The sequence below is a fragment of the Pezoporus flaviventris genome, unplaced genomic scaffold, assembly GCF_033815535.1.
Source record: "Pezoporus flaviventris isolate CSIRO_AGI_PZ_B2104156 unplaced genomic scaffold, CSIRO_AGI_Pfla_v1 ptg000037l, whole genome shotgun sequence".
NCBI classification, from domain to species: Eukaryota; Metazoa; Chordata; class Aves; order Psittaciformes; family Psittacidae; genus Pezoporus; species Pezoporus flaviventris.
The window spans coordinates 22382630-23436784 of record NW_026892585.1 but is presented as its reverse complement, the minus strand read 5'-3'; the positions used below and the strand labels follow the sequence as shown (position 1 = coordinate 23436784).

The 1054155-nt window shown below is 39.6% G+C and overlaps 3 protein-coding genes and 1 pseudogene across 12 annotated transcripts; 1 reads left to right on the top strand and 3 right to left on the bottom strand.

Moving 5' to 3' along the window:
* Nucleotides 1-194128: 194128 nt before the first annotated feature.
* On the bottom strand, nucleotides 194129-920889 carry RBMS3 (RNA binding motif single stranded interacting protein 3). Of its 9 annotated transcripts, none has more exons than XM_061464998.1 (18): nucleotides 920489-920632; nucleotides 919864-920054; nucleotides 809300-809368; nucleotides 702243-702416; nucleotides 545936-546102; nucleotides 517412-517470; nucleotides 455100-455191; nucleotides 348164-348321; nucleotides 337403-337482; nucleotides 283677-283783; nucleotides 271709-271755; nucleotides 264260-264356; nucleotides 261686-261736; nucleotides 232339-232449; nucleotides 206707-206787; nucleotides 204072-204199; nucleotides 201891-201954; nucleotides 194129-200228 (listed from the first exon to the last, which is right to left on the bottom strand). In XM_061464998.1, coding segments are annotated over exons 1-17 (1659 nt in total). In that variant the 5' UTR covers nucleotides 920490-920632; the 3' UTR covers nucleotides 194129-200228; nucleotides 201891-201908. The 9 variants fall into 9 exon arrangements, with proteins under 9 accessions (XP_061320982.1, XP_061320981.1, XP_061320983.1 ...); XM_061464997.1 differs by having other exon boundaries at nucleotides 545936-546105; nucleotides 920489-920631; XM_061464999.1 differs by lacking the exon at nucleotides 920489-920632 and adding an exon at nucleotides 920731-920889 and having other exon boundaries at nucleotides 195875-200228; nucleotides 545936-546105.
* On the bottom strand, nucleotides 895507-895739 carry LOC133275262 (U2 spliceosomal RNA; annotated as a pseudogene).
* Nucleotides 920890-985123: 64234 nt separating the features above from the next.
* On the top strand, nucleotides 985124-1006683 carry AZI2 (5-azacytidine induced 2). 2 transcript variants are annotated; one of them, XM_061464996.1, is made up of 8 exons: nucleotides 985124-985287; nucleotides 994497-994726; nucleotides 995572-995697; nucleotides 995998-996097; nucleotides 997743-997891; nucleotides 1000677-1000738; nucleotides 1004002-1004117; nucleotides 1005988-1006683. In XM_061464996.1, exons 2-8 carry the CDS (start codon nucleotides 994502-994504, stop codon nucleotides 1006374-1006376), a joined length of 1167 nt encoding a protein of 388 aa, XP_061320980.1. In that variant the 5' UTR covers nucleotides 985124-985287; nucleotides 994497-994501; the 3' UTR covers nucleotides 1006377-1006683. The 2 variants fall into 2 exon arrangements, with proteins under 2 accessions (XP_061320980.1, XP_061320979.1); XM_061464995.1 differs by lacking the exon at nucleotides 985124-985287 and adding an exon at nucleotides 989850-990096.
* A 5369-nt stretch (nucleotides 1006684-1012052) lies between these two features.
* Nucleotides 1012053-1053808, bottom strand: CMC1 (C-X9-C motif containing 1). Its single transcript, XM_061465006.1, has 4 exons — nucleotides 1053715-1053808; nucleotides 1041419-1041511; nucleotides 1013617-1013707; nucleotides 1012053-1012316 (listed from the first exon to the last, which is right to left on the bottom strand). The coding sequence occupies exons 1-4, from the start codon at nucleotides 1053749-1053751 to the stop codon at nucleotides 1012202-1012204; spliced, it is 336 nt and encodes a 111-aa protein (XP_061320990.1). The 5' UTR covers nucleotides 1053752-1053808; the 3' UTR covers nucleotides 1012053-1012201.
* Nucleotides 1053809-1054155: the final 347 nt, after the last annotated feature.

Genomic DNA, 1054155 nt, shown 5'->3' with positions numbered 1-1054155 from the left:
TCCAAATTCTGAGTCTCGTTCATACAGTTAGGTAAAACTTTTGGTCATGAGCCTTATAAATCTACAAGGTATTCTAAAATGTAAAAGGATGGAGGCAAGCCTGTTTGCCCATGAATTTTGCTTGTGGTGGGAATACTGACTCAGGGATGATTTCTACTTTAAAGACCAAAGGCTTTTTTGCTATGCAATTTACATACTCTTGCATGCTTTTTGAAGTCTTGACCTCAGTGCAGTAAGTCTGCTCATCCTCATTTCCATCTAAGCCTTCTGCGTCAACCCTTACTGCCCTTCTTTTCCAAAGAAATGTGTGCATTTTTTATGAAGTATTCCTTTTAGTTTAGTTTACTTTCATTCACATTCTTTATTATCATATGAAAAATACCCTCTATACAGTGGTTTGTCCTGTACACCCTTGGATTTAGCCACTTGTCAAAATAATCTTAAATATTAAACTATTTCACTGTTTTAGAAGCAAGCTCTAAATACTACTTTCTTCCCCTCTCCTGCGTTTTCATACTAAATGAAACAGTTACCTTTACTTAACTAATTCCAACATTTTTGTTATTACATCAGAAATACAATATCTTAACCTCAAATCAAGTTTGAAGCAACAGAGAACATCTCAGTATTTAAGCATTTTCAAACAAACTGTGTTCCACAGATAGCAAGTGAATAAACCACATGAACTGACTTTTGCCCTCAGGAGGTCTCACTCATGGAACTTTAGAATTCAAATTGTTTTAAATCTCAGAGTACTTGAAAACCTTTATAGCCTTCCTTGAAATAAAAGTGACCAAGAGCCTGAAGGTGGAAAAAATAGCTACCAAGACTCAAATCCTAAACAGAACAAAGTACCTTCTACAGGATATCAAAATCAATAGCAAAGTCCTTGGTTGCCTTGATGGGATTCTTTGCTTATGCTCTGTAGGATCAACATTCATTAAGTTTTGGGTTATTTGTTTTTTTTTTTTTTTGTGGGAGGAAGCTGGAAGAAAGGAAGAAAGGGCTATGGAATAAAACCAGCTGTTGAATTATGTCATCTCTGGTAATAAGCTCCACCTCTCCACTTACCCAATCATATAGGAAAAACTGTAATATTTCATGAAGAGGATCCGAATCCAGCAGAGCATTCCACAGCAGGTTTACCATGGCAAGAGGTGCAGACATAGCAAAGCAGAAACAGATTCATATTGTGGGTAGTTCTCACATTTTTTTCTGAATGTCATGATCTAAAGCACATCAGGGGTATGCAGCTGTCCCTGGCATTTCTTCAGTTGCTTTCTTCAGTTGCTTTGAAGATTATGGCCAAACCTGTAAGCAGGTAGTGGAAGTGGAAGCCTGCTGAGGGACTTGAGTTCAGACATATGTTGCTAAAAGCACTTTATACTATGGAAAAAGTCAGCAGTCACCTTCTGTGTCCATTCACAGGTTTTGGATTCCACTTTTGTTACAGGAGTTCAGTCTGGAGGTGACAACTGTATGAATCACTGGGGTGAGAGGCCCATCTATAAGGAAATGACAGAGTTTCCTAGTGCACTGATGGTGAGAGAAAGAATTTCTGGGAATTGCTGCAAATTTGGTCATCCGAGTCTAGTGAGGAGTCAGTATAACTTTAATGAATAAGGTCTGTATATCTTTGACTAAAGGTGGTGACAATATTTTGGCCACCTCTTCAAAGTGTTTCCCCTTTCAGCCAGACACACTTTGATCTTGCCTGGATTCAGCCTGAGCTGAGTTCTTCATCAAGATAGTTTGTATTAGGCCTTTTGACATGGTATAAGTGATGGTTGTTGCTTTGCTTGGTAGTGGGTGTACAGGAAGACAAACAAGGTAAGCTTGGGTGGACAGACTTCACAGTAACTGTGAGGTAACTTACATTAAGGCAGAATTCCCTTCTAGGTATTTCACTAGCATACTTGCAAAATCTATAGCCATGCCATGTACTATGAACACTTAAGAAAAAGGTGCCAGCCTCTGTATCCTAGTAGGAGCTCACCTACAAGACAAAACTGAAGCAGAATTGGGCTCATTAATTGGCAGAGCCTCCTTGTGGAGACCTTCTGCATAACGTCTCATGACACAAAATACATCAGAAGATAGCCTCTGCTTTACTATAGAAGTATAGTATGCCTACCCTGTGTTGTTGATAGGTTTCTAACCCTTGTGCTAGCTAAAAGAAGCTTTTCCCCATGCTTCTGTCCTGTATGAATATGCATGCAAAACACTGCAGGACAAGCTTGCCTTTTAGAAGGGTTGAGCATCTCATCTAAATGACCAGATTTTCAAAGGCCTCAGCACCCATGCAGGAACCAGAAAGAAGTTTTCCAAACTGAATAAAACAAAACCCACTTTGGCACCCATGAAATTAATAGAAATCTTAGACAGTTGGTGACTGAAACATCCCAAAAGAACTGAGCTCCAAGAATGTGTCCTTGCACAGGGCTGCTAAGTCCTTCCAGGACACATCCTTCATTGCTGCGGCCCCATACTTAGGTATGACAAAATCACCACTAGATGCATTTAGCTATTTATATGATATTGATGAAATCTGATTGTAAATCTGAGACTGCTGTCTGCTCAGTGTTCCTGCTTTCTGAGTGCTTGGTTGCTGTTCTTTGTTTCTGCCTAACACACCTGCCACTGAGGTCAAGAGGAGTTTATTGTTAGAGTTGGCTGCAGAGAATGTACCTACAGAAGATTGTGAGTTGAGCACCCATAGTGCAAAGCTGCTTCATGTTGAATCAAAGAAGCAAGATCAGGGTTTAGGGACAACTAAATATATGTTGGCCGGTATTTCTTTGAATGATACTATTGCTGAGAGGATGCATGTGAAATGCATATGAGTGTTCAAGAGCACTAAATAAACACTTATTTTGCTTAAGCTGAAGATTTACAGACTGAAAATAGTGTCCTTTTTGTGTGAGGAAAAATGGTCAAGGTTGGAATGGTTCAAGAAAATCCACACAAACTTAGGTTATTGCAGACTCAGATTATTTCAGGGAACAAGTCCCTGAAAAATTTGCCCCTAAAATTACTACACTGAGTGCACTTGCCTACTACTTAATTTTCTATTCCTGCAGTTAATTCATATTCTTCAAACTTGCAGTCCCAGGACAGTCAGTGTTTGCTGCTCAAGAAACTGCTCATTCCACAGTGCATGTAAGCAGTATTCTCTGTGAGACTTAGAAGTATGCTGGAAAAGTCAAGATGTGTGTTCAGTTGTTTGGTGGGCTGAAAGGTAGTCAATGGCTGCCATGTGCCTCCAGTTTTGGATGTTTCCTTTCTGTCTTTGTTTCACAGACTGGAATTACTGGATCCAAACAGGTATCCACACTTCATGGGTTCTTAAAGAACAATTTAATTCCTAAAGCTGAGATATCCAACTCCTAAGACAAAGAGCTTTGCTTTTATTTATGGACAGCTTTTTTGCAAATATTAGATAGTATAAATTGGAAACCAGAACTACACCATATCAATAGTTTCTTTTACTTGGTTTTAAAGACATATATAGGCAAGAAACGGAGAGAGACAGGGGACTGGACAGATGATGGGGACTTTTAAATAGCTGTTACATTTCCAGAATTCCTTTCCTGGTAAGACTGAAATCTCCCAGCTGCTGCCCTTTTGCTTGTATGATATTTCTTCAGCTGTGTGGAAATGCTGTAAAACCATTTTGTGACCTGTCATTGAAAATATTTTGACTCAACAATCCCTGACATCAAAGTTCCTGCTGAATGGTGTTGCTTAACTCTGGTGTAGGAATATATAAAAACCCCACTATTGATTCTTAATCATTGTATTTGGAACTGAAGTATTTAGGATGCTTTTCCCAGCAAAGTTGCATTCTTTATCCTTTCAAGAGTTTTGAAACTGGTTTTTCATGTCTCCTTTATGCGTTAAAGCCTTATTTAAGGAAAGTGTTAAAAGGCAGTTTAGGGGAAGCCTTCCTCCTTATTCAAGGAAAGGGTTAAAAGGCAGTTAAGGGGGAGCCTTCCTCCTTCAATGGAAACTGATTTTTGGTCTTGTACTATGGGCAGGGATATAAACCCTGCAATCAGAAAGATTTTTTTTTGAAGCATCTGAGAAAACGAAGATGGAGGAGAAGGAAAAGTGGTCTAAGAGAGCTGTGCGGCTGGAAAAGCCTGGGAAAGCAATACAAAGAAATGATTCAGGTTGCTTTATAAATGCTTCCCCTGATGGTTCAGGGTTCTTTGGAAGGATGTCTCAATTGTCAAACCCTGCAGAGACACAGTTCAGTCATTCCTCAAATACATCTGAATGACTGCTGGCAACCTGGAAAGTGGAGAGGTGCTCTGTGATGATAGCAAGTAGCTGCTGAGCATGGTGCGGGACAGAGGCAAACTCACTCTCACTTCAGCTCTCCATGTTACCATGGGAAGACACCAAAAATCTTTCCTAATGTTTCCTTTTTTTTTTTTTCTTTTTTCTTTCTTTCCTTAAGCACTTTTTTGCTTCATAACCAGTTATGTTAAAAAAGAAATAAATTGTACTTTCTCATTTACTGTTAGGGTGGTGAGGCACTGGGATGGGTTGCCCAAGGAAGTTGTGAATGCTCCATCCCTGGTGATGTTCAAGACCAGTTTGGACAGAGCCTTGGGTGACATGGTTTAGTGTGAGGTGTCCCTGCCCATGGCAGGGGGGTTGGAACTAGATAATCTTAAGGTCCTTTCCAACCCTAACTATTCTATGATTCTTGCCCTGTGTTAGCACAAGTTAAAAGATCTAAGCTCCCAGACTCTATGGCAAAAATGTGTATAATAGTCCTTGACAATGCTTGACAAAACAGTGATTACTACTTCACAATTACACAAAAAAAGGGAAAAACAAAAAAAAAAAAAAAAGAAAACAAGGAAAACTAGAGGGAAGCAACTAGAAGGAAGCCTGACTACTTGTCTCCACAGCCAAGTGCTTGTTTTCTGCCAACTTGTGCCACAGCCTATGACCTAAAAATATTGTTTCTCTTCATAGGCAGTGTTCAGGGCATAAGCTATTGGCTAGAGAGATCAAGAGGGACTCCTGTTGCACACACAAGTACAAGAACAGCCTTATATACCTGGCTAAGTGTACTGCAGTGTTCACTAATTTATATCTTAAAATGTTGTCTGTCTGAAGGCAAGAAACTAGGTTAAAATGAATGGATATTTTGGAGAGGAAAGTAAGCAAAACTACTGCTGGTAACAACTGCCTCAGTCTGACTTTACAAAGATATTGAGGAGGAGATACAAAATTTGTCAAAATAACTGATTTTCAGACAATTGTTTTTCTACCTCACTTAAGAATGTCTTTAAGAAACACCATTCAGCCCTCTCACAAAAATGGTGCTGCCTGACTTTCATTTCCCAAAAGAAAGGACTCCCAAGGGTCAGTTCTTTAGACTCCTTCCAGTAATTCTTGCACATATAAGAAAACCCCAGGGTAACAGAGTCCAGACTGACAAAGCGTATTGTATTCCTTGGATTAATTTCTTAGAAACACGTGACACTTTCTGTAATTTGTTTCATAATCTGGCATTTAAAGTCAAACATTTACCCCCAAAAGAAAAGAAAAAGGCAGCCAAATTTGTGGAAAAACTACACTGAATTCATTGGGGTTTCTGAGGATATTAGTGCATGCAGAATAGTCTGTTGCTACCATTTTCAAAGCCCTATTTATTTGAAGTAGTGCTGAGCTTCACAGTTATTCTAGAGGCTGTCTATGGAGTTAGGGTCAATAAAAAAAGGTATCAGAATCTGACCTGGTGGTGCTCTTGTTCAGTCTTTCAGACTTGTGACCAATACTCCTGACTGGGCTGTATTTTCACTGAAACTTGTGGAAAAAGAGAAACAGGGTTATCAGAGACTAGGAAGTGAAAATCGCAAACTGAGAAATAAGGATTTAGTGCTACAAGTGGAATAAAACCTTGTATTTCCCTCTGTCAAGCCTCCTATGAAAGAATATGGTGAGGTAAACCAGGATATGATTCAAATATGGGTAATAATTTAACTGTCTTTCTTCAACATCCCGGTGGTAAATGTGGTTTGTCAAGGGATAAAGCCTGATGTGGCACAGTGACTTACTCATCTTTCTATAACACTCAGGTATTGGAAATTGATACTATGCAAAAACTTTTCAAGGGGAACAATGGCTGGAGCTTCCCAGGAAATCTATATGCCAGAGAGGAGCCATTTGACAGGCTGCCTTGTGCCTGCAGACAGTGTATTTGCCACAGAGAATGTTGTTTTTCAGGAGGAAGAGGGGCTGAAAGGAAAAAAATTAGTTACCTAAACACAGTCAACAAATGCAGTTTAGATGTCCTAGAGTATCTAAGACATGACAGAGGCCCTATGAGAGATTTCAAGACAGACAAGTGAAGGCCTTAAGGAATAACCTAAGGCATTGAAATGTCTCTGGACACCTATGTTTAGGTGAGTGAATCCCACCTTCACACTCAAATGAAGCAATGGAAGGGAGGGATCTGGTGAGCAGAGAGACATTTGAAGTGGAAGGACAAGTCCTAGAGAAGACAGACAGGGTATACCCACAACAATCTCTTCTAGAAAACCCACAGGATTAAGCATCTTATTATAGGAAACAGAAGAGAACAGTGGAGGTGAAGAGGAAAAAAAAAGATAACTTTGTTTTAATTATGGTTAATCTAGAGCAAAGAGCAAAACCAGGCATTAGAAAAACTTGTCCTGGAAAGGGGATATGAAGGGTGAGGAGCAAAGGGAGAGGGTGGATCTAATTAAGAGAAATACGTACAATCCACAAAGTTAAAAAGAGATGAAGTAATACAGCCCACTCCATCAAATTAGTTTCAAGTACTGTCTAAACATATTTTCTTGAAAATGACAAATCACTGGTTTCTATAGCATGCTCTCTTAAATCTTTTCCTAAATATTCTGTAAGATTTCAGAAACCCTTAATTTCTTTTTGTCACATCCGTATCGCAGCTAACACCTTCTCAGAAAATGAAATTAAAAGGACATGAACCTGATAGCCTTTAGTATAAAGAAAGAAACCACACAGAAGGGAAATGGACAATATTTTTAGTTTCATATTTTCCCCTTGTCCTGGGTTCAGCAGTAGCAATCATTTTTCTCCTCCTTGGTAGCTGGTGCAGTGCAGTGTTTTGACTTTCGGCTTGGAACAGAGCTGATAACAATGATGTTTTGGTTCGGCCAAGGACTTTGTGAGCCTCATGCTCTGCCAGGGAGGAGGGGAAGTCGGGAGGAAGCAGAGACAGGACACCTGACCCAAACTGACCAAAGAGGTATTCCATACCACAGCACGTCATGCCCAGGAGGTAACTGGGAGTTACCTGGAAGGGCTGGGACTGCAGGGTTGGAGGAGGTATCGGTCGGTGCTTGGTTGGGCCTGGGGGTTGAGTTGTCGGTTGGCTGGTGGTGAGGTGTTGTATTCTCTTCCCTTGTTATTTCCCTTATCATTATTATTGGTGGTAGCAGCAGTGATTTGTGTTATACCTTAGTTACTAAACTGTTCTTATCTCAACCCGTGGGAGTTGCATTCTTTTTGAGTCTCCTTTCCGTCCCTCCGGGAGCAGGGGGAGGGAAAGAAGGGGGGGGAAGTGAGTGAAAGAATTGCCTGACTGGGTTTAAACCACGACAGTTCTTTTTGGCGCCCAACATGGGGCAAGAGGGGTTGAGATAACAACAGATCTGACCGGATTAATAGTCACTCGTCACAATGCTGATTTATTGGCTCTCAGAGTTGTTCTTGTTGATCTCACAGCTTCAGAATGCAGTACATTACTTAGAGCCGGTATTTGCTGTGTTAGTGTTTATCAAGTGTGGGGCTTGGGCTAAGGTTCTTGTCTCACTGTGCTTTATGGCCATGACTTGTAATACGGGTGGGCTCCAGCAGCAGGGCGGGACGGACGTGGCCGTGGACTTGTACCTGCCCGTCCGGCTGCTCTTCACCGTCCTGGGCCTTGTCCTCGCCTCCGTCTTCGTGAGGCCGCGGGGAGCCGAGGGGGAGCGGCCCCGGGAGGCGGCGGCAGCCGAACCGGCGTGGGAGAGCGGCCCCAGGGACCAGGCGGCGGCGGCAGCGGGGCCGGAGGCCGCGAGGGGACGGCTGCCGGTGGAGGAGGTCGGGGCGGTCGAGGAGCGGAAGGAGGCGGCTGCCGAGCAGAGGGAGAAGGAGGCGGAGGAGCCGAGCCCGGCGGAGGAGCCGAGCCCCGCTGAGGAGCCCAGCCCCACGACGGCCGACAGCATTCCCCGGAAGCCGCCCGCCGAGCCCCAGGAGGATGCAGGAGACCACGCAGCATTTCCCAGCAAGGCAGAGGAGGGAGATCTGAACTCAGGAAAAGAGAAGCTGGTGGTGGGAGAGCCGGCAAGCACAGCAGCTACACCAGCCCCAGTGACAAGTACAGCAGCATCCTCAGAGAGTTCTGAAGGTTTTGAATGGCCTTTGGGTATCCTTGGGACCTGCCTGCTGATCGTGATGGGGATCAGCATGTTGGCACACATACAGACTGTGTGCTACCCACAACCATTTTGTCTGATCTCAAAAGTTAAGCAGTCAGGTTTGGGTCTTGCCTGGGGTTAGACAATGATATAGGGTGACCAAGAGATTTTCCCCAAGGCTGGACAGTCATGAGTGGCAGGGTGTGTGGGACAGTATGGGCAAGTATCTAGTCCACTGGGCCCCTCCAGTGCTTTGGAAGCGTCAGAGATGGAAGGCAGCTGTACAGAGTCCCCAGCAACAAGCTGCAGAAACTGCTGAAGGGTGAATTAACAGTGAATTATTTTGAGCCTGGTGGGCCCATGGCACTTCAGGCCACCAGGGCAGAGATGCAACATAGAGATGGACTCATGATCGAGGGGTGGACTTAGCAATGGACACTATTGCCCAGATTATTCACAAGTGTGAACACTGCACACAGTCTCTCCTGCTCTGGAAGACTGTTACAAGAGATGGAGCCTGACATCATGGACCAGATGGACGCAGCAGCTTTATAGGGACTGGTCCATGCACTTAGATAAGAGTGATGGTATATTGAAAATGTGGGATCTGAGCATGAAGTGAATGGTATGGAATAAGGGATGGATAATGTCCTGGGTTCAGCAGTACCAGTCATGTTTCTCCTTCGTGGTATCTGGTGCAGTGCAGTGTTTTGACTTTCGGCTTGGGAACAGAGCTGATAGCAATGTTTTGGTTTGGCCAAGGACTTTGTGAGCCTCATGCTCTGCCAGGGAGGAGGGGAAGCCGGGAGGAAGCAGAGACAGGACACCTGACCCAAACTGACCAAAGAGGTATTCCATACCACAGCACGTCATGCCCAGGAGGTAACTGGGAGTTAGCTGGAAGGGCTGGGAGACTGCAGGGTTGGAGGAGGTATCGGTCGGTGCTTGGTCGGGCCTGGGGGTTGAGTTATCGGTTGGCTGGTGGTGAGGTGTTGTATTCTCTTCCCTTGTTATTTCCCTTATCATTATTATTGGTGGTAGCAGCAGTGATTTGTGTTATACCTTAGTTACTAAACTGTTCTTATCTCAGCCTGTGGGAGTTGCATTCTTTTTGAGTCTCCTTTCCGTCCCTCCAGGAGCAGGGGGAGGGAAAAAAGTGGGGGGAAGTGAGTGAACGAATTGCCTGACTGGGTTTAAACCACGACACCCCTGAACAACCCAGTGGGTAAAATTCTCACAGGATTTCTCTCTCTGAAGTAAGGACAATTGCAGTACTGTAATTAAGACAGAAAGATTACCAGTTGCTTATAACTACATTTTGATTTCTGCTGGGTTTTTTTGTGGTTCATTTTCTTTGAAAGCTATTCACCAGAATGAGCCTGAGTAGCTGCAATCCTTTCTTGGTGGTGTCGGTTAGGAAATACTATCACTTGAACTGATAATTTTGCACAATCCACTTGCCTTTATCTCATTACATTGTAACACAGAATACACTGCCACACAGAATACACAGCACACACTGGAAAACATACAGACCACATGCGTACTTGGTTAGTACTTGGTAACTAGAGATACCGTGCTTGCCTAGTGGTCACCTGGGATTAATTTCCATGTTGCACAATACGTATCATTTTAATGGACCTCATAAAACTGGGATTAAGATTTCAACCCTATATTAAGGTACATGACATATTTTCATCTGTTTTAAAAATGATAGAGAGAAGATAGTTTTCTTAGGAGAAAATGTGGGGCACAATTTACATTACAAACCCCTCCTTATCTAGGCAATATGGTATTTTGCTCAGTGCTCTGTGTCATGAAGCAACAACCTATCTTAAAGATTTGCATTAGGATGTAATTTTCTTTCCCCAGAAATAGATATTAAAACCTGCCCAGTAAAAGTACATCAGAATCCAGGACATGTTGCACCTCTAAGAGGGAAGGTTTTACTGATGGTGTCTCATTTCTTCATGAGGCAATGGTTTCCAGCTCAATTTGGATTTAAACAGAAGCATGGAGGTGCTACCTTTTATAGATCTCTCTTTTATGACATTGCTCCTAGCTCTAGACCACATAGCATGCAAACATGCCTGTGTGTAATCTTTGGGTTTCCTGCCTTTCTTGCTGATCTCTGCTGTGGACTACTGCAGCTCTTAGATCTATTCTTGGTAAATGAAAGGACACAGAATGAAGCTCTATTATGCACTGTATGTTTCCTATATGAATAACAGAAAAAGACAAACTCCTGATACACTCCATATTCAACACTGTTCCACTGTCCCACATGACATCCTTGTCTCTAAATTGAAGAGACATCAGTTTGATGGATGGACAACTTGGTGGATAAAGAACTGACTGGATGGCCGTACACAAAGGGTTGTGGTCATTGGCTCAATGTCCAGCTGGAGACCAGTAACGAGTGGTGTCCCTCAGGGATCAGTGTTGGGACCGGTCTTGTTCAACATCTTCGTCGCTGACATGGACAGTGGGATTGAGTGCGCCCTCAGCAAGTTTGCCGATGACACCAAGCTGTGTGGTTCGGTTGATACGGTGGAGGGAAGGAATGCCATCCAGAGGGACCTTGACACGCTTGTGAGGTGGGCTGATGCCAACCTCATGAAGTTTAACCATGCCAAGTGCAAGGTCCTACACCTGGGTCGGAACAATCCCAGGCACAGCTACAGGTTGAACAGAGAAGAGATTCAGAGCAGCCCTGCGGAGAAAGACTTGGGGGTGTTGGTCGGTGAAAAAATGAACATGAGCCGGCTTCAGTGTGCGCTTGCAGCCCACAAAGCCAACCGTATCCTGGGCTGCATCAAGAGGAGCGTGACCAGCAGGTCGAAGGAGGTGATCCTGCCCCTCTACTCTGCTCTTGTGAGACCTCACCTGGAGTACTGTGTGCAGTTCCGGTGTCCTCAACATAAAAAGGACATGGAACTGTTGGAACAAGTCCAGAGGAGGTCCACGAGGATGATCAGGGGACTGGAGCACCTCCCGTATGAAGATAGGCTGAGAAAGTTGGGACTGTTCAGCCTGGAGAAGAGAAGGCTTCATGGAGACCTCATAGCAGCCTTCCAGTATCTGAAGGGGGTCTATAGGGATGCTGGAGAGGGACTCTTCATTAAGGACTGTAGTGACAGGACAAGGGGTAACGGGTTAAAACTTAAACAGGGGATGTTTAGATTGGATATAAGGAGGAAATTCTTTCCTGTGAGGGTGGTGAGGCACTGGAATGGGTTGCCCAGGGAGGTTGTGAATGCTCCATCCCTGGCAGTGTTCATGGCCAGGTTGGACAGAGCCTTGGGTGATATGGTTTAGTGTCAGATGTCCCTGCCCATGGCAGGGGGGTTGGAACTAGATGATCTTGAGGTCCTTTCCAACCCTAACTCTTCTATGATTCTATGATTCTATCTTTCTTATGCCATTCTTATGCCTGGTTTGCTGAAGTGATAGGGACTACTCAAATATTAACAATCTTTAGAGCCTTTTCAAATGCCAAGGCTGTTTTTCCTAAGGACTGAAATTATTAAAAAAAAAACATTTTCTTAATGAAATAAAATACTTTAAAAGCCTGATTGAGTGCCACATAGATTAAGGTCAGGTTTTTCTCTAGTGAACTGCACTAAAAAGCTCAAAGCCTCAGTAATGCCCAGCCTGCCTCTCTTAGACTGGGTCAGTTGCCATGGCATCTGCATAGCTCTTTAAAAAGAACCAAAAGCCAATATAAGCTGCATCGGAGTCAGCTCATTAGGTCAGTGCCTGACCTAATAAAAATATTGTTGCCTAAACCTGGGCACTCCTGATTGCTTTTACATGAAGCGTACTAGTTTAAGTCAGATGATAACACTACCAAGGCAAGATGGTACATGCCATAGTTATGAGCAATAAAATAATTCATTTTGCCATTGAGCTTGTCAAGGGATTAGGAGGTGCCTGTGTGTCACAACACCATGTGTCAGAGAAGCTGGCAACTAAAGACAAAAAAATACACCAATGCTCAAACAAACACCTAGTACTCAGAGTAAAAGGACCCCACAGCTTTTTTTTTATATTGGGCAAGGGTTAAAACTTCAGTTTTGCCCTTTTTCTGGTGTTTCCAAAAATACAAATATAGGAAGCATAGGTTTGCTAGGAAGGAAGGAGATTTCAGATACTGTGGTCACATGATAGTGCTGATGTGGCGCATCTACCTCTAGTCAAATGATGGAGAGATACCTGTTAAGCGATCATGTTCACCTCCAAAGGGACATCTGGGGTTTCTTTCTATTAGCTGCTCATTTCTTAGCGTGTGTGGGATTTCATTCAATGCCCAGGCTTATTATAAATTTTGTGAGGGCAGGAAAAACAGCATGAGAAACAGAGGCCAGTAGTTCTGTTTCTCAAGCCTCTGATCAATTCCTGTCAAACTCCTTTTCCTGACAATGATAGCAAGAGAGTGTAGTGCTTGAGTAAGTAATAGTGGGAGCTAGAATACATAAGCACATGGAGAAATTATTTTAGCTACCAAAAAATTTGAATAACACCTTCCATGCAAAATACTGGACATCTCCTATGTTATTGCAACATACTATCTCAGTCATAACTACTACAAAGATAATTAAAAGTGTATGTGGTTACTAAATTGAAGTAGTAGTGAGTTTTCCTGGGTCATTTGCTCCAGACCATAGAGTGGTCATATCCTGCTGTTAATTCTGCTTCTGTTGCCATTCAGGTCTAGAGAACTAGAGGTGAGTGACTATCTGATAAGGAACTTTCTTTTGCTCTCCAGACCTCCAAAACCACAGAAAATGCTCCTAGCTCAAGTGGGAAAAAATATCTCAAATGCAATCTAACAGGTTCATAATCTAGGACAAAGATACACTCATTATGTGCACCAAACACTGCCTACTTGGCCCTGCAATATCCAAGCCATCTGGGGTGGCTGCCAATGGAAAGAGCACACAGGCAGACACATGCAGGTTCCTTTGGAACATTCTGCCCACTGGAAGAGAAGAAATCTGCCTTTTACATGAAGTCATTTTGCCAGTGTTTTGAATAGTATTTTCCGCATGTTTTTTCTATGAGATCAGCAGTCATGCCCTACTGTTCCACATTATCAGCCTTTTTTTTTTTCCACCCTGTGTTTTACATTAGTAGATCGGCCAGCTCTGAGATCATATTACATAAGTTTCTTGTTTTCTTTTTTCAATTTCTGCATTTCTCTAATTAATAGGAAGTGGCTCTCCATTATGGCCTAGAGATGATAAATGGCTTCCTTTTCTCATGTGTGCATGGCTCAGCTACAAGCCCTTTGTTCTCTGAGCTGCTCTTTCCCAGTGCTGCCAGCACCAGCGGTGTTGTGCTTCACAGAGCAAGAACCACTCCAGGGACTGGACAACCGTGTCACGAATGTGTTTGGCCCTCACCAGCTGGAGACCCTTGCATAATGTTTGCATAATGTAAATGTGTTTACTGCACATGATAAACTTTGACCCACAATTTTGGCTCTGACTGGAAGCTAAGCCTTATTTTAAATAGAATTCGTCCCACCTATCTACCGAAAGATAGGTGTCTGAGCTATTGAGCTGGTTCCTGAGGCTTTCTCTGTAATAGTGTAGAGGAATATTCAACCCATCTGAAGCGGATGAGTTTTTGCAGGAGGTACCTATTTACCACTGGCTATAGAACGAACTGAGGATGCTACTAAATGAAACGTCTTTCAGATGACTGAAGTGATATGGTATGAATTCCACCTTACATGGTTTGCTGCATCAGCTGAAGCCTGATCTGTGTGCACAAATCTCTTCCTTACACTTGTAGCCTAAGACATTCAATGCTACTTCCGTTTTCCATTTTCATAATTTGGAGCTGTTGACTTACCTTTTCTTCACTCATTAATGGAACTGCTAAATAATTTGCAACAAATCACATACTTCAATGAAATAAAAATTGTGGAGAAAAAAATAACCTCGGAGCACCTTCAGTTTTTCTTCCAATGCTTTTCAAAATTCAGTGATTATGTCATTTGCTGACAGTTGGGTAAGGATATTCACTACTTAAAATTCAAAGACTGTGAGTTTGTCCTGTTTGGATACATTGACTACAAAGTATTTCTCCCATTTTGTGACAGAACAACAGCTGGTAACTGTTTTGGCTCTGATCAACATTCATTTAAAAGCATGGTGATTGTCTGTTGCAATGACTCGGTTGCATGGCAACCATTTTGAGCTTAGCTAGAATCATTTAAACTGCTGAAACACGATTGCTTGAGATTATCTTGTCTAAAAATCAGGTTTCATAGGTCAAAAATTTATTTTCTGCAAATGAGTCCTAGGATGCACTTAAAATTCATAGTTTCTAAGAAAGCTATTCGTGAATTTATTTGCTACAATATTCCTGGGGAAAAAACAAAACAAAATGAACTCTGTAAAGGAGAAGAATATATTGGAAATATATTCACTGTTTTTGTTCAGCCAATTAGAAGCTGAAAATTAACACTTCTCTACATACTCCCTAGTGTCTTCACTGAGGATTCTTTTCTGAGAGTCTTTACCACAGTACTCTTCCAAAGAATCCAGATTTTCTTTTGCCTTCCTAGCCTTGTCCTCATGTCTTGCTAGAAAGTGAGTTGCCTTCCAATAGGCAGTATTAACGCATTACTTCTTTCTTGTCCTTCCTGGTTTCAAATTTTGTTATTCCATATTTCTCTCCTGTGTAGGCTGAGATTTCCAAGTCTGTGATCCTTACAATGGAACAGACTATTCAGCAAGCTGATGTTGTCTTAATTGGTCACAAAATCTGAAGAATAGAGCTCTGGACATAGTTAGCGAGATGAGTAAATGGGATGTGTCAGAACTGAACAGTTGGGTCTCTGGGAGCTGAATGCCATGGCAGCACATGCTGATGAGAGATACTAGACAGAGGATCTGTTCCATGAAGGTGTGCTGCTAAGCTGATTTAGAAACTGTGCCTAAACAGTTCCAAATAAACAGGGGTCTGAAGCTGGCTCCACCTTGGCAACCTGGTCACCATTCAAGCTACATTTAGACAACATTTTGTTCTAAAGCTTTTAGTGATTTCTATTTTCCACAGGAAAATGTCCACTGAATTATTATTATGCACCTTGCAGTCAGCAGAGGAAGATACATGGTAATTTCTTTGCAGTCTGAACATTCAATTTAATACTGAATGATTTTTTGTAACTTGGCAGTCCTACTGATAAACACCTACAAATTTTAGATGTGACTGTTCAATAAGAATGACAGGAATTAGCATGCTTGGCAGGAAAAAGTAATTCTTAGTTTCCACACTGATTGTTCAGCACATTCTTTCCTGTTTTCCTTGTCAGGTTCTCTGGAGGAAGCACATAGTAACCATACTCAAAGAAATTCCATTTTGGCTGCAAAACCTTTGCCCACTCTACAGAAAGCTATGCTAGCACTGAAGTTAAGTTACATCCAGAACTGTGAGGGAAGTAAAATATTCCTCTTTCAAAAAATATTTGTAAGAATGGCAGTCAGAGTTCCCTAAGGTTTGGAAAACTTCTGAAATGCCTTCTTCCGAAATGTCTGTTACAGTTTCCAAAGATCCTTCTCCAAGGCCCTGTCTGACTGATGCACACCTGTGAGATTTTAAAGCTTTAAAGAGATTTAAAGAATGTTTGAAGATTTTCCTTAAGAAAAACCACACCAACAATGCATCCTTCCCAACAGGAGCACTTACTAGCTAAAGTAAGCTTCTTCAAAAATAATAGTTCTCAGGAAACCCCAGAAGCGGAAGGCAGGTTGGTTGAAAATATAGGACTAGTCCAAATTATTAGGAAACCAAAAATTCCTTATTGCCTTGAACAGGAATGTCTACCAGCCTGACCACTGGTCAGATGCAGCAAGTCTACCTTCTGGTTGAAGAATCCATATAGGATTAATACAGTAATTCTGAGGGCTTTAGGCCACTGCCTTCATCTGGCCTGCTTTGGTAATGAGAAGAAAGCATTATCATCAGTGAAAATGATTGTGTTCATATTGATGTCCATGGCCAGTTTATGCAACTTGGAGTAAGTTTTTGTTGGTTTGTTTGTTTGTTTGTTTTAATGGAAAATGGTGATGGTCTCTGTTACCTGGAGTAGGCAGGTATAAGAAATGAAGTCAAACAATAAATACAATCATAGGTCAGAGTAGAAAAGCCAAAACATCAGAAGTATATATGATCTGTGGCAAGACAAATGACTATTCTCTAGACTTGTCACTGTAGTGTCCTTCATCACTGTAGAAAAATTCAAAATAAAAAGGAAAAGGAGGCTGGGAAAATTTCCATCCTTACTATAGTAAACCATGTACAACACCTGGAAATGCTTAGGATTCTCATAACAACTCAGAATATAGCTTTTTTTACAAGCAGTACTAGTACTAGTATACTTCACTCTATTTTGAATCCAAGCAACGTAGGCTGGCAAATACTATAAACATTTCTAGAGAAATTTTTGCTTCATCCAGACTTAAAGCATTTCTATTTATTTTCTTGGGTTACTTTCTTCCCTAGGGACAGAGCCAGCATCAGGGTGAATGTCATCCTCCGAGAATCTTAAATGCCTACAAAGCAAGAGAAAAGGATGCTTAGTTAATGCGACTACAATGCTCCAGTAAGACTCAAATATTTATGTGGGCCACTGAGAACTGGCTTTGTAAGTCAAACACCAAAACTAGGAATTAAATATATGATTCCCCTGGATCCATTACATATTTTCTTTGTTTCATGTTTTTTTGTTCCATTCTTTAAAACAGTTATTAAACACAGTAATATTGAACAATTTATTAGTTATTAGGAAGAATATACTGTATACTCTTCCCTAGAATAATAGTATTTAAGTATCTTATCTGGGCTGGGCTCCCCTCAAGTGTTGACTTCTGCTTTGTTTTGGGTAGTAATTTTTTTCTTCTAAAGCTTGCTGAAACTTAAATTTGCTTCAATGCTTATAATGGCATAGTGTAATAAGAGCAGGGCTGCTCAGACCTGCCATGACACCCTGCAGTATTTAGTTGTGCACTCATGCTCATCCACTCCTTAAACTTGGAGAAGGAGGTGTCTGATGCTGGGCTGTCTTGTGTTTGTGTTGTGTTCACACAGTGCCTAGTCCCCCAGCATGCCTGTCCATGTGCATATGCCTTGGATCTCTGACTTACATAAGATGATACGATAATAAAACCAAACTCCCCTTTCTACTTACCCATAAAAGGCAAAGAAAAGTAATGAAAATAGTTCCCTATAAATATTCAGGGAAGGAAAGCTTTGAAGCTAGATTTGAAGACAGGTGGAGTCACAACTCTCTAGAGAGGCCTAGCCCCTAGAGAAGAGCCCAGGCCAAGGTGAATTCTGGGTGGGAAACAGGACAGGCTCAGTGAAACAGGAAGTTTGGCAGTTACAGAGGACAAAGGGTGGTCCTTGCCAGTCCACACATTTTGTAGCTAGGCCAGCTGGATCCAATGGCAGCCTGCTCCAGCAATCTGAAAATACTGTGCCAAAAAATTTTACTAGAGAAATTGAGATTTTTTACAAAATGGAACAGAAAATAGTTACCACTCACAGTGCTTGCCTTCCTGCAGTATTCACCATACAATATTGTCATTTGCAGCTTACAGGGTACTACATGTTTCTGCACCTATGCCAACTTGCAGAAGTTACAAATGAGAGAGCTGAAGGTGTTGGCAGTCACTATATAGATGGTGGGACAGATGAGCAAAGGGGTGAGGAAATGGATTGAGTAATGAGGCAGTATGGAGTGTGTCACATGCACAGTAACAGGTCAAAGTGAAGTAACTGGCAGTATGGATGTTTACACAGTTGCTTCAATGGTGAAAGGTTCTGAAGTAGGTCACACTGGAGTAGGTCACATCTGAAACTTTTGCTTTAGCCTGGCTACACACTCAGGAAAATGCAAGTGCTTTGGCTTGACCTGGGTCTTTTTCTTTATAACCAAGAACTAAAATTGGATTTGAGAGGAAAGCCCTTATTTTGGAAACCAGTTTTGTACCATAGGGCACTCCTTATAACCTATGCCAAGGCTGCATGAGTGCAGGTCACCTGCAGCTGCAGCTCTGGTATGAGACTACTAAATACTTGTGTAAGAACCAAACATGCTGTGACCATGTCTTTGAACAGCGTAAGCATAGTATTATGACCTATTTCATAGTATTATGAACTATTTCAGCATAATATTAAAATCTAAATTTCAAAACAGCATATCTCTCAGTTAATGTTTCCTTTAACCTTTGATGACTGTTTACTGTACCACATACCTGTTTCTATTTCAGGTCAGAGAGCATTTGTATGTATCCAAGAGTATGTATACCTAAGAGACTGTTTCTGCATGGTTAATACAGAGGGTAATTTTAGGTCTGGAACACATACTGAGAAGTGGACGGGCTGCCAGAAGGATTATAAAACCAGTTGTGTGTTTTTCAAATCTAAAGGACAGGTTTCAATAAAGCAAAGTTAGGTTCAGCTGCAACAGAAATCAGTGCCAGACAGACAAGCCTTCTCTGATCCTTCTCCTGCCTCACCCACTGTTCCCATTTTGTCCTTTTGGCCAGCTTTGAAATGAAAATTTGCTCTAAACTTGCAGAAACCCTTGCAGCATGACAGTTTATGGTAAGTAGTTCCGAGATGAAGGGTTTCTATACAGCTGAAATCGGTGAGAGGAGCATGGCAGAAGGCTGGCCTATTGCCAGGAAGATAACTTACCAGTTGGTATTCTGGATCTCACTTGCATTAAAAACAGGCAGGAAGATGCTGTGTATACCATTGTATAGGCTCTGACCCTGTGCCAAAATAAGCTCCTGAAATGGATGCACAGTGCAGCATCTAAAGCACTGCACTGTCCCAACTGTGGCAAAAGGAAAACAATTTTTTCCCCTGTTGCTATGTACTTTGGCAGATATCCCAACCAAAGAATTGTGCTCAAAGTACTCTGGAAACACCTGCCAGGAGACTACTTGGGAATGTTGTTTAAACAAGAGTACCTGCCAACTTTCCAGCGCTGTTGACTTTGCAGTACCAAAAATGCGTCCTATTTTAAAACAGACTTGATGGATAACTGGAACTGGGCCATAAGGACAAAGCACAGAATGTGCTTAAAAATTTGCTTGTAGTTTTTGAAGCTGCTCAAAGTAAGTAACTCTCTAATGTACAGACATTTCAATATGTAGAGTACACGTGGTTGGACTCGAGACAGGAACACATACGTAATAGTGGTATGTGTTGATGTCGTGTGAGGAGAGGAAGGATATGTTTTTCCTACAGTAATTTACTCTAAAAGGGCTCCACGTTATTTTATGCTGATAAGACATCTTTTTAAGTGTGTATGTAGAATATTTTTAGTAGAGCTATAAAAATCTGCAGAGCAAATCTTTCACATACAGTGATTGTTCTCAAGACAGTTCACACAGAAGCAGGAGTAAAGGTAGTCACCACCTGCCAGATTTGTCCACTTAAGGGAGGAGAAGGTGAAAAAAGGTAGAGAAAAATGTCCTTTTTACACACACAGACTTAGCATGCACAGATACACTGGAAGGGCCAGAGTTACCGGCCAATGATGAAAACATAGTCTGCTTCATTAACATCAGCCAATGCACAACAGATGCCAGCTCTTGTAATGGGGAAACTGAATTTCCTGCCATCCCCCCTCTGCACATACTTCTATTCCCCCATGGAGTGAGTTTATTTCCAGATGTGGGTAGTTCAGTGTATATTTGCTCAAATCCCATATGGACCCTTTGAAGGTTTCAGAGATCTGTTCACACCTTTGATTTTGGCCTGCTGCTAACATGTCCTTGTGCTAGAGAACTTGAAGCTTGTAGCAGTTTTCTGGGTGTGAAGATCTGTGAGGTTCTCCCACCAGTTGCCTCACTCCACAAATTTAAGCTCTGCAGGAAACTTGAACAGACATAGAAAATGGCTCTCTGAAGGATCCTCTCAGGCACAGGGACAAGGTGAAGCCTCTCTGAATCAACCATTCATGCCATACAAGTCCAATCATGCAATAACTCCAAGAAAGGCTACATTAGAGTTCTGCTCACCCATGGATGTGCCAAATGTTCGAATACAAAGTCAATGTTAACCCCCACAAACATGCAGCCAGTCAGTGAATGTCCATCAACACAGCACATGGCAAGATCTCTCAAGCTGTTTTACTTCTCCACTGTTTCACATTGACCTGCAGGAGTGAGGAATACATCTGCCACTTGTAATGCAGTATTCTGTGAATTTTCAAATTGCTCTAACCAATTAAAATCCAGAAGTTGGCTTAAATGCTCTGTATGTCCAAATAAAAAGAAACTGTCTGCTGCATCAGCACAAGTATATAACTCCATCCTAAAATATTTACAGCCTTTTTGAGCTGTTTTTTCTCCAGCTGAAGCCAAAGGAATTTTGTCTGAAGACTACGGACTTCGTAGGTCTGTCTTCTCTTGAATGTGAATGGAAAGACTTGTTGACTTCAGTAGGAGCTGGATCAAACCCAAAATCATAATTTGTGAGACAAAAGGCTCACAAAATTTAGCTGCAGCTATTCCTGCACTAATCAAATATTGGTTTAGGTAACACTTATTGATGAGTTTTTCACTGTAAAGGCACCTACACCATCAGAACATTTAGAAAACATTCACAAATGTTTTGACATCTTCATGTAAGGTGCTACGGCTCTAACACTCCATCTTCCTTATAGCACAGGCATAGATATGACTAATGACTAGGGCAGGGTGAGTATTGTACAACAATATCCTTGTACAACACTGAAATGCAGAGCTCTAAACTTGGCTTGAGGATGTTTGACATTTCTTTTTGCAAACATACGTCTTTCATGCACAGTACTGTCGAGGTGAGAGTTTATACTCCCAAGAAAGCAGCAGAACCATGAAGATGTAAAAACCTTCCAAATCCTAAATAAACCATTAAAATCCATAGATGTGTGCAGGGACAAGTAAAGCCAACTGAATGCATGTGTATGCTCAGGTTATATATTTTATTCTATATAGCTATATAGACTTAATTTTACATCTGGTTTCCTGACGTGGTGTATGTGATTCCCTTCACTGCTATTACAGTCTTGCCCTCAATAGCTCAGTACATCCCTCCACATAGTGGGTTTTTGTTTGTTTGTTTTTTAACTTTTCTCCAAGAACACTCCAGCATTTTTTGTGTTTTCTGGCTTCTGCTTCATCAGAACCTCTTTTCTTCTTTTAAAAAAATATAAAAACCAAAACCATAATTGTGTTTCTTAAAAATATTTTTAGGGGGAACAGTGCTCTAAGGAAGGTATTTATTTTCAAAAACCTCTGTGGAATTTTAAAATATTTAGTTTAGTGCACAGAAAATATATGCAGTACTTTGATATTCCTGCATGGTTCAGAGCTCTGACTTCATGGGAGGAAATTTTGTTTTAGTTATGATGAGATCTTTTATCCATTGTCTAATTCATGTTTCCTGTATTTTTAAGTACAGGAGGTTGAAGAATTAGGTTGATTAAAATCGGAAAAATGTTATTTTAAAAAGCTAAACACAATTTCCCAGGTGAACTGTCCTATGCATAATATTCTTGAACGTGAGATTTTGCAGCACTCTGACACTGAAATGGTTTCGACTCTAAGGTGTTGTACTAACAAACCTTGAAAGATGCTTGAGATATTTGGCTCAGAATTGTCTCCTTTGTGTAACTAAACCTTTTAGGTAACATGATAACAGATACTAAATTACTTCAGCAAACATGACTGAGAAGTAGAGGCTGTATTCAGTGCTGTTTGTGATATCATATTAAGCACACTAAGAACTCAAACAGCTATTATATTTTTCATATTAAATCCTGCTTTTAAAACTCTCTTTTCTATCTCTGAACCTCTGCAGGTGTACTCAAAGACCTTCCCTTAAAGATGTACTTTTTTTTTTTTTAATCCCAGAGGAACAATTTTTTGGAAGCAGTTATTGAAGGCAGTTTTAATCCTTCTGGATAATTTGGTCAGGAAAACTTTAATCTTTCACATAACAGCACACTGAATTTTCTGAGTGGAGTCCTGAAAAAACAGGAGCTTGAGAACTAAAGGCATCTGGCTAAAAAGCCTCTCTAACCTTACTAGAGGTTTAGGGAGGCCAGTTTAAGAATTATGAAAGGCTGCTGAACTTTATTTCTGGGGTGCCAGTTCTGCTCCATCACAAATGCTTTTATATTCCTTCTTTTTTTTTCTCTCCAACTGTAATAGTTCAGATGGAGCTACTGAAGATTCAGTCACTTTATCCAAGTAGCAACTAGACCCTAGTTGGTCTCACAATTGATTGTACTTGACTTTAGCCACAAACACTAAGTCTGAAATACTGGCTGAGCTTAGCAACTTAAAAACCCTAATAACAGGAAAGAAACAGATTCAGCTAGGAATTATAGGGCAAGTTGGGGGAACTTCAGCAAAACCAGTGCCAGCCGCATCTGTGCTGGGCAACTGTCACTGCAAGAGAATGTAGAGCCCTTTGGGTCAGATTAGGGCTGCTGCCAGTCTGTCAAGAGCTGATAGCTCTACGACAACTTGGTCAGTATGGCGAGAATGAAAGAATACAGAGTAGCATGAGGAAATATGACATAGTGCTTATGCATAGGCTTTTCTAATCCTAAACCAAAAATCTGTTGGATTTGCTCCAATGTACACTATTTTTTGGTGTCTAAAGTTCACCCTACATCATTTGACAAATCTTCAAAAGACATGAAAAGCTGCACTGGACTTCATATCTCCATCACAAAAAATTAAGATGAATGGGTGTAAGAACTCATTACCTAGGTCTTATGCCATCTGAAGATTTCTGAATGTTATATACAATTTTGGCTGGACATATTAAGCCACTTCCAGCCCCCTTAGTAGTAAAAATGAAAAATGAGAAGTGGAAAATAACCTGTTACTGTTTTTCACTAGAATTAATAATAATAATGGAAGAAATGGGATGTTACTATAATCCATAGAAATACAGCGATAAACAGCAGGAAACTGTATATACACAGCAAAAGTAACCCTCTCCTACACTGTTACTGACCTAGTGTATTTCTACTGCAGCCAAGAAGCAAAGGAGCAAAGCATCAGGCCCAAACCAAAGCAAACATCTAAGGAGCATTCTGGGACAAAAGCAGTATCCTCATCCAGCCAAATCAGATGAGAAGACCACACATGTGAAGGGACCAACTCTCACCCCCTCCATGTACTATGATCCTCTCCTCTCACCATCATCTGCCTCTGCTACTTGTGCTCACAGCAGGGTGATTGTGGCATCTCTAAATGGCAGGAAGAGAAAGGGAAGAAGGGAGAGGGAGAATAGGAACATGGGGCAGTAGCAGATGCCTTCCGGGTCCAGGACTCCCCAGATGGCATTCAAACGAGGCACTGATTGTGGCATGTAGCCCAGGTGACATTTTGGTAACTCCTTACATGGCTGATGTGTTAAAGATTTTTGCTGATGTCACAGCAGTTTGTGCTTCTATTGAAAAGTGCAAACCAGGTTCTTTTCCCGCAACAAGCTCCAACAACATCAACAATCACCTTTTTGCTTATGGTCACAAGTACATTTTGTTTATCAACCTGATGTTTTGTAATGGTGTCTCTTCCATTCTGATACTGGTGCAGATGCAAAATTTAAGTTTATTTATTCACAGATTTTACATCTTCAGCACTTCCCCAGTTTGCTGCACTCTGGCAGGCAACATTATCACAATTTAGTTGGCATGAAATACCAGACCTGAAACAGTTCTTTTTTTTTTTTTTTTAATGGAGGTACTAATGAATGTGGAAAACGCCTCAAGTTAATTGGTTCTTCTCAGAGGGACTGGAATGGGAAAAGGAAATGACAAGGGAAACGGGTATAAAAATAAACCATTCTTGTGCTCTGAATTTCCTGATCTCCTGGAGCTTTTTCCTTTTCCTGATGTAAAGGAAAAACCTCACAGCTGGTGTGTTTATGCATTTTAGGTGCATATGAATAGGAATGTTTATGCTTTAAAATATCAACGTGATTTTAAACCACCATTTTCAAACTGCAGCTGATCTATGCTTCATGTGTTTCTTGGCTTTATTTGAAAAAGACACAGGGACCTCAAAAAGTGTATCATTTCATTAGGAAAGAAAAAAAAAAGAGCAGCACAGACTGCTGTATATATTGAGGCACTTGCCAAAGCTATGGGAAATCAGAAAATCATATAGGCCAGCCTCCTTCCCCCAAGCTCCACCTCTATGAACTAAAACCAGGAACGTTTGCTGCCTGGGACAGGACTACTTTATTGAAGAAAACTGTATGTGCCTAGGTGAAAAAGAACAGTATGTGCTTAGGCTAAGCCAATCGGCCAAACTCATTTTCCATAAACAAAGCTCTGCTACAGAGACATAACTTTGTTTAATCCTGTCTGGATGACATCATTTGCTAGGCACTCTGGAGCTTGCCATAGAACATGTGATTCACCCAGCTCCATTCACTCTGGAAAGCAGCTCTCCCTTTGACTCTGAAGCAGCAGAAAAGGTCATTTATCAAAGCAGTAGAACAAGAACTTGTCCCATGGGATCGTGACTACCCCAAAAGGTATATTTCTCCTCCAGGAAAAGTCTTTCCAAACCATTCTATTTAATTGATTTTTATTTTTCTCTTTGCTTTCAAACAACCTCAGAATCACTTCCAACATGGATTCACAATTATTTAGTGATTCCAGCTACTGGATACTGTAGATTCAGTCTGAAATAAGAGAAATTCATGTTTTGATTTCTTAAAATTCTATCATTTAGGTACATATCACATAAATTATGTAATTATGTTTAGTTAACTTTTATGCCTTTTTTTTTTTTTCTTTTTAGCCCCTTTTCTGCACCCCCTTACTCACCACATAAAATATTTTTTCTCTTCCTTAAAAAAAAATAAACACTTTTGGAGTGCATAGAATGCACTCCTGGCTTGGAGCAGGGCTACAGACCAAAGGCCTTTTTCTGTAGCAAGCACTGAATTCTGACAGTACTGCAGCAAGTTTTCATGACACTATTCCCTCAAGCTCTCTTAGAGTGTTATGGGGTTAGGGATGAGGCTAGGAAGAGCAGTGGCTTCTCCATCTTACGTCCCCAGGTGACTGCTCTTAGCTTCTCCTCTACACAAAGCAGAACAAGCTGGATTTTGGGTGCCTTTATGCCTTATGTCTTGATTCTCTGTGAGCTAGCTCTATCACGCAGACAACATGTCAACTGAGAGGTCATGACTGACTCCAACAGTGCAGGTTTTGGCCTTGAAGGTGAGGCTTTCAAAGCTTCCAATGAATGCAAGGCACCACATGAGTTTCTCAGGATGAACTTTTTTCCATCATGTCCTTGAGCTAAGAAAGCAGGGTAGGGAATAACAATCCCTTGAGTCTAATTAAAAGATCCCAGCTTGTAGTATGGGAAATGCCTCCGAGCTATTCCATCTTGAATAGTAGTTTGTGGCACTGAATAATCTGTTCTTGAAACACAAAATGGATGTGCTGATTGTAAATTGTGGACCTGTTTTGATTTTGTTTTTACTGAATTAAGAAGTTTAGCTACATGATTATGAACAGGGATTCGGCAAGTCACTAGAACTATTCAAGAGTGGGCTCCAGCAGTAATAAAAGAGCAGTCGTTATTTATGTGAAAAGAAATCTGATGTGAAACATAATTGATGTGAAACATAGCAAAATCTTTAAAGCCTGAATTTGTTGTACCTTTGCTGTACAATGCAGTGCAGTGCTCCCGGAGCTGGAGCAGATTAAGTTAGCTCAGAAATATCCACCATAGTGCTGCACCAAACATTGCTTTGGATGGCTTGACTGCACTTTTCTAATATAGTCATTCTAGTTCACAGTTTACACCAAGAGGTCTACAGCAAGTTTTCCATTACTCCAATGTCAGGTTCCTTCAACAGATCGGGAAAACAAAACAGATACCATGCCTTAAATCTGGAAAACCCTATGATCTTTTCCAAACAGGAAATAGTAAAACCTAGGCTGAAACAATTTGTTACTCTCACACTTAGACCACAAATTCCTGGAACTTTCCAATTTTTTGTTATAAATGATACATTATCCTTAAAAATCTTAGTTTCAGTGTTTTTTTGACCCAAAATTAAAGAAAAAAAAAAGGAAAAAAAAATCATTGGAAGATCCCAAACCACCAAGAACTGACCAGAGATTGTGGATTTGGGTGCCATGTTTCTCAAGAAGGGATGGGGATGGAGAGCAAATATAGGCATTTAAAAATAGAAATAGCTGAACAGAAACCAGGCCCAGCACGTAACGTGCTTTGCAAAATACCAAGATGTGGTTAGTTGGTGCTAAGGAGATCTTGTAATATAATGTATATTCATGCTAGATACTGTGAGGGGAAGCAACAATTTTCTTGTGTAGTATACTGTATCTTACTCAGAAATTTTGCATTTCTCCTGTTGGCTTTGTATTAATAAGGCTTTCAGAGTGGTTGTAAGGTTTTTATGCTCCCAGCTATTGTAAGCTTTCTTGGGTTTTGTTTGTTTGTTTGTTGCTGCTCAGTTGAGCTGATCCCAAATTCTGGGACAGTGTCTCTTGCAGAGAGATCAGTATCCCATTTCTGCATTGCCTTCTTTTGTAGACTTGGCTTTTATTCCATTTGCTAATCTCACTGAGATTGCCTGTAAATCATTCCCATTGGGACTGTTTTTCTCATTTTCTTCATTTGTTTCTAGGGTATTTTGCTGGCTGCCTTCCTCTATGGAACAATTCCTGCAGACAGGCCAAAGAGCTTCTTCAAAAGGGGCTTATTTAAATGCCTCTAAAAATTGAAAGGAAGAAATCAAAATATACAAACCTGAAACTGTCTTACTCAATATAGAAACAAGGAAAGGCAGTGAGAGGAGGAGCTGTTTTAAGAACTAAGAAGCATTACCACAGGGTCCTACCCAGTCTCACAGTCCACCAGCCCTGCTGCCCTTGTACATCTTGGCATGCAAGGAAATAGTTATTCAGCTGTCAGCTCTCCCTCAGAGTCACAATAGTGAGCTTACGTTCTTTCACATTTTACAATGCAGACATGTAAAATGTCTGCATGTGCTCTCCATGAAGTAATGCCATAAAGCACCATGCTCTCTCTCACACACTAGAATCACATGCATATACATATATGTATATATTTCTTTTGATTATAGATGCTGCCACCAAAATTGTTAGAAAGTGTTTCAGCTTGGAAAAAAAAAGTTACATACTAAAATATGGATTATGTACTAAATCTATCTCCTGCTACATGAGGATTTGAAAGAGTTCCCCACCCACAGTGTCAAAGCCTCAGCGCATTCCATGCAGAAAGATGTTTTTTTAAATCAGGCTCTGCAGGTGAAAAAACCCAATAAAATTGGTCTGTCTTTTCCACCCCTCAAAAAACCGAATCTGATAAAAAAATAGTAACAGATAGATAGAAAAATAAAAGACCAGATTTCTGAAGCTAATAAAAAATAGTTATGATTCCCACTTAACTCTGCATTTCAGTGGCGTGAAGTATCAGATTTGCTAAGCATTTCAAAACTCCCAACCAAAAATACTACAAACAAAATATAGGCTACAATCAAGTCCTCATCACAAAATGCATATTAGGAAGAGAGGAGAGAGGCATAGGGTAGATGAAGTGTTTAGATATAATGCACATGAGTCAATCCCACTCCTCGCTGGATACTAAGGCAGGTACTTTCTGGCCACAATAAACTGTTCTTCAGAACATCTTCATTGGAGTTACTGGGCTGGACCTTGAAGAATTTGCAGTGAAAAAACTGTAATGTCACCCAATTAACACTCCCATATATGTTGTCCAAAATCCAGATTTTAGGAACTTGGCCTCCTTTATAGATTAGCTCTTTTCTCCCATCCAGCTTCTCTTACTGCTTGAATAAGAAAAAGAAATCAATTGCTCTAATGATGCGTCTTTACAATAAAAACGGAAATCTTGATTCAAATTTCTTTGTCACTGGGGTTGTCTCTCTGCAACTCTTGTGAGTCTACCACAAACCAGCCTAGTTAAAATATCGCACTATACATAGCTACTGCTATGACATTTTGATTTTGGGAAGAATAATGCCAACCATGTCAGCTTGGTTTGCATGATAGTTTCTTTTTCCTTTCTGGTCTGTGTATCTCTCACTTTCCCAGCGTCTTGCTGATGGAAACTCTTGTACTTTTGCCTTTTCCCCTAATATTTCCTGTAAGTATCACCTTTTTTTTTCTTTTTCTTTTCTTTTTTTTTCTAATAACAGTTGATATTGCAAAATAAACGAGAAAAGGATATACTGGAAATACCACATTTTTGTTAAAATCATGTGCCTCGGAATAGCTAAGAACATTTCATATCAAAACTGAAAATATCCCAGTCCCACAGCTGGACTAAACGCTGATGGACAGAGAGCCCTTAGAAATTGCTGGGGTAAGATGAGGTGTGGTCATTAGACATTTTCCTTGATAGCTAGAATGGACAGCACTGTAAGTCAGAGACACCCCCACCTCCCATCCTTACCTCTTCAGCTTGCTGCATTTAAAACTAATTTGTATTGCTTACAGCATGGGGCTATTACCAAACGGATTGAGCAGAGACAGGGTGGGGATCCTGTTATGGCAGGGTGTGGTTTTTCTGTAGTTGAAAAGACTCATCCCTTCATTGTATTTACAGGAAAAGAAAATCAGTCTTTTGAACATGTTCTCATGCTAACCCAGTTGCCCACACGGAGATAAGAATGAAATCCAAACTTCCCACCTTTAGGCTTCATCTAAATGACTGCAAACCTCTAGATCTGCCATGTTCTCTGACACTGAGATATTACTTGTACGTTGGGAAGAGAATCCTCAAGGGAGCAAAATCTTTATAAAATTATGAATAAATATGGATCAAAGTATTATATCTGATTTTAAAAAGGCATCTGAAATAGCTAATAGTAGAGATCTGCTTGGTTCCTAGACATTAAAAGATAAGTTAAAATCCCCAAACAAATCAAAACCTTACAGTAAGTTTAATTCTAAATCTAAACAATCCTTATTAGGAAAGCCATATCATCTCCAAAGCTGCCCCTCTCTCTCTCACCTTTGACACAGGATTCATGCCCAGACCTTTATGTTCTTTGGCTTCCTGCTACAGAGGTAGAGGAAGAGTCTCGAGAGCTGCACAGCAGATGGGAGGGAGCAAGGAGCATGCACTGGGGCTAAGTTGCAAAGGGGTATTAATGCTGCAGTCCAAATTCATCCTCTGGTGAAGAAAGATGCCTAATGAATAAACTGGTTGTACAAGACTTTTGTGTGAGTGGAGCACTCCCCCCAGCTCCAGCCCCAAAGAAAATGTTTCAAATTTTTGCTGCTAGCCATAATTGACAAACTGATCTCAGTTTGCCCAAGGACTACTCATTCATCTCTCCTTTCTTCAGCTCCACCAGGCTTCCTTTTCTCATGCGTCACCCCAGATGACCCAAGGGGAGGGAGGATTTACATTCTTTGTGCCAGATGGGGCAAGGAGGAATGGAGGACTTCTCCACATGTGACAGGGCTTTCTGCCATGCACCCCCAGCATGGGTTGTGCTGAAAATGTAAGAATACAGTTCTCCTGGTCTGTCAAACAGCCACCACAGCAAAGGGATTAACAGAGCTCCTTGTTAACAAATTTTCCTGGGTTTAGACTTGTTATTTTAAGGTACTAAAAAAAGTTTCAATCCTAAAAAGAAGTTTTAAAGTGTCCTTAGACTATTCTTAGTACTTAAAAATTTATTTCAGTACACACAAAGCGAGGGATACAGCCCAGGTATTTTTCTTAAAATGGTGAAAGATATATGGGAAAAGCTCTTACATGAATTATGCAATGGTAGGCGTATCCACACAGCTATGGAATAAAGAAGCTAGATATGATGACCTTTTTTGACAAGATATTTAGGAAAATAAAAAAGTTGTATCATGATTTTCCTCCTTACTGTTCTTTTCTTTTGGAAATTAAGATGCATTTTTTGTATGCTCCCCCTCCTTTTTCCTGTCCAAAATGAATGACTGTGATCAAAATATGCTTTTCCCATGAAAAAAAAACTCCTTTGGTCAAAAAGGCATTTTTGCCTTTGTTGTAAAAATATTTCACAAACACCAGGAGAATAGCCCTAGTCAAGAATTTGGTTGCACTCTTCCAGTTAATGCTACCACATTATTACCCCTTACATTTAGTCAGTACAACTATTATCGGAGTGGTTGTGACATATGGAAGATATAATTTCATACTGTTTCATAGAGCAACAGTCCTTACCAGAACTTTACTACCTAAAATATTAAACATTAAGGCAAGATAAGTCAGAAACAGTCAGGTAAATGCTACAGAGCCAGAGAACAAAGCTGTGAGGACTATTTTTCCCCAAGATGCTGTGCAGGTGGAGGACAGGCAACGTGCTTGGCAGAAATGAAGTGGTCACATTTTTTAAAGTGTGGGAGGAACCTTATGTGAAGGTACACAGCCAAAAGTGGGATGAGAAGATGGTGGGAGTTGTCCCGGGAGCAAACATGCCTGAAAGCTTTTAGCAGTGCCACATGACTTGTAAACTCAGCAGCCCACTGTATAGCACATCTATAATGCATCTAATAGCACTGGTGTATATGTTAGTGACAGCCCCTGTAATACAACTAATTTTGTGCTCGGCTATCATGTTAACCCACTGGATGGACATGTTTGCAGAAAAAACACTAAAAAACAGCATTGAAAACATGTGGCATTTACCAGGAACTGTCAGCTCTCTCTCTCTTAACAGCCATTTTGCTTCCTCACATATACATCTATTTACATAATTTTCAAAATGCATATTATTAAGCTGACTGTTATGGCTCCTCTGGAGTGGTTACCATCTATTATGCAAACATATCACTGCTACAATTTATAATACTCCTGTTATTTACCCAATAGAATGTGTAACTGTTCCAAGTGAGCCATTACTGTCTGCCACATAAAGTAAATCCATCTTCAGCTGCTTTTGCAAGCATGAGTTATAACAACACTTAACATTTCAATAGTGCCATACATGTTGGAAGATCTCAGTGTGCCTTATAAACATTAATGAATGAATTTAGATTTAAAAGCAGGCCCATGTGGCAAGAATTAGAACTAAGCCAATAATTCACAACTAGGTTCCGATTCAGGAAGAGACTTAATCGCTGGCACTGACTTCAATGCAGCTGCTTATTTGTCAGAAGCTTCACACGTGCCCAACTTCCCAGGTAACTACAAATCTGAGGGGTCCCCAGCAATCATTTTTCATCTCTTTCTGTTTGCAGAACATGATCAACTTACAATCTTAACACAGGACGTCTCTTTGCAAACCAGTCTTAATTCGGTAAGACATTTGGTTTGAATTTCATGCATGCATACACATCCCCCTAACCACACAGTGAGTTCATTCTTTTCAGGTTCCTTGTATTTTGTGCTAACTCTTCCCAGAAGAGTGTTTCACCCATTAGTCACCCCACTGCATGGTGTTCTTAAAAGCACTTGGTGGAGGCAGAAGATAAAGTCAAGCAGAGCTTTCACCAGCTGGGCAGCAAGGACACAGCTCTGCAACCAGACATTTCTCCTTGATAGAGGTTTGGAGTCCTGAAAGCAGTTAACAAAGATGAGAGCTGCAGGTGACCAGACCAGAATGTTAAAAACCCTCACTTGCCCACTGCAGGACAGTGATGTGGCAGGGAAGAGTAAACAAAAATCACTTGTGGTTAATGATTTTTTTTTTATTTGAAATCCGAGCTTTTGGATTTCATAGATACGCCGTGACCAAATGGTATTGCCCTGAACTTCTTTTCTCACGACAGCTCATCTGGGAATTAGGGAAATGAAAATGAAATTTCATCTTAACTTCATTATGAGCATAAATAAAAAAACTCAGATCATCCTTTGAATTGTGCTGGCCGCTGGAACACTAAAAGCAATGAGTTACAGCAGCACAAGAAAAGGAAATAACATATTTTTATTTGCTTTAACTAGAAAGTCCAAAACTCTTGATTAAATCTCTTAATAAATACAGTCCCTATAATAAATAGTAACAAATTCATTTAAAAGGGCTCATAAGAGGTATAGTTATTTCTTAAGGATACTGTTGATGTGTATCTATGCATGGTCCTGGAACTGTGAGCTGACGTAGTATGACTTATGCATGATTGTATTTCTCCATGAGAGAAGGCATAGTAAAGTGAATCTAGTTTTTGAACTTTAAAAAATGGAAGAAGTATTTAATCTCTAAATATGATCCAGGTTGCTTATGATGGATTATACAGGATTATATTTTGTTCTGACAATCTGTTTCTAAACTGAATCTAAAGCATGTAAATGTTCTCTAGAGCAGATACACTGCGCAACTGCTCTTAAGTAGCAGACACTGTTCAAGCCTACTTTTGATCATAGACAAATTTTAGAATTGAAATTCTGTTACCAAAAGTGTTTTCAGGAGCAAGTTTGCCTACACAATTTGGTGCACAGATATCATATAATTTACTGTGTTTGCAAACATGCTAGACCACCTAAAGCCTCCATGAACAACATTTCATGTTCATATGCCTTCTTAGATGTCACATGAAAGCCAGGTTGCATGTATATAGTGCATCAAGTAAACACTGGCTGGAGAATTAACAGATGTGCTAAAACTGCCTTGCAACATTTTGACATTCTATGGGCTGGTAAACCAGCTACAAGGGAAAGCAATGCATCGCAGGAAAACAACTCATAGGAAGGTTACGGTTAACCTCCCCCCTACTTTATCATATCCTCTTCTGGTATTTACTGCTGTTTATAGCTTCCTATTCACCCTGCAATTATACGGGAAAATACGACGCCTGGAAAATTGGTGGAAGTCACTCCCTTAGCACTTAATGAACCTGGCTCTTGTCTGCCAGCTGATCGACCTTGCTGCACATCCATTTAAATCCACGGAGCTTGGTTTCGATTAATGCTTGTATAACTAAGGTGAGCGTCATTTCCATAGTCTCTCACACCTGATGCTTAATTTTCTGCAATGACTGAGCAGAATCTTCCATGTAAGTATTACTGCTTGCATTAAAGGCTCAGTTCTGAGCTCCACGAAGTTGATGACAAAATGCACACTGCTTCTGCTTTTTTTCTGGTTTTTCAAGGATATCCAAGCAATTTTGAATGGACAAATGCACAGTCTTACAGTACAGAGAGACACTGATGTGACAGATGAAGATGAATGACACACATAAAAATAAAGAACTTTGGATATGCCTTCTTCTGTAGATTTAATTTAAGTCAGAACCTTCAATATTGTATGTATGTGACATATTAAAGAGTTTGAGAACAATCTCTAAGCAGTGAATTGAACACTTTATCATTCAAAAATGTATACAAAAGTGAGTTAAAAAATACAAGATATGACAGACCTGGGAAAAAAATAATTGTCATGTTCTCATAGTTCCTAATGATAAATGATGTCGCACATGCAGATTAAAAATTGCTTGCCTTTTGCTTATGATGAGTTTTTCCATTTTAGATTATTGAAATAGAAAAAGAGGACTTGAAATATTTCTAATTAGAGGGAAATTCTGAACTGGGAAATTTATCTCATTTCTTTACATGCCTCTTACTGCTTTTCTGAGAGATACATATAAAGCGCCAATTTGAAATCCAGCAGATGTAGACAGATTCCAACTCTCTCCACACAGCACAAGTTTGTATGCAGCTGAGCCCTGTGTATTAGCAAACACGGTTATTTGAAATCCAAATGTATCAGCCCTTTGTGCTGTCTCTTTGAGTACAGCAAATGACATAAGAAAGGTTTCCATTCGATCTTGAAGCATGAAAGGTGCTGTGGGAGTAGGCAAAGGAGCCTCCTCTATCAGCACTGGTTGTGGGAATGACCCTATTCCACCCAAATCTCCTGCCTCATCTTTTAGATGTCTACTTTAGAGAGGTCTTAATTTACAGTGGGAGCCAGGCAGACCTAAGAACACAAAAATATAGAAAAAGCAAAGAGGTGGCTTAAAATCTATCTCTCTTTCCTCAGTCTCTACACTAACCACAGTGGCTGAAATCAAAGAACATGTTCTATGCCATTGCCAGCAAAGATTTGGGAGTTAGAAATTCTCAGCTTTTTCATTAGCCTTCTTTGAGCAGCAGTTTAGCCAATGGACTTTCAAGGGTCCCTTCCCAATTATTTTTTTCTGTGTTTCTGTGATAGTTATATAACAATAGATCTAACAGTGAAAAGAATCAAGTGACAACAGCTTTTTGGAGCTTTTGATCAGTCTTCTGTTTAGGAAACTAACTTCATGTTATTTCATGTTAACTTCTTGTATTTCAGGAGACAAAGGGGAAGTCAAGTTCAAATGAGAAGATGCAGATCAGAATGACTGTCAAATGACCAGCTTCCAGAAAGCTGACCTCTTACGTGTGTTACCATCATAGTGAAGAGATCTACATAGACTATTTTTCCTTCCTTTGCAGTCATAAAACTTCAGACTTAACACTAAGACATTCATGGGTGGTGCCTTCCCATTTCATTCTTTCCAAAATGCCTTTCAGGCTACACACGGGCTTAACTGCTTCTTTAGCTGCGTAGTTTTGCGGCCTGTTTCCCAGCACTATTCTCCTCCTCAGAAAGAGATTTTGTTTCTGGATGAGAAATTCCAAGTGCATGTCACTAATGTTGATGATATCTCATTGTGATTCCCCACCTATTTTAACCTATTTAAAAAAAAAGATTTGCCTCTTGACTATATGTAACTGGTTTTTGATATCCCTCTGAAAAGATTATGGTTGGCATTTTTGCCGTCCAAATCCAGACCTGTTAGTGAGAGCCTGGAATTAGAAACATTTGCCATCTGTGTTCACTGAATAGTCTTTTAGAAGTCCTTAAACACTTATACAGGAAGAGGCACACAGAAACAGCTAGGTTCAAAGTGTCAGCCAGTAAAAGACGTGCAAGTTTAAATCTGATTATTTGTTTGAAGAAAAAACAATGGAACTAATAAATCCACGTGACTACTCAGATGCTTGCACATGGTCTATAGTATAGAATCATAGAATAGTTAGGGATGGAAAGGACCTTAAGATCATCCAGTTCCAACCCCCCTGCCATGGGCAGGGGCACCTCACACTAAACCATGTCGTCCAGGGCTCTGTCCAACCTGGCCTTGAACACTGCCAGGGATGGAGCATTCACAACTTCCCTGGGCAACCCATTCCAGTGCCTCACCACCCTCACAGGAAAGAATTTCCTCCTTATATCCAATCTAAACATCCCCTGTTTAAGTTTTAACCCGTTACCCCTTGTCCTGTCACTACAGTCCTTAATGAAGAGTCCCTCTCCAGCATCCCTATAGGCCCCCTTCAGACCTATGAGGTCTCCACGCAGCCTTCTCTTCTCCAGGCTGAACAGCCCCAACTTTCTCAGCCTATCTTCACACGGGAGGTGCTCCAGTCCCCTGATCATCCTTGTGGCCCTCCTCTGTGCTTGTTCCGACAGTTCCACGTCCTTCATATGTTGAGGACACCGGAACTGCACACAATACTCCAGGTGAGGTCTCACAAGAGCAGAGTAAAGGGGAAGGATCACCTCCTTCGACCTGCTGGTCACGCTCCTTTTGATGCAGCCCAGGATACGGTTGGCTTTCTGGGCTGCGAGCACACACTGAAGCTGGCTCATGTTCATTTTCTCATCGACCAACACCCCCAAGTCCTTCTCTGCAGGGCTGCTCTGAATCTCTTCTCTGCTCAACCTGTAGCTGTGCCTGGGATTGCTCCGACCCAGGTGTAGGACCTTGCACTTGGCATGGTTAAACTTCATGAGGTTGGCATCAGCCCACCTCAGAAGTGTTTCAAGGTCCCTCTGGATGGCATTCCTTCCCTCCAGCGTATCAACCGAACCACACAGCTTGGTGTCTTCGGCAAACTTGCTGAGGGCGCGCTCAATCCCACTGTCCATGTCAGCAATGAAGACGTTAAACAAGACCGGTCCAAACACCAATCCCTGAGGGACACCACTCGTTACTGGTCTCCAGCTGGACATTGAGCCATTGACCACAACTCTTTGAGTGCGGCCATCCAGCCAGTTCTATATCCAGAGTGGTCCATCCATCAAATTGATGTCTCTCCAAATTAGAGACAAGGATGTCGTGTGGGACAGTGTTGAACGCTTTGCACAAGTCCAGGTAGATTATGTCAACTGCTCTACCCCTGTCCATCAGTTCTGTAGCCCCATCACAGAAAGCCACCAAATAGGTCAGGCAGGATTCCCCGCTAGTGAAGCCATGCTGGCTGTCACCAAGCACCTTGTTGTTTTTCATGTGCCTTAGCACGCGTTCCAGGAGAATCTGCTCCAAAATTTTGCCAGGCACAGAGGTGAGACTGACTGGTCTGTAGTTCACAAATGTTTAGTAGTTCCTGGGTGAAACAAAAGTTAGTATTTATTTACCAGAATTTGGATTTCTTATTCCTACTCATCATACTTTGCCAGTATAAGGTTCAATTGTTTCTACTGCACCATGCACATATTAACCTACTAGTCCTGCTCACTTAAGCACACTCCTGAATTCTTCTGGCAAGACATTGGCTTTATCAGTATACATTAAATCAACATGCTTTGGATTTGTTGCCTGTAGCCTTAGCTGGAAAGTAGAGCTTCTATAAGTTCCATCTCTTTTCCGTTAAATTGAATAGAGTGACATGAAATACTCACTGATGATGAGAACTGGCCCAAAACTCATAAACACTCTGTCCTGGGTTCAGCAGTAGCAGTCATGTTTCGCCTTCGTGGTAGCTGGTGCAGTGCTGTGTTTTGACTTCCAGCCTGGGAACAGTGCTGGTGATACCGATGTTTTTGGTTGTTGCTAAGTGATGTTTACCCTGACCAAGGACTTTGTGAGGCTCATGCTCTGCCAGGGAGGAGGGGAAGCCGGGAGGAAGCAGAGATGGGGCGCTTGACCCAGGCTAACCAAAGAGGTATTCCATACCACAGCACATCGTGCCCGGGGTGCGGGGTAACTGGGAGTTACCCAGAAAGACACGGGCTTCTGGGTGGGACTCGTTTCTTGGCCGGTGGTATTGTATTCTCTTCCCTTGTTATTTTCTCTTATCATTGCTGTCGTTGGTGGTAGCGGTGGTGATTTGTGTTGTACATTGGTTGCTGGACTGTTCTTGTCTCAACCCGTAGGAGTTGCACTCTTTCGATCCTCCTCCCCGTTCCTCCGGGAGCGGGGAAGGGGAGAGCCCCGGTGGGGGGGCGGGGGTGGGCCTCGATTGTTGTCATCCCGGCACCACTCACTGGGAGTGAGTGAATAAGTTGCCTGACTGGGTTTAAACCATGACACACTCCAATCACTCCATCCAGCTGGACAGTATTTCTATATAACAGTTTTGGTTTTGGCTGAATGGAGTTGACTACAAGAAGTGGCTTCCTGGCAAAATCTGAAGCAAAGGCCAAAGTCTAATGACTTCATGTTTGTAGAAGTGGCTCCAGGTAAATTTATGCTTAAAAGCATCAGTGTAATTACTGCAGTTATAGGCTTTTCTAAGGAAAAGAGAAATACATAGGTAGAGTAGAATAATCAGTGGAAATGTCACCTTTAGTTTGGGGAAAACATCTCTTTCAAAATACCCAGATGAAGGTTTACCCAGAAATTACTTCTGTGGGTTTTGAGGCTCTTAGAAAGTGGTTAGATGACTGAGAGATGCAGAGTAGGCTCTACTTTAGTACTGAAATGAGTCACTCCCCAGTTTTGATATAAGCTGAAGGAAAGGGTCTTTTAATGGGATCTGCAAGACTGCATTTTTCTCCAGTAAAGTTTGTTCCTGTGTATTGACTGGAAACGTTTTTGCAGAGTCCCATGACTAGGTGACGATGCAATCCGCATTGGAGAGAGCACCCCTTCAGGAGCTCTACGTAGGGTTCCTCCACACAATCTGAAGAGCCACTGCTCCCCAGTTCACTTTAGGATGAGACCACATCATAGTAAATGGATTTTTTTTTTTTAATTGAAAGACAACACTCACCTCAAAAAGGACTGTTCTGGTCATACTTCACTGGCCTTAAAAAGGAAGTTTATCTCATACCATTTTCTTTATAAACTAGAACTGTATATAAGGGAGTTGTTCTGCAAAACACAAGCCTCCCTGTGCCCCACTGGTTCTGTCAGCATGGAGAATGCTCTTCTAGTCTTCAAAACAAATATTGCCTTTACCACTAGGATTCCCAGGATTAAACTATCCAAATCTTTTCACAGAACAATGATCCCCTCTTTATGAAAGTTACCACAGACATGGGATTGCATAGCCACTGAATCTGGCTCTGCTATACACTATGTCTCCTAGAATGCCTCGCTGGCTGTATAAAGTGTTGGTTACTGCAGCTCTATGGCCTGTTGCAATATAGGCATAAATGCTTCGTATTATCATACAAAATCAGTGCAGGTTTTGTTTTTGTTTTTCATATAAAATATATATATGATGAGAGGCAGGGATTATTCTGCAGGGATCCTGCCAACTGAATCTATACGCTCTTTTTTTCTCTTTAGTGCTTCTGAGAAAAACAGATCAATTAATAGGAAGAGAGGACAGGGAAAAATCTAGGGCTTCACTTCAGGAAACAGGGCTCATCTCATCTAGCTTCAGCTATCTTGAAGAAAGGCAACCCAGGACATTCACACAGGGCTACCCGTCCTCTCTTGAGAGGTGAACTGAATTACTGTCAGGAGCTACCTGCCTCTGTCCTCTCCAGACAATAATAAAACAACTCATGTAGATTAAAGAGCAAGCCTTAAGATGGCTGAAGTTAAGATGCAATTAATATGACCTATGTATTGCAGTCTACTTCTGGCATGAAAGAAAAAAATGTAAATTCAAGTGAATAAATACAGGATCTATTTTCTTTTTAATGCAGGATACAGTTTCAAGCAGGTTTTTATAAAATCTCTTTCTAATCTGGGATTTAAATGATGATTTCTTACTTCCTTGCTTACCTAATATATTTTGCTCTTATTTGCAAACTGAAAAATCTCATGCTTGGTCCTAATATTTGGAAAACATAAAGGCATTATTATGGGTATGAACAGACACCAGAGAACCAGCCTTCAGGCTACATGGGAAATGAAACTCTGCAGGGCTGAGGGAATAGTGCCTGGCAATTCAAACAAGGTAAAAAGAGGAAGGCAATCTTAAAGATGCCTGATGATAAATACATTTGTGACCCTGTTAAGTGATCATATTCACTTTGCACTTTGTGCAAATACAAATCTAGGAAAAAAATGCTAAACAAAATTATTTTAGTTTGAGGAACCATTTCTCACGCGGAATACTAAAAATTTAAAGTACCCCTCCCTGGCTTTCTATTTTCTATTTCTCTGGCAGAAAGAATTACAAGTAGTGATGTTTCTGTAGCTACTATAACTGAGCAATATAAGTTGGCATGAGACTGCTTTCTGCTTGTCTGAAGAAAAGTTTGCATACATGAAGACTTGTCTCTGTTCAAGTGTTTCAGCTGATCTAATGCAAACTATGGCCTCTCCCTTCAAGCTCATAGCTGCTTCAAAGAGAACATGCAGACAACTTGTCAGGGTTACTGAACAAGACCAGTATCAGTGCTTCTTTGCAACAAAGGCCTAGCAAGAACAGAATACAAACAAGCAAAAAGGCGAGAGCAGTGCTGGGGGAACACAACAGCAAGCATGGAATGTGAAGAGGACTTTGGGAATTACACCCAACACCTGCAGTTCCACTAGCAGGCAGATATTCAGCTCTGTAAAAATGACTCATGCTAATTTGAAAGTGTAGAGGAAAAGTTTTGGCAGTGCAGTGAAAGAGACAACTCTCATTCTGTGGAACCAAAAGGCTGTTCTTCAGAAAACAGCATATTCGATATAATTTTAATCTCACTAGGATCATTTTTCAAGATCAAGAAAACAAAGAAACTGTGGGTGACCAGCTAATCAACATCTCCCTGTGAATAAGCACTATTGAAGAGCTCTGGTGCCACTGATTAACAGGTAATTTCAGATTTGTTATAAAGCTCTAATTATTCCAAGCCATTTACGATAGGAAAAGGTGACAATAGGATGGTGGGAATGGGATTGCAGAGATAAGATTTCAAAAATGCCCTGTTTTTTCCCCAAATACATTTCTGTAATTTCTGAGAGCGCTGCTATTTTTTAATAGAAGTAGCAGTTGAAAAATCCCAATGGGAGAACATCATAACATGTGGGCAAGGTTTGACAACACAGATGACTGCATTCAAGACTCACACCTCTTATGCAAATCTGCACCCCTACTTACATTACAGCTAGAGTTTATTGTGATTTTGGCTGTCAAGGCTTTAGCACTCTGCTGTTCCCAATAAAAATAAAATGACATCACAGAAAACAGGCACTTCAGATTGCCTCCAGGTAGTCTATCCAGCTCCCATTGTTCCTAAGGCTGCAATGCTGTGGACTCTAGCAAGGATGTCCCTGAGAGTACCACATTAAAATTTGACATTTCTTCTCTGTAGGAAAGACTTTTTTTCCCCCGTCTTTGGAATAAAAAGATAGAAATGTCAAGAGTTTCCAATAAAAGTGAAAATTTTACAAGTATTTTGTTTCCAAATAGCTAAAATGACTGATTTTTCAAAATGTTGAAGAAACTGAAGACCATGACAGACTCTAGCTTAGTGCCCACCCCCTAGGGTAACAACAGGGACTTTGAGACAGCAAAGCCCCAGCCCCAGGAGTTCATGGGTGAAGCAGCAGACTGGGAATGCCAGAATATTCCAGCTCATTGGCAAAGGTGTTCAGAGCTGGGTTTTTACACAGAGCAGGATTTTTAGTTGGCTTATTTAAGTTGTCCTTTCCACACAAACCACCATCAAAAAAAAAACAGAAAACAATGTCTCAGTCTTTCTCCCAAATATGGAAAGAAGATTGTTCTGAGCAGAATGAAATGTTGGAGTTTGAGAATTTGTGATGGGTTTTGGTTTTTAATAACTTTAAGTCAATTTAAGAAAGAAATGTATTGACTTTCTTTTCACTCAAAGTATCTGTAAATTACTTGTATTGATACAAATAGCTATTTTCTTGTTAGGCTGGGAGAAAGCAGTTTATGTCTGGAAAACTTCAACAGTGTCTACATGAAAGCCCTGAGAGAGGCTCCCAGCATGAGCTCTCAGTTGCACAACAACAGACCAAACTCCAAACAACCCAAAACCTCATTGGGCTTCTGGCATCCAAATGCAAGTGACAATTCCTGGCAGCTATAAAACCCCATAGATGTCCCACGATACTGAAGAAGTGAACTGTTACTGAGGTCTACAACCTCCTGCCAGGCAAACAAGTGTGAAATGATGAAAACCTTACAATTTGCTGTCAGTTTGGTAAAACTGAAAGAGTCCCACAAACCATTCCAGATGTGATGAGTCTGGATGAGTTTATTTTCTGACAAAAAATAACAGTGGTTTGACTGGAGAACATCCAACCCATTCTATTCTTGGAATGGACAGAAATTCCATCGTACTAGACTTCCTCTTGTTCTTTGACCTGCTACAAAACGTGCCACAGCTAATGGAGCCCAGAGCAGCATGCTTCAATTGGTCAGGCCTTCAAGCACGTTTCCCACGCGTATCTCATTTCAAGGAGTACCACCATTTTCACACTAAAAGCACCTTCAAGCACTTCCACACAAACCTGCTATCCCTTTCTCTGCAACTGCCAAAAATCTTTTCCCTTAGAAACAAAGTTAAAGAGCAGAGATTACGTAAAGACCCATTTATATTTAGAGAATTCATTCAAGCAGAGTTTACTTTTGAGAATGACTGTTTTATTCTAAACAACCCTAAATTTGTTCTGCAATTGATTTTGCAGGTGAAAAGGCATGTATCAGTGTCTTACAGTAAACTGGAAGAAAGACAACGATCCTCTGAAAATGGGTATGCCCCAAAATGTGAGTTTGACTAGCTACAAGCAACGCTGGTTTCTACCCTTGTTAGTGGGTACCTACCCTCATGTGACTTGTTAAGTGCTGCACTTATCTGTCTGTCCAGTTCCCAGTCATATGCTCAAGCAAGCATGACAGAGTGATGGCAGTCTCAGAGACATCAAGTTCCTAGCAGTTCCATAAAAGCTGGACAGAGTTAGGCTGTCAGTGCCTCCCATGAAGGAAAAAAATGTAGTGCTTATTAGATACCAAGTAGCCCAATATCAAAAGCCCCTCTAAATGATTCCCCTGTTGGTAGGGCTTGAGCAAGACCTTGCATCTTAGGCTGTGAAGCCAATCACCAAAATAAATTTGTAGGAAAGTAAGTTTCCTTCCCTTTGATGCTTGCAGAAAGACTAGGCTTTTCTAATGCAAGAAAGCATGACAATGTTATAAGGAGATTTATTATTTTCCCCCAACTTTTAGCAGACCAGTCTTGGTCATTTGCTATTTCTCATTTAGTTACAGGGATTGATGAAATTAGAAGTTTGCCAGTTTTGGATAATTACAGACTTGGAGTCAATCTGGCTGTGACAAGTCTTTGTGAGACAAGGTGAAAACAGCTCACACAGGCAAAAACTTGGCTATCTTTTAACAACTCCATCAGTCAGTGTAATAATATACCTAACACCTCCATATAGAAAATGCTTCATCAGTCTTTACATTGGCATAGCTTGCAAGTGATTTTGAAGGAAGCTTTGTAAAAACAATAGGTGGCAGAATAACTAGGATTTTATGTGAACAGCAATATTGTCACCTGTGTTGACACATTAAAAAAATTATATGAAAACCAAACATTTCGTCACTTTTTGAAAGACTTCTGGCACAAAGTTGTCTCCATATTTTAGATGAAGTGATGGACGACCTCATACACTGCACAAAGGAGAAACAGGGAAACCAGGAACCTCCCACAACAAGTGAGAAGGGGCCCAGAGTGGATATTGTAAAGACCATTATGATTTAAATAATTTCATCTAATTTGGAGAGCAGAATGTTTGAATTGCTAAACGTTAAGAAAGCAAGCAAGCCATTCCAAGATCCTTAAGCAAATTACTGACACACAGTGTAAAATCGGCAAGTACTCAGCAGCAGTGTAAATTTGCATTTCCATAGTCATCCCTGCTGAGATATCTCAGATGAAACAGTGGGATTCACATACGTAATTTAGTGCAAGAACTGTTTGAGCCAGTTCTAGTGAAATGTATAGTATATTCAATCATTTTAATGCATCCTTCTTTGCCAAATCATAGAATCATAGAATCACAGAATAATTAGGGTTGGAAAGGACATTAAGATCATCCAGTTCCAGCCCCCCTGCCATGGGCAGGGACACCTTATGTTAAAACATATCACCCAAGGCCTCGTCCAACCTGGTCATGAACACTGCCAGGGATGGAACATTCACAACCTCCGTGGGCAACCTATTCCAGTGCCTCACCACCCTCACAGGAAAGAATTTCCTCCGTATATCCAATCTAAACTTCCCCTGTTTAAGTTTTAACCCGTTACCCCTTGTCCTGTCACTACAGTCCCTAATGAAGGGTCCCTCCCCAGCATCCCTATAGGCCCCCTTCAGATACTGGAAGGCTGCTATGAGGTCTCCATGCAGCCTTCTCTTCTCCAGGCTGAACAGCCCCAACTTTCTCAGCCTGTCTTCATACGGGAGGTGCATTCCTTCCCTCCAGCGTATCAACTGAACCACACAGCTTGGTGTCATCGGCAAACTTGCTGAGGGCACGCTCAATCCCACTGTCCATGTCAGCAATGAAGATGTTGAACAAGACTGGTCCCAACACCGATCCCTGAGGGACACCACTCGTTACTGGTCTCCAGCTGGACATTGAGCCATTGACCACAACTCTTTGAGTGCGGCCATCCAGCCAGTTCTTTATCCACCAAGTGGTCCATCCATCAAACTGATGTCTCTCCAATTTAGAGACAAGGATGTCGTGTGGGACAGTGTTGAATGCTTTACACAAGTTCAGGTAGATGACATCAGCTGCTCTCCCCCTGTCCATCAGTTCTATAGCCCCATCATAGAAGGCCACCAAATTGGTCAGGCAGGATTTCCCTTTAGTGAAGCCATGCTGGCTGTCACCAAGCACCTTGTTGTTTTTCATGTGCCTTAGCATGCCTTCCAGGAGAATCTGCTCTAAGATTTTGCCAGGCACAGAGGTGAGACTGCCTGGTCTGTAATTCCCCGGGTCATCCATTTTCCCCTTCTTGAAAATGGGGGTTATATTTCCCTTTTTCCAGTCATCAGGAACTTCACCTGACTGCCATGATTTCTCAAATATGATGGCCAGCAGCTTAGCAACTTCATTCGCCTGCTCCTTCAGGACCTGTGTATGGATTTCATCAGGTCCCATGGACTTGTGCACGTTCAGGTTCTTAAGATGGTCTCAAACCAGATCCTCTCCTATAGTGGGCCCAAGGTCTTCATTCTCACAGTCCCTGCGTCTACCTTCCAAGACTTGGGTGGTGTGGTCAGAGCCTTTGCCAGTGAAGACCGAGGCAAAGAAGTCATTCAGAACCTCAGCCTTCTCCAAATCCTGTGTAGCCAGTTCTCCCGAGAGCTTCCTGAGGGGGCCTACATTCTCCCTAGTCTGTTTTTTATTTGCTATGTACCTGTAGAATCCCTTCCTGTTATCTTTAATACCTCTAGCTAAGTTTAATTCTAACTGGGCCTTAGCTTTCCTAACCTGGTCCCTAGCTTCCCGGACAACATCTGTGTACTCTTCCCAGGCTGCTTGTCCTTGCTTCCACTTATTATAAGCCTCTTTTTTCATTTGAATTTTCCTCTGCAGCTCCTTATCCATCCAAGGAGGTCTCCTGGCCCTCCTGCTGCACTTCCTTCTGGTTGGGATGCAACACTCCTGAGCTTGTAGTAGGTGATCCTTGAATACCAACCAACAGTCTTGGGCCCCCTGCCCTCTAGGGCTGTATCCCATGGAACCTTACTAAGCAGGTTCCTGAAGAGGCCCAAGTCTTCTCTTTTGAAGTCCAGGGCAGTGAGCTTGCTGCACGCTCTTCTCACTGTCCTGAGGATCTAAAATTCGAGCATCTCATGATTGCTGCATCCAAGGCTGCCCTGGAGAGTCACATTTCCAATGAGCCCTTCCCTGTTGGTGAGCTCGAGGTCAAGCATGGCACCTCTCCTTGTCGGCTCCTCTATTACTTGCAGAAGGAAGTTGTCTTCCACACAATCAAGGAACCTCCTGGATTGCTTGTGCCAGGCCGTACTGTCCTTCCAACAGGTGTCAGGGTGGTTGAAGTCACCCATGAGAACAAGGGCCTGTAAGCGTGAGGCTTTTCCTATCTGTCTATGGAGTGTTTCATGTTCCTTTTAAACCCCAAAAATCTAACTAATTTAGCTTCATCACTGTCAGGAAATTAGTATGAAATGATAACTGGCTTTTTTAAGAAGTGTTGTCTGGACTGTTCTGATGTACTTAGCTGGATGATGCAGTGAAGCAGATGTTGCTAGGGCTGAACCAAAGAGAAAAAAGTAACAAAATGAGGACTCTGACCTTATGCTCTTGTTTAAATTCATCCTTGCTTAGTAGAACACGTAAACACCTGTCTTGCTGATTCAACAGCCAGATGGTATCCACTGTGTCTAGTACTTGCTTATACAATTGTCTTTTATAATGTCCAAGTGCCTCTGAATTATTTGCTTCACAACAGACTTGATAGCAAAATATTCATTTTGTCAGTGGAGAACTAAAGAATATACACTTCCCCTTTTTGTAGTTTCTACCTATGGGTGAGCCCATTGCCTTGGCCAAGGGGTCCAGAGTAGCTCACATCAACACTGCTTTTGCCTAGCAACACCCAGCACCAGCCAGTCAGTTCCACACTGCACACCACTTAATGCAAACCCTGGCTTTACAGCTGATCCATACATCTCCATTTTTAACTCTGTCAAAGGCTTTTCTAGCACATGGCTCATGCCATGTTCAATAGTTGTCTAGCCTGTGATCAACACAGCAGTTTCCCTCCTTGGGCCATAGTATAGATCACATTTAATTTCAATGTTGCTTTTAAACTTCTCTAGATGAAACCACTTCACATCCATGTAGGTGACCCATTATCACAGTCATGAACTCACTTACCTCATGTGGCTTGAGGAACACTGGTCTAGAGATCTCTCCTCCTAGTCCCTCATGGTCCCCTTTTTAGGTTGAGACATCTTAGAAACCTTTTAAAGGCTCTCTAAGCATCAATCTCTCAATGCTATTGTAGGAAGTCGTGCTGTTGTGGAATGGCAGTGGATGACCCGACCAATTGGAGGACCTGCACCAGAGGACTCTCCTTCCAGTGAAACAATCTTTGTTCAAACCCTATGTAGCTGCTAATTTTGTCCTGAAAGAGACCTAGTTATTCCATTCCAGGTGAAATTTCAGAATTGATCTAGCAAGTAGATGGCACATGCAGTCAGGAAAATAAGATGATGAAACATAGCAGTCAATCACACTAGAAAGCACAGTGGGATAAAAGCAAACCAAGCAGTTGGTACTGAGGATCCTGTGCAATCCATTTTTTTGGCATGCTTTTACTTCAGACTTGAGTTAGCCTGATTCCTCAGACTGAATGTGCCTACATTTCAAGGTGGCTTTCTCTAAGTAAGGGGTCCTGCAAGCCTGTCTAATCCTGGTAAGTCTGCACAAGCCAGACACCACCAGAAAAGACCTGACATTGCAGCATTTACTGCCTTTTGTTTGCATATGCAATAAGCGATTTGTGTCAGGTCATCAGATATAGGTCCATAGCAAAGTTGCTCATAAAATTCAAATTTCAGTCTAACCACTGGATTATCCTTTCACCTGGAGAAGGGGGCTTAGAGCTTTATCAGTGTGTAGGTGGCAAATGGAACAAATGATTATCTACACACACAGGGCAAAGGTAGAAAATATGGTTAGCAATGACATTTTAAGCCATTATGTGAAATGATCCATTACTGACTATATCCTTTCTTTTACATACCCTATCTGAAACGATGATTATGATCAAAATGTCATTTTAAATTGTATTTTCTATCAACTTTGTAACATTTAGAATAAACTCCAACTCTTTTCCTGTAAATAAGAGAAACTGTACTCTTCTCAGGCATATAGCATGAAATGAATAATTTACAGCTCCAGGACAGAGATTTAATTTTAATTAGCAGTATAATTAGTAAATCCTTAGTGTGTGTTTTTACAAATGGTTAGTAGTTTGTAAATTCTCAGAAAACTTGTTTTTACATGATGATTTGAATAGTAACCATGTAAATCTGAGCAAAAATGAGCTGTTTTACAAGACAGGCAGAAAAGCAGGAGGAAAATGTATACAAACTTTGCCATTACTTCACTTAAGATTTGGTACATATGGTTCCACATGGAGTTTAGTACACAAATAAAAAGCTGTTTAAGATACTATTTTTACCAACGCACATGTGAACCACAGAGAGCATGAACAGGAAGCAATGTATATGCTGTGCAGCAGCCAGTGTGAACAGAAGGTGAATTCCAGAGAAACCTTTTAAAGGAAATGTGTCACTTTCTTCCATTCAAGTGTGTTTATTTTGACTCAAGAAAACTTACAGCTGATGTAATTTTATCAAATTTTTTATTTCAAGTAACCTGAAACCGGAATCCCTAATTTCAGCACTAATGTTCCTGTAAACAGACAGAATTGGACATTAGGAGCAGAATCTCTTAATCTTCTGATGTAAGGACAGAAGATGCAGCTGTTTCAAAGACACTAAAGCTTTGACATGTCTAAGGGTAATGGCGTAAGAGATTAAGAACTCAAAAAGTGAAGCAAGCATCAACTGCATTTGGACTGCCTACATGAGAAAGGGATTCTGTTGTGCTCATCTGCATCTTGGACTGGGAATCAAATAATCATAGAATAGTTAGGGTTGGAAAGGACCTTAAGATCATCCAGTTCCAACCCCCCTGCCATGGGCAGGGGCACCTCACACTAAACCATGTCGTCCAGGGCTCTGTCCAACCTGACCTTGAACACTGCCAGGGATGGAACATTCACAACCTCCCTGGGCAACCTATTCCAGTGCCTCACCACCCTCACAGGAAAGAATTTCCTCCGTATATCCAATCTAAACTTCCCCTGTTTAAGTTTTAACCCATTACCCCTTGTCCTGTCACTACAGTTTCTAACAAAGAGTCCCCAGCATCCCTATAGGCCCCCTTCAGATACTGGAAGGCTGCTATGAGGTCTCCATGCAGCCTTCTCTTCTCCAGGCTGAACAGCCCCAACTTTCTCAACCTGGCGTCGGACGGGAGGTGCTCCAGTCCCCGATCATCCTCGTGGACCTCCTCTGGACTTGTTCCAACAGTTCCATGTCCTTTTTATGTTGAGGACATCAGAACTGCACACAATACTCCAGGTGAGGTCTCACAAGAGCAGAGTAGAGGGGCAGGATCACCTCCTTTGACCTGCTGGTCACACTCCTTTTGATGAAGCCCAGGATACGGTTGGCTTTCTGGGCTGCGAGCGCACACTGAAGCTGGCTCATGTTCATTTTCTCATCGACCAACACCCCCAAGTCCTTCCCCGCAGGGCTGCTCTGAATCTCTTCTCTGCTCAACCTGTAGCTGTGCCTGGGATTGCTCCGACCCAGGTGTAGGACCTTGCACTTGGCATGGTTAAACTTCATGAGGTTGGCATCAGCCCACCTCAGAAGTGTGTCAAGGTCCCTCTGGATGGCATTCCTTCCCTCCAGCGTATCAACCGAACCACACAGCTTGGGGTCTTCGGCAAACTTGCTGAGGGCACCCTCAATCCCACTGTCCATGTCAGCAATGAAGACGTTAAACAAGACTGGTCCAAACACTGACCCCTGAGGGACACCACTTGTTACTGGTCTCCAGCTGGACACTGAGCCATTGACTGCAACTCTTTGCCTGCGGCCATCCAGCCAGTTCTATATCCACTGAGTGGTCCATCCATCAAATTAATGTCTCTCCAATTTAGAGACAAGGATGTCATGTGGAACAATGTTGAATGCTTTGCACAAGTCCAGGTGGATGACATCAGCTGCTCTCCCCCTGTCCATCAGTTCTGTAGCCCCATCATAGAAGGCCACCAAATTGGTCAGGCAGGATTTCCCCTTAGTGAACCCATGCTGGCTGTCACCAAGCACCTTGTTGTTTTTCATGTGCCTTAGCATGCCTTCCAGGATTTTTTTTTCTTGATGAAGAAAATTTAGGGCAGACTCCTGGCCTTGAAGTCATGGCACAGATGCCTTGACCCATCCTTTCTCAGAACTGCCAACATGGTACAATCTGGTAGCATCTGTATATATATATTAGGGAGTAAAAGCAGGGAAGGAAACTATGGTCAAGATTTGTGCTCCTAAATGCATTAGAAGTTAGGACCTTTTGGAAATATCCTTCATAATAATTTGTAATGTATAATGCAATCAAATAATTTGCTTTACCACTGAGAATGATTTGAGAGGGAATTGGCAATCTTGTAAAGCTTTTTATATTGAAATCTATGTGATTTTGTTTGGATTTGCTGAAAAAGCCTGACTGAAAAAAAGCACAAAGGTTACTGACACTGTCTTCCCTCCTTTGCCAATGGCAGGAAGTCTGGGACAATGAAGCATTTAAAATTTCAAACCTTCATGTTTTCATGAAGAGAGAATATACCAACACATTAGGGAGAAAGCAGTTCATACAACAGCAAAAACAATCTTTAGGTCAGAGCATTGACCATTATATACCTGAAGTTGCTGTCTTTTGTTTTCTGCCACCCTAAATATCTAAAACACCAGGGACAGAAAAGCAAGCATAACCTGCAACAAAGAATCATAAGGAAAAAAGGCTTGAAAGAAAGAAGAAGCAACAAATTTACAAGGATCTGAGGCTTGAGAAAGTGTTGAATTATAAATTTTACTAATTTACCAGACACGGGCAGATATTTGAAGCAACCCTGGAAGTCAACAAGAGTTTTGCTATTCACTCCCAGAGGATAAGAAACTCAGAGCCCCATTACACTAATTTTCCTCTATTTTTTTAGGTGCAAACTTCTGTTTTGATGTATGCCTTGTATTTCTAGGCAAATTCTGTTTCAAACCCAGACGGTATTGTGAAGATAGTGAAAAAACAGTATTACTACACTAAGTTTATTTATTTTTAAAATTTCTAGATGGATCTAACAGCCCAATCTACCAATTCCAAACATGACACAAAAGAGTTTTTATTTATATCATTATTGTTACTAGTGGCTTGGGGTAATCTGGAGAGATCGGTATCTATTTATAATTTTGTGTGGTGTTGAATATTTTTAAGGAAATACTTATGCTTGCTGCTTTGCACCTGCAAAATTCTCTCTTTTGCAAAAAGACTTTTTTCCTGTCCTTTTACAGGCCAAAATGTTCATTGGTAAGATTATCTTTTATGTGACCATAAAATCAGGATCCAATTTATAAATTCCTTTGAGGTAGGCAAATATTTCTTCCATTACACAGGAAAAGTAATGAGTTATGTAAGCTGAGAGATTTTTGCTTAAAGGCACATTCTTAGAATTGGAAAATTCTTGTTTCATTTTGTTCATTTCTCTACACATAGATGCTTAAGGTCATCTTTATAATTTTGTAATTTGACAACATCTCCATCTACTTTCTCCTTGTCTCCTCCACAGAACTGACTGAGAACCACTCACTTGGTTATGACCAAGATGAACAGAGGCATGTCATTCATATCCACATTCTGCCTGTAGTCAAAGTCAGTTTTCTTCCTAGCAAAACACTGAGTTCACCTTATCCTGTTACTGACTGCAGAGCTGAGGTAACTACACAGTTTCAATAAATTAAAGTGAATAATCAGTTCCTCAAAAGTAAGGAGGTATTTTCTATTGAAAAATAGGCTTTCTAGGTTCTTCCAGCTGACCTTACCATCTCACCATCACCAGATGAAACTTTCTAAAGCTGGTTTGTATGCAACATTCTAATGTATTTCCCCCATTCTAGTAATAAAAGCATCTAAAAAACTTTTCCCTTATGAACTAGCCAGTAATTGGAGACTACTCTTTGCCCTAAGGTATCTTTTGTATTCTCTCCTGGGCCACAAGACTGCGGCTTTGGGTGCCTGTCCATTCACTTGCCAATTCCAACTAGAAAAAAAAAAAAAAAGAAAAAATGAGTCAGTTCCAACATCATTTTTTTTAGCTATCTCTGCCCTTTTCTGTCCATCTTATTCCATTAGGAAATGGAGAAATGTGGCAAACATTAAACTTACATCAAGAAGTTGTGCTTCGAATGCTACACAGCTGACTTAGAGTTTCACTTTTCAATGCTTACAAAGTTTTACCTCTGCAAACTAGGTCCTATTTGAACATGTTAAGAACTTGGTTATTTCCACTGATAAGATCAATTTGGTTCCAAATTAGAAACTGTTTAACCTTCAGTAGTTTGAACAAAATGAGGGTTAAAGAGACAGAGCCTGTATTTGTTGAACTCAAAGTGAAAAAATGCCTAAACTCCAAGTAACATTTCTGAGCACATTCATACTCAGACTCCCATCAAACGTTATGGATCAGATTTTGAACTTGTCCAACAATGTAAGAGAATCTCAGTAGCCTCCTAGTGTATTTTCCATGATGCAAGATTGATGCTATACTTGTATGTGAAACCTCAAGCTACTCGCTTAGAAGACTAGCGCAGGAGTGAGGTCAAAGAAGCTGCAAAACCTTAAGCATTCTGGGTTTCAGGGTTGTTTCTAAATACCAGTTGAAAAATATAAGAAGTTACCTTTCCCAGTGGGCTGCTCTAACTTCCAGTACTGGTAACATTATCACTAGGCTAGGCAAGAAATTTGGTGTGTTCCAAGTCAGAGCATCATTTAAAAAAAAAAAACAAAGAAAAAAAAACCAAAGAAAAAAGGAAAAAGTAAAAACAGAAAGTGATTTTTTAATTAACCAGGAATATTTGCAAATGGGAGAGGAAGAAATCTAGTTTTTGTGGAACATGGCTCTTTTTTCTTAACATATTTTCTTTTAGATAATGAACTCTCCCCTCCTTCTTTCAAGAATATTCTGGAGAAGAAACTCCAATATTTTTTGTGCTCAAGTCAACTTTTATTAAAAAAGAATTTTGACCAGCTGTACACACAAATATAGCTCTGTTCCCAATATACCAAGTGTGATAAGCATCTTACAGTGATTTTTTTGCCAGTGCACATCCTGTATCTTTCAGCACAATCAATCAAGCACAGCTCTTTTTTATCAATATGATTTAGCTGAATGTTTCTGGAGCAATACTGTAAGAATGTGCCCACATCCTCAAGAGCCTGGGTTGTAAAATTATACGATTTCTGAGAAAGTATGGCTGAGACTGATGTAAATTGGACCACTGCTCTTGCTGAGGGATTTCTGCAGAGTAGCTTTTCTCATGCATTCTGACTTTACCCTAAATTACTCTTCAGGAAGGGGCCTCATTCAGAGGTGCTGAGAATCCTCAGTTCCTCTGAAAGTTAGTGAGATAGTGAGGTTTTTTGCGCATTGCTATGGGATGTTAACATTTTGAATATTGTTTCAAAGCATACCTATCTCAGCTGCTGTGTTTTCTACTCTAATTTGGGATTTGGCCAGAGCACAACATTAACATCAGTCCTATTTTGACATCAACAGTTACTTATGTTTCTTCATTATTCCACTTTTACCAGCTGGCTTATTATAACATCTCACAGGGGACTGTATCAATTGCATGAGGTTATGCTACATCTGTGAGCATAATGTAAAACTGGGGTTAGGAGAATAAGGTTTTCTCAAAACTGTGGGCAAACAAAATGGAAACTTTACAAGAATGGGTGCTAAACAGCAAATTAGAAACCTAGACATCTCCTGGTTTATGAATTACTGTTACATGAATGAGTTGTGGTACCACAAGAAACCACAGGAACCAAGGAAATGTACAGTTAAACTGCTTAAGCAAGTCAATAACTCTCTTTGCTTATTTATCCAGAGGCATTCTGGAAGTTTAGGATTAATGTTTGAAGCTGAAAAAAGTAATCCTTACAGCACTTCAAATACTCTACTGTGTAAACTGCAATGAAAAGCAGTCTGCTTCTAAACAAAAGCACCCTGATGGAGTGGGAGAAGAAGCGCTCAACTTCTGTATTGACTTCATATCACTGAAAAGGCTATCACATTCTCTAGGCAGGTGAATCCTAAGCTAGGATAACATTACTGCCAAAATATTTCCCTTAAACTATATGGTGGCATATGACAAAAGAAAGACTCCAACAAATCGGAGTTGATATCAGCTGAGAGTTTGCCCCCAAAATCACAGTTTTTCTTCTATTTTATGAATCATGAAATTGTATTTGTGAATGTATATTTCATGCAGTAACACTTTTATGTCCATGGATACTATGAAAAAATATGCATTTGGTGAGACAAACCAACACATGCATCTTCTGTGTCCATGGGTGCAGAAGAAAATGTTACAACACATAGGACTGTACTGTGGCATTCAGTCTGCTACTATTCAAGTACTTCTGTGAAGAGAGCTTTTGAGAAGTTAAAACAATAATGTTATTATTGTCACCAAACAATACTGCTCAAAGAATCAGTGCTATATATAAACTCCTAAGAATGTTTTCATCAGATTGGGAAGCCAAGTCTTTGTGAGGGTGAAAAGAAGTTTTAGTAACCGAACAAGTGTCCATTCTGCACTGCATTCCCCAAGGGTTAGAAAAATGGCAGAAGGCTACATACCTTATGGCATATCAGCATTTTTTTTCATATGCAGAACTAGAAAAAAGAAAATATATTTTTGTTTTATATGGATTTTCTTTAGCCCTCAAACTACTGAGCTATTCTTCAAATGCCTTTCACTACAAAGACTTAACGTTTACCAGAGGATTGGGCAAATTCCTCAGGCATTAGAATCATGGTTGATTAAAAAAGCCTGCATCTAGTAATTAAAACAGTGCAACTAATCCACAGCTTGAAATATTTTGGAAGCATATCTTAGGGTGAATAACGCAGCTGTCAGTAAAAAAAAAAAAAAAAAAAAAAGGGCGCCTTTTTTCATAAAAGATCAGTTCACAGTACAAGCATCTCCAGGTCCCCCTCCAGCTATAGTGCACTTTTGCATAGTTAGAGATTTTTAATATTTCTTAATAGCCAATATAAATCACAAAAGTTCATAACAGTGCACGATCTCCTAGGGCTGGTTTAACACTTACAGAGGGCAGCAATTTGCTGTATTATCCCGCTAATTCTTACATGCAAGTAGCTTTAATTCAAGCAATGTAATTAATATGGAGTTTATATATTGCTGGTCATCCTTTTGTAAGAGCTTTGCATTCCATATGCTATGTGGTTTAAAACTTTAGATTATGTAATTAGTCATGACAGACACATCAAGAGAAGCCTCAAGGAACCAAACACTGGATGTAACAGTGGGAAAGCCCCTTCCTTTTCTGTCATCTTGCTGATGGATGTGGTCTGCTTTTCTCACACCTGTACTGTTTTATCAGAACTTGCAAGTCTTGCAGAACATGTGTGGCAGCCTCAGTAAGAGCACGTGCTATTTTTCCAGCCTGAACAAAGTCAAGGTATTTTCTTGTATAGATTTTTCAGTCAAGGAAGTAGTAAGGGAATATTATTCACAACAGTTCCCTGTGCACCAATTTTCTGTTACTTCAGTTAATAAATATGATAATCTCCCAGTTATGTTACTCTCTATCAGTCATAGACAAAAAATAATATAGTCTTTTTTTGCTGTAGAGAAAAATAATGAGGATACTTATTGTGTCAGTCATTTCAGAAACCATGACTGGGGCCACAGTCACCAGTAAAGCCACTTTACTTGTGGCTACCATTAACAGCTGTCTCTTCATACTTATACATTCAGTCTTCACAACAGGAAGGCAAATTTGCCACACTGGAGGATTGAAACCTGAGAAGCACTCATTACTCCCAACTACAGCAAAAGGGGAATCACAAGCGAAGGTTTAACATTGATGTCTGAGACAGAGATTGCTCAGCAGCACCCTACCAAGCTCCCAGCAGGTACGACTTTGCCAGTTCTCCTCTTCAAGTTGCATCAGTCTTTACAGACCCTTGGTTACAAAAGGAAAAAGACAAGAGGAGTAGAATCACATGGAATTCAGTTCAAGAGATAAATAATACATAATGAGGTAGTTTTTTAGGCTTTGCTGAAAGGAGAACAAATTACTGAGTTGTGAGCTGGAATAAGCTTATAATCCATTTTGGGGGAATTTTACTTTCAATATCTTTAGTCATTAAGACTAAATAAAGAAAAATAGGGAAGATTTCATTTCTGTACTATGCATATTTATGTTATAAACTACAACTGACAAGTAATAGCTGCTATCACCTTCGTATTTAAACTGATCCCACTGAAACTGCTCCATACAAATTACAGTTTCTTAACAAAGGGTGTACTACTGCTTACCTTTACCTCTTACAAAAAACTTCTCTGCAGACATTCTCAAATCAGAGAATACAAATACACATAATCAAATTTGATCACACTAAGATGATTGTTTCTGCATTGATTGAAAGGCACTGCTAAATCCCTCCAACATTTCTATAACCTTCCAAAAGAAATGAACACCATTTCTCTGAGAAATTTTCCCTGCACTCCCAGTTGTCTACTTGGCACTCAGGATTACAAAAATGGAAATGTAAAATACAGAGCTGATGGGACAGAGAACTACAAAGCAGTGATTATTTCTAAAGCAATATGCTACTAAGAAGGAGAGAAATGACTGTTACATCTGAACCCAGGACAGAATAATACAGGCTTTTAATTGATATTAAATTTAACCCAGAGTTTTAAGAATAAAATAAATAACCTTTTCCTTGTTGATCATGGGTATTTTAGGGTTCAAAATTAGTATTTCCTTCCACAGCATATAGTAAATTTTGTGCATACATGTTTCTGCATATATTATGTTAATAACATCAAATAAGAAATCCTTGTTTCAGAAAAAAGCATACTAACACAGAGACCCATCTGGGAGAAAATCTCAAAAGGCCGGTGGCCATGGATCATTTTACTTATATATGTTCTCTCACAGCCAAACTGCATCATGATATGCCCACTTTCACTTCACTTTAAGGCCTACGGAGCTGAACACTGACATCAACATTTCCTTTTGCTCAAAAGGGATGGCAAGGGAGAAGGCTAAATTGGCTTTGACCCAAGTAAGAAACTGCTTACATACAGGCAAGCAGTTGGGTGGCTGGCCAGGGTCAGAAGTTGACTCTTTGTTCTTAGTAACTTGATTCAGAACTTGGTTATTACACAACCCTTATATTCTCTCCCTTGTCTTTTCATGGTATTTGTTTCAGACATTGGGACTGAATCCTTCATGTATATGAAGTCACAGCAAGCTTTGCTTTTGTCTTTGGTGGGAACAGTATCCCGTGTGAGCACACTGAAAGCTCCACCTCCCTTTAGTTTACAACATGTCAACACATTTTTTCAGCTCTATAGAAAGTACTGTAATGTTAAGACAGATGCGTGTTGTAGATAGGCAGAGAATGGCATACTCTGTGCTGATTCTAAATCAAAACAGTGCTATCTCTGTAAGCTGTTAAAAACACGTTGGTCTTCTTCACCAGCCAGCAGTGTAAGGAATACTCTTCTGCTAGCTTGGAAAACTGTCAGCCATTTGTTTCCTAGAGCCTGTATTACCTGCAGTTCTCCTATAAAAATGTTTGCAATAAGAAAGAAGGAGGAACAGAAAACTGAGACATGAGACTTCTCTGTACATTTCCACTGTGTTAACATTTTAATCCCTGGGAACCATCAAATAAAGGGAGAATTTTATTTTTCACTCCGAGCCCCAGCTTGCTTCGTTTTTAAATCAAAAAAACCTGTCACTACTTCTTCCCTCTGTGTTCAAACCTAGTGACAGTTTTCAATGCATTAATTAAGCTTCCAAATTTGTTCATAAGCTGTCCAGGTCAAGGAGAATTAAAATCAAACACTGGTAACGTATTTCTCCATAATTTCTACAAGCAGTTATATTTGACTTGCATCCAGAAGAAAAGCTAGCAGGATCCACATGACTGGAAAGGGCATCAGTGAGGTTTGACATTGTTTAAGCTCCTGGAAGCTCTACTCTGAACTCTGCTGTGCCTCTGTTACTCCGGGATTTGTATGAGACACACATGCTTAGTAACTCTCAAACAACACACAGGTACTGGAAATGAAAAGCTCACCACTACACTGCATAAATTATTTATGTGATGATAAGTTGTATTTTCAATACACATAATAGATTCCTCATTTATATATACATCATTTTGGACACCATGCATTAATAATGCCTCATCTACAATTTTAATTATTATTTTGCCCTTGCTCTATAATTTACCCTTCTACTTCCCCACATCTTCAAGTCAAGTTTCAAAGCAAGTGGTAAGATATAACTTCTCCTGAGCTTGTAGTTATGTTGAAAAGAGATTTTTATGATTATTATAATATTCTGTGCCTTCCAGAAATTCAAAGACAAGCAGTTTTTCTGAATTTTCTGTATTTATGAGACAAAACAGGAAACCCTTCCTCAGTTTTCACCATCTCACAGCAAAAACATGACAAAAAAGCAACATACATGATTCAATGGAGATATCAGTCAGAGCTAAATGCACAGAACCAGATTTTACTAGTGATTACTTCCCAGCAACCCATCCTGACATTCTAATGTTAGTTCATCAGCAGAGAAGAGCCAGCCAAAAATATAAACACACACAAACCCTTCCTGGGTTTTCCATCGAAGTACAAGTGCAATGTTTTTTGCAGATTTGCTGACTACTTAAAATATTTTTTAAAATGTTTGATCAAAACCTATTATTTACTACAATGTAGATAAAGAATTGGGAGATAGGGGCTTTTATCATCCAGGAGAGTGAGCTAAGTAAGTTCGTGCACCTTAACTGTGAATTTTCAAACTTTCAAACATTCTATAACTTGTGAATTTGACCTTACCTCTCAATTTCCTGGGCTTTAAAAATCCAAGTATAAATAACTTTCTGCTATCTGCAACATTCTTGTAGGATTCTTGTGTTGTAATTTACTACTGTTCACACTGAAGCCAAATTGCTTTCAATTAAAAAGTGGGTTTGTTAAGGCATATACCATTTCTGGTTCCTTCTGCTTTAGAGTTTTGCTCTCCTTTTATGCACACTGAAGATTTTTACACAACTGCAACTATCAGTACCTTTAATCCCAGCGATGTTACTGGCAGAGAAATGAGGTTCTTTATCCTGCTCCCCCAGGCAGTTCTGTAGGGTGGTGGTTCCCATGTGCAGACACCTCACACCAACTGCTGCAAATTTTCTGTGGACCAAATAACAGAACACTTCGCTGTGGACTAAATAACAGAACACTTCACTGTACAGAGCTGCCAATTGAGATCTTTTTGCAAATGCTACAATAAACTTCTGACTATCCAAACTGAGCTATTATGATGCCAAGTACTGAATGAAGTCCTGTAAATGCTAGTAGAGCAGCAGACTATTCTTCAGGCACTGGCTAGGGTTTCTGAGGTGAGACTGAAGGGCAATCGTTTGCCTTTTTTGCTCTCTCCATTTCAATGCCAATGACCTAAATACTGAAGAAACTGAACATACAACTGGAAAGTACTCCACTGGAAGTTACAAACATGGTATTTATTTTACTCTAATAGTCTGCATATCATGAACCATCAAAATGTAGTACATTTTAATCACCTTAAAATTAATTTTGTTATTCAAGTTGCCATGATATCCCTGTGTGTAACCAGGGGAAAACCTATTCCTTCAGGAGATGCCTGAAAATATTTTTTTCATGTTTTCAAGCCTGCAGAGTAAGTGATGATTAAATGCATTTCCAAATTATATGCAGATATAGTCTTTTCTGTGGTATTGACTGTGAAACAGTAACCACAACATTCAATTAAAATAAAATAAAATGTTTCACAATGTATTCAGCTTCATCATTCCATTACAGTGAAGCATTCCTGCACTGACTTATCATTTGTCTGCATGATTTCTCGTTTCCTACAGTGGCATTTCCTTTTGAGATTAAATAATATTGCTATTATTTTCTCACTGCATCCTAGAGTTCTGTTTTACATATGGCCCACTGAAACAATTCTGGTCTTTATGTTCCCACATAAATGAACATTTGGGATCGCCAGCTTCATCCAAATCATCCTCTACATTTCTGTAATACTATCTAAAAAGTAGTCGTGAAAGAACTCATATACATCTTTTTTTTTGTGAATAATGAATTTATCAAAAAAAATAATAGTGAGACAACTGAAAGTATTCTACTAGTCACAAAGTTTGGCAAATACTTTTGGTTAAAACCTTGCACAAATGTAAAAATATTTAAAATTGCAATTAAAAAAGAAAAAAAAACAGAGGAAAAAAGTACAAGGACTAAACAGAGATTAGGAAACAGGAAATACTACTACAGCTTCTTGGGAAAAGTGCATAAAAGGAAGCAGTATTCAAAGAGTGCTACTTAAATACAGCCGGTAAGTATAAAATAAATACCATAAATTGTTTAAAAAAAGTTGTGATTTCTTTGTTACAGTAAAAATTTATGTCGCAGAGCCATTAAGAAATATATTGAGCAATTAGTTTTGCTGGATTACCAGAGGTATTTAGTTCTTTGTCTTCTAAAAATGGGTTCTATTTTTTATTATTTTAGTTTGAGACAACAGAAATGACTAAGCACCATTATAGCTGAAAGCGATACAGGATTTTCATGTTTTATTTAACAAAGATTCATAATAAATAACAAAGTTCAGAAATTCAGAGAAGATAATTAGAAACATTAGGTTAATACTTTTTAACTTTAGTGCTATCAGGATGAAATAAAAAATTAATCTTCATAAAGCTATGTGTTGCCTTTCAATTTTGAGACCTCAAGTAGCAGGAATAGAAACAGAACATTTTGAGCAGCAGGGGGTTTCAGAGTCATACCTTCTCACTATATTCAACTGTTATCAGATTCCCTTAAATGAAAATTAGCCTTTAGCAGCCAATACACCAGCTGTTCCTGGGATACCCAGGGTCTGATGGTCTGATTATGTATTTAGGTGCGTACTAACTTACAAGGGCCACTAAGAGTTTCACATCTGCAACAAGAAACATCTCTTAAAATTATTCTTGCCCTTTCTACTTTAATGTTAGGTGTCAGAAGGAAGTGAAAAAAAGTATGGTTTAGGGTAGAAATCTATTGAGAGATAGTTGCATGTCTTACATCTCTCAGGAGGCAGCCAAATCATTAAGTCTTCACAGAGCTCTTTGCTTCTGGAAAGAAACTGGAGCAGAGAAATTTATCCTATTTGCATTTTGACTCAATTTTTAGTAGAGGTGAAGGCAGCCTGAAGATTTGCCTGCGCCCTTGTTTCCCTCCAAGATAGCAAGTCCTTCCGTGATAGCACCCTCTGGGGTCACCGAGTAAAAGTGCTGTGGATCATTTTGGATAGGAGCTATACTTCAGTCAAGGCAGGTCTCAATATTGCACCAGAACTGTGCAAGGCAGCCCAAAGAAACAACTAAAACTTCCACCCCAGACATCATATGTTGTTGAGCAAACATGCTCAGTAGCACAGAGGAGGAAACACTATCTAGAAATACAGTGAAAACAGGCACATACACAGAATTACTTCATCACCTGTAAACAGCCATCAAAGATACCACTCTGTCAATATAACAAGGTGGTTAAACTTAGTGGCTGCAGCTGCCTCTCAGAGGTGCTGGGAAAGGCAAAACAGAGCTTCTCTTTGAGGCAGCTGTACACAGGGCAAGTAAAGGTTAGTGTTAAGAACTCCAACCAACTTTCCCACAGTACCATTATCTGCAGACTGGTTTGGAGGAATGAGTGAAGCAAGAACCTTAAACAGGAAGCAGATTTGACTGCGGACAAGCTGGACACAGGTCTAGAAGTCTTCTACCCTTTTCCCCAATAGTGGCAGAAAGTAGCAGCAGCTGTAATAAATGCTAAGGAATCTGGATTATTTTAAATCCACTAGGTTTCACTTCCTTGGGTTCAGTAGGTTGACAAATGTCAGCAGCCATATTTAAAAAGAGATGGTGGATACAGCCAGAATCTCAGATTACACAGAAGCAGTTAATGTTCAGTCCCAGAAAGTTTTCTTACCCCACACCAAATTAAATAAATGATAATGAAAACTAAGGTCAATTCATTTTCCTTACTTAAAACAAAAAAATTCTCACTGACCTGTAAAATGCAAAATATAACAGGCAAAGATCTGGTTTAAAAATGAATATATCACTGTCTCACAGATAACTACAAAAACCCTGCTCTGACAGCTTTGCAATGTGCCTGGCTATATGAACTGTGACTTAATTGCTAGCAATCATTTTCACATGCTGCTAATCAGTTTCAGTTTGTATTACAAGCAAAGCATGCACTGTTTGAGCAGCTGCTTTTAGAAGCACTTTTTAGGAGGAAGTGCTGATTATCTATGATATCTGAAGTGTGCAAACTGTGTTTTCTCTGGGTGCTCCATGTAGGAATTAACAGATCAACAACGAAGATACTTGGCTAATCCGAAAGCCTGATCGTTTGGGTCAGGAAGCAAGTTCTATTTCAAACTCTACTCATAGAAGGCCTGAATTGCAACTTACTCATATCCTAGAGCTGTTTGTGACTCAAAATCAACTTCTCCTAAATGGCTCTGTGTAATGTCAAAGCAGAGCTTCTAACAGTCTCAAGAATAAATAAACTAGCACTTTCACTTCTGCGAAAGTTTGAGTGCTTTGTGCCTGTTGCCAGAACTCCGTGCTGTACAGATAAGCTTGGTTGATATGACTCTTCCTGATTGCTGTCACGTAGCAGAGTGGCATTATTTTAACAGGGTAAAAAAAAAAAAAAAGTAAAAATAGGTATTCTCTAAACAATCCTTTTTACTTTTGATCACTATTATGATATTTTTCTCTGCAATCTCTAAAACTAGCTATGAAAGTCCTACTTTGAGAAATCCTGTTTCTAAATTCGTTACACATCCTGCGCAGTGACGTGAAGACACTTTCTGTGTAAACACAGAAATGGTAACCCATGTGAGGATTTTATGCCCTTGTTTCCAGACAAGATTCTAACCTGTGCCCTGCAGCTAAGCAATCTAATTGAGAAAAAAATAGTGCAGACCTACAGGTTCTCCTAAGGTTGTAGAAAAACTCACGTGGCTTTTCCATCTGACTTTGCAGTTGATTTATAGGCAGTGACCAAATCAGTGGGCAGAAGCCAGCACAAAATGTCTTCTGCAAGCTTTGATTCCTTATTCATTATCATGTCTTCTTCATTTATATTCTATTGAACCAAACCCAGGATTTCCTCTCCCTTTGTTGGATAGCTTCCTGTCCCTGCAGCTGCCTTCTGTGATGTCAAAACATGAGTTGTGTTGCCCAAGTCCACCAAAATAAATCAGATTTGAGTGTTTAATCCTTTCAGCATCTCTGAATATCTGAGTTTAAACAGCAAAACCTCCTCTAATGAGGTAACTCTTCCCCTTCCACAGACTTCTTGACAAGTAAAGATTTGGTATGACTTGCCTTGAATCTTATGCATTGCAAGTTGCTGAATATTTCCTGTTATCTCTTCTCCTTTACTGTAGCAGAAAAAGACTTTTACTGCATCAAAGTCTTATATGAGCAGGTTTCACTGTGTGTATAATTGCATATATTCTTGCCCTCCTATCTGAGCTAAATCAATTCTTCTGATGGCAGAGACCGTACTCTGACTCTGTGTTTGAATAAAGCATCAGTTGTATTGAATGTGCTGGAATTGGCAGATGGTTGGTCAGTCATTCAGTTTGATATTAATTGCTTCTTTGAGATCCCTTCCAGAGAACAAGACAAAATGCATAGTGTCTTATTACACTAAGAAAAAAAATCACATCTGAAATTCTTTGATGGAAGATTCATCTGCCTGGCAGACAATGCACTTTCTCCTGAAGAGTTAAAACAATTTATTAAAAAAAAATCCATGATTAAAATATTATTTCCTACCAGTGATGAAAAAACAGACATTATTTTGTTTGGAAGAAAAAAATAAAACAAACATACTTTCTTATTACTATTTGAACAATACTTGTAACTGATGAACAGAGGGTTTTTCTTTTGCAGGAAGAAGGTAATATAATTGGTTCATTATAATTATTTATTTTTTAATTCCTCCCCACCCATTTATGCACATGTTCAGCTGTGTTCATGTGTCCCTTGTAATGGCTCATGTTGAGGACTACAGTAGCAAGTAGGGGCAGGATCAGATAAAATTAAATATATTTAGAACTTGTTTTTAATGACTGGACATCTGCAAGGCAAGCTAAACATCTGGGATGAGGGCTATAGGTCTGCCTTTCATGTATTATGGTGGCTCCACCACTGTAGCCAAATAATTTTCTTCAGGTATAGAAGGTACCTCCAGAAACTATTCAACATACTTGTAATTATATTCATACTTCACATCAAAGCAATTTTTCCTCAGTATATTAAATGTGTCTAGCACCTTAAAATCATTATGTATGATTTAATCTCAAATTCATTACTTCACAGACATGTAAAATATATGCCACATTATTTATTCATTGGCCATTAGAAACACATAAAATAGCTCTAAGCTTTTTAAAAGTGTGGCACCCTTTCTTCTGATAGTTACGTACTGCTATTTCCATCATAGCAATTACAGCAGGTGCCAAATGGCACCTATTTCTTTTTGATAAATGATTTCTTCTGCAGTATTTAAGTAAGTAGCGCGTCTGCTCACCCTAAATATTTTTCAAAAAGAGGTAACCTGTTAAAGCTGGAGGCTGTGTGCATCTGACACTGTAACATTGCGCTAGGTAAGCGAGCTAAATGCCTTGTTTCAAAGGTCTCTCTCACATCAATGGACACAAAACTTTGATATTATTCCTGTGTTCTCAGTTCTGCACTTTGTCTGAGTCTTCTTCACAGTAATATTTTCTTTTTCCACAAGCACAGTGGACACTCCAGTTTTGTCCTCCTCCTATCCTGCTCTTGAAGTCACTGTGGATAATACCTGGACCTGTCAGATCATGAATGATTAAAAATTATTATGCTTGTAGACAGAGTGTACAACCTCAAAACTTGTGGTGATGGTGGTATCTTCAAATAAATCCTGTGTCATCATCACATGGTATTTTATCAAGTCTCCTTGGGAAAGGTAGTTTTGGTGCTCTGTGTGTAGTAGCTCACTGTTAAAAGTATCATACTTTTCCCATTCAGATCTACAGATGACAGGGCTGTTCTTGTTATACTTTTGACAATGGCTTCAGTTTGTCTCTGTCTTGGTAAATACACTGACTCCAATAACAACCCATGTGCCAAAAGCGAAGGGGCTTCAAGAGTGGGAGGTTTTATATTACAAAGGTCAGGAAGATGTTCCCTTCTTACACAATGGGAACACATTGGAGTGATGCTCAAGAATGCTGCTCAGACATCATGCAGCCATACCACATATTTAGAGAAGGAAGAACAAGGTGTAACCTAAGATGTTGAAAAGCTTTAGGTAAGCTTCATGAGGGGGTGAGGGTGGCTAATTTACCTGGGCTTAGTGCTGGGCTGATGCAGCTCTGCTGCTTCCATTTCTGAAATTAATGTTTTCTCAGAGATGAGCTGTGTAATGTGTACAGACCAAGTCATTCATGGTCATTCTAACACGGCACTTTATTCCATGGTTTAGAAGTCCAGAGAACTGCACTGAAGCTGACAGACACTCGCATGGGAATAATAGGACACAGTCACAAAATTCTGCCTGAAGCTATTAAAAAAAGGAAAAGCTATCATATCAGCTAATCTGGTAATCATGCAGGTAAGATAGCAAATGCGAAACTATGGAAGAGTTAAGAGGAAGGATTATTTTCCTTGCAAGCTTAGCTGTCCCATCTTTTCAGCAAAATCAAGCCAACAAATGTACAAGAACTTATTGCCAGAGAGAAGATATGCAAAGAATATTTCTAAAATGGAAGAAATCACGTTCAGCCACAGCAGCAAAAGAGGAGGCTGACACACTCAGCAGAATTTCTGAGTTTATGAATAAAGACGACAACTGAGTGAGAGCAGAGCCAAAACTAAGAGTAAAAACTACATAGTAATATTCACACCTCTAATGAAGCCAGGGAAATTCTGGCTCTGAATCTTTTTTGCTTTAAAAATGACAATTTTGGCATTTTGCCTCATTGTGTGTGTATGTCTTAGCAGTGAAAAGAAATCCTACCTTTAAAGAATGTTTTATTTTGCTTTTCCTAGTACAATACCCTGCTAACAAACTCTGAGGTCAGGGCCACATGAACATCAGAGAGTTGGGCTCAAAGATAAGCAATAATAAAATTAGACCAGAGCGAATGTTAAGCTTCCTGAACAGTGTCCTGCCATACACACAATTTATCCTTTCGTTATATAGGTCTCCAATTCAGTTTTGGCCATACTGGCACTCCTATATATTTGTTTCTGGAGGTACTTTGGAGCTAAGCCGTAACTGAAGTCACTTCTTACCAGCCCCATAAATTTGTTAGATAGGGAAATGTTAAAATAATGTGAAAAATTACCCCATCAGTTCCTGCTGCCTTACAAAATATTTGGCATCCTAATTTCATTTTCTTTAGACCATCTTGCAACAAGTTTGCTGGAAACATCATGTTTAGACAGATTTACTGTTGCTTCTTTTTTTTTTTTTTTTACTAGTGCACAACTTGCAACAATTTTAGCTTTTAATAAAGTATCGATGGAAAAAAGTTACACACAAATATTTGTAAATGGTTACAAGTGGAGTTGCTCAGGCGCCTGTCCCAGGTCTGGAGAAGGAGACATCATCAAGTTTCCAATGATCTGAAATGGAAGGAGATGGGAGCGAGTGTAGCTGATATGTTCAAGGGCAGGGCTGCCATTCACAAGGACCTAAATGGGAGAAACGAGCTGACATGAAACTCATGAAATTCAGCCAGGACAAAAGCTTTGCCCTGTGTCTGGGACAGACTAACACCCAACAAGAAACAGACTGGGAATGCCTGTTTGCGCAGCAGCTCTGCAGAGAAGGGCCTGGGGGTCCTGGGGACAGCTGGGTAAGCCTGAGCCAGCAGGCTCCTGGCAGCTATGAGGGCTAACAGCACAGGGTTTCATAAGCAGGAGCACAGCCAGGAGAAGAAAGGAAGTTAATCCTCCTTGCTCAGCGTTTGCCTGACCATATCTGGGATGCTGGGTTCAGTTCTAGCCCCCCCCAGTATGTGAAGGCTGTCAACAAACTGCAGTGATTTCAGCAGAGAGCTCCCAAGGCAGCCATGGCTTGCCCAGTGAGGAGAGGCTGAGGGATTGGGGATGGTTCAACCTGGAGAAGGGAAGGCTTCAGGGCACCTGCTGCCCCCAGTACATATAGAGGTTACAGAGTCAGGCTCTTTGCAGAGGTGAATAGTGGCAGAATGAGAGACAGTGATCATAAAGTGGAACAAGGTTTGTTTTTTTTCTTTTTCCTAGATATAATGAAAGTAATTTTACTGTGAGGATAATTAAGCAGTAGAGCAGACCTAGTGGGTTTATCCCAAGCAATCTGGGTGTGTCAATGCAGGCCTCTTGTTGGTTGCAATGTACTCTCTTCCTCTAGCTCTACTGCTTGTCCTACTACCTCAGCTGCTCTATCTGCGCATTAATTCCTTTGGAGGGGATGTAGTTGATTAAATATGTAGCTTAAAACAGAATCTGTAAGTAGCAACAACAAAAGAAGCAAGTTCAGGGCGGAGGCATAAAAGCTATGCTACAGTGCTGAGGCCCCAGAAAATAACCACTGTATGCCAATACACTTAACAACTGACATGATTTGTACTCTGTGATTAGACTAATGAACATCGACTTTGATGTGTGTTGGGCATTTCATCTTTTAAAATGAATTTTCATGAGAGAATGTGTTTGCCCACTGTATATTCATCAGTGCTGCTGATTTTGTTCATTTCAAAGAGCTTTTTTCTTTATAGATGATCCTCCCATTGACAGGTGAAAAGGAATTTGCCTCACATCCTTTGGTACTGATGTCTAAAACTGCTGGCGTGAAGTAGTTAGCAATTTCTGCTTTAGGAGGGGATCATGAAGTTACAAATATACATACCTCCCTATCACTGCACGTCACTAGAGGCTATCACCTGGATACCCTCTGGATTGTTTAAAGAGATTAGGTTTGAGAGTTGAAGGAGAAGGAGGCATTGAAAGTATTTGGAAACTCATGAATTTACACAGTGGACAGAATGGAAAGGAAGACATCTCACTGCAGCAATGAAGAAGCTTTCACATAATCAGTTTAATATTCTGTTTCTTCTACAGTCCACATCTGAAAAGTGGCAGCATGTATGTTTGATATTCTAAAAACTATTAGTGTGCCTTACTAATGCATAACAGCCCATTTCATCCACTGTATTTACAAATACTTTCCCTGTGGAACTTAAAGGCTGAACTGTTGAATATCCTCTGCCAGGTAGTGAGAACCTTCTCAGTCCTCCAACTGAGAACAGCTTTGGGATTTCCCCACCTGACTGTTGAGTGGGTGTAGGCTCCTGGGCTGCAAGTGGGATGTATGGTGCCTGTAGTGAACGTGATGGCTGCAGAGCCATCATTGCAGCACATGCTGCTGAAGAGTTTCCTGTCTGAGTCAGATAGATCTCTCCCTGGGGCTTTTCCTACAGTACAGCTCCTCGGCAAGTTCAGACCTTAGAGTCACAGCCGGGCCCTGTCAGATGCTATTCTTATTACTGCTACAGGTTAGGAGATATGGCAGCTGTATGCAAATGGAAAATCTTTGTGGTAGCTACCAATACTTTCCAGACTAAAACTTGAACCCAGTATTCAAAACATAGAGGACTGATTCCAGTCTTTGAGTAGCTCAGTTAGCTTCTAGGGAATTATATAGACTTATGCAGAGAGAATTTTCCCCCTAGTCCTGAAAGCAGTTAATACAAACATCCACACAGAAGCTGTATAGGTAATTATTTTTTTTAGCTTATTTTGCATTTAGACTAACTTCACCGGCTGGTTTTAACGTATTGATTCCATTTTACAGACCATTATTTCTTCAGTTGTCTCAAATCACATAAAAATTTCATAAGGAAAGACTTCTTTGATTCCAGGCGGTAAAAATTAACTGTATCATCATTCTTCACCTGCTTTTCTTTCCATTAGGATTGTGTACTTTATTGTGGTTTCATAAAAAAAAAAAGAAACACAATTTGATAGTTAGGATTTAAGTAACCAAGATCTTGTGGGTTTGGATGCAGTAACCAGGACTGTAAAAGTAGAGGACTGTGGAAAGTAGTACATTCAGTGAGGCTGAGCATTCTAGTTCTTTTGGTTATTTAGACTAACTTGGAAAATTCAAGACTTGTTTTCCTCATTGGAGTTTCATTCTTTGATCTAAAACATACATAATAAGTGGTCTGGGCTGTTGGCAGCTGTTGGCTACCAGTCTCTGCACTCTCCAAACTCTCAGACTGCAAAATATTTTTTTTCCCTCTATTACGCTGCAAGTACACAATATTGTGAAACACTTGCACTTTTCAAGTGCTATTTGCCAGACAGAGAATAGGTGAAGCTGAGAAGAAAAATCTGAGTAGTCTTTCTCAGGCAGCTCTGTAATGAAGAACATGAAGCCTCTGCAGTTACTTTCCCCACTGAATGAGACCTCTAGTAAGTTCAGGCGTGGATGTTCATTTAGGAAGTGAAGCAAGAGGCAGGAATATGGTGTGAAAGCAGGCACTGAACACCCTTACAGCTACTTTAAGTAAATCCAACAACCTTTGTGTGGTATATAATTCCCTTTGTAATGTGGCTATAATGCTTATGCTAAATGTAAATCAATAAAAGATGAACACCAACACAAAACCACTGAAATAGGTCCTGCCTTGGCTTAGTAAAATCAACATTGATATTTGAGAAATTGAAAGCTTTTCTCAGAGAGTTTTTAAAGCTTTACTGTTCACTGCAAAACAGGTGGAGCAATATAGCTATCCAGGATGCTGCTTGAAAACTGAAGAACCCACAAAACCTTTATTCTTACTTGTGCCAGAAACTATTCTAAGATATAACAGATCAGAACACCTGATTGTCCTCTATGCTGTGCTGTGCCGCTGCTCATGACATTAGTGAGACCTCTGTTGCAAAAAACTTAACAGAAAAGTTGATTTTCAATTGTGGGCAAGTAATTAAGAAGTTTTTCTCTTGTACAGAAAAGAAAGAAAGAAAAATCATAAAGCTGTGCACTCCTGAGGTTACGTTGAGTTGCATTGCTGTCTTTCTGCCTGTGGTAAGGTAACAGAACCTGTGTTTTTTGACTATGTTGGCATTGCAGCCTTTAGCATTGCAGTGCAAGGTGTTAATGATCTTGCTAAACAGTGGAGGTGGACTTTCAGATACTGTGGTGATCAGCATGTTACACAGAACCATCTTATCCACAACCATGTTCTAATATCTATGCCCAAGCGCTGGTAGAAGCAGCAAAGCCTTTCATATGGGTAACAGCAAGAAAGATCTGGTCTACAAATATTGTTCAAAGCATATAATAGTCAAAGGTTTGACACTTCAGAAAAAGAAGCTGGTTTAATAAACTGTTCCTCTTCTCTGGAGTTAGGTTGTACTATTCTTGCCTTTGTTGAAGTCAAAGAAATACACAGAATTTCCTCAGTAGCTGTGAAGTATTTGCAATAATTGACAGTTTTGCTGAAGGACAATAAATAACAATTTTAAGATTTCTCCAAACAGAAAAGAAAGTTCTAACCTTTACTTCTTTTCCTGAAGCACACTGAATTCCACGAATTTAACATCCACCCTCCATTTTGTTGCTGATGGGAATTATATCTTCCTTTTCTACGAGACATCCGTCTCCTCTTTCTTTGGACTGGTGTAGGTGGCTGACCATATAATAGACCTATCCTCAGACAGGTCCTAGCTAGCGCAAAAGTAATTTATGTCCCCTGATTGAGGACAAAATTCTGGTGAGGAAGATTAATTGCTTTTTAATGAATCTGCCATACTTAGGAGCTGTGTTCATGACAGATGGGATTCTTGACTGTACAACCATTATCACTGACATCAGTGAAACGACTTAAATAGTCATGGTCTGAGGACTGACTGAAGGATTGGACTGGTAGTTATGCTCATCCTTATCTAGGGCCTGATTCTGGTTTACAGGAGCAGGATGGATCCCCAGATTGACGGTGTGATTGATGTTGATATTACAGTGGTGCTCCAGTCTGTTTCATTAAAATGGATCCTGAAATTATAACTATAGAGCTGCTGCTCTCCACTTCATCTATGTCCCAGTACAGGCCTCCTGTAGATTTAGCAGCTGAAGAAGTAAGTAGAAACTGAAGACCACCAGATCTGTTGCTGGTATACACCACTGCAGTTTCACTGAAGGGCAACAGGGTTTCAGCAATTCACACAAGTTGAAGCTCTCCAGAGGAAACATTTCTTCAGAGGAGCCCTGGAAGGACAGGCAGAGCCCGTTAGCCAAAGAGAGGCCTTAGAATCTTTCTGTTACCTTTTCTTTACTATCCAGGGAATGTGTGGGTACTAAAAGGAAAGAAGGAATGAAGGGAAGAACAGAAACCAGATCATGATGATGGTGTTGAAGGAAGAAAGAACTGTGAAAAACTGAGTCATAATGAAATCACAAAAGGGGCAGGTGGGGCCGGGGGGGGGGGAAGCCCATCATGTTTGGTACCTCCGCAAGGTTAATTAACAGGTGAAAAATGTGAAACAGGATGAAAAAAGCCACATGTGGTAAATACAGTGAGGTAACTAAGGCCATTTAGTGCATTTCCTCTCAAAATCCAAACACATACAAAACCAGAACTGCAACAATCTCTTATGGAGCAAGCACATGGTTGTTGTTTATTCATACTGGTTTATGACTACTGGAAGTTACTGAAGTACTCTTTGCATGAAAGAAACTTGAAAGGTCTGTGACTGTAAATATTTTACTTGGCTTTAAACCATTCAGAAACCTGTTAGCTAAAGGGGAGGTGCAAATTTCACATTTCTCCAAACCTCACTGAGCTGTAGGACTGCAAATTATTTTCTCACAGTTAAGTGTCACATCTGTAGAGGGACCCAGAGAATTTCATTGCTGTCCACAGCCACATCATCCACTGGGGATGCCCAGGGTTATTGTATGTCCTGCTATCTTTCATATTTGCAAGCAGTTATACTGCTTGGGAACCCTTTGCAAATGTATTTGCCTGCGCATGTACTTGTGTGTGTTTGTGTGTTTGCCAATATGTTTGGCAAAGACAGAATGCATCTGGCTCTAGGAAACTACAGGATATCTATTCTGACAGCATTCCAGTATTAGTAATGACATTCAACTAAGGCAGACATATCTACAGAACAATCGTGCATTTGTCTGGTCTTTTGAATCAGAGATGCTAACTTGAATTGGAAAAGGCAAGGCCCTTTCAGAGCGTTCATGAAGCAGTTGGGTGTAGGAGATCTAGAAGGCTAAGTTTTTTTTCCATCTTGTTCTTTGGAGCCTAAATATGCAAGAATGGAGCATAGCCTGAGTGAGGCTTTGTTCATGCCTGAGCCTCTGACCTCAAAATGGAGAGCTTGGAGTCAGCTAAGTCCCCCTCACAACAGAGGAATGGGAAAATGGAACTGGCACTCCACATTATTCATTTCTTTGGATTATAACTTCATTCTCAAAGGGGGAATAAACTGAATCAAAAAACAGTGATGAAGAAGTGATCTCTTGTCCATTGCAAAAAACATACGTATATATCTCCAAAGAGCAGGCAGACAAAAGTCTGCTTGCCCTTTAGGGCATGGCAGGCAGTGTTGGGTGTGCCAGGGCAGGAAAAAGCACTTATCCTGTGGCATTTTGGGGTCTTCTTTGAGCCAGGAAATGCCATCATGACCTGCAGCAGATAAGATAAAGAGCTCTAAAGAGGGCTGCAGAGTCTATGAGAAATGAGTTGTTCAAATAATTGCTTATATTCTGCATATTTAGAGAAGCTAGTGCCATTTTCCCTACTTGGTTCTTACATACTAGTCACACTGGCTGCATTTCCTCGGAGCTCTCTGGAGCCCCCACATCTACTTTATGTCGGGGGGGGGGGGGGGGGGGGAATTGCTGTAAACAAGCCCTCTCCACCTTCTCTAGGGGTTTCACTATGTGGTAAAATGAAGAGTCAAAGTGAAAGGAAATGGAGGATGACATCAGACCTGAGGCCAAGTCATTAATTTGTTTTTCTTGGGGTTCTTTTTTTTTGCTGAGGCTGAATTCAAGGAAGTCAACTAGATCCACACCTGAGTAAGTACTGAGCAGAAATTAAGGAAGGGCTTGAAGAACTAGGTCTTTGGTGATTAGGTGAATGCCTTCTATGTAATCCCAACTGCTCCAAACACCACAGAGAAAAAAAGAAAACTGTATCCTTTAGCAATTCCTACTGCCAGCTCAGGCAGGAGGACTTCAATACTACACACAGAATCAGGCAGTATTCTGCAGAAGAACTGATAAAACCCCATCAAAAGGAGAGCAAGACTGGGCTGGGTGGTTGCAGTCAGGTGGCTGAGAAAGTTATAATAAAACCATTTACAGTTTTAACAGATTTTCCTCTCTTCAAAATCACTGTGAAGCATGAGGCTGTATCCATGCACCTCCTCTACAAGGCTTAGCACATAACAGGATTCCAGATCAGACTGTATATACTCTGCAAAACAATCGCCCAAAGATGTAATTCATATGCCTATACTACCTACTTCAGTGAATTCTTTTCCAATTTAGTGAAGTCCAAGACTGGTTTTGCAAAGCTTTCACTAAAACTACTGCACACCACGCAAGCTATGCAATTACAATAAAAGAAGGAATTGTTTTTACCTGCAGGTATGAGACCTGTACAAAGCAGACTAGCTCTACTTATGCATAATATCATACCAAAAGTTCTCCCCACTCAAAAAGAAAATGATAATACTTAAAAAAGTATCCAATAAGTGACCCTGCTCAGCTTCCACAGAACTGAGGAGAACATTTTTCCTGTATCCAAATGTTATGGCCAAATTTTGCACTGAGTCATCACCCAGACGGTCTTATTGACTCCAATGAAATTGTACCAATCCCAATCAAACCTAGTTCTTAAACTTCCCTTGATTCCTAATTTCTTCCCTTCCAGTCTTTTTCTTCTCACCTCATCAAGCATACCTTGAGCTAATCCAATGGCAGGAGTACAAATGCAAGACTGCAGAACTGACTAGTTTTATGTATTCATTACCATAGGAGCCAGAGAGAGTCAGTAATCCTGGAATCATTTGATTAGACTGCACATAAAGCCAAATTTAATTCCATTGTTTTGCTGCCAGCAGCAGTAGTTGGGGAAGGAAAGCTATTAGTAATCCCCTTCTGTGATGCTCTCACTGTAAATAAGTGCTTTTAGTGGATTACCCAAGGATGTACATTTTATATTTTAAAACTTCCTTATTGCAGTATGAACTATGAGTGCAAATCAAGGTGTAAGAGGTAACAGATATATAACTAAGAGTGCTCAGGGTGTAAGTTCTGCTTCAGAGGGCTTGATTAAAGACTCAGATTATAGCATCAGAGTGTAGATCTATATTTATACTGTCAGGTCGAACTGAAACAACAAGATCTTTCTAAACAAGGGAGCAATTTAGGGAGATTAAATGAGCTTTGTACAAATATGCAAATAGTTCTGATTCACCCCATTTTCTCCCATGCACATCACTTGAGAGCATGATTTATTCATTATATTAAATGTAGGGAAAAAATAGCTGTGTAGGATTAAATTCTTAAGGAACAGAAAGTGTTCAGGTAGGTACTCAATGGTTTGGCTGGCTCCATTACTAATCAGGCAGCTGGAGTGCATCCTCACTGCAGCCTGTGTCAGGAACTGGTGTGTGACTCCACTTAGCATGAAGGGGAATCTCACACCTACACCCTCTGGTGCTGAGAGACTGCGTGCTGAGTGTGTCTGTCACTGAGCTGTTCTCACCTTGGGGAAGATTGGAGCAAAGTGTTCTGGAATGCCTTTGCGTGCACGTTGTCAGTTGACACAGGTGAGCAAGTTTTCAGGCAAATGGATCCAATCTGGGAACTCTGCCAGCAGGAGGAGGAGGTAGAGGAGAGCCTGTCTGATAGCTGTAACTAAAGATGTTCCTACAGGGCTTGTAAAGGACGGCTGGCATTACCACAGGGATCTTCTAACAGAAAGTGAGACTTTAGCCATGTAAGGTTTTAAACTAAATGCAATTTACTGTGCAACTGTTTGCATTTGAAACAGGCAGAGCCCTCTGCAGACATTTCCGCTTTCCTCTGCTCCCATCATGAGCATTTAAAAACATCATCTTCTTGCTCACATAACAAATTGCCCACCAATTCTTTTATACCATGCTCTTTGGAGATGGATTCATGAATTATTTTCTCAGTAGTAGTTTGCTTCTACCGCATGTAGTGTATATATATATATATATATATATATATATATATACATTTTTATATATCCTGGAAAAGGACACACATCTAGAATATGTGACCTCCCTTGCTGACTAGCTAATCAAATATGAGGTCTACACTTTGTAAGGCAAACTGACAGAAAGGTTTTGGGAACTGCAAAACTCTCAGAGACAAGAAAAGTATGCTCATTTAACTTCTTGCTGTTTATTGGTTGCCAGCAATGAAATGATAGGATCCGTACGCTTACCTTTTATGCACCCAGCCATGGCACGGCTATCCAGCTTTCAAACCTGGGCCATACTGTGACTTGATGCAGAAATCAGTGTCTCTACAGGAAAGCAGTGTGTGTATATGTGCACAGGTATGTGCAGAGCACAACTCTGCACTGTAAATAATGTTTATGATTCATTTGAGAAACATGCAAGCTGTAAGTAGTTCATTTTGCCTTAGCACAAGTACATTCAGCTTAAGACACATTTCATGCTAGATTAGAATAAAAAAGCAAGCACTTGGTACAAATACTTCAGGTTTAAAAGTTCAAAAGCTGCTTTCTAAGACTACTACTCCTCTACCTGTATGCAATTTAATGGTAGATATATTTGCTGTTTTCACCTATATATTCATTATCAAAGTGAGAAGAACAGGCATGAAGGCATACTAATAATATAAGAAAGCACAAATGTATTTCTTGCAGGAAAAGTGGTCTCAGGTAAGGCAAAGAGATAGATGTCTCCCTGCTCAAGCCAGACTCTCAGATATAGACCTAAATATAACTGCAGATTCTGATACCAGATTCACTAGAAGTTGAATATTTATTGTGTACAAGGGAATGTAATCCTGGGAATCTCTCTCAGAGACACCTCTGTTACATCCAAATTTCAAGGGCAAACAGAGAAAACTATTTGAAAAATGATCTTCTACCTTCTGCCACATCTCATTAGTTGTAGCTAATTACAGAACTTCAAGCATTAAAGTTAGTGTATACTGGGTGGATTCTGACAGACTCATGCAAGGAAAGCAAATGAGACTCAGGATACAATAAAATAGGATGTTAAAACCCCTTTAAAATAGCCTGTTACTGTATCTTGCTGTTCTCTGAGACTACCAGATGAACCACTGTAGTGTTCTGCAGAGTCTGCTATGACTTCATGGCAGCCTTTTCCTACCATAAATCATATGAACTGTAGCTCAGCAGCTCAGGCAGCAGCAAAGCCCAGAGCAGGCTGAAGCAGATCAGAAGCAAGGGTCTGGCATAGCCCGTCTGCTCCCACTTAGCACCTCACAGATAAGCAAGTGACCATTTGTGGGCCACAGTAGCTGAGCTGCCAACTTCCATGATCTTTGAGAAATGCTGTGGTCTCTTAGAGAGGCAGGCAGAAGTCAGAGTAATAATAAAATGCTGCATTAAGATCATGAGAGTTTAATTAGGGAGTCTGAAGCTATAGATTTTTCCCCAAGAGCATATGAAAATCTCACCCAGGAGGACAGAACATAACAGCCTCAAGTTCCCTTAAAAAAACAACCAAACAGATGAAAACAAATCCGATTTTATACTGAAAGAATTTTCTTTTAAAAAGCCTCTCTCGGCTATTTTACCCTTCCCTTTAATGTCAACTGTTATTCGAATCTTAAAAGCTCTGCATCAGCCCCTTCATTTTGTGGAGCCAAATTTCTCTTCTGCAGAGAAAATGGAATGTAGATTCAATAAAATAGGAGGAACTGAGTGAAGGGCAAAAATAGCTTATGCGTTTTGAAAGGACATACCCCTTTAGGAAAAAAAAAAAAAAGTTATTCAATTGGAAGTGTGCAGCTGATAAAGAAATCCTTTATTACTTGGAAACATTCAAACTGTTGAACAATAACATAGCAGGGCTGAAGAAAAAAACAAAGTTCTACTACTCTCAGAAAGAAATAGCAAAGACCAGAATCTCTCACAATTTGTATCTCCTCTCCTATTTTATAATTAAATCTTGAAATCTTTCCTCAGAGAAAATCATCCTCTGGGATTGTAGCACTTTTTTATGACTTCAAAACTTGGCGTTCAGTGTTCTCAGGAGGAAAATCTTGAAGAGTTAAAAAAATATAGCTGAATTGCAAAGAAAAACTGGCCAGAAGTGACACGACCTCATCCCCTAGCAACAGAAATCAATAACAACAAAGATAACGTAATTACAGCACAGAAAGGATCCAGAGGGCAGATTATGTCAAGTATTATGTTGTTAAGAAGGAATGACATGTGAAAGAGACAGCATGTTTTAAACATGGAAGAAAATACAGAAGATGTGGAACGTAGATAGAGAAAAGTGAAATACAAACACGGAATAAATTAGCCGCAGACTCTCAAAAGGGAAAGAAAATGATTCTTGTTCCTGCTTTCACTGTTTTATTTATTCAGTACATAGAATTAGATTCCCAGGGGAGCAAAGGAAGACATTTTATTTCACAAGCAGCATCATGACACAGGGAAAATAGATGACCCGATGATGCCAGCTTTGTTCTGGAGCTCTGGAGACCCAGTTAATTTCCTGCTTAGGTACAGATAGTCTGTACTACTTAGGCAAATGGTGGGCTTCCTGTTTCTCAGTCTCCCATTTGGAGAAGGCCACCAATAGAATTGTAAGGATTTAGAACTGTGATGGGTCATATACTGCTGTAGCCTGGGAATTACACCAAATTACCTTCAAAAGAAAGGTTCCTGTTTTCATTGGCAGGGAGCATGTTTGCCACCCAAACAACACACTCCTCTTTTGCTGTTCAGGTTACTCATATTCTTAAAAGTGGCAGTCCTCCATTTCTCTGCAACATTCAGAGTCCAGCACCGCACACCAGCAAGCACAAAAATTGTTTGGGAATGTGCTTACTGATATAAATCTCTACGAATATTTTCATATGGTTTTGAAACATTAACATGGGGTAACTTTTCAAGGAAGAGCTCATTTTAAGCAAAGCTGACCAGTACCAAGAAAAGCTTGTATTCCTATTGCTTTATGTAAGGCAGTAATGTCCTGCTGCCAGAGCACCTGATCCCCCTCCCACAGTTTGACTTGTTTCTTCCCTACAGCAACTCAAGTTTACTGTCACAGCCCTTTTTGCCTCTGTGCTGCACAGAGCAGTAAGCAATGTATTCTGTCCCTCACAGTTTTTTTGTGTATTACATGATTGAAACCACCATGTAATCTAGTTTTTTCAACAGCCTTCAGACACCTTTACTTGTTCCTGCTCCACCTAGGCTACTGCATTTTGCCTTCTCACCCACTTACCACAAGTGGCTCAAACATTGGGACCATCCCCCTGGAAGGCTCTGGGCTCTCAGACATGTGAATGTAGCTTTCTATCCAGGGCTTTAAGCAGGCTCTGACTAATGCCACCTTCCCCTTTCCTGCCACTTGCCAGATATTTGCTGAAATAACCTAACAGAAAACCCAAACAAATTAATAACAGGAAAAGGTACAGTGGAGGTTAATACTGCTGTCTCATCATGATTTCTACATACTAATATGTGGGCTAAGCTACAGCTTGGTGAACTTAGTTCCAAGTACTTGGTGAACTCAAAATCAGGATCAGAGCAAGTTGCTTGTAGTAGCAGATATTTGTGGGGTGAAGGTGCACACTGAGAGTACAAGTTTCATTTCTTTTTTTCTGTAATTTGTGAAAGCACATTCTGAATCACAAATACATGCCCAAGAGCAGTCTTAGCTGTTAAGCCAGTAATAATAGAAAACCCCAAATTAGAAAGGCACAGACAGAGAGAGGAAGAGTGTATTAGAATGTACATGCAGTGTTAACTCCCACTGTGGGTTTTGCCTCACTTAAACACTCTTTATTGTACCTGTTTCCATTACCCTTATTACACCTGGTATGGTCAGTATTTCTACCTCTATGTCACATTTTAAATTGATGGGGTTCAAATGTTACATGCAGGGAGCACGCAAGCAGAGATATACCTGAACACAGAGACTACATCTAAAGAGGTAAATGAAGCCATGCCAGGAAGAGTCCTGGATACTATCTCTCACTTATCAACCTTGTTAATTCATTGTAATGTTTCCAGGCACAGTTTTGTCCCAAAGTTGACAGCCCATCTTGCAAACAAATCCTGGGTCCAGTTCAGAAGTTGACACTGGCCAGGGCTGATTCCTAACGGCAATTTGTATGCCGTTACCCTGACTTAGAGGGTCAGAGACTTCAACATATACAGACAGGCTCTTCCACGGTATTTGGCCTCAAAGCCAATCCTGGGCACATTTAATTGACTCTTATGTACATAATCTGTGACTGCTTATGCCTACTTACCATGGGAACCAAACCCTAAATGTGTATCCTCAAAGACTTCCTAATTCTTTTGATTTTGAGCTAATTCTTAGAGAATTCCTTCTTGCCACCAATCTATGCAGATGCCTACTGCATTTTTTGAACCTTTGCAGGCAAGAGGCTTGACTGGGCACCCACTCAGGCCTACTTTGCTGTGGTACCCAGCTTCACATCCCTTTTACAAGTAGCAGGAGCTGATAACAGACCAATTATGGTCATTATTCCTGTCATAAGATGCAAAACTCAGCACAGATGGTATCTTATTCAACCTTAACATGATGCAAACAAAAGAATTATTTTTACACACTATATAAAATCAGGATACTTGTCACACTCTTTCCCAGGAGTGCTTGAGTGCTGAATGATTTAGTTATCTTGACACTTACCCCAGACCCACCAGCCAAACTAGACTATTTTTCCTTCAGAACAATGCATTTTGCAGATATTACCAAATTTTGGTTTTTCCCATGCTTCATATGGAACTGTGTTAATCACAGCTCAGTGGACAGGAGAATCCGTGCAGTGGATGAAGTTTCATAAGCCCTTCTCAAAGCCTTCAAAGTCAGCCTCCTCTAATACTGGTTGTTACAGTTCCCCCATTTGAGCTGCTGTTTAACTCAGCTGCTTTCCTTTTGTGTCATTCTGCTCATCTTTTGTAAATCCTAAAAAGGTTTATCAATGACTAATCAAGTCACTGATGGTGTCTCCATACGATAAAAGATAAAAATGAGCTAGACTCTTCAACCAGAGCTCCCCATTAATTTGAAGCAAGGTCATTACCTGCATTTATTAGCAGTTTTTGAGAAGAGAGATGCTTTTGAGCATGTAAGAATATCATAGAATCATAGAATCATAGAACAGTTAGGGTTGGAAAGGACCTTAAGGTCCTCATCAGGCTGAGATGAGTTAATACATTTTTGTGTGTGTCTGGTAATCTTGCAATCTGCAGGGACACTAAGATTACTTATATTAGCTCAATTTACTGGTGTGTATTCACATGAAATAAGAAGATTCTCCACATGAAGTAAGAATACTTTTTTTCTTTGTGACAAGTATTGTGTTTTCAAAAAAAATCAGATGCTATTGCAGTTAAATACAGAGCACCACAGAGGTACATAAGTAACAGATAAAAAATACAACCAGTTGTCCTGGGTTCAGCAGTAGCAGCCATTTTTCTCCTTCTTAGTAGCTGGTGCAGTGCAGTGTTTTTGACTCTCAGCCTGGGAACAGTGCTGATAACACCAATGTTTTTAGTTGCTGCTCAATAATGTTTACTCTGACCAATGACTTCCTGAGTCTCACACTCTGCCAGGGAGGAGGGGAAGCCAGGAGGAAGCAGAGACAGGACACGTGACCCAAACTAGCCAAAGAGGTATTCCATACCACAGCACGTCATGCCCAGGATGTAGAACTGGAGGCAGTTACCCAGAAGGGTTAGATCACTGCTGGGGTTGGGCTGGGTATCTGTCGACAGGTGGTGACCGGTTGTATTCTCTTCCATTGTTATTTCCTTTATCATTATTATTATTGGTGATAGCAGCAGTGGTTTGTGTTATACCTTAGTTACTGGACTGCTCTTATTTCAACCCGTGGGAGTTACATTCTTTTAATTCTCCTCCCCATGCCTCCGGGAGTAGGTGTGGCAAGGAGGGGGGAGTGAGCGAGCAGCTGCGTGGTTCTGGGTTGCTGGCTGGGCTTAAACCATGACACCTGTTTAAACAATTCACAGATTCTGCCTCGGTAATAAAGCGTTTACATAGATAATCCTGTCAGTAGTAACATTCATGATTATTATCTGTTGTGTATAATATTGGCATTCCTTAAAAAGACTGCAGTTATTTCATTGGTTGTTAGATGGTACATGACATCTGCCTGGAAAAAAATTAAATTGTGATTGGTCTAGTTGGAGCTGTGTAGAAGGACAGAAAATCTTCTCTGTTTTATAATTCAGACTTCAAAGGTTTAGCTGTTCAGTGATAATGACTCTAAGTCTGTGACTGTCAGGTGATTGATTTGATATTTTTATTTAGAACTAATTGTAAACAGCAAAATTCATGAATTTTTTGTCAAATTTTTGGAAGGACTGCAAACTTTAGGTAAGTTATATATTTTATTGCCTCTAAAAACCTCCTGGTTTAACTCAGAACCATTTAAAAATGAACCACCAGAGATTTGCATATATGTTTATATAAATGAACATATTACTAGCCTTGATCCAATAAATCACACATTTCAATAGCTACAGGAAATCACACCAGCATTTGATGGATCAAGTAACACAGACAAATCTCTACACATATACTGAACATTATTTAAAAATTCCTCTCTAATTGCTGGAAGTACTTGTCCGCTTCCCCACCCCAGCTTCTTTCACAGCTGATACATAAGAAGACATACTGTTTCTAGTCTTGTTTCCAAATTCCAGTTACATGTTCAAGATTTCATAGATTTATAAAGAAATTAAGTAATTTATGATCTAGTTTCAGTACAGGCAACCATATTTGTGTGATGATGTGTGAAGTAGAAACATGACAGCTTTAGGAAGCATGATTGAAAGAATGCTAAAAAATTTTAACTGATTTGATGTACAGTAAGGAGAAAAAGCATTTGTCTTGAGCTGACTGCAGAACTGTTTGAGAACAACTGATTATAATGTTAAAATTCAGCAGAAATAGCAGAATGCTGAAGTTATTACAGAAAGGAAAATAAGAACCACATCCTAAATGTCAGCCCAGTCCCTCTAGATTTTCAGGACTGCTTGGCACCTAGACAGCACTTTTTATCAGAGGAACTCAAAAAGCCAGTTCTTAGCTCAATCTTGTAATACCCCTCTGAGGTCCGTAAAATGCCCAGATAGGGGAACTTGAGTACAGAAATGTTAAATAATTTACTGAAAGTCACACACAGTCAGTAGCAGAAATGAAAGGCCCAATTGCCCAGACCTGTTTACCAGCAGTAAACAAATTCTGGCCGTTGTCAGTAGATTTGTGTATCTATTCTTTAATGGAGTACATTGACGATCCATACTTTCGGGCTTAAATGCTCAGTAAATCAAACTGAGCTAAGGTTTGTTTTAAATAGATGTAGATTTCTAAAACAAATAACAGCATTCACTGGCAAAAGTAGATCATAACTCGTGGATAGACTGTTGTTTTGGAAAGGATAATCTTCAAAATGCAAGAAGAATTTTTACAGTGTTGTCTAATAACAGTTATCACTCCTATTCAGTATTACATTTAACAGCAAAGTCCCTGCTGAAACTGCAATACCACACATCTTTAAAATGCTTCTTTGTGGAGGATTGGAATAATTACATTTAGTTTCCATGCAAAGAAACTGATGTCCATATGGAAATTGGAAAAGAACATGATTCAGTTCAAACCAGTTTAAATCTTGAGTGCCTCAAGTAATGATATCAGAAGGAAAATGGAACTAAAATGCTATCCCTTTTTACAATCTTTTATACAGGACTTTCAGAAAAAGTTAATGTAAGATCTGGACTTCAGACTTTACATTTCATGACTTATGTAGTTCTAGACCAATAGACAACCCACATTAAATCCTGTTCAGTAGCATTTCCATAATTAGTGAACTTTCAGAAATAAAATAAAAACAAGCAGCATTCATAAGAATAACTAAGTCAGCAATAATTTACAGTTACGGAAAATCTTCAGGGTTTTTTGTAACCAATATATATTGTAGGAATGTGCTTATTAAATTTGCAAGTGTCATGGAGCTAGGAGGAATTGTGAATACCTTGGAGGACAGGATTTGAATTGAAAATGATCCTGCCAAATTGGAGAAACCTAAAAAAATTGGATGTGTTGGAATAAATTTGAGGACCTGCACTCAGGCAAGAATAATTAACTGCATAACCATATAATAGTAATAAGAAGGGCAGCTCATTAGATGGAGGTTCTTTAGCAATGATTTGGGATTTACAATGCCTCATAAGCCATGTTAACAGTGTCACACTGTTTGGAGGAAAAAGGTAGATATAATAGTGGGATACATATATAAACCGATTTTCAAGATACAGGAAGCTGTCCTTCAGTTTCCTTCAGCTGATGTGACAGTGCTAAGTGAATTGGTAGCCCAGTGTCCAAATTGGAACCCAGGAACCATGAACAAGATGGGGGAAAAAGGAACACAGGTTTTGGAAACACAACCGCATGTCAACTGTGGTGGCTTGGGGGGGAGTTGGTAAGTTTTCAAACATAGAAAATGCAGCTGCTGCTGCTGCAGAAGTGGGAAAATCCATTCCTTGTTACTAGTACAGCCTAAAGTGCAGTAAGAAAGATTAAGAGTGAACTCTGGGAGGAGATTTCTAACAGCAAAAAAGTAAAACCCTGCAGTAAGTTGCAGAAAGCTCTACAGTCTTCCTATCACTGATGAGACATATAACCATCTGGAATGACACTGCACAAGAAGATGGCTAGATGATATCCACAGGATTCTCTCATTCTATTCTGTTTAAGTAAGTTGCATGCCTTTACTATTTCACAACTATCTGCAGCATTCATTTTTCATTATGTGGTATGAAAACTGCTTGAATACATTGCTTGATCTAACTCTTCACTCAGGCAAAGGTAGGGAGAATCTGCCTGAACCAAACGGCTCTAAGTATCATGTGCTCAATCCCCAAGTCAATTCGCAGCTACCACAGAGACAACACACTATGAGAAATCTAAAGCAGGCATTGCCCTCAAAAGGGCTGTGAGTTTCAGTTGTGGATGTTACAATCAAAACCAGTGAAAATGGGTTTGAACTTCAACAAGATGACACTGAGAAGCTAACTAGGGTGGTAAAGAGAAAACAATAACCTTGAGCCTTTTCATGCACAGGTAGATCAAACATAGTAAGTTGTGTTGACAGAAACATCGAAATGAAGAGTCAAAGAGTGTTTTAACAGGTAAATCATGCCTGTTTTTGATCATGTATATGATGGATCAAAACCATTTTGATTGGAAAGAGCTGGGTGCACCCAAACCTATACTCCTTCAAAATTATTTTCGTTTTGCTCCTTCTTAGAACTTAAGCTGAGAAAAGCCTTTATACCAAAGGTCTAAACTAAGTTGAGATTTTAAAACCGTCTTTCAGCTATTCTTCTCCCTTTTGATAGCTTACAAGTATCTATACTGACCCTGAAGAAGTAGGCATGCATTGGCTGATCGTGACAACAACTATGCAGAATTATAAAAGATTTCTGGAAAGACATCCTCAACGCAAAAAAACACCTTTAAGATTCAAAATGTACTTACTACTTCAGAATGACTTCTTATTGGACCTGTATGGACCAGAGGTAGAGTAGCAGTGAGGGTTGATGAGGAAAGAAAGAGAGGAAAAAGACAATATGGGAGAAGAAGAATAAGGGAAGGGGTGAAGAGCACTCCTAACCCTAGTACCTCATCTTTATCTTCAGGAGACTTCGCATTTACTGTCACAGACTTAAGAGGTACCAGTAAACTCAAATCATACTTGAAAATATGCTGTTCCATAATTCTATTTGCAATGAATTCAGTAAGTCTATTTCACGGTTAATGAAGAAGGGGTTTAGATACATATTTAAATTTCCTTTCATTAAAGCATTTGAAGTAAAAAGTTCTTTTTATTAGACTTCGTGGCATTCACCAACTTAGAGAACAGACAACCCCCCACTGCATTCTTCACAGAATTCCTGGGTTAATTGCTTGATAAAATTGTATTTATTGTAGCCTAAGGTCCTTTTAGAGTTAGGTGCTTAACACATAAAATCTTGGATCTCATATGTATGCTGAATAAACCAAGGCCAGAGTGTGTATGTCTTCCATTGTGCAAAACTGAATGTGCAGTTAACTTAAGAACAATAGGTATTCATAAATCAGCATCAGTGCCCATGAGAAACAAGTCTTCTAATTAAATAAGAAGAGAATCAGTGTTCCTTGTTCCGGGAATTGTTATTTGGTATTGCAGCAGAATATATTGATAGTTGAGAGACATTTTTGTTAGAAGAATTTTTGGGTTTCTTTATCAACAGTAATCCTCTTCCTACATGTGATTAAAGATAATTTACAAAAATAACTGATTTGGAGGAAAACTACATGCATGCTTGTCAAAACAAAAAGCTTTAAAGCGCTCTTACAGAAAAATAAATCTTTGTGATCAGAATAAAATAAAATTAAAAGTACTTCTTGCAAGGAAACTGTTGTAGTATTTAATTAATTTTTGCTTTTAAAACAAAAGGAAAAAAAAACAAAAAACAAACAAACAAAAACCCAATGAAAAACCCAACAATGAAAACCCAAACAAACAAACAAGTTTGATGATTTTTTTGCCTTGACAAATCTTCAGAATTTGAGTGGAAACTATTCAAAGTATCCTCTACTTGGTGAGGAAACGTGGCTTTAGGATGACTTCATAGCTTTCTGATTCTGATGCTTGATGCCTACAGCCTCACAAATGCAGTGAGTTACATGTTTTCCCATCATCTCATCAGGAGGAGACAAAGCAGCACATTAATATTTTATCCACCTATTATAATGCCTTGCAGCTCTTCAAGTACAAAGAACTACCTGAGCGTGTTATACTTGGTAATAAAGTCAACAACATATACATTTCAAATGAAGGGGACATTAAACATCACACTTACTTTAACTACTTCAAAAATAAAATAGAAAAAAAAAACCTAACAAAACACTCAGAATTTTGTCTAAAAGTCTGCTGGTAAAGTCAACAGTTGTAGAAAAGATTTTTACTATGTCAGGTTGACTGATTGAATCACATTAATCACAGACTGAAGAAAGTAACTACATGTTTCCTGTACAAAGTGTATGTAGTTATATCACCAGTTTAGGAATCAGATTCTGTTCTCACAGTTAATCTGAATTCTGTTTTAAGGCACACTAAGCTCGTGTATAGATTCACTTACATAGGTTTGAGCTGGTGCTGAAATTCTATCTTCAGTTTCACTAAAACTGTCTGCAGAATAGTTAATACATGTAAATTCTAGATAATTGTACTTTATGTCTCTTAATGTAAAAGTTCAAATCATGTAAATCCCACAAAGGCCTCACTTTGGATAAGGCACAGTATTACTATGTCCAGTTCCGTGTTGTTGAAAAACTTATATGAAGGTTGCTTGCCCAGGACATTGTGCTCCCCTTGAGCTTCAAGAAAGCCAGAACATTGACCACATAAGAGTGACCATCAAGGGCATTCTTCCCTTTTAAAATCTTTGATATTCAGCCCTATAAACTACATTATTTTCATGACCATTTAAGGCTGTGTTTTTTCTCTGCCTGCAACAGTTTCTGTGGAGTAAACTTATAGCCCATGAGTGAGAACGTATGGAACAATTCATATGGAATTTCGCCATCATGCCACAGGGGACACACATTGTCACTGCCATTGTGCCCAACTCCAAACACAGGATGCTGGACCCCTGAGTGTGCAACACTAGCTAACAACATTTTACAGGACAGAGGAGAGTAGTCTAAGGAAACTGAATTTAACATGAGGGTAAAAAAAAAAACCCAACAAAACAACAAAAACCCACCCAAGCAAGCATAGATAAACTGAAACTCATTAAAAAAGAAGTGATTTAGGATGACATGACTATTTTTTCCCCTCATTGTTAAATGTAAACTAAACTAATGGTCAAAAAGTCATGGCAGACAAGGGAGGGAAGTTGTGGATGATTGCTGCATTCTTTATTACGTCCTCTCTCCATCCTGGCTAGCTGGAACATCAGTACAGTTCTCATGCCAGCTTCCAAGTAAACAACACGCACTTCCTGGCTATCTCTAATCTGGGCGGCAATATGTGTGAAGGGGGAGTGCTGAGTGATCTGTGGTTCTGACCAGGTATCCTGTTTTGACAAGGGTGTTTGTCCTTTACTCAGCATATTGCAGGAGTTATTCTTGACATTTCTGTGCCATGTGGTTTTGGGGAAAGGCCTAATTAGGTCTTTCGGGAAAGATTTAATTTGTATTACTGAGAAGTTTAAAGGGCCAGAGGTAACAATTAAAAAGTAACAGTAAAGAAGCTGCACTGATAAAATGCTTTTTTTGCATTCAACATTTAAAATTACAGGTAATTAAAAGATATTCTCTTTCCTTTAATTAATATTTACACTTTATAATACTTCACAGCTTGTGATTCAAAAGCAAGTTCTAAATTTTCATCTAAAAGTTTTTAAAGAGCTAATGGAATGGCTTTAGCAGCTTAACTTTACATTTTTTAAGTAGAGCTGCTCAGAAATTACTTACAGCAAAAGACTTCTAATTTGGAAAATGCTCATTAAGCAAAGCCTCTGACCAATGCTAAGTAATGCATTTAGTGAAGCTTTGCTGGCCACAGCAAAATTCAGAAACAAATTTGTCAATGAATAATGCACAGATAGGTGTAATTAATTACTTTGTACTTGCATGAGATGCGGTTCAAGGTCTATGTTTTAAAAAAAATGACATGCTGTCTCTCGAGTAGTCTATTCTGTATGTTAGACAGCTCTTTATTGGACCCAATGAGTCCTTACCTATACTGAGCTGAAGAGTGTCCACAAGAGAGACTAAAATGTGGCTGTACACGAGAGATTAGTGATTAGGTCACTCAGTTGACATGTAGAAGATCTAGGTGGTTGTTCATTTTCTGTCTAACATGGAACAAAGACTTGAAGGTGTGTTTCCCATATCTGACTTAGTTGCTATAGCCATCTAGGTACTGTTTTTTTCTACAGGGGAAAAAAATCCTATGGTTGTAGTGAGAAATATGCATAAAATTGCACTTTTGTTTCCCAGCCAACTTTAATAACATGCTGTATAATATGGATGAGGAAAATAAAATAACAAAGTTTACATCATCTTGATTGTTTAAATATAGTCTAGTCATTTGCACACTGAAGTCTTGCTGTACTTTATCCATCTATAAACCCCTCCCACTTCAGACTAATCTAACAGCTGATTTCCTTGGAACCCAGTTCGCTTGAGTAAGGTGCATATAACCATTCCAGCTGTGGCCCCAGCCTTGCACCAAAGAATACTAAGGTAGGCTTGTCACTGACTTCAATGGGAGGGGAATGGATACCTGCGTTCTTGCCAGAGCAAATCACTTGTCATTTATGAACCCAAATTATCTGATGCATGCATCTATTTTCCAGCAGTTCATTTTGTGTTTGAATAAAGGCAATACAGAGGTACAGATCCTAATTATATAATAAAAAACCAGGACATTTCATGGACAAGTATGTAGTAAATATGGGGACTCACCAATGAACCCAGGACATCTTATATATTGTTCAGAACTCAGTGAGTCAATGAACTTAGAGCAGACTTCATTAAACAACACTAATATGATTTTTCTTTGAAAGGCAAAATTCCAGTTCCCTGAGATGTTGTTTTGTAATGGTTAGCGATTCTCGGTGTCCTTCTAAGAACAATGTTCAAATAAAGAAAGACCACTGGAGGGAACTAGTTAAAAGGATTCTCTTTGAAATTATCTGGTATGAACTGAATATATTAGAAATAATGAATCATTACAAGCTGATGCCTTAGAATGCTAAATCCTCATCTTAGTTAAATATCCTGGAGCTGCACAGGAATGATACTGGAGGGTAATTAAAAGCAAAATAATGACAGATTAGCCAGTTCACTAACTTCACTGATTAAAATCCATAATGAGCAAGCCAAATTAAAAGGAGGCGTGAGGTAAAAATATAAAACATAGTTTTCTGTTGAAGTTTTAAGTGCTTCAGAAAATTTTGCCAACAGATTTCAGATCCAAAGACCAGAAACGTAACCGGAGGTCTCCCCTTACATTTTACTTGGCATATGATGATGTTCCAGTGATAAAGGCTAAATGAGTTTAACAAGAAAGACTCACAATACTGAATTTCTCAAACTGTGGCTAGAACTCAAGACTTTGAATTAATCCCATGGTGGAAGCAAATCAATAGGACAGGATTTTAATCAGGTAAAGCTTCCATGAGTTAACTATGCAGCATTCTGGAAACAGCAACTTGCAAACACAGAAAGCAGAAAGTCCAGCCTTAGTACTGCCCTAAGTGTGTGTATATATATATATATATATATATATATATACACACATATATATGTATTTTTAATTTGTTTAATGAATACAAATGCAGTTAATCAGCTCAATTGGGAAGCATTATTAACATCCTAGTTCCCACTGGAAAAAGATATGTTTCTTAAAAAAAAACAAAGCAATCAAATAATTACTTGGAAAAATCTGAGGCCTCAAACTGTGATGTACTTTTATGGCTCAATATGGTTTGCCTGCCTGAACAATCTACCTGGTAAGATTTATAAAACTAGTGATCCCACTGCACTCCTTATTATTCCACAGTCCCAAACCAGCCATATTTTAATTTCACTTACACTGCTGTCAGTCTGAATAAATTTGCTGGGTAGCATCCTAGTATTTCTTAAGTCAAGGACAAATCTCCTATATACTTCACTGAGAGGAGAAGCTCATAATTCAGTGGAGTTATTCCAACTCATCTCCAGCTAGGGCTATCAGCCTTATACTTTTTTATCATGGGGTTACAGCATAAATAAAGCAACAATTACAGATACAAACCAGATTTCAGTATCAGTCTTGGAAGTAGAATGTGTCACCCTAGGAAAATAGAAATGTGAATCCCAAATGATTTAAGCAGAGCTGCCAAAGAGAATTACCTACTATTTCACTAATGGAAAAAGTGAATGTTAGATGGTGGGCATAACTGGAAACATACAACAACACTTGAAGCCATGTGACTGATTTATATACAGAATAACTTCAAATATATTCAATTGTTATTTCCTTTTTAAGTTCTTTAGCAGGAAAGCGTTGGTTATTTTTTTCAGGGGTCTTTCAAATAGCAACAGGTTATGTGGAGACACTTCTCTAGATACTCTGATTTTGAAAATTTTTTTGCAACCATTTTTTATTTATCACAAAAATCTGGAAAAATGACACTCCTATTTTCCTTTACCTGTTTCACTTGTAGTAATTTTCTGGGACTATTTTGGGACTCGGTCAGTAGAGAGCAAATTATTTTAGAAAGGGAATTAAAGGAACACAGTGTCTCTGTTAGCAAAACTGAGAAGTCTGTCTATATTAATTCTAGCCAGAAAAAAATACTAGTTCCTGCTTGGTAGGAGGGCCCCAGCTTTCCATGAGTTGCAAAAAGGTAGCACCTCCAAAATTTTTACTATCTAAGAATATTTACAGTTGGACTTTTAATGATCTTATAGGTCTATTCTAACCTAAAAGATTCTATTTTTTCTGCAAGATTTCGTTTCTTAGATTGCTTTAGGCTATTATTCAAAGGGCCAGTTTCTGATTCTGGGACATTCACAAAGAATCTTTGGATTATTAGATGATGAGTTAGACTGTTTGCATACAGGATGGAGTAAGATTTCTTGAAGCTTTCTATAGATCTACCCTGCATAGGCAGTGTGGTTGTGTTTGCCTCCTGTACCCCTTACTAGTTGACTATAGTGTTTGAGGCGGTCTGAAGCCTTCATTATGGTTAACTGCTATTACAGACCAACCCAGAAAAAAATCTGAATAAGGAAATAGACAGGAATAGGTATTTCTGAGACTTAGGGCACTTCAGAGCTCCTTTTGCTCAGAACTGACCTTAAAGTCTACAATTTGATCCTTTCTTTGCAGTTTGTTAGTGACATCTGTTAAGCTCACATATGTTACAAGGGACACTTCCCCTTGATCCCACAAAAAAAAATAAATTTGAAACTAAAATCCTAGTTTTAATAAAGAAATAAATATTAAAGGCGAGTGAACCATGATTTTGGCTAGGTCTTTTGCCATGAAAATATGTGATTGGAATTCACTGTCAAAAGGAGAAGTAATTAGTAGGAAAAAAGATATAAACAAATCTTTCAACTATAAACCAAAGTATACATCACCTGCAAGATATTAATTAAATTTCTCAACAAGAATTAGATCAAAAAAGAAAGAAACCCAAATCCACCCAAGAAGACTTCTTCCATAGCACAGATTATGTTGTTCATAAACTACTAAAGGTAATTTGGAAAGAAAACACAGTATGACCTTTACAGGTAGACTTTCAAGAAATTAAAAATCCTCAAGTGCAGACAAAACAAAGCCTATCTACCTTCTTCTTTGTAGTAACACATGAATCTGTCCCGTGGTTTCAATAAAAAAATTCTCTCCATAATTATCTATGAAATCAGTGCCTTCCTTTTATATTCATAATGTAATGTTACATTGTTAATGTATCTTTCTACTGATTTCTATTATGCAAGGGATTCTTCCTTTTCCCCCGTATGTTTTCTATTTTATATCAAGCCCGGCCTGCACTCCCACCGAGCTTGCTGCGCATGTTTGTCATTTACAGATGCAGTGCGCGAAAACCGTTCAAGTGCCCTCTAGTGACTGAAGCTCGCAAGTCAATTATGGCTCCCTATAGCAATCGTGAGTATTGGATGGACCCAGAACAAGCAATAACACGGATGTGATGCATTGTGGCCATCAAATTTACCCATTTTAACTTTTGATTTCCTTGTTGCTGTGACCAACACTGGAACACCTCACAAGCAGCATCCTGCCTGCAAGCTATAGGGTAGAAACCATCAACCTCATGTCAAGTAGAAGATAAATGGTAAGATGACAGAAAACCACATATGTTTATTATTTGGTTCATTTTAAGACTAAGATCTGCAAGAAATAAAAAATAGTGACAATCAAAAAGAATGCAATAAGATATAGGAGTAATTTCGGCTACTTTAAGAAAGAATAATAGAGAATTAATGTCATAGTATTAACGGCAGACAAAGTTTCCATTTAATCACTCAGCCTAGAAAATGGATTGTAAAAATTGTGTTCTTTGAGCCAGTTCAAATTTTGAACTCTTGAATGTAACTAAGCCACAGAGTAACTTATTTACTGAAAAGTACTATTTCTTTAATCAATTTGTAGGTTTATTAATCCAGAAGCCTAGCTATTGCCATTTGAGAACCATACAGTACAATACATGTAAGTATTAAACCAAACATAGCTTGATAAAATGAATACAAATTTTAAGCAGAAAAGTATGAACTTGGCATAAGTTTAAATTCAACTTTTTAAGGGAAGAAAAAAGTGGCAATAATACGTGAAAATACGTTTTTCGTTTTAGGTCATAAGTAGCATTCCTACTCTAAATAATCAGTCAAATAAGGAAAACACGGGCTTTTTGGCTCACTAGAAGATATCCTGGTATGTGGGTTGGTACAATTAAAGCAATCTAATCCAGGATGAATTATCTACTGAATGTACAGGTCTTGGAGAAATAGCAAAAATACTCAACCTGCCCACACCAGCATAGACAATCCAGTTTTTTTATCACCTACCTAAAGGAGGTGTACCACTCTAGACACTATTGCTCAAAACAAAAAGGCAGACTGCACTGAATTAGCTGAGAAAACCATAATTATTTATAGCTCTCTGGCAGTTTTATGCCAGGCTGTTTGATTATGTTTAGAGAGACATCTTTAAACACAAAAGCCAGCTCAAATTCTGTGAAGCTTAGAGAATGGAGAAAATAATGGAAATTCACAAAGTGCACTTCTGGAGGTTTTGTATTGGTAAGGTGTTCCTCTGGATACCATTGGAGGCCCTGGTATTGTCACACACTGAACACTTTCAATAAAGGCACTTCTACTAAGATGTTTTAATCAAAGTATCCCACTCTTGATGAAGTGTGATAGTTGGCAAGTAATTTGTGGGGCAGACCAATCACTTTCACATCTGCCTTCTTTACATACTTCAGTTTTCATGAGTTATAGTAATAAATACCAATCTTTGTGTAGATGTCCTTGAAAATTTCTTTAGTGTATGCTTCAGTAAGCCCAGAAAGCTCAGCAGAAAAATGCAAGCAGCCACAGCTGTATGCTTAAAATTACAATGGAAAAAGTGTTTCAATGTGCATTAAGAGAAAATGAATCTGTTCAAAGACAATACACAACATGTCACAGATCCTCTACAAGCATGACTGTTCTTTTTGCTAGTGCTCTGCAGTGCTGTTACTTCACCTCCTTTTAACTCAATTTTTTTCAACCTTCAAACCAGTCATCATATAACATTTTAATCCTTATTGTTCTTCATTCTCCATCCTATTTCTCCCTTGTCAGAATCCCACTTAAAATAGTACCTGCAATATTATTTTCTTAGTATTCTCCTTTTCTTGTCCTCTCTTCTCACAGTATGTAAGACAAAATATTATATTGCAGTCATCTTATAGAATGAACATTCCTGAAAATAAATCGAACTCAAATCTAAGTTTGAAGTTTAAACCTTAAAAACATACAAAACTTACACTTGTGTTAAAGGGTCTCTGCCTTTCAAAAAAAGCCTGCAAGAGTAGGTTTTAATAGGGTTGGTTTATTATTTATTGGAGCAGGATTTTTATTCTTGTGGTTTTATTTTTCAAGTTTGCCTTAGAAACTTTCTAAACCTCTTTCTATTCCACTCGAAGGTCTCAAAAACAATCTTTTGGCAGTAGCAATTTCCCTTTAGCAGGAAGACAAGTTTTCATTCCAGAAAGCCAGTTCTTTGTCAGAATGAAGAGTTTCTCACCAATAAATACATCTTCAACATTGCTTTTCAGTCTCTGCAGTAATAACATAACCCTACCATTGACTTGGAAATAATTAGCCAGCAATATCGTTGGTATTTTCCTCATCACCAGCACAGCTCTTCAAAGGAATAGTTCTTTTCTTTTCAGCAGCATCAAGCTCTTCAATTGAATAATGATGGATTTGAACAAAAACTGGTCTCAGCAGCAAGATTCCTACTGTGGAAACATGTAATCCAGTTGTATTATGTAGTAATCTAGTGTGTTTATAACTACAATCAAACCCTCCATAAAAGTGATACACTTGTGTGCAATTAAAGCTGAGAGCTTTAATTGAGTAGCTGAGAGCTAAGCTTCCAAGGCCAGTGTTTTCCTTTCAACATGCACTTCAAGCCAGCCAGCAATTCTCAAACTTCCCACATTTGACCATGTTCACAACTCTCAGGTAAATTCACCAACCAGTTTGTTCTTTCAGCATTGAGAGTACAGCAGGCAACACTGCCCGTTTTTTACCAGCATGGCAATCCCCTAATTGAGCCTCTGACCTAGACTTCAGTCTTCTGAAGTCTACCCAAACTGCTACACACGACAACTTCTAAAGCATGTTTTGTATCCCCGATCCAGAACTTTGAATTGCACTGCAACTAGTTCAAATGCAGGCTCTGAAAATACTATAGCCTTCACTGACAGCAGTCTTTTTTGGTTTGCCTTCTACTCCCTCCTTCCCCCCACCAGCCTAGGACTGATCCTGTGTATTTGTACTTTAAATGACTAAACAAGGTACTGTCCAGGTTCTTCCAAGCCTGCAGCAATACTCCAACAATTTAGGAATTACTGGTAAGAAATAAAACCCATTTATGAATGCCAAGCCTGATTTTATAGAAGAATTATGGTGAGAAGTAACATCTAGGAGGAAATATTACTGGGCTTTTCATGGACTTGGTCAGACTATTCAAGTGAGTGGATTTTCTGACCTAGTGGAGGAAGCAGATGAGGGCCATGGAGGCAATATACAATATAAGCCTTGTCCTGGGTTCAGCAGTAGCAGTCATGTTTCTCCTTCATGGTAGCTGGTGCAGTGCTGTGTTTTGACTTCCAGCCTGGGAACAGTGCTGGCGATACCGATGTTTTCGGTTGTTGCTAAGTGATGTTTACCCTGACCAAGGACTTTGTGAGGCTCATGCTCTGCCAGGGAGGAGGGGAAGCCGGGAGGAAGCAGAGACGGGGCGCCTGACCCAGGCTAGACAAAGAGGTATTCCATACCACAGCACGTCATGCCCGGGGTGCGGGGTAACTGGGAGTTACCCGGAAGGACACAGGCTTCCGGGTGGGACTCATTTCTTGGCCGGTGGTATTGTATTCTCTTCCCTTGTTATTTTCTCTTATCATTGTTGTTGGTGGTGGTAGCGGTGGTGCTTTGTGTTGTACATTGGTTGCTGGACTGTTCTTGTCTCAACCCGTAGGAGTTGCACTCTTTCGATCCTCCTCCCCGTTCCTCCGGGAGTGGGGAAGGGGAGAGCCCTGGGGAGGGGGGGGGGGGGGTGGCCTCGATTGCTCTCAGCCCGGCACAAGCTGTCTGGCTAGGGTTTAAACCACGACAGTCTGAAAACAGAAGTGGGTATTCAGTGAAAAGGCAGTTTGGGTAAACTACGAGAGTATGAGTTCTGCCTGTGTTTGTTGGTGCTCTACAGTCTGAAGTAGCTTTCTTTAAAGAGTTAGTCCAAGTCCATTTTTGGTTTACAGAGGGTAATTTTCTCTCTGGAGAGTTTATGTATGCAAATGTATTTAGAATATTAACTGTGTAAACCAACATTTGATTTCCTAATTAAGCTAAACGGTAACACGTAAGACAGCAATTAGTAGGCTGTAACAGTGTAGTCAAGAGGCTATCTCCATTTTCAAAGTAAATAGATTTGTGTGTGCCTTCTTGGTAAATAAGCAAATTGTGGTTTCTTTTGCTGCAAAGTCTGTTTTGGTTTGATTTCAAAATAAACCTCCTTTTCCTCTGTGCCAAGAAGAATGTCCTTTGAAGCTTGGAGTGAAAACTCCAGACACAGTCTGCACCCTTTCTAATAATCAAAGAGCTCTTAAATGAACACTGACACACACGCCTTTAAATGGGGATGCCTTTCAGATCTACCTTTGCAGTACAGCCCTCCTACCTCATTATTTGCGTGACTAAAAGCCACTTCTCTCCACTCCCCTGCTGATGAACAACTCACTTCTGGTGTCTAAGAGAAGGGTCTTCCCATTTTTTCCTCTTGAGACTGCCCCCTTTATTCAGTTCCTACTTTAGTTCCTCACCATGTTATTCTATGACCACCTGCCAATTAGGCAGAACTGGCTGAAATTTGTCAGTTTAAATCCTACATTTTGAAGAAAAAAAGAAATATCAGAATGTTCTGTCTACATGTTCACACTTTTTTTCCTGCATTTCTGAACCCTTGATGTACTGACTCAATGCACTTGATTAGGACGGTAAGAATACAGATCCCATCCATTCTGAACATATTTCCTTTTCCTCACTTTGCTTCCTTATAAGTATAGCTGATCAGAATTCTAAGAAGGTCTAATCAATAATAGGAATGCTGATGGAAAAGATCAGTCCCAGTCAAGTGGCTGGCCTCTTGCAGAACAGGGATTAATCCCGTGTTTCCCTAGCACATTACCAGAATACTAGGGCTTCTAACAGTACTGATTCATGAACAGCATTGTTTTAATTTGAGACAGCTACTGAGGCTGCCAAAACTGTGTTCAATCTTCCTCAGGCTGCCACATCAGAGCAGAAACCCTTGTGCAGTGATCTGCCTTAAGATCTTGTGTGGGGAACTGATGCTGCCTCAGCAGTTAATTCACAAGTAGAATTGCCATCCATTTAGGACTGGCTACTTTGTTAGCTATTTCCAACTATGCCATCGCAAAGAATACCTTGGTAAGAAATTCACTGTTGCACAGCATGAAGCAATTGGCCTTGTACTTTTGCAGCTTAGATTGCACATTGGCTCTCCCCTAATATGAACCAGAGAGGAAAAATCTGCATACTAAGAAAGATTAACTGAAACTGTAAAGCAGCCTTTTCTTCAATCTTTCCTTAATTTCAGTCCAAGCATACAAATCCTGAAACATAATTAAAACTTTTAAAAGCTTCTAAATGATTCTTAAATATATTTAAAATGGAGCAACTCTTTAATTCGCAAGCAACTCAGAAGTTTAGGACCATGCATATTTGCTGCAAGCAAAACAAAACAAACAAACAAACAAAACAGACAAGAGGATCATAACAGCAGGAAAATATGATGAAAATGCCTCCAATCACCACAAGCTAAACATTCTGATACTATTCATTTCACCCACAACTCAGTAAATACAATGTTAAATATATACAGAAATGGCAGATTCACTTGGACTGGTCATTTGATGATTCTGAAGTGAGTTGTGGAAAGTGTGTGGAACTCTAAATTCACAAAATGCAAATTCCTGTTCATTTTCCTGCAGTAGTGACTAATGAGGATGGACATGGGGGAGAGTCTGGGAAATATTAACAGAAAGAAAAAGGCATTGCTAAAAATATCACAGGTTCTGATTCCAAGTTTATTATTTTATGGCAAATTACATAACTGACATTATTAAGATTCAGTCTAGGTAAAAAGAGACAAACTACAGGATAAGCCCAGCTGCACAGAACACATAACATCTTTCTCATTTGCACAGTAACTCAAAGATTACTTTCCACTTAAGCAAGCTGCTTTTTGTTCCCTTACATACTCGCTTTCTTTCATTAGTATTATATACTAATTGCTATTTAACTGAAGATTTACCTTTTAAGACATCAGAACTGGAAACTAAGGTTTCTGAAATAAATTTATGTCATCTTATCAGCAGAACGCTTCATTCTTCAGCAGTAAAACCACAAGCTACCATTTTGTTTGCTTACAGGACTAAAAGAGCTGGGTCTTTCCTAGTCTATTTAATTGCGACTTCTATTTTCAGAAATAATTGTCTACTAACAGCCCCTCTGATGGCAAACATTTATAGCCACTACAATTTACATAGCATGCAAACACGTACATTTACATAAATTACTTTGGTATCTGAGTACCTGTTCAATTCACATCTTAACAGCCTTATAGTCTTTCTTTTCCTATTTTCTCAGTGTTTGCACTGCACTACACTATTTTGGTTTTCTGTGCAACTATTCAGTTTTGCCTTAACTGGTACTTAATTGCATTATTTATAAATGTGAAGAAAACCAATCAAGCTGTGTCAAAACCTTACATGACAGCTGCAGGTCAGTTTACATGACATTGGTGCAGATTAGGCACAATGTTGGGTTTTAATCTATTGCTCCTTACGCAAAGAAAATCTGAGTTAAAGAGAGTAGAATCTTTGACAGTAAGATTGACACTCATTGTCCCAACTTCGTGAATTAAATTCTATTCAGAGAAACCCATGTTTTCACAGTATAGACAGCAGAAATTAGGGAAAGAATTAAGACATCAATGGAAAAGAGATTCACTAGACTGAAAAATATGGGAGTATTCCAGACAAAATTAGAGTATCTGAGAAGCATGAAGAATTAATCCTGCAACACACTTTCAACAGAGGTATTCGGAACACAGTGGGGAAATAAAGCAAAGCTGCAGCAAGTTGTTAAGTCTAGAAGGCAGTGCATAATAGGAAAAACTAAACAGTTACTATCTTTACTATGAAGACAGCATAGCAGAACATTTAAACTATTCAATTTAAGGTAGCCTTCTTACTTTTTTTTTTTTTTGGTAAAAAAAAGTGAAAAAAGCAAGCTGACCAGGAAGAAAGTTGGCAAATTTCAGCTGAACCACCTCACAAATTCCATGTAATGTGTACTGCAGATGTTGGTTTTCCACAGACAAATTGAAACTATCCCTTTTCTGAAAGAATAAGGTGATTATTTCTCAGGTAAGGTGACTAGTTCTCAGGTGCAGGGTTCACTGTACTCATACTTTCCTGACTCATAGTAAGACAGACCCCAGAAAAGCTTATTAGGTGGTTCCACTAATGAATGACTTACTTACTCTTCACTCTAAACCCTGATGCTAATCAGAAGAATAAAAATGATACTTCTGTAAAATGCCCCAAAGTTTCAGTTAGTCAGAAAAAGGTGAAATCGAAGCCATAACACCTTTGCCTGGGAATGGTACTGAGGTTGTTACTGGTGACACATCACCAGCTCTTTAAAGCTATGACTGCAGAGAAAGTGCAGTAGCCACACTAGCTTGCTAAATAAAATGACAAGCAATCAAGGAAAGGCACTGAAACTGCAGTGTGCTATGCTGCATTTGCATATACTAACTGGAGCAGGGACCAGTGAATTAATAAAATTGTTCGCAGCAAGGAATTCCAGCTATTTCTCAGCCAACACAATTTTTAACACTGCTCACTATCCTAGAAAGTGAATTTGTTACTCCAAAAAGGATAATGCTCTCAGTTCCTATTATAAAAATTTTAGAGGCAAATGACCTGAATCCTAGCAACCTTTGTTGCCTCAGCATCTGCCTGTGGAGAATTAGCACTGATACTAGTTGTGATTCAAGACTAGGAATTAACTGTGTATAAAGCAGAAGACATAAAAAAGATGGTCTCAGTTTAAAACAGCTTGCAATCCAGACTGAAATAATCTGAAATGGGAGCCATGCATGATAAACAACAGGGTATCAGAAAGAAAGACAAGAGGCTGAGATGCTGAAAGGATTTAAGTCACACATTTTGAAAGTCACGTAAGAAATCATTGGCAAGAGTCCCATCTTCTACTTAACTGCTCTAAACACACACACACACACATATATGTATACACACACACATATTAGTTCTCTATGGCAAATCAAATAACAGACACAGTGGCATGCAAGTAAAAAAATCTGCAGATCTCATGCTTAGATGCCTGCCCCTTCAAAATATATACCAATTTCATGCTCGAGTGCCTGCCTTATAAATGGCCAGCAGTCAGAATGACAACCTAGTGGCATCAAGATGCAAGGGAAGCTTTCTAGAGAGTTCTAGAGAGAGCTGAAAGGAAGCACTAAAGCCAGGATCCATCTGAAATTTTGCACCTCTTTGGGTCTTAAAGCCTTAAAATAGAGCTTGGGCAGATCCTTGAACTCTCTCAGGATTAAATCCTTCCCCAAGAATGGACACTTACAAAGCTTTTTTCAAGCAGGTAAGCAGGGCTCACTTTTGAGGATGCAGCTACTGAAGGAAATAATTAGTATCAGCTCTCTTATTTAGAAATTGTAACCTTATTTAGAAATAATAGCATTCAGACAAAACCTCTGGGCTCCTAGAAAAGCACCTCGCCGGACAAAGTTCATGTGAGATAGGAAAGCGTACTTCACCCTTTCAATGACTACCACATCCCTGTGCACAGTTTATTGCAATCCTAGGGCCACGAGAGAAGCATAGAAGTCTGACAGGTTGCTGTCCTGCCTCCCAAGACTGCGCATTTGTTTAATAACCTCACGCCCCTTGTGCAGCCCAGTGACTGTTTTATGAGTGCTTATGTTTCAGACCAATCTATAAGCACTACTTTCCCTTTCCATTGGGAATAGCTTGTAGTTTCTTCTACATAAAAAAAAACAAACAACAAAATAATCAAACCCAACAAAGATTCCTAAGCAGTAAATTAGCACTCTCTGTTGAACTGTTCTTAGCTGCTGTGTCCCTAAAATGCTGATTAGTATTAATGGGACCTTCTGTGAAAGCACAAAGGGGACCCGAGGCCACTACTTTGTGCCTGGAATTCTAGGGTTCCCATTTCCTGAGATTCTTTCCTGCTGCAGGAAACAGCATGGCTGTCTCAGTGGAAAGGTCTGAGTCAGTGTTGAATCGCTGCCCAACATGATGTGAAGGGGCAGGAGTGCGTGTGGGGTTTGTTTTGCTTTTTCTTAATTGATGGCATGCTTTGAATATAGGCATAAAATTACGATACAAACATTTTAAAGATAAAACACACCAATACACTTTTCATGCAATTATTTATGATAGTTGCATTCCTAAGGCCATTTCAAACAGATACGATATCCTACCTTCTCTATAGTGTTGTCTTAACTGCTAAACAGCTCCATATCATACTGGGGACATAGCATATTTGAACAGGAGAGGAATAGTAACCTTGTGCTTCAATATTAGTCAGAGGCTTGAAAGATCTAGATTTGATCTGAAGTGAGAAGATCAAAATTCTTTGGTGAAGTTAGACCAGTTCCTTAGATACTCATTCAAAGGAGGCATTTTGTGCCTAAACATGAGCCACATCAAAACTATAATCCCTCAAACCATGATCTCCATCAGGCCCATCTGCCAGGCTTCCTGGAAAGGCTAATTCTCAGAAGACCCCAAATACATAAAGCACTTTAGAGAACACTGATTTTGATGCTGCCTGGGGAGGAAAAGTAGAGGGTTTTTGTTTTTTTTTTTCTTTAGTGAATGACTACAAAAAATGAGGCAGAACAAAGTTCCAAGTTCCAGGTCTTGCTCAGCAAGTCAGCACAGGTACTTCATCCAGTAGCTGTTTTATGTAAAACAGAAACCCTCTCCAAAGCAGTAAATTAAACCCAGTCCTTTTCCCTGACAAATGTCCAAAAAATACACTAAGTATTAAGTTTCCCCTCATTGGACCAGTGAATTTGCAACAAATTCCCATTATATGAACATCTTCAGCAAAAGGGATGGGACTACAGCCAATAGCCACAGGGAGTGTTCAATATTGGAAGATGTCTATGTCTTCACTAGTCAGGTGAAGACAAAAATCAGCTGTTGTCTCCTCTGTCTTGGATCAGTGTTCTAGCCACTGAGATTGTCCTACTGCAAGAGTTGTCTTCCAACACCTGAATGAAAACAAAGACTTTTTTGGCAGATAGGTTGAAGGCAAGCTACCTTAAAAAGAAGGTATTGCTGTGTATTCTGCTATTAGGCCAAATTTGCAACTCCCTGTTGGGCATTCTGGTTCCTAAATCTCTCTTGCGGCATCCAGCCTTCCTCAAGCAGTGTTTACTAGGTGAAAGAAGGAACTTAAACACCAGTTGGTAACTCTCAGCCTGCCCTGCACTGAAATAAAAAAAAACACAATGGGCTGTGTTTTGCCCATGCCTGTGGCAAAACCATGACTGAACTTGTACTTTGTGAAATGCTCAAGGCTTCTTTCAGGACAAAGCACTATATAAAACATGAGATACTGTTCAACTGATTTCCACACCACAAAGGAAGCAAACTGTCTCGTATTGATGTAACTGGTAAAATTCCTTCTTCACAATGGTAGCAGGAGGTGGTTCCAGATAACTAGAAAGCAGATATGAAATATTGAGGAATACTGCTCTAAGCAGCTTTCATTGTGATTTATTACATTGTTTGTACTTTATCTTAAAGCACTTTCTTGTTTTGTAGCCCATGGTCTAAAGACCTGAGGGTGTGCATTCACTGCCCTGAGCCAGATGTTGTCTCCACTTACTGGTGATGTTTTTTACTGGGCCCATCACCCTGCTGGATCCAGTGGCATATGACAACCAGGTCCAAATAACTGAAAAATCTAGAAATAGCAGGGAATGAAACAAAACAATTGCCTCAAATTTTGCAGTATTAAATGGCAGGTCTTCTAAAAAGTGAAGAATTTAGCTCATTTATCAGTCTTATTTCTTTCAAACTTTTATGTCACATCACTTTTTAAAATAGAGTTTCTTCTAGTGCAAATACTGACCAAATTAACAATGATTAGTAAGGACGCCTTGGACATCAATTTGCATGCTGAAAACATATATCACAGCATCATTCTACGTGAAATGTATCCAAAGTCTTTGTATATAAAGAATCTCTAAAACTGTAATTTCAACAGTGGCCTGTGCATTGAAGCAGAAATAGCCTGAGCAAGTTGAACAAGCTGCAGGGGGTTGACTAGATGACCTTTGAAGGTCCCTTCTGACCCAAACTATTCTATGATTGTCGTGGTTTAAACTCAGTCAGCCACTCCGGAGTCTCCCTCTCACTACCCCCTTCCTCCCCCCGCCCAGCTCCTGGAGGGATGGGGAGGAGAATCGAAAGAATGCAACTCCCACAGGTTGAGATAAGAACAGTTTAGTAACTAAGGTATAACACAAATCACTACTGCTACCACCAATAATAACAATGATAAAGGAAATAACAATGGAAGAGAATACAACTGCTCACCACCCATTGACAGATACCCAGCCCGTCCAAGCAGTGATCTAACCCTTCTGGGTAACTGCCTCCAGTTCTACATCCTAGGCATGACGTGCTGTGGTATGGAACACTTCTTTGGCTAGTTTGGGTCACGTGTCCTGTCTCTGCTTCCTCCTGGCTTCCCCTCCTCCCTGGCAGAGTGTGAGACTCAGGAAGTCATTGGTCAGGCTAAACGTTACTGAGCAGCAACTAAAAACATCGGTGTTATCAGCGCTGTTCCCAGGCTAAGAGTCAAAAACACAGCACTGCACCAGCTACTAAGAAGGAGAAAAATGACTGCTACTGCTGAACCCAGGACAATGATTATTCTATAAAATATCATTAACTGTTCAGGAAAGCAGAGAGATTTCAAAACTTTGGAAAAACAAGGAGTCTTAAATATAATTATCCTAGAATAAAAAATTCTTACAAGCTCACTAACTTAAAAAGGGAGTGCATCTAGCAAAACACTAAAACAGCTTATTAAAACAAACATCTGTTTCTGACAATATTTCTTTTTCTACCTAGGCTGAATATAGACTGTAACTCCCCAGTACCAAGTGAACTGAGGAGGCTCTGTGAATAAATGAGATCAGCAGCAGCGTAGTGCAAAGCCAAAGGTTCAGACCTGTTGAGTGAAGTTTTGGACGGAGGCAATTCCTCATGTAGATGGACTACCAAGCCCTGAAAACATCAATAATGTCCATGTTCACAGGCCCATGACTACTGAAGTGGTGCTACTCAAAAACAAAAACAACAATAAAAAAAACAAAACATAAAACCAAAACAAGAGCAACAAAGCAGCTAAAAAAATTACCTGAGAGGTCTTGCCCATCAGAAACCAGATTAAATGTTTAGGTAGGTTCTCTGGCTTAGAATAATTCAGCCCTAATAGAAAGTGGTTTTGCTGTTAAGACATGTTAACACATACTTGTGTTCCATCAAAGGATAGGTTAAGCTGTGTTTTTTAAAATCTCAGCGTGTGTATTCTGGGTCTGTGATCATATGTTGAGCTGAAGAAAACATGAAAAAGTATATTAAAAGGATATGCTTATCTCACAAGATCACTGGATTGGAGAGGAGGAATTTTTAACTATGTTTTATTTGTTTATTTTTTAACTTGGCACTTTTAAATTGGGACATTTTATTAATGAATTCAGACATGCAGAAGAGAGGTGTTAGGAGAAGTCTGACACTTCTCATTGCATTTTAATTATTTACTTACTTTTTTTATCCCCACTATCACTTTGTTTTGCTTAAAGATAAGCAGAGACATTATTTCCCACTCACTCTGACTCGACTTGCTTGCCTTAAATTTCATTGAAGTTTTCCCTCTTAAAAATTTGTTGTGAAAGCAGTTTTGCTCGCTCTGCAAAATGGGAGTTGTTGGTTTATTCATTCCACCTATTTCACAAAATGGTTTTGGCATTATTATATGTTTACAGCTATAAATCACTACTTCTGTAACAATTTTATGTCAAGGCTCTTTATACATCATAGGACAGGCAGACAACACCATCTACATTTTGCGCAATAGCTGTTGCTTTGAAAGTCACCAGAGTTGAATATCATGGCCTAGAACTGAGAGGTGACTGGCCAGGAAGGCAGCAAGGTGAAAGTACCAATGAGTTGTAGCACTTGAATATATTATTTCATGACCATGGATCATAACTCTCTACACTGCTCAAAACAGCATGCTAAAGACACACTTAAACTATCCCTCAAAATCTGACCACCTCAAAATATGTGTATTATGCTGTACAGATAGGTCCTTTTGAGTCCCTGGGTTAAAAATAGCTGTATATCTCTTCAGGAAAAAATATCAAGGAAGCCTTACTTCCCAGAGGAGAATTGCTGTATTTCCTTTCCCCTTGCACCCTGAACTTGGAGTTGCATTAGCATGTGGTGTTATCTGTGATTGTTTTCAAGGGCTTAATCAAGATGTTTAACAAAAAACAACAGTCACAAGAATTGTGATGTGGATGTATGGAATACAACTTGCATTCTAGCCTTTAAAACAGATATAGTTTGCTTCTGGGAAACATTATGTGTCCTGTGAGTTATCAGAACCCTAGGATTTAAAGAAAGCTGAGAATTTCTTCCCTGAAGCTGGTACTACAGTTCCAATTATCACAGCTCACCATGTCATCTGTGAACAATTACTTTTCACTTCCTCTTCAAAATGCAGTCAGCATGCTAAGCTAAGTCAGGCCTCAGTACTTCTTTCTGAAGTTTGGATGCATAACAAAGACTTTTACAATGAGATGAAGTTCAGCCCAAGCCTTCTCCTCCAACTTGGCTATATCAAGTGTTGCTGCTTCAAAATTGTCCATTCTGTATTCTAAATGCTCCCTGCTTTTCTGTCTTTACTGCAGAAACCCCTTAAATCTCCATTAGAGCAGAAGCACTTTTTGGATGGTACTTCTTTCTTTTTATGAGCCACATAAAAAGTTGGTCCTCAAGGGGAATGGATGCTACAAAGCTAAAGTTATTTCTGTCCCTTTTTCCAGGACAGACTATTAAATTCTCCATCCTTGTACATTACCAAGTTTGTTTTTACACCATCACATTAGTAAGAATAATAACCCTGGGGACCTAGTGACATCATAGAGATAAAAAAAAAAATTAAATTTGAGTAAAACGCTCAAATTTTTTTTGAGTATTTTACTGTAGTTAAAAGTGGATGTCAGTATATGGTCAGTTCTGTCCAGGTTCTGTTCTAGGTAGCTGAACAAAAAAAAACATCACATCAAATCAGAAAGGTCCTTTTTAAAGACTTCAGTTGTTACTTCAATGCAGCCTATCAGTTTTTCCATATTTTTAAGTGTTCAAAGGACTATTTTTTACAGCAAGGACCAGCAGAGCTTGAAACAACTATAATATGTGATATCTACTTGTGTTTCTACAGCACCTCCTTTAAATGGTGGTCCTCAAAAGCTTACCAAATATATTAGCTCTGAATGTTTAAAACAGCTCAGATAAGCACGGGAAAAGCCTATCTGGTTTTGAATTTGCGTAAAAAATTCACTGAAATATACATTTTCTGAAATTTTGTACTCACATAATCCCTAGGAGCTGTGTTAGCACCCACTTATTTTTAACCATTAACAGTGACATCAACAATATTAGTAGACACTGATGCATGCTGGAAGCATTGTCCACAACTGTTTGAATCCTGAACAGGGTTACAAAACCTCAAAACAAAGCTGGTTTATACTGATGCTCCCAGCCCTGTTCCTGCTGCTCTGTGGAAAAATGTTCATCTCTAGTCTTCAGTCCATCATCAATCTTATTTAAGGAGAAAAAAATCAAAGATGATATTATTATGGCAGTGCTACTGTGGTCTTTGCAATGACCCTAACTGCAATTGCAGTATTTCTAGAATGATCTCAAAAAGTCTCCAGGTTTTCAAATATTAAAAATACTTATTATCTTTCTGTTACTTATCCAGCTGTAATAATACCAGTATTCTGCATTACCTTTCTAGATCCATACCATATTTCTACCACCACTGCCTACTAGAGGGCTAATCTAAAGTTTACTGTTAAGAAAATTATGAGTGATTCAGGCCTCCCAGTCAAAGATAGACACTTCCCACAGTCATGGGAGAAGCAGTTACAATAACTAAATTAAGCAGATAGTGCATGATCTGCTTATAGTCCCACAGGCCTTGTTCAATTCAAATACATATAAGATACCACTTCTGCTATTCACAGCAATTGTAAAAAAACCCCACATCTATTCACTCTTCAACTACAAAGGATAATTGCTGCCTCAAGACACATAAAGGCTAATTCTTAGAGCTAACACTCTAATTGATAGAGTACAAACTCCCTTGGAAAAACATCATTACTTTCACTGTGTGATGGAGTCTCCCATAAAGTCAATGTGTGAAGTTTCAGGTTTTGGAGTTCCTTTGGTGTGAAATTAGTGTAATCTAATGTAAAGTGTTGGCTACAGGTGTCCTAGTGCAATGTCTTGTTCTCACTGTACCAGCACTCTTAATTTTCTCAATGTTGCATAGTACCTATCTGATTTTGCTTGCAGGATTTGATAGCTCCAATCCAAGCCATTCAGATTCCACAAAACATCAGAAAAAAGATATCTCTGAGTGCAACACTGTCAATGGATAGCGAAACTAAAACACACTGAAGAGGTGCCAGTGGCAGACAGATGCATGGGAGACTGGCATATAAAAAAGCCCAGCAGAGTCTAGTTGTGCTTCCTCATAGGCTCTAACATCCTCAACAACTCATATAAAGCATGAAGGGTGAAATGAAAGGCACCATATATCTCCTGCAAACACTCTTTCATGCACACACTTATGAACTGGCACTACAATCCCACATTAATCGTTCCAGCATCCTCTGACTAAGTTTCTAAGTCAAGTACTTGTACTGTCACTTCTTACTATCAGCATCAGGAATGAGTGAAGAGAAAGTTGCATTCATGCATGGGGGGTTTGAAGACTTCTGAGTTGATCCTTTGCAAAAATTGACATACTGAACATTAAAAATAATAAACAAAACTATAGCATGGCTCAGAAGAGCACCATGCACTCCTCGGAACTCAGGAAATGTGACAGCAAGTAGGGTCTGTGAGGTCTTTCTATGAACAGCGTGTACAGAGCTCATTCTGGGACAGGTACAGAAGGGCACACTTTGCATGCTGAAGTGCAGTGGTGTGTTGTAAGCTAGGTATGGCTGTGAAAGCACTTCAATCAACACCAGTGTTTATACTCATCACAGGGACTGCTCTCTTACACTGCTGTAACTGAGCAAAGCACTTATGCAAGTGGAGAAAACCCCATTACCTCTCAAAGTCCCCTAATGGCCAAGTGTTCTTTAGCAACCAGTAGGCTTAACAAGACGGAGAGCAACAAGCCAGTACACATCCAACTAGCAACATTTAGAAGGTAATTCTTCTGCTTGCTCTTAATCACCCTATATGCCACTTGCATATAGCTGTACTCCTGCTTGCTTGCCTCAGCTCTTTAATCCAATGTCTCTCTCCCAGTGTTGAGCCTTGGCTTGGTCTGATCCTAGGATTCATGAGAAAACCTTCTCTTGACTTCTGCGCTCACCTGGCCCAGACCTAATTATGGGTGTGCACTCCCCAGCTCACAGCACACAATGAATACTACTAGTGTATGTACGTATTAATTATGTAATAGAATCCAGATATTAACTTCTTCCCATCAAAGCAGAAATTTCTTAACTATCAAGGCCAGCAATGCATCATACAAAGGAATTGTGGTGCAATGTACCACTATGTGTAAGTTTCTTGGAAAAATTAAGAAATGAAATTCCTGGATCCATGTCAGGATCAGCATTTCCAGCCATTCTTGGAAACTAGGCTCATCATTCAAATTCTGAGTCTAGTGAGGCAAAGCATGCAGTAGAGGCTATCCTAAAAATTCACCAGATTAGTACAGAGCTCTTACCCACATAGAGCAAGTCCTGTAAGAGAGAGGCTGCTCTATAGTGTTCATCAGTTGCCTGGGCTGTGTAGAGACTAAAGGCTAGCACAAGCCATGCATGTGCTTCTCATGCCTGTGCATCTCTTGTTGTCAGTCTGAGCTATGAATTCCTGTATGTCCCATCAGCCCTTTCAGCAAATGGTGTCTGGACTCCTTTAGGAAGGCTTTTGGATATGTTGTCTACCTGAGGCTGCTTTTATGACATTTCCAATAGGGAAAATTGAGTGCCAGGCCTACCAGGGTGCCTTCAACTACATGGTACACAAGCTCAGAATGAGCTTGTGTATCTTATGTCATAAGATAAAGTTTTTTCTAGAATTTCTTGGTACCACATTAGCCGTCACCTGAGTGAAAATTTAGTAGACAAAGCTATTGCTGTTGCATGAAGCACCATTTCCCTGTGTCCCTTTGAGAGCTGTGTAGAGCTGATGGCCTCTTAGAGACATCAATGTCAAAATGCACATTAAACTTAATCCCACATAAGAGATCTCAGAACAACCAGATGTTTTACATTATCTAGTAGAAAAACTAAAGCCTTATATCAACAATTTTACTAACAGCTTTTTTCCCCTCTAATTCTTTTACACTTTTTATCCTGATCATCATTTCATCCAGTATGAAGCAATTTAAAATAAGTTCACACATTTGTTTGTTCACAACAACAAACACCGAAACAGGATTTTTGTGTGTGTGCAATTCGTTTTAAAGAGCTGCACAATGAAAATAAAGCTCTCAAATAGGCTTATGTAGAATATTACTCTACTGGAAGCATAATGTCATAGAAACAATTTTCAATTTCACTTTTTCTGTGCTATGCAGCAATTTTCCACATTTAGTTTTATCACCCATTTCTTACTGAATTGCCAACATGTGTAAAAGAATTCCCTTTACCTAATAGCATTAAAAAAAAAAAAAGAATAAAACAAAGAAAAACTGTTTCTTTGGAGTTCTACTTATTTTTTTTTTTTTTTTTGTCTGTTCAACCAATAAATTATGGAATTATGGATACAGGTAAATAGCACTTCAAGTTTCAAATTTTGACATGAACTGAGATACTTTGTTTGCAGAGTAAGAGACTGGACTAAATACATAAATATTTTTTAAATATCATGTCAGCTTCTGATTGTGTTATATTTTGCCTTGCTATTTTATAACACTTCTTCAAAGGGAATCAGATCTTTCTGCATAGCTCCATATATACTGACTCAGACACACGGAAGGGCTCCCCTTGTGTGTGTTATGGAGGGGTTGTAGATTGCCTTGCTTATAGCATTACACATTTACAAGCCAAATCCTCTGATCTTCTGATTCTGAGCAAAGAAGAAATGCATGTAAACACTGTAGGACTAAATTATAACTAAAGCTTTTAATCTGTGGTTATAGCCCACTCTTCCTACTTCAGGCAAAGATAAAGCTGTATCCTTCATACTGTTTGCTGCAGACACTCCATGGCTTGCATCATGGAAAATGAGAGATACAGCAGTTTAGTTATTTTGCCTTGTAACCTATTCAAAGGTACTTTTGGTCCATTTCTGTACCAGTAATTGCTGCTTTGCAAGACAACAGCTTTGAAGAACAGAGAAAAATTAATAACAATTTACTTAAAGCTCTGATGTTTTGTCAGGCTCTGGTCGTAATCAAATTTCCATTTTAATGAAAAAGTGATACCAAAGGAACCAAAGAAAACTATTATTCAGTACCTTGAAAATGTTCATTAGATGCAAGCTAATTAGTCTAGTTTTGAAAAAGAGGGGTTGGCTAACAATCAAAAGCAACAGTTTGAAAAGGGGAGGATATTATTAGTAGAGAGAAAACACACTAATGTACACAGCCACTGAGATGATGAAAGAGCTAATTATTATCAAGAGTAAACATGGATCAATGAAATCTGTCCGATTATTAAAGCCAGCGTAGTGTGAGAGCATGAACAAAGACATGAACTTTCACTATATAAACTGAAAACTCTGAGAGAATTGTTCTGGCAAACAGAAGTTACAGGGGTCTTGATCTACATGACATGAGAAAAACTTGGCAGAATTTTGTGAACAATTTTTAAAAAGCCAGTTATTACACTGTCTTAATAAAAAAGACTATGAAATGAGTGCTAAATTATCAAAATTAATTATCATCAGGCAAAAAAAACACTACATAACTCTTCTGTTTATGTGAAGAAACCTGTAATTCTTCACAGAGCAGGTATTTTCTGGTGCAATGTTATCAGATATGTCAAGGACGCTGAGGCATGTGTCTATGTATATAAAATGTTATGTCCTACCTCTCTGAGGTAGTGAAAAAACTTAAACATCCACATGGAATGCCTACTAGCTAGGACAAAAACATTAGAGCTAGCATGCAGAGATATGCAATCTTACTTTATGGCCCCCCTTGAACAATAATTAGATTTGTATGATAATATTCAAGCCAAATATTTCTTGTCTGGCTTCCTTCGCTTCTCCCTCCTGTATGCTTGTTGGAGCAATGGATTAGAAACAAGTCTGACTCACACAGAATTTGAATAGGAAGAGTTTAAAATTGTCCTGAGTTCAGCAGTAGCAGTCATTTTTCTCCTTCTTAGTAGCTGGTGCAGTGCTGTGGTTTTGACTTTCAGCCTGGGAACGGCGCTGATAACACTGATGATTTTAGTTGCTGCTCAGTAATGTTTAGCCTGACCAAGGACTTTGTATGTCTCATGCTCTGTCAGGGAGGAGGAAAAGCCAGGAGGAAGCAGAGACAGGACACCTGACCCAAACTGACCAAAGAGGTATTCCATACCACAGCACATCATACCCAGGATGTAGAACTGGAGGCAGTTATCCAGAAGGGTTAGATCACTGCTTGGACGGGCTGGGTATCTGTCGATGGGTGGTGAGCGGTTGTATTCTCTTCCCTTGTTATTTCCCTTATCACTATTATCATTGGTGGTAGCAGTAGTGGTTTGTGTTATACCTTAGTTACTAAACTGCTCTTATCTCAACCCATGGGAGTTACATTCTTTTAATTCTCCTCCCCATGTCTCCAGGAGCTGGGGGGGAGGGGGGGGGAGGGGGGGGGAAGGTGGGAGAGTGAGAGAGAGACTACGTGGTTCTGAGTTACTGACTGGACTTAAACCATGACAAAAATAAAATGACATTGTAGGAATAGTAATTACTTTGTTAATGGTTAATAATCTAATTGTGCCTCTTCCTAAGACAACAAAATAAGAAGGTTTGATGTCCATTTTGATTCACAGATTTCCAAATCCATCCAGTAGGACTAAAACATGAAGAACACAGAAGCCCAAACCCTCTATTTTATTTTAAAGGGGTCAAAATCATCACTATGTATCTTATATTTACTAAAATTGACAACAACAACAACAACAAAAAACCCAAACAACTACTGATATGAAGTGAAATGGTACAAATGCAGGTGGACTTGATGTACTAAAAAAAAATAATAAATTAATAAAATCATTTGGCTATTTTACTTCTCTCCCCACCTTTCCATTTTGTCGTTACTATTTACTGTGATCTAAAAGGAAAGGACAGCTAATGTCCTTGGCAGTAGGAGATACATTTGGATAGTAATGGATTCCCAGAGAGGAGCACTTCCCAACTCCATCATTCCATCACAGAACCTTTGAGGAAGCCAGCCTGCAAACTAGGGCAGTATATTACCTTTCTTGTACTGGTTGGCTAAACAAGTAAAAGCAATATTTTAAGCAAACCCAAAATGTCCAGAACTGGGAAAAATAACATCATAAGCTTACTATTTGATATATTTTTGTGCAACATGCTAGAAGGAATGGATGGAAGGAGGAGTTTGGTCTCGGTGGAAAGATACTAGAGATAAATCCATCTATGTTCAAAACACTGTAAGAAGGAATTCGTTTCTCCAGCCACAAGAAAAATCAGAAACCAAACTGTCAATAGGTTTTGCAACAATTTAATTGGCAGAGCATTTTAAGTTTCTAAGAAATTACAGTGTACCTTGAGGAATAACCACCACTTTCTGGCAAACGGTAACCAATAAAGAAATCCTTATTGATATCAGAGGATGAAAAATTCTCAGAAAAAAGAGCCATCCTATTTTCAACTTTGCCAAAAGCTAGCTTAAGCTTATTTTCCAAGGGAACGCATCCAAGACAAAACACTTTTCTTAGGAAAAATCAGACTCTACTAGCTTACATCAAATAACAAAGAGAAATAACAAGCAAGTTCTTGAACATTGAATACCAGGTCATAAAACTCAAAACAAGAGAACAGTTTCCTCAAAACCAGAAGAATGTGTGACAGACCTTCTAGACTCTATCTGCAGTGGGAGCCTGTGTGTTCAAGGTATGTTTATATTACATGGGAAAGAAGGAAGAATAAGTAAAAAAAGAGTGGCGACTCCAGGGAAAGAATTGTAGAAAATTCCTTCTTTACAGTTCAACAAAGGACCCTGTGCTTTAAGAAATATTTGCCAGGGAGCTGCAGCAACACCATAGCTTATGAAAAGAATTTGACATACCTGAGCATTCAGAAGTGTATTTTGCATGCTTTTCTGCATACCAATTCCTTATACTTTACAGTTCAGGCTGAAGAAATTTCAGTATCCCATCCAAGCACATTTCAGGGCAGTATGTAAACACAAGAGAGGTGTTTTAATTGGCAGTCATCAGTGACCTGTGCAGTGAGAATACAGGATGCAGCTGGACATGTCATGATTATAGAGCAATAAATTCAACACACATGCCCAAACACAGAGATTTAATATTGCTCTTGGATGTTTTGAAATCAGACAGAGAAAAACCTGGTCTTCCCTTGTACAAGTAGGGTATGCATTCCATCCCTACTCCCATCCCAGGAATCATCAAAAAGGATTCCAGCTTGAGACTTCCAGAGTGCCAGGAGAGGATTTTGATCTGGAAGTTAGACCACTAAAGTCTGTCAGGCTCCTAATTCTGTCTCCAATGCTATGAATTAGTATTAGCAAATACATGCTAGCCTGCTACTTTTTGTGGAAGATGGAGATTATTTTATTTTCCATGATCCATTTAGCATGCCTGAATTTCACCATTTTACCACTCCCACAACTTCAAGCAGCGAAGAATTGCAGGCTTATAAAAATGTTTCCAAGGGTTTTTTTCTTCCCCTCAACCATATCCTCCTCCTGTGATTAATATCAATCTGCCAGGATAATTTTCCTGAAAATACGTTATTTTCAGTACAAAGATAAAAATTAATACTTAACTCAAACCACAGACTGCTCTGTAGAGGCCTACTCAAAAACAGAATTACGCATCTAGGTTCAAAACCCGTACTCCTGCTACTGAAAAGCATTCATGTTTTCATTACACTTAATTTACCATTGTTTACAAATGAAAGCAAAGAAAGAATGTGTGTAGTTATTTGGTGCATCTTAACAGTACTGTTTACGGTTGGTTTTGAAATAAAAGCTCTCTTCTTTTTTTCTGGTAGTGGTTTTACTTGACAATTTTAAGATGGCAGAAAAACTAACTGGAAAACAAGAAATGTAGTTCTGTTTGAATTAAGATGGTAAAATACAAATAGGTTTTCATACATAATATGGCTTTCTGCTGAGGTTTTCAGTTTTTACTTTTTAAATAAAAACATGAAGAAAATAAAAGCAATTATTTTTCTGTTGAGTTAATGCTTTTAACTTCTTTTTTATTATCAAAGAAACCAGACAATTTCAGAAGGAATAAAAAGTTGTACTGAATATTGTTGCCATTACTTTTTCTTTTTTCTCTGAACTCATTTAATGAAATCTTCAAAATTTGACTGAACAAGGCCATGGGCAACCTAAAGTTAGACCTGCTTTGAGCAAGATTTTGGACTGTGCCATCTTCAGAGATACCCAGAACCCAAATCTTACTATGAGTCTAAATAGTACAGCTATTTCTGTTTTATTCTCTATTCAAATTAACTTGTTAAAAATATCCAATCTGGCCAGGTTCAGAGTAAGGCTGAAACACCTACTTGTTCTCAGTATCAGTACTGACTATAATAACCTCCGTAAGATGATCTATCTCATGTTATGGTCATATCCTTGTTTTCTTTCATGCCTTACATTTATGTTTATATTAAGCCCTATTTAATTCAAATTCCTGTCAAGTCCTGAAAGAAATGTTTTCTCTGAGAAATATTAATTATCTGTATCTTCTCAGCTAAGGATTTAAAAATCATCAATGTAAGTTTTTTGGTTCTACCCAAAAAAGTATGACTATCAACTACATTAACAACAGCAATAGCCATTATTGACTACATTTATAAGATTAGTATCTGTTTAAAAATTCTGTATTGATTCACTGGGCTGAGACCTTTCTTCCTAATTTTGACGTATCTAAGCTTTAGGAAACACTAATAACCTAAAATTAGGAACATAGATATGACTCTAATTAAAGTACTACATTTTTTACTTACAGAGGTGGCAAATAGCATGTGCTTATACTTCTACTGGCACACGATGTATATACGCCAACATTACTTGCCTTTTTTTAAATAAAAACAGCTGTTTGCAGTGAATCAGTTTTTATAATTTCCCAACTGACCCATAATGAATGAAAGCAGCCAGCTTTAAATCACCTGTTGTTAATATCCTTTCTTAATCCAGGTTTGTGAGACTACCTTTGTAATAAGTGTATTTTGTGAATGTGAAACTGGAAATTCATGTGTGCGTATACATATGTATATTCTTTCTACAGAGAAAAAGAAATGCAAAATGTCATTTGAAGTGACTGGCAAATACATGAAAATTTCCTCCTCAAAGAGTGAGGTCCTTCCTTGGTCACACAGCTGTCTAGTTAGTAGGATGATGAACTTGTCATTATGTTATGCTGTCCACACCAAAGTCTAGATAACATTCAGATCCTAGGGATTTAAGTGCTTTTTGAAAGTTACAGTCAACAGTTTTGCTGCTCAAAAAGTTTTCAACTTATTTCCCTGTGAAGACAACCAGGAAACTTCTGATGACATTGTCAGGTATAGCAGTAAGGTCATGATGTTGTTTGGGAGAAAACTTCTTGGATAGGTCATAGCTATTTGACATCATACTTATTGATATCTTCCTAAGCTTATGACAACAATCAGAGGAACTGCAAATCTGAGCAGCAGAAAAGAAGAATATGCAAGATTAGTCTCAGTTTTACCTTTCTTGGCTGATTTAGTACAGACCATTGGTACGTTGATAGTAACATTCAGTTGCAGATCACTACTCTAACAGGTTTTTCTGCCTTGAGGAGTGAAATTACTTCTGCTGTATTTAACAGATAAAGCCAAAGGTCGATACTTCTGAGAGGACTTAGCAACAGTAATATTTTCGGAAGAACATTGATATTTTTCATGTGATTAAAAGCAACTTTTTCTAAGGCCGTTATGCAATATATGGCACAGATTATAACAGTTCAAATAGACACATAATTTTATGAAATTGATATGCAGATACTGCATTCTGTTTGAAGTAATAAAAAATGTAATCAGTCAGAAGACACATGTATGTGGTATTATCTTCACAGTAAGGCTAGAACAAAGGAGTTGCCCAGTCTTTGCCTGACCTTTTGCCTGTGGTTTCCTTTTGATTACCAATGACTGATCATATTTCTTAAAGAACTACATAGTATCTCATTTAAAGAAGCTCCATGAATTACATGTTGCGCATTGTAAATGTTACTGCTTTGAAGCAGCCAGAATTCCTCAGACATTCTACCTCTCCTGACAAAGATTGGATACTTGACAGCCTTGGTGTTTAATGATATGATATAAGCACCAGACAAGTGAAAAAGATACTCAGGAAAAAGATAAAAAATAAAAAACTATCAGACTTGATCCACACTGCAGGTCCAGATCACAACATGTAATGTATCTGTACTACAAATAGATAATAATGTACTTTGTCCATTCTACTTGGGTAACTTGTGGTGGAAGCAAGGACAACTAACTTTGAACTGAGCATCTAAAGAGGTGTTGTGAGAGTTCAAGAAGATGTGATAACACCAAGAATTCTTATAGTATGTACTGTGCTTAATAGTAATATATTTTTGACTTCCCCAAGAATGGAAATTTATTGGTAGCATTAGAGGTAAAATAAATAGAACTGATACTGTGTGGTTCTGAATATATTTGGCTAATAACACTTTCTAATATATAACATAACATGGTTTTGTTCATCTCTGTGAGAGCTGGTAATGTGCTTTCCAAGGAACGGTAATATTCCTCAAGCTGGAAGCAGTACTCTATAATGAAAAGAATTTACTGACAACACTGGTTTTGCATCTATCATCTGCATGATTTGGGACACAATGCTGAAACACAGCCCTGTAAAAAAAACCTATCAGTGCCTTGCATTCTAATAACAAGAAATATCTTGAAGGTGGCTTTCGTGGTTTGAACCCAGTCAGGTAATCCATTCACTCGCCCCCCCCCTTCCTTCTTTCCCTCCCCCTACTCCCGGAGGGATGGAGAGGAGAATCAAAAAGAATGCAACTCCCACCGGTTGAGATAAGAACAGTTTAGTAACTAAGGTATAACACAAATCACTACTGCTACCACCAGTAATAACAATGATAAAGGAAATAACAAGGGAAGAGAATACATCACCTCACCACCAGCCAACTGATAACTCGCACCCCTCCAGCCCGACCAAGCACCGACCGATACCTCCTCCAACCCCGCAGTCTCCAACCCGTTCCAGCTAACTCCCAGTTACCTCCTGGGCATGACGTGCTGTGGTATGGAATACCTCTTTGGTCAGTTTGGGTCAGGTGTCCTGTCTCTGCTTCCTCCCGGCTTCCCCTCCTCCCTGGCAGAGCATGAGGCTCACAAAGTCCTTGGCCAAACCAAAACATCATTGTTATCAGCTCTGTTCCCAGGCTGAAAGTCAAAACACTGCACTGCACCAGCTACCAAGGAGGAGAAAAATGACTGCTACTGCTGAACCCAGGACAGTGGCAAAACCATCAAAGGCACTTTACACATAGAAACTAATACATCTTGGGTTGTGGAAATTCCTCTATAGAAGTAATGTTTTGTTCAGGGGCTCTCAAGTGAAGATAGGGAATATCCTTTAATTATCACTTTCACAGAAAGGAAGATGTAACTTGTAACTTGTAAACAGGTCTCTTCTCTCAAAAATCATTTTGAGAAAACTCAGTGGTGAAAAATTACTGTACTAACTTCACATATTTGAAGTCAAAGGTAATTTTGGAAAAAGCCCATTAACAGGTGACCTGAGCTGTAACTCAGAAGGAAAAAAAGAAAGAGGGGTAAAAAAGAAAAAAGTACATTCCAGCATTTCCTTTCTGACAGTATAATCCACATGAGCTATGCTAAATTCCCTCTGCAACCTCAGCTATTTTCCAAGGGGCCAAGAAGATGACAAGTAGCCTAGAGGTAAAAAGTGATTTTTAACAGGCAATAATATCTCATTGTCTTAATGCTATAATAATGTACATTGTCATAGGAAATAACATATTCCTTCATGTGAAAACATAACTATACACATTGTCGTCTTCATTCGAGAAGTTATTTAGGGAGAGGCAGGTGACAGGGCTCACAGTCATAAAACAGTTACACAAAACCATATGTGTCTCCAAAGGTATTTGTTGACTTTAGTTTTGCTTCCTGATATTTTAACATACACTAACAGAAAGACTGGAGTTGGAGAGGGAGGAAAAGATAAACAGGAAATAATGAGTGAAACTTATCCTTTACCTTGAAGGGGAATTCTGTAAGAGAGGCATATCATATGAAGAAAAGTCATTATTCCTAAACCAACAGGAATCAATTAGCTGTGGATTATATGGTTGGTTTGGTCGTCAGCTGGTGTATCTGCACTATTATACATGTTTTTCACAGCATGATTGACTTTAGCAAAAAAGACACAACAGAAGGCAGTCTGAGTTTTATGACTTCAGAAGTGCAAGGATGAGACCTAATTTCAGAAGGAGCACCTTTCTATGAGTTTGTGGAAGAACAAAAGCACAGAAGACTAGCATAAACAGAGGGAACATAAACCACTCATTTCAGTTCTTAACTCCCCTTTCTGAACAGATAAATGAGTGACTGCATAAATAATAACTTAGTCCACCTCTCAGCAGTCACACAGTGACAAAAACAGTAGAATCCACATTTAGTGTTATAGAAGATCATGGATATTTAAAGGGAATAAGTCTTTGACAGGGATTTGATCTACACATTGTGACTTAGGAAGCTGCAGGTTGCCCCTGTCAGTACATGGGTGTTTAAGTCCTGCATTTAAGGTTATTTCCATTGCTGGCACTTACAATCTTGCTGCAAGACATTCTGCAGCTCTAGGTACACTAATGCAGCTATCTCTGAGGCTCCTGCTGGGCACATGGCAGTTGCTGAGAGGGTTTTGCTATCTGCAAAGCTACTAAGCCACTAAAAAAAATACCCTCTGTAGCCAAAGATGCATCCATGATTTTACCTGCCATTTCAGGCACATGATTTGTGTGCCAGAATAGCTTTATACCAGCCTTTCATGAAAACTATCCCAGTCTCCCCTACAAGTTAATGCAATTGTTGGGAGACAGAGAGCAGGAGCAACAGGCTTTATCTTCTCTTGACCCTTTCAGAGGACTTTGTCTTACAGGGAGCATTCAATAGTCTTTTATACACTACTGTCATGGTTTCAGCTTTATCAGTTATTTTTCTCCTTCCTAGTGGCTGATGCAATGCTGTGTTTCAGCTTTAGTCTGAGAGCAATGCTGATAACACACCAATGTTTCAGCTGTTGTTAAGTAGCACTTACTGTGATCAAGGGCTTTGCAGTCTCCCATACTCTGCCAGTGAGTTGGGGCACAAGAAGCCAGGAAGAAGCAGAGACAGAGCACCTGACCCAAACTAACCGAAGGGGTATTCCATACCACAGCACATCATGCCAAGTATCTAAACTGGGGGAGTTACTTGGAAGTGTAGATAGCTGCTTGGGGCAGGCTGGGTATCAGTCAGCAGGTAGTGAGCAATTGTACTGTGTATCACTAGTGTTTTCTGAGCTTTCATTTTTTTTGTCTTGTTGTTTCCTATTATTATTAAGAATGATATTTTTTATTGTCTCTATATTTTACTTTCAGTTATTAAACTATTCTTAGGTCAGTCTGTGGGATTTACATTCTTACAATTCTCTCCATCCCTCCTAGCGCAGGGGAAAGGGATGGGTGAGTCGAATGATTGCGTAGTGCTGAGCTACCAGCTGGGTCTAAACCATGATAACTACCAATGTTAATAGTCTCCCTTACTTTTCTACCAGAAAGATGGATACAAAGAAGAAGTTTGAAAAACTGAATGAAGCTGAATCAGATTAAAATGTTTAAGACCCAGCTCCACATGCAGTATCCTGAATCCATGTTATACCAATATTGGTCTGAAGCCTTACTCTTCTCATTTGGTGAGAGTTTTTGTCAGACTGGATATTACAATAATGACAGATTGGGCAAGGACAGGGCTTTGAAACATTCTTTTGATGGGGTTTATTTCTGCAGTGAGGATAAGGAGTAGCAGAATTTCAATAGGGTTGACTTTTAAGTACTCTGTTATGTATCATATGCAGTGATTCGTGAGACAAACCCACATATTAAAAGATGTAGCTCTACCAAACAAGTACTTTTCTAAGTCTAGTAATAATTCAAACCATATAACCAAATGTTCCAGTCCACTCTGATCTAGTTCTGTCAGACATTCCTACGCTTTACTGAAAAAAAAAAAAAATCCAAACAACAAAACCCACAAACTAATCTCCCCAAAACACCACAAAGAAACCTGAAGGTAATCACTTTGCAAGCCTTATTTATCTTGTTGTAAATTAAAGCTTTTGGAAAGCTTTCAAGACAATGCTTATTTCAAGACAATGCTTATTCTTGAATAAATACCATTACAAACTTCACAAATATATAGGACAGGCAAACCAATTTCTGAAGAGAGAATGAACAAACACCCAGCTGAACAAACCCCACTGCCCCCCCCAAAAGCCAGAAAAAACATTTCTTCTGGATAAACTGAACTCTGACTGATTGCTGTTTTAGAAAGAAAAATAATAAAAATTGCCACCTTGACAAAACTTGCCCATTTCCTCTACCCCTATATGCAACCAAGATTGCTTTTCTGAAACACTTTCAAATTCCACTTACTGCCAGGATAACTGAATGTTTTATCTATTAGGCTTGAATCCCCATGGCCATGACATTATTCAAATAGTGCTGATACAATGGTCTCCATGTAAAGCTGCTTCTGCTAACACATACCAGGAAGAATTTCTGAAAAAAATTACATAATCAAAGGAAATGTGGTAACACAAAGTGTCCAGTAAACAGTGTCCATCACAGCACAATACATACAGGAAGTACATATGACATCCACATGAGTACTAAGTGAATCTATTAGGATTAGTGGTATGAAAATGAATACCAGATGCATTAACAAGGGTCTGTGTAAAACAAAATGCTGTACAAATGTTTGCATGCCAATCCCAGCTTTCAAATAACATCGGCATATTACCCTAAAATCATTACTTTGGTATTCTAGTTCCTTTCCTAGGGAGCTCTAATGATAGTTCTTGCTCTACAGTGAATTCATGTTGCATCTGGCGCAGGAAATTTGGCATTTCAGTTTACATGACTGTTTTCAATTGCACAAATTTGCCGTTCCCTAATTCTCAACATACTTTGGACAACAGCTTACAATGCTTGAATGAGAAATAGAAAAATTTTGAGCCGAAAAACTTTTGTACTCTTCTTTCCTTCCTTCTTCTTCTGTCAGCAGGTTTGTGTGCTTTTGCAAATGGAGAAAAAGGAAGATTAAATGCCAGATATCAGAAAATAGAAATTTTGCTTAGTTCAATTTGGATTGTTGGGACTGATTGACAGAGACTATATTATGTAGTACAAGTGAGAATGGCAGTCTGGGTGAAAATCCAGACACCACAGAGTATGACATTTCCCAAGAAATAGTGCTCTAATTTATGTCAGTTCATAAGAGACGAAAGAGAAACGATAGTATTTCTATGAGACCAAACAAAAGTTTTGTTATTAACTGAGTTTCAGATGCAGCTATGGGAGGCAGACATATGTCTCCAGAATATGTAGAACTCCAGGCTGTACACTGATGGATGTTGAAGGAATAAACTATGAGTGAATAGTGATAAAACTCTACAATCTTTGTGAAATATTAGAGAGGGATTTAGAGTGAAACAACAAGGGACAAGAGGTGCAGGTGGACTGAAGAGGACGGAATGTGACACATCGAAATAAATCAAATTCCAAGAAGCTGCAGACCCTCTAGCTTAATCTAGTGGTAAGTAGAGTCCTCAGAGTGCTTGTAAATCAAGGGAAATGCCATTATAGTGCAACCTAGTGTTTCAACTCACGCATTGAAGCTATTCACGTTTCTTGAGAAAAGAACAAAAAGCTGATAGGAGGAAATTAGAAAACTACAGCTGTGGAGAAGGAGAGGCAGGCTAAGCCTAGGGAGTTTTGGTGCCAATGTCTCTGCAATTAGGAGCAGCAGTGCTAACTTTATCTCTCTGCTTGCCATTGCCATCCATGGTTTACGTATATGTTGCTCAGTATTCCAGCATTGGTTGCTGTGATATATTCCATGCCTGTCATTACTTGCCTGTGGCAAGACACCTAGTTTTAATAGCAGCACCTTCTCCATAACAGTCTGGCATTTGAGATGTGAAGAGAGACAATTCTGCTTTTGGACAGGGCATGTCCTTGGTAAAGGAAGCCATCATCATCATCATCATCCAGTACCGAGGGATCAATTAATAGAAAAGATAAAACCACAAAGAATGGTCTCTCCTAGCAGCTCCCAATGAAATATGTGATCCTCTCTAATAAGGCAACAACATTAGAACTGATAAGCAATAGAGCTCAAGGGAATGAAGTTTGCCAGAACTGCGCTATCTCAATGCAGAGCCTTGCCTAGTGCCTCCAGGCCTTTAGAAGATAATAATGGCAGCCACAGGGCAGGCTGGGGACACGAAGACAGCAGGAGTTTCCAAGTAGAGGAGAGAAGAGCTGAGCTCAGTAAAGTGAAACACAATGCCAAATTTCTCAAGTACATCTCAGCCACAGAAAAGACAGGAACCACTGATCTGTGCAAATCCCTTCTGTCATGCTGAAACCTCCTTGGCAGCCTGGCCCCTCCTTTTTTTTTTTTTTTTTCCCTGCTTCCATTAACTGCTGCCACCATTCACCCACTACAGCTGTTTAGCCATCTCCTGCTGCCCACTCACTAGCATGTCCCAGTCCCTTCCTTCTCCTGGCCTCCTCCTGTTGCTACATCCCACTGCCCAGAAAGAAAACATGCCAATCTCAGAATCATCAGGTTTGGGAATAAATTAAAATGGCAGATTTGAATTCTCAGCTGTAAAATATCTGTGACAGAATGAGATAGAAAGCCACAGAAACATAAACTGAAACTATATAGCATAATTATGGCTTTCACAGATTTTACTGCTTGCTTTTTCCCTGCTTGTTTACAAACTCGCTACACAGAATAAATGACCAATTCCATCTGGAAGGTCAACCAAAGTAAGCAAAAAGAGATCTTGAGACTAATTTTGAATTAAAAATGCACTGGTTTACTTAAGCACCCTCCAAAAGGTGGTATGGTATAAACTCATACAGGTTTCTTGAGTTTCTAGTAATTGAATGTAGAGACTGCATTCTGGAAGACATGTAGATGCGTATGTGTGGAGTGCTGTGAACTAACAGTACTCATAAAGTACAAGTTCCAGTTTACAACAGAGAGGTGTTTCAATTATGAGGCAAAAGCAAAATATTCCACTATTAAAGAACAATAATTAAAGAACAATAATGAAGGAATTGAATCTGTATTAGTTGCTTTATCCCTGCAGTTAAAAACAAGAAAAATATATACAAACCCTAAAGTCTGTGTTGAGTCTACTAACGTCACTGCCAATAAGAGTTAAAATTTCAGTTCCTGTGTTTGTCTTCTTTGGATACATTTCAGACTACTTTTACAATATGTGCTCTGACAGGGAGGTTCTAACAGAGAGCTGCCAAACTCTTCTTTCGCCATACTAGCAGAACTATGAATAATCACCTCTTTCCTTAACATCCCCCTCACCTCCCCTTTTCTGATATTATGGAAGCAGAAACAAATTAACTAAGCCAATTTTATTTGTTTTTTAAATAAATAGGACAAGAAAACTGAAGCGGTTTTCAAGTGTTAAGAAACTAAGATCAATGAATACTTAAATCAACTGCCACAGTTTAAGGTATGGCTCTATAACTAAAATTTAGTTCCAAAGCCTTCTGTAACGCCAATGAAGTGAACTGGATTTGGATGAATTTGATGCACCACATGTCTAAAACATATGAACAATCAAAATACTGTCTCCTGTTGAAAGTTACTTTTTGTTTGGGTATTTTTTTGTTGTTTTTTTGTTTTGTTTGGGTTGCTTGTTTGTTTTTAATTTTAGTTTAAAGAGTCTTTGAGCTTATAAAACTGGAACAAACATGATTTACAGTATTTCATTAGTTTATAGATCCTTTAGCTCTTTGGAATGATGCATCTGCATGTCACTTCGTATTTGGCAAAGATGATTCTATACTTGATCAAATCCTGATTCAGAAATGGGATAGGGAGAATTTGCTTTGAAATACTCCAAATCCCATCCCCTCCCCTCCAGATTATCACTTCAAAGAGAGCTTGATGAAATAACCTATGCTTATACTAACATTTTGGGGTAGAAGAGAATAACATTAAACAATCCATAATTTTGTATGCTAAAAAAGCCTGTATATTTGAATTACTTACAAAATATGGTCATAAAAGGCATAGTCTTCCATTAGATGTGAATTTAAGTAGTTCACATCAACTTCAATGTAAGCTGTGCACAGTTATTCACAGCCAAAATTGCAAGGGGGGATAGTGAGTTTGCTTTTTTATGACTTCTGCAGAGCAGGTAAAAATTACAAAGAAAAAAAATACCATTTGAGTCTTTACATTGGTCCACTCTCAGATCTGAATGCTGAATGTCAAGGAGAGTATTTCACAAATCTCTATTGCATTGGTTGTTGCTTTCTTTGTAGAAACCAGCTGCTAATCCATTTCAGAGTTATCATGCTGTTTTTTCTGCAGTTGTCACAAAAGCAGCATTTTTGGGACACTTAAATAGATTGTTGGGGTTAGTAGGAAAAACAAGGCATAGTTTGAAGGGCACTAAACAAGTACCAAGACAGTGAGGGATGTTTTTAGTCCAGAGCCTAAAGCAGACTATCAAATACTCTTGGTTTCTGGTTTTGTAATACTGGATAATAATGGCTTTAATTCTTCCAAATAGAAACATCAGACATTTAGTCCTTCTTTTAGAAGTTTTCTATACTGCCTAGCAAAACCATTGCATTGTGTACATCTCCCTGGAGACTCATGAAAACAAAAGTTAAAGAAAGAGAAAGAAATTCCACATTGCTTTCTAAGAAAAATAAGTGATAAGAAAAAAGGATAACCTATCATTCTACCTATTATTTCTCACCTTTTATGTAAGCATTGTCTTCCCTATTTCCCACCTTACACAGGTTATAACAAAGTGTTGGCTGACCGAGTTTTCCAAAATTAACCCTAAATAGACATTAATGTATGACTATTGAAAAGCTTTTCAACAGGCACATTCAGATGATCCTGGTGAAACAAAGGGGAATTTTTGACTAACCTTATCCAGAATGAATTGAAGCGCTTTAGTGAAAGACAAAAAGGGATCTTTTACTGGAGAAGAATAGCAATCTGAAGATATGTGCAAGCAAGAGCTCTAATTATAACCTATATTCTTTTCAAGGCTTATACTGGACAACAAACAACAACAAAATCTGTGCATCAGGATTAACCTTATAATTACTTGCTGACTGATTTTATCTTTGTCAAGGAGGAGCAATAACCCACTATGGAGAATACTCCTAAGATTTCCCTGTGGTACTTATTAAATTCTACATTTTAAAGGATTGCCTATTTTTTCCTCCTAACTGCAATTGATTCATCCCTTGCACCTTGGTACTTGCATGTGTTAATCGTGGAATGCTCCAGTTTGCTAGAAATAGATAGGAACTCTTTCAGTTCTTTACTTTTTCAGATCTTTTTTAAATGTTAAAAAGCTGCTCAGCCATTTTCTAATTCTTTTTACCATAAACAGTCATGTTAAACTATTGAATATTCTTTTGAGATTTTTTTGTCACTTGTGGTTTTCTACTCCAGCTTATGAGCAGTTTTGCAGATGATATTCCTTTCAAAGCTTATGTGAGGTGGTCTTCCATATTATTACTGTTCATGCTTGTCCATAACTGGCTTTCTTTCAACAAAATTCCGTTTTTGTGTGCTCTGTTCCACTAGTACCTAATGTGCAAGAATTTTTCTTTGTAATAGTTAGGAAACCCAGCCAACTTCAATATCTCTATATAAACATTTGTCTGCACTGTTCTGTTGTTTATCCCGCTCAAAGAGAGATGAGGTGCAATGAACAGGGGGGGATATAAATAGCAGCATAGACTATTGCATGTAAGTTAATTAATCACTATAGACAGAAGTGGGTCATAGAGAGAGTGATGGTCAAGTGAGCACTTCTCAAAGACATTGAAAAATGCATTCAAAGTGAATAGTTTAAAAAAATTACCTAGGTGCTCTTGTTTTAAGTAAATCAGCAATTAAAAACTCAGTCAATCGATCGGTATACACAATCACAACACTAGAAATCCAGCCATATCCAAATTCAAAACAAACACAGACAAAGCAACACTGACTACAGGTGTAGTCAGCCTTAAACCACAGTACTCTACCCTGAATTCTTTAGCCTTGGGGTTTGTCTTTTACCAATATGAAGTACACATGCTAGGGATCACAGTTGCCCCTAAATATTTTGTCTTTTCTTCAGTTCATTAACTAAAAGATATGAGAATAGGGAAGAAAATGTCTGTGTGTCACATTCTGTAAGCAGTTACACAGCTATTTTAGCTTTGAAAAACAGAATTTCATATGTGTGATATCTTTGCATGGAACAGATCATAAGACCAGAAGCTGCAGTGAGAAATACCTGTGTTTTGTCTCAACCCAGAGTAAGGAATGGTGGGGAACCAATGGGGAAGAGATGGAGCTTTAAAGATACCTGTCCAGGTCTGTGGTGCAGTGGCTGCTGCTGCTGTGGAGATGTGAACATCATACGGGAACTCCTAGGAGTACAGAGCCTGCAAGACTTTGTCACTACAGTGGCCATTCAACAAGGTGTGCCCCTACTTTCCATAAGTCATCCCCATAAACACAATACAAAATGAGCTGGGCACTGAGTGTTTGAGTGTCAGCTGGAGAGGGACACAGTGCACAAAGATCTGACAAATATTATTTGGTTTCTACTCCTTCTGGCTCCAACCTCAGAATGTTAGTAAAGCAAACATACCCAATGATGATTAAATATCGCTGATTTTTTTTGTGTTGGTTTGTTTTATTCAAGACTTAGGCTTCAATTCAAGAAACTAAGCATTTCCATACAAATGCTGTAAAAACACACTGCAGATCTGCAGTCTAACCAAAGTTTGTCTATACTAATTCTTCCACTTAATTTCTCTCCATTGCTTCAGCTGGAGGAGGTGTTTTCTACAAGCACTCTCATCTTTGTATTGTAAACCACCATTGTGCTCCACACCAGTTGTAGAAAGTAGGCAAACCATGCTGGAAGTCCCCAGGTGAAAGGTAAGGCATTAAATACCTGACAAAGCATTATTATTCAACAGGAACAATCAACATGCTAAGAAACACAACATACTGAATTCTCCTATTAATTGGAGTTTCAGAAACAATTGGAGAAAAAAGTTCTCCTCAGGAAACCATTCCATTAACCTTATGAAACATGGCAAAAGCTGTCTCAATTTTTAATCCCTAAAAAACATGGCTGCATGAAAGCAGTAAATGACAGTGTCAGAGCTAAAATTAACCAAATCTCAGTGGAGTTCAAGATTTTGCAATTTCCACCTTCTATTAGCCTGGCTGGTGAGGAGGATGCATCTGCCTGCGGTGCAGACAGTCTTACAACCAGAAGCATTTTGCTGTGGTTTAAATAAACGATAACATTTGGGGGGGGCTATGTCTGATAGACTGGCAGCATGCCTATAGTCCCATGTTACGTTGAAAATAAAGGAGGGAATTCTGTCCATTTTGACTTTTTGCATCTCATCAGAATCTAACTAATTTTTGTTCATACTCTGTATGAAAGAAAGCCTCTGTAGGTTTTCTTATGCATACTTGCTTATATCATACAGGGTATTGATGAGTAGCATCTGCACCCATCTGTGTTGTTTTGTCCTGAGACTGCACTGGCATACAGCTAGCATAAAAATAAAGCTCCAGTAAAAACTCCAGTTGCTTGCTTGGTTGGTGGATTACATTAACACAGATTCTTAAAGATATCATTGAAATAGTGCCAGTAGATCCTAGGAAGCATAATGAAATATAACATTGTGTTTCTTTCATACATCTGTCCAATGTACTTGCAATGATGTCAGAAAGTGTAATGGCATGCTCTGTTCATTACGTTTTTTTAGAAGCAGGAGATTTTGGTTTGGATTTTTTACATTTCAAGGTCATTTACTTCATGTCTTGTCATATACTTGATATCTTGCATTTCATCATGTTGATCATAAGTCTCCCATAGCTAGCAGCTATGTCATACTGTGAAAGGAACTGTTGAACTTCATTGCACCCAAGAGACAGGATGCAATTCATGATATGAAGAACATCATTGTTGATGTCAACAGAAAGAGTCACTGCTAAGATAAAGCTGGCAGATGGAAGCCAGACACATCAGAAATTGGAAAATACTGCAGTTGGCTGCCAGTGTGAATTACTTTCAGGTGGTCAGGTTCATCCCTAATTAAGATGGCACCCTCAGCATGCAATGCTAATGAGCGCGCAGCAAAGGCATAATGAGTCCTAATTCTCAGCTTGCATAGCTGCATTTCTCAAAGTGGGTTGGTTACTATGCAATAAGTGAGGCATATCAAGTACCTTGCATATGCTAAGTGAGGTGGGAGTCAGATGAAATTAAAAATTTGATTAGTTCATTTGCATGAGTCTGTTCTAAAGTATTGGACGGGAAATAAAGTTTGCAACTTATCCCATCAGGAAGCTGGGGAAGTTTTCTTGTCTTTGTGAAGTTTGTATTAATAGCATTTGAGTAGGCATACAGCATACATGATACACAAAGCTTCCTTTAAGTCTTTAGGTTATTCAAAAGCAGATCTTGAAGCCAAGAGAAAAGATGGATATCCACCATTGTTGCCTTGTTAAGTGAGCTTTGTTATGAAGCTTTAATAAGGAAAGTTGGCAAGGTAGTATGAAAGTTAAGTCTATGTGGCTGAGAGGCTACAGGGCTCGCAGGAAAACCTGGCCATCCCTGGCTGAACCACAGTTCCACTGACTTGAGAAAAAACATTTTCTCTACTACAAAGTGAACCAACTAAGTAAAAATACATATGCAGTGTCAGTTGCTGTTTTCCACCTGTAACACCAAAATAGATTTCTTGTCTCATGGGCATTTTATGACAGCTGTTGTTTACAACAACATTGAGCAAACTAGCCGTCAAAAGGTGCTAGTTAACATGATATGGTTAATCACAGACAATTCTAACACACAAATGTTTGTCCAGAACCTATTTGACCTATTATTTTCAAAACAAAGAGCCACTTTGACTTCAAAAGCCATTTAAGACCTGTAGGTGATACTGTGTATGAAGAATAAAATTAGTATTTTTAAACTCTGTGGATAAGAAGAACAAGATAAAGCTTACCTTTTCTGACAGGATCATAGTAATTCACATAATGATGGACATACTTAGTTTACCTTATCACATAACAGAGGTGGCTAAGTAACAACAAGATTTTAAATGTTGGTCCTCCAAAATAATTGTCATAAGGCAATAAAGAGTTTTAACAGGCATCTATATTACTATCTACTTAACTCATTTGAGAGTATCTGAATTACAGGTATAGTAAAAGATTTGCATGGCCTTCATGCTAAATATAAACATATTTGCTCACATTGCTTGCTATGGTCATAAACTTGCTTATACTGCATGTTGTTAAAATGTTTGCCTGCTTCTGGTTGTGACCCATCAATATTTCCTTACAAGTTCTAATAATTTGAGCATTTGGGAAAAGACAGTATTTAGTGAAAAACATGAAGTGCCAGATGTTGAGCTAATGTGAATCAATGTTGAAGAAAAGGAGTCTGGCAAGGAAAGTTTTGTTACTGTCACCAGACTGGTATGCATAAAGGTACAACATAATGGGCCATCAAATTCCATAGCAACATCAGCTGAAAATACACTGGCTGATTTACAAGGAAAGGGTCCTCCTTTTCTTGTCTCTCTTTCAACAAGCTGCCAACGCAAGTTATTAGTGCCACAAAGAATTTCTAGTATTTACACTATTTTGATCTAACACAGACATGCTGAATACCAATTTAAGAAGCTCTCATATGTTCTTTTGCCATAGACCAATCTGACATACAATCGCACTGTCATCTTCCCCTATGCAACAGGATTTTCATTTCCCTTACATTCCTTTTTCCTTAGTGTTAGGCATTACCAGACACTAGCATACAGTCTTCCAGGAATTTATGCTACTGTTAGAGCTGGTTGGGAATTTCCCATGTTTTTCTTTTTTTAGTGGGAAATACTACAAGACCTATTGGTCGTGCAAAATTATCTTTATCTTTTTTTTTTTTTTCCTTTTTTGACATTTTCAAAAGGAATAATTTATTTCTTTTGTTGAAATTATTCTTAGTCTTGAAATTAATATATGCCTCAGTTAAAAGTTTAGTAAAAAAACTGTTGGGAGAGGTTAGCTTGACAGGAATGGGGCAAGTGTTGCAGCAGAGAAGAGCACCTTCCTGTGATCACCAGAAAGTACGGTGCTATGCAGACATTGTTCAGCTTATAATAAAAGCATCAGACAGAAAAAACATTGACAAGATCATAGAATCATAGAATAGTTAGGGCTGGAAAGGACCTTAAGATCATCTAGCATCAACCCCCCTGCCATGGGAAGGGACACCTCACACTAAACCATATCACTCAAGGCCTCATCCAAACTGGTCTTGAACACTGCCAGGGATGGAGCACCCACAACCTCCCTGGGCAACCCATTCCAGTGCCTCACCATCCTCACAGGAAAGAATTTCCTCCTTATATCCAATCTAAACTTCCCCTGTTTGAGTTTTAAACCGTTACCCCTTGTCCTATCACTGCAGTCTCTAATGAAGAGTCCCTCTCCAGCATCCCTACAGACCCCCTTCAGATACTGGAAGGCTGCTATGAGGTCTCCATGCAGCCTTCTCTTCTCCAGGCTGAACAGCCCCAACTTCCTCAGCCTGTCTTCATACGGGAGGTGCTCCAATCCCCTGATCATCCTCGTGGCCCTTCTCTGGACTTGTTCCAACAGTTCCATGTCCTTTTTATGTTGAGGACACCAGAACTGCACACAATACTCCAGGTGAGGTCTCACAAGAGCAGAGTAGAGGGGCAGGATCACCTCCTTCGACCTGCTGGTCACGCTCCTTTTGATGCAGCCCAGGATACGGTTGGCTTTCTGGCGCACTCAATCCCACTGCCCATGTCAGCGACATAGATGTTGAACAAGACTGGTCCCAACACCGATACCTGAGGGACACTACTTGTTACTGGTCTCCAGCCGGTCATTGAGCCATTGACCACGACTCTCTGTGTGTGGCCATCCAGACAGTTCTTTATCCACCAAGTCGTCCATCCATCAAATTGATGTCTCTCCAATTTAGAGACAAGGATGTCGTGTGGGACAGTGTTGAACACTTTACACAAGTCCAGGTAGATGACATCAACTGCTCTACCCTTATCCATCAGTTCCATAGCCCCATCATAGAAGGCCACCAAATTGGTCAGGCAGGATTTCCCTTTAGTGAAGCCATGCTGACTGTCACCAAGCACCTTGTTGTTTTCCATGTGCCTTAGCATGCCTTCCAGGAGAAGCTGCTCCAAGATTTTGCCAGGCACAGAGGTGAAACTGACTGCTCTGTAATTCCCCGGGTCATCCATTTTCCCCTTCTTGAAAATGGGGGTTATATTTCCCTTTTTCCAGTCATCGGGAACTTCACCTGACTGCCATGATTTCTCAAATATGATGGCCAGCGGCTTAGCAGCTTCATTCGCCTGCTCCTTCAGGACCTGTGGATGGATTTAATCAGGTCCCATGGACTTGTGAACGTTCAGGTTCTTAAGATGGTCTCAAACCAGATCCTCTCCTACAGTGGGCACAAGGTCTTCATTCTCACAGTCCCTGCATCTGCCTTCCAAGACTTGGGTGGTGTGGTCAGAGCCTTTGCCAGTGAAGACTGAGGCAAAGAAGTCATTCAGAACCTCAGCCTTCTCCAAATCCTGTGTAGCCAGTTCTCCCAAGAGCTTCCTGAGGGGGCCTACATTCTCCCTAGTCTGTTTTTATTTGCTATGTACCTGTAGAATCCCTTCCTGTTATCCTTAATACCCCTAGCCAAGATTAATTCTAACTGGGCCTTGGCTTTCCTAACCTGGTCCCTAGCTTCCCGAACAACATCCCTGTACTCTTCCCAGGCCGCCTGTCCTTGCTTCCACTTATTATAAGCCTCTTTTTTCATTTGAATTTTCCTCTGCAGCTCCTTGTCCATCCAAGGAGGTCTCCTGGCCCTCCTGCTGCAGTTCCTTCTCGTTGGCTTGCAACACTCCTTAGCTTGTAGCAGGTGATCCTTGAACAGGTAAAAACACAACTCGTTCCAGTTTTTGTTTATTGATCTAGAAGTATTCTTCCACTTTAACCTTTTGCCTACCTTTAGAACTAAAATCATGACAAAAGTTAAAATTCTACCTGTTGCATTGTAATAATGAAATTTAAAGAATTCAAGGCATTGGTGTTGCAGAAACGTATATAAAAAGAATGGCGTGAGGTTTTGCAGTACGCAGCAAATGTTCTCATCAATATTTCATTAGTTCTAGACTAGGAGAAATCAAGCAGGAGATTACTCCAATACACAATAGAAATATTGCACACAGGATCTAGTGTCCCACTACAGCTCCTCAGTTTATATTGGACTATTTAGTCCATATTAGTCCTATTTAGTCCTATTCAGCTCATAAGGCTCAAGAGAGTTAAAGTAGCTGTTAAGCTTCCCTGCCAATGATCATAACCATCCTTTTCTCAATTTTATGGAAGAAGTTGTTCAAGAGAGAATAAACACAAGTTCAGATGGCACACAGGCAATAAGAGTTCTTACCTATCAGCATCACTTAATCAACACCGAACTCTTTTCTAAAGTAAAATCAACTTCCCAGTCACCAATCCTGAGCAGTAGAACATGAGGAGCAACAACCCTATGTGCCTCCAAATCTCTAGCCCTGTGATAAGCGTAGTTTAACTGTGGAGAGGAGCAAAACAATCATCCAACTGTGTCCTTAAAAAAAGCAGATTGGAAATGTGGTACTGGCCAGGCTAGAAGAACGAATAATTCTCAGAATATGACAACTACACACAAAACTGCATTCCACTGCAGGAAATCATCCAGGGATATTTATTTCCACATGACCCTAAACCATCTGAAACTTAATTTATAAGAGAATTGTCTGTAAACTGTGGCCCCACTCCAACATGTTCACCTTGCAACAGCCCTGATAGCTGTGAAGTTTCCACTGTAGCTTCTCCTCCAGATAAACAAACTTTCAAAGCCTCAGAACTTATTGTTGTAGTCAGAGAGATCAAAGGCCTTGCAGCAGGTGTTTCAGCAGATGTTTCTGATTTCTGCCCAAACAATTCACAGCTGGCTAATTCACTGCTGGCCTGCAGGATGTGCCCTGAGAATTACTCAGAGCTAAGGAAAGTCTTAGTTTCTCTGACTCAGGCACTTGGTTTGTTATGGAGGAAGTAGATTATTATTACGTGACATTTTCTATGTAATAGCACAAGGAAGAACTTCTCTGCTTAGCACCTGGTTAGCCAAGGACTTAGATGCTTTTCAGAAAGATTCAGCACAGATGTTCAGTCTATCTGGCCAAAATTCATAGAAACACTTACCTCAGAGAACGGATCTAGGTGTAAAAGTAGGGAAGAGAGGGAAAAGGCCAAATCTTTTGCATGGTGCAGTACATTATAGTTCAGTTGCAATCAAGAGAGATCCACTGACCTCTTAATGTTACTGTTATGGGATGCTGTAGCACTAACTAAACATATGATTACCAAATTTTGCCCTCTGTTTGCAAGTGTCTCTGAACAAACTGGAAATGGTCCAGAAAACAGCCACACAGAACAGAAAATAAATTGTACAATGAAAGAATAAAACTGCTTTTCAGAACAAAGGTATTTGTTTGTCCATGGTTTATACTATGTGGCCAAAACCTTTCTCATAATGAAGATGCACAAAACCATAAGTGTGAAAATTGAGGCCAGACAGTTTACGTTGGGAATACCACGCACATTTTAGTACTGACAATAAATACATTCTTATTTAACACGGTACATTCTCAACTATGTGATATCTTTAAACTTGAGATGTGGTTTAAGTTATGTGCTCCATCTCCACCAGAAAGTTTGGGACGATGGAAAGCACTGGATTAAACTGCCTCAGGACTTTAAAATGGATGCACTGCTCACTTCCCATCTTGGAAAACTGTTTATACTATCATAATAAAACCACATGATTATTGGAGGGTATATGCAGTGATCATTTGCTGTCACAACCATACTTTGGAGACTTAAAGAGTGCCCCTACTCACTGTGGCTGCCATTAAGTGTTGTGTTGAAGTAACCAAGTATCACACAAATATGTAACAAGGTCAGTGGTCAGTACACACCGATATGACTAACATCCAACTTTCTGCTAAAGCTATATAGAACCCTAGAAATTCTACTATGGAAACAATTTCAGTAGTTAAAGGTTTGCTTATGTTTCCATTTGAAAACAAAAACAAACAAACAAAAAACCCAACCAAACAAAAAAAACAAAACAAAAGAACAAAAAACCAGAGGATTTTTTCTAACAGAATAGAATTTTCTTGGAAAAATGGGGTGCTAATTTAATAATGTTTTCTTATTTAAAAAGTTTCATTTTGGAATGAAATTTGAAATATTTATATTAAAAACTGAAATACCAATGTAAAATGAAATATTAAAATATTAAATTATTTAATTCCCAGCAATGTCAGCACCACTGAAAGTGCTATGTAGAGATTTTCCAAAATGAAGTGTCATTGAAAGATTTGGCTGAAGGTTTTAATTTGACAAAGTTGCTTTTTCCAAACAGAAAACAAAAAAAAAAAGTGTTAGAAAAATTATTAACTCTGCTTTGAGACCTCTGGAGTTGAGTGGTGGTGTATAGTTTTTGACTGCAACTGAGGAAATTAAATACATTCTACACTCTTTAAAACGCAACACTTTTAAAGGGGCATTTTTTCCCCTTGAACTTTTATTTAAACAAATTTAGCACACCTGCAAGGAGTCAAGGGGACTGTCCTGAAAGCGGACCTCCTTTCATCAGAAAACAGTTTGAAAGGAAAGAAAAGCAGAGTTCGCTTCCTTTTCTTTTTTAACTCCATCCTGATTTTGAGCAAATCATCCCTCGCCTGGGGAGACTATATGAGGTTATGGAAAGACAGCTCAGTGTCCATCACATTACTTTTTGGTCTACTTCCCAAGGCACACAGTCATTTTTTCATTCCCTTCAAAACTAGAATGTTACATGGGTACCAATTCACACATTTTAAAGCAACCAAGAGAAGTCGACAAGAAAAGTAATGGAACCAACAACAAAAAGAAATCTGCTGACCCAAACAATTCTAAACTGAGGAATGACTGTAGCAGTCACCAAAATCCTGCAGATGAATACTAGAGTTAGGGATATGGATTCTATCCCAAATAGCACAACTTCTTAACCATGCTACTGTAGCATTCCATTTAACCTCTGTGACTGAAATAATTTAACCACTTTAATAATACTGAGGCCTACAGACTAAAGTAACTTCATATGCTATGTATTATTACAATAAAATACCAGATATGAGCCTCAGGTTTGTGCAACTTAATGTGGTAGTTTTACTCTTGGATCGCAAGGCACCTACGCTGCAACTAACCAACCAACCCCAGGAAAATCATTTCAGGGAATTTACTCTTTGTAAAAGAATTTAAGAATATTGCTCTCACAGGGTTAAAAAAGGAACTACGACACATGAAAATATAACTATGATATCTACTTCACACAAGGCAGAAAAATTACCTTTGGATTGAAGCCATGTGTGCAAGGAATTTATATAAGGGTATATATTTATATATAAGTTCCTGGCACATTTGTATATTTGGGAGAGCTCCGAGGGTTTTACAGCTTTACACGTACACAGCACAGACTGATTAAGGGGTTGTTTTGTGCTTTGTAAACAAGATAAATAACAACCCTTGAATTGTTTTGTAAACCATAAACAAACATATGATTCACATATTTCAAAAGCTAAAATACACTGCATTAAAGAACACTGGATATGGTCTTTCATAGGCACATGCTGATTTTCCAGAGAAATAAAAGGCACTGTAGTCTCTGTGCTCACTTTCCTAGTTACAATTCCTGGGTGTGGCATGAAGTCCATGGCAAATCCAGTGTTTAAAAATAGAAATAGAAAAGGAAAAAAGAAAGAAAACCAGCCCATTCCTGCTGTATTTTCTTTTTCCAGTTTCACTGTTATAACTGGCCCGTCTCATAAAGGAGCAGACTTTCTACTTTTTGGATATAAAGATATGACTGAAATAGGTCCATACAACTAACCATGCCCTCATATTGAAGGTAAGACTTGACAGACGCAATTAGTTGAATGTCAAAGCTGAACTCTCCATCTCCTTCCCTCAGTAGCTAGCGAAAAATGAGTTCACCTCTTAACCTTCTAGCTTGCTCCAGCTGTATGGCCATTCTTATCCCAAACTATTCAACAAATACTGCAAAAGCCTTTTTGCCACCCTCTCCCTCGAATGCATTCTGTGGCTTAAATTAATTTTGCTGAATTGGCTTCACAGCTGAATGGTAATATCAGGAGTAAAACTGGCTAAGTTATGAGGGCTGAGGCAGTTTAGCCTGGGGCTGTTCTGATCTTGGCCGATAAGTCATTACGCACCATTTCCCATTGAGCTGGAAGGAAGACATATCCACATAGTTTTGTACCAGTTACATGAGCTCAAGCGTCTTCAGCCTCCTGAATCTTAAATACATGGGGTCATTTAAAGGGTCAGAAGACTCATTAAAAATTTATAAAGCCATCTAAGATCCCTAGAGAAATGATCAATTGCTATGGCAGTGTGTCCTGTGTTCAGCAGTAGCAGTCATTTTTTCTCCTTCTTGGTAGCTGGTGCAGCGCTGTGTTTTTGACTTTCAGCCTGGAAACGGTTCTGGTAGCACCAATGTTTTTAGTTACTATTCAAATGTTTTAGTCTGACCAAGGACTTTGTGAGCCTCATGCTCTGCCAGGGAGGAGGGGAAGCTGGGAGGAAGCAGAGACGGGGCGCCTGACCCAAACTGATCAAAGAGGTATTCCATAACACAGCATGTCATGCCCAGGATGTAACTGAGAGTTACCTGGAAGGGCTAATGGACTGTGGGGTTGGAGGAGGTACTGGTCGGTGTTTGGCGGGGCTGGGGGGGGCGAGTAATCAGTCGGCTGGTGCTGAGGTGTTGTATTCTCTTCCCTTGTTATTTCCCTTATTATTATTGGTGGTAGCAGTAGTGATTTGTGTTATACCTTAGTTACTGTTCTTATCTCAACCTGTGGGAGTTGCATTCTTTTCGATTCTCCTTTCTGTCCCTGCAGGAGGTGGGGTGGGCGGGGGGGAGCTGGGGGAGTGGAGGGGGTGGGAAGGAAAGAAAGAGGGAAGAAAGGGGGGGAGTCAGTAAATGAGCTGGCTGGCTGGGTTTAAACCACGACACAGTGTCATCATTATTATGAATGTATCGCAGTTTGGAAGTGTTGTGCCTTGTAAGGGAGAAGAAAGTCATCTTATAAGCAACAACTATTACAACCTGAGGCATAGCATGAGTTACTCAACTGTCAAATTTTAAGAAGTGCTGGCTGCCTTCATCTCATGCTGAAGTCATCTCCTGGGACTTGGCTCTGTTTGTAAGGAGTATGGGACTTGCAGGGTTGAGCAATGAGGAAGGGTCAATAGAAGCTGAAACAGTGAGATTAGAGCAGTATATGCAGGGAACCACAGATCATGGTGGCTCTGCACAGACAGTTCTAATGGCCCTTCTTCTTCTACAAATCCTACTTAGGATCTGCTTTGTCACAATTCCCAATGAGTAGATATCTACACTTACTATATCTGGTACTAACTATGACAAAGTCAAAGAGGTTTTTTTCTAAGTAAGATGTCTTGTCTTGGTCTATAGAAAAAAAAACGTGATGATGCATAGAACAGATACCTGACATTAGCCACATCAAATCCAAAGACAAAACTATTGCCAGATCTAAGCTTTAGCCTTACAAATGGACTTGCTTGCCCAGAAAGTCCCCTTACACTATTCAACTATAGTTTTTCTTACGAAACCAGTCCTTCCTCACCCAGCCCCCTCAAGACATTTGCTATCAATATTAGAAAACATAGTCGTATTAGTCTGCCTTATTCACATGAGTTTACCTATGTGAAAGCAGATGATCTGCAGCCAGACATTTAGCTCTCAAGATCAACCCCCCAGGGATTTTACCCTAAGGGAATTGTTCTGAGACTAATCCAGCCCTGGTTCCCACCTCCCTGCCACTAAGCTAATGAAGTTCTAGCTCACTTCACCACTCAGATAAACATAGGGGGAGGGATGAAGGCAAGGCAGTGGCTTCAGCTTCCATAAAAATGCCACTGTTCTGTAAGTAAACTATCTTGATTCCTCCAGACAAAATCATCAAGGAACAGAGGGATGGGTAAAAGATGTGATGAGCTCTGTGATGGCTTGTCTCTGTTCTGCAGAGAGCTTGGTGCAGGAGAAGGCTTCACTGAACCCCTTGCTGAATCAGAATCATGTGGTAGGTACAGTTGCACAGTCAACTCTTAACAGAACTCATCTCCATTCACACTGTCATACGGAATCTCATCTTCTTGATATCCTTGTTCTTTACTTAACAGACAAACATTTTCTTTGAGCCCACTCTTGTCTGTGTAATAAAATCTTGGGTTCAGTTCTGAGTCAGGATCATGCAGTGATCATAATATATCTGAGAGCCTAGAAAAGCTTGTCATTTTACAAGGTCTAGCAATACTGTTCTTATCCTAAACTGAGATATCATGTCTCTCTCTGCAAGAAAATCCTCCTTAGGCATTTATTTTTTGCCTTATACTCAATACTTCAAGTCATCCAAAGTCAACATCTGCTACTGCTATAGTAACTACAGCAGCAAGGATGGGGGCAGCATTACAAGCTGCATTACTTTGCTGTATCTGGATTTTAAAATACAATGTACAATTATTAACTGCCTCCCCTGGCCATTTCCTTCATTTATTTTGCTCAGGCAAGCAGGCCTTGCAAACCTGAGGCAGAGTAACCTCAGCAGCACTAAATGGTCAATGATTTATTAAGACAAGCTGTAGGTGCAGTAATGCTCACCAGGTGGCTAATAACTAGGCTTTGTGAAATAAAACTAAGGGGGGGAGGGGAAATATCAGTGATCATTCCTTGAGATAGTTTCAAAAACTTCAAATATGCACCAGAGCAGGCACACTTTTTTTTTTTTTTTTTAACAGTTTGACATGCACTTTGAATGTTAAACAGGCACAAACTTGGCATTTTCTAAGTCAGTGTAAATGCACAGTGAAGGAGGGGGAATATATTAATGTAGAAAGAGTCTCCCTTCTGCATGGGACAGCATTCAAAGCTCACAGTGAAATGGTCTTATATAATGAATTGCAAGTATAATCCGAAGGCCAAAGTGGGCTTTGATCGTGCTTCAATGTGCTTCCCAAGCTGTGGTGACACAAGGTAACTGTGAGGCTGAATAATGTTGCAGCCAGCACACTGGAGAAGTTGAAACAAAGATATGCTTTTTTTTTTTTTTTTTTTTTTCCCTTTGTTAAACACAGCGGAAGCTGCCACAAGAACATTTCCAGAATCTGTAAAACTGTGGTATAGGAGGAAAGATGAGAAAGCATGCCCTGAAGTGAACAAAATACATATTTCACCAATAAGAAAATGGCCTTTTCAGACAGGTCATCTATCTTGGGCATATAAAAAGCTCAGAAAAGGTACCCTTGTTAGCTTGGCAAGATAATGGTGGATCCCAAAAGTTTCAATTTTGATGCTCAAAAATTTTTATATGAAACTTAAATTTTTCCAGAACAACAAAATTAACCTTTCATTCATGTTTCTCAGCAGCTATAAACTTGAGGGGAAAAAAAAAACAGAAACCCAAATTTCTAATTAAAAAGTACATTGATTAAAGGCATAGCAAAGTAAATAAAAAAGCTAATGAAGAAAAAGAACATACTGATAATAAAACAATAATAGATATTTAAAACCAAAACAAGTTTTGATTCCAGAAATATAATTATGTAGAATTATAGAATATTTTGGGTTGGAAGGGACTTTCAAAGGTCATCTAGTCCAACCTCCCTTTATTGAGCAGGGACATCTTCACTTAGATCAAGTTGCCTGAAATGAAGGCCAGGCTGGATGTGGATATCTCCAGGGATGGAGCATCCACCACTTCTCTGGGCAACCTGTGCCAGTATTTTACCACCCTCATGGTAAAGAATTTTTTCCTCACATTCAGCCTGAATCTCCCCTATTTAAAAACATCACCCTTCATCCAGTTGTGACAGACCTTGCTAAAAAGTCTCTCCCCACCTTTCTTATAGGTCCCTTAAGTACTGAAAGGCCACAATAAAGTCTCCCCAGAGTCTTCTCCAGTCTGAGCAACCTGAACTCCCCCAGCCTGAGGGATCCTCAGGACCCTCTAACCATCTTTATGGGCCTCCTCTGAACCCTCTCCAGCAACTCTTTTTTGTTGTACAAAACCACACTAAAGAATTTCTGCTATTTTGGGATACTGATTTTCACCTAAAAAACAACTTGCCTACCTATAAACCATACTAAAACTAAAAAGTAACAAAACCTTAACTTGTCCACTCACACAGAAGTGGTATACAAACACTCACAATTCTGCTAAAAAGTTGCCAGCCATAGGGTTGTGAATCTGCATTTTAGGGAGCTAGATTAAGCCAACTGTCTGAGATGCTGAGCACTTACTCCTCTCAGACTGACACTTCAGTACCTCTACAATGAAGTTTCTCACAGTACTTCATTTAAAATCCTTCATCCAGCTTTTAATCAAACTAAGGGGAAAAAAAAAATTGGAAAATTTCTAAAATTTGGTGAAGTTTAAATCTGGCAGACTTCCATCAATCAGTCCTTTGTTGGATAGATATACTTACTGAATTTATATGATTCATGGATTTAATATGGAATATTTGCAATAAAGGAATAAGAGAATTCATTTTTATAAACACCACTTTCTCCTTTCTTTCGTACAACTTATTTTAGTAGTACCTTGCATTGTTTCTGATATTAGCTGGTAAACATGTTGGCATAGACCAGCTCTTGATGAGTCATTTTGAGAACAGACAGCACCCTCTTTAGGCATCTAGTTCTACTGCCCTCTTTTTGTCCCTAGATCAGACCCTTTGGCATAGCATGAACCTCAAGAGATCATTTGTATAAATAACAGGAAGAGGGACTATTTCAGTGTGTTCAGCCAGTGTACTTCTGTTACCAACTGCCCATCAGTTTTTTATGTTGCTTGCTAATCAGCACTAAGGGAACACAGACTGTCCTGTGATCATCTGTGTATTGCACATTATGAGCTGCATAAGGCATTTTCCACTGATTGAAACCCAGAATTATCACAAGATTCCAAAGTAATGTGCATAAAGCTCACTGAATTTGCCCACCTAGGAAATAGGCAAGGCCTATTTTAGAAAACATAAACATTTGGGACCCGCCACAGTATTGGTAGGCCACACATACATCATCCTACTCCAATATACTTTTATTACCTCATGAGCACAAAAGGTCCCACTGGGATGGAATCACCGTCCCTGGAAGTGTTCAAAAACATGTAGATGAGGCCCTCAGCTGTATGGTTTAGTGGTGGTCTTGGCAGTCTTGGGGTAACAGTTGGATTTGGTGATCTTAAAGGTCTTTTCCAACCTAGTTGATTCTATGATTGTATGTGGTTAGCTCTACCCATATTCAGGAAAATACTTAAGCACATATTGAAGTCCGGTTGATCTCAATTAGACTTAAATACATTTAAAATGCCCTCTTGAGTGGAAGCAAGAGGAACTCTAAGTAAGCATATCCCTCAACCTCTTGGGAGACTTATGCACTTCAGAGATGACTTACAGATGTCAACACACTTGACAATCCTTCTGGGAAAATCTCTTAACATAAATAGTATAATAACAGTATCTTATATTTTGCCATCAGCTTCTCTTCTGTCTTAAGTAATAACCCTGATACCATATTAATCACTTTAAATATATTACTTACAAAAGATGACTGATAAACACATTTATAGTAGGAGCAGGTCTTCAGCAAGGATTTGTGGAGACAATAGTGAATCTGTGGGTATCCCCAAGCTATAAACTCCAATAGACAGAGTTTAATAATGTGCAATATGTATAAGTAAAAGCACTGTCCACATCAGTTATTTTCTTTCCGGTCTCCACCATCAGTTGTCACAGGAATGACACTTCTCACTGACATGTCAAGCAATGACACCCTACCCCCTAACCATTTCAGGTAAGAAACATTATCAAGTAACTTGTTTACCTTTTCAAATTTATAATGCACAGTAAAACAGTGCTGCCTTCTGCCGCTAGTAGTCAAATTTCACAGAAAGGGTTTGTCACAGCTGACAGAATTTCTTATGAGAAATGACCTCTTTTCGATTGGAACACCCGAATTACCAGCCCCAGTGGAGACCATAGCATCACCTTGGAGATGCAAGACCATAAGAATAAATAACCAGACAGAAGGACACTCATCTTAATTCTCAGGCAGTGCGCTGTCATCTTCTGAAACTTCCCAGTCCTGAGGGATTTAAAGTATTAACTAGATAAACTGTAAAAGATGGCAAGGAATGATCTACAGTGACTTGTGCATCTTTCTATAACCATAAATAACTTTATATTTCATTTCTGGCAGCATGACAAAGCAAGGAGACAATGAACCATTATGGAAAACCCATCTGTTGCTTATAAGGAGAAAGGTTTTGTGCTTGTAGATTTATAGAGGAAAATTTTCAGTGCAAGTCCTGTTATTGTTAATGAGAATTGCACATCTAATTGCCCATGCTGAAAGTGTAACCCATTATGTTCCTTCACTGTCTAGATAGCTACTGTGTGTTTCAGCAACAAGAGAAAAATATTATCAAAAGAAAACCCAGTGTTCAAGTGACAGTGACATCAAAATTCCTGATAATTCTACAAAAACTACCTCAATAGTTTTTATATGCAACTAGAAAGGCTACTCCAAAATCCATGTGTTTTTATTATTCTTGCCAAGTTTTGCATACTGACCCTCAGATTCCCAGTTAGAATTCTAATATTTTATTGATCTACTGGATCATGCTTGAAAACTGCTCTAGAGGAGGTGCCCAGGCAAAAACATCCTATCTTCACCTATTCCACAGGATTTTTGGACTTCTCCAGCACACTGGAGACTGTCTTTGGATTGAACACCCTGGCTATGCATTTAGCTTTCTTTCTGCCTATGATTTATTTAGCTCGTGTATACACACTGGACCCCACCCACCAGTACTGTACCACCTTGCCCAGCCCCAGCGTTTCACAGCAACTGGGAGGCAAAATGCCAGGGAAGGAAGAAACTGGGACTAGTGGTTCCACCTAAACCTTTGGACTATAAAAGTGTTCTCCACTCTTCTTTCATGCCTGTCTCTGCCTGAACTTGCCAGACGGCAAAATAGCAAGTGCTCAAACCCAGACCCTTGGCCCTGCAGGTACCTGAATGAGCAATTCCTCTCCCCAGCTCCAAGACTCTCAGCCTTGGAGACACTGACATACCCTGTGGTTTCCTGCAACCATTTCTCTGATATGGGGTCTGGGGCCTGAAGGAACTGCTCCTTGAGGCAGCCAAGAAGCCTAACCTGATATTATGAAGTCACCAACATGAAGAAACATGGAACAGACGGAAAAAGAGAAGGATAAAGAAGCAGTGAGAATGGGTTCCTTCTTGGTTTCATATTTGTAGGAAGGACTGGTAAGCGCCATGGGAAGAGGAAACACATGGAAGCGAGAGCTCTACCGCAGTGAAGTGAAACCAGACAATATTTATTTCACCAAGTTCCACACATCTACCCCTAGCAACAGTGACATAATGTTAGTTACTAAGAACAAAATAACTTTGTCCTTCTCATTTATAGAAGACTGTGCAAAGAACAAGCCCTGTAGTCAGACTGAAACAACAGCTACACATTACTTTAGTGACATCCAGGCATGCAAAGCAATGCAGCTTTAAGAGAAGCTTCTCTGGCTACAGCCCTGCCCCAGGATGCCTTTTCTCCTCCAGACCAAGTCTCTGTGTCAAAAGCACTGGGCCTTAAACAGCACTGATATCCCAGATTTATCTTTCCAAAATACAGCTATGAAAGACAATCTATCACTTAAAGGAAAACAGAGCATTGCAACCATTCCCAAAGTTTTTTTCCATTAATACAGTAGAGTTAATGACACCTCAGGTAAATACCGGGTATGCTTCTGTTGGACTGATGACCATCAGAAAATTTAACCTGCTACAGCTACATGATGTGGATACAACTGAACTTACCACTGAACTTAGCAAAGCAGATGTCTAAGTAACAAAAGCAACATGACAAATCATACAATGCACATTTTTTGAGGAACTGCTGCTCAACAGCCTTTCCTACTGGGAACAAACATGCCCTTGCTTTTCATCAGCTTTGTGAGATAGAGATGATATTCCATATGCTGTCCCTGAAACAGTCACATCTTGAATACACGAAACAGTCTGTGAGGAGCTCCAACAATCTGCTGAATCTAACTGAAATTGCAGAATGACTGTAAGTAATCAGAATATAGTCAAGAATTTGGCCATATGACTGTTTGACGTGAAGTACCATGTGGGTCTTCAGTTGCCATTAGTAATATATTATCTATATTATTTTCCTCACCGTTAATTGTTTAAGAAACAGTGGGCTCTCAAAAAAATTACTTATTGATTCAGCACTACTTTAGGTAGGTGATTGCAACATCATCTTTAGATGTCCTCTGTCCAAATACTAATCCAGACTACTTCTTTGGGAGCAGGTGATAATTGTTTTGTATGGCATGCTACAACCAGCGATTTTTTTAGGACTCCTGGCTCTTAACTGGATGAGGAACTTATAGAATCACGAGAGGATATGGTCCTTTACGCTGTTGTAAGGATGCTCCCATTAAAGGATCATACTCGTTAGCTTGTAAAAACTAATACAAAACTTCAGAAGACCATATATGCAAGCTGCAGCTTTGTGGGACAGTTTTAAAAGAAATGTTATAAAGAATGAAGAAACAGTTACGTTAATGTCTCAGCCTGTATGCATGCACACGTCCAAGCACGCACAAACCTTAAACGTATAAAATTTGGATTTTCTCTCAGATAAGGCCCCAGAGAAGGTCAGAACAGCTTAAAGAGAAAGAAAAGAGAGGTTAGGCAATCAAAACCAACACAGTACAATATAACAGAAATCACCTTACAACACTAAGAGCCGCAAAGAAGGACGCCATGTCTCCAAAGCATGCGTGTAATATGACTTTATAGAACAAAAAATTCCACTGAGAGAAAAGGAGAGGAATAAAAGGCCTATGTTGAGCTATTATGTGGTACATTTCCATGTCAGCAGATTTCAAATGGCACCAGGAGATCTGGCACACACTTTACATAGCATCCTGCAGAGCTGCAGTGGCTGGAGAAGGAGTATACCTTTTCCTAAATGCAAAGAGCATGCCTTTACTTTGCTGCTGTGGATGAAAACAGGATGGGAAAAACATATGTTTAGGTAACAATCTAGCTGCAGGGTAAGACTATGGCTGGAAAAGGAAATCTTTATACTTCAGCTGGCCAGGAAATTTCCCTTTCCTTCTTCAGAGTGTACATATGTCCAAAGTCTCCACGCTGCCTGGGCCTGCAAGAGGCAGCAGGAAGAAACGTTCTGCCTTAAAAATTCTGCATTTACAGATAGTACATCCATAGCACATCTATTTCCCTACTCATTTAGGCTTAAGCCACATCTAATTTTATGTGCCAGAACACCTATATAGCTTAGCAAATTCTTCTGAATAAACACAGTTACAAGAACATAGGAGGTCAGATCACTCCATTTAAGAGCTGCTTTTAGAGTCCTTCTGGTATCAGCCATAATGCCTGTAGCAGGATTTGCTGTTGCAGTCCTTCAGTATAACTGTACCAGCAAACCCCTTCAAATTAGACAAGACCTTATTGCACCAGCAGAAGGCCTAAAATTGTTTTTCTTGGAAGACTTACTCTCTTCCATTGTACATCTCTCGCTAGGTTCAACTGCTCTCTCCCTTGGGACCTGCAGTGTGTACAGGGTTCTTTCTTTTTGATCTCTACAGGCCTTGAAAGCAGCATGATCAAATGGATGACTGAGGAGACTTGACAGGTACACAGCTGTGTGCTGCAGCTCCACTGCCCCCTGACTTCCAAGATCATCTGTCTCTCTTGCCTCACAGCACACAGATGGAAGAGACCAGGAGATTAAAGCCACATTACATGTTACTGAATTACACAGGAAAGAAAATAGATATCAGCATAGTCTAGATATAATGCTCCCAAGTAAAAAAAGTAGATGACAAATTCCGAGTCCCTTTTTCTCTGATTGAAAGGAAGCCTCCATTTCATTCTCCTCTGGATGTACTCACGTATTCCCATCCAGGTTTCAACAATTTTTGGTTCTTTAAGGCCAAACAAATTAGTTCCCTATTAAAAAAAAAGCATAGCAGCTAATAACTCATCCAGAAATGACATGGTTATCTGTTTACAAGTATGAACAGTCACCTGAATAAAAGATTTTTTTCCTGAAGAGCTACTTAAGCTAGATCTGTGCTGAAGAACACTAAGCTAAAGATATTTCTCTTGGATTTAAACTAATTTACTCAATACCAGGCATAATATAACCATATCAGCATAAATCTCATTACAGGCTGGCCTACCCTACAGTGAAGCATCCATGCAGGCCTATCACAACTGCTGTGATTATAAGCTGACAGTCAGACTACTTAAGGTGTATAACATGCACAGTGGTAAGAACAGTGTGCTCATATCAACATTTTCAATAAAAATCTGGAAAAATAATTGGCTTATGAAGTATTTTATCTCACCTTACCCAGTAAAAATGAGGGGGAAAAGGATATCTTTACATAACCAAACTTGAATTAGTCTTTTGATTCAAAATCCATCTACTGTAAAACAGTAGAAAATAACTTATAATTCAGTTGATTAACCTTTGATAACATAAAGCTAAAATTCATCAGACAAGAAACAGATCCATAGAAGCAGCACAAAATAATTTGGACCTGATAGCACAAGTATGGTTATTACACTGCACACTTCAGTAATGGTGGATACATCCACCAGTATTCACTCCTTTTGTATTCATTGATTTGATTAAGAATTCTGCAGGCCAGAACCATCCAACATGCATTGTACTGGTTAATATGTCATACGGTTGTATTTACCAGCTTGAAAGAAATTTCTTCATTAGACCTTTCTGACTTTGATATCTTAAGATTTTAATTAAGCAGTGTCACAACAGGGTGTGCATTAACAGACCATTGGCACATGCCTTTGGAGCATTGTGAAGCACTGGACCAGAGACCAATTACCTTCTGCCACCCAAACAGTACAACAACAGCCCATTAATGCACACCCTGGTGTGGCCTGTTCAATTAAAGCATATTTGTAAAACAAGGGAAGGACGGGCAGCGTTGAACCACTGAGAAAATCAGATGGTTTTAGGCTAGGATCCTGCTGATTATTCAGACTTTTATAAATGTACACACTGAAATTCAGTAAACAAATTGTCCAGGTTACTTAGTTACACTGCACAGTAAAAATGGGGCTATTAAGAGTAAGAATGTTATTTCCATCTGAACGTAGGGAATGCAAAGAGGAAGCTGTGGTGTCAGCACTTCTGCTGTATCCATTCCCCCAAAGTGGGCTCAGTTTCAAGAATTTGGCAGAGAAATAGACTCTATTCACCCCACAACAGGGTTTATCCATTAGAGGGATGGGTAGAGTTCATTCAATTACATAGCACAGTTAAATACACTGGGAACTTATGCTTTCTGTATGCCTGTTGTTTTTTTTGATGTTGTTTTATTACAAAACTAATTTTCTATTTCCATAGGAGTTACATGCACGACTTCAGTATAAGGCATACACACGCGAGACAAGATATGTTTTAACAAAATTTAACTAAAAATACCATGCACATCAGTCTTGTTTCCTCACATGTTTTTATTTCCCTCTTTACTTCCTACTCTTTTCCACCTCTGTATTTATGTCAGAGACATGTTTAAAGTAAGCATGATCCCTTCAGAGATGCTCATACAGTCCCAGATAGAATGCCTTTCAATTTTAATGGGGTGCTTTCAGCTACTGTAACACAAATCACATAGATAAATATAAAGCATAAACTTGTGTCCAACTAGCAGAGTATAATTGTATGTTACAGGACGAGAGAACAAAGCTGTATTTTTTTTTTACCATTTCTCTTCACTTTAATTCAAGTGAGCAACATGAAAGGCCAAACAATGAGTTGCAAAAAGCACAAAATGAGGTGGTAAAAATTCCTTTGCATGAATTTTACTTAATGCACATTAAAATCAACTTATCGTAATAAGCTAGAATCAAGCTCTTTATAACTACAGTGAAACCACTGCCAAAATACAGGTCTGAGTGAATCCATTTAAACATGTGCTGAACTATATCCTACCTTACTACCTACCTATCCAGATAGACTGAGAGGTGATGGACTGGATGATATTCTATAAATATTTTGGAGCTAGAAGCATCAGGAAAAGAATAGCAAAAGGGGGTTATAGCTAGTAAACAACTAGGAATGAAACTAAACAAAGTGATGTTCTGGCTCAGTGTGAGACAACATTTCTAAAGAAAACTGTGTCAAGTTCCCTGTAGGAAATGATGGTGGGTTTAGTAGCCAGGGCATTGAAAGCAGTCAAAACTCCCTTGGAGTAATGTTCTATATGGGAAAGTTGGCATTCACAGAAGGAAGAGGTGGATGGCACAGAGCTGCTTTTCCTTCTTCATTTTCCTATATTTCTAGATGACTCATCAACCAGGAGATGTAATGAAGTGAAGTTATATACAACAGCTTCCTCCTCTCAGGTCTCAAAGGTATAGCTCAATAAATCTGCAGAGCAGCTAGTTAGTTACACAGGTGGTATTATAGCCCCTAGAGATTTTAACTGCATTATTGCGCGTAGCGATTTGATTTGCCTCCGTATTTCAGGATCTACCCAAGCCTAGTTTGAAATGAAAAATGAGCAACGTGATGAAGACACATGGCAAAATAATGAAAAGGTCTCCCTCCTATTTTGTTTTCTTTCCTCAGGGTATGGTCTGATAACTCTAAAAGCAGATGTCATCTCATGTCAAAAAGAAACTGCAATATCTTCAAATATTGAATCACTATTTAAATATTAAGAGAGCACAAGTTTTTCTTTTGGAGTTACCCATTGAGCTGAATGCCATGTATATTCTCAATTCTGTATTAATAAATGCCCAATTCAGACAATATGCTACCAGAGTGATGGCAGTGGTAGAAATATGGACAATTAGATATTGACTTCTAATCAAAACCACAAACATCAAATGAATTTCAAACACTCTTGAGCTGATGGTGCTGTTTCCCCAGGTACCAATTCTTCTGGTCTCTTATCTGTTTTTATGGTAATCGATTCTGGGATTGACAGATTCAATCTCCCTCCCATCTTTTCACTTTCTTTTAAAGGAAAAGTGAAGGAAAGTGAAGGAAAGATCAATCTTTTAATTCCAATCATAAGGTAGTCAAAGAAGATTGGTAAAGAAGCCAACCTTTCACTAGAAGCAGTAGGACACATTTCTATTTTTTCCTCTACCGCATTTGACATGTCTTATAAGACTTTCAGGATCACTTAAGAATCAAGTTCTATTCTTTCTTTTTTCCAGATGAAATCATCTTATCTGCAGTTTCTCTTTAGATAAGTATCTTAGCAAACTATTCATAAAATAAAGAGTATAAATATTAAGTATAAAGGCAATATGTAAATACACTGAATACACGTGTATATAAAGGAATATAAAGTCTGTATCAACAAAAACAGATATGTATATCAAATTATCCGTACTATTAAGCGTATTAAACATGATACCCAATTAAGTTTCTTTATAAGGAAAACATCAAGAACAGCACATTCCAGATATGGCAACCATTTTCTGAGGAAACACTGTAACCCATTTCATTCTAGCTTTCCTAGAAGCTCTGTAAACTCGTATCTACTGACAAATCATTGGTGTGAGTTTGACTCAGACTAATATCTAGATACAACAAGGTGTAGAGCATTAAAAATTAAACTCAGAATAACATATAATGAAGTTAAATACTTATGTTGTATGTTTTCTATTTATAATAAATTCTGTGGATAAACCATGAAATTCTGCAATTTTGATTCAGAGTTAGTAATAGCGTATGTGTTATCTACCTTTGAATAATTTTTTTTCTCTCACAATAGGTTTATACTCAGAATGAATCAAGGTACTTGTGTTTGGGCTTGCAGCAAATGTGATCGAGCACTGCATGTACAACTTACTATGACAGATTTGATTGAATATTTGAGGATAACAACTTCATTCATAATGTCTTTCAGTTTGTTTTCTGCAAGGTTTCATATGATTGAGAGTTGTTACCATAGGGAAAGCTAGTTAAATATTCCCCAAAAGAAAGCTAAGTGTGCTTTCCATAAGCATTTGTGTGTATAATGTAAAGATACTAAAATCTGCATCGTCATATAATGTTCAAAATACTACAGTTATTTTAGAGATGGGAAGACTCTTCGAGTGATTCCATTTGTAACACTTCCTAAAACTTTCAAAATGAGACAAGATAAATAAAATAAATTAATCTCTTAAAAGGCCTTTTTCAATATGAGCTAGGTTAACCCCTTCAATCTCTTCCAACAAAAGTCAATTGCTAACAGCCAAAACGAATAGGTCTTAATCTCTGTTGCTAATAATCATTTTTTAAGGCAAAGCAAGATAAAGCTTGAATTTGTACTGCATGGTTCAAAGACCATGTGAAGAAGTTAGTATCACATAAAGTCATAATAATGGCCTTCCTGGCAGAAAGGGGACGTAAGGACTCCATTGATATAAAGGTATTACTTTAGCAGCCCTACAGAAGAAAATTATTCTTCCATTAGGAATGTCTTTTCTCAGCTGCTAATAATTGATTACTTGCTTAAAGTCAGCAGTTTACTGTTGCACTGTAGCCATACAAAGTAGTGGCCATTATTCCAACAAATACAGGAAGTCCTTAAAGTTCTAATATTACCTATTGTTAAAAGCCTATTTAAAGCATAAGGAAAAAATAAAGAGTTCCTCTATCATTTTGCATGTATTGTGTTTGCAGCACTGTTACAGCTCATGGAAGATTTGTAGTTTTTAACTACTAGCTCATGTTTTTATTTTGTCTTGACACTTCACTGTTTTTTCGCACATCCTACTAAAAAGGCAGGGTGCATCAGATTTCCATGTGTATTTTTAAACAGCAGCTCATGGGGCTGATCACTATCTGGATTGATTTAAGTTTTAATTTTATGGATGATATCACACAATTATCTCCAGATGGAATAATCGGGATGAAGCATTGCCAAAGAACATCAGACACCAATGAAGTCAGTCAATGCAATCCATTCAGTACTGTAATTATTTTTGTTTTGGCTTCAGACATTTGTACAAAGGCACAGACTCATTCTGGTAAGGCCTTGTTCAGTATCTAAGTCAATGGAAAGACTTCCACAGATGACAGGAGGCACTGGCTCAACACTCCACTATTGTCCATTACATCCATACTTACCCCTATGGAATATCTGAGAGATATCTTCACTTATTTCCTTTCTCTTCTCCTAATCTCTTTTGACCTCAGTTCCTGCTGCTTTCTCACCTTTTTATTTTCTTCCCTTCCCAGCACTTTGTATGTGATATTTGAACCCATAATTTGTGATTAAACACAGACAAATGAAATCCAAGTTTTTCAGCCAAGTAAACCAAAAAAATATTAATTCCTACAACAACCTATACAAGTTCTGATTTGCATTCATTTATCTGATAAGAGAATGATAACAAGACTGATTACTTCAGGTTTCTCAATCAAATATTTCTTCCTAGATTAAATCCAACAAGTCAAAGGACAGACAAATTTCTCTTTTTTTTTTTTTCCTGGCAAGACAAGCAGACATTGTCCTGCTTAACAGGCCCCACTTTACTGAGCATCCAGCATTTCAAGGCATGCAATTACTTCTCTAGGTGTGGGTTTTCAAAAGGACCTGCCTCAGCTAAGAGCACAAATCCCATTCTAAACCCATAACTATATTTAGAAACTTAAAAAAAAAACAAACCAAAATGAAACAAAACCAAAACAAAACAGTAAAAATTAAATGTAAGTGCAGGTTTCAGGTCACAATTATTTTGCCTACTGCAGAACCCAAACAAGCACCATGGAGCAATACAGCAGATGGTCCTCTTAGGACATGTCTACATTGCTAAAAGCACTGCCATAGAGCTAATCAGATAAATCAGGAACTGGAAGCAGTGTCATGACACCAATGCAGCTTGCTGAAAGACAGATAATTACTGTGGATTCAGAGCTGTTCTAGTGTGTTTACAATGTTTTCAGGACACATCTGTCAACATGGAGCTATAATTCCTCATATGGATCCACCTGGAAGTAAATTAAATGTCTTCTGCAAATAAATCTGACCTGCCCATAGATCTGAATGAGTTACTTTCTCTTCAACATTTGCTCGTGCTATATTAAATATGTTTATTATAATGTATTTGTAGCTGGCTGAATAAGGCATGACAATCTATGGAATGTAATAATGTACGGAGTTCTACTTGCTTTTGTTACAGGGTCAGTGTGTAAAGCTTTCAAGCTTCAAGAGCTTGAGCCAAATTTTCCACATTTCACAGCTTTCTACAAGGTTTTGGATCAGCTGCATAGGTTGTAACTGGCATTTATTCTTAGAATCATAGGGTTTGGAAGGACCTTAAGATCATCTAGTTCCAACCCCCCTGCCATGCCTCACACTAAATCAAGTCACCCAAGGCTCTGTCCAACCCGGCATGTTCTCTTTTGTCCTACAAATTCAAATATATAAATGTTTTGTTTGCTTATTACGACTAATTCCTGAAAACACAAATAGAATATTAATTTGCTGGTTTCGTGTCACATTTGGGAATCCTTTAATATAATATCACTAACAGTGTGCACTAATAGTGTTCGTACACTTTTGCCTTTAATTTTTCTGAGAGATTCTTTGCAGAATTTCATTGATCTAAATGTAATTAGGAAGCAGTAGAAAAACAAACAAGCATTTGAAAGAAGAGACTCGCTATGTTCTTTCTCTTCTAAGTGTTCAAAAAAATTCAGATAGCTGTAACAATTTCCTCACAAAATTCCTAAGGTGTTTTATCAACAATCGTACATAATAGTGCCACTTGCCCTTTATTTCATATATAAGAAGTTTATACTTTGGGTTTTAGCCATGACCTAAGAACCTAGGATGTGAGTTTACAGCTTATGAGTTACTGATAAATGCCCTTCTGTATGATTTACAGTGAAGGGAAGGCAATCTGTGGCGGCTTTTCCTTTAACATGACAGGGGTAAGCTATCTTAGAGGCTATAAGTATCCTCTAAAGTGGTTGTCACAGATTAGCTAATGCTGTGTAAATTCCCTGACCTCACACCAAACAAACAAGAGGTAATGCAGCCTCTTAGTAAGCTGCTCTATTTCACCATGCCACTTGGGTAATTTCTCAATCCCCAGAAGTAACTTCTCAGGATAAATGCCACTTAAAAGATACTGTGCCCTGTTGCAGCAAGCACGCATAATAAAAAAACAGAAAGCTGGGGTCTGAAGCACAGAGGCACCATAGTCTAAATCGTGATAACTTTTTTCACCAGAAACTTTATGCTGAATTCTAAAAGTTCTTGCTGAATAAGGTACTTGCTCTAGCCGTAATACAAGCAGACATGCTGACAAGATGATGAGTGAATTTATTAGGCTGGCATTGAACCCGAGGTAATAAATCTTCTTGGAGCCTCATGCATGGTACAGAAATATTCAGGTGGCACTTAATAAGCTTGTCTGGCTTTTAACTGCCTCTGTGCAGTCCCAGTCCCTGTGGGAAATAGGCATCCAGTACTGAAGCCTTCTAGGTGACTCCACAAATTGAGCCTGGGTCTTTAGGGCTATTACTTTGCGTTCTGCAGACACAGTGCGGCTAAACGGCTCACAGACCCAAACTGGCTAGGAAGGCAGTACAGCTGTCTCTTTTTGGCACTGGGCCTAAACTAAGTCTGGGCAGCCCAATGCTAGCTCGATAAGGTGAAAGCTCAAGTATCTCTGCTTCTATGCTGTGATTAAACCTCAAACTGGTGAAAGCACCTACAGATAACTGAGTATTGATTGCACAGAAGCTCAGAATTGCACAGAAAATGTGGTAGAGCCAAGGGCTCTATCTACACCTCCTGCATCTCTATCTTCTGCCTACAATAGTGGCTGTTCCTCCTTACGAGAAAGGGGTAAATTTTCAGTAGCAGACCAGTAGATAAATGGCTGCTCAACCCAGATTTGTTTTTACATCATAAAATCAGAATTAACCAAAGACGTTTATGACTGCCTAGGTTGTTAAATAAAAAGTAAAGAAGTATTTAAAATTAGAAATAAGAACAGCCAGGGATCATTCTTTACATCTGATAAGAAGAGCACAGCCACCCTGCTTATAGGTAGTCTACCTGTAGCAAACTGCTTATGTGCAAACTACATAATAATTCTTCCAAAGTCCCCTCTAGTGCCTCCATTGCCCCAAGACATAATAACCAGTTAGTGATTTTATTTCAGACTCTTCAGACTGACTGATGTGACTATTGACTCTGCTGTAAGCTAAACACTGATGTTGTACGTTGCATGAGCACATGATAAGGAGGCTTAAAGGGGTAAAGTCTGCTGGGACCCTGCTGACAGATCATGTGGGAAAACAACCAGACCTGTGGCAGCTTTAGATACTGAGCTTTCTGGGAGCAGTCCTTTGGGTGTGCTCTCTCACAGAGTTATACCTTGGCTTACACAGCTGAGTTGTGTGACACAGAACAGAGCCAGCACGAGGAAGGGTGCAGGGAGGGCACTAATAATGACAATACAGTGCTTGAGCATCATCTGGTCCCCTGTTGTTCATGCACTTGATATTCCCAAACTTAACTGGTTTCAAGAGGAGATATTCATATTTAGAGGGTATTTATGTATTCCAGGAGTGATGATGGACAGAACTTGTGGATACTGTCTACTCAGGACGTATTTCTTTTCCATGTAAATGAAATGACCTTTCATGGAAAAGCCTGCTAAAGTTGTTTTTATTTCCTGTCCTAGGAGTGTGCTTAATGCTGAGAGAACTGTGCTAGGAAAAGATACATAAAGATATATATAGATACCTGTATTTCTTTTTCTCTGCCCCTTGCCCCAATTATTAAAGCAAACCACAACATTTGATGGTGAGGAAAATAATCCGGAGGGGGTGAGGGCTGGGGGAAATCAGAAAATGCACATGAACTTTGTTGAAAAAAGGAAATATGTCCAACATTGTATTGTGACAACAGATCCCATTGTATTTGACACACACAATGAGTTTGTACAGCACAACAACTGAAAATGAGAGCAGCCACTTTTTCTTCCTCTTAATTATTACCAAATTATTATCAAATGAGTTTGGAAATTCCATTACTGTCTTGTGACTTTATTATTTGCAGCAAAAAGAAACTGTGCTAATAAAGATAATAAAGGAAAAGGAAATTCAAAAGCATTCTGTATGCATGGGTAGCAGGGTAGAAATCAAAATACGGCACCAACTTGAAACATCCTGCTTGCCCTCTCGTTGAAAGTCAGTGACATTTTCTTCTGCATTCATGAACTTTTGTTTCAGAGGAACACAACTACAGAAGGAATACATGGGTAATAAAATAAAAGACTACAATAAACTCAGCTAGCTCTATTTAACTCCCAGATGAGGTTAGAATTAGCAACATTGACACATTCCAAGAAGTTTGAGCTCCATCTTATATTCTTAAGCACTAATGAAACACTAAAACTAGGGGTAGAAATAGCTGCAGCAAAAATATGGTGTAGACATGCCTAGTAAGGGGGGGGGGGGGGGGGGAGCTGGTGAGGTGGTGGCAAAGGATACTGGTAATGGCTGGAATTACTTTGTCACAATGGCTTGCTCCATTACCCATAGTAACATGTCACTTTTCCTACTCCATGGAGTCACACTGTACACAATAGTTTGTGACTTATGCTAGTTCATCAATAACAGAATGAATCTTCCGTATTCTAACACTTCCTCTGGTGGTGTTTTGGGTTTTTCAATACCAGCTGCTTAAGACAACATAACTAAACATAAATTCATCCTGGAAAAGCACTTTGAAGTGGTCCTGGAACTCAAATCTACAGCAGATCTAATGGTGCAGCCAATTAGCTACCATTAAATGATTTGCAGAGTTAAACAATTTGCTTGCACCTCCCTAAACTACCTAATATTCCCAAATGCTTACAATAAGGCATTTCCATTGTAATACTTTGCTAAATCTAGGTTGTAGAAAACAAATTACTATGAACTAGGATGGAAACCTCATGTGTTATCTCAACCATGGGATACAAGCTCCTCAAGTTAGAATCATAGAATAGTTTGGGTTGGAAAGGACCTTCAAAGGTCATCTAGTTCAACCCCCCTGCAATAAGCAGAGACATCATCCAGATCAGGTTGCCCCAAACCACATCCAGTTTGGCCTTGAATGTTTCCAGAGATGATGCATCTGCAACCTCTTTAGGGAAACATACTCATGAAAGAAATGTAAATAAAAAAATATCACTATAGACAATCTTCTGAATCAAGACAAGTTGTCATTAAAAGCAGCCAAAGCTTGTTCTTGAGACTGTGGAATTATCTTTATTATAGGAAGAAGTCATAAATGTTGCAGAACTGTTGAGAGGACCCAGACTTGTCCAATTAAAATACATCCCATCACCCAAATTTTCTCCTATGCTACAGAGAAAGTGCCTTGGGGCTGGGGTCGGGAGTGAGGGTTAAAAAACACTAGATGCAATGTATCTTGATTTTGCCATACCATTTCCATCAGCAATCTATGAAATTAAGTGCAGACTAAATTATCATACAGTGGGGGAAAAAGCAATTGCTTTAGCTTTCAAATTGGTTATTAAAAGGATTTATTCTAGGCCTGATTCCACTCAATGCTTTCTTGATGACCAGGATGAGGTCTGAGAGACTATGCTTATATATTTGGGAATCATAAATGGGACTGCAAAGAGTAGGATTTATCATACTGTTGAAAACTGAATCTAGTTGAAATAACAAAAATAAATAGAAAACAAGTGTAAAGTACTACATTCTGGAAGGGCAGATCAAATGTAACATGCGAGAAAATACATAGGCTATTCTACAGCAAAAGGGAAACTTGGTAAATACAGAGAGTAATAAATACATTGTGAAGCCAGAACATGGCATTACTTCTGGTGCACTGGATCATAGAATCATGGAATCATGGAATCATAGACTCATAGAATAGTTAGGGTTGGAAAGGACCTTAAGATCATCTAGGTCCAACCCCCCTGCCGTGGGAAGGGACACCTTACGCTAAATCGTATCACTCAAGGCCTCATCCAACCTGGTCTTGAACACTGCCAGGGATGGAGCATTCACAACCTCCCTGGGCAACCCATTCCAGTGCCTCACCACCCTCACAGGAAAGAATTTCCTCCTTATATCCAATCTAAACTTCCCCTGCTGAAGTTTTAACCCATTACCCCTTGTCCTGTCACTACAGTCCCTAATGAAGAGTCCCTCTCCAGCATCCCTATAGGCCCCCTTCAGATACTGGAAGGCTGCTATGAGGTCTCCACGCAGCCTTGTCTTCTCCAGGCTGAACAGCCCCAACTTTCTCTACCTTCATACGGCAGGTGCTCCAGTCCCCTGATCATCTTCATGGCCCTTCTCTGGACTTGTTCCGACAGTTCCATGTCCGTTTTATGTTGAGGACACCAGAACTGCACACAATACTCCAAGTGAGGTCTCACGAGAGCAGAGTAGAGGGGCAGGATCACCTCCTTCGACCTGCTGGTCACGCTCCTTTTGATGCAGCCCAGGATACGGTTGGCTTTCTGGGCTGCAAGCGCACACTGAAGCCGGCTCATGTTCATTTTCTCATCAACCAACACCCCCAAGTCCTTCTCCGCAGGGCTGCTCTGAATCTCTTCTCTGCCCAACCTGTAGCTGTGCCAGGGATTGCTCCGACCCAGGTGTAGAACCTTGCACCTGGCATGGTTAAACTTCATGAGGCTGGCATCAGCCCACCTCACAAGCGTGTCAAGGTCCCTCTGGATGGCATTCCTTCCCTCCAGCGTATCAACCGAACCACACAGCTTGGTGTCATCGGCAAACTTGCTGAGGGCGCACTCAAACCCACTGTCCATGTCAGCGACAAAGATGTTAAACAAGACCAGTCCTAACACCGATACCTGAGGGACACCCCTCGTTATTGGTCTCCAGCTGGACATTGAGCCATCGACCACAACTCTTTGTGTGCGGCCATCCAGACAGTTCTTAATCCACCGAGTGGTCCATCCATCAAATTGATGTCTCTCCAATTTAGAGACAAGGGTGTCGTGTGGGACAGTGTTGAACGCTTTGCACAAGTCCAGGTAGATGACATCAGCTGCTCTACCCCTGTCCATCAGTTCTGTAGCCCCATCACAGAAGGCCACCAAATTGGTCAGGCAGGATTTCCCCTTAGTGAAGCCATGCTGGCTGTCACCAAGCACCTTGTTGATTTTCATGTGCCTTAGCATGCCTTCCAGGAGAATCTGCTCCAAGATTTTGCCAGGCACAGAGGTGAAACTGACTGCTCTGTAATTCCCCAGGTCATCCATTTTCCTCTTCTTGAAAATGGGGGTTATATTTCCCTTTTTCCAGTCATCAGGAACTTCACCTGACTGCCACAATTTCTCAAATATGATGGCCAGCGGCTTCACAACTTCATTTGCCAGCTCCCTCAGGACCCGCAGATGAATTTCATCAGGTCCCATGGACTTGTGAACGTTCAGGTTCTTAAGATGGTCTCAAACCAGATCCTCTCCTACAGTGGGCACAAGGTCTTCATTCTCACAGTCCCTGCATCTGCCTTCCAAGACTTGGGTGGTGTGGTCAGAGCCTTTGCCAGTGAAGACTGAGGCAAAGAAGTCATTCAGAACCTCAGCCTTCTCCAAATCCTGTGTAGCCAGTTCTCCCGAGAGCTTCCTGAGGGGGCCTACATTCTCCCTAGTCTGTTTTTTATTTGCTGTGTACTTGTAGAATCCCTTCCTGTTATCTTTAATACCTCTAGCTAAGTTTAATTCTAACTGGGCCTTGGCTTTCCTGACCTGGTCCCTAGCTTCCCGAACAACATCCCTGTACTCTTCCCAGGCCGCCTGTCCTTGCTTCCACTTATTATAAGCCTCTTTTTTCATTTGAATTTTCCTCTGCAGCTCCTTGTCCATCCAAGGAGGTCTCCTGGCCCTCCTGCTGCACTGCCTTCTAGATGGAATGCAACACTCCTGAGCTTGTAGTAGGTGATCCTTGAATATCAACCAAGAGTCTTGGGCCTGCCTGCCCTCTAGGGCTGTATCCCATGGAACCTTACTAAGAAGGTTCCTGAAGAGGCCCAAGTCTTCTCTTTTGAAGTCCAGGGCAGTGAGCTTGCTGCATGCTCTTCTCACTGTCCTGAGGATCTCGAATTCGACCATCTCGTGATAGGTGCATCAAAGTCTGTCCTGGTGCGTCACAACAAACCCTTCCCTGTTGGTGAGCATGAGGTCAAGCATGGCACCTCTCCTTGTCAGCTCCTCTGTCCTCCTCCTTCTTGCAAAAGGAAGTTGTCTTCCACACAATCGAGGAACCTCCTGGATTGCTTGTGCCGGGCTGTACCGTCCTTCCAACAGATGTCAGGGTGTCTGAAGTCACCCATGAGAACAAGGGCCTGTGAGCGTGAGGCTTTTCCTATCTGTCTATAGAGTGCTTATGGATGTAGTGCTGGTGAAATTTGTCTGGTACACTCCTCCTATTTTTACGCCCAAACCTGAATTAAGATATCAAGAATGGTGTGAGTGCTGCAAAGCTAACTGGTGTAGAGAAGCAGATGGATTTGATTATGAAGTCTTCTCTGGAAAGAAGAGAATAAGAGGATATGTATTTGAAGACACACATTACAATAGCCTTCCAGTATTTAAAAGGTAGAAAAAATCAAAAGGTAGAAAAATCAGTGCTGTGAGTAACCAAAGAAAAATTCTGAGCTTCTGACACCAAGAATTACAACACACTAGTTAGGGAAAGGAGATGATTAAGAAATCTTTTCCGTCATAACTTATTTTATTTAGATAGCTCCAACAAGGTCTGGCAAGCATATTCTACCTGCATCAGGGCAGAGGAATTTCTCATACACACAACTCTGAAATCACTCCTAGCCCTACACTCCTAAACTCACATTAAAAATTATTTGTACATTGACAAAGGCAGTTTTGGTACAGTGCTCTTATACAAACATGCTCAAAGCTGAATGGCTGTACATTGACTCTCTTCAGTGCCTTTTAGACTCCAAAGACAAGTGCTTCTATACTTCTAATTATGTTTACCAGAAAGCAGGTATCTTTAACTATGATGCTTATAACAATTCTGTTTCTGGTTTGCATTTTTGCTTTGCTTATCTTGGTAACAGCATAAAAGGTACAGCTTTACACTTTTGGCAGGTGATGGGAGTTTTGTGCACTACCAAGTACTTTGATACTCCAGAGCAAATACCAGCAAAGGTCAAAACCCAATTTAATAACATACATTGTTTAAGGAACCAATGCCTCATTTTTTATTGACTTGTATTGTTTTTCTTAAGACAGATTAAGCAATTCCTGTATATTCAGTTACTCCTAAAAAACCTGCTACTGACATTTTTATGTGTCATAAGACACATGCATAAACCACTCTCGACCACTGATGTGTGACTGGTCAACTCTCTACTTGCTCTAATTCTAGGAAATCTGTTGAATACTGAAATGAAGAGGTATCCAAAGGGAGAAGTGAAAATGGTATCTGTGATGTGCCTTCAGCTTGTCTTGAACTTGATGGACACCATTCTTTGGTGCATAGCTATGAACTGCATACCACAAGCATGATATCCTAGAAAATAACCTTCAATACTTATGTTTTGTAAAGCTCACTTCCAGATCCCTTTTTGCCTAAGGCTAAACCAAGCATGCATGGTTTACACTGACTTAATCCGTCACCCAGTCAAGACAGTCTTCTGACTAGTTAATTGAATGAATGAGAAGTATACTCATCCCATTGTCCTTCTTAAATTAGGTTAATTATGGAAGAAAAAGTGGGACAAAATCTTCTGGCATAGGGTTTTTAATTCATTTACACGCTGTCCTTAAACAACCTTGATATTATACAAAATACGTTATTATAATAGGCCCAAAGTAGATAAGTGCTTAAAACAAGCCCTTGGAAAGGAGAGCCCTGTGAACAGAGCAATAAATTTCAATCAGCTGCTGCATGGTAAGCTCTGTAGCAGCTGTTTGTGTGAAAGGAAAATATTTCATCTAAGAAATTTATCTCTTCTTAAAGGTAAGCCTTACTGCCAGTGGAGATAGAAACAAAATCTGGAACAAATTCACCACAGCTAGAATTTTACGCCCACCTGTCAGGAACAAAGTCTGCCCAGCTCTGCGGTGGCACTGCCCCGGTTACTGTAGCAGTATAAAAATAGAGAGTCCTCTACCCTAGTTCACCCTGACAATGCATGCAGAATAGGAAATGCTTGCAAGGGTAATTTAATCTATCTATCTGGCCTGTGTAACGCTTTATTGACTATCTCAAATGCCATGCAACATCTCTGAATAAATGAGAAGTATGCCTCTGTTTTTTTAATTGAAACCAATTTTGGTTCACAGAATTGCATTACCAGGCAACTCCCCTGAGGTTTTGCTGAATCCAGGTGATGACAGCATGGCCAGTGTCAAAGTTTATTTCTGTGCAATCTTGCATGACATTGCCCTGTTGGGAAAGAGCCCCCAAAAGGGCTTGGAAAAGTAGCCAGTCTGGATAAAGAAAGAAAGCAAGCTTCAAAATCTGAATTCTGACTGCCTACTGCCAGCCAGTCTGAAACACTGCCCGATTGTATCCAGAGTAGCCTGCAATTGTGTGGGAATACAAAGCTACACTTGTAATCTAGACAAGCGAATTGGCTGCTGTTTCCCACACAATGATACAGATTTAGCTGGAATGCTCTCCACTGCAAACACAACTGAGGTAGAAACCTTTAACACTATCAGCCAACAGACTGGATTTTGTTTTTCTTTTCTCCTTTTAAACAGAAAAGCATCAAAAGACAGAACTGAAAATACAGACATTTCAAATTGGGCACGTGCCTATTAATATTCAAAGTACATCCATTTGTACCTCATTTTGAAAGGGATGACCAATTCTCTGCAGAACCTAAAATGTGGGAGTCCTTATTCTGATCACCTACTTAAAATGCTAGCCAAGTTTCTCCTATCTCCCACCACACACTCTGCAACACATCTTCCTCCAACCTAGGTAAATACAAACTTGCACTACCTTTACGTATTCAAAGATCATTGTCTTAGCTCATCTTTCTGTTCATCTTATGCTCCGTAACTCCTTTAATTCTTCTCCTGCTTTTCTTATTCCATTGAATACAATCCAAGCTGCTTCTCTTCACTTTCTACATGCATCACAGCCTAACTTGAACTTACCTGTCACTCACAGCAGAAATGCTGACTTTCACCTCACTGTCCATACTTGTCATCCTTGTCTTCATTTGCATTTGGCATTGGTTATCTAAGATGCAACGCTAAATAAATTGATGCAGAAACTGGCTTTTAGCAGCTGAAAGTATGATGTTTATTCCATAACAAACACTTTCAGGCACTAGTCATAAATTGTCACAGAATGCACTACTCTTAACACACTAACCCCAAACTCCAACAGTCTTCTACTGGCCACTGGTTTAATGTGTTAGTTACTAAATTAATATGACTGAGTTTACTAAACTCAGTAATATATTTATCATTTTCAGCCACTCCAGTTCTTCCCAACTAACCTCACCATTAGCATTTGTATAGTAATTTTCAGCACATAAGCCTAGCTAAAATGTATTTCTGGAAAAGCTGGTTTGCCATTTTATAATAGGTATAATTAAGAACACATCTCAGAACAAAATAAATAGTTCTTGATTATACTTAAGAGTCAGTCTTCATCTGCAACTTTAAGGACTGCCATATATTCTCTAATGAATTACTCTTTTTGAAAAATAAGATTTTGTAGCTAAGATTCTTACCATATCACTGGGAGGCATGATGGTGTAAGAGCGAAGGTCTTCCCCAGAGGGTGCTCAGGCATTGGAACAGGCTGCCCAGGGCAGTTGTGGAGTCACCATCCCTGAAAGTGTTCAAAAACCGTGTAGACGAGGTCCTCAGTGACATGGGTTAGTGGTGGCCTTGTCAGTGCTGGGGAATGGTTGGACGTGATGATCTGAAAGGTCTTTTCCAACTTGATTGATTGTTTGATTCTATGAAGTGCTCAATGATTCTTTGTCTCTTTTTTGAAGGAGCACCCAAAAAACGTGGGTATTTTGACTCTCTCCTGCTCCCCAAACTCCCATATGTCCATATGTACATGTATAAAAATGTACATAAATATATCTATATAGCTAAACATATATAACTTATCCTCCAGAATCTGAATAGTTGTGAGTAGAATGTGCCTGAATTATGGGTTTGCAGAAGTCTTCCAAGACATACAAGGTTTAGTGTGCTGTTATCAACTGAATTACATCTACTAGATCTAAGTATTCTTCTTTCTAAGTATTCTTTCCTGCCCATGGCAGGGGGGGAGCTAGATGATCTTAAGTTCCTTTCCAACCCCAACTATTCTATGATTCCTTAGATATTTATTCCAAGTTTTTACTGTTGAGGAGACCACAGACTAGTAAATTGACAGAATACTCAAAATCATTCCCATGAAATCCTTCTTTAGCCTGTACTGAGAAACATATTCCTCCTAGCCAGTCCCAGTGCTCACCAACTGTTAAAGTTCATATTCTTCCTGTTGGAAAAGAAATCTCTCAGAAATCTAAACCCAACGCTTCTTGTCTCATCTGTCACTGAGATGGAAAGCAAAGCAGACTTCTTCCTTTCTACAGAACCTTGTTATATATCTGAAGGCTGATACACTGTATCCTCCCACTCTTCAGATCAAACAGCCTTAATCTTCCTAGGTTATTTTTCCTATGTGTTCAATCACTACCTCAAGACTCCTGATGTGGTTCAGTTGATATCCTGGAGGGAAGGAATGCCATCCAGAGGGACCTTGACACGCTTGTGAGGTGGGCTGATGCCAACCTCATGAAGTTTAACCATGCCAAGTGCAAGGTCCTACACCTGGGTCGGAGCAATCCCAGGCACAGCTACAGGTTGGACAGAGAAGAGATTCAGAGCAGCCCTGTGGAGGGGGACTTGGGGGTGTTGGGTGATGAGAAAATGAACATGAGCCAGCTTCAGTGTGCACTTGCAGCCCAGAAAGCCAACCGTATCCTGGGCTGCATCAAAAGGAGCGTGACCAGCAGGTCGAAGGATGTGATCCTGCCCCTCTACTCTGCTCTTGTGAGACCTCACTTGGAGTATTGTGTGCAGTTCTGGTGTCCTCAACATAAAAAGGACATGGAACTGTTGGAACAAGTCCAGAGGAGGGCCATGAGGATGATCAGGGGACTGGAGCACCTCCCATGTGAAGATAGGCTGAGAAAGTTGGGGCTGTTCAGCCTGGAGAAGAGAAGGCTGCGTGGAGACCTCATAGCAGCCTTCCAGTATCTGAAGGGATACTGGAGAGGGACTCTTCGTTAGGGACTGTAGTGACAGGACAAGGGGTAATGGGTTAAAATTTCAGCAGGGGAAGTTTAGATTGGATATAAGGAGGAAATTCTTTCCTGTGAGGGTGGTGAGGCACTGGAGTGGGTTGCCCAGGGAGGTTGTGAATGCTCCATCCCTGGCAGTGTTCAAGACCAGGTTGGATGAGGCCTTGGGTGATACAATTTAGCGTAAGGTGTCCCTTCCCACGGCAGGGGGGTTGGACCTAGATGATCTTAAGGTCCTTTCCAACCCTAAATATTCTATGATTTTGTGATTCTATGATTTCTCCACGTCCCTTTGTAACATACATGTTTGCCTGTGTAACATAGTACTGCTGTGGGAAACTTAATATGAATACACATGAATTTTACAGGCTTTTAGGACAATAAACCTAATTAATAGGACAAAGCAGTAACATTGGCTCAGACACATACTGGCTTTGTTCTTTGTGTTATACTCCAACGTTCCTTTTCTTTCTGCACAGTGTTTCATGAGTACTACAGTCTGTCTATCAGTGAGGTCCAGAGCAAGTCATCAACCCACAAATCAGACTTCCCTGGGGATCTGGTTGGCAGTTGGTCCAGCAGTACATATACAAACTCTTTAGATGATGGAAAACCTGATTTATAGAATCCATTCATTTTCTCAATCATGAAGTCAAGAAAAGCACTTATTACTACAATTGTAATATATTGAGGAGGCTTAACATCTAGCAGAGCAGTATTTCCCTATAGTTGAGAGTGAAAAATAATTTAAGAAAAAGCTATTCAGTTGATTTAAAGAGTTTGCACTGATTAAAATACCAGTGGCTTATGATATTTTTTTCCCCTGCTTCATAAGAAGATACATGAAAGTCAGAAAGAACAGACAGGATATCTAAAAAAAAACAAACAAAAACCCACCAAAACCAACCAACCAACCAACCAAAACCATGTGGAACTTAGCTTTAACCATGATTATACACATAAAAACCAAAGCCAGCCCTTTAAATGAACAGAGGCCAATTAAAACACCAAACTTAATGAAAGTGTCTTTTGATAATGACCATAAAGGAAAACTGAAGATAAACTGTTTGCAGACATCGTTTGATGAGTTGCATGAAGATCTTAGAACAAGATCTTTAAATGTTTTAAACCAACTCTGTAGTGGAAGAATTTAATTGGAATAGAAACCAGCAAATAAGTGCAATAATCAATGAAGCTGACAGCACCTAAAGAGGACCTTTTCTTAGCTTTAAAGGTGTTTATAAACACAGCACAAGTTAATGAAATATATAGAGACTAAAATACATTATCTTAATGTTGGCTTTCACCTGCAAGAATTCATCACACACTGCATGCTGCAAAATGTGTTACCCAAGCTGCATCTTAGACAGAAAAATTCTCATTTTAATTGGAGTGCAAGATTAAAATAGGTGGAAAGACTGCAAACAACTTGGAAAAACAGCTTCGACTGCTATTTCAGTGGTCAAGATGCATCATTCATTCATTCTCTTTCAGACCACTTCTACATAGCATTTTACTACACTGGACAGGGCTATTCATTAAAAACTGATTCTAGCCATTATTGAGTCTAGTCCAGGATCAAACTTGGGTATATCTTTGTGATTCAAGGTGCAAATTGGTCAGCATGACCAGGATATGATTGGGATAGACAGGGACACTTGAACACTTGAAATCCTTTAATAATTAGACCAAGGGAAGTCAACATAATACAGACAAAACAGTTTTAGTAGATGGGGACTGCAGGACAGGTTGGGGGAATTATTTGCTTTTTTGGATAAAATTCAGCACATACATACATATATAGAGGAGAGAGTGCTGCAGTGATCTCTTTTAACAAATATGAAACAAAGCCATTTCTGACTTCTTCGGATCCTATTTGCAATAGGACGTTCTATGAATACGCAGTGAGTGTATCCATGGTCAAGACACAAGACACTGTTTTGGAGAATGAGAGAATCAGGGTCAACTTCTACCTATGTCAGCTTAGGGTGTGGCCTCACTCAGGGGCCCCTGCTGACTGAACTGAGCCAAAATTAATGCCTTCCAACCTTCCTAGTTGAGACTGTTAAACTTAGGTACACGCTCATACATGTTGAAACAATGACTCCTATCTCACCCTTAAACAGGAGAGTGCCATCACAAGCTATATGTAGACATCTACTCTCTATCCTGATGAAGATGTGATGAGTGATCTATTTCTTAGAGAAGATGCCTGCCCTCTGCATAAAATATTTTTACAGTGGCAGCCCAACACCTTACTCTTGGTAACACAGGCATCAGAAGCAATGATGATCAGAATTCCAGTTCAGAAGACTACCTGAGGCTGGTTGTGGTATACTTGCTTTCATATTTAGGCATGATCTTCTACCATATTTTCTTAGAATTAATTCCAGCAAGGTTTCACCTAACCATTCTCCACTTATCATTGTTACATTACCTTTTGAAGTATTGCAGGAAAGAAGGAACTTTTATAATCCAAAATATCTACAGAATTTAGGTCAGAATAGCATTACCCTACAAATGCTATTAAATTACAGAAGGCTTGCTTTCTCCACCTAGTGGCTAAAATTCAAAGCTAATATTCTGTACCAGTGTCCTAAGGTAAAAAAGCAAAATAAAAAATAATAATGAAAAAGGATAGAAGATAACCCCCCCCGACTCCCTAATACTTTTGGGGCTGCATTTTATCTGAAAAACTGACAAGGTTTTCCTTACCCCTTCCTCTCAACAAGAGAAATTTTGCCTTTTATGGCAGATCAAGCTACATGGATTTTTTCCCTCGGTGAAAGCTGTTAGCCTGAGATCCCTGGAGGTTCAAATCGTCTGTTTTCTCATGGAAGAGAAGCAAATAGAAGGGCAAACAAATCAGCTCACTATTATGACACTTAGATCTGCCTAGATGCATTCTGAGCAATATAAGGAGAAATGTAAAGGTACTATTTTTCTTTCATTTGTGCTTTTAAGCTCACTGTGATTAAGTTTTCGTGACTGCCATAAAGTAGAGCAACTCAAAGCTCACAATCAGGTTGGCAAGAGCTCTCTTGGCCCAGAAGAGCAGGCTGGAGATTATGAAGCCTTCCTTTATAGGAAAGCCACAACCACATAATTTTGGTTACATCCTGTACATTTGCAGCAATAGGAACAAGCTCTCGATCTGCACTCACTGAATACCTCCAACAGGATTGCCCTTCACCTGGGTGAACCTCCTGCTTATACTGGCTTTGTAGGAACACTATGTGCTTGATCTGGTCCATAGGCTACAAGCTGGTTATTTCATGATTGTAGACAAAGTTTGCTTCACATTCAAATATCTTCTAAGCCCAAATGAAATCAATATAAGGAAACAAGAATGCTGATGACTCCCTATCTAGAACATAAAGCAATCAGGAAAAGGGACTAAGTTGCTGCCCTGCAAAGTTGCTTTTACTAGCCCGCCTTCCTTCTCCAACTCTAAGTAGCAGTGAATATCAGTATCACCGCTTGGAACAGCTTACAGAAAACAAGCTCTGGAAGTTAAAATACAAATAGAATACAAACCCATTTGTAGTTCTATATGGTATCATTTACTCCAAGACACAAAAAGGAAATAGCCCCTCTTCCAATTACCTTAAGGTAGGATTTCACCTAAATCTGGGTACCTCAAGTTGGACTTCCAAAGGCAGTGTAGACTCCCAAGGCTCTCTTTGTAATCAAAGGAGATGAGAGAAACAAGTGCCTCCAGAGAGTGCCTTATGTGGCCTTTCTCAGAGCTTGGTTCAGGATGAGATGCATTGGCTTCTGCAAGGTCCATCTCCCTACAAGAGACCTAAGGAAGACTAGCTCAGAATCAAACCATCTGCAATGTTGAGTGCTAGAGTAAATTATTTGCATCCTAGCAAATAGTAGGACTGAAATTTTTAAATGCTACATACTTTACTTTTTATCCTGAAGAACAACTTGTCTCACAGAGTGAGAAAGGCTCAGAGCGAATATTTTATTTTAAAGATCAAAAGTCTAGTCAGAGTATTTTTCACTATTTCAGAAAAGGAGGGGAAGACAGGGAGGAAGAGGAAAGTTTTCTGTTCATATTTCCCACTCCATCAGCTAATCGTAGAATAGTTAGGGTTGAAAAGGACCTCAAGATCATCAAGTTCCAACCACCCTGCCATGGGCAGGGACACCTCACACTAAACCGTATCACCCAAGGCCTCGTCTAACCTGGTCTTGAACACTGCCAGGGATGGAGCATTCACAGCCTCCCTGGGCAGCCCATTCCAGTGCCTCAACACCTAACAGGAAAGAATTTTCTCCTTATATCCAATCTAAACTTCCCCTGTTTAAGTTTTAACCCATTACCCCTTGTCCCTAATCACTACAGTCCCTAATGAAGAGTCCCTCCCCAGCATCCCTATAGGCCCCCTTCAGATACTGGAAGGCTGCTATGAGGTCTCCACGCAGCCTTGAACCAAATCATCTATTTGGTTCCAAGTTTCATAAAATTAAGGCAAGCAAGAGACAGGAAATGCCAAGATAAGCTTTTACACTTTCTAATGGCCTAGTCTAATGAATTTTGAGGTTTCATAGAAGCAGCCTGGCTCAGCAGGTACCCACTATTTAGTGACACATGCAGGCCTGGTTGGAGACCACAGACCCCTCACTCACTACATCATAATGGGCATGGCTCTGCAAAAATCATCACTATGATCTCTCTAGTAATGAGAAACAGTAGAAAAAACTTCTTTCATTCTTAATGCAGGATAAAGGAACCAAAGAGAAGAAGAGCTATGCTGGACCTTGGCCTCACCAACTGGGAGAAGTTGGTGCAGAATGTGAGGCTGGAGGGCAGCCTTGGCTGCAGTGACCATGAAACTGTAGAGCTTGAGATCCTTAGGGTGGCAAGGAGAGTCTAGATAAAGCTCACTACCCTGGACTTCAGAAGAGCAGACTTTGGCCTCTTGAATGGTCTGCTTGGTGAAGTGTCATGGAATAGAGCCCTGAAGGGAAGAGGGGTCCAAGAAAGCTGGTTACTATTCAAGCATAACCTCCTCCAAGCTCAGTACCAAGCCCATAGTCATGTAGGATATTGTAGTTATATGCCTTCTGCACTCAGAGACGACATAGCCTAGGGAAAAAAAAAAAAAAAAGTACTTTAACCTACCTACTTCATTCACTGTTTTATTTTGGATTTCAGTATTTGTTTTCCCTCTCCAAACTGAAGCAAGAATAAAATAACCTGCATTTTTCTACAAACTAGTACAGGGTCACAACATCGTCTTCAACCCAAAGAGGTTATTCTTATTTCAGGTCTTATATGAGTCATATCTACTGGGCAGTGCAACACCAAGCCATAGACTGCAGAACAAGAGCTCCAGTGGACTTACATGGCACAGCACACTGCCATACAAATCCATCAGCTTGCTGATATTTGATGCAGAGATAACAGGAATAATCTGGCTGTGTTTGTGTAGTATATACCCAAGTTAATCCAACTTTTCTTTTAACAAAGCTGATAAAGAAGTAGTATTGCAATTTAGTAAAAGAACATGGTACAGATAAACAGCTGTCATACAGAAGTTACCTCAGAATCTTTACTGCAAAATAGCCAAAAATATCTGTTGACATACTATAGTTAAAAGCTAACTCAGAAGGTCAAGCAGTGCATTAATGACAATACTTTTCTACAGTGTGGGCAAGATTACTGTAACCTGTTAAACATGATAAAATTGCTAGTCTCACTGCCTTCTCACTAAAATCTAGTTTAGTATCTGCCTTTTCACTGAAGGATAACACCAACACAATGGTGTATAATAGCTGACATTGCTAGATTAAATCTCCTTTTCTATACTATCAAGACCCATGATGGAAATCTTGAAGTAGTTCTTTTGTTAAATCCCTTACTAGCAATCTCCAATTTAAATTTCCTCTATCTGACCAAAGGGGTAAAAGTATCAGATCAATAGTACATACAGACAGAACAGGATGACTCATGAAATCCATATCATCTCAGGAAAAAATTGCAATTACATTTCAAGGAGGACCTAGAAATTCTTGTGCACCATGTCTGCTTTGTGAATTGTCTTAATGGCATCATCTCAGCACAAAATGGATTCTTTGTTCTGTGTCTCAGGTATGTTTTATTAAATCTTGTGCTACTTCTGCCCCCACAAAAAAAGACACCCCAAATATCAGTAAGGACATTCTCTTTTTCATCTAAGAAATTACCCAAATGTTTGGAATCTAATACAGGTTGGCAGAAGTCTCACAGGCAGGCTGCAAGAAAGAGCTGTATGCATTTCCTATTCAGACACATGCTGTTTTTAGATGATACTGGCTCACTAGTCAAGCAAGATTTACTGCTATCTTAAAGGTGAGATGGAAGGGCAGTACAACTTGTCACTGAATCAGTAAAAATTAATGTTAGTGCTGCAAACATGAGAGGTTTTTGCCTTCACTCTTTGAACATGTTGTTAATATTCTCCTAGTTACTTAAAGGAGAAGAGGCATCCTGGTTTCATTTTGTTTTTTGCAAGGAATGATTAATATCCTACTTAGAAACACAAGTTATTTGTGTGTATATGCTACAGCCAGCAGGCAAAGGTGATCATGCATTCATATACCACATTTCCAAGACAATATGTTGGTGATATAAATGACAGCTACTTGCACTGCATCTTCTGTTGCGGTCGATTAAAGACAAAGAGACAAAGGCATACACCTGCCTCCAAAGGTGTGTCCAGATTCACACTCACATGTTGGAACATCAGAACCATGCTTGATACAGTGAACAGCGGGTATCCTGAGCGCCATTCTGCACTAATTGCCCACAAATTGTCACGACTTAACATCAATATTGGTGCTCTCAGTGAAGTTCATGAGGAAGGTAGCCTTAAAGAACATGGTGCCAGCTATACACTCTACTGGTTAGGCAAATCCAAAACTGAAAGTCATCTTTCTGGAGCTGGCTTCATGATTAAAAACTCCATAGTCTCTAAACTTGAAAATTTGCTGATAGGTCATTCCGATCTTATTATCTCCCTACGTCTTCCACTACACAATAAGCAACATGTTGCTCTTTTCAGCATATATGCTCCAACTCTGCAAGGTGACCCTGCAGAAAAAGAAAAATTCTACTCTGACCTGCGTCACCTCACTCAAAAGGTTCCTACAGAAGGTAAGATCATAATCCTTGGTGACTTCATCGCCCAAGTAGGTAAGAACTTTGAAGCCTGGAAAGCAGTACCAGGCAAGCACGGTGTTGGCAGCTGCAATGATAATGGTCATCTCTTACTAGAGTTCTGTGCAGGGCAACAGCTTACCATCACCAACACTATTTTCCAGCAGAAAGACAGCTGGAAGACAACCTGGATGCATCCTCGATCTAAACATTGGCACTTTATTGATTATGTCTTAGTGCGCCAGAGAAATATTCGTGATGTCTGTCACACCCGAGTGATGCCTAGTGCAGAATGTCAAACAGACCACTCCCTTGTGCATTGCAAACTTAACCTCCACTTTAAGCCCAAACCTAAGAGGGGCTGCATTCCGAGGAGGAGGCTCAATGTTAATAAGCTCCAAATAGCTGCAGTGAGGGACAGCTTTCAGGCTAACCTTCAAACTAGGCTTGAAGACCAGCTTATAGATTCTTCTCCTGAAGAGCATTGGCAACATTTTAAAAATAGCATCCTGCAGTCCTCCGTAGAATCCATTGGGTTCTCCTTAAAGAAAAACAAAGAGTGGTTTGATGATAGCAACCAGGAATTGCTGGCAAAGAAGAGATCTGCTCATCAAGCACACCTCACTCAGCCACTTTGCCATGTAAGAAAAGCAGCCTTTCGTCTTGCATGTAGCAAACTCCAACAGAAACTTCGAGACATCCAGAACAAGCAGTGGCTCAACCTAGCAGAAAAGACTCAGTTATGTGCAGATCTGGGTGACCACAGAGGATTCTATGAGGCTCTGAAGGCAGTGTGTGGACCCACATTTCATGTTCAAAGCCCCTTACTTAGTGCAGATGGCCAAACGCTTCTTACAGATAAAATCTCCATCCTGAATCGTTGGTCTGAACATTTTCAAACAGTCTTTAGTGCTAACCGTGTAGTCCAAGATGAAGGAATCCAGCACATTCTACAACATCCAGTGAAAAATGAATTGGATTTAGCTCCTGCCATGGAAGAGACTCTTAAGGCTATACAGCAGCTGAAAACTGGCAAGGCAGCTGGGGTTGACCGAGTCCCACCTGAAATCTGGAAGCACGGAGGCCAAGCACTTCATGCTAAATTTCATGAGCTAGTTGTGTGCTGTTGGGAACAAGGTAAACTACCATCAGATTTTTGTGATGCAATCATCATCACTCTGTAAAAGAAAAAAGGTGTAAAGTCAAGACTGCTCAAGCTACCGAGGTCAAGACTGCTCTCCATTGCTGGAAAAACCCTTGCAAGAATACTATTGAACAGACTAGTACCCGCTATCGCAGAAGAACTTCTACCTGAAAGTCAGTGTGGTTTCAGAGCTGATAGAAGTACCACAGACATGGTATTTGTTCTCAGACAACTGCAAGAGAAGTGTACAGAACAGAATAAGGGTCTCTATGTAACTTTTGTTGACCTCACCAAAGCTTTTGACACTGTGAGCAGAAAAGGCCTGTGGCTGATATTGGAATGATTAGGTTGTTCCCCAAAATGATTATTCTGTTACATGAGGATCAGTGCAGCCAAGTCAGATATGGCGATGCACTCTCTGAGCCCTTCCCAATAACCAATGGTGTGAAACAAGGTTGAGTTCTCACACCAACTTTATACACGATCTTCTTCAGCGTGATGCTCCAAAGGGCTATGGTACACCTCAACGAGCAAAACGGCATTTATATTCGATATCGTACTGATGGTAGCCTATTCAATCTAAGGCAACTGAAGGCCCATGCTAAGACCCTAAATCATCTTGTCCGTGAACTGCTTTTTCCTGATGATGCCGCACTTGTTGCTCACACAGAAGCAGCTCTACAGCGTTTAACATCTTGCTTTGCTGAGGCGGCTGAGCTTTTTGGGCTGGAAGTCAGCTTGAAGAAGAGTAGTTCCCTACCAACCTGCACCACAAGAAGATTATCATCATCCCCACATTATCATTCGCAAGTCAGAGCTTAAGTCAGTTCAGCAGTTCAGCTATCTGGGAAGCATTATTTCCTCAGATGCCACGATCAACAAAGGGATAGATAACAGAATAGCAAAGGCATATAGAGCCTTCACAAAACTCCATAAAGAGTCTGGTGCAATAAACACCTGAAGAAAAGCACAACGATTAGTGTCTATAGAGCCATTGTACTGTCTATTCTTTTATATGGGTCTGAATCATGGGTCATCCACTGCCATCACCTGCGACTCCTTGAACGCTTTCATCAGCGCTGCCTCCATACAATTCTGAACATCCATTGGACTGACTATGTGTCAAGTGGTACTGTCCTTGAACAGGCAGGGGTCACCAGTATCGAGGCCATATTGCTGAAATCGCAGCTGCACTGGGCAGGGCACGTCTCTAGGATGGAGGATCACCGCCTCCCTAAGATTGTGGTTTACGGTGAACTTGCCACCGGTAGCCACAAGAGAAGTGCCCCAAGAAGAGATATAAGGACTCTCTGAAGCAATACCTTAGCCTTGGCCATATTGACTACCATCAGTGGTCCACCTTGGCCACGGGAGACTTGAAGACACACCATACATAATGCTGTTGTCTCCTTTGAGAACACATGCAGAATTAGTCTTGAGGAGAAAAGACAACGTAGAAAGAATCTCGTCCCGCCAATACCACCCAAGGAGACCTTTCGCTGTGCCTTTTGCAGCCGGATTTGCCTATCTCACATTGGCCTTTTTAGTCATTAGCACGCTTGTAGTAAGCATGGGTAAAGCCCTTCCCAAATCTTCATTCGTGAAGTCAAGCCATGACGATGATGCCGATGATGACTTGCACTGCTTAGTCTTCAGACCTGGAAAGGCTGTTAATAGTATGCTACAGATACTTCTTTTTCTGTGCTTAGGGGACTGAAATCAAAGCTATTGGCAACAACATCTTTGTAAAAGGTAATTGCAGGTCAAAATACAAGCACAAATAAGAAATTAGAAAAAAGCACTGGCTATAATCAGCTAGTTACTTGGGTGGGGGGAGAGGAAAGGGATGAGACTCACTAACACAGACTCTGAGCCTCACTGGCTCTGCTCCTTCCACATTGTCCCAGGCTATTTCACTTTGCTGAAGCAATTTCACATCGAAGTGATTGAGACTTTCAGAGCCTGATTCCCCACCACCACACACCTTGTATTTCTGCTGCACTTCAATTTCATTGTACAATGTCTTACTTCAATTGTCTGCTTGAGCAGACAATTAAAACAATACCACATTAAGCTTATATTCTACCAGCTTCTAGAAGGAAATCCAGATGAAAGATCTACTTCAAAGAAGAGCTACTTCAAATAAAGAAGAGTATGTAAAATCAGGACCTTGAGACAAAAGAAACAGTGTATCCAAACCTGGTTTTATCCCCAAAATACATGTTTCAGTTTTTTGATTTAGACTCGTACTTAAAGCTGAAGCCATATTTCAGTTTAGATACAATCTTACAAGTCCATTTCAGATTGCTTCATTATACATAAGACTTAAAGTTCGACACGTTATAAGTACATAAAGGCACTGTTTCTTAATGCTGCCCAGACAGATCATCTCCAGCACATCACCTTTTTTGTGGCAATAGGGTAGTTTGAACCAGTAACATTTTGCCTGCAGAAACTATTTATCCTTCAATTCCTGCGTGGTGTGATGCCGGCTGTAATTTCCAGATGAATCTCAAACAGACTGGTAGGTGAAAGCCTGCAGCTATGCAGCCTGTGATACAAGCCTAACTCTCATCTACAAACTGCTCTTAAGAGCAGCTTAGTGTCATAGTAGGCACCGATCTGAATGAGGAACTTGCTGTTTGTGGGTAGGTTTTTTCTGCTGTTTGTTTTTAAATCATATGTCCCATATAGTTAGGCTATCTGTAACTGACCAGTGTTGTAATCCCCACCATAACACCTTTTTTTTTTTGGTACATATCACTCATTCCTCACTTAAGTCTGATATCTTGATACTTTTTCAGCTGGTTTCAGTGTTCACATTTCCTACTTCAGGTATAGCACCAAAGCATCTCTCATGATCTGCTTTCACAGCAAGATTACTTCAAAGTCCATGAGTTCCTTTCTCATCTCCTTCCTACCCCAGTAGATACCCAAAGCATAAAGTTCAAGTGTGCACAGGTTATGCCTAAGTGACTCCTAAAGTATATTGTGGGTGCTTGACAGTCCTGCTCAGCAACAAAACAGCTGAGGGAGCAGAGGAGCGCATCTATTACATTCCTATTCAGCCCATGCACTTGTGTCTTATACTATAAACATAGTCTCAGTTGTCCAAAATTAAAAGGGTGTGCCAGTTTCATGACAGGTATTCTACACATTCCCTAATTAATTGTGCTGCTGAAACAAGGACAGTATTTTGGGGCTTTTTGCATTTTTCTATTGTTTTCTGCCCATTTTCTAGATTATTTTTTTCCTAGGGAAAAAAGGCATTTCTGTTGTTTAACAGACCACAGCTAATAATTTCTGAGCCAGTTGGTTAATTTTACCAAATTTGAGTGTGAGACAGAGGTCTCATAGTAACAGTAAGTTTTTTTAATACACCTTTTTCCCCACTAAAGGGCAGAACAGAAGTTCAGACAGGAAGATGGACATGGGTGATGTAGCACTGAAAGGTTATTTAGCCTAGACAAGCTTCTCATTTGGCATCCATTTACCAGGCAGCCAGTCAAACATGCAGCTCTGACCCAGCCACAGCATAACAGACTTCCAGATATGAAGGGCTTCAGTGAGGAGAGATTAGAGAAGTTTTACAAGGGGATAGTAAGAGTGCAATTGGGGAAACAGAAAGACATGTAAGTATTACAACAGGAGGCCAATGGGGAAGTAGGGAAGTGAAGAGGATGCCAGATCCAAATCCACAGGAACTCAGGCTTCATTAACTCAGCCACAGCTGATTTACTGTTCTCAGTATTCTTGTTCAGAATTTAAAGAAAAAAAAAAATCCCACCAAAAAAACATAGCTTTATTTATTCTTCCCAGTTCACTTGTTATTTCTACAGGACAGACCCCAATTCAAGTAAGTGCAACACCAACAAATTAAGCTTTTCACAATCATACACAACAACCCTCTTCTAACTTCCCATACAGCCTCAGAAACACACACTGTGAAGAAGGAATAGGCAGAGAACTAACGCTTAATACTTCACTTTGGTTTCTGAAAATGAGATGTCTATATATGCCTTCAAATTGTGATGCGACACAGTCTTTGTATGGCTGCACTCATAAGAAAAAAAAATCTGAAAATTAATCTTAGTGGGAGATGGGCTAGATATTGATTAAGCGGATGAATTTGTTAATATATTCTTCTTCCTTGATAGCTCTAAAGTAGGCACACAATTGTGTACCATTTATTTTGTATAAAAGTAGATTTTATATTAAAATGACAGTCCTATAAAAATATTGCAGCATCCTTGGAATTCAAAGACAGCCATATATCATAACTTCATCTCAGAATACATACTGACCATGTTTTCTTATGTTTTACTTCTAGGAAGCATATCCTACTGAGTATGTTGACACTGCAACGTAATACATATATTACGTAAACATGGGAAATTACTTATCCTCAGACATGGGTGCACAGCTTCCACTCACTTCAGTGACTACACAAGGGTAGACCTAGACCCCTGTTTTCAGTGTAAGTTCAAATGTAATATTAAAAGGTTACAAACGAGAAAGCAGGTAGAAAAATGATACTGCTCTGTCTTAAACAGGAAGGAAAGGCTAGGATACACTTCTACTGTATGTGATGAGTTGTCAGTTCACTCATAAGAAATACTTAAGTATAATAATTCAACTACTAGTTTAGCTAATTATAGACTAAAGTGACGATCTGGCATCCTTCTGCTATTTATAAATAAATATTATAATAATTTCATCATTAATGAAATGATGGTAATTTATAGCAGTTGAAGTATCATGGAGTAATTATTGGCCCTGCCCTATACACTTCTGGAATAATTCATTATCAGTTATTTCTGAGAAAGTTACATTCCAGATTGTGTCTTCTAGATCTTAGGAGAAAAATACTAAAGAATCAGGTCACAATTCTGAAGTTTCATTCATTGGATTGAAATACACTGCTTTAATATGATTTAATTCGCTAACTAGAGAAACTACCATGATTAAAAAAGACAAAATGACACTTTATTTTAGCTCCAGAAAATATTCCCTCAGGTACTGAAAAATGTAACTATAAAGTGTAGTAATACTACACTTCACAGTTAGCTAAATCACTGCCTCTGTTTTGGCTTTGCCTGAAATCAAATCAGCTGCTACATTCTCATGTTTTAATATGTTCACCTGACAAAACAAGCTTTCTGGTCATTAAGCCCTTCCCCAAAACTGCAATAAACAAAATCAACAGCCTGCCCCCTCAAACCAAACAAAAAACTCCCCACAAACCAAACAACAACAACAGAGTAAAATGTTGTGGCACTGACTGTCAGTGTTGAATTCCATACCAAGGAGAAGAGTTTTCTTTCCATAGGTTTGTTTGCTTTGGTAACTGATGGCCCTTTCTCTTGTGTTTTAAAGCCTGGGTTTAACAAAATGACAACTTAAAAGCCCTCCTTAGTCACAGCTTGAGGTTGAAATGGAATCAAACCACAGCTGGAATGACTTTCTAAATTAGCAAGGGAACCTACTGTTGAAGTAAACTATTACCCTGCATGTGTTTGTGCATACAGTCTTATTTCCTCATACCCACAACTGGGCTAGCTATCATTTACTCACCTCACAAAGCTGCCTCCTTCCTGTTCCTCTCAAAAAGAATTTAGTTAAAACAAAAGGAAAATCAACAAAAAGTCTTTTGTGCTTGAAAGCACTTTGCCACTTCAAATGCCTAAACAGTATCACATCATTTAGAAAATAACAAAAAAGTCTTGAATTGTTCAAGGAAAACACAGTGGGCTACATTTTCAAAGGGGCTGTGCAAGAGCTCTGAACATCTCATGTCTAGTGGGTGCTTAACATGGTATGAGTAGTTGCATGCAAAAGGCCAGGGCTGCAATCTCACCAACGAAACACGCAGTGCAAATAGCATAGATCAGCCAGCTTGCAGGTCTGCTAAGCTCTTAACATATACGCAGTCGAGAGGTTTTTATTTAATGCACATTCTGGGGAGACCAACAGATGTAACTACTTAGAAATGGGAAATCTAAGTCACAGAAAGGCACAAAACCATAAAAAGTCCCTCAAAGAGTTAACAACAGAGACAGAACATGTCCTTCCTGTTCTAACTTTCCTACCCTTGCACAGAAGAATGCTGAATCTTAATGGAAATTAACAGAAATTACCTAGTTATTGGGCTAACTTGCTTACAGGCATTAGCATTCACAAAGCAGCCTAGCATGCAGAGATATGCAGTGATTTCCCAGATGTCTCTTGATCATTTTAGCCATGATTTTAACTCATACTGAAATCCACACTCATCACCAGTAAATATGCCCCTTACAGAGATACTGCAGAGCTCAGGAACAATGAAGAAGGAAGGGCAAGAACAGCAAAGCTGCTCTGCAGCTCCTGTGAGATGAAGGGAAAATGTCACACACCATCAACTGTGTATATCTATGGGCTACAACCATTGCGTAATTGCACCTTACAACCCAAAGTCTCCATGCTGACAAAGTTTAAAATAAAAGAAGTTGAAAGCAGGAATTTCATAACAAAACAAAGGGCACATACAGAGCCTAAAGTGACTGGTAAAGTTGCAGCAACAGCAAACATGAGACCACCCATTTCTACACAGTCCTGAGGGTAGGAGCTGCATGCCCTTTCCCACCTCCCTGCCCACGGTTGCGTCCATGCACAGCATGGGCTCACTATGAGGGACAGCATGTAGGTGCTGTCTGTGATTGACTGTGTACTATTTTCAAGCTGAGCTCCTGAGGCTGCTCAGGTGATACCTTCTGCCTGGGAAATATGATACTAGGAGTCCATGAGAAGCCGGTGAGGCTGCCTGTTACCTACAGTATGGCATAGCTTGTAGGGAATCCAGGTGTTTTGGTAGTAAATCCCAAAGTCAGGCAGATGTTATTTTGCTTCCAATACCAGTGTGTGTTTTTAATAATTTAGAGGTGGATTTTTTCAGAGGTTAATCTTGCTTACTAACAACCCAGATTTTCTTTCCATAAATTATAGCAAATGACACAATGTCAAAAGATGCATAGAAGAGACACAAGCCCAGGGCTTTGGGTTTCTTTTTCACCCCTAATCCTCTCCCCCCCAGTCCCAAATTAATTCATGACATCTCCCTTTTTAAAGCAGTTCCATACCTGAAACTGATTCTCTTGGCAAAGGATTTACCTTAGGATCAGAGATCAGTGGGCCAAGACAGGATGACTGCTGCTGGTTAATGTAGAAGCAGCAAGGATCAGAGCTGCTCCTGCCCAAGGAAACTAACCTTGCTGAGGAGAGAAGGCAGTGGCATTTATGCTGTGAAAGGTCGAGGCTACTGAAGCTGTGATGGACAAGAGATGTAGGCCTCTCTGGCCAACAGGGGTCACACAGTACCAAGTACTCATGACTACAGCAGTTAGATGGACACGTATACACAGATTGTGGGTGGCATGGACTGCCTGTGCCGGCTTTTGTGCTTGAACACATGCTCCTTAGTCATTCTGATGTGAAAGTGATGACTTGTAATAACATCAAACTTTAACACCAAACTTTTCCTGTCTCGCCAGACTTTCTGTTTCAACTTCTACGCAGCACTCTAATGAGCTCTTTAGGTACAGTTCCCTTATACATGTCCCATGTGCATGATTGATGCAACATAACTTTCAAAACTACTTTCCTGATCAGACTTAGTAGAGTGAGAAAGTTGGGTTGGCAAAGGGGTATTGGACTTAACGGCCAGGAAAACCTGGAATCTATATTTTAAAATAGGAGTATGGCTTAATATGTTGTAATATTATATTGAGTTTGTTGTAATATTATAAAAAATGGACATGAATCAAAACAATCATTTAGGGGAAAACTTCAGATCCACTATACATTAGGGGGAGGGAAGGTCACCATGCTGTTTCTGTTTTTGTTTGGGTTTTTTTTTTTTTGTATTCTATCATTCAGTAGAATCAATCTTCATATAAAGATATGTGCTACTGCAATGTAGTACTGCTTTCAGGGGGCCTATTTTTTGCAGCAGAGTGCTACATGGCATGAGTAAGCCTGCCTGGCATGTTTTAACTTGTATCTGAAAGTACCTGCTATATTTTGGGTGCTCCATCACTAAAGCAACAATTTTAATATTCATAGCTTGCTAACTTTGTTCCCTAACCTAAGTCTCCCCCCGATTTTTTCTGTTTATCTCCTCATTCAGTTTTCCAGCCTCTTTCCCTTGCACCTCCCTCCTCTTGTTATTTTCCATATATTGCAGCCCTTGAATCACACCCCTGTTGCCAGACAGTTTGCTCTCTGCAGTGCTGAATGGACACTTCAGAAGGCAGCGTGTCTCCTTTCAGGAAGAGACTGCTTATTTCACTCACAGAGAGTAGCATCAATTCAGCACAATGGGAGAAATTACAGAACACAGCCTGGAGGGGAGGTCGATGAGGCAGAACACTGTTCTGGAGCATTCTGGCTTCACTTAACCTCTTAATAAAAGTAGGTTAGAGCATCCTGATATTAAGGACTGTGTGAAAAAAGAGAAAAATAGAAAAGAAAGAGCAGGGAGAGAAGGGAGGTTGGAAGGAGGAGGAGTAGGGAGTCCTTATCTAGGAAATGTCCTCGCAGATGATGCACATAGAAAGCCTTCCTGAACTGCAGTGTATAGCATTGTTTTATCACACTCAGCTCAGCAGTTTGCTTTTTTTTTTTGTCAGAGTCTAGACTGATAGGGGAAAAAACAGACCATCAAGACAAGACAGGTTTTACCTCTGAGTTATGATGGATTGCTGTGATACAATAAAGACATTTGAGTGGGATTTCATAATACATTATTTCTATTTTAATCAGACACTACAAAGCAGCAACAGGACTTTTATGCTTCACAGCCACTTTGAATTATTGAACGCTCACAGTAGGCTAAAAGAGCACTTACAGTTCATCAAATTAAGCAAAAATGTACAAATTAGGTATCATCAAGCCCACAAGCCAATGCATTTACAGGGAGTGAAGAAGGGGAAACAGAAAAGGATTAAAGGATGAGGCATTAAAATGTACTTTATAGTATGCTCTTAAGAAATTACAGTAATGACTGAAGAAAACAACAAGCAGCTCAGTCCATCCCTTGTACCAAGCTAAGACTTATTTCTGTGCCTCTCCCTGGACAGCAATCTATCTTCCCTGGTCATTGATTATTGAAGTATTTCCAAAGAGCATGCTTTATTGTCTTCCACATATACTGCAGCTTATATAGCATGTCTGTCATGTGATGGAGCTTACAACTACAGTGTGGATACCAAGCTCAGGATCTCACACACAGAGCCTGTTTTGCAAGGTACCGTGTGGACCCGAGACACCGTTACAGTATGAGCCAAAATCACAGCCTTCTGAATGCAGAGCAGCTTTCCTGTCACGTAAAAGCCTCATCCAGGTTTAATGATCCCAGGAATTACATTTCTCCTCCCTCTCTCTCAGCTACCATTGAGGGTACCTAAATGGAGACTCTCAGCTTGCTTTTTGGCATTATGAGTTTGCTAGTAACTCAGACACTGCTCCTTTCCTTTGTTGCTGGTTCCTGAACACCCATCATAAATCAGCAATGCAATTTTTATTTTTTTTTTCCATGATGATTCCCAGGCAAGTTTTCAATCCACTCAGGATTGCTTAGGCTCCCACTAAGACTGGAGACTTAAGACAGGCTGAAGGGGTCCTTGGTAGGAACTGGAGGCAGAAGGTGCCTGCCCATTTCAGAAACGGCTGCAAATCAGTGCTTTAAAGGCATACATAGGGTGAGAACAGGGCAGATTCACCATTGTGATGCATAATCAGGAGGGAGAGAAGGAACAGCTGGGAACAGACAGATGAAGTAAAAAAATGCAACACTTTTTTTTTTCCTTCCATATACACTGCCTAAGACTGTATCATTTCTATTGGGCCCCTTATTGCTGTGATCGGTTACAGGAATTGCCACAAAGTAAGGATAAAATTAATATTTAATAAAGCCCTGGAAGGAAGAGGAGCCCAAGAAAGCTGGTTAATATTCAAGGATCACCTCCTCCAAACTCAGGAGTGATGAATCCCAGTAAAGAGGAATTCAGGCAGGAACACCAGAAGGCCTGAATGAAGGATGAACAAGGAGTTCCCAGACAAAATCCGGCATAAAAAGGAGTCCTACAGAGGGTGGAAACAAGGGCATGTACCCTGGGAGGAATATAGAGAAATAGTGAGAGCCGTCAGGGATCAGATTAGGAAACTTGAAGCCCTGACAGAATTCAATCTGCCCAAATATATTAAGGTCATCAAGAAAAGCTTTTATAGGTACATTGGGGATAAAAGGGAGACAAGGGAAAACATGGGAAGGAAATCAGAGACCTGATCACCTGGGACATGGAGAAGGCTAAGGTCCAAACAACTTCTTTTTGCCTTGGTCTTCACTGGCAAGAACTCCAGTAATGCATTTCTAGAAGGACTTCACAGTAACAATTAAATATGGTTGTCCTCAAAAACAGTAATATTATTTTAAAATGTATGTGAACATAAGAGCTCAAAATATTAAGCAGTCTGACAAATCCCACTGAAGACTCTTCAGATCAAGGAGAGGTTTTGTTTCTAAAAGAAACTGAAACAACTGAGAATTAATTAAGAGAAAAACCAACACACTAACAATCATCTTTGTCAAGTGTGTTTTAAATATGTAACCCACAATATAATGAACGGTTTATCAGTGTTTTTTTGCCAATTTCTTTAAAAAATATTTTTCTGTGTGCATCACTCATTTCTGCTCATCTTTCTGTAGTATTCTGTAGTATTCTTACAGCTAAGGCATTTGATCAAGCTGTTGAAGTCAAATTAAGATAAGGAAGGTAACCGGTTAGGATAGAAAACCCATTCCTTTCCCATCTCCTACTAAAGCATTGGGTAGACACTCCCTATTGCAGTGGAACAGCTGGACTGAGAAGATTTCAAATTTGCATTCCAAGGAATAATCCTTTAATAACTGAACTGAATTTAAGAAGGACCATGCAGCAGATACTGCAAATTAGAAATTGTGATAGAAAGTAAATATTCATGATGTGCCTTGTCTCTTTAATCATCCTAACTTTAAATAGCACAGAGCAGCAGTACCATGAATGTGTCAAATACAGAAGTGTTATTTCTGGTGTCATCTCAAGGTAAGGTGTTGGTTGGTCTTTCTCCTCCTTCTGTGCTAGGATAAGATACAAGTAAGTTGGTGAGGTCTGTGGATGTCTAACATTCATACATTTTCACCAAGACATACATATCTATGCCTATGCTCATATGCACATACATTTATACAAATATATATACACACACACATATAGCTAGTGGCTACGGCTTACAGTCTGTGGTGCCATCTGGTGGAAAGAAGTCAGCAGCAGCTTCACTGGTGCGTTAAAAAATACAAGTGCAGGTATCCTTAAAATAAGGAAGGAAGGAAGGAACAAAACCCCCAAAGAAGGAAGGTCTGATCCGTGTGATTTATATAAGTGGCAGTGTTCATCAAAAACCGATCATTTCCAGTCTGTCTCAAAACCTAAAGCTTCTTACCTTGACTGTGCCACAAGACTGTCATGCTCATTGATATGGCTCAGCTGTCGCTGATGAGCTTTTGAAACCACAAGAAGCTTAAATGGGTTGTGGAAATATGTAAAGACTCCCTGACATTTCTAACTCTTCTCCATCCCCGATTCTCTCTGAGGGCTGGAGTCTTGCAGATTTACTGGAACAGCAAACATCTTCAGTGTCTTCAATGCCTGCAGCTCATAGTGAACCTTTTAACAGTGGGCAAGTATTTACATGAATCCAAGCTCAATTGTGTTTTTTTTTCCGATGCCCCATCAACTTCATCTGGCAGGAGCTGTCTCAATTTCTCTTAGTAGATGCACTTAGGATAGAAATGGGCTTTCAGACAATAATAAGCAATCATTTATTTTAAAGATTACTTGGGAGTAATGTTTGCCATATAGGCAGACAAATGTAGTCTTCGTGTCTTATTTGAAGGATTTGGGTTGGATTTCTCAGAATTCTCTTTAGTTTTTAAAGAAAAAGAGAAGCATAAATGGACTGGTTATTTTCTAAGAGAAAGCTTTTATATTCAAAGACAGCACTTGCATCAGAACAGACCGAGTTCTGAGGGAGTCTGCCCAATAAAAGTAAGGTCTAATTCTTCACTAGATTATGCAAAATTCAGTCATTTGGGAATATTCTTTATATACCTGTGACTGTTTATTTACAGTTACATTGAGGTCTAAGGATCAGGCATAACATTGCTAAGGCTTTCATGGCAGAAATAAAGTCAATACAACCAGAGCACTGTAAAGAAACAAAAATAAAGCTGAGATGTTCATCAGTAAGAGTGGTGACATCATATCTTGTTTGCATTCTTTTAAAGGCAGTTTGACCTACTTCAGCTTTCTTATTTTTGGATTAATATTCTGAAATAAATCAGTTAATTACATAATGATCAGGGATGTTTCAAAAAAGGCTGGAAAGGTTGTCAAAGGTTCTGTGTTTCACAAAGAAAATACTCTGGAAAACAGAGACTGTAAGTACACAGGCAAACAAGCACAGATACATACACCAGCTGATAATTAGTTTCTGAAGCGGAGACAAATGTGTCTCCTACACTACTTCTTTCTTCCTATTCTGTTCCCAGGCTCTCTTGACCCTTTGCCTGTTCAATCGTTGTCTATTGACTCCCCACTTCCTTCTCAGGTTCTCACAAGGCTCCATCCACCTCCCCGACAGTCATCATACACTCTCAAAAAGGAGATGGAAAGGCAGTGAGGAGGAAATGTGCTATGACTAAATAATATTCCCTTCCCTGATGAGATAACATCCTAGCCAATGCAGTTTTTCTTGATAAGGAAGGAGGAAAGTCCTGGATAAGATTTTAGGACTTGAGTTGCAGTTAAGCCGTCTTTATAGCTGGCAAATTAAATGTATTGCTTGCCCCCCAAAACTCAGCATTGTAAAAAAAGCGTTAAAATGTATGAGTTCTGTTTCTGCCATTGTCTTATTTCTGCAATTCTTGCTTTTAGCTCTTCTGTTCCTTTGTTTCTCATTGTTTATATTATGATGTCTGAATCACAGGCTGCTCCTTGTATCCAGTGAACTCAGCAGAAGAATTCTTATTAACTTTCCTGGGTATAGAATTGGATTTACTGTCCATTGCTCTAATCTGTTAGATTACTTTCCTCCTGCTATTTCTTTCCTTTATGTAAATAAACAATGAATATAGGGAAGTTGTGCTTATTGGCTAATGTAGCTGTTAGTAGAATGGAAGCTAAACAAAAGCAGTAACTATTTTGGGGAAAAAGTTTTGTACATCTATAACAAAATCATCCATGGATTTGACTGACTGAAGTTGTTAAAAAACAAATTTTCATTTACTATAAAAGTGAAGCCTTTTTCCAATAACTGAAGTTCCCCCTTTCTGCCTTCCTGCAACTGAAATTCTCCCCTCACTCCATCAGCCACCAAATCCATAGGGAGAAAATTATATTTTTTTTCTCCCAGTTTTTCCTAACCAAACTCCTTGTTTTCTGTGTAAGACCAAAAATAATTACTGAGAGAGCTGGGGGGATTAATTTGTAGGACAGTTCAGCAAGTCCAGTAGTGAATGCCCGGAAGACCCTGTGATGTCCCTTGTTACTATGATTAATGACTCTTATAATTGATGCAGAACCATAAAAAACCCTGTAACTGGATGTAGAAGTGAAACAGTACAAAATCAGAAAACAAAATGCAAACCAAGTCACATACGGGTACTGGTTTAGCCAACAGGGAAGGAAGGAATGGGATTGGAAGTGTTTCAAAGATGAGGCAAGAGGGGATATATGGTAGCTTTTTCTCAGAGTACCTCAAAATCACAATAACTTTCATGACCACATGCATCAGACTTCTTCTGAAATCACCTCTGCCTTTCCTGTGTCCTTGCACCATACTTGAAGGCATAATCTAGACTCCTCCATACTTGATTCTTCTGGACTGCTTTTGCTCCCTCTATGGTTGAATTCTGTCAGGTTTCCTATTATGTGTAGCAATCAGCACAGGAACTCCTTCAGCTGGCACCTCTCGCACATTGCTTCTGGCTTCATTCTTAACACACCCCATAGGTATTTCCATTGCTTTTTCTGAGCCTTAATGATTGAAAATGTGCCTGGACAGTATCAACTGACACTAAAATGATTTCCTCTTTAATGTCAATTAAAAAATGAGTTCCGTTTCTTGCTCCAAACATCACTTTCATGTCAGTTATTTCATAAGCCCAGGAGAGCTTTACCACAGCAGCCAGCTGCCATGGATGGAATTGTGCCTTGTTGGACCAAGCTCTGCTAGCACACAGCTGTTACACTGGCATTCTGTGTTTTGAGTGCTTGGTACATATAGTAACACCAAGTAATTTGAGTAGGTATGCATTTGGTGGGAAGCGGAGACAGTGCTGCAGGGCACTGCTGTGCAGATAGAAGGAGTAATGAAGTCTATTTCAAGGAAAGGGGATCGGATGCTTCTTAAGCAAAGCTATGAGAGAGGACCAAAACGTTTACAGTTGCTCATTATGGTGAAAAGATTCCCTTGCTTAGGTCTTTCTCTGACCTCAGCACAGAGATAATTTTTCAGGTCTAGAGACTTGAATTTGCATACTTTTTATTCTCTTCTCCATAGACCACATCTCTCTGCTGTGTCTATCGCACCAAATGGCATGTGCAGCTATTAAAAACGAGGGCAACAAAAGCACAGGTTTGCACTGGCATGCAGTCAGGCAGATCAAATATACAAGCACATTTTACACTGAAAAGTGTTGTAGGAAGAAAGAAACAGGTTGTTGGCTGTGCAGTTTGCTTTTACATTTAAGTTCTGAGGATGTCTTATGGTTTTAAGAAGATTGAAGACAATGTTACATATTCCTATCACATAAAAATACCATGGGTCTGTTTATATACATGAACATACATTGATATCCACAACACACTGCCTTTCTTAAATGGCATTCTATAAACAGGCAGAAGCAAGCAGAACTTTGCAGAGGACTGAAGGCACCCGTCTTTCTTGCCTGTGGTCAGTACTTTACTCTGCAAACTTATTACACAAGTGTGAATCTTGAAGTGTGTAATTCTTTTTTAGTTCTTATTTTTTAATTTAATTTAATTTAATTTAATTTTAATTTCAGTAATTCAATTTATGGTTTGGGGTTTTTTTGTCTGGTTGGTTTTTTTTTAAAGCCTTATTATTTTAAATTCAGTTACTTCTATGTTGTCTTTCTTGGAAAAGTAAATCAAGAGCCTAAAATATGAATGATACCAAGGAAGTCAAGAGAAACAAGTCTGAAATACTCAAGGCTATGGCAGTCTCTCTCATTGCACTTCTACTAATGTCTATAGTCAGGTGTAGCTGTGCTGATGAAATGGTTGTGTGTGTTGGGGTGGGGGAGCAGGTAATGAGTAGTTAGTCCATGGAGGAAAAGGACTGGGGCTTTATTTTGTAAATAATTTCTTTTGGATCATTCCAGATATCACTACTGGGAGAAGCAATCCTGCTATAAAATTATGTTTTTACATAACACCTCATTACTGATAAAGTGGATGTTTGTCTGTGTCACAGTGAGGAGACAATTTTCTGTGCCAGGTGTTACGCTATCTGACATTCAAGTTTCCTTGTTCCCTCACAGCTTTTGTGCACCTCAGTCATCTGTCCTGCTTCAGTTCTTTCCCTTTTATCTGTGCATGAAATTAATCAAAGTTATTTGCTAATTCATTCACCAGAGCAGCTCATGCTTGCTCTATCTCTACCTTCCTAAAGTGTAGCTGTCTCTAAGGAAAGGCAAAAAAGGGCAGAGATTCACCAGGCTGCGAAGTCTCTTCCGTGATAGGGAAGGTAATTTCCTGCCTCTTCTGAGGAAGTTTGTTGATTTTTGCCCCATTTTGTGCAATTACCTATAGCCTTTAATACTCTTACTCAGCAGATGAACTGCTAATCTCAGCTAAGCAGTTTATCTTACCAGAATGAAATATAATGCACAAATCCTTATTTTTTAAAGAGAACTTTTTCCAAGTTGAATAAAAAATAATATGCTTTGGGAATAAATAAGTAAAGAAGTCCCAGTAGAGAACCCAGTGTGGTTATAGCTTAGTGTTTATGCTTTGGGTACTATTTGAAGGTTTCTCCTAGGTGCTGTGTAGACAAGTAATGGAAATCACCATTGGAAAGTTCATACTGCATGTCAGACTGGAGGCAACGTGGATGACAGATAAATGAGCTGGAAGTAGATTGGTAGAAGAAGGAAGTTATAATAAAATAAACTAGAATTTAGCTGAAAAGCAGAGATGTTGCTTTCGCAATTACATGATCCTGGGGCACCACAGCCAGAGGAAGTTTTTGACACCTTTTTGTTGTTTTTTTGGTAAAAAGGGAGGACTTGTTCTCTCGTACTTTCTGTCACAAGGAGCTGGCTATGAAAGCTGAAACATATTAAAGTAATAAACACATTTCATGCAGCCAGGGCTGGCAAATGGAAGGACTATTGCTGCAACCCAGGTAAGTTGGAATGACACCTTCTTTGTCTAGGGGCCTCTTGCACCTCCGAGCAGGGGCAGATACCCCATTAGGATCACAGGCACTGTTGTCAGTATGCAGTGAGCACCAAAAGGTTCATTCCAAGGAAAAGCAAGGAGAAAATACCATTTGCAGAAAACACCTCTAACATAACCCCTGCCCCTAATGCAAAAGTAAGACAAAAGAAGAGACAGATTTATGGCTAGCTCACTGCACAGGTCTGTAAAGATAAAAGGTTCCCACCTAGGTTATGTTTAGGTGAAAGCTGCTTCTGTGAAGACAATTCAGTTGTCTTGGGCAGTAGACTGCCAGCCCTGTCTCAGTTATTGCTATAGACAACATTCCTCACTAGTCAAAGGAAGCTTAAAGCTTTAGCAGCATTTAAAGGTCAGTCAGGACTCAAACATACGGCTTTTTTGGATTGAAGAAATATCTCATCTGAGGCTTATGGTGCTGCTCAGGGGTAAATCCTACATCTCAAGATGATTTTGGTGGCAGAATCTTCATCAACTGAAAGTAGTGGGTAACTTTTTCTAAACAGCAGTAGATGTTTCTTCTGAGCATATTTTCTTCTGGAAAAAAGAGAACTGGCTATTCTCCAAGAACTGTCATTTGCAAACAGCTGTTTACATCCTAAAGCCCTCATAGAACAATCAACATGTGAAAAGGGAAATGGATTTTGGACAGCAGTCTTCAAACTTTGTGCTATAGCCAGCTATTACTGTGAAAAGTAACCAGCAACACTGAAGCCCACTGTAGTCAGCTTTTTCTGAGGGTCTAGCAGAAATACAAATCACTTAATGGATTAAGTGGATCATTTTCCGTTTTGCCTCATAAGCCTAGCAGAACATGTCTGTAGGGTACCCTGCTGAGACTGGGACCTCTGTGTATTACTTGAAAAATATTTATTTGCTCATTTGGAAGCATGCATGGGACATCCCTGGCAGTGTTCAAGGCCAGGTTGGACAGAGCCTTGAGCAATATGGTCTAGTGTGACGTGTCCCTGCCCATGGCAGGGGGTTTGGAACTGTATGATCTGTATGGTCCTTTCTAACCCAAACCATTCTGTGATTCTATAATAGTGAGGAGGCACAGTTGAGAAACAGAGAAGAGACACTGCAAAAATGAATCATTCTTTTTTTTTTCCTTTTTTTTTTTAAAGTAAGTGAAAACTTCCTGTCCTTCTCCAAGGCTCACCTCTACAGCAAGAAAGCCAGACTGTCAGGGTGATTGTTAAGAAAACTGTTCACTGCTGGAATGTAAGAGCACAAATGGAGAAAGGAAGCATTGGATCAGATCTCTGCTTCTCCTGATAGCTTATTCAGATCAGTTCACTGTGCAGTGGACATTAAGGCTCAGGTAAGTGTTTGAGCGACTCTGAACAGGAAGATATGCATACGTTTACCTATGCCAAAGGCCACATACTGCACCTGAGAACACACATACACAATTCTGGCTGTGTTGGCTGTGTTGCTTTACCTTCTTCTAACAACTTTCTTTCCTTTCTCTGGCTAATGATTGCTGTGCCCTGATGTCAACTGATGAGATCTGGCTGGTCCTGTTTCAGCCTCCTACTCTGTTCTAAAAGGGGATTCAGTGGTGGCCAACTACCTCCTTTATATATCACCAAGATTAACTAGAAAATAATCTTATCACATGTGGAAAACTCAGAGCTGTGTTTCACTAGAGAGTATTTCACAGGAGATTGGCAGTGAGGAAAAGTTGCTCTGAGGAAGAGAGCATCCTAGTGGGCTGCTGTGTGGTATAGCACAACTGTTAATAAGGAGGAAATGATTTGTGAGTGAAAAACAAAGGATTAGATCCCACACGAATGATGTTCAAGGAGCTTACACAATTTTCAGTTGGCTGTGTATCAACAGCTGAATTTCACACAAGATAGAGAATATATTGACTGGTAACAAATGGTGAAGTAAGTCAAATAATAGGTGTAAGTCATGCCTTCTATCTTTTTCTCAGACACTTCTATTTTTCAGCAGTATTTCAATGCAGCAGAGCTTAGGGCCTCAGCTTGTCACACTAAAAACACAAGCCTCTTCAACTTCAAAAATCAGCTACATCATTTTAACTAGATAAACTTTCAATTTCTCCATTTAGACTGGTACACGTACCCAGTAGATTATTTAGTCATTACTTACGTCCCTTTAAATAAGTTCAGTGATGTACTAGTGCAAAGCAAGCTGATAAAAGTGAGCATGCCTTAGGCAGATATTTATACGTGCACATTTGTAAAGGAAGGATGTGGTTTGGTTCCAGCATCTTTCCCCCAAAGTGGAATTTTATTTCAGGAACTTTGTAACACTGGTAAACAAACCTTGCTGACCATGTCTGTGCTTCTCTGAACTGAGAGGCTCGGGGAGGGCTTCGGTGGAGAGCTGCCTGTCTCCTGCCTGTCTCCCATTAACATGACTGCCTTGCCTGCAGTAGTGGCAGCAAGCTCCCTGCCAGGTAGGCTTGCCAGTTGCCAGATAAAATCACCCCATTGCGTGCATCCTCAGGACCACTTCTGTTACTCGTTAATTACTACTATAGCTTGTGCTCTGCTAAGTTAAATGGAGATTTTGGCATAGCATACAGTGTTCTCCTGAGGACCAGACTGACAAGACCCCATGGCACAGAGAAGGGCTGCAACAAGTTTACCAACAACCAGGCACACACATTAGTGTCTTGGTTTGTTTGCCACTTTCAGTAACTTCTGCTCTAGTCCTGACTGTTCCCCACCCTTTGCTTCTGTGTTTGCTGATCATTACTGGCACGTTGAGACCTTGCTTTTCATTTGCAATCACCAGTCACCTAAAATGATACAAATATAATGTATTTAAACTTGCTAAGTGTAGAATTATCCTCAGTTTATTCTACAGCAGCTGTTTTGTTGTTGTTTTCCCCCCAACCACACCCACACCCCTGAAATCTCAGGAAGTGACAATCAGAGCACATGGCTTTCTCCAGTGGAAGTCACAGACTGGTTTGTGTTGGAAGCGACCTTAAGGCTCATGCAGTTCCAACCCTTCTGTCACAGGTAGGGACACCTTCCACTAGACCAGATTGCTCCAAGCCCCATCCAGCCTGGCCTTGAACACTGCCAGGGATGGGGCAGCCACAGCTTCTCTGGGCAACCTGTGCCAGGGCCTCACCAGCCTCACAGTAAAGAATTTTTTTCCCTATATCTAATCCAAATCCAGATGTATACTACTGATAAACATGACTCTGGACCAAGAGGACCAAGAGAAGGAGAGGAGAAAGTCTTCTTACCTGCACTTCTGTGGAAGATGATGCAACCCCCCCTTAGGCTGGTTCCATATGCAGCCAGCCAGCCAAACTGACAGACGACAAAACCAAAACCACGAATACCACAGTTGTTAGTGATATTGTTAGTAGAATTTGAAGTGGAATTATCTTGGAAATAGAGCAGTCCTGGTGACAAAGCTGAACCTGATGCCAGAGCATCCGCTATAAACTACCTTGGTACTGCCTGTGTTGGTGGGACAACATGTCTAACTTTTTGCTGCTCTCCCACTCAGCTACTACTCGAAGTGCCAGGCAGGCTGTAGCTTCAGTCTCCTGCCATCCTCCTTCTCTCACCATCATCACAGCCAGCAGCAATGGGCATTTCAGCATATGTGCAGTTGAAAAAAACCCTCTCACCCACTTCCGCCTCCCATTCCTCCATCTTCTAAAGATTTCGTGGACATTCCTGATTAGATTGATGGAGTGAGAAGCTCACCAATAGACATTTCATCAGGCAGAAAGAATGAAAAGGAAAGCGTGCAGGCAATCCCACAAAACATGTTTAGTGCTGAAGGAGACAGACATATTACTGGTAGGTAAAAGCGAGGAGTCAGTGAGTTCCAGCATGTGAATAAAGCGCCTTGGCTGGGGAGGAGAGTTTCTGGACACTTTCAGCACGCCCTTGCCTTCATCACAGAAACAGCCCTCACGGGAAGAAATGCACATGGCAACACAAATGACTGAAGCAGCCATGGGGAAGTGTGCCAAATAGCTTTCTTGTTCCCAGTGAGATATGGCCAAGGAGGCAATTTACCTTCCAGTTCCCTTTCAAGATGAAGTACAGTTCGCACTACCACCGCTTAGGCTGTTCTTATTCCACAAATAAAGATTTTCTGTCTTCCACATAGCAACTTTTGCCCTGAAGTCACTCTTTAAAATAAGCCTCAGAAACAGAGGCAATATTGTTCTAGCAGGTGCACAGCTGAGAGCCTGGACAGCAGATATCTCTTACTACTATACACTCAGTTTTGGAGTGAGAAAAACTTTCTCCTGTATTTCACCTCCTACAGTGTGGGTGGTTGTGCTGCTGATAGGGCCGCAGAGCCATCCTGTCTCTCCAATGCTTTCCTTCTATTTGGTGAAGACACGGACGAGGCACACTTCGCCGCAAAGCCTTTCTACTCCCTCTGTGCTCAGCACAAGAGCCACAGCCCTGGGAAGCCTCTGCAGGAAGGTGCCACAAGAATGGAGTCACCCAGCTCTTTTCTTTCTTTATTTTTTTTATTGAAAGCTTCATCAAAGAAAACAGAAGTTTAAACCTAACATCCACTGATCTACAGAAAGCCCCAGGAGTGGGAAAATGGCAGCTATTTAGGATTGTGGTACAAATGGAAAACATAAAAAAAAATCATAGCAGTACAGATCTTTCAAAGACATGCTGAGACATCAGCACACAGATGCCCATATAAATAAGATTCATAATTTAATGTACCACAGAGGTTCTGCATACTACATTTTGGCTACAATGAGGTCTGTAAGGGCTTTAAAGAACCTCTGTCCCATTTGTGTGATGCATGTTTTCTTGATAGGAAGTTCATCTGCTTTCAAAGTTGCTTTGATTTTTCTTACAGACAGAATCTGTTCAATCTCCTTTAAAAAGGAAAACAATTTAAAATTCCTATATGAATTCTGTATGCTTCCTTGCTTTACATAAAATTATTTTGCCTCCATAAGATAGCAGAATTTTCTTCCACTCTGGAATACAGCATATTTAATAATACTTCAGTTACATAAAGATCATGTTCTCTTCTCTAGGCTGTATTTTTTGGGCTTTTAAAAATATAACTGACTGTAAATTTCACCAAATTCATAAAATTATTACCCAAGAGAAAGACACTTAAAGGCATAAAATTAATGTTGGCCAGATACTCTCTTAAGGACAACAGATACAGATCTTGGAAGGTGCTTACACCTTGCAGGCTTTGGCCCTACAAGGAAAAATGGATTTGTGAACCTGTCAAAGGCTGACATTTTTCATTTCATTACACATTTTTATTAAGGTGAAAGAACTCAGCTGTCACTGTTGGGGAATTAACAGCTGAACTGAACAACTGACATAAACACAATAATTTCTCTCATCATGGAAAGCTAAACAAACACTGGGATTTTTTTTTTTTACTTTCCTCTCATTTTTATGTTTAATTTTTAAAAAAGAGCATGTTAATAAAGGGGAGAAGAAAGGGTCTCTTCTGCCTGCTTTGAGGCACAAAGGTGAATAAAACTCTGGGGTACATACAGCACTCTAGTCTATTTAGGTGATGGAAGCAATATAGAAAGAGTCGGTGCTCTTTCTGAGGGAAAAATAACTCACACTGTATCTTTGCTGCTTGCTGAGATTCTAGAAATCTGCTCAACTGAGGGAGAGGAGAAGTCTGCTGCTCACTCAGCCCTCCTGAGAAAGTGTGCACGCACGATTGTGTGTATGCGTGTTAGAAATGAAAGGTATCTTTGTTACTAGAGCCAATTGTCATTAAACAGAAAAGATTAAAACACCAAATGTAAGCATCTTTGTTGTTTTCTGTTTTGCATTTCCATCACACCATGACCATTTTCTTAGTTCATGTGGGCTACTGAGAATGACCAGGAAAATCCCTCACCCTCCAGCACTTCTTTTCTATCCGGACCAATTTCATGTCAAATAAAGTTTTGAAAGGAAATGTTGACCATGTGTGTATCAAACATTACTATCTTCAACTACCACATTTGGTCTCATCACTACAAATGGATTGATTCATTACTTTAAGCACATTATCACTTTTTAGCATGACTCTTGCTATAGGTGGAGTTCAGCCTAAACCTGTTTTGCTCATGTCAGCCTCAGCATTAAAATGAAGTGGCATGAGGAGCACCATCAAGCTTAAAGTCATGAAGCATGACAATCTGTTAAACACTTAGTATCAGTCTTATCCTTCAGTACCATAAACAACATAATATAGATCCAAATACTATGACATATTAAAAATAAACTTTATTACAATGCAGGCTTCCTCAAATTTGCTGAGTTTTGGTACACATACATACATAAATAAACCCCTTCATTTGATTTTTACTTGAGTAAAAATCCATTTGAATGCTTCAGCCCATTGAAAGTTTAAGCCCTCACTTCTCTAATCACCAGCCTTTATCTTCCACAGTTGGGCATGCATCCATAGCAGAAGATGATACAGTGTGATGCAATTGCTCTCAGATACGCCTCATTCTGCATTACAGTGCATTTCTTGACCAACACAACCAAGGCAGTCTCTTGGTAAAAAGAACTATACAAGTACGCACAAGCTAAGGACATTTCAAGAGTCTGTTTCACTGGAAGGCAGTAAGAGGACATTCACAATTTGAGGCCTGACTGTCACAGGTGAAAAGTGCTTACAAAACCAGCAGTAGAGCCAGATAGGAAGGAGAGTCCCTCAGCAACCTCACTGGGAACAGACTTCTCAGTGCCCTGATCTACACTTGAGTCAGCACCTGCAAATACAACACTCTCTTCAGTTCCACTGTAACATTTTTTTTCCTCAATGTTAAGTGATGAGCCCAGGTATACAGAATTTTCTAGCCATAATTCATCATTTTATGACACCCCTTCTGTATTTATCTTTTCAGGTAAAACCAAAAATACCAAACCTGAACATCCAGATTTTACTATTTACAAGTATTCAGGTGTGATGGAAAGTACATACGCAGTTCAGCTTATGGATTTAATGTTACTTCTAGACCTCTGGGCCAGGCACCATTGCCTTAGACTTCTACAGTTGTTTCTGCAACCTTTCAGGAACCCTCCTGATATTTAAAGCTAAATTGGTAAGACAGACAGATATCGACTTTAAAAATTCAGGTCTCCACAAAAAAAAAGAAAAAGAAAAAAAGGAAAACAGAAATTCAAACAGATAATAATAAAATCTTCCAAAAAATCTTATTATCCAGAACACAAAGAAAACCAGTTTCAGATTTCAGAGGCCACAAGTATTCCTCTCCTACAACAACATCCATGCAGAAAGTGTGTTGCTTTTCTACTGTTCTCTTTTCCCTCATCTTCTTATTTTACAAATAAGTTACTACTTTCTGATCATTTTGTATGTTCCAAATAAGTTTTTTTCTTACCTTATAATCTATGACTGTTTATATTCAAGGTCCACATTGTTTACAATTCAAGGAATTTCAAGTACCAGCTCACTGGTTTTTTTGGGATCAGTAATATGATCAGCTGTATTTAAGGGATCCATTTTCTTTCCTTCTCTTCTTCCTCTACTTCTTTGCTTTGTTTCTTTTTATTTCAAACACTATTGAACATTATAGCATGGAAAAATAAGGGAACAGTTCTAATACAGAATGCACTTGAAACACTTTAAAGTTGCAGGCATCATGTTACTGTGATGCCTGTTGAGCTTAATAAAAAACACTTGAGATCGTTTAACTTTGCTGAAAAAATAAGAAAAAAGTTTCTGAATGTATAAATAAAGCAGCAGAGTTCTGAATAGAAACAAGAAGGTACCTCAGCATATTCATCAGCCACATGGTAGCTACCTTGTAGCCTCATTGTTGATAGTAAATGAGACTTTGTGTGTCACATTAGAACTAACACAGAAACAAATGTATTTATTACATATTTAACTGACTTGTGAGTGGGGTTATATTTTTGTACAAAGAATTCAGAGAGAGACAGAAAAAGAATACATGTAGGAAGGAAGAAAATAAGGCTAGATCGATTTTTTTTTTTTTCCTCATATGCCCTCCAAAGAAAGAGGGAACCTTTATCCAAAGACAAAATTCAAGTGCCACTCTCAAAAGGAAACAAGAGTAATGAGACAGCATGTGAAACAGAAGGATTTTTTTTCTTTTCTGAATTGCAGATTTTGTTGTTCTTTTACTTTGGCATCGTCTGGTTTTCAGAAGTGTTGAATATCAACAACTACTCTGGAGAAAGCAAAAGTTTTATCACTTCTGAAAATCAGGCCCTCTTCCTCTGGTGGAGAACCATGTGAACCCCCATTTCTCTCTTTTCTATGTTGCATATCTAGCAGCCATTTACTTGGGAAACCCCTTCCCTCCCCCCATGTTAAAAAATATGATCTTGTTTTATCAATTTAAAAAAATATTGTGTTCTTTTTCCCAAAAAAGTCAGGTTAGGGCAACACAGATCTCTTTTTAGAATTGGGTAGCTGAATCAGATTGATCCAATATATATGTTTTAATTTTATTATTTTTAATGGATACCCTGTCTCTAATGCACCACAATAAATGTGATGAAGCTTCCCCTCTCTTCTGGTAGAAGGAAGATAGAAAACAGCTTGGTTTAATTTTTACATGTAGATGTATGTGTATGTATGCATACATTTGAATGCTGCTTCTCTTCTGTCTCCTTAAGGGAAAAAACCATCTTTTGACTTGCTTCTCAACTTTTTCGTTCATCTGTTTGGAAAAAGTGAGGGCCATAACCAAGATTTCTCTATGGAAAATAACTGTCATTCCTAAAGCAGGTTTCAGTGGATTCCATTTAGTGTCTTTTTTTGCCTAATCGTACATTAGTGATTGTCAGCCAACATATTAAGACAGCAGAAATAATAGCAGAGAAGAATAATTTTTAACTTCCTGTCTGCATAACAATACTACATTATTTTCAACATTTATTTTTGTAAGGGAGAGCTAAAATGAGATCAAGGATCAGGTTTGCTTTTGCTTGCCTCTATCTGGCAATTCAAATGCATCACTGAAAAACAAACACAGAATTAAGGTGGCTATGCATGCTGGACGATGACAAAGACTGAGGTGAAGAAATGAATCTGCAGTATGTCGGAATTCAGAAGGAAGACTCTTGTTTCAGTAGAAATACCAAAGATCAGGCAATGTAACAGAAAAACTCATCAAAATTAAAGCCCACCTGGACAGATTAGTTGGCAACCTACTCCTCCTTGCTTTGGGATGTTCTCCAAAGCACACCATTAATGAGCTTCTAACCCCAACTATTCCGAAATTTCCACTATAAACATATGCAGTATGTAAAAACACCAGTGGAAGATAGTTTAAACAAACAAGAAAGTAAGAACTGGTCCGGCCATGTAGGTCAAATAAAGATAAAAAAAGAAAAAAAAATCTCTATCTTCTGGACTGCGTTAGGGTGTCACTTCATCTTTGGTATAAAATAGGCCATCCATAGGCTGCATTTGTTCACAACTAGGAAAGACTACAGAAATTGTCAACAATTTCTTCTATCTATTGCTTTTTTTGCACTTTTTTTGACCATAAGCTCCTATCTACTTAAGTTTTTTTAATGCTCTTAAGCTAGGTTTTTGCAATGTGACAAGCAAAGCAGACTAAAAACTTCTTAAAGCTCATAAAAAAGACTGCAGATAAAAAGCACTAATGCTTTTGCTAGCGATCACGCTTTGTAAATAAAAAAATCTGCATTCTGCAAGAAAAAAACCCTGCATTCTCTATAATGCAGTATGTTTTTTTCTCAATTCAATAACTTTACTGTAAAATGCCTTAGCCTTCTAGAATTTTTTTTCTGTCAACACTTAAGACAAAGTTCATAAAAGTCCCAGCATTTTTCCAATCCTTTCAGTTGCCACAGTTCCTTTATCATCAACTTTTCTTCAAAAGAAGAAAATCATTTTCTTTTAAACTGTACAGTTTATTTTTTGTTCACTCCAAAAACTCAGTCTATTAAACTTCTGCACCAGCACCGGTGTGAGCAGTTTCATTTCCTTCTCAGTTTTTCTAACAAGACGTTGACAGCTTGCCTTGAGAGCCTTTGACGTCCTTAAAATTAAGGCAATTAAGATTCAAGATAAACCTTACCTAAACATTTCTTTAAAAAAACAAAAAAAAAATCGAAAACAAACAAAAAAACCCCACTCTAGATTTAAAACAAGAAGGAAAAGAAAACAAGAGAAAAAGAGTAGCTTAATTTTTGAGGAAGACAATTAGTTTTCATCACAACTTGCTCCCTCTTGACATCATCAGTTTTTCTGTTTAAAAAAACAAAACAAAACAAAAATAAATCTAGCTACACTTCCAGGTAAATTCTGAATTCAAATGTTTGTCCAGATGAAATGTCAACCAGAGGTTTTCCTCTGGGTTCTTTCTTTAGTAAAAAAAAAAAAAAAAAGAAGTCAAAAAAAAAAAGACTACATGACGGAACCATTTGCACAGCACATAAAAACACTGTTTTGTTTTCGTTGGGAAAGGTAGAAAAAAAAAAGCATTCATTTGACGCCTGTGCAAACTGGAAGCCAACTTCTTGTTCAGCGAAGTCTCTCCATTCAAGGCAAAGATTTCAGACCGACATTCTTCAGTCCTGTTTACTGTCTGTAAAAACAATTGAATTAAAGTGGTCATTAAGTCAAAACAACTTTGAAATAGGCTGCTCTCCTTTTCTTCCACCCAATTCTCTTTAAAAGTTATCCAAGCTAAACTAACTTTCCAGCTGTTTAAACATGATACCACCACTAAGCTGAAAGCAGCAAGGCAGAAAGTAGGAACTCCTGCTTTGGGGACGTTAACACATCCTAAGCAGATGAATTTGCTCTTGTTAATGTTATGCTTAATGGGCAGTCTAACTACACCGAAATGAGCTGAATACGTGGCTTAACACTGTATAAATATTTCAAGAGTAATTCAATAAGATAGCAAATACTTTCATAATAATAAGTGGCACAATTTATTGCGGATACTAATAATAAAGGATAAAATTACAATAAAAGGATACATCCAATTTGCTAAAAAGAACACATTTTCTGATGACAGAAACAGTTAGACTGTGGAGCAGTCTGCTTAATGAGCTGCTTATGACTAACTTAGTAGAAACATTCAATATAATATTAATTAGAAAAATTAGCATTCTTTTTATCATATAGTGTCCAATCTTTCTAAATTCAGCATACAGAATAAGCAAAACTTTTTCTTATGGAAGATAACTCTACATTTGTGTTTCTGAGGTTTCATGTCAATTAAAGATGTATCATATCAAATTTATCAAGACTATATATATCTTGGGGGAGACATAGAACCTACGTAATAAATGCTGTTACCAGTAAGGGTTAACTAATGCTTTTCCTACAGTTCTGAAAAATGCATGTAAAAAATCCTTTTCCAACCAAAGTTCAACACAAGAAAATCCAGCACCTTTCCATTTGCAAGCATTAATGCATTTGCCTTGCTTCGTTTTAAACTAATTTGAATACTAGGAGTTAAATTGTGAAGAATGTTGATGACATAACATTTGCCACAAAACTATTTTTCTGAGATGGTAAACATAAAAGTAACTTTAATTTTAAACGCTGACTTTACCAAAGGACTTTTTCATTGCGTGAAGTCTGAAAATTAACATTTTGAATGTTAACAACAGATTTACGTGGAAAGCAAGAGTTACTTATTTTCTTTGGGTTTTCTATGCCTAACAAATGGTAGGAGCACTCAAGTGTGATGGTCACCTCCTGAGGTTCCACTGCCCCTCTGGGTCAAGTGGCCACCATATATGTGAGAGACCATATCCACTGAAAGGTCACAGCACACACTCTCTAATCTAACCTGGCACTGAGTTTGCCCACCAAAGGCTCCAGAAAATGTAATTCTTTCCACCTTTAAAATCACAGCTTGTTGTCCGGCAGAGTTTTGTTTAGAGGGAAGACAGTACACTTTTCAGGGGGAAAGGATCTCTATCTCCACTTCACAGATTTCTTACTTTTATGTGCAAAATTAAAGATTTACAAGGATAAAAGGGAGTATGTATTTAAAATAGAAAGAGGTGATTTCCTCATAAAGCAGAGTCCTCTGCTCAAAAAAACAAGGGTTGTTTCTCCTATATTGCTACACAATAGGTAGCCATATTTTTGACATGAAGACATAATTCCTGAACGTCTATGGGTGGGATCCTCAAGTACAGCAGCCAGCATATTAAATAAAAGAAGGTGTATGCTGATTAAAAAAGTAGAATTTAAATTTCAAGTCTAGTGATTTATTTTTACTTACAAAGAGAGTACAGAGTCCTTATACCACCCAGCTCATTCTGAGTACATTGCCTCTCCTTCGTTGCCTGCAATTTCGTCATTGTTGCAAAGAAAATAAATATAATGAAATACACTGTTATAAGTTTTCTCCTGACTGATCAGCTCTTATGAAATAATTTTATAGTGTCTGCTTTTCCTTTGCCTATATCTGACAAAATCATTGTCTGGTCATGTTAATTACTTCCTCTCAACCTGCTTTGAAAACAGCTGCTGTATACTGGCCACAATGTCTACTATCAACAAATGTGCCCTTCAAAGAGCAGAATAATAAAACTATATTTTAATTAGAAAACAACTTCACTTGGTCTTACATTAAAGGTTACTGAAATATTCTGGCAGAATTTTTTTTTTAAGACAGAGATTTCATGTATTTTGATTTGCTTCTACAGCTTCCCTCACATTGCATTTCTGCCTCCAACTGGCAGATATAAATAGAGGGCATGTTTCAGACAAAAATACTGAAATAATCATAATAAAAAATCTCTAGTGGATCTGCCTATGTGATTAAAAAAGAAAATCCTCTGACTGTAAATGCTGGTGCCATTAGAAGTTTATCCATCATTGCAAAAAGGCTGTAGCTGACAAGGAAAGATGAGGGACCTCATTCTCAGAGAATGTGGGAATTCACCACATTGGCAAGAAACACAGCACCCATTTCAAGAAAGAACTGCAGCTCAGTTTCCTCCTATTTGGGAAAAATGCCAGAATCTGCTGCTTACAGATACCTTACGAGGACTTCTGAACAAAGTCCTTCTCCTTTGAGACTTAGAAAATGGTAACTGAAATACAGAAACAGTCAGATCCAAACTCCTATAGAACACAGTCATCAAAATAAGCCAACAGCATATTTCTCTCTTTGGCCATTATACTCTAAATGTATTTTTCCATCATTTATTTACAGGTGCCAGAAAGACTGATGACTAGAAGGGATTCACATGCATATACTGCATCTCCAATTGGGTGCATCAAAAAAAAGCTTGTGATGAATTGCTTTTGTAATACACAAGTATAGACAAATATGGGCATGACACATGAAATAGTGAGGTCTTATGTTTTATTGTCGTCAAAAAGGGACATTGATTTGAAAAAACATGTTACTCATATGTGAGACAAATAAATGCATCTTCCACTTCCAGAGGTCAAAAATGAAGTAAAGGAACTGACAGACTGGTATAATTCTAATCATTCTTATACCAGCTCCCACCTTATGCCTCTCTTAAGTACTATGTCATGATGCACTGACTGACATATCTGACACATTTCTTTTCTGGCTATTTGTCTACTTCCTTCCCCAAAACCCCAGTATAAAAAATGTGTAATTTCCTTTTCACAGGGATGGCAGCATTAAATATACATGTATTAATAAAGGACTGGGTTTAAGCTCCTTCCTAGGATCTGTCCAACACTGATCATCCCCGGTGAGTACCCTGTCACTGTGTAACTTTCCCTTTGTGAGAATATGGTTTTAATGTGCCAAAGAGTAGGAATTTTTGAGGATTATGCTGAAGATTAAGCTACTCTTTAGGCATTCTAGATCTCCTTGTCAGGGTATAAATTTTTCCAATGTACTCCATGGGAAGAAAACAAAGGGTGAAGAGGACAGAAGAAAGACAGAGCAGTGCTTCTCCCCATCCCTTTCTTAACCCTTCTTCTGTTTCCAATTCCTGTGCTCTCAGGAGCAAGTACTGCTCTCAGGAGCAATGTCTGCAAGGCATTGATTTTGCATAATCACAAATACCAAGTTGGGGCAATTTATACTGCTTCATTAGCTACCCTTCCAGAAAGAAATCTTTACATGTGTACTGTGCCAATATTTTCACCATTGCAAAATTTAAACCCTCTTTAACCTCTGAAGCCAGATGCTGCTTTAGCCCAGCATGATCATCATTAATGCAGTTGTTGAGATCCTTCTGAGTCCAGAAAAGCAGCAGACAGTTAGAGAGCATATCATTGCAGGCAAGGACATTTTGCCAAGGTGAGGCCATCAGCCAAAATCTTTTGCTAACTACACTGCTATATATCCAGACTTCATCTGAACCTAACAAAACTACTCAGAATTTATATTGCTAAAGTGGGGAGCAGAATATCGCCCACTCTAATCAAGAATCAAAACCTTCTGGTTAGAAAGTGCATGCCTACTCACTTAGATTGTTGGTAAGAATATGCAGGCGCATGTTCACTGGATGTTTCCACTGTCATCTGTTGCTGTTGACCACTGGCTTCCTGTGATGAAGATGCTACTGTCTGTGGAGAAGTATCAGCAACAACACCCTAGGGAATCAAATGATAACATGAAAAACTTACTAATTTTGCTTACTGTGATGAACTACATAAAACAGCTCAGCACAAGCTCTCCATTACTGTATTTCTCTAGAGGCTGAGAGAATTTGAGATAACAGAACCACATGCTCATCCAACAAACTCCATCAGTTTTAGAGCTAATCTGGCAACAAGGAGCTTCCTTAGCATACCAGCCCCTGTAGTATTTTGTTCTCACAGGCTGCAGTGGAAAACACCTTTGAGGGCAGTTCCCTGCCTTCAAAGACAGAGGTAAAACTTCTGACTTCAGTGGATTCTGGATTTTACCTCTTGTCTTTTTCCAACATTTGTATGGCTCTTCTGATTTCCACTTACTTACCCCAACCTCACAGTGAGTTCACATTTATTTTGCCTGAGTTGCAATGCGATAAAGGCTCACTGCTCTTTAATTTACTACACCTCCAACAGAATTTTAGCTGCATTGGAAAAATACCACACTCCTCTACACACTGCTTTTATATGGTCTCTTCAAAAATAAATTTACTTCACACTAAAGACTTTTATCTGTTAAGTCAAAGCTCCAATGAAGTTTTATTTATGTTTCAAAAAAAAAAAAAAGAAAATTAAACATCATGCATATCTTTTCCTGTTTAGACAGTCTGAATGATACTATTTTTACGTATATTTACGCTTTCAAAGTAAGCTACGTTTTCTTTCCTTTACTCTCATGCTTGGTGCATTGATCACATGAATAACACTAGCAGGTCTCTTCAGGGAATATGCTTTATTACTGTATTGCACACAACAGAGCCAGAAGAGGGAGCACAAAGCACTTGCTTTGGTTTTATTAGAGTCCTGTGTAAACAACAGGTAGTTTGTTTTAAATTATCTGTTAAAACTATCAGTTTAATTTTTCAGAAATTCTTCGTATCTGTTGCTTAACAGACTATCAGTATTATCCTTTTCTGTCTACTTCCTTTATCCTTCTGCTTTTGTCCATCTCATCCTGAGACCGTAAGCTCTCTGGGGCAGAGGGTGTATTTTTTTGCTCTCTCCTTGTGGAACATCTACCATAATAGAGTCCTGGTTCATGATGCTACATGAATACAGATAAACATTAATTATCATCACTGGATCACAGCAAGACAGGCTATATATTTAGATAATATTTTGTTTATTATAGAAGAAAATTATGACATCATGTTACTTTAGCAGGCATGAATATACCAGTGAGTGATGGGGAGGAGGACTGAGGAAGAATTAACTCAATTTCTCATTAGCACTGGTAAGCACCATATGCAGCCACTGCTGTGAAACATTCTCCATTCCACTACTTCTTTTTAATTTGGATTTGTATCTGCCCAGTTTAATACCTAAAATGGCAATTGGAAAGAGGTACTCATGGCTTGTTTGGAAGCAAACAAGGTTTGGGGCAAAATTATCCTGAGGCAAAAAAAGACTAAAACATGACCAGCTCGGTATGACTGACCAGTAGCAGCATTTCCTGTTTGGGAATCTCAGGGCTTGTAAATTGAGTAAGAAAGAAGAAAGAAACCAAGACAAGTCCACTTGACTGTTGGTGAAGCCATGCCAACAGTACCACTAGCCCAGAGTAGTAACAGCACAAACTCCGAAGTCTTCACAGCCGAAGACAGAAGTACAGAGACCCTGGCATTCCTTGCATTACCCCAGAATACGAGAGAAGTTATTAATAAAAGAGCGTAGCACCAAAGAGAAGCACAAAGGGAAGAGGATGCCAAGGGTCCCTCCTCTCACTGTGCTCAGCGGCCCTTATGAAGCTTCACAGAAGTGGAGGCCAAGCTGACACCTCCGCCAAGCTGACATTCTCCCGGCAGCTTGTGGTCTACAGGGTTGAGTAAATACTTACTCATTAGACTGTCATCAGCATGACTCAGCCCCAACGAGGGAGGGAGCGAATCCTTCCTCAAGGATGAAAAGCACTCAGTCAGTGCAGCATCCTCCACGTCTGTATATACAAGAGGAAGGTTTCCATTGCTCAATCACTTTTTCTGGTGGCTAAATGTTTCAGCAATTACCTATACTTGCTAAGGACCGCATCAAACCCTCTTGCAATCTTCTCTTCTTGGAATCTCTTTTGTGCTTGTGGTCTGCCTGCTGGGTTTGTTTTCCTGTCTCTTCCCATCTCCCTCCCAAGTACATGGGGAAAAAAACAGTCATAATCACTGATGTTTTATTCCATGTCCTGCTGTACGACAAAACAAATGAAAACCAAGAGCCCTTGCAAATAATTAAAAAACAAAACCAAAACAAACAAAAAAAAAAAAGGGGGGGGGGGTTTGCGGCTGGGAAGCGAAAGAAGGAAGAGAAAAAAAGAAAAGGAAAGAAATCTGCAGTCCTCATTTTAAAAGCTGGAAGCTTACAGGCAACATTCCATTAAGTAACTTTAGGCCCCTTTCAAACAACAGGTGCAAGGACGCATAATAGATAAGAGTTCTGCTAGCCCTTCAATCTACTGTAATTGATGGAGGCAAACTTACTTCAATAGGGACAGCTGTTGGAGGCACAGGAGTGTACTGGGGAATGTAGGTCCCTTGCATAGGTGCAGCAGCAGTCATGTACTAGAACAAAATTAAAGGCAAATGAACATTAGAAAACCACAAGCAAGATTCATAAAACCATATTAAAAGCATGTCACAATTTCAATTTCCTGTTCAGAGTTTTTTTCTTAGTGTATAGACTATTATTTCTTTTAATTAAGGATTTTAGGCAGTGGTAGGATATAGGCAACAGCAAACATCTTGTTAATAGATTTAGATTGTTCACAGGGCTTCTAAAATGGACTCACAAGTAAACCCCAACCAGTAGAGACACAATAGCAGCATATAGCGGTTACGTTTACAAAGCCCACCTAAACAATCTTTTGGAGTCTTACTGATCTTATCTAATGACACCTACAAAAAATGGAGCATGAAATTTGACAGGTTTATTTCAGTCTATATTTAACCCTATCAATAACAACAGTTGAGTTTACAGGGATACAAAGCTGCAGGGAGGTGCACTCAGACAGAAAAACAAAGGAAGAGGAAGATACATCTGGAAGTTTTTCCTTTTGTACACAGAACCTATAGTTAAATTCTTATGGCTTATTCTTAATATCTAGTAATCTTTTCTATGCATTTTGAAACTTCTGCAAATAACTATTATAGCAACACTTTGTATTAGCGTCTCTAAAACACTGCCTAACCCGAGCACTACAAGACAATCTCCTTTAAGAGATGAGTGCATGTGAATTTCGCCATTGGTATGGCACTAATCTCTTTAAATACAGCATTCCTTATAAAGCTTCTGAACTGAAAGCAACTGATATTGTTAAAACCTTCTAATAAGGTATCAATACTAACCCATCAGATCTATGCGCACTTTTCTTTCTACAATCCATCCTAACTGCATGCCTTCACTGACAAGAATCTTAGGATGTGCCCAATTCCACAATGGACTGTATAACACTTCCACTACATGTTATCTTCAAAGACACACCAAAGATCTGAATCAGCCCAGAATGTATTTGATGAATTTTAAAATGAGTTAAATATAGCCTTGCTTCCTGGCAGAGATAGGAAGTGCTTGCAAGATATTATTCCACTGTTTACAGTAAAATTTACATTTAAAGCACTCTCTCACCTCAATTCTAAACTAACTGGATGGTTTGATATGCCTGTCACAAACACGCATTATGAAATTGCATAGTGGGGTGCAGACTCTGCAGCAATGCTGCAGAAAGGCCTTAGGGAATACGAACAGCATATTTAAGAATCCCACAGCTAAATTCTGAAGTCTTCATTCAAGTAGAATAAAATAAAAAACTACTTGAGTTAAACTGTTTTCCACAGGAAAAAAAAAAAAAATCAGTAGGAGCATAGATGGCATGCATACACTTGCAATAGGAGTAGCATATTGTGTTGAAAACCGTTAGAGTATTTTAGCAAAAATTCACAGTGTTTTCCTTAACTGGAGCAGAGATGGGAGTGTCCCCAGCGTCTGTGTGCCTGCATCAGGCCATGTTTTTCTGCAGCTCCTTTCCCTTGTTCTTCAGAAAGAGAATTGAATTCAATAGCTTTTTTAATGAATGCTAACCCACCAAAGACATTAGGCCAACAACCCCTATTGTACTCAGTACAGTTGGGCTATTCTCCAGCCTTACAGATTAGGAGTTAATGAGAATGTTACAGCAGGGTGTTCCAGAGCTGCTTCCGCTCCATTCGTTCTGCTTTGTAATGTTGCTGTCACATGTTGGGACGACATCTGCTGTGTAGCATTGTTCTAAATGTGTCAATATTTAACATTAACCTGAAGTACTCATTCTTATAGTCCTGCAAAGACCTACAAGGTTTTTAAACACCTACACAGGCTAGCTTCACTTGGACAAATATATATAGATTTTAGTTAAAAGTGGTAATTTAAAGAGTAAATCAGCCTCACTCAACTTGGACTTCCTCCAAGTTCTTCCTTGAACCCCAGAGAAGATCAGCGTTCAGACTCTCACAACATGCGCTTGTCTGCCAACCTCTTATCTTGCACACAAATGCATAAGTTTAAATGCACAAATATAAAATGATCCAACTGCCTTTTAATTCAGACCACTCCACTTTTTTGCAAAATGCTTTGGCACTGAGGTCTGTAGTACTATAATTGAAACTGTCCTGGAATTAACTGTTGCCTTTGCTGACTCTGCAAGCACTGTTCTCAGTAGCCATGCAGTTTCTTACTTCTAGTGTTACTGTTTTCCTCTTGAGGCAGATTACGATCTTACTTGCCAGATTACTCTGTATTGCTTCCTTCACTGCTACTCAATCTCTAGGGAAAACTGCTTGCCCCGATCTTTCCAGACACACCTACCTCCCCATACTCTCCAGGTTTAATTTTTTTTTTTTTTTGCTTTAATTTTAACTGAATCCAGCCAAACAGCAGGTGTTTTACAGTGCTGGAGACCAAAGCCACCTAGTTATTTGCCAGACTCCCTGAAGAACTGTAGGAATGTGACTTCTTCCATCTATACAAAATTCTGCATGTCACGTCCACTGTAATGGTGGTTCAACCTTCTGGTTAAACCATCTAGAGCCCTACAATTAAAACAAATGATGTGGCCCAAATCAGTTCCACCAATGGCATAAATGAAAAGACAGGTTTTGTGGCAAAGAATTTGGTGTTAGTAAAAGTTACCCAAGGCTCAATCCTACAGAGTACTGCTACTTAACAGCTGGCCCTTAAACACACTGCAGCAGACTGGTCCATATTACAGGTACATATGTTGTGCCCTTCAGTGGAATATCCAAACATATTGATTTATTTATGAATGTAAAGATACTCTCATCATTTCAGGAAAGAGTTGCCAGGTCAACAATTAAACACATTTTAGGGGCTTGGAACTGATTCTCACTCTCCAGGCTCTTACTTAAAAATCCATTGAGGCTCTGTAAAAAACTTTACAAAACTATAAAGGACAACTACGGTTTAGTTCTCAGAGACACAATTGGTCTTAAGTATCTAAAGTCCCCTCACAGAAGCAGGGAGTCCCAGCTGAGACCACATGAATTCAGGAGTGTCTGCTGCGCTGGATCTGTTTCCACCATGGGAAGCCTAGCATTGAGAACCTGCTTTAGTTTTGTTTGTTTACTAATGAAAAAGGAGGACAAATTAATTTTTGTTATAACTGACATTAGCTCAATCAAGTTTGCATGTATTTCCTTTATTCACTACATAATCCTAATTCTCTGATCCTACAGGATAAAGACATTAAAGATTACATAGTGCTAAGGCACAATGTCACTGTCAATACATCATGGCTTTGAGTATTGCAGGAGTTGAATTTCTTGTCATGAATATTAACAGTTGTTTTTTTTAGCAGAAAGCTTCCTGAACACTGCTTTTCAGTAGCTTCCATATCCAGCACGCACTGAGCCCACTGGAGTCTGTGTCTCTCCCCAGCTCCCGCAGACACTTCATCTAGCTATTCTGTAAAACAGTATGCTCCAGATGTGTTGGAATGAGGGCTGACCACGCTGGGAGGTGGAAAAGAGCTTCAGAAAGAATTGTGAGATTCAGAAGTTAAACATTTTATATCTATCCTGCTCAGAACCACCCAGGATGAAGATTCTGCTCTAAGATCATCCCTTAGCTGAGGGACTCTGCAGCTCCATGGGGACCAAGGTCGGGTAGATGTACATAGTCTACCTATGGCTTCTCATCTACCTCAAGAAACTAACATAAATTGGAAGTAGGCAGATGGCAAACAAAGAAGACATCTGTGTTAGAAGATCATCACTGAGATTCTTCTCCATGAACCACACTCGCTAAAGTTCTTTATCCACGTGTACGTGTTAAAGAGAGACAGCATGACTCACATGCTCAGCTTAGCAGTACCCAGCAAATTCCACTACATATTAGTATTGTAGGAACTGAAATGAGAGAATCTGAAAAATTCAAATCCATTCTTTCTTTGTCATATGTTTTCATCAGGATAAAAAATTCTAGAGCTGTAATGTGATCGGTCATTCAACAAAGTATGTGCAAGGCAGAAGAAAACACTTCTCATTGTTCCTCAACTGTACAGGCTTTGCGGGTCTAAAAGTAGAAGCTGCTTATTTCTGACAGTAAAATGAATAGTGACTCTGCACACAAAGATGATGGATCTGGAGGGTATAAGGGAGGTTTTTTGGCCCTTCAATCCTTTAAAACCTGATAATTTCTACAACAGAAAGAAAAAAGAGACATTGCTGGTGGCTCTCTTGATTTATTTGTAAACTGTTAATTTCTTCATACAGTATATAGAATGGGTGTTCTAAGCACTGAGGATGTGCAGTATTATAATATAGTGCGTGTTTTACAATGCCTGCTTAATTCAGACTGCACTTACCAGGGCATCAATATAGCCTATATACTACAATTCTACTTACACCTTGTCCAGTGGGATTTTTGTTTTTACCTTTCTGAAACTGCTTAAATATGTGAAAAAATACATAGCTAGAAAATGAGTAGTAATATAGACTTACAGCTCTGCTCTTCCTTCAGGTATTACCCTCTCTGATTACAAACGCTTAAATGAAAGGAGGTATCGAATGAGTCGGTGGATTGAGGGAACAAAATGACACTTCAAGAACGATCAAACAGTGGGGTATGCCAGATTGGCTCCAGCAAGGTTCATCTTAAGCCTGCAGCAAACACTAAACCCATAAAAGTGGCAGACGTTGGGAAGGAAAAAATAGCAGGAAGGCAGCTGCCTGCACCAGGCAGAGTGAGTGAGCATGTTGCAATAGGATAACATGTTTTACCTATCAAAGGTGGAGTGGATTGACCTGCAGGGATTTTACGGGAACTTTTATACTGAGACAATAGCGCAAGTAATACCCATTTATTCATTTGCCCTACTAAGCCTCTGGCCTGCCTTTCTTGGGCCCAGGTTAATACAGAGGCAGGCAAGTGTCTAACAGCTGAGGTACACTGCAAACACCTCTTCTTAGAACATCAGATCTTAGTCACTGAATTTCAACCAAAACAGTGCCTGAAAGAGGAAATGCCTCTTGCAAGACCAAACAATTTCATTTACACCACCTGAAGACTTTGGCCACACACTTTGTTTAAATTCTGAAGGTCTTCATTAACAGAAAGTTGAAGAAAACACTCTGAAGTACAGTTCTGTTTATAAGCCTAGTTGCCTACAAAATAACACAGCTGTGAATAGAAGGCAGCTACTGGATATGCTTTTAACTGTCTTGGTCACTATGAGTACTGTGAGATTATACAGTGGTAACAGTTCATAACCTGATCAGTGTGAATAAGTTTCCTGGTATAAAAAAAATCAGAAAGAATTTACAAAATGAGACATTAACATGTAAGCTTGCTTGGAAACCTTGAACAACACTTAGTAGGCTTAAAAGGGGCAATGAGCAAGGAAGAAATGTTATAGAAAAGGCCTTTTATAAAATCAATGTGCAAATGCTGCCTTCTGGTGTTTCACTTTGTTTTTATATATGTGTTGCAAGAATTGAAGATCACTTTCCGTATTTTATTAACCTCCATGTTCCTGAGAAGGCACAGAGCCTTTTCAGTCAAGGTGAGAGCCAAACTGCAGAAGCCTTGTACCAGCATAAACTGGTAAGCATTAACACCACAGCAGCCTGCTGAAGGGAGATTAAATGGGATGTCTTATGTGGGTAAATAGTAACCCATGTGTCTCAAAAGTGCAAAGGTTCCAGAGTCTGGTCTTCGGTGACTATTTGTGGTGTCCTATCACTGAATGAGTTATAGCACAATGATAATGACTTAGCCTTTAGGATTCTCAGAATTAATGCCAGGGTTTGTTTGTGGGGGTTTTTATAAACCATCTGAGAAGTCTAGACACTGCATCACAGAATTATGTGAAGACATTTGCATTGCTGGAAAACTGAAGGAAATGAGACTGTTGGCTGGATTTATTTTTATCACCTTTCCCCAACCTCCCAGCCCCAAGGAAACCTGCCCTACCACTTTCAAATCTCTTTCCCTGCAAAGAAAAAAAATTGCATCTCTCTTTGACCACTGTGAAGTGGACTTTAATGAAATATAGAACATAATAGCTGCTTTTTTGTCCCTGGTTCCACCTTCTCATTTGAAAATATCCTGTTCTCCAATAGAAAAGAACACTGTCTTGCTGTGTCCTCTTATCCCATAGTCTGGCACGGAGAGGTAGGAACTCAGGAAGAGAAAAGGACCATCTAGTTCATCAGCACCAGTGGCAGTTCAATAAAATACAATATCCAGCCACCAAATTTTTCACTTTAAACTTCAAATATCTTTTGCTACCCAGATGCATTCTCATTTTCCAGCTCAATCCTGTAATTATTCAATGGCTGTTATTAATCTTAGTTTTTCCCAATTAAAGAATGTGAGAATAAAAGATGTGGATTTTTTCCATATATTACAATATTTTTGCTAATAATTATCATAGTGGCCTAAAATATAATGATATAATGCAATTTTACTGCACAATTACCATAGTCCTATCAAGAACAGCACTGTCATTCAACAGAATCCCATCACTGGGCCACTGCACTCATTGTTCAGGCACAGAATAGAAATCTTTACAAGATTTAACCTTCCTTCCCTGCTGCTCAGTAATACAAATGTATTTAGGAACACTGGCTACCACTTCCCTTTCAACCTTCCTAATGAGATGTTACCTAATTCTCTGAGCAAGTTAAATGAAGGCAGAGAGAATAATAACTTCAAGAACTATATTTACAAACTAATCTCCTTTTTCTCTTCAGGAGTTCTAAGCATCCTTCAGAAATCCATACCCTTGGAAATCAGAGTAATACAAAGGTATAACAGTGAAGAGGAGCTAATCCCGCCCACCCCCCCTTCCCCCCCCCCGGCTAACAGGTCTTGTCTTTATTTCAAAAATTCAGGTCTGCTACTAAAGCAAAGTGATCAGGACTAATCAGATAAAGCCTATTTAGAGTAAACAAATGTGAGAACCATCAGATCACCACATGCAGCTGTGCACCACGCTCTCACTAGCATACAAAATCCCAGGTTTGTATAAACTGTAGTAAATGCAAACAGCACTACAGAAATGTCTATAGATATAGATGAACAAAAAATTGGCTCTTTCATTTTAACGACAACTTAAAGTCTAAAGCCTGGCATTACAAATGAACTTGATGAAAGTCTCAAACCACTTTCAGCACTTTCAGATATCTCAACAGTGTCTGAAAAGAAAAAATGGAGGAAAATCCATCAGGATGTGAAAGTTAAGTTCCCATTTTGATTGTATCTTTCATTAACATCAAATCAAACTTCTTATAGGAATACTTCTTTATGAAAAATTGTTTTAGTTGATTCTAGACAGCTATGGAATGCCAACAGACAGCTCAGGATGCAATGATCCTTGTAGACCATGTCAGCATACCTAAGCCCATGATATTTTCACTCTTGTCTTCTGTGTGACAAAGCCTCCACCGTAGGCAGGGATCCATGGAGGCTGCACAGAAATTTATGCATTCACATAAATGAGTAGCCTCAAGACGTGAAAACTACTTTTTTGCATAATTCAAATACCATGTGGCTGATGGATACATTTGCAAGAAAGCAAAACTCCTGTGCTTAAAACAAAGACCAAGACGGGTGATTTGTTGTACTTACAGTTCTTAATTCTTCAGTTTTTAAACATTTCTCTACAAAAGGGGCGTTTTTTATTTTGTTCTAATACCCGCTCTATACCTGTTCTGTGAATGTACATTATTAGATCTCTGGGGCAAGCTTTTGAGCATGGGTTAGTGCATGATTTATTACATAATATATATCCTGTCTACAGCACCCTATATAAAGCCAGGGTATAGTGACTGTATCATAACAAAAGAATATACTGCACTGTCTTGGTCAGCCAGGGTCAGTAATCACTGAGATTGTCACATTTATATTCTTCTTTCAGGTCCTGTATACTGAAGAATAGAGGGGTGATGCAGCAGAATTATAACTGCTTCTACTGGCATAAAAATTCCCTATGTACCCGCTCTGTTGGAAATTCTTAGGAATTTCTGTCTGAATAAAATTTTTTCAATTAGTCCCTGATGAATAGCTGCTAGTAAGACTGATATGTACATTTCAATATTTTCAACATAAGTAAGTAATGCAATAAGTAATTAAACTGTTATTAATAACACACCCATTTATATGACCAAATAATGGCTTTCTAGACGTAAACATGTCTTCTAGAGGCTACTAAATCTCCATGAATTTGAAGAGTCTAAAGAGAAGCAGACTATTGTATGCAAATATCCATACTGTACTGACTTGGGGGTGCTGGTCGATGAGAAAATGAACATGAGCCAGCTTCAGTGTGCACTTGCAACCCAGAAGGCCAACCGTATCCTAGGCTGCATCAAAAGGAGCGTGACCAGCAGGTCGAAGGAGGTGATCCTGACCCTCTACTCTGCTCTTGTGAGACCTCACTTGGAGTACTGTGTGCAGTTCTGGTGTCCTCAACATAAAAATGACATGGAACTGGTGGAACAAGTCCAGAGGAGGGCCACGAGGATGATCAGGGGACTGGAGCACCTCCCGGATGAAGACAGGCTGAGAAAGTTGGGGCTGTTCAGCCTGGAGAAGGCTGCATGGAGACCTCATAGCAGCCTTCCAGTATCTGAAGGGGGCCTATAGGGATGCTGGGGAGGGACTCTTCATTAGGGACTGTAGTGACAGGACAAGGGGTAATGGGTTAAAACTTAAACAGGGGAAGTTTAGATTGGATATAAGGAGGAAATTCTTTCCTGTGAGGGTGGTGAGGCACTGCAATGGGTTGCCCAGGGAGGCTGTGAATGCTCCATCGCTGGCAGTGTTCAAGATCAGGGTGGACGAAGCCTTGAGTGAGATGGTTTAGTGTGAGGTGTCCCTGTCCATGGCAGGGGGGTTGGAACTAGATGATCTTAAGGTCTTTTCCAACTCTAACGATTCTATGATTCTATGGTTCTATCATACTGCTATGTCATGAGCTTGTTTACCATGTAGTGATCTGCTTGCAGGGCTGAACTCCTAAATTTACTCTGTAGTAGCAGCTACACAGAATCTCTCCCAGTTTGTCATCATTTCATCTGAATTACAAAGGGGGAGGCTAGTGGAGGAGGAAAGATAACCAAAAAGTGAAAAAAAAAAAATAGGAGAATAAAACAGAAAAAGAAAGAATGAAAAAAAAGTCCAGTACAAAAACCAGTTTTCCCTCCTTGCCTTATGTCTTCCTCTTTTGTCAGCTAATCACTAATTCCCCTCCTAAACTGTTCTAAACAGGTTCCTTTAGTTTCTCCCATTTTTGACTACTTCAGGTCTTTCACATTATTTCACTGAGGTGTTTTACTGCTAGTGGAATATCAGCATTCCAAGGCTGTCCTTTGTATTCCCTCAGTATTCCAGAGGAGGCAGAGTCGGCTCATATACATTCAAACTATATACAATTATAAAACACCCTCTTACAGTCCTGGACAGTATAAGCACTTTTAAGAATTTTAGTAATAGTTAGGTCCAAGCCAAGTGAAAATAATTCACTTCAGTGGGGAAGACCCCCTCTTAATCAGTCTTGTCCTCCATCTCAGTGTACTGATTGTGAATAGACAGGGCTAAGAAAAAGCAGCAGTCTCGGGTAAAAGCTTGATAGATGAGTATGGTGTAATAGTTGTTGTTGTTAACATTTTTTCAGGTTAGCATGTTCTGTGAAAAATTAAAAGCAAAGCAAAACATAACAAGATCTTCCAAACTTCTTCCCCTCCCTCCCATTCTGATAGGACATGACAGAATGAGGATGATAATCCACAAAGGAAATCAACACTGAGGAAGACATTAATACATATACAAACACTGGTATTTCCTCCTTATGAATGCCCTTTATATGACAGAGCTGTCCAAACAGTACTTAAGGAGCAACCACAAAATGCCTGACAGACAAGCATGATAAGTTACAGCTCAAAATGTTTGCTTGCCAGACTGAAATAGTGATTTTTTCTTTTTTCTCTCTGAAAATCCTTTAAGGTAAATTTGCTCCATGACTGCTGGCATGCAGCCACTTTTCTATAAATTCATATTACAATGCTGTATATCTAATGGATGGAGTATGGTGTTTTTCCATTTTGCTAATGAGAAAAGCGAAAGGCCATTACTTGTTCTGATTAAGATCCCGAGGGAAGAAATGTGATGTGTATATTACGAGGCCATACGTAAAGGAAGTATGTGGCATTTCTAATCAATCAGAAAAAAGATTGAAAGAAAAAAAGTCTTATCCTGTGACTGCAGAAGAAGAAGATATAGGGGGAAAAGAATCCACAGAAAGTGTCTTTAAAAGGTGACTTACAGGAATCGGTTGTAATGATATTACGATGATCAATGACTACAGCTACTATCCGGGAAGGATGTAATTACCAAAATGAAAACTTTCAAATGGAAAGCCTGATCAAGGGCAGAGGTACTGTCCTATTTCTCAGATCACTGTCAGCTCTCATCCAGGCAATGTGAAAGAGTCTGGGGCTCAAGTGATCTTCTCCTCTCTCCTTCCATCTTCCACTGATGTGGGAAGGAATGGGAAGATTCAGTTCATGAACAATTGGCTTCGAGACTGGTGCTACAGGCAGGGCTTTGGATTCTTTGATAATGGCTGGTTTTATAGGGCACCAGTCTGGACAATGACAAGTGAGAAAGGTTTGTCTCACAGAGGCAAAAGGATGCTGGGGCACGAATTAGCAGGGCTCATTTGGAGAGCTTTAAACTAGATTCGAAGGGGGATGGGGTTGTATCTGGGCTTGCCCCACTGGGGCAGCGCTCCAGAATTAATGAAGACTGGGAGGCCTCCTACAATCCTAGGGTGAAATCGGTGTGCTCAGCTCGCTCCCTGAAATGCCTGTACACCAATGCGCGCAGCATGGGAAATAAGCAGGAGGAGTTGGAAACCTGTGTTAAGTCAGGAGGAAAGCAAATGTCACTCCAGTCTTCAAAAAGGGCAAGAAGGAGGACCCGGGTAACTATAGACCGGTCAGCCTCACCTCCATCCCCGGGAAAGTGATGGAACACCTTATCCTTGGTGCCATCTTAAGGCATATCAAGGATAAGAGGGTTATGAGGGGCAGTCAACATGGCTTCACCAGGGGGAAATCATGTTTGACCAATCTCTTAGCCTTTTATGAGGAAATAACACGGTGGATGGATGATGGCAGAGCGGTGGATGTGGTCTACCTTGACCTCAGCAAAGCATTTGACACAGTCTCCCACAGCATCCTCACAGCTAAATTGAGGAAGTGTGGACTGGATGATCAGGTAGTGAGGTGGACTGCGAACTGGCTGAAGGAGAGAAGCCAGAGAGTTGTAGTCTATGGGGCTGAGTCTAGTTGGAGGCCTGTAACTAGTGGAGTGCCTCAAGGGTCAGTACTGGGACCAGTATTACTTAATATATTCATCAATGATTTAGATGAGGGAATTGAGTGTACTATCAGCAAGTTTGCTGATGACACAAAGCTGTGAGGAGTGGCTGACACGCCAGAAGGCTGTGCTGCCATCCAGCGAGACCTGGATAGGCTGGAGAGTTGGGCAGGGAATAACTTGATGAAATATAACAAGGGAAAGTGTAGAGTCCTGCATCTGGGCAGGAACAACCCCAGGTTCCAGTATAGGTTGGGGAACGACCTGTTAGAGAGCAGTGTAGGGGAGAGGGACCTGGGGGTCCTAGTGGACGACAGGATGACCATGAGCCAACACTGTGCCCTTGTGGCTAAGAAGGCCCATGGCATCCTGGGGTGTATTAGAAGGGCGGTGGTTAGTAGGTCGAGAGAAGTCCTCCTTCCCCTCTACTCTGCCCTGGTGAGACCCCATCTGGAGTATTGTGTCCAGTTCTGGGCCCCTCAGTTCAAGAAGGACAGGGAGTTGCTGGAGAGAGTCCAGTGCAGGGCAACTAAGATGATTAAGGGAGTGGAGCATCTCCCTTATGAGGAAAGACTGAGGGAGCTGGGTCTCTGTAGTTTGGAGAAGAGGAGACTGAGGGGTGACCTTATAAGTGTCTATAAATATATAAAGGGGGAGTGTCACGAGGATGGAGCCAGGCTCTACTCAGTGGCAAACAATGATAGGACAAGGGGTAATGGGTACAAACTGGAACACAAGAGGTTCCACTTAAACTTGAGAAGAAACTTCTTCTCAGTGAGGGTGACGGAACACTGGAACAGGCTGCCCAGGGAGGTTGTGGAGTCTCTTTCCCTGGAGACATTCAAAACCCGCCTGGACGCATTCCTGTGTAACATTATCTAGGTGTTCCTGCTCCGGCAGGGGGATTGGACTAGATGATCTTTCGAGGTCCCTTCCAATCTCTAACATACTGTGATACTGTGATACTGTGTCCCTCACAAGCATTACCATACAACCAGGTTGACAAGTTACACACTTTCCTGGGGTGGTAGCAGACCCAGGGAACAAGGGGTTGTGAAATTTTGCATCCAGCTCAAAAACATGGGTAAGTCTTGGCCCAAAGGCAAACTGAAGATAAGGAAAGACAAGGTGGAGTAAAGGGAAAATGGAAAAGAGAAAAGCCCCAGTCATGACTGGCCTTCAGCAATGTTCTGCATTGGTGCACATTTAAAAGAAAGGAAATGCTGTAGACATCCATATAGTGAGCTATTCATCATAAAGGAGATCTAACACAAAAATGTACCAATGTTCAGTTTGCAGAATGATACTCTCGAGTATCTGCTAAGATGTTTCTATATGCAATTTCTACATGTTTAATCCTGATGGCATAAAACTTTTTAAAAATTACACCTGATTGAAGTACAAAGTCCAGAGATGTATTTTGATTCTTTGTTCAATGTCTGTATAGTTACAGCTTGAAAACACTACAAAATCCATGCTCCAAATGGCAAATTAAATTAACAGAACTTGGAAATGGGTGTTCTAGGAGCAGACAAGATCCTTCAGATGTGTCATGATGCACAGTCAGAGCTGTAGACATATTTTTAACAATATATTACTTTAACAGAATATTATGAATCACTGCTGAGCATTAAAACTGACAAAAATTCAAACATACATCCTCTCACAGTATTCCAGATTAATGAAGTATTGCTGTCAATGACTGCAAAACTGTAACAAGTGATAAGGCCAGTAGGATAAACTGTCTCATGCACTCTCCCCAGTCTGTAATAGGGTATCTAGCTTTTCTCCATGGAAAACCACTGCTTCTTTATAGATACTTGGGAACACTTACGGTAGATCCACCTGGGAATAGAAGAAAAGGCTTGAACACTTTTCCCCATCTGCCTTAAAATAATAGTCACAAGAAACACTGGGACTGTGAATCTGGAAAATATCTTCAACCCTTCCTTTCATCAGAAGGCAATGCTGGGAGATGTATTCTCTTAAATGGCATTGATGACAAGGGATGTCATGTACAGTGTTGGAAAAAAATAAGAATCATGGCTGACAAAGCCCATTTACAAGCTATCAAACTAAAATTCAATCATCTTTAGCTTTCCTTATAGGCGTATATTTAAAAAAATCTCTCCACAGGCCCTAACAGGAGTTTTCAGTGAACTTTTCTGATCCCTGTGCTCCGCTGACATGAAAAGGAATAAATGCTGCACGAATGCACCTCAGCCTGTACACACAAGTAAGCAGGGTGGAGAGAAACAGCCTGGCCTCTTCAAATGCTGCAGCCCAGTCAGCAAATTGTTTGTCTCAGGAGGATCTTGCAGAGTATCTTATTTCTAGGCTAGGCTGTCCTTTCTGGGTTTTTTGATGCACTTCTTGCTTTGGCGCATGGACTGACTGGAAAGCTCAGACATTTTCATTTGGTGCTCATGGATCAGCAAAATGTTCCCTTTCTACTCAAAAAAAAAAAATAAAAGAAAAAAGATTAAGTGCTCTGCAAACATTTGCAATGGAGAAAGTCTTAACTCCACAACACATTTTCTTGTCCAAGGATATGACAGAGATGACAAAATGGCCATTTTTCTATCAAATAAATTTATATCAACACCTTTAAAACCATCGGACTTTGCATGATTCACCTTACAAAGAAGGATTGCTGCTGACATATGAGTGTTATACTGAACTCCCAAGCTGCACTCCTAAAATACAAATTAGCAGAGTTCACATTTAGAAAGCGTAAAACTGGTTATTCCTGAAACTGAATAAGGGCATTTGCAGATTCCTCTCACTTAATGGCTGATGTCAGGGACAATGAATTTAATCTTAGGATGGAGGAGGGGGGACGGGCAGCTGGCCTGCCCAGCCATAATATTCCCTAATAGCCTTGAAGGAATTGTAATTGTGAACTGAAACAGCATCTGCTTAACTCTCATCCTAGCCTCAGGACTGGAACTTTTTACTTGTTGTGAAGGATCGTCAGAAAGACTACACAGAGCATGAAGATGAAAACAGAGTGAGATTAAAACCATTAAATACAACCATCAAGACACAGCTGTCCATACTGCTAGTGAATTTAAGGAAATAAAAATACCAAAATGTATTTGACATTCATCATGTATTTTGGCATGGCAATTTAGAACACTGAGTTGTTTGCAAACTTCCAGTTTAAAATCTTTTTCATCATTATTATACAGGACTGGTTGTTACAGATTATTCTGAGAGAAGCAAGCAAGTTTCAGTGCTAGGCACACTGAAGAGGTAATGAGTAAAGCCAAGAAAATATAATGCTGATCATGGCATTTCACAGAAATTAATGAAAAGGAAAAATGGATTTACAGGCCTTGAAATGTATTGCTCTTTTCTTTGCCTTCTGTTGCAGGTTAATTACTTTAATTTTTTTCATCAATCATTTTGATTTCCAATTCTCTTACCCTCAGTTTTAAACAAATGATAGAAATTTCAGGAAGATGAGTGGTCTTTTGCTCTCAATAGTTCAGGCACAAACTATACAAATAAAATAAGGAAACCTCCTTATTCAGCCACTGTCCATACACTGAATGGAATTTGTTTCTACTATTTCCGTATTTCCCACAACACATTAAGGAACTTCGAAGCTGTTGCTACTTATATTTTTAAGTTATAAATGAACTTTGTGTAATATAACAATTTGTCTAGAAGGTGTAAAGGAAAAAAGAAAACCTCACTTAAAATGAAATACAATTAATCAAATTATGGCCACCTTGATAAAGCAACCATTTATTACCAGAAAACTAAGATGTCTGAGAAAAGTCCATTATCTTCACAGGAAGATAATCAGCCCTACTAATATCTAGTTAAGAAAACCTGCATATTAAAAGAAAGGCAGCAAAATAGTTCTTGCTAGAAAATTACATTTGGCTACTAAAATTTTGAGCACCAATTTGGATTCTGTGGATATAGGTAAGGTCATGGGTGGGAATACCATTATTGCCAAATACTCACTTTACCTTGCTATTACATTTTTGTCACTATGATTTTTGTCATTTAGACTAGCACTGGCAAAAATGGTCATTGTAAAGAGAACAAATACAACCCATTTCTTAGCTCAGTGCTGATGTTTTACATAGGAAGGGCTGGCAGCAGAGCAGAATGAAGGTTATATCTGTACTTTAGGAAGTGAATAGTCAGGTGACTTAGCGGTTGAAACCAAAAGTCAGTCATAGCATCTTTTGGTCTATACTGCAAACCCCTCTTACAACTGTGGATGGCAGGCCAGAGAAAACAAACAGCATGAAGTTTATCAGTGAAATCAGTTTGCACCATAGAAATATTATACTGATTTGAGGGAAACACTCAAGGGAAACACAGCACAGGAAAACAGGGAGTTGAGGCTGGCAAATGTGCAATAATTTGTACATTTAGATACCAAACTCCTAAGAAACTGGCTGTTGTTGTATTACAATGCTAAAATTAAAAGGGCAAAACCAGTAGCATACAGGTGTGCCCATCACATTTGAAAGCAATAATGAATCCCGAAGGGTAGAGCAGTCCTCCACGGGACTGGAAAAAGATCTGCCTTTCTGACATACAATTGCTCCCTGGACCCATCCAGACGTGGTGCAACTCTTGTCTGCCACACAGTAGAAGTCTGCTGTGTTCAACAGTTCATTTACCTTGCTAGAAAAACAACTCAGTTCAGCAAACTCCCAAATACACTCAATGCAGCTGCTCTCAAACCCCTTGTTACAGTTTAATGAAATGTGCTGACTGAGCTGTTTCATAGTAAACATTAGTTATAGCAGAACTCTTCTTCCAAATTGAGTCTTTTAGGAGCAAGAGGATTCTACAGATTCGTAGCACTGACACAGAACCACCCATAACTCACAAACAATAATAAAATACCATCTGAGGGCACAGAGGTTATTGCCATCAGCAGCTCCCTATGGAACTGTAAATCATTTGAACAAAGCTTACCCTTTTTTTGAGAACTTCAGGCTGAAATCACTGTATAGCCAGGATCCCAGTGTCTTACAGTGTATGAAGACTCTTCGTTCCTTCATTTAACCTTGATTTACAAATGAATTAACCCTGAACAGGCTGCTCTTTCTGGATGAAAATACGAAAGATACCTCAAAAGTACTAGCAATTTAACTTAGAGGAAGCTTAAACCTTTGGGCTATCGGCTTGCCAAACATCTGATAAGGCATGAGGATTAACTGTGAAATGCACTGTGCACTGAAGTTCAGTGGGATACACTGTGGGAAAAGGAGGTGAAATTCAATGGAATATTATTTTTGCAAGCATCTGCAGGCCCAGGCCCTTGCTCAACACACAGGCTATGTTATTTCTGTCACTATGATTACAATATGAAACATACTGAACATCCTTAAAATTAAATTAACTTTCAACTCCATTGTGTGCAGTTTCAATAATGTGGCAACATGTCAGCTCCAGAAACACTGCAGCATCTATAATGTAGTGTCTCTTCGAAGTCCCTGGAAGTGTAGTTTTCCCTATGAGAAACCATTGAGAATGTAATTCAAAGGTTGCTGTTCTGAGTAGAAACGTTTTGCTTAACAAAATGTACCCATCCCACTGAAAAAAAATAAAGGCAAAAGCAAGCATTATAGTTACTAATCCATGCATACTGAAATGTCAATTTTAACTCTTGAACCCAAATCTTTTTTGTAAGTGAATACTGTGAATGGCCACTTGCAACATATGTTTAGTCTTTGCGCAAAATGCAGACATCATAAATATTAGTTGCATGTACAGCACTTTTCTGAGTCTTGGTACAGCATGCTCAGCAATCATTTTCAGAAGTTTTTACAATTTCCTGAATTCTCATTACTTAAATGAATAGAAAATAAAGATTAAATTATATTACCTGTTTTGAATTGAAATAACAATATCTCTTTCCAATTGAAAACAGCGGTTGAAGATGAAAAAAGGCTGTTGGACCATTGGCCTGTTTTTGCGTAAACATCTGAAACTCCCTACTGCAGATTTTAAGGTGTTTGGCCCAGTTGAGTTCTAGATGTCCCAAACAGTGACCTTTCATGGTTAATTTCAAACACTAGTCTAGCTCTCAATATATGAGCAATTTCTGCAAGATATTCAAGTTATGCTTTCACTATCTCACCTTCATATCCTAATTTATATTGTTGGCACCATTACAACCATTTCCTCCGTTCCATTGATGCCCTTCACATACCTAAACTGTATTACAAGCTACTGTTTATCACCTTCGCTCCCTTTTCTTTCAGCTAAAGTTTACGGCATTTGTGATTGAAGTTGATACAATTCAAATACTTCATCTTAGACAGAACTGGTATTGTGTGAATGACTTCAAGAGTGCTTAGTAGAGAGTAGTCGTTCTTCTGTATAATATATCATGTTGTTCTTTTCCATTAAAGATACAGCCCCTTCAAGGATTTAATGACTTCTTGTTGCGCTTACATGCACTTGTAACATGTGGAGAGATATCATAGGACTTGTTTCCCAGCTCTTGGCAGAGAAGAGCTGTGGAAGCACCAACTCTGGTTGCTTTTCACAGTTCTGAAAAAAAAAACCCTCACCTCTCTAAGATCCTCAAACTTGTCTTGGGTTACAGAACCCCCTAGAGTTTGCCTGCACCATTATGATTTGGATTCATTACTTCTATGGAAAGCCATATTCATAATTTATGTCAGAATCACTGGAGTCTACTTTAAACCCAGGCAGAATAATTACAGAAAGTTTCATTCTAATAAGGCAAAGAGGTATGTTCTTGATTACAGAATGGAAAACATTTACAGAAAAGAAAGACATCAAGAAAATACAGATGACCGGCCTAAAATTTAGAGTACTTTTGGTTTCCACCTTTTATTGAGTTTGTCAGATGTAGGTCTGGCAGGATGTTTCTAACCTAGAATTATTTACACCTTTTTTTAACCTATTATTTGTTCCTCTTTTCTACCTCCCTGTCTGCTAAATAAAGAGCCTCTTTCAGCTAAATCTTATGCAGATCACTAAAGCCAAGCCAAATCAAACTAAATGAACCTTCTCTCCCCAAAACCTACCTTGTTATTTGCACAATTTAACATGAATATGTGTGAACATACACTTTCCCTCTTAACATTCAAAGTTTTTAGGTGAATGATCTAGAAAAATGAGGAGCTAGAAAAATGAGTTAGCAATCTTGGTTCATCTCTAGCAGACATATGAACAAATTTCTGGGAGTATAAATAAAGGTAAGCCTTCTGGGGGAGGTTATGCTGTAGACGACTAACTATATGTCAGATACGATTAATTTTATGGCTGTTGGTTTCTATTCATTATTCCAAAATACAGACTTTCATTTTACATGAAGTGCACGGCTATCATTAAATAGCAAACACGCTTTGGAAGAAGTGGCTTTGAGCTACATTACTATTGTCCTTCAATGTCCTTCAGGTAGCACTTCCAGAAATCACAAAATAGAACTACAGCAGTCATATGTAAGAAAATATATGAGAAACAAGACTTTAAATATTCCAGTTCACAGATACATGATGCAAGCTGCAAATTAATTATATGAATGACATTTGTCTGATGATGAAGTTATATAGTTATGGCTTTTCTGGCTGATACTTTTTGCTTTGCTGATCCATCACTGTTACTTTGTGTTAATTTAACATATTATCACCACAACCGGGGAGTTGAGTGCTTCTCTGAAAGGGAATCTGGGCTATTGTCACTTTGAGTCGGTAGCTGATACCTCAAAGAGAGGCAAGGAGTCCTCAACAAAAGCACTTTCCATTTGTTGAAGTGTCATGTGAAGGTAAAATTTAACACACAATAAAAGCTACTGACACTCTGGGCTCGTACGAAGGGCTGCTTGAACCAAAAAATGAATTCCTTCTGTCAGTGCTCATCCTCCTTTTACATTCCCCTTTCTCTGCCTATGTCAGGCAGTGGCTTCAAAGGTAGGCACAATTTACACATAAAGGCAAACAGTAAGCCACTGCCAACAAATGGTGGGAATGTAAAGCTGAATTCAGAAGAGGAACACTATAGAAATTGGAATTTATAAACTCTTATTAATTAAAAAATACGATCTAATGACAGTTTTGGTCAAATACAGACTGAAACCGCTGCTGAGACAGCTGATATAAAGACCCTCCTCTACACAAGGGCTGATCAGCCCAGTTCCTGCAAGAATCTGTGGGATTTCAGGATGGCCCAAAAAGGGAAAAGATCCCAGCCTTCCTTGTTCATCCTGGCAGGTGTTTGGCTGATACTATCAAGTTAAGATTTTTTCCACCCTACTGCTGCACCTGCAAATGTTTCCCTATAGAAACGTCAAATCTATTTTTTAAGATTGCTAACCTATTTGTCTCAATAATACTTAGTGGCAGTGGATTCTGCAAATTGATTAAATGCATCAAAAAGTTATTTGTTCCTTGTTGACTGCTTGGAATCTGGTGCTTTTCCGTTGCACCGAGTGCCCCTTTGTTATCTCAAATTATGCATCAGGCAGTTTGGAGCTGCCTTTCAAAAGGCTGTTTGGGAAGAAAGGTGCAGGAAGAGTTATTTGTTTTTTTATAAATCTCAAGGGAGCTTATGCTGTTCTTCTTTGCAACAAGAATAGTTTCTCCTTAAGGGGACCTCCTGCCCCAGACAAACTCATGTTGTTAATCACTTGCATTTGCCAGGGACCTTGGCTGACTAAATGGATGAGGATGATTTTAGCTGCAGCATGAACTAAGGTAATTCCACTTGCAGGGGGTTCAGTCACATATTTTCCACACAAACAGTAACTGAATCAGTCAATAAATAAAATAAAAGAGCTTTAAGATTAACACCTGATAACATGAAAGGCACAAGACTGCAAAGAAACTTTGCTCCTGTAACTCTCCAGGGACCTTCTGACATACAATTAGAATAACAGAGTCCTTTTTGAAAAAGGATCTGAACATCAGGGGAATGCAACGATGTTTCAGCTCCATGTAGCTGTAGTATGTGGAAATAGAATTGCAGAGTAAACATGAAAAAAAACTACCCTATCTAACAAAGCAGTTATTCTGCTGAGGCCTTTAGGTGACATTTTAAACCACTGGGTGACCAGGGAGTACCCAAAGGAAATAAAAGATAAAAAACTTATAAAAAGCTTGTTGTTCCATTGAAGGGTTCTGAAGATATCATCGAGCTCCACTTGCAACAAAAAGAACCAACAAAGTGAAAGATAAGGCTGATGTACCTGCATAACAAGCCTGTTATTCCAGTGAGAGATAACTGGTGATACTATAAAACCAGGAAAGCTGAGTTAGGGTGGTTTGCAGTTTCAATAGAATCCTACATTACATAAATGCAGTTCTTCCACCTGACTGCATTTTTAATGCAGTGGTATCCAGAACAATTAATATTTTTTTGGAGGTTTTTGCTTGTTTGTTTAAAAAGTGCATGAGAGAGTTCCCTATTATGTTTTTACATTAGAAGCTGAAAGCTGAGTAAACTGTCTGCAGGGGTGAAGAACAATTAAGCAGCACACTTGAGCTAGCAGTTTTAGTAAAAATCTGGCTTCTACTTATTCTCTCATTGGTATGAGCCTCAGAAGTTTAAGATGAAACAAGACTATGGTAAGGCAGTTCCAAAAGAGAGGGAAAAAAAGAAGCTGGAATTACCCCTCTGCCAACAAGATGTAACAAAGGCCGCCTCAATCTGTTAGATGACACTGGAACCCAAGGGGTATCTGAAATGGATGCTAACAGGAGGGAGGGGAGAGAAACCCAAATCCAGAAAGTGCAGAACAGAAAACTTCCTTCAGGGATGAGAAGCAGAGGAGAAAGAATAGAGCAAATCTTCTTCCCACTGAAGAGGCAGATTATTGCTGCTGATGGCCAAACGTGGAAGTGCTGCAGTAAAAGGCAGCCAAGCAACAGGGAGTGAAAACAACGATCCGACTGCTCATTTTTTATATTTCTAAAGGTTTTTGTATTATATCCACTTAGGCATCAATCACAACTTTATTAAACCACAAAACAGATGTCAGTTCAATGGCTGTATCGGAAACATTCTGAATGACAGGCTGATGATGGAACAATTCCAGCCTCCATACATTATTAAACACATACTAATGCTGCTCTTTCAATGCTGCCCTTACAGGCTCAATCACTCTATTCTCCCTCTATGGTACCTTTTTTAACAACAGACCTAATTGCAGATGAATATTACATAGGAAAACCAAGACTTACTGTAATAAATAATGATACTAAACTAGTAAACAAAAGAAAAATTTCCATTTTAAAACTGGTTGTCAGTCTTCACATTATGTCTTCTGGCATTAAAATTTTATTTTAATACAATTGTAGGAGCTGAGGGTGAGTGTCACCTCACTCAGAATATGCAGAGTTACTGCCTTTTTGCTGTAATCTTAACAAAATTTATGCTTAGGTTTTCTTTACATGCCTGCCCAAAGCCAGTGCACAAGTATAAATGCTTTCTGCTGTTTTTGAGTGAAGAGGTAATATGATAAATACATATAAATATGGCAGAAGGAATTTGTCTGGCAGATTCCAGATTCTATCCCTCTGCTTAACTCCAGATTTCAGGCAGATTGAGGAGGTGATTAGAGCAGCACACCTGCCTCTCAATTCATCAGTAATATAAACTGTATTTTCACTAGCAAAAATGAATTTGATTTTCATAAGGGCAGAGAGGAATTATGTTCTTGGTGGACGAAGCACAAGGCACAGTAAATGGGAGATGCAAATGCTGTACAAAAATCTATCACAGAAACACAGGGTCGACTTGCCACAAACTGCATATCATTACTCCTCTCTTCCTCTGTGTCCTATACTATCCTTTGGCCTGGAATATTTGCTGCAGCTGTATGTTTTCTGCTGTGGGCAGTGAAATCAAGTAAAGATGGATCTGGGTTCTTCACTTGCCCTGGCATCTTGATAGCCTTCGTGCATCCTCCTGATTAAGGAGTGTTTAGTATAGCAGAGATGTCTGATTTTATGCAGACAATTCAATAATAGATAAGAAATGAAAATATTAAAAAAAGAGAATAAAATAAAATACACATTCTTTGGGGGGTTCTGGAGAGAAAGAGAACTTTCCTAAACAAAATTCTTTGTGCTTTCTGGTCTGTGCTTACTGCAGCCAGTTACTGAAGGCTTCCCATAGCAGAAGGGAAAGGCAGCTGGCTGTGAATGTGTCTGTAGGAAAACTGCTCTGTTTTGGCTGCTGAACTGGATGGTCCCAGCTGGAAGCAAGCAGCCCTGCCAACATTTAGCGAGAAATGCCCTGCCAGGGCTGGTGACTAAAAAGCGCAGGCAGGGATGAAGGCAGCTGCCCCCCCCCAGTTCCTATGAGTTTTAAAGTGTGCTTCAGGACTAAGAGATCAAAACTCAAGTGCAGTTTCTGGTGTTGAGGCAGGAATTGGCAGAGGCCACTCTTACACAGGTAATTTGCCTCACTGAAGGGCTAAAGAGTGCTTCTCCATGAAGAGTCACTCCTGTGGAATGGCTCCAGCCTGGGCATAGTATTTTAATCTTTTAGAGAGCATCCAAAGGCAGAGTAAGTCCCACAAGATATGAGGCATGCATAGGCCCTTATGCTATTTCTCTAGCTTACTCACTAGATAATAGATTTTCTGTTGAACCGGTATTTTAGAAACCCAGCATTCATCCTGAATCGGGCAGGTTTGGAAGTGGGTTTGAAGTCAACTCGCCCTTAAGTGACCACAGAGGTCTGCTTTGGCTGAAAAATATGTTATGTTAATTAGCAAAATGGTTTGTCTAAGGAAGTGAACGTATGAAAGCCTTTTAAAACAAACTGCTTTACATACTGCAAGCTTTTAAATTAAACTGGGACACCTACAGCCAACACTGAGCAGAACTGTTTGTGACTTTCTGGTTTGTTTGCCTCAAAAAATCTGCCTGGTCTCTTGAATGGCAGCTAGTGGCTCTTTATGGCACCCTCTTGCACAGTTTTAAGGATAAAATTAAAAAATAGGTTCAGAACATAAACATTTAGTTTTTATCTTATAACTCACATAAAACTTAGTCCTGCTGAGGCATTCATAAGAGCATGGTTTGGACTCTGTTCAATTTGTAAAGGCTTTATGCTCAATGCTTCTGTCTGAACTGAAATTCAGACTTCAGAATAAATGAAGTAAAATTATGTCTAAATAAATCATATGTCTAAATAGGTTGTCCCTTCCCTTCACACAGTTTTTCAGTAACAGAACACATTAGGAAGATACAATTTCAAGTCAGGATGGATACATCCAACAAAACTGCTATCGGCAGCCCAAATCCTGACACTCTCCCTTTAATTCCTGACAGGAGGAATACCTGATGACCTCCATGATTATCCTGCTTGCATGAGGAATTTAACTGAATATGGTGCTGGTGGTGTTTTTGCCAAAAAGAAATCCTATATGCGATAAAACAGGGTGCCATCTGAGATTTATGAAAAACCTGTGGATATTGTAACAGCCATCAGTCATTTACTCTTTCTTGCCCTTTACGTTTTGTGTAAGAGTTAGGAGTTTTAAAGATGCTAAACATAAATCTATATGGTATATATATTCTGAATGTATTTCATAAGTTATCAGGGAATGCTGTGATCTTGAAAGATAAGACTGTGTAAAGAGCTAGGAAAAGGAAGGAAATATCTCCTTTCAGTTGCAGTAAAATAAATTCAGGATCTTATTATTGCCCTCTAGATCACTCACTGCCTTTCAGAGTCCATTCCCTGCCTCCCCAAATGATTTGTTACTATAACCATTGTAATAGTGTCACAACAGAACATTACCTGGGACTTTCATAGCATTAAGACTGCAAGAAAACGATCACAGAAGACAATGTGCACAAGAGTTGTAGAAATTAAAATGATAGACAGAAGGAAAAATTCATAGCAGCTGCCCAGCAGCCCAACCATTTTCCATTTCCTTGTCTTAATTTCTAACCACACTTTTGAGAGGCAGCAATTACATATGCAGAAATTCTCATGAGTCCTCGTGCTTGCTGCGATTTCATGTCTTCAGAGGAAAAATGCTGATATTAGATTTGAGATCCAATTCCTACATCTTTTGACTATTGAATTAAATATTTAAAATAACAGGAATAAACAATAAATCATCATCTTTAAGTTTTGTCAGAAATAAAACCACAAGTCTCAGATCTTAACAGAGTTTTTTTAAATAAGGTGGAAAGAAACTGGAGTTAAGTGGCTAAGTGGACACAGGGGGCTAAGTAAGCCTGTACAGATGCAACTTTACTCAGTACCTATTAAATTTTTAAAAAAGGTTGGAAAAAGATGCTCTATCGATTAGTATCAAGTAGTAGACTGGAGAAAAAGATAAAAATTTTAAATACATAATAGATCTTTCAAGTAATTATTAGGTAAAGAGCATGTGTGATAAAGACATAAAAGTGTAATGCTTATGCCTGCATTTTCTTAAAAATATACATGTGTATGCAGTGTGCACACATTCACATATCAAACCACCACTCATTTTGTGAAGGCTTTTGTACTTTTCAAAGAGTTGTAATCATTTTTATTGAGAGTATTTTTTACCGTTCTCTGACTCTGGGGGTGTTACTTGAATCTGACACAGCTTAAAGAGAAAATAATTGTTGAAATATGCATATTTAAATATAGTATACTGGAAACACAGCTGACCTTGACCCAAAATCACATTTCTGAGCCTGGAGCAAATGATGGCTGCTATATGATGCCCGGAGCATAGCTGGCTGCTATGGTTTAGAATTGAGTAGTGGATCCTACCATGAAGCCAGAACTCCCATTTCCTAGAGGAATAAAACTTTCTAGATTGACATGAAAGAAATTTCTGATTAAAAAACTAATATTTACACGAGAATTAGTACAGATAATTCCTGCTAAGTACAGAGTAGAATTTTGTTGACCCGCTGCTTTAATACTCATACTACTTCATCATTTTTGTCCTATAATACCTAATGCTGACTGTATGACTGTTTTAGAAACATATCTGTAAACACATTTGCATGACGTAGCAATATGAGGATATTGTTTGTGTCATACATTATGTTTCCATTCATTGTAATGAAAAACACTTTGATATCTTTGCTCAGACAGGGCCAGAAATCTCTGGATATGGAGAAAAATCAAAGTAAATCACTGCAATATTAAAATGGCAAAAAGGTGAAGCACTGAAAACCCAAGAGCAATAAATTACCTTGAGAAACTCAGTTAAGTAATGAATGTTTTGCAATACAGAAAGTAAATAGTATAATACATGTTCTTACAGTTCCCGTTGTGCCCAAGGAAAGGTGGTTCATCTGTTGGGTCAGAGGGCCCATCATACTTGCTGGCTGCATTGACATAGTGTGGTCCATTGTCGGCGTTATCACAGCACCCTAGAAACACACATCGTTTACACTTCAACATTTCACTTAAAAAGAAAGGAAAAAGGCAGCATTCTCTAAATGAGTGAACCTGACTGAAAACTTGACAGGAATCTTAAGAGAGACTAATATACATACCTGTCAGAGGAAATATGTTTTGTTCCTATTGACAACCAAGCTACCCACATGTATTATTTGTACCACTAATGAGGCCATTTTATGTTGGTTCCAATTAAATGTCAATTTTTACTTCATTGCTTCTGACAAACAAATGCATATATTCTTTCTATGATGAAGGCTACTGTACATTGCAAAATGCCTGTCATTTCTTTTTTTTCATATTGTATATAGAACAATCTTACAGACAAAACACATATGTCCCCAATTTCCTCAGACTTCTAAAATCTTTAGTTTCTGAGATCTTCATCCTATTATAGTGATTATCTTGGATTTTTCCAGTGTCAATTAAGAACCCTTACTCATGACACTTTATAGCCCATTAAGTAAGACCAGCTACTGACAGTAAGTTTGGTAGTGACACCCACTTAAAACACATACACAGTGTCTAAAAGCATTTTTCTTCTCCACATGAAAAAAAAGACATTAATAACAAGCAGCCTATGAACTAAAGCCAGTGCAAGACTTTGAACAGAAATGAAACAAAAGACATACTAGAGGAGTTTTGGAGAGAGCTTCTCTGCCATTCATATTCCTGGCGTTTTGCTCTCCCACTCCCCAAGGTACCATGTTAGTAACACCATGCCTTAGTGAAGTGTTGAGTCTCTTCAGTTTTATGGTGTAAAATACTAATTCCCATGTTGAGAAAATCAGAAACAGTAATCCACTCTTTCTTGTAGATAGTGAAATAAGGAGGCATTTCAGCCATTTCTGCCTACCAAATAATATCTCTGCTTTGTGCATATGTATGTTTGTATGCACACATTATAAATTTGCACAGTCACATTATGTCTACTACAAAGTGTGGAAAACACAGCTGAACGTATTTGCTTAATAAAAAAAGAAAACTGACATTTTTTTTTCCATTAAGATTACTGACAAAATCCACAGCTGAACAGGAATTTTAAATAAACTAGTTCCAAAACCCTCAGAACACCTGTTCTTACGTGTCTTTCTCCCCTTTATTACTGCACAGCTATGTGAGTGCATTGCCGAGGATCTGATAAGACGCAAAAGACTTCAAATTTTCAGTCACAAATAAAAAATAACCAAAAATAAAAAATGCTGGGGAAGTACCAATTAATTTTTTCTCACCTTCCAGCAATATTTTGTCTATGTGCATCCTATCTGAGAAGTAGGTTCTTCAGTCTCTGTGAACTCATTATTTGCATGCAATGGTAAAGAGGAAGTAGGCTCAGCTTGGTCAGTCCTTTTTGAAATACCCTTAGCATATGAAATACATACATGCTTGTTTTATGTCTGTCCTGGGTTCAGCAGTAGCAGTCATGTTTCTCCTTCATGGTAGCTGGTGCAGTGCTGTGTTTTGACTTCCAGCCTGGGAACAGTGCTGGTGATACCGATGTTTTCGGTTGTTGCTAAGTGATGTTTACCCTGACCAAGGACTTTGTGAGGCTCATGCTCTGCCAGGGAGGAGGGGAAGCCGGGAGGAAGCAGAGACGGGGCGCCTGACCCAGGCTAGACAAAGAGGTATTCCATACCACAGCACATCATGCCCGCAGTGGGGGGTAACTGGGAGTTACCCGGAAGGACACGGGCTTCCGGGTGGGACTCGTTTCTTGGCCGGTGGTATTGTATTCTCTTCCCTTGTTATTTTCTCTTATCATTGCTGTCGTTGGTGGTAGCGGTGGTGCTTTGTGTTGTACATTGGTTGCTGGACTGTTCTTGTCTCAGCCCGTAGGAGTTGCGCTCTTTTGATCCTCCTCCCCGTTCCTCCGGGAGCGGGGAAGGGGAGAGCCCCGTTGAGGGGGGGGGGCCCTCGATTGTTGTCAGCCCGGCACCACTCACCGGGAGTGAGTGACTGGGTTTAAACCACGACAACGTCTCACAGCACATTACATTCCTTGCACTGACAAGAGTCCCCAGAGAAATTTAGCAAATTATAGAAACTAGCCTCTATAGAATATCTGTCGTGATTCCAAATAAATGCTTATAAACCAAGCTGATCAACGTGCAAGTATCAAACCTGCAGTACTTGCAAACACTTTGGCCTCTTTCTTGGCTATAATAAATTGCACTGGTTTACATTGATTAACCCACTGATTAAGTAATTCTAATAAACTACAACAAGGCTATCCTTCTTCTTGTTGGCACAGGTCCTTACAAATCAAGATAGTCACAAACTTTCACCACAAAATTTCTTACGGCATAGTAAAATTAATATTCTATTCAAAAGCCCTTCTTTCTTGCTTACATGGCATTTCTCTTTCATGCTTCTCTATTTTCCCTGAAAATCTACCCTTCTGCTGAAAGTCTGAATGCACATCTATGGGGCATACACTCACTCAACCCATTTGGCAGTCTTTGCATACTAGATTCAGTGCAAGAGTCTGAAGCAGCACCATACCCAAGGAAAACAATGTTCTTGCTGTATGTTCAAAATCAGTGGCCTGGGATACCACACAGTCAGAAGAGTTCTTGGTGTTTGGACACCCACCTGCACTTTTTGGTTATGGTAAGAAATTGTAAGCTTTGTGCAGACCAAATCTGTCAACTGATAAACAGTTATCAGTTTGCATTCTTCTCCTTTGGCGTAGAGATGGGGAACTGCCTCAGGGCTTTCTGTGACAGGCAAGGTGAGCTTCCACTTGTAAGCTCAATGAGGCTAAGCAGAAAGTCACACCCACACCATAGCTTCATGCCGCCTTGCACTGCCAGCAGTAGTGGCTGCAATTAATTTAGGATGTCCAAGAGCCTTAAAACACCAAGCTTTCTTTGCAGAGATGTTTATCGCAAAGGTATGGTTGGAGGAACTTGCTGTGATTACAGACAAGACAGACTGATAGCTTTTCCTGTGCATAAATTCAGGAACTTGGAAATGAAGACGGGGCAGTGGTGAAGGAAAACCTATGATTTAGTGTAGCAAACCCATGTGCCAGACACTCAGTGGAAAAATCTGATAGCAAATGTCTTTCAGTAAGTAAGAAGACATACAGGATTTGCAAATAAACTATTTTAGAAAATATGGACTTGAAAGGAAATATATCAAGGACAAAAAAAATGCTTAAAGACAGTAAACATTATTTTTGAATAGAAAATACATATATTCTAGTCCCTAAACACATACCATTTAATACATTAGGAAAAGAAGTTGGAAAAACAAATCAAGTTTTTGCAGCTTTCCTAAGACAGCTTAACATATTTGAAGTTGACAGCTACCTAGAGCAGAGAATCATATGCATTTGCCAGACCATTAATTCACCAGAGTCTGCAGAATCCTCTTGTGATCACATATGGAAAAAAAATTACACTTAATTAAGGAAATATCATCTGGTTGTTAGGGCAACACTCAGTCTCCAGACCATAATGCATTTCATAATACATACTGTCAAGTACATTCATATTCAACTTATTTATCTGTAGAAGACAACAATGCCTTGCATCAGATGTTGCCATCATATTAAAAGTAATTTGATTCTTTTTGGCCTATAATAGGTATTTTCTGATAATCATCCACTTGGTGACTGGCAAACATTTTTCATTTTCATCTGTTTGGATGTCTGATTTCACTGAGTTTATAAACTATAGAGAGAGACATCTTAGCATGGCATAACACTACTGAAGGCCCAGCTTAGTTGATAAAACCTGTAGAAGAAATTAGAAGCTATTCTTGGCATATACACTTGTCATACTATTCTGTCAATGTTATAATGGCTTTAAAAGAAATTAACAGGGCAAATGGTAAGGAATCAATAACAGAAGAAAAAGCACAATTTTAGCAACAGTTTGATAAACCCAAGATATATTCATTGAAATACAGACTTTAATTTCCCTTCACTTTACTTGAAAGACCTTGCTGTGCTAAAATGCTCTAAGCCCTATGGACATATTTTTCATGTAAGAAAGTGAATATATTTATTTCAGAATATTTTGTAGTCCATTATTTGCAAACAAGAAGTCTGACTTCATCAACTACAAACACTGCCCACTCCCTATATGGCAACACACAGGAATCACAGGAAGGACACTAAATACAGCCTGTTTATTGCATTAAGTAAATTCCTTTAAATACTTGCCAATACCAAATGTCAAAAGGCAGCAGCAGAAATTAAGTTTATATTGGTACAATGACACATGCCAACTTACGTGCTTCAAAGGGTGGGAAAGTGACATCAGAAATAAAAAGCGTATTAGGAAGCTTTAGGAACAGAGAGGTCACTAGTTGAGAGATGCACTTGGGGGCCAGTGGTAGGAAGATTAGTCCCAGCTTTCTACAATAATAAACTGTAGTAAAGGCTTCTGTTTTATTACAGTGTTCTAATACTGATATTGGACTTACGGAACAAATACCAGCTGAATAAATAGTTTTTAAAGCTCTCAGTAAGCATCTGCTTATTTGACAGTTTACTTCTTTTTCTTTATTTAGGAAGTTTTAACAAGTTAAGCATACTTACAGATTCTAGTTTGTAAACACTGGCCAATGTAAAGCCAACAAACATTACAGCAGCAAACTTACTTTCCAGATTTGTTTATAGACACATTGTGCTGTTATATAAGCACCAGGTCATTCCATCTGAAAAGTTATTACCATACTACCAAACAAATGTCTTTATGTTATCGAGAACATGTTGTTTCTTGAGGCGTTATTAAACTGAGTGAAAGGATTACTTTATACTTATCAGACAGACATGTCTGTCAAGAATTAATGTGAAAAAACCCCAACATGCATACTTTTTTTGCAGATAAATGTACTCTCTCTGCATACTGAATAAATTAGGACCATATTTATATTGATTTACTCTTCTGTCTAGATAGACTTGTCTCATCTTCTTGGGTTGCCTCCTACAGACAGCAGGAAAAACAGGATCCCCTTGTCAGAGCAGTGAGCCTGGTGAAGTACTCTGAGCCAGCTATTAAGTGGCCAAACTTCCATGAATATAGTAGGATGATTAAAGTTAGCTGTGAAATCCTCTCTGCTCTCTGTCATCAATTCTGCTTCGAATACTTGTTAATATTTCATAAAAACCGAATAAAAACCTATTCTTCTTTTCTCAATGAAAAGTTACCAATTACCTTGGCATTTACTAACTGATCAAAAATAAAATCATTATTTCAGTTTGGTGAAGAAGACCTGCAGACATGAGCTAATAATGTATATTTTGCAAACCTTAGGATTTGTTTTCATTTCGTAACTTTGCTGGATTTCAAAGCTCACTGAAAATGTGGTAAAGTAAGCAAGAAGCCCAAACACTGCACTAAATTAAAGAAACTTTAACTTTGGACTGGGCAAACCCTGATACAGACTTTCAGCAACTTTGAGTCCTGCTTCTGTGGCAAATGTTAAACCAAAACTGTAGTATTTCTAATCTTGGACATAAATTCAAATTCTTACCTGACATCACCTTCGTACCTTAGCTGAATTTCCTTGGACCAATGGACACATTTGCTTTCTTTTTCTCCCTTTTTTTTTTTCTTTTCTGTAAGTTTGTTAACATTTTTCCTCAGTTTTAAGTATGTCAGAGGTCCAAGACACTTACTACCCAGAAGTAACTGGTCTTAAAGAATTAGGAATTCAAATATCATGTGGTAAATAAAGAATAAAGTGAACTTTGTATATGTACCATGTTTCCTATAGCAACAGCCAAGGTTTTGGATGGTTTGTTTCCCATTGCCTTTCTTGCCTTTAGCTGTATGTTGTGCCTCCTAGTTTGAAATACAGCTTTTGATAATATACAGATACTAGGCTCCACATATAAATGCAGATTAAAAGAATATAGAAATGCGAACATCAAGAGATAAAGAAAATACAGTTGATGCAATAGAAAGAGTTTTGTATCCGTAGCTGTGTGCACAAATAAAGCAATAACTGCAACTATATTGGTACTGGTTAATAAATACATCAGAGACTGCCACTGTGACATTATGTCAGTAGTTTATGCTCCTACCAGAGTTGAAAAACCAGTAAGTTTCATAACGTACCACTGTCTGTTAATCTAAAAGGAATTAAAAAAAGAAAGAGATTGCATTTCTGTGGCTAACAAAAAGTTGCCCATGTCACTCAGTGCCTGGGAATCAGGGGTCTCTCTCTTGTGGACTAGATTTTCTTAGCATTATAATGGAGTTTAATCTATTAAAGCTAAATCCAAACATTTCCTCTCCAAACACTTCTGCTGTGTTCCCTCCCTTCATGCCTCTAACCAGGCATTAAAATTGACTTGATGGCACATCCTAGTTCTAACAAGGTGCAAAATGGAAATGATCAAACAGCACAATTAAAATATGAGTCAGCATCTGTGTTTAGTTTAAATTTTCACTTCCCTGCCTCACTGGGTGCAAAATAAACTTTCAAAAAAGGAAGCCATATTTGCATCCTCAACAGTCTGATCTTACATATATAGACTTATATATACACACTTATAATTGCTTATGGGAAGACAAATGATTTTGCCAGTTCTATTACATCCACTCAGTCCACACTGTTTTTTTAAACATGTGGATAATTTGCTTGATGTTTGAAAGTCTCAGTCCAGGATTTATTTTGACAAAAGCAAATAAAAGCAGCAGTGACACGTTTTAAAGCTTATTATTTATGAGCAACATTTAATAAATGTTGAGTAAGAGCTTCTGTTATTGGCTGAAAACAGTTACTTGATTTTACTCAGGAAAATACACTCAAAATACAAGAAAAATGCCTAACAGCAAGATTTGCCTCAAGAGCTTGTACTTGGATGTGGAGGAGCAGAGCAGGCTGGTGGCATGAGATGCATGTATGGCATTTTTAACGTGGTAGAATCCTGGCTGTCCCTGCGTGTTGAGCCTTCTGGGCAAGGTGAGCCAGTTTTCCCTGTCTGTGTGTCTCTATGAAGTCATGACTACAGACATTTGATGAGACCAAATGTCTGAAAGACCTCACTGTTGATCTCTGCTTTTCTGGTTAGATTTAGTACATAGGTCATTTGCCAGGCACAGAGACTGGCTAACTAGGTTTGGGAAGGAAATGTCTTAACATTTCTTCTGTGTGCACTTTTAGCCTCAACACTGCAACTGCCAGTGACAGGATAGCAGCTGTGATCTGTAACAGATGTGCCATGTTTCATTTCCTGCCTGAAACCAGGAGGGACTTGCGCTGTGTGAGCTGCAACATAGTGGCTGCACTGGAAGAAAAGATTCACTCATTAGAAGGACAAACACTGACACTGGGAGACATCAGAAATGCTGAGGAACTGGCTATCAACAAAAGGGAAAAAACAACCCAAAAGCCAAAGAACCAGATAAGCAGATGGGTATTATAACCCTACGTATTCACCAGAGGTATGATGACAAAATGACATCCTACACAACTGCAGGCAGAAGAGAACAGTATGAGTGTGCATGGTGTTCACTCCAAACAGCAGAAGGACCCAGCCACAATCAGAATTAGATGGAAAAACCTGAAATGTCTTCAGCTTTCAGAAAATGAGGTGGCATTACTGAATGAAATACCAAGGAGAGACTGAGGTGCCAGGGTGGCAGACAGTGGGGTTCTCCTCTGCAAGATCCCTAATCCTTGAGGGGACTATGGGAAGAATGGTCAAGAGAATGGTAAGCATCAGGATGCTTCTTGCCACTCCAAGATTAGACGGACCTCAAAACCAAGACTGTGGAACAGATTTTCAGTAGTACTTTCTTACTTTATATTCCATCATTAAAAGTAATGTGAGCCTATGCCTTACTTGTGCCTTTATAAATTTTAACTATGTTTTGTCTGACCAATTGCTGGTTGGATTAGACTCTGTACAAGACAATTGCCATTAACACATGGTTTCTGTTGCACCTGAACAACTTCATCATCCTTGGATGATGTCTTCAGTGACCCCTGTCCAGTTTTCCATTGTTTTGAACAACCGATAATACAGACATAATCTGAAGAAACTGTGGCTGCAAAAATGTCCTTACCTAAAAGTTCTGTTCCTGACGCATGAGACTACAAGAAGCCAGTAAAGCTGATGGGAGCAAGCACAGAGAGCATTCATGTCAAAGCTAACCACATTTAAATCAGTGAAGGTACAACTGATGTAAATGAAATCAAATTCGAACTCTTAGGTTTTTGTCCACAGTCAGAAAATAAGACTCTACAGAGGATGAACATGTTTTATAACTAAGAATCTAATATTTTAAGTTCCTGTTTACTTTAAGGTACTTCCAGTGAAACCTGCTCATTTGTTAAAATAAATGCTTGAAATTTCTAAGTACCCCTTCTACCAAAGACCTCTAACTACTTTACAATCTGCGTGATATATAGACTCAGGACCTAGTCTGTTACCGGTTCTTGGATGGGTCTGGATTTACTTCTGAACTTTCTCAAGTCCACAAGATGCGGGTATAACCCAGGTTGTCACCACTGCAGGGCCAAAGAGAAAAAGGTGGTTTTGATTACATACTCCAATCCAAATGAATCAAGAAAAGGAAACGTTTTACCTTTTGTTCATGCTGTGCAGATTGAAGTCAATAACAGAAAATGGCTAATTTAAGTCTACTTTGCTCCACACTTTATTGTCTTTTAAAAGAAGAAAAAAATATTGAGGAAAAGCACTTCAAAACTGACCCTTGTGAGTAAAACTTCATTGTGCAAGTGGACTAGCTAATCTAAAAAGTAGATGTGAAAAATTAAAAAAGATGTAGATTTTGGTTATTATTAAGCTAAAAAGAAGTAAAAGGAAATAACTGATCCGGCAAGGATTACTTACTTTGTTTTTAATATATCTGTAAATACAAATGGATATATTTTCCCTTATCTTTTGTCCAGATAAAGTCACTCTTGGGCTGAGATCTTCTTTATAAAGTTTGAGCCTGGAGCACATTTTTACAGCTGAGTTATTATCCTTAAAATATGAGTTCATACTGGAAATGCTGGCAGCCCTCTTAACTATTGTATAGCAGTGAGCACAGCTGTAACATGGTAAATATGTTGAAAGTACATGGGGAAAACAGAGAGGCTCAGAGGACTGGTAACAGAATAGGGAGTCTCAATGCTGGGTCACCAGGTTTGATGATTGCTGGGACTGAAAGTCATTATCAAGCTACAGGTGTTCAGTTATATCCAGGCATCAGCTACCCACAGAGAAACTCCATCAAAAAAATACATCACCACAACTGGTGATGTCCAACAGCCCCCCCCAAGGATTTTGAGAAATTCAGGGATGAATCCCCACAGCTGCATCCCTGTAGGTTAACTCTAAGATGAAGGGCAGTGATGGAACAGAGGGGGAGAGGCTTGCACTGGCACTTCCCCACACGCTGCCCCATTTACACCAATCACTACTATGCCTTCTCAGGCCATAACCACTGAAGACTGATCCTGAAAGAGTCCATTTTCCACATTAGTGAATGGACAACATCCATCCCATCACACCACTAGTTTCAGAGGAATTCTGGTGATACTGGTAAATGAATGTAGAAAACAGATGAAAAAGTACTTTTTCATCTCCCCAGTTACAGTAGTGCCTAGAATGATCAAATACTTTATTACTACCTCTCTCTTCATTGATAGATTGCAACCTCTCGCTATTTACAACAAATTATAATCCATTTCCACCTACCCTAAAACAGCAGTCAATTTTTGCATAAGCAGATGAATGCAGAGGTCTGCATTTCTCAGAATCAGGCTGTCTGATTGACTGCAACCTTTTGTCATAAAAGTAGCAAAAAAAAAATAAAAAATAGTCAAAGCAACATCACCAAATGAAGTCCAAGTTTGCTGCTAGGACTTGTTTGCTTACTTGGAGTAAATTAGGTAGGTGTCTGTGGCTCACATTTATCCATACATGCTGCACTACTCTCTATAAAATCTTTGATTTATCATAGCTTTTTGGTGCACCACCATTTCCTACCAGTCACTGTGTACAAGCCCATGTGAATGCACAGCAGTCAGATCCTGACATATGATGAAGATGTTCTCTATTCCTTTACTTGTGTCGCCACACACAGTGTGATTTGCAGAATTTTATGTTGAAGTGAATAATGTTTCTCTGGGCTGTTTTCCTGAATATCTTTCAGGTATTTGAATATTGTAGAGGTGCTCAGTTTTCTCCAGAAAAACAGCTGACAAGGAACTGCCTATTACCAAATACTACTGTGAAAATGCCTCAGACAATTTACAGCACCTTGTTCTGCTGCCAGAGAGTAAGCTGATGGTCCACTACTGTGACAAATGTACCAGAGTGAGTCTTTGACTAACTGGATGATCAGCCACCTGGACAGCACAGACTGGGCAGATGGGTCTCATGAGTTCAGGACAATGCCTTTTACATGAAGGTAAGAAGATCTCTATGCTTTGGAGGAATATATCACAGTACAAGCTTCAGAAAAGAAAAAGGCCTGCTGGATGGTATACATGTATTGATGAGATGAACAGTAAATAATTTGGAGAAAACACTTTTAGGGAGAATAAAACATTACGTGAACTCAGGTCACACTTGACACATAACTGTGACCAAAAGCAAGAAATAATTGGAGCTGTCAAAATGCAATGCTCCCACCATATTTCAAAATGACATCTCATTTCAGAATTTACCTAAATTTGAAGGAAAAAAATCCCACTTAAAATCAGTTCAGTAACCAGAAATCAAAACAGAAAGATTATATATATTTTGTCTTTGTTCTTCCCCTCACTGTCTCCCCACTCCCTAAGTTCTTTCCTGGAGTGGAGTCTAACAACATTTTCACAACTTTTCTGTGTCACTACCTTCTCCCTTTGCACATTTTCACTTCAAGACAAGTTTTAGAGTTATTATTTGATTTTGCCCACAAGGCCAAATTTATTATTATTCAGAGTACTACACATGTAATAGTCTCACCAGTCACAGCCAGAGGGAAAAGGTAACCTCAGAGGAAAAAGAAACACAAAATATCCAAAGGAAGATAAATGGGAACTAGATGATAGGCAAAAGGGTAATAACCCCATCTTTTCTTGAGAGCTATGCGTATAGAAAAAACAGAGTGATCTAAATAATTCCAGAGTGATGGGGACTCAAAGGCTGGACTCTGTGCACTGCATGCCTGTGAATCTTCTGTCTGTGTGAACCTCCTTCCTCCACAAAAACAAACAAACGTTTGTTCTGTCTTTGACATCAAAAGACACAACATAATTAACAGCAGATGTTCTGATAAACTCCAATAGAGACCAACCTCTTGGCAGCCATATTTCTGATCTGCAATGGCTTTTCCAGGCACACAGAAAATCCATTTGTGGGACTAAAAAGTACATGAAATGGTTTTCTGGTAGTGTCTCTTGTGGTGTTTTCTGGTACTATTTCTACTATCAAGGAACTGCAGTATCATAGGATCATAGAATCATAGACTACTTAGAGTTGAAAAGGACCTTAAGATCATCTAGTTCCAACCCCCCTGCCATGGGCAGGGACACCTCACACTAATGATAATAATCATAATAATCATGAAAGACCCTATTTTGTGGTGTTCAGCTCAGTGTGTCACTGCAAATGATTATAAATGCAGGGAAGTAATGCAGAAATGCACAGGCTTGAAGTATAAGATCAGAACTAGATGAGGACAAACTTTTAGCAGAAGCCATTTGTAATCTCAATGGTTAAAATCTCCATAACCCAACAATCACAGTAACATACAGATCTCAGTTTACAGAATCTGACAAATTGGCCTGAAGTCCTAGCCACACTGAAATCAATTAGTTTTGTCATTGACCTGAATGCTACCAGGATTTCACATTGTTTTAATCCTCAGAGAAAGATGCCAAACTGTACATTATTATTCAGGTACACAATAGATGTTTATACCACAGACAGATTGTCATTAATTACTGCAAGCAGAAATGATCTTGCTCTTGTTTTCAGATTCAGACTGTAATTGAGGGATCTATTTTTCTTCAGCAACCCAATTTTAAATTTTGTGTTATTTTTATTTTCTGCAGTACTTGTCACACAGGAGCCTATGGCTGCCTGCAGAGATGTTTAATCAAGAAACAACTTCTCATTTTATCGCAAGACACTGATCTTGTCTAGAAGCTGAAATAATTAACAAAGATCAAGACAACCAACCTCAGAAAAGGAAGGCAGCAAGGCTAATAACTTCCAGTATGAAACCATCTAATAAATACTTGTTATGTGCACTGAGAACAATCCTTAGGCTGAAATGTTGCCATAAATTATTCATAAAAAAGTTCTGGACAGTAAACAAATTTATGAAGATAATGATCTCTTTGCAATTCATGAACAAAAGTGGGGGAAGGGGTCAATCCCCAGAATAAATTGCAACTTATAAATCTACCAGCTGTAGGCATAAAGTACTGATGCAGAGATTCACTGCAGAAATTGTAAAATAAGCCCTGAACGTTTTCTCTTTCCAGAAAGACAGCTTTGAAGAGCAACTGCAGAGCCAAATAATTTAGCATATACTCATTTGCTGTTCTTGACCACAGCACTAATCACAAGTTAGAAATCAAAGCCTTTGGACTATAACGGATGAATCAAATCAGAACTGTGCACAGCATTAGCCCTGGTCTGCTTAAAACTAACGGCAAGCAAGCGTGAAACCTTTGTCAATACAGACTGCGAGGGCTTACTCTAAGTTTGGTAAACACTGATGTACATTTTTGTTTGATGTATCAAACTGCTTTTCCTCAACTGAGGATCCATACTGAGTGACTGGGTGGTTTAATAAGATGAATGAATTTCACAATGGCAAAGTTTACTTCCAGTACATTTATTTAATAGCTGAGGCAACTGATGAAAGGAAGCTAGAAATCTGATTAGAAGAAAAAAAAATTAGACTAGAATCTAGACTCCCTCAGGACAATTTCTTGTGCTTTGTATCCTCTGTACTGACAGACAGCATATTTTCTTTATACCTAATTACCAGCAGGACTAAAATTTTACATCTTTGATGTGTATGAGATCAAAGAATATTAGGAAATAAAAGTAAGATTAACATAATTGTCTTGTACAGCTATAATAAACTATGACTACGTATACAATCAGACACCCTGCTCAACAGGAAAGCAGAAACTAGAATCAATTGAACTAAACAAGACACTTGTTTAACTTTGCTTCCTCAGCAGCTTCTCACCTCTCCTGACACCTACCACTGGATCACAGATGCAAAGCCAGGAAAGATGGCTGATCTGACACCCTGAGACCCATGGGAGCTCCTGTTTCAGTTGTGTCTTTAAGAAAACCAATGTAGCTGCTTGTGCAGACACAGAGGGCCATCAGCAGGGCAAGAACTAAAGAATCTCCAGGTCCAAAATTGCATACCCCTAATACTTACCTCATCTAAAGGATTAACTTCTATTTGTTTCTTTTACTACAATCGTGTACCTTATGTGCACACACAAGACTGTGCACCAGCCTTCTCTGGAAGTATGCTTTGGCAGTGCAGCCTTTTCCTGTTATGCATATAGGATTGATTTGTTTTTAGCCTTCATGCACACATCATGTTTGTTTACTGCAGAAATATCTATCCCACATGCCCTTGGTCACCGTGCTTGTAATAAGCATGGGTAAAGCCCTCCCAAATCTTTGCTTGTGAAGCCATCAATCTAGTATTCCTACTTCCTCATCAGCTCAACTGTGAGAAAAAAAATCAAAGGCAGCTAAAAGTAACTGTCTTGTAAGAGTGAAACGGGGTGAGAACGTTTGTATCGCTTCTGCTCATTAAGGTGACGTGAAGGGTCTACTTCTGGCTAGGAGCCATGAGCTACTCCTCAGAGCAAAACCATTTTGAAGGTTTTATTTGTCATCAGGTGGCAGTGACAATGAAAAATGCCTATTGCACTTCAAGACAGCTGGTAATAAAGCAGTGCAGGGAATGACTGACAGAGTAACAGTTACAGTACCAGTGTAGCTTCTAAGTTTTTACAGCCACTCAGCTGGAATTATACCATTGTATTGAAAGTGGTTTAAGATATAAAAAAAATTAGATACAGAAGGGCTCTCTCCCTCCCCATTGCCGTACCAGGAATCAGAGTGAAAAAATTTGAGAAAAGCAGGCCTTTTGCTTGATTGAATTTAGATATTTTTACCGTGTAGTTTTTGCTTTAGTTCAGACAAGGGCAAGCCTGAAAACATTTCTTTGCTGACAACTGCCTCATTCGGCACCCTTGCAAGCAGCTCCCAACACATCTCAGTCTTCAAAGGCATATTGGTTTTGTTTGTTCTCATTGTAACAGATGTTTTGTATCATGCACTTCAACGAACTAATTCATCTGCAGAGGACCGCCTACTCCGGCTGTTGTGCATCCAGCTGTGGAAATAGCTCAAGAGTCATCTGTGGCCACTTTCATTCCATTCTTCTGATCTCACAGGATCTCAGTGACCGCATCCAAGCCCATAAAAAACAAACAGACCTGAGAACATCCTTTAAAAAAATTTCCAGTGGAGGAGTAATGCTACTCCAGGCAGGAAGCCTTTCTGGAAAGAATGTAACTAATGCTGAAGGAAGATTCACTCAGCTCTGGAAGTCTCCTCCAAGACATGCTGCTTTTATCATATGAACTACCCAGTCAATATTAAGAGGCACTGGAGCAGTGGCATGTGTGATTTTGATGGAGCTGAGAGCTTCTGACTAACTCAGTGCCATATCAATTAGCCCCAGCATCAGGCAATCAATCACCACTTCTTCTCTAAATGTACTGAGCTCCCATTAGAAGCTGCAAATACCATGAAGCTAGCTCATTTCAACACACTGAGCACTTTTATATACTGTGGCTCTACTGTAATATATTTCTGAAGTAGAAACAAAATCAATCTGAATTGCTTTGGAGTGGAAGCATATCCCATTAATAGCTGTGCACCAGGATTAAAATGTATTAGTGGATAAAAAATAATCTATGTCTGTAAGAAGTCAATTACTGCTTTCTTAAAAGTGACCAAATAAAACATCTAATACTATTAAAGAATTGATTTTCTGAAAATGCCTTTAAAATCAGATGGGAAAAAAAATCACAAGTCAAAACACACCTGGGATGGTGCAACCATTCCTTGATTAGCTTCCTTAGAAGAAGGAGAAACTTTCTGAATTTGTTGGGAAGTCCACTGCAGTTTCACACAGGAAATAAGTAGTACCTGATAAGATGCTGATCATACACTTCAATATCAGGTCCACTGTGTTAGCTAATTAATTTAAAACCACTTAGTCAAGTCACCCATTAAGAGGAAATGATTCAATTGGAGATCCACTGAACTGAGAAACTAGGTGACCAAAACTCCTCCTGGAGCTTGAATTATCCACCTGTGTAAGAGGGCTCACACTATGTCAAGACAAGCAGTTAATTTTAGGTTTGAGAAGCAACTATGGCTGTATTTAATTGGACAGCTTGGCAGATTATTTAATATTGTACAACACCAATTACTGGAATATTTCAGAAACATTTCAGAAGCCTTTGGAAACCTTCAGGAAAATAAGAACCTTGTATCAATCATCAGAACTGATTCATTACCTTTTTTCCTTAACTTTGCAGGGAAAATCTTAAAACTTGCTGGCAACTGTCCTATATTTTAAAGATAATGATTCATCTTTTCACTTCTGATCAGGTGTCTTTGCTATAAACTTGTTATTTGGGTGTACCAATGGGTCAGCTGTTTCAAGGCCTGAACAGCTTGCTGCAGCCCATGACTTAGTGAAGCTAAACAATTTCACATTAGCATGCATTGACTTCACAGCAACTAATTAACCAACAATGTGTATGGCAAAAAATGGGAGAGAAGACTTTTGGGATTTTAAGTCCTTGTCTGCCACGCATTCTAACCTTCTGCTGATTCTGCTGTTGCTTGGCTTAGGCTTCCACTTTGGAGCATATCACAGAGATAGATAGCATTCTTTGAAATAGAGAAAATACTTCTCAGAGGGAAACCACCACATTTGAGCAAAACTATTGTCCTTTAGAACATATAACATACAAAAGCAATGCCTGTGATGCATCTATGACTTATACTGGATACTGGAATTATCAGCTTCAAAGAGTTCCATCACTTGTATTTATCCACAAGAATTTTACCAGCACAAAAGAGTTAATATAGCCTTTTTGTCTGTGAGAAGAAGAATAAATATAGCATAATACCCAATGAGATATTATCCTAGCTTGGCTGAGAAGATGAAAGGTAAGAACAAGGCACAGTCTCATACTTCACTTGACACTCACAGCATGCTCCCACTTACTCTTTTACTTATCTGTTGAACAGCGTTATGAAAAGAAGCTCAGAGAGGATTCAAATACATTACATATTGGGGAGGCAAGCAGAAATCATCACAAACAGATCATGGCTAATCATCATAGCCCACATGCTCAAAGCCATGACCTGTATCACTGAATTTTTATTTGGAAGACAGATTTGAATGGCATGTAAAACTCCATGAAGAATGACAAAGGAACGCAGCTGAACATCCAGTCCCCATGAGAGGAAGTTCTCTTAGATTATGGTACTATAAACTCCTCAAGCTCTATTCCAATATCTTTACAATGAGCTCACCCCTTTTACAGCACAAACACCTCCAATGCTGCTTTTTTATGAATGGATGGCAGCTGCACACATTGACCTATTTATATTATGCCTGTGGAAGCATCTGTGGTTACTATCTACTGAAGTGCAAAGCCTCAAAAAATGTACACATCACCTGTGCAGTCCCAGCAAAAGGTTTCTCAGTATTATAGCCAAAACTGAATTTTGTCACCCAAGGAAAAATGGTCTGGTTTTGCTACCTTGGAAAGTGGAGACAAAACAAAGAAAAGGGCAATACTAGTATGGCGGTCTTGGAAGCTACTCCAGGAAAGTCACACCTGCCTTTACCATGAACATTGGCACAGATTGAAAGTATGTTTGCTGTTGTGAGTCCAAATATGAGCACTGAACCCAAAGTCTCTCCAGGTAGCAGCAACAGCACCAAGACTAGCTTTCAAAGACCATTTTCCCCCCATCACCCTGCCCTTAGCAACTGTCTAAAATTGGCTCTGTAGATGCCTCCCCATTAAAGCCAATGTGTCCATGGTATTGAACACCAGTGAAGATTAGGCTGAAATGTCAGAAGACTGGATACTAAGTGGAGGTTGAAGATATGAACTTGGTGTTACTGTCTGTAGAAGGCAGCATGGAACCAGGGGAATTGCACAGGTCTTTCACATTTTTGCTATTCTCTGCTGTTCTTGGGGGAAGATGTGGCCTGTCACAGCTTTAGCTGTCATGATGGGAGGCTTTGCTTGCTGAACTTGGAGTAGGAGCTAGCAAGGGAGCTAGTACAGCATTGCTACTTCCACAGACACAGATCAGGAAGAAAGAGCACTGCATCTGCCTATCAGAAGCAGTCAAAATGTTCCTGACAAATGTCCAGCCCCAACTCTCCCTGAAGTAAGACCTCTGAAGCACCAGCAAACACTCATTGCATCAAACACTTCACTCACATTTAAAGTAAGCACACCTACAGCAATCCTCTCTTTCCTATAGAAATGACATAGCCTGCCAGCAAGAGGAAATGTCAGTGGTGAAGTGCATACAATCACGCTTTTCCCAAAACACTGCTGGTACTCCTGGCCCAGTAGAACCCAGGGTTAGCCAGGAGTAGTTGCAGCAGTGTGGATGGACCAGCTTTACAGTTGCAGGGCTCTCCCCCCACCTGACAATGGAAAATATGTCTCTAGCCTCAACCCTGTCAGATGTGGGACATCTGTGAGTATGACGCCCACCCTCTTGGCCAGAGGCAGGCGACAGGCTAGCAATTTCCGAAGCTGCAAGCAGGAGTTTTTAATTGATCGCACTAAAGAGGAAGGCTATCAAGCTGGGAGCTGACACAGACTCACATCCTGTGTGGATTGGGCAAAGAGGGGGTGCATAATGATTTACAGATTGCCATACCGGAAAAGTACAAAGGTGTTTGAAAGCAGGCTGTTTGCTGTGTGAATCATATGCAACCCTCTTGTCCCATAACGGAAATCAGTAGCAGGGTGTCAGCCCTGTGACCCTCAGCTTGGAGAAGAAGAAATCATCCAAGTTATCCTGGACTGTGCCCTGGATGCACATGTTTTTTCTCTGAGAATTATACAGCTATGTAGGAGGCAGAAATAGACATCTGATAATGAGGAACCCAATTGTTTTCTGCACTGGGGTGTGTATGGTTTGCAGCATATAGAGAAAAGGTAATTTCCACTTGATTGCTCGCTCTGAAAAGCACAATGGTAAAGGGCTACACTTGGCATTTGGGATGGATGTTAGATACAGGGACTCTCCTGGGCAACGAGGCCTGAAGCAGTGATACAAAACTTCCCAGGTAACTTATTTAAGTCATGGAGTGGGAAGGCTGCTCAGCAGTCATCCTGTACCTAGTTGTGCTCAAGGCCGTAGTCAGTAATAAGAAATAACAGTATTTAAACCACAGTTAGAAGTGAAATTTCAACCCCTGATTTTCACCTTCCTTTTAACAGGCCATTTGATAAGAAAACCTACCCTGCTGGGAAGGCAAACCGATCTATTTGGCAGGTAGTCAAAAAATAACTATTCAGTGGTTTCAATAAATAACAACTTGGCACTCCTTCAAAATTCTTCAGATTCTGTTGATCTGTCACTGTGTTACACAACTCATTCTTCATCAACCCACTATGAAACACTCAAAGAATGCTCAGTGTTTATACTATTTTATTTCACTATTCATTTTTGCAATCATGTAAGAAAAAGGTTGAAAACATGCTGTCAACAATGTTGCAGATAGCTGATTTATAACAAGAAGCTTTTTGGCACATGCTGTTGAAGGCATAGACTTCGAATGGATTTATTCCCAACTTACACCCGTTTGAGATGAAAACAAGGCCACAAGGTTACAACCTGAGAACTGTAATTAAGCAATCACTCCACTTCAGTGGAGCTGAAATCAGGTTAGAAAAGATACACATGGTTTGATCTAGATTTACCTCTGTTCTCTAAAGCTTAGGTCAATATTACATTCTTTTTAAAGACATTTAAACTGAAAAGAAAGCATTTTACCTAACAGAGTAAAAAATGAATGGCAAACAGTGTTAGACCTGACTATATTCAATAATAAGCTATTACTTATGATATCTTGGATGTTTCTAACTTTCAGGATGTCAAATCACAGTGTACATTTGTATATTGATATAAAAAACCTGTAAGCACTGTCTCTTGGAAAATCATTTAAAAATACTTATATTATTAAAGTGCTTTACCAGTTGCAGTCAAGAAGGTGTTAATTAGTCACCACTTACACACCTCAATAAGCCTATCAGGAATTAATACAGAATGGAAGAAAAAAATAAGACAAAACCAGCTACACCGAGAGGCCAGAAGAAAGATGTGCTAAAAGTCTGTCTGAGACTTTGCAAATGATATTCAAACATGAAACAAAAGGTTTCTCACACAGATAAATGAAAAATAGGGGCAGAACCCAGAGCTGGACTCCCCATGCAGTGAGGATGGGGTACATACACATTAAAGATACTTCAGAAGTAGCCCAAACAGGATAAGGAGATGGCTTCAGTTTCCCACATGAGCCATCAGACAGCAGAGGCAGCTTTCTGAGAATGAGAGTTTAGGCAGAGGAATAAATACAGTCAAAGGAGATGAAAAAAACAGAAGTCTTTGAACTCAATGAGTTCACGTGAAATGAGGAACAAGGACTGGATCATCTCTATTGCAGAGCAATGGAAGAGCTGGCACACGGAAGTACAGGTCCAGTGGCTAGGACTAAAGTATATTAATGAAGATAAAACATAGGTAAACCAAAGACAGAGCTAGACAACCTCATTTTTTTAAATAAAATGACCTATTTTCTAGACAAAGGACATGCAGCAGCTGTAAGCTCTCTGAAGGTCAATAAAGTATTTCAGGCAATGCTATACCAGAAATTACTTAACTTTGGGAATGATAAAAAATATACTGCTTCAGTGGGAGGATCACTAAAATCTCCATAAGAATTGTTCTCACCCAGTATTTTTAATAATGCCCTTGAATAGTAAGATTTGGGGAAATTATGATGTGAAGTACATTCAGTAAAGAGGCACATTGAGCTAGTACAGAGGAAGGACTGGTTTAAACAGGCCAAGGCACAAATTCATGAAGACAATTAGGCTAATATGTGATTTCCTTTATGACTACATTGTGGTATATATATGGATGTTATATATATATATGTATATATACACACATTTATAAAAACGTAGTAGCATTTACTGGAAACCTGGAAGAAAGAGAAAACCTAGGTATATCAGTGAATTAGAAGATGACTGCATTACCAAGGTCATGTGTGCAAGGGAAAAAAGATATTATTTCACAATGCAGCAAAGTAATCCCATCAAAGAGAAGGAAGTATTAATGCTATTGTACAAAAGGTTGGAATACTATGAGCATTGGCTGTCCTAGAAAAAATGAACTCAAAGTGGAACAGATCCAAAGAAGGACCATTGCTGCAGATAGAGGTTCAAAATCCCTACGTTACTGCAAATGCATAGGGATGTTGACATTGTTAGCCTAGAAAATAAAGATGTATGTAAGATTTTTATCTATAAACTAATGTGGTGAACATTCAGAAGGGAGAAAAGTTAGTGAAGGTAGGGGAAAATGTTTGATGGATGTAAAAAGAACAGGGAAACCTCTAGGTTTGAAATGAAAAATGTAGTGCAAAGACTCTGAAACAAGCCTCCCCACAGGATTATCAAGAGGCAAAAAAATCAAACTATTTAAGCAGGTTTTGGAAGGGATTATATATCATGGTTCTTGGATACAGCAGAAATCCTGAGTCTTACAAACTGGTCACTAAGTCCTTAGAGTACATCACTAACTATAATTTTTATACAATAACTAGATAAATCATGATGTAATTATAAGTAATATATAGATTAGCTAGTTTCCCCTTCTTATGTAAAAGGGTCCTTGAATACACTTAGATAACATAATGGTAATTTATGGAATTGCTTTTGTTCTAAGGATGAGGAAAGTGTCAGAGTCTCCTTCATCAACTTACTGCTGCACGCATGACTGTCTTTTCATTCTCACTGTTTCACACCTATGCAATTCAATTTTCTTAAGCAAAGTTAACTCTTGATTTAAACTGGTAAAATTCAGATTCAACTTCCCTGACAAGTCGCAGAAACTGTCGAAGGAGAAGGCGAGTTGGGTCAGTTATTTCCCTCATCACTAGTAGTAGTAGTAGTAGTAGTATATTGTACTTCAGTTGTTAAGCTGCTCTTATCTCAGCCCATGTGTTTTACATTCTTTCAATCTTCCTCCCCATCCCACCCAGGGAGTGGGGATGAGCAAGTCGCTGCATGGTACTGAGTTACAGGCTGGGTTTAAACCACTACAGTAACTAGGACAGGCTTATTTTAACGTTTAACAGGAACACCCTAAACCTTAATCATCGTGAGGCTCTGTTTAGAGGCAACAAGACAGGCTGTTGTTCCACTAGAGTTTTCACAAGCATGTAGTAAAAGCTATTTAGAGGTATGACTAGATTGGGATTAAAAAACAATTGGTATTAGATTGAGATTAAAAAACAAGACAAATGAGAAACTGAAACTGAGAAGAAAGATGTTTTCTCCAAGGTCACACAACAGATCAGTGGCAGAAGAAAAAGTATCTGTCACCAAATGCTGTAAGCCTTATGTGTATACTTTGAAAACAGTGTGAGGAAAGGCAGGCTCAGGTCAAAACAGAGCTCTGGGAAACATGAATTACACCTATACATTACATTTATAGCTGAACAAGTATGCATGATTTTCATTTGGAATTTGTTTCCAACAATAGTTGAATCCTTTGGGACAAAATTCCATGTGAATACTATATTAAACAAACAAACAAACAAAAAACAAAACCAAAAAACTTTGCATTTTACACCTTGATTCTTACATAAGCCCCTTGCTACTCAACTCAGTTGTACATAAAAGGACATCTTGTCAATAGTGTGGAACCTGACTTGTGCCTTCACTAGCAGGAATTCACATTTACTACCGTCATAGGTTCTGTAGTCTTTATAATTCTTATATTTGAGTCATCATTGTAACGGTACTGCCCTGGCATTACTCTAGTTCTGTGACACAGCTGTTCATCAGTAATGCTCTTCTGTGTTCACAAGGCTGTTTCCTTCTCCAAAGCTGCCCAGTACCTTATCATCTGTAATGAAAACACTGATTTCTGCAGAGCAAGGATAGGGTTTGGGAAGCCAAAGGGAGGTCCAGGAACCTTTCTGCTGAAGAACTGTCCTACAGCAACATCCTCTATCTTTAACTGCACATCACCATCATGAGAAAGGGACCCATCCCTCTGTGCTGAAGGCACCCACAGTAGATCATGCCAACCTTGTCACCAGATGGTGTGAAATTTCTGTGCTCCCAGAGCACAGAGCTTATTCAAAGCAATTTGTTGCTTGTGGCAGATCAAAATTGTTGCCTTTCTTTTCCACCCTCACATAACTTGCACGTTTGGCAATTGCACTATATGACCATCTGTGTTGCAAGTGGGCTTGTGTCCTGTTCACTGCATGCATGTTGTCTGATTTACTTAAGCCAGCCTAGCAGAGCTCTCACTGCAGAGGTTGGATAATATCAGCATTGACTGCAAGATATTGTGTATTACCAGGCAAAAATAAGAGATGGTCCATGATGAAGTATAAATCTGGAGGTTGTATCACATGCCTCTCTAGTTTAGAGCACACACATGCCTGTGTAGCCATAATACAATACACATGGCAAAATATTTGATGGTGAGCTAAACTGAGGAATCATCTGACAAATCACATGCTTACCTAATTCACCACTCTGCTGAGCCCATTACTTTCTGCACACTCATTAATCTAACTCTTTGCCTATAATTAATACCATGTGCTTACGTAGTCCATCGCTCTCTCCTGATCCTATCGTATTCTGGCTACTTATTAATCTACCATCTGGACAATAACTAATTTGACCAGTGCTCAACAAATGAGGATTTTTTTTTCCTCAGAATAGGAAACATGATATATGAACCTCACAGTTTATGTTCAGGTTTTGGAATGGTGCAAATTTAAAACTTGACATAAGTGCAAATCTACATGCAATCACAGATGTTATGTGTACTATGTAAAACAAATAAAGTATTAGTGACTTTCAGTCTTAGTTGATGTACATGAAGTTGAAAAAAAAAAAAACAGACTGCAGGCTTTGTACAAAATTAGAGATTGTTTTTTTTTAAAATGCACTAAATTCTTCCACTGAAGGTACTCTAATGTCTAATGATTAATAACTATCTTTTTAAAAATAGCCCCCTTTGATACAACTTACTGCTTTTAAACAGTTGTTGTGTTAAGATTTTTCTGACAATGAAGGTTGATGGTTAAGGTTGCATCTTTTCTGTTAAAAAGAAATCAATTCCATAACCTCAAACAGACTTTCCTGGCTTCACACTCTCTAGGGTACTTTTAAAATTTAGTGTCAGCTGCCTTCTTTTCCAGATATCTTTTCCATTTACATTTATAGATTTGCCCGAAATATACCTGTATGTTTTTTCCACTAATGTAAATGTCTTTAAAAAAATCTTAAACTGATGGTTTATCCATTTAGTACTACACACTATATGCAGAATATTTGAGAGAAGACAAAATTTTACTAGAACTCTAAAGCCTTTTTAGGACAAAACAGCAAAGCACAAGTTCCTCAAATGCAAGGGCTTGTCTACTGGAAATGCTTGTGGTTCTTACGTTCGTGTTTATAAGTAGATCCATATGTGGTGTGTCTTGCTGCCATCACAAAAAATGTCCAGTTTCACTAGGGAGCTCTATCAGAGTGTCAAAAGGGGTTGGAAATTTAACTTGGATATATCTTTTTCTGTTATTTATAGTAATTCATATTAATTTCTACAACAGCAGAACAAATGACTGCAGCAATACTTTGGTATGATTCCAGAAACGTACAAACCCCTACACTTGAGTATGCGATGTAACATGGGTGAATCGTTTACACCTGTTTCCTTTTAGAGGAATGAGTTGGTTGAGCTTGGGCACTACTTTTCTGTCTTGGGTGCTCTCCTCAATACAACAGCACCTGCCATTAAAGAGGGTCAGTAAGTGTGTGCTAAGCTGAGTCTGAAATTACCCATTTAGTAGCACTGAGACAGCATCTATACATGGTGGGTGCTGGATGAGAGGCAGGCAGGAATGATCTCATGTGAGCCTGCCTGTCCCAAATGAATACTGCCAATTACTGCCTTGATTATCTGAGTTAAAGAATTTGCAGTCCTTGATTTTCTGCCTTGGGAAACACTGGAATTAAAATTGTTCAGCAAAACTTTGGCATTGGTATTTGGTTAGCTATTTCAACCTCTAAACTCTTTAGCCTTAAAAGTTCAAGTAAGTTCATTTTCAAAGGATCTCTTAAAAATACACAGCTAAAACTTAAAAGACTAGCTGGAGATTCCAATTTCTAAGGATTATTTCCTGTTTACTTTTCATACCAGCTAGCTGAACTCTCACATTTCATCTTGGAGATGGGACACAACTGTCTGCAGAGGACATACTTTGTTCCCTTACACTCAGACAGGCAAAGGCAAGATGGACTCCTGGCTCTATTTGCTAAAAACATAGAGCAACAAATGGGAGGTAGAAAAAGCTGTCTTGGGAGAACGACACATAACTGAGCACAAGGAACTTCTTTGTTCAAGAGCACACGAATCAAAACACTGAAACTGCTGTGGTATTTTGGGTATTATCCAAAACAACAGAGTCACTAGTGAGAAAATGAAAACTGATATATTTCAGTTGGACAGTTTGTACTTTTTATGCTACATTCATGCACAACAATCAAAAGGCAAGAATCTGGAGTCCTTACTCAGCCTCACTTCTCACCAAAGTAGGGGTTTTACACTGCTTATGAAATAAGAAATGTTTTTTGTTGTTGCCTATAAAGACAGACAGATTACATTCAGCCATGGCCCAGAGGAAGGAAGACAGAAAAAAAAATAATAATAAGGGTGCTTGTTAAGACATTGACCTTTCTAAAAAGGCTGTAAGGGCTTCAGAAACATCCAGAAGAGAGGTTCTCCCCGACAGACTTCATCGCTATCAATAGCAGGTTTTTCCATATGCTGCTCTGCTTGCACCCCTCATGCCATTGTCATGGTCCTGTGCAGAAAATATTCCAGGCTGACAAGAATGTCTGTTTACGCCTATGCAGTGATTACTTATAGTCGCACAATTTTACTTGCAAATAAAAGAGAGTAAGTGTAAAACAAGTGTGCACATCCAGTATTAGGGTAGAGCATTTCTGTTGGTTCACTAAAATAATTTGCCTTTAGACAGGAAGAGTACATGTATTATTTGTAATAAAGATTTGAATCAGGAAAGTTTTACACAAATGTCATCTTTAATAAAAATGAAGATTATCTATATATGAATTGACTTCAAACAACATGTTTTTCAAAGTTTTCCCTGAGCTGTCAGACAGCCTTTAGGGACTACAGGAAAAACACACTAATATAGCAAATGTTATAAATCCCCAGAATAACTCTTATCCCATTGATGTTTTGATTCTGTCATCACTATCCATCTATTGTTATCCTCAGGCGGTAATGAAATACAAGACCTGTTTCAAATAGGGATGAATAAGCACTGTACTTCGAAAGCTATAGTTAACTAAACGGAGCCCAGACTGCCATCAGTGCATTAAATGTTATGCCAATATAAATCCAAACCCACACTGCCGTAACTCTTCTGGAGCCTGTCTTCCATTACAGCTAGGGAATGGGACCAGGGGACGTGGCAAAGGAACAAATCTGGCAAATCTGAGGCATTCTTACTTGGACACAGTGCAGTCAATACGGTCAAAAAGTGGTGAAGGTTCAATTTAAAAAGGGTACATTTTTCAGAAGTGTCTCAGTCACACATAAGCCTCAAGGTAAATTTTTCATCATGTTCACATGATTCAGGAATCCTGTTTTCCAAAACCCTGAAGGTTGTGCAAACACAAATATGTGAGAGGTTTCCACATGTGACCCTACTATGCCATCAGAAGAATATTTTTAATACTATTTATTCTAAAATAGCAATGCTACCTCAACCTATTGACATTAATTTTCAATAGCTCTTAGTATAAGGGTAGCAAAAAATCACTGATAACAGAAAATAAAAAACCCTTTTAAAATTTCATTCGCAGTTTCTCATTGGCATCAACCTACAATATCAAGGTTGAGTCACAGGAAAAATCATGAGTAAATTATGATGCACCTAGAGTCCTTGACTGCCCATCTGACTTTCTCCCATTAGGAAAACAAAAACGGCTCCTTTTTTCTCATAGAATGACATCTTGGTTGTTACCTGCTTCTCAGGAGATCACAAAAGTAAGACGACAAACACACTTGGGGAATGGAAAAGAAATACATGTATATCTTTTCCAGTTAATATATATTATTGTTATTTGTTAGGGTCAGTGGCTTATGTGGTTGTAGTTAAAAAGCTACAGAAGGAATTGGAGATGTAGTCTTTTACTACAGTGTTTCTTATTTTAAACCACCAAGTAAATGGATACAGTATACACGCAGGCACACATCAGGAAAATATATCTGAAATCTATATATAAAGGGAAATAAATGAATAGGACGTCTGAGAGGCCAACCTACTGAAGAAAAAGCATGGTATTTAAACGAGTGGTCAGGCAGGTGGCAAAGGAGATGAGATGGGCAGGCAGAGAAGAGGCAGGCAGACACAGGGCAGTAGAACTGTGTGGCACAGCATTTTCCTCCTGTCGTCAAGCTTGCCAGACAGGGAGAAAACTGTCCTGTCTGTGAGCAGCACGCTGAACTAAAAACCTCCTTTGTCTCCTCTACAGCATGGTTTTGCCTATTTTTCCTGTCATGAGGAACATGATGTGGTATTAAATTATACATAAATATCAAGCAGGACTCTGTTGGAAATGAAAAGCTAATCATCCAGTGACATGATATAGTAGAAACTTATAATCAAACCAAGGAATTATCCACTAGCATTTGAGCAATTCAAACTGTGCTTTCTCTATGAGTTCATCTCTACTCCTGAAGAATAAAAGCTTAACAAAACATTCTCATTCCTGGGGCAAGGAGGATGTAATATTTATCTGCACTGGTTTCCAGTGGACATCTCATAAAATGTTATGAAGTAAAGTAGTGGCAATTTAGATAATAACATGGCAAACTAAGTTACAAGGAGACACAAAAAGCTAACCATACTAGAAAGTTCCCAGATTCATCAGCTCACAGCGTTACCAAAACTTGTGTGCTAAACTCTGCCAACTTTATTGTAATCTTTTCTTCATTTCTTTTTTTTTTAGCTATGGAGGTGCCTAGAATAGAGTGTATAGTTAGGCATAAAACTACAGCAATGTTACAATGGACTCAGATTCTTTATTTTCTTTCAAAACGGGCCATTAATTCTGATGCCTCTTGAAGCCTCTGTATAGTAATTATCTGACAACTTTTCAGACATTTCTAAAAAGGAATTCATCTCTGAATGAAGCCTGGGGAATGGTAGTTCTGCCTTTTTTGCTTTTATACTTCTTCAGCACTAGAAGCCTCATATCCATTTATTTAAGAACATAATCTTGGGGAACACATGGGTAAAATATTTCAGTGAAGAGACTGGGATTACTACACACAACACAAGGAGGTAACCCGTAATGGCAACGACACTGGAACTGAAACGTTACACCACTTATCCACTGTCCTTCTACTTTTCCACCTATAAGCACAAACCCTTTCACTGACACAACTCTGGATGGCAATGAATGTAAATTTAACTTGGGATATTGAGAGTGCCACTCACTATAAAAGTTATTTTTCTCTTCACAGCCCTTTACCAAGGAGTAAAACAGATCCAATTACCACACTAAAATACCTCTTCTAGTACTGCAGAAAAATGCTTGGCTGAAGGCTGTCAATTAAAACACAAACACACATATACACAAAAACTGGGATTGGTAAAGTACTTAGGTTTTCTTTTTAGAAAGGGAGTCTTTAAGCAAGGATCAGAGATCCTTTGGCTTCCAGAAGTCTGATAACTCACCATGTACACACATCTAAGATTTCTTGTGATCTGCAATTAAATCCAAATATTAGAATACAGGACTGATATTACCAGTGATTTTGTTCAATACAGCTTCTCTTCAAACTGAAGAACTTGTCTCCAAAGAATTGACAGATGCGGAAGAGGGCTTCAAACTGGGATAGAGTCCTGTGCTACTAAACGGGTATGTAATGTAGTTATATCCATGTTGTTGTATAGCTAATTCTAACCAGAGGTTATTCTATTATAAAGTCAAAATATCTGAAAACAATCCTAAGCAATGCATCCTTATTTTAATTTTTCCCTCCTCATGTAAATCAATGTATTGATGCTTACATGGAGTACACAATTCTGATTAATGAGAACTCTTAAATGGATCTGTACCCAAGGAACTGATCAAATGAAACTAAAGTGATCTGTACATAGTGGAATTCAGTATGTTGTTTCCTTCTGGTATATAGCTAATATTGAGGCAAAGTGTATCAAAACTTTTTTGTGAGGTAAACAAAAAATCACTTGCACTTCTTCTAATGAATGCTGGTAGAAGTGTAATGCAGCTGTAAGTAGTAGTTATAAATTGATGAAAGATGACAACTTACTGAGGGGAAAAAAAAAAAAAAGAGTTGACTGGTCAAATCATAAAACAGATTCAGATTTGGAAGAGACTCTGTCAGACAGCTGTGCTTTACCCCTTTCCAGTACTTGAAATGCATCTCCGAAGCATTGAGGAACCTTTAAAGTATATACAGCTACGAAGGATTTTTTTGATGGATGAGCATGTAAGGGAGAGGTAATATGCTGAACCTAGCAATTCAAAGTATGCAGGAATGCAGTTATCTTGCCACCCCTGAAGCAAAGCTTTAGTAGCAACACTTTAGAGCTTGTTATTCACTTGTATCAATGCAATTAGATAACAAATCACCCATCCTCCCCTTTTCACTAATCAAATGGTGCTCCTTAAAGAAGCAGAATCTTTACAGCAGAGGGCTCTTGCCAAAAAGCTGGCTGCTCTTACATGACCTTGGACTTTAACGTGGCTGACAAGCAGAGCAAGGCTACAGCGTAAGCACTTTTAGCTGGATATAAGCAAGTATCCACTTACTGTTGGTTGCATAACATATGGCGGATGAGGCATCCATGAAGTACTCTGGACCTGCATATCAAATACTTTAAATTAGCACAAAAAGTTTAGAAAAAAGCTCAAAGATTTGCTTGAAAATAGTCTTTCTATTACAACTATGGAGCTAATTTTGGCAAAGGACTTAAGTCATGTAATTCAATGCAAAATTCATTTATGCTTCATAAAATTATTGACAAAGGAAAAAGCTTTCAAATTCAATTTGGTGATGTTTTCTACCAAAGTCAGAAGTCTGAACCACTGTGCCTCTTCTATGATCCATGCTGTTTTATCTCATAATGCAGTCTTCAATATTCCACATTGTCCTACTTTTCATTTGTATTGTTTGCTTTCATCCATCAATAGTCATTAAAATGTCATCCAACTAACAGTGCAGGAGACATAAAATGTTCAAAGTTTATTTTCAAAAGTATCTGTATGAACTTTAAAAGGTGTAACATATTCAGACACCCCAGAAAGATTTGTTTCCAGGAAGAACCGCAGATCTAATTAAGAGGTTTTGAAGCTTATTCTAATTGAAAGCTTTGATGGCAAAGCTGGCTTAAGGTGTCCCTGCCCTCCAGGATTAGCTCTTTCCTTGGGCATTGTGGGGTCCATTTCTACCAGAACTCTACATGCCTTACCAATGTCTTTCCTTGTTGTTCTGCCTTGTAACTGACAAGTACCAGATTTCACAGACATACCAATTTTACCAACAATTAGCGACTGTTTGTGTATTTGGGGTGGCATCTCTGAGCCACAACTTGTGCTAAGCATGAACACGCTATAATTACCCAGACTCAGCCCCAAGAAATGTGCATCCTAGTTTCCTTTTGCATGAGTCTGGGCACCACAAAACACAGGAAGTACACAGTGGGCACCTCTCTAGCCATCCCCAAGATCATAGAGATGGGCACATGGCATCTCAGACTGAGCATGAGCAGGGATGATTATGAGAGAGCTACAAGGTCCCAATTCTCCAGATGCCCTATGATTTTGTTCATGAAGAAAGTGGTGACAACTAATTGCAGAATCGTGTGCTTCTACCCTTGTTGAAGTTTGTCAAAGTAGATTTTCTGTTGAAAAGCAAGTTCAGTGAAACATCTTTAGAACCAAACCCAGAGCACACACATTCAAACACACCTCTACTACAAAAGTTTCTGTTGTGATTCCTACTAGTTAACATATGTTAGAGCTGCCACAGCTTGCTGCTGTTCATTGCTCCCACTCTTGAAGCATTGCAGTTCCTCCTCTGTGCCAGGGCAAATGCCTTTGGGTTTACACTGCAAGCTATCTACGGAGAATCATATGGAATGAAAAAAAAAAAAAAAAAAGTTTTGGTGCAAATGCACCAAGCCATGAAACGATGCTTTAGTTAAAGTCAGGATGGGAGAAGGCAGCAATTGTGAACTGTGGAGCAGTGATGGGAGTAAGTGGCTGGATGGCCTGAATTCAGTGACCTGAAGAGGGAGGAGGTACGATTCTTAAGCCAGCTTTGCTACTGATTAACTTTCATGTGAGCTGCATTTGTATGTTTCTGGCACTGACATTTATTTGCTGCTATCATTTACTGAAATTTACTGAATTTATTTCACCAGAACATCCTGTTTGGCAAGTGTTACGTAGTCATACAAGAATCATTCTTCTTTGAAGATCAAGTTTAAAACACAGGAAGTGTAAGCACAACCTCCCAGAATTACCTGTAAGCAGTACCACACCATCTCAAACTTCACCCCCAAGAAATCAACCCTAATGTTAATAACAACCCACCATGCAGCTTTGTGAGTTTAGGTAGCTTATCTCAGGCAGGACTCAGGAAGAACACTGATGCTATTTCTGCTAGGACAGAAATAACTGAAATGGGAAAATGTATAGCTGATGACCAACTTCAGAGTAAAGTGATATTTTCCAGAGAGCGGCTAGTAATAAAACTATACAACCTGGTTTTGACTTCCATCTCAGAAAGCCAGAGAGCATGGTAGCAATTTTCCAGTGGAGATCTGTGAGGGATACGCTGAAAAGAAATTCTGAACGACAAAGTGTGTGTGAGACTGAAGAAGGCTATGAGGACAGTTATCCTCAAGTAACTTGCCTTGTCAAGGACTATTGTATAAAAATGAGCACTTTTAAATGATGCTGTTACTGGAGCAAATACCGCTGAAGTCAAAAGGTCAAAATATGATGCAGTTAATGTAAATATAAAACCCCCACATTTAAAACTGTCAGCTAATGAAGGGCAGCCAAAATGACAAGACATTTCAGTAAGAATGATAAGCCTCTGCTGCTGTCAACTGGAAACGAAGCAAAATTCTGTTTACTAGAGAAGCTGCTTGAAATAAAAAAAATACTCTGTTTTTCATTGCTAGTGTAAAGAATTCAGAAAACACTTAAAACCCTACACCAGATGATACCTGAATACTACTAGAAAGCCTTTTGTTTAAAGTGTGACTCAAGAGCTCTAGCACTCAAAGAATTTTCTGTGGTATAAGCTCTGTCTTCATCCACATCCAAAACATAATTAACTGGGAAACACAGCAGACAAGTGCAAATCTGACGTACCTGATATGTAGAGACAGGGGAAGCAGCAATGAATGGCGTGATTGATGTCTGTGGAATCATGCGGTTTGTTGGAATACTGTACGGTGAGGAATAAAATCTGCAAAGAACAAAAGCGAGATTTTTTTGAACCTTTTGACTGGTAGGCTTTGACTAACTAATTCACTGCCTCCGAGGCAAAGACAATCAGAATCTACACAAGTAATTATGTCCATCTATTTCCAAAAGTACAATAAAGAAGATGTGATGGCTCCACTGAACAGATCTTGAAAATGGAAAGGAGGAGGAATATTTACACTAAGCATATTTTTTCACTTCAACTAGCACAAATATAGAACTTCATGATACAAGAAGTAATTATCTGAAATGCAAAGACAGCTGATTTTCCAGAGTGCTAGATAGTGAAAGAAATTTCTTATGCGACATTGAAGACAATATTACTGATTTCAATTCTACATGCGGTACTGTTTTCTTTTCAGATCTTAATGCTTCAGTGCTGAGAATAACACATTCCATATACATGCCTGACTTATTTCATTAAGGGATGGCTGCAAAAGCTCTGGCTAAAATTTTCATATTCATCTAGGTAGACAGAAAAAAATCCACCTTCTAGTGAAATGTATCAAGAATTATGAGTCGAAATGCCCCAGGCAGCACTGAAAATCTCAGATTTAGTTGTTTTTATTTCCACTGTTGCATGTTATGAACTGAAGTTGCATTATCCGTTGTTTGATGGCAATAAATGTTCTATTTCTTCTTGTCCCCTGTGGGTTAATGATTATTGATAAAATAATCACTTGGAAAATATCGCTACTGATGGATTCTGTAAGTACTTAATATGTATGTGTTTGTAAAGATTTTTGCATTTGCCCTTTTTCCAGTTTTAACTGTAAGCCAGAAAAATAAAATTGCTTAGAAAAACAATGTTTGTGGTCTTACAGCTGTCAAAATGTTGCTATTTTGGACTCCAAGAAACACTCTTGTGCAGTGTTTGCTTGTAAGATTTAAATCCCAAGCAGATCGTTCTCATATAGTGTTCACCCATCTTACATGTAACAGATTTTGCACATATGCTTTCTCTGTAACAGTGGATTACACTTCCTGCCTTTTTATAGTTTTTTTTTGATGTTGTGGTTTTTTTTTCTCCTCACACTGAGGCAATCAACAGTAGCTTTCCACGACAGCCATGCAACACAAATATCATTACTGGTGTTTAAACAAGTGCTCTATTTCCTGATCACCCTGGCATCCTGGATTTAGTACTAATCAGTCTAGTTCAGACTGGATGCATTCATTCTGGATGCAGGCTCAAAGAACCACTGACTTCATCCAACCAATAGCCTCCAAAAAACAGGCTGCTGTCTCTGTAGCTTGGGCAGAAACCTTCAAAGTTAGGAGGGGAGAGGGAGACAGAGAAGCAATCATTTGTTCTCTCTGTTCCAAATAAGATTTTAAAATGCCAAAAGCAGCAGGTGGCATCTGAGTGATTGTTTAATAGAAATATATTGCTATTTTAGGAACATTTATCTGCCCTTACAATGCTTGCACAGAGACTATTTTAAAACTGTACCTTTGCTCAATTTTATATATATTCTATTATGACAACTCAGAGGCATTTGTATCCCACTGCTTGTATCAAACATTAAGTTCATCCAACACTGGGTGGGGGGAAGGATTTTTAAACCATTAGCCATGTTCATCTATCGCATTAGCATGATGCATATGTTATCTACATCCTGTTATAGGGGTCTTTTCCCAGATGAGGTTAACCAGAAATCTTTTTGGCTATGCTGTTGCTAAGCAGATGGACGAAAAAATGCTGTGTGCAGCAAATGAGAACAGTCAATGGCAGACTGAGAGAATTTACTCTATGAGTAAAATTTCTAATGTATAGAAATACATATAAACCTCTTAAACTGAAGGACAGTGTAAAACCAAAATTATTTTGAGAAAAAAAAAAGCCCCATTTTTGTTCATTCTGTTCTCATTCTGTCCACCAGCCTGGCACTAATACTGTGCTCAGACCATGTACGAACTGCTCGGACAAAGATGAGTACAGGGAAGAAATAACCTTCCATTTGGAAGTAGCGCTGACTCTTTGGAATAAACTCTCCAGCATGTCCCAGCAAATACTACGAAATTTACAGAAAACGTGTTCTAAGCCAAGAACTTGACAGACAGCTAAACATTTCAGTTTCAGCTTAGAGATGCAGTTATCTGAATAGTACATAAGCTTGTAGAATATACACTCTGGTGATGTGAAAAATACAACCCTTCCAACACCCCTGCCAATACCATTTATCTGTCGCAGTTTGGAATGCTCTCAAATAAGCATCAAATAAAATGCAGTATCAGGACACTCAGCTAGAGTGTGAAAATTCACGCACCAAAGCATCAAAGAAGAGAAAGGAAGGAAATCTGACGCAGTAAATGACTATGTGAGAAAATCTAGTTAATATAGTCCAAAATTAACAAATTAAGTTTAACAACCTGAGTCACTGTGACAGCCTGTACGTTGAATATTTTGCAACCAGGAATCCCTTATATCCAGTGACAAAGGCTTGTCTTCCTGCCACAGCATCACTTGTGACCAAAGGGATCTAAAAAAAGGGGGTAGATATCTCTGCCACACCTGAAGTACAGTGGTATGGTGAGAATAAGATTGTCAACAGTGACAGTCTGAGGCAGATGTGGAATACTCAACCTGTTGGAGCCATGCACCGCTCTGCTCACACACCTGCTCACAAGGAGGGCTCAACATGCTGTCACCTATGGGACACAGAGGTATCTCTCCAAACTCCCTTTACATAAAAACAGGTTAACGTCCTAATATGCAATTGGCATAAATGACATGCTGGGGACCTAATGAGAGAGAGGAGGACCAAAAATGTAAGAGTAGCCTGTTCTGGTGCAAAGCCTAGAGCATCCCAACAAGATCTGCTCCTGCTGACCTTGATGTATTTGATCTTAGAGCTTTCCCTGTTGTTTTTTTTTCTTTGGGCTTAGGGAGGGATGAAATGAAGTGGAAGATGCATGTTATAAGTAAGTCCAAGGGAATACAAGATTCTCAGTCATCAGAATATGTACACCAGAAAAAGGAGTAGAAAGAGATATATGTTATACTGGCTTTGACTCATCTTAGATATGTTCAACTACACCCCCAGGTTCCCTGGCATTAAAATATACAGTAACTATTATAGCACTTTAAGAGCTGTAGGCTTTGTGGTAGTTGACCCATGGGCTCTAGGGAGAGCTCTCCAAAATCTCAGCTGCATTTTCCACAAATGTAGTTTCATCCATGCAGTTTTTTGCACGTGCAATCCAGTATACCTGCTCCTCATGTGCAATTGCAGTGCTAGAAGCAAAAGTACAGAAAGGCAGGTGGCAGGGGTGAGGCAAAATTGACATCGTCCTTGTATTAAAAACAGACCTTAATCAGCATGCCCAGATTCCATAAGCACAGGGAAAATCATCCCTAGGACGCAAAAAGCTGTTCCTAGATGCTCCCAAAGAGTGGTCCACAAAAGGGCTCAAAAGGAAATGTTTTTAAGAGAAGTTAAAAAGACCCATATTCTCTGTACATCATCAGGAACATAAAGGCAATGTGTTAAGATGTTGCTTAACAAAGCACATACTCCCCCTCCTGCATCAGCCCTCTGTCCACATTTGGGGAGTGCATTACGTGTAGTCTGGTTTGGTCACTATTTCCCTGACAAAAAGGCAAAAAAAAAAAAAAAGAAAAAGAAAAGAAAAAAAGTCCATATGGTTCTCATCCTACGGGGGAAAGTGCAAACTTCCACACAGAATCTGCACGAGAGCAAGATACTATTTGCACTGCAATAAACACCATTTGCTCATGCCTTGTGCCTGGGGGCAGTACTGAAAAAGTTAGATTCATAAATAGTATCCTGGGGCTCATATAATGTAAGAGTATTACCAAGTGTTATCAAGGCAGCAATTTTCTGTTGCAGTAAGCTACATTATAGTCAGATGTTTGAGATGGAAAAGACCTATCTGAATATTGAGCCCACTGGTCAGCAAATGCACAGTATAGTCCCCTAGACATCAGATATTAAACTGTTGCAGTACACTGCAATCTTAGTCAAATGGCCAAGAGGATTCAAGCCTCAGGAACGTTTTAAATGAGCATCCTTACAGTGCAAATACTACAGTTCTATTTCATTCTTTGTATGAGTGCATTAAATCACCAAAACAATATTAATACCACAAATTGAAAAATCAATAGCATATTACAACAGGCACACTACTCCCCAAATAAAACCTGCAAACCTTTGTAAATGCAATTCAGAAAAGGCTGACTGTAAAACAAAAAAGGCACAGAGACTGACAGATGAAGAGGGCTTATCTATTGAAGTGTGCGGTTACTACGCCTTCAGTATCTCATACTGCTATGCTACGGTACACGAGCTGGATTCTCCACTCCATTATATCAGTTTTACACCAGTGTAACTCCAGTGGATGCTTAAACAGAGTTACATGGGCATAAAACCAATATAATGAAATGGAGAATCAAGCTTTACAGTGTAATAGACTCAGAGGAAAATTATCTATTCCTTTGTGAGGAAAAAAATCTTAGCCTCTCACTCTTTTGTTTTATTCCTGCTATAGATTTTCAAGGCAAACATGCAGTTATACAGTAATAAAAGTGAACAGTACTGCACCACAAGCAATGAGAACCCACCTTTTCATGTGGACAACATACAGGATTCCAGACCCTTCCCTGCAGCTTGGTTATGCCCCAACCCAAAACCCAATATAATCCATGTGTCTTAAGGAATCGTGACACCTGCAGAGACATGTCTCTCTCTAGTAGGCTCTCATCCTCCATATAATCGTGTGTGGAATTAGCAATTTACATGCATCAAAATGCTTCTGTCAATGCCACAAAGGACTCTACTAAACATCAGCATGCGTGATCAGTCTTTCTTTTTAAGTTTTATTGGTAATTCATACCTCACCTGAATCTTCACCTTGGCTTGGGTATCTTCACATTTCCCATCTCCAGTCTCAAGTCACTAAGCTCCACCCTGATGGGCACCCAAAGGACTGGACTGTATGACTCATGCTTACCACAGCACGTCCCGAGCTGCGTGTAAGGTCAACACCTGCTTAACCTGACCACTGCACTGAACAAGCTTGCTACAAGGAAGTGGTCTTTGTTTTACAGATCTTTGGGTAACATTGCTCCATGCAAACCTGAATGGCTTGGTCTACCTTGCTACCAAAGTATTATGCGGCATTTTAACTACAGGGTGGGTGTGGGCACAACATCAAAAGAAGAGGGCACAAGCAGAAGTTTTGTGCTCACTTCTAGATTGCTCACTAGCTGTGAGGAAGGCCAGCAGGTTTGCCTAAAACCCCTTCACTGACGATTAAGTTAGCCTGGTTTACTTCTTAGTTTTTAAGAGCCCTTAACTCTCTTTCAGCATGGCCACACACCTGCTATGATACCTGTGTCTTATGTCAGTAAACAACAAATTGCATTTGCACATTTTATAAGCAAAGCACTGAGATGTTCCTGGACTTAGATAAAATAAAACCCATGAGCAAGATTTTTATTGTACTTGCAATTAAAGAGGCTTATGAAAACCACTAAAAATTTATGACTATGGGATATGTAGAGACTATGAAGTGAATGCCTGGGAAGCTAAAAAGAAACTGGGTAAACCAAAAGGTTCTTGTGATCCTCGGGTGACAGCATTTTAAAGATGCAACCAAAGAGTGGAACGACTGTTGTGTAACTTTTGGCGGAAAAAAAAAAAAATCAATTTTTCTGAATAGTAAGAGCTTCTTCTAGTGGGAGATGTTTCTGAGATGGTTTTGTCCCGATGAAACTGAAAATATTTTGACATTCTAAAAGAAGAGATATGTCAAAATGGTAATTAATTGTCACTCTTACAGAGATATCCAGTGCTGTAGTTTATTTCATGCTTTACAAATAAAAGAGTTATTTAAAAAACTGCAAAGCTGAAATACTCCATTGAGTACTACTTCTTTTCCCAATGATCAGTGACAGTGTGTTCAAACAACTGGGTGACCAAACCACCTGCACACCCTGAATACCTGAGCACCTTGGGTACTCTGTGATATAAATAATGTCTGATCCTGAGATAACTTTCACAATTCCCAGAAACATGATTCTTGAAGTAAGATGGTATTAATCTCAAAGCATCATACAAATTACAGTTTCCGAAACATTCACGCAACTGACATGCTGGACTTCATCAGAAATAAAAGCCAGTTGTCTAAATGAAACACTGGTGGACTATGTACTAGTGAGGGTTTTATTTATAGCCTATAATGTGTTACCAGCTGAAAAATATGATGATAGAGAAGAAAGACTTTGAAAGTGTTTGTAAGGTCAGAACAGGGAAACGGAACCAGAGGATCCTGAAATCACAACTCTGAAAAAAACCTCTTTCTCTGAGCTTCTCTGATTTAGCCACTTCCCCCAAAGCATGGGATTATCATAAGTCCTACAAAGCTACTGCTTGTAAAGGGCACTTAAGCAAAATACACTAACTATTACCATTGATATATTTTTTTTTTAACTACTGGGAATGTTATTCTTTTCATAAATGCCTTGACTAGCAGTGCCCTAATAAATATTTAATAAATAAACCCATTCTCGTTTGTATCAATATATTCCTCCCTTCAGCTGGAGAACACAGACGGAAGTATGCATGGAATTTGATAATCATATCAAACACCTCCCTGATCCAAGACTGACTGTCTAAGAGTTAAGGGCCGAACCTCCTGATTTTCTACAAATTGCTAACCTAAAGGATAGCTAGATTTCAAGGTTCAGTTTTTTAGCTCATGAAATAACTGGAAATATAATCATTCAGGTAAATGACACGACAATGTAACATCTCTGCTAAATTTGAAAAGATGCACAATTCTTCGTGTCAGCAAACAGTAGCTGAAAAATGAAGAGTGTTGCTGAGAATTTTACCCCTAAATCCCATCTGCTTACACACAGGCTTTCTTCCTATTTGGCATTTCTATTCAGACAATGCCATGGAAGCCAGCCAGCCTGTAGAGAGAACCCTAGATGAAGTAACAGATCTATTATCTGAAATATGCTGGAACCTTCAATGATTATTTTAACAAAAGCGAAGTCAGTAAAGGGAAACTTTACTGGTTTCCACTTCATGACAGAGACAGATTAAAACATCCACTAGCATTTGCCAAACGGAGATGGAAACTATTAGCAAAAACAACTTCCCATTCAAATGGCTATTACAAACAAGAGGACATAAAAACAAAAGGGAAACTAAAAGAAGAACTTGACAATATAGCATCACATGCTTCAGACAAAATAAGACTGAGTGAATTAACTTCTGAATAAGTTTCACCAGAGAAAGAGAAAACAGAAGATGGCATTCAAAATCATTTTTATAAAGGCGTAAGAAAACATGCATTCCTTACCCATTCTGTATAGCAGCTGTTGGATCATAAGTCAAAGCCATGCCAGCCTGCACATAGTTAGGGAAGAAAACAGATTTTTACTATTACCGCAGGGGAAAAGAAAAAAACAACCCAAAACAAGAAAAAAACCCTTAAACATATTCTAAGCCAATATGAATAAAAGCTGACTGGAGCTTAGATGGAAATCTAAATTCTCCAGGGAAGCTCAGATGGCCCAAAGTAGCACAGACAGATTGGCTATGTCCCCTGCCTGTGAGATCCCCAAGAAACAGATCTGTTCAGTATGTTGATTGTCATCTCTCCATAACGTTTAGGGCAACTGGTGGTTTTGTGGCACCAGTAGCAGTTAATAACTCCACTGAGATCAAGGCATTTACATCCAATTGCCCACTGTAACAAGACAGGGCCAAATCCTGCTGTTGCCTGTGAGACAGGTAGTTAGTAAATACTCTAAAGCCAACTTCACAAAAGCTTCTCAGGGAAGGAGTCTCATCTTTCTTACAAAAGTAAAGCCCTGCATGACCCCAGTCTACCATTTCCCTAGGCTGTCACTTGTACTTACAGTTAATTCAATACCACATGTCAAGAAACAAAATGTGGGCTGTGAAGCAGAAAACACCAACCAAAACCAGAAAAAAAAGGAAAAAAAAAAAAAAAAAAAGAAAAAGTTCTCGAGATTTTAAACAAGGCTTTTAAAATACTTCAGATGTCTGGACAGAGAAAGAATTTGTTAATCGGCTACACAGAGCCTTTCAACTGCCATTCACCACCAAGCAGATGGTGACCTGTGCGAAAGGATTTGGCAGCATCCAGTTAACAACCGTCAACACCACCACCATTAGCAGACATCCACAGGTACTGCAGGAAAGGCAGGGAGAGAGCAGGGCTGGGGACTGAATTTCCCACTTTACCTTGCGCTCTAAGACAGCAGTCAGGTCATGCAGGAAGGCCCAGCTTCTTCCCCAAGACTTAAAAACATGGAGGTAACAATCTCTCTCCCACACACTGCATTTGCTTTGATTTTTTGCCTTCCTTCCACCACCCCCTCCCTTTGTAAAATACTTGCCAATGTTACACTACCAGGAGATGGGAAGACATCTCTTTCTGTGTAGGGCTAGAAGCAGAGAGGAGAGGACGCTATTATTCAAGATGCTGCTCTCCCTTTGGGAGCAGTTGAAAAATGGCCACAGCACCATCCCACCCCAAAGCACTGTATTTCTCTCCACTTGACATACAGACCATATGCTCATTGCCTGAGACAGAAGCCAGCAGCATTTGCTACAAGAACAGGTGCTTTACCAACCACACAGCAGAGCCTGTGCTCCTGGTGGGAGTTCTTAATGCCCCTGGACCCATCTACCAAAGTGCTTCTGAATAACAGCATCTGCCCCCTTCCAGATGGCTACTCAGACAGGTCAGCAAGCATTTGGGCTTGGCCAGCTCCCATGCAGGCAGGTGAACAGCCAGGGTAAGTGCTCTGGTGATGAGCAGGCAGAGAATGGGCAGCACTCCTAGAAGAGCCAGGTTAGCCCGGCAGCTGCACACTGGTCTAAGAGGAGATTGTCAAAGATTCCAGAGGCCAAAAGTAACTTCTGATCTGAAGGTGGTAGGCTTCAGACTACCTTATGTAGCCAAGAAAAAAAATGTTCATGTCACTGTTATATTTGTATATTTTTCTCATTCTTTTAAGCAGATGCTAGGGCAAACACTTTGCTTATTGAAAATGCCATTGTTTTAATAAAATACATACTATCTCCCAAGCAAAGGATAATTCATGAGAATAAGGCCATGGACACACGGCTATTTTTTTAAAGTGCACTGATTTCATACAAAGAGAAATAAAAATTACTATTTCTGGAAGTTTAAAATGTCAAAGAGTCAAATTTAGGGTGACTCCAACCACTTGTTGATGTAAACATAAAGTAGCTTAGAAAATTATAAGGGATGATCAACTTGTTTTTATAATTTTTATGTCTTATATACTCCCAGTGTATTATATTTTTTGTTAAGGTTGCATTAATTACTAAAGGAAATGTATACAATTCATCCGAAAAGAGAGCTGTCATGGTTTAAACCCAGATGGTAATTCAGTACCACACAGCCACTCGCTCACTCCCCACCACTTTCCCCCAAGGTGGGATCGGGAGCAGAACTGAAAGAATGAAAACCGTACGAGTTAAGAGTATAATAACTAAAGTGCAGTATAATACTACTACTGCTAAACATAATGGTAAGGAAAATAACAAGGGGAGAGAATAAAAAACTAAAAGGGGAGGGAGAAGAAAAAAACAATAAATGCAAGTGATGTACAATGCAATTGCTCACCACCCACCAACTGATACCCAGCCGGACCCAAGCAGTGATTGGTCCCTTCTGGGTAACTCCCCCAGTTTATATACAGGGCATGACATGCTGTGGTATGGAATATCCTTTTGTCTAGTTTGGGTCAGGTGTCCTTTCTCTGCTCTCTCCTGGCTTTTTGTGTCCCTCCTCACTGGCAGAACATGAGAGACTGAAAAGTCCTTGATCAGGGTAAGTGCTACTGAGTGACAACCAAAGCACCAGTGTGTTATCAGCACTGTTCTCAGACTAAAGACAAAAAAGCACAGCACCAGCTACTGGGAAGAAAATTAACTCTATCACAGCCAAAATCAGCACAAGAGCCAATAAAACTTCAATATCATAAAAAAATTTTGTCTGCAATATATTTTAGATAAAAAAAATCCTAATAAGAATGAGGGGCAGAAATGATAAATTGCAGCAGCTCTTTAGTGGAGCTCTAATAATGCTCAGTGTGCACCTGAGACCTGCAAACACATGTTTATGCCACTTTCAGTTACTTGTCTCATGGATATTTGAGCACATGGTCGTACACAGACCTTCACCGTGCCCTTATGCCCCAGACCTGCATGTGGGTTCCTGCAGACAACCTGCATATACTCCATGATATTTATAGAATAGAATAGTTAGTGGTGGAAAGCACCTTAAGATCATCTAGTTTGAACCCCCATGCCATGGGCAGGGACACATATATTAGCATCATGTCCATTACATAGTATTGGTACTAGGAATAAGGGACACCACTGTGGGTTTGGCAAGTACAAAATATGAAAGTCTAGGCATTCATAATTTTATCCATGCTCCATATCCATACTGCAAGATGACAGATTACCAGAATCTGTTCAAGAACTTCAGCAGTGACAACTATAAATATCGCTACCACATTTGCCTGTAAATGAAGGTTTCACATCAGACAAATATGAACAGTGTGTGGCAATGTGTGCATATGGCACACCACCTACAGTTTGCCCAGTAATATTGCTAATATCCTCCCATTGTTGAATAGCCTTAAACAGCTGCTATTTCAAATAGTTGCTAACAGAGGACTATTTACTTCTTTCTCATCAAGTTGTGAAATTCCTCTCTACAAAATTAAGCTGGCTGAAAGCCCAGGAGAGGCAACAGTTAGCCTGGACCAGTGAAAGATTTATGGTCTGAAGCATCCTTATTCATCAGGAATAAAAACTGATGCGCAATAACAACTTACTGGAAAATTATTTGCACTTTCCTCCGTATCACACAAACAGGAATTCCAAAATGCCAAATAAAAAATATTGATTGGCCTCAGACTTCCACATGATAGAGGTACAGCTTATTCTGTCAAAACCAGAACTGAATATAGCTGTCACTCTGCTTAATGCAGTATTAACTACACTGAGGCACTGGGTGGTGCCTCTACAGCAGCTGTGCTGAAGAGTATTTTCTTCCAGGTCTTTTCATCTATTGTTATGCACATGTTTCAGTACAAGGACAGGGTCTTACTCCTTCTTCTAATAGTGACACTTCCTGATAAAAAGCTACCTCAGAGAGTGGCACTGATGATGGAATGCTGTTTCAGGAAAATATTTGTCAGATAAATCTTCTATGAAGGGACAGCTGAACCACAGAATTTTTATGCCACTCAGCCAGATAATGGGCATATGCTCAGCTACTGAATGAGCTCCTGCACCTCAGCATTTCAACATGCAATCTCTTAAAGTAATAATAAAATAATGAATATCTGCTATCAGTCCCACACATAATAATAAAGACCATTCTCAATGGTTACTTGACCAGTCTGTTCAGAGAGTCACTTGACACAGAAATAAAACCAGCTCTTTTAAAATACTGATTTTTTAAAAAGACTATTTAAACCATATGTCTACTTATCACTGATTTTTATCAAAGTGTCTGACCTCGAGACAAAGGAATTAAGATTCTTGCTATTTTGTTGCTGCAGTTTTCTAATTACTGACATCAATAAACAAAAATTCTAAAAACAAGAGACCCAGTCTGAATCTTTCTTTAAATTTAAGCTGTTTCCTTCAATAAAATGCAGCAAATAACAAAAAGCTTCTGTAAGGCAAGGGCTCACCCAGGAAGTCTGAAGGCCTGTACTTAACACTTCAGTGTGAAAAATTTTCCATAGGCAAAAATAAGGTGTTCTGCTTCTGGGTTTTTCCCCCATCTCTTTGTTATGAGTTGAACATAAATGAGCACATTTGCCTCATTAAAAAGACTCTTAGACAATTGCATTTGCATTGCTTATGTAAACTAGATTTGTAAATCTCTCAAAGAAATGATTAAGTTGTGGAATGATTATTGAAAAAATATGGTGGGTTTATTATTTCTCTTCTGAACCTCGGTAAACTCTCACAAGAACCCACTATCTGGCTTCCAGCAAAAACACAGCTTATAAATGACCAAATTTTAGGTTGCGTTTTAGGTTCTGTGCTGCTGGGAAGCGGCTTTCACGAGCAACTTCACCAACATATCATTATGTGGGAGTTATACAAGAAGATAAGTCCCTCTTCCCCATCCACTCTGATTCATGCCCTCATCCTTTCACACTGGAGGGCTGCCATCTCAGGGGAATGGCTGTTTTCTTGGCTACTACAGTGGAATCAGTTGAAATTTCAACAATGAAATTCCTGGACTTGTTTGTTACCACTGCTAATATCTGCCAGGCATCACAGCACAAGGATCTCTTCTGCTCCGAAAGCACATACTCTGAATGAAATGCTTTGAAGAAGGAAAAGAGAGATGGCAGAAGAAACCAGCAACCCAAATGAGACTCATTTAAAATATTGGTTTAATAGAAAAAGCTCAGTCACCAGTAAAGTTACCTTGGCAGAGTTCCTTCCTTTGATTATTTAAACAGTTTTGTCAGAAATATTCCACATTATTAGACATATTTATGAATTTAATTCTGAAAAAAAATCTTTCCTTTTTAGAAGAGAAATAGAGAATACAAATGTGACACCTCTTAAATATATAGATGCATATGAAAGAAATGGAGCATTTCCCAGTGACATGTGCTCCTTAAGCAACTCGTTCTGAGAAAAAAAGTGGTTGTGGAAACGAAAATACATAATACTGAGGTTGAACTTGGGAAGTGATTCATGAACCTCAGGTCAGAAGTTGAGCCGACAACACAATGACAAGCTCCGATACCAAAGTGAATGGCAAGAAACCCTTTTTGTCCTACAGAACTGGACTGGAATTCTGATCTACTAGCTTCTGGTTTGAGGGTTGAGTCACTTTGTTCCAAAGAGGATCATATTCTCCTCAAGGAGACATATGTACTACAATATAATTAGTCTGTTTGCACTGCCAACTCATCTGTTTAGCCTTGCCATCTTCAGGTCTATGAACCATCTGTTTTTGGAGATCTGGCACACTCATTTTGCCATCAGTCTGATCCAATGCTAAATCAGCTGTGGACTACAGTCACATCTGCACACTAGATGTGTGTGCTACTGTGTGTGCTACAGTGAGCTGAAGACTTCCAAGAATGGTTTGTAGCACTACTGAAAGTGTCAGACCATCTAGTATTTGTCAGGGATACAGAAGAGTGCAGAAAAAGGTATGTCTTTCCCATTTTCCCCTGTCTCCAGCATGTGTTTATTCTGAATAAGAAAACACTGTAGTGGCAGCAGAATTTTGAGGAAAACCTTACTGCAAGAAAAACTTTGGGGCAAATGGCATGACATTTTTCACCACAGAATGAAACCCAAAGCCAAAATGAAAACTAAGAAAGCTAATCTCAGAGAGCAGGTGCCGTCTTCATTCTACTTTAACCAGAACATAGCCCTTAGTAGTACTAAAAATGGTCCATTTTAAAATCCTAATTTCAGGGACAGAGATTTCATATAGGCCATTGTTTTAACATATTTCTATGTGCTTTATGAGCTCAAAATCTAACAATTCAAACTGGTCTTTGGTATTTGTGCTTCTCAGGCACATTTTCAAAGCATTGCCTACGAGAGCATCTTGCGACAACGCAAAGCTTTAAACTCATCGCACTGTATCTTTTCAATTTATTTGTCAGTTACCAATTGCCCTTCTACTTTCTCCCACTGTGTAAGCTTCTCTTCAGGTTCAATTCCTCTCTGCTAAACTAAGGTTGGCTGAAAACAAGCATGCAAAATACTGACCAACGTCTAACTTGCATACTAGTATAGTAAATGTGCATGGTCTGCATGTGAGGCTACTACTGAATATCTGGGTATTATTGCGTATCTGGACAGGCCTGGAAATTGTCTCCTACAGAAAAGAAAAAATACATTTGTCTATGTGTAAAATGCATCAGCCCTAAACACTGAGGGTTATGGAAGACAACTAAGTCTACCTGTCTCCTTGGAAGTATAAATAGAAATCTATGTCTAAGTTATAAATGGGCCAGACACAGACCTACTAGTCATTTCTATACGCCTGCTGCTGGTAAAGAAGGGACAACTGGCACCAGCATCAACTGTTTCAGCCCTTCACTAGTACCGACTTCACAAAAAAATCAGGAAGTCTCTCAAATTACCTATTGCATGTTTTTCTTTCTATATTAGTTTGCATTAGACAAAATTGTAATGAATAGCAGATAAAAAGAGAAACTGTTAACAAAAGCAACATTCCCAAACTTGTAGGTCATCTTATTTTTTAAAGAAGAATTAAAACTATGTTTAATGGTTTAGACATTTCACCAATGATAAATGATGAAGGGGAAAAGTAGGAAGAGAGGTTAATCTCTTGGCTATTTAGAAACAAAAGTCTAATCCAGATTACAGAAGCAAAAAAGCAATCAACAGAAGAATTATTGGTGGCAATTATTAAATATAATTATAAATATTAGATCAAATTGAATGACAAGGGGGTCACATTTGGTGGTGCATTCACTGTTGTGATATATGAACCAATACTGAAACGGTGGTATTTCCTTGAGATAAAAAATATGTAAATATTTATATGCTCTAAATTTTATAGAAACTTGCAAATGAAGTGCCAAAGGTTTCTCCCTTTCTACCAGATAAATCTTAAATACACATATCAAAAGATTTTGTTTCTGAATAACCAAACCAAAGTTTCAGTAAATCTGCAATAAAAGATTATTTAAATTGTAGGTTTTAATCCAATCTGATCTCAATTTCTAACTACTCTTCATTCCCCAGATGCACTTTCAACTAATGAATATTTTTTTGAGATATGTCACCCTCCTCTAGACCTGTCAACTGCAATTTAGAGGTAAATTAAATCAAATATTTTACCGACAGAATTTGAATATGATTACCCTCTATCACCATCTCAACATAATCTAGTCAGGGAAAGTTTCAGTACAGATTGCTGAATCAAACCACTGTGACTCAGAAAAAACTAGCCTGAAAAAAAATAATTTACTTTTGTGCAGAAATTATGTCCGTTATTAGATCAGAATTTCACTGCAAGTATTTCCAACATCTGCAGGTTCCTCTGTGTATTTCTTGCACCTATATGTTAGATGCCTATTTGACAGCCTTTTACAAAGCCATCAATAATCTAAGCTCTCAGCTCCTTAGTGCAGAACCGGTCAGCCATCACAAATCCTCAGTCAAATGCCTCAGTAAATCTGTTGAATATTTCCTGAGGCTTCAAACAAGAGTGGAAGGGTAAAGACTAGAAAGTGCCATCCAAGGTCAGGCATTCTTCCCTGGTTACAACTGGCCAAGTAACCAAGTACCAAAAAAAAAACCCCAAAAGCCCTAGAAAAATTTTTCCTAAACACTTGACTTTAAAAGGTAAGCCAATTTAGCAGCTAACTAAAGTATTTCTATGTGGTTATGAGAAGCAATCTACAAAAATATATTCTTGGAATAAGATTTTCTATTACATTCTACAGTATGGCCTGAAAACTTCACCCCCCCCCCCAAAAAAAAAAAAAAAAAAAAGAAATTCTCTCTTATAAAATTCCCCAGAAGCTCCCCATAAAAGAGCAAAACCTCTGAGATCAGCATGGCCACAGAGGTAACACCAAAGCAAATCCGCTCCTCCCTGCTAAATCTCCTCCTGTTTCCCCCCTACAGCACAGTACTGAGCACAACTGTCTTGTCTCTACATTGCATTCTCAAGTTTGAAGCCAGTGACAGAACTGCTCGTGCATTTCTCTGGGATCTGTCCTTCTGAGCAATAATCCTCTTGCATGCTCAGTGTTAATGCTTGTTAAACCTCAGAAGTTTTAGAAGTGCCCTTCATGTAAGCAAGAATGCAAAGGCTTATCTGAACACTAGCCAAAATACATCTTGGTCCAGATACCACAGAATTTGGCCAGGGTGGAAATACTGAAGGAGCAATCTCTTGGGCACTATTTCAATGCTTTCCTTTGGGTAAGAAAACAAGAAAAAGAAGAGGTGCATGGAATATTTCGAGGTCCCATTTGTAATCAGAACTATGACACTTGTCAGGTATCAATTATTTCTCACGACTTACTACCTGTTCTTTATTAAAGAGATTAAATTTGACAGGAGCAATTGTAGGAAGGTTACCCAAGTGCTGCTATGCAGAGAACAACTGAATGGTACATTGTGCTTAGAGTAAGATCATTAAATGACAAAGAGTTAGAAAAAAACTATTCCATATAAAATATACGAGTAATTACATAGAAGGAGTTTACACTGGAAATAAGAAAATCAACAATGGTGGGGAAGAAATTCAACAAATGAGTGACCCTGAAAGAGAACATGCATTCTTGTCTTTGATGCTTTGAGTAGTAAATATCCAATGTGCAGAAAGGTATTAACCAGATGTTAATATACAAAAAGTCTAAGAAAATCTAAGAAAACAGATCATTCCCAGCCTGAAATATTTCTGAGTTTGTACCTTTACAATCTTTCCACATTTGTATATTATACCATGACAACAGCTCTAGTAGTTGAGGTCAAACACCACTAAAACCTACTTTTTAAATGTTGATACTATAAGCACATCAACCACACCGTGCCTGTAGATCACAGTGGTATCACTGTACTTAATATGAGCCCCTACACTAGAAGCAAATGAACTATATATGATGTGATAAACTGATGTGGCCTGAGGCCACAAGCATAATGGTGGCTTGCTGGCTTTAACTTTATATTCTCTTGTTTATTGATTTGAACTGAAGGAAGTACAGAACAGAGGGGATAATAACTACGATGGTGTTTAGTTTTTAAACAGGGATTTAGAGGTCTTTAAAATATGGATTATTGACCTTATTGAGGGTTTATTATTGTCTCCTATACATAGGCCTTTCATTTTCAAGCTCTCTATAGAATGACTTGAAGCTACTACTTGAAGTACTTCCTGGGCACTTACTCCTCAGTAGATCCATATCATGACAAACCATAATGACTCCTAAGAAAACATCTCTATTTTTTGAGACATACGACATAAGAGCCTGCAATGAACCTCTGGAGTCTTCTGCAGTCTCTTGTGGCAAATGTGGCTGTCACACTGGCACTTTCAGCCCACAGAGTTAAAAATAATTTGGAGCATTGCTGTTGGAACAGTGTACAATAACCACCTTGCTGGAGGGAGAAATGTCTATGCTTTCAAGATGCCTTTCTGTTTGCTTAAGGAGCTCACCAATCGTGCCAGAGTATGTATGTCATAAGCGAATGGTCCAAAAGGTATCAGCTAGCGAAATCAAGTAGTTACAAAAAATCACAGATTCATAAAATTAACTAGGTTGGAAAAGACCTTTAAGATTATCAAGTCCAACCTTTACCCCAGGACTGCCAAGTCCACCACTAAACCATGTCACTAAGGGCTGCATCTACACAATTTTTGAACACTTCCAAGGATGGTGACTCCATCACTTCCCTGAGCAGCCTTTTCCAATGCCTGATCACCCTTTGTGTGAAGAATTTTTTCCTAATATCAGTCTAAACGTCCCCTGGTACAGCTTTAGGCCATTAGCTCTTGCCCTATCACTTGTTACCTGGGAGAAGAGACCAGCCACCTCCTCTCCCCATCCTCCTTTCAGGTAGTTGTAGAAAGTGATAAGGTCCCCCCTGAGCCTTCTCCAGACTAAACACCCCTAGTTCCCTCAGCTGTTCCTCATCACACTTGTGCTCTTGACCCTTCACCAGCTTTATTGCCCTTCTCTGGGCCTGCTCCAGCACCTCAGTGTCTCTCTTGTAGTGAGCGGCTCAGAACTGAACACAGGATTTCAGGTGTGGCCTCATCAGCACCCAGTACAGGGGGATGATCACTGCCCTGGTCCTGCTGGCCACACTATTGCTGATACAAGCCAGGATGCTTTTGGCCTTCTTGGCTGCCTGGGCACAAGCTGCTCATGTTCAGCACCCTCAGGTCCTTTTCTACTGAGCAGCTTTCCAGCCACTCTTCCCCAAGCATGCAGAATTCCATGTTGTGGCGCAAATGCGGGACCCAGCATTTTGTCTCGTTGAACCCCCATACCATTGGCCACAGCCCATCAATCCAGCCTGTCCAGATCCCTCCGCAGAGCCTTCCAACCCTGCAGCAGATCAACACTCCTGCCCAGCTTGGTGTCATCTGCAAACTTACTCAGGGTGCACTTGATCGCCTCATCCAGATCATCAATGAAGATAATAAACAACCCTGGCTCTAAAAAAGCAGAAACCCTCTAGAAACACATAACTTAGAAATACCAAATAGTTTTCTTGCTTTGTAAAACTGAAGTAAATGCAGCAAAACCCACAAAAAATACCCCCAAAAGAGTTAAAACCAAACCAAAACACAAACTACCAATTTGTATTCTAACACATCACAACTGAGCAACATTTATTTTCCTTGAAAGGAAAATATATCATAAACCCAAAGAATAGGTGTTTAAGATAGAAATATTTGTAAGTCCTTCAGCGTACATAGCTACGATCATGCATAAAAAGGTACTATGGCCAGATCTACCTCATTTATTCAAGTGTCTTTATCCTATAATAACATTCAAGAAGAGTAAACAGCCTCTTGAAGAGTCAAATAAATTCCTTTTTTATTTCACCCACATTTAGAGTCATTTCATGTACAAGTACACAGAAAGGAAACTCCAGTAACAGAACTATTTGCAGCAGAGCAGAAAGCAACAATTAGATATCTTTTTTTAACTTTGTACACATGATGGAGCTGAGGCTACTGTAGACTGTTTTGTCTTGGGCAGAATGAAGAGTCCAGCTGAGACAAGCTTTTGGAAAACTTTTATGTGGACTATTTATTTGGATGTGTGACTGCAACTCTCCCTCACGTAACAACCTCACCTACTCCCTGATGATGCTCTATCACCAGGGAGTATATGGAGGAAATAACAATATTGAGTTGCTTAAGTGTAAATTGATTTGGGGTTTATAAAAGTTACACCAGGGGTGCTGATGGCACACCAGTAAGATAATACTGGACTCAGGTCTGGCTGCAGACAGAGTGCTTGCGGTGGGTGGGACAAGGCTGCACACAGATCCACACCAAGCTCCAAAACTGTCTTTTCCTGTAACTTTACACTCCGTACATTATTATAAGCTTCACTCTCCCCTCTGCGCATATACTTTTCTCTGTGTGAAACTATTGTATATTGTGTGCAATCTGATTTCTTCGTAACCCCAAAAGGTAGATTTCCAGGTCTGCAGCTGACTTCTGCCAAACCCCAGGAAAATAATTGCCGTGTGGCACTTACCTCTCCTTCTCTGGGCCACGGCCTTCCATTCTGTGTATATTTGCTTTGATTCTGGCGCTTCTTTTGCCCTCCATCAGCAAATTTGCACAGCAAAGGCTCAGTGGGGGCTGTGAAGACAAGAAACCCAGTCTGTATTAGCATCCCCCCCCAAGAAAGTGATTATACCAGCAACAGTAGTGCTTTGTAATACTGATCTTTTGAAGTAAAGTCTTCCCTTCTGCAGATATTTTCTTCCTCTTTTAGCCTTGACTCCACTGGCAGCTGTTCTTATTAACTAAGCTTCAAAAAATATATACTGGCAGCCCTTAAAAGAATTTAGCAAATATTGTTGAAAAAATAATCAGCCTACGCAGAATGTTAAGTTGCTGTAGTGGAATAGTAGAGTCAGACATTAGTTCCAGCTAAGTTAGACACGAATTCATGACCAGCATTAGTGCAAGGATAAACACTGCTTTACTAAAGCAGCTTTCTCCTTTTATTGTAAAAACTTTGCAAGAATCTGTTTAAAGAATAAGTCTTCTCACTGTTTCTGTTCTCGACACCCAATCCTTTAATAAAACAGAATAAAATAGAGAGATTTGCCAAGCACAGTCCCATTAGCTTTCTTTTCCTCTTAACTCCTCTTTTAAGCAAGTTGGCAGCTAAGAAAACCCCCTTCTTCTCCAACTGAGATCTGGTGTTTGAACACAATAGTCAGGGGGCACGAAGCTCCAAGAAGAAAGAATATTCACAGAGATGCACACCCCAAAAGGTAGCCAACAACAGGGCCCCCTGGTGAAGAAATTGCCATACATGAAATGGGTACAACAGGAAGGGAACTCTGTGTCTTGGGATCTTTTTCCATCTACCCAGCTTTTAACAGCCTCCTAAAATATTTTTTCAGCCAAAACTGTAATTAGCTTGCTGGTGGGAGCTTGCCTTTGCTGTCTCCTTCCTAAAAGAGGGGCCAAATTCTACCTACTTCATTAGTTGCATGTCAAGATTGTCCTTTACTGCCTACATCAACAGAGAATAAACCTAATATTGGCTTGGTTGAAAGATACCTAAAAATGTGCTGCTTCTGAAACTTTTCAGGAATTTTTGGGTACCAGGCATAACAAGTACAGGCTCTAACTAATTAACCAGGTGTTTCGATAGAAAAAAAGCAAGAAATCTGTTTTTTCTTCCTCATTTCCTATGTCTGTGAGGCTAGAAATGCTGAAAGAATTAAAGTGCAGGGACATGAAGGAAAATGCTGCTGTAGGGGAATTAGCCACGTTGCTGACTTATTTATTTAAAATAAAAACTGTGATTTGGTTAAAGGAGAAGTTCATATAATATTAAAACAAGCTCATCACCCCAACTTCTTCATTACAGCAAGTTCAAAATGGGCCAGAATGTGTAAATTAAAATTGTGATCACTTGAAAAATGTCACAGAGGAACAATGCATATAGAGAATATCACATCAAAAATCACAGTTTCTCATTGGGACAGCATCACTTCGGCTGAAGCTTTAACTGCTTTATTTTTTTCATTACTATTTTACCAGGCTAGTAATTTCCAAGGTCACTAGAAACGGAACTGCAGGGAGCAATCCACTATTGGCAGAAAGATCAACTGTGTGACCCCAGAGGTCTTTTCCCACCTCTGAGTTCGATTATTGTATCATATTTTGGTAGAAGGAATGCTCAGCTAACCATCTTAAATTTAAAATAATGAAGGTTTAAAAGCATCCAGGTGGCTGTGGAGAGCTTTCCTGCAGATGGAGAGATTTTACAGGGCTGACTTTCCTGCACTTTCACTAGTTTTACTCCACAGTGCGATGCTGCATGATTTCAGAGTGGTTACTTACAATTCACTTTGATGTGACTGTACAGGAGGCACAGGTGCTAAGCCAGCATTAGAGAAAGACCTATTAAACATCACATCTGAAGCTTTGAAATCTTTTTGTTTTAAGCACTGACCCACTATCAAGCAACATACGATACCATCAGGAGAAGCACGTAAATACAATCTGCACATTGGATATTTACACATGCCATGGTCATCTGCTAATGTACACGTGTTGATATTAGCCCATGTACTATGATGTGGGTGAACAAACTAGGAAATCATACAGTTTACTACATATCCTCTCTATATATTATCCGACCACAAATAGGAAGCTGTTGCTATTTCTGAAATTCCCAGTATCCAGCATTACCATCTGACACTCTTACTTGTTAACTTAACCACTCCCATCTAGAAAAAATGCAAAAAATATCGTACAGACTTTTCAGCAGGTAGGGAAGAAGACAGAAAAGGACAAGAGTACCATACCCTTCACAAATAAGTTTCTACACAGGAGACTATATTCCTTTAAACAAACTGAGAGGAATCCTGGGGGAAACGTCAGTCTCTCTCGATCAACACTGACATAAGCCAAAAGATCAAAAGAGCATGTTCTGACAGGAAGACAAGAGTCTAGATGATTCTGGGCTTTGGTACCTTTTATTTATTTAGTTAGTTACTTATTTTTTCCAACAAATAACCTCCCAAAACCAACATAGCCATTTAACATATTACATCCGGCAAGACAGAAAATTATCTTAATGTCTCTGAAGTGGTGTAAGGTCTTAATGGTTTATACCTGGAAACAACTACGGTAACCAAACTCAAAATACAAAGAAATCAAAATTAATAATCTCTGTTCCTTCAGGACGTACAGTAGAGTGTAATAGAGTCTCATGAGTTCAAGCATGTTGTTCTAGGTACACAAAAACCCCTCAAATCTCCTGTTTACTTAGCACTCTTGAAATCCCCTCTAAGAAAGGTTCTCTAGGCTTTGCAACATGAGATTCACATGACTATTTGATATTAACACCATCAGTCTTACTAACTACATGTGCAACAACAGAAGACACTGGAAAAAGCATATCCTAGTCCACTATATCAGCAAAACTATTTCTAAGTAGAATTCTTTCTTAAAGGTTTCATGAAATGTCAGAAGTGCCTTAAAAATAATTAATTTACTTTAGACAGGAAAAAAACCTATCACAATTAGGTACTATGGTTATCAATTTAAAAGTAAAATATCTAGGAACTATTCAAGCAATATCAACATTACAACTATAATATCAAACAATTGCAACACAAGTCGAATATTTTATCTCCAAATACTTTAGAAGAGGAAGAAGGAAAAAGGGAATATTTTAAAATTTTTCCGTTGTTGCTGTCTTCCATTTCAGACAGACAACTCTTCAATTTACGGACTGAATTTTCACTTTTCTCCTTTTCCTCCGTACAAACACACTGTCTGAAAATAAATGCCTGTTCCCTGCCTCTTCCCTCACCTTTTATACTGCTGACTTAATAGAAAATGTAATTTAGATATCCATAGATGTTCATAATTTGAAGAGATAAGCACATCTTTTTGTATGTTTCATGACATCCTCAAAGTTTTAAGCATGTGTGGTATTTTGAAGCCTATCTGGAAAATCTCCTGTTGCTGTTTTCCTGTCAGAAAAGAGAGAATTGAGTCACTTGAGACAAATTTCAGGCTATTCCATCCTGATAAGCTCTTCAAGATAGAAGGCACCTCTCTTTCTTTGACTTCTACCTGACAGTAACAAATACAAATATCAAGAATAAATAATAGCTTTAACTCGAACAAGGTTCATTAAGCCATTACCCATTTTTCAAGATTTAAATGCTTGCTGTAGTTCCCATCCAAAGCCTGCTCTAGTTAATAAGACATAAATAGCCCTGAACTTGGCTTTCAGTCCAGAGAAGGAAGTGGGATCAAATTGATAGTGCTTCTAAACAGTATTTGCCAAATTATTCAGGGCTGCTTTAGGAGAGGGCAGTAGTTGCTAGTGTTTAAATTCTGTTCCCATGGAAGTCAATGGCTAAAGCCCTCTCTCTCTTCAGTCAGGTCTTGAATTTACTATGAGAGTTCAGTGAAGGTGAAAGAGAGAGACTGGTTTTGTGTCAATCAAGCCTGTCAATATTGTTGGAGCTCCCTTAGGAGATCAGCTTCTTGTGCTTTGCTACTTTAGACGGCCAGACTGTGCAGACAGACAGCACTGAACTGCCAAAAGGCTGTTAATATCACCAAAAGCAACACTGGCATTTAAAATAGGACAAAACCTTTAGATGGAAGGAGATGGGGATAACTGCCCTGTTCTCAAATCTGGCAGCCTCTTAGAAATGTTCCATCTCAGGAAAGCAACTTCAATTAAATTGGTGAGTTCAACAAAAAAAGCAAAATTCTAACTAGTTCTGAATACATAATTTCCTTATTCTTTCATTCATCGGAAGGCAGACACACTTGAGCTTCTACATATGCAAAAATGTATATATTCATGAGCATGTGCTTCATAAAGGAAGATGAAAGCTGTCATTTGCATTCAGTGAATCTTTTTCATTATTTCAGGTGTTCTGAAACTTCTTCTATCTTAAGAGTTATTGAGAAAAGCTTGTGCTCCGCAACTTCCGATTCAATAATCTAGCATCATCTGTCCAGCAATGCAAGAATTACATACATAAAAAAGCAATAACAAGAATCTATTTATGTATTTTAACTGCTTTCACTATGAATATTTTTGAAGATGGAACATTTTTCAGCATGTCAGGAAGAGTTTAATCTCTCTCATCTTGTACAAGAATGAAAGTAACATTTTCAGCAGACAGCCTAGCAACACGCACATTGTGGGTCCTTAAACACCTTCATTTGGTTAATGTGAAGAAAACTGATGAGAAAGTCACTAGTATATTAATGAATTGCCAGTGCATAGCCAATGATCTTTTTCAAAGTATGTTTTTATGAGAAACTTGGATTAATTTATTTTTCAGCCTTGGCAAATTCTCCTCCATGATAAAAAATGGAGCAGAGCAATAACTGAGTTCACAATTACACCAAGCATACAAACTGATCAATCTTGGACAACTACTTTTCTTAACTCTGTTCCCAATTTTAAATATTTTGATAGCATTTTCATGTATAAATTACACAGAACATGTGATTGAAACATCCATGCCAGAACCAATTCCTTTGCCCCAGGTCAATCAGTTTTAGTCTTTAGAAAAACTTCATCCTATGGTAACATCTAAGTCACTTTGTAAGCAGACCTATTTCTCATATAGTATTTCAGAGGCAGACATGAAAGGCAGAAAAGCTCTAGAGGCAAGGCAGGACAGAGCAAGTTAAAGTTCTGATTCTATACCTGGGCTCAGACATATGGACCTAGCAGGACAGAAAGCACAGAGTTTATTTACAAAATGAATTTTGCTGTAAAGCTTCAGGACCCCATCTATAGAGCAATTCTCTGTTCTAGTGAAGTCACTGGCTTCTAGGAAAGTTCTGTCACACAATCTTATTCTTCCCGAAGTCACAAATAAACAAAATTTGAACTTCAAGGAATATTAGAGAATATAGCTATTCTCCTGGGAAATGAAGATGAAGAACTACACAAGATGGTATGTGACGCAAAAGGACATGCAAGGACAAAGTGTTAGTTGAGTAAAGAAACCATAAGTAATGAAGCAAATAAACACATCATCCTATCCCACATGGAGTGCTTGACTTGTTGAAGGACAGAGTAATATATTTTGTCTGAGAAGCCCATGATACTGAATGTGATGTCACAGAACACACCCTAACATATATATACAAGGATAATGAAAGCATATTAGTACATGTTCAAATGATTCCTTGTTGCTCAGTGTTTTTGCAAGAGCCAGTGCTTTTACACAAGTCAAGGAATATACAGCATATTTATCCAGTAGGTTTACATTTAAAAAATTAACTATGTGATATTCGATAGACTTGTACAGCTGACTATGAAAGTCAAACAAAGGGTTAAAATCACAGTTTCTACAACACACCACTTTCACAATATAATTGTATAAATTGGGGAAATAGCCTTACATAACAGAAAAGTACCCCACAGCAACAATTAAAAAGCAAACATTTGTTTGACTAGAAAGGAAAAAAAAAACCAAACAACTGACTTACTTTGGATATTATAGCTTAAGTAATTATCTCTAGTTCACCTTTTTGTCTTAAGAAATTGGAAGCATTTCTTTCATCTTTTTTTTATAGTAATTATCTCTAAAGAGAAGAAATATATTAAAAAAGAAAAATAAATCCCAGAGGAGAAATAGTGTGTCAAGCACAGAATTAATGCTTCTATTCTGTGAAACAGAAATTACTTGGAGCAGGTACAACAGATAACTGTACGCTTAGGCTAGAGAAACAGCATGCCAACTGTGAAGGGTGGTCCATATCTTGTTGTAATCAATGCAAACGCTCCAGCTACTACATCAAACAGTTATACTTAATCATATTGTTCCAGAAGCCCCATAAAGATTTGTCAGAGTGGATGAGAAACTAGTCTCCTTCCTATGAGAAACCACAACATTCCTTTTTACACTTTGTTTTTATTTATTAAAACATTTTGGTTTTTCAATTTTCAACACAAAGCAGATTCAGAGTGCCTGATTCAGGCCTATTAAAATGCTCCATTCCAGTGTTCTTGATAAGGAGAAACTGTTACATGTTTTTATAGAGATAACATATAGCAGATGCTTCAATATGGTATTGAAACGAAAATAAAATCAATCAAAACAGCAAAGCTGAAATGCAGTAGTAAGATGGCATATTTTTATTTTAACAAATTCCATTTCTCAAACAACTCTAGTGCTGGTCTGCACTGGAGAGGAGCAAATCCAAAACAGAATCAAGTAGTTCATTAATTAACTTATCAACTAATAACTAATTAACACTGCACTTGAATGTTGGATTCTGCCTTTATTTTAAACACAAGGCCTAAATCAGAGCTTGCAGAAATTATAGAGATTCTCAGTGAATCCAAAGCCACTCTAGTGAAGCTAAATTTAAATGTGAGGTAACTGCGAGCAAGAGCAGAGTTAGGCCCATGAGTTTTGCCAGAGAAAGCAGCTTCCTCAAACCTGATGACACAGCAAAGTTCTGCCCTACTGGAGGCCCTGCCATAATGCTGAAAAATCAAAACTGTAGTTCATCCTTTGTGTCCACTGCTATGACAGCTCAATCCTTAACCACTGGATGAAAAGGAAGTGAGGTCTTCGAGGAGTGATTTTTTTTGCAATTTTTAATTTTTTCCAAGAGTCCTTACAGCAAAAAGAAGATCCTTTCATTGAATGAGTGTGCTACCAAATGAACTGTATGCATCAGCTTGAAGAAATGACCTCACGTACCTACGCTTAGACCTGAATTTTCCATGGCTTTTGGACAGGACTCACAACCAATTGAAATTTGGGGCGTATTGTTTTAATGTGCCAATTCTAATTACAAAACATAGAATTTGGCTGGGTTGATACTTCCTCCAAAAACCACTCTGATAGACTCCTTTGGATTCCTGCCTTACTGGAAAAGCCATGTACCAAAAAATTGAGACAGTATCATATTTTGAAGAGGAGTATTGGTTACAAGTCACTGAAAGCACCTCATGTATTATGTGAGATAGATATTGAAATAGGTAGGTATATAATGGCTTTTTTTTGATCAATAAGCAAAGCCTCACACTTGCTCAATTGGCACTGTTAAACAAGTGAATGCTTAAAAAAACAACCCACCCTTTCATGTCCGAAAATTTTTTGTGTGGAACTTCTGTGCCACAGCTTCACTGTATTTCTCTCATGCCACAGTAACCAAGCAAGACACTGAAGAAAGCAGAGCCTACATAACTCTTCCGGGAATTATGCAAGTAATTAGTAGAATAAAGATAAGATAATGCAAAGGTCCCCTATCAAGTTTCTCCCCATTTGACAATGGCTGACAAGTGTGATTATTTCCCAAAGAACGACAAAAAAGTATTTTTTATGCTTTTGTGTAGATTTTGGAAATGCTAATTACTGCCTGGGATTCTGAGTGCTATGATAAAAAAAGAAAACAAAAAGAAAATAAAAAAGGACTTGCTTTTGTCATTTTTTGTGCCATTGGCTTACTGTTTCAGAGGCTTATTAGACTACATGTGTTTAGGCAGGAGCTGATTCCTCCAAGTGAAATGAAAAAGCTTGAAAAATATTCCTGAAAGCATTTTAAGACATTTGACTGTTTTTCATTGTGAATTCCTAGATCATAATTTGCCACACAGGCACACATTTCTGCCATGTGTGACATACAGCTGAGGGGGATCAGGTCAATAATTTCCAGCCCAAGAGTCCAAGATCCAGTGAGGCTGACAGGAGCACTTTCAATGTCTTCAGTGGGTTGTGGCACAGGCTTCTACCCTACAACCTGAACTGGAAGTAAGTACGACAGCAATTACACTGGAGTCTCTTACAAACTTTGCTTTCTTGCCCAGAATTTCTTTTTCAGCACCACCACTCCAAAAATGACAGGTGCTAGTGTTTTATTTGGTCTTTAAACTTAAACCTGCAATCCCTTCATATTAGTAACAGCATAAAAAAGCCAAGACAACCTCTAACCTGTCACCAGGAACTAGTTTTCAGTAAAAAAATTGCACCGTGACTTTCTGTTGTTTTACTGTGTTGCCCCTCATCACAGATGAACATTGAAGCTGAAAGTTCATGTGCTGCAGCAGTGAACTACAGGAGAGGTGTGAGCTGCATCATGTTTTTAAACAAGCAGCATCCTTACTTTAGTGCATCTACTTCATACTGGTGTACCACTTAAATGTTCCTGTACCAAGGTACACCAGCTGAGTGTGTAATCCCAGGACTTCAGTTTGTAGGTAGGAGTTGACTGAAAAAAACTAACCCTCTAAATGTGAACCCAAACCCACTTTTAAATCCCTCTCTGAGAGTGTCCTATGAGTTTTTAGGAAGGTTGTACTTTAAATACCTTCTTGCCCTCTCCCATAATCTCAGAAGTTATTTTGTTTGGATGAAAATTGAGATCTTGTATTTCTTACCGTTCAATTATTAAGGAACAGCGACAGTCAGATTCATCTGAAAGGCTCAGCAATTTTTAAATGATCTCATGTATCGTAATTCATAATGGAAAATCAGGTACAAATAGCATGAGGTACTTTCTAGTTCCCCTCTAATGGAAATAAAATGAATCCCTGGTAATGCATGACCCTACTTGCTTTGATGGTCACCCATTTTATTTTTTAGTGTTCTCTTTAGTAGTCTCAAGAGAAAAGAGCAAATGCAAAGCTTTTATCTGAAGCTGCTTCTCAAAACAATAGGTCTGTGCTTCTGCTATAAAATCTATTTTTATTATTCTCATAAACAAATATTATTGATCACAAAGACCTTGCTATTATCCCACTAAGAAAAACTTACTTGCACTGACAGTTCAAAGACAAAATTATTGGAATTTATGCAGCACAAATAATTAATCGTGGTTCTGCTAACAGAAGGTTATTTCATGCAGCTGTTTAAGTAGCTCTTTATTATTTAGTATTGAATTTTTTATTTTAAACTTAATTTTATTACTTTTTTATTATTTTTTATTTAGTATTTATTTGGGTAAACCAGAACATTACCATTACATCACTGCTTGTCTGTGCAACACTGCTAGACTAACACTAGAGAAAATTTTTTTCAAACATATGTTTTCAACATAAACAAGGAAACCTGGCCAAATGTTCGATGTCAATACAGTGATTTATTTCCACCAGCATAATAATTGCTGCACACAGACATTTATTTTTGACTAATTAAGGTTGAGTTTTGGCATTCCCTGCTCACACTCAGACATATGTATGCCATTAACGTCCAGAAGAGCTTATGCAATACACTGTTACACTGAATGAGGGAAAAACGCTTTAGTTATGACCATTTGCTTATTTAATTCAGACATACATGTTTAAAGACTACATCTTCTTTTACTGATTGTTGTGAAAGACACGTCTGTTGTGTCTTTGTGAATGGTCACTGCAATTAAAGAGTGGCCATGTATATAATGCTAACATTATTTGCAGCTCTACCTATAGCTTGTTAAAGAGTAGCAATAAAAAATTCTTGCAATAGGAAAAAAGATTTGGCTTGGGTAAAGATGCCTGTGCCAAAGGAGTAACATGACCTTCTTGATATCAGAGCTGAAACAGCATATTCCTAAAAATGCTGATTACTGTGGATGCATGAAATATTCCAGTGTAAATGAAAAAAAAACCCAAACAAACTAGTTTTTCACCAGCCATCAAACTGTTCAACAGTTTAAAAATATTCAGAAATATTAAGATTCTTTTTTCTCAGACTGTCAAAAATTCTCTTATTTAAATCAGTTCTAATTAACACACATTCCAATTACAACTACGGGGTGCAACAGCAAAACCTCCAACCACTTCTAATTTAAAACATAGCTGTGCAATATAATTTTGCTACCACTGTGAGAAAGAAGGAAAAGCTGAAGGGAAAAAGTCTTTTATTGTTATTGCCCTTCTTTCAATTTATTCTTTTGCATTTACTTAAAGACATAATGTGTATGCCCTAAATGAGCAAGTTTGCTACAAACTAACACACAGCATCATCAGCTTCTCCCTTAAATGGAAGAGAACCTTTAAGAAGTGGATTTGACCCTGACTGTGTCAGACCCATAGCTGGGTTACACAGCAGAAAGTGTTTACAAGATAGAGACTGACTGACTTTTACAGGCAGGAGTTCATTTCTCTGTGCTAGAGAATATCCAAACCACGCTAAACACCTTGGACAGTATAATTAGTCTACCAAGAAACCTCACATGTGTACTCTACCATCTTCTCCTGCAAACAGGGAGGAAGGGAATGCTTCGGAAACAACATATAAATAAGGATGGTAATACCCCCTTCTCTTTTTCTCCCCAGCAGAAGGGGAGAGCAGCAGCTCAGGACATGTACCACTGGCTATGCAGCACCCACAGGACACACCAAAACCTCTTGCACAGCACTTTCTCTAAGCCCTGAGTCTGTAAGACAGGCTTTTGCGGCTGCTACTGAACTGAATGTCACTGCTCCCCTCACCAAGTGCCTGAAAGTATGGAGCAAATGTGGCACTGGCATGTATGTGCCAAGAAAGGAAAGAAGTGCCTTGGAACAAAAAATTGCCCAGTGGCTCCCACTTCCTTGAAGTGCAAGAAGACAGCAAGTCCCTCAAGCATGCCACCACCTGGAGTTCCTGCCAGGACATGCAGGCTTTGCACCAGCTTGTCTCTGGTGCAAAGTCTCTGCCTTCAAGGCTCAATTGTACCTGTGGCTTTCAAGACAGACAACTGCACAGTGGTTTGGCTAGGAATTTCCAGCTATTTATGATGATACTATATCCAAGGGAAAGACAAAAAAAAAGTGGAATTATAATCTTTACCCAAGACAATGGAAGACCTTACTTATACTTAGCTCTTTTCAAAACGTGCTGATGATACCAACACTAAATCTAATGTGCTATGACATAAGGAAAATTCTAACCCTTGCAGCTTAAAAATTCTTTATTAACATCTGAGACAATATCCTAGAATATTAAACAGATAACACTAAAACCTGAAATTTTCATTTGCAAAGCTCTCAGCTGAGGGTAGACAAGAAAGCAAACTTAGTACTAAAGACTGATATCCTAATCTTCCAACTCTGTTTAATACAATGTCTCAGAGGTTGTATGAAGGTCATGCTCGATCCTGCTTTGCCACGGGTCAAAAATTACAACAGGACAAAGTAAAAATCTGTCCTCTATCAGTTACAAATACTGTAACAGTAATCATGGAAGTGAGCCAAGCATTACAAGGAAGAACAGGTAAAAAAGAAAACAAGGCATAGAGATAGGCAAAGAAAAACACCTTAAGAAAATGAAGGGGAAACCAGGAAGAGAAGGAAGAGCATGCTTCAGATTTGCCCATGAAAATATTCTAGCTTCACACAAGATCAAATGCAACTCATGTCCTTCTCTATTTACAGATGACAACAGGGGCCTTCACAAGCACAGAGACTTCAAGAAGAAAACATTCCAAGTGAAAAGCAAATTGCTGAGCTAAATGTCACTGCCTATAGTGAACAGAATGACAGAAGTTTATAAAAAAATGTGGTTGTATCTGAAAAGAGATACTGAAGACGTGTGCTATTGCACTTTGAGGAACCTGCTAAGACTGTGGATGAACTCAGAGCAATTGTATGGCATCAAAACATGAATGAAACTGAGGAGACTGTAGTCTCCTCTACACAAAAATAACAAGGTTTTGTTATCTAAGTCAGTGTACAACCATGATCCAATACTTACGTGCCATGGGAGATAAAATTACAGATGACTACATGAAAGATGAAAAAACAAGGACCTCTCTTCCAGATAAGTTACATTATTAGGAACAGTTAACAGTCTCTGACACCAAATCCAACCGTTCTTTAAGGTTTGGCCCCCATTTGGGTGGGATCCTTCCTTGTTTTACAGGCACTTGGACACAGCCACTGTGTGATGGGTCTTCACGCAACTCTCTCCAAAGCATGATTACAATCAAACAGCAGCATCAGAGTCTGGCCTGACAAAAGCTGTCTCCAGCTGATGTGAAGCAGCAATTTTCTTCACAGCAAATAATTTCATGAATCAGCCAGCAGGGAGTGACAACATTCTGCTGCCAGTGACTAAGTGTATGACCTTTGGGTTGTAATTTCCACCAGCTTAATAGGAGTCCGTTGCAAACATGATCATATTTTTCACTCTGCTGTTAACAGAGATGCTAATCTGACTCTCAGGGTTTGTTTGGTTTGGTTTGGTTTTTTTTTAATTTCTTTTTGCCAGCTTTATTGCTTACAATGTAGCATTTCCCTAGAGACAGACAACAGTGTCTACTCCATGTTGTTAATAAAACTTGAAGACAACACAGTAGAGTAAGAATTAAAGGGCAACAACTTCCCTACTTTAAGGAAAGCGGCAAACCTAGTGAGACTTCATGGCTCTCTCCTGCCATGAGAAGGCCAGCTCAGTACTCAACTTTGCAACCTGCTGAGACAGTCTGAAGGGAGAAGAGAAAGCCTCTTTTAGAGTGATTTCTGGTACAGATCCACAGATGGAAGAAAAATCCTGCAGTCCTAAGGATGGTCAGAAGAGGAACAATGAAGTTTTTAAATATTCTCTGATACTTCAGCTAGGATCTGCATACAAATAAAATGTTCACACAATGAACAAGCAGCACTTAAATTGCTGCCATTAAGCCACATTTGTTATTCCTATGCGGTACAGTTCCTCTTCTTGGGCTGTTACCAGAGGGGAGGACAGAGCCTCAGGCTCTAAAACAGCTTTGAATTGAGAAGGATAAACTTCTAATACTGGAGATAAGATAATCAGTGACACTAAGACTCCATGCCAAGGGTGGAGGCAGCTTTATTGAATAGGCCAGCATGGACTTGCTGGTGGAGCAGGAGGTGAGAAATGTAAGATTTCTCTGTCTCTGCCTCTGTCTGAGGTGCCCAGATAACTGAACTACTTGGTCATGTGCCATATATTTAGTGTGCAGCTATCAAACTGTGCATTCAGTAGGACAGAGTCATATGAGGCTTCCTGGAAACATACTTGTCAGCTACATGGTATGTGCACAAGATTTTTAACTACCCTGGACGGAATGTGTTTCCTGGACAGAACTACAAATATGTGATATTGGCTGCAATCATGGTGAACCAGAGCTCAGCCCAGCCTGTTTGCACCAGACTCGTTTTGCCCCTGGATAATCAAAGATGAAAGTGCAATGGGGCAAAAGTTTTTGCTTGTAGGGTGCCTTTGTGCCAAGCCAGAGTAACACTGCTCCAAGAGGAATTTCTTTACAATACTAGAAGAAAAATAGTTATTTCAAATGGACCAAACTTGCTTGCTTTATTATCTGCCTTTACTGTGTTTATGTAGCATATAAAATGAACACAGAGTTATTCAAGGTTTAATCCTGTATCTCTTATTCCTGCTTTATAATTATATAATTTATATTGTAGGAGTGTCTTCTCATACTAACTGAACTATTCGTATTTACATAATGCAACATGTACTAGTGTTGCAAGATTAGGGTATGAGCATGTTTATGTAGTTCTCAAGCTTTTTCATGGCACACTCCTCATAGGTAACTTCTGCTGCCACGTTTTGTATACTTAAGAAGGTGGGTTTTTTTATGGTACTTATCACAAATGTTTGCAAACACCTCATAAGCACTAATGAATTCATTCTCTCAGTAGGTAGTGCAGTATTTTCTTTTGTTTCACAAAGACATGAGCTGCAGTACGGGAATAATGGAAGCTGTCCAGTGTCACACAGTCACAGAATACAGATCTCCTGTGGTTCTGTGCACTATTTATTCACAAGATAACCCTTCTCAAAGAGCTCTTACTAGGGGCCCTATTTTCTCATCCTCATTTCCCACTTTATTTTAGGGAAGAACGCTTCTACTACTCCGTTTGCAATGCCACCATCAACTCACTAAAACGCTTCATTAGAAGATAGCTTGACCTACAGTGCTCATGAAAACTGAGGTTGTAATTATAATAAAGGCTGGATGCCATTATAGGTGTACAATTCTCTGTGTCTCTGCACATACTTATTTACATACACATATTTCTATATGTGCATGTTACCACATATCTGTGGAAAATTATCCAAGACAGAACATCAGAACAGTCAAAGTGCAGTTATCTAAAGCTTCAGACAAACCCATACTATTTACTGCAATATTCCAAGCTCATACTACTATATCCCTAGAGGGCAATGTCACTTAATACATTGTGCTTATGTCCCTATCATCATCATTTAAAGCTAAACATGATGCTATTTCAAAAACAGGCAGAAATAAGCCTGTATTTAATAAAATTTAATTTAGCTAAATATAAACTTGTCCCTGTTTATTTTCAAAAAGTTTTGCAGTCTAATTTCAAGAACAGCAAAGTACATTTGATTATCCAAAATACCTTTGCAGACCTCTGTGATTTTCTTACCAAGCCCCTATGTCAAACAGTCTTAGGACAATTAAAGAGACAGTTGAAGACACAGGTCTTAGAGGATAGCATGCAGAAATCTGAATGTCTGCACAAGATCAACTTTAAGTGAAAAGAGAGGGGTCATTTTCTTCCCTGAATTTATTGCCTTGCTGCTTTGTATGCAATATTCTTTTCGGTAAAGCCTAATTTCCTGTTGGCAAGGCCCATGTCCATCCCCTGGTCTCATTATTCAGTTTGCATATTCTGGCTCTGACAACTCTGGTGAATGTGATCTCAATGGTCTCCTCTCCTCTGTCCTCCTCCTCTAATTTCAACAACAAAGTGCTGCCTCTGAACAGAAGATGGTATTTGGCAAGTGAAGTTTCTCAGCAAAGCTGCTAAAAGAGTGACCACAAGGGAAGTTGTGACTGTTCAACATCTTTTAAAATCATAATAATGCCATGTAACTGCTTTATTGATAGATCTAGCAGCATGGTTTTAGCCCCTGAAATATAAGAGGCTTCTGTTGTTTGCTTCCTTTTTGTTTTAAATGATTGATAATTATTTCACTAATGTCTTCCCGTGACATTTGATTTGCTAGATAATACATAAACATACAGTTTCTAATGAGTTTTCTGGCCTTTTAACCTAATGTATTTTCTCATTACTTTTCATTTCATTTCCAATCCTGATATGAAATCTATTTTCCAGAAAATTTTTGCATGATCTGAAGCTCCCTCACTTTAATAATGTACAGAATGATAGTTTAAAACAACAACGAAGCCAAGATCAGTGACAGCAGAGAAGCAAATTCAACCCATATTTTTAACTTTTTCATGCTGAACTGCTTCACACTCACTCTCTCCACATTGGTTCCAAAATTAGGTAGGAAACTAATAATTATTTTGTGTATGTGAACCTTTAAGAAAAATCTGACACATGAAAGCAGTTGACTGAGAGCAAAACAAGCCAGCGTAAGAATACATATATTATTCTGTCAAATGCTGGCTGGCATTGTTACTGTATTGCAAGAATTTATTAGCTAATGAATGATTAGTCAGATCATGGAGATGACCATTAAGTAAAATTACATCCTTTACATTTTTATAACACAGAGAAAGTGAAGACCCTCAGTATGTAATCTGTGTATCATCACTCTTTACATAAAGGCCCACTGTGATTTGCTAGCACTATATCACACAAATTAAGCATGCTTTTTGTATTGCTACATTATTCATAGCATTGCTCCCATGCTCTATGGCTCAGAACAGAAATTGTCTCTGAAAGAGAAATCTAACGAGAACACATCAAATCTGAATTCAACCTATTTTTCTGTTCTAAAGTCTCTCTTTTTTGAAGGTGTAGCTGTGTGTAAAAAGCATAACACAATAATAATCTTCAAGCAACAATACTTTTATTGTAAAATTGCCATTTATTCAGATGTCCTTTCCAGTGAGGCTTAAAGAAATAACCTGACATGCTAACAGGTTTCTATTTAAACAAAAAAAAGTAAAAAGAGAAGTCCTTAAGAAATAGCCTCTAAAAAACATAGGTTTTACTTTCCTTCTTGAATTCCACAGACAAAAGTAATGAGTGAGGTGACAGGAAACTTGATATTAATTCTGCAAGCTCTAACTAGATGTGCAGGAGATCTAAGCCTAAGGAATAGAGCGCAAATACAGAGCAAATAGGCAATTATTTTGAGCAGAAGAATTCTGTGCCTGATGATGACTTGTCTGTCTCTGTTCTCCGGCACTGGTTCTACAGAGACTGTAATCTCCTATATTGATGCCTATATTCAATCTTAATGTCTGATATTGAGTGATGGGAAGCTGCAGGAATTCTTGCAAGATTCATCGTTAATGGGTTTAACTCAATTGGCATGTCTGCCCGAGATATTTCACAAATACATAACCCACACTATGTGTCCAGAATAATTACTTAGAACCACGCAGAGCACTCATCTCAACATTGCACTTTTGTTCTACAATTTTTGCCACCTCTGCTTTACCTTTAGCCACTCATCTTTTAAAAACAATAAATGCTGGTAAGAGGATATGGAATGATTTCCCCCACTTTTCCATGCACTCACATGCACTCATGCAGTTCCTGCAATTTCAGCTTCTGAGGGAATCCAGCTCTCGAAAAATGAATTTTTGCCATGTGCTGGGATGGCTACAGTTCTCCTTCCCTACCGTCTGTGGGGTCTGTTCTGTACTGCTGCAGACTATACTCAGAAAAGGAAACCACTCATCAGAAAAAAAAACTAAAGCTTTTTCATGAACAAATTTTGAGAAAGAAAAGAGAATCCTGATGCAAATGTGGTTTGCAAAGTAGCTTAAAGTTTATCCAGCTGTTTTTTTTTTCATTATTAATCTTGGTCCTCTCTTTTCCAAATCCAGTATTATTAGCATATAATAGGAGATTTGTTTGTCCGTAAGGTCTCTCCCTACCTAGTGCAATTGTTAGGGTTTCTGACCTACCTGAACACTACCATTCACAGTGGGCTGCATTCATTTATATAAAAGGACTTTCATGAAAAGGATATCAATGACCCACTAGTAAAACATTCTTGGCATTTGCCTTCCTTGCATTATTGTAATAAAGAGGAAAATTACATTGGGTCCACCCCAGGGAAGGGTGTTCCAATTTACTGTGCAGGCATCTGACAGATGATTCGGGCATGGTGTCACCATGCATGGCTCCTTCCTCTAAACCTACCTTCTGTTTTTCTGCAGTCTTTCCAGTTACTTCAACATTAAGGAGGCATATTGAAAAACATATATACTCAGATGTACAGGAATAGGACATGATGCAAAGTACTGCCACTCAAACTATGAGAGAATCCCATGAGTTTATTCAGTTTGCTAATAGCAAACATGCTGCAAAATCACTACAATGTAATCTTCATTTTAAATTTCATCACATGGACTGGAATCACAGTGGCTAAAAATTATTTTCTGAAAGCTGGATCTCATCAGATCTTCATGTAAGAGTTTATGTGGCTTTTCTGGAGATCAATATGACCAGGCAAACACTGGCCCCAGAAACTAAATAAGGTAAGGCTGACAAGCAAGAAGCCAGCAAAGTTAAACATGGAAAATCATACGATTTCAGTTTTAAAATCAGATTGACAATGTACTGTGTTTGTTTTTAATAGTCATGCCTGGTTAATTCCTTGCAATTAGTAATTGTTGAAACCTTAGTTAGAATAAAAATAATAATAATTTTACAAAGTAATTTAACAATGGTTACTACCACTTAAGTCTTTCAGACATGCAATTATGCAAATCCACCAAGCACAATTCTGACTATATTTTATTTACTTGGTTGAAATCACTGTTAAAAGAATGAATTTACATAATGGCACCTGCTACTCCACTTAAAATTTCAACAATAATGAGTGTATAAGGTAACTTGTACAACAGTTTCACTATGCCTCTTCTCAAATAGTTGGCATCTCAATTTTTAACTCCTTGCTGAGTAAGCATGCAAATACAGGACTGAGAATAAGCAAGAAATCAAAAATACAGTTTAGACTATTTTGCTAGTACTGGTCTAATTTCCAAAGCATATGCTTTCTGAAATGTGAATACTTCATTTCAGGTATAGCCAAAACATATATGCAGAGCTAGCATTTGAGCTAGCACTGCTTCTGCAGAGCTTCCCATTTTTGGAGTACTGTGAAAGTGTATATGTTTTACAAAACTCAAAGCATAAAACCGAATATATTCAGCTCAAAACTCTCTGCTGACTCCCTCCTCCAGTTCTCCTGAGTGAGGTATTTGAAGACTCTGGGCTCTTCAGTACTTTATAACATGGCAAAGATAGCAAAAGGCTATGTTATCCTTATAACATTGTGCTCTAGCAGTCAAGAAATCAAAAGTAAAAATCTTGACTAAAAATGTCTTAATGTTTCAATAACTCTGTGATTCCACTCACAGAATAATGCAAGGAAAAACAAGTACAAAAAAACCCCAAACCCTGAAGGCATAAATGAACCTTTTCATTCCTACAATACTGTGGCATACTGGCCTGAACATCCAATCATCTCTCGCCATTATTATGGGTTTGAATTGCTGGAATGCAAGTGAGTCTACTGTACTAGGTTTCCTACAAGCAACGAGCAACGCATCTACTACTGAAGTGCAAAACTAAAAACAACAGAAACATAAACTCTTCTTTACGCACAAAAATTGCAACTCGTCAATTTTCTAGTAGTAGATAGGGACTTCACAAATAGAGTTTATGGATGGCCCAGGAGAAATGTGATGGGGACCTACAGATGCCTCCACATTCTAGGTACATAGAACCCAGAAAAAGGAAAATAATGCACATTTTAGAGAAGAGATAGACCAAGAAATAGATATTACAGCCCAAATGAAAGTTAGAGCAAACTGACTTTCAGGACCATTGAAAACCAATGAGATTTCACTGCTTGATCATAATGCAGGAACTTTTTGTGATTTTCATTCAGGAGAGAATTGCTATGAAATTACATCCCTTTGAACAGAAAACAAATACTTTGGAATAACATACTGTACTTTTGTCAGGTTCCAGGTTTTCTGGTTGCTTTCAAATTTTTTATCCTTGTTCTCGGTTTTCTTTGTTATTTCAACTTATAAGTTTCGTTCTCAATTTTAAATGGGAAAAAATCAGCACTTCTTTTAGAGTCTGTGAATACTTTCAGAGTTATGTAACGTGTGCCCTTGTCTAGAGACATCTAACTTTGACTCCAGCTTCTCCTCCTTTGAGTGACAAAATGAAAATTAGATCAAAGAAGCTGAAGTTCAGCACTGTTGATGTTGACACTTTCTTTGTGAATCTTGTTTCTCACCATTTTTACCTAAGATATTTCTTTTAGCTACTCTCAGTGTTTTCATTAAAACATTTCATTTTTATGTGTCTGACACATATTGTGCTTTAGAGTTTCTTGGATACAAAAACACTGAAATTGTTTTTTAACCCATCATATAAACAAAAAAAGTTATAGAGCATTTCACAAAATGTTTTTTCCATTTTTGGGAACTTTGAAACTCACTTTAAACTTGGAAAAAGAATATCTGCTATTTCTCTCGTTTCTCTGGAAACAACAAAGGTGAAGTATTGCATACACATGCAAGGACTTAAATTTCACATCAATATATCCCACACCACCAACATTTAGAATGATTCAATGGTCAACTACTACTTGTGTCACATCTGTGTAGTAAGAATCACAGAAATGATAAAAGACTCAGGAGGTAATTACACAATTATCACTGAAAGTGGTGGTAGCAATGTGTCTGTACTGCCTTGGAAAATACCAACATAGTATCTATGCCATGAAGAGTACACAATCTAAATTAAGAAGACAATACAATGAGAAATGCATGCAGCCTTCAAATAGCACGTCTGCACATAAAAAAATCAAAAATAACACATATTCCATATGAACATTTCTTGCTCTTTTTTATTAACTTCTCTAAATTGACACCTTACCACACTGCAGCAAGACTGCTAAATTTGCAAAGATATTAACACCAAGAAATTCTATTTACATGTTTATTTCTGCTTGTAGCATGCATTTGGTAACTGAGAGAGAATGATGAGGCTAAGCTAGATCCAGATTTCTCTGGGGACTGTACAATTAATGTATTGTTTTGTCTGTTCAAAATAAGTAGTTAAAAATAATTTTCTTTGCAAATGAGGCTGATATGTGCTCGTCTTTTGCATTTTAAGCGAAGCTGCTAAATACATTTTCAGTTTTCCTCTTAAATCATAGAATCATAGAATGGTTTGGGTTGGAAAGGACCTTAAGATCATCTAGTTCCAAACCCCCTGACATAAGCATGGACTCCTACCACAAGACCACATTGCTCAAGGCCCCATCCAACCTGGCCTTGAACACTGCCAGGGATGGGGCATCCACAACTTTTCTGGGCAACCAGTGCCAGTGCCTCACCACCCTCACAGTACAGAATTTCTTGCTTATGTCTAACCTAAATCTCCCCTAAGTTTGAGCACATTACCCCTTGTCCTATCGCTACATTCCCTGATGAAGAGTCCCTCTCCAGCATCCTTCAGATACTGGAAGGCTGCTATGAAGTCTCCACGCAGCCTTCTCTTCTCCAGGTTGAACAGCCCCAACTTTCTCAGCCTGGATTCATACGGGAGGTGCTCCAGTCCCCTGATCATCCTCGTGGCCCTGCTCTGGACTTGTTCCAACAGCTCATGTCCTTTTTATGTTGAGGACATCAGAACTGCACACACTACTTCAGGTGGGGTCTCACAAAAGCAGAGTAGAAGGAGTGACCTCCTTCCACCTGCTGGTTGAAATGAATTTTTAATGATAACCATGATAACCATGGATATTTCTTACCTTTTACTCCATCTTCCATAAGTGTGTTAACTCAGTACTTACTGATTTGACACTGGTAACAGTATGACAGCTGTGAATCAATCACTATTACCATCGTGGTGCATTATGACTCAGCCCAAGGTTTTTGTGTTCACTGCACAAAGTAAATAATGTTTATTGCTGAAAACCTACCAATTTCAAGCCAAGCATGTTGCATTATGACATATTTTATTATAACTTGCGATACTAGACTATGTATGGCATGCTCATCTGCACACTGGCTTTTGGAGGGAGAAGATGGGGGAGACTCATCTCTCTGCCAAAATGAACTGTAAAAGAGAGGAGTCATTACAGCTAAGTCATAATAAAAGATTGTGCTGTGCTATCTACAGTTCATATAATTTCTCATATTCTACTGCCTCCAGTATTTAACCTTAACATTGAAGAAGTTACTTTTCTCTCTTGCTGACAGGTTAGCACTATCCAAACCACTTTTTAAAGAGACTTGGCAAAACTAATGCTGCTGTTCCCCTTGCTCTGTGCAATCACAACCAAATTTTTGTTGAAAAGAAACATACTTAGATTACCAGCCCATTGTGAGGGTTCTTACTGTAGGTACAATGAAAGAGTTAGTTTTCTATTATGGGGAAAGCTTCTTAGGATGATATCTTTAAGTAACACCTAATGCTACTCTTCTGCCAGAGTCTGCCTAAAAATAAACTAAGCAGGTTTCCCTAGGGAGAACTGTTATATTTTACACCTAGTAGTATTATGTTTTCTATAATATTTATATACACATTTACTGGGTGAAAGCTCTGCTTAGGATAGGTATTGTCTCTCTAGAGGCAGGGAAAATGCAGCAGAAGGACTTAAGCATACACAGAGCAAACAGTGGAACCACACTGGGAATAAAGATGCCCTTTGACATTAGCTCTATGGTTACAAAGAAAGATCCCCTCATGCTACTGAACTTTTGTGGGGGATCTGTTTCTCCTTAAAACAAATACGGGCACTACATAATTCTATATGCAAGCTGGTTCTCTTGACATTCCTCTATAATGAATTAAGAGATAAAAGAACAGACATGTGACTTGGGATAACTAACTTTAGGACAAGATGAAACACAAATTGAAAATGCCTATTTGTTTCTTGTTAACTGTGAGAAGAGACCAGGTGATGTAGTGGGATATAAGCTCTCACATTCAGCTTCTGGTGAATAGTCAGTCTCTTGAGCCTGAAGCTTAGAACTGCTACTCCTAGAGGTGCTTTCCTAAATGCAGTGGGATTTGATCTTTTCTAATCTTTCTGTCTGTCAACACTCTAAAGACAGCAATGTATTTGATATACTATGTTAAAAATAGGCAGAAAATTTTAAAAAAGGGCAATTAAATCATAAAATCAGCTATGAAAGTTGGCAATAGTGCTTTCTATATGGAACCTTGCTGATGACATGGCAGGAGTTGATGTCATTGATGTATATCAATGCAAAGGGCACCTTCTGCTGCAAGTATTATGTCAAGTGGCCCTACTGTAAACAGAATTCATTTTCCAAAGCCAAAAGGAAAATTAACCTTGATCTTGTACATCAAATGTTCGTGTTTGAGCGTGCATGTGTGCATCTGAGAGTGCATATGTATATACAGGGATTAAAAGAAGCCAACAACCTACATATGGTCCATCTAGAGAAGTAGCCACTTGATAGCATTAAGGTGGGATAAACAAAGATAACAAAAAAATTCTTTTATAAGTTCCAAACAGGTTTTTAGACCCAGCAGGCCTGATCTTGGTGTCTAGCCAACACAACCAATTACCTTCAGCATGAGACCTGAGACCTGAACAAAAGTGATCTATTTGAAAGCTGTCTTCACATGCTCCTGATGCATTCAGAAGCTTACTCTGACCCCACTTTCAATTAAAGGATTTAATTAATTTTTCTTTTAGTTAAATTTCCCATGAAATTTGACCTAGTACAGATAGCAGCACCCATTGAGACTCTTCTGTCATGAGGGGGAGTACTGGCACCCAGCTGTCAGAAGAGGCAAGGAGAAAGTATAACTGTGGGAGTGTAAGGCAATGCTTAACTGCTACAACTGCTGCATGTACAACAATCACTGTATGCAGTACACTCAAGCAGGGAGCACTCCTTGGGGAAAAGGGTAAGCTGGTTTTTTGAATTGTGACTTGGGATGCCTTTTTACAATGACATCAGAGAACTAGTCCACCTTTGCTGTCAACAAGGGAATCTGAAGTCTACTGATCTTACCTTGGGTTTCCTAATCTTTGTGCAGCTGCCTTTCCCAACACCGGTCATTGACCTCATGGTAGTTCACAAATTTATGCACAACAGACAGCAAGGTCTTAATAGGAAAAAGTAGCAGGGCTCTAAGTGATCAGCTTCTGTTTCTGTAATCTTTTCTTTTTTTTTCCTTTTTCTTGGGAAAAGCTAAAAATCCTATTAAAATAATTTGTCTGGCTTTCACTCTCTTTTCGTAATCAGACTGGCTAGGAAGTGACTTCTGGGTAGCTGAGAAATACCTGTCTTCCAGACTTTACTAGTAACAGCAATTAACACAGCAGGAAATAGAAATATTTCTACCAAGCAAGTGATCATTTCAAGGCAACAACACTCTGTTGATCAGGGTGAAAAATCACTTCAAATCTATGGAAGTTTCTACTCCCCAGCACTGGAAAAGAGAATAGGAGAAATGTATTTTTAACCCTTTTTTTTCTTTTTTTCTTTTTTAAGAAAGAACAGCTAAATTCTTAATGGGAAAAAAGAAAAAAAAAATCCCCAACTTTTTTTTTGTCAGAATGTGAAAATATGTGAGAGATGTAATGTCTATTAGCTTCTATTTAGCGTCTTCCTCACACCAGGGAACTTTATAATAAGGAGCAGCTGAGGAGAAATCAGTATGGGCTTCCATGAATGTTCTGTATTTATAGGAGCGGCTTCTCTGATTGATTTGTTGGCAACATGAGATAAAAACAATTTAAATTAAAAAAAAAGCCTGATGAGAGTGAAAGTCCATATGAGAGAAGAGTGGGAAACTAACACCAAAACAAGGAACAGCTCTTCTAACATTGCTTTATTAATGTTTTGTGTACACAGACAAGGACAATGGAAGGAGAATTGCTTCTCCCCTAAATTTGACTCACCAAGGTAAGATATTCAGGTCAAAACATTTCAGGTATTGCAGAGTATGAGAGGAACTATTTGGCTGCAATAATAGGAGAGAATTCTTCTCTAGTTTACTGACTAGACAGCCCTATTCTTATCTATGTTTATAATAATGTCTCCCTCCTTGCACTGCTGCAAAGCTAATTCTCCAAGCTTCCACACAGCACTACTGGAACAATGCAACACCATGCAGTAGCTGCAGGTCAATCCAGTACATGATACTACCTTCAGAATATAGTCTCCCCCCCAAAAAATTATCTCATAATTATTAAAACATACAGAGAATTCTGCTTTCCTCTTCCACATAGAACTTTATGCACTGTACTATATACATGTATGCTTCATGGCCACAGATACCTATCTCAGCAAATGTTGAAAAGGCAGCCTACCTTTCTGAAGGCAGGAGAAGGGTACCTGGAACATGCAGAGAGGCATAGATGAATGAAGCTTTGAAATGGCATGAAACATAAATTAAACTGTACATAAATTCATCTCTGTGACACTACCCATGTAAAAAGCTACATGTTCTTGGTGGGCACTCTTCTGATGCATATTTTCTTTCCAGTCAGTGTTGTGCATCTCTTATCTGCACCACAGGTCTCTGCTGTATATCCTGACCACGCCTACTGCACAGACATCCTGTTGAGATCAATGTAATTTATGCAAAAAATGGGCAGAGAATGAGCAACAGAGATCCCTGAGGAAGATAAGTCTTAAAAATAAAGTTCAAGGAAGGTGAGTTTGCCTTGCGTGACAGGTAGAAGATTTATTTCAGGCTTTATACAATTCACTGGAAGCCAGAGAGCTCTGGGGCTTCACTTGTCACTGCTTTTTGAAGGAACACTGAATTAATTGTATTTAGAGGCAGATCATGCAGCTTTGTACACTGTCCAACAAAGAGCAGCAACTAGATATAGAGTCAGCATATAGATGCAATGAGGTGTAAAAATTTCAAATTGAGCTGGAGTCTCAAGCCTAATGTATAGCTGTGCACTTAGTCTGAAGTGCTTTTGGCAGAAAAGAATCAAGACATAACACTTAGGCTTAACAACAGAGTACTTACTCTTGTCTTTTGTATCCTGGTGGTGGTTAAGTGGCAGAACAGAGCTGGTTATAATGCAAAGTGCTTTCATCCATGCAGGATTACACCCCTCTTCCTCCTGATTTCCATTTGCGTTCTTTCCATGATTGAGTGTATTTTCCCAGTACATGACCGAATTAACAGGGAAACTGAGCTCTCATAAGGGTTCATACCTTATAATCACTGATCCCATCCTAGTATTTCACAGAATCACAGAATCCCAAAGGTTGGAAGGGACCTCAAAAGATCATCTAGTCCAACCCTCCTGCAAGAGCAGGGTAACCTAGAGTACATCACACAGGAACTTCTCCAGGCGGGCCTTGATTATCTCCAACGTAGGAGACTCCACAACCCCCCTGGGCAACCTGTTCCAGTGCGCTGTCACTCTCACAGTAAAGAAATTTTTCCTGATGATCACATGGAACCTCCTATGCTCCAGTTTACACCCACTGCCCCTTGTCCTATCACTGGACATCACTGAAAAAAACCTAGCTCCATCATCCTGACACTCACCCTTTACAGACTTCCCTGGATCCCAGCTGCTATGAAACTCTGGAATAAGAGAACCCGAACATGATCCAGCAGCGTGCACTTGCATCCCAGAAAGCCAACCGTATCCTGGGCTGCATCAAAAGGAGCATGACCAGCAGGTCGAAGGAGGTGATCCTGCCCCTCTACTCTGCTCTTGTGAGACCCCACCTGGAGTATTGTGTGCAGTTCTGGCGTCCTCAACATAAGAAGGAGATGGAGCTGTTGAAGCAAGTCCAGAGGAGGCCAGGAAGATGATCAGGGGATTGGAGCACCTCCTGTATGAAGACAGGCTGAGAAAGTTGGGGCTGTTCAGCCTGGAGAAGAGAAGGCTGCGTGGAGACCTCATAGCAGCCTTCCAGTATCTGAAGAGGGCCTTATAGGATGCTGGGGAGGGACTCTTCATCAGGGACTGTAGTGATAGGACAAGGGGGAATGCGTTCAAGCTTAGACAAGGGGAGATTTAGGTTGGCTATAAGTGAGGGTGGTGAGGTACTGGAAAAAGTTGCCCAAAATATTGTGAATGCTCCATTCCTGGCAGTGTTTGAGGCCAGGCTGAACAGAGCCTTGGGTGACATGGTTTAGTGTGAGGTGTCCCTACCAGTGGCAGGGGGGCTGGAACTGGATGATCTTAAGGTCCTTTCCAACCCAAACCATTCTATGATTCTGTGATTACGCCATTGGCTGACAACATCACCAGAATGAAGAGGTTTTTTTTAAAAACTATCTATTTCTGTGACTCACTTTTTCTCAAAGCTTTGCAGTTAGATAAATGCCTTTTTTCTTCATCTGAGTTAGTACATTCCAGTGGAACATCATAGTCCCTGCAGCTCATCCCCTGTAACTCACACTGTAATCAAAATGTTAACATGAATGACCCAGAAAGCATGCAATCACTCAGCATCAGCACAAAACTACCTCCGTCAGGCCACATGGGCTTACAAGGTACAAAAGCGCTTTTTACTGTGAAGGACAAATATTCTAGCAAATACACTCAGCTAAACATCCACCTACAAAAAAGCTCTTCATCACACAGCTCTGATTATATAAGTATTCTCAAACTAAAAAATAATATATCCTTGTATTTTACGTTCTGCAGAATGCTCCCTCATAGTTAGTCCATTCCATAATTTTATGATTTAGCACTCCCCTTACATTTTTAAGTTAATATTTTTTTAACATAAACTTCTCCCTCCAGAATGAGGAATCACAGCCTGTTTTGTTCCTGATGAAGTATGCCAGCTGCTATCCACTACTGGGCCTTCTCTGTTACCAGTTCAGTTTCGTCACAAGGCACCAGTTTGCAGCTGTTTCAGCAGTCCACTAAATCCTAAGAATAATCGTATGTTACTGCTAAACTGCTGAAACAACCAAACAATGAAGAGAAATGCATTTATACAGGTACTTTCAAGAACTTGTTTAGCTGAGCATAAGGCTTGTGCTATAATTCTACCCCATTCAGGTCACTAGTACAGCAACCCTCACTTTGTCATCTGAGTATATAATGCATGAAACGTGGAACCCTGGTACTTATAGCAGGGAATGGCAGGGGCCAATTCCTCGTATTATAAGCTGGAATATTGGAGATACTTCAGGAAAAAATCAAGCTTCAAACCTTTTGTCAACCACTTGCATAGCAAAATGCATTATTGTGTGCAGAGCAGAGACAGCTTTCCTCACTCGTAGATGCCCACCTTGGCTGACGTATGCCCATAAGCAGTTATGGAGGATACAAGAGGTGGTTGTATCTCCCATAAATGTGAACTTTCTATCCTGCACAGAAAGTGTGGAGTCATTAATCTTAATGATTCAGTCAACTCACCTGAGGATACATCTGGTCATGACTGCTAGGCAAACCTTGGGAGTTCCATTCCCAACTTTGGTAGTGCAATTTATTTACATATAGATGATGAAAAATCAGCTCAAAAAAGCAATACAAAGCAATAAATCACACATCCAGGTATAGCTGTCTGCCACAAATAAAAACACCCCACTAAAAGTAAGTGAAATATATTTTAAACAGAAATGCTCCAAAAAGCATAGGACCCAGACACTTACACTAAAATCAGTCCTCACTAACAACAAGGTTTATACTTTATTTTGAGGAGAGATTAGGAGTATTACAAACACTTGTTCTGGTCTCAAATCTTTAAAAAAATAATTCCAATTAATTTTAATTAAGGCCAAGGTTTACAAACCCAGAGAACTGGGTTTTGTTTCTGTCTAGGCCTTAGAGACTCACACTGGAAGGTTTTCACACTTACTACAGAGCAACTGTCTATGCAAAATATGCACTGGTCAAAATTTAGGAGCTTCAGGTGCTTACGCATTTCACAGTCAGAGCAGGAGTCTTTGGAAGGCCAAATCAACTCATCTGAGAACGATGGTGAGTACAAATGTATCAAGCAGCCTGACCAAGCACCTCACTGTATCTCTTTACTAGAGAAACTGGGAAATTTTCCTCATAATACAGGAACTGAAGGAAGCAGAAATAATTAGTATTTGGAAAAACATTACTTTGAATACTGAAAGAAACAAGATTACTTAATCTGTCAAGAGGACCTGACAGAGAAAAGATCGCATCCCTATGCCAGCCCTAAACATAGCCTTTGTATCCTCAGGCACAAGAGAAGAAAGAAGAAGCTGCAGTCATTGTATGTCACTCTGTGGCACCATCAGCCACTGAACTCTCCCAAGCCCTGTTCCCAGTAATGGTCAGATTTTCATACAATTCCACTCCACAAAATCATGTAGATGAAGATCAGTTATTCTAAAATGCTCTCCTTTGAAAACACTCAGGTTGACATTTAAGACTGTACACCTCAAGGATCTGAAATTTTGGATATTTATGTTTGTGCTCACATGAAGCCTGAACTCTGAACAAAACATGCCTCAAATTTTTAGCAAGCATCATGGCAGCTCAAGCCATTAAAACTTGCAAAGTGCCATTGATCACCTAGAGGAAGAGTAAATCCTTCAAAGTCATGTAAATTTTTCAACTTAAAGCACTGACTGTTTTTGCACCAGCTTTGTAGATATCTAAAATGCAATTTCTTTACATAGTATGGACACGATCTTCAGGGATTTAGTGAAAGAAGCATGTGTGCATTCTGTTTTACTCTCTCTGCCAACCTTTCCCTCTAAACACATAATCAGGTCTAAAGGATGATTAAATAGGTAATGGAACGAGGCATAATGTGACATCTTACTGAAAGGTAAGAGGGCAAATACAAGTATTTAAACCTTTCTTCTAGCTCCTGGTAGATAAAGCAAGCACCATTACGTACAATAGTCTTCATGTTACTTTAACTATCCTGTACACCTCCCATAAAGCTTTTGTATAAAATTCTTCCCTGCATATAGAGAAATGAATCATATCACATTATAGCTGGCTATGCATTCTTCCCTGAGCACGCCATGTTTTAAATTGCAAAATCCATTTTTATTTTCTTTTTCATTTGTCACCTCACCACTGGAAGGAAGGTTTCCTGGAGCATATTCCAGTGCATGTCTGACAATATCAAGTCTGCCTTCGATATATTAGTATAAAAAATTGAGGAAAAATGACTACACTTACTTGAGGTTAATGAACAAGTAGAGGAGACAGAAAGCCTACAAGTTTCACTGTACCTTCTGCTACAAACCTTTTAAACATCTTGATGAGCATACAGATATAATAAGTAAACAGCAGAGAAATAACTAATTTTTTTAGCAGGGAAATAAGTAATTTTTTAGTACTTTGATAATTTTCAGATAATTTCATGAATATTTGGATAAACCTGATATGAATATGTCTTCTTTGTTGTCTGCCATCTCACACTACTGCAATGCACTGTGCAGTGTTAACCTCTCCTTGTCCTTATTGTAAGTCAGCCACGTGGGGATGAGACGCTGATAGATTTTATCTCTGAGGCATTCTCCTCTTTGATACTGAACTGCTACAACCTCTCAATCAATGTATACCTTCACAACATGCTAATGCAACAAAGCTTCAAAATGGTGCAAGCACAGTATAATCCTTTATGTCACACTTTATGTGATTGAAAAAAAGAGTGAAAAAGAAGAAAATACTTGTAAAACAGGTATAAAGCAGAAACTTTCAGCATCTTCTGCAGGGCTAAAACATTCTTCAGGATACTAGGTTGGAATCCATAAATATTTAACATTGCTACAGGCAGAGGGATTAACAGAGTAGAGCTTTTTGATCAATACTTGCAGTATCGTGTGTTGTGTCCAGTGGGACTGAACAGCAAAATGCTATTTATAGCCTAAAGTATGCTACACATCATTGAAGTCTAATACAAGCGGACATAAAATTCTCTCTTGATCAGGGATAAGCCACTGACCTGACTGTAGCCTGATCAACCATTTCTTGTACTGCAATAGCACTTGATGGCTCCCAGCCCCATTTTTCTGGGAGCTTTCCAAACCATAGAAAAATCCAGACTCTGACATGAAGAGATTAAAATATTAGATAATTTAAGATGAAATTAAATAAAGATGGTGCAATAGAACAAATGGTACTCTGAGTAGTGAGAGGGTAAAAAGCATAAAAACACTTGAGTTCATAGAGTAACTTAGTGTTCGATTAATGATTAATAGTTCTGAATAAGAAACATTTCTGTTCTATTTTTAGCTTATAAAAATAATAAGAAAGAGTTTTTCTAGATTTTGTCTCAATTTCATTTTAAGCAGTGCCATGCAAGCCAAAAAGGAACAGCAAAGGGGAACACAGCAGCCAAACATAAGTTGGTGCTTATTGCAGCAAACCAGAAACCACTCGACCAGATGAATGCTCAGTATGCCCCAGACAGAGCTCTGTATCTGAGACATAAAAAGAAAGTTCAAGAAAGCAAACAGTAGACATCTGTGAAATAAACAGCCTGTAAGAAAACATTATTTGCCTTGTCATTCTGAGTCTCTCAAGATATATTGCAGGATTCTCACACATTAATCTCTCTGGAATACATATGAAATAACCTAGCACTACTTGGGGAAAATCAACCTGTGAACCTAACTCTGTTCTTTTATATTCTACATGCTTCCAGCAGCTGAAAGGACTTGAAACAAATGGTTCCAACCCCTCACACAAAACCCTGCTGCACATTTGACTGCAAAGGCAAAGCACAAACACGGAACTTCACATCAGTCATTCCTACCGCTTTCGAAAATAGATGAATTTTTGCAGTCCACTGTCCTCAAAGTCAGCTCCCAACTGCCACCTTTTCTGTTGTTGTAACATGCAATGTTTGTTGTATCTACAAAAAACTTGGACTAGATAATACGACAAAATGCCATAATAATACAAATGCATTACTCTAAAACCCAGCAACATGCACCTGTACAGGGGCAAACCAGACGACAGACTGAGTCCATATGAATCTATGCTTCTCTCAACAATGAACATGGATGAACTAATCCCACAACAGCCTGCACCTGAAAACTGGCTCCTGAGGAGACCAAACTCTTTCAGTGTACACAAGCTTATCTGCCTCCAGACCCACAGCCTTCCAGGGCTGAGCTTGTTTCCCATAGTTCATAACCTATATTTGACAGCGCTGCATGCTGCTGAATCCAAACCTTTGCCACTTATTTGGAACTAGGTAATCTGAATAAAATGAAATAGCTGTTGCTCGTAAGGGAACTCTCTCAATTTTCCCTTCACGGCTGCATTTTCTGTTACTCAATTTCAAGGAAGCCAAAGTGACTGAAGGCACCTGACTAATTTATTTAAAGGGCTCATATATGGATTTCAATCTCTTCCTCACTGACTGACACTGTATTATATCCAGGAAGCAATGAGGAACTTGCCATGTAAACTCTGAATAAACTTTTCCAGAAAGTGTATTTCAACTCCTGTTTCTAAGGAGAAAAGGTTAGTCCAGTATACAATCACTATATATTTCACTTTTAAATTTCATTTAGCATATAATTCTCATGAAGTTTCTAAGTGACAGATGTCAATAGCTAAATGTGAAAGTCCAAAGAAACCAGGTAGATACAAACATATACTATCTTACATAAAATGTCACTTATTCCCCAAAGAATGATTTTTGAAGATAATTCCTTAAATTACAATTTTTTTTTTCTTATCAAATATGGACCTCCTTTTTCTCTCAAGCATTCTGAGTTTTCTTCTGCAGTTATAAGCTTTTCATATGATTTGTCAAGAGTTATAATACTTTAGGATTATTTGTAACAAGCACACATACTCCTAAACACCTATGAGGGATTTCAAAGAACAAATTTCAGCAGTCACTGAAATAAGAATTCAATGATTTTAAAAGGTTGCCACCTCAAGCTACAAGACTGACTTGTTTTCTAGAGTTGATTTAAGAAATACAAACAACTCCACAATGCTAAAATAAATGAAACCAAACCAAACACTGCAGTTACGGAAAGTATTGATAGAGAAAAAGAAACCACAAACTGAATAAAATTTGAAAACCCCCTTACAGCACTGTAGCCAGCTCAAAGAACTCTAGAGCATCTGAGCAAATGATGGATATTCTCTTGGCTGATAACAGTACTGATGCACTGAACACATTGTGTATATAAATTATGTGAAGTGATGAAAAGAGGATGAAGAAAAGAGGATGTATGCACTTAAAGAGGAACAAAGACATCAAGAGTAAGAGAAAATATGCTGGAGAAAATGTCTAATGGCACTAAAGAGATGACTCAGACTCAAAGAGACAGATGACACTGTATGCTGAGGTAGGCATTTGAAGGCAGACCACAGGTATACATTCAATACAGAAAAAACTAAGGTAAAAAGAGGAGTCATGTTAATGAACCTCCTTGCCATAAAATCCTTTCCTGCTTTTCCTCCTTTTTAATGCAAACTGTATATATATAAAAGTGTGTAAGGAATTTTAATGAGATGTACACTTTAAATGTATTAAAATGAATTATGCAGGAAAGCAGCAGGAGAGCAACAGATGTACAGATTCAAGGGTGACATGCTTAGTTTCACTTGATGAATGTTTGTTTTGTTGTTTTGAAAAATTAATGTAATGAAATATTTAAAGTGAACAAGAAACTTTAAAATTGACTTGGGGAAAGGATTACTTCCTTACAAGGACAGAGGTTTTTTAATTAAAAAAAGGCTGCTGGCATCTGAATCAGGACTCTGTGACCAACCATTACATTACTCTAGGACTCTGTAAGACATTTTAGGAATGTCTTACAGACAGCATGTTTCCAAACCATGGTATAACACCTCTTACAGACCATGAAGCCAAAGTCTTCACAGCAAACTTACAGGATGGTGTTTCTAATTAAAAAGATGATGATATGATAATCTTCAAGAACTTCTGAAGGCTGACAGAAGACCATGGCTGTCCTTTGGTCCAAAAAAAATCTGGACCACTGCTTTTGCCTATACTATGTAAAGACTAATGATTCTTGAAACACAATTAACATTTAATCACCTTCCTTCCAGGTACTTCACCAAATGAAGGAATTAGAAAAATACAAGAATCCACCCATCTCATATTTCTGTTCTTGAAAGTGTCTGTTTTCTTATCCAGAGCATCATTTTCTGAGGTTTCTTTTAAGCAGCAGAACATTGAGTGGTCTTTACCTTTGAAAACTACCTTCAGGTATATAAATTTGGGCATCAAAATCAAAGGGACACATGAAAATTAAACAGGAGATTCTCTGCCCAGGCTCTCTAGTTTTTATTGGCAAGAGCTATGAGGAAGTCACATACATACGCTTGACTCTCCACTGCAGCCTGTACAGCACATAGAGAAAAAGCAAGTACTAAGCCTCTGATTCCCCAGCCTGAAGTCAAACCCTGGAGTTGTAAATAAAAGTAAGGTTCCAACGCCCAATGCAAAGTGATTGTGAACAAAGCAGCAAACAAATTATTAACCTTGCCCACAGTGCCTCAGGGAATCAGAACATTTTTATTATTTGAAAAGAGTAAGAATGTTCTTGAGAATATCCAGCCACTCCTCCATGAGAAAATTGTTCATGAAGCAAGTAAAGAACAGAGGAGGTTCTGATGACATAACTTGCATGCTGAGCCTTTGAAATGATAACCTCGTGAGAAAGAACATGAATCAGAAGGATTCTTTGATTTTTCCTTAAAAAAAAAATAAAAATAATCACAACACAAAACCCTCTCATTGTCCAGTACTGTGCTCTTTACCATTTAGGATGGCTGGTAGCCAAGAAATGCAAACTAACCACCTAGGAATGATGCAGCTGCAAGGTTGTTCTGAAAAAAAACAAAAGAAATTTTTGTGGTCTAATAACGTTCCCTGACTTTAATCCATCTATGAAGAGATCACTACCAATAACAGCAGCAGCAAAGAAAAACCTTCTGGGTAAAAGCATCTAAATGGCATAATAATGTGGAAATTGTATTATTTTTATAACAATTTAACCTCAAGCCTTATCTGTGTATCCAATAGGCACCCTTCCTCCCCCCATTATTTTGATGCCTTCTATACAGGATCCACAAGAACACATTTTCATGGTGGACTTTACCAAAGTGTACCTTAGTTTCATGAAAATTGAACAATTATCTGTTTACTAGCAAACAGGCAGTCCACATTAGTTCAGTTCTGCTTTGCTGAACTGTGTTCAACTGCTCAAAGCATTAAAATGTTTCATTATGAGATTTCAATCAGACACCTCCGGCTCCAGCACCATGGCGCAGAAAATGGGATGCACAATGCCCACTGCTCTCCACATTTTGGCTGCTGCTTTTTAAAAGCTACCCTTGTTCTCTACAGAAACTGTTTATAGTTATTAAAGGTTAGGATAGCTTCATGTATATATGGTTTGCATTATCCACATCTTATCTAGGTTGCTGTCTCTCTCCCTTTCTTTAGCATGGCAAATCGAAAATTAACTGTAGTGGCTTTGCTTTCACCTCATTTCAGTAATAATGCCTAAAAAAATTAACAGCAATGGTGTTTTAAACTATTAACCACACACACATAGTCTTACATTCTAGTGTAACTTCCCACCAGCACACATGAAACCACCCTGTCCTTGCATGGCGGAGCTGGCATCCAGATGCTGATGGCACAAGATACATTTGATTGAATTGCCATTTAAACCTGAAACTCCTGAAGGAGCCAGAAAAAGCCTTGATCCTGGGAAATGTTTCAAGTGAGCTGTCCCCCTTTCTGAAGCAGACAGATCTCAGATATGAAATGTCACGCACAATTACCCTAGAGTCCTTGACTCTGAATCTCCAAATAACTCCTGGCATTATGCAGGCTCTTCTCTTCCCCCAACAACTACCAGGACTTGATTTTAGTAAGGTGCAAGATATACCCTTCATAAGTATTAGCTAAAATGAGACACATGACTTAATAAGAAAAAAAAAATATACAGCCTTTCTTCTTAAAAATTAAGCAGCAGAATGCAAACTGTTAGGAAACAAATACTAAGAATGCCTCATTATGAAGGCTACCTAAAGATTTCCAGATTGCTTTTTATTCATTCCATATTTGGGTCTTCTCTAATTTGGAGAAACCCCCACTCTTTGTGATAGTGGAGCATATAGACACTGGTATTTGGAATCAGGTTTGCATTGTGCCTCAGTATTCTAATTGTGTATTATAATTCCTGTATCATGCTGTGCTGTTCCACAAACTGGTATATTACTCTTCTGAATCAAAAGCCCATGTAACATCAGATATTTTCAACTACCTAAATCTGGCATTAAAACATTAAACCCTCCTGCTGCCTCAGACCTGTTGGACAGACCACAGCCTGTAGGTCAGGACTGGCAATTGCCAAATCTCCTTGGTGCTACATAGACAAGCAGGTCAGGGAGTTGAGGGCCAGCAGCAGGGTCTATGTTTCTATGGGATTCAGGAAGTGAGGCAGGGAGGTAGCTCACAATATGAAGAGGCTGTTTTGATGGCCACATGCATAGGCTACCATCACAACAGCCATCAGAGTAGTCTTCCAATCCATGTCTCAAAGGAGACCTGGAGCAAGCAGGATCCAGACAAGTAGAGACTACTGTTCCTTGGTTGGTGTGCTGGAGAGGCACTTCACTGAGCCATGGGCTGGATCATTCCATTTGGCAAGGAAAGGCAATGGATTAAGAAAGGGGCCATCTGGGAGGACATCTTTGGCATGTGATTCATCACCAGTGCTTGATGATGGGCTGGGGCCCATGGAGCAAGGTTAAACCGATGGAGGTGGGGCCACTGGCATTCCGTATAGGCATGTGTTATCATCCTCACTACGCCCAGGCAACAGGATTGGTCATTAATGTGATGAATGTATTAAGTTCACTGTGCTACGCCAGTGCTGGTCTGAGATGGGGGTAGAAAATCACCAGCCAACTCCTCCTCCTCCTTGGAAGAAGGTTCAGAGGACATGGGCACGGGTGAAGTTATGTGCTCATAAAGCTTAGGGAAGGATACAGCAGGTGACCACAGCCTCATAAACAAAGCTGAACTGAGCTCAACATAAAGGGAACAGTGAGACAAGGGGGGCAGAAAATCACAAAATGGAATACAGAAACCTTCAGAATTATTTTTAAGTAATGTTAAGTTTGATGGCTTTGTAACAGTAGCAATGGAAAATTACTGAGGTGCATGATACATAGAGAAAAAAAATTAGAGTACAGCTAGAGGACATACGGAGAATTCTCACAAGATAAATCATTGTAGTTGACATAGTTTTAAGTAAAACAGCCTAGAAGAACAGGACACGGGGATGAGGAGTATCTGGGAATGGCAGGTGTCCAGGATGGGCTACAATTAAACTAACTGATAAGTAGGAGGATAGGAGGATTATTATGTCTCTGGTGCTAACGAACCAGTTAAACTGGTATGAGCATCTACTGCGCGTGCTTCAAAGGCTGCCAGAAGTGATGAAGATTGTTGGAAGAAGTAAATGACCCTCAGAGACCACCACCACAATTCTGTACACATGCGGGGAACCTTCTGGAAAATGATGTAATCCATACATAGCCTCATGAATACGTATGTATGCCCAGTGGCTATAAAAGGATGGCTTGTGTGGCAATGGGGAAAGACACGTTAGGAGGAGCTATCCCCCGTGTCCCCCGGTGCTGCAATAAAGAATACCTGATTGTCAGCTTGAAAACTTTGTTGGCAACTTTGTTCCTGGAGTTTTCTCTGAACCAACAGAAAAGTGTCTTTTGTTTTAGATAAACAGCACTATCAGTTGGGTGGTTCACCTGTTTGTGTAAGTGGACTTCTCTGAGTTAATTCAAAAGGTGTGAATATCCTCCTGAAACAGCCAGACCAGCATGGAGGAAGGATCTACGAGTCTCGGGCCCACATAAAGTATAAAATAGGGACAACTAATACAACAAACTTGGAAAAAAGCAAAAGGTTTGAGCTGGCTTCAAGCCATGTATTCCTTTCCAATCACCTTCATGATGGTGAGGCATACAGAGACTGGCTTGGGAATCACATTTTTATTGTGATTCCACTGTATTTAACAAGTGCTGTATCTCTTCAGCATATTGCTTCATTGCTCTTCTAAACCATAATCCCACATAATGTCAAATAGCTTTAAATAAGTAAATCTGCTATTAAACATTAAACTCTTCCTGAGTGAGGTATCTGAGAGACCCTGGTCAGAGAGACAATCAGAAAGAGTCTCAGGAACAAAAATGGCTTCTATGGGCTATTAAAATGATACTACTTACAGTCTAGAGCTCAGAGATTCCAAACTTCCCCTTTTTTATTTTTATACAATGAAATAAACAAGAATCATAACAAAGAATATAAATAGAGTAGATGAGAATCTTCCCTCTCAACCAAGCAGTAACAGCCATGGGAAAGCCAGGATGATGCTTTTAAGTGTCTGTTCCCCAGCATCTTCTTCCTGTTTGCTTACAAGCCCCAAAATATTCCCATAACTGTCACCTCACTGCGAATGGAAATGAACAACCATTTGTAAGGCAAATAACGGGTGGGGAGAGGCATTAAAAAAAAAGGAGGGGAAGTCTTTTAACCAGGAAATTAAAACCAGGATCTAACAAAAGCCTTAAGCATGTTTCTAATTTTGGCAAAGCAAAAGACTCAGCATCTTAAAGACCATCTTTTTGTATGCAATAGAGCTTTTATATTTCCAAACAGGCAACAAGCAGTGAAAAAAATTTCAACACACATTATAAAGAATGAAATTGAAGACAAAATAACAGAATAAAAATCTATCAAGATGTCAAACAATGCAAAGTAATGTGCTGAGAACTGTCTGTTTTTAAAAGCTAGCACAGAAGAAGAGGAACTGTTTCAAGTTGATAGATTCTTTAGAGTTCTCAACAAGAGAAAACAGGAAATACCTAAAGAATTGTTATTTTGGTTTTGGCAGATATTAAGGACAGACCTTTAAAATGCCGCAAGAGCAAAAGGATATCCTCTTTGAAAGGAACATGAGTCCTTTCCTAAGAGCTAAACTCAACTGCAGAAGCCCGTAAAAACAAACTGATGCATGTGAATGTTAACATTCATTGCTCAATTCCCCATCCAGCTCAGCTGAGATCTAATTCCAAGAGACAGGTATGTCAGCACAAAAGCACATGCCAACAAATTAAAAGCAGTAAGCAGATGGAAGATGCAGGTAGCAAGGGTCTCAAAAATTGGCACACAATGGTAAAATATCAGAAAACTTAATTCGTTAAAAAGGATTACCTAGAAAAACAGATTTATAATCTCTAAAACCAAAACAAAATGCATTAAAACCAATGCAATCTGACTTTAAGAAGAGTTAATGAGCTTGAACTAAGACGTAGGATTAAAAACCAGAGTTCTCTGAGATCCATTAGTGGAAAGATATATGGAAAAGCTATGCATTAATTACTTCTATTATTCTTAGCACTCCAAACTCCCTACGTGACATTAAGCAAATCTTCCCCTTCTTTGGTCTCAGCTTCCTTGTCATAAAAAACAGTCAAAAAATATTTGGTATACTACCCTTTAAGTTAATTAATTTGTAATATGCTCCAGTATTAGGGACAGTGAATAGAATGCATATAGATATGCATATTAAACAAACAAAACTGTCCAAAGCATTCAAAGTATAAAAATAACAAAACTGTTTTTACCATAACTGGATGTGAATATGCCTCTATAAATGTGGTGATTCAGAGTTTTTAGCTTGCTCAAACAATCCAAGTAAACTGATTTTGTTCTATCTAAAATTACTGAATTTCATTTGTCTTTAAGATAAAGATACAAAACCATCCTTGAAAACCTCAGCAGATGTTAGAATGTGAACTTTGCTCTCTCACCCAGCTGCTCTTTTACTTCCTAAATAGAAGGTTCAGACTTGGGAGACCATGGCTTTCCAAGACAAAAATCAAGCACATTCTTAAAATCTGAGTAAAGATTATTTAAGTATCTGCTAAGAAATTTTCTCAGTCAAGGTCATCAATGACATTTTGGGGTGTGTAGGGGAAATATGTATTTATAAACAGGCACACAATCATATGAGAATCAGCTTTAAGGAAAAATTCCCAACAATTCTGGCATGACAGGTGGGACCACAACTCAAATTTTTCCATATTGTTAAGGCTGCATCTTCATCTACAAAAATCAACAATGCAAGACACATTCAAGTCAACATCTTTCACACGTGTCAGAGCTCAAAAATCCCAAGCAAAACAGACAAAGCAAGATGAGTAGCTGTCATACAGATTTAGCTTCAATGATACAAACTTGTTATCAAAAGAGGTTATCAAACAACAGAAGGTTTCTCCTGTCTAATCGGTCACAGCATAAAACATTAAGCAATTCTGACTGCATTGAGAAAAGAGCAGCAACAGATAGGCTCTAGGTCCGAGCCATTGGTGCCCAGTTTGCCTACCAAGAGTGGAGGAATCCATGCTGTGTCATCAGCTGGCAAAATCCTTCCTTTGGGAATGGATAAATGACAAGATGCAAACAGTGTCTGATCTAGTGCTGCAGGTCACAGGACATGTAAACACAGGATTGTATTTACAAGAAGTTCAGTGCAGCTGAGGCTGCTCAGAACCCATGGAGGAGATTTTTGAAATGCTGGCATAAAAGAGATGGTGACAGCAAGGCAACGCCAGCTGCAGGGAACACACGCTGCACTAAGCCTGTTGGGAACAGGAAAGAGTGATGGACAACCATTTTATTAATCAAGATACTCTCGCCAAGCTCCTCAGCAGCAAGGAAAGTGAGATGTAATCATCTGTTCTTTGAGCAGTTGCTTGTGCAGGTTAAGCTTGTTCTTACCAAGAAAGTAGCAGCTTAAGAAATGCTAAAATACGTAACAAAATGGGGTTTAAAAGAGTAAACTACAGTATTTCTAACAGATGCAGCTCTCTCACAGAAAGCATGTACTGTAGAGTTTCCACTGGGGTAGCTAACAAAGATTTCTCTGCTCATAGGTCTGGTGGAAGGACTGACATCCTAACTAACCTGGCATTGTCTCTTCCCCTGACTGATCTTTCTGCCACATCCCACTTACAGGGTATACATAAAGTGTCAGTAGACCCATAGCTGGAATCCATCAGCTGTGTTAAATAACTGAGTTATTCTGATTTCCTAACTAGTGCTTGTGACTTCAGACAGCCACAATTAATTTTACTAAATGCACTTGTGCTGGCTGAAGTCTTTTGTGATGCCTCCTTAGGGCACTATTATAGGTTTCAGATTGAGACGACTTCTTGGGATCCATTGTGTTCCTGGAAAAAGGGCTAATTACAACAGTATTTTTGCACAGCAGTTACCACTAGTCTCTGCCTGTATTGCTCTTCTCCTGCAGAAGGGTAGAAACATGAAAATAATAGAATTCAGTTTGTTTTTGTTAGAAGACATGCAGCAATCAGGTGGAAAGGTTTTCATGTTCACTGTGAGGTACAGGATATGATGCATGAGAAATGGTAATGAGATAACAAATTAGCCATTGATCCAGACCCACCAGTGGTAACTGAAAACTATTATGTGGTGACTGCTCTTTTCTGGGGGTCTGTTTGAAGTATGTTGGTGGTCCTCATGTATTTGTTAGGAGAAAAACATCTGCTGAACAAAAACCACTATCAAAATCAATATAATTACCATCTTTTTGAAACTCTCAGCTTAAGGGAAGGGTGGGTCTTTTTCCTGATCTTGAGTTGATCTTTCTTGCGTGACAAATAAAAGCTTTCAGCTTCCAATTTGTTTTTGCTGGATAAAGAAACAGTTTTATTTCCCAAGTCTGACAGTCTGCCTCCATCTATTAAATTTTCCTACATTTGGTTATATTAATGTTGATTAATGATAAATAGTTTCAAGTAAGCCCAAAAGACTTCAGTACCTAGGTACCCATGCAGTCTAATAGGACTTATGTACCTCTTACTCCAACTACTTTAAAAAAATGTCAACTATGTTAAACTAGGAACAGATACGGGGGGAGTAGTATGGAGCCCACCTACAACATAAGTCTCCTGCACATCACTACTCTGATGTCCAGGAAAAATCTTCTAGAATCAAAGTTCACAAAAATTGGTCAGAACAGTAGATTACTGAGTCAGTCCTCTCATAATGTGCATTTTTACGGGCGCAGTGTATTTTTTACTTGTTCAAAGCCAGCAACAAAATGCTTGGAAAAAAACCCAACATTTAAAATTAACTTACAATTCACATGTGCTCCAATATCTACAATATTTTCCATCCTGAACTACTGCTGTCCCATCTACATCTTCTACCTTCTTAGCTCTGAAATTAAATCCCACTTTGGATGACATGCCTTGTACACAGTGCTAAAACCAGCCATCTGGGTCATGGACTGTATTTGGTTTAAACTACAAGGAGGCAAAACATATGCTTATATAAATGAGAAACTGCCTACCAACACCTCAATCACAAAAAATAGTATTTAAGATTTTTAATGACTGTTCTTTCTTATATTATATGTGGTATGCTGAAACACAGCTAATTCATACAGAAAAGGAAAAACTGCTCAACATGAACTTGTGTTCACTTGTGTGCTTGTTGGAATCAGCCTCTCAGTCCTGCCACTCACATGCAGAGATTACTCTCTGCTTTTAGAGAATCCAGCTTAATTCCCCCCAGTTTCTCTTAGAGGTACCCTTGGGGCTAGTCTGAAATAAGATAAATTAGAAACTAAAATAACATTAACTCCTGCATCAGTGAAAGACAGACTCTCACAACGTATTTACTCCTATGCTAACAGGATCTTTTTGAAATTCCCAGATGCTAAGGCTTTCATTAGACTGTAATGTAAAACTCAGCTGATGCAGAATTTCTTGAAGGAGAGTGCTTTGGATGGCAGGTGCTCACTCATGGTTCTGTTATAGGGGGTGAGCTTGGAGGGGGAAATCCAGACAAGAATACAGTTAGTAGGCTGCTGGTCATATTTTCTTAATTTGAATCCATGCTTCAAAAATTTATAGAGTCAGCTCTAAAACTTCACATTTGATCACAAAGTTATGGTATTTACTAAAGGTGGGGGAGAGAAGGAGGAGAAAGGGAAGGGAAGAGGGGAGAGGAAGAAAGAAAAAGAAGAAATGAAAAAGGGAAAATGGAAAAAAGAGGGAAACGCAGGAAATCGAAAGGCAAAAAGGAAAGGCAAAGGGAAAGGGAAAAGAAAATGGAAAGAAAAAGCCAGAGGGAAAAAAAAGATTTAGAATCAGTGAATTCACAGTGTAATCAGTATTCTAATTGAGGAAGAACCAGACTGTATTCAGTAATGTAATACTCTAACTGAGGAGCCTGAGACATTATTTTGTTAGGGTGGTTTGTTGTTGTTTTGTTTTTGTTAAAATTTGCATTTTTGAAATGCGAAGTAAGGCTTGTAAAACTTGGCTCCTGAAAAGCATTTTGTCATATCCTCAAAAGGTTAAATTACTCCTTTTCCCCTCCTCTCTCATTTTTCAGTTTCTTTTTCTCTGCTGAACAGCAGCAGCTCTTGGAGTGCTATGTATTTGAGGATCACATACAGGGTGGTGGTGGAAAAGCTACATAGAAAATGCTATTTTAATGAGCTTTAACAAAAACGATAAATGTAGAATCAGACATGCATCACCTTTTCCCTCCCTCTTGATGTCTCATACATTGTAGAAGGTAAATTGCAGATACATCATAAACACAAAGGCAGCCCTAGTAAAATGTAGGCTGCTTTGCTCCTCTTTCAAGTTCCTGTGACTGAACATAGAAAAAAACTTTCTATGATCTTGTGATCAAATGCTGCCATTCAATCAAGAAAGACTAACAGAAATGGCCAAAAAATGGGGCTTTTACTGCTGCTGAGGACTGTTGACCTGCAGCATAATGACATTGTTGTTGTGACCAAAAGAATACCAAGTAAAACATTAGCCACTTTCCCAGTGCTTTCAGACTGAATTGCTTTTTTCTGTTGTGCAGTACCATCAAGGAGTAGAAGGGGGAGAGGGAGACTTCATTTACTAAAGAGGCTCCTGGTATTCAAAACATGGAAACTGTTGTTGTCATACTGCTCATCTTACATGATGAATCACAAAGGAAAAGATCTTCACAGGCTACTTCAGACACATCATGCTACTTCACACCCTTGGGGTCTCGGGGTGGGGGGTGGAGAGGGGGGCACAGAAGAGTCCTCAAGGTTTCTCTGGTGGTAAGGAAATGATTACTTTGGGAAGTGGTAGGGAGGGAAAGAAAGAGGCAGAAAGGCAAGACCAGGAGAGAAGGACAGGTTCTGTATACTCCTTTCTCAACATATTTGCCTTCAATCTCTCATTAAACATCCTTTCTTGATACACAGTCCTTCCTAAAGGCATCAGCATTAAATTTCTCCCATAGCCACTTAAACCCACACCAAGCACCTGCTACTTATGCCTGTTCACAAAAGCACTGAGAAGTCTGAATACATATTCTCTCTTTTAAGCCACTGAATTCTTCACCAGCTCTGCCAATAGAAATGTATTTGGAGAAAACCCTCCATGCCAGTCCTGATGGAGCAAATCCACTTGAAAGACTCCATGAGGCTGTATGCTTGAAGGCAGCAGCCACTATGTCTGTGGAGCCCTGAAGGCAGCACAGACCAGGCACGCATCACCTGGATGTTTACTGATTTACAGTGGTGTTCCAAAATGTGTGAAAAAACAATGCTCCGGTTTTATTGCGACATCTGAAAAGTCCAGTCCCAGAAGCTTCCACTTCTGGTTGAAATATGGAGGCCCAAAGGAATGTGTCAAAGAATACCTATCTGTATGCTGTTAAGTTTCAAGAAAACGTTTTTGTTCAGGTTAACTGGAATTACAGAGCAAAGACTCAGACTGAAACTTCTGACTTAAACTTCTCTATACTTCAAATTTTAAAATGTTCAACGCGAAAGCAAGTAGCAAAGTTTAAGAGAGGGAGGGAGGAATGAGGAGCAAAGGAAGAATTTTGCTATGAGAGGACTAAAAGGATTAAATAATTTCCCTTAGTAAATAAAAAAACCAAAGAACCATGTAAACCACTTGCCGAGTATTATTAAGCATAACACACTGTGAGCTTGAGTGGTTAGTCTGTGCTCAGCTAGACTGATATCCTTGCTCAAGTTAGCTTTTTAAATGAGTTGTAAACTAGCTGGCTCAGGTGTGACAACGCTATACTGCAGCAGTAAGGCCTACAAAGCAGAAGTACTCCCGTCATTTAAAGTGTCCTGAAGGGACTAATAAAAGTAATGCAGGAGAGGAAGAAACAGGAGGATATGCTACTGCTGGCCACAGTTGATGCAAAAGCAGAATTCCTCCCTGAAATCTGAATCATGTACAAATGACTTAACAATGTTCCACATTGTTTCATGCTCTGCTTTGTATGTTTTTGTTTGTTTGTTTTACTTTGGTTTAAATTGCCAGCCCTTTAGACCTAAACAATCTGAAATTCAAGCTGTGAATCTTTCTGGCTCATAAATTTTGCCTGCCATAACACCTGTGCAACTCATCTGTCTCATCTTGGATTTTACAAGTGCATCCAAGGAATAGCCTTGTCCCTGGACCAGAAACTTATCGACACTTGCTGATATATGAGGCACGACAGAATTCAGTGCACATACTCTCAGCTGTGCTGGCTATGCAGCAATAAAATACAGAAGAGACTTTTTTGCTCATAAGCAAATATATCTGCCATTGCATATAAAGGGAATGGATTGTTAAATTATAAGATTTATGTAATCACTTTTCAAAGCAAAAAATGCTCTTCAATTTAAAAGAAAAAAATGTATATATTAAAATTAGACAAACTGTGACATACTTCATTACCGCTAGATATTATGAATGACAAAGGAATGCAATTCTCCATTTATCTTGCAGACTTCTGGAAACCTTATGAAAGATATGACAGGTGATACTGTGACAGAAAGAAACACGGAATGATCTTCTCTCATTTATATGCCTTATTGTTCTCCAACTTCAATCCTATAAACCAAGTGAAAGATCTTAATCCAAAGTGCAGTAATGATGTTTTATACATCATGACCTGAATTAATGCAATACCAAAAATAAACTGATCTTACATGGTTTTTATTAGGTCTAGTTACAAAGTAATAAACAAGCCCTGTGAAACAATTTGCCATTAATTATACAGACAGATTACAAAAGTCAGTATTTCATAATAATGTTATTTAAAATACAAAAAGATATGGTTCTTTTCCTAGGAACTTACATAAAAGTATAAGGCCAAATAAACCAAGACATATATATGTAGCACATCAGATAATTTGAGAAAGCCCCCATCATCAACATCTTTATATATTGCTGGAAAAGCAGGCCTTAGACAATGTCAGCACTCAGTCTTCTCACACAGATTCTCTGGTGGTCCCAGACTATGTGATTTAGCACTGATACACACCTCCTAATATCAGAAATACAAACTGGTTCAACTCATGCTCCTCCAAGAAATAAACGCATACCAGCTATTGGGGTTTACTGGGTAAATATCTAATTCTGTATCCTCCTAGCCAAAGCTAAATGAAAATTAGTAGATAGGAGTTGGGTTGTTGTTTTTTTTTAGATAGTATCTCTTTGCCTTGAAAGAAAATACAATCTTAAAAATAAATAAAGAAATAAACACCCCCCCCCCCCCCCCCCACCCCCTCCCAAGAAAAAACAAGATCTAGAAAATTTGGAATGGAGTTTTGCATCGAAACATGGAAATGTGTGCTATGAAACCAGAAGCATCTGCACAAATGTCAGCACAGCAAGAACAGAAGGTTACATAAACATAATTCTGGAGAAGTAGAAAAAAAAGGAGCTAAAGAACCCTGTCTTGTTCAGTGATACAAAATGACACATTTCACCTTTTAAACTCCAAAAAATGCCATGAAGCAACATAAATATTGGCTAACTTTTAAAGGCTGTCTTTGAAAGGATGGAGATAGTCCAAGAAACACTTGATCTCAGCTGAAGTCGCAACCTATTGGCAACCTGTTGCTGAAGAGTCAGTTCAGGCTGGATTAACTACAAGCAGTATTTTGCTGGGTACCCAGAAGGAGGGCAAAGCCAGGAGCTGCTGCTGCTGCTGTGTGAGAGCCATGGCTCTAAAAGGAAAAGCAGCACTGAGGAGGTTGGCCACACCACAGAAGCCTGCATGAGCCACAAAACAAAGCCACAAAGACCTAACAGGGGAACTGCTTACTAAGCAAGAGGTTTTATATTTTCTACTAATTCAGTACCTATCCTGTAGTTTCTTGGTTAGAAAGTCCACCTTTATGACCATCTCTTTCAAAGGCTACATGATCTTACTATGGATGTCTGAAAAATGAAATTCTGTTTCCCTAGGGAAACTCTCTTCTGACAGCTGTGTATGCTACTCAGCCACCTCTTAACATCCATCATGACCCAGGCAACAGGTCAACAGAGCCCATTCTGCACTGAGCAGTTTGTTAGAGACCCCTGAGCTGGAGACTGCCACCTGTGCGCTGCTGAGGATGCGGGAAGGACCTGGGGTGCAAAGCAGGAAGTGTTACAGTGGCCTCATGGTCATCACCAGGGCTCAGGCAGGACAATAACAGAAGGAATTAAAGATTTTATGTCTGTCAAAGATTAAGACTGGGAACTGATATTTAGAGGGTTCAAGATGTAAAAGAAATTTCTGTTGACAACAAGCTGAGCATGTGCATTCATGGAGCAGAGGAAGCAAAAGATAACAGTGATAGAACAAAAAATGACAAGCAGAAATTGGAAACAGGATAAAGAAATAGAAAATGTATTAAACAGTGATTTTTTACAAAGGTCTTTACATGGATCATATTTTCTGATACAATGGGGAAGGATTTATATACTGCAGTTGGCAGATAACAATGAAAATATTTACAAAACTGAATTCGTAGGAAGTAGGCGGTATAAAACATTCAGATAACATTAACATCATATATGGTAAGGGAACTGAGGATACAAGTGAGGGAATTCATGTATTTTGAACAAAGATAATTTCTGAACATAACAATACGTGAAAGATAACCTCCTTTTAAAACTAGCTCTGCTGAGTATTAACAGTACGAAACCTACCAGAATGCCCTTTATTCTGTTTAAGTTCTCTGCAGCACTCAGCAAATGTTTTAACCTAACTACAAGCCTGTACATAGTTTCCACCTTTGGCTGCTCTTTTGTCTTGTTTAAAATGTCAATTACATATACATACATACAGAAAGCAAGATAGAAAGACATTGATATTTATAGTAATGTATTACTTACCTTGATAAAGTGATGTAAACTCCCCAAAATATAGTTCTGGAAGAGTTTTCAGGGTTTTATGCATATAAATGAAGAGAAAATTAAATAAAAAGATGAAGCACCAAAACTAAGAAAAAGAGGCTAAAAAGTTATCAAACAAAACATTTTAGGTTCATTCATTCAGAAAAACATCTGAATCATCTGATACTATCACTGATAACAAACAAGGTATCATTTGTTCATTCATAAGAGAAAACCAGTGGAACATGTTGCTACATTTTCCATTGCAGAGTTAATTCACAACTGGAGTACTGTTTTCTCATTACCATTTCAGCCACAATCTCCTAGAAAACACAGCGCTCTAGATATGTTATTCAGTATTCTATTTCTCTGAAGCAAAGATTAAATATTTAAATATATTCTCAATGGCTGAAGAATCTAAGAGATGACCTAAGAGAAATATTTAAAATAAGGAGAAAGGCAGAAAATACACATACATTCTCCTGAAATGAGTGTGTAAAAATGCAGTGCTTGGGACCTTCTAAAGAGAAAAATGCATGGTAATAATGATTAAAACAAGATATGAGGTATTTGCAAATACATCTGTACTGTTGAAGATGATTTTTTTCTGTTTAAGAGTTTCTGCTCAAGTTAAATTCAATCCCAAAATGCCAGACACTTGTTACTTGTGGGGTTCTTAATCTTCACAAGATTAGTACTTCCCTCTTCTTTCTTTTTGTCAGATATTTGTAACTTGTCATTAAAATCAGCAATAAAAGCCACACAGACCTGCTATGAAAGAGTAAGATTCTTGACCATGCATTGTAGCATTGTGTCTCACTTATTTTCCCTGAGAAAGGAATTGGCCCAATGTCCTATGACAACCAAAAGTATTTACAAAGCCAACAAAATATAGGAAGTACTATAATGACTATAAAATGCTGTGAGAGAGCATAATGGACATATCAGCAGAGGATAATTACCACAACTGAGGCATGTTCCTGTGAAATTCCAAAGAGAAATGTAAGAACTCATTAAGTCTTTGCATTTATTCAAAAAGACAAAATGAATTTTTTTAAAGGCATCCAAAGGATACTGGGAGATGAACGAAAATTCTATGCAAAGATGTACCCTAAGCTAGCCCATCCAAAGAGAAATCAATTTGTTACTGATAGAATTGCTAGGAAATTTTACATTAATTTAGTGACTGCAAAATGTGATAGATTAGCAGGATTTCCTTTAAAGTCCCCTATTCACCAACAGAGATGCAGCACTGAAAGACTGACAGTGAGCTACCTTCATCATTAGCAGTGCCTTTCACGTCTTGGTGGAGATGTACAGTGCTATAGTCTGATGAACTCATTTTCTGACTTCTCTTTCAGAGTGGCAATGCAGGGCCTGTACAATTAGTTTTGTGTGGGGCTGCACTCTCTATAGGAAGAAAATATACACAGTAGGCCCTGGTCTATTTAGCTCAGAAAAGCAGTGCTAATAAAAGGAAAACAAAAACAAACACAAAAACCTGCGAAAAAATAATCACTCAAAGCTAATCAGAATATTTATGAAATTCACATGGAATCTGCCAAGAACTGAGAGTTTCCAGATTTCTGGGAAATGTACTTCCTCAGTATGGAAGAAATGCAGATATTAACTAATTATTTATGTGATAACCAATTATTTTGTACGGTACGTCTAAGACTGAACATGATGAAATTCTTATTAGTTGAGCAAGGAGGACAGTGGAGCAATTCCCTTTGGAATGGAACGAAGCCAAGTAGTTGGATAGAGAAGCACCCCTAAGGAGAACAATTCACTAACATAGACAAAGTATTGCTCAATTTACATCTGACCAGCAAAATGTTTCAAGTGGCAGAAAATAACCTTTACATTGTCACTGGTGGTCTGGAGCTGCCAGTGTTCAGCTCCACAATTTTTAAGAGACAACAGACAGCAGTTGAAGTTAGAAAGTCAAACAAGTAATGACATATTTTTGCCTTGAGAACACACAGAATGCAGAATCTCCAGAGTACTCTCTGTGCTCTTTCTTTCCTTGCAGATACAACACTGCTTTACTCTTTCCTGACTTATTGTTGGCCTGGGTCAGCTTAGATGTGTGACTCCTGGATAGGCTCAAACATCCAGGTACACAGCAGTGATTCTCCTGGAATTTCTATTTTATTTAAAAAAAAACCCTCCAAAGTAGCAAAACAAAACAAAATCAAAAAAAAAAAAACAACAAAAAAACAAACACCAAAACCTCCCCCCCCCAAAAAAAAAAAATCCACAAAAAACAACCAAACAAGCAAACAAAAAAAACAAAACCACAACAAACCCAAACCAAATAAACCATAAACCCAAATTCCAACCTACTCCCCCCCAAAACCAAACAAACAAGCAAAAACAAGAAGAAAAAAAGCCAACTCCAAAACCAAAAAAACCCACACCAAGCCCCACATCCAGTTAAACTTACATTTCATTTGCCAAGGAGACACTAGTTGGAAAAGAGCTCTGTATTCAAAATGAGTGTTTGAGATAACTATTTGGGAGGATTTGGGAGGAACTGAGTCATGGCCCATTGCTGATTCATAATGAAAGCTACTCTTATGTTGCCCAGTCTTTCTGATGGGCTGTTCAACATCACATTGAAGCTACCTACTTCAGTCCTTCCTCCATCATGACTTGATAACCAGGCAAAACCAGACCCACAACATGAACACTTTATCCTACAGACATGGTGTCCCCACACATATACCCTACGTCACCAGGATCACATCTCAGGGAACTGGGGAAGCCAGCATGGATGGAAGATAGCTGCCAAACCAGTGCGTCTGGTCCATAGTCTCACTGCCTCAGGAACAAGGGTAGGTTGTACAAAATAGCCTACAGTCAGGCTGATTCTTTTTTCTTGATGGGCTTCATACAACCTCTTATTAGCTGGCAAGCCTGAACCAAAACATCAGAGTTTGGGTGAGAGGAGATTTGGACAAACATGTAAAGCCCTCCCAGTTCAATGCTATGTCTAAAAGAAGTACAGCTGAAAATCCTAAATCAATTTAATTTAACCCTAAAAGGATTGATGAATTTTCTCTCACAGTAAGATCATGTCTTTGAGCAGCAGAGGTTAATAACAGCTAGTGTTGCATACTTCTACTAATGTTCTCTGGTTCCGCATTTTTTAACTGAAATCCATAAAGAGGTCACAGCAATAACTAGAGATGATTTTCTTTCTATGCCAAGTACTGGGATGCTGGTAGGATAATTTTCAGACTCTGATTGTGACTTTCCAAGTAAACCAGGAGACCTGATTTTCCTTCCTTCTGCATACAGGAAGATAAGCAACTGCCAGGAAGGGGATAAAGCAAGATGCTTCTATATTTGCTGAGAGGCTGTTGTGGTTTAAGCCCAGGCCATAAGTCAGCCATGCAGCCCTCTTGCTCACCCTCCCCCTTTCTTCCCCCCACCCCCCCTCCCGGAGGGATGGGGAGGAGAATCAAAAGAATGTAACTCCCACTGCTTGAGTAAGAAGATCCCAGTAACTAAGGTATAACACAAATCACTACTGATACCACCAATAATAACAGTGATAAGGGAAATAACAAGGGAAGAGAATACAACACCACCTGTCGATATCCAGTCTGACTGAGCAGTGAGTCAGCCCATCCAGGTAACTCTCCGTTACATCCTGGGCATGACGTGCTGTGGTATGGAATACCTCTTTGGTCAGTTTGGGTCAGGTGTCCTGTCTCTGCTTACTCCCAGCTTCCCCTTCTCCCTGGCAGAGCACGAGACTCAGAAAGTCCTTGGTCAAACTAAACATTTGAGCAGTAACTAAAAACATCGTTGTTATCAGCGTTGTTCCCAGGTTGAAAGTCAAGAACACTGCACTGCACCAGCTACTAAGAAAGAGAAAAATGACTGCTACTGCTAAACCCAGAACAGAGGCTTAAATACAGGTTCACAGCACAGATCAGTAAACTGAGTAGAAGGTCTATCAGGAATCTACATCAAGAGGAAGAAACTAAGACTGAGTGGTTTTTGCACTGGATGAAAGTTAAGTAAGTATGAGTGGTCAGTATCACTTCAATTGACACAACTGCTCAACTGATCATGTTTGCCCTCCAGCTTCTGAAGAAGAGGAGGAAGGAATTCAAAAAGTGTTTTAAACATGGATTTGAAAAAGGCCTTACTCTAATAATAAGACATAAATATTCTCTTTCATGTGGATCAAATACCCTATGATAATTTCTAATTATCTGTGTTGGGAGCTACAAAATCTGCCCTCCAAAAACAGAGGATAAATGGGATCTTACAGATATCTAATGCATAGTTGAGTGAGTGCAGTTGCTGGTTCAGTGGCTTTGCCCCAAGCATTATGCTTGATCTGCATCTGAATTGTACTTAGGTAAATGAAAACTCAAAATAGTTACTTTCCAGCTCATCCTTGCAACTAAACGCCATCTGACCACAACAATCATGAGAGAAACATGGCAGAAAATTTTCCCACATGGACACCTTCTTCAGGAAACTAAAAGTTGATTCATGTCCTTTAACTGAGAAAGCAGCAAAAGTTATAAACATTGAAATCCAATTTCAGTGTATCCCTGGGAACAAAAGTTATCATGCTATCTTATCAAGACTCCTATTTTGATGTCCCACATTGCTGATGTTGAATACCCAATATATTCCTGATTAATTTTAAAATGTAATAAAAAATATAAGATTTTCAACTTCTAGTTTTCATTCTTTACTACGTACCCTTTTTATCTCAAGCAGGCACTGTAAGAACATTTGGCTCTATTTCTGGCTCAAATCATGTGTCCTTTCTGAGACAACCAGGAATGTGACCATGGAGCATGAAGGGTTTTAATGGCAAAGCTGCACTTACTGACTTCTTGCTATTCACACTCTTTCCATTGGGTGTTGCTATATTAAACAGATTACTACTGGGACTCAATGTATGCATACAGAAAAGTTTGAGGGTCTCTGCCTATGTTGCTTTGCCCATTGTCCTATGCAGCCCAAGTCTGTTGTACTTCACCAAGCTGGTGCTGTAGTGCATTAGTGTCGAGAAAAATTGTGATTACTTTTTCAAAAGAAATCCATTGAATGGAGTCTTGCAGCTTGTACCACAAGTGTTATATTCTTTCATGAAGGTGATTTGACTAAAATTTATATGTACATTGCAGCATTCAATTACTGTACACAGTAGCTGTTCAGATGGCTCTCTTTTAATTATTTAGTACATCTTCTGCATAAAGAACCAGGCAATGAATAAGGAGGAATTTAATGAAAGTAACTAAAAAGAGGAAACAGGTTACCGGAAGTCAAAAAGAAAAAAAAAAAAAAAAAGGTAATAACTTAGGATGCAATTCTTGCAAAGATTTCCTGCTCACTTAACATAGCTTTTCAGAAAATATGAGGGAGAAATCTTTGCAGATCTGTGGCCTTGGGGAGGCCTTGGGCCTTGTCAAACACTAAGAATCAGGCAACTGATAACTAAACTTTGCACAGCTGATGGCCACATAGATGACAGCAGAAGATTTCTAAAGCAACCTACTGGCTGGAAATTGCCTTTCAATGTGGCATGGACACACCAATGAATGAATTCTGCAGGTAGTATCAGAAAATGGCTGCATTTCATTAAGTTATGGCTAGTACAAATGGTATAAAATCACTTCATATCTGAAATATCCTCAGTTAATATTAACAGCTATTGCTGTTAATATTAGTAACTTCAACTAGTAACTGTAAAGAACACAAAATTACTATAACCTGAAATCCTGGTGCTTTTATAACTATAATGCAGTTGCTGATCTAGTTGGTTTGAAAAGCACCAGCATTTACTTATGTGGCCTTCACTCTAATTGGAAAAAAAATCAAATATAAGTATTTTAGATAAAAAAATGCAGTAGGACAACACAATTCTTTATGTACTTAAATTCACTGCTGTCAGGCATAAATGTCTGAATAATACAAACTTGGTCAAGGAGGAAGTTGCTACAGGTCATTAAGGATAGGCTTCTAAAAGGGAGGTTCACCCTCTTAGCTGGGCTGGTAATATAAGCCATGCTCACACAGGATAGAGAAATTCCAGCATTTCTGTATTCTAAACTCTTCAGTGAATTTTAAACATTATAATGATGGCTGGACTTACCTGGTAGACCGGGTGGGGTTTTCAGATATTTCCCATTAAAATGTTGAATTACTACTTCACATTTTTCTGTAGACTCCATCCTAGAAAAGAGAAGAAAGTGGGATGGGGGCAGATGCAATTCATGTTACTAGGCTGCTATAAAAGTGCTCCGTCAGCAACAACAAAAAGCAAAAGGAGAAAAAAAGCACAAGCACAGATGCTGAGAGGTATCTTCAAAGCTGTTCTTGTGGAGAAACTGGTTGAGCTCATTACGGTATGGTGTGGCTTGGGAGAAGGACCTGCCACCCTCAAAGCCTGCAGCTGCGCTCCCGGCTGTGTGTGAGCCACGGAAGTGTCAATGAACAGTCCCCTTTGTCTCTGGGGGATCACCCTGAACAAGGACATTCTTTATGCTCTCATGTGCTGCTTGGAAAGGCAAAGGACGTGTTTCTAGATGCCTTGTGCACCAAAAATAACTTCAAATAGCATGAAGAAAAAAAAAACAAAACATGATTTTTAGAAGACCCCATAGGATTAAACAACAATTATTAAGGTTTACAATGTTAAAAAAATAACCTGCAAAGACAGACTGTATAGCAAAGACAATGCATATATGCCTATTACAACATAAAGCTAAATTTTGTGTGACGACTAATTTACATGTAATACTGGTAGGTGAAATGCCTTACTGTTTATCTCCTATGACCTCAAGATAACTTTCAGAAATTAAAGCATTAACAATGAACTGGTACACGTATTTTTGACAGAACTGCAAAGAATATAAAGCTGCTAGTCAAATCCCAAACCATGTTTATACCACATCTGGGAATTCACCATTCAGGTCTTGTAAACTGCCCGCACACTAGGTCATAGAACAACTGATACAATTTGCTACAGAGTGTTATAGAAAATTCAAACAGAGGAAAGAAAGAAATGAAAAGCCAATAAGCAAGCAAAAAGAAAAGGAAAATCACACTGGTTTCGTTTTTCTTAGAAAAATTGTATTAAAAAACATGTTCAATCTTCCTTCAATACACCAGTGCTTACAGGTACTCTCTGCAAAGTAACTCCAGTGACATAAATATTGCTTACTTCCCACCAGTCTAGATATTTTTAAAATTAATTTATCCACCACCCCTCTTGTTACATGGTTTTAGGAAAGACTGGCTCACATAGAGCAGTAGTTTGTCCTCAAGGGTTCAAAGGAATTACCCCCACTACCACCAAGAAAAAAAAAAAAAATTAAAAAACAAATCCTGATTTGAATCATTAAAAATTGTCCCTTCCAGGTCATATCACTGCATATTTTGTGGGCTGGGCCATTTCTACAAGCACAAAAAGACAGAAACTTAGACTGTTCACTTAGGCTTCATTCAGATTTAAATAAGCGACTGTCTGCACCGAGCCTTTAGAGACTCTTGTCTGTGAAAGAATAAATGCAATAAAAGTCTGTTTTCTGTAGCTGCAGGCACTTGATGTCAAACCATGTTATGTTGCACCACACAGCAGTGACAATTTCATTTTAATACATGGGGTACATTTTAACAAGCCAAAGCAGTCCCTGCAAAGAATGCAATATATAAGCTGCCAAGTGAAAGAGACTCAGTGCACTCCATGCATTTTATGTGGGAAGAGAACAAAAGTGAAACCCACAGTGTTCTGGGATAAAAAGGCCATCATTCGAATACCACTCTGAAAAAGAATGTGCACATTTTCTTCTCAAGTTTCACAATTAACGGCTCTCAAATGCCATTGCTAGCTATCTATACTCTCGCACACGCTTCACTTGAAACCGACACTGGCATTATCGACTCAGTTTGAAAAGGCAGCACAAAAGACAAAGCTGCCTATACACGTTCCCTTCAGATATGCTGCTGAGTAACAACTGCATCCACCTCTCCCCTACCTGAGTCCCCATGTGCTTTCTGCTACTTGTGCCTGTGGGGTAGACGGCATCCATCCCAGGGCCATCTCAGTATGAACCACAATTTACACTTGTCCACAATACCTGTTTTTAAGAAATAACCCTTTCAAACTGTGTTCTTCAGGATGATTAGCTTACTGACTGGGAAGAATGTGGGGTATAGAACAGCCAGATGTATTACTAAAATTGCCTGGTATTTGCCATCACAAGACCCTGATTTTTAGTTTAGTTAAAATTCTGATCAACATCAGCAACCTAGGTAGCAGTGTCTATGGCAGGTGCCTACCCATGAGCTGAACCTGTCTGTATACATCAATTCAGACATTCCTTTTTCTCTTCTCACTTGTTTTAGCCATGAAGACTAGCCATATGTGGGAAGAAGCCCAATAAAAATATACTTGGTTACTCCACACCAATAAATTCTACATAGTTCTTCAAAAAGCTGCAGTACTTGCCCATTCTAGAGTGTTTGGAAACGCAGGGGAAATGGACAAAATGGACAAAATATGCTTTTTGTCATGAATTTATTCTTCTTGTCTGAGATAAAAATGTTTCAAAATGTTTGTTGAAACTGGTATTTAATAAAACTATCATTAAAAGGATTGTTATATGTCAAAAGTTAGCTTGCAGGGGACAGGTTTTCTACAAAAAAATGTCACTGGAGCATGGGTAAACATGGGGGGGAGAGTGCATGGGGGAAGAGCACTCTTTATCTTTCTTAGTGTTGGGTTTTGTTTCATAATTGACAGATCAAAAAATGTGGCAGATGACAATATTCTAGAGAAAAGACAAAGACCTTAGAAGCTTCATAACTTTCTATTGAAAGATACAAATATCCAGCTCCTGCTGGAAAGGGAAGGGCATTGGCTTTACATGGTAACAGAAATTCTAGCTGATCAGATAAGTCACAAAAAATTCACAAAAATAGTTGATCAGATAATTCAGAAGTATCATTTTCAAAATCCCTTAAACAGAATGTTTTTGGTGCTCATCCTAATAGGATCTTAGGTAATAATTCATGTTTAAATGCAATTTGGACGTAACTATAATGCATCTGAGTATTATTTTGAATCAGGAAATGCACTGCAGAAAATAAAAAAATTATCAAAGCCATAGACCAGATTTTTATGATATTTAGATGCACAGATAATCATCTAAACCAATCAAAATTATAATTTATTTTCACCTGTGTCTGTATAATTCCAGCTTTCAGAAACTGAATTGTAAAGTTCCCAAATACAGTGTAACTAGATTGTCCATATACTATCCAATTAGAAAGGGAGTGATTTTTAAAAAAAAATCGGAAAAGGAAGACTGTTTTTATGACTGTTTTCTAGCCATAGTTTGCAAATTTGAGTTATTTCAGTATGACTAGTAAAAGATCAAACAAACAAAAAAACGCGGGGACTTAAGGAAGTATCTCAACCAAATAATTTGATGTTCATGTCGTGCTATTACTTAAAAATAAAAGCATATTACTCTCTTTACAGACCACAATGGCTCCAACGTAGTCATTACATGCTGTTGTAACACAACAAAAGAGAAACTTTACAGTAAAAAAATAGAAAAATAAAAAGGAAAAGGAATTCTTTTTAAAACCAAAAGCTCTTACATATGCTTATTATAAAGATTGATGCAGTGTCAAGAAATAACTTCATAAATTTATATACAAGGATTAACATGCTGACTACATAATTATTACACAAGAAATATTCAGTACCATATAATTACCAGTTAGTGGTAAAACATGGGTTTGGTTTACATATACCCTATAGTCATACTACCTAATAATAATAATAATAATAATGTAAATGAGAATCAAGTCTATAATTTTTTTGTATACTGAGTAAATACTTAAAGATTAAATTGTTACTACAACATTTCTGTTATGACCGCAATATGCCCATGGCAGGGAGGTTGGAACTAGATGATCTTAAGGTCCCTTCCAACCCTAACTATTCTATGATTCTATGATTGTTGTTTTCTTGTATTTATAAAGGCATGGATAATAAAGCCTGGGGGCAATGTTTCTTTACTTTTGTCCTGGTTTAAGCCCAGCTGGTAATTAAGTGCCATGTAGCCGTTCACTCACTCCCCCCCCTTCCTCTCCCAGCTCCTGGAGGCATGGGGACGAGAATCAAAAGAATGTAACTCCCACAAGTTGAGATAAGAACAGTCCAGTAACTAAGGTATAACAGAAAACCACTACTGCTATAATGATAAGGAAAATAACAAGGGAAGCGAATACAACCGCTCCCCACCCACCGATACCCAGCACAACTAAGCAGTGATCTAACCCTTCCGGGTAACTGCCCACAGTTCTACATCCTGGGCATGACGTGCTGTGGTATGGAATACCTCTTTGGCTAGTTTGGGTCAAGTGTCCTACCTCTGCTTCCTCCTGGCTTCCCCTCCTCCCTGGCAGAGCATGAGACTCAGAAAGTCCTTGGTCAGAGTAAACATGACTTAGCAACAACTGAAAACATGGGTGTTATCAGCGCTGTTCCCAGGCTGAAAGTCAAGAACACAGCACTGCAACAGCTACTGAGAAGGAGAAAAATTACTTCTGCTGAAGCCAGGACAACTTTTTAAGGCATTTTGCAAAGATGGAAGTAGGTAGGGAATAGCAATATTTTACAGTGGAGGACTCCAAAGAACTGAGGCTACAGTTAGAATACACACTTGAAAAACTCAATTTCTTTAGCACATCAAAAAGATGACTGGGGGACAGTCTAATAGCAGTGCATAAGTACCTTTGTGTGGAGAATAAACTAGGTACTAAGCAGTTCTTTAATCTTGCTGAGAAAGTTGTGACAAGAACCAGATAAATTTGAAAAAGAAATTAGTCAGAAACCTTTAACTACAAGGAAGATGAGCCACTGGCACACATTAGACAGAAAAGAGGTGGCTTTTCTTTTTTCTTTTTTTTCCTGGTTGATGTGCTGAAATCACTTCTGAAAGTCATATTTTAGTAAAAGACAAGCGTTATATCAATTATAGGTAAGTGGGAGCACTTCAACTTCACGAGATACAAAAGAGGTCAGAGAAAATTATCTCCAGTCTTAAATACTCCAAAGCTACAAGACAGGTTTGATTAGTATGAGGTTTCTTAGCACCTCCTTATGTTCAATTCTTCACCCTTCTATGTCAACATGTTCACTTATTTATTTAATTTATTCTGCTAATATAATTCCAGGCATTCTAAGAGCCTGATATGGCTGCAACTTGCAATTTTCTTCTCTCCTGTAACTGACTTAGCTATGCTATGTCTCCAACTTTTCAGCTGGTAAGAGACTGCTTCCAGATGTTTGTGATTTTTGGTTTGAATACATTTTATGCTGGAAAATTGTTCCCTTTGTCACTTACAGTCTAGGAAGAGATATTAATTTTGACAAGTTCTCCTCATTGCTCATAAATAATGCCTTTTCCTAACACGTCTTGCGTGCATATTCTTCATGTTCAGTCCTGTTTCCATGAACAACAGGAGTTTGTTCATAATCTCAGATGAATATACAAAATCTGCAGAAACCTCTCTGGTGAGGACAGGATAGGCTCCGCTTCTCCGAGGATATGGTCCATGCAGCATGGCCCGTTATGCCAAGGTGACCATTTTGAGCTGCCTGAGGGAGTACCTCTGCATAGAGCTACATTGCTCCCCATAGAGAAAACTCCTTGTTACAGAAGAAATCCAATATAATTAAATGACACCTACGTTATCCTGAACCCCTTGAAAGATGCACAGCTTCCTTTGAGAAAAAGAACATACAAATTAAAGCCTTGGCTCTCCTGTTTTGTTTCAGTGGAAACTGGAGCACGTCCATTTCTATTGAAATCCATGCAAAACTTCTATAAATAGAAAAATGATCCTGTGGGGGTTCAAAATCTTGTTTCCCATTTTCTGTTGCTCCACTTCAGTAGCTGAGTACTGTTTCCAAAGAATAATTTTAAGACATGTAAAATGCAGACAAGCAGGAGGTAAATTTAACAAAAAACATATGCAGGCAGAGAAAAGCATCTCATTGGAAGCTCTTCCAAAAGAAAAAAGTACGGAAAAGACAAGGATGAAGCCCAAAGTCCCAGCAACGAAGTGGGTAAAAGCCTCACTACAGCCCCACGTCCCGTCCCCCCCCCGCCCCCAGCTCTGTCACAAAAGAACGGAAGCATGTGCTTTAAACTTCATTTTGCTTTAAGATGATACAGACAGCTAATTGAGAATCTTCTGACTTTGGTCGTTTGCTGGGAACAGCATGATAACACTCTTTTTTGACAGTTTGTGTTGGATAAATTTTCTCATGTTACTGGAAAAGAATTATATGAATACACGGTCATTTCCACCTAGACCCAGGCTGATTTATGCTACTGTCTTCACAGTCTCAGGTTAAGTATTATACTGGTGCCCGCCAGCAGTGCAATACTTGACTGTCTGACTGTCGGCATTTCCATCATAAATTTCTGGTTTCAGAGGCTTATGACTTCATTGTAAAATGTCGCTTGGGGGTGAATCTTGCAAGGTCGTTTTAAGTTACAAGACAGAAAACAAAATTAAAAAGTTAGTGCTTTCTAACTCTTTCTTTGCACTTTGTCATATACAAAGACCTAAAAAAATGCTTGCTCCACTACTCATCTGAGTATGGTACACATATGTATGGTATTATCAATATTAGTATCCCTATGGTAGGTTACTTAAATAATACTGAATGGTATTTAACTGTGGGGCTATAAAGTACGATTTTTAGTTCATTGATTCAATGGTATCAGTAAGTCCCTCCCTAAGGTATATCCCAATGCTTCCTTGCTCCCTTTTCCATGTCCCAAGGAGTTCAATTAAACTCACAGTACCTCAGGCTTGGATTATGAGAATTGCTCAGCTAAATTATCTGATGGCACCCAACTTTCTTATTCCTCCTTCTTTACCTTGAAGGGCTTCATATCCATTTTCATGCTACAGAGTCCCATTGATATTTGTCCCTGAATCCTGCCCCTCTTGTCCCTCTTGGGAGTTTGCTTCTCCCTGAAAGCGCAGCTCCATGCTTGACATTTTCTTAGGGATGTACTAAGTCTACCAAAAGTTGGTCCAGGTTGATATGCGAGATGGAGAGGTGAGGGTCTTGGAGATACATTCTTTTACAGACCTCCCCAGCACCTTGCAGTGCTGCTGTGTGCCCCTTCCAAGGTGGGGCTTTCAATGGAAATTTGCCATCACAGGCACTGGAATATTTTAGAGATAACACACAAAGTCTTTGGGGCATATTAGGGATTTCTAGTTTCATGTGAGATATCAATTACAAAGCAATTTCCTGGATAAGATGTAGGATGTGACAGATCATTATTCTGACTGAAAGCAGGAATGATCCTCATAGTATCTAAGCCTGCACTACCATCCCAGATGATGGATTTGTTCAAGCTAAATTTACAGCACCTTTTCAAATGCTTTCAATTAAACCCTTGAATAAAGAAGAACAAAGCATTTCCCCTCTTCACAAATACAGCCTTAAAATGCCTGAAGTTCTTTATCCCCCGTTGTTGCTAATGCTTCTCTGCCTCCAAAGTAGCATCATCACTGATCCTCAGAAATCTTCCTCTAAATACTCCCTCTCTTTTAGCAAGATGGCACCGCTGCTGTGGCTCCATTGTGATTGTGTAACTTCTTTATCTTCTCCCACCTTAACATCTGGAGCCACCCTTTATGGGCCTGTGGAAAGCCAGGTCTTACAGCAAATACGGTTACCTCTTTATAAGAGACAACAAATCTTCAGGATAGCATTAAATATTTCGCTCCATGCACTCAGCACCTTTTCGTGTCCAGTAATTCCAGCCTCCCTCAAAGACTTTCTTTCTTACTACCTCTGATATGCTTTTTACCTAAACCACCACCAGCAATATCGCTAATGTCCTGTTTGCAAAAGTCAAGTCATAAGAGATCAGCTTTAAAACTGCATCTTGAAAAAAAGTCTCCAAATACAGTTCCTCTGGCTTTTTTTCCTTTGTTTTTTTTTTTTCTTTTTGAGGATGAAGGACTATGCTTTTGCTCTAAGCTCTGAGGAATCCACTTACATGTTTTAAATGAAAGATCAGATGATGAACTCATTAGATGACTTCCAGCAATGGGGATTTAGGAGAAACACCTACAGTTTTAAGTCTTGTGATGAAATCCCTGTGTGCAGGGAACCACTATGTCATTCCCTCTTTTGATATCTTAAGACAGACTGAACTCAAAGCTTTTCACCCACACCATCTCCTTTTCCAATTCCTTATTTCTAGTATTTCTTCTGCCTCCTCCTCCTTCTAATTTCTCTCTCTGCTATATGACAGACTGTGTTTAGTCCCACCTTCTGCTTGCCTGTGTCAGCAGAAACCCATGCTGCCAAATGACAACAGCAGCACGAGCCCAGCAGAATGCCAGGTCCCACAGACAGCCTGGACCCAGTTAGCATGGCTTTGAAGTACAAAGCATGGGCTGGGGTGAGTCAGAGGCAGGTGTCCAGAGGTTCTGCCAATTCCCTTTCAACTAGAAGAACTTCTGTGGAGCCACAGGCAAAGTCTAAAGCCTCCTTTCTCTGGCCCCTTGCTCGTAACTGTCCTCCCCAGATTCTCTGCTGGAGCATACCTAGGCACAGTTGGGTTCAAGCCACAGTGAAATGCTCTAGAAAGTTTCAGGAAAATATGTCCAGTTGCTTTTGAGGGATGCAAAAGAGATACTATCACAGCTTAAAAAAGGGAGCTAGTTTCGTACATACAAACTTTAAAGGAGGTTGAACTCTCATGTGGCCAGACATTGCTCAGATAATTTTCAGCCAAGAACATTTGAAGTTACCTTGCTTATAAATGATTAAGTAGCCACCTGCAGTACTATGATACTACTAATCATTTCCATTTAGCAGAAAAATCTGACAGTAACTGTCTACCGGAAGTCTTTACTTCCATTTGCGTTCTGAATATACTTATTTTGAGATTGACTAGTCACATAATTGGACAGAATCAAAATGCAATGTTTAATCATCACAGCAATTAATAACTCTGAAACACCAAATCTCAAAATTGCTGGATGCTGCATCATTTTAGTGTGTGCAAAGTTAACTTTTTCTCCTGTGCTTCTGTGGTTCAGTTAAGAGCTGTGCTAAGCAGCATGGCACAACCCACAAGCAGGCAAGATATACTGTGATAAAAGTCCCCAGGTCAGAAGGCAGCGGATAACTGACAGGATCACCATACGGGTTGCTGATCTGAACTCCTAAAATTTTATCTGGACTGAAATACAGCTACCATCTCCTACCTGTATTGCATTTATACCCTCTCAGCATGTGCTCACACTGTAGATAGACTAGAACAAAAGCTTCCTGACTACAAGCAAAACTAAACACATTAATCTATTTGGATTGATGTGGAGGAGAAAAAATACCAAATAGCACTGTATTACAAAAGGGTCAGGTGGCCAAGTAATTAAATCTTGTACTGATAATCCTGCAAAGACAAGAGTCAGCATTCAACCACGGTTCTGAATTCCTGGCTTTGTTCAAGTCAATGGGAGACCTGCTGTATACTTTGATGGAGCAAAGGCTTTACCCCTCTACAGTTTGCAGGGGAAATTACACAACCTTCATATTAGATCACTAAAGGTTTCTTGAAATTTGTTACATAATTACATTTCCACACACAAAGTCAGTTTTTTAAAATGCGAGTTTATCCCTGAGTTACACTAATCTCTACTTAGTGAGCTAGAAAAAATCATAAGGAACAGTGTGTCATCTTTCAGCATAAATGTTTTGCCTTTTCCCATTTGAATTCAGACAACATTATCTTAACATTCTTCATGCGTGATGATCTTTCACATCAAGGACAAAGATAACACTATAATGTCACTTATCTTGTAAGCCACTTTTTTATCATACAGTACCCCATTTCACTCAGTGATGTTATGACACTTAACAGAAGTGCCATGACACGGCAAGACATGGTGCATTTCAAAGAAATTCTCTAGATGACTAAGTCATTTTGCATTCTCTACAAAGCACAATGTTATGAATATTCTGCAAAAACAATGATTTGCTACTTTTCCTTTTATTTTGAAGAGAAAACTGAATTCATCAAAGAATTGAATCCATCAAAGAATTCTGATTCAGTTTTCTGCTTCAAAATTCAGCACAATTGCAAATTTCTCTATTTACTTGCTTTTTCAATACCTTTCTATATGTATAGCTCTCTATTCCTTGGCTTTTCAAAAGAAAACTATTTGATTTAAGGATACTTCAAGCTGAAGAGAATCTATATAATAATTCCCTGAGAGTAAACACGGAAACTTGTCTATCTGTGCTGACAATGAAGTACACGGTGATAATATGCTGTCCATTCTGTCAAAAATATCTAACTACTCCAACAGGGATTATTATATGTAAATATTTCTTCTTAAACTCTTCTCACAGTCTTGAGATCCCTGCAGCTTTCAAGGAAGTCATGTTTCTTCAGTTATAGTTCCTCCCCTTTGCTCTTCCAACTGATAAATTTACTTTTTCCTGTTACAAAATCTGTGCTAAACATTTAAACAGTTTCTTCACCAAGTGTGTGCTTCTGACTGTAGAACATCTATTATTATCCAAGCTTAATAATGCACAGATAGATCACTGTTCCAAGAGATTTTTATTTACATACACATACACGTAATGAACTATATTTAGAACAATGAAATGAACATCCTTCTGCATTGGTATTCTTCAGTTTGGTGGAAAGAACAGATACATGATCTGATAAAGATGCTGCTCTTCATTCTCAATAGCTATGAGACTTCTGAGTTACAAAATAGCATTTGAGAAGGACCAAAGCTGAAAAATGTGAATGAACCAAAAAAGGTGTAAAGGTTTCACCTGGCAAAGCCGACTCCTCTGCTGACTCCATTAGCATCTCTTAATATTCTGGTGGAAATGACATGTCCAAAGGGTTTCAGCATATTCTCCAGTTCCTGCTCATCCATGGAAACGGGTAAATTTGAGATGTATAGATTTGTGGGATCTTGCTCTTGTTGCTATGACAAAATGAGAGAAATATCCTCCGTTAGACTGAGCACAATAGAATAGCTTATGGCTCATACAATGAGGGCTACTCAAAACAAGACCAAGCCAAGAATTTATAGTTGCATTAGAAGCAAAACTGGGCTATCTGTTAATGACAACAACGTATTTGCCAAATTTCTACAAACTTTCATGCATGTGCTTAATTCTGTGTGATTCTTACTGAATTCAGTGATGCCACTCATTATAGAAAATTACTCATGAACAAGTGTTCTCAGGTTTGTGCCCTGATTTAGCAAACAGATTGTGAAGAAAACATGATTTCCACAAAAGTGCTCACTGGTAACATAAACAAAGAAAGAAAACACGTTTTAAGCAGATGTGCTTTCCAGCCTGCAGACTTCCCATTCAACATGTTCATCATGAGCAAGCTTCACTGAAAACCCACAACACTTTCCATAGTACTTTTTGGGTTTTTTTCCCCATCAGAAGTGTCTTGGTTGATAATGTGGAACAAGACCTAACTGGACTGGGGGGAGCTCTGCAGTTCAATCTAAGGACCTGCTAAGACAAGTCACATGTTTATTCTCAGACTGAATTAAAATATCTTGCAAAATATAGCCTTTACTCTAAATAATTGAGAAAGCAAATGTGAAGACATCTTTCTCATTCTAATTTGGATTTCTAAGCTGAACTTTCATTTTTGGCAATCATTCCAACTCCTGTTCTTGCTTGCCGAGCTACTGCTACTGAAACACAAAAGAGGCATAGATGCTATGTCAAATAAATGTATTAAAGCAGTAAATAAAAACCTTGTCTAAAGACAACCAGGTCTTGATTATATTAAATCAGTTTAGTTAAGCCCTTGCAAATTTTCATGGCTCTGTTTCAATTTTCACTGATACGAGCTTTACATACTATCGGATCACCTGTCAGTACAAGCCTGATTGGGACCAGACATGACTACATAATTTTAGTTAATGCTTGATAACCAAAACCACAAGATGCAGTTTTTATGCTGTGCAGTAAGTCAGACAATACCTTACTTGTCAGAGCCCTCTGCGATAAATTCTTGGATTCTTTTCTGTTACACATTTTAATGGGCAGAACTAATTTTTACTTGCTCAATGCAGAGTTGACAACAGTAGTGCCTTTTTTTTTTTTTTTTTTTTTTTGCTATGAGGTGTCCTAAAACCAGATTAATAATCTTACAGTAGCACTGCAATCTTGCATTGAAGAAATTACACAAAGCCCTGCAGCCATCTGCCCTGGTTTAACTAAAGCAAATTACAGCCCATTAAAATCAGTGCAGATTTGTCTTGTCAAACACAAAGAATCACACATTCTGTTTCTACATATGAAGATGGGGCAGAACCAAGATGCTTGCTCCATCACTGCCTTGCACATTCAAGGCCTTGAAAATGGAAAGAGAAATCATTTCAAGCTGTGATTCATGCGTCTTGTCTTCGCAAGGCCAAGAATGACAAAGCAAAGTCTAGCGTGGTTAAATACTGGAATCAGAAGTCAAAGAAAGTTTTCAGCTTTCCTTACCCCAGGCTCAAAGGAAACTTTAGCCCCTTTGGATGAGAAGAAAAGCTGCAAATGGACACTCAAAGGGTCAGAAACGAGAAGGCGTGTAATGGTGTTTTACTGCATAATTTGGATTCTGACCTAACAACTGCAAACACTTGCTTTTGGACATGCTGCTTAATGCTCATTGCATTCTAGGTTTGCATCTCCAAACCCATTTACCCCATGAAACACCACATTACTGTGTAGGTCAAATTCTCCACTATTTCACAAAACAGAAGTAAAAGAACCAAGTATGCACATTTTCAAGCTGCTCTCTACAGAAATATATCCAGTTATTACCATGCTTTGTAGTAAGGGACAGAGAATACAAAAACCACACACACACATGAGGAGTGAACTTACTGCAAACTGAACTGAAGTTACAAACTCCAGAACTAGAAAAACATTTTTTCCCTTTCCAGTCATCTTTCCCTGCAGTTACCTTCCTTCACTCACATCAATTTACATTCATACAGCTCTGAAAGCTAGTTCTTCTCCAATAACCCAAACATATTAGTGAAGAGTCAGAACTGGAACAGTATTGACAACGAGGAAAATCATGCAAACAGTCCTGGAGGGAAGATAGGAAAGAAAAGGGAGGAATATGAGCTTCAGATCACACTTTTAGCTTTGGGAAAAACTAACAAGCAAAAATCTGAAACATTTTCTTTCTCCTTTACTTTTTTCCACATTGTTCGCCTTTTCTGTGTGCAAACTATTTAACTTCATTGCTTGTTACTTCCCTCCACATATCCCCCCATATATGCCACAGAAAAAAGGAAAGATACAAGACTTAGGAAGCATCTTCATGATTTCCAAGTACTTTGAAAATGTGAACAACAGAGGCAGTTAAAGCAGAGGCATTACAAAAGCAAGTGGAAAGGTTTGTAATTCCAAATAATCACATTGTTATGCAAACCTCTCCTCATTGGTTGGCTAGGGGCTTCAATTCATCAACCAGTCAGTGCTCAGTGATGGACATTCCTTGTCAATATTTCGAAAGAATATGCAGATGACATGGCCATAACCAAAGGAAAGACTAATATGAAGAAAGCAGAGTTATACACCAGTAGCTGCACAAGAGCCAATGCTTTTACTGAAGCAATTCAGTCCCACAGAATATTAAAATGAGAACTTTTATTTTGACTACTCAGTTTTCAAGCTGGGGCAAGCAAATAAAATAAATAAGAACTGCAGTCAATGTGTCTCACTTCTGGAGCAGGAACACATGAGCCTTTTAACTGTGTTAGAGATTAAATGCCATTATTTTAAACATCTGTGGGAAGTTTAGCTACACTCTGAGGATGAATGAAAGACTAGCAGGCCATAGTAATTCTCCCACAAAGATTTACCCAGCCTATCTTTTATCAACATGATAAACAAGAGCTGCAAGCAGAAAGAGACAAATAAGGCCACTCATGCTACCTCCACAGCACAACAGTGTTTTCTAAGAAAGGAAAAAAACACAATATTTTTCCTTACTATACAAATATAACATTTAGAGAAATACCTCTTTCCTTTACAGAGTAATATCACCCCACAGAAGCCATATATCAAACACAAACTGAAAACAAGATGAAATCCTTCCCAACGATGAAGCCTGGAGCTGAGCAGGCTGTACAGGGGCGGTGAGGAGCCTGGCTGTCCTATCACCATGCAGCCAGACCCCACAGCCTCATAAACCCCAGTTTCTCAGGTTCAGCTCCCCCTCCCAGCTCTGGCACCAGGGCTCCTTGTGATCCTTTTCAGTTACACAGAGTCCCCTCTGCAGCACAGAGGTGCTGACATATGCTCATTATTTTGCCTAAGTATCGTCATCGCAGATTCCCCAAGCTCCTGCATGAGATACTTGCTTCCCCAACCCAGGGTAACTGTTGAGCTTTCCAATGTGAAAGGCAGGTGTCCTCCTGTTCATGTGCCTATCTGTTGTCAAGATGAGCCCAACCAGAACCATAAGCCCAAGCACTCCATGAACTGCTAGTCTTTAATAATCCTAACTAGTTGACAGTCAGGTTCCTGCCATCACTGAAGGATAACATTCCAAGGTTGCAGGACTGACGGTGTGTGGTCTTTTCCCAGACCCTGTGTGCCAAAATCAGCTAATCAATGGGTACATGGCCAGGCCAAGTTGCTGCTGCTTGAAGAGAACAGGAAGGAAGTTGTGGAGCCTGCCGTGTGTGCCACCTGTAAAAGCATCAGGGCTCAAGGCATGCAAACTTGCAAGTGCAGTCTCAAGGCACTGTCAAAAGCCTGCTCCTGGCTGTCCTTACTGAGATGCATTTTACTCATGATCTCCCATTTGACTGCTCAAGAAGGGTCACATTTCCCAAGTGCACTGCAGCCCCAGAGAAACGGGGGTGAACTCAGTCAGGTCCAATGCTCTCAAATCCTGACATAGCCTCACACTCTAGACAAGCTCATTCTGGCATCCTGGTGCATGCGAGGCTGAGTGGGTACATGGAGTGCCAAAGAAAGGGCAAACAACAGACATGCCAGACAAGTGCAGGGATCTTTGCAACTCCCTTTCCTCCAATTCCAGCCTGTTTCACCATTGTTGTAGCCCAAATACCTTAGCTGTTCTGGCCCGTGGGCTTCAGAGGCATTAGCTGCATGCATACATTGTAGTTAGGCCATTCTGGCTGGGGAGGCGATAGACAGTCCAAAACTGGTCAAAATCACAGGTAGAAAGGCTTAAACTTTTGAATATTGCCAACTAACAGTAGGTCAAACCCAAGTTTTTAATTAGTTTAGAGCACTTCCAGCATTCAGCAGCAGGCATCCTGCTGCAAGGCTCTGGAGTTCAGCAGTCAGGAGCAGTTGTTCCGGGGAAACAGCCAGAAATGTCCCTGTCTTTTAGCAAGAACTGGGCCAGTCATTCAGCTCCCAAGGCCTGTGCCAAGAGGCAAAAGAAGTTTTATAATGCAGAGGATTTGAAATGCACTACACCAATAGCATCTGAAATGGATAAAACCCAGCTGAGGGGGTGCTGCAACTCAAAGTCTGCTGTTTGTTATTGCTGGACCCTCTTAGGCACTTTTGAAAGAAAGGACAATGCTCAGATGGGATTTTCCCTCCCATCCTGAGATAATCTTTGGAAGCAATGCATGAAAAGCTGAAAGAACAATTCCTGCTGGTGTGAGAAGAGGCTGAGCCTCTTTACGTAGTACATTTAGTAATGCATTCTTTAAAGACGTGCTGGGAGGGGCGGGCAATTTTTCGCTATGATATTTTTCCCCAGAAGGAGCTCAAACCCCCTGTAATCTCAGTGGGCTGGAAACCGAGTGTGTTTGGTTTATGTGGGAACCCTATATACCAATTCTTTTTATTCAACCTAAATTATTTCTCCTTAGAAATGCCTGCTCTGGGAAGCTAAGTGCTGATTATTAGTTCGAACGATTCCTTTTTCCATCTTCTAAACTTACTCTGGGAATATAACTTTGTATTTGGATCAATATGAGATTCTGAATTCCTCTTTTTAAAGATATAATCAATATTTATATTAATAGATCATATGCTTGTCCTTAATAAATTGAGACTTGATCATACCAACATTGACACAGGTCAATACTACAGCTCACCTTTAAAAGCATGGTCCTGCCTTTATGAACATTTTAGATCCACATTCAAATCACCCTCAATTAGTACTTTCCCCAGAGTAGTTCCTCTCTGCCTAATGGTCACTGCCCAAGTCTTCAGGCTATGTATGCAATTTATCTCCTTTAAAGATCTTGGTTGAACTTCTGTCTCCCCTCAACATAAAAATACTCAGACTTTTTATGGAAAAAGCCATTTATGTGGAACCAGTGACATGAAACCAGATTATATATATATGGAAACATTTATATGCCACTTCATAAATTTCCCAGTGTTTGCTCAGTATTTTGAAAACTGTAGTTGCACAGTAACATCAGTCTCATCTTCAGTTTATTAGATTATTTCTAAACTGGATTTGATACAAGCCACTGAGGTTAAATGAAATTTAGAGGAAGCATGTAATACTTTCTCTCAGCAGATTCACATTCAATATCACTTCTTGGTTTTTTATTATTTAATATTTACTTTTTTAGTACTGCAGATCAGGAGAAATTTCCAGGATATCTGAAATAGACGTTAATTTGAAAATTGATTTGATATGCATTTGATCAGATTCACCCCCCAAAAATCTGAATTAAAAGAATTTTTCCCCAGTTTTCTGTTGTTTCTCCATTTATTACGGCTGCTTTTTCATATTAATGTGTCATATTTTTGCACATATGTAAAAGATGCTTGATTTTCAAACAGGTAAGTTACTGAATTTATAATTCAGGCGTTTAACTTCAGATCTAATGCTTAATATCTGCAAGTAACATTTGGAGAGGTCCTCTCTTCAGTGACCTATCCAAGCATAGCAGGATGCTCCTAACTTCATTATCACAGTTAGATAGGATGAAGAGGAGATGGTGGCTTGAAAGTTAAAAGAAAGTCACTCCAAAATCCATCACCTCACAGTATTACAGAAGTGATGGCAGGAAACCTTTTTCCTCCTTCTCAGTGGCAGTGGGAAGGAGGAGTTCTGTGCAGTGGCTGAGGGGTGGGATCTTGCCTGTCTACGTCTGTGTGGGGCCTTTCAAATCAATGAAGATACACTGATTTGAATTCAGTAACAGTAACCCTGCCTTCAAAGATTTTTCACATTATTGTTTCTTTTATAAAAAGAAGGAACAAACAAATTAAGAAACCCACATGAAACATTTGCTATAGCAATGGTCCAGACCATGCAGCCTTTCAGAATTGTTAATAACAAATTTTGAGCCACCACTGCAGTAACACAAAATGAACAGAATGAATCGAGTGCAGCTGCCAGGGTTCCCTTTGACTTCCCTTTGTGTGGGCACATTTTTAGCAGTGTAGACAGCTAAATCAATGGCCAGTTAACTATTGATCCCTGGCTGGTTTCACTCTTTTGTTGAGCAGCACACCAAAAGGGTTACAAGACTCTACAGAAAGCCTAAACTTTGCATGGATTTTATTAGTGCACTAAGCACTGATAATGCAACAGATACAGAAGAAGGAAACTGGTAAAAGTGATAGGGGCCTCTTCATCTAGAGTCCTTCCAAAGTTTTTCAATAGAATCATAGAATTGTTTAGGATGGAAAAGACCTTTAAGGTCATTAAGTCCAACCATTAACCTAGCACTGTGAAGTTCACCACTAAACCATGTCATCTTTTAAATATGTCCAGGGATGGTGACTCAACTACTTCCCTGGGAAACCTGTTTCAATGTTTGACAGCCCTCTGGATGAAGAAATCTTTCCTAATATCCAGTCTAAACTTCCCCAGTGCAACTTAAGGCCATTTCCTCTTGTTCTACTGTTTGTTAACTTGGGAGAAACCAACACCCACCTCACTACAACCTCCTTTCAGGTAGTTGTAGAGAGCTTTCCCCTGAGCCTTCTTTTCTTCAGGCTAAAAAACCCCACTTTCCTCAGCCACTCTTCAAAAGGCTTGTGCTCAAGACCCTTCATCAGCTGTGTTGCTTTGACATGCTTAAGTACCTCTATGTCTCCCTTGTAGTGAGGGGCACAAAACTGAACACAGGATTCGAGGTGCAGCCTCAACAGTGCTGAGTACAGGGGCATGATCACTGCCCTGGTCCTGCTGGCCACTCTATTGCTCATACAGGCAAGGATGCTGCTGGCCTTCTTGGCTGCCTGGGCACAAGCTGCTCATGTTCAGCTCTGTCAATCAGCACACCCAGGTCCTTTTCTACCAAGCAGCTTTCCAGCCACTCTTCCCCAAGCATGTAGCATTGCATGGGGTTGTTGTGGGCTAAGTGCAGAACCTGGCACTTAGAATCATCAAAACTCATGGGCCTTGGCCCATTGATCCAGCTTGTCCAGATCTCTCTGCAGAGCCTCCCTATCCTTCAGCAGATCAACACTCCCAGCCAACTTGGTGTCCACTGATTAAGACATCAAACAGAACTGGTCCCAGTACTGAACCCTGGGGAACACCATTTGTGACAAGCCACCAACTGGACTGAATTCCATTCACCACCACTCCTTGGGCCTGGACATCCAGCCAGTTTTTTACTCAGCAAAGGGTATGCCCATACAAGCCACGGCAGCCAGTTTCTCCAGGAGAATGCTGTGGGAAACAGTGTCAAAGGCTGCCATCCCCAGGCTTATCTCTAGCAAGAATGATTTTATCCCTTTCCTCCTTTGTTTTTTTTTTTTGCAGCAGGCACTGCTAGAGGCACTACCTATCTCCTCAACCAAGACCGCGTCTAAACACTAAAGGGTTTGCAGAAAAAGCACTGAAGAGCAGAGGGTATTGGGGTATTCAAAGAAGCTTATTTTGCCTTAGGTACCTTCAAAGGATTTTTTTGTGTTGTCTGATGGCCTTCCAAAGGCTCTAGTATGTAAGGATTTAACATCCTGAGATGTTAAGTCTCTCTTTCACCCTGATACATCTACTTCATGGAAGTCATTGTGCCTTTTTAGACCAATTGCTGACTACACGCTTCATAAATGATCTTTCTTCCATTTCCAGCCATACCCAACTTTTACACAATAGTTTAAAATTGATTAGCAATGTGCTTAAAAAAAAGCACAGCAGTGCAGGATATTTGGCCTCAGCGTAATTATGCAACTATTGTACAGAAATAATTAAGCCAAACCCATCAAACATTATAAATATAGCTAAAAATAATCCTGCAGTATGCATTTTCTGTGTCAGCTTCATTGTCAACAAGTCAGGTCAAAAGCCTGTTAATAATGACAAGGACACTTTCTGAAAAGACACAGTGGTTCTGCACATGAACACAGAGAACATAACTGCTATTCTGAAAAAAAGCATTTTCCAAATTATTTTAAGAAGTATCTTATTGTTATTTGCATGAGCAAATTTAAGCAATTCTGAGCTTTATAATGACCCAAGAATTGAACTCCTGCCACTAGAAATCCTTTGCCTGGGACCACCTAATCAGGAATGAGATGTGACTCAGGCACCTAATCTTACTGTGCCATCACTGAAGCTCTCTTTGTAACTACTTCTTAAACAAGGCATAGGCTAAAATTTGCTTTACCAAGTTTTGTCAAAAAATTGCAAACAAGCAAATTCCTAAAAAACATGACCTATTGAGAGAAAAGGAACAAGAGTATTGTAGGAAGTTATTTGTCACAAATACCTGTATCAGCTCCATAGTAGAGTATTATTTATAACTACTGTTTTAATTAAAACCATGTACTTTAAAAAGAGTTCACAGTTTGTATACGCCTGCGATTTCTTCTCACTGTGCAAACTGTGAGGGTGCTGTGCCGTGCTGTGTAAGCTGGACTCAGCTTTAATTAAGTTTGCTCATGGACAGCACAGCATTTGCTAAAGCTAAATATTCCTGGAACCAAATTATTACTGGTCTGTCCAGCACAGAGCTGCTGCAGAACCTTCCATCATGCTTTTAATCTGCCCATGGTGATTTTATTTGCCCTTCATCTCATGTGGCAAACATGGACTTGAGTCACTATGGTCACTGCTTCAGAGCACTGCATAAGATACACGGTATATCCTTTTACGTCCATCAAATACAATCATAACCAGAACTATGAGACTGATATAAAACCCTATTTTTCATACATCTGTCATTACAAGGTGAAATTTTTTAGAAATCCTTACTTCTTAGCTTTCCTAGAAACAAATTTCCACAATTTCCACAGTGCACAGTGCACTGCAGCCAGAAAGGCAGCTCAACCTCAGAAAAAATCACTGTGGCACGCTAGCTCTGATGGTGTTCAGTTGTCTCCATATTCTCTTTGACACTTGTTTTAATGACCGATCTGCTGTTAAGTAAGAATCAATTAACAACCTCAGATTATCTGAAGCCTGTCTATAACAGTTTCTGAAAATGCTACAGTCTCCTAGCAGTGAACCCTAAACGAGTAACCCACTAATGGCCCTAGGAAGCCAAAAGGAGATTTGCCTGATGAGCTGCAATCTAAATTGAACACCTTACCTATTTATTTTGATCTGTCACTGTGTCCTAGTGAACTTAAGACACTGGGTCCTACTGCACGTTAAACAATATCCCATCGTGTATGTTTATTTGCTCTATGCTATACTGCATTGATGACAAGCTGACTGATGCATATTTTCCAGGACTTCCTTATCAATATTTAGACAGAAGTAAAGTCCTTTGCCCCTGCACAGCAAATCTTGTGATTTAACTCCTAATATTTGCTTTCTCACTGAACTCTGTTTTACATGATGCTGTCCCACAGAAAGTACACATTTCTACATGTGCATATATATACTTACACAGAGAAAGAAGAGGTCACAAAAGAGGTTATTTCCTTTACAGAGGACATAGCATGAAATCAGGCGACAATATAAACTTTCTGTTATCAATAATGAAGAAAACTAATCTGAGCTAAAATGCCACATGCACTAAATTAATAAAAATAAATTAACAGCTTAAACTAAAGTGCTTAAAAAAGTAATCTCAGAAATATACACAAGAAGCATCCCATTATCATGGATTCTTGTGACTACCTGGCATTTCAAGAAACATGGTGCACACAAATAGTAAGTACTGAGTAGCACTTCAGTTTTTTAAAACAGATCTGCAGTGCCAGTGACACTAATTAGCTGAAATACAGTTTTTTTAATATGCAAAATGTTCGGTGCATGCATGTCCAATTGTAATACTATGTAAACCAGAAAATTACAATTATTTTTGCTCTACTTAAGATCATAATACTCCCAAACACCTGACATAAACACAAAGAGTTTCAAGGTGGAACTCAGTCTTCCAGATATAAAAATCCTTCAAGAATTCTACAGATCTCCTTTACAGAAGCTGGGACTTGTTCAGTTATGATAACAGACCCTGAAAAGCCGGGTTTGTGTACAAAGCGCTGGAGATTCTAGAGTAAATGGTTACAATTATGACAGAATTTCTACATCTCATTTTTTTAGTCTATATTTGTTGAGGTGGCAACTCTCAAACCATGGTCTGGTGACTCCTGGAGCTGACTGGGCTGTGCTACTTTCTTACCTCAAAGTTGCAAGCATAATGACTGTTCTCATGACAGTAAAAGTGGACCTAAAGGATTACAAATGGTAGTGGAAATAATGGTTTTCTCCCTAATGTACCTCAGGACATAATACCACTTGCTCAGTGCAGAAAGAATCTAGTATTGGAACTTTATGATCTTAAGGTCCTTTCCAACCCCAACTATTCTATGATTCTATGATTCCACAAAGCGTTTTGATCAACCGATGGATTAACCCCTCCTATGTACTTTGTAGAGACTGTGCCACATGTTAGAGAAGAGGTTCCATGCTGCACCTCATGATCAGAAAAGGAAGTGATGGGATTTTCTAAATGACAGGAATGTGGCAAGGGGAAGGGCTTTGCTGTCTGATTTTCCAGTGGCCATAGGATGCGTTAAAGAAGCAGCAGAGGCACAGATTACAGATGTTGTGCATGTGTAACCTGTACTTGGCCAGGGTGATGTTAGGATTTTCTATTCACTATTTCCAGCACCTGTCCTCCCTAAGGACAGTGTATTTGCTCTGTCATGGCCTGATCCTTCTCTAACTGAATTCTACAGCAAAATTTTCATCATTCTTACTTGGCAGTACCAGGATCTGTACTGGAAAATATTTGCAGACCTATATTCAGACTTATAAAGGTACAAAAAAAACCAAGTGGATGTATCTTTTCTAATTTTTTTTATATATATTTATTGCTCTGCTTTCAAAGCTTCCAGCAAAATGAAAATAATACAGATTTGAAAGGATAAATATGAACAAAGGGTTAAATTATTATCCATATGTGTAGACCAATAGCAACTTGTGCATTTATCTTCAGAAGCTTCTCTGGTTGGGGCTAAGTCAGGAAATTCAGAATTCTTTATGAAAATTCAAAGCCTTAGCATTTAACTGTCTACACTTGCAGTGGAAAAAGACTGTGGGCATTAATGGTAGTAAATTATCTGCACTGGGAAAGCACTAGAAGCTTTAAGAGGACTTTTTGGGACAGTATAATGCTTTTTAATATTTGACCTATTGACCCAAAGGCAAATTCAAGCAGCACACAGATCCCATGTGATTGCTTGTGAAGAAAATGGAACGCTTTCTTTTGTCATGTTTTGTGTTACTTCCTATAAACCATAAATGAAGTCAGAACTTTCTTGTCTGGGAATTCCTGTTGGGATATAGATTGAGGTCTGATTAGCCTGAGTCCATACAAACTGCTAGAGAACAGCTATTCATCTTGATGCACATGCCAGAAATGGAAAACTACCAGTCCTTGAGGATGCATCAATTTTCAGAGAGTCTGGATCCTTTTAACTACTACATAAACTTAAGAGAAAATCTACATAGATACTGCTTAAGGAAAACAAAATCTGCCATAAAACACAGCCTTGACAGTTTTATTTCAAGAAATCTGTATTTAACACAGACAAAAATACCGTTCCCGTTTAAGATCAAGCACAACTCGCAGAACATGCAATGCAGAAATACTTATGCTTTTCCTAAATGCATCAGATATAAAAAGACAACCAAGCCATGTTTCAAATGTGACAAGGGATGGTTTTCATTCAAAAGCAGGACAGACACAGCAATACCACATTTTCCCTGTGCGTGGAATTCCCAGTGCTGAGTCAGCAAGTCCCAGCAGAGAGTTAGCAAAAAGGACTTGAAATATTTATTTTCCAGGCTCACACATTAAAATGATGAAATTTTATTAGTAAGTGAAGAAACTGAAACTTTGCTTTATTAAGAAAATAATAAATATTAAAATAGAACAAAAAGGCGGGGCTGGATTCTGTGATTATCACTGCTGAATCCCTTTGTACAGAAGCAACTGAGCCCTCTGCGCTCTCCTCAGCACCCATCAGAGGAAGTCTTTGTATGATGAGGTTGCCCTGGTAAATGAAGTTGAGATTAGGGGCAAATGACAGGGAACCAATGACAAAGGGTTAATGATGGGGCTAAAATCCTGCCCCTTTGCCAAATCAAGCAGGCACAGTTCCATGCTGTCCAGGCTGCAGTCTCAGCAGTGCTAGTACTGTCCCACCATGTTTTTGCTGGCAGAGAAGTCCACTGCCCCACAGCTGCAGTCAGTGTAATAAAGCAGAGCCAGCAGGTAGCTTGAAGGGGTTACTGGATAGCATGGGACCACCGCCCTCCCTGCTCTGGCCACAGCTAGCCTGAGGCTGTGACCCGCTCCAGGGGAGCAGTACAGGCTACAACTCGTGAAGAAGAAAAGCACAGCAGTGACATGAGACAAATCAATAACCAATGATGGCCACTGCACAAGCTGCAAAAGAGGACCATATCAGTCTCTATCTGGACAACATAGAGAAGAGGGGTCAGGCATCTGTCATCCATTCCTGCTTGGGAAACGGAGGTAAGCAAAGTGTCAAAGCTTCCCTGTCCTGATACAAAAACCCCAGCACCACTGGGGAAGAAAGCGTTATTTAAGGTTATATTACGCTTTTTGTAGGCAGCAAATAGGGATTGCAGTGGCACAATGCATTAACTAGAGGTATTTGGAAAGGCAGCGGAGAGTTGTGGACTCCTACAACTCTATAGTATTGGTGGGAAAAAATCAAGGACAGAGAAAGCAGAAAGAGGAACATTGTTCTTCTCTTGCCAGTTAATGAAAGTAGAGAGAAGAGGGAATTTTATTGTGCTTTTCGATCTACAAAGAACATTGCCTCTGCACAAGCAGTGGGGCAGTGAAGCAGAAAGGTATGAACTTACTTCCCAAAACCAAGGAAAGCATGAGTTCTTCATGAGAGTTTTCCTTCAAACCTTTCATTAGTTCCTTCTGTCTTTCATATCACCTAAAAGAGTGCAGTTTTCTGAGCAGTGAATGCTGACTCTAGTTTTCCAAGTCAATGAATGTTTCCAGTTGCATATTCACATGGAAAACACAAAGTCAACAATTTTCTGCAGAAAGAAGCAGAAAACCACTCTGAAATTATAATAGGTATAGTAAGGCAGACAAAGTGGCCAGTTCTATCCACCTATTAAGGATCAAGACAGACCTGTAAAGCAAATTTTGTTGAGCCATAAGGAGCCATAACGTGATCCGGCTGTGGCAAGAAAAAAGCATTTCCCTCTGGTCAAGAAAATGATGTGAAAGGGCACATGTGCTGTTCTTGTGGCAGAAATTAAGAGCTTTGAGAAAGCCATTAAGCAAAGATGTCTGGCATTTGAAATTAAATAATGGACACAGTTGTCTGCAGTCAGATGGTGAGAACTGGGGTGGCTGGGAAGGAGCTCTTCACAGGGCAGCGAGAACACCTCAGAGGCTTGTCTGCATGAAGGTTGCCTACCTGCAAAAGCTCATGCAGTTCACCTCCTTTACTACCGAAGACTAGGAAGTAAACTGTACAGGAATGGCACAAGATGATAAAAGAGAATGGTAAAGCAGAAATTTTACAAGTTGAAATTAAGACAGCACAAAGCTTGAACCCGAGTACACGTGACCAGTCTCTGTGAGGAGGAGGAAAGGAAGAATAAGATGCTTCAAGCCCTGTACTCTTTCCTTCTGCTTCCAGAAATCTGGACTTGGCTGCCTTGCCTAGCACAACAACTGGCTACGACTGCTTGCGTGTCAACAATTTGCTGTGTTGTACTAAGTTGGCCTACAAGAAAATGCATCAGCATTCCAATAGTAAGCTCTCCATGGCTCATGCTTATCTGTTGCTATTATGTCTATACAATATTTCAGCTGTGGCTATGTATATATATATGTATATCTCCGTGCCTCTGTGTGTGTGCATATGCATGGGAATGATGTGTTTAAGTACACATGTAACAACAAAACACATTATACACATAAAAGTGCATTCCAGTTAAAGCACGCTTTCAGTTTTGAAGATCTGGGTAAACAGATGTCGATGTTTAAAGATACATAAGACTGCACACAGATTTCCAAAAAAGGAGGCACATTTGCAATTATGCATACATATGTGTGAGTGACTGCATACACAAAGGAGGTTCCCCCATAGCCACTTCATATGCTTCGCTGGTGGTACGCTTGTGTGTGATTAAATACATCTGCATGTAATTGTATTTCACATTTATTTGTATACATGTATAAACTGTTCATATAAAACCTGATGGCTGTATCAATGCAACAAGTGAAGGTTGTTACCCTCTTTCTCACTTATAAATCATAAGTAACCATAAGAACTTACTGCAGTAATAAAACTGAGACAAGATACACAGGCATTCTTGAGTTCCAAACTGGAAAGGAATTGCAAAGAAGGCATTTTGGACGTAGCTGATGGCTGGGAATTAAAGACAAAGGAGAATCTGCAGTGGGGTGCACTGGACCTGGCTCTTGTGTTGATCCTTAAGTGATCTGAGTCATTTTGCTCCTGCTTTAGAATACTATAACTAAAAAGACAGTGTTAAAGAAAGGAACTTGAATTTCTGAACATTTCTCAATTATCTCACCCAAGTGCTGTATTTGCAACTTGTTTTCAAACCAGTTTTAGTGAAAAGAAGAGCTGAAGGTTTACAAACCAAACATCTTAACCTCTCAGTTAATAATTGCACCACTAGGTCAAAGAACTAGAATAAGAGAGAGCTGTAAATTAGGATTGTTTTATCAGAAGTACATTTCTGATGCCAGTGCTTACCCTTGCTGATAAAGATGGAGTAACTAGAACATCACCCAGTACTCAGGAAACAACTTCACCCATTTCTTGAGGAGGTAAAACACAGTTGTTCCTAAAGGAGGTAGGACTGAAAGGTACCAATGTGAAACACCTTTACATGGATGCCTATGGAATTCCATAGTTTACTTGTGAAGTTACCACCATGACTGCAGCAATTCCTGGTGGCTCATGGTAAAACACATACAGCTGTGAATGTGTGTGCATGTTCTACAAGCCATGTAAACACTTTAAACCTGAGGGACCAAAGTTGACAGTCTGCAGTCCTGAGAAATTTGTGCTCAGCTCAACTTTGTCAACAGACCAGGCTAATGTTACGTGTATTCTGTGGGCTACGTGGGTTAAAAAAAAAAAGGAAAATCAAAATACCAAAAAACACCCCTATGTTCTAAATACAGAATTTGGTTGTATCTACACAAAAACGATTAAAAACTCTCAGGTTCCTCAAAAGAACAATAAATTGCCACTGGATCCCACTGAGTGGTGTCTCAGCCTGAGGCTGACTTCGTTGTAGATCTGCAGATCAGTGACTGTCTCAGACGGACACACATCCAGCAGCCTCACAATGGAATTTGACATTCAGAGGCTTCCCAATCTGCCCTTGCCTGGGACAGGATGAGGCTGGATCCGCTGAGAAAAGGATCAACAACCTCTGCAGGTTGTTTGATTTTTAAGGGAAGTAACTTCAAGTTGTGTGACCCTATTTTTGGAGATGAATCAAGCTACCTGCTAGGCTTCCTTTCACAGGTTTTTGAGATACTACACTGTTTCAAAAGACCAAGCAATTGGCAGAGGAAGTGAAAAGTTAAAGAGCAGAGCTATTTGCACTTACTCTGCTATTAATATTAAGACCTAAAATAATAACACTTTAAGAGTTCAAAATAGTGAAGTGTGGGGAAAACATTTTCAGGGATCCGACCAAATCAGAAGGTCATGCAGTAGAATAGGAAGATAAAATGAAATATGCAGCCAGCTTCTGTCTATGTGCATCTTGAGATACACATAGAAAATTGTGTTACACTGTCACAGTGCTGCTGATCCCCATTTAAGTAAAAAATTTCCCCACTTTTCAATTCTGCTAAGCCTGCCACCCATACTATAAGCTCCAAAATTAACATGAAGAAAAAGAAATACTACTCAGAGACAAAGCACACTTGAAACCAAGGTCCTGACTACTCTGGGACAATTAAAATGCAGCCAGGGTATATTAATCACAGTCTTCTAGCCTGGTTCCACATTGGGCAATTACAATCTGCCTACCTCAAATTCTCCCCAGAGTTTCAAATGCAAGGGTTATTAATGATTTCCTTCCTATCAAAAGTGTTGCTTAGTGCAGCCAGTAAAGACTGGTTTCATCCAAATGATAGGTGAATGACCCACATTGACTAGAGAAAATGTGTAAAAGCACTTTGGGATCCTTCAGGAAGGACACTTATTACGTGGTCATTTTACAGAGCTTTTATTATTCCAAGAGGAAGTACTCCTATCTAGATGTTTTTTCCCATGCCTTTTAGTAACCAAGCAGTTCAGAGTTTGGACTTGTTTTTCTAAAAATTAAATTAGGCTACCTTATTTTTTCTGTAAATTTAAGATGATGGATCTGAAACGCAAGCACTGTATCACAAAGACAATTTAGGAAAACATACACAATAACTTCTACTTCAAAAACTATTCAGATCATTTTTTGAGCCAAAAAAGATTAATGATTTATTATGGGGCTCATTAATCAAAAATTGTGTGTGCATGTTTTTTAAAGGACCAATTCCACTGTTCAAGTCAATTAGGTCCTCTAAAGCTATTACATTGGGAAGGAGACGCAATATTACCAAGACTTCCTGCAATATTGTTGAGACTTCCCCGAGTGTATTTAGAGTATAAAATACTTGCTATTATTCAGGAGATACCAAATTGCTAAGCTTCTTAAATTTGTACAATTGGGAACTTGAAGTACATTAAAATGCTGAAACTCATTAAGAGCCCTTTTCACAGCTGCAAAATCGCTGGCATTCACAGCACCATGCAGAACAATAAAACACTCCCCACACCTTTGAACAGGGCGACTTCCGTTCCTCCAGCTCTGCTTTAATAAATCACTGAGGCAGAACTGGTATCTAACCTCTCCATCAACCTCCTCCATTGAAAGGGAGAAACAAAAACCCACAACAATACTAGTATTCTGAACAGAAAAGCAAAATGTAGGAGCGTACTGTACTAACCCCCCTCCAACACAAACCCCAAAGCTATTGCTGCTACTTTGTTAGAATATAATTCAATTTTCTCCATCAACACCAAACAAAACACCTTCAGAGGCAGAAAACAATCCACGCTTTATTCTCAAGCCACCCACCAAACAATGCCCAAGTAGACTTTCTTTCCCTGGGTATCATTTTTCTGGACCCAAAACAGAAGTCTCAGTATTTCAGTGGGTGTTTTCACTAATGCTAGTTGCATGCTGTCACTCTGCACACTGAAAATGTCCTCCTGCCCTGTTCACTGAAGGGTTGGATTTTGTGCCTGCAAAGTGGCACCAGAACAAACAGCCTGAGTTCTCAGCAAACCTGTGGATGCCCCATATATGTTTCCTACATGTTCTCCAGCAGGCTCACGGTGTCAGTCCTGATAGCCAGAAGACAGAACCTTTCCAAGATTCATCAGAATTATATCTTCCTCCAGCTGCAACAGGATAAACAGAGCTCAACCCTTCACAGCTAGAAGCCCACCACTCTGCATACTGAGAGACTGCAACTGGCACTTAAAAAAAATCCTTCTCTTTGATCTGGTAGCAGCACTTTCTGCCTCCTCCTCAGTCAGGAAGGTCACAACTGCGCCTCTGCTATCTACAGGTCTCATCAACCCCAGAGCAAAGAAGCCCAAGTCTTATCAATGCATCGGTCTGATTTCTTCAGCTGAAGGATTTGTTTCTAAGTAAATTTCCATTGGGCTACCTACCACGTTTCCTTCGGTATTTGAAAAACAGAAGGAAAAAAACAGTAACTGACCAAAAATTAAGAGTGAGTAAGAACTACGGGAACAGCGAATACTCTAGAGATTTCACAAGATTCATCACAAGCTTGGTGCTGGGCAAATGTGAAAGAAACAGTCTTGGGACTATTATTTAGCTTGTTAAATTCTATGTGCAAATTCTGTTTATTCCAAACTATTCCCCAAAGCAACGAGTGGATTGTCTCCCTGAGAGGGGGAAATTGTTCCCTTTCCCCCTCTAAACATTTTTTAAAGGAATGGGTGAATGTGCAGTGCCAAACTGGTGAAGATCATGTATTTCAAAAGTGGTTTTGAAAGATTCACCAAGAGATATTCACATTAAAGATTACAGAACTAATTGCAGGGAAAAACGGGGGTGCGGTTCTGCATGGGTGTTCCTCTCAACATCAAACAAACTCCAAGAATACAACATTATGAGGGAAAACTAGAATATGACAAACACAAGGCATGTAGTTAAAGCAAAAGATGATTTGATAGGGTACAAACTGAGGTCGTTTTGTTACAGGCAATGAAAAATGTAGCTTCGAAAGCCTAGGTGAAGGGTACTACTCAAGTCCCATGGCTCTTGGCAAAACCCAATACGACTGCTCTTGAAGTCCAACTAGTTTGGCACACGATTCTGACTCTGTATGTTCAGTTGGAATACCCAACATGTGCCAAATGAGGAGAGTAGGAAACCCTGCCTCCTAATCAACACAGGATCACATACACATGCACCTCAACACCTCCCCAGCTGGGATCACATTTGTCAACTGCTTCCAAGGCATAGAGGCTTGGGACTGCCATCAGCAGTGTGGGTAAAGGAGGTGTCTACCTCTGTGGGAAAAATTGCAAGTGACACTGCAGTGGCAAATCCCAACTTTTTTTGCTGAAAATAGGCCCAGTAAGAAACAGGCTATACCAGTTTCAACTGGCAGTTGTTTAGGGGTTGGAACTGATTGATATTCACATGGAGATTACAAAAAGAAGAAGGAAGAAGAAGGAAGAGAGCCCTCTAAGCTTTTCAACATGTAACTTTCTTAACAGATTTTGCCCTGAGATCAGGAAAAGAGTACTCAGGAGAAAATGGCAACATTTTCAACAGCATTTCATCCTTTTAGTGTTTGAAATTTCCATCCTGAAACCATCTTACTCCTATCAGATCATTTTGTTTCAGGAAACCGGGGTGTGCAAGCTGACAGCTTTAAGTAAGAAGGGATGCGACAAGAGGTTTTCAGGGAAGGGATCACTGCGGAATTCATCCCCCTTGCTGAGTCCAACAGAGATCAACAGCATCCACCTTCAACTCAGGGCTTTACTCATCCAATAATTCAGAGTGATTGAACTTTTGCAGACACTTTAAAATAGAATAGTAACCTTCTATCACAATCTTAAAAACAATCTTAATTAATTTCAGCTAAGCTTTTCTTCTCTTGGAAAATAACGCAATCACGCTTAGGTGCAAGCAGTAAAACTAAGCATCCCTCCTGCAGTGTGATCAAGTACACCTTCAAAAGTATGGTAATCTTATTTGTTCTAGAGAATGAGTCAGTATTTTTACACAGCAAGTATCCTTCTGGAGGGAAGATTTGGCTTGCAGAGATTTTCTTCAGGATTCTTTGAAAAAATACAAATTACAGCCTTCTCTTTTGCACCCCAAATCATTGCATAAAAAATGGTAGCACTGCAGTTGAATAATATGGGGTATTTGGAGCTGAAGGTACATGGTTGCACTTAAAGCTACTTGCTAATGACTGAACTGTACACAAAGGCAGAGGTATGTGTTCAAATGTCTGCATCCCCATACCATGGCTGTTTGGATGTGCAGTAAGCACCCAGCTTTGTATAACCCCCTCTGGCTCTTCAAGTTAAGGGAAGAAAGCATCCCTGATTTTACACACAGTGCCTTCCAGCATGAAATATTTTCTATTTTTCAGATTAATCTGCAATTACAGTTTGAATTATCCACATTATTCATTAATTATGCTTTTGCCATTAATGTGGGCTGTGCTTTTCCAAAAAGAAGAAAGAAGACCTAAATATTTTCCAGGTTTGGTCCAGACTGCACACAGTGAAAAGAAAAACATTTACTGAAGTTTCAGGTTCACAACAGAAATATTAACATTTCTGTGCAGCATTTGGAGTATCTGGTTAAACTGAATACTAGTGTGGGAGGGGAAGCCCCTCGGGCAGGGGATGAAGCTCCTCATGCAGGGGATGACAGCCTCTTCACCTTCCCTAGTTGTACACAGTGGCAGAAAGGCAAGAGTTGGGAGTAGGTACCTCATCACATATGATTTCCCGCCGGCATATGTGAGCAACATTTAAACTTAAGCTATTGTCATAAAAACCTCTATTATCATAATCCAAAACTGCTCTGCTTTAGCACCTGCCCCTAGTGCTAAAGTCCACGTGAACAGGCAAGTAGGACTGTGTGGATAGCAGACCTGAGCCTGAGGACTGTGTCTGATTTTGAAAGCTTTTTTCTTTCCTGCTCTGCCTATGTTTAACCTTTTAGAGATAGAAATTCTAAACAACTACACTAAATTTAACTTTGCTATCTAAAGTCATCTCAAGATTTTTTTTTGCTAAGAGTTTGGGTTATGTTTGCTAAGTGAAATACAGCTTGATCTGCTTGCACCAGCTGAAGGTGGTACCATCCCTTCAGACCTCATCCTCATACAGGTCTTAATTTCATTCCCTGCAATCCCCTGTGGTTTTGAGCATCTGGCCTTTTCTTGTCAGATGACATTAAAGGGATGAATGTAATGCTCAGAGTGGGGCAGATGAACAACTCATTTTCATGAGCAACCCCTACTGTGCAGATATGGCTTGAAAAGTATATGCAGCACTAGGACCTGTATTTCTAAACCAGACAGTAAGCAGAAAAAAAAACCAAAATGAAACCAACCCCAAAACAGCAAAAGAAGCCAGAAAAAAAGAAAAAAGAGTAAATGTATAAATGCATTTCTGTTTTCATTGCTTCAAGTATGTAAATCAATTATGTCCTAACCAGCTGCCCATTTTTCTGATCTAACTTAAACTAGCTATCTGAAAACCTCTACCATCAACAGGGCCTAAATTAAGTTGTAAAGGAATACCTTTCCTAATCTCTTGCTCTAAATACTGCCTACCTAAGTAAATCTGGAAATGAAAGACATCTTACATTTTTGATACAATTAGCAAAACATCTTTTTTTATGCAAAGTAGTAAGCTTTGGTTACATCTTTGATACAAAGTAGCAAAGTTTTGGTAACACTTCCCTGAAGCAGTTTCTCAATTACTTAAGTTTGAAGTGACAATAAAAAAACAAACAAAAAAAACTTGACCATGCAGGTTCAACACCAAATTATGCTGAATGGGATGATGGGTTATGTACAAGCTGAAGCATAATACTTGTTTGTAACTCCCAGGATGAAAGGCTGTAAGAAACAATAAAAGAATGCGCATCACTGATCTCATATGCTCCTAAAGAAAAGTAAGGAACATTTTTAACCAATTTTGGGAAACCATGTACCAAATGTTGCTCTGAATTACTTTTGAAAATATAGCTCTCTGTTTTGGAGGTTTGGCTTTTTTATGCTTGTGCCAGCTTTTATAACGAAACATTTATTTTTTTCCCCCAACTTTTTAATACTGTCAGACTTCTAGCTATACTTGGGTTACTGGACTCCCACATTGTCATGGTTATTTGTTAGTTTGCCAGCATAAAAAGGACCTAATTTAGTTGAAATCTTCTTATGAAAACATGTTCAAAGCTGGGAAAGATTTCTGTTCCTATCAAGCTGAGCAGAATTTGCAAGTTAGAAATTAAGCATAGTTCAAACCCCCTGAGAACCACTACAACACCACTTTCTTTCTGAAGATACATAAATAGTTAATAGAGGAGTTAACAGTAAATGATGCTTCAAATGCGGATCTTAATTCATGAACTTTATGAGAATAATAAAATATAGTCATGGGCTTTTCTAACGGCTTCCACAGTTCAGCCATCATCTCACAATGGGTAGGACCTTAGGCTTTATAGTAAGCATAAAAAGGCAGCATTTGCCATCCTGGGTGTGGTTGCTGGTCCACCTAAGCCGGAGACCATATCCCTTTAGTATCAGTTTTGTCATCAGAATGTGAGAGCAACAGCAGCTTTATACCAATATAAGTGGAGTTTACTCATATATAAGGGAAAATAAAAATACAAGTCATCACTGCTTTGTGTTGCACATAGAAAATAGCCTAGATTAACTTACATTTCAGACCTAATTTTTTTTCAGGACTGCTTTTTGTTTGCCATTAAAACAGAAGGCTGGGTTAGGAACTTCAAAGGCTGTATGTACGTTATGACATTGGGTCCTGCCTCGCCCCCGTCTCACCTGGCACAGCAGCAGCAGCAATGTAGGAAATCCACCATTCCCCTCTTTGGAGAACCCAGGATAACACTGTGGCTTCTGCCACACAAAGGAACGGCAAAATGTTTTCAGCAAAGTGCATCTTTTAAGTTGACATTATCCTCCCAGGATATGTCAAATACAGACCCTGACACTGCAACCTACATATGGTCTAGATTAAAATGAACAAACAAACAAACCAGCCCTTAAACTATGAGGCCTTCCAGAAGCAAGGAGCCAAAAGTACAATAATTGCTTTATACTGTACTAAAGGGACTGACAGTGGAGCCGGCCATGAGTGCAGCGCTGCAGCATATCCGGTAGCACTCAGAAAAGAGACTGCTTGCTGTTTTCCTGGGAGCACAATGGCATAACACCCACTCTCAGGGTGAAAGGGCTGCCAGGCTCCTCTCCTCCATGCTGCACCCTGGCTGGCAAATACCCCTGAGAGCATCTGCAACAATGAAAGAGAGAAAAACATAATACAAACCATAGAAAAATGAATTGTGCATAACCGTGTGCAACAGGTTTCAGACCTCAGCCTGAAGGAGCGAATTGCTCCAGGATGGCTTGGTATTAATAACAAAAATGAAGAAATTAAATTTGTGCAGCTCCCTACATTTAGTAAAGGAAATTATGCATTTGCCACAAAGCCTAATGCAAGCTCCACAGGGATTATATTAGTATTTATTGTTTTGTATGCTCAAATAGAACACCTGTTGAAGTCAGCTATTTGAAGAATTTTTAATATACCAGCCTTATACTACAGAGAATAAGAAATGTTTATAGAGGCACTCCTGGTAAGACTGCTGGCTCTTTTTCCCCCCAGGTAGGTGCATAATGATTTAATAACAGAAACAGCATGCCCACAGACCTCTGAACCTCAGATTTAAATAAAAACTAATATATCTGAAATCTGGGTATCAGTCTTCACAGCTCCTTCGGCCTTCCCTGTTATAGAAGGAGGTGTAACCCTAGGTTACGAGACATGCTTCTTTTATAAAGTCCCATCTTAAAATGTCAGGAGTCAAGGAATTAAAACCAAAAGCAGCATAAATCGCTGTTAATCATTAAAGTCTTTGATCTGCTCTTTGCTTCAGAAGGCATTGTGCCTCCTAAATGGAGGGATCAATCACCATACGCCAGACATGCTGCTAGGCCCTCTTGTGCCATGCTGCCCGCACAGAGGGCAGCTCATCGCGGTGCATTCCAGCTTGGCTCCCAGTCAAACCAACGGGCAAAAACATGCCAGCAGGAAAGCAAAACAACACGACACAACCCACTTTGTCCATCTACATGACACAACTGCTTCCCCTTTCGGCATTTTTCACGCTTTTCTATTAAATGGCAACTTGCTCCTGCCTCTGTTTCCCAATACATCCTCACTGGGTGTTCCACCATCACTATTTCTCATTAGCAAACAGGATTACTGTTAGTTGTTTTCTTTTTTTAAAGAAAAAACTATGTTTCCACTCATTCATAGCCATACAAAGTATTACATTGGCCTGCCTTGACTTGTTTGCTGGCTTTTTACAATAACTAAATGGATTGCATAAAGAGGGAGAAATCTATTTAACTCCATCTCAACTACAAAATCTCCCAAAATGCAGCACATTTATTTTGCTAAGAAGAATGTACAGCTAAAAAAAAAAAAAAAAAATCCAGAAAGAGATGAACTTTCTCAACAAAAGATGTGACAGCTATTTTGATATAACAGATATGTATGCTGACTTAGAAAGCTGGGGTTCAACCCAGACAGGCTCTTCTGTCCTGTGGGGATGGTTCCTACAGGAAGGCTCCAGAGGAAGAAAGAGATGCAATACACTCCAAGTAAATACAGCAGGATTAGGCCCTTAATTACAATGCTGGCTAATGATAGGGTTGCATGGATTTGGTGTAACAATAGCAAATGGGTTCAGCTGCAGGCCAAGAGACAGTATGAACAGAATATGTGTCTATTAAGGTTGTACTTGGCCTGTAACAAGAGTTCTTTTTTTCACCTAATTATTGCTTCATTTCTCAACTGGATGGAGCAGTTGCTCCTGTTTGCCTAAGATCTTAGGAAACACAACTACTAATTTCCCAGATTTTTTATTCTAGTGGAAGACAACCTGCAGCTCAGAGCGAGCATTTTCTTCTACCTGAATGCCAGAGAGAATGGGGGAATAGCTCCCTGGGAATAGCCTCCCTCATCAATGTGTGCATGCACATATACACACTCACTCACTTTCAGTTGTCTTCTTTTACCCTGCCCATGTTTGGAAGCTGACTAGAAAAACAAAAGTAGACTTTGTCCCTGTCTCTTATCAGTAAACAGTGGCTGGTTTATTTCCTAGGGAAATAAGGCAAACATGCTGTTTCTCTGTGTTTAACATTACTTAACATAATGGCAGCTTACTGACAAACCCAAAAGACAGCTAAGGGTTTCAAAGATAAACTATAGTTCTACACGTCTTTTGCCATAAAGAGAGATGAGAGAGCAAGCAAGTTCCCTTGGCTCTAAAAACCCCCAACTTGTATGTGTTCATACTTTGTTAGACAGCAGAGTATATATGTAGGAGAGATGCCTTATAAATGCTTTCATCATGAAAACGTTTCACTCAGATCTTGCGAGCTTCTGAAACAACCCCATCAATCAACTTTCCAGGAAAAATTTGCAGGAAACTAAGCTTTGCTAGTTCTGGAGCTCAGGGAACAATGTGTTAACAATACTGTTGCAGCTAACTGTGCAGCATCCTTTCTAGGCTCCTCTCTGATATGCCTGCGCCATGGGTGGCTGGGTTACAGGAACATTCAGGTTATCTGAGTTACCTTTATATTTGTATCCCTATTGATCTGCATCAACACTGCAAAATGCTGAACTTCATTTACACACAGGGCTCTGTGCCGGAAATTGTTCAATCTTGCATCCTTCTCTCCCACTAAGTGCAGCAGTCTTAGATGAGGTACAGCTCCACGCTCTAGCCTGGCTGATGCGTCTTCCCAGATGGACATCCCAGAGCACTGAACTGGCTTTCCCATTCAGAAAGTAAACATGGAAACTTGAACACAGACAATATTTTCTCCAATTGACAATTACTTGAGTGCTTTCTTGCAAGCCATTTCAACTCAATTACTCCAGAGAGTAGTAACATTTAATTTTAGTCTGGGAGCACAGTGATTCTGTAATTCAAATGTTCCTGGAAATTTTAATCATTCTACAGTTTTCATGCAATTTTCTGTTCCTGACCTCCAGCAGCAGAAACTCACAGAATTTATGCTACTTGCCACAGTTGCACATGCTCATAATCATGCTGTCACAACAACCTGGCAACCTGGTGCCCATGCCACCACATCCTGGGCACATCCATAGCTCAGTACTACTTGTCCAGCCAGACAAAAAAGACACCAGATGATGGGGAAGAAGGCAGAGCTCTCACTAACACACTTGCTGCTACTTCAGGAAGCCAACAGCAGTAACAACAGCAATATCCTCTCCAAATGTTCCGTTTTTTGGTTTCCCTACAACACAGGAACACTGGCACATTATATCCCAGAGTTTCCAAATACAGCCCATCACGCCAGACCTCCAACCGCATTTCCCACTGTTGGCAACATCTACTCTGAATTTGCTGTAGGGACAAGCGTTCTCCCTTCCTCTACCTGCACCACAAGGAGGGACTCAGTGTGGTGGGACAATGTGGTGATTCACCAGTTAACAACACAACTGTGTGCTCTCACAGTTGCATCTGCTCTACATTTCTGAAGGGAGATGGCTGAAGCTTACACCTCTAAGAAATTAGGACCCTGCTTTCAGAGACAAGTAGAGTTCCTGTCACTCATACATCAGAAATGTGTGCGCTCACAGTGAATATGTGTTAATCCATTTTGGACGGTCTGGACTCCTAGTTTACTAGTATTGACACCTTCACTTTCTATCTCCATGCCGGAGCGAGGTAGAGATGAGTGACGAACATGGACAGTGCCCATTTAATGTAGGCACCAGACAGAAAATTAAGAGTTCATTTTCCTCCTTTTTGTGCCAAAATGAATAGGAATGAGATTCCTGCTGTGGTGAAACAGAGGGTAGTTGAATGGAACACCAGTGGCAACAGTGCCATTTTGCACATGCACTCGTCCATTCCTGTAGCTGCAGCTCCCCTTGCCACCTCGCCAGCATACAGCAAGGTGAGCTCGAAGAGAAGCAAAGGATGGCTGCCTGGCCGCCAAGCACAGGAAAATGCAGGGATGGCTCAGCACCAGGCACAACCCTACTCCTCCCTCTGTCTAGTCTAAGCACAGAGTAACTTTTCCCGGTCTTCCTTGCCTTCCCTGCTTCCTCCACCCAATCTCTTCTCCCAAAGGACAAGCATTTATCACTAGGAAGGTCACTTTAGAGAGGCAGTTTCTCTGGCTGTGAACATCTCAGCTGAAGTTGAAGTCAGCACACATAAATAACGCTGAGTGTGAGGCAGATCCCTGCAGACCCGCTTCAATCCAAATCCCCAGTGCTATAATTAAAGTAATTGCTATGTCCAATGAAAGAGCTCTAATTTCACAGGAATTTAGGCAAAGCCAGAGTGTATCTTTCCTTCCTGAGGGCTATATAACAAACTCCAATGGCATGGGATTTTTCTTCTGTCATTTTTATTAGTTATTAGTTTCAAGGAAAACACCTCAAATGTTTTCCATAAATATGATATCGTGCTTTGGAAAGTGTACTATCTGCAACTAAAAACAATTATAGTCTATGTAGAAGAAAGCACAACAGCAAGTCACTTCTTTCTCAGGAAAAATAAAGCCTACTCCAAATGAAAATGCTTTCCATGAAGCAGCAGTTTTACCTCAAGAAAAAGTTTGGCACTGATGCAAGCATTTACTCTTGAAAGACAACTATTCTTTGAGTTGTTGATGAAAAGATTAATAATACAAATGAAACCTAAAAAAAATAAAATTGCAAGCAAAATAAAGAGACTCAGTGCATGACATCAATGACATCAATGCTACTTATCCTACCCATGCCGTATGAACTTCTCCCCTGTGGACTCCAACAAGTTTTATTCAGGATTTTTTTCTGAGAGAAATCTATGCCCATAACCATTGCACATACTTGGTAAACTCAGTTTAGGAACATCATACTTTACGTGTTCTTTACCAACGGTTGACAGGTCCACATGTAAATCCCAACACAGGAAATACTGGATTTATTGTTTTGCGCAAATCATCTGGATGAAACATTCATGGCTCAATGCTTTGGATTTACTATGCATTGTGACATAGTACAGCATGCATGAGCAGTGACTCAAACCACACTGCCCAACAGCCGCACACTGTGGACATGGCTGTAGTGCACAGAGTTGCCCCAGGGATCTCTAAGACAGCTGGCAGTGGAAAAAAGTGGAAAGGGAGTTGAGTTTAACAAGGGTCTCATATACTGCCCTAATAAAAAGCCTTTAAAATCTCCCCTCTGACAATTTTGTTTGGAAAAGAAAGACATTAATGAGAAAAAGTACATAATACTCCTTTTATGAAACTCCCCTCCATACCTTGGTCATCAAGAGTTGACCACTGTATGAGCAGGAGGACTGCTTGGATGGTTACCCGTTTCCCAGGGAGGCAGAGGTTCTGTGTGAATGCACCATTTCCAGAAAAGTAAACTCAAAGCACCTGGAGCTTTTCTTTCCTCCCAGATTAAAAATTAGTTTAATCCTTAAGAGCTCTTGAAGACTTGCTGTTCAACTACATATAAACAACTACTCCCCTTAGCATGTGGAAACTGGGGGGCTGTGGAAGTTGTTGGGTAAAAAGGATGAATGTACGTTTTTTCCCCTGAAGCTGTAGTTTCAATACGCCTCCAGAGAGCCAGTGCTGTTCTGCCAAACACCATTTCAGTTATTCCCATGAAATGATGGATGGCCTCAACCTACTCCCTAATGAAGATTTCACCAGGAAGGCTGCTATTGCAATCACCTTCTTTTTTAGGGCAGCCTTAAAGCACCCTCCACAGAAGGAAGAAAAAAACCCACCTTACCTCCCCATGCACAGATGCGGGGCAATTTTGTGAGACTGGAGTTTAAGACAAAAAGCTGGGCAGAGTCCAAAGTCCTACATCATAAGTTATACCTATTTTGAGGGTAGAGTACAGCCACAGCTGCTGATCTCTCCCTCTGCTTCCTCGTACCACCATCATGTAAAGATTAAACCCAGGCCCTCAGAAACTCACACCATCTCTATACACTTCTGAAAAATGGGATGCTAAATGGCAGTAAGAACTTATTTGAGAGGTTCCTCTACTGCATTTACTAATGTCAAGGCGGGGCGAAGTGACAATAATAAAAGGCAGTGGCAAAGGAACCCCATCATTTTACAAAATAGTGGCACTTAAGCTTCCCACTATAATGCTGTGAATTCAGGAGGCCAGGTAGTTATAACAACAAGGAATTTCTATTAAATTGTATAGCACCGTGGTGATCAACAGGAAATGTTTCAAAGGATATTCGTGCAATAGCTGCTGCTGAGTGCTCCACCCAAACCTCTCTCAGGTCCCTCTTCTTTTATCCAGTAGTGTTTACAATAAACTTGGACATGCTTTACATTTTACTTGAGAGAAAGCCAGTTAGGAACAGAGGAAGGCTATACTCTTAACACATTATACCAACCATTAAAGTAATAAACCAGAAAAAAAAACAACAAAACACCACCTTTTCAGGGTCTTTTTCATGACAATGGCTGCACTAACTGAAGTGCAAAGAAAGATATACTAGTAAAATTAGAATTGAGAATGTTCATCTAAACAAGAAAATAGAAATTATTCATGTCTTGTAGCCTGAATGATGTATATAAGAAATAACATCACAGAGAACATTGCACTTGCTTCAATGTGCAACTTTTTCTTTTAATTAACCCAGTGCCTCATTTTGACTTAGGGGAGGGGGAAAAAAAAAAAAGAAAAAAGAAAAAAGATCCATCTTGCTCAGTGCTTTTGGCCATAAAATATGCTTTACATGCAGAATACATAAAATATTTACATAAACCTCAGAATATTTTAATAGATCCACCTCATTTGATTCACAGTCCTTCAGCTGCTGTTCACTAAACTTGTACTCCCTTTTTTGACACAGTCAAATACCTGAGTTCTCAGATGGAATATGACATTCAAGTGCATCAATTTCATTACACATTAAACTATTCTGGTTGACTGCTTTCAATAGAGTACACACTGTTCCCTCCTGTTTCCTACAGATCACTAAGGTCTACCACTCACTTTAGACATTATTTACTCTTATTCATGATCTTCCAGTAAAAGCACATACCACTCCACCTCCTCACTCCAGTTCTAGTCATGGCATTTAGCACATGGAAAGCATGACAGACACACATCAGAAAACATGTGATACAGATATACGAATTACATTTGTATAGCCTATTAAACTAACATTTATCTAATTCACCACCAACGCTCAAAATGGGCCACTGCAGCTGAGCTCGGTCTATGACAGTCTGACCCATTCCCCAGCTCTGATGATTCTTCATCTAGCAACTCCCTCTCTCCACAATCTTTTCAAGACTGTAGACATTCTCGAGCATCATCTCAATTGTGTTCCCAACTCCCCTGTATTATTACTGGTGCTTACAGCTGCCTCCTCCAAGTCTCCTGACAGGACAGCAGACAAAATCCACAGAATTGATCAGAAAGGAAGAGAGGGCCCTGCTGTTGCCCAAGAAAATAAAGCAAAGTACAAAATTGGAGTTTTAATTTGAATGGTTACCAGCCAAATTTCTAGCATGTCTCTGGCTGGTTGGGTTCCAAAAGAATGAATGAGGGTTCAGAACATTTCTAATATTATCTGAAATGGGCAATGCAGCCCTACTTCATATAAAAGGATATAGCATAATGAAACACAATATTATTTTAGCTGATGAAAACAAGAAAAGAGCAGTTCTTACCTTAAACAGCCTCTTGCATTATCCAGATATAACAAGGACAGACCAAAACTTCAGCAAAATAAATACAACCAGCCATATAAAAATTAATGTTTCTGATGGCTAAACCATATTATCTCAAGTACTACTGTCATCTTTATCCATCTTTTGGGGAGGAATAGGAGACTGTTAATCATAGAATCATAGAATAGTTAGGGTTGGAAAGGACCTTAAGATCATCTAGTTCCAACCCCCCTGACATGGGCAGGGACACCTTACGCTAAATCGTATCACCCAAGGCCTTGTCCAACCTGGTCTTGAACACTGCCGGGGATGGAGCATTCACAACCTCCCTGGGCAACCCATTCCAGTGCCTCACCACCCTCACAGGAAAGAATATCCTCCTTATATCCAACCTAAACTTCCCCTGTTTAAGTTTTAACCTGTTACCTTGTCCTGTCACTACAGTCCCTAACAAAGAGTCCCTCTCCAGCATCCCTAAAGGCCCCCTTCAGATACTGGAAGGCTGCTATGAGGTCTCCACGCAGCCTTCTCTTCTCCAGGCTGAACAGCCCCAACTTCCTCAGCCTGTCTTCATATGGGAGGTGCTCCAGTCCCCTGATCATCCTCGTGGCCCTCCTCTGGACTTGTTCCAACAGTTCCATATCCTTTTTATGTTGAGGACACCAGAACTGCACACAATACTCCAGGTGAGGTCTCACGAGAGCAGAGTAGAGGGGCAGGATCACCTCCTTCGACCTGCTGGTCACGCTCCTTTTGATGCAGCCCAGGATACGGTTGGCTTTCTGGGCTGCAAGCGCACACTGAAGCTGGCTCATGTTCATTTTCTCATCAACCAACACCCCCAAGTCCTCCTCCACAGGGCTGCTCTGAATCTCTTCTCTGTCCAACCTGTAGCTGTGCCTGGGATTGCTCCAAGCCAGGTGTAGGACCTTGCACTTGGCATGGTTAAACTTCATGAGGTTGGCATCAGCCCACCTCACAAGTGAGTCAAGGTCCCTCTGGATGGCATTCCTTCCCTCCACCGTATCAACCGAACCACACAGCTCGGTGTCATCGGCAGACTTGCTGAGGGCGCACTCAATCCCACTGTCCATGTCAGCGACAAAGATGTTAAACAAGACCGGTCCCTACACCGATCCCTGAGGGACACCACTTGTTACTGGTCTCCAGCCAGACATTGAGCCATTGACCACAACTCTTTGTGTGTTATACTGTAAAAAAAACCTAAATGCTGTTTAGTCACCTCCTCTCTAACAGTGTTTTATAGGAGGATTTTTCCCTCTGAGATTAAAGACAGAATAATGCAAGTAGACATGGTACATTTTCCTAAAGAAAAGAGCACTGTCTCCTTTAAAGTAGAATAAAGAATAAAAAATAAAATAAAGAATAAATCCTTCCACAAAGCTAGCAGCTGAGAGTGGCACAAGGCTGCCCCGCTATCTTCTGAGAAGCCACAAAACTTCTTGCTTTCAGAGCTTCAACACTGTTGCTTTTAATGTACTTCCAAAAAAATGAACCTCCCTTAAATTTGCCCATTTGTTAAGTGGGCACAAACCGGTCATCCCATCACCAGTAAACTAGCTGAACAATTTATTTCTAGCACTCCTTCAGATGCAAATATGAAGTTGAGTGTGTCATAGCCTGAGGAAGGTGTGATTTTAAGAGTGCTGAGACCTGTAGAGTCCAATGCACTGTCTTTACCCTTCCTTCCACTGTTATTAGCTGAGGGGAACTGCAAAGAATATTGGTAGCCACTGTTTCCATGGCACAAAACCTAATGAAATATTATCGCTTCACTTCAATTCCCATAGCAATTGGTTATGAAGAAGCGTCGTTTCAGACAACAGCAATATTGATAATGCTAGACTTCATAACAGCACTGCACACGTGACGACTTCAGGGCACTGTATCTCAAAGTGCCTGATGCACTGTAGGCGCTACCATTACTGATCATAATTTCGAGTTCAATATGTAAACTTCAGGAAAAAACAGACATGTCCTCAAAGTAATTACATTCAAATGTAATCCATGATTTTACTTTGTGTGCGTTTTGAAACAGACTGCCAAGCTGCAGACTGTATTTGCTAGTAGTAACAGTCCTTCTTTGCACACTGGTGATACACTCCCTGTATTTGTATATCACTTGCCATGGATAAAGCCAAATCCTGTGCTCAGTCAGATGTTTTGGGATTAATGCAGACTGGATAGGCCAGTTTTGTGCAAAAAGCCATCTGTTGCACCAATGTCTACAAACACTGTGGATGCCCACTACTTTTAGAAAGACCACATGTGAAGAGAGGTAGCTGCTCACTGAGACAGACATTTTTCCACATAGCCTTTGCATTTATTAATAGGCTCCTTCTCATTTAGTGTTCCACTCACATCTAAAGCGTATGCGAGGATGTAGACTTCAGCATCATAAATAGGGGACAGGTCTTCCAGGAATGTGTAAGTGTTTCCAACAACTTTCTTATCTGCTTTTTTTTATTACTCGCCGGTTTCCTGTGTGGATAAGCTTCCCTTGTTAAAAAGTGTTTACCAAAGGAGGGCAGAGAAGAAGAATAACTAAAAATGTTTTAAAGTTTCACAGAAAATTCAGGGATAAAACCAAATCCTAGATCATTAAGATGCTGGGTGTTTCTTTTCTTATTTTATGGAAAAAAAATTCCCTCCAAGCTACCAAAAGTTGATTCTACTGCTTAGAGAAATACCATAGTTTCACAGTACTTACGCCTCTTCCTTATAAGCATCTGTTAACAGCTACCCTGATGAGCTACTGCAGTTGGCCAGGTTCAGCATAACTGCGCTTTCTTACCTTGCGTAAGAGCATCTTACGATCATGAGATGGTTGAGTTCGAGATCCTCAGAACAGTGAGAAGAGTGTGCAGCAAGCTCACTGCCCTGGACTTCAAAAGAGCAGACTTTGGCCTCTTCAGGAACCTGCTTAGCAAGGTTCCATGGGATATAGCCCTAGAGGGCAGGTGGGCCCAAGACTCTTGGTTGATATTCAAGGATCACCTGCTACAAGCTCAGGAGTGTTGCATCCCAACCAGAAGGAAGTGCAGCAGGAGGGCCAGGAGACCTCCTTGGATGGATAAGGAGCTGCTGAGGAAAATTTGAAGGAAAAAACAGGCTTATAAAAAGTGGAAGCAAGGACAGGCAGCCTGGGAAGAGTACAGGGATGTTGTCTGGGAAGCTAGGGACCAGGTTAGAAAAGCTTAGGCCCAGTTAGAATCAAACTTGGCTAGGGATGTTAAGGATAACAGGAAGGGATTCTATAGGTACACAGAGAATAAAAGACAGACTAGGGATAACGTAGGCCCCCTCAGGAAGCTATCAGGAGAACTGCCTACCCTGGATTTGGAGAAGGCTGAGGTTCAGAATGACTTCTTTGCCTCAGTCTTCACTAGCAAATGCTCTGACCACACCACCCAAGTCTTGGAAGGCAGACACAGGGACTGCAAGAATGAAGAACTTGGGCCCACTGTAGGAGAGGATCTGGTTCGAGACCATATTAAAAACCTGAACGTACACAAGTCCATGGGACCTGATGAAATCCATCCGCGGGTCCTGAAGGAGCTGGCAAATGAAGTTGCTACGCCACTGTTCATCATATTTAAAAAAACACGGCAGTCAGGTGAAGTTCCTGATGACTGGAAAAAGGGAAATATAACCCCCATTTTCAAGAAGGGGAAAATGGATGACCTGGGGAATTACAGAGCAGTCAGTCTCACCTCTGTGCCTGGCAAAATCTTGGAGCAGATTCTCCTGGAAGGCATGCTAAGGCACATGAAAAACAACATGCACGCTGGATGACAGCATGCAAAGAGTTGTGGTCAATGGCTCAATGTCTGGCTAGAGACCAGTGAGTGGTGTCCCTCAGGGATCAGTGTTGGGACCGGTCTTGTTCAACACCTTTGTCGCTGACATGGACAGTGGGATTGAGTGCGCTCTCAGCAAGTTTGCCGATGACACCAAGCTGTGTGGTTCAGTTGATACCCTGGAGGGAAGGAATGCCATCCAGAGGGACCTTGACACGCTTGTGAGGTGGGCTGATGCCAACCTCATGAAGTTTAACCATGCCAAGTGCAAGGTTGGAGCACAGCTACAGGTTGGGCAGAGAAGAGATTCAAAGCAGCCCTGCAGAGAAGGACTTGGGGGTGTTGGTTGATGAGAAAATGAACATGAGCCAGCTTCAGTGTGCACTGGAGCATTTCCTGTATGAAGACAGGTGAGAAAGTTGGGGCTGTTCAGCCTGGAGAAGAGAAGGCTGCGTGGAGACCTCATAGCAGCCTTCCAGTATCTGAAGGGGGCCTTTAGGGATGCTGGAGAGGGACTCTTTGTTAGTGACAGGACAAGGGGTAATGGGTTAAAACTTAAACAGGGGAAGTTTAGATTGGATATACGGAGGAAGTTCTTTTCTGTTAGAGTGGTGAGGCACTGGAACGGGTTGCCCAAGGAAGTTGTGAATGGTCTGTCCCTGGCGGTGTTTAAGGCCAGGTTGGACAGAGCCTTGGGTGATATGGTTTAGTGTGAGGTGTCCCTCCCCATGTCAGGGGGGGTTGGAACTAGATGATCTTAGGGTCCTTTACAACCCTAACTATTCTATGATTCTATGAAAACAAAACAAAAAAACAAGCAAAAAGAATCCCAGTGTCCTGGGTTCAGCAGTAGCAGTCATTTTTCTCCTTCTTGGTAGCTGGTGCAGCGCAGTGTTTTTGACTTTCAGCCTGGGAACAGAGCTGATAACACCGATGTTTTAGTCTGACCAAGGACTTTCTGAAGCTCATGCTCTGACAGGGAGGAGGGGAAGCCAGGAGTAAGCAGGGACAGGACACCTGACCCAAACTGACCGAAGAGGTACTCCATACTACAGCACGTCATGCCCAGGATGTAACTGGGAGTGAGCCGGAAGGGCTGGTGGACTGCAGAGTTGGAGGAGGTATCGCTCAGAGCTTGGTCGGGCTGGGGGGGTGAGTTATCAGTCAGCTGGTGCTGAGGTGTTGTATTCTCTTCCCTTGTTATTTCCTTTATCATTGTTATTATTGGTGGTAGCAGTAGTGATCTGTGTTATACCTTAGTTACTAAACTGTTCTTATCTCAACCCGTGGGAGTTGCATTCTTTTCAATTCTCCTCTCCTTCCCTCCGGGAGCAGGGAAAGAAGGGGGGGAGTGAGTGAATGAGCTGCCTGACTGGTTTTAAAACACGACACCCAGGAAAACCGAACTAGATGAATATGCAGGTCAAAAAGTCGAAAATTTGTCTTGTGCACAAGCTGATGTACTTAATACTTTATTTTTGCACATTTATTTTCTCTTACATGTTAATGCAACTTCAGAATTCGCTGTCATATTCTGCAGTCAGATGTACAGACAGATGTACAGACACAATACTGCCTTCACTGGTAGCTGATATTATAGTCTAAAGTATACTTGTATAAATTATACTTGTTTCAATAATTGTTGTTCTTTTCCTGTTTATATTAATCCAGATTTTGACCTAAACGTTATTTTATTATTACTTATCAAACCCCTTATCAAATAAGAAACTGGAAATTACTCTCTTTATTAGCCCTGTAACATTATAGATGCAATGCAACTAAACTCTAATAAAAGGAATAAATTGTAAGAGATGACAAACTGGCATTGCTTTGTAGCTCACTGGAGTATCGTGAGGAGCAGTCCAACCTTGGCAAGCACTGCTTAGTTTAAGCACGTTGTAAAGTTATCTTATGTTGGGACTTAGGGAGAAACTGAAGATTCCATTCAATCCAATAGGCCGTGTTAGAAATTTATCCTGTCTGGTCTTCATTAAATTTGTAAAACATGACTGATAGAGCGCACTGCATAACACTCTAATAACACAGTTTAAACACCAGTCAACACAACAGAAGAGGTAGAGAAACGTGACACAAGTATTAAAGCTAAGTCAGCCTTGAAATGTCTGGAGTTGTTTAAACATCTATCAAAATCTCTTTGGACTTGGAATCAAGAAGAGAAATCTTGTGTGAACATAGAAATGTTTTTTCTCCAATACCTGTTTGCAGTCAGGCTTCAAATACCAGGAAAAAAAGACCAAGGATATAAAGGAAAAAAAAAATATTGTTTGAATAAAAAGAACCATTTTTTTCCTTTTCACCTCTCACTGCCTGAAATCAGTCTGTCACCCCACAGAATACTTAATTCCATTGAAGCACTTCACTTCAGAGAGTTCCTCCATTATCTCAAACAGGAAATATGACGCAAGTATTGTCCAAGAGAGAGTAGTCATCTAACTTGCTGCTGAATTTTAGGCTGTGGCCTGGGGGAGAGAGCATTCAGTAAACACCAAAACCAGCCCCAAACAAAACGAAACCAAAATTTTGACAAAAGCATAGTTTACAAACCCAGTGACAGGGCAAATTGGTTTTGAAATAGAAGACACCTTCCTCCTTACTGTTTTCAGCATTAGGACAATTATCTCTTAAAACTACTGTACTACATGTCTCCAAGCATTCCGAAAGTGTATGTGTGGGCTTTTTCTGTAGCTAGATGACTAGCTTGTGGCATTGTGAACAGAAAGTTGCAGGATACTAAGGAGGTTTAGTTTCAGAGAGGTGTGCCTAGTCAAACTTTCAAGTTTTGCAGGAAAGAGAATGCTTGCCTTTAATATTTTTAATCTTGAGTTTTTCCCTTTGAGGCTGAGATCTAGTAATATTCCAGTGCTGTTGACTTCACAGAACTTACCTGATTTCAAATTGCAATATTAATAAAAAATCAGAGAAGACATCTGAAATGACACATTGAACTTATCTAGACCTACACTGATGGATAGGAAAGTAATGTCCAATACATAAAAAATGTACAGAACATTTGTAAGGATCTGAAAGACTTCCATCCAAAAAAAAAGGATTGTTTCAGTAAGTCCTTTTCTACTTTGTTGCTTAAGTACTACAGCGATAAAATTACTTCCACAATGTTTCTTCATAAAGTAAGTGTTCAAGTGAATCAGTACTTGTAAACAAGCTCTACTGAGAATTCATGCTGCCAATTTAGGATAAACTATTTTGTATATTCAGTTCCATTTCTCTGGTAAAATTTCCCAAATGAAATGTAGTAAAATTCACAAACCATCAGATCAACACACACCAATGAAATTAAACCCCTGAGAATATTCACCGCTTTATTTTTATTAGTACTGCTTTAAATATTCAGAATGTATGGGTCATGAAACTATGCTTAGGGCAACATTTTCTCATAAGTTCATTTGTGCATGTTTCAAAATAGATTTTAAAAGTAAATAATTTTCATCTCAACCTTACTGTTAAGACAACCAACAGAAGTAGTGATGGGGGCAAATCTTAATAACCCCCTCCTCAAGTTGTTAATTTTAGGGTATTTCAGGGCTAAAGAATATCCCAGGCAGCGAAAGGAATGCATTTAAATGCTGAAAGCAGTTTATATAATACTTCAAATTTCTAAAGCAGTGCCCACATTCCCTCCTTCCTTACAAACACAAGATAAAATTACTTGGAATTTCCTTACATTATTACTGAATATAGGACAAACAACAACACTGTTCAAGAGTCAGACAAGGTGACCTGTGATTATTTTTCATGGAAAGATCACAGGACAATATAAAATCTGACCAGTCAATTAGAAAAATGGGTTTCCGCAAACTTTACACACATAAGCCCTCTGCATACAATTCATCATGTCACTACCCTGGTCGCAAAATCCAAGTGGAAAAGTTCATGTCTACTTTCTTGCAGGAGATGTGGCAGAACGCCATGCTCTTGCACACTGACTTGCTTTCAGCATATCCAGTGAGAGCACAGCACTACTGGCAGCATCCAGACTCAGTACCACAGACTTATACTCTGTGTATATCATGGAAGTATCCATTGGCATCATGGCAGTCCTATGCACAAAATAAGTGATGGAAAGTCACAATGTGACTTGAAGGGGAAGATTATTCTATTTTTTCCCCTCTCAAGTGAGCCGAGACAGCCTGTGATATGTGGATAGCTTCAGGAGATAAAGGATGCATTATCTGCAGTCACTGGGAGAAGGGTGTCTTTAGAGTCCCCCAGGAATCAAAAGATGCTAGACCCCAGCTTAGTCACAAAGGACAGCTTTTCAACTCCTTATGATTTTTTTTTGCCAGATCTGCATGTAAAAGAAAGGTTGAGGAAGAGGCAGAGGGAGGCAGCAGTTTGTGCAGGGAACCTGGCAGGAACCAGAGGAAGAGAAACTGTTGCTAGCAGGGTCTGCAGGGGATGTGACACATCATATTTATCCACAAGAGCTTGGAAGCATCAGGGACAATATTCAGCGCAGGCTATGCAGCTCTACAAAGCGCACTATGATTTAAGCTGCAGTCTGCACAACTTTTGGCTTAGTGTGAGCTAGAATGTAGAGAGGCCACTATTGAAGCTTTATGAGGGACATCACGAGAAGACAGTAATATATTGTTGCAGCAGTCTGTGTGCCACCAAGAGAGGGTGCAGAAGCTGCAAAAAAGCCCCTATGTACAGCCACCTCAAGCATACAAAAAAAAAAAAGCTTTTCCTTCTTTCTTTCATTCCTCCCTCTTTCCTTTTTCTTTCTTTCTCTCTTCTTCTTTCATCATTGTGTCTTCTACAACAGTCATTCATTTTCTTTGCTTGCAGGCAGGAGCAGAAGCTTCCACAAACAGTTCTGATGCTAGAGACTCCTGGGTATAGACAGTGCAACCTCACAGTGCTGTGAGGGATTCCTGGGGTGAAGTCAGTTGTGAATACCTAACGGTGTCTTGGCTTTGTAAAATATGTCGCTACAGTGCAAACCAGACTGCCTGGATGGATCCTTCCAGAGATCCTGGCTGAGGAATCCAGGGAAGGAGCAACAGGTTAGGGGCTTGGATTCAGCAATTATCACCATAAGTTTAGAGCGAATTCCAGACCACTCCTTTGATCTTGAGTCAGATCTAGGTGCAGAGATTAATTCTTCCATGTTACAAATCTTTGCATTCCAAATAAGCCTGCCTTGGCTCACCCTCACAACAGGCCCTAAATTATTTTTTATTATCCCTACAGGCCTTATGCAGAAGATAATTTTTCTAAGGAAAAATAATTAAACCCAATGCACATCACATAGTACAGGGTCTTACAAGAGACAAATGAAATGCACAGCATCCTATGCCAGAAAATGATAATAAGATAGGAATCCAAACTGACTGGCCATATAAAACTTTATTTGAATACACAGTGAGTTAAGAAGAAATTTTTGGCTAAGAGTTTAAAAAAAACTCCTTGGGGAATCTAGTGAAGTATCAGAGCAGACAGCAAGAAGGAATGGCACTGGGAAGGCACAGACTATTATAACCTTCCTGTACAGAGACTACCCCAGAAACACTGTCTGATGTTATAGCTAGTTGAAAACCATTTTAACAAAATAAGCATTTCAAATGTGGAGAGAAACAAACAAGTAATGATTTTCGTAACATATTCTCAATATAATATTATTTAAATATTAAGACTTATAATTGATGAAATTGCAATTATATTATCTTAGCAATAATATTTCCTGAGACCTTCTCCTTGCATTATACTGCTCTTTATCCTAATTTCAGGCAGCCTTTCTAACATGAAATGCCAACATGGTACACATCAACGGCCTCGAGGGTATAATTAACACTTGTTATTTACATTTATTTTTTTAAATAATTAACTAGGAGCATGTCTAATGAATGGTAATGGGGCTTAAATTGAGACACAATATGTCAACCACCTTGCCATTTAGAAGTGAACTCCTATACTGCTTAGGTCTGATCAGGAGGATTGGGCTAAAGTATGAGCCCTGTGGATAACACTGCTGAAGACATTTGCCTGTCTTTGCCAGTATAAAGTCACATGTTGCCTGTCTATCAGTAACTTTGAAGAACCACACATAAACCTAAGGCTGTGGTTTGTTTCTTGTAGGCTTGAGAGATTAAATAGAGGTTTACCCATTAGTTAAGCTAAACCTGCTGTGATCCTTTGTTACTACACTCTCTCTGCTTTCCACTACTCACAGGTATGTCCTCAGTTGACACAGCTTATAGGACATGGCATAAGCTACTCATGCCAGAATAAGCTTCTGACTCAGAAAGACGCTATGCATAAAGAAAATCCCCACACAGTGATGTACTTCCAAAACGCATGACCTCATTCTTCCCCAATCATGCACTCAAAGGGAAACAGACACAAACAAAACATTTTGTGGAGTGAAACATAAAACCAGCGTCTGTTGGTTCACTTCCAAAAGTGAAAGGCAAATTATAAATGTGTAATCAATGTAATAAGGATTCTGTTCAGTTAGCAAAGGAATAAATCCATTTACCCAGCATCCTGAAAGATTTTTCCATCACAGTACACTTGGGGTAAAAGCAAAGAAAAACACATATTCATTCAAATCTGACCACTGGTTGGGGGTTCTGGTACCAATCATGTCCATGACTTAAAACAAGAAATATGAGGATTTCTAGTGTTTCTCTAACAGACTCATTTAATCAGTTTGACCCACAGGTTTACATGAACTCCCTAGTTTTTCATGTATGGCTTCAAATGTATGTTCATAAATGATTAGCACCTGTTTCCATGTAATATGTATATTCCATAAGAAGCACAGAAAAAATCAGTAGGAAGAAAACCAGAAGGTATTCATATTAAAATACCTACCACATATCAAACAATCATATGAATGAAGTTCCAGGTTGTAAATATGAGAGGGAATTAGAAAGAAAGTGATATTTTTCAAACACAGCACCCATATGCAGAAGAGTATAGTTACATTGTGTATCACCAATTATCTTCCTTTGCACACCTTTAACTTCTTCCACCGGGTCTGCCCACTTTCATGCTGTTTTCCTTCCCTTCAAACTTCTCCTTTTACCCCCTCCTGCCACGTAATTTTTCTGGCCTATTTTTGTGGGCTGTACTGCTAATATTTGATGCATCCTACTTATGTTAGTCTTGCATATACCGATACTCATGACTACTCATGGTAGCAAAGGCTGTAATACCTAAGTTGACATCAGCACAGCTATTATACGTAACTCTATGGTGACATATGATTAAAGAAATGCAATATGAGGATTAAAGAAATAGAGGGATTTATTTTCCTAGGTCCACATTATGCTGTGTGCTATATACAGAGATACAGTAGACACTGCCCCAAATAACGGGGCAGAAGACCATAAGCTCCTTAGTGCAGCTAAAGCAAAAATGCAGCCCATATATTTATTGCTTCAGACTATAGCAAGTCTATTCTTTTGGCACAAGTGTCTATTCATCTGTGAACATAAATGTGCACATATGTGCATCAGCTCAAAGTAAAACCAGAAGAAAAACAATGTTCCTATTTAAATTCTAAATATTTGAAGTTTCAAAATGAATATTTTTGAATAATTATATAAGCAAGATCATTGCTTTAACTAAAGAATGATAGTTTTGACAACCACATATAATATACAAATAAAAAAAAAGGAAGCACATATGCACAGCCAGGTGCATTTCTATACTGAAAGCAGGAAAACAGCAACCATAGTGCATATGCTAAGAGAAACTAGAGGGTGGTACTCCAGACAGAAAAGGTACTGTACCTGTAATATCTGTCAGTGTGAATAATTTCTTGGCTGCTGGCTAGAATATATTCTGCAGTTCATTTTGTTTTATCACATTATTCACACGTTTTTCTGGAACAAGCAGTTCTCTTCTTATAAGACTACACTCTAGTGGAACAAATGAGCTCAAGTCTATGATTGATTCTCTAACATAGTTGAAATGCTATGGCTTTATTCACTTTTTCTTTTTTTTAAATGGCTTTATTCATTTACTACCTCCAGCATGACTCCAGTGTCAGCTGCTGAGAAACTGCACTGTGAAAGATTCCCTCCTTGCTCAAGGAAGTGGTGGTGGGGTTTTCTAAATAGTAAACTCCATGATAAGGAGGAGGAGGAGAAGTGCCTGATACAGACAGACTGTCTCTGCTCACCAGTTCAAAAAGTGCACTCCCAGAAATATTTTATAACAGCTTATCAGCCTAAACATTCCTCTTCAGCTCTGTTTCCCTGATGAAATGCTGTGCGAGTCTATTTGGATCAAGGCAGCAACTCCCTGTTTTATTTCCTGCTGGGGAACTGGCAGGAACAAGAAACCAGCAGCATCCTGACCAGGGCCCCTTAAGAAGCTAAAGCTATGCTATGGATGAGAAGGTTTTGCATAATGCTACTTTGTTGTAGTGTCACCAGGAAAAAAACAACCTCAAGTTTTTTTGCAAAGCCTGTATGTTTTTATTTACCTTTATAATAACCAACAAAAATACACATATTTGGGGGAAAAAGAATTCACACAAAAGTTACCACATTCTCTTTTCGCATGACTCTCACGCCAAGAATAGAACAATAGAATGTCTAGGAGTACTGTGGATTTCTGTTTCTCTGGACTCTCCTTTCCTTTTTTTTTTTTTTTTTGGTGGATATCTTGTTTAGAGAGAAACAAAAAAAACCCCAAAACCAAACTAACAACCCAGAAAGGCCATTTGCCCATGATTTGTCCAAGATCTTCTTTCAGGTTTCAAACCTACAACACACTGGCTGAATGGGTCATGTACAGGTATTTCTACTCAAAACATCCTGTAAAGAAATATGGAACAAATTTACTCATTCTCATTTTCAAAACCAGGCTATCAGGATATTCCTGGCCAAACAACTGCATTCCTGAAACTTCCTAGTAGAGCAGAGATTTCCAAAAAGCCAAAATTGTATCATTTGCTAGTTTTACAACTCACACAACCAGTAAAAAGATTAAAGGAAAACATTCTTCAGGTTTAGGTACAATCTAATAGTGGCCCATTTTGCTTTTCTTTATAGCCAAGGCAAGCAGCTAAAGTGAGATGGGCTCCATCAACTGGAAACAGTATCAACATACAGCCAATTATACAATATGAATGAAATGTCAAATAAAACTGTTTTTAGAATAAATTGTGAATATAATGTTGCACAAGTAGAATGATAATATGCACTGGTATCTCGATATTTATGCTCTTATTTGTTCAAAGGAATTTATTCTTTTAAATGCAAGAACTTTGCACTGCATAGAAATTACGCTTTATAAAAATGTAAGTCACTAAAAGGGAGATGAGAAGTAAACACATGCATGAATTTAACTCCAATTTCTTGTAACAAAAATGACCTAAGTTCCACTTAAACAAAAACATATAGAAAAGCAGCTGCACGATTTACACAGCCACAATCTTTAAAAGGCTCAGACAGTTGGATAAGGAAAAATATTCAAACATTTGGAACTCAACCGCTGGATTTTGGACTCCTTCATTTTCCAAAGCCTTAACTTTGTTTATCAGCAACTCTTCTGTTGTGCAAATAAAATTATAACCATGTAACTGAGGAAGCAAGAGATGCCTTAAATTAAAAGTGCCCTCTGAGAACAACTGCGCAAAAGCAACACGCACCAAAAAAGCAGAAGAAAGCAGAAGCAAGCTAAGCAAGCTCATGAGCTCAAGGATCTCGATAGGAGAATGTTTTCATTCTCTAAATGCTCTACCCTCCTACATTTCCAACATACAGGACACCAGAAATGAGGCAAGCAGGGCTTCCCAGGGACTGCAGGATCAGAGAAACAGAAGAAACCAAAGCTGATTATTGCTTCTTGCTTGCAGAAAGGCTCCTTCCTTTTAGAAAATATCTTAATCATGTCAGATATTAATCCTGTTATAGGGAGAGACTGAGCCTACCTTTCTGCTATAAAACTAATACTAGGTGCTACAGGAGTGAAAAAAAAAAAAAGGGAAATAGTAAACACCACCTTTGTGTCTCTGAAAGACTCACTGGCTTTACACAATTTACTTTAAACTTGTGAACTTGTAAAGAACCATCAAATCCTTTCCTTGCAGTAAGGAAAGTCTTGCAGCACTGCACCCTGCCTTAGTGTTACACACTTATCTGCCATTTTCTGCTGTTACAGCTGGTATGATTCACCTCAGGTTTTCTCTAAATTAAGCTTCTTTCTTTCTTCCCATTTTTAAAATCGCCAGTGTAATTTTTGGCTTACAGGAGAACCTGTAGCTCTTCTGGGCCAGCTAGAAGCCATTCAAAATTTGTGGTTCACATGTGTGCTTTGTTTTGCTTCTTTTGAGCTCCTTGTAAGTAGTTTTGTAAGAAAGGGACTTCACAGTTACAGAACCTCCCAGAACCCTTTCACCCCATCCTGACTGCTGCCATAGGCTCCACAAAGCAGTGAGCTGCTGCAGCAGCATTTTCTCTCTCTGCCTGTAAAAGAGGCTGAGAATTTGGTACTCTGCTGAATGTTTAATTCAACTATAACTAATCAGAAGGAAATGTGTGCTTGATCTCAGCCTCCTCCTCACAAGCAGGGACTTCTCATCTCTACTCCTACCCATTCAGCGCTGTAATTCAGAGCACAATTCTGGGTCTGTTATGCACTATTTGGAAGTTATCATTGCTCCAGCTATTCATGGCTCATAAAGTATTGTTCTCTCAATTGCATTGTATTGCTTTTTGTGTGGAAATGATGGATGAAATGGGATACATATTACTTAATGATTAGACTTCTGCAAAGCATGCTCAAACTGATATGCCAGGCTTGATGATACCTTATTATCATCAGCGAAACAGAGACAGCATAATGGTGCCATGTATGTATTTCTCGGCAGTAAATGCAAGTGAAATGTTTCTGTTTCAAACCCTGACAGCTCCTTAGTCTCAGTTATTTCAGTTCAGCTAAAGATGACATGCTAAAATGAGGGCATTCATTACTAAGTGGCATTAAGAAGGGGGATATTTAACCTACCATTGAAATGCTTACAGCAATGCATGGAGAAATCATCTAATGTGCACTGGCAGTAATTTATGACATTGGAAAAAATGCTATCATCTTTTTTCCACCGTCTGTGGTCTGGCTTTGCAAACTACAAGCCCTGAGGAGCAAGTTTGATATAATACAGCTAATGAGAATAAGTGAGCACACTGCAATATTCTTAAAGGGTTACACTGCTGAGTCTTTGACTCTTTATACTTTTTAATTTCCTTGTACAAACAGTGCAGCAAAAATGGCAAAATCCATTTGGCTGGTCTGTGCTACAAATTAAATCCTTGATTAAATTCTGGCAATTACTTCTCTGGGTCTTTTTCATTTAAACATTTTTAATTCATTTGAATAAGCTTCTTAATCATGATTCTGACAATCTATTGTATAGCAAGACAAACTCTAATAAATACTATAATGCAGCAACAGACAAACAGAAGGATGGATGCTGAAAAGGAAGGGTTCTGTCTTTTGTGTTAGTTTCTGTGTTTTTTTGTTTTTTTTTTTTTCTAATTTTTTATTTTATTTTGATAAGTGTGGCTTATATCCATCCTTTGTGAAATGTATCTCATTATGTGTTGACATTTCCCTTTGTGATGTCAAAAGCTAATAAAGACTCCAGGTAGGGTTTCAAACACTCTTAATAAGAGGGTGGAAGGAAGATTAAATCATCCTTAATGCACAAACCAATACTATAGTCAACCAAAGGGTATGAATTAAGAAGGAAATGTGTAGGCCTGTCACTCTTCTAGCGGACAAGATGCTAGACGGACATTTTCAGCGAAGGCGTTTGAGTTTAACTACTCAGCCTTTACTGCACAGCATTGTATTACCTACTGAAAAAGTATCCCACAGCCTGAACTATTCTCTGGGGGTTTTGTTTTTTTGGGATTTTTTTTTCCATCTTTGAATACAGACATGAGATAGAAGGCAGTAAAGTACCTCCTTAGACAGAGAGGAAGGTCCAGAGCCCTCTGAGCATGGACAGCAGCACCATACCATTTTCTGTGCAAAAAGGATGTGGGGAAAAGCAGTAGCAACTGGATGACCAGGAAGAGGCAGAAGAGAATAGAAATTAAAATAACCCCTTCCAGACAAGCAAAACTGAATGGATGTTAACTATTTATTTTTTTATTATTGTGCTACCAATTTACACCTGGTATAAAATGTAGAAAATACTGATAAATATAGAGGCTCAAAAATTCACACAATGTTTATTAGTGGCTCTAGAAAAGAAAGAGTTAAAGTCTCACTGCAAGGCCAGCTCCCTGTTGCACATGAAATATGCTAATATATAACCTACAGCATCCCTACTCCTATAACCTCTGGAAATGTTTAATCTCACCAAAAGAGAAAAGACAACCTTTGTAATCCTGAGAGGATAAACAAAGGGTTCGCAAATGCCCTGATTTTTATTTCTTCCCTTTAAGCCAGAAGACACTTGTGCTTCCTTTTCTACTGCATTTCAGAGGCCTGGCTTATTGTAGTTTAGAAAGAAGTACTCAAAAGCCATGCATTTATTTAGGTGCAATTTCATCTACACCTTACATTGTGAGCTCAGTGTGAGGTAAAGGCATAAAGCAGCCAGATAAATAAGAGACCAAGAAAATAATAAATAGATTATATTGAGACTTAAAATGTGGGAGATGCTAACTATTGGCAAGATGTAGTAACATTGTATCTGCCTCTCCTTGTCTCCAAAGACAATGAGATTGAGTACTGGGGACGTAAGTTGAAAGGTGAAGGTTGTGAATACTTGTTAATTATCATGCAAGGGATATAAATAGTGGGTAAATTTACCTGTCTTGCATAAAGCAGCAGAGAATAATGATATATTACTTAAATGAGAAGTCTGTCAATGCCAAATACCCGTGGCATTGACATAATACTTTATTTTACCAACAGAGGCATTTTAAACTCCCAAGTGTTGGGCCCCGCAACTTATTTCACAAGTTAATAAAATCATGGTATTTTTTTCAAAGCCTTGTGTCAGATTTTCATTTTCTAAAGTGTTCTTATCAAACCCATGTTATGATCCTGAATGAAAAGCTGGCACCTGAATAATACCACAATGGAGAGAGGAAAAAAAATCCCAAATGAAATACAAGAAGGAAAAATCCTTACCAAGTGGACAGAGGGCCCCGTATCTTGACCTGACCAGACTCACAGGGATGCAATATATTCTGAAAACTAAGTTTGGCACAAGTAAAATGTCATGTATAAATGCTGGTGTTCCAAATGTTAGGCACCTCATGTAAGTTTAGATGACTGAAAGGGTAAGATGCAGAAGTCAAAGATAACACTTTCAGGATCAGTATTGTATCGCAAATAGATTTTTATTTCTGTTGAATCAGTTTCATTTAATAAAGACTGGTAGAAGATGCAAAGACTTTCCCACCATGTTTAGAAACTAAGGCCCAAATTATACTTCTTGATGCACATGGGTGTCTCTAGAAGAAATGCAGTATTATGGGGGAGACTCATCATCTTCCCTAAGTAGCCAGTTGATAACAACGACAATTCAGATTCTACTTGTAGCCGGGCTTCTTACAGGTGTGTATCATTTGCTGGCAAGACACTTTTATTTTCTACACCACCTGAATATCAGTTTTGGTGTGAAGGAAAAGGTCTTCTCTTTAGAAATCAATAGGAGATACAACTACTGGCCGATTAACTGGTGCATCAATAATTTTTTTACATCAGTTATTAGTTATTAAGCTTGGCAGCAGAAGGAACGTATGACTTCCACAACCAAAGACTGGAGAAAGATGACTATTCCCTCTCCAACTAGCAATCACCTGGCAAGCTTTTTTTTCACACATCTATTTTTTCGGTTGTTTTTTATTTTATAACAAAATCTTCCTCTGAGCTTCAACTCCAGCATGTCATAGCCTGCCAAATTCATCTGTTTATAATCTTAGGCTGAAGCTTCTTTTAATACTCATTTTCTACAACATCTGAGAAGGACAATTCCTAGGCCTCTGTTGTACCCACTCCTTCCCTACCATATCCTGCCCAGCTGGCACCTCCTGGCCAGCCAGAGGGGCACCTTCAGAATCTGGCGCTGACAGAGAGACACCCTTTGTTACCAAACAGGGGGACAGGCTGCAGCCCAGCACTCATGAGGACATTACCATGCAAGCCAGCATGTTACTCTTCTCTATTCAGTCCCTAAAGGAATCATGTTTGACAGAAGTGAACAGCTGCTGTGTATTTAGAGATGTGAATGCATTGCATTATTTAATGAATTGTGTCATTTTAATATAATTATTACTAAAAGTCTGAAAGTAAGCCCATTTTTATTTATGCTTTGAATTTTTACTCACTAAGCATTTTCAGCTCTGTTGCAGCCAAAAGTGCTTTCTTTCCTTTCCAGATAGTACCAGGACTGTAGCTGCACTTGCTTGCACTTGAGCCAGCTCCCCTGCATGCCACTAATATTCCTGTCTTGCATATAGTATCTCTGGGCAAATTACATCCACACAAGGATTCCTGTTCTTCCTTTTTTTGTGAAACTCTTACTACCCCAGTGCCTCCACCTACATATTTTCTCTTACTTAATACCATGACAGTAACATCTATGCCAAAAAGACTTGCACGTGAATTATTCTGTCATGTGCAAAGCAAGTACCTCATGTGGAGGAAAGGATGAATTTCACAAGCCACTTGATGCTACCAATATCTTAACAGACTTTCAGCCTAACAGGCACCACTGCAGCTCAGCAGCTCTCGCTGTCAAGCTCTTAGTAGAGCTCGGCTCCCACCATGTACAAAGGCATGACAAGGCAGTTTTGATCCAAGCATTCGCTTTCCATTCAGAATAGCACTGCTAATAAACTCATAGGGTTTTCAGAACAATAGGGAATAAAAAGGGAACACAGGTCATGACACTTTGCTTCTTTATTACAGAGCATGATTTGACTGCCTACTTGCCACCTAAAAATAGAGTGAGGTAAAAGGCTTTTAGAAGTAGTGTTCTGCTTCTATCAGGAGATGGATACAAACTGGCAACCATTTGCAGGCATATCCTTTCAGGCACTTATGCAATAACCTCATTTTTAAAAGTCATCTGGAATCCTTCTCTGGGGCCAGGACCCTGGGCCTGACGCATGTTCTTTTTGGAACGTATTTCTGGTTTCCCAACTGTTCTGCATTGCTCTAGGGCTTACAGACATTCTAGCGCTGGACACAGCCTCATGCCTCATTCACATACCTTTATATTGCTACATTACTGGGTGGATACTGAATCACTCATCACTGACTCATGGGTCACTGAAATATTCACCTATTACTTCATTTGCAGTAGATGTTCCTATGGACACTAGCCAAGTTTATGCTGAATATGTTTCTCACTTGCAGCATTAGGCAGAAGATGCCCTTCTTCTCTAAAGTATCTGTTGTTACCAGAAGGAAAATAAATCTCTGTGTATCTTTCCATGTATGCCCCACACATCTAACGTTCAAAATCAACCAACTGAAGACAGGACTGTTGCTAGCCTGACTTACAAAATGCTTAAAGGTAAAATGTGGGCACCCCAAATTACCCCACTAGGGTTTTCAGTCAGACTGAATTACCTGCTAGCATAAAAAATCCAATTCAATCTTAAACAGCACAGAGAAGGTGACCACAGAAGGGTAATGCCCTGTTTCTCTCTAAAGTAGAGTACATCATATGAAATTATCAGGCAACAGATCTAAAACAATTACAGGGAATTAATTAAACTGTAGAACTCACTGCCACAGGACAGTTTAGATGTGTGCGTTCACAAAGCAATAAGCATGGAGAAAAAAAGCTAACCTGTGTGGAGCAAACCACCTCAGGGACCTTGATATGTGTATGTCTGTATTTGCATACCATGCCCATACATGCCTAGAAGAAAGACAAAAGCACATCGAAAGCCTTCTGCATCAGTGTACCCAGGCATGACCTGTTTAAACTGTCTCTTATTACTAGTTTTCATTTGCAAATTGAAAGGGGAAGCTGTGGGCAGAAGGGATGCAGCTTGATCCTCCCAAAGGGGTGCTTAAAATCCAGACCCCTTTCTGAGCAGCCACAAGTGCAGAAGGCAGCAGCAAAATCCTGACGGGCACTCTAATGAAAACGCAGTCTGTTGTAGTCCCTGTGATACAGAAAATTTCAAGGACAAAGAAGGAGCAGCCCGTGGGGCTTCACAAGGGACTACTCTTGAGGGTTTAAAAAAGCAGGTATATTGGAAATAAAGAGGATCCACACAAAACTACAGAGAATCAGTTAAGACTTGAATGGAGAGTAAAAGTAACAGAAAAGCAAGTGGAGTTTGCAATAGCCAAAGGGATTAAGGGGAGTAAGAAAGGCTTTTACAAATACTTGCTGTCAGGCAGAAAAAAAGGTAGAAGACATTCGCTAATAAATGAAGGCTGGGACAAAGAAGAGACAGTGACTCTAAAATGAATAAATTGGCTTTTAACAAGGGACATAAAAAAGAGAAAGCTGGATAATACAGAGAAAGATGGGAGAAAAGGTGGGTAGAGGAACAGCTGCTTGCTGTGTGCCAGCACTGAGGGCGCAGGAAGTACATGGCAGCAGAGGAGGCTCTGCAGCAGGCACCCCGCAGGCAATGTCCCCACATGCCTGGGCACAGGGGCCAGCATGGCCCAGCAATGACTCCCTGCAGGTTTTGTAAGCATGTGTTGCCTTCTTCCGCAGGGCAACAGCAACCCTCCTACTCCTCAAAGGAAAGATGGGAAGCTCCTCCCAGGATCTCTGATAACTGTAGAGATAGTTGACTGTATGAAGCTCAAGATCTTGGGAAACCAGTACTTGCTAGTTTTGACCAAGAACCATGCTCTGAGGCCACTGGGCAGAGGATTTAATGATGATTCCCTGCCTGCAATTTCAATGTACATATGCTTTCTTCTTATGAAGATATGCTGGTCCCAAAAATCCTGTTTTACAGGCCAAACCTGTGTGATGCTTCTTAGGGCACCTCCATCAAGAGTTTCAAATTTAACCTACTCATCAAGCTCAGGCCTTTTTCCAAGGAAACAGAAAACCTCAGTGGATAGCCGAGAAGGGCTAGCAACTCCCCTCCATCAAACCAGGCCAGACTTGGCCTGTGAGTCACTGTGAATGCTTATGGAGGTGGGTGACATATAAGGGCTAGCAGCTCAGGTAGTGGCTTCCAGATCAAAACTAATGCCATTGCAGAACATCTATAACACAGATCAAAATCAGCCATGGCTTTTACACTGCCCTTCAAGCCTGACTTTGAAAAATGCCTCTTTGGAAAGGATCAGACTTTCCCTGATCTTTTATTTTTGGACTTCACTTGTCAAGAAGAATGCTACAAATTTGATGGAAATGTATGGGCCATTTGGTTTCTATGTGCCCTCTGTCATCTCTAAAAATAGGCCAAATGGCAGCAATACAGTAAGATGTCAGCGCCTGAAGAACCACACAGCAATTTCTGAGAAACCTCAAGAAACTTTCTTACAGAGGTTAAGATATTAAATAATTTAAATTATTCAAATACATTTATGGAAGTTTTCATGATAATCATCTGACCCTACAAACTAAACATCTGTTGAATGTAAACTCTATATTGCTGGACTCTCCAGCTTGGCTATATTAATTTTATCTCTAGGGAAATGTTGCAGTTCCTGAGCGTAGCCCAGATCCAAGCAGCGGAACAAGCCTGCAGTTCCTCCGTCTCTTACCCTCCCACAGCCTCATGCCTGTAAGACAGTTTGAACAGCATCAGAGTAAAGCAGTGTTCCACAAAGATCGGCCCACATCAAACACACAGCTGTTAACCCGAAATCACCCAATGGTTGTAAACCTGAGCATTAAGCCCCAGCTTTGCCTGCAGAGGTGGTGGGAAGATACCTGCAGCCCTTGGACTCTCTTACACAGCCTTCACCTCTCTGTGTGACCCCTGCCTGCTTCCCCTTCTTTGCCAAAAAATGGGTCTTTTAACAATTTAGTCATGTTCTGCATGGAGGCTCTGTCACAGGCAAGGAGGGCTGTGGAGCCGTGGGGAGGCATGGCTTCACCCCTGCTCTTAAGAAGGCATGTCTCCTGGGATGCTCAGCCACCTCCTCCACTGCTGCATTTACTGTTGGCTTCCTCCTAATGATCTTCAGCTCTACACTAGCAGACAGATTACGACAATTTATGCTGGCAAGTGGAGGTGCACACAACAAATGTACCAAACAGTAGAGCTATTTCACTTGGTCTCAGTGAATTCTACTTTCAAATGCACCTGGTATCTCGAAGCTGCTCATGAGAGATGATTAACTCAGTACTTCCCTTCATTTTGTCAAGCTTTCCTTCGATTTTCCCTATCCCACTGAATCTGTGCAAGACTTTTACTCAGTTTAATAAATTAAAAAATAAGCAAGAATGAGTGGAGTCCTAATACAATTGGTACCATGATGAAAGTATGCAGAGCTGAGCTATCCCACTGCTGGAAAATAAGCAGACCCCACCATTTACAATGTATCTTTCTCCACACATCAGTCTCTCAACAAAAGCATCTGAAACCACTTGTCCTGTTTCAGGTTGGACATAAATTAAATTATCTTTAAACAAGTGTGAATACTTAAGCTTGGGATAGATTAAAACCTTGGAGTTTGATTTCATGTACAAATGAGATTGTTCTAAGTAATATCACAGTATACATGAAACAATACATGTCAAAGACTCCAGAAATTTCTAGGTATTCAGACACAGAATGGTGCTAAAGCAGTAACCCAGATTAATTATTCCGCTGGAAACCCAGGAGCAGTCAACATTACTCTAAGAACAGACACACCGAACTATGTCAAACAAATAAAAAGTTACCTCAAAGGCCTATCCATTATTCTCTGTTAATACGCCTAACCTTCCCCTAGGTGTTTTTGATGAGATAATGATATAGGCTGCTGGGCAAAAAAAAAAAATCTGCCATGGAGAGAGAATTGGGTGAAGCCAGAAATCACATCTCATATGGGAGTAAAAAAAATCAAAACCTTTTTTTTGATATTTAAACAGACTAATTTATGCACTAATTTCGTTTTCCAGAATAAATCTGTTGCCGAAGCCCCAAGGATGCCTCTCACCGAAGTAGAATATTATCAAACAGGAATGAGTGCTCTGCTTTCTCAAAATCCCAATCAACTCTAAGAAAAAAAAGCCAAAGCTTATTTACAAGCATCATTTGTGCACCTTCAGCCATGAGTAACAGATTTCCATTGACACTCTGAAAAAGAGCATTTGACTTTTACAGACAAGGTACAAGCTGTATTTAACTTTGAATGCAGTCAGAGACCAAGCTAGATGCTTCAATTATTAATTTTTTTTGTGAACCACAATTATCATGACAATGCCTGTGCTGTTTTCCTCATTTTCTGATTTTTCACTTTCATGTATTTATGTCAGAGACTTCAACAAAACAGATTTATAAACAGGGACATGCATTATCACCCTTGACTCATTCAGAAATCACAGAATCATAGAATGGTTTGGGTTGGAAAGGACCTTAAGATCATCCAGTTCCAACCCCCCTGACATGGGCAGGGACACCTCACACTAAACCATGTTGCCCAAGGCTCTGTCCAACTTGGCCTTGAACACTGCCAGGGATGGAGCATTCACAACTTTTTTGGGCAACTTGTTCCATTCAGTGCCTCACCACCCTCACAACAAAGAACTTCTTCCTCATATCTATCCTGAACTTCCTCTGTTTAAGTTTAAACCCCTTGTCCTATTGCTACAGTCCCTGATGAAGAGCCCCTCTCTGGCATCCTTGTAGGCCCTCCTCACATACTGGGGAGGCTGCCATGAGGTCTCCATGCAGCTTCTCTTCTCCAGGCTGAACAGCCCCAACTTTCTCAGCCTATCTTCATACGGGAGGTGCTCCAGTCCCTTGATCATCCTCATGGCCCTTCTCTGGACCTCTTCCAACAGTTCCATGTCCTTTTTACATTGAGGACAACAGAACTGCACACAATACTCCAAGTGAGGTCTCACGAGAGCAGAGTAGATGGGCAGGATCACCCCCTTCAACTTGCTGGTCATGCAGCCCAGCATAACACCCTGAGTCCTTCTCCGAAGGGCTGCTCTGGATCTCTTCTCTGCCCAACCTGTAGCTGTGCCTGGGATTGCTCCAACCCAGGTGTAGGACCTTGCACTTGGCATGGTTAAACTTCATGAGGCTGGCATCAGCCCACCTCACAAGCGTGTCGAGGTCCCTCTGGATGGCATTCCTTCCCTCCAGGGTATCAACCAAACCACACAGCTCGGTGTCATCGGCAAACTTGCTGAGGGCACACTCAATCCCACTGTCCATGTCAGCGACAAAGATGTTGAACAAGACCGGTCCCAACACCAATCCTTGAGGGACACCACTCGTTACTGTTCTCCAACGAGACATTGAGCCATTTTCCACAACTCTTCGCATGCGCCCATCCAGCCAATTCTTTATCCACTGAGTGGTCCACCCATCAAATTGATGTCTCTCCAATTTAGAGACAAGGATGTCATGTGGGACAGTGTCAAACACTTCGCACAAGTCCCAGGTTCCTCTTCTGAAATAATCTAACATCTAGTATAAACTTGGACAAAACCAATGATATACACAGTTTTTCTGCTCGTAATAAAATTACACAGGATAAAAATTACTTAAAGATTATTTAATCTTCTCTCATCTTCCACATAAATTGGATTTTACTACTATAAGCCCTTTCTACCCACACGGGGGAGAAAAACAACTAACTTTTATGGTATAATGAACACTTAGCTGCAGAGAGAGGCAGTCAATTGCATTTACATTTGGTAATTATTTAATGTCACCTATTAATATCCAGCCACTGTCTCCAGCAGCCCTACCTTGCATGGTGGCTAAGATTGCTAAATGTGCTAAAAAGGAATTTCCTCCCTATTTCCATCTTTATTATACTTAACCAGAGCTCCCACTGTCCCTGTGCACCTTTCCCCATGAAAAAGGCAGCTTGCCCTTAAGTGCTCCCTCAGTACCACAAGCCTGCTGCCAGCACACTGTAGCAGATGAATGCTCCTGCTCCTCTCTTCTGCTCAGGCATTACAGTACCTTACTCTTTCTGTTGTGGGTTTTTCTTGTTCTTTAATCACTATTCTATTGTTTCCTGGGCATTTGAGCTCTTTGACTGCCTTGGAAAACAAAACAAAAAATAAACAAAACCACAGATTTGAATCCCCCAGGTTGTGATCTTGTCCTATCTTTCCATCTAAGCAGAGCTAGAAGATGCAAGTGCAATGTTGAGACTCGGGAAGGCAAATTCACACCCCGCCACTGATGTTCCAAGGATAATTTCTGAGAAGCAGGCACCTGTCTAAGCTGATCTCATGGACAAATTCCAGTTTTCATAGTTTGGATCCCTGCACACCTTAAGTTTAAGTCTTGTTTTCCACCTGCCTAAAGCACTGAGTGATATTTCTGTACCTTGAAAACCTTGTGGTATACTTGTACTAACATGGATGAATTTCTGCAGTGAAGATTCATGTAAAACTGTGTACAGAGTGATCTGAGGTTCTGCAGCATTAGAGGAAGTTTGTAGTATATTTTCAGAGCTTTACCATATTACTGACCTTTTTCTCTCACTAAGCCTTTAAAGCTTTAGTTTCTTAACACACCTTCCTTCACCAAATTCATCTAATAGCAAGTAACTTCTTTTATATTCTAGCACCTCTGCATGTATCATCTACAGCAATCTGGTATCTTATAGGGTAGAAAGTCTGAAGCCAAACAGCTCCCTGATACAGAATAAATTTGCCCATTTTGAGGAAGTGTCAAGCCCCTTCAACACCAGTAGCAAAACTCCCCTTGGCTTCAATGAAGGCAGAAATTCATCCCATAAGGTTAATTGAAAAAGCCCCAGGCTTACCCAGTACTATTCCTCTGAAAGCTCATACACGGATTTGGACCAAAAATTGCAGAATTCCTACAAATTGACTATGTACCATGACCAGCACAAAAAATACCTTGCTTTTAACTTGGAATATGAAAACAAAGCTCCAGAGAAAGGTCTATGGTAGACCAACTGCTTTCCTTTCCAATTAAAAGAGAGACCAGCAGAAGTTTATGTAACATTAGTGGCATCTTTTAGCTACAACTGTTCTAATGCTATCTATTGCAGTTACGCGTGGTTTAGTTGCACGTTTTCAACCCATTTTGCCTGAGTGGGTATTTATTCAGATACACAGGTCTGGAAAGAGAATTTAAAATCCAACAACAACAGTTACTCACTTTTTGGAAGAGGACTGGAGAAACACTGATACCTAGTTTGGAGAGAGTGGGTCAGCAGCCCCCCTAAATGTAATTCGGAAGCATTGCAGATAGGAAGAACATATGGAGGGTGTGAAGCAATCTCACAAAAAAGTAGAAATGGTGAAGAAGTCACTACCAGTGGAAGATCTCTGCACCACCAGCACTAAGCCCATTCTACCTGCAGCAGTGGAAAGACAGCAAAGTTCCCATGGATATAAGGAAAATCTGAGTTGCAGTTTGAAATGTAAAGATTTCAAGAGTGGTATGGCCAGCTCTACAAAGTCTCTGTACTTGTTTCAGGGGGAGTGAAGAAAGGAGGAGGCATAATTTTTCTCCTTTTGTTTCCATTCCCAGACAAAACAAGGAAGGAAGAAAAGTTCTCAAAGATTCAAATTTGGGTTTTAAATAAATATCCCACTGTCTTTTGAGAGCTAGTCTTTTGTGGAACCAGTGTGCTCCCTCACAGAAGGAGAAAAACGGCAAGGTTTTAGATCTCGACTAATAAAATGAATCTATGATACAATGATCAGAGCTACTCCTCACAAAACTGCTACACAAAGACATTTTGTGTTGCTGATATCTGACCAAAGGCAAAAAGGCTGAGCAATGTGCCTTCATGTCAGGAAAAATAATGCAATGCTTAGATTGTGCCAAGAGTGTGGTAGCCCACTGGGGCTGAAAGGGAGGAAAAGCAAACAATAAGCCTTTAGTTTCTCACTCCCCAGTGTTCCTCCAAGGCTGAACATCCCAGACCAATTTCAAGTGCTGCTCTCAGAGCCAAAAAGTCTTTCTCCTGCACGGCTGAAGCAGCTCTAGCTTCCTTGGCTTAGGGCTAAACAAAAAATAAAATAAATATTAAATTAAAATTGTCAATCACAGGTTACCCTTTTGTACTCTGAATCATTAGGCATTGCTAGTAAATCCATCAGATAGGGATTTTGCCCAAACATCTTACGGCCTGAGGCTCATCCTTGCCAGCAGTTACATTCTGGGATGTCCCCCTCACCCCTGACATTATGAAGGCTTTGCAAATTGTTAGCCTGATATTCCTCATCCAAAACTGACAGCTAGAATGCTACGAAGCTACTACTGATGAAAAAAACAACATCCAAATGCCCCACAGAGAACAAAACTCAAACACCACTCTGCCACCACGCTTCTGAGCCTTGTTGCAAATTAAGCTTTGAAAAAATTAACCTGTTCTTTTAACTTTTTTTAATTAAAAAATGAATTAAAATGAATTAAAAGTATTTTTGAAATTAACCTGTTTACCTCTTAACTAAACAACTACTTTGAGACAAAGTGTTTGAAACACATGTAAAAATGAATATTAAACTCTAAGTATAAAAATACCTCCTGTGGATTTCAATTTTGCTTTTAGACTCCTCTTGGGAAAATGATTTTAAACACAGGTGCAGGTAACAGTAGGCTTAGATAAAAAGCATGGTTTTCAATAGTTCAGGGCTGGATTAAGGGCTAGTAATTCTTCTATAAAGCCCCAACAGTAAAGATAGCCTGGACAGGCCTTGGAAGCATACATATGCACCTCATAAATCTTGCACAAGATTAGATATTGCTCTTAAGGGTGTTAAGAGCCTAACAAAACCCCCACAGCTACAGCGAATAGAGCCAAGACAGACAACTAAAACCTGCAGTTTCGGACACCTTTTTCCTCCCACAAGAGGCTGAATTGTCCACGAGAGAAATTCAGCACACAGCATTAGCCCAATACTTTTCAAAAAAGCAGTCTGGGTCAGTTTTCAATTGAGTTTACATGCTTAGGAGTCTGGTACCTATCTGCTTTTTAAAATGTCCCTGCAAACCTATCTGCATCCTTAGACATCTAAAATAAATTTTAAATTCTGGGCAATAGTGTCCCATTTTCTCGCATCTAGCCTCCATAAGTCAATCAGCCAACTCATCATTTTGAAAGCAAGAGCAATTAAATCCTAGTATTAGAATTGGGTCCCATTAGATCTCCTCCAGCAGCACACCTTCTTAAATGAGATATGCAGGAAAAAAAGAGATCTGCTTGAAGAAGTGGGCTATAAATTTGAATGCTGATGGCATTAAAAAAAAAAAAAAAAAAAAAAAAAGAACTAAAAGCATTTAAATTTCTATACGCACTGAGGTGTGCTTTTTAATTAGATGGGAGAGTTGACAAAGCTTGGAATAAAAATATTTTCATGTGCTGCGCCTGCAAATAGAGATCGCTCTCTTCAGTTCTAAGAAAACTATCATTTGGATGCACCTGTGTGCTAACTCTATTTATGGTATAGTCTAACACATTCCACTAACGTGTTCCAAGAGACGACTCCCTGGGAAAAGCCAGAATCCATGCAAGCAATGAAGAAAATTTGTCTGCGGAAGGCATGCCTTGCAGTGCAGTGGGAGCAGATGAGTTTGAACGTACTGCTCCATTGTGCCTGCTTTCAGATAGCCCTGTGCTCTCTGAAGGCAGTTAAATATCTCCAAAATAAGTACAACCCTAGTGCTCCACATATTAAATCAATTTGCCCTGAAGGAGGCTGTGCTAATTACGGCAGAAAAAAAAACCAAAATGTCTCACTCTTTGCCTGGTCTGAATTTGGAAATAAATCTGTGACAAAATAAACATTTTTACCTGATCCAAGTAAGTTGTTACTGAATGAATTTGGCAGACTGATAACACTTTCTTTGATGCAGTAATAAAAACTTTCAACCAGAAAACATGATGGCTCTTTTTTGTTTTAAACAAGGAACCTGAGAGGCCCAGTATATTCAATTCAATATTCCACACATACATTCAATTAAAGGAACTCAGCAATATATATTTGTAGTTTTTGTTGAGTAGTACAATCAAGGAATGCTGTGGAAGGGAACTTTTTACTTTCTTACCCTGTAGCTAACACAGAAATGCCCAGTAATGGGCCTGCCTAAGAAAACAATAGCAAGAAGGATTGCAGAGGTACAGAAATGTCTTCAAGAGGTCTCCCACCTACCAACCCGGCACAAGGCTGAAGAATGGTTATTCACTGTCCTTTACAGAGCAGAAGATGGATTTCAAGTGCTGGATAAGCAACACAGATGAGTTAGAGGAGAAATCAAGGTTAAGGTTTGAGGAAGCATTATTATGCACACTGGATCTCTACCCACCTGGCAGGCCATCTGATCAGAGATGAAGGGAACCGCTTGCTCCCACAAATCTATTTAGAGTCACAGTGCACCGGCTCTGTTGTGATGAGCAACGAGGGATCAAAGCAGATCCCTGAGGCTGCCATGTGAAAGATGCTGAATGAGCAGAAAGGTCTCTTATGGACACCTGAAGCCTGGACGTTTCTTTCTTCCTGTCTTTTCTTTTTTTTCTTGTCCCTTTTCATTCACAGATCCCCAAAGATTTCAGCAAACTGCTGGGGACTACCGGGTGAGTAAATGGCTGAAGAGTCACAGTAACCACCTTCCCCTCCTGCCTGGATTCACCAGGAGTTTCATATGCCCTGGGAACTCAAAGAGCAGCATGGGTGACTGGCTGTCTTGTGAAATAAGGAGGACTAAGTCAGATCAGAGTAACTGTTTGCCTTTATGACCCACATCTAGTCTTTTATCACATTTACAACACTTAATCCTTAATAGGAAATGCTCCGTTAATTTTGACCACTGATGTATTCAGGACAGTCTCAAGGGTCAACATGGTTTCCATCTCTCTTCTTTCCAAGCTACATTATTTTTACTCGCCCATGGGAAAATCAGGCTTAAGCTTATCACACCCGTTTCTTGCAATCAGGTGAAGGAGTTCCCTGAGAGGCAAGTGAGCAGGAGGGTGCTTTCCAGCAAGGGCATGAACTCTTCCCCAGCCTAAGCATGTCTGCCAGAAAGGTGTGACATGAGCTTTGGTTGCTAGTTTACAGGGAAGTGCCAGAAAGGCTTGGCTAACATCAACAGCATCTCCCCCAAAATACAAATGGCACAATATTGTTACTCCACCTCAATTTGCATTAAAAATGGCATTTAAGTAGCACAGCTAACCTGAGGTAATAATGAGTGGTATTAATAATTCTGTTTATACTATCTAAATGTTTAATATATTTGAATGATTCACATTAGGAAAATAAAGAATGCATTACGTTTAAGGAAAAAAACCTTACTTCTTCCTTCCAAAACTGTTGTTCTACCTAGTATTAACAGAAAACCAATAGATACACATTTTTACATCACTAAATTTTTACAAAGGCCTGTTCATTTGTCAAGTTTTGAAATCAAGGATTTCACATCTCAGATTCAGACTCTTCAACCTGACTTCCCAGCTTATTTTGCAGAGTTTTTGACCAGGATAAAATATTTTGCCTCACAAACACAACATGGCAGCTTTGCACTCTGTATATTTTACATATTTAAAATAATGCAATAATAATAAACAAACAATGGAAACCTGACTAAGAAATATAGGCTTATAAAAGAAGACTGCATAGATAGGTACATTTAGTAAAGTAATTTCCTACCAATCTATGAGTATTGAATATCTAAATTCTTAGGTCTTTATTCATTCACCTTTGGAAGGTTTAGTTGCCAATTCATTTTCTCAATCTCTCTACTTCATAAATTTTCATTATTTGCATTTTAATACAAGCACGACCTTCATTTGAGATTCAGAAAGGATTAAGATAAGACAATAATAAAAGAAAAAAGCATGCTTACAGGTGGTAGAAGTAGAGTGAGACAAACAGAAGGAGAAAAGTTGATCATGGATATGGAAAACTTAGATACACTGGGGAAAATCTATTTGTTGAAAGATGGAAAAAGGAGAAGGAGAAAAAGCAAAAATTAATGGAGTAATTGTTAACAAAACTATAATACAAACCAGGAAGGACATAAATCTAAGTTCTTTTAAAATAACAAAAAATAATGTAAATATCAGAGGAAACCATAGGCAGGGGACAGCCTGAAGATGAGGCTGTAGATGGAGAACACGGAGTGCACAGGAAGAGCACCCTTAAAAGGTTATTTTTTCCATCCATTGCATAAGTTTGACTTTGCCACATATTTCCAATACTCATAGCATTTTCTGTGGTATGTGCTGACCTTTTAGGTTTGTCTACTGTAGTATTTTATTTTACTTCAATATTTTTCTTTAAACATTTTGAATCTATGATTTAATGTCCTGTTAGGTAGAGCTCTAATAAAAATAAACCCCCACACAGAACAAAAAGAAAAAACAAGAAAAATAACCCTTCAGAACATTTCCAGCTTTGGCTCTGGATATGGGTGTAAGACCTCCTCCTCAGAGCTAACCTTTGAGGGTTACTGGGGTAGCTTCGGTGTTGTGTTGGAAAGCTGCCTGGAATAAACACTTCTAGCATCTCTTAGGTCACTAAAAGCTTAAGGGTTGATGCAGTGAAGGTGTAAGCCTGTGACTGGTCATGCTGGGAGCCAAAAAGGTCAAAATGCCAAGCCCTGACATAATGGCTTCAACCAAGTGATTTAAGTTCTTTGGGCCTCTTTCTCCTCCTATGGTCTTATAAATACCGTACAGACCACAAACGCTTTTGTATCTCAACACTGCCAGCTCATGCTTTTATGACTTTGGGTACACACAGCCAAATAGCAGTCCAACTACTGATCTTTAAAGAAGGAAAAGTGAACAGTTTCACACAGAGCAACACTATCGGTGCATTGGTATTAATGGTCTGGCAGTAGGGTTGAACAAGTCTGACAAAAACTAAGCTATTAAATGAGGCTGGATTCATGACCTGGCTAAATAGAAATGTTGTAGTTCCAATCCAAAGTATTTCCACTTGATGGGGGGAAAACAGATTGAAAGACCATAGGGGCTACATGGATAAAATCAGTCTGGAATATGACTGTAGTTTATGAACATGAAAAAGAAAAGCAAGTTAAAATTGTATAATAATGGAAGGCCTTATATATTACATCAAGATTTGAAATGATAACCCAATCCTCATTTTCCAGAGTTCAAAGTCTTTATTTCCTTGTTATACAGTTATTTCCTTGTACAGAAAGGCAGACTGATAATTCCCTTACATCAGTTAAGGTCTTTATTTCCCTCTACTCTTTCCACAAAGCCGTTCTTGTCACTGGGAAATTCCTTAGACAGCAGCAGGCCCTCTTGTTAAGAATGAACAAGACACAAAGCTCAACTTTTGCAAAGCATTGCTCATTCAGCAGATATTAATTTGAACACTGAAATGAAAGTGTCTGCTGACATGCAGCTCAATATAACTGAAGAAACATAAGATCCAAGGTATAAAGCAGTGAAAGGACCTTCAGATTTGTACATACCCATGCATTGTTGCTGCACTGTTAAGCAGGTGTTTTGATGCTCTGATGCTCTGAGTTTCAACATCTCACTCATTAATCATAATTTTAACAACCAATTGAAATGGACCTCAGAAGACAAGGATGCCTTTCATTTCTCCTATATCTTTTGGACCTAAAGTTTGAAGATGCTTTTTTCTGCTTAATGAAGTTGGTTCCGCAGGCCCCTACCTGCAGATTGAGGTAATTTTACTTACAAAATTTCTTAAAAGAAAAAAGCTGAGCAAAACATGTGTATTTTATTTATCCACGTAGGGAATATTCAAAAGAAAGCATAAATCTCTAAGAGCAATAACAAGTCATGCTTCTTTCAATACGCTGGTTTCATGGGCTCAGAAAGTCAATCACATAAGTAAATTGTGCACATAGGTAGCATATCCAAGAGTAGAAATTTAATTTATTTGTACTTTGTTAAAGAATAACAATGAAAAAGGATTCCTGAAGAACTTCCAAAGTAGAATCTCACTGGTGTTTCCAAAGGTTACAGATGACTTCTGACCAGGAAAAAAATACACTCAAAAGGGAGGATCTGAGGCTCCTGAATATAAAATAGTGCTTACAACCATATCCACATATTAAATACATTGCTGCTTATTGCTACTTGCTATAAAAACTTAACTACTTTGAGCATATTAACAATTGCTTACATGACTCTACAAGATCCTGGTATTTAATGATGGCTCCTTCAGTTCTTAGAAGTGCTGCATAACTGCTGTGTCCACTAAGTTAAACTTAAAAAAGGACCAATACTTTTGTAAAGCAAAAACATGTTCATAAACTCCTATATATTTTGTTTTCAATCTCTGCAAATGCATTTTTGAAGATCAGCTCAGATCTGGTACTCATTCACAAATGAAATGCCAAACTTGGCACGAATTTTATCTCGATTCGTCTCACAGGATCATTTCTTCCCATTCTCCTTTCTGGCACGTAATGCCTCCTTGTTGACTTCTATTTAGCCACTGGCGTTTCAAAGGAGACACTGGTATCTCTTTTTAAGGAATTATTATTTTTAATTGGAGCCATTTGCCTTTCTGTAAAATCCACATCACTGATGCCAGCTTTTCTGTTTCTGACTTCCACCACCTCCCTGTCAAACTGGAATGGAAAACAATCAGCTTTTCCATTTAAATCAGCTCCTGCTGTCATGCAACACCCAGAGTTACACAAGTAACAAGAAAGCTGAAAAAATGCATGACCAGTCTGTATGTGTTGCAGCAGAAACTCAGTTCAACTACTTTAATCCACACAAAGTGAAAAAGACGAAAGGAATTCAGGTAAAGCAGAAATCAAATTGAACTGCAACATGTGCATCCAAAGTATTCTTCTCAAGTCATTGTTGGAGGGAGAGACAGGGAGTTTCAGGACAGAGCTGAGATGCAATTTAAAGCCCACTCAATGGGAAGACCATAAAACTTCAACTATTTTACTAATCAGGTTGTTTCTAGAGATAGAAGAAACCCCATTCCTGGCTTTCTAGACAGAGTTGATCTGGCCTGGTTCAAGAACAAGTAGCCCTTCTGGCAAGTCAGGTGCACTAGCGGTCTTCCAGTTAAGCAAGGCTTAGGGAAGGGATCTGACTGTGTGTTTTTCTTTCTTTTTTATTCTTCTAATTGAAATTTGTTTCAGCTTTACATACAGGTTATCTTGTTCATGTATCTTGATGTTATCCAGAGACAAACCATTGCAGCCCCACAGGGACTTAACCCTCTGTTCACAGTTCAAACCCTCTGCTGTCACAGGGAAAACTGAGAAGCCATCACTTAAATATCTTCTGGCAGCCCCCAAGAATCCTCCTTCAAATGCCAAGTGTAGGAAAGTCACACACTTAACTGAAATAAGAGTAAGACATACCTTGCCCACTTGCAACAACACTGAGGTGGACCACAGAAATAAACAAATATATGATAGCAGAAGGTCTGCTGCCCTAGCAAAAAATGATAAAACATTCAGGGATCAGCAGTTTTCGCCCCAACTACTTGCAATCCAAAGTAGGTATCTCAGGCTGGCAAGTTATGAAATAATTTCTCCCATGGCTTGACAATACATTGGGGGGGGGGGGGGAATGACAGGCAGGATAAATGTGCCTGTCACACAACGAGCAAACAGGAGAATCAAGCCTTAAGCACAGCTGAATAAAAAAGCAAAAAAAAGCAGAAAACCCAAACCTCTGAACTTCTGTCATAAACTATATTAATTTCTCTCCCTGAATAATTCCCCCACCGTCTATACCATAGATATGTGACACTGTTTGACACCTGGTCTGAAGATAACACGACAATCTCACTAAACACTGAGGGTTTTGCTTCATTGTTTGTTTGTTTTTTTCATTGTGCCCCCTAGTTTACCATAGGGCATGAAGGAGAAGAAAAAAAAAAGATGGATGTAGGACAATTTCTGACAATATTATCAATGGCAGAGAATGATACCCCTTTTCCTCCATCTTGGGTCATGCAAAATAAAGAAGTTTCTTTTGTAGTTAACGACTGATGGTGAACTGAGAAGTTGTCACAGAGGGTTATCTCAAATAGTGAAACCAAATCTGGACAGAAATACTTTATCATTATTTAGAAAAAAATAACCTGATAGCAAACAAAGCCAATAACATGTTGCTCCTCATGTGTCTACCATGGTCTACACTGCGCTAAGAGCTCATCTCTAAAAGCTCTGCATGTGCAGTTGCTAATGCAGGGGAAATGTGATTAACCAAGGCCTAGAATTACTCCCATTCTGACTAGATTACCGGATAATTAGATTGGTGGCACTCTTCCCTTACTGGGCTGTCACATTAAATCCTGCTGGTTTTCTTCAGATAGCTGTTATGTTCCACAATAACAAACAGGGACTGACACCAAATGCTTTCCATGTTCAAAAGATGTAAATGCCTCTTCTACCTCTACTGCACCAATAATAAAAATGCCCAGTGCACTTACTATTTCATTGCAAATGTCATTGAATTTGATTAAAACATACCTACTTGATAAACCTGGTCAGAAACATTTAATTTGACTTGATAAATGGGAATCACACTGCTTTGAATACTCATTTGGCTGATTACCTAATGGAAGGGTGAAATCAAATTACACTTTAATGGGCATAAAGAACGAAAATTTCAAAGTTCTTCTTACAAAGAAATAAGTCTTTCATTTACATGCTCTTTCTGGGGTCTGTTCACTTGAAGAAAGGAGCTGGCAAGTATGTCTGGATCTTCCACATTTGCTTAATGTAGGAACTAAAAGCTTTACATATTTCTGATTCCCTATAACTGGTACTGCACCACATATTAAAATGGTAACTGGTAGATTTAGGGTATTTGGTTCCTCCCTTCTCTCCTTGAAGACATGTTGCGGTTTAAGCCCAGCCAGTAACTCAGAACCACGCATGGTTTAAGCCCAGCCAGGAACTCAGAATCACACAGCCACTCTCTCACTATCCCCACCTTTCCCCCCCCCCCCAGCTCCTGGAGGGATGGGGAGGAGAATCAAAGAATGTAACTCCCATGGGCTGAGATAAGAACAGCCCAGTAACTAAGGTATAACACAAATCACTACTACTGCTACCACCAATAATAATAATGATAAGGGAAATAACAAGGGGAAAGGATACAGCTGCTCACCACCCACCAAGAGATACCCAGTCCGACCAAGCAGTGATCTAACCACAGCATGATGTGCTGTGGTATAGAATACCTCTTTGGCTAGCTTGGGTCAGGTGTCCTGCCTCTGCTTCCTCCTGGCTTCACCTTCTCCCTGGCAGAGCATGAGACTCACAAAGTCTTTGCTCAGAGTAAACATTACTGAGCAGCAACTAAAAACATCGGTGTTATCAGCACTGTTCCCAGGCTGAAAGTCAAAAACACAGCACTGCACCAGCTACTAAGGAGAAAAATGACTGCTACTGCTAAACCCAGGACAAGACATGACATGAACTCCATTATCTAACCAGAATGGAAAGCTGAATTACTAATTCTCAAAATAAAATAATAATGCCACTATTGTCAAATCTGTACACTAGAATCTCATGAAGATCAGTATGACTACGTTGCTCTCTGTTGGATAGCAAAAGCCTTCTGAAAGATAGCAATGGGTGCATGCAAGATCTGGGTCAGTATCTGGATTCAGAGGAAAACAGTGGTGAGTCTCCCATTGTCCTGAACAGAAGAGGGGAACAGCCCTTGCTGGCCCTAACACAGGGGGCTTTGTTGCCTCATTGTAACCCCATCCCAACAGCAAAGCAGCTATCCCTGTTGAGGCACCCTCTAGCTATCATAGCACCACTGTTCTTTTTCTTTTTCATGCAGATTTCAAGAATCATAGAATGGTTTGGGCTGGAAGGGACTTTAAAGCTCATCCAGTTCCAAACCCCTGCCATGGGCAGGAACACGTTCCACTAGACCATGTTGCTCAAAGCCCTGTCCAACCTGGCCTTGAACACTGTCAGGGATAGGGCATCCAAGAAAAACATCCAGGAAGGATCCAGTGTTTTTCCTTCTTACTTTAGATTATGTAGTAGTGCCATATTTGGAGACTTTGCACAGGTATTTAATAAAGGTAAAGTTTTCTGTACATCTGTTCTCACTAGCAAATTTATGCAATGTGATGAAAAATGTATCTTTTGAAGTCTGCACAAGAAAGAGGAGATTGAAGCCAAAGAAAAGGTGGAACATCTCTGATAACGTATGTCAGAATATCAAAAACATTTGAAGCTGTAAAGCTGTAGCCGATGTGCTTTTTCTTTTTTTTTTTTTGCCTTCTAGTGACTTCTTATTTTTTAAATTTATTTTAAACTGTAAAAGCAGTTTACACTTGTATGAGATTATTTTCCAATGAAACAGAAAAAGGGGTAGAATTAGAAACAACAATGCCAACAAAGATAAGCATCAAAACCAGTAAACTATAAGCATAGGGAGCAAAAGCTGATGTTAAGAAACAAATCACTGTTATATACCTTGTATTTACAATACTAATGTATATTTATCATATCTGATAGGAATAATATTTCAAGTTTCAAGGACTTGCAGCAATAACTAGACCAACAAACTTACTGAAGTTAATGATAAGGAGAACCTATTTTTACACCCACAGGTTCTGTTTTTTATAAAACTAGATAAGAATCGTTTGTCTTTATGGCTGAAACAGAACCACACTGGAGGGAAAATGAACTGGCCAATTTACAGTGTCCAGCAACATCAAACAGCAAGTTTGGATAGGAAGTGACACTTTACGTAAGGAAAACAGCGGAAGGATTATAACATGTTTCTTGAATTAAAATTTGACCAGAATGTTAAAATTAACTCCTTCCAATCTCACAGGTTGGGATAGCTGGTAAGCACCATGAGATCCTTTCTATCAAGGTACAATAAGAAAGAATATATGCTCAGGTATTTATATTAACTCTGTGAATATATGCTCAATTCCCACAGAAAACTAATGTTCCCAACAATTAAGGCCCATGTGAACATAACAGAGAACTGGTATAAAACCTCAAATCTCCATTCACTTCCATGGACCCAGGTTGATTTGCATCCATCAAGACCATGATTTGTCACATACCCTCATGCGTTCTGATCCCAGAGCTATGACATTTCTTATGAAACTATGTGTAAGAAAATTACTGATGAACCAGACTCCCTTGGGTTCATAATTTTGGGCTACTAGGCATAAATATATTATGATCACTACTCAGTGTGCCGGGACTAAAATAAATACAGAAACGGGCTTGGAATTATCTTTTAACAAATAATTCTTTGTCTAAGGAAAGGAAGGAAAAATGCCTTTCACTACTTGACAGAAGCAAATGGCACTTGTTTAAGTTCACCTGGGAATTGGAATGGCAGGAAATTACCTGTGAGAGATGGATTAATATAAAGTTAATGCTGCCATAAGTACAAATATATTATTCATCTGTCTATGCTGTTATCAGATGGACAGATACATATACATGCAGTTAAGCACTCACAAAAGCTTCACTAAAATTTGAAATACTCTGTTTTTCCTTAACTTCCTTAATTGAAAGAAACCTTTCCTAGCAGTGGCAGCAGGGAAACTCCATTTCCCTGGGCTTTCACCCTTGGGCTCATTCAGGAGCACGTGCGTTTGTGCTTACCATGATGGAGGTTGTTTCTGATGTGAACACCTGTCCAACATGAGCTGAACGGAAACCACCGACACCTTTCAACAGTGCCTAAGAACTATCAGATGTTAACACATTTTGGCTAATAATGAGTGGGATTACGATAAAATAAAGTATCATAAGAGTAGAAGGGTTTTAATCCTGCTTTTTTACGTGCAGTGGGGAGTAAGCGCTCTTCATTTGAAAGGCGATCATCCAGTCGCTTCATGAGAACTAAATGCATTAAACCACTAATGTGAATAGTATCCACCATTTCACATACTTTGGGTGGCCTTATTTCAACAAAAAGTTATTCAAGCTGCTACATTATGAGGATCCCTAAAACCTCATTAGCAGCAGTGAAACAGATCCAGTGGCAGTAATAAACTCCAGTTTAAATTAGAAACAGCTACATTTTGCACATTCACAGACATACATATGATCTGTTTGCTGATAACCCCAAATAACAAATTAGTTAAAGTTTGCATAACTTAAAGAGGAAAAATAGTAATAAACAACCTCTGTATCTACAGCAATAAATCCTTTATTCATCTTACAGCTGAGCTATTCCTCTGATCATTAAGGAAAAACTAATTAAAACAGTGCTTCATACACCTTTACAGAAAACTGCGTCCCAGGGTGAGATGTGGTAGAGCCAAAGTAGGCTCGCATTTATTTGCAGTGTGTGGTCCCTGATGTTAAAAAACACACAACTTAACAAGAGTTGCTCTCATTTTAAATATTTCCAGCTTGAGTTTCCACTGCAAAACATCATTTGCCAAGTTTGTATTCAAAAGGCAAGGCATAGTAAAAGTTCTCTTTAAAAACAAAAGGAATGCTTTTTGTTTAACAGCAAAACACCCCTCTTCCTCTCCCTTTATTCCATGGAGAAAAATGCTACATACTGCAAAACCCTAAATCAAGTCAAGTTTTCTTTCCTCTATGAAAATTTCTATTTCAACATCACAACTGCTATTAACTTCAAAGGAAGCTGACAGTCCGTCAGTTATTAAGTTAAAAGATGGCCAACTTTCAGCTGGAGTCACTGCAAATTAATTCTGCCTTACAAGGCCACATTAGGTCATTTCCTGAGCTGATGGTAATAAATTGCCCTTTCTGTAAGGTAAGAACAAACGAGTATAGGAAGGCTGTCCTGATGTGAAAACAGGACTGGGCTAAGCTGGTCTCAGGGAAATGGTGTAGGGCAGCCTGACCCAGCAGTGCTCAGACCCATCCTCACTGCAACTCCGCCTGCAGCTTGAATCTGCACCTCGATTTACAACATACTCGGGTGTATGCTCAAACTGGAGTGTGGCACTAGGTATGACCTGAGAGTACCTCTTTTACTTTGTCATTTTACATTTGTCCTGTGGATTGTAACTGTACACTTGTCAGCTACAGCACAGAGCAGGCAGACTGGAAACCAAACAGGCTGAGATTGGCACGTTTTGTCTTACAAACTTGATCTCTGCCATGCCCTCAGCTTTGAGGGGCACTTATTTATTAATGGATATATGGGAAGAAATAGAGCTGGCAGGAATATGCTGTGTAAACAAGCATCAAAGTACTGACATTTTCACTTCCGGCTGGGTAATTCGCCACAGTCATATGAAAACATCAGTTAACAAAGCCTGAAAATCCAGGATTATCTCTTCCCACTAAACTATTCTAACAGCTTCATTTCTTAGAATGCATTGACCTCCAGGCAAAACATTTCCTCAAGGGGTGGGAAAAATCCTGCCTAAACCCTGCATGGTCTCAATCTTGTGCGGCCCTCTCTCTTTCTACACAGAGACAGCAGTGGAGACATCACAACATTCAGGTAGGAGGGAACCTCTGCCACATGATAACTGTTATCCTACGTCTGTCATAACCTGCTGCCTCCCACCTCAATTTCTTCAACTATTTGGGGCAAAATGCTATTCTTCTCTTTTGATCTGTACAGGACTTCATGGAGTCATGGTCCCAATCCATTACTACTCTACCACAAATAGTGAAGTCTCCCTGGTGCCCAAATGACACAAGATGGTAGAGAGCCAGTTTTTACGAAAACAGAGGCAAAATGTACGGGAGTTTTGCCAGTACCCTCCGTGAAGCTATCACTTAACCCAAAAGGTCCACAGCTCATATTGTGAGCTGAATAGCAAGAAGTCTGCTGGGTCTCCGACACCTGCCTCTCATTATGGGAACGCAGAATTCCTCTCTCTTGCATTTCTGCTTTTTATCTACTGAAACCTCTATATCTGCACTCTATGCTGGTTAAGTGAATTTCAGAGAAGAAGGCACAGATTAGTTCTCATTATTTCCATTATAAGCATTATCCCTGAGTTAGTATGAAAAAAATCTAAAACCCCTAACTCTGACCACCAAATGAGCTTAGGTTTAATTATAAACAAAATGGGCTTAATGCTAGGTTTTGTACAGCCTCAGACAATCAAAGTTACTGATAAACAACAGGCATTGCTTACGATAGGGATAAACTGTCTTTTGTTTTGTACAAAAGAAGGAAACCTGAGAGCCAGGAGAGCAACAGCCTGTCTCTATGGGTTAAGTAATATGTCTTACAGAATATGAAATATTAGTAAGAAAACCTATACAGAGATGGCTACACAGCCCAGTGTATTGTCTCTCTGAGGGAGTGATGCGAATGCAGGTCAGTAAGAATAACTGGCAGATTATCCTGCCTTTGCCGAAATCAGAAAAGAACATTAACGTCTAGGGCAAAATCTGACAGCAAGATGTCCCACAGGGACTCAGGGTTTCTTCAAGCAGGATGCAGGAGCTCAGGGTTCAGGCCCTACATCCCTGATAGCTAGCAGGCTATAAGCTTTTGTCTTTTGCAGTGCCCCTACAATTATTCAATTATTCATATGAAGTGGGAGAGGTCTAGGTGAGTAAAACTGAGAGAGACTTCTTGCTTCTCTAGTAATTTGAGGGAGGGGCAAAAGGTCTATCACCTGGCATGTAAGAGACCCTCCTTAGAGCTCCTGCTTCAAATTAGACTGACAGGGGACTGAGGCCAAGCCACCAAAACCTAACTTTAAGTTCTGAATTATTAACTCTTCTGAAGAAAAAAAAAGGTTCTTTCACTATTAAAATTCATTCTGGAAGCTCAAGGTTTTTTTGTCTAAATACATTTCTAAAGGGCTTTTTGTGTTTTGTTTTTTTTGGGTTTTGCGGTTTTTTTTTTGGGGGGGTGTGGGGAGGGAAGGTCAAAAAACCGTCACAGTTTTCACCCCCGTATTTACCTACTGTTGTAACTGTAAAGCAAAGTGAGTTTAGGTGGTCCAGTCAGATCCATGATGAAGGGTCCTCCACAGAAATAAGAAAGATGTAAAATGAGGAGGAAGGAGGTAGAAATACTGCAAACTAATAAGCAGCCTGCATAAATTAAAGTCATTCAGGAAATTGCCTTGTAAGGACTTCAGCAGTGAATTGAAATATTACAATGTTTAGGATCTTGATAATTTCTTAACGGAAAATAAATTCACCTAACATATTGCAACAAAGAATGCCTAACTATTCTATTTGTCTATAATGCAGCAAGCAGTCAGGTGATGCTGTGGATTAATATATACAAGTAGAATAAAGATAATCTGTTCACACAAAATGCCGCAAAATAAATCAAGCAAGCTGAGTATCTTCTGTTATGCTGAAGTCAGAGATAATTGCTAATACATCGGCATATGTTATTAGTCATAATACTCATATCTTAGAAAGCAGCCACTCATTGTCCTTTGCAAGCATTTAGTCACTTCCATTGCTTTGAGATCTTCATATTCTGGTTGTCATACAAAAAGCACTACGGCTACTACACAGTCAAATGTTCTGAGAATGGAAAGAAACCCAGCAAATATAACCAAGTGAGCCTCAAAGAGCTCAAAGTCCCAAGAGAGCCGTACAGTGCAGACTGTTAGTTTCTGCTTACTGGTATGTTTTGCAGGCAAACACAGAAGAATCAATCCCAAAAGATCCACGCATAAGCAAGGAGAACAGGTAAGAACTGTGAAAGCGGCAAGCCACAAAGAACAAAAACCAGAAAAATAATTTGAATCAATCAAAGCTTGCCTGTGATTCACCTCTGTAAGGTCTCTCCCTTTATTTCTACCTATCAATGCATATCCTGCACTGACATTTTGAAACAACACAAAACAAAGCAGGTTTATCTGGAATAGCATCTTTCATTGTTTATTTACTCCTAAACCACAAACTGCTATGCAATGCATTTGCTGCAATTGGAAAAAAATTACTTTTTATTGCAGTCTGAGTAATTTCCTATTTTCTTCCATTACTGAATAATAATTCAACACAGTAAACAAATACACACTCATTAAAACTTCTTAGCAGACTAAAGCTTTGAGTCATTGTTCTGGCAAAATTTCTCTTAAAGCTCTTGGAAGCGCTTCGTGAGCAATCTTACACAGGTAATGAACACAGTACATGAAGATAAATAACTTATCTTCTCTGTTTCAGGACACTGAGAATACTACCATGGGCTGCAGGAGAGCTGTACATTCATTAGGCCATGCTCATTTCACAGTCCTCCTTTGGCAGCTCTCAAGGCTGGCAATCTCTAGCCTTGTCACCAGTTGAGCCCAGATCGACACTATGTTGGTTTCATCAGAAAAACACCTGCTAACTAGCACACAGCTCTGAGAGGCAAAGTCTTGTGTCCATTGTGGGTACAGTAATGCTGGAGAATAATTCTGTGAACAGCACATGTAACATAGGCAGTGACAACTGTGAAATCACAGTAAATGATTCAAAGGTATTTCCTGACTGCCTTGATTAATCTTAACACAAACCAGGGTTCAAACCAGCCATTTTGAGATACATGGGGTAGTGTGACCAGGTTTGAGAGGCCCGTATCTCATCTCCAGGACAAGCACAAGTTCGCATGAGCAAGTACTGAAAGTTTGGAGAATAACAGTTAAAAAAACAGGAAAGTGAGAGGAAGCAGGAAGCCATTTTCTGTCACTCTTCAAGACTACACATAGCACAGACGATAGAAAGTCTGACAGAATTTGGCCTTCTCCTAGAACTTAAAGGAGAAGAATGTGCACACACATTTTTTGCTTAGATCTGTGCTTTCTTCAGTGTTCTGGTACTCAGAGAATATTACTGGGGTTTAAGCAAGGTTTTTGTCATTTATGACGGTCACTGTTTATGGTGTTCCCAGAGGGCAGAGAGCAGGTGCTGAGTCCAAATTAGACCTGCTGAGATAATCACTAACACATGTTCCTGCTCGGGGTATTCAAATCCAGATATCGAAAAATTGCACAACCGTGTCCCAAGATAGGCAGTAAGCAGGAGGCTGAAGGCTGGAAAGGGTACTGGAAAAATCAGGAAGCAACAGATATCAACCTGTGACACAGACTATTAAAATGCTGATTTAAAAATTAGAGAACAAATCCTCTTGTACTAAATGCCTATGTAAGACTTCAGGTAAGGATAGGAAGATAGTGTCCATACATCCATGCAAATGAAGTTTCAGCAAACTGGGTGACAGGAAAAAACACTGCCCAGCCAAGGCAGCTGAAGTCAGCATCCCTGGCCTAGGAGGACAGGCTACAGGGTAACACTGAAGAAATAGCTGAAGTTGCACATAAATTCCCTCAGGAGCAGAGCTGGAAAGCCAGGCAGTCATGGCATCATCCTCCATAGGAATGCACCTGTGCCCTTCTCTGACAGTATGCTCATAGGAGAGCTACTGAGGGCTCCTCCAATTTGCAGCAAAAGCATAGACAGAAAGGCAGAAAGAAAAACAAACAGAACGGGCCAGACAGGCACAATCCTGTTTTTTCCATATATTACTAGTGAAGGATTTTGAAGCCATGATATGCTTCCACAAAGCAGGGCTGCTGTCCTACAGCAGCCCTACTGGAGGCATGTCTTCTGTGCAGTGGTCCCAGCTCTTACAGAGCACTACAGCTCTAGGGGAAGCAAAAGACAAGAACCCACAGCAATACATGCCTCCCATGGGCATGCCTCCCATGTCCTCCCAAGGGAGGACTAGCACTCACGGACCCTCCCACAAGCCCTTTGTCCTCTACCACCCACGTTTTCTGTACAAAAAGGACTTGAAAGCCTCTCTCTGAGTGAGCTACTACAAATAAATAAGGTATTAATACTAAGACAGATAGTGACCTTCTTACAACTCTGATTTATTTTGGCTTTCTTGCTGCCCCAGAGTTGAGACATCTGGTAGGCTGAAAATGCACACACAACCCATCACTGGTATGTACAGTGAAACTGGTAGCTCTGAGATTTAGAAGCTCTCAGTTTTTTTCCATTAAGTATCTGGGACTGGTTACTTCTCAAAGCAGCTAGCAATTTAACAAAGGGCACTTCATCCTCTCTCCCTCAACTCCTCGCAAAACATTTCTTCTTCAAACCATAATCAAAATTTGCTCAGCAGGTATTTTAGCATCTGGGACTCAAAGAGGCTGGGGAGGAAAGAACAAGCCGAGAGAGATAAGCAGGTGGAGCAGAAACAACTGGAGTTGAGAGGGAGGAGGAGGTTCAGGCTGGTTTTGTACATTTCAAAATATTTTACATTCTAAGATAGGGCTGTGAAGCTCCAGATGACACGGAGGTCTACGGTGATACTCTCCACCACAGTAATCTACATCACTGATATAAAACACCGGGGGAAGAACACATGTAGCAGCCAGCCATTATGAAACAAACCGACACATGATTTCTCCCCCTCCCCCCCCCCCCCCCCCCCTTTTTAAAAAAAATAATCTTGAGAATTCAGGAATTGCCAATCCTCTGTCAGGAATAGCTCCAGAGATTTCTGAGCTCTATTTTGAAGGCCTCCTTGTTACTTTATCATCTTTTCCACTTCTTTAGCCTCCTGTCTCCCCATTTAATTATGGAGGTGTCAATGAGGTTGATTAGAGCACAGATTTTAGGAGCCAGGGGACTGCCATGATAGCAAATCTAAAGAGACAACCCAGATGAGAATCTCTTAAAAATAGCTACAATTTGCAACAGAATTTTAGTCCACTTGAGACAGGAGGCCACAGAAAAAGGCATCTTAACTCTCCTTATTTCTCTGCCACTGGCCAGGTCTGGCACCATGCAGGACACCTAACTACACTTCACAATTTAGCCTTTGAGTACCTGGACATACCCATCTTCACGAAACTCCCCAAATGCTTAAAACCCACAGTAGTCCTCTAGTAAATGTATATCAAGTCACCCTGTGAGTCTGAGTTGACGAACCTGCAACTATTTAATATGAGTGCTTAGCACTTCAGCTTAGGCTGTACCACATCAGACTATGCTTTGAACTCTGTGTGTCCTCAGCCCAAACCTACACAGTGTCAGGCATTACACATTTTTTTCTTCCCCATGCTTTTAGATAACTGTTATTCTAGACTATATATGCTGCAATATTCTACAGATACACTGAGGAGGAGTTTTGTTCCAAAGGGCCATCAAGCATCAAGGGCCCACGTAACTAAAAAATACAGTCTGCACTGTAATGAACAGATAATGATACAGGCAAAAGAGAATCCCGTATTTCCTTTTAACCTTATAAAGCAATCTACTTGCTCTATTAGCTGTTTTTCCGATAATGGCTCTATGAAGTTATTTACAACATAAATTAAGGCAATTACTAGCCTTGATTCTCACTTACTCAGTGTGCAATTATTCCCATAGCCTAATCTACTCTCATTTGTTTCCTTCACATTTTCCAAGATGTGCAAAGTAGCCTGAGCATAAACAGGCACAAAGCTCACTGAGGATGCATCTACATTTGCATTTCAGTGTGAATCAGGAATGTGTCTTCGATGCAAATTTCCTAATTATTCCCACTTGCCATGTGCTGTTCATATCACAGAGTGGCTGTGGAGCACAGGAACTCAGGTCTTTTCAGATTAAATTTACCCAGAAGTTCAGTTCAGGACTACACTTGATGTATTACCACCACTACTGAGCATGCAGTCTTATATGACCTGACAAGAACTAGTGTGAAATAAAGCCCCGCTCATATCAGATCTACAGCACTATTTTTGTCTGAATATCTGCTCCCATTAGTCCATACTGCCTCTTACTGTACACACAACCTGAATTCTAGACTTGGGCAAACCCCTACAGCCTAGTCTAGTTTGCTTAGCTCAACAAACATTGCCCAGCTGAAAACAACAGACCCATTCTTCTCTCTGTTAATTAATTAAACAGGATTATGCTGATCTAAAGATGAATGAGGAACTTCGGATCAGAAATCATGTTGGTCCCCTTGCCTCACTCAAGTATCATTCTTAGTAGCAATGCCCAAGAAGGTAACATACAACATCTTTCAGGCCTCGGTGAGATTAAGATAGAAAGGTTGACTGCTCACTACTGCCCCCAGGCCTGAACAAAAACGTTGAATGCTTTGGAGCATTTAAGAAAACACCACACTGATCTGGTTGCTAAATGGTCCTTCATGATTTCTGTGAGAGTACTAGCGCTACTCCCAGAGAAAACTGGTTTTATTAATGAAGACATAATAGTTTCACAAGGAACATGTCCTGAAAAATGCCAAACCCATGAAAAAGAAAACCCAAACATTATCGTAGGTTCCACTTTGAAACAGAACTTACAGCAATGCGGTCCCAGGGACCATTAACCAAGATCTCCTTCTTTCACTGTCATAGCAAATGCACATGCTACTTAGAGTAACAAAAAACATATCCGTTGGACATTGAGTAGACTTACTATGTCCCGAACTGGTTTATAGGACATTTAGTAGTATCTGAATCTTAAATCAGCTTAAATTGGTAAGATAAATAAGACATCTGTACCTAACTTTTTCTAATGACAGTAAGCAAATACCTGTAAAGCTTGCCCACATACTTGCTATCTACAAGACACAAAGCATCATCATACCCTCCTGGGGCCAAAAAAAAACCCAAAACATAAAATCTTTTTGACAGGCTTTTTCTTGTCAAAGACTATACAAGGACAATGTAAAATACAGAACACAGAATAAAATTAAATACTTAGAAGAAACCTCGACCTATCAAGTCATCCTTCTGTCTTTATAGGAAGAGGCTTGTATAAAGGTGGCAGGACCCTATCTTGTCTAATGTGCCAGTCTTGTGTCATAATTACATTAACTTTGTGTATTTCCTGGCAGTTTTACTATAAAGGATTTGCACCTATTCAAACATTCTCGTTTGTTTCTGATCTATGTGAGTTCTCTCGCCCAACTCCTCCACATCTCTGTTTGCCTTCATAGAACGGAATGAAGGATTTTCAAAAGTATACCCCAGAAAACATTTTCATTGCAGTAAATTACAGACAAAAAAAAAACAAAAAACAAAAAAAAAAACCCTAGTAAAGCAATGTTCCAGCAAAAAAATCCTTTTGTTTTTTTTGGGTATTTCTTTTTCCTCTCTGGAAAGGCTGAGCAACAAAGCAGGTGCGCTGGGGAAAAACACATCTGCTGGCTTTGCACAATGGAACTGCAAGTCCACTTTGTTTTATTACCATTTCAAGCTGCTTACAGACTTCAATGTGGAATAAAAAAAAAAAAAAAAATTAACAAAATCCAGATTTTTCTTGCATATTCTTTAGGAAATTCCCTTGTTAAAGCAGTGCAGTAGAGCTTTTCTCTTGTTCCTCTTCCCTCTTGTCCCTTTTGAAAGGACTGTTGTGATCCTGAAAACATAATCTGGGACAAAACATCTGGTCTTCACTTTTTAATTACATTTCAATCATCTCAAATGCTTTCCTGGAGGTAGACATACCTACAAGGGCTTACTGTCAAAACTATAGGAGTTACAGGGCTGCTGTATAAATGGATCAGCTGTAATGGTGGATTTGGGACCAGTCTAAATAAATAAGATCATGCCACATAGAACTTCTTCAGAAGTAGGGTTTGATGCTGACAGAAGCATGGCTTGGGGCAGGGAAACCTCTGGAGTGAAGACAGGGCCAGGGACAAAATGAGCATCCAAACTGGATGGTATAAGCATCCTGGCAGCCTGCCTCTGGCTGCTGCTCAAACCTTTTCACACAGGGAGCAAGAGTAGTCCCTTTTAAATGGCAAAAGCAGTGCTCTCCCTCCCTTACAATTTGTATTTATCTCCAAATGAAGACAGAGGGGAGAATGGTGCAGCAGCAATGGCAGCAGGGTTGGGAGCCAGGCAGTCACGCAGGTGGGCTGCAGCAGCTTGCCCTGCGGCTGGTACTTGCTTCCTGAGCCTCCCCCAGCCCAGGTGCTGACACTCTGGAGGCTATCCTGGGGAAGCAGGAGAGCTGCCAAGTACAAGGTGTTATCCCAGACAATAAAATGCCTTGTTGCAGCTCTGAAGCATGCAGTAACGTAGATACAAGAGGATAAGGAGTTCACAATTTGTTTGGGCTGTGATCCAGCAGAAAGCACTTAAGCAGGTGCATTACCAGCAAAGCCACTAGCTCCATCACACACAGGAAGCCAGCATCCAGCTTCCCAACAGCAGGATCCACACCATGCCGAAGGAGCAGGGGGATCACTTTGAAAAAAAGCCCTTTTTCTTTTTCTTTCTGTACATTTCCAAATTTCATGTCAACCTGGCCTAGAGTGCAATGGAAATGGCACCAAGTAACAACCAGAAGTGCTTCTCTCTTTCTCTTCACTAATATTTATGCTACAATAACTGAAGCCAAGAATGGCCCTGCTCTGTGTTCCACTCCATACAGAAAGTCAGAAAGTGTCTGAAAGCAAAAAAAATATCATACTGAAAAAACCTAAAAGGAGTAACAAGGATGGAAAGATTAAGTAAGTTGACTAGTGTCATGCAGGAGACCAGCAACAGTGTGGAACAGCATCCAGGCTATCCCAAATTTGAATCCAGTAGGCTATGCTGCCTCTCAACCTCAGGGGTGGGTGCTATCCACTGTGAGAGCAGTGTGGCAGCCCAGAGAGAAGGATCAAAATCTGAAGTAGCAGATGCAGATGTAGTTTCTATAATCAATACTACATGCCATGCTTCAGAGTATTTCTGAAGCAATACGTCCTACACCAGAGCCCTGAATCCTGGCAAGCATTCTACAATTTTAAATTATTTAGTCAAAAAAAAAGGGTCAGATATTCCTCTTTCTAGAGCTCTGAGTGTATATATATATATATATATACACACATATATATACGTATTTCAATATTAAATCTTGTCCTGGGTTCAGCAGTAGCAGTCATGTTTCTCTTTCTTGGTAGCTGGTGCAGTGCAGTGTTTTGACTTTTGGCTTGGGAACAGAGCTGATAACAAGGATGTTTTGGTCTGGCCAAGGACTTTGTGAGCCTCATGCTCTGCCAGGGAGGAGGGGAAGCCAGGAGGAAGCAGAGACAGGACACCTGACCCAAGCTAGCCAAAGAGGTATTCCATACCACAGCACGTCATGCCCAGGAGGTAACAGAGAGTTAGCCGGAAGGGCTGGGAGACTGCAGGGTTGGAGGAGGTATTGGTCGGTGCTTGGTCGGGCTGGGGGGGGGCAAGTTATCGGTCGGCTGGTACTGAGGTGTTGTATTCTCTTCCCTTGTTATTTCCTTTATCATTGTTATTATTGGTGGTAGCAGTAGTGATTTGTGTTATACCTTAGTTACTGAACTGTTCTTATCTCAACCCGTGGGAGTTGCATTCTTTTCGATTCTCCTCTCCATCCCTCTGGGAGTAGGGGGAGGGAAAGAAGGGGGGGAAGTGAGTGAACGAGTTACCTGACTGGGTTTAAACTACGACAAATCTGAATAATACGTATTGGCAAGACACAGTGGTTTTCCCCTATTCTTTCCTTTACCTTTATATAAACTTACTAAGGTTCTGTAAAGAGGTTATATCTCAAACTACTATCAGTAACAGAGAGGCAAATAAATGTTTCATCAGCACCCATTTTAAAGACCTTTGCTCATAGTGTTTCTTGCTGCTAAGGTCAACCTGACATAAACCAGTTCTCAGCAGACATCTCCCGCCTTTCAAAGAAGAAATAAAACTTAAACTCTGCAGATGATAAAGCACTTTGTTTCAAAACCAGTGCTTTGTGACTTTGGCCTTGCAGTTAAACCTCAAAGGTCTGTTGTGAAGTGCTATAATTCACAAATTATCTGTGTTCATTACTGTTTTTCAGCTTTGTACTGGTGAATAGAGATTAACCTCTAGATTAACAAAAAAATCACGACAGGCTAGAAAAAACATATAGGTAAAAAAATGACAGCAGAAATCATCTTTTAATTTTCATCATCCTTCCTTACTACAGAAAATTTGCAAGATGGAAGCAGTTGATGCAGTTCTAAGTATCTTAAGGCATGGTAAACAAAAAGAAGTTGTATCTCCCACATAGATTAGCAAACCAAAGCAAACCCCAGTAATCTCAGTTATTTGGTGTTCACAGATAACGAAGAATGGGTATGACTTTTCTTGTCTAGAACAGAAGTGTGCTGACCCTGAATTTGAATGGGCCATGTTCAGGGGATGGAGTTTTCCCAGCTTTTACATCTCCTGTTGGCTGTTTTTAGTTTGTATAGCCTTTCAGTCAGATACACAAGACTCCTCAGACCTGAGCTAGCTCCACAGTCCATTTTAAAAGTAATTTTCAAAGCAGCAGCAGCTGCAATTAACACCCTTGCAATGTAATCCTGCCCATATTCATATTCAGTTGCTTTACCCGTAGTGGCAAAATACTCCAAGGATTCAACTATGTAGCAGCAAAATACTTCATGAACATGATGCTCATCCAGTAGACTCACATCTGGCAGTGATGGATACTGCTGGCAGGCACTGCTGTTGGCTTAGTCCAGCCATAAAAGAAGGCCAGCTTGGGTATGTATGTGGTTTCTCCACTACACTGATTAATTTCAGCAGCTTAGATGATATGTGATATTTATGGATTAGAGGCAAAGATAGGAAACATTAACTTACGTTCTAAAACTGCCAAGCCTTAAATACGGGATGAGAAAACATTCAAGCTCAGAGGGCAACTTGATTTTGAAACTGCTGCAGCCAGAGAAAGGCATGCATTTAGACAACATTTATTCTTATGCACCTTGGGACTGATCAAAGTAGAGCCCTGTCACACTCCTTCCAAACAGCTCACAGCAAAGCAGTCAACAAGCCAAATTGCTTCATTCCCTCTCCTACTCCCACTTCAGAAACCCTGCCACACATAGGTGACAGGCTTCATGAAAGGATGTCAGGGAATTTGGTTTGGCCCTAAAGGCAGGATCATACCTATATTATTTATTTTACTAACCACTTACTTAAAGAGAGACCCAAAATAATTCACAAAAAAGGCCTGAAGCTGAGGTCTCCTGAACATTTTTGAGAATAAACTCTCCAGGAATATAAAGTCTGTATTTCAGAGTGAAGAACTGTTAAGAAAGACAAGGAAAGAATCCTGGATATTCTGGGTATTTCAGAAGCACAGAGGATTTGAAGCAGGGTGCTACACCACAGGAAATTCGAGGCATTGGTGCTGCAATGCCCTTTGGATTTCCATGAAGAAAAATCCTGTGAATAGAGATATTAACACTTACGAAGGCACACAAAGCATACAACTGAGAGAACAAGGAAGCTAACAATGCTGCAGTTAGGGCAGCACCAGCAACAGTGGCATATGTCTTTTTGTTACCAAAACATAAAAACACATGTACAATACTTGTATCCTCCACCAGGGAGCCTAAGCCCTGCAAGGTTATCCTGGGGTGAGAAAACCAGCATAGAATTTCTAAGCCGGATGTAGCCTCGACAGGCACAGTACTTGGGATGAACAGCTAATGAGGGTTAGTTATCTGCTAGCTGCATAACTCTTTGGAGAGGATGCTAGGTTACAGCATGAGTGAGAGCAGCATCTCAGAGCTACTAAGCCTCCTTGCAATGACAGGATCCAGACACCACACTGCAGCTCTGGGCCTCTGTTTCCTCTTGCAGTGATCAACAGTGCTCCAAATGGAAACACAGTTACAGGAGTTTGTTTCATTAACTTTCTGCACAAACATTACATGTTTCCTTCACACTCCTTTATTCCTAAAAAAGGAGCTACCGATTCTAAAGGCCTTTGGTATCTCTCCCCCTTCAGCACTAGCCCATTCAGCGCAAGTTACAAATGCCTCCATATTCCCTTCTGAAAAAGTCTCTGGTTTCTAAAAAAGAAAGAAAATGAAAAAGATGGGATTCTCCCCTGAAGTCTCTGTGGATATTTGTTTTCTCTGGATGACTATTTTCCTACATTTCAGCAAACAGCCCAGCTGCATGACCCTCCCCTCAGCACCTGGGAAGCACATTGCCAACTCTGGAAGTGTTTATTCTCTGTAGATTAAACAGCATTTGCTGGACGGTGATCACAGAAAGTTGTAAAAACAGATGGACAATGATCTGTCCAGACTTACAGAGCTCACCATGAGAAGGCTACTTAGATAGAAACATTTTGCTGAAGGATCAAAGGGTTTTCCTTCCCCCCTCTATACTCAGTTACACGAGGTCTGTTTTATAAACACGGGAACATAAACCAACCATCTTAAATAAAACTCCAATTTTTAAACTAATATTCCGAGTTAGGCTATCAGAATTAATGGGTTGGTTAAAAAAAAAAAATTATAAAAAAAAAAAAAATCACACAAACCAGAACCAAACCTATACATGACTCTTTTCCCATTTCACCTGCAACTCAAAGTAGTCTTCTTTTTTCCAGATACACTGTCACTCCTTGGTTCAGTGGAAATAGCAAGACTATTTATTCCCATTAGTACTCCAGACGAAACTGATTTAAAAGTTGGTATCAGTGTGGTCTCGCATTCACTGACATAAACAACAATGTGCTATATAAAATCACACAGGCTTTCATCTAGGAGTAAGACATTTTAAATAGCATTTTTTTAGGTGGTGAGCTTGACCCTGAGGTGTGCCTCTGACAAAGTCTTGAGGTCACACTAAATGACAAGACAAACATCAAGTCTTGTCACGCTGCTGTAAGAGGCTAATGTCATAAAGGGGAGATATATGATAGACAAATACAATGCTGACTCAGCCTTTGGCTCCAGCACTTGCAACACCGAAACTGTGAGGTCCACGTTCTCATTTCCACACTAAAAAGGACTTGGGAAAAAATAGAGAGGTTGCAGGGGAAAAAGCAAGAAGGATGATGAAAGGATCAAAGCATTTGCTTCACAGTGTGAGAAGCAAGATGATCAGTTTATTTAACTCATCAAAAAGATGATTTAGAGGTGGCTTGTTCTCAACCTATGAGAACCCATATGGGAAAGAGAAATTTGATAGAGGGCTTTCCAATCTAGGAAAAAAATATTAAGATCAAACAGCTAGAACCTAAGGCTTGTTCATGTTATAAATCATTCACTCACTCCTCACCACTAATCCTGATTCTATGACCATCTAGTACTTTTTCAAACACTTCATCTTGAAAACTAACCAGAAAACTAACCAAAAACTAAACAGAAGAAAATGAGAAAGAGAACTCCGGAACTACATGAGCAGAAAAAACACCAGTGATTTGAGCTGTGTATGAACAGTATTTTCCAAGTTCTGACTTCCCTTCTATACCATGTTCATGTTTTACTGCTTTCTATATTTCTGTTAACATCATTTAGAATACTAACTCCTCTGTCAACCAACATTGCCTTTACACTTGTCTTCATGCAATCAGGTTTCTATACTATATGGGAACTAAAGATTAATAGTACTCGTAATTTGCATTCCAGGAAGGAGGACCTAATCCTTAGCCTGGAGAACAGCGGTTTTCAAAATAGGGATAGAGGACTGCCACTCCAGTGGCCCTTGAGAAGGTTATCAAGGGGACAAGATGACTAGAATTTCTGCTCCTACACAAAATGTGGCCTCCCAGACTTTCAGGAATTTGGGGGTAGTGTTTTGGAGTACCCATGGCGCATGCAACTTTGCACAGCCAGAGAAGAGTTTGGGAAATTTTACTGTACACGAATGTCACAGTGCTACTGCCCAGAAGGCAGGTGACATGAGAAAGACTTTTTGCTATTTTGCTAAAGAGAAATTTTGTATAGTGTATTAAATTCTTCACCTTTTTGTAGCTTAAAATTTAACAAATCCTTTTTAACAAATCCTAATTGTTATATAGTCTCAATTATCAATACCGAGAAAAAGTAAGAAGAGTTATTCAAAATAGGAAGTATGGTGCAGAAAACAGATTTATATTCAATAGAACTATACATAATGTGCTCAAAAATGTTTAGTTCTATCAAACACAGCTCTAGCCTCCCATACACACTTGCATATAGAGAGGACAGACATTTTCAGTCTACATAGTATCCTGCAAAGAACTGAAAGCTTTCAAATCCCACTGAAATTGGTGAGAATTACTGGCAATTAATCATATCCCAGAATTATTCTGTGACTTGGAAGAATAAGCAGTAGAACAAAAGAAATACATGCAGCAACTAACATAAAGACATGAGTGATTTTCTAATAAAACCAAATAGCTTAACAGGGGATCATGCTTCCTGCCAACATGTTGGGTTTTTTTTGTGAAATCTATGAGGAAAAATCACGTTAGGAAATCACTGTAGGTATTCCCCTTGTGACTACTTAACATTTCCACAATAAATATATGCATGATAATTTCAGTTTGCTACTGATTTGCAGATCACCTGAAAAATGGGGTGCATATCAAGCACCTGCATTTGCCTAGACAAACAGGTCTGAGTTATATTTTTAAACATTCCTACCTTGTAACTGAAAAAAAATTCCAAGAATTGCAATTTGTGCCATTTTACCTTATGCGTGGTACTAGATGTCTTACTCTCTTTCTAAAATATATCTCTTCCTGTTATTCCAAGTAGTTAAACTAAATACATTTTCCCTCACCTAAGCTGTCGAGGAACCACAGTCTGCCTAAACACATAGGCAAGGCTGTGACCAGCTCTTGCTTACACATAATGACGTAGAAGTCACCATCGAAAACTGACAAAAAGTCACGTCCAAAATCAACACGGTTAATAGGAAACTGCATACCCAATGCGCTGACTAAGCTCACTGCATACAACTCTGTGCTCCAAGGGCAGCTTCACTACTTTTAGTTAGCAAAGGTGCTGTGATTATGGGCTAATTTTGTAGGGATTTCCCCAGGAACTCATTCTGCTCATGTTGTGAGTGAACTGAAAACCAGAGAGCTGCAGTTAGAACAGCACTGAGCTAGAGACAGAAAAGCTTTAAACATAGTTAAGCTCCACTTGTGAACAAAAGTACTATCAGATGCAGAATATTTTAACGTATTTTGCTGAACTAGGGTTTGAGTTTCAATTTCTCAGAGAACCTGTTAAAAAGATGAAAGCTTTATTTGCTAAGCCCAGTCAGACATAACTTGTAAATGACTCATAATTCAGTTGTTACTAACAATAAAGCATTTAAACAGAAGATGATACTGAAGACAGCACATGTAAAATAATGCAAATGGACAAAAAGAAAGACCAGAAACTGAAATGTAACCATAGCATTGCAAAAGCTGAGAAAATAATTACAAACTAAATAAATAGAGGATGAGATTTAATATTCAATCACAGTGCTGTTTCCAAAATGCAATCTTTTTTTCTTTTATTTCTTCTCTTTAACAACTGACCTGCATTTCAAGTAGAGGAGCATGCAGGGTGGGAGTGATTTCTGAAATGAGTATTTACAGAGCATTAACTGTTATTTTCAAAGATGAAATAATTAGTCTTAAAATCTGACATTTCAGAAATGACAAGACAAATACTGCTGATTACAAATGCTTGAGTAAGTTAAACCAATTCATGATTATTTTTATGAGCACCAGAGTAGAGTTTGCAGAAACCACAGCTAGTTTGTAGCTGGTTCTAGAGTAAGACTTTTGGAAAACTCTGCTTTATATGAAATAACTCTAATAAATGAAGGCAAGCCATCTATTTAAATAAAAACTTTTTTTCATCATCAAATAAAATCCTTCGGCTGAACATCAATCTTCCTTACAGAAATGTGACCTTCCAAAACTATTTCCTACCTCACTAATAATAGGTTTCATGGCTATGGATAGTAAACACACAGTCTTGTATTTTAAGTATTTTTTTAAATGCTGGGCAAAACACCCAAGCACTAAAGAAAGATACTAAGGCAGTATTGTTACAGCAGTTTGCAATTTGATTAGTGGAACTAAGCGTATTTTCAACTATACTTACATCTGTTTTCTGCATAGCACATGCCACATATATCTACTATCAATATTTCATACACATTCCTGTTCCACAGACAGTGGATCATTTACATCCTAGAATGTTCAGAAAGATTAATGTTTCTTTTATAATTGCTCTCTTTTCTATGCTACAAACCTAAGGCGCTGCCAAACACTGGAAAAGGCAATTTAAATGAGGAAGAGGAAATGCTATAGATGTACAGGTATAATGGAATAAATATCACTTGTTGGAAAGCAAGAAGCCTTTCTTTTCAGGATAAGAAAAGGCCGAATTTTCAAAGAGGGATCATCTTAGGCTCTACATCTGTGCTATTGCCATCTTCCACATGATGTGAAACAATTTATACACAAAGATCAGTACTTCTCTGTGGAAAGAAATCTTACTGCAGAGTTCAATTGCCTATATGTATAACCATTTCCCATCATTTCTTTATGCTGGCAAACTTTTTTGTGTATTACCTACACAAGGATGAATCTTACTGGGAGTGCTGTGAATTTACATAGCTTTTTATCTGTCACCTAAGGACCTGACTGTTCTCTCTGTATGAAGCACATGCTACCATTTATGCATTTGAAAATTCTTCTGCCTACAGGAAACCAAAAAGAAAAAGCATTTATTTCTGTGTTATATCAGTTCTTTTCAGAAGTTTCCTTAAGTTCCTATTCCTCCCTCTCAATCTTTTCTTAACCTTTTTTTAGTTTCACTTATGTCTTTTATCAACATTCTATTAAACATGTCCAGGAAACCTCTAGATAAGACGGTGACAGATCCAGGAGAAATAAAAAATGCATAGCACCAAAGGCAAAAAAAATACATGAAACAACGTAAAAACTGCAGAGCAGGCAAATGTTCTCTCTATTCAAAGTTTCCCACAATCAGCTCCAACATACTTCCCATAAGTAATATTATCTCACAAATTGCATAGATAAGGCAAAAGCCTTATGGTGTAATTAGACAAAATCTTACAACGCCATAATGCACATTAAATGTCTGATCTGACACCCAATAAATATGTGGGAGGCTTTCCTTCAAAAGTTGCTGGACTAAACCCTGAGTGTGTGGACTCACTAATGAGCAGCCTGACTTGTGCCCATAAGCCAGGCAGAGGATGGCTACCAGAAAATGCAATCCCTATAGCTCATAATTGTTTAGACACGGAAAATAGAAAACCACAGAAATAATGAACACAGCCTACAACACATTTGCTTTTCATGTATTCCACTAATCAAAATTTGTGACACATGATTGGAAGAATAAAAGGTTTACAACTAGAAAAAATTGTGCTTAATGTCTAGCATGGATTGACAGCTCATCCACAACCTTAGCAGAAAAAGCCACTCATTTACACCATTGTGGAGACAATGCAGAGGGAAGGCACATTTAGGTGTATGATTACACTGCAGTGCAGAAGAAACCCAGCCATGGTCCTGGAGAGCTCACCACAAGCTAATTTAACTTGCTAAGCAAATTAGATATAGACCTAAAAGGAATTAATTTTCCCCAAAGTAACTTTAACCCTCATACATGCACTATGCAGAATCAATCTAAAGCTTCTTAAAAGCACCAAGTCTTAGAAAGATCAACTTGAATTACAAATTTGCGATTGGTCCTTTGATTTACTTTGTGCTAAAATACAGCCAGCACACAACATCGGCTTTTTACTGCTTTATGGAGTATACAATTACATGAAATAACATCAAACTCATCTAAATAGCTGGCCATTTAACTGTCTGTTTGGAGCAGTTGCACACTCTGTCATCCTGTGTGATCTAAAGCACAGAGTCAAGTCTGGCTGCTGTTTATAATTTAAGACAGGTAGATCTGAACAACAGGGCCTTTCCCCCCCTCCTCCCTCCTGAGGAAGGGAAAGTTCTTAAAAGGTCAGGCACCAATGCAGTTTACTGAATAAAGCTCAAGTTTGAAGAATGTGCCTTCTAGAGTGATTTTACTACCTGGGATGTAATGAGTTTTACAGGCTCTCTTTGTTAAATTGCCCTGACAATTTCCATTTCCACTTGCTTCAATCATATTAACAGAAGCTAAAGTTCACAAGTAGTAAAATATTTCAGTGTGCTGAGCTGGGTCTCTAAAAAATAGATCACACACTTGACAAACATATAGGACATAACATTTGGCATTCCATTTCCTGTTTGGCTTGGCATGTCTCATTTAGGGCAGGACAAGATGCCCTACCATACTATCTCATTACTCATGGAAATAAAACATGGTTATACCAAGGATCTGATAAATCCCATTAGGCATGTCAGAAGGACAAGACTGTCCCACTGAATTGGTGAGGGAAGAAAAAGGGAAATATTGGAGATGCTCCACTGAAAGGAAATGTACTTAATATAAGCTCAACCATAAGAAAAATCTGGGTAAATAGTAAGAATTGAAACAGGAACTCCATCACTAAAATGAGAAAAATGAATGAAAAAGTGAAGACAGTGGGGAAATTCTGCTTCTGATTAAAATAGCATATACACAACTCTCTTACTACCTTGTTGTGTATTTATCTTTGCCTTTTTAAATCATAAAGTAGAGAATGGCATGGCCCTTCCTCAGTCTTTGCTAAGTGTCTAGCACTTCTCAGAAGGTACTGCAATCTACATAACAATGACCAACAAATGATAGCTTCCTCTTCTCCAGTGTTGAAATAGTTCAGTAAGTTTCATATAGTTTGAAGAATATAGCAAAGAAAACTTCAGTGAATGATTATGTGATGCAAAGGAGGATTTCAAAATGATCTTGCACTAATTCAAAGCAAAAGCTTGTAATATGCAGCACAGGATTCTCACTTATTTGTATTTTGTTTTATAAATTTGTATTTTGAGTTATAAACTTTGCTTCCAAAGTGCTTTTCTATGTTATTTTCCTAAAGTGTCAAAGCTCAGACTACACTGTAAGATTTAGCACTATACCGAGATTTAAACTAGTTTACTGTGACTTCAATTTAAAGTGCAACATGGTGCAAGCAAGGGAAGAGCCAAGAAATGCCTGTGCTAAGATGACCCACACTAAGGGACACATAGCAAATGGAGCATCTTGACCTATGTGAAACATCCAAAAGCCATCTACAAACTCACTGAGAGGGTGAAGTGAGTGATCTTTAGGAAGCCAGTCAATGGGCTACTGAGGATCTTTAGAGGCAAAGAGATAAAAGGAAAATCTATGCTCTCAAAACAACTATAAAAGAAAAAAATTTGGAAGTATGCCTTATCATCCAGTCATTCTCCTAAACATTAATAATGCTGAAACAGGTTCAGATACTGTCAATACTTACCATAAAAAAGAAGCAGTACTTCAATAAATGCTGCACGCATCACCCATTGCTCATCAGGCCCAGAACACAGTAACTGGTTTGACAGCACAGTAACCAGCTCTGATGTGAAAAATCTTTTCATATAAACTTATCTGGTGGCACTGACTGAAGGTGGCAGATAGTATGTGAAGGGAAAATGAGTGCATAATGGGAATATGGTTCCCCAGATCCCAGAAGGAATAAAACCCCATAGCAATTGAGGTTAAATCAAAGCTGTACGAAAAGAAATGCTCAGCTCATTTAGATGCAAATATATCCAGACACCACTATGCACCACCTCTAAACAGCACTGCACATCCAATATTACTTCCATTGTACCAACAAATGCCTGTCTTCTCTATAATAATGTTCTCTTTGATGAACAAGCTGTGAAAGAGTTAGCACATACTTACATTCAATCAACAAACTTCATCAGCACAGCAAGATGAACAAAAATCATATCCATAGCAGATCATATCCATCTGACCTTTTCATCTCTCTCTCCCTGAATGCACATGTGTGAGGCAGGCAGACGTGCACATACACACAAGCAGGAACAATACATAATGTCTGAAGTCAACTTCTGGTCAAGGACTCTCAGTATTTTTTCCAATGGTATTTCATTCACTGCAAGAACTGAATTTTAATTTCTACCATCTATAGAGCTATGCACAGAGCTGGCACTCAAGTAATGAAAGGGAATAGAAAAATAGTTTATTAAATTAATGCAACCCTTTTAATCTAAATAACTTATTTACTAAATTACTAATCTACTAGTTCACAGCATTCAGCCAGGATGTGGCCTACTCGTCACAGGCTAGCAAAATTAAACCTGTGCATGTTGCAGGACTTTAGCTCTAGAATAGGTTATTGCCAACAGCCACTTTTCAGAAACCATCTACATGCATATTTTTCTCCAAAAATACATGCAGCAATTTGGGGTAGTTTATCCTTCAGCAAAGGAAGAATGAATCACCAATTTATTACTTTGAAATAATTTGTTGGTATGTCAGAATCTTTACAGTTTTTCACAGTTGGGCCCTGCTCTGATCAGTCATTTACCATCTAGAAACAAAATCTTTACACTTAAAGTGAGTGGTAGAAGTTAATAACACTCTTGACTCCACTGCTCCAGCTTGAAAAACACGGGACTTAGCAAGCTGTAATGGTCTGACGGGGTTCTGGGCAGCCAGCTTTGGTTAACAATGCTTCTTTTTCAAATTCTGCTTCTGTAAGAAGCTATTGGTCTCTTAATTTGCAGCAAGCAGATTAATTGGGGGTTTCTACTTTCTTAAGACTGGTTTTGTAGACGTTCGGATGGCTTAAAACACTTGAAATATTTGCCTAAATGTACACTGCTTATACAAATCAGATGGGATCCTCTTTCAGACGTGGTTCTTGAAGAAACTGCTGAACATTACCTATGATTTAGGTCCCAGCATGCCTTAGTTGCACCTCCTTTCAGCTCTTCAGATTGGTGAGGGGGAAGGCAGTTTGTGGATTCAGCAGGCCAAAGTGCACATCACGGGCTGTGGCTGGTAATTTGAAAGGTGCCCAGAAGGATAGACTCTAGATCCTGGTTCCAGCTTGATGGGCCAAGCTGACCTCTGTGCATGATTCTGTTACCTCAGCTTTGCCTTTAGGCTTAAAACTAAACACAGTAGGCACGCAGGGCCCCCACTGATGGGCACAAGACTTCTGTGGAATGACTCAATAAGGATATCTTCTTCTAGCTGCAACCTGAGTTTTAAAAACAAATCTGACTCCTCATTCCTGAATCTTCCAGGTTAAAATCTTGCACCACACCACTAACGGTTTAAAAAAAAAAGCAAGGTCTATACAAAAACAATGTTCATCGTTAGCTTTTAAAGAAAAAAAATTTGGTGTTGTTTAGGGTTTGTTTTGTTTTGTTTTTTTACTTTTAAGTAACACGTTAAGTGAGGGTAATTAAAATTAAAAGATCAACAGAGATCATTTGTTGATTAAAAAACTCCAAAATATTCCATTTCTGCTCCGAAAGAAGACAATGAGATGAGCCATCAAAGCATTTTACATGGGTGGAATATCACCTAAGGATGTAGAATAACAAAATCTTGAAATAATCCAGTACATCTTCCTAACAGAAGACTTTGTATTCCTGTATTGTACAGTGAATTCACCTGTTAACTTTGTGTGCAAACTATAGGTCTGTGTTCTACTCCGTCAAACTTCCGAACCACAAATCACTGCTATGTAATTCTGAGCAATTTTACTTTTAAACATGATTAGAAGTGACAGTACCAAGGCTGAGGGTCATCTGGATCATCCAAACTTCCACATTTGAGTTCTTACTCACAAAAACTGAGTTTTGTCTTAAAACAACTGAACTTGAGTCCCTGAAATATATTTGTATATATATCTGTCATCTGGATATTTGTATTGGGACAGCAAGACTTCATAGTCATCTAACACAAATATTAGACACAAATATCTCTCAAGAATGCCAATTTGAACAGGGTAGATCATTCTCTTAGCAAATATGTTTTGCATGCCTCAAGGTTTTTCTCTACATAATATTCATGTGAATAGTAAATCTAACAAAAATAAAAAAATCAAAACCAAACAAAACCATGAAAGAAGTAGTAAAATACCCATCTATAACTCAGGTCTGTATTTCACACTGTTCTATCTTCATGTTAAATCTTTTAGCAGTGAAATATCTGCATGGATAATAAAAAGTCACTGGTGTTCTTTATTTTTAAAAAATAATCTTAAAGCTAATAAAACCCTGCCAAACCCATGGAACCTAATCCTCATTTCCTAAAGCATGTGAGCTTTTACCATGATTGAAGTAGATGTTCCTCACAGCAAAAATACCAAGATTTAATGTTAGGAATTCATCTACCCTTAACTGGCATTTTCTCATTTCTACCTTTCTTTTTGAAATGCAGCATCTTAGAAAGCATTTAAAGCTTAGAAACACATATATTTAACTTACATTCTAAATCTGTTTAACTTACTATATTTGTGGAATTATAAGCAGCAAGAAATTAAGCTCCAGGACACAAGACAAGACTTTTCCAGCATAACTCAGGATACTAAGCTGTCGTATCTATGGTGTTTAACAACAGCAAACCAGTTGATATAATCATTAAAGACAAGCTGAAGAACAGAACTTTCAGCTGTGAACATTTGCGAACACTTGGAGGGTCACTTTAAAACTTGTATTTTTAAAACCTAACATCTGTGTTTACCTCTAGACCTGGCAAAGCATTCAGAGATTTAACTTGAAGACTCCAAATGAAATTTTCCATTCAACATGCAAAATAATGCTGCTTACACACTTGCTAAAAATAAAAGTTTCTGCTGTAAACACCAGGGTGCTCACCGATTGACTTAAAGGTAGTAAAATATACATATCAGGCAAGGCACTGCCCAATTGAGAGATGGTACTACAGCACTGCAAAGGCCCTCTCTGAAAAATAGTGTATAACCATGTTCAAGAAAGATGGATGATGAGTGTGAAGTAACATACTAAAAAGAACGTGGTATGTTTACAATAGCAAAAGGAAGGATGCAAATACAGTGTCATTCTGCTTTAGAAATGCTTCATGTGGATTGACAGAGGTGGAAGGACCGAAGTGAAAGGACTGCCCTCACATGGGAACAAAGGTAGATGTTACAGGAGGGAAGACATTTGTGAAGGCAAAATTTCCAAAATATGAAGTGAAAGGCTAACACATAAGGGGTTGTCAAAGAAATACCAGTAAACAGGTAATAAATAGTATTTACAGGTATCATTCAATGCCTGATCTGATCTATGGACTGTTAAGACCAAGTGACTTCAGAGGGCTGTGTTCTGTGAGAGGTTTTTGTCACAGTATAAAGTGTTTCAGGTCTCAGCTATTACAGATTTAAAAGACCTCTCATCAAAGAAATGGAGAAACTTTTAGTAAAATCCAGTATAAATGATAAGGTACTAGATGATGTTTCCAGGAGGAAACTGCCTAAGTTGCTACTTTGTCAGACCGTGTCCTTTAGATAAGCCTGCACCAGGCTTCCCAGACGTTTTGCGATCAAAGAGAACCAGTACGATAGTCACAGGAGTGCAGAAGTACCCTTGTAACTAATCTAATTGCTGATTGACATAAAATGTCCAGCCTCTTCAATGTACTCCTGTAAACCAATCTGGAAATTACGTACATACTCAAGAGAAGTGAATAGCAAGCATTAGCACAATCACATAAGATGAAACTATTTGAACTTCAAGCAAAGCAAAGCATAGTCTGCATCCAACACTCCTTTTTAACATAGAAAGCCTGAGTTCAAGAATTAGAAGACTGATCATACAAAAGAGAACCATTACATATTCCAGCTAATGAAATTTTTATTCTGAAAGGGAAATATTTCCATTTGCATAGGCCCAGAAGACCCAGGAGAGAGGGCAAGGCAGCAAGACCCCTGTGGCCCCATTACAGCCAGATTTCCACCTCATTTGGATCAGTTCTAGTGCCTTTACCAAACCCATGATTCTACCATGTGAAATGTGCTGCACAGTAACAAGGCAGTCTGACATAAATTAGGTCACGCTGTTAGCAGTGATGACCTTTCACTGGTGAACAGTTTTTAAGCAAGAGAAAGGATTTTTTGCAAGCTAAGACAATGCAAAACCCTCCCTTCACTGACTCCACATGCTGCTTTATGCTGTGTTGCTATAATAAAGCAACATAGCTGTACAAATGATACTTCTGGTTTTCCATAACAAGCTATAATTGGAGTAGGTGACAAGGAAAATGTTTAGATAAACAGCGGGATCATAACCTTTTATGCAAAATGGACAAATAAGTTATGGAAATACCTGTGAAACCCCGGGGCTGAGTAGCTCTACTTCAAGTCATAGGCACAGCTAAAGAAGACAGTAAATCACCAAGTCTCATCTCAGACTTTACAATTTTGTTGTTGTTTTGGTTTTTGCCAGTTTTTGCTGACAGATGGAAAAATACTGTCTGAATGTGACCAATATTTAATTTACCTCCACTTTCCTTTCTATTTCTACAGCACATTCCTAAAAAAACACACATTTTATTCCCAATGCTTAAAGAACTACTAGTAAATAGTCACGCTCCAACAGTATATACTATAAAACCACCACTGTAATACTTTCTGTTACTCAGGAGAATTGTGTTATATTACAGAATTTTCTCAAGAATATATCTAAATGATCATGTATTAATGCATGCATAGATTTGTTTATATACAGTCACCAGAACACTTATATACAACTACGCATGCACACACTAAACCGCAAATGTTCATATACAGAGAGGAAGAACTGTGATACTACACTTAAACAGCATCTTGTATTAACTAAGTGGGATAGTAAAGTGGCAAAGATACCTTTGAAGATGGAGAAGCGTTCCTTCAAAGCATCTTCTCTTTACTTGTTTATCAGCTGCATTTAAGAACCAAGAATGATTTAACTGCATGAAGAAATGACACCTAAGACAGACTTCAGTGACAGATCTCAGAAAGATGCATTCACTTGCTCTGAGGAATTTGCAGTCAAGTTTTCCAGCACAAGGCCTTAACTACCCCAACTTCAACTTTCTAACTTTATAAATGAAATCTCTTATACTCCCTTTCTTAGCTATTTCTTTTTCTTTTGGCATCTTGATAAAAATATCAACATTGCATACTGAGAAATGGTAACTGTTGAACATGCCCTGCTCTGTTACTTAATGGCACTCAGATAAGCATAGTTATGTCCATTCTAACATGGGAAAATATACTTTCTATCAGATACTATATACATTCTAATTCTGTATTCACTCGGGGGAGGTCCAACTTTTCCAACTACAAAAATGCATTTACAGATGCTATCATCAAAGTCTTTATTGTTCTCCATGGTATTCAAGATGGCAAGTAGCACAGGAAATAACTGTTGTACCTGTACCTCCCATTACTGCATTACAGGGGGTATTTCTGGTGGATGTAAACCTCCCCCAGGTCCCTGGGACATATCTCTGTTTAGGTTTTTGGAAGAATCAAAAGAATTTCTTATGACTGGATGTTGTGCTGCCAAAATTTTCTATGATGGTGGTGCGGTTTAAACCCAGTCAGGTAACTTGTTCACTCACTCCCAGTGAGTGGTGCCGGGCTGACAACAACCAAGGCCCCCGACCCCCCCACCGGGGCTCTCCCCTTCCCTGCTCCCGGAGGAACGGGGAGGAGGATCGAAAGAGTGCAACTCCTACGGGTTGAGACAAGAACAGTCCAGCAACCAATGTACAACAAAGATCACCACCGCTACCACGAATGACAGCAATGATAAGAGAAAATAACAAGGGAAGAGAATACGATACCATCGGCCAAGAAACAAGTCCCACCCGGAAGCCCGTGTCCTTCCGGGTAACTCCCAGTTACCTCCTGGGCATGACGTGCTGTGGTATGGAATACCTCCTTGGTTAGCCTGGGTCAGGTGCCCCGTCTCTGCTTCTCCACGGCTTCCCCTCCTCCCTGGCAGAGCATGAGCCTCACAAAGTTCTTGGCCAAACCAAAACATCCTTGTTATCAGCTCTGTTCCTGAGCTGAGAGTCAAAACACTGCACTGCACCAGCTACCAAGAAGGAGAAAAATGACTGCTACTGCTGAACCCAGGACAGATAGGGCTACAGAACTGATGGACAGGGGTAGAGCAGTTGATGTCATCTACCTGGACTTGTGCAAAGCATTTGACACTGTCCCACACGACATCCTTGACTCTAAATTGGAGCGACATCAATATGATGGATGGACCACTCGGTGGATAAAGATCTGGCTGGATGGCCGCATGCAAAGAGTTGTCGTCAATGGCTCAATGTCTACCTGGAGAACAGTAATGAGTGGCGTCCCTCAGGGATCGGTGTTGGGACCAGTCTTGTTCAACATCTTTGTTGCTGACATGGACAGTGGGATTGAGTGCGCCCTCAGCAAGTTTGCCAATGACACCAAGCTGTGTGGTTTGGTTGATACGCTGGAGGGAAGGAATGCCATCCAGAGGGACCTTGACTCACTTGTGAGGTGGGCTGATGCCAACCTTATGAAGTTTAACCATGCCAAGTGCAAGGTCCTACACCTGGGTCGGAGCAATCCCAGGCACAGCTACAGGTTGGGCAGAGAAGAGATTCAGAGCAGCCCTGCGGAGAAGGACTTGGGGGTGTTGGTCAATGAGAAAATGAACATGAGCCAGCTTCAGTGTGCGCTCGCAGCCCACAAAGCCAACTGTATCCTGGGCTGCATCAAAAGGAGCGTGACCAGCAGGTCGAAGGAGGTGATCCTGCCCCTCTACTCTGCTCTTGTGAGACCTCACCCGGAGTATTGTGTGCAGTTTTGGTGTCCTCAACATAAAAAGGACATGGAACTGTTGGAACAAGTCCAGAGGAGGGCCACGAGGATGATCAGGGGACTGGAGCACCTCCCGTATGAAGACAGGCTGAGGAAGTTGGGGCTGTTCAGCCTGGAGAAGAGAAGGCTGCGTGGAGACCTCATAGCAGCCTTCCAGTATCTGAAGGGGGCCTATAGGGATGCTGGGGAGGGACTCTTCATTAGAGACTGTAGTGACAGGACAAGGAGTAACGGGTTAAAAATCAAACAGGGGAAGTTTAGGTTGGATATAAGGAGGAAATTCTTTCCTGTGAGGGTGGTGAGGCACTGGAATGGGTTGCCCAGGGAAGTTGTGAATGCTCCATCCCTGGCAGTGCTCAAGACCAGGCTGGACGAGGCCTTGGGTGATATGATTTAGCGCAAGGTGTCCCTGCCCACAGCAGGGGGGTTGGAACTAGATGATCTTAAGGTCCTTTCCAACCCTAACGATTCTATGATGCTATGATTCTATGATTCTATGAAATTCTTTATTCAGGGGTGGGGAGGTAGTTCTGCAGAAGGCTAATCAATACAAACTCAGGAAAATCCAAACTGCAAATTACTGGAGTCTAGGAGAGTACTCTGGGGAAGTATCCCGAGATGCTTGTCTGGTTCTTGTAGTCCTGTGTAGGCAACTGCTATAGGACACTATCAGAAACAGAATCTGATGTCAGGGACCTTTGTTCTGGCCCGATACTGCCAGTTTTACCTTCTTCTATCACTTGCATTTATTTTGATCACATCAAATTTAGCCTAACATGACTGCAAATAGAATTCAACCCTTCATATCATTATTAACTCCCTTTCTGAGCACAAATACATACATGGAAAGTCCAAAGGCTAAAAAATTCAATGAGCTGCCATCACGACTCAGTTTGTCACAGAGCCTAATCTGATAATTTTATACAATGGAAAAATAGAGGGGTATTTTTTCCAGCAACAAAAATTATCATTCATTAGTGAACAAAATTGCATCTAAACCTAAATTTATTTAGATTACAGCCAAACCACTCAGACACGTTGGTTAAATGGAAGACATTCATTAATAAGAAAACAACAGCCAGAGTATTTACTAATACAGTAACATTTAGATATTCAGAAAGGGATGCATATATGCACAGGGAGTATCTATGCATATTACTAGTAGATCTGTGTTTACCGTCAGATTATGCACCTGTGTATTTCCAGACTGATGAGCTGTTACTCTGGCACTTGCATCTACTCAGATGAAATGCTACTGAAGTTTGCACACCTGCTTTCCAAATCAAACAGAATAACATGAAAGTGGCCTGATTTTCATACAAATCTCATTGCTTTGTTGAACATATGTCTCAGTCCAGACTAAGTGGTTTTACCTCTTAAAGCATGTACATATCCTCCTGCTGGTGGTCATGTGAATCATCTCCTCCTCCTTCCGAGGAAGCATGCTAGATACAATGATTTTTTTTGTTTCTCACCTTACAAAACCATTATCCTCATGCTGAGCTACAGGAGAACATGAGTAAATGATATGTCCCTGAAAGAAAGGCTACGTCCATTTTCTACCACAGTAATATTTTCTAAAACCACAGGGTTTTGGTCATTTCAGAGTGCCCTGGGTTTTTCCTGGTGAGTAAAGATGTGCTTACTGAAATTAGAACATAGTTTCTCTCAGTTTGAGCTGCAGATTCCCAAGCTGCATAGCTGTGGTTGGCTAACTTCTTCGTGGGGCGTTTGGAGTTTCCTGAGTATGGAGGAAAAAAAGGATTAATCTGACTCCAGTGTTTAACTCATTTTCAGGACTCAGATTTCCTCTTCTACAAACATAAAGGATTTGCAAAGAGTGTGTAAGAGCTTCCAAGATGTATAGCTATATGAGCGCTAAAGATAGGGAGCCCCATTCTTTTCTTCAGCTTAAATTGCCAAAGCTCTGTGGATTTCAGCTGTATTATTACCAATTCAAATGTGTTCCAAGTCAGAGGAAAGTCAAGAACAATGTGTATTTACAAAAAAAGGCCAATTCTTGTTTGGCTGAAGTTCATAACCTGAAAAGAACCCAGTAATTCCACTATCCTCCAAAAAATTCTCTAAAAGTTGGCTACATCTTTTACTTACCAGCAACTGTGCTGTGGTGCAGGGCATTAGTAGCATGGAGGTGGATATATTTACTGATTATTTACATTGCAATTTTCAAAGGCAGAGGAATGTTTTAATCTTCGATGAAGTTACAGTATGAACAAACCCAAGTCATTCTAGAAACTAACACAGGACTTGAAAAGGGAAGTAACATACCACAGCAAGGTCTATTTGAGGTGATAGCTAGAGAATAAACATGATTGTATGTGCTGTAAGATTTTCTAACCTAAGTTAGTGGCTAAGAAAGGTGCTGAGCTAAGATTTTTGGGAACAAAGGAACACAGCACTGACCTAATTCCTCTCATTAACCAACAGTGAAGTCCCATTCACTTCCAGAGAGCAGAATTATGCTAAGCTAAGCCCTTCTGAAAACCCCCAAAGAAATGTTTGTGTATAAATTTGGCAGGTGTGGTACAAGTACTGCAGACGCACACCCCCTTTCATACTGACATACATGATTTTAGGAGCATTACATGCAAGGGTAAAAAGGCAGTTATATTTTATTATCCTCAGGATCACATGATGTTCTCCTGGCTTGTGAGTGTACGTCTGAAAGCAGGAACAGGATCATTATGCTCAATTCACACAGGCTACCCTATAGTTCTCAGGTAGAAGCATGAAATTTTCCAGATGACACTATGAAGCCCTTCCATTAATGTCATGTATCTTTGCTATCAGGCCAATCCATCACTGTTTTCAGAGAGCTGCTCTTTGCTTTAGTCTTGATTGTCTAGGACTCTCATAAGACACAGTCATCTGCTACTGCAGATTTTCTGAAATATAAAGTTAGCACTTTGCTACAGCACATCTGTGATTTGAATCTTAAATTTAGACAGCATTTCATCTGGAAAAAAATTCCAGGTTTGGAAAGGCACATCTTCCTAAGAAATTTTGTGATAAAATCGGACACAAACAAACGATTTAGCATCTCCTCAATGCTTTTACTTCATCAATCATTATCTTTTAAGGAATAGAAAAATATCCTGTATTTACAAAATCTGCACTTCAGGGCCAGCTCTAGCTGGTAAACTATGATTCCATATTATAAGAGTGAAAGATAATTTATGTCAAACAGCAACACAGTAAGCAGGTGAGAGAAGATGAAGAGAGCGTGGCTTTGATAAGTGGCACTATATGAAACCTGGGGCTTGTGGTTATTGCTTCTGCAGGACTCCTTTGGCACGGTCAACTTGGGAAAAGAAATCAAAGGAGAGAGATATTGGCACCCGTAATTTCCAAATCTAAACAGAGCCAACTTTGACTTCTTTGCAGCTGTAATTTTTCATTATCATTTAACCCAGGATTCTTACTGATTCAGGTCAGTATTGGTCAGTATGTACTGTGCACAAATGCAGGGAGAGATATTTAACGTTTTGGAAAGATAAGAAGAACATTTAGTGCAAGAGTGCTACACACACATACACACAGTTGTGCCAAACATCTCTGGCAACTGGTGAAGCAGCAGCCCACGCCTGGCTGTGCAGTTCATTTGGAAACAATGTGGAAAGTGGCCAGCATTAGCACAGCACAGTTCTCATCTTCTCCTACACTGCTGAGTATGCCGGGGCTTCCAGAGCCACCAGCTCCTGCTCTAACACCAAATCAAGAATATCTTTTAGAACTAGCCTATACAAATATTTGACTTCATAGAACAGTTTGCTCTTTGTATGTGTGTGAAGGGGGAAGAGGGGGACGGGGATGATATCTGATAATTACAGAATGAAATTAAACCAAAACCTGACGATTTCAATGTTTAAAACTCCTAGCATCCTGCTTTGGTATCAGAAGGAAAGTTGACTCAGTCAGTAGGCTGCAATCCATAAATATTGTCCAAAAATGCAAACAAGCCGTATCAGTTTGGTTAGCTAAATTTTGCAGACACTTCAATCATAAATTAAGAAACCGCTTGTGGGGTTCAGTATATAAGATGTTCAGTGTATAGGCCATATTTCACATTTTGTAAGGACAGCACTTTTATTAAATATTTTCATGAATTTTGAAACTGCAAAATATAGAGAATCAAAACTTTCCATTAAAAATACAGATTTAAAAAAATATTCAGAAGAGGTGCTTTTACTGGAAAGTCTTTCTATTTTCTACAGTTCCCCTTTTAAGCAACAGCCCCTTAGAGTATTGGTATATGACATAATAAGAATAAAAGGGATAGAATTTTAAGAGAAAATGAAGCTGAAAAATGAGCAGGACGAATGGACTCATTTTAGTTGGTCAGCTGACTCATACCAGAGCAATTCTTGAAACCCACACAATAGCCTGGAAAACAAATAAGATTATTCCATGGGATTTCCTCTTCCTTAGCCCTTTGAGAAAAAACTATCGATTTAACTATACAGCAACCAACTCTCTGTTCCTCTTCAAAAGTTCTTACATACAATTCTGTTCCATAAGAAACAGCTCCCTTTTATGTTTCACCTAGATGGTGATTACTGCCTGTATTTAAGCTTCTGCATGACGGAGAGATGAGAAGAGCATGACACAAGAAACAAAATCACATTCTGTAACTCCTTTGTCAAGCAAAACACATCAGAACCTATCAGCACAGTCCTTTTTCAGAAGCAGCTCTGTAGTATACCCTCTGCATGGCAATTACTGTAGCAGAGCAGTTGAGAGATGTTCCTTGGTCTTAAGACAACTGCCAACACTAATAAAATATTTCTTCAATGTCCACACAGTTGCTGAGGATGTCTAAATGCATTATACATACAAAAGAAAAACCAGAGAAGACATCCTTCATCAAATACATCTTTCAGTACTTATAAATGCACTGGAAAAACAGCAGGATTGGAAATACATCCTTTGTGAATTCATTTGTTTCAATGCTCTAGAAGGGCTGCTAGATACTAAAGAAAATACTAAGTACTCTCTGCAAGTACCTGTCATTGCCTGAACCTCCACTTTATGCAATCTTACAGCAGACTAGAACTGAAAACGAAAGAGGACCACAAAATGTCCATGAAGGTATAAACTGATTGCACAGTCCACCAACTTCAGGCTAACACAACTTCAGACATCTGATTTATCTAGACTTGATTCTTCAGGTGATTTAGACTCATTGGCATCATTAAAAGCTTACATACAAAGCAGATTAAGAAGTCTCCTCCTGAATATGTAATTCTGGGTGAAGGACAATTGAAAATCCCAATAATAGATGTGGCTACAGGTTTTATTAGAACACTGATAGGTTTTTCATGTGTACTAGCTTCTTTGCCGACTTCTTCAAGCCAACTCCCATATTAATAAAACTCTCCTTATTAATTTTCCATGTTCCGTCTACAACATTTTCTAGAAAATGCAGGGAAGGAACAGATGGAAAAAAACCAAAACTGATACATAAACCATGCACATAAGCATTATCTTTTCTGTGTTGTGTTTGTGTAGTCCCCAGCACAAAGAGACAAATCAATTGTGAGATTATTCAGTGACGTATCAGATTTGCCATTTTCAGTAAGAAAACAAAATTAAAAAACCCACCTTGACCCTACGACCCTGGAGAAGCAGGCACAACATACATACAAATGAATCTGCATGTCTGAGTTATCTCCAAAGGCAAGCAGGAAGCACATAATAAAGTAAGGTAGCCAGCTGAGAAACTATCACTTCAGCAGCTCCATAGCATTAATCTTCTGAATAAATGAAATTATTAACAATCACTTTTGAAAATTATAGACAACTAAGGTGAACTTCACTGGGTATAGGAGAGTGGCAGTAGTCAAAACTACTGCTTTGGGTGCATGTGTGAAGGAAATGAGAGAAGCAAATGAGAAAGAAATGAGAGAGGTGACAACATACATGTGTACAAGTCTCACACAGATCTCACATGGGTGAGACACCAACAACTTGTTATACCAAGTGGTCCATGGACTTCTTTCCAGCTGTCACCCCTACCTCTGCAGGCATAATACTGCTGTTCTCCCTCAGCTGAATCCTCTCCTGACTACTTTAGACCAGAACAAAAAGAGAGATTCAAGTACATTTAATGATGTTTTTCCCTGCATAGCATTATGGGGTATATTAGCCTTGACAGAACAAGTTTTCCAACAGTGATGGGACGTGGAGCATAAATCCACCAGAGTTTAACCTTCTTCCAGAAGCAGCACTCTCAGATAAAATCAGCCAAAAAGGTGTCCAAATGCTATAAAAATGAGGGAGGTGGCTGTATTTAAGCATCGAAAAAATGAGTTTATTTTACTCAAGTATCCACAAGATACTTCTGCTAGCCAACATGGGTGGGGGTTCAGGTCTGCTTTTCATTTTTCAAAGACGATTCCTGGATTTCTATGAGAAAAATTATATTGTGTTAAAACTTACAAAGAACTTATTTTTCCGAGCAAGAGCTCTCTCCAGGAAAACATCACAGACTATAGCGACACTTCAGCATACCTTCTCTCACTACTGGAGAGGCCAGAGCATAGCAAAAGCTGGCTGACGCCTCTTTCACCTTTATTGAAAAGCATCCGTGACTGGACTGAGGCTTTTGACATTTGCTGAACACAGGTTGCAGTCTTCTGCTGGGCCTCTATGTAAGGCAGCTCCACTGCTTTCCAATGTAGAACAAAAGATACAGGACACTGACTGTACTGTTTAAAGGTATGGCATAAAAAGGTTTAGGTAATTTTTTCACACAGTCTTTTTTCTTTGATTTCTTTTGCTAGTCACCACTAATTATAGCAATTCTTGAAACAAAACTGCTCTAGATAAACTTCCAAAAGTGGAAGCTAAATCCTTCTTCTGCCTCTTTCTTCAAACTTCTTCTGAGCCCTCACTGTTAATTCAGACACTGGCAGGTAACATTGTCTTTCAGTCTCGTTACGCAATTTGGCTTTCACCATGCGCAGGAACTAGCATGCTTCTCCAGATAGATTTGTGCTCCCAGGCTCCTGTCTTCTCAGCAATGTGAAGTACTTTGTGTAGAGTCATCTCAATTTCCTTTGAATCCCCATTTTTTAAAATACTTTTAGTTTTTTTTAGAGATAGGAAAAGTCGGTTGTATATTTATCTTGAACTATCAAATGCACTAAAAAGAACCTATCTGGGATTCCAGGCACCATGGCTAAATAACAAAAATAGAGTCAGCCTTATGCAAACAAATGTGTACACACCAGCTGCCACAAAATCATGCAGGGCAAAAACAATTCTCCCACCACAGATCCCCCAGAAAACAAACCTCAGCGGCTGGTACAGCTCATCCCACTCTGAAAGTGTCAGACTTTGCTTTTCCCCCCAAAATACTTGACAATCCAAAACACAGTATTCTAAGTCACATTGTTTTGATATTTCCACACATGCAAGTGCTGAAATTGTTCCTTGTTCTGAATCATGAGAATACCAAATACAGATTTATCTTTCAATCCTATCTTTAAATGTCTAATTTTAAATCTACAACTTTACAAATTAACGTACTTAAAGATTTACTCCTCCCCAAAAATGGCTGATAATAACCAATAGGCCAAAACATATCTCCTCTCTTTTGTTTCTTTTTCACAGCTTGACTAATGTGTCAAATTGCCTCTATTTTAACAAGGAGAGGCAGTATATCTGAGAAAGGAAATATCATCGTTCTTAGTAGGTGTTCACATTCTTCAGTTTGCCATCTTTTACCCATTTGAAGCAAATATTTTTATTGCCATACGTCAATAAAAACTATAAGCCAATAAAACAGCATAACTTTCCTTGTGGGGTATGGTTAAACAGAAATACGTGGATGACATCCAGTTACTTTAAAGCACAGTGAGTGAATTCAGTAGAAGGCAAAAGAACCTCATTTACCACAAAGGATTTTTAAAACCAAACCAAAAAAAAACTAACAAAAATATATTTAGTATGCTACTGTTGAGAAACAAAAGTTTTAAATCACCAACATTACTATAAATAGTAATGGTGATGGTTTATTAGTTGATTTGCCCCTGTTTTTGTAATTACCTGTTTGTTTTCACTGTTTGAGATTCTAGGCCGGCACCATCTTTGCAGAGACTAAAGCAATATTAAGGGCTTTTTGTGATTCTAGGACAAAGCATTTTTGAAGTACAAAATAACAGCTATTTTTGCTGACTGATAGAGTCTAGAAAAGGCTCCTGATTATGCCTTCAGAAAGGAAACAGCTGGAGCACATGATGGCTACTGCTATAACCCCCATCCCCTTCATCTACCCCTTTGCTTAGAGACTAAGGACAATTCCAGGATCAGAGTATCTGTGCTTACTATGCTTCCTACAAGATGTACAGCATGGCTCCTGCAGCCTCTCTCACAACAGATGCCAGTCACCTCCAGACAACCTGTAGCAACTATTCATTCAGCAACCTACTACACTTCCATTTACATCCTCAAAATAAAAAGACAGAAACCAAACCGACAGACCAAACAAAACTTTCCTTATGTTCAGTCACTCATTCAGAGAAGTCCACCAGGCACACCAGAAAAGAATAACTATTCCCAGGCAAAGGAACCAAATGAAGACAACTCGAGGTGAAGAAAAGGCAACTTTTTCACACTGCAGTGAGCACAAATGCATTTCCAACCACTCTGCAACTCCAGCACTCTCCATCTTACAACCCTCTCCAAAATATCAGGGCAGAACCCATCACACAAGACACAGCTCTCAAGAACACAGGCAAGCCATAGTGTGACTAAGGCACTGGAGCCAAAGGACAAAAAAAATACCATTGGAAAAATTGACCAAGACCTTAAGAAAAATAGGAGCAAACCCAATTTTAATTCAGATAATCCTGCAATAACACGGTTACTCTTACCTTTGCCATCTGCGCCTGCACGCCATTTGCTTTCAGAGATGCTACTGCTTTCTGTGCTGCTGCTGGACTGTCAAAATCTACAAAGCCGTAACCTGAAAGAGAAACAGACAAACAGACATTTTCATTATCATCCATGTGCGTTTGCATACATGAAGATGTTATTTTTATAAGGAAGGCAATCCTTTCCATTCTCTCACATTGTCTCATAGTCTTCCAGTAGCACTGCCACCACCAGCAAACATCATACCTCTATTTCTCACTTTTCCTCCTGAGCTTCATGGTGTTTAAGGAAGTGCAATGACCTGAAGCTTCAAAGTGCAAGAAGATATACAGAAGAGGCGGACAGAAGGCAGCTCTTTGTCTGTCTTAGCACATAAAAGGACTTTGGCAGCCCAAGAGCACACTCTCATGGGGCTGTGGAGTCCTGCCCCATCTCCTCCATGCAAGGAGGCAGCAGTATGGCCTCCCTGTGATACCAAGCTATAGCCTGCAATGGCTGGTTTCATGAGAAAACACCACCCTTTGCCTGTCCCTTGAACCCATATGAGGATTCAGCTTAGGAAGAGGAGGGTAGCAGGTCTCTGTAGCAGGCTGCGGCTATCTGTGCAGGGGCAGAGAGTGCTATTTTAGAGCAGGTGGAAGCAATTAAGGGAGAAATCACAACCTGCACTCTACAAGTGACAGCAGAGAGCTCTAGAAGATGGTAACATAATAAAGTCACAGCCTGGTTAAACCACATCCCTTTCATCTCATGGCCCTCTCTACTGAAACAAGGGACACATCCCTACCAGCAACTGCTCCAGGGTATCATCTGAACAGCATCTCAGTGAGGTTTGATCTTAGGGACTGGCAAGGCATAATTATCTGCTTTTAAGTGGCTTTCCTACCCCCAGTATTTGGATTAGTTTATTAATCATACAGTCATTCCCTATCTTCTCCCCTCTCAATTTTTCCATTCTTTAACCAGAGTGGTATGTTCAAGCAAGACCAGTGCTGTTAAGCCCTTCCTAGGTATCAACAACACTGGAAGTATTTTTATTTTCTTAAAGACACAAAGAAGGATGAAGAGGAACAGAATGGACTTTTCACAACTTCTCAGCGCTCAACTATCTGTGATCTTCAAACAGCATTCAAATGCCTTAGAATCAAGAATGGTTTGGGTTGGAAGGGACCTTAAAGATCATCTAGTTCCAACCCCCTGCCATGAGCAGGGATACTTTCCACATAAAGATTTCAATAGAGTTACAAAGATTTTAAAATCTTGCCAAGCACCTATTTAGGCAGCTGCATGTATTTCACAATCCATCCAGGAAAAAACCCAACCTAAATCTTATTAAGCAATTACAGTACAGGTAGGCATGTGCTGCTTAGACAAGCTGTGGCCAGAGGCCACCTCTTTGGCATCTCCCTGGGAAGCCATACAGACAAAACTGAACTGCCTGAAAGCTTTAATAATATTAGCACAAGTATATTTATAGCATAGCAGCTCCTTTGCAGACATCTCCATTTACTAGGTCAATACACATCATACAGGAGGTAACCACAGATATGCTTTTCTGCTGTATCCATTTTTATTTCTTTTGCCAGACTTTCTTCCTCCTCCTGGGAGGCCTTATCGCCCTCCTTTCTGCACCAAAACTGGTAGAAGAGTGTGTGCTTTTGATCACCTTGCCCCTCAAGTCATAAACATCTCTTTATTATTATTTTGGTATGCATGCATGACCTGATAACGGGTTAGTCCAATGATGAACTAATTTTGTGCACATACACTTTTTTGTTTTCTTGTCTTAAATATCGTTCACAAAGTTCTAAGAAAATTGAAAATAGTAAGAAACAGCCAAAAGTGTTAAAGACACTGTTGACTTAATTAAAGAGTATGCAAAGCACTACTTTGATAAAGTCAAGAGCTGAATCTCTCTGTTCTTTTCTTCACTCGGTTTTCTGGGTTTGTTTTTTGGTTTCGGGGGGGAGGGGGTGCTTCCATTTTGTTTGGGGTAAAGTTTTTAGTAGGACATTACTACATATTGAAGGAAAGCCTGAAACAACCGTATACTGGGACAGAAGAGCTAATAACACCATGAAGAAGTGCGCTAGAGTTTGGTCAATTTGGAGAGGCAGGGGATGTTTTATCTGCTCAGATTCCACCACTTGATTTTCCCTTTTTATTGCTACCATGCATGCCATTTTTAAATCAACTTGTTCTGCATCGCATTTTGCTTTGCAGGATGCTATCCAACCTTACTGTTCACTGCAGAGTGGCAGTGAAGCTAATGCTGCTTTGAAACAAACAAACAAAAAAAAAACCCAAACATTCTACAAGAGAGCAAGAGTCCTCTCTGGATTTCTCTAATGCCTTTGCCCTTTGGGAGAGAAGCTTCTGGGGGGAAGAAGGAGATACAATTAGGTGCAGCTTCCATCTTCCTAGATGGGAGACCCTGACAAGAAGCCAGAGATGCAAAAATGAAAACCTGAAATGCCTTTGGAAGTCATGGGATAGCATGGATCAAACACAGAGCAAATTATTTTTCAGGCTAGGAAGGTACTCTTCTCAGGAGACTAAATTTCATTTTACTTCTCACCATGTTCATGCCCAATAGGTGGTAAAAGTGAAAAAAAAGTTTTAACTTCAACATCAAAAGCAGGTAATAGAGTTGGATTTTTATATTTATCATCAGTGTACAGTGCAGGATTCATGTATGCAGTAACAGAAGGGAAATTATTTTTAATACAACTTTCCAGACAACATGGTAAGTATTCACATCTAAGTTAGTATTGCTTGTAAGTATAAACCAGAATGTGTACAAATATTCCAGTGCTGTATTATAGGGATTAGGTATATCTAACATAGTGAATTGCTCAAGGTTAACATCAGGCCAGATGTTAATCAAGAAACATGTTTTAACATTTATCTGTTAAATATCTGTTAAAACTAAATATTCATGGTTTTATATCTAAAACCATGAATATCTTCTAAACATTTATTCAATGGGCACAAGTGCCTATATAACCGTATCAGAGTTCCAGTGAGAGTCTCTAGACAAAAAACCTTGCATCTTTAGCCACCCATTACGCATTCTAGTACTACTACTCCCAGTCTCACTTTAAAACTGTTCTTCCTTCTCTCAAGTTCATTTTCATTCCATGTAATCTTTTTTCTGGCGCTCCCCCCTCCCGACACATCTCTCCACCACACACAGAACATCAGGACAAAATCACTCCATGGCTGAAAACCCATCCAAAGAACATCAATCTGCTGCAAGGGAAGCCAAGTTCCCAGGCTGTTTCAGCATTCAAGTATCCTTACAAGAACCCTACAATGCTATATAACAGAAAACCAGGCATGCTGCCTTTTTGTACAGTTTACGTTCTTCCACGTAGATGTTTACAGCCTATGTTGGTGACCTACACTAACATATTTCATTTGTTTACAATCTCACTTCATTTTTTGAGTTTTACACACTGACATGGTAGTGCTGGCTTTTTTTGTCTGTGTTTTTGACTGTTTGTGGGGGTTTGTTGTTTTGTTTTATATACTTTTCAGGGTAGATTTAGTCCCCACAGAAGCTAAGGCTCGGTGTCAGAACAAGCCTTTCCAGCTCTTCCCATAGAATCCCCAAACTCCCTTTGCCAAGAGCTCTTCTCTGGTGCTCAGGCTGTGGCTGGAGCAGGTATAGGTTGGGCTCCCCTTTGTGCTGCCAGCAGAGCTGGGCTGCTCTGTCTGCCCCTGGCAGGTGCAGCATGGGCGGGTTTGGCTGCTCAGGCTTGGATAACTGTTCCTTAGTTCCTTCTGGGAAAAGGCAGCAGGCTGGCTGGAAGCATCCTGCAGGAGAGATTCAGACCAGGGTCTGCCAATGGGATGCTGCTGCTCTAAGAAAACATCTACATACCTTTCTGCTCCTTGAAAAACAAGTGCAAGCCCCACCAGCCCCACCCTCTGCTACCCCAAAATTCCACAGCCTTTTTTTTTCCCCTCTTTTGCTTTTTTTTTTGCGTGTGCACTGCCTTGTAAACGTTCTGGTCAATGCATTATACATTCCCCCCCCACACCCGTTTTGTGCAGAACATCATGAAAAACACACTCGGATTCTAAATCAGGACCTTCAGACTCTGCTCACAAGAATCCATCACCACCACAGGAAACCAAAACTATTTCCCATTTTTTTCATGAAGCATCTGCCCTTTTGCTTTAAGAGCTCCAAATGCAAAGAGGGAAAATTTTGTTATCCCCTGCTGCTTCGAGAGATGGGAATTGAATTTATCATGAATGTGAGCCCCTCAGCTCAAGTGTACTTATACTGAGGGTGACTTTGGCACTCCAATGCTACAAGTATTCCTGGATCCCAGGGTGGGGTTTTTTGTAGGACATATCACTAGTTTATACATGCAAACACACATACAAACAAACTCGAGATGGGACTATCTAGATTAACTGTTAAACTTTTCCTCTAAGAAATAAAATGCCTGCAATGTTGTTTTGGCCTGATGCCATTAGAGCTAAACTATTCAATTTAAGGAATAAACCCAGTGTTTTTGTACCTGTGGGGGGAAGAAAACAACTAAGCATCAGCAAGAAGTTTATAGCTAGCTGCAATAAGTGCTACCCAAATACACTGGCAGACACTAAACATCTCTGTCTCCTATAACCTAAATGGCTGGGGGCCTCCCGGCCTCAGTTTCACAGTTCCATAATTAAGCTTGGCAGCAGGTTCAAATGAATTAAAACTGAATGTCACTATTTCCTCAACAAATCCCTCATCCTTGTTTTTTCTTACTTGTCAGAGGAAGACCAGCAGAACAGCAATTAGTGGTAAGCAGTGCAGTGAAAAAGAACCAAGTATACACTAATTAGGTCACTTGCCAAACACGTTCATTTCATTGGCAGATTTAATCAATGTTTTCCTGAAATGTCTTAAATCTCCTATGCTAATTTAAAGTTTTGCTATTGTTGTTACTTTAAACACAGATGGGATGCCTGGAGATTTTCAATTCCATTCTGAAAATCCATTTCAAAATAACAACCCCTCATATAGTATACAATCAAAATTTAGGCACAGGTTTTAGGAAATAGCCTCTAATTTTATATCAACATTTTTGTGCCTGCAAATACCTATGGGTGAAATTTTGTTGATTTAAGTAATTGCAGGTGTGTAGAGCTCTTAGACATCAAACTCTGAATTGCCCTGACTGATCGGGTACTTAAGGGTAATGCCAAATAATTTAAGGGACTGCCTGCCACTTGCAGCTCCCACAATTATTGCAAAGTGCTGGAGTGGTGGAACACAGCAAAGGCAAGCTCCTGCTGCTCCATATGGGTTTCAGAGCCTGTGTCAGGGGAGCTCCATTCTCATAGTGATGGGAGTGAGGGCTTGGCTGCCTTTTTGGAGATCTGAGGCAGCTCCTCTGCCACTGTTGAAAGCAGCATTAGGTACTGTAAGTGAATGAGAACACAGGTTTTAGGGTATCCTGGAAGTTTGGTCATAGAATCATAGAATAGTTAAGGTTGGAATGGACCTTAAGATCATCTATTCCAATCCCCCCTGCCATGGGCAGGGACACCTCACACTAGACCATGTAGCCCAAGGCTCTCTCTAGCCTGGCCTTGAACACTGCCAGGGATGGAGCATTTATCACTTTTTTGGTGCTCCAATTAGTATTTACAGCTAGCACACCATGGTGCTTTTTCGCATGGAAGACTCCCTAGCAGCAGATGTCACTGCTGATGCCATCGGAAAGGGACCTGTCACAGTTGCTGAACTAATCCGCTTCTACACCAGCCGGACTCTACCCTGCTTCCTGCCCTCGACACACCCCCTCAGGTCCCCACAGTGGCTCTCTCCTTCCTGCTGGCACTGAACCAGCTCACCCACAGCCAAAGAGGAGTGTGAAAGGGCCACACACAGCCAGGCACAGCTCTGCACCCATGGCAGCTCTGTCCTGATGATCCAGGTGAAAAAGAGCAGGAAAATGTGAGGAACAGAGCGCCTTAGCATGCCACTGAGCAAAGCACCTCACAGCAAGCAAAGACAGTAACTTCTGCTGGGGGCTGGGAAGGAGAAGCAATGATGAACAAGGGAGGATAAACTGGGGCTGGTGAGCTGTCAGCTTCACCCTGCCACAAGGCCAAACATTACACCTGACCTCTAACCAGGCTGCTGCTGTAAATCACTTGTATTTAAGTCAAGTCCAACCGTAGTTTCTGGCCATCTCAAATTCAATATATCAGATCTGAAAACCAGAACAGACAACGCTGAGCATATCATACATGTTGGGTCTTCAAGAAATGTAGGGACTGTTTGAACAAAAAAGAGGATAAAATCCTCTTAAGAGAGTGCTTGCTTTTCTTCATTAATCTTTTTTGGTAATGCTGCTTAGAGACTGGAAATTGAAAATCATTCCCAAAAGGTGCTGTGATGAGGGAGAGGAATACCAGCCTGGGGAAGAGACAGCAGTAAAAATTACTTGGTGAATTTAGAAACCATGAAATAAAATGTCTTTTTCTAACTTATGATGTCACCTCCATACCTATCTGCATTACACATATGCACAAAGCTTTTACACAAACACTAATAGATATACACCATTAAACAAATATATACAATCCTTTCTCTTTCATGCTAAGATGAAACCACTCGGATTTCAAGAGAACCAAAGTCAATTTAAGTTGTAAAGTTCACTTTTGCCCAGTACTTATTTAGAGTGTTTTTTAAAAGGCGGCATTCATTCTGACAATCAGAGTAGTCCGCAAAAAAGTGATTATCCAGTAATTCACTATACAATTTTCAGACATTGTTTTATGTTCAGATAAAGAATCAAATTAAATTCTAATAAACCTCAGAAAATTAAGAGTTAGAAAGCAAAGAGGTTGAATCACCCTTGAACACAAAATTACTGAAATCAGCTTTTTCTTTCATTGTTCCAATTGTGCCAAGATTCCTTCAGCTCCAAATGCTCATGGTAAAATAGTCTACATTATTACTATTTTTAAACCTCCACTTTATAAAAATGTTCTCAGTGGCTAGAAAGTGGTGAATCATCACCTTTTAATTAAAACAGCTAATATATATAGTTAAAAAAATAATTGGAAATGGAGAGCTTAAATGCAAGAAGGCAAAGATAGTCCTTTCATTTCAGATCACTCCCTAGAGATACACCTACATTGTTAAGTATGCATATAGAGCCAAATTTTTTTGTTTGCTTTAGCTTCATATGGAAATACAGCACAAAACTGTCACTTTGATTATGCTCCTGCAGTCATTTCTTTTGTTTCTTGTGTTATGTGATACCCTTTATAACAGAACCAGAGAAAAACAGCACTGTAGGTAACAACCAAACACATTTTGGACACCTGTTTGCAAACACATTCTTAATTTGAACATTCAGTTACTTTGATTTAAATAAAGTATATATGAATGCAGGTTATTATTAATTGCACAACTGATTAATGATAACATTTACATGCAAAACCGAAGTATGGAACTCGTGATTATCTTCTATTTTAAAATGTTACTAAGTTGAAAAACTTTCGGAATCTCCAATAAGTAACAGTACAAAAAAGCCTGTAAAACTATGGTATGTGGGAAAGAAGTACTTATACAATAAATAAATAACTAGGTATATACATATATGTGTGTATTTTTCGAGAATATGATTCTTCCAAAACCCTGCTTTCTGAAAGAACAAAAGCTGACCCCAAAACTGAAAAAGAGCTCTCTGTGAAGTAGGACTGCAGTAACAATGGCAAGTGGGAGAGGGGTGAGCAGTACAGACGTAGCAAATATACCTATCGAGAAAATGATATTGCACTTGACTACCCTCTCTCAACATTTACACTGCATTTCTGGCAACTCAGAACCACAAAGACTGGTAAACTGAAGAAAATTTTGGAAAGAGCCATAAAAATCCAGATTTTGCAAACAGCAGAACTCCACTTGATTATCCCTAACAATATATAAGTGTTTGGGGTCTTAAAAGTAAACCTAAATGTAAGTGAGGACCTATGGGTAACCAAATTGCAGCATATGACCAAGCATACGCAGTGAGATGTAAGCTTTGTGAGGACTGGCCAAAGAACACAAATGTTGGTGAAAATAAACTGAGAGGGAAGTTCAGAAACATTTCCTGATATTCTGCTAACAGCACGAACTTGGATTAATCATAAATGCAGTGATGGAAAACTCATTCCTAGAGTTTCTAAATATCGACTGAATAAAGAAGAGAACATACTGCAAATCTTGCAGTGGCAAAAGGACAAGAGGTAAACACACTTTTCCACCTTTAACTTCTGAAGTTACTCTCTCTGCAAGTCCCACTGATTCACTGTCAAAATCCAAAATTAAGATTAACTCTATTTTTAAATACAGGGATAGCTCACACCTACAATTTCCATATAAACATACGTTTTCATATGACAGTTATTTAGTACCATAACTTTACTATTGGTGTATTAGTTATATAATACAGTCATTAGGTTTAATTTTACTAAACTTTTTGGTATGAGACATTCATTGTGGCTCTGCAGCTGAGATAAATTTCACACTTGAAGCAGTGACTGAAGCAAGCAGAATGTTCTCCCAAAAACAAGTACTCCAAGAACAGTGCTTAGTTACATATTTACATAAAAGAGAGGGAAGGATACAATAGCAGTTTCTTCCCTTGACTGAAGAAATATTCTGTGACTCACAAGCGATAATGTTTTGCAATACCCAGAGCAAAATAGCCAGAACTTGCAGTTTCAGATTAAGACCTATGTTCAGAGTTACGGTATCAATTAATAGCTCCGCTGAAAAACTTGACAGGAACCTCACACCCAAAACTGAAAAAGGGTTTGTTTTTTCAACAGCTATTTTTTGTGTTAGTTTTCCTCTCTGATTACAGCAATGTCCAGATGCTGAAGTTCCAAAATACCACAAGAAAGACTATTTTCTTGGTATTTCCAGCCAGCAGGAAACACTGACACTCTCATGAGAAAGTCTGTTCTTCTGAGGTTTCATGCTCAGTTATGCAGACTCCAGAGCTTTACTTAGCTTGGGTAATGTTTGGGTAAGATACGAAACCAAATCTCTTGAGATCTGTCCATCACTTATTTTAGAGCTGAGTGACTTGAGTAAAAAACCTGGTGTACAGAAACAGTTTAGGAAAAAAAAAAAAAACAAACAAAAAAACCACAAAATTGTTCAGCCATTATCTCTGAAAGTCCCCAGTGCCTGTATAAGACAAACAATTTTCTCTTCTATATACTGGACCTCAATTTACCTGAAGCTAAGCAAATTATCCACCAGCTGTTCACCAAAAGAGCATATAACTTAAGAAGCTATGAGACTAACTCCAGCAGTCCCGTGGACTAGTTAGAAATGAATGCTGATATTGCCATGCACCTCAGGCTTGATATCTGGCATGGCACTCCAGCAGGCATTGATGGATACACATGAACAAAACAAGAGTATCAATGAGAGCTCTATTTCCACAGTATGGTACCCATGGAAGAAAGCAATGAAATCTTGAGGAAGAAATTTAATCCTTCAGCAGTCAACTCTTCCAGCATTAGGTTTAAAGAATGATACTGTTCTAGGAGGCAAAGGAGGATGTTCTGTATCACCCACTCCTCTTTGTGAGAAATAAAATATTCCATCTCTTCCTCCCAACACTAGATTGCTCAGCATTCGTAACATTAAGTAACCGCAAACACTCGCAAGTAGGAAGAAACAATCTGACAAGAGAAGATGCACTTGGTGATCACACTGTGATTACTGTACTTTATTAAAAATAATTTTCATTTCAGTATGTTTTGACAAGAAAATAGAAAGCATCTTGTGCAGGCTTCAGGAAATATTAAAATAACCCAAGGTGATGAACCTGTTATTATTCAGCCTATTCCAGAGGGATGATGCTCGAGTCCTGAAATGGTTTTCATTTCAAATACACATTCATTTTCAAGACACCACACTTGAAAAATTGGATGGTATGTTTGTCATACAGTAAGCAGTGATAAAGAGCACAGCAATTTATGTTCTTTATGCAAAGCACTTGTACTTCAGAAAGCAACTATAGTTTCTAAAAGGCAGCAAAGCGATAGCACTTTCCCAAGAAAGTGAAATGTGAGGGTTTTATGCCAGTTGGCCAATTCTGGCATATCAACCTTTGTTATGATAAACATTATGGATAACATGCAAAGAGTTCCAATTCCAACCCATCAACACTCATGATATCTTAGAGCTTTAGGCAGAGATGAGCAATACCTGCTGAATATTTCATGATCCTGATACTAAGAAAAGGATCCTGATACCACCATCACCATAACGCTTAAATACCAATAACCTTTTAAACAAGAGGACAGTGTGCTGTGGGCACAACCAACATTACACCTGTGCTGTGGAGAGGAAGCACAGCAGGGATGGGCAGCACAAAACAGGATAAGCCACAACACACAGGTCAGGGAAAAAAAAAAACAACATTAAAATTATTGTATAGATTCAGTGCTCTACAATTCTGGTCTTACATGGTACTTCAGACAATCAGAATTTAAGTATCCCTATAGTGTTACAGCTATATTGCCCATTACTGTTTATAGAGTGATTTTTCCAATAGAACCTTTTGCAGTTAAATACCAGTTGCACCATTGTATAGCAACCACATTTACCTGTAGCCTGAAGTTCAAAAATGCTATTATTTTGGGTAACCAGACATGAAAAAGACAGGTAAGGGAAAAAAAAAAAAAAAAAAAAAAAGGGAATGGAGAAGAAATACCATCAAAAAATCTGTTTTCAAGATCTCCAATCTATTTTTTTCAGATTCAAGATAGTTCTACAATCTAGGTAAGCTGAAGATGCTGATAAAATGGTTGAAATGCTGTCTTTTAATCTAATCTGAATTTCTGAACCTGTATAAGTTTTCTTATCATTACAAATTACATACCTCAAACATGAGAAAGAATCAAGTAAATAATATGTTTTAATCTTAAGCAAATACATTCATTCCTTCCTTTCTCTGATTTCAGGTAGCTAGTTAGTGCTATTTTGACTGTCATCTTGTATTTAAAATAACCTGCCAGTACAGCACATGGCAGTCACACACCAAAAAGGTACGACAAAGGATGCTATCTGGAGGCCATACTGAAGCCACCTGGATGATGACTGTGAGGCATCAGGACATGAAACCAGCAGAAGGACAATCACCTGTGCACAAAGCCAACATGTATGAAGCCTCTTTCACACTGAAATTCATGTCCATAACAACCCTCTGCACAGCTGTAGAGAGAGAAGGCACAAATATGGCGCTGGAAGATGCATCCTGGGTTTTTCTGTAAAGTGGATGACTCTAACCCTACACTAGATGACCTCACACCAGTGACTCACATAATTTCACCCTTTTATTACCCTTTACCTGCTGGAAGGATCTCACCTGATACATCCTTGCAACATATTTGTTGCCTTCACAGCTATGCCCATTTTCAGCTTGGGAATTTACAAGAAAATCTAATGCTTCTGTCATCCTTTTTCTTTATTCCCTATAGATACACTTCCATCTTCCCATGCAATGTTTCTCCTATTACTTCCTAAGTAGATTAATTTACTATTGGATTTGTTCCCTTTCTCACATTCCAAGATCATCTTCAGGATCATCTAATTACTTTTTTGTATAATTGCCTAATGCTTTGCGTAACAAGGAGGTATCAAGGGAGTTTTGGTAGAAATACCATTTAAGATAAGATGGGAAATCTAGTATATGCCTTGGAAAGAGAGAGGTAGGTGGGTGTTGCCAATGATGCTGACTGATATATCTAAGCCTGTATCCAGATCATAACAACAAGAGCAAAAGGCTGCATCAGTAGCTCCTAAATATTCAGGCACCTTCTGAACATAAAACTGTTTAGGATCTCGGGTGAATCTTGAGGGTTTAACTAAAGAGCAAACCCATTGATATATGTCAGCAGTGAAAGGCCAAATATACTATGGAGAACAACTATCACCCCATGAAGTCAGTATAGAGAAAGGTATGCATTTAGATGCTTAGAATATATATGGAAGGGAGAAGGAATTTATTTGCAAAACTGTTCTTTTTAATAATAAAAGTGAGGACAATTCAGACATAATAATAGTCTCTTACTTATGAGGAATATTTGTTTTTTGAAATCCCAGATTTTTTTTTATGAAATTATACAGGAAATGATTGAGAGCTCAAGTCTGTAGTAGAATCTAAGTTTGTTTGAAGACCAGGGTTCCATATGAGCTTAGTACATCAAATAAACCAAAATGAAAGAGAAAACAGAGAGAAGTTTTGCCAGGACACACAAACCCAGGAAGGTTTGTTCAGGAAGCTGAAATGACTGTAAAGAGAAAAAGACATTCTAAATGCCCAGCAGCATCCTCATACTTTGTATCAAAGAAATAAATAACCATCAATCCTAAATTGTTTTTTAGTCTTTCATGAAATAGTGATGAATCTTCCATACTTGTGTGTGCAGGTTCCCAGTCAGTCACTTGGCCTACGGTTGTTATAGCAGGCAAGACAGCCAATAGTCCAAAGGACTGCAGCACATCTCTTACACAGATGCCAAATACGTGTTGGTGTTGTCAATACGGATACGTGTAAATGTTTTGAGACTGAATGTCTGCTTCCTGTCAACAGCAAGAATTAGCCAGATGAATATCCGGCAGGCATGGTTGTGCTTTTTTAGAGTATAAATATTTTACTATAAAATTTGCAGGCTGCTTATTTTATCACTGTTGTTCTCAAAGCCATTTTTGTGACCAAACACAAATGAAAGCAACTTCCCACACCCTGGAAGCAGTAAGGTGTAGGGGGAAGAAAATGATGAGGTACTACCTGGCTGAAAAAGTTAAGGAAAAACACATTGTTACTCAGGGCCCATGTCCAAAAGGGTGTCTGCAAAAGGCAATCCATTTCATTTTTATTATGCAGAGATGGCAGCAGCTTGCTACTCTACTCTTAAACCTTCCTAGTCACCATTTCTCATTTCTGGGGCAGACCTGGGACTCTTTTTTCCAGAGCTTCCATCAGGCAGGTGGTACATGAATCAGGAAATGACTTATCCATGTATTTCTGTATATAACACTATCGGAAGGTACTGCATATTTCTATTACATAGGGATGACATAACATTATACGGCCCTGAAAGCAGGTATATTTTTCACTGCTAACGGGTGAGGGTGAGTGGGACGTGGACCTGCTCACTATATTTGGCTAGGAAAGGAAACACAGTCACTGTATTCTTACCCCTCAGGGTGGAAGGTGTCTAATTCAAGTAATCATTCCCCAGAGGTGCTGATTCCCTCATACACCAGGCTTGGAGCCTTTGAAGAAAATAGGGATTGCCAGTATCGTTTCTAGTCAAGGAGTGCAACAGACTCACCCTCCCTAGCACTCTGTCCTGTACTGGAAGGCAATGAGGCTCCAGCAACAGTCATAGAAGACATTTGGAAAATGGACACCTTCTAGTCTTCTAGAAATGATACCATCCTGTTCTCTCATTTTATTAGGGTTTTTGTTTTTTTTTTCACCCTGGATGGTTGGGACAAGCAGTGTACATAAAAAAGAAGTAGCCTTTCTTTGCCTTTATCTAGAAACAAGCAGATGGGCAGATGAAGAACCACATGCAAAACACAATGGTGCGACATGATGGGACAGAGGCTACAGTATTAGGCAGCACTTCATTCCCTTAGTCTACACTGTAACTACATCTAACTCAGCATGCCCATTTTAACTTCCTATCAGGTATTTTTTCACTGAAGAAATCTGCATTTATTGCATTAAGGCATTTTTGTCCCAGATAATGAAAATCCTTTAAAAGAACCTCAAAACAGACAAAACAATAAATCATGTGATTCCAATATCAGTGCATACATGTGCCACAACTGCATTGCACTTGTTTAACAGGCCGACCAACAGAATCAAGCTTCCCTCAGGAAAGTCAACATTTTAGTGTATGCTAGGAAAATTGAGAAAAAAAAAATCAGCCTCCAACTAAAAAAATAAACTTCATATTTAATAGCTTAAAATGAAGCCACTGAAGACTAAACATCTGGGCTTTTTGGATATCATCCCAGATACTGTGTGCAGCACCAAAGCTCTTCATCACTGTATACTCTCATAATTTTGAATAAAATCATTCCCCTGATATATGCTGTTTCTCTGCAGAACATCACAAAATAGTGCCTGTTGCAGTAAAATCTTGGGACAAGGCCTGGTTTTTACTACAAGTGGAGAGCATGCAGAACCACAGTGCTTTGGTTTTCTTCAGGATCTCCATGATTTCCCATAATACAAATCACCCATTCTGCAACAGTGGCAACAGCAACAACCCCCACAGACCACATAAGAAGCCAATTAGAGGGGGATTATCAGAAACACTAACAAAATCAGCAACGCTTCTAGAAGTGCCACTGGTAGTCAATGGGATTTTCTGTTCCCGAAATGCAACGGGCACATCCACAGCACATCACACCAACATCCATTAGAAACCTTCCTAGCAGCCCAGAACAAGGTAGTATGCCTATGTGGCACAGAGCAGTGCATTAACTCTATGATCCTTCCATAGTATTTAGGACTGTTTCTCATCAAGTATGAAAAGATCTACTAGGAGAGCACCACCGTGCCACCAGTTTCAGTCTGGAGAGGTCTGCTCAACACAGCATTGTTCTATGTGTTCCTAGATGCTATGGGGCTTTTGAAAACCCCAGGTTCCTGGACAACCTGCTTTGAGATCTCCACTGTCCCCATCTGCTACAGTTCACACCTAGTACCAGCCATGCTCAGATGCAACCTGAATTTACTGAGATTGATGCACAAAAATTCCATAGCTGGTTCTGTGCAGGAGTTCAGATTAGATAGGTGCATATATTCAAACTCTGTGAACTGCTGAGAAAGAGCATATGGAGCACGGCCACTAGAAAGCAACTGAACCAGCACAATGTTTCATAAGCCAGAGGCACATGGATTATAACTACAGCCAAATTACACAGCGCAAGAGAGCCACACAAAAGAAAAAAAAAAAAAAAAAAAAAAGGATTGGATAAGGCTGAAACAGAATTAGCCTTAGTAGACAGTGCCTCCCTAGAGCTTTTGTGTTCATGGCCAAGCAAAACGGTTCTGTGCAGGAAGACAAGAACTGCAGACTTCTGGCATGGCTCTTGAGACACAAACAGTGTGAGAGGCTTGTTCCCAAAGTGGAACAAAGAAGTGAAACACAACCCCTTGAAACAAACAATTCCTGGCCATCATACCATCCAAAGATGCATAAATAAAATGGAGTGTTTCATCTAAGTTTTCACTTTATTTTCATATATATAAAGTTGAAAACAATAATGTTTGTAGCCTTTATTTTTAAAAAATTGACCTTCCTCTACTTTTCCTAGCAAATCATATACAACCATAGTCTCCCTTTTTTCATATATATATTGGAATTAGGAAGCTCTGTGGTAGGCTGCTCTTTTTGTTTCTTTTTTTTTCCAGACAAGCTTGTCCATTTTCCTTCCAGCCCTGACACGATCACTCCTATTCTTCACTTCCCAGCTCCTGCTCTCCTGCTCCTCTAACATGACTTAAAAAGAGAAAGACTCATGCATAGGCTAGGAAGATGGCTTTTCCACTTCAGTAAGTCATTTCAAAGGAATCATTCTATCCAGGGATGACAACAGGGAAGATGTTTCCATAAAACCCTGCATGCTTCCAGCAAATACACAGTCATACCAACAGAGGCGAGGAGAGTGCAGATCTCATGACCTGCAACCCAATTCTTTTCCATTTATTTGCTTTTTCTCCCCACAATTTCTGTTTTTCCTATATTTCCTGCTATGCTTTAAACAGATCTTTCCTTCACTGCATTTTATCTATTTCTGTCATTTTCTTCCATCATCAACATTTTCCCTGCCTGTTTTTCTAGTCTCTCCAGCCCCTAATGTCTGCTAATTTCAGCTATTAAGATGGAAACAGTAGTTCTCAAAAAAAAAAAAAACCCAAACAAACCAAAAAACACCTAAACCCAGCAACCAAACCAGCCCAGCTTCCAAAATTGGAACAGAAAAACTAGAGGCAACAGATATCTTAGGAGTCCAGTACAGAATACAAGGGCTTTGAAAAATGGGTGAAAAGTAAGCAGGAAGGTCTGTTTTGAAATGGTAGTGCAACAAAGGAACCAATTAGGAAAGAAATACAGTGAAAATCAACCCAAATCTTTGCTTGGAATTGAAGTATTTTTTCAGGCAAAAAGAAAAGTTAGCATTCCACATCCATTATTTTTCTTGTCCAATATGTTTCTGTACTTAATGATTATATTCAAACTTCAGAGCAGACTTGACAAAATACTGTGAGATCTTCTCTGCTAATGAAACTTTCTGACAGAGAAAATGACAGAATTTCTAGATAAATCAGAAATGGAAAGTACTAGGTACTAGGTACACAAAAGAATCCAGCACTTTATCCCAAGCAAGACCAGGCCCATGAAGCGCTGATGTACTTACCTTTTTAACACTCCAACATATTTACTTTGTAAGATTCAGTCTAGCTGCCTCAGGAGAGGTTTTGCTACCAACACCCCTCAACACAAAGGACAGCTTAATGCTATCTGAAGGGACAAGGGCACAGGACAAAGAAACTGAAACCTTATCTTAATGGATGCTGCAGTTAAAGGTTGCAGCACATTTCTAGGGCAGTGAGAGAAAGCCAATACTCTGCTACTGTTAGTCTGTGGTTCTCTGCTGCTACTTGCTTCACAGGTACTTGTTTCAGTCCCATAAACACAGCTAGAAAATACTAAAGATGGAACTGGGTCCTTGTAAAGTTTTTTAACAAACGTAAAATAACTAATTTTTATCCAAGAAACATCTATTAGAAGATTATTATTTTGCTTCTCAAAGTACGGTTGCTACAGAAGAAAATTTGTTCATCAGAGCACAGCTGAAGGTAGCTTCCAAACTTCAGTTATGCCCAGCTTCAGATAATGTTGACTAATTTAGGACAGTGTCGTGGTTTAAGCTCAGTTGTAAATCACGCAGTTGCTCTCTCACTCCCAGCCTTTCCTTCCTCCACTCCTGGAGGGATGGGGAGGAGAATAGGAAGAACGTACTCCCACGGGTTGAGATAAGAGCAGTCCAGTAACTAAGGTATAACACAAACCACTGCTGCTACCACCAATAATAATAAGGATAAGAGAAATAACAAGGAAAGAGAATACAACCGCTCACCACCCACTGACCGATACCCAGCCTGACCCCAGCAGTGCACCAGCCCTTCCAGGCAACTACCAGTTTACATCCTGGGCACGTCATGCTGTGGTATGGAATACCTCTTTGGTTAGTGTGGGTCAGGTGTCCTGTCTCTGCTTCCTCCTGGCTTCCCCTCCTCCCTTCCAGGGCATGAGACTCACAAAGTTCTTGGTCAGACTAAACATTTGAGCAGTAACCAAAAACATCAGTGTTATCAGCGCTGTTCCCAGGCTGAAAGTTAAAAACACAGCACTGCACCAGCTACTAAGAAGGAGAAAAAATGACTGCTACTGCTGAACCCAGGACAGGCATCACAGGTTGCTCATGTGTCAGTAGAAATGGAGCAGCTCCTCCATAAGACATCTCAGAGCACCAAAGCTAGATTCATTTTCTGAGCCATCTCCTGAAGGAGCATCTCTCTTCAGGTTATGTATAGAGAATCCAGCTTTCAAACTGAGAGGTTTTTGTTTGTTTCTAAAACTGGGCAGGGTGAACATTCCCCTCTGTATCACTATTCAGCCTTTATCGAGCTTATAGCGTGGAGTAAGAGCCAGCTCATGGCATGCGCCAAAGGGAGAAGAAAGGAAGTGAAAGGAAGACGAGACTCTCACACTGAAATTGTGCACAGAGGAAGGGACAGGGCAGCGAGGCACTCAGGCAAAGCATGGCATAGGTGGATAAGGAAAAAAAAAAAGGCAATAAAATCAGGGAGACTTGCAGACTGGATTTTAGTTTTAAAAAATTAAAATTCGGGCAATGCAGCCATTTCTATCACAAGGCTCTGCTAATGAGAACACTGCTAATGAGAACACAACATGGACAAAAGCTTCTCAAAGCTCGTTCATTCAACACCAAACACTTCCCAGTCAAAATCCAGAAAGACTTCCTAATAGGGATTAGTTCATTTTCATTGTGAGCCAGAGGGCTTTGGAACAAAAATACCAAGTGTTTGGTCAGGAAAACTAATTTGGGCCAAATATTGTTCTCATTTGCTCTCTGTCTTTTTTCCCTCCCCTCTGTACTCTCTCCCAGTGATGATGAAGGGTATAACTGTCACCACTACTTCTTCCTGTTAGCACATAGGAAAGATTCAGGCAAACAGCTTTTACACAATTCTTTTCATTGCAGCTGGGCCATGCAGGCAAACCACAGTGAGCTCATATAATGAAAAGCAAGTATTAGCTGCAAAGCATGAACTTTTTTCCTAAATTCTTCTGCTCCCTTAAATCATTTTAAAGCAACATGCTGCTGTGAATATTTTAAGAAGCTGAATGAAATAAAATCAATTAACCCTTTCTTCCTTAGCTTTTTTTCTCCTTACAAAGTAGGCAAAGTATACAAGCATGCACATTATTCTATGTATGCATAATAACTTTTAAATAAAAATTGGTTAAATTTTCATTTGATATAATTTACCCTATTGACAACATGTCCCCCTCCCTCTGTATGCAGCACCCTACTAAATCCTGAAGTGCCCTCTTAAGTTTGCGGAATACAGATATACTATTAATCAAATCCAAAGTGGATTGATACAGACATATCAAGGTACACACAATTCACTGCATAGATGCAGATGAAATCATTCACTGATTGTGGCTGATGCCCAACAGATTAGCAAGCTAGTGCTTGCTAATACAACTCTGTATCTACCAAGCTGGCTCAATTTAACGAGCATTTTGCTCACCCTCAATGAGATTCTCTTTGAAATAAAAGTGCAGAAACCAAAGTGTTACAGATTGTGGTGGTCTTTTACTTAATTGAAAGTGGAAGAAAGAATTACAGACTTCAGGTATACCTGCTGAAGTTCATCATTACCATAGGAGATCAAAGCATTTTCCTTAATCTCTCCTTAACTAAAGTAATTTAAGACTATTTTAATTGTTACTTCCTCAGGCTGTACCCTTTCAAGGACAGTACCACTGTTTTTAACTGAAAATACAATAACCTGCTTCATACACAACACACAGATTTCCAAATCTCTCTGTACCAGGGAAGGGCAGTAAATTGAGAAAAGGACAACGACAGTAAATTCACATGTGAAAAGCCTGTTTCCTAGCAGGGGATCAATAACAACTGACTGCATGACAGTCACAGGGAAACCGGCATGGACATCACTAGTGCCCTCAGTACAACCAAGCCTGACAGCATACATACATGTCACAGGGCAGATACATGAAGAGGTCCCTGAAAAAGGTCTGAACAGCCAATCTGGGTGCTGGAAGCAATATAGATGCAGGGTCCAGGGAAACTGGTCAGTGCAGGCCCAGGTTAGCACAGTGAATGCCTCACAAATAATTTCACTCCTTGTACAGCCAAAGTAGGACTTTTTTTTTTTAGCTTTCTGTTAGCTCGAGAGGTTATAATTATTTTTCTGTTTCACTCTGGGCTTGAAATGTAGTTGGTCATGAAATGTAGATTTCATGAATGGTCACAAACCTCCAAACTGAATAGAGGAAGGATTATTTTAGCTGAATTTTGCACCACTTTTCTGTTCATGCACTGCAGTAAGATCTGCTCTTTGTTGCTCCCATGGCATTGTTGAATTTGCTAGCACTATGAATGCCAGCATGTATTTTTCACCACTGTTGCCAGGCAGTCATTCCCATTCTTAGTTTAAAGTATGTCCCCAGTATGACCTAAACATCATATTAGATTACTTTTGTTGCAAAATCTCTTCTTACCCCTTTTTATTCTTACTATTTATATGATAAAGTCAACAAGGGAAGGAGGCAGGGAGCTGAAGGCTCATATCAGCAAGTTACCGTAAGACGGCAAGTTCTTGCATGCTCCTCAGTGACTGTTCAGGTCCACGCACTACTCAGGGTATCGGTGTAAATGCAGGTTATTCGTGAGAGAGGTTACCTTCAACAAAGGAGCAGCAAGCTGCTTTGTGTTTTTCATGGAGTGAGAACTTGCAAAGGGGGTAGCTCACGGGGCTACAAAGCAAAGGCTGAAATAAAAGATACAGTTCTCAGTGATTTTCCTAGATCACCAAAGAGGGAATGTTACCTTATTTCATCCCCCTTTCTATTTATCACTTGAGCTTATCCTTTTTATTCCTGTCACTACACCAACACTACACAGTCTGCAGACCTTCCTGTAACTTAACCTCTTGTTGCCTCAATTTCTTCTTCTGTAAATTAGGAATAATACATTTATATTCATCTTTTGGCAATTAGACTAATCCAATTAACCAGTTACTGTATGCTCCTCAGATGCAAAGCACTACAGTAACACAAAGTTTTATTGTTATTGGAAAAATTATCAAAATTCAGAAGGGAAGGGAAGATGCCAGCTGGCAGATTGAATACCCAGTCTCACTGGCAGCAGTTTCATTGTAATAGAAGCAGGACCACTGCTGATTATGCAGGCTTGTGCTTTCAGTCTTCAACTGGTTAAGGAGCTGTTGTCAGCTTATTTCACAGAAAGCTCCTTGTGGCTCAAAATACTGTCCGATCAGCTTTCTTCCATGGAGCTATGATTCCCAAAAGCAGAAGTCTTTAAGCACATGCTTAGAGTAAAACCAGCGCTTAGGTGCTTTGGTTAATCAGATTTACGATAAAACTCAACATAAGAAAATAAAAAGGTTTTTCCCTCCCCAAAATACAGATATGTTAGCATATTCAAGGCAAAAAATCCTCTTGATTTAACTCATCTGTAAACCCCACATTTGCTAAAGTTTGTTTCAGCTAAGTATATGCATATATATACATACATACAATCGTAAATTTACATATCATTAATATTTCATTTAAATAAATCTTTTCCTTGGCACTTGTGCCTGGATGTTGCAGAAAGATTCTCAGACTGTACAAGGATTTCACTCCTCCTCATGACATCTGTATTACACAGGGCTAAGGGGTAGATTCCAATTAAAAAGGGCTTTCTGACTGTCCAAGAACAGTTACCCTAGCCAATGGTGCAGAAAGATGGGAAAGTGGCACAGAACATACCAAAGAAACAGGCTCTCTACTGGCAAGCATGGGCTCTTGTTGAAAGCTGAAAAGTAACAAAATCTCTGAGGATACACAACTTCTGAAAGAGATTTTTGGCACATTTGGACCATGGCTGCATCAGCAAAAAAAACAAAAAACATGACAAAAGGAGTCAGAATCTCATCCTCGAGTAACTTCCTGGAATAAGCAACAGTTAATAATGAGAATCAGACAGAAAGCCACTGAAAAAACCCAAAACTAAACACAGTTTACTCAAAGAGGCAAGACCGTTACCACTCACAGGAAGCAGCATTAATTAGGACTTCTAAAAGGAGATTTTTCATCTTGTAGGAGCTTATTAGTAGCTGGTTTCTCCAAGGCAGGTTTCAAAACATGTTCAAATGACAATTATATAATGTTACTAACTAAGAGACAACCATGACGATGAGATCAAAGATTAATTCTACATTTTTTTCTTGGCAAATCGCCATAAATTAGTACGGGAAACTTCAGCATAGTGCTGAGGAAGTTGACAACTGAGTAGAGAAAAAAACGGGCAAGTCATATACCGGTAGCCACCGCTCAGGAAAACTCGATGCTCTCACAGTGTGAGGAAAACCAATAGCAGAAGGCTGGAAAATACAGCAGATGATTTGATATCACTTGAGAAATCCAAGCTGAACTAAATAAGCAAGCTTCAGTGTTCTTAGTTCAGATCTCAGGAAGTAACTACTGACACACCACAATTTAGTCTATATGATAAATGAAAGGCAGTGAAGCAGCTACAGCTGCAAATAGTTTCCAGGGAGGCTCATGTGAAAGCCTGCATGAGGCAGGATACCAGCACTAGAAAGAGAAAAAAAAAAATAAAACCAAATGTTAATTCCTCAAATATATGTCCTCGAAGAAAAAGGCAGGAAAACAGCATGCGTAAATCAAAGGTGATCTAAATGACTGTGATAATTGGTGACAGGCAAAATAGATGTCTCATATTAGCATATGTAAGGAACAGCAGACCAGATTTCAGAGTCTAGAAGATCATGTGCCTACCAGATTTTCACCTTCAGAACAGTGAGAATCACACAAGTGGCGAAACAAGCTTATTAACTTTATTAGTTTTTGATAGGATCCGACAGCCTCCATCACTACTCACTTAAACACTAACAGGGACCTCTGAAGGTTGCTCAGGAGCAAAACAGATCTTTATTGTCCCAGACGCAAGGGGCTATGCCTGGGTTGCTCTTGTAGAGGGAGAACAGCATAAACTGTTGTTTTTACCGTCTTGAAAGACAATGCAGAAAGAGCCCTGTTACACTTCCCACTGCACCTGTAGTAGCCACCTTCACGCTCATCCCAACACCTTGTTGGCCACAGCACCAATATATGTGGTTTCGCCAGGGCTCTGCCATAGGCAACATATACAACTGGGCCATTGCCATTTTGGTCCAGGCTGCTGTTTAGTTTGCTCACTAGCAGCAACTCTGCATCTTTATATGCTATGGGTTCCTACTAAAAATAATGATGAGTCATCAAAGTGAAGCAATGAAATAAAGGTATGGGAGCAAAATATGCTGTTTGTCCTCTGTAGGACACTGCCATGGATTTTGGTATGAAGAATGGATAAATGGATACTACCTAACCACTGGCTTAGCCCTTTAACAGGAGACTAAGGTTTGGCACTCGGTGTCAAAACAGCAAAGTCACCATTCAGCTACCGCAGGGCATGCCTCTAAACTTCATGTAGGGTAATAACACAAACAACATTCTGTTAATGATAAGTTAACAAAAACAACAAACTAATTTGGAAAGTAAAAAAGCAGAAAACATGACAGAATTCATATACGTTGGCACTGGCATGAATGTTAGGAGGGATATTCATAAAGCCCTATTGCCAAACTGCTATGCATTTACTCATTTGAATAAAACCATAATCTGACTACCAAAATCAACACTTAATACTGCAAGAAAAGTACTCTTCACCATAATAAATAGGTATAGACAAATACCCTTAAAAGATATATTTGTTTTATTTTATTGTAATTTCATTTTAAAAACTGCATGAAAATACTTAGTTCATTTGTTAAGAACAAAGCCTTACCATCTATCTTAGCAAGAGCACCAGCAGGCAGCTGGGAAACATGTAAGGGCATCTCTCCATTGGTCCTTCTTCAGAAGGGGATAATAAATGAGACCTAATAGAGAGTACATACCAAGACCAGGCCAGAGGTGTCAACACATGTACAAGAGCGAGCTACTATTTGAGATAGTTGTATTCTATTTGTAGCACATTTGTACATTTGTAGTACAACTAGTATGCTAGTTGTAGTACATTATTTATATACATTTATGGTCCTTATTCTATCATTGCCTACAGCCCACAGGATATACCACTGGACCTACAAGCACTTCTGTTGTGGGTTTGTGGTCTTTTTTCTCTCCTTGCTATGAAAAACATACTGGGTTTCTGCTGTTGGCAGCTCTTTCATCTCTGATTTCTTGGTATTGGTGACATCTAAAAGTCGAACTCGAGCCTGTTTTCCTTATCATTTGTGATTTACTGTTGTTTTGGTGTGGGGCTTTTTTATGTTTGGGTTTGGTGAGAGGAAGCTTGAGGAACTGGAATAAACAAACCTGACTAAGCACATAACACTACCTATTCAAGTGCTATACAAAAAGATGATTAAAAGAACAGGATGCTGCAATAATAACTGATTACTTGTGTTATAATACAGAAGAAAAGCTTATACTAAATTTGAGCCCCACATTGCAAAGCCTTACAGAAACTAAAAAGGGAGATATTTTTCATGTCTTAAAGAACTATGGATAAAATATGCATGACAATTTAAGCTTGGGAGGCCTGGAAAGGTTATTTATTTTTCCTGTCTGGGAAAGAGTTATTCGTTTGTTTAATTGTACTGTGCCTTTTAATAAAGAATGTTAAGGAATCTTCTGTTGACAGGAAAAACAATACAGTCCAAACCATTTCAGCAAGCATGCCTATTATTCACCGGGTAGTATTATTCATATGGCATGCATTGTATTTGCTGCAAAAAGGAGAAACATTCGCTGTCTTGGTCAGCAGAACAAAGAAAGCTTCTCAGCCACATTTTATCTATTTTTTTTCCTCAAATATTAAATATTACATCACTGTGAAATAAATTAATTGACCTGTGCTGTGAACAAATAAATTACAAAATTCAATATGCTGCTTTGAATTTGCAGCTAATTTCAGTAAGCTGGCTTTGCAGTAGCTCTAACATATGAGTTAAGTAAGCTTTTCTGACAGGTGTAAAAGCCTTTCATACCACTTGCAAGGTTATGCTAGCAAAATATGACAGAAAACATGGACTAGTCACAATATCATATGTTCCATATCAGCAAGTATCATAACAGAAAGGCTCACTACACCAAATAGAGTGTAGTATGTGGTAAAACAATGGGTGTGCAGAGACGACATCAGGCAGGAGCTGGGGCTCCAATTTGGCGGATTGCTTTGCCATAGGATTAACTCAAATGAGACCTAATTGTCTGGGAAAAATAAAAGAATGACCTTATCCATCAGGAGCATTACACTGTGTTTGGCTAGGAAGAGAAGAAGCAACATTTATTTATTTGTTTGCCTTTCTAACACTGAAAAGATTTATGCAAGATTTTGGCAGGTTTCATGAGTGGCCTTCCTCTGCCATTCTGTTGCATGCATTTTCTCGAAGGGACTTTACTGATCTCTCTTCCCAGATGTTTCATATTTGAGGAAGTGCCATAAATCACTGCTGGAACAGAAGACATTGCTGGCTTTGACCCATACAGTGTTTCAAATCCAAGGTTGACTTTGTTTTGCCTAATTAGTGGCTTACACCCACCCTTTGGCTCACGTGCCTGTACCCAGCTCATCCAAGCAATACTCTGCATACTTTACAAAGAACATTTTAATGGCCTTGGCCCAGGGATGCTTTTGGTTGTAACCAAAGGTCTGCCGAGCGCCTCCATTCAGAAGAATAGCGAATACTGGAAAAGAACTATTTCTCTATCACAAGACTGAAGAGCTGAAGAGCCAAACAAACATCATCTAACTACTCACTTGCGCTCTGTGCTCTTGGAAAGAGCTCCAGCCTGGAAAAAATGAATCTGTGTGGAACTGCAAGCTGGACTTCAATCAGGGTCCCTGTGCTGAGGCCAGCCCTGCATTTGGTATGCGATCCAGAAACTTTCAACTTCATGTTGAAAGTCAAGCAGCCAAAACATATTGTTCTAAACATCCTTGTTCACATGAACTTCAGCCACTATTTACTAGCATTCAATTAAAAAAAAATAAAAGAAAAGAAATAAGACTCTGATCTAATACATCAATTTTTTACTAGCGGGACAGCTGTTCATAGCAGTCTGCCTCACATCCACGAAAAAGAACAGCTTACCAGGACAGTTGAGGGCGGGCACCAAGCAGAACAGAAAACCAGGTGTTTTAAGCTCCTCAAACATGAATCCACACAAACAAAACAGATTTTTTTTCCTGCCTCCCTTTCAAAATAAAGCCCTAACAGTTCTTCAGAGAAAGAAACAAGTGAAGTATCAACAAACACAAAACCAACCCACCAGGATAAACTAGGGTTTAATCATTTTCCTCTATGACCATCAAAAAAGCCTATCAGCTAATATCTGTTTCTAGAACTTCCAATTCAGATCACATCTAATGAGTTTACAGTACAATTTTTAAAGGGTCTCGCCTGAGTCATAAAGACTGAAGCAACCATTAAGCCCCATTTGTTAACAGCTATGATAACTACACTGCCATTACACACACTGCAGGACACTGTGCTACACACAGGACTAATGTTATTGCACCAGACTAGAAGCATTTTAAAGTCATCTTGTGCAACTAGCAAGACAGGCAAAACACATTTTCTGATCATAAAAAGCTACTGGAAATTGCTGAAAATCATACATCAGCATCAGCTGCACACGCAAAACATTACATTATTTTACCATCTAAATAGACCATGTTCACCTTGCCAGCATTAGCTTTGCAGCTTCTGTTAACTATGGTTATCAAAACACACAACTGTTGTGGTTACATTTTTGTTTGAGCTTCATGACAGTTTTGCCCTCTTACTCCCTTTAAATAATTTTAATTTGAGGGAGTAAATTTGCATGTGTGTGTCCATTTTTTTTCCTAACATTAATTAATATGTCATTCTTTTTATAACTGCTCACTGAATCTAGACAACAAGATGCTGTGTAAGCATATATGTTAATGAAAGTGATGAAACCATGGAGATATACTTGAAGCTTGATGGGTAATCAGAGCTTATCTACTTATAATTAATTTGTCACCACACTGAAGATTTGAAATTGAAATTTACTGACCAGACTCTGACCTTAATGTATAGCTGGAGAACACTCAGGATATGAGATTATTCTAATTTACAGCAATGTAGCTAAAAATGCATTCTGAGGGTTTGTATCTTCAGTTTTAGAAAATCAGGATTTTCAGTAAAGCACCTGAGATACTGTTAGAAAAACTACCTTGGTCTGAGTCTTAAGGAGATATTCTCTTCCCACTTAAAGAAAACAGAACAATGGTACATCACATGATCTTGTGATGTCAGGCTACGATCACACGGGATACCTTTGGTAGCTCTTCTGGATCAGAAAGATGTCTCTGGCAGCACTGGCACAGTATTGAAGCAGTACTGGACCAATTTTGAGGACTGGTGGAAGGGATAACAACTGCTACCCTGTTGTATGTTCATCCCAAGAAAATACACTGGATTCATGAAGTGAATGTGCGGCTAAGTGTATGGTTTCACTTCAACATTTCACCCAAGATATTCTCAGAAAGCCTAATGTCTTAGATCCAAAGAAAACAGATGTATAGTATAAGACGCAGTAGCTTATAGAGACAGATCAATCACAGCACAGCATTCTGCTTTGCACAGAAGAATGTTACAGACAACTTAGAATAAAATGAAGAAAAAAAATCAAATCTCTGTAATCTTCAGTCAATGATGACTTTACATATAGCTTTAACTATGATACTCTGATGATTTGTCCACCAAAAAAAAAAAAAAAGAAAGAAAAAAGAATTAACACACTTTTTATATAGGCTTAGCAAAAATGGAAATAAGGAAAAACCTGGCCAAACCTGTATGTTGAAGGTAGCCTTTGTATTCTAGAGAAGGAATTATTGCACCATTTGTTTCCTGTGCTTCAGAATAAAAAAAGGCATTCCATAGGGAATGAGTCCTTGTCCTGTCTTAAAAAGTCTCTTTATCATTATCATTTTCTGAAAGAATTATTTATAGAAGACTCTCTATAGATATTTATTTGGGTGCATATACCTAAAACGATAATCATTTAATACAACAAACATCTTAATTTAGAGTTAACGTTCAACATGCTCCTTTTAATGTTCATCTGGTAAATACCAAAATGACTCGGCTTAAAGAGGGACTTTAATCTGAAGGAGGGCAATGGAAGGTACACAATGCCTAATGGCACAGCAATGTTTTGATCCTCTTATCAGCGACAAACCTTATGTCATACAGTGTTTATACTAGTTACCATAGCTATTTAATTTCTAATCAAAGGCTTTCCCACATCTTACTATGACCTCTCACTAGATGCGCCTGCCTGTAAGGTTTTGACTTCTCCTTCCTACTGCCCAGTGGAGTCTATATCTGCCCATTAATGCCCCACAGTTTCAAGTGGTCAAGGTCACAACTTGCTCTATGATGGTGTTTAATTGATGCCTGTAAGTTGGATGTTTACTTCTTCTCATGAAATTAAATTTCCAGGCAACACTAGTGAAATTCTTATTGGTTTGCTCAAATTCCTTCTAGTCTTACATTCTTACTGCCAGTGCAGACTACACCAGCCAGCTGTGGGCTTTCCTCAGAGTGAGTGCAGTCTGAGAGCAGCTCTGGACCCAGACGCATTCACTGTCCTGGGCTATACAATTCAATGCTTTGGCTCTCCAAGGCGTTCTTCATTTTGCTGCAACTTGTTCCTAAGGCAAACACAAATACTTCAAGCTCAACAGCAGAATGGACTGGGAAGTTGCCAGACAAATAGCTTTCCTCTGAAAAATACCCCAATCCACTTAAATTAACATAAAACAATATAGCGATTTCCACAGACCTTTCACTTCCACATTCTTATTTGTACTCAAAGTTGCAACAGGGCTAAGGGTGTCAGGCTTGACACTGACTTAGACCCAGAGCTCCCATCTGAGCTTTTCACCTCTCAGCCAGCTGTCTGTATGGGGTTCTTCCTTGTGATGGCTGCAACACTGTTAACAGTGCCACATTAAGGACAGGCAAGAAGCTGGTACAGAGAAAACACCTTTTTTTTTGACTAACAGAGGGTTGAAAAGATACTTTTTCACACACAAGCTTTTCTTCAGACTTCAAAAAGAAACACATTGTTTCCCCTACTGTTTCAAAAAATCTTGGGTTCACCCCAATACAAATTAGGTGAAGAAATCCTCAAAAGGTTTGAGGATCTTCTGTTTAAGATGGGTATCTGTAAACTTATTTATAACTGAAATATTTACAGACAAGAACATCTATGTTTGGGAATGGTCCATTCCTGGCTTTTTAATGATAGCCAACCAAATAATCCTTCCATTAGTTCAAACTCTGTATCGACACAGAGCTTTTGCTATCCGTTCAGTAAAAACACAACTCAGCTGAACTGTGCAGATGTTTTGAACTGCCCCAAAAGGCCAAACAATGTAATCAACACCCTATCACCTTAAAGTTGTTTCCCTGAGCATTCAAGCACACACCTGTCCTGCATATTTCTTCTTTCACCAATGACATCCAATAAAAAGCAAGTAACTTAACAAGCTTGCCAGTAGTTGCTTCAATATTTCAGTTATGTCAAATAGAAAACAGATTGCTTTTTAAAAAACATAGCTATTTAATACATCATTGCTGCTTGGACCTGGAAGCCAGGCCTCAGACATGCAGTTTACAGAGGTCACTGAAACCAGGGAATAAAAATATATTTGTAAAACAGTATATTGACTGTTTTTTAAGGGCATGTGGAATTTTCCCTGGGTATAATTCAGCACGCCTTGTCCAAGAAACATTTTCTTTGTGTGTGCAAATTGAGCATTTATCCTCTCAGCCATTTGGGAGCCAGCGGCTTTGTGCTCTTGGTGTCCCTTGTGCCATTAGCATGTATGTGCTTTCTTCGTCCATTTCATACCAACCTTCCAGTACTGGGAACACCCAGGCCACCCTGAAGGCTTACTCTTAACTGCATTCACTTCTGATATCACTGTGTTTCCTTTGTAGTCCTTCAAAATGGAAAAAGGCATCTAATACTCAAACTTTAGAAAGGTCTGTTGTGTTCTCAGCTTGCAGTCACCACTGGTGCCCATTGGTCTTGCACAAAGACCAAAAACACATTTCCAGCAAACGGGTATATTGCCTTCTCTCACCTTCCTATTCACAATCCAATTCCCTCTTTTTTTTTCTTATTTAACCTCTAAATATTTCTAGAGCAATTTGGCCCTTTCATTTTTACTATATGAGAACTACTAGCTGCATAACTTTACAGACCAAGATTTAGGTTTCACAGTGTTTCTCAGGCACCTAAAACCTCAGAAGCTGAGGGTGAAAAAATGGAGCTAATTTGTCTGGCTGCCCACACCAAAACCATAAAGATGACATGAAAATCAGAGAAATAACTGCATGGATAGGTAGTCTGGCTCTAAAGATGATGGTTCTTGAGTCCTAACATATGGGTGAGCAATCAGTTTCCATTACAATAAGCTCAGCTGTTTATTCATATGAAAGCATTTTACAAAGGGAAAAGTAGCGTGGAACAAATGCCAACTAAAAAAAAACACAGATCCAGCAAAAAGGAAAAAAAAAAATCAGAGATATTTTTCATATTTAATAACTTTTTTCCCATAAGCATAAAGCATTAGTTCTCTCCCTCTGCAATAATTTGATAGCCATGGTATTCAAAATACAATGAAATGTTTAAAGGGGAAGTGTTTAAAGTGGAAAAAATGCCAGCAATAAATTCAATTATACTGATAAATGATAGAAACATTCTATAATTTAGATAATGGCATTCTCCAATTAGAAAAGTGGCCAGCATATTTTTCCCTTTAATTTTTAAAAGAAGTTTAGTACTAAGAACTATTCATGATGTCCTGCACAGACCTTCTGAAAATGTTTAATTAACCCCATAATTTCCCCTTATCGTCCAGCCATTGGAAGCAGGTATCTTGACACTGGAAAATTATGTGCAAGTACTGAAGTGTTTAAGATTGGGAAAAAATGTGGGAGCTAGGCTGCCTGTGGGATACTGCCCTAGCCTTTCACCTCTGCTAAGATGGAAAAAAATGTCTGCCTTAGGTCATAAGTCAAGTGGGCTTCATGACATGAGGGAGTCCCTTAGGATTGCAGGCAGAAAAATGAGGAATGACAGACACAGGTACTAGGACTCATAAGCTACTTCTGTATAGCTGTGTGCTGGTTCCCTACGAAAACCTCACACAAGCATGCTGCTTCCTATCGTATTTTACCTGGATGCATCTTAGGAAATTCTTGAAAAATCTAAGCTTTCAATCACTGAAATCACACACGCACATGCACAGACACACACAAAAAGCCCTTTAACGGTTTTTGGGCCTGCAGCCATCTTTATCCAGCAGGCTGAGCTCTTGGCATGGAAAATGCTGGGTTAATTCCTCCCACCCCTGCCTGTATAAACAGGAATTTGTATCTCATGCCCCGCTGAGTTCAGTGAGGTGACTCAAACAGCAGGGTCCCTCACGCTGTCCTCAGCATTCTGTGACACAAGCCTCTCAGGAAGTGAGGTTTGGATGTTGAGCCTCATATTCCTTCTCCTCACCTAATCTTGTAAACCTTCATCTTACTCTCCTAAATTATTCTCCAGGCTGGGCAGTTAAGAATTAAGTGCCAGGAGAATGGTGCACCTACAATTAACTGAGTGGAGAGGCTTTCTCTACAACACTTTTCCTCTCTGCAATAACAGCACTTAAAAAACCAAGGAAAACCCTAATCTTAGTAGGGAGTAGCAGTGACTTTACCTATTTCAGTTCACACAGCTGGAAGAGAAGAGGAAAGCTTTGGGGCACAAGTGACTTTTTCAGGGCTCCCTGTATCATCATTGCACTGCTGCAGTTACAATGTGTAACACAAAAATTAATACACATATTCATATGTGCACAGGCATATATAGATACATGCATCACATGCAGCACAGGAAAAGAGCTAGACAATGAGATTTTACAGATACTGTAATGAACAACACATCATACTACAGGCTTTGCATTAAAGGACATGTCTAGAGTTCTTTCTTCCAGCTACTAAATGCAGCGCTTAGGTTGGACATATTGCAACAGGCCTGTAGCAACCATATTAAAATTGTATTCTGACAAGCAATAGCACATTTTCATGAGGTTTTACACATGGTCAGGGATTCAATCCTACCATTAAAGGGAACAGTCAGCCAGTAAGTATCTTGAGCCCGTTCTTCCCTAGCATGAATGTAATTACACCCCAGCACACCAAACCACTCTATCTCATCTGTGTGACCTTTGTCCTTTAGCAATCCCACAGAGAAAAGAAAAAAATAAAACAAAAAGCTGGCATTCTTGCTACAAGAACATCACATACTACTTTGAATCTGCTTCAAGATTTTGCTGCCCTTAGAAACACTGAACTCTCTTCTGTATGAACAACCTGACAAGAAGCCAGGCAAAGGGCCACTCGTCGGTCAACAGGAAGTGAGCTGGGACAAAAGGTCCAAGTTGAGGAACGCTTCTCTGGGCTCTCTGTCGATGTGCAGCCTCGGCAGTCTGTGCTTGGGGTACAGCCAGCATAAAAATGTACTCTGGGTAACTGGGGGCTTTGATTAAAAAGCCACAGTGCTTAATAACAAAACCCAACTGGAGAGAGGACTGAAAAAGAAAGAGCCAAGCTCATGAAAAATAGCTCATGCCTTCAGGCTCATTTTAAAAATGTGTTTTATTGACTTTTTACTCGATTAAAGGATACTCTTATTCTCTTCTTAGATACTGTCCACCGCTCCATACCTCACATCAATAGATGCAATAGGCTTATGTAAAGCAATCCAGAGCCACTGTGTGAAAGAGTTCATGTTTCTCTCAACATCTCGGAAAAAATGAGCTCTTGAACTATTCGGAAATCCCATTAAACCCACACATGGATAGAAAATAACTGCATTTCCAGAATGTGTGTGTGTGCACTGACACCAAATACTAAGTACATGTAGACCCAACCAGTTTATAACCACTTCTGAGTTAACTGTTTTGAGAAGCAGTTGCTTTCAGGCAGCTGAACCAAGTGGCATTGCCAGTGCCAAAAGATGCTTGTTCACTGAAAAATCTCTGAAGTGGGACTTTGGGCAGCCACATGAAGGCTCTTTAGATATCATAGCAGGCATTCAAAATTAGGTGCTTAATCACAAAACCAAATCACTTACCTCACTTGCAGCAGACCTTTGTATATACAGAAAACATGTGAAGTCTCTTGTGTGGGAAGACCTATCCATAGCCATCCCTGCAACTTCACTGTTTGCAGCTTTGGGGGATTCAATTAGATGTCTGGGTTTTTTTCCCCCCTTTCAAAAAAGCTTCTAAATTTTTTTGCACATAAGGAAAAAATATCCTTGAGACTCAGAGCTCAAATATAACTTTCTCAAACAGGACTGTGGATTCCTCTCCAAGTAACTTTAGCTAAATGACTAAAAATTTCAAATGAATTATTAAAACTAGAAATATTCTTTTTCCTTACTACCAGAAAATTTCTGAGTGCCCTGAAGTCAGTTGGTTCAGAAAGCGTCACCAATAAGCAGAAAGAATAAAAATAATTCACAATTTAAAATTGATCATGATTTTTAATTTTGATGAGAAAACTTTCCCACTACATTATATAGCATGCTTATAAAGGCCTTGGTATTTAAGACATTGTTAGCTAGTTTTTGTTACTAGTTCAGGATGAAACTGAAGTAACGATACAGAAACACATTGTCACCCACCATCTGCTGGGCTACCCCCTTTGCAAGTTCTCACTCCATGAAAAACACAAAGCAGCTTGCTGCTCCTTTGTTGAAGGTAACCTCTCTCACAAATAACCTGCATTTACGCCGATACCCTGAGTGGTGCGTGGACCTGAACAGTCACTGAGGAGCATGCAAGAACTTGCCGTCTTACGGTAACTTGCTGATATGAGCCTTCAGCTCCCTGCCTCCTTCCCTTGTTGACTTTATCATATAAATAGTAAGAATAAAAAGGGGTAAGAAGAGATTTTGCAACAAAAGTAATCTGATGCTTAGGTCATACTGGGGACATACTTTAAACTAAGAAGGGGAACGACTGCCTGGCAACAGTGGTGAAAAATACATGCTGGCATTCATAGTGCTAGCAAATTCAAAAATGCCATGGGAGCAACAAAGAGCAGATCTTACTGCAGTGCATGAACAGAAAAGTGGTGCAAAATTCAGCTAAAATAATCCTTCCTCTATTCAGTTTGGAGGTTTGTGACCATTCATGAAATCTACATTTCATGACCAACTACATTTCAAGCCCAGAGTGAAACAGAAAAATAATTACAAGTTGAGATAGTATGATTTAATAAGAAAGACTAAAATAAACAGGGTCAGTTACTGGAGAAGACAGAGAAGAGCCTTCTGGCAAATTATCAGTTGCTGCAGTATGTAAAGATAAAGCTATTTTTCCATGTTCATTTGGAACAGTAGCCTAAAACACAGCAAGGAAAATAAATCAGATGCCAGAAAAACACCCAAACTGTGGGGTAAGCATAGCATGCACTGCCTGGGAATGTTCAGGAATCCCAATCATAGAACTTTTGGGGATAGGATGCAGGAATAACTGTAGGAATGAATCAGCTGCTGTTAAGCTTACCTGATCAGGTGGATGGACTACATAAATTCTTACTAGCCCTATCTTCTCTAAGTATTTTTATACAATCCCACATTAATCTTACTTGAAACTAAAGAATTTATGCTAATATTTTACTAGTTATCTCTCACAACAATAGGTTTATATGACCTAGCTGTCATTGATAATTTGAAGCCTGTAATAAATATTTTGTGACTAATAAAACATTACACATTAAGCTAATTACCAGATGAAGAAAGACCACATATTTCATTGCAGTATTTTTTCACTTCTAAGGACACACTCATATTTCTCATGTTAACCCCTGTAAATTAAAAGACAGATTAGCAATTGAAAGCTTATATATGAAGTGGATTAAATACAAATCTCAATTGTACTTAAAAAACTGCCTAGATATAAATTTCAGGCTATTCAGACAGTCATCACACAGCTGGCACTTCTGTTACTTTGCCTGTTACAGTCTGTTTGAAATCACTCTCCGTTTTCACTGCAAAAGCTTTCAAAAAACTTGAGAATGGTTCCTGATCCCTTTTATTTTCAATGCCCAGTAACAAGACCCATGGAGGACACCTGCTTCTACCTTCTGGAAATAACTTTCTGCAATTTAATTTGACTGGCAGAAAATAATAAACCTCCAAACCTCCCTATAGTGGTAGCCAGGTCTGTCACACTGACTTGCTGTAGTCATCCCCTCTAGAACTCAGAGCCCTTCAAATAGATTTACTGGGAAAATCCAAAAGATATTTTGAAGCACAGTGTCTGAAACACTAGGAACACTGATTTTCTATTTTCTTCTTCTGTGTGCTTTGTGTCGTTTTCCCCTTTTTTTTTTAAATATTATACTGTCCAGCACACTGGAATTAACCAGGAGATATGACCCAGATGTCAGTGCATTTGTAGTGGAAAAAGGCAATTTCAGAGTCTAGTGCTTAATAAAATTTTTGCACGATTTCCGACAGCTGCTAGCCATGTGTTATTTCAGGATAGCTGAATCACTGCACTATTAGAGAACTGAACCACGCAGAACATGCTGAAAATGCAAATCCACAAATTACTTTAATGTGGGATGTAAGTGTAACAGAGCATTTAGGGCTAACACTGATAAATAACCACTACGTTATCCTTGCCACCAGATTCTGGATTCCAAAACCCAAAATCTACTAAACATATGTATTTGCTGTATGTAATTATAACATTCTGATTTAGTCACTGGAATCTCTTCTTTCCTTTAGGTTTACTCTTGTTTACTTGTGACACAATGTGGGTTCTCATTGCATACTAGAATCTAGAGACAAAATAAAAGCCTGTGGTTTGAAACAAAAGCTAAATAGAAATCCTTCCTCTGATGATCTTAAGGGCTACAACAACGTGTAAGTTCCAGAATGTAGTCCTGGAGCTTATAAATAAATTAATAAATTCCTTCCCTCTTGAAATTGGCTTGCCCTATATTACGAACAGGGATGTGATCACTCTTCATTGCTTATATCACCTTTGAATATGGAATGTTGGCCCCAGTCTGTCACACAGCAGCAATTTGAATTCAACAAGAGTTAAGCTTACCCTAAAAAGTAGACGAAAACAAACATCCATGCTTATGAGTACACTGCTACGGCACGTGGGTGGCCATCTGAGAGAAGAGACACTGGGACCAAAGTCTCCTCTGATATAATTCCAATGACCTCAGAGTTACACCAAGGCCTAGTTGCCCACTGCATTTACTGATACACGTCAGGACTTTTAAATAAAAACATATCTTGGGTGAGAGAGTTCCATAAACAGATGCACAAAGCCTTAGAAGGGTTTTGCACACAGCATGGTGCAACCCAGTGATCCTGTCCAGCAAAACACCGGAAAAGCTCATTAATCAAGAGCCAAAAGCTCGCACTCTGGATTTTTCTGTTTATCTTCGCATAATTTGTTTACATAAATTTTGTGCAATATTTTTTAACCCATCATTCCTTTGGTATTTACTTATCTTCCTCGAAAAAAAACCTTTCTGCCAAATAATAATTAGAAAGTAGATTTTCCCCTTCCCAACTATTACCACCACTAGTAAGAGAGGACATTTAAGGAGATACAATAGTCAAGAACAGCCTACTCTGACAGCAAGCCCACAGTTTCAGCCCTGCACACCACTCCTGATAAAAATATAACAAAACCATTAGAAAATATAAGGCATATATAAAGGCAGATGGCTAAAAAGACTGCTCCAGGTATAAAATACTAGGTTATGATTTAAGGCCTTTTTGAAGAAAAGGGCATATTGCAGAATTTCAGTAGGTTGCCTTCTCAGTAAAAGCAGGCAGGGTTTACCAAAGCTGACAGGAAGGGACAATGAGGGAGTGAATTAGTGAGAGAGGCACCAGTTAGTTGTATACTCTGCACCCTAGAAGGTGTTCAAGTATTCACTTCTGCAGAGCAAGGAGTAGGATCCAGATCAATAGAGAAACTCTGCTGCATCTCAGCATGATCCTTCCACACCCTGTACTCTGGCTATCATCCTAGGTAACCACTAGCATGGTCTTCTCATGCTTCAGAGCAGAGCACAGGATCCCTGACCTCCAAATGCTCTACTGCTGCCTAAATATATATATATTTATATATATATATATATATTTTATATATATATATATATATATATATATATATATATATATATAAAACAAGTGAAAATGCCTGTATCAAATCCCCTTCTAGCATGTTCATTAGAAGTCATTAATGATAGAGATCTACAGATTCGCACAGAAATGGTGACCCCCCACTATGGATGCTCATGACAGAACTTTTCCCTTTTACAATACCTTAAATACTCACTGAAAAGACATCTTTGAAACAGGTTTTGTTATTAAAAAAATGGTGGCTATCAATAACAAAATAACACACCTCTGAAACCAGCTGCTTCACATTCCATCCATCAATCTTTTGCTTGCTTATGTCAAACATTGACAGGTTTAATGCATTGAGAGATAGGAGTTTGTCCTTGGCTCAAGCGGGAGGGAGGAAATGAAGGCTGAGCACCAGCCCACAGAACACATACAAAAAAGCCTTAGCAGTAAATTGGGACCTTGTAAACACCCATCCTTCTATGCCCTGTGATCTCCTTGTGCAGACACCACACAAGATGCAAATGTCTGTGTGCATCACCCTGAGCAAGGACAAAAATAGCAATTCTTGAACTAGAACATCTTCTTTTTGGATGCATCTTGGGCAGTGTAACAGGAACAGGCATATGCCCCAGTACTATATCCTGGGCAATTCTAAAATCTCCCTTACACTTTATAAAAATTACAATAAATCTATCTATACAAATTCATAGACCAGAATTTTCTGCACTAACAGAACAAATAGCCCCTACAAATGTAAGCAAAAACTAAGAAGCCAAATATACCTCTCTAATTTCAATTTTTGGGGTAAATCTGAGGCATGCCAAGAAAGCGTAGCTATCTTCAAAAACACACAAGTCCCAAAGGTCTTTAAAAGAAAGGCTAAGAGTAAGTCATAGTACCTGCAGCTTGCTGAGAGAGCTGAAAGAGGGGAGAAAAGAAGAACAAGCATGGAATATTATGTCCTGAACCATCCCCATGCATTAGGAAACAAAAGATGCTGCTGATATTGTGCTTCCTAATGACAGTTTTGTACAGAGAGTTTGGGAAAACGTCTGATCACAGCTTGCATCAGGATTTATCCTGTCTTGGGCTTTTATCATGGCCTTTTGTGATAGAAGAAGGGATGAGATGGTTTTAAACTAAAAGAGGGGAGATTCAGGCTGGATGTGAAGAAAAAATTCTTTACAATGACAGTGGTAAAATACTGGCACAGGTTGCCCAGGGAGGTGGAGGATGTGTCATCCCTGGAGACATTCAAGGCCAGGCTGGATGTGGTTCTGAGCAACCTGATCTAGTTGGAGATGGCCCTGCTCACTACAGGGGGGTTGGACCAGATGAACTTTGAAGGTCCATTCCAACACAAACTATTCTATGTATCTATGATTCCTGTGTACACATCCCCCAAGATAATTTGGGAAAGAAAGGCATCAACTCCAACCACAAAGACAGCAATCTTCCCTATATATTTGTAATACCAACACGTGAACCCTTCTGGTGCTGTAGAACATGAATTTGGCATGCAACACTTACATTTACTTTACCCTACATGCGGTTTATATTACTAATTATTAAATTCATTTTTACACAAAATTGAGTATATTTTTAACCTTACCAAAACCTGGTCATATTCCCAACCTTACTCTTAGCACTATCTCCCAGATAAAAAGGAAGGTTAAGTCCATTCTCTGGTCTTGGTGGTCTTTAGTCCAGAAAATGCAGTGGCTAGGCTGTTGTGTGGACAGCATCATTGGCCACCAAGCTCTAACCAGATTAGGAACACCTACAGCTCACTGAGAAATGGTTTAGTGGGAGGTGCCCCTAACCATGGCAGGGAGGTTGGAACTAGATGATCTTAAGGTCCTTTCCAACCCTAACTATTCTATGATTCTATGAAATACCAGTGGTGCGGTCAGTGTCATGGCCTATTTCTTGAAAGACTGTCCTGATTATAACATAAGCAGGGCCTACTTTGGCTAAGATATGCAATAGGTTCACAGTTAGCCATCTCAACTACCCAACTGACATGTTCACCTAAGAGGATAATAAAAATTAAATGTTATTTTCAAGATTTCTCCACCTTTTCTGGATACTGTATATGGTCATCCAGAGGGAAAAATGTCTCATAGCAAAAACTGACCTGCAAAATTTGTTCTACCACACACTTTCTTTAGAATTCTGTAAAATGGGATTAACTGCATGTCTCCTGCATCCTGGGGTGTTTGGAGATCAAATGCATCCAAGACTGTGAGGTACTCTGGTACTGCAGTAATTACAGCCATGGAGGAATTCAAGATAGGCAGATAATCCTCTTTATGCCAGATGGGGAAACACTGAAGCAGAGAGAAGTTAAGCAACCTGTCACTCAAAAAAACCCCAAAACACGTGGAAAGTGCCACAAAGAGAATCTCATCCCCCCCTCCCCAGTACTTCAGACATTTTGAACAAGCTTCAACATGAAGAATATTACTGGAAATAACAACATGGGAGACAAGTGACTAGCAGATTCCCAACTACACAGCCCAATGAATATAAAACACCATCTCCTCTATCTCATCACTGGTGTTAGCATATATTACCGCACAAGATTGCTGAATGCAGCATAACTATAGTCATTTTGATAGTAACTGTTTAAGTCAGTCAAGGGAAAAGTTGGCTGTCACTTCTCCAATCCTTTACTCTGAAAGGTGGCAGCACCAGCTGCAACCTTTTTCTTTCTGCAGGATCTTACACCTGCGAGCACCAAGGGGCTCACTACTACCAAACAAGTTTCATGGCAATGTAGTAACTAATTACATTGGAAGAATGACTCTTGATTTCCACTGGCGATACCTCTGCCTGGGTGGTTTCAGGAAAAGAGTTATCAGTCAAGGAATAGCAATTTAGAAGCTGTAAAAGTGGGGACAGAGATGCCTGTGGGACTTCTGTGTGTTAGCTTTGCTTGCAACAATAGATTAGGAAATCAGATCAAGAGTTACAAAGTAAAAAAGGAGGAGGGAGAAACTAAAGTTAGACAGATAGGAACTGCTGCAAACTGCACTTTTGATAACATAGGTCTGATAAGCAGATACTCATAGGTTAACAGGGTTTATACCTCCTATATTCAATCACAACAGCAATACGGCTACACACTGTTTCCCATGTGCAAAACAACCATGTGTGGTGATGTAAATCACCCAGAAAATCAACACTTTAAAGAATGATTGTTTTTGATGCCAAATGTTCAAAGAAAAACTCAATATTATTCACCTGTAAATGAATAAGCAACAGTATTTCACTAGAAGGATTATTAGAGGTTTCTTCAAGCTCAGCCCTCCAGAAATGTCCAGTTAAAAACAACAATTTTTCTTTAAAAAATTAAGGAAGCAGTAAAAATCATGTATTTATAGTATTAATACTTTATAGCAATTTGCTATGACAACACTATTTCAGAGCTCAATGATATGCTTAGGTAAAAAAGCAGCCTACTTACATATCAAGATATCAAGTTGTATGCCCGTTCTTAGATTATGTATACATATAGGTAAAATTTACGCATTCCAGTCAATCATTTAAAAGGAAACACAGTTGTCTGAATGTTTTCATCTGTCAAAAACCCATCATTATGTAACATTTCACTGGGCAGTTCATCTTATTCTCTATAAAAAACAAAATGCTGAGCTCATCGAGCTCAAGTTTAAAACAGCAAAGTACCATGACCAGGCTCCTGACGGCAAATGCTAATGGAGTACTTTGCTCTCCCCAAGACTAACGTGTCTCATGCAAACCTAAAAGGTACTTTTCATGAACACTGGCAGCAATGTAGCTCACTGCATACACATATTAATGGAGAATCACCACAAAGATGTATGGCTACAAAAAAAACCTCATTATCAATTTAAAAGGATATGGGTGCAAACATGACTTTGAGTGTTTATCCAGCCCTACTACTACATTTTTATTTCGCTCAGTCACTGCAGCTATTATCTGCAAGAAAGGCACTGCTGCACAGTTTTAGTCGATAAATTTGGAATTTTTACAGTAGTTTCTAGTAGCCTGCATGGCCAGAAATCAGTGCATTTCCTACAATTTTGCAAGACAAAAACCATGGAATTAAAGAGGCCATCTTCATATTTAAACTCAGGTTTACTGCATGGGATTCTAAAATGCAGACTATGTCTTTATTATTCAGTGATTATATTTAACTTGTTAGACCTCCATGTTTCAGTTTTCTTAATTACACCAATCAATGCAGTCTTTTTCTGATCTAAATGGTTTTTATGCATTCTTTAGCCCCTAGAGACACTTACAAACAGTTTTGAGAGACACATATGGGACAGCAAAGAAAACTCAGAAGGTTTAATCCTAGTTTTGCCAATACTTCCCTCTGTGACTGTGAATAAAAGACAATTTCTTGCTCCCTTCCTCCTGTACCTTCAGTTTCCATGAGAGGATCTCAAAATAGACTAATAGGCCTCCTATGAGGAGATCTTAAAATCATTCAACTATTTTAAGTAATGAAAGTTCTGACTATTAATAATTTTGTCCTATTGTTGATCCATTTAAATACAGACACTGCAACATCGCTTCACATGCCTATCAACTATAACCTCTCAAGCTAACAATAGTTAATTTTTTGTGACAGTTCTCTAGTTTAAGCTTATTAGTTCCTCCTGCTGCATGAATTAGGAGTCTTTCATCATCGTTAAGGTAAGGACTGAAAACACAAGTATCCTTTTGGAGTACTCCTTAACTTTCCTACTTAGCTTTTGTTATTAGTGTACAGCAATTTTTCTCAGGCCAAGTAGTATCATCACTGTTTTTACACATCTTGGCCCTTCCTCCTAATCAATCTTCCACGGAAACATGGTCCAGAGAGGATTTCCAGTTTGCCAGGTGACAGAAAACCACTGGTAATATTTTAGTAGAATGACTAAGATAAAAATAAAGCCCTGTAGAACTTTCAAATGATAATTTGCAGGACTTTTTGCAGGAGTTAGCCAATGAATCCTAACAGACATGGTCTCTAATAAGGAGTTTGTTTTTACCAGGCAAAGCTTAAATCATTCCTACTTTTGTAGGACTATTTGCCAGGTGACAAGGATGTGCACTTTCCAGCCTTTATTTTCTCATCAGCTGGGACTTGTGCTTGAATTATTGTTTGGCATTTTTTTGTTTATTTTTAAGATGAATGGTAATATAAAATGGTACTACGCTCCCTTTGTAACTAGAGGGCAAGCTTTTACATGGAAAAATTATCCTAGATAAACCTTTGGAAGAAGGAAGAGAAGAAATGATGACTTGACCTAGATTCAGATGAATAATGACAGATTAAGCATTTATTTCATTATTGACTTGTTGAAGTTTACCTTCAAGAAAGAGGGAAGGCAGATGTGATAGCTGTCTACAATTACATGAAAAATTTTATTAAGTAACAGAGCTGCTGATTGTTGGTACTTCCAACAATGGGTAGAATTGGAAAGAATGGTTTTCACAATGTTCAGAATTCACTCTGGGAATATATTCCTATAAAAGAAAACATGTGCAAACCAAGACTTTTGAAAGGTTCATGCAAGGTCACCCACATATAAAACACATTTCAAAAATCAGCAACTTACTAAAATCACCTATGCCCTAAATATTTATTAAATAGGACCTCCTAAGCATATTTAAGAAGTGTCAAGCTCTGGATTGATTTTCAAATCTAATCATAAAAATACAATAAATCTTCCTTCAGAAAAAATAATAAAAAGGCCCAATAGAAAGCAAAAGAAAATGGTTTAAGGGCACTAATGTATAAATTCCCAGATTAAATATCACTCACTCACTTACCTGGGGTAATGCATCCTGTTCTGATCACTTTCGTACCAGCAATTTGTAAGCAAACCAGAGGGTTTGTTCACTGATGAACAGTAACATTGAATAGAGGTTGTCAGGAACAGTTTTATAAGGAAATATTGTTGAAGCTAAATTTTATCTGTTGGGTTGAAGCTAAGATTTATCTGTTTTGCTGAGTAAATACAAGAAAAGAGGAATGTATTTTAACACTGAACTATAATATTAAAGGGTAAAAAGTGAAAACCTAAGAGAGAGATGAACTAATTAGTGTGGTGCGTAGAGGTAGGGGAGGAAGGATAATGAAGAGCAGTGGGATTAAACTAGGAAGAGCAAAATTTAGGCTGAGTATAAAGAAAAAACCCTTACTAATAATAAGTTTTATTATTTCTAGAATTAGTCTCTCAGGTAAAATGATGGAAACACCTGTCTAAGATACAGGACTTTTAAATTTAGGTTGCACAAAGACATTAATGCATGATACATTGACACAGTCTCCCACAGCATCCTCGCGGCTAAAATGAGGAAGTGTGGACTGGATGATCAGGTAGTGAGGTGGACTGCGAACTGGCTGAAGGAGAGAAGCCAGAGAGTTGTAGTCTATGGGGCTGAGTCTAGTTGGAGGCCTGTAACTAGTGGAGTGCCTCAAGGGTCAGTACTGGGACCGGTATTATTTAATATATTCATCAATGATTTAGATGAGGGAATTGAGTGTACTATCAGCAAGTTTGCTGATGACACTAAGCTGGGAGGAGTGGCTGATACGCCAGAAGGCTGTGCTGCCATCCAGCGAGACCTGGATAGGCTGGAGAGTTGGGCAGGGAGTAACTTGATGAAATATAACAAGGGAAAGTGTAGAGTCCTGCATCTGGGCAGGAACAACCCCAGGTTCCAGTATAGGTTGGGGAACGACCTGTTAGAGAGCAGTGTAGGGGAGAGGGACCTGGGGGTACTAGTGGACGACAGGATGACCATGAGCCAACACTGTGCCCTTGTGGCCAAGAAGGCCCATGGCATCCTGGGGTGTATTAGAAGGGCGGTGGTTAGTAGGTCGAGAGAGGTCCTCCTTCCCCCCTACTCTGCCCTGGTGAGACCGCATCTGGAATACTGTGCCCAGTTCTGGGCCCCTCAGTTCAAGAAGGACAGGGAGCTGCTGGAGAGAGTCCAGCGCAGGGCAACAAAGATGATTAAGGGAGTGGAACATCTCCCTTATGAGGAAAGACTGAGGGAGCTGGGTCTCTATAGTTTGGAGAAGAGGAGACTGAGGGGTGACCTTATCAGTGTCTATAAATATATAAAGGGGGAGTGTCACGAGGACGGAGCCAGGCTCTACTCAGTGGCAAACAATGATAGGACAAGGGGTAATGGGTACAAACTGGAACACAAGAGGTTCCACTTAAACTTGAGAAGAAACTTCTTCTCAGTGAGGGTGACGGAACACTGGAACAGGCTGCCCAGGGAGGTTGTGGAGTCTCCTTCCCTGGAGACATTCAAAACCCACCTGGACGCATTCCTGTGTAACATTATCTAGGTGTTCCTGCTCCGGCAGGGGGATTGGACTAGATGATCTTTCGAGGTCCCTTCCAATCTCTAACATACTGTGATACTGTGATACTGTGATACATACACAAAAGGCATATACTCTTTAGGGAATAAAACAGTGCTGGTGAGGACAGAAAGAGCAGATGAGACAACATCCTGTCACACCTCTATGAATGAGATACACTTAACATCCTCTTCAAGATGCCCAAAACACAGCCTACACCCACATCAGACAAGCCCTCCTTTGAAGCACTGCCCACATGGAAAAAGAGACGGGCATGTGCACAAGGGGATGGGCACATGGGTGGATGGCAGAAGCGGCTGGCCCAACATAGTCCCAAGCACAGCAGAGTGAGTACACATCAGCACACCTGGACTTTGTTCCACATTCCCAGCATCAACTCTCTCTAGCATTCTTACAGACCTTCCTCAGCATGCTCTTACCTACCATAGCAGAACAGTTTGAAGGCAACGAGGAAATGAATCCTAAGCAAAAATATGGAATTTAAGTTTTCTAATTGTTCACTGTGAGGAAGGTGAGACAGGCTGGCTAAGGAAGTTGTGGATGCCCTATACCTGGAAATGTTCAAGGCCAGGTTGGACAGGGCTTTGAGCAGCCTGCTCTAGTGGAAAGCGTCCCTGCCTATGGCCGGGTGGTTGGAACTATGATGGTCTTTAAGTTGGAACATAAAGATGATCTTCAAGGTCCCTTCCAACCCAAACCACTCTATGATTCTGTGATAATTCAAATATTTTGTTACTTTGGAGATTAGCTACCCCATGCCAAGGCACTAGAGACCAGGCTTGATGCTGTAGTTAAAGCATGCTTGCTTTTAACACTTTCTGAAGTAAACAGGGAAGTTCAGAGGCACGACTGCTATTGCTGTTGCCTCTTCATTTAGTTCACATAAAGGCCAAGCAAGCCTGCTAACTTCACTGTAAAACAAAACAAAGCATTCCTTCAAAACGGCTGCAAGACAAAAATGCCACAGTGTAGTTGGCAAGCTGGTTTCTTGTTTATAGCAGTTTTCCTGCTATTTTAAGTGGGAAACATTACCTGAACCTGTTCTAACATATTCCTGGGGTTTGCTCTGCCTATCTCGCTTAAAAGTAAAAATCAGCAAACGCTTTGCAGGCAATTCTGAGAGCACTGCAGGGACCACAACTGGATAAACAGTTTGTGCCTAATAATGGGAAAGTTGTTCACCCAACTGAAAAAAAAAAATAAAAAGGAAGGGTTAAAAGCTGTAGCTTTATCAGGAAATGTGAGGCTTTAAACTGGAAGCAATTTGTTCAATGGCTATTTTGACCATAGAACTTCCTAATCTCAGTTCCCATAAGGTCTGGCTTGGAGCCAGCCAGAATGGTTCATTTCAGCTGCATAGATATCTTCCACAGAGGAAATAAAAGGATTTCAAACCCTGGAGTCATTTCCTTTGGTTCTCGGCTCATTCAGAAAAAATGTCCTTTTGGTCAGTGATATCTCCAACTTAATTCCTGCAGCATGACTTTAAAAAAAACCCTCCTTGTGGGAAACTTTTTCTCAAGGTTTGGAAGTGCGCCCTGTAAGCTCTTTGCCAGTTGCTGTAAAATACCTTCTTTCCTCCCATAAGCTTGCGCATTTAAAGGTCCTCTTCTCTTAATGCATTACCGCTGAGCTTTCCAGAAGCTCTTACTCATCTTGGAGTCCCACTGAATAATTAAAGGAGATACTTACACTCATGCACATAGACATAAGAGTCTGCAGAAGTGCACATCAAAATAATTCACCAAATGTACTTGAATCACACCGAGCGATGTGTACATCTTCAGATGTAGTAGTGCAAGCAGAATAAGTAAGCATTTATCAAGAAGAACCATATATTGTTTTCCTAAAAGTACCACAGGTTTGGGGGCACCTAAGCACACTACATTGCACGCTTCTGTGTATCATAGATACACAGTTGAGAAATACTTGAAGATTCAGTCTCAATTAAGAAAAGTAACCTAAAAGATCCAAATAGGCTATATTTAAGACAAGCATGCAGGCCAGTCAAAGTAAATATCAGAAATGACAGGAGTGTAATGTTCTCTCCAAGTGAGTGCTATAGTCCTTGAGGCTACCATGTTAAACATGTAGTCAGGGTTTCACTGAAATAATGGAGATAACATTTTTGACACACAGTCTAGCTGTAATGACCAAACTCATTCCAAGCACGTCGGACCTGGGAACACTGGCTTTTTACATCATCACAAAAGAGAGAGGAAGCTTTTCAAATATATCCTCAGGCCTGTGATATTTCTAACAGTACTATAAAACAAAATACGTACTGAGGTGTAAGGTTCAACACAAAGGGTAGCATTCGTGGGTTCCCTAATAGGAAGCTTATGCATCCTTTGTCCTAAAATGAACTTTGAAGCACCAGGATGCATCAGAGCCAACACGTTTTATCAAGAAGATTGATTCTAGTGAAACTCAAGGCCTTCTGCAGTACTGTGCTTCATCATGCATCTAATGTTAGGTATACACATTGTAAGGAAGCCAATTTTATATTCAGAGAATTCAGAAAGCAGCGCAAATGGCACATGCAAAATGGAAACAGTAATGAGTTGAACCCTACTGTCAATTTCAAATGTCAGTGCCTATCTTGTGACTGATAATTACATTACTCTTTCTACGAAAGTTTATCACTAGACCAAAATTATATGTTTAGTTATTATTTATAGATTGTGACTTGTATAACTGACATGTTCACGACTATCAATTCTTGATTTGAATAATGCAGGATATTATATAAGATGGACCAATACATCTGATGGGCTCTTTTCAGTGGTGCCCAGCAACAGGATGAGGAATAATGGCCATAAACTAAAACACAAGAAGTTTTACCTCAACGTGAGGAAGAACTTCTTTACACTGGGGGTGCAGAGCACTGGAACAGGCTGCCCAGGGAGATCATGGAGTCTCCCTCTCTGGAAACATTGAAAATCCACACGCTCCTGTGTAACATGCTCTGGGTGGCCCTGCCTTTGGCAAGGGTGTTGGATTAGATGACCTCCAGAGGTCTTTTCCAACCCTAATGATATTGTGACCAAATTCGAAAGAAGTACTTCAAGACATACATACCTACCTTTTTGTAGGTAGGTAGGTAGCTAGGTAGCTAGGTAGATAGCACTGCTTGACAGCACTGCTCAGCACAGGGCAACCGAGGTCAGTTTTAACTGAAAGCCTTTACCCTAGCTCAGAGATTTTCTTACAATGGTTTGAACAACACAGAATGCACCTGCAATCTACAGTGCGGACCTCTACTAGAGAGGAGATAAGGTATAATATTCAATCTTACTTCTGTTTTCTGAAGGAACATGGGAAGCTATCTGATTTATAAAATAAATGAGTACAATAAAGAAGCACATTTTCTATATGTCAATCCAAACATTTCTGTATTGCAGTTTTCTCCATTTAAATATTTATTTCCCAGCATAAAATAACACTGCAGAGACACTGATGCAGCATATAGAATGAAAGGCAAATGGGAGGTTTACAGAACAGCTAGTGTTTCTGAGGTTAAAGTGGACCTACACTGAAATTATAATGGCACTTTTTCTCTTTCTGCCTTCCCTTTTTAAAATTGTATGTAAATTCAAACCAAATGTTGACTGGAAAGTTTCTCCCTTTTTACATTCCACTTCTCTCTTCCAGGATTGCCAAACTCAGGAGTAGAGTGTCAGTAAAGACTGTCTAAACTGAAATGAAATTTCTGGTTTCACTTAGTCCCCTAGGCAAAATGTGCTTCCACTCTTCCCTAAAACATAGTAGGGAACATGGGGCTTTAAAACTCATAATATGAAAATCGCATTTTCTTATGAGACTTATTAATATGAAATGACTGAGTGATAGTCTCAACTTCCACTTAAATTAATAGTGGAGCATTTCATAGCCATTCCTCTGCCTTACCCTCACTAAACCATGGCGAGCTCACCTTGCTGGGCTTTTGAAACTAAGCCCATTTTGCAATTATTTTCTTTAATGTGTAAACCTACCGACATTTCCTATGCCTCAAAATGGCAACACATACATAATCTGCAAGGAGATGAACCATAACAGAGCCATACTTCACTCCTCCAGCTCCTGCTCCCCAGCACTTCAGCAAACCATCGCAATCCCCTGTGTCCACTGCCATACATCCCAAGGCAGCCAGTCAGCCTGTCTATGGGGAAGCAAGACTGCTGCCCTCCACTTTAGCCCAAGAACTGGGCCATGCTCTTGAAGGAGCTGCCCTAGAAGGTATCCTCCAGGGGCAGGTTTGTCTAAAAAGTGGCAGAGACCATGGAAGATAGCCCATCATCACTACAGCGCCACGTGCTCTGAGTCAGCATCCACCAGAGCCTAACTCCCATATTGGCTGCTGTAGCCCCAAGGAGAGCAGCCCTAGGGAGAGCACATTTCCTGTCTCCTTCCCCAGTGCTCCTTGCACAGGTGTGGCTATTTACATTATTGTAGCAGTCGAATTAAATGATGACCTAAAAAAACCCACATCTTACAATACCTGCCTGACTCCAAACTCAGAATATTTGAGGAACTCTATGAAATGAGTGCATACATTTGGACAAGAAGTTGGTAACTGAACACTCTCTCCACTCTCAAATAGCCTCATGCCACAGATCCTGTTATAAAACCTGGGCTTGCTCCACCTCAAAACTTCACTGCTCTGATAGTTAGAAACTCTCACCCACATTTCACCCGTAATTTAATCATAGCTGTTTACCCTCACTTATTCTTGCTGCCAGTTCTGTGCACACATTTTTTTCCCTTGCCTAATACCAGACACTGATTTCTTCATAGACAGTGCCTTTCCTATTTCTTTCTGGTATTGTAAATATTCCTTTAAATTCTATGTTGTGCATTCCTCACCAACCCCTCTCTACACTTTTCTGAGTAAGAGCCCAAACATTTCCAATAACTAAGCTGAAACCACAGGAGCATGAGTTTAACTGCATGGAAGGAGAAGAAAACTCAGGCTTTTGTCCTTAGGACAGCAACTGGAGATGAGGTCAAACAGGTTACCTGGATAGAAAGAAGTTGATAAAGCAAACCTATTAATTACTCAGGAAGAAGAAATCAAGGGTAGGAATTAACCAATTTACTATGCCAACTATCATTTCTACATCTTCCCCATGGGAAAGCTGTACACTACTGTGCTGTGCAGACAACTTATGGTCTTCAGCAGTAGATTCTGGCTCCAGAAAGCAGAGCAGAAAAATGGCAGAGAGTTGATGAAACAGAGACATTCAAGCAGCTGCACCTTCAGGGATATCATTTTAAGCAATCGAGCCAAATCCTGATAAAGGAGAGGAGAGAAAGATTCACACAGGTTATTTCAGCAGCATCATACAGCAGGCCCAAGTCCAGTAGGGCAGCTGCCAGCTCAAGGCAGCATTGAGGTGGTGAAGCAGGATGTGACCCAGTGCCAGATCTTCCCTGCTGAGAGCTGCTGACTTTACATCTTCTAGAACTAAAAGTATCCCTCTAGAATATGGAGCTAACCAGAAGGAAAGAGCAGGCTGGAGTGATGGCAATCGCTCTCACCAGGCAGATGGGGAATTGGTAACTGAAGTAAATCAAAGAGTGATCACTACATCTGTTCCTCTTGCAAGCAAAAGCAGGCCAGAGAATGTAAGTGGACATACTGGGATGGAAAGTAACCACAGAATCACTCAAATACGGTTCTGGCAATGCAACCGAAACACTAGCAGCTCCCTAAATGTTTTAAGCCTAAGAAATAAGATGGGTGAATGGGAGTATGTACTACAGTAAGAAAACACTCATGTTAGTAAGTGTGAGAGCAAGGCAATGTGACACTGTGACATTAAGATATAACATGCATAGCACAGATAGAGTAGGCTGATGGAGAAATGATCAGGCTAAGCATGACAGTGAGCGACAGAGAACCTGTAAGAACTGAAATCCTAGCCCTAAACATGCAGAACAGTGGTTCTGCATTACTGGAGGCTGGCTACCTTTACTCCTGGTTGCCCTGCCAGGCTGGCAACACCAACTGTAACATGCAGAGGAAGATGCAGAAAAGCAGGAAAGACAGAAAGCAGAATACTTGTAGAGAACTTTAATTATCCCTACACAGACTGGGTCAAAAATGGAATATAATGCAAAGATCACATTTGTAGGTGCTGTCTCAGAAAGCAGCTGCTTAGAACACATACAACTCTTAATTTGAAATGAACACGGGTAAGGTAATGGGACAAACTGACAAAAGTGAACACTAACAAATTACAACAACAGATGGCATTCACCCTCCCCATTTGAACACAGCTCCAGGATGCAATAGCTGACTATGCATGCTAATAAGTGGTGTAAAGCTTCTTTTCTAAAACTAAATCCATATCTGAGGACCAGGAGGTGTTCTGAAAAGATCCCAGGTATGATCTGGGTACCTACAGGTCTTTACACCTGGTGTCAAATTCACAGAAATTACAGAAACAATCAATGGAAATACAATATGCGGAAACATTTCATATGGCTTTTGTAGGTTTCTCTCACAGACCTATTGGAGTTTATTTGAAAAGGTCAACAAGCCTGTGGATAAGGGTGATCTGCCTAATATAGTGTGCTTGAATCTCCAAAAGGCATTTGACATGGTACTCACAAAAGATTTCTTAGGAAACTAAGCAGCCGTGGCTTTAGAGGGAAAGTTCTTGGGTAAACAATTGGCTAAAAGATAAAAACAGAGGGTAAAGGGCATGGTCTTTCTTACAAAAGGGGAAACGGCACTGACAGACTTCCACATAGAGCTTTGCCAGAACCCATACTCTACAACCTGTTTCTAAATGACAAGAAGAGGCTAAGCAGTGAGGTGACAAAATTATTCTGAAAACAGGAGGGGCATTTGTGAAGAACTGCAGAAGGACCTTATTAAACAAAGCAACCAGGTAATAAGCCAATATAAGAAATTGGACGCAGACAAATACAGTCATGCACATGGGAGAAAATTCTAGTTTCACATTATAAAGTTATGCCCTGCCCTTGGAAATGTCCATAGAAATGACAGGCTCCATATGTGCTCAAAAAGGCAAACTGAATTCTAGGAAACATTACAAAAGGAGTAAAAAAAGCAAGGCAAAGAATATACTGCAGAAATATCTACATATATTTTCCTGTTAGCCTTTTCTTCCCCACAACTTCTGAAGCAACTGACACTATTCAAGCAAATTTAACAGAGGTAGCAATCTCAAATACTTCAGTTCCAAAACCTCAAACTTATTACTAGACGCTATAGAAAACAGAGACTTACTAATCTCCGCAACCTCAGAAGGATTTGATGCACAGCATACAGCCCTCTCTTTTAATTTTAACTATTTTAACACTCCTACAGTAGCAGCCCAAGAAAATAGAGTATGGCAAGCAGTAGCTATGCAATTCTTTCTGATCTAAGAACTGAAATTCACCCAACCTGACAGGTATATATCTGTCTCCAAAACTCAAGGCATATTGAATGTCTGTCTGTGACTTTCTTCTCTAATAACTATCTATACTTTCTTCTCTATAACTATCTACACTTCTCTAATAACTATAACTAACTATCTATACAACTAGCAATAAAATCTGGTTTTATAAAAATAAATAGGTACTAAGATAAAGTACAACACCCCAAACAAAAATTAAACACTAAAATTTTGAACATAGATTTTTCCCTCAGTTTTGGAGCATTTTTAAAGATATGTTCCATCAATTATGTGGAATTTACCCTGCAATTTACTGTAAGCTGAACTGACTGACAGCAGCAACCAAGATACCTCAGGCAAGCCAGGTCACTCAGACTTTTTGTTGTTGTTTCATGATTCAAGGTTGACCACACAAACTTTCACTTTCTGCAGAATGTTATGCTTGGTTGGTTAAATATGCAGGCAATTAACACAGAGATAACATGCCTTTAAATGGAGGTCCCATTGACCCCTATCTCCTGGCTGCAATCCTTTCTCTGAAAGTAGACAGCTTTGCAAAAATACTCAATTAATAAAAAGCCATGAATGGCAATAAGTCCATTTTAATTAATTTAAAAAGAAATAGTGTTTACTGCTCTATATTTAGCAGGTTAATAAACAACACCACCATGATTAATACCACAAGCAACAAAGGAATGTGGCTGAAAGATCTTCACAGAGATCATATTAAAAACCAAAATAATTAAATTTCTGGGTTTCTCCTGCTCAGAATAAAACAGAATATTCTGCGAGCAGTGAAGTAAACAATGCCTGACGTCATGCACATTTGAGCCCCATCTTTCTTGTCTCCTCCCATGTCCTATCCCAAGTGTGACACTACAACTTGCCACAGTAGGAGGTACTGTGCTCCATGACAAGTGTGCTCCTTACTGCTTCCACCCTCTCCTCCAACACTGGTACCTCCCTCCCAAACGCCGCGTTGGACAAAACCAGCTTAAGCGTGGCACTACCATAGATGAGCAAGTGGTGATTTACTGTGGTTACTTTAGGTGGAGTAAACCTACACCCACCCTGCACTTCCTGCAGCAGGAGCAATGAGTTTCCCCCCCACATTAGACGCCTGCTTTCTGGATATATTCAACTTGGTTGTATGAAAATAACAGTTCTCTGACATATATTCTTAAAACTGTAAAATTCCATGCAAATAAAAAGATAACAGCTTGGAGGCTCTGAAAATATAAACCAAACTAAGGAGGTTTTAGTTTGGATTTTTTTTTTTTTTTAATAAAAGAAAAAATGAAACCATTTGTTGTTTTTCTTTTACATCAAACTTCTAGTTTGGGGGTCCAGAGGAACCACATATCACACCACTGCCATCTAATGGATCACTGGTCCCAAGGAAGACCCAGTCAGACAAAAACTATTTCATCAAGTAGGAGAGTGGTTTCTACCACCCATAACACGGCCTCTTCCTTTTCTCATATATAAATTTAGCTCTTCTCTAAACATTCTGGGTTAAAAAATCTCACTAAATGTTATCCAAATGTATGACTATTCTCAGGAGAGCTGAAAGACTTTTTTGGGGTTTTCTTTTTGTGAGAATTTAGTATTTCACAAAAATGTTATTTAACTCCATTTAAGGTCATAAGATCACTCACAGAACCTAAATTAATTGTGGACCTGCTCTTTTTCAAAGCCCTGGGCTGCAAAGTCCATAGGACAAGGTTGGGTTTTTAATTCATTTTTACGGAGCACAACTGTTTTCTCAACTGTTGATCAGCACCCAGAGCTTTACTGCTGTACAGTTACCAAAACCTAAAGAGACGGAGTAATATTAATAATGCACGCCAGTTCCTTGTGCAGCACGGGTGTGGGTGGGTTTTTTGGTCAGCACTGACAGAGCTACATCTTTATTGCCAGAGGTTATGATTTTTCTCCTGTGTTGCACATAAATACCTGCTCTAGTGGTCCTACACCATCTCCAGACATGCAGCCCTCAAATACCCAGAAATACAGGTTTAATAAAAATGATGGCAAGGTCTATTAGTGTTTTACTTCCACAGTGTATTATCTACCAAGAAAGAAAATATTTACTTAATTCACTTGGGTCAGAGTTCTACTCTTCCAAACAAAATTTTCCCCACTATTAGGGGAGAATGAGAATAGTGACTTCTCTGATTGCTGGCATACCACAAAAGTGAAGTCAGGCTATAATTAACAGATCTGATTCAGAACAGTTCCAACTGAATGACGGTCTGTCAATTGGATTTATTATCAGATTATCACTATATCAAGTAAGGATTTATTTTGCATATGCTATATATTCTGAGAGCATGCAATGAAGTTGGCTCTAGCAAAAATTAAGAGCTGGGCACTGTCCTCCTCTGCATCTGCCTGGGGGTTTCCACAGGTTAGCTGTGCACTGAAGGTCTTGAAACTCTTGAGAAACCATCTTCTCAGCAGAGTAACCCTGCTTTTAGAAGAGATGAACTGCCTTCAAGCAACCTGAGACTAAGTAGATTTACTGGTACATATGAGATGCTGTATCATGGCATCAGAGAAAAAATTTAAGCAAAGTGATTCTGCGAGACAGTTGAAAAAGCCAATACACTGCAAATAGGCATTCAAAGCTGGTTATGAGCCGCTGTTCAAAGAGAAAAATTTCTCTTCTGCTCACTTCTGAGATATGAAATAGATATTTCCAAATCTGCTGAGACCATTAAGAGCCTACTAACGTTACCCAGTCCCAAAATGTACTTCAAACGCATGCCAAGCTATTGGCAAAGTTTTATACAGACCAATGAATCAAAACATTAATCACTGTGTATAAATGGAAATTTTACTTTTTTTATTTCTCTGGAAGGAAACAAAATTAAACCAATTATTTGTCAGTGATATGGGCCTGCAAATTCTGGAAGCAGTAAATTAAGATAATCACAGATCAGATATGTCACTGAATATTTGAGCATCTTGGGTCTCCTTACAGAAAATATTTGCTAGGCCATCAGTTCATTTATGAAAAGATAATGACCCAGGAAATATTTCCCTTAATTGCAAAGAAGCCGCTTAAGAAAGTGTCTGGGGAACTAATTAGAAAGGAGCTTCCTCTGTAGAGGACCGGGCCTTAAACTCTATAAGCAATTTTTAGAGGACTTAAGATGAAGCACTGTTCAGATGCAGTCAAGAATGTTTGCTGACGTGCAGCAACACTTTGCAGACATGAAGACTGGTACATCTCTGAGTTCTCACCAAGGCAGGGCAGTGGTCAGTGCTGGCACACTCCAGCTATGATGACTTGCTTAGTACGACTCATCAAATCCTCTCTTATTTCACTTCAGCAAATGTGAAAAGCATACAAAAACATACAAACAGGAGAATCTCTACCTTCAAGATGAAGTGGGAGTTTGCAAAACACTTGCATGTTTGCCAAGACATGTAACGCCTGCTGGCCAGCTCAAGAAGTACCAGAAAAATAGTTCACCCAACAGCCTCACATGCTCCACCCGAGTACCATTGCTTCTTTATAGAATCACAGAATCAGCTGGGTTGGAAAAGACCTTCAAGATCATCAAGCCCAACCGCTACCTCAGGACTGCCAAGTCCACCACCAAACCCTGTCACTAAGGGCATCTACATGGGTTTTGAACACTTCTAGGGACGGTGATTACACCACTGTAAGTTCCAGGGGATAGTTACATACATATATATATATATATATATATATATATATATATATATATGTGTGTGTGTGTGTGTGTGTGCGTGTGCATATATATACACATATATATATATGATTATATAAAACAAGAGTAGATTAAAAAAACACACAAACAGAAATGCAAACAAACAAACTAATGCACAAAATAATCACCACATCTACTGTCTATCCTAGCATCAAAAATAGGATTGATTTGTTACACAGGTCTAGAGTTTCAAAAATAAATAAGTCTGGTTTACAAATTATTTACTTTCTACAAGACCCATTTCCCCTTGAAGCACACTGTGTATGCCCTCCTAGTGTGAACAGTTTACAGTCTGTGATCAGGCACAGACCTACTTGGCTGGATTTTTTTTCTCCCTCAAAATGGCAATTCTGAGAATCATAAATAACACAGCACAGTTATTGCAATTTGAGCTTATTCCCAATAAATAAAATTTATTAACTAAATAGCTTTCTATGCAGCTTAGCTCTTTCTTCACTAGCTTATTATTTTACATAGACTTGCTTCATATTGCTAGTCACAACCAAATTGTGCCATCTCGAGTATAATAAAAATAGGAATTAATAATGTGAAAATGCATAACTCATATGATCACAAACAACCTTCATAGATTACATGCAAAAAAAATACTTTCTAAAATTTAAAATTATCAAAGTATTTTGTTTAACATACCCACCCAGGTATATCTACTATATGCTCATAAGCTTTGTTTATCAGAATACTAGAGCAGAAGCTACCAGCTCATTAGCTCCAGTGCATTAGGGTACTTAAGGATGCTGTGAACTTAAGCAGATGAGTAACACCCCTGACACAAGGCAGCACAGACTCCTTTTGGGAGATATGAAACACTACCATGCTGTTCCAATTATCTCCAACATTTACAGTAAACCTCCAGTTATCCCATTTTTGTTACACAAATAAACTCTGAATTTATAAAATAGGTCATGGTAAATTTTAAGTACTGGTCTAAAAATAGTAAGGCAACTGGAGAAATAAAATTGCATGTGATATATGGTGGGTTAACACAGATGACCTCACAGCATTTTTTTTTACCATAAACCCACCACAAGCCTAATGATTGCATATCTGCATCCCCAATTTTCATATTTTAAAAATGAATAGATCATTGTTAACATTTCTCAACAGGAAAAATGCCATAATGAAATATTAAAATCATAAACAGAGTCTCTATAGTTCCCCTCATCACATTAGGCACATTTCTCTCCTAAGACAAACACTGCTATTTAACAAATTGAGTAATGCAAGGTTTGAAAAAACATACATAAAATGAAGAATATGCAGTTGAGGTGTTTGTCTCCTACACATTACTTGATTCACAGGTTTTAGTTATTAAAAAAATTCCCACAGGTGGGATTTCAGACTTTCAGTCATTCTTTTGTGCTCATCTTCTAAGGTCCTAGCAAAATGCTCAAAATCATATAAGCTCCTGATTAAACCAGGAAGTAAGTCTGCATGCATGCAATTAAAGTGTCTGCAAGGGCAGATGCAGATGACAGTAATTCATATGCTAAGAAATGGGCTTGTGTATTTGGCAGATTAACTGTTCTGTATTCCATTGCTATGAGGTATGGAAACTGTACTGTGAAACAACCATTACTCATTCCCCTGGCTCTAAGCACACAGGTCTATCAAAGGCAAGCCAGTCTGGAAAGGGTGGGAGGCAAGGGCTGGAAAGAGAAGAGTCTACACGTTTCAGATTAACGCTTCTCTTGAATGGTTTCTTTTATTTCATTTCCCTACTTTTTAGATTATCAAATATGGTAGACCCAGAAGGGAAATGCACAGGGGGAGAGGGAAAGAGGGGAGGGAAAGGGAAAAAACAAAAGCAGCCAAAACTCTGACTTGTTCATTAGGGGTTTTGTGTTTGAACATCTGAATGAATCATGTGTCTGTTTTTCATTATTCTCCATATGTGATTGTTCCTGCTTTGTTCAGTGGTTTCTGGCCATTTTGTCATGACTGTGCTTATTTTGTTCTATATATTATTCTATTACTATTCTGCTTCTCCTCTGCCTCACTTAGCAGTTATGCCACCAGCAAAGAGCAATCTGAAAATTAGAGGTTATGTCAAAAGGTTTCCCTAGTGAGTTCCCTTGCAGCATATATGATTACTTTAGACTGGACTGCTTAATTCATACCAGGGAGAAATCCTCATATAGCACTATTCCTTAGCATGAAAGGAATGTAGTGGGTATCCTTTTAAAAATCTGAGGAATACTGGAGAATGACTTAAAGCCCAATGAAGAATGTTTTCCTCATTTTTTCGAAAGGAAACCTAACACTTCATGCTAAGCAATAACTTATTTTAACACATCTGCTGTTACATGGGCTATTTAAAATAATTTCTTTGCTATATTAACTATTTTCCACATTCTCCAAAGTATAGAGCTCTACTCTGTTCTTTGGTCAACACACAAATGACCCTGAAATATAATCCAAAATCTCCAATCATGTGATAACTTCTTCTACCATCTCCTTGAATTTAGTCCACACTACTGCCTTGGATACACATCACAGGATGATGTGTTCATTTAATAACACATACTTTGCAGAAGGTGAGCAAGACCCAGAAGACTGGAGAGGAATAAACAAGTTACCTGGGTTTTGTTTTTTTGTTGTTGAAGATAATTTTATTTTAGGGTGTTTTTGGTTTTTTTTTAGTATTTGTTTTATTTTTAGGGAATGGATGTAGACTCCAGTGTATTAGAAACACATTCAACTTCTGGAAACATCTTACAGCAAATAGTCATATAAATCCATTCACAGACCCTCAAAGGTAACAAGATTTAGCAAGAATAAATGCCACATCATGCTTCTGTCTAGTAGGTAACTAGCCTTATGGATTGGAAAATACTGCAGTTTTTAGTTAATCCTTGGTTGTCACTCATAACTTGAGCAAATGGCAGAAATATGATCTAGCTAAAACTTCTGTTATGTAAGTGCCAAACTATTTAGAAAATACAATCTAAAAAGAAGTTGTCAACAGCTCAGTGTTGTACTACCCAGTATACTTGAGAGGGTTTCCTCAAAAATTATCCTCAGGTCTGTTATTATTCAGTCTTTTCCAAATTATCTTGTCCATTGGATTAGAGAAATCATTTATTAACTGTGAAGAGGATACTAGAGAGGTAAATGCTACAACTACTCTGAAGATTTAAGATTAGAGAATAATTTTAGCAAATTAAGGAGTAGCCAGGAAAAAATAGGATAAAATTCAATGCAGACAATTGAAAAGTACTAGCTTTAAGAGGGAATAATCAACAGCACAAGCAGAGTACACAATAAGGAATGCCTGGCTGGCAGCAGCACTGGAGAAAACAATAACAGAACCAGAGGCTGCAGCAAATCTCTTTGCATAAATCAGCACTATTGTTCGCATGCAACAGCCCATGCCTCAGAAAGGTATCTATATCTTAAATACATATAGCTATCTACATGGATGCATCAGCAAAGAGAATAGTCATGTGATCACAAAGATGACAAATTAAATTATCTCTCCACACTATTTTAAATGGTAGGATTTAGGTCATCTGATATCCCATGCCTGGCTCTAAGGTCTTCAAGTAAGAAGTGAGATAATTGCAGAGAGACCTGCAAAGTGCTATAAACCAGAAACTTGAAACAAATTGGCTCTAAGGAAAAAGTGTAAGGACCAGTGATAAAATCTAAGGAAAATATATGGCAGACACATAGCAGTCTTCGTTTCCTGCAAAGAGGAAAGGAATAAACTGTTTTGCATCTCCACAAGGGAAAAGCAAAGAAGCAACAGGCTTAAATTGCATCAAGGAAGATGAGGATTAGACATTAGGAAACACTTCATTATAGTGAAGAGAGGGAGTACTATCAGAAGCTTGAATCTCCATTGCTGGAGGCATTTGAGCTAAGGTTACAGAAACAACCCTCTGCAGTGGGTTAGAGCTGATCCTACCCCAAGGCAGGTCCTGACCTCTTCAACCTTTTCAGGTCCCTTCCACTTCTGATTCCTGGGAAGCCTGCTTTTTGGTTTTTTTTGGTAGCCTTACTGAAGAAGGAAATTGTCGCTAGCATTTAAAGCAGCAAAACATCTACTTTTTTTTTTTTTATGCCACAAAGCATACTGTTAATAAATCCAATTATGTTTATGATCTTTTAATGGTACCACTTAAGACATAAAGATCCATCTTTGAAAATACAAATAAATATCTCTGCCCTACAGTGTAATACAACAGCGTGAAAGCAAACTTTTACAAAGTTCCAACTCACTGTTACATAACCTCTACTACAATAATTTCAAATCTAACTGCAATATGAAGAACACCAAACCCAGATGTTTCTCTTTCTTGAAACTCTAACATTCATATTTTTGACAGTCCTTTCATTTTACACTTTGTGTTTCACAAATAGATCCATTCCTTTCCTTGTTTACCACTGGCAATGGGAACAGGACGTTCTGATCACACGGCACATTTGTGGAGTCACACATACACTTAAAAATACCCCAAAAAGTTTAGAACAATCATTGAGCACGCTTACCCCAAATTCTCTCCACCACCCTTCAAGCACCCAGTTGAAGCATCTGCACCAACATCACAGAGGTTTCAGACAACCAAGCAGAAACAAATACATTTCCCTCTCCCACAGGCTTCATCCCATTATTCAACATACAGTCCCGTTCAAATTCAACTCCATCTGCTTGATTTGTGTTGCCATTCCAGAGGGACAAATTTCAGAAAAGAGATAGAGTTGACACATGAGTTAACAGAGAACATGTCAGTCTTGTATAGTAGTGGGAAGGGAGACAAGGACCTACATGTCTTTGTTCCCAAGGGAAGTTCTTAGCTGGAGTGTAAGACAGCGAAGTGTGGCCCCAGGATAACCCCAGCCTACCTGATCATGTAGTTTCTATTTCTCATTCCCCACGAGACCCCTCCAGATCTCCTAGGCCTATGGTCTAACACTTTCCCACCCCAGAACCTCATCCTCAAGCCCTCCTACCCTAAAACCCTTTCTGTCCCACCACAGAACTCTTTCCTCCTTGCTAAACCACTTAAGAACCCACTTGATCTACTCAGCCCTTTGTAGTTCTATCATGCTCCAAGTCCCCCTCTCCTTACAGCACTTCATGCTGCATCTTGTCTCCACAACACAAACCTTCCAGACATGCAGCAGCCAGCAGCAGGCATGTCTATCTCCTCCCAGCTCCAAAACTGCAAGGCTTACCTCTGTGCCCAGCTGGCCACCCTGCCAGGGCTTTCTGCACTTGGCCTAGCCTGTCTTCCCACAAGGGTATTCCTTCATAATACAATAAAAATGCCAACAAAACCAAAGCAAAATACCCCAACCTATCACCCAAACACAAAAAAAACAACAAAACAAACCAAGTCTTGATCCTGGTGTGGTAATATCCTGGGTTCAGCAGTAGCAGTCATTTTTCTCCTTCTTGGTAGCTGGTGCAGTGCTGCGTTTTGACTTTCAGCTCAGGAACAGAGCTGATAACAAGGATGTTTTGGTTTGGCCAAGGACTTTGTGAGCCTCATGCTCTGCCAGGGAGGAGGGGAAGCCAGGAGGAAGCAGAGACAGGACACCTGACCCAAGCTAGCCAAAGATGAATTCCATACCACAGCACGTCATGCCCAAGAGGTAACTGGGAGTCAGAAGGGCTGGGACTGCAGGGTAGGAGGAGGTATGGGTTGGTGCTTGGTCAGGCTGAGGGGGCGAGTTATCGGTCGGCTGGTGGTGAGGTGTTGTATTCTCTTCCCTTGTTATTTCCTTTATCATTGTTATCACTGGTGGTAGCAGTAGTGATTTGTGTTATACCTTAGTTACTAAACTGTTCTTATCTCAACCTGTGGGAGTTGCATTCTTTTCAATTCTCCTCTCCGTCCCTCCAGGAGTAGGGGGAGGGAAAGCAGGGGGGGAGTGAGTGAACGAGTTACCTGACTGGGTTTAAACCACGACAGGTAATCAAAGAAATACAGAGTAATGTTATCAGAAGAGGTCCCAGGAAAGAAAACACACAATCAGGCGAAAGTAAATGCATGGTAGTGCCACAGAGATGGGCCATGACTGATGGGATTGCTGACAGTTTCTAGGACTAAAATTGCAGTCTTCTAACTTATTTTTCCCTTCAGTCACTAATGGATGCTGTTGCTGGCAGGCAATAAAGGCACACACTTCTAGAGACTTCAAGAACATCTCTGGTACAGATGGCAGGATTTTGCCTCATCTCATAATTTCCTCAAATGCCTTTGCTGCTTCTCTTCACAGCCTTATCTGGTCACTCATTAAATGCATTCCTGTACGGCAATGGTTTGTTTGGGTTTTTTTTTACTAATTCACATAGAAATGCTGTCCAGAATCTGCTTCTTATCAGAAGAACACACTCCAGTAGTTCTTACTACTGCAAAAGGATCCTGTATACTACTAGCATAAAGTTACAGAGTCTTTTCAAAGCACAGCTTCTCCCCCATAGGGTTCATGGCTCTTCAGACTGGTAAATGAACAACAACTCTAGTCCTGAGATGCTACTAGACATGCTAGTCAATATTTATCTAGGCAAATATAGCTATACACATGCACAAAACATACTTCACTAAAAAAGGCTTTCATAAATTAGCAAGAAAATTAAGAACAAAACTGGAAGAGGAATCATTTTTATATCACAGTATTACAACCTGTGGATCTGTGTGTGTCATAAAGAATATATTCTTGCAATAGTATAGCCCAAGACTTCACAAAAATAGGAAAAAATAAACCAGGTTTTGCTTGGAAAACTTTTCCCAAAGGTTTTGCAGTTTTATATGGGAAATCAATTTGCATCACTGATAATATCATTCAAATCAGACAACACTATGTGGTTAGAAGGTAATTTACTTTTCTGCAGAAGCAATTTGATACTTGTTCTGATTTGTGATTTTCATTTTGTTTGTTAATGAAAAAAATTAATGAGCAATGTTACTGGAAACACAACTCAAAGCTGTGGCATTATTAAATATGCTTGTAATATACTGTACATTATGTTGATTGCACAGTTGGAGCAAAAGCCTTGGCAGGCAAGCTACCAGTCAATCATTCAAACAGATAATGAACTCAGAGGGCGGACGCTTTGCACATACCTTTGCACTGATTTGTGTTTTTGTCAAGAATTGCCTTTGTGGATACAATTTTCCCATACCTGTAGAGAATACAAAAAACAGAAACACATGTTACTGTATCTTAACAACATACAAAGCTATTTTTGTGCACATGTAACACACATACTAGGAAGAGATCTAGTGCTCTTGAAAACATGTTTGCCTGATACTCCTGGAGAGATTCCTTCTCTGCAGTTCAGCAAACACTTTTAGGGTTCACTTTAAAAGCAGCACTGGTCATTTACCACACCCTGTCCATCCCTGGTCACTACACAGCACTGCCAGCATAAATTACAATAATAGCAACGAATTTAGGGCATCAGCAGGAGGAAAAGAGAATTCTTTGGTTAAATTACTTAGGTTTCCTTAATTTTTTAAATTTTTTTTTACTATTGTTTTTCTTTTTAACTGCCAAACAAGGCTTGTTTTAACAGAGATGGACCAGATCCCTAGAGGATTAACAAAACTGCAGGAATTTTTGTCATTTGTGTTCATGTGTGCATCCATGCCTGCACATACACACTCTAAATTTCTGGTTTGGATAAACAGAAGCTTTAAGGTTTATGTGCACCTAGCTCTTTCCAAGATGAATGCTGATACTTAGTTGAATTTATATTACTTCCCATAGATAGCATGGCACTGCACTGCATTTTGATAGACTTAGCATGATTAATATGGATTTTGGGCAGCTACAACTTGTTGCATGAAGCAACTAGACCATAAAATAGATATCTATCTTTGCCTCACAGAGTTTAAAACAACAGACTTAATAGTAAGTATACAAAACCTTGGTAAAAGGTGACAGAAGACAGCATTTATAGAATCATAGAATAGTTAGGGTTGGAAAGGACCTTAAGACCATCTAGTTCCAACCCCCCTACCGTGGGCAGGGACACTTTACGCTAAATCGTATCACCCAAGGCCTCGTCCAACCTGGTCTTGAACACTGCCACAGATGGAGCATTCACAACCTCCCTGGGCAACCCATTCCAGTGCCTCACCACCCTAACAGGAAAGAGGCAAAGAAGTCATTCAGAACCTCAGCCTTCTCCAAATCCTGTGTAGCCAGTTCTCCTGAGAGCTTCCTGAGGGGGCCTACATTCTCCCTAGTTTGTTTTTTATTTGCTATGTACTTGTAGAATCCCTTCCTGTTATCTTTAATACCTCTAGCTAAGTTTAATTCTAACTGGGCCTTAGCTTTCCTAACCTGGTCCCTAGCTTCCCGGACAACATCCTTGTACTCTTCCCTTGCCACCTGTCCTTGCTTCCACTTTTTATAAGCCTCTTTTTTCATTTGAATTTTCCTCAGCAGCTCCTTATCCATCCAAGGAGGTCTCCTGGCCCTACTGCTGCACTTCCTTCTGGTTGGGATGCAACGCTCCTGAGCTTGCAGCAGGTGATCCTCGAATATCAACCAGTCTTGGGCCCCCTGCCCTCTAGGGCTGTATCCCATGGAACCTTCCTAAGCAGGTTCCTGAAGAGGCCAAAGTCTGCTTTCTTGCAGACCAGGGCAGTGAGCTTGCTGCACACTCTTCTCACTGTCCTGAGGATCTCAAATTCAACCATCTCCTGATCGCTGCATCCAAGGCTGCCCTGGAGAGTCACGTTTCCAACGAGCCCTTCCCTGTTGGTGAGCACGAGGTCAAGCATGGCACCTCTCCTTGTCGGCTCCTCTATTACTTGCAGAAGGAAGTTGTCTTCTACACAATCGAGGAACCTCCTGGATTGCTTGTGCCGGGCCGTACTGTCCTTCCAACAGATGTCAGGGTGGTTGAAGTCCCCCATGAGAACAAGGGCCTGCAAGTGTGAGGCTGTTCCTATCTGTCTATGGAGTGCTTCATCCGCACAGTCCTCTTGATCAGGCGGTCTGTAACAGATCCCCACAGTAATGTCTCCCATAGCTATATTCCCTTTAACCCTGACCCACAAACTCTCTGTGGACTGCTCACCTGTCCCCAGACAGAGTTCCATACTCTCCAGCCTATCCCTAACATAAAGGGCAACTTCCCCTCCCCGCCTGCCGGGCCTGTCTTTTCTAAAGAGCCTGTAACCTTTCATTCCAACACTCCAGTCATAGGAGCCATCCCACCATGTTTCTGTGATGCCTATTATATCATACCCCTGTAGACGTGCACACGTCTCTAATTCCTCTTGTTTGTTCCCCATGCTAGGGGCATTTGTATAGAGGCATCTGAGCTGAGCTCCAACTGAAGCCGGCTCATTGGCTGGAGCGGCTGGAATATATCTACATTGCTCCAAGCATTTATTATAGGTTCTGGCAACTGACTGGGTGTGTTGGGGTGGAATGATGCCCCCCTCCCCCAGCACATCTAGTTTAAAGCCTCCTTGACCAGTCTGGCAAGCCTCCTACCAAAACTGCTCTTTCCCTTCTTTATCAGACCAGCTCCACCAGCCCCCACTAGACCTGGCCTACAAGCTTGGGTCCCATGTTCAAGACACCCAAACCCCTGACTATGACACCACCCTTTTAACCATTTATTAACCTGGCCAATCCTCCTAGCTTTTTTTAGGTCCTCCCTGTATTATGGCTGAATATAAGACTTCAGGAGAATAAGGAAAATCATTTTATTTCTCAAGTCACTGGTATCTTGGTCCCTGTTTCACTGAAGAGAACTTCCTCTAAAATGCCCTTTCCCAGTTTTTTTTAAAAGAGCATTACTAGTACTCTGATGGGTTGGGCTTTCATTTGGAAGACTTTTCCATGAACCCAACGTTCACCATCAATGAAAGATGTATTATTATAAAAGATTATGATAAAATTAAACCTTCTAATGGCAAAGCAACACTCATGGAAAATAACCAACAGTTCACCAATTATAAAACCCTGAAATGTATGGCAGACCAATTTTTTTATTTGGTTAATCTTTATTAACAGCAGTATAAATTTAGTGTTAGTGACTTTTATTTGAAATCCAGAAACCAGGATGTGGAAGATCTCGCTGCAATTCCCTTCTCTGCCTCAGGAGGAAACCTGTGTCTCTTGCTATAGAGAAAAGGACTCGGAGCAGTCAGAGCACTGTACTACATATTCAAGTCATGATCTTTTCTGCCCTACCAGTTTGCAAACATACCCGGTAAACCAGGAAAAACACACACACAAAAAGAAAGGGACAGGGAGCCAAACAGGGAATGGTACCATCACTCCCAGGGGAAAAGTTTCAGTCTGGGACCCAGCAAATACTTTCTCATGAGCAGGAAGCAGCAGCAATGGGGAAAAGACTGAGAAAAGCCTCCCTGCACATACTCTTTGGTACCAGCAAAGAAGATTTAGAGCAATTTTGCGCCTGCAAAAGTTCTCAGCTCAAATTTCCACACTGCAAGTGACATGTAACCACTTAGCTTTAGATAAAAGACTGTCCCTCCATCACTCTTCACTCTTCACTCTGTTTTTGTGACTGATGCAAAGTGAGACTTTCCATTTCACTGTTTTTCCTTTCCCTAAGAACCCACAAAGGCATTTGTTTCCATTTGACTTTCATTTTGGGGAGGAAAAACATGCTTTGCTTTATTTCAGACTGAAACCAGTCAAGAGGAGGGTGAACCGACCTAATGGCATTAAGAGTTTGTACAATCTAAGTTGAGCCCTAATTCAGCCATCTTTTAGGAACAACAACAAAAATAATCATATAAGCCTTCCTCTCCTTCACACCCTCTCCTTTTTTGATGGCTCTGTAGAGAGGCAGGATTTTGTGCTCTGAAAGCAGACGTAATTGACTGTATACTCCACCATAATGGGTATATGCGCAGCTAGCTGTGGGGTCTATTTTTGCCATAGCTGCCTCCACTCCAAACACATTTAATGTTAACCATGAGATCACATGCTTTTCTAACCTCAGATGTCTTTATACTCACTTATGTTCCACTTAATTTTATAATTCTTCATGGTAACACCTGAAGTTGACCTTGGCCCCAAAGACATTAGAGTCTTCACATATCTTAAGAAGGCAAAGTCAAATTCTCCACCAGAGTGGGCCAACCTACCCAGCAGGAAATTTGGCCTGTGTGGTGCATCTTCATTTATTTAAATAATTTAGGTTTAAAATCAAATCTACGAAAAACATGCAAAAACATGACTATCTTGTGCAGTAAATGCCTCTGACAGATATATGGAAAAAGAATCCAGCAAAAATCAGCGGCTAACCCACAACAACCTCAAATAAAACACAACCCCTACCTAAACTTCCGCCAACAAAAACTAACACCCAGCCTCCCTTTCAGCCCAGCCACTCCTAATGAATTGATACGTTGTTTCATCCAAGTCAAGTGAGAGCTAAACCTTAACACATCTTGCCAGCAGAGGCAGGCATTTGTGGTTCCACTGCTTTTATTACAGATTTCCCAGAGTTATTTGCTACATACTGTGATTCTGCAAATACTTAGTTACACTAGAAATTTTACTCACAGAACTAATTCTGTTCTGTTCAGAAGAGGTTTCCTCCTGCATGTAAAGTTACATGCAGACATTCACGTTTCCAGAAACAGACATCAGTGGTAAGAGGCACCACAGTAACAAACATTATTATAGGCAATTAGCCATATGCAGCCAATTTAATCTACTGCTATAAACCTTGAGTGCTACCACAAGAAAGTAATTGGAATTAATTTGGACACTGTTTGCCTAAATATTTTAAGTAATTATTTTACAGTAATCAGAACATCAGTTCTGATGAAGAACATTAGTGTGCTTCATGAAATCAGGAAGGTATTTTGTTCCTACAAATGGAGTCATACTTCTTTCCTGCATGTGTGGAGAGTGGTATTAAGTTATGTCTTCCCTCCAAAGTTGTTTGGCTTTCTGTTTGCTTGACCTTTAATTGTGATTTTATTTCCCCAGAAGTAACAAAAATATACAGCTCAATGGGAACACGCACAAAGATAAAGTACATCACAAGAGCTGGACTCTTGTTTTCTTACATTTAAATGGGAAGTGTTGTAAAATTCAACAGCCTGCCCATCTCTGCAAATTACTGATATCACTAATGTAAAAAACACCACGTATAGTTTTCTTGTCATGAGAAAACATGAGCACTGTTCAATTTCCTCCTGACTTATGGTGCATGAAGGTATTGTTTCAAAGATTTTGAATCAAAAATTCTGGTCAGAAAAAGGTAATTGTGGAACTGAGTTAATCTCAATGCCTTATTGCCAACCCTTCAACATAACAACTGCATCATCAAGGATAACCTACTAAAGGAAATAGATGCAATGAACCTGTGAGATAGCTACCCCAAGAACATGTCTACTGAACGTTGAACTGAAACTGCTATTCAGATTTCCAGACAGAAAGCATGTGTTGGCTTTAATTACATTGTTCCCAAAATGTTTTCTAAATGCATAGTAAGCACAAATAAAATTGTTTACATGCTTTTAAAAAAAATAAAAATTTAAACCCTTATATTCAATTATGCTTTTAATGTTCTTCTAAGTAACAATTTTCATTTAAAATCAGGTGGTCAGACATTTGAAAGAGCTTCCACATCACGAGCAACTACACAGGCTAGGACTTCAGCTCATTAAAGAAGCATCCATACAGTGAGATGATGACTAGTTGTCTCCATTGCTTCTCATAATACATAAGGACTGCCAAGAAAATTATAAAGTTTAAAAACGGCAGAAGACGTACTTCCCCAGAATGGAAAGTTGTATGTGGAACTCACTGCCACAGCCTGTGTTGATACCCAACAGAGGCTCATATCTACATAAAGCTACCAAACAGCTTCTAGGATGGAGAATCTGTCATGAAATTAAAAGCAAAGACACATTTGTGGCCCTGGAAGTCACATACGGCTAGAAGATAGGAGAGGATAGCGCAGAAGTATCATCACATGTTGTCCCTGTTTTAACATCAGGCACCTCCACAGATGCTGAAACAAATTCCTGTCTGACCCAGCCCAATCAATCTTACATTCCAAGAGAACATTAATTTGGGGACAGAAATACCTTCATACAAACATAAACATTTTTATCTTTCCTTGTATATATCAATTTGGGTGATATGGCTCAAGTGACCTGAAATCCACTACTAAAATCACAAGGAAAACCTAAAAACATTTCACTTACAAATGGCAGTAACACACAGTGTCACATAGAGGGTACAACTAAGGGAAGACCCCACAGAGACACAACCTCTACACTTGGTCCTGGCTACAGAGCTATGTCAAAAACCACTCAAGAGCCCCATCCCATTGCACCCCACATTTTCTGACTACTCAGCAGATGGGAAAGATGCAAGCAATACAGAATAAGCCCTTAACGTACATCAAAGTTGCAGTTTCAATAGATCATTTCATGAGCTTGCAGGCAGGTGGTCAATCAGCATTTACACTGACTTCCCCGGTTGCTCCTGGGAAGCTATTTGGCAACTGCTGTTAAAATGGAGATAGTTCCTGAAAGAAGCACTTCAACTGCAAGTGATACCACTTGCAAGATGTGGCAATCTTACCCACTGCCCACGCTGATCCCAACTCAATAGGAATTTGCTGCCAAATGACACAAGTTCTCAAGCCATTTCTTGGCAGAAAGCCAAGGGTGCAGGGAAGACAAGTGGGCAACCAGGATCAGGAGGCAAGTGAGATTCATCTGAGGACTAGCTCAAGACAGGGGAAAACTGGGTGCCACTCATCCCCCTACTAAGGGAGAGCTGCCACCAGGAGCTGCTGGGTCAAAAAAGGGATTGCCTGGGATGCCAGACTGGTTGGGGCCATTCACACTGAAATTCAGCTTTTCCATGTGGTTATGGAAAAACAAAGCCTCTGGGATAGGTATGTCTTACTCTGTCCTCCAAGCCAGCCTTTTGGAGCGGCCTCTCCCAGTCCTGTAACACAAAATGGCCTTTGGAGTAGACAGGCTGATTCTCTCACCACCACCCGACTCAGTGCTATATACACTGCTGTCCTCATCTACAAGGTGGTAGGTGCACAGGTGTGTACAAAACAAAGCTTTTGCCCAATTCTGGTTACTGCTTTTATGTTTTACATGAATGTGAGTCTTGGAATTTAAACCCAAGTAACCAGTATAAAGAATTCCTTGCTTAGGTAAACCAGTGGAATGACCATGTAATTTCCAAGTTCAGAGCTTAATAATTATGTCTCCACAATCAAGGTTTACTCAAGGCCTCACGCATTGCACTTGGAGCACAATTCATCCAAGTGAAAACAGTCGACATTTCTGGGCATTTAGGTAACATATGCTTTTGTCTTGGGAACTTCTGTACTGGGATGAATTTGACCAGCAGTAATTGGATTTAGATAAGCAACTCTGAAGCTCTTTCATTCTTGTGAATTAATATGTAAATAGCATAACTGGGTTTATTTTGTTTAAAGCAGGCTCTGTTAAGAAAATCATGGATTTGGGGAGAGAAAAAAAGGCCACATTATAAGGTTTAAAGTACAGAAGAAACTGCTGCTGGATTTCTCGGAGATGATATTCCAACAATACACTGCCAGATGAACTTAAGACATTCAAATACCCACAAAAGGGAAATTCATCCAGAAAGAAAATTCTGATTTGCATGATCATTTCTGGACATTTCATCTACTACATGGCATTTTCAATGCTAGTTTTTTTTTCTCAAAAAATACAACACATTACTCTTCTATCCATTAACAGAGATTGAGCTGCTTCATTGTTCTTTCTCTGTATATTATGTTTTAATTTTAAAAAATGAAAAATTAAGATTAAGCTCTTTTATTTACACAAAAAATACAGCTACAAAATTCAGGCTGTTCAGAGCACCATTTATTTGCACACACCAACGCCTGGCTTGGCGAACCAACAGAAACAGGTAGGTGCAGGGAACCTATGGTATACTGGATCAACAAGACAGTACTTCTGTAAGACCTTAACATTCATCTGCTCTGTCTTCTCTACTTACTTCAGTCTGGCTGTCAAGTTCACAAAAGCATTCCTTTACTAGATATAACACAAGTTAATACAGCAATTCAGAGTAACAACTTGTCCCAGAGTTTCAAAAACAACACAGAAAAGGGGAGAAGGGCCTCTTAAATCCTTTGGTTGTGTATCTAAACCACCCCTGGACCAAGAGAGAGCATGACGTATTTCCTGTTCAAACTAATCTCCATTCATACACTTAAACATTATATGCACATTCACCTCTGGAAAAATGGTCCCAAATGAAAGTGTACAGGCTCTGGAGACTTGCTGTAAGTGTTTTAAGTACTTAGGAAACAAAGCCAGGTAAAACAGAAGTTAAAGTAAATGAAATTTAAACAGATACTGCATTTCTGGGAATAGAAAGAATTTGACCTTTCACAGCTTTAAGAAGTATATCCCTTTAGTAGTTTTAAGGTAACTTTTTCTTTAGCCATGTTCCTTTCCTTGCTAAAATAAAATAAAATAAAACAAAACAAAATAAAAGTAAACTAAATAAAATAAAATATTTTTTGTCTGCATCTAAATGAAATTAAGTGGCCTGATGCAACACTTGCAGAAATCAAAGGCAGTTTTTTCATTGCCTTCAGTAGCTCAAATCCTATTCAAAGCGCTTATAATAAGGCTACAGATCATCACTCTTGATAACCCAAGACAGAATAAAATGTCACTCACTAAAGTGGCACAAGCCACAAAACCCTGACATTTTTAGAGTGTTTTTCCCCAGTTTGTTGCAAGACACTTGACTCTTCACTGCAGTTTTTGTTTAAAATGTTTATTCTGAATTAGTGCTATTATATTCATATTACATTGGTATGTTTGAATATTTATGCTATTTAAGGCTTGTAAAATATGATTACATTATTGTACATCACATTTAAATTAAAATTCTGACATTAATATTTTTCCTTTGATAGAAAGCTGTATTTTCCCCTCATATTTCTGCCATGACAAATAACCAGTGTTAATAATCAATTAGCAAAATATTCTACAGTTGCTAAACTAAGTATGGAAAATGAAATCCATGCACAAATTAATAACTATGATTTCATGCAGAACACTTCAGTCCTTCTTCTGGGCCATCATTAAATCTTCAACTACTAATTACTCTGTATTAGCAAGAATTCAAATGTTTAAAAAAAAAAATGCAACTTTTGTTTGTAGACATTTAACAGTGCTGCTAAATTTTCTGTATAATGATAGGATGCATTACTGGGAAGACAGCTTAAGGAACTGAAACCCTTCAAAGAATGAGATGTGGTTTACCGTAGAATGTCACAAATGATAATGGTAGGCGTACCCTGATTTTCAAAGAATAGGAGGGAAAAAAGTTAAAATCAAAACCCTATCTTTTCTACTATAAAGACATTGCTCATTCGCATCTATACAACATTATTTCAGGTATTGTGGAAACACCCCCCCCAACATATCACTCCTGTAACGTAGAATTTATTTACTTTGTATGTTCTTGCATGCTGTGCTGTCTTCTATCCAACTTCTCATTCACAGTCTTGCTTATGGAGGATTCATTGTGAAATTACAGTTGGTATGAACCAGCATGTCAGCATACCATGATATTAGTCTCTAAAGTATTCAATCATTTAACAATAGCCTCATTATTCAAGGGAACTCTGAGCATTCAGTTTGCACAGATTTTCTGACATTTCACTAAAACAATTTACTCTTAAAACAATTCAATGACTGCAACATCTTGTAAAATATACATATAAATACATATGTCTCAAACAGATGGTTGCTTTCCAAAAATAGACAAGAAATGAAAAAGAATTAAAAAGGAATTAAAGAAAAAAGAAAGAACTCCAGCTACCACCAGGGACCATGAATTCAAACTGATAATTTAAAGCTAAAGCATTTTACAGAGTTCACACAGAGGCCATTTGAATCAAATGTGTGAGTGAGACTTCTTGAGTTCACAGAGCTCCAATTTCATTATTTACAAATCAGAAAAATCCAGGTACCTGGGACGTCTTTGGAAACAATGTAGTTTTGAGAGGAACTGCTGTTTAGGATTTCTACTTTGCAAAATACATACTTCAGGAACTATATCACACATCTTTTTTTTTTTAATATATATATTTTTAATATCTTTTTACTTCCAGAGCTGGAATGTCACAGTTGTATTCCTTTCCCAAAGGCCAGACTTTGACAAAAGTGGTTCAGAGAAGCACATTTTTCTCTGACAGAATTTTCCAAGGGGTAACAAGAAGAATCTGGGTTTGGATTTTTATAATGACATGGACAGAAGTTCACACTGCTTGCCAGGACTGAAATGGATTTGAGTTTCTTTGATTTTTATGTAGCTCCAGGAAGCATATTTTTAAAAGCAAAGTTTTTTTAGACCGTTCATTTGGACAACTCTGTAGCGTAAAGACAGCCTCAAGAGAGGGTGTGAAAATGCATTCAATAAGCTATTTGTCCACAATATTTTTAAACACTCATGCATATCTACAACTTCAGGCATGTAAGAAGCACAGTTGAACTTAAACACAACAATCCACATTTCCCAAGTTTAAAGTATGTTTGTAAGCTCATAAATTAATGTGCTTGCTTGGTGTGGAAAGTCTTCCCTGCAGCTCCGGTACAGTAAACAGACTTACACAGGACATGCAAGTGCATGTTTCCAGTCAGCGAGTGCTTTGTTTTCCTCAGTGCAATGCCTATAACTGCTACAGTATTTGGTTTTAACGGGACAAATCTGATCTTGCTGGTAAGTCACCACAACTCTCAGGCCAGGGTTCCAAAGCAGGTATTCTCAAAAGCTTTTTCAACAGCAAAATTCGGATTAAGTGAAGTCACCCATCATGCAATATAGGTACATAATTTATCAATCGTGTATTAATTTTTGTGTCTTCAAAATGCTTTAAAAACTTGCAAGTAAATACAGCATTAAATTCTGACTCATTTGTTATTAAAAAAAAATAATAAAAAAACAAAAACCCAAAATATTTACAGGTTTGAAAAGATACTTGGTTTAGAGCCCTTGTCTGTATATAAATAATATGTCATTCTTTATTGTCACTGTCCGAAGAGAGATGGACATAACTGAACGTATTAGCCTTACTGTGTCAGGCTGGTAAATATCTTTGGAGACGAAAACCTTATTAAAAACAGTGCTTTGGATCAGGCTTTTGGTTTCCAGAACCATGGTGTCCTCCTTTCTGTCTCCAATGGGCTGCCATGGTTTACACCAATGGAGCTACTGCCTCATTATTTTCTGTCTCTGAGCGCTGAAGTTACACTTTCAGGTAACATCAAGGGGCAGGGAATACAGCATAATTAGCACATCTTGTAGCTCTCTGCTCATCACTCACCACTTCTGAGCCTATGACAAAGAAAGTCTTAGTCAACCAAAACCTCTCTCAGGCTTTGTGCCAGATGCTCTCACTGGACACCTCAGCCAAGAGTCTCCTACAGAAGAAAAGCCAATACTGGCAAGTGCTGTGCTCGGCTGTGGTTCGGCTTGCACTCAGAAACAGCCAGCACGGACAAGGAAGGGGTTAGATAAGCCATGGTATCCACTAAATAAATACACTTTTCATATACTCGGTATCTTCTGTCCTTAAAAGGAAACTTGTTTGGTTCTGTCAGGCAGAACCCTGGATAAAGAGCTATGAAAAAATACGTGCTATGTAGCCCATCCGTTCTGAAATATACATGAGCAGATCTGGAGGAAGGAGCAAGAATTTAAATATTTTACGTTTCTGCTGAGAAATTTTACCCCAGGAACAAAAGACTCACTGAAAACCTTAGTGAGCAGTAACACTGGATTTGGAAGCAAATTTTCTTCAGTTGCCTGTGAGCCTTCAAGACATGACTTTTGTATGCTACTGGCTTCAGGTGCCTTCAAATAAACTAATTAAATCAGCTACAATCCTCAAACATATAAAGACACACATGGAAAAACTGAGAGAGAACTGTGATTCACTGGGATAAACCCATAATTCTTCCTGTAACTGGCAAAGTAGTATAGTACTGACAATTCCTGCTGTTCTCAAACACGCAAAGTTATGAAGTTATCTTTCAGTATCAAAAAATAACTAAGAAATAAACATATTTGAAATATTTTATTTTGGTTATGTATTTCAAGCCTTTGTGATAAACTCAGGTTGTGTTTCATGACTGTCTTTACAGCCATGAAAGAAAGAAACCTACTTTTTTCAAAAACTGAAAGCTGAGATTCCCATCTTATCACAAGCCTCGGGATCTAAGGCTTTAAGAAACAAATAATGCAAACCTCGCAATAAACTTCTGAGAGTTGGCAACACCAAGGGCAATGTCTTCATCAAATATTAGTGAACATCCTCAGCTAGGGAAGAAACACTGCTTGGCAGTTGCATGCTTTGGGTCCCAGAAAACACGCTTCCAAATGAAAAAAATAATAACAACAACAATGAACAAATCCGCCCTGTGTTCTATTCCCTGCTTTATAAAAAGAGCTGGATTTAAAGATTTATGAAAACCCCAGTGTTGATACCCGTCACTTTACTACTGCTATCACACACATAAATGGTAAATATATCCTATACAGATAAATCATGTTCCAGCAGTCAAAATATAATCTACCAAATGTGCTGGGTTTAAAAATTAATATCACAAAGTTTACAGTGATCACCTCTAGTGGCAGGCTGACTGCTTTTTGAATACCCCATCAGAAATAGTGAAAGCACAATGTAAGAAGTACATAGTCTGTCTTCATGGATTCAAAGACACATTCCAAACAAAACAGACTTGCAGTCTGCAAATATTTACAACTATGAACTACTGAATTCATACTCTGGACAGTCCTGAATACACCCAATAGCCAACTCTCATAAATCAAGCATTTGCAATATCAGGCCATGTATTTACACATTCCTGAAACATCTTATTCATCAGCAACATTTGCACCCCTTGCTCCCACTTACTCAGACCATGGGAGTTTCTATTTCCCTTTTTGCTTAAGGGAAGGAAGTTCTCAGAAGACCAATATCTTGAATAAGAAGCCACAGCAAAAGAAAAGGTCTGTTCCAGCTATTCACTTCCTATATGCCTCAGCCCTTCATTTTCTTTGGGCTTGCTCCGCAGACCACTGAGATCAAGAGGAAGGCTTACAGATTTGTCCTGTTCTGCAGTTGCTGAGGGCCATTAAAGGTTACTCTGCATGCAACATTCCATTTGGTAAGACAATTTCCTAAGTTCAGAATTCAGTTTCTTTTTGATTCCCACATTCACAAGACAACAGCTTCTTTGTTCAAGCTTCATGTTTATGAGAATGTTATCTTATCTCTGGTTTAGCCTTTAATATTGAGCAGAGTCAGAACATAATCATGCTCTTGTTTGAGATATAAAGATTTATGTCTGTCTACATTTTTAAGATACATAAACATACAAACATACTTACAATGTCTAAGCAAATTTACTTTGTTAGAGCTGTTATCTGAATGATGATATTTAACACCAGTCACAGTTTAGTTCCTTTATCTCCCCTGTAAAATATTTTTTCAAGATCTGTTACAAGAGTAAAAGGACAGCATCCTAGAAGAAACAGGTTTCCTACAGCCTGTCTGCAAGGGAGCAGCAAGGTTGGAGCAACAAGTTTTAAGCAGCAGGAAATCTGCAGAAAATAAGAGAGTGAAGCAAATCATTACAGTCTGGAGGAAGACTTCCACAGTCATGAGGTCACCCAAAGTTGAAAGACACACTTGGTGCTGCAGTGAAACTGTGATTGAGAGACACAAACATGCAAGAGTGGAGAATGGCAGAAGAATATTACCCTATTCTGAGTTCCCAACTACACCTATACATTGTGAGGAATACAAGGACCCCTCCATGCCAGAGCCATGCTGGTCCTGCGCGAAAACATGGAGCTACTTCAGATGGCTTTAACCTAATCACGGGTTTCCCTGCATGGCCCTAAATCCCCAGAGCATCTGCAATACAGATGCTCCTTCAGAAAGTTAATACACAGCACTGATTCAGTTCTCCATGTCTGTCCTACATCTAAAAGGAAAACACACTTTTAAAAAAAAAAAAATCACTAAATGTCTAAACCTCTCTCCAACCTCCCAATGTCCCCCATCCCAGAGCTTCTTCAGAAGGCCAGTCTTTCTTTCATCTCTGAGACCTGCTTAATTCTGACAAGGGGAAAAAAAAAAAGACAAAACCCAAACAACCAAATCTACCTTGAACAGAAACCCTTTCAAGTCTTCCCTCAGTTTTGAAGCCTTTGCAATTTTTAATCCCTGCCCTGCCAATATTGTCTCCCCTTCCCCCTTCAGTGGAAATTTTCTACTTTTTACAAGCCCAGACCTCTGCAGAAAACTGATTTCCCCTAGGATACAGCAATCCTACTGTTCTACACATCGCCATTAATGGCCACCCTGTTCACCACAGAGACAGACATGGCAGCATTCCTCCCCAGCTCCTTAGCATAGAAAGTGCACACGGAGGAAATAAGAACAACCTCAGAGCTTAACCATAGCAGGAGTTCATCTTCTCCAGAAAATACCATATAAAATCGCTGAACGTATTATTATGGGAGCAAAATAATTCTTGCAGGTTTGTGTAACTCTCTACTTCCACTTCACCAGATTAAATTTTTTTTATATCTCCCCCAAATAACAACTATCATGTAGTTCCCTCTCTGCCAGAGCCACGTGGGAATGAACCTGAAATCAGATGTGACTTGAGCTCATGTTGGTTTTACTTGAGCCCTGACCTGAGGGTATCCAAGGGCAGAATGCATTTTAGCCTAGCCTGCAAAATCTGTTTGAGAAGGTGAGAAAATACCTGGGTGCTGTACTGTTTGCAGGTTTAGCTGCCTTGCAAGCAGTGTACTTGCTGGTTTCACTATCTCTCGGAGATCCACAGCCTCATGTTTGATTGCAGTGTCACTCCATCCTTGGAGTGACAAACAATTTTCCCCTTAGCTCTTGGTGACTCTGATGACAATGTGAAATAAAATGACTGTACTCACAAAAGAGCTTAAACCTTCTCTATAAACATTGTGTGTATAGACTGTAAATTGACCATCCTGCCTCCTCTTTGACACATGAAATAGCTTCCCCTTGTCCCTGCTGGTACAGGAGTGTACAATGGAGAACTGGAAGCCACAAGGAAGAAGATAGGGTAGTTACACCCTTTCTTCCATTTCTAACAAAGCATTTTTATGTGATGAAGTTAATTTTGCTTACTGAGTTGCATTGCTAGTTTGCAGCACCAAAATGAGGAAAAATATGAATAAGGCCTGAAGATGGGTACAGAGCTTTCTTTTCCTTTCTTCTATTTTTTTAAACTATAATTCAGTTTAGTTCCAGTGAATTTACCCCAAATAAGTAGGAGCAGTGTCTTTAAATCCAAAGGTAAATTTAAACAAAAATAAAATCTTTTTAGTGACTGTTGAACAAAAAAAAAAAAAAAAAAACAAACAAAAAAAAAACCAACCAACAACCCAAACAAACAAAAAGAAAGCCAGACCTAAAAATTAGTTCTGAAATTGGGAAAAGGGCTTAGCTACTGAACTGCAGCTTGGTCTGAAGAAAGTCTACACAGCTAATGCCTAATTCAGCACTTCAGAAGTTCTGCCCAAGCCAAGAAACTAGTATTTAAAGCTCACATTGTCCAGCTACACTCTCTAAATTGTGCCAGGATTTCTTTATATAATTCTCACTAACGCTGGCTGATGTTAGCTGAGGAAATCCTCTGCAGACAAACAGGACAATCCACCCCACTGTAGGTTCCATAAAATCACACACGCTATGGAAATTTCCAAATACCTCGGCACAATATGGGTGAGTTAAGGATAAAGTTTCAAGCCTGAACTCCATAATTTCCTGTCTTTTGCTAGTCTACACAGCTCTTTAACATTATGTTAATATCATTTTTGTGGGTGCGATTGAATTACCCGCCACTCTTGATGCCAGCATTAGTGGATTCCTTTGTAACAGGAGAGCATGCTTTACTGCACATACTGTTACTAAATACTGTTAAGCAGACCAGCTGCAGACCTCCTGATACCAGGACTGAAGGGCTACCTCGTTAGGAGGTGATGAGCACTTCACTGCTGGCACACAGCCCGAATCCCATGAACCCTCAGCATGTCGAACTCGCCTGCACGTCCCCACCAGACAGCCTGCCACATCCCAGCCCCGGGACTCTGCTGAGAGCACAGGGATCCTTCTCCCAGGCTTAACATCCCAAGACCTACACAGTGCTGCCGTGACTTGGCAGTCTGAAAAAATAGAGATGTATTTACTTGGCAACATTTCAACTCCAGGTGCAACAGAGGGCTGCTAAATTCTCCACCGAGAGCGTGCCTCACACACTGGTGACAGCTACTAACTAGTGGCACAGTGCTTTAAAAATTCTTTGCAGAGAGATTAAAATGACACATGTACGTGAGCTGTAACAATTCTAGGGCAGCCTCCGAAGGGAGATTTAACACGTGCTTTCTCATCAATACCCTTGCACTGCTAACCAGCACCCACCTAGCAAATGATGAGCCTGACTACTACTATGTGCAGAAATATCCCTTTTTAGAGGAAGACTGCATTATAGGAGGGAGTGAGGGCAGATCATGGAAAAAAAGAATGAGGGAGGACAAGGAATTTAAGTCTGTTCCACGTAGCCAGCTCAGTACACACTAAACTTTCATGACAGACATCATCATATAAGGAGTTGCAATGTATTCTAGTCACTCTTGCCACTCTGACCCACCTATTCCTCACACCAAAACACCTCACACGCTGGCTAGTAAAGCTCTACTTATCCAGTAGCAGTGGGAAATTCAGCTGCTAGTGCTCACCTAACAGCAGCCCCATGTCCCCAACACCATGGGAACAGCACAGGAGAAACAAGTGATGCGGTTTTGTAATTAAGAGAAATTTCTTGTCTCTCGATATGTAAGTGTAGTAAGAACCAACAAACAAATACAAGAACCTAAGAAGAACTAAAAAGTGCAAATCCATATTACAACAAAGCCATTTTTTTCTTACAACTTGATGAAAATAGAGATTAAACAATTATAAGTCCTAAAAGTTCTGACAGTATTTAATAGCTGTATCATTATAGACTGCCTCCTATGCCTCTCAGACCTGCAATCAATCACGTCTTTAGTCTAATTCTTATGTTAGGCAATGAGCAAAATCATGGTATGAACATACTGCCATGCTTTGATTTAAACCCCACCAGTGACTTGGTCATATTCCATTATGGTCCACCATAGCCACTAGTTTTTATTTCCGTTTAGAAGAAATTGCTTTATGTTCATTTTATTCTGAGAATCAAAAGACTGCCCTATATGAATTCTTCAACGGGCTGTACGTTTGTATATGTGATAGGAATTCATTTGTTATGCAGTTCATAAGACACTTCATAAACTTAAAATCTAAATATTTGTGCTAAATTATTGCACAGTAATTGAAAAATTACATAGCCATATTCCATTCAACTGAAAATCCTAAATTTAGTGTTGATTTAGGTAAAACAGATAGGACAAGAAACATTAAAGATCAGTAGAGAAATTAAGGTCTACAAAATTAACTATAGCTTAGATCCAAAATCCTTACTTTTTAAAATAAACCTTCAACACTGCTGCAGTTTTCCCTTTCTGTGGATTTTTGTTACTCAAAGCTGACAATGGACAGACACCTGGTTTACAATTAAAGGCAATCAAAACCTTGGAGGTGAAAAAATGAGCTTCTGCTTCTGCCATAATACCAGTACCAGTGTACTGTGATCTCAACAGAGTGCATATTGCAGCTTACAGTCCTGCTGGGGTATCACAGCAGCTTTTGAGCATCATTTCTCCTGTTTAGGAACACAGATGTTTCAGTGATATGTTTCATCCACTTAAGGATGTATACAAACAGATATGGCTACATAAACTACACATAATAACACATCTCCATAAATATGAAAAGGGAAATTATTTTTAACCACAAATAGTAAGTTTTAAAAACATTTAAATGACCCTCTCGGTCCTTGATGAAATTATCTAAAGGCTGTCTTATAATCAGAGAGTTAAACAGCTCCATCTATTTTGATTATTAAAGGAAAAAGCCTGAAAGTGACTTGATTATATTAGTTCTGGGAGGAGGACAAAGGAAGAGGGAAAGGACCTGAAAGGTGTTTAATTTGATTACACCAGAACCAACAGGTAAAAACACCAGAAAGTTGACTTGGAAGTGGATCTGAAATTCTGACCAGGTAATGTGGTTAACAGGAACAAACTGTCAGCAACAGCACATCTGCTGTTGCTTTCGTATCTTCAGATTCAGAGTGGGTGCCTTTCTGGCAGATTTTCTTTACATCAAAATAAATTGCTATATTAATTCCAGGAGAAAATAAGGGAAATTTAAGGACCTGAATCAAGCAGGAAATAATAGTAGACCATCCCTTGGTCTCTTCTGGATCTTAAATTCTATGAATCTGTGGATTATTTTATCCCTTTTAATTACTAGTTACCTACTAGAAAAAAGCTAAAAAGTTAATATTCTTCTTGAATCAGTGAATTACAGAAAATAATGGAAGTTTTATAATTGGATTATAACCTCAGGAGTATATGGAAATGCTGAACTGGAAAGCTGAAGTAAGGAAAGTGTGCCTGTTTGGGATTTTTTTATGTGATCACCAGGCAGTAATAGTCATAAATGCTGCACTTATTACCTGTATTACATTGAAACAATAACATGGCTGTGATCCTGCAATAACTGATACTTGAACAGACTTTAAGTGTTTCCATGAAGCTTATATGTTTCTGGGTATCTGTTGGCAGCAAACTTATTTCAGAATACAACCTGTATTTCCACATAGCTCTGACCTTCATTAGTTTATCAGGGGTCGCCCCCAGAGCTGTGGCTAGGTACTTTCCAAAAGAACCAGAATCCAGAGGTCTTTGCTTTCCCCAAAGTTTGTGATAGGGACACAGAAAATACACACCCAAACAAAGTGAAAAATCTCTTCTGATCTCTGTCAGATCAACATCTTTTAAAAATTAGGCTGAAAACGTTCCCTCTTGCCTGTCTCCATTTTATAACGAGACAGACATAAAATCTCTGACATAGCTGCAAAGATTCTAAGAAATTCCTTTTCTAGCAATCATCTTTTAAAATAATTAAAGACTTTTCAGTGTTTAACACAAATCTAATGCAGTGCTTCTCACAGAAATCATTCCAGGAAGTTACCACATACTTGGAATGAAGGACATTGTACGCTGCATAGCACAGAGCTCTTGTCGATGCTTGTTTGGAACGGTATGGGAAAGTCTAGCAGCTGAACACAATGACATTTTTGTTTTTGTGCTGATAATATTCAATAGCTTTGCCACCAAAGCTGGCCTGCCACTTCTCCTCACACAGAAATACATGCACGCTCTGAGGTTCTTGCCATTAGCTGAAAGCAGTGTCCAGGTTATTCCTGTCTGGGGGCAGAGGAGGGTGTATATTATTAAGTTGGTATTGTTTCCTTCCAGCAAAGCTTTAGGACAATGTATTTCTTAAACAGATCTTAACATAATCTGCATCATACCTTCTAGAGAAAGGTTACAGAAACAATTCTGCTACACAAATGTCAGAACATGAACAGTGTGTCTACATCCTCTCCCACAAGTCCGTGACTCCTAAGGAATATAAAGCACATTCCAGTCAGAGAACTTCCACTTTCTTCTCCACATTCTGCACATGTAATACAGCTATCAGTTCGCAAAGGACACCAGATCAGAAAGACCCACTGAACCTGACACCGCAGAATTCAGGAGAAGAAATACCAAAAATGCAGTCATACCTAAAAGTCATGGATGAAATTTGAAACAGAAGAACCAAGAGTGACTTGAACTTTCATTGCCACTACTTCCATTTGAAAAAGCAAAAAACCACTCAAACAAACTAACAAAAAAAAAAAACACAAAAAAACAAGGAAAAAATACCAAAAAAAACCAATAAACCAAAAGCACCAGAAGGACTCAAAAGGACAGCACTGAAAGATTCTGTGTGAAACCATCAGCACATAGCACTGGAAAGCAGAAACTGAGCATCGGAGTTTTACAGAATGCCTTGAGGGTCTGGAAAATTCAGACTCTCAACAGTCCCATGGTCTTGAAGGCTCTTCTACAGAGCAACACTCACATTACAAAACCAGGCATTTGTGACAGACATGCATGGGCAGGACCTCTCTGTCCTTTGGACAGTTTTTGGCCATGAGCAGTTTCAGACTCTTAAATGCTTCCATCAATAAGAAAACAGCCTTATGGCTGGCTGCATACAAAACACGCTGAAGAAGTGAGGAAAGGAGATATGGAAAAACTAGAAACACACTCATGTCAGAACAGGTCAGCAGTTCATTAAGTGTGTTTACCCTCTCTTTCTATCTCAATACCTCTCGTGCACAGTAAGCAAACCAAGAAGCTGTTAATGGTCATGCCCTTCACACTGCTTTACAGAAGACTCAATATTCCTGTTACAAGCTCTCTGATTTGTTGTGCTTTAGTGTGGGTTTTGGGGTTTTTTTCAGTGGTGGTGGTTTCTCCCCCCACCACCCCCCCCCACCACCATCAGACGAAATGTTTTCAACAGCAGTGTCTGAGAATGCTGCCTCCTCCCCTATCTTCCAGTACATCAGGTTCATCCAACTTGAGATGAGAAACTCTCACTGGCACTCTGTCATACTCCAGTGGAAAGATGGGCACATTCAACACAGAAGAGTGCAGGTGATGATTTATTACTTTACACAATTATTTTTCTGCTTTTCTTCCTAACAATGGGAATGTTCACATCCCAGTTGGCGCTCTCTCTAGCGCTGTGGGCATCTGCTGACCTGGTTTTGTTTTCCCTGACAAAAAGGCTAGGCAAGAAGACCAGTTCCTTGCCTACTGAGGCAACTTTAATGCTTGCTTTTAACAATGAAAGACATTTGGAGATTGTTTTAATGGAGAATAAATATACAAATAATTTTTTAATGCTATCAGGTAAAGGAGGAAAAATCTGTGCATGCCCATATTTACACACTGCAAAGGTGCAATTTTTATATATCTGAGTACAAAACTGCAAATCATCTGATTTGAGAAAGCAAGATGTTGCTCAGAATAAATACAAGTTCTTTGTACCATTTCAGACCCAGAGAGCAATCTCATAATGTTTCTAACAGCATTAATAAGCACCATCACTGTGAAGATGTCTTCAGTGCAAGAATTAACAAATCATGCCCCATAGCATTACGTTCCTCTGCTTTTATGTCTACTTCCCGCATCCTCAATGTTCACTGTTTAGTTCCTGATCAAAGGCATTTTGACTTTAAAGTATTAACTTGAAATTTATTTCTTTTCCCTTTCTTATCCCTCTCAATAAACTTTTAGGAACAGTCCATAATAAAAATAACTTTTTTCCCCTCGGTCTTCACTCGTAAGAGCTACAGACACTCTGCCCAAGTTGCAGGGACTGCAAGAATGAAGAACCACCTAAGATGAAGACCACGTAAGGAACTTGAAGGTGCATAAGCCCATGGGACTTCACAAGACACATCCACAGGGCCAACATGGCTTTTGGTGGCCTTCTATGATGGGGCCACAGCGTTGGTGTATAAGGGAAGAACAACTGACATCATGTATCTGGACTTGTACAAGGCACACTGTTCTGCACAACATCCTTGTCTCTAACCTGGAGAGACATGGATATGATGGATGGACCGCTCAGTGGATAAAGAAATTGGCTGGATGGTCACACTGCAAGAGCTGTGGTCAACAGCTCGATGTCCAAGTGGAAACCAGAAAAACGATTGTTCCTCAGGGATCAGTATTGGGACCGGTGCTGTTTAGCATCTTACGGGATTGATGCACCCTCAGTAAGTTTGCCAAAAACACCAAACTGTGTGGTGTGGTCAACACACTGGAGGGAAAGGATGCCATCCAGAGGGACCTGGACAGACTCAAGAGGTGGGCCAATGCCAACACCAAGGCATGAACACAGGCATTAACAAGTGAGAGGAACAAACACAAGTAGTTCCCTCATGGCTTTGAATCAGCAGATTTATTCCAGCAGGGCACTTTTGCTGTGCTTGGCCTGACAGTACACCCTTCTTGGGACTTTGCTTTCCCCATTTTATTTGAAATCTGGGGCTGTTGGAGTTTTTCTTTTTTACCCTCAAATGTGAACATTTCTTTGATTCCCACAAAGACTGATCTCTTCACCAGATTTCAGAGCCATTTGCAGTTCTCGTATTACCAGGATACATGGAACCAAAACACCCACTAAGATTTAAGCAGGAACTACTCTATATGATGCCACATGGTTCTTATATGAGCTAATCCTACTGAATGAGCACTCTCACCTTCGTGCCCTTTCAGTCTTTGCTATATCACAGAACAGTGTCACCTGGTATTAATTACAAGAGAGACATAGATTATGTGGTTCTGTTTGAATGATTACTGAAGCCACAGTGCACCTTGCTTTAACATACACAAGGTTACAGAACACAGTAAATTCCCTTAAGTCTCCAGAGATTACTTAAAAATACAGAAGCAGACACAAGCTAACACGCCACTGCTATGTACATCTCAGATAGTTCGGGTTTTGTCTTCACCAGGGCCAGGATAACAACACCAGTTTACACTGGGTACAAATTTGGTCTATTTTTGAACAAAGGATTTACTCCAGGGATTCTTTTGGTCTTTTCAGTTTTGAGCTCACTATGGGGATCTTATTTTTTGTTAACCTTTAATTTATTTATAAAGGTTTATTTATAGTTCACACTAATTACTTTTTATTAGCATTATAATGCAGGGGGGAAAAAAAAAAAAGGAAAAGAAGGGAATTTACTTTCCCCACACCTTCATTTCATCTGTTCTCACATAATATGGACTTCTTGTTATTTTCACAAAAGGAATATAAAAATAGCTAGGAATGTGAAACTCTTGCTGCCTTAACACGTGGCAGAAACAGCCATCACAAACTTACTATAAAGCTCAGTCAAATTGAAAATGTTGTACTTGTTGCAGCTATTAACAAGACCCTGTCCTGAAAGGCACCTTGAATCCCTCTGAAACCTCAATGAACTCAGCAGTTCTCTATGGGGGCTCACAGTTCATTTCAAAAATAGTCTAGTATTTAAGTAATATGTGTATTTTCAATTAATAACCTCAGTTACATTATCCTTGAGGCCAGCCCTTCAGTAGAATCCAAACAGTAGCAGCCTGAATATTTATTCAGATGTTCCATGGGACAAAACCAAGGACATTTAGAATGAAATGACAGGCTAAAATCTCACACTTGATGACCTGTCAAGGAGACAATCAGGATACCATCAAGAGGGAAAAGAAAAAAGAAAAAGGGCCAAAAAAACCCACAACTAAAAAGCAAAACACACCCCCCCCCCCGAAAAAAGGAAACAATCCCAGAACATCGAATAATCTGCACAAAACATGGATCTAGAAGCTATTTAGAGAAAGCAACACTCATGACAAGCATGATTCAGTAGGTATTTCCCATACTTTGAAAACTATTTGTCTGGGAGATTCTGTCTCATCTTCTTCACTAGTCAGCCTAAGCAGCATACTTATTGCTTTTTAGGTTTAGATGTTTTTACTGTTTGTTGCTCTAATTCATCCTTTAATTTTACCCTGGACTACAAAGAAGTCAAAACTTGAATGGTGACAAGTTAACTAATCCAAACAGGAATGAAGTATATGGAAATAGATTTCTGAAGGTACATGACAGATGCAAGGGGAGACAACCAAGTCAGGACAAACATATAAGTAAGTTTAAACTATCAGATGTTTGAAGTTTGAAGTAGCTATCTTTCAGACTACAGACTGAAAATTTCAATCATGAAAAATTCATGACTAAATCGAGATGAACAAGGAAATGAACAAGGCTTTTTAGTCAAATGTTGGGGGATTTAAGCTACTTTTCCCAAATTTTCTTCTTCAAAAATTACTTTATCCTCTAAAAAACATTGGGTCAAAGTCATCCTCAGTGCAAACATGTAAAGAAATACAGACAGAAAGACCAAAATCTTGAGAGACATACTATGAGTTTTTGAAATTAAAATGAAAGCTCAAATGCTTAATATATACATGAGATTTCGTTCAATCTGCACTGGAGTGTAGTTAGTAAGAATGGGATCTGTCCAGTATACCAATAGGGGACATCACCATCTGTGTATGTGTGTGGAATTCTTCTGGATGAAATATAAAGCCATGCATGAAAATTAGAGTGACAGGCTATGAACATTTCAAAAATAATAATTTCTATTTTGCTTGTACAGGGACAGATCATGCACATTTTCCTGTTTATAATCTGTAATTTTACATTTTAAGGTTGATTATCTTTCCTTTTGATGAAAAGCGTATTTTGACTGGGAAGATACATGTATAATGGTGTGTAACACTGCACCAGCAGACTGTGTATGTCAGAAAAAGAAATGCTAATGATGTGATATTAACTAATCTTTTCATGAAATATTTAATAATCACAGCCTTGTCACATTTAATAATCACAATTTTAGACCTGCAAGTTCCAGTGATCAAAAAACAGAATAAATAGAAAACCTCAAGACAGGTTAAAAAAGGCCAAGGTCCATTTTTATAAGTTCCTTTACTCAGTGCTTTTGAAAATCCAGGAAATGATACACACATAAAAGAACAACAGATTCTTGCCTGCTAAACAGTCCTATTCACTCTTTTTCGATGTAACCTTTGACAAGAGTCTATAGGGCCCCAAATGATGCAGTGCAAGCTAACAGCTTCCTGCTGCAAAAAAAAAAAAGAGTTTAATGCTGGACACTGTTTAAACCAAATGCTGAGGATCAGAAACACACCAAAATAAATTTTTCCAATAGCAATTTTTATATTTTATTTACTCAGCTACTGTACAGCCTATGATGACTTGTTTTCCTTTAGCTGTATGAACAGTTTGACAGATCACTGTGACAAGGTTATTCTTAAATTGATAGAAGGTTTGATAGTGTCAGAACATTCGTCAGAAACATCTGACATCATGTGTAATGGACTCCGCACTTCTAGCATCAATGGTACTCCAGTCTGCTGTTCCCTGCTTAGTGTGTGAAACACACCACCCAAAACCACACAGCTGAAATACAGAAAAGCAGGCAGGATTCACCAGAACAGCCTCATGCTTTAAAAAACAATACTCATTAAAGGGTTTCTCATCCATAACCCACAGGGCAACAGGCAATAAAATAAGAAATGTTACACGTCACTTAAAGGGTGGCCCCTCTTCTGGAGTAAATCTGGAAATGGGACGGATTATGATAAGTGTACATAACCAGAAGCATTTCAAGCACTTTCTGTACTTCTGAGAGAGTGTCCTGGGTTCAGCAGTAGAAGTCATTTTTCTCCATCTTAGTAGCTGGTGCAGGGCTGTGTTTTTTACTTTCAGCCTGAGAACAATGCTGATAACACCGATGTTTTTAGTTGTTGCTAAGTCATGTTTACTCTGACCAAGGACTTTCTGAGTCTCATGCTCTGCCAGGGAGGAGGGGAAGCTGGGAGGAAGCAGAGACAGGACACCTGACCCAAACTAGCCAAAGGGGTATTCCATACCACAGCACGTCATGCCCAGTATATAAACTGGGGCCAGTTCCTTAGAAGGGCAAGATCACTGGTCGGTCGGGCTGGGTATCGGTCAGTGAGTGGTGAGCGGTTGTATTCTCTTCCCTTGTTATTTCCTTTATCATTATTATCACTGGTGGTAGCAGTAGTGATTTGTGTTATACCTTAGTTACTAAACTGTTCTTATCTCAACCTGTGGGAGTTACATTCTTTCGATTCTCCTCCCCATTCCTCCAGGAGCTGGGGGAAAGGGGGAGCGAGCAAGCAGCTGTGTGGTTCTGGGTTGCCGGCTGGGCTTAAACCATGACAGAGAAATACTGTGGGTTTAGAACATTATTCCCCAGACCTGCCAAATGTCAGACAATATAAGTGACAGTTGTACTGCTGGCAGCCTTGTCACATTCTAGAACAGAGGAAATGGGTTCAGAAGGGCTCATTTTAGGCACTGGCAGCTAGCCTAGGGGAACCAGTGTCCTGGACATAAGCTAGCTTTGGTGAATAGCTCTCTTAAATGCAACTCTCCAAAAATCTTGCGCTGCAAAATAGTAATAAGTTTTATGGACTGGTATTTAGGTTTTCACCTCACATCTTGCAGCAAATTAGACTAACACTTTGATGCAGGAAGCCTAGGAGCCAGCACCTTCTGCTGTTTTGTGAAAACCTGTTACATAAAGTCTTTCACACATAGTGAGACCCCAGACTTGTAAGCTACGAGATCTCTACAGAAGACAACCATTTCTGAACAAATATAAGTCTTGCTTATATAGCAGCAGATTGCTGCTATACATACTGCAGTGGCAGGGGGAGAAGGGATTTGGACCTTTATCCACCTCTACTATGTAACCATCTGCAAAGCTAAAGAAAATGCCCTTCAATATATTACTTCTAAAATCTACATGCTACCATGATAAATTTTTGTCTTTTCAGATATTTAAGTTTTGCTCTACCATCTTTCCTTTTGCTTTGACAAATACCTCTAATATTCTGAAAAAAAAAAAGACAGAACAACGATCTGGTTTCTCCTCACTTCCATACAGAGAAAGGATAGAAAAATCAGCAAAATGAATGTCAGCATTTTTCCTAAAGAGCATCTGTTCACACAGGAACTCCATGATACCTAGATAAAGGCCTCTAATCACAGAGCAGATTAAGTTTAGTAGAGTGCATTAAAAATTTTGCCACAGTGCTGAAAGGAAGCTCTGAGATAATCAATGTGCACTTCCCATACACAGGGATATATGTAAGGGGTCTGAACTTTGTGATTCAAGTAGCACTGCTCATACCAGAGCCTCACATCATGACTGCAGCACTAAGTGCCAAAGCCATGAGGCTCTTCTAGGAATAGTTAGCTCATTCCTTATTGGTTGAAAGCATTTGTCTGAACTTGGAAAGGGTCAGACTATAACAAGATGTGCGACAAACTAGCTTTCTGAACATTAGCAGACTAGAGTCAATTTATACCTACTGAGGATCTGGCCCTTAAACAGGAATTATCTGTGGCTGTCACAAGCAGGAAGTGTCAATGAATGTAGCTTGTACAAATGTCAGACAGGTACACTCGCAATTCAGCTTCCATGAAATACAAAAAAATCACCAGCATACTATACTCCTGTGAGCAGTTGGCCCGTTTACCTGTAGCAGCTTTAACAGGAGAAAGTCACAGCGAAGAGATTCAAGCTCATATAATTCTGTTAAAGTTCATATATCAACTGCAGTAAGAAGGCTAGTTCCAATCCTAGGCAGCCACGTCCACATAAAGCATATCCAGGGAAGTCTTTCAGGACATTTCATCAAAATCAGGAAAGACAGGATCACATAAAATTGTAGCATACCATTAAATTGTTAATCCTACAGCGAGATTCAAAGCAATATTTTGATTCAAGCCATTAGATCAACCATAGACTGCTCCTTACTTTACCAAACTTCATTTATTTGTTTAACTTATTTGCAATCTATTTGAAAGGCTGATTTGTGATGAAAGATGCCAGAAATACTGTTGTCTTTTGCAATAGACAACTCTGTGGCAAAGCATTATCGTTCTGCATCATAACAAGAATGGATTTTTATTTTTCAAATCTCTCAATGTTCTTATTTCAACACAAAAAATAATGTGTTATCCTAAATTCCACCCAGGTGATCCTAGTTTGGAATCTCAAACTGTATTATTCCCCTCCCTCATCACAGAACCAACTAAGTTGGAAAAGACCCTTAAGATCATCAAGTCTAATCATTACACCACGACTGCCAAGTCCACCAAAAACCACATGAATAATAATCTAGACTTCGGAAATCCACTCAGGTTCTCATTTCTACTCTCATTACGCACTACTTTCAGTCAACTGAGGAGGGGTAAGAGGATGCAGTGTTTTAGGAAACAGTTCTTTTGATGATGCATGAGGAGCAAAGAGCTCCTTTCTGTTGCCTCTCCGGTTTCAACAGGAATAAAACAATAAAACTGACATTTTTCAGCACAATGTACAAACATGACTCAAGATAAACAGTGCTGCTTTCTACATCATCATTTTTCAGTGGAACTGCAGATGCAGACGCAATTATATGTTAATTAGATGGTTATCAGGCCACCCTCAGTGGGTTTCATACTTCTCAGTCTTTGAGCCCAGCAATATGTGACACAGCAATCACAAAATGTGACAAATAACCAAAGTGAGATCACCCACGTTCTGTTGTACACCAGGCTGTGATTCACAGATCACTGTAACTAAAACCTGTCATTAGGGAGGTTTGCCATGCAAATTCTTCTTTTAACATAAGAAATAAACCCCACACATTAAAATAAACAGAAGTCAATGTGAAGGCCCTCATGTCTCCATCCCCTAAAGTTCATTACCAGAAGATTTTCCAACAGACATTAATTAGCTGTTCAAACTAAGGACTAACACTTGGCCTTCAAGCGCAGAAGGCTTCTGATGTCTTTTTGTGGACATCGTAAGTCCACATAAGTCCTTCCAGTAAACTGAAAGGCCAGCTTTGACAATTTCCTACCCAAAGACACAGAGTATATTAAGTGCACTTACGGCTGGCACAGCTTGATAAGGTCCTGATCAGTGGTGCCGGGTGGAAGGCCTCGAATGTACAGGTTGGTTTTACTCAACTGCTCTCCACTGCTGTTGTTGCTGCTGTTGTTGCTGCTGTTTGTGCTGGGGCTGGGAGGAGCCATGGGGTGGGGAGCTGGTGCATAGGACTGCTGGAAACAGAACAAAACAAAGTGGCTGTTACTGGAAAACAAAAGCATGGGGTGGACTCATGTGCTTTACCCAGGTAGTTCTAGAGTTGTGTACTGAGGGCATGCTTGTCCTGATCGCCTCAGGCTGCCCCCTCCTATAACGCGTGCACCCACCCAGACCCAGGAACACCCTACAAAAATGCCAAACTGAGCTGAGATTTGGGGTTTAGCCATGACTATGAAGTGATTATGTTACCTTTTTTAAAAAAATCTTGAATCAAAGTAGCTCATTTATAAGCCTATTTTATCTAGATCACAAAATAAAGCTCAGAAATAACAGATACTCGGGAGCGACAAGTATTAAAGGAAGAATTTAAACTTAAGCTGCTTTAAGAATACTCCAAGACACAAATAAGAATATCTAGGCAAAGGTTTAGAAGCTGATGCCAGAAGCCTAGTTAGTCTTTTCTAAACATGAGGAGCATCCAGTACATGCAGTCAGGTGGCAGAGTCTTGACTAGCCTGAGTGTGGGAAAAAAAACAAACATCCAAACAGCCTGAAATGACTCTGTCTTTACAGGTGACTTTCACAATAGAGAAAAAGGGGCTGCAAAAGATGATCCAGCTAAGACCTCCTGCCCTCAAAACCTTACCACTTCTGAACAGCTACAAAGCACACACAACAACTGAGAAACACCACTTAAAAAGGGAGGAATTCTCACAGGGAAAACACCACTCTCTCCTAACTCCCTGGTAAATACATGCTGTGAAAGGAGACGCACACATGCTATATAAATTACTTAAGTGCCTCTGATCTGGCACAACAGGGAATTTAAGCTGCTGCAACCATCCCTGCCTCTCTGACCATCAGAGTATTTACTCGCAGCACAGAGTTCCTGTCAGAACGGAGGAGTGGCTGGAAGGAGAAGGCCATGTCCTGCCATCACTGTGACCTATGCAGGAAAGCTGAGATCTTAAGAGAGGAGTTGGAGAAGCTAAGGATTGCTGTGGGCCAAGGTTCCGGCTGGCAGTGAGAGAACTGGAGGCAGAGCTCCAGGAACACAGCTGCCTGCCGAGACATGGGAAATCCTATTTTCACAAGCTGATCAGTGTATTCTGCTAGCAGTATGCATGGTTACAACAGCAGGTAAATATTGGGCCAATGCTAAGTTAACCACAATGTGCTAATGGACTAATAAAAGCAAAACACCTGCAATTTTCATTATAGTACTAGCAATGACACTTCAGTAACATCTAATAGGTTTGTTCTGCATTTAAGCCTTGCAGAGAGAAAAATATTTAAGTCTCTGAGTAATTTTGAGCACACTGATCAACTGCCCCTTTACTTTCAGCGGTACTACTTTAGTGCTTATAATTGTGCCCATACAAAATCAGAGCCTCAGTAGATGGACATTTTTACCTCTTTCAAACAAGTCCCTTCACTTAGAAGAATCAAAAAAAGTTGGAGAACATAAGGGGAGCATCAGTGATAAGTGAAGCTGAGAGGCTTTGATTAAATACATAAAATACCACACTTGCACTGATGCCTCTCCTGTTGCCTTCTCTTTCCTGCTTCCCAGTTTCTCCTATTTAAACCAGGAGAGCTGGAACACACAATCAGATGTCAGGACATCAGAATTTCTCTGCCTGCTTGTAATGTGACTCAAGTAGGAACGATTAAAAGGAAAAAAAAGTTTCACAGACAGTGCAATGGCAACACTAGTAAGTAATGACACTACCTCTCATCTAGAGTAAAAGGAGACAGGGCAACAAGCTTCCTTCCCCAAGTATCTGTGTAGATTCTTTTGCTGACAATCAAAAGCACTTAATGCATACGGATCATATTTCTCTGCACACACATTTTATCACTGGGTAATCCTCGCCCACCCAAGCTTCAATGTCATTCCCAGAAATAGACTGCTGAAGCAGCAGTCCCAGGTACCAGTCCCAGGGAACCATCTTGACTGAACTCCAATGCTGTAGGCAAGTCCTCGAAATCAGCTCCACGCTATGGCCATGGCACAGGCAAAAGTGCAGGCAACAGTAACCTCCAACAAATACATAACATGGGCATCTTAAAACATCCTGGCTGAAAGCATATTTAAATCTCTGGGCACTCCATGGCCATGGTAAAGGTAGATGTGACTGCATATAGCACATGTTTGGCTTTAGTATACTGAGAACTCGGGAAATACCCTGTGGTAATCTTACACATTTTGCTTATTGGTAAGATAAAATATAAATAATGTCAATATGACATTCTTACTGCTTTACCCGACAACTCCATGTTTACCATACACACTGAATGCACATAAATGATGTAAAGCAAAGACAGAATTTTCTGTAAGCCAATAAAGTGCTATGTGCCTTAACTATTAATTGTTATAATTAGGTATGTCTTAGGAAGGGAAAATGAGTAAATGGCCTACTGTCACACCAACCTAATAAGCAAGAAAAAAGAGTGGAAATATACCTTTGAAACACAAAAAGCAATTTTCATTCTATTATAAGATCTTTATCCTCACACAGAGGAAAGCATTGGGGGCCTAATTCTAATTTAAGCTTAAGACATTTTATCCCTCTTGGCCAGCCGAAAGGGGACCTAGAAACGAACATGAATTACATTTACACTGATTTTAAGGCCACAGCTATAAAAAGACAGTCCTTGGTGCACCCAGAGAATTAGGCCATGGGATAAGTGGTCTCTCAAGCAAGACCTGCTAAGACTATACACACACACAGATGCCCAGGTTCATGACAGCATCCTGGGAGATGCTCTAAGGGTGGGTACAGAGGCAGACATATTCCACTTTGGAGGATGCTGATCTCCTTAGACTGGAAAGCACCACTGTACTCCAAACCCTCTTCACTAATAAATCTCAGCCACTGCAGCCCACAGTAATTGCCATGCATATCTAATACCCCAGAAAGACTACAAAATTCCTGTACTAGGGTTGATGACATCTTCTGGTCAGTTGCCAGAATAAAAGCTTTGGGTCAGAAGCAAGCTTTGAATTCTTGCTTCCTGAGCTGATGAGTGTATGACTGATGGCAGAAGTATGCGATTTGCCTCCACATGAGCAAAGGGTCTGGTTCGTTAATCTCTACGTAATAACTGGAGTGAAAGAAATTAATGGCAACCTGATGATGATCCCAGATATGGACCACTTGCTACAGGATCCTGGATGATGCCAAAGTGGGGCATTGTCTGGGAAGCTGTGTGCACACCTTACAGCAGGGAATTCGTGCCTTGTTCTGATGTTGGTCCCTTCCATGTCTGGAGCCAAAGTGCTTAACTTCTCTGCCACAAGAGCTATAAGGAACACTGCTTTCCAGATTGGCTCAAAACACCCTGACACCAGCTGTAGAAATAATGCGAAAGACATTCTGCCAACACAGCCAAGCACAGGACCTGCAGTGTTAGAAAAAGAGCGTTAGGCAAAATTTACAAGTTTTACTTCAAAAGGAAGCTGGAATTCAGAGCTGGCTTTGTCATTAATTTTTCAAATAACCAATGCAACCAACTCATTTTCCAGTTCTCATGCTTCAGAGGGGAGTATGTGGAGAATGAAATGTTTAGTAGATCATTCCAAGCAGCTTATTAATTTAGCATGGCTGGCTAATAGGATTTGTTTTCATCTGCAAAAAATGAATGAAATTTCTCCCTCTTTACTATTTAAAAGCAAGAAATCAATGTGCTTAATTCTTATCCAGCCTCATGAACACACTCTTGTGCTTAAACCCTACCACTGAGCTTTCTGAAGCTAAGTGTCCCATGCCAGTACACACAGCTAAGCATGAGTAATGAGATACCTTGGTCTTTCTTACTAAATGAGCCAGAAATGCTGAACCAGAAACCTCTTGGTGACTAAATTAACATCCCTCCTCCTTTCCAAATCCAACCTCCTTTCATAAGGATGGTATTTATCTTCCCATGGCAACCACAGTACTCTTACATAGTCTTTCACTTGTTGCAAGTTTAGTCTAATGCATTTCTCTTCCAAAGCAAAACACTACTTAAAAAAGACAAATTTCAACTATTTTTCACGTACAATTCCTTTTGGATAGGAGTCACAGGCCCCAGATGCCAAGTTGTAGAGTCTGCTTTATTAGCAGCAGCTGGCTCCTTGGCAGGCTTCTGAGGCAGTCAGGCTTGTGGTTTTGGAGTGGCCTCAGAGCCTAGCATGCAGCTGGACAGCTATGCTAGCAGACTAGCCAATTTGTTTGTATTCACCTTTGACTATCCCAAATTTGTACTCTTTAATCCACTTGAAAGAAAGATCTTGGAAAGATTCCCCAGTACCACTGACGCACTGACTTTTCCTATCATAGTGCATAATTTGTATTTAAAAAAAATGAGCATAACACATAGACCTGCATTAAAACATGTGTTATTTAAGCAATTGTGAACACACACTATCCATTTCACTCTGAATGGAGTGTTTTCCAGCTGCTACATTCATCTCACTTAGAGCCCAATTGCCACAAAATTCCCTTAGCTCCTGATAGAGAGAATAAAATAAGGCAAAGTAGATATAAATAAATTGTGCAAATATTAGTTTACCGCTCACAGTAGCAGAACACAGCTCTCTTTACACCCTACTGTAGAAAGGAGTAATTTTTGAGCTGGAGGGTTCTTACTGGCCAATTACAGTAATGATGAGAGGATGCCACCAACTTAACGGCCCATTGATGGGAATTTGGAGCAGACTGAACAGAAAACCTCATACTAAGCAGAAGACAATCACAGTTGAAGAGAACACAGACAGTTAGGGCAAATAGACTAAGAAGAGTTGGACAGAAGCAGCTCTACTGCCTTTGGCTGGTTCCCTCAGTGAGGAGTAGCACCAAAAGACAAGCTGTATTTCTCATCCATAGCCAGGTGGAACAGAAAAGTGGATAAAAGATGAGCACTGAAACGTGCCACACACAAACATCCTGTATTTTAGAAATGCTGTGATCAAGGGAGCTCAAGGCATAATTTTCTTTCTGAGTTTGTAAGGCATTCACTGTTCTTGCAGAATCAACCCATGATTGTTGTCTAGGTCTCTAGCCAATGAAGGCCTGGAAGACAGAGCTTCTCTTGGACACTTCCCCATATAGCCAAGTCCTTCCTTAGACACCCAACAGAAAACACACAGATATAATAGTGCACATTTTCTAACCCCTCTGCACAGTAACAAAGCTTACTGAACTGTTTCCATAGAAGTACATACATCCCACCACCTGGCAATGGTTTCCATTTGGAAAAGAACGGCATGTGAAAATGCAAGTAAATTCAGAAGAGGAATACAGACAGTAAGCTTCAAAGTCTGTTCTATCACAGTTTCTTCAATCAAAGAAACCAGAACACACCTCAAGAGGATTTTGATTTCTCTGAATCCCTTGCAAGGCCTTTAAATGTGATTTGCGGGATACAAGGCTGGTGTTAAGCTCTCTGTACTGCCACGGCACCACCGATTCCTTATGTCCCAGTTTACCACTCTGTCATGATTCTTCCTTATCTTTTCAAAGCTTATAAGATGCTATGTGATTACTGGATGAAAGATGTTACTGAGGACTGCAATATTACATTATTATAAGATGAGGCAAATAATACTAAAATGTAACTTAACAACTAAAGTTATCCCTAATTATTTTGCAGATAAAAATTTATTTTTTTCTGCATAAAATTATTTAGCTACCCTGTAGCCAAACTGAATGAATGAAACCATTTTAAAGCTTAAATAAAATTCCAATCCAATTAGATTTTGAAATAAAAATGATTATTTTTATTTTATTTAAAAACAAACTTGGAATTATTCAGTCACTGTGCTATCTTGCTTCTTGTATACATTGAATTTATGGTGTTTTTTTTTCATTCTATTCCAAACAATATCTTTAGTCCACAGGAAAAAGTTGTCATTGTTTTTGCTTAAAAATCACTTACGAAAAATTACAATGATTAAAAAAAAAGAAACCACAAAAAAATTAGTCTTTCAGTAGGCACATTAGTTATTCAACAGTCAGATAGGCTAGTAGATACTTTGAGATCTTTGTTTCACAGACAAAGCTATTGGAATTAGTAGACTAAATGCTTCTGGGGCTTACAGTTCCCTTGAACCTGGCACAAAGCACTACAGGTCCATAAAGCAGAAGCTCAGGCAAAATTTGGCTCAATTTTCTTTGTTCTAAAATACTTCTCTTCCAAATCATGACTGCCCAGCTTTTAGCATTTTATAAACACTTACACATAGACAATATATAGGAAGCAAGGCATCCACAGGAGGAGGATGAAGTCCTTTATTGGATAGTACCTGCAAAGTAGGTCTCATTTTATACATTTTTTTGCATTAAAAACAAAGCAATGACAAAACAAAAGCAATTCACTCTTCTTGGCTATCTTTTAGAGCACTGAGAGTTTAGCAATCATTACCTAAGGAAGAAGCCTGAAAATTTTCTCACTGATCACAGTATCTTCTAAGAGGCTGAAATACATCAAACTATACATCACTCCATTTCCCACCCTTACTAACAGGAAACTTGAAAAGTAAATTGGTCAGGTGGAAAGAGGCTTATTTTGAAGTACAATTAAGCTTAAATAATAAAGTGGATTAGAGTACCTATCAACAGGGGAGACTGATGATCATCTTGCCTGAGGATGAACAGGCCCCAGCAAAACCCAGTCCAAGACAAGGGAACAGGGGAGAGATAAAGAACATTGTCTGCAGACTGAGAGTGTCTCAGTCGTTGCTGTCCCACTGGGTTTAGGTCACTAAATAAATACAAGCTGCCAACTTCAGCCCTTCACCCTCTTCCCCCCTACATGTTGCTAAACCAAAGATAAAACTGCTTATCCCTCATAAGCAATATTCCATTTATCTGTGGACTGCCTGCCATTCTGGACTAAACTATGGTAGCTTCCCTGAATTTAGGGCTTCTCACATCCAGACAGGAGGGTAACAGTTTAGACCTTAGCACTAAAAAGCCGAAGACTAGGAATGAGAGCTGTGTCACCAAATAAATATTTTCCATAGCAGAAAATAACCTTCAGTCTTGTGTCCTCTCATTTATTTGATTGCAGGAGGCTCCCATGACAGATCAATTCCTGTGGCATTATTTCTCAGAAAGGGAGAAGAATTTTTTCTATAAAGTATTTTGGCAGTTTGGCAAACTCATAAACAATACTCTATATTATTTGACATAAATTAGTGTTATTGCTTCATTATCCAGTCTAGCATATTTTATTGATGTACTGAGACTAAATATGAACAGAATCTAAACCTTAAAAACACTAAATCTGAGCAATCAGGATGATAACACATTGCAATTCCCTAATAAGAGTATTTTAGAGCACAAATTGAAATACGACAGCAATTACTGCCTGTGATACAAACACCACGTGGTTAAAAAAAGGGGAGAAACTACAGATTTGAGCAGAAATTATTGTTTGTGTTTACATTTCCATATAGCCAGTTTTGGGGCTACAATGATGAGTTCTCAGTCCTTGCGAAGAATAAAAATGCAGTTTAAAAGGCATAATTTTGATACTTTTCAAACGTTTACGAAAGCAAACATTTCTGTTTCTGAGAAACTACATGTACTCTCTGGGCATTTGTTTACATGTGGCAGACTAAAAGTATCTTGGAAATGAGATGCAGGAGGCACATGCTTCATTGTGTATCTTTTCTTCACACAGTCCACATGTACCACAGCATCAACACTGGTGCAAGGACCTTAGAGTAAAAGCCCATCACATAAAACTGAACTTAAAGCACAGGAAAAAAAGCCAAAACATCAGTATCATCTCTTTCCTTTCCACATGAGGATTTGACAAGCAGAGATCAAAACCAGATGTGTTTTCATTCTGCAAAAATAAAGCCCAACCAAAAAGGTTTTTCAAAATCCAGCCCAAGTTTCCTCAGTTTGTCTTTCTTATGGACGAATGAAGCAGGAAGTCTGACACTGTCGGGATAAGCATTGATGGGATGGAGGATCAGGGTGGCAGAGCTCCCCAGGAACAGCTCCCATCATCATCCAGTGTTACCACAACGTTTTGTAGGTGTTTATGGGGAATCTCTGCCCCCTCTACCCAGTTCTATATAAAGATGAGTTCTGCCTCCCACCTGCAGCCAAAGGAATCCACAGAACACAGAGTCTGGGAAAGGTGTGTCCCAAAGATAACAGTGTGACACCATCAGGACAGAATTTGGGGCATTCCACAATAGCGGGAGTTCATGTTTTCTTTGAGACTCCTTGGGCTACAGCAATGCACTGCTCCCAGGCTGGGGGCCAGAGGATGCCCACAGAAGATATAAGCCACCACAAACCTCTCTACATTCTTGCTTCTGGTGCAAACTCCTGTAACAAGTACATAATAGCAAATACTTTTTAAAAAAATTATCCATAAAGTCATTACAATTCATACTGAACTAGGAAGGAGACAATCAACCTCTTAAGACTGATGTATGTAATGTCATTTAAAGGACATCTAGAAAGACTTTCAACAGTAAGCTGATACAGCAGGGATAAGAATCTAATGGTAGCAGTTAGGACTTAGAAATCGGCCTATGGACATAGTTGGCCAAGGTAGTGCTGGGCACCTTCACACTTCTGACAGTCCTGAGCATTGTGCCATGAAAAGCTAAGGGACATAGGGAAGCTGGGGTGGCCATGCATAGGGCTCATAACAGGCAGCTGGGTCTGAAACCCCATGTTAAGAACTTCTCTATCCCATTCCAGGTACTTCTCTTCATTCTTAAAACAAGTTGTCTGTGTAAGAGAGTGAACGTTATAACTGAAGTCACCATTATAAATGAGCTAGAACACTGTTTGGTCCCACATAAAGAGTGAGGTGAAGGAATGGGTCTCTGCAAGACCCTGAAGGAACTTGGTAATGAGGTGAATTACAGACCTTTGTCAGGCCAAAGGCAGTTTTGAGCATGACATTACCAACAACCATGGAACACATAAAACATTAAGTACCCGGGAAGGTGAGCAAGATTTGCCATGATACATTTTGGGATTTAAGCACTTACATTTTCAGCTAGTGTCACTATGTGCTCGAACTCACATGCTAAGGAAGTTGAATGCAGATAAACATGCTCTACTGTAGACTCTGGGCCCTTATAGAATCTCCATTTCCTCCAGATTTCATGTGGCAGAAATGGGAGGTAGTGTGGGAAACGCTATTTAATTTCCTTTGATTTAACAAACATCTACTATAATTTACATTTCAATTTTCTTCCAGGCATCAATCAAATCCACTTGAGGTAAAACTTACTAAAACTAAATAATCAATGCAAAAATAGAGAACATGTTTATTTTTTGAATTTGCAGAATTACACTCACTTTATTTACAGGCAATTCTATTTTATTTCCTTAAAGTCCAATTTCTGTAAATGATACTGGTTTTGAGGATTAATTAAACATTCCGTGAGCGTGCAAAAACCCCAACACTCCTGTCTTTTTGTATACATGCAATAACACCCTATTTTTGTTTCCATTCACACTCTTATTAGAAAATCATCTCTACCTTAGGATGAATTGAAGCCTGAACAATAAACCCTCAAGATACATCCCGTATTCATACCAAATGCAGACTGAGATTATTGGACCATGTGTATAACTAAATGCCACAGCAGCTACTGCCCACTGAGAACTGGGAATGCCCACAGGACTACTAAATGATGAAAATCTCCTCCTAAATTTTGTAATACTTGAAGCCACTAGAAGGTGACAACTCTTTCTTAGCAGCTACTGAGATTCTGACATCTGTTTTTGATAGAAGGTAAATAAAGATCTTGAACTTCTTTGAAAAGCAAAAATAACTTTAGAATGTCCATTTTGCTTCAAAATCAGTGAATCTGAATATGCATAAATCTGCTGTGCTAGTTAGACAAAAGACCCGTAATTTCTTACACTGTAATCCTGTATTATTCAGCAAGTCCCTTCCATTCTAATACCTTCTTCTTCCTTCAATGTTTCCACCATCTCTGATTTTTAGCACTTTAGCAGGAGATGGTGGAGAAGGGGGGGAGAAGAGGTCTCAATTTACTAAGGCAGAAGTTCTTCGTCTCTTGACGAAGCAACAGATTGTCCTTCTGCGTTTGTCCAAAGTTTCAAATGTCATTTGACTCACACACTCAAAAATGTTGACTCAAAATATCCATACAAAACTAACTTACAGCTCCGCAAAAGTAACCTACCCTCTTCCCCCCCCCCCGCCCCCATATGCACAGAATGGGTCATAACAAGAGCAAAAACTTCATTTCATCATGACAACTTTCTTTTCTCATTTCCCTAAAATCATCATTATTTTCTGCTAATTGTTGTGGGATGATGAGCTAACACACACAGAGATTTAGCAGAAGTTGTTTCGCCTAAACCATTTTGGGCTTTGTGCCACGGACTTTTTCCATACTGTGCGTAACAATACGAAGAACCTGAACTATGCTCAGAAGTGAAGAGCCTTGCAACCTGGGGACTCAGCTGCTTTATTATGCATCCATGTAAAATCCAACAGAACACTAATTTGGATAATGAGGCGCTCCTCTTGCAGGCTACAGGAATTCAGAGAACTAAGATACATGTGTTAAAATTCCTGAAACAAACCAGAAAAGGTTCTTCTGAAAAACAAGAGATTCTAACACATTTATCTGTATTTATTATGGTTTTTTTTTGGTCCAAATTACACATTTCTTGATAAACAAGAGCTTAACTTTCTTTCTGCACTGCAACACTGCCTCCAGTCTCTTTTGTTAAGTTTCTGGCTTTTTGACCTTTTAATATTCTTCATTCACGATTTATTTTTTAAAGTCTGCATTTTTTCTGTGCAAATAATATGTATTTGAAGTAATTTCAAATGTTAAATCAGGATCAGCAAAATAAGAAAACCTTCTTAATACATTTCCTTAATCAATGTTGTACCAAGCCTTAGAATAAAAGCTTGAAGAATGTCAGCATGTAACAATAAGGTTTATATCTCAAATTGGACACATAAAAATATTCTAAAAGTCTTAATATCACTTAAAACCACTGTCATAGACTCATACGCACAAGATGTTGAGCAAAAAAAGGAACTCAAGTCTAAAATGAAAAATAATTTACATACAAAACCAGAATGGGGAGAGTGACAACAATACTTCTAATAAAACAATAAGCAGAATGTAACAAATACACACCGTGTTACCAGCTGGAGCAGATACTGGTTACAAATACCAGGGCAATAAGGTTGTCCATGGGCATGCTGGCAGTAAAAGGAACACTAAAGAAAACATTTGCTCACTGCTGGATAGGGCAGGAGACTAGTGGCAAAGGGTACGGAACAGATGGAGGTACTTGGCGCTTTCTTTTCCTCAGTATCCACTGGCAAGGTCTTCTCCAGTCTCTCTGCCTAGCAGTAGGGCCTGGAGTGAGAGGTGCTCCCCCAGAAGAGAAGTATTAAGTTAGAAAGTACTCCAGGAAACCAGTTACATGCTACTTGCTACTCAATAACGACTGCAAAGGAGCCAATGCCACCGAGAGGTTGCTCTGTCCTAACTCTGAAAGGCCATGGCAAATGGAGGCCATCACGATGTTCCTCGTGACTGGATAAAGGCAAACATTACACTTGTCTTCAAAAGAGGGAGGATACAGGGTACAGCAGGCTGGCCACAGCCTGCCAAAAATGAAGAAGAAAGCCTCATAGAAGCTGTGCCTAAGCACATGAGGGCCACTGAGAGCAGCCACCATGGATGACCTAGGGCAAATAACACTTGGCCACTTGCTTGTCTTCCGTGTTGAGACAACCAGCTCTACAAACTGTGGGAGAGGACTGGAAATTGTTTATCATGACTTTAGCAAGTCCTGCAATATGGCACCTTCACAAGCTGGAAGACAGGAGGAAGTACACTCTCACTGAGATCGCAGGTAACACCAACTTGGGGAGAACAGCTGACTGACTAGGGAAAAGGATGTGCGGGTCTTGCCTGGTGTAATTTTCTCCTGGTGTAGAGTTAATTTTCTCCTGCCTCAAAATATTAGTATTCAGTATATCCAATGCTATATAAGAAAGAATTACTCAACACAAAACTCCTTCACCTCACACATTAGGTATGTTAAAAACCCTCCGAGTTTACTTACAGAACAAATGACTACTAAGTGATTTCTGCAGGCGCAGATACATCCTTTAATCAAATTCAGCTGCACAGAAAGGATTTAGTAAAACTGACACATCTGAACTTTATTCCTTCGCTATGCTTTGACCTCAAGTTTAGTTCATTTGCTAAAGTCATTATTAAACAACATTCTACGCAGATTTCAGCAGCAGTAATATTTACATTAATGCAATATCTTTGGGTTAAAGGAATTAGAAATGCTGAAAATCCTATTCTTCAGCTTCTTTGAAGATGTAGTCTAAGGAAACACTGTCTAAGAGAAAACAGTACCATTTTAAAGGCAGTCTGGTTTTCGATTATTTTAAATAAAATCAACTGGCAGATCTTTACAAATCTCCGAGACTGGTTTACGTGCGTGGTGTCCCTGCCCATGGCAGGTGGGTTGGAACTAGATGATCTTAAGGTGCTTTCCAACTCTATTCTATGATTCTATGATAAAGTTACACAATGCCACTGCCAGCTGCCATCTGATAGTCAAAGTACAATTTTGGTAAGATTTAAAATTAAATGCACCCCTAGATATCACAAATACCTTCTTAAAATAGGGAAGGCAGTCTGACTCCCCCAGTCATATAAAGGCATAACTCCCAAAGGGCAGTGTATTCAGACCAGGTAGTCAGAGTATCTACGCTCAATATCAGACATAAAATGTCACATACAGTAGATCTAAAGTGATAATTACAACTTAAACCTCAACTTTGGGGACTCTGGCCCAAGAAAACTTGAAAAATAACTTCTTCAGTGATCTTAAAACTGCAACAGTACACTCAAGGACATGAGCATCAATATTGCTAGTCTCCAAGGTGTGTTTGAGGACACTGCAGGACTGAATCCTACTTACAACCCAAGGCACTAAACTACCATTAAATACCTCTGCAAATGCTGGGGTCTTGTGAAAAACAGAACATATCTAATAGTATTTAAATGACCACGTGGTAACGACTACTCACATGGGATCCAAATTCAGATTGCACGGGCTCATGAAGAAGTCCAACATTTCCTAACTTCCTGACTGCATAACCTTAAAATAAATAATAGAGTCTAATAGCAGAAGCTGACAGATACTTTTGTAAGAAACGCCACATTTGGGAAAACAAAAAGCCCACCCAGCAGAGTGCTTTACATTTGGGAGTTGCTAATAACAGGTCTTTTGGGAAATGGCGTAAGAAATGCAAGCAGAGAGTAATTATTCCCAGTACACCTTCTACTTTGCAACTTCCCAAACAGAAGCCGTACGTGGACCATCAACCTAACACATACCAAATGTTCTACCTCTTCTATGATCTGACCAGTTTAGACTTTAGCCCTCTAAAAACCTCTCTGTGGGAATCAGTTTTAGAATTTAATATTATGTTAAAGAAAACATTTAAAAAAAATCTAATTATTTTAAATCTGCCACAAAAAAAAAGTAAGTTGTGCTGCTTCCCCCTATTCTTGTTTTACAAGAAAAATTTTGCTGTGGTTCTTTTTTCACCATTCTCCCAATCAGAACATTTTACCTGAAATTGCCATACTGTATCCCATCTCTTACATAGACAATCCTCAAAAAACATGAGGAAGGGCAAGCCACCCAGTCAGAACTCTTTTCACTCTAGTGGTGTTAATTCTCATATGCCTAATATTTTGTTTGTAATAGCTTGCCACTAAATTTCCTTTCTTGAGCCTAGGGCTAACATAGTCCCTGCAGGGCAAAAAGTCTTTCCATGAAGTAAACAACCTGTTATCAGGCTATCATATATTTCACTGAGGTCCATTTAGAATTACAATTCTCTCATCCTACCAGCCCAAACAGACAAAACTCTGCTGCAGAGGAGGGAATCTACGCAGCAATATGGCTTTGCTTCAAGAGACCCTGCCATAGCTTTCTGCTGCCAAACAGAGCCTGGCTCTCTCTGTCCCTGTCTTTGGTTCCCCAAACTCAAGACCTCTGGAAGAGCCTTTGTTACCAGCAGACCTTTGACAATCCACTGGTCTGCCAGGGATGATCACAGTTTAAAAGTTCCTTTACAGGCTGTATACTGAGGGTTTCTGAGCCACAAGTGGCCTCTTGGCATCCTCCTCTCTTTCCCTCCCTCCCCGCTTCTAAACAGCGGCAGCTACATAAAAATGCTTCAGAGCATCTGGAAGGACAGGAACTGTTCGGGCTCTGATAGCAAATCGGGCAAGTAATAGGTAAGGGTCAATATGCAGAGTGATTCCTGCAATTAATACCATAGCTCCAAAAAATACAGCCACAGCTATGAAGTCACACATGTGCATTCATTACATTTCTCAGCCTAAATATCATACATTTATTCAGCAAAGAAACAGTTTTTCTTTTTTCACTCATGTTTTTTACAGTCTTTGGTAATTCATCTCCAGTAAACTAACTACTACATCAACACAAGCCAGGAAATCAAGACTTTGAAGCACCCTCTCTCCCAATACCACCACGTACAATGACACACAGAATGGTTTTCCTTAAAGCACTACCCTCCAGAAGCGTTAACTGCCAGATTTCTGCAGTGACAGTCTGCAAGGCTAAAATTAGCAAGCGACACCTTCCCGTGCACCTCATCACATGATAGGAAACAAACATAAATAGGGAAATACAATATGTTCCTAAAGGCAAAGTCTGAATACTTTCATCTCCACAACAGTTTAGAATTAAAGGACACTTACACAAGTGAGTCCTCATGATACATCATCTGTTACTAGTGTTATAAGTCACTTTCTGCATAGTTAAAAAAATGACCACCTCTAAATATGCTTCTTCACGACTCAGTCTGGCCTTAGTCAAATTACTTTATGTCTATGCTAAAGATAAATTGTTTTATTAGGCACCAGTATGTTACCAGATGTCTATTTATTCCATCACCCCTCTATATTTCACCCAAGAGTATCAAAAACTCCTTCATGGGCCATATTCCTCCCTCCTGCACCACTGAGGTGCAGCTGATTGCAGGCTGGATGGCAGACGTGGAAGATAAAACACCAGGTCATATTTCTCTTCTCTCGCCCCTAAAAAAGTACTGTGCAGTCCTTAACAGCCACGTAAAGCAGCCACATCCCTTCTTTTTCAAAACTTTTCCAGAGGACACATAAAATCTGGAGTATCTAAACCCATTTGTTAATTCAAACACAACAAATGGTAGACTAGATCTACTGACGTTGCATCACAGTCCAAGCGCAGACAAATTATCAACTCATTTAGGACCTTTATTTCTCCTGCTTAAGGGAAGCAGGAGCAGTCCTTCGCACACAAACAAAACCACAGACATATGTCACAGTGTTGCATAACACTGCACAGCATACAACAGGAGTGCATATAGCTAATGTGTTTCAACTTACACAATGCTCTGACAACCTGCTTCTAAGCTTATCATCACCTCGCTGGTTCAGTTGAAGCTCAGCTCGACTATCATCTACTCTTCTTGATGCAGTGGCATGCCTGTGGCTGAGGAAAAGGGATAATGTCTTCCTGAAGCAAGGCTCTGGCTTGGCCACAGATTCCCAAAGCAGCACCTTGGATGCACTGAAGCCACTGCATTTCAGCAGACCTGAGGTAGGGAGAGGCAGAGATTTTTCTGCAAATCCCCAGGGATCTTACTGCTTCTATTTTAGTATCCCTAATTACAAACATCGCTATTTTTGGTCTTAAAACTGTCAGAGCTTCTATAAAATCAGCCACAGCATTTCACTCGAAGACATCCTAGCAGCGGGCAGCTCCACAGGCTAGCAGCCTACTTGTGAAAATTACGTTTATCAGCTACTCACTTGATCACAACAACATTTCTGACAGTTTAAAGTTGAGCCCCACTTAAAAGAAATCTTAAAAAAAAAAAAAAAAATGAGAAAAAAGCCTCTGGATTAGAAGTTCTCACCCAGCATCCCAAATTTGTGAACTGACCTTGATGTTTTAATAAGAACTGTTTATGCCAACAAAAGGGAATTAAAACCGAACAAACACAAAACCCCCTCCCCTGACACAACATCTAAAGAGCAAACAAGGGCATTGCCATTGATTCCTTTCAAGCCATTCATCAAACTACTGGCAACAAAAATAAGGCCCAGCTTCATTACAAACAGAACAATAAAGAAAAAGGAGGTTGAAAATTTAGAAAGAAATGCTCACAGACAATAAAAGGATTTAAGATTTTTCTTCTTTTTTTTTTTTTCTGTCAACAATCCAGGCACCAGGGTTTTCTTTGCTGTGCTGAAAATTGCTAACATGAGCACTAACAAAATGATGTGGCTGTTTCCTATTAGTTCCATGACTTCAAATTTCAAGTGGTTCTTGAAATATTTCATTATTTATCAGAGCTTTTAAAAATATATACAACATTCATGAATGAAATAAGGACAGGAAAAAACACTTTCATCTTCATAAGCAGGAGTTGATCTTACTCAAATATTCAAAATCGATTACTTTTGCTGCCTGTGAACCTAGCCTACCATTCCTATTCAGAGATTTTTCAAATGAGGTCAGCTTTCTCAACAAACAAAAGAAAAAAAAAATACACTACAAAAGACAAATCCACCACCAATAAAGAAAACTCTCAACACTTTCTCCAACCTAAGCCCACAACATTTGCCTTCAGCAGCCAAAGGCTCAGAAATGCCCTAGCTGTATTTATTAGCTATACAGTGGCATCAGTTGGGAAGAAGACACAAGAACAGCTCTGTTCTCCATTCCATGCACTCTAAAGACAGACACCCCTCCCATAGCGTTATGGTCCATGACCTTGGTCATGCTTTTGCCATCACCAAGGAAGGACAGCACTAACACACAAGGACCAACACACTCACCCAGGGCAGGCAAAGGCCAGTAAGCAGTGGTGAGATGCTAGGCAGAGATGAACAGAAGTGCCCAGTCAAGAAGAAGACACAGACAACCAGCATCTCAGTATGGCATCACTCAGCAATGCCCAACGCCTTGCAGCATCACCCGACCACTTTTTCACATTCATCACTTTGCACTGGAGTGGAAACTCTCAGAAATTAATGTGGATGGTAGGCCTGGCACTTTGTATCAATTAATACATTGTAAAATAAATAATACCAGTGATGTGACAAGGCTGGTAAGTGATTACCATGATGCCTCATAAATCGGTATCGACTTGCCATATTTTGAATTTAATGCAATTAAGGATATGAAAGGAGAAGCTTTCTTCAGGGAAAGTAAAGGTGGCAGGATAGAAGGTCTCTTGGTATCTAGTACCAATGTTAACAGTTGCATGCGAAGTGAGGCAGCAAGGTCATTATCCTTCCTGAAGATATGGTGGCACTGCTTATGCTAGCAGGTTATTTTTCCTCTATTTTCTAAGCTCCCTTGCAGTTATCACTGATGGCTGGTCTCCCTCTCTAAGCTGACAGTTTATCCAGTTGTTATTAAAATCGCTTCCATTCAAGCTGCCATTGTTTAATAGCCATGGTCTGTGTATATAAAAAGAAAACCCTTTAAAACACATTTCGAACACCTCTATTAGTCAAGGAAATATTTAACAGCAGCAGTAGCTAGGCAACGAGAGGTTAAGCTAGTTAGTGTTCGTAACAATTGCACTTAGCTATTCTATCCAATGGCAAGAACATCTTTGCATTTATCAAGGGAACAGATTTAGTAAGAAACTGCACACAGCAAGAAATAAATGAGAGATGCAGGGAAAACTTGCATTATTGTGGCATCTGCTAGAGCTATTTTAGAACAGTGTCCCCCTGTGCTGCTTCACTGACGGGCTTGTGAGTATTGACTAAAATTAAAATCCATTTCTCAGGCATTTGTAAATAGGCCACAAAAACTTAGCAAGTCTAAGGTGTTTGGGGCTTTTTATGGTCCCATCATTCTCTCCATCCATTTAGAATATGTTACAGCCTATGCTTTGCAGTGGCCCTTGTGCCCTGGACCTGCTAAGAGAAAGGCTCTGCACTTTTTCACCATTCCAAATGGCACATCCTCACCCCTCTTGCATATAGGATCAGTCTCAGGAAGAGCTTGTCCTGAGGGACTATTCACTCTTCAAACTAGACTTTAGTATTAAACCCAAATTTTTTGTAAAGACAAAGCAGGCTCTTTGCTCCCAATGGTTTTGGCATCCAATTTCCTTGGGTGCATGGGAAAACTCCGGTTTATCTTCTGCTTTACCAGTGCACAGAAACCCCCTGCACAGGCAAGGCCAAATATTTATATCCCGTAATATTTAGGTGCTTTTTAAAGGGCTGATTCACTGTCATATGAAGCAGAGTCCAGCTTTTTTTGAGGCAAGATGTTCAACTCACCAACATTTAATTACTTTTTTTTCTCCCATTAGGATGTGGCAGTCTGATCGGACAGCCAGAAAAATATAAATGCAAAAACAGCTTTGAGCAAGACTGCAAGCCCTCTGCTCCCCTTGGCAAATCTGAGCTACTCACACATGCACTGAAATAATTGAGGCAGTGTGAGAATATACTCATCTGTGTGAGCAAAGTTTGTGTAAATCCAGACACAACTAACCTCTAGAAAAATGCATATACTATCTTTTACCCTGATTTTAAATTCTTCAGTTGGTGTTACATGCTAAAGCAGTGTCTATGTTACCTCAAGAGACAAAGAGAAAAAAGAAGTACTGGGAACGTAAGACAGAACTAAAATGGTACGTCTGAAATTTAAACTAATATGCTAATCTAAAAGCCTCCATATTACGTGACTGGGTTTGGAACACAAAAAGCAGAATATATCATGATTTGAATAAGTTGTACTTAGCAATATGAAGGATAACTGCTGAGTTGCTGACTTTATTTCTGGAAAGTTAAAGTTTATTCTGATCCCAGCTATACCAACACATTAACTCTTACTGTTACCAGCTTCCACACAGTAGTATCAAAAGGGCTTTTCTTCTTCTTCAATGGGATGATAAAGAAAAATACCACTCTCTTAGCTATAGAAGTATTCCCATAAAACACAAATTGCTGACTTTGTATCATCAAAAGGGCCATCAGCTTAGGTAGAGAAAATTATTTGCACGCTGAAGGAGGAAAGTGCCAAACTGGAGAACAGAACATCTGCTATGGAGAAGGCTGTAATTATCTCACACATCTGAACACCACTGGGCATTAAAGCTACACTAGCTATTTTGCCAGATACTCTATGTTCAGGGCTTTTACTTGACACCAGCAGGAAATAAGCAAGAGTTTGCAAGGCCTGTCAATACAGAACTTACACACTTCAAAAGGCTCTACTTTCGATGGCATATGCTTAGTCTTCCTGCTCTAATGCGATGAAAATCTGAACTATTTTGCTGTCACTGTCTTGTATTACAAAATGCTGTAACATTGCTAACTGTAGTGCTCACAGGCTAGCAACTGCTTCTGTGCTATCCATCCTGGCGTGCTCTGCTGGCTAAGCATTTTAATGGGGGTCCTGGAGATTTCAGAGAGAAAGCAGGAAACAGCAAAATTGCCACTCTTTAGCCTTAACTCCATCCAGCAGAAAAAGCAGGTTAAGTGGCTTCCCTCAGTGGATATACAGTAAGTGCTGCTGCAGGAACTTTTCCCTGCGGATGCCAAGCTAAGAAGGCTCAAGCTTGGTCCCAGCCTATATGCAGGGAGAGCTGTGCTTCTCTGCTTCTGCAGGGACAAATCTCAGTCCCAGGCTGCACATTCAAGTCCTCTCGATGAAAGCCTTTTATGGGAGCATTCTTTGGTATTTTGTTAGTTTATCACACACTTCTGGTCCACTCACCGAGAACGTATCAACCACGGCTGATCCCAGCAAGTCTTTTTTAAATACCCACCTCATGCCTGTCATCAGCAGATCACACAGGCAAATACAGAAAGAGTTATAAAGCTGTTCTTCTTTTAGGACAACAAATAGCTACTGTTCCTATTTCCCCACAAGTAATATGCATAATTGTTCACTTCTGGAAAAACAACTGAAAACATTTTCCCCTGTTATATCACAGTTTATGTGTGTGCTTTTCCAAGAAGGAATCAGTGGAGAAAAGGAATGATAAAAACACAAACTGCAGCAAGAAGAATAGTGTACAACAATTTCCTTTGATTCTGGGAACACTAGAGGCAAGAAGGAACTCAGCTGCCTGGGTATCTCAAGGACAGATTCCCACGTGAGACTCCAGCCCGGCTGTGTCACAGACACTGACAGATGGGTTTCCCCAGCCTTGAACAACCTAATGGAGCTTTTAGCCAATTTGCATACTGGCTGTCACTGGGTGAAACGGGTATGTGTCAAGGACATTAAACAGGCCAAGACAAAAGCGTAATAGCCTTGTATACAATATCACTTCTTACTGCTCGCTATTCTTCCATCCCCAGGGGGAAAAAAAAAACAAAAAAAAGAAGAGAAAAAGAAACAGCCTCACTGGAAGCTGGTTCTGAGGCAGCAAGTTCCTGCTGTTGGGAATGGGCTGAAGCAGCAAGGCAGTTTTCTTGCAAAACGGAAGAACAAAAACACTGCCCAGATAATTATTAGCCAGTTTATTTTCTTTTTTTAAATCAAACCATTATTGGAGTCTCCCAAAGTCTGCCTATATTAGTGATCTATTTCGGTCCCAGTTCCTCAAAGAGAAGCATGAGGAGCCACTTCCTGTGCCTGAAGGTAGTCCAAAGTAACACCACTAGAGCCCCGCACAAGTATAAGAACCCAGCTGCTCCTGTTCTGTACAAGAGCTAAGCCTTTCTCAGGCCTGAGTCCAGATTTTCTTTCACATCTCTCAGCACCTCACACATGGCTGTCTCTTAATAAATTAATAAGAACAAAAAAAAATTCAAATTGGACTTGCAATAAAAACCTACTGCCTGATGTGAAATATAAGGTCAAGCCCACAGGGTGGCTGAATTACCTGCTGAGTTATTGCAACTCTCAATCGCTCCAGGGAAAAAAAACACACGTACTTCACATTTGCCTAGCAATCACTAAAACCCAGTGGCTAGATTCTGCTCTCAGTAACATCAGAATAATTCAGCTACCAGACAAGGAAGTGTGACTGAAAAGTGGAGTTAACAGCAACTTATACAAAACCGGCTCCTTTAAATCACTTGGAATTTTATTGCCATGCCTTCTTCTCCAGAAGAAAGCCGTTTCTTTCAGCTAGCTTGTAACGCATGTTGGAGGGTCTGCTGTTGTTTAAACTCATTTTTTAACATTTACTAGAGATCAGATTAAAATTTAAGCATATGAAAAGAGGCTTCCCTAAGGAAAGCTTCAGCTCTGGCAACCAAACTCTGCACCCAGCAGTATAAAATGTCAAAGATACTGCTTGACAATTTCCAGCGTACAACAAAGAAAACATGCCTAAAAGCCTCAGAATTTAACTCAGTTGAGCCGTACTACTTCAACACTGAATGAATACATTCATAAGTGATGCTGCTAGGCACTAGAGAGCTTTGGCAAAGAAGCGTGTGCAGATCCATGAACTGCTTATGATCCTCTTGCTCATTTTGAGTGAACATCTATCACGAGAATATGGAGAGGACCAAGATGGTAGGTTCTGTTGTGAAGTGCAGCTATGGAGGTGCTATTTCTGATTTTGTTGTTGGTTGGATGATTTCGACTAAGCTGTCACTAGGGATTTCCATTTCTTCTAAGAAAAATTAGAATAACAACTTGGGTTAAAGCACTTCTGAAATTTTTCACTAGAAGAGCTCTATAAATGAACAGTATTTTTGTCACTGATACTGTTCTACCACTTATATGATTATTCAAAATCAGACCCAAGAGTAGTGCACGGAAGAGCTATATATAATAGTTATCTGCAAATCTAGGTCAAAGATAGAGGTCAACACTTTAGTGTCAAAAAGCTGCAGGACTTCCAGATGAGCATTTGCAAGTCATCATAATATCACAGGCCCAATTCTGAAGTCTGTTTACTTACAGGGGGTGAAGAGGGATAAAGCCCAGAGGGTGTTTTCACTTGGGTTATGTGTATACCTCTCTGTTTATTTAGTGTTACAAAAAATGTGATGAGCTTAAGTGTAAATTATTTCAGCCTTTGGCACTCTTCAATTATATATGCTAATTTTAGCTGGAGTAGATTGTACTTGAAATCACGTGACCAAAACCTTCTGTGGCAAAACCTCTTCTGATGCTCCGTCAAATCTTCTCACTTGCCAAGAGTCACCCTTTCTGCCAGTCGATTTTAATCTACTGGACTTTTATTGTGAAAAGAGGTTTCACACTCAGTGTGACAAATAAGCATTTCAATTTAAAATTCCTCATTCAGTTCAATTAATTACATAGGGGTATGCATGTATCATCAGGAGCTAATGACAGAGTTTCTAAATACTCTCACATAATTTGATTTTAAGAATTTCAAGGATATTAGAAATTAAGTGATTCACACCTTAAGCAGATAATATATTTCTACAAATGAGGTCAAAATCTTGTGGTCAGATTATAATAAATATATTCAACAACTTGTTTTTCAAAAAACATGTTAACCAATTCAATACAGCATTTCAACCCTGCCTCATTACATCTCTTCTAGATGCAGAATGGATAGCCAGCAGTAAAAAAGCCAGTATAGCAGAGCCAGTAGTAAGGCTAAACTTCATAGTAGACTTAAACTGCTTTTTGCCCCTTTGGCTGCTCTGCAGTAGCAAGCACACATCCAGCAGCTCATTCAAAGTGAGGTGAAGTAATTTAATTTAAGGTTGCATTATGCCAAGGCAACAGTTCCTCAGACAATTTGAAAAAGTATACAGAGTATTAATAAAGCTTTTTATATGTAGAAAGAATATACAGCCCAATAATATCCAATCTGAAGCCCATGGAGAAACCTATCCATCTTCCTAATGGAAACACCAGAATAACACTCAACAATGTCAGCATTATTTTATAAGTGACATTTAAACAAGGGAGATTTCCTGTTCCTTCTATTTTTGCCCTGAAACTAGAAGAAATTAAAGTCATATAAGTAAAAAATTATTCAGGGATTGACTTTGGTAGGTTTAGGACTGGGGTTTGGGGTTTTTTTTTTGTTTGTTGTGGGGTTTCTGTTGCTGTTGTGGTGTTGCCTTTTTTTTTTGTGTGTGGTTTGTGTCAGTTTGTTTTAACTCAGTTGCACTTACTTGATGATACAGATGTCAAGCAGATAATTTTGGAATAGTATTATTATTATTAACCATACTTCCTTCACTAAGAAAGGTTTAAGAGTTTTATATACACAGCAGCAGTCTAAAATGCTGACCTCCTTTAAATCTCAGATTCACACCTTAACACAGCAAAGAAGGTCCAAGATTTACAGCTTAGTGACAAGTCTGCCAATTCATCACCACTAAACCATCTCAAGCTCTCTTTGGAAGCAGCACAGGTCAAAAGAGGAAACCACCAGCTGCTGAAGAGATCCCTTTCCAAATAAATTAATTCCACAAGTAGCCAGCCTGGCACACTCTCCACAAATACCTGTGCTGCAGTGGGGGCATACAAATCTTGACTTTTCCACTTAGCTTCCAAAACTGTAAATTCTAAAAACTGTTATCAAACTTTGAGTTAATACAGAGTCGAGAATCAACCACTAAAGTCCAGCCCTCCAGATGATTCAGTTTTCTTTAATGACAAAAGTGACTGTGTTCTCTGTTATCTTAATGTGTGTCTAGGCCTAATGGTTGGACTCCTAAAGTTAAAGGAAAGACAAAATATACTTCCATTATTTTTTAAAGGAAACTACAAAAATCAGCTTGTGGAAGCATCCAAATAGAGGATTTTCTATGGAACTAACTCTGTTCTGGCAAAGAAAACACATGCAATTTAGGCTAGTCTGACCAGGAAATACAGACCTGTTCCTACGCACCTACAGTATGTCCACCTGCATTAAATTTTACCAAATATACTGACAGTTCAGTATAAGAGTGACTTACTTTACCTTAGTTTAAACCTTTGTCCTAATTAATTTAAATTGAACTGCTACAAAGCCAAGAGAATATTTACTTAAGCTTATACATATAGGCTTTCACATCAGTTAAACTACATCAGTTTGAAATCACACCATTATTCAGACTAGTGTCATTCTACATAAGCTTATCACATGCAGCATCAGACACCCAAACCCCACTGAAATGCAGTGACAGACCTGTGCTTAATTCCCTCAAATTCCTTAGGAAATCCTAGTCTAAACCATGAGCAGGAAGCAGTCACACCAAAACCCCTCAGAGATGAACTGAGCAGCTCACATCTCTACCACAGCTACTGCTGCTTTCTAACTGGCTCTCATTTAACAGAATACTTTAACCATATCCTTAATATTTTGTAGAGGGGCACTAGGGTTACTCAGGTAGTTATGGGTAAGTTATGCTCACTCATGAACTTTGCTGGGATCACAGAAATTAGTGGTTTGTGTACCTCTGCACCAGGTTTAGTACCTCTGTGCATCAAGCACCAAGGTAGGCTGAAGATTGATGGGTTGGGAACTGTCATCTTCCTATCCAGCACCCACTGAGAATTACAACAGGGAGGGCTGGGGTGCTGCAGAGCTTATCTCCCCTAAAAAAAACTCCCACCAGGAGCTACCAGAAGCAACACACAAACCCACTGCACACCCTGACCAAAGAGGCACTCCCATTTTGCCTCTCCATCACTGCACTCACCCTGAGCTGGCTGAAGAATTGGATCTGATAGCTGTTGGCTTGTAATCTTGCATACTTCATGGCTGCTGTCTCAGGAACTGTTTTCAGATGAGTAGTTTGGCAGGATTCACTGTTTGCAAAGTGCATCCTTAGTCTAAAGAGCACTTACAGGGATGTCTACAGCACTAACGTCCAGGGCATAGGACTGAACCTGCTTCCCAGCCCATGCACCCTGCCTGCTTCCATACAATATTATTACTTACTCTTATAAAAGTTTAGCTAATGACTGTTCTGATACATGGACTATTTTTGTTGGTAGAAATAAAGGCAAGAAAGAGAGTAATGTTAAAAATAAAGTCAGCCTAAACTTAAGAAGTTAATGTCCTGTCATTCACCATCTAGGAGAGCTGCGAGGAGCAGTGGGATATAAAAGACAAGTTCTCTAACTGGCAAGTCTCCACCAGCCTTTACAATTAACAAGCTAGCTCATTGTCTGGGTTGTTATCTAAATGACAGTCTAGGCATTTTCTGCTAAAATATTCTCTGCTTTTTAAACACTATACTGTACAGTACCTAGTACAAAAGTGTCTTTCTCTAATTCTAATTAATTCACTATTTTCCTGTTTTAAAAATTAACTACTGTAACCATAGCCTTAAGCAAAGAAAGGGAGAAGCAGGAAAGGAAAAGTGAACATGCTTTTAGCAAGGAGGAAAGGGAGCTGAAGTTCAGGTGCTGGGATTTTCTTTGAGACAGAGGCAACAAACACGATTTAAAAAAAAAAAACCAAACAAAAAAAAACAACCAAACAAGAAAAAACAACCAAGAAAACCCTTGAAATCACATTAAACCAGATCTAAATCCTTAAGTTTCATTAAAATTGAAGATTCACATGTTTCCAGTTTTGGTCTCATCGTTTTTGTTTTATCAGCATTCAACAACTTGTCAGCTAGTGGGGGACGCAAGATCAGTCTTGTCTTACGAAGTTTCTGTACCACTTTTTCAATGTCTTTATAATTAGCTTCATTAGAAAAATAAAGTTTAAAAAATAAAAAGGAATCATATATTAGGGGATCCAAACTAAATGCTAAGTATCATTACAAAAATATATCCCATTATATCCATTTTGGATGGGGCAAATAAAAGATAAAATACACAAAATATAGGAAAAGTATAATACAGATTCCACTAACACACAGAAACAGGCACCTCTAGACCAGCCCTCAGTAACAGGTACTTTTGCTGGTTCTGTTTAACTGCTTTTGCTTCTTGAGATTCCCCTCCTAAGTCAGCCTTTATACATGTCATCTTGTGCATACAGGCAGGTAATGCTTTTTAGCAGTTATTTTTATTTCAGTTATTACATATCTGGTTACAACCACTTATAAAACATTTTGACCAAAATTACACAGTTCCCATTATACAGGGAATGGATAAAAATGGCACTTGCTTCATCAGTTGTCTATTCATTTTGCTTTTGTAGACTCACTAATGTTTCACTGCAAGCTAAGAAAACATCATGTTCTCCCATTCCTGAAACCAGCAAAGCAGCAAGGCTTTTTTCACCATGCATGTTAACAATAATATTACTTATGTGACTGAAGGCAAGCTAGAAAAAAAAATAAAATTAAAATCAGTAATAATTAAAAAGCATTAAAAAAAAAAAAACATAAAAAGGATTCCCACAGTACCTTTTATGTTTGGTTTTCAGCCCAGAGTTTTACCAGTGCCACTTGTCAAATCTGGCCACTGTTCTTTAAAGTGGAGAGAAACAGAAGTAAAGCTTTCTTTGACCCAGAAATTCTAAAGATATGGGAAACCTTTCAAAATTTACTTTGCCCTTTTACTTCATGGTTGTCCTGACACACTAAATCATTATGCTATGAGAAGACACACTGACGTCTGAAAACCTCCTTTAGAAGATTCCTAACAGCAAGTTGGTGTTTGAAAAGGAGCCTGTTTTAAGGGAAAACATACACATCTTTTGATTATACAGATTAATTCAGACACCAGTAAAAACCATGGATTTGGTTTTACTGAGTTCTTTACATTTTGTATGGGATATGGCACAGTGCTGTGATGAAAGTCTTTCCCCTAAAGGCACAGAGATACTTAATCTGACATCATTATGCACTGGGACATTTTTCTCATGCGAGAGCTAGGGTTTCAGAATACATGGAGATGTCGGTAATTCTATATATGGAGTTAAGACAAACCCTCTTGATACTGTATATATTCTGGTGGTTCTTACTGGCTTTGAGAATTCTTTCACTTTTCCCAAGTAGCATTTGGTACAAGGACACATTACTATCCCTTGGTTATGACTCCCCACAGCCAGACAGCACAGATACCTTATAGCAAACCCAGAGCATCAGCAGCACGATAACACCAGCGAAGTATAAACTGCAACAACTTTTAGCCTGCTCCATCTGGCACCTGGAACCAAACCAGTCCTCTGATGGAAAGCTGTCGTGATGTCAAGCTAATTCTGACCCATCCTTTCAGCTCAACACCAGCAAAAGCAGAGCTGCTGTGTGATCAATAACTTAAGAAGCTGTTTGCTCTGATTTATAATCCAAACAAGTACATGGGAGGCAAAGAACTGCAGGACTGATCCCAGACTAATTTCTTCTGATTTTATACTTCAGGCAATTTGCCTTAGCCATGCATTTCACCAATTAGTCTAAAAAATACCCAGATTTTGAATGTTAAACATATATAAATTGTAAACAGAGCACAGCATATACTAGCACAGAGTTTTGAACATGAAGGATTAATATTTGTCCAAAGTGTAAGGCTTTTATGTGAGAAAATAATACCTTTTCTTAGCTGAAAGATTTTTTTAAAGGTTCATCTTCTCTGAGGAAAGCAGTAAAACGCAGTGTGACAGATAAAAAATCCAGCACATACCATGTCCACATTCACATCTAAAAAGACATTTTCAACATTTCAATTCAAAGACCAGCAACAACAACAACAAAAAAAAAAAAACCACAAAAACAAAAACCAAAACCAACCGTCTCGTATCCTTAGGATGCCAAATAATCATTTCATCCATGTCTCAGTATTGACTTACAAAGACATGACTTGCCTTTGCTGTCTAGTTTTCATATACAAACGAACTGAGGATAACCCATTGTTATGGAAGTCAGTGGGATTGTCAGCTACTTCACAGAAAGAGAGCCAGCTAGATGCAGCTGGCTCAGAACTCTGGAAAAAAAATATTAAAGGCGACAGAAAGAGCATGATGTTTTGGCTCTTCTGCAGCCATTCTGATATTGAGCAATATGCTGCAAAGAGCTATTGCAGTAAAGTGATGCAAGACCACCTCCTTGCTGAATAAAGGTCATGTAAGGACTCTGCTGAATACTCTAAGCTGTACGGCTAAGTCTGCATCTACTGAGGTTGGTTGGGAGTTTTTTGATTTTGTATCTAGAGGGGGGTTTTGATTGTTTTTTACATCTTTACACCACAAGTTTTGGGTTCATCACATACCAACAGAAATGCTGTGGTGTTGAATAAAACCTTCCAATTCAAAACATTACAAAAAAATCTACATTAAAATTTGTTTCATCTTCACCATCAAAACCGTAGTAGTTTTTCCTGCTTAAAATAGCCAGAAAAGCTCTCCACAATCCCCACTACAGAGTAGAGAGATAGAGGGGTTGTTCTTGCCTCAAGGAGAGACGAGAGGATACCGCCAAGAGCTCTTCTCCAGGGAGCGTACTGGTTATCAGAAATGTCCCAACCCATCCCCACCGCAGTCTGCAGTGACAGCCAGCCATATAGAGAGCAGCATGCTGGGACACTCACCCTGCCCATCAGGCCAGTCCTAACAGCCATACAGCACCTGCCCTGGTCACATGCTGCTGCCCAGCACCCATCACTAGTTTAAGACCCAATGAAGTTTACTTGACCTGAACAGGCTTCTTGGTTTCCCTCTCCTCTGTTATTCCCACTATGCTATGTTACAGTACATTATATAAAAATATATTGTATACATATATAGATACGGACATGTATATTTCTGCCTACATAATGCATACAACATGCATATATGCACACAGTAAGGAACACACGTCAGCAAAAGGCCTCTTCATAATAACATAGGAATTGCATCAGTCCCATTAATAGCTTACATGGTAAAACAATTTTGCAATTTGTACTGCCTTCCATACTTAATATTTTCAGAAGGGGAAAGCAAAGAGTGACTGGAATCTAGTTACTCAGACCATAGAACCAATGTAATTCTGCTGTCTTCATTACATTATTTTTCCCCAGAAACAGTAACAGTCTAAAAAGATTAAATTAAGTAATACTTTAAGAAACCCAAGCAGTTCTTTAATTTCATTTCAATACCATCTTGCTCTTCCAACAACCTCTCAGATGTGCAGGAAATGGCTTAATGATGTGCCTTTATTAAAGGGAAGTGCTGAGTTATCTCTGTAGGTTGATCCCATCCCCCAAAAGTTTGCACAGCCACAGCTCAGAAAATACATGTACCTGCCATCAAAAATGTCTTCACCAGAGCCTCCTTTTTATCACAGAAGCTGCAACAAAAACAGCACTTAAAGGACAATCATCTCTACTCACAGTACCTCCTGAACTGTAAACACAGGTTAAAAACAGCAGCCATGGAGCTCAGGCATGTTATCTAATCCTTTAGAAACTATATCCTACTACAAACACAGGGAGCTGCAATGCCAGCCAGCACCACGTGCTTCCACTTACTGACCCACTGGCTTTCTGCAAGCACACACCATCTCTCAGCCCTCACCACCCACCACAGAAATGCTAACACAGCTCTCATGGCCAAAACAATCAGGGCCTCACCTGGGAAGAAGCCCTGCTCTGCCTGTTACCACCCTAATGCTCCAAGAGTTAAAAGCAAGTGCAACTGTGCATGATATAGCCTTATATACGCTGCCTTCTAGAGCCCAAAGAGCCATATTCCTCCCTCTTGTTTGGGCCCCTCCAGTGCTACAGCTGGAAAAATCACACAATCATAGAATGGTTTGGGTTGGAATGGACCTTAAAGCTCATGCAGTTCCAACCCCCTGCCACAGGCAGGGACACCTTCCACTAGAGCAGGTTGCTCCAAGCCCCATCCAACCTGCCCTTGAACACTGCCAGGGATGGGGCAGCCACAACTTCTCTGGGCACCCTGTGCCAGTGCCTCACCACCCTCAGAGTAAAGAATAAAAAAAATAAAAATATAATGATATATAAATAGTGAACAAATAATGAAATATGTATATACACACCTATAAAAGGATATCATACGAGTGGTTTTTTTAGCATAGTATTTGAGGCTGCTGTCCTTGTTTCTCACTAGTGGCCTGTTTGAAACAGTATTTACCTGAGCAAGTGTTGCAAGGCTTCTCACAACGCTCATTTTGTTAGCAAAGCAGCCAACCAACCAGGGTGACTTTGCAGCTGCCTTGCAGGGCAGCACTGCAACAGAACGGCTTTGACAGCCAGACCTGTTGTAACAAGGACACAGTCTTTTTTCTTTCTTGTTCTTTTATTTTATTTTTTTTTTAATCTCCATTTACTCAGAACAAGGTAATTTGAGCTAAGTAGAAAGCCATTCCTTCCTCCTTTTAATACTTTTTTTTCCCTAAAAGTGCTGACAACTCCTGACAACACGCGCAGCATAAGCTTCACTCATAGCGGCCTTCGGATCAGCAAGAAGTATTTGATCTAAGCTTCAGAGCTCAGAGTGGCTGGAGCAGGTGCAGCCCTTCACAAGTCCTCCTTCCAGCCACCGGTACACACCCAGAATACCACTCAGAGCATCAATACAGCTGCTCACTGCAGTGATGCTATCATAACTTGCAATGGGATGTGGCTACTCCACAATAAAAAACAACACTGGCTATCAGGTGAATAAATCTAGGCAAGGTGAGAGTACAACCAAAGGGTGTAGGTTTTAGTACCTGACCCATAACCTGCCAGATCAAACTGTGCCTGAACAAACTCTATCTTTGGTAAATCTAACTGGTGTGAAAAGCTATTGCCATTTACAAAGCAACAGCACAGCTGCTTTTCTCCTCCCCTCTACTTCCCATCACTCTTATATTTACCAGTAGGTTCACTGAAGGACTATATCACATTTTCTGCAAGTTTTTTACCCATTCCCACCTCTGTCAGTCTCTGTACCCACTCTCTACATCTCATTTGAAGTGCTGAACCTGAGAGCATTTAAGTTGTAACCTGCATTGATTTTTAAAATCTGCCCGTAGAGAAAGAGGAATCCTCCTTTACAGATCAATTTACAAGACCGTTACGGCAGTAAGGTCACACATACAGGAACAACCTTCTGCTGCCCTGTTGCCCTGTAGGACCTGATCTGGCTCTCACAGTGAAATCAGCTTTGTCATTAAGAACATACAGGACCCAGGTTAGAGTGACCCGAGACTCAAAAACTACGTTTCAAAAAATCACACACAGAAGAGGAACGCACTTGAAGGTTTATAGAATCATAGAACAGTTAGGGTTGAAAAGGACCTTAAGATCATCTAGTTCCAACCCCCCTGCCGTGGGCAGGGACACCTTATGCTAAAACATATCACACAAGGCTCTGTCCAACCTGGCCTTGAATACCACTGGGGATGGAGCATTCACAACTTCCCTGGGCAACCCATTCCAGTGCCTCACCACCCTTACAGGAAAGAATTTCCTCCTTATATCCAATCTAAACTTCCCCTGTTTTAAGTTTTAACCCGTTACCCCTTGTCCTGTCACTACAGTCCCTAATGAAGAGTCTCTCCCCAGCATCCCTATAGGCCCCCTTCAGATACTGGAAGGCTGCTAGGAGGTCTCCACGCAGCCTTCTCTTCTCCAGGATGAACAGCCCCAACTTTCTCAGCCTATCTGCATACAGGAGGTGCTCCAGCCCCCTGAACATACTCGTGGACCTCCTCTGGACCTGTTCCAACAGTTCCATGTCCTTTTATGTTGAGGACACCAGAACTGCACACAATACTCCAGGTGAGGTCTCACAAGAGCACAGTAGAGGGGCAGGATCACCTCCTTCGACCTGCTGGTCACGCTCCTTTTGATGCAGCCCAGGATACGGTTGGCTTTCTGGGCTGCAAGTGCACACTGAGGCTGGCTCATGTTAAGTTTCTCATCAACCAACACCCCCAAGTCCTTCTCCGCAGGGCTGCTCTGAATCTCTTCTCTGCCCAACCTGTAGCTGTGCCTGGGATTGCTCCGACCCAGGTGTAGGACCTTGCACTTGGCATGGTTAAACTTCATGAGGTTGGCATCAGCCCACCTCACAAGCGTGTCAAGGTCTCTCTGGATGGCATTCCTTCCCTCCAGCGTATCAACCAAACCACACAGCTTGGTGTCATCGGCAAACTCCCACTGTCCATGTCAGCAATGAAGATGCTGAACAGGATCTGCCCCAACACCAATCCCTGAGGGACACCACTTGTTACTGGTCTCTCCAGCCAGACACTGAGCCATTGACCACAACTCTTTGTGTGCGGCCATCTAGCCAGTTCTTTGTCCACCAAATGGTCCACCTATCATATTGATGTCTCTCCAATTTAGAGACAAGGATGTCGTGTGGGACAGTGTCGAACACTTTGCACAAGTCCAGGTAGATGACATCAGCTGCTCTCCCCCTGTTCATCAGTTCCATAGCCCCATCATAGAAGGCCACCAAATTGGTCAGGCAGGATTTCCCCTTAGTGAAGCCATGCTGGCTGTCACCAAGCACCTTGTTGTTTTTCATGTGCCTTAGCATGCCTTCCAGGAGAATCTGCTCCAAGATTTTGCCAGGCACAGAGGTGAGACTGACTGCTCTGTAATTCCCCAGGTCATCCATTTTCCTCTTCTTGAAAATGGGGGTTATATTTCCCTTTTTCCAGTCATCAGGAACTTCACCTGACTGCCACAGTTTCTCAAATATGATGGCCAATGGCTTAACAACTTCATTTGCCAGCTCCTTCAGGACCCACAGATGGATTTCATCAGGTCCCATGGACTTGTGAACGTTCAGGTTCTTAAGATGGTCTAGAACCAGATCCTCTCCTACAGTGGGCCCAAGGTCTTCATTCTCACAGTCCCTGCGTCTGCCTTCCAAGACTTGGGTGATGTGGTCAGAGCCTTTGCCAGTGAAGACCGAGGCAAAGAAGTCATTCAGAACCTCAGCCTTCTCCAAATCCTGTGTAGCCAGTTCTCCTGACAGCTTCCGGAGGGGGCCTACGTTATCCCTAGTCTGTCTTTTATTCGCAATGTACCTATAGAATCCCTTCCTGTTATCCTTTACATGCCTAGCCAAGTTTAATTCTAACTGGGCCTTAGCTTTCCTAACCTGGTCCCTAGCTTCCCAGACAACATCCCTGTACTCTTCCCAGGCTGCCTGTCCTTGCTTCCACTTTTTATAAGCCTCTTTTTTTCATTCGAATTTTCCTCTGCAGCTCCTTATCCATCCCAGGAGGTCTCCTGGCCCTCCTGCTGCACTTCCTTCTCGTTGGGATGCAACACTCCTGAGCTTGTAGCAGGTGATCCTTGAATATCAACGAATGGTCTTGGGCCTCCCTGCCCTCTAGGGCTATATTCCATGGAACCTTACTAAGGAGGTTCCTGAAAAGGCCAATGTCTGCTGTCTTGAAATCCAGGGCAGTGAGCTTGCTGCACGCTCTTCTCACTGGAAGCCACAGACTAAGCTAGACCTTAGTGGTACGTACATGGGGAAATAAGTCATGTTGCATTAAACAATACAAAATGAAATTAGAGAGGCCACATCTAACATGTAGATTGTGTCTTTGCAGGCCAAATGCTGCATGCATGATTAACTATCAGCCTTCAGTGGGAATACAGTGAGCATACTTGTATACTCTACTCAGGATATATATATACATATATATATATTCAGACTGTCTCTGCAGATCTATTTTTTTACCTTGTAAAACAGAGATACACTACATTTCAATTAAATTATAGGTGCAATGTCCCATTGACATTACTTTTGCATAGACTGATCCACAACAAGGAAGGCAGTATCAGCTCACAAGGAGCAGGAGCTACCCTACAAGTCCCTGCTCTGGAGCTGTTGGGAGCTATGCATTGGTGTGCAGTCAACATACCTTCAATATGATCAAACCACATGATGGCCTCAGCAAGGATTCATTATAGCAACAAGGAATAAAGATGGCTATCCAAAGGTATGCTGTGTTAACTATCTAGTCACGTTGCCATTGATTCTTACAGAAGAGATGCAGATGAGACTGTAGTAACGAAACTGGGAGTCAAAGGAATGCAAAGGGAAAGAGCTGCCACAAAAAAAAATGCGTCAAAGAGATCTTGTGCATGAGGCAAACTGGACAAGGAAGAATTTGCAGTAATTGCTACTGGCCTTCACATTTGAGGCACTCAAGATTAAGAATGTAAAGGTGCTAATGACATGCAATTTTTTGGAAACACCTTTTGGTTTTATAGACAGCACAATACTTAAAAACAAAGCATAGACTTCTCTAAAAGATTTCTATGATATCGTGTATGAGGAAAGGTCTTGCCTAAGAACTAACGAACATCTTAAAGAAAAGTAATTCACATTTGTAATAGAGTCTGAAGACATCGTATCCATGTTTATCTTACTAGCATCAAGCAGCTGAAATTACCATGAAAGCTGCAATGTCAAAGTATCATGAATTTGTACCATTCAGAAGTGTTACTACTGCTGTTGTGGTTTAAACCCAGTCAGCCACACAGTCTCCCCCCCCACTCCACCCCTCCTCCCCCCTGCTCCTGGAGGAACGGGGAGGAGAATCAAAAGAATGTAAATCCCACAGGTTGAGATAAGAGCACTCCAGTAACTAAGGTATAACACAAACCACTACTGCTATCACCAATAATAATAATGATAAGGGAAATAACAAGGGAAGAGAATACAACCGCTCACTACCCGTTGACAGATACCCAGCGCAACCCCAGCAGTGATCTAACCCTTCCAGATAACTGCCCCCAGTTCTACATCCTGGACATGACGTGCTGTGGTATGGAATACCTCTTTGGCTAGTTTGGGTCAGGTGTCCTGTCTCTGCTTCCTCCCAGCTTCCCCTCCTCCCTGGCAGAGCATGAGACTCACAAAGTCCTTGGTCAGAGTAAACATTACGTAGCAACAACTAAAAACATGGGTGTTATCAGCATTGTTCTCAGGCCGAAAGTCAAAGCCACAGCACTGCACCAGCTACTAAGAAGGAGAAAAATGACTGCTACTGCTGAACCCAGGACAACTGCACAGCTGAGGGATTAAAAGACAGAGCAGAGGGAGATTTTTCTGCTTCCTAATTAGCTGTCAAGCAACACACTGCTCCTTATTGTCTGTAACAGTGCCGTGGGAAATGGCTCCTCTGTATGTCAGGTAACATACCCTATGGAAGGCCAAATGCAATTATCACCACAGGATGAACCTGCTTTGGTTTTCACCTGAACTACTACTTCTGTTCTTGTTTACCATCTACCTCTACTTCCTCCACATCTCACTCCCTCTTGGTCCATCCCCCCACCATAAATTCAAACAAGGACCAGAACTCACAAGACTGCAACTCAATTGCTCCCCACTAATTGAGCAGCATCAGGAACCCTTTTAGTTCATCAGCTCCTCGCATTTTGTCATCATTTATACTTCTGGATGAGTTTTGATTATAGCTCAGCAAATGTTAGACAAAAAATAATTAACCGTAAGTGCACTCATTACAGGCAGGCATCCATAAACTGCAATATGAACATCAACTATGCTTCCTTAAGTGACAAGGAGTCCCTCAAGGCTCAATTACTTGCCACTTTTTGATCCATTTCAGATGCTAGCAGTCTCGTTCTTTCTAAATGGGTAATAACTACTGATAACCATTTACAAGCAGCAATTAAGAGTTTTAAACTGGATACCAATGACTTCTCTCAAAACTGGGACCAAGCTTTACTTACCTTCCCAAGTTCATAGACAATTATCTCAGTGTGTTCCATTTCCTACATAATTTACTTTACTAAATCACTATTATTTACTACATACAGCTAGAATTTTACTGAAAATGCCTAAACTCTAACAAGAATATCACCTGAAGCTGAGAGAGGAATATTGATACATCAATTTTCCTCTATAGCCTAGATCCAGGAATGGCGATTACTGATGGATGAGACCTTGTTAGTTCAGAATACCTGCTTATATCCAAGTACAATGAACAAACCAGGATGAATAAGCTCTCAGAGCCCCATCTTTCCTATAAACCACTCCTACCCCTTTTTAATAATTGAGCTTAGTCTGCAAAACATACTTCCAGTAAATACTGGAAGAAATCAGTATCAAATAATGACTTATCAAGTATGTACTTACTGCCCGTTGCCCATCCACATGATCACATTTGTGTGGCATCCCTGCTCCTACACTCAACTGCACAAACCCTTTCCAGACAGGAAAACAACAAAACTACTCCAAATCAAACATGACTTATCCCAGCACACTTGGAAACTGATTAGCCAGACTACAGCCTGATAACACACTTGGGATGTTGATCAAACCTCCAAATGTCTGACAACCCACAAAAGGGAGAACTTCCTGAAAACTTCCAGCAGAGGCATCTGAGCTGGTCACAACAGCAAAACTGACAGTTCACACTACAGCAAGTAGGTGCAGAAGTAGCCATGCTCTTGGCACCACAGGCCAGCAGAATTACCCTGAGTGATAAAATAGAAAGTCAGGTGTTTTAAAGTCTTCATCAATGCCCTTTATGTCTAGAATATTTCGTTCTCTGTTCTCTCACCCTGAACATCATAGCACTTTGCATTCTACATTATTCATTTATTAATGACAGTTTGAGTCTCATCATTTCCATTAACCAGTGCCATCTGGTTAACAGACATTTCCATGGGCTCAAATTATTTTGAAGACAGTGCAAATTTTGTCTGTGTTAACAGTGAGGGATGTACCCTGCTTATATGCCTTTTATTTAGGATTCATTCTGGAAAGGAAACACTACTCTTCAAATATTTTCAACTGATTTGTTGGGTGTTTTTTAAACCCTTTTGTAACACTTGCATCACTCTTTCCCAAGGTTACACAGCTTGTGGCAAAGCATACATACAGAAATAGAAAAGTCCTTTCACAGTTGTTGTCCTGAAACCTTATCAAAAGTCAGAGTCAAGAAAAAAACAAAATTAAATAATCTATTTAATCTATTAAAAAATAAAAATCATGTTGAACTCAAATTTTTACTTTTTAAAAAAAAAGTCAAGCTCTCCCCATTTGAAAGCAAACAAAAAAACCACAATACAAAACAACACAGAAGTTGGACACAGTGCTTGTCGGGTAGGGGTTTGGTATGGTGGGGTTTTTTTTGTCCATAATACTTACGTAACTCTAGTCAGAGAGTGAGATAGAGCAGTAAGAGAGAATAATACTTTCATCTTTCTTCAGAGACACATGGAGATGTACTTGAACGGGGCTAAGGGAAAAGAGGAATAAAAGTGATGTCTGTTTTACAGCACTAACTTTCAAATGCATACTACTTTAAATTGAAGTATCTAAATGCAGCATCTGTAGTAGTTGACAAAAACACAGATCCAGCTAACAAGACTGTTGTTATTGCCATCATCTTCGATGCTCAGCTCGTGCAGATGATGACTTGAAAACAATGAAAATTAAAACTCTTAAGCTGCGCAGTCAAACTGCTCAAGAATCTTGATACCTCTCTCACAGCTCGCTGACAGCCAGATTCAGACAGGCAAGGTAAAACGTTTCAATCTGTGCATCCCTCTGGTCTGTCTGCAGTGCAACGTACAACTTCAAACAGCGCTCAGTAAACAGTCTTCTCATCACTCCAGCCTAGGCTGAATTTTAATCAGGGTCCTTTAAATGCCATTGAACAAATCCATATACTATGGATTGCTTCTTGTATGCCTCTGGCCAACCACTATTTGAGGGTCATTTATTATTTTTAGAAAACCAAAACAATCCAAATAACAGTGCAAATTACAGCACATCTCAAAGCGGGGTGTAGTCATTTCTGGTCATTTTGTATCGCACGCGAATGAAGCTTTTAATTATTCCTTTAACATGACAATAGTGGATGAATCCAACTCTTAGCCAGATGGGAGAAGGATCTATATTTATCTCATGATTAAGCGGCAGTTTTCAGGCCACTTGCATGTTAAACTTGGATTCTAAAATTCATGTTTTGTGCAATAAAGGCAACCAAAGGACAGAAAAAGGGGAAAATCTCTCAACTGCAATAGTAACAAGTCCACAATTAAAAAGGGATGCTACGTCTGCTTGTAAAATTTTTTTTTTGCAAATCTGTCTCAGGGAAGGTTAGACTCTGTGTGTCAATTATCAAACCAGGAGTATGTCTCCAGTAAAACTACAAGCTCAGCAAAAACTTGTTAGAAACTGTATATGTGCAAGAGATGGGGGAATGTGGTCCATCACTTGACTGCTCTGTTCTGCGAAGGACTATATTAGGGAGGTATAAGCCAGCAGACTGCTGACTGCTACAGTTCTTTCTATCTCCCATCGATAAGACAATTAATCAAACTTTGCTTACTACATGTCAAAAGCCTGTCTCTGTCCTCTTGTTGAAATAGAGAAGTGCCCCTGCACTTCCTTCACTTACAGATTCTGTCTTAAGGAGTGGTTCCAGTCATTTAGGGAAAACATTATTTCATGCTGGTTAACAGCTTTAGAAAAAATCTCCTCCTCCCTCTGTCTTTCTCACAAACAGAGCAACAGAGCAGCTGACAGGCAGGTAGAGATGACTTTCACTTGAGAGAGGAGTAGGACTTAGCACAGCATCTGAGTGCAGACCTCTAAGAAACCATAGTGTTTCTAATACCTTCCCCTCCTGTAAACTGCTGCCCACAGGTTTGGACCAAGCATCCATGTGGGCCACCCTGTGGCTTTGCCTAATTAGTTGTGGAATGGCATTCTGAAGACATGTGAGGCCATGCTGGGCAGACATTTGTTTTGTGGCTTCAGTGTGTTGCGTCACAGAAGAACACTCCCTTTGGGTTCTGAATGCCTCACAGATAAAGATCAAGGTTAAGTCTTCTGTGCTCTTCTCCTGACTTCCATCCCTGCCTCCAAAACGGCAGCCAAAGGAATGTGCTCTAGCAAGCATAGTAAAGGAGCATGAATCAGAAAGCTTGTGTGTCCTAAGTCCTAATTCTCCCCTGGCATAGAAGGTGTAAAAGAGACAATGAATGTGACCCAGAACTTCTATTTCCCTTTCTGTAAAGGATAATGTCAACAGGACATTGCACTATGACATACAAAAAACCAAGGGAACCACATGCAAGCAAGAAGAATTCTAGGAAACTAAGCAATACAAATTATACACTGTATTCATTCCTCCTCTGATTTTGCCCAGGCTAATGGAGTTTGAAGGTGTGGGCGTCACCTCTTGGCTTTGCAATTGTCCTTTAGAGTTTGAATTTCAGACTGAATGGGCAGTCTCAGGGCTAGCAATCTGTGTTGTTCTGCAGGCTCAGATGAGGATAACCAAGGTAGATCTTTCAAGAAATTCATGTCTGGGAAAAACATTCCCCCTGCCTCTTCATGTCAGAAGACTACAATACAATCAGAAGAGCGATGTGAGATGGGACGTGGGTTGTTTGTTGGTTTATTTTGGGGTTTTTTTACCGTTACAATTACAGGCATTCACTTCCGTTATTCTTAATTGGAGACTCCATAAGCATTCTTCAAGAAATATGTCAAGTCCTCTTCCTAGAAGGAGGAAAAATGAAGAAGGAGCTGGAGGAAAAAAGACGGAAAAATTTTCCCTTACACCTTCAGAAGCCTGAGGAACTGGATGTGCACACATCCTGAAATCAGAAACCTTATGAAAGCAAGGTATGCCTTTTTGGTCAATTGCTAATGCTGCAATTAATCAATATGCAAAATGGCCCCTATTACCTTGGAAGGTATCCTAAAAGAGGTATGTTTCCCAAACACATCGTGGGGAAAAAAAAAAATAAATAAAATAAAATAAAATAAAATAGTTCTGCTGAGGCTGGTTTTCATCAGAATCAGAACTGAGGAAGGTGTAAAAAAAAAAAAAAAAAAAGAAAAAATGCACATACATTAATTGTGAAGAACAAAAAAAGGCACATTAAGGGCACATTAAGATTCTTCTTGCTGTTTGTTCACCCAGGCCAAAATGAGCCCAGGAATCTGGACAAATAGACACCATACAATGAGTTGAGAGTCCAGCAAAATCTATGAAAATGCTACAACTTGTTACCAATTGTTCCATGCGCCTCTCTCTGCTCTGTGACTGACTAGTTTCTTCAGTACTTTCATAGTAGGTATTTCTTTCACACTATAGCCTGACAAAGCGCTAAAAATGACCAGTTGTTGAACACAGCCGATTCCCAGAATACACTTGTTTTGGATTACTTTCTGAATTAGGTTCAGACTAAGCATTTTTAGGTCTATTTTTATTTGTGTTGAAATAGATGCTTCAGTGTTTTTAGCTGTTTGAGCAGCAGCTGTTGCCACAGACTACTTTGTGCATGCATGAGCAAGAGTTGGTTTCAATTCAATAACATTGGATTATTATTACTTAATAACTGGCAAGTATTTAAATTCCTCCTCTCTTCTCTCCCCCCCCCCCAAAAAAAAAAAAAAAAGTTTTTTCTAATAATTTCTATGAGAAAGAATCAAAGTGTTCTTGAATAGGTTCCTCAGCCCAAGCATAATGAGGCCATGCTCAATTGTGAAGATATCATTCTGGCTGTGGTTAAAGCCAATAAAGCACATTTGATTCCACTTAAAGTTGTATCCCTTCCTAACTTCTGTTTGCCACAGTTCTTGATTAAACTACTTCATTTGGCATTCACAGCCTAAGGTATCAACTAAGAAAGAAATTTCTAATTTCCAGCATCCTCCAGAGTCCTAACCTCCAAACATTTACAAAACAGAAACAAAAAACCCACACATAATCAAGGAAGAAATTCTAATATTTCCATTCCCTAGCTTTTAGGCAGCATCCCTCAACTCACAATGATCGATTTTGTAAACAGAATTCTCCCATTCCAATAAAAATCAGAATATTGGAAATAAAAGAAATTGCAACTTTTGCCTAAATACAAATACATTTTTCTCTCCAGTGAAGCCAAAGTAACTTTAAGAGAAATTTATGAGGGAGCATTCCAGATTATTTTTTTCCAGGTCAAGTCACTAATTCTAGTGGTTTTAGAGACATCAGTTTTTGACAGATCATGAAGCATATTTTTTGCTTCTTCCCACTTCATAAAACTAGCTGATAAGTACCTTGAAAGATCTAAGCAAATACGCTCATCAAATGAAGCAATTTAACCCAAGTAAGATGTTTTTGGAAAATGGATACTAAAAGATGAAGTTAGCCTTTCATCCAGAGTCAACTGCAGATTCGTGCAGGCACTAGTCAGATTTTTCCATGAAAGAATTGTTTCCATTGGCTCCTTGACTTCAGGATTCTTTGAGTTATTCTTCTAAAGCAATGTTTCTCTAGTTGCAAAACCTGATGATTTCTATTTGTCATTCTGATTACACAATGTATGCAAAGAGTCCATCTTACAATATAACATTAACTAAAATATTAATAGAACATGGTGACAGGAAGTTGCAACTGAAAGTAGCAACATGCACTTTGCTATTAACTGTCTGTTTTCCACCATTAGCCTATTCCCCTGAATTAGATTTTAGCTGTTGCCAAACTAGGAGTCAAGAATCTTTCAAAGTGTTAAGATCTTCAGGTCTGCAACATGTTTCAGGAGCCAGTAGAGCCCGGTGACTCATTATGTGTATAAAACTTTGCAGAATATCACCGATCAGTTCTAAAGTCCTGTTTCTTTAGCACTTGAATTGAAAATTAGAACATGGCATATAAGGAACTTTCACCTGAAGTTTAAAATGCCTGTATACATAGAAGTTTAATTTATTATTCTAATGACATTCACAGCTTGAGATTCTCACTGGGAGACATGCCTGTATGCATTTAATAAGGCTGCAGAGATTGGGACTATTCCTGAAGGACTTTCTGAATCATTTCAAAAGCATCTTTTTATAGCTAGCAAAGTATAAATTATGTAAAAAGGCAATTAGATAGATACCATCAAATCTATTTGACTGTTAACCCCTCTTTGTTAGATTAATCTATAAACCTGAAAAGAATCCACTTTTAGTATTCTAAGACCATTCTCACATATTTAGATGTGAAGATGTAATCACTCAAATAGCTGTGGCAGTGGGGGGCATAGGGAAAGGCAGGAAGTCTTCATGCTCTTCTACTTGATTCTCAAGACCTAAACAGCACATTCATGACAAGTCTTCTGTCCTATACTGGGCTGTTGGCAACTTACAAACATAACTAATGATCCCAGCATTAGCTTTTTTGCAGTCTAGTAAAGAGATCTGATGCAGTCACCTAGTACATGGAAGTCTCTATCTTGCCGATGAAATCCTAGTTCTTTGGAGAGGCAAGAACAGAGAAGAAACATTCCAATAATCCACATAAATCAACCAGTAGCAGAGAATGAAAAGAACCAGTGGCAGAAAAACACAATTCCATTTAAGCCATGTGTTTGTTTTTTTTTCCACAGGATCTCCCCATAAATAACAGAAGATCAGGGCTGGTGGAACAGCTCTTTGCTCCTTTTCATAAAGGGCACTTCATTGCCTCCTTGGAGTTCACATATCATGGCAATGAATATTAAATAAGGACTTCATAGGGAGGGCATGATTGTGAAATTCCCAGGGGCTAACTTATAGTCAAAAATTTCTCTTCTCCTCACAAGGAAGTTATAAAAAACACCACCATGCGTTCCTGCCATTTGAGGCCAAAATACTCCCGAGAACAGCCTATCTCCAGTTTCAGTGCCCTTGAAGCCAGACAAGATCATTTAGTCTCAAACACGAACTGCAGCTTGCATGTAATCCAGGCTCAGATCTGAACATCTTCTTCAACCATCTCTAATTATGGGTAACCTTGACTTGCTTTTTAGCTGGGCAAACAGACAAGCTGGCTAAAGCATTTCTTGTACCATGGACGAAGTCTAGATAATATATACATCAAAAGTGCTCTCTTCCCCTTCACCGCATGACTTCTGTTTTACGAGGCATGTCCAGAAGTAGGGATCATGTTAAACCATTTGACAAGAACATTCACTATTCCCCCCCCCCCCCCCCCATTAAAACTGACTGTGAGATTCCAGTTACAAAGACATTTTGTCAGTTCACCGCTGTAAGTGGCCACTTTCATACACGCCAGCTAAGCAGAAACAACCTGAGACTTATGAATACTTATCAGATTTTGTGAAAGTCACACGCATCACACTGCTGCCTGACTCCCAATAGCCGGGGACTTCTGGGTGTCATTTGGAAATCAGAGAATGCTGTCATTACTCCAAGAGAAGGAGAGCCAAATAAGATTCCTTGTGAAAGCAGCTCAATGATAGAACATTTTGATTAGATGACACCAAGAAATTGTCTGCTGGCAACCACACTTTTTCCCATTACAACAGGATGATACAATAAAAGGGAATTTCTTTTCCAACTTTCATTCTACTGGGAGATTTCTGAAACCTCAAGTTTCATGAGATAACAGCCTCTAGAGATGAAGAAACAGGAGAAAGTATTTTCAGCAAACGTTTTTCTGGGGAATAAAAAGGAGATGTTTCCTTACTTGCATTTACATGTATTTCCCTTCCTACAACTGATCTTCTTTCTTTATATGGTAAATCCTGCATTTCAAATTAAATAGCCTATCAAGAACACTTTTTAGTTTGAACATGCTGCCTGGCCTCCAGCCTGAGAGAGTTCATCAATATTACCAATGAGAACTGTTTACACATGGCCAGCACAGCAGACCTTCATGAGGAGCAGAAGATGGCCATATGGAGAGCATTTGTGAGATACTGGTATCTCAACAGCACTCAGAACTGGAGCAAAGCCCAGCTCAGAGCTCTCTGCAAGCACTGCCAGGTCAGGACCTGAGTGACAGCCCTATCACAGGGCAGTGACTGGGAGGCATATCCTCACCTCTCTTTCTGCTTTCAGCTCTTCTTACCACCATTTTACAGATATCCTTTCTATTCAAATTTAAGAGAGAGGGAAAGGAGGAGGGAAAGGAGGAGGGAAAGGAGGAGGGAAAGGAGGAGGGAAAGGAGGAGGGAAAGGAGGAGGGAAAGGAGGAGGGAAAGGAGGAGGGAAAGGAGGAGGGAAAGGAGGAGGGAAAGGAGGAGGGAAAGGAGGAGGGAAAGGAGGAGGGAAAGGAGGAGGGAAAGGAGGAGGGAAAGGAGGAGGGAAAGGAGGAGGGAAAGGAGGAGGGAAAAGGCATGCTAATACACATACACATGTATTTTGGAGGGATTTATCATGAAAACTCATGCCCTTCCTCCACCAGATACTTTCCCTCTCAGTCACCAACCAGATCTTCCACTGTGGAATAAAGTTCTTTTCCAAACTCCTCAAACAAATAGATTCAAAAGAGGTCATTCTGCTACATGTGCCATGGTAAGTGTCTGACCAACACAGTCAGACTGCCAGTCCCTCTTGAATGAATTTATATTTAATTCTACAAACCAGAATCTAAGGGATGGAAAACACATTGGTTTGAGTGTGGGGAAGCTCAGAAACCAGGCCCCATTGCCAGCTTTGAAAGCATCTGGAAACTGATTGTCCTCTCACAGGTGACTACCCCTAAGAAAGTTGTTAGTGACTATGCTGAGGAGTCTTCCTCTCTCTGAACTGAAAACTCACCATGCACCTTGGAAATGTTTACAGAAAGAATTATGTTGAAATTGGTAGGTACTTGAATGGGAAAAGCTTACATTTGAAAGAGGTATTCTGTAACTTCCTGCCCAGCTTTGCCTGCAACTCTCTCCAAGTGGTCAGCCACAGTGGAAATTGGTTTAAATGCCTGCTGAGAGCCCCAGCAAGCCTGATAACTGAACTGACCTTGGATTAAGTTCAGTCACAGTTTGCAGAAAGCTAATCATGTACCTACAAGTCCAAATAAAAATAAGCACATAACACTTTCAGCTAGATCAGGGAAGGGGAAGGAAATCAATATTAAATACACTGGAAAATATATTTTGTATTTTGAGATACAAACAGAAACCTCCCATGGTTCAAACTCAGATAATAGTTTCAGTGAAAGAAAGATTTCAGCTGCTATATTGAGTGAAATATTTAATGTATAAAATTATAAGGCTTTTCCGCCACATTTTTCACAAAAGTTTAACAGTTTGCTTTAAGCTGACGTTAGTTTAAGTATTAAAAGCAAACAAAAACAAAAAAAAATCCAGAATTGAGCAACATATATGATGTTCCAAGCAGAAAAGGTGGGGGTTCTTTGATCTAAGCACCCTTACAATGAAGGACAAAGAATCATTAACTAAAATGGGCAGTTACAGATTTATTTGGTTCAAAGCATATCAATTTTTCAGCCAATTTTTTAATTCATCAACAGATGTTATACACCCAGCTCCGCAGGTAATGCACCTTAATCCTTGCCCAGGCTTTCTCCAGCTCTCCTTTGGGTCACTTTCTACATGGGGTGGGGTGGATGTCCCCAAGTAATGACAGCACTCAAGTACAAATGAGCTGCTAAAAAGCTGGTGGGTAGTTAGGGCAATCCTACATAACTGTCATTTCCTGGACTTCAGCTGCTCAGGTTTTCAACAGGGAACTTGCAACGGGTGAGTGTCTGGGACAGAGTAGTTTCAGTGTGCCTCAAACAGGAGGCACCTAACCCAAGTACCTTATTGAAAACAGCAAGTGCTGTGTTGTCAGGTCAGCACTCCAATGCTCTTAGAAAGTCACCCAGGTGGGAATTGCAGTCTTCCCCCACAAGCCATGCTCGAACAGTCTGAAATCCAGGTCCTGTAAGCAAGTTAAAGCTATAGGGTTTTTTTCACATTTTAAACCAAAACTTCAATCAGCTCCTTTCTGCTGCATCAGGTAGCATGAAAGCCCTCCAGCTATGAGATGCTCCAAAGATGCCTGAACTGAGAACAGTTTTAAGGCTACCTCAAGTACCACTTTTGTCCCAGTAGTCACCCTGTGGAAAGCTGCAATGCTTTCACAATACTGTTCGTGCAGTGACTAAAACCCACTTATCCAGCTTCCAACTATGTGTCCAATACTGAAAGCCATTACTACAACCCTTCACATGGGTAAGCCTGACAGCAAACATGCAACAGCTTTGTGCAAGCACAGCCATGGTATGCTCTGCAGAGTACGGACTCCATGCCACTGTTTTATAAAGCAGCAGATGCATCCTCAAGACTAAGGAATAGCACACCAATAGCAAGAAACATTTCAAATTAAGAAATGGCATTCGTCCTACAGCTGTCTTTGATCACAGTGAGGCACCCTCTTAAGCACAGGGACCTTTCCAAGCACAGTTCACCTCTGGCAAGCACAGACATATTTGTAAGCCAATGCTATTATTAGAAAACAGCCTTTGAAGATACATAAACAATGAAATTCTGTGAGTAAATCAGAATTCACAAAGGTTCATCTAAAAAGTTAATTTCTTGCATCCTAGAGTTGGCTGGGTTTTGTTGTTTGTTTTTAAAATGAACTCCCCAAAGGTATGCTGAAATCCGACTAGATACACCCCTTTCTTTCCAACACACTTTCTTACCATACACCACAAATAAATTCTATTGTGGAGCAAATGCTCAATGAAAACCTTTAGTGGCATAAAGCAGATGTCAGACATTCAAGTAAAATAAAGGAGGTATATACCTCCTGATGTATAATATACACAGAGCAAACTGAAAAAAAAAAAAAAATTCCACTTCCTTTCCTTTACATTAAAAAGTTACTTTTGCATGAAAAAGACCAAATCAAATAGTAAAAATTCCTCCAACTCAAACTATATTACATTAGTGAGTCTCCACAAAAAAGTATGTTGCTATGCTGTATAAATTAACTTTCATTTTCCAGAGACAGTAAGTGCCGAGTGTTTTGTCTAGCTATATGGACCATGAACAAAGTAGTAATTTTAGAGCATTCCCTTCACGCAAAAAAAAAAAAAAAACCCTGCATACTATTAATATATCCTGACTAGATTAAAGGTCTGGCAAATGATTTTGCCTGAAATGCCCTAGTATGAGATCTCCTTTAGGGAAATATCTTCAGCACCAATTAGTTTAATTGACAATGAAGCCAAGAGAATAACAGCGAGGAGACAGAGACAGAGTAGACCAGGAAAGGCTCCATTTCCACATTTGCTCTCACATCCTGGAGTTTACTTGCTGTTAGTATTTGCAGCCTTCCCCACCCTAACTATTTATATTACCACCAGTTCATGGATATGTTGAAACTTTAAATCGTGGGAGACCAGCAATGTAAAACTCCATAGGTTATCAGCACCACAGCCATGCCTCATATAAACTTTTTTTCCTTTAAAGACCCCACTTCCACCACTTGCTGTCCCCACATCGCTGGTATGCTTTTGAACAATTTTAGCACGACATGACTGTTTTTTCTCCACCCTCCAGGGAGGAAACAAAGAGAGCAAATTTAACCTACACGGTGCGATAACAACTGTGAAATCTGCTTTCTGTTCCTCACTCCCCCCACCATGCCCTCCAGAAGTAACCGGAGCATACCATCCCATCAAACTGGTGACATTTTAGGGCCCCTGTGCAAGGGAGGGAAGAGGAAAAAAAAGTTGTTTCAACCTTGGGAATAATGTGGAATTCACATAATTTACTATTTCCTGTGATTCATCAAACTTCCTTCTTCCCAAGAGTAATTGGTCACCACTTATTTATACACCACAGAGAGGCTTAACTCCAAAGGTCAGTTCAAGATTAAAAAAAGCAGATCGTTTGTTCAAGAAATCTGGGTGGTTTGGGGCTGGGTTTTTTGTGGTTCTTGGGTTTTTGCTTTTTGTTGGTTTGTTTAATTTTATTTTTCCCTTAAACGTGTAAAGGAAATCTAACATGCTTTAAGCAGGCTTTTAGCCTGTCAGAAAATACATGGGTTAGCATTGCTAAGGTGATATCACACAGTAGATCTAGGATGAAGAATCTTCAGCAAACTGCTTGCATACATCGTACATCAGGCCTCAGTTTCAGGCAAAAGGACTAGGGAAACTGGGAGCATGCAACACAGCATCACAAACTTGATTTGGCAAAACGTCTTTGCACATTTTAAAAGAAAAGGATGTTACACATATGGACCAGTCATGCCTTGACACCCATACAGATGGATGAGTGCTGGTGCCGAGAATACTTTTGCAGGAAGAGTGTGTGTGCAGTTTTATGTTTACAAAGCAAACCATTTGCTTCCCCTACAATATAAATGTTTTATCTTTACCATAATAAGAAGGAAAAGCAATTATGAAGCTAGAAGCCCAGAGGAGAGAAATAAAAACAACAATCCAGTCCTCAAGCTCCAAATTTCAAACAAAACTATAATTCTAACATTAAGCATCTACTCCAAATATACGTGCACTTTTAATATACAGACACTGAGAGACTACGGAATTGAGCAATTTCTCTAGCTAAATTTCTGCTCAGTTTTAATTTTCTCTCTGCACCTTACAGCCCTATAAACCCTGCTTACACAAAGATGTGAAGCAGTATAAAAATAGATGTTTGGCTAGGTTAATACCACATAAACTGCAAAACCCAAGTTGTATAAGCAATTAATATTACCCATGTTAAAGTTTTCAGCAATTAAATGCTCAGATATAAAACTTTCAATCAAATGGAAAGCTTCCATATATAAGCTTAAATGCACACGTGTAACAGCATCCATGAAAGTACAGCATATACCATCTTTGACATTAACAGGGGGGCAGACTAATTCAGCCTGCTCAAGAACTAGAAAATGCAGACCAGCTCTTATTTTAGGGTATAATTAAAGCATATAAAATATATTTAACTATTGTAACAGGAAAAGAAAAGAAACTAACAGAAGTTAAGCCAATTGTTACAGAATAACCATGCATTTTCTAACCCTCTTACAGATTCCAAAGATCTCCTTTATGGGGAGCAAAGGAATTCTAAGCATCCTTGTAGGGCACTTTGCCCCAGGCATTAACTGAAATTCCCACCGTGATTCCAACAGGGGGAAAAAGGAAAAGAAACAGATTCTTTAAAAAATTACATAGATATGTATGTGCATGTGCATAAAAATACATGTATATTCAAACAACATCTAGTCAATTGCATTTCAGATGAAGAAAACAGAATTAACCACAAAGAATATTTAGTGCCTTAATTATGATTTTAAATATAATTCTTTGTGACAAAAGGGCACATGCAGAAATCCCTAGAGGTTCAGGAAAGAAATCATATGTAATTGCTTTTGTTCATATGTTTAGGTCAGGTTTTGTTTCTTTTTTACCTTCCTTTTTTGTTAGCAAATATCTGATGTCTGAAGAAACAAATCTCCAACAAAGCCTTCCCTTCTTCAGCTAAAACACGTCTTTAGGGGTTTTTTGGGGTTTGGTTTGTTTTTTTTCTCCTTTTAGTATTTCTATGTACCTGTCTAACACTGGTCAGATGTATGGTCAAGATCATAGCCATTTTTTCCAATTAGTTCAAAGTACTTCTACTACCTCAAATTAATCATTTTAATTATGCTGTCAACAGCTGCATCAGGGCTTCAAATCAAATCTGTTTCATTAACGAGATCCTGTTGCCATACATTTTTTACCCAAAACCCTTTTAAATAGCTAAACCGCATGTTAGATAATTCCGTTACCTTAGGTGGGTCTTCATATAGACACTTTAAATAATTTAAAGAACATACTCTGAATTTTCATGTGCACATAGAAAAACAAAAGAACTCCTGGAATTCATGTCTAAGATAGGGATTTTTGTGTTGCCTTCGAATTTTCATAAAAGTAACATGGGACAACTGTTTTAAATGCAAGTATAGCAGAGAAAGAAGACAACCAATAAAACTCGCCATGAGAATTTACCGCTTTCCTTTTTCATCTTTGTGATGAGCTGTGCCTCCTTGTATCTGCATTTGCTTCAGCAAAACCTTTCTAAATTGGCAGAATTTTCATGCAACAAAAATATGTACGAGGAAGGTCAGGATTTTGCTCAGCTTTTTTCTTGCCATCCCTGGTGTTCCTTTAAACTTTACAAAAGAGCCTATAGACAAGACTGTCAGGTAAAATTCACAGAACAAAAGAATGCAAATTGCCACCTATTACCTCTCAGGCACATTTCAAATAACCAAAAGAAGTCTAGATAAATGATAAGATTCCACTCAATAGCTTGTTTCTGCTATAACCAACCACACAGTCCTGACAGGAAATACTCTGCAGTTAAGCCAGTAGTGATTACTGGACAAGGAAAATATAGTTACCTTTTAACCACGGCATAATAACATTTACAGATCAAAACTATGTTATTAAACTCCCAGACTAGCCACTCTCTATGTCTTCTCAGAAATATTTCTCACAAGCTAACATTTCTAACAATACAGCACCTGAAAGTATGCATACATCGCATTTTCTTTCCCACTTCAGCTTCCACAAATCCCATCCACCCCTCTACACAGCTAAGTAACTATCCTTTTAAGAAAAGTATTAGCTTTTGTAAAGTCACACGCTTAAATCAGCCACTGAAGCAAGGTGCTTACAAGCACTTTGCGTTGGCCTAACCCCTACTCCTCTGAAAATACCACCCTCGGGCAACTAAACCCTTGGCCTAATTTTAAAAATTGCTGAAGATTCAGCAATTTCTAATCATTGCAGAGGAACTACTGGGGTGTTAGCAGAAAAACAGGCCACTTACTGAGTCCCTTAGGACCAGAGCTTGGGATGCCTAATTTTATACAGCCATTTTAAAACAAAACAGCCTTAAGTCAGACTTTTCACTTAAAGTTTGGCTAAGCAACTTGCCCCTTGCGATGAGACGCTAAGAAGGCTGACACATTTGAATCTGGAGAGGGGATGGGTAGGCAATAATAAGAGCGAGGTTTTCAGAAATTGTGGGCAATGGAAGAGATGAACGCAGAACTGGTATTCCCCAAACCCTGTCATGCTACAAACCAGTGACAACAGTCAAAATTAGCAAATAATCAGTTTAAAACATGTCCGAGAGAGAACTACATGCTACAGTGGCAAGCTCCTGGAATCTGCTGCCAGGCGTGGCAGGTGGCATGAGGAGCTTGTACAAGGGATAAAAAAACTACAGGATGACAAATCTGTAAGCAGACACTAAAAAGAAACAGGCAGAGATGTTCCCTCTCTCATGCCAAATCCAACAGTTATGGATGCTGGGACAACAGAGGAGGAATGAGCAAGACTCATGTTCATGACACCATCAAAGGTGGCATACTGAGCTTGTGGGGGCCCTGGCTAGCAAAAGAGGGCATTTCAGCTTCCTTATGGAGTGGCCATGAGTAACCCAGTAAGCTGACAGAAATACATCAAACCTTTGAAGCCCTTCCCTGCAACAAGCACCATATACTAGAATTGTGGAGGTAAATATACTTTAAGAAAGGTGTGTTATAAAAATGCTGCTTCCCAAATGCCCAAAGTATTCTCCTGGTGTCAGTACGCAGTACTACCCAGGCAGAACATTCCTAGGTAATTCCTGCTCATCAGCTATCAATAACAACTAGTACAGCATGCTAGCATTCCTGATGTAGCTAGGTATGGATTTGCCCTGGCCTGCCAGGGGGCAGCTGAGTCAGAGGCTCCCAAAGCACTGGGAAAGCCATCTATACCAAACATGGCATTTACAGCCACAAAAGCAGCTCCACCTCATTTGAGCTTAAAAAACAGCCCCCAGTTGCTATTATGCAGTATTTTGCTCCGTAACAGCTGCTTAAGAATTAAAAATAACACGCACAGGAAAGGAGAGCCTGCCATATAGAACACAGTTCTCTTGCCAAGATATCAAGCATTTGGAGTTTGTAAAGCAAGAGTCAGCTCATTTTTGCCACCAAATTTCTGATGACTTACTTAACAGTAACATCTGATGCTTGACAATGCTGGTATATAAAATCAGCTAGCACCTGAATGGCACTGGTAAACTAAAAGGGGAAAAAAAATTTACATGAAGATCAAACTCTAGGGATTTCTTTTAGACAGACAAATTTTACACAGATCTGCAATGTCTATTTTCACCCACAGAGTATGCAGTGTAAACAGTAATCAAGACTGGATCTAATTCCTTTGAATGTCCCACATGAAGGCATTTTATAATGCACTGAATCTGTTACCAGTTTGAGAACGTCACTAGCATCAGCCAGCTAACAGTGAAGTCAGAGCATTACCCAGGAAAAATAAAGTGCATGCAAATTCTGTTTCCTAAAACTCTAGGCTGTATTGGAACATACTTCCTACATAAACATTACTGATTTATAAGACGGATTGTTAAAAGCTTTTTATCAAACAAGTTTATTTTATGTATGATGTTATGTTGTACTTTACGGCAAGGTTCCAAGGTAAAATTTTAATTTAAATGCGCACAGTAAAATGGTCTAAGCATTATTTTGGCAACTTCATCTGTAAGGAATTCATCCCTACTCCAAATTCATAATATAAGTTCTTGTAGACTGAAATTGTGCCTAGCAATTATTTAAGAAATATGACTCAAAAATCTATATGTAGCTTACAAACATTGCTGAAATGTTTGCCAGCAAAATATTAGTCTTTTGATTTTCCCCATAATAGTTAAGATTTCTGGTTTGGTTTTCGTTGTTTTTTTTTTTTTAGTGATGGAAAAGAATTTTTCCCTTAAGATTAGAGATTCAAAGTTCAAAGGGCAGGTCTTGTCCTGGCTTAAATCAGGCAGTTCTGGGTAAATCTATTTCACTCAGCTAACAATCACTCTCAAAGGAAACGACTCTTCCTTTTTATGTCACCAAGCCAATTTTCCCATCATGGATTTCCATTGCATCTTTCTTTTATGGAACATAAACTCCAGCAACAGCCTACATAACCCTTCCATTTCCATTTTGCCTTCCTTTACTCCAAGTTCCATTGTCTTCTCTCTCTTTTTTTTCTACCCCTGTACTAATTGCTAATATCAGTTTCTTCTTTGAAATGTCCTTCACGTGCACATGCTGGAGTTAGCCAGGGTGGGCACTGAAATAAAGAGGGAATACATCTCTTCCCTTAACAACAGGAGAAAAAAAGGCCACCTGATACGATGAATCATAAGACTTTTGTGCTGCTCCTAATTTTAACATTTCGTGTTCAAGTAATGCTGATCACAGCCTTTTCTTTCCTAATTACTGTTTTGGATGGACTATATGATTTTTAGAGCTGGTGGAAGAACACCAAAAAAGCACAATGAGCAAGCAGCACTGCTGAGAGCATAACAGGCTAGCACAGCAAAGCCAATAAATACAAGACTGGAAAAGGGAATTAAATGTATGCATCATTAAACAGTTTATTCAATGCAAGACAGTATCAATAAATCAGGATTTTAATAAAAAAAGTTTGTCTTTGGTGGTAAGTCATGTTCACATGATTTTATTCCCTGTACATTACCTCTTCATGCATTTAGGAAGAATTAAATATTTGCCTACTAAGAGGAAACTAAAATAGTTGACTATTTTAGGAAGCTGTAGTTTTAAAAAATATATTTCTAGTTAAAATTTGGTTCTCAGCAGGGCAACGTGAGGTAACAAAGATCCATACACTCATATAAAGGTATTTCCCTTCCTGCTTGAGAAGCACCAGGTACAGAGAGCAACTTGAAAAACTTCATATTGCCAAGCAAAGAAATGAAAATTGAACCAATTCCATTAGAAATGCATTTCTAACTCCAAAAATCTTTCTCCAAGTCTCTCTGCACATCCCCAATCTTCACGTAAATAAGAAAAAACACACCACCACTCATACAAAACCCAAATGGCCACATATTAGCACTTGAAAATAGCTTTTAACTAAGAATAGGGCCCAAGAATTCAGATACAAAAAAATGCCTCACTGGAAAAAACTTTTGGAAACTGGTTTCTGCCCAGCCACAACTGTCCTGCCCTACATCTGCACACGTGCAGTTTCCCACTGCTGCATTTTGTACTTCCTGCCGCTGCATTTTGTGCTTCCCGCCACATCCACAATGTGTATACATAAATGTATATGTAAAAGCTTAATTGAATGTGTTACAGTTATTAACTTTTAACAAAGCAACTACTGATGCATTTCCACAGTGCAAAGTTCTACTGACATAGATTAAACCTCAATTATCAGGCACACTTTACTTGCTTTATTGCCAGAGGGTATGTGTGTGTCCCCTTCTTTCCAGTATCACTTGTCACTTTTATTTTTCTGCTCAGAGAACTTATCCTTATGAAACTTGCTGGAGTGATGCCATACAAGTCACAAATTAAAGAAGAAAAAGGACAAAGCATCGACCTCTGAAGTAGATATCTAGGTTACTGAAAGTCAACTTCTTTACAGTATATTCTACCAGCAGTAAGTCCATAGCGCACCTGGAACCTGCATTAGCCAAACTGAGCATCTCTTAGATTAGGGGGAGCTACAGGAATTCAGCACTGCTGAAAAGAGCCACTTCCAAAAATCAGGGTGTAAATTAGCATGAGTCTCATTACCACTATTAAACAGTCAATTATCAACAGTGAGGGTATAGATGAATCCTGTGGTCATATTTATCTTAATTTTCAAGCAGTGCTAAGCAAAATCTTTATTATATATTTATTACAGAAATAAATATGCAGACACGCACAGACCTTTATTGTTATCTCAAGCTCCATTGTTATCCTGAGAATGTTTTGATGTGTGCATAGTGTTGCTTGACAAACTATTATTATGTAGGGTAACTTTCTTCAACAACTGAAGAGTAAATCACTTCTTGCAGTTCAGCAGATCTAATTAAAACTAGTATACAGCATTCAGCTCCTCTTTATGGCCATGCATCAGGAACTGAAGGTTTCATTACCTATAAATTCTGAAAAACATGTTATTCCATGTATTTGCCTGGTTCATTCACTACATTTTAGGCTGACTCAAACACACAAGACTCCAAAGCCAGGCAATGTATAATCATCAAAAAAAGTTTAAGTAGTTTTTTTGCAGTATTTCAACAAGCCAATTTTAAGGTAGGGAGGTGAATGGCAAATCCAGACTCACACAGCTTTGTTTTCCCCTCACTGCACTTGAGTCACTTCTAAGGAAAACCCAATAATCATGAGCCTCCATATACTCCAGTCCTTTTGGGTTTGGGTTGGTTTTTTTTCCTGCCTACTACCATTAAAATGGATTTTCAGGACTTGCATCTCATCACATCTGCATCTTTGCACCTCAGAGTCTGGAAGCATTAGGGGGAAAATGATGTAGTTTAAACTGAAGTCATACATCACTTACAAAGACCAGACGAGGTGACTAGAAATCACATTCACGTCAATGACGCTACAATTGTTAAGATACAAACACAGTTCCAGGAGTTCTCTCCCACCTTCCCGGCATTATTTCCCTTCAGTCATTCCCGCAAAACTGTTAAAGCTGCACATTCCTGAAACTGAAGTGCGCACAAGGGTAAAACAATCACTTCAGATCCTTAGAGCTGAGCACAGGCCACAGTTTAAAAATGCAGATTTCTTTGTAGTATATTCCCCAGAGGAATTTTTCTAGAAACCCTTTTCTTAGAAGAACAGATCTAGAGACAGACAAATCATAAGGAAGAAGTAATATAGTGAAGAAACATTCAGAGAAGGGAAGACAGGACCATTGTATGAGCTCACCTATGCTCCCATGCCCCAGCTCCAACCACAGAGCCAGAATGCTATTGCTGCCCCTTTTCCTGCCTGTGACTGGAGATGCCAGTCAGGGTTATAGCCTAGCTGTGCTATGCAGAAAGGAATCTTTAAACTCTATCCACGCCTGTAGCATATAATAAAGTGAGACCAGAACTCAGGTGCATTCAAGAATGAATAGCATCTGCTGAAAGCATATTTCTCAAAGCATATAATCCTGGATTATTTTCTTGTTTTTCCAACTTTATGAAAGCCCCAAAGTTTGTGAGCCTCACTTACCACCCTTGGACACAATGTAGCAGTACTCCAAGACCCAGCGAGCATTCAGGACTCAGGCCATGATTACACCTAAGGAATTGGTATTTCCTCATAGCAGCCAACTCATAGTTGGACCAAATGGTTTAACATGTGCTATATAAGAGGTCGGTATTACTACTATTATTTGTCCCTTCTGCGGTAGACAAAACACTCTGAATTAGAATCATAGAATAGTTAGGGTTGGAAACGACCTCAAGATCATCTAGTTCCAACCACCCTGCCGTGGGCAGGGACACCTCACACTAAACAATCTCACCCAAGGCTTCATCCAACCTGGTCTTGAACACTGCCAGGAATGGAGCATTCACAACCTCCCTGGGCAACCCATTCCAGTGCCTCACCACCCTCACAAGAAAGAACTTCCTCCTCATATCCAATCTAAACTTCCCCTGTTTAAGTTTTAACCCGTTACCCCTTGTCCTGTCACTACAGTCCCTAATGAAGAGTCCCTCCCCAGCATCCCTATAGACCCCCTTCAGATACTGGAAGGCTGCTAGGAGGTCTCCACGCAGCCTTCTCTTCTCCAGGATGAACAGCCCCAACTTCCTCAGCCTATCTTCACACAGGAGGTGCTCCAATCCCCTGATCATCCTCGTGGCCCTCCTCTGGACCTGTTCCAACAGTTCCATGTCCTTTTATGTTGAGGACACCAGAACTGCACACAATACTCCAAGTGAGGTCTCACGAGAGCAGAGTAGAGGGGCAGGATCACCTCCTTCGACCTGCTGGTCATGCTCCTTTTGATGCAGCCCAGGATACGGTTGGCTTTGTGGGCTGCGAGCGCACACTGCCTGCTCATGTTCATTTTCTCATCAACCAACACCCCCAAGTCCTTCTCCGCAGGGCTGCTCTGAATCTCTTCTCTGCCCAACCTGTAGCTGTGCCTAGGATTGCTCCGACCCAGGTGTAGGACCTTGCACTTGGCATGGTTAAACTTCATGAGGCTGGCATCAGCCCACCTCACAAGCGTGTCAAGGTCCCTCTGGATGGCATTCCTTCCCTCCAGGGTATCAACCGAACCACACAGCTTGGTGTCAATGGCAAACTTGCTAAGGGCGCACTCAATCCCACTGTCCATGTCAGCGACAAAGATGTTGAACAAGACTGGTCCCAACACTGATCCCTGAGGGACACCACTCGTTACTCCAGCTTTCTTTGTTTACATGAAAACAAGGAAATAAGCTTCCTATCAGTGCTATCTAGGGAATGCACAAAGGATGCCCTCTAAGACAGGCTTTCTGAGTTTGCCACCCCAAAGATCCTTACAGGGCAGTAACCTATGAAAACGTCTTTGAAGTAGGGAGTGTTGCTCAAAGGCATCCTAAGCATGAAATATGATATTGTACCTCCCAATTATTATTATATCTACTAAATTTTATCTATACATTAGAACAGAGCACACCATGCTTACATCATCTTGTTAGTTGTTATAGATACTGATTATATTATATTAAATATTTATATCTATAGAGATAGCAAAATGTTACATGTCATATTGCATATAGCAACACATTTCCAGTTCAATACACAGATACGCATAATGGGATGAAAATTATTTCCTTAACATTTTAGATACTGGTTTTAACCAGTTTAACTCATGTAGTTGTGTAGTTCTTCTCTGATGTGGGAAGGAATGGGAAGATTCAGTTCATGAACAATTGGCTTCGAGACTGGTGCTACAGGCAGGGCTTTGGATTCTTTGATAACGGCTGGTTTTATAGGGCACCAGTCTGGACAATGACAAGTGAGAAAGGTTTGTCTCACAGAGGGAAAAGGATGCTGGGGCACGAATTAGCAGGGCTCATTTGGAGAGCTTTAAACTAGATTCGAAGGGGGATGGGGTTGTAGCTGGGCTTGCCCCAGTGGGGCAGCGCTCCAGAATTAATGAAGACTGGGAGGCCTCCTACAATCCTAGGGTGAAATCGGTGTGCTCAGCTCGCTCCCTGGAATGTCTGTACACCAATGCGCGCAGCATGGGAAATAAGCAGGAGGAGTTGGAAACCTGTGTTAAGTCAGGAGATTATGATCTGGTGGCAATTACAGAGACGTGGTGGGACAGCTCACATGACTGGAATATAGTCATGGAAGGCTATGTCCTTTTCAGGAAAGACAGGCCAGCCAGGCGGGGTGGTGGGGTTGCTCTTTATGTGCGGGAGGAACTACAGTGCACCGAGTTCTGTCCAGGGACAGATGATGAGCAAGTTGAGAGTCTGTGGGTGAGAATTAAGGGGCAGGCTGGCAGGGGGGATACTGTTGTAGGTGTCTGTTACAGACCACCGGATCAGGGTGAGGAAGTTGACGAGGCCTTCTACAGGCAGCTGAGAGCGGCCTCACAGTCACAGGCCGTGGTCGTCGTGGGGGATTTTAACTTCCCTGATGTTTGCTGGAAGGATCACTCGGCAACCCAGCCGCAGTCCAGGAGGTTCCTCCAGTGTATGGATGATAACTTCCTCCTGCAAATGGTGGATGAGCCGACCAGGAGAGGAGCGCTGCTGGATCTCATCCTCACTAACAAGGAGGATCTGGTTGAAGCAGTAAGGGTTGAGGGCTGCCTTGGTTGCACCGACCACGAGATGGTGGAGTTCAGGATCTTGTGTGGCAGGACTAGTAGAATACCAAGTAGAATTGCAACCCTGGACTTTAGCAGGGCAAACTTTGGCCTTTTCAAGCAATTGCTAGGGGAAATCCCATGGGCAGGGCTGCTTGAAGGTAAAGGGGCCCAAGATAGTTGGTTGACATTCAAGGACTACTTTTTCCGTGCTCAAGATCGGAGCATCCCGACACGTAGGAAGTCAAGGAAGAGGGCCAAGAGACCTGCGTGGCTAAATAGGAAATTGCTGGGTATGCTCAAGTGGAAGAGGAGAGTTTACAGGTCATGGAAGGAGGGGCTGGCCACTTGGGAGGAATATAAGGCTGCTGCTAGAGGATGTAGGAAGGCAGCTAGGAGGACTAAGGCATCCTTAGAATTAAACCTGGCAAGAAGGGTCAAGGACAGCAAAAAGAGCTTTTTTAAATACATGGCAGACAAAACTAACACCAGAGGCAATGTAGGCCCACTGATGAACGGGATGGGTGCCCTGGTGACAGAAGATAAAGAGATGGCAGAGTTACTGAATGCCTTCTTTGTCTCTGTCTACTCTGCTGCGGGCAGTCCTGAAGAGCCCTGTACCCCTGAGACCTTAGATGAAGTCAGGTCGACGGAGCGGTTTGCCTTAGTCGATGAGGAATGGGTTAGAGACCAGTTGAGCAATCTGGACATCCATAAATCCATGGGTCCAGATGGGATGCACCCGCGGGTGCTGAGGGAACTGGCGGAAGTCATTGCTAGACCACTCTCCATCATCTTTACCAAGTCTTGGGAAACGGGAGAGGTGCCTGAGGACTGGAGGAAAGCAAATGTCACTCCAGTCTTCAAAAAGGGCAAGAAGGAGGACCCGGGTAACTATAGGCCGGTCAGCCTCACCTCCATCCCTGGGAAAGTGATGGAACACCTTATCCTTGGTACCATCTTAAGGCATATCAAGGATAAGAAGGTTATGAGGGGCAGTCAACATGGCTTCACCAGGGGGAAATCATGTTTGACCAATCTCTTAGCCTTTTATGAGGAAATAACACGGTGGATGGATGATGGCAGAGCGGTGGATGTGGTCTACCTTGACTTCAGCAAAGCATTTGACACAGTCTCCCACAGCATCCTCACGGCTAAAATGAGGAAGTGTGGACTGGATGATCAGGTAGTGAGGTGGACTGCGAACTGGCTGAAGGAGAGAAGCCAGAGAGTTGTAGTCTATGGGGCTGAGTCTAGTTGGAGGCCTGTAACTAGTGGAGTGCCTCAAGGGTCAGTACTGGGACCGGTATTATTTAATATATTCATCAATGATTTAGATGAGGGAATTGAGTGTACTATCAGCAAGTTTGCTGATGACACTAAGCTGGGAGGAGTGGCTGATACGCCAGAAGGCTGTGCTGCCATCCAGCGAGACCTGGATAGGCTGGAGAGTTGGGCAGGGAGTAACTTGATGAAATATAACAAGGGAAAGTGTAGAGTCCTGCATCTGGGCAGGAACAACCCCAGGTTCCAGTATAGGTTGGGGAATGACCTGTTAGAGAGCAGTGTAGGGGAGAGGGACCTGGGGGTCCTAGTGGACGACAGGATGACCATGAGCCAACACTGTGCCCTTGTGGCTAAGAAGGCCAATGGCATCCTGGGGTGTATTAGAAGGGCGGTGGTTAGTAGGTCGAGAGAGGTCCTCCTTCCCCTCTACTCTGCCCTGGTGAGACCCCATCTGGAGTATTGTGTCCAGTTCTGGGCCCCTCAGTTCAAGAAGGACAGGGAGCTGCTGGAGAGAGTCCAGCGCAGGGCAACTAAGATGATTAAGGGAGTGGAGCATCTCCCTTATGAGGAAAGACTGAGGGAGCTGGGTCTCTATAGTTTGGAGAAGAGGAGACTGAGGGGTGACCTTATCAGTGTCTATAAATATATAAAGGGGGAGTGTCACGAGGACGGAGCCAGGCTCTACTCAGTGGCAAACAATGATAGGACAAGGGGTAATGGGTACAAACTGGAACACAAGAGGTTCCACTTAAACTTGAGAAGAAACTTCTTCTCAGTGAGGGTGACGGAACACTGGAACAGGCTGCCCAGGGAGGTTGTGGAGTCTCCTTCCCTGGAGACATTCAAAACCCGCCTGGACGCATTCCTGTGTAACATTATCTAGGTGTTCCTGCTCCGGCAGGGGGATTGGACTAGATGATCTTTCGAGGTCCCTTCCAATCTCTAACATACTGTGATACTGTGACTGCCCAGCTTTCTTTTTAAAGGACCCTATGCTAGATACATCCTATGAAGAAACCAAGATGATCTGGACTGGCTTTTGGTTTTGGTTGGTTGCTTGTTTTTTGGTGGGTTTTGGTCTTGCATATTTTAAAAAACTAAAACCCACCACAAAAAAAAAAACAAAACGTTAAGGAACAGGAACTGCTGTATTTTAATTGTGCTAGCCAACAGGAATACTTCACAGTTAACTGCACTTGTGTTTTCTCAGGCAGCTCAAACACTGGAAAGTCAGAAACCTCACAAAGTGGGAAAATATTAACTTTTCAAATGAGAAGACAGAAGTAAAGATGAAGTGACTTCAAGGCCACTGACAGAACAGAAAGCAGGAAAGTCAGTCTTTCAACCATTTGATCTTTCCTTTCACTAAAGGCAGGCATCCTCCTCAGCTGAAATACGGATATTTTGGGGACAGTTAAAAAAAATATCTTCAGTTGAAAATGAGGGAGGTTTTTACTTGGCTTGCTGAGTTAGGTGGAATGGGTAAGTAACTCCTGGGCTTTTTAACACTGCTTTTAAAGCAATCACAGAATTAGCTGAAAATTGTTCTCTGGCCTGTCCATGTTTTCTATTGAACAGTTCTCATGATGGAAGAGCCAAGATCTGTGACCTTAACTTGGCTCCAATAATGCAGAGAACAGCCTCTCCTCTGTGGTGAACTGAGCCTTGAACAATTTCATTAAAAGGAATCATTGGAACAGATGAAATCGATGCTCTCATAACACAATAGTCTAAATCGTTAATACTGATCCTAATTTAAAGCAGGCAAGAACGTAAATTTTCCCTATCTTCTCCTCTTGCAGAACAGCATGTGTCAGGCTATCGTAGGAGGCATAAACACACCTGCAGCATTGGTAGTGCAAGTTCAGCACTTACTCATCTCAACAGCGTCAAAAATAAACAGGGTGCCGGCTCCATTTTGCAACATGGAACTGCTCAGCCATAAGTGCACAGCAGAAATTAGGTAGTCAACCTTGCAAATGAGATGGATGTAAAGAAATTATTGTTTGTCACCAAATAATACTTCTGCTGTGAAGCAATTCTATCCACACACAAAGATACCAAGCACAGGTCATGGTAAAGCATTCAATTTGATACCAAGAACCTCATGGTTTTATTTGACATGAAGAAGAATTGTATAGTCAAGCAGTCTGACAGCTTTGCACACCAAGGACAATTTCTCCAAAATAAATGCCAGCAGCTTATTAAGTTACCAATATGCCAAGCTGTAGAGACTTAACACCACCAGACCAAAATATTTTCAGATGATTTTTTTAAAGGGTAGTACCAAGAAGCTTGCAAATCACACATTCACATTTTAATGAAAGGTACAATTACTGAGCATCTACCTTGTATTTAATTAGAATGAAACATCAATAAGGCTCATTTAGCATGTCAGCAACTTTTTTAAGAGGCAATAGCAAATATTAGGTTTTGATTTCATAGAATCATAGAATCAACTGGGTTGGAAAAGACCTTTAAGATCATCAAGTCCAACCATCACCCCAAGACTGCCAAGTCCACCACTAAACCATGTCACTGAGGGCCTCATCTACACAATCTTTGAACACTTGCAGGGACTGTGATTTCCCCAACTTCTCTAGGAACCCTATTCCAATATCTGATGAAGAAGTGAAGAAATGTGAAGAAATGTTTCCTAATATCCAATCTAAACCTCCCCTGGTGCAACTTGAGGCTGTTACCTCTTGTCCTATTGCTTGTTACATGGGAAAAGAGACCAGCCACCTCCTCTCTCCATCCTCCTTTCAGGTAGTTGCAGAAAGTGATAAGGTCCCCCCGAGCCTTCTCTTCTCCAGGCTAAACCCCCCCCTGAGGTCCCTCAACCATTCCTCATCACACACATGCTCCAGGCCCTTCACCAGCATCATTGTTCTTCTCTGGAGCCGCTCCAGCACCTCAACGTCTCCCTTGCAGTGAGGGGCCCAGAACTGAACACAGGATTTGAGGTGCAACCTCACCAGCGCTCAGTACAGAGGAATGATCACTGCCCTGGTCCTGCTGGCCACACTACTGCTGATACAAGCCAGGATGCTGTTGGCCTTCTTGGCTGGCTGGGCACAAGGTGCTCATGTTCAGCTCTGTCAGTCAGCACCCTCAGGTCCTTTTCTACCGAGAAGCTTTCCAGCCACTCTTCCCCAAGCCTGGAGCATTGCATGGGGTTGCTGTGGGCCAAGTGCAGGACGCAGCACTGAGCCTTGTTGAGCCTCATACCACTGGCCACAGCCCATCGATCCAGCCTGTCCAGATCCCTCCGCAGAGCCTTCCAACCCTCCAGCAGATCAACACTCCTGCCCAGCTTGGTGCCATCCCAACTTGGTGTCATCTGCAAATTTACTGAGGGTGCACTCGATCCCCTCACGCAGATCATCAATAAAGATATTAAACAACACTGGCCCTAACACCGAGCCCTCAGAGACACCACTAGTGACTGGTTGCTAACTAGATGTGATACCATTTACCACCAATTCTTTGGGCTCAGCTACCCAGCCACTTTTCAACCCAGCAAAGAATACACCTATCCAGGCCATGGTCAGCCAGATTCTCCAGGAGAATGTTGTCAAATGTCTCTCCAGGAGACCATGTCAAATGCATTACTTTAGTCCAAATACACAGTCTACAGCCTCTACCTCATCAGCCAGGTAGAAGGACTTATATATTTATGCTGCAGAATAGCACTGCTTTTGCTGGGCTGCTACTCATAGACTCATAGAATCGTTAGGGTTGGAAAGGTCCTTAAGATCATCTAGTTCCAACCCCCTGCCATGGGCAGGGACACCTCACACTAAACCATATCACCCAAGGCTCTGTCCAACCTGGCCTTGAATACCACTGGGGACGGAGCATTCACAACTTCCCTGGGCAACCCATTCCAGTGCCTCACCACCCTTACAGGAGAGAACTTCCTCTTTATATCTAACATAAGCTTCCCCTGTTTAAGTTTGAACCTATTGCCCCTTGTGCTATCACTACAGTCCCTAATGAAGAGTCCCTCTCCAGCATCCCTAAAGGCCCCTTCAGATACTGGAAGGCTGCTATGAGGTCTCCATGCAGCCTTCTCTTCTCCAGGCTGAACAGCCCCAACTTTCTCAGCCTGTCTTCATACAGGAGGTGCTCCAGTCCCCTGATCATCCTCGTGGCCCTCCTCTGGATTTGCTCCCACAGCTCCATATCCTTCTTATTTTTAGGACACCAGAACTGCACATAGTACTCCAAATGAGGTCTCACAAGAGCAGAGTATGTCTATATTCATGACATAGTCTTACACACTTTTAATTTACTAAATGACTAAATGACAAACAGCGCAGTTTTGTCAATTCTAAGGCAAAGATAACTCAGCTGTGATTCTCACATAGAAGACAAATCAAAAACCACTTTAAGATCAGTATAATTTCCTATAAAACAGTAACAGTGGTGAGGATTTTCATATGCAATTACAATGGAGGAACACCTCCATTTTTCTGACCTAGCTGTCGCCGTTTTGACTGCTTCCTAATACATTCAAAATTACAAGTAGCTGGCATGTGTCTTCTGAAATAAAAAATATATGAAGGTAACAGGGAGACAACAACATGAAAATACCTTTGATGAAGACATTAAATGTAACCAATTGATTCTACTTTGCCTGTCTAGTTTCAGCATAAGCCATTCTTTATGTTGCATGTCTCAAACTCCCTTTCAGCTGGTGGCACAGTCACAACCCACAGACAAGTTCTAATAATACATTTCCTTCTGGCTTCACAGTCTTTTGCTGTCCCAAGCACACTTGTAGTCACACAAGACTCTAGATCTAAGTTTCTACCAATATCTGCTAATCAAGGAGCAAAGCAACGACTCCAGCTCCCCTGGACCAACTGCTTTGTGGCTAAGAACTGTAGGAACCACCTGCAGCTTATTCCCTAGAGTCTAGAAAATGATGAGAGCAATAATGTAACATAAACAGAGGGAAAGACAAAAACATCTGGAGCCTTAGAAAATTTATCCAAGCAAAATTTACTCCCAGACCGGAGCTGGGCTTGCATTTGCCACCCAAGTACTCACTGTGTAAGCCTGCCATGTGATGCTCTGGCAGCTGGGATGTACAGATACTCGTGAGAAAGATTATGGCTGGTGTGGCCAAAGAGAGCTCACAGCATGCTTGATTAACATCCCAGTCCAGAAAAGCCCTTGTGCCAAATGCCAATATATGAGATACCACATGAAAGCCAACAGAACAATTTCTGTGCCTTTACCCTACAGTGCCAGCTGCAGGTGCTGGTTGCCACTGACCGGACTCCTTAGGATCACGTTGGTACAAGATTCTCTTGAAATAAGTCTTAATGTCTGGAATAACCACTTAACTATAAAATTACAATAAACAAAAAGCTTACTTTCATCAAGTTCAATGTTTGCATGTTACAACTTGACACCCAAGCAAGAAAACAACTGATGAGAAACCTGCCCTTCTAATTCAATACTGAGCAGCAGCCTACCAGGTAGGCATGTGTCTGTTTCAGGAAAAACTAGATATTTAACATCCTATGTGATAAATACCTAGTATTTACTCAAGCTCATCATGAGTGCTTATCTAGGAGCAGGATATGAAAATACACTAGAACTATGCCATTACTTAATTAAAATTTCCTTTTTCAAAAAATTCTAATTTTCCAGCCAGCTTGCTAATGATTTCATGACCATGCTCCATAAACATTATTTCCCCGACTGGCTTTAGATGTGCTCAAGCAGATATTGAAAAGGCATAAGATTTGCCAGCAGTCTCCCTGCTCTGACTGATGGAAACCCTCAATAACAGATCTGTCACAGAGGGCTCAGAAATGAGAGAAGATAGTCGGAGACATTCAGAAGGCATCTTGCACAGGTCAGGCCTTTGAAAAAAAGCATAGCAGAGTATCCCAAGGCTTTCTGATTATTTCCTGCTCCTCACAGGTCATCTGTACATGGTCACCATGACACATTTAAACGGAACATCTTCGAAAATGAAGGGCTGCAAGAGGTGAAGAGTTCTGTGATTTAAGCTCTGGACTGAATCTCACAAGTTTTGAGTTCAAATTCAGCCTTCTGCCAGGCTGACTGCAGGATCCGAGATGCTTCGCCCACTCTCCCTGTCACTTCCAATGCGGATTAGTTGTGCTCCCAATGCTTTTATGAGGCACTCACCAACAGCAGGAACGGTGCTTAGGAGCACACACATCCCTGGGTGTATTCTAAAACCTAAAGCAGAAATCAGTCAGTTTTGAACAGACTGCTAGTATTCCTGTGCTACAGGAGAGGAACAATCTGTGAACGTGTGTGGTAACACTGACCCCAGCTGCCATCGGAAGTGGGTGCCAGGTCTCCACGTACTTGCTCAGATCAGCCTCAGCGAACTGCTAGACACCCTTCTGCCCAAATACGCTGGCACGACAAATTTGTTTTTTTCCAACCAATGCACATTCACACACACCCCAAAAATAAATAAATAAAATAATTAATTAATAATAATTTTAGTAGTAATTATAATAATAATGATAATAGCAACAATAATAACAACAGGCTGGAGTTACATTAAATCCTCTGATGGAACAGATGTAATGGGCTGAAAGAGAACTGAAGCCTTCGAAGGACTCTAGCAAAACCACACTTGTATGTGTTTTGAGTTTATAACTAGGCTAAAATCCACAGTAATTATTAGCTTGGCTTGTTCTCAGTACATGCAGACACTTTTCTCCACAGAGAAGTATCTCTTACCCTCACAATTAGTCATGGTCTCCTAGCCTCACCACTGGTGAGGTCAATATGAGGAATGAAAAGTACATCTCTGCCTATCTTTCTGCAGGTAGCAATTTTGTCACATCAACCTAATACACACCTGTCTCTGAGAAAACTGCTCTATGTCACAGGCCATATTGTAACCATCATTCTCAACACTGCTGATATGAACTGCATTCAGGTAATGACAACATCAACAGTCCTTCTGATTTTCTCATATTTGATGTTTTACTTAAAAACCTAACTCCTCCAAAAAATTATCATCTACGAATGCTAGCTTTCATCTCCTAAAGCATACTTCTAGCCCTCACATTGTACATAAAATCCTGGGAAAATGAACCAAATATATCTTGACATCTCAAGAAAATCAAAGCAAAATTAAAGAACCCAATATGTACTTTATACATCATCATTTTAGGGGATCATCATGTTTTCCACTTTTATTATGATATTTTTTTCTAAAAATCAACATGACTAAATTGAAAATTTACCTTGAATTTAGATGAAAACTTTGCTTATAAGAACTGTTCAAAAGGCAAATGTGTACCAGATAAGATTGAACAAAAAGTAGTTTGGGCTTCTTTTTCTCTCTTTCTTCCCTCCCTCTTGAAGAGGGCCCATTAATCCCAAGAGATGGAGGGCTTCATATTGCCTTTGACTTATCATTTATGAGGTGCCTGCAAACTTCAGCTTAAAGCATATCTGTTAGGAGTTTGTACATGATCCTGTGCAGGGACTTGGGGATGGACCAATTGGTTGGAAGGAGTGTTCTGATGGTTTTAACAAAATCTTTAAAGCAGGAAGGTAAGTTAACACTGAGAGAGAGCACCCCACTGCTTAGCCAGAAAAAGGACCACAAGGAGTTAATTTCTTAGACTTGCACTCTTTCTTCATGTTTCACTCAAATGCTGAAGAATGAATTTATAATGTAAGGTTTCAATTCTGCAAAACACTACTCTCCAAGAATTACTCAATTTTTTTTAAACTGGTTTAATAATATACACTCATCCACAAAGTGATGCTTTAATTGCAGATTCCTTAGAACAATGAAAGACTAAACAAATCCTTAATTTATAAGGCTCCACAGTGCTATTTAAGGACAACCCTATATTACTGTAGAATTTCAAGCCGAACTCTCGTGGTGAAGACCTAGTTAATTCTACCCAGAGTGCACTTTAGTAACCCCTTTGCAATTAGTCTGAGGCCTGAAATGAGGCAATACAAAGCTACCACCTACCTCCACCTCATCTGCTTAGAGGTGTGACATGCTTGTACTCAGTAAAGGTTAGCCCTCATCATCCTGACAGGGACCTGAGGAAGGCAAGGAGAACTTCTGGATAGGCTGGATGCAGGGACAAAGTCAGTTCTTGATTATTTGTGTGGCACTGGCTTAACAGCATCGCTGTTCTTATGCCAACATCTCACATCTAGATACTGCTTGATTCTGCAAGACAAGCAACTTGCAGAAACACACTTCAGTGAAGTTTTTGTTAACAGACCATCCAGGAGGGAAAACATCGCCAAGGGAAACTTGATGAATTCCTGGATGCTGAACTGAAGCTCATCAAGGGATTTTAATAAGAACAGAATAATTAAATAATTAAAACAGAAAAGTTTTCCAGGAAAGACAGAAATCGCCACAAGCAAAGCGATTTCAGGTCAGATTTTTCAGTCAGTGAGACTTTGCACTTTGCCCTCCTCACCTTTACCCTGGCGCAGTCCCAGTAACATTCTTAATCCTGGGGTAATGGTTGGACTTCATGATCTTAAAGGTCTTTTCCAACCTAGGTGATTCTATGATTCTAATCTCAAACAGAGAACACAGTATGTAAATGAAAAAAAAAAAATCAAATCTGATGGAACATATTTGTTAGATGTGTAAAAGGAGCAAATCTAGGAAGGTAACAGGTACTGTAGCACTTCACATTCTCAATCAAAAGGTGTTAAAGGGAAAAAAAAAAAAAACGGCAACCAAAACCAAAACCAGTGCTTTAGGTCTCTCCAGCTTATGTATTGTCCACAACTGCAAAAACTAAATTCAAATCCAGAGGACAAAAGCTCCTACCCCTTTCCAGTGAGTCACTATATCTACATTTTCTATGCCTACTCCACTCTAACTCTAAACAATTCCAGAATTAGTTTAAGAATGACTATTTAGTGCTTTCTGATTTTATAGACCAATGCCTTAAGAATCACAAATGAAAAAGCAACTTGCCATACCAAATTAATTTTTCATTCAGCTTTTATAATCCTGTAAACAAATGGTGTGATTTGCACACTTATCACCCACACACTACCTTGAAACTTTTCCCTAAACTGACTGCATCTGAGAATGTAGTGTTCCTTTCCAATAAAAGTGCTTTTACAATCAGGCTATAAGAACACAGGTCCCTGGACCCAGGTAGTCTTTTGGTTTAAAAAGCACAAACCAAATTAGAAAAAAAAAGACCCTAATCAAGAGACATACAAATTTTTCTGTAATTTGGAAGAAGGAATTATGATTTTGTTTTTTTCCAGGGCCATTAATATTTCACTAAACTGTGCTGTAGACCCATCACAAGTAAGATGTTTGCAACACTGATTAGAGAAATTCACAAATTACAAGAGACCACAGAAGTCTTCATTCATCCATGGTCAAACCTCGTTATAACTTCAGTTATGAGATATATAACCAAAACCACATGTTCACAACATCTCCAATCAGCACAAACCTGTGTTTTCAGGAAGCCCTCACAAAATACTCTCCAAGAACTGCACAACATCTCCACTGATGGTAAGAAATAAAGACTCACAGGATAAAGTACCAGTGGGAGTGAAGAGTTAAAGAGCTCTACTTTAACATAAGGAAAATCCTTTCCCACTGTTGTACAGATACAAAAAGAATCATTAAAGGTGGTAAGGGGGGGAAGTGTTACAGAAAGCAAAAATACCCCTCTATCCACACTGATTTTCATGGAGCAATCCCCATTCACTCCAAACAGAATCCTTCCTAATTATTGTTTGATGGGGCTAGAGGGAGGAAGATGTACAGTCATATTAAAAACCTTTGATAATATTTCCCCTTAAATTTTATTAAAAACACTTGGATATTTCTTCCACTCAGCAGCCAGCCTGAAGTCAGTTTTTAAATATTACCTCTGTCTTCTCTCTAGTTCCTCTTTATTAGGACAGCAGAACAGTTCCTACAGGAGAATTAAAGCCAGATGCTGACAACTGGGCCACGCACTAATGCATTTCTTAAATCCCAAACATCTACACCTCCAACCTCCATGGTATTTCTGGGCAACTCTAATACACCTGTTGCACAAGGCATTATTTGTACTCCTACAGTGAGTGGAATGTCACAGTCAGGCACCACCTCTGATTTTGAAAGCCTTTCATACTTTGAGACCTGGATAAGAATCACAGTTAAAGACAGTGTATTATGTAAGGAGTCAGCAATATATTTTATTGAACCATTTTTAAACCATGTGCACAATCTTTCTTCTCTCACTTGCCTTGAAAAAGGCTACATTAGCAAAAAGAGACAGAAAAAGCAACGTGGTATGAATAGGGTCAGACTCTTCCACTTTCAGAACATGACTTACCTATTATTGTGTGAACATAATGAAGGAAAATCAAGACACTGATAAAGAAAGAACTTCCAGAAGTTGGAAAGTGGACCTCAGCACTAACATGCAATCCTGCCCTTTGACCCGATGAGCTTAGCCATGCCTAATATGGAGATGGGAGCTCTGGCAGAGATGAAGTTTCATGTATGCAGAAGTGATGGAGAGAAGCATTCCTGCCTTTTACAGGCACATGGGCTCCTGGTTTGGGGCAGGGTGTCTGGGATCGACAGTGCATTCCACAACTGCAGATAAGGTGCAAACACCTTTGCTGTGAGTGCCACCACAGATGCTCTGACTCTTCTTCCCCTGCCGTCCTTAGTAGCAAGTAGTAAACAACGACCCCCTGATGAGTGTGTTTACCAGAAGGTAACCCTGAACATTTTTCCAGTAAAATACCATGAATCCTACAAGTTGAATAGGAATGGAAAAAACCTGATTCTATAGCAATGCCTTCAAACAGCCTACAGAAGTGAGGAGAGATTTATGGGTCTTATCCAAATCCTTTTGAAGGCAGTGGAAAGCCCACAACAGGGTAAGGCAGGAATACTGTTCCTGCTGTGGAAACCCATGGAAGAGAGATCATCCTCTGCTAACTTTTTTTTCTTCTACAAGGAGGTATCAGGAAAAGAAAATTTGGCCCTAAGCTACAAGAAATAATATGTATTACTGAATTTCTAGGTTCCACAAAAATTGGTTATAAGTTTCTTTAAAAGGCATTGATTGAAAAATAACATCCAAGTTTACTTAGCAAATTGCTAAGATTTTCTTTTTTTCCCAATAAAAAGAACAATCCCCTCCTTAAATTACAAGTATTCTGATATTATATCACAATTGTAATTAAACCAAATGAGCTCACACAGTAAATAAAACCCGCTTGATCAAATTTTACTGGTAGGTGGTTAAGAATGGTATTAATAGTTGTTTGATACTAGGCATTAAGCAATCTCATTTGATTACTTCTCACAAATATACTCTAATGCTCTCTTGCTTCACTACATTCATTGTATTCGTACCTTTAACGTGCCTATAAAAAGTTCATAAAATTTCTTCTTAGCTGTTTTTCACTATGGTTTCCACCTACCATTTGAGCTGGATGGACCAAAGTCCAAACGGAATTTCAAGTGTGGTATATTCAAGTTTCAATTTTAATTTGCATTACTTCTCACATTTCTGACAATTCCCCCTCCATTCAAAATCTTTTTTTGTGGCTGGGATTTTTCCTAGCAGTACTAACACATCCATGCTAAGGCCTTGCTCCCTGCACAAGCTCTAAATAAGATGTCTCTACTCTGAGAAGTTTACAAACTAAAAAACAGGAGCTTAAAACAAACGGATGGAACAGTGTCCACTTGTTTAAATCAACATTCAGTAACAGACTGATACTGGAACCTAATGATTTTTTTTTGCACATATTTCTTAGTTGTAAAGTTACATTATTCATGACCTGCATTTCAGAACCACTAACTTAGCAGTTCCTTTGGACTAAGAAGGATAAAGATACAGGAAAGTTCTAATTAAAAAATAATTTATTGCAATACTAAAAGTTGTTCTCTTAATGAAGACTGGATTCTTCTGGCAGCTGTCTGCATTGCAATCTAGGTTTTAAGGCCAATATCACTTTATTCCCTTACTTTTATAAATGCAGAAAAGGTAACATTGCATTACGATTGATGCAACTAAATTGAGTTCTTACAGTGAAATATCATTCTTCTTTATTATCTTGATTCTAATACTGCTTGCAAATCATTCTCTGGCTGCACAGCTATTTATTTCAGGTTTGCTTTCAGAAAGCTAAATAGGGAAAACACTGTTTGCCTTATAAAACCACTTTTTTGGTTAGCTTTGCTCTACAAAATGAGGGAACAGTTATAAAAGCAGAGATTTCACATGGAAGACATACAAATTTCCATGGCTATGTTGTTGTTTACTAAAAGATGAAGATGAATGTAGAAAACTAAGAATTTAACATTTGCTCCTGCTTCACTTTGTAGCAGTGAAGGCCAGATTTTGCTGGGGCTACTTGTGTGGCATCCCACTCCACAAGCAGTCCTAAAGAAACTGCTGGGTTTCTATGTTTGGCTCAAAAGCTATTTACCACCCAAAATGAGCACAGAGGCCCTTAGCAAATGGTTGGGCATTTGTAACCACTTTACTCTAAAAGGAATTAATATTTTTCTGAACTGTTGTGCTGGTTCTGCAGAGCAGCATGCAACTGCTTCCTAAATATCTCTTCTTCAGCATGTCCGAATGCTGCTCCCAGTGCCAGCATCACCAGTGTTGCCATTTGCTCGTAATATCTGTGCTCTGATATACCTCCTAAGGAAGAAGGTGTTTTGCTTTGAGCTCAGCAAATTTCCGCTTCGCTTTTGTAAGAGTTGTAGTACTTGCAGAAATGCACACACAGCTGCATATTTTGGGAGTTTTAATATTCATTATGTATTGTGTTGGAATGGAAATCAGACAGCCAATTTCCACTGAGGCTCAAATAGGAGCTGGATACCACAGTCTTTTAGGATACCATGTGGAAAAAAAAAAAAAAACAGCCAAAAATAACCCCCAAAATCCCAAACTCCACAACCTAGCCTTGTATCTTTTCATAAGGATCACTGGCAACGGGTGAGGGGAAGGAAGATAAGAGTGTTCAGGAGATGCCTAATGGGATATGAAGGCTTTCCTCTGCAGCACAATGAGACACCAGTAAACAAGATGTCAGGTCAGTGATGACACATCATGTTTTACCAGGCCTACAAACATATTGCCTTTTGAACTTCAGGTTTTTACTCATGTGATGATTCTTAGCCATCATAATGAGATTCAGCCATGCAGGGGACCGCAACTCAACCTTTCCCACACCATCCAGCTGTGCCTATTTATGCAGCATCTTTGCACTGAACACAGGATAAAAACTGAAGATCAGTTAGAGCTAAGCTAAAATTGGAATATTACTCTAGCATGGCAAAAGGTAGCTGTGCTAATGCGCTATGCTACTTATGCAACAGCATCAAACTCTTAGAGGAAAATGAAAGTTCACACCAGGCGTACCTTCACCATCATGTAACACGGCCACTCTTTGCACTGCAACCCCTCAAAATGTAACTACACCTTTAAAAGGTGTGTTGAGTAGGCTCTTCTCACACACAAACAATTCATCAAATACCTATCACATTCCGAGCAGAAAAAAAAACAAGAATTAAAAATAAACAATTCTGCCTAATGCAATATATTGTATTATTAGAACCCTGGAAATAAGCAGTCATGCCAAAAAATCACTTCTACATGAAAGAAAGTCTGCAAATCAGAACTAATGTACAGACTTGCTCGCATATTGAGAAAATAAAACGGAAAACAGGAAATTTGATACCTTATTTATAACTACATCTTGGTAGTAAAGAGGATAAAGGCACATCAATAGACCCGTAAAGACAGCTTTTTTCTCCATAAATGGCTAACCTGACAAGCAATTCATGAGCGTGTGTCTGTGCATGTGCAAATTAGAGAAACATTCAGCATCTTATATGAAACCAGAATTAAAGGATGTTCACTATTCACTTGCAAAACACTTAAATTGGATAATCTAATGTAGGTCATTTCCTACCTACAGAAATACCTGCTGATTTCCAACATACTATATATTCTGAATATATGAAATGCAGATGTTGCAATCCCAGTAAGAGAGACCAGGACACTTTCTGACTCTCTTCTCCCTGACCATTTATCTTTAGTAAAGTTGTGCTTGTGGATCTTCTTGTTCAAAGAAAGGATTTTAAAGTAAACACAGACATTTTTTCCTATCAATCATGATCCTAGGGATCAAAGATCCTTTGTAAAGAGAATTTCCACCTTTTCCTCCCACATGCATTCCTTAGAATATAAATATCCAGAATGAGACAAGTTGTATATGGTTTTCTATCAAGTAAGCATCAATGCAGAGGACACTTGGACACACACTTACAGAACTGGTAGCAGATTGATGACAAAGCGGCACAATAGGTGAATTTCTGTATCACTAACCCTAGGGCCATTTGGCCTGTGTTATGCCAAGGAAAGTGAATGCTCTGCCTTGAGAGCCTAAGAGTTCTGTGGGACTACATTTTGTAGTTTAACAGGAGAAAGGAAATATCTTAAATTTACTTTGCAAAAAACTGTGACTCAGTTGAAGACAACTACTCTGATTTCTGAGTATAACAGTAGGCTTCAAAAACTCTCTGATCAGAAACAGGGTCTCTAAACATATCTACCTTGATAGAAAAAGTAGTGTAATATTCATTTTTGCAAGTGTTTGACTTGGAGAATAACACATTAAGCAGACTGAAGTTTCAAAATCATATTCTATTTCTCTGCAGGACTAAGAAAGAACAGATCCTTCTTCCTTGGACAGCATTTCCCGTAAAAACACAAGTCCTCCTGAAGGAATTCATTTAATGTGCTCTTTAAACAATACATTTTGTCTAAGCCATTACTGTATGTCTACTTTTCTGCATCTGTGAGAGCAATAATGATTTCATTCAAGTATCTATTTCAACTCATCTGGTCCCAGATTTCATTGCAGCAGACCAAGCTGAAAGCTCAACATACCATATCCAGGGATATGTTATCCAAATAGGAACTTCAGCTCAAAACCAGCACCAATAGCATAATGGCGTTCACAAAGTTTAAAAAAATAAAAGTAGATGAAGAGATATGGCCCAGTTCTGTGATTTGTGCTTCACTCTGAATGAAGAGGCCACGAAGTACATTACTGGTCTTTCAAGGTGCAAAATGATCAACTACCAAATGTGCCAAGAGTGAAAAGAAGTTAAAAAGAAAAGGGAAACAGAAAAAAAGGAAGGTAAATTTAGGGGTCAAGTCTTTTTGCTGAGCTTTCCTTCTCTTCGGCAATACACAATAAGCTTTGTATCATCCAGGACAGGTTTACTCAGTACATCAGCATCAACGAGTAACTTAGCTGCTCACAGAAAAAGTATTGCTTTAAGACCAAGTTCAGATGGATGGATGTTTTGCCTCTTTATTTTGGACACAGACAAGCACCTCTCCTTTCAGCATCCGAAATGAGGGTTAAACTGACCATGTCAGATTCATACTCCGTATTCAGTCAAGAAAGCACAGAAAGAATGATGATGATCACCACCATAGCCAAGGTATCCTCTAATGGGAAATGAGGAAGGGGTAATAGGCACTAGTACACGTCGCTTTGATTCACAGATGATCTTTTGTGCAAGAAGGGCTTTCACAAAGGCTTCAAAAAGGATGTGCTGCTTTGATTTTGTGGCAACAGCTATGGGGTTTTTTCATAGCAATTTTCATTTTCAGTTAGCATTCAACTGAGCTGAAACTTATTCTTGACACCATTCATCCCCCTGTGTCCACCATTATTGCAAATCCAGGAACTACATTACCATGTATGCTTCCCTCAGCTCTGTCTCTGGGGAGTGCTCAGACTGATGGGGAATAGAAGTCCAGGAACAAGTAAAAGTGAGTATCTACTTCAGAACTACATCACCTTTATCTGGGAAAACATTCAAATGGTAGCAACCAAAAGCTCAAAACAAAGTTGCAATTCATATTCAAGCTAAAGAGAGAATATGAAGATGCACCTAGTTTTGGAACTTGCTTAGATACATAAGAGACAGAGCTTTACTCAGTTTGTTCTCCAGTCACGTGTTGTTAAAAGGAGAATACTGAATGGGTTGCACTACTCCAACCTCAGGTAGGTGAAAAAAATAGCTTCACAGACGTCCATGAAAATCCACCATTAACAGCAGGGGAGCACATCTGCACTTCCAATTCTCACTCATTTTCAGAGCATAGCCTTGCTCAACAAAAATTTCATTATGATAAATGTCACAGGAAGCCAGTGCCCCCAAAATTAAGAGCCAGGCAAAGACAGGGGAAAAAAAGAAGAGCTCATCTCCACAGAAACAAGACTTCTCACACCACATTCATTTCTTTGCAATGAAAACAGAATTCATGGTCACTTTCTACCTCACAGTTTTCCCCAAGGCTCTCAAGTGTGTCACTTCACAGACCAGAAACCTCATCCCACCCACAGAACCTGCCAAGCTCCACAGCAAATAGCTCGGTAAGGCAAGTGAAGAGAGGGCAAGAAGACTTACTTCCATTTTTGGCATCTTGGCTCTCTTTCCTAAAGGTCTGTAAGAGCAGAAGCAGAAGGTGCCCAAAATCCAAGAAGCAGCAGAATTAAGATAACATTCTTGTAAGCTGTCCTGTGATGTAACTAGGAATGAGACACAGATACAGTACTGCTAGTCCAAAACTTCAGTGTCTCTAATAAAAATTCAAAATCACAAAAAGCTTTTTTGAGCCAGACAGCAGCTCAGCACAGAGCATTCAGGGTTGTCTAAAGTTCCCCTTTACCTTAACTGATTAGGCTGAAGCATTATTTTAGGTAGAGGACGTTGACATGATGAAAAAAACAAACACACGGCTCACAGAATACTAATTATTCATTAAAAGTGAACTTATGAATAGGATAATTGATAAGAAAGGCTTCCCTTCAACCAATATTCTGGTGGTTTTTTTCTTCTCCCCAAATACATAGCAGCATTATAGCATTAGTTATCTCAAGATAAATGCATGCTAACACTGTGCAGCAACAGCAGCAATAATGAAGATATCTGTGAAAAAAAAAGTCACTGATGGTAAGAAAGTTACTGAGCATTAAAAGAACAGCCAATATAAACTGAAATTGGTTCTCTCTCTTATTTCTGTTGGGGAAAAAAATAAAAATCACAAGTTGGATTCACTTTTTACTGGATCATAATTATGCTCCTCTGGAAATTGTCTGCAGTGACTTTCATTCCAGGAAATAATATAAATCTAGTATTAGAGCTGAACTCAGGAGTCACACGCACCTTAAATCCACAAATTTAATTGGGTTCTGGGATCAAAAAGTTATATCCGGGTTGTATTTGCCATTCTTTCAGCCTCCAGTTGTCCTTTCCAAATCAGAATTGCTAATAGAAATTTTTACAAGTCTATAACAGTGAAAATTTTCCCATACAGATAATGGGCTGGATTGCGTCTGGCTCTGTGGTGTATGAAGGGGAAAAGATCACAGAGAGCCTAAAATACGAAACACATTTTCTATCAGGCCAGACAGGATTCACAGCCTTCCAAGTTATGTGTGGTGATCAGTGGACTCTCAAAAGCAGTTGAGGAGGGTTATGACTTCTCACTCCTGTAGGAGTCAACTTGCCTTGCACAAGGGAAGTGGACAGGCATGCTGCACCTTCTCAAAAGGGGCAATAATGGCCAGTCTTTTATGGAACAACTGAAAGCTTTCCTTCTGCGCAAACCATAATGGTGTCCAGATCTTTCACACTGCAGTAATCTCACCCCTACTTTTAAGAACCCTTAAAATTCTTATTGAATTTTGGCCAAACCAGGGATGCTCATGTTGGTTTTGAAGAGAAAGCGATTGAAACTCAGTACTTATGTGCTGCTCCTGGGGAATGGCACTCCTCAGCTCCGATTGCACCCTACAGAGCTCAAAACCACATCCCTTCATGTGCCAAGAAGATGATAAGCTAAGTCTGGCTGTTCTCAGAGAGGATGCTAGGATGGGGAATTGGACTTGCAGTAGCTGGCTGACAAAAACAACTTTAGAAGAAACACATGTTACAATGACAGTAGTAAGTTTAAGCTTTGGGTCATATTAGTGACACTCTATAGTGCTGATAAAATCATAATGCCAAACTGTAGCTAGAAGACCAATAGTTTATGCAATAAATATTCTTCTACTATATAACTACCACTTGAGTTTCATTCCCTCAAGAAAAAAAAAAGTAGAAAAATCTGTCTCTGCTATCAGGATTTATCACCAGTCCCAAGAAAGACCAGGAAATCAAATCATTAGGGTAGTTTGTTGGTGTTTGTTTTGGGAGGTTTCTATTTGCAATTCAAATTACAATCTAATAGAGTAAAATTTAATTTCACTTAAGATATTTCCCATATAAATATCATTCTAAAATACTTGCTGAAGTTGGATACAGTCACTTGACAAAAATATGAAGGAAAGGCATGAACATCAAGTTAAGAAACAAACAAAAGAATCCCAACATCAAAAACGCCAAGAAAGAAATCCTGCCACTAAGATGGCCCACCACCAAGAAATAAGTCAGGTGGAGTTTCAGGTTTTGCATCCATCTCTGCAAAAGGATGGGAAGGAATATAATCTACCTTGTTTGTGGAACAATCCCTCAACATTGTTCTTTTCTGTTAACATATACTGATAAATAAGAGTCCAGAACAAATCCATCAGCTGCAGGGAGTACCTGTACTTTCAACATCCTTTACCAGCAAATGTTTTCCATTCTGCTCAGGAAGTACACAAACCAAAGCCCTCTATTCTTTAACAAAACATGTCTCAAATTAAAGCATTAAATCTTTCCTTAATCAAACCAGCAGCAGAGGTTGAACATCTGAGGAGAATCATTTTGCTATTCAGATTTATCATTATTATTACTAGAAAAGTGAGCTATAGTATAAAATGGACTGAGAGCTCCTTTGAGCACAGCATTGTGCAGAACACAGAGGACACACTGGCACAATGGGAAGCTGGTGAGTTAATACACCCTGGGACAATACCCCCATCTTACCCAACACATGCATGCTTCTGACCTACTACAACTTCAAAGTCAGTGTAAACCATTTTCATGGCAATGCTTCAGGATAGCTTAATTTAACCTGCTTTAATTTACATCCACAATGAAATTAAAGCATTCATAGTCAGCTACCAAATTTCAGCCGAGAGGCAGAACTTCCAGCAGCACAGCCTTGCTCGCAACTGTGCAAAGATGGCCTAAGAAAGTCTTCAACTGACAGAGCTGACAGCTAAAAGAGCGACATGGATAAAGGGTGCGTGCCAGGAGAATGGGAGAGTCAAGTCAAACATGAAATAACTTGTCCAAAGTTGAACAGCACGCAAGGCAGAGCCCAGAAAATAATGGATATCTTTCCAGACCACCTACTCTATCAAGGTAGATATCAAAGCTACAAGTTTGTCTTGCCATACTTAGCAAACAACTTCTGTGACCAATACACATTAAACACTCCTACTGAGTTCCCAGATCAGTTTATCAGAACAGCTGTCTATACTAAGCTGTCATGCCTGTGGTTACAATACTCTAGTTACTGGACTCTGCTACTTCTAACAATATTCTCCCTTCAAGTCGCAAAAATGGCTATGCTGGCTCAGAACAGAAATCCATCTACCCCCAATTCCTGTCTTCAACAATAACCAGAAGGAGATGACAAGAGAAGAGCACCAGAACAGAACAAACATACATATACTACCCTTGAGCACACTCCCAACCTTCAACAACTCCAGGGTTTGGCACTTCATGGACTGTCTTTTGGAGGTAATTCCTAAATATTTAGGACCTCAGTGGATTTCTATGCAATGAAATTATCCATTCCCATTTTGACCTCAAGTGAACTTTTATCATCTCCAATACCCTGTGGCAAACGATGCTTTTTTGCTTAAATGGTGCTCAAATCCCCCACTCTTAAGATTCAAAGTGAGGTGCTCAAGCCATGCCATTCCCAAGCTAACCCAATCTTTACTGCTCCAAACAATCTTAATGTTTTACCCAGTCAAAAGTTGGCTTCGTTACAATTACTGCATTCCCCTAATTTTCAATTATCCCTGCCCTCCCCTTCCACCAAATATTTGGCCTGAACCATCAAGAATGATGCCAACAAAGGCCAGAAGAGTGAAACTGGCAGGGAAGAAAATTCTCCTTGCAAAAAGGATACTGCTTGAGGCATCAAGCAAGCTGTCCATCTGTACACCTGCTGTTTCTCTGTGTCAAGCCTCTAGTGTATGAGCAAATAGGCATCACCTTCACAAGACTCAGAGATGAGTACTAGTAGTGAATCTATATAACCCAGGTAGATATATAAATTCATTCCACTTCTAAAGTAAAACCATTCATGCAATTTTTGGTACCATGTGGCATTACCATCACAAGAGTGACGATAACATGAACATCTATCAAGGCTACCAGTTTGTCTTACCATTACTCCGCAAACAACTTCTGTGACCAACACACATCAAACATTCCTATGAGGGCAGGATTCCCAGATCAGTTCATCAGAACAGCTGCCTGCATTAAGCTGTCGTGCCTATGGTTACAAGAACGTGCCATGGCTAATCTGGAACTGGGTGGGATTAACTCCCTACAGCTGCTGGTGCTGAGACTTCTGGCTCTATTTAATTTGGCAAAGAACCACACAGGAAGCTGAAAAGCTGTCACTACAGTGAAGCTTCTCATGGTTTTGTCCCTGGACCTCAGAGAGCTCAAACACAACTCATGTCAGAAATCCATAAACTATTCAATTTACACAAACAGGCATGTAAACTGAGGTTGTAGTTTTGTTACCAACTGAAGCTACCCAAAGTGCAAGTTGTTTCTGCCCTTGCTACCTCCCATGGTTGGCTGTTCCCACTCCCTCTCAGATGCCAGCAGTAGTGCTTGTTTGGCCATGTGCTGAGCTGGCTCAGGAAGCCAAAGGACAAAGGGAAATAAGGAGAAAAAACAAAAACAAAGGAAAAAAGAAAGGAAAAATAACCCACAAAAAAACCAACACAACAGGAGAAATAACCCCACCTCAGAATGCCTTAGCTGTCTTTCAGATCTGCTCCCTAGCCTGATTCACCCAGTAGCCACACAAAAGCGAACACCTGCACCAGAGAAGGAAGAGCTGCCCGCTAGGACAGAATTCTCTCTAGATCTAGGACTGAATTAAATAACCATGGGACAGCAGCATGGTAGGACTGTGCTCACATTCTACTGAACTCAGCTGGGTTGCAGTGAAGAAAGGGAATAGGTTGGTTTGTCTGCCACAAAACTGCCTGGGTAGATCATGATCTTGCCACAACTCTGGACAGCCCCTTCTTAAAATGATTTAAATATCTATAAACATCGCCAGTTCAAGATTAAACAAATTAGTTGGTCTGACAGTGCACATTTTCCAATTACTTCACCAATCTTTGAATAGTTGATCTAAGCCATTAAGCTTGCCTCAGCTTTCTCAATAGAGAACATACATTAGTAACAATGTGCTGTTCAGAATACGGACTAATTTCATAACAGCAACCTGCCATCTCCATCTCTACTCGGTGGAAAAAAGGACTGCAAGGTACCCCTTGCCCTCAACCGGTGGAGAAACACAAAAATCTGTGTGAACCTAGGACACCCTAATCTCTGCATATGAACTTTAAACAGGATTATCAGGGAGGGATGGGACACTTGCAGTGACCATGCCTGCTCTGTGTTTGGGAAGCTTAAGTTGCTGGGCATGCCTACCTCGTGCATATCTGCAGCCTGTTAGTGGTAAAAGACACCTCCTGTGGTGCCCATCAAAGCCACCCCTCCCTTAACAGGGCTGCTGCACAGAGATCTGAAGCTCTGCCTTTCTCCTGAAGGGAGGCAGGGATTCCCTGCCCCATACAACACAGTAAAAGATCAAATCCAGGAATTAAACTCAGATATCTCACTCATGAGATCACTAAGGCTGGCAGAAACATCGATTTTAATCAAAATCAAATAAAAAGTGAGCCAGTGAACCTTCAGAGAGCTGCCACAAGCAAAACATGTACAGCTTCACTTTAAAAGACAACAGCAACAAAAAATCTCATAGCCACATCTGTACTAAAATACATTTGACATTAGCCATGTTAGCCATCCCACTCGACTTATTCCCAGTGGCACATGGCTGCAAATTGCATCATCTTATACAGTAACACCTAAGAGTGTTTGACTCCAGAGACACTTGACAGGACTGCACCAACCGTCCTTCAAGGGTCTTTCCCAATGAAAGAAAGCTTTAATTTGCATCTAGTGCTCTACAATACTTTCTCCATTAGAAGCTGTAGGGGGAAAAAATTTTAAACCTGTGTATCTCTATGCAACCAGGACAACTACACTGCTCAGTCCTGCAGAGAGAAGGAATCATGTACTTTTCCTACTGAAACAACCATTCCTATCACTAGGATCACTGATTCAATGTCCTCAAAAATGAGGGAACAAGTCTATAGACGTCTATATTCTCATTTAATACCTTTAGTACACCTCCATTTACAGCTTTGACAGCAACTTCACCACCAGGAAGCTTAACAAAGGAGTGTCTGAGATATGGCCAGTAATGTTCCCCCAAACATCCCCTTCACACCTTCCACGATAAAAGTCATATTTAGTGCCTTCTATTAACTAAGGACTTTTTAGAACCAAGATCAGAGACAATCTATATGATACTGCAAGTGAAGCTGCTGGAGTAGATTTTAGGAGTAAACAAAGGTTTAAGAGACTTTAGATGACAATGAAAAAGCCACAATGTCCACAGTTAAATATTGTAGCATACTTTTTTAGGCCTGCAAAGCAGCTTTTTTTTTTTTTTTGTCCTTTATCCCCTCCTTTTCATCTAAAGCATCCTTCTGTGAATAAAATAATTTTCTACCTCCTTTCAAGGCAATGGATTCCACTAATCAGAAATAACTGAAAAAGTAGAAGTATAAAAAGAGCCACAAGAAGATGTAGTAGCAACCCTAATTCACCTTCAAAACTGGCCTTTTCCTTTTAGTTAAGGAGTTCCATCCTTGTTATAGAAACAAGGAGGGTTATGTTCTCCAATCTTTAAGGAGGACGGTTTAAAAATCATTAGCAACACCTGCATCTGCAAACCATTTTGTAATGCTCTGAATGAAAGATGATAATAAATTGCACTGACATTCATGTAACATTTGCAATTTCATCATTCAAGAGAACACAGGGATTCTGTAGGAGAAGCACAACAGAAAATCTTATATGATAGGAAATAATACGGGTAGTTTGCATATATATAGCTCCCACCACCTGAGAATATTTAAAATTCTTAAAAAAAAAAAAAAAAAAGAAAAAAGATATCAACTGTATCTCTGAATATTTTTCATCAGATTCTATGGGCTTCTTACCTATCCCAGATTGCAAAAAGAAGACACAAAATAGTGACTTTTGTTTCAGTTCATACAGTAGGGTAAAAGGCAGAAGAAACCAGTCAGGAATTCTTGCTCTTCCTACTCCAACTCCATAGCTGCTTAAATGCTGAAGCGCCAACATCAGAAAGAAAAAATTCTCTAAAACATAATGAAGTGGCACAGAAATATCTACCAACATTGCAATCTGGGATAGAGTTTAGCCTTTTAGCAATATACTCTGAACCGAGAGCTGAAATAAGTTGTGTGACATGTTGTAATTTATTCCTAATGCAAATTCTACTGTCACTTGATTAACATACAAATATATTTTTTCTTCCATTCAATAAGAAAAGGAAAAATCTATTCTATTTCCTAACGCACTCCAGTTAAAGTTCCCTTTGTTTCAGCTCTTCAAGAATGGAAGTGTTATAGTTTATTTCTTGACTTTTTCTCTTAACCTTACTTGTTGCAGGGATTTTGGGGAGTATAAACAAGCATAAATCAAAAAAATTTCCTAAAGCCATTTGGACTTAATTGTTTCCAGCACAGCCATTCATATTTCAGCATTATCATGTTGGCTAGCCCCCTTCTAATTCTTCCCCAGCACTCAGAAAACAGCAAACTGGGGAGCAAAGAGAAACTAGGTGGCTTATGAATAATTACAACTTTTTACAGTACTTCTCTCCATGCACTTCTAGTAGCACACTGTTCTAAATTTAATGGGATTCTGAATGCTCTGAACATAAAGAGAAGTATTTATGCGGAGCAGCATTGTCTGACTTGGTTGATTTACCGTTGGTAGAAAGAACTCATTAGCTGTCAGGCCAGTTGTTGAAAAGACCGTAATGCCAATGCACAAAGTTGACATAATGAAAATAAAGGAAAGAATCTGGGCCAAATTCAGAGGCAATCTGTAAGGTAATCTAATTTATACCCACTTATGTTCAACTCAGATTCCCTCAGAACTTGTTCTACCCAATCTACTGATGCATGAGGGACTCTAAATTGATGTAATTTATATGCCAAAGAGTCAGAAATGCTATAAGGCCCCAAAGTAGAGGGCACTTAAAGTCATGCTTTCCTACATATTGTTCTCTTCGTTAATCTGTCCTGAATTCTCCCTCCTTTTATGATTTCAGCCTGTGATTTATACCAACAAGAATGCCCGAGATACAGTGGGCCAAGTGAGAGGCTGGGTTTAGGTAAGTAAATATGACTCTAAGGAAATCTAAGTTGATGTAACACAGAAGCTAAGGAAGCCAGGTGTCTATCACATGCACATCTACTCTGCCCATCAGTTAGATTCAATTGGAGATTTCGCTCTGCATGACCTCCATTACCACCAGCAACTGAATTTGTTACTGCCACAGTAAGCAGTAAGCTTGTAAGCAGCCACAGCTCACAAACCCACATTTTAGGGCCAGGAGGGACATTATGATGATCTAGTTTGACCTTCTGCATAATGGAAGCTATCAAATATCACCCAGTACCCCCTACACGGAACACAGCAATGTGTTCAGTGAATGAGAAAGACACACAATGCTGATTTAAAGACTTCAAGTGATAGAGGAATCTGCTGCATCCCTCAGCAATATGTTCCAGCAGTAAATTACCATTACCTTTCAAAACATGCACCATGTCATCTCTTGAATTTTACTAGCTTCAACTTTCTGCCATTGGCTCTTTCTTTGTTCTGCTAAGCTAGATAAATTTATTTCTGTATTCTTATAGAGAGTATATATCAGATTGCCTCCCAGCCTTCAACTCAGTATCTCACATTTTCTAGATCTGAATTCAAGAGAGTATTGTAATTAAAATAGTTTTCGAATGAGTTGATCTTGCACTGAAAAATATTTCTGTATGCTATCCTGATAAAAGCATTTTCATTTGGAAGAGGAAACAGGACAGCTGGAATCTGGTGACCACAGCTTCCTCTTTTAGTTTCTAAGCATTCAAGAATGCTATCTCTTTAAGTGTTTACTCTCTATTGGGCTATCTGAACATATTGGGAAGAAGGGACAGAGAGCCAGGATTGCAAGCAGCTTGATTGTGAAGCCACCGCTCTTCAGTTCCTTCCAAAGGTCTCTGACAGCTTTTCTGCTATTCCACTCTAAGTGAACACTCTATCACACACAAAAAATGTTTCATGTATCCCAAAAATACAGATTTTGCCACCATCTGCTAATACACAGAGGTATGTGGTCAGGAGTAACTCTGGTGGCAATGATATATGGTCATATTTTCTGACTTCCTGTTGAACTACAAAATACTGTGTAATAAAAGATCCTCACACCTCAAGGGAAATCTCCTTTCAAATTCCATTACAACTTGAAGAGTTGCAGGAATGCGTGAGAAACACACAAAGGGATTCTCTGGAGTGGTGTTCTAGTCTTCCATCAATCAGTAAATAGGATTATCCAGAATGGGATGTTTTCATGTGTTTCACATTCTTGTTTCTAAGCCCTGCAAGAATATTCATCAGGCAATACAGTACACAATACAGTTGCTTCCAGTTTCAGAGGTTGGCATGCTAACCCATTCTGCACAGGAGTCTTTGATGCTGTCTGTCCCAGACAGAGAGATGTTAAAAGTTTACGCTTTGCATGAATGAAAGGGCTGAAGCTTAGACCAGTCCGATTTCTCATTTGGTCAGAAAGCTAACCCCTGGATAGCAACTACCTGGCTCTCAGAGTTAATGTTTCTCTATTATCTGTCAGGATTAGCTGCTGTTCAACTGGGATATCTGCTCCCTAAGAGAGGCACAGCCTTCTCACAGAAGCAAACTGAGCCACGAGGAAGTGCATCACTGCAGCGAACCACAAAGAGCAGACTGTCAAACACCGTTTCAGTGCTTCCTATCAGTTAATGCCTTTCATCTCGCGGCCTCCTTCACCTCCAGACTTGGCCTCTGTCTGCATTTACACCTTCCCAGAATAAAGTCCTTGCTTCCCCCACCCACTTGGTAACCATCATTCAGCTAGTTTGTCTATGAGTCATCCACTTCAAAACCCTGCTGACTCACAGTCCTCAAAAAAGCAACTTGCTCAAAGAACCCATGGAGATGCGGGTATGCCATCCATGCCAGAGAGGAATTCATCCAAGTTGACCCCGTCTCTTTACTGGTGAAAGGCAAGAAAGATGCACGTCGTTTGTGACTCTTTATTGGTTTATAACCTAATTAGGTAAAGTTATTTATAACCAAAGTATACTTCAATGGCCTGATTTCCAAAACTATTACACACCCCACAGCTCCCACCAAAGCTAAAGGGCACTTCACAGTGAAAAATAACATAAGGCTACACAGTTAGCTTTTGAAAGAAGAATATACAGGCTGACTTATCAAACCTACTGGTAAAAACTGTGACTTATGCATGTAATAATACATGTGGTATTGTAAAAAATAATAGTTAAATACATTTCAGATGGAGCTGTCACTCTCAAGTTGACCATGCCCCTTCACCTACATATATATTCTATTGAGAAAATAGTGTCTTTACAGGGAGGGACAACAGGCCCTTCTTGAAGGAAAAAATGAAAGAACCAGACAAATTTGTCTTCTCTCCCTTCCACCTCTATAAACACCTCTATTTGCACACTGGATGAGGTACCTGGGCAGGTAGCAGGACCTCTTTAACCAGAGGATGAGGGCTTCAGCAGCTTCCTCAGCTACACCTCTCACTATCTTGTGTCTCATTATAATACAAGCCACTAAGAAACATCTGGTAGAGATACTGCAAATCCACTTGATTTCACCTCCGAAGAAGGGAAGATGGTCTGGATGACTTCTTGGGGTCTCTTCTGATATTATGCACCTTTTAAGAAAATACCATCAGTCCATGAAGGAAATAAAAGAAACTTCTCACTGCAAGATTATCCTCCCTGCTATCCCTACTTCTCCTGAAGTCTACCAGAATTGCTCCTCCAAAAACTGCCTACTAAATGCACAGCCCAGCTCAGATCCATGCCTTAATACCGAGTGGTTTACCTTCAACTCTCTGTAGCTACCACCAGCACCATTTCTCAGTCAAAAGTTACCAAAGACATCTATCTTCACTAGAACACTATTAGAGGCACTCATAAATGCTGGCAGCAGGACAGATCTAAGAGCTTGCTCTAATATTTGGAGCTCACAATTACATGAGATTAAAAAAAACCCACAACAACAAAGAAATGATGACAGGAGCAGTCATCTCCTAAATTAATCACAGGACTCATTGCTACAGCTTGAGTTTCTTCAAAAAACTTCTTACTGTTCACCTCCAAGAAAGACACACACACGTATAAACTAAGTATAAACTAATCAAGGTATTTCTCCAACAGACTAGATAGAAAGAAAAAACAATCATGATGGTTTTATTTCTCTTTGAAATTGTTTGGGAAGAGCTAAGTACCTTGTTTAAACAGACTACATGGCTGGATAGATAGATTAGCCACACAAGTCTAATACTGAAATTGTTCGAAACTGAATATCCAAACCAGTTAGTAAATCCTCTCACTGTAATCTTCCTAGTTTTAAGAATTTATTCCTATCTACTAATTTAAACATCTACTTTTACTTGAATAATTTTTAAAAGATAAAAGACTGCATCTAATGATTCTTATGGGTTGATACAGAGCCAGTATGCATCACCTGTAAAAATTTAAATATTATTTGAATGTTTTTTAAACAATCTAGGTAACATTGAACAAAAAAGAAAACCTCTAACATTAGATATTTGATAACTTGTCTCTTATCTGCGTGATGTCACATTTAGGAAACCACATTTTGAAATGTCAGTAATGTATTCCAACTTTAATACTTGTGCTTCTTGTACCCAAAAAACCCTCAGTAAAATCATAAAAAGGAGAAAAATGAAAAACACTTGATAAATTCTCCCACAGGAAAAATTTAAAAACCCTTCTTTACTGTTATAAAGTAAAATTAAATATGACTAATATTTTATTTGAAAAATTCCACCCAACTTCTTTTTCACCCCCTAAAGAAAGATGTGCCAAAGACTGCCGAGTTCACTGGGGACTTGAAAATTGCTATCAATCTCTACATAGAAAGCATTCAGATACTGCAGCGATGGGCAGCAGTATAAAACCCTAGAGAGAGACAAATTGATAAAATGCCCTCAGGAACAAGTTTCTTATTAAACTAAGGTTTAAATTGAAACAGTATTATTTTTCTATGTAGTGACAGTTTTTCATCTTTTAACTCTCTATTGTTTGTGAAACACTCAAAAAATGAAATTTCTTTTCTAAAGGCTAAATTCTGCCGGTCCTCTTGCCATGGAATTATTCCTCATCAGATATGCAGTGCTGCAGTTTCAAGCAGAGTTGCCCACAAGGTGACATTCAGCTGCAAGCACACCCAGACTGCAGGATAGTGTCCAAAGGGAGAGCACCTCACAGGTCATCAGTATCCCAACACAGGCAGGCATCTGACCCAAGAAATCATTTCTACCAAGAAGGGGAATAAAACTGGACAACTAAACATCTAAAGAAAAGCAAACAACAACTAGAGAACATTAAACAACTGAAGAAAAAATAAACAACAACCAAAGAAAAACAAACAACTAAACAAATTGGGAACAGGTTTTTCCCCCTCTAGATGTCTGCTTTGGATATTCCCACTGCTAATGCTGAGTAAGCAACAGACACAGCAGCACTTGGCAGCAATGTGAAACACAAACCCAGAAATTCATAATACATGTCTAATTAAAAAAGTCAATGATCATCAGTTGAGTGTTAACCCCAAAACCTCAATCTATAAACTCCAGAAATACTCAGGACTGCAACCTGCCCCTAAGTCTAAGGAGCCTTGGTGAGGCTGGCTGTTACATCCCAGGCTTTCTAGAAGGCTTTAGTCTGCTTTGTGTGTGTGACTTTTGAGCCCTTTAGGTATACCTGGGTATATATATACACCACTCAAGTTTTTCTCTACAATCTAGTGGGCGATTAAAACTGGCACACATCCAAACACACGTATTGAAAATGTAGATCCTTTTGAACTAAAGTACTTTTTACGGAATAATAAATTCCTGCCACTTACTATGAGAGCTGGTAACAGACCAAAGCAGGGAGTATTTTTTTAAAATGCGCGTTTCATAAAACTAAACTCCACATAGCTGCTAGAGAAGCTTCTGTCACATTTTCCCTTGTCTAAGCAAATAACCATCTCCTGAGAGCCCTTGAATCCCAAACACTACAAGATTTATAAAAATTAAAAAGATAAGGGAAGAAATCATGTCCATCCTCATTACCTAATATAAGTTCCAAAGGCAACTGAACAATATAGTTACTTAAATCATTAGCATTATTCTGCTAACAATATGCAGTGTTACAGGTTAAGAGATGCAGAGGTATTTGCTTTTGGAAATACATTCTAGCACTGCTGTATGAGTTCTTTCCTTGGTATCTCAACCCTCTTTTTCCTACCCCCTACAAAAAAATACAATAGAAGTGAAAGATTTCCCTGTCAGCTTGTACCTGCTATTAAAAAAAAAAATAAGAAAGATGTAACATTTAAGCCCTAAGGAACTCCTGGCCTTCAAAAGTGCAAAGGACATACAGTTCTAGTTGAAGCTAATAGGAGCTGCAGGTGACCAGGACTTCTGACTCTGAGGCCTCAAGCTACTGTACAAAGCAGTATCCCTTTGAAATTTCAGCCTAACGTTTATCAGCAACCAACCTGCAAAACATATGCATCCCCTTCTCCCACAGTATTTACTTTCTAAAAGCACCAAACAGTTGTCAGAAACACAGCTCTCCTGCAGTGTTACAGACCCAGCAAAATGGGAAGCAAGCATGAAAAAATACCAACTCTAATCCTCACTGAGCACAAGCGCCCAGCCACTGCACATGATAGTATTTCCAGAGCTCTCATCTGCTGGGAATAGACTTGCTGTCTCACACTAACCTCAGCTGCTTTGCTCTTTTGTCCAGTTCTATTTCGTTCCCCATGAAGCCAGCCAGCAACATCAGCTAAGATTTTATTTTTGAAGTGGCAGCACACTGACACTAGCACCTCCAGAGAGCCACACCACAGCTTCCTTCTCTTTGCTGCCAAAACCCAAAATCTTCTGACAACAACACATTGGAGACTGGCCACCAAACAGCAAATATGAAGAAATCAAAGCCTCGGGAAGCATAAATGTAGTTGTGAATTGAATGTGCGCAACTGCAACCTTAAATACTTGGAAAAAAATGAAGAAATTAGTAATGCATAAACTGGGAAGGCAGAGTGACTCATTCTCAAGGTGATGGAGTAGCACACTATATGGGTAAACAATAGACACTAGTTACCATCCACCATCCAGGTCCTGGCACTGTCCTGTATTGCAACCTCGCATCAGGGACTTCTCTCCACTTCTGTTCCTACCCACCTTTGTGAGCCTGCCTTATTTACATCGCTCATAAACTCTTGCAGGCAAGGACTGTCTCTTACCCTGATTTCTTATGCAGCTCAGCACAACAGAACTGCACAGTCAGAGACAGTATGCAAGCAGTAAAATGCCAAAAAAGAAAACAAGGAGGAAGAGTATGACTGGCTTAGGAAATACAACTGCAATACCTGTATGAAAAGTTTTGATGGTCAAATGGCAGAACAAGCACCATGACTTACACATAAGCACTAAGTGAAAGAAAAATGACAACCAGAAGAGCTCTTAAAAGGACGAGAAAAAACAAAGTGGGGGGAAATCCAAAACTGACAGAAAATGGTAAAGGGGTAGATTTACTAAATCACAGAAGATGGACAAAGCATAGTATAAAAATAAGGCTTCTGGCTTTCCTTCCATTCTTTTCATGCTAACAGAGCCAACACTTCATGTCTCAGCCTTTTCAAGGTCTGCCCTTCTCACCTAAGCACTGGATCACCTCTTTGTCACTCAGACTGGTTAAAAAGAAAGCATGAACTTACCTATCTCTACTGAAAGCAAATAAGAATGTGGAAATGAGAATTAAAGAGGAGGAAGGAAATAAAATTCACGTATCTCTACTCCAGAATAGCTGACTAGCACAGAAAGGAAGTTGCCAGAGAAGGTTAAGAAATAATAAAGAGCTAATATTTTACTCTCTTGCTAAAAGACAAAGAGAGATGAAGCATAAACGCCTACTTCATCAGCTGTTGTCGGGAGCATGGCAACCATACTTCATTCCTCAACATACGTTGTAAAAATCACAACCTACATCTTTGTGGCCATTGGCATAGTTTCTTGTTCAGCTTTCAAAACTACAATAATCCACCACTGTTCATAGCGCATTTCACGTATTTAAAACAAAAGCCTTGGAACAACATATTATCGACATCAGGAAGATCATCCATTTCTTTCCCATTCACAATGTACCTTTGAGACAAACAAGCCATACTTTTTAAAAATGCCGCTACTTCCAACACAACAGTAAGGGAAGCACATATGATAATGTTACAAGCCAAGATGAAAGGAGTTAAAAAAATTAATGACAACAAAAATATCTAAAACAAGTCCTGGCAAGACACACAGTGTCACGCATGAGAAAACCAAAGCCAGCTGGCTCCGATGAATCTGTATCTATCAACTGCTATTTAGCTAGCACCTACCCATAAATACCTTCTTTGCTATTCTCTTGTTTATTAACAGGGTGCTGTGGATTGTAAAAGTTATTCTGAAGGACTCAAACACACACCAGTTCTTGCACGATGTTGATCAAATCATGACAATCGTTTCAAAGCACCCTTCTCATCAGTGCTTGACAGGAGGCTCCACGAGGGCCAGTGAGGCTGAGGGCTGTGCATAGGCACTGTTTGAAAGAATTTTTACCCCCCCTCTGTTACTTGAAGGATGAAGTAGTCCTTTGCATCCTTTCCCAGGTGTCCACTAAGTTTTCAATGTCTTCTGGAAAAGAAGCACTATTGGAATCTCTACAACAGTGAAAACTGGGCCCTGATCTGCCCCTCATGCAGGTGGTCACACACCACAAACACCCTTTTTACCCAGGCATCTTAGGACTGCAGACAATCAACTTCACCAGCACTGAAACAACAGTGAATTCCTCTCTTCCAGGAAGCGCATCCTTTTACGCTGCTCCATTTCTCTGCTTCCCCAACTAAAAGGCCTTCCAGGTATAATGTTGAACCAGCTAGGCTGGTTCAGGCAAGTGTTCTCAAAGTGCTCTGTAATTCTGGATGCTCCATCTAGGAGCTGTATTGGGTATGGCTTCAAATGTTTTCAATACCTCCATCTGTTGGAGTTGTGGGTACTCAGCATTTCTGGATAACCAGAGATTAACATGCCACCTTCTGCAAATGTTTTCCCTTTATTTTCCCAGCTTTGCCTTCACTCTTGCACCACTCACACACTGAATTTGTTAATAAAGCAGCAACAACATTCTCCACCTCCAGGTTCTGTCCGAAAAGAGAATGTGTGGATGCTACACTCTCAGTAATCTAGTATAGGCTTCTGAAGGCTGAGGCCATTATTTACATGCAGCCATTACAGGAGCAAATAAGGTGTTTAAGACACCTCTCAGAAGATTAGTTAATGTTTATACAGCCTGCTGAAAATGGAGATGACTGCTAAGTACTACCATCACCAGGGATCCATTTAAGTAAATGCATGGCAGAAATTGAAGGAAACAAAACTTACTTCTTCTGTCCAGCACAACTATTGCCAGACTTATGCATATTAAAAACACCCAATAACCCATCTAACACCATATATTAATGTTTATGCTATTAAGTTTAGACAATCTTATGCTGAAAGCTTTTTAAACTACAGGAAATTGCATGTTGTGCAGGGACAACTGTATATAATTACAGTGATTTTGTAAAACAGCAGAGATATAAAACAGAAACTGAGTGGCCAGCAAGACTTCTAAGCCACACAGATAACAAGTATGTCCTGGCAGGCCAGCAGTCTACAGCTTTCTCATGGCTGTTTCTAGAGACAGGAATTATACCCATAATCTCAAAATACAAGATGACTCAGTGCATTGCACATCTGTATCTGTGAAGCAACGACAGGCAGGTGGGATCAGCATGTACCATTACTGCCATCCTGGAGCCACCATACATCAGCAAGATTTATTATTCTTATCCCATCTTGCAACACCAGCTGGCACCCATAGTAAAAGTACCACTGAAAAGGACACTTTTACTGGAAATATTTGGATCAGCCCCTGTGTTTCTTTAGGATGCAAAAGCTCCAAAGAGATACAAAGAGCACAATCATGAAATCCAGCAACTGCAATGCTCTCGCAGGCAGAAAGCTCCCAGCTGCTTTGCTAAAGGCCACAGCAATATGTCTGCTTTGGGCTTGTTTTCAAGAAGGACTGTTTAACAGTACTTAGTGCAGCTCTACCTTGACACAGTAAATGTCGTCTTAATAAAGCCTAGGTAAAGTATTCGGCTTATGAAGTCCTACCGCACGCTTTGCCAAACATCTGAAGGACTGCAGTGCCTCCGACTTTTTTCTGATGTCTTTCAGGTATAGAGTGGTAGTTTTCTTGAATGCAAAACCACGCAGTGACTTGTGTAAGAGCTATCAGTCTCATTCTTTACCTTACTCATTGTACTGTTCACAACCCTCTTCATCACCAGTCTCCCTTCCACTACCAATTCAGAAGTGTCATTTGCACACAAAACAAGTATATATTATACTATTCAGTTACAAACAGCAGATTGTAAGTTTGTGTGTATCTGAACATCAACAGCTGTGTAGACACATCTCAGGTGATATTAACGGAAGTCTTGTCAGCAGTTCTGATCATAAAGTAAATACACTAAAAAACTTAGCTTCAATTAGGCTGAAAAGCAGATACAATTTTCTGGAATGAACACTGACTGAATGCTGCCGATAACACCATCTTTGCAAAATACCTTGTTCAGTTTTTCTTAAAAAGATAACATTTTCAAGATAAAATATTCTTACAAGCAATGCATCCCTGCTGTTTGTATGTTCACAATAACCTGGATTTTTATTTTTTTTTAAGCTGTGTGTTATGCTTCATTAATATGAAATCACCATCCTGCACCACAGACACATTAGCCGAGCTTCAAGTGACCTAATTCATTTTTAATATTTCATAGTTTGCTAAAAGCTGAAATGAGAGATCACTAACACAGCTCTGACACCCCCTGTCATGAATCAAAAGATGTAGGGAAAAGGTCATGTACTTACTAACTGGCACTAAACCAAATTCATCACTCTAAAATGAGAGAACAGAAATGAAGACTGCATTTCCCATTATGCTTCTCTTTTCGTAAGAGCATCCATCAACTTGCATGATACCAACAAGCAAAATTTATTCATATGCCTGTCCCCCAATAAAAGGTCAGAGAAATGTGAGAAAGAAGAAATAAGGTTTGCAGCCTTTGTCTGAGCAAGAAGTAGTTCCCTCCCTTTAAAGCAAACTCAGCAGCAACAGCCTTTGAAGACCAAAAGGAGAAACAATTCCCAACCACATAAAGAAACTAACAAGTCCCCCTTATATGGCTAAGAATTGCAATGCCCCTTTTATTTTTTTTTCCCACAGCTGGAAAAATAAGAGCAAGAGGGGAAAATAGAGCAAACTTTAAACAGGCAGTTCTCTGAGCACCAGGGAATTCACACAGGCACATCATTCCAGCTTTAAGAACTGCCAAATACTGTCCTCTTTGAAGGGAAGGAGGACATTACACCAGGTGAGTCCCTGAAATCTAGATTTTTAACTCTCCTGCTGTAACTATGGATACCTAGCTTTAAAAACCTTTTGTGAGGCAGCAGTACACCAGGCTCCCTTATCTCCTCCTCTGACAAAACACCTTCACCTGAAGTCCCCTAATCTCCTTTTATCTCACAGGTCACCAATACACCACCTCAAAGTTTTGCCAGCTCTAGCACTGTGCATCGAAAAAAAAAAGCCCTCTGCCCTACCTACTGCATCTTCAGTCTGCCTCTTACTCTCCGGTAACCCTGGGGCAAAGGCTGCCAGCTTCTCACCCAGGAAGGCACCTCATGTTGTTTCAAATAACTAGAGTTTCTTGCATGCAAGTCAAACAGGACCCTATGGCTGACCCAGTCCTGCTGCCTCCCGTCGGCGCGAGGCTGCATGAGGAAAGGTCAGGCTCCCGCACAGCATCGATACTGAACTTTGAATGGCTCAGCCTGGCTGGTCTCTAAATATAGCTGGGCACAGGAAGGGCTGTGAAAGGGACTGGGGAAGGGAGCGGGACAGAAGCCAAATGAGCAATCAGTTACATAAAATAACATCATGTTGGTCCATCCATAGGCCTCTCCTGCTCTTCTCTGCCACACTCTGCAGTGGATATTTAAGTGCAGCTTCAGAATTTAGTATATTAATGTAAACTCACAGAATAAGAACAAACTGTTGTTTGATTTATACCTGGGGAGGGGAGATATGAATCTGCTGAACAACTTTTCTTCTTGAATAAATTTGAATCACACAGGAGTGACATCACTTCCACTGCATGACAGCCCATAAATCATCATCAACCACAGAGTACCATCCATAAAGCATGTGTCATGGAGACACCAATGAGGTACAGAATATCAGAGCTTTACATTTTAAACATGCAATCTTATGCGTCTTCTGGCTTCTGCTGTGATCGATATAGATCAGGTCGTTTATTTCATTCATTTGCATCTGAATGAAGTAAATACAATTAACAGAGGAACCCTTATAGAAAATCTGTCCAAATAATTTTACCTGCATAATTTTACCACCACAAATGAAACACTTAAAAATGTAAATATTTATTTTCTAAATAAACAACCACATTTGATACTGGCGTTGACTTTACAACAAATAATCAGAGAGGGAATTTATTCCTGCCTGTGCAAGCATGGAAACAAACAAGGAAGACAAGAAGAAAGAATGAAGGGGGGGGGGGAAGCCTTTGCATCCAAAAGTAGGACAAATAATCTTTTTTCTCTTATTTGACAATGTCAGGCCTGAAAAGCCTTTCAGCTAATAAAAACTTCTAGGAGAAGATATTAGACTTTACTGTAAACCAACAAAATCAAGCAGACAGTATGGCTGCAGGATCCAACAGGAGCCTCCAATCTACAACCACAGATGGGACAAGCAGCCCTTACTTCACTTGTCCATTTAGAAACATTGTATCTCAGAAAAGACCTACACAGAAAACTGACTTACTTCAAATTTCGAAGAGGCTACATAGTATTTTATCTTACTAATTATACAAATAAAATCAAACCCAGCTCTCCACTTATCCTTTACTTTTAGTGGATTAACCGTGCTTACTTTCTCACATAAATTGCTAATCTTCATTACCAGGCACAGGGCTCCATGTGAGACATCTCCTATGGCAGTTAGACTTCCACTATGTATAAATCATCTCTCCACTGTGGCAGAGACAGACAGACAGAACATCTGCTTCTTGCTGTTCAGTCTCTAAAACCATAAACCAGAATAATGATAAATAGAAATTGTAGCCACAGAAAACTCAAAATGCTGTTAAACATCAGGTGAAGTATGTCCTCATCCACTCATACAATTTCTTTTTGACAGTTCTTTTTCCCTTTGTATTTTTTCTTTAATATAAAAACCTGCATATTGTCCAGCTGCCCTGGTTTCGCCACAGAGAACGGTATGTGCTTTGTGGGCCTGATTCTGCCTTCCTGAAGGCAACTGAAGCTCTTTCATTGATACTTTTTTGAAAGGAAGCAGAACAGATCCCTCTCATTATAACTTCTATTCAATAATATTATTGTTAATCAGCTACTTAAAATACCAGTATGTTATTCTGCATCAGTAGACACCATTCTCAAGCAGATATAATGCATACTGAGAGTAGCTTTCTGTATAAAAGTGTTTACTTCTAAACTTCCTTCCATCACTCCACCTTGCCCATGAGTGGGAAAGTAATTGCAAAACATCACTACACAAACCCTCATGATGTAGGCTTGACAATATCCAAGTAAATCACTGTTCTCAGTCTCCCTTCTCTGCTCATCTGCAGTCTTTGGTATGAAACAACTATATCATAAAAGCTCTTATTCACACATGCTTTTGATATTACACTATTTAATCACATACAGCTGTAGCTGATGAGATTGTTACAAAACACAATTTTAATGCAGCACTGGAAGAAAGTTCTGGAGACACATTAACCATTTTCCTCTACATCAAATTTCTAACATTAAGAGACTTTTCTTCAGTAAGAAGAAAATAAAAAAAAACAGCTCACTTGTTGGCTTTTTTTGTTTTTAAATCTGCTTCTCTTCTTGGACACTCTGGAGTGGGCTTGCTTGCAAGTGAACTCAAAGCGCCTGCCTGGAGTGTAGATTGTGACAAACCCACTTCCCCCACACCAAAAAAAATGATAATTAAAACCCCCTGCTTGCAATTATATGCAAAGGGAATGCTATCCAGGCTACTTGCAGCAAGACCTGAAATGAACTCCAGCATTCTACTTGGAATACATCTTTTCTTACCTGCTTTTTAATTTGTAGAAGTTCAAGAACTGACATTCCAATAATTTTTACCAAGATACTTGAATTCATGTGCAAATATACCATCATGCTTACTTTGAAAGACCCCCATGAATTAAAAAGTTCAGTTTGCATTGTGCTTAATTTTGAAGGGGCACCTTGTATAAAGCGTACTAACACTAACAATCCTACTAACACACAGCATTTGCCGCAGCAAGATCTATACAGACTAATCTGGCAAGTGCTCATAACTCCCACCTTTTGGTAAGGAAGCAAAATATCTGCTTGCAAAATAAATATTTGTAGAATACAGTAACACACAAATGTTTGATAGAGTGAAAATCTAAACTTTCCCACAGGTTGGTTGGGGGGGGGTATTTTTTTTAATTGTTTTTTATTTAAACAAGCTTGCATTGAAGCAACAGATAAATGGGGAAAAAAAAAAAACAAAACACCAAAACATTCAACATTATTTTAATATATATCATGGTGTCCCTTACAGCAACAAAAGTATTCTAAACCAAGCATGTAAGGGTAAATGGCAAATGGTAACGGAAAACAAAATGAGTTTGTATATTGCTGCATTTTCCAGAGGAACATAACTTTTATCTTACTTACTGTTTAAAGCAACTAGCAAAATATGAGAGATATTAATATTACTGTCAGAATTACAGCCAGGCTTAAATATTTTTAAATGGCATTTAAACAAATTCATATTTCTTTCAGACAGTTCTCAGAGACATTTAAAACACACTGTGACATACTGAATCAAACAGAGGCTAAGTGTGAACGAACTTCATTCCTAGAAATGCATTTCTCTATTTGCAAGTGTTTGCCTTTACTTTGGCATGATCACATGGGCTCCAGCTAGACTTTTGAGCTCTGGCAGCAATCCAAGCTGCAGATGGTTGGAAATGCAGCCTGAAATCAGTGTGTGGTTGATGAATTACTCCTTACACCTGACCCCTGCTTCACACCAGGCACCAAACACAATCTGAACACTACCAGCCAGAGAAGCCCTGTCAGGCATCTCCGTATCTGGAACAGTTTCTTCAAGGCCTTCTGTATGGCCAGATGGCAAAAAGTGGGGAATGCCGTAAACTCGCTAAACAGAAACATGAGTGACAAAATAGCACAGGATTCATAGGTACAAGGTGAAGAGAAGCAAGAGCTTTGCACCAATTCCCAAAACATGCTTCCTGAAAGACGTTGACAGAGTAAGGAGGGAGGCATGCTCATGACATGCAACTGAGAGAGGTCCCCAGTTCCTTCATGCCAAAGGATGCCCTAAAAAGGGCAAAAAAGAAACATAATAAAACAGATACACACCCTCACATCTGTACCTGTAAAATTACTTAATGGAGCTTAAACTCTTCTGAGTTTGAATTTCCCAATTGTTTTTTGACTCAGCTGGGGCACATATCTGTCGCTTCACAGACATGCTCATTAAGCCATTCTTGCCTGCAGGCCAGTCTTCAGACTTTCCATATCCATAGAGACAGGATTTTATTCATGTAGGTGTTGGGAAATCACATTTCTTCCTTTTGCATGTGTTCACATGCGCATCAGGCATAGAGATGAAGAGGTATTGAGAGTACAGTAAACATCACCTCTCTGGAGTATTTCAGCCTTCTGGGTAGCAAAGTCAACACAAAAGTTAAACTACCAAACCCAAACCATGACTAATAGGTAAGAAATACTTGGAGAATGCATGAAAGCAAACCACACAGAAATAGCTCCTAAACTGGCATATATTTACCCCAAAAGCAGGTACAGCAATCGCAAACCAAACAATGTCCATCAGCAGTTAGCTGTGGCACCTCCTCCTTTCTACACAAGTGATTCAGAATTTTTCAGTAGCCTGTTTGCAGAAAAAGCTTACCCCAGTGCTAGGTCTAGCCATAAGCTGCAGAGAACAAAGAGAAAACACAGCATTGACCAAATTAGAGGCTCTTTCAAATATATTCAAGTAGATACGTTAATACTTTTCACATCTTTACATGATCTTTCATGGTGCTTAGTTTTCTTCTGCGCAAATTGGTAAAGAGAAAAGAATTTGTTTTGGCAAGCAAGAAATTAACGAAAGAAATTCAGACCACAACACAAGATTTGGCATCATTATCATTTCATATGCGAGAATTTACAACATATTCCTGTAAACCAGTTTTTTGAGGAGTTATACCATCAGCAGGGATGCAACTAAGGAAATTCACTTACCATCTCCAAATAAAATCAAAAACTGTTACAGATTCTCATCAGATATACATGAGCTGAACCACCTTCATGCAGTATTCTTTGCAGAAAGGACACATGACTGCCCTTCACTTACAACAGTAATAAAAATGTTTATTCTGAAATAACTACGACAACAACTGGACTCTGCTCTCAGGATCTGCCTAAGACTTTCAACAGTGTACTTTCAAACTGCAATTGTCAGACAGCATCATGCCAAAACAAGAAAAGTAACATTATGCCTTTCTTCAAACTCGGTGCTTGTCCTTAAGAAACATATTAAATTCCTTACACTTGCCTCTTTAAAATTATCCTACTCCCCCCCCCCCCCCCCCCCCCCCCCCATTTAATTTTTGGATAACAACAGGCTTGCTTAAACCTGCAATTAAAGTTTAAGCTTCATGGTGGCATCTGGTAATGAAGGAACACAAGTAAACTGGATAATAAGAGTGCATGCTCTATGTTCCACAAAAGGCCACGAAACACTAAAAACTTACAGCAATCAGACAAACATATGGAATCCATTTTTTCTATTTATAATCCCATCACCCATCTAGCTATTCATTTACACCATCTCTGTGCAACAACGAGCTAGCTATGTTAGAAGACACAAGCACAGACTGTACCCTGAGATCTTGAATAGCCCTGTGCTCCCCCATGACAAGGATGTGATGTACAGTAACACGGTACTTCTCAAAGAACAGAGACAACTTCACCAAACAAGCAAAGCAAAAACAGTGCTTCACCCAAATATGCTGGGGAACATGGATTTCCAAACTTTGCTTGTTGAACGTGCTGCCGCGCTGCATTTCACAAGTGGTACACAAATGCCATAAGAAAGCCTAGAATTTCTTTCTTAATTATAAATGAATGGCACTCCCCCCTCAGCGTGCATGACTATGAGCATAAGACAACATTCTTTCTGTAGAGCTGCTTCCATGCAGCTTTTGAAAAACAAAAAGCCAGAGTTCATAGGATGGCTGGAATCATACAGGAATCATATTAATACATGCTGCTCCAATAGGTATGATAAAAGATACAGCTCTCCACCACAACACTGTTTGATTACCTATTAGCTTTAGAAATACAATGCATCTAACTGCTTTAAAATGTCCCAGAAGCTGATGGCTAGCTTTAAAGTAACAAAATCCAGATGCTGCCTGTCTGCACTACTCTAAACTCTTAAGGTCTATAGAGGAGAAATACTTGTACACGTGTGTCTACATACATGTATTTATGTTTATTATTTAGGTTTTATGTATGCACTTATCTGTGGAGCAAGGAAAATAAGAAAACTGCCATATAAAAATGCATCACCAATTTGAAATGTTACCTGTTCTTCCAGCAACAGTGCATGTGTGCAAAGACAGACACACACGACTTTTCACAGGGTTGATAATTTTATATACCGGCTATAAAAGTGGTTTAATTTATTTTTTTAAAGCACTGAGTTAAAAAAAAGCTATGGTACCAAAAAGCTATTGTTACTATTTTAAGCCCAAATACAAGGTTAGTTTTCTCAAAAAGCTTATTTTACAAAGTTTAAAAATGAGCAAAAAAAAAGTAAAAGGGAAATAAAAAAATAAAAAGTAAAAAAAAAAAAAGTCTGGCAAAATGTAAGCTACATGAGTAAAAGGCATGGAATGTCCAATATTTCTCCTCCAATACTTGAGGCTATTGTTCTTTCAAAAAACCACCATCAATTGTTTCATGTCCTTGGCTTGCCAGGTTTTGAGGAATAGCATCAGTCTGCGTCCCCCAATCCCCCAAACAGTTAAAGCTATGGGCAGTATTGCAGTCAAGCTAGTGACGGGCTGCTGCTGCAACAGCAACAATACACACTAAATGGTCACAAAGGTAAAATGCAATTTGGATCGACCTTGAAAGGAAAAGAGGGGAGAAAAAACCCAAATCAAACAAAACAATGCACCACCCGATATAAATCAGGCCAAAATACAAAATTAAAAAAGTCTAAACTTTAGACAAAAGAAAGAAATAATAATCTGCACGACACAAGAAACAGCAGAGCAAAGAAGTGAGAGATAACCCTGCCATGAATTACAAGGCTGTAATCATACTGAGTGGTTCTGGTGTCATTGCAACTTCAACCAGCCTGAATTGCCATTTTTACAATTAGTTAATTTATATAATGCAGTAGGGCTATAAACATTAACGGGAAAGTAATTTTTATTGACAAGGAAATACAATTTATCCTTTCAGGACTGCAGCCAGATCAACATGCTTAAAACCAAAAGTCTGGAGAAGTCAGCCTCCCCTGTGGCACTTCACCACACACAGACGCACATATCAAATGTCCCATGTGTTAGATTTGCCACAGAAGCACAATGTGTGTATGTGTATGATATGCCACACATATGTGTGCACCCTGCCTATTCCCCCCTCCCCCCCAAAGGACGTTCATTTATTGACTGAAACTGTTAATCTGTGGGGGTGAGGTCACGCTTCAGAACAGTATCCCCCCCCCCCTTTTCTTTTCCTATATACTTCGGGGTTTTTTAAATTCAGTGTTCTAACAGGGTTTGCAAGCTTTCAGTTTAGGGCTTTCTTTTGTTACTGTCCCTTGGTCACACAGGAAATCTTTTCAGAGAGCAGACTATTATACAATGGCATTAGAAAAATAAAGCTTTAATTAACTAACTCACGGCCAGGTAGCACCAACTTCCCTCAGTCTCTTTAGGAGACGCAGGCCTGCTTTCCAGTCTGCTAGCATGTTAAAAATTATTAAGGTAAAAATAAAGGAAGAGTCCGTGCTTGGATACACTCTCCAAAAGTAGCCACCCTCTATTCCTAAACCTTTTAAATACAACCGAGTACAGCCGTATCATCCTCAATATTTAATTAAGTATTAAAAGCAGTGCAAAACACTGAAGCAAACTCTGCCAGATTTACACTCGGTTAGCTCCAAGCTCTCCTCCGAGCTCCACAGCATCTCCTCCTCAGCTGATTAAAAGTTTGAGTTGCCACAGACAGCTTTTCTAACAGCAAAATGCTTTTAAGCTCCGAATAGAAAGCAGAAATCACTGGAAGAGCCACCAAAAACAGTGTTTTGTGCCCGATACTGACCAGAGCAATCTTTATCCCATGCCATAGTAAACACACTACCTGCCCGGTGTTACGCTAGCGTTAACCGCAGCGGTCTCCCCAAACAATAAAAGGAATTAGCCGACGCCAGCAGCCCTTGAGGAAAAATAAATAAATAACACAAAATAAAGAAAGACATGAAGAGCAGGGCAGACAGTAAGCTTTCTGCCTCTCTCATGCCTGCCTTCTGCCTATCAGCTCGGGTCTGCGTGACACCGAACCCGAGGAAGCGCCGGAAAAATCGCCGAAGAGGCGAGGCGAGCCCGCAATTCGCGCCGCTCCCTTCCCATCACCCGCCGAGCGCCCGGCCTCGCCGGCCCCTACCTTGGTTTGGAGATAGTGGGGGTAGTAGTAGGTGTACTGGGGGTACATTGGCTGCTGGTCCAGGCGTTTGCCCATGTAGCTGGAGTCCTTCTGGCTGGTGCAGGGAACTCGTTGGCAGGGTGTAGTGCCCCAGGGCCTTTCTTCCTCTCACGCCGCTATTCCTGACAGCGCGGGCGACTGGGGAGGCTGCCGAGACTTCCTCGCCGTCTACCGCGCGTTACTTCCAGAGCAGCCAAAAACGCGCCCGCACGCACATATACGTGTGTGTGTGAAAAGAAGGGGGTGGGTGAGCGGGGCGGGTGGAAGCCCCTGCCCGGCTGCCCGCGGCGGAGCAGCCCGCCTTCCCCGCTGGCGGCAGCGAGCGGCGTGCCTCCGGTGGCGGTGCCCGCTGCCCGGCTCGGGAGGGAAACGTCCTGCGCGAGGAGCCGAGAACACAGTCCAACTCCAAGCCTCCGCAGAGCCGCTCGCTCTCCTCGGCTCGCCCCGCGCTCAAGCCCTCCCCTCTCGCTCCCCACCCGCCCCACTTCCAACAAGAAAAAAAAAAAAAAAAAAAAAGAAAAAAAGAAAAAAAAAGAAAAGAAAAAAAGAAAAAAAAAAGAAAAGAAAAAAAAGGGGGGGGGGGAGGGAAGAGCCTTCCCCAGCCTAGTTGCCGCTGCCTCCCTTACGGAGTGACATGGTGCTCAAGGTTTGTCCTGTCTTTCATTCAAACCCCCTCCGCGCCGCGCCACCGGTGGGAGGGACCTCGGCGCGCCGCTCCCCCGGGAGGTCGGCGCAGGCCACGCGGCCGCCTCCGCGCCCCCGCCGCGCCCGCGGTTCCTAGCGCCCCGATGCCGGCCTCCCTCAACCCCTGAGCCCCGCCGGCTGCGGGAAACGGCTGTGGGACTCGGGAAAGCTTGCCGGCGGGGGAAGAGAACCCCACGGCGCCTTGCGTTTGATTTTGTATTATATTGTTTGGATTTTTAAGCAGCAAGAAGGGGAAGGTCATGAAGCACGGGCGCCGAGCGGGAAAGTCGTCGTCGTCCTCCCTTTTACCCCCCTTCATAATTACTCCACACCGTCATTCGGCACTTCGCGGAGGGGCGACCCGGGGCCAGACATATTAAATACATACTTTGTCAGCCCGCTTATATAAGACTCGGCTTATTTAAAGTTGGAACAAAATGGAGGAAGAGGGTAAAGAGGCAACTCACCCGGCCTGACTTACGGGGGGCCTTAGGCCAGACGTATGAACATTCCACAGTGCCTACCAAAATTACCCGCTGCTCTGGTTGACGTTTTGGACCGCAGCAGCAACCCTGCAGCCCAGGCCCGGGTGTGAGACCCGCACCCGGCCCGGAGCCGCACACCTGCCGCAACACCCTGGACCTGTGTCAGCCCCGCGGCCACAGAAGTATTTGTCCTCCGACAGATTCGGAGGAAGAGTTTGTCTTGCAACAGGACTATAAATTATCAATAAGAAAGTGTGGGAATAACAAAATGTTTCCTCTTGTACACAAATCACAGCGTTTATCTCCCTCTTTTTTTTTAAATCAGTTATTCCTTTAACGTATCATCAGATTGATTCCTGGGCCTTTCTACAGCGGCTTTGCCTATTTATACTTTAGGTTTTGTTTTGGGTTTTTTTTTTTTTTGGGGGGGGGGGAAATAATGTGGGCAGCAGTTTCTTTTTGTTTTTATTTAAATCCTCCGTAGTATTGCAGCAGGATTGTCAGCTGCTGTATTATCAACCAAATTGCTCCAGAAAAAAAAATATAAAAAGAACTTCTTTAAAGGGACACTTCTCAAGGCTGGTAGAGCTAAAATTAGACTTGCCAGCTGTGTTTTGGTTTGTGGGCACGTGCATGCACATGACAGGAACATGGAAATATCACACTTTACTCTGGCAGTTTGCTGTTTTCGTAAGCAGAGGGTTTCGTTATGCATTACTATAACTGCCCCATAGCCAGTGAGTTCACAGGAAGCCATACACACATGCTCAAAACACTGCCCATGCATCTGTGTGAAATCAAGCATCAATAATTATTAATTACTACTATTTAGGTAACACTCCTGTATCATACAGTGGAACAACATGCCATGCATACACAGGTATTTGCGCCTCTTATTTCAGGAGAAAAACTTCTGCAGAGTGCTCTGTTCCCAGGGCTCTGCACAGGCATTAGCTGGGAGCTCTTGCCCATCCAGACAAGCACAGTGGAGCACATTGCTCCAGCTTCCAAACTTGCTGAAATAGATTCAGAAGAAAGGACTGGTTGAGTAAACTAATGTAGTGTTTCCAATTCCTACTTAAATCCAAGCTGGTCAGGACAGTGCGATCACTTGGAAGCTCAGAGCAGAGGTGAATGAAGAAGGAAGATAGGAATGGGAGAAGAGGCCCACAGTTCCCATCTCCCAGCCCTATGGTATATATTGCTGCTCAGCTTTAAACACATTGCATCTCATGGTAGTGACATGAGTGATACTCCAGTGATACTCTTGCTTATGCTCTTTTTATCGCCCCTCCCTCTGCTTTTCCCAAGGGTGAAATAGACTGAGGGTTGGTATCTGCAGAAGTGAATAGTGATTACTTGACGGTACAGTGATACTTCGAGCCTGACAACTTTCAGACTGTTCTTTCAACTGCCAGAATTAAGTTGTGCTTCTCTCCCCACCTTCTCACTTTTCCCTCAGGATATTAATGCAGTTTTTCTTGTTAAGTGGTTTGCTTGTAGAAGTGCATGTAACCAGATTTGGGGGAATAAAGAACCTATATGTACAGGGTGAAAAAACAAAAAAAAATACTGAGGAAGTAGAAAACCATGCATTCTGACCAAGAGAGCTATCTGAACATGAAAGGCTTGTTGTGGCCATTATTTTAAGGCCAGGAAAGACCAATTTGGCTATGTCACCTGACTACTGAGAGTATTTCACATCATGCCATAAAATTTCAACACACTGCCCATCAGACACGCTGGCCAGGAGCACCAGCAGTTCTCACAACTAGAAAAACGTCAGGAGCTGCAGGAGAAGACAGACTGTTACTTGTGTAGGTAACAGCTCCACTTCCCTCCTGCTCTCTCCCAGCAAGTCTTATATGCACAGATGGTTTGCTTTTCCCTTTTCACCTGTAATCCTGACAAGGTGCTGAGAAGCGTCTACTGTTTGTTCTGAGTGCTCAGCACCTTGCATGACTCAGCCTTTGGAGATGCAAGATAGAGTGGAGGCAGCAAAAATAGGAATTCAATATAAAAGAGTAGGGGGCCAAGGGGAGAAGACAGGAGGCAATATAGCATAGCAAAAATGCAAATGAACAGCCACAAAAGCAGATTTAGATAGCACACAGCCTCTGAACAAATGCTAGTGCTGGAAAATGGAAAATTTCCATTTGCAAAATACAGACATCAAAAAGATCATCTGTGACTTGGGAGCACACTGTTTAAATAGAATCCCCTTCATTTTCTGGCCTGTGCATTTGAATAACCGAATCCACTTGCAAACTGAAATAGCAGTTTGCCTACCGAGTGTTAAGTATAAATGTTCCTCAAAAGAAAAGACAAGCTGTTCGATCCCAGTGAGCAACAGCAAAAAAACTTCACAACTTTTTTTCCTCTTATTGGAGGCTTGTTATCAATCCCAAGCCAGGCCCACTCCCGGGAATTGAGCGAGCAAGCCAAGTTGCAGCACACCTGCAAGGGTACTGCTGCCTCTTGTGATGGCAGCCTGGTGGGAGACTCACAAGACAGGCAGGCAATAAGGATCTTTTGAACAGGAAATTTAGAAATGAAACTTGGCAAAAAACAAAGCCGTGGACACAAAACCTAGAGTTAACTGACAGGGAAGAAAAAAGAGAATGCTTCTCCTGGCAGCCTGAAGCACAGAAATTACGTATGTTTGGGTGTATTTTTACTTTTCATAAAATGCAGAGTTCTTCATTCATAAAAAGTGAGTTAAAAGAAAAAAGTGGACATCAAGTAGAAGAAAGTAATGCAGAGGCTGTTATTTGCTAAAATACACTTCTACTTACACTTCTTTCTTTCTGCCTATCCTATGAAGACCTTCTAGAGTCATGGGTATCAGCATCAGGGAGCAATTCAAACATTTTCAAGCTCCTTGCTCTTGAAAAACAGCAATACATATTCTAGAAATATTAACTTTTGAGACAAAATTATGTCAAAATTGTCTAAGTCAGGACTAGGGAAAATTGGCTTGTTGAGAGCAGAAATACAGCTGCCACCACCTAAAGCAACAGAATAGGTTAAAGAAAAAAAAGAGCAACAATTATCTCAGGCTTATGTTTTTGACACTGTCTCTCTGCTTTTATTCTCTCTATTTACTCATTAAAGCTATTTCAAAGGAGACAGTAGTGATGCTTGACAGCTTGTTTACAATGGGTTACAAGAAGAATACTGATTTTATTTCTAGATCTGACAGCTCCTTCAGTCCAGGTACCTTAAAACTATATTGATGAACACTGAATCTTGTTCTTTAATAGTTCATTTATCAAGCTGATTTGCCTAAGGATAGCTAACTGAATTTCTAACAAGTGATATATCCTGGTGCAACCATCAGTACAGCATGTGATAACAGTGGAGGAGGTGGGGAAAAAAAGACACACGCACAAAAAACCCCCGATCAAACACTTAGCTTAACGACAGCATTAAGTATCTGGGATCAATAAAATCTCTCTGAAGTGGGAGATGCCACCATTTTCAGCTGCCCTCTCACAAGAAAGCAAACACCACTGAGGGTGGCTTTCTCCACACACACACCTCCCCTGCCTGGAGAGGCAGGTTTGGTCTCCACTCTTCAGCACTAACCATCAAAGCCCCACAAAGTCCAGAATTAGGCACAGCTGCAGGTGGCCTAAAATAAATCTAGAAGAGTTAATGTATGGGATTTTGGACAACAGCAAAGGCTTGGCATTTGCCATTAGAGTTTATTATTTTTCACTTTATCATCTGTCTTAATACTGTGGTTCAGGTATTTCCATTGGTCTACTTTTACCTAAAGGCCCAATCTTAAAGGAAATCTTCAGAGAGCAGCAGAGTGAAAAATTTTGGGGGAAAGCAAACAACAGTGAGCATTCACTGATACCAAATCGTTTGTGTTTTCCATCTAATATAATCTCTTGCATAAGCAGATGAAACCAGCAGCCAACTCTGTGTTAAAGTCCTCTTTCTGCAGATGCTAATGGATGCAACCAAGGTAAATTATCTTATCTTACTCTTTTGTCCACAGTCTGTTTCCTATGCATTTCAGAACCCTTGCAAGTGTTAATTCATTCTGTGAGGTGGAAAAGAACTAAGTAACATGACCAGTAAACAGCAAGGCCCCAACTGTCACAAAGAATGGTGGGTTCCTCTCCACAAACCCTCATTGCATGGTAAAAGCCAAAGCAAATACAACTAACAGAGAAAAGGACTGGTACTTCCTTTCAGATCTGGAGGAGATTCATGGGGAGATAAAGCAAAGGCTTATCAGAGAAATGCAACATGAAGAAATGGAGTGCAACACTGACTGTATCATATCACAGTGTATCCTCAAATAGGATCACATACCAATAATCTAGGGCTTTCAGAAAACACCAGGATTGTACACAGGCTAGAACACATGCCTTTCAAAGGTGGTATTTTCTATAGCAGCTCTATATCACAAGTTAGTAGATATTGCTTCTAGTCTTGAGTGTAAACTCTTAGGATAAAAAATGTCAAACAAAGCCCCAAACAGTAAGAGGACTAACCAAGGTTATTTCACTCTCACAGCATATTAATTTAATGCTACCAGTATTATATGTGGTATGATTTCAGAGGGATAAAATTCTCCACTTCATACCTTCCTTCCCTCCGAAGTCCTGCTTACTAGCCACCTTCCCCACCCCTCTGTTTACTTAAAATCAGACTGTAGTCAGGGAACATGAGATTTTTTTCTTAAGGAAGTTTATTTCTGAAGGTAATGGGGAGACATAAATATGCTACCTGTTTACTGAGACTCATAAACACATATGAACACAGGCAATTAATTGTCACTGAAACAGTGAACATGGAAAATCCTAGCTTTTTAGGGCATGTTTAACTAAATGTTCACCCATCATGTACTGAATTACTTAGTGAGATACTAATTTTGTGCTCCAGCTGAGGGTAATCACAGAACAAACCAGCATTATTCCTGTTGCTCTATGAAGTTACAGCAAGGGTAAGCTTAAGAACAAAGGCCAGCAGGAGTCGAGCCTCTCAACTTGAAAGGAATTATCTTTTCCTCTAATTGAAGTGAGGGCTGTTTTGTTTTTTCTTTCCTTCCTCTTGCTAAATTTCCAGCAACACTCCTTGGCAGAAGGTCTCTTTGTGATGGGGTTATCATGGTTAAAGGCCAGGAGCAGAGCCTTATCTGCCTGGGAAAGTTTACTAACATAACTGCACCAGCATCCTCGACAGCTGGAATTGTGCCGCATAATGCTTCACGTGGGCAGTCTTACCCGGGGGAACAATTACACTGGTAAATGCCCCTCTTTACCTAAACCCAGAATGACTTGAGGTTTGGATCCTGTTCTCCTGCTGGTACTGCCCCTGACCTACACCATGACCTTGGACAAACCACTTTTTCTCCCTCCCTTCTGTCTGTCTCACAAGCTTCAACTGGAATCTCTGTAGTGAGAACAATCTCTATGTTTTTACAATACCACAGGGGAACCTCCATTTTGGTAGGGCACCAAAACAACACATCATCAAAAATCTGTAACAACGAATGTAAACAGCTTGTTCTTCCACTGTCCAGACAGCTGCTGTTAAGAACTTAACTCACAGGCTGTGGCATTTTTTTGCATGGAAAAAGTTAACAATAGGCAAGAATAGAGGGTCATTTCAGGCTACATTCCATCACTATCAAATATAATACTTACTGCTTTCTCCATACTTAGCCTCCCCAGCATGCCAAGAGACATTTTTTCTTGTCTCTTTCATATCTGGCAGGCTTGTTTGCCCGCTAACCTCTTGAGCTAATGCTGGCTGTAAATAAGGCCTGAAGGAACCTTCACTAATAATTTCTATTATATCTGCTAATAAACCCGCTTCTAAAATGCAGTATAATTATGGGTCTACCCTTGCAATTTAGTCCAAAACTGAATTCAAAAGTGTTTGTAAAAATATTTTGACATTATGACTATTGAAAATTTTATGGTTTTCATGAAGTATGACCATTTTTTCAATTTAGTTCAGATTTTTATTTTTGATTTCTTTTTCATACAAATTTTGCCTTGACCCAACTGCAATAAAAATTTCTCTATGTGGTCCCCTTCAAGAAGGACAAATTGAAGTTTAAAGAAGTCTCTAACATGTTTTCCAAAATATCTTAAGCAAAACTTTTCTTTTTTCTCTACACATGTAGGAAAATATTGTTTAGGAATTACACAGATTAAATACCGCTATTTAAATCAGTCTCTAGGGAAATGTGTTCATCAGTTGTTCGGTTTTAATTGAAGTTCATGCCTGGCAAAAGCAATCTGAACTTTAGCTTACCCCAGTAAGCCCTACAGTAACTCAGAGTCTATCCAGACCAAAGTATTTCATAAAGAAAGAAAAAAATACAGCTTATGAGAAACTGCAATCTTTGGCCATAACAAAATGCTATTCTTCTCCTTCTCACCTAAAACCAATCAGAAAGTGAAGTGAAAAGTTCGTAAAAACGCTTATTAAGACCTCTAGTGCCTTGTTATCAGCATGTAAAGCTTCCCTGTGATATTACAAGAAAAATTCTAAGTGTCCACTAAATATGGAATCAAAAGATTGTGCATAATGATTCCCAACAGAGGGGGAATTTCCAGCTCTCAAATTCTGTCTCAGACAGATAGGGAGAAAATGCATAGCAAATGGAGAAGTACAGTACTGAGAACTGGGTTAAAAGTTCCGCGTGCAGGTAAGCTGGAGACTTGAACCAGTTCTCCTTTTTTCAAATCGGTTCAGTCTTTTATAGGAATAATAGCATTTTTTGTAATGGACAGCTTCCATTTACCACAGAACCAATGCAACCTGCTGTGCAAAATCAAGCCTTATGTCACGCCAGATTACTGTCCATCATAACCAAAGAAAATGTCTTGAACTGAATATATTTGGTTCAGGAAATCTGTATTTTGTCAGCTGCAGTATAGCTCATTGTCCATTAAACAGTACCAAGCCCATTCTGAACAGAGCACTCTGTAGAAATGTTTAAACTCCCAATCCTATACTTGTCAACTTTCCAGAGCAAAAGGGAGGGTGATACTTGACATCTAACAAAAGCAGAGTTAGGACTGCCACCTTCCTGCACCACAGAAATTCTTTGGGTAAGAGATAATTTGTTTCCTGCAAACAGGCAGTTGCTAATTATAGCTCAAATCTTCCCTCTTTTTTTCTTCCATCACTTTTTTTCTTCTTCTTACTCCCCTCTCTGGTGCATCTTCAGTCTTGTTCATCAAATATCTTTTGCCTTAAAAAAAAAAAAAATCTCATCAAATCTCTACATTCTCCTTCATCTAGAAGTTACCTGTTTTGAGAATAATTTGCCTGTCATCTTTTATATATTCCAGCTGGGGTTTTTAATAAAGCGCAGGGACTCAAGGCTACTGTATTTTTATTAGGAGATGGTGGAAACTTTATAATGATTTCTATTCACATTCAGCAAACGCTCTTCTCTATTGTTCTACCCTATTCACCTCTCCCAACATTCTATTCCCAAATCATTTTTACTCTGTAATCCTTCATCCATTTTGTCTCTTCTTCATTCGTGTCCCCACCTAACCCCTGTCTTGCCAGCACAAGTACTTTCCTTTTCTTAACCTTTTCTCCATTCTTTTTTTTGTTGCCCTGATTCCTCAGTCACAGATGCTTTAGGCTCTGCTGATATTTTCTTACTTATGTTACATTTCTTTGACTGTAGAACCAAAATATTCAAGAGGGGGAAAGGGGAGAAGACACCAGTAAGATATTCTTTTTAACTTGGAAATCCATTCTGCTAGATTTGAAGAGAAAGCACTGCATGTCATAAACATCTAAATTCCTGTCAGCCAAGATGCCTCAGCAGGGTCGTGGGCAGAGTTAAAACATAGTAGACAGCTTAAAACATAGTAGAAGGTAAGGATATTAAGTTCATTAATAGGGGAAGAACTGGGTCTCACAAACTGAGGATCCAATCAATCTCACCTCTGACTTCTTTTCAATAAAGGGATTTAAAGAAGTTTCTGCTTGGTATAGATGCACGCAGCTGTCCTTCTCACAATTGCAAGTTGCACACCCCTGACATCAACACATTTGTCTTTTCAGGATCCTATGGCAGCAAAATGTATCAGCTTAGAAACATAGAAACAGTCTTTGCCAAAGATTTCTCACCTCACATCCAAGAGGGTAAGAATGACAAGGAGAAAACACTACAAATGAGGAGGAGTGAAAGATGAATTCTTTGATACAGTTTTCCAGCTGAAATACCAACACAAAACCGGCTTGCAGATAATTTAAAGTTCTGCAATTTGGTACATTCCCACCAAGAAAAGGTAGATGTTTCTGTACTGTGAAGAGGTTGTAGGGGAAAAAAGCCCCAAACCATAATTTCATTTAATGTAGGAGTTGTACTTTAGCAATAGATATTTCTTTGTGCTAGTCATCTTATTTGAAAGTTTTATGAGAAGGGCCAGTAGCATTCTGGCTCTATGGGAGTTTGACATTTTCCATTATATCAGACCTCCATTTGAGTGAACTACGGGTTTCTCAGATCTCTGCCATTTCAGCTGAGTATCTCCATCCTGCATATCACATTTTCCCTTCGAATTCATGGTGAGAAGTTTCAGTCAAAGTGTTTGTCTTTTTCTTGTTTCTCAGGAAAGCTAAAAGGTTATTTTCCTGTGTTAGAATAAAGTGATGCCAAACACAGGCAAAAATGCCCAAGCTCATCCAGCTTCTTCTCCTTGGATAGTGGCTGGAAGGAGCCCAAAGAAAGGCGAGGTTTCTTACTACATGTGGAAGAGGGACCTGAAATTTGGCCAAATAGGTGACTCCTACTGCTAAGCATATGCCTTTTGCCTTTCTTGTGAAAACTTTCCAGATTTGGCCACATAAGAAACATTTGAAATCACATAGTCCCTGCATGCTAAGTAAATACTTCCCTCTTCCCTCTCAGCTCCCATAGACTTCTGCAGATGGGTAGGGAATGGCACCAACCTCCCTCTTACCTGTGGGGAATTGTGCACACAGACACAGGAGGTGCAGAAGGCCACGCTGGTCTGACCTAAGCACAGCAGGAGGCAAGTTCACAGACATGATAGTTGCTGGCACCTAACTGTAATAGTAACATGGGTTAAATTGCATTATTTTTGCAGTTACAATACTGCTGTGCCATTGGGGTATTTCCCGTCACTCTCTGAGATGAGAAGCGATGGAGGAGGGAGCACAAAAGCAGACTGAAAAGTAAAAGTGAGATATTCCAAGGTTATAGGGGGAGATTAAGACAATACATCAAAGCACTGGTGTGCTAAAAGTAGCCCAAGGTGAGTGAGCATTACAGTACAGACTGGAGAAGAATCAAATAGGGAGCTGGAAATACCTATGCAGAATGGGATGTGAGATTAAGAAATGACTAAAATGAAAAATCAGCAGTGATGGCAACCAGATATTTAAGAAGCAAATTGATTCAGGGGACTAGACAGGACAAGAGAAGAGCCCAAATGGGTGAGAATGGAAGAGGGCAGAGACATGTATGAGGAAAGAAGAGAATCGTCCTTCCCCTCTGCATCCTGGATGTAAACCCCAAATTCCTGATGTTAACCACTCCTCTGTTGTCAACAAAAATCATCTATGCCCATCTGCAAAGCAATCCAGCCCCTTCTAGCACTAGTCCACGTAGATTAAAATCTAATACTGCCAGACTCTTCACCTCCCTGTGATAAATAGAAAGATTTCAAACTTGCTGACAGTGCATTTGTCAATATGCCATGGGATGGTATTTCAGGTTATTTTTTTAAAAAGCTAAAACCTTTTTCCCACATAAATTAAATTAAAAGAACAATAGGGAAAATTCCATGTGATCCCACATTTAACGTTAATGAGTAATGGGATAATTATAATGAATAATAAAAAGATAATGAATGCTCACAAAGAAGCCCATTACAACTGCAAAGACAACCATTACTCTGAAATTTTATACCTTTTGAACACTTGACTTTGCAACCTTAATGCCTTTTTAACATTGTTTTTGTCTTTGTAATGATATATAACAATCTCCAGACACCATATGCAGTCTTCATATTTCCTTTACCTCTTTCAAATGAATTTTAGCACTGAGTATGAGGAGATGAGTGATGACCACACTGAGCAGCAGCCAGGAGATAGTGAGGGATGCATTTAGTTGTTTCCTCTTTTGCATTCATAACTGCTACCTCCACAGCTGGGATCATGCTACAAGCTCTTGGCCTTGGTTTTTCTGCTTTAAAGACTCTGTGTTTATGACAGTTCTGTCAAAATTTCTTGATTCTGCATTTTGTTTCTCCCATTGGTCTAACAACCAAACCCAAGCCAATGAGGCTTCAGGATGCAATTAAATAGTTAATGATTCTGTTAGGTTTGTGGCATGGTATCAACCATTATCTTGATTCCTTTTCATCTGACTCCGTGCCGATTTCTTTAGTTGTACGTGCTGTCCTTCAGTGCTGGACCCCTGCTTAGACATGGTACTAGGCACATTTTTTAAATTGGAAAGAGGCATTAATGCTTACAGACTATCATCATATTTCAAGTTACTGCTAGGAAAAGCCAACATTTGTAAGAGTTACTTTTGTATTTCTTCAGGCATTCTATATTTTAGTTGCAAATGTCAGCTTTTAGCAAATTCTTAGCTCTTGTTCCCAAAGTATCATAATATTAATAAATGCCCCATAGGACTGTCCCAGTTCATGTCACTCCTGCAACTCTGGGTCACCTTAAAGCCACTGCAAGTCCCTAAATGTCTACATCATTCACACTGGAATCCTAATGTGTACCCTGTAGCAACCGCCACTACGCTACCTGCGTGCTTATGTGCAGGTGGTTCTCTTGGCAGCTGAGATTTCTGTTTGCAATAAAGGAAAAAAACTGTTTACAGTAAAGAGCAGACACTTTGGGGGACCAGCTCAGTTAGTCAATTACCTGCGGAGCACATGGTCTCATTTCCAGCCGAATGACCCTGAAGCAGTCACTGCAGTCTGAGTGGAAAGGGGAGTTAACACTAAATAATATTAGATAAGAGACAATCTCTTCTCAGCACTCTTCAAACAGCAAGAGAAACATGTCTTAGGTGTAAAGTGAGAGATCAAGTAGGAGGAAACAGTTGTGAAGAACGATAGGGCAAATGAAAGACCCTGCATGCCTCTCTGAATTGGTCTTTTCTATTATTAAGTTCATGCCTGTAAGGGAAAGGTGACAGAGATTCCATACTCTCACTGTCACAGCAAGTCCTTCACTTGTTCTTCAGCAATACAAAGAGCGGTATATGAATTTCACAGTATTTATATCTCTGATTTTACACAATAATTTAGTTGCCACCTCCTTGCATGAAGGAAACACAGTAACACCTAATTCAAGAGCTGGCCTTATAACAGCACTAACGTGCACAGCAAAAAGAAAAATCAAGGTGATATATGGATACTTAGTTGTGAAACTCCTATAAAGATGAATGAACATAGACTCTAAATTCCAACATGCTGCTTTGAAAAAGACCTGAACTGAAATGATGGATGACTTTCTATATACAAACACTTACACACATGCAACCCATGATCCAAGTAGGCTGGTATATGACACAGTGCCACTGCATGCTTTGGTCCCCACAGGACTGTCTGGAAGCAGTTTGACCTGGTTTAGCAGAACTCTCTCAAAGATCGCAACTATTTCCTGAACCAGCTATTAAAAACTACTTCCAGCAGCAGAGTTTGAAAACTGCATACCCTGCCACTTGCTCCAGCTCCCCTAGGAGCCACAACTCCTGTGGCCCTGATCATATATGGCTCCACATACCTTCAGTGCTCAGTCCCCAGTGCCGGCCTCCTCCTTATTGCTGGCAGTTGCTGCACATCTGCCAGCATGAATACCAGTGCCTTTTAGAGAGGGAAGAGGTGTCATACCAAGCCTGGGATTTCTGGAATATGATACTAGATTTTCTACATTAGCCTGACAGAGCTTGTAAATTTCTACCTTAGTTGCTTTATATAACACAACAGAAAGTATATTAAAAGACAAGTTGCAAAGTAAACAGCTAAAATTTCTGGAGTACCAGAATTCAGACTGCTTATTACTATTATTCAGACACCTTAAATACCCCCTTGAGGATCATCATTAGAATAAAATCTGCAGAATTACATCTAATTCTAATGTGAGGGCCCCTTGCCTTGTTCTCAGTGTTGTATGGTCATTGCTAACCGAATGACAAAATACTTCCTATTTTATTTTCTCATCACTTTTTAATGCCATACTATATTTACCATACAGCATTCCAGCTCTGCTCTGAAGACAGAATTATTAATGTTTGCATAGACTTTCAAGCAGGTTATTTTCACTATAGCGACAGCATGCTTTATAACACATGTAAATTTATCTCCCTAACACCTGAGAAGATAGAAAACTATGTCCATCTCTAGTGAAGAGGTAGGCAACTGGGGCATGTACAAAATTAACTGAGAAGTCAGCACTGGGATTTGGTGCATGTTTTAAGAAAGGGCTTATGTTTTCAGAATACTGTGCATCATATAACATAGTCCTGCTCAAAGCCCAGGCTTCCATTAGAAGACATGTGCTTATTGGTCCCAACTTGTATGTAAACTATGGGCTTCAGGTAAGACATCTCTGCCATGGCTCCTCCACAACATTAAAGCCTGCAGCTCCTTCTCAAATAGGCCTCAGCTACAAAGCTGACAGTGATCAGTAACAAAGACCTTCCTGTGACGCCCCTATGGGGTCAGCCCACAACTGCAGCAGCAAGCCCCATGGAAGTCCTGGCAGCAGAAAGACCTGCTGAGCCTTGGCAGGTGAATACTGCCCCAAGCCTCAGACCCCCATGCTGATCTCAATCCTCCTGTTCAGTAAACTTAATCCCACTCTTACAGTAACTGAAAAGAAAGATTTTTAATGGGAAAGGATGGGAGAGCTTATCAATAAGCAGTTCCATCAATCCTTTTCTACCTATAAAACTAATGATACTGAATTGTAAAATTATCAAAGAATGAAGCAATAATTTTACGAAATAGGGAGCTAAAATAGACTCCAAAGGATTAACATCCACAGTAGATTATCCCCTCCACATTAAATTGGGTAATGGATTTCTCTGAATAAGCTTTTTCTTTATAACAGAAGCATGAGATACTTCTTTTTAAAAAGATCTGTAATCTCTTGCTTTACATACATCTTTTGTTTTCTTTTGATATTTGCTACAGTCATTTAGAACTTGATCTTGACTGATGACACAGGCACATATTCTTGTTGAGATGTCTTAATATAATAGAGAGGAATACACAAGCCACACGCGATCTTGTTCAGAAAGATAGAGTAGAGTTCTCTGCTGGAAGATTTCTGGTCACTAATGGAGTATAGTGGGACTCAAGCAAGCAAAAATAGCATTGTGGTTAAGATATTGGACCAAACTTGGAAGATATCTTCTGGTTCCTGGCTCTGCTGCAGACATCCTGTGTGTCCTTGGATAAAAGCCTCTCGTGAGGCTAATTTTATTTATGTGCTCATGTACATAGTAATGAGCCTCATAAACAGCCTATAAATATAATCATTTGAAGTAATTTTTAAGGCACAATCTCTCATATTCAGTGAGGGATTTCATGCTCTCTTGGGAAATGAGAAAGTGTTTGCTAGGCTAAAAGCATGAGATGAGTTTGGATCAATCTCAGTTTCAGTGGCATTTGTGCGCACATTTACATCTGGCATACATGCACCATTACATTAAAAAAGAGTCTGCATTATTTGCACTATTTCTCATTTTCTTTCTCAGACTGCAATTGTTACCAATTATAGGAACTCAGACTGCAGGAAGCAAGAAGAAACACACGTACAATATCGCCGAAATGTTCACTGGCTGTGTCCTTTTTGTTCAAAATACTTGGAAACATCCTGCAGAAATCTGTGTACATGCACAACAGCTGTAATTATTCACATAGACCCTACTGTAAAGCACAGACTATGTACATCTGGAAGTTACACATCTTGACACACACAATGCATGTAGCTATATAGTTCAGAAGTAACCTTCTAGAGGAAGGGTGGTTCTGGAGCAAACGCAAATCTGCCAGCTAGGGTGGTTTTCACCATGTGTGGTTCAAGCTATTCCTTTGCTGCTTCAGAGGGGTTGTTGGTGCTCTGGCAGCCTTGCTGCAGACACTCAGAAATCCCATGTAAACAATTGATGCTCTCAGCAGGTCTACATCAGGTGGGCAGCAAGTGCAATATACCATGGACCCTGGGACAAGCCATCAAAAACAAACTGTGGTTAAGGTTAGACCACCAGAGTACTCAGTTTTGTTTGTCGAGACTTATTCAGCCTCTTCCTTTACAAGAATGATTTCTTCCAACATATATCTTTACACAGTTGTTGACCCTCTGTGGCTTGGATGAAGCAAAAAGTATCAGGAGTAAATAAATTATTCAAGCACATTTATGAGTCTGTGTTTATTGTCTGCACCTACCACATATGATTTCAAATGTGATCACTAACATATATTTAAAAAAGCAAGTACATAACTACTGTATTAGTTTTTGTTTGGGTTTTTTGTTGTTGTTGTTTGGTTTTTTGTGGATGGAAGCCCCAGTGTATTACAGTTATTCTGGTGAATTCAAGTCCATTTAAGGGGAAAGGTGTGTTTCTGGAACTACCCCTGCTTCCTGGTCTGTCGGAGAATTAACAACTTTAGCAATTAGGAACAGAACCTTACCAAGCAGTACCCTTTTGTAAGGGAAAGGAGAGAAGACATGAAATAAAGAACCAGTGCCCTCTTTCCTTGCCTGAGCTATTTGTTAAATGCCTTGGCACTGGGGTTTCTCAGTAACAATAAAGCCTGTGGCAGCAAAGCAAGAATCCTGACACTCCCAAGAATTTGTTAATTTTGGCAAAAAAGTTATGTCTGGAGAGCTAAAGTGGAGAAAATGACAATGTAATAATGTTGTATTGCAATATTATAACATTATGAATAACATTCATAATACTATCGGATACCCTCCAAAAGAAGACTACAGATATAGCAAAACAACAGCAACAAAAAAATTAGCTCATATTTTATGAAATCCAAGGATGCAGTGACAGTTCAACAGTAAACTGTATGTAACAATTACTCAAAAACACGGTTTACAGCAAGCTTGGATAGTTTCTTCCTTATATCCTTTTGGCATTCATTTCCCCTCCACCCCCCCTTTTTTTGTGTGTTGTAGTGTAATGACAAGGGCACTGCTCATGTTCACTGAAATACCTCCAACTACATGCAAGCTGTGATCAGTGTCACATTTACCACTGTCTCACACTGCCCCTATACTGCTATTTTCTATTTTTCAGGGAAATACATTTAAAATACATGCACAGAGTAAATCCAAAATGAGCCTTTAATAATCTTGTTCAGGGCAACAGAGAATAATGACAGTGTCTTCAATGAGGGGCATAATTACAACAAGCTGTCAAAGGAAACTTTAAGAAAGTTTGGGGGCAGGGGAATTAGAAGCTATTTACCTCTATCAAAGCAGAATGAATAAGGGTAATGAGTAATAACCCTGAGAAAATGACAACAAAGGGGAACATTCTCAGCACCATGAGTGGGAAATTAATCAAGTCCCTCTTTTGTTAACAGGTATTACACAATAAATTCCCTGTGTTCCACCCTGAAAAAGTATCCTTAATATCGGGAAAGAAAAAGTTCTAAGAAGTAGTAAACAAGAAAATGTTACCTTGTCCTTATAATGCACTATTTACGAATATCTCAAAGCACATTTTAGTTCAATACAGTGAAAGAAAAGAAAGCTCAATATCTTACGACGTTTTGATTTACACTTACGGAGAAAATACAGTGTCCTGAAGTAGGCAATGGATCCATAACAATGAGATAAGTTTGGACTTATATAATTATATAACTTACAGGAAGCTTCATGTATCATCTAACAAAGTACCAGTGTGCCTACTGGAGATACGCAAACTTGGGCTTCCTGATTACATCTACAACACCTCCGTCTGCTAAGTCAGGGCACACTTAGTTCAAGTCAGAGCAGCACAATGCAGTTATGTACACAGAAGACTGAAAATCACAAAATTCTTAGTTCTAAAATGGGATCCAACTGTGCTCCTTTTTCCTGTCCACAGAAAAGTTAATGAAGCAACCTAAGTCACTCACCCTCTTCTGCTCCTCAGACATAAATAGTATTATATAACTACCAGTCTCAGTGAACTGTTGGGTGAATTAAATAAATTAACATGGACGGATTAAATAAGTTCACATCTTTAACACATTTCGAGGAAGAAAAAGACTCTATAAGCATTAAATATTACTGAAATTGTAAGCAAAAGACCTTTTCAAGTGGGTACTACATTTCATTTCTTTGTATATCAATTACTCATTAACACAGCAAAACAAAGAAAGATGTGACAGTTCTCAAGGAATCCTTTCACTGTTACATATGCTCTTGATTTGACATTACAAATAACAAAGTTATTCAGTGGACCCCTGATCATGTTCCCAAACCATTCCTGAGGGCTCCAAGACTTTCTGTGCAAATTGTCTTCTCTAGTGTCCAGTCTAGCTTAGTCTTACACACTTATATATACTTAAGAAATAAGCATGCACAAACCATGTTACTTGTAAAATTATTTGAGTACAATTGGTTTAGAAGCTTACTTATTTCAGGGACTGTAAAATATGCCTTGCACCTCTGCACCTTCCAATTTATCTAAATATCAAAACCCCCCTCAATCTAAATAAATCTAAAATAAACCCCCTCATTAAAATAAGTCTAAAAAAATAAAAAGGGCGAATTCTAAGCAAAAAAAAAACCACCCAAAAATATTAAAATTCTGTACAAAAGAGCTAATGTGAATGCCCAAGAGATCTGTGTGGTTTAGTGAAAGCTGTACCTTTTTAGGCAGGTGAAGGCATTGTATCAGACTGTAAAACTGTGAGCTTAAAAAAACAAGAGGGACACCTTGCCAAGATAATTTTGCCCTTTATATCAAATATCAAATTTACAAATTTAAGTAAACACTAAATAAAACCTTTTCTTCACTTTTTAACATTTAGACAACTCCTGTAAGTTGTTTAAAGGCAAGGGATGTAGGTAGCTGAATACCAGTAGCTAATATAAATGAGACTGAAAGAGGGAGGTGTTTGGAAGAGACCCTCTAGAAAGAAATGAGCCGTGCAGAAAAAAACATGAGAATTTGCAGAATACAAGGCACAAAATTGCTTTTGAATTTTGCTCTTCTTTTAGATGCTATCTCAAAATAAATAATGTTCTTCTAGTAACCAACAATAACTGTTTTAAAAGGAGAATGGTCCTGTATAAGCAATCTCAGTGTCAAAGTCCAAACAGAAAGAGAGGGTTCTAAAAGGCACAAACTCCAATCTGCTCTCAAGGCAGGCACTTCCTAGCTACTTAGGAGTCTTCCCCAAAAAGCTGTCATAGCTTTTTTATTATGCAGGGTTTTTTTCATGTTCAATAAACATAATTAAAAGTGATAGTACATAAATGTGAAAGTCATGCACTCTGGGTAACTCAGTGAACCTATGGCAAGTTATTCTACCTACGTATTTGGCCCTTAAGTGACATTTCACATGAATACATACAAGTATTATATTGTGTATTAACTCCGTTTAGAATAATACAGGAAAGCTGATCAAATCTCACTAAATTCTGAAGAACCTATATATGTCTTGAAGCACACAAAAAGAAACCTCCTTTACCTAAACTCCATGAATCATAGGATCACAGAATCAACTAGGTTGGAGAAGAGCTTTAAGATCAAGTTCAATCATTATCGCAGGACTGCCAAGACCAGCACTAAACCATGTCACTGAGGGCCTCATCTACACAGTTTCTGAACACTTCCAGGGATGGTGATTCCACCACTGCCCTTGGCAGCCTGTTCCAATGCCTGAAGACCCTCTCAGTGAAGAAACTTTTCCTAATATCCAGTCTAAACCTCCCCTGGTGCAGCTTGAGGCTGTTATCTCTTGTCCTATCTCTTCTTACTTGGGAGAAGAGACCAACATCCACCTCACTACAGCCTCCTTTCAGGTAGCTTAGAGAGTGATAAGGTCCTCCCTGAGCATTCCCTTCTGCAGCTAAACAACCCAGGTTCCCTCATTGGTTCATCACCAGACTTGTATTCCAGACACTTCACCAGCTTTGTTGAATTTTTCGGGTCCATGTTCAGAATACGTCCAAATTTGCTATGTCACAGGCCATGCTGAGCAGGCAGGCCTATGATTTATAATCTAATCAACCTCAGAATCATAAAATCATAGAATCGTTAGGGTTGGAAAGGACCTTAAGATCATCTAGTTCCAACCCGCCTGCCATGGGCAGGGACACTTTATGCTAAAACATATCACTCAAAGCCTCGTCCAACCTGGCCTTGAACACTGCCAGGGATGGAGCATTCACAACCTCCCTGGGCAACCCATTCCAGTGCCTCACCACCCTCACAGGAGAGAACTTCCTCCTTATGTCCAATCTAAACTTCCCCTGTTTAAGTTTTAACCTTTTACCCCTTGTCCTGTCACTACAGTCCCTAACGAAGAGTCCCCCTCCAGCATCCCTATAGGCCCCCTTCAGATACTGGAAGGCTGCTATGAGGTCTCCATGCAGCCTTCTCTTCTCCAGGCTGAACAGCCCCAACTTTCTCAGCCTGTCTTCATACAGGAGGTGCTCCAGTCCCCTGATCATCCTCGTGGCCCTCCTCTGGACTTGTTCCAACAGTTCCATGTCCTTTTTATGTTGAGGACACCAGAACTGTACACAATACTCCAGGTGAGGTCTCATGAGAGCAGAGTAGAGGGGCAGGATCACCTCCTTCGACCTGCTGGTCACACTCCTTTTGATGCAGCCCAGGATACGGTTGGCTTTCTGGGCTGCAAGTGCACACTCTCGGCTCATGTTCATTTTCTCATTGACCAACACCCCCAAGTCCTTCTCCGCAGGGCTGCTCTGAATCTCTTCTCTGCCCAACCTGTAGCTGTGCCTGGGATTGCTCCGACCCAGGTGTAGGACCTTGCACTTGGCATGGTTAAACTTCATGAGGTTGGCATCAGCCCACCTCACAAGCGTGTCGAGGTCTCTCTGGATGGCATTCCTTCCCTCCAGGGTATCAACCGAACCACACAGCTTGGTGTCAATGGCAAACTTGCTGAGGGCGCACTCAATCCCACTGTCCATGTCAGCGACAAAGATGTTGAACAAGACCGGTCCCAACACCGATCCCTGAGGACACCACTCATTACTGGTCTCCAGCTGGACATTGAGCCATTGACCACAACTCTTTGTGTGCGGCCATCCAGCCAGTTCTTTGTCCACCAAGTGGTCCATCCATCAAATTGATGTCTCTCCAATTTAGAGACAAGGATGTCGTGTGGGACAGTGTCAAACGCTTTACACAAGTCCAGGTAGATGACATCAGCTGCTCTACCCCTGTCCATCAGTTCTATAGCCCCATCATAGAAGGCCACCAAATTGGTCAGGCAGGATTTCCCCTTAGTGAAGCCATGCTGGCTGTCACCAAGCACCTTGTTGTTTTTCATGTGCCTTAGCATGCCTTCTAGGAGAATCTGCTCCAAGATTTTGCCAGGCACAGAGATGGGACTGACTAGTCTGTAATTCCCCGGGTCATCCATTTTCCTCTTCTTGAAAATGGGGGTTATATTTCCCTTTTTCCAGTCATCAGGAACTTCACCTGACTGCCACAATTTCTCAAATATGATGGCCAATGGCTTAACAACTTCATTTGCCAGCTCCTTCAGGACCCACAGATGGATTTCATCAGGTCCCATGGACTTGTGCACGTTCAGGTTCTTAAGATGGTCTAGAACCAGATCTTCTCCTACAGTGGGCACAAGGTCTTCATTCTCACAGTCCCTGCATCTGCCTTCCAAGACTTGGGTGGTGTGGTCAGAGCCTTTGCCAGTGAAGACCGAGGCAAAGAAGTCATTCAGAACCTCAGCCTTCTCCAAATCCTGTGTAGCCAGTTCTCCTGAGAGCTTCCTGAGGGGGCCTACATTCTCCCTAGTCTGTTTTTTATTTGCTGTGTACTTGTAGAATCCCTTCCTGTTATCTTTAATACCTCTAGCTAAGTTTAATTCTAACTGGGCCTTAGCTTTCCTAACCTGGTCCCTAGCTTCCCGGACAACATCCTTGTACTCTTCCCTTGCCACCTGTCCTTGCTTCCACTTTTATAAGCCTCTTTTTTCATTTGAATTTTCCTCAGCAGCTCCTTATCCATCCCAGGAGGTCTCCTGGCCCTCCTGCTGCACTTCCTTCTCGTTGGGATGCAACACTCCTGAGCTTGTAGCAGGTGATCCTTGAATATTAACCAAGAGTCTTGGGCCCCCTGCCCTCTAGGGCTGTATCCCATGGAACCTTCCTAAGCAGGTTCCTGAAGAGGCCAAAGTCTGCTCTCTTGAAGTCCAGGGCAGTGAGCTTGCTGCATGCTCTTCTCACTGTCCTGAGGATCTCAAATTCAACCATCTCATGATCGCTGCATCCAAGGCTGCCCTGGAGAGTCACATTTCCACCGAGCCCTTCCCTGTTGGTGAGCACGAGGTCAAGCATGGCACCTCTCCTTGTCGGCTCCTCTGTTACTTGCAGAAGGAAGTTGTCTTCTACACAACCGAGGAACCTCCTGGATTGCTTGTGCCGGGCCGTAACATTGCTCCAACAGATATCAGGGTGGTTGAAGTCCCCCATGAGAACAAGGGCCTGCGAGCATGAGGCTGTTCCTATCTGTCTATGGAGTGCTTCATCCGCAGGTTCTTCTTCATCAGGCGGTTTGTAACAGATCCCCACAGTAATGTCTCCCATGGCTGTTTTCCCTTCAACCCTGACCCACAAACTCTCTGTGGACTGCTCACCTGTCCTCAGACAGAGTTCCATACTCTCCAGCCTATCCCTAACATAAAGGGCAACTCCCCCTCCCTGCCTGCCGGGCCTGTCTTTTCTAAAGAGCCTGTAACCTTCCATTCCAACACTCCAGTCATAGGAGCCATCCCACCATATTTCTGTGATGCCTATTATATCATACCCTTGTAGACTTGCACACATCTCTAATCCCTCAGTGTGATTGTGAAACCAACAGCAGTGTCTAAGCAATTGGAAAAATATATACAGAACAAAGGGAAAGACCCATCTCATCACAGCTTCTCCCTCAAGTACATAAACTCAGCATCAGTGGAAAGTATAACTATTTCATTCACTATTTTGTAGTGTATTTCTCCTGTGATTTGTGCACCACTACTTTGTGTTAAAGGTGCATTAATGTCTTCTTTTAACAGCATCCCTTCTAAAATTTTCCCCTTGCTTAATGGGCCTGAAGGGATTAAACCCTTAGCAGAAAAATGCATCTGTTGTGCATAACATCACAGTATTAGACTATCATAATACCAACTCATTTATTTTCATTTTGTGGAAGTATACCTTCCCTTGAGAATGATGCTACAGGGTATATTTCCTTCCTGATGCTTCCTTTCATGTATTGTATGCTATTAAGGAGAAACACTTGTATTCAGATATCAGAAGCCCAAGGCCCACTTTTTGCCTTGCATTTTGAGGCCACATTATACCAGAAAGATAGCAAGGCTGATTAGAAAAGAGCTCCAGAAATCCTGTCTGTCTGAAAGAACAAGCGATGCATGTTCTTTGCATTTGTCACAGTTATGGACACTGACCAGACAGAACTGACTTAAATTTGCTTTTGGTTTAGGTGACTTCCTTGTGCATAAATTAGAGAAAGCTAAGCTTAACATTTTAATGAGGTGAGCTGGGATGTCACTGCTGGAATACATGCCACAACAGTCAACATCAAGACAGACAATGGTGCTAACCATCTTGTATTGGGCAAGGCTTTATCTACATGCAGTTACAGCTGCAGTAATCCTTTGGTTTAGCACTAAATAGGATTCCCTGCAGGGAGTGCTCATAGTCTCCGTCATACACAAAATCAAGACCAGATAATCAAAGTAGCCTTGAAATCAAGAAAACTGAAGCACTACAATTATCAAAACTGGTAACTACATTTGGATACTTTGGTAACTTAGCTTCGGTAAACTTATCAAAAATTTTATAGTTTACCTGTATGGAAAGATGATACTTCACCTAAGCTAACTTCACTTTAAGCCAGCTAAGAGAAGTTGTGTATATCTGGTGCCAGAATCATAAGGATCTTCCATTTCCTAAAAAGACCCATGATGGTTCAGTAGGATTTTCAAAAATCTGGACACCCACTACACGGTACGTCTGTATAGATTTGGGGCAACTGCATGTCTTCAATCACTGGCATCCAATTTGGCTGATTTAACCCTTTTCACACTTACAGATGGCAAAGCCTATCTAACTTCCTAACACATTTCTGATAAATATAGCAATGGCAAAAAGTATAGTGCAAGTGTCTGGAGATCAGTGAAACTCCTTCAGTGTTTCCTTTGAAAGAGCACAGGCACAGTGCAAAACACTTCCGAGATACCCACAAAGTTAACTCTGCTGGCACTGCAGCTGCTACAGGCAACAGTAGGAGCACCCCTCAAATCTGGGTGTGGTTTTCTCTCTTCTCAATGAAAGGTTAAAACTTTCTCTCATTGTTGCAATAAGCAGCATACAAAATAGCATTTGAGAGAGGATGACATGGTGGCAAGCACTTCTGTATGTTCGATAGTGTCCTTACACAGCACCAGGTAACGTTACACACAGGGATTGGCAGCCTTTAGGACAGTAACAATATAATACCCTGCTGCTTTTAGTGTGAAAATTATCAGTGAGGGTGGGCCAGAGAGGATGACAACCACCTTAAGCATTTAAGTGAATTTGAAACGCATCTGTTACCTACCCAATAGCAACATGGAGTAGCTAATACACTGGACACTTCCTGCTAAGGCTTGCGGAAAAAAAACCAAACCAAACCAAACCAAATACTTTCTAATGATTCAGAAAAACTGAGTATTTCCAAACATGCCAGGTTTTCATACTTTACCTTGGGTTGTTTTTTTTTTTTTTTTTTTGCATACTGTGAATAACTTATACTTTGTGATAAATTCCATAAAAAACCTATGGGTAAGGATTCCAGTTTTGTAGAGAAATTGCAGTGGTTTCATGTTGAAAGATAAAAACGTAAGACAGCTACTTTCCTACTAGGGCAAGAGAGAACAGTCTTAGGCAAAAATTTCCAGAGGTAGTTTTGAAGAAGCAGTTTGTCAAATTGAGAGGAGAAGGGTGTTTAATTCTCCTAGCTAACATGATAGTGATCAGGAAGAAATACAGAGCCAATGCTTAATGGTTCAAATGGAGATGTTGGCACGGAGCTGTTTTGGAAAGAGACAGATTTGCGATGGTTTTGACTCAATTATAGTCTGTGTTGAACTGAAAGCCCGAAATGCTGGAGAGTGAAAATGTACCAGGTTTTCTTGTTTCTTCATGCTAGCCTTTTTCCAGTATCTTGCACTTTTCCAGGTCTAGGGGCAATCATCAGTCTTACCTTAATTAAAATTTAAGATGTCTGGTAAATAACAAAGGCAGAGGATGGAGGGGTGGGGGGAGAGAGCCATTACTTCTCTCAGTCAGAAAGTAGATTATATAGCCTGCAGTACTTTTGCAATGCAAGAGACTTCCTAGAGTACACAAGTGTGTTAATCAATAGGATGTGTCTAAATGTATAACCAGCTTCACCTTTTAAGAATTCGTATTATCCAAGAGGGGGGTTAATGAACATCATTAGCACAAAACAGAACTGTGGCTGCAAAATCCTAAAATGACAGGGAGAGGAAAATAACACTGACTTGGAATCACTGCAGGCTTAGCCACTGAAAGATCCTGAGAAGGGCACAGTCCCTATTGACTGAAACTAGAGACGAATTCAAGTCATGCAAATTCCAACTCAGTTTCAGACTTGCCTTTATTTTTGCAACGCTGCACAAATCAGCAATCTTGTGTGACTGAACTGCCCTTGCTGTCCTTTTTCCCAGTGCAAGCAGTGGAATAGTCTGTTCTGCCTAACACACAGAACTACTGAAGAAAACTGCTTCTTACCCATTTCCATAACTTTCCTGCTTACTGTAGAAGCTTTTTTCTATTAGTGAGAAAAAGCAAATGCATTTGACTTCCATCTTGCAGCAATGTATGTTTGCATAATATTTCAGTCTGGTCAGCTTTCCCACTTGCCTTTCATCTTCCCCGTATAGCATCTGTTTTTCAAAGACAGCAGATTCTCCACTGTTGTCTTGGGACAACATTGGGACATCTTCCCCAAGGAAGACATTTTGTTGCTGTTTTGCCATGTGTAAATTAGCAGCAACATCTTCTGAGATTCTTGCTAAACCTGCAGGGCCGATTTTCCTCAGTAAGGTGTCTGACTGAGGTGTCAACTGTGTTTTAACACTGGATAGCCAAAACATACTGCTTTGCTGCTCTTTTCATTATGCTGAACTATATAAAAAACAAGGGGCAGTGTGAAAGGCAGAGCATAACAATACCATATTATTAGCATCAGCATATGAAATATTTTCATGTTCATTTATCTCAGGGTGGTCACTGTTACTAGCTGACTCTTTTTCATACCACCAATACACGTCCAGCAGAAATACACAATCTTGTTGTGCAATTCCATGGTCTGCTTTATTTTACCCTCAGCTAATAGTTTTCATTTATTTCTTGACATCACAGTATATATAATGTGGAAGCTCCTGAAACTAAGAACTTTACTAGGGCATAAAAATTGACTTTTTTTTTGTTGTTGTTCTTCCTCCATTATGGAGAAATGTTCAATTAGAAATCCCCCAAAGAGACCAAATCTTTAATGCTTGGTATTGTGACGCCTTTAGAAAATCAACCTATTTTCAATTGCCTCTTGTTAAGCATTTGGTTATCAGTTTTGAAAATATGGATGCATCTATTCATCTATCTATAAAATTCCTTTTATATCCACAGTGCTATCCACACTTCTAATAAATCTGAGATGCATCCAAGACTATATTGATCTTCAGACATTGGCTGTGTATATTAGTCTCCACTTCTTTTTTCAGAGTGTATTTCACTCATTGACAAGGTAATTGGACCACTGGGTAGGTAAAATGCTAACAACCACAAGTGTTTCTACAGAAAGCCCCTTTCTGATGGCATTTTAAGACGCTTTCCCCTAAGACTCCTTCATCAATAAGTGTTGACATTTGTGCAGCCATGGAGGATTACCTGAATTATGTAGAAAAGGAATATAAGAAATTACCAGGTGCTTGTGATGGCTGGTCAGAAAGGCTATAAAAGCATTAAGCATCTGAGTCAGGTAAAAAGTTTGAATATGTATGTAATATGAGAATATTGCCAGACGTACGTACTCTGTTCTACTCAAATCTGCAGTAAACATTACCATGCAGGCTGAATTCCAATTGTCAGATTGACCCAACCCAAATTTGTGCATGTGAACTGAAAAGTAAGAAGAAGAAGAAAAAAAAGCAGTAATATGTAGTTCATCTTTCAAGTGAGGAAGTAATGACTCTGCTGCATGGCTTTCTGCAGGACAATGACGGCGATTTCTGAGGAACACAGGCAAAGATAAGACTCAGGAAGTCAGATTTGGTTTCTTATCCCTTAAGTTGGCATATAAAACAGCTGTGCTAAGGATCACTAACAGGAAACAAAGGATGAAAACTCTGCAAAGATTTCCAGGTACCACAGAAGCTGAAGTTGAAAAGATTGAATCAGTATTGGGTCAGTCGGAGCAGCATCCCTCTCACTGCAGGCACAGTGCTAGCCCAATTTCTTTCTCACTGAAAGTCAGGAATCTTAAGGCTGGTGGTGACTGACTGCCATGCTTCAGCAGGAAGATCATTTCATTATACTGATAGGGTCAAATTCTAAATTCAGATGTATTAATATAAAGCTACTCCACTGAGAGCAGAAGAGCTGCTTTAAATTGGTATATAAAAGTAAAATTACTGGTTGTACCCAAATATAAAGAGAGCATGATTTTTCCTTATTTGCGTGTGTATGCATATTTTTTTAAGAGGGCAAGTGTGACCTTGAATTCAAGGAGACTTCAACATGCTTATATCCTGAAAAAGAGAAACTCAGCCTCCCTGCATCCTCCTCCACTCTCCCATCAGATCCCTGCCTGATTTCACAATCCACGGTCATTGCTCTTCAAACCCTCTCCCTCTCAACCCACTCTTTAAGTGCTGAGTGAGATAGCAGGAGCTGGAGCCTGAACTGAAATCCTACAAGCCCATCTCACAGAAGGGCAAGCCAGATCTTGATGAATTCCTGCTGGCTGCCTTGCACAGCAGTAAGAAAGTGCAAACCAGCTGATTGACAGTGACTGGCTCCTGCCTAATGCATAGATACAGACATTGCTCAAATGTAAAGCCATATATGTTGTAAAAAATTTTCCTTGTTAAAGAATTCTCTTAGTATGGCAGAATTGAGGACCCATGTGTCTTTTGGATTAAAAAACTTTAGCTTCCATTTTGGGGAAACTCCATGAGGTAAATCCCCATCTCGTCATTCCAAAATCTAAGCCAATGGATTCACAGAACCTTGCTCAGCTTCAGCATAATTTTCACCCAAGCTATATTTCTGTAGTCAACATTCTTTTAAAAATACATCCTGTATTTGCCCTATCTAAAAGTCCTATATTTGCCCTTCCAAAGCTCTGAAGTGATTTAATAGCAGACAGCAACTAGCCAAAAAATAATCTGCAAACTTCAGAAGCTACAGAAATTCATTGCTTCTTTTAGCTCATTATGTAGCCAAGATGACACAAAACAAATTTTAATTATTGCTAAAGAGCAATAAGAGTAAATTCAAGCTGGGTCTCACAGAAAAAAAAAATTAAACCACCTGTAAATAGGATCTCAAAATAATACACACTACCTACACTCTGTGCTACAAATAAATCATCCTGCTGTTACTCTAGTGATTTTTTTGTAATCTTCTAAAGTCTGATCCAAGGCCCTGGGATTCACCCCCAGTCAGTAAAGCTGGTTAGAAAGAGAGTAGATATAGCTCACAACTACATACTTACCACAAGAAATCTTAAGTTTTACTTGTGGAAAAGGATAAAAGAGTTATCTCTGCTGTGTGGTAACATACACTTTCCCATTTTAATGACAGTCAGATGACTGCAAGATATCCAAAATACGTAATTTCCAGTTCAGGTAATGTTAAACCCACCAAAATATGAATTAAATGTTTCTTCCCAGCAAGCATAAATAAACTGTGGAACTCATTGCTAGAAGATGAGTACTTCTCTATTTTAGAGTGAACAGACCAAAAGCATGGAAAGACTGAAAAATCTTAGAGCCATCAGCAATTATAAAATACAATGATTTATGTGTAACTGGGATAAGTCACACACTGCCAAAGGTTAAAAATTGTATCACTACATAGATGCTAATAACAACCCATTCTTTGACATCTGTGCTGGCCTAAGCTTGTCTGAGTCGTCCTGCATATCCACAGGCATGACAGAACTTTTGTCCACCACTTGCCAAGGCGCCTGGATTGGGACATGGTTGAGTCAAGCTTGCTCTCTCCTGAAGCTCCAGGATGTCTGTCTATATGCATTTCAAACTGAGAAGAGAGCTATCTGATAGAGCAGGAAACAGTAGAAATTTTCGAATGGATGGAAATATGGAATTTGTCAGTGACCTGCTAGGAAGGAAAGATTACTATCTGCCAAGGACAAAAATCCTGATCAGAATATAGGGCCTGCTTTGCAAAGTGATTTAGCCAAAATTTGCTCCATACAGAGTAACTGTTGTCCATAATTAATATACACTTTGTGTATTATTTATTTTATATCTCATTTTAATTGTTTATTTATTTACTTATTTTCCCTCAAATATACATTAAAAACTGAATTTGTTCCCTTCGCTTACTTTACCAGCATGGACAGGTATCTACCTCACTGATTATTTTATTACTACAAATAGAAAGAGAAGTAAGATAACAGATGTACTGGGAAATATTTACTTAATGTCACAGTGCTCTATACATATTGATAGTCTTCATACTTTGATAATGCAGTCCAGGGGTTCTGATGCCATAATTAACATTGAACCTAACTTTTTGTCCTAAAAACAAAGACTCTGCTATATTTCAATTTTATTCAGAAAAATATCATGGGAATAAACAGGTTTCTTTAAAACAAATATTAAATTCTACAATTAAAAAAAATCTCCTCAAATAGCTATTTGTTAAACTTGTCTGTGAAGGTGCTTGTACATACACCCAGGAGGTACTGATGACTAATGAAACACCTCACTGAGAAAAGAAAGAAATATATTCAGTTTAAATATTTGTATAGATGAGGGACCTCAAGGCAGTTAGCAACAACTTAAAGAAAACCTCAGAGGACACTTGAGTCCTTCTACCATCTTAACTATTCAGTTCCTAACCCTTCAGCCCATGTGTAGTTTGACTTCAGTTTGGGTACAACCAATGAGCTATTTTAGCCCTTACTACTTGGGGAAGTGCCTCTTCTGCTTCAAACACTACAGGAATGAGGCATCTCAATGGCAAGTGAATAATTTCACCTTCACTAGAAACAAATCTATCTTTCTAAGGAGACCCTCTCATATGCAACAGTTACATATTCTTTCTCATTTTGTACCAATAAGTCAGCTCCTACTTGAAATTTTAATCTTGGTCCCCATTAACCATGTATTAAAAGTGCATTTCCCTCAGGCTGTCCCTCACAGGAACTGCCTAAGGGAGGAGCTCTCCATGAACATCTTTGAGAACAATTGTTTTTTCCATCTTTCCTTACAACTGCTGTGATGCCTCCAAAAATGTTGGTAGTTAAAAAAAACCCATGGCTTCTTGCTCAGTAAGCACCTCAGCTGTAAGCTCGCAGAGGCTGGGGGAGCAGCAGTGACCAGCACTGCAAGTTTGCCCTGCTCCCATACCATATCTTATCTGTGTTGCCACTCATGAATAGAGGTAACTGGATTAGACGGACCTTTGTTCTATTCATCTTACATTGCCACATCATCCGTTGCCTGTAACCTCAACAAATGCCACTGCATGGCTTCTTTACACTACTCCATCTTTTTCTATCTGCTTGCTGTTTGTCATGTCGGCCCATACCTTGCTTGTGACAAGCATGGCACTTTTTGCTCTTTTCCAGTTCAGAGGCAGCCTGCCAGGGGCTTGCTGCATGCACTGGGGCCCCTGAATTTATGAAAACAAAACATAACAGCAGCTACAGGGTGACTGTTCACCAGGTAATCAGGCTACCTTTGAGGCAGTATTTTGAGAGACAGCCACAGTCTTCTTCTCAACCCTCAAACTTTTCAAGAGAACTGGGGATTCCAAGCAAGAAATAACAAGCAAATTCACCTCACAAGCAGATGTGAGGCAGAAACACCCAATTTGTCCAGATTACCCAAGCCAAACCCACATGCCCTTAGCTCTGCCCTTCGAAGAACATGATGGGAAAATGACTCAAAATCCAAAGCATAAACAGGCAGATCCATACTACTTGCATGAAAATGAAGGCTAGAAAAAAATGCTAATGTATGTATTTGGAAAGTTCTATTGCAGAACAGTATTTAACAAACTGGTTAAAATTGTAACTCCGGCATGACATTACTAGTGAACAGCAGGCAAAACTAACTTCACTTTGCTGAACTCCCTTCACCAAAGGAATATACTTTGTTTTTTTCAAAGTGTCCTTTGTCTAACAGATATTCAGGCAGGTAAATTGATATTTTAGGATGGTAAAGTATTGTCAGAAACATTTAGAAATACCCTAAACTTCCTGTGGCATTAGATCAGGACTCATCATCAGATTTTCAGGGCTATTCCCTATTTAGTTTTGAAACGACAGTTGTGCTGGTGGCTGGCTTATGTAATTCCCTCATCTTGCTATTTATTTACAGCAAATAGAGCTCAAATGGAAAGTGCTTCTCCTTCTGTACCCTATAATTAATCCTCATAGATGACTATGGCTCATTGTAAGTAGCTTAAAAAACAAAACCAAACCAAAAGAACCCACAACCCTCCAAAGTACAGCACCTCCTGCATATGTGACTGATGGCAGGATGCCCACATATAGCTCTTCAGCTGGAATAAATATTAATGGAGAGTGGGCATTTGTGATTTAAATCTGTAGCTGATTTCTACATCATCTGAAACATTACAAACAACAGTTCTCATTATAAAGAAAAACAAAATCACTTGGGAAATTAGTTTTATTCTCACCTTCCTTGTGTTAAAAGCAGAATGTAAAAATCTGAAATGAAACCCAGGAATAATTGACAGACTATTTCCCCAGTGAAGGGTTATTATGGGAACATATAAAACATATAAAAAGAAAGCAAAAAAACTTTTTTTTTTAATGCAGGTATCAAATAAAAATGTTTCTGTCCTACAGATTACAGACTTGAATAGTCACTTTAAAATATTCTGTTAAGATCTCACTTATCATCAGTGCTGAATTCAAATGAGTGTCAAATATACTGAACTATCACTTTGCAACATATTACTTACCCAGGATTATTTTAATTTTCATCCAGTGCTATTAAAAATTCAGCTCTCCTCCTTTGCCACATCGTTGTGTACATAATGAACTTTATGATTTCTTACAGGCACAACCTATTGCTTTTGGTTTGACTTTCAGATAGTTTTTCCAAAGTCATTTTTCAGTAAATGAGGAAAGCCCAAATACAACAACTTGCCTTATGAGATTTGTCATCTTATTTCATTACAAGACAGGATACTTGAGTTTTTAAAGATTAATATATTGAATAGGTCTTTGCAGAGCATATGCTTCAGAATTGTTCACCATCATGTCACCTCTAATATGTCCAATAGCACACTCTTTTGGAATTAAAAGACAAGTAACCAAACAAGAAAATACAAAACCCTGCGTAACTTCTCTAAATCACAGATCCATGTTGTGGCTGCTTCTGCAAGTCTATTGAATAAATAGATTGCTTGACCAGGTCAGATTTTATTTGACTTTTCAAAGTGAGAGATCAAACATGTCGGGAAAAAAATATCCCAAATGATTCAGGGAGATCCATGTGGGAAGCCCACCTTTACCCCTATCTCCGGCAATCGCCTCTATGCACAGGGGTTTAATGCTGTCTCAGAACTGATATTAGTTTTCAAACAGGATGGCTAACAGGATTTTCAAACAGGATGGCTAATGGCAAGTATTACCTCATCATTCTGCTATGGGAGAAAAGGCTACAGAAAAAAATGGGTTATACCTTCTGTTATATTTAGCAAGATGGTAGGTAATAAGAAACATGAATGCCAATCTCAGTAATGCTCCTCATCTAATTTCACTGTACATCAGTTCTCCGAAGCTATAAAGGAAATGTTCCCTCATTAAAATACTGAGGATAACTGCCAATACTTGTAGGATGCTACCAAATCCTTTTATTAATCTGAAAAACATCATCAAACAAAACATTGAGGAACCTCACAATTACAGACTCTAGAGCACAGGCTTCTTTCAACAGCCTGCATTTCCTCAAAGGGGGCAAAACCAACTTGCAAATAACAACAGTGGTGAAAAAGTATCTTCCATGACTCCCAAATTAATTTCCAAAAATTAACAAATATAAATTCAAAAAGTGTTAAAAATAAGCAAAGCAAAACCAGGAAAGGTATTTCCATGAGACAGACCTGGGTGCTTAAAGAATTGGGAGATGAATTCCAGCTTTGTAGAGCTCTGCAAGTGGGTGGTTGTATTAAATATACTTTATTCCAGCATATCTAAGCATTCTGAACACTTCTAACAAAATAATTGTTGGAAATAAGAACTATCCACAATTGACAGAACAAATGTAAGCAACAGTAACCATACAAGCAATTATGTAAAATGTGTCCTGGGATTTCCCTCCATCAACTGAGAAAACAACACTGAAGAAAACCGTATGTGGACAGAATATAACATGAAAATATTTTAACTGTTCCATCAATAGGATTTTCCATGGGAGCATTCTTATAGATGCCATTCCCTAGAGATTATGCATTTGGTTCCTTTACCAACTGCAGGAGTACTGTTATTTTTATATACATATTATTTAAGGGCAGATACAGAAATGAAAGGTGAATTTCCTAATGGCTTTAAGAAATACTCCAAACATTACTACTTATGTATTCTGGAAGCGATGCAGCCAAGTACTATCAAGGCAACTTGTTAAAATGAATAGTGTTCCTACCTCTCTCCCCACCCATCCTAAAAAGTTAATTATTATGCAGTACTCCAGGAAAACTATTGCTATGCTACAATTTTATTTATAATCTTTATTAACAAAATACTACCTAGATAAAGAACATTTTTCCTCCAAATTTTTGGTTTTAAATTAACCTATAATGAAAATAAATCCTTTATAGGATTTAATTTTATGAAATTTGGAGTCTTTTAAGGATTCAACAAAATATTCAATGGTGTTAATATCTCCAGCAATTAATCCCAGAAAGGCTTACTTTTTTTTTTCTCCTTCAGTTTATTTGCTATTAATACTCCACAGCACTCTTCCCCTTCTGATGCACAAAATCCAATGGAAGCAAAATGACTAGCCAAAAAGAAGTTCATTTCTGGGGGTACACTTCCATTTATAGGTGCTGCTCTTTTAATTTTTCATGGTTTGCTGAGCATTTCATTCGGGTTGGCAGGTCTAGTGGGTCATATGGTGACAGTTCTTTTTCTGCAGCATCTGAAATGTCCACTCATTGCATCACTGACAGCTAAAATTAGGTATTTGGCAAAGCAGTCCTAGGAACTAAGGGCTTGATTAAGTTGCCTAATTATAGCTGCCTAGTGCCATTTGAGATGCCCTAGAGTACCCCCGGCAACCACAAAAGCCTGGCAGGTATCACACAAAACCTACGGGAGGCCTGTGGTCCTCCAAAACAGGAGCTGTAGGCAAGGAAGGATAATCCCTAAGCATTTCAAATAGCACAGGGGACTTTTGGTTAGACTCATTTAGGAACTGAACACTACGTGTTTGCCACCAGGATATTAGAGACCAATTCTCCTCTCTTAACGCATTCTTGCATCACATTCCCTCTCTTTGCAGACAGGTCCATGAACTCCCATCACTGCTCTGTGCTTGCTCTCTGGCACGCAGCACAGGGAATACAAAATATGAAAATAGGTCACAGCAATACTTTAATTCTGGGGGATGGAGAAGGGTGATGGAGAGCCTCATTCATGGAATGGAAGAGAGGGCTTGCATACTTGCTTCATATTCATCTCATCACTGCTCACTCAGAGGAAAAAGAGATCTGCTTGAGAAATTGTGCATGCTAGTTCTTATTGTATCATGGGTTTTCCTTGGAGGTGTCCAAACCAGAATTCAGTCTTGCTTAATCTGTGAAATTTCACATGATTACAGACTGGGGTTGATAAGATTTGTGTTTAGGGAATCTTGATGGCATCTCTGAAGATTGTCATTCTTCATTCGCCTCTCTTTCCTGACAAGACTGTATAAAAGCAGAATAAAAAATTGCTTTATTCTTCTTTTCCACATTAAACAGAAAATGGCTTTCTCAAGAGTATGCATTTGCACTGGACTCAAGAAAACAGACCCCTGCAGAGCATGAAATGACACTGGGGAATACATTTTCCTTGACGTACTGGGCATTTTTCATCTGCCTGAGGCAGCTCTCCAACACCACTGTTTTTTAAAGTTATTCAGTACCTTATATCAGCATTTGTTCTTATATTCTCCTTAAAAAGAGAAAATGAGCACCAACAGTATAGAGGGACAAGTAATGCTTATTGCAATAAAAATGATATGGTGTCAAAGAACCAAGAACTATTTGGAAAATGGTAAAAAAATACAATGTTCGTATAGTTTCCCAATGCCCAAATTTTCACATTTACTCATGAAGGTGTAAAATATTTCCTATAAACCTCCTTAAATTACATGAAATCTAATAGTTTTATGCCTAAGGCAGGGCTAATAAACTCTCCCTGCTTCAGTCCAACAATTCTACTGCCTTAATAAGCAATACTCAAGAACTACCACAGCTAAAGAATCTCCTGAATATCAAATCCTGTTCTGCAACAAAATAACTCTCATTGAGGCCAATATTTATTCTGACTGGCATGTATTTCTGTTCATATCAGCAATTAACTTTTTTCAAATTTGAATCATTGTTTAAGTGAATGGTCTTATATTTTTACCACAGGGAAAGTGCTTCCAAACCCCTCCACTTTCTGCATTAACTTGATCTGTTCAGCTGCACAATAGATTGGTTAAGATTATCATTAGTGATATGACTAAAGTCATTCTGTCCACAATCATTATTAAATAGTGTATTCAGAGCAATAGCTAGAATACCATGCTTAGAGTGGCTAAAGTGAAACAAATGTTTAAAACTCATGCAGCTTGTGAACAAGGACTTAAGTACTTTTCAGTCAGAACCTGAGATTAAAAACTTGCTGTTGAGCCTATGTCATTTAAGATAATTCATGAGCCAGTGTAGACTGCTAGTGGCATATGAGAGCCATGGTAAGAGTTCCTGATAGTCAGTGACTTCTGCGGGGTGAATTGTCACTAGATGGCACAACCTTACGGGCCTAAATCTCACCTTGCTCTTGCCTCCATGGAGAAGGCTATGTACCCCAAATTCAGAAGGACCAAGACCACAGGATGTGAGTACATCCAGAAGCGTTTTGTTGGAGTTTGTTTGGTCACATTTTAGTTCCTAAAAATTTACACACCTTGGTTTGAACCATTTTATTTTCTTTTCAACTGTTAGTGATGTTGTAATAAAAACAGGATCTAAGAAAATGTCTTCAGCTTGGCTGAAAAACATATCACAAATTTTTGTTGTTTTGATATTAAACTTTAAGGAAACTTCACATTTGCTTCAATATTAGCAAATTAAAATCTAAAAATATAAATATACTGAGACTCCATCTAATAAATATCCAATATTTAGCAGTCCAAAATAGTTAAAAGTAATTCCAGACACAAAGGATAAAATTTGAAGAGTTTTAAAATACAGGTTACCCTATTAGACAAGATTCTGAACAGATTTCAATGAGTTACATTTGGATTAAAAAGATCATGTATTCATTTATTTATGCCTTATGTTTCAGCTTTGGTCCTAAATCTGTCATAATGCTACCAAGAAGAAAAATACTTTAAGATGGATAAGGATAAGAGAGTCAGAGAGAAAATGAAAAAGTTTATGAACTGCTCTCCATTTCCTATACTGTAAAAGAAATACACGATTTTCCTATTAAAACCCTGTGGAACCCTGATGCGACTATCACTTCAGTAGAACCTGTCGAATTCAGGCAGAGTTTCTTGAAGGCTCAGATCTTTTTTGGTTTCTAAAATAGTAACAAATAACCCAAAACAACATTTTGTGAATCACCATCCCAGGCTTAAACAATCGGTACAAGGAGGCAGATTTTTCATGGGATTTTGTATGTATGACACTAGAGAAACGAAGTGGCATCTGAATCACTAATACACATCTGGTGTAAAGGTTCCTTCCTTTACCATGTGTGTTGTTTGAAAGTAAATACACAAAGAATTTGACAGTTTTAATCTCATGTTTATCTGAGAAACTGGACACCTATTCCTTATACGTAAAAAGATATTTCCTGTCAGCTTTCATAAATATCTCTCTTGACCCTCAGCAGAGACAGAACCAGCACGAGATACAATGCAAAGCCAAATGTTGAAAGTTTATATCAATATAAACGTGGGACAAAGGTAATTTACTCAGTGAAGGAAGAAACTCCTGCTACATTTAATTATGCTTGAGTACACGGGAAAGTATCTTTACAGCTGTTGTCTCTCCCTGCCTTTTTAACCCAACTATTGAAAAGTCATCTTCTTATCTTAAATCCAAAGCCTAATTAAACTAGTGAAACACCATTAAACCTGGTAAGAAGACTTATCTCCAGCCACTACAGTTTGCAATTAGACTTTGGGCTAGGTGAGGGTGCAGGAAAGCAATGTTACTTTCTTCCCTTAATGAGAACATAAACACTTCCACATTAAAAGATTATTTTCTTAAAATCCCCACAGGTAGGCAGGGAATTCACTTCACTTGTGAAAGAACAAAACATAGGAAAGAAAATAGTGGAAAAAACCCAAAACCCCCTTTCTGCTTTATGTGAAAAAGCTATTTTCATTTTTTTCATGACCTCAGAAAAAGCCAGAAGGGGACATAACAAAACAGCATATATATGTGATTAAAGCAACAGGGTCAGGGAAAAACTCAGAGGCCCAATTTGCCTCTTTTTAGAGCAATAGGAACAAAACTTGTTTCAGTATATTGATACAGTAGATAATAAAGACTTAAGTATGTGACAGAGAAGTCCACACTGGAGTCATACACACCCTTCAGCTACTTTTGCTCATCAGACCATCACGGAATACAAACAGAATGTCCTGGTTGAAGCAACAGCGAAATATCTGTGAGAAATATTCTGAAGACCAATACAGACCATCACCTCTTCAGACTGGAAGCTGCATTATGAATGTTCAATATATCATCAAGTGGTCTCATATGAAGCTGCAGATGTGCTGTGATACCACAGCCACCACAGGACATCATTGTAGTAAGCACTTTGTTGAAGAAACCTTCTCTTTGTCACAAAACTCAAGCACTGTGCAAAACCAGAAAAAGGCTTCTCCTTCCAGCTATGTAATTTGTGCAGGATAACTCTCAAGTTTCTCCCCCAGTGCCCTGTTTGTCCAGCAACACATCCCTTTGTGATCGCTAGCCTTATTTATATTTGTTTTTGAATTAGATTTGATTAACTTCAGTTTAAATCAGAATGAAGTATTTTCATTTGACGTGTTAGAAATTAGATGTTTTTATTCCTCCAGACATATGACTTTCCAAACTGTGTAAGGTCAGTTTAAAAAGCATTTTTTGAGTGGGAATGACATATCTCTTGGGTCTGGTGTTTTGTCAGGGTCTTTTTAGGTGTGGGGAGGAGGGTGTTTGGTGTTTTAGGACTAACTTAAATATGGTGAAAACAAAATTCCTTAAGAATGTTACAGGTTACAATCTCAGTTCACTTTTACTGAAAGATTTGGGTTCATTTTTTTCCCCCCTCCTCCTCCATATTAGGCAAATTGTTTATAGACAGTTTGGCTGTTTCCCAGAACTTATAATTTGATTGGTGCCTTTTCTTCTGTGTGCTTCTATCAGTTCTTTTTCAGAGGAAAAAAAATCTTTCCTCTCCTTCTCCCTTTTTTTTCTTAAATAAGGAAAAATATTTTTAATCATGCAAGTTACTCTACCCAGAAAGACCACCACCAACACAAACACCCCTAATGATGTTAGCCAGACTAGAAAAAAGGGTTTGTTCACAGGGAACATCTTAGAATAAAATACCAACATTAGATGTGGCACTTCAAATCAATTTATTTCTTCTTAGTCACTTAACAAGATTTCAAATCTGGTTGCCTTTTAAAAAGCAGTTATTCATGAAGCCATGCAACTTAACCATCACAAAAGCGCTAACATGCTTGGCTTTCTTTTACTAATGTTGTGTGATTTATTTTTTTTATAACTTCACTGACATTTCAAGAGGAACAAAGTGATTGTCATGTGGTACACTCAGTCCTAGAACATCAGCACAGCTGTTTGTTCCCAGACTCTTAGTTTTGATCTACACAGCAGCCTGTATTTTCTCTGACGGGAATTACACATCTTACCATAAGCAGTTATAGTCTCCATATTCAGTTTGCCTATTGCACAATACTTGTCTGTAAGAACAATTAATCAAATGCTTTGTCCTCTTTCTATAGCCTTTTTTACCTCAAATTGATTCCTCTGGTGCAAGAAAAGAGGACCATAACCAGCCATGGCAGAGAATCACAAAATTACTCCATTTTGCATTTCAGAAAAATCTAAATGACCAAATATCTGCTTCAGACACCCTCTGCTGGAAAGCATCAATTTTATCTCTCTGCTCCTGAATTAATTGCTCAGAGGCAGGGGAGAGCACGAACATTTAACTGCTTGAAAAGACTGGTATCTATTCTATAAATCACTGTCTTGCATTTAAGGAGAGGAAAAGATTTGATGGTTAAATTATTTATTTCAACAAAGGTGAGAAATGTGCACCTGACTTCTTTGACTATGAAGCGGCAAAAAGGACTCTATTCAAAATTCTGCGGCAGCTTGCCTTTACGATTAGACCAGACCTGATAGATTTCTCCCAGAAAGGTACAAGTGTCATAAATATATAAGCAAGCAAAAATAGGGACTGCAATGAAAAGACATAACCATGATACACACAAACCTGACTTATTTTCCCACAGATGAAAAAAAGGTCTTGAAACATGAACCAAATGTCTTTAAATTAAATCTGTTTATATTGTGTGATTCTCAAGCAAGAAGTACACCCCCAGACCATTTACAGCATCATTTGAAAGTTTTGAAGTTTTTGAATGGCCTTTTAATGCTGTTGAGACTTGTTTGCTGATTGTGATGGGGATCACCATGTTGGCACGCATACAGGGTGTATTTTGCCCACGACCATTTCATCTGATTTCAAGAGTTAAGCAGAGTCAGGTTTGGGTCTGTCTGGGATTAAACGACGATGTAGGAGGACCAAGAGATTTTCCCCAAGGCTGGACAGTCATGAGTGGCAGGGTGTGTAGGATAGTATGGGCAAGTATCTAGTCCACTGGGCCCCTCCAGTGCTTTGGAATTTCACGACCAAACGACGGCAAAATCCAGAAGAATTAGTAAAACACTTAAATGAGGTGTGTGGTCATTCTGGCCATACCAGAGATGGACAAATCATGGCAACGTGCTGGGGCTTGGCCTATGCTTACAGGGCCTTGTTCAACACTATCCAGCACCTTCAAAAGGACAAGAATGTCGGTGGATCTGAGGGCAAAGCAACAGTCAGCGCAGCTACTCCAGCTCCAAGCACAGCAGCTGCACCACCCCCAGCAACAAGTACAGTCGCTACTCAAACCAAAGTGATAATCACTGCAGCCAAACCAGAGGACCAATTCGTACCAATATCGGTTGCCCCTGTACGCAAGAGAAAAAGCAAAAAAGAGGCAAGAAGGGTGAAGCAAGATGAAGGAACAATGTATTCACCACCTGGTCCAGAATCTGATCAGGAGTCATCATCACATGACGAAGAAGAAGAAGAAGAGGTAACTTCTCGACCTCGGACTTCAACCGAGCTACGGAATATGCAAAAAGATTTTACCTGTCAACCAGGGGAGCACATCATCACCTGGTTACTTCGATGCTGGGACAAGGGGGCCGATGGTCACGAACTAGAAGGTACAGAAGCCAAGCAGCTGGGATCACTTGCTAGAGAAGGGGGAATTGACAAAGCAATTGCAAGAGAGAAAATGTCCCTCAGTCTTTGGAGGCGGCTCTTGGCAGCTGTGAAAGAAAGGTTTCCATACAAGGACGATGTTATGAGTTGTTCGGCCAAGTGGACTACTTTAGACAAAGGCATCCAGTCTCTGAGGGAATCGGCCATCGTAGAGATGATCTATCACATCAAGCCGAATAACGGGGATATACCCATAGATCCAGATGAAGTCGAATGTACACGACCCATGTGGCGAAAACTTACACGGAATGCACCATCATCATATGCCCATTCATTGGCAACAGTAACCTGGAATGACATAGTACCACTAACAGTGGATGAAATGGTTCATAAACTCCCAGAGTTCAAAGACAATCTCACCCCTTCCATCATCTCAGCTGTGGAAAAACTGTCCCAGGACCATAAACAATTGAGGGACGATCTATCTGATTTATCCAGCTCCTCACGTGTACCAACACACATCTCAGCTATTAACAAAAGGCGTCCTATTGTTCGAGAGAGGAGATACAGGAGGTATATGCCACAGGCTACCCTATGGTTTTACCTGCGGGATCACGGAGAAGACATGACAAAGTGGGATGGAAAACCTACTTCAGCTTTGGAGGAATAGGTGAGTGAATTGAAGAGGGGAGCAAGGGCCAAGACTGATCATCCCATGAGAGTTACAGCTTCAGTATCTGGTGAGCAGTTTCCCAGATAGAGTGGAAGAGATATTACAAGTTCCTGTGATAACGAAGAATAATCCCTTTCAACAAGACTAAAGTGTCCAACGCTGTGATGACTATCAGAGGGGCCCTGCCTCCAGCCAGGTGGAGGTAGGGGATGATTGGATTTACTGGACTGTGTGGATCAGATGGCCTGGCACATCAGTCCCACAGAAGTATAAGGCTCTAGTAGATACCCATGCACAGTGTACCCTGATGCCATCAAGCTGTCAAGGGGTGGAACCCATCTATATTTCTGGAGTGACAGGAGGATCCCAAGAGTTGACTGTGCTGGAGGCTGAAATCAGCCTGACTGGGAGGGAATGGCAAAAGCACCCTATTGTGACTGGTCCAGAGGCTCCATGCATCCTCGGCATAGACTACCTCAAGAGAGGGTACTTCAAAGACCCAAAAGGGTACCGATGGGCTTTTGGTATTGCTGCTTTGGAGACTGAGGAAATTGAGCAGCTGTCCACCTTGCCTGGTCTCTCAGAGGATCCTTCTGTTGTGGGGTTGCTGAAAATCAAGGAACAACAAGTGCCAATTGCGACCACAACAGTGCACCGGCGGCAATATCGCACCAACCGAGACTCCCTGATTCCCATCCATCAGTTGATCCGTAGACTGGAGAGTCAGGGAGTGATCAGCAGGACCCGCTCGCCCTTTAATAGCCCCATATGGCCAGTGCGAAAGTCTAATGGAGAATGGAGACTAACAGTAGACTATTCTGGCCTGAATGAAGTCACACCACCATTGAGTGCTGCCGTACCGGACATGCTAGAACTTCAGTATGAACTAGAGTCAAAGGCAGCCAAGTGGTATGCCACGATTGATATTGCCAATGCATTTTTCCCAATTCCTTTGGCAGCAGAGTGCAGGCCACAGTTTGCTTTTACTTGGAGGGATGTTCAGTTCACTTGGAACCGACTGCCCTAGGGGTGGAAACACAGCCCTACCATTTGCCATGGACTGATCCACACTGCACTGGAACAGGGGCAAGCTCCAGAACACCTGCAATACATTGATGACATTATTGTGTGGGGCGATACAGCGGAAGAAGTCTTTGAGAAAGGGAGGAAAATAATCCAAATCCTGCTGAAAGCCGGTTTTGCCATAAAACGGAGTAAGGTCAAGGGACCTGCACAGGAGATTCAATTTTTGGGAATAAAATGGCAAGATGGACGTAGACAGATCCCCACAGATGTGATCAACAAGATAACAGCAATGTCTCCACCAACTAATAAGAAAGAAACGCAAGCTTTCTTGGGTGCTGTGGGGTTCTGGAGAATGCACATCCCAAATTACAGTTCGATTGTAAGCCCTCTATCATGTGACCCGGAAGAAGACTGATTTTAAATGGGGCCCTGAGCAACAACAAGCCTTTGAGCAAATTAAACGCGAGATAGTTCATGCAGTAGCCCTTGGACCAGGGTGGTATTGTATTCTCTTCCCTTGTTATTTTCTCTTATCATTGTTGCCGTTGGTGGTAGCGGTGGTGATTTGTGTTGTACATTGGTTGCTGGACTGTTCTTGTCTCAACCCGTGGGAGTTGCATTCTTTTGATTCTCCTCCCCATCCCTCTGGCAGCGGGGAATGGGAGAGCCCGGGGAGGGGGGGAACATGGGCCTCGACTGCTTCCAGCCTGGCACCACTCACTGGGAGTGAGTGAATGAGCTGTCTGGCTGGGTTTAAACCACGACATTGCACCTGTCCTCCTTAAGCAGACAAAAGACATTAAGTAGCAGCCAAATAGAAATAAAGATTTAAAAAGAAGTTTTCAAAGGAAGCCTACCCTGATAACAAAGCAGAAACTGAGGTACTTTGAGAAGCTTAAAAGAGCCTATTTTTAAAATAAATCATTGTCAGCACAAAAAATCAGCTACACATGTGTTTGTGGATAAACTGTCACATGATACAAATGAAGAAATAAACTAAGATGGGTGGACAAATAAAGCCGCATGGCTTATCCAAGACCACACAGGGACACAGTAGTAGGATTTAATGTAGAGCACAAGTGATTATGCTGGAAAAGACCACAGCCTAGCTTTCCTGACAACCTTCACACTGTTTCTTAGAATTGTAGAATTGTTTAATTTGGAAAAGATCTTTAATATCATTGAATCCATGCATAAAGCGTTTGTGACCATGCTGAACATAAAGGCTGAGTTTTGCTCTTACAGACTGTGAGTGCTTAGCAGAGAGATCCGCAGCAGCTCTGATTTTATCAGAGGCAAACTGGCAGACACCCAAGGAAAGGTCACAGGGCAGAAGGACAGAGCCTCAACAAAGTTTTTGCCTTTCGCGCCAGGAGATTCCTAGCATCTGACCAGGCCTAAAGGGCTAATGCTTTAAAAGATGAAAAAAAAGCACAAAAGGTGAAAATATCCACAAAGATCTTTGTGATATTTCCAGACCCTTTCAGATTATTCCTCTTGCATGGAAGCTGCCTGTATAGCCAGGGAAGATAGGTATTTGCACATGAATGGACCAAATGGAAAATATTCTGCTCCTTGTGGAACCTAAAGGTAGTCAATTGGCAAAATCCAGGCAGTCCATCTTGCATCTATGAAGAGGAAGACAATGGAAAACTATACTAAAGTATTGACAGCCCCCAAATAAAACATAAGGAAACAACGAGTGATGCCTTGGGGGGAGGTGCCCTTGCAGAAAGCATGTCTCTTTTTCCCAAAGCACAAATGTTTGTCTTTAAGATCTTTAATGAGAACCTGATACTACACGGAAAAGAGACACTGGTTAAAAGCAAAGAATGTAAGTAACCATACCTGCTTTCAGCTACAAGTTTTGGCCTTCAGGAAACACCTCCGTCACCTTATAGTTACAGGTTTTAGAGCAGAATTAAACACTACCTAGTTATATACTTGGAAAAATACCAGAAAATTGGCCTGGTTTGACAGATAAGGCACTGACTTAGAATTAAAACCAAAGCCTAATGCCGTTCTTTTCTTTCAAAAGCTACATGACCTTAGTTAGGATCCCTTCTCTCAGTGCTCCTGCTTCCCCTCCTACTTTCTGTCCCACATAGTTACATGCTTTGGAACAAGGACCATCTTCTGTAGTATGCTGGTACAATTCTGAGGTCAATAGAGTCCTTATCCAGTCAGATAAAAAGTCAACAGAGCACTGTGATGAACTGTTCCCTGAGTAGCAGAAAAAAAATAAAGCCTGGTTTCAGTAGATTTCTGTTTTCTCCCTCAAAACCTCCAGCTCGTTACTTCATGTGTCCTAGGGAAACGCCTTCCACACAATGCTTCCAGTCTCCCCAACACAGAGTAAGTCCTCCCACAGTAACCTTCATCTTGAAACTTGCCAAAAGCAGAGGAATGACTGGAAAACTGGCCCAAGACAGACACACAGATCACATTATTCTTTGAAAGGAAACACAGCTAATAAAAAAACAGCAAACATTTCAACAAAGGTGACACAGATCAAAATCTGGATGGTTTAGCAGACTAAGCATGGCCGTGGAAGGAACTCTAGTATTTTCATCTTTTTAGATCATGTGCTCTCAACAAAGCACCTAAATCGTTTGTGGAATCTATGCCAGAAAACAGCAAGGGACAAATTATCTTTGGTTGGCATTTGGGCTTCCAGTACAGCAACATTTGAAATCTGTTAAGGGTAAAACCCCTGAAATTTCATCAAAAGGATATTTCGATTTTGACAAATCAGTATTTACCACAGACATGCATTTCTTCCATCTCCCTTCATAAACAGAAGTCGCCGTTGACAGTGCTGTTGAATATCATCCCATTTGCAAGACTGGTGTAAACAAAGTGTCAAGGCAAGGAGGTAGATCTCAGGGCAAAAGGAAAATTTTCATCCCCTATGAATTCACTACATTGGGTGGGTTTATATTATATCAATACCCTCAATTAAACTGAAGAGAAAAGAGAAAAGACTCCATCAGCAAAATTGTTTGAAGCAGTATTTGTTCAGACTAGTCCAAACCTCTTCACCCTTGGGAGATGCAATACAAGAAGGAAGTCTCCTGAGTGTGTTAATTATTTAAAATGAAAGCAACACAGTTGCTGGCCTTTTGAAATAATCAGTCTTTCAAAAAGTGTCAGGTATCTCCAACACATGTGACAGGTTGGCAGTTTATAGCATCTACTCTCGAGCCCTAATATCAGGATTTTCTCTGGAGCCTGGAAGAATTCATCACCTTTACTAACAAATCCTAAAGACAACCTGTCTGGATCACTGAAAATGAGATGGTGAAGCTAACTTAGAACCACAGAACTCATGTTTGCTAAATTAAACCAAAACAAACATTAGAAGCACATAAACACACACATGTATGAATGCAGACACAAATACATGTGGAGATATGTATAGGTAGATATATACCTGTAAATTATAGACTTTTACTGAGATCTGTATTTACTGCCTCTTACAAGTCTATTTTAATAGTCTAAATTTAGTGAATTTTCTACCTTTCTTTCAAAATAAAAAGAAAAAAGGCAGCATCTACTTTGTATGTTTGTATTTTTCAAGTGTATTCAAAGACAGCTTCTTTCTGCATGTATCTGCCCCTTCAGTACGCAAGAATAAAAATGTAGGATCGGCAAGAAAATTCCTATAGAGTCTGACTATAAACAAAAAAGTTGACCTCCTCAGCACTAGAAGGCGGTGAGAATCTTTTCAGCAGTACATATTTCACCAACACTGTGGCTATAGATCTATATGTATTTTTTGGTCATTTCAAAGATTTCAGTTATGTTTTCCACAAAGAAATCTTTCTTATTGAAAGTAAGTGCACAAGAGTTACATACAGAGGATTTTTTCCAATCTTGTTAATATTAGTAGTTCATAAAAAAATATTTTGTCTTATGTTTTTTGTGGAAAAATCAATGTTTTTATCTTAAAATACAATCTAGAGACAAAATTATGAAAGATGACAACAAATAGCAATTCACAAATTTCTTTAATTTATCTGTTCACAAACAATAACAGGACATAATATATGTGTCATGTAAATGTGGAGTGGACACAGGAAAAAATACCATTAAAACAACATTCACACATAAAAATCAGAATTCTGAAACCAAACACCTCCAACCTCAAATTTAGGTGGAAATTCTCCATTTCCCCAAACTTTTTGAAAAACATTTGTTGCAAGTCAGTTGAAACACTGCATTATCAGTGCTCTCCACTCTGACAGGCCCTGCCATTTCTGACCAGGGCAATCAACCACAACCTGTAATTGCCATCCAGCAAAATTCCTCCAGAAAGGAGGACCTTGCTGGGTCAACCTGAACCACCCATAGGCAGTGGCCTGTCATACTCTCCATAGTAGCCCTCCTAGGTCTGGCAGTCTGCATCCGCAGCACTGTACCTTTGCAGAAGCCAAGCACACAGTTATCGCAGCATCACATATATATATAAATAAAACTACACTGTGAGGTAAAATACAGTAAACTACATTGGCTAAAGTCCTGGTGACTATCCCTACAGCTCTTTACAGAAGTTCATTTTCAAAGCTGAACACACAAAACAAATATGCTGGATACCTCAAAGGCTGAATGTAAAACATATTCATGGATTGGGTGATTTTTGTGTTGTTTTTTTAAGGCCTGGCCAAGTTTTAATGGGCTGTCACACATGAATGATCATGAAAGCACTACAATGAACTGAGCTGATAAGCTGATCTGATAGGAATTAACTGCATGTGATTGCTGCTTTGAAAAAGCTGGCCTAAAGAGGCAGCATTGAAAGCAATCTCACAAGTCACTGGTACCACTTGCCTCAGCTATAAGTAAGCACAGATGGTGAGAAAAGTTAATTAAGAGACATATTTGTTTGGAGGTTTGAAATTTCCACCCTCTCTTCTCCAAAGAAGCTAAGCCACAGTGAAAATGTGTTTTAGGTTTGCAGCCTAATAAGTTCATGGTTTTGAGGCTCTGTTCCTGTAGATGGAGGTAACAGATAAACAGAATAAATAATTTATGTCAGCAGTTAGCATATGGATTTGCACTTGATCACTAAGTTACTCATTGCACCTGATAGCTGCAACATCTTGCCAATTAAAAATATTCCTTTCTCCACAACTCTTAATTTACTGTCCTCCTACCCAGCACAGCTTTTGTCTTATACCATAACTGACACCCAGCAACGGAGATGTCATCCTTTTAATTCTCACTTTAATGACTGCCTCTTTCCTTTGCTCTGTCCCTTTTTCTTGCAGGATTCCATAAAGAACATATCAGCAATTACAAAAAATAGCTTCTGGTGATAAACCTTTTTTATCTTCTCCTGGTTAGGAACCCTCTTTCCCACCTCTTTCCAGCCCACACTTGAGCTTTCCCAAGATTAACTAATGGGCTTCTGAAGCTGGGGCTATGACAATGCTCTGTAAAGTGATCACCATCTCTAAAGGATCCAAGTAAATCCCTTACATCTTATATACTGTAAGACCCTGGCCAAAATGTCATGTAGCAGACATTTTGCTCAGTGGTCCTTTGATAGTGTACAATTCTTTTGATCCATTTCCAATTTATTTTTTTTTAACCTGTGGCTATTACAATGGCAATGGCTAGTAGCACCAAAGAAATACTGGTTGCAGAATGGTAGGGATCAATCTCAAATGAAAGGCCCTTGAAGGTAAGAAAGGGTTAACGTTAAAGACAGAGAAAAGTGATTTCAGAAATTCAAGTGAAATTGAGAGGTTCTTTGAGAGACATTTCCAGTTCATGCTTATTGTACTACTTATTTCCTTTCTCATCATTGCTGATTATAAGGACGTGCATGTGTAGAAGGAAGTTTCTTCATCTCTAATCAGACCAGCTCTATTCCATGAATCTACAATCCACTGTTTGTGACATTACAAAATGAATCAGGCAGGAGGCTCAAGCCAGATCAGAAAGTGACAGTTTCTGTTTAAATAGATATCTTGGAAATTAGTGATGATAGAAGACAGTATTATGCAGTGTAAGCATTTAACTCTTAGCAGTGCCTCATTCTCGAAAAAGAGGTGGAACAGAATGACTAACTGGAAAGATCTTGGTATAAAAACAAATAATAAACCAGAGTGCTGATCTGTTCTGCTTTTATTTCTAGAGAAATAAAGGTCTATTTTGAATAGGACACCCACACTATGCATATTGAACACTCTCTGGATTTATGGAAAGTTGCTTCATTAAACATTATCTTTGCATTATAGTGTATGGTCACATAATTTATGGTCTATCTTAAGAATTTGGCATGTATCAGTATATTGCTCCTGTCAGCCTTATTTCTGTGCTATGGAACTGACTTTGAGTAGGATATTGCACTTACCAGAATGTGTTCCTAACTAGGTTTACAATTCAGATGACAGGATCACATTAGAAGACTAGAGATTGAAACCCAAGACCAGCCTTGTACTAAGAACCTTCCCGTGTTATTCTGCAAGGAGTTTAGCAAAAAACTTTATCTGCATTTATAAATATATATATATACAAGCTAATAATTTAGCCATGATATATATGTAAACATATAAATTATTAATGCATCTCACATTCCCAGGTGGCCCTTAAACACTGTATCTAATCACATGAAAGTGACAAGTTGTCTAATTTTATAAATGTATACAAAATAAGTTGTGAAAAAAGTCAGTCATCGAGAGCTCAGTACAGATGTTAACCCAATTTGTGTGGTAATGATCAAACCAGTCAGCTTACATAAAGCCTTACAGCTGCACAATATTGCAATCCTGCAGTTCTGTCATCAGCAATGAGGGTTACCTACCTGCCCCTGGAAATTTTTCCAGTGGACTCTGCATAGTCATGCTGACAGTAAGACCTCCCATTAGTGTTGCCCACAGTAACAGCCTTGCTCCTTTTCTGCTTTTCTGTCCAAGGATTGTCAGCAGGAAACTGTAAAAGGAGCTATAGCTCCTTCTACTGGGTCTTAAGATTCTTAAGATAAAAGATTTCAGATCCCAGTAGGGCTCAGAGAAGGGAGTGAAAGAAGGCCAGTAGTGTCTCATAGAGCTCTGTGTCTTTTGAATTCTGCTTTGCACATTCTCACTGTGTAATTTCAGAAGCAATCAAGCATTTACAGAAGTTAGCAGAAAAAAGTCTGGGACCGTTGGAATGGGGACAGAAGTACTGCTAAGTAAATGGGTTGTCTGATCCACATATGACATCTCAGATGTAACAGCTTGTAAACATTACCTGTAGAGATCCAAATAATAACTTTACAGATTTAACCAATCATGCTTTGAAGGCTGTCACTGATCTAGTGGAGCATGACCAAATCCTATTAGAGTGCAGAACAGATACTAGTGGAAAGTCTTACATATGCTGAGTTGCATATCTACATAAGGAATGCAAAGACATCCCACATGCTACAGAGATGTATGCGCATGAAAAGATTAATACATGCAACTAAATTCATCATCCCATGGGCCTACAACAAAGATTTCAAATCCTGCAGGGTAACTCAGTCTGAAACAATACTATGTGCTTCATCAAAGAGGATCACATTGCCAAATTCCCTCATAAGTAAGGGCTGACTTACAAGTCCCTTACAATTTCAACTGAAATAGTCAAAAGCAGATGAGATCTGTGTTTTGTTTGCCCACTTCACATGTGTACTTCTTTAAAATTACAGCACAATCTAAGTAGTTATTTGTTAGAGTTAAATCACTGGATGAGATTTTCTAAGATCTGCTGAAATTCTATCATCCTTGCAGCAAAATGTGGAGGAAGGGAAGTGAGTGTTTGAGACTGGGTATGAGCATTTTGAGCATGGGTAGGAAACCTGCACAGATGTGAAAGTGCTCAAAGGACTGTTTATATCTTGCCCAGTGGGGATAATCAGAACTATTTTGACTATTTTTTTTACATTGCTTTTTATCTTCCATGTGTGAAGAAAGTTCAAGAGAAAAGCATGTTAGACGGCTAGGTGTTTCCTCCTGTTCTGAGCACTACATGCTATACTTTTCTGGCTGCAAGCCCCTGCATGTGAATGCCAGGGAAATTTCTAGCCCCTAATACCAAAACCAAGTTGTCATATACTTTGTAAAGGCTACCTACCACATTATCACTCATGTCAATATATACAGATCCTACAGGGTATCCTGCCTCCCCGTATAGCTAGGAGAAGTTAGCATCTTCTTGTTTGTTCAAAAACTACCCTGCAGTGTTGACTGGGAAGATATGCAGTCTTTTTTCCCTTTAGATAACTCCAAGAGCTGAAAAATGACTTTGTTTAAACAAATTCCCTGTTCTTTTCTTTCCTAGTGTGGAAAGACTGCTTTTAATCAATGATTGTGGTGCTGTGAAAGAGAGATGCAGTGCCCTCTCAGATAAAGTAAAATAACAGCCCCCCCCCCCCCTTTGCCTTAGACGTATTTCACAGCCAGAGTCACAAGGGTCTGTTAGCACTGCACTTCATATGATATTTTTTTCTTTCATTAAAAAAAAAAAGATGAACCAGAGGAATTTTTTTCTTTGAGTTACGTTTGGCCCAATTAACATTAATCTTTTTTGTCTCCTTCAGCTTTTCTCCACACAGTAGAGAAATCCAAAGCTTTTCTCTTGGCTCTGTCTCCAAGGACTAATATCTTTAAGTACTCCAAGGCTAGACCCAACTCCCTGACATTTGTTTGCCTTGAACTTGCTAAGCACTAGTAAGTTTGTTAGCCTCCAAAGCATCAAGAAACTACAATGATCTTTAGACATATTCCATGTGGGTGGTTTTGCAGAACAGCTTCATACAGCAATAAAACCTACAGCTTGTTCTGGTGAATCTGTGTCAGATGAGGGCAAATAAAACCCTCTGAAGTATAGTACATATCCGGTTGAGCATGTTACACTGGGAAGATTCATGAACAAAGGAGCTCCTCTGTACCTAGCTTTTATTGTTGCCATTTGCCACAGAAGTGTTGGTTTGAGCCCAGATTAAACAAACCTAAGTTACAAACAAGAACCTGACTAAATCTAACTTTATTATAGACACTGCAACAGATATTCAAGCAAATATTAAGACACTGTTTTCTCTTGGAAACTTGACCTTCATCTGATGCTGAGGAGGGATGAGTTGAGTTTGCTGGACTGCAAATGCTGATGGCCTCATCATCAGAGCATGCAGAAGTAGGGAAGGTATGGAAGAAGTATGTAAACACAGTGGTAGGCACTGCAAGGGTAGCTAACCTGTTACAGCTTCTTACCACCAGCACATGAAATCAGACCAGCCATCTGCTGAGTAGCTCTGCAGCAGAACTTCTCAGACAAGCAGGAGCTAAAAAATCTACCAAGTTTCCTAATCAGTTGAACGTAAGGACACTGAGGACAGGACTAATCAACCAATCTGCACAAAGGTTAATGCAGCTCCAGCTATTCTTAAATCTCTACTTTCCAGCATTCAGCTAAATCAGCTTCCAGACTGGTGTCATTTCCAATGACTACATGCTAAGGTGCTCAATGAAAACAAATATTGTACAGATAAAGAATTCTAGTTGAGGTAGCATCAACTTCAGTCTTAACAAAGGAAAGGGGAACTGTGGAATTAGCCTAAAAAAGACTCCCGTGCCTTGTCTGACATTTTAATTCATATGGGCAGAAAGATGTCCCCATTTTTAAACCATCTTACAGGAAGTCTGGCATTCTTCTTGTGTGCTGTTTTGCTTAGTAGAGTCAAAGCTTGACTCACAGAGAGAGTAGTGTTTATTCTAAATTATCAAAGTTAAGGAGCAGTTAATGACTTGAACACCCACAGTATAAGTTAAATTAAGCTGTATAGGGACTCTTTGAGCCACCATTCTAAACAAGGAAAATATCTGTGCACTTCAGATGCCAAATACCCTTTTTTTCCTTCACAACAGCTTTTATCATTTTCAATGACACTGTAATGGAATTGAGCAAACAGCAGAATCCACAGAGATGTTTAATTCCTTCTGAAATCTCACCACCACCTCAGAAAAGAGATAAGATTTTACAGATTTATTCCCTTCCTTTATTTCACTTACCATGTTAATGCTTGAGACAATTCCTAACCAAAACTACTGGCCAAAAGTCTGTTGGCAGGTAAGACAGCAGATCTAAATCAAATCACAAAGATTTTGCAATAAGATTGCAAAGCACAATTTCCCCTCTGTAGTAAAAGCTGCACTTTCCCCTGTTTTCCTACTGTAAATCACTATAGGATGGCAAAACTTCATTACATACACGTGACACAATGTTAAAGTAGTACATCCTTTAAGACATTCTAACAATATCCGAAGCTAAATTCAAATCTAAATATTAAACAACAAAGTGTAGAGTGAGATCTTCCCCAGTTAACTCGCTCAGTCTTTCAAAATCAGAAACTAAAAGAATGAAAGGGCTCTGCTATAAGCAGTCTGCTACACCAGTACGACAAAAACCACTATCAGCCTTCAGTTGTGACCCTCTCATGGCTGTCAAATTAAAACACAAAAACAGTGAGCCCCCCTCCCATTCTTTTTGGCCAACAGTTCATGCAAATTACATAAGACCAGTAATCTTTTCTTAGCAACAAGATTTCATCTTCACTACTGATTATATTAATGATAAAGTAGTGAACATTAACAAATCTAATGATAAGAGATGCCCTCCTTCACTAACTCATTCATACAATTTAAAATCTCTGAAATAGAAAGAATAATTCATTCATCCAACAGACTCACCAGAAACAGAAAAGAAGCCATCACTAATACCGCTTTCCAGCCTACATTCCTGACACTGAAATCTAGGCACACAGTGATAATTTCATGTGAGGAGAAGGATTGCTAAATATACAAAAATATGTGGTTTTCTACTGTGCCATGAAACTTTCACATTTTCTTAATGTCTTTGACTCATTCCAACTTCTAGAGTTAGGGTTAGTACACATGAGCTGTCCTGACTGCCATGGGGCACAGAAAGTGCTGGCAAAGTGTGCTGAATTGCCAGCCCCTGAGCACCTCCACCTCCCAGGGAATCATACAGCTCATTCAGGTAACTTCAGAAAAGGTTATAATTACTTACAGCAGGATGTCCAGCACAGTAGGTGTAGCTAGCATGAGACTGGTAGTGCAAGCTTGCTCTTGGAAAGGTGTATGTATTCCAAGCAGGTTGGCTGCTATTCCACTGGGAGCTAAAGCCAGGGCTCATGGTCACTCTCGATTTACTGTTTTGGTACGTTCTCACTGTGGAGCTGGACTATCAAAAAAGAAAGAAATGCAACGTAAAAATAGCTTTTAGGGTAAAATATAAACAATGCAGCTACATATCATCATTGTCCATATATATACTGCCACATGTCCTGGAACAAACCTGAGTATTTCCTATAAGAAACAGGGAAAAGCAAAAAATTGATTCCTCCAAACATATCAGTGAAACCGGTATCACTGTACTGCGCAGAAGAAAGACAGATGAGAGACTTCAGGCTGGGATGTAAATCAAATAGGCAAAGGGTGACAGAGATAAAGAGATGTTCTGAAAACCTGCAGAGGGTACAATCCTGCAAGATTAGTAGTTGAAACTTCCATATTTATTTATTTATTATAATGAACTGAACATTGACATATATTGAGCTCCTGATCAGCTATGTCCATTTTACAGTAAATGGCAGTTTGGGGCCAATGTTTCAATGTATTTCTTGAAGTCTTGAAATCCCATCTAGTGGCTAGGGAAGGTCAAGCCATCACAAAGATGCCCCTGCATTTCACATATGTAAAATCCTAAAGAGACTATGAAACATCATGCTTTTTTTTTTAATTACTTAAAATGCAGAAGGAAAAATAAAACTCTTAAAAAATTCAGTAACTTCACCTGAAAGTAACCCAGACTACAGATGTGTAATTCACTTTCATTCTTTCTGGCTTACTCTCATTTTACTTTATTTCAACTGCATTCTTCTGCTTCAAGTCCTTCTTATATAAGACATATTCCTAATAAGTGCTTGCACTGATAGGGGTAATTTATTAGGGCAGGAAAAAAGACAAATATTTTTTCTAAAAGAGTAGAAGATGCATCAGAGGTGAATGCATTTTTAGCAGATATTTAGGTTGGCCTTCAAAGATACACAAATGTACTTTTTCCTTCATACTGTGTTCTGCATGTGGGTTTTGCTCACTTTGTTTTTGTTGGCAAAGGCGATATCTCAATATCCTATGCAAATTTACACCAAGTAATTGTAATTATTATAAACCTGAAATTGTTCTTTTAAAGCATTAAATTGACGGTGACCTTAGTAACACAGTGAAGGCTTGAGATATATGAACACAAATAATATTTCTTAGAAATGCTTACAAATGTCCCTGTTAGTAAATTGATGCTATCAATTTCAAAAGCTATACTCTGGAATGACACTTCATTTATTTTTACCGTTCTTTCAAAGACAACTTTTATACATGATGTATGTACCATTAACCAAATATCAATATGGGCCACCACTGAACAAGGTGTTTCACACAATCCAAGACCATCCTTACCCCGAAGTACTTACAAGACAAATGAGAAGGTCAAGGAAAGGATGGAATAGCACAGCCTGATGCAGAAGCAGAGAAAACAGCTTCGTAAACATGACTTTCATTTCAGTGCTTCAGCTCAGTTTCACTGGGAGAGGATTAGTGAAATGGAAGGAAGATGGGACAGAGAGAAGACATACAAAAAGATTTCAAGGACACATTCTAGCTATAAAAATACATAGCCTGTATAATCTTTCAAATTTTTAATGTTGTATTTAGCTGGTTTTATAAACTACAGGCCATGCTGAATATGCCTTCTCTATTTCATTTAATTTTCAGAAGTTTAAGTACACAAAGTTTTCCTCGGTTATCGACTGCTGTATAAACTTAAGTTCAAGAAAAGGCCAAACAACTTCCTGCATGTGTTTATTTCCTGCGCCACTGATTAGGAAGCCTGAAAAGAGCAGTTTCCCCTCACCAGTTCTCAATATCTCAACAGATTTGCCTCCCACCCCCACCCCTAAGAGAAGGATTCCTGTGGTGCAATTTCTAAAGATTTAACTTATGACCAGCTGAACACAAAGCATATGAATGAACACTAAAACCCACACTGAACTCTCATTAGTCACTGTGTGTGACAAGTAGTTAATTTGTTCTTACAAAAGGCTTTAGGGGGAAAAAAAATCTGCCCCTATAGTTAAAGGAGCTTATTTGAAACAAATCTTTTTTTTTGTATGAATTTAAATCATGACAAATCAAAGGAAAGAGACTATGGCTACAGATAGAGAAAAAAAAAAAATAAAATAACGGTTTTAATGTTTCGTTTTTTTTTTTTTCTTTCTTTTTTTCTTTCTTTTTTCCTCTTCCCCTTTTACCCTCTTTCCCCAAGGACCAGAAACTGCATTTTCTTTCCTTTGACGTATTACTTATCTTTCAGATCACTCTTCAAAGGCAAATCTCTCTTTCTGGGCCCTGGTAGACTTGCTTCTACATGAGAGATGAAGGCTAGATTTTGTTTTGGACAGACCAAGTAGGGGTTTAGCCATAATCTACTTCTCCATGTAAATTTCTCCCCTTTATAAACATCAGCATGGCTGCTTATTGACTCCTCTTGAGGAGCTCATCCCCAGCCAAATATTCTGTGAATATTGAGCTGCTGTATCCTAACAATAGCTTCACTCCTTCCTATTATTTCTGATGGGTCTGCATTGTATAGACTAGTGGAAAATATCTGTGGCTGATGGGATGTGAAGATGAATTGTCAGCTGTGATAATTGTGAACTGATTATTTTTCATTGTGGCAGTAAACTCCACTACAGCAAGGAGGGACGTGCTGTTAGCACTATGCAGATGTGCCCAATGTTTGCTCCTCTATTATTATTTTAACTGGCAATAAATTCATTTCCTGCAACTTGCATCTTTTTTTTTGCCTGTGACAGTAATTGCTAAGTGATCCCTCTCTCTTTATCTTGAGCTTTTCCCCCTTATTTTCTGTTCCCATTTTGTTGACAAGGAGGGGTGAAAAATCGACCAGGTGGGTGTCTGCCAGCCAGCAAAGGTAACCACTACAAAGTGGCAGATCTTGTGGCAAACAAGCTTTTATTTAGGATTTGAAAGTGCATCTTATTTCCCCCTAAACCTCTTGATTCCTCCAATGAAAGGTATCATTTCTCCCCATAACCTTGTCTTCTTTATGTCTCTCAGGCTGTCAATGGTAGACCATGGCTACCACTCCTCAAACAACCTGATCAGCTTTTCTCAGATAACTTCTGCAGAAAATTCTCAGATTACATAAAAATGAACTGTTGCCCTTTTCGCTGTGTTTTGCCAGAAACAACAAATATTACAAAAGCTAGGAGAAAAGTTTCTTTTCCTTGAATAAGTCATTCCAGTACCTTTATACCCTAAAGGTCTGATTCAATCTGAAACTGGTATCAGTAAAATTTAAATGTCTAAGCATATTTTAAAATACAACCCTTTTTCCCCCTATGCCTTAATTTGTTTGTAAGTATTGTAATTTGCTTGTAAGTATGGATAATCTTACTTTAAAAATTCTAGGCTAACCTTTTCCTCACGTTTGTCAAAGTTTTGAATGTTTCTGGACGTAAGCATGAGTGAAATGCAAAGTACTATTAGTATTATTACTGTTTCTTGAGCTTAACTGCTCTTAGTTCATGACTGTTAGTGCTGAACCCAGGACAGTTCTTTTAATGGCCAATGTGTGAAGTCCAATAGTGACAAAAACAGAACATTATGGAGCACTTTCTGTCTTCAAAGCGCTGTGCAAATGTTAGATTTCTGACGATTGCAACGTTTCCAACTTTTAAAGCAGTTTATAGTGGATGTAAGAACTAACAGCCACTCCTTCCTCCTTCCTATTTGTAGGTGAATAAGCCACACTCTGACTAGGACATTAATAAATATATATAGTTGTGCTGTAGCCTTAGTCTTCCTGTCATCACACCCATACCCTCCACTCTTGCCATACAGAGCCATCATGCAGTAAACTAACAGGAAAAATGTGATAATTCTGAAATGCTGCATCATATCAACTGCAAGACTGACTACATCTATCAGACACCCTTCTGCCAAGTATTCCAAAGTGCTGTGATTATTATTGGCTTTGGCACGCCAATAGAAGAGAGAGACTCCAAATATGCTGCTCTATATTATCACTCTACGAATGCTGGCTTTAAAAAAATAATAATAAAAGACGACAAGTGGGATTAAAGAGGTGTAAATAACATCTGAATTCAGCCTCCTACTACCTCAGCTTTTAAAAGCAACTTCCTAGAGCTACGATGTCATTTTCTTAGCCCACACGATTTGAGCTGCTTCCAGTCTCTTGGGTTTTGATTACATAATGGTTCTGTCTTCAGCTGCATTTTCTGGGTTGTGTTGTGAAAGGAATTCTGTTCAAAAGGCTGCCCACCTTCTTCCCCTTATCCATTCAAGGGATCTGGCATCCCTTATTTTGATGACAAAATGATTAGAGAAGTTGGGAAAGGCCAATTAGAGAAACTGATATTATGGACATAATGTTTTCAGGAACTCTATATGCCTGTATTTGAATTAGATCATGATGCAAAGCACAGTCCTATGCTCTTAAAAGTTTGGATGCTTTACAAAATACTACTGTTCCCATAGAAATCAAAGTTTTCCTATAACCTGGAAAAGTCAGAAATTAAAATAGCTGCCCTGGAACATTATCTCATGAACTAAAATGATGCATTTGTTGTCTTGCTCAGAGAAAATAAACTGGCAAACCAAGTCTGATTTTAGTTCATCACAAAATCCACCTGAGACTCCTTAAAGATTACGATAATTGTGAAATTGAGGAGTAAGGGTGTTTTTTTCCTTTTGGATTGTTATGAAAACTAAACATGGAATATATTGTAGATTTATATTTTATTTTACTAGCAGGAAAGAGGAATTTTATGCTGCTATTTTTCCCAACATAATCTTTCACTAAGGCTTGCAAATCTTTTAGAGTCTAGAACCAGATTCCATCTGTTCCAGTAAGAGCTGAGCTCTTAATATTTGGCCACTGCAGGTTTCAAGTTTATCAGTTGTCTCATAACCTTTATGAAAAAACTTCAGAGACATGACCAAATTTAAGAGAAACACTGTTTTTCCAGACATGGGATTGAAACTCAATACACTGTACCTGGAAAAACAGGATCAACTGAGAGAAACAGCATTCCACTGAAACCGCAGAGAAATGAGGCTGTATTTCATATCTCAGCATACATGTAAGGCTATAGCTCATCCAGTAGTCTCAAGAGTGCTGAGTGCTTGCCCACATCATGCCAAAACCCAGGTTGTGCAGCCCATCTGCCCTCTCCCAGTAGGTGGAAAGGAATGCTCTCCATAGGCTAGCTTGTTCAGCAGGCTCCTCACCAGCAGACTGAAGGGGACCCAGGCCTGCAGGATGCAACCAGCAGAGCTGAGTTACACCAGAACTGGTGCCCAACAGGAATGCTATTCATAAACTGAGAGACTTTTTAGAATCGGCCCCAAATTAGCTAAATAACTTGAGGAATGTATTCTAGAAAACGTGTCTGCCACTCATTGTTATTTTTCCCCAGAGTTATGACTTGAAAACAAAATATATATGGTTTTCACACTTTTCTGGTTAGAATTGCTGTCATTTCCATTGACTCAACACTGTAATTCATGCTGTACTTTTAACTGTTACTTGAATTGTAAGAGCCTTTTTTTCCTGGGCAAAGCAAGAAATATTGCTCTTGTATTTACAGAGAATGAGCAGGGGAGCTGAAAAAATGAAGGCCTTCATGGTTTGAGGGAGAGGCCATGAAGAGCCTGTTTTTCTGCCATCTTATCATTCACATCAGTGCCATGGGGCAAAGAACTACTAACAAGAGACAGGCCAGTGACAATTCAGCCTAAAGCTTTCAAGTCTCTTGGTAACGGGTGTGGAAGACCTGGGTGTAATCAAAAGTTGCTGTTAACTGATGGTTGTCTAGGCAAGAGATCGCTGTATGTCAGTCAATTTATGCAAACACAAACCTCCCAAAAAGCATTACCACCACCAATACCTCAGCATGCAACTCAGTGCAAAGACCACATAAAAGTCATAAGAAATGCTCCTATGCTTCATACTGATTTCTCTAGAATAAGAAAAGTAAAATTGCATGCATAAGAGAAACTTGTATTGTTTTTTTTTACCCATGTTGTACCCAGCCTTAGGTAACTGGGACACACATGCTCCTGGAGGGCTTATTTGTATATCTTCCTTCCACAGAAGCAAAAGTGAAAGGAGATTTTCCAAAGGATATTATTTTGTTTATCTTTGTTAGGTTATCTGAAAAAAAAATGAAAGTGGGATTAAAATATTTGCTGTTAAATGGGATTCATATTGGTCTAGTTTAAACCTTTAATCTAGGTTTGAACACAGTGAATATTTTGACTCCCAAGTTCTCTCCTTCTCCCTCCACCTTCATCTCCTTCACTTTGAAAAAAGGGCACGTCAAAGTTTCTTCTGTTCAGAATATCATTTATTCAATCTATTGTGAAAAATTTAAGCTATACCAACCTCAGAAGAGCATTGACTATGAACTTGTAATGGTAGGTCATTAAATAATTATTTTCTGAAAATAAAACTCACTCTAATCTGCTAAATTTACTCCATTTTTTTACAACACCAAGATTACAATTTAAAGTAGTGAAGCATTATGCTAACCCAAGATGAGCATGATCTGAGTTTTCCCAGTAAAATCTGGCAAGATAGCACTGGTTAAGACCCCACTACAAGATGGCCTGCATAGTTCTGATTTCTAAATAAGCCACCCATATAAAATAATCATTCAATCCACTCCTATGAATGCACACACTGCTCATCCATACAAAGTGACTGGAGAAAACACAGTTCTTCCACCATGAGCTGCTGAGCACACAACTCAGAGAAGCAAAGAACTTGAACAAGAGGCTTCCTATAAGGACAGGCTGAGAGCACTGGGGTTGTTCAGCCTGGAGAAGGCTCAGGGGAAAACTTACAACAGTTTTCTAATACCTGAAAGGGGCCTACAAGAAATTTGTGGAGGGACTTTTTACAAGGGCATGTAATAACAGGACAAGGGAGAATGGCTTTAAACTGATAGAGGGTAAATTTAGATTACATATTAGGAAAAAAATCTTTACTATGAGGGCTGTGAGACACTGGAATAGGTTGCCCAGAGAAGCTGTGGCTGCCCCCTCCCAGATCGGTATTCAAGGCCAGGTTGGATGGGGCTTTGTGCAACCTGGTCTAGTGGGAGGTGTCCCTGCCCATAGCAAAGCATTGGAAGTGGATGAGCTTTAAGGTCCCTTCCAACTCAAGGTCCCTTCCAACTCAAACCCTTCTATGATATGATTCTATACTTCATGCCAGATTAGAAAGTGGTGGACACTAATCTTACCATAAGTTGTTGATTACATATAAAACACATCATACTAAGTTTCTGATCTTGACAGATCTCCAGAGCAATAATTTCACCAGGTCTAAAAATTCCTCTCTCATATATGACAGTTGGCACTCTTGAAGTCTTTTCTACAAACTACCTGGCAGTATTTGGGTCTTGCAGCATTCCCTTGGTAAAATAGAAAACACAAGGGGATGATGCAAAATTAAAATAATAATAATAACTACTGTGATAAGTGCATTTCCTAGGATCACGCTCCCAGGTTCAGAGTGCTCTTGTACTAGTTTTGGTGTAAGTCAAAAAACCACTTATACAGTACCTATGTACTGCTGACTGAAACACAAGTTTAAGACCTTTACTGGTTAATGACTGATTTTAGCATTTACCTGCCTGCTAAATTGGCGACTTTTTACAGACAGCCAACATCTTTGGTGAAACTCATTCTTTTTGATAGTTTGGGGAGAAAAGTAATTATTTAATTAACACCTGAATTCCTTTCCCTTTTACGATACCCAAAGGTATGTTTCACTTATGTTCTGCAGTATCTTAATGTTATTCTCTGATATATCTGTTTACTACATGTATATTGAATTACTCCCTGCACAACAGATCAACCACTGTCTTGGATACATATTATCTTTCTCACACTAGATCTGCAATATACAACTTCTTCTAGACAATCCCAAGAGTAAAAGCTGGCTGACAATCTAAGCAAGCCTGCAACATTAACCAGTGAGTGCAATCCAGACTCACATACCAGAGGAGATGTTTATGAACAACTAAAAAATGTCCAATGGCAGAACATCATTCCTACAATTCCATCAAACGAGAAAAAGTCAGATTCCTTCCCACAGCTACAGTAGGCAAACTGTTGATTGCAGCCCAACATGCATATTACAAGCCTTGACATCCACAAAATGCTTACTTTACTGAATGCAATGTGGTTATGAAATGTGTTTGGCCACTGGGAAGAATTCTATAAATCCTGCAAAGCTACCCAATATAACACTCTACAGCTAACTCCTGTGGATGGGCCTGCATGCTTTTGTAAACCTCACTATGAGATTAGGACATTTATCAAATCCATGATTTCTTTCCCGCAATGTTATATCTATTGTACACCAGGAATTCTGCAGGTGCATGATTTATCCATCCTGTCATTAGCTACAAAACCCTGCAAACTGTTTTTATTTTCTTCTGGAGAAACAAATACTCTTCCCATAAATTGTTTTACTGCTGATTGGGGAACAGGCTCCTGCTCCCTTGACAATAGAACAGCTTGCATTTTCTGACCTTGGAGTTTTAATTTCCAGCATAACAATCCGAAGCTCAACACCAATTCTTATGGAATTAATTAATATAGGAAAAATTATTGCTTACTTTTTTTCTGAACTCTCATTACCTGTTAAGTGCCAACCAAGTCTGATCACTTGAGGGATATTACAGACAACACATCCCCTAAAGATCCAACCACGCAGGAGAAGGAAGAAAATGTCAAATAAATCAAACAGATAAAATTCTCTTTTAAAGTGAGAAGAAAAATTCAATATGAATTTTGTTACTGGAGTCAGGATTTGTCAAAGGTTTCAGTTTGGCTGAAAATGTTCAATGAACATTTTAAAAAGCAAGGAAGGAAAACGGATATCCAGGAAATTCAGAAAAGTGATTTCTTACTCAGTGAAATCATACTCAGACAGGCCTTTCACTCAAATTAAATATTCATAGAACCACATATATTGTATATGACAGAGTTGAATGTGAAAAGGCTAATATCCTCTGGCTTTTCCAGTACCCAAGTAATCCATTAGAAATGTAATTGTGTAACCATTCCATGGCTTCAGTAGGATGTATGAAAAATAAAAGAGAAAGCATAGAGAACCACAGAGAGAAGAAGAAAATAAGAAGAAATATCCAAGACCAGTTCTCAGGATATTCAAAATCAATTTCAACTGCCCCAGATATCTGTTGGGTATAAAATGCACAGCAGAAGAACATGCACACAGAACTACAAAGTTGCCTAGAAAAGCTGCTTTTACTTCACTTAAGCTTTGGGCACTTAGGTTGGAGAAGAGAGAGAGATATCATTGATTTATTAAAAGGCATGAGCAAATTACAAGTGGGAAGCTGACTATAAGCCATTTGAATTCAGCATAGCAAAGACTGGTTTTCCAGGATACATCAACACTAGGTTACAGATTTTATTGAAAAAGAAGTAAATCTCAGTGAAAAGCAACATTCAAATTCCCCATGTAAAAGACAACAGAAATACATACAAAATAGTGTGTTAAGGCTCAAGAGCTTATGGGATTTTGTTTTGATTTGCTTTTATTACTCAGGGGAGAGGGAGCAATGAAAAAGTATTAAAATCCAAATAATTCTGCAGATCATTAACAGTCCTGCAGATTAAACTACAGGGAGGGACACATGGGCATCAACATAGAAAAATACTGTTAAGTCAGTGAAAAACTGAAGTGAATATTTGAGAACACCTAAGGAACCTGAAGGTGCACAAGTCCATGGGACCTGATGAGATGCACTGAGGGTCCTGAGGGAACTGGTGGATGAAGCTGTGAAACTGTGGCAGTTCAGTAAAGTTTCTGCTGACTAGACAAGGGGAAATATAACCCCCTTTTTAAAAAAGGGGAAAAAGAAAGACCCAAGGAACTATAGGTCAGTCAGTCTCACCATGGTACCCAGCAAGACCATGAAGCAGATCCTCCTGGGAACTATGCTAAGGCACATGGGCAATAACGGGGTGATTTGTGACAGCCAACATGGCTTCACTAAGGACAAATCATGCCTGACACATTTCATGGCCTTCTATGATGGGGCCAAAGTGTTAGCAAATAAGGGTAAGCAACTGATGTCAACTACTTGGACTTGTGCAAGGCAAACCTTATGAAGTTCAACAAGGCAAAGCACAAGGTCCTGCATCTGGGTCAGGGCAATTGCAAGCACAAACACAGGCTGGCAGAGAATGGATTGATTGAGAGCAGCCCTGAGGAGAAATACTTGGGGGTGTTGGCTGACAAAAAGTTCAACATCAGCCAGCAGCATTTGCTTACAGATCAGGAAGCCAACTGTATGCTGGGCTGCCTCAAAAGGAGTGTGGCCAGCAGGCCGAGGTCCCTCTATTCCACTCCTGTGAAATCCCACCTGCAGTACTGTGTTCAGCTCTAGGGCCCCCGATACAAGAAGGATGTAGACCTGTTGAAGGAAATCCAGTGGAGGACCACAGAGATGATCAGAGGGCTGGAGCACCTCTCCTGTGAAGACAGGCCAAGAGAATTGGGCTTGTTCTGTCTAGAGAAGGCTCAGGGTAGACTTTATAACAATCTTCCAATACCTAAAAAGAGCCTACAAATCTGTAGTGGGACTTTTTACAAAGGCATGTAGTGACAGGACAAGGGGGAATGGCTTTAAACTGACAGAGGGTAGATTTAGGTTAGACATTAGGAAGAAATTCTTTACTATGAGGTTGGTACGACACTAGAATAGGTTGTCCAGAGAAGTTGTGGATGCCCCATACCTGGCAGTGTTCAAGGCCAGGTTGGATGGGTCTTTGAGCAGCCTGGTAGAGTGTAAGCTGCCCCTGCCCATGGCAGGGTGGTTGGAATGAGATGATCTTTAACGTGCCTTCCAGCCCTAACCACTCTGTAATTCTACATATATAACAAATCAAGGAATAAAGCAGCATGAGATAACACATGTGGAAGGTTTGACCATGCAAAACTTCTCTGGCCTTGGTCAGCACAGAGTTTAAAACAACAGAACTACTTGTGACATTAAGGTAAACCATGTATAAACAAAGAGATCCCTGATAAAGCTTTGGAGAAACTACTGGAGTTAAACACAGTTCTCTCCTTCATAATTGTCTACTGCACATTAAAGCTCTATCATGTGGCCAGATCGTAAAAAAAACTTCACTCTAGATAATGTCAGTCAAATATTTCTAAATATATAAAAACACTTTTACTTTCAAGTATCAAAGTGAATGCAAAACAGCAATCTTTCCCTCATAGTACCTTTCCTTCAAGGAAATACATAAATATAAACCACTACTTTTATTCTTATCAGCAAACAATCAAGAGCTTTATGGGTTGACTTGTAATTTGGCCATGACACGTGTTTCAGATCGGCATTTTATGCTCCATGAATTGGAAAACAAACCAAAACAACAACAAAACTCCAATGACTTACATTTTAGTAAGGTTACTAAAAAATAGCTTCAGCTTTCATGGAATTACATTACTGAGAAAAAAACAACCCCAGTATATTACACATTGAGGGGCTGAAAGTGGAAAGCAGAGACCTTTTGAATCTTGCTGAAGGGTGCTCAAACAAGAGAATTCATCGACCCCTGAGAGAGGAAATCCAGCTGAGGCTCCTTGAAGCCTGACATGTGGAGCTGCACTTCTTCACTTAGGAAATACTGACAGCTAGGGGAATAACTCAGTTCATCTTAGCCTAAGGGATTTTTCTGCCCCAGTGCCCAATGGTATGAAGAAGATTCAGATCCTTCTTATTGAACTTCAACATCATAATCTTGACAGGCAAAATGAAGGTAAAAATGAGGGAACACTCTGCTTTTGTGCTTCTTCCTGCTGTATCCAGGGCCCCTTTCCTATCCCCAAGTGTGTGTTAAGAAGTTAAAATCTAGATTTTAAAATATAAGTACACCACTCATGTCTAGGCTGCAAGACCCAGGTGAGAGATGAGGAACAGAGACTGAGGACAAGCAAGAAGATGACCAGAAAACACAGCAGGAGGCTCTGAGGATGAACAGATGCTACCCTGTCTCATCTGTGTTTTCTGTTTTGTGTTTCTGAGCCTACTGCTTCTCAAGACACTAGACATGGAGTAAATTCAGACAGAGACTTCTATCCCATTGTTCCCAGTTGCTTTAAACCTCTGCTCCTCAAGTCAAATCCTTTCTAGAGCTGATGACTGCATTTTCAAAGCCTGAGGAGCGTTAGAATTTCCTACCACTCTAAAAGGACACTGGTCTAAAAATGCAGAAGGATTAGCAGCAAATTAAACTAATACAGTTATCATAGAAATTCCTTTAAAAGGTATATTTTGAAATTCATATTTCCATGTCAGTAGATAGTATCTGCAGTTCTGTGCTTAGAATACACATTTCAGGAAAACTTGCCATACAGCTTATTCAATCATACACTATTTCCTGACACATGTGGGTGTCATAACCTTACATCAGAAACAGGAAAAAACAGTAATATTACCAGGATTTGTACAGAAGGTTATAGCATGAGTTGGTCTATTAAATATCGAAACAGTTCAGAATGACTTGAGGAAGTGTGGACTGGATGATCAGGTAGTGAGGTGGACTGTGAACTGGCTGAAGGAGAGAAGCCAGAGAGTTGTAGTCTATGGGGCAGAGTCTAGTTGGAGGCCTGTAACTAGTGGAGTGCCTCAAGGGTCAGTACTGGGACCGGTATTATTTAATATATTCATCAACGATTTAGATGAGGGAATTGAGTGTACTATCAGCAAGTTTGCCGATGACACTAAGCTGGGAGGAGTGGCTGACACGCCAAAAGGCTGTGCTGCCATCCAGCGAGACCTGGACAGGCTGGAGAGTTGGGCAGGGAATAACCTGATGAAATATAACAAGGGAAAGTGTAGAGTCCTGCATCTGGGCAGGAACAACCCCAGGTTCCAGTATAGGTTGGGGAACGACCTGTTAGAGAGCAGTGTAGGGGAGAGGGACCTGGGGGTCCTAGTGGACGACAGGATGACCATGAGCCAACACTGTGCCCTTGTGGCCAAGAAGGCCAATGGCATCCTGGGGTGTATTAGAAGGGCGGTGGTTAGTAGGTCGAGAGAGGTCCTCCTTCCCCCCTACTCTGCCCTGGTGAGACCCCATCTGGAGTATTGTGTCCAGTTCTGGGCCCCTCAGTTCAAAAAGGAAAGGGAGCTGCTGGAGAGAGTCCAGCGCAGGGCAACGAAGATGATTAAGGGAGTGGAGCATCTCCCTTATGAGGAAAGACTGAGGGAGCTGGGTCTCTATAGTTTGGAGAAGAGGAGACTGAGGGGTGACCTTATTAGTGTATATAAATATATAAAGGGGGAGTGTCACGAGGATGGAGCCAGGCTCTACTCAGTGGCAAACAATGATAGGACAAGGGGTAATGGGTACAAACTGGAACACAAGAGGTTCCACTTAAACTTGAGAAGAAACTTCTTCTCAGTGAGGGTGACGGAACACTGGAACAGGCTGCCCAGGGAGGTTGTGGAGTCTCCTTCCCTGGAGACATTCAAAACCCGCCTGGACACATTCCTGTGTAACATTATCTAGGTGTTCCTGCTCCCGCAGGGGGATTGGACTAGATGATCTTTCGAGGTCCCTTCCAATCTCTAGCATACTGTGATACTGTGTGACTGGTGGGAATATCTTTGAAGATTGCAAAAAGCTGGTTTTAGAGATACATTATTTGTTCAGTTTAAAAAATATTTTAAAAACTCTAATAACTTATACGCATCTTCATTACTAAGTGCAACTTTTAGCATCTAGTGAACTGTTAGACACTAAGATAGAAAGCTGATGGGTAGATGTAAAGGGAAAGAAGCTCACCTATTATACTTGGAAAAAAAGGATGGTCTTTTAACTAAAGAGGAACACTATTGTTTGGAAGATCAAAAATCACAATTAGATCTGCATCAGGCTTCTTATGTGACAAACTTCCCATAACTCTTTCCTGGTCTCTGTAATAGAGATTTTAGTGCTTCTTTTGCACATGGTATGACATCTTTTGTCCAGTCGTATTGAACAGCGATGTCCCAACTGACCAAATCAATCACCAATCACCAAATCACTTTTGGGGTCAATTTTCAGTTATATAATCAGTTTGAAAGCTATTATATTTGGGAATAAACACAACAAAAGACACAGAGGGGCTCCCAGTAATCCACATACACACATAAGCATAATGAAGTGAAATAAAGAACACAGGCAGAGTACAGAGCATATTTCTAATGACATTTAAATTTATTGGCAGAGTAATTTTTTAAGGAAGCTAATAGCAGAACTATGAATTAGGATGATATAAGAAAACTAAACCACATACAAAAGCAAAGATAGGGGAAAACAGATTTGAGGAGCTGAATCATAATAGAGCTTTGATCCATCTCATTTGTGAAGCTATTCTTTAATTCACAGAGATTTAAACCAGACCTTGCTACAACTTTTTCAATATTCTTTTTTAATGCTCTATTTTAAAATGTAGAAAAAAATATTTCTGAGGAAAACATTTTTTTTTTCTTTTTAACTAACTGCTGCTAAGATTTTATGTAAAATGGATGAAGAAAGGCACAGGAGAAAAGATTATGCTCTAAACTTTAAATATGGAAGAAAAAAATTATCTTGGGTTCTAAAAACTAAATATATTTATGCTTCTAACTCCTCTAACTTTAGAAATATCTGTTGTAGACTGTCATTATACTCAAATTGTTTGCAGATGATGCTGCTGCACAACGGAAGAGTCAGAGATAAACTGTTGAACTATTTGATGACATTGTCAACCTGTTAACAAAATAAAAATTATTAAATGGACAATGAACAGATGATACTAACACCAAGATCTGAAGTTACCAACTAGTTTTACAGCTGCCTCCTACTTTGGCCATGATACAGAAAAATGCATAAACTCCTAAGCAGCCTTTCCTAGTGAGAACTGTTATCTTCTACAGCTAGATCAAACTGATAGACCATGAATAGATTTCTCTTGCCATTGCCTAAAATTCCAATTCGAGTCAGAAGGATTTTAATTTATAATAAACTTTCTAGAGCTATTATTAGTTAATACAAAACTATTTGTTTTATGCAAACCTGTTTATTTTTAAAACTTATTTTTAAGAAGAAGAAGATTTTACTCTAAAAAAATAAATATTGCATCCGTAAACTTAAGAAAAAATACAGAGGAGTATAGTTGCTATAAATGCAGTAGAATTCTGTTAGGGTAGGACAAATTTTAAGTAATCATTTGATATGGATTGCATCTAGCTGATCAAAGGACAGCAAACTTGTTAGATGAAGCAGCAGATATTCTGTTTAGTTGTTTCTTTAACATCAGAATCATACAGTTTGACAAGATTCTGCAGAACTTTGATAACTGTAGGAAATGCCATTCAGGTGATGGATGTCAATTTTGTTCCAGATGCTAAGGTCACAGTGCATCAAGATCCTTACACATATGCATAGCTGTGAGCACAGGAGGAAGTCTACTGAAGCCCAGAGGATCTGTTACAGTACTAGTATCATACACAGATTTTCAGTTGAAAGGCTTAAACATCTAAAACATCTAACAGAATTGATTGTGTTCTGAAGATAAAAATTTTGTTTCTTTGCAAGAACAAAAAGATGGTGACTTAGATAGGAAAGGGGGGATTCTGTTTGTTTTAAAAGGATATAAGTCTTCATGATGCAGGCTATAAAAGAAGACTGGAAAGATTAATACTTTCTGGGCAGCATATTCCAACTCTTATTATCTACAGGGTATCTTGCACCTTGTTCTGAAGCATTTAGCAATGGCTCATGGAACAAGAGATGTTTAATGGTCTGATATAGCCTTGCTGCATCGATCACTGTGATACAGCAATCAAAACCAGAGGGTATGTATGGCCCTATTTGATCTTTACAAGAGGATTCCACCATGCTAATCTCTAAAACATACCGTCAGATTATTCATTCTTCTCCCTTGTGTATTTCTTTACCTGAAAATAAATAAATCAATCAATACAGCCATAATGCAAAATTTCTGAACTAAAGGGAAGTCAATACTGTTTGTAAGTGCTTGGCAGAACACTGCCCCTGTGCATATCTGGGCTGCAAAGTGTAAGGAGCCCTACTGACCTTTTTTTTTAATAAACTAAGTGTTGGAAAAAAAATGCACACATTCATTATGTCTCCTACTTCATGGAGGAAATATTGGTGCAGCTAAGGTGTAGAGAAAGAAGACTCAACAATGGGAACAAACAATCAAAGTATTGCACTGTCTTGCTTTTTCATTCAATATTCTTCTATGCAAGCATTCTTCTTATTTCTACTTACTTTCCATAATGGCTGAATTGTTCAAAAGATGATACCCACTGTATCTTAAAAAAAATAAATAAAGAAAAATCAATGTTCTTGCAGAAAAAGATGAGAAAATAAATGGTTGTGTAATTTGTACTTGAACATTTACATTTGTCTTTAAAAATTCAAGAATTTTCAGGCAAAGTAGGTGTAATTAGGCAATTTGCATCAAAATTTGAAATTATGACCAGCTTCAGGCTACTACTACTTAAAATCTTGAGCATCTATCTCAGTGTGCCCATGACTTCCATCCTTCGCTTACTTATTTGCACTCACTTCTTGTGAAACGTTTTTCATTTTTTTTTATTTAGATATTGTTAACAAACAGTACAAGGTTAAATGGGTAATAAAAGAGTTTCTGGTTTATAATGACCAGCAAAGCTTCAGTACCCAGTACTTCTTTATGTGAAGAAATCTACTTCTATTAATAGCCTCCAATAAGGAGCACAAACATATCCATTGATTCTAAGAGCTGACAAAAACTTTTATTTTTTTTTTTATTCTTCAGGGCTAAGTTATGCAGAGACAGATATACCTATACATTTATAACATTCTTGAGAGGAGAGGTTGTAGATTTGATTTGCTTACTACCAAACTTGAACATACAGATTGCAGAGTAGTTTCTCTAAAGTTTACTTTGCATTTTAATAATATTTAAAAAAAAAAAAAGAAGACCAAACAACAGACAACTTTCCCAATGCATCCACAAACTAGGATTTTCCTTCTTCCCAGTACAATTTAGAGTCTAAAAAGCGCAACATGTTTGTCACCATTTTTTCAAGTATCAGAGAAGAAAGATGTGAAAATCTGAAAAAAATCCACAGATGACTAAAGCCAGGTGAAATTTTGAAAATGACAGGAAAAAAGCTGGAATCATGTCCATAGGGACTTTGTCATCCAAAGATTATAAAGAGAGAAACACTATTCTTGCTTAATGATATCTACAAACAATATTAAGCCATACTGAGAGCTATAGAACCATGGACATTCCACCTAACATTAACTATTCAACAGATAAAAACCACTGTAGGTCACTGTGAAAAACAGTAAATTTCATCTACTGAACTTTCCCTGAAGGTCATAAAATGGTCAAGTCACTCTGGGTGACACAAGTTTCTTCCTTTTAATGCTACCCTGAACTAGGGAGAAATAGGAGGAGCTAAGTAGAAGATCTATCTCACTTTATCTTCCAAGGGAGTCCTATGAAGCATCAGCCTGATGCGAGCAGAGGTTAAATCAGATTTTGAATAGAGTTCAACTGCTAAATTAATATTCACAATGCATTTCCACATTTCTACCCCAGAATGAAAAAGGTCAGATCATGTGGACACAGATCTGGGGTGGGGAAGCCAGCCACTGCAAGTATGGCTAGGAGAGCTTTAGCTATGTTCTGCAGTGCAGAGAGTGGAAAGATCACACAATGAAGCACTTTGACTTCTTGCCAGGTATACCCTGTGAAATGAATTAAAATAAAGTTTAAATTACAGACGGCTATTCCAAGCCTTTGCTGGCATGAGCACTACTTCAGAAAAGCTGTGACACCAGCAATTAGGGATAGCAGAGTCTGAGTTATTAAGGGAAACTTGTCAAGCAGAACTTAAAATATCTAAATATTTCTCCTAAATCATTGTAGAATGAAAAAAAAAAAATAGAAATTGCTTTGGCTCTGCTTGCCTTTTAAGTTTGCACCTTCTGGATCTTTTTTGGAAAATATTCACAGACATTAGTTCAGAACTTCTATAAACATAATATTAATTCATATCTAAAAGCATCAGGAACAGGGAGGCTAAAGATAGAATTCTTTCAAAATATAGAATGTGATGTGCCAGCAACACAGTTCTGTGAATTTTATGTTTGTCCTATCTGTCCAAGCAAAACACATTGTGAGCATCTAACCAAAGCTCCCTGAATCCCTCACATAATGTTTGCAAGGAATGCAGATGAAGTAGTATTTGCTGAAAGAATTAAGTTGATGAAAAGAAAGAATACACATTTAATGAGTGGCAAATAAGGCAAAGTACTTCAGTTCTGTCTTAAATGACCCTTATCCCCATATTAGTACTAACCAATCGTGGAAAAAATAATTCAAACTAATAATGTAATATCTGCACAAGCGTTAGCAGTACCATCAGAAGTGGCCACTGCAATGAAGTATGTCATAATTTTTCCAGAAATCCTTGAAAACTGTTAAGGAAAATATATATTGAATAAATGAGCTCCTGGTAGTTAATAGAAAACTATGTTTGTCCTAAATACATATCATTTACCAGTTAGTGATCCTGTTTAAAGTAGGGCTGAAACAGTTCTACAGTGTCCAGCACTGGACTCCACTGACAAAAATTCTTTGCTACCCTTTAATTCCCAACAGAAGATGCAGAAGGTATTAAATGTAAATGCAAACACCGGGGATGGCTCCTGCGTCCACAGGGTGAATGAAAAATTGCCATTGGCGCAGTTTCAAGAATAATTTATTTTTAAAAACATCATCCTAATGTCAATACCCTTGTAATGGCTCCACCAAGCTGCTTGTCCCTGTCCCTGCCTCTTTAAGTCAGGTCTTCTTGGGTGAAGTGCAAAAAAAAAATGTCCAAGCCATTCTCTGGCTAACATGAGGTTAAATTCACATAGTTCCTGTGTGCTGCAGGAACTATTTCAGCTCTTGGTAAATCTCAGAGCCCACAGACTTTGCCTTTTTTGTCTCCTGCTGGGTCTAGCTAAGGATTGAGCCCCATAGCTGAATTTTGAGTATCCTTAAAGTTTGTGGATCACAGATTGTTACAGATGTCCCTGCTGTGCTGGGAGTTTTGTTTAAAGGTCCATCTGCCTGCAGACTGAAATCTGCGGTTCTTTGTTCGCATCCCGCAAAACCAGATCTTTCAGACCAGTCACCATAAAAATACAGGGATTTTTCTGAGGGGTAAGGAAGATCAATAATTTGCATATGCTCCTCCCTCTAAAAAACAGAAGTACCTGAGACCATCTCAAAGTTTGGCAGAACACAGTCTTATCTGTGTTAATGTTTCTTCCACCAAATCGGTTGCCTGCCGCAGGAAGGAAATGAACATATGCACCTATGGCTTTTTTCCTTTAAACGCCACATATCAGACTTCACTGCCTTCCGTTTCTGGGGGTGTGGGGAAGTCACCTCTGCATGGATAGATGGGGTATGTGGGCCAGGCAGTGAAACATAGACCACGGTTATTTGGAGGAATAAGGCACAGAGGCTAATGCACTGGTATATTTAGCAAAATAATTTAGATATGTTTCCAAAGTCAGAGCAAAGAAAAAGACAAGATTATGAAATGACAGACAAAATCAGAATGGGAAAGAACTTAGAGACTATAAGGGAATGAAAATCAGGAGATGGGAAAATAACAGAAAGGGGACAAGTGAAAAGAGACGGAAAAAGTATTTACTATGCAATTAGATTTCATGCAGGAAAGCACTCAATTCCTTCCTCTGTACAGCTTACAATACCACTTTTCAGAAGAAATTCTCCACACTCCCCTCGGCATATGAAGGGGGAGGGCGAGTGGGGGAAGGGCTTCTTCATCCCCATCAGGCTCAACTGCTCTTTTCCAGGTTCTTCCATTAGACCATTATGTTTTGGATTTTGGATGAGAAACTTGCAGGAGTGAATGGGATACTTGTACTTGAGCAGAGCCAACCCCAGCCCTAGGGGATTTCTGTGCAGGCACTCATGTTTCCATTGGGAGAAAAGTTCCTTCTTTGGCTTCCTCAGCTCACTTTCAGCCCAGCAGCTCTATGTTTCTTTACAGAAGTAGCACCTCACTGTCTCTACATTCTCCAACCATCACCAGCTTCCAACAGGCCAACTTCCATCCTGCTCATCCTCTAACAGCATAGAGGATTTGCAGAGGGTATCTCCTCCTCTAAGTTTCAGCTATCCTATTTGCAGTTCATCTCTTGTGGCTGGCAAACAGGCCCACAAGCTTAAGACAGGACTGTACAGACAGCCAAGAAATTTTTTTTCGTTTTCTAAACAGTCTCAAGCCTTGTCTATGCTTAGGTCAGACCTTCCTTAAAAAGTCTTATTGCCCTTCCTTTGACTTCTCTACCAAATCATGCATAACCTCTGCTTTGTGGCCACCCTGCTTCCTCCTGGATCAGGTCCAAAACAAGGATGCCTCTCTCTACGTCTTCCCTGTCCAAGCTGAGAAATGACATACATCTGGACAGGAAGCCAGAAATGATGATACAACAATTTCACAAAATTAACCAGAAATCACAGGTTATGACAATGTCCTCTTACTTGAAACTGGTTGCAAAATGTCCGCTTGTCTTCAGTTCTTTACTGCTTTAGAATGGTGCATTTTGACTCCACTTAACAGCCAAAGGAAGTCAAAGAGTGCATCTCCCTTTTCTATTTTCCTTTTTTTTTTTTCAGAAACATACAGCAACAGGTACTATATTTTTTTAGACAATGATGGTAAATCTTTGAGATCGTTTTATAATCTGGCATCCTGTTCAGCAGATTAGATAACTTTGAAAATAATCAGTATTAGACACCTGGAAAGCTAGGTAACGTTATTCATCAGCAGATGATACTTTTATAGATATATTTATACCTTGAAAACTAAGAATGAAATATTTTTATATTAAAATCTTTGTAAAAGCATAAGGTACTGGTCATAATAATGACAATGTGGCCACAGTCAGTATTTTCCTGTAGAATCATCACAGGTTCAATATTTTTTGCAAAGGTATGGCTTTATTTTTATGGAATGCTGTTATATTCTATCAGAAGTCAGAGGTCCGTGTTCTTTTATAATTGGCAAAATTAGAAAGGGTAACAGGTCAAGTCTTTAGCATGACATTCATAGTTTTGCATGTATCAGTAAAATGTTCTGCACCTCCTTTCCAGGTTTATTCTGTCATTTTGTCAGTTATTTATACTGTCCTCTTTATCACATTTCAAATAATTGAAGTTCTCTAAATTCTTGAAATTTCACCCTTTAATATTAGACAATTCAACTGTGACTCTTCCCATTAGGTTTCATGTGTATAGTAGTCAAAATCATTTACAAGACTTTTTACAAGGCCCCATCAGTGTCAGACATACTCTCTATTCTTCCATTTCAAGCATCTAGTTAATCTATTTGCTTTTAACTACTGCTGTTTGCCCAGCAAGATCTTTCACCGTGTATCTGTGACTGCACCTCCTAAACTGACAGTCAAATTGAGCTTGGAGAATTTTTAATGGGCATTCAGTCCTACTGATAGCCAGAGAGCAATTCAATCTTCTTTCCAAGGAAAGGCTCCTCAGTGCAATCTTTGTTTCCATAGTCATTCAATGTGTCCAAGATCCAGAAGCTGCCCTACAAATTCATCTCCCGTTTATACTAGTGGGTGACAAGTGTGCTGAAAAAGGATCAGATTTTAAAATAAAGAAATTATTTTTTTCCCCTAAAAATAGAACATGCAAACAAAAGCAGACGGAGAGGATGCTGCTGAAAACGGAACTGAATTAGCTTCACTCCACTAAAAGAAACCCAAGCTTTTAAAACAACAGTGAAAAGCTGACTAAGGCCTGAACTTGCTCTCACTGATGTCAGTAACATTTTGATTCAATGGGAGCAAAGTAAATCCTATTAGAGCCTTTTATAAAAAAATCCTAATAAAAGCAGACACTACAAAGTAAAGGCCCCATTCAGCCATTGCTTACACCATAACCATTGTAAAATCACACCATCATAGCTAGGGTCCACATTCAGACCTGGAGCTTTTTAGTCCTACACTCACCACACCATAGAAAGCCGAAAGAAGATGCTGTACCAAAATGAGAATTGCGAGTCTCTCCTGGCTGTGGATTTCATGTGTTATTGTTAGGTTTACATATGATCTGGCCAGGTCCCAAATGTGAATTCCCCAACACTCATACCACTTGATTTACGCTGTCTTACTTGGCTGGTCAAAGAATTAAATTGGTGACTGGTTTTGAATGAAGGCAATTAGGGTGGTTGATTGGTTTTGTAATTTGGAGAACACTACTCTAGAGTATAAGTCAATTGTGTGGAACTATCCAGGTCTTTAATCACTGGTTTCCCTGTGCTAAGATCTGAAATTTATACCAGTTATAATCAATTCCATTCTCCCCATTCCCCCCCCCCCCCCCCTTACTGCTTCCTTCAATGCCCTACACCTGGCAAAAACATGACATTTTAGCAGAAAAAAGTTAACTATAGTGTGGAAAATTATATTTCAAAGGTGTATCCAAATTTAATTTACAGGGTCAATCGAGTATGTGGGGGTAATTATCTTTACAGAGCATCTGACAGCTGTTGTGATATAGTGGTCCATCAGCTCCTGCTAGAAATCTGCCAGGAAGCACTTGTTTAAATTTGAGTAAGGTTAAACAACAGACTTCTGTCTGTAAATTCTGGAAAACAACGTCATCAACAAAGACACCAGTTTTACCTAAGTCTCTTGGGTCCACCCTGAAAGACTGGAAACTCTCAATTCAGAGTTTTCTTTCAGAATGGATCCTAAAACAGGAAGATTTGCAGGTATAACACACAAAAATTAAGCCAAGTACAGGACAGGAAATCATACATAATTTGCCTATTTATAGTAACCATACAACTTTATGAAATACCGTTTCTTATTTAAACATACAGGCCCCAGAAATGCCAAAGCTGAGAAATTAAATTTCACTCCAGAGCAGCCTCAAGTAATTTTTTATATTCTCAGCAGTGGACAAGAATTCATAGGATAAATATGTAAAAAAAAAGAATCTTAAGAATTACATGATATTTAATTGGCTTCTAGGCAACATCTTCTGTTCCCTTATTCAGAATAAGTCTGTGTGTTTGCACAATGGCTTTTGATCACTAGGTCCCAAATTTTTGGCCCAAAGGTCCACTGATGGTCTTTCATCACTGGTCACTGGCCACCACGAAATTATACCAAACATTTAATTGAAATGTTGGCACACCTATACAATGCTATAAGCAGATGTATTATCCTGAATTCCATTTCTCAGCAAGGGTGTATAATAAATAACCTGTCTTTCACTGAAGGCTGCCATGTAACTTCTGGTCAGCTCAGAAGAAGCAAGCCAACTTCAGGGCTTTCCATAATGTGCCGTGTCTTCACACCCCTCATTGAAAGTCCTCACTATAGCTGAACCCTGAACCCTTGTGCAAACTGACCACCACTGACATATCACAGTTTGGAAATCCCAAAATTATATTAGTAGTTATTTAAGTAACTATTAAGTTATATTAATAGCTAATAACAGGTATGTTTATGCATCTTTGTATAAATTCCCTGTATACCCCTTTAATTTGTTATGGTCCTAATAGTCCTGAGATTTTCATAAAGTCTGGCAACTAGAAGGAAACTCTAGTTCCCACACTCTAGTAAGTAGCAAATCTTACTGATTATGAGGCAGTAATAAGACTACGTCAAAAAGTTTGTACAGCATGGAGTAGATTATCCATTAGTTGCATTCATTACTACTTACAATAAGCAAATTCCATAGCTACTGAAATTATCCTATTCCTGGAAATACAATACAGAGGAAAGAAGAAAAGCCTTGGATTACTGTTTTGTTTCACCACTTATAAGCAACAAGGAATAACTGAAAATTCATCATCATACTGAGAATATTGGTCCTCTGGTGCTGTGAAAAGCTGTGATGTTGCTGTGCAATTTAAATACACAATCTTCTCACCTGACCAGAACACTGAACATGGTATGTTTGGGAAGACTGCTAAATTTGAACTTGACTTACTTTCAATAATATTGCAACATTACAAACAGAAGGACTTATTTAGACAAAAATCAATTATACCACTGCAGCAATTCTGAAATTGCCCAGAACATATTTGCAACAACCCCTAGCAGCATTACGGGTAAAAAAACACAGACTGGCCAGATACTTTGATGGAGTTTCTCCTCTAGGGGACTAGGTCCAATGGAGAAAGGGTGAGACTATCTGCCAGCACCCCAGACCACCATTCATGCCTGCGGTATGGTACAGGGTGCTACATGGAGTTGGCAGTACTGCATTTCAAGCGTGTAGCAGATTAATTTGTAGCTAAAAATTATCCTTAAACTGACCTGGGCACTTCGTTGTGCTCATCACATTGAACTTGAAGAAAATTGCTTACATTCCCAAGCTAGGCTTCCTGGGACCTGATGTCAGGGACAGAAGATGCCACTTGCAATGATGAAGGCACAAATGAGTAAGAATCAGCTATGACTGTACCTCAGAGACCTGATTACAGCATATTAACCCTCTATAAGAAATCTTGAGTTATTTTTCCTCTTATGTTAATGATGCAAGCCTGAAGGGCCACACAGCATATTTGTGACAGAAGTGACATGTCCACAACACTACTGTGCTTTGCTGCATTCCTAGAGCTCAGAAGTTAACTTAGGGACTCAGAACCAAGCTAGAAAAAGGAATTTAGAACAAATACAAAAAAATATTGTAATGGGGCCAAGGATTCATATCATCAACAATCCACAGATGACAAATCTACATCGCAGTCAAACTGTGAAGCAGAGGAAGGTACAAGACCTTCCAGAGATTCCCCATTTTGAACCTGTGGTTCAGGCGTCTGTAGAAGCAAAGGAAGAACCAGGAGCTCTGGATGCAAACAAATTGGTGACAGACTACAGGCTGTGTCATATGCCTTGCTGAAGTAACAGAGGCAGCTCATAACAGGGTTATTTCCAAAACTGCCTCTGGACACGAGGAAATTAAGGCATAGCTTCATATCAAAGGCCCCAGTGATAACAGCCAGAAGCACAACCTAGGGCAAACAAAGGAGCATCAAGAAACAGCCAGCAGGAAGAGGAAATTCTTCCTCATGACTGGTGGCACTTTCAGCGGTGTGTCTGAAAGAGGTGGTGGCAAGCTTCTTACCTCTCCTTCAGTAGCAGGATGGCTGCCTCCAAATGAGTCAGGAGAGTAAGGGATGCCATGTCAGGGACAAAGGTGGAAATAATCTGCCGGAAGTCTTTTGAGCTAAAATCCTTTTCACAAGCCTCCATTTGGGCAACAGCAATTCAAGAATACCAGGAGTAAAAAAGGATGCTGAAGAGGAGAGCAGGAGGGTAAGAGATGGTGCAAAGTCCTTCTCCTAAAGGCACCAGCCTCCACCAAGACCACAGGCTGAGCTGTGTGCACAGCTCTAGGCTACTAAGCTAAAGGGTCTGAGTAACATCTCAATATGGGTATAATTATAGGAATTGTTCTTTCAAAGCACATGACATTGTGACTCAAAAAGGTAGCAAATGGTTATTTCAACCTAGTGCTGTCCACCTCTCATTGAAAATCAGACCCCCAAGAGATGAGAGATTTAGAAAAGAGCAATCCAGCACACTTGAAACTGACTTTCGAACCCCCTTCTGGCCCTCCTGAACACAGTGCAGAAGGGAGAAGACATTAGCTTTTCAGCCCGCAGTTATGCTCACAAACACTCTCCTTTCTCCCCTGCTGCTCAAATTTACTTTTACCTTGAGGCAAAAGAGCCATCATCCCATTCCTTAATAATATGAAGAATTTTCTTGACTGCTCTGTTAGCTGCTCCCTGCAATCCTTAAGAGCCACACATTTCTTCACAGAACAGTGGGAAGCAGGGGGAGGAGGAGAAAAACTGCTGCTGAATGATTCTAATAAGAGAATTGGTGATTAAAAAATATTTTAAAAAAGCAGCAATTAAAAGTGCCATAGCTCGGCTGGGCACCAGAATTTTCAGATACTTTCCCCAAACCCCTGCTTGCAGGCACAGAATTCTGCCTGCATATCTAAGTGCAAGGGTGGGTTCATGTTGTCAGCTCTGAAACCCTCGCTAGAGATATTTCCCACTCCATTCCCAAAAAAGCCTCCTAACAAGTGAGCTTCATGCAGTGCTGCAAGGTGCCAAAACCACACAATGACTTTATAGGAGATGGCTAAATGGTTCCTCTTGAAATAGGAGCATAAGGTCCCCCCTAAGAGACACAGGAGAAAGCTGACTTGCAAATGTTTCAGAAACTTGTCAATGCACAACCAAGTGACTCTGATTGATAATGAAAGTGGTCTGTACTGCTAAGGGGGTATTTACAAAAGCAGAGTTTAATCTAGTGAGACTGTTCCTGCAAGAGCCAATGAACAGACATAGGCTTGCCCTGGGCGATGTAGAGAATGAAGTCACGCTAAAGATTGTCTTTGTGCAATGTTCCACTGTTTCCCACCACACACTGAAAAACCATTTGTTGACATGGACCATTTCATGTATCAAGCACCCATTTTGGAAGCACTTACATGATAATCTCAAGAACAATTAACAGAGAATGATTCCAACTAATTAGAGTAATGAATACAATAGAGGTCAGCTGTGAAAGATTCTCTCCACCAGCTAATTTGCAGAAAGCAAACATGAACAAAGTACCAGAAGCCATTGTTAAAAGTGAGTTTTCTAAGCAGAAAAGACCTGCAAGCCTTCTGACCAGAACAGATTAACGGAAGTTACTGGAGGTGCAAAGAAAGAAAACAAACACTGGGGACCCTGGAAAAAAACGATCAAGATCATCTTCAAGTAAGGCCAGATTTGTTTTGGACGCACCTTACATCATGTACAATGTGTGACTGTACAAGTAAGCATATAAATATTGAGGTCCTATAAAAAAAAATATCACTCATCTCAGAGGCTCCTGCTACAATAAACCCACTTGGTTTAGACTTCCTAGGTATTCTAAAGATTACTGGAAAATATGCAATTAAAAAAAAAAAAGCATCAAAATGCTGTTGCTAACATGCAAATGGCCCATGCCAACTACTGGACAGTTTTAGCAAAAGACTCTTCTGAAGGCTGCCAGGGTCTTGAACAATTCGTACAATCCATCAGTTCTCAAAATAGAGAAAATCACCTAATTCCTTCTGAAAAACAATGTAAATATACTTCTAAGAAAAAAAAATGCAAATATACTTCTATGAAAAAAAAATTCAAAAGTCTGTCAATCATACAGACTAATATTATTTTAGATACTCAAATATTGGAAAAAGTCTTGGCAAACTGACTCAACTCTTACCACTGCCACCAGATTGCTTGGCCTAACCTGGCTTCACTTGACAAGCAGATGAAATTCCAAATATTTGGTGAGCACTACACTTTGCTTTAAAAGTATTAACATAGTCTTTATTTGATATTAGATGTAGAGGAAATGGGCCATAAGTATTCCTATATACTTTTTTTTATTTTCAATGCAGAAGAAATTCAATTTCAGTTAGTCTTATAATCTCTAGCAAGGAAGTCTACAATTCTTACTATGCCTTCCTCAATTAAAACAGCTCTTGATTAGAGATCCTACACTGAAGAAGCTTTATAAAGCAAGCATACCTTTAGTCATTTCATCTCTTCATTCTACACATTCAGGTCTCTTCAAAAAGTGCATTTTGAACCTCAGACATCATTATCAATACTTATATGAAGAAAAATCCTTCAATATTAACATTCTTCGTTCTTCTAATCAAATGCAAGCTTCTATTCAGTGTCTTCAAAAAACCCCAAAGTACCTGGTTTTCACGTAAATGTGGTTAGAGACCATATTCACAAGCAGCCAGATTTGGCAATTTTCGATGCTCCATTTTCTATCCAAGACCCTGAACAACAGAACTAGCCTATCCCTGCTGCTTAATCTCTTAAATTAAGACTGGCTGACTGAATAAAAATTAAGAAGACCTTCTCTGTATGACTCCTCTACAACATACAATCACAGGCCTTCTTACCTGCTTGATCCATTGCAGAATTCATGCACAGTTATTGCAGGAAATAATCTTGTTTGCTTGCTCAAGTCGCAAGACCGTACACCAACCATAACAAAGAACTAGTAGCCAAGGCAACAAAAAAAAACATGTAATCTGATTATTTGTGATCTAAGCTAGATATCCCAGGTAACATTGCTGAAATAGGGTTTCCCTGAATCAAGGTTTACCAGGGTTACTAAAACTTCTGGCCTCAGTATCCTCCTGCTGACTTCACTGTCAAATCCTAGGGCTGCATGCTTGGATGTTACTACTTCCAGTCTTCAATGTCTGGCCAGCAGTTTGTCAGAAACAGCCTCCCAGATATGGCTACTGAACAAGAAGCTCCATAATTCAGGAAGAAATGAGTAATAGAAACATTTAATGGAGTAAACAAAACAAACTCATATCCCTGTATCTGTCTCTTTCAGGTACAGAAGCTTGCGAGTGATCATTACAAGTTCTACATGGCCTAAAATTCAAATCTGAAAATTGCTATGAAGAAAACTTTATGGGAGCAAGGCAGGTGCCCCTTTTTTTCCAGAGAATTTATCCATTTCAATTTACCTCAACAGTAGAGACATTCAAAAAGTGCTAATTAATCAGCTCAATAGATTAAAAATCCAGTATTACATACAACAATCCTGGCTACATATTCTATATTTCATCAGATGCCAAGCAGAATCATTAAAGTTCATTTAAGGGAGACACACTTGAGGGAAATTACTTGTGAGAGCAATTCCCTGCCATGGAGTCACGTCAGGGGACAGAAGATATCCTCTGTGCACAGAGAGCCTCAATCCTAAAGACACCACTGAAAACAACCAGAGAACTATGCGGAAAGCAAGGCAGCTGAAAACCAGGCTAATTTATCATTACCAAAGTGAAATCCTTTAGCATGAACTAAGAGATTCATCTATAAATATCAGATAAATAAATGAGTAGATAACTTATTTGATTTATAGAGCTACCAGATCAACACTGGCACTAACCATTTGGCCAAAATACTAGTTGGAGTGGGAAAGAAGAGAAAAAGGTTATTGTTTTAATATTATAATATGCAAAAAGACAAAACTAAGCACTCATTAGTAGCAAATGATGCCTTAGAACACACTTTTTTTCCTTGGCAAACACCAAATGCAGAATTCTTTGGTTCTCCTTTTCCTTTATCTTGAACGCAATACAAAGAAAAACTAATATTCATTAGTAAAATTGCTTGAAGGCCATTCCTCCTTCAACTCTCATACACACACTTATTGTTTTCATTCCTTGCCCAGCTGAACTCATCTCATGTTCTAGCTATGAACTATCAAATAAAGAAAACACAAGGATTATAAGAAAGGGAGAGAATTAAAAAAAAAAAAAGTGGAAGAAGAAACCTCAAGAGGAACAGAACAAAATAAATGTGATTGCAGGAACGGGAAACAAGAAAAATGTTTTCCCTTCTGAATTAGATATCCCCTCCCTTCCCTTGCTATTTCCTTGAGTCAAGCATTTTCACTAGATAATCTACTTCACCTTTCAAGGCAGCAGACCTCAAAGTCTTTGTGTACTGCAGAAAACTGAAATAAAATAGATTTGCATTACTAGCATTATTAGTCCAGTTTCATTTATTTACACACAGGCAAATCTCAAGCCGTATTTTAGAGATCACCATGTAAGACTAGTGAGGAGAACAAGACTTGATGATTTTTCCTGATGTTTGCACTGTCTCATTCTATGGTCTCTAGGCAGCAAGTGTCTGGAGCTCAATGTGGTAACATTACATAAGGACCTCATCAGTCAGCGAGAAAACAAGTTGTTTTTAAAGCCTATTGATATCATTAAAGACTTTTCTAGGGATTATGTTACTGCAGAAAAAATTGCTCACTTGTTCTATCTTTCCCATCTTTATCAGTTCCCCTGTCCTGTGAACTCTAGCTGCAAAAGGAGCATCCGTAATCCTGAAGGGAAGGAATAAACAGATTGCACTGGCTCTGATCCTTCCCAGGTTCAGATTTAGTGACTTGCTAATCTTCTTGGGCTAGCCCTACTTCCTTCAAGGCCTGAGAAGCAAGGAGAGGAGGGACTGCAAAGGTTTGTTTTAGGCAAATGCAATACGACTTTGAAAAAGCATAACATTTTAACTGAGAGCTGATATAAAAACAACTGTATACTGCTGATTGCATCAATAGTAGCTCAATGTGACAAATTTTCATGAAAGAAATTTACTTACAAACCAGCCTTCTTTCTAAAAATGGATTTTTTTTCTTGAAGTGTTGATAAAGAAAAAAAAATCACTTCTTCATTAAGTATTTATGGAGATATTTCTTTTTTCAATATTTTTAATAGTAGTAAAAATGATGTTATCAGAAGAGTCCTTGGAGAAAAAAAACATGAAAACTTCTGCAATACAGGGGAAAAGATAGGTTGAAAACTATAAAAAAGAAATTACTATAATCTTTACCAAAGTGGCATTTTTACGTTTAATTTGCATTAAATTACGTGAATAGAGATGTAGACTTGATAATGTGAATTTATAACTTCTTTCCTATAATCTGTACAGTAACTAGTAGTTTTGGTAAAAACTCTGGCTCACAGATGCAGAATTGATGTGGCTATTCCTCAACACTTCTTGCCAGCTGCAGCAACTGTCCCTCGAGAGCACAAAAACTTGTTTGCACTTTTTACCATGAACACAAATGAGACTAAACACCAGATATATGAATACCTACCAATGTCACCTACATTACCTATCAGTTATTATTCAACTGATTAATAAAAAATATACTACTTATCTAACAAAGTTCTTTTCAACTCACAAGTGCAATATATTCTTACAGGCTTGTCTTACAAAGACATAAAAGCACTTGTGACACTACTTGTGTGGAAACAGCCTCATTCAATAGCAGAAGGGTTTGGAGTTTGTTGGTTTTGTTTTTTCTTTTTAAACTAGTTACTAGACCTAAGTGATGGGACCTTGCTATCGCTATCTCATTTATGTGCACAATGTACAACATCCTTTCAGGGAATTTAATGAACCATGCAGAAAGAGGAAAAGAAAATACCAAAGGAGTTAGTGACCTTTGCCCCAAAAGTAAATTGTAAAGCCTTTCGAGTATTTTTGCTGAGGCATCTTTCTATATTTGTACCATATCTATGCTGGAAGTTGAGTTGTCATGAAAAAAAAAAAAAAAATCATTGATGTACAGCTTGGGAAAGCTGATTGAGGTGTCAAATGTCCACAGGTTTAGAGAACGGTTTAATCAATACAAGAGGTATAAGGGCATGCAGTTTGTATTGCCATAGCTTGAGTCCTTTGGTGCTTTGCTGTTTATTTACAGCAGATTGGAAAGCTCCTCTTCATCTGAGCCGACAACCAGCCCACTGAAGTTCCCATGTGAAGGTCAGATGCCACTTGCAAGAGAACTTCAGAGGATTCCATCGTCCTTCTCCTCCTTTTGCAGGAAATAGCTTCAACATGCTTTCAACAGAAAGAAAACTACTCGTCATTCCAACCCAGAGCTCTGGAGACAAAATACTGGAATTTAGAACTCTGGATCCAGATTTTGCCAGTACTTCTCCTGTTTGTCATTCTTCAGTGCAAGCAGGGATAAATTGGGCAACTACAACATTAACTATTCAGCTAATTTTAGTTTTCAAGTATTTAAGCCCCACTATTGAATCAAAAAGGTAGCTGTTTTTCTTAGGACAATCTCCATAATAGCCTGGTAGCCAGCTTGTGAAAACAGCGTATTTCCACTGATGTAGATAGAATAGTTTTAAATGAAAATAGATCCTATCACTTCAGCACAGCAGTTTTGATTTACTCATGCTGAGAATTTGAATTCAAACAGTAATTTAGATGTTAGTTTTCTTCATTTTCCTACCTCTACTTATTTCTCTGTCATTATTTGTGGAACAATCTACTAATATTAAAGGGTTGTATTTTCAAATTAATTTCTGGGATTTCCTTCAGTAAAATTGCCTATACTTAGTGCCAATTTGGGGGGTAGAGAGGGAAGAAATGTTTCACATTTAGTAATCATTTTATAAAAAGAAAACACTTGTTCAGAATTGTACTCTGTCAAGGGACCAAATGCAACAACAGAACCAGATTGGAGGAAACACTTCTGTGAAGGGCAGAAAAAGAGCCTGAAATGATAATTATCCAAACCTAAATCTCATAGAATCATTAGAGGACTCCTCGAGTAACAAAAACATTGCCTTAATTTATGTTAATGTGCTATAAAATGCAGAGGCATGCTGAAGAACCCAACAAGTTTGACTCTCATTTTCATTCTGACTGATACAATGATTTGGGTAAGTAGAGCTGTTATTCCCCCCACAGGAAAATCAGACAATTTGTTGGTAAGAGGAATTGTGTAGACGTAGAGACCAGACACAGCCATTCTCCTCATACCTCAGTAGTCAGGGTCACCCATGTTTAAACAAAACAAACCCAAACCCCAAGCCTGTTTTGCTATTCAAAATCTACTTTTTTTTTTTGTAGCATTAAATAGAAATTGTTTCCCTTCATTAAAAGCCAGGTACTGTTGAGAAGCCTATGGCTTCAGGGCAGAAATACACAAATCACTATCAGCAACACTTCACTATTCAGAAGGGCTCAGATTATCATCAGGGTTATTAGAGTAAGGGAAACAGAGAAAAGTGAGGAACGTGAGACTGCAAACCTACAGATTCTACCATGCTCCACTACAGGAAAGCGGATGACTATTTCATGCCAATATAGAATTCTGTCACTGGCAGATAGCAGTACCTTGGGACTGCCCTTTCAGAGCTCAGTGACACAGGGGTCCCCAGGGTGGAGGAGATGAGCCCTGGGCTAGAATGAGAGATGACCTCCAGAAGGACAGAACTTCATAAATTATTTAGAAAGGGTATTAAACAAACAGAAAGGCCCTGTTAAACTCTGCTGCAACTGCATCTGAAACAGTCTGTGGCTGTCTGGGCACAGGATAACCACATACACAAACTAGAGAAGTTATAGGAGGAGGCAACAAAAGTGATCAGTGGTATGAAACAGCTTCCACTTTGGGAAAGAGACAACACTGGGAGAACAGGGCAACAAAGGTCTATTAAAGAAAACATGAGTGATGTGGAGAAGTGGCAAGGAATACAAGGATAAGAGCTCACCCAAAGAAGCTACTTTTAGGACTTAAAGCAAACAGAAGAGCTTTTTCAGGAAATGCCCAGCTAAGCTGTGCAGCTCACAGCTACAAGATGCTTTGGTAGCCAGAAGTATAAACAGCTTCAAAATGTGTCAGGAAGGACAGATCCAGAGGTCACTGTGAAGGCTAATGGCTTGGATACAACCTTGATCTCAGAGCCATTAAGCCATTTATTGCCAGGAACTGAGGAAGTAAGCAACACAGCAGGACTGCTCTCAACCAGCGCTTTTCATATCCAATACATATTCAAGCTTATACATGCAATAGCACTGTATTTCCATGAGAAATTCTACCTAGATCTTTCCCAGCAAAATTTCATCAAAAAAAAGGCTATGTTCCCATAAAAACTTTGGTTTTGACAAAACTGGCTTTTTCCACCTAGGGAAAATAAAGAAATAAGAACATCTGACCAGTTCTTACACCCAGCGACAATTTTCTTCTGAGCGGCTTCAAACCTTGAAATGTTTCAGTCAAACCAATGAAGATACCGCAGAGGTCATAAAAGAAGCTGCCCACTGAGTCGCTGTGTACCGGAGCTGCATATAAGGTAAGCAGTCAACTGTCTGCTGTGTACCAAAACACATTATATTTTGAGTTGATAATTTTAAACAACAAAAAGTCATGTGCAGTCTTTATTTAAAAAGATTTTTAAATTAAATTGAATCTCAATTACTAAAAAATGGAAGCCATGCTCTTTCTTTGCCTTACTTTTCACCTCTGACACAATGGCAAAACAAATAACAAAAGAAAGTAAACATACCACATATGAATTCTCTTTCATCACTTTACACAAACTAGTTTAAGTACTATTTCCAGTGTTGTTGTCAGTCATGATGGGCATGACCTGCTTTATTAGAAACACAGGGAGCTTGCCAACAGAAGGCAAAGGGTTCAAGAAATACTAACTATAGTTAAAAAAAAAGAAAAAGGTCCTGAAATTGCTGGTGCTTCAATATGGTGATATTCCAGTAAACAGCTGCATTTATGTTTAAGTCCCTTTGCGTAAACTTGAATATGTATTTGTTTGATCCACTACGGAGTAATAATAATAGCAATAAAAACAAAGCAAAATTTTAGAAAAAATGTTTTTTCAAAGGGAAAAGAAAACAAAGAAGTCTTAAAAATTACAGATGCTGCAGGGGTAAAAGCCCTCCTCTCTCCATTTAGAGCAATTCTAAAATCAGAGGAGAAGGAAAGAAGGAGGTAGAATGAAGAAAGTTCATTTGAGAGCACAAATCAAGCAATCACTTCTTTGGAGCATAGTTATTTTTGAAGTTACTGTATCATTTTTGTTAACATTAAAGGATTCCTAAAATCAAAATCTAAGCTTTAAAAGCTTTTAAATCTTATTTTTTTAAAAGTCTTATTTTTAGAAGTGACTCATCACCTCACTCTATGGAAGTACAGATCTATGGTAAAGATCAAAGAAGATGTGTTGCAACCCAAATGTAATTTCAACTTGCAGTTTGTACTGGGGTACCACTTTACAGATATCAGCAAAACCCTTACACTTCCTCCCTCAGTGTGCACCATGGTAGGATCAGCATGAATGTGTCAATGTTAGAGAACATACTTAACTGCATACCAAGACATCTTCATATTTTTCTTTCTTTGCACATAACTCTCCCACATTCAAGGCATTAAAAACAACATCAGAAATCAATACTGAAGACAAAGTACCTTACCTCACTATTGAAAATATCCCTGCTTTTATATAGGAAAATGCCACAAAAATTAGACAAACTGTCAGAAAAAAGTATCCCATAATTTTCAGAGAAAAATGCTAATTTCCATTCCCAGTTGTGCTGAGGCAGTGCCAGTGATTGGCTCCATATGTTTCAGAAATTGAAGCCATATTAACATTCTTACAGTTCTTTTGCTTTCACATGCTTTGTCTTGGTTGCATTATGCAAACCTGGGAAATCTAATATTTCTTAAGACTTTGCCCCCCAAATAAAGACAGGTTTCCTGGCTACAGTGGTTTCTCTATACCACTCGCAACAACAGTGATTTCTCCACACAGTGCAAGGAGGAAGAGGGAAACCCATATTTGGCTTCCCAAATATGCTCATTTTTGAGGAAATTAGGGTTGACTGCATAGCAACATGCAAAGATCACTTTAAAGGAAGAGCATTCTTGCCTCTTGTTACAGCAAAATGTCAATAGATTCTACTTGTATTTTTCCTTGAAAAAAAGACAAGCAGAAGTATTCTTCCCAATCCAGTGACAAATTAGCAGTAAAATGCTAGTTGGGCTGAGACAAACCAGGATACCTTAATAGTTGTAATTTTCATCAGTACTGGAATATGAGTGGTAGGATGGAAAAATCACTTTCCAATGCGTAACACTGGTATTTTTTCCAAGACAACCTGTTTTTCTAATGCCATTGACCACAAAGCCATTCAAGTGCATGGTTTTATTCAGAGAAAGGTAGATATGCTTAAGATGAGTAGAACTACTGCAACATGGTTTTTACACAGATTGTTCCGAAATATTTATTCTTCATCATAAAAACTACAGGACAATCCTTGTGATGTGAGAATTCGATACTTCTCTTTCAAATAATATTCCTAAAAGTCAGTGAGTCATGAATATTTTGTCCCATTAAAACTCCTGCTGAAGTTATTGCTGGGAGCAGGAATGTAAGTAAGAGCAAAGCACTGAAGAGAGGAAATACCGGTTTCTTGGACTTTACTGCATAGTTGCTTATAGGGTAGCAAATCATTACCCCACTCCTACCTAAAAGACAAAACACCATCATAAAACAGGCTGGCATGAAACAAGTGCTTGTGGTCTTGCTGGTGTGGGATTAATTTTAAAATATGACAAAACCCAAATATGATTCTGATTCCCATTAACTTAAAACAAAAATTCTTATGTGACTTCCAACCAGCAATTTCACAAACTAGAGCTTTGAAGTGCCACCTAACTGGCAATAAAGGGGGCGTTTGTGCCATGGAAACACAGGGGAATTCAGAAAATTCCTTTCAAGGACAGTGGAATTTTTAGGACCGTGCTCCATTTAGAAATACCAAGCATTTTCAAAGAAGAGGAGAAAGAAAAGTAAAAATCCTCTCAAACTGAAAGAAAAAACCTTCTCCTAGCCAAACCATACATTGTGGATAGGCTTTCTGACATGCATTTTAAGGTATTTAAATAACTTAACTGATGAATCTCTCAAGCTATTGGTGATGAGATCTTGCTGCAGCAAAGCCTTTAAATCATCTACTTAGATTTAAATCAACTGGAGCGAATGAGTTTAGTGCGCTCATCAAAGATTACGCAGGTTAAAAAGTCATGAGGATATGCCAAAGGAACAAAGTAAAGCTAATGACAACTAATCAGATTATATTTATGAAACACACACTTTCGAGTCTAAAGTAATTTTGTTATAAAACAATGCAGAGAACAGTCAGAGAAGGGGAATAAAACTGCCCTAAAATTACGAAGGAAAACAACTAACAGCTCCAGGCATTTGTATCATGGAGGAAGAAACCATAATTACTATTATATTGGACACAGCTAGCACAATTACTGTTACATTTGACAGGTCTTCTTCCCCCCACCTCCAAAATGTGATGATGGGAACTCATCATACATAACAGATTTGAATTTTAGTGTCACATTTGTCAAACACCATTGTGAAATCTTACAAAACTGTTCAAGTTCTGTTGGATGCAAACAGTGCCTTGCAGATTCTTCTCAACAAAAGGCACCCTGGTTAAAATCAAAGTTGAGACTGTGCAGAAGCACTGAACAGTACTGGCAAACTAAATGACCACAGTCTAGGCAAAACATATCCTCCCCTGCAAAACTGTTTTGCAGGAAAATATTCCTCATTATCAGGAATTGTACTGAATCAGGTATGAAATCCCCACTATCTTTCATTTCTAAAATCCCATAATCTATCATTTGGAATAAAGATTTCATGAGAGTTGTGTGCAAATTGTTGGGGTTTTTTGTATAGCGGCTACCTATTTGAAATTATTTTCAAAAGATTAAGTAAGTACTGAATATGCATTAAGAAAAATGATAATGTGAATACAAATGGAAATACCTTCAGCAAAGGTACTTTGTAGATTTACAAGATGTGATGAGCATGAGCTATATTTTGCCTTACCATCCTCGCTTTACAGTCGTCAGAGCAACTTTGAGCAACTTGTTCTGGAGCTGTGTGAGAACAGGGACCTAATCCTCAACCCTCAAGTCCCTAAATCTAAACTCAGACTGCAGTGCTTCCCAGTGCCTTACTCTTTATGCAGTTGGCATACAGACAAACAAACCAGGCAAACTTTGGCCAGTTGCATATAGGATGCAGTGGTGTTACCGTTTGCCTCTTAGGTCTCTTTGCTAGCTCTTTCCCAGCCAAACGAGTTAATGATCTACACCAGTATCTTCTCAGCAGATCCCTCAATCACTCTGGAGATGGCAGAGGAGAATGGTGACACATGCTGCTATTTTAACCAGACAGTTCTATGTCATAAATAGAAGGGAAGTGGTTTTCTTCCTTTTATTTTATTATTTGCCTGCAGGGAAGCTGCTGAGTATCCTTGAATGGTCCCAAGGCAGTAAGGCAGACCCTGAAGCAGAATGAATCATAGAATGGTTAGGGTTGGAAAGAACCTTAAAATCATCTAGTTCCAACCCACCTCCCATGGGCAGGGACTCCCCTGCAACATCTCCCAGAGCAGTAGAAGCATCAGCAGCAGGAAAGCAGAAGGAGAAGTTGAATTAGCAGTGTTCAGCAGAAAGTTTCAGCAGCAGTCACCAAGTGGATCTTCTCTGAGGGATGACATCCCAACAGGGTGTACCCATTATTCTCCTGTGTTCAGTGGCATATTTGTAAGCTGCAGAACAAGGACAAGTGACCATTATGCATAGGGCTTCACATGCCAACCTTAAAAATGTGACAAGTAGGTTTTTCCACATGATCACATCCAGAGACATTACTTGGCAAAATGGATAAGTAAGTAAAGAAAGTGGATGACAGCAAGTAACTGCTAAGGTGAACTTAGAGTCCTTTTATTTTTGTGAACAGTATTGTGTGCCATTAACTATGGGCAAGGCAAAATAAGAGTGTACCTCCAAGCAGGATACATGGAGAAGCACAACATGACAGCACCAGAACACTTCTCTCCAGCAAAAGGAGGATACACAGGAGGGAATTACAAAATGCTCAGACAGGAATCTTAATACTGCCTGAAACACTTAGCTCATCAATAAATTTGTCTGCCTAATATGCACACTTGATCAAAAGCAAATATTCTGAGGAACAGAGCACCTTACTACTTTCAGCACAATTTAAAAATGTCTGGGTATTTCTATATAAAGCCCCTGTTCTGTGTTTGTAAGAGGCCATCTGACTTTAATATGAAGGACAATAGCATAGGTTTTTGCTTTTACAAGTTTTTTTGTTATTTATTTTCTTAGTACCCTTGTTGATAGCAGCATCAGATTTGTTTCTATTTTTAAATTAACAAATAATCACCCTATTTCAGAAATCTGCAAGACAGGGAGCATGGGGACACAGCTATGTTTACAACCATGTCATTAGTACTTTTCTGCCAGTAACTAACAGATTTCTTCAAGACTCAGTGGTGTGGTGGTCCTGACACACTGTGGCAAGAACTAAGCCATGAAAGGCCAAGCCCAGAGATGTTACTCATCTGCCTGGGCTCTGTAGAGACCTGCCAGAATAGAGCCATGCCACATTTCCAGGGTACAGTTCATAGGGAAGGGCTGTCTTAGAAGAAAAATTAAGCTACCATAGCAGGGAATCAGTGTCCCAGTAAGGAGATGGCTCTTCTGTAGAGCATCAGCTTTGGGAGCTACAGAATGAACTTCTCTAAAGGACAACATGGAGATATTTCCAGTGCCACAACTCCCTTCCATGCGGTTCACACAGAGCAGAGATAATCTGCCCAGAGTCACCATGAAGAAGCCAATTCAAAAAGCAAATGCTATATTTTGGTCTGCATATGCGAATATTAATTATCACCATATCACAGTATCACAGTATGCTAGAGATTGGAAGGGACCTCAAAAGATCATCTAGTCCAATCCCCCTGCTGGAGCAGGAACTCCTCAGGCACCTCTCCCGTTTCCCAAGACTTGGTAAAGATGATGGAGAGTGGTCTAGCAATGACTTCCACCAGTTCCCTCAGCACCCGCGGGTGCATCCCATCTGGACCCATGGATTTATGGATGTCCAGATTGCTCAACTGGTCTCTAACCCATTCCTCATCGACTAAGGCAAACCGCTCCGTCGACCTGACTTCATCTGAGGTCTCAGGGGTAAAGGAGTCTTCAGGACTGCCTGCAGCAGAGTAGACAGAGACAAAGAAGGCATTCAGTAACTCTGCCATCTCTGTATCTTCTGTCACCAGGGCACCCATCCCGTTCATCAGTGGGCCTACATTGCCTCTGGTGTTAGTTTTGTCTGCCATGTATTTGAAAAAGCTCTTTTTGCTGTCCTTGACCCCTCTCGCCAGATTTAATTCTAAGGAGGCCTTAGTCCTCCTAGCTGCCTTCCTACATCCTCTAGCAGCAGCCTTATATTCCTCCCAAGGGGCCAGCCTCTCCTTCCATGACCTGTAAACTCTCCTCTTCCACTTGAGCATACCCAGCAATTCCCTATTTAGCCACGCAGGTCTCCTGGCCCTCTTCCTTGACTTCCTACGTGTCGGGATGCTCCGATCTTGAGCTCCGAAAAAGCAATCCTTGACTGCCAACCAACTATCTTGGGCCCCTTTACCTTCAAGCAGCCTTGCCCATGGGATTTCCCCCAGCAATTGCTTGAAAAGGCCAAAGTTTGCCCTGCTAAAGTCCAGGGTTGCAATTCTACTTGCTATTCTACTGGTCCTACCACACAAGATCCTGAATTCCACCATCCTGTGATCGCTGCAACCAAGGCAGCCCTCAACCCTTACTGCTTCGACCAGACCCTCCTTGTTAGTGAGGATGAGATCCAGCAGCGCTCCTCTCCTGGTCGGCTCATCCACCATTTGCAGGAGGAAGTTATCATCCATACACTGGAGGAACCTCCTGGACTGTGGCTGGGTTGCCGAGTGGTCCTTCCAGCAAACATCAGGGAAGTTAAAATCCCCCACGACGACCACAGCCTGTGACTGTGAGGCTGCTCTCAGCTGCCTGTAGAAGGCCTCGTCAACTTCCTCACCCTGATCCGGTGGTCTGTAACAGACACCTACAACAGTATCCCCCCTGCCAGCCTGCCCCTTAATTCTCACCCACAGACTCTCAACTCGCTCTTCATCTGTCCCTGGACAAAACTCGGTGCATTGTAGTTGCTCCCGCACATAAAGAGCAACCCCACCACCCTTCCTGGCTGGCCTGTCTTTTCTGAAAAGGACATAGCCCTCCATGACTATATTCCAGTCATGTGAGCTGTCCCACCACGTCTCTGTAATTGCCACCAGATCATAGTCTCCTGACTTAACAGAGGTTTCCAACTCCTCCTGCTTATTTCCCATGCTGCGCGCATTGGTGTACAGACATTCCAGGGAGCGAGCTGAGCACACCGATTTCACCCTAGGATTATAGGAGGCCTCCCAGTCTTCATTAATTCTGGAGTGCTGCCCCACTGGGGCAAGCCCAGCTACAGCCCCATCCCCCTTCGAATCTAGTTTAAAGCTCTCCAAATGAGCCCTGCTAATTCGTGCCCCAGCATCCTTTTGCCTCTGTGAGACAAACCTTTCCCACTTGTCATTGTCCAGACTGGTGCCCTATAAAACCAGCCGTTATCAAAGAATCCAAAGCCCTGCCTGCAGCACCAGTCTCAAAGCCAATCGTTTATGGACTGAATCTACCCATTCCGTCCCACATCATCAGTGGAAGATGGAAGGAGTGAGGAGAAGATCACTTGAGCCCCAGACTGTTTCACCATCTGCCCCAAGGCCCTGTAGTCTTTCTTCATCCCCCTCAGACTGTGGGAAGCAGCTTCCTCCCCACCTGTCTGGAAGACCAGCAGCAGGTAGTAGTCTGTCGGGTGCACCAGGTTGGGGAGCGCCCTGGTGATATCCCTGATCCGGGCTCCAGGCAGACTACACACTTCCCTATGATGAGGGTCAACTCTGCATATCTGTTCCTCTCAGAAGGGAATCGCCTACTACAATGACCCTTCTTTCTTTCTTATCAGAGGCAGTCTTGAGGTGCGGAGTCAACCGCCTTTTCCTATGTGGAAATTATCTCTGACCAACAATTGCCCCTTGACACCAGTGTAAGAAGAGCATGCAGTGGCTGATGCAACACACAGCTTCAATTTCCAAACTGGGGATGATGAGCAACTGATCAATTTCATGCACTCCCACAGAAAGCTAAACTATTCATTCAGAACACCTTATTTTTATACATATTTGCATTTGCATTCAAAATCTGTTTTCACCTGCTTGCATGAGTGCCTCCACTTTGTTTTCTATTTATACATTAAATTTTTCCACACAGCAGAATGCAGCTCTCCGCTGCTTCCACAAAAATCCTGTCAACAACCCACAATTAATGATACCGTGTATTATTTCACTGAGATGAAATAATACCATATGCCTCACCAACATTTTAAGTAAATGCCCACCACTCAGCACAAGGAGGAAGAGTGTGTAAAGCCAGGATCTGCTAAACCACCAGATTTATTACACTATCCCTACTGGAAATACTTTCCAGTGCTGATGAGATTTAGCAGAAAGCATACCAAGAAAAAAAGAGGATAGCAGCTGAGAGAAAGGCTCCCTAAGCTCCCTACAGCAGTTTGTGCATGCTCCTATTTGTCAGGGTCAATTCAAAGGCTTTGCCGCCTTACTTGTGGGAAAGAAGGCATGCGAGAGGGAGTGTGAAGGACCGGTTCACAGCCTTTCTTCCTCATTTCACTAGTAGCTGCTATGAAGGGCACTGGGGATGAGGAGTGGAATTATGATGACCTGTTATGCGCTCATTTGTCTAACCCCAGATGCAGGGCCTGCCGAGGCTGTGTACCCAGGCTGTGCACCCAGGCTGTGCAAGGGTTACGGTACCTGGCCAAGGACATGCAGCCTTCAAGTGATGCCTTCTTTTCCATGTGACACTTCAAGAAAGTAGGACAAAAGGTGCCTTGATCCCTCCACTTGTGAATTGTTTGCACATACCACAACAGAAAGCTCTTGAGACAGAAACGTTTTCAAACCTGCTACCTAATTCATTGACTTTGCTTGAGGATCTGTGTAACTTCAGTTCATGTTGGGGGAAGGAGCCCTAAATGCAAAGAGGAAAACAGGCATTTTAAAGATAGAGATTTCATATGAAACAAGACAAAAAACTCTGTTGTCCCCAGAAGCTCCCGAACTCCCAACACCCCCATAAAAGGGGGTTATTTTTCAGTTGAAGGGTCTCAGGACCCTAACACTCACCTTCCAGGCCTATCACATTTCATACAAGCCGCTCCAGAGTGGGATAATGCAATTTCCTAACATGCCTCTGTTTCACCTAATTAGACTGAGTAGTTCATGGAAGCCTCCCTTGAGGTTTGAGTAGGGAACTTGGAGCAACAAAGCTGTGATTTCTGACACTTCTTGTGAAGAAAGGGTAATGCAAGCAATACACTTCCAAGAAATCTACAAGATTTTTAAGAAAAAAAGTATTTTAAACATCTAGAGCATCTATTTCTTCTGCTTCCTGCCTCAACTGAGTATGTGGGGACTCAACCACAGGTCACTTCCTAATACGCACGAAGAAAATGAACATCTGTTTTTGAGGACCCCAAGTGGTGCCATCACGGCCCCCATTTAGACATCAGTGCACCTGCAATCTTCAGAATCATTTAAGAGTTCAGATAACCATTTTCTTTTTTCACATTTAGGGAAGGAGAGGCACAGGACTCGACAGCGACTTTGCACAAGGTCACACAGCAACTCAAACAGCCAACGGAATGGCAGAACTCGGGTGCTTTATTACTAATAAACTCCCTGGCTCTCTAAATAATTTTTTATGTTGCCATTTCCTATGTACACTGTGGCACAGCAAACTCATTAATTTACTAACGACTGTTAGTAAACATTTTCCTGTAACACTTCCCCAGTTACCAGCTAATGTTTCATTTGAAAACTGAAGCTTTTATTGACAAAGCCATTTAAAATGTAAAATGAATCACGCAAACCTGCAAACAGGAGGGGAAGAGTAATCCGTGGAAGAATTACGCAGGGATGTTTCCAAAAACGTGAAAGACTGAGGATATATTGCCCAGCATGGCTAGTGGGGAAGGAGAGCTTTCACCTTTAACTGGAACCAGCTGTTGTAACCTGCCTAACCCTGCCGGAATGCACATGCTGGGGCTCTGGCCCGCTGGGGCTCTGGCACCGGGGCCGTGGCAGATTTCCTGTGGGCAGGCAGCTAGCTCACGTTTCTGTTATTTTATCCCCAAAGAAGTTACCATGGAGACTGGCATGAAAACGACAATAGGCCAGGCAGATAGAGACCGAAAGCACGGGAGGCACAGAGCCCAGCGCTCTTAATAATCTGGCCAAGAGCTCTTTAACTCCTCAGGCTGGGCGCTGGGCTTTCCCCACTCGCAAAGTTCTGCTCGGACTCTCCCGTAGCAGCAGCCTATCAAAGAGGGTTTGCTGGAGTGGGTAAATGCCAGCCATTAAAAGTAATCTATCACAGCTCATGAACACTTAGTTAACAGGCGTCGTATTGCTTAATATGTATTTGCATGTGCAGAAGTTGTTAAAAGCAGTGTTAAAACTACACAGTAAAGGTAGGTGTTTATTTCCCAGGACAAAGAGTAGAATGCAAACAGGTTGCCAGAAGGGTGTCTTTTCTTCCTTTTTTAAAAAAAAAAAAGAAAATAGCATTGTTCAAATACTGTTCTCTGATTCCCTACATGCAAGAGTGATCCAACATTTTAAGGGAATTAGGAAAAAGCTCTGATGTATTATGAGAGGAAGTTTCACATTTCTCGCTCTTATGGTGCGTGTTTGGAAGTGTTGGTGGGAGAGGCAGGTCTTCACAAGAGAAAGAGGGAAGGACCTGAAAGACTCAGGAAAACTTTAACCAAGCCATAGTATGTGTAGGATGGGGAAAAGGAGGAAGGGAGGAGACACCATTCCCACCTGGATATACTGGGAGCCTGCAAAGTGCTGGGTGTGGGCTCTGGCATCTGGAATGCATTGAACCTGAGGGCTGAAACATGCTCCCCATCCCTTCTCCTATCTGGGCACTGCTCTTCAGGAAACATTTATGTAAAATTCAAAGCTTAAGACTCTGCCCAGGACAACAATAAAACCTGTGAGAAAATAGAAGAAAAAAGGGCTCAGGATGAGAGAAACTTCTCTCGTGTGCTTTTTTTTCCTTTCCTGTGTGCTTTCCCCCCTTTTTTTTCCTAACCGAAGGCAGAGCTGATGAACCGCAGACTCCCTGCCGCTGAGTTTAGCCAAAGAACGCAATAGGATTCCAGCACACATTTCTGCTTTTCAGACCCATTGTGAACTTTATGGACCATGTTCTTCCTCCATCCACAGGGCAAATGTTCCAGGAGTGATTCACAAGCCCTGCCACTGGGTACCAAAACATGCTCCCCTGAGCTAGTTAATTTAAGGCTGGAATTAGTCTCTTTGTGCTGACAACCTTTTTATGAAGGCAGCATAATCCCACAGAGCACTTACAGCAAGCATTTCAAAACCTGATGTTTATAGTGTTACTTTTTACAACATGTGTGTATTTGAGAGATTTCTTTGATATATTCCTTTACCAAAGTACAAAGCATAAAATACAACCCACAGAGTTTCCAACTTATTGACATTGCTCCTTGTGTTTGCCTACATAATGGCTATGTCATTTAAATTGTTTTGACAATTTACAGCATTAAATAAAACACTGGGGTTTAATACAGTTTCAATTTTGCTTTTGTATCGCACTGCAGCTGCTGGAGTCTGTCTAGACAAAAAGGTAGTTTAATCCAGTAATCTTTCTATAAACTACTGAAATGATGCCATCTAATTCCGCATATGTGTTTCTGGAAAAACTAATAGAATTTCTGACATTTCTGGAGATACTAAAAGAGCCATAAGTAACATGCAAGTATTCTCCATAGAAAGTTCTGAGGTCAGATAAGGAAACCAAAGTATTTTAACAGACTAAATAGCTTAAGTCTGGATTTTAGGACACTGAGTAACCATACATGCCCTACAGTTTTACATCTCTGCCTTAATTCCTCTTAAAACTCTCCTCAGCAGCATAATAAATGCTGTATATCTACAGTGGCAGGGCTGGTCCTGAGAGTCCTGACAGAAACCCATCAGTCATGAGTGCATCTCTTCCCTTTTAAAGGGCAACTTCACAGATGACAGTAATCATACACCAGTGCTTTTCATTATCACTTTGCCCAAGACAGGCTCCAGCCATCACATCACCCACCAGTCTTTCTCTGTGAACAGCAAATCTAGCCAAGCACCTTTCCTAGCCGGCTCACTCACCAACTGGGTTAGGAAGTTATCTTCCACTCCCTCCAAGAACCTCCTGGATTGTTTCCTCTCTGCTGTGTTGTACTTCCAGGAGACATCTGGTAGGTTGAAGCTCCCCATGAGAACAAGGGCTCATGATTGTTAAACTTCTCTCAGCTGTTTGAAGAACACTTCATCCATAGCTTCATCCTGGTTGGGTGGTCTGTAACAGACACCTACCGGGATATCCGCTTAGTTGGCCTTCCCACCGATCTTCACCCACAAACATTGAACCTTCTCACTCACAACACTGAGTTCAAGGCAGTCGATGCACTCCCTGGCATACAATGCACCCCCACCAGTCTTTCCTCACCTATCCTTCTGAAGAGCCTGTAGCCATCCACTGCAGCACCCCAATCATGTGAATCATCCCATCACATTTCTGTGATGGTAACTTTGTCATGATTTCCCTGCAGCACAATGTCTCCTCCTGTTTGTTGCCTATGCTGTGGGCAATGGCATAGACACATTTAAGTTTAAAAAATGCCTCACTTCTTGCTCTCTTCCCATGCTTAAAATCTTCAATTTGATGTGCCACAAAATCTGCAATTTCAACTGATTGTCCACTAAAGAAGACTAGATGGACACACCTTTCCTATGTAGGAAAAAGCATCAAATAATCTGGAAGCAAGTTGCAGGCATGATAACTCATTACATTAGTTTCCAAAGGGAAAAAAAACAAAACAAACAAACAAAAAAAAAGCCCAAGGAAAGTAGGGAGGGGGAATGTAAATATCCCATATTTCAAGAAAACAAAGAGTTCTTTCCATCCTAAACAGTCCAAATCAGGACAAACTTTTCCAGACTGAAGCAAACAAAATATACCATTAAAAGTATGTTTATGAACTTGTGAATAAATAAATAAATAAATTGTAGGCTTTTATTGTCACACTTCTCTGAGGTAAGATGCGTTTTATACCTGAAAAGGCCAAACTAGAATATGTTTGGAGCAAACATAATGGGAGAAAGGCATGCACAGCCATATAGTTAGTTTACTACACGCTCCTGGAACATCCACATCCACATCCTCTTCTAAAGGCATACTGAGTTACAACTTTCTCCTGTGAAAATATCAAAGCTGCCTCCTTCCTGCTTTTCCAGTAGATTGTTTCTGATTAACAACGTCTTGTCAAAAGAAAGGGTTAGGGGAGGGAGAGGGAATACCTTGAAATCACAGGTCCTGAAGATCATAGAATTAACAGCAAGCATGATAACTAATCACAACCTATGAAAGAAATGACTCCTCACAATCTTTAGCTATGCTCTCCCCTACTGCAACTCAACTTAAGGTCTTTTATAACCCCATTAAGCACCTGTCAAACATATTAGCAGGGTCTTAGTACACTACTTTCAGAGCGTTAACACATTTTGAATGCTAGGGACTATTATTACTCTGTTTTATTTTTGTGTGTACACACAGGTACACCTTTTAACACTCTCCTATCTGGCACTCACTCTCACCAATGTTATTTGGGACCATTTAGGAATTCTGTAGCACACCTTCCGCGTGAAGTCTCTGCCTGCTGACACTGGATGAGAAAGAAGTTGCTATTGAAAATGAAGGAGAATTATGATGTCTAAAAAATTCCTTCTAGCATTTTTATTCCTCTCCCCAAATGTATTTCCAGAACTGCTCTGATTCTCAAGCATCAATACGGTGCTGTAGAAAGAATACAGTGGCAATCAGAAAAAAAGAGTATCACCATGGCAGAACTGTCTCTCCATGAAAAAAAAAACAAACAGGCAGACATAGTTTTGTTCACAAGACAAAGTTACATATTAAAGGCTGTATTTATCAATATTTGATAAACTCAATACTTGAGTCAAATGTCTGTGCCTGCACATTTATTGAACAAAGACAGGTGGGTGCAGGCAGTTGCACATCTGTATTCATTAATAGAAAGGGAGACATTCACAGACAGCCACAGCAACAAATAAAGGAATGAAAAACATTTGGTTGGACTGTAAGCATTGTGCCTCTGTTAATAAAAAAAAAAAATATAGAGCCTTCCCCAGGCCTACATACGTCCTTAACTTTTAGGACTTAAGTACATAAATTAGAAGAGTGGAAGATGCAATCAGTGGAGAGAAATGCTTGCGAAGGTGCTACAGCCCACTTGAGACATGATTAGGCAGACCTCTCCTCCTTGGCCACACAGAGAAGCTAATGTTCCTCAGTTGGGTGGGATAAATTTCAGCCAAGAATTAGATTTGTGTTTATAGTGAACTAAAATGCCTTCTATGGAGTGGGTTTTCATTACCACAAATGCAGTTAAGTTTTCAAGGATGTTCTTAGAATTAAGGACTAAAGCAGAAATTTCTACTTGTCCTTAAAATTAAAAGCTTAAGTGGACTTCCTGACTGAGGCTGTGGCTGCACTACTTAGATGAGCATCATACACAATGGAAAAAGGTGCACAACCCAAATTCTCCTACATGCAATCTCTACTGACAGAACCAAGATAAAAAGTCTTCTACAGGAATTAATCAGTTTACAGGATGAAGACAAGCATTTGGGACAAACTAGTTTTAGATACCAGACAAATAACCTTCAGGCATGCAAAGCAGCCATCAGTTGCACAGCTATCATCAACAGGAACAGGGAACTGCTCACACCCAGATTCTCAGTGGCAACTAAAGACTCAGATTAGCAAACCTCACAGTTTCCCAGAAACTCAGTTTTGAAAACAAAACTACCCATGAAATTCTTTCTAATTGCTAAGCATGGTGGGTATTGACTTTTCAAATCAAAGATGTTTTCTTGCTGAAGAGCTGAGTGCTTCACAAAAATTAATGGTTTCATGGGTGCTTATCACTCATAAAGCTTACAGTACTCTCAAGTCTGTGGGCTAAGGAAGCCAAGTGGAGATCACTCTGCATTAAAGGCAAAAATGAATGAATTAATTATTAGGAGAGAGGACTGCCACATTAGCTCTGATGGACCTTTCTCAGGGGAAAGACAGGGGAACTAGGGAGAAGCAGCTACTCTGTTTTCCCAGCATAATGCAAATCTGGCATAAAACTGAAGGTATTTTGAGGAAAAGTCTTTACATTTGCATTCTCCTTACAGTACTTGCACATGCTTCCAAATTAAATGGGATAATGGGACCTCAGTGTGGGACACATACAGATAACAGCACCAGTGAGAAATACACCACTTGCCATTGCACTGAAAAAACATGTCTTTTGGATAAAAAACCTGAGATGACAGAGCCCAAGCCATGCGTAGTTTACTCTGAGTGAGAAGAAAACTCTTCCTTTCAGTCTAGGCCACTATCACTGATAGCTCTGCTTCCTAGAAAGAGACTCATACACAACAACATAACTGCATACACTGCCGTGTGCAACAGAACTTAAAATTAAACACTGCCATAATTGAGGAGTTTAGATCATAACAGCCTCCTGCCAGTCTACAATATTATGCTTAAATCTGCCAGTAGAATGGGGAACAACATAAATATCGCATCAGTGATTTGGAGCTTACAGTGTGTTACAACTTTGCTTCACAAGGAATACTTCATGCACTCTCCAGTGGGAGCTAATAGTAATTCAGCAACCCACTGAAGTGCTTTATGCTGAATAAAGGCAAATACCTTAATGCCAGAAGGAAGAAGTCGCTCCTTATATTCAGGTTACGGAATAAAAGCATGCAGCTTCCTATTTCTGATTTGCTAGGAACGATGCAATGAAAATGCTCCAGCTCCAGCGCTGGGCAGCAGGGACTAAGCAGGCAGTGCTGCCACGGGAATCACTGTGCCTTGCATCCAAGAGCACTATCTCTGAAGAAAAGCCTTAGCTACTTATCTTGGTTGCTAATCACCACTTCTGGGAACACAACAATGGGACAGGAAAGGCTTCCCTTTTCTTCCAAAATCCTCAATTCAAAATGACAAAAAAAGCACCTTTAAAGATTTTTAAAACTTCCTCTTTCCAATTATTTTTCTGTCTCAGAAATAAAACCCAAAGACAGAAGCCCTGCTGATAACCCCACACTGTGTTGAGAGCAGACATCTAATTTTGGAGGCAGGGGCTCTTCTCATATGCAGCATAAGTTATGCACACAGTTATGACATGCATCAGCTTCCCGAAACAACCTAAGCAGGATTCACACTCCAGTGCCAAGGGATAGGTTGGCTCCTCCTGCCTCCAGAAGATCTGCTGGTCCCTTGGGTCTCAAGAGGCTGCTCTGCCCACCAAGGATATGCATGTGCCTGTGTGTTCTTCATGCTCCTTCCTTGCACTCACTCTACAGGAACCTGCTGAAAGCTTCACCCAGCTTGTGATTACACTGAAGTTTTAAATAGGCTGTCCTGACATCTCCTCTCATGCACACACACACCTTGTCTCCTGAGGAGGAAATGAAGAACCAGATGAGAGGTGGGGTGGCATTTCTCAAACAAGCTCACAGGAGCTGCATACGAGGCTCTCCAGTAAATTGCCAAACCACCAGCTACGGTGAAAGTATTACACATGAAGGTCTTTGAAATGGTATGTTATCACTTGGTGACCACCCATGAAGTCTCTCATGGTCACACATGGCCATCAAGGAAGTTCTTGAGGATGCCTTGTTTACCAGCACAACTTTATGGGCATTTTACTGCCAGAAAAATGGGATGAGAAATACCAGGGGGAACAGAGTGTTTACATACAGGAAAAATCATCTCTGAGCCTGCTACAAGCACAAGTCCTTTGTGCCAGTGGTCTTGGCCCTCCCATGGTTTTTGTTCCTCATGGCTCCATTGGAACCCAACACACTCCTGCTCAGCAAGAGAGCACTTGCTTCGTAAGAGGAACCTGATGAAAACCCCAGAAAATACAGCTTAATTGCTGAGCAGCTTCTCTGAATCTTTTCCTAAAGGATGAGATTTGGTCTTGATTTAGGCTAAGTCACGACTGTGTTTTTACACAGTGGTAAAGCCTGAAAGGTACCATAAAGGTACTGTTCTATGGTAGGAATCATGGCAGCTTCACCAATCATCTGCATTATTTGCTCTTTATTAGTAGCCAGCAAAGCCTGGGAAAGAGTAAATATTTCAGTCTGTTTTCCTGTACCCAAGAATTGCAATGAAAATTGCCCGAGCTCACTTTCCAACCACTTTTCCAGCAGGAGTGGCCCCTGGGCACCAATCCTGCTGAGCCAGGTGGAGTCATCTCAGGCTGCAGCCTGCATGACCACAGCAGTCAGAGGCAGACAGAAAGAGCAGGCACCTGGCAAATCTTCATCTCAGAGAACCAAAGGAAAGTAAGTGGAGCAACATCTTGTACTTACTGTACACAGAAAGCAAAAATCTGACCTACTGCCAGGCTTCAGATCAGAGTTGCAGCTCCTGATTTGGCTCAAAAGAGAAACTCTCATGCATTTTAATAACTCAACTCTCTACATGATATCACATGTATTTCCTTTCCGGAGTGTTTTCAGTTGCTTATAAATTTGCCACTGTTGCTTAGACCAAAGTCAAGTCTGTGGTTCCTACACGTAAGGGTGTTGCTGCACTGACACTGTCTCCTCCACAGACCAGGGCAGCCACATCTTGTCAAGAAGGGCCCAGAGGCAGCAAGCAAGCATTGCTCAGACAAGGCACTGCCCTTGTCATTAACTGGTCTGAGGGGCAACCAATTGTCTCACAACAGGGAAGGTGGAGTTCGCCTGAAGGTCCTTCAGTGGTTCTCTATAGATCTGACAACAGAAGTCTGGCTGTTTTGACTGAAGGATCAAGAAAACATGGGGCTTGCCAAGTTTTAATTTCCTTCTCCAGCTTTTCCTGTTGTAACTAAAGAGAAGCCTGTCTCCACGTCTTCAGAGGCTCCAACCACTGCAAAAACTCTTTTTCTCTTTCCCTCACCATTCACAACTGTCTTGTGCTAGACAGTCTGTGAGTATATAAGTAATTAAAGAGACAAAAAAATATTTCCAAATTTAAAATGGGAAATTCTAAGCGAGCCTTTACTAAGTCAGGTCTTCAAAAAACTAGTCAGGTTTTCTTGGAAGTAAATCACTCCAGAGCAGTCAAAGTGCTTATTTGGTTTTAAGCCAAGCACACAGATAAGCTTGGTGCAATATCCTGTGAAAACCTGAGATTTCACCTGTGAACACATTGATTTCAAATTTTTCCTCCCCCCTCGCCTGCACTGGATGCAGTCAGACATTTCTTGCTTGAGGCCTGTATCTCACACAGAGATACAGAGCCATGCTCTCACAAATAATTTTGCGTGTAAGGAACAAAGAAACAGCCATCCCGTGAAAGACCCATTCCCCCAAAATATCTATGTACTTGAGTGGTACAACAAATCAGCCATCATTAAATTAAAAGTTACTTAATTTGATTCCAGTTATGGAAGTTGTCCACATGAAATACTTTGCTGGTTTCCTGAACACCAGCAATTGCATATACACCAGTTTGGTGCCTTGCCATGGCACAATTCACTACTAAGCTGCTGAGAGCTTCTGCTTCAGGTTTTTAGAAGCTCTCAAAACCCAAACTGCTCATCTCCACAGGAAAAACAAACAAACAAAAAACAAACAAACAAACCCCAAAATCCTAGGTTAAAATTCTCCCCCTTGGGTGGGAGGGAAGGGCATGAAAGGCAAACCATGGCAAAGCCCTTCATATTAAAGGACTGATCCCACCATGCTCCTGCAAGCACAACTCCCTGAGCAGAGTCCAGGGTCAATGTTTTGTTCCATTTTTTGTTTAGAAATTGCTTGGAGTGAGGCTCCCTCATCTGCACTTTTGACATATGTGGTTTGCCATTAAACTATACCAAGGCCCACGTTCTTTTCTCTGCTTCAACAACTTTTTAAGTCATTGTACCCTGGAAATAAGAAATGGGCACAGTGTGTGTTGTAATCAATATCACAGGAGAATTTTGTTCCACTTTACACAGAACTTAGCCTATGTCATTTAGAAAGAAATGTTTGGCATCAACAGGTAGATATCGATAGATAGCTGTAGCTATAGCTTTCTAATCTCTGTTTATGGACACAAGAAGCCCTAGATCCAGGTCCCTACTCCATCTCAGCTGGGCAAACAATTGGCAGGAGAGTATTTTATAGTTTAAACAACGCACACAATCCGTAAATGCAATTCCTACCTGAGAAAAACCCATACTGTGGGCTGACTGACATGTCTCCTGAGGTCATTTTAAAAGCTACGTTCCCCCTATGGGTTTATTTTGTTGCAGAGCTGTCCTTTAATCTCCCAGTACCTATACATCAGGACTATGTACCATCTGTCAGCTAGCTGATGGACTGAGGCAGGGTGATGGAGAGCAGACAGTGATGAGATTTCACTGCCTCTTGTCAGTCACTGGGAGGGGATACATGACTTTTCCGTAGTGGAACATGTAATGAAAGGTTGTCCACCACCACATATGTGAAGGAGACAGCATGATGATGAGCTTTTCTGAATCTCAAACAATTTCAACACACATTCAACACTTTGGACCTTAGTGCAGGAATATATCTAAACTGTTAGAAATGTCATAACAAGACTCACTCAGGGATGAAGGAAGAAGCCACAGCTGAAGAAACAAGAATTTTGAGTATTCGCCTAGTCTCTTCTGAAGCTCTATGAGACCACATTTCCCTTTTTTTTAGTTATTATTCGATGCTAACAAGTAAAAGAGGGACTTAAAAATAGTTCATTGCCACTTAAACACACAGAATAGTCTTCTGTTCCAAACTCCCGAGTTTTCAGACAGCAGATGTTCTCCCTTGCTACAATGAATTCTAAAGAGCCTGATGGTTCCAGGACCCTTAGAGCTTGCTTGGTTTATCACTACTTCCATAGATTACATTTATGAAAACAAAGCAGGGCAGTCTAAATGAACTGCTCGTCTAGGAGCAAACACAAGTGCCGACACTTCTTGCCTTGAAAGGAAGCATTTTCTGTATCTTTTTTGCATGTGACATGGCTTCACTTCTCAGACCTAAGCAACCTGAAATTTCCTATGCTGGAGCAGTCTACATTCCCAGAGCCCACCAGCAAACATGTAGCATTTTGTGGTTATAAAGACAGCTTGCATAAAGCATATTTGGAAATGAAGTACCCTGGCAGGAGCTCTGGGAAACATTTAATCCCAATGCCTCAGAGCTACAGGGGCAGAAAGAAGGGAACAGATGTAGAATTAAGTTGAACACAGAGTTCTCAGTTCCACAGTCACTGAAGTGAATGGGAGGAACATAAAAAGTTAAGGGATTTATTTCGACCACAATCTCATTCCCTCTATGTTGCTGCTAATGCAGACAAAAATTTTTGCAGTTTTGCTTTTCAATGGCTGCTGTTTCCATGGGCACAGAGGTAATACTGGTCTGCATAAAGGCAACTCCTCTGGCTGTCCACAGAAGGCAACAGGTATTTCTATTAATCAGTATTATTACACTAGTATTCACTAGTGTCTGCATGTACAGCTACAGACTTTCCCCCAAAAAACATTTTTAAAAGTCAGCATGCTAGTTCTGTCAGTAGCAATAAATTCATATAGACACATACCCAGAAAAGGCTAATTTTTGCTTTATTTTTGCATGGCTGTGAGTGCTTGCTTTCTAAATGCACCCTTATAGACCACAACATATGGCATACAGCTTTCGCAAGTATCACACTGGGGGGGAACACTGAGGGAGATCACTGGTGGTGCAGCTGTTGTAACATCTCCAGAAACCAAGATCGGTGGCCTTGTTCTTCTCACTGTGTAAGATGGTACAATGATATTTACTGCTTTTGTAGAAGAAACATCTGTGTCGCTTTTGTGTGCAAAGTGCATACAAACATCATATCATCATATGGGTGCAAATACAATTAATCCTAGCATTTCCATTAGCTTATGCAACACGAGTGACACCAGGCTGCTTCTGCACTGTTACACTCACAGGTCAAGCTAAACCTAACCTACTGGAACTTAAGTATATTTGTACTTTATTTTGACCCATCCACTACCACTGATGAAAGCATCCTAGTTTCACAGCTAATTCTGTTTTAAATTTATCCTCATTCCTATTCCCATGTAGGCCAATTCACTCCAGTATGCTTCGCTTGACATGACTTTTGCATGACTAAAGATCTCCAAATATTTAAATGCCCATAAGAAAACATGCCTTCTTCCAGATGATGTCCACTTTAGACAGTGACAACTTCTATGTACTACTTTAACCATTTGAGGTCTCTTCTTAAAAGCCCTTCATGGTCCAGCCGCATGAAATTGCATTAAAAAAAAAAAAAAAAACAATTACTTTAAGCTAAAATTTAAGCCTGTATGTGTAGAAAATCAAATTAGTGAAAATCTTAGCATCAAACAATCATAAGAATGGTTAGGGTAGGAAAAGACCTTAAGAGCATCTAATTCCAACACCCAGCCATGGGCAGGGACACCTCCCACTAGACCATGTTGCCTAAGGCTCTGCCCAACATGGCCTGGAACACTGCCAGAGATGAAGCATTCACAGCTTCCTTAGGCAACCTTTCCAATGTCTCACCACCCTCACAGTAAATAATTTTTTCTTTGCATCTAACCTAAATCTCCCCTATAAAGTATATCTATATTAAAATTAAAGAGCTTTGTGCAGTTTAATGGGAGGGGGATGGTCCTGAGATTTCGGATTGCTGTAGCTGGCTTTCCTCAGAAGGACAACCTATGTTTCTACTGCCTGGGCTTAGTCAAGCATGGCTGCAGCTTCACTGTTACGTTCCCTAGGCTAACAAGCTGAGGGAAACAGGAACTCCTGCTGCCAGCCGCAGGGCAGGTGTGATTTAAGACTGTATTTAGAGACCAAACCCAGAACATTCAAAACCAGATAGTTTTCTGCCAGCATCAGCAGAAAGGGATTTGGTGTCATGGTCTGTAATGTACATAAAGACAGTAAACTCTCCTGTTTGAGATTCTCTAAACTGTGCATTGTCCAAATTAACCTTTAACAACACTGAGAGATAATTACTCTAAAGCAGGCTTATTCTCAGAGACATTCTTAAAATTTCTCATTGACTTCATAGTTTATAAATTATGTTGAATTTACACTCTGAGGTGGGAAAACTAAATACTGAGTACCATTTCTCTATGCATATCAACAACACACTTGCATATTTGCTGTAAGTGGTTGTACAATAGATAGTGGGAGCTCTCTGCATTTTATGTCACCTTAATGAACTCAGAATAATTGTCTTTGTCAAACAATGGCAAAGAGCATAGCAGTACTTAAATACAGCTTCACTAAAGCAAGGGCTGCTCTGGTAGTGTGCCTATCTCCTCCAGGTCCTTCATGAATCTGTCTTTCCCTTTTACAAAACACTTGTTTGTCCTCCAAAATACAAAGCCAGGATCTCAGCTGATGTAAAATGGTGCAGACTCGTGTGATATTTATTAAGTCATCAGTCCCAAAGGGACATAAGTGTATCACAGCCTTCTCCATGCTCCACACTCAGTTATTGCAGCTGCCCAGCTCCCTCCAACACCCACCAGCCCCGTATACCATGCAATGAGATTCACTGGGTTTAATATCAGTGTGCTGGGTTGGAAATGAAAATTCTGCAGTTCTCACAACAACTTTCCAAAGCAAAACACTTTCTTTAATTAAATATGAAAAATTTATTAGCACAGCACTTAATTAATCTCTATGTTTATTTGATTCCACAGTTCAAATTTTTAGTATTTTGTGATACAACAAGTTACCAACACACATCTGTATTGAACAGACCAATAATGTAAGTGCAAGCAATATCTTGGGGTAACCACTGATCTGTGAATGCTCGGTGATTACTGTATTACAAAGTGAATGTGACAGGAAAGTTACAAAGAAATCATGCCTTTGTTGAAAGTTAAATTCATATTTGAAAATGTCTTTCCAGAACTATCCACAGCAGGGTATACTTGTCATCCATAATTTGGCAGCTATGGGCTTGGCTGATTGTGATTTAGAATTCAAATGTTCACTTTGTTAAGGGACATAGGAGGGCCAACTCTTTTAAACCTGGAAACTGAAGTTAGATACTTAAATCTGAGTCTTATGAAAGTAAAAGAGCCCTGGAATATGCCACTCCTTTCATCTTTAATGAATTTCAAAGTGATTTCAACAGACTATCTTACTGAGAAAGCAAGGCACAACGGGTCTCATATGATCCAGTGAAATCAGTGACCATTTTTGAGCAACCTGGTAACTACTGGGCTGGGAGTGGTGGTATCTTCATGCTTTGACTTTTAATCCAGCTCTGACACTGCTCACACCAACTTCTGATGAAGCTGAGATAACCTGAGATACACTACTACACGATCAGAATTCTTGTTTGTCTTTAAACTTCTCTCTAGATCACCTACGACCTTTGCATGCCATGTAAATAAATTGCAACCAGTATTTTACCTTCTTTCAGACATGGCCATTATAAGAATGTCACTGACATTTTAGTCAAGATACTCTATTTAGTTTGAAATATGATAGGAGCCTAATGAGGTTTTAATCGAAGAAAGGCAAATGCAAGAAGCCTGAATCCAAATATATCTAGTAAAATTAAAGGAAAAAGCCTATATAGTCTATATAGAGAGCAACCTGATGATGACTAAAGCTGAACACACCCTTCTTATCTGGAGCTCTAATGAGAGAAGCAATAGCAGGAGGACTGTAGCAGTAGCAATTCTGCTCTGTCTGCAGTACATTTACAGCAAGACTGAATACTACCGGAAGGGCACACTGACCACAGCTGCTAAATCCTTAGCTGCAGAAACAGGATCACACATGGCAGGGTAAGCCAACATGTCCTGTGGTACATTCTCCCTCTGGCACCAGGTGATACAAACCAGGGGATGAGCTGGCTATCCCACATAACAGAACACCAGCTTCCCAAGCACAGAGCCCTTGACCCACTGGGGCAGAACTAGCTGTGGAATAGAACAGTCTCCTGCCTTCTCACCTGCCTTTACTTAGCACAAGGCAGGGTGCAGCAACCTCCTTGTCCTTCTACTGTTGTACTCTTTCAATTTTTATGGCTTACTACACTACGAATTGCATAGTTCACCTATCAATCAGCCAATTCTTTTGTTTCTGCTTGTGCAAGCTGAATATAGAGGTCCTTCATACCATTAAATATCCACCAGTAAAATAAGTGTTGTTAGTGAAGGATTAACATATTAAAAATATGTATATGTTCTAAAGTTAATTAATTTCTAAGTACAAGTCACTCATAGGACCATTGGTTAGAACAACCTAAAAGCCATGCTTGAGCAGTATAAATCAAATTAAATTAAATTAAAAACCAATTCTGAAGCTGTGTTTTTTAAATGGCGCTCCCATAAACCTGGACAAAATTATAAAACTAGGAATTACAATGAAACTCTGACTTGATATTCTTCTTCTTAATTTGAATTTAACTGGATTACACATGAATTACTAATTGCCGTTTCTAGTGACCCATGGTGATAATATGAGCTCTGTACTACAATGACCTGACAGTTAATTAGTTTGTATGAGCAGATTATGCAAAGTTTTAAGTGATTTAAACTCATATCGCCCTTGGTAACGCAACACAGGAATAGATTCTACGCATCGGTACAAACATAAAGTTTCAAAGAGAATCCATTAAAAGAAAAATCAATTGATTAAATGTAAAATGAAAACAAGGTCTGCAGAGTATTGGGTACTAAATTCTATTCATCCAAGCTTCAAAGTTTGTAATCATCAACTTAAACTATCTGAAAAAAAGTATTAGTTACACTTCAGCTACCAAACAAGTCAGCTTCTATATTACTTGCAATTAAAAAAATTCCAGGAAATTGGGAAGCATTTGCCTGAGTGGTCCTCATATGGAGCAACAGCAGCAATTCTGGCCACCTTAAAACACTCCAAAATGTGTTGTGGGATAAGAGGGAATAAGGTTATGAACATCACACTGCAGGAGGAAACAAAGAAATCACTCTATGATGAAGCAGCTTCCCAACAAGCTGAGAATGTTTCTGAAGAACTAATACCAGCATTGAACAACAATAAAGCAACCAGAAAGAGGCACACATGCCACTGAAGACCATGTACTACTTAATTTACTGCTGTCCATCACTGTAGTAGCTGATACAAGCCAATAACAAAAAAACGTTGACTCTTCATTCACCTTTTCAGGGCATGTTCTGAAATTTTGTTTTGAGATTTTAATATTTATTTTTCTTGAACTTCTTAACAATTTATTAGGGAAGAGGGAAGTATTAATTTGGAGAAATCCTACTCTTACATTGAAAGAATTTTCCACCAATTAAAGAGGAATTACATAGATTACAGAATTTCTCCATGTTTCATCATTACCTAATAATCTTTAAAATGTGTTTCCTTGATGAACCATTTAATCGAGACTGTATGGGGCTGTTTGTTGAAATTTTGGGCATCTCTACAGAGAAATGAGTTCAGGCTCCAGAGGAAATGCTTGCTTGTCTAGAACAGTATGGAATAAGAGAGGGAAGCCAAATGTCAGTTTTGCAGCCAACTATTAGGGACACATTGTGATGCTGCCAAATAATCGAGACAGCTGTTGAGCAATAACCCAAGGCCTGCCACTGGAAAACAGATGCTGGCCGGTCTTTGGTACAGAGAAGTGTGTGATCAGATGGTCAGGCCATACTGAGGATGGGTAATCTTCATTTTTATTGCTTCTGTGCCAGGAAGGGTCATTTGATCCGCACGTCCTTCCTGGCAAAACTCACACAGCAACCCTCTCACATGGGCCAGTCTGATGTGGCCTGAACTGTTTGGCTTAGTAAGTCCTTCAGGGAATATTTCCACTTCGCTTTTCTATTTCTCAGGTGTGTGTGTATCTTCCCAGCTTCAGATTTCCATCAGTGTTCATAAGGAACATATACACCTCCAAAAATTACCATTCCTAATGACCTTATTGACCTTATATCTGTCAGGATCCATCAAGACACTTAGAAGACAGGAGCAGCCAGGATGATTTGAAAATGACCTGAATACTTGGTAGTGTCTACTAGCTTCTCCAAACCACAGGAGCGAATTGTCTGTAAATCCAGCACATTGCTGGCAGCTAGGAAGCTTTTCCCAGGACAAAGTGTGTCACACCCTGCACTTGTCACCTGTAAGTTATGTACCAGCTGCTCCCAGATCCCTGTGCTGCAGGTCATCCTTGCCACCAGTGCTGGCTCTGTGCAGAGCTGGGCTCCTGCCCAAGCAGACTGTTCATTTTGTCAATGCTTCATATAAGCACAGTTCTGCAGTCTGGGCTGCAGAAGCACAGCTGATGCCCTACAGGATGGTAAATCCTCCCCCAGAACAGCTCCAGCACACAGTAGCAGCATTTGAGAGGCCACCCTGTCTCCAGAAGGGCTTACTATGTCTGCCTTGGAGGCAGCCCCGCCAGGTCTGAGCTGCCCTCTTGAAAGATAAATACTTCCTCACTTTTTAGCACTGCAGTTACCCAGCCCCTTGTTGCCTCTGACCTTACAGGAATTTTTAGTTAGTCGCCTCTACAGCCCCCTGGAGAAGAGGAAACAAATAACCAAGAACCTATGTGTCGCAGAGCATCACAGCCATACAGTTTACCATGCCATCTGCCCAGGTGCCAGAGGACTTTAACTTCTCCCAGGGAAAACACCAGAAACAAAACCTACAAGAACTTGTGCATTCACTCGACATAACAGGGTACTTCATTCATTTGCTCTTACTCTTACAAAGATGCCTGTACTTCATTGAGTACAGACCTCTGAAGGCTGATAATTTCCAAAACCACCTCCTGAAAACACAGTGTTGAAGTCATGCATTTCTCATTAGATATTATGCCCTTAAAACATATAGCTGGCTTTGAAAACTCCATACAAAGTGTATATCTGCAAATTGTTTGTAATATTCGAAATCTACCCTACAGCCTGAGTCTGAAAGTTGCACACAGCTAAAGTCTGCCTCTATTAGTCATTGCCTTCAATAAGACTATTCATGCAAAAAGTCCGTGGCAGTTTTAGGGCTTTTGTTAATGTGTGTGTACATATACCTTTTTACTTTTAAAAATGAAGAGAGATTTCAGACTAAGCGTGAAGATCATAAAGTGGGTAAGGATTTTTTTAAAGCACCACCAAACTGCAATCATGCTGGAAGAAGCTGACAAATTTCAGCAGCTCTTTTTCATTAAAGTACATTACTTGAAACAACACCCCCCAAGGCAAGCTCTGTGAGAAGTTTGCCACAATGGGAATATACTCATGTGAAAGAAATATAGCACAATCTAGCACATTCATAGAAACGTCACTTTTAAATATAAAGTTCATTATTCATTATTAAAAGAAATGGACACATATGTGAGAAAAACACCCATCTTCTGGCTACATGCCTGGCAGCAGCTTATATTCTTTGCAGAGTATTTTACATCCACAATAAATATGAAAGAGACATGTATATATCTAGCTTTTACGATGTTTCTTCAGGTTTATCGTCATTGGGAAACAGCTGATTCAAGCAGAAAAGAAAGCTACATTTATCGTGTAAGTTAAAGTGCCAGGAAATTCAAAGACATGGGAATGCTGGACAAGTTGAGACACGCATGGCAATGGCCATGTTACACTGTAAGACACATGGTATGCCTCCTCGCCCCCCTGGTCCCCAGTAACAGAGGGGCATTGTCAAGAGCTTGACAAAACACATTTCATAAAATAAAGCGGTGTAAGTCTGATTTCATTACAATTACAGCAGTTCACTATGCGAGGTATTGCCTCAGCATTCTGTGAGGTATTATTTTGGTCTCTTGTTCAAAAGTAGGCAGAAAGATAGATGGATATTAATAGCACTGGTGCACCAGCAAGTTATCAGAGTGCATCTATGTTAATTGCTGTTGTATTTCTTTGCCCACAGCAGGACAGTGCAAACATTGAAAAGCAGTTGCTTGGGCCAGAATATCCATATTTAACCAATACATCAGGTTAAGACTCAGATTCTTCTTCTGTGGGATATTCCCACTGTTGAAATTTACAAATAACCTGTGCTCTGAAGTTTTCCATAGTAAAGGCATTTTAAAGAATGTCATTAACTTTTTCAAAGCCCTTTTTTCCCTAAAATTGCACAAGTGTCAAGCCCTGATGGGCTATGCAGTGAGACAGCGGTGGTAGTCCTTCTGGTTCCAGAAGTTTCTCAAAGGAAGGTCTGCAAGCATCTTCTGTAATGGAAAGCTTTAAAGAGCTTAAAAGTAGGCACTGCTAGGAACTGCTCCTATAAGACATAGATGATAAATCAGTTAATCTGGGAAAAATACATACCCAACAAAGATAGGAAAAGCTTCTGACCAAGAGCCACTGATCTCTCAAACATACTGCTCCTGATTAGAACTGGAGAGAAGACTTTGTTACAGTGTTGTTTTCTTGTGATGCTGAAGAGGTGTGAAGTGCAGAGAGGCAGAGGCTGAATTCTAATAGGAATTACATCTAAACTCTGCTCATCATTAAAGATAGAATGTAATCACTTAGTACAACTAAGGACACCTGAGGAAGATGGTGAAAAAACTCTAAAGTCGAAGTGTTGAAGTGACAGCTATATTGCCACGAGAACAAAGCTGCAGGAACAAACCTCTGCCATAGCTAGATCCTGACACATTAGGGACCTTGAAAAAAAAAAACAAGAGAGAGATGTAAAAGCTTCAGTCATTCAGTCATTCCCATACATTTATAAAGTGCAAGACCAAGGCAGAATAAGTATCACAGATGCACAAGCCTAAGCATAAACCTGCTTGCTGTAACTATGGACTGTTTCTCATCCTGAGCGTAAGTTCTCTTGCTTAACTGACAAGGAGAAGCCTATTATCTCAAAGCACTGAAAATCAACGTCATTCCCTTTGGCCTGAATGAAAAAGGTTCAACCAGTATGAATTTTGTAGCCAGCTGACAAGTAATTTGACATTTGGGACTGGAAATAAGTACATTTTAAGCACAGATCCTGCTGCCAACAAGCATCACCGCAGCAAAATGCAAGCAGATGGGCAGAGAAATTCATGTATGTATCATGAAGGAAACCTTGATAAAATGTGTTTCACTTTTCCAGATACCTTGAGCAGACTTACAGATTAATCAACGTAACTTCAAATCCCAGAAAGATATCAAATAAAATTAATTGCAAGACGTACATAAGCAGACAAGGAAAGTTATAAACAAACATGACTCACACAACATACCCAAAAAAACAATTTTATCCACAGGATGGGAACTATGGAGAATAAAAAAGTAGTGGCTTTACTCAGTTTTGCCTTTAGTAAGTGTTTTAATACTTGTACAGAAATTTATTATAAAGACTATCAACCAAGGTTTGAAACTGTTCAGTTTAGTTTATGAATATCTGAAAAAAATCACACAAGCAGTGCTTCACTGCCAAAAGGAAAAGCTAAATTAAGTGCAAGAACCTGCTTTCATTCTGAGATTTTTCAGTATTTTCATTAATAGTTTAGTATGGTAAAAGATAAAACAACAGGTCTGAAGAAAATGTAAATCTGGGAATGTACAACAGATTCTTTAAGAGGAGAGATTTAGGGTGCAAAGCAATCTTGAGAGAGGAAAGTTTGCCTGAGAAAATGAGGATGCACTTCAACAAATATAAAGTAGTAGATAGACTATGAAATGTGCCAACCACATATACGTACATACATCTAAGCAGCTGACAGAAGACATAACACAGGAAACAACTGGAGAGGCAGCGGGTCTTCAGAATAGGATTTGGAAATCACAATGGATCACAAACAATGCAAGTAAAGAATATTTTGCTTTTGTGAAAAAGTAAATATCAAAAGGGGTATATATAAACAGGACTGCTGCTTATAAGACAGCTGAAGTAAACCTTCTGCTTTGCTAAGAAGTGCTAAGGCTCCCACAGCTGGAGCACTGCAGCTAGATTTGGGCGCAGTATCTAATACAAGAACAACGCAGGCCAACTGGAAGGAGTTCAGATGAAAAGAATTATCACCAGAGGTCTTGAAACCTATCCTCGGAGGAAAGTTGGGGAGAAGCAGAGTTGTTTAGTCTAAAAATAAAGATGTCTGAAGGGAGTCATGATAGCAATCTTCAAGTATAGAAAAAAGGCTGCTAGAAAGAGAAAGGAAATAAGCCCTTTTCAGTGTTTTCTAAGGGTAGGACACGTAGGAATAGGCTGAAACGGCAACAAGGGAGACTGAGGTTAGGCTTTATGAAGCACTTTCTAATGGTAAGGATAGTTAAGCCCTGGAAGAGTTGGCCTGCAGAGATCCTGTGATCATTATTGTTTAAGCTTTTTAAGGACAGCTACATAGACATTCTTCTGAAATATATCAGTTGTATCTGTATTGTCTTGGGGCAGGCAGGTGGACTGAATGACCTCTCCTTTACAGCCTTCTTTCCTTTCAACTTTCACTGTAACTATGAAAAATATGTGTGATTGAAATATTAACATGTTTGAGTTCCCAGCAGACCATCTCTCTCTTTAAAAATGTATGAGTGCTCACTACACCAGTGCTCAGCGCCTTCACAGCATCACCTCTGAGCTTTGGTACACGGACCAAGGCAGCAGAGGAGAGTGCAGCAGAATTCACAGGCAGACCCCAGTACAGTTTCCAACAGTAATTGTCTCCTATTCTGGAATAAAGAGGAGACAAAGTGACAACCTCAACCTCTCTTCCTCCCCAAGGAGCAGGTACGCAGTGTTTACTCTCTGCCAGCCCAGAACCAGAGGCAGGGAGAGCATAGCAGGAGTAGAGATTTGTCACTGTGCCACACTGCCCAAGAAACATTTTCATCATAGAATCATAGAACAGTTTGAGTTTGAAGGGACCTTAATGCTCATCTAGTTCCAACCCCCTGCCATGGGCAGGGACACCTTCCACTAAACCAGGTTGCTCAAAGCTCTGTCCAACCTGGCCTTGATCCTTCAGCTTAGTACAATAGCTTTGAAAACAAAACTTTATCAGCAAATAGCACAAGCAGGAAGACTTGGTCCATTTTCCACTACGTATTTACCCAGAGGATTATAAAAGCTCCACGTACATTTTGGACCAGTATTTTGTTCTCTTGTGGGAGTGTAGTAAAACACCAGCTGCTGTTAATGCACCTCGGTGAATAATCACACTCAGCTAATTTTCAGCTATAAATGATTAAGTACTTCATACAGTATGTGAACATAAAGAGCCATTTCCTCACACTTAAAATATATTTGATTTGAGAACCCAGTGGAGCAAAACCACTCCATGCCAGTATAAGGACAAGTTGCAAAATTAGGCAATTACTCTTCTGCATCCATGTTTTACTGCAACATACAAATTCTGCAGGAAAGCTGTGACACCCTACACAAACCGACATTCCTGCAATGCGATTCAACAGCAGACTGCAGGCACTGCATGCTTTTACCTTCAACTTGTCAAGCATTTATTACACTTCAGAGCTTCCAGAAATACCTCTAGAAAATGTGAGCATAGTTTACAAACAAGAAACAGTCTGAATTCATAGGGTGACTTTAGATCCAATTTTGTAACAAGCCTTACTTGATACTAGTACTTACACCTGCAAAGTGGTCTCTGGATGTCAGTAATTGCCAACTCACACTATTAGTCCACAGGAAGACAGCTCCTATTGCTTTAGCACAGACCTGGGTCTGGGTTTTCAGCCTTGAGTTAAGCAAAACCACACACTTACAAAGTTTTATTATGAAAGAGACATTTAACATTCTCCTGAAACTAGGAAAGTCTAATGCCCCAGCAGTCTAGAGGGAGCTCAGCTCTGTACTCCATTTGCTATAGCTTCCTCTGTGAATACATGTTACTAAACAGGAATGAGGATTGTGGGCTTGGCCACTAAAAACGAGGTTTAACCAAGCTTGCCACTACAGAACAGTAAGAAAGATGCTGTATCAGTTTACTACTGATAGGCATTTTGGAGGTCACCCCTCACAGAAGAGCTATTGTGGTTATGAACGGTAGGTGGTCATTCTTTCAGGAGTGGTTTTGGTTACCCTCTATCCCCAGGAAGCTCCTCTGTATGACACATGGAATACAGCTACAAGTATGGGCTGTCAGGAAATAGCCATTCTGATTCTGTACCGCCAAACAGAGGTCTATACATATGGTAATAACAATTTACTTTTTATAGAATAATAATACGCTTGGGTAATTCCTGTGCCAACAGATCAGTGGCTACTGTTTCCACTTGGAGGTTATGAAAGATTCTGCCCTCACCCCTTTCCAATGGCCTGTTGTTCCAGAACAGCTGAGTGTTATTTTTAAGCCATAAAATTGTAGGAGAGTGGCTGGGCAGCTATTATTAACAATCATACAGAATTCTGCATAATATGTGCCTCAGTCCACTTTATATTCTACCATTTAGACAGCAGAGAAAGCACAGACTGGAGTAATTTACAGTCAAGGGACATCTTGCATATATAAAAGATACATCTATTTGAACAAGATGGGTTCAAATCTGTGGTCTCTTTCAAAGAAAACTTAAATATAAGTCAATGAGAACAATGTCTGTGAAAATAGGCCCTGCCTGGCTGCCTTCAGAGCATAACAGCAAGTTTATTCTTTCAAAAATTCCTCAGTGTGCAACTCACGGCTGGCTCTTTCGATCTTCAGGTTCTCCACTCCCTTGATGGTCCAGCTGCAGTTATTACTCCAGCTGTCGTTTTCCTGAATGAGTTTTTCTGCCTTTCTTTAGTTGATTCTCACCTGCCCCCTGTTCACTTCCAACCTGCTTCCTGACAATGGCATCCTCCTCCCCTTGTCCATCTGTTTATGACACAGGACTTGAAAGCAATTAAGGAGAGGAAATTACGACGGTGGCTAAAGGAATGGACTGGCAAAGAGAAAAATTCAGATCATTTTGGGAGAAACAAAAGCAATTCCTATTGAGTTTTACAGCCATTTTTAATTTCTTCCTGTCACAGTTTAACCCCAGCCAGCAACTATGCACCACACAGTCGCTTCCCTCCCACCCCCAGATTCTCAGATTTGAGAGAAAAAAAAAACAGAATTGAATCTTCTCCTCCCTTCTTTCAGGACCGCCAGGAAATGAGCCTGTCCTGGGTTCAGCACTAGCAGTCAATTTTTCTCCTTCTTGGTAGCTGGTGCAGGGTTGTGTTTTGACTTTCAGCCTGGGAACAGCGCTGATAACACCAATGATTTTAGTTGTGGCTTAGTAATGTTTACCCTGACCAAGGACTTTCTGAATCTCATGCTCTGCCAGGGAGGAGGGGAAGCCGGGAGGAAGCAGAGACAGGACACCTGACCCAAGCTAGCCATAGAGGTATTCCATACCATAGCACATCATGCCCGGGGAGGTAACTGGGAGTTACCTGGAAAGGCACGGGGCTCTCTTTTGGGGTCAGGCTCGTTTTGGCGGGCAGTATTATATTCTCTTCCCTTGTTATTTCCCTTATCATTATTATTATTGGTGGTAGCAGTAGTGATTTGTGTTATACCTTGGTTACTAAACTGTTCTTATCTCAACCCGTGGGAGTTACATTCTTTCGATTCTCCTCCCCATCCCTCCTGGAGTGGGGGGCAGGGGAGGAAGGAAGAAAGAGGGAGGAAGTGGGGGGAGTGAGTGAACGAGCTGTGTGGCTGGGTTTAAACCATGACAGAGCCAAACAGCTAACTGCCCACCCTGCAATCATCCCCCAGCACACTGTATGAATGTCTCCGATTGCTACAGTTTGTTAATTGCCACACAGAAGCTATAGCATTAATGCAACTCAGATGCCAAGAATAGTTTAAACAAAGTTAAATGAGTAAAGCACACCTAGTAGTTTCCATTGTTCAGCCTCATAGGCAGTGAGTTGTATAATTGGGCATTCTTACACTTCCAACTCATTTGTTTCATTACACTGTGTTGCTTGAACTCAAACATCTGCAAAAATTGTGAACAAACAGATCTAGCAACTCTTCTTCGAGAAAAAGCTGCTTTTTACTTGGATTCAGATTGATTGTGCAGTTGGATCTTCTAGGATTAGAGGGTTATTTTGGTTTAGGGATGAGGTGTTTTTTTCTCCCAAACAAAGCATGTCACACAAGAGCAACAGAAGCCCTTGAAGTCAAAGGCCTGAGTATCACACAATGGACATCATATTAAAAGCAGACTCCTGTAAGATCCTGAATTTCTCCTAACATCACATCCAATTGCTATTATGAAAGTGGCCTTCACCCCACAGGGACATACAACAGAGTCAGATTCCCACAGCTGGATTATAGCATTTCCTGGATTTCCACCACTCCCATGGGTGCCAAGAGGTATCTTGCACTTAGAGACAGACATTCATCCCCTGCCAAATAAAATACTCTTCAATGGATATAATTCACTGTTGGCTTTTTCTAGCTTTTTATTAGTATAGCTCCCCTGACTTCCACAAATTTTCCCAGCACACAACCACTCTGACAGCAATAGTTACAGAATTATCAAATTAGGCACTATCTTTTCTTGTGGCCTAACTTGACGCTGGAACTCAACAAGTCTTTCAGTGTCTTCATGCTGGCCTTATAGGATGTGCCAAAACAGGTCAAGTCCACTTATACATCTGGTTCAGTAACCTGGCTCCAGCAGTACCTTCATGCTTCAGGGAGAGACAAACCTTCTGTAGTGTGTACGAGAGGAGAATTTCCCCTCTCTAGCAAGTCATTGGGGATACCCTGAGAAGAACTGATTTGCAAGACTTAAAAGGTCAGAGGTATGCACAAACTTCATATATGATATAAAGAGCACTTTATCCTCTGTATCGCAGGAAGCATATAGTGAAATTTTCATTGTTGCTGAAACGGTATGTGACATATTGCAACAGCAGGTTAAATGATAAAGGCTGCATTAGCATGCAAAATTGCACTACACCGATGTTAATTCTTTTAAGCAGCCATTTTCAGCCTCCCCCAGTTAGATGGCTGGTTTTTTTGAAGGCTAGGGAATCTTGGTTTTATTTGCTAATATAAATTCACAGTTTCACCTTCTTGAGAGGTGCCAACCAACTGCCTGACCAAACCCCTTTCAAAGCCCTAGCACCACTGCTGACTAATTTTATTTCTACATAATCTTACTGAACATTTTTCTCCTCTTTAGAAATGCTACTTTCCAAAAATAAAAATATCGAGATTTTTCTGCAAAAACACTAATTCTCAAAAATTTCATTAAGGAACAGATGGAGCAGACACTGTATTAAATACTGAAACAAAACTGCAGTGCTTCAGTTGACAATCCAAAAGCCCAAGATATTTCCAGTTTGGAATGAAATAGTTCAATTGTCAACATTTCTACAGAAAGGACATTCTGTTTATGAACTGGTTCTTTTCTAACAGTATGAACTTGTAAATCTATGGTGGATTCATGTTTTGGTTTGCTGTTTTTAACTCCAGCAAGTCTCTTGGTATTTGACAGAAACACCGTATATAGGCAGGTTTGTTTCTAAACCTGTAAAATCGTGCTCCTAAAGGTCTGAAATTCAAAAGGTAAGAAGGCAGACCAGTAAACTTGTTTTACATTTTCTAGGAGTTTTGATTCAATTCTCATCTCTTGGGAGTTGGAACTGCTTTCTTGAATGTGAGCATGAGGAAAATGCTGAGCAAGGAAACAAGGACCCGAGCAGACAGCATGCTATCTCACAAGTTTTGCGCTAAATAAGTAGGTTTTGTACAACTGCAGATGCACAGCACAAGATTTTTGTGATAAATGCAAAGAGTAATGGAGGGAAATGGTAGGGCAAATACTTGCTCACCTAGGATTCAAAAGAGTTCTTGCTTGTTCTGTCTCTTATTTCATATATATGCACATATGCACATAAGTGCACTCTAAATAGCATTTACAGTCCTTTTTTTTAATATTACTTTAACATTTCAGAAGTTGGATACTCAGCAGCAGGTGTTGGAAAAATTTCCACAGAGTGATGTCAGTGCTGTCAGTGGGACTATGCCAGCAACATAACACTTACAGAATCAGGCCCTGAGGTCAAAACAGTTGATCTCTCACAGTAAGCAAGTTGAGCAGAATCCCTGAGAATGTTGTAAAAGGGGCAGATCATTACACAATTTTACACTTGTATTTAATAATTTTATTAGTTGTTTCATTCTTGCACCCTTCCTCCCATATTTCACAATTGTTGCAAATATTCCATGAATTAAAATTATTTAGTTTCTCAGCTTGCAGCCCTGCATGAGCCATTATTTCTACAAGAAGGGAAGGAACAGCTACACTAATGCAGGCTGGTGCAGAACTCTTAGAAACTGCCATACATAATTGACATAAGTTGCCATCATTTTTTCTATGGCTGCATCCTCTTTATGTCCCCCTTCCCCTCCCCAGGTCATGAAAAATCCATAACTGCAGCACAATGAAGCCTCACAGCCTGATAATAGGACCCATTATTTATTTATATGTAGAAGGATGCACATCATATGACTTCTTATTGCTTTATTCAAGTCTATATTACATAATTTGCTGATATCTCCTGAGGTTTATGTTTAGTTACATGCACTGAATGCTACCCCTAAGTGTCTTACTCCACTCAACACTAATTTTAAAGCATTTCAGAAATATCTGGTTAAATCTGCATTTCCCCTACTCCCCTCATCACATTTTCACACATTCTTGAACTTAAAATTCTCACTGGGTAGAAGTTTTTCCTAACTGAACCTCACACAGTAGTTGTGAACATAGGAATTATTAGAGCAAGGTTCTTTGATATTTTGAACTCAACATAAGTAAAAATCACTTGAAATTATTTTGACCATGGTATCTTAATGTACTTAATTCAAAACTGACTAAATTGGAAAAGTGGTGTTCAAATGACTTGAAGCTTGGGGTGCCCTGTTTATAATGTCTTTATAGAGCTCCTTTCCAAAGATCAAGGTACCTTCCCAAAACTGAAACTTATCAGAGCATCTTGCATTTGGCACTCAAATAAGGCCCCTCAGTTATATTTCTAAATATCTAAAACAACCAGTGAAGCCTGTAAGCATGATGGAAAGAAAATAAACTGGGGAAAAAACTGAAGACCTGACGAGAAGAAGCATACGTGGGAAGGGTAGAAAAGCGGAGGGAAGAAGTAGGTGGAGTGGGAAAAATGGATAATAAATCACAGCCCTGCTCAACCAGCAAAGATCAGTAGATTTTAGCTGAAGAAAAGTGAGCCTAAAAGCTGCATATGATTGAAATGACATTCTGAGCACCAGAAAGTTTAATGAAGTTACAAAACTAGGCCAAGATCAGAATGTATTTCCTTCTTAAACACATGATGCAGTTCCCACCTATAACAATAACAGCTTTGCCAGTAAAACCAAGTAAGGGCTCAGATGCTAATTTTTCTAATTCTTGGTTCCTGGCATGAAGCATCCATAGCAAGCAAGCTCAGAGCCTTGCATAGCCACCCAGTAGGATACTGAGCCTTTGCACCAAGCTCTATTATCTTGTCATATGAATTTCACAACACAGGCACGTATGTATGTACATACCATTACAGATATCCACAGCCATATGCACATTATTCAACTAGAAGCAGATAAGCATCAGCTAAATAAAAATACACATTCAGATTAAAAACAAAAACCTCACAAGGTACTAAGTTCTTTCCTGCCTGGAGCATCAGTTTAAGAATAAATATGATTATAAAAATCATCATGAAATGGCATATGGTACATTTTTGTACACATATTATTCACTCATTTCTTATTGTATTTGACTTGACACTGACAATATATCTTACTCATTAGGGGAGCTTATATTTCAGTCTCAGTTGTATGTTAAAAATCTCCCACTGCTATGTGGCAAGAATACATAAAAAAAAAATAGGCAAAAGCACGCTTGCCTGGAAAGACTTAATATTTCTCAAAATGTTCAGAAATTATTCTTCCCATTAAAAATCCAAAGTCAAAAGGGGAAAATACAATTGTTACCCTTGATTTTTCCCTGGTGTTTCATGTGTTACATCAAGAGTTCCTTGATTGGATTCAAATGCAAAGTTGCTCCCATGGCTTCAAAGTCAGACTAAATTGAAAAATGTGCTTCAACAACATTGATACTGAAATAATATCCCAGAATACTGTCTTTATGGCTTTACCGTTATTAAACAAAAACATAACAAAACTTTGGGGGTCCTTTTAACTGAAATAACAGAATGATAATAAAAAGCAACAAAAAGAACCATGTACTGAAGAAAACCTTGTTCTCTTTTTAAAACCCCTCTGGAAATACTCCCAAGTTCAACTTTCCTGGGACTCCAAAGAAGCGCGCATGGTCTGATCCACAGGCATGGACATTCAGAGTGTCCGAGGCGGCATGACAGATACTAAAGGGAAGGCTGACACTGTGGGCAATGTTTTGAGCAAACAGTTGAGTGTAAAACTGTTTCACCAGTGTAATCCCAGGATGAAGCATTTAGACACAGTTCTCTTCAGATTTGTCTTTGAATATATCTAGTCAAAAGCAGAAAAACAGGCTGGAAAGGAGATCCACAAACTGCTGCTGAATTAAAGCTGTAAGTTCTCAAAAATACTTAAATAATCTACACTTACAATTGGCCTACATCATCTGTAAGTACCTACTCTCTATTTTAAGTTACACTCAGGAATTTTAGATAGCTCCTATTTCACAGAATCACAAAATCATTAAGGTCGGAAGGGACCTCAGGAGATCACAACTGAGATATTTACAACTTCAACAATACCATGATGCAGCATGGCTGATTAATTTCCATCCACAGAAGTATTACTTCCAGAAGTGATAGAGAATCTTCTCCAGAAGGAGAACGCCAGAGTTAACAGACACCAGGTTTAGGAGTGTGTCCATTGTTACCTAGGTAGCCCAACATAAAAAGATGCTGCAGTCTCTGGCCATCAAGATGCAGAGATGACCGCATCTCCAAGATAGATATGGCTTTCATTACATTTATCAATTATGCCTGACATTTAATATTTGAATGTAATATTTTTTGTTTTAATAAAGAATCACTGGATCATCAGAATAATGGATAGCACTGGTGCAAATATAATGAAAATGCCAAGCTTTAAATAGCATGTTTAATTATTAAAAATGTTACTGGAAAAAACTAACTTTGCATTGCTGTCAAGATCAAATGAACATGAATTTCAATCAAAAGAGAGACTATTGTACAATATATTAAAACATGAGGTTCTGCCTACAGTAATTATTGTGCACAGCACACAAAGGGGAAAAAAGGCAACACTATCAATCACAGTCTGTCCACATTCAGTCAATATGAGCTCCTCCCCTGCTTTGTTGCACAGTTTCTCCTTTGTTAGCCACATTATACAATACATGGGGCTTTCAAGAGCTTGGCCTTGGTTGTACATTAAGGAAGGCTCTTGAGATCCTTCTTGAAAGAAATTCAATATCTTCTCTTGTTTGAGAAAATTGCAATAAACTGTACAGCAGCATCTTTTTATTTATTGGGTTTTTTTGCAAAATCATAAGTCATCTGCTACTTACCACAGTATCCTTTCTATATGATCACTGTAATGTGCTACACAGAACACAACTTTCTCACCCGTTCATCTGCATTACAGTGACAGTACAAGCAGCACTTATTCAGGCTGCTGAAAGAGTTATTTCTCCATCCGAGAAAAACACAAGGATCAAGATCTCCATTTTGCACCACTGTGGCAGGTTTGCTGACTACATAGATGCTCCTAATTTCCATGCTAAGCAACTGCTGAGAATAATACAGAACATGCTACCTTGCAAGAATCCCACCAGTGCATCTGGGCATATTAAAAAAGTAAAACTGCATAATCATATCAAGTCCAGTGGCTCCAATATTTTTCTTTGGTTTTCAGAGAAGCAGGAGGTAACACCACACGTCTGAGCATTTAACTGCATGTCCTTCTTGTCCATTTTTCTGCTTCTACCTCCCAAAATTTTGCTAGTAGGCAATTTCTTTGTCAACCAGGATGTGTAGGGTGTATCCTTGGCACAGTTCCACTGACACTTCAAAACTATTTCCTGTGCTGCTTTCAAAATTCAAGTTCCTCCCCTACCCCATTTTCCCCCTTTTTTAATCTGCATTGTTTTAAAAATATCCTTTCAGAAATTTGGCCAAGAGGTTGAGTTTACTTTTTACTTTTCTGTTCTTAGTAAAAGTTTTATTGTGTTGCAGAAAAGGCTCTTGTGCTGTATTGCTCATTTGGATACCATTAAAAGTAAGTTCCACATTTTAATAGGTGAGGTTCTACCTTTACAAAGTTATAGTTTTATGGTGACCAAAGTATAAGTTCAGAGCTATATACAATGCACATACAGAGAACATATGAGAACATAAAATGCAGATACGCTTTCCTCCACCTGGCTACAACACATCCTGTTCATATACACCTCACTGCATCTGTGGATGTAGTAGTAAAAGATCCCCTTTCAGAGTGGAATTTCTCTTAGGGAAAGCATCTATGGAACCGGTTTATGCTGAAGTCGGTGGGAATTTTGTCCTCAGGCTTCCAGAAGTCATGAAAGCTCTAACACATCTGTGTTAAGAGTAGGACTTGCTGCCCATTTTACTGAACACAGAGGTGTTTGTTTATTTACTAATGTCTGTGAAAAACTTTACATACTCTACACTGAGGATTCACAGGGATGCTTGAAATTAAACAGCAGAAACAAAATGTCCTCATGCACACGCTGGAAGAGCAGTCACAAATTCTGTAACCAGGTCTTTCTCTCAAGAGAGCTGTAAAGCTGTAATAAAAACCATTTTATTGCTACACTGTCCCATGATGGCGTTGCTGTCCTCTCATGAATACTGGAGATGTCCTGCACTTAGCCATAAATGCCCCCAGCATTATAAACCACTAAGCACTTGAGTCAATCCAGCAAAACACTTTAAACCCACACAACCTGAAGCATATATCTAGCTCTATGCAGACTATTTCCAAGCTCATTTTCAAATCAGCTCGGGAGATGGCTGCATGGTTATACCCTATACCAATATTACAGACAAAGGGAACCAAAGGGTGGTAAGGAGGTGATCTTTAGATCAGTCCAGTGGATAAAGCCTGTAAGCTGGAACAAAATATAGCTGCAGACTGGCTATATTTTTTCTTTAATTTCTGGGACAGAGTTATTTTCTTCCAACTTCTAATGATTTTTCTGGGAAAACAGGAGCTATTCCTTCCTACCGTGCTATCACCATGCTACCTTATCTAGGTAGCCATGAAAATTACAGCCAAAATATATGAGATGGATTAAAGAATGTGTGAAATGCATTCCATGAAGAGCTTGGCATTGAAAGACTTGTGTAAAAGCCTTTGTTTTCTATCTCTTCCTGCTACCCATACTACATGCCCACCACACAAAGCTGTAAAGAGCATGCTCACTTGGCAGAATCCTTACAGAAGCAAGACAAAAAATTTCTATCCCAGGGCTACATTTGCACAGCTAAACTACTTCCACCCTGAACTGACTTATCTATGGCTAATGAGGGACCCAACAAGCTGAGCCTCCTCTACTTGCAGCCACATGAACCTGTGCTTTCTAAACACCAGCACTGACCCTATACCTGCTCAGTTCTGAGCAGGGATTTCCATCATGAACTACAGTCATGTCAGGACTAACAGCATAGGAGATAAAGAAAAGCAACAGCAGTGTTGCTTCAGTAAGTCAAGGGAAAGGAACAGGTTCAAAGCAAGCTGGGAAAGTGACAGGTATTAAACTAATAATTAGCAAAAAAATCCCTCCACCCCATAGCTTTTGTAGACACAACTTCTAAGGATCAAACAACTGTTACGTGAAACACACAAACTTGTCCAAGGCATCTACTGAAGCATCAGGCTCTCCCCACTTTAGTTACAACCTCCTAAATCTGTTCTGTGAAATTTTTTAATCATCAGTTCCAAGTTTCAAAGATCTTAACGCAAACATTTTAACTGATAACAGCACAGAGGAATTGTCACAGGAAAGTCACATCTTGTAGCTACTTTAAAACTGCGTTGACCCAAGTGAATTAGTTGAGAGGACATGGGAGAACACTGTATCAATTAAAGATGTTGGACTAAAAGCAGTAATTGGCTTCACCCAATATTCTGCAGACCTTGTTGCATTATGGTGTATTAACTTTTCATGGCTTCATGTAGGGCACATTTTTTTGACATTGTCTTCCCCTTGTCCTCATGAGAGCAGTCTGTCCATTCATCTTTGTTTACATTCTTTCAATAAATTACAGGGATAACTCTCTATTTTGCCAATTCTTCACTACAGGCATTTTTAGCTTTGCATTTACATAAGACATTCTAAGTTTATGAATTGAATTGGAGGCGATAAAGTCAAAACTAACAAGGCTATAAAAACAAATTTGCTTTAATACTTCAAATGTGCTCACAGCAAAACATCAGTTGCAGCAAGCTCTTTCTCATTTTCTCCTGCTTCCCTATCTCATACAGCACTTGCCTCAAGCTACAGAGGAGAAGGCACTTCAGCCAAGCCCTTCATTAGCAGAGTCTGTCATAGCATATAAAGGAACACCTCTATTTATAAATATAGTTCTGTGGCAATCCAGCAAGCCCACCCGCAGCCAACCACAGAAGACTGAACCAGAAGCATCACTGCCATGTAGTGTGGCACAGTTTGGGGGTAAAGGAGCTTTCTTCATGTGGAATACAGCTGGAAATGTACTAAGCTGCTGCTCAGAATGTCCTAGTAACATCCCTACAGCTGGTCAGAAGGGACTTATATTTTTAAAAGAAAACGAAAAAAATCAAGATTTTTCAATTGGAGAAAGAAAAGGAAATATTTCTACAAGAGCTCCTAATACCCATTCCAAAACAAAGGAAATGAAAAGTAGATGGGGCTGCTAGTCTGCTCCATAATTTAATCTTGACAGCATCTCCCTGGAAGGGTGGGTGCCAGTCAGTAACTGTTTTCACATAAAAGATGCAGACATGAGTGAAGCCTTTTAGAAAAGAACAGACTTCTGCTCAAGAGCAAGTCCTGTGTTAAACCACCCAAAAAAAGAAAGGTGAGATGCTGCTGAGCTCCATTTAACTTGCACTACCTGCAGACACAGCCTACACCACGACTGCATGATACAGCCCCAAGAGGAGCACAAGGCAAGGCAAAGGAGGTTTGCTTGCTCTTAAACCACATAACTCGAATGCCTTTCCTTTGCAATTGTCTGAAGTTTCTCAGCTAGCATAAACTTACATCTTTACGTGCAAGATTCTTGGCCAGACATATATTTGAAACTGCAGTGCATGTAGTTGGCACTATGTGATAGGTAGTATTATGAAATAACGTATTAAAGGACTACTTAAAAACATTTCAGCTAGATGTTAAAGCCTTGTTAAAATTCTCATGTTGCTCAACAAACCCAGTTCAAGATGACAAGAAATTCAGTGGGATTTAATCATGCACACAGGCGAAAGTTTTCTGACATAATCTGACCAAAGAAATGAAAGCCTAATGGCAGATCTGATGATCTGATCCTCATAATGACTGCCGAACAATTTCATGCCATTGGTGTGAAACCAATTTCTAGCTTAAACAAAGTTAATTTGAGTATTTAATATAGGAGTTATTAATTACAATTAGAAACACTTGTCATATTCCAGACAGAAGATTAAGATTATTTCCTTGATTTACATGGTACATTATGCTGATTTTATCTAAATCCACTGCGTAAAAACAAACAACAGCAAGAAACGATCATTCCCAAGAGCATAACAACAGATCAACCTGTTAGACTTAGTTGAAAGGATATTTTTTGTCAAAATAAAGATAATGGATTAGTTTGCTCTTGTGATTTGCATTTAATTTTTGGCAAGCAAAGCTTGCTAATGAGTAAAACGTAGAGATTATAAAGGACTTTTGTAACACAACGTGGGGAAAAAGTCCAACTATTTAAGGCAGGGAGCAATAAACTGACGATAAATCCAGCATTTTACAAAATAAGATTTCCAGGGGAAAGCTCTATTTTGCTAAAAATGGTACTAATGAAAATAAGATTTCATTCAGGAAAAATCAAAACAAACCATTCCCGTAAAGCTGAACAACTTTGACCTTTTCAGAATATGATTTGTAGGTTTTATATCATCTCATATGAAGCAAAAAAAAAGACATTCAAAACCAAATGGTTTACTTTTTTTTTTCTGAAGGGGGGAGAAAAAGAAGCAAATCTTTCATATGAGATTTTGAAGTTTAGTTGTTCTTGTAAGAGATTTTATTTGTCCCAAAGGTTTGTATGAAATGGAAAAACCCAGCTCCCACATGGGAAGGTACGTGTCTCCTTCCCACAAAGTGACAGAGCTATTTCCTAGGCCAGAACACGATTTCCCATTCAGTGCATTCTGTTAATGCAGAACTGGGAAGAAATGTGATCAGAGGATTCTTCAGCATGTAATGCTAGGGAAAGAAGGAGATAGAAATAAGAACAGAAGAGAGCAATTCCGCTGAAAGGGACCTACCATGATAATCTAATTCAATTGCCTGACCACTTTGAGGCTGACAAATTCAGGCATGGTATTGAGGGCACTGTCTAAATGCCTCTTAAACACTGACAGGCTTGGGGCATCAACTGCCTCTCCAGGAATCCTGTTGCAGGATTTGGCCGCTCTCAGTAAAGAAATGCTTCTTCATGTCAAGTCTGAACTTCCCTTGACAGATGCAGCTTTGAGCCATGCCCACACTGGAGGTTTCCAAATACCTTAACATCCTTTTTAAATTGTAGGGCACAATTTACAGGATTGCATTCCTGTACTGTGTTCCCTCATAGTACAAAAATGCAATGAGCGCAGATATAGCTAATTGTTTCAGGATGTTTTCTGTCAGCATAGAACAACCCTTTGCAGAGAGGAAAACATGGTCTTAAAATGCACTGGCTATCAGTTTGTTTTTTCAAGGGTAACTCAAAGCATAGGGTTTAGCTCATAAATCCCATGTAATTTTAAATCTTTGCTACCTAAAGACTGTTTCTTTCCCAAAAGTCCTCCAGACAGAGGGCATTCATGGCAAGAGAATTCATCTCTAGTCTCACTGTGCCTGCTGGTCTATCAGACCCACATTTGGACACTGCAGTTGCATCAAAATATTAAGATTTGTTAATTGAACAGACATAGTCTGGCAGCTTTCTGCACTTATTACACCAGCTTTACAAGCTAATTGCTACGCACGTACTAGAAGGTATCACTAACTGCATCACCCTAACCTACCTGCATTTTGTCTCATGTAGCTTTTTCAGCATCTAGGCTGATTTGGCACTTTCTCCAATGAAAGTTCCAAAATGGAAGCTCATTTAATGCCAGCTGTGGTTCTTTTCTTTCCTAGGAGACAGACATCCATTTTAAAAGTGCATGGAGCTGGACGCAAGCAGGCTACTGATGGATGAAAGCCTCATTAAGATATCTCTCAGGCTCCACCCTTCATGCTTTGATGTCAGTAAATGTATGGGAAATTGAAGTGCGTGGTCAGGTCTTTTGAATATGGATTGCAGGAAAGCACCATTCAAGAAATGTAGGTTTCCACATCATATTCTGGATTTCATGGCATCTCAATAAAATAATACAGACCAATTGCTGCTCTTGATTAAACTGAGAAAAACAGTGAGCAGAGAAAATCAAAACCTCAAATGGAAGATCTAATGGACAATTAAGGCCAAACCACAAAATTCAAAATATATTTATGTTTAAAAGAAGGTTAAGTATTTTATTTGCCAGTGCATAAGCAGCTAGAATGAAGTTACGTGCTTACACATTACCTACAAGACCACACACTGCATTTAAGTTCTAGCACAAGCTACCTCTCCATTTAAAGGCAGAAGCTATGCAAATGTTACTTAGCCTAAAAGTAACATCTTTATAGCTTTGTTTCCCATTACAGAAAAGAAAAAGTAACTTTTTCATTGTTATTACGTTTAGAGCTCATGTATAATATGCTGCAGAACATTAGTCTCTGCAGAAATTTTTCAGACATTAATATTTGGGAGTAAAAACAATAGCATCTTGTTTACAGCCCTAACTACAAGACATTTCTTATTTATGTTTGAAAAGCTTATCTCACACAGATTGAGGTTTCAATTTATTTATTTCTTTTTAAACATTTTTCTACCCCAACCACATTGCCCTGGTGAGAGTAACTAAGCTAAATTCAGCATGTTCTAAAGACCCAGAAAGATGTGAATGAAGAGCCACTAAAACCCAACTCTAATGACTTCCACTTTCTACAAAAAGATTAGCTAGGGCTCAGGTTTAAGCACCCCCCATACCTACATGCAGAACTAATTTGCACCTGCAGTTCTCAATGGCACCACATGAACCCAACCCCTGCCTCAGAAGTGAATACCTTTCTTCACATGGCGAAAAGCTACCAAATGACATCAGCTATACAAAGCACATGCACAGCCAAAGTGGGATTTTCTGCACCACCACCAAAGTAGCTGTCCAAAACCCTGCTGGGCCAGGGGGAGGATAGTCATACTGAGTACCATCCACAGCCCATTGCACATCTCTGCAAAGCTCTTCTGAGCCTCTTGCAGCAGTCATACAATCAAGGGCTTTCCCTCATCCTTTTGATTCTCCAACACCCTTAAGAACTCCTGCTAAAGGAGTGGATCATCTGTAAAATGATCTAAATAGACAGACACTAAATGGGAAAACTTAAACAGCGCCATTCATCCATCTGTGCTATGATGCATGTTTTGCATACACATTTTTATGCAGCAACTACCACTTTCACAACTGAACAGTCAAAAGCTGCCATGGTATACCATTCCCTGTGTGGAACAGGCAGCCAGCTATTGAGTTAACTTCAGTATTCCTACAGAAGACAAACAGTGGGTCTTGCTTTGTCCCACCTTCTGGTGTGGCAATATCAGCTTCATAACTTCATCTGCTTGGTCAAGAAGGCTATTAGAGGCCTGAACTGTGGGACTTGAATTGTTTTTCAGGCTGCATGCACTTCCACTCCCTCATTCAGATGTTTATATCCCTGTTAGGTTTTCAGCAAGCATGCCTGAACACTTAGCATGGACATTCCAGTTTATTTTGCCCTCAACAGGATCTAATCCATGTGCTCCAGAGTCACACCGTGAATCAAGCCCATGCCGTGCAAGCAGGGAGGTTTGGCAGACTCCTGTCAGACCTGCACTAACGCTCTGAACAAAAAGATGTTAACATAGGCAAAACCTGCACTCAACTGCAGTTGGAATAAATCTTTTTCCAAGCAGTTCAGACTTAAGACTAGTGTCAGGAAGAAAGTAATTTCCACCAGAAATGCTTTTAGGCGCAGTCTTATGAATTTCCCCATTAACAAAGAAGGTTAAAACTAGCCCTGAAACAACCTGTGTATCAAGCACCAAATCAGCAAGCACTTGATGTCTGCTCAGCTCAGCAGGAAAAAGTACATCTGACTACAGGAACATAACTGAGCAGCATCCGAGACTCTTTCAGCAGTACAGCCTACCAAGGGGCATCCGCATGCCAGGATCACTGCTCCCTTCCGCCAGCTGGCAGGACCACCCGCAGGGCCAGTTACTTGTTTTCCGTGTTAAGTTCTGTTCTCTTTGGAGCACTTCAAGCTAGACTAGTGTAAAGAAACTGACATTAAAAGGTATTACATTCGCACATAATGCAATTCCTAGAATGAAATGACAATTCTTCAGTTTTGTTAATATGGTGCTTGACTAAATATTACTGTAAAAAATCATTACATATGCATAAAGTCTCTCAGGCCTCTTTTCCTATTTTGACTGCTCATAATTAGAAAAGCAGGCAATTTCAATTTGTGAAATAAAAACATAAGTGAGACTAGTTAGGAAAATAAATGTTTATCAGGTGGTTTTCCATCCTCTCGGAACAATTTATATACGCGACATTTTTAAAACAAAAGTTTCAATGTATTAGTAGTGAAAACTGAACTCTTTACTGAACAGTTCTGTTTCTTTACTTTGGCTGTATTCTAGTCCAGAAAACCTAATAGAATGAAGACAGCATTGGTCCCATTTCTTCCAAAGACTGCCAAAGTAGACACACTGCAACTCTGTGTGCTAATATCCACACCATGTATTTACTCATAGCATGATCACTCATCAACAGAGAAGTCTATATTTAGCAGTGTGGCCATTCTCTTAGCAGAGGCTGTGAGGTACGGGGTAGATGAAATAGCTAATGTGACAGTTTTCTTTCATCCCCAACCACACTGAGAGCCTGGATTTCATCTACTGTCTGCTGACAGATGTATCGCTGTTTACTCCATGTCCTTGCTTGTGGGTTACTTCTCTGATCTCTAACAGAATCCACTGGGGCTTGCCAAGCTTCAGCTGCTCAAGTCTCATTCATGATATCTCTTCTCACAGAAGCCTGTAATGCTCATCACAGGAAGCCATGTAGAATTCAGCTACAAAAGCATCATATACTTACTAAAATCCAACAGGGACAAAATCAGCCCTCAGATGACAGTGGGCAGATCTCAGTTTCAAGAAAAACACCAGTCACACATTTAAGGGTAAAATATAACATAGGAATATATCCCCAGTGGTGGGAAAAACTGGGAACAACTTTGAGAGCCAAATACCCGATTTTATCATTTTGTATTTTCACAGGTTTCATATTGAGTTTCTTCTCCTTTTATTCAGCAGCAGAAAATTTATAACAGTGGAAGCATCATTATTTGTTACACTTCCTTAAAGGCTCCATTTCATTTATGCAGTAAGCAAATCAAAATAAAAAAAATCTTGCTTCTAAATTTATGAGTTAATGCTACAGGCTGTCAAGTTTTTGCACAAATGTATCTAAGTGGCTAAAAGAGATAATCAGCTCTGTCAACATTAGGATATTTTCATGCTATTTCCCCTAACAACTCAGGCTGATGCTCTAGCAAGTTGTCATTCCTATACTGTACTGTAACTTCTGGGGTGCATGGATGTTGTTTTGGGGTAAGAAGCAAGCATCTTCCCAGTGGAGATGTAGAACTTCTAACCCAGAAGAGACAGGCAGAAATGTTGGGGGCAGAGCCCCAAGGATTAAGATTTGCAGGAAATTTCCTATATAAATTGACTATATAAAACTTGTATGATCACCCACAGAGACAGAAACCAGCTATGAGCAACTGAATTACTCCCTTCTGATTAATATCATCTTCACTGCATTTATACCCTCAAGACCCAATTAGCTCAAGCTGGATAATGACCAACGTCCTGAAAATATGCTTGTCATTGACAGCAATCTCAGATTTAGCCATCAGAACTAGGCTAATAGACTAGCCTGCTGCAAGATTGCTAAAATTAACAGCTAGCCTTCTGCTAAGATAGCAAGTGTTAACACTTCCCAAGGAAGCTGTAAGAGGATACTAGGGTTAAAGCTTTTGTCACTGTAGTATCGGTAAACTTGCACTTTAAAATGCACTTGTCATAGACTTTTCAGGAATGAGGCTGTTATTTCATTGCCTAATGTGGAATATTAGGAGCTTTCTATTAAAAAATGGCAAGTTTGATTTATTTCACATGAAATTCATCAAGACATCTCTAATTTTCAGTAGTTTAAGTGACAGGTGCAAGAGGATCGATCTAAAACATGAAAGTCTAGACCTATGACAAGGTAAGTGCGCTGATCAAGATAATGCATACTCCTGGTTAACAATTAAGACACCCCATCAGAAACCTAACCCTAACAGCCAGGACCATTTTGGAAAACATGATAAATGGCAGATGCAGTGGAAGCTGCAAAAGCATGTGTCAACTTCTAAGCTCATTAGAAATTAGATAACCTTGGACACATTCCGGGCTGATATGCGCACTCTAAGTACAGTTCGCAGTGATGGTGACTGTTGTGCAAGAACCTGAATGAATCATAACACACATCTTGCTGTCTTACTGGCCAGATTACTATCAGGTTATTAATTTCCCTTTTCTGTTTATTGTACTCATCAATAGACTAAGCTTCAGGCTTGCTGAATTTGAAATTTATATCTATAACTACTCTGGAGAGATTAGATAACTCTTCTTAAATCTTAAATAAAAATATGGCAGGTTCCTAGAAATAACCAAGAGTCTTTTCCAAAATATTCCACAGAAAAGCAAATAGTATTTCATGTGGACACTGATTTCCTTGCAGAAAGTCACAGGAATTGTAGGAAAACTCAATTCAGAATGACCACCCCTGGTTCATTTCTAGTTCAAATGCTGCTCAAAGGGCCAGCTGTGATCTCAGATGAGGTTGCACGGTTTTATCCAGTAGGATCTTGAAAATACCCACTGGTGCATGGGAGAACACTGACTGAACAACCTCTCCGGTTATCCTGCTCTGCTGCCCGACTGCTGTCATGTTAACCAGCGCCTTTGCCCCAGAGCTGCTTCCCAGCCAGGCAGCCCTAGCCAGTGTCACTGCAAGGCTCATTCTCTTTCAGGTGCAGGACTTGGCATTTGCCTTCATTGACTTTCATAAGGTTCTTCCCAGGCCATTCCTCCCACCGGTCTAGGACCTTCTAGATGGCAATCCTGCTTTCAAGGGTATTGACACATTCTCTCCAATTTGGCATGATGTGTGAACATGAGAGTGTCCTCCATTATTTTCTCCAAGTCACTAATAAATACGTTAAACAGAACAGGTCCCAGTACAGACCCTTGTACTACTCCACTCAGTCAGCTTAGGCAGCGTGCAGCCCTACCTGGATCTACCTCCCAGGCCTGATCATCATTATTTTTTTAATACATTGAGTTAACTGCCCATCTCTACCTTGGACATAAGAATATTGCAGGAAACCATAGCAGAAGCATTACTAAAGTCAAGGTGAAGGACACTCACTGCTCCTCCCTTGTCCACAGACCTAGTCATTTTACCACAGAAAGTTGGTTAGGCATGCTTTACTCTTAGTAAACCCACACTGTTAACCCACCCTTTTTTCTTTAATCTACCCGGAAATGTGTAATTCAATTATAAAATTATAAAATAGATGTAGAAATATACATACAGCTTTTTGTTTTTCTTTTACTGTATCAATTCAATGCTCATAATGGTAGCCCAATAGATTAGGTCAGCAGGTGCTAAGAACAGAAGCAAAGGCACTATTTAAGGCATTCGCACTGCTCTGTTCTTCGCATAATAGTCAAAACTCAAAACAACCATGCCAATTCGTATTATCACCTGTCTTCAATAAAGAAAAAAAGATCTGGTAAAACACTGTATGGCTGATGTGTGCATAAAGCTTGGGTGGATCCTTGCAACTAGTTCACACTCAAGACCCCTAGAAATGCACAATAGGAAAAAATCTGCCTCCAACTGAGCTGCCAAGGGAAATGTCAGTAAGAGTGTATCTTTAAGTGCCATGTTTCCATTTACTACCAGTGATTTCAAGTATAAATCAAAGTCTTTCTGCTTGAAGTACTAAACATTCATGGCCTTTAAACCAACACATAATCATCATTTTGTTAATGCTTCTTGAGCCAATAATACCCAAAAAGTAAATACTTAAGAGCAACTGAGATGCTTGTGAATAAATACTAATTTTTAAGTATCAGCATTTATGACTAATGCAGCTCACTATCATATCAAAAGAACAGCACTGAGTACTGTGATTGTTTACTTCTTGTTGCCACAGCTATCAACATAACCTCACTAACTTCAAGGTCACTGTATGACAAACAGCAAATTATGTGGCAAATACTGTCTTCTAAGTCAGCAAACTTTTAGATCATACAGGAAGAGCCATGATTTCAGTCCTCAAGTTAAGTTGGTCTGCTTTAAAAAGCTAGACTAACTACTGAGTGGTCTGTATCTTCTCAGAAATAGCAATCGAGTCAGTATGGAGGTAAAACCACACCCACACACCCCCACACAAAACAAAAAAGGTTTTGTTAAACAGGAGTATATGCAGGGAAGAGCCCCAGCTTTAATGTTTGCCACTGATGTCAAGTCTATAAGGATCCTGAGGCTAAGTACGTACTTGCAAGATCAGACCTTTGTAGCTCAACCACACAGAGTTCAATGTAGTGCATATTCATATATTGTTGGGGTGCTACACTGACATCTCACATATTAAAAAATTAAAACAAGTTATGCATCAGAAATAGGCCACATGACAGATACCTCCACTCTTTCATGCATGCAGCCCACTACCTTGTATTTAAAGAGTACCAAAAAAGAAGGAAAAGGAAAAAAGGAATAAAAAAGGAATAAAGTCAAGACCTATATTTACAATCACCAGAATCGCATGAATGAAGATAAAACAGATTATTTAACAGGGAAACTGCAGTTTTCCAGGAACTTTGCTTTCAAAGGGTATTTGTAAAGGTACCACAAATCACATACACGAAGAGACAGAAAAAAGAACATTTCACTGTCTTGCCTATAACACATGTTAAACATAAAATGGGAGAAAGCCAAGGCATCTCCTACAGGCATCCTAGAAGTTAGAAATTAAGAGTTCTGAAAAAGCTGCAAACATTCAACAGAAGACAACAACTGATGCCACACAAAATCTACGTGTTAGAGCAGATTTATGTATATGTAGGTATGTTCATCAGTGGAATATCTTTGATCAGAAAAGGAAAAAAAGCCTTCCAATCTTAAATTGTTAAAGAGATGAATGAAGTGGACAATAAGAGTAGCCTTACTCTTAGTCATCACAGGAGTTTGTCAAAGTAATCTGCACGTTTTAACAGTAGAGAGGAGGACCTGTAATTCCTAGAAACCCTGTGCATGTACGCCACTCAACATACATGCCTTCTTAGATATTCAGGAGAATCATGTTCCCAAAGTGCATATGATGGCAGAATCACATCCAAATATTAGCTCCCCAGAAAAAGAAGTCATCTCCCCATACTCAGCTGAAACACAGTCCTTGCCAGCATAGCAATAGGGCTAAGAGCTGCTTTTGCTCTCTAGGTACATCTTCACTTGCAACTAGAACAAGATCTGCCTATGTATTCTTTGCATTTCTTCTCAAAACAAAAACTTCTATTTTGGACTAGAACTTCTTGGAGAAGTTGAAGGACTATAACCAGTACTGTATACAAACATACATTATCACACAAGGAAGCCTGAAAGACAAGTGTCGATATCTGCTAATACTTACCGCAGTTGAACTGGAAGACCCCTTCTCTTCTCCCTCCTCAGGAGACAAGTGAGTAGGTGTATTATGGGACAAACACTACTTAAAGTCACACAACTTGGGATAGGAAGTTGTATTCACAGAAGAGTGCTGAATTTGTCATCAGAGGGTATCCATATGCTCACAGTTCCCTAGCAAAACCATTTTTGGGCTGATTCCTCAACCCTACTACTCAAACTGCCATTACATCAGAAAGGCCCAAGAGATCACAAGAAAAACAGTATTACCTCACAGAATCTCACATTTCTTGATTGCTCCTCACAGATGGGCTGCTGGAGCCTGATTCCACCAAATGGCAGGAACACAGCTTAGCAGCAGTGCCTTAATGAAGTTGAGGCAGAAGAAAGTACATCTGAGCACAGATACCAGTTCAGTTGTTGTCTCTACTGAAGACTCAGCCTCTGTTCAGGTCAGACATGATTTTGCACAGTTTGTTCCTGGCAGGTTTCAGGAGCAGCTCATGCTATGAGCTGGATTCACTGGTAGTGGGCAAAGATGGAAGAGGGAGAGGGGAAGCCTCAAGCCATTTTGCAGTGTCAGCAGCAGCAGGTGCCTAACAGGCAACTGAGGTATGAGGAAGTAAAACAAGCTTTTAAATGCACTGAAACCTTGTGCATGCTGAAAATTATCAAATGGGTAATTCCCCGTGAGGACAGCAAGGAAGGCAGGAACACTCACGCCCACTGCTAGTGGAGTGTTGGAAAAGAATTAAAAATTGACTGTTAAGAGTCCAGCCCACTCAAGCTTCCTTTTGTGAGCCTTTCTGATTACCAAGAGCCACAAGTAGCAAACTGTTGTGGAGGAACAGTGCATTTTTTTCTGTAATTCCGCTTTGATATAGTAGATCTGTCAGAAGTCATCTCCAGAAAGAGACAACTGATGTTCCCTTTGCTTACAAGGCCTCACCTTAGCCTGTGGTTTATAGATATTTTATACAAGGTGAAAAAGTTACAGAAATGCAATAAGTAAGTACAGTAGAGGAGAGCCATGACAAAGTTCATAGGAGAGATTTTGCATATGGAATCAAAGCTAATAACTACAAAAGAAAAATCATACCTATCCTTGCAAACCAAGTAAAAGCACACAGCAGCAAGAGAGCACACAGTCCCCGAAGATGAAATATTTTGCGCATATGACAAAACTAAAAAGAGCAAGAGCAGTTTTAAATCACAGGCTAGTATCAACACCAAGGACGTGCTTGTGTGTAGCTGGCACAAAACAGATAACACAAGTAAATGGCTCCAGAGACAGCAAGGGAGATTGGAATTACACTTTCACCTCTTTCTTAGAAACAGCCAGAGAAGCAAAATACAAGATAAAAGAAAAACGATATGAATCTCTGATTGAGATTAGAACTACATACAGGACCATATGCTTGCTGTCCACCTGAAGATCATACTGTTGCCTGAAGAGGTACAAGCATTACAACACAATCTTTCCCTGAAGAGATTCAGTAAATTCAAAAGTTATTTAGTTTCATTAACTGTAAAAGCATTTTCTGAAGTTTTCAGCTCTGCAAACCGAGATCTAACAGTCAGAAAGAGTTGGGTCTCACTTAAAACTGTGCTAAAACCCATCCCATTCCTGAAATTTCCTCAGAGGAAGGGACCTTACTTAGCACAAATTTTGGCAGCTCCCAGTGCCCAGAGCTTTCGTGCCAGGGTTACTCCTGCTGAGGGAACAATCACTCAAGCGAAGGGTTAGGAGGGGAGGAAAGACTGACAAGTAGTCACTCACATCATGCCACTGTAATAATACTCAGGAATGGAAAGTTGTGCATAGGAAGTATCACTGACAAACAGAGAAGACTTTAAAGGAGGGTCACTGCTAGCACAACTACAAGGAAAAAATTAACAGATACACTGCTGACTTCTTTAAGACAGACTTAGAAAAGCATGGCATCTGAATGAGAACATGAACTGTTAAACCAAACCAGTTTCAGACCACTTCAAGGTGCTTAAAAAAAGGTTTATTAAAAATTAAAAGAAAAAATGCAAAGTTTATACCAATTCTACTCACATAGTCAGACACTGCAGAAAAAACTTGAGACTCAAGAACATTTTAGCTCTCAAGTTGATTTGAAAAATACTTCAGTGTTATGCACAGCAAGACAAAACACTCTGTGTACTAAAAAATACTTCTTAAAAGTTTCTTAGAAGTATGTGGGAGTCACTCTGAAATAGAAACATTTCTCTGAAGGCTCCAGAGATATAGTTCATTCCTCAGCGGGGCCATGAGTGAGACCCAGAGCAGAACTGTGATGTGCACCGGAATATCCAGACTAAGAAATAGGGTATAGAGCTGTGCTGAAACATGCAGCAGATTTTCAAGCATGGCAGGAATCGCCCATTTCACTACAAAAAGCACACAGTAAAATCATTATCACAGACTATTATTTAGACACCTGGGAGCTAGAGAAAAATCCTGTCAGACATTACATCAGTGACCACTGTAATCAAAGCAATGGGCCATTTGCTCAGCTGTGATATCTAAAAATGTGAAGTATCATTACAGTAAACTGGTCTCCCTTGTCTTTGTGTGATTTACCTGGAAATGGGAAATCAGGCATATAGCACATCATTTCCATAACACAGAATTCAGTCAAATGGGAAAACTCAATAGCAGTTAAAACTGTTGTGGCTAGTCAAGAGGAGAAAGAAAACATGTGACAGGCCATTCTTAACTGAAGAAACTGACAAAATACTGAAGCAAGAAGCAAGTGTAAGGCAGCTCCAGTATGACAGCAAGACACATACTCTGCCATCTGCCAAACATGCGTGACAGCTTTCACAGCGCTGAGATGCACAAGAACAATCATCCTAAATACAGCAGAAGAAAGGTCAGTTGTCAAAAAGGTTAAATGATTACTTGCATTAATAAGGCAATGTAGATCTTGTTGCTTGTAACACAGCATTAAACAGCTTCTGTATATAAAGCATTAATCTTATGCTCCTCGTAGTGGTTCTGACAGAGACCACTCACAGGAGGTAAGTTTACCAATATATAAAGCCTATGGCAGAACAACACAACATAGATTATTTTTTTCTGGAAGCACTTAATGAAAGTATGAGAAAATACAAAGCAAAGGACAGAGCCTGGATGTTACTATTTTGCCTATCTCCCTTCTAACGTTTAACAATGAATAAAATGAAAACAATAATTAAAAAAGAGAGCTGCATTTAATCTAAAAAGGTAAGAAAAGGAAGATAATTTTAGGTCAGAAACTGGACTTAATTGAAGCTATTTCCCTAGGAATATATGATTATTTTCAATCCAAAGCTTCCATAAGGCTTGAAACAAAATCAAAGAGCTCCCCATTTAAAAGTAGGCATAATCAACTCTTGATACATACAGTACCTAAGGAAGGATGTAAAGGTATTGATGCTTTATTTACTCATCACCTTTCACACAGCCTCACTGGCTATTAATTAACACAGGAAACTGTCCAGTATACTTAACTAATTAGAGGAGAACCTAGATGATGTGATCCCAAATTCAAGCCTTGGGCTGTGTAAAAGCATGCCCTCAATATGCTGCCCAAATATAAAAACAGTGCTTGTATCACAGAAAGCTTACAAGCCCCACATAGCACAGCACACTGCATTCCATGATCTCTACTACTCTGCTCATGCACTGCAGCACAGGTGCAGTAATATGCGATTGCATACAGGATGATAGCGAAACAATACATTGTTTACAGAACTGCAGATCTGCTATCAAATGCCTTTTTCCTTCCTTTTTCAGTTGTAAGTCACTAAGCCACAGAAACATTGAGCCTGTATGTCTGATTGCTGCTGGAGTATCAGAAAGCACCTCTGATGTGTCATAATCTGTAATTTAAACCTGTAATACATCTTTATACAATAAACTGCAACACACTTTTACAGGCAGCGGAGGCTTTCCTTCCACACACATTTTTAGTTAGGAAAAAACTTCTCTTTTAATTGGATTTCAACACATGAACTAACTTACATTAATAGATGTAGTGGTCATGCAGCACAGAATCTGTATTTACAGTCAGCTCAATGAAGTCTGACACAGGTGGTAACAGGTGGGACAACTGACATTACGGATGGTACCGTGTCCTTAAACAAGTTCCATTATGCCCAGTTATGTATTTAGTTGCAGTAGTTTCAGACAACCAAGTGACCTTTCTGCCATACGTGCTTTGATACTTAAGCAAAGCAAACTAAATTAGGGAGAAAATGCCAGCTTTCACTTTGAATTTTACCTCCCCTTCCCCATTTCTTTCATGTGCATTACCAAGTATAAAAAGCATATACAATAAGACACCATCAAGCTTTCAATACTCTGTTCACCCGGGTGCAAGTGGGATTTCATTTGCATTCAGTAGTGCTGTGCAGGGATCACACTCAATTAAACCACTCATGCTTTTTAGAATCCTCTACAGCTTTCCTCTAAGAGAATTATCACAGTGCAATCAGACCACATCCCCACCAGGAAGGTAGTCCAGAAACTAGAATATGCCATGCTGTGTTTCTAAATTACCACAAGCAGCTGAGTAAGCAACGTATTAGCTGAACAGGAAGCCAGGCATATTTGAAAATACAATTACTGCAATGTTAATTTGCTACTGTCACTGATCTGGACTTCAGAGTTGCCTTTACAAAGGGAAAGTGACCAAAAGTGATCACTATGAAATGCAAAAGGTGGGAAACTGTCACAGGACTGGTGTCTGGGGGAGATCTTTGTTTGAATTGTTGTTGATATGTTTTCATAACTCCTTGCACCTTTTCAAAACATAAAGCAAAACCCCACTATGCACAAACTTGTTTCATCCTTTGGATTCTACCCTGCAAAATAACCCTCTCCCCAATCACCTGTAGACATCAGAAGCAGCTACAGATACTCCAAAGCATGGTTTTAATAAACTGAGATACATATCAAGGTGCTTTAAAAGTATTCTAAGATTTAATACTTTTGCCTCCTTGTGGCAGACACTGGAATGAGACTCCCTCAAGAAATGCATGCTAGCTCTGAAAAATAGAGGAGCGTTGGCTCTCCTATAAAATCATCAGAAAGCAGCTCAGTTAATTTTTTTAACTGAGTGAGAAACCACAAGAAGTCGAAGGACAAAAAGAAGTAAGAAAAAAGCCTCACTGTTTGTAGTGTTGTCCCCCACCTCTCCAATCCCCTCCCTAAAGTTTGTGGCTGTTTAGCAAATCTCCGCAGGCACCCGCTTGAGCAAAAGCAAAGCTGAGCAGCATCCCAGTATTCATCCAGAGGCCTCAGCAAGTGGAACTGAAAGTTCTCCAGCACTTTCTGAATGCTGACTTTACCTCACTTTTCCTTCATAAATATCACGTGGGAATTGGTGGCTTTGATGTGGAAAGCCTTAAGTTGCTCGATACTTGGGTCCGTGTGGTGCTTACTTCTCTTTTTGCTATATCAACTCAAACACAATATGCCATAGTGATGGATTATTGCTACACTGCAGCAGAAGCTCGAAGAGCTGGCCTGCCCCACATGTCAAAATCATTCTTCACAACCTAACACAGCCTTCACTTTTGGTATACAACACACACATAAGTATCAGCAGGACAGCTGTGGCAATTCAGAGTAAAGGTCTAAGTGGGTCTTGTAGCCCTTCAGTCCTAACAGTAGAAACTGCTTCAGGAAAAGGTACAAGTAACACTGCAATCTTGGAGTGGTGCTGCTCCAGAGTAGGTATTCCTGCCTTTTGACCCCTAATAAATTGACAGCTGTCAGAGCCAAGAGTTACACATGCATCACTATGCTGAATACACCTCAATAGTCTTTGTCTTGTTTGATCATGTTGAACCTATCCATGCTTTCTGCATTTACAATACTACACAGCAGTTAAGCCCCCTATATTTATTCCTTCCATGAGAATAATTGTTTTGCTCTGGAACAGGTTGCTTGAAAGCTATCTTGCAGGCTCCCAAGAAGTCAGAGAACAGGAGATGGATTCCTTCATAGGTTTTTTACGTGAAACTGTTATTCTAGATACCACTTAAAACTTCTCAGGGCAGTTGAGCTTTCAGCCTACTCTGCCCAAGCACTTTATTTGCTAGAATTGTACCATCTTATTATTCCACTTTTTCAGATCATTCAGGAATGTATTGATCATGGGCACAAAAACCAGTCTAAATTGCACCCAAATGATAATTTTTCCCTGCTGTAGAAAAGAATAATTTTTTCCTACCCTTTCAACACCTTATTATTCCACAGAATGACCCTTCCTCACCTTAGTGAGTTTTTCAGTTTGTTTTAGGTATCTTCAGTGAAGGACTCTAGCCAGGCTATTTTAATGTCAAAACCCAAGTACATTGCAGGATCCATGCCACTTTTACCTAGGAGCCTGTCAGTTCCTTGACAGAGTCCAGGCAGACGGTCACCTTCCCTCAGAAGATGCCCTTACGTCTCTTATAAGTTACATAAGAGTTTTTAATGAGCATCCTTGCTGGTTGAAAGTTTGATATAGATGATTCCAGCACCTCTGTAGGAGACTGGCATTGTATTCAACAACTCCAAGAGAAGTGACAAAGCACAAACTGTATTTGGAAACTTAGGGTTTCAGTTTAGTTTGCACAGACAAAGAGGGACCACAAGTCATTGAAGCCTGGGGGTAATATATTTATTTTCCAAACTGTATACTAACCCTAGGATTTATGCTTCCCCCTAAAGAAATGCAAGATCTCATGAAAAACTCCAGCCATATCCTCTCGTGTCCAACTCATGCTTTTATTTTTTACTATCAGATACCAATTGTATGCTTCACTCAGACAGAAAAACTTTTCCTTCAGAAGTTCACTGGATAGCATGGAGAGGTGTACAACATTCTTCAAGGGAAATAGTTTTGTTCCTTTTCCAAAGGAATCCAGTGCTTACTAGCCTACTGCATAGGGTGTCCTACTACAAGGACTAAGTATTCTTCAATTTTATCCTTGTATGGTCTATTTTCAGTTCAATACAGCTAGATTTCCACTGAGACCATAACATCATCTGTTTATGCATTCTGTCAAGCATTCCCAAGATCTACTTCAATTGTTTTTCTAAGTGCAGGGCCTCTGCTGTAGGTCCTTAAATAAAGTGCGTGCAGTATTGATCAAAGTCCTGCTTCCACTCCATGCAAGACTCAATATATCCCTATTAAATGGATACAAGCAGAGCTTGATCTTCATCAGGATAAGCAAGCACTCTACTGCAGGAGATGATAGAGCGCAGTAGTTCTAAGTGGCTTAAAGTTTTGTCTAGTCTTTGGAGACCCATCTAAAAGTCACAGGGAAGATGAAAAACTCTTTCCCCCTACACTCATTCTTACAGTCAGCCATGGGTATGGAGGCACACAGCACAATTTTTCTTCCTATTTTCACTGCCCACAAATGTAAACCATGAAAAGAAAGTTTGTGTGGTCAACGCACTGGAGAAAAGGGATGCCATTCAGAAGGACCTGAGGCTAAGGTGGACCAGGGCAAACCCATAAAGTTCAACAACCCTAAGTGCAAGGTCCTGCATGTGGGTAAGGGCAATCCCAAACACAACTATAGGCTGTGAAAGAATGGATTGAGAGCAGCCCTGAGGGGAAGGACTTGGGGGTGCTGGTTGATGAGAAGCTCAACATGAGCCAGCAGCGTGCACTTGCAGCTCACAAAGCCAACTGTATCCTGGGCTGCATCAAAAGGAACATCTCCAGAAAGCTGAGGGAGATGATTCTGACAAGAAGACAGTCTTCTTGTGAGACCCCACCTGCAGTAGTACATTCAGCTCTGGGACCCCCAACGCAAGAGGGATGTGGATGTGCTCAAGGAAGTCCAAAGGAGGGCCACGAAGGTGATCAGAGGGCTGCAGCATTTCTGCTATGGAGGCAGGCTGAGAGAGCTGGGCTTGCTCAGCCAGCAGAAGAGAAGGCTTAGGGGAAACCTTAGAGCAGCTTTCCAGTGCCTAAAGGACGCCTATGAGAAATTGGAAAGGGACTTTTACCAAGGTCACATAGGGCTAGGACAAGGGGTAATGGCATTAAACTGAAAAATAGAAGATTTAGGTTAGACATTAGGAGGAAATTCTTCACTACGAGGGTGGTGAGACACAGGAACAGGTTGCCCAAAGAAGCTGTGGCTGCCCCATCCCTGGAAGCATTCAAAGCCAGGTTGGATGGGGCTTTGAACAATCTGGTGACCCTGCCCATGGCAGGGGGTTGGAACTAAATGTTTAAGATCCCTTCCAACCCAAACCATTCTGTGAATCTACAATACTCTGACAGATTATTGTTTTCCTCCTGAAGTTTTGGACGGCTGTGTTAGAAACCTGCACACAATATTCTAATTTTCCTTTCTTAATTTTGCAACTATCCAGTTAATGTCTGTATTTTAACAAGTGCGTGAAGGGGGATTCAAACCAATCTCGGCCATCAAGGTACTCCCATTCATTAACTGCAGTTCAGATGCTTTCCCCATTGATCACCATTCACAATAGAAAAAGAAACCATCAAAATGGCTCGTTTTGTTCAAGTCCTTCTTACATCATTGACTACAACTTTGTTTCCATTAAGTCTATAGGATTTGTTTTCACTATTTCAGCCTTTTCAATAGCTTATTAGTGGCTTTTCCTCCATTTTTGAAGGTTTAATTGAAGTTTGCACTCCTGTGCAAAATTTTCCCTGCCACATTATCTTTCACAGCTACTACAGCTGAAACAAGAAATACAATGGATTTATGATAACATCTAAGCCAAGCTTATACAGAATTGTATTATCCAGTTCTTTGTCTACATTATCCCTATTTCAGATTCTTAGAAGAGCTGAATTTCATTTAGACCATAATTAGGATCCTGGCCTCCAACATAAGTGAATTCTGACGTATTACTGTGCAATCACACAACATGTTCAGGAAACCAGCGGATCAGGCCTAGTCAGCATGGGTTCATGAAGGCCAGATCCTGTTTACAAACCTGATCATCTTCTATGACAAGGTGACCCACCTGATTGATGAGGGAAAGGTTGAACACTCATTAAAATTATCTCAGTCAAAGCTAATAGCACACTTCATAGACAGGGTGATGGTCACTCTATAGAATGTTCTCAGACACTGGCAGAACTGCAGGGTACTAAAGATGCATCATCATAGACCTTGGATCCTTCAGTAGGATACCAAACCATGGATAGAGTAATGCAAGCTTTGGTGAATTTGAGGAAGCTAAATAATTTCAGCTAGTAACCCATCAAGAAAGTTTCAAAGAATCACTCTCTAGTCTAAAAGCTGGTCAGGATGACACAGGATCTCCGAATATTCTGGGGGAACCATCATTCAACCTCACATTCAATTCAACTGAAAATGTAAAAATCTCATTTTCTTTCTGGAATCACATTCATGTGTTTTAGCTTCCACCAATTCTTAGCATTAACCAGTAAATAACTTAATATAAAATGACTTCATACAGAATGGCAAAAAAAAACCCTTCAACATCTCCTGGTAAGTACAGTTTGATTTCAAATATCAACATGGCTCAATTAAATAAAAAAGGAGCACTCATACAATCAAGATCTTAACTCAGTAGGTAACTAATCTGTACCCTGAAACATGAGTAGTAGTAAGCATCCTGATATAACTGAATTTTCCCCCAGTGTTTAATGACTTCAAGCTTACGTAGAGCCAAGTAGTATACAGCAGAGCTTACAAACTGCTGAAGTACAGAGATCTTTAATGAAAAATTCTTAGCCAAGACCAACTCCAAGATTAGCAAAGAGACCCATGATAGAATCTACATTCAGAAAACAACCCAGGACAAATAGACTGACTTTGAAGACAAAGAATATCTGCTCTTTGAGTTAAACTGAACTGTACCTGTTGAGGAACCGGTCCATATGTTCAAGGGGTGTTTTCCATCTCCAGCTTTTATGATTCATACATAGATTGCAATTTCATTGCTACAGGGTAAATACATTTTAAATTAGACTATATAAAGAAGCTCTAAAGTTGCCATGACAGTTGCAGCAAAATGCCTTGTCATTTCTCATTACAAAGCACAACCTATCTTCCTAACTAAATTAGGTTTTTCAGCTATTCCTCCAAATGTAGCCTGCAGATCTATTTTTGTTGATCCACCTATTGTTTCAGATTTGCATGGTTAATTATCAAATGGAATGATCATCATTTAGATTATTAAAACAATCCATCTGCCAGCTTTCTTCTCTTTCATGTGAAAAATAGGAAAGGTGAAAGGGTTTAGAGAACTTTTTGTCAGTACCTTGTTTAGAAAAGCAGAGACACAGTTCTATGCCATCAGCCCTGATCTGACCGTCTTCCTTAGACATGTCCTCAACCCCAGACTTCCCCTGAACAAGGCTCAGTGCCAGCTGTTTCTCCTCTGAAGGTTAGCTTTACCCCTCAGCTAATGTTTGCTCTGGAAAATCATCAACCCCTTTGTTGGTGCAGCTGATGGTAGATCCAGCCACAGTCTTTCGGTTGTATTATTTCCTTTCCAGGTTTAAGGCTTTCTGAGTATGAAAGATGAGAAGCACAAAGAGCAGAGTCCATCTGTTACTTTTAACTGGGGGGAGGGGCAAAAGTCTCCTGTAAATAACTTCAACTCTTCTGCTCCCATGTATCTTCCAATCTCTAAAAACACTGGAATACTGAATAAAGCGGAGGGGAACACAGTACTATGTATGCAGGCTGCAACTTGTCATACTGATTATCTTTTGCATCAAATTGATTGCATTGAACAGAAAGCAGAATTTTTAAGAAATCTCTCTGAACTGTTCATTCCAAGAACAATTAAATCTAAAGTAAGAAGAATCACGACAAATTGCTGACAAGTGTTAAAACATCATCTGCTGGCAGCTTTTTTCTTTTAAGAAGATGTCATAGCAAAGTCAAAACCAAGAAGTCTATAATAGAAGATATCAAATGACATTTAACAGAACATGAGGCAAGATGCTCATGTGTAAAATACTTTGTCAATCCTTGCCATTAGTCAACATGCACACATTAGGGATGCTACAGACAGTGTAATGGAAAGACCCCGCTGTAAGATTACGTGCCATTTCAAACAATTTTATCTGAAACTTATCTGACAAGAACTGAAACTTGAGAAGAGTGAGGAATAATGCGGCTAGATGCAGCAAGCAGACAGCTTCCTTAAGAGACTCAGAGATTTAAAGAGCTCTGAATTCAATCAATCCAATATAGAATTTGTTTAGAATTCAACTGTGTAGCTGTTCTAACAACAAAACTAATTAAGCTTGATAATGAATGCTCATATGTCTTGCAGCTGATTGACTTTAATCTAAGTATTCCTTAAGTTCTGGAGCGAGCTCATCCCTTAACCAGAAGATCTGCACAGGAGAAAGTTTAGCCTCATTCCCGGAAAAAAAGAAATCAACAACTATTGCCCCATTGTTAGGAAATCCGTAACATCATTCTCCCCCATGAATTGCCTGATGGCTAGTGAAGGGTGATCTCATGCTTTGCTTTGGTGTGGCATTACCTCTCCTCTGCTACACTCTTACAATTCACATAGAAATGTCAGGAAGGTTCGAGAAACCAAATTCAGTCAAAGTAGGCCATGTTACAGGGAGCAGTCAGCATTCACAGATAAGTTAAGCTTATTGATATTCTACTAAGAAAAAGCAGACAAAAGAGTTATGGGAGGAACATTCCAGGAACATTCTCAAATTAACTCTCCACAGTTTTGAAGTAAGGCTTTCAAGAGAGGGAGGGCAGCTTTCAGTCACAATACAGCATGTGACACTGGGAGAATTTTGAGTTTATTGGTTTAAAATTAGTAGAACCCTATTTATTTCAGCCTTTTAAAGTCATATAGAAGCCTTCTTCTAGGAAAAAAATAGTTCTGAGTGTTAAAATAACTGCAGCTTTTTGGAAATGTTTCATGTCTGTGGAAGTCATAACAAGCGCTATTACTTTCCCTCATTCCCAGCACGCACACTTCTCTAGGCAAAGCTGAGCTCACTGAGCAGACTCTTAGCATAGTACACTCATTTGGTATTTGTCATCAAAAATGATTACATAACAAGTGAATAGAGTAAAAAAGTTAGCAGGTCTAGAAAAAATTCTATTAGGGCAGCTGTTTAGAAACATTATGAACAAAATGCTTTCCCCCTGCATGCTGATTTTAAGATTAGCTGGGCTGCAGATGGAATCTTCTAAACCTCAACCTGGAAGCACAAAAAAAGATGGTATTTCTGACTAATGATGAGAAAGAAAACCTATTATATTGCCCTCTCACATTCTAAGAGGAAAAAACAAAATATTGCATCTTAGAAGAGTCCTCTTATGTTCCCATAACCATTACACCTAAGGTTTCAGGTTTATATACCATAATCAGGAGAAATTTAACATAATTAGTTACCAAGACTTAGGTCATCATGCACTCTCCAGACTTTCAAGTAGTGTAATACTGGACTCACATACTTCGTGTGTCATGGGAACTAATGCCCAAATCCCAAGTTTGGTGAAGGATATTTATCTCCAGTTCACAGAGTAGTCTAGAGGGATCAGTTATACAGATTGTAGAGCACAGTTAACCCGTATTTTGTCATTTACACTAATCCATACAGAATAAGCCCTGCTTTTAAAAATTTTTTTTTAATGTAAGTTTGAGTTTCTGTCAAAAGATAACAGCTAACATAGAAGGATAAAGACTACTGATGCTAACAGGTAAAGTGTTTCTCCGCAAGCAGTGAGAAAAAGAATAAGGTTAGATCTCACCTACTGCTATTGATTCCCTCCAGGCACAAGGTCTCATCCTACTTGCAACTTAGGAAACAGTTTTACATTCAGTTCAGTAGGCTGCTTGGTAATTTTGCCAACATTAACAGATAACACACTTGGATGAGGAACCTCTGAATAACACTATGTATATTAACTCATATTCTGTCACTGACCTGAAGAAGTTTCCTTTTTTTAGTTGCCTCCTTATTCTGCTTAAGAATGCTTTAGCTATTCAAAATTAAGTTTACGTTGTACTTGGCTTGGCAACAGATACAACTCCTAAGTCTCATTTGCCTGAGTTCTCTTCATACAATAAAAATAGCTTACACATCTTGCTGTACCTGTGCATTTAGCTGAGTAGTTGACCCACTGTGCCACGCTCTTGTTACCTGCATAGGAGTCATGGAGATTAACAGGTCTGCTCTGCCTTTGCCAATGACCTTGGTGAAGTTGGGTTTGTTGGCACAGGTTGCAGATTCAAACTGCTTTAAAACAAATGCCAGGTTCAGTCTCTTCTTATGATGGCTTACCAAAAGTATCATGCTAGCAGCAGTGGCCCGCAAATTTCACTGAGGAAGCATCAAACTTTGGAGTCAAGCAGAGACTTTAAAACTGGGTTTCCAGTTTGCTGAAAGAAACCAGCAACATCTAGCAGAAGAAATGAGCAAGTGCTACAACAGGTGAGACACACAAGAAAAACCATGTCTATTAGTCAAGTTCATACTTGACCTGGCTACCTACTTTATTAATAGCAGACAAAATCCTAAAAAGCTATAATGTTAGTAGCATGGAATATACTATGGATGTAATAAAAACTGCAAACTTGGGAGTACTGACCACAGACATTTGGTTTTTCTAATCCCTCACTGAACTTACAAAAATAATAATTCTTTTATACATCATGCCTTGCAATGAGTATTTAACTAGTTAAACTTGCCTCCACCCCAAATTCAAGTTTGACTTACCTAAGGTAAGCCTTGCTGAAATTCCGAAAGCCCATTTGATAACATGTCAAAAAAAGGATTCAGGTTTCTTCATTCCATATTTGATTTTATTCCATGTGCTTATGAAAGATGATTTAAAAGCAAATGTAGCTAAGATCAAAGCACAATGAGACCCAAGTTCAAATGTTGCAAAGTTATGATGATGCATGGTTAGAAATATGTAAAGGTCTGAAATGATGGAAAGGAGGTATTTAGGGATTTTATACTCAATTTATGGCAGAACTGACAAATTTCCCTCATTAACTCTGATTAAGCCCACTGAATTTTCTACAGCTTTTTGGTGATATGCCAAGTGCCAGGAGGCAGAAACATATTTCTGTGGCTTGGTTTGTCTGGTCTGCTTTTGGAAAGTTGCCAGATCTCATTTGACCTTTATAATAAGGTTTAATCCTAGTAGTTGGACTAAGTCACTCATTTAGATGAGCAGACTGGTGCAGCTCAAGCCTAGGTCAACAGTGAAGAAATGTTGTTGCCATTTCACAGCTGTTCAGTGGCTTCTGGGAAAACTGTTGGTGTTCTCAGGACATTTTCTAGTGGACAGGCACTTAACCTAAGGTTTACTGCCACCGTTTGCAGTTCTCAGCAGAAAGACAAACAGCTGAGTCATTAGGGACACAGTGACTTTCTCAATACTGACTTTTTCCAAGTCAGACTTGAATGGGAAAAAATGAGATTCAAAATAGACATATTTATAGTACTTAGGTATCTTCCACTAGTTTAAAAGAAAAATAACCTCACTGGAATGGATCTTCTGAGCCACTGCCAGTAAGTGCTCCAATAATCTTTGTGTTCAGGTAACATGTCAGATTCCATAGAGGAAACTCACTATTACTGATCTTCCTGCTCTAAGAAGTGGTGAATTGGTATTGGTCCTGGGTTTTTTTTGCCTTCCTCTGAGCACTAAGCATGACCACTTGTCAGGGTTCCTCTTGTTTGTTCTTGCTGTGTTGCTGCCTGCTGCTCATGCACCATGAAGGTGGCCCCCTCGTGTCCCGCAGCTGGGAGGGGGGAAGGCATTTTATCACCAACGGAGGCTTGTGAGTGTCCTGGGGGATTTTTGCCTTCCTCTGCAGCAGGGAGCAAGCCCCTTGACAAGGCTCCTTTGGGCTATTGTGGTCCAAAGGCTGCTGGTTCTGCTTCATGCAGGTGACCCCCCGTGCCCCCACCCAGCAGGGAGGAAGCTTTCACGACTCCCAGGGAAGCCCCTGGGGGTTACTGCTTGTCCTCTCTCACACTGAGCACAGCCCCTTGTCAGGGCTCCCCTTTGGGCTCAGTTCTTGCCTGCTGCTCTCACACCTCCAGGGCACCCTCTGGCTCCATTGCCCAGCACAAGCTTGGAGTGGGAGCATTGACTCTATTTCTCTGGGGGCTCTGGCTTGTGCACAGCAGCCTGTGCTTAGAAGGTGTTGATGCTTGTGAGCATCAGCTCTGAAATAGAATGAAAATAGCAACCAATACATAACTAAACCCCATAACATAACATAAAAAATAAGGTAACATAAGATAAAATATAAGAAACCAAACCAAAATAAAATGGAATCATAAAATAAAATCCTGTTTCCACTTGTAAGTTTTGTGATTTGTGTCCATGAAAGTGTTTTTGGAGCTGAAAACCCCTGGCATTGCAAGAGAATAACAGTGCCACTGTTATTCAGCTCTGGGTGAGCATAGGCCGTGGAATGGGATGGCATGGAAGGGACTACACTAAATGAGAATAGAAATTGAATGGGTTATGTTACATGATGCCTACAGGTCTGCATGACAAGTGATGCACTAGGTCTAAGGGGTCCACCCAGGGGATCAGCTTTCTGCAGCGCAGGTCCCAGACCCATCCAGGAGATGGGGACAGGCTCATCTACAGTGTGGCTCAGGCAGAGACTGACAGTCCCAGGCTGAGCTAAGACACATCCCCTGGGCCCTTGGCAGGAGGCAGTGGGGTGGGGGTACCAATGGAGATGGGCCCTTTGAGCACCCCCAGGACACTGGCAGAAGCAGACCTGTCCTGCTCATAGGCTCTCTTTTAGACATTGATGCTTGGTCTCTTTGGCGGCTGAGCATTGGGCATATGGATCTTCTTTCCGATGCAGTACTGTTCTTAAGCTCTTGTGTCTCAGTATGTTTTCCCATAGGAAACAGCTCAGGCATTTCTAAAAATGAGTACAAGAAAATAAAAACAAATCCATGGGGAACTGAGCAGGTATTGCTCACCTCAAAAAGATTTGCAACCATTGGATTGAGAAGGATGTCCTGCTTCAGACTGAGGCTTCCAGCCTCCCTAGTGCTAGAGATGTGGAAACTCAGATCAACTGGATGAACACAGAAGACTTCCATAATACCACACACTTCATCTTCTACTCTGGGGCCTCTGGGGAGATTTAGACGAGACATTAGGAAGAAACTCTCCCCTGTGAGGGTGGTGAGACACTGGCACAGGGTGCCCAGAGAAGCTGTGGCTGCCCCATCCCTGGCAGTTTTCAAGACCAGGTTGGACAGGGCTTGGAGCAACCTAGCCTAGTGAAAGGTGTTCCTGCCTGTGGCAGGGGGTTGGAACTGGATGAGCTTTAAGGTCCTTTCCAACCCAAACCATTCTACAATTCTATGAAACAGCAGCCATAGTAAAGCTGGAATACCACCCATCCTAGCTTCCATCTTGACTGGTTGATCTTCCATTATCTCAATCATGAAGAAGCTGTATTATAAACTACTATGTAGAACAGTAGAAGAGTTGGTCTATTTAAAATTTAGATCCTACAACAAATGTCTATCAACATCCACTGTGTTTTCTGATTGCCCTAAGAAAATTGTTATCCACTGCGTACTAAAATATAGTACTTATCTCTATGTTTAAAGAACAAGATACTGAAGAAAACAAACCCACATTCCAACCTTAATTAAGTCACTGATGCCAAGTTCAGCAATGGACAAAGCTCTGACTATCTGCCAAGAAAGCAAGAAACTTGTGTTGCCAACACCACAGCAATAATTCTGTAACAAAACAGCAGTGGAGCCAGAAAGAGGAACATTATGGAAGTTCAGGTGAGAGTCCTGCTGTCCGGCATCCCTTTGGACATGTTCACTTTCTGCATTTTTACTTCATTAGCTCAGAAGCTAATGTCTTCTTAATAGATAAGGGGAAAGAAAAGATGTTGGATTGTTCTATATTACTTTTTTTTTATGCCATTTAAGAAACAACAATTACTCTGTAGGCTCGTTTAGCCCCTAATACTAAAGATACGTTCATGTATTTCTAGAAACTAATACAATCTGCACATCTCGAAAGACGTTCCTGCTAACAGCCCTTGTACAAGAGACCTGGAATATTGTCACAGAGATGCCAGAAAATAGCAGGGACCAAATGAACTGTTGGACTTGATCAGCTCACTAGTGTGCCCATGAGCAAGAAAAGAAAGCCTCTCTCAGTCATCCAGAGGGAAGGTATCAGTCTTCTGCTTGCACGGAAACTGGATTTGTAACACCTGCTTAGCCACTGACCACTTTTTGTCTCTTTTCAACAGTAGGGACATAAGCAAGTTAGGAGGATTGTTATCCTGTTCTTTCTTTTAGGATCCTTCACCTATGGTTTCTTTCAATCCCTCAACTTTTAAGGTGGCATCTGAAAGGTTGCATTCCTTCTCTTTTTCTAAGGAACAAATTAATTCTCTTTTCTTCTTCATTTTTATACCTCCTTTGGCTATGCCACACCAATATTCTCTAGCAACTAATTCTTAAGTCACTACTGGTAATGAGTGAGTTGTTAAAATTAAAACCACTTTTAGGGACAGCTGAGCTACAATACTGAGTGTACCTAGGATTTCTAATGAGACACACTGCATATGCCATCACTGTAAGACACTCTGCCTTGGCTACCATCCCACTGAGCTAAAGCAGCATCATGTTAGAAATCAGCTATATCGTTGTGCCTGAAAAAGTGCCACTTCCTCCTTCACTTTCATCAGCAGCAAGAGCAAGTTCCACTTCAGGAACTACAGAGTCTTCAGAGTACCACAGAAGGACCAAGTTCACTTCAGAGCTTTCCACAAAATTGCTGCAGACTTCACACATCAAGTGATGCCACTAGCCAACAACATCAGCATAGGCAATTTCAGCTCAATAGCATCAGTTTGTATATTCTTGATTCCATTGCTCAAGCCAGTTAAGTGCATCTGAAGGCAGTTAGGTCCAAAACAGCTCCATGGATGCCAGTTCAGAAGCTGAGATTTGCCTACCCTCCAATCCTTTCATTTAATAGATTAATTCCTCGGCTGCAAAAAAGATCAACCTTTTAGACTATTGGCTTCTTATTCTGACATTGAGGGAGTACTTGAAAAAAAAGCCAGCTTGAAGCAGGTAGTAATGCCTCTTTCCCAGGGCAGCCAGAAGGAACTTCTTAATCAAGTTCTAGGGAGGCCTCCCCTGCAACAAGACACTTCCCCAGCCTCAAGGGACAGGGGAACAGTTTCATATCAAAAACACCCTGAGCATGCAAATTCCACATGTCCATGAATGCAGTAAGTTAGCAGTTAGCAGGAACTTAATAAACACCTTTCCCACACAGAGTATTTGAGATGAACATGCTTCAGCTTATCCAATACAAAATATAAGCATGTCTGGGCAGCACAAACCAAAATAAGCCAGTGAAAAATGTGTTATTTTCAGTGACTCATTTACCCCACCTGTAGAGCCCCTTTCAAATCTCTCACCCAATGGACCTTCAAACTTCCCACAGATAAAGGAAATGAAAAAAGAAAACTTGGGGGAGGGAAGGAGGAAATCAGTTTAACTTTCAACATTTCTTACACACATCAAAGGTCTTAGCCATGTAGTTCTATTAGGTTTCTATAAGGATCCTTGCAAGATGTATATGGAAAGGCTTTCACTGGTTTCACTGCATGAGACTGAAGGAAATGCAGACAATATAAATTTGAACTTTAATCTTTTTCTTTCCTGGAAAGCCATCTTAAAAGAAATGCTTAAATAAACTATATATAGATGACAGCAAGTTGCAAGGCTGAATACAAATCTCTGATCCAATACAAATATTTTGCCACTCAGCTCATGACTGTGCACAGCAGTACTCAGGTCTCCCAAACTGAAGCACGGCACAGTTATAAATTCTCACAGTTGGTACTGGCATTTGTAATATCAGTGAGGTAAGTTTATGAGCTTTTTAAACCCAAAACACAGAAGACAGAAATCTTACAGTAAATAAGGATGAAAAGGAAGAGATAAGAGTGCAAATGACAAAGGGAGATGAGATTAAAATGTGCGGGGTGCAACATAGGTACAGAAACATTACCACAGGCATCCTTTAATACAGTGCAACATTTTTTTTTCCTGCAGACACTGGATGGTCTAGACAATTTCAGATATTCCTGGTAGTTAATCTCTCAACTTTGTTAGAGATTTGACAGGGTTGTAACACCATAAAGAATCTTTATAATGTACTTATCTTCCCTCAAAAAGGAAATCAAGTGTGTAGAGTATAAGGTGCATTTCATATGATTTGTTAGGATGACCTCCTCCTGACTTAGGAATGCATCTCCTATTAATAGACACACATCAAAAGGGCAACTGCAGACACAGAGAAGGGGGGAACAGTCATTGCTGTTTCAGCCTAGTACATATTAGCGATACTCCACGAACTTTGTTCCTCACCATCTGACCCTCTAGGATGGAGCAAGTAGCCACTGAAAATAACTTGCTTATTTACTTTGTGTGGTGAGTTGGGGAGAGAGGGGAAGTGTTGTTTATGGGGTTTGGGTTTTCTTAAGAGGAAGTGAAGGTAGGAAGAGGTCAGAAAGAAGCAAAATGTAGAAGCTGGGGGAGAAAACAATGTTAATATGATCAATACTGACCAAACACTTGAAGAGTTTTTAAACAGGTAGTTGCTTCAGTTGAAACACATTGTGTTTTGATTACAAAGCAAGCCATGTCTTTGTCTGCAGTCAAGAAAAGCCTCAAAAGCCTCTTGCTTTTGGTAAAGTAACAGAAACCCTGAATAACATTCAAATTCTTATTAAAAATATCATTAACAATAACATTGCTTCCTGGCTATCACTGAACAGCTTTCCAGATTCAGTCCAGATTTAGAACAAGTTGTTCTAAAATTTTGTCCATTTTAACTACTTGACAATTCAGTCATTTTAAGTAGCGCAAAATATACTGGGGGGATAGGACACACAGCATTTGTGCCAAAGAGCAAACACTTCTAGCTTATATGACAAGACGCAAAGCATAGGGGGATCTAGCCATAACAACCATTAACCTGACAACCCAGAGAGGCACCCTGGCATTAGAGGAGTCACAGGTGTACAAGCTCCTCCACGAGCAGCAACTGCACCTAAATTTGCCACCAGATACCCTGTCATAACAACCTCAGAGATCAGCATGAACCACTTGACCAAATGCAGGTAGATAAACACTCTCAGATCTCCTCACAGGTTCATTTTAAAAGAAAGCATGTGTCAATGTGCACTTCGTATACATTTTGACAAGGGCATATTACCTGATGGGGCTGTGAACTTGACCATCTGCTGTAGGAAGGAGCACCAGAAGTCTTGTTGGCTGTAGTTCTCTGCAAAGTAAAAGATAGACATGTCAAGTATTCACTAACATCTGTCATACACACAGTCAGCTTCACCAATCTCAACCATCTAAACTCATATAGTAAACAAAAAAACCTAAACAAAAACCTCAAGACAATAAATATGATACACTAGCATTAAAATAACATAAAGTTTGCTGAATTTGTCTCTTTAGACACCACCTGCAGCACTGCGTTCAGCTCTGGGGTACCCAACATGAAAGGGACATGGACCTGCTTGCCTGAGTCCAAAGGAGGGCCATGAAGATGACCAGAGGGCTGGAGCACCTCTCCTATGAAGACAGGCTGTGAGAGTTGGGCTTGTTCAGCCTGGAGAAGAGAAGGCTTCAGGGAGATCTTGTAACAGTCTTCCAATGCCTAAAGGGGGCCTACAGGAAGCAGGAACTTTTTACAAGGTCACACAGGGCTAGGACAAGGGGGAATAGCTTTAAATTCAAGGAAAGGAGATTTAGAAATCATAGAATGGTTTGGGTAGGGAAGGACCTTCAAAGGCCATCTAGTCTAAACCCCTTCAATGAGCAGGGACATCTCCAGCTAGATCAGGTTGCCAGAACCACATCCAGGCTGGCCTTGAGTGTCTCTAGGGATGGCGCATCCACCACCTCTCTGGGCAACCTGTGCCAGTATTTAACCACCCTCAGTGTAAAGAACTTTTTCCTCACATCCAGCCTTAATCTCCATGCTTTTAGTTTAAAACCGCAACCTCTCATCCTATTGCAACAGGCCCTGCTAAAAAGTCTCCCCCTGTCTTTCCTATAGGTCCCTTTCAAGAACAGAAGGGCTGCAATAAGGTCTCCCCAGAGTCTTCTCCAGGCTGAGCAACCCCAACTCTCTCAGCCTTTCCTCACAAGAGAGATGTTCTGATCATTTCTGTGGCCCTCCTCTGGACTTTCTCCAACAGGTCCATGTCTTCCCTGTTCTGAGGACTCCAGGTGGGGTCTTACCAGAGCAGTGTATAGGAGCAGAATGACTTCCCTTGACCTGCTGGCCATGCTCCTCTGGATGCAGCCCAAGATACAATTGGCCTTCTGGGCTGCAAGCCCACACTGGCAGCTCATGTCCAATCTTTCATCCACCTGTACCCCCAAGTCCTCCTCTGGGGTACTCCAAATCCCTTCATCCCCCAGCCTGTATTGATACCAGGGGTTGCCCTGGCCCACATGCAGGACCTTGCATTCTGCCTTATTGAATCTCATAAGCTTCACATGGGCCCACTTCAAGCTTACTCAAGTCTCTCTGGGTAGTTTCCCATCCCTCAGGCTTATCAATGGCATCACTCAGCATGGTGTCACCTGCAAACTTGCTGAGGGCGCACTCAATCCCACTGTCTGTCATTGATGAAGGTATTAAAGAGTACAGACCCAATACAGACCCCTGAGGGATACCACTTTTCACTGATGTCCATCCAGACATTGAGCTACTGACCATTCCCCTCTGAATGTGACCATCTGATCAATTCCTCATCCACCAGTCCACCCATCAAGTCCATAACTCTCCAATTTAGAGAGAAGGATTTTGTGAGGGGCTGTGTCAAAGGTTTTACAGAAGTCCAGACAGACAACATCCATAGCCCTTCTTTTGTCCACTGATGTAGTAACTCCATCATAGAAGGCCACTAGGCTTGTTAGGCAGGACTTCACAGAAGCACAAAATGGGTTGGGTTGGAAGGGACCTTAAGCATCATCCAGTTCCAACCCCCCCTGCCATGGGCAGGGACACCCTCCACTGAACCAGGTTGAACAAAGCCCTGGCCTTCTATTCGTGCACAGAGCAGCTCAGTGCACAGTGCATTTCTGTACTTATCATTTGGTACCCCACTTATGAAATTCTTTGCATCAATCTCCACAGCACCTTTCAGAGATCCTGACCTTGACCGGTGAAGTCCTGTACTCCTCTTCACAGTCTTGTGGGTAGCTGTGAGAGTCTCTGCCACAGCATTAGTAGGGAACCCATGATATGCAACAAAGTGTGGACCACAGTGCATGCTGAGACTATAGATGCCACAGAACTGTGTGTCAACATGCGCAACTGCTCTGACCTACATCTTAAAAATGGTGAAAGTTCTACCTTTGACATCTATAATTTTCCTTTACACAGGTAAGAAACAAGTCACTTGCCCTTGGTGAAGCTGTGCTGGCCGTCTCAAATCACCTCCCTGTCCTACACGTGCCTTAGCATTTAGATTAGATATAAGGAAGAAATTCATCATTATGAGCGTGCTGATGCACTGGCACAGGTTGACCAGAGAGGGTGTGGATGTCCCATCCATAGACATGTTCAAGGCCAGGCTGAATAGAGCTTTGAGCAACCTCATAATCAAACTGCCTTTGATAATACAGAAGTATCAAAACACCACACCACACATTCAGTAGCCAAAAATCTTGCAAGTATATCACTATTATATTGTGTAAACTCAGTTATTATAGAAAACTTGTGACAATAAGGCTATGTGTATCAGGAAGAGCAAGTAGATTTGAGTTACCTACTCGTGACATCTGCAGCCAAACAGCCTTTCCAGACACGAGATACTAATTTATCAGTATATTGCGTCACCAGCAGGATGCTAACAGGGGGACAGATTCATATTTGAACCATATGGGCATAAATTGTACTAAAAAAAATGCAAGTAAGACAATCCATGTGAGATTTATACCACAGTCTAGTATACTCTTTGTAAGTATGAAAATAAATAGCTTATGGCTTTTAACACCCAAGGATGTAGTACATTTCTATGCCAATCATAACCACTAGGGCTTACACATCATTACATATTCTAAGGCTAGCATATCATTCCCACTAATGAGAAACAGCCACTACAGTAACTGTGCTTTTGTGTTAGTTTAATCAAAACCCAGTTATTTTACAAATGCAGTTATTAGCATTCTTGTATAGTGTATTTAGCTTCTACTAGACACCCTTAGGAGGATAAGCACTTTTTAATAAAAAGATATCCCACACAACAGAATAAAACCTTTTTTTGATAGAAACCTAAAAAAAAAACCCAGAACAAACAAAAACCACACAATGCTGATTTCAGCTTTATAAAAACTTATCAAAACTATGTTCATCTGCTTCAGAAAAAAGACTGGCCGATCTGTAAATAACAAGTTGAATAACAATAGCTGGAGTTTTCCTGGAAGCATTTGGAAGTTGTTCTCCAGCAAGATGCCTTTCCACAAGCACCACACCTTTCTTTTTACATATATATATAAATAAATAATGAGGAGCCACTGGCACAAGGCTACCATCTGCAGGCTTATGACTGAACACCTCTAAGTATCCTGCCTAGGCACTTGTGCTATTGCGTCATCAGTCACTTGTGTTTGACCCAGGAGATGACAGTCTTGTTCAGAATGTGTGGGTGAAGGTCTTCCCAAATCTTCGTTAGCGAAGGCAGGCCTTCCTCATAGGAGAAGGAAAACTCCTATCTTCAGACCCGGGCTGATGGAGCTCGTCTAGCCTTGTAAGGTCTTCCATCATAGAGGACACTCTTACAAAACCTACGACCTGAGGACTTCGCTGTCACCGTCCTAGCTCGCTAGGCCCTGGCACTTAAACCTCAGGTGTAAACGGTGGGGCCAGTTCTGCGCAAGCTGCGCCTCACCTAAAAAATCCACTGCGCAGGCTGGAAGGGCTCACTCTCACTCATCTGTATGGATGGGCAAGGTCAAAACAGCAGGTGACAAGGTGCATGGGAAGCTGCAGATCCAGCCTTGCATGCAGGCGGACCAGCGCATGGGTAGCTCGAGATCGCTCAGGAGACGGCAGTCCTGGTTGGACACTTCCTGATTGCCTGAGCACCCTTTTTTCCAACCAGATTTGCATATCCCACTTGCCTTTGGTCATCATGCTTGTAGTAAGCATGGTTAAAGCCCTTCCCAAATCTTCGCTCGCAAAGCCAAGCCAAGCCATGTCTGCCTTTCATATTTTCCCATAAAAAATCTAAATATTCCTCCTGTCTAAACAGAGAAAGAATCTTTGGATTTATTATTTACCCATTGCCTCTAGTAGGTACATTTCCTTTACAGCAATCACTCTTGAACTCTTCCACCTCAATTTCAAGGACATCCCAAATAAAGACATCCCATAGAGAAACAGTATTGCAAAATTACAGAGAAATAAGAGAACCTTTTCCAGGCCAGACAGCCAGCAGACAAGTACCTCCAAAGACAAAGGCAGAAGATCATCTTCTGTCTAACTTTACAAACAAGAAAGGACCAGAGCCTCAGAAGTATTTCCAAGCTGACCTCCATCTTCCAATTTGATTACGAGATAAGCACTTTAAGAAGATAACTGTAGAAACAGTAATGTAAGAGGACTTAGATCAGTATTTTCTCCATCCTCCCAGGTTTTTTTCCCTCTGTTGATAAATCAGTGAGTAGGGTCACTTGCATGTTCCAAGGTTATAGAGTAAAGGCTTACACTGCTCATATACAGGAGCTTCTTTATCACATAATTTGAAGTAGATTTTAAAAGATCTAGAAAATACTATCTGAGCTCCTTTTCAAGTTCTAAGGGGCAACAGGAAAAAACCTGAGCTCTCTGACAACACAATTTAAAACATCTACACCAAGCAGTCCCCAACTCTGCCAGGGCCCACAGCAAGCCCCCTAATTTAGCTGTTAGCTAATTTTATATCCAACACACCTACCTTCCAATCTATTTCTACTCCTTGAAAATTGCCTTTCATGTACAAAACCCCCCTCCCAACTATTAATAACTAATTAGGACTGACTACTCTAATTACATGCTTTCTAAAGCTGTTCCTTATGTCCTTGCCTGTCCTTCTCATTCCCTTCACCTGTGAAGAGAGATTAAACTCACACAGCTGCAGGTGATCACCAGTCATTTTAAAAGACCAGCAAACTTCTACAAAAAAATTTTAGAAAGATGCAACAATCTTCCTAGCAAAGTGTACTTCTGAAGGCAATAAAACTGCTAACTGTGAGGTTTGGTTTCTGAGATGGAAGCTATGGAAGAAAAGAAGAGAGAGAGGAAAACTGGTGGCCTGCACACTGCTGCCCAGGCAACAGCTGGTAGGAGATGATGAAATCTGTAGTTTCAGGTGCAAGGTGTGCTTCAAGCACTGAGCCTGAATGTGAGTAATGCTGATGAAACATCAGACCACCTCCAAATCCTAGTGAGAGTAAGAAGAAGTACTTTTCATAGCAGTGGAGCGGTGGTACAGATAAAAGAAGAGCAAATGATGCAGTGTATGTGCAAAGCTGCTGTTCCATACATAGATTGCAGGAAAACTATTCTCAGAAGATACTACCGCTGAGCACAGTAGATAAGAGAGCTAGAAGCCACACAAAAAACTTTTAGGCGGATACATGGAAATTTGAGTACAGCTTAATAGGAGAGCTCATAAAAACCTAAGTTATTACTTCATTCTTGGGCTAAGGCTATTAACAACTGCTTGTTGCCTGACTGGGTTTAAACCACGACAACAATACAAGCAAAGGTCATATACAATCCATAAATAATTTCTCATTCAGTCAAAGAGAGCTTCAATGGAAGGCCACACTGCAAAATTAGAGAAGAAAAGCAGAGCATGGAGTAAGAGTTAACAACTGTCATTACTTGATAATGTTTCATTGCACAAAGAAGTGGTAAATGCTCCATCTCTGGCAGGGCTCAAGGCCGGGCTGGACCTAGCCTGGTTGTTGCCCAATCTGGCAACATGGTCTAGTGTGAGGCACCCCTGCCCATGGAAGGGGGGTTGGAACGAGACGATCTTAAGGTCCTTTCCAACCCTAACTATTCTATGATTCTAAAAGCAAAAAAAAAAAAAAAAAAAGAATATATATTGTGATAACAAAGCCAAGGTTTAGAACTTGCTCTACAGCCAGATAAGCTTACAAAGCCTTCTGATGGGCATGACAATTCATCCCATTAGCTTGAAAAAGTATCTTGAGATAGGATGAATTACTGTCTGGCAGTACCTGTCTCTTTCCATCCACTCACTGGAGAGAGAGGCTAAGCAGCCAGTTTAATTGAGACACCTAACTTTGGATGGCTAATGTTTGGTGAAATTAAATCTACCCACACTTCCTGTTCTTCCTCCTACCAAGGGACATAGACAATTTATCTTCTCCTAGGGTTTAAAGGTTATTATGGTAGCAATTTGCTATGTAATCAGGGTACTTCTGAACAACCATGTGACCTCCTACAAACGGTTAAACTTTCACACGCAGCTCACTGGTAGAGATGTCTTGACTTTTAGGACTTAGACTTTTTTGGCTAAGCAAGAAGGGGGAAAAAGATTTTTACTTAAAAATAGAGAAAATATAATAGAGAAAAGATAATGGTAAACATTTAATCAAAATCTTCTTTTTTCCCCAGAGAAAAAACTACTTATACATGTAGTTCTTTGAGATAACCTATTCCTGCAATTCTTGCTCTTCTATTTCTTGGTCTAAAATCTTGCTGACATTCAGCAGGTATCTTGCTCATCAGTTTTACTGGAGAATATAGCATGCAGCCGGTTATGTGAGAGCTGACATCAAACTCAGAATATATTATGCACTGTCTAATATCTAGATTACTTTTTTCTATTATTTGCTATGGAATTTCCCTGTTTTTCCCTTAGAGTCAAAAATTCATTTGCTGAACAAATAATGACATCTGACAACACTGTAAGATAGTTCTTTCTTTGAAGTTTGCTTTCTTTTTTCATGAAGTTTTGCATATCTGTGACTTTTGCAAAGGGGAACTAGTAATGTTATGTTGAAAAAGAACAATATCCAACAGCTGCTTATTGACAGATACAGGCTTTGGAGTTCACTTGTTTATTTTATTTTCTTTCACAGTAGGAGTTTATGAAAATAAACACAAGCAAAAAAATAAAGTTTTAACCTCTCATACTATAAAGGGCTATAATGTCCTTTATGTCTCTCCAGAAACAAATAGAGGGTGAAGTCCTTTTGCATTAGCAGGTTGGAGGAGGGGGGAAGAGAAGTGTTGAAGTACTGAATTTTATTTCTCTTTATTTATTGAGCTTATTCCACAACAACTCAGTATAGAAAATATCAAGTTCTTAATTTCTATATATAAGTTAAATACAAAAGGTGCAACTTCTCTGATTCTATCTATCTGATCAAAAACAGTGCTTAGAGGAATTACAGAGTCTGAAATTTGAACCAGAAATACCTCTTGAAACAACATAAACTCTATACCTGCATGTCAACCTATCCCTGCCTCTGGTTTGGCTCCAGATATCCGTAAGCCTTGATGATACTCTGTGTGGGGCAAGATATGCGCACTTAATGATATTAAATCCTTCACAGCCTCTTCCTCACAAACATCATCAAACGAGTCAGCTCAGTGGAAAGGGTCTCCCTGTGCTTCCAATGTAGTATCACACGTGGCTCCATGGGGAGACAAACCATACTGAAGACTGTTCGTTACAGATGCTCACCCATGAAGCCATTTTCACTCCTGTGCCATAAATATATATGATCCTTTGCTTCCTCCAAATCCTCATCCTACTTTTCAACATTGCCAATATTATACTGGAAATTCATAGCTAGTGCTGCTCTGGACATCAGACAAAACAAATTGCAAGTACTTTAAAGATCCATAGTTGCTTCAATACCATACAAGTAAAATGGATTTTCAAGTTCTCATTCCTCACAGTTAAAAACCCCCCAGAACTGCCTGGAAAACTACCTCCTTTCTATTGAGGCCAGCACTATGAAATTCCAGAGAGATTTTATGTAACTATTTTTGGTTTGTCAGAAAAAAAAAATAACAGAACAGGTTGATTATTAGATTAATAACAGGAACATCATTTGATTACAGCTATGCAGCAGTTTTTACCACTTGATGGCAAACATCGCTGATCATGGAGTCAGGACACAAAATGAAATGTAGTGGCATTGACAGCAGTGGAATGACAGTACATGGCATGACAGTATGGTCTTCTCTTACGTGCAAAGGGCACATGACGCATTCTTCAGCTAGCTTGGCAGATGAGTGAACAGCATATGTCAAAGTGACATCGTTGTTTTCCAGTGATGAGATGATGCAGGAGAATCATCAAGTATGATGTCCCATAGAAGTGCAAAATCAAGAACAAAGCATTAATAAAGCATCTTATCTCCATATGGTGGTCAGGGTGTAAAACTTAACAGACTTACACAGGGAAAGTTTGTAAGTAATACAAATACATTTGTAAGTTGTCTATGAAAAAGTACACAGTGGGAAAACAAACTTAAGATTGTTACACAATGTCATCAGGGATTACTTCCTCTAGCTTACAGAAATCAATGTTATGACAGGAAGAGATGGAGCAGGAAAGATATTGACTGAGCTGTCAACCATAAGAGTGCATCTCTCTGAACCTGTGAGTTTGGGCTTTGATGAAGCAAATGCATTCAGTAGATGTTTTTATAGGAAATCAGGCACTCACTCAAAGTACTTGCATTTTATATCCACTGTCTACTCTTGGTCATCAACATAATGACTTGTAATTTTTGAGGTGAAATTGCCAAGAGTAGTATCAACCCAACAATGAATTCTTGATGGTTTAGCAGTTTCATAATTGGGCTCTGAACCATGGTGTAGGGCTTGCTGTGACACTGTGATTCCCCCTCTTTTTTCTTTTTGTCCATTCCTCTTAACCATTTTAATATAGATATTCTGAAAAGCTTCTGAACAAAGACAGAGATGAAAATATCCTGTCTCTGAAACTCCCTTACACTTACCAACCACGAGTTTTGTGTGAAAAACACTCCATCACCTGCCATATGCTACTTAATTGTTAAAATTAATAATGAATGTATTTGAAACTTCAAAGTATATTTTTAAATTATGATGAAGTCCACAAGCCTTTCATGTCTAAGAACTGTTATTATGGATTGCACGACCTATCTTAAACCCCACCTACCTTAGTAGAACTGGCTGGTCAAACTCGAGCCAATACTGCTGTAGCCATTAATTCCTTCCTCATTCCCATTTGTATTGGTCAACAAAAGAGCACCATACTTGAATCACAAACGAGCTGAGCAACTGTTACTGTTGACGACAAGTAACAACTTATTTCTTAGGAATTTTAATATGGTGAAAGAACTTCTCATGTCTGTGGAGATGTTACTGCACTTTCTCCCAAAGCCAGAGATTTTGTAGATAATCTGCAAAGAGGTCGAGGAGCAACCTTCAAGTCTTTCAGGGGGAGTTCATATGAAATTGGCATCCTTATCCCATAAATGTACAGTTAAGAAATTGTCAGAAAGTCACAAGACTCAGACACATGTAATAAGGAGGATAAATCCTCTCAGCTTGAATGAAAAAAGAAGAGAATATGGAAAAATTTGAGGCTTTGAGGTCAAGAACTCTCCCGAGCAGTACAGAGAAGGTAGGGGAGTACGTCACAGCCATATGAGAGTTAATATAATCAGAAAGCAGATTTTTAAAAATTAGCAGCTGCTAGAAAAGACTACCAGGTAGGAAGTAAGTATAGTACTATGTTGAGTGATATTATATTATCATCAATCAATAAACTTATGCAACCAGGAAAAGTTCCTTAACTTTTCAGGGAACACAACAGTATTGATAATACCAGGACATCTACTCCCATTCAGAGAATGCAAAATGAAATATAGGATGCATTATGAGAAGAACTTGGAATATATGACATCTTTTGTGCCCTTTGGACTCTCACCATTTTCCTGAGTAAATGAAACACTGTGGCAAAAGGAGGTGCAGGGAACTGACTATAAGAAAGACAGTCTTGTTTCTGGCAGACAGTGGAATGGGATTAGTCTTGGGAAACTGAAAGATGTGGCTTTCTTCAGAAGTTTGCATAGGTCTGAAAAAATGGAATTATCAGGTATATGTTGATCTGAAACAAAGGAATAACACTAGGAATTTGAAAAAAATTTCATTGCGCATGAGAGCTATTATCTTCTGGCATCTATTCTGAGAAGGATATCTGTCCCATTGAAAAAGTAGGCAAGAAACATGAAAAGTGATCCCGAATCTTTGAGAAATACCGTGTCTAGGGTGTTAAAAGACAACTAAGTGACCACTTAGCAGGCAACCTCCAGAGATACACAATAGAGAGTATCAAAAAGCATTATGGGAACAGATGCAAATATAAAAAAACAATGGATGCTTTCATAAAGGGGGGGGGGAATCTTTCCTTCTTTTATTAATGTCCACCGAAGATAATAAGATTCAGGATTATGCTTACATTGAAGATTATAATACAGCCAGAATAGAGAAAAGCCTTGATAAGACAATGCAAAAGACAATAATGCAGAAATTGAACTAAAAGATGGTATACAATAGATGTATTACTCAGAGTATTTTCATGTATTTCAGTACTGGGAGGCAAGGACGTGAATCACGAAGGAAAGTGCAAAAGAAAAATCTTTATTTGCAAACAGTGCAATCAGGGAAAGGTGGAGGAGGCTCTGTAATGCTCTGTGTAATGGTGAGAGATAAAAGCAAACAACAAAAGGCTATTTTCTAGATAAATGAGTCATTCTCAGAAGAATCAAATCTTTAAAGTATTTGAAAGGCAATTAGACATTCAGGAAAAATGCTGGCAATTCCTGCTGAATTATTAAGACCAGGACACTTGGCTTAGTCAGATTTTTTACAACCTAAATTTGAAAACGTTCCCATAGAGTGGAAAGAGAAAATCATATTTCCAATTTCAAAATAGAGATGTATTTGAAATGGAACAATAATTTGTATATTTCTTCTCATTACGAACTCAAAAATCCATCCTCCATACCTTTTATAGACAGAGACTCATTAAACAGAGGAAACTATGAGAGACAGCAAATATTGGTGTCTGGCAAAGAGCACGATATTTCCACCCAAGATTAGTCACAAAAAAATGAAAACAAGCAATCAGTTGCAGTTAGATGTTGTCTCAGGAGAAAACACTGATATAAACATGAATAAGGTGTAACTTCTTAGAGGATTTAGGAAGAACACGTTAGTGGGTGTTTTGCCTGCAGGGAGAGGATCTGACATCTTAAGAAGACTGTAACACAAGCATGAAACTGTTTGGCTGATATGTAGAAAGTTGAGAGCTTTTTAAGAAGGGAGACTGTGAAACTTCTGCTTTGTTTCATGAGCCATCCAATGCTAAGGAGGGAAAAGGAAAAGCTCCACATTTTTCAGAGTCACTGGAAGAATCTAGGGTTGGAAGCAACTGAAGCAATCTGCCTCAACTTCTAAGCAAGTGGCTGCTCTAGGAAGGACAAGGTAGTAATTAAAAAGCATGTTTTCAGATCACTGCACATAGGAAGAAAATATCAGGGAATATAAAACCAGGTATTTTTTTAATGATAAGATTTTGACCAAGCCTTTTATCAATGACATGAGGTTGCAATGAGTTTGGTAGCTTAAACACCTGGCAGCTTTAAGCTTAAGTACAGTTAAGTTAGAGTTTAAGTACAAATGTGTTGGAGGAAGAAATTCAGTTATTTACTGCTCTAACCCTAGTAACAGTAGGGAACTTTGTCTTTATACTCTTATTTTCCTCAAAAACCCTGAAAAAGTCACCAAAGTAAAAAAAAAAGGATTTGAATATATTAGCACTGATATTACCTATCATCACCTGAGACAAGAAGCTGACAAACTGCAGGGGTGACATTGCACTCCATTTTGACTGTAGTCAGTGCTCACATAATGCAACTACCATGGGTGACAGCTGCTGAGACTGTGAAGGGGTACAAGGTTTACTAGCAGCCAACCACTACAGTAAACTTGCTGAGCTCCTGGGTACATAAAGTACTCTCATTCTACTTCAGGTATTTCCATAGAGAGTTACTGAGAATACAGTCAGCTGACTGGCTTTGCACAGGATCCCCACCACCACTATTAGTGCCCAAGCAATGTGTTGTGATTTTTATAGAGATTCTAGTAATCCAGCTAATATTCTTTTGCAAACAGTATGCTCGTTTATCTGAAGTCTGTGAAATCCTACAGGTACTGCTTCCACCTACCTTCCTCTTCTATGAGACTTTGTGTTGTCCTTGTTCAAAACCGCTGTGTTTGCTCCCTGCATTCAGCTTGCGCTCCTTCTTCCCCAGACCCATCACACAGTCTAAATTCCCACACCAGAGAAGGTGAGACAAGCATTCAAATTTACTGTCACTGCAAGAGTAAAGATGCAACATAGTGGCTATAGCAGCAATAACTGTGAAAATATATCATCCCAGCTCTTTCAAATGCTCCTCCCTGTACCATGATCAAGGCATACCGTGGCAATAAATTCTTCTAAGAGCCCTTAAATCTATCACACCAATTGCTTAATGTGGAGTAGCCATTCATCTTTCCTGGTAACATTGCAATGCATGAATTTGCTGTAAGATTATTTTTTTTTTTAAGTTTCCTTGTGATTAAAGCATGAAATAAAAGTAACATCACTGTCTGCTTTCAGGCTAATGGTTCTTTTTGAAGCCTGGAGAAGAATCCAGGGTGGAAGAGATGAAAGATACAGAGAACAGTCAACAAAAAGGGATGGATATTTCCCTGCTCCCTTCACATGCATTCTTAGCACTTAAGACACTTATTTCTAGGCTTCAGATTGAATAATCAACAGCTATATTTTCAGAAATTCCCTAATAATCTTCTCGTTAAATTTCTTTCAAGAAGTCTCCCAGCAGATCTTCATTCATTTAGCGTAGAGAGTGAATGAAATTGGACTGTATCTTAGTAGAGAGGTCAAATATTTAAAATAAAAATATTCTTTGGAGTTAGTTGATAAATACATGTGGAAAGAGACTTCAAGAAAAACATAGACAATAACGAGAGGCAAACTTGGGATCATGAGCGTGTCCTTTGTCAATTCATTCATTTTACAGTAACCTTGCCAAATTAAGAATACTCCAAGTGCATTAGGAAAGGCTGCCCTCTTCAGACAAATTTAGTAAAAGGTACCCAGAAGAAGTTCTAAGGGTCTTCAAGTTAAAATAAGAATGTGGTGAAATTCACTGTGCAGTGCAATATCAGCATAGTATCAACTTTCTTCTCCTTAATAACAATTTGCTGCTGCATAAAGAAAAGCACTGCTTGTCATTATCTGCATATTAACGTCTGTTTGCTTTGACTCACTACAGATCCATTTACACATTTTCTGTAAGGCTGTTAAAACTTTCATTCATGTTCTGGAATACAGAGACATAATTAAGTAAGAAAGCTATCGAGTCTGAGCTTTCCCTATGCTGTCATATGGAAAAACAACCCATTTGGCAATGCTGAATTTTTATCACACAGGAATTTTCATTAAAAATTATAAACTTGCTTGTTTTCTTTAACAAATTTGGGGTTTAGATATATTTTGATCTCCCTAGCAATCCAAAACAGTCAGTGGAAAAATACTTTTGATGGCTATTTTCCTTAAATCTTTCCTGAACAACTAGGAAATGGAGCTTACTTAGCCAGAAAGTTAATTTTCTTTTCCTCACTATTTGTCTAGTGTCTTCACAGGTGAAATAGTGGATTTTTATCTTGCAACACACCAGGTGGCAAAACACAAGGCTACCAGGTACCTTACTAGTGAATATCAATGAATGTTCCTAAGGAAGACAACCTGGAGGAAGAAAATAACTGTATCTGGGTTTAGTACTGTAAATAATAGCTTCTGATGTATTTATGAGGTGGACATAAATATTTTTAGTGATGTTTTACTTTGAAAACAGAAAGTTCTACCATGGAATCTGCCAAGGAGAACCAGAATACCAGACCTGATACATATCTATCAACATTCTTCAAGTCCTTTGACAGGACCTGGGCCTGTAATAGGTAAACTTTTCAAAACAGTTACTGTCAACATAGCCCCCTGAAGTTGTTCCGGAACAGGAAGCAGAGATGATGCTGCTCAAAAAGAAACTATTACTAGTGATAGAAAGATATAAGGGATTTAACTGCCAGCTTGATTGAAATCTCTCTATTCATCCTTAGACAAGGTCTTTTTTTTTTTTTTTAGCTTTTCAGCAAAGCCTCCAATGTCATCACGTCTCACTTAACTGTCCGATGAGTTTGTGAGCTGAGATACAGCTCTTTTTCATTGCAAGACACCTTTTTATTTGGTCTCAAAGCACTTACCCTAAGCGTGATAAATCCAGTTCATTCTATATTCTGCTCTAGAATTTGAATCAAGATTTCTGTCTCCTTCACCACATCACACAGGCTACCTGGTATTCTTCAAACACCCATTTCCCACACAAAGTCTCTGGAGCATGTGATACAGGCAGCATTTGTGAGTTCACTTTAACAAAAAACCCACAATCGTAACTTCAGCCATGTGGGGAAGTCCCTCTGAAGGCTTCTCTTTATTTTTTTTCTTTCCACTCTGTTAAATAGAATTCGGCTTAAGATGCACTTTAAGTTAAAGCATTACTTAAATGTTGTGTTGAACTGGGGCCTGAAACGAGAATTTAATTTCCTTAATAACTCTCAATATACCATTACTAGAATAAATGTAGAAAAATCAGACTTTCTGAAAAAAACGTGTCTCAAGGGCGCTAGTGCAAGCAAATTATGGAGAATTTAAATAATGCCAAACTATAAATCTCATATCTACCAACACTTAACCATCTGTCTTACCAGTATGCTAAGGAGCAGGCCTCATTTAAAGACCGAGATGTTAGAGCTGAAAATGAATATTTGCCTTTTAATCCCCTCTTGTACTATGATATTCAGTTTCATGTATAATTGATGGGCTGAAATTTTAAGATAGATAGAGTAAATAAATTATGAGTATTCAAAATATTGCCCTTTTGCCAGTAAAACTCTATTATTCTTCACACTGATGCAGCCACCTCTCATGCTATCTTTATTCATAGGAGCAATATTTTCTGTGATTTTAAGGTATATGCTTACTAACATGATTTTGATGGAGAACATAACCATAATTTTGTAATAATCAAAATACAGTACATTTTCATTTGGGTATTTTTCCTTCATTCAGCAGAGACATAGTGTAAGAGAGAGAGGCAAATTAGTTGAATACCAGCATTTTATATGCTATTACTAGTTTTTGCACAATAGAATTCCTGAGCACTGTGCTGTAATTCTTTCCTGCAGTGAAACACTGGGGTGACCACATTGGCATTCCTGAATCTTCTTATGCTGTTAAATTATAAGACCGCTTGTATTATGAAGAGAGATTGGGTTATGAATGTTCTGAAGTAACAGATTCTGTTACATAAACCACTGGTGAGTCTGGGAATGCCATTCAACATTTGCAGGTTTGGAATTAATTTTATTCACCTTCTTCCCGTGAGGAAATTAAAAATATGAACAGTTTCACTGAGAAGGAGTGCAGTTTCCATGACAAAGTCACATCCCTGGGAAAACCCCAAGTACTTTTTCCAGAAAAAGGGAACAGAGCTGTGGGTTAGGGTTAGGGTTAGGGGTTAGAGGTTAGGGTTAGGGGTTAGAGGTTAGGGTTAGGGTTAGAGTTAGGTTTAGGGGTTGGGGTTAGGGTTAGGGTTAGGCTTACAGGTTAGGGTTAGGGTTTGGGTTAAGGGTTAGGGTTAGGGGTTAGGTTTAGCAGTACGGTTAGAATTAGGGTTAGGGTTAGGGTTAGGGGTAGGGTTAGGGTTACGGTTAGGGTTAGGGTTAGGGTTAGTGAGGGTTAGGGTTAGGATTAGGTTTAGGGTTAGGGTTAGGGGTAAGGTTAGGGTTACGGTTAGGGTTAGGTTTAGTGAGGGTTAGGGCTAGGGTTAGGTGTTAGGGTTAGGTGTAGGGTAGGGTTAGGGTTAGGGTTAGGTTTAGTGAGGGTTAGGGGTAGGGTTAGGGGTCGGGGTAGGTTTAGGGGTAGGGTTAGGGTTACGGTTAGGGTTAGGGTTAGGGTTAGGGTTCGAGGAAATCTTAGGGGTAGTGTTTAGAGGTTGCGGTTAGGGTTGGAGTTAGTTTTATTGGTTAGATTTATATTTACAGTTAGGGTTATGTGTTAAATTTAAGGGTTTATGTTAGGTTAATATTTAGGGTTAGGAGTTAGGGTTATGGGTAGGGTAGGTTTTTTTTTTAGGGTTAGGGTTATGGTTAGGTTTAGGCTTAAGGTGAAGTTTAGGGTCAGGTTTAAGGTTAGGGTTAGTGAGGGTTAGGTTTAGGGTTAGGGATAAGGTTACGGTAAGGTTTAGGGTAAGTGTTAGGGTTAGGGTTAGGGATAGGGTTAGGGTAAGGTTTAGGTGTTGGGTTTACATGTTAGGGTTAGAGTAAGTGTTAGTGTCACATTTAGGGGTTAGGGTTACGGTTACGGTTAGGTTTAGGTTTAGGGGTTTGTGTATACGGGTTATTTTTAGTGTTAGGGGTGAGGGTTAGGGTTATGGTGAGCTTTAGGCTTAGGTTCAGGGGTGCGTTTAGTTTTAAGGGTTATGGTTAGAATTAGGTTTAGGGTGAGGGTTAGGGGTTAATATTTAGGGTTTCGATTTTGGGTAGGGACAATGTTAGGGTAAGTGTTATGGGTTAGGTTTATGGTTAGGGTTGGCGTTAGGGTTATGGTTAGGTTTAGGCTTAGGGTTAGTAGGGGTTAGGTTTAGCGTAGGGTTAGGTTTAAAGTTTAGGTTTAAAGTTTAGGGTTAGGGTTTGTGAGCGTTAGTGTTAGGATTTGGGTTAGGTTTAGGGTTAGGTGTTAGGGTTAGGTTTAGGGGTTATAGTTAGGTTTAGAGTTAGGTTTAGTCAGGGTTAGGGTTAGGGCTAAGGTTAGGGTTAGGATTAGCCTTAGGATTAGGGGTAGGGTTAGTGTCAGTGGTTTGTGTTAAAGTTAGGTTTAGGCTAAGTGAGAGTTAGGGTTAGGGATTAGGGTTAGGGTTAGATTTAGGGTTATGGTTAGGATTAGGGGTAGGGGTATGGGTAGGGTTAGTGTCAGGGGTTTGGTTTAGAGTTAGGGTTAGGGTTAGTGAGGGTTATGGTTAGGGTTAGGTTTATGGTTAGGGGTTAGGGTTAGGGTTTAGAGTTAGCTTTAGTGTTAGGGTTAGGGTTAGGTCTTAGTTTTAGGGTTAGTTTTTGGGTTAGTTTTAGGGTTAGGGTTAGGGTTAGGCGTAGTGTTAGGGTTAGTTTTAGGGGTTAGGGTTATGGGTTAGCGTTCAGGTAAGGGATAGGTTTAGGGTAAGGTTTAGGGTTAGGTGTTAGGGGTATCGTTGGGGGTTAGGGTTAGGTTTATTGTTTATTTTTCATCAGTTAGCGTTAGGGTTAGTTTTTTCATTTGGGTTGGTGATGGTTAGGGTTAGGGTTACTATTAGGGTTAGGGTTAGTGATTATGCGTTAGGGTTAGTGTTAGGGTAAATGTTAGTGTTAGGGGTTATGGGTTGGGGTAGGGTCGGGGTTAGGGTTAGGCTTAGGCGTTACTGTTTATTTGTTAGGGTTAGGGGTTAGGGTTATATTTAGGTTTAGGTTTAGTGTTAGGTGTTAGGGTTACGGTTAGGGGTTATGGTTAGTTTTAGGGGTTATCGTTAGACTTATAGTTTGGGGTCAGGGTTTGGATTACGGTTAGGGGTTAAGGTTAGGGTTAGGGGTTAGGGTTAGTGTTGGGTTTAGCCTTATGGTTAATGAGGGTTAGCGTTAGTGTTAGGGCTTAGTGTTAGGGTTGGGGTTTAGGGTTACGGTTAGGTTTAGGGTTAGCGTTAGTGATGGCTATGGTTAGGGTTAGGGTTAGGATTAGTGTTAGGTTTGGGGTTTAATGGTTAGGGTTAGTGTTAAGTCCTAGGGTTAGTGTTAGTGGTTAGGGTTAGTGTTAACTTTAGGGTTAGGGTTAGCAAGTTTTATGGTTATGGTTATGGTCAGGGCTTAGTTTTATGTTTAAGGGTTAGGGTTATGGTTGTGTTTAGTGTTAGTGTTTGTGAGGCTTAGGGTTAAGGTTGGGTTTCGTGGTATGGGGTTAGGGTTAGGGTTAGGGTTAGGTTTAGGGTTAGGGTTAGGGTTAGGGTTAGGGTTAGGTTTAGGGCTTAGGTTTAATTTTCGGATTAGGGTTAGTGTTAGGGTAGGCGTAGAAAATAGTTTTTTTTGGAATGCATTTAATTTTGTCACATGGAAGTCTTTCCAGTTCTTTCAGGCCTAGCTTGGGAGAGGTTTAGTGTCTTTCAGCTTTAGAAACATTTCATGAAAATCGAGCTGTGGGCTAACTGTCTTATATGACTTACAAAATTTAATATCATATTCTTATACAATTTATTCATTCTCCAGCGTTCAGTTAGGACTTCATAATTTAAATAACTTGACCAGTAAGAACTCTTCTATGGACAGCAATTTTTAGTAAAAAGTGTTTGAACAGTTAAATGGACACTCGGAAATTTATTAATAGAGATAGAACACGGGAAATGGAAGTTTGTGATGGCATAAAATACAAATTCGCATTGAACGATTAGAAGAAGACAGTGTGAATTCAGGGATGAGACAAAAATTTCTGGGTTTTCCTCAAACAAGAAAGCAAGCTAACTAAGTCCCAAGCATTGGTTGATAAATTCACTCAAAGAAATACACGTTGATTTTGCCTCTCTTCTTTTTCTAGGCAAAGGCCATTAAGAACATAGCAACACCATTATTCCAAAATCTGCAAGCTTTATGGTCCTTTCAGTTACTCATCTTCAGATTTCTAACCAGAAAACGGGGGGGGGGGGGTGAGGGCATGGAACCACTCTTCCCTAAACACCCAAACCTCTCAAATAACATGTTGAGGTACCCTCATTATCTCTGTTCAGAATCACTTCATATATAACCCCCCAAAAAATACAAATACATAAATCTTGATGTTTCAGAGAATATCCCCAGGTCTGTGCAGTTATTCTGGGCAGAAACTCCCTAGGTGTGCAACAGGTGATTTCTAACACCTTCTTGTCACGTCAAAGACAAGCAACAAACCAAGGTTGACCACAAGGTTCACCCACATGCAAAAAGCTAAGTTAATTTTTGCATCACTTGACCTCTTTGCAAACATCAGTATGGCCATTCACAAAATGCTCAGGGCTTGCTTTCAACACTTGACCTCTTTGAAAGGTGGAGTGTGAAACTTTTCACAACCTTAAATGTAAGCTACAGCCATCAGATACAGCTGGAGTAAAACAAGTAGATCTAAACATCTTAGCAGCGGATTTCACGAAGTCAGGCATGTGGAAGAGGAAAATTCACACACATAGACCCAAACTACAAGTTGCCTGGAATAAAAAAGACCAAGAAGGGAAGTGGTCTGATATTCATTAAAAATCAGAGAAATTTTTTATCATACTTTTATCATACTTAAACACGGTACAAATCCATTCCAACAGTTGAGAGTGGGGCAGGGAGAGGTTAGTTTCAAAGTTAATCTGGCTGTTCAGCTTGCAGGCAGAAAAGCCACAGTTAAACCTACCCAACATGCTTAAGTTTAAACACAAAAACCATCAAACAAGGGCAGGATCCAGTGGAGCCCCAACAAGTCCTTCACCAGGCATTCAGAAGAGTTTCAGTTGCGCAATACAAGGAGTGTTAAACCTTGTCCTGTGACAGGGTACTTGGCTAGTAAAAATATCATCTGCAGTTAGAGCAGGCCAGCTTTCCTTATAACATAGAAGTTGTTTCCAGTATGATGCATATACATTGGCTGCATGAATAGGCTTAACATCAGGACTTCTAAATTCCCATCTCAATGAGTGGATGTTTCAGCAGCACACTGTACTGGAGAAGGATTCTGTGCTCAGCCAGCCCAGCTTATTGCAGCTGCCTCAGAGAAACAGCCACTTCTCTTCCAGTTGTGTAATGTTGCTCTGATGTCAGATTTTGTAACACCCCTTAGGTCCAACTTAGGAACACCAACACAAGATCATCATATAGTCTGGGTCTGTACTCACAGAGACAGTGAAAGAGGCCTTGGCAAAACACTCAGTGAACTCACATTTGGCCTATATCCTTGTACAATCAAGCTGGGTTTTTCAAAGGAGTTTGGATTTCGCTGGTAGATGAACACATAATACCCCTTCATTCCTTTGAAGAGGCCAGTATGAAGCTGTAATGAACCTACAAATAGTGATTAGCATTTAAAGTGGCACCCTCAATAATAACATCTCTGTGAACCAGATTCTAGTTTTCTGGAAGGGAAAGACACTATTCACATTTACCTTTCAGGAGCCTAATTTTGGTCTCATACTGCTCAACGAGAGGTCACAAGGTATCAGCTCCAATGAATTGCTCCTAGATCAAGCAAGCTTTAATTCCAGGTGTTTCATTTACAAGCTTTCTGGATGCTGCAGTTTGCTGCTCCCTGCTCCATTCCCTTCCAACAGTAGTATCTGTTGTCAGCCGGGCTGCAGGAGACTGCAGTGTTATCTTCCTAGTTCAAAGACTTGGACCTCCTCCCAAGTGGGCATGGCAAATCATCTTTGAAGTCTGAATTTCCTATTACACTCAAAAATCTGCACCCCATATCCATATCCTCACAGAGTTATGGGTCTGTGAGGGTCTCTGTGGTATGCCTTGCACCTCTCCTACCTGCTGATATGAAGTCCATGGTAGCCACTTACAGTTCAGCTCAGTCTTCAGCAAAGCATTTCATTGACAAATGTTGTACGGGGATAGTTAAAAGCACATGGGAAGGATTTACCCTGACATCAAAGTGAAGCTTAATAAAACCAAAATAACAAATGAACAAGCCTGCAGCCAGGTAAAACCATCTGAACCCACAAGTGGGGAAGTGTTCAAACAACAGTAAAGCTCTCATTCCTAGCTGCTTCTGAGGAAGTAGGTGTTAAGCATTGAATGCCTCATCGAAACAAACCTAACCTGGGCAGAGTCTTTCAGGAAAGCAAATAGACAGAAAGTCTCTTGATGCCCATGTAAACGCCATTACTTCTGTTTCTGCCTTCTGCCGCAGCCCACACAAGGACATTGGTCAAACAGTTCAGAGAAAAGGCCAAAAAAGGCCAAGCACGGGCTTAGGACCTCTATGCTCCCCAGAGACCTCCTCTGCTCTGACTTTTAAAATCCATAAAGTCTCTTACTTTTCTACATTAATCTTGAAATCTGTTCCATTTTCCATTTTATGCGACTATAAAAACTCTGAGGTCCCTGAAATAAAAATATTAAGCAGAACACTGAAGTGTTTTTAAAATACTGTAGCACTCAAGTCTCTGTCTGCCACTCGGATGCACATAGCAATTTAAAATTACTGAAGCTCTAAAATTAAGTGCTTAAATTTGAAGGTCATCACCACTCTGAGCATGTGAATTGTGTAGCTATCTGAACTATCAAAGCGCTTCAATTTACTCTAAGCAGGTCATTTTTGGAAATGATAAGGGAGCCTGTGATTGCCCAGCCTTCACTGATTTAAAGCTAGTTAAGTTTTTTATTCATTTTTACAAGTACTTGAGCCATTCTGGTATCTTATAGAAAGATTGTACTGAATGAATTTGAGTGAGTTGGGGGGTGTGTATATGATGGGGGGGGGGGGGGGGGGGGTTGCATTTGATCAGCAGTTTTGCATCAACACTTTCCTTCAGGAGTCAGGTCAAAGCAGGTGTTTTTCCCTAGTTCTTCCACGGATGTGGATATAAAAATTGAACACCCATATCCACTTTCAAAGTCTTCAATTCACTTAACAGACAATATACAATTTTTTGAGTGTACTGAAAATTTCATTGCTTTGTAGCTACAAATTGAAACCTATAATGCTCATCTCCAGGACGCAATCACTAATGCCTTTTTTTACAATACAATATATTTAGCCTTGCAATTTTGGCACAACAGCACCTTTTGAAAGTATTTTTTTAAATGAACTGGTAATAGCTAGTTACCCCCTGTAATTTATTACTCAGTGATGAAATAGTTATATTCCATATACAAACATTTTATAGCTTCAAGGACTGTAGAAATCCTTGAATGCCAGGATGATTCTTTCCTTTCCCATCCAAAGTAGCTTCGGAGAAGAATAAGGCCTTGCCATTTTAAAATTATTTTTTTTATTTGAACAGCTTTCTGCATATTCCCAGAATTGTTAAATATTGCACTATATTTCCCACACTGCATAAAGTTCAATTAGAGATATTCTTTTTCTGTGCTTTTTTCTTTTGCTCCTCCAACTGCCTCATGGTAGAGCTGTCATAGCCAATGTCCTGCCTTGATTCACAACTCACAGAAAATATTTCACATTTTCTTTTCTGACTAGCTTTAATGATAAAGCATAATTATCTGAAATCTCTGCTGAATTCTTGTATTTGTTATAAATTAATTCCACTCAATGCCTAGCCTTTTTAAGCCATTTTCTTTCTCTGTCAGAAGTAACTTCTGAGTGGAAGATTTCTTGGTTAGCCTTCCAGAAGTAGACCCTTGAAAATCAAGTCTCTTTTAAGTGGAAGCATATTTTAGCTATTTGACAGCATTTCCTTTTATATATCTATACTGAGCCATAATCTACTGCAAAGGACATGCATTACCGCTTGTATGTTCTGCCTCCTACAATAGTGTGTGAGCTGGGACCTGCGGGGTTCTTACTGCAGTATCTGTTGTTTATTCACACCTGACTGATAACCAGCACATGTTTTATGATGCTGAACACTCTTGAAGTACATGGGGGAAATATTTTTGGTTCTGGAAGACTTCCGCAACTAGCAAAATCTAACTAATGCCATTTGTACGGCTTCTGAATCATACAGTGCTTTGCTTTATCCGCCTACATTTGTCAGCATAATGGCCAGTCAAATACTAGAGGTGAGATAATGCAACCATGCTTGACATTTATCTATTATCAAATCATCCACTCAAGTTTGCATTGACTGAGCTGTGCATGCTGCACCTTGATAGAATTATTTTTATTGGCATATCGTGACATATCAAGATGTTTTAGGGTAATTCATAGAGAAATCTGTCACATGATTTTAGTAAAGTATGGAGGGGTTTTTAAGCCATTTGAAAAATCACTTGACAGGTTAATTTTCCAGGTCAAAATCCAGGCTTTGGCACAACCACTTCTTCCACTTTCTTTTATATGACGATGTGGAAGAGTTTGCTTTTCACTGGAAGAAGTATAACAGTCACAGTTGCTTAGTTTGCTAACTGCTCTGGTTCCTTACGTCTCTGTTCTTTGGCATTTTTGCTATACTGCTGCATTCCTCATTATTCTGTGACATTTTCCTAGTTCCTTGCTTCACTGTAGAGTTCAGTAATTTATCAGCCATCTCATACTCACAAGGATTTTCCTGGTAGTTTGAGCTTCACCTGAAGTTTTCTCAAATTTATGAATGTTTATCAGATCATTCCAATGCATCAGTAAAGCAAGTACCATAGTAGCTATTTCAGAATGGTCAAAGTTCTAATTAAGTTCAGCAGTTGATCTGGTAGAATACTTTACTACAATCCCCTTAACCATGTGCATCAGCTTGATGAAATTGTCCTTGTTGTATCCTTCATTTCTACTCACGTTGCCTTGAAATGCACTGTCCTTTGTTTTACAACCTTTTGTTCCCTTTTTTTCAGAGGTATTTCTGAGGAATTAATGATCTTTTTTGGCTTCTTTCTTTTCTGTCCCTCAATTATGCAGACTTCAGAGACACTTCCCTGAAAATCCATAACAACTGTTGCATCACCCATGATATGATCGTTCAGAAAAGACAACAGCACATCAGGGCTGACTTGTACGTGATCTGAACCTTATAGACTCCTTCCATTGCTACAACTGTAAATTTGTTTTGCTGTTTATTTATTAGCCTTTTCCTTATGGGGCATTTTTTTAGGATCATAAAAAGAGTTGGAAAATAATTCCAAGGCTGGTTTTGCCTCACTGTGTGCATTAAGTTGGGATCAAGCTGCCGTAGACTATCCCTGGCAGAGTATCCTTTAACCACTGTTTAAAAGCTTCTAATGAGGAGCCCTGAACAACTGTTCCAGTGTTGGAACAATTGCTCACTTTTCCTTCCCATCATTCGTTTGTGTATGTTTTGGGACATGAAGTTTCCCCTCAGGCCTCTTTTTGCTAAATTAGACAAATCAGTTCCTTCACCTTGTTTCCATAAGCACATTTTCTAATCCGCTTTTCCTGTTACCCTCCTCTGGGGTCTATCTGGTCTGTCTACTCTTAAACTGGCTCCCAAAAACATATTTCAATGGCTGCTACATCATCTCCAAGAGAAGCAGAGCACTTTTCCTGCCACTGACAAAAAAGTCACTCTGATGTTTTTTTGCAGCATCATCATAAAAGGGGTGCACTTTATAAATGAATTTGTTCTTCAGTCAAAAATATCTAGTAACTTCCAATATCAGCTCATCTCTACCACCTGAGGTCTTCAAGGACTGACCTAAATTTTCTTTTAGAAGTTAAACCAATTAAACCAATTCCTTGTGACTCCATTTGGATAACTCCTATGACTTGCAGACAGCTACATTTAACAATGGTTTCCATTCACTCTGAACTCTGACACTTCAAGCTGATTACCATTTTTGGCTCATACTCATCTGAAATACAGAGATTGTGCTTGCTCATTGCTTTATCCAATATATTTTGACTGCCTTAAATTTTGTTATTGCCATTATTGCAAAGATACCAGCCTAGCAGTGTTGTCAGCCAGAGCATGCTCATGAGTAACTCCACAGTCATAACTGGCTCTTAGCCTATGAGTGATGTTGCTGTTTCTGAATTAACATTATGCTCACTGAATAGTAACTACCTTGCATCTTTGGATATATTACAGATTTTCCCATTTTTAATTGGTGTTTGCCAGCCCTGATATTTGCACACTCCAACTATTTAGGGTTTGAGTTTGTCCATTTATTTCATTACAGCTATCAACTTTTATTATTGCAACTATTGTTTTAATGCTTTAGAAATTCACTTACGTACCTAACTTCAGAAAAGACTGTTGTAGAGGCCTGGCTTTACCAATGACTCACATCAGGACTTGCCAAAATTGCTGAGTCTGTTACCTTGCTTGTGTGACTAACGGTGCATTTTTGATGCTTGACTTTTCCTAATAAGTTATAGAGCTACCAATCACCTGCCAAAGTCTAGCAAAACAGTGAACTTCATTTCATCTGGCTTCTTTGATCTGTTAGACATAAGTGGCCCTATCAGGAGTTAAAACTCCAGCCAGCTGAGATTATAGGATCACTGAAACACAGGCTCTTTCATTACGGCGAGGGGTAGCCCTCAAAGGCTGAAATCTCAGTGGCGGTGCTCATAAAAATTAACATTCCTGCTAGAAACCACTGCCCAGCATTTCAAAACACTTCCACCTAAAGCTAATGCTTGAATGCATACTTAGATGATGAAACTAAAGTAGCCCAATTTGGGAAGGTGCTGAGTACTCACAGCTTTCAGCAACTTTTTGGAATGAAATGAAAACAGTGAGTGAAATAAGAGACCTAAGAGAGACAAACACAGTGGCACACGGCTATACTCTATTCAAGGTAGAAATAAAGCTTTGCATGAACTTAAATAAAAAAATCTTGAAAGGTAAAGTGACTAATTGCTTCTTTTTCTATAGTTTAATTGATGGCCTAGAGCCAAGAACAGATTTTTAATTAATCAAAGTTTCATAAATAACTGTGACTTCATTTTGATACAACCCTGAATAATGGACTGATCAATTGATCAATTGACTGATTCTTTCACTGAATGGAATATCAAATGAAAATACCTAATATTTATACACATTTGTATTTCGATACAAGCATGTACAAAGCTGACTCCTTGCCATATTTGGAACAAGTCCAGAGGAGGGCCACGAGGATGATCAAGGGACTGGAGCACCTCCTGTATGAAGATAGGCTGAGAAAGTTGGGGCTGTTCAGCCTGGAGAAGGCTGCATGGAGACCTCATAGCAGCCTTCCAGTATCTGAAGGGGGCCTATAAGGATGCTGGGGAGAGACTCTTCGTTAGGGACAGTAGTGATAGGACACGAGGTAATGGGTTAAAACTTAAAACAGGGGAAGATTAGATTGGATATAAGGAAGAAATTCTTTCCTGTTAGGGTGGTGAGGCACTGGAATAGGTTGCCCAGGGAGGTTGTGAATGCTCCATCCCTGGTGGTGTTCAAGGCCAGGTTGAACAGAGCCTAGCGTGGCATGGTTTAGTGGGAGGTGTCCCTGTCCATGGCAGGGGGGTGGAACTAGATGATCTTAAGCTCCTTTCCAACCCTAACTATTCTATGATTTTATATTGAAACAGGATGGAATGTTACAGCATGAGCCATTCAGAGAGAATTTGTCATCCATCTCAAACTGCAGGCAAGGGGGACCATAACACCTCCAGCACACGCTGCATTTGATATGCCAAGGAAAAGGTACTAACACTTGCCCAGTCCATTCACCAATATCACTTCTTGGGAAACTCCCTCCGCATCCTCTGCAAAAGATTCCGGGTAATACAAACAGGGTACTGAATCTGGATAATATAGCACATCTATACAAGTTGTACTCAGCACACTATGCCTAACACCTGCTTGCAGATTTGGTGTGGATGTAGGGTAACCAATGCACTAAAGAGCCTCTGCCAAGCAGAGAAAGTTTTATCCCCAGTACTTTGATACCACTGCCTCTCTGAAGGTTTCAGTGCTCAGGTAACCTCATACAATTAGGTTTTGGAAACTTATTATGAGAGATTCAAGCCACTTAATAGTATGCAAGAGCACAGTTAGCATTTATTCACAAAAGGAAGTGCATGTGGAGGAAGGCATGGAGATAATAATGAAACAAATACATCCATGAGTCTGCATTTAAAAAAAAATGTTTTGAATATAAGGCATCTGTAAGTCAGGTGCTAGCTAACAGGTTGGCAGGCCAGCATGTTTTCTTTTACTCTTTTGCTATTTTCAAGTGTCAAGTCATATTTCAGATTAGCACTGCCTAGTTTCTTACCAGCAAAGCAAAGCAACACTGATCTTCTGAAATAAAAGTGCATATTTATTTGAGAGCACCCTGCACTATAGCAGCAGCCAAATTAAACTGCATTCAATATTTCCTGTGTTGGCTTTGTATTATTTATCAAATGCTTCAATTTAGTAATATATATACTTATACTATACGAGCATCTTTGAAACTACATTACCATTTCTCAGAAGTCTCCAACAAGGGCTTTGCTGTTCAAAGCTGCTGTGAAGAGAGATGCACCAAAGGGAGCTATTTGGAGTGCACAACAATGAACTTTATTGATCTGCAAAAGCCATAAACACTGTTACATTTTTCTGAGTGCCATCTATGGGCACATTTACCATCATCTGATAATGGGAGTGTATGTGTGCCTATGTATTGTTGTTAAAGACAGTACCACTATGCACCAAAGAATCCAGCCAACATATGCTCCAGAATTTCCAATGCTAGAGTGCGATCTCTGCAACCTTAATGTTCTCTTATTGCCACTACATAAGTTTAATCAACATCAACCCTAGAGCCACACTGAAAGTGCAATCTTATCCAAGATCTTATGCAAAGATTTTGTGGCTTTTTATTTACACTAGGGTAAACTGTTCCAGTTGTGGTCATGACAACTATACATGTATGCCAGTCTATTCACTCACATTAAAATAAAGAAAAAGGCACATGAATGCAAGTGAGATAACTGTGCACCTGGGAGAACAATGTACTTGCATGGCCAAGTCTCTTCCTATACGTAAATAAAGCATGGCTTTATTTACTGGGAAGCACTGAAAGGACAGCTCTTGCAGTCTGGTACCATAAACGTAGCCAGCGTCAACAGGGTTTATTTTACAGTGAACATTAAAGAGGAGATTTTCAAAGAAACATAAGAAAGTCATGAGCAATGAGGGATCAAACACCTTTAGGGTCCTCTGAATAGCCCAAAGTAAACCAAAACAACCAGTACACTGGCCCGTACCAATTGCCACATTATAATGCTTCCTGAGGCTTCAGTCCAGGAAATCAGGATCTTGCTTACAGGAACATAATTAAAGCACTTTTCCTGCTTTCCTGTAAAAGACACTTCAGCACCTGGTAATCAAAGGAAAATACCTGAAAAGTCTGTCCTCGAGTTTCACTAAGACCATGCTTTTAGAAGCCTATTTACCTTCAAGGTCCCAAATTCACATGCCAGGGCTTCTTTGACTCATTGGTAACAAATGAAACTATACACACCTAAATCTTCTGCTGCTTGGAGAGGCTACCTGAAGAAGCTTCCTTCCCCGTCCCAATAACAGGAATTTAGCTATGTATCATACATTTTTAAGAGGCTCAAGTGCTTTACACTATTGAAATGTTTGGACCCTTATACCTGCTGTGATGCTGAGAATATCAAATGGGAATCCTGCCCTTAACACCCACAAGTGACTCACATACATGTTTCCCTTGGCTCAGCTTGTGCTCAGGCCCATCTGTTTGAAAGCACCAATCCTGGTTGTTGGTCCAATGCTCAAACAGCGACACCAACGGATGAGAACATTGAGGAGGATAATGCTTGCTCACGTAAGGCTACAAGAGTCCTTTCCTTTGCTTCCACTCCCGCGGTCACGCTATGCCACTTCTGCTACAAGTCTTGCTGAAAAAGGGTTCACATCTGCTCATGGAAGTGAGATACGGTCCAAGGGAGCTCCAGCTATACATGGTGGTTGCTGCAGATGGAGCCTGTCTTCATAAGCTTGCCCAGGAGCTCATGCCCATGGCAAAAATCTGTAGCCCACAAAAGAAAAAGTGTACCACTGACAAATCTTATTTGAAGGAATTAATGCAGTGAAGGTGCCACAGGGACTTTCACAGAGCTCCCCACAATACTCGAGTCCTAAAATTCTAAGTCAGAAACAAAGGACTCTGAGTAATGAAATGATTAAAGAGAAAAAACAGTTGAAAACTCCTGGAACCCATTACAATTTAATATCTCATTATTTACTAGGCACACTGAACATAACATGAATTTCCCTTTGCTCCACCAAGCCCACTTCATATTCCACAGAGCCTACGCTTCTGTATCTCATCCAAGTTGAAACAAAATTGTCTTATATATCAGACAAATGTACTAGAGAGTAGCCTACACTTTGATAATGTACAATCTGAATGGTCCCAACAGTCTAACTTCCACATCATTTACAGAATTTTCACTCACACATTTTCAATGCATAAAGAGTAGCTTTAGCAGTTCGTAATTATTAAGTACTTATTTACATGCCCTTGTGACTGGTAAATAATACCACAGAGAAAAAAAAAGTAACCAAGGGTTTGAATAAATGATTCTGTATAAACTTGCAAGTTCTTGTTTAAATCTGCGTTATCATGTTGGTTTAGATCTGTAGTCTTAGGTCTGAGCAAACATGAACTTCAGGGACATTTAAAATTCATCTCTGAATCCTGACCTGGATTTTCTAAACGACCTTTGAAATTTGGAACTACATTCAAATGTTGCAGAGTCTCTACCTGGAAGCCATTCGCTGATGGATTTTCATTCAGTCTAATGTAGGTGGCAAATTATGCTGGGAATAAGTCATTTTCAAGAGATCCAAGGTCTGGCATACAGACTACTGCATCCAGCAGGTTTAAATGGAAAACAAAGGTTCTCCATTTACCTCTGAGGCTTCTGTCTGATTTATTTTCCTTCTCTGGTTTGCATTTATTTGATTGTTTGTGCCAGGTATAATGGAGAAAATGCAGGCATTGCTAGGAAAATCTGCAATCTGCAGTGCTCTGAGACAGTCCCTCAACCAAATGAGCTCTTGAAGATGCCTCTGAATCAAAGCAGAAAGTAGAGATGGCAGCTCCTAGCTGGACAGGCCTCTGCAACTTGCCCAGATGTCAGCAAATTTGCCTTTACTAGCCAAGACTGAGGCGGCTATAACATCCTACAAAGCAGTGAAGCACATGCTTAACTTTACTCATATATTTAAACTTAAGAATGCACTTAACTGCTTTGCTGAACAGAGACAGGCACAGCCACATCCTGCACTGCTCTGGGGATATAGGGTCAGTCACTCTCAGATCACTGAAAGCTTCTCAAAAACTCCTGAAAGTGGGAAATACAAGAAATACTATTTATCGGGTAACTGTTCCAGTATCAAGAGATTGCAATAAGGAAAAGTTTCCTTTTGCAGTCGCTGACATCATCTGATGTTACAGTACAACCCCAACAGTCCTGTATCCTTTCCTGTGAAGGCAGATATTCAACATACATCAGTGAGCTAGCAGACCTCTCCTGAAATAGCATCACAGCAGCCCTCTTCTTAATTGTACAATAACTAAAATGAATGTATAAACATAATTTGGAAAAGATGACTTGTACTTATTATTACTACCATTTGTCTTGATTACATAGGACCATGCACAATTGAAAATAATAACAAAGAAATCTATTTTACAAATGCACAAATATTCAGAGGCAGAAGTCAGTCACCTCTTCAGACATCTATCAGTTGCTTTGGTAATGTGTTGGAAAGAAAGGAAAAGTAAAGAAATTAGCCTCATTACTACCTGCAGGAACTGATTATCCTTTAAAATAGTTTAATGAACAGTTTAATGAAAACATAAAACCCAAAAGCTTCAAATGCAGTTTGAGAAGAATGTCCAAGTTCAAGGGACAGGAAGAAAGCTACCAAAGCAAGTATTCTGTTTGCATTTTGATCATTTCTGCACTCAGAACTCCCAGTAGTGATGTCCAGCTCTACTTCCTGACTGCTTACTGTTAGAAAGAAGCAATCTGCCCGTGACCATGACTTAATCTGCATTGTTCAGGGCAAAACTTTCTTGGTTACTGTGCTGATCAAGTAAAATTTTTAAGTACCCTCTGAAATTCTCCCATCTAAATGGTGCTGTGTCCTCTGCATATTCTGCTATCTCACTGTTCTCTTCTTAATGACAACTATAGCCACATTTTATTTTTGCTGTACTGGGAGAAGATTTATGTTTCTACAGATTCTCCAGCATGATTGTCTCTGCACTTTGTGTGAGCAGTGGTAATTTAAATTGCAATGTTTCAATTCATATTTGACTAGAAATTACACACAGATAAATAAAACTAAATTCCTACTGAGATTAGGAACACTGTAGTTGGGATTATCATACTTTTTTTTGACTAGTATAATGTGTGGTTCAAAGACAACCTGAACCTTCTTCCCTCACCTCAGAAAAAGAAACATGAATTAAAAGTCAGCTTCCCCTTTTAATCAAATTACCCTCATTATCTGGTATGGATCTAAAGGATGAAGGTTTAAATAGTTCCTACCATGGAAATATTTCAGAACTAATCTGACAGTACAAGCAAAACGAAGTAATTAATAAAAGCAGATGAAATTACACTGTAGTAATCAGGGAATGGCTCAGGAAAGGGCACAAAGATTACAAGAACCAGCTGATCATTGTGGGCTGTTTCTACATAAAAAAATCCACACCCTTCAGTCTAGCAAAAAAGGAAGAAAGAAAAACAGTTGAGGCTCACCTTACATCAAAATGGAGGTTTGCCATTGAGCTCTGGCCAATGGGAAATTTGACAAGCCATTAAAAGACCCTGTGAGCACTCCATGAGTCCTTCTCAGTTCTTCTGCCTCAATGTAAAGTGATCATGCTCCTTACCATAAAGTTCCAATGAAATTTATGTATCCCAAATTGTAATTCAACGAAGGTCAGACAAAATCTACCACATGCCAACGGATCAGTATTCTAAAATATTTTAAGAATATTTTTCAACTTGACAGATTAACTAGCAAAGTAAAAAATAAACTGATATTTGAGAGGATGTGTTACAAGGGCATGATTGGATTTCCTTTAACAACCGGTTTCCCCTGTGAGATTCATGCCTTAGTTTTTCAAATGTTTATTAAAGGCAGAAGCTAAAGCAGAGCTGGATGCAGCTGTAACCCCCTGGAAAGCCCTCTTCTGTAAGAGGATCAACTTAGCAGACTCTGTAAATTAAAGAGCTGTAATATGAAACTTAACAAATAGTCATCATCAACCAAGGTAACTTAGAAACCGGAAAGCCTTGTCTTAATGCCTTAATCCTAACATATCATTCACACTGTGAGGAAATAATGTCAGAAACTGAAAATCCATGAAACAGGGTTATGGAAAAAGAAGAACAAAATAAACGTGATGACTGACAATGTGCTGATATTGATTTGTTTTCATTCCTGCAACAGGTACATACTTTCTGGTTTGCCAAAATCTGACCACATCTTTTATGTTCAAGTTATTCTGAGGCCTGATCTAGTATGTCTTTAACTAAATATTAACTATGAGTATCTTTAAAATGGGGTATTTATCCTATCCAATGCCTAGGCAGAATTCTGGATTGTCAGAAAAAAAAACTGTGACAGTAAAGGATGTGGTAAATGGTGGAAAAATTTCCTTTTAACTAAACACAAAGCGTAAAAGAGTTCCTTGATTATTAATGATAAGCTTGTGCTCAGGGTCTGGCTAAATCAAAGCCAAGTGTTCTCAACCACAGAAACAACGAAAATAATGATTGCATGTCATTTGATTATATGCATTCTCCTAGCATAAGCCAGGCCCAGCTCATCTGCTGTCCCATGGCCAAACACATCAGCCCCAAACCCACCAACTTCCATCATTTTGTAGGTAAAAAAGTGAGGAGGATGTGGGCAAATGTAGCCTGAGGACCACCATTTTGCCAAGGCCCTGCCTACATCTGCCCCCCCTTGAAGCAGGCAAAGCAACAGGGAGCCCCTATAGGCTCAATCATATGTGTACCTACATGGACAGGACCCAGCACCCTGTGCCATGATGGCCAGGCCAAGACGCTCCAGCATGCCCCATGAGATCCTTCCACCATTTCCCAAAAGGATACAGAGGGATTTGGATGCCCTCCCCTTAGAGAGAGACTTGATGTGAGAAAGAGAGAAAAGAAGGTAAAAACTCTTGAATTTTCAATTTGTGTACACAGGTTTTGGAGGACATTTTGGACCTTCCCAAAAGCACAGAACCAAGAGAAACCATACTGTGGACAAGAAATGGGGACACACATTGGAGAGGCATCATCAAGATTCAGTAAAAGAACACAATAAAGACCACTGCAACAGCCACATTGCTCCTTACTGTTCACAGCCCAAGACACTAAAGACAAGCAACTTATTTGCTCCCAAGGACCATATCTGTGCTGCTAAAAAAACAAGGCCAGGTCATGGGCTCCAGCACTTGCTTGCTACTAGCCATTCTGGGTGTTACCTTAGTCCCTGGCTTCATATTTTCTCATAGCATGTTTGAAGCTGGTCACCAAGTTTGGGGGTTGGACTAGATGATCTTTGAAGGTCCCTTGCAACCCAAACTATTCTATGATTCTAGGAAGTTTTGAGGGTAAGAGAGTTTAGCAGTGTGCACATACACTTTGCCACACGCCTTGGCTTCAGCCCTATTTCTTAGTGGAGAGACCTGCATGCATACAAGGAGTCCTAAAAATCAAAGGGAGAGGCAGCCATAGTGTTACCAGTGGTGAAATACAGACTAGTACTCAGAATGAATATTAGTAGCAGGGAAGTTCTGCATTGTCCTGGTTATTCCTTCCTCCATAACAAGAAGGCATCCTGGCATGAGTGCTCATAATGCAGATTCCCATGCCATGTAAAATATGCTGGTACTGATACATTCATCATTTCAAAATAGCAAGGAGCCACAAACTGTTGCTGCTGTTGCTGCTGGTGGTGCCTGCTGCCACTGCTAACTGTAGTACTCTTCAGAACAACCCTTCCCCTAAGAGATGGTAGCAGTGGCAATTTGAAGTGTTAATTTGTTAAACTGCAATAGCACTGTCAAATTAGCCTGGCTTAATGCTAAAAATAATTCCATTCATTACTACAGAGCCAAACCAAGTATCAGCTACAGAGTCAAAACAAGAATCGTACCTTTTGATAGTAAAATTCTGTGTGCAGAGCAGTCTTACGAGTCCAAGAGAAAAACCAGGGAAACAGGTAGGCACTTCAGAGTATTCACTTCATATAAACATAGCAAGTTCAACACAGATGTTGCCTCTGAAGACACTTCGGAGAGTGAGCACAGGCATTTGCTGAACACCCCTGGGGTTCACCTTGAACCCTAAATTCTCTAACTGCTTGGGTAGTATCAAAGACTGTTCACTTGTGACAAAACCAAGAAGTACAAAGTAGTGAATTGCCTCCTAACAAATAAAGTAAAAATACACTGTCACAATTTCTTTTGTGGATGGAGGCCAAACTGAGTCTATTCCAAGCATCAGGGACAAAATATCATTTACAATTAAGGCATTGCTGACAATGTTGTTGAGGCTAGATGAGATAGAGCAGATTACAGGTCACCCTGGAGCTTCCAGGTATATTGGCACTGTGATGGTAGGAGTAATAAAAATGTATTTGTGTTAGTAAAGTAAGCAAATATGACTCAAAGCATACAGGCAGTAGACAGGCTGAATAAAAATTCCCTTTTCTAAACATAACCACAATTTGAAGTGCCAAGGCATGGTGGCCTACAGAGTCTCACCACTGGACAGCTGCTGTGGAAATCTAACATGACATAACTGAAATTAATGATAGAAAAAAGCAATACTCACAAACCTACCACAATTACTGCTTTCCAAAAGCAAGAGTCCTGTCCCTGATATATTCAGGAAGACATTAGATAAAATGACCCTATGCCATTTGATAAAATACCATCATATAGCGGCAATTAAGAAGGGGGATAGGTAAATGCAGGCACTGCAGAGGCCCTGTCACATTCTCACAAAAGGAAATGCAGAGTTGGAGGGGAGGAGAAAACCCAAAACAAGTACAACTGGAACAGAGAGCGGAACTTTCACCATCTGGGAACTTACTCCCCATGTCTGGGAATCATCTCTAAGGCCCCTGTCCTGGGCTCAGCAGTAGCAGTCATGTTTCTCCTCCTTGGTAGCTGGTGCAGTGCAGTGTTTTGACTTTCGGCTCAGGAACAGAGCTGATAACAAGGATGTTTTGGTTTGGCCAAGGACTTTGTGAGCCTCATCCTCTGCCAGGGAGGAGGGGAAGCCGGGAGGAAGCAGAGACAGGACACCTGACCCAAGCTAGCCAAAGAGGTATTCCATACCACAGCACGTCATGCCCAGGAGGTAACTGAGAGTTACCCGGAAGGACTGGTGGACTGCAGGGTTGGAGGAGGTATGGGTTGGTGCTTGGTCGGGCTGGGGGGGGGGCGAGTTATCGGTTGGCTGGTGGTGAGGTGATGTATTCTCTTCCCTTGTTATTTCCTTTATCATTGTTATTATTGGTGGTAGCAGCAGTGATTTGTGTTATACCTTAGTTACTAAACTGTTCTTATCTCAACCAGTGGGAGTTGCATTCTTTCTGATTCTCTTCTCCGAGTAGGGGGAGGGCAAGAAGGGGGGGGGGGGGGGAGGGAGTGAGTGAAGGAGCTCTGCCTGGTTTTAAACCACGACACCCCCCTTAAAAGATCAATGGACTGCAAACAATGTCTCAGTCTGCCTGGGAATCTGAAGAATGAGTGGAATTTGGTTTTGCTTTGATTTTGATTTACTGTGCCCACATTACAATTTTGTAACGTACCATCAACCTAAAAATATTTGTCCTGTTGCCAGTGTCCTATCGCTACAGAATGGGAAACTGATATTCTGATGGTGATGGGTAAATGGCAAAAATATGAAAGAAAGTGGGGGTGTGGTGGTGGTGGGAGTGGGGGATAACTGGGGGGAAGAGTTATTCCCTAAATAAGCCAGTAAGCCAATACTTTAATACTCATTGTGAAGTTTGATCACGCTGCTAATGAAGCAATAAATCCTCTCTTGCATTCATGCTTGAGGGAGGGGGGTCAGAAGGTGGGGAGAGCTCCCTTTCTCATTATAAGCAGCAATGCAAAATGTTTTAATAAAGCTCTGTAATGTCCTGGAAGAAATAATCAGCTAATGTTTCTCCTCACAAACCCATGCCACAAATGGCATGCCTTCTTGGTTCCTCTGGCTTTCCTCTCAGGACCCCTATTCTACAGCCAACATCAAGCCCAGCCCTACCCTCCCTGCCCTCCTTCACCAGCCTCCATCCACTCTGGGAGTGTGATACTTGACTTCCAGACTTGCACCAGCCAATTTAAGCATAAGCATTGCTAATTAATGCCTAATACTCCCCACACATACATACACACACTAAAATGTCCTTATTTGAAATTGTACTGGAGAGAAACATTTACTTTCACCAAAATTGAAACTGGTACTGAAAAATGAGCAAAGCCTCTCTCTAATTAACGCTAATCTATCTGCCTTGTGTATGCACTAGTGAGGGAGTCACAGTCCGCTGCAGATCAGAAGATAAAAGCATACTCAGGAGTTCAACTGCTTTAGAAGCACAACATCTGTTAGCCATGTTATTCTGCAGCTACCCAACAAGCAGAGCACTCTTCATAACACTTAATAGCTTATACATTATGGATGCAGCCATTGATAGAGAAGAGCTTGAGTTCAGGGTTTCATTCTGTGCAAGTCTCAAATTAGAAAACTACAGGCAAATCTGGGTAGTGTCTTTCTCCCATCTCACCTCCCTCGTGTGGTAAAGTGAGAGCTCAGGGCCAAATTCTGCTCCCAGTTACATTAATATGGATCCACGCTGCATCAGTTCAGCGTAACACAGAAGGGTATCTGACTGACTCCATCAATTCACTCAGTGTGTGGAATGAGAATAAAATTGCAAGAAATCTTGTTAGAAGAGAGCAATTTAAGTCACCTATTGTTGTAATATCCTCGACTGATTTATCTACTGAATTATTATTACAAATTAATAAAGGAAGGGCATGCATTAATGGAGTTTATAGGTTTTTCAATTACTGTTTTCCTGTTATTCCTTCTATTATTCAATTCACCAGCTTCTCCATATAATTTATCTATAGTGCTTCAGAATTTATGAAGTATATGCAAAGCATATAAATCCTATTAACTCAGCCCATCATACTTATAATTGAGTCAATTAAAATGTTCTGTGCATCTATAATGAATGTCAGGGAGGAAGGATAGAACCGAGACCAAGGGGTTAATAAATAACTTGATTATTTGTATTTTCTTACACTTCTCTGCTACAATGGAGCCAAGATGCAGCATGAATATGCTGCACCCTGCTCCTTAGACCCTATAGCCCAGGATGCACTGTCAAGGGAACATAAGAGACTTAAGAGCACCTTACAATGACTTCCATATTCAAGGATTCCTTTATAAAGCTAAGAGTTTATGGGAGATTTTTTTTTAAGTATCCAACCTTCATTTAGGGATTTCCAGCTATTTGTTCCAATTTTGTAACATAGCCTCATTGCTAAAAATATGAATCCTGCTGGGTTTTCACACCATGCCCATGTTAGGTATCTATCTTAGGAATGATTCAACAGATCAAAGTGAAAGACTTGAGTTCCCTGCCCAATCAATGCACAGAGGCAGTCAGTCAGCTCCAGCATATTGAGTCAGAGCATCTAAACAAGATGTCTGAAAGAGCTAAAAGCGGACTAGGAGAATAGATACCTACCCTGGCTGTTCTGAACTGCTCAAGATCCTCCTCCTACTGATAGCTGTTCCTTCCAGCTATTGTCTTTGGCGATATGCTTAATTTGCTAGACTGGATAGGCAGTTCCTTTCTCCATAGCCATACATACAACTTCATAATAATTAAAACACATGGAATTTGTGAAGTGATAGTGAGACAGTCTTACCAGATCTGAAATCATTCATACAAGTCTTTCCTCACCATTTGCTTTTTTGCTGCGATCTTTATTTCAGTGCCAACCTACACTGCAACTCAAACAGGGTTTAGGCAGCAGAATCGCTAAGTGCACTGAATTGAATTTGTGCTACAAAGTCATTTAAGTGCTTCTGAAGATCACACCCTTGAGCTCTCAATACGACTACAGCATTACCCTGGACACAGAATCCCTGCGCAACATCAATGCACTAATTCCTATTTGTAAAGTGCTTTGAAGATGCTCACACTACTACATTGAATCCTGCAGAACTTCATTGGTGCTAACAGGGTACAACTGTGTTTTCTCCCTCCCCCCAGCCTGAACCAGTCTATTGAGAGCAAGAAGAAAGACCACAAAATGTGTTTTTCCTATACATTTGAGAAGACAAATTTTGATGTCACAGCATGAATTATTCCACACCACACAAAAATGCTAATTAAGCCTTTATTCTATAACCTGACAGATGTTTCTGATGCACTGTTCATTCATTTTATACTGTACAAAAGCTAAAGTTTTAAACTTTTTCTTATTATGATGAAATTAGCATTATTCATGAAGACAGCCATCAAAAGTCCACTTGAAGCACCATCCCATTACTCAGAGCAAAGAATACCAAAAGACATAGCTGAAGATTGCCGTCCCTTAGTAGACATGCCACATCCACACACAAGGAGTTCACAGGCCCCCATTCGTTCTCCCCACACACCTTTATTTGTCTTTCTTACTAGTAGCATCTTTTGTTGCACATAAATGACAAACCTGGTGGCTTACACTTACTTTATAAGCCCAGCCCACACATCCTAATGCTATTCATACAGAGAAGCAATTCAAGCAAAAGAAATGACTGCTTTTGTGTCTGTAACACTACAGGGGAAAAGGTGAATCCAAAATCTTGTGCCTGATTACACATGGAAGTTTGCCTCGGTGCCCTTCTGTCCCAACAGTGGCCAGTGGCCACCTCAGAAGCAAGCAGCCCCAATGCATCCACCAGCACAGCACTGATTTTGTGCAGTGGCCACGCTGCACCTCTCCTGCTTTTGTCCTCACCAGGATGGACAGGCAAAGACAAACTCATTTTCATTCACAGACTGCTTTACTCCCCTACCTTTCCCCTGGATACAGCACGTACACCCAAGGAATGGCCCACCCTCTCCCAGCCTTGTCCTGTCACTGCCCCCAGGGAGGAGCCCAATGCCCAGGGCAGGGTCTGCCCCTGGCATGCTCCCTGTCTGCCCTGCTCTTGACCAGGGCCCTCGCTGCAGGTCACTGCAAATACATCTTCATCCCTTATCCTTTTGTCCTGTCTTCTACACATCTACACAACATCCTGTATTTGTTACTCCTCTTACATACCACTATTCCCTTTCCTCCCCTCTTCCCCTAAAAAAAGCACGTTAGTACTCCAACCTTCTCAATCTCCTGCCCTTGTCACCAAATGAACATCTGAGAAAACAACTGTCCTTTTTTCTTTGCTGTCTGGAATAACTGTCAGGAAAATAAAGATTTCTTAAAAAATATGGATTCATTTTGGAAGGAAAGTTGTCACTGAGGTAGTTATTATATATATAAAGACAATAATAAGACTGAAGGTTGCAAAGCTTTGTAGCAAAGGTAGAAATCTTAAAGGCCATCTTAACGATTTTCTAGAGGTTTATCATACAGCAGGAAGGAGCCTATTTTACATGTGTGTAAGTGCTGTGAAAACAATTAATTTGTCTGTTCATCTTGAATTTCATAACATGCCTCAAGAAATGCATCAGTAGGAGGATAAACAGAAACAAATATGCATGAAATAGTTGCACAGAAACTAACATCTCCAATAAAGGATCAACCTGGGTTTTTACTACTTCCAAATTTTTCTAATTGTAGTTATTAACAATATATACTTAAGTTATTATCTGTTACTATAAAGCTTAAGATCTAAGGGATGTGGGCTCTTACTTATCAAAGAAAAGCTAAGCACTCAACTGATCACTGTTTTATGTACTTACATGGTACATCAATAGATACTCACACAGGATAAGGATTTCTAAAAGCAGAATTTAACCAAGTCAAAACACTCTAAATCAAATTCATTGCTGGACAGAAAAGTTAGGTAAGCAAAACCTGAAAGCACGGCACAGATAATTTAGCTACAAGTTGATCAAGAATCATGTTGGAATATTAGATTAAGGATGAGACCAAAAATTAAAGGAAGAGATGAAGAATTCCCCATTAGGATCTGCAAATCCGTAAAATGATGTCCTTCCTTCTGCCAGGCTGAACCCAAACAGCAGATTTGAATACAGCATCCCTGTTCATGGGAAGAAACACATACTTCAAAGAGACAGTCTAAAAAATCTGTACTCTGGTATATATCTAGAGTAAGCAATGGGGCGACGCTAAGAAGAAGGATGCAAATACTGACACTGTCCTTCTTGTGAATGCATAAACACTGGGAGAGCCAGAGACAGGCACCCCTGCTGAGCTGGATGGATGGCAGGGAAAGCAAAAGGGCATTTTTCCTCTCTCACACAAACACAACTACTGTGTGGTTCAGAATTTGTAGTAACAGAGAATAAGAAACACAGGGATGAATTTTCAAACACCAGTTGCACAGCGACAGTTTTTACTTGGGGTTAGGGCAGTCTTCTGGAATGCAATACAGTGGGGTCTGAATGAACCCAGACTGAGACACCAACTGACTGCTGAAAAACAAAATGTTTGTTCATGGTGGATATACATTTGTATGGAAAGCAGCTCCCTTTCTTTCTCTGGTTGAGTTAAAAAGACAACAACCATATCTACCTCCTGAAGAACTAAATATAAGAAAGAATTCTTTACACTGAGGGTGGTAAAACACTGGCACAGGTTGGCCAGAGAGGTGGTGGGTGTCCCATCCCTAGAGACATTCAAGGCCAGGCTGGATGTGGCTCTGGACAACCTGATCTAATTGAAGGTGTCCTTGCTCCTTGCAAGGGGTTGGACCAGATGAACTTTGAAGGTCCCTTCCAACCCAAACTATTCTATGACTCTATGAGTAGCAAGCAGTAGACTATCTGCAGCACGCACACTGTGTACCATCAGAGGCTGGCTCTGTTTTGTTTTATGAGACTATTGACCTGTGGAGCTAGCCCTAAGGATCACAACTTCTGTTCTTAAAATCTATTAATCTTCTAATTAGGGATAATAAAAATGAAATGCAGTTTTACTTTTTTTTCCTAGACAACTATCTCTTTCATCATTAAAACACTGACATTTTTTAAATGATCTCTCCTAATAGCAAGAGAACATTCCTTATTAGTATTCTCTTCTACTAATAACACCACAGGCTTGTTCAATTACACATTTCTATACCACTGGAAATCCAAGTGTGAAGCTACCATAGGAATAGGCTACAGGTAATGGCACACTCCAGTTAACACAACAAACCCAGTGTAAGCAGAAACCAGACAATTAAGAGATTCTTCCAGGTAGTGGGGACCAGGGAAGGGAATAGTGTTGGAAAATACTCCACTGTAGTCCATGAATTGCCTTTAAATGTGCATGCAGTAATTTTGTATTAAATATCTGGGATAAAGTTGAGCAGTGTAGAAGCAAGAGAACAGGAAGAAAGCAGGGAACTGCATAAGTCTACTGTCAAGCTTTCAGCTCTCTCTTTATAGCTCTTATGAGGAGCTTGTAGTGGCAGAAGACAACAGGAGATGTGCCACTTAAATGCAGGTAGGCCATTAATATATTGTTTAGAGTAATTGAAATGCATTGCACAGGATCAGTTGCCTGCCAATCATCCCAATTAAGCAGGCATGTCATTGATCAGGATAGCAGTTAAGAGGATTCTGGGGTATCAGCAAATTATTCTTAATGGCCTCAAAACTAGTTGCTTTCAAGCACAAAACCAGGTTCAACACTTTTTACAAAAGACAAAAGAAAGTTCCTGGAAAATTTCTTGGTCTTTTCCCATGAATTACATACAGGCTGAGCTAGATCAGGAGAATTTACAATACTCCAGAGTTTTAACATAGTAACCAATTATTCCACCATTATCTGTTGTTAGAGACAGGAAATGACAAGATAAAATAGACTGACACTTGGTGGGCATTTTTAATCTGGATTTCCAATGTCCCTGTAAGTCAATAAGCAATTCAGACTCCAAAGCTAAAACACGGTACGGTGAAGACTCTGTGGCAGCAGACAGATGATGCTTTCCTGAAGGCTCTTTAAGAATGAAGTGTAGCACTAAAAACCACCAAACTCTCAGCATCCATCTGTACATGTCCAGTTTCAAACTGGGGGGTCTCTGAACACTTAGCAGGCTCCAGTTGGTGTCCTTGGGCTCAGGACCCACTAGCACCCAGGTTTAACCTTGAACAGGTTGATGAGTTTACTCCTGACTGCCTGTACTACAACTACAAGCATGTTGGGATGTCTGTTGGTCTGTACCATGTCGACCATGCCTAGGAAATCCTCTCTGCAAGTAAGTGAGGCAAAAGAGAAAGGCATCATGCTCCAGGTAGCTTAGGAACTCCTGGGAACTGAGTTGCCACAAGGATGAGCTGGACAAACTGAGCAGTACCGATCCACAGGAACACCAAGGAGTCAGGTTTGGTCATAATCTCAGACTCCACACAAATCAGAAACCTAATAACACTTGTTAAAGTTACAGTGAGAAACCCTGGGCGTGCTGCAGTGCATTGATTGCCCTATGTTTTCAGGATTTTCTTTCTCCTTTTCTGTCATTTTTTGTGTTCATATGGGGTTTATTCATGTGCATCAGTAAGGAAGTAAACAGCAGATATCTTAATTGGAATATTTACATTTTTGCTTTTCTTATTGTTTTAACACTGAAACACTGTGAACAGAGTGAAGAAATTTAAAGAATATGAAACACTTGCAAAAAGCATAGTGATGATATTGTAATGCTTATGTAGGGCATCGTGTATTAGTATTATTTTGAAGTAAGCTACAAATCTTTGCATCGGATTTTACCTTTCTGAAAAATTGAATACTCAGTACTACAGAAATACATGTCGTATTTTAAAATATTTACTACACAGAGAGCAAAATGTTTGCTGTTAATTATAGGATACATTAATTACCTTTATATGAGATATTCTATTTTACAAATTAATCTTTACATGAGGTTGATTTCACTTTAAGTGCTTCATTCTGTGATTTCCCTCTGGAGGATCTGCAAGAGAGATGGCAACAAAGATGCAGACCAACAGACTTGAGAAAGTAAGAGAAGGAGAGAACCTTCTCTTTCTCAGTCCTTGGAAAATGCCAGCTCTCTGCCCAGTTCAGTCTAAAACCTCCAAACCCTTACAAAGTAAGGAAGCTTGTGGTGTGAACCCCCCACCAAGCCTGTATTCTGGCTTCATCTCCATATCAACACCTAAACATTTTCTTTCTCGAATCTCCTCAGACCTCTAGACTAGGGAATTGCTAATACGACTGTTTTAGAGATGTAAATCCCAGAATGACTCACCTGAGATTACACAAAATCCCTGAACAGGATTTGGAAGTCACAGCTCTAAGAGTCTACTGCCCTAACTCCTGAACATACAAACCAGGAGCGTTTTTTAAGGAGCATCTCTTATCCTTTAATAAGCCTGTTTCTTCTCCTCATTGGTTCTGCTTTGGGTGTTGTCTTGTTGTATTAGACAGAACTGCCACATCTCTCACCCGTAATTCTCCCTTGCCATAGTTTTTAAAGGTTTTGATATACTAGCCCAAAAGATGAAATTCTTATTTATCCATTAAATGCTATTTGGCAGAGTGGACCCTTGCACCTGGAGCTTAGAAGAACACCCTATTAACCTGCTCCTACCTAAACAACAATAACTGCAATTACATTTTAAATTGGCTTTTGCAGAGGTCAGTGAGGATGCTGTCAGCAGCAGGGGACAGAAACTGCAAAACTAGCAATTAAAATAGCCTCAGTCTCTCCTAATAAAAGGTGCAGAAGGATACTGTATATACCTCCTGATTTTCCAGCCAATGTAAATATCTTTTGTAAATGCATATTTGGCAACTCAACAGGTAAACAAATGGGTCAGTGAGTTGAGAAAAATTGTTTCTTTGCTCTATCATTTCAGGAGTGTAAAGCCTCCAACATTCTGCATTTTAAGTAAACCAGACTTCTTCTACTTACAACAGTGGAACTGTTGATTTACACAGATCCATGGCTATGAATTTGCTTAGAAAAAGGGAGCACATCTTAGAAAAAGACAGCCCTAGTCCCCAAAACAGCTTTTTCCTATTAATTTCACTTTGCTTGCTCTATGTGTAACGAAGCCATTTGAAATCTTTCCATCTTGTTTGCAACTTGAATCATGTCTCTATTTTTAGAGGACTTGGAGCTATGCTATGACTTTACCAAATGGAAAATGTAATCATGTCTGTGTTATGTATAACAAAGTGTGCATTTGCTCTGAGCCAGATGAACTGCATCATCAAGATTTTGGACGGAGTCAGATTTTGGGGATAGCAACAATCCTAGGAACTAAGCCCTGCCAGCAAGTTTACTTTCCTAACTTGCATGAGCTGGAGGTTTGTGACAGTTCCCCAGAGAATAGCGCTGAGGCAGCACAGCAAGAAGACAGTGTCTCAAAAATATATGAATCCACATTACTCAGTTTGTCCATACAGTGAACTGGGATTTGGTCTATTCAATAGAAAGGGACACAGTCAACTTGGGGAAAAAAAATGCCCAACACATTTCTTTAGGAAAAGCACGTATACGATTACATGCTTGTAACTGACTCTGGCCTTAACTAGTGTTGGCAGAGATTTGAGAGGGTGAAACACTCCTCCCAAACTCCACAGGGACTGATTTATGCCACTGGGTAGCATTTGCACATAATGAATTTCCCTCCCAGAGGGTGACATTTCCTACTGCTGCCCTGCTCCAGACACAATTTACATCTACCTTCCAGGCTCTGAATTTAACAGGAATGAGAACAGTGAAGCTGACAGAGAAACTGAAGAAACATACGGCAGTTTTGTGCATACGGAAAGGAGAGGTGTGACTGGGAGCGTGCTGTGTGTTGCTGCTATTGGAGCCCCTCAAAAGACCTATATACATGCAAAAGGAAACCCAAGATGTTTGTTCCTATAATGGTTTTCAAAGATTCTTAAACTAACACTTACTAAATGTATTATTCAAAGCATTACAGATTAAAAAAACAGCATTCTTTTTAAATACTTAAAACATTTAAACATACAGAGTGCCTCTACTGATGATAATAGCGACGCATAAATGTAAAAACTGCATGCATCTAACTTGGTTTTCCTCTCACAGCAGTTTTATACCAGTGTAACTTCATTGATCTCTGAGAAAATGTTACAGATTCAATCGAAGAGAATCCTGATAAAGAAGAACCATCTGGCAAACGTCACTGCCTTAAGACTAGTACATGATATTTTAAAATGCCAGTATAAATGCCCAGAGAAGCCACAAAATCCCTTGCAAAAGGAATTCTGAATCATCCACTTGTGGGACAATTGTTCCTCATAGAGTGGTCTTCCCTCAGTGGAGGAACTGTCAGCATCCAATTATAGATCACTGAAAAGCATTAAATCTCCATGTTTACTGGAAACGCATTAGTGAGAAAGCACCATTCTGCGTCTCCAAATCTCTTGAACATAATAGCTTTTTTTTCCCTGAAAATGAAATTCCCAAATCTGCAAAGAAATTATCACAAAATGTCACATTTGTAATTAATAATTCAGTCTTTTCCCTACCCAAACCCAAAATGAAATCAAAAATACAATTGAAGTGTAGTTTGCCTGGCAATACATATTCTATTTCACAGCAGCAGTTGTCACAAAAACACTTTTGGTGCTAAGAAAGACACTCTGGGCTTGGTTTACAAGCAAATTTTTGTTCGTAGAATTGATACAAATCAGGGTAACTACATGATTTACATCAATTACATTAGATCTGATTAACTGCTATAATAGAGCAAAACCATTCCATTCTCTTAAAAATTGCTAAATGAAGACAAGCAAGATCAGGCAATTTGTAAGCACTTCCTAGATGTTTGAAAAGTTACTCTCCCACTTTTAGAAATGCTTCAAAAATATTTGGCATAACATCACTCCACCATACGGTAACTTTGCTCTGTAACAATTATAATCTTTCCTTAGCACTTTGCTCTTCAGCAGTTCTGATGCTCTGCAATTTAACTTTGCCTCTGCTTCTACTTAGGGGAATAAGGGAACAGAAGGAGCAGGTTGAGCCATGCACCCAGGCATTTTCCCACTTCCTAAATAAAAACCCGTGCCAACCAGCACAGCTGTGGCAGTGAAAAGATAGCATAATTTGCACAGGTAAAAGACAGTAAGAAATGCCAGGGACCAGGGATCCATCAAAAACATGAGTGTCAAAACAACCTTCTACAGAAAAGTAGATCCATTTAGAAACAAAAGTTATTCGTATCTTCCGGTGCTGTGTGGATTTGGATGAGTATCTGATGGTGCAAAGTTGGCCCTCCAACTCCAAACGTTAGTCCACTCACACACAGACATATGGTAAAAGTCTGTTTGCAACTGAATACCTCCTCTCTTTGGAGACCACATTAATCCACTTCTAAAGTTCCTGGCGCAATACTGTTGGATCTCTTAAAGCGCCATCCCTAGGCAACCACTTTTTGGTGGGCTCCAACTTACTGCTTAAGACAAGTTTGTGCTGTATCCATCGTCTACCACTCCTTCCCTCAGGGTGTTGAAATCTGTCAACATTTCTTAAGACAGAGGCAAAGTTTTATTTCTACTTGACCCTGTGGCAACACTGTATTGCTTTTCCTCACTGCCTTTAAATTCCTTCTCAGCATCCATTTGGCTCATATCAAAACCGAATTGTTAGTTGCCAGGAATCTTGTCCATTGAAACGGATTTCAGTTCTAGTCCAAGATTGTACCAGATTGTACTCTTCTTCTAAAGAGTATCTGAATTGCATTTTAAAGGCAGCTAAAGCCTTTGGAACCTGTGCTATGTAAAAATGGTGTAGTAAGAGAGTGAGTCCCCCAGAAAGGTGTGTACGCTCTGCAGAGGCATGGAGCCCCGCATCCCCCCCAGTGCCCTCCAACTCCCTGTCAGAGTGAGACCTGGGTGTAGAGCATGTACCAGATGCCTGGGGGAAGTCACATGGGCCAGAGGAGTGAAGTTAATCCAGCCCCTTAGTTCGCTAAACTGCAGTCATGTGCAAGTGTAAAGCCATGAGTTTCCACTGCTTCAGAGCCCAGACATAGCAAAGGGAATCAGGAAAAGATCTGTGCATTACTATTCAAAGTGAAATGTGGGACGTTTCAAAGGGGATACCTCCCCAGCCTCCTTCTCTGCTCTTCTCTTTAATATTTCTTCTCACCATTTTACTCTGACTCACCTCTCCACACTTTTTGACACTCTCTCACCAGCAGAAAAATATGCTTTAGAAACTTATTTCATCTCTCCAGTCCTTTTGTCAGATTTACTGGAACTGTTTTGACTTCTAAAGGGTACCATGTGCTTCTGATTCTTGTTAAGACTCTGCTCACATTTTATAGATGGAACAAGACAACAGGAAACATTTTTTGTATCATATATAATTAGCCTGTGGCAACTCAGCTCCTTGATATAGGAAGTTTCCCAAAAGAACTAGGCACTTATTTCACTCATTGAATAATAATTAAAAAAAAAGAAAGATACATTGTAGAAAAGATTCTTATGAGGTAATTTTTTCCTGTATGGAGGAATTTTCTCCATGTGGGGAAGTTATACCAGGTAGGAATCTTGCTGAACCTTGCCTTATGCTGAACATGCTGTATTCCCATTTTGAGAAGCATATCCTTTTGGAGCCACAGCATTAACCACAAGGAGGATGTAAACTTCACGAAGGAAATCACTAACACTGGAACACACCCAGCAAAACCAGAAATTCCATACCAGCTGAGTGGGAAGTTAAAGCCCTGATTAGTAAATGCTAAGTTATTAATCTTGCAGATTTATTTAGTTGCCTATTAAAATTACTCAAAACAGCCATCAGAAGGTGTCCTTGTGAAAACAGGATTAATAATATTGCATCAATGCCAGCAAAGAGATTCTGTTGCCAATCTTACACTATTCCAAACACATCTTGTCCATGGCTTGTGGGAGGTATTTATCATTTGCGTAGCAATACCACATAGAAGCTCTAATCAATGATCTGTACCAGCAATTAAATGGATACAGGTAAAAGATTATTTCTTTCCTACAGAATTTGGTGAAGGGATGCAAAGCAAAAGATTGACCTAAGGGAGGAATGAGTGTTTTAGAAATCTATTTAAACGCAAATTTATGTTCTTCAAAATGTAAGTTGTCATTCTTTCATTTCACTTTACTCTGTTCTGAATGCTTAAGTTCCTACAGTCCAAAAATTATCTGATATATCTTTTTGTTTCACACAAGTCATATGAAGTTTGACAGACCTAATTACACACTTCCCCCTCCCCCTTTGCAAATTTAAGGTATAATTAGTTAAACTCTTGGTCTAGGCAAGTCCGAAAGTTATTCAGAACAACATCACTTAAGAGATATTTGGCATGAAATAGAGGTCATGTGGACCTCTATTTCGATAATTCTATACAAGAACATTTTGCAACTCTCACAAAACATTAGGAAGCCAGACACCATATCAAATGAAACAGGACAGACTGTTTTAGAATGCAAACTCACTGGTAGAAGTAATGAACAGGAAAAATTAGTCATGGTTGTAAAGCAATCCTGGTATTATAGTATTAGCATATGGGGTTAACAGTTACGGTTAACCATTACACCAGAGGAAAAAATACTTCCAGTGCCAAACACTTAAAATCAGCATTCGAATGTGCTCTGGTAGAGATACAACTTATCAGTATGTCTTAATCGAACAATCTCCTTCGAATTAGCAAATACCGAATGTTTACAAAAGACTGATAAATCTTAAACTAGCAAAATAAAGGTCAGTTTTCAGGGAAGTTTTCAAACTAGTAACAGAGTGATCTTCTCTTGCTTTTTGCCTTCTTCAAACAGTAGCTCAATTAAAGTTCCGTTTGTTTAAGAAAACACTGTTAGTAGACATAGATCAGATTCAGATCCTATGTGGATACGAAAAAATAGCAGGAACTAGAGTAATTAGGAGGCAGGACTGACTGAAGTAATTAAGAAATAAACCCCTATCACTCCTTGGTCAATAAAGAAGACCGTGTATCTAGGCCACCAGAGCTGCAAGTCTGTATTTGTTAGAGAAGTGAGCAACCACTTGTGTCCAGTGATAACAACTCTGAATGTACATTCTTCCTTAAGGAAAAAGATGGCCTCGGGCTGTCTTCCTTTAGGCAAGAATCTTGCAATGAAACGTCCTGGTATCCATCAGACTTTGTGGGTAGGACCTGAAGGTGCTAGGCAGTGTATGAGTACACACAGGATGGATCACTTCTGCCCCAGGAGGGTTAATGTGAAATGTATTGCCAGCTTTTGATTAGCAGCAACTGGAGCTGGCTTATTATTTTAGTCAGAAAAAGCCTGAAAAATCCTATCTTGCTCTGTGTTTTATCTTCCACTGTGGAAAACTAAAACAGCAGCAGCAAATAAACCTTGTACCAATTCAATTTGGAAATCACAAGTTCAGCAAAAATGAAGAGACACAACAAATTATTGAAGTTACCAGGTTTGAAAAGACCTTTATAGAGAGACAAGGTGAACCAGACGTGTAAATAAGTTTTTAAAATTGAATGAGTTTTCTAAGAAAGCTTTAAAACAGATAACTTACAAGGTGAGGATAAAACAAAGACTTCGAATGTCATCTGACCATGGGAATTCAAACCAGGGAATGAGGCTGCCCATGTCAGGGACAAATCCTTCAGGGATTTTCCCAGCTCCCAGGGAAAATGCTAGAAAGCAAGAAACAGAGAACTGTTCAGCAGTAAGTGGACCTTGGCCGCGCAGAAACCCCTCCCACAGTCATGCCTATGAAGATGCCAGAAAGCACTGAAAGCCAGTTTCCATAGATCAACAGGGATGCAAAACCACACAAGGACCAGCACGCACACATGAGCTCCCTAAAACACAGCAAATGCTGCAGGCAGGAAAGAAAAATGAGTAGTAGAAGTTGCGCGTTATCTCCACACTGGTATAACAAGGATGACAAAGGCCATGTCTATGTTCTCTTGATCCACAGATGTACGTAAAACAGGCCCATCACTTCTTCCTTTCCATGTCATCTAGAAATTGCTCCAAAACACATGATATTTTGGTGATACCGGTGAAGGTGACAGAGCTTACTAATGTATGGCTGGAGATCATGCTATTGAAAAGCTCAGACCTTCAAAGCTCCTTACAAGACCACCTTAATTATCTCTACTGCAAACAGTGAGTCACCAAAGAACCGCCTAAAGAACTCAGCTCTTGCAGCTTGCGAGCCTGCCCTTTTTTCCCCACTCATCTGGGCTGGCAGGTTGATATTCTGCTAAAAAAAAAAAAAAAAAAAAAAGGAAAAAAAACAACCAAAAAAAGACATCAATTTTTTTTTCTTTTTTTTTCAAAAACTAACAAAACCCAATGGGGGAATCAGGCAAGAAGAAAATTGCAGGCTTTTCAATCTCCTATTGTAGGGAAGTATGCTGGAAAGACATTCATAAAATGAAATGAATGTAAAGAGTACATCCAAGAGTGCAGATTAGTGAGGAACGCATGTGCTAGGATTTGCATAATTCCAGCTGGTTGGTGGAACATTTCATATTAACAATAATGCTAAAAATAACGTATTTTGAATATACTTGAATAACTGTGCTTAAGCACTGCTGTTTTCTTCACAGGCGATGGGTGCTCTGTGAGAATCAAAGGCAAAGGCAGGACAGGAAAATTCATCTTCAAGTGAGGTGGTTGCAGACAGCATTGCAAACAGCTACAGCTATTGCAGTGAAAAATTACAACATATATAACCAAACCAGACAAAATTCCTCCACCTTCTCATCAATAATCCTTTAGTGCCTGCACAAACCTAGGCATTAAGTTCTTGTTCAAGTGAAGTTCAGACCTATTTGATAGTGGGTCTAAATTAAGCATTGCAAGGCTTAGAGACTCCCGAAACTGCATTGTCTTAAAAAGTCACATGGTTTCAAGGGTCTTTACTTCAGTGCCTCTAAGCTTTGAACTGCTAGAAAGATTCTCTATCTTTTATGCTTTTAGTTTGTTCTCTAAGGCTCCTCTACCTTTAGCTCACAATTTTGTTTTGTGTCTTTTGATTTGGTGTTTTTCTTAACACCCAGATCCTTCAATGATATGTTTATGTAAGAATTCCATTTTTCACTTTAAAATAAAACCCTAGATGCTCTTAGCCCTTGTTATTGAAAAGAGACGAGTTTTGAAAACACCACTAAGCTGACGGTAAAAGATCAAAAACCAGAAGGGAAATAAAAAGAATGCACATTTTGTTTTAAAGCCCAGACAACATCATGATGTTTTTGAAGTATAACATGATTTATAAAGGTTGGAACTGGAGAAGAAAAGAGAAGAAAATATCTTTTCCTGCAAGCATGAAGATACCTGTTTAGCCCTACATACCTGTATGCCCAACAAGTCAATGAAGTTATTCGCATGCCTAAGAGTAAACATGCACGAATATTCACAATGTGTGACAAACATTAGTGAAAAAGTACTTTTTCCTGACTTGGGCTGGATAGCAGGTTTTATTCATTTTTGTTCCTAGGTATTTAAAGTGAGTATCAGCCTTGAGGATGTAACTACAGCTTAGCCAACACATCATCCAAAGCCTAGATCAGAAGTGTTATGTGTAAACATGTAGCATGAAAGAAAAAGAAAAAAAAAAACAAACCCAAAATAGAATATTTGTGGAGCTCTGTAGTTACCTAATCAATAGGTAACTACAATAGGCCTAAATCAATAAATAAAATGGGGACAGTGGCCTGTGAATAGAAAATACTGGTTACATAAGGCTAAAGTTTGAGTGATGAGGTGACAAATGAAGTAAATTCTTGAATTTAAAATCTCCTGAAACACTGCCAGCAGTTGCCATCAAACTCAGAAAGACCCAGTTCCTAATCCTGACTTATGAATGAACAGTAGATATGTGATTGACTCATTCATATATCAGCTTTAATTTTTCAGTTTGTCAGTAGCTTGATTTTCAGTCCCAGGGCACCTACAGCTCCTCTGAAGTAGCAGGAGATGTAAGAATTCAGCCTCTTTGAAAGTTCAGCTAAAGGCACTTGGAGTCATGAACAAAATGCAGACTCAGTTGCATGCCTATTACTGTACCATCATTATGACTACTCATGAATTAGGCACACAGTGGCACACATGTTCTTAGTCGCATAGAGGAGAGTTTCAAAGACGCATCATGGGATGATAGGAATCCAACTCCCTGTAAAGCACACATCTTTGAAAAGCTCACCCTGGCTTTAAACAGTTTTTTACAACGGATCTCTTCCAGGATTCAGTGGTAATCCTTACATATCACTGGATAATAACTCAAGATTATTGAAAAAATGCTTTTTCGCAAGAGGAGAGAAACCTCACACATTGCTCCTGCAAAATGTATGGTGCAACAAGAGGAGCAACACAGTGAAAAGATCATGTAACAGTGAAAAAGAAATACAACTACCACATTGCTACATGAGAGACATCTCATTTTAGTCGCCTAGTAAATTCTTTGTTTACAGTGAATTCATGCCAGAAGAGGGAAAAAAAAATAAACTACCTTCAAGTTAAACTCATTCAAAAAAATAACATGATTTTGAACCATCTCTTCTATGCTTGTGTTCCATTACAGCTTAAAATTAACATAATCTAGCGTTTTGGCTTTTCATACTCGTCAATATTTGCCTTTTTATAGTAAACCCAACATTTAACTACAGGGCACATAACTGTCAGAACGAAGCAGGCAGGTAAAGCACCCTGATTAATCTCAGTCAAGGGTTTCAGTCTTAGTCTTACTTACGAATCAGAATATAATCATGCAGTTAGCTTTTAAAATCACACGAACGTATTTCAAATGTTTGTTTAGTTGAATCTGTTATAGCATCACTCTATGCCATAAGGGTATTGCAAGGAAATATAAGATGAATGATAGCAATAAGAAATGATCATTCTAAATTACCAACACACCTTTCAATGCTCTTTTGATCTTTACTGTGTAAAATACATTTAGGCAACAGGTAAAACAAAGTTCCTCGGAGTATACCATCTTCTGAAATATTATGAAGGAATGGAAAAGCAGTGATCTATAGAGTAAAGCTGTGATTTCATGTGCACTCTTAATTGTGGTGAAGTCAACAGAAATTTTGCCTCTGTTTGGGGGATTTTACCCCATCCAGATACTGTTACCTACATTTTTTCTGACCTATCCAGATACTGTTACATACATCTTTTCTGAAGCCAATAAGTAATGCTGCTAAGCAGCTACTTTTGAAAGAGGAAGATGAGAACAGGACAAAAACCTTTACAGCCCGTGTTGGGTAACAAAGTGATACCACCTAGAGTCTGCGCAACTTATTTGCAGGAGTAATGTTTATCAAGTATTTCAGAAATCTCCGTATCAGCTTACAATTGCAGTTCCACAATTACCGTTTTTCCTCTGCTCCTCAGCTAAGAACAACTACGGCCTCTTAGTAGGGGAATTATCGTTAAGAATAGATGGATTATTCAAATCAGTTTCAAAATGATTTACAGTAAACCTTATCTGTAATAGCCAAAACTGAGAACTGGACATCAGAATATTTTGTCTCCAAATTGGTTTCTCCCCATGGATGAATGCTGGATGCCATGGTTGGCTTGGTAACAAAAAGAAAGTTAGATTCTTCACCATCAGAACTACTAAGCTTGATTCACCACCTAATGCCATATTCAACAGAAACCAAGAAGGTGAGCAGAGCATAATACTGATGGCCAACTTTTATGCAGAAACTTAACAGGTAGTTTGGCATCCTGGAATTCACGTTTTCAATTTGAAAACAGAATATAACCTGAGTTAAACATCTGTTGGAATGCTACCAAAATATTATCTGTAAAAGAAGAGGGAAGAAACATTCTGTGTCATCACCAAATGATTATCCGTGATCTAAGGGGAAAAAAAAAAAGTGAAGATCCCACTTGAAGAGGATGTGATATCTGGAACAGTTTCATGGGCAACTGATGATGTTCCATATTATCTAGTCTTCAAAATGTTAGCTTTTCCACTCTGTTCCTTTTCTTTTGCTAGAGTCTGGTTTTAGCCTGAAATTTTTCAGTGAAGTATTTTTGTTTTCAACTTAATTACAGGAATAGTCAGGAGCTTTGTATTTTCTGAGTTGGATGCAAAGGACAGATGCTTATGCATGCTAAGATACAGTTAATTTTCTCAAAGTTGCTTATACCAAGACAGGGGAGAGGATAGCATTTTGTAGGCTTTTTTACAAAGAAGAACAGTGGGGGAAGAGTTGCAGCTATGCATTACAGTTCAGTTACTGAAGCTGGATTGAATCCATATCATTCGCTTACATCTCTGCAAGATTTTCAAGGCGTATCAGCTGCAATGCGTTATTCACAATGTCAAATATTCTAGACAGGCCAGAAATAAATCTGTCTACGAGCTATGACTAAGAAATCATCCATCAGCAACACTAAAGTAATCTCTGATGTATTCTAGTCCAAAGTCCAACTGAGAGGGCCTAACACATTGGCCAAGATTGGTTACTTCTGAGGTTGGCTCTTTGCCATTTTCTAAGTCATCCCAGCTAGAAACAAGAAATTAGGCAGTGTCTTAGCTTGCCAAACCAATAACATCAAAAATCTTCTAGTGCTGATTGGATTATTGTGTTTTCAGGGAAGATGATAAATAAAAAGGACAAAAAATGTTTTACATTACATATGTAATGGAAAGATTTGTTAGATACTCTCCATAATCTGAAGCATATCAGCTATTTTTTTCCCCAGATTCTTCCTCTCTCATAAATCCTTTCCAAAGAGGTGATATACATCTAATCCTGAAGACTAGAAAGTCCTTATGAATTTATGAACATCTTATCTTCCTCTCAGGTTAAAGGATGAGTTTGGTGGCAGACACAGGAAAAAAACACATAAAAACCCTAAAATGGCATACTGTAAGATTTTGATAATCCATCATGCATCATGATCACAGGTAAGCATTCTATGGATACACTGCAGACCTTCATATTAGTTGCAGAAATTAGGTGACTTGCATACAGCAACAGTTGACCAAAGGCCATTGATACCTAACTCATTTCTGAGCAGCAGCTTGTGCCTGAATGGTGGCATCTTCTTCCATGGAATTGCCATTTCGTTGAAGATACCCTAGCATTTGCTAAACTGGAGGGAAGGAAAGCAGCAAGCCAAAGTGCTATTTCTTTTCATAGAGTCATAGAATCATTTAGGTTGGAAAAGGCCTTTAAGATCATTCAGTCCAACCTTTAACCTAGCACAATACGATAATATTTTCTCACAATATGACATGGCAGACCTTTAAAACAGGTCTAAAATGACAGAAAGAGTGGCATAGAAAAGTAATTTCATTTGATACATTGCCTTTGTGCCTGTATGGATGCAGTGCGTAGCAACTGTTTTAAATGAGAACTTCGTTTTACTGTAGGGCTACTGATAACAAAGGAGTTTAAAACCCCACAGGCATTCATCCGTTTATCTGAAGGAACCCTGCCTGTAGATCACTGTTAGAAGCAGCTAGTTTTGAAGAGAGGGAAGAGCAAAGTATGCTAAATATTGCTGATTTCTTTTTGTTCAGCATACTTCAGTTTTGCTCCTCCCCAGATCCTGTCTTTCTGAACACTTGGAGAATCAGAACATCCATCACTGTCATCTTGATTTGTGTCAACAGCAAACTTCAATACAGGCCTAAACTTGCTGTTACTGAAGTTTATGAGACCACAGCTTCAATAAGACTAGCGCTGGTCACTGCTGCCAACAAAGTCTTACAGCAAAGATCAGCCTGCCCTTACACTGTTCCAAGTGAAATCCCAGTCCCCCCAAACCCTTGCCTTAGTGACAGCCACCAAGGAGAAAGGAAAGTGCAAACTCTGGGTATTTCCTTCATCTTGGAATTTTCTTTTTAACAAAGACAAAACAGCCAGCCCATGAACTTCCCTCTAGAACAGGGTGTACTCAACTCATATGCTTCAGTCTCAACAGCAAACAGCCGTGTTGCTAGGTTTAATAGCTATCTGGCAGCTGTAACCATGCAAACTTCTCCAGCAGTTTTCAGCTCCCTGAAAAAACATCAGAATCCATTCCCTGTCCTGTATTTTGGACAGCCCTTGTCCTGAACATTTTTCTGTGTAGTTTATACTGGGTAACAATTGCCGTTCAAAACAAATACTGGTCTGTTTGACTACAACTCCAACTGGACCACGCTACAGGAAAGTAATATGTTGCGGACAGGATTCATCTCACCTAACTTACTTTATTTCAGAGTTAGGGCATGTATCCTAGCCTAGCCAGCTAATTCCCATTAAAACCAGTGAGGATACAGGCAGCTGAAGATTCATTTAATTCCAACACAGGCCTCTATAGCAAGTGCAATGAATTTACCTCTTTAATTCCTTGACTGTAGACAGAACTCGGAGAATTAGCTAGGGCTAGTTGCTTCTTTTTTTCAGATTTGGTTAAGCAGCTGTTACATGATCTGAGCTCCATGCCATAGTGTCAGATCCCAGTGGGAATTTGATTGGCATATATATTCCAAAAGATTTCAAATAGCTTCTTGGTGGCTGTTTACCCGAAACACCATATGTTTGGTAACTTCAAGCCAACCTCTAAGAAGTCTAGCTGAGGTGTCCAAATGTCTTAATCTGTTCTTCTTAGAAACTGGAAAATATACTTTATGAGATAATATGGCAGAGTCCATCTCTCCACATGACAATCAGCAATACTTTGTTTCATGTTCAGTTTCAGACATGCATAGAAAATGACGTGCCTGTTTTTCAATGTATGATATTTTTCAGTCTGGTTTTTCATCAGGCTTTCAAATCTGGATGCAATTTTTCCTTTCCAGCCAGCTGAACATACAAACAATATTATAATTGTTTCTAGCATTCAACAGAGGAAATAGAATCTCAGGTATTCGGGGCTTTATTAACAACAAGCATTTCAGCTACAATTTTTTTAAACATACTAAGAACTAGTATGCAAAAAACTATAATGGCATGCTAAATCTTCCAGACATGAGAACAAATTAATGACTTAGTGGGTGAAACTCTGGAATGGTGACAACTGCAAGCTAGACTGCTGTAATGTACTGGTAGCATGGTTAACAGCCTGCAACCAAAATGTCTTATAATCTTTATGTGAACCATCAATTTATGCCTTTAAACCTACACTGCTATTATACCAGCAGATTTTTTTATTTTTTTTTTATCCCCTTGCCAAAGCTTACTTTATTTTCTTGGGCAAATTCTACACTAACAGAAAACGTTGGCCTGGGGTTGTTTGAAGAAACAGGTGTATACAGAAAGAAATGAACACCAAATTTAGTAAGCATTCACACAGGATAAAACAGATTCACCTTACATGTTGAGATGCTGGAAGAGGGAAGTATCTGAAAGCGTAATTAAGAATAAAATACAGTAAAAAGTCATACATCCCTTTTTTACACCCTCTTTCACTGTCTGCTTTTCCTTCCCAGTCAGATTTTCTTGCATGTAACTTGCATCTTTTTTCTTCACATACAAATACATCCCTTTCTTACACCCTTTTTCACTGTCTGCCCCCTCCTAGTCAGATTTTCTTGCATGTAACTTACATACTAACTACTTTCATGCTTCATTTAAAATACTGTCAGATTTACTAGCAGGGTAGTTGCTGAGACACAGGTTTTGTGAAAAAATTGATCAAGGAAGATTTCTTTCAGAACCTTGTCATGGAGGAAGAGAAACCAGATTTATTATTTTTTCCACTGCTACTCTATTATTGTACCCTCCAGCTTAGGAAGTTCCCAAGTCTAGGAAAGTAAAAGAACAAGGTATCAACCAAGGCTGATACCTTGTTCTTATATACATATAAAATATATATTTTTTATATATATAATCTCACCGAGACATTTGTTTCCTAGTGCTGGAGACAGGCATGGGCTACCTGATGGGCTACCATCAGCAAGTTTGCTGATGACACTAAGCTGGGAGGAGTCGCTGACACGCCAGAAGGGTGTGCTGCCATCCAGCGAGACCTGGACAGGCTGGAGAGTTGGGCAGGGAATAACTTGATGAAATATAACAAGGGAAAGTGTAGAGTCCTGCATCTGGGCAGGAACAACCCCAGGTTCCAGTATAGGTTGGGGAAGGACCTGTTAGAGAGCAGTGTAGGGGAGAGGGACCTGGGGGTCCTAGTGGACGACAGGATGACCATGAGCCAACACTGTGCCCTTGTGGCCAAGAAGGCCAATGGCATCCTGGGGTGTATTAGAAGGGGGGTGGTTAGTAGGTCGAGAGAGGTCCTCCTTCCCCCCTACTCTGCCCTGGTGAGACCGCATCTGGAATACTGTGCCCAGTTCTGGGCCCCTCAGTTCAAGAAGGACAGGGACCTGCTGGAGAGAGTCCAGCGCAGGGCAATGAAGATGGTTAAGGGAGTGGAGCATCTCCCTTATGAGGAAAGACTGAGGGAGCTGGGTCTCTACAGTTTGGAGAAGAGGAGATTGAGGGGTGACCTTATAAGTGTATATAAATATATAAAGGGGGAGTGTCACGAGGATGGAGCCAGGCTCTACTCAGTGGCAAACAATGATAGGACAAGGGGTAATGGGTACAAACTGGAACACAAGAGGTTCCACTTAAACTTGAGAAGAAACTTCTTCTCAGTGAGGGTGACGGAACACTGGAACAGGCTGCCCAGGGAGGTTGTGGAGTCTCCTTCCCTGGAGACATTCAAAACCCGCCTGGACACATTCCTGTGTAACATTATCTAGGTGTTCCTGCTCCCGCAGGGGGATTGGACTAGATGATCTTTCGAGGTCCCTTCCAATCTCTAGCATACTGTGATACTGTGATACCTAAACTTTCACTTTGACTGTTTTCACATCTACTAATTCTCACCTGATGAAACAGACCCATCAGCCTACGAAACCAGGCAGGTTTGGCTGGGGACACCGCTGGCATAAGACATGCTCAAAAACAGTCCAAAGTTATTATTTCTCCCTGCAGAAACCTATGCCAAGGCATTGCCTTTTTGAAATCTCTATTATAACATTTCATGGCCATTCCAAAAGACACCACTGCTTACAGAATGTAGTTATAAAATACTATCCCATAAACTCTGAAAACTATTCAGGGACTATAAAATCATTACAGCAACTCTCTTTTCTATTATTCACCAAAAATAAAGGGGGCAAAAAGTAATAGAAATTCAAACTTCTTGCAGGAAGGATAGAGAATAAGTACTTATTCGATGGTAATCAACTCCTCCTCCTTGATGCCTTCATATATTTTAAGGTGTCACTTGAAGTGATAATTAATGAAAAGTCAATTTTAGCCATTTTTAAAAGGCAGAAAAATTACATCTGAGTAAAAAAGCAAAATTGCTTCTTGCTTTCCTATTCTTTGATTATCTTCAGTAACGTATTCAAAAAGTCTTACAATAAGTATATCCTGACAGAAATAACTGCATTTAAGACCTAGAGATTCTACTTTGTTTTTACACTTATAGAGTGATAACCTATTTCCACAAAAGCCAATGGAAATTTTGACATCTCTTTCAATGGGGGCAGAATTTCACTCACTGAGTTAAATGAAATTTATTAGATTTTGATGTTAAATGCAGAGGAAAATCCTGTTCAGATTTCCTGCTAATCCAGACTCAGAGTTTCTGCATGGCTAAAGCAAGAAAGTTGGTAACCTCAGATCTTTTCTAAACTGCACAGGAATGACCCAATTTCCCACATTCTTTTGAATACTAAATCTTTGAAGCCTGTGATGTACGAAGGAACAGCTACATTCTGCTTTGAGTTTCACTCAGTATTCTGACTGCAGCCTTTGTAAATCTGCGAGGATTTACATTCATCGTTTCTCCAGAGTCACTCACAAAATGACTTCTAAAAATTTTCTCTTTCAACTACTATTAGACACTGTCCAATACAGGGACAAGGAATTCCTGGCCCAAGGGCCCAATACAATCTGCAACTTAATTTCAGGCAGACTGCAGCCAAATGAGTTTGCATGTATATGTGTTTATTATTGGACAAAAAATATAAGTGCTTATTAACATATGACTTGCCAAATGCCTCTGAGACATAGATGGTCCTTTTCAAGGAAAGGCCCTCTGCTCCAGGGCTAATAAACTGCAACTCAACATTACAGCTACCAGCCAACAAGACAGAAATACAATATTGCAGAATATTACACAATACATAAATGCAGTTTTCCATTGTGATAGTCCATTGTGATAGTCCAGTAGGTTTGCCGTGCTGGTACAAAGTGCGCTGTTAGCAGACAGAGAGGTTACTCAGACCTGGCAGCTTCTCTTTAGTCAACAGCAAAGATGGGAAGGGAGGGGGAGAGAGGGAAGAAATGACTCAACCTTAGCTTCTGAGTCCAGAGCAGATCTGGGGACTGCCAAACAAACAAACAAACAAACAAAGAATCCTTTTGCTTCCAAACTGAGCATTTGATGCAGAAATTGAGGAGGAGACAAAATGAATGTAAGACTCCACAATGTCATCTCTACAAAGTTCTTTTTTAAGCAGAGCTGTACTTTATATCAAGCAATGTTAAAGGCGAATGCAGTAGATTAAAAGGGGAGAAAAATGTTCAGAACTGTAGGAAGTTGCTCACATCCTGTTACTTGATCTGAACCATCTCATATCCATCTAGGTTATTGCTCTTTCCTGCTATCTGTCACTGATAAATGACTGTTCATAGAGTAAGAGCCACTATCATACTCTAAGTGCATACTCTAGTGGGCATTTTAAAGCGCCTTAGGTTGGGAGGTGAAGGGGAGAGAGAGAAGGGAGGCAAAGAAGGGAGGGAAAAGAGAGAAGGCAGGAAGGAAGGAAGGGAGGGGAAGGAAAGAAGGAAAGTGTTAGGTGTGGGGCAAAGAAGAGAGAGGAAATGTAATGGGTTTACATCATCACCAAGATAAATCTTGATGTCCTCAGCAAGATCTAGAAAAAATCACAGTTTCACTCCAGAACAGGGATGTTCATTCCCCAGGCTCAAACTGTATGAAAAATTACTGTGGGAAAACCATTCACTATTGATTTATGGCTAAATGGAAGGAAGTGGAAGTGCCACGGCCAATCCCCCGCCTTCAAAATATCTTCCAATTTTGCACACACACTAAAAGCTTTGCACAAAGCTGCTTCTATCATTTGAGTACCCAAACACAAGAAATTAGCCCAGCACATCCCATTAATCATTCCAGCCACCTAGAAATGAAAGCTGCAAAAATGGAGAAAGGGGGAAAACGAACAATTTAGTAATTGATTTCTACCTGGAAAAATGCACCATTCTAAAACAAACACTTCTCTCTTTACAAGCCTCAGAGAGTCTTTAACAATACTTGTATTAAAAAAAAAAAAACAAACCCACAATTTATTAATGGTTCTTTAAGGAAAAAAAAGAAAAAACTTTGTCAGAGGGAAGACGCAGCTTCAGAATTTTCATTCCTCTTCTTTCAATTTCTGAGAGCTGTTCAGAGAAAGCTAAGGAGAGGGAAGGCTCCGTATGACAGATATTTTCTGCGATCTGCTGTTCAATGTCTCCATATACTTCTAATCAATACGAAGGGCACATGGATGTTTAGATTAATATCTGTGTTCCAAGAAGTGCAAAAATATCTAAGGCCGTGCCTTAGCTTCTATGCTTGCCAGCAAGTTTATCATCAACATACGCGCTATTTCAGAGCTGCATCATGCCTCTAGGAAAATTTAACTCATGCCCTGCTGTGGCACAAGGAATGAGTGGACTCAGAGCAGCAACAGAGTATTTGGGAAAGGGAAAGGAAGAGGAAAATGATGACTCTGCTTTAAGGAACAGTTTCTCAAAGCAGCAGCCATCCTTCTAACACTGTGAAGGGAACCAGAACCTGTGGAGGAAAGAGCAATCTGTGGTCAACCCTGAAAGAAAGAGGTCATGAAAGCCACTAAAACCCAACTGTTATTCTTATTTGCATCCTACTGAGCAATCCCCTATCACATTTCACTATAAATTTGTGTCTGCATGCACATTAACACCCATACACATACACATTTGTTTCCTATACACCTGAGTATACAGCTTCAGGCCACCTAATCAAGCCACTGAATGCACCTTTTATTCCAAAGCACAAAACCAGAATCATGAGATACTACATAATAGAAAAGGCATTTTAAAGTTGCACAGTAGCTGGATGACACTGTAACAGCACAAGCATTAGACATCTCTATCAAAGGCTTCTTTTTTTAATTAGCACAGTGCTCTGTATTATTAACTCCTCTTACAGAACGTAAACAGAATTTCAGAAGAGAGATGAATCAGGAAAAATTCAATAGTTTGGAAACTGGAGCATGAAGTAACTAAGTAACAATCCATCTGAAGAGGCACATTTGTCAGGAATTAGGCTTTCATAAGGCTGTGGCTGTCACCCATCCTTTCCCCCTCTCAAAGCCTTAAAGTTGATTTTACAACATGAAGCCTGAACTCTTAATATCACCTTCCCATTTAGTCATAATTAGTATCTTTTGGACCAACTGTGAAATTTCATCCATTGTGGGCCTACACTATGGAATGAGAAGAGAGGAAGTTTCTGACCTCTCATCTCCAGCATAATCAGTACCCTCCATACTTGTATCGTTTCTCTTCTTTATCTTCTAAGGCTAAAGTTTTGGTCACTCTTCTGGCACAAGTTTTCCCAGGCTCTTGAATGTTCTTGTCACCCTTTTTCCCAATTCCTCTATTTCAGCCACGTCCTTCTTGAGCTCAGGAGACCAAAATTGCACACTGTGTTCTTCTAGCTGAGATTACAGGCACAGCTGCATTCAAAAGGCTGTGTAACACCCTCCCAGTTACTAAATTTCTTAGCAGTCTTGATTGATATGCAAGCTAATGTCACAGTTTGGTTTTGACTGGTTGTAATTTGAGCAAGTGCCCCACTGATCTCTGGGCTCTGTGGGATCCAGCAGGACTGATGTTGACTCAGTGTTACTTACTTTATTCACCACTGATCTTTCTCCGGGGCTGTTCTGGCCACTTGGTGGAAAACTTTTCAACTCATACTTCTTACTGCTCCCAGATAGACCATGTATTTCCACTACAGATTTTGCAACTTCATGACTCCAGCCCTCTTTCAATACCAGCAATAAACGGGTTAACAACAGGAATCTTTGTTAATTTGTAGATGCCCAAAGCCCAATTTTGGTCTCTTTCTAGCCCAGCAGATTAGCTTAACCCTCTCTTTTTCGTCCCCAGCTTTAGCTGCAACAACATTTTGCCTGTCACTCCACAACAGTGGAGTTTCTGTAATCTTTTGTCCAGAGCTTTGTCAAAGACCTGTCACTCACAGTATTTTGTTTCCAATTACTCATGACTTCTCCATCATGTTCTCCATACTAGGAGATCACGCAAACATCATCTCTCATTGCAAAGGGCATAAAAATGCTGGTGGACTACAACATGACACAATCTCTCTGGTACTTTATTATTGTTTTTAAATGAAGATTTCAAATTGGTTGCCACGTCCAGATGTAAAGTGTTAACTTCAATATATCACTGAATTAACTATGCCTGTAACTGATTCACAGCCATAGCTCTGTTTCCAGCAGAATTTATAGAAGAGACACAAGCCTCAGATCACTGCTAAACCCAGCCACAAATCAAAGTCCTCTGGCATATGGGACCAATTGGTCTAGCAGAGGTTTGCTCTGCAGTGTGTGCTTGAGTCACAGCATGAGCCAAACCATTTCTTCTCACAGGACTTCTGTTTACTCCAATATTGCCCTGCTCTTCTTTGCAGATTTGCCCTGTATCCATGCAAATTCACCAGTGTTTCTGTATTACTTCTGGGAACAGGAAAGTGCCCTGCTATTTTAGATGTCCTTCAAGGGCTCCTCTTGCTTCAAAGCCCTACAGAACTCAAATTCCCAGTTTCAAAGGCCCAGTGGCCATGAAAGAATTCAAGATTTTGATACAGGATGAAAATGGGCAATCCAGGAAGGACAGTGAAAATGAGAGAATAGTGTCTTCCATGATCTCTGCTGCATCAAGGAGGAAGCTTTGTCAAGGATTTTTATTTAATCCTCCTACTCTTAGGAAAGGTCACCTGGGTGCTGTGTACCTTTGAGGATGAATGCTAGGAAAGAAAAAGCCAGAAGAATCCCACTGACTCAGCCAGCATTTCAGAAGAAGGAAAGAGGTGGAGAACGAAAAGCTAGGGTGTGTGAAATGGTCCAACTTCACTTCCATCATCTCTGATGGAGAGTTGAAGACTACTGAAACCATACCAGACTCTGATATGACAGCAGGGTTATTGTAAATGATAGCCATAATAAAAAAATGCAATAAAATTACAAGGATGCACTGGTGTTATTACACTTCAGAAATTAAATTCCAGCACTGAAAAATTCACAGGCATAGACATACTCTGAGATCTCTCACACAGCCTTCACAGTAACAGCATTGCTTCCTCAGGGCTCAGTCCTTCCTTGCCTGAAACTGGAGTCTTCCTCCTTCCCAGTTGCAGCAGCCATAGTACTAGGACCTTGGCATCTTTGTCCCATGTGTGTATTCACACACAGTCAGTGGGAGCAACTGCAGCTGCTCTCCCCTGGATCACTGTCCTGCATCTTGTTTATTCAGGAGTTTTAAATGTTATTGAATGTGTGTTTATTGAAGCAAATGCCACCATACTGACTGAAATGCAGCTCAAAAGTAAGCACTTCTTTTTTATTTACCCTAAAGTATACAGCTCACAGAGGAAAAGGACAAGAAAAACAACAACAAACCCTATTTGTGTGCTTTTCCTTCTCCATCAGTTGCATTTCATCATGTCATCCACCCTAGGGTAACCATTTCTGGGTTTGGAATGCAGCTCTGCTCTCAGCATGTTCCCCATTTGCCTGTCAGTTCAGCAAGATGGGTGCTGAGTAACCCTCTTTCTTCCTCACACCAACATCTTTAAGGCTTTAAAATTCAGTTTGATCTCCTTGAGGCTGTGGGAGGAGTAAGCTATTTTCTGTCTGTTTATTAGCAAGGTAAGGAACATTCTTCACCAAATATATTCTGCAGCATCTCCTTTAGATGTGTTATCCATGCCACTGTTTTGCCTTTCTTTTAAGACGTTGTTACACTTTATGCATTCAGGCAGGTGAATATAATGTAAATAACCTGAAAGCCAGCATTATTTATAACATTACTGCACATAACACCCTCATTCTCCCCACCACTCTTTTACTCTCTAAAAATATACAAGAGTAAACAGACACTCCATGAAAAGAAACCCAGGCATCCAGTGTTAAAACTGAGCAGCTAAGAACTTAGAAGCAACAAACATAACCTTACCTCCTTGTGAATAATGCTTTGCTACTTAGTTATAAGATGATGCACCATACTGCAAATACTATACTGTCGTATCAGCTTTTCTCTACAAACTTCAATACAAGTGTAGAACATTAACTATGTGGAGACCAACCAACCCATTTGAAGGACCAAAAGAAAGAAAATATGTTTGAAAATTCAGAGGTTTGTAAAGAAATAAATACAATTATACAAATCAGAATGAAAATGCTGAAGCACAGACAGTGTAATGTGGAAAATAAATGACATATAGTTCAAAAGGCACAGGAAAGGAAAGGAAAGAATAAAAAGTAATTGCTTTGCCCAACTTTCTGCCCAGACCTTCTGAGCAGAGAAGGTTCACATCCATTGTCTTTGCACTTTCTTCTGAGGTACTGATAAAGTGAGAAGTGTGACTTAATATAGAAACACTGAATACTCAAATCTCCTTCTCACCACAGATGAGGCATATCCCTGGTTAACAACGTGGGCTTCATCACTGAGGAGACTTACAGTATTTTCAGAACGCTTGGCCAAAAGTCCAACCAACCCTACCACCAGGCTGAGAAGTGAAGAGGCACCCATCTGCTTGTGTTGTCTCAAAGAAAACCTTTGGAAGAATTTTACAGGGAAGCTTTTAATGAAAATAAAAATATTTATTCTTTTCCTCTGCTGAGGATTCCTGGGTTCACACTGACACTTGACTGAGCAGTTCCTTAGCATGCTGTACACCGTATTTCACTTATAACATCAGCGGACACAGTAAAGTTCCCTTTTTTTTCATGGAAAATTACGTGGTTTTTTTCTATTTTTTAAAGGTTCAAATGAGGGAAAATATGTTTAGTAGGAAGGATCTATGATGAGAGTCCAGAGGTACAAAACTGGTTTCTATGACACATTAAATATCCTGCCATGGTCAAACAGACACACACGATAACAGTTATAAGTGCAAAGGTTCCACAGCCATAGGTCTGCCACCTCCTCTAGAATTTGCTTGAGCAGCAGATTCCTAGTCATCAACAGGCAGCTGTAAGACAAAAGAATTGGGAACTGATGTTAGCAGAGAGACACTTCTCCCATCCACAGCTTGTTGCTTGAGTTTACAAGAATCTTTAACATCTGTAAAGGATGACTAATTGTCTTCCTGTCCTGCACTGCCCTATGATCAGCAGATGAATGAGAACTGAATTATATGTGGTCTAAGTGTAAGCAGGGGCAGCAGGCCTATCCATGAAGACAGTACCCAAACCTATAAAAGATTAAGGAAGTTAAGCAGCATCCCACCTGCTGCTCACATTCAGCAAGGCCACCGTCCATTTGGTGCTCAAAGTGAGTGTTTCTACCCTTCTGTGCTTGGGAACCAAAAGTATGTAGCATTACATTTGGGGATTATGTTACTCATGTTGTTAACAGCATGCTGGGGAAAGGTAAGGCAGCGAACATGCATTTGTAATACACCACCTAGATCACCAAAACGAGCAGTAAAACCTTTTAAACAGACACAACAGCAAAAACAATTAAGCAAATTCCTTCAGTTCAGAGCTACCTGGGGTGAGCACATGAACTGGCATACAAACTGCCTGGAGGCCCTGGGGAGCAGTTGCTGAATTAGCAAGGATTGGAATGACTAATTGGTGATTGTTTATCAAACAGTACACTAGCAATTCCACTGTACTCTAATGGGGACAAAGAATAAAGCTGTATCAGGTGCCACCACTGTTAACTTAGCATATTTCTGAGACATGTAAGACATATTCTTCCACTCTTTTAAGTGTCCATATGCAGACTAGACAGAGGCTGGCAGGAGGCACACTTATAAGAGCATTTATTTCAAGTGCTTCTGCTAGTTCAAAGGATTCAAACATAAACAGTTGTCTAAAAAAAAACAAGTTGATGTGTTTTGGAGAGGAGAAGGAGAATTTATCATTTCTGAGGTGGGAGGAAGGGATGGCAACTATGGTGCTAATTAATATAAAGCCTTCTCCTTCCTTGCTGCTCCCTTGTCCCCAGGCACACAAAATCAAGAGCCTACTCTATGCTCTCTCAATACACTTGGCACATACCTCCTTCTCTCCCCCCCCATGCACTTTCTGTCTCTCTCGCCCCATAAAGGGGCATGAAATGAGAAATTTTAGCAAGGTTTCTTTACAGAAGAAAGGTTTGGCTTCAAGCCCAGTATACAGATGTGGGAGGGAGTCTTCTACCACTAAAGTGGTACTTCTCATGGTCCGGAAGACAGGCTTTCTGGGACTCACAGTCTCAACCCCACCAGTACTACCTAGCCCCTCAGAGACAATAAATGCTCAAGGAGGCAAAAACCAGCTGCATGATGCTGTCTTGAATTTTATTCAGCTTGAACTTTAGGTAAAATGTGACTGCATGTTGAGAGGGGGTTAAAAAAAACCTAACCAAACCCAAACCGTGTCCAGTCATATGAATTAGCCGATTTATAATGAGGGTTACTTTTTTCTTTAGCTTTAGATAGATTATTTTCAGCAAGTCCTTGTAGTCTCTTGTAACTATTTATTGGTATAGTTACACAAGCATAGACAATTTACACTAGCAAAAAGGCTTTCGCAGGTACAGTTTGACAACATTCCCATAAGTAAATTAAGTTGTCCAAGAAAAAAATCCTTTTTTTTTTTCCCCAGTGTAACTTCATATATACTGAAGCTTTTCCTAGCATAGCAATGATGGCAAAAATATAATAAATCCTTCCTGACACAGCTGTGCAAGTCTCATCTCAATGAGACTGAACTACTTTATATTTCAGCAACATTTATATTACAAGGTTTTCCCGTTGCAGCACAGTGCATCATCCCCAGTTGCCTGGCTTTGTCTTGCTTCCTGCCCATACTCTGGTAACCATGGGTCTGCTAGGCAACCTTTACAATATCAAGTATGTAATTGTAGGCTCACTAAGACTACTTAAAAGGTGTTTTAAATATAGCTTTAAAACCAAATTCTCTCCATTATTCAGACAGATATTTTACAATTTCTGATGGCCCTTAGCCCCATCTTACAGCCACCTTTAACTCACTTCTTGGTATTGCAGGAATAAACACTGTCCCACATGGTTGCAATGTATATTTACTTCAGTTCTGGTTTTCACTCCTGTTTTAATATGCACAACATAAATCAAATGCACCTAGTTTCCACAGCCACACTTCTACTTTGAACATATCTGGAGGTAAAGAAAACAGCCAGTTCTTAACTGACTTCTTCTGTAATTGAGAGGGAATTTCTTACCATGCCCAATGAAATCCAGACTGTTTCAGTGCAGATGCCTGAAAGAAAGAGAAACAAGTCTTTAAAAGGCAGTCTTTTGCTCAGTGAAAGTCTAACTCTGGAAAAGAACTATTGCCAGCGTAATTCTATAGGTTGAGTTAAATAAATAAATACTTATCTGATTAATTGTTGCCTGGAATCCATCTGTGCTTGTATCTCTTGAGATAGAGGCCATATTTAAAAAAGTGCACAGGAGATTTGAAATCTGAGGACAACCTAAAGCTTGCTTCTAAGAAGGCTCAATGCACCAGTGCTTTCCCATGGCGTGGGTGAGGCAGGTTTAGTCATCGGGTGTGACAGAGAGCAGTCTGTTGCAATCCAACATTACATGGAGAGCCAACTAGAAAGCAACGTATTTAGCACATACACTGCACACATCACAATACCCTCAAAGAAAAGAAGATCAGGTGTTTCAATATGCAGGTTTTATTCAGGTCAGCTGCACTTCATGGTCTCTGAAAAGCTACAGCAAGTGCCTGGATGCAAAGATATTCACAATTTGGAGATTATAGCCAAGACGTCAACATCACTGTTTTTCACATGTGGGTGACATACCTACATACCAACTATGTAGACAAAAAGACCCTCCAAAAGTATGAAAATATCATTGCAAATTAAGTCTTCCCCCAGTACACATTTTTGTTCATCTCAGCCTTTTCTTTGTTTAAATTCTTCTGCCTCTCTCTTCTGCAGGGACACTCACTGAAATCCTTTCACAAAAGCTCAAATTGGTTTTTAAGGGCAGGACCCGCTTTTGTCAGGCATTCAAACAATACCCTGGCATGAGGTGGGTGTAACTATGCAGGAATAGCCAGACCAGATCAGCTCTCACAACTTACACTTCTTCCTTGGGCAAGTGCAATCTGCCTCAGATTCCCTAGTCCCAGGCCTCTCAACCTGTGGGCCTCCCCCAGCTCCCAGCAATCTCGAGTGAGGTGATTCCCTGAACCAGAACTGCATTGTCCAGACATCACTGCCTGCATAGGAACTTCCGGCATCCACAACATCCCAAGGCAATTCCACAGCTACAGGAAATCCTTTCTGCATGCTCAAAAATTGTCACCTAACCATTCACTCAAGGCTGCTTGGCTCCCATGATATGGGAGACCTAACAGTCATTTTCTGTTTGCTTTCTCCATGCCACTTGAGAGTTAACAGAACTTTTTGTTTTCTTCCTGCTCAGACAGCAGGTTGAAAATCCCCAAGTTTTAAGTTTTTTTCCTTATGGGAGTCACTCCACATCCTTTATGAACATTTCCTGTATCTTCTCCCCTTCTCCTGCATCCTTTCTAAAATGAGGAAGCAGGGATAAAATATTCAAGAGTGACATGCAGAGCATAAAGATCTTCCTTTTTGTTCACATTTTTTTACCAATAATTCGTTTCTTTTCTTTTTCTTTTCTTATTCCTACTGCACATTCAGCAGACATTTTTATACAATTATTCTAACCCAAGGTTTCTTCCCAAGAGATAATTTAGATCCCATTGCTGTGTATTTCAATTTTGGATTGTTTCTCCTCCTCTGCACTATTCTATATTCATCAACACTGACTTTCAACTGCCAGATTGCCCTTCAGTCACTCTCTATTGTGAGGCATTTCTGCTGTCCCCTAGTACATCTTCACCTCAGATGTCCTGCCTGACTTGCTATCATCAAGAGGCTTCTTTGTCTCATTCTCCATCTCTTTCAGGACAATGCTGAACAGCACCAGACTCAATAGAAAGACCTCACTGGTCACTCTTTCCCTTTTGTAAAAGTTGGTCATTTTTTCCCTAACCTTTATTTCCTAAACTGAAATTATTATTAATCTATACAAGGACCTTGACCCTTACCCCATGGCAGCTTGATTTCATAAAGCTTTTGAAGGGGCATATGCAAAAAAAAAAAAGAAAATAAAAAGTTTGTTTATTTGATTATAACAAAAGCATAAACATTCTGAAGCTCAAAAAACCCTGCTACTGTCCAGTCCTTCTTTAAAGCAACTCTTATCCTTCAGATCCTTTTAGCTTCTACTTTAAATAACAGCAAACATTATCTATACCCTGGAAGAACTTTAACTTCTCCCCAGCCACAGGCACTACCCCCTCTGTGGGGAATGTATCCCTCAGTTTGAAGAGAGCTTTTCTCACCATGATTTCTTTAATCACAGTGAACTGCTAAACAGGAGGGCCCATTCCAGTCCCTTGGGCCTACCAGCAATTATGGGCTGCAAATGCCCATTCCTTCCAGGGCCATTAAGCCCCGGTAAGTAGTAGGAGACTCCAGCTCTGCAGATGTTTTCTGTAGAGTCCATCTGGAAAGAATTTTTTCCTGCTCTTTCTTATTTTAGAAAAGCTGCAGCTCTTCTCTCCCATTCTCAGACTTCTTGTACACATGCATAGGTTGAACAATGGTGCATGTTCTTAACACTGACTGAGCTATATTCTCAATATACTGAGCTATATTCTCAACGACACGTTTACACAAACCCTCTGGTTTTGAACGTCATTCAAACAACACAATGCCACATATGGTTTCCCAGTGTTCAAGAGCAGCTCAGAAGTCCCAATTTAGACTCTGAGGCCCACCAAACAGAAAGGAATGTGATGCATATGTTCCCAGATCTAGCTCAGCAAATGTAGGGCAGAGGAAAATAAAAATATCAACCCTGGTTTCTTAATATTGCAGTAGATGGATAAGTAGTCTTCTAAATAAAAATAATTAACTTAAATATAATGCCAATAACCCTTCAGGGGCTAGAGCTGCTGAGTACCATTCAGAATAATAAAGGAGGCAATTCTTACTGCATGCACGCACTTTAACTACAGAAAGCCAGTATGAGAATTTTAATGCCAATTATTTGGATACAGCTGGCCACCCTGAATCAGCAAACAAAATGCACAGGTATGGCAAAGAACAAAACCTAAAAAGAACTGCAAGTTTCAGGCAGCAGTCCACTTCAGCCAAGCACAACACAATGGCTAGGATACATGGGGTGATGACTATGCTACAACATGAGCTTCTTTAGGAGCAGGACCTCCATCATGTAAGTGCGGGCCATGGCACACACAAGCCCCAACATAGCTGGAGGGTCCTTGCAGTGAAGTGCTATGGTTAGAAAGGTGACCACTCAGACCCTGCACAGCCTTTTACCAAGGTACTGCACCAGAAGCAGTAAATAATTGCTCCTAGCAATAAAGAGGCAAAAAAAGTAAAACTTGACAAAAGTAAATATTGGCAAGATTCTGATTTTGCCAACTTCACCAGAGCTCTGCCCATTGCAACCTTATAGCGCAGCAGCAGCTGGAATTTTCTCTTCCTGGGAGACTACTGGTCAACAACAGAGGTAAAGGATGCATTTATTCATTACACACACCCTTGGACTTCCCCAGGGCACCTAACAGAAACCCCAGTCTATCCTTTCCATGGACAGAAATCGTGTGGGAAGAGAGCAGTGAACCCCCTGCCAGCCTGGCTATCACCACACCTCCTGCAGCAGAGGTTACTTCCCTACGATGTTGTGCAGCAGGGAGCGGAGAGTGGATTCAACCCAGCTCATTCACCGTTTAAAAATTAATGGCAAATGCAGCCTCTCTAGCTGCAGATAAGTCACCCCAGAGACTTCTGGAAGCTAATGTCAGCCCTCCAACTCCTGTTCCTATTACAGTGTTAATCTTCGAGGTTCATCCTCACACCAGTAAATGCTTAAAGTGGCCTATTAGCTCTACCAAAGAGCTGATTTTCACTCAAATCACATACACAGAAGGGTAAATGCAACATACCAATACCCATATTCCACTATCGAAGAATGACTTGAAAGTGTCAAATTTTTAATATCACATACTTATTTACTGACACCTGCCTTAGTAGGCATAGGTAACCTAATACTGTATTTTACTGATATTGCAGATGGTATAACCAATTTCCTAAACTCTCTACACTCTCAAAGGATTAGTATGATGTGTAGAGCAGTTTTAGCTTACAAAGCACTACTTTAGTGTGTAGGGTTATTGATTTAACTTAGAAATTCTGCTATATAGGGTAGTTTTACTGATTTACCTTTTACAGCAGCGTAAGAATATCTTTTCTCCCCTAAAAACTTTGACACACTTCATTATCCAATACAAAATATTGCTCCTGGTAGGATTTCAGGGAAGGCATTCCGCAATCAAAATTATGGACTCTGAAAAACCCTGTGTGTTGCAGGGCTCCTCCCTCTTTACTCATGTCTTTTTTACTATATACATCTGGAATACCCCCTAAGCTTTCCAGAAATTTCTCAGAGAAGCACCCACAGTTTGTATCAGCATACCTCCTCCCCTCTTCAGCCTCAAACCTTTGAGTCAGATCTATTTTGATATAGGTCAGATACAGAGGAAAGAGTTTTTCTGCCCATCTGGAATACTTCCCAAACATGCTGATACATTTTCCTTTTTCTGAGCCATAGTAGTCATTCAGGCCTCTAGTCTCCTCTTCTCTTGAATGCTGCAGAAACTTCCTGCGTGCCATCCCTAGTCCCAGCTCACACAGTTCCAGCACATAGGGAAAGCTGCAGCTGAGTAGTGCATACAAATAGTGCATACGAGTGACAGCAGTAAGATAATCATGTGCCACTGATAAAAACTTGTTTTGAAAGCACATTTTAAAAACAAGACCAAGCCCCAGAACCAACTGCCAATGGCAGTCTCAGTGGCAGTCTTTTCTAGCTTTTCTTCATGATCAACTGTCTGCTGCCATTCAACTCTAACTCCTACTTTCCTGTACCACCCCTATTTCCTTACTGTTCATGCAAGTATATTCTCTTCTGTTAGCTATTCTGTATGTTCAAATCCTCCTTTATTCTGCTACATTAATCACACAAACATGTCCATCTTTAATTTCTCTGCTAGTAAATGTGAGAAGGAAAGTGCTTCAATTTTACCTTGTGATGATACCACATGGCACAAACCATTGTGACCAACAGGTCGAAGGAGGTGATCCTGCCCCTCTACTCTGCTCTTGTGAGACCTCACCTGGAGTATTGTGTGCAGTTCTGGTGTCCTCAACATAAAAAGGACATGGAACTGTTGGAACAAGTCCAGGGAAGAGCCACGAGGGTGATCGGGGACTGGAGCACCTCCCGTATGAAGACAGGCTGAGAAAGTTGGGGCTGTTCAGCCTGGAGAAGAGAAGGCTGTGTGGAGACCTCATAGCAGCCTTCCAGTATCTGAAGGGGGCCTATAGGGATGCTGGGGAGGGACTCTTCATTAGGGACTGTAGTGATAGGACAAGGGGTAACGGCTTAAAACTTAAACAGGGGAAGTTTAGGTTGGATATAAGGAGGAAATTCTTTCCTGTGAGGGTGGTGAGGCACTGGAATGGGTTGCCCAGGGAGGTTGTGAATGCTCCATCCCTGGTAGTGTTCAAGGCCAGGATGGACAAGGCCTTGGGTGATATGATTTAGCGTAAGGTGTCCCTGCCCACAGCAGGGGGGTTGGAACTTGATGATCTTAAGGTCCTTTCCAACCCTAATGATTCCATGATTCTATGATTGTCAAAAGGAAGCCTAGAGTCTCATGTCAATAGCTATACTTTTTCTTTGCAGTTACATAGTTAAATTTGTCAAAAAGCTCACCTGGTCTGTATCCTTAAGTATTCGAATTCACCATATTTTTGTACATTCAATGAATTATAGTCTTTAACTGTTTTAATCCAAACCCTACATATTAGCTCACTGCCAGCAGCAATGACAACATGTGACTGTAGTAAGGGCATAGACTTAGAAATCAAATGCTACACATTTATCGATTCACATCAACCAGCCACATGTGTATTTTTCCTGGCCTATGGCAAGTGCAGAATAATTCAGATTAGCTTAGAAGAAGTCTTGCCTTGAGGAAAAAAGCCATATGGCTCTATCCCACTCCAACACCACACGGAAATAGTAACAGGTGCAAGGATTACACAAAGGTATTAGTTTAGTTTAGTTGAGTTTAGTCTCAGATATTTTACCTTGGTTTTCAGTGTTTCCACAACTTCACACTCTAAAATAGTATTATCACAATATCTGGACACTCCTAAATTCTTAGGGTGCTAACAAAATATATATTTAAGCTTATATCTAAACCTATATTCTGCTAAGATAAATAAAACACCGTGATTTCAAAAGGTACATAGATCATAGACAAACTGGTCTAGCAACCAAAATCCCTCTCACACAATGATAAATTGTGCCATTTCAGCAGCTATTTAGACCTCACTGCCTGAACTCATGCTGACCTGAAACATACCCATTCCTTCATTACCCCAAGCTTTGTGCCATTTGAGGCATCAAACGACTTATCTTCTTCCTGCTTACAACACCTCCCGCAATAGATTTCTTTTCAAAGTAAAAAGAAAATAAAATAAAAAGGCAGACTGTTTAAATAGGACTGATGTTTATGAAGTTAAAACAGAAGAGCACACACAACTCTCTTCTGTATTTTTCAGCAGCACAGCATCCTGCAGTGGCCTCAGCCAGCTGGGCTCTGTGACCCTCTGAGTGATCCCTTGAGTGTGCTCCCATTTCAACAAGCAATGAACTCTCCAGCCCCAAAGCCAGCATGGTGTTTGTCACTGACTTCAGCTGGGAACAGGAACTGGCTCAATGGTAAGAAAGGCTAAGCTAAATAAAGCAGCAAGAAAAGTCGCAGGCGGAGGTGGGTGGTGTCAGCTTGAAGTACCATGGGGTACAGCTCTGCTTGTTACCAAGATCACTTGATACTTCCCCACGTAAAATTTCATTTTCAGTTGCCAATAACTCTGCAAAACTTTGACCCCCTTGAGCAGGAACTGGGGTGGAAATGCACTGAATATGTGCTGCAGCCTGATTTGGGGTGGAGGAAAAGGTTTCCAGACATAATATTATAGGCATTTTCCAGAAAGAGGTTACATGGAAAGGTGTGGAGGGGGGACACTCCTTTGCAAGAAAGGCTCCCCGCTTCCTCCCTAGTTTGGGTCTGACAATAAATATGACACATCAAAAATTTGCCCTTTGCATCAGGAATGTGGCTAAACAAAAGCCCACCAGAATTTGGACAAAGTGTAAGTTCTCAAACAGAAAAGAAAAGAAACACTCTGGTTCAAAAACAGTACATAAAGATGGATTCAATTTTGGGTTTTTTTACCCAATAATCTGCTTGGGCAATTTCAGCTATTCCCTCAAAGGTCCCAGCCTAGCAGGTTTGCTCCTGGGGGACTTTCCTTGGAAGTGCAACCCCAGCGTGCTAAATGCTGCCAGATCCAAATCTCTAAAATAAAAGTGGGGACACCCTCTTCCCTCACCAGCTTTTTCCCAGCCAACATCCCCTGTTTGGTCCAGGGAACATGAAAGAGAAAGTTTTCAGAACCAATCGTAGTCAAGACAAAAGCATTGGGCTTGCAAACTTCAGGGAGTAATAGAGGGGGACAAAGTACGTAGCTGGGGAAATGTGTCCCTAAGCTCCTAATGACTGGATGAGAAATAGGATGTGAGAAACAGGAAGACAGAGATCATGCCCAAGTCTGGCACTGAAATTTGGCAAAGAAAACCATGGCAAGGAGTCAATATGGTGTGGAAAAGTGAGCGAGAGTCACAGCTCTGATGATCTTGGATGCAGAAGAAATGCTGAGACTATGTCGAAGGGGTACCAACTGGCCAAGGTATAACTGGAAAGGAGAACAGGCCTGTGGTTCAGTGGAAACAAACAAACATGGCAGCAAATACCAAAGTCCAAGCAGAGACAGATCAGAAGACAATCTGTAATCAGGGGACTTTGTGTGGCTGAGCCAAAACTTGAGACTTCTGTCAAGTATCTGTGAAATGAATTGTAAATCAGTCTGATGCTCCTACATGCCATCCTGTGGGGAAGATGCTTGGTGGCCACCAGTTACTGCACTAACGGAAGTGGCCCTGCTTGATGTGGTGAATAGGAAGAGCTGCAGTCCGTTCAAAAACTCACAGTGGTACACGGTTCACACTTTATCATTAATTTTGTTTCTGTGAAAAGTGAGCTGGCAGGGAGCAACTTCTTCCCTTGTGCCTCTTATATCCCCTGCTCCAGTCATGTAGGCTTATCTGAAGAGATTAGATTTGGTTACCTACAGCTGGACCCATCTCTTTGGTGCTTCACCCTGTACTCATCTACCTGCAAGCTCAGAGAGACTCAGGAAGTTCTGTTGTCTTTCACTTGCTGGGAAATGTGCATGCTGTCCTTGCCTAAAGTCCTTGTACTGTGGAGGAGATGAGAAAAAGGATATTTTACATGGTTGAGAAATAGTTATGGCTATATTTAACAGTAAAGCCTCCTTCCCCTCAAAGAGATTTTTAATCCTAATATCATACAAAATGATTGCTTGAGCATGGAGGTAAAAGCTGATCTGAGAAGCCTCGTTGATTTAGGACAGCATTCCTTCCCATGAATGAGCACAGACAGAATTGTTCTGGGATTCGTTCAGGAATTTATTTAAAACAGCAGTTTCAAGTCTTGCATGACACTTTTTGTCAGTCACTTAAAAAATATGCTAAATAAGGTCTGTAAGCATCATAACAGATGAAAAAAACAGAGCCCCAGGAGGGAAAAGTATTTGCCTCATGTCCCCATGCAACCTGGGTGGTAAGTCAGAAGAGAAGACATAAGGTGCTGCAGCGCAAGCCACCTGTATGGGAACAAAAAAAAACAGATCCAAGATTGTTTGGTTCATGGCGACACTTCCTGTTCAGGAAAAGGATTGAAAAACATCTTGACCACTGTTATAGTTCATGACCTTGTACAAAAGTTTCCAGCTCAAAGCACAAAGTAATTCTGACATACCTAGAAGCATGACCTGGCCTCAGTTGCCATGCTGAGAACTACGAGGTCATTTGTTTCATGGAAGAATCACTTCATTCAGACCCCGGTGCTGTTTCCTTCCCAGTGCTATGCTGGTTGCATGGCTGACAAAGGGAAAGAAAGTTCCTGCTAAACCAGTAATATCTCAGAAGTTTGATCACCTCCAAGTGGATCTTCTTGCATTTCCATTACTACTCCTTCCCCCTTCAGACGCTTCTTTTTGATATTTGCTGTTCAACACAGACGTGCTGTTTGTTGCACAGGGGTTGGGCCAGCACAAGCCTTTTAGCCTGGCAGTTTGAAGAAAAATGTTAGAATGCCTTTTACAGAAGAGCAAACATTGATTCTATGTTAGGAAATGTCACTTGTGCGATGCGCTATTTTGCAAGACCACCATGGTTGCACTGCCTCGCTCTGATCACCCACATTAATACTTGAATACTGGATGACAACAGTTGAAGATTAATTCCAGTAAGTTATTCACGCCTGGAGGTTCAGATTTCCAAGCAAAAGCATGTGGGCTAGACTATGGCATTTTACCACAGCCCCAAGGAAAGTGCAGTGGGAAGTCACCCAGCCCCAAGAGGGTCGGAATAGCTTGTACCTTTGCAAAATAATCCCTCTTCCTGCTTCTCTGTATCCAGGACGCTTGATCATAGGAGATGATATGCCGGGGGCCTTCTCCTGCTCCCAGCCAGCACTGCCAGACAGTATGTTTACAAAAGGGGGTGTGGACTTACTCAGCTTTGTATCCCTGCTGGAGAAAGATGCATTTCTTTACCCAGGGAAACAAAAAAAGGTCATTCTGAGACAAACCTTCCTTGCAAGATGATGTGTTTCTGTGACTGGTAAATCGAGATTAGTTTGGTCCTCTGCATTTATTTCAGTTCCACACTCCTTACATGAGTGTTGAAGATGAGAAAGACTTGAGAACATGACAGTGTGAGAAGAGATACTGTCAAAACAAAAGCATGAAGGCCTATGGAGTGAAGAGCCTCTCAAGAACGCTTTCTTCCACAAGGACAAACTGTTTTCCTTGGATCGGTACTCATGCCCACAAAGCACAAAACTGATGCCCAGGAGCATCCCTGGAAAGCCACGGCAGAGGCATTCAGCCAGCCAACCTGACCCTTTGCAAAAGGAGAGCCAAGTACTGCCTGCCTCTCACTGCTAATTCTCTCCTGGGTTTATATTGGGCAATATAAACCACAATGAAGACATCTGAAATCCATCTTTTCCTGAAATCGCCATTATACACATTTTATTTTCTGCCATTATTTTTAAATAAGGAAGGAAAAGTAGCCTACTTCTCGGAAGTGCCCAGCAACCCCAGCGCAAACACAGCAACATCTAAGGGCATACCTTCAGCACGCAAAAGCCCACTGAAGACAGGACTAGAAGTTATTACTTGCCAATTCCCGCCTTTGAAATGAAAGTTCATAACTCACAAAGAGAAAATCTCATTACAATTCTATTCAATACTACCAAATCATCACACAGAAACCACCAAGACTTCCACCCCATCAGGTCTTAAACACATGAATCCTCCTGTTATTGTCTGGTTGCCTTGAAACTAACACCTCCCTATAACAAAATAACAGAATATGTAAATGTTGGATACATATTAATCAAGACATTTGTTAAGAAGGTACAAACTGAATGCTTTCAATATACTGAACGCTAGCTTAACAACTGAACCTGTGGTCATGATAGCCAGAAGTTCATACAGAAATCACCTTGAAACACATGATTTTCAGTTTTCAAACAGGAACAAACTACAGTAAAGCAACTATTTAAAGTAGCTGCAAGTTCTCCACTTGATGACCACTGTCATAGTTCATGACCTTATGCAAAACTCTGCAGCTCAGGAAGGGTTTTAAAATAACTAATAAGAGTGTGGCTAAATATATACAGTACAAAACATTGATCTTTCAGGCTCTACGGAAAAAAAACAAACCAAACCAAAGCAAATTAAAATCTTCTCCATCTCCTCCTTTCTATGACCTGGGCAGAGGCAGGGGACATTGACAATGATGTGCGGTAAAGTCAATTTTTTTCCATTGCTTTGCAGTCACTTATGTCTCTAAAATGGACAGAAAAATGCTGCCAGTGGAAGGACACAGAGAATTTCTGGTCAGTGCCTTTTATTCTGCACTATTTTGTGGCAACATGGGCATGAAACAGGCTCACACTGCTCTCACAGATCATTACAAAAGTCCAGGTCAACAAAGATCAGGCTCCTTTGTCTAAACTGCCACTAATGACCCTGATGGTGGGATTACTTTTTTCAGTCTCAGGCCTCTGTTTCCTCTCCCTTTCTGTTAAGGGTGCACTGAGCAGCAGCAGCCGAGATTCACCTCCTTCTTCAGCTCCATCAGGATCAAGGGGCCAGGGGCCTGGTTTACACGATGCCAGGCTACTCAGCAGTGCCCAGCACTATGAGGATTGGTGGGATTGCAGATACCCCGCCTCTGAAACACACAGAGCCACGCTGGCAAGAGACTGCTGGAAGTGATTCAGTGCTGCTGTCTGTTGAGATTACAGGAATTTGTGTTTGGGTTGTATCTGTTGGCTGCCACAACCACTCCAAAGATTTCCACTGGGTTTAAAAAGTACCGCCTTCACATCTATTGGCCAGCAGCTGAGGTTATTGCAGCAAATTACCCTCTTGTAAAGGCAGTTTTACACAGCTACAAATTACTCAACATCACCAACACTTCAAGGAACTGAGAAATAAAAAGAAAATGAAAAAAACTTAAACCCAAACCAGAACACTGCCTTTACCTTTAGGATGGCTGGTTTAGAGGCTCCATTTTAAAGCAGCAAGCTCAGGATTTCAGCCTGAGATACAGGCAGCACTGAGACAATGGGTTTGCTCCAGATTCAATATAACTAATATTTACCAGAGAAGGAAGCAGGTTCAGAATATAGAGCAGGTCAAGTAAAAGGATTGTGCAAAATTGAAACCACCTGTGATGTGGAGCACATATGGAAGATGTGCTGACTAGTAAGGAGTAGACAGAAAGAAAAGGAGCTTGGTGCATGGCTAAAGAGCTGCCTACTGCCGTAAGCTGGCATCTGAGACTGAAAGCCACTACAGCCACTTTCCAAAGCAAACAGCAGTAAACGGGACTGGGCTTTAGCCCTCACAGCTTTGCAGAGATGGACACAGAACTTCTAGGGTGAGTGCAGTGCTTTCCCCTTTTCAGCTCAGTCCTTCCCAGTTTTTAACCTACACCTCTCAGCAAAGAGCATGTTCAGCAAACATTTGCAGAAGTACTGATAGTCATCCTGCTCGGGCTTCCTTCAGCCCGAACTAAAGCAGGGAAGAGACATGATCATTATGAGGAGATCTAAACTACAAGGGGAGACGCAGTGAGCTAACTTAATGAGGCATTTGTACCTAAAGTTTTGCATAAGAATCATAAGGAGCTAACAAGATAGAGAAAATTCTGGAAGAAAAGCTGAAAAGATCTGGCTTTATAGACTCTCTTCATAGCACTTTTTTCTTTAAATAAAATTTGCTTTAATAAAATATTAAATATTAGCTATATAAAATATTAAATATTAGCTATACAAGCTATTGAAAAAACAATGTGTTAAACATTTGCAAAAAGCTCTGTAACAGCATCCTTCCAAAGATGCACCCCAGGGACAGCCAGGAGCTAACTGTGACAACTGTGACACTTCCAGAGGGTACAGGAGGGGGGCAAACGCAGTAACTCACTTGCGGTGGCTTTCAACATCTCACTTTTCCTAAGGAACAATTTCAGGAAGAAAACTTGGCTCCATTCCTCTTTTACTGCTCCTTATAGGCTCTCTCACCTGTACACTAAGTGTGGTCCCCCAGCATGTTTAGGTACTTCCTGTATGTGTAATCAAGTCCCCCGATAGTCAATATAAGCATGAATTAATAAATAGATACTTGGGCCTAAATATTTTCATGATCCAGCTCTACCCTAGCTCTTACTGCATTCATCCATGCACAAATGGCCTTCAAGCATAGGTGATTAACACTGCCTGAAAACCGACGTACTTCTCCTGTACTTCATAGCAGTGGAGCCTCTGAAGATGCAGTGTATCGTTTCGCATTAACTAAGACTCCTACTAATCAGAAGCCCAATGAAGCAGTACTATTGGAAATGCCACTTGATTAGTCTGTGACTCAAGGAGAAAAGCCTTATTTATTTTTAAAGTAAAAATACTCATTAAACTGTATTTCTCAGTAAACCTGGGACAAGCTGATCTCCATGGCTTTTTAGCTTGTTCTGTTAAAGTCTTAAGCAGCACAGTGAAATCAGTGTTTCCCAATGCTGGTTGGAAAGAGCATACGGAGCCTTTTAACGTCCTTTTCATTTTAGCTAGTACAATGAAGAATGTTAAATATAAACATTTAGGGAAAAAGTGAACTAATATTCTTCCCCTTTCCCAAATTCTCACAAAATTTCAATCTGGGGACAGTTTAGACTCCTTTTGGAGCTGCTCATAGAGACCTTCTTTGAACAGATACCAATATTCAGGATATGGAGAGTGAGAGGTCACATAATGTAACGACTTCAGACAATCAGATCTGCAGTTACTGAGACATCAGCATGCTTGTCACTGCTTCACAAGACTTAAAGCACATAAATAAAATCAATTCCAAGTCCAGAATCCCAAATAAACAAAACAGTTACCTTCACAGATGAGGGAGAGGGAAGCAGTTTTCCCCAAAGCCACTCAGATTTACATCAACAAAACACAGTAACCTACTGTTTCCAACCGCTTTAGAACGTTAAAAGCAAAGCATAAATTGACCATATCACACACTAACATAGTCTTAGTAAATACAGCCAGCATCAGTATCAGAATCCTATCCTACCTGCCACTGGTCCTGCCCACCCCTTTGAATTTTTTATTGAGCAGAGAAACAAAATGTGAAGGTGTTTGTTTGTTTGCTGTTGAAGTTAATTGGTGAGTCAGTATTCAGCAGCAGGTGAGTCAGTACAAGAGCACTTCTATGCATGGTCCTAGCCCATGATGTTCCAGCAAACTTTATGCAGAAATCAATAAGAGTTGTGTCTGTGTAAGAAAGAGTTCAGTCAGGTACTGCGGGAATTGCAGAGTACACCACCTATTCCATTAGAAATAAATGAGCTCATTTACATTTTAATTCCATGGAACAAGCCACTCTCAACAGGGCAGTTTGCTAGAGTTACTGCAGATGTACAGAAGTTATAATTTTCATCATAAATGCACATTACAACAAAAATCTCATCAGAGAAACCAGGGAACCAATAGGCATATTAGAGAAACTGCCTGTCTGGGAGGTCCCTCCAGATCTTCATGAACACAGTCTCTTCCTATCTTGCACTGTTGTTGCATAGCTAAATACCACAAGAAATCTCATTAGTTAGAATGGAACTAAGTACAGAAGATAATGTACTTTTCATTGACCCTTTGAAATGATTTAATACCATACAGATGGAAATCACGCCAAAATATTTAAAACCATAAATAATTTAACTGAACAAGCTGAAAAAGCCCCACTACAATAAGTACAGAATGCACTGGTTCTCCTCTCTATTATTTAGGGTTTCTTTTCTATGAATTGTGTAGTCCTTAAACTAAGAACCTGCCATCCCTGACTAGAACAGAGGATGGAAAGGCAAACTCCACTGTGTAGGTGCTGCAGTGCACCAAAATACCATTTCAATGCTTTTTCTTTCTCTCTTCACAAGACTGCAATCAGCACCAGGTCAAAGTCTGCTTAGAAGATGAGGACATTGGTTTTACTCCATGCCTTTTAGATTCACTGCGATCTTAATACTGCTCATGAGAAAGGTTAACATTTGGCAAACAACCACAGCTCGGTAAAACAACTCAAACCCCTCAACACTGACAGACCTTGGAATACAGTCCTTATAAGTGATGATTTCTACAGCAACAATCACATGCTTATGGGGTGGTAGTGTTTACGAGAAGCTGAAAGACAGCGTGCTGATTTTAAGTTGGCTGCTTTTAGGTAGGGAAGGAACATTAACCCAGGGCTTTCATTTCTGAGGAGACAGGCCTAATCACTGGAGTGATGCTGGAGTAGATTTTCTTCACTATGTCTACCTGGGCTTCTATCACTCTACATAGAAACAATCATGGAAGATAAAATTAGGAAACTTCTACATCACTCCCACTCTCTTTCTGGCTCTGTGACCATTAGCATGATTGTTCTCATAATGGAAAAGCATCCCAGGAGAACCTATAGCTCTGTAGTGAGAGCATTCCCAAAACGGGGTGAGAGATAGTTTTGCACAACATGAAGATTTAAGCCAAGGCCAAGCACAATCCAGATCAGGTCTCCTGGATCTCCACTGGTGGCTTGCAACAAGAACTGCTAACTTCTTTCTTCAATCCCCTTCTCATCTGTGACTCCAATCCTTTGGTTTTCCTTAGAAACACTCAAGATGAAGTGCGTTACCTTAGGGCTGAGACTATTTGTTACACACAAGTGATTTCTCAAAGGTTTTCTTCCAAGTTTCCCAGACAAAACCAGAACAAACTCTTCTCCCAAACCCCTCCTCCCCACCACCCAAAAAGAATCAGAGGAATAAGCCAGGATTATCCACTGATTCAGCATTCATTATACATTGAAAAACATGATGGCAGTCTGACCACTTGCAAGAAGCAAAGAATGGTGAAAAAACTTGATGAAATATTTTCCTAGACTGGAAATGTTATGTGTAAACAGAGAGTATGGATTTGGCAGCTCTACCCAAGCAAACCTTGTAAGTATGCTATTGTCAGAGGAAATGATGACCTGAAGTAAGTATTTTTAACATGATTTTACAGACCGTGGTTAGAGCTGGGGCACCTCCAGAAGGAGACCTCATAACCACATGTGTATGCGCGAGTACCACTGTTATCTTCTCTAACCATGCACTGAAACACGCCTTGTAGCAGAGAGGGAAAAGGAGGTCTATACCTACAGAGCAAGAAAAGAGTCAAAATGATTTCACTCATTCACAGCCCCCCCTCTGCTTATCATTATGCAGGAGGAGGGTGAGCTATTGATACTGAGTGTAAAGGCAGCTTTCTTCTGATCCAGTGTTGCTTTTAACAGCAGCAGCGCTGGAGAAGAAGAGCAGTCTCCCCTATGCGCATTGTTGAGGTTGGAGACAAAAGAATACCTGTTTTGAATCACTGACGACTATTACTGCAACAAAGTACAAGATAACATTTCGCTGGAGGATACAACAGATTCTGAGAGGAGCAACAATGAAACCAGACAACCTTTCCCTCATCTTATCAAACTGCTTGGAGTACTTAGTGAACAGTGGGGGGAAATAATAGGAAATAGAGAGCAAATACAGTTAATCTTCATACAAAGGCTTCTTGATAAATAATAAAATAGAATGCCGACTGGCATGCTGGCCTTTGCTAACTCGTGTTGCTTAGAAGACAGGATATAAGACAGGCCTGAACAATTTTAAGATAAACAAATATATACGCAAGACAGAAATGTTGCATGAATGAATTTCCTCATTCTCCTTTTTCAAGCAGTTCAAGATGCAATCAAAGCACTCCAAGGTTTGGTATGCTTTTTTGACACATTCCTTTACAGAAGCTTCATAACAGCCTGCTATCAGTAGCTTTGGTGTCACTGTATGGTATGTAAATGGAATAGGCAGATCTTTGACATAAAAATAATAATCTCTGGTAAAATTACAGTACTATAGTGTATCATAGCATCAGAACTGTGGAAATATTAATACATGGATCTTTGACAGTACAATGTAAGATGTCACTTTGAGCAGTTATTATGCTAATAACGGATACTTATTATAAAACAACATGAAAGTGGTAAGCTATGTGGGTGTAGAAAGGGATATTTAGTATTCAGAAAATGTATTAAAAAGGAAGAAAAAGCAAGTGCTTCATACAGCATCTAATCCCACATTAGGCAGATGAGGAGTTCCCTGGCAGATGAGTGTCAGGGTACCCTGCAACTTCGATGAAGCAGCACATTATCTCCCAAGGAAGCACACATGCCAATATAACTTAGGCCATCCTTTGAGCTTCTTTTTGTTATGCAGTGGGCCAAACTGGGACTGAAATCATGAAGGCAGGGGAAAAGTGGCACTAGAGCTTTGAGGGTTAAGTATTAAAAATGCACATCAGGTCTACCAGGGTTTCATGCTCGACTTTAAAAACCAGAATGATACTAGAAAAGTGACACACCACAATGAAGAAAAGGTCTCAAACCAAATTACCTATACAGAGCAAGCAAACAAGCCAGCATCATCATGACTGGTCCATTTAAGCTACAAGAAAGATTTACATTATGGGTAGAAAATAAAAATAAATCTAATGCTACAAAATGTTGTGTTTAAAGCCAAAGGAAATATTTACAAAGGGTTTGCAATATAAGGAGGAATCCAAGGTAAGAGAGCTGCTGTTGGCCTGATGGCTACACAGTAAATTTTGCTAGGGTTTGTCTACTTGGGAAAGGAGCAAGTTACAGCTATTCTGTATTAACTCTCACCTGGGCCCTCTTCCACTGCACTAAAGCCCCCTTTTTCTGAACTACAGAGGCACTCTAGGGCTAGAATCACCCATTTGGCACAGTGTTCCTATCCTCTAAATTCAAATCCTAGCTCTGTTTTACAGAAACTCCTTCCATATAACCAAGGCACACACAGTGTGCTCATGGGCAACTAAAACCTTTCTCACCCTTGCAAATATACGCTTCAGCCCCAGAGCACATGCACCAGGTTTGTGAAGACAGAGCATAAGATGCAACACTTCAGACAACAGCTATAAATAAAATCCTTACATGCACAAACATAATCCATTCCAAACAGGAATGTTGGTACTTAAGCTGAGTGGTTGGAAATACCTGTCTTTCAACATGAAGCCATGAAAGAATAATATTTAGCTGCAATCTAAACCTTGGTGATTGCAACAGAACAACTAGAAGAAGCTGTGTGATTACTTATCACAGCTCCTAGCCTGAGAGAGTGAAACCTGCCACATAAACTGGCATGCAAGTACAAGGAACCACTTACCTCAAACACATAATTCAAGGAATCATTTGAGCTTTGCTTACAGTTGCAAGGATTTTCTCATACATAGTTCTATCTACAGATGCATTTCCAGGACAACTGCTCTGACTGTGGAGTAGATCATAGATCCCTTTTTCTAATCACTTTAAACTGATAAGAACAGATACTACACTTGATCTTAGCCGAAAGGCTGAGAAGCAAGCAAGTCCAGAGGAGAGCCATGAGGGTGAAAAAGGGGCTGAAGCACCTCCCATACAAAGACAGGCTGAGAAAACTGGAGTCACTGACGTGTTCAAATTCCTGAAGCATCACAATCTACAACTCCTGGGGCATGTCCACTGCAGAAAGAAAACGTGAGTTTCCCCTGTTTTCGATTCTGAACTTGATTACTGTCCAGCATACTAAGCACAAGATTTGGAGACTGGCAGTTTCTCCCAGTAGAAAGCAGTACTGCAGTTATCATCAGTTATGCAGTTAGCAGTATAAGCAGTCAGACCTGGAGCAGGCTGAGAACATGACAAGAACAGAGGGTATATGTGAGAGCACAGCAAGTTTTCCACTATACACACCCTTTAGAGACACACTGACTTAGGGAAAAAAAAGCCTGAGGCACATTCCTGCTAACTCTCATGATCAAATTCCTCCTTTTAGAGTATTTACTTTTTACCCCCTAATCCTTCAGTTCTAATAATGAAGGTATTCTGTTACACTTGCAAATTTCCCTTAAAGAAAGGTGATGGGCAGAGAATAAGAAAAAGCTTGAAAAAAAGATTCCTCCAGAAGCTAAAAAGAAGCCATTCATAAATCATTCATCAGTCCTAAGCCATACTCATTATTTGGATCCTGATTCATGATTTGAACTGGGAAGTCTAGCAGAAGTGCTGAATTTCCCTCCCTGACAGGTGAACATAACTCACTTTACTCTGAGTGCTATGGAGCCGTGGAAGTTTTCTTGGCATTTTAAGATAAACCGTCCCTTCAGGCTCTAACAGTTTCCTCTTCGCTTCTAATACCAAAGCCTCAATTAGACCATGATTAAAGAGCTGTACTTACTAGCAGAAGGTACAGATTGTCACTTTTACTACAGGTCAGGAATGTGTTTCTCTGTGTGCTCTATACTTCAGAGTTTAATGTGGGCATAGAGTTTACTAAAAGGCAAGTCAGATTTGCTAAACAACAGGATTCAGTCTTGATTATCAATTAAACAGGCATAAAACCACCGAAACGGATGGTTTCTGCCAGTCAACAGAAGTCTTAAGGGGAAGAGAATTCACATTCATTCACAGAAATATCTTATGCAAAACTCAAACAAATCCAAGAGAAGATGTACCTCACATGACGCTTTAAACCCTTCTTTGCCTGAAAAGTGAAAAGAAAACCTGTATACTGCAAAATATTGGTTAAGCAATAGAATTCTGAAGCTCCTTTTCCTTTGTGAATTTCTTTCTTACAATTCAGGGTACTAATCAGCTTCTACAAAAATATGATGCAAAGTTATTAGGTATTGTTGCTGCTTGAGAATGCCAGATTAAGGGTCTCAATCACTGCACAGAGTAGGTCTACACACACAAGTAGCTTCAGCCCCACAAGCCTACCAAAGGTAAATGCAGGCATTAGAGTCCTCACCCCATTTTCACGGAGGCTCAGCTCCATTTATTCTCCTTTACTTTTCACCAGTTTCCCTCTGCCTTTCTCACACTTCAGCTTCTGCACAGATTCAAACAGATACCTATTTTTTAATTGCCAAAGAAAACGTTGCTTTCTCCTGCACAGTTCATCACGTGGTTTCCTCACAAAGATGACACTGCCCCATAGTGTTTAATGGGCAACATTCAGTTTTGGATCAGTAACAAACTGAAAGTCTGGTAAGGAGCACTTTCTCAATTTAGAAATGGAGCTTTATAACACTGCAATACTGCAAGAAGCTCTGCTGCTTGCCCTTCCATTAATTTTGTTACTTACTGTGTTGGATTCTCATCAGCAATTCTAAATTGATGTACGATGAGCTATGCCATCAGATATTCTCTACGGATCTAGTTGGCAACAACGGTGTAGTTGCTAAATTTTGGTAAGCTTCTGATTATTTAGTTTGTGATTACCTCAGAGTAAAGATCTTCTTATGCTTTGGAAAGCCCCAGTAAATAGTGGGCACTGCTACAGATAAATAATATACTATAATAAGGATTCTTATGATGGTAATGTATGATGCACAACCATTTTCCAGATGCTACAGAACTAATTGTGCTGCCAACTGAAGGAGCCAAATCCAAAACAGATTCATAAGAGGAATTACTTTTGAATCAAACTCACCAGTGAGAAATGTTTCAGTCCTACAAACATGGCATAGCCTTCACATTAGCATAATCTTCATAAAATTAATGAAATGTAGTCTGCCCTAATACAGCTGTAAAATCAAAGTAACTCCCACGTAGGAGACCCAAATCAATCTGAGTCAGAACTGATGTAAATGAGAGCCAGGATTAAGAATATTTTCCATCAGAGCAAAAAGCAATGTCCTAACACAGTGGTGTGACACCACTGCAAAGTAGCCTCTGCATAGAACAAGAACTGCCTGACACAGACTCCACCCTGACCTAGGAAAACAATGTAGGGGCACAACTGTGTTACAGGAGCTGCATCACCACCCAAAAATCCTTTATGGCCCCAAGTCTTACAGCAGAACTGACCTTGTTGGCTTATCTGTAGGGTAAAATGTACATGTTCTCCATGTAAAGAACCATGTTCCTTCTGAAGTTTTAAAGAACTGGTTAAGTAGGGTGTACAGCTCTGAGAGCAAGAAAGTTGACTAGAACATGTAGTTTGACTCTATTGAAACAAAAGGCAAAGTACCTCACACAGATACACAATAGTAACAAAAACACCAAGAGGAAGTCTTATCACATCCTCTCTTAGTCATCACTTTAGCTAATCTTTAGCATTTTGGTCTTTTTTACTCCTCCCTCATAAATCAGTAACTGTAGCTCCCAATTATTTTAGTAGCAGGCTCTCCAAGTTGTATCATGTAAAGAAAATTAATGACCTTTAAAATGGAAAGTTTACTTATACAAAAGTTAATTGCTATCATAGCATAGAACTGTTAAGCAGGCCCATGAAGTGTTTTACTCAAGCACCTAATTCCAGAAAAGGTAAGGCTTTACTCAAATCCTTGGATAACAAAAGGTCAAACACAACAAAGTTCCTATTGGAGAAATAACCTACTCAGGTCTATTTGCCACGTACTGCAAACAAGTTAACCATATACATCATTAAGTTCTGAATCCAATTATGATCATATGGATAAACCTGACTGCAATTACAGTGCCTTAGGCAGAAGATGTCATTTTAAGTAGAGAATCACTGCTCTGGAGACAAGTTTTATAAATGATTCTCATTGATTATCATTTCCAATTAGAGGAAATAAAAGCACTAAATGCCTACTTTGAAGCTAGAAATGACCTTTCAACTAGACTTTTTCCCTAACAGATGAGGGTTAAATTTACTGTGACAGCACCTAACTACACTTGGTATGGCCTGCGATTTGATGGTATTGGTATCACATCAGCAGCAGACTGAGTTGGTAAAACCATTACTTGCAGTGTTTGTATCAGAAGTATGCTTGTTAGTATCCTAAGGAGTTGGGAAATGTAGGCATTTTCCAATTACCTACTTTACACAGATCTATACTATTACCTACAAGGGGATTTTTCACAGGAACACATATTTTCCTCTTTTGTATTTTTTTTCTGCTTAATGGCTGTCAACTTTATTAATTTCAGCTCCAAAATGTTAGCATTCCCAATAACAACCAAAAACCATGAGTAAGCAAATCATAGGTAACATCCTCCTCTCCAAACAAAGAAAATGTAGTATTTCTAACGTAGTATTGCCTCCTTAAGTTAGCACAGCCCTATGAAATTGAATATATAAGAGGGGTAGGGAGTGATTTTTTTTTACTAATCCTGTGTAACTCATTTTGCAAGTGTCAAAAAGAAATACAGTTCAGTCGCTGAACAAGGAATGGAAATTACTTACTTTACAATCCAAACTTCTCTATTTACATAAAAATAACCTTGTTAGAGCAGAAATTTTAGGCTAACACATAAAATTAATGGAGTCCAATTGCGTATTATTCTAAATGGGTAATTTTACAGCCATCTAACATTAGATCTAAACACCAGACATACACTCATATTCGCAGTATATTTTAGCACACAAACAATATGTCAAAAGCCGCAACATGTATGCATCAGAAAAGGGTTTCTAAAACTACCACCTCTGAAACCTGTAATACATGCACAAAAGCCTTATTTCAGTATTAATGTCACTTATCCCAGAATTAGGATTGATATTCCCATAAGAAAGACTGACAGAAACTTCCTGGCTGCAGAATGAGCCATGTATTATATTTGTTGTATCTGTTCGCTGACATTTTTTTAGTGTTCCTTTTACTGGCATGGTTTTGTTTTATATTGGTTTTACTAGCATCCTAGCACTCATCACTGTTTGTTACTTAGACCTGTCTACAGTCCGTCCATGAAAGAAATGAATCATTACAGCTTTTAGTTACAGGGCCTGACTTTTTAATGCAAGCTGTAAGGCTCATGCTTCCATTCTCAGAATCACGCAGCACAGGAGCTCCTCCATTAGACTGCGCTATTAGCCAGGAGTCCTCTGGAGAGCTCTGCTTCCAGTGGGAAAAGCCATAAACACGAGCCGCAGTGGATGCCAGCATGTAAGAGAATTGCATTGGCGAATCTCTTTAATGAAAGAAGTAGCTCCCCAGTGCAGCTGGCAAGCTGTTCTCAGACTCCCCCCTGAAGGCAGCCACAAGAAAGCAGTTCATGTTCACTAGGAATTACTATTTGCCTTCATTTTCCTTTAGACTGAAGCAATATTTTAACAAATAGAATCAACTTTTTAAAGCTGCCATCACCATATAGCTGGGACACTCTGCAGGCTGCTCCTCTGAGGCTGAGGGAACCTCGCACTTGTGCTAGCAGTAGCCATGAGCCTGAGGAATCTCATTTCCTCCAAGCAGCTGCTGGAGAAGATCCATGCACCTTCCCAGCACCCATACTGCTGTGGGCTGGGAAACCAGAACTTCCAGCCCTTTAGTCCAGAGCTAGCTGACTTTTTGAAGTATCTAGGCTGTGAGGACCTAAGAGGTGAGCACCATTTAGTGCTGGGACTTGTACACTTTTCAAAGTCTTGGCTCCGCACCACCAAGTGTGGAAGTGCAAGGCTTTTCTGCAAAGAATATCTTCAAGTAACAGGCTCCCCTTCAGACTGCCATGAGTCCAGCTGTGAATGTGAGAAACTGTCTTTGATTTCCTGAAATCAGATCAAACCTGAAGTGTTTCCAATGAAATATTTTTAACAAATCTTTTGACCAGCTCTCCTTTCCCATCAACCCCTCAACCCTATCTCCACTTTGCCAGGTCTGATGAAGCTCTGTCCTCAGAGATCCACAAAGGACTAGAAGAAATGAAGGGGAGGAGAAGAAAGTAGTAGGGAAAACGCAGACTTTGACTCTCTCTTGTCCAATGTCTGACTCTCATTTACATTAATGAAGAGCAATGGAATAATAACAAAACTGGGGAAAAAAGAAAAACATATCCTTTGTACATTGAGGGTACTTCTCAGGCTTTGAATGTGACGGGGTCATTGTCAACAGCCTCTAACCCTTAGAGTACACAGTTCATGAGAGGCAGCTTGCACACCTGGTGCACAAACCAGATCACAATAATGAGCAATGGCAGATTTGCATGTCAGGTCTTTGCAATACAGCACAACTAGGCTACTGATACTATAGGCATGACTAAGGACAGTGGGATGTGAGGGTAGATAGGGACTGAGACAACTTATAACCTCATTCCATCATAAGCAGCAAACTGTGAGAACTTGTGCGTGGATCAAACAATTTGCTGGGCTTAGCCGAGCACGTGAGACAAAAGAAATAGCAAAGTGGCTATCCTGGGCTGCGACAGTGTGCAGTCTGCAGCAGCTACACTGAAGATCCAGGTAGCAGCTGGGTCCCAGAACAACCTAACTGCCTATCTGGGGAGATTATTAGGCTTCTCCCACAGATAACAAAGCAGCAGCTTTGTTATCTGTGTTATCTTGTTATCTTAGTCTCCTTGACTAAGGAGAGCCAAGAGACAGCACAGACACCCTCAGTGTCATAGTTAACTCCATGCTGCAATCTTTCCCATTGCCTCTACAAATCCAACTCAGGAGCCTGATTCCAGGCTCTCCTGCCTTGATCATCAAAATATAGCGCCATTTAAACTCTCAAAACTCTGTCCAAGTGTTGTCTTTGTATGACTAAGATACTAGAATCACCAGGGTGAGACAGCAGGATGAGAACAGGTCATCTTCATTTTCCTGCTATGTCTGCATTGCTTCTCTATGGCTATTTACAAAGGGAAACGGCCAGTTCACTTGATTAGCAGCTGCAGACATTAACAAACCACCTTGTCCTATGATGTACTTCCTTTCCCCAAGACCAAGCATTAAGCAACACTGAAAGTTTTCCAAGCCTGTCCTATTTCATATTCCAGTAACCAGACAAAGGCACTTTCTATCATCCAAGTGTGTGGGAGAGACAGTCACCTTTACAGACAAATCTGTGGCATTTGCACCTTAGAAACACTGAAAATAAGTGATTCAAACTTCTAATGAGACTGCAGCAGAGCTTGCTGTACCTTTTAAAGCATAACAACACATTATGAGCTTTTGGAAGGAAACAAGAACTGTGGTAATCTGTACAGGAACAGGAAATTGCTACTGGAGATCTACCCAGCCAGAATCCTGCAACCAAAAGACTTCATAACCATCTGCGTATAGGAAAGACATGGGAGAAGAGTCCTTTTGATGTCATTAACAGCAGAGCAGCTTGAACCAAGCAGGCATTTACCTTTTCAACCATTCTTTTTTGGTTTTTAATCCCTACCATTGCAATTGGATACCTTTGTTATCTACATAAACAGGTGAGTGTCCACATGAGGGCTGATCTTTTGAAGCATCAGCATGCTCTTGCACCACTGAGATGCAGAGGTCCTTCTTTCTCCTTCACTTAAGCTTCCCCTTTCAGTTAAGTCGAGCCTAAGACCACCCTGTATGTAGCTCTGGTCCTCTGGAGTCCTATTAGACTCTTGCCCCCAGAGATACCCAGCAACAGTGAGTTCCATCTGGAACTAGTTCACTGCATGGCAGAGCATTTCTTTGTGCTTACTTTTGACTTCACCACTTTTAAGCTTCTGTGAATGCTCCTTGTTCTTCCCTGACGGTAGAATAGCATTTCTTGCTCTGTAAAGCCTACACCTTCATTGCCTGTAACCTTTCATCATCTCACTTCTGATTCATCTGATTCATTTCGTCTCCAAGGTAAACAGTCCCAATCTTCTCAATCTTGTACTATATGAAAGTTTTTCCTTCTCTGTTTAAAAACTGATTTAGGTAAACAGTTAAAAATGTACTCTGTTAGCTTAGCTTATAACTATAAATTACCCATGCATATTAAATTTGTATTAGCTAGGTTTAACTGAATTAAGTGTATCCACACAGGATTTTTCACCAAATTTCTAAAGTCAGGTTAAAATCATACCTTTTGTTATAGCAGAGCAAATAAAAGCATAGTTAGGCCAGAGCCAGTTTCTGATCCACAAGGACTTCTAAGAAGAATTCAGACAGTGCTTTGGAAAAGGGTATATTTCAGCAGAGCGCTCGGAGATAGTAATCTCTATTATCCTGAAATTCATGAAGCCCCATGCATAGCAGGAGTAATTCTTCTGGAATATTTTCCATCAGCAACACAGGGATTTGTTACAGTATTAACTTAACATGTTTTATCTTGATAGCACCTCCATTTACTGGAGATAGTTTATTGCCTAGGCAAGTCAAACTGCTATTAAACCATGGATTTTAATTCAGCTGCAAGTGAGCTGCCCTATTGTACCCAGAACACAACAGAGATATAATGAAATCTGCTATAAAAATTAATTCTGAAAATATCTAATGCAAGCATTGTTAATATTAAACAAAGGATATTTGCTAGTTCATTCCAAGATGTGGCTGCATTCAAAAATCCAATGGAAACTGGCTTTTACACACACAGACATACATACACATTTGCTTGTGGAATAGGAGTTTTAAATTATGGCTATTAAATGCATGGTATTTCTTAATGATAGCGTTCATCATTGTACTCATAATAATACATTTCACAGAGGGAAAAAAAAAGCAGAATTTATCGAAAAGCTGCCAATGGGTTTTAATAAAAAGTACTTTCCAATAGAATGCAATGTCCTTATCTACGAGAATACAAAGTGCTTGAGTATTTCACAAGGAATTTAGAGGCACTATTTTGCAATAGAAACTTACTGAAAGTTACAAAGAAGCAAATAATTCTAGAAATCAAACCTACAGGCCACTGAGTTGAAAGAAAGTAATTTCCCGCATTAACATTAAGATCTATTATGCATGCATATAAATTTTCATGCAAATCTGACTTATTGTGTATTTTGCCTTATTTAATTAAAAATGAAAAAGACAGAAGAACATCTACCCCCATCCATGTTGCCTATTAAGTTGTTGCTGCCAACAGGACCCTCATGCTGGTGTTTCCACCGAGGCTAATCACAGAGAAGCGGTGTGAACATAAACACAAGAAAACTAATGCTTAGGCTAGAGAGAACAGACACCCGGCCTGTCTGTCACATTCACCTCTATTCACACGGTAATTGCTGTACTCTCTGGAAAGCTGACTAGAGTCATCATGATCTCAGAACACCAGTTACCCCCTACTGAATCATTTTCAAAATTGGTAAATAATACATCTAATATATAAGGAGAGAACGCCAGACAGCTCAGCCTCAGAGACCTCACTTTCACCCTATGCGAAGGCTTAGTGAAAGCCGCTGAAACACACGCAGCCAGTCCTGGTCTTCACTAAAGCTGCACTCCTGGCAGAGATGCCGCTTGTAAGGCTTCTTTGCATCCACCCCAGGTGTATGTCCCCTTGACACTTCCCTATAACCTTCATTCCTCTTTTCTCATATGGAAACATGCCAGCAGCCTCCTGCCCTTGGCTGCTCCACACCAGTGGGGCGTACTAACTGGTTGGGAAGAGCTGCTGTGGGAAAAGCTTACACAGACCCCCATTTAGCTTCGAAACTCCTTCCTGACAGCTCCCTTTCCCTGCCTAACTCCACTATCTATAGCTTTCAAGTGCCTCCCCTTCACAATCACACCTCCTACTGTTCTGAAGACTATTTTCTGGGAACGCTGAACATATTTGTTGGCTCACTGGCCCCTAGCACACTGACTGCTCATTCAATAACATTCACACAAAACTGGAAAAGACTTGTCATCCTCTTACTATCTGGCACTCTGTTACTAGCTTACTACTGTTTCCCTCTACAGTACAGGTCCAAATTGGATGTCAGACACAGAAAAATGCCAGCAAAATCTGGTTCACAGTCAGGAACTGGTCACCAGACACAGTCCAAATCCAGACACATACTGGCACATTACCATTAACACTAGGTTTGCCATGCGCCCTTTGCCGTTCATCTTTTTATCGATGAGGATGGGGAAAAACAGGGTTATTGCAACATTTTTAAACATCTGCAAGGTGCTAACATCCTATAGTGATAGTCAAAAACTCAGGCAGACACTAGGGCAAACAGGTTCTTCTGCTTCTGTTAGCCAGGTATCCTCAGGAGCAAATTCCCACAGACATATACAACCTATAGTGTAATTGTCTCCTGGTTGTCTAAATTCAGGCAAGGAAGGAAGGGATTAAGTTTGTAAGTCTGTCTGCTCACTAGCCAGCCTGCCAAGCACATCCACCACCCACCCCCTTTCTTCCCACTGTTAGGTTCTACAATGGAGTGACTTTCTTGGACTCAGCATAGCCACACAGAATCCACCTCGGGCATTCCTGCCAGTGGCTGAATTATCAGCTAAAATAGTCACCTGGCCTTCACCAAGAGCAACACAGGTAAGGCAAAGGGGAAGAATCAAACGCGCATGCTTCCAGCCAATATAGTAAACAGCTAACATATGGTAATTTAAAAGGGGTTGACACACTGCAGCAATTACAAAAAGGCTGACACTCAGCTGAAAGAGCTGACAGTTGGAAGTTACGCCCTAGCACAAAAGAGAAAAAATGAAAGCGAGATGTGACTGAACTGTTGTCTCACATGCTCGTATTTTGTTGACAAATGTATTTGTAGGTATGAGGATTCAGCCCTTTCATAAGAGTGTCACCATCAGCTGCTGATAAAAAAGCAACCTGAATCTATTACAGATGTGTTCTCTTCAAACCGATGCTCCTGCAGGAGTGAGAGGACAAAGGATTCTGCTCTTATAAATGTGTTGTGCAGGCTACGGCTCCATATCAACAGCAACATCTGACATTGTTACACATCCCTTCTACATGGAAAAAAGACACTACTTGGAATTTGAAATACTACATTCTAATGAAATACCACTTTAAACATACAAGTTTGCTCATGGTTTCAACCGTAAAATATATTTCCTTTTTAAGGTGCTTCAAACCATTGTTCAGTTATTATGCTACCATTTTATATGAACTATCTACTACCAAAACTACGTTCAGGTTAGATACCACATCCCTAGCATACTTGTACTGAGCTCTAAGGCTGGTTTTGATAAAGTAGGAAATAAATACAATTTTACACTGTTAAAATATTATACTTACTGCCACACGAATACATAAAGATGCAAGTTTCATTGTAGCAGCAGTGTTTAAATACATAGAGAGAGATGGTACTTCCCCCTCAAAAGCTGGACGTTGCAAGATCTGATCCTGCAACACACCAGACTGTGAGACTGCAGGCAGTAATTTCATTTACAGTTGCATTTGTTTTATGCAATTGTCAGGTAATTCATATCAACTGTTAGAGTCTGGGTGAATCTGAAAACTCTGTCTAGATGCTGTTTCATTTTAAAAAGCATCAAAGCATTTTCCAGGGCAGAATCATACAAGAACAAAGTGCAAAATCTACAGCATTCTCCTGCTCCAAGGCAGGATAATTCCTAATCCCAAACAAAATCTCATCAAGGGAGTTTCTGTCTTTTGTGTGGAATAGAGAGAGCTTTGGACTGTGCAAGCTCATTAAAACTGTTATTTTAGCGAAGTTTAAACTCCCATATTTATTTCAGATTGCAACCTGTCAATGTTACTTCTTTTTTCTCCAAAAATATTCTTGTTTACTCCCAGAATTGGGAAAATCAGTTCTCTTACAACCTTGAAGAGCCTAAGTGAGCCTAAGCACAGAAGTGAGTTTCTATTTCCCATTCATGCTATAGCATGTTCTTCTCCTAGGTATGTAAATATTAGAATTCTTTAAACTGATAAAGCACTGACACTGCACATCTGACTACTTCAGCTGAGCCTACTAATCCACCTTCCTCTGGATTATTTTTAACAGTCTGTACCTCCCCACTGCCTCCTGCACAGCTTCTACTCATAACAAGTTTTACTTGGTCATAAATCATTTCAAGAAGGTAAAATATAACGTGCCTGTGAAAAAGTTGTAAACTTCTTTTGCTAGTAAGATACAAAATTAATCCTTAACCTAGTACAAACTGAAAAATTAGATGTCAGCAAAAGATGTTGTTACCATAGTGAAGCACTTTTTCAAGCTATGTGGGTTTTTTTACATTTCTTAACTTACTAATCCTTTTGACCCTTGCACATCTGCTCTGATGTTGCAGCACTAAAGCTGCTGTCAGAGAACTACAGTAATACTCATGTCAAGGGTGAGGTATCTGTCCTCTGTTCCCCAGTCCACAGCAGCATTGCTAGCAAACACTGGCACTGGTTTGGAAGGATATCAGGAGATGGGACAGTAACTGACTACAGATCAGAGGTGACACTTTGTCCCTTGTGATGGTACTGGCATCCAGTATGACCTGGACAGACAGAATAACTGAAGATCATTTTACCTAGGGTGAAAGTGCTCCCAGCTACTTCAGTTAAGGCCATACAAGCAGATCCCATTCCTTCACACTTCCTAACAACAGCAGAAGATGACAAACTGCCTTGTTCTTCTTTTCCTAAACTTTGCACTTAAAATTTATCACTAGATCTTATTGCTGCATTTATGCATTTTCTGTTGCTTTGGCTTTTAAATGTGAGGTTTATGATTCTTACCTAACTGTTACACATATGCTTTTTCCTCATCATTTTACACACCAACACAACAAATCTTGGATTGAAGCAGAGCTTTGTATTTTCTGCCTTTACTCTGCACAGAGTCATATAATCATAAAACAGTTCTGGTTGGAAGAAAACTTAAAGATTATCTAGTTCCACCCCCCCCCCCGCCATGGGTAGGACACCCTCTACTAGACCAGGTTGATTAAAGCCCCACCCAACCTGGCCGTCTCTTTGTGCACAGAGAAGCTTGGTGCACAGTTCATTTCTGTACTTATCATTTGGTACCCCACCTTTGAAATTCTCTGCATCAATCTCCACACCACTCTTCAGAGGTCTTGACCCTGACTGTTGAAGTCCTGTACTCCTCCTCACTGTCTTGTGGGTAGCTGTGAGAGTCTGCCAAAGCATTTGTAAGGAACTAATGTACATGCAGATGTACAACAAAGCGAGGACCACAATGCATGCTGAGACTATTGATACCACAAAACCGTGTGTCAACATGTGCAACTGCTCTGACCTGCATCTTAAAAATGGTGAAAGTTCTACCTTTGACAGATTCATCTATAATTTTCCTTTGCATAGGTGAGAAATAAGTCGCCTGCATTAGCAAAGAGAGTAATGCTTTAGGCACTTGGTAACTGTTACATCACTGTGTCTTTCTACTGCTAGTTCTTAATAACATACAGTAGCATCTGTTATCTATGATTATGTAATTCTAATGGCTTCTGCTCTCTTCCAGTTATTAACATTAGATGTGGATGTATGACTAAGAGGTATCATGATATGATCAAAGATAATATGCATTTGAGAAATGCAGACTGGCATTGCAGAATCACATCTTTTCATGGGTTTTGCTTGTATGTGCAGACAATATCGGCATTACAGATTACATTACGTTATGACAACATGGGCATTACAGATTACATTATGTTACAACAACATTACGCTGCAGATTATTCCTGGTAGTTACAAGCTACCGGGAATAAAGCCACAGTCCATGGGATAACATGATTTAACAGCCCATTGTGAGGAAGTAACTCTAGCTCTAAAACAGCAGCAGTTGGGTATAACTGTGACTGCATCACCTGACCAGCTAGTAAGGAAGACCTTTGTAACGTTCTGCATGCAACATCATGCAAAAGAACATGACTATGGAACACTGCCTAAAGAGAGGAAGCTGGTGAGTCTTACCAACAGGCAGAACATGCACCAGAGAGAACAGACCAGACAGAGAAGCTAGAGCCTTGTTCTTCCCCTGAGCAACATTTCTCAGCACTGGTTGTGTCCAGTTCTGATGTAGGTCTCGATGATTACCTCATGACAGTCCTGTGGTATGACCCTTCTTGTAAACATTCCCTGAGCCACATTGACCTTGAACGCCTGTGACTCTCTACCCTCCACGTGGCTTCTCTTAGAACTGATTAACCTTCTGCACAGGATGTGTGCTCTTGACAAGTTCAAGAATTGGCACATTTGGTCCCTATTTTAAGGCCTAGCATGGCTGTGCTTTGCATAAGACCACAATAGTGACAGTGGGCTTCCACTTCATTAGCCACCTCCCTGATGTGGGAGACAGATAGTCAGGTTTGGGATGAACATTCAACCCTTTGTTACTGCCTTACCCCTCTTGGTCTCTTGAAAAGCTATATGGCCTTCCTTAACTTTAAGCTTGCTGGTTTCCTCTCTTCTCCCTCTACAAATATCTTAATGGCCTCCTGAAACTTAGGTGTTCTGTTTACACCAAAATTTCCCCAAGTGCACAAGAGACACACTTTAACTGCACACACTTAAGTGACTACAGAACATCTGTGGATGTCTTTGAGGTCATGCCAGCAAGCTCACCATTTCCCTGCATCCATCTTAACAGCTATCTGATAATGGTGTGTCATTTCCTGTGTCACACTGTATGTGCATGGATGTAGATGATAGTGTGGATGGTGGCTGCTCCTCTTAAGGCAAAAGTCAGTTTAGCACTTGGAAATCTCAGCATGTCTCCCTGACACAGTAAAATCGAAACAGGCTTCCAGTTATAAATCAGTTCAGACACACACACAGACACTCTTCTTCTTCTCTAAAAAGTGGACTGATCTTCCTGAAATCACTTACTAGATTAGCAAATATTTACTCTAAGAGCACATCATATGAGAGTCGTGGGAAAAATGAGACAGGACAAAAAATGGGGAGTGTTTCACTTCTAAGATTTTTGGGGATATCCTTTCTAGCCTGTAATATCCCAAATCCAACTAACCTAAGTATTTTGTATCTGTTGGCTTTGGCAAGGACCTGCTGTTGCCTTTTATTAGATATGAAGCAATAGGTAGGAGGGAGTGAGCCAATTAATTATTAAAAGTGGCTTTCATACTTTGAAAGTCTGCCTGTCCTTGAAGCACACTCAATAGTTAACATGGCTAACCAGGGCACTGTATAATGTCTGTGAAGCCTAGATAAGCATTTCGTGAACTCTGTGAAATTCTGTTGTGTGCTTCCTTAACTCCAGATGGACCCAATACACACTTCATAAACTTCTTTCATGTCAAAATGCAAACCTTACAAAATCCTTCCTTACAGTCCTACTCAGAAGTTGCTGCTTTCAATTACCTTTCCAGGAAGGACTCCCTCTCCGCCCTCCATGCCACCGCCTTTCACTCTAATTCAGCCTCAGAGCAGAAGTTTACATCCCACTCGTACATAACATGCTCACCTGCCCATCTGTGAGAACTTGCAGTTATCCTTCCTGTGTTATGTCTGATTCACATGGTACCTACCTTAAGGCAATAACATACTCTTTTTGAATTCTCAGCTAAGCACAAGGCATATTTATTACGCTATAGCTAATACCAAATTACTACTAAATATTACAGCTGCAAGAATTATCTTTGGTAGATACTAGCCCTTTGATTCCTTTTCCACAGAGACTTACCTTGAGCATGTTAGTTTGGATCCAAAAGGAGATTCTCTGCCATGGGCTCCTGGAAATGAGTATAGATTCAGTAACTGAATCATAGAACAGTATGGCTTGCAAGGGACCTTCAGTGTTCATCTGGTCTAAGCCCCCCTGCAATGAGCAGGGCCATCTCCAACTAGATCAGGTTGCCCAGAACCACATCCAGCCTGGCCTTGAATGTCTCCAGGGATGGCGCATCCACCACCTCTCTGGGTACCTATTTCAGTATTTTACCACTCTCATTGTAAAGAATTTTTTTCCTCACATTCAGCCTGAATCTCTCTTCTTTTAGTTTAAAACCACGACCCCTCGTCCTATTGCAACAGGCCCTGATAAAAAGTCTCTCCCCATCTTTCTTATAGGCCCCTTTCAAGAACTAAGACACCGCAATAAAGTCCCCCCAGAGTCTTCTCTTCTCCAGGCTTTCTGTTCCATCCCCCTGATCATTTTTGTGGCCCTCCTCTGGACTCTCTCCAACAGGTCCATGTCTTCCCTGTACTGAGGACTCCAGGCGCGGTCTCACCACAGCAGCATAGAGGGGGGCAGACTGACTTCCCTTGACTTGCTGGCCACGCTCCTCTGGATGCAGCCCAAGAAACAATTGGCCTTCTGGGCTGCAAGCCCACATTGCCAGCTCATGTCCAATCTTTCATCCACCAGTATCCCCAAGTCCTTCTCCTCTGGGGTACTCCCAATCCCTTCATCCCCAGCCTGTATTGAGACTGGAGGTTGCCCCAGCCCAGGTACAGAGCCCTACACCTGACCCCATCAAACCTCATGAGGTTCACATGGGCCCACCTCTTGAGCCTGTCAAAGTCCATCTGGATGGCATCCCATCCCTTGGGTGTGTCAACTGCACCACTCAGCTTCATGTCACCTACAAACTCGCTGAGGGTGTACTCAATCCCATTGTCTATGTCGCTGATGGAGATATTAAAGAGTACTGGTCCCAATTACAGATCCCTGAGGTACACCACTTGTTGCTGGTGTCCATCCAGACCTAATCCCAGTGAGACAAGCATCATTAGTTAATAGTGAAGAAGAGGTGTCAATGGTGCTTGAGGCACTTGTTGAAATCAATTAACACAGACCTATATTAACAGAATAGGCAGAGGTTCCACACCATTTTATTCTCATTCTCCAGTCAGTGGTAACAACCCTCTGCAGGTCTAGAACTAAACCAGGAAATACTCTTTTTATCTCCCTGCAGTATTTTCAGTTGTTGATCACATTATTATTTTGAACAACCTGTGTAACATGTCTTTGTTGGAAAGAATAAACTCTGAAACTACATGCCAAGGTGTTCAATGGAATGAACTCAGAAGCTTGGGAACAGTAAGTATATTAACCAGCCTTTGTGTCTTGAGTCTGTGATTTTATTTACCCAACACTTGTTTTTCAGTCAAGGAAACTATTCCCATTCTGCTTCTATAACAAGACCGGTCTTCACTTAATAGAATGTATAATGAAAATAACAGCTGTATTTAAACACATGGCAGAAGCCATTAGGCATGGAAGAATTACTCTATTTCTAGTAAATCATGGCTGTCTAACAAATTTTATACATGACTGTTCTTGTCCATATTATGAGCCAAATTGTGTCTTGTTTTATCCCAGTTAAGATGCACTGGTTATTATAGTTTCTGGAATAATTCGTATTCCCCTTACAGCTCAGAATGCAATGCGGTGAAATGAAACTAAACAGAAGTTTTCCTCATAGACAGAGGATAATTTCAGAGCCATGAAGAAAGGGTGAAGAGTGAGGAAGGAAATAAGCTCCTGTAGAGTAGTTAATACCTGTAATATCTTTCAGATCTGTCCTTTCTCCTTATACATATTTAAACATCACATTAGAACCTCATCTGGGCACTACTTTTATGGAAATTATTATCAGGGCTCCTGTTTTCATATTTTCCTATTTACAGCTGCAGTCCCATTTTCTTTACTATTGGGGCATTTTCAGAGACAGGTTGTTAGAAACCAATAACCTTACTGGGAGCGTGCAACTTTTTATACCCATACTGGCAGCTAGTCAGTACAGAAATCACAGTATCACAGTATGCTAGAGATTGGAAGGGACCTCAAAAGATCATCTAGTCCAAACCCCTGCCGGAGCAGGAACACCTAGATAATGTTATACAGGAATGTGTCCAGGTGAGTTTTGTATGTCTCCAGGGAAGAAGACTCCACAACCTCCCTGGGCAGCCTGTTCCAGTGTTCCGTCACCCTCACTGAGAAGAAGTTTCTTCTCAAGTTTAAGTGGAACCTCTTGTGTTCCAGTTTATACCCATTACCTCTTGTCCTAAACAGAAATCCACCTAGCACAAGCTGCTGGGAAATAATCCCAGGCACTGTGTGAGCAACACAGCCACAGCTCAGCAGAGAACAACCAAATATGGAACCAAACTAAAGCTGAACCTCTTCACATGTCAGTAACTATACTTTCCTGAGCAATTAAATAAATATCAACCTTGATATAGTAAGAATTACTGTGCCCTAAAGATGCAGTATGGCACAGTAAGCTTTTACCACACATAGAGATGGTCTGTAAGCATCTAGCAAAACACTGGGAATAGCATGCAACAACATGGGTATTGTTCTTTTTTAGCTTCATTGATTATCCATTGTTTGAAGCCTCAGATTGGTTACAAGCTGGCACTCAACCCTTGGACAGCAATTCCTGTGAATACTGGGCTTTTGAGAACAAGCTCTACATAAGTGGGAAGGATATGGCATGCACTGGCCAAGCTCTGGGCTGTCATGTGCAGTCCCGAATAAAACTGCTTTCCAGTCTCAGCACATACCACTACATCTGAGTCAAGGCAATGTCCCAGCTGCTCAAGAGGAGATAACAAAGCCCTTTTCAGGGCTGTATCTTCCTCCAAGTAGGAATCCTCACAACCCTTCTGCAGCCAAGATGAACTTGCCTTTAGCCAGAGAGGCAGTTCTGTGTCTTCTGCATACAAAATTTGTGGTTGTTTCCGATGACTCAAGTGTTGTTTAGCTCCCAACCATGATGTTCATTGTTTATGTCCCTGGGTTTTTTACCAAATCAACTACATATGCACATGATTTCACTCTGTAATAGCTCTAAGTAGCACTTACTTTTCATGAAATCTCTGCATTACAATGAATATTTCTACGTTTAACCCAGGAACCAGAGTGTGATTGCTTTTCAAGCTTCACCCACTTATTGATCAGTTGGTTGAAAAATTTAAACAGCTGTTTGCTCTTTGCCCAAACATTTCTCATGCAGTTTATTTAAGGGGAGAACTATTTTAAGTAGCATATTATTCTTTCAGAAGTCTCAGTATTGGATAAGATTTTAAAGAATGATTCATGTGCACTGTCATGTATGTTGTTTTAGTACAGACACAGTCAAAGCACAGAACTCAATTCCTTTCTCTCCAACTTTATGCTTTAACACAAAACCAGTGCTGGACCTCATTCTCCACATTCCATATTCTCAACATGCCATTATGCAATTATATAAATAAATACATTTCAAATGTGTATTTACTTAAGGTAAGATTCTTTCCCATATCAGTAAAAGGAATTCTCAGAGTATGAGATAAAAAGTAATTTCAGAGCTGTGAAAACTATGAGGCCTAATTCCAATATCTCTTCTCCTTATGGATTCTCTGATGTCTAATAAAATATGAGTTTATTAGTCTTGCCTTCAGTTGAGGTACTAACAGTTTTTTTCTTTCTATTCTTCTCATCTGCTTGTTTTTGTAATGAAGGCACAACCCTGGGTTCATCTAAGGATTCTCTCATAAGAAGGCAAGAGAAGTGTGAGAGGCAGAGTACATTAAATGCATGGAAATGCAGAAGCAGACCTGCCTGCAAAGCAAGGCTTTCGGTTCACAGTGAAATTCCTCTTTTTGATTTTTTTTTTTAATCTGAGCTTTTTATTTATTCTCCTCAAAGCAGATGGCCCTTGGGCCTTGCTCCTTGCAATGGGTTAATGGCATGGTTAATAGCTCTGCTGCCCACAGCAGCAATCCGAAGGACCAAAACCTTCCTTCTAGAGGCACCTGCCACTGTGTCCCTGGGGAGCCATTCCAGGTAGATGTGTAGGGGAGACTCTCCACACTGTCATAAATTAATGCTTGCCCTGGAGCTGCAACCTGAGAGTCTGCAAGAGAAATATCTGAATATGAGGGATCCAGCATGTCCTGGGTCTGTGGCTTTGGGACAGACTCAGCACCCAGCCAGCCACCAGGCCTGGGAACCCAGGAAGAACAGGTTCCTTGCACAGAATAAGCTTTTCTTTTTCAGGCCATTTCATCAGGAAGACACTGAACTATGCATATCAATACCAATATCATGACAGCCCACCACACAGTAAAGGAGCAGCTTAAGAATGAACAATAGGTGGGCCTGAAGAAGACAGAGTTGCTGGGCTGAGGAATGATTCCTGAAACATTCTTAGCAGCAAGATAAATACCCATTATCCTCCAATACTTTACGTACTTTGAAGAGATACTAGAATTTCTGTCTGACATCAAACTCTCAGAATAGCAACAGCCACAAGTAAAATTTTCTGCCACCTCTGGGTGGCTACAGGTTTGTCCATCCAGGCAGACAATGGCCTGACCTTGACTATTCATGCCTGCATTACATCTTGGCAGGACCATAGCCCACAGTACACCTGGCACAAAGCCTTCACTACTTGGAAACTCCAGGTAATACAAGATGTTGCATATTATATGATTATCAGCACAAATTACTACCATCAGCAACTGGTAGCATTGGCTGTACCTGCTTTATTTGTCCCACACACCCCAGACTGGTTCCTTACACCCATTCCTGATCTTGGTTTAAGCTTTTGGTTCTTAATTTCAAGTTGCTCAATGGGCTGGATCCAGGTTATCTGAAAACACACCTAAACCTCCAGGAAGAAGACACTGATTGACAACTACTCTCCTGTACACAATGGAACCCCCTATGGTTTCACATAAGATCCACCCCCAAAAAGAAGCTTCGCACCATCTGCTTCAAGCATAAACTGCATTTCTTAAGCCTCCTCTCAATGTAAACACACAGTAACACAGGGCTTTCCAAACAAACAAAACTAATTACAAAAGAGAAAGTATTAAAGACAATTGCCCCTGAGGAGTCTTCCACTCTTCCTGACATACTGTTTGTGGAGGACAAGTGAACCACCACCACACCGTTGATAGCAGTAGTCCTGTAAATACACTAGCAGACGGCTTTGAGAGACAACCAATTAGATCAGATCACATGTACAGCAGAACAGAATTGCCCTGTTATACCAACTGTCTTTCCCCAAAGCATTCAGCTTTTCCCACCTAGAAGCTCACACCTGATTACCACTCTCAGATAGCAATATCACAAGTGAGCATTGTGGGAAATAACACACAAATAAGCCCACAAAGTACTTCAGAACTCGTACATCAAACACTTGCAAGTGGATTTTGAACCAGAATACAATGTACCCAGCCCAGATAGACAGGCTTGCTTTTGCTGTAACCTGGTGTGCTCATTTCCATGTAAATACACAGAAAGTTCTTCACCTTGGAACTGTTTCACAGGGGGTTGTATCTGGAATGTAGGCCTGAAGTGAAAGCTCTGGGTGTGCTTGTAAATCATTTGTGCTAAATCATTTGTGCAAACCCCAGGTATACAGAGGCTTTCCTCAGCCGAAAACAAAATAAAGAAAACAAAATATTTGGGTAGCAATGCTATGTTACCAAATGCACACTGAGGACCAAGTTTTGGAGGACTTGGGGGCTTCACAGTACTTCAGAGATGGAAACACCATAACACACTGGCTGTAGCCAAGGGCCTGTACCACCCCTGGGAAAATGTCACCCACAGTCCCCAGCCTGCAAAGGAATTGCAGAGCTGCCTTCAGCTCTCAAAGTGCTCCCTATACAGATCCTTGCAAAGATGCTAACATTCCAATAGAAACTGGAAAGAATCCTCATAAAATCTGTGGGTGTGTGCCCCTTTACACAAAGTCATGGAGTGGCAAAATGGTGTGATAACCCACCTGCACAACATGTCACCGGAATCCGCTGCACCTCCAACTGGCAAAAAATTGTGATGCCAAGGGCTGCATGTTGTTCTGTCCCCCAGTCACCCACTTTGCCATACTCAAGAACGTCAACATGCTGCTGTATATAAGGTCAGACCTACATGCTTTCAACTAAAATAACATCAAACGTTATAGGAGTGTTGAAAAACATTTTCTGATGTGTTTTGCTTTAAGAGGAAAAACCAGTATCAACTGTTTTTCTCAATATTACATTCTGCTATTTCTGCTTAATTTTCACCCACCTAAATGGAAGCTATACTTTAAAGCACCAAGTGCTATATCCTTAATAAATTATAAAGTCAATCTTCATAATTTCTCTTCTCATACATTGCTCAGAGATGGTTTCAACACAGAAAGATATATGGGAGGTAACCTAGGTCTTCCTCCAACAAAGCACTTAAGCATAGATTCCAGCATGTCAGCAGCCCAGCTGAAGGTACTGGGATATATTTCAAGTTCTGCACACATTTCATGATTTTATTGATGTTAAAAGGCAAATAAAAAATGAACATACAGCAGAAAAATACCCTCCAATATCCACATAATTGACACTATGGCAGTACCAGTACCTTCTACTGAAATTCCACAGAATTTGGGAAATACTTTATTCGGTTAATTCAGCAAAGTTCCTTTTGGAGGCAGTGACAAGAAAAAAAGAAATAGCTTTATTAGAGCATAAGTTTGACTTCACTTCATTTAGATGGAAGCAAAACTTTTTACCTCCACAGGAAATGGAGCTCAATGATACAATATAAGACTTTTCGTAATTGAAGCGTGATCCCAAAAAGTAAGTCCTGACAGTGGAATCGTGAGATGTAAAATCTTAACCTTTAGTTACTCATAAGTATGCACTTGTCAGGAAATCAGGTTCTATAATGTCCTTCACAATTTCTATGTAGAGCGCTTACACTTCTAGGATGCATCAGTGCACCTCTGACATTTGTGTAAGGGTCAAATAAACAATGGTACTGTTATTTCAATCCCTTTAGAAAGTTCTTAGATGACGCTTCCAGCAATACTTGAGTTTTGTTTTCTGGTTGGAATGTTGGTTTTTTTTTCACAGGAGTGCGATTGCTATGGTTTTAATGGGTTTTCCCCTTCTCAGCACATTTCTGGTGCCACTATCTTACCAGATATCTGAAATACTTCTGCACTAATAAGAAGTACTGGTCATCCTGGGACAGCATCCAGAAAAGATGCATACATTTAGGGAGGTTTGAAATATTACAGCACTTCCCAAAAATACAGGCTAGTCATTGCAACCACCTTGGCAATGGCAAGCCTGGAGAAGCTGATAGCGGATTTGAAAATAAAGGAATATATCACAGTACTTTAGCATGGCTACAACTAGGACAAAAAAGAAGGTAGTACTTTTGTTTCTATGTCCAGAAAATGCTGGCAGATAAAGAATAAACCAGTGCAATACTGAATTATCAAAACAAGTTAATCAGCCACACCACAGAGAATCAGGCCTTCTCTAGTGTTCATTCACCTTCAGCTGTACCTTGTTTGCCTTCCTCATGTCCATGATTGGTAAAGCATTAAACAGACTGTGTGGCACATCAGAAAGTAACTATTGAGCATGGATTTCTGCTGAAGGCAGGGTTTTGAAATGCTCAAGGCACTACTAGCACAAGCAGCTCATGTGTAAAAGGCCACCTTGACTCTACTTTTGTGTTATTTTGAAATAAAAGCATTTGCAATAACATGAAGCACGAAAAGGGATCCTAGAAACAATCACACACAGGAATCATTTAGAGCTGTAAAGTCACATGCAGTCACGACAGAATGAAATATTCATAAACTCAAGGAAGATGAAATTCTCTGTTCATCTGTCACAATATGTAAATCAACAGTTATCGGTTCAAAACTAAAGCCCTTGCATCCACCTTATTAAACTGCACAGGCCCTGTTCAAATGATCAGTCATTGATGCTTGATTTTAATTTAAACAATAGCACAGATTTTACCAAACAGTAACAAACCTGAAAGCGTGGGAGGTAAATACTACAAACATAGGCTCTCCAGTTAGAGAGAGCCATCATTTTCAAAATACCTTGTATTTCTCATGATAATTGCAACTGTGGTCATGCAAGTATGTGGTGTGACATACTTCTTGGGTTAAATTATTCCATTGCTAGCTTGCATTCCTTCATTGTGTTGCTGTTCTCTTACACATTTGTAGCAAAACCAAACTATAGTAAAACTAGTTGAAGAAACACAGCTCAAAAACAGTACATGACAACATTTCATCTATGCTAGGTTTGGGGTATCTGTCCATTCGGAGAATTACTCGGATAAACGGACTGGGTTCACAGGCTGGCACACACTGTTCCCTCCTTGCAACAATTACGATGAAACTTACATTTACCAGTCTCTGTCTATTACGGACCTACAGACACAGCAGAATTCCTCGGCTTCGGTTCGGTAAACCCATGCCGAGAAAAACGAATGGAAATAAAGACAGTGCCCACAGACAAAAGCACTGCTCGATGCTCTGCCCTGACATTATCTTAATGGCAACCTTTTTCTATGCCATCCTTCCCACTTTCCGATACTCCCAGCAGCAGACACATCCGCACCAAAGGGATGCGATCTGACCCGTTTCTCGCTGAACTCCCTCACCCACAGGTTTCCTTCCACTCGGCGGCGACCAGCCGTTCCCGGTCCACAATGACACAGCAGGGCTGGAGGGACACGGCGCCCGGGCTGCCTCCTGGGGAGACCGGCCGCTGGGCGAAAACCGAGCTCAGGGGAGGGGACCCGCGGCCCTGCCGGCGCCGGCCCCTCGAAGTGAGGTAAACTTTCGCGACCGCACCTGGGCCGCCGCCCGCGGCGCCGCTCTCGCAAGGCGGACGGAAAACTGCCCCGAGCCCCGGGCCCCGCGGCGGCAGCCCCGCTCTTCCCCCCCTACCCCGTGTCCTCAGACAACCTCCGCCGCCGCCCCCCCGCCTCCCGCCGCCGCGCTGACAAAGGGCGGCGCGGGGCTGCCCGCGGCGGCGTGGCCGCGGCCGGGCGGCAGCGGGCCTGCCGCCCCCTCCATACCCTCCGCCCCGCCGAGCGCGGCCCCGGGCAGCCGGCCCCTCCGGCGGGCGCGGCGCCGGCCGGCCGGCGGCGGAGCGGACCTACCTTTTTGTCCTCTTTCTCGCTGCCGTGCCTCCGCTCCGGGTGGCCGCTGTCGGTGGCGGGGGCCGGCTCCGCGGGCTGCCCATCGCGGTGGTGCGGGCGCTGGTGCGGGCAGCCGCCAGACCCCGCCGCCGGGGGGATGGGCTCCTGGCACGGAGAAACTCCCTTAACATCCATCTCCATCTTCCAGTTCACTGTATTGCGAGACAAAAGCAGGCGAACACTTTCCACCACCCCGCGTCCTTCTTGTGCTTTCCTTTCTCCCTCTTTTCTTTTTTTCCGTCCTTCTTTCCTTTTTTTTTTTTTTTTTTTCCGTCCTTCCTTCCTTCTTTCCTTCCCTTTCCCCCTCAGGAGGCCGTGACACGCATGGCTCTGGCCGCTGCCGCTGCACCGATCCGGCGGCTGCAATTCTACCCTAGATCCTCCAGACTTTTGTATCCAGCGTGCGTGTGTAAGAGTGTGCCTGCGTGTGTCTGTGTGTGTGCGTGTGCGCGCGTGTGTGTGCGTGTGCGCGCGTGCCCTTGGCACGGCGGCCTTCAATCGCCCCGCAACGGCAAACGCTAACTAAGCAGATCTCTGCCACCGAAGATCAACTCCCGGCCCCGGTCTAACCGTGGCGGTTATTTACTTTGCGCTATCCATGTCCCAGGCCCGGACGAGCCGTGGTGTCTGTGAACAAAGTTCACCGAAGGGAGCCGAGCCCGGGCAGGGGTGGGGGCGCTGGGGAACCCCCGGCTTTTTACACGGGGGAAGTGACAAGAACCCGGTAATGTCAAGTAAAAGTTAAACCTCCCCCTTCCTCCCCTCCCCCTCCCCTCTCCACATCCCAGGCAAGCGCAATACAGCAAAGCAAAACAAGCGGTTTCAGACCTGTGCAAGGTGCTGGTGGCGAGAAGAGACGAGCATTTACCCGACTGCTGCTTTTATTTTATTTTCCCCTCGCCTCCCCCCAGCACCACCCGCTATTGCAAACGTGGGCTCCGCGATGTTAATCTCCTCTCCGCGGGCTGAGGGCATGTGTGTGACTGGAGCTCCCTCTCTCTCAGGCTGCCAGCGCCACGCAGCACTGCACAAGGAGAACTGGAGTAAGGAGAAAAACAAAAGCAAATCCAGGCTGAAAATCTACATCAGTACCAGCCGCCGGCTCTGCGATTTTATCAACACAAATGGAAGAGAGAAAAGGGAAAAAAGAAATCGTGTGTAAGCTGCTACATCAGTCGTGGCACACGATTGTTTTCTTCCTTGCATTAGCTTCTTTGTCAGACTGAAGTTGGACATGGTAGGGAAAAATGCAATCTCATTAAGAGTATTCTACAACAAAACAAGAATTTCCTCAGTGGCATCAGAGCCAAGCCAACTCTTCAGCTATTCCCCTTTTCCTTTTGAAAAGATGAATGGTGAGCGTAGACCTGATCGCTCTCAAATCAGGACACCATCAGGTGACCAGTCTGCACTTCTAAATATAACACCACATTGTCCTGAGGAGCAGCTGCTTTGAAAGTTAACTGGAAACATCCACCTAGAGCCTGCAGTGTCAAGATATATATACCTGATCAACCTAATATAAATGCTGACTTCTCTGATAGCAGCTACCTGCTCCACAGGAATACTGGGCCACATCCTGAGGAGCTTGTCTATGTTATGCCAGGAAAGAACCTGTCTCGGAGGGGGTATTTCAGGAAGCTGGTGACTATCAGGTATTATATGGTGCCCTTTTATTCCTCACCTTGGGTTCTGTTATTCCCCAGCAAGATTGTTATTGCAGGAACCTGAACAGATCTTACTGCAACAATGTATTTGGGCAAAGGGAAAGGGCTAATCTCACAACAGAAAAAAAGGTTTTTGTCACACACCAATTTTTAAAATACGCCTCTCAAAAGATCCTTTATTAATATTCTCAAAACATGTCACATACTTGCGGGCCCTGCTGTCTTCTCAGTTTGGTACTAATAAGAAGCGTTTCTACTGAAACTACCAGCATCCATGTTCAAAATTGAGAGAAATAAAAAGACAATCAAGCCCTGACTATTAAAGGTTATAATCAGATACAGATACTTTAGACTACTCACAGTCATTTATTTACAATCATTTAAATGTAGTCTACTTTTGGGGGTGGAAGGATATGAACATCCTGGATACATATATAGTTCTAGCTTCACTAGTAAAAAACAGCCCTGATTGCAGGTAGTCACTTTTGGAGTGATCTGTTTGCATTCCAAGTGCTGTGGAACACGTACAAAGATGGACTTTGCTGCAGAAAAGCAATGAACCCACGTAGACAACAAGCCACCCCTCTGTCAGTCCCCCTGTGCAGTCACCACGTCCCTATACACACAGCAAAACACACAAGGAACAAAATTCTGTGCTCAAGAGCTTTTCCAGTTCGGGTCAAAGCACTTCCAGTATTTTAGTTTGGAAAATGGCAAGATAAAAGTGCAAATAAAAATACTGTTCATATTCATGTTCATTCACTGCAGTGCACATTTACTTAGAAAATTACTGATAAATGACTTAGAAACCTTCCCATGATAGGTCACACTAAATAATCCTGTTAGAAAACAATTCCCAATCTACCGTCTCCAGATATGTAAAGTAAAATTCAAAGCAAACCTAAACTATCTAAAAATAGACTAAAGCTAACCCAAATACGAACATTTCACCATGTGCTGTGAACCTTACTGGAGCTGGACACTGGCAGAGAACCAAGGAAAAATAACTCCAGAAGTGGGGGCCCTTGACTCAGAAAGCTCTCCTAATCCTAGGGAGTTTAACCCCCCAAACCAGTAGAAACTTCTTAGATGGCTTGAGTGAACATGATTATACATACAAAGAGAAGGGCAGGCTATATGAATGTCTATAGAATGATTATATGAAAGTCAGTAAAAAGATTTGCATTTGGCTTCTGAATTTCCAAATTCCCTTTCTTTCTTCTCTTTTCCTCATCTTTATTTTTTGTGTGCTGCAGAAGATTTACAATACTATTGCAACAATAAAATGATTACAAATAATTCAGCACAACAGTGTGCTCCCAGTTGTCCTCTGCACAAACCAGGTTTCTGCCCAGCTGCTGTTTCCGATGGATTTCAAAAGAGTCCTAGGTTGAACATGTTTTGTCAGGCTAAGGTACAGATCTGAATAAACATCACAAATTTCTGTGAGAGAAATAATGGTCTTCATGCCAAGCATACTTTAAGATACACACAGGAACTACAAATCTAGGAGAACTAACAAATTGTACAGGAAAATGAAATCTGAACCAGCAGGCTGAGGAGATAAGAAATATGACCTCCTTCCAGTCTCCTGAGTGGTCCTTCTGACAAGTATCAGGTTCTTCACGTCCAGGCAGAAGCACATGAGCTTTTACCCTGAATTATTTTTGGTAAGCACTTAGAGAAGAGTGGGACTACAGACCACAATAATGCAACAAGCCACAGAGCTGAACAGTTGATTGGGATTGCGTAATGAAAAGGTTTCAGTACCCTCAACTAACAGTACTAACACATACTGAACTCAAATTGTTAAGTCCACTGAATTGTATCTGGAGGTGAGGTGGAAGAATGGTGACCCAGACTCCTGTATCACATGGCAACTGTCTTCAAAGACAACCCATTGAGAAGCAGAAGCCAGGAAGCCTCACTGGAGGGCAAGTCAATCCACACTGGGAAGGCCTTGTTCATAAGAAAACAACATTTTTGTGTTGGATGCTTTCCAGAAGTGCTGACAGATTGAAGAAAAATGAGCATGGATCCTTCACTCATGTTCACTATTGTGAAAGAGTGTATATATACATATAGTCCATATAAAAGCATGTAGTTTCTGTATAGACTAATAAAGTACATTACTGAATATGGACTGCCTATTACGATACACAACATTCATTAAGAGTTTCTGAGCCCAGATCTATTGTTCATTTTTCAAGAGAAACAGCATTAACATGTTGCTGGTGAAATCAATACTATACAACTCATTAACACACGCTCCATGCTCCCTCATATTTTTCAGTTGTTGGTTGTACTGTAAAAGAAGTGTACGTGACTAAATAGATTCCAGAGACGTTAGCATTCTAAAATGCAAAAGGAAAACCTTCCAAGACCAATGACATTCTTCATGTCTCAAATAAATAAAAATTAGGGAGTGACGACATTATGAATTTAATTAAAGGCTGAGAATTGGAACAATTTGATGGAAGGGGTCAGAGATTGATTCTTCTAGAATCCAGTGTAATTTTTGCATTCTTACCCTTGGTTATGATCAGACAATAGCACAACATCCTGTGCAAGCCACATGGCAGAGGAATCCTCTGTACTCCTAATTAGTAAGGCTAAAAATAGTGAGAATACATACACAAATTAAAAGATTTGCTTAAGATCATAAAGTAGTTCAGTGGCAGATTAAACAGAACATTTATGCCCTTTTCATAGTCTCTTCTTTCAGTCATTTGTTTCATTTAGCAATTTGTCACTTTTTCTTATGAATCGTTAAGATAACGGCTCAGAGATTAACTACATCATGTATTGATATTTACTTACACAACAATTCTTGTTCAAAGATATTTTTAGGTCCTTCTCAAGTATGTTTATGTTAATGTCGATAAACTGAAGATGTTGCATGTCAAGTGTTCAAAACCAGCTATTAGCAGTTAGCGGGTGTCATGGTTTTAACCCAGCCAGCCAGCTTGTTCACTCACTCCCCCCCCCCCCCCCCCCCCCCGCCCCTTCTTGCCCTTCCCCAACTCCCGGAGGGACAGAGAGGAGAATCAAAAAGAATGCAACTCCCACAGGTTGAGATAAGAACAGTTCAGTAACTAAGGTATAACACAAATCACTGCTGCTACCACCAATAATAACAATGATAAAGGAAATAACAAGGGAAGAGAATACAACACCTCACCACCAGCCGACCGATAACTCACCCCCCCAGCCTGACCAAGCACCAACCCATACCTCCTCCAACCCTGCAGTCCCAGCCCTTCTGACTCCCAGTTACATCTTGGGCATGACGTGCTGTTGTATGAAATTCATCTTTGGCTAGCTTGGGTCAGGTGTCCTGTCTCTGCTTCCTCCCGGCTTCCCCTCCTCCCTGGCAGAGGATGAGACTCACAGAGTCCTTGGCCAAACCAAAACATCACTGTTATCAGCTCTGTTCCCAAGCCGAAAGTCAAAACACTGCACTGCACCAGCTACCAAGGAGGAGAAAAATGACTGCTACTGCTGAACCCAGGACAGGGGGATATATACAACTTTTATAAAAACACATCTGTAATTGATGAAGAGATGAAGCATTTGGCTTTCTGCTGCCTCACATACCTGCTGGCTCCGGATTCACCTACCCACTGCACTCAGCATTTGAATAATTTTGACCTTTGACCACCCTTAGACAATTCTAATCAAAGGTTTCTTGTCAATACAAGCTCCTTGAGGCTCACTCAAAACTGCATCTATCAGCTTGCATTTTAGTTTATTTCATTTCTTGCTTGAGACTTGCAAACAGTTGCTTTCTCATGAAGACCATGAGCTTATTGATAATTCTCTCTGTACTATACATTTCAAAGTGGCTAACACTGATGTTCATTGAGTCATTTTTCCACCTGTCAATCTCTGCGTTGGTTCTATAAGGAGCTTTATTGCCAATATACAAACAACCTTTACCTTAGGGTTAAGGTAACTTGGGGGCTCCTCTAGCTTTTGAGATCTTTCTATGCAGGTATTTTCTGCCTCAGGAAGTCTATAATTGTATATGCTTAATAAATGCTATCCTAAAAGAATTATGTTGCACAGGGATATGAAGACAGGCTGCAGATATTCTTAGATAGTAAAAGCTGAAAATACTGTCTGCATTCCACCATTTTCTACACAGTCCAACATGAAAATGGATACACGACAAGCTGCATTTTCAAAAGCATCTTGATTTCTAGCTCTCCACCCACAATTTGGTGTCAGTTCTCCCCTGCATTTTAACATTTTTGCTAACAAGTACTGAAACCACAAAAAATGGCTGCACAACTCAAGCCTTGAGTGATAATTTCTATGCCTTTTAAAGACTTATCTCCATTCCTCTTTTTGGAACAAAAAAATCCTTTAAACCTTGGAAGATCTCCTGAGCTCCTGTAGCTCCTCTTCTAGAAAGACACTGAAATAGAATTGTTAGGCTTGATGACTTTTAAATGTGAGCATAGCTCATTGTACCTTATATTCTACATAACTGACAAGAAAATCTATTCTGGCCATAGCCAGACCTTCATTTTTCCTTCTGATGGCCATGCAGACCCTGCACTCACCTTCCAAAGCAGTGTCATGATTTGAGCATGTTACGTGTTTGTACTGCAGGAAAGGTTTTCTTTCCCTCTACTTGTGAGGTAGAAAAAGCAGCTATTTCTCCTGACTTTTCTCAGAGTCGGTCTGGGCTCATGGTTAGTCAGAACATCACTGGGTGGACAGAAGGCCCAAACTAACAGACTCAAAGAGAGGAAATGCAGCTCTGAGGCAAATGGGCAGGCCATGCAGCTACATAGATGTTTGTTTCACACAGTCTGAAAACATCTGTATTTCACTGGGTGATGCTGCAGTCTTCTCCGTTCCTGGAGTAAGCCTGGGTCTGTGCCACATTGAAAAATTTGACCTAGTTTTCTTTTTTTTTTGGAAAGAAAAATCTCCACTGAGTTCACTTAATTTAGAAAATGGGGAAAAAAGTAATTTGTCTTTGTAATAATTTCTTAGAAACAGATAAACAAAAGGCAGATGCTTTAAAATAAGGGGAAAATAATTGGCCTATATAATTTCTTAATGGATGCCAAGTCTTCATTGCCAGAGAGATTAAACCTTCAAGAGCAAAGGCATGAAAATGCTCTGTAAAAGGGATAGAGTATCTCCACCAGCAGCCAAAGGTCAGTGTGCAAGGACTGGTCCACTGAGGTTCACAGTCCCATAAAGAGAGAGAGAAAGAGACAAGGAAGATATGAGTTTAGCCCTTGGGCATTTTTGCTTCACCAGCTGACCTGGTGTGTAAAGTGCAGGGGAGGTTTCTATAGGAGCTAGTGCAGGTCTTAGGAGCATTAAGTCCTGTCTGATTTTCAATGCTGAGGAGTGTTCCTACATGCCTTTATATCTGATATGCCCAGTGGGATCCTAGAGAAACATCCCGGGAGCTGAAACATGCCATAGGGTAAGGAGAATGCCCACAGCAGTTGGGTGTTTAGCTCCTCTGATCCATTTCTTCATTGCTTTTGTTTTCCATTTTTTTCTCTTCTCATTGCTTCTGTCCCTTATAGTAGAGAGAAGCATAAGGGCTCAGTGTGCTAATAGCACCTTCTTTTTTTGTAGCAGGCTGCATATATACATATGCAAATATAGTTTGGAGCTGGGGTGATGGGTTTTGTTTAAAACTGTCACAACTGCAGTCTGGAGAATTTTCTTGATGATGAAAATAGATGACTAATCCCTTTCGTAGTATCTGTGTAAACAATACGCACACAACCACTTTCTTACAATGTTCCTGCTTTTCATCTTTAAATTAATGCATACTGCTCAATTTGACTACTTCTTCCAAGTTCTGTTCACTTGCTGGCCCTGCTGGGATGTGCCCCATTCTCTCCTTGTTCCTCCTGCAGATTGGAAATGCATTGCAATTCACCAGATTTGTTAGAGTAAAAAGAAAAGTATGTTAAGCATAAATTAAAGAAACAGAGTATGTGTAAGCATAAATATAATTCATTACATCTTAAAACTAAACCAAAATGATAACAAGTATGTGCATTATCAATTACTCTTCAACTGCTGGGACTTGAGTTTAGGGTTTTACACTTTTGTCCACTATATTCAGGTCTTAGTCTGCAACTGGCTGAATTCAGAGAGTCAGAGTATGTATTTAAACAGTATAGTCTTCACCACTTCAATTAATCATTGGGAAGGAGTCTGACATTGCTGTCTTTGCCTAGGATAAACCTGTTTTGAGGTCAATACTACAACTACAAGGTGGAATGAAGGAGAAACACAAAATCCTGAACTTCCCTTTTCCAAAAAAAAAAAAATTAAATTCAACAAATAATTGTAACAAATGCATACTTTGGAGGAATGTCCCTTTAGCTGTAGAGGCTACATTTTCACTAGTTCTGCTTTTGCAGGATGATACAGGGATAAAAATAAAAAAAAAAATTAAAGAAACGTTTGCGGAGTCGGATATTGTAAATTTTCCAAAAATAACACAAAAATTTTTTTTTTGTTTAATTTTTCTCCCCACAAAAGTGTCTGACTTAAAACCAGACACTTGAACACTGAGTATGAAGCAAAATAATGAGGCTGCATGAGAAGACTATAAGATGCAAAAATCCAGGAAAATGATGAAAGTGAAAAGCCCTGCAAGCAGTTTTCTGACTTTGAATGGCAAACTCAAGAGAGATGAAAGATGAATGCTTCAAAAAAAACACTGTCCTTTTGTTTCTTGAAAGAATAGGTTATTGTCTACTAGTATTTCTTGGACACCATCAGTGGTTCTGCACTCCCAAGAAACAATGGAACACACATCCCTGCCCCAAGGAGTGTACAATCAAAAAGCCAATAGAAAGATGCCCAGCAATTTCAAAATGAGTAAGATTAGGCCCAAAATGAGGCAAATGTACTTGAATTGCAATGCCTGCCAGCATATTAGCAATAGCTCAGCAAAAGACAACAGTCAGTCTAGCCATTCAAAGATAGATGCTTTGATGACAGATGAAAAATAAATAGACATGGTAATGGCTGTAAAGAAAATAAACTGAAGTTGTAAGGAAATGTTTTGATTAAAAAGCTGATATTCTCAGGTCAAATATGCTGTCAACAGGATGAGACATGTAAGGTCTCAAAAAGCACTCAAGTCTAAACTTCCACTTCCTGCATGCAAATCACTGGGGTGTGTGCTTATTTATCACTGTCACTTGTGAGAGTGATAAATACAATTTACATCTGTAAAAGCCCATTTGTTCTTAGTTTGTATTCAGTTAGCAAATACAGTTGTTGTATGCACATCTGTATGTTTTATCATTTGCTTGCAGAAAAAGCAGAGCTCAAAATTGTACCTGAATAAGACGTAATATTTCAAAAATCTAGTTCTAAGTGGTGCTCAGCAAAAAAAAAACAATACACTGCTGCAGATACAATCAAATCTATTTCCAGCAATGTCAGCAAAGTAAGATAACACAATTTAAGACCAAACAAACAAGATGCCAGACATCATGTAGATGTTAGGCTGTGTTTGTCTGTTTCCTTTCTTGGGCTCTTTAATTGACAATGAAGTAGTTCATAATTTTAACAGTCGGTAGGGGTCAGTTAACTTCAGAGATGTTACTACTTCTTTGCTACAAGAAAGCACAATTCATAACTTTTAGTACTCATGGCATGTCTGTAACTTTACAGTGGTGCCGGTCATGTAACCAGAAGTAAAATTCCTGGATCAGGGCAGGTGTGTTGCTCAAGTTAGGCAGTGAACACCTCCCTGTGCCATCCCCAGCACCGAGACAGGTTCTTCACTGAATTCTGCATCAGGACAGTCCCAGCTATCCCAGACCAATGGATTCCAATGCACTGGGATCCACTGGGCTCTGCCTATTTGCCTTTAAAATGTATCATTTCATTATATATTTGTGTTTGACAGGATATTGCAGCAAGAGCTAGAGAAAACTTACCTAGAGTGAATACTGGATTCTGAAACACAGGACTTAACTGCCAGGGGGAAGAACTGGACTGCCAAGCTGTTCACTGTCCAGTTTAACTCTTGCACTTGCCTCTCAGAGACACTAAGAGACACTGCTATCCCTCGTACAATAAATCATATTCATTCATACTCTGTGAGCTTATCCGTTCAGCTATTTGTCTCATTTCATATGAGCACCAGAAGAACTCTCAGCTGCAGAAGACAGCTGAAATCAGAGTAAAATAGCAACCTGAGAGATTATATTTTTACTTCATCAGTCATTTAATCTATTCTCAAGCTCCAAAAGGTACTTTCTTTTGATCTACATGTACCTACCTGGTTTGAAGTTTGGTCCAGAGTTTAGGCTCTGGCCCTCAGGGAACCCTGTGCCAACATGTGAAACCTGAGTCCTCATGTCATTCTCTGAACATGTAAAAGCAGTCAGGATTCAAGCCCTGAGCAGTAATAGCTCTTAAATTACTTTGTGTTCTCATGAAAGTCAGTTCACAGCTGAACATAAGATGAATGGTAGTCCACCGCAGCAGAATTTAGTATACTTAAAAATGGAATTGAAGTTTGAGAGCCGGAGGATATGTCCATGAAGACAGAGCCTATGTGAAGCAGATCTAGTGAATGTTTTCTGGTTTAATGCAAGAGCTTTGTCTTGCAGATAGTCAAAGAACTAAAGAGCTATTATTAGAACTAATAGTGCTGTACATTAACCTGAGCAGGTCTGGTACTGGAAAAATCCCTATCTTCTTTGAACTAAGCAACAGCAAAGTGCATGCTGTTTCCTGTGGCATTATCACACTGTTATCTCACAATAACAAAATAAAACAAAATAAAACACCAAACCAAAACAAACCAAAACAAAACCTATCTTGTGTGCCCTGGGTAAAATCAATTTGCATTTCTATTACTTTCTAATGACAAACATTACAGTTTACACATTTGGCTGTATTTATACAGATTTTATAAGAATGCCAAGTTATCATTTGGTAACTCTACAATAACTGCTCTGGAATAACTATTTGTGTGTTTACTACATTATGCATTTCTGGTTTTTCTAAAGAAAATGAGAAGAAAATTAGGAATTGACATCCTAGATAAGGCCAACAGGCCTTCTGCTGTAATACCCTGGCAGTGCCAAGTGTCAAATGCTCTTCAAAGGAAAATAAGTTGGCAAAAGTACCGGATAAATATGCAGTGCTATTCTGTACTAGACATTTCTTAATTCCCAGCACACTGTCATTAATTTATGTCAAAAATAACCAATTTTTCTACAATGCAAAACCCATTTCTTACTGTAATTCCTGTAGCTGTTGACGTTCTCTTTACATATATAAAGGTCTAATTAAGAATCTTATATGGCTTTTTAAAAATCCAAAATAAGGTACAACAAAACAAACGCAAATCAGCCGCCATGACTTTTTCAAACAACATGGCTAATGAATCACTATTGTTTATATATGCATTTTGATTTCTACAGCTGCATCTTCTAGTGCAGTGCTATCAGTCAGACTGAAGTTCTAAACAATCTGGTGATTCTACAGTCCTGTGACATCTAATAGCTGATTTATTTCTTTTTACCTGTCATAACAACAGAACAAGCTATTTAAGTGGAACATTCAAGCTCTTATTTAAGATATGCCTCCTACTAAAGCAACTTGTATTCTGGGACATGGTTCAGAGGGATGGGAGGTTTAAATTGGTACAAGTAGATAATATTGCCTTTCAGTCATTCTTTCTCAACAAATGAACTTCAAGACTGCCAAATTGAGAACTTTCTTATTCTCAGTTCAGGAAATACTTTATATGTTTCACATATACCTGCAGTGTACACAAACACAAAGAAGACAACAAAATATTAAAGCTAATCTCCATGTTTCATTAAAAAAAGCAACTAATGTGACACTGCATTTTTGCATTATACGTATTGGTATACATCAGTATATAAAGCACAAGCATATCTGAAGCATGGATTTCCATATTATAGAGACACACACCCCCATATGGGATGGATAGAGGGTAGATGGCCAAAAAAAAAAAAAGTCAGTCCAATCTGGCATGTTTTAGGATGAACTAGAAAAGTACTTACAAGCAAGAAACACTATGGCACTGAGAAAAAGTAATATTATCAAGGGAAAAAAAAAAAGTGTCTTTATCAATGGAAATTGGAAAATTTCCTTCAAACACAAATGAGGAATGAAAGCACTTTCCAGAGAGGGAAACAGAATAAAATCTTGATTGCCGAAACAATTCTAACATGGTGGGAAAAGAAATTAATCTGAGCAGAAACTCACTAATTGGTGTAGCTGATTATGGACAAGTATTAAAAGAATAGCATCCTGGTTCAGAGAGCCAAGACTAAGCTTAAATGAAATGGATGCAACAGGCTGGCTGAAGAGCAAGTTTCTGATTCATGAGTAGCAGACAGAAGAGATATAAATTGAAATGATGTAAGACAATATTTGCCATACATGTAGAAATTAAAAAAATCTGGAAAGTTAAAATCATTACACTAAAATGATTCCTCTAAAAAGATGAAAAGATGCTGTTATATTGGAAGATCTCACTTGGCCAATTCTGGGTGACAAGCTTACCATGTATTACTTGTCATAGTACAAAGAATTCTTAATTTCTTGACCTGAAATTTCACAGCTCAGGTCTTCAAGTGAATCCAGGAAAGGGTGCTGATACAGTGCTGCTGTATATTTTAAGAGCTGTGGGGAAAAAATCTCTGGAGTAATTTGATTTTCAAAAATGAAAACTTGAATTTTTGGCACAGCAACCAAATGATCTGTACTACTTAAAATACAACTCTGTGTTATCTCACTAATATTTGACTAAAGATGTTTTGTCTTCAGAAGGCAACTGAAATGAATGTGATATAGGGACAACATAAAAAAGGACAGCCTTCAAAACTGATGGTGGTTGAATGAACGAAATCCCTGTTCTTCAGAACCAATTCTATTTCAGTAAATATCAGCACAGAAAAATAGAGATTTCAGAAAAAAGTAATCTAAAGAGCAGAGAGGTTTTAAAAATTTCTCTTAAAATGCATCATTTGGATAAAGCAGTTCCCTCTTCATGTTCAGGTACTCATTGGTAATCAGCTTTTGGATTTCCTTCTCATCGTTTAACACCTCCAATCACCAGGACACACTCAACATTATTTATTATCTTGAAAACTTTTCAGTTGTCTGATAGTTCTAATTTTTTAGGTAAAAATACTCATCCTAAGTGCAAAAGATGATTAAGCTGTTGAGTACAGTTAAAGGCTAAAAGAAATGCAGCTACATTAAACTGGCTTACAATTAAAATATATTTTAAAAAATTCTCACAGTGATATTTCAATATTTTCACAGCCTGAGAAAAATTGTACCTAATACAGTCTCCAAAGGGATTAAGGTGGATTCAGTTTTTATAGGCATAAGATAGTCAAAGAAAAACCTTTTAGAAGCTTCATTGGAAGGCTTTAGAAAGAGGTAAATACAATCTAGCTTCACAGTCTTCAGCTACCAGAGGATGATATAGCCTATTTGAAAACAACTGGCTATTCATTATCTAGGATGTCCAAGAGATGAAGACTGCTGAGGAGCATTTACCATGACAAAGCACTACATATTTAGCAGTACTGTTGTTAAAATATGCTTTTCTGTTTCATTACAAAACATCATTCGAAATTTTCTGTCGAAGTAAGTATCAGTGCTTTTCACAATGACAGCAGGCAAGAAATGGTAAATGGTAAATAGTAAAAAAAATAAAAGTAATAAAGTTGCATAAAAGCCCAGTTGGTGCTACTGCCCAAAGGCAGAGTGAATCCCTCAGTGCTTACCAACAGAAGCAGAGTTTGAAAATACAGACCACTACACTGGGTCCATGCCTGTCTCCAGAGCTCTAGTAAATTGACCAACATCTCTGAATGACCAGAGAGAAATTTACTGAGTTTCTGTCCTTAGCCCTTGCAAATTTCTCACCACTGAACATTTTCCAAGCATCTGCATTTTGAGCTTACACGCATATCCTTGTTTTTAAAGCTCTATGAGCTTGAATACCTCTCAAATATTCTCTTTCCTTGGGTAAGCTCATTGAGAGTTTCCCTCCTCAGACATGTGATGACAGAAACACAATGCATGTGGACTCCTAAGGGTACTCTAAAAATGACCATTTCATACTGGGTTTCAGTGAAAAACTTGACAATACAAACTTCTGATGAAGTAAGTGTATGTTACATATAAAGGCCTAAAGAACAGTATGACTATTTGTAAGGTCAATGCAACTGTTTAGCTTTTAAAAGCAAAAATTATAAACAGAAGTTAAATCACATGCATGTAGTCAACTAGTTTGAGTTTTTAGGTGCAGCACAGACCTCGAACATGTAATCTAAAGAAGTATTTGAGTAGTGAAAAGCTGTCAGTCTTCAGAATCAGCCACAAGAGGCAGGACAGATAAACATTCCATCTGGCCTACAGAATTATTTCCTAGCAGGAACAAAAGACTAGTTCTAGGGGACAGGCAAAGGTAGTATCTATCTATCATTTTCCAAACATAAATCCTCCAGTGGTGCTATTTCCAGTACATCCGTATTACAGTCATAGATTCCCTGCTGGCCTTCCCAGTCACATAATTCCTTTCTGAGATCTAGTCTGTTCCCACTTCTCTCTATTATTTTTACATTACAACTCCACTTTTCTCTGTCTTCACAGCTTCTGGCTAAGAGTTTCGGTTACCCTTTTTTCTCCTGTGCTCCTTTGTTTTCCCCATCCATGTAACACTCAGATCCAGCTTCTAATGCCACACTTACTTAGGCAATTTTCCTTTTATTGCTGTGGCATCAGCAGGGGTTCTTTGTAAGAGAGAGATAATCTCCTGCTACAACCTCTGTTCTCCAAGCCACAATACTTGTCAAAGAGGAAGAATTACACAAAGTTCCATTCAGCCCCTTCAGTCCTTGCAAAGGGCAGACCCAGCAAGTATGAAGCTTTGGAGAAAAAAACTGCCAAACCCTAATAGCTAAAAACATGCAAGTTATTTTATTTTATTTTATTTTATTTTTCCCAGCAGGTTACAAATGCAAGCCAAATGTAGGCAGATTTTCACAGAATAGCTCATGCCAATTTGAGGCTGCTGCTCCAGAACATGAAGATAATACAGTTTCCTTGGTAATTGTAAACATTTTTTATAGGTACAAAAATGTTTTCCTATGAAACCCATTGTTAGGCAGAGATCTGCTTGCTTAAGACTTCCAAAACAAGCGAAGAACTATATGTATTTCAGCCTGAGGCAGACACCTGCCATAGAAAACTTCAACTTGATTATTTAAAATTTGGCAGAATTGTATTATATCTTAAGACACTCAATAGCGGGGAAAGACAACGTCTTCAATATAGAGATTTATTCTGCCAATAATATGTGTTTATTTTAGTTTCAGACTATACCAGTATTTCCTCTAAAACCCAGCACTGTGGAGATCAAGTTATTTCCTCTCAAAACGAGAGATGAGTATGAAAGTAATTTTGCAGGCAAACTTAAAACCAGAATTTAGCTAGATTTGACTTCTATATTCTTCAAGGGCGTGGGAGATACTTCAAAAAGGCTAAATTGGGAACTGAACAAAGCTTTTTGTAATATTTTTTGTGTATGCATTTGCAAGGCATTTGAAAAAATACCTGTATGGTTTCTCCAGTTGCAGTGATACTGGATGTGTTTCCAAGTATGGGTTTCCTCCACAGGGGAGAGGTCAACTACCTTTATTGCATGCCACCAGCAATGTGCCACTGAGGCATTTCAAAAAATACTAAATACTTCTCAGGATTAAGAAGCCTGGTTAAAATGGAAAATTTACCTTTTTGTTTTTGCTGCATGTAATACTTAATAGGGGCTATAAAAGGGATTATGGAATCTTAAATCATCAAAAGTATCATTTACTGAGGTCTTTTTGTTCATTTGCCTATATGTATGACAGAATGTGCATTTACAAATTGTATATGCATGTAAATAGATATTAAAATAAATGCAGAATAATATGTTGTTTAGCCTCTGCAGACAACTGCTGCATTTTTCAAGTCACTGGACCAATTAAGCTTTCCTTGTGGTGGGGGATGGCAGTTAGTATAATTATTAAAGAAAAGAGATTTTCAGAGACTCAAAGGGCTACTTTATCAGCACGTACTTTATGCAACTCCATAATACTTCCCAGTTCTTTAATAGAGGATGCTTTAAAATTCCTTTTACAATCAAGAAAACTGAAACGTAAAAAGTATGTTAATCATGGTAAACTCCATTTCTTGTTAATTGTTTCTCGGTCTCACACAGTCATTTTCAGTTTGTTATCTGACTGAATAACCTAAGATTCACATATTTTGAAATGCATTGGTTTTGATTGAACTGCTGTTGAGTACATGATACAGTATCTCAGTCAATCAAATAATCATTTAAGAGGTTATCAGAGCTTTGCAGGATGCTGCCATGTTTTTAGCATTAAGCTTCTTTTGGTGAAAACAGTTGTAACCTTCTGTCCTTGTGTTTTCTCATCACACAGATCAAGGCTGGCACAAGGTACATGATTTCACAACATGACAGGGTAGTCTCAGAGGCTGCAGGACTATGGATGGAGGATCTTATTTTTGGCAGAAGCCTCATGTAGCCCCCCTTTTTCTTGCTGACTATTTTACTCCTGAATCAGCCCGTCTTTAATATTAGAGTTGCACAGTGAAGCACAGAAGCTCAGATGGAATAGGTCTATTCTGAAACTTACCCCCAATGCATCTCCTCTACAACTTCAAGAAAATGAGTCTCAGATGAGGGCCCCTTGTGCTAGGAGCTGTACCAAAAGAGAGAACAAAGATGATTTCTACTCCAAAGAAGAAACATAAAAATAAAAGATGGGGGGGGTATGTGTAATAATATTAGCAGATTTTAACAGGCAGTTAGGCATTAGTATAAGCAATAGTAGGCATTAATGCTTTATAGGAAGAAAAAATTTTTACATTAGAGACCATGCTGTATGAGTTAAAGCTTTTAATCCAGGTAGGACAAAAAGAAATGTCTAAGGAAGTGCCATTGGAAATAGTCAGAGACCAGTAGCACTGAGCTTGCACTTCTGCCAGAATCAATCTCAGAGTAACAGAATTAGTCTAAGGTTTGACTTAGTCTAGCTGGAGAATGGCTGACAAAATAGGTGCATGCACTTGCCACATTTGCACTAACACTGCTTCAGGTTAGTGCTTAGATGATAAAATGGGGCCTGCCCCGAGAGAATATTCCACTGGCATCAATTTCATGTTCATGCTCAGCTTCCCAGCTGCAGATACATTAAGATCCTTGCTTCTTTGCAGCTTAGTGTTTAGAACTTGGGTAAGTTTTTTTCCTAACAGCTGGCCAATTGGTAACATTTTTCTACTCTTTTAGAACTTTTGGTTTGTAATAGGCTTGCTGTCTGCCTGACAAGCTTATCAATAGTGCACTGCATATGTATTCCTTTTACAAAATATTTATATTACACTGGTTTTAAAATTATTTGTTCTGTCTCATGTCTGCTGTTTTCAAAATTGCTTTAAGACTCAGTCCTTTGAAATATTTTGTTTCTTTGGGTCAAGAACATTGAACTCTTCCTGATGTGCAACTCAAGTGTGGAAATCAAGATGACATATCATATATATCTAACTTTTGGATATTGAAATGCCAAGTGCAATTCTGAAGAAGGTATGAAGGACACACGGTGCCTAAGGAGACAGACTGAACCACCAATTTCTAAGATACCTGCAGTCAGAAAGGATGAATGTAACCAAGGCATAAGAAAAGTTCTTCAAACCTGGCAGCACCCTTGGAAGATGGTAGCTGTGTAGACTTTCTATATTTGGGTCTATGTACACAACAAAATGACATGCAACTGTAGAATATTCTAGTGACAATAGCAATGGAGATTTCCAGTACGTTCAGGATGCTTTGGCAGGCAGGGTACATATCCAAGGTCTCTTAAGCACATCCTAACATCATCTTCTCATTTACTACTTCTCATGTTAAACTATACAGGTACTCTTTCATAGGCCAATTTCCATTTTATTGTATAGTATGTATTTTGTTAGAGCATGCTTATTAAGTTATTTTCAGTTACCTGTTAGACATGTTCATAGGGTTCACCTCTGTTTTTGTGGAGCGTATTTTTAAAGCCCATATTTTAAGGCCCATAGTTGTCTCAGGCCCACATTGTTTAAACATTAATGATGATAGATTTTGAACTTGAAGTGCGATAGATTTTGGGCACGCTGCAGACTGAAAACTTAGACCAAGTCCTAGCAAGTCAGTGTATGCTTCTGTTTGAATTATACATTGGCCAAGCATTAGTGGTCTTGCAGTGACATAACAGGGCCAGTGACAAGTCAGCTATGTGCACCCTCCTAGGAGGGTCTCAATGTTGTGAAATGCAAAGGCAGATGGACTTACAGGTTGGTTGAGCTCCAGCAGTCTTTCTAAGCCTGTAGGGTATGCTACAAGTGTCTTGTATTTAACCATGCAAAGCACTGAGACACATCAAGGCTCACAGCATCTTTAGTGAGCTCTGTGGTCCAGCCCCCAAGGTGCAATGTAGACATAATCATATTCATTAACACATGTCTAGATTTTTTACTCTTTTCCATAAGCCAACCCTTCCAGTAGCAGAAAGCTTTTTCATTTCAACTCTTCCTTGCAAAGAAAACTCTGAGATGCTCATAAATTATAATGATATTAAGTACTGACAGTCTGATTATTCCAGTGTTCCCCTCTAATTCTCCACTACTGCACCAGAAACTCACTTGTCTGGTCTTGACTTGAGCAGAGCACTGCAGTTTCTTTGTAGCTCTCCAGTGCAGGAGTGAAACTGCAGTGCTGAGCAGCACCTGAAAATATGAGTGCAAAAAATATGCTTTGCAGCTCTTTGTTTGGCAGCATGCCCCACCGTATGACCCAGTCTGCAGGGAATGACCTGGAACAATGAAAATGGGATGCAGTCCCGCTCTCTGCCATTAACGGTAGTACTGCATCTACCTCTGGCCTCAAAGATACAGCAAGGGATTATCATTGTGTATAGCAATGCAGCTCACATCATGCATTAGCTTTGTGCATGATAAAAATAGTGTGTTGTGTGGTGATACATCCTCTCTTGCAACCAGCTCACAAAATTGGCAGTGTAAACTTGAGGGAACAAGATGCACTATCCTGAAAGATGATACAGTTTATTTGTGTGCTCTGCAGATGAGAGAGCTGGAGAAAAGAGTTTGTCTCCCAAATCAAATTACTTGTTTTCTTCCATGTTCCAGTTCACATTCCTATACAATTTGCAGTTCAATTATTGTCCCTGTTACTACTTTCCATATTTCTAATACTGAACTTTTTCCGTATTATTTTCCGCTATATAACTAGCTTTGAACTTTCTAAGCAAAACTTTCCTTGTTTTAGTTATTTCCTTCCTCTATTTGTAACCTCCTTTCTCTCTTCTGTATTACTTTGTTTTCAGTAATATTTGCAGCCCCTCCTGATTTAGCAGCAGCTGTGATAGTTGCTTTTTTTTTAACTCCCACCTTTTTCAGATTATTAATAACAGTGTTAAATAAGACAATGTTTAAGAGATTTTACAGCTTCCTTCCTTGCATTCTCAATGATTCTCTGCAACATGCAAGCTGAAAAAATCTGTTTCCCTAAAGATTGATCTGATCACACGGTTTACTTATGGAGCTTATTGTGTTCTGAGGAATGGGCATCTCTCTCCCGTCAACAAAAATCACTCCTACCTTTTTCTCACAAAGTTCAGAAACTCAAGTTTTACTAAATTTAAGTAGAAGACTGTAGATGTAGCCAGAAACTTCTTATAAATCCACTGCTCTGAAGAAACTGTGCCCTATCCAGCCACAATCAATCAATTAACTGCAACCTAGACCACCTCCATGTGTGCTAAGATACTGCTATGCATGCTACTGTTGTCCAGCACTGAGGGGCAGCTGAAACAAGATGATATGCTGTGTATCTTCTTCTTGTATATCTTCTTGTATATCTTCTACCCAGAAAGGGTACTACACCCAGACTGCTCGTAATGCTTTGGCTGTCACTCACTTATGAGTGTTATGAGTACCTAAATAGCGAAAAACTCTCTTCAATATCCATTACTCACTATCTTTGGTCAAAATGTTCAGGCGTAATCAAGATACCAGGAACTTTCTGTTACATCTTTCTCACCTCTACATTTCTTTCAGCAAAATTTAAATAAGTTACTTAAGCTATTTATTAAATTATTTGAATGGTGAAAGATTTACTGCTTTGTGGGACCTCTGACAGACAACACTCAGAATGGCATCTAACCTAATTAATCAGCTTTTCCTGTCTCTATTACTACTAACCAGTTGAAATGAAAGACTGAAGATTGATCTGTTTTAATACACATGAAATGTTATATTAATATGCATGTTTGATGCTCTACATCATGCATGCATATATTATGTTTTGTAAACTTTCAAGCATTCCATAAACTTTGGTTACATTTTTATGTATTCTTAATCACAATGCAGACAAAACTCTGCTAGCTCAAATAATTCTTAATAATTTTCTTAATGATTACCAATTGGAATGTTTGTTAAGCTCAGGTAAAGTGAAGTGGATCCCATTATAGCTGCCTGGTGAAAATCAATGTATAGCTCAAAGAGGTAGCATAATTTATTATTGTCCTTTTAAGATACAAGTCTTTTAAGATCACAAATCTCTCACCATTTGCATTTACATCTGCGCTACCAATTACAAGAGTTCAAGTTTGAACTGGATATAACTGATTTCACTACCTGTTCTATTCAGAGTTAGCCACAGCTTCAAAAATAACGTGAAACAAGCGTAAACAGGAACTGTTTGCAGAAGGAATCCCCTGCAGCCTCATTCCTGCCCCTGCTCTATTCCCTTCTCTTATGTCATCAGATGTATTTATGTGGCTACATGGTAACTGAATCAGCAAAGTAACCTGGCAAAGCACTAACTCTTTGCTGGAGGGGATAAGGGATTAACTTCAATCCAGATTGGTTTTCTGATCTAATTTACTAAACACCCACTCAAATACTTGAGCTGCATCAAGTGACACTGACCAAAAAAAAGCACCAAAGTCAGAAAGAGTGAACCGCAGCAATGTCAATTTGATTCTGTGAAGCTACAATAATAGAAAACTGTGTGGTTAAAATCAAATGATACCTAAAACACATCAGTGGTTCTACCAGTGAACTGTGATGAAAAGACAATCACAAGAGATTTCCTGGAAATCACCAGTCCAGGTAGCATAATTACTAAACCAGAGTAAAGTATTAGCTATTGGGTAAAACTATAAAACCTTGTTTTGTATTGCCTCCTAACAATTTCTCCCCACTCTGTGAAGAAGCTATTTATTAAAACAGTTTATTTTGGCTTACTCACTTTTAATCCTTCTTAGAATTTTGGCCTTACCTTGTGCCTAATTTATTTTTCTTACTAGTTTCTTGTGAGAGATTTTATCAGAAGTCCTTTTGAAAAATCAAAGTAAATTACTTCCTCATGATGCCCTTTACACGCTGTACTGTTGACTCAAGGAACTTAGCAGGTCAAGAACGCGTGATTTACTCTTGTGGCAATCAGGTTGGTTTGATCGTATCAGCGTATATTTATCCAAGTGTTTCATTGCTTTGTCCTTAATTATCCTCTGTCACTTTTTCTGACACTGAAATTTGCCAGACTGTGCTACCTGTAGTCATCCTCCAATCCTTTTAAAAATGTGGGAACAGTGCTAGATAATTTTCAAACATATAGGATTTTTATACTTTAAATAATGTATAGATTTTGCAGTTTCATTTTCTCATTTTATATTACTGCTTTGCTCTTTGAGTTCTTTTGTCTTCTAGTCGCAAGTAAAATGTAGCGAAGAAGAAGTATTTTCAAAGATAACTTATGTTTGCTCAAGGCCATAATAATTGCTATGACCGGCCTAAATGAGGTGATGCCTTGCTTATAATATTTCTTAACATTAATAGGTAATTATCTGAAACTTTAGAAAACCCCATTAACAACAGTTGTCAGAAGTAGAAATCTTTTGATAATCAACTCAGTAATGCTTCTATTTTTGAAAAGTCTCAACAAGAATTAAATTATTGCAAAAATAGCACCAAATAATTTAAAAATGCTTTTCATTGAAAAATTCATGTGGGGTCATGACCATTTATCCTGTAGAATAGCGAAGTGAAAGCCTTCACACTGAATATTGTTTTATCTGTCTCTTTCTGCCACTTTTTAAATTCCATTTTCATCCCATTTGTCATGTTTTTCTTTTACTTTCCTGCTCCTGGGGGTGGGAGGAAAGAGATGTGCTTTGATCTTTATTCTATTTTGTAGGGTTTTCTTTTTTAAGTATAATTTTAGTTTAGGATGGTGAAATGAGCATACTTTGGATGTTCTCTAACGTATCTAAAAGCTGTATAGCGGCTAATACTTCTCTGGACAAACATACTATTTCTGAAGTGAAAAAACTCTTAAAGACAACTTGGAGTTTGCAACGCTGAATTTTCTGGTATTGAACTTAAATATAATGTTAACCAAAAGGGATTATGTAAAGGGATCAAAGGACAATGAACGCATATTATTGTTTAGTATTGAAAAGAGGAATGTAGTCAAGCTTATAAAGTTGAAATTTAGTTTCTAACTGCTGAAAGATTTGTGTAAATCAGCTCCAAACTTAGCTAGAATGCATGAAGAACCTAAGATGTGTTTAGAATCAGAGAAGCTTGTCTGATTTTATTTTAACAGTTATCTGAACATTTACCTAAAATTTTGTGAAATCTCAATAAAATATTCTCTGTGAAAAAGAAAAGAATACAACTTCAGTTTCCAACCTTGTACGTAAAGCAAGCTTGTCAGCTATTATATCATGTCATGTCACTTAAAATAATTATTCCCTTGAAGAGTTCAGACAATTCTACTTCACCAAGAAGCAGTGAGTCTGGGAGAAAGTGGACAATATGTGAGGGTACTTCAGCAGGTGAGTAGTGATAGTGCAGTGATACAGGTTGCTTGACAGATTCTTTGAAGGCTGAATACCAAGATACCTGATAAAGTAAATGCAAAAGACCCAGCTTTGAGCAACTTGATGTCCCTGACCATGGCAGGGGGTTGGACTAGATGATTCTTTTGTATTGGTTGCTTTGTATTTGTGTGCAGAAGGAAACTAGATGATCTTTAAAGGATCCTTCCCACACAAACCATTCTACAATTCTATGAAAAAAATCAAACATAATAAAGCAACATTTCTTATATTCTGTCACTATTTTGGTACCATCTTAGCATGCAAAAAATTATATGGAATGCTCCTCGCCCCCCGCCTCCCCCATTTACCAAGAATCTTGTGAAAAGTATCTCATGAAAGGCTACAGTGTTGTTCTGGACTGTGCAAAATAACTGTTTTTCCAAACATGGCTAATTATATCTCGTATGACTGGCTCTCTCCACAGTATTTTTCCCATTACCTGATTACAGAGTACTCTTCGAAGTTAAGGTATTATGGTTCTGAAGATGGTAAACCACCAGCTGCTTTTACAGCATATGCTTCTGAAGAGAACTCTGGTAGGAGACAGTATTTGGTGTATCTCCATCTTCAAAATGTTCTCCCATTAGTGATAATGAGCCAGCAATGTGCCTTTAACACTAATTAGGCTAATAGTACCCTGGAGTGCATTAGGCAAAGCACTGCCAGAATGTCAAGGGAGGTGATCCTTCCCCTCTGCTCAGCACTGGAGTACTGTGTCCAGTTGTAGGCTCCCCAGTACAAGAAAGAAGTGGACATACTGGAGAGAGTGCAATGAAGGGCCACAAAGGTGATTAAGAACTGAAACATCTCTCCTAGGAGGAAAGGCTAAGACAGCTGGGACTGTTCATCTTAGAGCAGAGAAGGCTGAAAGGGGGATCTCATCAATGTTTATAAATACCAGAAGGAGGGGTGCAAAGATGTCAGATCCAGGCTCTCCTCAGTGGTGTCCAGAGGCAGTTGGCACAAATTGAAATACTGGTGGTTCCCTCTGAACATCAGGAAACACTTTTTCACCACGATGGTGACAGAGCACTGGTATGGGCTGGTCAAGGGGGCTATAGAGTCTCCATTTTTGGAGATATTCAAAATCTGTCTTAACATTGTCCTGGGCAAATGGCTCTTGGTTGCCTTCCTTGAGCAGGGACATTGGACAAGATGACCTCCAGAGGTCCCTTGTATTTTCAACTATTCTGTGATAATCCTATCATGATGCCACTAGGAAAGGCAAAAATGATGCAATGGTACAAAAGCAAAAAGTTTTCTCTCAATTTTCCTGCATCTGTCCTGAAATATAGAAGCCTTTCAGAGCATTTGAAGGTATAAAGATCAGTACTAGAGAGCTGTAGAAAGAATATGTTGAAATAAAATATTCCTGAATGGGAGACAGAAAACTGCACAGAAATAATAGAGGTAACACCCTGTGAATGCAGCACACCCATGAAACTGAACAGCATTCTGTGCTTTATGAGGGTCCTCAAAACATACTGATAAATACATAGATCTTTTTCAGCTGAAGATTATACTAGGACTGTGGTCAAGTGGTGCCAAATATAAAAGTACAGTCCCTTCAGGTACTGTTGCTCTTCCTACTTTCTTTAAAAGGTCTTTTGGAAGAGGTCAATTTTCTAAACAAATTTCAGATATTTTATCCCTGATTTCCTGCATATACATGTTTATTTTCAAGAAAAATGGACAAGGTCTGGCGAAGAATCTTTGAATAACAAGTTACAGTACAAATATTCTTGCCAGAATTATTTGTAAAAACTGAGAGAGAAAATTAATCAGGAAATTATGTTCTGAAGAATGTAACACCAAAGCAAAATCATCCAAAAGACAAAGATAATTTGATGAAAATCTGATTGTTAGCAGGCCTTTCTGGAAACACTGGAAGAAACTAACTTTTTTCACAGGGGATAATGTAGTTAATAAATACCAAAGTTATTTTTTACTCCATTTTGCTTTTAACATTTGGGGAGACAGATAATTTATACTCAGAAATAATGAAGAAACATAAACTTCTTCCTTACTAACATAGGATAAACCACTATGATGATTTTCGCTTATTACAACTCAGTCGCAGTTAGTTTTCCTCTGTCACAAATTCAGTATCTTAAGATAAACTTGGCACCTATGAGTAGGTAAAGCCTAAAAGACAAGCACGTCTGGATTTTCTTTCCTGAGTTCCATCCCTATGTGCTGGATGATGCCTTGGATCAAATGCCTTTAGGGCAACTTAGTTCAACTATGTGAAAATACACTAGTCAAATATGCACTATTTGATATCTCAAAAGAGAACTTTTTGTTTTGTGCATTTTAGAAATAAATAAATAATAATAAATTTCATTTAAAGGAATGCCTTAGGCCAATATGATTGTTCTCAAAGTACAGTGCACTAGTAGAAAATGCACAAGTCTAATGTTTCTCTTAAAGGAAAGATTAAGATCCATTGTAATACAAAAGTTAATGATTTCAACCTGATCTCCTTCTGACCATATGTATAAAACCACCTTGTCAAAAGAATCAAGACAGCTTTCAGATGATTCAGACTACTTAAACACTGCACAACCCTCTGCAGTCATCTTTTAAATAGATGCAGAAAAAATAGCACTTGAATTCACGACCCCTTTGCAGGGGGGCTGGGAAGCATCTATCTCTTTCACACAGTAGTATACTTTGCCTCAAAAATGGCCCCTACAAAACCAAGTAAAACAAATAACTTCCAAAACATGCTCAAGAGGCTGTACAAGCAGTGTGCATGAGGATGTGTTTCAATGCTAATACCTGCAGATTATATAAACATAGTCTTGCTGTGTGTGACCTAAAGAATCATGATGAGAAAATAAAGACAAGAAACAGAAAAGAGCTGAGAGAGCTAAAGTATGTCAAAAGCATTCTCTTATAAGGCCTTCCTATAATAAATAGCATAATAGGTACCAAACAGCCTAATACAAGATATAACCAACCCTGGGACAGTGCTCCCAGGAGGGAACAGCAAAAGAAATGTACGCTTATGTTCAAAGGCAATGCAGACCACTAATGTTTCAAGGGCTGTGAATGAAACAGAACATAAGAAAGTCTAAAAAATGTCCCAAATTAAAAGCATAATTCTTCTGAAGAAAAGCTGATTTCCCACTGAATAATGTCCAAAATACTCCATTTCAAATAAAAGGAAGTATGTAGAATAAAAAATAATAACAAATACTGAATTGTAGTGCTGTGTTTTAAAATATGCTTCAACAGGCTGAGACATCTTCATAGGGGATGGAAACTTCTTTCTTTAAAATAAATTAAAATTAAATTGCATTTAGAAAGGCAATGCATATATATATATGCATTATATATATATGCATCCCTACAGATTCCGAACATTTAATAGCAAATTTCCATGACAGTCTAAGGGCTGAAGCACACACACAAAGTTATAATCTACTTGGGCATTATCTTTTCCAGTTCAAATATATTTGTGTTCAAATTCCAGTGTGTTGCTACTCATCATTAAGTTTGTAACTATCATTGGAACACCAGGCCTGGTAAACAAATGTTTGCTGTGAGATTGTCGTTCTCATGTTCATAATTTCCACATCCACCATATATAGTAAGACTACACAAGTTATAATAGTTAGCATTATTATCTGCAGTTTGTTTTGTTGTGAATAGGAAAACATTCAATACAAGTTCTGTGAATATTTCGTATTCACAAAACTTTTATTGAATCCAGTTGAGACTTCAAAAGGCAGATCTCGGGTACAATTTTTGGGCACATAATGAGGCAGAAGGAAGTAACTTCAACTTTTTCTCTAAAGGTCTGAGCTTAGAAGTACACCAAAGGCCTTCATTATAAATGTGATGGTCCACTTGAAGGCTACAGAAAACAAACACACTAGCATTCCAATATGTGCATCCTATCTTGTCTGAGAAAAGTACCAGAAATGTCAATAAAATGTGAAAATGAGTTTCCACACCTGACTCTCCTTGATACGTTGTATGCAAAAAAATAGAAAAGGTCTTCCTCAAAAAAGAAGAGAGGACTGCAACACTCTGAACTAGAACACGCTGGACCTGATCTATGTCAGAGTGATCAAAGTCAATCCATTCTCACTGATCAAATGAGTTAATGATAAAATGTAACTACTTAAATGATGTTTGGACAGAGTAGTAGTTCTGGCTAACATACTATATATATAATAACCAATCCAGGCCAAAAGTTGTCTTCTTTTTTACAGATGGGTCAAGTAAGTTACTACAGAATGAGTAGAACTAACCCCTAGAATTTCGGTAGGCTAACAAGAAGAAATTCAGATTTTAGTACTGAAAATAAGTGGAGTTCCTCATAGGAGGAATTATTTATCATAAAGTTGTGCTTGGAGTTCTCGGCAACGTAACTTGGTTTTAGAAACAATTTTTATTAATTGCAAAGGGATTTTAAAATTGCATTTTCTATTTATAAATAAATATACTTCCAAAAAGCAAAAATGTTTCTAGTCATGAGCTATCAGCAAAAATAATTGTACAAAAACTTTGTACCTTTTTTCCCTGTATCTCTTCCTTCTCTATGTGACTCACAACCTGTTTTAAAACAACAGCTCTGCAACACGCTTCAGAATTAGTTCCAAATCTTGTAAAAGAATTGCTGTCTCAGAGATAACTTAAAAGCAAAATTTAGCTCAAATATACATTATTTTTATGCAGTATTATTTAAATCATTTTATCATTTAAAATAGTGGCTCAGAATGACACTATTTGTAAAAAATATAATGATTTTAACAATAAGAAACCCATCTAACAAAATGGGTTTCTCATTGTCAAAGCATATGGAAATATCAGTATCTCATTGATAATGATGTGAGCATAGATTAACTATGTTTGCTTTAGGTTCAGGTATAACTTATCCCAGAGTTTTCACTTATTTGAAAAAAATAAATAATATTCAAATAATTGTGTCTGAATATGAAATTATTGGGTAAATAATATAACAGACATTAGTAGAAAAGTCACTAAAAACAAATACTTAAGACAAACAGTTTATTTATGCACAAAATCAAAACAGGCGTCTTCCCCTTTTTGGACAGAGCACTCTGGAAATATGATTACAAACCACCACACAAAGTTCCTGAGGTTGAACTCTCTGGAAAGGGATACAGATTATTTGTTTGTTTGACTTTTCCTCCATCTTTCTCTCAGAGACATTATTAGGCAGCTGCAGGAGTTCTACTTGGAAGACAACAGGATTCTGGGGACAAAGGACCATACATGGCTGTCTTCCATATTTCCATACATGAGTACCAGACAAATACAAAGGAAAACACATTATTTATATATAGGTGTACATGTTTACCACTGTGCCCACTGAAAATAAAGTAATTTTAAACAGGTTATACTAAACATGGCTAATATGTTTCTTTACAACTAGAAATTACTTCTGTGGCCAAGAATCTCATTGGCATATAGGAAATCATTAAGAAGTATTTTACGGCTGTCCAACATATTTACATGAACTAATTTTATAATTTACCTGCAATGATGGAAGAAGCCAAAGAATTATTACTGCTATTTTTAATACAGTGTAGTCAGCAGATAATTGTGTTTGCCTTAATGTTAACTAATGCCCCCATTACTGTGTTTTAAAAGGAAGTGGATCAGCAGGAGATGTTTAATTTACAGGAGCTTTTTGCTGTTTATGCAAAATTCAGCTATCAGAATACCAAACAGTTATTTTAGGTATGATTTATTTCTTCCTTATTGATAAAAATTCCCCTTTTAGAAGAACAGTTGCATGGAATTAACAGGGAGAAATAGTTTTAAAATACATTAAATGTCAAAAGTTCATTGTTTTGCATGTATTACTGCCTATACTCAGGCTGTTCAGAGTATTATGAATGTTTGTGCAACCGTGTCCCTCAAAGCTGTAGCTAAGGAAACACAGTTGTACACAACAATTACATATCCTAAAACTTAGCACTATTAATCACTTTCAGTGTCATTACTGAGAGTGCTTAGCAAGAAATCTGAAAAGCAAAAGGAGAAGGATTTTGGAATTCTGCTTCTATTATTTTAGGATGTTTTGTCTTGTGTTCTTTTAGGGGACCTGAATTCATTTTCTTTTTGTCTGATTGACTGCAGTCCATATTTTCAAGGGCTTTTCAAACTGGACTGCACTGAGCCTGTTTGGAATGCCAGACAAGAAAACAGTGAAATAAAACTACTAGCTGCTATTTAGCCTCTAGTATACTGGTAATATTACACTGCAGGGTTATTTCACTTAGTCTTATTTTCTTACACTTTCACATACTGTAATTCACAGTCACTCCATAGGTTTATCTAAAAAGGTTTTTGACCTCAAAAATACATGCTCTAAAACTGGTTGTGAAGTCTAGAGCTTTTAAGTAATTTTTAGTGTTTTGGGGAATGGAGTTTGGTCAAAGCAGCTGTTTTAATTTCCTGTTTCTGCCTGCTGACTATTTCCCTGGAAAGCACAGGCGTATCTAGCAAAACCAAAACTGGCGAAAGAAAATGATATAAGAGATTGAAAAGGTTTACACATAAACAGCTGAAACTCCACTTAGAATCACTGTGGCAAAAGAACTTCTGAATACTTCCTCTTCTCAAAATAGGGGGAAAGAAAACTGCTTACTGATATTGACATTACTTCTATGATTATTGTTTATTTCAAAAATGTTTTTATTATTAACAACATAGATGAGGTTCAGGTTTCCTAAGTCTCATTTATATTAACTTCTACATAGGGAACATACAGAACAATATCTTTGCTAAAAGCAAAGCAAGTCTAGCTTCTCTTCCCTCAATCCTGCTCACCTTCTTGAATTCCCACCCTTTCCAAATGCTCTGTGGCTTATACAAAGATGAGTTTGGCTGGGAACTATGGCATGGCAATTTCAACCTCAATTTTTCAACAGACTTACATGATAAACTCTGTAATTTCATAGCTCCTACTGAGTGGGGTCTTTTCACTCCACATATTTTATAAATAAACTGATCCTGTAAGATACTGCACAAAACAATCCATGGCATAGGAATACCACAGAACCTAGCCCTCTACTATGGAAGATACAAATCATACATGTTTAGTTATATGTCAGGTTGGTTCAACTGGTTTTAAGCTGAAACTAGTCCTACAGAAGTATCTCAACTAAACAAACAATCTGAGACTGTCCTGGGTTCAGCAGTAGCAGTCATTTTTCTCCTTCCTGGTAGCTGGTGCAGTGCAGTGTTTTGACTTTCGGCTCAGGAACAGAGCTGATAACAAGGATGTTTTGGTTTGGCCAAGGACTTTGTGAGCCTCATGCTCTGCCAGGGAGGAGGGGAAGCCGGGAGGAAGCAGAGACAGGACACCTGACCCAAGCTAGCCAAAGAGGTATTCCATACCACAGCACGTCATGCCCAGGAGGTAACTGGGAGTTAGCCGGAAGGGCTGGGAGACTGCAGGGTTGGAGGAGGTATGGGTCAGTGCTTGGTTGGGTTGGGGGGGTGCGTTATTGGTTGGCTGGTGGTGAGGTGTTGTATTCTCTTCCCTTGTTATTTCCTTTATCACTGTTACTATTGGTGGTAGCAGTAGTGATTTGTGTTATACCTTAGTTACTAAACTGTTCTTATCTCAACCCGTGGGAGTTGCATTCTTTTCGATTCTCCTCTCCGTCCCTCCGGGAGTAGGGGGAGAGCAAGAAGGGGGGGGAGTGAGTGAACGAGCTGCCTGACTGGTTTTAAACCACGACAGAGACCAAATAAATTTTGTACTCTTTCATTACACAATGCTTATTAAGACAATGAGGTGGGCCAGCAGACTAGCAAGTCATCCTGTGTTCTGCCACCGCTTCCAGTGCCAAACTGAAAACATTACTTACACTGAAAGACTAAGGACATGGTTGATGAAAATTAGGGGTTTATTTGCTTCTGTAATTTACATTATCTTGAAATTATTAGAAGTTAAATGTGATATGGCAATAACAGATGTTTTGGATTTTGAGCTATTTTTCTTATACTATTTATATATACTTATTATAGTAACACTAGTACCATTACAGTTATTATCATCGGAGGATTTTTTAAAAAATAAAATATTTATAAGAAGAAAATCTTTTCTTAGGCCAAATGATACAGCTGAGAGAAAAAACTACCAGGACACAAACTTTTTTCTTGACCCTGAAGTATACATTTGACTTGCCTGCTAAAATGTTACTCTATCTGAAATACTTTTTTCTCCTCCTAGAGCAATTGTTAAATATTTCACATGTATTGTATTCTATTTGTATATAAGTTATTTCTGATAAGCCTACCATCAGAAACAAGAAATGTCTATGTATCTTACATACACACAACTGTTTCAACAGAGCATTTTCACACATCTTTCTTCTAAAAAGACTGTATCATTTAGGAAATGTCATTAAATATCCATAAGACTGCCATTAAATATCCATGATTTCAAAAAGCTTAAGTATGATCTCCAGTCTTACCATTTCGTAAAAGAGTTAGTGGCTGGACATCAACTGTGAAAAAAGACTTTCTTTTCTCCATTTAGCAGTAATTATCGTATTCAGCTATTTCTGCTGCAATTTATTAACAGGGCAATATTTCCACAGTTCAATATTCTGAAAACAGCTTTTCTGTCTATGAGCAATGAGGCAAAACTCTGCTGCCTAAATATCTCACAAACTAACCTAAGTTATATAGATCATTTTAATTTCACTGATAAATGAGACATTTCAGGGTATAAATGGTCTATACTGTTACCCAACAAGAAGTATAAATGGTCTATACTGTTACCCAACAAGAACTGCATCTGCTGTTGTTTTCTTTGGCATAATTTGGACCAAAATTAAAGCCTGATAAAAATCACAATGAAAATCTAACTCATTAGAAGTAGCAATAAGTTATTTAGTAAGGTGAGCAGATGTGAATTTGGAAAAGGAATCCTTACATAAGAGTGTTTCTAACTTCTGAGTAAAATAATTTTATTTTAGAGATATTTAATTTTAGGGATCCTTAAAATTTTTAACTATTACCACATCTGTGTCTTCTCTTTCAAAATTCTTTGTTATAGGGATCTTGTAACCAAAGGGGTCTTCCTCCTTGTGAATTTACTACTAAGAAATAGTGGTTATATCCCAGAACAGGATTTCTATTCATCCTTACTTACTTCTCACTGAAACACACTAAAGCCACACTTGTATCCGCATGGATACGTAGTGACTAGCTAAAGAATGAAGAAATAACTTTGTAAATTATACTGCATGTTAGTCACAGTGTTATCAAGTAATGATAAGTTATTAGTTCATACAGTTTAGTAGACTACATAAAAGAAATTTTTAAAAGCCTACTCCAATGCATTCTTTTATCCAAGTCCATATCTGGTTTTATGAGTTTGTTCTCCCTATGAGAGTAAAAATAAATTCTGGTATTTGAGCAACAATAAGCTTTATTCTTTATTAATTTCTATTGTATGTTAATAAATTTGCCTAGAAAATGAACTTCAATCTACATTTAAATTTGTCATTATAAAAGTTTTTCCAATTAAAAAGTAAATTAAATGCTACACCAACCATGTATGTGTAAAATGTTGAGATTTTGGAGTTTTTCTAGAACAGTTAAGACCCTAGACTTGATACATTGCCTAAAATATAGCAGGGAGGCATTGTCAGAAGGGAAGGTACAGAAAAACACATTAATGGAATCCTGACCAAAAGATTATACTTATTACCAAAGGAAACAAAATCTTTTTAATATTAATATTCTATGATTCTAAAATAATAAACTGCTCTTCATCAGCAGTTTTCCTTTGAATCGCTTATTGAAGTTTCATGATATCATAAGGACAGTAAATTCTGGTCATTTGGCTAACCACTCTGGTGATGTGGGTCTCACCTTTGACTCTGTCACTGATCTGTTCTGAAATATTGAGTGATGTGTTTAATTTCTTTAGGGCTCCATCTTCTTTCTGATTATCTGTCAGCTCTATTTATATAGATTTTGAAATATTTGGAAAGCATTTCTTTTCAGTGTCCCATGGTGTAGGTTTTTTGATGCACTTAATACGTGTAATAAAAATATGCTATTATTTATTATGATAGTCTAAATTAGTATGCACTAAGGAAAACCAGGTACATTTATTGTGACATTTCCAATACATGGTAAATAAGTAATCATTAAAAAATACTTACAGTTCAAAATCAGTTCAGAAGCACAAATCAACCAAATAATAAACAGCTTTTCTTTTCAACTGCTGCTTGTGCTAACATGTAAATTATAAAGCTACTTTTTGATTTGTCAGTCTGTGCACTGAAGCCAACTTAAGTTGTTCCTGCCCACAACAAAACTTGAACCACTCTGCACAGCTAAGATTTGTCTTTGTAACTGTTTCTAGGAGTGAGTACTTCTGTGCAAACAAATAAAAACCTATTGGGTCTGACTCTTACCCATCTTCAGAAAGTCTCTGTTTTAAGACAACTTCTAATTTAATTATGTCTCATCCCTTTTTCTTATACATAAGGCAGTAATGTTCCTTTTTCCTCCTCAGGACTTTTTCTCTCATTTCCCAAATCTCATGAATTTCAGATCCTATCTAACTTGTAAAAAATGTCTTTGGGCATTCGTAGTGACCCACAAGAGAAATTCAGCAGTCATCTTTCCTTGTTTTCCAAATGCCTAGAAGGACAGGAATTCCTGAAGTTTCTATTTACAAATGCAATCAAATGAAAATGCATTACTGTCCTCCAGGTCTGTTTATTGTAAGTCTTCAGTCACACCACTATTACTGGATATAACAATAATTATTATTTTCCCTCCTTATAATGCTAACAATTTTATAGTTAGAAGAGTGTGCTTTATATCTTATTATCATTTATCTGATTCTCCATATTCTCAGTCCTACAATACTGTTTTATGAGATTGTCGTGAGTGTGCCTACCTACCTATTTACCAGTAATAATGTATTCAATGACCTCAAACTCACATGTAGTTTGAAGAAATAACAATTTAAATGTTTTCAACATTTAATTTTAACTTAAGATGATACTAATTTTATGCCTTTTAACACTTTTTTTTTCACAGTAGATTTGAACTCTTAAGTCCCAGCAAAAGAGGACTGACTGCCTAAACAGTAGTATGTAAGTCCTGCACTTCTGTTTTATAAGTAATTTTTATAAAATGATGCTCTGTGATGAACAAGCATTTTTTAATTTAAGAGCAGCAGAAAATGCAACAGAAAATTCTATGTTTGGGTTAAGGTTTGTTCGAAGAAATTGTGTCTTTTCTCACAAGAAAGCTTATCTAAGAAGTATGATACCAATATGCCAATTATTTTTAAACCATCTCTACTGAGAATATACTTCAGATCAATTTATATGCTAAGTTAACATGATGCCTTAGTCCTTGCTGCTGTAAATTGCCCCTAAACTTTTTCCTAAAAGGCAAAAAAGGTGCACTGAAAACCTGCTGAAGCAATATGCTACTATTTAGCAAGTTCAACGTTTAAAAATGGAATACATAGTATATCCTCTAGTGGATCATTGTGTAAAACACCAATTTGGCATGATTGAACATGACACATAAAAACCTCTGTGAAGGGAATAGCAACAGTATTACAGTTTTAAAATAAAGTTATATAATGCAAATTATACAGAAGAGTTCACTTACATATCTTCAGCATTAAAATCAATTTATTTCTTATAGCTCTTTCCAGTGCAACTCAAAACATTATGCTTTCTAAATCTCCTGTTTAAAGACTGAAACAATTCAGCATTCGTCCGGACATCTGCTCTAACTGACAAATCCAGATGAACTTTGTACTTTCTACTTCAGATGTTGCCCTCACAGAATGAAATAATGTAATGGTATGCTATTATGTTTAGCTTCACCCATTTCTAAAATTAAGGTTTTCTAAACCCCATTTATGTTCAAATAAATGATCACAAGTATTCTGTACCAAAAAGAGCCCAGATAAATAAATCACAGAATTCCTAGGCCTTCATTACTTAGGAGGCAAAAGCAGGCTTTTCCAATAAGATTCTATAACTTTATTTTTTTTTTTTAAGTTCTAGAATCAGGTGTCAAGCAAAAAATAAGTATAATTGTTACTGATCAACTAAGATTGCTGTATTGTCCTTACACAATTCTGTAAGACACAGTTGATTTCCTGTTCTTAGATCCTCAAGATTTTTTATCAGATTCATGACATTGTATCAGTTTCAGCTTTTTGCTAGTGGCACTGTCAATATATGTCTCTCAAAAGAAAGTGTTAATTAAACAATTTTGATATTAAAAGTATACTAGATGCAAATCTACTCATCCATCTGCCAAAGGCTGCTCATCTCTCTTTAATTCACTCATCTAGGTTATGATTTCTCTTAAAAGGTCACATTTAATTCAGTCTTCTAACTTCTACATTTTCCACAATATCAAGGAACCTTTATGATTCTTTTTCCTCAAGTGATGGTAACTTTTGAATTGTTCAAATAACACACAAACAAGTGATGTCATATGGCATGGGAAAACAGAAGAAGAAAGTCAGAATGAAGTATTTTAAGATGCTGTTTTTTCTTTTTTACATTGAATAGTAGGTATAAAGCATAGAATGCAATTTTTTTTTTTTTTTTATTTAAAAACCCCTAGAGATCCTCACACCCGTCTCTTCAAGCACTGGCCCATCTACTCCCACACTTTGTACAGCTGATAAAAACAGCAGCATTGCTGTTCTCTATGTCTGCCAGTACTTCTCAGTGAATTTTTGTCTGTCTTCACAAAACTTGGCTCCAAAAGAACTCTAGCACTTTCCTGTATAGTCTACAACTGGATTCCCTTATACTACAGAAGTGCAACATTTTGCCTTTTTAAGTGGCTTCTGATATCTTTATGAATGCTGTTTTATTTTTGCTGTTCTCACAGCACAAAGAAAGCAATGCTCTTTTGAAAACAGACTGAGAAGGAATTAATTCAAGCTCAAATAATCTTGACTAAATTAACAAACTTTGTTGTACTATAAAAATAAGATGACTTTCCAACAGTTATGATTAAAATGTCATCATGTGCAGATTATCAAAGCAGGAGGGCCAGCAGATTTCATTCAGTAAATCCTTTTCCTCCTCAGTAGAGGAAATAAGGATGCATGCATTTTATGTGGCAAACTGAAAATAGAGGTTAATGTTGTTTTCTTTCTTTTGCTTTTTGGTGTGACTTGTTTTCTATTTCAGAATTTTAACAAAGTAGAATAATATCAAGGCCAAAAGGGACTGTAACTAAGTTAGCATGACTACACTTCCTATATGGGCCAAGGAATCTCCAGCTATTAAATCAAAACTAAATGTCTTTGTAAAGATTCAAAAAGTCATAACAACCTAAAAAAGTCATAACAACCTAAATCATGTCTTCCAAAGGTTAGGTATCCTTACTGTTAGGCACCTTATTTATTAATCTGAATTTGTCTTCCTTCAGCTTCAAGCTTCTAGACCTTATTAATAACAATATTATTAAACATTTTTAAAACAGCCTGACATAAAAAGTAGGAGTGATGTCAATGCCTCCTAACAATGTGTCAATACAAAGAACTGAACTATGATAAAGGAAAAACTGGGTGACTTGGGAACTGGAGTAATAGAAGTGTCACGACATTCAATAATACAAAGTATAAGGTTGGGACACAGGCTCAGAGCTTAAGGCTTCTTAGCTGTGTATACCAAATTGGATTTTGATGCCCTTGAGGAGAGGATAAAATTACTTACTTTCTCAGCATGAAGAGGCATCAAAACTATGTTTCATGGTGATGACAGAGGAACCAGGACAGGAACATCTTTCCTGAGAAGTTTGTGTGTCGCTCAGCTAAGCTACAGATGGCCACAGAACCACTGCCTTCTGCACATTGCCACTCTGACTCAGGGCTGGGTCCATGCATCCTGCCCAAGGAGGACAATGGAGGGAAATGTTACTAGGATGATCAGAGAATGGAAAAAAATCCCCTGTTTTATAAGAACTCATGCCTGCATAAATTGATGTCTCACTACTGTTTTCCCTTTACCCCCCATTCCACCATTGTTTGTTTCTGCCCCAACATCACCTCCAACTTTCTACCAAGCTAAACGGTCATGTAGCTATACAGTGAACTATGTCAAGTAACCAATCAGTCATTAAAAATCTTTCAATCATCAGTTTCCTGATGATGTTTCTTTTTTTAGCATGTAAACCTTTGTTGGCACACAGAAAATAGGGCCTGAAGCAGAGGTAAGAGTAGCAATGCCAATTTATGGTGCAACTGGAGATCATTGTTCATGAATAAATACATGTTGAATCGCAACACCGAGAAGGAATATAGATGTTTAAACATAAAGATAACACATGCTCCAAGAAAATGGTCATAAATCTGTCAGCAATCGCTCCAGGCTGGAAATCAGAAGGCTTTTAACTATGACAAAAGTCCAGTTGCAGTTACAGGTAAAGGGACAAAAGGATAACCAGTTTTTACAGCATAACAACTTGGTACCTACTAGCATTTTAGAAGTTCTTTTCAATACTGTATTTAAAAAATATTCCATATTTTTATAATAGTTATCTAGTTTATTGTGTTTGAATATATATTCTTTTTAAATATATGCCCCAGTCCAGATTGGTAAATTAAAAAATAGTATCACTTGTACAAAATAATATTATGACATCTGGAAACACTACTAATAGTAGTGACTAGTAAAGTTAACAGAATATTCAGACTATCATTTCTCTAAAATTCCAGAACTACTCAGGAAGCTTTTGTCCAAAAATTAATCTCCTGTATGTGGGATGAAACTTCCAAGCATGTGTTGTACACCCTGGCATGCGTGACAAAAATCATAACCTGATTTTTAAGGGAGTGTGGGTCTCAGTATCTTGTTGTTTTGAAAAGTTGCCCAACTGACTATGAGTGTAAAGCCATTAATTTGATTCCAAAAAGGAAAAGTATTCAAAATAAATAACTAGTTAAAATAAAAAAAAATCAAAAATCACTAAAAAAGAAAAATAAATAAACCATCCCACCAAACAATGTAGACACAAAAATCTTTGATTCAAGTTTTGACTATGGATAGAGCTCACCATTTTGCATAAGAAACTTGACAGACTGGAGTCTTGAAGCATACCAAGCTGCAGCAGATCATTTTTATTTAGCTGTATATGGTAAACTCTTACTTCTAATACTGATCATTTGTACTGGAGCAGCTCCTTTGGAGGTCCATGCTGAAAGCAATGAACATGTGTTACTTTGTCTGTTTTCACATTCTTTGCAATGAAATAGTGACGTAAGGATTTATTTTTCTAACAACTTGGTGGAGATAGATTGATTATTAGACACCAGAAAAATGTTTTGTTAACATTTTAAAGAAATTCTAACAAATTTAATTACGTTGAGACATACAGTTTAAGGGTTGGCTGAGTTTTGCTTTGGGCATAACCACACAAAATATTTTACATATCACTTGTTAAATCCCATTCATGTGTGACCAAATAAGCCTGAACTATTTCTAACACATCAAAAAACACTAGCCAAGTTTTAGACTTAATATTGCTTTCTTCCGCCTCAAAGATGCTCCCCTGGTGCCTCACAGTTCTACAGTGGTACACCTGAAATAGCTACTTTAAAATGCAGTAAATAAATACACACAAAGAGCATATGAAAAATTTGAAAAACACATGCAAAAATAGAAATATAAAAAAAAAGCAAAACTACAATAATATCTACAAATACAATTGCTTTTATCTTATCTTAAACCACATTATTACAGACTTCTAGACATGCTTTGACAAAAAAAAAGTTAGTCTATTCTGGCATAAAGATTTGGGTAGTTTGGGTTTTCTGCAGTCGCTTGTGCAAATCACCTGAAGAGCTCAAAGTCTAAAAGGTGCTGACAGCAAAAAAAATGGATATGGCAATTAAAAGCAATGAACCTAACACCATTCTTATCATCGGTTTAAATCAGAACATTAGAAATGTACATTTTACAACACATTTTATGAGATGTCTCACTCTTCCCTTCAGCATCATTATCACCTGCTTGATCCTCTAATACTGCCAAAACCATTTCAAAACCAATGAGAAGCCACATGTTTTTGACAAACAAAATAAATTATTTTATACTATTTATGATATAAATGTTCTCATTACTGGTTTAATTATTAATACAGCTGTTGCAATTGACTTAAGTCACAATAAAGAACAATATAAAGTTTCAGCCTGCTTTTCAAATTACTGCCTTTATAGATGGGCAGATCAGTTCTTTGTTACTATTAATATTATTTTAATAAATAATAACATATAGTTAATAAATAACAAAAAAAATCTTTTTGTGTTCTTTTCTTTATCTCATCCTTTTGTGGATGCTTTATAATGTACATATTAGTCCTGTAGCACGTGTACATATTTATACATTTATATATATAAATAACATTTCTAGTGAGAGCTGTGATTTCATATGCTTCATTATTAATTTAATCTTTAACACTTTATGATACAGCAATTTGAAATATTATTATATTGTTTACAAATAGGTTCAAAGTCTACTGGAGCTCTTGTTTGGAAGATTTTTACATAGGTTAGAAGATTCTGTTTCTATTCTATGAAAGAGTACAGACTTTGAGAGGTGTTTATAGGTGACAGACTCGCATTGTGTTCAGCAATAAAAAACAAAACAAAACCCATATAATGAAAGGCACATATCCAAACATCTGTTTCCAATGTGCTCCCTCCATACATGCATTCCTTTTGCAAAGCACTTACTTTCTCGTTCACTGTTAAAATGTCACCTTCAACTCGAAGGAACACATTAAGTGTGTTTAATTTTTGGAAATACCCGCTAGGTATCAAACTGTTCCCAGCCAGCTGTCATCATGTAAAGGTCAGCAAGTCTGGAACCCTTTGCAGAAGAGAAAAGTGTAAAGTTTGACAACCCTTTTAAGCAGTTTGCCACAAAATAACCAGCGAAGAGCTGTGTGATGCAAGATTTTCATGGTCCCTCCCTACCTATTTCAAAGTCTGGTAAAACTGCTACTATTTGAAGGGTTTGTTCTTATAAAGTTAACCACACTGACATCCTGTAGGACTTTGTGCACTCCGGGCTCTGACTATGGGACCTGATGAGGTGCATTCACAGGTCCCAAGGGAACTGGATGTAGTTGCCAAACCAGTATATATGATATTTGAGAACTCATGGCAGTGCATGGAAGCTCCTGCTGACTAGAAAAGGGGAAATACAAGCCCCATTTTTAAAAAAGGAAACAAGGAAGACCCACGTCTGTCTGTCTCACCTTGGTGCCTGGCAGGATCATGAAGCAGATCCTCCTGGAAACTACGCTAAGGCACAAGAACAGTAAGAGGGTGATTGGTAACAGCCAGCATGGCTTCACTAAGGGCAAATCATGCCTGACAAATTTGGTTGCCTTCTACAATGGGGCCACGGCACTAGAGCAACTGAGTCGTTTACCTGGACTTGTGCAAGGCACTTGACACTGTCCCACACAACATTCTTGTCTCTGAACTGGAGAAACATGGATTTAATCAATGGACCACTCGGTACATAAGGAATTGACTGGAGAGTCTGAGAACTGTGGGCATTGAAATACAAACACTGTAAGCTGAGAAAAGTTAGAAGCTTCTGTATTTTCATTCAACTGTGTAGCAAACCTCCCACACTATTTAACTTGTTCTAACACTTGTATCTTCAAATTTGCATAGTGTTTTCTATGCAACTTCCAACACTATTTTCTGGAAAAGGTGTGCATTTTTGTTGCTGCATTGTTTTGCATTATTGTTTCAGCTATTTTTATTACAGCAGGAAGACAAGTGTTTTCCCAATGGTACGTTGTCTTTTGCTGTTACCTAAAAACTTCCCAGATATTTAGCATCAAGTTTTGCAAAGTACTGGATTAAGCATCACGACTTGAAATATTGCTGTAAAAAATTGTGAAGGTTTGTCTTTATGTTCTGAATGCTTACTTTCTAAACATCCTGATAATTCTAATGGTTTCATACTCCCACAAGCTAATATCTCAAGACACGATATACTTAGAGCTAAGTTCAGCTTCTACAACAGCAAATGTCAATCCATATGTCAAACAGCCTCGACAATTTTTAATGGTTTTGATCCACTTATTGTCAGATCCAATCAGATCACCATTGTTTCTGATCTCATGTGGCTGACAGCTCATACAAGGAACAGGAAAAGTGCAAGCTCTGCCATTTTCTTGTTGCTTGCTTGTGCTCAGTAATATCTTCAATCATGGTTTCTTTGGAGGAATCATTTTAAGCCACTTGTCCATTTTGCGGAGGTTAATGTAGTTAAAACTAGATAATATAACCTGTAAATCTATTCAAGCAAGAGCATGTAAGAGTGAGGGCACCAGAAGCAATTTGTGTATTAAATATTAGTAAAACTTTATTTTTTTAATAGAAAATAACTGGAATCGCTAATATGTGCGCATCTTGTGTGCATTCTGGTGTGCATATATCACACTCGGGAGACTACTGCTGATAATCACTAACTAAATTATTATATCAATATAAAATTCAAATTCTTCACATTATTTTCTTACAGCTACTATACTTATACTTACAGCTACTATATTTATTTCTGGTGGCACCGTTTAATCTGGAGTTCTACTGAAAACTCACTAGGCCTCCCAGCAAGGCCTAGTAAGTGTGAACAGTTAACGACTGACTTGTGTGCCTGAATGCTGGCATTGCCAAACCCTGAGATGCCATTCAAGTGAGCTCTCAACTTATTTGTGATTGGTTGCAACTAATTCTTATGGCTTGTTCCTCAGACCCAGTTAATACTTGTTTAATTCTGTTTCGCACCCCTGACTAGACTGCCTGCCAGCTTGCTGCTTCTTGAAATAAACTCTTACCCTGTGCTTCAATTTAGTATACATTTTGATTCTACTCTTAATTTCACTTTTGACTTTGGCTCACCTTCACTTTGTTTCCAGCCTAGCAGCAATCACTGAGCCCAGCTGCCATTTGTAGTATCTACCTCCAGATGACAGTTGTTTGATATTGTGTGAAAGTTGACAATATGAATCAAGAAGTGAAACTTTCACAGATACTGAACATGATTAGAAGCTGTTACTTGAAAATATCAAAACAAATTGAATTGAACACTCCTGTAGTTTTCTATATAGTTGCTGAAATGTGAACGCTCTGGGCATCTGCAGGAAATCCAGTGTAGTTCTCTATCTACCACTACAAATGCTGTTCAGCTCACATAATGTAATCATTTCGGCAGCACTAGACCTCTGACTAATCACAAAGCTTTAGTAGGTAGGGCGACTTGCTTGCTATAACATTACCTAAGCTAGAGCACTGGTAGTTTTCCTACAATTTCTGAAACTGGTGATTATGAACCTGAAAAATTTTAAGTGCAAAATGGAATATAACTTGAAATCAACCATTTTAATAACTATTTCTAAAATTGATACAAGTCCTGGTACTATCATTTATCAAGCATTAAGTCTTCAATACAATATGTTACATTAATAAAAGTTATAAAATCTATTCCTGTAATCTGCTTGAAGAGACATACAGAAATAAAAGAATTACAGCCTCAAAATCTATGTTATGGCTTCCATTTAAATCTCATGTCCTTTTCCAATTTCTGGTTTCACAGCTGTAAGGAGGCTATCTGAAAACCTCTGCAGCGATAGAAGAGCACTGAACTGAATCTTAGTAACTTGATCAAAAAATCTTCCGTGAAGGATCAGAGGAGATGGGGTTTGGGATCGCGCTTTCCACCTTCTGACAGGAAAAGAAAGTGAATGACTGCAAGCTTTTGGCTTCTAAACTTAAGCAAACTTTCACACCTGAAAACAGAGATAATCTTCAGCACATTCACAGCCACTTGGATTTTGCTATACCCACGTACAAGGACTGGCATCTGAAGACACCAAGCACTGCTCATATGGAATGAAAAGACTACTTCAAGACTATCGACCCTTATACTTTGAAAATTTTTAGGTGGCATTATAACTTGACAGTTCCTATTCAACATGACATTCACCTTGAGTAGAAAGTAATTTAAACACACTGCACCAGATCAACAGTTGTTGGGATCTAATTCAGGTTGCATTAAAGCCATCTGAGAGTGGCATTATCAGACTAAACTGTGACAGTTTGCTATCATCCAAAACCTGTCCCCTCAGGTTCCTGAACAAAATCTGTCTTCTGCTCCATACCACTCTATGGTGGAGTGCTTAACACAATACATCCTGCCATGGTGAATTAAGAGAGTTTTCAATCTTAAGAGTCTAAGTCAATGGGAGAATTAAGCTTATTGAGCATATATTGTTGAAGAAAATTTACTGTTAAGAGTTGCTCCTGTGAATTCTTGTTTGTGGAATCAGCAGCTCTCATGATGAGCTTACAAAATCCTTAACAAATCTCAGGATAAACTAGTGTTCTTCTTAAATCCTATTTCCAAATATAACTATATTATAAACTGGCATAACCAACTGGAAAGTCACTTTTTGCCAGCTTAATTTTAGTTTTGGTTTTGTTTGATCATTTATCAAATGCTAGAGCAAGGACAAACAGTCAAAGGAGAGGATGGGGATTCCTCCTCCAGTGGCACTGTTCTTGAAAGCATTCATAAACAATTACTTCGGAATATCTGAGAGTGAAGTGGCCACATACTGTGTAAATCTCTTCAACTATAATGTTACCTTGAGCAAAGTGAACTTTGACCTCTGTGCATTTTTACAGTAACAGTCAGAAATGCTGCACAGAATATAAGATGTGCATTATTCTCTAGTTAAACTTAGAGAAAAGTATGAAGGAAAAGACAAAGCATAATATTTAAGCAGAATTACTGATTAAGGTACTGACTGCTAAAGAGGAGACGTTAACTCTGTCATGGCTACTCTACATATTTTAATTTGTGCAGCTGCAATTAAGGCAATAGTACCTGGAATAATTCCAATTCAAGATAGGAACTTGAGTTAGAATTACAAATGATGATGCACCAGTTAAGTGTGTAGAAAGACTTCGGATAACCCACCAAGTTTTTCAGGGGAATAGGCTAGAACTTTACCCTATAAGAGTCCAGTCTCATCTGAAGTATAGTCAAACTGAGACCTCAATTCTATTAGCACCACATTCAGAGAGAGTAGTGTTTGTAGTAATGAATATGCATTTCTTGAAGTTTGATATTTTGAAAGCTTTGGAGAAATTAAATAGTTCACATGGGTTGATGCCAAATGAGCCTTCAGGAATTCAACACACACACACACAAAAACAAAAAAAATCCAAACAACAAACCCAACAAAATTCCCACGTACCTATCTATCTACAAAAGACTTCCTTTTTTACTCAGATTATTTGCTGGTTGACAGTTTTCCACTGTGTGTGCAGAAGACTGAAGTTCTAAGACCACAGTGGTATAAAATCATGGGGTAAGCGGTGCCATTTTTCCTTTCCAAAGAACTTGCACCTTCTTAGAATAATTTTCCTATTCTCTTGCTTTTTCTTATCACTGAGTTGTGTAACTGGGGTAGATAATGTCAAGGCTGAGGAAACATGCATAGTAACAGTGCAAAGACTATACCAGATGACTTTTAGGATGCAGTGCTGGAAAGTATGGTGCTAGTACAGAGAAAATGGATCCATGCAGGGCTGCTGAATCACTGCTTTGAAGAACCACCATTCTTCAGAGATCCTTCAGCTGATGTGAATACTAAATCACAGCTTACTGAAGAAAATTAATGTAGACAGAAAGACTATTACTTCCACTTGAATTCCCTGAAGAAGTCTGCAAGTATCTGGACAAAGAAATCAGGTTAGCATAATATTCTTGGATTTCCAAAAGTCACTTAGTTCCTTACCACAATCTCTGAAGAGAAGTAAGAATGCCATGGAATATAGCTAAGCCAATGAAAAAAAAAAATAAGAAAAAGGGATATATGATCTATTTTCTCAGTAATGGCGTTTCACTAATGGAATCCCAAAATGGTCTCTGCTTGGCCTCTGCTGTGCAACATGTTCATAAATTATCTGGAAAGGGAAGTAAACACTGAGATGAATCTCTAAGTACCCTCCAGTGATGATACTAACTTGTTCCAGAAAGATGATAGGCACAGGGACAAGGAACTGAAAAAAACCCCAACCAACCAAACCCCCCCCCCCCCCCCCCCCCCCAACTCACTAGTCCTGACTGGGCAATAACATGGCAGATGAAATCCAGCACAAATTAAAACCAAGAAATGATGAATATGTGTGAAAGAAATCTTAACTTTACAAATATGACAGGTTCCAATTAGAAAATTGACATGTAAATATGACCTTGAAGTTATGAGAGCTCTGTGAAAACACTGGTTCAATGCTCAGTAGCAATCAAAAAATTAAGTCAAGTATTAGGATTAAGATGGAACAGAGGAAAATATCGCCATGCCCCTGTGATTCTTATAGGCTACATGCATTTTAGTTACAGAATCACAAGAACATAGAACAAAAAAAAAAGACAAGTAACAAGGAATCATAGTATAGGGTGACTTTTGAGTATCACTATGTAAGGTAAAATAGTTTAGTTTAGAAAAGGGATGGCTGATAAAGTGGTAAAATGGAGAACCACTAAATCTTGATTGGCATAAAGAAAGTGAATAAGGAATGATTTCCATTCTCTTTCCTAGCATGAGAAGTACATGTTCAGCACACCTTTGGTGCACTGTAGGCTCTAAAATAAGAAAAGAAGATACTTTATAGAATATGTAGTTACACAGAAGAACTCCTTGCTACATCACATACAAGTTTATATGGGTCCAAAAGCAACTGAACAATTTCTGGACAAGAAAAGCACAAACCACCAAGACTTCTGCTTGTAAAGCAAGGCTCTGACAGCTACAAACTATTGGAGGCTGGGGAAGCATCCTTGAGAAGCTGGTATTGTTTATATACTTTTTGCTGGGCATTCTGTGATGACCGATCAAAGAAGTTAACCAACAGTCTGATTTTACTAGAACTATTCTTATAATTTCACGTTATATACACTTTACCATTTCACCAAACCTTCTTTCAGAAAGAGAACCTATTAAGTTATTAAGAGGAAGAATATGAAAACAGGAAAAATTAATATTTTGGAATAAGGAAATTAAAAGTTCATATATTATGCAAGATTAAGAAAGAAAAAACAAAACAAACAAACAAACAACCCAACAACAAATCACAGAAGAGTGCTATATTGGAGTACCAAGTATGAAACAGACTACGTGTTCCAGAAGTGACAAAATAACAGTAGAAAAGAACCACCGGGAGAGGTGGATCAGATTTTTTTTCCAGCAGTGATGGTTTAGAAATAGAATTCTGTGTTCAGAAAAATAATCCTGGCCTGCAGACTAATGAAAGGCCTCTGAACAGCTAACATATTAACAGGAGTATTAGCAACGTGACAGCACTTTCAGATATTTGCCACAACCAAGAAAGAATTCAGAGGCTACTGGAATTCCTGGGCGTTTGTTTGGGGGTTTTTTGTTTTGTCTTGGTTTTGTTTGCTTGGGTGTTTTTAAATTCTTACTTAATTACATTTCCTGTTTAACTATGTCTTTACAAAAACATCTGCAACAACAGCAAAATGGAAAAGCTATTACTTAAAAGAGAAAGTAAAGTAGTAAAGCTGTGACGAAAGCCCAGATGAATGTTTATAACAAAACAGAAGTATTTTGACTACCAAGTTAGGAATTGGAGAGCAAATGATAAAGGCAGCTGAAGGTATAATTATTGGCCATTAAGAAACTAGCACTTTTCCAAAGACAGTTTTAGAGTCCGGATGGTGGGGGGTGTGTGTGTGTGTGTGTGTGTGTGTGTGTGTGGCGTGTGTGCAATCCTTACAAATAAGATACAAGGAAAGCAATCCGTGGTGTTAAGCCATGTTACACATTCACAGATATGTGTGTGACATCTAGTGATCACACTATGTAAGTGCATTAAGAAAATGCTGTAGAGCATCTTTAGTTTTGCTTTGGGTATTAGAAGCAGAGACCCTCAGGTCATTATCAGTGCTGGGGAGCAGGTGGGATAAAATCAGGAGTATATACTACTTAACACTCTCTATATATACATGGTTATTTTCCTAAACCTTAAGAAGAAGGCTTATTAAGAGGGTGAGGTAGATCTCAGGTTTTAAAATGTCAAGTTCTGACAGTGAAAGAAAAAACAATTGACTCACATGCTTTTCTATTATTAAAGTTGATGTGCTTTCATTAACACTATCAAATATAACTTCAATAACTGAGGAAAAGAGACTAAATGTTGAGCTTAATCTGAACCCCAAAATCACAGCCCACCTCATGCATATGTATATGGTATGGTTCTAGCAGACACAAGGACACATGAAATCTTAATTCTCTGCATTTCCAACACTTCTAGTTAAAAATAAACTGCTTAATTGTCTTTCCTTCCAGGTTAATACAGTATATTTAAAATAAGTAATGCACATTAATGGGACTAATGGCATAAATTCATTTTTCATTGTCTTAAGAATAAATGAAGTGCATAAATGTACCTAATGCATATTCATACCTGAGATGTCTCTGTCTAAAAATTTCAGATGAAAGGCATGTGTCTTTACCCAAAGATTTATTTGCAAAGTGAAAGAACTCCTGGACTTCTGCAATTACACTTATTTGCTGCCTAGTCTATTTAAAGTGGTGAATACTCTAAAAGAGCAGAATCTTGCCTTTTAGGACCAGCCAATATTATACTAGCTTTGCTCATGACAGCTTTAAAAATGTTAATATATGTCAAGAGGTCAATAGTGTTGCAAATTACATTAGTCAACCTTTTCTCTTTTAAGTGACTTACAAGAATGTAGCATTAACTAAATAAAAGGCGCTCCTTTGGTATTTAAGCTGCAAGTCCGCTTTCCTAGATGAGAATGAAATATTTTCTTGTGGAATATGGCAATGCGAGGATTAAAGCTTCCTATTCCTTTTTTTTAAGAAAAAAAAAGGAACAATAATGCTGTTTTCAGCAACATAGGCAAAGTGTTTTCTGATTCTGCTAATTTTCAGCAATAGGATGAGATCATGTAACAGAATGACTTTTATTACAAGGACTGAAGTATTACTAAGACCTTTCAGAAGATTCCTAGTCAAGGTACAAGGTAAGCTCAGACGGAAGACAGAAGTACTCACATAAGAGGCCCAGAAAAATGATAAATATCTAACACAATAAATAAATATGACTAGATACAGAATGAGAGAGACTACATTTTTCAGTGGAGGGCCACAAGGATGAACAGGGGTCTGGAGCATCCCTCTCATGAGGGCAGATTGCAGGAGCTGGGTCTGTTTAGTCTGAAGAAGAGCAGACTGAAAGGGGATCTCATTAATGCATGTAAATATCTCAAAGGCAGGTGCCAAGAGGATGGTGACAAGCTTTTCAGTGGTGTGCAGTGACAGGACAAGGAGCGATGGTCTTAAACTATAACACCAGAAGTCTCAGCTCAACATGAGGAAGAAATACTCTACACTGAGGGTGGCAGAGCACTGGAACAGGCTGTCCAGGGGGTTGTGGAGTTTCCCTGTCTGGAGACTGAAACCAGCCTGGTTGCATTCCTCCTCTGGATGGCCCTGCCTTGGTAGAGGGGTTGGACTGGATGATCTCCAGAGGTCCCTTCCAACCCCAGTGATTCTGTGATTTGCTTATTTTCTCCAAAGCATAATGCTGTACAGCATAATAACTTCCAGACAGCATCTTTTCTTATGTACAGTTATACTCAGTGTTGCATGAACTAAGCCACGACATAAAGCTTTTCTGAATTAGATATATGGAAAGGAGATATTGGTGAGAGAGTGAGAAAATATCTATACCACTACTGTCACATATGACTAGAAGAAGCCATTATGATACAATGCAATTCACAGTGTCATCTGATTACTAGTGGAATTGACACAAATTTGCAAAAATTTATCCAGTACAAAACTATTTATGGTTAAATTTCCTTGGACTTATATTTGACAACAAAAACTGAGAACACTTCCTATCCACTAGGTCTTAAATTATCTACAGGTAAATCATTGCACTTCCTAAATAGCAAGCCTAATGCAAGGCCATGACCTCACCAATGCTTGCACAATCTTGAGACTTGCAGTTGAATCCTGCTGGTAGTTTTACATCCACTTGGCAAAGCTAGCATCAGATGTGCTTGAAAATCTAGATACCAATCTCAAAGAGCTACAAGAATGCAAATAAATATTTCCTTTATGTTCATTAAAATACAGATTTCTTATCAGTGTTAGCTGCAAAGATACACCTCTTGCTCAGTTTTGAGGGGAGGAAAGAAGGAGAAGGGTCAGAGTCATGGAACACCTACAGAAAGCTGTATCGCCCACCCTACCCCTCTCAGTCAGAGACAGCCTCTCCAACAGGGAAATCAGATATGCCTAATGATCAGAACAGATGGAGATAAAAATTGAAGTCCTGAAGCATATATTATCTTGTAATTCTCACTAGCAGGTGGTTCTGAGGAATTTTGGAGAAATGCTCCATGGACCTCATGTATAGTACCCATTCAGAGTTAATTTTGCTGCCAGGTAGTGCTGTAGGTAATCACCTTCTCAGACAGGTGTTAGGAAAAAGTCTAAGAAAGAAGTCAACAGGACTATTAATCTCAGGTGCAATCGTGTTTCTCTTGCAGAGTGGCTTAGCAAGCTTCCTCACAATCTGAACTGTGAGATATGCTTCAGCCAAAGGCAAGAAGACAGTAACTTTCTGAAAGTTTTTTTTCCTTTACAAGAATGTCCATTCCTGATGACAAAAATTCTTGATTGAGAAAAACAGTGGAAGTGTCTGAAAATAACAGAAATGGGTGTATTAAGAAATATAGGAATGCATTGGGCGAATTAAGCAGAAGTAGCACCAGGCACCTGGCAAATACTTTTGGTCAAGCATAAAGGCCAAAGGTTCAGCTTGTCTCCACACACTTAAAAAAAAGCTATTTCAGCCAATACAAGACAAACTGGAAACCGTTTCAATTGTCATCACTGCTTGACAATTTTGTTTGCTTTCTACACCTTAACTTTTTAATGACCTCTTGGAGGTTCTAAAAATCAATGACATGTTTTCTCTCCTAAAGAAACCAAACACTCCTTGGAGACATGAGACGACAGACGGCTTTTTGTGGTTGGTTGACCCAAGCTGGATGCCAGGTGCCCACCAAACCCACTCTATCAGTCTCCCTGATCAGCTGGACAGGGAGAGAGAAATATGGTGAAATGGTCAATATATGGAGAGGGAGGTCAGTCAGCAATTACCATCGTGGGCAAAACAGACTTGACTTGGGGAAATTAAATTATTACCAATTAAATGAGAGTAGGGTAATGAGAAACAAAACCAAATCTTTAAAAAAAAAAAACGTTCCCCCATCCTTCCCTTCTTCCTGATTAACTTTGTTCCAAATTTTTCTCTACCTCCTCCCTGCACTGAACAGCACTGGGGGCACTGACATCACACATCCCTGCCTCTCCTTCCTCCTCACACTGTTCTCCTGCTCCAGTGTGGGGTCCTGCCTACGGGAGAAAGTTCCCCACGAGCTTCTCCAGTGTGAGTTCTTCCTACAGGGTGCAGTTCTTCATGAACTGCTCCAGTGCAGCTTCCTTCCACAGGGTGCAGTCGTTCCAGAACAGACTGCTCCAGCAAGGCCTGGCAGCACAGATCCTGTCAGCAAACCTGCTCCATTCTCCACAGGGCCACAAGTCCTGCCAGAAGCCTGCTCCAGAATGGGCTCTCCACAGGGTCACAGCCTCCTTTAGGCATCCCCCTGCTCTGGTATGGGGTCCTCCATGGGCTGCAGGTGGATATCTGCTTCACCATGGACCTCCATGGGCTGCAGAGGCACAGCCTGCTTCACCGTAGTCTGCATCACAGTCTGCAGGGGATATGTTATCCCAGAGGCACTATCAAAGTCGATGAAGGGTTTGGCCTTGGTCAGTGGCCCGTCCATCTTGAAGCCAAGTGGCATTGGCTCTACCAGACGTCAGGGAAGCTTCCAGCACTTCCAGCAGCTTCACACAGTAGCCAATCCTGTAGCCCCCACCTCCCAAACCCTACCACGCAAACCCAATACCCCTTTTGTGATTTTTCCTCTTAGAACGATAGTCCAAAAACTAATCAAAACCAACAAAGACATTCATACTTACGCAGGTGAATTTACACATAAATAATTTTGCAGAGAACCAAGACTCCTTTCTGCACAAAAGTATTACATCTATAAGAATTAGTTTTATTTATTTAAAAGCAATTTCCTTTTAATTTCAACATTCAAAATTTCAATTTATTGGTATGCTTGTATGCACAGATATATATTTACAAATACAAAGCTGTGCTGTGCCTGAATGCTCAAAAATGACAGTACTTTTCCAGTTTCTGGCCCAAATAAGTGAATATTGAGAGTTACAGACTCCTGTGTAAATACAGATCAGTATAAAATACACTATCAGTATAAAATAAGCACTGGCTATGGGTAACACAGCAAGTAGCATGCAATGCATTATTGATTTATTGAATATTAATGACACCTGAAAAATGGTTCATATAATGTCAAACAAAAAAGATGGCACCTCTGAGTTATCTGTTTTGTATTGCTGTAAGTGGGATGTAAGTAGTATCTTCCAGAAAAACGCGTATGCTGTTGAGGAGCAAGTGCTGATGCACTTGATAACAGAAGGAAAAGAGGATTATAGCTGATGACAGCACACAGAACATGCTCTCTTAAAATATCTACAAGCTATTTTACATTCAGAAGTCCAAAATAAATAAGACAGATTTCATGTTTGATTTGTTCTGGCACAAATCTGGATAAACTAGAGTGCAGGGCTACTCAACATGAAGTTATTAAAAGAAAAATTATACCCACAGTCTAGTCGCTGGCAAGCACTCAAAAGCAGTCACAGTCATGAGATAGCTTTAGTTTATGGTAAGTATCTGACATTTTCATTAGTATACACTAGCAAGAAATGCATACTGATGTGCCAAAGTCTATAAAAAGCAAAAATGAACATACATCCCCCCAAAAAAATTACAAGTAACTTAGAAAGAAAGTGCTCTTCCTTTTTCATATTAGTTGTAAGCTCCTGTGAAGTTGCCAGCAAGTAAGAGTTCCCCTTTCCTGTTACTCTCTGCCTTCAGAATCATAGAAACTTCAGTTGTATTTCTACACTTTCTTTTTTTTGAAATGGAACTTACAGGTTTGGTTACACTACTTGTTTGACACAGAACTGCTGTAGATACACACATGGTCTGAAGTATATGCAACTTCCATTTTTAAACCTCCTTTATATTTAAATTTTACTTTTGAATAGAAACTTTTAATTCACTTCTAAAATATGGGTTAACTTCTCAACTTTTGATTCAACACGCAAAACATCTCCGAATTCTCTAAATTATTAGCACATTGTTCATCTGTTAATCCCTGTATAATATGCAAAATCAATTTCCAACTGCCTTTAAGCATAAATATATACAGTAACTCATATCTGAAAATATCAGTAATTTATGTATAATGTAATTATTTTCCCAACCTTAAAGGAGTTAATATGTTTTGCTGCAACCATGACTAAGCAGGAATTCAATATGATAGCTTTAAACAAAGCCATCTAAATTATAATTCGTGCACTGCCTGTTAACAGCTTTGGAACAAAGTATATAAGGCCACCCTAAAAAGTAACTGAAAGAAAATATGCCTTCTCTGGTAGACTATTTGGGAGATGATTAAATATCTCTGTTACCATCAACTACTGCATGGAATGCATTAGGAGGAAGAAATCAAGTACTTACCTGACTTTGAAAGCTCTCTAAAGATGAGCAATCGTAACACCCATATGGGCTTCATCTGAACTTTGTGACAAACCTCTGTATCAACAGAGCGAGTCCAATCTGACACATTTAACAAATGATAGTCCTGTAGTAGCAGGACACACAAGCTGTTCATTTTTTGACTTTATAAATTTGCCTGTTATAATTTTAAAAATACAGACATAAAATTCAGAAGATCCTTCAAAAATCAAGTTTCCAGTTGTGTTTGTCTTTATGGATATAGATGTTCACAAGCTTTTACCATGCATTTGAAATACCAAGCAATACTATAATAGTACTAAGACACAAATATCACAGTTGTGCAACTTCACTCAATTAGGTGTCATCCTTATATCATCTGACCCCAAAATAAATACTGGTTGTAAAACTTCAATGAAAAGAACTTCCACTGGCATAGCAAGCAAGATGCATGTTGTGTCATTTCTACATTCTTAAAATTGTTATAAAAGCAAAATTCACCATGGGAATTAGAAAGCTTTCCTGTCCCACAGCAAAGGTCTATGCATTCCGTCAATGCTACAGTTGATAAGCAAGAGCTCACCTTTGCTCCAAGAAGCTGTTTAGAATGAATGTAAACAGGCTTGGAAGCTGTAAGCCAGGGCATATGACTGTTTGTGAGCACTATAAAAAGCAGTGCTGTAGGTGCTGCATAAGAGAGGGTGGTGCTTGGTGTGAGGTTCTCCAGAGAAATGAACAGCTCATCTGTTAGACAGCATCAGACTAAGGTTTGGAAGAGTTGGACATATTCATTTGTGGGAAAGATAATGGTATGGTTTCTAAAAAAGTAAAATGAATAGAAAGCCCCAAGGAATAGAAAGCATTGGAAAATGCAGGGGTGGGGAGGTCAGGTCAGATTTTGGTCTGTTTGGATGGGTAAGATTAGCTTGCATGTTTCTGGTGTTTTTGTAGACCTAAACCCAAGTCTTAGATCATGATAAAAGTAATCTTTGCTCAAAGGCAACTGGTAAGAAAAATTGAAAATCTCTAACAAAGACTACTTACAAAAGATCGGTCAGTAAAGTAGGTATCAACAGGAACATGAAGTACAATCTAGTTCAAAAACATCACTGATGCTGAAAATCAGATATAAATCATTTTATCCCAATAAACAAGCACAAATTCAACAGTTTTTAAGTGGGTTTTTTAGAACTCATTTTTATTTTTTATACTAAAACACGCTTGATAAAAAGAGCACACCTGAACTGTTTCTGCACATAATATTTATATATTTGTATATACATATTATATATTATTTATATATTAGATATATTATTACATATATTATTATATGCATATATTAATACTTATATATTATATATTACTTGCATATTTTTTATATATATATTTTTATATATATATATAAGGAAGTATATGCCTTCTCCTGGAAGGCATGCTAAGGCACATGAAAAACAACAAGGTGCTTGGTGACAGCCAGCATGGCTTCACTAAGGGGAAATCCTGCCTGACCAATTTGGTGGCCTTCTATGATGGGGCTACAGAACTGACGGACAGGGGTAGAGCAGTTGATGGCATCTACCTGGACTTGTGCAAAGCATTTGACACCGTCCCACACGACATCCTTGTCTCTAAATTGCAGAGACATGAATTTCATAGGTGGACCACTTGTTGGATAAAGATCTGGCTGGATGGCCGCACACAAAGAGTTGTGGTCAATGGCTCAATGTCCAGCTGGAGACCAGTAACGAGTGGCGTCCCTCAGGGATTAGTGCTGGGACCAGTCTTGTTCAACATCTTCATCGCTGACATGGACAGTGGGATTGAGTGCGCCCTCAGCAACTTTGCCGATGACACCAAGCTGTGTGGTTCAGTTGATACCCTGGAGGGAAGGAATGCCATCCAGAGGGACCTTGACACGCTTGTGAGGTGGGCTAATGCCAACCTCATGAAGTTTAACCATGCCAAGTGCAAGGTCCTACACCTGGGTCGGAGCAATCCCAGGCACAGCTACAGGTTGGGCAGAGAAGAGATTCAGAGCAGCCCTGCAGAGAAGGACTTAGGGGGGCTGGTCGATGAGAAAATGAGCATGAGCCAGCTTCAGTGTGTGCTCGCAGCCCAGAAAGCCAACTGTATCCTGGGCTGCATCAAGAGGAGCGTGACCAGCAGGTCGAAGGAGGTGATCCTGCCCCTCTACTCTGCTCTCATGAGACCTCACCTGGAGTATTGTGTGCAGTTCTGGTGTCCTCAACATAAAAAGGACATGGAACTGTTGGAACAAGTCCAGAGAAGGTCCACGAGGATGATCAGGGGACTGGAGCACCTCCCATATGAAGACAGGCTGAGGAAGTTGGGGCTGTTCATCCTGGAGAAGAGAAGGCTGCGTGGAGACCTCATAGCAGCCTTCCAGTATCTGAAGGGGGGCTATAGGGATGCTGGAGAAGGACTATTCGTTAAGGACTGTAGTGATATGACAAGGGGTAATGGGTTAAAACTTAAATGAGGGAAGTTTAGATTGCATGTAACGAAGAAGTTCTTTACTTTAAGGGTGGTGAGGCACAGGAATGGGTTCCCATTGGAGATGGAGAATGCTCCATCCCCGGCAGTGTTCAAGGCTAGGCTGGACAGGGCCTTGGGTGACATGGTTTAGTGTGAGGTGTCCCTGCCCATGGCAGGGGGGTTGGAACTAGATGATCTTAAGGTCCTTTCCAATCCTAACTATTCTATGATTCTACGATTCTATGTCTCAAGAAAGGAGAACCAAAAAGTTAGGATTATAACACCTGCAATCTTATCTTGACTATCTGCACACTTTTCCCAGAACTACTTCCGGGAGGAAGCTCTGGACATGTGTATGTACTTCCACTTCTACAGAGCTTGTCAGAAATCAAATACTTATTAAATCATGGATGAGTATCCACACTGCAATACCATGGCTAATTTGTATACACTTATATTGCATAATCACTTGAAAACAGTCTTTGCTTTTTCATTTTTGCTGTGAACCCACACTTTAGCTAGATAAAATTTTGATTTCTTTCAGCCATAAGAAAGTAATTTATTTTTGTTAATAAAAAAAGTGTCAAACTATTTATTCTAAATTAAAAAAAAAAGCAACAAAGTTACAGAAACTTGTACAGCAGATTTTGTTTTTCAAGGAAGACTTACTTATCAGTAAAGTTATATTCAATTCTGTTCATGATCTAAAAGTAGTATCTTGTAACAAAATCATTTTATCTTAACACTCACCAAGGATACCAACAAACTGTCAGCAGTGGATATGTAACAGATTACTTCAGCTACTTACTTCTCTATAAACTACTGAAGAAGACAGAAGGAAAAAAAAGGCAGAGAAATGTCATGGAGAAACAGTCAGATTGTGTAAAGTATATGTCAAGACAGTCTCTTGAGATCTCCATTTCTCCATACTTCTTACATCCAAAAGAATATCATCTATTTAACATGCATAATTCGTTATATGCACATTAATGACATCTCAACCATGAAATGTAACCTCCTATTTTCACTCATTTTGTAATGTACAAAACCAGCTGTTTTCTTTTATCACAGAAGCATGACTATACCTTAACACATTTTTTTGCTTTTTATTTTGTTAAACCACAGTATTGCACAAAGAGAGGAAGGGAGTCCTCTTAAAAATTACTTACTATGATGCTTGAAAATGAGATCAGGTATGGCAGCAAAGAGCTTTGCCCACATTACCAGGTCACCGAATTGATTAGAGACATATTAGGGCAGATCTTAAACTCAGGACTGTTTTAAGTGGTTTAAGCACAGAATATGATATTGTTGGTACACATACGCAAGGAAGAAAATTAAGTATAAATCAGCAAAGTATACTGACATCAGGATGACGTGCCCGGTCCAGACTCTATTCTTTTTCTATCAGATGCATTCAAGACTATCAAGAAAGGCATCCAGAAATGCATTATCATACAAAAGCCCAGTTGCAGAAAAAAGAAGAAAAAGATGAGAAGTGCAAAAAACATGGAGCCTATCTTCATGACAGAATACCTAATTATACCTCTCTCTTTTCTCATGGTTCAAAAAAGATGGAAGAGCAAGCCCAAAGGAAAACACTGCTTTTCTTCAGAATACACCAGTCTATCCTGAACTGTGATCACTCTTCCAGAATTAACAAAATTAAATCTCTTTCTTGGCCTTCTGGAGCACGCTGCAGATCCATCCACCAAGGAGCAGACTGGGACATCTCTATAAATTAATTTTCACACTTACCAACTTACAGTTTTGAAACTGTCTTAGATCTTGAGTTGTTCAGCAGTATTTAATGGTATAAAACAGAAGTGGAAAATTATGCCAAACAACCTTCCTGGTTCATGAAAGATATCTATCCCTTAGCTACTGCTAAGGGGACAATGTTTATGTTATTAACAGAAGGCCCTGAGAAAGTCCTTCCATTTTCCTGAGATGAGAAGTCACAATTTTGTTGAATCAGCTATTTAAAACATTGAAGCCATTGAAAAAGAGTTCCACTGGTCAGGAAAGACTTGAGAATACAGAGCGTTTACAGTGTGTATGCTTATCACTGACCTCAAATCTTATTAAGCCAGTCTCTAATTAGCATAACTATCTCAGCAGAAAAGGATTAATTCTTCTTATAGTACCAAATCAGCTATTTATCACATTATCACTTAATAGCTTCTGAGAACAAGGAGTTCAACCATTTCCTTCATATAGTCTTCCTTTCACAAAACACCTCTTTCACCCACCAAAAAACAAGCACAAAGAGAAACCACAAGAAACAAACCAACCAACCCCCAAAAGCCCCAACCAACTAATGAAACAAAACCACCCCTAAACAAAGCACAAATTTTCCTTTCCCTGTGCTTTTTATATGTGTTTCACTAAAATTTGTCCAAGAAATCAAGTAAGAAAGTCCCAAATAGTGGGAAAGCCTGTATTTGAGCAAATTGTGAGGACCTTTAGCTACAATAGTGGCTAAATTTCCAATTCTAAATACTCATAAGTGAAAGATGAGCAGTTTGGGATTAACAATGATATAAAAGTGTAAAAGCTTAGTCAGAAAAGGGTAATGGAATTTTAACTGCTTTTATCACATTAGCATATGGAAGTTCAAACTTGTTGCAACTATTGAGAATGCATTAGTGAGCTCAGATCCAGACCCTGTTCTCTCTGCTTAGCTGAAATGCTACCAGCACATACTGCCCTAATGGTCAACAGATGCCTCTGGCTCAGGTAGCTTGTTTGTATTATGCTGTTAAAGAGTAACAAAATACTACACACCAGCTAGTTCAGAGCATTCCACAAGTGAAGACAGCACTTACAGCTCAAGATACGGTAGTTTTCGAATTCAGACAATTTAACATTTTCAGAGAGCTACAAGTTCTGGACATCTCTACCTTGTATGTTTACATTTTAACAGCATAACAGTTTGTTACTGGGAATAACAATAATACTCATACAATGTAAAGACTTACTATAAGAAGGCTTATGACTAAGATGATGCAAGATGCTCGGTTACTTACCTGTAAACCATTAACCTATATGGGAATTTAAATGAAGAATGCAGTAAAAGTGTATCTCTACGAAGAGACATAATTAGCCATAAAAATTTTGACCATTGAATCAAGTGAGCAAGAAGAACAAGTGCTATGGGAAGCTGTCATAGCACACTGGAATTTTATGAGAGTACCATTAGTTCCTACCACCTTCTACTGCTGTAATCCTTGAAGGTAACTGCAAATAGATGTCTCCTAAATTGAAATCATGCTCTAACAGACAAATTAAGCCAGTGCTAACTACTACTGTGATAATAAAAATATTACTTACTCAGCTTATGAATTTCGCAATACTAATAGTTACATGTGTTTCTTTATCATACTGAAAAGATCTGACTGTGTTTCCCCTAGCCAATTTGTGTCATGCCTTAATGGTACTGCAGAAGAAAACTGAATGCATACATGAAACGAGTAAGAAAAAAAGTAAAAATAGCTCAATAAATAAATAAATAAATGTGGCATTAACTTGATTCCACGTGTCAAAACTCAGGTAATACTCTAAGCTTTCTCTCCCCATCCCTGATTCCTTTCTAATCCAAACCCCATTTCCCTAAAAACTGTAATAAAAGATTGTAAAAATACCATATATGGAATGACAATGCTCTAGTGTCTTGAAGTTTATGCATTTTGTTGACTACACTCTCTTTCAGAACAGTGTTCCATTCATAAAAATGACTGGCTATTCTGAAACACAGTGTTTGCCAAAAATTAGTTCTGGCCAGACCTCTTTCTGTTCCCTTTCTTTTCTCATTCACCCGCATATTTAACCTCCTTGCAACATCAAACAAAATAAAAATATGACTTCTAAGAATCTTTTCAAGTCATTCGTAAAACTGAACATAGCTTCAAACAGGTGGCTCTCTCTTTTGATACATAGAATAAGCCCTACAGATATATTTCAACTACACAAAAGTTAATGAAGCTTCCCAAATGCAAACAGAGGCTAACTTTTGTTTTAAATCTCAAAACCAGAGAAGGGACAAACTAGAAATGTCTGCAAAATATATTCACCTAAGCACAAACAACAAATGTTCCAGTTTTAATGCAAACAATAAAACATACAAAATAATATAGCATTTCTATAAATATATATTATTTATATATATGTTATATATATTAAATATATACATCTAAATCTATAGGCATTAAGGGGACAATAAAAGAAACTTAGGTGAATTCAGTAGGTTTGTCATTGATTTTTGCAGCCAAAAAACCCCAACTACTTAAGCTATAGATGATGAAAGTTCAAACCTCAATGTTTTACACTCTTAGCCTTTTTTAAGTACTTTCTTCCTAAAGCCTTAATTTTTCGTCTTCCAAAGCATGTTCTCTGCAAGGATTCACCGTTTGAGCTAGCACGGGTTCTGCGGCATTAGAGCTAAGCAAGACACATGTATCTGCGGTGTCCGAAAGCACCCTTCAGCCCCGCGAGCCCCTGAGGAGCTTGCTGTCACGGCTTGTACATTTCCAGCAGGGCTTTTCAGACGGAAGAAGGGGGTAACCTCCTGCCGCTAATTCCCGCTCGGCTCCGGGCACCGCTAACCTGCGCCGCCCGCTCTCCTCTCGGCGCAACCATCAGAGCCAGTGAGGATGCCGGTCCCGCCGCCGCCGCCGCCACCACCACCTCAGCGAGAGCAGCACCGCCTGAAGGGAGGAGGCAACTTCCGCCGGGGCCTCCCGCCCCTAACGGGCTTTACTGCCAAATCCCGCCCCTGCAAGGCTCCGCTCGTCCTTCGGTGTTGACGGCCGAAGGAGCCGGGCTGCGCTGCCGGGTTGTGAGGGGAACAAGCGGCGGTAGGGACGTGCCCGGACCGGCTGTTGATGCCGGTGGCAGTCCGGAGTTTATCAGCTCTTGAACCTCTTGAGCTTCACCTTCGCTGCCGGCTGGGTAAGGCAGATGTTACATAGAAACATGTCTTCAGCCCCTCTTCCACTGGCCCCCGAGTCAGCAAGGCCTGCCTAGCAAAACCCAGTTTTACACCTCTTCCTCAAATCCTTCCTTCCCAAGCCTTTAGGAATCATTCTCCCAGTTTATTTGCTACTGCAATAGGAATGAAACCGCTAATACATACTGTGAAGTTCAAAAGAAAGATGTTCTCTTTTGCCACAGTGTCTGTATGGTGTTTCTTCATCTTTATTAACGGCTTGGGTTATTGTGTGACCCATATCTGTCCCTCATGCCGTACTAAATTTGAATGGGTTTTTCCGGACTACCAGTGGGAAATGTACCACTTTGGATAAGAAAATAAATGTGTTTAGGGTTTTTTTATAAATTTTACTCTTCACTTACTCTTTTAACAAAACCCCTAACAAAGTAGTAAAGTATAAACACATCCCATTTTTTTTTCCCTAAAAGGGACCTATATTTTGTGTGTGTGTTATCAAATACTTTCTTTCACATCCTTCATGAAGAGGCCCTGTAATAACAGCTGGGACAGACCGAGCTATACCTGCCTGATTGACTCACCAAAATCATGGTGCGCTTGCAGCCCAAAAAGCCAACCGTATCCTGGGCTGCATCAAAAGGAGCGTGACCAGCAGGTTGAAGGAGGTGATCCTGCCTCTCTACTCTGCTCTTGTGAGACCTCACCTGGAGTATTGTGTGCAGTTCTGGTGTTCTCAACATAAAAAGGACATGGAACTGTTGGAACAAGTCCAGAGGAGGGCCACGAGGATGATCAGGGGACTGGAGCACCTCCCGTATGAAGACAGGCTGAGAAAGTTGGGGCTGTTCAGCCTGGAGAAAGGAAGGCTGCGTGGAGACCTCATAGCAGCCTTCCAGTATCTGAAGGGGGCCTATAGGGATGCTGGGGAGGGACTCTTCATTAGGGACTGCAGTGACAGGACAAGGGGTAATGGGTTAAAACTTAAACAAGGGAAGTTTAGATTGGATATAAGGAGGAAATTCTTTCCTGTGAGGGTGGTGAGGCACTGAATAGGTTGCCCAGGGAGGCTGTGAATGCTCCAACCCTGGCAGTGTTCAAGACCAGGCTGGACAAGGCCTTGGGTGATATGGTTTAGGGTGAGGTGTCTCTGCCCATGGCAGGGGTCTTGGAACTTGATGATCTTAAGGTCCTTTCCAACCCTAACTAGTCTATGATTCTATGGGGATTTTCCAGCATGTTCTGCTGTCTGTCAAGATAGCCAGGTAAAAATATACCATCCTAGTCAACTTATAAAGTTTAGCAGTTTTGGCAAGGGGTGTGTTTTTGCATAGCCCAGATTTTTCCAGGCTTTATTACCGCATAGACTTTTTTTTTTTTTCCACATATAATAAAGGCCTTGGTTTTATTGGAAATACATAACAATGGACTGCAGAAATCACATTGTGAAGTGGTTTGGGTGTTAGTGAGTTTTTCTGCTTGTTTTCAACCTCTACAGCTACTTACCATCCTTGAAGAAACTCAAACTGGTTTCTATTTACTGTTTATCATGCTTAATAGGCATAGAGCTTTGTTCATATTTATCTCTCTGTAAGACATGGTCTTCAGATAGGAAGATTCTGCTTTCCTACTCTAAGGGTGTTTGAAGGATTAATGGGGTGGCTTCCTGTTTTCCATAGGTCTGTGTATACGCTATTTCTCTCTGAAAGACTTTACTTCCTTTGTGACAAATCCTGTTGTGAGGAGCCTTGATGAGCTGATGAAACAATGTTGTAGAAATACCTTCAGTCTGATGGGTATTTGAAGAAAAAGTGTGATGTAACTTTAAAAACTACATTCAGTACTTCAGTTTGAGTCAAGTAACCTCAAAAAGAAATGATTTCTTCTTGTAGAAGAATTTATGCTTAGTGTAATACAGAGGGGTTAACCTATAAGTAAAACTCAGCAAATGCCCTTTGTATTTAAATGTTACTTGTGCTTCATCAACAGTCTAGAGAAATACATGGCCAAGGATTTTAATTGCATGTTTTAGTATCTAGTACTTCCAAGTTTTTACTGTAACACAGCTTTGTGTCCTACCTTGACTGGTACAGGAGGATTACAAAGAGTGTAAAGACTGCCAAGACATTGCCTTTGCACAGGTCAGGTTTTATGATCGTTGTGTAAAATGGCAAGTACAGGAAAGCTCTGAAGAGAACAATTATTCCTTCTTTTTGCATTTGCAAGGATATGCACTGTATGAGGAGACAATAATACCTATGATTAGTCACATTTATTTGAAGTTGAGTAACAATTTAATGAATAGATGGGAATGTTTTAAAAAGCTTTTGTATCTGCCAAAGTAAATCTAACATTATGTTTTATAGCATGCTGATTTTTGTATCATTTTATTCTAATATACAATAAACTTCTTGTCTCATTCTAATTATACATTATTTAAATCACGCATAATAGAAATAGTCAGAATTCAACAGACTACAGGGAGTAAGCTGTTCTAGGCACATACTTCTAATGCATCAGAGTTATTTAACTGTCTTCTGGGCCTTAACATTTCTGAATGTCTTGTCTTACATTTACAGTTTTCTAGATAAAAATGGGATGTGGTTTGGTTTAATGTAGCTGATACTAAACAACCATATTTAATTGCTGATCAGTGTTTTTTCCATTACAGTATTTTTAACTTTTCTGTTTTGTAGTAAAACACAGTCTTTCCATACATCTGAAAAACAAGCTATGGAATCAGTTTCTTCAAGGGGTGTACCTTTTTGGTGGGTTATCAAACTGGACTGCATTTAATACTGGCAAGTTACTAGTCTCAGTGAAGGATACACCTTTTGACAAGGGATGTTCTAGCCCAAATCCTTGTGGCCATTCTGTTGAATTATTTGTAAGACTTGGAAAATATTTGGGATTTGTTTTTGGTGGTGTTTTCTTGTTTTGTTTTAAAAGTCCAGAATTCTGGTTCTGCAGGCCTATACTTGTGCCTGGCAATATATTTCATTGCATGTGCTTAACGTGTGCTGGAACTAGGATGTCAAGCTGAAGTAGAGAGAAATCCTTGTGATTCTGAATCACTTGCTAGTTAAGATAATAATCCTCAGTAGCTTGCAAGATCTAGGCTGTACAGCATGCAAAGAGCTATGTATGATGGTGTTTAAAAAAAAACTCAGCCAGTCTAATGGTATATTTACTTAGCTCTTATTTCCGTAGTTGTTCAACAGACATATACCAATGTGCAGCTGCATTATATATGTTTTTACACTTTAGCTTTTAATGTATACACTGATCTAGTATTTTCTGTATAAAAGGAGTGATAATAAATTAGATTTCTCTCTTCAGAAATTAAAGTATGGGTTCTTTGGTTGTTTTTTTTTCCAGAAAAGATAACTGACACCATTAAACTGACACCATTAAACTGACACCATTAACTGCTATCCACTTCAACATTTCAAAATAAAAAATCGAGCTCTCTACTATGGGAACAAATTCTGACATTAATTCTAACATTAATTACTCTCTTTAAGCTGGTTTTAGATGTATGATGCAAAACCACCCAGTTTTATAATATTGACCATTGCTTGGGGATGTTGTTTTTTTTTTAAACTGCTCTGCAGATCTGACCCAAATTGTGATTTTTAATGGAAAAAAGACAACAAATTAAATACATGGATTAAAAAAATGTGATAATTAGTGTATGAATGCTATTCACAAAAATGGTGGACATATTTGATAGCCCAAATGCTTACACGCTTTTCTTCTGGATTTCATAATGGCATTATTTCAAATCAGTGCTATTTTCTGTAATAAACCCTCTCTTCTGTAACTTAACGACATGCAAACACATTTGCATCTATGTCATATTAGCTGTCAGAAAGAGGTGTTAATTTGGAAATGGTGTTTTTTGGACTTTAAAAGAAGGACACTGCTTTTGAAAAGAAGTATTTTAAATACACCTGAAAACAGAGCACTGAGCTACTCTGGCTCGTAAAAAAAAAAAACCAAATTTTTTATCCCATCTAAACTTCTGGTGAGTCTTGATGAAAACTTTAAAAAGCTGGCTTGAGGTCTATGAACATCATTAATGGAGATCTTGTGGGTTTGGTTTCTAAATGAGGTTCTTGTCCAAATAACAATTCCCTACCTGCAACAGATGGTGAGGTCCTGTTTCCATTTGGCCTTTAAGCATTTAAGGAGTACACAATGCTGCAATATTCTTACATATATAGATTAACTTGGCATGCTACTACACTTCCATTGCTCCAGCTTTGTGCCACAGTTGCAGAAGGCCCTTTGGGACTCAGCTGGGGAACCCTTATCAAAATAAAAGCAAACTGCTTTGGGTTTGTTTGGTTGATTGGTTTTTGTTTGTCTGGTTTTTGTTGTTTAGCTGAAAATTCCTGTTAGTTTTGTATCAGTCTTGAACAGTACAGCCACTGTGCCCTGTGGATCTGCATCTGGCTTGTTGAATCATCTTGGTTTTACCCCTAAAACAGAAGACCTGAACTGTGATTTATTCTTGATTCACTTTTAAAGTTGGTAGAGGGGGGGGAAAAAGCCATTTTCTTCAGGTAACGTTGTCACACCAGTGCAGCAACAGACCACTTCTGCCTTTCAGCTCTGCCTTTCCGCTTACCTACGCTTTTTGCAATTAGAAAGAAAAGGAGTATGAATGCGCAGTGTTACACTGGCTCGCCAGGTCTTTAGCCATGCGCGGGTGCGCAGCTATCTCAAGCAGCTGGATAGTTTGGAGCATTAAAATGTCAAAAGCTGGCCGTTCTGTTCCGGAGCTGCGGCAGCTCCCATTGCTGAGAAGCGCCTCTTGGCTGGGGGCAGCTCCTAGGAAAAGGCACGGCTCGTAACTGCTTTACTGCGGTCTTCACGTGACTGGGGAGGGGAATTCGATGCACATCTGAAAGGTGAGGAGAAGGGATATTACGCCGCCGTCTCCTGGAGAGGATGCCCGCTTGTGAAGCACCTGACGGGATGATATCTGTACCCTTACCAGGGCAGCGTGCTAGAGGCGGAAAGGCCGCCCTCCTACCAGCTGCCGCGGAGCCACCACCCTCGTGAGGCTCCCTCGGCGGGAAGCAGGTGCGCTGAGGCTACTTCGGTGCAGTGAGCGGAGGGAATCGGGCTTCCCGTTGGGCCCCGCTCGGCTCCCGCCCACTGGCATGCTGGGAGTCGTAGTCTTCCCGGTGGGAGCCGCCGCTCTGCTTCCGGGAGCAGCTAGCGGCCGTTGGAAGGGGAGCGGGACCGGACGGACCGAGGCTCGGGTCACGTGGGGCACGCGTTGACTTCCTCGACAGGCGGGGGGCGGGGCTCCGGGAGTTCCCCGCGGTGGCGGAAGGTGGTTCTGTGGTCGGGCTCGGCGGCCATGGAATCCCGAGGGGGCCCGGGCGGAGACTGCGACGGCCGGCGGTGCCTCTCCGCCGGGCTGACCGCACACCACTGACTCGCGCGGTCCGAGCGGGGCCTGGAGAGGTTTGTCCTGGCGCGGGGGATGGGCCGCGGGCGGGGCACGGGGGCTGCTGAGGACACATCGGTGGCCGCGGCCCTGCGGCCGGCCCCTCTCCCGAGGGGTGCTGGGGAGCCTCGTACCCTCTTGCCCCGTGGAATAGGAGCGGTTCCCCTGGGGACAGGGGCGGTTCTGGCCGATTTTTAGGTTCTCTTCTTAAAATAGAGGGAGCAAGTTGGTAGTAGAGTGTGATGTACGTGCCTGCCTGTGCTCTGCATGTGCAGCGTGGATAGGTTAAAGAGGGGCATCCCGTTGAAAGACGGTGAGCATGATTTAAAGGTACTGCTAGCGAGCTGGGAGTGGGCCTCAGGTAGGCAATAAAGCCAGTTAAAAACCTACACCCCATTAAGCTGAAAAACCGGTTGAGTTTTTGGAGCAGCAATTTATGTGTTAGAACAGGGGAATCTGGCAAAGGAAATGAACGAAGTAGGATTATTGGCACAAGATGTGGAAACAGAAATATGATGAAATACTGGAGCAGATTGGAATACAGGTGTCGCAGGCTGTGTTGGTTTGCATAGAAATACAGGTGTAGGGAGTACAGGTGAGTGTTGATGTAGTCTTAGGTGCTAGTAATGCTTCAACTTTTCAGAATTTACAGCTTTAAATCCTGGTGTTTCACCTGGTAAGGAAGTCACTCGTCTCCTTAAATAAGCCTGCGCCCCACCAATTTACAAGAGAGTGTGGGTTGGGCTATAAATCATTCCAGTGAGTGATTTAGGAGCTTTTGCATTTCTTGGGGAATCCTTTAGGTTCCCTGCTGCCCTGCACTGTGTGTATGCAGTAACATTGGCATGCTGGAAGCCAGGTCTGGGAGAAGCAGAGTGAGGGGCAGATTATTGTCATAACATACTGTTTGCACTGGGTGCCAGAGGTTAGGTGCTCTTCTGACACAAGGGTCTTCTCAGGTTACAGTTCAGAAAAGTATAAAGTAAGCATTGGCAGAATACTGGTTAGGTTATGTTTTACAATGAATATTAAATAGTGAAAAGGCGTTTAGTACAGCAAAGGGGATGAACATTTTTTTGCAGCAAAAATGAGTAATAGAGGTAATTTTATGATTGCCTAAATTTCAGCAAATATTCTGATTTGGTTTTCAGTAGGTCTCTTTTTATATATGGCAGTATAAAGGTGGGGAGAGTGTGAAAAGTACCAGATCAAGTACATGAACAGACTGTATTTGATATAGTCAGGGTGCAGAAATAGAATAATTGCATCTCACAGTGTTGAAAAAAACAGTACATGAAGTTGCAAATCCAGTAATATTTGTGATATCACTAGATACCTTGAATTGAGGATTGTGATTTATATGACTGGAAAATGTTAAGTGTGGGATGTCTACTTATGAAAGTTACCCTGAAAAAAGTGCAGACCTGTCTCTGCATATGCTATCAGTGTCTGACTTCTAAAGAAGAGATTTTGAAGGAAATAAGTGAAAAGGTAGAAGGGAGTGGGATAAAATGCAGTGTGGACGTACTTTTTGATTTGATGTTTTAATTCTTTCACAGGTATTTTCTGAACAGAGGAAGTCTAGATGGGCAATATTCAGTAAAACAGTTGTAGTGGCAGTGAGTTTGAGTTTGTTAAAATGGCGATGATGGGATTAATACGAGAGTTGGGGTAGTAACTAGCTTGGTGTAAGTCAATGGTGGGTTCTGCTGAGGGGAATTTACAGAGATTCTGTATGTTTGTGATTTATTCTCAATCAGCTTTGCAGTCACTCTTATATTTTCATGATATGTTTATACTTTAATTGCATTAACTGTTATTTACATGATTATATAATATTTTTATGTGGAGTTCTTGGTGTGTAAAATCATAAATGCTTCCAAAATTTGACAGGTCATCTGGGAAGAAGTTTGAGAAGGGAAGTGAGGCATAAGTAACTTGGACACTCAGTCATCCACTTAGACTAGAACTTGTGTTCAAATGTCCAGGTTTGTCTGAAATAATGAGATGTAGACCTGAATTGTAGAATAGCCTAGGTTAGGAAGGACCTGGAAAGATCATCTGGTCCAGTCTTTTGTGGGAAAGGGAGCCTAGATGAGATTATCTAGCACCCTGTACAGTTGTGTCTTGAAAACATCCAGATGTTCTGGCAGGATGACCAAGGGCCATCAGTGTGAATCAGTTTAACTTGCCTTTTAAGAGCTGTAGTAATATCTTACCACCAAACTTGTGAGCTTATTGAAAATTAATCTGACAGTTGGATTCAATGGGAGGAAATTTATGACTGAGGTAAGACCTACTGTTTGTTTTACAAAAGGAGATTTAAAAATAACCCAACCCAAACTCCCTTTAGTTTCTGTAAATGGCAGTTCTTTACAAACATTTTGAAATGGGAAGGAATTCACACCAAAAAAGTGTCTATTAAAATAATATTCAGTGTTAGCACATATGGGGTTTTCAGCAACCTTTGAATATATTTACATTTGGTGCTAGAAAAGTTTAACAGCCAGGAGCTGTCTTGCTCCTACTTGTGTTTCTTTGCAGTATTGCTTCTAGTTAGTTTCGAGATTACATTTAGTAGTTTAATAATCAGGATTGTATGGTGCTGAGAGGGCAATATTTGACTCCAATTTTTCTGTTCTACACTTCCCCCCCCCCCGCCCTTCCTTTCCTTTTCTGATAGTTATGCGGGAAACTGGTTGTTGTGACAGCATCCACAGACAGGCAGATGGGCTACATTATGTTGAGGATGCGTAGGGCTTGCAGATTAGCAGCGAAGGTATGAAACTGTTCAGATAAAGTAAAATTTATTAAGCACTGTTGTCATAAAATGTATTTCTTGTGAGAGTAGATTATTTATTGTAAAAAGCTTGAGATTGAAAAATTGCCCATTATACCTAAATAGGTTTTGTTTGGCTCCTCTGGCTTACTCAGATGTTCACAATACAAACCAGAAGGTACTCACTGTAGTTCATCTGAGCTGAGAGGTAGTCACTTCACTTCCTGGAGGCAGCAAAATCAATGCAGTTTGGAGGTGTGATTTTAGCTGATGTGTTGATGTGTTTCTGAAAGATTATCAGGTATGGTGAAGCTGCAGGGATGTGCCCTTATATGCATGAACTTTCAGGGAGTGCTTTGGAGCTGTGGACTTTGTCCATAGGGAAGAATAAGAAGTGGCCAAAGCTAGCAGCTACTGAAATGTGCATGTGCTGGTTTGTTGTTTTTTTTCTCTCTAGTAATGAAGCAAATATCTGTAAAAAGCCATGTTTCTCTCTTAGAACAGACTGTTCACAACTGGAATCAAAGAAACTGAGATTTCTGAGGGAGAGATGCGAAAAGATAGACTGGAAGACTTGCCTGGTTTATGTGTCGTATACTCCATACACTATGGAGTTTTGGATGCTGGCTGCACGAACTCTTATTTTTTGTTGCTGTGCTGGAGTGTCTTACAAAAGTAAAACTTGTACAAAACTTTTACAAAAGTAAAACTTCTGAAATGAAGGTGAGGGCTTCAATGCACTCATTCAGGATTCCTGTGGTTCAAAAGAATTTCTTGAACTTAATGTTTAATTTTTATCTCTACATGCGTATATACAATCTTCTATGTAAGGCAGTGTAAACAGTACAGAAATTATACTCTTGTTATTAGTATTGGAGATTGTTCATACTACCACCATGAAGTCAAACCCCTTAAATCTGGAAGGTAAACAAAGTAAAATGGTTCATTCTCAGTAGCCTTAGTAAAAACCAGGAAAATACCGTCTTGAAATTATTTGCATTTTTCATTTGGAAATATTTTGAAAACCATTCTAGTCTCTTTCAAGTCAAAAGGTGGGAAAATGGGGATCTGCTCAATACTGGGAAAAATTTAATGTAATCCTGCTTTTACTATTTCTCCTCCTGATCTGAGAATAGGATTAGCATTTCAAACTACAGGAATCTGTTTGTGCAGTGGGTCTGATTGCTGGTAGAGCCTCTGCATCCTGTGTTCCTCTTATATACAATGTGTTTTATATTTAACTACCACCCATGGTGTTAATGACTAATATTTGTAAAGCTCTGTGAAGAGAAAGTCTCTATGTCTATTTTCCCATTAGTAAGAAATGGGAAAACATTCTTATTCTCAAGGTATTTAATACATTAAATCAAAGCTGATCTGTAACCTACATTAATCATTGATGAGCAATGAAAGTGGTTTCTGCAAACACTTCTGTAGTATGTTAAAGAAAATGTGATACTATATCTTCAAACTAATGCGTATAAACAGTGGAGATAATTACTCCTGTCAGAACTTAATGCTATATCCTGTCAACAGCATATTTGCTTGTTTGTATTTTTTCTTCAAAAGCATAAATTATTTAATGCAAACACTAATACTGATACTAATTTAATGATCTTATTTTTAGAAGATTAAAGTCCTTTTAAATAGGCTCTTGCATATGCAGAGCAGTCTAATAAAAACTACAGATGTAACATGTTCCTTTGTCACAGGGAGAAGTTAGGGAGATCTTTTTGGGGATGGAATGTGTAATAAGTGGAATTGCAAATCTTGCTTTCAGTAGACCAAGGTGGTCATCAGTTGTATTAATAGACATTAGCTTGTCTGTATACTACTTTTAACATTTTAGTGGGAAATCTTTCACTTATTATTCTTGTACAGAATCTCATGAATTTCATTATTTCATTAATTACAACTCCAGAGTGATCAAATTACAGTGCTTCAGAGTAACAGCTCAGGGGCATTTGCAGCAGTGCGTGAGTGTGGCTTTGAATGGGAGTAGCTAAACAAAATAAAGCACGGACAGAATCGTCTGTGCTTGGGCTCGGTGAGCCATCCTGCCAGTCCTTCTGGGACTGCCGGATTTGAGGAGTTGTAACTTTTGGAGTAATCTATTCATGTGTGTGTCAGAAAGCATTTCTTGAGTTGTTGCTTACAGTTCATATTTATTAAATGATGTAATTTAATACTGGAGAAACTAAATTTGAATTCCTGCCCTTAAAGAGCAAAATCTAAGGCTGCAGTTGCAGTCAGGGATTTCTTACGGATGTAGCCCTATTTTGTAAGGCTTTGTCTTCTAAGGGTATCTGTTTATTGCTTTAATATCATGAGAGAGCTTCTTGTGGAGAAAGTATTTGTGAGCATGCTTTCTGGTTTTGTTTTTTTCTTTTTCCTGACAACAAAACAAAGAGCTGGGTGATCTGTGCATTTCACTATGATCTTTATAGAACTGCTGATCTTACACTGTTTAATGGCCAGGTTTTATTCTTGTATGAGCTTATATCTTTTATTGGCCTTTTAATACTGGCTTAGCAGGTACAGGAAAAGCAACTTTGTGTTATTCTTTTTCTTCATAAATAGTTCAGAAAGTCTTTTGCAGCATAAACTGTTTGGGTCTTGTTTGTTTTTTAGGTTGTGTTGATATAGTATATGTCAACATAATATATATACTTAGGTGTATTTATCAAAGATGCTATGATTTACCTAATGTGACTGTTTCCTCATGCTCATCTAATCTATACTGCAGTTAGTGGTGCATATAACTTACTTGTGCGCCTATCCAGCACAGAAGTCGGAGTTCTTTTTGTCTTAGGAAATGTTTTATAGTTCTGTAGACTGAGATTGGAAACTTCTTGAAATATGCAATAAAAGGAATATTCAGTAAGCACAAGCAGCAGAATGATGTTTACTAGTAGAGTTAACTGTTGAAGTTTTACCAACTCATACCTGAGATTTGTTAAATGGATTTTTTCTGTAGTTATTTTCCTCTTCTATAAATTTGTTAAAATTTTGCAGAATTTTGGGGTTTGGTGTGGCTTTTTTGGTTGTTTGTTTTGTTTTTTGTTTTAACTGTGTGGGTTTGTAGAATAACTTCTGGCAAAGATGGGGAGCTATTTGGAATAAAATATGTGAAGACTTTTCAGATTGACTGACAACAGTGTCAGGAAATCTCTTAGAAATCATAGTGGCTTGCTTATTTTGTAAAGAAAATGTGCTTTTGGTTTCACAAGTAGTGCTCTTTTGCAAAAGTAGAAATGTCCTTTAGGAGGTAGTGGTAAATCTCAAATTTTGCTTGCTTACTGTCTATGCTATAGCTTTCTGAGGTGATTTTTTGCTAACCTTAGTCATGTAAATATTCTATTATTATACTTCTTTCATGTGATGCTCTAAAATTCTGAATAAATTAGTATTCAGTGGCATTTAAATTTCAATTTAAATTTATTAGGAAGTGATGTCTGTCTGATGTCTCAGTTTTGTTTCTGTGTTGTTGGGCAGGATGACAGTGGTGATTTGAATTGTGTTTCTTGTAAAGCTGAAACGATTGCAGTTTTTGTGGTTGTGGCACTGTAATATGGTGTATGGGTATCATTTTTTTCCCCTTTTTGATGGGCTGTTGAGCTTCCACTACAGACAAGCATGTTTCATTACTTTTTTTATTTCTTTTTAATAATTTGAGAGTTTAAAAATAGCATGATTCCTTCTGAATAACTCGCTGCATTTTGAAAAATGTGTGTTACAAGCCCCTTTGATTATGTGAAATTATATTCTTATCTTCTAAATAACATCCAGTGTTGGTTTAGAGAGTAGCAACAGAAAACCAGAGCTGAGTAATCCTGTAAACTGAGTTCTTTAAAGTAAAAAAAAAAGCTAGTGTAACTAACCCTCTTGGTAGGTGCAGGTTAAGTGTGTACCAGAATTAATAGTACTTGTGTATGCTGCATCTTACGTGAAAGGCCTCGGAAGCTTATAAAGGTGGTAAGGTTTAGTCAGCAAAATACAGAACAAATATGGTCTTGTCTGTTGGTGTTGTCTCCTGTTTTCCCGTATTGCCATCTCCTGGTGGAACTGGTGTGTGCAAGAAATGGGGAATGCATGATGCTGAAGTTCAGCAGCTATAGGGAAGTGTGGGGATGAAGATGTATTTTATGTACAAGGTCACACAATCTGCAGCTTTCTTCTAGAGATAATGATAAGCTGGGACACTTCTTTAATGACATTTGGGTCTAGTTCAGAGAAAAGGAGATGTGTTGCCTTGAGAAGGCAAGCTCTTGGAATTTGATGAGATGGGTGACGACTCATAGGGCCCTTGGTACAACGTGGGAGGAAAAGCTGTTATGCTCATCTTAGAAGACAAAATCGGCAATTCTTTCAGATAGTTAATGCAGTTTGGATGATGTGGTGCTTTTGGTCAAGGTCACCTTGTTCATGGAGCAGTGATATTCTTGCACTGAAAAGGAAACAAACCTTTTTTACTGAAGTATGAGGCAGAGCAACAGGCAAGGGAAGCGTAGGCTACCTCCTGTTTTGTTAGAATACATCAGTGTACAAGGCATCTGTTTGCCTTCTGAAGACAACCATTAAAAGGACTTCAGTTTTGGTTTGTAGTTTTTTCTTGTCTCTTTTCACTGTTGCAACTCCACTGCCATCTGTTTAGTATAAACGAGCTGTCGTTTTTTTTCTCAAGTTGTCTTAACTGGCTTGGAGCAAATGGAGACAAATGTGGTAACCACACCATTGTTCACCTATAGCTGTACTACAGCTCTTCATAGTGCTGCAGCCCATGTGGCTTTTCCAGTGCTAGCACAGTGAGGGAAGTTTGACCACATGGATAAGCTCCAGGGTAGTTGATCCCTTTACCTCTTAGTATTGCTAAACAAATGACTGTCTAGTTTGAATTTAAATAACAAATACACAGTAGAGGTAGCAGTTGTGTTTGTGGGGTTGCAGTCCTACTGGTGCCTGTCTTTCCTGTGAAGTTGTGATCAGGGCAATTTCTTGTTGAAATAACTCTTTCCTACAATACAAACTGTCTTCATAGAATCACAGAATAGTTCGGGTTGGAAAGGACCTTAAGATCATCTAGTTTCAACCCCCCTGCTGTGGCCAGGGGTGCCTCCCATTGCACCATGTCTCCCAAGGCACTGTCTAACCCGGCCTTGAACACAGCCAGGGATGGAGCAAGCATTCACCACTTCTCTGGGCCAACCCATTCCAGTGCCTCACCACCCTTACAGTAAAGAACTTCTTCCTTATATCTAACCTGAACTTCCTGTTTAAGTCTAAACCCATTACCCCTTGTCCTATTGCTACAGTCCCTGATGAAGAGTCCCTCTCCAACACTATACTAATTCCATTCATTACAGAATTTCTATTGGTTCATCAGGAACCTAAGGATTTTTTCAATGTGAAAAAAATGAAAATCTGCTTTTGCTAAAAGTAGCATCAGCAGTTTGTTTAAGGAGGGAGGGAAATATTATCAGGTACTGTATAGCATTGGTTAGTATTGCATATAAATGACCCTAAGTAAAAATGAGCTGTGTCTTTTTTAGTTTGATTGGTTTGGGGTTTTTTGGGGTGGTTTGTTTTTAAATCAAACCCCTGTACTTGTTCCTGATAACTAGTAACATTAAGGAAGATGCTGTTGGGGGTTTTCCCTTAAGACCTGGAGCTCAGGAAAGTATATGGAGTTTTTTAAAGATGCTATTTCCTTTTTGAATGTTTTGCTGTGCTTAAATGACAAGAGTTGTAACAGAAACTCAGTCTAATGGTTAATTTACATTTGTCAGTCAGGTGGATTTGCCTAGTATTTTAGAGTAATACTTTTCTTATGGTCAGATTATTGTCAGTTTTCTCCATGCAGTCAAGAATTACTGCCTCAACATGCCTCAGGCATGTTCAGCAGGATATTTTCTACTGTGACCAAGTAAAGAATAGCTACACATGCAGCCTCCTTGAGGGCTAATGCAAATATACCTTAAGATTCCATTTTGAAGCTTGGGAAAAGTATAAATACTTGCATTCAAGAATGCAGGAAATCTGGCACTTGTGCTCAGGAACCACAGTACTTAGTTTCTTGCAACTACGATCTCTTTTACTGCTCAGTGCTGGCTTGCAAAAACTCTAATAAGATATTCCTTTGGAGCTCAAGTGTTTGGTACCACGCAAATTGTAGGATGGTGTTAAATGTTAATAAATGTGAATTTGGGGGTTCATAAATCTGATACTCAAAATATTTTTATGAAGTAACAGTGAAAGATGCTGCTTTTCTAACCAGTGTATTTTCACTGTATAAGAAGTTTCAGGAATTTTCTTCAAGATTAAGGTATTTCCTAATTCTTCAGTCGTGTCACACTCAGAAACACCCTGCAGTATTATTTGGAAGCTTTTTAGACTTAGGGCTCTTGATGGATTTGTCTCTGAAAATTTTGCACTTTGTCTTTCTAATAGCTGTCATGGAGGAGTTGGTGGAGGATGACATCTGTATTTTGAACCATGAAAAAGCAGACAACACTCCTAAGAGAGATGGGGAGATTCCTGTTTCATCTTACAGCGGAGACGAGTGTGTTGCCTCACACTTTGCACTTGTCACTGCATATGAAGATATCAAGAAACGACTTAAGGAGACAGAGAAGGAGAACTCCTCCTTAAAAAGAAGAGTGAGAATTCTAGAAGAGAAGGTAAGAAAAAAGTCTGTTTACCAGCTTCTGCTAGCAACTGCTGGGTCTTTTTTGTTCCTGGCTGGAGCAGATGGTTAAATACTTAAAGTATGTACTTTTTTCAAGTTAAGTCCTGGTAAATTGTTTCATTTGCTTGATTGGAACATAGTTTGTTCCTCTGGTACTCTAGTTACATCATGCTGGGACTTTTGGTTCTTACTGGGCATGTCTGTGATGCAGTGCAGAAGTGCCCTGCAAAGACAATAGCTTTGATTTGGAAAGACACGTAGGGTGCATTGTATTGTTACTGTATTTCATCTACCTCTTTATGATGTTTATAGAGGTGCCAAGTATACAAATTGTCAGAATCCTGGAACTTGCCTATTGAAAGAATTTCTTGGGTTCAACATGCTGAAATGATAAGGAAAAATTGGTTGTTAAGAATGGTGCTGATGTGGAAGTTAACAGTTACTTGTAAAATAGTTCAGCTTTGGTTTTTCTCACATAAATAATCTGAAAAAATCTTTGCTTAAGTTATGAGTCACTAAAAAAATCTTCAGTATCCTCTGAATTTTCTGTATGTGGTGTCCTAGTATGCTCAAAACTCTTCTTCCAAAAGGCAGTTTGTATATGTCTAGAAAAATGGGATTTAGGGATTGTCAGTGTGACTTCTGATGGTTTTTAAATACAGCAGTGACCTAGTGAGCATTAAGCATGGTTAGAGACTGCAGAATTTATAGACAGCCTATGTTGCATTATTGTGCTAAAAATTAAAATGTTCTTAGCTTAAAGTTGCAGGCTGTGCTCTTGCAGTTCTCAGTATAACATACAAAACTACTTGCTTCTCATGTCTGTTAAACTTCTAGCTGCTTGGTTCCCGACTGGAAGAGGAATGCAGTTCAGTTGGACGTGAACAAGTAAATAAGGCATACCAAGCCTATCGAGAGGCCTGCATTGACAGAGATAATCTGAAAAGCAAGCTGGATAAAATGGTACACCTGTTTAAGGAGTGGCATGCGTGCATGCTATAAAAGTACTGCAGAGTTAATAGATTTTACCGTAGAATTAATATTATTTGCTGAAAGTCTGTGCTGTTTGTTTTATCACTCCTTTAGGTTTTTAAAGTACATGACTGTACTTTATGTAGGGATAACAGTTGTAAGTATCTCAATTTTATTGCTGGGCTAGGTTAATGCTAAACACTCCAAAGAATATTTTTTTTCTTAAAAAGTTGAATTGTCAGGATAGAAAAAAGCTTCACAAATGGTTTTGTCCCTTCTCCCTGAAAATAGGTGAAAGAATGTTCAGAATCCTTGAAAACCTTGAATGAACAGTTGCAGTCTAAAGAAGTAGAGCTGTTACAGCTAAGAACTGAAGTGGAAACTCAACAAGGTATGCGTTCGGTTACTTCATCTCAATCTATACTGACTAGTCTTAATGGTTATGTTACAATCTTGGGGCATGAAGAGGTTTCACCTATATAGTGGCTTAGGTAAGAGAGGCATATATTGCAGTGAGGTACTCGAGAACACGTGTGTTTGTTCTAGTAAACGGTGACATGCATGTTAGATTATCATAGGCAAGGAGCTCCACAGTGAAGATCTGAGGCTGTTCTGTTCTTCTGTTATTTGAGAAATATGCACAACCTGACAGTTCATAGGCTAGTGTGTACACCTCTGGGTCCCACCACCCTTTCCTCAGAGTGGGGCAGGAGCATACTTGTTCAAGTATCAAACACCATTCAGTCAGTACCATTTCCTCTGGTACCTGCAGATGATCTGCTATATTGCTTTGTCCCACTGTTAAGATGTGACAGATAAAAGTGGCTGTTGTATAGCAGTAGTTGCAGTGAACCACAGTTATTTAAAGGGCTGGTAAATGAGGAAGGGTAGAAAGATGGTGGTTGTAGTGGGCCTGGTGGAAAGAAGGAGGAACAATGTGCCTTTGCAATTCCAAAAGCCTGTATCCAGCTTCTGTTACTCCTATTGCAGGGTGCTGTGTAGATGATAGGGATGTAAAATAAAACACTATGGAAGAAAACAAAATCCATATTAATATAGTTCAAGAAAGGAGAACAAGAAAGACATCTATATAGAGATATGGACTGTACTTAAGATTCTGTACAAATGTAGTCATTTGAAAGGCACTTGTAAGTATTCTGTGCTTGAATTGGATTTCTTTCCAAGAGGACCTCAAGCATGTAATGCACTGTTTCAATTGCACAAGTTTTTAAATCTTGAAGAACAAACCTTGTGTAGTAGTAGTAGTGTCATTGATGACGACTTCACTGTTTAAGGAAGTGAGAAGTGCAGAGTTTATAAAGAGAGGCCTTATTCCTAAGTGGGCTCCAAGTACCTTGTTAAAAAAAAAATCAGTGAAGTTTAAGCTTGTTTAAACTGTTAAATCTGGGACCATGTAGTTGAAGACTCAGGGATTTTCTTCTTGTCATGTGCTTCCTTTTCTCGCCATCTAATGCCCTACTACTGCTTTGATGCTAGGATCGTCTTAGGTCTCTTCTTACAAGTGAACATGTGAATTTCTTCTGTCTAATAAGAAGACATATGTAACTTCTAGGCTTTACCCTTTTGTTTTGGCTTATCTTTAGTTGCTGTCTTCGGAACTTCTTAATACTAAACTTGCAGAAAACTTACAGTAAATTATGTTACAATATAAATCTGAAGAGAAATAGGCTTTTGTTTTCAAAGCATGTAAGAAGTATGTGAATTGGTGTCTATATCGTGTGCTTGCCTTTAATGGATTTTTGTATTTCTAGTGCCTTTTTATGATGTTACTTCCTTTTTCTTTATGTAAAGTCTCCAGTGCATTCCTGTAAAGTAGGGCTTCATACTTTAAACTCAGAAAATAGACCACTTCTCTGCCGACAACTTTACCAGTTGCCCTGTTGGACAGACTGCAATTTCTTCAGAACGTACAGTATGATGTTTTTGTAGGGCAGGGGCTGGTTGGTTGCTACATAGTGAGTTACATTCCTTGAACTGAGCCTGAAATCTGATTGTCTTGTTTGTCTTCTTTACAGTGATGAAAAATCTGAATTGTACTCAGTCCAACTGGGAAATAGAGAAGCTGAACAGTGACCTGAAAGTGCATAGTCTGGAACAGGATCTAGAAAAACTCAAGCAAGAGTACAACAGTCTCAGAAAGGAGTTGCAAAAATCCAATCAGAAGGTACCTTTTTTTTTAAGGAATTTTTGTATTTTAGTAGATTATTTTAAATCTCATGCTCAAGCAAAATAAAGGGAGAAAAAAGGATATATCTGAGTGAAAGGTAAACATCTTAGTAAAATTAACCTTAAATATCCTCATAGGCTGTCTTGTTTCTTGGAAGCAGTAACAGGCTGCCCAGGGAAGTGGTCATGGCACCAGGTCTGTCAGGATTTAGGGAGTGTCTGGACAATGCTCTTAATCATTAGGTTTAGATAGTCCTGCGACGAGCAAGGAGTTGAACTCAATGACCCTTATGGGTCCCTTCCAACTCAAAATATCCTTTAATTCTACATTGGTGAGATTTGCCAGCCATTCTCATGTAACAACAGAAAATAAAGCTTTATGATTTCTTGTAAGCAGCTGTTCACATCAAAGTTATTCTGTGTTAGCATTTGTCTTGGGCTGGACTACTCAGAAAATCTGGGCAAAACCAGACAACAGAATCGACACCGTGCTTGTATTAAAAGATGTCGTGAAGTTTGTTTAAGCAGCTGTAGCACTTATTTTTAGAGTAGTAGCCTGAACCTTGTCAGGAAAGTACCACTTTTGGTGCACTTCCCTGCTATTTCTGGGGCAAGCATCTTTTTTGAGAGACTCGTTGTGTACTGCAGATGTTATTAGGATCTCAAAAGTAGAATTAAGATAGCTTACCAGTAATAAAATGTATTAAGTTAAAGTCTGCTGCATGCTTACTGCTTTACATCTTACTTTGATGAAAGATGCAGTGACAGTCTTTAGAAGTCTGCAGTCACATTGAAGTTACACAATAAATTTGAAAGATGTAACTGTTACAGTTTGAAGTGGCAGGCTTCAAAAAACATTCCTTTTGGTCGTTATACAATCACGATTTTCTAATCTTGATTCACACAGTGTTTGAGTGAGTCAATTTTCAGGGTATGTAAGACTCACAGATAGAATCCATCATTTGTGGCCATTATCTGCCTGCAAACAGGGTTTGTTTTAATTTCAGAATGTTTCTTTGGCACGTTTTCTTTTGGGCACATTTACATTATTACAGAAATGTACTTCTGAATCACTGCTGCCTCCTGTGCCTTGCATCACAGAGTAGTCTAGAATATGGGAACTCTTATCACTTTAGGATGAGACTAAGATGCACCTGAACCTGTCCTGGGCTTTCAGGGATCCGACTAGACCTAGCCTCAAGTCCTTCTCCCCTGCTTCCATAGCAGCATATACAGTTGTGTTGTTGGGCTATCAGCACTGGATGCATCTGCACTGATGTGCTGCTGTGAAGCCACTCTCCTAGCTTATGTGGACAGGTTTATGTGCATCGATTGATTGCCTAATGCAAGGTTTATTCTGTGTTTTTTCCACTAGGAGGAGATAAAGCACATTACGAGAAAGGCATGTGAGGTGTTCTGTGAATTTCTGTAACAGTTGGGTTTATTTTCATTTGTATCTAGACTTCTTTTAGGTGTTTTCAATAACTTGTAAATTCCGAAGGCATACTATAACTTGTATGCAGTTCTGGGTTCTTCAATAGCTCTATAGACTAGAGTAACAGCTATGTAAGTAATCAAAGATTGCTTTGTGGGAGTGAATGTATCTGGAAAGAACAGACTAACATAGCTGTTGTAAGGAATACTAGACTTGATGCTGTTTAAATAATGCTTATGCCAGCAGCTTTTGTTACAAAGAACAAATATAAGGAGTAGCTTCTGCCCCCCAGCCTTTTTTTTTTTTTTTTTAAATACCATTTCTTTTTGATCCTGGTAACTCTTTAATATAGGAAATAGAAAAGTATATTGTGCCTTTTTTAACTATGAAATTGAATCATGGCTGGTGGTTGAGAAAGGCTTCAGGATGGGGAAAAACTGTCAGGTGCAATACAGGGATATGTGATCCATGGGAATGACAAGTCAGCATTGTTTCAAACCCAGCTCATATTTTCATTACTACTGGCTTTAATTGCATCAGTTAGCATTTTCAGATATTTTCTACCTTAGGCAAGTATATTTCCTGTTGTTAGATATTCAGGTTTTGCGTTAACAGTTGATGCAGTGTGTATATTGTATTGAAAAGTTGCTTGAAATGCATATAGGCTATCATGAAGTCACAGTAAGAAGTGACATAACAGCTTTGGCTGAACGGAACAAGTAGCAGGAAGGGAGAATGAAAAGGGATATGAATGGGAAGTTATCACAGGTGAGGGTCTACAGAAACATGACTAACAAAGCGAGCCCAATATTTGATCTATTAAACTGTCCTGTTAACTTCAGTGAGGCTGCTTGTATGCACCATTTTAAAGCAGCTTTTCAGACTCAAGGGATAAATTATGTTGTGTCATAAAAGTAACTTGTAGAAGCAAATCTATACTGAAACAGTTTGGTTTAATTTAATGATTAAATTAATGGACAGGGAAAGAACAAGAAAAGATTGATTACTCTCTTTTTTTAATAGAAGTCAAAAGCCTTTCTCAATTCTTGCTCTTCAAAGAATTACAAATTCCAGGAGCTCAGCTGTTTAAAAAGTAGAGTGAATATGGTTGAGTATGGTGAGTGAGTACAGTGGCTGTGCAACACTTCTATTTAAGTAGGTAGTTTTAAGCATTTTTAAGCTAAATTCTTAGTAGGAGTCTTGATGTCTGTTTTGAAAACCACTGCAATGAAGTCTGCTTTGAATTTCAGTATCAGCAAACTTGTCGTTTCACTGCAGTGTTTGCTAATAGAAGATCTAAAATCATATATTCATTCTGTCTCTGTCTTCCCCGCACTCTGTTATACAGGACCAGGCCCAAAGTGAAAGTCCATTAAATGGAGACATACTTCGAAGGCAAGACATCCAAAGGTATGAAAATCAAGTGGCTTTCATGTTTTAGTTTACTGAGGGACAGTTATTTGAATAGAGAAATATTCTTGCAGCCTGTTCAAATGTGTTACTTCAAATTACATAATGTAATGTCAAGTCTAGGCATACTGATTTAGCAAGATCACTGTAAATTTCTTATGTTGGTAGTTCGGCTGATGATGATGATGATGATGATAAGAAAACATTTACAACTTCAGCTTGTACAGAAATGAAAGTTAAATTATCTTGGATTTAAACCCCAGCCTTTTAATAACTAGTTGCCTTGAGGAGGTGGTACATAAGCTTCCAAGTCTCATCCCAGCTGTAAAATATCTTCATTCTGCATATGGGGCGGTTTCTGTGTTTGTGTAGGTGATGGCTTCAAACCTTACTCAGGAGTTGAAAAGTACAGTCTTACTTAGTGCAGTGCAATATTTCTACTACAAGACATATATTGAGCAGCTATTATGTGGTCTATGCAAAAAGAAATAGCAATTTCCAGAAAAATGCTAAAATACTAGAAAGCATTTGTTCTCATTTTGCAGTCATTCAAGTAATAATTGTGCTTAAGATATGAACTCCTGTATTATCTTCTCTTGAGTATGTGTGCCGTATTAAAAGTAGGTATATCCTTTAATTTTGGATGCAAAAGAACAATTCCTGGATGCACAAAAGTTCCCAGATATTCTGTCCTGCAGAAATTAAATACTGACTGCATGTCCTACACCCAGCTATGCCTGTTTGTGTACTTACACGAGTTTCCACAAGAGGGAAGAGTAGTCCTTCATAATGACAGATTGTTTAGCGCAATACCTTGTTGCTTACTTAGGTATTGGATTGGAAAGGAAATAAGTCGCTGACAAGAGAACAGTAGAGATATTTCTTTACATATATTTTCTGGTGTAATGATGATAATATTGTATCCACTATAGCCAAATTACACTTTCACATTTCACCTTGAGTGGATAGCGAGCTCGCAAACGCGGTTTCTGCTGCAGCTTCATAGACAGTCTTACACGCCTAGAAAGAGGTGTTACCTCAAGGTATAGAAATTACCTCTTTGATCTTCCAGAGCAGATTTATTCCACAAAGTGACATTCAGGTGGCAACCATCTGAATTAGCATACGTACAGTATGCTTACTGTAATAAGACATAAATAATAATTGTCTAATGTGTACTGAACGTGTAAGCACATCCAAAATCTGTGGGAAAATACTTGAAAAACTTCCTATGCAAGACATTTGTTGTAGCAAGCAATCCTGCTGTTCGTGGGACATGGAGGCATTTGCAGTTAGTTAACTTTCAAAGATTTCACATTTGTTAGCAGCCTGCAAATCTGACTTTACATTCTTGGTTTGCAAATCTACTTTGCCGTAGATGGGCTGTTATATTCCAGGTTTATACTGTATGTTAGAAGGCAGTACAGGATAAACTTCCAGGCATGTGGAATCTTTTGGTTTTCAGTTGCAAATTCCGGGAAAATTAGGCTTTGCAATGGGGTTCTACATCAGTGTCCATAAAACCAATTAAAATGGTATGTGTGATTTAAGTGGAATTCTGGTACCTGCATCCCTTCGCAAGATGCCTTTAAAAGCATTAAAGACACGTTACAAAACTTAACTAGCACTTTCCTTCTGGTTGGTGGCAGATACTGAGCTGTGCTTCCATTTAACGCTTCTGTATTAAATATCAGACTGGTTTTGATGTAACTGAAGTTTGTTTGATCTTGTTTTGGAGACCAAGCCACATGAATAAATGAAGCAGGATAGCCACATCAACTTAATTGAAACATTGTCTCATGTATTCTGTTGTAGAAAAGCCACGTGTTTAGCTGAACTTCTGGAAGTATCAGTTCTGAAAATTTTAACTTTGTCTATCAGAATTGCTGATTCCTGTCAGTTTCCTCTGTTCTTTAACAAGTTTTTGAATCTGACTGTTTGCATTCCGGGGAAGTACATCAGTGCATAGAAGAAAGTTTAATTTCTTTGGTTTAAGAGAACTCGTCTAGTGTTTACTTGCAGAAAAGAATCATCGCTGTTTCTCAGACTGCTTTTGAACACATCCGGGTCTGATCAATCTCATGCAGGAGTGATCCTAGATTGCTATTTTAGAGGGACAGAAATCTGTATATATGCATGTTTGAAAATAAAGTTGATATATGGCCTGAAATAGTTCTTAGTCATCTCAACACGAGCTTGAGATCGTGAACTGTTTTCAAATAAATGTCTTTTAGGTGACTATAGTGAGGAAGAAAGAAATACTCTGAAAGCTCTCACTCATAATACTTGTCCTCAATAAAGGTGTTTTGATAGAATGTTAAGCATTAAAAAAAAAATAAATCATTCATTTCATGTTTAAGTAACTGCATCCTTATGTCTTTGAACACTAAGTTAATTATTAGTCAAAATAAATGTGGTGTTTGCTGAGCCTTTGCTTGAAGTTTTACCAAGAAGCATATGGTGATGGTTCTTTGATTATTTATTTATTTTTTGTTTCATTCATGATTTCTTTTTACCAGCTATTAATCTGAAACTTCAGTGTTGGAATAGTGCTGCTAAATATGTTTCTGACATTATGGTGCTTATCGGAGAATGAATTGGGTCCTTATTTTTCATACTGTCTGCCAGGGCAGTGTATTAATATAAATTAGAGGACTCTAATCTGAAACAGTATGTTCTGTATTTTAGTTTGGTCTGTGTATGGGTGCTCAGTTTGGATCTTGGGTATCTTGTCTGAATTCACTGAACAAAGTGAGTGGTGTAAAGTCCCAAATAATGATTTTGATTCAATACTTACAATTGTGATCAATTAACATTCCTAGGAACATGTGATGGCATGTGCAGTCATTTATCAGAAGCCATTCAGAGTTAATACTCTGCCTTGGTTGTAGGCTAGTGTCCATTTAAATGTATTTTTTTTAAAGTGTTCCTTTGAGATTAATTATCTTCTGATAAACTAGTAGCTTCCAATAGTGCAGTTGGCAAATCTGCATCATATTTGGGAACTGGAAATTATGATTATAATCTAGTATGTTAATACATTATATACTGTAATATGCAACAGTCATCCCTCCATTTATGATGATCATCAGTACTGCTCAGTTAACTTTGAATTATGGTACTCTAGCAAAATCTGTAGTGTATGTCTGGCAAAATCATTAACAGCTAATGCTGGATAAGCATTATTAACATGCTGTTAATAGGCATGAGGGCATTTTAGAGGTGGCATTTACTTAACTTCTTACAACTGTTTGTTTTGAAAGCTTGCAACAAGCATATTGGGAACTGAAGAGAGAAATGTCCAATTTGCGCCTAGTGGCTGATGTGCAAGCTGAGGTCCTACGAACACTGAAAACAAACCCAGCAGCGACCAAGAAAGGCAAGTCAGTGTTTGCAGTCACAGACCTTACAGAGCATTGATTCAGGCTGTACCATTTTGAAAAGAAACCAGCTATCATATCTTATCAGACTCTGATCAATTGAAGTTGATAAGCTAGACTGTATTATAGTTCCAGCCTACCCATTTTCTGCTTTTGCTTCTGTCTCATACTGGTCAGCTTCACACATAAAGGTGTTGCTGATGTGTTTTTTCTTCAGTACTGTATTCTGTTCCCCTTGTGGCTTTTTTCTCAGTCAAGTGTTGCTTATGTGCACAAGGCTGAGGTGTTAAGTTTACTTGTATTTGACCTTTTACCACAACTACTTCATATTAAGGTGGAAAAAATCTTTTTGCAAACAGTCTTATTTTCCTAGTATAGTATATATAAAGTATTAATTTTAAAACCAGGCTTTAATAGACTGAAATTCCCTTATGGTTGGCCATTTATTTATGTTAGTGTTCACAAAAGCTCCCTTTTCTAGCAAAATGCTATGAAAAATGACATTTTCTAGTGTCAAAATACCGAGGCTACAAACCTGCCTTATTTCTGCTGCTACGTTGCAAATAATTAAGGGGAAAATAATTTCCACATAAAGTATGTATAATCACTGTAAGCAGCTCATCAGATGGTTCTTCTGTTTCATACCTATGTTTCTCTCAAGCCAAATACTTTATGAGAGAGTGTTCTTACTATGGTGTGGCCAGACTCTCAGTCTCACTGTTTATTGCAGTGTTTGTTTCCTTTGTTTTATGCTCACTGCAGAAAGATGGTGAACTTGGTTACAGTATGTTACTGACAGTCTCCGATGCCCCTGTCCATTGCAAGATCAAGACATTTTGTTTCTAACCAGCTTTGACTAGGTGAGGTAATGATGGGATTCACCTCCAGGTGAATCACTGCCTTTGTGGCCAGCAGTGACTCATGATCACTCCCTGGTACTTGGCTGATAAACTATCAGCACATTTTATAGACTCATATTGTCCCCAGGTGAGTGTGTGTCCCTGCAGTTCCAAGACACATTTGTCAAATAACTTCAGCAGAGAAACTGGGAACTGGATGAGGTTTTAATCCTTAAGCCTGTCAAGGTTTGATGTGATCATACAGTGTCTTTCTGTCTTTATTTTTAATTGGGAGTTGTCTGTCTTGCTACTGCCAAGTACTGATTTCTCTCTTGTCCTGCTTGGTCAACAGTCTGATTTTCTGCAGTTGTTAATGCAGTTACGTCCACAGCTATAAAAGGCATTATTGATTGATTGGGAAACAGCAGAGTTTGGCTTTTTGCTCTGTAGGCTTTCTTTGTGATTTTTCACAAGTATGTAAGAGTGGGCAGGTCTGGCATAAATGAAAACAGGATTTAGTTTTTCTGTTTACCTTGCTCATCAGCCACACTTAATGAATGCAGTGCAGACATATCTGTGCCTATAGAAAAATCTTGGCTTATGCAAAATATGGGTAGAATTGACTTAAGTCCACTTCCTGTATTTGTGGTACTGTCTATTTTACCATACACAAATAGTTGCTACTGTTAGAGGTGCATTAAGTCTGCAGAGCAAATGTATGAATTGCTGTGTGTGTGATGTTAACAGTACAGTTAACATGCAGATTCTGCTTAGCTGTCATTTATGTATGGAGGCATTTTCAACAAATGTACCTCTGCCATTTCTTACATTTTGAATCCATTTTCAGTGAATTTCATTTTTCTTGAACTTCTAAAGAAAGGGTTGTGCTTTAAGTAGTTACTGAATACGGTCTGAAAATATATAGCTTGAAAACCCTGACATCTCTGCTGTACTGCAGCACATTTGGAGAGGATGAAAAATGCATTAGATAATGTCATTTTAAAATACTATTTTATCTTTTTCTGTTCAGCTGCCTCTACTGCACCAGTGCAATGTGTTGACTTGAACATTTCAAAGCTGAATTTGACATCTGGGGTGGTCTGTAAAAAACTCTTCCTGAATGATCAAGTACTCTGCAATGCAGTGTCTCCCCCTCTGCCAAGAGATGGACAAATCCCACCTGAAAAGGTGATTCTACAAGCATGGACAGATGAGAGCCCCATTCCAATGGATGGCAAGACGTTTCAGGAACACCATTCGTATGGAAAGAGCTCTCTGGAAGATAATTCCTGGGTATTCCCAAGTCCTCCAAAGCCTAATGAGAATGTGTTTTGGGAAATGAAAAATAGATCAACTTTGCTAAACTGTCCAGCAAATTACCTTGATCAGTGTAATCAAAACTGTCTGCACAAGAGTTAAAGAAGTTTTAGAATGAACCAAGGCATTTTTAGAATGGTTGTGAATAGGCACCTTAACACTTGAACTTTTAAAGGGGGGAAACAAACTGCCTGAAATGGTGTTTATTTTTAGTTCTAGTTCTGAAACAGAAAGCCTTGTCTTCCTCTGCTGTAAATCAGGAACAAGTTCCTTGAAGTTAAAGCTGTGCTGGCATAATGTAAATAGAAAGAGAATGAGCGTGGGGCTTGGATAATCTTGTACTGCAAATAACACATATTTGCAAAAGATGATGCTGAGAAGTGAGTTCTTGGAATAAAACAGAATAATCTAGTTCTGTACTTGTTTGCTGTTTGTATGTCACCAAGAAAATATTTGGTATCCTGTGTTAATCTTGTGGCAGCTCTGAGCTGATTTTTTGACAGTGGTTTTATTTTCCAGAGTAAGATATAAAATGAGAATTGGATTTTCTCTCCCTCCTCCTTCAGTTCACTTCCTGTTTTCTCTGGTTTAGAAATGCATTTTTGTGTAATTTTTAACCAAGAAAGGTGAGATTTTCTTCTTCACATCTTGATTTTATATCAGTGACAAGATTAAAACCACTCCTAGGCTGTTCTGTTTAGACTGTACCATTTGGGGCTTTATTGTGAATTACAAAGGATTGTAGGTAGCACTGCTGCACACCGACTCCTGCTTTTCATCCCATGTCCCTTCGTTTGGGCTGTAGGAATTCTGCACACCAGGTGCCTGCCACAGAACCACCTTGTTCGTGGTGCAGTCATCCTTATTGTGCCTCCTTTACACAGCACCGGAACCAGGACTTTGTGTGGTGGTGAAGGCTACTAACTTGGTTTTTATTAAAGAAACAAAGCCTTAATTTAAGTAGGTGTTGCAGTGTTGTTCAAATACACAGTAAGTATCTTTGTGGTATCATCTTTAGTATGCCACTGAGAACTAGAGTTACATGAATTGAAACTGCCTACTTAGACATTATGGGTGTCTAAATACTGATGTTCTTTTTCTCCTCCCGAGGCCAAGAGCTATTTTCAGGCAAATAGAATTTATGCCTTTTTTTAAAAAAGAAACCTGTTCTGCTTCATATCTGGCTTATTACAGCATGGTGAAGTGAAATGTCCTGACCGCTCAATGCGTTTGTATTAGATCCATGATGCTGAGCTTGCACTGGGCGGGAAGATACTTCATGCTCAGTGTGTTATTTACAGATGTGTGGTTGGCTGGGTGAAGTATTCAACGCACAGGTCCAGCTTAAGATCAGTGTAATAAAAATTAATGTCACAGCTATTTAGTAGCAAATTATCTTTAAATTGTCTGCAGATGCACAGGTAAGCTACGACTGCAGCACAGCCATAGTAATGATGGGCTGTAAAAGTGTCACTGAGGTGCTACATGGCCTGTGTGGTTCCAGATGCTTTCTTCCCTGTGAACAAAGTACTTCATATGAAGCCCATCATCTTCTCTTTCAGTTTGTCTCTCAAAGGTGAAAAAATGCCTTCTAGGTACCTTCTACTATATTAGTGTGCAGCATACATAAATCATGTTTCTCATTCACCAGATATTGTTTTTATCTTTCTGTTATCTTGCTCATGTCTACTGGCTTGTCTGCGATTAATGGAAATGGTGTCATGCTGGAATTTATTCTGACCAATGAACACAGCTGACTCAGGGGAGTACAATCTCTTGGAAAGCAATAGAACAAAACCCAATATGCATAAAACAAATCCAAGTCACTAGGCTTCACCTGATAGAACCAACTACCTGTGTAATAACAAAGCAGCAGAAACCATTTCTTATGTGGCTGCATAAAGCTCTAAGGTATCTAGTTCTCACGTAGTTTACTTTTGGGGTTCCCCACCTCAACATTACAGAGGAGTTTTATTATGTATTATCCAACAGCCATCAACATGATTGATTAATAATTAGATTTGTGCAATGAAGGAATTCTACTGTGTAAGATTTGAAATAAATTTATTTTTGTTTGAAATTGGTTTCACTACAAGTCTCCTTTCCATACCTGACCCAAAAGTTTTTACTCAGTTTCTTGGTTGTGTATAAATGTAATTCCAAATACAAGCAATTACAGTTGAGGTTCATCCTCTTCCATTCAGGAAAAAAAAAAACCAAACATCCCCTGTAGACTGCTTCAATCTATTCTGGGAAAAGCTGGATACTGAAAGTTGAAGGACTTCAGTTACCTTAAGCTACAGCGTGTGCCTCTGGTTTGACTACTTGTGTCTAAAGTCTCCTGGTCAGCCTGTGTGATAAGGAAACTTAATTTTAAGCTTCTGTGTGCAGTGTCTGAGAATTTGTTTTGCCTTTGACTCGGTTTATCTTCTGTGCTGCTTCCTGTGATGGAGGAGGGAGCTGCAATGTTTGCTGAGAAGGGACTTCAGAAGTGCTGCTGCTGGAGCGAGGAGGGCAGGCTGATGGTGAGCTTGGTGTAGGCAGCATTTCCAATCCAATCACTCATTGCTGTAGCCAAGCTGTAACAATTGAAAAGGAAGTCCCCAGGTTTGAGGTCACTTGGGAGCTAGCTGGCTGCTGAAGCATCTGTTGGGCTGAAGCATACAATCAAATTCTGACTCAGGATGGAAAAGTCATTAAAATCCAAGCCACTAGTGGCTTACACGGCTCTTTTCATTTTCAGAAGTGAAATCTTTTCATCACAATGACAGCAGATTACATGCAGAAGTAGCTGTAGTAAAGGAGTTCTGGTGATTTGTGCGCACAAGTGCATTTGTTATGTAAACCCATGAAATTACATTAAGGACAGACCAAACTCAAATACATTAAATGATGCCCACAATCCATTAACTTGAATGCAAAACAGTTTAAAACTTCTCCCTGCACTGATCTGACAATTCTTAATTTAAGAAAGCACCACCAGTTAAATTCCATTTAACAGAAACCCAATACAACTTTGGGGGCAAGAGGGAATTGTTGCTTTACATGTTTAAGTGAGCATACAGTGAGCTGACGAATACGTATTTGGTGAGCTGGACTAACCCAATGACTTGTATGTAAACTTCCACTGTTCGATTCATTTAAAATGTTTTAAAAAATCTCATCATTTTCAGTGTCCCTGCTGGTTTTGCAGGTTTACAACTGATGAGTTTCTGTGAACTAAGAGTACTGAAAAAAGCAAACTCCAAAATTAGCTGTGATGCGCCGTCAAATTTTACAGCTGGAAAAAGAGGAAAGCAGTGTGATACACACAGTTGGAGTTAAGTTACAGTAAGACAACACCAAGTGATGTAACAAAGGTCCACGTCAGTACAATATGAACTACACTAGTGATGTGAAGCAGATTAATGTTATTTCCAAGTCAGCTTGCAGCAGACTTTGAGACTCCTGTGCTCAGACACGAGTGTTAGTACTGATGTTATGACCTAGTGAAGGAAGAGTGAAAAGACTCACCTGCATTCTCTTCTGATCTTCAGCCCAGCCTCTGGGAAGAACACTGGGCGCAGAGTGGTAAGATGTTTCCCTCTCGCTTTGTGTAGTTTGGATACAAAAGGCATGTGGGGTTTGGGTTTCTTTGGTTGTTTTTTGGTATTGTTGAGGTTATTTTTTAGGGGTTGGGCTTTTGCCCCTTTCTTTAGGTGGAGCAGTGAGCTACTTGCAATTGTATCAACATAGGACAGTGGAAAAAAATATTCTATTACTGGCATAAACCCTAACTTCAGCTGAGTTGCATTTGAACCAGTTAAAAATCTGCTGTGGTAAATGTGATGTGAACTGAGGTCAGTGTCCATCACAATTCCTTTCATTATGTCTTAAGCTGGAAGAGACAATGTGGTTCAAGCATCAAGATACAGTAATAAAGTGGGAAAATGCAAGTGTTCGTGTATACATGTTTGATACAGGGGAGAAGTATGAAACAAATAACCAGACGTTGTTACTGACTTTTAACTAGATGGAACGCCTATTTTTCAACTGTATTTGACTGTTTTTGGACCAGCAAAGTAAACAGACATCACAGGAATTACTTGAGGGGGAGTATGGCTGTACTAAATATGAGGCAGAGGGGGTTTCTAGCTGACATTAATCGTCTGTGGTATCTCAGACCACAGTTGTAGGGAGTACCACGCCACTTTGAAACCCCTGTGCATTACAAATTGCCACTCATTTTTCCTCTTGAGTTTTCATTTGGGCAAACCTTTTAAATAAGTATATGGCACCTTTTTCCTCCTGCCTTTTAGGTCTTGCATTTGTAGGGGGCTTGTCTCAGGAGTTTGAAGAGAGCTTTAATATGCTGGAAGAGTACAGAAGTGAAATCCATGGGTGTCTGGGGTGCTTGCCCAGTTCTCCGAAGCACTACAACGGTGCTCCTGCGCTGCACAATCTGAGACACACACCCTGCAAGACTGCTGGGAGTCAAATCACTCTTACAGTTGTAAGACCTTACTACTGATGTTTCTTACATTGACTAGAATCTAGGGCTGGTTCCTGTTAACCCCAGTAGCAAGGAGAGGTTGCAGCCAGGACAAAAACAAAACTGAAAGCAATTTACTAGTATGAGTTTGTCACCTCACAGTACTCATTCTTTCATTTGAACTTTAAGATGTAAATGCAATTAAAATACAGGATATGGCACAAGACATTAAGGAAGTGAAAGGTGTGAAGTGAGGAATTTGACACTAGGAAACATTGCATTAAGGCCATGAGTTTGTTACAGAGAAGCTGATCCCAGAGCCAGGAGCAAAGTCCAGCTCTGTGTGTGCCACGGTACACACAGGAGAAGCTGCAATAACCCAGTTCTTCCTTACACAGTGTAGGTAAAGAGAAACAAAGGGCTGACACCATAATTCAGCACATGCAACTTCAGAGCTTATCAGTGCTGATAATATATATAATAAAAAGTTTTAGAGACTAGTGAATCCATTTATGCATTTGAGAGTTCTACAATTCAGCAGCTTCAAGTACCAGTATAAAGAAGATCCTTTGTTATGCAAGTCCCTATTTGTAGGGATTTTTAAGTCCCTATTTAGTTTCTGCAAGAAGCAACCTGCATCTTACACACTTGGGTTAGTTGCTTACTCACCTTTACCCATAATAATTTTGCAAATGTGGTCACGCGCCCACTCCTGAAGTGTGGAAGCTTAAACAATCCATCTTCATTGTGAAAGAGGAAAGCAGGGGAAGATGCTGCTCTTGGTGATTTGCCTTCTCCCTTCCTGGGGAAGGTTTAGGTCAGGCAGACTTTTCCCTCTAGTGTCACAACAGTCATTCTGGGCTGCACATAGGCATAGGACAGGCAGCTCTTCTGACACAGTGGTCTTAAAAATGAGTCACAGTGTAGGCAAAAGTGCTGTCAGGTTCTTGTATGGTTCACAATTTTCATGAAAAAGATGAATCAAACTGGTACAAGAGGCTTTTCTGCGTTTGCCACCTTTCTCTTCTAGTAAGAGCATTGTCATACACCCTCAGTTTCACATGACAAACAGACCAATTTTAATGCATACCCAATTAGTGATCAGTTAATACAACTTCAGTTATTCACCCTGAGGTTTTGCTGTAGCATAGCTGGCCACACAGAACTAAACACAGGCTTCAAATTCCCAACAGCCATTTGTAAATGAGTAACAAAGCCTCGAGTCCAGGCAGATGAACAGAGTGCTGCAAGTTCCCTGCAAGCTGTGACAGCTTGCCTTAAGGATTTCATTACAGGGAATTAAAATATTGACTTTTAAGCTCAAAGATCACTTTATTCTCCATTCATCTCATTTTGTGTATTTCAGTTAAATTCCACACAGAGGGTACAGATGACTTAAGTCCCTTTTAAATCAAAGTTGGATCTAAAATTTGAAAAGTTAATTTTTGAGTTTTAACTACACATTTGAAGTGACCTTCTGCCTTTTTTTCTTAATTCCAGTTGCTCTGTATTCTTCTCTCTGCTTCAAATACTCTGTTTTGCATTCTTCATAGAATAATGGATCAGAATAGCTACAAGACAAATACATAATGCTGGTTTTCATCTTGGAATATGGAACAGATACTGTATGAATAACATTCGGAACTGATCTTCCTCTCACACCCGAAGGAAACTGGCCTAACTGCAGTGATAAAATACCGCACCTAGGCGTTAAGGTTACCTTTGTAAACTCTAAATACTGAGATACTGCATTCTCTCTCACGACATCATAATCCTTTTTAAGCCTCTACAGTGAAGCCATGAAGAGGAAAGGTAGAAAAAGGGGAAGACAGTTGGCATTTCAGTTCAGGGAAGTAATGTATTACTTGCATTTACCTTCTGCAGCACATTAATCTGCTGCAGAACACTGACATTTGCCATGCACCCGAGCAACTACTGGGAACAGGTTCAAGTGTATATCTTGAACAGCATGTAGCTGTTTGTAGCTCCTTGACCATTAAACTCGATTCATTTTTTCTCACAGCTTTGATTTCAAGTAGAGTTATCCAAGCAGTAAGCATTTTTTTTCAATGGTATTTTGGTTGGGTGCTGTTGTTTCGGATTTTAAAACCGAATTAATTCTTAAGTTCTCACTGCAGTCAGGCCTGAACTCTCGCCTAGCTGCTTGAGTTTCTTCATCAGTTCCCAAACACTTGAGGATACCTGTCACTAGTTCAAAGCCATTTAATCTTAACCTCTGGTTTAACAGGGCAGGACACACATTCCACCAAACCCCAAACCAAGACCTTTCCTTCCCCCCACCCTCTCCCTGGGAAATTCAAGGATCCCACATGCCAGCCTCCCAGCACTGGGGATAAATTAGGACTCTGGAAAGAGACGTTTCAATCCATCACAGCATCAAGTTGCCCTCTTTGGTATGTAACAATTTCCCCGCTGCTGCTGCAAGTGCTTTTCACAACAGCAGGGCATTTTCAGGACAGTGACTAAACTGAACTGTTCAAGAAGCAAAATCCAAACAAACTTATCCCACACAGGTAACGCAGCACAGTCAGCACAGTGCTGTGTGTCATCTGGGCTGAGAATCTTGTGTCTGTCAGCATTTAAATCAAGGAAATCCATACCCATCACCATTTAAATCAAGAGGATGCTTTATAGCCATAGGGCAGCTTTATTAAGGCAATGCAACTCTGTCAGTTAGGGCCCTGACCTTCACAGTTTATAATGAAGCAAAGATACAATCTTCAGAAAATACACTGAAGTCACTAATCCCACATAACCCTTCAGAGAAGACTTAAGATTTCTACTCATTTCTAGATCAGTATAGGCCAGGCAGCAACAACAAAAGAGAACAAAACCTCATGAGGTACTTACTAGCCAACCAGACAGTCTTTCAGTGCCGTGTTCTCCTGCCGACACTTCACCACCATCAGAAAACCAGTTTCTTGACAGCACTTAGTAAATGCTAGGGAAAGAAAAGAAAACCAAAACTCACCAAGTTAGGAAATGACACTGGTAAAGAACTCCACCTGTGTGTGTACTCTCCCATATAAAAATCCACCTTCTTGTATCCTGGACGCTACTCCTAAAACACTAAGGAGGAAGCGATCCACACACTTCCTCACACTAAGGAGGAAGCTTCACACAACCCCTAGGTGAGGGTCACCTGCTTGTCCTTGGCTGTATTGGGATTTTGCTAAAACAGTTTACAACTGGAAGTATCATTTGCTAAAAGTGCTGATGACAGTTTTAAGTGTCCTGCAGTCAAAGTTACATATGTGCAAAACTCTGCAAAGAACTGATGTCTTATCTACCTCAAACATTACTTAGGAACACTTAAAACGTGCTTCAACACAGCACCTCACCTAACACCACTATGTGCTACCTGAAAATGTACAACTGAAGTATGCAAAAAATGAGTTTAAATTAAGCAGCTGATTACCAGTTGGGAAGACACTGTGACCTATGCTCAAAGGTATGCATTAACAACCCCACTTAGTTTCCAGGATTTTGTTTGGTATGTGTTTTAGCTTTAGACCTCAAGTCATCCAAATCCACATGCACACTTTGAGGATACTTCTGGCTACCCGAAGTTTACTCTGAACAATACAAGAAATGTGTTATCAGGTTATCAAAATGTTTCTTTGGCTTTTAAAGGTGAATCTGACATTTCTTCTGTTCTTTCCTGGACTGTTGACATTGAATGTCCCTACATCAGCATCTTTAAAAAAAAAAAAAATCATACCTCTGATCACATTTCTCAAAATGTCCTTTGTTTTCCCTGGAGAAAACCTCAGAAGCCTTTAAACGCTCATGGTTTGCATAGTGACCAGTTTGATTTCTGTTCTCTACAGGCACTTGTTTAAGTGCTGTGCTGGTTTGTACTAATCATCCCTTCAGGATGCTGTGAAGTCAGAAACGCCAGCAGGAGGTCCCTCTCACTCGTTCGCTCACCAGTCTCACTGGCTGAAGGCGCAATTTCCCGAGAACAAAACCCGAACTGCAATTGCAAACATCCCATGGCTTCAGGAGGCCCTGCTTGCAGTATGTGGCCAAGCACTGCCCTGAAGTGATAAAACTGCTTCCAGCTCTCTAGCTTTAACCTTACTGACACTTAACAACAGAGAGGAAGAATAGGAGCAGGTTAAAGGATACTAGGCATCCTCATATGAGCACACAAAACCTGATTATCCTGCTCTCCTCTCTTCCAGCACTTTAAAATCTCTCTGGCAGTCATGTAAGGAGTGGGGTATAAGACAGGTTTAGTTATAAATGTTTACCATAAACATGCTGGAGAATGTTGGTTTGTTTTTAATTAGGTTGTCTTGCCTCACAACCCTTTCATGAAAAACATCTCACTGCTAAGCAGCACAAAGAGTGTTAGAACTACTGGTTTGGAGAACAATCTCACAAAAAGTGCACAATAGTTCCAGATATAATCTCAAACCAAGAATTAATCTCTATCTCTGTAATCTTTACAATCACCACTCATTTCTCACTCAAGCAGTACCTGCACAAAGCTTTAGGGTACACAGCAAGACACCACAAACGGAGCAGATACGGAGGATATGATACAACCCCACTGTAGTTTAACACTTCAGCAGCTCTGAGCAGTGGTTGGAACACTCAGGAACCCTCAAACACTCAAACCAACCTCCTTCATGATACACCACAACATGATACAGAGAGTAGCTGCTCTTTCAGCGCACAATGCATCTTTTAGAAATCTTCTACATCCTCTAATCTTTAGCAAATGGCTTTCCATGACTATACAAGACCATGTCTGCTTTCTCCTTGCAAGCAGCAAGCTACTGAAACAAAACCTTAGGCATCAGTGAAATCAGACATAAATTTAGGCCAGTCTGCAAACTCACTGCAGAAAGAAATGTTTCAAACAAACGATCAAAGTTATCCCCACTATTTACAAATAAAAGCTGAATAAAAGGAGAGACAGAGCTCAACACAAGCGAAAACGCCTTGTCAGAAAGGGAAAAAAAAAAAGCTCATCCTTCACAAAATGAACCCTGATGAGGCTTTGCCAGGACAGCCACATATGTCCATCACCAAGTGCTCTGTGCACAGATAGGGCCAGATCCAGTACTGCGTCAGCAAGCTGCAGGTGCCTACCAGTTACCACGGAAACTGGCCACGGACCCCTCTCTCGTGACATCCTATCTGACACAGGTTAGCCCCACAGGCTCCTCGCCACACCACAGGCTGTGTTTAAGGGGATGCACACTGAGCAAAGGGCTCTTCTCAAGGCTGCAGCTCAGAAATAGTTCACTGACCAGTTCATTGCTGATTCGAGGCCAGGTTTCATCTTATTCCTCTCTCTCTCTCTCAAACAAAGCTTTGTGCGTCTGCTGCAAGGCAATTCCCAAAGTTTTGGGCACAGTTGCTGACCATTTTAAGTCTCCTTATTTTCACAGCATTACAGCCACACAGAGAGATTCTACCTGCTGAAGCAAGCTAGCTATTTAGTACCTTCTCTAAATCAAGCAAGTACGTATGGCCAGACAGTATCTTTGCCAAGACCAAGGTCTGTTTTCAACTGAACAGAAGCTGAACAACCGTATTTGAACATAGAGCAGTTCAGCTTTGCCAGTTTTCACATATAAAGCATATGTAAGTGATTTTTCTACGGAGGGAAGACCACTTTGCTCCTATGATTTTCAGGGACAGTGACAGCTTTGTGGCTGAGTCAGTGACAAGTGACCCCTCCATGGACTGACTCTTCAGCAGGGAGCACCTCAGGCCCTGAGCAGCTCTGGGAAGCTGCTCACTTTGGTCCTTGGCACCTCTAGATCCCCAATGGCCCAGGATGCAAAAGCTGTATTTCACTGGGTCTCTCCATCTCAACTTACGTCCTTGAGAAAGCAGGACATGGAGAACATGGAGAAACTCAGCTGCTTTTATAGATCCTGGCACATGCAGGGTCACAGAGCCTTTAAAAGGGAAGAAAGAGCTTTTAAAAGCCTTCTAAAATTATTTCTGACACTGTCTGGAAATGCATCATTATTTTTTATAAAAATCCTATTCAGAGATTTTGTATAATTTTGTTCAGATACAGAATTACAGAAATCATGTTGGAGGTATCAAGAATTATTTTTGAATGTCAGATTATTAATTAGCATGTTTGATGGTTGATTAAGAATTGCTTTAAGTTACAGAGTATTCTCTTATTAGAGCTTCTTTGATAATTAGCTAGAAGGTTGACACAGTAAAGAACTGTTCACCAAGATCTTTACATAAATCTCTGCTGAAATATAATCAGTATCTAAGAAGGATGTTTTTCTTTAGGGCTTTTAATAGCCTTTTCCCTCAACTCTGTTTTATGACTTTACTACAGGACAATATGGGAAGCAGATGGAAACTGAAGTGAAACTGGGCAGCAGTTCATTTATCTCAGAATGAAGACTCGACAGTTGATTTCCCCTGCCTATGCAAGCAGTCAGAGAGACGTGCAGTAATCAGCACACTAAAGTGTTGATTATCAGTTTTTACAAGATCAAATACATTACCAGAAAGTTAGTTACAGCAAAGTTGCATGGTATGGAGGGTGTCCACCAACAGATGACCTGGTACATAACACTTCTTAATTTAAAGACAAGAATATAAAAAGCTACGGTACTACTCGTTTTCATCTCAGAACATAGAGGTTCGAGAAGTATTTATTCTTATATGATGAAAATAAAAACTTGTAGGGCTTTGACTCAAAGGGACAAACCAACATCTGGCATAACACAGAGCCACATCTCTGCTGCACAAAGATAATGATTTTCTTCCAAGCCACTAAAGAAGACAAGGTTAAATTTAACACTCCTAACCTCAGTATCTGAAACCTACAAACAGTGGACAACAAAACCAAGGCACCATATTTAAAACACTACACAGCCTACAACCTCCCTCCACCCCAAGCAGAGGTAGGTTGGTCTCAGATTGTGTTTGTAGGGGATTTTTAAAACTAATCTTTTACTCTAAATACTTAAAAGATACTTCACTATCTCTTTCTGCAAACACAAAGGTCTCTCCATGTGCAAAGCAAGAGAAGAACGAAAGTGTTTGGTACTGACAACCAGCTGCACAGGAACTGTGTTGATAGAATAGTGCCAAGGGGTCCTTGTTATTCTTTTCAGTGTATGAACTGTAGGCAGTACAAAGACTATTTCTGAAGTTCATTTTTTACAGGTTCAGATTACAACAATACTTGGCAGTTTCATACTGATTCCTGTCACAAAGTGCTGTGCAATTATAATATTAGAACTGTAGCTTTACCAATCATAACTATGTATCTATTTTGCAGATGTCCTTGTACACAAAACAAATGAAATATTCCCCATTATCAAGATAAATTGATCCTCTCAGGTCTGGCTCCAGTTTATTTAAAGACTTTACAATTTTACTACTTAAGAGAAAGTCCTACAGAGGTGTTATCTCACCATTTATATTTTCTCAACACTTATGATACTGCTATCACACTCTTAAAATAAAAAAAAAGCTTGTATCGTGATCCGGACCAGGCTTGTGCTCTATTCCTGAGGTGGCTTTTTGCCTTTAAACAGAAAGGGAAATAGTTCTGTCCAACATTTAGGTAATTCCTTGAGCTCTGCCATTTGGTGGAGAAAAGATGCCCCAGTAACACTGGGGACTTGGGGGGGGTGATGGTGGAAGGAGGAGGAAACAGTTCTCCTTAAAATGTAAGCAAGTACAAGATTTTTAGATCTACATGTGTTAGATGTATATAAATATTAAAGTGATACAGAACATTATGAGCAATATTCAATGGTGAAGTTGTTCCTCTTTTTATTTTGGTATTAAATTGTGATTTACTAGCTTGTTACTTCGCAGTTACTCAGTATGCACAGAACAGATCACTGGTGAATTTAATGAGCCAGAGGAAGTAGTAGGGTGCACATGAAAAGCTTGTTTTACATTGTAGAGTGCGAGCTATTTGATATTTCTAACACAGTACAAAAGAAAGCTTCTCTGTAGATTGCTCATGGTTCAGTTAACATCACTGAATATCTAATACCTCCAACTCAATTAATTCTCACCTGATTAAGATCAGTCTGATATTCAAACTAAATCATCTCTCCAGTCAAGTAGAAATCAATATTTCTGATTTTACTTTTAAATTACAATAACAAATAAAATACATGCATAGTCAGTAAGCCAGGAATAGCTTTCCTATTCTAGTCTACTATGGCATGCATAACAGCTGATTAAAGAATTATTCTAATTTGAGGAACAATATATATAAGACAGATTAATTTGAATAGAGGGAGATAGCATGAAATAATTCAATGCATCTTATATAGGGCAAAGAAAAAAATTGACATAAAATAACCTTGATTCTTTGAAATTAACTTCTGTTATCAGATCAAACACTTTGTCTCCACAAGTATTCATTTGCTATAACATAAAAATAATCATATACTTTCCCTTTTCCTGCCCATCACCACCCCAAAAAAGCTGCTACATTTCAGCTTCTGTAGCTCCAACATACTGCTGAGGGCACCTGTATCTGTCCTGGGGCAGATGATCAATATGCAGTAGCACACAACACAGGACTGGGGAGGACGGACAATTCCAGGAATTTCAGGAAAGGGATATTCACTGTGTTAAAGATCTCTCCTATGCAACCTTTTCCAGGGTGCACTCAGCACTGAACCCCAGGACAGTAGACCCTTACAGTGAAGAATTTCTTCCTTATATCTAATCTACATCTATCCTTTTTAAGTTTCAAGCCATTACCCCTTGCCCAGATAGCATAACTGTGATCTGCAGAGGAAGAATGTATCCACAAAACCCAAGAACTGTTTCTATAAACACATTTCCTTGGGGTAAAGAATACAAGTTATATCCTAGAAAGAAATCTGAACGCTTTGCTTTAGAGGACATATACAGATGGCAAACTAACACATGGAATTGGACCAAGGGCCCGTTTGTCCTGTGTACCATCTTTCTCAGAAGCAAGTAATAGCTGCTTCAGAAAGAGGTGCCAGAAAGTCTACGTTACAGAAGAACATTTTCTTCCTAACCCCTACCAACTATGAGCTTGGCTTATACCTTGAAGCATAAAGTTCTCACCTGCCTCTCAAAACCCTTCCACAATGGGTCTTATCTGACGAGCCTCCAAGAGAAGAAGAGGAAGAAAGAGATTAAAAACCAGCCCAATACCAAAGGCACATGCTAGCCTGAATATCCCCAGCACCTGTCAGCCTCTTCAGTTTAAGTCCTGCTGAAGTCCCACCTACTGCAGTTGTGGTTATCTGTGTCATACCATGGATGCCTTTTTCATTAGCAAGCTTTCAAAATCCGGCTGCAAAAATTAATTGGCCTCCAAGTATCCCTCCGCTGGATGTGGAACAGGCCAAAGCAGCGGGGAGGAAAGGCACTGCACAGGTCAAAAATGTTTGGGGGCTGGTTTTTGTTTTCAGAACTATCCAGGTACTGGCTCTGTAAATGCCACTTGGAAGCAAGTCTTCAAAGTTTTCAAATCTAAAATGCACAGATATTACATGTCTCTGGGTTTGGTCAACTGCCCACACCTGGCAAGAACATTTATTTTCTGACATTACAGCTGAGAAGGGGCTTTCCAAATGAATACAGGAAACCAACGGCTTATTTAAACTTGATTTCAAAAGTCACAGGAAAAAATAAGTTGGTTTTTTTTTTTTCTTTATTTGTGGTGTTTGTTGGTTTTTTTTAGAAACCACAGTATCATACCAGTTTTGAACACTCCTGTAAGGCATGTACGGATTCTCCAGCATCACTCAGTTCAAAACAGAAGTTGCTGCTCAGCTGCTTGTAGACATAGAGAAGGCCGAGGTACTCAATGAGTTTTTAGCCTCAGTCTTCACCAACAAGAGCTCCAGCCATACTGCCCAAGCCACATAAGGCAAAGGCAGTTACTGGAAGAATGCAGAACTATCCACTGCAGGAAAACATAAGGTTTGAAATCATTTAAGGAACCTGAAAGTGCACAAGTCCATGGGACGTGCCGAGGTGCATCTTCAGGTCTTGAGGGAACTGGTGGATGAAGTTGCCAAGCCATTACCGTATTTGAGAAATGCAGGAAAGCTCCTGCTTAGTGGAAAGGGGGAAATGTAACCTCCATTTTTAAAAAGGGAAACAAAGGAAGACTCAGGGAACTACAGGCCGGTCAGTCTCACTTCAGTGCCCGGCAGGATCATGGAGCAGAGTAAAGTAATTAACAGACACACACATGCAACCTCAAGGTGCTTCTCAGCTCCTAGTTCTGCTGCTTGGGCAGGGACAGGTCACCTCTCCTCATTCTCTGTTTCTGTATTCGTGCTGCACACATGAGATCTGAGGCAAGTGACTTTTGGGGGTGAGGCTTCGAAAGATTAATCTTTGTTTTCAGTCTGATAAAGATTCCAAAGGCACACAATCCGCTTTGACTGGGGAAGTGTTTTCCCAAGTAATACAGAGCTGGGAAAGATGTTTCTTAAAAAATGTACACCTTAAAATATCAGATGATCCTTTCCCGATGAAATGCTATGGTAGGCATTATTTGTAGTAATATGCATTTAGTCACAGAATTTTGACAGAACTTGGACTTCAACAGCAAACAGAGCTTTGGCACAGATGATGCTGAGGACTATCTGTCTGTTAGCTTTACTGTGGAGGGCATGAGCTTGACCTGATCTGATCTCACATCCTGGATTTCCAGACTTGTATGCACGTGTATACACACATCTTTATAAATATATGCACATACACACACTTACTTTTTTTTGCCCCAACACACAGAAATACAGTACACTGTCACATTTATGAAGCAAGTTCCAGCTCTTTCAGGGCTAAGGGACAAAACCGCCTGCCTCTGACTAAGCACAACACTCAGCACAGCAGTACAAGGAGGGTTATGTTGTCAGAAGCCAGAAGAGAAATAGCAAAGGCATAACTATTATGTATAAGGCTTTACAGTGACTGTACTTTGTCAGGCAGGGCAGGTTTAGGTGCTCAAAGATGAAAATGTGCTGGGTTAGCCAAATAGATTTGTTAAGAAAAGCAGAGCTCCTTTTCTTCCCACTGAAATTATGAAGAAAAAATAATGTCTTTTTAAGCAAAGTAAGCACATTGCTGCGAAAGTTTCCTTGGGTAGATCATGATTTGTCTACTGAAGATACTTGATTTAGGAATGTTCTGGTCAAGTACAAGCACTGCCTTCTATGTAAGGTTTCAGGTAAAGCATGCCCAGTGAGCACAGCCACCTAGTTGAACTGCACTATTCCTAAAGAACTGCTTCCTTTATAGCTGCCTTGATTTCATTTTCCTCCCACCCTGCAGTAAGTATCCCTGACATCAAGCATTACTGTACTGGGTGCTGGAAGAGGCAGAACTGGAACAAATGCAAGTTCCCCCATGGCTACTGTCTGTCACTGCCTGCTTTTATATAAAAAAGTGCATCCAACTTGAGCTGCACAGAGAACCCTCGCCGCTGTGCATCCTCCCGCCTCCTCTGGGACCTGCAGAGCCACTCAAGGACAGTGAGAAGTTAGCATAACAGATGATCAAAAGAAACAACATCCCCCTCCCTGTGTCCCACAGTGACTGACTCCTCAGCTGAACTCCAAAGCTGAAGAGAAAAAAAGCGGTTTATAAGAGACAGAATGGCAGAAATAGCAATAACCTCCTTCTGCCACACGGTGGAGATAGAGCAGGTCATTTACGGACCTCTTGACGAGGCAATTACACAAATATTCCACCACACCAGCTCTCACAGTGTGCTGCTTCAGGGATAGCTTTTCCCCCCTCAGTTCAATTTACCGTATTTCCAAAAGGATGATTTTAACTCCAAGTTCCAATACCGAAGTTGGAAGTAGCAGCAGTAGTTCTCTCTCCTCTGAACATCCTCTAAGCAAAAGTGAAACTGTCTTCAGGGATCCAGATGGGGAGTGGCAGTGGGATGGGGCATACAGAATAGGATCAAAATTTCAGACCTTCTCATAGACATTAAACCGAAGAGATAATGACAAGGCTATTTAGAACAATGCAAGACTGGCAGCTTATTACATAAAACCTTACTTGGAGCAGTTCTGTTGTGGATCAAAAGCTTGCCTAAAGAGAGCAATCAGCTGTTGCTTCTAGAAGGGAGGAGAACGAAGTCCTAAAAATGATCAACCCCCTCTCCTCTAACCTGCCACGTCTTCTGTTCTGATGCATTGCTCCCATGAATCATTCTCTGACCAGCACATTGGGCATAGACATCAATCATCAGAGAAGGGAGAAGGCAGAACTGAAGACATACAGCTCTGCTGATAAAGTCACTGGTTTTGACAAGGAAGCATCAGGCTGAACCCTGATGTCATGCCCAAGCATACAGCAGATACAACCAAGGGATGCTTCTGTTATGCTACTACCTGTTGGAACCAAACAGTACCAGGCCAAAGCATTATACCTGTATAAGGGGGTGTAATAATAGACCTGATTCAATAGAGCAATGAAGAAATGAGGCCATTTCTCCAAAGCAAAGGTTCTAATTTTGATGACTGTTCAATTAAATACTTGTTGACAGAGGGTTTACAAACAAGCCTCTGACAAATCCACAACGCAAACCAAAATCCACCAGGAACTAGCAGCTATGAAAGTCCCTCAAAGAGGAAGAACTGTTCTTCAGTGTAAAGCTTAATGGACAAATAGCATAAAAATCTGTGTAATGCCAAAGACTTCCCTGGGACAAATCCAGACCTAGTTTGGTGTAACAAAGCCTTGGGGACAGCGTTCTAACTTCTAACAGCTGACTATACTGTGTTCCTCAAGCTGTACTTCTACATGTACTGAGGACATGTACACAGGTACTCAAGCTTGGCAGCAGGTGCTTGTTTAAGTACATCTACTCTGCCTGCTCCAAGTATCTTGTTTCTGATACAAAAAGATTTGAGAGTAATACAGTCTCAACACTGTTATAAAAGAAACAGCAAAAATAAACACTTAAATGTGGTTTCCATATTTAGAAAAAAAACCCCTGCTCTTTAAAAAAAAATATTTAGTGATTCTTCAAGCAAGGGGGTATATATATATATATATATATAATACATATATGAACAAGTATTAGCATGCATCTGCTAAAAAAATATTGGCAGCGGAGACATTAAAAGTTTAGATGAGGAAAAAATATATATGTATATGATACTTCGTACAAAATATCGTATGCTACCCAAACACAAGAGAACTGCTCTGGTATTGTCAACTGCTTTCTAAAGAAGGAAACAAAGTTTGCTTCTAACAAATTCAGCCAGGGCTCAAGCTGCTGTAAAGCAAGATGTGACAGAAGACCCAGTGACAGCTGAGGACACTAAGAATTCAAAGCATCATCAGTGGCAAAGACACCAGCAGAAACTGAGGATCTTAATGCTGCCATTACTGTGGCCTTCTCAGTAGAGCTAGTACATCACTGTCTTAACTTTTGGTCTCTCACGTCTGATTAGGACTGAAAGCTCTTTGGAGTGCATCCTGACTTCTACATAAGGATCTTTTCCAGCTTATGACCTCTCAGTGCTGTGACTGCATGACAGCAAGTACATTGGTACACTTTAATTACAAGAACACAACCTGGCTAAAAATGTTCCCTCCATTTTCCGGGTTCTGAACTAAATGAGCTTTATCCACTGAATGCAGATGTACACATGCCTCCACCACCACAGATCTGTCAGTATGGAAGTTTTCCCAAAGACTTCTCTCACCTTTATTCTGAAAAAAAAAACCAAACCAAAACCCCAATCCTCCCAAAAGCTAGCATATGCTGTATTAATGTAAAACCCCTAGAGGGCAACTCAGCTTCAATTTCAACCTGCATAAATATTCAGCTTTTTAACTGGTTTACAGATTATGTAAACTATTTCCTTCAACCTTGGGCTTTTTTTTCCTCATTTAAAAGAAATGAATCCTTTTCATTATCAAATCACACTACTGCTGCCTATTTAGTGTAAGCTAATCACCACTGCCGACCCAGAGACAGAGTTCTCAACCCAACAAAGCTCAAATGTGTGCAAAAGAGAACAATAAAGAAAACATATGCAAGGGCCTCATTTAAACAAAGACAGAAAACAAGCATATGAATGTCTGAAATCACGCTCTTTGCATTAAAGACCTTTAACAATACATCTTGTTTATTATTCAGCTTAGTATTAATTTATTGCATGGCATCTGTTTTCTTATATAGCAGGCTGGTTGCAAGTCTCAGATTTAGGGATTTAAGTTTATACTGTTGGCATTATTTGCCTATTTTCCTCTACATACTATGATTTAAGCCTTATGTAAGTATTTGAGGACACACACACGAAAAGTGATGAAACAGGAAAAAAGATGTCAAATTAGCCATGGAAGAGAGCTTCATTTATTCTTCAGTCTTCAACTGAAGCCCAGCTCTGCTGCTAGTGGTGAAAATAAAACAACAGACAACCAGGAAGTAATTTGTGCCATGAAAGTGAAAAACCTTCACTTAATTCCAAATGTTCCCCCCAGATTTTAAAATTGCTAACTCCAATATCTGACTGAGCCTTGTCTGCAATGAAGCAGCAGGCATCAACTGCCTTGCCCCTGCTTTCCACCCAATCTTGGTGGGAGTTGAAAGGCACTTCGTAACCTGCCAGTCCACATGCTCACAGGACCTGCAGACACACTGATGTTTAACATTAGAGGAGGCACTAACAAATCACAGGACTCTCAAGTGTCTCAAGATAGGCAGGAAGAAAACAGCTCAAGGGAATCCTTCACAAATGCTCACAAAGCCCAAGGGTTTCTACATGGCTTCTGCAGGAACTCAAATACCCTAACAAAAATTCGTAACATAGTCCTCCTTGCTTTATGCATACTAATGCAATGCCACTTATATAGTGACCATGATAGCTCTCTTCCAGATACGATCTTACCCTCATTTACATGTGCTAACAGAGACTAAAAATGACTACCAGTGGAATTCACTTTACCTAATTTTAGCTGCCCAAAATTTACATGTCTCACCTAAAGCTGATCCTGGGAGTACCTTGTTGTCCTTGACACAAAACTGAGAGACAGAGTGCAAGCTACTTCCAGAATGCAGTTAGGGCTCACCTAAGATTTAAATAGGACGACTGGTGTAGACTAGACATAACTTTCAGATGACTAGAACTGGGATGAAATGTCTCCCCCCTCCTACATGACTTAAGAAAAAATCATAAAGGAGAAGTTCAAGGAGTCCACCTAAGTCTCCAAAGGTAGTGCTCCACTCACAAGGGTCCCCTCTCTGAACACTGCAGAACAGTATGAAGTAACTGCTGCCCCACTGGAGCTTTGAAAGACTGCAGAAGGGAGAAGAGCATGACTAGACACTTTCTTATTCAGATTCAACCCCACTGATTGCTTGAAATAAATTGATCATTCTGACTTTTTGCCACAAGTTCAGCTAAGGCTTACAGACTCGAGTGCTGGAGAACCATTAGTACAAAACTTGCCCAAGTTAAAAAGTTAACAGTGCAATCAGTTAGCGTGGACACATAAACGACTCATTACTATTGCACTCTCTTTATGGATGCCCACAACACATGGCAGAACCTGAATTTCAGTACACCAACTTTGTAATCAAATTTAAGATACTGACTGTATTACATTAGTAACTAGGCAATTCTACCTGCTTCACATAAAGCTGTTGTAGACATTGGTTCAATTTAGCCTTTATGTGAAATGTACCTAGGCAGACCTGAAATATGGTCATGCAAACACTAAATTACCTTCAAGTGCTTTTAACACACTCATAGAGGTGATCTCTTCCCCCTCCTTCTTACAGCGGCTGAATTAGCTTTCAGGCGAGTCAGGTCATTGCAACTCAAGCACTAGGGCAAGGCAGGTCAGTAACATCAGCTCTGGAACAAACAGCACTGCACTGAGACTGCTGCTTATGCCTCAGAATTAATAAACTCTTGTGAACTACAAGCCTTGGGTAAGACCAGGAACCCAAACTAGGTTGCAGTAATAGAACTGCTGCCTGTGGAATGTTGCACTGTTTCCTAAGCTCAACTAGTTATCGTCTAGAAGAGAACTTCATTCTGTGGTCATGCCAATCCAGCAGTTTTCCAGAGAGACAATAACATATTTTTGCATTTAAAAATCCACCATGGAAACTTACCTTTCATTAACAGCAGCAGTAATAGGATACTAATTAAATTCAGGTACATAAATGCATGTTGGAATATGTAAGTTGTTATCTAGAAGAGAATGGAACCAGCATATTTAACTTCAGCAAAAAATAAAAAAAAAATTCCTGCACTGATATTTAAACAGCAAGAGAAGAGAAGACAACAGGAACAATTCATCTGAATTACTGGGCTGCTGGAAGAAATCAGCTAAAGCAAAAGTTGTCAGCTCTGTTAAACATCTTCCTTCTACAGAACTGCAAACACTTATTTATGGGGCTTGCAATCTACTAAGTGTTCTCTGCCCAACAATGAATGTTTCTCAAAAGTTTATGGTCAGTCAGTAACCATTATTTACATCAATATGATTGAAGAGTGAAGAGGACAGATTCCCCAAGCAGTATTCTGTTTTAAAACAACTGCTGAAGTTTCACAGTTACTTAACGGATGAAGTGTACCAAAATGAACTTAAACAATAGCCTTGCTGAAGCAAGAGGATTCTTTTCCACACCATTCTCACACCCCACAAAGGACTTCAACTTCCTCAAGCTGTTTTAAATGTATAAAATGAAAAAAACCCAAACCATCACATATACATGCATATGCTTTTAATTTTCCAACTAAGTGTAAGATGAAGACACCTCTTACGAAAGGAAAGCTGAACTATTAGCACTATTACTCAATGGTAATGAAGCATCATTGGATGTAGATAATATATTTTAAATACAGGACACTGGACAGAAGTCACTGAAGACACTACAGAAACTCTGAGCTCTGTTAGTATCCTCTTAAAAGATTAATTGTTAATTACTAATTAATTAGTAAGTAAATCTTTGGTTATGTAACCATAAGCAGTATACAGTTTTTTATTTTCTATATTCTATGGAAGGCAATGGTAAGTTTCTGTTTATTAACTGGACACATGTTGAAGCCTACACTAACATAACAACACGGAGCACTGCCTGTAAACATTATGGACTGGCAGAATTTTACCCTGAACTTCAGAGTTTTACCATGAAGATGGGCATAGCTAGAAGGAATATTCCCATCTGAATCCTGACATGCTTGCCCTGCTGCACTGGGTCTCACTCAGCATGCCACGTTTCTTTAACCATGTTGACTTTTGCTTTCAAGTATCTCCCTCACTGGCGTGCTCTGCAATCAGGAAAGAAACAGAATGGATGTTTCCTGCACTGTTGGGGTAGGAAATGGGATGGCACGCAAGCAGGCACCATCTTCTCCTGGTTACTATTGTACTATCGCCATAACCAAAGTGGGTATTACAGATAAATTAATGCTTGTGCAAATCTTGTAATACATGTTTTTTTCCGTATTTGGGAGCTCAAATTCTTCAGCAATGTTACTTTTGTTATACTTCTTAAACAATTAACAGAAAGTATACTGTAGATTGGAGAGTTCATGCACATTAAGGAGGAGCATTAAAAAAGAACACTCAAAATACAAAGAAACAAGCGGTAGAAATCAGGACAGATGAGGAGTGACAAAGATTATTTACACTGGAAAAAATAAAGAGTACTTTTCATCACTGGCCTTATGAATTGTTTTGACTGGTCTGTCAGATTCACTGTAGGAAATTATTACTACCCCAAAGGCAGAAAAAAAAGAAGTAATGGGCAACAAAGTATAGTATTTGAAGTCATTCTTCTTTACTAGAGATCATTTTTTCAACCTGAAAGCACTAGTTCTCCCTAGTTAGTTCCTCTCTAAACATCATTTTTTAAATTGTGACATTAAGTTTTTGTCTGGTTTTCTTTCTTCCTTTATTTTCAATTTTCCATTCTCACAAAAATAACACTATAGAATGTCAGGGTCCAACACCTTCCCTAAGCCACCTCAGAAATTCAGTGGTATAAACAGCTTTCCAAGATGGTTAGCGAACAAGGCTTTTATTTTCACTTTGCTTTCCGCCATTTTTGCCTTTTTTAGATAAAACAGATTGTTCTATTTCTTCCATTCAAACTGCTACTTTTGGTCAGACCACTACTCAGAATCGCCTGAATGTCTGAGAATATAAATGACTTGATACACAAATAAAAGTTAGTTTAGACATTTAAGAAACCCCAAAACTTAGGGAAAAAAAAAAACAAAACCAAAAAAAAACCTCACCATGCTTTCAACAGTAAAAAATAACTAAGCATTGGAACAGCCTGTCTATAGAAGCTGCAACATAATTCAGGCTACAGGACAAACACAGGGATGATAGCTATGGCCACAAGATAAGATGATGGCATAAAGAGTCTTCTAAAAGTCCTTTCCAGCCCTGCACTCCTCTTATGCTTGATTGATTCCTCTTTTGCTTGACTGATTGAAGTGATTTTCTAGAGCACTCAGGTTTGGCAGCCTTTCTATGGAACTGAAGCTAATACTATTAAAGCACAGTTAGAACAGCTAGACTGCATCAAGAAATTCTGCTTTCAACTCTCTCTTATGTGCTTGCACTTCCTATACATTTCCCACATTCAGAAGTCCTTTGCGCCAACATAAGCTGCGTCTCCATGAAATGACTTCTAGGTCTGACAGTCTACAGCCACAGGTGGTATTACATCTCAAGCCACACCTTTGCAGTGCTTTTTCACCAACTTCACAAGTATCCCATTACAGCAAGCGTATTATCTTATTTCTGTCACCAAGAAACAAAGCAAGACCTGTATCAAGCCAGGTATACAAGTGTAACAATGAGTTTATACACATAGTCAGACTGTATGATGTAGTGTTTCAGAAAGAACTATTTAAATATCCTTACAATATGCTCCTGATCTGGATGCTTGGAAGGTATATTTAGTTTCTATTTTTAGAGGAAGGAATAGAAAAATTACTAGATACTTTCTTGAAAGATTCTTGATCACAGACAGGAAGAAAGAAGTATATAAAGTGCAAAACACTGTATGTGATAAAATGCATACAAGTAAATCCTGAACTTGATATTAGAAAGAAAAAAAAAAAGAAAAAAAAAGGCATTTACAGCTTATAAGAAACCTTTCATTAAATTCATTTTAGGAAAAAGGTATGAAGGCATATCCTTTAATACCATAATTAAAAGTCCAAAATTTCCTACAACTATTTCAAGTCCTTCCCACTACAGTGGATAGCAAGAGAAGAATCTGCTCACTCCATCCAAGGGAAATTTTCATTCACTATTCTTCTACAATATCACCTTCAAAATTCCTAATGTAAACTCCTATCCTACTCAGGATGATTACCGTCCAGCCCTTATACGATTCCTTTCAAATCCTTTACTATCATCCCTCTCAAATCAAGCATGTAGCAGCTAAATTGTTTTTCTCGTTCCCTGATCATCAATTTAAAGCCTCACCCATACCTCCAAAGCTCTGTACAGCTCTAGTATTCCCTGTCCATCCCCCTTCACATCCTCTGACCAGCTCTGTAGCTCTTGATGCCTCAACCAAAACACTTCTCACCTTCTGTCACATACTTACACTTCAAATGAAGGCACCTACACTGATCATATGCAGCACACATTCTGGGTGCTCTTTCTGCAAGTCTGTTAAAATTCAGAAGGATGGCAACAAAGCACAAATGTTTTTTATGACCTTTTATTATTGTAGCCTTAACTCCCAACTTAGGCATCAGACCTGTAAGTACAACATTCTTCAGAGTACAGATTTCCCTACTCTTCCTATGCAACAGCACAAAGACAACTATTGAAAAACAATTAGAATAGCAACAAAACAAAATCTGAGGGTGGGAAAGAGGAGGATTATTTTCTGTTGCTATTATTAAAAGGACCTGAACAATAACATACAAGAATGTGGTTTTATTCAGCAACAGGCAACATTGTTTCTACTTTTAAAAGTTGTGCATTGCCAGCATTGTTACCACAGGATCCATTAACTTCTGTATCAAGGAGTACGTGGGGGAGGGACAACTCAATTTAAGCGAAGCAATCTTTAGAGTTATTGCTCCACATGGAAAAAGTTGTTTAAAAGGTTTTCATCCCAAAAGAGGCTGAAAATTTGACATTTCATTAAACACACCCTGACATTTCCAGAACACCAAGAAGCATGAAGAACACTTAGTCCACCACATCTTGTTGAAAGAGCACTTATTTGCCAAACTGTATTTCAACTTTAACTTGCCTAGTAAGGCCTGTGGTTCCTGTCTATTTTTTGTGACTGTCTCTGTTGAATCATAATACTCCACACACAGGTATGTACAACAGTATAGCTCTCCAGTCTACAGGAAATAACGTAGATCAAAACTACAACTCTCATAATGCACTGTCTCATAAAAGCAAAGGATATTAGATAAAACTGCAATACTATTCTGATTCCCATTTAGCTCGACTGGAATTAATACTTCCAGTTGCTGTGATCTGGACGAGCAATTTTCTTTGGCAAATACACTTGCCAACTTCATGTGTTTTCTAAAGAATGGTGGACAGAAGTTTTCCCCTATTACCTTACCCTCAATATCCTACATTCTTTACAAGGTCAATACACTGCTTGTAGGCTACCTCAAAGCTCATTATTTTTTGTATTTCTGAACACACAGTAGCTGTGTCTTGGCCAAGCTAAGTTCTGGTTTCCACTGCTGAACCTAATGGTATCTACACAACACATTTTGACTCCAACATCTGAAAAATAACCTATTTTCTGTGTGAAAGTAACCCCAGGGTAATATTCATAATTCATATACACTATAAATATTTATACACATGCAACAGGAATATAGCACAGCCTCTTAAAAGTAATAGATATATTTACATAAAGTGCTGTGTTACTGCTGAATGTAGTATCTAAGAGGGGTTTATAATCCAAAACTGCAAAGCAACTACTTAATACATCATTAAGGACATGCAGCTAACGTAATAGCGTAAGTTACCATAAGTCACATATGCTGCCATTAGCAATGCATTGCTATGTGCTACTATACCACAGTAATACCATACTTTATGTCATGGTTTAAACCCAGCTGGTAACTAAGTACCACACAGGCACTCACTCAGCAAAAGAATGTAAACCCCGTGGGTTTTGATAAGAACAGTTTAATAACTAAAGTACAACATAACATTAGTGCTACTAATAATGATACTGGAAATAACAAGGGGAGAGAGTATAAAGCTAAAAGGGGAAAAGGAAAAAAAAACCAACAAAAAAACAGCAGTGATGCACAGTATAATTGTTCACCACCCGCTGACTGACACCCAGCCTGATCCCAGCAGCAATCGGGGCCTGCTGGGTGACTCCCCCAGTTTATATGCTGGACGTGACATGCTGTGGTATAGAACACCCTTTTGGCTAGTTTGGATCAGGTGTCCTGTCTCTGCTCCCTTCTGGCTTGTTGAGCACCTCCTCACTGGCAGAGCATGAGACTGAAAAGTCCTTGATCAGGGTAAGTGCTACTGAGCAACAACTAAAACATCGGTGTGTTATCAGCATTGTTCTCAGACTGAAAACAAAACAGCGCTGCACCAGCTACTAGAAAGAGAATTAACTCTATTTCAGACAAAAAACAGGATACTGTAATACTCTAATACATAAGCTATGGTATCTGCAGGTTATCACCACCAACAATGGATAAAAAAAAAACCCTACAGACTCCTAAGTGTGCCCTCACTTGCTAGCAGTAAGAATGACTGACACAGAAAAATCAACATGTGTCAACTGGGAAAGAAAACTATGAAAATCAGCAAATAGTGTATATAACATCTTGGAAAAGATACAAATCTGGCATTAGTAAGAGACTGCAACAGTTTATAAATTACTTTCATTCCGCAGATGTTAAAACACTATCAATCCACAGTCTGAAAGGCAGTTTTCCTCCTAAAACTGAATCACCAAGTTAACACTGCAATAGAATAATTGTATCTCATCATAAAAGTTTTAAAAGAAGCAATCTCATTGTTCAACCTTCAGCAGTTAGCTTGGTCAGCGCTTGGTCATGGATATTACTACCATGTACTACAATCCAAAAACATGCAAGCATCCCCTATTTAAAACAGCATTTGCTCACATCACGTAATTTATCTGTGCTATGTTAATATAATTATGCTGGACAGGGACCATGACTTGGCATTCAGGATCTTAACCGGAAACCAACAAAGTCTCTTAACTTGAAAAAAACAAATTGAAAGACTGGACAAAACACAGGTTAGGTAACCTCCTGAGGCTGTCACCTATGGTGTCTAAACTACCAATATCACTTTAATATCCACACATGAAAATCTCTACCAGGTAAGAGAATCAAAATTAAGACAGTGCTTGTAGGATATGGCAACCTGGCTGAAATTGATATTCATTAGAGTACTCTTTGCATGAATAGGAGCATTTGGACTCTGTGGTCTTTATCAGAGCCCCAGCTGGTAATGGTTGAAGGTTAATGCCTTACCCCATTCTGTTCAATTTTCTGTCCTAATTAGTCCTCCAAATCTATAGCTGTGAGCACCAAGTGTCTGTGCTCAAAAGAAACTAATTAATGCTAGCAAATTAGATCAAGACCAAAGATCCAACAGCCAAACTCTTAAATGCTCCTTGTTAATAGGAAGTGTAGCTGTCAATAACTGCTGTTGGTGGCTATAATGAGGCCTCTTTCTTTCATTGAAAGTGATTTCATTTCTCTTTGTCCCTCTAAAAGCTGTTCCAGTCCCTAATAAAAAAACATAAAACCCCCACACAACTAAGTTACAGTGGTAAAGCTAGCAGTCTGACCCATTTCTTGTCATCAGCTGGGTTGAAATGACATTGAGGGCGGAAGAAAAAACAATAATCAAATAGGCTGAGTTCCCTCCCTGAACATTTTCTTCAGAGTCCTAACACCAGATAGAATACTTAAATTGCCATTACCAAGACACACAATACGTTATATTTCTCCCTTATAAAACCTCCTAAACTAGCAATTAATGTTGTATCGCCAAAAAAATAAAGACCATGAGATCTAAGATCTCATTTCTTCAAACTGTAATTTACATATAGCTGTTCTCTCTGCCCAGTTTGTTGGAGCAAAGCTCAATATACCACAATCCCTCTAGAGATTGTATTAATTCACATAGTTAAATGTGTTGAGAGTACATGTTCACTGAAAATGTATAATAAAAGCTGCTGTGCACAAACAAGAACATCATATATAAAATCAGCACCTTATTCTTGAGAAATGCTAGACAGGGAAAAACACATAGTACCTTACTGCTAGTAATAAATACAGCTGTACACTATCAAAACATCTAAAATAACTTAAACAAATGACAACTGCCCAACATGTACAACAGTAATCCCATTAGCTTCATAAAGGGTCATATAGGGTCACACACAACATGACTATAATGTACTGTAATATTCAGATAATAAGCACAGCAACAGAGGGTAATTTTTTCTCGCCTTGTCCTCCTGAAGTTTTGTTGCTGGATTGAAACTCTGTTCTCAAATTATCATAGAATGGTTTTGGTTGGAAGGGACCTTAAAGATCATCTAGTTCCAACCCATGATGCAGCCTAGAATACAGGTGACTTCGTTGCAAGCACACTGCTGGCTCATGTTGAGTTCCTCATCAACCAACAGCCCCAAGTCCTTCTCCTCAGGGCTGCTATCACCCAAAGCAGTCTCCCTCAGCCTGTAGTCGTGCTTGGGATTGCCCCGACCCAGGGGTAGGACCTTGCATTTGGCCTTTTTGTATTTCATGAAGTTGGCACTGGCCACCTCTCCAGCATGTCAAGGTCCCACTGGACGGCATCGCTTCCCTCCAGCGTACCAACTGAACCACACAGCTTGGTGTCATTGGCAAACTTGCTGAGGGTACATTAATCCCACTGTCCATGTCGCCAGCAAAGATGTTGAATAGGATCAGTCCCAACACTGACCCCTGAGGAATGCCACTCATCAGTGGTCTCCACTTGGACATCGAGCCGTTGACCACAACTCTGAGTGAGACCATCCAGCCAACTCCTTATCCACCAAGTGGTCCATCTGTCTGATTACAGACATCTTCCTCTCATGAAGATGAAGGTAATAAGGCAGCTTTTTTTTTCCATCCTCATAAGAGAAGGCTATTCCAGTCATAAAATCAATGATTCCTCCCATGTAACCTCTCAGGCTTTCCATCAAACTCTGAACAATATGTACACAAGCACATGTAATCAATATCTGGTCACAGCAGCTCAGTTAAAAACATTACCAGGAGCTGTCATGTTAACTCATTGATTCTATGATTTTTATCAGTTCCTTGATCTTTTTGCTCTGGTGAATTAGAAGATCACTGCATTCCCAGATAACTCCGAAAATACACGTATTTAAAAAAATAATAATTTAAGGACTATATTTTCACACTGAGGCAAAGCAGACAAGCAAAGTTCAGCTATAAACAGTGATTTTCATTTGCTTCAAGAAAAAAAGACTCATAAAAATTTTTAAGTGTGAGCTGTCATGTAATTTCCCACTACTATCAGTCTTAGCATCTTCCAGTGCCAGGTTTAGAGTCATGACTGTAGGTACCAACAGGTTAATCATCCCCCCACAGCATTCAGCAAGGGCTTGCACCAATTAACAGAACTTGGCCTACAATACAAAGGGAAGTGAGCAGCGCCACTGAGTAACATCAAGCTGGAATTTGCTAAGTGTTTCACACATTTCATTATCTGCATTTCTGATGCGAAAGCATACATATTGACTTTCTTTCTTAAGAAGAAGGAATATCTAAAGGTGTGCCTGAGCATTTAAATGTGCAGCATCACATGCAGTTCAATCAGATATTTCTTTGGTTTTATGGGCCTTGATATGTCAGGTGTAAGGGTCATGGTCTAGAGCAGGTGGCCCTTACGGGGACAGATATAATGTCAGTGACAGGACTGTGGAATAACTGCACATTATCAAAACTCTTGGTGACACTGGTCATGCTCAAGTGTACAGAAGCCTGCAGTAGTGTTGCATTCCATCATTTTCACTAAGTATCAACATGAGCCCTAAGGAGGAGAGGGCTAATGGGGAAACTGGAGAATGGGAGGAGGGTGACTGCTTGGAAATGTCCTTTTCCAGCCACACTTTCCAAACCATTTTTTAAAGCCTTGCCAAGTATCAAGAGTTTTTTCAGCAATGTTAATGCAGCTGCCTTAATTACACAGTTCCTATGGACAACAGAACCAACATAACTTTTTTTTCCCAGATAAGGTCCTCACCTCAGCACAGGTGGAAACAACCCCCATTTGCCTACCTCTCATAGGAAAACAAAAATAAAAAGGATGGAACAACTTGTCATCTTGGCCAAATGGGTGTCTCCTGCAACAAGCTTCAAATAAGAAATGGACACATTCTTATTTGCAAAGCCACAAACAGGATCAGGTCTTCAATCATCCAAATTCATTCCCTTAGTTCACAGCCTTCCTAATGGCACAACCAGGCTTATGTGACTTAAGATGTGACTTATCCCTCTATTAACCTGAAAAGTGTGTGAAAAGATCAGTTTCCTACTTGAGTCCCTGAGCCTTACAAATACAACAAATACACAAACCAGATGCAACAAATATAACACAAACCTATGATCTCATGACTGACCCACAACCTCTCAGATACCTGTTTCTGTTTTTTTTTATTTTCCAAGCCAAGTAACACAAAATCAAACCAAACTGAGTATACAAAACTTAAAGCTTGGTATTTCTGTCCTCAGTAGTTCTTCTCTACCTGAACCCATCAAATTAAGTTTCAGATTCAGTAACTCTGAACAGCAGAGCATGTGCTCTTAAGAAATTAAATAAACTGCTCTGTAGATATGATCAAGATCAACCAAGCTCTGCCAGGGTTTCTTTTTAGTGAGTATGCATAGTTTCAGAAGAGAGAGGACTCATGAATAGCACAGTGCAGCTAGATGAAATCACAGTTCTGATAAACTAAGAAAAAAACCTTTCTGATGAAAAATGCTAACTTCAGGTTCCTGAAATTTGCTATGATTTCGCCTTAAAGAACTTTAGTCAAATTTAAATTTTGCAACTGTAAATTACAGCCAAAACCTTAACAATTTTAAAGGAAAAACAGCTCCCTGAAGAAATTATTTCATAAAAGCAATGGATCAGGCAATGGTAAAAAAATGATTCTTTTAGCTGCTTCAGTTTGAAGGCAAGTATTTCTATACGCCAAGGACACACCAATAAAGAAATACATGGATTTAGTATTATTTCACACAAACTCATGCTACAGCCTATAAAATACAGTGAAAAGCCCTTGCATGACAATGTTGTTGGCCATTTTTTGTTTGTTTGGCTTTTATGACACTCCTGTAGTAGCTCCTTGTAATAACTCGTTTTTTTGATACTCCTGTAACAGCCCACAATTTCACATACATAATGTGCATGGATATTAACACAATAAAGCATATTTACACAACAGTCATGGAAAATTGACTAGTGTTTCACAGAAAGCATGTTTCCCATCTTAAAATTACTAATATACCCATTTTCACTGAAAAAGTGCTTGTAAATGCTTAGAAAGAAATCATTCTTTGACTGAGATGCACTTGTCTTGAGAAACATGCAGCACACACAAGAACTATAATGAAACAGCCTGAAAACAGTTCAAAGTAAAATCAAATAATCTAAATAAAATACTTAGTTGATCTTAAAAATGACCAGATGAACACATTTTCACGGTTATTTCATCCCTAAGCTACTCTGATATGCTAACAACCAAGCACAGCAATGGGTCACCCATTTAACTGCTCTAGGGTAGCAGGATCACCTCTTGAGTTAACAAAACCTTTATTTCTTATTTATTTTTTAACCCTTGGGGTTTCTTTTCCCCGGATGGCTCCTGAACACGTGCTGGACAGGCTGTCACTACTTGCATTATTAGCTCTGATAAGCACACAGCTCTAGGTAGTATAGCTGCAGGCTAAGGTAACCGACTGCATACAGATGGACCTCTGTGCTCACGCAGAGCACTACTGAAAGTATAGGGGCTCCCCATAGGGACACATATGAACATAGTGCGATCAAGTAAATAGTAAAGCTTCATTTCCTATATTACCAATGCATTTACCACAACTTCCTAAAGACAAAATGACACAGAAGTGTATTAACAAAGAGCTGTTCAACCAAAATTAAAGCACTGAGAGCAAGTTAAATGAGTAGCTCTGCCACTCAATGTAAACAGCACAATTCCATGCACATGTGTACACTTCGTAGCACACCAACCGGATTGCAAGAGTTTTGATTACTTAATTTCACAGTTTACGTTCATAGCTTAGAATTGTTTACAGCACAAACCCCACAGCCCATTTACTATGATTAATACCTATCTGTGTGTACTAACAAGACAGTTTTGACAATGGATTTAAGAGATTATAAACGCTCCTGTTCACAAAACTGCTCAAGCTTATTTTCCTGTGTTTTGGTCTCTCCCCTGTATTCAGATTTAAAAGCTGTACAAAAGTGCTCACTTATACTACCACCTTCTTTTTTTATTAGGGATATAAATGTGGATTTTGCTTGTCTATTTGATCATAAAAATTGCATCAGAAATATTCAGTTTCCATCTCTAACTTCCACACAATTTGATCAAGGCTGGTTTACAGGTAGGTGACAGAGGGATAAGGGGGAGGTGGATGCATCTACAAGCCTCATTCTCCTAAAGATACACAAGTAAACTCTATTCAGGAGAAGGAATACAACAAAAGATAGCATTTTGCTTTAAGATTTATGGAGGCAAAACTATGGAAAAGCTGTCAGGTAATATTTCATAACTCATAGCTCAAGAATCTCCAATATTGGCTGCTGCCACTGAAAATTAAGATGCTGAAAATAAAGTCCTCATCTTACACAGAGAAAGTTCAGAGGAAAAACACACACACACAAACCCCTTAGTCTATCCCCAAATGAAATTATACAACTAGCATGCTCTCAAAATATCTTTAACTACATCCTCTTTCAATGACTCACATTAATTGCTTTTCTTCTTCATTTCCTACTCCCCAGCATATACAGAGTTCAAAGTAAAAATTACTCAACTATCGTTCAAATGAAAGAAAAAAAAAAGTATTTTAAATCCTTTTGGCAGCACTGGAAGTTACCTGTCATGTGATGCCACTTCCCTTTAGCAGATATTCCCAACTCTTTTCCCACTTACTCAATCTCAGGATTATTATAACACCACTCGTTTATGTCCTTTGGAGAACCCCTAAAGGCACCTGCTTGAAAATACACTGGTCCTCTTTAACTAGACTTGACTCTAAACCTAGTGACAAATCTCTAGAGGCCCCCTTTGAAGTTTCTTAGGTAATAGCGAAAGACAAAAAGCCACATACCATTAGGGAAACAATTATTCTTTCTCCATGGTAAAAACTGCTGAAATAGTGCCGGCAAAACAGTATGTAAACAAACTAAAATGCACACCTTTGTCAGTAAATACTGTTGGAAGATGCATAGAAGACACTGATGAAGATTTGAAGATACAAATATTAGAACAAGTTACACAATTTGGGAGGTTTGCTACACAGCTGCATGAAAGTAAAGAAGTTTCTAACTTCTCTCTGCTTACGGTATTTGCATTTCAGTAATGAAACGCATGATGAACTTATCTTTTTGTGAGCCACCAACAGAGAGCTGTACCAGAGAAGATTTATTTTTCACAGGAAACAGATTCTTTAATAAAAAACAATGTTTTATGGAAAAACTGTGCAAGTGTGGCCGTGAATGGAACAGCTCTTTGACTAGAATAAGAAAGGGAATCCAGGCTAAGGTTACAAACAGCCCTGCACATGAAATTCCTTCACTCTATCACTTGTAGGCTAGCTATAATAGCAGAGTAGTCAGAGGCAGGAGTGCACAAAATCCTACAGGATGACATCAATGCAGTTAACTTTATAAGAACAAATTCTTCAGTAGTAGTAGCTTTACCAGACTTTGAAATAGATGGGGAGAGAGCATGAAAATCTCTTGCCTCATACAGCACTTCCCAGGTTATCTTGTGGCAAAGTTGTCAAACTTTACACATTTCTCTTTTGCAAAGAGACAAGGGTTCCAAACTTGCTGACCTTCACATGACAGGAGGCTGGGAGCAGTTTGATACCTAGCAGGTATTTCCAAAAATTAAACACACTTAATGTGTCCCTTCAAGGTGAAGGTGACATTTTAACAATGAGTGAGAAAGTAAGTGCTTTGCAAAGAAATGCAGGTATGAGAGAGAGCACAATGGAAACAGATGTTTGGAATTGTTCCTCTGTTGATGTGGGTTTGTATTTGTTTTTTTGCTGCTGAGCACAATGTGAGTATGTCACCTACAAACACCTCTCATATCTATTCGTAAAAAACATACACATGCAACACCTCCCGATTAGTTTGGAAGAACAACTGACTGACACCAGGACACAGTTTCAAGCAAAAACTGCAGAATTTGTGGATGGGATTGAAAAATTAGCATCATCATTTAGTAAGTGCAGGGAATGATGCACTGCTTCCACTGGGATCCACACATCATTGTAAGGTATCTTTTTTAGGTTCTGACAGCCATTAAAACCAAGTACCGAAATAAACTGAACTTTGAACCATCCTTTGAATTGCTGTACCATTACGTGTTAAACAATGAAGTATGCTCAGTAATATGGCACTAAATAAAAAGAGTGTTACTAATACTTTCAGAGAAAAAAAGGTTGTTGTGCCATTGATGAACAAAAATTATTATAAGTACTCTTTATTTCATCTTTATCTCATCTGAATTTCTATTTTTGTCTTATAGGGTACATACCATAGCAGTATGTGCATATAATTTATAAATAAATATACATATATTAGAATTGCATGCTCAGATATTTTTTACTGATGAGGCATGCAATTAAAAAAGTTTAGAGAACACAGATCCAGATGACAAGAGGCAAGTGCCCTTGACTGAAAGCATGACACTTGTATAGAATAATTCTGTGGCCTGATTTCCCTCCTCCCTCCCCGTTCTTACATTCCTCTTATACCAGCATTCTCAGCTAACGTGTGTAAGTAGCTCTATCTTGATGGGACTTCAAAAAGTTTTCTTCCAGGTATATATGAACGTTTGGGTGTCAAAAGTGACGATACCCAACTTTAAAGAGTTATTGTCCAGTAGTCTTCAAAAGAAGATAACAACATAGAAAAGCAGACTGCATCATCCTATTTCAACATCTGTCTAATAAGTATGTTGTTTATGTGCATGTATAATTAAAATATTTGGGCAGGGAATGGATGCAGTTATTTGGGAATATCCCCTAGATGAAGGCTCACATGGCAATTCCATTTAAGTAAGTGTCAGGTATTATGCACAGAAATACAGTAGTTCTTCTATTGCTCTGTCATCACATAGTCTGGACCAAGATGTGGAAAGTTTTATATTAATCATACTAAATTCCACAGCTCTCATGAACAAGTCATTGTGGAAATACACAGCCAAAGCCAACATGACAGAACTGTATGTTTTACTACTGGTTTCACAGTGAACAGGTAAGATACAGATCATCCATATTAATTCTGTGACTACTTGACTTCAAAAGCAAGGATTATATTCAGGGTACAAAAGTGAATACATGTGATTTCCCAATGAATATTTGACTCTTACCTTGCACTTGATCTGAACACCGCTCCTTGGCTCGGTCCCTCATTATTTGTGGAATCAAAACATCTTTTTCTACATGTCTCAGCTTAGAATTTTCTGCAAGAGTGGGGAAAAAAAAAAAGGTTTTTTTTTCTTATCTACACATCAGAGAAAGTCAATCTACAGCAACAGCACAGCACTGTTTACATAACATACACTAGTATATTAAAACAGGCAACAAAAAATATCATGGAAAGATGACACAAATCAAAAGGCAGGACAGTCCAAGATTTAAAATTGCTCAGATAAAAATATGAGCATTATTCTGAATACTTCTGTTCTGCTTCATGTGCACAATGAGCCAAAAATAAAGGAGAACATTCTGGCAACACATTCTAATTTCTGCCTTACTAAACACAGGGTCTGCTTACAGACTGCACAAATATTGAGAATTACTTTTATTTCCTGTTACTAGTATTTTTCTATGTATGTTATCTGTACAGACTGGTTTTTTACTCAGTCACAAAGCTGAGAATACTAGAGCACAGCCTGAAATTTGTATTGCTATATGGAAGACTTCAGCTCTTAAAAAAAACCCTAAGAAGCCCCTTCAATGAAGGATCTAGGAGTTTTTTCATTAAGAAATTCAACTTTAAAAAGAATATATGCTGCTGCCTGTATTCTGCTCTTAAAAACACAGATGCAGTTTACTTTCAGTTGTCTCAAAACCGAATTCAGTACGCTGGGTACAACTGGTGATTTTGAATAGCTAAATAATGCACACAAAAAAATACTGCATTTCCAAATCCACTTTTTTCAAAACAAAGGAATGAGAATTTATCAAGCAAGGCTTTTTACTTCCTAGCTTCTGAGTTAAAAACCATTTGAAGGATATTTGTTCAGAAGTTTGCATAGTCCAACACAGTTATAACCAAATATGTGGTTTTCCTCCTTAAACACGATTTATTCATCCTTTGATGTTGATACTATGCTTCAGAATAGCATCAACTGTGATGCTAACATTATGAGAACTTTAGTGTCAGATACACTATTATTTCGAGTGACAATCATTTAATTTAAAAATTGCTTATTTAAGAAATTAGAAGTGCAATGTACTGAAATTTAGGAAATAAGTAAAATTTAAGTTACCTACAGATTTCAAATACTATCTTTCAGAGCATCTTCAGTTACTTCTAGATCAAAAAGCAGAGACCAACATTTCTCTAGTCTTAAGTCATCATCATTTAAAGTTTACTAATGCTATGATATTATGTTATGAGGTTACACAGTATTGAGTATGTGCTGTTATTAGGGGTATCTGGCAATAAAACAGAGGATTACAATGAGCAATATACACAATCTGAACTAAAAGCATTTCTCCTCAAAAATTTCTTCCTTGGAATTTCTACAGCAAAAGAAAGAAAAAAAAGTGTCTTCTGTAAATACACCAAAATACCAAACGCAAATACTTTATGACTTAGATTTGGTTTCATGCTCAGATTTTCATGACTGAGATAATTACAGTTAAATATCCTTCATTTTAACTTTCTGCAGAGTATCAGTGCGATTACTGTGCTGAATGTTTATGAAACTTTTAACCATGTTTTTAAAAAAAAAACAAACCAGTTCAGCTGAATGGCATGGCAGGGAACAGCACCACCAAGCTAGTACATGCCTCAGCTCTACTAACTCCAGTCACAGCAAGCTGGTACTGCGACAATCTTGCCCTCTCCCAATCCCTATGAGGCTCTTTCCCCTCTTCCCACTCAGGTGTGCTCTGCAGCCCTGTGGTAAACTGAAAAGGGAAGTTAATTTGGATTAGAGGGAAATACAGTTATTGTCAGGCAATTTTTCAGGTAGATAAATGATCCATTTCACTATACAGCTGCGTAAATTGCCCATGAGAAGGAACTGCATGAGGCTAGGACAAGAAAGAAGGCTGAACTGCCATGAGTACAAATGGATAAATTACAGGCTGTGTCCCCCTCCCTTTTATTTTTGCTTTTAATTTAAATTGGTTATACTGGTGCTCAGAGTAGGCAGAAATTAAGCTGATCAATGAAAGTGGATACAGATAAGCAAGTGGCTTGCTAGCTGTCACCAAAAGGGAAGTTTTAACAATCCCCCATTCATCATCATATCATCACTATTACACACTTAACCACAGTGAGTGACCAGCTCAAGACAGAAAACTAACTCAAACATATGCAAAAAAAGTACTTCTCAGCTAGCTTACACTTTGGAGTAACTAGATCTACTTATCAGAGTTCTAACCTTATCAGGTTACTTCATTTAACTTTTATACCCCAGCATACATGGAAGTGTAGCGGATAGCACAGAAGTCTCTAGGTCCTTGGAAGGGCAGGTGGGCTTCCCCCAGTGCAGAGGTGGTGAGAAGCATCCAAGGTTCCCACAACAAAGCACAGGGCTACAAGGTACAGATCAGCCAGCCACTACCGGCAAAGAGGAGAAGCAGACAGTAATGTAACTGAAGGCTAGCAAGGAAACAGGACAAGAGCATTCTCAGAAATTAAAAAAAAAAAAAAAAAAAAAAAGAAAGAGAGAAGGCTTCACTCTGTTAGCTCAGAATAGTCAAAAAGGATTTTCATGTTTTATCTTAGCTTAAGTACCCAATTTTCTGTTTGATTATTCAAAAGGAAAGGGGCATTAGACTGATAGCAAGTAGCTGCACTGGTGTTAACACCAGCTCAACCAGAACCAGAGGGGTGCTCCAGGCAAGCTCCCTCTTTTTAGTCCCAAGTTGTCAAACCTGCACAGGCTGAGAATGCAGGAAGGAGAGGGCACACCCAGACACAGGCAGTGTCCAGTATGAAGAATCAGAAGAGAGCTACAACAGTAGTCCAAAGGTCATTATTCAATGATATAAAGGAAACAGGAATAAAGACCACTACAGTTTTTAAAAGAAAGTTTGTTAGTATCAGTTTTTAAGCCATAAAAAGCACTCGCAATTCAAATCTTTTAGTGTCTAGGACATAGTTTTAGGTGTCTGGGTGGAACAGTCTCTCCAAATAGCTCAAATACAGATGTTCAGCTTGGGCAGCACTGTATTTACTCATGAGTTTCAATTCTAACATCTTGAGTATTTTAATATTCTTCCTTTATTCCAAACTATATATTACACTACACTTACAGTGATTTTCCTTCAAGGATAGTAAAACACTTGACTGAAGTTGGTATCCCTAGCATTTATACAAAATATTAAAGAAAAATAAGGTGCAAATATAAACAGTACCAGATGCCACTTAGTTTATGTGCAGACTAGCTGCATTTTTTTATATCCATGTATAAGCACTTGCAACATCATCGTCAGTCCAACCTAATCAGTTATAGATTAACATATATGGTAAGAACTTTCAAAGAAACAACACCTCAGAAGCAAGACCTCATCAAAAAACATGAGACAGCCATGATGTGAAACCAATTCTTTTTGCCTTTTTTCAACTATATTACAGTTTCCAGAATAAATACTTCTTTTCTTCCTTTGAAAGTTCACTATTCTGCACTAATTCTTATTCGAGTACCAGATTTGCTGCAGACTAGTCCCTACAGAAGAATCTGCATTACAATAGACCTACTACTACTGTATCTTCAAATCATCAATAAAATTATCCCGCAACATGCAAGAAACAATGTTTTCCAACAGTTCGCCTTGCTGCTGACATCCTCCATGCACTCTGCCTGGTCTTCTGCGTAGGCTGTTTTAGATGATCACAGCCTCTGACCGCAAAGTGAACCAACAAGAACATGTTACCTCTCAGCTTCCAGAGAGCCAGACAAATGTCAACAGCAGCTTTTCCTTCTCACCCTGCCAGCCAAAACTCTGGCATGTTTGTTAGACTAACTTAATACTCCGAGATACTACCTTTACCTTACGTTCTATTGAAATTTCCTAATACCACCAACATTACTAGGGACAGATGGATGAACACAAGCTAATTGAGTAAAGGTTACAAAAAGCAGACTAAATACAATTAACAGTAAAAACGAAGTATTTTGTAAAAATACATTCAGAAGTTAAGCCAGAATTAAAACCAAATGCAAGCTTGCAGGTGTTACAGCATCTAAGTCAGCAGCTCCTTGAAAACGTAAATGAGGCCACAGCCAAGGAATATGTATGGTGAAACTACTATTTCCTTAGAGATCAGCACATTACAGAATGCTGCTGGTCCCTGTGGGGACAAGGAACAGAGGACAGGATAAAGGATGGGTATCCAGCTTATAAGCTTGCAGTTGCTAGAAAAAAAAAGACAGAAGGGGAGAAGACTACAGAAAAGGGAACACCTCTGTGAAAGAGAAATTGTTTCCCATTCATCTTCAGCCCAGTGTAAAGAATTCAAGGAAGGAGAGAGAGATTACAAAACTGGGAGATATCCCTACTCAGCAAAACACTAAGAATGCATTTAAGACCCCCTCCTTTTTTTTTTCCCCTACAAATAAAACCTGTGGGGTTTGGCAAATCTCAATGCTTGTAGCAGTTCTTTGGTTGTATACAATATGTAGGGCACAAGACTACAATAGTAATAGTTTTTTGTGACTGATCAAAACCCTGAACTGCAAAAGCTGTTTATTGCCATGGAAATCCAAGGACCAGAGCAATCTAGTTTAATGGTTTTCATGATTTCTGTAAAAATTACAAAAAAAAAAAAAATCAGGAAATAAATATACCAATAGGAACGCGAGTGTCACAGCAACTACAGCAGAACACAGCCAGAACAGCCCACAATATACATCAATTTCACTCCATATAGAAGCTGGGAAAGCTGATGATGAATATGCTCCTGGCTTCCTAGACTCTGACTGCAGGATTGAGGAAGGCCTTGAGACCAGGGTGCTACCTGTGCTGTAGGCAGCAGACCTTTTAAGAAGACAAGAGGAGAATGCAACACAAAGCTCCTTTACAGTTCTAATAATGAAAGGGACTGTAGTGGCCTGTCATATTAATTAGAAGACTACTACAAAAGGGGGTTACTAAAACAAAAGCTTTCCTAGAAGAGTGTCCTAGAGGTCTTACCACCTCTCCTCTTCATTCAACACAGTTGGTAACTGACTTACTCTTTTGTCACTTCTGCTGGTAGTTTACAGCAGGACGTAAGCAATTTATCACTTCCATCTCTCTAATGACTTCAGGTAGCAGGACACAGATTACGCAGAAAAGTTGGGAAAAAGTTGAAAAATTGTCCACCCAGAAATTTACAGAAGCCTCAAACCTTCTGCAACAAAGAAGCAAGTCGAGTCCAGCAACAGTTTTTGAAACATGCATTTCTTGTTATCCAACCTGGATTTTCTTGGTTCAGTTTATTATGCACATTTAAAACTCTAATGTGTACTTTAAATACTATAGCTATTTCAGTAAGAATCATAGCACAGATGAAAAACAGAGTGAAAAACAGAGAAAGTTTTAGCAAGTTTTAACATTTTCACTAGCAACTATGTTTCTCTTGAAGTCCCAGTCACCTAAACTTCTAGATATCTAGCAAAAGTGCTGCAGAAAGTTCATTCATTTGAAGAATACAAATTTAAAAATTAATACTCTTCAAAATGTAAACTTTTTTTTAATAACTTTCATTATTTTGGAACTTTTTTTTTTTTTTAGTGCACTGTCCTGGGTTCAGCAGTAGCAGTCATGTTTTTTCCTTTGTGTTAACTGGTGCAGTGCTGTGTTTTGACTTCTAGTTTGAGAACAGTGTTGGTGAAGCCGATGTTGTCGGTTGTTGCTAAGTGATGTTTACCCTGACCAAGGACTCTGTGAGGCTCATGCTCTGCCAGGGAGGAGGGGAAGCTGTGAGGAAGCAGAGACGGGGCGCCTGACCCGGGCTAGCCGGGGAGGTATTCCATACCACAGCACGTCATGCCCGGGGTGGGGGGTAACTGGGAGTTACCCGGAAGGACAGGAGCTTCCGGGTGGAACTCGTTTTCTTGGCCGGTGGTATCGTATTCTCTTCCCTTGTTATTTTCCCTTATCATTGTTTTAGCTGATAGTAGCGGTGGTGATTTGTTGCTGGACTGTTCTTGTCTCAACCCGTAGGAGTTGCACTCTCTCGATCCTCCTCCCCGTTCCTCCGGGAGCGGGGAAGGGGAGAGCCCCGGTGCAGGGGGGGGGGGAGACGGACATGGACCTTGACTGTTGTCAGCTCGGCACCACTCACTGGGAGTGAGTGAACAAGTTACCTGACTGGGTTTAAACCACGGCTATTTTTTTCCCTGCACATTTTCATCAGCTGCCATCATAGACTCAACTAGGTTGGAAAAGATCAGCAAGTCCAACCGTTACCCCAGGACAAACATAAACAACCATCAGTGGAGAGATGCCTAAGATGCTTTGGCTTTTTAAGCTAAAAAATAGAACTTGAGAAAATATTAATGAAAACTTCAGCAGCAGAAATAGTAAGAGTTATTACAGTGAAAGGGAAGAGAAACAAGACAATACATCCAGAATTCCCATTCTTTAACTCATACCACATTTAAATTAAATCCCCACCCTAAAGAAGTGTAAGACAGCTGTTTCCCTGGAAGGGAAGGAAGGTCTTGCCTTCATCTGTGATGAGTCCACTAAACTTGAGTTCACCAGCCATTGTCTCATGCTGACCTCTGATACAAACAACACTTGAAGTTAAGCTGGGCTGGAGAATGAATAACAAGTTCATAGGTAAGCTATGTAAGTACATTAATTTGAGGGATTCAGTTATTTCTGATATCACTTGATAAAAAAATGTTTCTATGCTGTAAATACTATTGTTTCATCCCAAAGTTTTTGTTTAAAACACTTGCCTGTGAGCCAACTGTAAAACTACACTGAAAAAGTACACTTTCATTAGCAACAGAAGCAGCAGCACAGTGTTAATTTCATGCTTATTGGCAAACATTTCTTTCATCAATCACACTATTGGCTCTAGAAGCTAAAGCTTTTCAAAACCCATTTCAGATTTATTTTAGTGTACCTGGAATAGTGTTTTGGATAGGCAAAGATAATTATAATTTACTATTCCTCCAGGAAGATAACGCATACAACTCAAAATTTTTATCTCCTTTATTCTGCCCAGTTTAGCCACTTTATATTAAATAAAAGTTACCAACCTTACGCTAAGTCATGTGAAATCATCTGCATATACGTGTAGTGTAAAAACAATTATCGAAAAAGTGTGTCACTGAATATACTGGCAATTACTTAAAACTTCTACTTGAGTACACTAAGTCACATACTGGAACAAAATAATTTAGACAGACCCATTAAAATCTTTGGAGGAAAAAAACCACTTGTTTCTAAAATCTGGGGGGCTTTCCTACAACATTAATTTTATGTATTGTAATAAATAATTTTAGTACCCAATCCTGTAGCCTGCAAGGGGGCTCTTGTGCCCTTGTTGCCAAGAGATTCATGGGGCCAAAGTAACAAATAGTTTCAGCATACTGCTTTGTAACCTCGGTCCTACAAAAAACATACAGGATCCTGCTAAAGGATTTCACCAGTCAGAAACATCCAGTGTGAACTGGCCTGGTGGACCAGGACCAAACACCTTTATGCGTATGTGAAATGCTAAGAAGTTCGTTAAATTCACTTGCACGCAAGTGTTTGCATATGTACTATAGTCTAAGGTTTTAAGGTACTGAAGGACACCATAAAGTGACAGAAGTGTTATAATTCAAGTGAAACAATATTCATGATATCCTGAACCCTGATTTAAAAGCAAAAGAGGCTGATCAGTGCAGCTTCTCTACAGAACAAACTTTTTTTTCTTCTTTAAATGTATATGAATAAATTTTGATTTAAAAAGTTACAGATTTTGAGATCTGTCTAATACTGACATCATTTTAAATTAAGATGGAGTACAGGGATGACAACACCAGAGAAAATTTCCAAAGCTTTAACTTCTCACCATTCTATCGTCACCTCAAAGTCAATTTTCACCTTTTTCACTGACTGAATTTGTTATCTTACATTTTGCTTTAGGGCTCATGTTCTTGCAGTACGGCAGTACTGGATTACAAGAATACTGACAAGCCTGTTTGCCCAAAATGAACAATGGCTATGCTACAGCCAGTCTGTAATATCTAGAAAGAAAAGGAAAAGCACACCAAAAGCAGCACACTTATTTGTAATTACATGAGGATTGCAATGCTCATAGAACTAGTGAGTAATAGGTAAAGCCAACCTGAAGTTGCTTGTGAAGATTTTTGACACAAGGAGACTTTTTTACACTCTTGATCACACAGCAAAGCCAGTTACAGGGCCTGAAAATTAATTACAGATTGTGGCTTGGTATTTACTATTGATAATAATGCATGTTCATTAACAACTAGCCTGAACTGTTCTTCAAGTATGACAAACCTGCAAGTTAGGAAAAGTTAGGGATGCGCACTACCTCTAACCCACCTTAAATCCCTTCTTACAGCTATAGATGAGGATTCCAGCAAAATTCACAGAACACAAAGTCAATAACAAATAGCACCGTGGATTGGCCAAGAACTAAAATAGCACAGACAGCCTTAATTTTGCCATTTTAAAGATTCTGAATGCTTGACTTGGTAACTGATATAAAACCCTCAACACAACTTTCTGTCACTTAAACAAAGACACCATGCAGCAATATTTCAGCAACCAAATAGACATTTGGGATTTTTTTCTGGGACAGCAAAAATACATTAACAGCTCAGATTCCTGTACATAGGGTTCCATACTTCTAAGCAAGGCCCTAACTTTTGAGCACTTCTTGTCTCAATTCAGTCCCAAATGTACAATCCCTATTCCTCCTGTGCCTTTCTAACTCACAATGGAAGTTGTCCAAGAATTCACTTCTTACTTCTATCTGGAGTAAAAAACAGAAAGGCCCTGCAAAAATCACAATCTACCTGGAGTATATAAATCAAAGAGACTGCATAAATAGAGTTCTACAGTGAACTCAAGAGCTGTGCAGTAACTTGCATCAGAAATAAGAGACGAGTAACAGGTAAAATCTGAATGGAAAGAGCAAAATACCAAAATTAAGAAGGGGTGCAGGAAAATCTAAGAACAAGTGAAACCCCCAAGCAATTAGGAGAGATGCTATCCACCTCTGATTTCCCACCACACCTAGTAACACTAATCCATGTCTCCAGCACTGCATCCTCCTCTTTACTGATTTTCAGACCTGTGTGATAAGGCATAAAAAACCACAATGTAAATCACAAATAAAATTTTAATTTAAAAAAGTCAAAAGTATTACCTAAAAGTTTAACTAAAAGCTGAAACTGTTCTTCCTTTTACTTATAGAATTTTGTCCCATAAATTCAAGATTGCTTTATCTCCCACTACTTCCTCCTATCTTTTGAAGCCTTATTTTCATTCCTTTTAGTATATTCTTCTACCTCTGTCCTACTGCCCTTGTCACTTTGCCACAAGTCACAACCATTCTGCAAGCCCAATTCTCTCCTTCCACTGATATCCTACTGCTGTATCTAAGAGCCCAGGTTTCAACATGACTTAAGAAACATACATGTTAAGTAGCTTAGGAAAATTATGAAATCGGTCTTCAACCCCTCTGTTTTTAAGACCCCCAAAAACACCCAGGATGTGTACAAAAGCCAGTACTGTGTATTCAAGCTACTGTCAATAACCCTACTTCTTTACACATTTGTGGATCTTTGATTAGGAATCCAAACATCACCATTTGAAAATGACAGCTATAATCAAGTGCACAATAAAAATAAAATGAGTTTTCTAGTAATCCGTAACTTTTACTACTGAAAACAGCATCCTACAAGAGTTTTGGAAGTGCTGCATACAAAAAACAAACTTCAGTGCTGAGCTGCAGCACATTCTTCTGAAGGATAACACATACCAGTATAATATAAAATTCTGTCAAGGGATTTATCTACCAATTTATTTTCTGGACACAGTCACCTACTGACACAGTCACAGTTCTCTTTCAAACTATGGCTGTCAAAAAAACTCCTCCCATAGAAATCATGACACATTTCACAGATCCTAAATTCTGAGCTTCAGAGGACTCCTTGATATTTGTACCCTACCCTCCGGCAAAGCCATGAGAATATTTGTGAACCAAGAAGCAGTTAACAATAATGATGTGACGAACTACCACACCCAGAGTATCCGAGTTAACACCTTGGTGATATGACCAGGGCAGCTCACACCTCTTGCAGATATTGTTACAATTTCTCTACAACCTCACTTAGACATTTCAGTTTTAGGTCACATTCTGAGGTTTTTAACAGAGCTGTAATGGCCAGCAACTGATGGAGGGGAAGGGGAGCAAAGGGGGTATAAACAAAAGATACTGGATAACAAGGTAGAGCCAGTAAGCAATACCACTGCTCAGCGGATAAACCTCACTATTGGTGTCACATATCATGTACCCAAACCATAGCTAACCTAAACCACAACACTACACAGGCAGTACTTCTATCACAGCTATCATACAACATGGATTAGGAGAGACATATAATGTAATTATAGACATAAATAGGCAACTCTGATGAACTTCAGTGTTTGGAGCCCTTCTTTGGGCTAAATAGTTTGAATAGTGTAATAATACACTATTCAAATACGCCTTTTTCCAAAAGACAACTGGGAAGCAAATTTACACCATAGATGAACAACCACCACTTGAAATGCAGTGGTCAGTTTTATGACATTTTTCTTAATTTAAACAAATCAACGCTCAGGTGATACAATCAACAAAACCAGAACCTGATTACTCGAGAAATGGTTTATTTGGAGGCCTGCAGAGCCAGACTCAGGACAGGTTACCATTACAAATTAAAAGCTCCGCCTTGGCCAGCATCCTTTGGCTTTTGAAAAAGCAGTCACAGTCCACACGTACCAAGATGCACAGTCAGGACCACGGCAGTTCATCCCTAGCTACAAGTGTCTTAACACCCTGTGTTAGCTGGAACACACCAGCACCTTGTTGGGTTCATTCTGCTAGGGGACTGGCCTTTTAACTATAATGTACCCAGCTGAATGCACCTGCCTCAGCAACAGGGCTCATGGGTATCACACGGGTGTAAGCGCACAGGCTTAAATTCACTATGGGGATACATGGCTGTAACTCTCTGGACAAGAGCTTGATAGCACAAACTTAGGAGGACCTCATAACCTATTAAGCTGCAACATATTAAACTAATGATACTGAACAGAGTGAGGAAATGGGCACTTCGGAAGGGAGAGCCACACTCTAAGAGTGGGCTAACAAGAACCTCATGAAGTTCAACAAAAACATGTGCAAGGTGTTGCGCCTGGGTAAACAGAACCTGAGAATACAGCATAAACTGGGGTCTACCCAGCTGGGGAGTAGCTCTGTGGAAAGGGACCTGGGAGTCCCGCTGAACAAGAAACTCAGTATGAGTGAAGTGTGCATCTGCTGCAACACAAGACAACAGGACGCTGGGCTACATGGACAAGAACATCACCAGCAGAGATAAACAAGTCATTATTCCGCTCTACTCTGTGCTTGTCAGGCTATACCTAGAAGACAGATTACGCCTGTGGAAGGTGGTGAGGCACTGGAATAGGTTGCCCAGGGAGGCTGTGAAAGCTCCATCCCTGGCAGTGTTCAAGACCAGGCTGGATGAGGCCTTGGGTGACATGGTTTAGCGTGAGGTGCCCCTGCCCATGGCAGGGCGGTTGGAACTTGATGATCTTAAAGTCTTTTCCAACCCTAACTATGATTCTATTCCAGTTGGACACATGAGGAAAATTGTTCACAACGACAACAATCAGCCATTGGAATAATCTCCCAAGGGAACTGGTGGACTCCCCAACTTTTAAGGCTCGGCTGGACAGAGTGCTGAGACACCTACTCTAGGTCATGCTTTGCCTAGATCCCTGAGGTCTCTTCCAATCCAGTATTCTCTGCTTCTACGATAACCTTGGTAATTTACCTCTCTACTTGTTACACAGCGCAGGAGGCCTCAGCAGGCCGGGTTCCGCAGGCCCCTCAACGCCCCGGTGCTCAGGCAAGGCCGGGCGCCGCGACCCGCGTCTTGCCACTGGAGCTCACGGCCGTGGCTGCGGGGAAAGTGGGAAGGAGGCCGCGGAGGCGAATGCGCTGCTCGGAGAGTGGGCCGAGCCCCTCGGAGTGGCCCTTTCCCGGCGCGGCAGCCCAGCCGGCGCTCCTCGCTGGTTAATGTGAAGGGGACAGCGGAAGGCGACGGGGATTACCCACACAGAGCCCTGGCAAGGCGGACTGCGGACAAAGGGGGAAAGGACGGAGGAAAAAAAGAGGGGGCGCGCCGTTGACTGCCGCCGCCGCTCTGCCCAGCTGCACGTGCGAACCGGCAGCGCGTGCGGCAGCCGCCCCTACCTGCAGCACCAGAGCTAGACTCCCTCCGCGCCTCCATGCCACGGCAACGGCTGCGCACGGCCCTATCGTCCCGGTCCCCACCGCGCAGGCGTGGCACAACCGAGCACCACCTCTTCTTCCCTTCTCTGGGCAGGCAGGGAGGAGGAAGGGCGTGTGTGCCAGTGGTACTGAGGGGGCGAAGGGGCGAAGCGTTCAACAGGGATGCAGGCAGGCGTGTTATAGGATGGTTTGTGTTTGAAGGAACCTTAAAGCTCATCCAGTTCTAACCCCCCGCCACGGCAGGTACACCTTCCACTAGAGCAGGTTGCTCTGAGCGCCGTCCAGCCTGACCTTGAATACTGCTAGGCATGGGGCAGCCACAGCTTCTCTGGGCAAAGTGTGCCAGCACCTCACCAGCCTCCCAGTCGCAAGGGAACTCCTTGGACAGGAAGGTGAGAGTGA

Bases quoted from the DNA above. Each gene is read 5' to 3' on its own strand.
- RBMS3 (XM_061464997.1), bottom strand. The intron at 809,369-919,863 runs GTAGGTCCGCTC...TTTACTTTGCAG, and splicing joins GCGAGAAAGAGGACAAAAAG to AGAACTACAGCCAACAAGAC. The intron at 201,955-204,071 runs GTGAGTAGGCAT...ACGAAATTGCAG, and splicing joins TATTCTTACCAACAATCTAA to GCAACGAAGGAGAGGCAATG.
- AZI2 (XM_061464995.1), top strand. From the start codon at position 990,042: ATGGGAGTAGCTAAACAAAATAAAGCACGGACAGAATCGTCTGTGCTT. The intron at 994,727-995,571 runs GTAAGAAAAAAG...TTAAACTTCTAG, and splicing joins TGAGAATTCTAGAAGAGAAG to CTGCTTGGTTCCCGACTGGA. The intron at 996,098-997,742 runs GTATGCGTTCGG...TCTTCTTTACAG, and splicing joins TGAAGTGGAAACTCAACAAG to TGATGAAAAATCTGAATTGT.
- CMC1 (XM_061465006.1), bottom strand. From the start codon at position 1,053,751: ATGGAGGCGCGGAGGGAGTCTAGCTCTGGTGCTGCAG. The intron at 1,041,512-1,053,714 runs GTAGGGGCGGCT...CCACTCTTGCAG, and splicing joins GTCTAGCTCTGGTGCTGCAG to AAAATTCTAAGCTGAGACAT. The intron at 1,013,708-1,041,418 runs GTAAGAGTCAAA...TTCTTTCCCTAG, and splicing joins GTGTTCAGATCAAGTGCAAG to CATTTACTAAGTGCTGTCAA.